Below are 1,153,433 nucleotides of genomic sequence, written 5' to 3' on the forward strand. Positions count from 1 at the left end.
ATCCCACACCGCGCAGCAATATTCTAACAGAGGACGAACGAGTGTAGTGTAAGCTGTCTCTTTAGTGGACTTGTTGCATCTGCTAAGTGTCCTGCCAATGAAACGCAACCTTTGGCTCGCCTTCCCGACAATATTATCTATGTGGTCCTTCCAACTGAAGTTGTTCGTAATTTTAACACCCAGGTACTTAGTTGAATTGACAGCCTTGAGAATTGTACTATTTATCGAGTAATCGAATTCCAACGGATTTCTTTTGGAACTCATGTGGATCATCTCACACTTTTCGTTATTTAGCGTCAACTGCCACCTGACACACCATACAGCAATCTTTTCTAAATCGCTTTGCAGCTGATACTGGTCTTCGGATGACCTTACTAGACGGTAAATTACAGCATCATCTGCGAACAGTCTAAGAGAACTGCTCAGATTGTCACCCAGGTCATTTATATAGATCAGGAACAGTAGAGGTCCCAGGACGCTTCCCTGATATCACTTCAGTTTTACTCGATGATTTGCCGTCTATTACTACGAACTGCGACCTTCCTGACAGGAAATCACGAATCCAGTCTCACAACTGAGACGATACTACTAGTACTTGTACTCCATTTTCAGAGGTATCAGAACGAATTTCGCTTATAACTTTCGACTCGGTCGTTTCCGGGACAGGTCTCAAGTATCAAATGGTTCAAATGCCTCTAAGTACTATGGGAATTACCATCTCAGGTCATCAGTCCCCTACACGTAGAACTAATTAAACCTAACTAACCTCAGAAATCACACACGTCCATGTCGGAGGCAGGATTAGAACCTGCATTCGTGGGAGCAGCGTGGTTCTGGTCTGAAGCGCCTAGAACCGCTCGCCACAGGGGCCGGCTCTCATACATCAATTCGACAGATTTTCTCTTCTACGCCACTATGGAATAACCCGTACACCTCCGGGCTAGATGAGCCGGTGATCGGCACAACTGGGCGCTGCATCAATGCCATGTGTCCATCTGCACTGTGTGGCGGCAAGCCAATGCAGGGTTGTGAACTAAGGACCACAGCTTGGCAGCCTAGTCACAAGTTGCCGTCACTCAGGCACCGAGTCTGTCAAGAGCCTGCCGGTGGACAAGCTGCCACCTGATGGACTGACGCCACCAGACGCAGCACCGCAGCCACTGGTCCAGGGGGCATCATCTTGGGCGACACACCGCCATCTCCCACACGAAGCTGGAACGCCGTCACGGAATCCTGACACGGCAACTGCCGACAGCGCGAAAGTGCCGGTATCAAGACCGCCTGCTACGGGGCCGCATCTCCGAGAAATGCTTACAGAGGCGTGTGTGCTTCAAATGGCTCTGATCACTATGCGACTTAACATCTGAGGTCATCAGTCACCTAGAACTTAGAACTACTTAGACCTAACCAACCTAAGGACATCACACACATCCCCCCGAGGCTGGATTCGAACCTGCGACCGTAGCAGCAGCGTGGATCCGGACTGCAGCGCCTAGAACCGCACCGCCACTCCGGCCGGCAATGGCGTGTCTCGTCCAGTGCTGAACGCCCCTGCTTATTGCAGGCACATTGCACCGCGCTTATTTACGATTAATCAAAACGTCGGCCTGCCTCCACCCTACCCCCAGCAAAGAACCACTCGACAACCACATCAATACAAACACTTTTTTACGATTGGTTTTCCTTCACTCACTATTCTGTTATTATTAGGTCAGTGACATAGTTTAAGTGCTACGGCGCTTCATCGATTAAAACTTTGGCCACCAGAAACAGAGAAACTAAAAATCGAAATGTTATCCACGTGTCCTGGTTATTATCCTGACAGTCATAGATTATTATTCGATAAGAAACAAGCGGCATCCTTGCAGGCCTTTCTTTAAGATTTTCTTATTAGGTATAATGTTTCTTTAGGCTTGTGTTCGTTCTTACATTTTTTGAGCATTCAGGATATCGCAGCTTCTTTGGCAGCACTTTTGTACTCAAATGATACTTTTTTCATCTTGTTGTCCTTCTGATCAGTATTAACATTGATTATGTGCATTTCCTCCTTTTTAACATAGAGCAATCCATTGCTTTCACGCTGGAGAATTCAACTTTAAGAAGCAGGTAAAAGATCTGACGACCACATTCTCCATCGTTTCGTTTGACTTTCTCTTCGTGTGGGAATGCTGCGAATATTCTCCTAGCTGCGGTTAGCAACCTTCGGCCGGACACCGCTATTGATTCTGCTTAACGCCAGTGGCCCTTTGAAACTTTCCGTCCTCGGATTTAATGTGAGCCAAGCAATATTGTAAGCAAACATTATTATAGATAAGACGTCTATTAATTTAAAAGTTTGTGAGAGGTAGGGAGCGAGCAGCTAGCAGTGGGAGTTGCCAGGCCAAGAAAGTAATTATGTCCCAAAAGATAATTATTTTACTTCCTCAGGTCAGGACTGCATCAACAAAATAAAATTATATGTATGTGTTGTCTGTTCTTTCGGACTTGTCAGAAAGAACAGACATCATTTTGACCCTGGAACCACTATACATCACGACACAGGAATTAAAGACATTTGCTGCCGCTGAGCATTGATTTATATCAATGTGGCAAGTTGAAAACTAGTGCCAGACCAGGATTCGAATGTGGGCGACCTGCTTACAGGGCAGATGTGCTTACCATTACTCCATCTTCACACATTCGTCATCACAACAACACAACTCGTCAGACAAAAATACTCAGCTCATACCACACACTACTGATGTAGTGTCCCTCTTCATTAGCCTCGTTACTCACGGCATCTCAACGATTCCTAAAAGAACTCGTGCTTGTTCTGAATCTGCAGTGAAGGGATCATTGGCCGTCATCACCTTAATTATTCTGAGTTACTATTACTGAGCTATTTGAAATAAAATCGTCATAACTTCTGAACGGGATTGCTTTAGGACATTGAAACTGCGGGTACTGATGGCAACTAGTAGCGCATACATTGTTTGGTTTAGCGATGAAGCCCACTTTCATTTGCATGGGTTAGTCAGTAAGCTAGACTGGTTCATTTTGGGGGCCTGGCAATCCGTATTTCGCAATCCTGAAGTCTCTTCACCTTAACGGGTGATTGTGGTGAGGAATGTACAGTCACGGAATAAACGGTGCGGTATTCCTTGATAGCACGGTGACTAGCGAACGCTACGTGAAAGTTTTGGAAGATGATTCGATCCCCATTATTCACAAAGACCCTGATATCGAAAAGATGTGATTCATGCAAGACGGATCTCAACCCCATCGAAGCAGGAGAGTGTTTGTTACCCTGTAGGAGCACTTTGGCACCGCATTCTGGCTCTGGGGTACCCAGAGACCAGTGGCATAGGCCTCGACCGGCCGCCATATTCTTCGGATTTAATGAGACTCCTTTTCGTGGTGCTATACTTAGACAAGGTGTACAGCAATAGCCCCAAAACCATTGCTGAGCTGAAAACAGCCTTTCAAGAGGTCATCGACAGCATCGAAGTCCCGACACTTCAGCGGGTCATGCAGAATTTCGTTATTCAATTGTGCCACATCATCGCCAATGATGGCAAGGATATCGAACATATTATAATCCAAATCCGAATATCTGCAGTGACGTTTATGTGTAGAATAAATTGTATGCACACGGTAGTTTGTAACTGATTTACGTGCTCTTTTTTCATATAGTACAATAATTATCACCATGCATACATGTGGTATCTGTTCTTTCTGAGACGTCCGGTGTGGCCGTTAGATTCTAGGCGTTTCAGTCTGGAACCGCGTGACCTCTACGGTCGCAGGTTCGAATTCTGCCTCGGGCATGGATGTGTGTGATGTCATTAGGTTAGTTAGGTTTAAGTAGTTCTAAGTTCTAAGGGACTGATGACCTCCGATGTTGAGTCCCATAGCGCTCAGAGCGATTTGAACCATTTTGTCCTTAATGACATGTCTAAAGTAACAGACGCTAAGTTGATCATGCAGCCACTATTAATCAAAACACAATGGAATTAAAGTCAATAGCTGCCAGTGGGCAACTCCCATCAGATCCAAATTCTCAACTTACATCACATGTCCGAAAGGAGAAACTCCACACACACGCACACACACACACACACACACACACACACACACACACACACATATATATACATATATATATATATATATATATATATATAATGATGGTCAATGATCCCTTCAATGAGTAAGCGTAACAAGATCGAACTCTATGGGAATTGCCGAGATACCCCGAGTAATGAGGCTAATGAGCTACATCAGTAGTGTGATTTAGTAAGTTGAGAATTTCGGTCTCATGGGAGGTGTGGAAAACTAGTCCATGCAGTTGTGCTGAGCACTGTACCCCGATGACGTAGTGGTCAGCGCATCTGCTTAGTAAGCAGCAGACCTGGGTTCAGTTCCCGGTGCAACTCAAATTTTCAACTTGTACGGTCGATATAAATCAATGTCCACTGGCAGCTAATGTCTTTCATTCCTTTGTATCTACAATGAAATGAATTAATTAGTTGCCAAAAGGGGTATAATGAAATAATAAGGAGGCAAATTTCGCGCCAGCCCCCATATGTTTTTACAATAGGCTGAACTTAGGCCATGCAACCAGGAGCCAGCTGCCATCTCCAGCACTGTGTATGCACAGAGCTTTACCCTTCGATAAGTTCACTTGGTAATTGGCTATACTACAACATTTAAAAACCAATTTCTCAAAAACGATCAATCATAGACTTGCTCAATGGGACAGATAGGTCCAATATTTACTTGATATTCAAACTTCAGAAATATAAGCACTCTGCTGCATTAACAAGACCACAATCCTTCAGTATACAACACAGAATTAATAACATTAATAAGACGATCAGTGGTTAAAATGCAAAAAACACAGAGCAGAAGTTAACGAATTTATTACTTTCATCTTGACTTTTCTAAAGTTAGTAGTTGTAATTTCATTAAGTTCCAAAAAGAACAAGCCTCAATCAACCCCAAGTCCAAAAGGCGTCTATTATGAAGAGAAATCAATAGAAGGGCCTAGCCACGTACTTTACCCCATCGTTAGAGAAACCAATGAACTTTGGCAGCCAAGCAACACGAGCCAAGATCAGTCTCATCAAAACACCGGCACAGTTTGCAGAGCACAAAAACGCTGTAATCGAATGTTCAGAAAAGTTACCACCAACTTTAATTATTTGGTGATTTCAGTCGGCGAGTTGGCAGCAGCAAGTTCCTTAGTCCGTCCAGCTTTCCTCGCCCACTAGCGTTTCCTCTCCGGTTGCCAAATGTCCTCGTCTTGCATTTGTATTCTGAAGTCCGAACTCATAAAAGGAACGAATGTCAGCCTGCACATCGAGCCCTGCAAAACACCACAGGCGGACAAGCCACGCAATCTGGTGGGACACGACCGCACCAACTGCTTGGGAACTGCTACAGATAACAGAGGACGTGTACCGTTATGAAACATAGCGGCTCGGTATATACAAGGCATTTGACTGTGTGGTAAAAAAACATGAAACACTGATGTTCTTCAGATGTTAGTTCAAGAAATCCAGAACCAAATGCACAAAAGATATTTTATTTTTGTACTAGAGTCAGTCCGGCCGCGGTGGCCGAGCGGTTCTAGACACTTCAGTACGGAACCGCGTGACTGCTACGGTCGCAGGGTTGAATCATGCCTCTGGCATGGATGTGTGTGATGTCCTTCGGTTAGTTGCGTTTAACTAGTTCTAAGGTCTAGGGGACTGATGACTTCAGATGTTAAGTCCCATAGTGCTCAGAGACATTTGAACCATTTTTTGTACTAGAGTCAGACACCTTGTGCCCTTCTTCAGAAGATTTCAGGTCTTATGAAGATGGGCACTACCTGACTGAAAGCAGAAATGAAATAAGATGTCTTTTCCGCAACTGGTTGCTGCTTCTTTCAACTCAGGACTAAAGAAATACTTTCTTCAGATCTAGTGGATTACATTCACAGTTCGATGTTTACGTTTTCAAATAAATCATATACTAAGCGCTCGCTGACAGTGACATCGTTAAACGTTGTATCTCTACTTCGCTGAGTAGTTCAAATGGTTCAAATGGCTCTGAGCACCATGGGACTCAACATTGGAGGTCATCCCTTGGAACTTAGAACTACTTAAACCTAACTAACCTAAGGACATCACACACATCCATTCCCGAGGCAGGATTCGAACCTGCGACTGTAGTGGTCGCGCGGTTCCAGACTGAAACGCCTAGAACCGTTCGGCCACTCCGGCCGGCCGCTGAGTGGTTCTTTAGATAGTTGCGCATATCTTTTTGTTACAATACAAAATGTGCATATTTTAAGCCTCTTAAATCCGCATTAGCCCTCGTTTTAACAAATACGTCCAGTTTTTGCGATCAGCACCTAACAAGAACACCAAAATGGTGTTATAGCATCACCAATTGTTACTATATAGCAAAAGTAATCTCTCAAGGTAGTGACCAGGTTTCAAGTTTCTGTAGCTTCGGAATTTTCACTGAGCCATGAAGTTCCACTATTTTTTTTAACAAAATTTGTTTAATCAAACTTTATCTTGGCAAACATGACCACTACACTGTAGGCTTAAAAATGTGTACATCATCATTCCTTCTGACACTGAGCAGTAAGTAAATGTTTTCATGTGCAACACCAGTTGATATTTGACTCCAGTATAAGGAAGGAATATTAAAAGCTAATGGCAAACAAAACCTTTAATGTATCATGAAGGTGTTCCCAGGTAGATCAGTTGGCAGCACACTACTCGAGAACTAAAATACACTGCCTGACAAAAACAGTGTGGCATTTATAAGGGGAAGAGGAAACGCAATGAAAGTTTCCTGGGTAATAGGGTATGTAACGATATTTAAGTGATTAAAAACTCGGTGGAGAAGCGTGTCATATAGTCGTTGTATCCTAACTCGAGGTAATACGGATCAAAACTGCTGTAACTGGTCCTTAAAATCCAGGAAACTGGCACTAAGCCGGTGTTGATGTCCGCGCTTGGCCCATAAGCGTTCTATCGAGGACAGACCTAGGGGCTGTGCTGACCACAGGGGCACCTCAGTATCAAAAATGGTTCAAATGGCTCTCAGCACTATGGGACTTAACATCTGACGTCATCAGCCCCCCAGAACATAGAACTTCTTAAACCTAACTAACGTAAGGACATCACACACACCCATGCCCGAGGCAGGATTCGAATCTGCGACCGTAGCAGCAGAGCGGTTCCGGACAGAAGCACCTAGAACCGCTAGGCCATAGTGGCCGACACCTCAGTATCAAGCAGATCGTTCATAGTGACTCGTTTCATCTGTGGATGAATAGGTTCCTGTTGAAATATGGCACCAGTATGATGCTGAATGAGAGTTAACACATGGGGATGCTGGATGTAGGTGAGAAATTGTCAAAGTACCGTCTACTAGCAGTGACCCAAAGTTACGGCTCCTCACACTATGAGTAATATCTCTGCACCTCTCCTAGATATTGTAAGAATGGGACCTCTCCAGGTCGTCACTAGTCTCGCCGACATGGGCATCTGGAGTAGTGCAAAAGCGCGGTTCATCGCATAACACAGTCCTATGCCACTCACCGCCAGTCCGTGTTTCCTGGTCACGGCAGCAATCCAGACGTAGCCGTTTGTGTTTTACTGTTAACAGCAGCCTAAGCACGGATTGGTAATTCCCTAGACCGGCAGCTGCTAATATCCATGGAAGGGATGACAAAAAAATTTGCAGGAACTCCTTTAGTACTGTAGTTTTAGATATGATATGCTTATTGCAAAAATATGACGATCTTCAATTGTTGAGATAAATCGTGGTGAAATGGAACGTTGGTGATGTGGTATGCCTTCCGCTTTTAGAATGTCTGGTGCTGATAACGCTGTCTCACACGAGTAAGCGGTATCTCAGTATCCTTCACAGTGAAAACACAACATCTCACTCTGTTCTTGCCTTGATATACTGTACCAGGTCTGGTATCACCAGTAAACAAGAACAACACTAATACACTGCAGCGGCTGTTCCACTTGTGCAATCGACACTAATAATTTACATACCTACCGATTGAGTGTGCGTCCACAAAATTATATTGACATCTAACCATGTTCTGTCGGTGCTTCATTTTGTTTTTTAATCAGTCAATGTATGAGGTTATGAAATGTGTTTGTGAAAACAGTTCATAGCTCTTGCAGTTCATAAAGGAAATAGACAACTGTGTTGGCCATACATATATCTAGACTTACGTCTGATAACTCTAAGAACAATAACATATACGAGAAAAGAGAAGTTATTCTTTAATTATAACGGATTAAACAATAGATTTTCAGTTTTACCACCATCTGTGAATTTTTTGATTGATATTAAAATTTTTGTGGTTAAGAAATTGGAAAAATGTTCATTTTACCATCCAGTATTTTAGATTTATCATATACAACAAACGTAAATTAACTCGTTCCTCATTTGCATACTCTTTGTGAAATATTCATACGAAGCAAATTCTATAAGGCCCAGTTTTTATTTAGACTGTGCTGCATAACTGTTACAAACATAATTATTTATTATGAGACCAGTATTGTTAACCACAGAAATATCCTATCGTGCTCAGATGCAACATGAAGAGAACCTGACTGTGAAAATACAGTGACTGGGGGACCCGTGTATATTCCATACCGACGTCAATCGGAAGAAATTGAACCTTGTCTGTGTCCTCAGAGGCAGCGTGGTATCGCAGTTTTCGTGGCGCGGGCTAAGTTCAGCTCTTGCAGGCTGGGAATGTGAGTTCGTCAGGTGGCGACCTTTAGAGAGAAACGATGATGGTAGATAGGAGCTACAGAAAGGCTGCGAGACAAAGTTTGCCACGGCATTGCGACCCCACTCGGCCGGTCGCTGACATTTGAGAAATCCGGGCGCATCGGTGGCATTTAGTGTAATCAGCATATTCAACGGGAAACGAGAATTTTTAACAAGTCTGTTTTAGCTTCTGAAAAAATTTACTTGAAAATAAGGGATCCTAGGCGAACACAGTGGTGTATAGGGTTAATTGACATACATTTCAAGAAACTGTAACATTCTCCCAAGCACGTATTCCAACTTCCTTGATAGAGATAGTTGTCAGCTACTCATGAAACTAAGGTATCGTGCCTTAAAAAAAAAAAAAAAAAAAAAAAAAAAAAAAAAAAAAAAAAAAAAAAAGGTCCTGGCACACATCTGCGTTTAAACGACATACGACTAACCTAAATTTTGATTGTCACTCAAATATGTCAATCTGACGGAATACACCGTCACTTGCAAGAGTGAAGGAGATGAAACAAAGGGTTACTTTAATGTTAGTACAGGGTTAAGGACAGAAGATTGTCGATGTTTAAAAAAACTGATTTCGGCAGGTGACCTCGTCCCAAATAAGACCACTGAATAATTTGTTTTATGTTATTGTGTCACGTATAACCTCTCTTTGTGTTATTCATTCATTCGGCTATTTTGTGAGTGTTCTAAATAGCTGCCTCTAGTGTTATGCATATGTGTTCACTAATTAAAGTCCACAGACAAGCCAAAGCATTATGACCAACAGCAAATCTTATAATGTCCAACACCAGTCTCCATTGTCGCAAGATTTTCATTTCATCAAAAACTCTTATTATTGCGTCTTTTCTTGATTTCATGTGCAATTCTAACTCTTTTAGAATTTTCCTCCGCAGAATTTTAATGTGACGTGTTTGTCAACAGACAGTATAAAACACTGAAAGGCAGGACATATTGTTAAGATTTTAATTTAATTGAATTTATATGTTCCAGTTGCAAAATCTCTTCTATTCTCATTTTTTATTGAGAAGCCTATGTTGAAAAATAACACTTCATTACAGCTTACTTTAAAATGTATTTATTTTTAATTAATACATATACACGAAGTAAATGACTGATAATTATCATACAGCAGCTACTGAATATTTAATGCCATATCTGCCCAGTTAGGTTACTATATGCTCTAAAACAGCTGATTTCCTAAAGACTACATAATGCAAAATTGTTAATTCCTTTTCACAATAAAATAGAAAAAAACAACTCAGATTATTAGCCGACTCAGTTTGTCAGTTCTTAAGTGTGAAAACTTCCGAAACACTTTATGTCTTATTATGCTTATCCATTACGGAAACTTTAGGACTGTGACTGTAAATTGAATGTAAATAAGTTATACAAAACTGCAACCAATCACTTTTTTGAGTAATTACGTTTTATTCCATGAACCGGTTTTCGACCCTTTTCAGGTTCATCTTCAGATGGTCTCAGGAAGTTAAATCGTTATTACTAGCATAATGCTGGGTGTTGACTCTATGACAAAAAGTTGGAAAACGCTTTAATGTATAGCCATGACTATTGCTTATCCGTCGCTAAGGATGTAAATTTAGTTTTTACCTAATGCGACAGTATAGGCGGCTTTATTCGGTTAGTGCCCATCTATCTGCCTACATTTTGATGTCTAGTTGTTATATCACTACACACACTTCCACACAAACGACATTAATTTACACTCTGAGAGCGCGACTTTTCCAGCATCCAGCTTGCGCTTTACAACTGTTGCTTGTAACAAAGATCTTGACAAAAAGATATGGCAGAGGCCTATTTTTCACAGAGAGGTAATATGTTCTTTTTTTCATGTGTTAAAGACGATATAAGGGCAAATATTCTAACCAGACTGACGATAACATGAGAGCAAAAAATCAAATCAAATAAGTAAATAAATAAATTACTACAAGAACAGACTTCAGGTGATCTGATATCTTATTTCTATTTGTATATTAACGTATAATATTTTAATCATGATTGGCATTAACATGAATGACCAGGAATCAATGGCACAGAGTTATTGAATTTGCAAATGAGATACAGCTGTCTGTATCACTAGTACCTTTTTTATTTATATTATATTTTTAAATTAAATACAAACCTTCAGATGAGCGGTTGACGTATTTCTGTTATTACGTTAACATGATCTGGGCTATTGGAGTGGATACTGATCATTTTAGCTAAAGGTATATGCATGAAAGTTGTAGTGTTTGTAATGGACGAAAGCTGTTTCTATGACCGTACACTTTATACTTAATAACCAGGAGCAGAAGCTAAACTGTTGACTTATTTTTGTTCTTACGTTAAAGTGATCTCGAATATTTGTAAAGGCATGGTTCAACAAAATGGTTCAAATGGCTCTGAGCACAAGAACTACTTAAACCTAACTTAGAACTACTTAAACCTAACTAACCTAAGGACAACACACACATCCATGCCCAAGGCAGGATTCGAACCGGCGACCGTAGCGGTCGCGTAGTGACAGACTGTATCGCCTAGAACCGCTCGGCCACCCCAGCTGGCTGTAAAGGTACGTTTTGTTTGTTCCAGCTAGAAGTAATATGCATAAAAGTACTGATTTATTTTAACAATAGAGGGCTCTACGATTTAGAAAAATAGTACAGGTTTTATTCTGTGGCAGGATATTACATTGACACCAGTGTAGCTGGGATGTAAGGAGAGGGATGGGGTGGTCGTTAGGGAAGGGGAGATGGAGAGGCGGTGTAGGGTTGGTTGAGTAGTTACCTGTTTTGAAGTAGTAGATCTTCCAAGTTCTGGAGGAAAAATTTGTTTCTCAGTTCAATTTGGTCCCTGAGTAAGGGATGTCTCTGCTACTTCTCTGCATTAAGTGCTCTTTTCCATGAACCGCTCAGATAGTATCCACTATCACGGTTAAAGTTCTTATCGCTCATTCTTATTTCAACAGCCTCCTTAATAACAGAATCATAATATGTGGAGACATGGGACAGAATTTTTTGTTTCATCGAACAGTATCTTATGTTTGTTCGTGAGGCTGTGTTCCGCAAATGCCGACTTCTCCAGCTCTCTGTTTTTAATATAGGATTGGTGTTCTGCCCACACCGATTGCGGTTCTTCCTTTTTGTGGGGCTATATCCAGCAAAATAGGAAGAGTCCTGGGTAGACGGGGTATAACATCGTTTTTTCGTCCTCCTAAAAAAGTTATGGACAAGATGCGCCCTGCTAAAGATATTCTCGGCCTCAGGTTCTCTGGAATTTAAATATTCCCTGTGAGTGTGCAAGCAATTATGTAGGTCACACCATTCGTGCCGTTTCCGACCGCTGTGCAGAACACCAACGTCATTCTAAAAATTGAGAACTGGAGAAATTGGCTATTGCCGACCACAGTGCCACGAACAAACATAAAATACTGTTCGATGAAACAAAAATATGTCCCATGTCTCCACATATTAGGATTCTGTTATTAAGGAGGCTGTTGAAATAAGAACGAGCGAGAAGAACTTTAACAGCGATAGCTGGTACTATCTGAGCAGTTCATCGAAACGAGCGCTCGATGCAGAGAAGCAGGAGAGACATTCCATCCAAAGTTTACGTTCCAACGGAAGCGATGGCGCCACCAGCGCACATATTGCGACAGCAGTACGTAATCACCGACCAATCACAAGCCCACAAATCAAAAGCCGTCCACAGGCCATAACAGGCCACCACAGCAGCAGCAGTGAAGACAGTCAGTAGCTCCTGACGATGACGATGGAGGCTATTTTCGGACAGTTTTCTGATGTTAAGTGACACTAGACGTCTATGCCTGTAAACGACAGCGTCATCTGCAATCAACTGAAGACGGCTGCTCAGATTGTCTACCAAACCGGTTATATAGATAAGGAACAGCAAAAGGCCTGTAACACTACCTTGGGGAACGCCTGAAATCAGTTCTGTTTTACTCGATGACTTTCCGTCAATTACTACAAACTGTGAACTCTCTGACAGGAAATCACAAACCCAGTCACGTAATTGAAACGATATTGCAAAAGCACGCAATTTCACTACTAGCCGCTTGTGTGGTACAGTGTCAAAAGCCTTCTGGAAATCCAGGAATACGGAATCGCTCTGATATCTGTTGTCAGTAGCACTCAGAACACCATGTGAATAAAGAGCTAGTTGTGTTACACAGGAACGATGATTTCTAAACCCAAGTTCCCATGTTGACTGTGTGTAAATAGACCGTTTCCTTCTAGGTAATTCATAATGTTCGAACACAATATAGGTTATAAAATCGTGCTGCATATCGACGTTAACGATATGGGTCTGTAATTTAGTGGATTACTCCTACTACCCTTCTTGAATATTGGTGTGATCTGTGCAACTTTCCAGTATTTGGGTACGGATCTTTCGTCGAGCGAACGGTTGTATATGATTGTCAAGTGTGAAGCTAATGCATTAGCTTACTCGGAAAGGAACCTAATTGGTATACAGTCTGGACCGAGAAGACTTGCTTTTATTAAGTGATTTGAGTTGCTTCACTACTCCGAGAATATTTACTTCTAAGTAACTCATGTTGGCAGCTGTTCTCGATTCGGATTCTGGAATATTTACTTCGTCTTCGTTTGTGAAGGCATTTCGGAAGGCTGTGTTTAGTAACTCTGCTTTGGCAACACTGTCTTGGATAGTATCTCAATTGTTATCGCGAAAGAAGGCATTGATTGTTTCTTGCCGCTAACATCCTTCACATACGACCAGAATCTCTTTCGATTTTCTGCCAGGTTTCGAGACAAAGTTCCGTTGTGGAAACTGGTATAGGCGTCTCGCATTGAACTCCGCGCTAAATTTCGAGCTTCTGTAAAGGATCGCCAATCTTGGGGATTTTGCGTCTGTTTAAATTTAGTAAGTTTGTTTCGTAGTTTCTGCAACAGTGTTCTAACCCGTTTTGTGTACCTACCAAGGATGATCAGGTCGGTTAGTTTATTCGGTATAAATCTGTCAGTTGCTGCCTAAAATTGGCTATGTATTCTTTTATGAAACTTGTTATTATACTTTCAAGTTAGTAGAATTCCTTCGCGTACCACGCGGTCCCAAATTCGATATTACCTTTATCGTCAATATAGTTACCCTTACTGCTTATTACTTTCACCTTTCTTTGGTTCATGTCATCCTATATTCTGTGCCCATTCAGGTCCAATTTTTCGTCACTTACCCTGAGGAAAGCAATGTAATCACCTAATCTTATCATTGACATCCATTCAAGGTGGATTTTAATCCTCCTGAGTCTTTCCTTTATTTTGGCCTCTACTTCTTCGAAGTGCAGGTTCAACACTAAGCCCTGACCTACACCATTTTTAATCCAAGCACTTCCCTCTTGCTTTTTCATTATTTTTGACATATTGTACAACACGCAACTTTTCCTGTTGTTCATATTCATTCTTCTAACAGTCAGATATACGTGCACCATTTCAAGTTTTTTTTCTTTTTTTTTTAGCATCTTGCCTCCTTTATTAAGCGCTTTTTAGCTGGCAATGGAGCCGAATATAATACCGACTGAGAACCAGAAAATAACGCACAGATATGGTCATTCAAGCACTTACTTACCTATAACAGAGTACACACTAGAGGAAAAGTTCTAACTCCTACGGCGCCGATCCAGTATCTTTCATCTACCGAGTTATTGGGATGCAAATAACCCGCCTCCTAAATGTAAAAACTTCTTGAGGAAGAGCAAACGGATAAACGAGATTGGTTGTAAAGATTAGGTAAACAGCCAGGGAAAATAAGGTTACGGCACGACCCGGCTTTGAGATTGACTTCAGAACGTGTCCCTCCACTTCACAATAGCAGTAGGCTGCTTGTTACCAGAAACGATCTGAAAATGCAGGGCGTTCCTTTGGAATTCTTTATGAGGAAGAACGCTTAAGGATTTTTTTTTCATTTTCTACTATGCACTTGGACATATCTTTTTCATTACTTTTTACTGTTAGCAAAGGATCAAATGATTAATTTTCGGCGACACTTCAGTGATACTTCCACAATGAATAAACGCATTTAATTTTACGTAGAACGTCATCAGCAAAAATTAGAGAAAAGGCGGTCCGGGCCTCGCCACCATTGTGCTGGATTTATGGTACTGCATGAAACCATTTTAGAATGTTTGATTTAGATCCTGTCATTATAAAGTGTACCATGATTTACACATCAAGCTATACAAAACGCTAGCATCTGAGACATTTGTAGCAACGATCTGAATTTTGTGCTATGCTCTTTCCATGAGATGTAGTTTGAGCTTTTGAAAATACTGTCTTCAGGCATTTATCTTCCCGTTTCTTATTTTCAGACGAATGACAACGTGACGTAGCAAGCAGGGAAGGAATGACCTAATTATGTTTTTGTATAGACAGTGGTACGCAAGAACTGTCGTGATTTATCGCTACGTCTTTTCATCTACTGAAATTTAATAATATACTCCGATATCCAGAAAATTTTGTTGTGCTGTGTGATCATGAAATGCCAGTGACGTCAGCAGCTAGGAAGTGTATTACGGCGTATCGAAATTTGTATCAAAACAGGAAATTATAATAACAAAAAAATTCGTTATTCAAATATAATGCAATGTTTACTACAGAAAAAATTCTTCTTTTACCTTCCACAGCTACACACGAAAACCTATTTATAAATGGGCGTTTAACATATCGTAATACTCATCTTCCAACTACGATCTCTAGTTATTTACGTAAGTAATGGCTCTGAGCACAATGGGACTAAACATCAGTGGTCATCAGTCACCTAGAACTTAGAACTACTTGAACCTAACTAACCTAAGAACATCAAACACATCCATGGCCGAGGCAGGATTCGAACGTACGACCGTAGCGATCGCGCGGTTCCAGACTGAAGCGCATAGAAGCGCTCGACCACACCGGCCGGCTTAGGTAACAACGCACATCGTCCAGTTCACTTAAGTTATAATTCCGTACAGTTAAAAACACTCATGGCAGAAGTATATGCAATTTTGTATTATATTCCGTATAACCCGCTGTGGGAGGATAATTTCAGCCCTCTTGTGAACAAGAAACAGCGTCAATGTGCTTCATTTCTTTCTCAAAGTTTCTTCTAAGAGTGCCTCATAAGCAAAAGAACAACTCAACTCAATTCCTGTATGCAGTGAATAGGCCGTCACCTGTCCAAACTGAACTTAAGAGTCTAAGATACAAATGCCCAAGGTTTAAGCCGTATGGAGCTCTCACGAAGTACAATAATTGGAAATCAAATGGTTCAAATGGCTCTGAGCACTATGGGACTTAACTTCTGAAGTCATCACTCCCCTAGAACTTAGAACTACTTAAACCTAACTAACCTAAGGACATCACACACATCCATGCCCGAGGCAGGATTCGAACCTGCGACCGTAGCAGCAGCGTGGTTCCGGACTGCAGCGCCTAGAACCACTGGAAATCAATGGAATAATATTAAAGAGGAACTTGCTGGTTAATATGAGCTCGTGTACATGAATTGAAGACACCGTAAAGGTCGAGGACTGAAGTGGTGAAAGGGGAACCCGAAATGTGCATTTCAAAACTGTGAAATTCATAATGCGCAGCACGTTGAAATCGGGAAGCTGCATGAACTGTGGGTTTTGGAGAGCTTGAGCGATGAGAAGAAAAATGATATTAAAATATATCTCTTTTGCCAAAACACTTTGTATAGTTGTTGCCTGTTGTCTGGACTTATGTAGCTGTTCTTATGTTAATACACAGTTTCGTAAATTTATCTTATGTTCATTAAAAAATAGTAAACTTCGTTTTTTTCATTTTCTTCGCTTGAAATGGATAAATTCCGGTACTGCATTCGTGAAGTTTACAGTTAAATAATTTGAGCGGCCAAGACGAAAATTATGTCTTCCAAAAGCGTTACGTGTTTGTGAACATCACCCAGTAGATGTTTAAATTTAATGAATAATATTATATATTTAAAAGCATCTAAAATACTGTTATTACTAGAATGAGATTTTCACTCTGCAGCGAAGTGTACGCTGATATGGAACTTCCTGGCAGATTAAAACTGTGTGCCGGACCGAGACTCGAACTCGGGACCTTTGCCATTCGCGGGCAACTGCTCTACAAACATTATTTTTTTTTTTTCAAATCTCATTTTGTTCACTTTTGTTCCTTTCATCTGCTCGGGCGGACGTCGTAAGACATCCGTTTTAAGTTCTATGTTGATTCATTAACTCAGTTTTTTTATTACAGAGGGCAGCTGAACCCTATGACCGAACACGCTGAGCTACCGTGCCGACGTCCAACTGAGCTACCCAAGCACGACTCACGCCTCGTCCTCACAGCGTTACTTCTGCCAGTACCTCGTCTCCTACCTTCCAAACTTAACACAAGCTTTCCTGCGAACCTTGCAGAAATAGAACTCCTGAAAGAAAGGATATTGCGGAGACATGGCTTAGCCACAGCCTGGGGGATGTTTCCAGAATGAGCGGAGTGTGCGCTGATACGAAGGTTGGCTGGAGAGCTTCTGTTAAGTTTGGAAGGTAGGAGACGAGGTACTGGCAGAAGTAAAGCTGTGAGGACGGCTCATGAGTCGTGCTTGGGTAGCTCAGTTGGTAGAGCAGTTGCCCGCGAAAGGCAAAGGTCCCGAGTTCGAGTCTCGGTCCGGCACACAGTTTTAATCTGCCAGGAAGATTCATTGTTATTACTGTTAATTGCTTGAAAAACTTAATAAATCTGATCAGAGTTGTACGACTTTGGAAACGCAATTCCAGTTGTAGCAGTGGCCCATTTGCGTAATGTGGGAGATCGCGACCGGGAGCTTTCATCTGATCCTGTGGCAACTGGGTCGCTCGTACGGAGCAGACTGTATCCGCAATGGCTACGTGTTCTGCCGGCGGCGTCGTTCTGTCTCGATAATTCTATTACTTCGTAGATACCAAACGGTTTCTAAGTTATTTCCTCGTGAGGTTAGTGAGATCAGCGATCACGTCAGTCTTCATATCATTGCAAAATTAGGACAAGAGGCAGCGACCAACTACTGCTACGCCGCGACGTACGTTATGAGCGTACTCTCACGTGGAAAGGTCGCACATTCAGCGCTTTAGGCCTGTATTAGTAAGCACCACACTCTGCCTCATTTTGCAAATAAATGCAGACGAGCCGTTTGTATGCATTGTGTGACATTGCGTTTGACCACATGAGCGTGTGTTTTTTATTTCTTTTTACAGTATTCTTTAAAACAGTATTGTTTACACAGATGTCGTCATTAACCTTGATACGTGATACTCCACGACTAAACTAAGAATACTCTGCTCAATGAGTCGCTTAATTTACGCAAGCGAGTCCGTTGCGTTACGAACTTCTTTAGTCATTTCTGTCGATCAGTTGCCCTTTGTGGGACACCATTACGAAATCCTTTAACCTTAATGTTGATAGCAAATTAACACTTCTATGAGATCTATGTACTCATCAATCAGTAGAAAAACAAAGAAAACACGTACGTTCCTTGTAAACGATATTTACGTAGAGCAACGTATCTTCCGCGAAACAGACAGGGACCTCGAAACGACGGAGAGGTTTCGTCCCGTCGTAGCCCTCAGTGGTTCACAACCCCACAATAGGCCACAGCAGTCCACCCACTCAAACGCCGCCCCGCACCGAACTTAGGGTTATTGCAGGTTTCGGCCCCCAGTGGAGGGGACATGTGAAGGTAGCATATTCTACAAAGGAATAAAAGTGTACCATACATTACCAAAAGAGATAAAAAAAATTGCAAAAATATACTTATTTAAAAAGGCAGCTAAGGAGTACCTGTTATGCAATACATAGTTGCCAGATCTTTCTTTATTACAATCACAAAGTTTTATCATATCCCCATCACAAGAATAATATAAAGGCGATTGCCTTATAAAGCCCCATAACTTTAACAAATGACATAAATTTCCTTAATTAGAACAATTCCCATAAAACCTGAAAAATTGAATGTGACTATGTGTACTAACTCAGATAAGTTTCATTACTTAAATGAAACTAATATCCACACGATTCCTATCAGAACTCTAATTACTTCCAACCACAAACAAGATACATTAAGTCCAAAACACACATCTTGCAACATTTCTTTAGCCAACTTTCCTTAAATTACACATTATTCGTAAAAGCTTTATTAGTAAAAACAAGGACCACTTCCACGACTGAGGAGGTGCATTAATTTCCCCCAAATTTTTTTTAATTCTGATTAACCAAGTTGATTAATAAAAAATATTCATAAAACCATTGCTACTAAAACATAACAATGTGACAAATAGCCCGTAAAACGAGACCGCTTCAATTCTGCGCATGAATCAGATGGACGCGAGAGCACACCAAAGGATTTTAACCAATACAAGAGATCCACGTGACAGAAAATGAAATGTGCTCAACTTTGCACTGCAATTTAAACTTCAGACACCATAACTCTTCGCCCGAAGGATGGAATCATAAAACAGTAACAACATAACCTAGTATGCATGCGGGGGGGGGGGGGGGGGGTGGAGGTAGGACCTTAAATATCACTCTGCCACCGTAGGGTACTCGGCTCCCAGTTTGCTCGCGTCGACCACTGCCAATGATCTGCAACATAAAACACATCAGCGACAGAAAGTATTTTACAGGTTATCAATAACTTTCAATGATATATGTCACCTAAATGCAAGCACAATTAACATACGTGAGTTTCTTGGCCAGTCACGGCTCTTAAAATTTAATGGACCAACAGCTTAAAACCACCAATAAAATAATGGCCTGGAAGTTAAAAAGATGCACAGTTGCCTCGGCACACATTTAAACACCAGACCTCATTAATGAACTACAAGGTAAAATGGGAAAAATATCCCGGCATAGCTTGGAACGCCAGGCACCAACTTACGCACAACTTTTTGCAATTCTACCTACGTATTTAGCCATACATCGTGTTTGTTTGTTGGGCGTAGCTACACTTTCTTAACTGCCGTCTAGGTATCAAGTCATGACACCGAATTGAGTGATAAACAACTAGAACAGCCCCAAAGGGTTTTAGTACACTGGAATATTGAGTTAAGATGCACACCACCCACCGAACTCGACGACTCCAATTCATTCGGCCTGTGTAGCTCGTAACAGACTCGAAGGAATTTGTCCTTCCAAACTCTAGTAAAACCCCATCACCACAGGCAATGGATATGCCTTGCACGATTAAACACGTCGAAGCGGCTGGCGGCGCCCCTTCGTGATGCCCACTCGGCCCCTCGGCGTGCTGTACACCGCACACCGCGGATACCCGCTCCCGCCTCTGGCCGAGCGCACGCGCTGCCGTTAAATCCCGCCGCCAAAGATGTGACGAAGACCTAAATCTACATCTACATCTACATTTATACTCCGCAAGCCACCCAACGGTGTGTGGCGAAGGGCACTTCACGTGCCACTGTCATTACCTCCCTTTTCTGTTCCAGTCGCGTATGGTTCGCGGGAAGAACGACTATCTGAAAGCCTCCGTGCACGCTCGAATCTCTCTAATTTTACATTCGTGATCTCCTCGGGAGGTATAAGTCGGGGGAAGCAATATACTCGATACCTCATCCAGAAACGCCCCCTCTCGAAACCTGGCGAGCAAGCTACACCGCGATGCAGAGCGCCTCTCTTGCAGATTCTGCCACTTGAGTTTACTAACATCTCCGTAACGCTATCAATGTTACCAAATAACTCTGTGACCAAACGCGCCGCTCTTCTTTGGATCTTCTCTATCTCCTCAACCCGATCTGGTACGGATCCCACACTGATGAGCAATACTCAAGTATAGGTCGAACGAGTGTTTTGTAAGCCACCTCCTTTGTTGATGGACTACATTTTCTAAGGACTCTCTCAATGAATCTCAACCTGGTACCCGCCTTACGAACTATTAATTTTATATGATCATTCCACTTCAAATCGTTCCGCACGCATACTCCCAGATATTTTACAGAAGTAACTGCTACCAGTGTTTGTTCCGCTATCATATAATCATTCAATAAAGGATCCTTCTTTCTATGTATTCGCAATACATTACATTTGACTATGTTAAGGGTCAGTTGCCACTCCAGCCGGCTGCGGTGGTCTCGCGGTTCTAGGCGTGCAGTCGGGAACCGTGCGACTGCTCCGGTCGCAGGTTCGAATCCTGCCTCGGGCATGGATGTGTGTGATGTCCTTAGGTTAGTTACGTTTAAGTAGTTCTCAGTTCTAGGGGACTGATGACCACAGCAGTTGAGTCCCATAGTGCTCAGAGCCATTTGAACCATTTTGAACCATCAGGTGCCACTCCCTGCACCAAGTGCCTATCCGCTGCAGATCTTCCTCCATAACGCTACAATTTTCTAACGCTGCAACTTCTGTGTATACTACAGCACCATCCGCGAAAAGCCGCATGGAACGTCCGACATTATCTACTAGGTCATTTATATATATTGTGAAAAGCAATGGTCCCATAACACTCCCCTGTGGCACGCCAGAGGTTACTTTAACGTCTGTAGACGTCTCTCCATTGATAACAACATGCTGTGTTCTGTTTGCTAAAAACTCTTCAATCCAGCAACACGGCTTGTCTGATATTCCGTATGAATCAAGGAAAAAATCATCTACCTGGGAGTCTGTATTTAATATTTTCTGGGTCTCATGAACAAATAAAGCGAGTGGCGTCTCACAGGATCGCTGTTTCCGGAATCCATGTTGATTCCTACAGAGTAGATTCTGGGTTTCCAAAAACGACATGATACTCGAGCAACAAACATGTTCTAAAATTCTACAACAGATCGGCGTCAGAGATATAGCTCTATAGTTTTGCGCATCTCCTCGACGATCGTTCTTGAAGACTGGGACTACCTGTGTTCTTTTCCAATCATTTGGAACCTTCCGTTCCACTAGAGACTTGCGGTACACGGCTGTTAGAATGGTGGCAAGTTATTTCGCGTACTCTGTGTAGAATCGAATTGGTATCCCGTCAGGTCCAGTGGACTTTCCTCTGTTGAGTGATTCCAGTTGCTTTTCTATTCCTTGGACACTTATTTCGATGTCAGCCAATTTTTCGTTTGTGCGAGGATTTAGAGAACGAACTGCAGTGCAGTCTTCCTCTGTGAAACAGCTTTGGAAAAAGGTGTTTAGTATTTCAGCTTTACTCGTGTTATCCTCTGTTTCAGTGCCATCATCATCCCGGACTGTCTGCATATGCCGTTTCGAGCCACTTACTATCGTAAGACCAGAGCTTCCTAGGATTTTCTGTCAAGTCGGTACATCGAATTTTACTTTCGAATTCATTGAACGCTTCACGCATAGCCCTCCTTACGCTAACTTTGACATCGTTTAGGTTCTGTTTGTCTGAGAGGTTTTTGCTGCGTTTAAACTTGCAGTGAAGCTGTCTTTGTTTCCGCAGTAGTTTCCTAACATTGTTGTTGAACCACGGTGGGTTTTTCCCGGCCCTCACAGTTTTACTCGACACGTACCTGTCTAAAACGCATTTTACAAATGCCTTACACTTTTTCCAGAACCACTCAACATTGTCACTGTCGGAACAGAAATTTTCGTTTTAATCTGTTAGGTAGTCTGAAATCTGCCTTCTATTACTCTTGCTAAACAGATAAACCTTCCTCCCTTTTTTTATATCCCTATTAACTTCCATATTCATGGATGCTGCAACGACCTTATGATCACTGGTTTCCTGTTCTGCACTTACAGAATCGAAAAGTTCGGGTCTGTTTGTTATCAGTACGTCCAAGATGTTATCTCCACGAGTCGGTTATCTGTTTGACTGCTCGAGGTAATTTTCGGATAGTGCAGTCAGTATAATGTCACTCGATGCTCTGTCCCTACCACCCGTCCGAAACATCTGAGTGTCCCAATCTATATCTGGTAAATTGAAATCTCCACCTAAGACTATAATATGCTGAGAAAATTTATGTGAAACGTATTCCAAATTTTCTCTCAGTTGTTCTGCCACTAATGCTGCGGAGTCGGGAAGTCGGTAAAAGGAGCCAATTATCAACCTATCTCGGTTGTTGAGTGTAACATCCACGCACAATATTTCACAGGAACTATCCACTTCTACTTCACTACAGGATAAACTACTACTAACAGCGACAAACACGCCACCACCCGTTGCAAGCAATCTATCCTTTCTAAACACCGTTTGTGCCTTCGTAAAAATTTCGGCTGAATTTATCTCTGGCTTCAGCCAGCTTTCTGTACCTATAACGATTTCAGCTTCGGTGCCTTCTATCAGCGCTTGAAGTTCCGGTATTTTACCAATGCAGCTTCGACAGTTTAAAATTACAATACCGATTGCTGCTTGGTCCCCGCATGTCCTGACTTTGCCCCGCACCCTTTGAGGCTGTTGCCCTTTCTGTACTTGTCCGAGGCCATCTAACCTAAAAATACCGCCCAGTCCACGCCACACAACCCCTGCTACCCGTGTAGCCGCTTGCTGCGTGTAGAGGACTCCTGACCTATCCAACGGAACCCGAAACCCCACCACCCTATGGCGCAAGTCGAGGAATCTGCAGCCCACATGGTCGCAGAACCGTCTAAGCCTCTGATTCAGACACTCCACTCGGCTCTGTACCAAAGGTCCGCAGTCAGTCCTGTCGACGATGCTGCAGATGGTGAGCTCCGCTTTCATCCCGCTAGAGGGACTGGCAGTCTTCACCAAATCAGATAGCCGCCGGAAGCCAGAGAGGATTTCCTCCGAACCATAGCGACACACATCATTGGTGCCGACATTAGCGACCACCTACAGATGGGTGCACCCTGTACCCTTCATGGCATCCGGAAGGACCCTTTCCTCATCTGGAATGACTCCCCCCGGTATGCACACGGAGTGCACATTGGTTTTCTTCCCCTCTCTTGCTGCCATATCCCTAAGGGGCCCCATTACGCGCCTGACGTTGGAGCTCCCAACTACCAGTAAGCCCACCCTCTGTGACTGCCCGGATCTTGCAGACTGAGGGGCAACCTCTGGAACAGGACAAGCAGCCATCTCCGGCCGAAGATCAGTATCATTCTGAGACAGAGCCTGAAACTGGTTCGTCAGACAAACTGGAGAGGCCTTCCGTTCAGCCCTCCGGAATGTCTTTCTCCCCACCTCGAGACCACCTCCCAGTCTACCACAGGTGAGGGATCAGCCTCAATGTGGGCAGTATCCCGGGCAGCCACAGTCGCAGTCCGATCGGGGGATGCGTGGGACGAGCTGGCCGTCCCCGACAAACCCCCATCCGGACCCCCACAGTGATGCCCATTGGCAACAGCATCAAGCTGTGCGACCGAAGCCAACACTGCCTGAAGCTGGGAACGAAGGGATGCCAACTCAGCCTGCATCTGAACACAGCAGTTGCAGTCCCTAGCCATGCTAAATACTGTTGGGCAAAGAACGTTTGAATTAATCTACAGAGATCACAAACAAATCGACACAAAACTTAAACGGTTATTAAAATACAAGATTGCCTAGTAAATGCAGTGATGCTGCTATCTGCGCACTGTTGACACACTGCTTGGCAGCGGAAGGAGACTACGCGATTTTACACTATTCAGGTACTAAAACGCAATGCTACAACTCTCAAATACTATAATACGCCCGAAATGTATGCATTAAACAAGGCAAGTACCAAAAACACGCAAAGAAATTAAGAATTAAACTATGTAACAAATGAGTGAGCTAAGAGTATACGACTTGTTGCTGCAGCTGCTTATCCAACGGCGGCAGCGAGCACACTGGCTGTACTGCGGCTGTACTGCGGCAGCAGAGGGCGCTCTTATTCCAAAGCCGCCTGAGGCACGGCTCAGTGGGTACGCTCCATAGACTCCACTGTCGGTGTCTGACGGAAACTTACAATTCCGTTGCCAACTTAAGACGCCCTTGGGGTGACAACGAAACGTGATACCACAGAAGTGAACTGTGGAGCAAAAATTGTACAGTGCTACTCGAGAGAATGTTGTCTTGGCCAAATATTCGTAAAGAACAAAGTTACAAGAAAGGCAGCAGCGCCGGTTACTGTCCCACTGGTAGCTTAAAAACATTTGCTTGGCGTGTTTTTTACTTTGCTTCTGTACAAAAATTTATTTGGTGTGATCAAAATAAAAGGGACACACTGAATACTCCCACGCATCCTGGAAAGATGCTTGCCATTTCGTCGTATTTATAACGAATGTACAGAACAACGGTATATGCATCTCATCAAGCTGAAAACAGAAGTGCTTGTTTACGTTCGAGGAATAACTAGCAACGGAACGTAGTTCCACGAAGAACAAATGAAATTAGGGAACGCGCGGTAGTGAAAACACGCTTGCTCCAATGCGTGCAGAAGTCTAAGGGCGAAGATAATTAGCGGACGCTAAGGAACAAAGGTAGCCGTGTCTGAGTGAGCAGCGTGCTTGACTGATGAGGTACACAGCCAGCGTGTAGCGGACTGCAAAGAATGCAGCTGCACTTGTATAGTGACGCGTATTAAACCGCTTCTGCTCCCGTACTTCCTACATCTGCGAGGGCTCCTTCATGCAACGGACATTAAACACAGTCATATGTATGAACTCTTTTGCGGTATTTATCTGCATTGTTACCCACTTCGACAGAATTTAGTCTCCTCGATTGCACGATTTATCTGCGAAAATTTATTCTATATCAAGGTCACCGACACTACACGTAGTAAACTTCTGCTTGGGTACACTGAATACATTTCTGTCTGTACTCAGTGTAATAACAGCAATATATTTGTCCATGTGTGGGTTTTTTAAATGATTATAACTGAGAATAAAACGTTTTCGAAATAAGACAACAACTAAAATAACGTCCTCCTGCATCGTATAAAATTTTTAAAGACTTAAGTACCTGTCTTTTTCTTTGAAATGACTGATTAGATGCAGAAGTTCCTGGAGAGAGGATATTTTTTTGACCGAAAGTCTTGATGTGTGCTATCAGTGCAACAAAATAATTTCTACTACAATAACTGTGTTAATCGAATTTCATAAAGAACATTAGATTGCAGGCTATACTTGCAAATATGAAAATGATACTCGTAAACAATAGCACACACATGGCGCGATATCGTTGCGTCACACATTTATTTCTCAACATAATCACCCTAGCCACGGACACATTTCTCCCAAGATGATAACAGTTTGTTGATACCGTCACTGTAGAATGTTTGACATCGTTGACGAAGCCACAACCTCACCTCTGCGTGAACCGTTTCATCATTACAAGTGGGGTCCTCGAAGGAGTTCTTTAAGTTTTGGAAGCAGATGAAAATCGGATGTGGCCAAGTTGGGACTGTATGGAGTACGATCAATGACAGTGAACCCAGAATATCGGATTGTTACAGATGCCAAATGGTTGAAATGGCTCTGAGCACTATGGGACTTAAGTTCTGAGGTCATGAGTCCCCTACAACTTAGAACTAGTTAAACCTAACTAACGTAAGGACATCACACACATCCATGCCCCATGTAGGATTCGAACCTGCGACCGTAGCGGTCGCGCGGTTCCAGACTGTAGCGCCTAGAACCGCTCGGCCACTTCGGCCGGCTACAGATGGTACACCGCTCGTATGTGGTCTGGCACTGACGTGCTGAAGGAGAGGGTGCTCCATGTGTGGACGAAATCTTGACATTCGGTACTGATTACAGCACGATGTTTCTCTCACACAGTCATAGTTACGATACATACCACCATGCTACATCCTACAGTTCGGAGCCCGCTAACGGCACAAGGCCGCACAATATGTCGTCATGAAGAATAAAGATGCAGAATGTTATTAACGTATTTCACGTAAAAATCTGGGGTATTACTTATCTGCACGCAATCGTAGTACTGCTGCTACCACCTCTAAGTTCCACAGGCCACTTAACTATGGACGATCTCGAAGATTTTATGGCAAGTAGCTCTGCTACTTGAAACATGCTATTGGTTTCACACTAGCCAGCAACACTAAGCGTAGGAACACATGCTTTCACATATTTCACAAACTTTAATTTCCAATAAAGTCTGGACTACATGTCTATGTTATTAATTATCTTTCTAGTTACTCTGTTTGTTGTGAGGCGATGTCTAAATATATGACTTCATATTTCCTCTTTTTCAGGTAAGCAGTAAGAACTATGGTTGCATCAGAAGTTGTTGTTGAACACAGACGCTGTTACGGTAAGTTTTTAGTAATTCCATGTTTCACCTATTATCGACTTCATGTTTTCAAATGTTCCTTAGGCAATATTTGCCACCCTACTCGTATTGCAGGAATAAGCCATAAAAGACTAGAATCACTACTTCGTAGTAGCAGTGCCTTTCCGTATTCCAGGCTTTATAATATGTATTCCAACGCTTTCACTGATTTCATAGTTTCGCATAAAATAAACGGGTTGCCTTATACCCAGATAGTTCCTTTCTACTCTACTCTTAATTTTTCTGATACAACAGTGGATTTGTTCGTTTGAGCGCTCGACGAAAATCTAAATAACAGATTCTGTATATTTATGTATCGACACTAGAGACTTATAATTTAAGATGCTATCTACTCGATACATCATATGCTTATCAAACATTTACGCTGAAAACTCGTTCTTAGATTTTCAAGAAAATAAGTATACAAACTATCGAAGACATTTTTCTGGTCAAGCTAGATTTCTTTAGAACATCGTTTCACAATTTTTCGTAACAGTCAAACAATATTACGGTTGATTTAAACAGTTTCCTACTTTTAACTCTGAAGTAAGAGATCAGAGGAAAACAGAAGGAGAGGAGGTGAACAACCATTTTCAAATTTTCCCACAAACCAGGATTTTGCTACATGTAGTATATGCAAGTGTAGTCTCAGGTCGATGTACACAAGATTCAAAAACAACCAAGAGCAGCGCGCTGGACTGACAGTGTCTAAACCTTTATGGCACTTTTTTGGCCAGTGTATGGCGTCATTGTAAAAAGGCTGTCATTCTGACCGTGTTTTACAAGCACTATCCTCAGACGCATTGAGGTAGTAAAGGTACAGGTCGCATTAGCAGTAGAACTGAATGTCTTAAACCACAGACTGTCATTTCAGGTATTTGGTGACCTTTCCGAGTGACAGGGAAAGTTCATGGGAGGTCAAAAAGCGCTGACGAAGATCAAAATCTAATTAGCAGGACCAGTATCTGGCTTAAATGCTCGACTAAATTCAACAACTTGCCAGACTATTGTCTTCAGAATTAACAGCTTCATCAGGACTCGTAGTTTCCCGTAAACAATTCGACCTAGTTTATTCTGGAGTCAACAAGATCGAGAAGAGACTCAAAATGAACTGAACAGCTCGCTTTTCGTCAGGAAATCCGCTTCAACAGGTTACATACCTTTTTGACGGGAAAGCGGTAGGCTACAGGAAACCGGGCAGGAGTTTGCGATAGCCTTTCCGTCTTCATGTAACGTGAGTCAAATAGATTTACATCTTGGTTAACAGGAGATGAAAAGCAGTTGATTCGCAGAGCTGCAGTAACGAAATGCCAGACGCTGTAGAGGTGCAATTGTTCCAGAGTTTCGCAGCCTAATATCTTGCCACTCCAGCGATATGGAGACAGACTGGAAAGTGGCTGCTATTTTATTCGTGCAGCGAATACTTGCGCCGTCGGTAATGCGACTACAAGAGTTACACGGACGTAGTCGTTAGCTATCTACAGGAAATAAATAGCCAACCGGCAGGCTTCGTTATTTTCCTATTGAAACTTACATACGGTTGCTGAAAGACCACCATGTTCAAAACGGTGCAACAGATACCTTTGTTTTCTGGCCCTTAACTTTGGGGTGGAACTCTTGGTTGACATGTTCTTCGTCAATAATGATTCACCACCTGCCTCTTGGTTGCTAGCTACTCACTAATTTCTTGTACGAAAAGATATCACAAGCTTGAACGGCTCAGTGAAGTCAAGGGATGAAATTGGGAATTACCTGGATCAGGGAAATCATATAGAAGGACTAGACCCCTTTAACTAACATCATCTATATTTGAACAGCAACATTTATTTTAATATATATTTTTTATGAAATAACAGCTTGCTTTTGAAAAATAGTTGAGAAAATTGAAGTTGATTTGATCACAAACACCAAGACGCTCAAAATGAAGAATGAGGCAGCCATTGAATTACAATAACAAGAACCTCAAACCATTTCGAGAAAGAAGACCGTTAGATCTTAAAATTTTTTAAATTAAACAATTTTAAACAAACCAGCCAATTAAAACAGTTCTAGAAAATTTTCTTGAAGACATTGTTTACAATAAACTTAGAAATAGGAAACAAAATGCATTAAGCATAACAGGGAAAGCTTCTTGTGTGAAGACAGTTAAAGACCTCTTGGCTGACAACAAAATTTCATTTACATTCCAAGTCAGACAACATGGAGAACTCAGCATGAACACAGAGAGCCAGAACCCGCCACTGCAAACAAACAGCAAGCCAATGCTCAAGAGCCCTGCACACGGCCGCAAGTAAGTCAGGACCATGCGGCAGGAAGTCGCAAACACGAAACACTCTCCCTGCAACATACTAAGTGCTCTTAACAACAAAAGAGACAAGTGGCGGACTGGATTATAGTACAAGTGAAGTTATGATTTAACCATGATCGCACGTATAGTACGTTTCCAATTGGTTGATACGCTCTAGGAAATAAGCATCACTAACAGAAAATTGTAGAAGGGAAGCTTCTCCCAGGAAAAATTATAATATACAACGAGCTAGGGACTTACCATTAACTGGAGTTCAAAAAATGCTTAAAAGGGCTCGAAAATAGTGATACCAGAGCCCACCATCTTCCAAAACACACAGCAAAACTTAGGAACATCTGGTTTCCTTGCATACATTTTTTTAACTAGATAATACGAAGGCCCCTGACATAGCTGTGCATGGCAACTAGGCACATTACATAATCATGAGAACATTACCGTTGAAAATTTTGAGAGAGAAAACGCTGGCCAGCAGATAAAACAAGTTACTTCTAAATCACACAGAGTAATAGGGCAGTAAACTATTCCTAAAATCACAGAGCCAAATAATAACGCGTGCATGACGAATCAGTGACGATAAATACGAACATCTGTTCAAACAGCTTACAAGGCGGGAAATCGGTGCCCAGAACTGAACAACTAGTTGCGCACAACATAAGCGAACCAGACGTTTGCCTTCTGCCCGGTCATGGCGAAGAAGAGTGAACGAGGACCCCGAAAAGACGTCGTGCCGATCTGCACCGTGTATCCGTTGCTCAAAGAGCTGCTGCTACACCCGGCCCTACACTGTGCCAAAACTACCCTGCTCAGCGCTCTTCGGAGACCTCTCACTTTAGATCCGATTCTAGCACCCGCTTTTGTGCAATAACCGCACAAGAGACCAATCTGCGGCCGCTTCTGAGACGCCAGCTGAAAATTATCGATAGTGTAATGAACCGCTACGGCTGAAGGAATTTTTAACCCCTGGTAACAAATTACAACAATAGCTATACATCATCTTGGTATTGAAGCTCTTTTTTCCGTGTTTCCTTTAACAATACATATGTTTTTGGATAGGGTCCGCCTTTACCAAAACACAGTTTCGTTTTATAACCCAAACGTGTATCACTGCAGTTCCAGCATCCTCAGTGGGCTTTTATTTTCCATCTTTTTACCACATGGTGTGGTTTTTCTGACGTGTTGTGTTTCTACGATTACCGTAGAACTTTGTATTCATAATCATATTTTCTGACTACTGGGTGAATCTTCAAAGTACGCTGTGACACACTTCCTCACGCCCAGCGTGCAAGAGGGCTTGGTCCTACAAATGTAGACTGTCGTGCGGCGAAACTTTAAACGACCACGACGTATAAACAATGGCGCCATGTCGAAGCCTCACTTACACACCAAATACTTGCCGCCTTTGTGCCAGCGTCCATCTTCCCGCCGGTCCCAGTCGGTACCAGCACACCAGCGTTGCAGACAGTTTTGCTAGCACCGATCTCCCACAAATACGCCGGCCGCGGGCGAAGGATTTCTATGTTCTTTTCCAGCGTAGTATCGCTTGCAGCGTCGTAGAACGCAAGTTGCCACTTTTGCGGTGGCGTGTTATTTCGAAGCCCGTTCATCACAGCTTCTTTCCGACGCACCTCAGATCCACTTCAAAATTCTACCAGGCGAGTTCCTCTTTCATTTCTTAGCCCCAATCCACATTCACCTCTCCCTTTTCCTACTGTCGAATTCCAGTCACCCATGACTATTAAATTTTCATCACTCTGTACTTCCTGAATAATTTCTTTTATTTCATCATACATTTCTTCAATTTCTTCGTCATCTGCAGAGCTAGTTGGCATATAAACTTGTACTACTGTAGTAGGTGTGGGTTTCGTATCTATCTTGGCCACAACAATGCGTTCACTATGCTGTTTGTAGTAGCTTACCCGCATTCCTATTTTCCTATTCATTATTAAACCTACTCCTGCATTACCTCTATTTGATTTTGTGTTAGTAACCCTGTAGTCACCTGACCAGAACTCTTGTTCCTCCTGCCACCGAACTTCACTAATTCCCACTATATCTAACTTCAACCTATCCTTTTCCCTTTTTAAATTTTCTATCCTACCTGCTCGACTAAGGGATCTGACATTCCACGCTCCGATCCGTAGAACGCCAGTTTTCATTCTGCTGATAACGACATCCTCTTGAGTAGTCCCCGCCCGGAGATCCGAATGGGGGACTATTTTACCTCCGGGATATTTTACCCAAGAGGACGCCATCATCATTTAATCATACAGTAAAGCTGCGTGCCCTCGGGAAAAACTACGGCCGGAGTTTCCCCTTGCTTTCAGCCGTTCGCATTACCAGCACAGCAAGGCCGTTTTGGTTATTGTTACAAAGCCAGATCAGTCAATCATCCACACTGTTGCCCTTGCAACTACTGAAAAGGCTGCTGCCCCTCTTCAGGAACCACACGTTTGTCTGGCCTCTCAACAGATACCCCTCCGTTGTGGTTGCACCTACGGTACGGCTATATGTATCGCTGAGGCACGCAAGCCTCCCCACCAACGGCAAGGTCCATGGTTCATGGGGGGGGGGCTAATAATAATAAAAATAAAAATATTAAAAATTAAAAATATTAAAAATTAAAAATATTAAAAATTAAAAAGACAGATATTTCACCTGTTTACGTCACTGAGAAATTGCAATTGTTTAAACACAATATTGTAAAACAAAGCAGTGAAGCTCATGCCTGGAAATCGAGAGGTCGTGTAATCCAATACCTTAGGGTACACAGATTCTCAGTCCTCGTTTTAACCTAGCCTTCAAAACTCAACGATGTAAGGAGTCGCCAGAAACGACACTTGGTTCGGATTCCATGTTAAACTGTAAGTTACCTTTCCCAGTGGATAACTGGGACTGGTTAGGAGCAAGCAAATCACCAAATCGGCGTCCAGTTGAAAAACGCACACTTCCTTAACCCACATCAAATTGTTAATTTCAGCCGGATGATAAAAGTCATGGAATTCCTGCTAATATCGTGTCGGAGCTCCTTTTGTCGAGCATAACGCAGCAGCTCCACGAAACATAGATTCCTCAAGTCGTTGGATGTGCCCTGTCGAAACACAGAGCCATGCTACCGCTATAGCCACCCATAATTGCGAAGATGTTGCCGGTACAGGATTTTGTACACAACTGACGTCTCGAGTATGTCCCTCGCCAGGCTATTTGGGTAGCCAAATCATTCGCTCTAATTGTCCAAAATGTTCTTCAAACCTATCGCGAATAATTGTAGCCCGGTTACATGACGCATTTTCGTCCATAAAAATATTGTTGTTTGGGAACGTGAACTCTATGAACAGTGGCAAATGGTCTCCAAGTAGCCGAACGTGACCATTTCCATTAAGTAATCGGTTGGACCCACTATATTCCATGCAAGCAAAGTCTACATGAAACTTCCTGGCAGATTAAAACTGTGTGCCTGAGCTAGACTCGAACTCGGGACCTTTGCCTTTCGCGGGCTAGCTGTGGCTAAGCCATGTCTCCGCAGTATCCTTTCTTTCAGGCATACTAGTTCTGCAAGGTTCGCAGGAGAGTTTCTGTAAAGTTTGGAAGGTAGGACACGAGATACTGGCACAAGTAAAACTGTGAGGACCGGGCGTGAGTCGTGCTTCGGTAGCTCAAAAATGGTTCAAATGGGTCTGAGCACTATGGGACTTAACATCTGTGGTCATCAGTCCCCTAGAACTTAGAGCTACTTAAACCTAACTAACCTAAGGACATCACACAATCCATGCCCGAGGCAGGATTCGAACCTGCGACCGTAGCAGTCACGCGGTTGCAGACTGAAGCGCCTAGAACCGCACGGCCACACCGGCCGGCTCGGTGGCTCAGATGGTAGAGCACTTGCCCGCGAAAGACAAAGGTCCCGAGTTCGAGTCCCTGGTCGGGCACACAATTTTAATCTGCCAGGAAGCTTCATATCAGCGCACACTCCGCTGCAGAGTGAAAATCTCATTCTGAAAGTCTACATCATTATGTAGCCACCACCAGCTGGGACAGTGTCTTGTAGACAACCTGGGTCCATGGCTTCGTGAGGTCTGCGCCGCCCTCTAAGCCTACCATCAGCTTTTACTCACTGATAACGCGACAAATCTGACAAGGTCACGATATGGTCACGAGTCTAGGAGAACTGCTGCAAGATATGATGTGCTTTTAACAAAGGCACTTGCTTAGGTCATGTGCTACCATAGCGCATTAACACTAAATTTCGTCGTATTGTCGTAACGGACACGAGCCACTTTGATTTCCGTGATTATTTCACGCAGCGCAGCTGATCCGTTAGCAAAGATAACTAGATGCGAACATCGCTGCTCTCGGTCGTTAAGTGAAGTCTTCGGCACTGCTTTGTCTGTGGTGCTAGGTGAGTCTGAAATGTTGTTTCTCGGCACACTCTTGACTGTGAATGTCGGAATACTGAATTCCCCAACTACTTCCGAAACGGAATGTCTTACGCGTCTATTTCCAATTCTTTCCACGTTCAGAGTCTGTAAATTCCGGTCGAATGGCCGTAGTCAGACCGGAAACCTTTCAACATGACTCACCTGAGTACAAATCACAGCTCTGCCAATGCACTGCACTTTTATACCTTGTGTTCGCGATGCTGTCGCCATGTGTCTCTTGACACTTCATCTCAGTACATTATTGACTATGAACATTTTTAAGTAAATACGTTTCATTAAGAATCCATTTATACTTTCTTTAACAGTAAACAAAGGATTGTGAAATGGAGAGTCTAGTATCACAATTGGTTTTGTCGTTTGTATTCAACGTTTCTCAAGAATGGGGATGGAAAGATCTCAGGATCAGGTGAGCTGGCGTGGCAAAGTTCCAGTGCAGTCTGACGATAACAGTTACACAGGAAGCAGAAATCCTCTTAGACGTAGCGTTAAAAAGGTGCACAATTATTTGAGTTTTTCCGAAGGTTGGCTGGTTCAAATGGCTCTGAGCACTATGGGACTTAACTTCGGAGGTCATCAGTCCCCTAGAACTCAGAACTACTTAAACCTAACTAACCTAAGGACATCACACACATCCATGCCCGAGGATTCGAACGTGCGACCGTAGCGGTCGCGAAGTTCCAGACTGCAGCGCCTAGAACCACTCGGCCACTTCGGCTGGCTTCAGAAGGTTCTCGAAGCTTATTGGGTAAAGAGGTTAAGTCGACTCAGGCTGTCATCTAACCGAGTATTCTACTATAGCAGAATGTCATACAGCATATACTATTTATGCACAGAAAACCTTAATATTAGAGAAGATTGTTTCAAAGTTTATTTCCCTGATTATTCTGAGTTGTGCAAATATTTCAATGGTACTAAATTGGGAAAATAGTATTCATACAACCTTTATCTTCTCTCTCTGAAAGCAGTAGCACCGTATATTGTCTTTTCTGTCTTACCCCCTTGTTTTATTAGTGATATTAAGTGGGCAATGGATTGACACTATGTAACGTGTATCGTCGGGAATACCCCTATAATTTGTCGTTACTGGCCGTTATTGCTGCCGAGCACCGAAACTGGTATTATCAAAAATCCATAGTCGCTTTGAACGGAACCGGTAAAAGCGTGCTTAATTTTTAAACAAGGTGTTAAAACATACAGTCGCTTGACAGGATATTGCATGACTTGATAATCGCGCTCCGTCTACGGTGAACTCATTTCCTTTTATTACAGACTTGAATAAGCCAACACTGATTTATCATGCTGTTTTCCTTTTCACTGGTATAACAGCATACTATCTCGCATGTGCAATTCTCTGATATTTCGAGCTTCATTTGTAAATTTTGATATATCGCTGGCTGCCGACACATTATCAAACTACTCTAATATATTTTATGTAGTCTAGTGTATTTTATTTTAATTAGGAGAACAGCTTAATTGTTGGGAGAAAGTGATTAACAGGACAAGTTAAACTTTTTGTAGATGATTGTAGCACTGTTTAGCGAGATATTTCAATATTTCTGATATGTATTTCTCACAGTTTTTCGATTGTGTGTTAATGTCTATCTTATTTTGTATCTTAACTGAAGAAAACTGTAGAGAATAGAGTTATCAACAACAGTCACAGACTATGTCATAAACCTGTAATTTCGTGTCGCTGCTTGAACGGTTAAACCATACGATGATTAGTGGAAATGTCTTGCACGTCCTACGCTGACAAAATTTATTTACAGCTTGGATAGAGTTTACAACATACGGCTGTGTACCTGTGTTTTACTGAATGCACGACGGGTGTCCAACAAGTAAGGCCACACCTTTTTCTCGGCCTGTTTTGGTTGAAGACTGCTGTGGGACTTCGTGATATATTCCTGCTTCAGCTCCTATTGCTTCATAGTGTTACGATAGATCGCGGAGCTATACGTAGCCTACCAAATAACATTTGTAACGGAGAAGCGTTTCAAACAGAGAGCTGTCATTTTCTTTTGCTGCATAACAACAGGATCGCAGATATTCATAGGCGCTTTCAGAATATGTACAGAGTTCTGGAAGTGAACAAAAGCACGAGTCTTTGGGCGAAGCGTCTGTCATCACCGCAGCAAGGTCGTGCAAGCCTGCCCAGTCTTCTGCGTGCCGGTCGGCCGCACTCTGCTCGGACTCAGGAACGTCGGAACGTGCGGACACTCTCATTTGAACTGATCACCGGATCGCATTCAAACACATCCCTGCAAAACTCGCCGTCTCTGTTGGTAGTGCTGACACACTCGTCCACCAGCTGGTGTTCAAAGGTGTGTGGGCGCTGGTTGTTCGCCGCCTAACGGAAGGCAGTGTAGAACTGCATGCGCGTTGCGAATCTGTTCGAAAAAGTTTTTTGTCGAGCTACGTCACAGACAACGAAACGTCGGTTCATCACTTTGAACCGGAAACAAGGCTGCAATCCATAAGTGGTGCCACAACACCTCTCCTCCGAAGAATAAGTTCCAAGCCGCACCTTCAGCCGTTAAACTCAAGTCGGCGATCTTCTGAAGAGGACTACTCTATTTGACGTCCTCTCCCATGGCGCAACAATCAACCCTGAAGTGTATCGTGCTACACTCAGGGACTGAATAAATTACTTCGGCGTGTTCATCGGCACAAAAATTCAAACGAACTTCTCCAGAACGCGATGTTGATACAAGTATGAACATCTGACAGGAGCTCACAAAACTTGATTGGACGGTCCTCTGTCGTCCACCCTATAGCCCGGGTCTCTCACTTCAGATATCATTCTGTTTGGTCCCATGAAGGATGCATTCCGCGGAAAGCAGTACGTTATGATGGGAAGCTTTTTAGCGCAGCAAGACGTTGGCTCCAGAGTGGTGCCATGAGGGAATACTGGCCCTCTCAGTAAGGTGGTGGCCGCGCAGGATTAGCCGAGCGGTCTAGGGCGCTGCAGTCATGGACTGTGCTGTTGGTCCCGGGGGAGGTTCCCTCGGGCATGTGTGTGTGTGTGTGTGTGTGTGTGTGTGTGTGTGTGTGTGTGTGTTTGTCTTTAGGATAATTTAGGTTAAGTGGTGTATAAGCTTAGGGACCGATGACCGTAGCAGTTAGGTCCCATATGATTTCACACACACAATAAAGTGGCGTACAGCCGTCGTACTGAACGGAGATCACATTGAAAAATAGGGTTTTGCAAAGAAAAGAATGAGGAATAATATTGTGTATTGGAATTCTGAATAAAACCAATCTGCTTCCAGAAAAAGTGTTGCATTACTTACTGAAGGCGCCTCGTATTTGAGACACAAAATTGCTTAATTTTCAAGTATTAACGCCATATTGGTTATCCTGTTGCATCTGTCTTTTTCAAATTTCACGTGCGAAACAAATTCATAATATCAGTTAGGAGAAAAAAAATTATCTTTTCTGTATGAAGTCTTCAGTTTTTTTAGTCTGAAAGCTTACCATTCCCAGCTCCTCTGTTAACGCATACCAGTATGTTCCTTACTATGGATTTTGCTCATGCAGATCACAGTAACCCTTTACCTGCTGTTCTCACGACAGCCGCCTTGTGTCATAGCTCTTATATTCCCTCAGCAGTAGGTGTTTATGCGTCATCTACTGGTGGATCACACTGCTCCACGCGTTACCTTACCTTCTCGCGACCTATGCTCGCCTGCAGGAGGACCATCGCCACACGGCACCAAGTCGGTATCTAACCAGAGCGTGACTAGCCTCACCGCTCTGCCGAATCACATTAGTTCCGTACAATTCTGAGTTCAGATGTACGAGTCTAAAATATCTTCATCATTACTATGCAAAAACACTGAATGCGAATGAACATGTCTTTATTTTGCTTGTATTGAGGACGTGTTTCGTTTGCTTGAATATACACTCCTGGAACTTGAAATAAGAACACCGTGAATTCATTGTCCCAGGAAGGGGAAACTTTATTGGCACATTCCTGGGGTCAGATACATCACATGATAACACTGACAGAACCACAGGCACATAGACCCAGGCAACAGAGCATGCACAATGTCGGCACTACTACAGTGTATATCCACCTTTTGCAGCAATGCAGGCTGCTATTCTCCCATGGAGACGATCGTAGAGATGCTGGATGTAGTCCTGTGGAACGGCTTGCCATGCCATTTCCACCTGCCGCCTCAGTTGGACCAGCGTTCGTGCTGGACGTGCAGACCGCGTGAGACGACGCTTCATCCAGTCCCAAACATGCTCAATGGGGGACAGATCCGGAGATCTTGCTGGCCAGGGTAGTTGACTTACACCTTCTAGAGCACGTTGGGTGGCACGGGATACATGCGGACGTGCATTGTCCAGTTGGAACAGCAAGTTCCCTTGCCGGTCTAGAAATGGTAGAACGATGGGTTCGATGACGGTTTGGATGTACCATGCACTATTCAGTGTCAGCTCGACGATCACCAGAGGTGTACGGCCAGTAGGGAGATCGCTCCCCATACCATGCTGCCGGGTGTTGGCCCTGTGTGCCTCGGTCGTATGCAGTCCTGATTGTGGCGCTCACCTGCACGGCGCCAAACACGCATACGACCATCATCGGCACCAAGGCAGAAGCGACTCTCATCGCTGAAGACGACACGTCTCCATTCGTCCCTACATTCACGCTTGTCGCGACACCACTGGAGACAGGCTGCACGATGTTGGGCCGTGAGCGGAAGACGGCCTAACGTTGTGCGGGACCGTAGCCCAGCTTCATGGAGACGGTTGCGAATGGTCCTCGCCGATACCCCAGGACGTGCACCTTCTGCCGACCACTGGCGACAACATCGATGTACTGTGGAGACCTCACGCCCCACGTGTCGAGCAATTCGGCGGTACGTCCACCCGGCCTCCCGCATGCCCACTATACGCCCTCGCTCAAAGTCCGTCAACTGTACATACGGTTCACGTCCACGCTGTCGCGGCATGCTACCAGTGTTAAAGACTGCGATGGAGCTCCGTATGCCACGGCAAACTGGCTGACGCTGACGGCGGCGGTGCACAAATGCTGCGCAGCTAGCGCCATTCGACGGCCAACACCGCGATTCCTGGTGTGTCCGCTGTGCCGTGCGTGTGATCATTGCTTGTACAGCCCTCTCGCAGTGTCCGGAGCAAGTATGGTGGGTCTGACACACCGGTGTCAATGTATTCTTTTTTCCATTTCCAGGAGTGTATATTCTTCTGATCTTTCTCCTCCCTCTTACATGTTGTGTCCACGCCAGTAGTTGTAGCTTTCAATATAATTTCTGTGTCTGACAGGAATCTAAACTGGTCACCAAAACTTAACATTGGCTGTGTAGTTGCCAAATAACATAGGTCGATGAAACTTGGATAACACTTAGGAAAAACTACTACGGTATAGTAAAGAAGGTAGCTTGGAGAAATACACCGTGAGATTAACAAGAATGACACTTTTATTCCGACGCAGTAATTACACTGAAGTCATAGCGATTCAGAATGCCTAGACATAACAAAAGGCTGGACGTGATTCTGCATCACCACAAACGGCAGTGCATGCTGTCTGACGTGCTACCGTGCTGTTTATGGGGTAGGGCGTTCCATTCAGTTTAGGTCAAGAGAACGGACAGGCCAGTCCATTCACAGAATAGCCTCTCGTTCTAAAAGCTCCTCCTCCAGCGCTGTTCGACGCGCTCGCTCATTGTCATAAATGTAAAGAATGTCAGGGTACATTTTCAATTTCTCGCGGAGTATTGAATAATCGATTAAATTTCGGGCATGCAGTCGCGCAAATAAAATTTCCTCCATTGATATTTCGACCGCGTATCGTCCGGCCAACCTCGGAGTGAGACACAAGGCTGACGACAAGATGCCAAGCGCGGCATAATATGCTCCACCGCGGCGGTACTGCGCATGCGGGTCACAGATCCTGGTCGACGGCAGAGACATACGCTTACACATCCACCTATTATTTTCGGGAATCTGTCTTCAAGGAATCTGTAGAAGTTAGCCAACAATTCAATAAATAGAGATAATGGTTTTAATTTGGACGAAGCATGGAATCCGGCTCTTGGAGTAATTAAACTGCAGAGAAGTCGTCATCGTGTCACCGCCGCCGATCATACATCGATAAACGAATGGAATGTCTGTACGCCTTCGCCACAGATGGCGCATGTGTAAGCGTATGTCTCTGTCAGCCTCAGAAATGCCCCTTTCATCTTGTTGTGACAATTTGCTTGGTTGTTTTTATTTTCCTTAGAATGATTATCAGCCTTTCTCAGTTTTCTTCATACACCACTATTATAATTCCCTTTCGGGTTTTGTAGATATTATGCAAAACGGTCCTGTTTGTGCACCTTCCTCTGTCTTTTCGGATTTTTCCTGTAATTATGCCACATACACTCATGTTCAGAAAAATAAGAACACCCTGAAGGATGTTAGTCTTCACGGAACATGTGCATTAGTATGCTCTACAGAAATGTCATGTCGGTCCGCGCATTCAAGATCAATATCAATATCGCGGCGCTCTCGTTCTCGCTATAAACGGAAAGTAATGGATCAGTGTGACTTGAGCTCACGTGCACGATGCTTCACAGACGTATACTCGAACATTACATCAAATCATGTGTTAGAAAGAGGGCACATTATTCGCAAGATAGAATGTGATGCATCCATCGGGGAAATTGCTGCTTGTGTGGGGCGAAGTGTTCGGCAGTGCAAAGGGTGTGTGCAGAATGACTCACGGAAGGCCATAGAACGCGACGAGATACGTGACATCGCACCACCCATAACACCCCCGCAAGATCCACACCTCAAACGAATGAAATTGGCGGACGGATCTGAGTCCTTCTCGGCTCTGGCGCAACAGTGGAACAAATCGTATGCTATTGGGGGTGTCAGTCCATCGCCATTTATTACGGCATGGCTTACGTGCGCGTCGCCCACTTCCCCGACTACCTTTGACGAATGAGCAGGAACGTGATAAATGGCAATGGTGTATGGAACGACGTCACTGGGAACAGGAATGGGAACACATAGCGTTGTCGGACGAATGCTGGTTCAGTTTGTTTGAAAGTGGTGGACGTATTTTGGGTCGCCGCAGACAGGGGGAGCGGGCTCACAGTGACAGCACTCGCTCAAGCAGTATGGCGCCTGATATGGCCCTATAGTGTGGGGTGCTATTGGGTACAACGATAAATCACAATTGGTGCTTACCCAGAGCACTGTGACCAGTGTGATCTGCGTGAATGACATCCTATGACCCGTAGCCATACACTTTCTGCACATAAACCCTGATGAACGAACCACATGATGCTGCACGAATACGTGTCTTCTTGGTGTGACAAGATGTCAGCCTTTTCCTCTGGTCCGCCACATCACCAGACTTGCCAACAGTCGAAAACTTGTGGGATATGGTGAAACGACGGGTGCAGTGTTGTGACACATTGCCAACTTCCGCTGATGAACTTTTGAACCAGGTGAATGCAGCATGGATGACTATACCACAGACGCCATTCGCCCCTTATACGCGTCGATGTCATCACGCATGACACATGCTGAACGAAGCTGATTGAAATACTAATCATTTCTGCAGAACATAGTAACGGATTTTTTTTTCTCCAGTCCAGTGTTGAGGATCCTGAGCTAAGGCGTAAGAGGTGACAAGACAGTTTCTACAGCTATATTTCCACGTGCCCCGTGTCCGCCCCGTACTTGAGTGATCGACACGGCTGACTGCCACGCCAGGTGCCAAGGTTCGATTTCCGGTCCGGTTGGTGATGTTGTCCGCTCGGGGAGGGGCCGTTGTGTTGTCCTCATCATCATTCCATCATCATCATCGACACGCAAGTCGCCCAAGTGGCATCAAATACAAAGATGTGAACTAGGCGGCCGAATAAACTGAAATGGGGTCTCCCGGCTAGTAATGCCATAGGATCATTTCATTTCCACACGCTCAAAACTGCATCAGGTGTCACGCATAAGCACTGTTTCCAATGGCCATGAACGCTAACGAATACACACGTCTTGAGACGTTTCTTGTCACCATACAATGGAATATCTCAGACCATGACAAGAAGAAGACGCTTTTTGCGTTACACGCAGCACAGAATATACGTCATTTTAAATTACATCATTCTGAAGTCAAAGTGTCGTATTTGGTAGTTTTTGTATGTTCCCAGACACACCGGTGTACAAAGGACCATCCAGGAAACCGTCATCTATAATAAAGTATTGGTAAATACATAGTGGAATGCTATATGTACTACCATATTTTTACGTACAGAGTGGATGGGGGTAAAGAAAGCAATTTTTGGATTTACTAAATATTTTTTTAAACTTTCATAAATATTGTATAAAACACGCATGTAACACTTAGTTTACCATCTTGGTAATTTTGAGTAAAAGATTCATTGTCATCCAGTTATTATTTTTAGAGAAGTAGTAAAAGTTTTATTAGGATATTATTTCGCGCACTCTTAGCTCATGCTTTGAGGTGAGGGTACATCGGCCTGGAGGAATGAGTACGCATTGCGCACGTGTATCCCCACCTGAAGAAAATAAGAGGGATTACAGGTAAATATATGCAAAAACAAACTGGAAATTAAATACAAGCATTAACAGATTGGAAGTCTTCTCTTTTCTGCGAATGATCTGATAGTGAGGCAGAAAAAACGTTCAGCGAGAGAAATGCAGAACTGCACTGTTACTTTTTACTCCCCGAATATTTTTGTGAATCGGCCAAGGTGTTCACTAACTTTCCTCATTTTAAGTCGTATTGTTAAGACAGCCTCTGTAAGTCCGTTATCTTTGGATGCTTGCCCTATTGTGCTCCCATTTTCAATAAGGACAACAGCTTGGTGAAACACCGTCTCTGTTAATGGATATGGAGTTGTTATCGTCGGTTTCTGGAGAGGAAAAAATTCACTGTAGAAGACGCTACTCTATTCGAAATCTATGTGAGAGGTAGATATGTTCGAAAAAACTTCTACCTAACGGAAGAAAAACTATAGAAAAGAAAAAAAAATAATTCAGGTTATCTAAAGTCAATAATGAAACAGATAAGGTAACAAACTTTAACAAAAAATGTTTGAATATGCTAGAACAGACTACACAAGTCAGTGTACAGGCTATGGGGTCAAAGTTCGATGGGGTAAAAATACATCCTGCGAACTTTTACCCCATTAGAGACCTCAATGCGCTATTTTCTATTGCGGCGATCTTCGGATAACTCACACAACTGAAGTTATAGAGATGTAGGAGGACGTTGGAAGCTTACAGCTACCAGTTCCGGCACCGAGTTTAAATATTTTTAAACAGGTTTAGGTTCACCTGGCACTAAAGCAAACATTTACATATTTTACACCGAAAACCTACAAAAGTTACTTACTTCTTTTTCTAGATCTGTAGGCGTCCAAGTGCCACGAAGTCCAGAGTGGAACTGAAGAAGTGACGTATGCACTGCCTGATCGGATAATTGTGAACTTCTGTTTTAAGGACATGAAAACTTGGTGTGTGCTCTTGACCCACCTACACCATGATTTGAAATACGAAACAGTCCAAATATTTCACGTAATCGGTGGGCGCCAGAGATTCCATTTGAAAACGGAAATCTTTTCAACTATCTAATTTTTTTCTCACACACATGTAAAGAAAGAGAGAGAGAAAATCACTGAATTCACATTGTTAAGCGCCCTTAAATACATTGAGCTATTCACAGGCTTGTTCCTAGACGTCCTCCGTCTACCTTCGACAGTCACTAATGAGGTTTGTAAGATTAATTCTCTGTAGTTTTCACGTGAGATGTAGTCTGAAATGCGTCCTGGCAGATGACACCGTCGGTACTGTCGAATCGGGCGTGACTTGTGATCTGTTAGGTATTTGGTGCTCGAGAGCAAGCCACACTAAGAAAACAAGTTGGTCCGCAGTAGTTTATCCACCTCCACTGTTGAACAGGCCGAAGTACGTGGTTTGTGTTGTGAATAGAAAGGGTGGAAACCCGCATTTCTAAATTGCACAATAACGTACAGCTGGTCTTCAAAAGAAGATCCCAGACCCACACTGTAGGGTTGTCTTGACATGTTCGTATGCAAACGACGATCAATCACGGAACGCGATTTTTTGTATGTTTGCAGGGCAATGACACTGTGTTGATACAGTTCTATGCAGCTGCGGTTTTCAGCCAGTACTGTAGCGTGTTCCGTTCAATAGGTTTGCTTGCATATGTTCCACAGATTATGTTGGTGTGTTTCTTGGTGTGTATCGTGAAAATGACTTCTTGTAGCGCAAGGAAGTCTAGGTCAGAAAAAGAAACTATGCTGATAGTTCAAGCATGCCAATTAAGCACAGATTAAGGGTTTACTTGAAAAAGGACAGTTACGTTTCGTTCTTACCATTCAATTAAGTCTAAAAAGCACAGAAAATCACTACAGTAACAGCTGGGAAAATCAAATAAAGAGCCAGTGTTTTCACTATCACTGTTATTCCCATTCCTGGAGTACGAAGGAGAGGGCCATGCAATTTGGGAGGTACTGGTACCCTTGATGAAAATGTAGTTAAGAAGATTTTTAATACAAAACGGTGGAATACGTTCTCTGGGAGAAAAGTGTTAATGATATGCGCAGGCGCTGAGGTTTGGAGATGTCAAATGGTTTGTCACGTGCTGGCACTACATCTGAAGACTATAATACATACTCATGAAACAAGCACCGACCAGGATATGTCACGTGCACTCACGATACAAGACACAAAACAGTAAGTATGCCGACAGGAAAGGGTGGGCAACAAACATTGTTCACGCCAGCTATATGAAAGTCTCTGTGCGCTGTTGATTTCTCCATTAAAAACGATATATTACCACGAATACTTGGATTTTCATACATTTATAGGAAGGTTCCATGCTTAGCTGCTATGGAACGCAATGTTGTGTAGTTACGTCTAACTGATAATGCGGCGTACCATAATGTATAGCTAAATAAGGCACTAATTGCGTCTGCTACGTACACTGAAATTTTGCTCCGACTGTAGGAAAGCAATACAGACTGTGAAAGTGAAGGGACAAAATCGTCGGAAAACGTAATATGTATCGTATTTAATGTAGTTTCATTGAGGAGATCTCGATTTAGGTGTCATGCAATACGGGAAATGGTGATCAGACTATTGTGACAATTTACTACAGTAACTATAGTATGTCCTTAAAAACCAGTTGAAGCGGTTGAAGCTGATCGCCTTCCAATAATTGTAGTGATCTACACATGTTAAATAGTTTCATACAACGTAACATGTTTTAAAACTTAATTAAAAACAGTTTGACCATAATTAAATATTTATTGGCAACGATAACGCTTGGTCAACCTGCGACCAGATGACGTTCGTTGATCCACGACACTTGCTCTGTTCACTGCCCCCCACTGCCATCATGGTGTATATTGTCTGAAGATGGTCACATTTTGACAGAAACCGATTACCACTGAAAATAAATATTTGTTTGCGGCCAAAGTTGTAGCTTAGTTTTAAGATATTTTATCGCGACCGCTGATATACCTAGGGGCCAAATGTTCTCAAAAACTAACGTAGCACACAATCTATTCATCAGCACCTCAAAGTTAACGTCTTCCACAATACCACTGCTATCTTAATCCCATTGAACATGTCCGATTTTACGGACCGAAATTAAATGTTTATAGAGCGAGACCCGCGGAGATTGGTGAAACGAAGTGTAATACGAACAACAGAGTTTAAAGCAATAATGTATGTATTCGGTAAATTTGGTGGCCAGGGGAAATGCTTAAACTCTGAAGAGTGTTGCTGGAGGAACACTGTAGAAATTGTGGACCTGTGGGGTTCACATTGTCCTACTGGAATTGCCCAAGTCCGTCGGGAAGCACAATTGACATGCATGGATGCAAGAGGTCAGACAGGATGCTTACGTATATATCACCTGTCAGAATCACGTGTCAGTGGTCCTACATCACTCCAGCTGCACACGCCCCACACCATTAAAGAGCCTCCACACCAGTTTGAACAGTCCCCTGCTGACATGCAGCATCCATGGATTTATGAAGTTGTCTCCATACATGTACACGTCCATTCGCTCGATACAATTTGAAACGAGACTCGTCCGACCAGACAACACGTTTCTATCATCAGCAGTCCAATGTCCGTGTTGGCAGCCCCAGGCGAGACGTAAAGCTTTGAGTCGTACGGTTATCAAGGGTGCACGAGTGGGCTTTCGGCTCCGAAAGTCCATATGAATAATGTTTCCTTGAATGGTTCGCACGCTGACACTAGTTGATGGTCCAGCACTGAAATCTGCAGCAGTTTGCGGAAGGGTTGGACTCCTGTTGTGTTGAACGATTCTCGTGGGTCGTCATTTGTCCCGTTCTTGCAGGATCTTTTTCCAGCAGCAGCGATGTCGGATTACTGATTTAATGGTACACTCGTGAAATTGTCGTACGGAAAAGACCCCACTTCATCGCTACCTAGGAGATGCTGTGTCCCATCGCTCGTGAGCCGACTATAAAACCAATTTGAATCTCACTGAAATCTTGATAACCTGCCGTTGTAGCAACAGTAACCGATGTAACAACAACGCTTGACACTTGTTCCTTATATAGACATTAACGACCACAGCGCAGTATTCTGCCTGTTTACATATCTCTGTATTTGAATACGTACGTCTTTACCAGTTTCTTTGGCGCTTCAGAGTATGTAGTTACTTTTGGTCGAGAGAAGTTGCTTCCCCAATATTTTTACACAATTATCTTCCTCCCTTCCAGGTAAGAAATTAATTACTCCATCTGGAACAAAATCTCTGAGGCACCTTGTCACGGTCGGCAGGGTTCCTCCCTCGGGCATGGGTGTGTGTTGTCCTTAGCGTAAGTTTGTTTAAGTTAGATTAACTAGTGCGTAAGCTTAGGGACCGATGACCACAGCATTTTACTTCCATAATATCTTACCACAAATTTCCAATAAAATCTATGTGGCTCCGCAGAGTTCTGGCGATCGTAGATTCTGAAGATACATAAAATAATCAGAGGCGCAAGCGAACTCCGTGGGGAATCAGTGGCCAAGCTGTGTATGAGTTTCGATAAAGTCCAGAATTTAATGTCTTAAAATAGAGCTAAATGACCGTGCTGCAGACTATAGTGATTTCGCAGGATACAAAGATCCCTACGAGTCCCGATGCACCGTCCGAGCCACAAACAAAGGAGAAATTAAAATAACCAAAGAGCTGAAGTACCTTTTCTATTCATGAAAATATATTTTTCCATAAACTATTTTCCTAGCTTCATATCCGTACACATCATTCTCTTGTATGAGATTAAACGTTATCATCATTCATAAAACTACAGTTTGTATTCAAAATGGCAGCTTATAAAAATTCCGCTAATTACTTTTACACCGCGATCCTACTCTCTGCAATTCTCAGTCAGAAGCAAGTGCACGTAATGTTCCACATTATATGGACAAAATTTTTATATGACGAGTCAGTGATAATCTGTGTCTCACACTCGTAAGGAGACTGAGCTTTATGTATCACTTGCTCGGTTATGGTCGTGACGACAGAATATCAAATGGTTCAAATGGCTCTGAGCACTATGGGACTTAACGTCTGACGTCATGAGACCCCTAGAAATTAGAACTACTTAAACTTGAGGCAGAACTCGAACCTGCGACAGTAGCGGTCCCGCGGTTCCACACTGAAGCGCCTAGAACCGCTCGGTCACTGCAGCCGGCGACATAATATCAGTCCGATTACAATGATCTTAAAGGACTTCATTTGTTATTTCCGACGTAACATTTGTGGACTGGTTTGATGCCCTCAAGAGTTACGGTTTGCGTGCATGTATGTATCTGTGTGTGTCTGTAAAAAAACAAACACTACTAACAAATGGAGGGGCTTGTATTATGAGTGTTTGACCATAACCTGTTTCACAAATCGTTACTATTGTTATAATCTGAACAAATATAATAATTTGTTGTGTGAGAGAGGAAGAAAGTCAGCTCAGAAGGTATAATGTGTTTGTACTAAACAACACTCCAGACAAACGATTTGCTCCAGAACTAATACCACCTGTACAGCTTCGTATACAAAGCAGAACTGGGCAGCTTAACGGTAAGAAGTGCTAGCGAATTCCAAGAATGCAATATGCTCAGGCTGCCTCTGCTAGGAGTTCCTGCGGATGCTGCCTCCTCTAGAAACTCGTTACGGGCTACAAAGCAGCAGTTTGGTGGCGCCACTGTGAGAGGTGGGTTGGGACTTCTCTCACTGCATTCCTTTCCTTTTCCTGAGGCAGTTCACGTGCAGGGCAAGCAGACTTGCTGCTCTCTCTTCCACGTCTTGTCAATCAACAAACTGCGATAAGGTTTTTCTATTTTCTTCCGTTCGCAGTGTCACTTGTCCTCACTTTCCGGTCCTTTTTTTATGCGTCATCACTTGTCTGACTGGTTGATGCGACTCGCCACGAATTCCTCTTCTGTGTAAACCAACCTCTACACCTCAGAGTGGCAGTTGCAGCCTACACCCTCTGTTATTTGCTGGATGCATTCCAATCTCCGTCTTCTTCTACAGTTTTTACCATCTACAGCTCCCTCAAGTACAATCTAAGTCTTCCCTGATATCTTAACAGGTGTCTTATCATCCTGTGCCTCCTTCTTGTCAGTGTTTTCCGTAGATTCATTTCTTCGCCGATTCCGCGCAGAACCTCCTCATTCCTTACCTTATCAACCATCTAATTTTCAACATTCATCTGTAATACCGCTTGTCAAACGCTTTGATTATCTTCCGCTCCGATTTTCCCCACAGCCCATGTTTCGCTACCCTACAATGTTGTGCTCCAAACGTACATTCTCAGAAATTTCTTCCTCGAATTAAGACCTGTGTTTTATACTAGTGGACTTCCTTGGTCAGGAATGCCCCCTTTGCCTGTGCTGGTTTTCTTTTCATGTCGACCTTGCTCCACCTAGCATAGGTTTTCTGCTGCCTAAGTAAGAAGATTACTTCGTTTTATCTACTTCGTGATCAGCAGTTTTGACCTTAAGATTCTTGCTGTTCTCATTTCTGATAGTGCGTATTAGTTCCGCCTTAGTTAGATTTGATTTCAATCTATATTATGTGCTCATTAGACTGTTCGTTCCATTCAACATATCCTGTATATTTCTCCACTTTCACTGGGGATAGCAAAGTCATTAGCGAATAGTATTATTTATATCCTTTTATCATGAATTTTTGTCTCTGAACTTTTTTTTAAATTTCCCTCATGGTTTCTTCTATGTATGAACTACACAATAGGGCGAAACACTACTTCCTTCCTTTTGATATGAGCCCTTCGATATTGGTCTTCCACTACTATTGTTCCCTCTTGATTCTTGTACATTCTGTAAATTTATCGTCTTTTCGTATAGCTTACCAGGATTTTTCTCAGGATTTCAAACATCTTGCACCATTTGACATTGTCGGACGCTTTTTCCAGGTCGACAAATCCTTTGAATTTGTCTTAAATTTTCCTCAGTCTTGTTTCCGTAACTAATCGCAACGTCGGAACCGCCTCTCTAGTGGCATTACCTTTCCTAATGCCAATCTGATCGTTATCTAAATTTTCTTTTCCATTGCCATCGAGACGGTACTGAGAGATTAAGTTTAAACAAAAACAATGGTACATGGCTGTTGATGAGTAATTTAACACATTACCATCTTCCTTTAGTCACCTTAATAGTTACGACATTATCACCACTATAAGTCGAACTGATTACCACGGAACCTAACGAAAAGCGCTTGTGTGTGCTGATGATCTCGAGCACAGATGTGTGCGCACTGCTGCCTTATATATGTACACAATCATCTGCCGGCAAGCATGTGACATGAAGCTGACGAATGAGTATGTCGTTTCCCAGTGACGGCATCGCTGAGCGCGTAGACTGCTGTTTGTCAATAGCCGGTAGCACGTGGAGGGGGCGGGCGATTGCGGGCGCTGCCGGCTGCTGTACGGAGCCGCTGTGTAATTAACGGTGGCGCTGGCCTCGCTAAATTAATGACGTTGCCCGGAGCGCATCTATAGTGAGAGCACGTCTCCACGCCAGTAACGCTGGCCTTAAACATCATGGGGCCGACTGCCGTCACCGCAACGTGTCACCCACTGATTCTTGCTGTGACGGGCGAAAATAGGGTATGCTGTTGATTTGTTGTCATAGTTATCCTGAAAGTTATCAGTTTGAATATATTTTAGAAAAAGTAGATCTATTTGTTGATCGTGTTTCTAATATTAAGTTGTCAGATGCTAAACTTCGGACTTCCGCCGCGCAGGGTACCCGAGCTGGCCAGGGCGTCTTGTCACGGTCTGCGCGACTTCCCCCTTCAGAGGTTCGAGTCCTCCATCGGGCATGGGTGTGTGTGTGTCGTCCTTATCGTAAGTTAGTCTAAGTTAGATTAAGTAGTGTGTAAGCTTTGGGACCGGTGACCTCAGTAGTTTCGTCCCGTTAGACTTTACCACAAGTTTCCAATTTCTGACTTCTTGTTAAGAATGGTGCACACACCAGACCTGAAAGCTCATGGCTTGCGTAACACGAACTGCATGCAGGTGACCAAATTCTATTGCGAGAATGTATACAGAAATCTGTATGAAACATTATCATAAAATCTGTCAACTTTCATGAAAAACTGATTACTTTGGAACTAAAATTGCTCCTTGTGAAATGTAATTAAAGAAATAATATATTTTCTGTACTTTTCCTTACCTGAGTAGCACTGGATAACGCTGTGGAAACTGCCTTCCTAGTTACAGCACGTCTCTATAACACAGCTGCAGAATCTAACGGATAAGTTACACAAAAGTGCAATGCGTTATCTAAAAACACTTCTGTAATTGATGATTCATAATTTTTGATAATGGTTTTAAATAAATTGAAAATTAATTGATTTTTTGGATGTGGACAATGCCTCTGTGTTAAATAAACTCAATAGCAATCTTTTATCATTTGACTTAATAACATTTAATGAAACTGCAATAATACTTAAGCTTCCTGTGAAATCAAGTAACTATAATCCAAGAATACAAAAATCAAATTTCACTCGTATAATTTGTTCTTAAATAAAATTCTAAAATTTAATTCTTACATGCATTTCTCTCACAATGATCGATAAATCTTAAGAAATAAAAGAAAAGCAAAATGATTCCTGATCTGGATGTTTGCTGCCGCAAATAAAACAATTTTCATCATTACCTGTAATCGACTCTTCACAAATAGTATAATCACACCAATGTAAAAATAAATCTTCCATTAATCCATAATTTAATTCCCAAAAAATCTATTTTTTCTGCTTAATGCTAAGAAACCAAAATTCGACTGCTCACATCTAGCATGAAAGTTCAACTGTCTGTCTCCTCTCCTATCGATCAACATATAGATCTAGGGTACATCAACGCAGACCAAAGATCACCTCCAACACATCAATATTCAGTATAGCTTCTGTGCCGAGACTGCGCGCTAATATCTATGCAATTGAAACCTTACGAGCGCGATTCCACCCATTCAAAACAAGAAAGATTTCTATGCAAATCTACACACACACACCTGTTAGTTCCTCAGGCATTCTGATCACGCGACCATAAAAACATACATTTTCCATGAATTGTTATTTGAACGTGACACAAACTGGGAGATAAAGTTGTTGTTGCTCTTTTTATAGAAGTAGGTGTTAACCGTGCCTCTCAGAGTAGTAGGAACAGTCGCTGTAGTAGGAACAGTCGCTGTTGATAGCATCAGGATCTACACCAGACGAATCAGTAATATCGCTAGACCATAGTGACAACATGAGCATGACGATCAGGAAATGTCCTCATTTTGCATGTTTTGCATAAACCTTGCACGCTATTTATCTTCTTATAAACGTTCTGGAGAATGTCTTGAACACTTTCGTTAGAGATGCAGTGTTTGACACAACTGAAACACATTATTGCCTCACATTAAATACTTACCGCTGCTTACTTAAAGTTCATAGTTCAAGCTGTCACTGTAGTTACTGCGCTAACGTCACTTATACTCTCGTAAATTCTGTCTCGGATCTAATTGGACAGATGGTTGACATTCATATGAGTGATTCAAAGATTATGTGGCATATCGTCGTATTCACCAGTACTCTCTTTTGAAACACTAACAATGCGCAGAAGAATAATCCTTTTGTCTTTTTAGCGCTTCTCTTAGGCGAAGGGACACTGATTAATTCTTCATTTGGACTCAAATATCTACCACTTACACAGCCAAAAAATATAAGCAATGACTTGGTAAACATCAAAAATGAAAATTAAACACAAGATAATTATTCTAGCATTGTGAGTTACACTGATTGAGAAACTATAATAAATGTTTTTCAGTTAACAGTATCTGAGAAATATAAAAGTACTTGTTTAACAAAGAGTCTTGAGTGCATATTGAAGTGAACGTATTGACTGACAGTATAAGGAGTTATGATTTGGTTAGTGCATTAAGGAAAGACATAGAATTAAATTTTTAAAAGGTATTGGTATTTATATTAAATTAAGTTATCCACAGTACAGACTGGGTGTGCTTAAACTTTCTCTACTTGAGCCAGTGTCGATAGAAAACCATTTACTGTATCGGTCCAAACTTTATACGAATGATTTTCAGGCTGTACGCTCCAGGATTTGAGTGCTTCTTTGTTTTAGAGTCATGAATTGCGGTTAGCCGCCGATGCTGGTACTGTAACGTCAGTTTGAAACACAAACATCAGTGTGCACTGTAGTAGCTAGTCAACGTGGATCTGGATAAGGTGAGAAGGGCTTTACTCGCGAAGAAGTAGAACGTAAGGATGGTACACAATAACAAGTTTGGACTCGCATTGGAAATTAAACTGTGTTTCTTTCAACGGTTTATCCGTTATTTCTCTTCCTCATGCCCTGATAAATCTTTCCACAAAGTTTCATTGTCGTACGACCACTAGTTTTTCTTGGGAGACCTCTCAAATGGCGGCAGTTTAGTTCATGTACACGTGTGACAAATGTTGAGTACAGTATGCTTCAGCTAAAGTGTTTTCCTCTGTACACTGCAAAATAATAATTAAATGGAATATTTGTTCGTGTAGTGCTGTCTGTTCTTCAAGATATCCATATATCTAGAAGCGGGAGACCCGGGTTTGAATCGAGATCCTGCAAAAATTTTCAACTTTTCCCTCTGATTTAAAAGAAAGTCCACTGGCAGCTAATGTCAATAATTCCTTTGTGTTTTGATTCATAGTGGCTGCAGGATCGAAATGGTGTTTGATTTTCCGAGGGGTCGATAGTCTTCGGACTGAAAACCACAACAGGTAAACATATTAAACTTCATTTTCCTGTGGAGTTATGGTGATACTTTTGTTATGGTCCAGAGAGTTACAATTTTTTGAATAGAACATCAATGTTTATAACACACAGTTGATGTATTTTAACGAAATGTGTACAAGTCCATTTACTGTAAATGACAATCAATTTCAGTAAGTAATCTAGAAACGCTCAAGGTTCAGGCGAGAGTGGAACATGCTGTATGTACTTGTATGTTTTCTCATGGATGTTCTGATGGAGAAAAAGTCATCTATGTGAAGCCTTCAGGCAAACGCCCATTTTTGTGAATGTTCGATTCGGTGCTCCTTTCAAACGACCTACTGATGGCATGTAAATTTCATGCAAAGTTGCTCTCCCGTAGGTCGTTTGGAAGGCAACCGCAGGGAACAGTATTTCGAGTGTGACGGGCATATTCCTCTTCAAACTTCAACATTCGGCGTTGTTCAGCCATCCAAGGAAAAAGATCCCAGAAGAGGAAGCAGAAGAAGTTAGAGAAACTATAACATGGCCTAACGACTCGAACAACTGACCACCTATGAAAGTAACCATGAAAACCGGCCGACTTACATAACTTTTATCACCCCATTAAAAAGAGGACGATCTTAATCGCTCTTCACGGGAGGATCACGTCTGCTGTAGATGATGATTTTATCCTATAGGGGGCTGCGATTGGGATGAAATAAAAACGTGTTTATTAACAAAGAGGACGAGGTCCTGCCCAATACGCAGTATGTCGAACTGTTCCCTTTCTATGATTTAAATGATGTCTAGATACTTCGCAAACCATGTGAGACTTCGACTGACGAAGACATCGGAGTTGATTTAGGTTCCTGTGATTTCGTTAATTTCGTTCCTTAAATTGATTCACGCAGGCAAGGTCACCTTGAAATGAACGATTTCCTCTCCTATTCTTGCGCTGCCTTCTGTTGTCCTAGGGGAACTGCTTGTGTCGTCTCAGGGTCAATGTGGTTTAGCCTCATTACAATTAACAAAGGAAAACTTGGAACTGAGGGACCAACAAATATTGTGAACTACGTGGAATACCTAGACGATTTCTCAAAATTGTACTTTAAGTCAAAAGACCTTGGAAAATCTAAAGCGACAAAATATAGTCTGACGAATGTATAGAATAAAAATAAAAGTGAGGCAAGCAACAATTTTATAACGCCGCTATAAATCAGCACGATTTCTCTACCTCTAGAAAGGACAGTATAAATTCAAATTTAACAGCTAAGTAGGGGATCGAAAGGAGCAGAAGAACGTTCTTTTGTTTAATTCAGAGGTGTATAAGCACATTGCATTTATCAGCGAACTGAGATCATCTATTAATTTTGCTGAATTAAATCCCTCTGTAAAATAGAGTCACATACTTTCAGGTTCAAGCATTCAGTAACATCCTATATTGCGAAATATGCCCCGATATGAAACAATGTTTACTCGAGAGAGCAGAAGTTCTTCAAGCGCGTAATAGCAGTTATTCATTCCTCGTAGAATGCTAGCGAAGTCAGAAGATGAGAAAACGCAAACTTTCCTTAGCATGGCTTGTTTTGTGCGTTATTAAGCCGCGGAGAGCCCGAGAATTCTGTTCTGCTTTCGTGGCGTTTCGATGTTAACTTGAAATGTCTCAGCTTAAAGGGAACGACTTCACTGACTGTGTTATGCGCTCTTCCTAGCATCTTCTGTACTGTCCTTCTCCATACATACATATTTACTATGGTATTTTACGAGTCAGAATCTGGAAGTCAAGACTTCCAATATCGATGGCGAGATAGTTCAAGTGTTTCGTCTTAATTGACTGCAGTTTGTGTAAGAGAAATCGGTTGCAAACTTTCCTCATATCAGCACGTTGTAGGTGTCGCCCCAGGTGCCAAACTTGTGTGAATGCTCTGAAAAGCTAATCAGTTGCATATCGCAGCATCTTCTTCCTGTCGGTTAAATTTCGCGTCTGTAACACGTCATCTTCGTGGTGTAGCAATTTTAATGGTCAGTAGTGTATTTCTGCACAACTGTAAACACTGAGGTAACAAAAGTCATTCGATACCTCGTAATATCGTGTCGGACCTCCTTTTGCCCGGCGTATTGCAGTAAATCGACGTGGCATGGACTCAAAATGTCTTTGGAAGTCTCCCGCAGAAATATTGGTCTACGCTGCCTCTATAGCAATCCTAATGGCGCATGTGTTGCCTTTGCAGGATCTTCTGCACGAACTGACCTCTCGATTACTTCCCAGAATTGTTCGATGGGATTCATGTCAGATGATCTGCGTCGCCAAATCATTCGCTCGAGTTGTTCATAATGTTCTTCATATCACTCACAACGATTGTGGCTCGATCACACGGCGCACTGTCATTCATAAAAATTCCATCGTTGTCTGAGAACATGAAGTCCATGAGTGGCTGCAAATGGTCTCCAAGTAGCCGAACATAACCATCACACAGACCATTCCACGTAAACACAGCCCACACAGTTTTGGAGCCATCACCAGCTTGCACTGGGGCTTGACGACATTTTGGGTTCATGGCTTCGCAGGGTCGGCGTTACACTCGAACCTACCATCAGCACTTACTGAAATTAGATCTTGTGAGGACGCTGTTTCTCATTCGTCTGGGATCGCAGGAGAGACGCTGCAGGAATTGTCCTGCTGTTATCAGATGTATTCGCGTCGGTCGTGTGCCGCCATAGATTATTAACGCCATATTTCGGCGCACTGTCCTAACGAATTCGTTGGTCGTATGTCCCACAGCGTTGCTTGTCTGTTAACACTGACAACACTAGGCAAACGCCGCTGCTCTCGGTCGTTGAGTGACAGCTGGCCTCCACTTTGTTGTCCGTGGTGAGAAGTAATACCTGAAACAAGGTATTCTCGGCACTGTAGATCGCGGAATATTGAATTCCCTAACGAGTCCCGAAATGGAATATCCCTTGCGTCTAGGTCCAGCTACCATTCATCGAACGAAGTCTGTTATTTTCCGACGTGCTGCCACAATCACGTCGGAAACATTTTCACATGAATCGCCTTAATAAATGGTTCAAACGGCTCTGAACACTATGGGATTTAACACCTGAGGTCATCAGTACCCTAGAACGTAGAGCTACCTAAACCTAACTAACCTAAGAATATCACACACAGCCATGCCCGAGGCAGGATCCGAAACTGCGACCGTAGCAGTCGCGCGGTTCCGGACTGAGCGCCTAGAACCGCGAGACCACCGCGGCCGGCGATTCGCCTTAATATAAATGATAACTCCGCCAATGCACAGCCCTTACATACGCTGTGTACGCCGTTCTACCGCCATCTGTGTATGTGCATATCGCTATCCCGCGAGTTTAGTCACCACATTGTGTATGATACAAACAGAAAATATGTATGATACTTTTATCAGAGCGTCCTTCCTTGTATTTAATGAGTGCCTTACAAACTTTCATGAGCCCAATAAGTTTTTATAAGTGTTGCAAGTCTATGTGTTTCTACACCTCGCTAACGACATACCACAGACGTTTCTGTCTTTTTGTTTGAACTGTGCGGATATCTCTATCCAATAATCCCCAGACCATCTCAGTAGGATTACAAACATGGCTTTGAGACGACAACAGGTTATCTACGATTACTTTCTCTTTTTCCTTCGATGCAATGTAATTTTTTCGGTTATTATGCTGAGGCAATGGAGCTGTTTCCCTATTAAGATTACAAAGAGAAAGTAAGCAAAAGGAACTACTTGATCGCATTATGAATGAAATGAAAGAACGCCAAGATGACCTGGGAAAACGTACATTATACACAAGTCGGTAGTGGAATTTATGAAAATTATCTTTTAATTTGATCATTTGCCTTTATTAACACTGATTTGTCTGGGTTACATTTTAACAGCTGCATTCTTTAACCAATATAATCTGAAAGTGTGTTGTTTGGATGTTTTATTCGAAGAACAATACACTATCATCTCCTAAAATATTTATCATTCCACCTAAAACAGCCTTTGTGTTATATATTGTAAGTCATTAAGCTCTGTGCAGGCTAGTGAAGAACGTTGATGAACCAACAATTCATTTATATGCTTTTTTTGTAAAATATATGCTGACTTTCGTGTCAGAAAGCAGATAATGCGTTTATTACAACCATGTTGCAACTGTTAATTGAATATCGTTCTCCGCACGAAGCGTGCGCTGTGGTGGAATTTCCAGACAGGCTTAAACAGCATGTCCCCTAGTCTCATAGTTGAACTTCTCCAGTTCCTGATGAATGCTCTTCCCCACTGAGCTATCCATGCACAGCTCGTGACTCGCTTTCGCAGCTGATTTGCAGCTTCTTTGGAAGACGGATACTGTTGTGGTTGGCAGGAGAGCCAACCGTGTTAGTAAAGGAGACCGAAATGCACGCGTTTTAGCTCACGCAGGCTGGCGTGAGGTCTGGAATATGACAAGGGAATTAGAATTGAGAAAAACGGACGTAGGTGTTGGAACACTTAACTTTAATCCATTCATGGAGAACGTCGCTCTTTATGGTACGTGATTCACAATATCAATAGTACGGATACTGGCGCCTTGCTAGGTCGTAGCAAATAACGTAGCTGAAGGCTATGCTACCTATCGTCTCGGCAAATGAGGACGTAGAAGTCAGTGAACCATCGCTAGCAAAGTCGGCTGTACAACTGGGGCGAGTGCTAGGAAGTCTCTCTAGACCTGGCGAGTGGCGGCGCTCGGTCTGCAATCACTGATAGTGGCGACACGCGGGTCCGACGTATACTACCGGACCGCGGCCGATTTAAAGGCTACCACCTAGCAAGTGTGGTGTCTGGCGGTGACACCACAGATACTGTCAGAACTCAAGGTGGGTAAGGGTATGGAGGGGAGGGGGGGGGGGGGGGGGGGAAGGGGCGAAGGCGTAAGCTGGATCTTTGCAACTGTATTTAGATAAAAAGCAGATGAAGACTGCATTACGCACTGGAATACAATACTGTTTTCCTGAGATTGTAAGTATTATAACTTCATAATTGTGAACATCCACGAGTCATTATAATTTTACCAGGCATAATTTGCCATTTCTTCGCTTGTAAATAGTTAATGATCTAGGATTTTCTATCCATGTTGTAGTTTTGAAAATATTGAATTTTTACATGCTAGAATATTGACATTACTAATAGAAGTCGATCATAATTCTAATCTTGACTCAGAGTGAGAAAATAAGCAGTGAAATGTGAGAGCTTCTTTTTCTTCTTTTCCCCCTAAGGGTCCGATCGCTCGCTAAATTGGAACCACCGTGGAAATCAGATGAAATCAGAAGGAGGTTTGCGCAGTTTTTATGATCACGGTCTCTAGTGTGTCACGTCGCACTTGTCAGTTCTGAACGCACAGTGAGCTCGCAGAAACACCCTGATCAACAGTGTGTGCCACCTAGTGTGAGATGCGTTGCTCTCACTCATTTCATCATGCTGAGGGGTGTGTAACGCTGCCGAAACACATCGACGAATGAATAATGTGTAAGGTGAAATTTGCCTATGTCACAGTACAGTGCGTCAGTGTTGCAGGAATTCTGAAGCAGGACTTTCATGATACTGGCGGTCAAGAAAGGAAGCGATTGTCAACCGATGACGTAGTTTAGCGAGGCAATTAGGCGATTCGAGATAATAGTCGGCTTACAATTTCTGTGTTGAGTGGTTCGTTTCCCGAAATTACAAGAGCACGAACTGCAGACCAGTGTAGAGAATTGGCTGAAAGCAGAGCCGGTTTTGTTCTCTGATGAAGACTTTGAGAAGGTAGCACCTCGCTGCGGCATATGTTTAAGGCTGAGCGACGACTGTGTAGAGACGTAGCTGTGGTTTCCTTTCTGAGGCCGATAGGACCTCGAGAAAGAAAAACAGTAGCCCTCGTCACATCGCTTTAAAGATAGTTTATAGACAAAGTGGTGCACCATGAGACAAAAACAGAATCTTTTCCGAATGTTAATTTCAGTTGCTCATTAATGCGGGAGGTCACATTTCGTTCTGAAATAGGCTAAGGGAGGTATGTTGCAGACATTACGCTTCATAACTCCCGAAAGTAGATATTCAACATCTGACACCACATTACGCATTCGTTCGTGTAAAGTGCTTCACAGTTGTCCGCAGCTAGTGGTCGTGCGGTAGCGTTCTCGCTTCCCGCGCCCGGGATCCCGGGTTCGATTCCCGGCGGGGTCAGGGATTGTCTCTGCCTCGTGATGACTGGGTGTTGTGTAATGTCCTTAGATTAGTTTGGTTTAAATAGTTCTAAGTTCTAGGGGACTGATGACCATAGATGTTAAGTCCCATAGTGCTCAGAGCCATTTGAAACATTTTTTGTTTCACAGTAGGCACCTAAAGGTCAATCTACCCAACCTAACAATAAAGCATTGTTTAGCAATACCTAGACATAATTCGACTTTAATAAAGTTTCCACTATAGCCTATGACGACACCAACCTACGTTACTGACCACAATGAAGGAAACATACATAGATCCATGTCGAACCGTTCACAAAGTAAGACTTCATTATGGGAAACTTACAATGACGAGACTGTGGCCAGAAATGTCTTCCGACTCAAGACGACTGAAGTTGTATTCCGAGGCATTCCGACATTCACAGATTAGGTCACCAAAAATTAGTCTACGATTCTGTAAAAATATTTTAGATAAGTGAAGTAGTGTGTACCCCCTTTTCGTACAAATGTTTCTGAAGAAAACGCTGTTTTTCTTAGTTAGTTCCTATTTAGTTCTGTGCCGTGTCTCATTCGATTTCTAGAAACAACCAGGGTAAAAACGTGAATAATTTACAGCTTACAGTCTTAAATCAACGCTTCATGATACCACATTATCATTTCCTTATTTGAAATAATTTTGATGATATGGAAATGTTTGAGTAATCATACAAAACTACAAGATTTAACTCGTCAAAATCGCTATTGTGGTTCTTTTAGTGAACTTTACGATATTCGCTGCTCAGTGTGAAATGTTCAGAATCTGAAATTATTTCTATACATGGTAGGGAAGCTACATCTCCTTCCGTTGACCAGTAAATGCTTCCATGAACTGGCACAACCAAAGCGACGTTATGGGACAAGAGGGAGTTCTTCCTCAGCTCAGATATATGGTGTTGCTGTTGGACGCAGTCCTTTGGCACGCGCTGGAACGCCTGCAAACGTCGTTTCGTGGAACGCCCTGGAACTCTTCCATGCTAATCTTTACGCTGCTGATTCATGAATTCAAGAAAAGCCAAAAGCGAATCGGATTTTTGCGGCCTTAGCTCACTTACTATACCAACACGGCATTCGGTTTTTTATTTGATTGCGCGTTTATTTCACCTGGTAACATTAGGGCCTTCAAGCCTTTTCCTATATCTAATCAGACATATTAGTGAGTTAACATAACATTATACATAGAATATAAGCGGTTTAATCATATCACACTAAGGGCTACTTAAGAAACTCGAAACCCATACACTCACACTCCAATCGGTACGCAGAATATATCTACGTCGATGGGAGTGTTATGTTACAACCAATTAACATAACAAACAAATGTACCACAAGATGATCATTAGAGGCAGTTGGATAATCCGTCTTTATCGTCATGAATGGATCAAATGGCTCTGAGCACTATGCGACTTAACTTCTGAGATCATCAGTATCCTAGAACTTAGAACTAATTAAACCTAAAAACTTAAGGATATCACACACATCCAAGCCAGAGACAGGATTCGAACCTGCAACCGTAGCGGTCGCTTGGCTCCAGACTGTAGCGCCCAGAACCACACGGCCACTCCGGCCGGCTATTTAATGGTATTAATCGTATAATGAACTAGAAACGTCACATATGCGTACAAGACATTAGAAACGCATGAGATGAAAAATGAAATGCCTTTCAAGATTTTATTTACAGTAAGTGTTTACTGAAAGTCTACAGACCGAAAAAAAGGAGTGTAGAGGAATATTTCAGTCTAAACCAACATATGTTGGCTATAAAAATTGATTCCAAAATTACATTTACTGCCCCACTCCGCCTCACGAAAGTCACTTTCGCAGGTGTTGTGTACACCAAGAAACATTAGCAATTCGTATCACAATGATTTACAAGATTTTTAAGAGAAACGAAGTCATCGGCTGCAAGTGAACATTAAAATAAATTCACCGTGACAAGTGGAAATTCGTGCCGCACAGCGACTCGAGCCCGGAAATGACGTTTTAAGCTAGCGGTCGCGCCGCCCGGTGTGGGCGAACAGTTCTAGGCGCTTCAGTCTGGAACCGTGCTATGGTCGCGGATTCAATTACCGCCTCGATCATGGATGTGTGTGATGTCCTTAGGTTAGTTATGTTTAAGTAGTACAAAGTTCTAGGGTAGTGATGACCTCAAATGTTAAGTCCCACAATGCTCAGAGCCATTTGAACCAATCAGCTGTCGCCTTCACCTTCTCGGCCACCTGAATATGCTTCCCATCCGACCCAAAGCCTCAATTTGTCACACCCCAGTAGTTCCACGCCGTAAGTGATCGTCATCTCAGGCGAGCAACCCTAGTAGAAGATACACTATGTAACCAAAAGTATCTGGCATCTGGATGAATATGACTTACAAATTCGTGGCGCCCTTGATCGGTAATGCTGGAATTCATTATGGTGTTGGCCCACCCTTAGCCTTGACGACAGCTTCCACTCTCGCAAGCATAAGTTCAACCAAGTGCTAGAGGTGTCTCGGAGAATGGCAGCACATTCTTCACTGAGTGCTGCACTGAGGAGAGGTATCGATGTCGGTCGTTGAGGCCCGGCACGAAGTCGGGGTTCCAAAACATCTAGGCGCTTCAGTCTGGAACCGCGCGACCACTACGGTCGCAGGTTCGAATCCTGCCTCGGGCTTAGATGTGTGTGACTCCCTTAGGTTAGTTAGGTTTAAGTAGTTCTAAGTTCTAGGGGCTGATGACCTCAGCGGTGAAGTCCCATAGTGCTCAGAGCCATTTAAACCATTTATTTAACCAAAACATCTCAGAGGTGTTGTATAGGATTCAGGTTAGGACTTTGTGCAGGCCAGTCCATTACAGCGATGTTATTGTCGTGTAACCACACCGCCACAGGCGGTGAATTATGAACAGGGGCTCGATCGTGTTGAAAGATGCAATCGCCATCTCCGAATCACTCTTCAACAGCAAGAAGCAAGAAGGTGCTTAAAACATCAATGCAGCCTTGTGCTCTGATAGTGCCACGCAAAACAACAAAGGGTACTAGCCCCCACCATGAAGAACACAGCCACACCGTAACACCACCGTCTCCGAATTTTACTGTTGCCACTAAAATCGCTGATAGGCGACGTTCACCGGGCATTCGCCATACCTACACCCTGCCTTCGGATCACCACATTGTGTATCGTGATTCGTCACTCCACACGACATTTTTCCACTGTTCAATCGTCCCAATGTTTACGCTCCTTACACCAAGCGAGGCGTCGTTTGGTAATTACAAGCGTGATGTGTGGCTTATGAACAACCGCTCGACCGTGAAGTCCAAGTTTTGTCACCTCCCGCTGAACTGTCATGGTACTTGCAGTTGGGCCTGATGCACTTTGCTATTCCTATGTTATGGAATGGATAGATGTCTGCCTATTACACATTACAACGCTCTTCAAGTGTCGCCGCGCGGGATTAGCCGAGCGGTCTAGGGGCGCTGCAGTCATGGACTATGCTGCTGGTCCCGTCGGAGGTTCGAGTCCTCCCTCGGGAATTGGTGTGTGTGTGTTTGTCCTTAGGGTAATTTAGGTTAAGTAGTGTGTATGCTTAGGGACTGATGACCTTAGCTGTTAAGTCCCATAAGATTTCACACACATTTGAACATTCTTCAAGTGTCGGTAGTCTCTGTCAGTCAACAGACGAGGTCGGCCTGTACGCTTTTGTGCTGTACGTCTCCCTTCACGTTTCCACTTCACTATCACATCGGAAACAGTGGACCGAGGGATGTTTAAGAGTATGGAAGCCTCACGTACAGACGAAAGACACAAGTGACACCCAATCATCTGACTATGTCCGAAGTCCGTTAGTTCCGCTTAGCACCCCATTATGCTCTCTCACGACGTCCACTGACTACTGTGGTCTCTGATATGCAGACCTGGCAGTGGGTGGCAGCACGATGCACCTAATATGAAAAACGTATGTTGTTGGGGGTGTCCGGATACTTTTGATCACATAGTGTATCTGAAATTTCTTGTTTTCAACTAGGATTGCTCACCTGAGATGACGATCACTTATGATGTGATCCTGTGATCCTGCGTTATGTGTAGGCCTATTGCTTATTACTTGCGTAGTCGATTGAATAAGGTCAACTATATGAGGATGACTCTACATTTATCCTTCTTAATTGTTGACAATTTATTTATGTGCTTATGGTTCAAACTCGTACTTCGGTACGGACATCACCTGTAACACACGTTCTTTCTCATTAATAATACTTATAATTTGCAATCTTTTTTTGACTGTTGTACAGTGAATATGCTACTAGTTCGTTATTCTTATTTTCACAACTTTGGCTCTTTTACCCTGGACGTGACAGGGACTCGACAATTCATTGAAAGTCCCTGCATAAATACTTAGCCGTGCTGCCTCTGCAGCCGTCCATAATTGCGAATGAGTTACCTGTGCAGAATGTTGTGCACGGAACGACATCTCGAGTATGTCCCATAAATGTTTTATGGGATTTGTGTCTGGCAATCTGGGTGGCCAAATAATTCACTCAAATTATCCAGCATGTTGTCAAACCAATCATAAACAACTCTGACCAGGTGACATGGATCATTGTCATTCGTAAAATTTCGTTTGTTGTTTGGGAACATGAAGGGCTGCTAATTGTCTTCAGGTAGCCGAATAGAACCATTTCCACGCAATTCAGTTGGACCGAAGGATCCCAACCCATTTCATGTAAACACAACCCACACCATTATGCAGCCACCAGTAGATTGTACAGTGTCCTGTTGACAACTTGGGTCCATGGCTTCCTGGGGTATGCGCCACATTCGAACAGTATCGTGAGCTCTTACCAACTGAAATCGGGTCTCATCTGAAATTAGGAATCGTCTGACCAGGACACGAGTTTCCCGTCGTCTATGGTCCAACCCTTATGGTAACGAGTACGAGAGAGGCCCTACAGGCGATGTCATGCTGTTAGCAACAGTCTTCTCGCACAGTCCAAATTTCGCAGCACTGTCCTAACGGATATGCTCGTCGTACGTCTCACAGTGATTTCTGTGGCTATTTAAGGCGTTATTGCTTGTCTGTCAGCACTGACAATTCTACACCAACACCGCTGGCCTGGGTCGTGAGAGGCCTGAAATTTTATATCCTCGCCTCACTCTTGACACAGTGGATCTCGGAGTACTGTATTCCCTAACATTTTTGAAACAATATGTTCCAGGCATCTATGTCCAACTACCATTCGGCGTTCAAAGTGTTTTAATTCCCGTCGTGCGACCGTAATCTCGTTGGAAAGTTTCTCATGTGAATCATCTGAGCACACATGACAGCTCGCGAATGCACTGCCATTTTACACTTCTGAACGCGATACTACCGCCACCTTTACAAGGGTTAGGCGAAGTAACGTGAACACCTGTATTTACTTGGGAACGGTTTATTAGTGAGGGGTTGATCCTGCATTTGTCCGTAATACAAAGGCGATTCTTCTAGGAACACTGACATAATGATTGTATAGTCTTCAGTGTAATGTTACGTCACTATTCGATCAGAAACTCTTGTAATTCCTACAGTGACAAGGGAGGCGAAAATCGGCTCCGGACTCGGCGCTTCAATACCGCCCATAAGCGTTCGACAATGTTCAATTCCGTGGACTGTGTTGGCCATGGAAGACGCAGCAGTTCAGTTGCATGCTCGTCATACCATGTTTGTACTTTTCCTGCAGTGTAAATGGGTGCGTAATCGTCTTATTTTGTCTTGGAACAGCATTTGAATCATGGGACGCACCTGATCACCTAAAATGTTCACATAGTCGTTGGCTGTAACACGTCCTTTGAAAGAAATGATGGGACCAACTGAATACCATGATATACATCCATCTCCATACTTAACCGTTTGAATCAAGCAATCAGGATTGTAGGCTTCTTTTGGCGTTCTCCAGACGTAAACTCGGCCCCATGTTGGAAATGACGATGTTGACTCGTCGGACCATATGACGTGTTTTCACCGATCAGCCGTCCACGATTTATGCTCCTGACACCATGTTTTCGCGCTTTTTTGCGTTGGTCGTCACTTATGGTTTCAATATAGCAGCTCGTCCTTTAATATTCCGTTGATGGAGTTCTCGGCGGGCAGTGTCGATAGATACGGGGTGTCGAAGATGACCATTGAGTTCTGCAGTCACTTTAGCCGCCGAAGTTTTGTGCTGTTTTGACACAATTCATGTTAGCGTAATACGATCTCTGTCGTTTAGTTTTGATTTGCGCCCACTTTTACGTTTACACGATGATGTCCTTCCATGCTATGTGTAGGCTGTCATTACTGGTGAAACAGTTGCTCTTGAAACAATCAATAAATTGTGATTAAAATTCTTCTGGGTAATATGCCGCGTCATTTCTAAAAAACTAACAACAATAATAAATTAAAACCGACGTTTCGGCCGAATTGCAGGGCCCTGAGGAAGGCCGTTGCAATTCGGCCGAAACGTCGGTTTTAATTTATTATTGTTGTTAGTTTTTTAGAAATGACGCGGCATATTACCCAGAAGAATTTTAATCACTATGACACCGGCCGCGGAAGCCTACGTTCTTAAATCAATAAATTGGCTGTCTTGGTCACTGATGCTCCAGCTAATCGGGCCCCAACAACTGTCCTCTTCGGAACTCTGTTATGCCTTTCATTACACGTCTGCCTCTCTCTGAACGCCAATAGAAGTGTGCACTACTCGCAAACTACTGGATCTGTGGCCTAGACAGTACTGAACATGCACAGTACAGAGCGACACGTATCTTCCTGCGTCGTTGACCGTCAGACACAACCAATCCTTTGCTACCTTTGTTCACACTATTTTGCCTATCCCCTGCGTATGTGGATATTGCTGTTTCTACACTGTTACCTCACTTTCACTTTTGTTTACATTTTATGTGGAAACATTTTTTCCTCCGGTTACTTAAGGGCTGCTGAATGTCACCTGACCGAAATATTGAAACTTTTGTTGGGTACTAGACTGTATAACTCTTAGCTCTTTAATTTTCTTATCTTTTTGCACATCATTAAGTTAACTATCATTACGAAAAGCACATCTCCCGATTATGAGGTTTTCAGAGTTCTGTTAGAACAAATAAATTCTGTGTATTTAAGTGATCTGTTTTTTCCTTGAACAGTATTTACGATAAGATTATGCTTATGTACGATTTATAAATTTTTTGTTCTTTATTTGTTAGTGTTGGTATTTTTTCCAGTTTGTAATGTCGCCAGATTTCCTGTGGAGAGGGTCCACGACCGAAACCTATAGATAACAAAGTCCAAATAGTAACTGCTGGTGGTTAAAAAATGTTTTTCTTCATTTACTTACAGGATGCTGAATGTCACCTGACCGAAATATTAGAACTCTTACTGCCGAAGAAGCAAGACATACTGTTTCACACATCTAAATACCCATCGCACAATGATATGATTTTGCAGGTTCATTCAGTGGTATACGCAGTTTGCAAAATGTGTTGCGAATAGAGCTGGTAGGAAAGAAGCAATAAATTGAAACGTCGTGGCTGACGGAGTTTTACAGAATGAACATATAAAATTTAGTAAGCCGTAAACTTACTTTTGTGGGCAGAGGTGTGTCAGCGAAACAAAAAGCCTCGATTATGCGTAAAGTTTGTAGAAAGTCGGTACGTGCTCTCATACTGAAATACTGGGTAACTATAGTCTGGGGGATTTGTATGCCACTGTGCGGCTGGTCCCGCCGGAGGTTCGAGTCCTCCCTCGGGCATGTGTGTGTGTGTTTTTGCTTAGGGTAATTTAGGTTAAGTAGTTTGTAAGCTTAGGAACTGATGACCTTAGCAGTTAAGTCCCATAAGATTTCACACACATTTGAACAATTGTATGCCACGAGTTACACTGTCTCAAGGCATATACACCGTTACTAAATTCAATACTTATTATGGTGCCCTAACAGAACAGTCGATAATTTACTTAAAATTAAAGTGCGAAACTATTTCCACACGAACACCAAAGCAGGTGCAATAGACTCATTACCCACAGAAAAAAGACATCATTCACACAATAATGGATTTCTGAAGTCAAATACGGTGAAAGTGAAAATATCGATGTGGGGCAGACAGGTAGATATTTTTACTCCAGGTTGTTAGAGCAAACAAACATACACGAGCACTGCAAACTTTCTACGCAACTACAATCATAACACGAGCAGCATCAAGGAATCTTTAGAGGTACTTCACTAATGTATGGAAAGGCAGATTACTGGACGCTCTAGAAGAAATCAAAATTTAGAGCACCTTTGAAGAACATTCACAATACATTCTCAACGAACAAACAGGCCTCTGAAATAAACATTTTCCCCATTGTCTTAGACATTTACTCTAATTTATTAAAAGAACACACTTTTAGAAGCGTCAGCCTGTCATCAAATATACAAACCACTCAAAATTGAGTCAGTCGGTAATTTCGGAAGCTCCATGAAACTTTTTGCACACGATGCTGTTGTCTAAACGGATGAGGTAACGCCAGGGAACTGTAGTGAAATGCCGGGAGGCCTACAGATGATCGATGATTGGTACAAGGCCTGGTAGCCGTAAACAGGCGAAGTGATTCATTATTTTTCTATAACTTAAAATCCTAAAAAGCGTAAGATACTTCGTAGTAACCAACTGGAGCGACCTAAAGTGAAATGGCGGCATAAAACTGGTGGTAGGAAAAGCAGATGTAAGTCTGAGATTCGTTGAAAGATTCTTAAGATAGCGTAATTCATCCACGAAAGAAGTGGTTTACAAATCCTTCGTTCGATTCTTCAATACTGTTCATCACTGTGGGACGCTTACCAAGTATGATTAACACCGGAGACAGAGATCCTACGAAGAGCGGTGCGTTTAGTAACTGCAAGAGCGTCACGGAGATTCTGGACAAACTCCAGTAGTCATGCGTTACAGGAAATGCGCTGCTTATCGCAGTAAAGGTTACTGTTAAAATTCCGAGAGCGAATGTTCGAAGTAAAGTATATAACTTTGTAAGGTGTGGTTTTGCTTTTGTGTGTGTGTGTGTGTGTGTGTGTGTGTGTGTGTGTGTGTGTGTCGGGGAGGGGGAGGGGAGGACTGTGTTATTAAGCTATGCTGTAATATATGAGCCTGTATGCCCCAGAAAACAAATTGGAAACGCTATCTGACCACGAATATCTAACAGAATAGTTAACGTAGGTGCATCGGAAATGAATGTTGTGGAGCTAACTGTTCAAACGTTAATGAATAACAAATTTTCCACCAAGAAACTGTACAGAAATTATAGTGTGTGTTCGCGTTTGGCAAATAGCCCGAAGAAATGCAAGTGAGGAAGTTCCCTCTTGTGTATACTCACTGAATCTAGACTTAGAAAAATAATTATACCTAAAGTTTCTTGACCAACTAAAATTATGCAACTTCAAAACAATCTCTCCCTAACAATGCAACTGGGAAGCTCCTCGCTATCACGTATTCGACAGTATATCTCACTAATGCAGCAGATAACTACACATTACATTCAGATGCCAGCAGTCTTCCGGAATAGCAGGCAAAGCCGTACCTTTACCTATCTGAAGCCGAACTCCGTGCAGAAAAACAGAGCATTTATTGCTACTGGTTCGCAGGTGTAGAATGTAGTTAATTCAGTTAACATTTTATACGACGCTACAACATTTATGTGACGAAGCCGAAGGCAAAAACTGTGCACAGTATGGTCAAGGCGCAGCATATAAGTCCATTAAGTGGGGTAATAAATCATATGACTTGGTTGGGGCGAAAAAAATTCAGAGAAAAATGTTGAAAATAGGTACGTCTATTGTTCTCAAAAGAATTCAACTGATTTACAAAGCTCCCTTGGGCCCTCAGTGTAGGAAATATAAATACGATACTCTCAAAAAGTTAATGCAATAATACGTTCTAAGAATGCATGATAGTGCGATAGTGAAACATGGGGAAACCGGAAAAGAAGAGAATTGAAGCATATGAGAATATTCGAAAGTAGGTGGACTCATAAGGTTAGGAATGAGGAGATTGTCCGGAGAATCGGCGAAGGAAGAAATATATGGAAGACACTGCAAGAAGAAGGGCAGGGTGATGGGACATCTGTTAACACATCACAGAGGGAGCTGTGAAGGTAAAAACTGTAGAGGAAAACAGAGATTGGAACACATCCAGCAAATTACTGAGGATGTTGGATGGACGCGCTACTTTGAGATGAAGAGTTCAGCAAAGCAGAGGAATTCGTGGTGGACAGCTTCAAACCTGTCAGAAAAGTGAATGTTGTCAACACACAACTTCTAACAAGACAGAAACTCTTTTCATAGGGCAGGAGAGGATGATGATTTTGAGTCTGCAGCATTATGGATTGAAAAAATAATAAACGATTCTACAATCAGCTTCAATTTAACGAACAGTGAACAACTTGTGAGCTTCCCTATCACCACGGGAATGCTTCTGTCTCATCAAGTATGAATGCAGAATGAATGGAAGTATGTAGCGAAATATTAGCGAAGGCGTGCTGTTCAGTGATGAACCCGAATTTCTTATGTGAAAACTCTTATATCTTTTTTTTAATAAAAACGGACCGTATTAACATGCTACATTTTTATTTTTCAAGTCAACATATTTGCAGCCCTCTGCTGCTGTAGGGCTCCGACTTGTAGCGTTTAACATGGTTGTGTGTAACACATTTAGTCGGCGAGTGAGTAACAGCGTGCTGTAATCGAGTTTCGAGTTAGAAGAGGTTGGCCACACATGAAGGAACCACTCCTGCAGTGTGACAGTGCCAGACCACACATCTTTGTAACAATCTGCTGCCTTGGGTCCACTGCCATGGATCATCTTCCATACAGCCCCGACCTGGACCCATTCAATTTTCATCTGTTTCAGAAGGTTAAATATCACCCTCGAGGACTTCTGTTTGATGCTGATGAAGCAGTGCAAGCAGAGGTGAGGTTGTGGCTGCGTCAACAGAATCAAACATTCTGTAGTGACAGTATCAAAAATCTGCCAGGGTAACTACGCTGAAAAATAAATTTGTAGAGGCGAAGAACAAATATTCAGACTGTTAGCATCGTTTTATGCATTTGGAAATCTGTGTGTGTTTTAACAGAAGTGTATCGGAGGCGTTACTTTTCAACACGCTCTCGTAGAATGCACTTTTGAACGACCTATACACTCGCCTAACAGTCACCATAGCAAGTAATTGAAAAGATTTGATGCATTTTCATCACTGCAGAAACTGTGAACCAGCTCAGATAGAGACCAGACATAGCCCAATTACCTCTCAGGTCGAACCCGATAGTACTGTGCAAAAATTAGCACTAGAATGGCGAATAAGCATACGAACTATAGCACATCCTGGTTCCGAAACCGCGAACAGTTGTCAGTGACTGACGTCCTAAACAGACCGACAAAGTCCTCCAAATGCGTCTGAAGAGACACAAAGGAATTGTTCAAAGGGTTTATTTCGAAAAGTCGAAGTTATCTATGCCAAAACATACAAATCGTTGCAAGAATGACGTGAAATTGAATAAAAGCAAAAATATTATGAGCAAAAAGTTAAAACGCAAATGACCAAGCTACTTTCAACAAACGAAAAAAAAACCATCAGAGGAATTACAATTGATACACACCATTCGCGGATGGAACAGAAAATGTACGAAACTGGCAGTGGTATCAGACGTACCCTCTGCCACACAACGTAGATTGTATTGCATGTTATAGAAGTAAATACGGGTGTGATGTTGTATCCATACGAATGAAGCCCACACAGAGCCGGGTCTAATTTCGTGCACGTGTCAAGATTTCTTCTCTGGCTATTGTCCAGCAGCTTCCTTGGAGGAGAATGGGCGTTTAGCGCCGGAGCGTGGAGGGCGGCCTGACATTTTTTGGGCGACCTTTCCGCTCCCCAGTTCCGTCCTGGCAGGAGGCAGCGACTAGCCGCCGCCGCTGCAGCCTCAGCAACGGGCTGCCCGCTTTCTCCACGGGCCGCGTAGAGGCGGTTCCCCCCGGGCCACTAGAATTAAGTAATCCGGACCAGGTCGCCCCTAAATTGGGTTGCGCTAATGTAACGGCACCATTCGTTACGCGGCTCCTATTTTTAGAGTTCAACGGCTGGGGGCGCGCAACGCATTTATTACGCTCACAATAGGGCATAAAAAGAGAGCCCTGCGCCGCTTTCACACTCGACTGTCCGTCTGACAACAGCAGGTACACGAGAATGCTACAGTGTCCATCTGACAACAACAGGCAGCTCACTCGAAAACGCTACGGCGCAGACGTCTCCTTTTCCTCAACTATTGTGGGTTTTGGCACCTTCTTCAATGGAAACAGACTTCGCTGGCTGATTTTACTGGTTTTAAAGGTCTGCTGCTCCTTCCAAGAGGCAAGGTTCCCGTATGCAGTGTTCCTCGGCAGCCTTACATCTGAAGGGACTCTTTTCGTGATGAAATAAGGAGCCAAGCAACAACGGACGTTTTATTCCATCATCTTTAGAGTATGCGTTCGTAACACCTACAGTTTCCTCTTTTTTCTCGCTTTATCTCGATGTATGGAGACCACTTTTTTTCATGATTTGGGCGTTTTATTTCATTTTCCTAGCGAAATGCCATTCCTGTCAGCATGATTGCCGATAAACTGAGCAGAATTTTCTTCCTTCCGACGTACTCCTACATTACACTAATTTTCACAGTGCACTCACTAACCAAGCAAAAACTGAATGTATAGTGTTAGTGGACCAGCTCCGTAATATTAGAGGCACTTGGTCTCTGGCGGTCCAATAATAGATTCCACGCCACCCATGATATCTCATCTCGGCTCTCACTAGAACAAAAATTATTATTATTATTAACAGACTAAAACCATGTCACATGAATACTATTGGAACGAGAGATTTGTTATGAGTTCTATCTGTTGCCTCACTGAGAGTACATCTGCTATGTTAGGTATAAATGTACTATTATTAGTAATATACGAAAATTGACGCCGGACGGGTCCAAAACAGGATTTATGGTTTATCGCGAGCCCTCTCCTTAATAGCTTTGGTTATCTGCGCACGCCTCCCGGATAAACTGAAACTTCCATATGTCACACTGTGTACATCCTTGTACCATAGTCCCTTACATTCATGACTTGAAGCTCACAGCCTTTCTGTCGATTCCCATAATAGGGAGAATGAGACTATGACGAGTCGTGACCAATGATGTTATCGTCTTTTGCTCGTCTTGAAATGCAACATTTACTTGCATGTCTGGAAGAAGAGACATTCCAGTTGTCTGTATTGCAGACATGCAGGTAAAGAATATTTTTCTGTCAAAGTAGGACTTATTTCCATGAACTGGTACGCTGCCAAATGTGTTTGGCGTTTCATCCGTCCTTGTGAAAGGGAACTTTATACACTGAAATGAAATGACAATATGGCATCGATGAACAGGAGGCGTCTGAAGTTGTATGGCCGCCTGGTGCAAGATATTCAATTTGAGGCGACTCCTGTAACTGCAGCGTCGATAAAACTGAGATGAAATGATTAGTACAACACTAACACCAAGCCCTCGAGTAAAAAAAATTCAGACCAGACCAGGAATCGAATCTTGGACCCCAGACCGGGAATCGAATCTTGGACCCTGCAGTCTAGCGACAACAAGAGCTGTGCACTAGTTTGTAGACAAACTATCTCACAATCTTTTACAGTTTACAATGGCTCACTGTGAGACTGCAGTCGAAGCAGCGAATACACTTAACAACAAAACTCGCGGTACATGAAGAAGATGGCTGGGTCATCATCAAAATGTTGTGCAAGAAAAGGAAAAATAACTTGGCGGAAATCCTGGAAGAACACTATTAATCTTTCACGTCTAGAAAACCTTAGAAATCACTTCCTTCATACACTCCTGGAAATGGAAAAAAGAACACATTGACACCGGTGTGTCAGACCCACCATACTTGCTCCAGACACTGCGAGAGGGCTGTACAAGCAATGATCACACGCACGGCACAGCGGACACACCAGGAACCGCGGTGTTGGTCGTCGAATGGCGCTAGCTGCGCAACATTTGTGCACCGCCGCCGTCAGTGTCAGCCAGTTTGCCGTGGCATACGGAGCTCCATCGCAGTCTTTAACACTGGTAGCATGCCGCGACAGCGTGGACGTGAACCGTATGTGCAGTTGACGGACTTTGAGCGAGGGCGTATAGTGGGCATGCGGGAGGCCGGGTGGACGTACCGCCGAATTGCTCAACACGTGGGGCGTGAGGTCTCCACAGTACATCGATGTTATCGCCAGTGGTCGGCGGAAGGTGCACGTGCCCGTCGACCTGGGACCGGACCGCAGCGACGCACGGATGCACGCCAAGACCGTAGGATCCTACGCAGTGCCGTAGGGGACCGCACCGCCACTTCCCAGCAAATAAGGGACACTGTTGCTCCTGGGGTATCGGCGAGGACCATTCGCAACCGTCTCCATGAAGCTGGGCTACGGTCCCGCACACCGTTAGGCCGTCTTCCGCTCACGCCCCAACATCGTGCAGCCCGCCTCCAGTGGTGTCGCGACAGGCGTGAATGGAGGGACGATGGAGACGTGTCGTCTTCAGCGATGAGAGTCGCTTCTGCCTTGGTGCCAATGATGGTCGTATGCGTGTTTGGCGCCGTGCAGGTGAGCGCCACAATCAGGACTGCATACGACCGAGGCACACAGGACCAACACCCGGCATCATGGTGTGGGGAGCGATCTCCTACACTGGCCGTACACCTCTGGTGATCGTCGAGGGGACACTGAATAGTGCACGGTACATCCAAACCGTCATCGAACCCATCGTTCTACCATTCCTAGACCGGCAACGGAACTTTCTGTTCCAACAGGACAATGCACGTCCGCATGTATCCCGTGCCACCCAACGTGCTCTAGAAGGTGTAAGTCAACTACCCTGGCCAGCAATATCTCCGGATCTGTCCCCCATTGAGCATGTTTGGGACTGGATGAAGCGTCGTCTCACGCGGTCTGCACGTCCAGCACGAACGCTGGTCCAACTGAGGCGCCAGGTGGAAATGACATGGAAAGCCGTTCCACAGGACTACATCCAGCATGTCTACGATCGTCTCCATGGGAGAATAGCAGCGTGCATTGCTGCGAAAGGTGGATATACACTGTACTAGTGCCGACATTGTGCATGCTCTGTTGCCTGTGTCTATGTGCCTGTGGTTCTGTCAGTGTGATCATGTGATGTATCTGACCCCAGGAATGTGTCAATAAAGTTTCCCCTTCCTGGGACAATGAATTCACGGTGTTCGTATTTCAATTTCCAGGAGTGTATTTTGTGACTGTCAAATGACCTATTTGTATCGTTGCGTGACATAAATGTGTCTGGCGAAATTGGTTTTGCTTAAACGCAACATAAGCAAAACGAAGTTGAAACTCTGTATAGGGAAAATATGGCCCCCATTTTGTGTCGTTGTACTGTATACAAACGGACTGATACAGTACATGAAGTCATTTCTACTAAAGAATTAAGTTTAACCTCTAGCGCATTACTATGTTAGAGCATTAGCTCGAAATTTTTCTTCTCGAATCCTCGGCAACAAAAATTTAAGCAAAATATGCCGCAAATTATCTTTTGTGACGAGAATGAGGGGCAGTTATGGTGCTCCTGTCATTTATTGACAACAGGAAATTTCACAGTTCCTGTGAAGGCCACGAGTTCAGATAGGTGAAGTTGTCACCTGTAGCTATAAATGGACCATCTAGAATCATTGACAACAAAATACGGCAACCAGTGTGACGGTAGAGGACTTTTTTTTCTCCTGGGAAGAATCCAATCTGTAGTAAAAATCTACCACTCTGCAGCAAATTTCGTTAACGAGATTTTAAAGCAGTTAACTAAAACAAACCGATTATCAGAAACTGCCAACATGATTAATGTAAGATATCAGAATATCTGTCGCCCATTGTTTGTTATTCAAACACTTGTGCAAGCTTTAGTGAATTACTAAGAACCGCAGTAACTTATACTACGAGAGCGTGCCGCAAAATGAAGACTCTTAAGGACTTCGGAATAAAACAAGAGTTATTGACAGCCTACGTCTTAATTTTTATGTCTACATATTTGCGGCCGTCTGCCGTTACAGGGTTCCGAATTGTAGAGTGTAACATGGTTGGGTGTAACGTAACTATGTCGATGCGTGAGAAAGAGTGTGGTGTAATCGAGTTTCGAATTTGAAGTATTCATCCACGACTGGATCACGCTTTCCTATAGCATGACGATGCCGGAGCAGACACGAGCGTTGCGACATCTATAATAATACGGCGCCTTGTGTTCCCTGTCATCGATCATCCTCCATACAGACCCGGTCTCTGTAAACAACACTTGGAACATTCTACCAATCATTCAATTCCTCGACAGTAGAAATCCGCTCGTTGGTCGCGCACCCATTCGAGAACCACTGTGTCAAAGTCATCGTCGCAGAAGAGTCTCTTTGCTCATAGACTCTTTTTTTCAGCTTCCCGGAAATAGGGAAGTAGCATGGTGCAAGATCTACATTCTGTGAGAGATGCTTGCAAACCTCACATCGAAAACAATGAAGCAAGGTTTATTTTCAGCGCTGCCGTGCAGGAAAATAATGACGTTCCTTAATTTTCCACGCCTCTTGTTATTTATGGCGTAGCTAAGCGGTGTCTCTCTTCTGAACAGTAAAAGCCTGCGTTAATGTCTGTGCCACAAACTCTGTACAGAACTCCTTCACAATCGAAGGAAACAGTGGCCGTGACCTTCCCCGTTGATGCAGTTCTGCATTCCTTCCGCGAAAGCGACGTGTGTCTGCGTTCCGTAGAAGCTCTGTTCGTTACAAGTGTGAAGTCATGCATCTCACATCACTCGCAGCGATGAGGCTTAGAAAATCATCACATCCCACGGAGTACTGCCCAAGTAAATCATAGTGAACCATAAACTTGGCGCCTTGGTTGCAGGCGACAGTGACCGCGGCGTGAACACATTTTCCAAAATGATCCTGGAAAAGGGAATGAGCCCGTCTGTCGAGAAGCACATCTGCTGAGGAACGTCCACAGTGGCCACTTTGCCACTGCTTCGAATTGATTCATCGATTGCCTGGACTTTGTCGTCGGTGCGACTTTGGTAAAATTGTTGACACCGTTTCACTGCGGCTGGACGACTGCATTTTTTCCATATAGTGCCTCAATTACACAGAGAATCTGCGTCCAACTGATACGTGTTGACCGCAGTAATACTACATATTTGAAAAACAGAAATAGTTTCCGATAGCGACGCCCTGTCACTCGCACACTATGATGTACCTATTATCCGTACCGTAGCGGAACTCTGCGCAGGGAAATCGGGATATGTGCTCTCTTCCTGCGCAATGGGCTCTGCGTCGAACCTTGTATGCGACTTACTTTCTAAACTACATAAGTACTTATGAAACGTACGGATCACTGCCTTAGGTTACTATTTGTGTGGTTCAAAAATGGTTCAAATGGCTCTGAGCACTATGGGACTTAACATCTATGGTCATCAGTCCCCTAGAACTTAGAACTACTTAAACCTAACTAACCTAAGGACATCACACAATACTATTTGTGTACAAAAATATACAGCGAACATTGTTTGACGCACATCTACGATTGTATAGTCCAGTACATAGAGGGCACCAAATGCCGAGATTTAAATAAAAATCCACTATACTGTTCCGCTTATATTCGCTTGTCTTTTGTGCCTATGATTATGTGGTGTTATAATGATTTACTTAACGCAAGTGAACTAGTACGTAAAGCATGCACCAGTTCAAATGGTTCAAATGGCTCTGAGCACTATGGGACTTAACTACTGAGGTCATCAGTCTCCTAGAACTTAGAAGTACTTAAACCTAACTTACCTAAGGACATCACACACATCCATGACAGAGGCAGGATTCGAACCTGAGACCGTAGCGGTCACGCGGTTCCAGACTATAGCGCATAGAACCGCTCGGCCACTCCGGCCGGCCATGCACCAGTCTTCAAAGACTTTAGCATTAACTACTACTCGAAATCAAGCGATAACGATAACTTTGTCCAATTATATGTCATCTTTACTTGATGATAACTTGGCCCAATTATATGTCAACTTTACTTGAGTGATTCAACAAGTCATCTTTACTGTAGTGTTTCAACAACTACATAAAATAAACAGCGTCTGTGCGTAAGGAGCTGAAACTACGTCATTACGCAGTAGCTTTGTTCACCGATTTGTTTAAGTTTAAACGAATATTTCATCATTATATGGTATACTCGTCAGCGAATCTTAAGTTTTGCTATGATTTACACTATTTCATAAAAATTATACTTCGTGCTTGCCTCCCTTCAGCAAGAAACGTTAAAAACTCTACTCCCTTCACTCATGGAAAATTGGAACAATGCCATTGTTTCACTCAGAACTTCAGGAGAAACATACTAGGTCCCATGCTACTGCTTACACCAGTAAGGAGAATTACATGAAACCATCTTCGAGCTGATGAATACAACTATAGAAATGTGTGATTTTCGTTGTACTGTTATATTGATAGGTAGGAGGCAGGAAAGTGAAGTGGTAATGTGCAAGGGATAATTTTAACTACGGTTTTAGCAGAAAGTTTTATTAGTTTAGTCCTCTACCTAAATAGGACACGGAATCTTGAAAATCATGTCTCAACATTTAGTCAATAAAAGACATTTAGCCTATTCAATAGTTCAACAATATCTGTGTTGTTGTTGTTGTTGTCTTCAGTCCTGATTAATAAATTATAAAAGACTTTCACTAACTGAATAGGTTAAACTATTTTTACTGGTGGGACAATTAATGAGGTGTACTTCTGGTTCACTGATTTTGACATAACCAGTCCACTGGAGCATTTGGAGTAATAATAATTAGAATAACAATAATGGAGATCTATAACAGAGAGAAAGAAACAAAAATTAAAAGGAGCATGTATATTGTTAAAGCAACAATTCTAACAAGTAATAAGACCTGTGTATCAAAACATAGGAGACTCCAATTATACGGGGTGATCAGCTGCCGCTGCTTATGGGTTTTATGCAACCTGCAACGACTTCATAAACCACGACCGAGATTTTCATTTGCTCTCGCTTACTACATGCAAACTATTAGTCCTATAGAAAAATTAATAGAACCTTTTTGTGGCAAATTTACTGTAGTCATATTTTCTACTGGGATACGTTTTCGCTAGAGGCCACGGTTTTTATAGTTATTTAACGGAAAACGAATTTGAAGGTCACTTTCGTACTTATTTTTTGAATAATCCAAAAAAGACACTCTCTAGCGAAAATGTATCCTAGTTCAAAATTTAACTACATTAAATTTCCTGCAAAATGTCCTGTTAATTTTTTTTTTCTTTAGGACTAATAGATTCTGCGTAGCGAGCGAGAGAATATGAAAATCTTGCGTAAGGTATTTGAAGGCACTGCGAGTTGTGCAAAAGCAATAGATTGTGGCCGCTGAATCACCCAGTATTCTTTGCAATATTTAGAGATTACAGCAAAATATAAAGCAGTTGTAGCCAAGTATGTTATGCTTTGGCACTCCCGAAATAATCCTGTAACTAAAGAAAAAACAAAATGATTATAAAAAGTCCCCAACTGAAGTCATAAATTAAAACATTAAATGCAATATTCAGCCATTGTCATACGACCCAGAGGGACAGAAGTTAAATATAATCACTAAAATAAATGCTACAGATAAACACAAGAAATATAAACCGTGGAAAGCAAGAACAAGCAAAATTCGATTCCAGTTTTCCGGTCATAGCCTACAGACAACTTCAGCACGATGTTCTCGCCAAATGATTTTCCTCTGTAATCGTCCTGGAGTAATGGCTTCATAGCCCTCGAAGTCATGTGCCAAACTTCATCCACTTAAGCTTATTTCCTTCTTAAGACGTGTCTCGAAATTAACAGCCAGGCGTCGACTGCAAGAACCGCACCGGACACTGCAGGCGCCAAGTAGAAATTTCTCAGTTACAAGGGAACGGCCTGTTACACGACCGACCGATTCGGCTCATGTCGCTTGTGCACAGCCTAAAATAATGACTCCACGATATTTCGGCCCAACAACCCGTTGTTTATCAGAAATATTCCCCTAAAGTTCAGGACGCGCAATCGACTCAGAACTGTTGGGATCGATAGGTAATTAAAATTGAGCATCTTTCATCAAGATACAGAGGGTCCACAAACGCACATTCTCCTTGAAATCGAGGAAATAAACTTTTCAGACCTTTTTGTAGGTAGGTATTTACGGTTGTCAAGTATCTGAAGAAATGAATTTTGAGCGGCCAGCTGTATATATACACGTTTAGTCTCATCCAGTTTCAGTTTTTGCAGTCTTCCGTAACGATAGTTGCTAAAACTGACACAGTTTGAGAATGAAGTTGCAGATGTACAGCTGGTCGCTAGAAAATTCTTCAAACTTTTTCGACTGCCACTTATGTATCCATAATGTACACGCTGTTAAGCGAAAGTGCGGTTGTCTTAGCGACCACGGCATTTTTCTTGGAAGCTGGAAACTGGTATTCGATTCCCAGTTCCATTCTGCGGTTTTCCTTTGTTCATTTGTATTCCTTTCCGCATCGAAACTGGTACGAACAGACAGCTCTTCTCTGTCGTTGCCGACTGGAGTGCTGGCGTTTGACTTCACGCCGTAACAAAAACAGTTTACACATCGAAACCTCTTTTCACCGAAACTGGCTATCTTCATATCGTAATGAGAAGTATGGTTGCATATAAGGTTGGTGTGTACAGTTACTTCTTGTCATGATCTGAAGATGGCCGATGTCGTCTGAAACCAGTTTTTGGTGTGAAATATTCTAGAATTCCGTCAGTAAATAAAACTTTAAATTTCTTTATCTCTTCCATATTTTCTTTATTGTGACTTCCTGCACACTTTAATAGTAGATTATTCACTAACAAGGTGAAGTGGACTTGAATACGATGGAGCCGACCGTTGTGGCCGAGCGGTTCTAGGGGCTACAGTCTGGAACCGCGCGACCGCTATTGTCGCAGGTTCGAATCCTGCCTCGGGCATGGATGAGTGTGATGTCCTTAGGTTAGTTAGGTTTAAGTAGTTCTAAGTTCTAGGGGACTGATGACTTCAGAAGTTAAGTCCCATAGTGCTCAGAGCCATTTGAACCAATACGATGGATGTTAAAGAAACCTTGTTGATAAACTGGATACCTACTCATGAAACTCAAATGAATTCCTCTGGTTTTATTTTAGAAATTGGCCACAGATATTATTTAGAACGTTTTACTGACTTCGTGTGACACTGACTGAATCTGATATCTATTGAATATGATATGTTTAACCTATGCGCTTTCACGTTTATTGTGGCAGACTCTTTAGGTAAAGCAGAGCACTGCAAGGGAGGAAAAAGTCAGCTGAAACTACGCACGATAGAACCGTGCAACGATGTCAGAATGCACTGTTAGCAGCGAGGGAAATACGACGTAATCCAGGAAGCCATACGCCGCCATTCGCTAAACCAATACAGCGTGCACGGAGAGACCACTCTACCAAAATGAACGGTGACTCTTCCGTCGCTCCTGCATGTAGAATACATAACTCTCTACATTGAAACCATACGTATTTATAGCATTTACATGCTAGCACAGACAATACTATGAACGTTTATTGTGTCGGAGGCTATAAAAAGTTAGAGGCAATAATGTTTGTTCTCAAGGCGATAGGTATTACGAAGGAGAAGCAATTTCGTCTTTTTGGTGTGGACACTTAATTGTAAGTTTTAGCCGCTCACCCGAGCATTAAAGTACAATGGGCTTCCACAAAGACATAAATTCATCTCTTTCGGATGGCGGAGTAGTCAGACAAGATACCAGCACCTGGTACGGGACAATAGATCCGGAGCTCTGTTCATCGGAGAATTTCCTAATATGCTCGTCGGTGTCCAGGGAGACCATATTCAACAGAAGGAAATGTGAATCCCTAGAAAATAAACTGAATGAGACTTCCCGCAAGTAACTGAAGAAACAACAAGTGTTTGCCAAAGAAGATGCTACCTTAACTCCCGGTAGAGAGACATCAAAAGGTAAGAGATGTCCAAAACCTATGTAGGTAGCCTTAATATATTTTAACCTGCCATCTAATGCAGTAGTAGAAGTAGAAAACCAAATTTAAAACAGCTGTATTAAACAGAAACATCACTTACTAAGAGGTTTTTGTAAGTAAGATTCACTTACCGAGCCATCTGCAACAAATTATAAAACAAGGATAGCAAAATGATAACTGGCTATCATATTTTAACTAAATATACAGCTGCACAACTCAAAATTACACGTAAGTCCTCAGAGTCGTCCTGGATGAAATGGAGTAACCTCTGAGTGTAACGGTTATACGGTCTCTTAAAGGAATGGTGTTGCCGTTTATATATTTATTTATTTAACCTGGCAAGATTGGGGCCATCAGGCCCTCTCTTATATCTAACCAGGCATTCTACTTATTTCACATTCGTATGTTTTAGTAGACATGTTAAACTACATCTAGTACAAAAAGTGAAATAAACAATTAGAAGCCGGCCGCGGTGGTCTCGCGGTTCTAGGCGCACATTCCGGAACCGTGCGACTGATACGGTCGCAGGTTCGAATCCTGCCTCGGGCATGGATGTGTGTGATGTCCTTAGGTTGGTTAGGTTTAAGTAGTTCTAAGTTCTAGGGGACTGATGACCACAGCAGTTGAGTCCCATAGTGCTCAGAGCCATTTGAACCATTTGAACCAATTAGAAAGGTACACCTGAAAAAATACATTATTGACGAGAAAGATTTTAGATGGGAGTGCTGACAGCAGGGAGCATGAAGGAGACTCATGGTGAAGGGAGGAGAAGAATAGAGGGACATGATGAAACATAATTAAGGAAATATAAAGGAAAAGAAGATTGCGTGGCTAATAGAAATAGATGAAGAGGAAGGCATCTCAGGAGCAAGATAGGAGACGCTAGCTTTGCTATTTGACAGATGAGAGGATTGGCCTTGTACATTAATTTTGTGGAGAACTTTACGAGGATGATAGTAGGAAATTCTTCAACTTCTTCTTAAAAGCAGCAGGAGATTGAATTTTCCTCAAGGTAAGGGGCAGTTTGTTCCAGAGGCGGACAGCGGCAACTGAGAAGGAGTTTGTAAAAGTTTTTGTTTTGTGAGTGGGCACAGTTAGGATACCAAATAACAACGCTAACAAAGGTAAAAAAGTCTCTTACTGACAGGCGCTGAAAACTGTGGGAAGAACTACAAGAGAAAGTCAACGTTTTGCCACAATTGCCATCCACATTGCAGTGTTTTGTACTGGCATGCCTCTGAAATATTCATAAACAAACTGAGGCAAATTGGATATCTCACCGGCTTTTTCTAAACTATAGCATGAATCCACATACAAATATCTGGAACTGGGCTATTTCTGTTACTTGTTAATAATCGAAATTTAAAATAAATACTCTCAAAAAATTTATTATATTCTCTCACAAACTTAGCGTTACAACTCCGGAAACTGGTTGTTCCTACAGCTGTCTCCAAACGATGAGTGAGTACTAGGGAACAGCGAATGAAGTGCGGTACTAGCAATAACTGCTGCAAGGATTTCATCAGTAAAGTGACACAGCAGGTGCAATGTTTGCCGCGGGCAAGGTGCTGATCAGCGTTGGTGACTGTAATCAAAGTATGGCTCCCCAGGCTACCAGCGAGGACTAGAGACTAATTTTTAACAGAAATTGGGAAATATTAAATGGCTTGAAAATAAATAATGCACCGTTTGGATACTGTTGGTGATACAGCCATGTCAGCTTACGAATATCCGCAGCAAATGGTAAAATATTTACAGTGCACGGCAGTTACTGTTTGGCTGGTTACTATTACTAATTAATAGGCGTACACTGTATGTGCAGCGATCCATTTAGTAATGTGGAAACCTGACAGGATTGCAAAATTTCAAAATCTGAAACAACGTACTTAAACTGAACAGAATAAATGGTCTGTTTAATTATGCAGCTGTAGATAGGAATTAATTTTATCACAATTAGAAAACTCAAATGCAGTATTAGCGTTTACAGTTTATTTCGGAAAAGGAAAAAATTCATTATTTTCAAATGTAAAGGCAGAAAATTTATTAAAGCAATTGGAACTGAATCAAATAGTTACTCGATGATAAATCTGTGACAGGTTACGTTGACACATTAGGCATTCGAGGACGTATTGTAAGCAATACATCCCACCATGAGCCTAAACGGCTCGGCACCAGCACCTAGTGTAATGATTGGCCAATCTCGTTGCTGTGTTGCAGCAAGACATGACAGCTACCAGCGACCTTGCTAGTTTACTTTGAAGAGGAAGGATTGTACGTTTACTGAAGCATTCGTCATGGTTAGTCCGCGGGGCATCAATTATCTCGCAGTCTACAGAGACTAAGGTATTATGTGACATGAAAAGATCGTCTTTCTCTGCTAACTTTGAACATAATTATTGACTCACTGAGTTGTGATGATGAGCTAGAATATAACCTTCGACAGTATTGAAGCTTGCAGGCTTTTCTTCAAATATGTTCTGAAAAATCAGAGGTTAACAAACGCTTAATTTTCAGATGGGTTTGTCTATTTGTCATTTCTAAGTTTCAACAATTAATAACAAAGTGTGAAGAATAATATTGTAAATACAAGCGTAACAAGAAAAGACCTATCCCATAACCAAAGGACAGGTAATCACAGGTACGTTTGTTTGCAATGTTGACAGAATATAAATGGAAAATTTTAATGAAAGTATTAAGTAAAATTAATATTTAGGAAATAAGCTTATGCATTTAGAAATAGCATATCCACTGAGATGGCCTACGGAAAGCCAATAAATAAGTTAGTGAAATTTATCACATTAAAATCCTGAGCAGAGTAAACGCGTCGTTTTCAAATAACTGTAAGAAAAGTTTCCTACTCACCCACTTCAGGTGATGTGTGTGATTTATGGGGAACGCGAACTTTTACAGATTCTGGACAGCTCTCCTCTCACGACAGCTCTCCTCTCACTATAGAACGCATCGGATGGAGCAATAGAATTGGCTCCTCCTAGGCGAAGCTGTTACTAGGCTAGTAACACCAGAGAATTTTGTCAACAGAAATCATCAAGACATTCTGCATTTTCCTAAAAGACACCACTATTCGATAGTGAATGGAGTCATGGAAAAAAGTAAGCCAATAAAGAAATAAGTTTTCTTAGTGTTGTATATGTGTGTATCAGCACTTCTTGAACTTGGAGCGTAATGATTGAATACGGACCATGTAACAAGATAATCAGCATCCTCATTCACGTATACACAATACATCTGTGTTACCGTTTACGGTGTTAAATGATATGCTCTCTATATTTTTACTAACACTAACTATTATTGCATCATCAGAACTGTGGTAACATTGTGAAATCATGTACAGTGAAATCAAATAATAATCCACACAGCGAAGTGCGTATGTGAGGCCAGGCAGTGTTAGGTATGAGTCACCGTTCAAAAATATGTCGCGAATTATTATCGAAAACTGTTCGAATTTTAGGATGGTCAAGTCATAATGTTGGATTTTCCTGAGACTGTTCAGTCTATATGAGAGCTGTTCGTAGGGGAAAATAAGGGTTCTCCTTGCTGACTCCAAGGACATTGCTAGGTGTTTTGCCGTCCTAGGAGAGAAAAGAAAAATGACGCCCCCCTTTTTTACTACCATCAGTCTCCCGGATATTGCTTCCCCCCCTCCACATCCACAACCACCAGCATCCAACATAACAATAATGCACATCTCCGGTTATATTTTTAGTCATTAAACTAAGACCAGGCGGCCTCATTTTCTGGGGCAATCCTTTATTTTCATGCTTTGACCTCGTTTCTAATTTTTTGTCCTCGGTTTTTGAAATTTCCGAAATCAGTTTAAAACAGGCAGGCAACTCCATTCGCCTGATATCTTCTGTTTCAAGGTACTCCTCCACCATGGCAGCTCGGTGGGGCCGTGCGTTATCATCCATCAGGAGGAAGGTGGGAAACACTGCACCCCTGAAAAGCAGACATACTGGTGCCAAATTACGTCCCGATACATCTGACCTGTTACAGTTTCTGTGTCAAAGACATGCACCAATCATAATCCCACCCTACACCTTCAAACCACGACCTCCATACAGGTCCCTTTCAAGGACATTAAGAGGTTGGTATCTGGTTCTTGGTTCACGCCAGATGAAAACCCAGTGAGAATCACTGTTGAGACTTTATCTGGACTCGTCCGTGAACATAACCTGCGACCACTGTTCCAATGACTATGTACTGTGTTCTTGACACCAGGCTTTACGGGCTCTCCTGTGAGCAGAGGTCAGTGGAATGCACCTTCCAGGTCTCCAGGCGAATAAACTATGTCTGTTCAGCCGTCCGTAGACTGTGTGTCTGGAGACAACTGTTCCAGTGGCTGCGGTAACGTCCCAAGCAAGGCTACCTTCAGCAATCCGTGAACGTTTGCGGGCACTGATGGCGAGATATCGGACTTCTTTTTGTTTTGTACAATGTGGCAGTCCCATACTGTAGCGCCTGGACACGTTTCCTGTCTGTGGGAATCGTTGCCACAATCTTGAGATCACTCTTTGTGGCACACTGAGGGCCCATGCTACGACCTGCTGTGTTTGTCAAGCCTCCAGTCGCCCTAGTAGTCTACCCCTCATAGCGTGATCTACACTCCTGGAAATGGAAAAAAGAACACATTGACACCGGTGTGTCAGACCCACCATACTTGCTTCGGACACTGCGAGAGGGCTGTACAAGCAATGATCACACGCACGGCACAGCGGACACACCAGGAACCGGGGTGTTGGCCGTCGAATGGCGCTAGCTGCGCAGCATTTGTGCACCGCCTCCGTCAGTATCAGCCAGTTTGCCGTGGCATACGGAGCTCCATCGCAGTCTTTAACACTGGTAGCATGCCGCGACAGCGTGGACGTGAACCGTATGTGCAGTTGACGGACTTTGAGCGACGGCGTATAGTGGGCATGCGGGAGGCCGGGTGGACGTACCGCCGAATTGCTCAACACGTGGGGCGTGAGGTCTCCACAGTACATCGATGTTGTCGCCAGTGGTCGGCGGAAGGTGCACGTGCCCGTCGACCTGGGACCGGACCGCAGCGACGCACGGATGCACGCCAAGACCGTAGGATCATACGCAGTGCCGTAGGGGACCGCACCGCCACTTCCAAGCAAATTAGGGACACTGTTGCTCCTGGGGTATCGGCGAAGACCATTCGCAACCGTCTCCATGAAGCTGGGCTACGGTCCCGCACACCGTTAGGCCGTCTTCCGTTCACGCCCCAACATCGTGCAGCCCACCTCCAGTGGTGTCGCGACAGGAGTGAATGGAGGGACGAATGGAGACGTGTCGTCTTCAGCGATGAGAGTCGCTTCTGCCTTGGTGCCAATGATGGTCGTATGCGTGTTTGGCGCCGTGCAGGTGAGCGCAACAATCAGGATTGCATACGACCGAGGCACACAGGCCCAACACCCGGCATCATGGTGTGGGGAGCGATCTCCTACACTGGCCGTACACCTCTGGTGATCGTCGAGGGGACACTGAATAGTGCACGGTACATCCAAACCGTCATCGAACCCATCGTTCTGCCATTCCTAGACCGGCAAGGGAACTTGCTGTTCCAACAGGACAATGCACGTCCGCATGTATCCCGTGCCACCCAACGTGCTCTAGAAGGTGTAAGTCAACTACCCTGGCCAGCAAGATCTCCGGATCTGTCCCCCATTGAGAATGTTTGGGACTGGATGAAGCGTCGTCTCGCGCGGTCTGCACGTCCAGCACGAACGCTGGTCCAACTGAGGCGCCAGGTGGAAATGGCATGGCAAGCCGTTCCACAGGACTACATCCAGCATCTGTACGATCGTCTCCATGGGAGAATAGCTGCCTGCATTGCTGCGAAAGGTGGATATACACTGTACTAGTGCCGACATTGTGCACGCTCTGTTGCCTGTGTCTATGTGCCTGTGGTTCTGTCAGTGTGATCATGTGATGTATCTGACCCCAGGAATGTGTCAATAAAGTTTCCCCTTCCTGGGACAATGAATTCACGGTGTTCTTATTTCAATTTCCAGGAGTGTATATTTCTTTGAGCTATTTTCAACCCACAGTCACCAGTAGCACGCCGGAAAACGTCTGCACACTTACTCGCTGCACCGTACTCTGACATGCACCAACTCACCTCTGCGTGTGTGGACTGCTGACAGCACCACCGTGCGACCGCCGCACGTCAAATGCACCGCATGGTCAAACCACCAGGTATTTCAACCCGCAAACCGGACACCAGAGCGTTGTTTCACCATGTATCAGCGTTATTCTTAATTTATGGGCATGAGTGTATTTCATTTCTCTTGCATGGTACAATCATAATCTCATTATATTTGGTAGATAATATCTGCACGTAATCTATCATCCCAAAGCCTCTAAACTGAGGATTACGGAAGGATAAAGAAGATATTGCATGAGTTATTGGTTTGCGAAAAGCCCGGTAGAGACAGGGGCGTGAAAAAGGACGGCGACAAGTCTTTTCGGTAAGCTAAGATGTACAGAGGTATGTTCTTCAGCTAGTGAGTAAATAACAAGAATCCACTCCTGGTGTAATCATCAATCACGGCCACCTGTGAAGCTTAATAACAGCGTTTTAGCGACTCGGGCTGTCGGCAGTACGCATTATTCCCTCCAACTCTGCGTGTGGTTGCTGACGGTAAAGGAAGGCTTCATTTGTAACAGCCTGCTGCCGTGACACCATAATTTCAGGCCCTACTGAGTAGAAAACAGGATACCATATATCTTTCTGACGAATGGGCGTTAAGTCAGTGACTGAAACATATAGTGTTTAACCATCCAGTTTCTTGCTGCCAAGGCGCTACCGTATTGTTCGAAGGATCGCAACTATTACTTGGGGATTGCTTATTACTAGATAGCGCTACATTTCCCTTGTGTAAGCTTAAGAGAGAGAAATGTGTTGTCTCTTTATCACTTGTGATGGACGTCTGAAGTGCGTGCTCAGTAATTTCCAGCCACGACGGCTCATCTGCCCTGGGGCACTCCACTGTTCAACAAGTGACATATCTCGAAAGTCTGCCTCACAAGCAGAGATGTTACAATTCTTTTACCGGCAAGCAGTGGATCTGATTCTGTTTCCGGCATCCGTTTCTTTCTTTTCGTGAGAGATGGACCAAGATAGTGCCTCTCCTGACACTGCGTGATTACTTAATCAGAGGAAACAAAACTGCACCTGGGTGGAAGAGTCTACATTGACTGTCCCATATACACTGTCTGCCTTCGATAACGGAAATAATGGCGTTTAGTAACATTCAGCCTTGTGTGAGCAGATACTAATTCGACAAGAAATAGTGACCTCTGAATGGTGAAACAAAGAACAGGGAGCGAGAGGACTGTGTGCTCACCACATATCCCTCCTTTCGGACGATCAATGCTTTCAGAGTATTCCCGCGGAAAATTAAGGAGCAATTACTTTTAATTACTAAGATGTTTGAAACATCTAGATACTACAGAGAGTAACGAAAATTAATCTTCTGCTTAAAAATGTGTTTTCCGGTTGATTTAAGAAAAAGAGCTGGAGAAGACACAGCAGTTCAACTGCATTTCATAGAAGCAAAATAGATTATAAAGCAACAATGAAATCAGTGAAAGAGACTGAGTAACAACCAAGAAAAACACAACTTGGAAAGCAGAGAAAATGAGAAAAGGTCTCATGCAAGGTATCTTGGATCTCACTTCTAAGGGACTTTGGCATATAAACAAATGGATCCTGTACTTACTGTGCCACATCTCACAGGAGACAGGTACCACCAACAGGTGAAGCAAGTTTGTTTCTGGCCGAGGCACACAAGGCTTCCCGTCGAAAATTACGCTACTGTGCAGATATTTTCAGTGCAAGACAGTTACAAAGATAAATCGAGGTAAGATAAGAAATGCAATGTTTATCAAAGAAAAATCACCAAACAGCTGTATCTTTTGAAAAGTTGTTAGTTTATTTAAACGACCAATTTCGCATCTCATTAATACCATTTTCAGGCCCCAATGCACTCCATGTATAGCGAATCACATACATGCATAACTGGTACCATCAATACCTGGATTCCGTGAAGTTTGTTAAGTTGTTGTCAAGACTTCCTAGCGCACACTTCACAAAAATTTACAGAATCCAGGTATTGATGGCTCCGGTTATGCATGCATCGATATATCTGATTCTCTGTAAGTGGACTGCATAGAGGCCTGAGGATGGCATTAATGAAATGCCGAAATTGGTCGTTTAAATAAAATAACAACTTCTGAAAACATGTGCCTTCTTTGATAAATACCTAACCTGGCGTTGTCCCGTATCCTCGATGGATCAACAGGGACTGAAATGCAGTCGATCTGTAACAACCCATAGAGACTACAAGCATTTAATAGCGACATACTCAAAAAATATGTTTGAACCATCTATGAAATTTCGTCGGGGTCGTTCTTGTCAGAAGACAATACTTGTTCTGGGCTTCCTGCAGACGCAGTGCTGTTATGGTGCGGATAACAGATGCATCACAGTACGGAAGTGAAACAGTGTGGTTGTTGGAAATGTACATCAAAGTTGAAGCATGCGGAACAGCACAGTTGTTGCGGGCAAAATGTCTGAACTGCACACAGATACACGATGATATTCTTATGGTATTTGGACCAAATGCAATGTCACTTCCGGACTGAATGAATTGTTTACTACAATTTGAGGAAGGATGCATAGACATGGTAATACTAATCGGGAGGAATGGCCACCGGCGTCTGCCACGGACGACCATGTCCGAGCAGTCGCAGAATTTCCGACGATGAGAATGTACACACAGTGGATCTCGAATGGCTTCCACAACAAGCAGTGAATTTCTGTCCTCGAGAAATTGAACGACTGATACAACTTTCCGTCTTTGTTTGCCGAGAATTGATTACTACGCTGGGAGGTAATGTATGTTTGAAGTGTAGTGCAGCGGTCGATACAAATTCTTGGCTTGTCGTTGTATTGTGTAACTTATTATTTGTAATCCGCTATTACCTCACAAAGTTTTGCCAGATTCAGATGCTGAAGTTGAGTAGTGTTTAAGGAGACCAGCGAAGGTCATCTGTCTCTAATTTACCCCCAGGACAGAAGCCGTGGAGCCGGTCGCCTTACGTATGGATCAAATTCTGTGAGCAATTGTGGCAAAGTATTCTAAATGTTTGCGTATCATGTAAATGGGAAGGGACATGGGCACCAGCTCGGTATTCACCTAATGGGATGTGTGGGAAACAACCTAAAAACCACATTCAGGTTGGCCGGCACACTCGCCCATCGCCGTTAATCCTCCTGACGGATTCGGTCCGGAGCTGGCATACCTCCCCTTCCCGGAAACGGTCGCCTTAACACGAGCGGGTACCGCTCATGGACGTGCGAGACCTGTTGCTAAATTATCGCCAGGCTCTCTCGTAGTAACACACAAGATATCCGATTACTTTGGGCTGATTACCTTTCGGCATTAGCGAAGTTTGAAGTCCATTATGTGCTTACCCTGGCGTCGGACAAACTTGAGCCACAGCACAAGTCACTTAGTGCTAGCCGCCGTCACCGCCGCTGCCGCCGCCGCCGTCGCCGCCGCCGCCGCCGCTTGCTGATGGGATGATGGCCTCCTTGCCGGGATAAGTGGGGAATTTCGTCAGCCGCTCCGCCCACGGGCGGTGGTGCTCCGGCCTGGGAAACTCCCACCTGTGAGCTCTGACGAGGCTTAAATAGCTTCGTGAGCTCTCTGAAAAACACTGGCCCAGCCTGAAGAATACGAGTAATTTTCCCTTTTCCCCTAAAAGTTCTCGGCTGTATGTTTTTATTTCATGTGGTGAAGGACGCAGAGCACAAGAAATGTGTTTTAAGATAAAGTGATGACTAGGTGCAGATTAATGTCGAAATGAGAGGACGTATTACTTTGTCCTTGTTGCTTATTACACCCCAACGACCCCTTTAAAGTCAATTAAGACAGAATATCACAATATGAAGTAGGGAAGAGTTATCTTGGCAAATACGACATCTTTGCCGATAAGCTAACACCAGGAAGTTTTGATAACAACAACATTATACATCACTTAGTGTTTTTGTAATGAAAAGAGGAGGTACAAACCTCAGATTTAATTAATGGACAATTATCCAAGTGATAATTACAATTAATATCTTGAAAGCTAAGTCCAAGATGATGTTAGTCAGAGATAACTTTTATGTAGAAGAGAGTTGTAAGCGCAACGAATAAATTCAATGCGCCTACAATACTCTTTCACAGAAGAAGTCGCTTGCTGGCTCTCGTCCTGTAAAGACGTGCGAGAACAATTCTTGAGTTAGTTATTGAGAGTACGGAACGCGAAGAGATTGTGTTGCGTTTAGAAGTGTTTCTTGCGTGACGTGATTCACGTACTTCGGAAACTGATTTTCTAAGCAGAGACAGGAACTGATAGACGCGTGTAACCGTGCATAACGGGTTAATTGAACTTTATTGACGAAACTAGTGAATATTGGACTTGACTTTCAAATAGTTGGAACTAAAACAAGAGTAGATAGTATATCAAAGGACTATACTCAATTAGTTTCAGGTGGAACACAATTACACGACCTCACGAAGATAATACAATTACGCTGAAGAGTCAGGTTGTCGTAATTGTCAAGAAACTTAATTTTTATAGAACTGACTTTACCAACCAACTGCTTGTGCGTGTGGTGCGAAAGTTACAAAGTATTTAGTGGCCTAGGAACAATAAACTGTTCGTTCCAAGTGAAATATCAAGCGTGGACTTCATTATTAAGTGATTTAATCAATGATAGTTAACCAACGACTGTTCAGCAGGCATAATTTAATCTGAATATCAAAATACCTACTTCGTTAATTGAAATGCGGTGTTTTGAACATTTTTTTTAACATTACAGCGTAGGTTCACTCAGACGTGATCAAAGAGTATCTGTGGATCTCGCTTCATACAGGTTCAACAACTCCATAGCAACGAGCCAACAACGTACGAGAAGACCGATAATTACAGTGTTTCAGTGTTTCCTCGCAATTGGTGGTGTGTACGATGCGGATGAGATAAGATTTAACAACTACTGCATAACCCGGCACTGAATCGTTCAATCTTAAATCAGAAGAATCATCCATCGTACGAGTTCGCATTTCTGTCTCCCGTTCACCAACGGGGACTTTCGTCATTGCGCATCGTGTCTCAACTCCACTGCGAGAGCTGTGGCACTAACAGCTATACGGCGTTGACAGTATCAGCACGAGGTTGGACTGCGGGGATGCTGCAATGAACATTTGAAACAGATTTAAATTGTGCGTTCAGAATGCCTGTCTTCACGTGTAGGGCCCTACCAGTTTCTCATTACGACACATGCTTCACTGCAATTGTCAGTTCCTCAGCTCACTGGTCTCTTTCAGAACCTATCAAACTTTCTGTCCATGAGATGTGTTCGTGTATTTCAGGTGGTAGCGTACTGACAGCGAAAAGCAAGATGTTTGCCGTCGGGACACAGTCTAGCGTACAGTTTGTAATCACCTGAACATTCAATACACAGATTGCTTTCTCTGTAGCTAGTAATGCAATAAGTGACAAAATATACTGCTTAGAAGAATTAGGGGAACATAACTTTGGGCGTCTGCAATATCCCATTGAGGAATAACTAAGGACTGGGTATGTTACCATACTATATCTTTGTCTTTCACAAATTATGTACACAATTAAACATCATTAAATCCTCATATAAACAACTGACAGCTGTCGAAAACAAATTGGAAACAGTCACTCATTCTATCATCCCGGGGGATTTGCAGTGGGCTTTGAGAGCTTCAATAACGTGCATGACTTTCGCGAGCGAATATCGTTACCTAACACCTATGTGTCAAGCTCTGTCTACGTCTACAAAGGACACCCTGTGGTACATGTTCCCATTTTTCAGTGAGAGGCCTTGAGCATTCTTGGAGCGTCTGTGCTGTGTTTGAATCGTGTTCACTCATATCGACATTTCCTATATGATTAACTTTAATGAATAACTTCAATTTGTCGAAACCTTCTAACCGTTCTAGAAATAAAAGGGTTGTTTCGTGTTACGTGACTCACCCTGTATGTTACATACATGTAACCTCTTTATTTGTAATCAGAGAAACACTTACAATGCGTATTGATTAGATACTTTCAGACAGCTAGAAAAATCAGTCTCTGCATTCGAAAACAAAAAGGGCTGCAGAAACATTCTGCGCTCTATAATCTCCCGCGGAATGATTCGATTCAAGCTTGTCCCATACATTGTCTAGGCTCATCGCTGGCCATTCCATTAGTTTAATGTCCAGTATTCGCCAGACATCCCAGCTGACGCCCGCCACATGGGTCCCTGACATTATCGTAAGTGAGATTGAATTCAGTGCCACCACCGTAAGCAGCAGCCACCACATGGTCCAACAGCATCTGTACGCTGTAGTGCCTCGAGATAAAGCGACCATGGAGAACGGCAAGATCCGTAAGGCTATTTGTACTGATGCCTCTCCACACTATCACGAAACGTTGGACGATTTTGTGGATTTCCTGGACAACATTTGGCAGATACCACTCACCATGCTGTCTCCAAACACAAACACGACCGTCACCTGGAAATCTTTACTCGTCTGTTAATAACGCGTTTCGCCAGTGACAAATTTTGGCTGTTGACATGAGATCGGCAGAGTTGAAGGCGATCTGCAGGATACTTCAACAGGACATCTTGATCGTAAGGTTTTTTCTCGTAGCCTGTACCTTACAGTCTGATCGTACACAGTGTTCCAGTGGCCGTTCTAACGTCGTCTTGCAGTGCTCTGACGGTAGCTATACGACGCCGCAGCGGAGATGTGGCCAGATGTCGACTGCTTTTTCTCTTAGTCATCAGTCTTCTGAGTAGTTCTCCCCTGTGGCAACCTCTTCACCTGAGAGTAGCACTTACAACATACGTCCTTAATTACTTGATGGAGGTATTCTACTACACTCCTGGAAATTGAAATAAGAACACCGTGAATTAATTGTCCCAGGAAGGGGAAACTTTATTGACACATTCCTGGGGTCAGATACATCACATGATCACACTGACTGAACCACAGGCACATAGACACAGCTAACATAGCACGCACAATGTCGGCACTAGTACAGTGTATATCCACCTTTCGCAGCAATGCAGGCTGCTATTCTCCCATGGAGACGATCGTACAGATGCTGGATGTAGTCCTGTGGAACGGCTTGCCATGAAATTTCCACCTGGCGCCTCAGTTGGACCAGCGTTCGTGCTGGACGTGCAAACCGCGTGAGACGACGCTTCATCCAGTCCCAAACATGCTCAATGCGGGACAGGTCCGGAGATCTTGCTGGCCAGGGTAGTTGACTTACACCTTCTAGAGCACGTTGGGTGGCACGGGATACATGCGGACGTGCATTGTCCTGTTGGAACAGCAAGTTCCCTTGCCGGTCTAGGAATGGTAGAACGATGGGTTCGATGACGGTTTGGTTGCACCGTGCACTATTCAGTGTCCCCTCGACGATCACCAGAGGTGTACGGCCAGTGTAGGAAATCGCTCCCCACACCATGATGCCGGGTATTGGCCCTGTGTGCCTCGGTCGTATGCAGTCCTCATTGTGGCGCTCACCTGCACGGCGCCAAACACGCATACGACCATCATTGGCACCAAGGCAGAAGCGACTCTCATCGCTGAAGACGACACGTCTCCATTCGTCCCTCCATTCACGCCTGACGCGACACCACTGGAGGCGGGCTGCACGATGTTGGGGCGTGAGCGGTAGACGGCCTAACGGTGTGCGGGACCGTAGCCCAGCTTCATGGAGACGGTTGCGAATGGTCCTCGCCGATACCCCAGGAGCAACAGTGTCCCTAATTTGCTGGGAAGTGGCGGTGCGGTCGCCTACGGCACTGCGTAGGATCCTACGGTCTTGGAGTGCATCCGTGCGTCGCTGCGGTCCGGTCCCAGGTCGACGGGCACGTGCACCTTCCGCCGACCACTGACGACAACATCGATGTACTGTGGAGACCTCACGCCCCACGTGTTGAGCAATTCGGCGGTACGTCCACCCGGCCTCCCGCATGCCCACTATACGCCCTCGCTCAAAGTCCGTCAACTGCACATACGGTTCTCGTCCACGCTGTCGCGGCATGCTACCAGTGTTAAAGACTGCGATGGAGCTCCGTATGCCACGGCAAACTGGCTGACACTGACGGCGGCGGTGTACAAATGCTGCGCAGCTAGCGCCATTCGACGGCCAACACCGCGGTTCCTGGTGTGTCCGCTGTGCCGTGCGCGTGATCATTGCTTGTACAGCCCTCTCGCAGTGTCCGGAGCAAGTATGGTGGGTCTAACACACCGGTATCAATGTGTTCTTTTTTCCATTTCCAGGAGTGTATATGTGTTTCTCTAGAGTTTTTACCCTTGGGTACTGACATGATTCGCTGTAGCCTGTCCATATCTTAACGATGTGGAGACACATTGGCATCTGTAGCAAAACGAAGGAAAGTCCGACCTTTTTGAATTAAACAGATTGCTCTGGGAAACTGCATACATGATGATGAAGCATTGCAAGTGCATTGCTTCATTCGTCATATGTATAAGCAAAAGAATTATATTTATATTGTGTTGATTATAGGTTGTTGTAATTCGCTTTAAGTACACATTTCAAACTTGTACCATTAATTACACTACTGGCCATTAAAATTGCTACACCACGAAAATGACGTGCTACAGACGCGAAATTTAACCGACAAGAAGACGAAGCTGTAATATGCAAATGATTAACTTTTCAGAGCATTCACACAAGCTAGGCGCCGGTGACAACACCTACAGCGTGCTGACATGAGGAAAGTTTCCAACCAATTTCTCATACACAAACAGCAGTTGACCGGCGTTACCTGGTGAGACGTTGTTATGATGCCTCGTGTAAGGAGGAGAAATGCGTACCACCAGTTTTTGGACTTTGATAAAGGTTGGATTGTAGCCTATCGCGATTGCAGTTTATCGTATCGCGACATTGCTCTTCGCGTTGGTCGAGATCCAATGACTGTCAGCAGAATATAGGATCGGTGGATTCATACGGAAGGCCGTGCTGAATCCCAACGGCCTCGTGTAACTAGCAGTCGAGATGACAGGCATCTTATCTGCATGATTGTAACGGATCGTGCAGCCACGTCTCGATCCCTGAGTCAACAGATGGGCCGTTTGCAAGACAACAACCATCTGCACGAACAGTTCGACGACGCTTGCAGCAGCATGGACTATCAGCTCGGAGAACATGGCTGCGGTTACCCTTGACGATGCATCACAGACAGGAGGGCCTGCGATGGCGTACTCAACGACGAACCTGGGTGCACGAATGGCAAAACGTCATTTTTTCAGTTACATCCAGGTTCTGTTTACAGCATCAGGATGTTCGCATCCGTGTTTGGCGACATCGAGGTGAACGCACATTGGAAGCTTGTATTCGTCATCTCCATACTGGCGTATCACCCGACGTGATGGTATGGGGTGCCATTGGTTACGCATCTTTGTCACCTCTTGCTCGCATTGACGATACTTTGAACAGTGGACGTTACATTTCAGATGTGTTACGACCCATGGGTCTACCCTTCATTCGATCCCTGCGAAACCCTTCATTTCAGCAGGATAATGCACTACCGCATGTTGCTGGTCCTGTACAGGCCTTTCTGGATACAGAAAATGTTCGACTGCTGTCCTGGCCAGCACATTCTCCAGATCTCTAACCAATTCAAAACGTCTGGTCAATGGTGGCCGAGCAACTGGGTCGTCACAATACGCCAGTCACTACTCTTGATGAACTGTGGTATCGTGTTGAAGCTGCATGGGCAGCTGTATTTTTACACGCCATCCAAGCTCAGTTTGACTCAGTTCCCAGGCCTATCAAGGCCGTTATTTTGCCAGAGTTGGTTGTTCTGGGTACTGATTTCTCAGGATGCATGCACCCAAATTGCGTGAAAATGTAATCACCTGTTAGTTCTAGTATAATATATTTTCCCATTGAATATCATCTGCATTTCTTCTTAGGTTTGCAATTTTAATGGCCAGTAGTGTATTTAAGATTATTCCAGCTGTTAGTAAACAACAATGCGTCACACAAAAGCGAATGTGATCGACATATGTTTCACTAACACCTAAAACCTACTCCTTCTCCGTTTTGCAATCCAAGAATCTAAAAATTTTCTCTATGACTGCTGATGACCTACCGCTGTTCTGCTTGCTACTCTAATATTTGGAGATCCCTCTCTGTAATTGAAGGCCGATGTAGATATATTTATGATGTAGATATATTTATTGTTTGAATCGTGTTCACCTATATCACATTTCCTGGATGATTAATGTATTATTAGTCATCTAAACCTTTGAGCGTAGAGTTTTGTGAATGGTGGTTAATCGTAGGAAACTCTCACACTTATAGAATGTTCCATCCAATCCATGAACTTTCTCACGTAACATTACTATTCCATTTTATTACTGTAATTTAATACATTTCTATATTTCTTAGTAAATCTAACCCTACTTTGGGAGGTTATATAGCGCAGAATCTTTCTGCAACCCCCTTCTCTCTAATGGGGAGACTGATTTTTTCAAACTATCGGCACGTGTCTAATAAATATACATTCTGATTGATTCCCTGATAATACATAAAGAGGTTATATAGACGTAACATACAGGATGAGTCACGTAAGACGAAACAGACCTTTTATTTCGTGAACGGTTAGAGATTTTCGGCAAATGAGCACTAAGGGGCACGTACTAATTGTTGTGTGACGAAGAGTCTTAACTGGTGGGTCGATCGAGATATTGAAGTACGCAGGTTTTTTTAAATAGAACGCTACACTTTTTAATGACATCCGAAAGCGCTTGAAAAGCCTAGTACGGTGATAGAATGCTTGTTAATTTCGGGTTTCAAACTTCTCGCGTAAGAATCCGAGAAATAATCTAAAATTGAAAGGCATATCGGGCGTACCCCACTACTGCTTATATGTTCATGTTAGGAGTCTACACTGAATAACTGACAGAAGTTGCGCTGCCTACCGGCGGGTCATCCCTGCAAGCGTATTCCTTGCACGCAGACATATACACCAATGAGGAGTAGTTAAGCGTGCTAGTTTTATATGGCAAATATCAAAGAAATACTGTTGAAACGGTGCGGCGGAATAGGGGTGTCTATACTCATCGTTGCTGTCCGCCGCGCCAGATACTTACACGAACTGTTATATCAGCTGGCAGCTGTAGCGTCACACAAACGACGAGGACGGAGACGCATTGCCAAGGCATGTGGAATCACCCGGGCAAGAGCCATTCGCGTCTTACATCAACGTAATTTCCACTCGTATCATCTGTCACTACATAAGGCATTCGGAGGACGCGATTTCTAACGGTGGATAGAATTTTATCGGTTCGCTATGCAGGATACTACGTTTTCCCAACGTTTGCTCTTTGCTGACGAAGCAGCGTTTACGAACCACGATAATATAAAATTACGTAACTTGCGCTCATGGGCTGCAGAAAATCTACGCCGGCTTCGTCAGATACTGCGTCAACAACTGTGGAGTCCAAACGTATGGTGCGGCAGCGTGGGAAATGCCTTTGTCGACGTACTTCATACCGGGTGTGTTAAATGGATATACGAATGCACGATTTCTAACGAAAATTCTATCTGTACCAATGTCTAAGCGACAGCGTATGTGGTTCCAACTAGACAGCTGTCCAGTTAATTCTAGCAGTGTTGCAACGCAAATGCTGTGACAAGCTTACTGACCGTTGGATAGGAGGGAATGCTGCAGTGCAATGGCCGGGCCACGTCGCCTGATTTGACATCTGTTGATTTCTTTCTATGCGGAGCTCTGAAAGATCCTCTCCATCATGGAGCCCCAACTACGCCAGACGATACACGCCCTCGGATCGTCACAGCATGCGATGGCGTATCATCCAATGTACTTTCATCTGTCCGTCTATCCCTCGAACGGCGACTGCAAATGTGCTGCGCAGTCGAAGGTAAACTATTTAAGCACGTGCTTAAGTAAAGTATAAAACTACGTATCGTTAAGAGAAATATTTATTTCGTGGTTGACATATCGTCAACCATTCTGAGTAAGATGTATAGTTGATTCAAAATGGATTCCATCTAATTAAAATCTCCAGTAGTACCCATAGGCACATTCGCGCGACAGCAGGTGTTTTATCATGACACACAGTCGTCACAAGGAAAAGACTGGTGAAGTATCATTTTTCTTTCAAATCTAAGACGGTTAATACAATATTTATTTCTTTCCATGAATAGACCTGTTCATCATTATGAACTGTCAACGACCGACGTTTGAGTTTCTGCTTTCATAAGTATGCAGCAACGTGAAGGATTAAAATGTAAAACAGACTAACGACACTTGTGTTTCCACAAAAACCCATATACGTACACTGATATGCATTATCTTTCTGAAGACCCATCTTATGCGCCTCATGCTAGCATATGTCGTAGTTCCATATGAAAAATCATAGCTAACCCTGGACCTATGCCTTATAGTTAATTAATTTTTTATTTTTGTAGCGTAAGCCTGTTTGCTGCAGATGATGATGGAGCGTGGCAGGAGATTCTGCTCTGCGTTGTTAACACTACAATGGCTGAATCGGACCCTATTGCTTTAAGATTTTATTACATATCTAGGACCGTTTTGCGAAAGGTTTCAACGTCAAAGTTAACAAGAGGTGTATCACAGTGCAGTTATCAAAAAATATTTGTTTCAATATATTGGTTGATACCAGAATGCACAGAATTATCACTAAGTGCCCCTCTTCGTATTGTCGATTGCGGAAAACATCGTTTCGATATGTGGAACAGTTCACGAAATGAAAGTGGTAATAAATCTTAAGTGACAGCCTTCACATTCGTAAGGTGTCACAACCTTAAAATGATATATGTGACAGTTGTTTATTGGTTATCGTTTACAGGTACTTGTGTTAAGTATCAGTCATCGTAAAACTATACTAATTTTATAAACAATATAAAAGTTTAAAAAACTGTGAACATTTTCTGTACCTGTAGATTAGCATCAATGGTTCCAAACAAACTGATACCAAACGAATGTAAATAACAATAGATTATGATTTTATTGTTAAACTAAACAGAAATAATGGTTTGCATATCTGTCGCGGAATGGAAATGAAGTGAGATTGAAATGTTTGGTTAGTGAAGTAACGTAAACAGACACGAAAACTGTCAATAGTATAAGTTGAGCTTCCAATATCCATTAAACTGACCTCTGTTTACATCTGAAAAAAAAACCTCTCACGATGAATATTTGGTGGAGCGTAACCACATACCTTCGACGTCCTCAAATGGTTCAAATGGCTCTAACCCTTATGGGACTTAACATCTGAAGTCATCAGTCCATTAGACTTAGAACTAACCTAAGGACATCACACACACCCATGCCCGAGGTAGGATTCGAACCTGCGACCGTAGAAGCAAGGCGGTTCCGGCCGGCCGGCTCGACGTACTGGCTTAGGTTTATTTGTGAATATCAGGGCCGATATAAAGCAAAAACTTTTCTCTGTTTCCAGCTGCAAAGAATCGAGTAGAAACATTTTCATATTTTATTTAATATAGATAACTTAGAATATAAGCTTTCTTATGCATGTCAGTATAAACATTTGGCATCTGGCAAGAACGTGTTACAGAGTTTGAAGGGGTGGCTGTTAGTTAAACGTGGTAGAAATCTACAATAAAGTTTGGAGAGATAACCCTCTTTATTTGCCTGTGAGGCCTCGCGTGTAACACTCCAGAAAGGCTGCTCCTTGGCGTTAGGCAAATACCTTTTAACGGCCCGACACAACCCTTCCGAAGTCCGGGCGAGCTGCGAGGGTCAGGAGTTGCCTTATCCACCGTCTGGCTATGCAGGGTGCGGCGCAAATATTTGTTCAGTGTATGTGCGCTCACCGGCGCCGTGTTCTGCTGGTTTACGCGAGGCAGCATTGTCAACAACCAGGAACCGCTGCGGGGAGATTTATTCATAGAGGGTCCCGTACAACGAGCAGGGACATAGTTTATGCAGTACTAGACGTAAGTTCATAATGGCCACGTAATTTACTTTGCAGTGTTTCCATTCACTACATTATTCCGCTGCTGCGGAAGCGAAAATTATTGTTACAACTGTTCCTGTTGTGCATTGTTTGACAGCACAGGATGAAGCTAGTTAGTGAAACCTACATCTTTAAAAAGTTTTCACTCGGTAGTGTACCTCGCCAAGAAGCACCGCCTAGCACTAATGCTGGCAGCAGCAACGTCGGAGAACTGCGAATCCGAGGTATTTAACGTAACTCCTAAAATACCATGAAGCTGACTTTTTTCAAGTAGGAGTAGGAGATCAGTGCTTAACCTTCCATCGATCATGAGGTCATTAGAGACGGAGCCTAAGCACGAATTAGGGAAACACGGAGAAGGAAATCGGCCTTGCCGTTTCAAAGGAACCATCCTTGGATTTGCCCGAAGTGTTTTAGGAAAGTCACGCGGAGTATAAATCTGTATGGACGGACGCGACTTAGAAGCGTCGTCCTCCCAAATGAAAGTCCAGTGTGCTAATTACTACGCCAACTCGATCGACTTGTGCAGGTACACAAGTTATCGTTTTGCTTGAACGTCCAGAAATGTGCCACAACAGTTGTAGCATCCTCAGTGGGTTCACCTTTTATCTACCCTAACCCACCAAAGATAAATTCAACAAAGCAGATATATACCAGCTAACCTGCAGACATATAGAAACTTCAGGGTAAGATACTCACAACATTTCAGAGCGCTGAAAAGTGACAGCACGCATTACACATTTACAGACTACCTCATAGAAACAGACATACAAATCCTAAGACACTGTGAAAGCCTTCTACTTACGTTTCAAAATATAGACTTTAATAACAAAGTGGGGAAGGCACTGTTAATCAGAACTCAGGGAGAAGTTGTGATCTAAGTGACAATAGATTTATTAATCCTTACCATCACAAGACAAAAAAAATGACTAAAGAAACGTCACAGAAACATATTTATTTGACAAACGCATTCACTGACATGGTGGCTACGGTGGACAAACTGATCAGCTTTGGATCGACACAAGACAATAACCGAAACTCTAATCACTTTATCTGCCTTCATATACGTGAATCCAGGTTATGGCACAAAACCTACGCCACCATCAAGCATCTATATTCTACCATTCCAAAAAGAAAAATGTGGTTCTAAACAACATGGTTCTGAGAAACATATATTGGAGCCCCACGCTGTAGCAGCGAATACCTTACCCTCCTGCTGGTAAAGGCGGCATCCCACGATGCATTCGGTGAGTGAGTCAGGGACGGCCGCAAACTATTATTAATGACGCGCGCGAGAAAAATGAAAGTACGTGGTCTCGCGTTCGGTTAATTCGGAATGCAGGTACTGTCCTATGAGCCTCTGAAACCCGGTTGATTCCAGTGTGCAGGTGGACCTGTTTGCTGAACTGCCAAACCAATTTGACTCCATGCGTGAAAGAATATGTCAAATGTTTAGACGGCCGACTCAAGAGAAATAAGTACATCCACGCATCACTCATTGTGTGCATAATGCTAGGCGCAGTACCTGTGATGGTTCAGAGGGTGACTGGCATAGGCTCTAAGTGGCACAGTAGCTAAAGACGCAAGTCTCAACATTTAGGTAGAGACGAGCAGTTCTTTATTAGAGAAGCGCCAGTACAAGAGTGATCTTGTCGTTCCGTCAACTTTCCTCCTCAGCTTGGTAGGAAAAGCCCATTTACATCTTAGTCTTCCAGCACATTAGCACAAGCCCAACACTAGCTGGAGCATGGCATTCGAAGCTCGAAAAGCGCCCCTTGCTCTGCATACTCCGGTTTGACCAATGAGAGACTATAAAGTGAATTGGGATAAAAAGAAAGAAGATTCAGCTTCGCGGTCTCCTTCCCGAGCGTTTACGTCTTGTCTTTTGCTAACAACATGGTCAGATTGGAACCACACCCCTCTCTCCTGTTGCATCCATTTCAAAGTTTCCAAAAAACGGCTATAAACTCGTTAGAAGCCTCTTGCTTTCACAAATATGTTTTGTAAAAGAGTCTGGACGTCTGGGCGCCATTGACCTGTCCCATGGAAATTCGAACACCCACAGCTGTTTTGTCGTCTTCCTGCCTAACAAGGGCCCATCCTCTTCTTTATTGCCGGTCTAGAATGCACTGGCCATTGCAGCAGTCACTTGTCGGTGCTAGTCAGTCTACCTGGACGTGGCTGCCTCCCGACCGGCCCCAAACAACGTGCCCGCACATTGAGATCGTGGAACTCGTCCATCCAGAAATGTTTCCACCCACGTTCCGCAGAAAAAATGCGCTTCCCTCGGCCCACTGCCGCCGTGTTCTTTTACTGCAGTCATTTAAATCGGCACCCTGCTCCTTTGAACGCAGGTAAAGCTTACTATTACTCCTTCTATAGAGCATGCAAGCAAGAGCATTACTACTTCCCACCATTTCATCATGATGTATGAAGTCAAATCTCAATAAAGATCATATTCCCTAAGAACGTGAAGTGGCATAACTACAAATTAGAAGTGAGAGTGCCCTGCAGTCTGTAAATGGAAATCATCTCTACAATTTTTTAGCAATAGAACAAAATTAACACATCCAAAAAGATATCAACCCGGGTAAGAACAGTTACCAATGAGCAAACAGTAGTCTGCAACAAAACAATATTGAACTTTCTAAACCACCAGACAACACAAAATGAAACACCCACGCGAACATGCATTCATGCGCATGTTTGCATACACACTCTCTCTCTTTCTCTCTCTCTCTCTCTCTCTCTCTCTCTCTCTCTCACACACACACACACACACACACACACACACACACACACAGCAGCAGCAGCACGCGTGTGCACACACAGACACACACTAGGAATGAAAACAAAGGAAACAGATTCCCATTTTGCAGACGTCAAACCGAAACAAAACAGTAAACAAACGGCAGCCGTACGTGCATCAGAAACGTAAATTTGTGCAGTGAAACTTGTCCCTAAGCCACAGAAACATAACAAGACAAAGTATTCACAAATGAGCAGGAGAAAATAATGAGTAAACACTGCCAAATACGATACATATTTCATGAATAACAAACTACACTAAATAGTTCTCCATGCCTAAGCGTCACAAATGTTTACCGATGATCGCAGTAAGTCCAACTACACAAGAACAACAAGAACACGTTTGGCATAGAAACAACAGTCACAGCTCAGGACTAGCCAAATACAGCAACGGTAATGCCAAAAATTCCGAGTGAATGCTACGTTTTTTTCAATAAAATGTATTTTAAAATTTCGATTGTAAGCACTTATCCAATGCAGACGATATCCCAAAATCCTTCATGTTTGCAGATGACGTGGTATACTAATTTAGACCTGTGGCAGATTTCGTTTCACAGCCACAAAACACACATAGTGTCAAATAAAACATAAATTTAAATGACAACAAAATGGGACGTAACGCGTTTCCCACCCTAAACACAATCTGTATCTGACTTTAAAAACAGAAAGAAAAACCCACTGAGGATGCCTCAACTGAAACATGTCTGTATACTACAGCAAAACAATAAATTGTGTACTTGCAAAAATGCGGGTCCATCTGTAAGTCATTATTATTATCTGTGAGCACCGAAACTGAGCTAAAAATTCCAATATGATAATTAAAATATCATTATTAGTCAGTCGTACGTTCCATGCTGGAGCCAACAAAATTTCTAGCAGCAACACCAACTTCAGCAACAGCAAAGCGAAGTTTCACCTTTAATCTGATTTATGGTTATCAATGAGCGAACTGTTCTGGGTTTATAACATTGGTTTCCTACTAAGTGTTAAAATTTAAATAATTTTTACTATTCAGTACTTTCGTATCCTGCCAATGTAACAAGTGCATTCGGTTCCGTCAGCTTGTAACGTCTTCGTTCCTTAGCAGAGTTCCATCAATGCCAATCCATGCGCCAGCCGTCACTCATTAATAGCTCTGCGTGATACAGGTGTTACTAACAGATAGAGAGCATTCAGTCCTTAGGCAACAGTTAATAGGAGTGGCAAACCTAGTGCTGAGTATTGTCACTGTTGCAACGCGGAAACTGTGACAAATTTACACTTCCAAGTGTGCCGAGCATGAAACACAGAAAACTGAAGTATAGAAATGTTACGTATAGTTCCGTATGTATTTCCATATAATTGTGAGCAACACATAAAATATTCGAAGTATTTTTCTTCAAGCGACAAAAGTAACAAAATCGCACAGCGCTATTTTTAAGGCCATATATCATTTTTCAAAAGCAGTGTGAGTAACCTGCGAAAACATGTAGAGTGAAGGCATCTGACATTTATGCTCAGTTCTTACTGAGGAAAACGATGTGCGCCACAGCACGCGATGTACCTCACGATACAATGGAGAAGCTTCCTGCATCGATAAAATGCGCGGAAACAGTGGAAACAATACAGACGATACAATATCGCCCAGCACAACACGCAATGATGGTTGCTCCCAGCAACTTGTGTCATACGTTACACAGGGAGGGAAATTTCAAGTCATTCGATATGTGAAAAAAAAAACTTTTAATGGAAATCAAGCAAAGCTACAGCCATCTCTGTGGCTACGTTCAGCTAAAGCCTTAACTTTTTGCACAAAACTTCTACTTTTCACATTTCCATTGTGTTCGCATTTGCATCTGCTATCCGCTATACACTGTTTCTTATTTGATTTTGAGGAAACTATTGCATAAAAACAAGAGATTTTCTCGCATATTATGGCCTGACATTACAGTTTGTAATTTCATTAGAACTACTGACAGCCTCGGGAGAGCCAGTCCTGACAAAACTCTACCATCTGGTGAGCAAAATGTATGAGACACACGAAATACCCTCAGATTTCAAGAAGAATATAATAATTCCAATCCCAAAGAAAGGCGTTGGCAGATAAGAAAATTACCGAACTATCAGCTTAATAAGTCACGGCAGCAAAATACTAACGCGAGGTCTTTACACGTGAATGGAAAAACTGGTAGAAGGCGACCTTGAGGAAGATCAGTTTGGATTCCGTAGAAATATGGGGACACGTGAGGCAATACTGACCCTACGACTTATTTTAGAAACTAGATTAAGAAAAGGCAAACCTACGTTCCTAGCATTTGTAGACTTAGAGAAAGTTTTTGATAATGTTGAATGGAATACTCTCTTCCAAATTCTGAATGTAGCAGGAGTAAAATACAGGGAGCGAAAGGCTATTTACAATTTGTACATAAACCAGATGGCAGTTATAAGAGTTGAGGGGCATGAAAGGGAAGCAGTGGTTGGGAAGGGAGTGACAGAGGGTTGTAGCCTCTCCCCAATGTTATTCAATGTGTATATTGACCAAGCAATAAAGGAAAAAAAAAAGAAAAATTCGGAGTAGGTATTAAAATCCATCGAAAAGAAATAAAAACCTTAAGGTTCGCCGATGACATTGTAATTCTGTCAAAGACAGCAAAGGACTTGAAAGGGCAGTTGAACGGAATGGACAGTGTCTTAAAAGGAGGATATAAGATGAACATCAACAAAAGCAAAACGAGGATAATGGAATGTAGTCGACTTAAGTTGGGTGATGCTGAGGGAATTACATTAGGAAATGTGACACTTAAAGCAGTAAAGGAGTTCTGCTATTTGGGGAGCAAAATAACTGATGATGGTCGAAGTAGAGAGGATATAAAATGTAGACTGACAATGGCAAGGAAAGCGTTTTTGAAGACGAGAAATTTGTTATCAGCGAATATAGATTTAAGTGGCAGGAAGTCGTTTCTGAAAGTATCTGTATGGTGTGTAGCCATATATGGAAGTGAAACATGGACGATAACTACACTCCTGGAAATTGAAATAAGAACACCGTGAATTCATTGTCCCAGGAAGGGGAAACTTTATTGACACATTCCTGGGGTCAGATACATCACATGATCACACTGACAGAACCACAGGCACATAGACACAGGCAACAGAGCGTGCACAATGTCGGCACTAGTACAGTGTATATCCACCTCTCGCAGGAATGCAGGAAGCTATTCTCCCATGGAGACGATCGTAGAGATGCTGGATGTAGTCCTGTGGAACGGCTTGCCATGCCATTTCCACCTGGCGCCTCAGTTGGACCAGCGTTCGTGCTGGACGTGCAGACCGCGCGAGACGACGCTTCATCCAGTCCCAAACATTCTCAATGGGGGACAGATCCGGAGATATTGCTGGCCAGGGTAGTTGACTTACACCTTCTAGAGCACGTTGGGTGGCACGGGATACATGCGGACGTGCATTGTCCTGTTGGAACAGCAAGTTCCCTTGCCGGTCTAGGAATGGTAGAACGATGGGTTCGATGACGGTTTGGATGTACCGTGCAATATTCAGTGTCCCCTCGACGATCACCAGAGGTGTACGGACAGTGTAGGAGATCGCTCCCCACACCATGATGCCGTGTGTTGGCCCTGTGTGCCTCGGTCGTATGCAGTCATGATTGTGGCGCTCACCTGCACGGCGCCAAACACGCATACGACCATCATTGGCTGTGTACAAATGACAGCTCCGACTACGAACTGCCCTTTCATAGCTTGTGTACGCGATACTATCGCCGTTGGCAAATGTGCATACAGCTCTCCCTTGACTTCTGTCACCTCATTGCATGTTAGCTATATTTTGTACACAACAGTGTAGGCCACAGAACTCGCCAATTGTAGACTGGCCCATGACTTCATTTTCCGCTGCACACTTTCCAAAATATGTGCAGTGTTTCACTTACTTTGAAGTTTCACGATAAATACGGACGACAACGAAAAGAAAACCAGTTCATTATCAAACTCTAATGTTGTTGTTGTTGTGGTCTTCAGTCCTGAGGCTGGTTTGATGCAGCTCTCCACGCTACTCTATCCAGTGCAAGCTTCTTCATCTCACAGTACCTACTGCAACTTACACCCTTCTGAATAATCTCGATGTATTCATCTCTTGGTCTCCCTCTACTATTTTTACGTTCCACGCTGCCCTCCAGTAATAAATTTGTGATCCCTTGATGCCTCAGATCATGTCCTACCAACCGATCCCTTCTTCTAGTCAAGTTGTGCCACAAACTCATTTTCTCCCCAATTCTGTTCAGTACCTCCCTATTAGTTATGTGAACTACCCATCTAATCTTCAGCATTCTTCTGTAGAACCACATTCCGAAAGCTTCTATTCACTTCTTGTCCAAACTACACTCCTGGAAATGGAAAAAAGAACACATTGACACCGGTGTGTCAGACCCACCATACTTACTCCGGACACTGCGAGAGGGCTGTACAAGCAATGATCACACGCACGGCACAGCGGACACACCAGGAACCGCGGTGTTGGCCGTCAAATGGCGCTAGCTGCGCAGCATTTGTGCACCGTCGCCGTCAGTGTCAGCCAGTTTGCCGTGGCATACGGAGCTCCATCGCAGTCTTTAACACTGGTAGCATGCCGCGACAGCGTGGACGTGAACCGTATGTGCAGTTGACGGACTTGGAGCGAGAGCGTATAGTGGGCATGCGGGAGGCCGGGTGGACGTACCGCCGAATTGATCAACACGTGGGGCGTGAGGTCTCCACAGTACATCGATGTTGTCGCCAGTGGTCGACGGAAGATGCACGTGCTCGTCGACCTGGGACCCGACCGCAGCGACGCACAGATGCACGCCAAGACCGTAGGATACTACGCAGTGCCGTAGGGGACCGCACCGCCACTTCCCAGCAAATTAGGGACACTGTTGCTCCTGGGGTATCGGCGAGGACCATTCGCAACCGTCTCCATGAAGCTGGGCTACGGTCCCGCACACCGTTAGGCCGTCTTCCGCTCACGCCCCAACATCGTGCAGCCCGCCTCCAGTGGTGTCGCCGACAGGCGTGAATGGAGGGACGAATGGAGACGTGTCGTCTTCAGCGATGAGAGTCGCTTCTGCCTTGGTGCCAACGATGGTCGTATGCGTGTTTGGCGCCGTGAAGATGAGCGCCACAATCAGGACTGCATATGACCGAGGCACACAGGGCCAATACCCGGCATCATGGTGTGGGGAGCGATCTCCTACACTGTCCGTACACCTCTGGTGATCATCGAGGGGACACTGAATAGTGCACGGTACATCCAAACCGTCATCGAACCCATCGTTCAACCATTCCTAGACTGCCAAGGGAACTTGCTGTTCCAACAGGACAATGCACGTCCACATGTATCCCGTGCCACCCAACGTGCTCTAAAAGGTGTAAGTCAACTACCCTGGCCAGCAAGATCTCCGGATCTGTCCCCCATTGAGCATGTTTGGGACTGGATGAAGCGTCGTCTCACGCGGTCTGCACGTCCAGCACGAACGCGGGTCCAACTGAGGCGCCAGGTGGAAATGGCATGGCAAGCCGTTCCACAGGACTACATCCAGCATCTCTACGATCGTCTCCATGGGGGAATAGCTGCCTGCATTGCTGCGAAAGGTGGATATACACTGTACTAGTGCCGACATTGTGCATGCTCTGTTGCCTGTGTCTACGTGCCTGTGGTTCTGTCAGTGTGATGTATCTGACCCCAGGAATGTGTCAATAAAGTTTCCCCTTCCTGGGACAATGAATTCACGGTGTTCTTATTTCAATTTCCAGGAGTGTACATGCATGTTGTCTACTCCCGGGGCCTTGTTTCGACTCAGGTCTTTCAGTGCTCTGTCAAACTCTTCTCGCAGCATCGTATCTCCTATTTCATCTTCATCTACATCCTCTTCCATTTCCATAATATTGTCCTCAACTACATCGCCCTTGTATAGACCCTCTATATACTCCTTCAACCTTTCTATTTTCCCTTCTTTGCTTAGAACTGGGTTTCCATCTGTGCTCTTGATATTCATACAAGTGGCTCTCTTTTCTCCAAAGGTATATTTAACTTTCCTGTAGGCAGTATCTACCTTAACCCTAGTGAGATAAGCCTCTACATCCTTACATTTGTCCTCTAGCCATCCTTGCTTAGCCATTTTGCACTTCCTGTCGATCTCATTTTTGAGACGACTGTATTCCTTTTTGCCTGCTTCATTTACTGCATTTTTGTATTTTCTCCTTTCGTCAACTAAGTTCAATATATCTTCTGTTACCCAAGGAGTTCTACTAGCCCTCGTCTTTTTATCTACTTGATCCTCTGCTGCGTTCACTACTTCATCCGTCAGAGCTACCCATTCTTCTTCTACTGTACTTCTTTCCCTAATTCCTGTCAATTGTTCCCTTATGCTCTCCCTGAAACTCTGTACAACCTCGGGTTCCTTCAGTTTATCTGGGTCCCATCTTCTTAAATTCCCACCTTTTTGCTGTTTCTTCAGTTTTAATCTACAGTTCATAACCAATAGATTGTGGTCAGAGTTCACATCTGCCCCTGGAAGTGTCTTACAATTTAAAACCTGGTTCCTAAATCTCTGGCTTACCATTATATGATCTATCTTATACCTTCTAGTAGCTCAAGGATTCTTCCATGGATACAACCTTCTTTCATGATTCTTGAACCAAGTGTTAGCTATGATTAAGTTATGCTCTGTGCAAAAGTCTACCACGCGGTTTCCTCTTTCATTTCTTAGCCCCAATCCATACTCACCTACTATGTTTCCTTCTCCCCATTTTCCTACTCTCGTTTTCCAGTCACCCTTGGCTATTAAATTTTCGTCTCCCTTCACTACCTGAATAATTTCTTTTATCTCATCATACTTTTCTTCAATTTCTTCATCATCTGCAGAGCTAGTTAGCATATAAACTTGTACTACTGTAGTGGGCGTGGGCTTCGTGTCTATCTTGGCCACAATAATGCGTTCACTACGCTGTTTGTAGTAGCTTACCCGCACTCCTATTTTTTATTCATTATTAAACCTACTCCTGCATAACCCCAATTTGATTTTGTGTTCATAACCCTGTATTCACCTGACCAAAAGTCTTGTTCCTCCTGCCACTGAACTTCACTAATTCACACTGTATCTAAATTTAACCTATCCATTTCCCTTTTTAAATTTTCTTATCTGCCTGCCCAGTTAAGGGATCTGACATTTCACGCTCCGATCCGTAGAACGCCAGTTGTCTTTTTTCATGATAACGACGTCCTCTTGAATAGTCCCCGCCCGGAGATCCGAATGGGGGACTATTTTACCTCCGGAATATTTTACCCGAGAGGACGCCATCATCATTTATCCATACAGTAAAGCTGCATGCCCTCGGGAAAAATTACGGCCGTAGTTTCCCGTTGCTTTCAACCGTTCGCAGTACCACACAGCAAGGCCGTTTTGGTTAATGTTACAAGGCCAGGTCAGTCAATCATCCGGACTGTTGCCCCTGCAACTACTGAAAAGACTGCTGCCCCTCTTCAGGAACCACTCGTTTGTCTGGCCTCTCAACAGATACCTCTCCGTTGTGGTGCACCTACGGTACGGCCATCTGTATCGCTGAGGCACGCAAGCCTTCCCACCAACGGCAAGGTCCATGGTCCATGGGGAAGGAGACTGCACATACTAAATAAAAAAAGAATAAGAAAAAAAAACGCGAGCGGGGGACTTCAGTTTGCATACGTTGAGACAGAAGATCTAATAAAACACATTCATTTACTTACTAAAACATGACCATAACCTAACATTTTATGTTTACAAGCAATAATGTACGTCTGTTACGCTTTTGACGGATGATGAATGCGATCCATGTGGAAATGGCAAATATATGTGATATAATTACAGTTTAACAAGTGTCAGAGTTTTTACTGCACTTCCACTGTGAAACCTTCCTTTTCGTCGAATTTCGTCATATTAGGTCATCGGAAGTGCCCTATATATTTTCATGAGTTAGTTTACGAGTATGAAAACGTAAAACGTAGATAATCTAAGATTATTATTGCATTGACCTACAGGCTTAATGTTTTATATCGCCAAGGGACGATAAGCTTTAGTACATGATATAAATTTGAACATGATGTGCCAACTGTTCCAGAGAAAAAGTGAGCTTAAAAGACGGACGGACAGACACAGACACACAAACAGACGGATGAAAGTGGCCAATATTTATTCACGTGGTATAAGTAAGAATTTTTAATTTCCGGATTTTTCCTTGACTTATACTGTGAAACCCTGCTTCCTGCCAAATGCCCTGACTGTACGTCAACGGGAAGGACCCTATAGATTTTGATAAGTGAGTTTTCGAATTCCAAAATATTTGATTGCACTAACTTAGAACCTTAAAATGGCTCTCCAAGGGACTTAGGCAGATGTGACATGATTCTGAACTTAACACATTTAACCGACCCAGAGAAAAAGAGTTTTTGACAGTTGGACAGACAGGCAGACAGACGGACCGATGGACAACAAAGCTGGATTATAAAGTTCCGTTTTTACAAGCTGAGGCGCAGCACCCTAAAAATGACGCAGAGCATCTTGCCCATAGATTTCAGAAATAATCAGCTCTTGTGTCATGGCAACAGAACGAGTGGTGACGAAATAGACTCGGGAAAACATTGTGACAAGATGAGTAGGCATAGGTCCTTGCAGAAGCAAGGCACCATACGTCCTTCACACTGCAAGAATATTACACGACAGTTCACCTGGCTCATACAGGTAAATGTTAAACACAAAATGTTGCCACCAACCTTAGGAAGCTGGATCGAGAGTACTAGTTCCGCTGACACCATACCATAGTACACAGCGATTTGCCTGCTGTAGTCTTAGCAACAACCTAGACACTGCGTGGCATACTCCGGTGTTTAGTGATGAGCCTCGCTTCTTTTTGTGGCGCTCTATTTCGACACGAGGAATGCCACAGACGAGAACTATGGGCTCTTGAGATCCATACCTTGTCAGCTCTGGGAATCATGACGAGGATTGATGTTCGTCATGGCAGCATGACTGATTTGCTAATTACTTTTCCAGGGAGGCTGAATGCTCCCATAATGTATAAATAATGGTAAAATCTGTGAAACTTTCATCCAGGAGTGCTAGTCCCACAAGTTCTGCAGGAGAACGTATGCGAAGTTTGAAACTGAAAGGTAGAAGATGAGATACTGGTGGAAGTAAAGGTGTGACGTCAGGTTGTGAGTCATGATGCGGTAGCTGTTGGTATGCACTTGTCCAGGGAAAGGAAATATCCTGGGTTCGAGGCACAGTCTGGGACACAGTTTACTCTTCCAGAAAGTTTGTGCGAAACTGGTGCCGAAAAATTCTTCTTTTATTCAAATAGAAGCTAATGAAAATGTTTCTACTGACGGTTTGAATACACATGAAAATGATCCTAATATCTTGGAGAGAGTGATAACATGTGACGAATTTTGGTTTTTCACTTATAATCCGGAAACCAATTGCCACTCCATGCAGTGGAAGGGCGCAAGTTCACCTACAGCGACAGAAGTTCGAATGAGAAAATAAAGATTCAAAGCGATGATGGTTGGTTCATTAGACATTCATGGAACTGAATATCTCCACTGGCTTCGTCAATGTCAGACTATTAATCGACATTAATACCTTGAGATTTTTGCTCGACTTTGTGACTAAATAAGAAGAAAAGGCTCGAACTGTGGAAGAACGTTTCTAGCGAAATACACCGTCCCAGAGTTAGACCGCCCACCTTATTCGCCTAATCTGGCACCATGTGACTTATCTATTCCTTAGAGCCAAATCTGTAGTAAAAGGAACAAGACTTAAATCTGTTGCGGCAGCGAAAGAGAAAGCGCCACGCATCATGAAGGAGCTCGCAGAGGAAGGCTTCCAGCACTGTTTCCATCAATGGAAGAGGGGGAGTATATTCAGTCAGGGTGACAATAACTAAATACGTATGTTTTTGAAATAAAATGTTTTACAGCAATAGTCCCGTTGTTTAATAGCCACAACTCGTACGTGCTATAAAAGCGGAAGCAAATTCTCAGCGGATGCTGCGCGACCTCAAACAGTTAGATAACTCTAATTTTGCCTCGGCGTACAAAACTGGTATAATTGTTAATGTACATGGCGAAATGTTTGCTTCTCTATGGCGCCAGGAATAAAACATATAAAATAAATTTATTCTTGCTGTGATAAATATAGAGTTGCTCTCATGGGAGTGTGCCAGGGCGAGTCACTAACCAGCTTCAAGTTAAAGTTTTGTCTTAGTGAGGCATAATAGATTTAATGTAGCAGAAGAGCTCTGTCTCTAAAGGTATATGATAGGGTTCGCATGAGATGAGGGTTAGCAAGGGGATGATTAAAGACGGAGAACGAGCTCAGCACTAGCTGGTGAATGGGTAAGAATATCGGCAGTGTCATTTTCAAAACGAACATCCCGACATTTGCCGTAAGCAACTTAGGATAATCATGTGTAAATGCGATCTGCATTTCAGCAAGGGTATTGAATCCTGGTTCGACATGCCATTTTATTGTGTCATAGAAGATACTCAAAGGAATTTTCAGCAGACAAATACTACATTGCATTGGAACTCTGGCAAAAAATGCGCTGATGTATAATACGGTAGTACCATATGAATATCAGATAAAAAAAATATTTATACAGAGATCTTACGGGAAGATTTACATTTTGTATAGACCTAATAATCGTACCTAATCTATTTTAGCTACCCCGACTATCAATGACAGTGTGCTCTGTAGTGAAAGTAACAACAGTTTTCGCCAAATAATGTGATCCTCAGTTCGTGAAAAAAAAGAAACGAGACTGATAGAAACACGTAAGTAAACTATTTATCATTCCAAAACTAATCGACCACTGTGAGACATGGGCACGCCCATATACTGCCAAGATTCTTTTAATCACGCTACAGAAGTTTCGCTCGGAAGGCCTTAAACATGCTTCTGACAGTTCCCATATCTCCGCATGCGACTTCCAGATTTGGAGCTCTGAAGAAAGACATTCGTGGCTGGACGAAGGGATCCACTCCTCTGTACAATCAGGTTCCGTAGGCAACCGCATTAATTTTTCCATGAAGGCACTGACCGTCTTGTCTCATAGTAAGATAGATTTATTAATAGTTGTGGCATTTACTTTTGAAATAATATATAGTTTACTTACTATTTTTCACTCATTTTCAATTTGTTGCCCCTTACATAAGCCTAGAAAAACACGAAGAAGAAGTCTTCGTACCTACTTTTACAGGTAAGAGGAGCCTGTAAAGCAACAAGGGTAGTCAACGTTATATTACCTAAAACTAAACTAAACTCCGTCCGAAGAGGCCACGACGGCCCAACGGTATCGACCGGCCACCGTGTCATCCTCAGACCACAGGCGTCACTGGATGCGAATACGGAGGGTCACGAGGTCAGCACACCGCTCTCCTGGCCCTATGTCTGTCTGCGAGACCGGAGCCGCCACTTCTCAGTCAAGTAGCTCATCAGTTTGCCTCATATGGGCTGAGTGCACCCCGCTTGCCAAAAGCGTTCGGCAGAGCGGATGGTCAACCGTCCAAGTGCTAGCCTAGACCAACAGCGCTTGCCTTCGGTGATCTGACAGGCACCGGTGTTACCAGCGCGGCAGGACCGTTGGCCAAAGTTATATTATCGCCTTGTAAAGATGAAGATGCGACTAGGAAATTTGGACTTGTTTCTTTGGTGCTTCAATGTGACACATTTTTCCCAATGATGGATGACTTTGTTTGCAAAATATCAATATCCAACTTCGAAAATCCGCCATTGTCTTTTTTGGAAATGCCTACTAGGCAATGGTATTCACATCAAAGGATGATAGCAGAATATGAGTGTGAGGCAAATTTTGGTAGCCGAAAGACACAGCTCGTTTGACTGTGTCCTGTGCAGAATGAGAAGGGGCGTTGTCAAGAACATCCTCTTTGACACCTTTCCGCGACACTTCGACGGCCGTCATCAGTAGGTTTCAGTTTCAGACTTCTGTAAGGTTTTGCCTCTTATGAGCACATTGTGATAGCACCATACCATAGCACTCCCTCCCCCCCCCCCTCCTCAAAAAAAAAAAAAAAGAAAATTCATCGTCAGCTTCGCCTTTTTCAGGTATGGATAATCATGTCTCCACTGCTTCCTTTATTCCTTTTCTCTCAGTATCATATTGTTACTACATCGCTAAGGAAATCTCAGTTGACTTGACACAGATGCAACATTCCTCTGTTGCCTTGGTTCAATGGCCTTTTTCAATGGGTGTGAGCAGTCATGGAACCCATTGGGCAGCGACTGTTATCGTGTTTAAAATGTCATGTAATAAATTGAAAACAAATCTATGACTGTCGTTTGGATTCTGATACCTCGAAGCTCCAGCTCTAACACCTCTAGTTCCCTTATAGTTCCATGGTCTTTGCAGAGAGACGGTCTGCCATTTCCTTCTTTTTCGTCATTCAAACTCATTTGACCACACTGGAAATGTCTGCGACACCTATCCATTATATTACAAAATGGCATATTACTGTTGTACACTTTTACAAGCTCCGTTCAATTACAGAAGTACAGAAGAAAAATTAACCTGGAACACTACGTTGTGCACTAAATGCGTGAAATATTATTATGGAACTGAGACCTGACAAGGTGGATAAATATTTCTGCACACGCTCAACTTGATATTTCAAAGAATTAAAAAATTGAAGCATAATAGCTAAGAAAAGTACTTAACTGGAAAACACGTTAACTAATAGTATTTTATTTATGCATTTGCATTTATTTTACCTGGCAAGATTAGGGCCTTCAGGCCCTCTCTTACACCTAACCAGGCATACTGAGGTTACATTAAGAGTGGTAAAAATCGGAGTATGTCTATAGTGAAAATACCTGAGTTTTATTTCGAGGAGCCTATCAGATTTTACTCAGGTGTGGCTGGAGCGCGAAGAGGCTGGACAGCGCGTTAGGGGGCAGGGCGACCGGTGTTTCCCAAATATTGTGGGCCAGCTTAGTACACGAAACAAGCGTCTTCTATTAAGTGGAAGAGTAGGTGAAGAGATACTGAAAAATTACCCGGATCCCGGATTTAAAGTTAAGACGTAGTTCTTGGGGCGTACACCCTTCTACACTACTGGCCTTTAAATTGCTACACCACGAAGATGACGTGCTACAGACGAGAAATCTAACGGACAGGAAGAAGATGCTGTGATATGCAAATGATTAGCTTTTCAGAGCATTCACACAAGGTTGGCGCAGGTGGCGACACCTACAACGTGCTGACATGAGGAAAGTTTCCAACCGATTACTCATACACAAACAGCAGTTGACGGGCGTTGCCTGGAGAAACGTTGTTGTGATGCCTCGTGTAAGGAGGAGAAATGCGTACCATCACGTTTCCGACTTTCATAAAGGTCGATTTGTAGCTTATAGCGTTTGCGGTTTATCGTATCGCAACATTGCTCTTCGCGTTGGTCGAGATCCAATGACTGTTAGCAGAATATGGAATCGGTGGGTTCAGGGGAGTAATACGGAACGCCGTGGTGGATCCCAACGGCCTCGTATCACTAGCAGTCGAGTTGACAGGCATCTTATGCGCATGGTTGTAACGGATTGTGCAGCCACGTCTCAATCCCTGAGTCAGCAGATGGGGACGTTTGCAAGACAACAACCATCTGCACGAACAGTTCGACGACATTTGCAGCAGCATGCATTATCAGTTCGGAGACCATGGCTGCGGTTACCCTTGACGCTGCATCACAGACAGGAGCGCCTGGGATGGTGTACTCAACGACGAACCTGGGTGCACTAATGGCAAAACGTCATTTTTTCGGTTGAATCCAGGTTCTGTTTACAGCGCAATGATGGTCGCTCCCGTGTTTGGCGACATTGCGGTGAACGCACATTGGAAGCGTGTATTCGTCATCGCCATACTGGCCTGTCACCTAGTATGATGATATGAGGTGTCATTGGTTACACGTATCGGTCACCTCTTGTTCGCATTGACGGCATTTTGAACAGTGGACATTTCAGATGTGATACGACCCCTACATTTCAGCAGGATAATGCACAGCCGCATGTTGCAGCTCCTGTACGGGCCTTTCTGGATACAGAAAATGTTCGACTGATGCCCTGGCCCGCTCATTCTCCAGATATCTCACCAAATGAAAACGCCTGGTCAACGGTGGCCGAGCAACTGGCTCGTCATAATACTCCAGTCACTACTATTGATGAACTGTGGTATCGTGTTGAAGCTGCATGGGCAGCTGTACCTGTACACGCCATCCAAGCTCTGACTCAATGTCTAGGCCCTATCAAGGCCGTTATTACGGCCAGAAGTGGTTCTCCTGGGTACTGATTTCTCAGGATCTATGCACCAAAATTGCGTGAAAATGTAATCACATGTCAGTTCTAGTATAATATATTTGTCCAATGAATACCCGTTCATCATCTGCATTTCTTCTTGGTGTAGCAATTTTAATGACCAGCAGTGTACTTTGGTTCTTGTGGGCGAGCCTATCAACGGACCATTCTCGAGGGAAACACCTTACATTTTATTGCGGTGAACACTAGAAAATTTGCAGTATTTATTAAATTAACCTTTAGAGTTCTTTTCCTAGGAAGTAAATCGAGGGAATGATATAATTACAGGCAGAGTTAATATTTTGTAAACTGTGGTGTCTGAGGTCGCTGCCACGAAGAATTTGGAGCAGCGGGTGACACGCCATGGTTAACAGCGATGCGGCTCGGAGGATGCCTTACACGGATGTGTGCCTAGTCGTTAAGTCGCGATTGCACCACAAGCGTTGCTAACGCTCAGACTGTTCGGCTGACATTGTTTGTTTAAAACTGTGCAGGCAGTGAACTTTCTGAATATGCTTTAAATACATTTGTGCTGCTGACACACTGCTAAGGCTTACACGCAAGTAGTAAATGAGCGGAGTTTATTTATTGTGTGGCGTATCACCCCTGAGTATGATGGTAGGTTGGCCGCGGAGTACTGACAGGCTGTTAACTACTCATGCTGTGTTATTATGGTTGCTGACGACCGACTGGTCGTGACTCGTAGTTTAGTGGAATTTGTCGGTTTGTAGAGTATGTAATTAATTATTTCCCTCTTTCCAAACTATTCTGGCGGGTTGTGATTAGTCCCTTGAGCCAAAGGGCATTAATTCAACTACTCCACATAGATTAACTGTGTTGTGTCATTTCTAAAACTTATTCTTTCGTGAATAAGTTTATGAGAACTTTGTGCCACTGGCATCCTACTAGGGTTGATCAAGCAAGGCAGATATTTTCTTCACACATATTTATTACTCCATTTCAGTATTTAAATGATCTTTTTCAAAGCATTCCCCTCCTGCTAGAGGCACTTTTTATCGCGTGTCTGCCAGACCTCGAACACATGGTGTGGGTCTTTGTCAGGTCCTTGAGAATCGCGTCACTTTCCTTCCGTATTGCTTCAGAGTTCTCAGATCGAATGCCCCGAACCTTGGCCTTTACTGGTGGGAGTAAAAAATGTCCGAGGTTGGTCATTTCCTTGCAGTGTGCTTCCTCATTTTAGCCAATATTGACGTGTAGTATGCTGTAATCGGAACCGGATGCTGGTAAATCATTCCATGACAGTAAAACAATGTGATGACCATCACTTTCCCCGCAGATGGAAGAACTTTCACATTTTTTGGTGCTGGAGAACCTGTCGATTTCCAGACTGTACTGACTGGTTTTCCTTCAGTATTATAATAATGCAGCCATGTCTCATCACTGGTGGTAATCGATTCCAGAAACGCATCCACTCCATCAACGGAGAGTCGCAGTACCTCGATTTGTTTCCTTTTCGCACAGCCTTTTGATCGTGACCCAACTGACACAAACACGTGTCATATGGAGACGCTCATGCATAATAGTAAAGACTCTCTCATATGCAATTCTCAGCACTTCGCTGAGGTTACGTAACATTATCCGCCGCTCGGCGGACAAGAACAGCAGCTGTGTTCATGTTGACTTCAATCACGTAAGAAGCCGAAACACCAGGCCAGCTCTCCTGAAATTGGCTTTCTTTGAAGTCCTTGAACCACTGTTCACCATACACTTGCTGCAGATTTTCATAAGTTTCAGTAGCAGTATTTTTTAAACGGACACAGAATTTTATTGCGCTTCACTGCTCCTCTCGCGTCAACTCCATTGTTTGGTATGGGAAATACAAAGAGCGTCTACAAAACAGATCATTACTACCAACTTACCGACACGAAATTGCTGGCGTCTATGGGCATTATACATAACAACACACTCTTTTAATAGGAATCTTCCACAGAAGCTACAGGAAAAAAATCGGTCTTAGAATTTGTTGATTAGCTCTCGTATCTGAGTTAACTCTGTGAATTCTGACTAGCGCCCTCTTTGATTTACCTTCGATGTAATGACGAACGTAAAATCACTAACTTTAAAGACACTGCGCTTCCAGAACGTAGACAAACTCTACCACAGTTAGTTTCTCTGTAAGTGTGCAAGGTGGCTATGATTTCGCACCTTACAAACACTCATATATCTACTTTGCAGTGATCTACAACCACAATTAGTTATCATCGTACATATGAATACTGAAAGAGATTGATATCGTCACATACGCCTTGGCCGGCCGGAGTGGCCGAGCGGTTCTAGTCGCTACAGTCTGGAACAGCGCGACCGCTACGGTACAGGTTGGAATCCTGCCTCGGGCATGTATGTGTGTGGTGTCCTTAAGTTAGTTAGGTTTAAATAGTTCTAAGTTCTACGGGACTGATGACCTCAGAAGTTAAGTCCCATAGTTCTCAGAGCCATTTGAACCATTCGCCTTGTAAATAAGTGTTAACGCTTTTGCAAGAAAGGTGACGGTGTGTCTTTATTATTAAAACGGCGTAATGAATGATTGCCTATACTAGTGATCTTGGAATGCCAGTGGACATGAAAAGGCAGGCGAAACTCAAGCCCTGGGTGGAAGGGCCGCACAGGGGTGTTGGTCCTGCTTAAACACAGAAAGTAGCAAGACGGACGTTGGGGCACCTGAGCGCGACCGGCCTGTATTGTAGCCGGGCCTGAAATATAACTGGGAATTCTGCAAATCTTTGACGCAGCTGAGAGAAACGAGGAAGTGTCACCTCTAAAATCACGCAGGCTGGATTATTTTCAAGGATTTTTACTCAGAAGCGTACCATTGTACGAGTATAGGCATTCCCTCGCAAACTCTCCACACTGGACGACAAAGGACTAAAATATGGTTGGCATTCGGAAGAATCTGTAGAGAGGGAGAATATTCTAGGATTTCCAGAACACGATTCGCCTTCTGCAGCTACGAGGGAGGGCAGCAGAGTCTTGCTGGAAAGCCAGCGGTGGAGAGGAATGGTCTTTCTTTGAACGCCTGTGTGTGACGGTCACTCAGTATCAGCTATGTTGGTAAAGGTGGACTTGATGTCTTTGCCCTCAGGAGAGTTTATAGTTAGAAGTGTACTGTTTCGAGTTTATACGATTCTGGACTTCGCCTCCGGGTTGGAAGTCGTCGTTGAGTACACAGCGTTCAGTGATTGAGAACACTACTTCTGCCTATACTTGCGTTGAGACGTTTTTTGAACTCCGTCTTTGTGGCTGTTAGTTCGTGTTACTCGACTGCAGAACACATAGAGGAGAAGACAGTATTAGAATATATTATTCAGAGGATCGCCACATGCCGTCCTAGTGTTTTGTAGAGTTTATTTTGTGGCTGGAGTTATTCCATCGTCGCAGACGTGTTGGAAACCATCATTCCGACGAACTGGACGCAGTACATACGGCGATTTCGCTAATTGCTTCGGCTTATTAGGGCTATAAAGCTAAACAGCCGTGATCACACTAATTTATTTCCTCTGAGGTTCCACACCACAGCCGGCCTCTGTGGCCGAGGCGGTTCTAGGCGCTTCAGTCTGGAACGCACAACCACTACGTTCGCAGGTTCGAATCCTGCCTTGGGAATGGATTTGTGTGATGTCCTTAGTTTACTTATGTTTAAGTGGTTCTAAGTTCTAGGGGACTGATGACAACAGATGTTAAGTCCCATAGTGCTGAGAACCATTTGAACCAGATCCTGAGATCTGCTTCAGGGTGTAGTCATACAGGGCCAAGTCATCATTTCAGCGTTCAATATTCTTCCCTTGCGGACATGCATTTTACACTCGCCTGGAGTAGAATCGTAGAACTGTAGATGCAGCGAGATTTCCACAAGTGTGCTTGTGTTGAAATCTTAATTAGGCAGAATTTGCGTCGGAGCGCAGTTTACTGATAAGTGCACTGGAGTTAAGGTCAGGTGAGTGATGAAGACGGTAGACAAAACAAGTACGGCTGGCCTTCAAGGACGCAGTACTGATAAGTAGGTTAGTATCAATACAGGAGCATGCACCCCTATAGACTAATGCTTACTGAAAAAGTACGTCGTTAATTGGAGGTTGACGTAGTAAGTCCTCTCAGAGTCGGCCGATGTATTTTGTGTTTGTTAGCTACACAGTTCAGTTTAAGAACTAATCTACACGAGGAAATTGGAAACGTTTCACGACTGAACTTGTAATGTGTACCGAGACTGAGTCGTAATATTCTAGCACGACAACGGGGGAGAAGTTGGCAGCACAGAATACACGTGAGAATGGCGGATAGTATCTCGGGCATTCATTATGACAACCAAGCCATTGGGGCTCACGGCGCTGCTGTTATCGTAAGCATAGCATTTCGGCGGAGTAAGGCGGGATTCTCACTGAGGCGGTACGATATGCGTTACGGTAGTGATGCAACTCTCACCGATTCCCTTGTCATATCACTCAGCGCAACATGGATTGCCGGTTAATCATACACTGCGAGAGAAGCTTCATCCGATGTGCCTGAAAAAAATTGTTTAATGTAGGTGACAATGGTACATTGTGGCTGAACTTTCCTGTGAAAAATGATAAAGCAATGTTTTGGGATTGGTTTGAGTTCTCTGTCATGCGGTGTTTTTCATTCGATTTCGAGGAAATTATTCGGTAAGAAAATTGATTTTTTTCAACTTATAATCAGATATCATTGTTTCACTACGAACTGGTTTTCTTTTCGCTAATGCCCATAGTTATTAAGATACTTCTAAATTAAATGGATCGAAGCGCATAGTTCGAAAAGTTTGCAGTAAAAAAATGTTTGCTGTGTGCCAAATGTAGTGAACAATGGACACTGCTTTCGACATAGGAAGGAGAGCCGTACCTATTTCCAGTCTTGGGTAAACATGTGACACATATGGAAGCTGTCTGCGACGAGGCTGTTAGCGAGGTGTCAGGCACAAGTCTATTGCAGCCTGCTGCGTCATGTTGCTTGTCTCACTGCTCCTATGGGAACACGACTGTCGCATGGCAAATCACCGTACCGTGGGACAATTATTGTAACGTGTCGCATCGCATATCGTATCCCCCTAAGTGAGATCAGCGCAGCGCCACGTGGCTGCCAGGTCTGTGGACCAACTGTCACGTGTGCAATAGTCGGGCGGTCGGACAAAGCAACTACCACTCTATCTGTGAATGACATCCACTTGTCAGTATTAGTATGGCTCCTCACCTTACTGAATAGCTAACAAACACAACATTCCTCCTGCAGACATTTCTCCTGCAACCGCTACATCACTGTACAGGGTGTTACGAGCGTAAGTGCAAATATTTTATTGCTGACTGAGGACAATGTACTCAACAACATTACCTTAGTAATTACCTCGTTTGAAGACTAATAATTATAGCTAATAAGAGTAGTATGCTTTTGGGCTGGTTAGTACCTTCCAAGTGGACGTGGCAAGAGCAAGAGCAAGGCGTATTTTTCTATAGCGAGCAGAGCAGATGTTAGTGTGGATATGTAGAAGCAAAACGATTACTCTATACTGATAGGCTTAGTCCACTTAGTGGCGCAGTTAATACCGTGCGGAAAACATGTGATAGTAAATGAGGTCACGTATTTGAGGGAAAATTGTTAGACACAGAGGAAAAGCAATTAAAGCACTGATGTGGGCACATATTAAGGTACCAGTAAGCGCAATATCTAAACTTATAGCCCTAGCACACTGTATATTTGCGAGATGAGAGGCAGGATATTTATAACTCTCAATTAGGGCATGTATTTTTGCTGCACAATAACCTTTAATTCCAACGGGACTGTATTTTATTTAAACTTAGGAACATGTGCTGGTGTCAGCAACAGAAGGCACCCCTAAATAATGCTCCATAAACCAATGTTTGATGTATGGCAGGTTGAAGGATTTCACTGCTATCACTTTATCGCCGGTACGTCTTTGATGGGTAGTGCCCAATGGGGACGGCTGTCGGAACAAAAGTACCCCTTTAGAAGATTCACGGTGTGTTCCTTTAACATTGCCCGTTAGAGACCATTCAACTCTTCCGTGACACTGAATAAATCCGTGACTAATCACAAAATTGTTCTTTAATCTTCTTAATCTGCTCCGTCAGTCGCACTTGTTACTTTTCTAAAACTGACAAACAGCTCTCAAGCACTTTTGAAGTCAATTCTAGAGTACTTGAACATTTTGGTCTCACTGAATATCTAATGCAATCCGAGAGGGCGTTTTCTCAGGCTGTATATCTTGAGTTCACTAACATGAAAAGTTATTCTGGTAGGTCATTACACGCCGTTACTTGAAAGACGCTCTTTCATGGAATTCTGTCGGTAACATAACGTTCCGAGTCAGTCTTCTGTGAGGGATTCCATCCACTCTCTATCAAACGTCTCGTAAAAGCCAAGTAATTGCTGCGCTTTGAAGCAGAAGGAGAACATATCGGCAGTAATTGCTAACATGGCGGTCTTTCAAGTATAAGTCAGCAAGAGTGCCGCATTAATTTCCTAGAGCTCTGGTGACTCTCTCTCTCCCTCCCCCATCATCCCCCTCCCCCTGTCTCTCTCTCTCTCTCTCTCTCTCTCTCTCTCTCTCTCTCTCTCTCTCTTTCATCAGAGCCGCCTCCAGCATTGAGAGGTTTCATGTGGTACTGCCTTTGGCTGTTAATTCTGTCTCTTGCCGTCAAATGAAGGGTGCTCTTCCGAGGTTTGTCTCTGTGGTCTCCACCTCTTGACTCTGTGAGATACATGTAAGAAGCTAATGAAATTAATTTTTTTCCTACTTATGCACTGAGCTATGAATGACGTCGGACATCACAACTATCATACATGCCCAATCTCAATGTTCACTTTAATTTGTATAGATAAAAAGAGTTTCACATCTGCAGACATTTCTCTGAGTTGATTTTCCGTTTCATAGTGCTATAGATGTAAAGTAGCTGAAATAATTAAATATGACAGATCTATGTGGAAAGTAAAATGAAGGCAAATACTTCTTCAGTCTCTAAAATGGATGATCTAATTCGGATAGCTCGGAACGGCACACACTCCGTTGCAGAGTGAAAAATTCATTTTGAATACAATCCCCGATGCTCAGGTTATGCCTTTCCTTCGTGACTTCCACTCGTCTACGTGTGTCACACTCGAAAGTTATGAAGGAGAATGTCTTCAAAGTTAGGATACTGGGGCAGACGTATTGGCAGAACTGAAGCCTTAAGCACAGGGAAGGCTCTGATAGCTTAGTCGGTAAGACCTAAGAACATTGCCTGTCACTGGAAAGTTTTCCTGTTGGAGTCTCAGTTTTAATCAGCCAGGAAACTTCAGAACAACACACAGTCCGCCGGAGGCCATAGCTGGAGATTGTCTCTCCTAATAAAGTTTTGGTACCGAATTTCCGATAGTTGTGTTACTACTCCAATCAACAACGGAATTTATTACTGATTCTCTAAACACCGTCCGCCCTCCTATTATAACGCTGTTAGTATAATGGTTAATCCTCTGACAGAGAATCTTCTAATACTGTAGTCAAATTTATCTAAATCGTAATGGTAGTTAGGTTCGAACCCGGTACCTATGTATTGGTAGTCCAATAGGTTAACCCTTGACTGTACAATATAAGACACTCATACATAAACGAAAAGATTAAATAGCAGTACGTAGCTTGAGTTCCAGTCACCTTCAAGCAAATTTTGGAAGCCTATGTGAATTGGCGTAGCTTGTTATATGTAGCCACACTCCGTTTGGTATTATCCAAGGATATTTTGTTGAACTTGCATCCCTGACACCTTTCATTTTTGATGAGTGTTACTTCGTGTGAGCTATCTCGTCACCCACATTCACCATCAGACATCCCCTCTCTGTTTATCTCTCCCTCCTGTCTCCTGCTTTCTTCTCTCACATTTAATTCATTTTACTTGACGCATGGGAGCTATAAAGCGGCCGCGCACTTTGTTTCTTTGATCTAGCCAGCTGAACATGACGCTCAAGCACAGACGCCCGGTTCCTGAGCGAAGAAAGGAGCCGAGAGTTATTTTTAGATATTTTTTGAATGGGGTCTGATTTTCGCTGCAACCATAAATGTCGGCACTTTGCTGTGAAACTTTTATCCTCTAATTATTAGACGCCTCAAGAGAACTCCAGTAAGAAACGTTGCCAACTTTTAATTAAATTTTCTGACTTTAGCTCCTGATTTATTAAGACGTGCACCTTGAGCGGACGGTAATGAAAAACTGCCTCACCGCTAGTACAGCTTTCTTGCCGTGGATACAAAAAGGAGCATGCGTGGAAGGTTAGATGCTTTGAGCCAAAAGCCTTACTTCTCACAAAATGCTCTTGTGAAAGGTCACCCGTGTTCTAGGCTCATTATTACCGTTATTGGAAAGATTCTTTACTATATGCAAATAGAAACAGTAAGTACAGTAAACAAAACAAATGTACGCTGACATTATGATGGTTTCGTAGTTTCCACAACGCTTGTGATTATGGCTGTAAGAGAGGTAAGGGTGGAATAGTGAAATATTTCTTTTACAAATAGTAAAAGTTGTAAGTAGGCTGTTTAGGTTTTTTTATTGGTAACACCACGTAGCGCTCTATATGAAGATCACTGACTGTGCTATGTGCAGTCTGTGGCTGATTGGCATTGTTGTAATACTCGCCATTGTAGCGTGGGGCAGATGGATGTGAACAGCACGTAGCGTTGCGCAGTTGGAGGTGAGCCGCCAGCAGTGCTGGATGTGGGGAGAGAGATGGCGGAGTTTTGAAATTTGTAAGACTGGATGTCATGAACTGCTATATATATTATGACTATTAAGGTAAATACATTGTTTGTTCTCTATTAAAATCTAGCATTCGCTAACTATGCCTATCAGTAGTTAGTGCCTTCTGTAGTTTGAATCTTTTATTTAGCTGGCAGTAGTGGCGCTCGCTGTATTGCAGTAGTTCGAGTGACGAGCATTTTTGGTGAGGTAAGTGATTTGTGAAAGGTATAGGTTAATATTAGTCAGGACCATTCTTTTGTAGGGATTTTTGAAAGTCAGATTGCGTTGCGCTAAAAATATTGTGTGTCAGTTTGAGCACAGTTGTGTATAATTTTTCTAAGGGGACGTTTCAAAGTCACTCAAGAATAACACACAAATAAATACTGAGACTGTCTTGAAAATAGATATTAAAAGGTAATCAGCGATAATAATTTAGTTACGGCTGGTATAGTGTTGAACCAACCACTCTCACACAGATTAATGATAAAGACGGAACGTACCTGGTCATTACAAGAAATATTAGAAGATTTTGTACACTCATCTCACTGAAGGTAAAATCTTCTAGGTAGTCAGGCCGCATCATAGTCCTCTTTAGCTTCTTATTAGACTGTCGACGTTTAGATCTCTCTGCTGGGATGTAAACGCCGATTGCAGAAGGAAACTCAAGAGGAACACGACGGTACCTAACATCCTAGAACTTTTACTTTTAACCTCAACGGCCACGGAAGGACGCAGACTTACATATTCACTTCAGTCTCACCAAAGTAGCTATTCTTTATCACAATATGTTGCTGCTCTAGTACTGGGAAAGAACATGTAGTGAATTACAGGCCCGAATCTGGTGAACCATAAACACTACTACTGTATCTCTGGTGGAGGTGACCGCTAGTTGATACGTAATGCCCTATTCTTGTTAACATGCCTTCCTATCACTGAGAAGACTCAGACAGAGCTGAACCCCATCTATCAAAGCAGTAGACGGTTTATTTTGTTGTTCTGGTATTGCGTCAGACCGGCAGCAGTAGCAAAATAAGCGGACTATTGCCGCTCAGTCAGCGGTTTTAATCCATAGATCGATCCATTGTAGAGCTCAGTTTCTTTTGTCTAAATCCAAGAGAAGTGGACGTAGACAGAGGGATAATCGGTTGGGAATATTTGGAAGGCAGTTTCGGCATTTGCCTCGTAACCAATGGAAACCTCGTGAAAAGGTTTGTCTCAGCCTGCGGATTGGAGCTTTGTAAGGATAAGAGAGTACAATCGATGGCATGTTTCTCATTGGTCATTATACCATTCCCTGAACTAAATCAAGAGATGTCTATTTTAAGACAGTAGGACTTTTCACCCGAATCCCAATGAGCAGCAATGGAATTTTGTGCCAAGCGTTTCCATACCAAAGAGGTATCTTATTATCAAGAATGCTCAGTAAATTCCCAAAGATCTCCGAGGGCCTAAGCGTAGTCACAGACCGGAATCCAGAAATTTTATATTTTAGCTAAGCAGATCTACCCAACGCGAGATGGAAGTGTGTAACTGAACGTCGTAATGGTTAGGCAAACTTGAACATTTAGTAAAAGCTAGTGATATGTGCAGTCCTCATTTGCAAGTGGTACGTGTTTCGATATCAGCTGCCGTGATAGTATGGTTTGGTACTCGTTGAGCTGAATTAAAATAATTCTGTGTCTCAGCCAATATGATTTTTTTCCTACAGCAATATAAGAAAATAAAACTAACTGACGTAGATAATTATTTTATGTTATATCGCGGTTTGAAAATCACAGTAGACGTGGACGACGCAAGAAGGAACTGTTGAACTGTTTCCAAAATACTGTTACGTAGAAATTCACTGACTAAAGTTGTGGTATCAAAAAGCATTTCCACCGTCTCGTCCGCCGTCGGCATGGTTTCCAAATTGATTCTATTGTTTTGACGGACTAACGCGTCTGTAGTTTTGCAGACTTGGTGCCCAGGTAATGAACCCAAAGAGACAAGGCAATCTAAAGCATGCCGTAATTACTAAATATTCTCCGTCACTATTACGTGGCAAGAATGACCCGCTTTCTACAGAAGTAGCAACCTAACATTGAATTATCTTATACCTCTAAATACAGTATCGGTTAAACAATCTTGTCATATAAACTACCCCATCAAAAGTATCCGGACACATATTAGTGCACATTACTATCGGGAGTCTTCAGGCTTCACCTTTATAACAGCTTGAACATTTTCAGCAGTCACTTGAAGTGAGGTGTCGCAATGTCTGTGGAGGAATGGCAGCACACTCTGAAGAGCCGAAACAAAAGAAAGGGAGTACTGTGCGACGCCGTTATTTGGGGCGAATTCTACAACCGAACTCACATCAGATGTGTTTAGTAGGGTGAAGGTTGGGATTCTGGGCAGGCACGTCCATTTCAGGAACGTTGTTGTAAAGCTGTTGCCTCACAAATGGTACTTCATGACACAGCGCTTTGTCTTGCTGATACAAACATTCACAGGATGAGAACTGTCCCTCTACTGCAAGTTGTTCATGGTGTTGTAAAATGTATTCTTATCCCACCGCATCTGGCGTTTTGTTAATCGGAATAAGGGGGACGCACACTAACCGCAAAAGCTGCCTAATAAAGTTCAGAACTCTTACGTGCTTAGTGAGCGGCCTACACGAGGCCGGTATGATTTCTCTGGGGTTTACAAACTAAAATGTGATGTATACCATAAATTTTGCTTGGCCAAACTATGCGGATGTTTAGAAAGTGATTTAGCGAGGATATGCTAACTAAAAAAGACAATTGACGCAGCACTCTGCATTTGGTGAACACGTGAAGACGAGAGGGCACCAGCCATCCACGCTCGATGATCTCTGCAACTTCCATTGTGCTCATAAAGGATACTCAATGATCAGGTCAGTAATAGGAACCAAAGGTGTTATGATCAATGTAGTCAGTTTTTAAAATATGTACTTCGTCTGTATTTGGAATAATTTAAATTTTCCCTTTATGTACGACAATATTTTGATTACTTATCCAGGTATCGATCAATAGATTATGATTTTACCATTGCAGTGATTCACCCATTGTTAGATGTTTTATATAAGCATTAAACATGCTGACTGTCATATTCTTCCTTGAGTGCTAGTAATGTGTACCCCTTGTAGTCACTGTATGCAAGCCTCATTCAGTTCCTCGCCAATGTCTCAGCTTGACGCTCGTGCTGTGAAGTTGCAGCGGCATTTCTGTGTATTCTATTTAACATTCTATCCCACCTTTACATGACACTATGTCTCTGCGTGTTTATCTGATATCACGCTTCCTTGACTCTAGCACAGAGCCGTTTTATGGTTTTTAAAATGTCGTGAAAGGAAAATTTTAAGGTTAGTAACAATTCTTTATTATCTGCAATGCCCCACGAAAGCGACACGCATTGTTATGAGTAATAAAAGATTAAATTAGAAAAAAGACTGTTTAAATGCAAATATCACGTCGTAGTTCTTCCGTCCTATTAGTCCAGAGACATCTGACAACGCATTTCTTTACAGCATTGCAAAACTAATTGATCACACACAACGAAACCGTTTTACAAAGTCCACTCATTCCCCACCTTCTGACTTCTTTTACTTGAAGAAGCAGTAACGCGGTCATTAGTTCGTTATCTGAAAGAACTCAGATTAATATCCTTCACTGAGTGTACAAATTTACTTCCAAATGTTAGGAACGTCCATATGCATCTGTGTCGTATTATTGTATTTACATGTTCTACTTTGGATGTCCTTCAATTAACACACCATTCGCATGTTTCCTTCATGTTGCTCAAATTTTCTGCTACAAAGTATTTGCCCCATTTAAATGAGCAAAACCCACTGCTATGGAATCATATCACTACGTTAGTCTGCAGATACGCAAAAGTAAGAGATCGTATAGGAATAGTAGCACGCGTTGTTTACTTCGTTGCCGCAGCAGTGACATGCGAGTTAGAGGTCGGAATGTGTTTCTCACTTCACATGCTGCATAGTCACTTAAGACTTTGACACACCAATGCATTCGTAATGTATTTCGCTACCAGCTCTCAAGTTGCGTTCTATCGATCCAATAGTCGAGACCATGTTCTTCCACTCAGCCATCGATTTCCCACAACCAACGAAAGGGAAGACTCAGCAACTGTCCATCCCCAAAGAAGGTAGTTTGGTAAAACTCTTATCTATTGAAGGTTATCTGGATACCATTAGATACCAGGTAATTATCGATAACCTAATGTAGTTGTTAGAAGCTTATGTGAGACAGGCATGACCATAAAACTCTCAAAGAGAATTTACGGACTAGGTGATTAGTTAAAGCTGTCTGTCAGCTTCTGATTTGATTGAATTATTGCTTACGTATCAGATAGGTCACATTTCTATAGCGCTCTAACTATAGAGATGACTATTGGAAGTGTATATAAGCCCACCGGCCAAAAAATTAGTCATCTTCTAACACTACAATACAGTACCTCACAATCATCACGTTATTTATTTTTGCAGTCTCAATATTATTTTTAGACTATAAATATTTTGTCTGATTATTACATTTATTTTATCTTATTTATTTACTTATTGAATGAAAGTAAGTATATCATTTGAAATCAAGATTGTAAAGGAATGTGATTATGTTTGTTTTGTGGGGCGCTCAACTGCGCTGTTGCCAGAGCCAGTACAAATTCCCAACCTTTGCTCAGTCCAATCTTGCCACTTTCATGAATGACGATGTAATGATGAGGACAACACAAACGATCAGTCATCTCGAGGCAGGTGAAAATCCCTAACCCTGCCGGGAATCGAACCCGGGACCTCGTGCTCGGGAAGCGAGAAAGCGACCGTGACAGTGAGACCACGAGCTGCGGACGTAGAGGTATGTGGTAGACACAGTGACCTAGCATTATGTCGAAGCCAAAGATATTGTTAAGAGCATGGTACTGACATCGTAGAGATGCGATCTCGCCTCAACAGACTAATAGTTGTAAGCTAAGTTGCAGTGTAACAAGAACTGAGGATAGACGTAATTTGGCCTTGCTAGCATGAACGATTAAGCATATCATGGATATGGTATCCAAAGTGTGAGGTAAGGCATCGTGGATTTAAGAACGGGTATTACAATGTGTCACAGTATAATTGTTAACTAAGAAAAGGTGACAAATGAACTGTGGGAAGAAGAGTACAGTGTTGCCAAAGTTAATTTGACGTTTTTTTTTTTATATAAGCCTAGTAGGTCCGATCGGTCGCGAAATTAAATCCAAACTGAAAAAGCGATTAAGCTTTCTACGTATGTGTTTCGCAGTGTCTCTAGTAAGCCGCCAATAGCGTCACATGGCGTCACTTCGTACGTTACACGTCGGAGCCCACAGAAGCACGTTAATATGCCTAAACCAATACAGTCGCTATTCAAGTGTGAAGTACGTGTTTTCATTCGATTACTTCATGCTAGGAAATTTCTTCTGATTTCATGAAGACCACATTACGTAACAATCATGCTTAACAGCAGTATGCAGCAATGATGCAGGAACCTTGAAGTACTGAGGCTCATGATGCAAGCGACCAAGAAAGCGAGTGCCAAACGATGATCTAATTAAGTGAATTAAGCGAATGGATAAGATCGTCTACGAAGGACAATTCAGAACAAGTGGAGAAGAATGTTCTCACCAGATATTGTCCTTCTTCATGACATTGGTCGGCAGCTGACTGGAGACGCAATCAAGACGTTCATACAGCATTTTCGGAGAGAAATATTTGGTACTTACTGGAAAAGCCCAATTTGGCTTTGTCTGATTTTTATCTCCTTGCTCACATGCTGGCTTTGACAGCGTTTCCGCAGAAACAACGAGTAGAGAATTGGCGGAAAGCACAAGTGGCTGCCTTCTATCAAGAGCGTATTGGGAAGTTCGTGCAACGCTACGACAGACGACCTAAGTCGGAGCGGCGACTATACAGGAAAGTAGCTGGAAGGCGTAGCTAAATGTACCAAATAAAACAGTTTTGATTTTCACTGCGGTTGCCATTCCGAGACCTATGGAAAGGCATTTGGTATTAAAGATTTTCCCAGGTCATCAGCTAACAGTAGGATCATTTTCCTATCAGCACCACTAGTCAGTGAAACTTCATTAAACGACGTTGGCAACGAAAGTTTACGAAAGTGGTATTTACGATATACATTTATAAATTATTACAATTTCAGAAAAAATTGTTTGAGTTATTCAAGAAAAAGGGCTTTGCAAATTGAGCAATCAAATAACACGTTTGTCTATCTCTGGTCCTTATCCTAGCAGTTATTAAGCTTGGACCGATTCACAAGGTTGGTGGATGTCCACCTGAGGAATTTCATTCCAATTATGTCTATTTGACGAAATAGATCGCCAAAATCCCGATTGAAGGGCTCTACTCATAATACCCCAAACTTTCTCAATTTGGGAGATATCCGACGACATTTCTGGCCAAGGTAGGGTTCTGTGAGCACAAGGATAGTCAGTAGAAACACCCAAAGTGAATGGGCAGGCATAGTGTTGCTAAAATGTAAGCTGAAGATGGCTTGCCTTGAAGGGCAACAGAAGTAGGCATATGATATCGTCGACGTACTGCTGTGCTGTAAGGCTGCCGCGGATGTCAACCAAAGGGGTCCCGCTCTGAGAGAAGTGGCACCCCAGACCACAACTTCAGAGTGTCTGGCCATATGGGTGGGCGAAAGTCAGGTTGCTGTCCCACCACTGTCCGGGGCGTCTCCAAACACAACTTCGGTCTGGAAATCTCTGGAAACTCATTGAAATACTGAACTTAATTGTTACAGAATGTAATATGGACTATTGCTTCACAAAATGCTGACGACAGTCTAACACTATTGTGAATAACAGTGCTCAATCTATACAGCGTTTCGTATTGATAATAGCTAAACGGTATTGGTCTTCACTGGCTCAAAAACGTCGTTTCAGTGATTTCATTCACATCATTATAGTGGGATTTTCTTTTAAGCTTCCAGGTGTGCAAAACCGTTGCCGACTGAACACACATCACTACTGTAACGTTACTTAATTTTCAAACAAATGTACAATAATTCATAGCATCTGCTCAAACACGAGGTGACGGCCGTATGCTATCATCGAATAACTAATATTTCATTCCGTTTCTGTTATATAATTAATTACAAAATTGACTAACTACACATAGGTAACTAACTTCATTACACAATTTGTCGTCGATTTTGTGCAGTATAATTAATCGTGCTTAAATGGTTGGTGTAAATTTGCCAGCAGCCTTCTAGCCAAATTATTCTTCGAAACAGATGCCTTTTCTAGAAGTTACACAACATTAGTTCATGTGTGTTCATGTGGTGGTCGAGGTAAGACCACCCGAAGACAGCGCACTTATAACCCGTGACACGGTTGTGCCCTTCATAATGGCCAGAATTCGGTGTGGAATGCAGACCAAAATATTCTCCACGTGCGTCATATCCAGATGAAGCACCTCATTGATAATCAGATCCCGTACAGCTGTCAAATTGCGTGAATGTTCATTGACACGATTCATCTGATGCTGCAACAAATTCAGGGCATATACTAGGGTTTCAAGGTCCGGGGCCCTGAGTGGGCCAGTAGGAGTGAGTGTCCTTCAAACTAGGAGCGTATATGTGCGGCACTCTGAACACAGTTGTTTTCAGCTCGGAAGACTTGAGTGACTACAGCATACTCGCCTTAAGGTGTAGAAGAAGAGGTAACATTTGGTTACTGAGAGCATTGAAATAAAGTATGTATCTCATGTTCAAAGTAACCTCACGAAGTGGATCCAGGTCATTGTACAACAACACCCCAAACACATCCTTCACATATTGGACTGATTGCGCCGTTACTGCACGACGCACTGCGTCGCCTGAAAAATCAAAATTGAGACTCGACGGGCCACTCTACGCGCCTTAGACGACTATGTCCATCTTCTGCATTGCTAAGTTCGTTACAGACCTGCAAGTTTATGTGCCACCGTACACTGGGTCAGATTCCAGAAAAAGTGGTCATAAATAAAGAAAAAGTTTGGAGTTAAGAATTTTCGTTTAATAGGTTGGCTAGAGTAATGTTGGGACTACAAACCCCCGTTTTAGAAACGGCTGTCTCTTCCAAGGGTTCAGTTTCAGGTCGAATGCGACATTCATTTCTGAGCCGCGCTAAAAAAGTAGAGCATGATTCGGATGAAATATTTTTGTTCGACGAATTCAGATTTACCCTTCTTTTTAATGAAGACAGTTCGAGATGTTATGCTCTTAATTGCGAACACTTATTTCGTTACTTACTTACTGATCAACAATTCGTTTTTGTTAATTAACTTCTCTCCAGAGTGGAAGCAAGAAAATAGCAAAAAGCGGGGGAAAATAAGAGATGAGTTTTAGATTCTATCACATCCCACTTTCTCTTTTATTCCGTCCTTAAGTACGTACTATTATCTCCGCGAATCAGCCTTAAAATCCAGTTACTAGCCATAACTCGGGCTTTGAGACATTGTTTGAGCGACAATTGCAAAATGCGATTATTTATACTGAGAAAATACAAACTGACGCGAAAAATTTTGATGTTGCGCCAAGGAAACAGCCAAGCGATACGTCGAAGAGTAATCAATCCACAATATGACAACAGGAGTCAACAGAATGTTGATTCATCGATCGTACATAACTACCTCTACAATTCTACGAATCGGTCAGCCAAAATCAACAAACAAGTTAATGAGTCAATATCGCTCGAGGTTTGTGCGAAAGTCTTCTCACGTGAAAAACATGGAGGGTGTGTTCCGAATACTTCTGACAACAACCAAACTCTATATTTCTTTATTGGGGAAACTCTCTCCGAGGAAAGTGAAGGTTTTGTCGTCAGATGCTGTTGCCGTCTTGGTAGCTGCTGCAGAGGATAACGAGGAATCAAATGCTGAGGATAAAGAATATACAAATGGGAGCGAGGAGGAAGATGAAGAGGGAAATCAATCTGAAGAACAAGAAGCACACGACGAAGAAAGAGAACGTATCTCGTGGTCATGCAGTAGCGTTCTAGCTTCCCGCGCCCGGGTTCCCGGGTTCGAATCCCGGCGGGCTCAGGGATTTTCTCTGCCTCGTGATGGCTGGGTGTTGTGTGTTGTCCTTAGGTTAGTTAGGTTTAAGTAGTTCTAAGTTCTACGGGACTGATGACCATAGATGTTAAGTCTCATAGTGCTCAGAGCCATTTGAACCATTTTTTGACGAAGAAGATTAAGAAGGCTTGTCAGTCTGTCAATTTTTGCTACTAATACAGTTTCTGTAATAAAAACTGTAATAGAGGTATTTTTGTAATAAAGTATACCATTAAAATTATAAATGTTCCTCCAAAATGTTTTATCGATCGCTCCATTAAATTTTCCAGATTTCTTTGGGCATACTGGAACGGCCATTTTGAATTTTTCAATTTTGATATACAATTCGTTATGAGAAATGTCGGAAATTCCAATATAGTTTCGTACCATATTGGAGCAAATTTCGGAATTTTCGCCAGGTTTTCAGGATTCTGGCACATTGCGGGGCAGAAGCCTTTTTCAACTTTCCCTCGGAAGCTGGTTTATTTTGACCTGCATTCATTGACAGGACCAGTTACTGTCGCTTTTGGAACTTCTTGTTGTAGGCAAAAGGAAACGCTTGTCTCCCGTCGATGCCGGTTAGGATCTTTTCGCAGCCGCTGTTGTTACGCCGTGTTACTTGTCTGCTAGTGGAGCACATTTACTTGTAGATATATTGCGCATTCAGTGTTGATATATCGGGCAATTAACTTTGCAGTTAAGCCATTGGCACGTCCAACCACCATAGCTACTTTCTGTTGTTATGTTACGCCTATACTTATAACTTTCTCACTACAGTGATTCCATATTATCGACTAGTACATACTCACCACTTCTCAACCATGAGTCACGCCAGCCTGGTACCACTTCCATGTCATGCACAGACCACGTTAAAGGGTGGATGGGGGAGGGGGGGGGGAGGGTTAAATTATGTTCGGTAGATTTGTATCACCGAGAACTGGCCGTACACATTTAATCTGATACAGATCAGGTAGTAATTTACAATCACTGCAAATACAAATAGGTCAATTGGCTCTAAGCACTATGGGACTAAACATCTGAGGTCATCAGTACCCTAGACTTACAACTACTTAAACCTAAGAACATCACACACAGTCATCCCCCAGGCCCCAGGCAGGAACCTACGACCGTAGCAGCAGCGCGGTTCGCGACTGAAGCGCCTAGAACCGCTCGGCCACAGGGTTCGGCAATGCAATTAAAGGATCATATATTCCAATCATCGTAATTATCTCCCATTACGGCACAGAAGTATGCAATTAAGCTGAAAAGTGTTTACCATCATCGACTGGAATCGTGAAAACGCGCAGTGCAACATCACTCTCGGCTTCGGCAACACTTCAAACGTGAAATTGTCGACATATGAGAAAATAGGGTAGGACTTAGCAGCTCACATGAGGTGTAAGCTGCGTTAATGATACAGTAGCGCCAAATTTCACCACAATTCTATGCAAATCCTCCTGGACGTGTCACACTCGATGAGAAGATGGTCACAGCCCCTCTTACCCACATTTCACCCTTCTTTTGACGCCTCTCCAATAGAGGCCAGAAACGCGACTCCCAGCATTAAAATCACGTGGTTTTCCTGTGGATGGCCGAGGAAAATATTTCAGGCCCACTGTAGCTCAGGATCGACACGAAAAGGCCTTTGGGGCTGGTTAAAAGAGCGTCAATGAAACCACCCCTTTCCGTAAGGATTCATCCCCACGCATTTCGCAGTCGAAAATGACATTTCACTGTGCGGCAGCAACAGGGAGATTTTCATGACAACCCCTGATTCAGCTGGCAGCACCGGTCGATTCAACCGTACTGTGAGGCCATCGAGAGCCAGCTACCACACTGAACGTCATTGCACCCATTTGAGGTACAGTAAGAACAAATGTTTGCTGTTTTGCACAGAGTGGAATTACTAGGAACCACTAAAAATCATTAGACGAAATTTGAACGTGGTCTGAAGCAGCGAAGGGTGCCTTCCAGTTTAACGCCCTCCTGAGGAGTTTTTTAATGAAGGGAGGCCACATTGACACATGCGTGAAGAAAACAGAAAAGGGTCCCTTTAAGATTACCCAGTTTGGTAACATCGTTGGTGCCACCCGCCCATATTTGTTGAGCCTGTTAAAAATCAACATGTACAGACAGAACCTGTTGCCAGAGTCCTAGGAGGCTGCAGGCAGGCTACGTTGCTGCTCCTGCGCCTTCTACTAGGCCATCCGATATCGCAGGAGTATCTACAAATTTGCCGATCTGCAAGGGCCTATGACTTCGTCTTAGGTTGTCACTTTATAGGTACATTTTAAAGTGCTCATCAAAGAATGTTGTTTGGCACCAATGGTGTTGCCGAAATGAAAGGTTTTATTGAGACCTTTTGCCGTTTTATTTACGCATTATTGTCAATGTCGCGCCCCTCCGTGATCCCGTTACAGGAGGATGCAAAACAGAAGAGCCGAAAAAGCATAAGTACACTTCGCTTCAAGTTGAAATTTCTACGAATGGCTATTAATGGTACCTAGTGTTTCCACTCTATACAAAATAGTAAAAATTAAGGTCCCTCTGCACTCCACAGACGTCAGATCCTGTTCAGTGGTGTTCATGGTCCACATGTTCTCAGAAAAAAGTTGAATCGCCTGGGAGTGGGAGCATTGTCAAAAGTTCTGAAGAACGTCGTCCTGTTTTCCATCTTACTGTGAACTATCGTTTTCGAACGCAAAATGTGTGAGAATCAACAACACAAGGCAAGGGATGGTTTCACTGACGCCATTTAAGCCACCCCCTGAAGTCTTTGTGTGTCGATAGTGACCGTTGTTGAGTGACAATTTTCCTTGGTATCCATACGAAAATAGCGTGATGTCGACCCTTAGGGTCGGAAAAGGGAGTGAAATGTTGGTAAGAAGGGGTGTGCCGACTTTCTCATCGGGTGATACATCCACGGTGGCGTACGGTAGAACTGTGGTGAAATGTGGCATCAGCCTTACAGTTCATGTGAGCTCTGGCCTTTATTCACGTGTGTCGACACATCCTGTTTCAAGTGTCACCGAGCCCGAGGGTATTGTCACAGTGCGCCACGCTTTTGCTCGATTACAGCGGAAGGATGTAGCCACCTTCTAGCCAAATTTCAAACCTATGGATCCCAGGAGGAGACAGTTACGCAGTGGCTTTTTAATTGTGGTTCGCTGTGTATCATATTTCAAAACAGACTAACTGCTGGGCTTTCGTATCGATACCCATCGTTTGGGACGCTTCATAACGTTAGGTTCGCTGTAACGTTACGTTACTCCGCTGCCTTGTCGGCGCTTCGGTGTGCCTCTATAGGGTCGTCTACCGACGCAATCTCCCGCTGGCTGTAAATTCCAGTAACGCAGAGCACCGCCAAGGGAAGTCCGTGCGGCGATGGCTGCCCGTTACGGCGGCGTAATTTCCCCGTGTGCCAATGTCTGTCAAGGGTCTCCAGCAAAGAGGTTTTCTGCGTGACTCAGCCACCTGGCCGCCTGCTGCAACTGGAAAACAGCCTACTGTCGCCATGGGCCAACCTCTAGTGAACTCCGTCTTGTTGCCTCATGTTGCAGAGACACCTAATATGCTCATCATATTCAAATGATCAGTAAAATTGGTAAGCGGGTCGAAGACTTCCACCCGGTCGCACGTTCACTTGCCCGGTGTAGCAATAGGTGACAGAAAAAGGACAGTCTAAGTTTTGAACCCCGCATTTAAAAAGACTCGTACAAACATATCATTTGGACCGTCGCACAGACACCCGTATGGGGGACTGGTTACAGGCATCCTGACGTATAGAGGCAACTGAAAAGGATAAAAGCAAATAAATCGCCAGGTCTGGATTCGGTTTTACAAATACTACTCTACACCTTTAGCCCCTTACTTAGTTTGAATTTTTCGCGAACCTCTCGCCCAGTGCAAAGTCCCTAACGGCTGTAAGAAAGCGCAGGTCACTCCTGTGTAGATGTGGTGTAAAAGAAACGACCCATAAAATTGCAGTCCATTATCCTTAACATCGGTTTGCTGCGGAATTGTTGAACGTAATTTCAGATTATATATAATAAATTTCCGTAAGGGTGAAGAGCTTTATTCCACAAATCAGTACAGATGTAAAAAGTATTGCTTGTCCTTTTCTCACGTAGTATCCTGCGAGCCGTGAATGAAGGACAAAAGGTAAATTCCATAATCTTAGATTTCCGGAAAGTGTGACACTGTACCCACTGGAGAGCGTTAACGAAAGTACGAGCATACATAATATATTCCCAGATATGTGAGTGGCTTGAAGACCTCTTACCTAGTGGAACCCAGTACTTTGTCCACGACGGCGAATGTTCATCAGTGCCAAGAATTTTGAGAGGAGCGCTCCACAGAAAACTGACAGGACCGCTCTTACTCTCTACACAAAACAAGTGATATGACGAGCGGAATAACAACAGTCTTCCACGGTTGGCTGGTCACACTGAGGTGTAAGGTAAAGTGTCGTCCTTGAGTGATTGTAGGAAGATACAAGATGACTTGAACAAAATTTATGTTTCGTCTAGTGAAAGACAGGTAACTCTAAATGTAGAAGAAGGTAATTGAAGCAGATGATCAGGAAGAACAAGCAGTTATATTCGAATGTACCGTTAATAGGGACTACTTGACACATCACATCGTTTAAATATCTGTACGTAACGTTGCGAAGCCATATGAAATGAAACAAACGAGTACGAACTGTGGTAGGGAAGACGAATCGTTGATTTAATGGGAAAATTTTGGGAAAGTGCAGTTCATTAGTAAAGAAGGCAGAGCATGAGTACTAGTGACACCTATTCTTGACCACTGCTCGAGTATTTGCGATACCAATCAGGACAGATTAAAGTAAGACATCGAAACAATTCAGAGGTTGGCTGCTATATTTGTTACCGGTAGCTTCAATAAACACGCGGGTATTACGGAGATGCTTCGGGAACTCAAATGTGAATCGCAGGACGGAAGGCGACGTTGTTTTACAGATACACTATTGTGAAAATTTAGAGCATCTGAAGGTAACTGCACAATGATTTTGCTGCCGGTAACGTACATTTCGTGTAAGGACCACGAAGATAAGAGAAATTAGGGCTCCTACGGAGAAATTCAGACATTTTTCCCTAGTTCAGTTTGTGAGTGAAACAGGAGAGGAAATGACTAGTAGTACAAGGTACCCTCTGCCAAGCATCATACAGTGGTTCCAATGGCTCCGAGGACTATGGGACTTAACAGCTGTGGTCATCAGTCCCCTAGAACTTAGAACTACTTAAACCTAAATAACCTAAGGACATCACACACATCCATGCCCGAGGCAGGATTCGAACCTGCGACCGTAGCAGTCGCGCGGTTCCAGACTGCGCGCCTAGAACCGCGAGACCACAGCGGCCGGCTTACCTGTTCAGGCTTTTAGTCTTTCAGTATGTTTTCACTTACGCGTAACGAAGTGTCTGCACGTCTTAACATGAAATGAAGTATTTTAAGGTTCGATCCGAGCTCGTTATCGGCTTCTTAACGAAGATCAGTTAAATGTTAGATAACAAATTTTTTCACCAGTAGTGACATGACAGATTGATATAACAAGAAGAAAATTTTTGTCTTTTCTGGATTAGAACACAGAACCTATCGCGGTCGTTTTCTAGCCACGAGTGGGCGTTAAATATCGATTTATTTCAGCCAAACTGAGATGTGTGAATGTCTGAAGCGGAAATGTGACGAAAAGTTGCGTTGTGACTGGAAATCCCACACGTATCATCGTTGCTGTTTTCACATGAAGAGATGTTCACTGTTGAATTCATTTTCACAAGTAACTAAGAGTGGCATGTTTCGACTTGAAATGTTCTTATGAGAAGTCCTTTGTCTTCGTGGGGTTCGAAACGGACTGAAACGCACAGAGAGACGTTGAAAATCATAATTATTTTTCGCCTGTAGTTTGATGTGAGTTCTTCTGCTTGAAATGATGTGTTGAATGGTTTTGTGAAGGAGAGAGATGCGAACCCAGGTATAGAATTAGAGTATTTTGGGATCTTGGACAAACTATATAAATTTTTTTTTAGTCCAATTATTTGTTGAATGTATTCAAATCTCTTCCTCGGCAGTTTTTACGTTCTTCTGCGGAACTGTTTCGTCAAATAAAGATCAAATCCCAGGGAAGGGGAGATCTGAGTTCGAATCACAGTCCAACATTTTCAACATCGCAAGTTCCAATACCTGGCAACCATTTTCAACAAGCAGGAACAGACTCTCTTTATCTATGGTAAAGCCAATTGACCAGTGTAGATTTTCACAGTGGTTCCAACATGACTGAAGGCGAGTCGGTGCAGGGTGGGTCATGATAAAGCTCGCGCAAGTTAAAGCTCCTATCAGCAGTAAGCTTTTTGAACGACAAATTCTGTTTTAATGACGAACATGTCATGACATAAGGTCACGGCGCAGTTGTAAGGTGCTGGTATTTCACATATGCAACAGCTTCTTCCTCGGATATCTATGCCCTATATCAATATAAACACAATCTGCTGCTTATGACCTGTGGATTAAAACTAAAGAAATTGCAAAAACGTGTGGGAATTTAAGGAGATGGGACCTGGATAAACTAAAAGAACCAGAGGTTGTACAGAGTTTCAGGGAGAGCATAAGGGAGCAATTGACAGGAATGGGGGAAAGAAATACGGTGGGAGAAGAGTGGTTAGCTTTAAGGGATGAAGTAGTGAAGGCAGCAGAGGATCAAGTAGGTAAAAAGATGAGGGCTAGTAGAAATCCTTGGCTAACAGAAGAAATATTGAATTTAATTGATGAAGGGAGAAAATATAAAAATGCAGTAAATAAAGCAGGCAAAAAGGAATACTCAAAAATGAGATCGATAGGAAGTGCAAAATGGCTAAGCAGGGATGGCTAGAGGACAAATGTAAGGATGTAGAGGCTTATCTCACTAGGGGTAAGGTAGATACTGCCTACAGGAAAATTAAAGAGACCTTTGGAGATAAGAGAATCACTTCTATGAACATTAAGAGCTCAGACGGAAACCCAGTTCTAAGCAAAGAAGGGAAAGCAGATAGGTGGAAGGAGTATATAGAGGGTCTATACAACGGCGATGTACTTGAGGACAATATTATGGAAATGGAAGAGGATGTAGATGAAGATGAAATGGGAGATATGATTCTGCGTGAAGAGTTTGACAGAGCACTTTAAGACCTGAGTCGAAACAAGGCCCCCGGAGTAGACAACATTCCATTGGAACTACTGACGGCCTTGGGAGAGCCACTCCTAACAAAACTCTACCATCTGGTAAGCTATGTGTATGAGACAGGTGAAATACCCTCAGACTTCAAGAAGAATATAATAATTCCAATCCCAAAGAAAGCAGGTGTTGACAGATGTGAAAATTACCGAACTATCAGTTTAAGTAGTCACAGCTGTAAAATACTAACGTGAATTCTTTACAGACGAATGGAAAAACTAGTAGAAGCCGACCTCGGAGAAGATCAGTTTGGATTACGTAGAAATGTTGGAACACGTGAGGCAATACTGTCCCTACGACTTACCTTAGAAGCTAGATTAAGGAAAGGCAAACCTAGCATTTGTAGACTTAGAGAAAGCTTTTGACAATATTGACTGGAATACTCTCTTTCAAATTGTGAAGGTAGCAGGGGTAAAATACACGGAGCGAAAGGCTATTTACAATTCGTACAGAAACCAGATGGCAGTTACAAGAGTCGAGGGACATGAAAGGGAAGCAGTGGTTGGGAAGGGAGTGAGACAGGGTTGTAGTCTCTCCCCGATGTTATTCAATCTGTATATTGAGCAAGCAGTGAAGGAAACAAAAGAAAAATTCGGAGTAGGTATTAAAATCCAACACATCTGTCCAACACTTCATCGGATTTTCAGTGTCGTTTCCACTTCGCGACCGATGGTTCCTTACTTTCTGAATAACCCTCGTAGATTGAACAAAAAGGGCGAACCCATCCGTGTCTAAACCCTTTTTAATCTCAGCACTTCTTCCTGGGTTCTCCACCTTATTATTGCCTCTTGGTTCTTGTACCTGTCGTACTTTACCCATCTTTCCATACAGCCTACGTCAGTTTTTTTCTCAGAACATCGAACACCTTGCAACATTTTTCATTGACAAATTCTGTGAACGTGTCTTGGTTTTTCTTTAGCTTCAGCTATCGAGGGCAGCGTCAAGGCTGTCTCTGTTGACTTTACTTTTCCTAAAGCCAAACCGTTATCTAACTGATCCTCAGTTTCCATTCCCATCCGCCTGCATATTGAATCTTATTCACATATTATTCCTGCTTACCCTTGTCTTTTTACAGTTCTTCCTTCATAAACGTTTCCCTAAACGGTCCGCAGCTCGTGGTCGTGCGGTAGCGTTCTCGCTTCTCGCGGTCGGGTTCCCGGGTTCGATTCCCGGCCGGGTCAGGGATTTTCTCTGCCTTGTGATGACTGGGTGTTGTGTGATGTCCTTAGGTTAGTTAGGTTTAATTAGTTCTAAGTTTTAGGGGACTGATGACAATAGATGTTAAGTACTAGATGTTAAGTCCTATAGTGCTCAGAGCCATTTTAACCATTTTCCCTAAACGTATTTCACCTCGACTCCAATGGTACATTTATGCTTGTCATAAAATAACAATGAAACTATGGTGTGAAAAATTTGCAAACAAGGATTTACTCGTTTCGCATTCCATACGCGGCCCAACGACTGCAGCATTGTGGAATAAAGTATTTAATTCGGTTTTGGAAGGATCAACGAACGCAGCACCCAGATAATCCACCACAGTAATCTTGGCCGAAGTGTTTTTTTTCGGGTCGTCTGGCAGTGGCGGCGCCAGCGCCAGCGCGGCAATGTCGGTCGGAAGACGCCACGTGCCTGGGAGAGGTGAGGTGAGGTGAGGTGAGGGATACGCGTTAAGCCCTTAATGCCCGGGGATCCGCGGCCTGTCGTGTTCTAGCGACGGTGCTGCCGCAGCGTCGTGACGTCATCTGTCTGTCTGTTGAAGGGGATTCCCCGCCAGGAAGTCACGCGCCTCTGCCAGTGAACCAGTCCTCCTCTCAGAGCGCTACACTCAACTCTACTCTCTCTAATGGATGGCAATTAAACATGGTGGTGCGTGCAATCTGTTTCACTACACACACGGAGTCGGTGCTCCATTGTTAACTATTAGCAATTAAAAATTTCTCAGAGCCCGCGGAATAGTGATAGCAAAAATATGAGGGCATGGTATTAACAATAGTGAATCTTGGTTTATGGTGTCCGTCTTCCTCTCAAGCTGATTAGTGGAAGGGTTTGTTAAAAGTGGCCACGACAAAGGATGTACATATTAAGCATCTGATTCTTGAGAAGATCTTAGAAGACTGACTGCAGAAAGTTACATCTATGTTTATAGTGTTTTTATGCACACAAGGCTGCACTCCAAAGAAGTACCTTCAGAAAATATTTTCTATATGTATTGGTTGAAAGTACCGCTTCAGTTATAAATTTCGTTATTTTCACACGACCGGTTTCGGACTGTTACAAGCCCATCTTCAGGTGTCGTACTGGAAATAGGAAAAGACGGGAGATAATTTTCACACGCCGCAACACACATAAAAAGCAAACAAAAAATTTCTAAAATGTTTTAAAAACATTTCGAAACTGCCGGTCAGGCTAGGCGCTTTAAATATATTCCCTACCCAGGGAGGCGTCCGCAGTACTGTCTGGTGCCACTTGCGCATTGACATAGGTTTGACAGCACCTAGCCCGATCGGCGGTTTAGAAAAGATTTTTAAAAGTTTTTAAAACATTTTAGAGAAAAATTGTTTTTTGTTTTTATGTGTGTTGCGGCGTGTGAAAATTATCTCCTGTCTTTTGCTACTTCCAGTACGACACCTCAGGATGGACTTGTAACAGTCGTGTGAAAAATAAAGCAATTCACAACTGAAGCGGTGTTTTCAACCTCTGCTATAATGCTCAGTTGCGGATATTCTTCCAACAGGATTGATTGTCCTGTATTTACATTTTTTTTCAGAAACGCGTGTCTTGCTATTGCCATTATGTATTATATCTCCTCTGTTACGGCATTTGTCGGATATAGTAATAGTAAAACAACTTAAAGATGATTGATATCCGTATATCAAGTACTGACGAAAATGTGACTAGTATCGCTTTTAATGGACGAGAAATGAGATGTCTGAATTACCTGCTAACACTCAGTTTTCTTGTGATCTTCAGTTATTTTAATGCTGAAAAATATATTTTTTTGCCACTCTTTGAATGCAGCAGATATTTTATGCAACTTAAATGGACAAAGAAAACGGGAGGACATGGCTTTTTGCCAATGTTTCCGAAGCAAAGAAATGTATGAAATGTGTCTCGCTGTGATATATTTCATAGGTAGACAATGAATAATTGCCTGTAAGAACACAGTTTAATTGACAGGATGTAGATGCAAGAGGAGCAGTGAGTTAATGTCAGCATAAAATAACCAAAGGTTTCACGTGCAGCAAAATATATCAGTTAATGTGATTACTCTTCCAGCTTGATCCTAACTTCGACACTGTGCAGCTGATCGATTTCTCTAGTCTGTATACCTATTGTTTAGTGGATTTCGTTTCCTTGATGTTGCTAACTATATAATTACCAACACAAAAATGACCGTTTGGTGCTTCTAGGTACTGCTCCCATTACTTTACCGTAAATGGATGACGTAAATCACACGATGAGTTACGCAGATTGTACTCCCCAGTAATTACTAACATTTATAAAATTTCATAGTCACCGAGAAAACTCAGTAATCAGTAGTTTATCTGATAACCAAGTCGTCAACACTCGTTAATTCGGTGGTGGTTTACGGAATAGTAATCTGCTCGAATGCTTATGGTGGAGGATTCCTTTTACATTCAGTGGCTGACTTTCGGGAGGAGAAGATGTGATGGTGTACTTTTTCTGAACTACATTCAGTACGTCAAATTTCTGGTTTGAATCTGAAATCTCTCGGCAGTGAACGGAGTAACGGAATATATTAATACTTACGTGAACTACATTTATGTGTCGTGTGAACTGCTAAACTGATTTCTTAAGGTGGTAATCAGTAATGTTAAAAACAACTGGTATGTTGCTTCTAGCATCTGAGATCAACCTGGAAGCAGAGACAGACAGGTGAAATCAGAGATGAGAACGGAGAGAAGAAGCAGCAGTCACATGTTCTCTTAGTGTTTCCAGTGAAGCTTGTAATGGTCAAGTAGTAGGAACAGAACGACGTTAATTGTTTAATCAAGACACGAATGGGGCAGCTATGAGCCAGTGTGTTCTTTGTAGTTTAAATCCGTTCTGTGTTAAAAATACAAATGTCGTACAAAACGTAATTACGTTCGGCAGTGACACAGAAGCAGCGTGAGTACGAATTATTGTATGATTGTTGTGAGGGCTTGGTTTCATAATTAATATCGTTTTATCGGAGCAAAGTAAATTCTACAATTTCTGTGTTTGTGCATGTACTATCACATATTTCTTACATTTAGGAACAGCAAAATTGTATGGGGAAAAATAGGTGCTCAGTAGATAAATTGAAATACAAATGGGCATTGCTTTCTCTTAGGGAATTACTCGCGCTGAATAACACTGATAACCGCTGTATCGACTGTCAAATACCATTATAAGTAGGCAGCAGCGCAGCAAAGAAGGTTTTCACTTGAGAATATAAGCTTGTTAATCTTGCCGTGGTCTAAACGAAACTGACACACAAACCGTGTATAAGAAACAACAAACACAGACCCAGAAGTGCAGAAACAAATTGTCATCAGTGACTCAGAATCTTGTTGAAGGTACAAAACAAAACAAAAAATTTGAACTCAGGGACATATTCTGTAACGGTCGAACTATATTGTAACATTAATTCTCGTAGTTTTTTATACTATGTGCGATTTATTTGCTAACAACAATAGATATTTGGTGTGTGACCTGTTCCATATATCTTCGTCTTATTCATGTCAAGGTGTTTGATGTTCAGTGTCTGAATACAGATGAACAATTTGAAGTCGTTTCTCAGCAATATTTTAACCAATTCAGTAGAACCATTACATAGTTTGACATACTAGGTATGTCGTCACGCCTGCCACAGAAGTAGGTGCCTTAAACGAAACTGGGAATCGCTGTGCTTCTGAGATATTGGCTGAAAAGAAACCTCTGATGACAGATTGTATAAGGTCGGTGTACCTTAACTCACTTAGCTAGACAGAAATGAGGTTCTGTCAGATTTGATTTAAACACGAATGCACGTATAACTGAGACGAAAGGAATCAAGTGACAAGTTTAGTTACCAAACAGAAAGAAACTGGACTGTATAATACTTCCAGCGACTTTGTGCCGGAATATTTAAAAGGTTGCGCAAAGTAAGTAATAATAATGTTCGAGTCGACTGATTATGAAGTAAGCCTGAACATATTAATAAAAGGACACTAGCGCGAAACTTAATTTGTAATTAAGAATACGTGTCTGGCGCGATAAATGGAACCTGAAAGTACTGATAGTGGCCCGTCCATCAGATGCGATAATTTGGTGGATTATCTCTTTGCTGGTATTCGAGAGAGTTAAAACTATAAATATTAATGTAGCCTAGCAAGCACAACAATGAAACACAAGCCAGTATGTGCTCTTCGGAATAGTAATCATTAACACTGCTCAATTTATTATGTATATTCAAGGTTACTAAGGGTTATTGGGTAGTAAATATTCACACCAATGAATCAGGAGCCCAAATTCATACATGGTAGTTTCACTGGCAAGTTTGTAAACAACTGCGGAATTTTATCAGTGTCAGCATCTGTTAGTACACATATGTAGTCACGAGAAAGATATATCCCCAGGGAAAGGGGTTCATAATCAGTTTTAGGCCCCCCATTTGAATCTACATTGGGAGCCACTTCAGTAAGAGAGTCAGTTGCACGCCTTCCATACAATGCTTCTTGACGCACAGCCAAGCAGTTCTCATACGCTCCCTGCAGTGCCTGTACTAGGCGTTTCACCCACACATCCAACTGACACTGTGTTATCCACACTACCATTAGTTACAGTAGTAGCGTCAATCTCCTGCAGATTCTGAATCTTCTCCGTGCTCTTTTGCAACCTTTTCCCAACAGTTCATTACACGATTAGCCAGAACTTCATCCGTCATGGACCTATGGTACACCAACATAACGTCATTCTTATAGATCTAAAAGAAACATTCAAGAATGTTAGTATGATCCCTGTAAGAAAAAACAGCCAAAAATCAATAGATAGTATCTCTTACATATCTTCGGTAATCATCCTACATGTGTACTATCAGCGGAAATAGTTTGTTATCCCAGGACCTAATATTTTCGAGAGAATTTGTGAAACAGTATTATCTACAATGTGTATTCTTCATTGTAAGTAGCATTATATAGCATATAATAAGTACAAGTGAATGTCACTAGGAATTAAATTCACGACAATCTATTTGTTTTTATGTACGGCGCGGAAGAAAACTACCTGTACATATGCTCACACACGACTCCCGCATTGATTTTATACTTAACACTGTAGGAAATCCTGCTGCAAATTATACGTACCGTTTTTTATATTATAAGAGTAGCTGAATACCCGGAGTTACCTGGTTATGTATTTGTTCCAATTACATTACTCCAAGACATGTTCATAGGATCCGTCGAGCTGGAAAAAGCGTTCGACGTTGTCAAATGGTGCAAGATGGTCGAAATCTGAGAAAAATGGGGGTAAGCTATAGGCAGAGACGGGTAATACACAACTTGTACAAGAGCCAAGAAGGAGTAATAAGTGTAGAAGAACAAAGTGTTCGGTTTAAAAAGGATTTAGTCTTTCACCCTTATTTTTCAATCTATACATGCAAGAAGCGAAGATGGAAATAAAAGAAACATTCAGAAGTGGAAATTAAAGGTGAAAGGATATCTATAATATGATTCGCTGATGATATTGCTATCCTCAGTGAAAGCGAAGAAGAATTGCGTCACCTGATGAATAGATGGAACAGTCTAATGAGTACAGAATAGGGATTGAGAATAAATCGAAGAAAGACGAAAGTAATGAGAAGTAGCAGAAAGGAAAACAGTACCAAACTTAGCATTAGCACTGGTGATCAGGAAGTAGATTAATTTTAGGAATTTTGTTGCATAGTTAGCAAAATACCTAACGACGGATGGAGCAAAGTGGACAACAAAAAAGCAGATTAGCAGTGACAAAAAGGGCATTCCTGGGTAAAAGAAGTATACTAGTATCAAACATAGGCCTTAATTTGAGGAAAAAGTTTTGAGAATGTAAGATTAGCAATACAAAATTGTTTGGTAGTGAAACATGGGCTGCGAGAAAACCGGAACAGAAGAGAATCGAAGCATTTGAGATACAGTGCTACAGGAGAATGTTGAAAATTGTGACTGATAATGTAATGAATGAAAAGATTCTGCGCAGGGTCGGAGAGGACAGCAATATCTGGAAAATACTGACAAGAAGAGGCAGGATGTTAGGACGAATGTTAAGACGTCAGAAAAGAACTTCCACAATAGTGATTTATAGAGGTTGGTTGGCACAAGAGAGGAATTCGTGGCGGGCCGCATCAAACCACTCAGAAGACTACCGAAAAAAAAATTTTCTCCTCCTCCTGTGCATGTGCTACTCGTCTTTCTCTCTGTCCATCTGCTCTGCCCTGCCCTCTCTGTCCTTCTGTTCCTCCCCCTCTAAAAACATCTCCTCCTGCCCCTTCCACCTCCTCTTCCTCCCCCTGTTTCCTGTAACCCCTCTCTGTCCATCTCCTACTCCCTTTCAGTCAGTCTGCTCTCCCCCCTCTGTCGATCTCCTCTTCACCGTCTCTCCAGCAATCTGCTCCTCTTCCCTTTCTCTGTCCATTTCCTCCTCTCCATCACAGTGATCGTATCCTCTTCTTTTCTCCATTTCTCCCTCTACCCTCATATATGTGCCTTTCTCCCCCTCTCTGCCTTTGTATCTCTTCCTCCCCTGTCCTCTCTCCACATTATGGTTGAAATGGCTCTGAGCACTATGGGACGTAAAATCTATGGTCATCAGTCCCCTTAGAACTTAGAACTACTTAAACCTAACTAACCTAAGGACAGCACACAACACCCAGTCATCACGAGGCAGAGAATCTCCACATTATCATTCGCAAATTAATAGGTAGTTGCTAGTTCTCATTACGCCCACAGTGTTTCTTTCCACATAATAAATAATGTGTACCAAGTTGAATCTGATCCACATGTTTAGGAGGAGTTTATCTGCTGCCTTGTCCGCATAAAAAAATGTCACATATATTACACACGTATTTAACATATTTTAACATGTTTATACACATACACTCCTGGAAATTGAAATAAGCACAGCGTGAATTCATTGTCCCAGGAAGTGGAAACTTTATTGACACATTCCTGGGGTCAGATACATCTCATGATCACATTGACAGAACCACAGGCACATAGACACAGGCAACAGAGCATGCACAATGTCGGCACTAGTACAGTGTATATCCACCTTTCGCAGCAATGCAGGCTGCTATTCTCCCACGGAGACGATCGTAGAGATGCTGGATGTAGTCCTGTGGAACGGCTTGCCATGCCATTTCCACCTGGCGCGTCAGTTGGACCAGCGTTCGTGCTGGACGTGCAGACCGCGTGAGACGACGCTTCATCCAGTCCCAAACATGCTCAATGGGGGACAGATCCGGAGATATTGCTAGTCAGGGTAGTTGACTTACACCTTCTAGAGCACGTTAGGTGGCACGGGATACATGCGGACGTGCATTGTCCTGTTGGAACAGCAAGTTTCCTTGCTGGTCTAGGAATGGTAGAACGATGGGTTCGATGACGGTTTGGATGTACCGTGCAATATTCAGTGTCTCCTCGACGATCACCAGAGGTGTACGGCCAGTGTAGGAGATCGCTCCCCACACCATGATGCCGGGTGTTGGCCCTGTGTGGCTCGGTCGTATGCAGTCCTGATTGTTGCGCTCACCTGCACGGCGCCAAACACGCATACGACCATCATTGGAACCAAGGCAGAAGCGACTCTCATCGCTGAAGACGACACGTCTCCATTCGTCCCTCCGTTCACGCCTGTCGCGACACCACTGGAGGCGGGCTGCACGATGTAGGGGCGTGAGCGGGAGACGGCCTAACGGTGTGCGGGACCGTAGCCCAGCTTCATGGAGACGGTTGCGAATGGTCCTCGCCGATACCCCAGGAGCAACAGTGTCCCTAATTTGCTGGGATGTGGCGGTGCGGTCCCCTACGGCACTGCGTAGGATCCTACGGTCTTGGCGTGCATCCATGCGTCGCTGCGGTCCGGTCCCAGGTCGACGGGCACGTGCACCTTCCGCCGACCACTGGCGACAACATCGATGTACTGTGGAGACCTCACGCCCCACGTGTTGAGCAATTCGGCGGTACGTCCACCCGGCCTCCCGCATGCCCACTATACGCCCTTGCTTAAAGTCCGTCAACTGCACATACGGTTCACGTCCACGCTGTCGCGGCATGCTACCAGTGTTAAAGACTGCGATGGAGCTCCGTATGCCACGGCAAACTGGCTGACACTGACGGCGACGGTGCACAAATGCTGCGCAGCTAGCGCCATTCGACGGCCAACATCGCGGTTCCTGGTGTGTCCGCTGTGCCGTGCGTGTGATCATTGCTTGTACAGCCCTCTCGCAGTGTCCGGAGCAAGTATGGTGGGTCTGACACACCGGTGTCAATGTGTTCTTTTTTTCCATTTCCAGAAGTGTATATCGCGTGTATCTGTAGCGAGTTTAACCTGAACTTTCGTTTCCAGACAGCACAGTGCGCTGGGGGCCGAGCGGTTCTCGGCGCTTCAGTCTGGAACCGCGCGATCGCTAGGGTCGCAGGTTCGAATCCTGCCTCTGGCATGGATGTGTGTGATGTCTTTAGGTTAGTTGGGATTAAGTAGTTCTAAGTTCTAGGAGACTGATGACCTGAGTTGTTAAGTCCCATAGTGCTCATAGGCATTTGAACCATTTGAACAGCACAGTATTTGTGACGTCATATCTCCTGAATTAATACCTTTTTGAAGGTACTTTCAGTGCCATATGTGGATACTGTATGCGAAATACAAGGCGTTTCAAAAAGAATGTACGCATTTCGAATGCATATATTTATTAAACATTAACGCAGACGAATATGAAACTTTACACAAATATTTATGAACCTCTCAAGTTCAGATTACAGATGTTCAATATGTCCTCCATCAGCAACACGAGCAATGTCACATCGATACTCAAATGCCGGCCGCTGTGGCCGAGCGGTTCTAGGTGCTTCAGTGTGGAACCGCGCGACCGCTACGGTAGCAGGTTCGAATTCTGCCTCGGGCATGAATGTGTGTGATGTCTTTAGGTTAGTTAGGTTTAAGTAGTTCTATGTCTAGGGGACTGATGACCTCAGATGTTAAGTCCCATAGTGCCTAGAGCCATTTGAACCTATTTTGATACTCAAATTCCTCCCATGCTCGGGCAAGCATGTCCTTCGCCACTGATGTTATGGCAGTACGGTTCCGGTTCTTCAACTCTTCCAGGTTCTGTAGGAGTGGTGGTACATACACGTTGTCTTTAACGAAGTCAGAGTGTGGAAAATCCGGTGACCGTGGAGCCCAACTGAGACATACTTTCTTCAGGAACGCGTAAGTGGACGGGTCTCTTTCCTTTACATACACATCCTGTATCGAGAAACTATCGATACCATATGAGAAGGTTCCACCCATTCGGACGACTACTGGCTATCTCAACCTTAGACGTCTTTGCGCTATAATCACGGAATTGCACTTCGCAAACTCTAGAACACAAAATTATTTCTGCTGCGCAGTAGCCATTTTAAAGATGTGGCTGGTACCTAGCGAAACAGGAGACAACTGAAATATAGCGGCTATTCATATAAACTATACTATGTATTCGTTTCTCCAGTAGCCGAGCCGAGACGCAGGGATCGATAGTTTGTACAAAATAATACATTGTAATACGTATAATCTTTTTGGAACATCCTGTATATTGCAAATAGAGTTAGTAGCAAAGAAGTATAGTAAATTTAACCGTAGTACATGACGCGGGCGTTTTCACGCATCACAATGCTTATGATATCATATATCCTGAACTAAATACTGTACAATGATGTAATTTTGCTGGAACATTCAGCGGTAAATGTGAATACTATCTGCAAGGTTTGTGCCGAATACGGTTAGTAATAAAGGAGTAATAAATTTCAACATCAAGCCTTAACCGGTAGTTCCCATGCACGAGCAGCTAAAATGTAGTGAGCGATAACCTTTTTCTCGTTTCATCATTATGTGAGAGTTGTCAGTGAGCAAATGCGTAATAAAGGTTTTGAAGTTATTATGTGTAAAATTTGTTGCAAGTCACTAAGTGCTCTCACTCTCAAATAATGGATAAATAAGGTCTAAGTATTCACACGTCGTTGACTACATTTGTTTCTCACCCCCATCACTTTGATAGACACGTGGTTCGTAACTCACAGGGATTCTTTCCTGACAGTAAACGGAATGGATTAGAATCGGTCCTGTGGCTTAGGTGCAGATGTGGGACATACATACGAGTAAATACACATGTACATTCACTTCTATAATATGCATGGATGTCAGAAGAGTAAATACACAGGCGGCACTTGCTAGTTGAACACAAAATCAGTTCTAAAGGTAGGTGCCTCAAAGACCATCTGTAAATACTCATACCATTGTAGGTGGGGCAACCACATCCATGAGTATTTATCTTGGGTATTAATAATCGCTTCAGCTGTATTTTGGTCCTTTATTACTGTACCACTACCGGTTTCGTGGCGTTAAAGCCACATCTTATAGTGACATATGGTTAAAACATCAAGGCGGGAAAGCCCGGAATCTTTTTTCCCAACATTCGTTGTCTGTCAAATACGAAACACCGCTAGAATACGGTATACCATGGATTAAAAACTTCCAAATTCCAATACAGTGGATGGATGCAAAATAAATCTTATCATAGTGATCTCTAGTCCAATTTACATGGAACGGCCCCACAGAGGACGCGGCAGTGTGTTCTGTCATATGAATATGACAGAGCCGCGTCCCCTAAATACGGTTTTATATAGATTGGAGAAGTGATCACTATGATACGATTTATTTTGGACCCATCCACTGTATTGGAATTTGGCAGTTTTTAATCCGAGACATAGCGTATGACATACCGTATTTGACAGACAACGAATGTTGGGAAAAAAGATTCCGAGCTTTTCCACTCTGATGTTTTAATCATATGTCAGGTGAAGATGTGGCATTAAGGCAACGAAACCGGTAGTGGTACAGTAATAAAGGACCAAAATACAGATGAAGCGATTATTAATATTCAAGACTCATACGATTACTCACTTATTCGACGATATATCAAGCCACACCACAGAGATTCATATAAATGGTGTTTGTACTTACCAGAGAAACCATTGTGGCTATATAAATACCAATAAAATCGACTGTCTGATAGTAAATAAGATAATAAACAGCATTTAAGATCAGTGACATTTAATGGATTACGAAGACCCAATGTCAGCTTTTATTTCGACCTTTCCGTTCATTTCTGTACTCATCCCAAGAACGAAAAATCACCTTCATATTGCCCTAGCAACCATCACAACACCCGCTCGACACACAACAAAACACAATAAGCTCCATATTTCAACACCGTATATTAATATTTTTAATTACGTTTGTAGATATTAGTACCAAATTAACTAAAAGGTTTTTTTCTGGAAGAAATACTTCTTGATTTTGTGATGCCCGAAAATGGCTGATCTCTCACCATACATTAGCTAGACTGGAAATATAAGCAGACACTCCTTACTTCTGATTGTGTTTTAAGTACGCAAACGATCTTGGTTTTAGTACGTGCTTCCCATCTTTTGCAAAATATTGTAACCGGGAGGAACGCTATAAAATTAACCCCACAACCGGTGTTTGTGCTTAGCCTGTGAATGTGCCCGTCGCTCTACGGAACTACACGCTAGTTTCTTCCAGTCCAATAGTCTCCGCGTGCTGGAAGCGTGGCGAAACGGGATTGGCCGCTAAGCCCTTAATGCCGCGGATGGGATCACGGGCCTGCAGCGCGAACCATGCTGTCTGACGCAAATCGATGTCCGCACGCAGAGGGACTGCAAAGGACGACGTCTCGCCGGGCAGCCCTCGCTGCCATCAGATCAGGCGGCTCCGGCTGTCACTGGGCGATGGAACAGCCCTCCACCCACAGCACAGAATACCAGGCGAACTACTAACATGGAATACGTGCAACACGGCTGCAAACCATAAACGAAGCTCAGAGACACTCTTCTGCACCATTTTATTCTAAATTTCTTTCCCGCTTTGTTCGAATTCGCAATATTAATTATTCCGTCTCTCGTCTGATAAATGTCGGTGGTGACAGTTGGAAGAAAAAGTGGCGAGTGGGAGTGAGAGGAAGGGTGGTGGGAGTATCTAGGTGAGCAAGCAGACTTGAGCAACATAATGCGGCACACTTTCATAATTAATTGCGTACTTGCGTCGTTGGGCATCGTTATCAGCACCGAAAACTTATATGATACACAACGTCTGATAACGTCTAATATTCCTAAAACGCTGTATTGAATTTCATGAGATAAGAACGAAATATCGTGGAAGAATTTCGGTATTATGCTCTTGTACTCTAATTTGATGTATTGCCCTTTTGCACTGTTAAGAACTTACGTTTATCTTCAGGTATTTAGAGGAAATTTTAGAGTTTTCCTATGAATTTCAAAAGACAAAACACAACTCTGTTTCACAGATAAAAGTTCCATTCTTATAGTCGAGATGTCACCAGTTGATCCCTGATAGCTGCAGTGGGATGGGTGCGGCTGCTTCGAACACCTAACTCAACCCATCACTCGTCGCGATTTTGTAAACAGCCCTATGATAAACCATCAGTGTCGCGTTAGGTCTGTAGATGGCTATTCTTTTCTCCTGTAGTCATTAACGCTTTACAGTTTAAAGCTGGCAATAGGTGAACTAGCTACCAGGGATCACCTTAGATGTCTCGACCACGGATGCTTGAATACATGGTAGGGATCATATGCAGGTGGGTTGTGACGTCACCGGTAGCACTCTCGCTATGCCGTACTGCTTTGAAACACACAGGCACAGAGCGCACACATGTTTAACTCATACGCACGTGTGAATGTAATCAAATTTTAGTCATGTTTTAATGTTCATATTAATTAGACTATGTATTAGTTAGACTATATTTTTCTGTGATCTGTGAAATGCTAACGTAAAGTTTCTGAAGGACGTCAACCTCTTCCACCATCTTTGAGAGCACTGCTTTTTTTGCTGGAGAAGTGGCTCACACAGGTGTAGACCACACGACCTGTAGTAAGGAGAAACCCCTTATGAAGTAATTCTAAACTCTTAAATTCATTAACAGTTTTTTTCTGATATAGAAAGTGATGTTTTTGTGTTTTGTTCACTCTCGGAGTTCGCTTATTACATTTGTAGTTTTTTCTTGTTGATAGCTTTCATTTCAATAAAGTGTGTATCCATACAAAACACATTACAGTAAAGTCCTCCGTTCCTGGATACTTCTCGTTGGCAGTGTCCTTTAAGCTTACAAAAATTTTTGGGTTCTAGTTAATGAACTGCTGTGGGATTACTGAAATTCCCTTTACATTTTAAAAGCAAAATCAGTAAAACATTCCGTTCTCTTCATTAAAGATCCACTTGAAATTGTTTGAACCCAGTTCTATCCTGAAACATTTACGTGATCAGTTAGTTTATCATACAAATGTGCTAATTTGGGGTGCTTGCGTTGAACGGTATAAGCAACATACCATGCCACCATTTTCGTTTTCGTATAAGGTGCAATTCTCAAAACTTTCCCCCCACATCTGAGACAATCTCTTCAACTTCTTCATTGTCGCGTTCACTCTCCTGTAGACAATAATTTCTAACTTAGAAACTTTCTCTAAAGTGTCTCACAATAAACCGATAATGACTGCGCATCTCTCCGTTCAGTCACTAGTCACTCAGAAAAATTCATACTGTCGTTAACAACATCGTTTTCGCTGGTAAACGCAGTTACAACACAATATGCTACGGCACCTGCGGGCAACCGAGCGTTGATTGAGTTCACTCTGACGTCAGCGGCGCGACTTGCTACTGCGCTCACACCTCGTGATCCCTGCCGTGTATTCTAGTATCCGCAGTCTCGAATAGAGGTTGCTCAGTTGCATGTTACTGAATATTAGGTTCAGCTTGATTTTATACACAATCGGTAAAGTGCACGAAGAGTACCGCCAGTAAGTACAGGGCGTACGAAAATCTAGTCTTTGCGTCTGTACCTATAAGACATTTTGCGTGGGTTGTTTGACAACCACATTCTGACTTCAGTGCGTTTTACTCGCCTCCTCAACACAGCAACTATATACATTGAGTCTTATTTTCATTCATTAACATGAGCTAGTTGTCACAGTGACTAAGACTTCAGGCTCATATTTAGGAAGAGATGGTACAAATAACTGCGTGGCTGCTCAAATGGAACTGTTCCGTTTTCGTTATTTTTAATAAAGCGTGTGCTTTTCTACCTCACCATTCTGAAGGCCTTTTCATCAGAATCAAATACACCGATGAGCCAAAACGTTATAAGGGTGTTGTTCCACTTTTCAAACATCGCGAATGCAAATACCAACGAACAAGGCCAGAAGAGTCGCCGGCCGCGGTGGTCTCGCGGTTAAGGCGCTCAGTCCGGAACCTCGTGACAGCTACGGTCGCAGGTTAGAATCCTGCCTCGGGCATGCATGTGCGTGATGTCCTTAGGTTAGTTAGGTTTAAGTAGTTCTAAGTTCTAGGGGACTGATGACCACAGATGTTAAGTCCCATAGTGCTCAGAGCCATTTGAACCAGAGGAGTCGTAAACAGCAACATACAATCACACAGTGCTCCGAGGGTATTCGAAGTTCCGTAGAAGTAAGATGACAGCTGTATTTGATAACATGCAGAGGTTTAACTAACATATTCAGCCGCAGGGCTACGTATTTACCTCTAGATGCTGACCAACGGGCATCTCCACGGACGCATTTGTCGCGACCTTTGGAGACATTCATGCCAAAAGCGGAACCATGTGCCACATACACACTCAGCTACACTCAGAGCCTTGTTCCACATCCCTAGACTGGTAACGTATTTAGGTTTGAACGATATTTATGACACATATCTTTCTTTTAATAACCAGATCTATTGCTGCAGAACATTAATAAGTACACAATATTTGAAAACATTGTAAAAAATATGAACTGACGGCGGTTTAGTACTAGATATTCTTAAAGTCGCTTTGCCTGCACACGATTTTTGTTTCACTAAGACAGACTGTTTTGGTTTGATGACTATACTACCTTATTAGCTGTCAGTCGCTGGCAAGCAGCTATTGTGATAGGAACTGAGATTCTAATACTCCTGAATACAGGAAAGCGTCAAACCATTTCCGCTAATGACATTTCATTTATTTTGCTATGTTGATTTCACTTTCTTTTCTTTACTGTACTACTATTAAACTAGTGCATGCTGTTATAATTATTTATTTGGGTGAATTTTCAATCTGTAGCTAGTCGCAATTCGTGGGACAAGACTATAAGACTGGAACGGAGTCCTTGCAGATACGGGACGAAGAGTTCTGAGAATTGGCAGCTGGCCAACACAGGTAGGATGGGTGGAAACATTCACATTGAAACTTCCTGGCAGATTAAAACTGTGTGCCCGACCGAGACTCGAACTCGGGACCTTTGCCTTTCGCGGGCAAGTGCTCTACCAACTGAGCTACCGAAGCACGACTCACGCCCGGTACCCACAGCTTTACTTCTGCCAGTACCTCGTCTCCTACCTTCCAAACTTTACAGAAGCTCTCCTGCGAACCATGCAGAACTAGCACTCCTGAAAGAAAGGATCTGCCAGGAAGTTTCATATCAGCGCACACTCCGCTGCAGAGTGAAAATCTCATTCTGGAAACATCCCCCAGGCTGTGGCTAAGCCATGTCTCCGCAATATCCTTTCTTTCAGGAGTGCTAGTTCTGCATGGTTCGCAGGAGAGCTTCTGTAAAGTTTGGAAGGTAGGAGACGAGGTACTGGCAGAAGTAAAGCTGTGGGTACCGGGCGTGAGTCGTGCTTCGGTAGCTCAGTTGGTAGAGCACTTGCCCGCGAAAGGCAAAGGTCCCGAGTTCGAGTCTCGGTCGGGCACACAGTTTTAATCTGCCAGGAAGTTTCATATCAGCGCACACTCCGCTGCAGATTGAAAATCTCATTCTGGAAACATCCCCCAGGCTGTGGCTAAGCCATGTCTCCGCAATATCCTTTCTTTCAGGAGTGCTAGTTCTGCATGGTTCGCAGGTGAGCTTCTGTAAAGTTTGGAAGGTAGGAGACGAGGTACTGGCAGAAGTAAAGCTGTGGGTACCGGGCGTGAGTCGTGCTTCGGTAGCTCAGTTGGTAGAGCACTTGCCCGCGAAAGGCAAAGGTCCCGAGTTCGAGTCTCGGTCTGGCACACAGTTTTAATCTGCCAGGAAGTTTCATATCAGCGCACACTCCGCTGCAGAGTGAAAATCTCATTCTGGAAACATTCACATTGTTCCCATGAAAGCAAGGGACTGGACTCTAGCTCATCAGCACCCACGTGGCAGACACATTAAACGGGCGAGACGCTGCTGGGCGAATGTTCTTTTATGGCCTGTGCCCTATTACAGAATGGTGAGTGAAACGGAACTCTTGCAGGTATGGGGCGAGATGTTGTGAGAACTGGCTGCTTGCCAACACAGGTAGGATGACTGGGAACATCCGTACCGTCCCGTGAAAGCAAGGGACTGGACGCAAGCTCACTAGCACTCGAGGGGCAGACACACTTCAAAAGGCGAGATATAGCTGGGGCATTTTTTTAAAGGCCTGTGTCCTCTAAGAAAAATGTGTGCTGAATGCTTCATTTCCACAACGAGGAATACTGCAATGCAGAGGGTGGAAGTCGGGTGTGTGTCAAAGAAACATTCTGCTACACAGATATCTCTTAACCATCTTAAAATACGTGGTGATGTGAGTCAAAAACATTGTAGTTTTGTAGATGGCTGGCAGACTATTACCAGGAAGTAAAATAACTCCCTTTCTCTTATGTATCTTCCCACACCTAGAGGAAACTGCACTGGAAGCTAAAACGGACCACTGATTGGTGGCTGTAGTGGGATATGACTGTGATGTAGCGTTTAACTTTTTCGAGAATAGGGAGTGGAAAGGGAACTTGTTGTATTTGACATCTTTGCCAGCTTCTAGTGGAGTTCGCAGGAGAAAATGTTACGTTTTAAGGATTGCTGGACGGAATTTCTCAGGTGCAAAACGTGTAGAGAACTCATTCCAACATCGAACAGGAAGTCTTGGGCTTCAGACGTGGTATGAGATGGTAGAAACTTAGAAAGCACCAATTCTGTGATACGCAGACTAACAGAGTCTGTTGTTAGAGTTCACAGCGGAGCACTTCTAGATGTGCATCTGATGGCAGCCAACCACACCATCAGAAGTCTGGTCTTGTTACATCAACGACTATACTGAGAGCAACATGCAGCACCCGCAAATCACGTTAAAATGAAGGGAACTTAAGGATTTAACATCAATTTCGGTTTAGTCTCCTCATGTTTGACACTACAGTCACAGTTACATGGAAAAGTTCAATTTCTCTTGCAAGCCACACAATTACTATTATTGATGAGTAGGTAGATGTAATAAGTTAGTTACGAAAGGGAGATGACATTTAGCAAATTCCGATTCCGTACCAACTATTTACCAATCGTAATTTGAATTACAGTTAATTACCTCAGTTTCATCATAATCAATATTCCACTGCGCCTCCAGTAATTTCATCTTATGACTTCTTTCATGTCTGGCATTTGAATTTTTTAAATAAATTCAGAGATCATGCATATCATTATTTTCATTAACATAGTTAGCAAATAATATATCATGATCAGTGCTTTCTTTAATTAAGAATTGTGAATACCTCAACTTCAGTTTCATTGCTAGGGCCACAATCTCCTAAAGCATCAATTTAATCAGTTGTGCGCATTAAATCCAGCACTGATTCTTGAGAATGGATCTGTCTTGCATTTAATTACGACACATCTAATTTTATACAACACTGGGGTTTCACAATGCCATTGTTTTAACTAAAATGCCAGCTATCTCGATTTCGTTAATTGATGCTCTGCGAGTATCAGAATTGTTTCGAGTCAACAAAAAACACTGGTCTAGTTACGGTGCCCTTCTTCCTCCAAATTTTTGGAGAAAACATGCAGCTACCAATTCTGAACATCCACTAAAGCAATATATTTTTAAAGCTAAAAGAGCATTGATATGATGGTGGCCCCTGAAAAACTGCACTTGATGAAACTTTCAAGCCTGTAGACATCGTTAAACTGATGCGAAGAATACTAATTCTACGAGATCGTATTACAGATTAATAAAATGGATAATGGTCTGGAGAGGCAAAAACTTCGGACCTAGGGGAATAAGAAGAAATTCACACAGCTACGTGTGTTTTATCTTGATGTGATGACGTTTGTGATTATGATACGATGATGGTTAGTGGGTTTAAGAATATTTTTTCAGGTATTTTATGTCGTTATTTCTTTTTTTTTTTTTTGTTCGTACTATCAAAATGGCTCTGAGCACTGTAGGACTTAACATCTAACTAACCTAAGTACATCACACACATCCATGCCCGAGACAGGATTCGAACCTGCGACCGGAGCGGTCGCGCGGTTCCAAACTGAAGCGTCTAGAACCGCTCGGCCACCCTAGCCGGCCTCGTATTATCAATTTGAAAAAGAAATAAAAAAATGCATGTCAATCGCAAGGTCTTAATAGTGCATCTACTGTGTGTTTCGGCAGGTACTTCAGCACTATCACCATCAGGTGCAAGACATCTATTACATCGCCGATATTTGTGACAAGCATCGACGATTGCTTGCAGAAACATTATGTGGTCGAGACGTTACGTTTGCGACTTGCAAGCGCAAGAAGAACAGTATGTCTTTGTTAAGGAAAAGGACGTTGCAGAGCTACGCTTTTTTATTTATTTCCTTTTCTTCCGTTCTTGGTGCTAGCTTCGGGGCTGTAGCCCCGTTTCTTAGCACTGATTCTTGCCATAATCCAAGTGTCAGACTGGTATTTGGCGCCCGCATTGTATTTGAAATTGTTTATTTTTATCAATACCCATACTTGGAGCCAACATAAATGTAATCTGCCAGAATAGCTAATGAATGCGTGCAGTAGTGTTCACACAAGAGCTACGTTAATAGTTCCTAGCGCTCTGCGGAAAAGCAATACTGGTCATGAGTAGTGGTGAAGTCTAATCCCGTGCTGACGCCTTGACTGATGGCAGCAGTGATTTCTTGAGATACAGCCTGCTGTTGTCTAAACTAATGACAAAGAACAAAAGATAAATAAATAAAGTAAAAAATGTAACAGTAGTACATCTGTTAGCAAAACAAATACCGGTTGTTTGCTGGGTCACTTGCCATTTTCTATTTAAACAGTTGACTATGGACTATTACCAACATGAACATGCATTAATACATTCCTTAATACACATTTAGTGAATATCAGACACACTTGCTATCAAAACTGGTGTTATTTGTTGCAAAGCTGCCAATACATGGTCGTTCAGTTGTTAAAGATTATTTTTACTTGATACACATTCACCTTCATCAATCCCCAGAAGAAAAAGTCAACTTGTGCGAGAGGTTAGCCTAACATTTTGGGAATGCATAGCCATTCCATTAACTAGGAAAAGTGGCTCTCAGGTAGTCCCAGACAGTTACGGAAAAATTTTGATGGGCTGCATCTCAATCGTAGACAGTATTATCCAAAATATCATTCTGAGTCAACTGTGACTCCACTAACTGTTCCAGCTGGCCAGGACAGGTGCTACCCAGTTACTCAGCAAATATGAACGGACTATATATTTTTGATCTTGTAAGTCCCATTCACCTTTGGCATCTTCCCATTCCGTAATGCATCTGGCTGTTCACCAGCTGAAATCCTACAGTTATGTCAGTGCATATGTCCTCAGATGAGAAATGTGGTCTCGTTGCTGAAGGGAATCTGCTTCTTGTTAAAAAGATGCACCAGAATAGCTGCTTGTAAATAACTAATCTTTATTAACGACCTACTGTTTTGGCACTTATTGCCATTTTCAGTACATCTAGAATGATTTGATGTCCATATTACGTGGTTAGTAAACTGACTTATAATAGTCGATATTTTGATTATGTTGTAACGTCGTAAGAGTAGAACGGTGTAACTACTGTCAAACCATAATTAGCGTATTATTTTCAATATATTTACGTCATTTACCATATAATTAAAACATTGTCAATTGTAAGACTAACGGCGTTATATGGACGTCACATCATTCTGGAAGTACTAGACAATAGTGATAAATGCCGAAACTATATGTCGTTAACAAAGATTAATTATTATAAACAGTTACTCTGGAGTATCTTCCTAATAATTATATCATTATATGACTATATTATGCTGCTGGCCCTAAAGAATAAATTAGCATTTCTAAGCACATCCAGGTTGTGCAGCTGCATTGCCCACGTCTTCAGGGTGGAACGTGGTTGTCACGTTTGGTCGGTCTGAAATGCAGTATTTTCCACAAAGTGTTACGTGCGATACTAAGTTCCCTGCTAGGTCTTCTGGCTGAGGCCGAGGGGATGCAATTAACCTTTATACAGTTTCATGTACTTTATTTCATCTGCTTTACCCAGCCTTCTCGATCGCCTTTCGTCACTATACACAAATTTTTTGATCATCCCCTTATTGGCATTGATACACTGCAGTATGTTGCCAGACTTGTGTGTCTCATATGCTAACAATAATTTAGCTGAGAATATATGAGCCTAGGTGAAAAGTAATGTGAGGAATATATGAGTGACAGGTGAAAAGTAATGTGACTGAGGACACGTGCATTCATGAAGGATTATGGCAAGTTTTCAGTAATACGAAACTTCTCTTGTAACATGTCTAAACACAGCGGAGTTTACAAAGATTCATCTCACTACCATTCTAACGCAGTTGAAACTGTGACAGAATCCTAAAACAGTGTATTATTAAACTAACAACTGAGAGCAAGACAGGACAATAGGTATGGGAAAGCCCATTCTCAGTATTAAAATAAACTTCTAATTTCTTCACTTGTAATGTTACAAAACTCACAGCAAATCTCGTTTCACCAGCTATTGATGGCCCTTAAAGATTACATTATTTCATCCATAAAACTGTAGTTCTTGAATATTGCGTTAGATATGGAAGTTTCGCATATCACTCATATGGCGAAATACTCTCCTCTTTGAGTGTTATCATTTGCCAAAAACTTGTTTCAGTATCTCAGACCGTTTATAAGATATGAGGGATTTATTAATATTTTATTCTGGCTTTTTCACTAGCATGTATGACAGAACCCTATACATACATTTCATTTTCTCGACATTGGAGAGAGATAGCAATATCCTTCCAAGTTCAAAGAATAATTCAAAATGTTATCTAAATTTCATACACAGCTACATACGATCTAACAGGCACCAAACGGAAATTCAGGGCTACCCATATTTTTCAGTACAGACTAAGAATTTCGCACAGTAGTTCATCTGATATCAAAGTATCACATTAACTATGACAAGTAACGAAGTGATAGGCAGTTCATCATGAAGCTGACCAAAAAAGTTGTAAGATGTGTGAGAACCAGAGTAAATGTGACCGATGACCATAGCAGTCTGGTCCCTTTAATTGCGTGATCGCTACGGTCACAGGTTCGAATCCTGCCTCAGGCATGGATGTGTGTGATGTCCTTAGGTTAGTTAGGTTTAATTAGTTCTAAGTTGTAGGGGACTGATAACCTCAGATGTTGAGCCAATAGTGCTCAGAGCCATTTGAACCCTTTAATCCCACAAACCAACCCAACCAGAGTAAATTCCCAAATAGTTTCTTTAAAATCGTTTGAGAAAGACTGCAATTAGACAGGTTTGCACGGCTTGCTAGAAGCCAGTCAAGTAAGTTTGACAAGTTCCGCGGTCAGCACTCGTTGGCAAGTACGCTACCTACCATTCGCTGCGTACTGAACTGTCAAAAGTCGTAATTACTTTTAAACGGGCTGTATGTAGATTTAGTATAACACATTTTATTTTAAGTGACAATTTTCTGTACGAGTAAAAGCCGGATATGTGCTAAACATTCTGGAAACGCATTGCAATACGTTAAATTAACAACAAAACCAATAAAAGTTACTGGTAACAGAAAGTACACAAGTAATTGTTGTATTCCGATCAGTGTCCGTACTTGGAGAAATTACAAATGTTAGGAGGAGAACAGCTACCCATGGACTACATCAGTAGTTCCTTGTGCTCTCGCTGGAGAGCAATGGTAGTTTCACCCGTTTCCGGTTGGCTGACGCGGTGATCGCTCGTGTCTCATCCCGCGGCTGAAGAAGGGCGCTGATGCGGCTATCCCGCGCGCAGCGCCGCGCCACGGCAAGCGAGGCCAGGCCAGGCCAGGGAACGCCTCATTAAAAACACACAATAATAACGGCGCTCCTTCGTTAGGCCAGCCATTGTGGGCGCCTGAGACCAGCAGAAAGTAAATTAGGGAAGGTCATTATCAGCGGCCCGTCGATAGCGGTGTCTGAGGGCGCTGGCTCCACGGGCCGCGCCACCGGCAGCGGCTGAGACTGTTCCGAAGAGCGAGTAGTAAAGTAGCGGTACCTGTTCCTGAGACATTTTACGGTACGCTGTGGCACGTAGCAGTCGCTCTGCTGGCAGCAGAGGCCACTGTTGTACCCCACTCAACGAATCATTACCCCTTCTACAGATACGTAATATACACTACTGGCCATTAAAATTTGCTACACTACGAAGATGACGTGCTACAGACGAGAAATTAAACCGACAGGAAGAAGATGCTGTGATATGCAAATGAGTAGCTTTTCAGAGCATTCACACAAGGTTGGCGCTGGTGGCGACACCTACAATGTGCTGACATGAGGAGAGTTCGCAACCGATTTCTCATACACAAACAGCAGTAGACCGGCGTTGCCTGGTGGAACGTTGTTGTGATGCCTCGTGTAAGGTGGAGAAATGCATACCGTCACGTTTCCCACTTCAATAAAGGTCGGATTGTAGCCTATCGCGATTGCGGTTTATCGTATCGCGACATTGCTGCTCGCGTTGGTCGAGGTCCAATGACTGTCAGCAGAATATGGAATCGGTGACTTCAGGAGAGTAGTACGGAACGCCGTGCTGGATCCCAACGGCCTTGAACCATTGTCAGTCGAGATGACTGGCATCTTATCCGCATGGCTGTAACGGATCGTGCAGCCACGTCTCGATCCCTGAGTCAACAGATGGGGACGTTTGTAACACAACAACCATCTGCACGAACAGTTAGACTACGTCTGCAGCAGCATCGACTATCAGCTCGAAGACCATGGCTGCGGTTACCCTTGACGCTGCATCACAGACGGGAGCGCCTGCGATGGTGTACACAACAACAGATGGGGACGTTTGTAAGACAACAACCATCTGCACGAACAGTTAGACTACGTCTGCAGCAGCATCGACTATCAGCTCGAAGACCATGGCTGCGGTTATGCGATGGTGTACTCAACAACGAACCAGGGTGCACGAATGGCAAAATGTCATTTTTTCGGATGAATCCAGGTTCTGTTTACTACATAATTATGGTCGCATCCGTGTTTGGTGACATCGCGTTGAACACACATTGGAAGCGTGTATTTGTCATCGCCATACTGGCGTACCACCCGGCGTGAGGGTATGGGGTGCCATTGGTTACAGGTCTCGGTTACCTCTTGTTCTCACTGACGGCACTTTGAATAGTGGACGTTACATTTCAGATGTGTTACGACCCGTGGATGGTTCGAATGGCTCTGAGCACTATGGGACTTAACATCTATGGTCATCAGTCCACTAGAACTTAGAACTACTTAAACATAACTAACATAAGGACAACACACTACACCCAGCCATCACGAGGCAGAGAAAATCCCTGACCCCGCCGGGAATCGCTGGACCCGTGGATCTACCCTTTATTCGAATCCTGCGAAACCCTACATTTCAGCAGGATAATGTACGACCGCAGGTCCTGTACGGGCCTATCTGGATACAGAAAATGTTCGACTGCTGCCCTGGCCAGCACATTCTCCAGATCTCTCTCCAAGTGAAAACGTCTGGTCAATGGTGATGCAGCAGCTAGCTCATCACAATACGCCAGTCACTACTCTTGATGTAATGTGGTATCGTGTTCAAGCTGAATGGGCAGCTGTTCGTGTACACGCCATCCAAGCTCTGTTTTATTAAATGCCCAGGCGTATCAAGGCCGTTATTACGGCCAGAGGTGGTTGTTCTATGTACTGATTTTTCAGGATCTATGGACCTAAATTGCGTGAAAATGAAATCACATGTCAGTTCTAGTATAATATATTTGTCCAATGAATACCTGTTTATCATCTGCATTTCTTCTTGGTGTAGCAATTCTAATGGCCAGTAGTGTATCACACGTCCCTTTACGCAACGCACGACTATCACTGTTTAGTTTCGTGTCTGTATGTTGCGATTGCTTTATTTATTTATTTTTTATGTTTCTTTACTTGCCAATTAGGCACTGACTTGAGCAATCACATCTACACTAGCGACTCATTTTCATTTGTCACAGACGGAAGGAGTAAAACAAAAATTATGTTTTAGTCCTCTTGCTAAGTAGCAGCTGTAGGGAGTCGACATAAAGACATGACGTATCCGTTGCTCAATTTCCTAAGTAACCATTTACTAGACGAAGGACTTCATCTGCCAGAGGTCGCGGCCGTGACAAAGAAGCCAGTACCAGAAACAGGGAATCATCATAAGAATGATGTTTCAGTTGCGTTTTTTTATTTTACAAACCTTTGGAAATATAATTGTAAGTGTACACTGAAATGTTAGAGTAACTGCTCACTTTTATGTCGCACTGGGCAAGTAGTGAAATGTGTGCTGAAGTCACAAAATTTTTCATTGAGCTACTAAATGACTCGCGTTGAAGTTAAGATATTCCAAAAATGAGAAGAGTCACGTCGGAAGAGCAGGCAATCGCAATTTGAAAGCCAAGAAAATATTTTAAAAATTGTTATTTCGGGAAGCGATAGTGAAACATAACATCCCTAGTTTTATAGGCAATGTTGCTGCAGTGAGCAACGGCACAATTACTGGCGAGGCATTTGTCTTCATAGACGACAATTCGCTCCCCTATCGTGCACACCTTGTGAATGAATTCCTTCAGGATACCGACATCGCTCGACTGGAGTGGCCAAATGTTCTTTACGCATGAACTCTATCGAGCATGCCTGGGATAGACTGAAAAGGCCTGTTTGTGGATGTAGTGACCCACCAACCACTCTGAGGGACCTACGCCAATCACCGTTGAGGAGTGGGACAAAGTGGACCAACAGTGTCTCGCTGAACTTGAAAGTATGCCACGACGAATACAGGCTTGCATCAATGCTAAAGCACGTGCTACTGGATATTAGAGATACCGGTGTGTACAGAAATGTGCACCACCACCACCTCTGAATGTCTCGCTATATGGTGGTACAACGTGCAATATGTGGTTTTCACGAGCAATAAAAAGGGCGGAAATGATGTTTATGCTGATCTGTATTCGAATTTTCTGTACAAGTTCCGGACCTCCCGGAATCGAGATGATGCAAATCTTTTCTTGATGTGTGTAGTGGAAGTCCTCTATAACAAGCTGAATCGTTCGCCATGTTTTCTCCATCTCTGAGGATTCAGCAATGTTTACCATGTGGGTGATTAACCCATTCACGCAACTTTTTACAGTATTTCTTATGAAATATTTGATATTGTATGTATGAAGTGTACCAAATGGTAGTTAATGTTTATAGAGATATTTCGAATGCCCTTTTCATATAACAGAAAAATTGAACTGCAATATATTACATGGCTACAGAAATGTAAGCTTGGAACTTGCGTGATGGTTTGTAAATATTACATGTAAGAACTCGGTAGCAATGTCTTCAAATATGGGTGCTATATAGTAACAGTCTGCGGCTATTTATTAGTTTGCTTGTATATAGTCATTTGTAAAGGTACTTATTTTTCACTCAAATGGACGTAGTTCAAGAAGTGCCACATTTTCATGGTATAGAGGTGGGGGAAATATATTTTCATCTTACAGTGAAACGAATTATTATTAATAGTTTCAACTATCATTTAACCAATATTCATTTTATGTACTTCACGATAGTTTGTTCCTCACTGAGTTGTAGTAAAAACTTTGTTATTTGAAGGTTATGATATTTGTGCAGGTTTCGTCACAATGAGCAATCCGCTATAAAATTATCTGAATTATCACTCGTTCTACCGTGTCTATATAAGAAATGGGTTACACTATTATTCAGCTTGTGTAGTTGTCTTTATAATAAGACTTATAAATACATGGAAAATATTAAGCTACACTTTTCCAAGTGCGAAAATATCTCAGGAACCGAAAAATTTTGAGACGGTTTGAATCAGTACAGTTTTCGAGTGGAAAGAGACGCAATTGCATGCAACTGCTTCCATGTCTATAACTACATTTATTAACGTGTATTTATATTACAGAGAGAGTCAAAAGTCCTTGGACACCTTCATAAGTTAGAAAATTAAAGGGGAAATTGAAGTTTTATGATTTTTACATAGGTATGACGTGGGGCTGCAACTTCTTGAGTGAATGTCATTCATGGACGCCACCTTGAAATCCGCCATTTCGGATTCAAGTCATTTTTTAATTGGAAGGTGGGTGTATGACACATCAAATAACACTTGGTTGAGGTCTGGTATTGAGTGGTGTAATTTGTTTTTGTCTATCTTGTACAGTTTAGAAGTTATTAAAGTTCAAAGTTACCTTGATACCGTCTGTGACCAAATTGTAGGGGACGCTCTCCTCTGTGTGGAGTTAGAGTGGTTGCTGCGACTACAGTTGTGCGTTGCACGTGATGGACAACACGTAGAACTTGTTTTGTAGCAGTCAGTATGAATGTAATTTCCCAACTATTAACATTAATAACCTCTAAACTGTACAAGATAGAAAAAAAACAACTTACACCATTCATTTTCAGAGCTCAAGCGAGTGTCATATGATGTGTCATACACCCCCCTTCCCATTTAAAAAAAATGAATCCAAAATGGCTGATTTAAAGATGGCGGCCCGAATGACATTCACTCCAATAGTTGCGGCTTCACATCAAAGCTATGTTCCCATCATCACATTTCAATTTTCCCTTTGATCCTGCAACTTATGAAGGTGTACAAGGACTTTTGGCTCGCCCTACACACAACTGAGCGCCGCGCGTTTCTCAACTGACTCGCCGGCAGTCTATGGCTCATCTTTTTCTTTATTCAGGGTCGCAAGGGAACATAAACATGCTAAAACCATTTTTGCAACAGCTACTGCTATCCACAGCTTAGCAGCCACCCATGCTAACGACAAATTCTTCGATACCTATAATTAGGGACCTCCACTCGAATCGTGACTCGCATGTAAACAAATATGAATATTCTGTACTTAGGAGAAAACATGGCGGACAATTGAGCTCAGGTTATATGAGCATCAGTATATAGTGCTGTCTGAGTTTCACAGTATCACGCGGTAAACCGTATGAACATCCCCCAGCACTCCTTCTCGGCTTCGCACACGTGCTCGATGTGATTTAAGTTGTGGGGGGAGTGGGCATGCCATTCCAATCACCGAATATTCTGTCGAACCAAGAGCTCCCCCACCTGTGCATTTCCAAGTAGTTTCGCTCTGTCATCCATATAAATGAACATAATTAAGATTTCGGCTACAATCGCGCATTGAAACGAATTCTCGCAACAAGTGATAATTTGTGCCGGCCAGGGAAATCGAACCTGAATTTCCTGCTTTACGCGAGCGGTCCCTTAAGCGCTTACTTTATCCGAACAAATTTCCCAACCACTCAAATTCCCAACTTGTAGCAAAACTGGTTACATGGCGCCCCCTGTCCGTCACTGCTCGCAGATTCATGCTGATTCCCGCAAGATTGCATCCGCACGGAAATGATAATTATGGCTATTATGGGGTACATATTTATACATGTGTGGTATCTGTTGTTTCGGATACTTCCAAAAGATTTTGGTGCGGATGCGCTGAACCTCCCTAACTCTTGTGGGAATCAGGGTGAAGCTGCGAGCAAGCAATATGCGGACAAGTTGCGTATTCGGGTTGGACGGGAAACGTGCTCGGAGAGCAGAAGCACTTAAGGCGGGGGCTCGCGTAAGGCGGTAAATCAGGGTTCGCTTCCCGGTCCAGCACGAATTGGAGCCAACTAATTAATTTGAGTGCCCGTATGCGCTCGATGTCAGAATTTCTATTCCATCGCGTATATGTACGGCTGCGGTATCAAGAACAGTGTCTGTCCTTTCGTCCTCCCTACTCTGACCGAATCTGCTATAAGTTAGTCTGAGAAAAGCACGCGACACTCCTCGCTGGTCCTGTCCCCATGATCTTGGCACCATCGCAAACGTTGCTCCCGATGTGCGGGTGTCAACGGAACACAACATATTGGCATACTGGTCCTCGAGCACTCACCACGCAATCGTCTTGCCACTGTGGAGGGTATGATAACGTGCCTCGCACCACTTACTGGTTACCTGCTTCTGTAGTCGACCATGGTCGACCACTTCCTCCCCCTCGGGCAGCAGTGTCTGAGATATGGAACGCTCTCCATGCACCTGAAGTAAAACTGTGAGCAATGTCTAGCTCCTGGGGTACACTCGTCTCGCATCGTCCTTATCCCCGTTTCCCGATGATTCTTTCCCGCGTGAGGTCATTAAAACGTTGTCTTCGAGCCACATTGTATTGGAGAATACCACCACAGTGCACCATAGCTGCTTGCAGATAAACCCACACTTTCTTCTCACCTTCCTTCAACCGTCTAGTGTTGCGGGGATAGTCCCCTTTTGCGCCTTAGTGACTGTGATCTCACATCATGAGACGTCAAACTTTCTGCGTGCGACTGGGAGAGCTATGGAAACGTGCTCCCACAGTTTGATTCGTTTCATCTAACTAACTCTCGCTGTTCCTTAACTTTCACAGAGCCATGTATGCAGTTATATATAGATGTATACTACTGTAAATCTGTATATTGTTTTTTCTTTTATAGTACATTAACCCAATACATTTTCATCAACCAATGTTTTCAACTCCATGTTGCTGTTCGGTGAGCCCGTGAGTGAGAAAAGAAGAAATCTACAAGCAATCAAAATCACTAACTACATTTTCTTAAGACGCATTTTGTTCTACTCTCATACCCTTTCCAGAAACTGGAAGCAGGGCAACGATTGTTCCATTCTACTTTGCTCATGGGCGGTTCAGTGCGGTGCTTCACCATACAGAATTTTTAATTTCAAAGACGAACTAGTAACTCACTCTTGAAGGCATCGGGCATACAATTTTTTTCCATCTGTATCTTCAGCTACTTCAGAAATTGTTGAAGAGCCCCTGAGATGTAACTAACATTGTTACTAAGTTGCTATTGCACTTATCATGCAAATAAATTACCTTTTGGAAGAAACAGTTGCCAGATTATACCAACCTAATGTAACAGACACATTAATTAATTGTTTCATTCAAAATCATTATAAAGTTGAAACGTGGCAAGGTGCTGAGAACAAATGACCACGCTTAAAATAAGCAATAGCTTTAAGAACTTCATTCGACAGCTAAGAATATGAGGTGGCTTTAGAAAGAAACCCCGGACAAGGGGCAATGAAGCTCAACTTCTACCCTTTTTAATTAAGTGAGCGCCCATTAGAAGGCAGCGGTATGGCAGGCAGACGGACGGCCAGAGCGGAGGTAGCGTGCCGAAGGGTCCGATAAGAGCCGAGTCGGGCGCAGTAGGCCAGCAAGGTGACTTGCAAGACCGTGAAGGCGAAAGGGCACAGAAAAGCCAGGCGTAGCTTAGAAATACGACGCAGCATCCACAGGCGGACTACCCTTGGGGATGGAGAAGGTGGACTGATCCGACCAGAGGCTGCAGAATGGTAAAAAAGTAGTTCGTTTGAAATAACTTTAAATTAGAGCACGGGGCCAGAATGAAATTTGCAGAAGAGTGTACATCAAAAGTGTACATGCCGAGAAACCAACAGGGAAAGTATACGGCAAAATGTATCTCTTAAGGGAAGAGATGGTGGCTGATGTCACAAGCGGTTTAGCCGCGCGGTCTCGGACGCCTTGTCACGGTCCGTAGAGTTCCCCCCGTCGGAGGTTCGAGTCCTCCCTCGGGCATGGCTGTCTGTGTTGTCCATAGCGTAAGATAGCTTAAGTTAGACAATGTAGTGAGTAGGCTTAGGAATTGATGACCACAGCAGTTTGGTCCCATAACACCTTACCACAAATTTCCAAAAAAATTCCTCTGGTGTTTTAGTGGGAAAGAAGGGCGCACAGCTAGCCATTGTTGACGACTAGCGGTTCGACTGAGGACCAGTACGGATAGACAAACTAAGCTTTGCTTTTTGGCTAAATCTGAATAAGACAGTGACAAAGTAATGTTCGCGTACGTGTAGAAGTTATTTTGACTGTGCATGAATGTTTATCTTAATACATGACAATTATTGAGGCACAGAAGCAAACAGTTAACTGAGCAAAGCTTATTGCATGCAACAACACGACAGTCATTGAACACGGTAAGTCAGCTGCTGTGGTCGCTCCTGCAGTCGCAATTCTCTTTTAGCTTTCTGCCAGTGATCATTATGACCAATTGGTTATTATCATGCTTACTTTTATATGGGGCATCAAGTGTGAGTAAAGACTGAGTTCCGTGGCATCCAGTAACACAATATCCTGGTCTGGTGCATTAAAAGACCTGCGTGGCAGCTGAGTGAATTACATTAATACGATCACAATTGGAAGTAGCCTGTGTGACACCAACCAAAAGCGAACCCACTTAGAGGGACATATCCGTCTGACCGCTGTCTGGCTGGATTCTGGCGTGCAAACTACAATTTTGCAATTTGTTTGTAATAAATCGTGTCACAGAATTTTGAGGCCAATGTGTCTCTAGAATGTAATTGCTTTTATCAGATCCGCGTTGCATTATTTAGTAGCACGGGATTCCTCTCCAAAACCTTAGTTCTACGTATTTTCTAAGTCCAGAATCCACAGGGTGCCGAATAACGTACGAGCGGCTGAACTGCAGGTAAGGGCAGGTAATATTACAGGTCGAGGAAGTGCGGAGGCTGACTACGCTGCCACCTCGCAGTAAGTCACAAAAAGGACGTGCGATGTACTCCTGTAAACCTACCGCTTACCGTACCAGACAGTCCAAGGGTTCCAGTACGTTACAAGTTAGGGTTTGTCATTCCGCAGAGGGGACATTACAAGGTGGTACATCGACCTAAAGAATGTTACAAGGTAGCAGGTGAGGAAGTATGTAGCGCTCGTAAGTTTTGTTTTTGATATAATGAAACTTATGTGAGATAATTTTTAGGAGCCACTTCATGGGGTGTATAGTGTATATTGAACCGGGGATCTACAAAAGAGAGAGAGGCTTCGTCCCGCGGTATCTCTCAGTGGTTCTCATCACCACCACAGGCCACAGCAGTCCACCCACGCCACCTCCGCCCCACGCTGAATCCAGGGTTATTGTGCGGTTCGGCCCCAGTGGACCCCGCCCCCCGCCCTCCCCCAAGTGAACGTCTCACCTCATACCAGAACAGTGTAGCCCAAATGCTTGCATAGTACAGTAATTATGGTGTGTTTGCAGAACAATCGCTGCCATAGTGTGAAATGGAATGAGGGGAACCAGCTCGCATTCGTCGAGGTAGAAGGAAAAACACCTTAAAGGGGGGCAGGACGTCAAACGGGCCGACTTGGAGCAGGAGGGGCACCACAGGACATTACAACTTCCAGTGTCTATACTTTTACAAATAAATTCATAAAACTTTGTCAGCATGACCAGGAAGGATTGAGAATTCACACTCATATATGTTTGAAGTTCTAAAACATAACGAAGTAATTTTTTCACATGTGAAATTTAACCATTTTTTTCATTTATTAATGGCAGCATTTGTTGTTATAGGTACACTTTTCTTCACAAGTAAGAGAGATTCTTCGATGAATTTTGCACAGCATACAAACCATACTTAGAGGTGTATGAAACTCTAGAATTTTCGAAATCTTTAAAAACTGTGGTAAGAATTGTGTTTTTTCTAAACATGAAGTCTAAAATATAACAGTTCATTCGTTTTTCATAAATTAAATAAATTCTAGAGTTTCATACACCTGTGAGTATGGTATGTATGCTGTGCAAAATTCATCGAAGAATCTCCCTAAATTATGAAGAAAAGTGTACCTACAGCAACAAAAGCAGCCATTAGTAAGTGAAAAAATCCTCAAATTTGCAAGTAAAAAAATTATTTTGTTGTTTTCGAACTTCCACTGCAATACTGAATTCTTCCTGGTGATGCTGACAAAGTTTTATGAATTTATTTGTAAAAGTATAGACACTGGAAATTAAAATGTCCTGAGATGCCTCTCCTGCGTCTTACCGCCCCCCCCCCCCCTTAAAAACCATCCACAGGCTCGCCAGCACACCGGACCTTGACACTAATCAGCCGGGCGGCTAGCCAGGCGGGCACTTTAGAGGGTACTGAAATCATGACAACCCTTATACTAATGCCTCGCTGTGGGACTGTTAGGGCGGAAACCCTTTCAATTTCCTTAAATTCGAAACATTAATAAGTGCTACTGTTATTATGATTGTCACGTAGGTGGTCGACGTTTTCATCTGTACATGCTGGCAGTTTTACAGCACTGGGCACTCAACCGTGGTATCGCCATCCAAGCCGCTGCATATACATCTGCTCTAAATTTTGAGGCCAAATACCGCTGATCGTAAAGATAACTTGAAATTTTTACGACTTCTTCGGTTTCGATCACACGGCTGGAGAACTTTTGATACGAAAACGACCATTTGTTCTACATGTGTTTCGTCTGTTGCGCATGCATCAGGCGGAAAACGTATTTCTGCGCCGGAAATACTGGTAAACGACACGAACACCATAAAGTATTTATGGACGGCGCTGTACCGTCGTTAATGGAGAAGCTGAGCTCTCAGCATCCGCTTGCCAAATTCATTGGAGTGCACAGGAGCGGAACGTAAATAATTGTTTTACGGAAAGGTATAGCATAGATGTTTACAGATGTTCTGCTCCCGAAAACAACAGCAGGCTGAGTTCAACAAGCAAACTACGAACTGTATATCCACCCTGGTGAATGTTTCAATAGCGGAAGAAACCATTTAACGTAGCGACTTGTTGCCAACTCGGATTAATATTGCGCGAGATTCGTTTCCAGGTATTTTCAACTTTAGTGCATTTCTGTTAACAGAGTGCTGCTACCAGAGCGAGATACTACCTTTTGCTGTGTGGGTAGATGCTTACAGAGATACGATGCCGTTGAGTATAAATCAGGAGTTACTTGGCTTCCGTGCTCTAATGAACATTTTATCAGGAAGACTATAAATTACTATGCTAACTTTCCCTTAGGAAGCGGTAAGTGCTGAGGAATAGACACAAAACTGCCAAGTATTAATGTACCTACATAGCTCAAGTCATCTCTGAGCGATAGGATATAGGTAGTTGATGTACGTATTCTTGTCGAGGTCACTAAAGGCAAAACGCTAGCTCAGCTGTAAGAAGAACAGTCTTGTTTTACGTAACTGTCACACCCAGCGTTAACATGGAGTGAAACATTAACGTTAAGTGATATAGGAAGTCGTAACGGTTGTATAGGTATTTCATTTCTAAAAAAGGTGCTCCTACTTTTGAGTTGACGCTTCTCCCTTACAAATATATTTCAGTTAGCGCAATACATTCATTGAAAGGATATTGCAGCTGCTGGTACACACTGCGGTTCTTCAGTGATACCAAATGATAAGAATCTCTAACCTAACCATTACTTCTTAGTCACTGTGCGGTTTTGTAAGTAATCCTCAGCCATATGAGTGTGTCTCGTAAGTTCCTTCTATGACCCGTGTACTGAGTCTACCACTGTGTGCGCATTAAGTTAAATGAACATAATACGAAGCCGTACCATATGTAGAAATCCATACGGTTATTATCTGTGAAGGATGCTGTTTTTCGTAATTTGAAATTTGGCGTTTCTGTAGTTCAGTTAACCTGCAATTGTAATCATTTTCTTCTCGACACTAAATTAACAGGCGCTCACTCGTTAAAATCACCTTGATATATAACTTCGAGTATGTGGAGTCATCGGAAGCAACAATACAACGCTGTTAATGAGCAGTGGGGAAACTATAGAATTAAGATGGAACAGCTTTCGGGAAGGTCAGCATACATAGTGGTGTTGAAGGTAAACGAGTCGATTAGATTGAACGATGGAAAGCAAGGTGGAGTGTGTATAGTTACGGTAGTGGTAAAATATGGAGGATTTGGATATCTATATTTCACTATGAGGATGAGTAGCTTTCTAGTCCTATGAAAGGTTTAATCGCAGTGCGCATCTCTATTAGTACTCTACAAAACTACTGACAGTGACACTGTTGCAAAAATCAAAAACTGAATAGCGCTCTTAGCGGACACGTTAAAAATGGCTATAGTTGGTAGATTCATTTTGGGAATAGGAAATGTTTGGTCATATGTTTCGACTTGCAGAGCGCAGTACAAATTGCAGAGATAGCGTGTCAGAGATAAATGCATCTTCCCATATGCGTAACGCGTTAAATGTAGGTTGTTGAAGGAAGCATTGACTTCATTGTATTCATAAGAACCGTGTATCTTCTCCCGGTACTGCAGTCGTTATTGAACAAATCATTTTCCTTATCTGAAGCGTCCGAAAGCACACCAATCCACACTACAGAAAATTTCTGTCCATATATTTAAATAGTCCGAATTATAAGTCCACCAGGTATTGCATGCTCAGAAAACGTAACCTGGTGGAGAGCTGACGTAGTGATCCGAGCAGAACACGTTACATTGTACTTTACATTTCATTGTTGCGTTATTGGGAACTTGTAAAAGTCAGTCACCTACGCCTTCTAATCTTTGTATTTCGCAAAATTTATTTTAGCTCACCACAAACGCCATGATTAAACACTTCCTCAATAAAAGCCCTGACTGAGAAGGGGAAGCATACAGATTCGACTACCGGTCTAACAAACAGTTTCAGTCTATCAGAAAGTTTCTTAACAGTGGACACTCCACTAAAGGATGAATAATTCATTAGTTTTCTGTTGCATCTGACGCGAGCTGAGCCACGTGGGAAGACAATAAATATTTTTGTGTGTCTTTGAGCACCCTTAGTTTTCATGAATGTGCATTTAACTCAGCGGCGCCCAAGGGTTTTGACTGAGACCTTGCGCCAAACTTAAAAAATGGGCCGCTTGAGAAGAGTATTTAGAATTTCCCGACCTGACTGAGTAAGAAATTGGAAAATAAGGAAAAGACCCATTGTAGTTTTACGGATGCAATAGAAGAAAGACAGCTTGGAAGATAAGCGCCTTTCAGAACAACGGAAGATGACAGAGTGCCAGAGAGAATACTTTAATGGTAACCTCCTGGAAGGAGAAGACCATGGAGCGGTTGCTTAATGAGTACCCAAAAACCGATGGAGAGAAGAGGAATAGAATGAGGAAGAATGCGACGTTGATGCAACTGAGATGCGGGATGCGGCGACAGCTATGGGAGCGTCGCGACAAGAAGAAGAAGAAGAAGAAGAAGAAGGGACAGGCGTTGCACACTATGCGAGACCTATGTATAAAATGGTTCAAATGCCTCTGAGCACTATGGGACTTAACATCTTTGGTCATCAGTCCCCAAGAACTTAGAACTACTTAAACCTAACTAATCTAAGGACATCACACAACACCCAGCCATCACGAGGCAGAGAAAATCCCTGACCCAGCCGGGAATCGAACCCGGGAAACCGTGCGTGGGAAGCGAGAACGCTACCGCACGACCACGAGATGCGGGCACCTATGTGTAGATTGCGTTATTAGGTTCCGTTTATTTTGGAGCAGAACGTTTTGAGGTCTCTACGAATTACCGTTCTGAAGTAGCTACGACACAGTCGCAAGGGCAGGAAGTTCAGAAATTCTGTGTCTGTGAAATCAGATAGCGCACTTGTCTCGCTCAGTAGGAAACTTCTTTAATAAAACAGACCCCACCGTGAAGTAAATCAGCTCCACGATACACACACACACACACACACACACACACACACACACAGGCAGACAGACTGATTTCCCACCGTTATACCGTTACCAAACTGATTTTTGTTGTATCTTAGGGTGGCGTTTTTTTTCTTTTACTAACTACTTACAGCCCACTTCGTACAAGGCTACTCCTCACAAATACCTTTAGAAAGGTCTCCTTAACATTTTGAGTCTAGTTCCTGCACAAATTGTAAATAACCTATCACTCCGTTAAATTCATCTCTCCTGCATTCACAGTTTCAAAGAGTGTATTCCAGTCATCGTTGCTAAATGTTTTCTCAAAACCAGTCAATGCCACAAAGATACGACTGAGTGTATGTTCATTAACACATCTTGTAAGATACGATTATTATTGCCTCACTTGTTCCTATACTTCTCCGAAATCCAAATTAGTCTTCGGGAAGGTCGACTTCTACGGTTTTTAAGATTCCTTAGCCAGTTGGTAAGAACGTAGCCCTTAAAGGATCACTTTGTTGTCCTTGTGTCTGTCTATCCAACTGCTACAAACCTTTCTTCTCAGGAACGGTTGGACGTATAAAGTTGCAATTTATTTCACATACGAAGATCTACTGTTCTGTGGAGGTGTAAACAATTAAAGCTTTGACGACAATACAGTCAAAAGATACGGCTGTTTAACTCACATATTTTGATACTCGCAAATTCATTCGCCAAAACTGTAGGCTGCTTCACGTTGATCTAGAATCTTGAAACTTGGCAAGCAGCTACCCTACACAGAACTAAAGGAAAAAGATCCGGGGAGTGTTAATTTGTAACTATAGCACAGAAATTTTTTTTTCGTCATCTGTTGTCCTATTTGTCAGTCCGACTGTTAAGACCCCATTTTCTTAGGAACGGGTATAAGTCTAAAGTTGAAATTTATGTCACGCACTGATGTCTAGGCTCCCTTGGTGGTGTAAGGAAATTCAAGCTTCCAAGACAATGGAGACAAAAGATACGGCCATTCAAATGTTATGTCTGATACTAGAAAAGTGACTCATCGAAACCTACAGGGTACGTTTCGTTAACGTAGAATCATGAAATTTGGCAGTGATTAAGGTTTCACAGTACAAGTAAAGAACAAAAAATGTTGATGTGTAATTATATCATAGGAAAAAATTCTCTTATTCGAAAGTCTTGGAATTTCTGGGACCTATACGTTGCCAGTATCGATATCGATAACACGCAAGGTTTGTACGGAATCGCTGGTGCAGACTACCACTCAAATTTATCCGGATTTCTTTTTCCATTGTTTCCTAAATAATTCGCGACACTATTTTGCAAGAATGATTTATTAACCTGGTAGTTCGGTAATATTTACGTTTTTCTGTACGTGCTTCCTTAGACATGGAATTACTACATTCAGATTGAGATCCGCCGCGCGGTCTCGGGCGGCTTGCCACGGTCCGGGCGGCTGCTCCCGTCGGAGGTTCGAGTCCTTACTTAGCGTAAGTTAGTTTAAGTTAAGTAGAGCCGGCCGTGGTGGTCTCGCGGTTATAGGCGCGCAGTCCGGAACCGTGCGACTGCTACGGTCGCAGGTTCGAATCCTGCCTCGGGCATAGATGTGTGTGATGTCCTTAGGTTAGTTAGGTTTAAGTAGTTCTAAGTTCTAGGGGACTGATGACCACAGCAGTTGAGTCCCATAGTGCTCAGAGCCATTTGAACCATTTTAGGTTAAGTAGTGTGTAGGCTTAGGGACCGATGAACTCAGCAGTTTGGTCCCTTAAGACTTCACACACTTTCGGATTTTTAGCTTGAGGTCCGACGGTATTTCGCTTGTCTCATCAATCTTGCACACCAGAGGCAATAGTTTTGGCTTTATTGGCTCTCTCGAAGATGTCAATAAGTCTGGGGGTGTGACGTGGACTCCGGTGCCCTTAGTTTTACTTAGATCTTTCTGTACTCATATTCTCCTTGTGGTATGGTTTCTCCCATCTCATTAAGAGAGCGAGCTGAACAGACCGGCTGGTGCCTGTCCCCCCCCCCCCCCCCGACCTTACCCCCCACCTTGAACCCCTTCACCCCACCGCCCCACTCTCCCTCCTGTTTGCCGCCATAGATACCATAAAGTGAAAAGAGAGGAAAGGAAAGGAAACAATTGTAGACTGCAGGTTGAAAGGACAGATATTGAGTGTGGTGTCATTTACTTTCCTGCACGCCCTCGTACAACGAAGTCTTTCGAACTATATTACGAGAGGGAGACTCTTTGGAATGGTTTCAACAGCAGCAGCAGCAGCAGCAGCAGCGCAGCTCCGGCTGCCAAAACGGAGCGCCGTGGGCAGCCAGCACGCGGCGGATGGCGGCCATTAGTGTGGAGAGCAGAAGCGAACGAGTATTTGCGTCCTGTGCCCACGCGTCCCGCCCCGCGGTACTCGCCATTAGCGTCAACCGGCGCACGCACATCGTTCTCCCTCCCAGCGGGGCGCATGCCAACAGCCGCCGCGGCTTGCGTAGGCAGCCAGTGCGAGCTGTGACCAGGCTCGACCGCTGCAAAGTACTACTCTTATTTTGGCTTAAATTTATCCATGTTACTTAAATGTTGATTTAGAGCTGCATTGATTTCTCTGAAACAATGTATACTGCAACAATCACTTGTTTCTAACATTTTATTAACAAGACGTATTTCGGTAGCATGCTGCGAGCATCTGGTGCATTTACAGCTCCTTTTACATCGTCATTAAACAGATGTGAGGTTAGTTTCCTTTGCTGTGTGCACCTGTGAAGTTATGCTGCACCACATATATCTTCCTGAGCAGGTGTCTTTTTAGACTTTATCGATTAATATGTTGTGAAAGAAGGAGATGCACTGAATAACAATGTCTTCGTGTTCTAAAGGAGTTTCTTTTCTTTGGGTGAAAATGCAACTTGCTCGTCAAAAATCCGAAAATGCGTTCCACTAGCACCCTAGCTGCCGATAATTTCTTGGTAAGTAATCTTTCTTCGTCACTTAGTAACAATCAAGAAAATGGACTCATTAAATTATACAAGTGAGCAAGGGCTTCAGGCATCCCTAATGGTACTTTCCCTGAAGTGCCCGGTAGTTTTTCGGTGATGGTCAGTTTTGTGGATCATTGTAAAAATTATTTTATAAATCACTTGCACTAAATGTCTCGCCATCTACTGCTTGTCCTAACCTGCACGCCAACTGCTATTAATCTACAGTTAGCGTCAGCTGTAACTAAAAAATTAATAGTTTAGGAGAAGAAAAGCATGTTACATTTAAATATGGTAGGAGAAACGATGTTGTTCGTTAGAAACTTCACATAGATATAATCCCTTACTGCCTACAAGTGAATACGCTGTTCCTTGGCGACGTAACATGCCTGCGAATAGCAGAGCGGATCGCTTATCGCTAAATTTATTATTCCTATAAACTCACCTACCGACAGTGACTTGTGCCGAAGACGAAAAAATTACTCCCGGATCTGCGCGAACGAGTTCGAATATCTTCTGCCCTTCGCTGGGTACCCCCATGCTAACTGGCACAAACAACAAAGGAAACTAACCTTCTTCGTTTTAATTACAAAGTGAAAGTAACTGTAAATGCACCTAAGATGGCAGTGTGCTGCCAAAACGAGTCGTGCTAGTAAATTATTAGTAACAAGTGTCTGGTGCAGTATATATCATTTCATAAAGGATTTTTTATTGTCCAATTTGATTCCCTTAATTTTTTAAGCTGACCTGTTTCGGTTCAACATGAACCACCCCTCAGGTCTGACTGTACTGGTTGCAGTAGTAATCCGTCCAAGTTATCACCATGTTTTTCACACCACATCACAGTTATCGTGTGACGTGGCACATACATTTTGCTTATAATTTGCAAGGGTTCTTCTTCTAATCGATACAGTCACATCTGAGGATCGTCGACCCTGATCCGCAGTGTCCTTTCTGATGTTCTGTCGTGTTGTTTTCAATTTACCACCAGTATGTCTGTGGCCAAGCCAGTCGTCTTCTTCAAGTGCGGCGAGCAGTCCGAGCACGGGGCCCACAACCCGAACATCGCGCCACTGTTAAGCAGTAAGAAAGGACTGGGTCCCTTACATCGATTGCACATAATTCATAAAGGTCAATCCAACACATTTATTTCATATACATAAATGAAGTTACATTTGAATCAGTCTGACATTAAACAGGAATAAAAAGAAAAAACAATTTCAATATCAGCTGATTAAGTGCATGAAGCGCGAGCTAAGCCAATAACCAGGTAAACTAAATTTAAATCTGTCTGACACTAAACAGGAATTGAAAAAAAAAAAACAATTTCAATATAAGCTGATTTAGTGTGTCAAGCGCGAGTTAAGCCAATAACCAGGTAAACTAAATTTGAATCTGTCTGGCATTAAAAAAGGAATTTAAAAAAAAAAACATTTTTTACATGTTTAAATTACAGCATTAAGGAATTCCAAATCTTTCCCTTTTCTAGGCGGAGGCTGAGCCAGATACACATAATGCCACAAAAACACAGTTTTTGTGTGAAATCTTACAGGACACCCGGAAGCAGTAACAGACAAGGGATCGGCACCCACAAATAACACAGGCTAAGTGTCAGGCCGGGAGCACATCCTACGATAACTTGTTCACACTATGCTCACCACAAACTGTACACATTGCGGCCGAACATCCGCTTGCGGTGGCTGCTAGAAGGACGAAGCAACCAAGAGGCCCACGCCGTGCTTCACACACAGCACCTCAATTTGTACCAACATCTAGGCCAACACCAACTCCGGACTCCCCTCTCACTGCGAAGCTTGGCACAGTCTATATGAAATGCCTTCCAGGTAACCAGTAACCGCCGCAGGAGTTGTACGATTCGCAAACAGCCCCGGCGTAACAGACGTCACACATGTGCTTACGCACGAGCCACAACTCCGCCAGTCTCACCGGCCGCCCCAAACGGACTGCCTATCGCCGTCCCGCGCGCTCCAGCCGAAAACGCAAAGTTGCTCATACCCGGGGACGCGCCAAAGATAAGCCGATCGCTGATGATCGACTAGCGATCTGGGTCAGCGAGTTTTGCTGTTTATTCCCTACCTGGACTCCAACCAAATCGCTGGAACGGTCGTCTAAACTTTATGCATCAAATGGGATCAAGAACTCGGCAGAATACCCGAAACTTTAATATTATCCGCCCAGGTCGAGAAAACTTGAGAGATCACATGGCTCATTTTGAACCAAAACCGGTCATTCAAAAATATTCATGCAGTCAAGACGGACAACAAGATACTCGGTTTCGCTACCAATGATTGCGGATTTCCTCCAAGGACATCATGTCAGGTTTTACAAATATTGAAAAGGTCATTCAACCGATTATCGCTGTTACTGCTACGGTGAGGCAAATATGAGCCAGCTGAGGGCGTAATGTCGACTGTTCCAGCGACTGAACTTTACTGTCGAAGTCGACGAGCTCCGCAGTTTCAGTTCGACCTGATTACTCGAAACGTTCCACAATTTCTCAGTGAATTTCAAAGTGGGTCAGTCAATTTTTTGCGTTAACTACTTCCCAAATTTTTTCGGTATGCATGTATTTCATAATATGGGGCGAATGTGATGGCGGTGATGACGCATATAACCAGTAAGAGAAAGGCAGTGGAGACCCTCCAGAGACAACAGTGGATACTCTTGCGTCCGGCTGGCACATTTAGAATTTCTCAACATGAGAAAATTCAGTCAATTTAGAGAAACACAAACTACCACAAGATCTACTGAAAAACACAAAAATTCTCGTTCTGGCTTAAAAATGGTGAAAATGATACGAAAACAAATCAGGGACAGGACAGAAACACGGATGAGAAACTATGAGTTCCTACATTCCAGAAAAGAAAGATCAAAACTGCCCTGCGTTTCTCCGACCAAGCGAGGAAAACACTACTTGCCTTCATTAGGTCAATATACGACATGCTTAATAAAAATACATTGCACCACATACACCAGTGAAAGTGGGGTAGTCGACACCCTCAACCACATTGTCTGGAAGTGTGTCATAAGATAATATCAGCTATATACACAATGAGATGCGCCACGACCACATATCCAAACACTATGTTCTTGCGGAATAGTGAGGAAATTAACCCATGGAAGAACCTTAAAGGATTTCATAAGAACATGACAAATCTCTACACCATTGATGGTATCGCAGCACAGTCGCTCGGCGTGCCAAAGCCTAAGGTTCCAGACGAATGAGAAAATAAGTTTTACTTCTGATGTCATCTACAAAAGTATAGTGAAGTGTACTGTTGCGTAGTACAGTGAAGTAGTATTATCCTCCTCTATTGCAGCTGAGGTCAGGCAGTACACAGATGTTTGTCTTTTGTATTTCTCTGTTTCCTTCTCTCTCAGTTCCTTATCAAATTGTTCAAATTTCTCTGAGCACTATGCGACTTAACTTCTGAGGTCATCACTCTACTAGAATTTAGAACTAAATATACCTAACTAACCTAAGAACATCACACACATCCATATCCGACGCAGGATTCGAACCTGCGACCGTAGCGGCCGCTCGGTTCCATACTGTAGCGCCTAGAACCGCACGGCCACTCCTGCCGGCTAATTCCTCATCTTTCCTACTTATTTTATTTTCCTCTGCAAAAATAGCACTATCCGGAGATACACTAATATATTTCGCTTTTATTTTACTATTTTATATAGTATACGCTTGTGCAACATTTCATCTGTTTTATAATCTAGACACTGTTTAACAAAAGTGAGAATAAATAGTAACCAAGTGGCGCTTACAGTGTTTACTAGTCGCTGAGTTATGTAGAAAATTTATCTTTGGTCGCTGTATGCAATAACTTCTTTGAGGTATGAGTCACCTAGTAACGTTCGGCCATTGGTTTCTGTTTGTGGCTACATGGGTTAGTTTCGTACTTCGACATTCGTATTCTGGGGCCTCGCTCAGCTTCATTCAATGTGCAAGGTTACAGTGTGTAAAGGAGTTACATGCATCACACACAAAGCTGACTTAAATCATTCATTCTCCTATTTCCCATTGGTCATAACAGCCACTAAAGCGTATGCACGCATATTAAATCAAACAGTAAATTAAATCGAACATTACTGGGACTACCCTTACAGTAAGATTGAAAGTCACCTCATGGCACTGAAGCACCTGCCGCGGTGAGGAAAGTACACTCTGCTGTGCAAAACATACGGACGCATGATCCACTAAAGAGCCAAAGAAATGGGTACACCTGCCTAATTTCGTGTAGGACCTCCGCGAGCACGCAGAACTGCCACTACACGACTTGGCATGGACTCAATTATTTCTGAAGTGGTGCTGGAGCGAATTGACACCATGAATCCAGCAGGGCTGTCCAGAAATCTGTAAGAGTACGAGGTGGTAGAGTTGTGATGAGCATGTTGCAAGGCATCCCAGATATGCTCAATAATGCTCATGTCTGGAGAGTTTGGTGGCCAGCGGACATGTTTAAATTCAGAAGAGGCTCCTGAAGCCACACTGTAGCAAACCTGGACGTCTGGGTGTCGTATTGTCTTACTGGAATTGCCGAAGTCCGTCGGAATGCAAAATGGACATGAACGGATGCAGGTGATCAGACATGTGGGTTACGTACGTGTCACCTGTCAGAGTCGTATCTAGACGTATTGGGCGTCCCATGTCACTCCAACTGCCCAAGTCCCACACAATTATGGGGCCCTCAGCAGCTTGAAAAATACCCTGTTGAAATGCAGGGTCCATGGATTCATTGAGATTCAAATGGTTCAAATGGCTCTGAGCACTATGGGACTTAACATCTGTGGTCATCAGTCCCTTAGTACTTAGAACTAATTAAACCTAACTATCCTAAGGACATCACACACATCCATGCCCGAGGCAGGGTTCGAACCTTCGACCGTAGCAGTCGCGTGGTTCCGGACTGAGCGCCTAGAACCTCTACTCCACCGCGGCCGGCGATTCATTGAGGTTGTCTCCATAACCGTACACGGCCATCCGCTACATTCAAATTCTAGCGAGACTCGTCCAATCATCAATTAAGTTTCCAGTCATCAAAAGTCCAATGTCTCTGTTGACGGGCCCAGGAGAGACATAAAGCTTTGTGTCACGCAGTCACCAAGGGTACAAGAGTGGGCTTTCGACTCCGAAAGCACTTATCGATGGTATTTCGTTGAATGGTTCGCACATTGAAATTTGCTGAAACCCCAGCATTGAAATCTGCATCAATTTGCAGAAGGGTTACAAATGGTTCAAATGGTTCTGAGCACTATGGAACTTAACATCTGAGGTCATCAGTCCCCTAGAACGTAGAACCACTTGAACCTAACTAACCTAAGGACATCACACACATCCATGCCCGAGGCAGGATTCGAACCTGCGATCGTAGCGGTCGCGCGGTTCCAGACTGAAGCGCCTAGAACCGCTCGGCCACTCCGGCCAGCGAAGGGTTACACTTCTGTCACGCTGAATGATTCTCTTCAGTTGTCTTTGGTCCCGTTCTTGCACAATCTTTTTCCGACCGTAGTGATGTTGGAGTTTTGATGTTTTACCGGTTCTGATATTCACGGTACACTCGTGAAATGGTCGTACAGGAAAATCCCCACTTCATCCCTACCTCGGAGACGCTGCGTCCCATAGCTCGCGCGCCGACTATAACGGTACATTCAAACTCACTTAAAAACTGATAACCAGCCGCTGTAGTAGCACTAATCATCTAACAACTGCGCCAGAGGCTTGTTGTCTTATATAAGCGTTGCTGCCCTCAGCGCCGTATCCTGCCTGTGTACATATCTCTGTATTTTAACACGTGTACTTATACTAGTTTCTCTGGTGCTTCAGTGTATGTCAGTGCCTAGAAACATAGCATACACAGAAAGTACTCCTACATTCAGGTGTGCTGTTGCGAGGATGCATAAATTCTCATGATCGTAAGGACCTTCAGATCTTTTGAACACGGTACACTCACTGGTCAACGTTATCGTGGCACCCTATTCCTTACCTTTTTCCTTTTTTTAGGTGTGCATTCGCCCACATCTTCATTTTTATGAATGGCAATGAGTGACGACATTGAACTGAGCTGATGGAGGAACTCATGCAACGAGAGGATTTTCGGAAGCAGCCGGCCCACTCGGTACCCCTACTTAAATCACATCGAGCATGTGTGGGTTTCGTTCGGAAGACATATTGCAGCACGTCTGCATGCGGCAACTACCATCCAACAGTTGTAAAAGACGCTGATGGCGGACTGGAACGCTCTGTCACAAGAAGTGCTTATCAAACTTGTGGCCAGCAGAGCATGCGTTGCCGTCCCTGGTAATCACATACGTTTTTAAGAAGCGTGTACCCCATTTTATAATGTCCAGCGGACCCTAACAAAGCGGAGTTTCTTAAGTGTAATTACTGATTTCGAATAAAAGTATCATATCTGACCTTCCATTGCGTATTACATTCAGATCTATATCAGCATCTACATGATTACAGTGCAATTCACAATTTAGTGTCTGGCAGATGGTCCATCGATCAAACTTTCTGATTTCTCTTATTATGTTGATCATTTCTTGCTAAGTAGGTGGGCGCCAGAAAATATTTTCTCATTCGGAGGAGAAATTGGTGATTGATAGATCATGAGAAGGTACTGCCGCAACGAAAAAAGGTTTTGCTTTAATTATTGCCACCCCAATTTTCCCTTCATATCCACGGCACTCTCTTACCTATTCCGCTATCGTACAAACGTGCCGTTGTTCTTTGAACTTTTTCGATATCTTTCGTTAGTCCTGTTTGATACGAGTCCCAAATTGCACAGGAATATTCCAGAAAAGGGCGGAGAAGCGTACTGTAGACAGTCTCTTTAGTTGCCTTTTCTTGGTACTATGCCAATAAATCGCAGTTTGGTTCACTTTTCACATCCTAAGTGATAGTTCCAACGTAAGTTATTCTCAATAGTAATCTTCTATACTATAATGTAGCAGTTCTTGCTATGCAACGTTCAAGTCTCATCCAGCACAGAAATCAGGCAGTGACACATCATGCGAAAGTTTTTTTCTTCCTTATGGTTTGCTCATCAGAGTATGTAAAAGGAGCAGAGACGTTTGAGGAATCAGCGTAGCAACAATACGGGCCGCAAATGGGGAAATATACTGACGTAAACGTATTTGACAGTGTACTGTGGCCTGACACCTGAGAACGAGCATCACAGAAACGATAACATTAGTCGACTATTCACGTATACTGTCGTCTGCCTGTATGGAAGATATCTAAAGCGTAGTCTAATCGTAAGAAGGTGATAAGGAATTGAACGCCAACATCTCACAACAGAACGTAGAAATCTGAGGTTTTACAGTGTTAGTGCAGGCGCAAGTGGCTCAGAGCACACTGTTGAGTGCACGTTATTGGACATGGGGTTCCTCAGTATACGATACCTGTGTGTTTCGATGTTAACCAATCACATCGTCACTTACTATTGCTGTCCGCAAGGGAACTTTGAGATTGCACCGTAGGTCAATAGAAACGAATCGTGTGGTTTAAGAAACTGCGTTTCTTGCTACCGTGTCCGAATACGCAGTCATCTAAGCGAATGGCTCCTCGAAACATGCACCATGTGACAGACGCAGGCCACTGGGGACAGTGTTATGCTATGGGGGACATTCGCCTGAAACTTGTTGGCGTCTGTGTGTGTAAACATAACTGCGGATCACATGCATCCTACCATGCTTTATGTCTTTCCCGACGGCGAATAATCTTGCAGCAGGATAACTTGCTGTGTCACAAGACCACAATCGTGTTAGTGGTTTGAGGAGTTTGGCAGTAAACTCACGTTGATGTCTTACCATCAAATTCGCCTGATCTGAATCCGATGGAAGATATCTGGGACCTTATCGGGCACATGCTCCGCGCCCACAGACCCCCGACCCATAGCGTACTGGAATTGCGAACATGTGCGTAGAAATCTGACGCCACACACTTCCGGAAACCTACCAAGGACTCCATGATACACGCAATCGCTTCTGTATTATAACCCAGAGTAGAAACAACGCGCTGAAATCAGGTAGTCTTAATGTTATACTGCATCAGGTTATGTTAACCTGTGAATGGTTTGTGCGGTACAGACGTGTAGAAGGAGAAATTATAGAGTATTGACACTCGTAGCGCTCGAAGTCAGTATCAATTTCAATTCTCAGGTTCATGTCCAAGCAACACAGGCACTTCTCGCCCCATTGGTGAAATTGTGTTTTTGTTGCCACATACTTGTTCTCTCCCCTCCCCAGTTCATTTTATAAGGAAGTTTAATCTCAGATTAGACGAGCCTACTCTGAGAAAGAAACAAGTTACTTTGTTCCATAAATGTAATATAACCATATAACCGCGCAATATTAACGCATGTTCTTTCTATTCGTTAACGAACTTAGTCTTTCTCTGCTTACTGTTAAATTTCGTTCTAGTTATTTCTCCAGTTCATAGGGCAAGGTTTCCAAAACTCCAGTAATTGCCGCTAATTGCACTAGACAATTAATTATGTTGACAAATCTGAAAATATGTGTTCTAAAATAAACAACGTTTGCTCACTCCAAGAGAAGTAAGAAATGTAGTATAAATACGAGTCTGTGTGCTGAAAAGCCTATATCTAACTCATTTCCTTTGGTTCTCTGTAATTAACTTTTCTGCCGGCCGCCGTGGTCTCGCGGTTCTAGGCGCGCAGTCCGGAACCGTGCGACTGCTACGGTCACAGGTTCGAATCATGGATGTGTGTACTGTCCTTAGGTTAGTTATGTTTAAGTAGTTCTAAGTTCTAGGGGACTGATGACCACAGCAGTTGAGTCCCATAGTGCTCAGAGCCAACCAGCCAATTAACTTTTCTGTACACGGTTAATCTGGAAATGGATGGGACTGTGCGGCTGGTCCCGTCGGAGGTCCGAGTCCTCCCTCACGCATGGGTGTGTGTGTTTGTCCTTAGGATAATTTAGGTTAAGTAGTGTGTAAGCCTAGGGACTGATAGCCTTAGCAGTTAAGTCCCATTTCACACTCATTTGAACATTTGAAAATTGATATTTATCTTTTTAGTGTGTTTATTACAGCTGAAAAAATGATAACCTTAAAGATATATACTACAATGATTTACTCATACTTATCTGTTTTATTCATTTTCTTCAAGGGAAAGAGAAGAAACATGTGAAAATATTGGAAAAATATGTTACATAACCAGAGTCGTACAACAAACCACATTCATCAGACTTACACCCAGAGTATGTTTTTTCAGATGTTATCTCTGGCTATCACATTGATTCTCTAAATCATTATATGGACGTAAACCCTTTGTCAAATACACAGGTGTTCATTGTTCAAATCCCAAAACCAGTCTACGTTGTTGGTTTGTGGTACAGCGCTGGGAATTCTGTTTTTAGATTTCAGGCAGTTTTCCATGCTTCTACTAGAAGGATATGCTAGAATCATTCCATAAACATTTTGACATGTAAATGTCAGTAAGTGATACTGCTATACAAAATGCTGTCGGAGCCCGTTTCTTGTGCCCCAGAACTGTTTCGTAGTGAATGATTTCAGTGCCGAAGTCTTGAACGGGCAGTAGACTCCAGCTGAAACCAATGGAAGTTATTCACTCACAGCTATTATCAATCTACCGATAGTCGTTGAGTCGTAAAACCGCACGCAGAGAGGCACTTACCCTTGGCATTTTCGTCCAAGTGCAGCTTCTATAAACACAATTGCTCTTGGCGGGCCTCCAGCACGTGCCTGCTATTTGCAATCGTGTCACGGAGTGCTTTGCCGAACGGTTCAGCAACTTATCACTGTTCGTCAACTCTGCGGGTAAATTACCGCCAGCTTTTAATGCAATTTCGCGTCGAGTGAAACAGTTTTTTTCCCTTACATCCGGACAAGTAACAAGTATCAGGGCTGTATATTGTTCTTGTTGGATAATACCTCTGAAAATCCGTGTAGCGACATCACATTAACTTAAAATGTCTGACATTAAGGAAGTAAAAAGTTCGTGTAGCAAGCATAAAAGCTCTTAATTCATTCTGTATACACTCCTGATGTAAGAGAATCGGTAGGGCTTTTCATTCATAAGTCACTTCTTCCTGAAGGCACTGCAGCAGGTAGGTGTTGCTCCAACAATTGCGAAAACATTAGAAGATTAGGGAATGAATGTTGCTCATATGATGAGAAGTATTTGAATATAATTTTAGAATGCAATGAGTCGGAAGAAACAATATGGGAAGAGCGTTTCGCAATAGGTTTGGGAGGCTAGAGGGGGGGGGGGGGGGGGAGTAGGATAAGCAGGGTAAGCAGGATTATTCGTAAGTTCTTCCAGGGTTTCAGAAGAGGACTGCGCAACAACCACATGACACACTGGAAACAGACCCACATTATTGGGCAGAGTATCCAGCCGCGTGGTCTTGGGGGCCTTGCCACGGTTCGCGTGGCTTCCCCCGTCGGAGTTTTGAGACCTCCCTTGGGCGTGTGTGTGTTTGTGTGTGTGTGTGTGTGTGTGTGTGTGTGTGTGTGTGTGTGTGTTGTCCTTAGAGTAAGTTAGCTTAAGTTCGATTAAGCAGTGTGTAAGCCTAGGTACCGATGACCTTAGCAGTTTGGTATCATAGGAACTTACCACCATCAACACGATTGCAACTCACACTGCAGGTGCTGAACAGCGACTAATTCGATGTGAAAGTACTGGTGACGAGGATTACCAATAACGCTTGAAGAAAGCAGAAACTGCAAATGCAGTCTGCAATTATAAGAATGGGACATTTATGCATGAGCAATAACATAAAGGGTGATACAAAAAGGTACGGCCAAACTTTCAGGAAACATTCCTCACGCACAAATAAAGAAAAGATGTTATGTGGACATGTGTCCGGAAACGCTTCATTTCCATGTTACAGCTTATTTTAGTTTCGTCAGTATGTACTGTACTTCCTCGATTCACCGCCATGATTTCATACGGGATACTCTGCCTGTGCTGCTAGAACATGTGCCTTTACAAGTACGACACAACACGTGGTTCATGCACGATGGAGCTCCTGCACATTTCAGTCGAAGTGTTCGGATGCTTCTCAACAACAGATTCGGTGACCGATGGATTGGTAGAGGCGGACCAATTCCACGGCCTCCACGCTCTCCTGACCTCAACCCTCTTGACTTTTATTTGTGGTGGCATTTGAAAGCTCTTGTCTACGCAACCCCTGTAACAAATGTAGAGACTCTTCGTACTCGTATTATGAACGGCTGTGATACAATACGCCATTCTCCAGGGCTGCATCAGCGCATCAGGGATTCCACGCGACGGAGGGCGGATGCATCTATCCTCGCTAACGGAGAGCATTTTGAACATTTCCTGTAACAAAGTGTTTTAAGTCACGCTGGTGCGTTCTGTTGCTGTATGTTTCCATTCCATGATTAATGTGATTTGAAGAGAAGTAATAAAATGAGCTGTAACATGGAAAGTAAGCGTTTCCGGACACATGTCCACATAACATATTTTCTTTCTTTGTGTGTGAGGAATGTTTCCTGAAAGTTTGGCCGTACCTTTTTGTAACACTCTGTATAACAAATTCCAATTTCATGATAACCCATTGTGGGACACATATCACCCGTTGGTAGTCAGAGAAAAAAGAGGAAACATTTGGATCGAGTAACAACGTTTCCCTTTCTGTAGAGTACCTAATTAGTTCGAGTGATATTCCTTCCAGCATCAGCCGCATGCTCCCAAGTGTATGTGAGGCAACCCACACACGGGCCGCCTGCGCGCTAACGTTCCTCTGTCCCTGCCCCCGCTGCGTTCTCATTAGGCAGAATTGGTCGCGTCACAGGGAAACTGTTGCAATTGCAGCACCAAAACCCTCCGTTTGCTGCGCTTTACATATTCATGGCGGCCATTAAGCACAGAGCGTAAATGAATGTCGCTTCAATCATAGCGCACGGCCTGCCCATTGTCCTTGATGACTGTTTGCAGCGTCAGGGCCCCGCAAACAGTAACTCTGTAGGGCGGGGTAATTTCTCACACAGTGTACGCATGGAACCGTCTTGCTGTTGTATACGCCAGATTGTAGACACAACATTAATTTAGTATTTTGTTCCCAACAAATTTAACCTTCTGTATACCTACACTGTATAATAGGAATAAATAGATTAAGAGAATTGTAATTGAACGGTAACAAATAATCGTGCTTCTGATGGTTTTCAGATTCGGTGAGCTGCGTTTGGTGTTGGCGCTCTGGATACGCTGTTTCCTAAGGTAAATGCAGATGGAGATAGAAATTTACAAAATTTAGTGACCTGAATTTACCTGTAGTAGCTGGAAAACTAAAAGAGTGCCTCTAGAAGCAAAACATGTTGTTTCCATGTTTTATTTATGAAATATAATTAACAGCTATGTGAAAATTAGGAAGGATACAGAAATAAAAATGCATTAATTCCTTCAAGCGTCGCTGGCCGCGGTGGTCTCGCGGTTCTAGGTGCGCAGTCCGGAACCGTGCGACTGCTACGGTCGCAGGTTCGAATCCTGCCTCGGGCATGGATGTGTGTGATGTCCTTAGGTTAGTTAGGTTTAAGTAGTTCTAAGTTCTAGGGGACTGATAACCACAGCAGTTGAGTCCCATAGTGCTCAGAGCCATTTGAACCAACCTTTTAGCGTCGTTAAGTTCTTAAAAAAGAAAATGAATTTCCTAAATGATGGATGTACTCCACATCCAGCGTATTGATACCTATCACTAAGCTGTTGAGATACACTGAAGAGCCAAAGAAACTAATACACCTGCCTAATACCGTATAGGGCCCCAGAGAGCACGCAGAAGTGCCGCAACACGATGTGGCGTTGACTCGACTAATGTCTCAAGGGAATTGAGACCATGAATCCTGCAGGGCTGTCCACAAATATGTAAGAGTACGAGGGGGTGGAGAGCTTTTCTGAACAGCACGTTGCAAGGCATCACAGTTATGCTCAGTAATGTTCATATCTGGGGGTTTCGTGACCAGAGGAAATGCTTAAATGCAGAAGATCTGTCCTGGAGCCACTCTGTTGCAATTCTAGACGTCTGGGGTGTCGCATTTTTCTGCTGGATTGCCCAAATCCGTCGAAATGCACAATGGACATGAATGGATGCAGGTGATCAGACAGGATGCTTACGTACGTGTCACCTGTCTGGCTCGTATCTAGACGTACCGGGGGACCCATATCACTCCAACTGCACAAGCCCCACGCCATTAAGGGGCCTTCACCAGCTTCAACAGTTCCTTTCTGACATGCAGGGTCCATGGATTCAGGAGGTTGTCTCCATGACCGCACATTTCCATCCGCTCGATACGATTTGAAATGAGACACGTTCGATCAAGCAACATGATTCCAGTCATCAACAGTCCAATGTCTGTGTTGACTGGCGGAGGCGAGGCGTGAAGCTTTGTGTCGTGCAGTCACGAAGGGTACATGAGTGGGCTATCATCCCGAAAGAACATATCAACGATGCTTCGTTGAATCGTTCGCATGCTGACACTTGTTGATGGCCCAGAATTGAAATCCGCACCAATCTGCGGTAGGGTTGCACTTCTGTCACGTTCAATGATTCCCTTCAGTCGTCATTAGTCCCGTTCTTGCAATATCTTCTTTTGGTCACAGCAATGTCGGACTTTTGGTGTTTTACCAGGTTCCTCGTGAAATGATCGTACGGTTAAATCACCAATTCTACCCTACGTCGGAGATGCTATGTCCCATAGGTCATGCCCCGACTATAACACGTTCAAACACAGTTCAATCTTAATAACCTGTCATTGTTGCAGCGGTAACCGATCTAACAACTGCGCTAGACACTTGTTGTCTTATATAGGCGTTGCGGACCGCAGCGGTGTATTCTCCTTGTTTACATATCTGTGAAATTGAATACACATGATTATACCACTTTCTTTGGAGCTACAGTGCATTTATTATTCCACAACCCGTTTCGTTAGTATGACCTCAACAACGTCATCTGGAGATATTTCAGTTTTAGAAATTTATTTAGCACGTATAGACTATTTAAAAATATTTTACGTATCTACTTAGTGGTACATCACTAAAAAGATAAGTAAGATAAATTATGGTCTTAGTATCTTCCAGATGATCATATACTGTTGAAGACAAGAAAGGTGTCCACCACGTAATGCAAAAATATTTTCGGTCCAATTTCAGTTCTAGAAATGCGAGATTGGTTTCGGGAGATCGTGGAATATTCCCGCTTCAGCCTGTCACCCTGTATGTAGCCTTCAAAGTAGCATCTGTGACGGAGGTGCGTTCCAAGGAGAGAGCTATCATTGAATTTCTTTTGGCGTAAAACCAGAGCGTCACAGATATTTTAGACGATTTGTAGAATATCTAAGGAGACCTGGCAGTGAACAAATGTTGGTGAGTCATCTTCATCGCAAAAGATCCGTCCGAACTCCCGAGTGCCAGCAGGCCTCCCACACAACTGTGACCCCTGCAATGTTGAAACCACTCTAATTCGAGGTGATTGACGGATGACACATCGCTTCTCAATTGGACGTCTCTGATGGTAGTGCTAACACACTCGTCCACCAATTGTGGTACACAAAGGTGTGTGTCGGCTGGGTTCCTCGCTTTGCGTCTCCCAACTGTTTGGCGCAATGACGGACACACTCCGCTGGTAGCAGTACGTGGTTGATGGGGATGTTGTTGAAGCAGCAAGACGTTGGCCTCGCCATCGACAAGTAGTATAGTATCATGCGGGTGTACAGATCCTCACAGTAAGGTGGTGTAAGGTCATCGCGCTGAATGGAGATTATGTTGAAAAATACTGACCTGTAGCAAAAACACTGAGGAATAATCTGGTGGGGTGGAATTCTGAAAAACAGCAACCTTCCTTAAATAAATGTTATTTACTGCACGTACTTTCAGAGAAACAAAAATATCAGCAGCAAAGTGAGGCTGCTTGAACATTGCCATACCTACGCCTCTCCCATTACCGACAGCAGTCTTTCTGCTTAGTTTTCCAGGACATTATGTTGTTTCCTGGTGATACGTTTTGGGTAGTATGCTATCTTGGAGCAATTCTGTCGCAGCTGGCGTTTCCTTCTTTTGTGTGATGGGATGCAGACAGTTATTTTTCGTTTTCTGGATGCCATACAACAAGGACGCACTGTATGTATTTCGAGTTGTTACTATGCCGTATTCTGAAATGTATCTTCACCTCTAAATAAATGGGCAAGTTTTTCATACAAATATCAATTACTTAATCAAATGACTGGTAAGTCACTAGCATCTGCTTGATTTGTCACCATTTACCTGGAACCAAGCGAATACAATCTGGTAACGCCATTCGAAAGTACAAAGAAATACTACAGTTTGAAAGATAGGAAACTCAGATGTAATAAGTGCAAAACATAAATACGTAAATCGTAACTTGTGGAGGAAACCTGTTGCTTTAGTATTTGATTTGTCGTTATCATAGTCATATATCACTTTATTAAAATTGGTTACTGCTGTAGGTTTTACAGCCATCATCAGATCTAATAATTGAGCAGTGACACATTAGAAAATAGTCAATACTGCAACAGAGCGTTTTTCATATGTCTGAGGTGTCAGAAGACGACTACAAGGAACCTATACGACATTTGGAAATTAGACAGACTGGTACATCAGAGGATGGAGCATCTCTCGAAGTTTTTAACTCATTTTAGCGGCGCACATTACGACCACCGTTTGTGTCGCTGCAAATATCACTGCCTGTGTGCAGTTCATTCAAATAGCAGCTGCTGCTCAGAACGTTCAGTAACACTAGCTCACTCTGTAAATCTGTCTGTTGGGTTTCCTATGGGCAAGCGTGAACTATTTCAGTGCGACAATACGGAGCGTATGATTTATCTATATGTTCTGACAGATGTGGCTGGTAGTGGTTTGCTCTACATCTTTATCAGCAAAGCCGAAACCAGCAACTAATTTTAATACAGTTGCATCTGAGCAAGTCATAGACTCGTGTAGTCTAATTTTAGCAGTTTTGCCGGCCGTGGTGACCGAACGGTTCTAGGCGTTTCAGTCCGGAACCGCGTGACTGCTACGGTCGCAGGATCGAATCGTGCCTCGGGCATGGATGTGTGTGATGTCCTTGGGTTAGCTAGGTTTAACTAGTTCTAAGTTCTAGGGGACTGATGACCTCAGATGTTAAGTCCCATAGTGCTCAGAGCCATTTGAACCATTAGCCATTTAGCAGTTTTGTAAAGGGCATAGGCGATTTTCTTTCTCACGGTAGCTCACTAAGATTTTGTAATTACCTAACCGTCGACGGAACGTTAAACTTTAATTTTTCTTCTTCCTTCCATTTGAGGTGACACTGCCTGTGTATATGTAAAATTGTATAATGCCTTTTTTTCTACTGCACTCTAATCGCTATTCGAAATGTGACACCTCTAGTGAGTTATGAGGCCTATTATTTTTTTCTGCTTCTAATCGGCCACGAAATAAAACACCAGACAAAATCAGGAGAACTCTGTGCTTATGTGTTCCGAAGTGTCTTGAGTGAACAGTGAGGACGTAGAGATGCCTAGAAAGTAAAGTCTGAAGTGATGCTGGAGGGTTTCGCCTTATTTCATGCAGCCCACCTAACGTAGCCGTCATATGTTTCCTTGGTCATAACAGTTATCAGCTGCATACCCCAAGTGCACTTCTGCTGCGTTTTCAATAGGAAATATTTGCTCACCGACCATACTGCCCAGACTTGGTTCCCTCTGATTTTCATCTCTTCACTCACATAAACCGCTGGCTATCACACTATTATGGCACAGGCTACGAGCACCAAACATGCGTAGTGAATTGGAGGAAATGTCAGGCAGCTGCCTTCTTCTGTGACGATATTGAAAGTTAGTGCCAGGCTACGACGAAGTTCTAAGTCAGACCGACGACAATGTAAAGAAGTAGCTAAAGCACTCCGTCTTCAGGCCACAAGATGCTCATCGGGACCATCCGACCGCCGTGTCATCCTCACTGAGGATGCGGATAGGAGGGGCGTGTGGTCAGCACACCGCTCTCCCGGTCGTTATTATGGTTTTCTTTGACCGAAGCCACAACTATTCGGTCGAATAGCTCCTCAATTGTCATCACGAGGCTGAGTGCACCTCGAAAAATGGCAACAGCGCATGACGGCTCGGATGGTCACCCAACCAAGCACCAGCCACGCCCGACAGCGCATAACTTCGGTGATCTTATGGGAACCGGTGTCTCCACTGCGGCAAGGCAGTTGCCCAAGAAGTAGGTAAAAGGTGTAGCTACATCTTGCAAATAAGACATTTTTAATTTTCACTGGGGTTTTCATTGTGCGACCGACTGAATGTTGGGAAAAAAACCCTCGCACTATTACTCATTGTAAGTACACTAACGTTATAAATGGTTACACCATTGTCATCGTATATTTAATTATATAGCGTGCATAGTGGGTGGTCTATTTGGTTCAAATGGCTCTGAGCGCTATGGGACTTAACATCTGAGGTCATCAGTCCCCTAGAACTTAGAACTATTGAAACATAGCTAACCTAAGTACATCACACACATCCATGCCCGAGGCAGGATTCGAACCTGCGAGCGTAGCAGTCGCGCGGTTACGGACTGAAGCGCCTAGAACCGGTCGGCCACCCCGGCCGGCATGTTGTATTTGGCTAACGTCACAGAATACCCAGTACTTTCGTTGCACAAATTCAGTGCCACTTGCATTTTGAATCTAGGCTGCAGTATTTAGGGTCTGAATTTATTACTTAAGAAGTGGGCCATAAAACAGTTAAATTCATGCAACAAAGTTAAGAACAGTAGAAAATTCATTACTTCAATAATTCATGTGGGCTGTACGCAACAATATAATTTTACCACGTTTAACGTACTTTGTCAAATGAATTTCGGAACACACGATTTAATAAAGTATAACCATAAAAGAACATAGGCATCTGTTGTTTGTGTAAATGAGCACTCAGATCAGCTGCCCAAAAAATAGGTACGACATCTTAGTATGAACGGACCAGAGTATCAATGCAACAAACCGACTACACCTAAAAGATTTAGACAAACATTTCACTAGTGTTAAAAGCAGTTAGAAGTCATTAATTCATTAGAATACTTGACCCGTATGACGGAGTAGTTGATTTCGGATCCCTATCCAGCCATTCAGATCTAGGATATCCGAAAGTAGCTTAAAGTGAACACCGACTCGGTTTCTTTGAAAAAGCTACCGCCCATTTCCTTGCATTGTCCAGTCCCAGCTTGTTTCGACTTCGTCTCTGTCGCTCTTCTGATCGACGAGACGTTAAACCGAATCTTCCCTTCCCCATTTCTGCTAAATTTTAAGGTCGTCAGTTGCTTGACACAATGATTCAGATTTTCAAATGATTTTAAAATCAATCATGGCTTCCACTGTCAGTAAAACAATATTTACATATTCATACACTAACCGTTCTCTTCGAAAGCCACTGTTATCTACAGTTTTCTCAGCTCAAGGTACATGCACTTCATAACAGTCGTTCCACTGATACATAGTCGTTTTTACCCTGCTGTTCGATTAACGCGATGCATTCCTTATAAGTTAGCGTTGAACCGTTTTTACTCCACGTATCACTTTTGTTCCCAGCACTGCTCGAGTAACTTAGCCTACCCCTCACCACGACTCCACCGAGTCTGTTTTTAACCAATGTGTTAAGCACTGGTTTGCTTAATGGATTTGAAGAATTTCTATAAAATATATAGAGTCGTTTGACAGCGTCGTATTCTCCTTCAGACTTTACGGCTCTACCTATAGATACCTCTGCTGAGATAGGGACATCGAGCATTGAACAAGTTTGAAGAGTAGTATGACGTGACCTAGCGACTCGGAAGATTTTATCTTCAACCTTTCAGAATACTTATAAATGTACACGAAGTGAAAATATCCAAACGGCGACCAGTTTCGTTATGCAAATACTGTTTGTACCTTAGTGTCTAGCATGCTATAGAAAACATGTGATGCCATATCTGTTGGAAGAACGAGTACACATACACACAGGAACAGCTGCGATATAATTGGAAGAATTCAAATAGGACGTGACGTATGTGCACCAGACGAATTGGCTGAGACTGGGTGTACATTTCTGGAAAAGAACTTAGTGCACCTGGAAAGACGACGTCGATTTTGATCCGATTATGGCACATGCCAGCTAGTGGATAATAAATATATTAATTATGGCTTCAACGTCGTCCGCCTACAAATAGCGTAATGACATTGCTACAAATGCGCCTTCTGTGCCTACCGTTTAATTGGAAATGCTCGAAGTCAGAAGGCTCAGTGTGTTACAAAAGTGTGAAGCAAGAAGGCACCCGTGCCACAGAGGTGCACTCATGCTTCCTACAGCCAACTGAGCGAATTTGAAAAGGGTCAAAATGTGGCCTTCAGTGTGGTGGTACGGTCCTTTCGGAGAACTGACACACATGTTGGGCGTGCTGCACGACTTGTGCAACGATACTTGTATCAGTGGTCACGTTGACGAGGTTCTGGACATCCACACAACGCAGAAGAATGCCAGCATCGTCGTATTGTAAGAGCAGCAGTGGCAGATTGTACAGATACCACAACACAGAAAAATGTGAGCCCTGGCGCGTAAATACGAACTTTTGTGAACCGGTTAGACTACGGGCAGGCACACGTTCCCCAAGCTATATGGTATGGAGTGCGATGAGCAATAACTTTCGTTCACCTTGGATTTTTCTAGAGGGGACGCTACCAGCGCTCGGTATGCACAGAATTTTATAAGACCCAGCCTTCTGTCGTTCTTGCAATGTGTTGTTCCAAAAGAATAATGCTCGGCTACACACTTTCCGTGAGACCCAACGGGCTCTACAAGACATACAATAACAACCCCGGCCAAGACGAACTCCTGACTTGTTCTCCGACCTTGTCTGCAGGCTGGGATCTGATTGGACGAGAAGTGACTCATGCGACTCGTCAGCCGACAACTCTTACAGAACTACGTGAACCGTTCCAAGAGGCGTGTCACAATTAACCCAGGACAGTATTTACCATCTGTACGATCGACTGGATGTCAGAGTCAGTTACTGTATTGCCGCCTGTGATGGCTACACCACGTGCTAACATGGGTGTTTCACCATGGGTCGATACCTCGTCCTTCTGAACCGCTAGTGCTATTGAACTGTAAATATAATCATTTTAGGTATTTCATATGCACTGTTTCTACGATAAATCTTGAGTGATCTGGAAACTCTCTCTGCTGCTTTACACCATTCTGTACTAACACTGAAGGTCACTGGTGGCGAGTATGGCAGAGACCAGGGGAGAACCTTCCTTCTACTCATTTTCTTCTGGGAGGGCCCGACAGCCTCAATAAATCTGAAGAAAGACATTACTCCATCATGCTGTGTTTTAAATATTTTATTGGCACTGCATATTCTCAGGTGCATCTAACAACATACCACATATATGTCAATGTAGAAAACTTTCACCAGTGACAGACTCAAAACCGGCGACCTCATCAGTATAGGTTAGACAGTGATCAGTATTGATGTCTCTTCGTGGCAAACTGTTGGCTAATATACTGCCTCATAAGCAAAGTCAAGAACCCAACAGAAGTCGGAATCAATGTAATTTCGTGCACGCACACACTAGCGGCGAGTATGTAAACAATTAGAGGTACAGTTCACTGCTACTGGTAGAATGGCCACCACAGTGCATTTGTATCGTCAGTGATTAGTTTAACTGGCCTGGTGTGGGATATATGTTGACCGATCACAGTGAAGTCACGGAGATGCCACGTACTCCCATGAGAAAGCATTATCAGCATGTGATAGAGTTTGTGAGTTGTCTTCTAGCTAGCTGGTGAAATACGTCTGCGTTTGCTATCTCACAACATGTACTGAGCTCCCCGAAACATTCCGTGTCATCCCACACCACTGATTGAAGATAAGCAGCAATGTGACTATGAAATTACTGTCTCATGCATAGGGTGCCATCATGACCACAACACAAACGGTTTGGTTTGGAGTGCTGCTGTAGCGAGGAGGTATGGTCTGTGAGTTCAGCGATAAGTGTCGGTTCTGTTCTGACACGGAAGTCCATCGCGTGTGAGTATGACAGCAAACTGGGGAGAACCTTCCTATATCATTTTCTTCTAGGTGGGCCTCACAACCTCATTAAATTTGAAGAAAGGCTATGTTTAAAATATTTTATTTTTACTACCAGATCTCGGTCACTGCCCATTCTCTAGTGCATCTAAAAGCATGAAAACATACCTTAAAAAAGAGAAGAGAGTCAAAATATGAAATTCGTGCATCAGATTCAGCATTAAACAATCATAGTACTTCCTGTAAAACAAGTGTGGCTCCATCGTCGTCGTTTCGTCAAAATATCACATACCCTGCATGTTTGTCCACAGCACGTTACTCAGCGGTCATCATCTGCAGTCTCTGTGTGCGGCTATACTATAGTTGTGAACGCTTTGTTGTACGATAAAAACATATGCAATAATTTCAAACATTCTTCAGCTTCATGTATTTATTACGGTATTAATTTCGAGGTTCGACAATATGGTTCAAATGGCTCTGAGCACTATGGGACTCAACTGCTGTGGTCATTAGTCCCCTAGAACTTAGAACTACTTAAACCTAACTAACCTAAGGACATCACACACATCCATGCCCGAGGCAACCGTAGCAGTCGCACGGCTCCGGACTGCGCGCCTAGAACCGCGAGACCACCGCGGTTGGCGTCGACACTATGTATGTGTTTCACCAATACTGGACCTAAGTATGGTATAAATATTTATGTTCTGTCCATTAAATGTATTTTCACAATTGTGCTGAAAGTTCTGCACCGGTGCTTATGAGTGACATCGATTTGTGTATATGAATACCATGTACAAGATGACAATTATTAAAATATATGAAAAGGCCGTAAATTAGTTACAAACTATGGCGTGCACATACTTTTTTCAACATGTTAACGTCACTACAGATATTCGGATTTTGGTTGTGAAATGCTCGATGAGGTTGCCATCGTTGACGACGATGTGGCGCAAGCAACGAAGTTTTGCATGAACCGCTGAAGTGTCGGAATATCGATGCTGTCGATGACCTCCTGAATGGCTGTTTCCAGCCCAGCAATGGCTTTGAGGTTATTGCTGTATTTTCTTTAACATAACCCCACAAAAATGAGTCAGATTTGTTACGGAGAATACGGCGATCAGTCGAGGCCTAAGCCAGTGGCCTCTGGGTACCCCAGAGCCAAAATCCAAAGTGCTTCTCCAGTATATTAAACTACATCTTGTCTAAGTCAGGGTCACTTTGGATGACGGGGATGATATACTCTGCCAAAACCTTCACGTACGGTTCGGTAGTCACCGTGGCATCAAGAAATATCGCACCGATTATTCCGTGACTGGACATTGCACACCACACAGTCAGCCGTTGAGGATGAAGAGAATTATCGATCGCGTAATGCAGGTTCTCAGTCCCCCACATGTGTCAATTTTTGAAGAACCCATCCAAATGAAACTGCACTTCGTTGCTAAAAGAAAGAACAACGCGCATAGAATTCCTGATGACGGCCCGCGGCCAACCGTGCAGTTTGAAAGCCCTAACGCAAACCGCTCGGAAGTTATGACGATTTTATATTATTTAGTCCAATAATAGTCGAACACAGTCACGTAGACGAGACTGTTAAAAGAGCAAGTGGATATATTGCGAATAGTGGTAAACATTACGAGGTCTCTTTCCTTACCGCTTCTGATGACATGTCACATTTTAATAACATACAAATGCTATTGTTCACAGAAGCACTTTCTTTTCATACACCTCACATCTTAGATGATGACTGCTGACGACCGTGCTGTGTGCAGAATGCAAGGCAAGCTATTTGTTACCGCAGCGACGACGATGTATCCGCATCTGTAACTATAGGTAATTACTATGTTCGTTTAACGCTACGCCCAATGTAGTTACATAACTTTAATGTCTGAACTCTCTCTCCTCTTTTTTATGTTTCGTTATGGTCTTTAGCCGGCCGCGGTGGCCGGTGGCCATTCTAGGCGCTTCAGTCAGGAACCGCGCGACTGCTACGGTCGCAGGTTTGAATCCTGCCACGGGCATGGATGTGTGTGATGTCCTTATGTTAGGTGTAAGTAGTTCTACGTTCTAGGGGACTGATGACCTCTATAGTTAATGCCATTCTTATGATTTTTAGATGCACTGGTGAATAACCAGTACCCAAAACCAGTAGTGTAAATTAAATATTTTAAGCACATCCTGGTGGAATAGTATTCTTTTTCACATTCTTCTACTGTTTTGGACTAGCACAGCCTTTTTACTATTGGCGTTATAGTGTGGAAAGCCGTGGGGTGTGACGTCAAGCTACGGCTGGTAACGACTGAGGGAATAACGGTACGTCACTGACTACCTGAGTCCTCATGTGTTACCTTGTATGGTGGTGGAATTCTTCATAAGGCCAATGCTAGCCCACGCATGGTAATAGTCTCTATGAATTGCCTGTTTCATGTTGAGGTATTCCTGTGGCTAGCATGATCTCCAGGTCTCTCTCCGAGAGAACTTGTGTTGCACCAGATCGAATATTAATGTGTGACCCAAGTGCCAGTATGCAGGATATCGAGCACCAGTTGCAACGTTGTGGGCCAGCCTGTCTCAGGAGACGACACAATGGCTTCGTGAAACAGTACCCATCCGAAAAAGTGCAAGGACTTGGACCACAGGGGGTGCAGTCCAATTGATAAGTAGACACATGCTGCCACGTCGTTTGTAAATATTTTAAACACTGAAATAATATCAGACACCGTCTCAACCTATGAAGTTTCATTTCGTTCCCTCCTCCCTTCTGCGTGCTTGACTTATTTTGGCAGGGAAAGGGATGCGCAGTGCGCATGCGCGCTGGATAACAACGCGGTAGGACGGAAGCTCGCACTGCCGGAACGGAGACGGCGAGGTGGCCCGCAAAAGGCGCGGGCGCGAGCGTGCCCAGCCTGCGACGACCGACAGCTGACCACACCGGATGCAATTCGTCTTCGTCCCGTACTGCCCGCCACGGCCCCCCGCTATCCTTGGCAATTCCAGCAGCATCTGTTCCCAAGCGAGTGCGAATCGTGTGGTCTCACTTAGCGCCTAGACAACACGCGCTGGTGCTCGACTGGAAGTCGTCCACGTTTTCGCGATCTATTTTGACTCAGTGGAAAAAAATGAAGGGTTGATGTGGAGGCAGTCACTGAAGATGCAGTGAAATGAAATGACGTCACCAAAAATCCGCCAGAAACGCCTAACATGCAGTGTATTTTTGGCTGTCAGTCTTAACCACTCCGCTATCTAAGAATACTTCCAGAGCTGACTGAAATTATCATTGTCGCTGATGTTTCCACCGTTGATTTCCTTACACTAGTGGCAAAGGCCTCTCAAGGGGTCTGTATAAATAACATCACCGAAGGCACAGATTTGATGGAGGACTGTGGCTTAAAAGGGCTATACAGGACGTTAGTAAAAAGTACTTCGTGTTTTGAAAGGTGATAGTACGGATCAAAACAAGACAAAAATTCAGCAGACATAGGGCTCTAAAATGCATACCTTAAGAGTACTGGTACTTCGCTAAACTGAAACACATCTCTTCTACAGGGTTAGTGCACAAGTACGTAGCATTTTTCAAAAACAAGTATGAAAAATCACAGCTGACAACCGTCATACGACAAAATGGCGCAAAATTCAAATTCGTCCTTACTTCCTGGACACCCGTTATATTCTCATTTACTGTTGGCAACAATCTGCCAATGCTGGAGTAACTTTTCGATTGTGCGACTGTATAAATCAGTGTTTTTGATGTGAAGAACTCGACCATCCGTGTTCGGAGCGCGTTTTCATCCGGAAAGGAAGTTCCTTACACGTTGTTCGACAGAGAGCGAAAGGGGTGAAAATCTGAGGACGCCAGGACAGGTGAATAAGGTGGGCGCGGAAGGACTTCCCAACCCAACTCCTCTACAGTATTTTTTGTCAGTCTTGCACAATGTGGTTGGGCATTATCCTGGAGTTGCCTCACTTCACGCTGCCTTCCTGGTCTTTGTTCTAGGATTGCGTCTGCAAGAGGTCTCAGTTGTTGACAATAAATGTTAGCAGTGATGGTTACACCTCGGGGAAGCAATTCGTAGAACACCACACCGTCGCTTTTCCACCAGATGCATAACATTATATTTTGTAGACGCTCTCAAGTCTTTGGGTGGGGAGTCGCTGCTGTGTTTGGCCTCAGCCTTGTGTTAGCTTAAAGACTATTTCTCATCACCAGTAACCATACAGGATAGGAACGATTTACCAATAAGTTGTACACATCAAAGCTATCATTGGTAATCACTGCACAAAGAGCTCTGTCCATGACCATGCAACAAGAGATAGACTCAACTTATATTTACCAACAAAAGATAAACATAAAACTCAAATAGCATTTTGTACTTAGGAATAAAACTGTACAATAAATTTCCAAAAGAGATTAAAGAAATTGCAAAAATACACTTATTTAAACACGCAGCTAAAAAGTACCTCTCATGCAATACATTTTATACATTGAAGGACTTCTTAGATAAGACAGAATAGGGGTTTGATGAAAAAGTCTTCTAGAAATAAATAATAATGATTATAAAACATCCAACATTCCATGTAACATCTTCACTTTATGTTTTTTTCCTTCTTTTCTCCTTTCTGGAAATACTTATCCCCAAGCAATGCACAGCTCAAGACAAGCACCTCTTCCTCTTTCTGAGCTCGTGTGTGTGTTTGTTTGTATGTGTATGTGTGTGTGTGTGTGTGTGTGTGTGTGTGTGTGTGTGTGTGTGTGTTTGTGTGTGTAGTGAGTGAAGCGTTACGAAACAATGTGTGTGTAGTGTGTGCAGTGACTGACAGTGAGGTATGAGTGAACAGTGTGTAATTACATTATTTAGTAAGTTATTTGTAAAAGACAGTATTGTATACAAAGAGTAAATCTAATGATTGTATCTAATCAGGAGTCTGTAAATATATGTGTATACGAATTAGCTTATTTTAAATTGATCTAAACGTGTAAATACTATGATATTTCCCATATCCTTGTAAAAAGAGATCTACGGATAAATAAAGCTACTACTACTACTAACGCTTGCACCAGTGTTGCTTGCGTATGTGTGAAACACCATATACCCGTGGTTAGGTGTCGGACTAGTACTTCTACGAAGTATCTACCATGAAAGAACGTAATGTGGAAGGACTGAACAAATCTGTAAGGAAGTAAGTCATTTTGTGGTGCAGAATATACACAGTAATGATAGCCTATTCGTATCAATATGCATACTGTAGCATAAAATTACGCTGCAGATGATAAAGTTAAGGCAGTTTGCAAGTAAAGAGAGGAAAGCGTCTATGTGATAACTCCAACAGATATTAACAAAAATTTCACAGTAAACAGTGTACCTACTGAAGATGCCACTGCAGTAGGGAAACATCATCTGAAGAAGAAGTTTTTGCCTAAGGCCGGTGTAATGCCACAGACTATTTTAAAACGTATGAGAAAAGGTTAGCAAGCTGACGTTGAGGTTCAAAACGGTTCAAATGGCTCTGAGCACTATGGGACTCAACATCTTAGGTCATAAGTCGCCTAGAACTTAGAACTACTTAAACCTAATTAACCTAAGGACATCACACACACCCATGCTAGAGGCAGGATTCGAACCTGCGACCGTAACAGTCACGCGGTTCCGAACTGCAGCGCCAGAACCGCACGGCCACCGCGGCCGGCAAGCTGACATTTAGTTAAGATCTGTTTCCCTTATATTCCGTGGACAATATTCATTAGAGCTCACTATGATGTAGAACATGACCAAATACGTTTATCTTTGAAAACGTAGCTACATGGTGGTCGTGTCCTGTACATAACCGAAACACTTCATGGAATGATTTATGCGCACATCCACACATGTCTTACATACGAGATCATACATCTGCCTGAGCGATCCAATATGGTTTCAGCCCTTATTTAGCTTTCGGTCAGCCACTAGGAAACTCGCAAAAGTACAAAAGTTACTACTAAAACTAGAAATATACATACAACATATTGTCTAACGCGATGATACTTCTGACATGTTAATATATGTTATTTCGTTTCGATCCACAGGAAAATCTTACACACGGTCTCTTTTCGCCATTTGAGGGCTTTACAGTGAATAAAATCTGTAACGGAAACTCATCGCTAGCACATGTTACGTACCAGTCTGGACTAAAAATTCAAGTTTTGAAATGCTTTTCTTGTTTGTACGGAACAATTTGCATTACATTATTACTAATCGAACAAATTTGGCGTTACTCTTAATTTAACTATTTAAAATTATCAAAATGGCATGTCCACAGGTGAAAAAGGTGATTCTTTGTGCCAAACAGCAGCTCAATGTACCGTTTTGCAACTTATTTTTACTTATATTTGGCTTTCAACGATTGGAATCAACACTCCCGCTAATTATTCAGACTGTAATAATAAATGTCATATTCCGTTAGGCCTACAGTGGACCACGTAGTTCTTAATTCCTCTTAGTCCAGCACTCTCTCATCCTGGTGCTGTGTGTCTCTCTCCGTGTCCATGTACGTGTGGTTGTAAAACTAGTGACTGGAGAGAATTCAATGGCTTGATCAGCATTCTGTACGGATCTTTGTCGTGAATGTTGCTGCGGTGAATTTCTCGTTTGTCAAGGTCTTTCCCAATTCTTCCAGTTGGAGTGAACGGCTTTGCCTCTAGAAACGGTACTTAGTATCGTTGATTTGACAATCCAATTATAAATATTTAATAGAAATTCTGGTGCTGTATATCGATAGCGCTGGTCAAGTGCTTTCTTTGTATGCGCCGTGTTTTGAGCGCTTAGGGTGTTCCACATTTACTAATTTTCGAAGAATGATAGTAGTTACGTCTTTTATTGTGTCCTACTTTTTCTTGTTTTCAATTGTGCTGTTGCCTGCTATTTAATTTTATTATTACTAGTTTTATTCTTCCGGCGGAATGAAATAATTGGCGCCCCCCTACGTTTCCGCCACGTAGATCTCTCATGCCACAAATCTTTTTAGACTGTCTCTCTCCGGAAAATTCCACACACAGCAGCTTCGCGGTTTACCTCATGACAGCCGAGGTATACTTCGTACATAGAACATCCTCCAGTAGCAGTGATTCAGTTGCCTGCTCAAATTTGACAGCTTCACACACGTCGCCTCCTCGCCAACAGTCTGCTTCCGAACACACGCACTGTCCCTCATAATTCCACGCGCTAGTCTCTCCTGTCACGTTACAAAATTAACCTACAGCTCTAAACGAGTTAAACACGAACTGTGTCAGATAGGATACAGTAAGATACATGGAAAACAAGCTACACGAACACTTACATGTTATCCGTCACTCTTGCGCCAAACTCAGTAATAGTCGTGGCAGCATTTCGTGATTTTTGGCGAAATATTGGAACCCTTTATTTGTGATGATTACTTTGAATAACCACATCGACATTATGATCTACAATTATTTTTGCACAGAATTTGTTTTTAGATGAAACTATCCATCGATAATCTCGATAAAACCCACGTAATACACTCACAACTCATTACGTAAACCAGTAACCAAAGTAATTGAATCCTCTGTTTGAACGTTCTGCTTCACAGGCTGATTATAGTTTCTAATGATAATATTGGTTGTGATAATACAGCGTTCAAAATATTTTTCTCGCATTCTTTAAAATGCTTCAATAATTTTTAGCAACACGAAGATTTACACAAAGGAGATTGCCTCAATCTTACGCAAAGTTACTAATATCTCACGAGGTATGAAAGAAGGGCCCACCAGATTGTACGTTGTGTGTAATTACTACCGTGTCCATATTATGGGTATTGTTTTTCGGGCTCAGTGTCAATTTTTGGAGTCACTTCGATGTGCAACATGGTTTGTGGCACTTCAATTCAGCTTTGTTTTTCCATTCTACTTCAGGTGTCTTAAATTTACTATCCTTAAAGGAACATGAATGTTTTTGGGAATAAAAATGGTTCAAATGGCTCTGAGCAATATGGGAGTTAACATCTAAGGTCATCAGTCCCCTAGAACATAGAATTATTTAAACCTAACTAACCTAACCACATCTCACACGTCCATGCCAAAGGTAGGATTTTAACCTGCGACTGTAGCGGTCGCGCGGTTCCAGACTGAAGCGCCTAGAACCGCTCGGCCACCCCAGCCGTCTTTTGGGAATAGATTTGCGTTCTATACAGCACTATCTTAAATTGGAGCTATCGCTTTTATCTGTGGGGATATTGTAGTAATTATAGCATTACGTAAATATATGGTTAGTTATTTTCCTTTAGCGCGATGTACACTACTGGTCATTAAAATTGCTACACCAAGAATAACTGCAGGTGATAAACGGGTATTCATTGGACAAATATATTATACTACAACTTACATGTGATTACATTTTCATGCATTTGGGTGCATAGATCCTGAGAAAACAGTACCCAGAACAACCACCGCTGGCCATAATAACGGTCTTGGTGCGCTTCGGCATTGTGTCAAACAGAGCTTAGATGGCGTGTACAAGTACAGCTGCCCATGCAGCTTCAGCACGATACTACAATTCATCAAGAGTAGTGACTGGCGTATTGTGACGAGCCAGTTGCTCGGCCAGCATTGACCAGACGTTTCCAGTTGGTGAGAGATCTGGAGAATGTGCTGGCCAGTGCAGTAGCCGAACATTTTCTGTTTCCAGAAAGGCCCGTACAGGACCTGCAACGTGCGGCAGTGTATTATCCTGCTGAAATGTAGGGTTTCGCAGGGATCGAATGAAGGATGGAGTCACGGGTCGTAATACATCTGAAATGTAACGTCCACTTTTCAAAGTGCCATCAATGCGAACGTGACCAAGACGTGTAACCAATGGCACCCCATACCATCATGCCAGTATGGCAATGACGAATACACGCTTCCAATGTGCGTTCACCGCGATGTCGCCAAACACTGATGCGACCATCACGATGCTGCAAACAGAACGTGGATTCATCTAAAAAATTGGCGTTTTGCCATTCGTGCAAGCAGGTTCGTCGTTGAGTACACCATCGCAGGTGCTCCTGTGTGTGATGTAGCGTCAAGGGTAACCGCAGACATGGTCTACGAGGTTATAGCCCATGCTGCTGCAAACGTCGCCGAACGGTTCGGCAGATGGTTGTTGTCTTGGAACCCTCCCCATCTGTTGACTCAGGGATCGAGACGTGGATGCACGATTCGTTACAGCCATGCTTATAAGATACCTGTCATCTCGACTGCTAGTGATACGCCCCCGTTGGGATCCAGCACAGCGTTCCGTATTACCCTCCCGAACCCACCGATTCCATATTCTGCTAACAGTCCAACGTGAGCAGCAATGTCGCGATACGATAAACCGCAGCACGTTGTAGGTGTCGCCACCGGCGCCAACCTTGTGCGAATGCTCTGAAAAGCTCATCATTTGCATATCACAGCATCATCGTCCTATCGGTTAAATTTCGCGTCTCTAGCACGTCATCTTCGTGGTGTAGCAATTTTAATGGCCAGTAGTGTATTTTCTAGACTCATAATGCTGATTGCAGCATTATCTTCAATTTGAGTTATTGCTTTTACCTGTGGAGAACCTGAAGTAAATATAGCAGTTTGTAAATTTATGGTTACTCATTTATCTTTAGTGCGATGTATTTTCTAGACTCATAATCCTAATGGGGTCCAGCGACGAATTACTTGTTTCATCTCAGAGATCTCTAAATTGTTATTTCTTGCTCTAAAAGATCATGTAATTGGCTTTATGACTACTTTTTCAAACAGCAATCTGATTGCAAGCCGTGCTCAGCTACGCGGAAGTGAGTTCGATCGCGTGTTTCTGTCCTTCGACAGGCATGCCAGCTAACCATGCCTTCAGACACGAGACGGTTTCCGTCGTCTACAATATACGCAGACAGCCACACTCTACATTCCTGGCACTGTCACACACGCGCCAACTTGTAACAACCTGGCGAAAATTCTCGTATGTGAGATTTCGCTTGGTGGGCAGAGGGCTGTAGTGTCACAGTGTCGTCTTGGATATTTCTCAGGAAGTAATCACGCTACCTGTGCGTGTTTCTCTCGTCATGCTTTAACAACATCTCTTTCGGAAATCTTCTGGAAAAAATGCAGTCCCTCAAGGACAAGGTTATTGACAAGTGTTGTAACAGGTAATTCGTCACCGTAGCCGTATGTTATAACAAATCCAACCAAAATGAAATGATCATGTCATAGTAAAGTGGGATAACAGGAAGTGCAATGTAGTTGACTCTGTTTACCTTACCCTGCAGAAAAAAGGAAAGCTGGCCGGGGTGGCCGAGCGGTTCTAGGCGCTTCAGTCTGGAACCGCGCGACCGCTACGGTCGCAGGTTCGAATCCTGCCTCGGACAGGGATGTGTGTGATGTTCTTCGGTTAGTTAGGTGTAAGTAGCTCTAAGTTCTAGGGAACTGATGACCTCAGATGTTAAGTTCCATAGTGCTCTGAGCCAAAAAGCCAATGTGACCGCAGATTGTAACTGATGGCCCTCCACACCAGGAAGCCCGGAATCGAACCTGCGTGTCGCGAGTGAATGCTCTCCGAAATAGGCAGCTTAATAGGTCCACGCCATACACATGTACGTCCATCACTCGCGTACTGATTTCCTTCGTTGATGATGTTAGTCGGCCACTGCTCCTCGAACAGTGAATCGATCTTGACGGGCGTATGTACTACGCTGACAACCATAATCTGGTATATATCAAGCATCTCATTCTCGTACAGTAATAAATAAAAATGAAACAATCCAGATTAAAGTTGGCTCAATAATATCTGACAAAATCCTTGTAAATCGTGGGTGCAGAGGAGTGTAGTTCGTCGACTGTCCTTTTGGGCTGGCCGTTGTGGCCGAGCGCTCCGTGGCGCTTCAGTCTGGAACCGAGTTGCCGCTACGGCCGCAGGTTCGAATAATGGCTCGGGCATGGATGTGTGTGTGTGTTGTCCTTAGGTTAGTTAGGTTTATGTAGTTCTTCTATTCTATAAAACTATGGAAGTTCCTGTACTTCTGTACGGCATTGACACCTGGACATTTGACGAACGACAGAGAAATAAGCTTCTACCAACTAAAATGAGATCGGAAGAGCTGTAAAGGGATGTTCAAAATTGGATAAAATAAAAAACAGGAAAGACCTGGGAGTGGACCTTGCTTCCAAACTAACACAGGACTGTCACACCTGACGAGTGATGCCCTACAAGGTCCAAATCAGGTACTACAGTCCCGTTATAAAATCAGAAAGACTCTGTGCTTCGAAATGTATTATTTTAAATAAAAAGGGACAACTGTATGAATCTTAATAGAAGGAAAAGGAATTCTGCGAGCGCAGAAAACAAAGAATGTACGAAAACGGGTTGACCAAAATGATCTATTACATAGCGTTATTTAAATCCACCTCTAAGTGGGGTAAAGAAGTCAAAGGATTTGCACAATAAACTGGTATTGCCCTAGAGATACTTCAGAACAGAAGAATCCAAAAGCAAAGTCAATAGTATAAAATCAGTTGAAGAAAAAGCAGAAAAAAGGGAGTCCATGCACTCCATTTCAGAGAAGGAAAAGATGTGCAAGAATGAAGTAGTTCTGGGAAGAGAGGGAAAGAAATGTCAAAAACCCTTAAATTGTACATGGCCCATGTTGTTGCTGTGGTCTTCAGTCCTGAGACTGGTTTGATGCAGCTCTCCATGCTACCGTATCCTGTGCAAGCTACTTCATCTCCCAGTACATACTGCAACTGCATCCTTCTGAATCTGCTTAGTGTATTCATCTCTCGGTCTCCCTCTACGATTTTTACCCTCCATGCTGCCCTCCAATGCTAAATTTGTGATCCCTTGATGCCTCAGAACATGTCCTAGCAACCGGTCCCTTCATCTTGTTAAGTTGTGCTAGAAACTCCTCTTCTCCCCAATCCTATTCAATACCTCTACCCATCTAATCTTCAGCATTCTTCTGTAGCACCACATTTCGAAAGCTTCTATTCTTTTCTTGTCAAAACTATTTATCGTCCATGTCTCACTTCCATACATGGCTACACTCCCTACAAATACTTTCAGAAACGACTTCCTGACGCTTAAGTCTATACTCGATGTTAACAAATTTCTCTAATTCAGAAACGCTTTCTTGCTATTGCCAGTCTACATTTTATATCCACTCTACTTCGACCATCATCGGTTATTTTGCTCCCCAAATGGGAAAACTCCTTTACTACTTTAAGTGTCTCATTTGCTAATCTAATTCCCTCAGCATCACCCGACTTAATTCGACTACATTCCCTTATCCCCGTTTTGCTTTTGTTCATGTTATCTTATATAGTCCTTTCAAGACACTGTCCATTCCGTTCAACTGATCTTCCAAGTCCTTTGCTGTCTGTGATAGAATTACAATGTCATCAGCGAACTTCAAAGTTTTTATTTTTTCTCCATGGATTTTAATACCTACTCCGAATTTTCCTTTTGTTTCCTTTCCTGCTTGCTCAATATACAGATTGAATAACATCGGGGAGAGGCTACAACCCTGTCTCACTCCCTTCCCAACCACTGCTTCCCTTTCATGCCCTTCGACTCTTATAACTGCCATCTGATTTCTGTAAAAATTGTAAATAGCCATTCGCTCCCTGTATTTTACCCCTGCCATCTTTAGAATTTGAAAGAGAGTATTCCAGTCAATATTGTCAAAATCTTTCTCTAAGTCTACAAATGCTAGAAACGTAGGTTTGCCTTTTCTTAATCTTTCTTCTAAGATAAGTCGTAAGGTCAGTATTGCCTCACGTGTTCCAACTTTTCGACGGAATCCAAGCTGATCCTCCCCGAGGTCTGCATCTACCAGTTTTTCCATTCGTCTGTAAAGAATTCGCGTTAGTATTTTGCAGCCGTGGCTTATTAAACTGATAGTTCGGTAATTTTCACATCTGTCAAAATCCTTCTTTCTTTGGGATTGGAATTATTATATTCTTCTTGAAGTCTGAGGGTATTTCGCCCGTCTCATAAATTTGGCTCACCACATGGTAGAGTTTTGTCAGGACTGGCTCTCCCAAGGCCATCAGGAGTTCTAATGGAATGTTGTGTTCTCCCGGGGCCTTGTTTCGACTCAGATCTTTCAGTGGTCTGCCAAACTCTTCAAGCAGTATTGTATCTCCCATTTCATCTTCATCTACATCCTCTTCCATTTCCATTATATTGTCCTCAAGTACATCGCCCTTGTATAGACCCTCTATATACTCCTTCCTCCTCTCTGCTTTCCCTTCTTTGCTTACAACTGGGTTTCCATCTGAGCTCTTGATATTCATACAAGTGGTTCTCTTTTCTCCAAAGGTCTCGTTAATTTTCTTGTAGGCTGTATATATCTTAACCCTAGTGAGATAAGCCTCTACATCCTTACATTTATCCGCTAGCCATCCCTGCTTAGTCATTTTGCACTTCCTGACGATCTCATTTTTGAGACGTCTGTATTCCATTTTGCCTGTTTCATTTACTGCATTTTTATATTTTCTCCTTTCATCAATTAAGTTCAATATTTCTTCTTTTACCCAAGGAGATCTACTAGCCCTAGTCTTTTTACCTACTTGATCCTCTGCTGCCTTCACTACTTCATTCCTCAGAGCTACCCATTCTTCTTCCACTGTACTTCTTTCCCCCATTCCTGTCAATTGTTCCCTTATGCTCTCCCTGAAACTCTCTACAACCTCTGATTCTTTCACTTTATCAAGGTCCCATCTCCTTAAATTCCCACCTTTTTGCTGTTTCTTCAGTTTCAATCTACAGTTCATAACCAATAGATTGTTGTCCGAGTCCACATCTGCCCGTGGAAATGTCTTACAATTTAAAACCTGGTTCCTAAATCTCTGTCTTACACATTATATAATCTATCTGACACCTTCTAGTATCTCCAGGATTCTTCCATGTATACATCATTTTTTCATGATTCTTGAACCAAGTGTTAGCTATGATTAAGTTATGCTCTGTGCCAAACTCTACCAGGCGGCTTCCTCTTTCATTTCTTAGCCCCAATCCATATTCACCTACTATGTTTCCTTCTCTCCCTTTTCCTCCTCTGGAATTCCAGTCACCCATGACTATTAAATTTTCGTCTCCCTTCACTACCTGAATAATTTCTTTTATCTCATCATACATTTCTTCAATTTCTTCATCATCTGCAGAGCTAGTTGGCATATAAACTTGTACTACTGTAGTAGGTGTGGGCTTCGTGTCTATCTTGGCCGCAATAATGCGTTCACTATGCTGTTTGTAGTAGCTAACCCACACTCCTATATTTTATTCATTATTAAACCTACTCCTGCATTACCTCTATTTGATTTTGTGTTTATAACACTGTATTCACCTGACCAAAAGTCTTGTTCCTCCTGCCACCGATATTCACTAATTCCCACTATATCTAACTTTAACCTATCCATTTCACTTTTCAGATTCTGTAATCTACCTGCACGGTTAAGGGGGATCTGACACTCCCCACTCCGATCCGTAGAACGCCAGTTCCTTTTTCCTGATAAGGAAGTCCTCTTCAGTAGTCCCCGCCCGGAGATCCGAATGGGGGACTATTTTACCTCCGGAATATTTTACCCAAGAGGACACCATCATCATTCATCCATGCAGTAAAGCTGCATGCCCTTGGGAAAAATTACGGCCGTAGTTTCCCCTTGCTTTCAGCCGTTCGCAGTACCAGCACAGCAAGGCCGTTTTGGTTAATGTTGTAAGGCCAGGTGAATCAATCATCCAGACTGTTGCCCCTGCAATTACTGAAATTGTTCCTGCCCGTCTTCAGGAACCACACGTTTGTTTGGCCTCTCAACAGATACCCCTCCGTTGTGGTTGCACCTACGGTACGGCAATCTGTATCGCTGAGGCACGCAAGCCTCCCCACCAAAGGCAAGGCCCATAACCGAAGAATAATAGGTTTAAGTAAGAAAATGTGCTTTCTAGGGTATTTAGAATAAACTGTAAGCAAATTTGTGAACATAAATATGCACTAACTCCACATTAACACTGGTTTATTGACTTTAGGGAAGCAAGTGATCACGTGGCATGACCTAAAAATAAGAAATAAACATTTAATTTTAAAAACAGATTTTAACTGAAATGCTAATCGGGCTAAGTCTACTAAACACGTTTTGTAATATTTCGGTCTCTAGTAATCATTTTAGTGTTTAGCCTTGAAACAATTCGCTATAAGACTGTTTGTGCACCTAAGGTACTTATTCTACCATATTGTAGAGGCCTCTTTTACTCTCTGTAGACAATCCCTTTTGCACCAGCGACCTCACTGAATGCGGTCGTTTTGTAATTTGTACTTCCCCACCCCTCTTGCAACTTTCTTCTCGGTCACCAGCCCTATGTTTCACCATATGTTTTGTTATTTAAGTTACCCCAAGCGTGGTGATTTTAGTCCAACTTTGTTAACTTTAGTTGTGTTAACGATCATATCGCCTATTTTCTGAAAGTCCTTAAAATAGGCGCCTCTCATCTGAACAACTATATGTGGTTGCTTTTTGCAAGTTGTTGCTGTGATGTTCATTACATCATCAGGAACAAAGTGCTTCTTCACCTTTGCTCTCTTATCGGTTAGTGACCTCCTTTAGAGTTAGCGGTTTTGCTGTTACTTTCCTTCGCAAAATCATTCACATGGTGTGCGCTATCAATTGTACCCTCAATGAAGACACGCAGGAGAAAAGCTACAAAACGGCAGGGGCAAGTTAAGTGTATAATCTCTGTGTCCAGTACAGCCATCTCGTGTAACACATTCTGCACTTATCCCATGCAGCATGAATGAGATGTAGGAGTTATCTCTTATGTTATCTAATGGCCTTCGTAGCACATATATCAGCCATCATTGGAGATGGCTCTTTAAGTATCTAAATAGCCTGTTCACTTACCAACTAGCGAAGCACCAAACACAATTTAAGCAAACCTGGCGCTTAGCTCATGTAGCCTGATAACGTATCATTTGGCCGAATAAGAAGAAAAAAAGAACTAAACGTTGAACCATTTCAAGTTGTAATAGAAAGGTATAGAGTTCAGTAGAAGAATCATTTGGAAAGAATGTCAGAGCTGTGATGACCTCACAAGTGACAAATATTAACCTCATGGGAAAGGCAATCATGCTCTTCCCATGAAGAGATGACATGAATAAGTCCGACGAATATGGGACAGGTCGCATGCCTAATCCCTGGAAGTAAAGATGACAATGATGATCAGCACGGCGCCTTACTCCAGTAATATTACTGTCTGTTCAGTAAGGTACTTTCATTATTATTCGAGGTGCTAAAATGCGTATTCACATGTATGTGAGTTCCTTCCCACTTTTGTACTACATACTGACTTCCCCCTCCCAACGAAGTACAGAGTTCACATTACGACCTACAAGGTCAAGTGCGAAGAATGGAGTAGACGGGTATTCTCGGCCTGAGAAAGTGCGGCGGGGCGTGAGCGGACAGGAGGATGTGGAGGGAGACCTTGGCCGCACCAGGTGCTGCGCGCCTGCGCGTGATGGGGCTGACTTAATCGCGCCCGCGCAAACAATGCCTTCCGCGCGCCGGTATTTCCCCTTCCTCGGCTGAATCCCGCACAAATGACGTCACCTGAGACGCTGCACTTTCGCGTTGTCTCAGCCTTCTTTGATCACCTCGCCGGCTATTCCTCGTCCCCGGCACAATGCGGAGGCGTGAAGTAGGGCCACACCGAAAGCTCAGCAATCTCCAGGCCTCATCGCTCCCGGCCTGCGACTTAGAAGACCCCTCCCTCCCAGCTCGCTCTTCGCCACTCACTCAGCCCCTGGCCTCTCCCACTAGCGGCCACCTGCGACGCACGAGATCCCAAATGAGAATTCGCTGTCCGATACGCTTTTCATTTCCTTCACGAGGAAAGTTTACGGCGGCGTTCTTTTGATACCTCTTGGCAGATATGAGGAATTGCATAATCTCGGCCTTTGGCGCACGGTAAAACTTTTCTCATCTCATGCACCTGGACTGGTCCAAATCCAGAGGGAGGATTGATGACAACGTTTGTTTCAGTCGGCGAAGTTTTGGCTCGAGTCGACCTTCAAATTACTCTGATCTTAACGCTGACCTTTGTACTTCAGGTGCAATTGTACGATTCAAGAGGCACTGTTGAATTACTGCTATCACACAAGACTACATTTGGAACAAATCTTCAGGTACCAAACATCCTGGCAGATTAATACTGTGGGCCGGACCGAGATTCGAACATGGGACCTTTGCCTTTCACGGGCAAGTGCTATACCGTTTGAGCTACCCAAGCACGACTCACGCCCCGTCCTCACAGCTTTACTTCTGCCAGTGCCTTGTCTCCTGCCTTCCAAACTTCACAGAGTCTGGAAATCTTCAGGTACTTATATGACCTATGAAACAGTGTTACCACGTAACTGTTTCATTTTAATCTGTTCAACTACAATAAGAAATTAAATTCATCTGTGGTAGAGCCATCAAGGTAGTTAAAGATAAATATTTCTGGAACCATTAAACAAATTTAAGCAACGTCCTTGTAGGACAGGGTATGTTACTGCTTCTTTTCATCCTCGTTTATTTGTATCATTATTATATTGTCGCCATTCAGTAAACAAAAGGAGGCTAACAAAAATCTTCTTGTGTTCCCATATCGACACGGTATGGAAATTTTTCTGATTTGGCATTGATAATGTTATTGGATCGTGGGAGCCTCGCCTGCCACCACCAATGTATCCCCGAGACGGAATTTGTGTACACCAGCGATCTGCATCTATTGCTATCCCATGTGAAAATTTGCGATCGTTTTGTAAATGAATGCGTAAGTGATGCGGAATATGGATAACAGCCCGGTATCCACGCATTCGAATGTGTTAAAGCGCCTGAAACCCACATCCAGGCTGGCTGGCACGCCGGCCCTCATCGTTAATACGTCAGGTGGATCCGATCCGGTGTTGGAGCAACTTCCCCAATGCCACAAGCGGGATGCAAACACGCGTCGCTATCTGGGTGGATAAGATTAAGGTAGTTAGTAATTAGCTAATACTGATCTGTAGTAAGAATAAATCTGTGAAAACGTCGGGTCTGACTATTCGTCATTGAACACGCTAATCCCCAACACTGCTACATGCATTTCCATGGGTTTTTCACTGGTAACTTCAGCCTACCTATGGTCTTCATATAGACTGTATTACATCCAAATCGGATCACGGAAAAAAGACGTTCATAAATATCATAAAAAGTGTATGAATATATATTCCACATCTCTTCCGAAATGCGCTTCCGTCCAAAACCGCGCTGCTGCTACGGTCGCAGGCTCGAATCCTGCCTCGGGCTTGGATCTGTGTCATGTCCTTAGGTTAGTTAGGTTTAAGCAGTTCCAAGTCTAGGGACCTGATGACCTCAGATGTTAAGTCCCATAGCATAGTGCTTAGAGCAATTTGAACCATCCTCAAAAATCACTGCACCAGTCTCAATCAAACTTCGTACACGTATCACTTACGTCTGAAAATAATTAATGTGGGAGAGTGGAGGACGAAACATTGAGGGGTGGACGTGAAAAAGAAGGTAGACTACAAAAAGTTTATCGCTTACTACATTTTCGCTGTTCATTTTCGCATCAGGTATAACGTTTTAATTTTTTGCCTCTTCAGTACTAATTGTATTTGCGACACTTCTGCAGATATTGTTCACTTAAACCATTGACAGTACCTGCAAATTTTATCTACGTACGAGTCATAGTTCAGGATATGTAACGTTACGAACTCCGAGTTGAGCAAAAAACTGCCGCATTAAATATGACGATTAAATTTATTATTATTAATCGGCTGAATCTATTTCTATGAAATTTGGTAAAGAGATAGCTTGAACCCAGAGAAAGAACATAGACTACTTCAGATTCAGGAAGTATTTAGTGCAAGAGACGTATTGATTTCGAGAAATTTACGCTTATTCGGGAAAATATTTACGCTTCGGTAAAGTTAGTCTTTGAATTTTGAACTTTATCATATTTATGAAAAAGGATTTTTGGATGACATATGACATGTGATACGATTAAAAGTAACGAATGCAACGCTTATACTGTCTTCAAAGTATTTATTCCACACCTCCAAAGCATTTGTTGCATAAAGTACACGGTGCATAATGTACAGCTACTACCTGCGTTATCCAGTTCTTGAGAACGAGAGGACTTAGTGACTTGCAGCAATTTTACACACCATTTCAAACCTTTAAGAAAATTCTTTTCGCTGATAGGCCCCACAATATGATGAAAGGAAGGAAGTTTATCACTAACTACATCTTCACTGTTCATACAGTTAAACAGCTGCATCTGCATGACGTTACATTTATTGCTTCTTTGTTATTAACTCAGTTCGTAACACATTTTGCAGAGAGCATCCACATACACTGCTGAATGTACCTACAAAATTACATCATGACTTGACCCATAGTTCAGGAGATATATGGGAAAAATATAATGGAAATAGAAGAGGAAGGTGAGACGGGAGCGAGCCATGACAAGGCTCTTCTATCGGGTGAGCAAGATGTATGAGACAGGTGAAATACCCGCAGATTTCAAGAAGAATATAATAATCCAAATTCCAAAGAAAGCAAGTGCTGACAGGTGTGAAATTTACAGAAATATCAGCTTACTAAATCACGGGTGCAAAATAGTAATAGGAATTCATCAGAGAAGAACAGAAAACCTCGAAGAAGCGATCTCAGGAAAGATCTGTTTGGATTCTGGAGAAATGTAGGAACACGCGAGGCAATATAGATCCTACGAATTTTCATGGAAGTTAGGTTAAGGAAATTTGGGAATTTGGTATAAGTTCCAAACTGCTGAGGTCTTCGGTCCCTAGGCTTACACACTACTTAATCAAACTATCTTACGCTAAGGACAACACACACACAGGGAGTACTCGAACCTCCGACGGGAGAAGCCGCGCGGCTACCCCCCCCCCCCCCCCCCACTCAGTTAAGGAGACGAAAACCCACGAAACCCACGTTTATAGCATTTCTAGACTTAGAGAAAGCTTTTGACAATGATGTCTGAAATACTCTAAAATTCTAAAGGTGGCCGACGTAAAAACAGGGGGCGAAAGGCTATTTACAATTTGTACAGAAACCTGCTGGCAGTTAGAAGAGTCGAGGGCACAAGAGGGAAGCACTGATTCAGAAGGGAGTAAGACAAAGTTGTAGTCTATCCGCATTGTTATTCAATTTGTATATTGAGCAAGCAGAGATGGAAACGAAAGAAAAGTTTGTACTAGCAATTAAAGTCCACGTAGAAGAAATAAAACTCAGAGGTTTGCTGATGACATCGTAATTTTGTCAGAGACAGCAAAGGACCTGGAAGAGCAGTTGAACGGAATGGACAGTATATTGAAAGATATAAGATGAACATCAACAAAAGTAAAACAAGGATAACGGTGTGTAGGTGAATTAAATTGGGTGATGCTGATGGCATTAGATTAAGAAATGGGACACTTAAGGTAGTAGACGAATTTTCCTGTTTGGAAAGCAAAATAACTGATGATGATGATGGAAGTCGGGTGGATATAAAATGTAGACTGGCAATGGCAAGGAAAGCGTTTTTGAAGAAGAGAGATCTGTTAACACCGAGTATAGACTTAAGTGTCAGGAAGTCCTTTCTAAAAGTATTTGTTTGGAGTGTAGCCATGTAAGGAAGTGCAACATGGACGATAGACGGTTCAGACAAGATGAGAATAGAAGCTTTTGAAATGTGGTGCTACAGAAGACTGCCGAAGATTAGATGGTTACATCACGTACCTAATGAGAAGGTACATAACAGAACTGGGGAGAAGAGAAATTTGTGACACCACTTGGCTTGAAGAAAGATCGGTTTGCAGAACACGTTCTGAGGCATCAAGGGATCACCAATTTAGTTCTGGAGGGAAGCGTAGTGGGTACAAATCGTAGAGGGAGACTAAGAAATGAATACAGTAAGCAGATTCAGAAGGATGTAGGTTGCAGTAATTAATCGGGAATGGAGAGTCTTGCACAGGATAGAATAGCATGGAGACCTACATCAAATCAGTCTTTGGACTAAAGACCACAACAACAACAATGACAACAACATGGGAAGGAGAGGATGAACTGAGAGAGAGAGAGAGAGAGAGAGAGAGAGAGAGAGAGAGAGAGAGGGAGGGAGGAGGAGATGGTTAAGTGGTGTGCTCAAAGAGGAGATGGACAAGAAACGAAAGTGAAGATGATGGTCAGCGAGAGGGAGAGGAGGAGATGGACAGAGAGAGTGGCACAGGAGATGGGCAGGGATTGGGAGAATCACGTTGAGCTGGTCTATCAGGATGGGGCAGGATAAGGTTACGATTGTGGATGGGATCGTAATCAGTTACTCTCGGTTGCACAACAAATACGTAAACTTTATTTAAAGAAATTAAATTTTTTAAACGATCTCTTAATAACACAATTGACTATATGACGTCTGAAGGCCTTATCACAGAAAAAAAGCCACAATTTTATGGCCGAAGGCCACCAATAATAACCTGAAACAACAAACGGCTGAAGGCCTGAATTAGAAGTAGGAAGAAGAATTCCAAATAGCTCATATTAAGATAAATACTTCGTTTTAAAACAAACTGTAACCTGGGTGAAGGCCTTAATGTAAAAGAAGTGAAATAATCACTCGGCTGAAGGCCACAAAGAATTTCAAATAACAAACGCCTGAAGTTCTGAATTAGAAGTCAGGGAAAAAATTCCAAAGAGAACATATCTCAACAAATAGCTTGCTTTTAAAACAAGTTTTCTTTTACTTTAACATGGCTGAAGGCCTTATCACCAAAGAAAGGAAATTTTTGGTCAGTTGAAGGCCACATCAACAATAACTAGAAAATTACAAATATCCTTAAAACAAGCATCACAATCTAAGGAATCAGGACAAGCGGTTCTCAGCAAGTGTTCCAAGGGTCGGCCTGGGAAGGTAACTCAGACATAAGGTAAGATGAGCCAGCCAGCCAAGAGCTGTACTCACGTAACAGGATGGCAACTCAAACTAGGGCAGCTTAAGCTCCGACCGACTGTGTAACCAATCCGTCTAACGTCCGATCACCGGTGACAGCACTACGTCTCCAGAAAACACCCAAGACTGGAAGAAACACTAAAACTAAGGGTGACCGCCAAACAAATATGCACAGTACAATACAAGAGGCTGTCGAACTACACGCTATGTCGGACAGCATCTACACGACGAGGAAAGGTACACTGCCAGAAAAGTATGCAGGTAACTGGGGCGTTAGCGGACACAAAGTAGAAAATACCACTCGTTGCACTTCAGTAATAAGAATAGAGCTAAATTCAACGATGAGTAACAAATAGAGAGCCGGCCGCGGTGGTCTAGCGGTTCTAGGCGCTCAGTCCGGAACCGCGCGACTGCTACGGTCCCAGGTTCGAATCCTGCCTCGGGCATGGATGTGTGTGATGTCCTTAGGTTAGTTAGGTTTAAGTAGTTCTAAGTTCCAGGGGACTGATGACCACAGATGTTAAGTACCATAGTGCTCAGAGCCATTTGAACCATTTTAACAAATAGAGAAAGACGGCTGCAATATTTCACCGCCTCGAAACACTTCACTCGTTGCTGCCAGGCTCAGAGGCCCTGGGAGCAACAACCCGCCGACCAAATGCGAGATCTCAGAATAGTCGAGGTTGCATTGGCAGTCAACTCTTCATTCTACTTAAACGTCCAGAGTTCAGTGTGCAAGGAAGTCGTCCCTCTTGCAGCTACCCCTCCTCGGTCCGGCAGTGCAGCACGCCGCCAGCGCTCCCAGCTTGCCTCGCGTTGCACGGATCTCCTCGCTGCTGCGCCCCAACCGAACTGATGTCCGTTCGCAACTCCTCACCAAATCCAGTACGCAGACAGCATTAAAATAACTGCTCATTCAGAACCACAAGATACACACGGATCCGGGAAAACAATTCCACCAAAAACTCACATTAATAAAACCAGTCACTGTGAAACAACACAGACGAATTATAAATCGGCACAAACAAACAGAAGCAAGAAGCGGTCGGAAGACCAAATGCACGCTGCGACGACCGACCGAACGACCAACCAGCAGTCGTCCCCAATCAAATCAGGCATGGGAAAGATCGCAGTACAAATCGTCGACTGACAACTTATTGCCATGAGGTCACTTCGACGAGCGGACACACACACAATTGAAAGCAGCACTACTGGAGTATCACGGTTCATTCAATTAAAACTCGCTCATTCAGGTCCTTGATGTGGTCGTGCACTCTCGCGACCACGTCCTTCCGTCTGACAGTGCATGTGTGTCTCCAGCGGTCGGGCGAGTACTGGCTGTGCGAGCCTCACTGCCACTCCGTCCAAACTCCCTTCCTGGACACACGACGACCCGGAAATACAAAAGGCCGCTCCAAAGATGGTACTACAGTACTCGCTATTGACAGACGCTGCTGCTGCCACTCACGGACAGACAAGGCGAGCAAACGTAGTGGCGCCAGTGAAGACACTAAGAAAACGAGACTCCACTGTCGCTATTTCAAGATGTCAAGCTATAAACGCCATCAACCAAGTCGCACACGGCTCAGAGGTGATGGACTAAGAGGAACTGAAATAAATACATACCAGGGCAGCGTTGGGTACTCAGTAAATTAATAGCTAACCGTGAAAAATTTACAGTAGGCTTGAATGCACATTCCTCTACGATGTTTCACATCCTGCTCAACACCAACTCGACAAACGTCACTTATTGTACCACTTAAATCAGAAACACACCTTCAGTGACCAGTGAAGTTGCGACTGAACCTCGACCACTGAGGCCGGAAAAGTGATATGAACTTGGCCGTCCCCAAGTTGCCACATCAGAGTATTATCTGGATGTACTCGAGGTCGAATATCACATCGGTCACAAAGTTACAAAGGTAGATCCGTTGTTGGATCGAGTTCGATAGCACATAAACAAAATAAACAAAAAAATAGCATAGTAGAATAAGCTGAATGAGAATAATATCTTCTCTCAACAACAATAAATGACATCCTTTCTCTTGTTACACTGGATCACATTTCACGTCGTATATTGGTTTCGACCTTCCCTCCATTAACTGATGGGAGTGGAGAAGTAGATTCTGACGTATAGACCGTTCTAAGGCGGTTTTTGAAGTATCGTTGATTTACTTTTAATATTACGCCATACTCTTGTGGATCATGTTTACATGCCTGCATCTCTCAATATCTATGTTCCTCTGAATGTCACACACAAACAGGGAGAGGTGAGTTCCAGAAGATTTTTGTATGTGGAAACCATACAAATTTATATAGAGGAGACTGTCGTCCTTTGACAGGTCAGAACAACCGAGCACAAAACTGCTTCTAAATCCTGAAAAGTCTTAACGTCAGCGATACAGGAATTTCAGAATGTAGACACCGACGAACCTTCTTGAAATCATAAATGTGTATGCATTTAACTGGGGACCTAGAAACGGTGGAGAGGCTTCGACCTGCTGCATCCCTCAGTGGTCCACGATCCCACAACAGGCCACAGCTGTCCACCCAGCCCACCGCCGCCCACATCGAACCCATGGTTAACGTGCGGTTCGGCAACGCCCCCCTCCTCCACCCTCTTCCGCAGGAACGACAGGCTGGCCGACACACCGGACGTCGACACTAATCCGCAGGGTGGATTCGTGCCGGGGACCGGCACGCCTTCCCGCTCAGGAAGCAAAGCGTTACCGCGCGGCTAACCGGGCGCTCTGTATTTACTATAGTTTGGTCTCCTTCATTGCTGGAGTTACATACGCTAAACTATTACGAGAAGGGGAGCAAGTTCTTTTGCATGATATGATTTGTATAGACGCATACATTTATTTTATTTCCTCTGCTGAAATTGATTTCTGTCCAGCAATCACTTACCTCAGTGTCTGTTGTTTCGCAGTAAGTGCAATGATCGAAAGAGGGAACCATGCGTAGAACTTCTGTAGTGAAAAGGTTTAGTGATGCCTAATTTAATACATCGGCCTTGTCTTTACCATCTGTGTTTCGATGCCAGTATTTTCATTAAGTGACTGAATACACGTTTCCGATCCATTCCGTAACACCAAACCTTCTTACGATTTGTCGTCAAATCAGTCGGTAAAACTACAGAGGGTCCAAAAAAAATGTATGGACTATTTAAAGGTCCATAACTTACAAACTAATTGACGGAATTGTCTCATTTTTGGTGAAAGTGTAGCTTAAAGTCCAACTTAAAAATATCACAGCAGGTGTTCGAAACAGTCACCATTAACGTCCACACACAAACGATGACGCCGAACTGCAGCACGAACTATTGACTGCAACGTGTTCAGCTGGATATTTGCACATGGATGTATGATGGATTCTCGAAGTTCATCCAATGTGCGTAGCTTTTGTCGATAAACGACGTCCTTTAATGTTCCCCACAGGTAAAAGTCCAGAGGAGTTAGGTCTGGGGAATGTGATGGGTACTCCACAGCACCTCTACGGCCTATCCATCTTCCTGGTAGATTTTCGTCGAGATACGTCCTAACACGATTTTGGTAATGGGCTAGGGCACCATCTTGTTGAAGGTAAACTCTTCCGTCTCCGTACAGGTCTCGGATGGCAGGTAAAATGGATGTCTGAAGCTTCTGAAGCTCATCGAATGTAAGCCTTGCGCCAGCCATGTTTAATCGAGTAACTAGGTGCAACTAAGAACAAAACACTGACTATCTGGTGACTGTCATCTGACAAAACAAAACAACGCAATAGAACGCGTGTGTGGCGATTGCCAGAACTACAAACTATTACACTACCAAAGATGAGACAACTCCGTCAATTAGTTTGCCAATTATGGACTTTTAAACAGTGGATACATTTTTTTGGACCCTTCTGTATACTAACGAAGTAATTGAAAGATTCTCGCCTTAACCTCATTGCACTTGTTTTTGGCTTTTTTCACTATTTGATGTCCATAATAATTTGTAATACGGATACTGAACACCGGAGGGTCTTTCATCACTCGCAACTTACATCACACGTTGGTGTCCATAACTACTTCCAAACAAATATTACATTAATAATGGAACAAGAATTCAGTATATTTGTATGTAATATGTGTTTTTATTGCACTACCGATTTCGGAAGCTTAATGCTCCATCGTCAGGTGCCACCAAATAATTAAAAAAATCACGAATATGTGGCGGACGGGCCAGTCAGTCACGACGGGTGAAGTCTACTCCAAGCATAGGCATAGGCATAAACCGTCTGTCAAGCTAGGCGCCACACGCGTTGTTTGCCGTGGGTTTGATTCCTCACAAGGAACTGCCCTACCGCTGGAATTTCGTGTTTTTTTAAATTACTTGGTGCACCTGATGATGGAGCTTTCAGCTTGCGGAACCGGCAACTGTAAAAAGATTGATTACTTACAGCTGAAGAGGATTTTTATACCATTACATCTACATCTACGTACATACTCCGCAATCCACCATACAGTGAGTGGCGGAGGGTACCTCGTACCACAACTAGCCCCTTCTGTCCCTGTTCCACTCCCAAACAGAACAAGGGAAAAGTGACTGCCTATATGCCTCTGTACGACCCCTAATCTCTCTTATGTTTTCTTAGTGGTCTTTCCGCGAAATATAAGTTGGCGGCAGTAAAATTGTACTGCAGTCAGCCTCAAACGCTGGTTCTCTAAATTTCCTCAGTAGCGATTCACGAAAAGAACACCTCCTTTCCTCCTTTCCTGAAGCTTTCCGTAACACTCGGGTGATGATCAAACCTACCAGTAGCAAATCTAGCAGTCCGCCTCTTCATTGCTTCTATGTCCTCCCTCAATCCGACCTGATGGGATCACAAACGGTCGAGCAGTACTCAAAAATAGGTCGTATCAGTGTTTTATAAACCGTCTCCTTTACAGATGAACCACATCTTCCCAAAATTCTACCAATGAACCGAAGACGACTATCCGCCTTCCCCACAACTGCCATTACATGCTTGCCCCACTCCATATCGCTCTGCCGTGTTACCCCCAAATATTTAATCGACGCGACTGTGTCAAGCGCTACAGTACTAATGGAGTATTCAAACATGACGGGATTCTTTTACCTATTCATCTGCATTAATTTACATTTATCTATATTTAGAGTTAGCAGCCATTCTTTACACGAATCACAAATCGTATCCAAGTCATCTTGTATCTTCCTACAGTCGAAAATGGCTCTGAGCGCTATGGGACTTAACTCCTGAGATCATCAGTCCCCTAGAACTACTTAAACCTAACTAACCTAAGGACTTCACATTCATCCATGCCCGAGGCAGGATTCGAACATGCGGCCGTAGCGGTAGCACTGTTGCAGATTGTAGGGCCTAGAACCTCTGCCACGCTCCTCCTACAAACTTTTACACCTTCCCATGCACCACAGAATCATCAGCAAACAGCCGCACATTGCTATTCACCCTATCCAAAAGATCATTTATGTAGATAGAAAACAAAAGCGGACCTACCAGACTTCGCTGGGGCACTCCAGATGATATCCTCACCTCCGATGAAGGCTCACCATCGAGGACAACGTACTGGGTTCTATTACTTAATACTAATTGATTAATATGATCCTCAGCTGCGAACGTTCGCCTCATAAGTATTACATTATCAGTGATTGAATGTGGTGCTCATCCTAGGGTTGCCACATACCAGGGGAGGCAACTGTGAGGCGTGGGACAGAGAGAGTACAGTATCGACGGTGCAAAGTATTCTCGATCCTCTCTGAGCAGAAGGCTCCACGCAGCCGTTTTCTTATCTGCGGACCAGAACAGGATAACGCCCCTTACGTGCTCTGCAACACAGTGATAAATAATAGCGCAGCGCACAAAAAACTAGTAAGGCTGTGGACTACTGGTAGTCCAGTCCTAGCGTGCGCGACACAGGCTGTGTCTGGGGTCCGCCCCGCTCACCGGTGCAGCCGGCGTCAGCCGTGCTGAAAAGCGGCCGCAGTGGAAAATAGACGCGCAGGGGCGGCGTGGCGGGGGGCCGGGCGAGATAAGGCGTGGCGCGCCCGGCCGGCCGGCCGAGTTGCGTGGAGTTAGTGTCGTCGGGAGCAAACAGCGCGGCGCGCCGCGGCCGCACGCCCAGTGCTATCTGTCCCGTAAACATGATGTACGGTCCCGCGGCACGGCCGCCAAACCGCACAAATGCCCACACGAGCGCCAAGGTTGCGCCCTGTTGTCGCTACATCAAGTCCCTCGTGTGCAGACGTACAGTCACATTTCATGCAGGGGCTTCCGAATGTAGCCATTATCAAACAGATGCTTCTTTCTCGTGGACCTGGTGGAAACCGATAACCGTGTCCGTAAAGGGGACAGGTTGGTAATAATTGTTTTGAGTGAACACTGTTTCAATCAAATTTATATTGTTTCGTCTACGATTCAATTGTGACACCATACAGGTAGTCATTCATTTTCTACGTAGTTATTTTACTGCTACCGTTCTCAAATATTACGATACTGAAAGAAACTCAGTCTGTTAAAGGGGTTTATTCGTCATTCACAACCAGTTTCCAACACCTGACTAATCCTCTACAAGTAGAATAATTTTGTACCTGAACATCTTCTTCTTTCTGATTATCTATGGCTGGCGCCGCTTTTTCGCCCCAGTCGCAATCTTCTTCTGTCTTCACTTTCCTCAACGTACATACACTACTAGCCATTAAAATTGCTACACCAAGAAGGAATGCAGATGATAAACGGGTATTCATTGGACAAATATATTATACTAGAACTGACATGTGATTTCATTTTCATGCAATTTGGGTCCATAGATCCTGAGAAATCATTTCCCAGAACAACCATCTCTGGCCGTAATAACGGCCTTGATACGCCTGGGCATTCAGTCAAACAGAGCTTGGATGGCGTGTACAGGTACAGCTGCCCATGCAGCTTCAACACGATACCACAGTTCATCAAGAGTAGTGACGAGCCAGTTGCTCGGCCACCATTGACCACACGTTGTCAGTTGGTGAGAGATCTGGAGAATGCGCTGGCCAGGGCAGCAGTCGAACATTTTATGTATCCAGAAAGGCCCGCACAGGACCTGCAACATGCGCTCTTGCATTATCCTGCTGAAACGTAGGGTTTCACAGGGATCGAATGAAGAGTAGAGCCACGGGTCGTAACATCTGAAATGTAACGTCCACTGCTCAAAGTGAAGGCAATGCGAACAAAAGGTCACTGAAACGTGTAACCAATGACACCCCATATCATCACGCCGGCTGATAGGCCAGTATGGCGATGACAATTACACGCTTCCAATGTGCGTTCACCGCGATGTCCCCAAACACGGATTCGACCATCATGATGCTGTAAACAGAACCTGGATTCATCCGAAAAAATGACGTTTTGCAATTCGTGCACCCTGGTTCGTCGTTCAGCACACCATCGCAGGCGCTCCTGTCTGTGATGCAGCGTCAAGGAAAACCGCTGCCATGGTCTCCCAGCTGATAGTGCATGCTGCTGCAAACGTCGTCGAACTGTTCGTGCAGATGGTTGATGTCTTGCAAACGTGCACATCTGTTGACTCAGGGATCGAGACGTGGCTGCACGATCCGTTACAGCCAAGCGGATCAGATCCCTGTCGTCTCGACTGCTGGTGATACGAGGCAGTTCGGATCCAGCACTGCGTTCCGTATTACCCTCCTGAACCCACCGATTCTACATTTCGCTAACGGTCATTGGATCTCGACCAATGCGAGCAGCAATGACGCGATACGATAAACCGCAATCGCGATTGGCTACAATCTAACCTTTATCAAAGTTGGAAACGTGATGGTACGCATTTCTCTTCCTTACACGAGGCATCACAATAATGTTTCACCAGGCAGCGCCGGTCAACTGCTGTTTGCGTATGAGAAATCGGTCGGAAACTTTCCTCATGTCAGCACGTTGTATGAGTCGTCACCGGCGCCAACCTTGTGTGAACGCTCTGAAAAGCTAATCATTTGCATATCACAGTGTCTTCTTCCTGTTGGTTAAATTTCGCTTCTGTATCACTTCATCTTCGTGGTGTACCAATTATAACGGCCAGTAGTGTATTTCTTGCTTCCATTAGGGGCCCCACAGAATTTTGCGAATTGCGTCGATGATGACTCTTTTCTTCCTTGGGATGGTATCCATCGTAGCATCCTGTATGGTATCCTTTCTTCACTCATCCTATACACAAGACCAGACCACATCAGATGTTTTTCTTGCTTTCAGTCATAAATATCCCTATCCATTTCCATATTTTGTCGTACTGTTATTTCTTATCCGTCTTACTATAGCTTGAACTTCGTCTTAACTGAACCATCTCATTGGCAAGCAGTATACTCTTATTTGTTTTGCTAATGTCCCTGGACTCTGCTCCGTTTTCTTTTCTTCGTTATTCCTCTTACGTGTTTGTTTCAGAGAACAGAGTCCATTGACCTTGTCACAGCTAGCCCATTATTTATTCTGCTTGTAATTTCATCATTTCTTGCACTCTGTTTATTAAATACCCAGAAATATTTGGTCTGTTTCACACCTACGATAGCGATTCCAGCTACCTCCAAATTATTTCCTTTCTTCCACTTCAACAGGCAAGTATGCAGACTCCTCCATGTTCATCTTCAGTCTAGCTTTATTGTATTCCTCTTTAAGCTTTCTTATCATGTAGCTCAGATCAACATCGTTTTCTGCTGGTACGATGTGGTCATCTGCAAAATACAGGCTAAATATCTTGTTGTATTCTACTTTCACTGCCATAACCTGGCATTTTCTATGCGGTGTCGCTCCTGGATACAGCTTAAAGAGGTTCTTCTGCCCACCAGTTCCCTAGCCTTACTGTGACTGTGTTTATTTCATACAATTTTAAAATAGCTTCAGCAATCTTTGATCCAACTCCGGCTCTTTGTACTGTTCCCATAGTTCATTCGTGGGTACCTTATAATACGATTTCTCTAGATCAATCAAAGCAACATGCGTCTCCAGCCCAACTTTTGAGCGTTTTTCACTGATTAGTTTCATTGTGAAGATGTTATTCATTACCGATCTTCCTGCTCGGAATCCTCGTCCCTTCTTGATCTTACAGCCCCTCACATTCAGCTGAAGAACTTTTATATCTAAACACTATAACACTTCCTGGTCCATACTCACCTCACATCTATGTGAAAACAGAGGCTACAATAATAACGGCGTGTGACGAGGGCCTACCGTCGGGTAGACCGCTCGCCTGGTGCAACTCTTTCGATTTAACGCCACTTCGGCGACTTGCGCATCGATGAGGATGAAATGATGATGATTAGGACAAGACAACACCCAGTCCCTGAGCGGAGAAAACCTCAGACCCAGCCGAGAAGCGAACCCGGGCCCTTAGGATTAACAGTCTGTCGTGCTGACCACTCAGCTACCAGGGGCGGACTAAAACAGAGGCTGATATTCCTGGAAAAAATTGTTAAAATACGTTGCCAATTGATCATGACTAATATTTTGATGTAACTTTTCACTAGTTGACAATGGTGTTGACTTAATAGTCCTCCATGTCCGTACCGCAGTACCCACCGATCATCCTTTCTTCATATTCACTTCTTTCTTCCCATACATTGTTTTTTTCTCTTCTTTTTATTCCTCTTTTTACTCCTCTATTATTAATTTCTGTAAATCATTCTGGTATTAAAAACCGCTTCATGAATTACGACTGGTGTTTCCAAATATATTCATTAGCTTTTTCTTCAGATAATACCGGTTTTCCGAAACAAAGATGTGCTTCGTGTACAGCAATGCGCCGGCTTACTGTTGATGGTGTGACATCATTTTCAGCTGGGACGTGATACGGCTTGCATTTTGATAACATTTAATATATACTGACTAACTTAAATAATACAGGGTGATTTTACTAAATGGGGACAAACTGCAGAACTTATCTCTGAGAGAACATAAGCAAAAAAAAATTCATTTGTACATATAGCAGGAAATTCGTCAAGGCTGGTACATGCACCTGAAAGTAGAGATTAAAGATCCTTGAGAGTGCCCCCAGATTAGCATCAGGCAGTCGGCCTGCCAGCATGGAGTAAAGCCAGACGACATTCTGAACCATTCTTCACGACAATTGCCTGGGACAATAAAACGTGAAGACTAACCAGTACTCCAAGAGGGACTCACTGGCCGCTCGGGCCCCCGTTCACTGCTATCGTCGTGCTGCGGCGCTGCTCGGTCACTGCAGGAGTACTGGGTGTTGTTCGTGTCTTACTGTCACTGTCCATAAACGTATATAGAACAATGAACTTTGCACTAGACTAAAATGGGACCGCCCGATCGAACTGGCATGAAACATTTCGCTTTAAAAATTATTTTGTTTGTAAACGGGAAGCACACCGGTACCGTCGCTTTCTATCGACATTGGACGTCGCGCGAAAGACCTGATGAGACGTATTTGTTTGGGCTACACATCGCAAAACCGAAATTGCAAATATCTAACGAAACCTTAGAGAAAATGCGCCTGACGACTCTTAGGAATGACACCGGATATACAGCGGCAGAACAATGAACTGTACTTTCCATAACCAATGTGCTGATATACGACAGTACAGCGCATGTGTGTTATTAATTCAGTAATCGGAACCGGTTGTGGGTGACTAAAAGTGAACCTCAGACGATTGACACTGACTCTTCAGTAGAATGGTTCTTAAGTTCGCACTCGGAAGTGACAGAGGGCTCGATGCAATACGGAAGTGTAACCTCCTATTTCTATTACTTTGAGAGTGTAATAAACAGATGGAAGCAGTTTTGGAATGTGAAGTATGACTATACCGAAGAACATTCAAAATCAAGTACGCAGATAAGTCTAAAAGGAAGAGGTGTTGGTGTGATAGGTGAGAAATGTAACACTAAAGTAAGCAATAATTTAATGGGACGTATGCTAAGAATAGTAAACGCGTCACAGACAGCGTTACTGGAGAAAACAATTTTCAGGTATAACTGTGGTTCTGAAGTATAATTTGGCTGTGGTAAGACTGTAGAAATGGAAGGACTGTGGCAAGTGAAAGATTATGGCTCAAGCAAAGCAAGGGATAACCTTGAGGATAGAGAATAATGTTTAATTCTACTACAACGAAACCAAATTCACGCCAGTATCGTATCGTCTAACATGTCTGAGAAAAACTGAAGCAAAATATGGTGACTGACGGCCCTCCTAAGTCCCTAAACCTATCAGACACGAACTGAACTGAAGACACAGATACAGCGATCTCCCTGCTATTGACAGGATTTGCCTTTACCGTAGAAATGAATGCGTGGCTGACATCGAGGTGATCCGAGCAACGGTTTGGATTGGATATCGGTGGCAGAGGATATGGTTTTGTTTCTTATAACTACTCAGCTTGCACAATGCAGAGGTCACATGGGAAACCTAATGAGGCTGACAGAGCAAGATTTTAACCATCTCACTACCCCGTTACAACCTGTTAGCAGCAACATTCCATCACGTTGGGTCCATGAAAAGAGGAACGTCTCCCTAGTCAGGCCTGCCATTGGGCAAACCCCACACAACTACCACGATGAAGAGACAAACGAAACAAGTACGAAAAAAATAAAAACTCATGCATATTACGCGCACTACTAAAAATAATGGGAGCTATTACACTACAGTTGAACCAGAACGTTTGGAGCACTAGTTCTGTACTCAGACATGAACAGAAAATTTCCAAAGCAAAATAAATAAATAAATAAATAAAAAATAAAAAATAAAACTAAAGTTAATAGTCATCTCACACTCAGTAGTAGGAATACATAGTACATTAAAATTTGAAATATCTTTCTGGAGAAACTCTCTGATGAGCCTCAACATTATACCACTTGCTTAATATATGTTACTTCCACTATGGAACGCAATATAGCAGTGATTCTGCGTGGCATGGATTCGATATGTCCTCGGCAGGTTTTGCGGAAGTGTAAGATGCCTAAGAAAAGGTCATGTAATTCCTGATAATTAAGGGCAACTTGCTTGTGGGCGTGGTGAAGGTGCTAGATAGCGTCCGTGTTCCATACGGCTCACATCATGCGGATTTAGTGTCCACGACATGAAAGTGCGTTCACTGTCATTCCCCTTAAACCATTGTAGTACGATCCTGGCTTTGTAACACGGAAAGTTGTAGAAGACATAAGCATGATGTGGTGTCTATGGTTCGTAGTAACATTGACTTTAAATAGTCTTCAGTTATTATCACAAGTCCCATGGAAGCCTACATGAATGTCCCCAGCAGCTTGCGTCGCTGTTACAATGGATGTTTTGAACTGTCTTTCGCATGGATGGCGGTATTTCCAGGTGAGACCATGTAGCCACAAATGTGATTCGTCCGACCTGGTGACACACATTCATTGAACCATGGACCAATGTCAGTCACCCCATGCCCACCGCAATCGTAATTGACAATGACATTAGCTCATCAAGAGAACAATTAGGGGAGCCCCATATTCAACAATGTTCGCTCAACGATGTGCTTTGAAATACTTGCGTCTGCACCAACATTATACTCTGTTGGCCGATCAGTCGTAAACTGCCAGCAATGGATCAAAGCGGAAGCTGGGACAGTGTCACATGGCTTGCGTTCGAGATGGGCAGCTGTGCGACAGTGGCAAGCCTATTTCTTCCTAATTATCTCTATATGTAGTATAATAACTACATATTTTATTCTTTAGATGACAGAATTTGGAGGACTAATACTGCCTAACTCTACCAAGCTTGAGATCCCTTCTCTAACCAGTTTAATAGCTATGGTACCCCTGGGACCCACCTACCAACACCTTTGTAGAAGATGTTGGATATACAGTGTGGCTACGACATAAGTACACCATTTTTGTGGCAATCTTGTCCCCCACAGCTGCCTTCGTAACAGGTGGCACCAGCTTCGGTGCTAGAGATGTGACAGGCGCTGCAGTTTGTCCCTGCCATTGTGGCCACCAATTCATCTTCCAGAGATTATGTTTCCGCCAATTACCACAGTTATATTCTCCCAGCAAGCTCTATAATGTATGCTACCCAGCTGGCCAGAGCCAGCTGGCTCTATGTGTGGCCCTTGGCACAGCGCTGGCCTTCCATAATTGCTCAATTGGAGCTCCTTTTGCCCCACTCAGTCCTTTACTTGGAGTCACATCTGTCTCTTCACCCTGCATCTCGTTATAGTTCTCCACAACGGCTGCAGACATCTCAGATTCAAGCTACATCCGACTTATCTTTGCATTGGCTCATCTGAGTTTCCCACACTGGCTGCCAACCCCTACTATCTGAGCTGCGTGCTGAGTTTACACATTTTGTCCATAGAGTGCCTTTGACCATATCAGTGAAGTCACTGCTGCTACACTACATGCAACAGAACAACGAACTTGTACGGAAGCTAACATGTATGCTACTCAAAATGAAGGGCAATGCCATCACTCTCAGTTCCTACCAAGCCTGTCTGTAATCTTCTGATGTCCCACTACCACATTAACCGTTGGCAGATTCTGTTGGCTCCCCACTGAAATACCACTGATCCATCACACTGATCCATCACCTCCAGCCGACCATGTCTGTACCTTTTTGAGGTTCCATCAACACATCAGCATTCTGACAAGCCCTTCATTTCACTCTCAACATCCCTATGGTCCATTGTTCATCCATCTGACTCCCTAATTTCCCTGCGACCACCCTACTGGCCCAACACCTTCCATCCAAGACTGTCAGCATCTGCCAATTCTAACCAGCTTGTAGTTGACATCACTGACTCCTTTGCAGCCGCCTTTGTTGCTGTGCTGGTCTCAGGTAGGGCCATGTGCTGAAGCTTTCTCCTCCACAGCCCCTGATACCGTTCATGAAGTCAAACAAGATTCTGGCCGCTGCTGCCATGATACCAAGCTGCTGCAGTGTCTTTCACACACACCCCTGTCATTGAACTGAAGCACTGGTCTTGGCCAACATCGTGAGTGGTTTCTCCTGTCCATTCTTGGCACCATTGGAAAGATTCAATATGTCACCAGCCTCCATTGCCAATGCTGAACTCACCACTGCAGCATCCATAGCCACCACTCCTCTTGTTTCCACCATTGGAGTTTCTACATTGTTTCCTCTTAACAGACCACTATTGGTCGAGCTGTCACTCCTCAGTCCTGTTCCTACCAAAGTTATTTTCCTCCCGCCCTCTTGATGCAACCATCGGGTTTTCTAGATTGTTTCCTCCTAACCTACCACCATCAGTCAAGCAGTCACTCCTCAATCCTGTTCATTCCAGTGTTATTTTCCTCCAGTATTTGGTGGGGTACCGAGAGAAGTTGTGATGTAAATAAACATTGACACCACCTGGTCTCATCTGCATGGCCATCTCCCAGTAGCTAGTATGCCTTCCTGAAAGATGGCCCCTGACTGTCTATAGTTTTCAGCCCTGCACTAATGGTGGCTTTCTCTATATACCACATTAGAGCCACATTGGATATGGCACTGTCCATCAGCATCAGCATCTCCTGGACCGCTGCTGTTGATCAGGTGCCTGTGGCAGCTTATTAGTCCTGGGGCACCTCCTCCTGGCATGTCTGTGGCCGATCTGATGGAGCCCATCTCTGTGCAAGGTCCACAGAAGCCATGATACTTCTGACCAACTCCATGGGACCTCCCTTCTGAACCATTCTCAGGCCCTACTGCTCTTCACCAGTATGTCCACATTGATGTTGCCCTTGTCAGAATTTCAGTGCACTGTCAGTGCAGCAAAGAGATGAGCAGACCCAGCTCATTCCAGGAGCTGCTGGGGGCCAAGCACCGACTGCCCACAGTCCATCATCTGGCAGTCCCTTGACATTGGTGCAGTACTTCACTTTGAGTCACATCTGAGTCTTTGGCCCATATCTCACACCAAACTGAGCTCGACATTTGCCACACCCACAGCATACTGCATACAAGCCACCACCGCTCTCAGAGCATGTTGGTTGCGTCAGTGGCCCATCAGATGGAGCCCGTCTCTCTCCAAGATAAGCAGCAATTGGACCACCCTCAAGCCCTACTGCTCTCCACCAATACAGCCACTCCGATGTTGATCTTGCCAGTACTATCCCAGTTCTCTGTCAGTCCATGTTGGTGGACTGGAACTAAGTAGTGTTTATACGAGTCCCAAAGACGATTTTGTTGTACTCCATTATTGAGAGTAAATAATGTTCATTTGTTTTTGCTACATGGGGCACTTCAATTACATTGGCACAAAAATGGTAGACCTGTTAGTTATACGTGACTATATAGAGTAAAATGTGGTGACTATATATAGTACTATGTGGAGAGATTGATGAGTTATATGTAAACTACAGTCGACCAAAAATAATGCATATATTACACAGCTAGATTTTCTATGTAAGCTCTGACTGCTCTTTAAATACCTCTGGTCTGTACAGCCATCTGACACGAGGATACTAACTGAATATCTGGATGTGAGACTGCTAATCCTACGTAGAAAGCTTGCGGCAGTCTGCCTGTGGCTGCAGCTGGGAAATTAAATAGGCGTTACAATAAAATGCATCAAAATGGTTCAAATGACTCTGAGTACTATGGGACTTAACTTCTGAGGTTATCAGTACTCCTAGAACTTAGAACTACCTAAGGACATCATAAACATTCATGTCCGAGGCAGCATTCGAACCTGCGACCGTAGCGGTCGCGAGGTTCCAGACTGTAGCGCTTAGAACCGCTCGGCCACCCCGGCCGGCTAAAATGCATCAGTCATTGTTTTAACATGCAAGCTATTCAACACTTTATACAAAGCATAATGCTGCTGATGTCTGATGTGTATTTTTATTTCCCTCCGTTTTTATCTGTGTTACATACTCTATAACGTCCTAGGGACGACCTGGGGTGGACTTACACGACAATACCGAATGCCAGCCACTTTACTGAATATTTGACCTTTGGTCACCTTGAATTTGCCATGTTTGACTACAACACCGAGCGAGGTGGCGCAGTGGTTAGCACACTGGACTCGCATTCCGGAGGACGACAGTTCAATCCCGTCTCCGGCCCTCCTGATTTAGGTTTTCCGTGATTTCCCTAAATCGTTTCAGGCAAATGCCGGGATGGTTCCTTTGAAAGGGCACGGCCGATTTCCTTCCCCATCCTTCCCTAACCCGAGCTTGCGCTCCGTCTCTAATGACCTCGTTGTCGACGGGACGTTAAACACCACTAACCTAACCTAACCTAACTACAACACTCTAATGTCGTCTATACTGGATAAATCTGGCAACCAAGCAAGCTGTTACAGTGCCCCCAGTCAATAAGAGAATGCCCCATCTCCCATTTATGAATGTCTAATCATTTATACCTCAACCAATTAGCCAAAAAGGAAGGGGAGGGATGGCAATGGAGAGGTGGGGCTACCTTTTGATCATAAATATTGCAGCATTATATCTACCAGATAGCTCCTGTGGTACAGCTTGCGCCTGAGGTTGTCAAACCGCGCAACACTGTCCCACCTTCCGCTGTAGTTCTATGATTTTATTCTGATTTACAGAGCGCGGTAGCCTCCAGCGTTCACCTTCTGTGATGAGCCACGAACGTGTGATATCTGTCGCCTAAGGCTGGTTACAGCTTCCTTTAACTACTTTCCATAGGTGCTCAAGACCGGAGCATGCAGACAACCGACCATCAAGGCCGTTTCCGAGACCTTCCTTTCCCAGTCATTGGGCATAGAGTACGTCCTTTGCTAAATTCACTCATATCGGCGTATTTCGCCATTTGCGACCGGTATCTCCACTAGAGTGATTTCCCATTAGTCTCTCCTCTACTCTTGTACTTCCCATTTAAAGTCGCGTGCCTGCAACGCTAACAGGCAGCATTCATTCTCGCAGAGCAGGAAGGTGCAACAATTTCCTCACCACTGTACGTTGCAATTCATGTAAGTTGCTCAAATCTTGCAGATACATTCCATCATGCGGTTAATCCAAACTTTTAAATCACTCAGCTGTGTACTCATTGGGCCACCTACGTAACTTTTGTGAAGAACATTATGGCGTTGTGTGATGAACAGTATCACGTGCAGTATTGCAGGGCGTCACGTTGCAGTATTGCAGGATATTTGGTATCATTCGAGTGTCAGTATCAGTGCCGGACAACATGTCATTCCGCTACGGTCGCAAGTTTGAATCCTGCCTCGGGCATGGATGTGTGTGATGTCCTTAGGTTAGTTAGGTTTAATTGCTTCTAAGTTCTAGGGGGCTGATGACCTCTGATGTTCAGTCCCATAGTGCTCAGAGCCAACCAAAATGGTATCCTCTTCAGCGATTTAAACATATTTTTCTCCAAATACTTGGTGTTACTGATGGGGTACGTCCGATTTCGCGAAGGGAATGGTGACTACTGTATGGACCATTATGGTGTACTGGGTCCTCAGCTCTGCCTTAACGTATCGGAGCTAAGACAGTTTCTTATACTCATCACCGAGCAGCATATGGGCTCCTACTTACTTTGACATTCAGCCTCCCACAAATAAGAAGAGCACATAGACAAAAGTCGTGTTCTTAGGAAGAAGATAAGTGTATGTCACTTGACAAACTGGAAAAACCTTACAAGAAGCTGAATTAGCTAGACATAATTTTCACCTAGGCATTCGATGGAAAATTAACTAAATTTAATCACATCAATGTGTATTTTGACTGTAACATTTAAGAAGAAATTTTGAGAATTTGATGAGGTACCTTTTGTAGTTCGCAACTGTGTTGGTATAGAGGGTAGGGTGCTAGACTCTGGCTCTCGAGGGTCTCTGTTCAGTCCCAAACAGGGGAGGGCATTCTCCCTCGTCCAGGCGATGGGCATGCCACCCTCCCCCTCCTAGGGCCATGGCGACGAAAGTCTGCACCAGTCATGTGCTTGTGCCACAGACTTCATCCTTTTACTGTTTGTACTTCGTCACAATGTGCATTTTACGATAGGCTTATATCCCTTACTTCTGATGCAAATTGGTGTATGTTGATACGTAGCAGCGTCAGACTGCATTATCTATCCCGTACAACATCCTACCCAAACAGAAACGTAATTACAAAGCAAGGTTAAACTTACATGTGAGTATATTTCTTCTTTCAGGTATTTAAATGGTTACATATCCTATTTTCGTTCGTAATATGAATATAAACAAATCTGTAATTACAATGCGCATAGGCTATACAAAAATGAAAAATTTGACATCTTGTGCATACTTTCATTCCATAATGTCTTATGGAATTATTTTTTGGGGTAATTCATCAAACTAACCTAAAGTTTTCCGTCTCCAAAAACGTGTAATAGGAGTCATTTGTGGTGAAAACTCAAGAACATCAAGCAGAGGCCTTTTTAGGGAACTAGAGATACTTCACAAGGTATTTATTCGCCATATTATTTCTACTTTGCTCCAGGAAAGTGACGACATCGTCCAATAAATACAAGGTATCCGTCTGTGAATTTTTCTGTACCAATAAAAAGTTTTGAGTAGCACAACAACGAAAGCGGAAAGTCATGTTTGTATTAACTACTCACAAAAACCTATTCGTTCAGAAGTACGCCCTGAAATACAACACTGAGTTCTTCTTGTGTGGCGTCCAATAGCTCATCCCCAGCAAGCAAAACAAGATAACGGCAGCAGCGATATAACTGTTGGCGAGCGAGATGGCGCAATGGTTAGCACACTGGACTCTCATTAGGGTGGACGACGGTTCAAATCGGCGTCCGGGCATCCTGAATCAGATTTCCGTGATTTCCCTAAATCGCTCCAGAAAAATGCCTGGATGATTCCTGTAAAAGGGCACTGCCGATTTCCTTCCCTACCATTAACCATTGCGAGCTTGAAATCCCTCTCTAATGAACTCGATGCCAACAATACGTTAAATACTGGCCTTTCTTCCTTACATCGACAACTCTTTTATCGAAATAGCATCCTACCCAAAATATATCACCATGAAAGAACATATCCCACGAAACGAATCGATAAGACTATTGTTTCTGATGGTGAGGTACTGATGTTTTACAATGATATAGGCCAACTAAGCACACAGAGAATAACATCAACCCTCCACGTGCGAAATCCTGATTTGTATACAAAACACAGGTGAATATGACTTCAAAAGATTATCAGAATTTGAGACATATAATAATCAGAGTTCACTTTGAGCATTTATTTTGGCATGCCAAATAGTGGGACCATGAGTGAAAGACCAGCAAGAATTCACTGGACGGAAATATGTAACTGTGCAGGAATTAAAACACATTTTGCCAAATAAAGATTTCGGTTCTGCTTTTAGGGACGAGGTGCACATTTACGTCAGCCAGAACTATTTTTATAGTCCCACGAAATCATGTTATAATATATTGTCTATGTTTTCTTTGAAGAACGTACTTCTAATTTTTTCCTATTTTTCTCCAAATTAACTACTGGATTCGAAAAATTACCGTTGCTTCGTTATCGACTGACAAATATCTTACAAAGCCGTATGTGCAGTAAATTCAGAATGAATTTATTATTCTGGAGTGTACACTGGCTCAAAACTTCTGAAACATTATACGTATTTACCGGTCTTCAGCTCGAACTCAATGTTGTGTTTTACAGACAGTGCTTTTAGCGACTGAGCTATACAGACATGAGTCACAGCCCTCACACAGCTTCAGTTCTATTTTCTTAACCTCCAAACTTCACAGAAGCTCAAATGCACATTTTGCGGATAGGGACACGCACCCAGAACCTTGCTTTTTCCGGCCTGTGTTCACTAGTAAGAACTGCAGGTACAGAAGGCAGAATATGTAGTGGTGATATCTTTGTTGATTGGGTTTTCTTCAATGAATGTTAATGCAGTATGCTATTGTTTCTTCACAGAGAGTACTCCAACATGTAAGTTTACTGCTGAACTGAGACCTCAAAATGGTTCATGCGAAGCGTTTATATAAATTTGTGCTTAAAAACGACAGTAAATCCTTATAATTGAGCAGTCATAGCTAGTCTCCAAGACGATAATTTGTTCAGTATATCTGTCTTTGTTATTACTTGGGACTCCTAACTGAAATGAATTGCGTAACATAATCATGGCATGGGTACTTTATCAAATTTGACGTGTACAGGGCGTCCATCAGTGGAACAGGAAACTCTTGTTACAACACGTGTTTAATTTAATTACGACCAAGTGACTGATAACCGCAGAAGAAGAAGAGCGATCAATTATCATTGCTGCTAAGGCTATGGGAAACGCCATATTTCGGTCACCTGCAGGGAATTAAGAACAATAAAAACAGTGAAATGATTCAATTTTAGCATAGGTGTTACCAAAATGGTATATATTCTTTAAAAATTGATGGCTAATAACATTAGTAAAAAAAGTAGCACGTTATTACGGTAGGTAGTATCAGATATAGCAATCAATGTATTTCAGAATACATTTTCGTTGGCAGTGCACTTACTTATTTAGTTAATTATTTGATAACGTAGATATTCCATTATCAAAAGCTATTAAGAATTTCCTGGAGATCGTGGTTTATTAACTCAGCTGTATACGAAGAAAAATTTTATTAAGGGCTCTGGCATGGTCCACCATTTAGTTAGGAAATATTAACATAATTCGCTGAACTTCATAGATTAATATATTTTATGACCACTACGTATGTACCAGAGGATCTGCCTGTAGTCCTAATTAAATACCGACCGAGCCCAGAAAATTATGTCTGTGTTTTCGAACCTGATAGTAGTCCATCCGAAGGCTGAAAGTAATTGTTAATAAAGCGTAACTTTACAAAAAGCTGACTACTTAAACCATAACCTTGAAGAAATTTATTTATTCAGATGTATGGCACTATGGCAATGTCACATTGGAGTCTGCAAAGCAATCCCTACGACCTTTGCTGAGAAACTACACAACACATCAAATGTGATGCTGAGATTTTCTGCAGTATGATTTTTGGTTTTTGACTAGTCCGCAGGAAGATATACACTGTATTAACGGAATTTATGAGTTGAGGGGAATTACCTTACTAGGGAACTCCAATTTATATTGCTCAATTTGTAATTTGTAGCCACCTGCATCATAGTGGTGAACTTTGATAATGACATTGCTTCGGGCACACCTATTAGAATGACTGTACAGCATGGCTGAGTGAATGCAAGAAAACAGCTACTTACAAATCACGCACTTTGAAACGTCCCCTTAAAACAATTATACACGACTGTGCTTAAACTGACACACAATATTTTTAGCGCAACGCAATCTGACTTTCAAAAATCCCTACAAAAGAATGGCCCTGACTAACATTAACCTATACGTTTCACATATCACTTACATCACAAAAATCTTGGTTACTCGAACTACTGCAATACTGCGAGCACCACTACTGCCAGCTAAATAAAAGATTCAAACTATGGAAGTCACTAACAACTGATAGGCACAGTTAGCAAATGAAAGATTTTAATAGAGAACAAACAATGTATTTACCTTAATAGTCATTATATATATATATATATATATATATATATATATATATATATATATATATATATCAGTTCATGTCACCCATTCTTAAAAATTTCAAAACTCCGCCATCTCTCTCCCCACGTCCACCACTGCTGGAGGCTCACCTCCAACTGCGCAACGCTACGCGCTGTTAGCATCCAGCTGCCCAACACTACAATGGCGAGTATTACAACAATGCCAACCAGCCACTGACTGCACACAGCACAGCCAGTGTTTTTTATACAGAGCGCTACGTGGCGGCGGTGTTACCAATAAAAAAAACCTAAACAGCCTACTTACATAGCCCCCATGCTCCCCACAAAAAAAATTACAAATTGTTTTGGGCAGTGGCCAATAATTTGAAATTTTTTTTCATAATTACAATAACAAAGAAATGAAATGCACACACTTATCGATACAGTGTCGGTCAAAAGCTAAAATTTTCTCACAGTCCACAAAGACAGTCCTGATCATTCAACAAAGTACAATTGCAGTGTTTTTCTCAAAGTCTGAGTAGTAAAAGAAAATGCACATGGAAGTAGTGGATTTCCATGCAGTCTTGAAGAAGTAGTGTTGTCCTTCCAATGGAAAGACAGTGCTGACACTTGACATGCAGACAGGTAATAGCCCACAACAGAGCAAACCCACCACAGAGTAGGTAGGTCAACACAGAGTAGACCCATTGTAGTCCTGGTAGAGATTACGGTATTGGTGGGCCACCAGAGGTGTAGACCCACTTCAGTCCTTGTAGAGATAGCCAGCAGCCATCTGTTACGACTGTGCAGGTGCACAATCACCATCGAAGAGTCTTGCAGAGAATACAGCAAGTCCATAAACCACCACTTGTGCACTCACAATTTTTTTTTAAATGTCCTTAGAATGAGCAATGCTGTTATCCAGTCCCTTGGTGAATTATTAACACACGTGCAAACACTATCAGTCCCTACTTCTCACATATTGTCCATATATTATGACCAACAGAAATGTGTGCCGTGAAATGTAACTTGCAAATTACTTAATTTGATCAACTGGTGTCAATTACAATTTTATAACATAAGAATAGAATAACAAAGGTACAAAATATATCATTAAAGAACATAATAGTACAGATACCATTTGCAGTAATACAGGCTTTACAAAAGAATCGAAATAACAAATACATCAGTGTTACAGGAATTATGACAAAAGTAAATACATAAAAGATCAGAATAACTTTTGAAACATCAATTTCACATATGAGCATTAGAACAAAACAGAATAAAGAATGTGTAAACATCTTTACGAAGTAAATAACATGTTTAATGCAAATTATATTTGAGGATAACAGTATTCCTCATCATAGTGAATGTAGCTTAGTATTGGAAGAGAAAAAATTCTATGAAACAGTTCACAGAGACAGGAAGAAAACAAATACACAAGGGTACACAAACACATAGTGGTATAACACAAGAGGAAAGAGCAGGGTTTGTTTTCAGTGTAACATTTGGTAGCGCAGTCCAACCCAAAACTTCATTCCTTAGATCGTCCCTCGTATTTCAACATTTACTCCAGCCAAAAAAAAATCCTATCCAAGCATGCTTTCTGTATTCTGTTCACATCCTCTTTCAAAAATTGTTTTTCTGCACTGTACACGCCTTTCTCGGCCAAGCCATTTTCTTATAGCTTCTCAATGCATTTCTTCCAATTCATCACAACTCGTTCACTTTTATAGCCTACCCCATCTTAAGCTAACTTAAAGCTACTGAGCTCAGGTGCTAAACTAATGGACGACGCAATGCAGCAGAACAAAACAATTAACACAAACAACAAGGACAAAAAATGGAAATTGGCAAAGCAGTTGCAATATTATAATTAATATAAGGCATTGTGCAGCAAATAAGAAATATAAATCCGTAGTAAAACTGGCTTAACAGTGTAATACAAAGTGAAATTTATTAGCACTATGCCTGGCAAACAGCAGCAGCAAATACAATAACTTATATCTAAACATGACAAATCTCAAGCAGAAAAAAATTACACTAAAGACAACAATGCAGATAAGGGAAATGTATATTCACATCTTAATGTCTATATAATGAAAGTGGTGCACCACAAAAACTTATTGTAAAAAAAATTTTACCATGTACCTGAAAAGAAAATTCTGTATGCAATTCCTGTGAAGGGAAATGTCTTTTTTAGCTCCTTCATTTTTTTTAAAGTACATCATAAAGTTATTATTTATTGGATCTGTAGGCATAAAGTATTTATATTAGTACATCCATTAAATTTTATAGTAGCCAATGTTGCAGTGCAGCTAGAAACTAGGTATTAAAACAAAATAGGCAAAGCAAGGCGTGAAACGTCATTCACTACCCATATGGCGTTTCATAGTGCAGTAAACAATCTTTCAACTAGCAAGACAATAGCCATGAAATGTTTCTCATCGTTTCATTAGGCATTTTAGTAAATATCATAAATTAAGAGCTCCACAGTATAATCATATGTTTTCAAGTTTGAGCGTGTCGTATTTACGATGCTTTCTGCAAAGGAATGTCAATAGCTAGGTTAATGGCCTCCTTTTTTCTCCACCTGTGCCTCTGAAAGGCACACACTAATGACTTTTTCTCAAGGCGGCTGGCACACCTGGCTGCTCACAACGCATTACCTCACGGTCATTTACCTTTGTTACCGAAATATTTACGACAGCAGTTTCCGCTACAGTGACAGTCTCATATAAAATATTTCACAGGTCAAGAATTTGCGTTACACATCTGTAGAAACAAAATCCTATAAATATAACAGTGTCCAAAAAATTTTCGTCGGCATTGTAATACATTCACGCATTTACATACATTTCATAACTCTTAAAGTACGATTCTTTGTTTCCAACATCCTTTTTCGCAAACCAGAGCCCCTAACCAGTACTCATTATTCCTTACCTTATTCGTCGACACTTCTTCAATATTTCATCATAACAGATACGTAGCATAATCAAATAACTCATATAGCGTCAGCTTATTGACCATAAACATACTGCAACAGCGTAATACACATCGTCATCATAACATCATAAAACCTCAGCTAAATCTCAAAATCATCGTAGCTTCCTCCAATAATTTAAAAACCTAAAAAAAATTCTCTGCTATGTCAAAAGTGTTATCTACCTCAAATATACTTTAAAAATCATGATCTCATACCAAATACATCATTCAAAGCTCTCATATTATCATAATGGTTCCGAAAAAATATGAACATTTCACAAAGTACAGACTAAATACAATTTCATAAGTGTGAAGTTATCCAACCGTGTAATTTACGTAAACATCTATCACTGATGTAGTAAAATAAAAATTTGTCTATCTCTGTTAAATGATCAGATAGCTGTGTAATTCTGTGTTAGATAAATATGGTACCGATGTCATTGGGCGACACCCAATGCGAAATCCTGGCAGGATCACTATATGAAACATCCCCTTAAAACAATTATACACGACTGTGCTTAAACTGACACACAATATTTTTAGCGCAACTCAATCTGACTTTCAAAAATACCTAGAAAAGAACGGCCCTGACTAACATTAACCTATACATTTCACATATCACTTACCTCACAAAAATCTTGGTTACTCGAACTACTGCAATACTGTGAGCACCACTACTGCCAGCTAAATAAAAGTTTCAAACTATGAAAGTCACAGTTAGCAAATGAAAGATTTTAATAGAGAACAAACAATGTATTTACCTTAATAGTCATTATATATATATATATATATATATATATATATATATATATATATATATATCTCAGTTCATGTCATCCATTCTTAAAAATTTCAAAACTCCGCCATCTCTCTCCCCACGTCCACCACTGCTGGAGGCTCACCTCCAACTGCGCAACGCTACGCGCTGTTAGCATCCAGCTGCCCAACACTACAATCGCGAGTATTACAACAATGCCAACCAGCCACTGACTGCACACAGCACAGCCAGTGTTTCTTTATACAGAGCGCTACGTGGCGGCGGCGTTACCAATAATGAAACCTAAACAGCCTACTTACAACTTCAAGATAGACTGCACGAAGTCACTTTCTCACGTCTGACGCCAATGCGTTATATCCAAAAGAGAGCTACTACATTACCAGGGATTCACTAAACGTCCCTTAAATACTGCAAGATGACTGTGGCTTTCTGACATCCAGAAATCGAGCAAGGTGGCACAGTGGTTGGTACAATGGATTCTATTCGGGAGGACGACGGTTCAAATCCGTATCTGACCTTTTACAGTTAGATTGTCCATAATTTCCCAAAATCGCTTAAGGAAAATGTCGGGATGATTACTTTGAAAGGATGCGGAAGATTTCGTTCCTCGTCCTTACCTAATACGAAATTTTGCCTTGTCTCTAATGACATTGTTGACGATATGCGCTCTGTCTTCAGGCCACAAGTGGCCCATCGGGACCATCCGATCGCCGCGTCATCCTTGGCTGAGGATGCGGTTAGGAGGAGCGTGTGGTCCAGGTAGTTATGATGGAATTTCTTTGACCGGGGTCGCTGCTATTCGGTCCAGTAGCTCCTCAGTTGGCATCACGAAGATGAGTGCGCCACGAAAAATGGAAACAGCACATGACAGCCCGGATAGTCACCAAGTGCCGGACACGCCCGAAAGCGCTTAACATCTGTGATCTAACGGGAAGCTGTGTATCCACTGCGGCAAGGCCGTTGCCACATTGTTGACGATGGGACGTTAAAACTGTAACCTTCCTTCTTTCTTTGGCATTGATAAAAGCCTAGGTGAAAAATAATACAATCCTGAAAAATGTGTATAGCTGTACACCAGGTGATTGAAATAGCGAAGAGAGGACGCGCACAAAATAACTGGGGCTAGACCCATTAACTAAAGACCGTCAAGTAAATAGAAACTGATATCAGTTGCAGTATGACTTTTCGAAGCCACCCTGACAATTTTGGAACGGAGCATAGTGCTCTGTTTTCGGGATCGGGGTTAGTTATACGTTCAGGGCGTAGTGCTGCTACAGCGGGTGATAGACATTGCCAATGGACGCTGGACCATCGATGTTTTCACGGTACGTGAATGTAGCTATTTAATGCGCTTGGCTGTAACGAATCCTACTGCTTACCCTGCAACGTTGTCTCGAGGCTGGAGCAACGTAATGACCCTTTGCGTGTCGAAAGTTGTAGATTGTCTGTTGCTGGTTGGCCGCGGTCTGGACTAGCAGCAGGTACGCCCTTGCGTCAGCTTACACCGTGCAGAAACCGCAAAAGCCTCAAATTGCGGTCTGCGCGTGAAAGACTCCGCCGACTTGCTGCGTAGCGACGTAGTCGACCCGTAGTGTAGCGCCGTGACGGCCACATGCGCGTTGTCGATAGTGCCATACGGCTGAAAAGCAAACAGTACAAACTCAAAGTGCGATAGTTTCCAATCAACATGTTACCGCGGCTCCTACGAATTGACGAAAATCTGAACTTCAAACTCCACTGAAAGCGAGACCTTAGCGCATACGGTACTGCCTCTCGTTTAGCAAACTTCACTTGCCAAATATCGATAATGTCCTGCTACATATAACGAGTGATAGAACGTGCCCATGGAGCAAGTAATGATTAGCCTGCAACTTTCGGAGTCCCTCAGCAATTGCTGTTTAGTCCTGGTAGCTTCCACGAGGACGATTCACCAAAAACATATCGCGACCTCCTTGGTTCTTTATCACGCCTTAGAGGGCGTTGTAGTTATTACATAATGCTTGAATTAAAATCTCTCGAAGAGAGCTACGAACTGCTTAGAATAATTTTTAAGTGATGTCCAGCACTGTTACCGTATCGCTAGCTACCACTAATAGCAAGGAGTTATGGATAACAAATAAATTATTTTATCTTTGTGGTTGGAGAGCACCGCAGCTGTTTTTGTAAATTACACTGTAGGAAATACTGCAACCAGCCACATGTTATTTTTTTAATAATGTTATTATGCCATTACTAAATTCGGCTCTGAGCCCATCTTGATATTGTAACGTTGACTTCTTTGCAAGTTTTGCATTTGTGACTTCCTGAGAAGCCCTCCTTTACATATTATAAGACAGAGGTTTGATATTCTCTTACATTTGTGTTTTCCTGAGAAGCCAATTTTTACGTATTATAAGACAGAGGTTTGATTTCCTTTTACAATCCATTCTTATCAATGAACTGAATTAACTACTCGTATTTAGTTCACTTCATTTATAAGTGTGGATTGTAAAAGGAAGTCAAACTTTTGTCTTAGAATATGTACAAGAAGGCTTCTCAGGAACACACAAATGTAAAAGTTCCAAAGAAGTCAACGCTCCCATGTCACGATGGGCTTAGACCCGAAAATAGTAATGGTATAATAAAATCATTTCAAAAAGTTCTTGTGGCTGGCTGCAGTATTTCCTACAGTGTAATACCTAAATGACGATTCCAAACGGTAGTATTGCACTATAGGTCTGCCCATAACTTACGTTTGCCGTCAATTGTACACGAATAACAAAAAGCGTACCTCAAACGACCAGACTAATTCTTTCCAAAGTGCTTTCTCAAAGTAATTCCATGGGAACTACCGTTTGAACGACGAGTCAAGGTGTTAGTGGAGATAACAGCGAGTCGATTTAAGAATCGATTACTTAAACATACACGGTCATTTATGTAACCTTGAGAGGGGTCTGCCCTATTTTCCATGATTGTCAGGAAGTTTTGACCATAAATGTGAATGAAGCTGCGAATTTGATAAATGTACTCAGTCTCTATTGTAGCAATATAACATATTCTTTGTGAGACTGTATCTGAGACCAGAGATGTTGGTCAGAGTAAGTAAGAGAGTAGTAGTGAGTATGTGTTGAACAGTCCGGCAATGTACTTTCTTTGAAAATGATGGAAGCTGGCCTGTCGTATAGTAGAGGCAGCATTATTTAAAAAAGATTTATTAATAATATGTTTTGAGGAAATATATTGAGAAAATGAAATTATATTAATGGAAGAATGACAAAAGCCAACTTTCAATTTAATCCAGTTTTTTTACATTTGTAAGTGTGTAGCTTCTTATTGTTAGAACACTGCGTATGATTGAAGTTTGCTGTAGAAATTTCATAACGCAACATATGAGTTTGTCTTGCAATATCGGATTTTGTCTCATAGTTGAAACACGTGTTAAGGACGGCAATTGTACACTGCAAAGTTATTAAGAAATATTTTGCTAACTTGTCTAGACATGCGAACTGTTGTCATGACCTAATGAAGCACAGTTAAACTTGAAGTCATTGTTGTCTTGTATCGGTCGTTACGATTAGTTCCCCATTTGTATTTTTACTTTCATAGCTCTGTTTGCACACTCGCATTGCAGATCGCGAGATGTGTACTGAGAAGAATTTTTATGAGAATTGGCAAGACACCGCCTTGCCGTTCACATCGCTAGTACGGTAAACGAATTTTGGTTTGTGACAGTCGCGGCATTATTCCTGATAGCAAAAAGTTGCAGAGTAGACGAGCGTTCCATGCGCACAAGTAGGCCAACAAATTTAATTGCCATCAAAGTTCATGTCCACTGTAAGGAGCAGTGATTGTTAGAGTGTATTTGTGAAAATAATATCATATCAGTTTAGTGGATTAATGAGAGTAGAAGATTCCGTTTTAATTTTCAAGCCGTTTTATCAAAAAGTAAGATGTGTTAATTTTTATGTCCTTTGCTGTGTAATAACTATAACAATTCTCGAACTGTGATTGTTTATAAGTCTAAAGTTAAAGGCCAACATTTTAACCTGAGTCGTGTTCTTTTGCAGTCAGATGGCATATGTAACTTTAATTGAAAACTGATTACTCTCCGCATACGGATTGTTTCATGTACCGGCTTGCCTGGTTCTCACATCGTGTAACGTGAGTTCCACAAATTTTCCGTTCAGAATTAAATTTTCATAGTTCTATTGCCCTGCACCAAGATTTACATATTTCGATACTAACATGACACAAACACTGAAGCATTTGAAAGCTAACACACCTAAATACAATTCACTCACAACTGCAAGTCTCTTCTTCTATGTCACCCTCAGCATCACGTTCGTTCTTGGCAAAGAATGGTTGCCTTTTTAGCCCATAAAAGTTTCCGCGATCGCTGTACAGAGACTTTTCATATTATCGTATAACTGTTCACAAATTAATTACTCATTTACACGGACGATTTACCCCACTGTGTTCTCAGTAACCAAAATCCCGAAAATGTGTCCACATGCATTAGGTTACAACTCCGACAACTTTCGAAAGAAACTTGATTCTTACTCACTAAATTACATTTCATCGTCCTCTTGAGACACAAACATTAATAATAGTTTCAATAATTAATCTCTCCAGTACGGAATCGCCTGTCTGTAAACAGAGGAACCACATGGTTTCTGGGATTCAATAGCAGTCTGCAACTGTAATCCGTTATTCACTTTCATAATGTTCCCTTTAACCCTGTAAATCTGATGCCTTTTCATTCACATGTTATGAGACATTCTAACGCTCTTCGTCTATTTGTCCCATTTTATTTTCCCACATATCATTATGTAAGTCGTATTATTTATTTCGAATTACAGTAATGGTACAGATCATGACAAACTCCTCACTGTAGTCGTTAATTCTTCGCCAAAAAATTCAGAGACGGGGTTCAGTTTCGGAATAGGTAAGGACGGATAACGAAATCGGCCGTGCCCTTTCAGAGGAACTACCCAGATATGCCACCTCGCTCGTTTTCTGGATGTTAAAGCCACAATCATACTACGGTGATTAAAGGAGCGTTTAGCGAATTCCTAGTAATGTAGCAGCTCTCGTTTAGGCGTCAGTCACTGGCGTCAGAGGAGAGGAACTAGCTTCTTTCAGTCTACCGTCAAGTGCGCGACTTATGAGTAATTGTGTTCTTGCATCCATTAGCCATGTTTCACAAACATTCTTATAACAGTGCCTGATCCAGTGTCACAATCTGTAAGTTCATCACTATCATGACGATGGCTACAGAGTACAAAATAAGAAGGCTAGATTGAAGTATTTTATTTACGTATTTCTTTTCGCTAATTGCGTTAATACAATGTATATCTTTCTGCGGACTCGTCAAAAACCAAAAATCATTCTGATTGATGCAAAAAAAACTCAATACCATATTTTGTGTGTTATGCAGTTTCTCTTCAAATGGTTCAAATGGCTCTGAGCACGATGGGACTCAACTGCTGTGGTCATAAGTCCCCTAGAACTTAGAACTACTTAAACCTAACTAACCTAAGGACATCACACACATCCATGCCCGAGGCAGGATTCGAACCTGCGACCGCAGCAGTCGCACGGTTCCTCACTGCGCGCCTAGAACCGCGAGACCACCGCGGCCGGCGCAGTTTCTCAGCGAAGGTCGTTGGTATGACACTGATTAATAGAGGAGGGCGTAAGCATTTGCAGGAGAAAGTAACGTATCTTCATATGGCTTTGCGAAGGCCTAACAGTAGAGTTCCGTTTACTTGGGTTGGGTTGTTTGGGGGAAGAGACCAAACAGCGAGGTCATCGGTCTCATCGGATTAGGGAACGATGGGGATGTAAGTCGGCCGTGCCCTTTCGAAGAAACCATCTCAACATATGCCTGAAGCGATGTAGAGAAATCATTGAAGACTAAATCAGGGTGGCGGGATTGAACCGTCGTCCTCCCGAATGCGAGTCCAGTGTGCTACCACTGCGCCAACTCGCTTGGTGTTCCCTTTACTGTAAAGGTGTATCGACTACGTCATCGTAATGTTAAGAGATATTTAACAAACTAACATATGACACTGGACTGACAGTAGAGTACCCTTTACTGTAAAGATGTATCGACCACGTCATAGTAATGTTAACAGATATCGAACAAACTAACATATGAAACTAGACTGACTTGCTTTGAGCTTAACGGATTTATATGTTCCAGTATGGTTTTTAGGACGGCTGAGATTGACCAATGAAATTCCCATTTGGTATTTCATTTGACAGCTGCGGACACCTCCCTTCCCACACCACCTCCACCCCACCATTGTTGACATGAATTACTAAATTTAGAAAGATCATAATATCACTGCACTCACGCAAAAAAATGTTGAAAGGCTAACGTAATCTGGATCACTTCACTTGTACAAATATTTCTCCAGAACCTTGCTATATTCGGTGTGTCAGACCACACTATATGGAAGTTTTTCCCTCTCGAGCTACGACTCATACAGGAGCAGCGGTACTCAATAAAATGTATTACCAGCGTTTGGGCAGTAAAAAGTGTTTTGGAATACACCATCAATAAAAAAAACGCATAGTTACATCTTGTGAGAAAATTTTCGAAGAGAATGGTGGTATTTCTTTGTGTAAAATTCACGCAGTGTTCAAACGACGTCTCATTTCAGGAGAAATTCGATATTTCAAAGATTTACACCACCATCGCTGTGACTACTGACAGCTTGTTTCCATTTGTTGCTTCTGCAGAGTGGCGTTCTGGCCTAGTGTAGATGGAGTAATTTAATGCTATTTTATAGTCACACCTGTGTGGAAATTTTAGATGTTTAGGACTGAAGGTTAAATCCAGAATGAGATTTTCACTCTGCAGCGGAGTGTGCGCTTATATGAAACTTCCTGACAGATTAAATCTGTGTGCCGGACCAAGACTCGAACCAGGGACGTTTGCCTTGCAAAGTCTCGATCCGGCACACTGTTTTAATCTGAAGGTTAAATGTTTACGAAGTAAGCGCGCATCGTTTAATGTAAACTGAACGTAGAGGGAGAAGAAAGGAAAGGAAAGGGAAAGAAACCATGATGTCAGCTCCATCGGGATTTTATGCGGAGTTAGCGGCACCGAGTGAAAATGTGTGATTCGAATCTGAGATCTCCTGCTTACTGGGCAGTTGCGTTAACTACTGCGCCACCCGCACACACTGTTTAGCGCACTTGTTCTGTGTAGCTCGGTGCGCCCCACGGCCGACCCACATTCTCAACTAGTACCACCCACCCATAGTCACAGTCCATGTCCTCCATGCTCGTTACTCTGACATTCCTGCTGGAAGTCTAACGTGACTGTGCATTCACACTGAAGGCTGTGGATTCATAGCCCATCTAGGTGACTCATTTGTATGTGTATATGGTGTCTGTTCTTTCAGATTTAAATAGAAAGCCGCATCACACTGATGACAGCAAGAGAATATTACACTCACCAAAATCTATCAGAATTATCTAAAATCACATTCTTCTACGTCGTCTAATATTGTTACAGGGTTACACACTTGTCATATTCATTTAAGTGACTTGTCATACTCAGAAGTCATTGCTGGAGAGGGGATACATTTAGTGACAGGAAATAGTATTAATGTTCAGGTTCAGCGCAACAAAATGACGTACATGATAAGAACAGCGATATTTAGACGCTCGACTTGTACAGGTGAAACTCATAATGACAGCACGCTGATGGCGCACGACTGTTGCATCACCAAAGGAAACACTTCAAATGAACTTGAAAGGCTGTAACACAATACGGTTTATGCAAGATTAGTAAAAAGGTTCAAGAACATGGCTAAAGAATGAAAATCTCGCTAAACGTATGTCAGTTATTAGTCAGACAAAAGTACCTAATGTGAAAGATACATGACCTTACATGTTGGTGCTCAGAAGAAAACAGACAATTAAGAGAAAGGTGATTCGTACTTCATTCTTCTTCACAAGAAACAGAATACGATCGCAAATCGGAAAAAAATAATAATTAATTGCGCAGAAATAAATTCGGTCTCAAGCATATGGTTCTACCTCTGACATGATTCTTTAGAGCAACTGCTTTCATGAAATCAAGTTCCGGTATCCGGTTTTTAATTTTTACTCCTCATGAGCGTTCTGTCTCAAGCTTTCGTCCTGTGGCTCCAATAAGATTATAGATACATTCCATTACATATATCGGTGAACATTTCCACTGCTTCAGTTCCTGAAATTTTTAGACAGCATAAAACCGACGCAGCCTGAACAGGTAAGCCGGCCGCGGTGGTCTCGCGGTTCTAGGCGTGCAGTCCGGAACCGTGCGACTGCTACGGTCGCAGGTTCGAATCCTGCCTCGGGCATGGATGTGTGTGATGTCCTTAGGTTAGTTAGGTTCAAGTGGTTCTACGTTCTAAGGGACTGATGACCACAGCAGTTGAGTACCATAGTGCTCAGAGCCATTTGAACTATTTTGAACCTGAACAGGTAAGAGAATTTTGGAGAAGTATAGCACTCGACAGGAAGTGCAAAATGGCTAAGCAGGCATGGCTAGAGGACAAATGTAAGGTTGTAGAATCTCACTAGGGGTAAGATAGATACTGCCTACAGGAAAATTAAAGAGACCTTTGGAGAAAAGAGAACCACTTGTATGAATATCAAGGGCGCAGATGGAAACCCAGTTCCTAGCAAAGAAGGGAAAGGAGAGAGGTGAAAGGAGTATATAGAGGGTCTACACAAGGGCGATGTACTTGAGGACAATATTATGGAAATGGAAGAGGATGTAGATTAAGATGAAATGGGAGATACAATACTGCGTGAAGAGTTTAACAGAGCACTGAAAGGCCTGAGTCGAAACAAGGCCCCGGGAGTAGACAACATTCCATTAGAACTACTGATGGCCTTAGGAGAGCCAGTCCTGACAAAACTCTACCATGTGATGAGCATGATGTATGAGATAGGCGAAATACCCTCAGAGTTCAAGAAGAATATAATAATTCCAGTCCCAAAGAAATCAGGCGTTGATAGATGTGAAAATTACCGAACTGTCAGTTTCATAAGTCACGGCTGCAAAATACTAACGCGAATTCTGTACAGACGAACGGAAAAACTGGTAGAAGCCGACCTCGGGGAAGATCAGTTTGGATTCCGTAGAAATATGGGAACACGTGAGGCAGTACTATCCCTACGACTTATCTTAGAAGCTAGATTGAGAAAAGGCAAACCTACGTTTCTAACATTTGTAGACCTGGAGAAAGCTTTTGACAATGTTGACTGGAATAATCTCTTCCAAATTCTGAAGGTGGCAGGGGTTAAATACAGTGATGGAAAGGCTATTTACAATTTGTACAGAAACCAGATGGCAGTTATAAGAGTCAATCTGTATACTGAGTAAGCAGGAAAGGAAACAAAAGAAAAATTCGGAGTAGGTATTAAAATCCATGGTGAAGACATAAAAACGTTGAGGTTCGCCGATGACACTGTAATTCTGTCAGAGACAGCAAAAGACTTGAAAGAGCTGTTGAACGGAATGTCTTGAAAGGAGGATATAAGATGAATATCAATAAAAGCGAAACGAATGTGATCGAATTAAGTAAGGCGATGCTGAGGGAATTAGATTAGGAAATGAGACACTTAAAGAAGTAAAGGAGTTTGCTATTTGGGGAGCAAAATAACTGATGATGGTCGAAGTAGAGAGGATATAAAATGTAGACTGGCAATGGCAAGGAAAGCGTTTCTGAACAAGAGAAATTTATTAATATCGTGTATAGATTTAAATGTCAGGAAATTGTTTCTGAAAGTATTTGTATGGAGTGTGGCCATGTATGGAAGTGAAACATGAACGATAAAAACTTTGGACAAGAAGAGAATAGAAGCCTTGGAAATGTGGTGCTACAGAAGAATGCTGAAGATTAGATGGGTAGATCACATATATACTGGTGGTGGTGGTGGTTAGTGTTTAACGTCCCGTCGACAACGAGGTCATTAGAGACGGAGCGCACGCTCGTGTTAGGGAAGGATTGGGAAGGAAATCGGCCGTGCTCTTTCAAAGGAACCATCCCGGCATTTGCCTGAAAAGATTTAGAGAAATCACGGAAAACCTAAATCAGGATGGCTGGAGACGGGATTGAACCGTCCTCCTCCCGAATGCGAGTCCAGTGTGCTAACCACTGCGCCACCTCTCTCGGTGAGGAGGTATTGAATAGAATTGGGGAAAAGCGGAGTTTGTGGCACAACTTGACAAAAAGAAGGGACCGGTTGGTAGGACATGTTTTGAGGCATCAAGGGATCACAAATTTAGCATTTGAGGGCAGCGTGGAGGGTAAAAATCGTATAGGGAGACCAAGAGATGAATACACTAAGCAGATTCGGAAGGATGTAGGTTGCAGTAAGTACTAGGAGATGAAGAAGCTTGCACAGGATAGAGTAGCATGGAGAGCTGCATCAAACCAGTCTCAGGACTGAAGACCACAACAACAACAAGAACAACATAGCACTGAAAAACATCGGAGCAATATTGATAGAACGACGATAGCTATTTATTATGTGCTTAATGTGGTTTGTTTTCAAATAGAGAACTGTTCAGCAGCTATTTGATCTAATGAAAAAATATTTGTCGCCTTAGGAAAAGTTTGTCCCTGATGCTGACATCATTTTCGCGTCTTCATGGTTGCTGTTTTGAATAACTGGCAGCGAGCTAACAAACATTAGGCCGGAGGCCACAGGCAGCGGTAGAAACGTCTACGACGATTCATGTTTCTTTCCATTTGCCAATTTCTCGCAATGTCAACATTTTTTTATTTTTTGCGTTTTTTTATCATTAACAGTTAGCTTAAGAAAAAAAATTGATGTATCAGTGCTAAATGTTGCCAATAGATGACAGGTTTGAAGTCGTTTCCTTAATGACTCAATACCTTACTCGGATTAGAGACGCTGACGAGAGTCAGGAAAAAGTGTCGCCGGGCTGGTATTAGCGGTCGCGAACTTGACCCTGGCCGGCGCTACTGTGGCGCCAGTGTTTAATGTGGGAATCTGCGGTCGGACTGCAGGAAAACACTTCCGAGAATGTTGCCACGCTTATGCAGACCGCAGAAAACAATATCGCAATCTTTCCGCGAGAAAGCATAAAATCCAGGGAAATTACATTGTAACCAGAGACACCAGTTAAGTGGGCGGCAAGGAAGTCGTACTCTGCCGCCTGGAGGTCGATGTGTATTCGATCCCAGAGTTCTATTGGACTGTTAACGTGGCATTCATTTCTATCAGTGTAAACTGCCTGACAAAACAAGGGAAGTACTCAGAAAAACATAGTCAGATGTCAACGTAACCCCGTGACAGGGAGAACGATGTAACGTTACGTTATGTAGGCGAGCGATTTGGCCGTCTGGAGGTGGTACGAGGAGAGGTGAGGCTGCGTGCTAGCCGGCCCGCTGCAGAAGATCCGGCTCGTGGCCGGTACGGAGTCCAGGTACAAAGACGAGCAGCGTCCGCGGAATTGGGTAAATCCCAAAGCTGGGAATTTGGAGAGCTGTTGTTCGCATGGCCATAGTGCTGGAGATGAACCAAAAGGGGCTGAGTGTCAGACAAGCCGAAAGATGGATTCTGACAGTTCTTCAAGAATCTCCGGTGAAGAGTCAAAGAAATTGCACAGCTTTCTAATATCGTATAGGGCCCCCGTGAGCATGCAGAAGATCAGCAACACTAAGTGGCATGGACTCGACTAGTGTCTGAAGTGGTGCTGGAGGGAATTGACACCTGAAGCCTGCATGCCATGTCCATCGGTAAGAACAATGGGCATGAATCGATGCAGGTGATCCGACAGGTTGCTTATGTACGTGTCACCTGTCAGAGTCGTATCTTGACGTATAAGTGGTCCCATATCACTCCAACTACACATCATTACAGAGTGTCGGCTGACAGCAGGGTCTGTGGAATCATGAGGTTATCTCCCTACCCGTACACGTGCATCTACTCGATACAGTTTGAAACGAGACTCGTCCAATCAGGCAACATGTTTCTAGTCATCGGCAGTACAATGTCAGTGTTGACTGGCCCAGGCGCGGCGTAAAGCTTTGTGTCGCGCAGTCATCAAGGGTACGAGAGTGGGTCTTCGACTCCGAAAGCCCATATCGATGATGTTTCGTAGAATGGTTCACACGCTAAACATGTTGATGGCCCAGTATTGAAATGTGCAGCAATTTAGGAAGACTTACACTTCTGTCACGTTGAATGATTCTCTTCAGTCATCGTTGGTCCGGTTGTTGCAGGATCTTTTTCCGTCCGCAGGGATGTCGGAGATTTGATATTTTATAGGAGTGCTGATATTTACGGTACACTCGCGAAATTGTCGTTCGGGAAAATCCCCACTTCATCGCTACCTCGGAGATGCTGTGTGCCATCGCTCGTGTATCGACTGTAACACCATGTTGAAACTCACTTAAATCTTTTAACCTGCTATTGTAGCAGCAGTAATCGATCTAACAACTGCGCCAGACACTTATCATGTTATAAAGGCGTTGCCGACCGCGGCGCCGTATTCTGCCTGTTAGCATATCTCCGCATTAGAATACGCATGTGTGTACAAGTTTCTTTGGCGCTTCAGTGTATATTAATTCACAGTCAAGTATTAAATGAAATCTGAATATGTCTCCGATCTCAAAGAAATTAGGCGCATCCGACAAAACAACAATATTTCAGTATCTTTAAGACCACAATCCAATGATTTTAGAATATTGCTGAGAGGTGTGGGATCCTTAACAGTTAGAACTGACGGAGTACATCGACAAAGTTCAAAAAAGTCAGCACGTTTTGTATTACCGCGAAATATGAGAGAGAGTGTCACAGAAATGATACAGGACTTGGGCTGGAAATCATTAAAAGAAAGGAGTATTTCGTTGCGACAGAATCTTCTCACGAAATTCCAATCACCAACTTTCTCCTCCGAATGCGAAAATAGTTTGTTGACACCGACCTACATAGGAAGGAACGATCACCACGATAAAATAAGGGAAATCTGAGCTCGTACTGAGAGGTATAGGTGTTCATTCTTTCCGCGCGAGATTGGAAAAATAGAGAATTGTGAAGGTGGTTCGATGAACCCTCTGCCAGGCACTTAAATGTGATTTGCTGAGTATCCATGTAGATGTATATGAATGAAACAACAATATTTAAATATCTTTAAAAGTACAGAAGGTAGTATTACACAGTGACGAAACATTCTGACAATGAATTTGTGAATTAACAATTTTTAAACGACTTGAGCAAACGATATCTCAGATGATAGCATTGCACAATAGCCTTCGCCCCAGAAAGCCACTCGTATGTATTCACTTTATTTACTGCTCATGATGTCATTAATACCCTTTTCATTATGCAAGTGTTTATGAAAACGTCGTATATCACAATTCCACAGTGTGTGAATGCAGCGTGGACACCTCATATCTTGACATACTCGTGTATTTATTTAATGAGCAGTTGAGCATTTTCCCAGTAATGTTATTTAAATTTTGATTGGAATAGCTGTTAAAAACTGTGGTAATTTAAAAGTGGTCTCTCGCATCTGTTAGTGGACAGGAGCATAGAAAACAGAACCAAAAGACGATTCTGTCAAGAAGGGGTAAATAATAATGAAAATTTAATGACAAGTCTTTGTCATTTAAAACGTGCGCTCTTGTACAAGAGTGCTAGCTGATTTATTTGTGAACAAACCTTTATTTGTAATTATTGTGAATGGTCTGAGAGTGAACGATATTTATATTTTCGTTTAGTTTGTGAAGTGGTCAAGCTGAGCCAAATCACGTCTGTGAAACTGGGGAAACATGCATTTTTGATGCGGACAACCTTCTTCAAAATTGTTAAAATGGCTCTAAGCACTATGGGACTTAACATCTGAAGTCATCAGTCCCCAACACATAGAACTACGTAAACCTAATTAACATGAGGACATCACACACATCCATGCTAGAGGCAGGATTCAAACCTGCGACCGTAGTAACGGCGAGGTTGCGGACTGAAGCGCCTACAACCGCTCGGCCAGAGCGGCCGCCCAACCTTCTTCCAATGGAAAAGCAGACGTTAGTGGAACACTATGGGAGTCAAATGGGAATTGGAACTTTTAGAGCAGAGGGCTCAGATGAACGATTCTGGACACTTTTGCATTTGTGCTTGAAGGAGGTGGACCTGCCTGCAGTAACGAGTAGTATTCTCTTATGTGTATGACTAATTCTGGTGGATGAACAGCCACCATCATACTTTAACTTCTGAAAAAAAAATGGCTCTGAGCACTATGGTACTTAACATCTATGGTCATCAGTCCCCTAGAACTTAGAACTACTTAAACCTAGCTAACCTAAGGACAACACACAACACCCAGCCATCACGAGGGAGAGAAAATCCCTGACCACGCCAGGAATCGAACCCGGGAACTCGGACGCGAGAAGCGAAAACGCTACCGCACGACAACGAGATGCGGGCTTAACTTCTGAACTATGTATTTAGAGTCGTCTGAATATGCTCCATTGTAGGGCTCTAACGTTTCCCCTTGAATTACGGAACTGAGTTTCTATTTGTCACTCGCATTTATTAATTTGTAAATAATGATGTTTCACTCTGAACTGTTTTGACCTAGTGAATATTTCGTGTACTGTGATTGCGAAATAGATGTAATGTATCTTTGATTACAGTTTAGTTTTGGGATTTTGCTACCATTCTCATAATGCTCTTAATGTAACTTTCTTGCATTTGATAATAGCGTTTTCTATCTGTATTTTAACTGAAAGTTGTAATACCACTTCCCGTTTAAGTGCTATGTAATTTCGTAAATAAACGTTATTCATTATAATTCTCTGTCGTCTACATCAGTTGCACACGTTAGAATACATCTTTTGTTATCAGATTATTCATTTAACTTTTTTATTTTTGTGATTTTTTAAAATCGCAATTCTAGCCAATCCACTAGACAATTTGACTGAAGGATCACAGGTCATTACTTACAGCGGGGGGCATGAAAGCAAACGTCCGCAGCTCGACCCTATGACTACATCTAGCTATTCTTTTTATACGGATTCGTGCATAGTGCAAAAACGCAAGTGTGAGTAACCACAGGTAAAGGCGCATCTGGTTTGCTCGAACTGGATGCTGTTTGGAAGAGCAAGTACTCAACAGAAAACCGTTAGGTACCACTGAAGCGGCCACCAGACTTCACTAGTTCTGTTCATGTCCAGTGTTCTCACCGGACCTGGTGGGTTATAGAGAGGGCGGTAACACCGTCAGATTTTGAGTGCTCGCTGTGAAGGACACGGTGTTGCCGCGTACTCGCGCGAGACAGCTCTTTCTCCACCTGACGGAATTGGAAATGCGGCTCGTCATGGCTCTCCACTTGGCCCTATGGGTAAATCGTGCAATATTTTTATTTGTGAATGAAACTTTTCGATGTGACATTGGGCCGATTTTGTACTGGATTGGAGTGTGTGGGCAGGTGCAACTCACGGCCAAAGTTCGGTTAAACCTCGTCTGATCCCTCGAAGGGAGGATCACCGTATTGCATGAATCACATCATAACCGGTTGAAATCTATGTTTATCATCAGATAACAAGCAATCGATTTCCTGCAACACCGCGCACCATTTGTCGGCTACTATCAACGACAGAACTGCGGAGTTACTATCTCACGTGTAGGCCACCGTTAACATCACACCTCACAGTGGCGCCGTGATAGGAAAGCAAAGAATGGTCATCGGTGCCTTCGCATTGTGATCGGCAGAGAATCTTTGTCCTTCGTTGTCCCGATTGACCATCGTCGGCGAGTATGGTGGTTAACCGGGAGAGAGGTTCCATTCTTCCAGTGTTTCGGAGAGGGGAGCGGTGTTACCACTGGCGTGGTGGTATGGATAGCCACCAGATCACGGCTGAAAGTGACTGAGGGATTTCTGGCGGCACAGCTGAAACACACAGACTTCCTGCGTCCTCATGTATTATCTCTCAATCGTCGTATCGTGGTGCCATCTTTTCAACAGGCTAAAGCTCGTCCACACATTACATATATCTCTATGAACTGGCGGCATGGTGTTGAGGTACTACCGTGGCCAACATGATCACCAGGTCTGTCCCTGATACAAAACGTGCAGGGCTAACGTGGACGCCGACTCCGCCCCAGTGCCAATATCACGGACCAGTTACAAGAGTTATGGTCCAGCTGAAACGTCCCCTTAGAAAAATTGTACAAGACTGGTCTATGTGAAACGTCCTCTTTGAACAATTATACACGACTGTGCTTAAACTGACACACAATAGTTTTTAGCACAACGCAATCTGACTTTCAATAATCCCTACAAAAGAATGGCCCTGCCTAACATTAACATATACCTTTCACAAATCACTTACCTCACAAAAAATCTTCGTTACTCGAACTACTGCAATACAGCGAGCGCCACTACTGCCAGCTAAATAAAAGATTCAAACTACGGAAGGTACTAACTACTGATAGGCATAGTTAGCAAATGAAAGATTTTAATAGAGAACAAACAGTGTATTTACCTTAATAGTCAAAATATATATGATAGTTCATGACATCCAGTATTAAAAATTACAAAACTCCGCCATCTCTCTCCCCACGTCCACCACTGCTGGCGGCTCACCTCCAACTGCGCAACGCTGCGCGCTGTTAGCATCCAGCTGCCGCTGCTCAACACTACAATGGCAGACAACAATGCAAACTAAACACAGACTGCGCACAGCACAGCCAGTGATTTTCATACTGAGCGCTACGTGGCGGCGGCGTTACCAATAAAAAATCCTAAACAGCCTACTTACACAGCTTGCCTCACGCAAGGCAGATACAGTGGCTTTATGGCAGCCTTTCTAATCGGTGCATCCAGGCCAGAGACGGTGCAGCGGCATACTGGTAAGTGTACTCCTGCTATCAAGTTCTTTCTAAATTTGTCTCGATTTTAATCACCGATATAACATCACGTATACGTTCAGTCCCTCACGTTTAGTTTCCTCCTCTCATTCTGAATACTTCACTATTTTGTCAGACAGTGCATGTGCAAATAAATAAGTGCGGATTCAACGTTAACTGTAGTCCCCAATGTAATTCGCCGGCCGCGGTGGTCTCCCGGTTCTAGGCGCACAGTCCGGAACCGTGCGACTGCTACGGTCGCAGGTTCGAATCCTGCCTCGGGCATGGATGTGTGTGATGTCCTTAGGTTAGTTAGGTTTAAGTAGTTCTAACTTCTAGGGGACTAATGACCACAGCAGTTGAGTCCCATAGTGCTCAGGGCCATTTGAACCATTTTTTTGTAATTCGGGAGATAAATCTGGTCCTAGGTTGAAGGAAGGCAAGTCCGTGCACCATTCAGGAAGACTATGCCTAGTAAACTAGTGCAGTTTTCAAATACATAATCTGCTTGTAGATTATCGACATATGGTCTTTTCATCAATTTGAGTCAAGTGTCCGTGAGACAACGAAGCACTTACTTTGGAATATCTTACGAACACTTATGATATTTCGACACTTCCTTCTGAAGACCATTTTATAAGAAAAGCAAATTTAGGTATTCCTGTTGAGACGTGCAAGGTAGTCACTTACTACATTTGCAAATGTTTGATCTTATCTCTGACATTTAAAATAAGGCGGATTATTGACTAAGTCACTGTGCGCGTATTCAGGAAGACAATAAATAATTTTTTCCCATCGCCCCCATTTCAGTTTTACATGGATTCACTCCATTGAAATTCTGCGACAGCTTTCTAACAGATTTCTTATCGAACACTTTGAATTCGAGACAATGCTGTAATGACGCGCTTATCCTTCTTCTTTCCGCGCGTTATAAAATCATACTGTAATATGTCACATCCAGTCACGTACACTAAGGCTCATTAATTTCAGTAAACCTGATAATTGATATCTAATTCCCTGTAGATACCATATAATACTGTGGTTACGGTCCCGTAAGCAAAGGAATAGGATAACATTTCTAAACATATCACGTTTATGTTTTGGTTTTCATATACATGTATGTTATCCAGAGTAGTGTTATCTGAACCGGTATATTTGTTTCCTGCGTGGTGAATGAATTCTTATTCCTTACTGCCCTGTAGCTCCTTGTACTGTTGTAATGTCCGCAGAGTACTTCGATCAGTGGTACCATGAAAAATGCACTTCAGTTTCTTAGTGACAGCTGACAGCGGCCGGCCGAAGTGGCCGTGCGGTTCTAGGAGCTACAATCTGGAGCCGAGCGACCGCTACGGTCGTAAGTTCGAATCCTGCCTCGGGTATGGATGTGTCTGATGTCCTTAGGTTAGTTAGGTTTAAGTAGTCCCAAGTTCTAGGCGACTGATGACCTCAGAAGTTAAGTCGCATAGTGCTCAGAGCCATTTGAGCCAAGCCAGTTGACAGTGTCCACGCCACTATTATGGCTCCAAGACTGGAGATAACCATAGACAAACGTGCTGCAATTGTCGCATCAGGACACTAGGTTTACCTATGCCCCAAATTGTGAAGCAACGTGACTCGTGTATAGTGGAAACATAAAACACTCTCCATCGCCCAGGAGGCAACAGGTAGCAATAAGGACCTACCACGACCATGAAGACCTCGTAAAGACTAAAACTGATGACAAATTCATGAGAATTACTAGTGAGAGAATAGCTTCAAAGCAGCAGCACAAATTCGTGCAGAACTGTTGGAAATGGCCAAGAAATTCATATCGGTTTGCAACAGTAAAAAGAAGACAGGCCCGGCTTGAAAGAACGAGTGGCAGCGAAGAAACCCCTTCTGAAGACCGTGAATGAAGGAACATACTCGAATGGGCTAGGAAGCATAGTAAGTGTATAAATGAAGATTAGAAGAAAGTGTCATTCACTGGTGTTCCGAAATTCAGATTTAAGACATTTCTTCGTCGATCTGATAGAGAAAGAGTGGCCCAGCAGTGCGTTCCAATAACAGTTAAACACAGTCGGGGCTGTATAATAGTTTTGGGTGTTTGCAGGAGATACAGTTGGCGATATCGTGTAAAACAGATGGGTTTATGGACCAGAAGCACTCCAGCCGCGTACGTCAGTATCTTACGGCTTTATGTGGATTGCGTTTAATAGGGTAGGGTACACATTACAATAAGATAATGATCCAAAAAATCGGTCGGTGTAATTTAAAAAATACATTGCATAAAAGGGAAAACAGATAGAACTGAAGGATACAGCGTGACCGTCCCAAAGACCTGATTGTAATCCTATTAAAATGGTCTGGGAGGAAGTATATAGGCTAATCCGGAGAGTTCATATACAAACAAGGAACGTCTCTGGAATGTCGTTAAGGAATCATATAGACTCACAATATCTACAAAAACTTACTGACGGCATGTCTCGAGTCTGTGGGGAGGCATACTTTAATGAAAGTAAAGTAGCATATGTATTGAAACTTTCTGGCAGATTAAACTGTGTGCGGGACCGAGACTCCAACACTGGACCTTTGCCTTTCGCGGGCAAGTGCTCTACCAACTGAGCTACCCAAGCACGACTCACGCTCCGTCCTCACAGCTTTACTTCTGCCAGCACCCCGTCTCCTACCTTCCAAACCTTACATAAGCTCTCCTGCGAACCTTGCAGAACTGTTGTTGTTGTGGTCTTCAGTCCTGAAACTGGTTTGATGCAGCTCTCCACCCTACTCTATCCTGTGCAAGCTTCTTCATCTCCTAGTACTTACTGCAACCTACATCCTTCTGAATCTGCTTAGTGTATTCATCTCTTGGTCTCCCTCTACGATTTTTACCCTCCACGCTGCCCTCCAATGCTAAATTTGTGATCCCTTGATACCTCAAAACATGTCATACCAACAAGTCCCTTCTTTATGTCAAGTTGTGCCACAAACTCCTCTTCTCCCCAATTCTGTTCAATACCTCCTCATTAACTATGTGATCTACCCATCTAATCTTCAGCATTCTTCTGTAGCACCACATTTCGAAAGCTCCTATTCTCTTCTTGTCCAAACTATTTATCATCCATGTTTCCCTTCCATACATGGCTACACTCCATACAAATACTTTCAGAAACGACTTCCTAAAGCTTAAATCTATAATCGATGATAACAAATTTCTCGTCGTCAGAAACGCTTTCCTTGCCATTGTCAGTCTACATTTTATATCCTCTCTACTTCGAGCATCATCAGTTATTTTACTCCCTAAATAGCAAAACTCCTTTACTACTTTAAGTGTCTCATTTCCTAATCTAATTCCCTGAGCATCACCCGATTTAATTTGACTACATTCCATTATCCTCGTTTTGCTTTTGTTGATGTTCATCTTATACCCTCCTTTCAAGACACTGTCCATTCCGTTCAACTGCTCTTCGAAGTCCTTTGCTGTCTCTGACTGAATTACAATGTCATCGGCGAACCTCAACATTTTTATATCTTCTCCATGAATTTTAATACCTATTCCGAATTTTCCTTTTGTTTCCTTTACTGCTTGCTCAATATACAGATTGAATAACTAGCACTCCTGAAAGAAAGGATATTGATGAGACATGGCTTAGCCACAACCTGGGCGATGTTTCCAGAAGTAAAGCTGTGAGGACGGCGCGTGAATTGTGCTTGGGTAGCTCCGTTAGTAGAGCACTTGCCCGCCAAAGGCTGATTCCCCGAGTCCGAGTCTCGGTCCAGCACAGAGTTTTAATCTGCCATAAAGTTTCAAATCAGCGCACACTCCGCTGCAGAGTGCAAATGTCATTCTGGAAGTATATGTATTATATATGTTAAAAACTATATAATTATATTTTTGGATAAATGTAGTTTCGTGTTCGTATTTGAAATATCAAATAACAATAACGGTTTACTGAAATTAATAAGCGGTACTGTAACGCTGTATTCTACCGCTGGGTTGCTGCTCTCATATCATCCGTTACTGTTTCATACTCCCACACTATTGAGCAGTAACTTTCTGATTTAAGCTGCGCGTCGAACCGAGACACCAAAATGGACCGACGCCTATCCAGGACAATGTTCCTACTAGCTATTGAGACGTTACTATGTTAACAGCTTGTGAATGGTTTAGCTCATAAAATAGTATAACCTGAATTTTTTGCGTCTTTTCTGGAAGTTCCCTTATTTACGCTATCTGTCAGAACTTCCTTGAGATTCCCATCATACACGCGATGTTTGCCTTACGGCAGTTCAATTACACCGCCCGCATGCCTTTGGTAACACTCTGGGCACGTGCTCAGAGCTTAAACGTTTACGACCCTATGCTTCCTGATTGTGTTACTCGTAATTCCGACCGAGCGAGGTGGCGTAGCAGCAGTTAGCACACTGGACTCGCGTTCGGGAGGACGATGATTCAAACCCGCGTCGGGCCATCCTCACTTAGGTTTTCCGTGATTACGCTTAATGGCTTCCGGAAAATGCCGGGATGGTTCCTTTGTAAGGGCACGGCCGACTTCACTCCCCACCTTCCCTAATCCGGTAGGACCGATGTCCTCGCTGTTTGGGCCCCTCCCCCAAATCAACCAACCAATGTATACTACGACGTCTTCATTGATCTTGAGCTTCATATTACTTTGCTTTCAGAGGCGTTTCCCAGTTCTCGTCGCTCAATACTTAATACTACACTTTCAGACACATTTAAATAACTTATTGAGCCACTGGTTTTCTTTATTTGCTTTTATATTTGCCTTACGCAGGAAGTGTTTATCGAAAGACTGATAGGTTCTATCATCCTTAAATCGCGGATTACTATCAAAATGCTAATAAATGTTACGAATGTTTATGACTGTCTTCTTAGAATCTAAGATCCACTGAGGATGTCAGATAAACAAACGTCCTTTTATGTTGTTACTAAGACGAGCTTCAGATATGAAGAAGACAGTCACTAAGGATCGTCTAAACATAAGCAAAAAACTAAAGATGGTAAAAACAGAGCTTCACTGCTACATCTGTTTCACAGTTATGGAAAAAGCGATGAATGCGATATTCACTAGGTCTCACCTTTGGTCTGCCAGTACTCTTCTTACTTGACTAAAGGGTAGCAATTTCCTTTTAGTGTGGAGAATACTAACTGCTGTTGGTAGCTTTATCAACTTTAACATGATTTTCCGTTCCTGCTTTTGAGGGGACGTAATACAATCACCGGTACAGAGTGTGCAAACACCAACCACCTGTGATATTCGGTGTTGTTTCCGGCCCTTATCTTTCTCGTGAAAGAAATAAAAGGAATTCCAAGGACTTCAGAAAGTTTTAACATCTTTACCAAACACACGAACTTCAGTTAATGTGCTGTAAGTGAAAACTGATTCTTTAATGACAGAATTCGTCATCCTAACTGTAAAAGCTGCGTTGCCTATTTTGAATTCACTTTGAAATCAATCTTCTTCTTCCAGTAACTGATCTAGCTATGAAGAATAATAGAATGTCTTCCACTAATTAATATTTGTGAGGAGCAGCTTCTCAGGCCGGCCGGTGTGGCCCTGCTGTTTTAGGCGCTTCAGTCTGGAACCGCGTGACCGCTAAGGTCCCAGGTTCGAATCCTGCCTCGAGCATAGATGTGTGTGATGTTCTTAGGTTTGTTAGGTTTAAGTAGCTCTAAGTTCTAGGGAACTGATGACCTCAGAAGTTAAGTCCCATTGTGCTCAGAGCCATTTGAACGAATCCAGCTTCTCACATATTATAGTTTAATAGTGCAGCTTCCTGGTGAATGTATTTCTTCTTACCCTTAGTAACAGACTTTGCTTAAGTATATAGTTCCATATTTCACGAAGACTATTGACACTATGTCATGAAATAAACTTCTATCGATGCAACTTCCTTTAACATTGATTCACATCTGTATTTGCTGAATAAAGGACGGATTGTATTAAAGGAGATGTTCATCATCCTGAACACCACATAAATTTCCTTATAACATACGAAAGTTTGCTGGAATCATGGCACGGAGCAGAATCTAAGCGCGAAAAGCTGTTCATGATGAAACCCAGATTCAACGGAGCTAAACCGTTTCGAAGCAGACGTCCTCATTTCCTGTGCAGTAATGACCAATCAGTCGGTCATTTACCGTTAACGGACTTATGTTCACATTATTTGGTAATTTTTATTTGTGTTACATGTTTTTCCTTGTGAACGTGGAGGCATAGTTCATAAACATAATATTCAGACGTGATAATGTTCTTTAATTTTGCATGACAGTGTTCAGGTACCAGTACAGGAAGTTAACAGTTAACTGCAGTTAATAGAGTGCACTAGCAAATGACATTGATTTATCCTCCACTAGTCAATTTAATCGTTGCTGACATGAGTGAATCCCCTCACCAGATGCTATCAGACACAGTTAGTTAAACGAAGAACAGAGAATGAGACGTTACTGTGTTCTTTATTCGGCATAGCAACTCAATTTACAACTCACGATAAAGGAGAGATGATTCTGTCGTATTGGTCTAACATGACGGGATACCTAACCGCTAATAAGACCTAATGTCATACCTTTCGTTGCTACCTCCAAAGCATTTACTTTTTGCAAAAATGGCCTAGTCAAAAAGTTAATTTCTAGTAGAGATTACTGGCTGATATGATTATATTGAACAGAGGATATTATAAATCGTGTTTGTATGTACAGAATTAGACGAATACAGTCCGGTAGAATCGAGAGGGTAACCCACTGCTGAAAGATCGTCGTGTGTATGAAAGAGAAGTGATGAATTTACGCATAAGAAAAGCCTATTGGTTTAGCGAACGCTTTCGGAGCTACTAACTTTCGCTCCAGTAACTGAACATTCTTTTCCCTCCGCCGATGTAACTTTAATTAAAACTGACTCGGGGGCACTTTCACATCACCAGATCAAACACGTCAAGTAGTACCAAAAGTCGTTTCGAAAGTATTTTGCCGGAATTCCTCCGGCGGTAGAATGTTTTTGCTTCTGACGAGTGTCGTTGCACTGTGGTATTCAGTCCAAAGATTGGTTTGATGCAACTCTCCACGCTACTCTTTACTGAGAAAACCTCTTCATCTCCAAATAACTGCTGAAACCTAGATCCATTTGACTCTGTTTGCTTTATTCATCCCATTGTCTCCTTCTTTCCCATTTCAGCCCCTCCTCTCAACTACCTTAGGGTACGAAATTGATGATTCCTTGATGTATTAGAATGTCCCATTAAAGCATCTCTTTGGTTAAGTTGTGCCTCAAATCTCTTCCCAACTACAACGCCTCCACATTACTTACACAGACTACTCCTGAGCATTCTTCTGTAACACCACATTTCAGAAGCTTTTATTATCTTTCATCTGACTTGCTTATGGTCCACGTTTCATTTACGTACGATACTACAAATAACTACTTTAGTAATACTTAGACTTATATTCGGCGTTAATAATTTTTTTGTTCTTAAGAGACACTTTGCTCTCTGTTGCAGTATAACTTTTGTATCCTCCTTCGGCGATCATCAGTTATTTTGCTGCTCAAATACCGAATCATCTACTAGTTTCATTGTCTTCTTCCCGAATGTAATTCCCTCAACATCGCCTAATTTAATTCTACTACATTCCATTACCTTTATTTATATTTAATTGATATTCACCTTGCACTCTCCTTTTAAGACACTGCCATTCCGTCCAACTGCTATGCTGTCTCTGACAGTATTACAAAGTCATCGGCAATTTCAAAGATTTTAATTCTTATTACTCAGCTGTACCTCCTTCTCCAAATTTTTCTTTATTGCCTACTGCATGTGCAGGTCACATAATATCGGGGATAGTCTGTAAACGCTGTCTCACTCCATTCTCAACGAGTGATATCTTTACCTGGCGCCCGACTCTTGAAACACGCGTAAATAACCTTTCGTTACTATATTTTGCCCCCGCTACCTTGAGAATTTGAAAGTGTAGCTTTCCTTGGAATTGCAATTAATTCATTCTTCTTGAACTGTGGGGGTATTTTGACTCTCTCATACAGCTTCCATGCCAGATGAACGAGTTTTGTCATAGCCAGTTCTCCCAAGGCTATCAGAAGTTCTGAGAGAATTTCGTTTACTCAAGAGACCTTGTTTCGACTTAGGTCTTTCACTGCTCTATCAAATTCTTCTCGCAGTATCGTATCTTCAATCTCATTTACTCGTACATCTATATCCGCTTCCAGTTCTACTATTGCCTTCAAGTTCATTTCCCTTCTATAGAACCCCTATTATACTCCTTCCGCGTTTCCCGTCTTTGCTTCGTATCGGTTTTCCAGTTGAGCTTGTCTTTTCTCTAAAACCTTCTTTAATTTTCCTGTATGCACTGTCTATTTTTCCCCTAGTTATACATGATTCTATAGCCCTGCATTTTTCTGTAGCCATTCCTGCTCAGTCATTTTACACTTTACGTCATTGTCACTTTTAGACGTCAGTATTCCATTTTGCTTGCTTAATATTTTTCCTTTCATCAATTAGATTCACTACTATCAAGAGATTTCTACTAGAGCTTTTATTTTTGCTTATTTTATCCTGTGCTGCCTTCATTACTCCCCCTCTCAGTGTTACGTACTCCTCTTCCACTGTAATCATTTCCACTATTTTTTTCAACTGTTGCCCAATGCTTTCTACGAAATTCTGAACAGCCCTTGATTCTTTCAACTTATCCGGGTCCTACCTATTTGCAATTTTTTCACTTTTGATTTACAGTTCACAACAAATAAATTTCTGTGCTGTTAGAGTAAACATCTGTCCCTGGAAATGTGTTACAGTTGAAAATCTGGTTCGTAAATCTCTGTCTTATCGTAATATAATCTGTCTGAAACCTTCCAGTGTCTCCAGGTCTCTTCCACGTATATAACATGACGTCATTACTCTTAAACCAACTATTAGGGTTGATTAAATTTAGCTCTATGTAAAATTCTACCATGCAGCTCCTTCTTTCATTCCTTTCCCCCAGTCCACGTATTCCTACTATTTCCCTTCTCCTCCATCTCCTGTTTGGAACTGCAGTCACCACCACAATCAAATTTTCTGTCACTTAACTATCTGAATAATTTCTTTTATCTAAACCTAGATTATTCCTGTCTTTTCATCATGTGCGGTGCCAGTTGGCGTGTAAACATACTGGTCGAGGACTGTGATGGTTGTTATCTTTGTGTACCTTCGCTACGATGATGTGTTCACTATGCTGTTCATGGTAGATTACTAGCATTCCCATTTTGTTACTCATTATTAGACCTCGTCCTGCGTTACCCCTATCCGATCCTTTATTTAAAGTAAGGTACTTACCTAATCAGAAGTCCTGTTCCTCCTGCACCAAACTTCACTAACTCCTACTGCGTCTAACTTCAACCTATCCACTAACCTTTTTAAATTTTTGAACCTACCTGCTGCGACCCACAGAAAGCCACTTGTTTTCCTTGATGATGACTTCTTCCAGAGCGGTCCCCGCCCGGTGCTCCGAAGGGAAGCTATATTACCTTCGGAGTATATCACCCAAGAAGATGCCTCATCATTTTACCATACAATAGAGCTGGTGATGAGTACTTGAATATATTGTGTTTCTACCGGTATCATAAGACAAACGACGTCTGTTGTTGAGGTTTCTATAGGTACCAAAATACCATTGACCGGTCGCAGAATAGAAAAAGGAGATATTTGGGAGACTGTCAGTCGTTTACAAAGCTTGCTGGTAAGGGGTAGCCCAATGCGAATCGGTTGACAGTTGCAATAAACCGACACCAGTTTATCACGATACAAAGCGGTGTTCAGTGTAATATTTATGTAAAATGGAACTATATAGTTTCAGAGAACTTTTCAAGTCTAAGACATCCATGCTGTATACAGGCAGACTGAAGCGACATACAAAAATTTGTACTAAGTTCTGCATTCGAACCGGTGTCTCCTGCTCACTAGCAGATGCGCTAACCACAACGCCATCCTGGCAAAGTGGATTTGGACAACTGTACGGACTATCCTAGGACGCCTTCCTCCTATTTCCTCCTATTTCTGGACAGAGTCACCAAGTCTCTATTAACGACGGTCGAAATGTTCTACCAGTTTTCAATTCCTGTCCGAAAGATAGAGACTCCTTGTCAAGGAACCATTCGAAAAGTGCTTTGTCGGGGTCACCATCATCGGAAAATCGGGGGCTACTGTGAATCAGTTCCCCTACTGCCTGGAAATTGCCGTTAGTAATTGGTCCCGACGGTCTGCCTTCCCGATCAGCGCCAACCACGTCTGCGTGACCTTGGTCACTACGGTAAGAAGCCATTTGGTCGTCCATATACCGCCAGAACTGCAGGGATAAAAGTGTGTGCAATTTTGTTGCGCTAGGGAATCGTGCAGTCCGCGTATTTCACGTTTGGAGTAGTTTCCATCTGCACTGCAACCCATAATGTATATATTACCCGTACTACAGCAGAACATGTATTCTCCTCTGACAATGCACCATTCTTGTTACGCACTTATCTCAGCGTAGGATGACTTGTGTAACTAACCTTCTCAAGTTCCCCCGTTTCAAGCACTGACGTATAAGTGTACAAATGTAGTGTAGTGTTATATGGAAATCAAATATGCTTCCGTGAATCAACGCGACCTCCAGAAATTATAAAGGAAAAAAACTAAATGAAGCTGGACTAGAAAGATTAAGCGGGAAGATAGTGGCGGAAAACAGAAGAAGAAGAACATTAATGGAATGTCTGTTATAGAACGCACAGTAGTCTGGAAGAATTGTTTAGTATAAAGTTTTGGGAAATGCGTGTTTAAATTACTTAACTGAGGATTTTATAGCATTAAGTAATCTAAGATTGGATGGCAGATATAAAACACAGAAAATTAGTGTACAGTATTCACATTAATCTATACTGTTTCTGATTTGTGTTACTGACACGGTTTCCACCACAACACGACCATTGACAACATTCTTGATCAAGAACCACTAGAACCGTTTAGTAAAACCTAATTTGACAGTTATTGATAATGACACGATGTTGTAGACATACGTATTACAGATCAATAGCAAACTGAAGCCGCCAACGAACAGTCAACGATATCTGTAGATTTCCCCTGATATAATAACTCCAGCTGAGACGTGTAACATTGCAGTTAGCCTTACCTTAGTCTCACAGCGCACGGCCACGTCACTTCTGTGATGCAAATAAATGTATACTTCGCACGCTGTGATGACTCACTGGTGAGACAACCTGAAAAAGTAACGTAATAAAACTATCCGATGGGTGCTCTGATAGCCGGATATGCGTTTAGAAATCAGGAACCCTAAAGTGTAAGTAATACGTTTTTTCCAAACGAATGATATAACATTTGTATGTTCTAACAATAAAGAGTTCACACGTCTCGCATAATGTAGACGGCAACGTTGGACTTAATAACGGCTGTAAAACGTGTGCGCAGTCTTTAACAGCGCCTTGGGGATTTACGTCCTGCCTCCGCGAAATTCTCCACCGGTTAAAATGGCACGTTTTTCTGTTTGCTGTGGAAAGGCTTATTCCATAGTACTGCCGAGCTTTTGCTCGTGTAAGGTGCGAATTGCCCTAGGACTGGTGCTGAGAAGACAGCTGCTCCGTTGCTGGTAAGTTCTTACATTTATGGCTACCGTCATAATTCCAGCACTGATAAATGCTCTAGTTATGATTAGGCAACCTAAGCTTTTTACAGGCCTGTTATCATCCTTCTGTGATAGGTGGATATTATACATCTGAACTGTATAGGATGATCCCGTGTGCGTTCCTCATTTCGAAAGAAACGTAAGATGACAAGTTTGTTTGCGTGGCCACCTTCTGCGGCAACTACATGAATATTTGTTTTGTAAATAAACTGCCTTTTCGTGTTGCACTGCACGACACGTAAGATAAATAAATTCTTTTTTAAAGTAGACGTCAAACGGTTAGGTCCACATCGGGCTACATAAAACAGTTCGGCATATTCGACTGCTAACTTAGTTCAGTTTAAAGAGAGCTATCGAAGAAGCAATGTCTTCAGAACCTCAATAAACACACTGACAGAAAACAATCGCAACACCAAGAGTGGGTTGTGCAACATAAAGGAAAGTAGATAGGCGTGTTTCTAGATCTGAAAGACGATGTCTATTCAAATTTCACGGCAGTTGCATAAGAGTGGTGATAGTTGCCCCACTATGAGGTTACAAATCAGGTTTTCATCACATAAACGCTGTAACGGACATGATTGTTAGTTACTCGTATCTCTGAGATTGGATTTGGTGAGCTGATGGTAGTCAAGAAAGCGACAAAGGTACAATTATCAGCGCCTAACTGGTTTTAACGTGGTCGTTTAGTAGGGCCACAAAAAACTGTAGGTATCTTCTGCGACGTGGCAGAAATACTTGGCAGGAGTGTAGTACATGATTTCTGGCAGCGGTGGTCACGAGAATGTACGATCACAAGAAGGCCGGGCTCCGGAGCGGCACGTAGCACCACCGAGAGGAGGGAAAACCATCGTTTCGGGATATGGCTCTGGCGCATCGTACTGCATCTGCAGTAGAAATTTGAGCAGCAGCTGGCACGAAAGCCACATACCGAACTGTTAGAAATTGTTTACTTCAAGGACAGCTCCGAGCCAGATGCCCTGCATCGAGTTTTCCACTGACCCAAAACCATCACCATTTTCGATTTCAGTGGTGTCAAGGGAGCACTCATTGTAGAGCATGGTGAAGTCCTGTTGTGTTTTCTCATGAAAGTTGGTTCTGCCTCGATGCCAGTGATAGCCTTGTGTTGCCAGTCACAGTGGACCTACAGTTGGAGTTACAGTCTGGGGTGTGGTTTCGTATGACAGCAGGAACACCCTCGTGGTTATCCCACACGCGCTGACTGCAAATTTGTACGTCAATATGCTGACTCGACCTTCTCTGCTGCTATTCATGAACAGCGTTCCAACAGGATAACGCACGACCACGTACCGCTGTTGTAGCCCAGCACGCTCTACAGAATGTCGACATGTTGCCTTGGTCTGCTCGACCACCAGACGTGTGTGTGTGTCAAATCGACCACATATGGATCTTCGTCGGGAAACTCCACAGCCACCCGCAAACAGCATTAACAGTCCCTGTATTGACCCACGAAGTGAAACAGGCCGGGAACTCCATCCCACAAACAACCGGCACCTGTACAACACAATACATGAGCGTTTGCATGCTTGCGTTCTACATTCTGGTGGTTACAGCAGTTATTAATGTACCAGCCTATCACATTTTCACTTGCTTATCTCGCGCCTGCATTAACCTGTGCTCTTGTAATGTTAATCACTTACATTACCTAATCAAATGTATTCCCTAAATTTCATTCTCTACCTTAATTATTGTTCGGTGTTACGATTGTTTTCCGTTAGTAAAGTTGAAGATTGAAAATTACTTTGTACGTAACTACACATGCCTCAAAGATCTCTACAGTCAAACCCGATTATTTTTGGGCTCAGCTATTGAAGGTACCACTTACCTACTGCATATATGGATAACAGTAGCAGAAGCAGAGGTCAGTCCTACATGTTAATGTGCTGCAACCTCGTATATACGTACAAACTGTATTGGCAACGGTTTGTGCGGTTTGGCAGCCATGTTTATGGGAAGATGAATGTAATGAGTAAACATCTTGGATCATGTTTGTTTTACCCTGAAGTGACTAAACTCATATAATACCTCCTAATATCGTATCGGGTCTCCTTTTCCCCGGCGTAGTGTAGTAACTGTGCGTGGCATGGATCAACAAGTCATTGAAAGACACCAGCAGAAATACTGAGTCATGCTTTCTCGGTAGCCGTCCGCAAATGAGAAAGGTGTGCTGGTGCTGGATTTTAGGCAACAAAGCTCGACGGGTAGCCGAATCATTCATTCGAATTGTCCAGAATGTTCTTGAAACCAACCGCGAACAATTGTTGCCCGCTAACATGATGCATTGTCATTCATAAAAAAATCGATCGTTGTTTGGGCACATGAAGCCCACGAATGGCTGCAAATGGTTAGCATGTCGCAAGGACAGACTCAGCACACAAGAAAGTCAAAACAACCTTTGGTGACATTAAAAGCAACGGTGGTAACATTAAGAGTGCAACGGGAATTCCATTGTTAAATGCAGAGGAGAGAGCAGATCTGTGGAAAGAATACATTGAAAGCCTCTATGAGGGTGAAGATTTGTCTGATGTGATAGAAGAAGAAACAGGAGTCGATTTAGAAGAGAAAGGGGATCCAGTATTAGAATCGGAATTTAAAGGAGCTTTGGAGGATTTACGGTCAAATAAGGCAGAAGGGATAGATAACATTCCATCAGAATTTCTAAAATCATTAGGGGAAGTGGAAACAAAACGACTATTCACGTTGGTGTGTAGAATATATGAGTCTGGCGATATACCATCTGACTTTCGGAAAAGTATCATCCACACAATTCCGACGACGGCAAGAGCTGACAAGTGCGAGAATTATCGCACAATCAGCTTAACAGCTCATGCATCGAAGCTGCGTGCAAGAATAATATACAGAAAAATGGAAAAGAAAATTGAGAATGCTCTAGGTGACGATCAGTTTGGCTTTAGGAAAGTAAAGGCACGAGAGAGGCAATTCTGACGTTACGGGTAATAATGGAAGCAAGGCTAAAGGAAAATCAAGACACGTTCATAGGATTTGTCGATCTGGAAAAAGCGTTCGACAATATAAAATGGTGCAAGCTGTTCGAGATTCTGAAGAAAGTAGGGGTAAGCTATAGGGAGAGACGGGTCATATACAATATGTACAACAACCAAGAGGGAATAATAAGAGTGGACGGTCAAGAACGAAGTGCTCGTATTAAGAAAGGTGTAAGACAAGGCTGTAGCCTTTCGCCCCTACTCTTCAACCTGTACATCGAGGAAGCAATGATGGAAATAAAAGAAAGGTTCAGGAGTGGAATTAAAATACAAGGTGAAAGTATATCAATGATACGATTCGCTGATGACATTGCTATCCTGAGTGAAAGTGAAGAAGAATTAAATGATCTGCTGAACGGAATGAACAGTCTAGTGAGTACACAGTATGGTTTGAGAGTAAATCGGAGAAAGACGAAGGTAATGAGAAGGAGTAGAAATGAGAACAGCGAGAAGCTTAACATCAGGATTGATGGTCTCTAAGTCAATGAAGTTAATAAATTCTGCTACCTAGGCAGTAAAATAACCAATGACGGACGGAGCAAGGAGGACATCAAAAGCAGACTCGCATTTCTGGCCAAGAGAAGTCTACTAATATCAAATACCGCCCTTAATTTGAGGAAGAAATTTCTAAGGATGTACGTCTGGAGTGCAGCATTGTATGGTAGTGAAACATGGACTGTGGGAAAACCGGAACAGAAGAGAATCGAAGCATTTGAGATGTGGTGCTATAGACGAATGTTGAAAATTAGGTGGACTGATAAGGTAAGGGATGAGGAGGTTCTACACAGAATCGGAGAGGAAAGAAATATGTGGAAAACACTGATAAGGAGAAGGGACATAATGATAGGACATCTGCTAAGATATGAGGGAATGACTTCCATGGTACTAGAGGGAGCTGTAGAGGGCAAAAACTGTAGAGGAAGACAGAGATTGGAATACGTCAAGCAAATAATTGAGGATGTAGGTTGCAAGTGCTACTCTGAGATGAACAGGTTAGCACAGGGGAGGAATTCGTGGCGGGCCGCATCAAACCAGTCAGTAGACTGATGACCCAAAAAAAAAAAAAAAAAAATTCCAGTCGATGATCGGTTCAGTTGGCCGAGAGGGCCCAGTTCACTCCACGTAAACACCGCCGACACTAATGGAGGCACCACTAGCTTCCACAGTGCCTTCTCGACATCTTGGATCCATGGTTTCATGGGGTCTGCGCTACACTTCAACTCTTCCATCAGCTGTTACCAAATGAAACCGGTATACGTCTGACCAGTCTGCGGTTTTGCAGTCGTCTAGGGTTGAACCGACTTGGTCACTAATCTAGGAGAGGCGCTGCAGGCCATGTCGTGCTGTTAGCAAAGGTACACGCGTCGGTAATCTGCTGCCACAGTTCATTAACGCAGAATTTTGCCTCACTTTCCTAAAGTATAAGTTCGTCATATGTGCCACATTGGTTTCTGCGGCTATTTCACGCAGTGTTACTTGTCTGTTAGCACTCACAACTCTATTCAGAGACCACAGCTCTCGGCCGTTAAATGAAGGCCATCGGCCACTGCGTTTTCCGTGGTGAGAGGTGATACCTGTAATTTTGTATTCTCGGCACACTCTTGAATTGTGGATTTCGGAATACCGAATTCCTTAACGGTTTCCGAAATGGAATGTCCTATGCGTCTAGGTCGAACTAGCATTCCGCCTTCAAAGTAGTTAATTGCCGTCGTGCGGCCAATAAGATTGACGGAAACGTTTTCATACGAATCACCTGAGCACAAATGACAGCTCCACCAAAGCACTGCCCTTTCGTACTTCGTGTGCGCGATAATACCGCCTCCTGTATAAGTGCAGGTCGCTAACCCATGACTTTTGTCACCTCAGCGTCTGTAGCTAAACTGAAAATGCAGATCTAGCAGATGAGTATGACACATCCGAAACTAGTAACGAATCGTGAAATAAATTTCCTCAGCAGTAATCGTAACAGTCACGCTTTTGCTTTTGCCATTAAGGAAAACAACGTAGCATTTGGAATAAAGACAGTCAACGGCTCGCGGTAAAAGTTATAGTCCAAATACAACAGCGGGAAAGCCGTTATAGCAGGAACAGAATAACGAATAACTCCCTCTGTGACAGTGATGGTTCCGACAGGAGCAAGGTCTGTAGAGACAGTGAAGTGCTGACTTGTGTCGATGCCAGCTGGTTGCATGACGCGTTTACTATTAGCAGCTTTATGACGGTCTTTACATCCATTCATAAAAAAGGTGCAGCCAGTACTGAACATCACTGAGACTCCAAAATGAAAGTTTCATTCTGCACCGGGGTCCTCACTGGTATGAAACTTCCTGCCAGATTAAAACTGTGTGCCACACCGAGACTCCATCTCTGGACCTTCTAATATTTTAAAATTTTAATATTTAGCTCTAACAGTTCCATCAACCAGTAAAACGTTAGTGTTTCACGCTCATTCGACTATGAGGTCATTAGCAACTAATCATAAGCTCTAAACTTGTGCATTACGAGGAAACAAAACTATGTTCTTTTAAAATTAACCATCCACTCATTTACCTTACACGATTCAGTAAAACAACGAAAACCTATATCTAAATAGCCGTATGTTGATTTTTTATCGCCCACCTTCAATACCATGACGTCACCAAACGCGACCAATGAGGTATAGAGTTTGATATCTTCTAAGTTGTCATGAGAGTGTCTACACTGCGCTTGTCCGTCCTCTTTTAGAATACTGATGCACGATGTGGAATCCTTACCAGATAGGACTGACGGAGTACATCAAAAAAGTTCAAAGAAAGGCAGCATGTTTTGTGTTATTGGGAAATGCGGGAGAGGGTGTCACTGAAATGATACAGGGTTTACGCTGGACATCATTAAAAGAAAGTTGTTTCTCGTTGCAACGGAATCTTCTCAGGAAATTCCAATCACAAACTTTCTCCTCTGAATGCGCAAATATTTTGTTGAGACCGACTTACACAAGTAGAAAAGATCACGACCATAAAATAAGGGAAATCAAGGCTCGCACGGGAAGATATAGGTGTTGGTTCTTTCCGCGTGCTATACGAGATCGAAATAATAGAGAATTGTGAAGGTGGTACGATCAATCCTCTGCCAGGCCCTTAAGTGTGATTTTCAGAGTATCGATATAAATGTAGATAGCAGTTTTACTCTTTTGTTTAGCGAATAAAACATAAGCTTACGGAGTATGGGACCAGAACTGCTATTGGATTCAGGAGTTCCGTGTAGACACACCTCATCAGTTCACTCTTAATGGAACAAAATCGATATACAGCTAATTTCAACAGCACCGCAACAAGTCTGATAGAGCTATTGCCGTATACAATGTACACTGACGGATAAAGATAGCGATACCAAATATTAATTAATGTAGAGTAATGGAAGTTCGGGAATACATTTGTCAAGGTAACAATGTAAACGATTAACATTGTAAGAGCACAGGTTAATGTCAGCGCGAATACGACATGGCAACATGGAATGCTCATACATTAATAACGGATGTAGCCGCCAACTGTTGAATGTAAGCGTGCAAACGTGCACGCATTTTGTTGTACAGGTGCCGGATCTCAGTTTGTGGGAAGGAGATCCATGCCTGATGCACATTGACTAGTTAATGCTGGTTCTGGATGACGCTGGAGTTGGTGTCCGATGACGTGCCATATGTGCTAGGTTGTAGACATATCTGGTGATCAAGAAGGCCACGGTAACATGTGTACATCCTTTAGACTATTCAGGGTTAAAATAGGTATGTGTTCGAGCGTTGGAAAATACCCATTGGAATGCTCTGCATCTACTGCAGCACAACAGGTCGAATCACCAAATTGACATACAAATTTGCAATCAGGGTGTGGGAGTGCTCCGGCTGTTATATGGAACCACACCCCAGACCATAACTCCAGATGTAGGTCCAGTGTCTGTAGTACGCAAACAGGTTGGTAGCTGATCCTCAACCGGCCTCTTCCTAACCAAAACACGAGCATCAGTTGGCACGGAGGCAGATACAGCTTTCATCAGAAACACAACAGACCTTCACCCTGCCTTCCAAAGTACTTCCGATTGACACCACTTAAGTCGCAAATGGTGATGGCTTGGAATCAGTGGAATGCACGCAACAGGGCGTCTGGCTTGGAGTTTTACTTAAGGTAACGATTCGCTGTGTAGCCGTTGCTCATATTGCAGAGCCGTACGCCGAACACAATGGTCCTTCCTCTCGTTAGTGCCACGTGGCCGTCCATGGACCGGTCTTCTTGCGACCGTAAATTCTCCTGATCGCCGCTACCAGCAATCATGTACAGTGGTTACTTTCTTCCCTTTTCTTCGCAGAAGGAACATGCAGACTCCGGTAGTCCCATTTAGCGACCTCGTCCAAACTCAGTGAGGTGTTGATAATGGCGTCTTGTCGCCCTAAAGGCATTTTTGAGTAAAATAAATTTATCGCGTCCAATCTCAAAGATAACTAGCACTCACGACCGTTACAGCAAGTATAGAAAGCAAACCTGATTTACGTAATCGTAGTGGCGCTGCTAGTGCCACTCTTATGCGCATGGTGTGAAATTGGAATGGACATCATCTTCCACATAAAGGAAAACGTCTACCAAATTTCGTATACATCGCACAACTCCTTCTTGGTGTTGCGACGCCAGAAGAACGTAGAGAATTGCAGAAAGAGCACAGAGGATCGATCAATGGCGCAGGTGCTAGCAGTTGACTCTGAACGTAAGTGAAAGTGATGTATTGCCCACAAATATACAAGGAATGCGACAAATAACTGGAAACAGGAATTACCGTAAAACACATTCGAATAACCATCCGGAGCGACATAAGCGAAATAAAAAAAATGGTTCAAATGGCTCTAAGCACTTTGGGACTTAACATCTGAGGTAATCAGTCCCCTACATTTAGAACTACTTAAACCTAACTAACGTAAGAACATCACACACAACCATGACCGAGGCAGGATTCGAACCTGCGACCGCAGGTTCCGGAAAGAAGCGCCTATAACCGCTCGTCCACCGCGGCCGGCAAGCGAAATCATGACGTAAATCAAATTATTGGAAAATCATGTGCCAGACAGGGAGTTAGTCGAAGAATCTTTACGAAACGTCCTCAAAATAGTGCCTTATGGAAGACTTGAACTACCGATTTCTGAGTGCTGTTTATCATGTTGAACGCTTAGCAATTTGAGTTAATAAGAAAGGAATAGAAAATCAAGCGAAGAAGAAATTCCGAGACAGTATATTTAGTCAAGAGTTCGGTAGGACATTACTACGTCGCACATACATCTTGCGAAATTATAATCACTAGAAAATCAGAGAAACTGAAGGATACTGGGTTTGAACGTCCCGTCGACAACGATATCATGAGTGACGAAGGACCAGCTCGGATAATGCAAGCACAGAGAAGGAAAGCGGCAGTGCACTTTCGAAGAAACGAACCCGCATTTGCCTTAAGAGATTTAGGGAAATCACAGAGCATCTAAACCAAAATGGCCAGATATTGTTCTGAACCGTCGTCCTCCCGAATTTAAGTCCAACGTGCTAAGCAGTGCGTTAGCTCTCTCGATATCAGAGAAGTTAGAGCACTTACGAAGTTTTACCAAGAATCATCCTTTCTATTCGCCGTTAGAAAATGGAGCAGGGAAAACTAGAAAGGATAGTGGTTCTAGAAGTACCCGCCACCTCTCACTGTAAGGCGGTTTGGATGTATTTGCGAAATTTATAGCCTTTTGATATTGGATCAATAAACTTCTGGTTGCGAATAATGTGTTGATGAACGCAGCCCGCTTGGAAAATGCAATGAACATTTCTGCCGTGCTCTTTGCGATTCTACTTCAGTGTGACAGGAACCAGCGAAAGGCGCGGGCGTGCCGTCGTCGGTCGTGACTTCCTTGAACCGTGGTCGGCTTTGGCATTCCCGTTGCAGTACGCCAGCATCGGCAGTAACTGGTCGTCTTGTTGTAAGACGAGAAGCATTTGTGAGAAAACGACAGCACGACGCAAGTAGAGGAAGAGGTCTTGGAACTTCCTTATTAGCGGTTCCTACGCGCAGATGTCGTGGGAACGTGTCTGGTTACATCCTGACATCTTTAAAGAGGCTAATGACCTTTAATGTCGGTTGCTGCCAATGCGAACGCGAATTGTCATACCTTGTTTTTCGGAAAACATTTCTGGTCAAGGTAAAGCAGGACATGAAGGGTGACATTATAAGTGTCTACGGCGTGTACAGTGGTGCCTGGATGCAGTGTCACACCTACTTGTACTGTGACTCATAGGATCTGTCTGTGGTGCGTTGTCTGTCTACTGTGAGGCGGCAGACTGTTAACCTACAATTTGTCACAAAAGCAGTTGCTTCTGGGCTTCTTTCGACATCAAAATGCCGAAATTTTATCAGATACACTACTGACCATTACAACCGCTACACCAAGAAGAAATGCAGATGATAAATGAGTATTCATTCGACAAACATATTATACTACAACTGACATGTGATTACATTTTCACGTAATTTTGGTACATAGATCCTGAGACATCAGTACCCAGAACAACCACCTCTGGCCTTAATAGCGGCCTTGATACGCCTGGGAATTCAGTCAAACAGAGCCTGGATGGCGTGTACAGGTACAGTTGCCCATGCAGCTTCAACACGATACCATATTTCATCAAGAGTAGTGACTGGCGTATTGTGACGAGCCAGTTGATCTGCCACCACGGACCAGACGTTTTCAATTGGTGAGAGATCTGGAGAATGTGCTGGCCAGGGCAGCAGTGGAACATTCTGAGGGGGAACGTCCACTGTTCAAAGTGCCGTCAATGCGAACAAGAGGTGACCGAGACGTGTAACCAATGGCACCCCATATCATCACGCCGTGTGATACGCCAGTATGGCAATGACGAACACACGCTTAAAATGTGCGTTCCTCTTGGAAATGTAGCCAAACACGAATGCGACCATCATGGTGCTGTAAAGAGAACCTGCATTCATCCGAAAAAATGACATTTAGCTATCCGTGTACCCAGGTTCGTCGTTGAGTACACCATCGCAGACGCTTCTGTCTGTGACGCAGCGTCAAGGGTAAACGCTGCCATGGTCTCCGAGTCGTCGAACTGTTCGTGCATATGGTTGTTGTATTGTAAACGTCCCCATCTTTTGACTCAGGAATCGAGACGTGGCTGCACGATCCGTTACAGCCATGCGGATAAGATGCCTGTCATCTCGACTGCTAGTGATACGAGGCCGTATGGATCCAGCACGGCGTTCCGTATTACCCTCCTGAACCCACCGATTCGATATTCTGCTGACAGCCATTGGATCTCGATCAACGTGAGCAGCCATGTAGCGATACGGTAAACCACAATCGCGATTGGCTACAAACCGACCTTTATCAAAGTCGGAAACGTGATGGTATGCATTTCTCTTCCTTACACGAGGCATCACAACAAAGTTTCACCAGGCAACGCCGGTCAACTACCGTTTGTGTATGAGAAATCGGTTGGACAGTTTCCTCATGTCAGTACGTTGTAGGTGTCGCCACCGGTGCCAACCTTGTGTGAATGCTTTGAAAAGCTAATCATTTGCATATCACAGAATCTTCTTCCTGTCGGTTAAATTTCGGGTCTGTAGCACGTCATATTCGTGGTGTAGCAATTTTAATGGCCAGTAGTGTAGTATAGACGAGAAAAAGATTAGATGCGAGGTGATAAGCTGTGTACAGTATTATGAGTTATGGGATGGTTATTATGCGATATAAACATAGTATGGATCATGGATTTTGTTAAAGAGGTGATAAACAACTTTCCTATACTTTTTTTTCTGTGAAGGTAGGCAAATGCTATGATAGAAGTTGTGCAACTGCTTTCAAACGGGCTTGTTGTTGGGCGGGCAGTGCTTCACATTGGAGTCAGTCAGTAAATCGGCTATGGGTTAGACCAGTATCAGTGCGACAGATGGAAAAGATCGGTATATATGCGTGACGAAGTCTATGGATTAGACCAGTGTCACTACGATAGACGGAGAAGATAGAATATATGGGTGACGAAATGTAAGAGGTGGTATGTGAAGGCACTGGACTAGTTACGTCAAGGTTCTGAAGGAAAGGGTGAAAACTAGGCTGTTTTTGATTGTGGTCATACAGGAATGTTCTGATGACCAACACAAACTCCAACTAGAACAAGACGAAGTATAGCATATATAGAGGCATGGGGTTGTTGAGGTAATATTACAGAACGACAATTTCATTAAAGAATTAGGAGGTGGTGTGCAGAAATAGTGGTTTACTTGCAGGGAAGTAACGGTTATTCTGAACAAAATGTGCTATTACTTTCGTGCCATGTTTAAGGATAGAAAATGTGGTTTCTGGATGTCTGATGGTTGGAAGAATTTCAGCGTTAATCACCTGATGCTCATATTGCACAATTTTCTTAAAAATGCAACTAATAGGGGAGTTTATATTGCTTGATTGGTGGTTATATCATTCCTGTTACTATAGAGTGACCACGCATTACTTACATGAAATTTTCATGACAATCATTTTCATCTTATTTCTGGAGATGCTTGGATTTATTAAATACGTTTTACATACATTCTCGATTCAGACGTAAATATCAGATTTTTTTAAACACAAGATGACAGAGTTACGATTTGGGATCGGTTACTTTATGCAAATGTTTTCACGGTGCTTCGTGATCTACCATTATATGCGATCATACACATTACATGAGAAGCTATGTCAACGCAAAAAATACCACGAGTTACGTTACCCATTCACTGTCTTGAAAATGTATTCCCGCTCACAGTACTAACCTATGAAACGAAATATGAGTTTATAAAGCCTATTTGACTTCACTTACCTTCGAATGGGTTCATGACTCACAAAATAAGAGAAAAATATTAATAAAAATAGTTGGGTTGTTAGTAGGTTATCTGCTGTTGTTTCACAGTCACTTTTTGTCTAGGAATCTGTCAGGAAATTCAAAAACAGCCTCAGGGAACTTTGATATCTTTCCCTTATACGTAATTTTTGACGCGACCGCTACAGGCGCAGGTTCGAATCCTGCCTCGGGCATGGCTGTGTGTGATGTCCTTAGGTTAGTTAGGTTTAAGTAGTTCTACGTTCTAGGGGACTGCTGACCTCTGATGCTAAGTCCCATAGTGTTCAGAGCTATTTGAACATTTCTTTAGTAATTTTTGATAAATACATACTTAAGAGTCTATAGAGACAATCCTGCGTAATTTGAAAGTATTTTAATATCCTGTTACGAATTAAAGGCACATGTATATTACTGCCCGTATAAGAGGCGGTTTTCACAACAACTTAATGTTATTGTTTTTTTTTTTGTATTACATAAAGCTCAATTTGGTTTTCCATCACAGCTTATGTCGACAGCGCCCTTATTAACCCAGAAAGGAATGATATGTCTTGCTGGTTTATCTCTGAATGTACCTGACAGCATAGTTTACGATACCTGTAACACTGCCAACTTACATTTTATGTCTGACATTGGCGCTGTGCAGTGCCAGATTCACTTAACATGTGGCCGTCGGCTACTAATTGCTAGTTACACATTGTAAATTGAATCTACGCATTTATTCCATTTTATTATTGGCGTAAAACACTGTAATTTCCCACATTTCTGAAGGTTCTCACGTCTGACAAGTGTAACATGTCACTAAAGAAAAGTTAAATATGACTTGTGTCTGCTCCATAATTTTAATTTGATTACTATTTAAGTCATACCGAAATGCTAACTAGATATATAAAGAAATATTATGTAACCTATGCTGAAATAACAACCAAAAGACTTATAAGCAGTAACGTATGCCCTGTGTTTCACGACGTGTGTAACGGTGTGACAAGACGTGTGTTTGGGTCACTCGGTCACTACCCAGCGACGAGAGAGCATGCGAAACACAGTAGCGAACCATTAAATTTCCATTCATTTCTTTTCTTCCTTGTCTTACGATAATCAGTCGAGATGAATAAAAAGGTGCGTCATATGCCTTTAAAGCAACTGCACAGTGCATAGCGGAGGGTGCTTCTTACTAGCATTAGCGAGTTACGGTCTCGTTGGGACACATAGCGTGAAAATTGCCTTTATATCCTGATACGCACACTCACTCTATTCTCTCTTAGCTAATTCTCATTTTATTTACGTGATATGTATTATGATGATAGAAGTCTTTCAAGAACAGTGGCTCTCGTAATTCGAACAACAGTGTTTCGTGAGAACAAATGGCCCTTTCGTTCAAACATTACCATTTAATTTCCCTTTGCATATCCGTCATAGTTTTATATGAGTTCTAGTGGCAAAACGCAACACAGACAACGCTTCTGAACGTGTTCGACGGCTATTGACATACTTACTTGGTGAAGGCCAGTAACGCTAGGGTAGTGGCCTACGCTTGAATCACTAGCAATGGCGTCTGGCAAAGTAGTTCCACAACAGTTGCGCTGCACTTTCACAGAATCCTCCCAATAGCTGTGACCTTTTTTCTCGTCTACTGATTTCACACTTTCGTCCCATTTCATATTGCATCATAGCTTTTGATTACTAAACACTGTGTGCGGAATCATCAACCAAAGAATTCTGAAAGAGTTGCTGCTATACTCTGAACGATCTGCCACTGTCTTACAGCACTTGTCCACGGCACACCCCTAATAGTTTTTCCGTTTTGTTGGACATCAACCGTCCAGTGCAGCGTCCTGTCAGTAGGGATCTAAATGTGCTTTCTTTTAACCTAAATGTCAAAGTAATACAAGAAATTGGAAAGGAGATAAAAATCGTCGAAGCTCACCTCTTCTGCCACTTCTGAATCAAACATTGATTCAGTAAACAATAATTCAGTAAACCGGCACCTCAAAGGAATATCTTATGGTTGCTAGTATTTACGTAAGTGACCAGGATGTAACTGGTATCCTAGCCGAATATATACGACAGTTGAGGTCAGCGGCATTTAAATCAGTACTGAAGCTTTCAACGACGACACGACAATTATTCTTCACAAGATGAAATACTCAAAAATGGTTCAAATGGCTCTGAGCACTATGGGACTCAACATCTTAGGTCATAAGTCCCCTAGAACTTAGAACTACGTAAACCTAACTAACCTAAGGACATCACACACACCCATGCCCGAGGCAGGATTCGAACCTGCGACCGTAGCAGCCCCGCGGTTCCGGACTGCAGATGAAATACTGCTCTCCCTGTTATATGAAATGTAAAACGAAAGTATTTGGTATTCTTTTTAATTGTTCACGTGAGCTACCTTTGACCAAAGCACATGCACAGGTTTACCGTGTATATGCCTTACTTGTTAATAACTTCCAAAGATGACACTCGAAAAACGCAAGTAATCACCTCTTACCCAAAGTTTCTTACAGAAAGTAATTTGTTTTGAAGTATTTTTATTTCTAAATTAATTCCTTAGCATCCTGTATACACGTTGAAAATGAAGGCTGTCTTATCGTTTTCGATCAGCTTGTTGACGTAATGATGAGACATGGTTTAATTACTCCATCTCCTGTATATTCAGGATCGAGGCAGCTGCTGTTTCCCTCAAAGATAACAAAAGGAGTGATGTGGTTGTTTGTGGTTATGACAATGCCGGAGGTATTTTCGTTCAAACCAAAATTAGAACCATTATTTTGAAATTTATCATTTTCTTGGATCTGTCTGGATTAATTCCACGCTCTCTAGTTCCTATGTGGTCATCAACGCAACACCCACTCAATACAGCATGGGCTATTAGACTCACACTAATTGGAAACGGCTCGCGTGATATAGCACTGCGTGATGTATCATCAGTCTAATGTCGCCGCTGAAGCGTAATAGAGGTAATTAGAACGAATTTATGTTAACTGCAAATCCCGGAAAAAGAGGAAGAGGTTAGAGAGAGAGAGAGAGATTTGCTAATTAGTCGTAGCTGAAGCGGGGGTGTCAGTTTTCAGTCACGAGAGGTTCAAGTTCGGTAAAAGGTCAAACATCCAACGGTCCGGTAGAGATACTCTTGATACAGTTACCGACTGTCAAGTTAGTAATTATGTGTTTGTCCGAAGCGGAATATATTACTGACACGCGACTGTGTGTAACTTACAGCTGTTGGTTTCGCACAGCGTATCAGAGGTACTGCGTATCATAAATGCACTGTAATTAATACCTGCTGCAGGAAATATTCTAAATTTCCAATTTACTACAAGAAAACGCTTGGAAAAAAGTACACCAGCATCTCTCACGCGAAAATATAAAGCCACGTTGTAGAGTGCTTGTTCCCTCGTTCTGCACAAAGACAGCTATAATCCTCCATATACAGGTAATGGGCGGAAAAGTATAATTACTCCGCAAAGTCTGATATAGGAAGAAAGCTATAATTACTCCGCAAAGCTTGATTCTTAACTGAGATAGAGGTAAGGAAATATTTTCGTTTTCCGGAAGCACGAGAATAGTGGCTAACTTCCAAGAACGTCACTCTCAGAATTTTAAGTCACCTACACAAAAAAATGGTTCAAATGGCTCTGAGCACAATGGGACTTAACATCTGAGGTCATCAGTCCCCTAGAACTTAGAACTACTTAAACCTAACTAACCTAAGGACACCACACACATCCATGCCCGAGGCGGGATTCGGACCTGCGGCCGTAGCGGTCGCGCGGTTTCAGACTGAAGCGCCTAGAACCGCTGAGCCACTCCGGCCGGCAGTCACCTACACACCAAGCCCCTGTTGTAGCATCAGGCACTGGAGTTGGCTGAGCATCTCTGTGGCGCTTTTTTGCTTCCAAACGAACTTCTGACGAAACGAGTTGCACATATTTGAGGCATCCCTATTTTATTTAGCATTGCTAATTAGTAGGGATACCCGACTGACAAGCAGTACTCAACTATCGGTCGAACGAGGAATTTGAAAAGTACCTCATTTGCAGGTTGACTGCACATCCTAAGGACTGGATCCTTCTGAAGGGACACGACTTTAATTCGCCGAGTAAAGTCGTTGCTATAAGCTCTCTGCTTAGAGGGAATTAAACAATTTTCAGTTAGTTATTAGCTAGTTTTCCTCATTACCACGGCACTGTCTAGAATTCTAGTCTCAGATGTGTGTTTAGCTTTTGTGCAGAGAATGGGTTGTGTCTCTGACATTTTTGATGTGATAGTTTCATGCAGCACTACTATAATTACAGCAGACTTTATTTTTCTGTCAGCTTCATTGAGTTTATATCTGTTTTAGTCTTTTTCCGTAACATATGAAATTGATTTATTGAACATATACATACAGAAATTTTTTATTTATCTGTGGCTTTCGACAACAAGTTTTAATGGTTTTGAAGACAGAGGTCTACGATACGTACGATTGCATGCGTAGTCTCTGTATCCGGAGATCCGTTAGTTGGAGGAATGGATGGGAAAGCTGTATCGTAAAATTGTGCCTAATGATACATCAAAGACATTTAGAAGTCGTAGTAAAGTTAGTTCCTCACCACTAAGACAAGATGCTTTGCAGAATTTAATTGGGCGCAGCTTGTGATTTCGTTAATTGAAGTGCATTACAGAAATGTTTTATTTCCCTCAGGTAAAATGTTAATAAAATGTAAATCTCTGATGACTGCTGCCTTCACGTATTCTTTGCAGCCCATTGGAACATGAATTTGCCAGACATTAACATGTATATCGTGTTCAACTATCACGAAAGGGGAAAACTGTGGACTAAACTGACCGTGAAACTACATTTCCTTGGCAGTTCTAATAGGAGCTTAATTCAAGCTTAATACCATCATTTTGGTTCATGACTATTTAAAGCTGTGATAAGTGATGACACGATGCATAATCAAATAAGCTATTCAGTACAGTTTCCTGGAAAAGATCAATATTCCTTCTTCGCAGTGACACAATGACTACTTATTTCGTGTTAGGTACTCTCTTGTAATCGGCTAACTTGACCTTATACCCGATAATGACACGAAGAATGTAATTCTTCATACATGACATGTATGTAACGAATGTCTTCGTAATGAACAGAGCTTGAAATAAATGATGATGTAAAAAAAGCAGCTGATGTAGTAATAACTTTGTGTATTTTTTATTTCGATACTTACAATACGTTTGTCGTTCTCTTTTAATTGAGACTACGGAGTTCAAATCACGGAGTGGATCAACAGTTTCACCACATACTCAATGGGGCTGTAATAACTACATTCTGTGATACCTATCTTGCCGGCCGCGGTAGCCGTGCGGTTCTAGGCACTTCAGTCCGGAACCGCGTGACTGCTACGGTCGCAGGTTCGAATCCTGTCCCGGGCATGGATGTGTGTGATGTTCTTAGGTTAGTTAGGTTTAAGTAGTTCTAAGTTCTAGGGTACTGATGACCTCAGATGTTGAGTCCCATAGTGCTCAGAACCATACCTATCTTAGTAGGCCCAGGGCGAATTATTTCTTTGAATAGTGGGCGAAGAATCTCTGCACAGCATTGTGATGTCACCATAATTATACACTTACAGTATGTGTGGTACATGTGCTTGGCGATGCTATACAACTAATAGTCTACCAGGCATGACATACATACGCCCACACAAGCGGCTTTGTTGTTGCCGTCTTCAGTTCAATGATTGGTTTGATACGGCTCTCCACGCTAGTCTACCCTGCTCATTCCACTTCATTTCTGCGTAATTGCAGAACTCAAATCTGTTTGAATCTTTTGACTGTATTGAAGTCTTGGTCGCCCTGTACAATTTCGCTGGGTGCCGTGATAGAGCAGTTATTCCCTAGATGTAGCATTCACAAAACATGTCACGAGATCGGTATATAACTCACAAGCTGTCTGTAAACATTACGTTTTTTTCTGTGTAGGGCACACGCGGAAATTAATCAGAACTGCTATTAGAAAAGACTGTAAGATTTCGGCCCAGAGGTCCTTAAAGCGAGAAGATAGCATGAAATTTCCTGACTTCGCGAGTGAGAATGCTCTGTGCGAAGACTCAACGCATCGCTGTGAAAAAGCGTCGTGAAATCTGTAGATTAGCTAAGCAATAATGTCAGTGATCATCGACTTCGACCGCAAGTTAGTAAAACTGACATCTTACAGTAAAACATTTCATGGTTCAAATACACTAAGTAATCGCACTCTATACGATATCAACAGTTCTCCTAATGGTGCTGTTTATTTTGTCTCCATTAAGTCTTCAGCTTATTTCTCAGTACTGAAATTGAAATGCATCTCTTTTACGATTGGTTACATTTGAGAGATGGAAAGTAGTGGATCTGGCGGATAGCCTGTAGTGTGTCTGCTTAGAAAGCGTTTGAACAGTGACGTGAAACCGAACTTTAATCTTAGTGAAATGCTGAATACGAAATAATGAAAATTAATCTAGTTAAATCCAAAAATACTAACTGTGCACTCAGTGAAAATTATTTAACTGAACTCAGTACTGAACTACTTCATGGAAATTACGTAACATGAAGTGCAATGTCTGACTATAAATATCCAGAAAATAAAATACTGCTCAGTGTGGTAGAAAATAACTGTTTAAGATATCCTACACTGTTCATTGTAAATGAATCTGCTTACTTTCTCAGCAAACTGTTTTGTGGTCATCAGTCCCCTAGAACTTACAACTACTTAAACCTAACTAACCTAAGGACATCACACACATCCATGCCCGAGGCTGGATTCGAACCTGCGACCGTAGCGGTCACGCGGTTCCAAACTGAAGTGCCTAGAACCGCACGGCCACACTGGCCGGCAAAGAGATCAAATTAACAGAATTCATGAATATCATTAGTTATCTAAGGAACCAAGATTTCCTTCGATTAATAATTCTGACAACCAATCATCTCATTCTTACGCGTGCAAGGGTTATCTCGAAATATTCCTTCAGAAATAAAATAGCTTAACAAACGAGTTGTCGTCGCCATAATATTCCCGATAATTTCTCCCACATTCACAAATATCAAATCATCTGCTCTTGAAGCTCAACTGTTCGCGACTGTGCTTCTAATAGCAGCGCTACAAGTGACTAGCAAGCAAGCGTACCCCATATTACGTTAATTCACGGTGTCCGAGATCTTTATCCACTGCTCGTGTAGCGTGCTCATGCATCTTTGTCCAAATAATAAAAAAGTGAATTATTACAATGGCAGAAAACATACGAAAACCTTACAGCAGTAGTATCATGATCATCACATATTGCTAATGTAATGTAACGTAATTTATCACAAAAGCTGTCTCACTAAGTATGTCTGGTCAGCTATAAGAGACGGTGCCAAGTCAAACAAATGCTTAAATCACAAATAAAACTTATAGAAAGTTAAAAGTTAAAAGGACATCCTTAAATATTCAAACTTTCTTTCCTGTGGATTTAAACATTCGAACTTCCTTTCCTGGAGCTTTTCTATAGGCGTCAGACCAAGAAAGATTTTTTGTTAATATCATGGAAACGGCAAGAAGCAGAAAACAACTCTGTTTTCAAAGTTATTTTCAACGGTACTATTGTATTCTTATAACACGTATTTTGGAAGTTCGCTAACTCACGCCTGTGCAGTGGTGCTCGACCCGGAGGTAGTCCGGTTCGAATCCTTATTGAATGAAATTTTCACCGCCAGTATTAGGCCGGCAAAGGAGGAGCTATAGCGACGTAAATTTTCTGATCACCAGTCTATGCCCCAATGACCTGGATTAAATTCCAAACCTCTCCATAGTCTCATGAAGTGAGGGCAGTTGACGTTGTTGATGGTGATCCGTCCTTTGAATGGGGACCTTAAGCTCGGGGGATCACTTCGTGCTGTCCGGGAGAAATAAGTTCTCCCTTCTCTCATCGTCATCACCATCATCATCATCGTCGTCACACAACACAGACATGACTCTACTGTGTTCACACATACATTACACTCAACTACATTCTACGTGTGCGCTCATTACAGAACTCTCATGTATTCGCAAGAAAAGAGGTCGATTTGCGCCGAGCAAGAATACCGGACAGGACATATTGTCATACGAAATTTACGTGTACGTTTGTTCTCATGCTCCCATTTGAAATTGTTAATTTAATTGTTCCATTTTGCAGTAGGTTCTAGGTAATGTATAATGCTTTTCTGAAAAATAGAAGTGTAATAGCAAGTTAAAAATCAGAGAAGTCTCTTCTGACAGCATTTGGAACGTTGCCTTGTACAGAATTGATGCGTGGACGGCAAGTACTAAAACATATTAGTTTGAAATGGTGAAAGTTAGATAGGTGTATCGAATAATTAGTTAAATACTGAATCACATGAGGGAGAAAAGGGCTTTACGCACAACTTGACTAAATGAAGATCTCTCATGAGGAACCAGGTAGCTACTAACGGAGGCAAGTGTGAGTGTGTCCGTTCTGGGTAGGAGAAAAGCTATAATCAAGCAGGAAGGAAGACTTGCGTTCAACGTCGTGTTGACTGCTAGGTCAATACAGACTGAGTAAAACCTCGTATGACAGAAGAATGGTGAAAGGAAGTCAGCTGCCTCGCTTTCAAAGAGATCGTCTAGGCATTTTCTCCAAATGATTTAGAAAATATACCTGAAGGGATTTAAAAATCATTTTCCTGAACGGAGTCTTGCTACTGCACCACCATGCTCTGGGAAAAAACTGTAAGCCGATTCAAATTCTTGTTGGGTGCAATAGTTCTGGAGAGACTTAACGTACAATGTTTCAAGCAAGTTTTCAGACTGAAGGTTTCAACAATAAAGCATTAGAGGTGTACATGACAGACGCACACCAACGGCCAGTTTCATGTAATCTGTAATGTGCATATGTATTAGGAATGTTATCATGAAGTCAATATTTGTTGGATATTTGCACAGAAAGCTACTTATTGCCTGCATATGGTCTGAGGTACTTACTCATTGTAGACGAAAATGTACACAGATGTTGATAAGACGATATTCAAATATTAATAGCAAGAATTCGCTTAAAAAGTAGAATAGCAAATAAATTGAACGACAGTCGTCGGAAGAATAATATGTTACGTAAATAATGTCGGTAAGATTCAAGACGAAAGCGTTTTCCCGACACGTAATTGTATTCTGTAAAGCACTGAGGAAAATGGTAAATTGGGAAAATAGTTTTCGTGGAGAAAAACTTCAGGTCTGAAAAATTTTAATTTTAACTGACTGAAATTTATGCAGATCAAAAAAGCTATTCACGTAAAGAAGTTTCAATCATCCTGATTTTATTTTTCCAAGTTCTCCCCAATTATTCCATTCGAATACCGGATGGCTCTTCCTGGTAAGCCATGGCACCCCCTACGTCCTTCGTCAACCATTATTTAACTTCGCAGAACGAATTGTTATGATATATTTTCATTACTATTATTATCATCATAGTTACTTTCATTTAGGAATTTTCAATAATAAAACAGTAAACCATGGCATAATTTTAGAAAGCAGTTGTATAGTTCCCGTTACAGTTCATTAGTTGGTAAAAGTGTTGGACATTATTTGCTAGAAAAAAATTAGATAACTGCACGAAAAGTTCGGAATGGGATGTAAAAGTTGTGAAATGGTCATTTTTAATCCGAACGAATAAGGTGTCCTCAGTAACAGCTAGAGCTGTAGCTCACGGCAAGTCAATATTTCATTTAATCAAAATATACGAGATTTATATGTGTAATGTTTGGAGTCCCAATATTTACTCCAGTCTCGAGGGAAGCTAAACACCTGATTCGGGAAAGCATCAGCTAATTAAACTCAGATCATTATAACTTCGTGTAAATTTGAGAAGTCACCTACTGCAAGCGAGAAATGAGTAATAAAAACTTCAGAGGTCTGGTAATTACCTCCACCCGCGATGGCAGTCACAAACGAGTAAATTATTTCGTTTTTACCTTGGTTGGCTTTCCCTGTTAACTGTTACGGGATTTCGTTTCACGAAAGTCCAATATAACATCTGCTCAATAAACCTGTCGACGTTGCGGCTATTTCTGAAAACTGCATTGTTTCGAATTAAACATAAGAATGAAGCTCTTGAAAAGAAGTTCGGAGGAAATCTGAAAAAAATACATGCTACGAAGGCCAGCACTACACATGAAAACGCCCAAGGTTAAATTCAAATGGTTCAAATGGCTCTGAGAACTATGGTACTTAACATCGGAGGTCATCAGTCCCCTAGAACTGAGAACTACTTAAACCTAACTAACCTAAGGACATCACACAACACCCAGTCATCACGAGGCAGCACTTGTTTCGTCCACACACATCCATGCCCACGGCAGGATTCGATCCTGCGACCGTAGAAGTCAAGCGGTTCTGGACTGAAGCGCCTACAACCGCTCGGCTACCGCGGCCGGCGCCCAAGGTTAAAAATCACATGGATTCAGATCATGTGATCTTGCAGTCAACGTATCTAGGAAACCTCAGGGTATAACTAGTACGTGGAATGTTGCATTAAGAACATCTTTCACTGGATGAGAGAAATGATGTCCCATCTCGAAACAAAAAAAAAAAAAAACAGTGGGTTCCACAGAACCGCGCTCTTCTGAAGCAGTTATCACTTGCTGTACAAGGACGTGCAGATGCCACGATGCATTTAACAGGCCCTGTCTTCAAAGAAGAACGAACCGAGATCAAAGGTTCTTGTAAAACCACACCACACGGTCACATACGATGAGTATAATGGCCCTTCGTGCCCAACATTTGCTTCAAAAGTAGCCCAAATTCGACAGTTCTGTAAATTCACTGCACCGTATAGTGTATTATATCCTCCATTGAGTATTGCGAGGCCACATGACATCAACTTCGATTCTCCGCTGATGAGTGAAAATTTCATTCTGGGAACCTCGATTCTTGTCAGATGCCGAAGAGAAAATTCAGAACATTGTTAAGGATCAAGAAGTTCCAGCTGCTGAACCACAAGGGTCTTGTACCAGTACCAGTGTAATATAGACCGCAAAACTTTCCATACTGTTGACCTTGGGATGGACAATTCTCGTGACACTTACACTACCTAGGGCATCTAATGCATGGTCAATTACAGTAACAGTATCTTCGTAAATAGAGTACCCGTCCTTTTCCAGATGCCACACCAGGCATTATCAAAAAAAAAAAAAATGGTTCAAATGACTCTGAGCACTATGGGACTTAACAGCTATGGTCATCAGTCCCCTAGAACTTAGAACTACTTAAACCGAACTAACCTAAGGACATCACACAACACCCAGCCATCACGAGGCAGAGAAAATCCCTGACCCCGCCGTGATTCGAACCCGGGAACATGGGCGTGGGAAGCGAGAACGCGACCACACGACCACGAGATGCGGGCCCGTGGCATTGTCCCCATCCTTAAAACATTTAATCACTTCGGGCCCCCCGTCAGACATTTCGGTCGGTGATGCTCCCTCGATATAGTACTGCAATCACTGAAGTTCACATGAAACAGTTTCACTAAAAATTCACAGTCTCTCTTCTCGATAGCCATACTGCTCCCTCACCTTATTGTTTGCCACACGACAGAGTTGATGTCGAACAGTCATACAAACAGTGTACAGGTCTTGATTTGCAGCTGGTGACCAAAATTGGAACTGATTGGAACTGACTTTCTTTTCTTAAAAGTGAGCTGGTTCCGCATAAACTCATTAGCATATCTACCAGTTTTCGCCATACGAAAATGTTGTGTGAGTAGCTGTACTTTACAATAATAAAAAACGTGATGACAAGGCTGAAATAAAATCCATTCATGTAAATGATGGCGTTGCTGATTGTATGTGAATACGTTATAATTATGGATTAAAAGTAGATTGGGAAGTTTATTTTACGAGAGGAGGTGGACTGTGGGTATCAGGAATTCAGTGTCAGTTTTAGGAGAGGGTGGTAAAGAAATAAATAAAATAAAATAAAAAGAGTGTGCTGTTGGTGTTACAGAGTGAGAATTGTTGGACTATATGAAAGAAAACATAAATTAGTTACAAACTATGGCGGGCACACACTTTGTTCAACAAGCAAACTTTATTCAGGTATTGGGATTTTGGTTGTGACATGTTCCATACGCCTACCATCATTGGCGATGATGTGACGCAGGCAAATGTCAAAGTCGATGATCTGAATGCTGCACACCTTATCTTTAACATAGCCTTACAGAAAGTAGTCGCATGTGTCCAGATGTTACTGGCCTTTGGGTATCCCAGAGACGGAATGCGGTCCCTAAAATGCTCCTCCAGGACGTTGTACACTCTCCTGCTTCGATGCGGTCAAGCTCTGTCTTGCGTGAAACATATGTTGTCGAAATAAGGGTCACTTTGGATAATGGGGATGAAATAGTCTTCCAAAACCTTCAGGTACAGTTCGGTAGTCTATGTGGCATCAAGGAATATCGCACCGATTATTGGTTCAAATGGCTCTGAGCACTATGGGACTTAACATCTGAGGTCATCAGTCCCCTAGAACTCAGAACTATTTAAACGTAACTAACCTAAGGACATCACACACATCCATGCCCGAGGCAGGATTCGAACCTGCGACCGTAGCGATCGCGCGGTTCCAGACTGTAGCCATTCAGGCCGGCGCACCGATTATTCTCTATCCCCGAAATGCGCCACGTTTGCTTATAGTCGAACCTATCCAAATCAAAGTGGGCTTCGTCGCTAAATCAAACAAGAATGCGCATCCTATTTCCTATCATGTCCCGCTGTCAACCGTGCAGTTTGACCGTCCTAAAGCAAACCGTTCTGAAGTTATAACGATTCTGTTTCATATATATCAGTAATTGTTACCCTGTATGAGTGCAGAATTTTGCAAACTCGAGTTGAGGATACTCAGTCGAGTCAGTGGCCTTCTCAGTTTACGTACTTGCATGATACGGACATAAGAACATAAGAAAAGAATTCGATATCATCATCGTATTGCCCTTTTGGTGAAATGGTTTCCTTTTAGACGTCTTGAAAGTACATAAAAAATAATTTAGCAGTCTATCGTGCTGTCCCGTCTCGACCACAATTTCTTCTAGTATTTAATCATTTTGACTATATGTCGTTAAGAACATGAGTTGGTGTAGTTCGCCTCCTTTGAGGAAGAATATGCTAAGAAAGGAACTCTTTTGTATATCTCCACCAGTAATTTTCGTGATATGAAACTGTTGATTTCCTTCGTTGCCCGTACGAATATCGGCGATATTTAATCCAGCGCCTAAGTAAAGTCGGTGAGCTAGCAGTTTTACTTGACGCTAGAAGTTTTCCACGTCAATGTATCCTATGGATATTAGCGATATATCATTCATTCACATTCTGCTTATAGCCGTTTCCCATGCTTGAATTACCGTAATACCATTTTGGAGATATATCTCGACGCAGTATTGTGCAACCAGAAATAACGTGTCTGTTTTCGCGCCTTACCACAATTTCAAGACCTTATCACATCTACATAAGCAGCATATTACACACTGAGGCGAGAAAAGTCATAGGATACTTCCTTGTATAGTGGAGCAATTCGACGTGACATGTACTCAACAAGTCGTTGAAAGTCGCCTGCAAAACTACAGGGCCAACCGTAATTGAGAAGGTGTTGCCGGTGCAAGATTCTGTGCACGGACTGACCTTCCCGATTACCTCCCTTCGTGTCAGGGCATCAGAATGCCGGCCGTTGTGGCCGATCGGCTCTAGGCGCTTCAGTCCGAAACCGCGTTGCTGCTACGGTCGCAGCTTCGAATCCTGCCTCGAGCTAGGATGTGTGTGATTTCGTTAGGTTAGTTAGATTTAAGTAGTTGTAAGTTCTAGGGGACTGATGACCTGAGATGTTAAGTCCCATAGTGCTCAGAGCCATTTTGTACATGTGCATATCGCTGTGCCATTACTTTTGTCGCCTTAGCGATTCTCATACTACTCATAGTTAACATACAACTGAAATAATAGAAACATCAGGTAGTGTGCATAATTCAGTGATTACTAGTTATTTTCACGAACACTTCAACTGGTTTTATTTCCACCAGAGACACACGTGTACAATTGTATGCCACGTAATAAAAATCTCAGTTCTTTTCTGCGAAAGTGAACCTGTTTCTGCTATTGCCAACACTAGACTGAATACAGTTTTGAACACTCTCACTATATGCATTATTCCTACAGTTGTCTCATTATAAGTCATACTCGCCTTCGGTGATGTGGCATAGTTTGGGGCTTCTTATTTGGTGTAGCATCGACCTTGTGGCTACTTAATCCGACTACGTGACAGACTTGGGTCACACGAACTGTGTGCTCCAGTGCTCGCTAGGTTCCACGACATACGTCAAAAAAAACCACTTCATTGTTTCCATTAAACACAAAAATATAGTGTAATCATTTTAGTAATTGTATATGGTATCATACATTGTGGAATCGGCAAAGTTGTCGTTGGCCTATGCGAATTCTGTCCCGCTGTCTTTTTCTGATCGTATAGTGTGTCACAAGCAGATTGTGTGTAATTGTCGTCGGAGATGAACCGGTTGTGACCTCCTTCTGGCGAGGACATCACCGATCTTAATTTCAGCTGCAGATGGCGGAATACGATTACAACACTCATTCGCTTGCTGTCATCTGAGCATCTATGGAATGTCCTCCGCAGGCTGGTGGACGCTTCGTAATTGAGGTCAACTGCGGCAGCAGCGATATTAGATGCCAGAATTGCGCACTCGGATGCGTCTGCGAGTCCGCGAGCGGCCTCGCCGCCGACTTGCAGCAAGAAGTGATTCCGGAGAGTCGCACGCAGTGGCGCCCTCTCTGCCCGTTGGCACCGTCGCTGACCGCCAATTAGCTTCCTGCGCGCCAGTGGGCCGCGCGGCGATTGTCGGAATGCAGCGAGGCGGCGGAATGTGACGCCCCGCTGAGTGCCGGACTGATTTCGCGCGACCGCGGGCGTATGGCGAATCACGGCCTGTGTATTCGGCGCTAACTGGCGAGGGGCGGGCACTCACCACTTGCTCTAAATTGATGCCACGTTGTGTCACGGCTAACTCTGACCAGGTTAATTTGTCATCCAGTTATCCAGCTCATTAACGTTGTGACACATTTAGATGCGTGAACATGGCGCCACGATCGTCGTCTAGCGCACTGCTGTATTAGCCGTGATCTTGTGTAACTGCCCCTTTGCATTCAGGCAGTCACGATACTTCGGAAACATTCAGTCGCCTGTCGCTAGACCATTCTTGTGCGCTAGGCAAGGTACAAGCAGCTGGGCGTCTCATGTACTGTAGACAAAAAAAACAACGTGCCTGAGTGTAACAAGGGCTTTTATCTTGTACAGAGTGCAACAGATATAAATGCTGGTATTTCTATTGCTGACAAGGTCAGTCTACTGAACAACATGACATCAGTATTTTCTTCATTGGCAGGCAAATAATTATACCCATTAGGAATTTTATGTTTTTAGGTTGGTTAGTACCTCCATGAACATGTGAAAGAGCAAGTCATTAATGATACAGGAAGGCGTCGTATTTACATGTAACTGCTTCGCCTAAATGGACCATGATTCCACAAACGACAATGCAGTTGCTCATTTACGTTCGACCGAAATTGGCGGACATGGACGGGAACTTTAGACAGATGGTGCAAGGTGCCATCAACATTGCCCGAGATTCAAACTGGAAGCTACAACTAAATCGGACTGAGTGTAAAAACGACAGAATACACCATTGAAAACCATCTGATGGGGGATACTGATGGAACCATCAAATCGACAGTAGCTCGCTTGCCGTATTATTATTGTTTGAAAAGTGAGTGTTGAGTCTTTTATCCAGCCCTACATTTGAGTCATATAACGTAGCTTATATGGGTATCCATTTGTTATACCCGTCGTTTTGGGTTGCGTTAACATGAGGTTTTTTTTAGTAAATATTCCTCTTTTTCAGATGACCACCTGAAAATGCCCTTTTAAGCTACAAAGCCCGTCGTGGTCCCAAATGAGGATCTTACAAACAGCCGTTTGCGGTTTTCATTCCGCGAGATGTATTTTCACAGCTGCGGTTGCCCTGAACACAAATTTGTTCGTAAACTATATGAGAGCTAGTACGAACGCTCTATCTGATTTTTCGTTCATGCAAAAACACTACACGTATAAAATATTAGAGTGTTTGGACGAAACTGAGAGTAACATTTTTTTATAACAAAAATGTCCGTTACGTCTCATTTGCCTCCTATATCCGCGACTACATGATTGCTCACCAATTCGCTATTAAGTGCCTGGCACAGGGTTCATAGAACCACTTTCAAGCTATTTCCCTGTCGTTCCACTTTCGAACAGCGCTGTGGAAAAAAAAACACTTAAATCTTTCCGTGAGAGCTCCGATTTCTCTTTTCATTGTGATAATCATTCCTCCTTTCCGTGTGAGCTCAGATTTCTCTTTTTGCTGTGATAATTATTCTTCCCCGTGGAGGAGGGCAGCAACAAAATATTTTCATACGCTGAGGAGAAAGTTTAAAATTTCATGAGAAGCTACCGGCGCAACGAAAAAAGCCTTTGTTTTAAAGATTGCCTCCCCAATTTGCATATCATATCCGTGGCACACTCTCCCCTATTTCTAGGAAATATCCTAGGGATTCATGTAGATTTTGACGCTAGTGATTTTCAGAGACGGCGTTTGCCGTGGTTTTTTGCGAAGGGTGGTGGAGGGGGGGGGGGGAGGGAGGGGAGATGAAGCACTTGTTTTACGAGACACATATATACAGGCCAGGAGAGCTGGTTACCTGTTTGCGTGAAATTGCAGCCATTATTCGTGAAACACCTGGCTGTTTTCAGTATGTTAAACTGGAAGATGCCAGTTGAGCATGAATGAAAACGGACGACATTCTCAGCAATGGCTCTAGAACAAAGTTGGTCACACGCAGTTTGAACAGTATCTCTGAACATCGCTAGCGTCAAAATTTGCATGGAGGCCTACCGGGGTCCATAAAACAGTCTCATGAAACAGTGTTTCTTTTTATCTCCTCTAAACAATGTAAAACTTTTGTACGTAGTATTTTTACGCTTGGTTTTCGTAAATGCTTTCTCCATATTCTATTTGTGTTCCTTACCCGGGGATGAGAATAATTGGAAATATACAAGGTTGAAGTTAGTAACACGTTTCTCTTTTACAAAACGTCTTCATCTCTTTTCCGCCATTTCACAGCACTGTACAGCGATGTCCTCACTAGTGGAATTTGGCCAGTAATGTGTTTTACGGCGCAACTGTAATATGTTAAAAATAGAAAAAATAACTTCCTTAAAACTGTGAGTAAACGTTTCACTTGATAGTTTTAGTTTTCTTATTTTTATGTAAACAGTTTACCAGCTGCTTTGATGTCATTTATATGGTTTCTTTATGTAATCACTCATTACATTAACAGGTAAACAGAAGTATGTTGTTCGATTATGTTTGTGTAGTAAAATGCGAAGGGACATTAAAATATATACATTATTACGTCAGGCCATGTAACTTTCATTGAATCTTGTACTGCACTTCAAAGTCACACAAATACGTGATATTGCATTTCAACTCAGTCATCCAGTCTATGTAAACAATGATCGTAACGTTCTGGAATTAATATTCCTCCACGACAGAAACCTCATCCTTGGTGTGGAGTTACTCGTGCCCGCATCTCGTGGTCGTGCGGTAGCGTTCTCGCTTCCCACGCCCGGGTTCGTGGGTTCGATTCCTGGCGGGGTCGGGGATTTTCTCTGCCTCGTGATGGCTGGGTGTTGTGTGATGTCCTTAGGTTATTTAGGTTTAAGTAGTTCTAAGTTCTAGGGGATTGATGACCATAGATGTTAAGTCCCATAGTGCTCAGAGCCATTTGAACCATTTTTTTTTTTTGGAGTTACTCGTAAACAAGTGTACGAAAGTTTTCGTTGTTCCAAAAAGATTGTCAGGAGATTGTTGTCTGCGATCAATGTCGATTGATTTTGTTTCCCGATCAGCGTTAACCATATCTATGCTGCCTTCATCAGATTTTCGGCATTATTTCACAACGGGGTCTCGTCAATGCATTTTACGCATTTACTGCCCTAATTTCACGATGAATCTGTGTGCAGTGCAGACGTTTTCTCCACAAGAATCGTACCTTTCTGCGTATTTCAGCTATGCAGTACGATTCCAGTTGCCACGCCATTTCACTTACACCCTGTGACGCATTTACTGTCTGTACCGCAGCAGAACTGTCATAAGGAAACTTTGAGCATTATCTCTCTTAGCTGACAATGCGCCATTCCTGTTGTGCAATAAACATGGAATAAAATATGTAACTTACCTCCCGAAATCCCCACGTACCGTTTTAAATAAACGATTGTGCCAAAAAGTAAATAAAGGGAAATTTTACAATCAAAAGTGTCACTATTTCACTTCCACTATGGTTAGCAATTCTTTCTAAGAGTACTCTCCAAGCCATTTGAATTTAAACGGAAATTTTATTGAAACATGTTTACAAACAAATAAAACGAGGTATCAATATAATTACACTTTCTTCAATCACAGTGGTTTCATTTGATTCAAAAATGGTTCTATACAGCTCCACTTTGTAAAACACTGACGATTAATAATAATAAAAAGCCTCCTTTGTTTGTGCCATCTTTTATGTATGCACTTCCATTATGCCAAGTTTATAATGTTTATCGCTGGCAAGTAATGTGTACCACCGACTACCAAAACCTCTGAAACGAGACCAATGTTAATGAAACGAACGTTCAAATGTCGCGGTAGTGCTCTCAATATCTTCCTGTCACTAGGGACCCAACTCCTTCTCCAGTTCTCTGTACAGAGCTAAATGTAAATACCGATTTTACAAACTGCTCCGTGCTGTCCTGAAAATGCACCATAACTCCTCATCACAAAACATTCTTCTCTTCCATCTGAGAATACTAAGAAACGGCGTTGCATTGCCTCCCACTCCACCATGCTCCCTATTACAGAAAACGGCTCTGTCAAGGAAGAAAGACACAGATACGTAATGGTGCCGAAAACCCCTTGATGTTCTGGGTTATTGACCTTAGGTCCCTTGTCAGTGTCTAAAAGCTTGAGTACAATTCTAAACTTTTTGAGAAGTAGAAATATTATTGTCACACCTTACAAACACTACGGATCATCCAGGGGACGAACGCCGCACAATTCGCAAAAAATCATTTCTCGTTGGTTCGTTAGTAGTAAGGCTGGAACAGGATGCATCCAGGCTCGTGATGCCAATCGAAGAGCTATTTAAAAGCAGCAGCTTCAAGGAGTGGTAAGCTGAAACTAGCTTTGAGAGCCGTGTGCTGATAAGCGCCTGAAACCAATCACAATGATTCTTAATACACAAACACAGAAAATGGTGACATTAGACTGAGTTTCCAAGGGCGTAAGATTTACAACAAAATCTTACCATTCTGATTTGCATTTCCCACAACGTATTTAATTACTATCCCTGGATATCGAGGTGGTTTCTTTAAGAATGCAATAGCCGATTTTTCGTTAATATTCCCACCTGACCTTGATCTCGAGCGCTAAAGTCCACAAACGCTTTATTCATTTTCCCTGTTCACTCGAGCGTAGAGCTACTGATGGTGGATGATTTAAGTAACTGACAGTAATATTCTTCTTTTCTAGGTTTCCTAGATAAGTTCTCTTGACAACGCTGATGAGGAGGTAGTAGGTCCCGTTTAGATGTTAAGTCGTTCCAAGTGAATTTCAAACCACTACCATCATACCGACATGTGCGGCCAGTATCCTCACTTCAATTTCTACACACTGAGTGATTTCTGAAAAATAATCGCTTTACGTAATATATGATAATAAATTTGGAGGGTCCAAAGTAATGCCCAAATATTATGAAGATAATAAATTTGAAGGGGCCATAGTAATGCCCAAATGTTATTATGATACCAGCTTATGCGAAGCACACAAATATATCTAATCAAAATTATTGATCATTAGATGTTACTCTGGACGTAGACCAGTCATTTGATTTTACCTAAGTAAGAAATCTATAAGGACATTTTAAGAGGGGCAGGACGTCAAACGGGACGACTTGGAGCAGGAGAGGCACCACAGGACATTATAATTTGCATCGTCTATACTTTTATAAATAAATTCATAACACTTTGTGAGCTTGACCAGGAAGGATTCAGGATTCATACTGATAGCAGTGGAAGTTCGAAAACATAACGAAGTAATTTGTTTTACTTGTGAAATTTCATCATTTTTGCACTTACTAATGGCAGCATTTGTTGCTATAGGTACACTTTCCTTCATAAGTAAGAGAGATTGTTAGATGAATCTTGCACAGCATACAAACTATACTTAAAGGAGTATGAAACTCTAGAATTTTCCAAATCTATTAAGAACTGTGGTAAAAATTGAGGTAATTAACTATAAAATTTGTGTTTTTCCTAAATATGAAGTTTAAAATATAACAGTTCATTCGTTTTTTCATAAATTAAATAAATTCTAGATTTTCATACACCTCTAAGTATGGTATGTATGCTGTGTGAATCCTGAATCATTCCTGGTGATGCTGGCAAAGTTTTATGATTTTATTTGTAAAAGTGTAGACACTGGAAATTAAAATGTCCAGTGATGCCTCTCCTGCTCCAAGTCGGCCCGTTTGACGTCCAACTACCGTTAAACTTTGTAAAGCTGTCCATGATTATTGTGAGAGTCTAACATTCTGCGTGGTGTCTGTTTGTTCTATACCGTGTCTCCCTACCACTTTCGCGCAACGACACTCTGTGCGTGTTTTTTAGGGAATTGACTAGTTTGAACCTGGGATCTGTTGCTGGTAAGGAGACGCCAGACCACATGTAGACCACAAGCAGAATTCAGAAGAGTTAAGTGAGACTATCGAGGATATAACCAAATACTTAACGATTTCAGCATCAGCTCCACTGCACTCCCTGTAAAAGAATCTTAATACTAACTAAATTTAGTGGAAGGGGTTCAAGGCTTTCCTATTTTTAGTTAGCTGGTAAAATAACGTCGAAAAAGCAGTTAAGTTTACCATTGGACATTTTATTCTACTCACAAAACATTGTTTATAAATTGCACTGTTGATAAAAGGAAATGTTTTAATACAGGATGCTATAAACCAACTGCGTTCAACAAAAATGTGAACAAATATTCCCTGAATGGGTTTCCAAGTTCTACAATGGATCTAAGGAGGACCTATGCCATATCACATCTATAATCTAGGTTTAAATTCAGTTTCACAAAAGAGAAAACTATCAAAATGGTCTACAATGACCATCAATTGTCTTTAATTACTTACCTAACTTGTCGTAAATCACAGTGGCTGATGTGGCTTCTCAATAACTATGTAACAGAAAAATCATCAAGTTTAAGATTTTTACTTCAAGTGGCAAATGTGAACACCATGAGCTTTAATTGACGATCGACACTAGTATTACGCAAAATGGGGGTGTAACAGATGAGACTTCTGCAGTTCTGAGTGAAGCTTTATGCGCTGTTATGCGGCATCGCGTGCGTTCAATTACCTTGTCGGTGTTCGTCAGGGGGCGGCGGGCAGCACAGCTCCGCTCACCTCGCCGTCTCGGAAGCAACTCTCTCCTAACTTCTCCTTACTACAATTTACCGACGGTCTCAATGTTAAACTTACGCTCCGCCTACAAAAATTCTGTCCATCCAATGAGAAACGTTATAATTTTCGTGGCGGGGCAATGTTTTTAAGTCTGCAACGTAACAGAGACGCGAGAAGGTCTCACACTAAAACTTGCAGCTGGTGTGGTCCTTTTCGTGTTATCGTAAGATCTATACTGTTCTTCTGGAGGGCACTATCTTTTAACATGGGCTGGGGGGTGGTCCTAACGTAACAGAGACGCGAAAAAGTCTCACGCTAAAACTTGCGGGTGGGGTGGTCCTAGCGGTTAGCTGGGGACGTGGGTGTCCGTCCCTTATCGTAGGGCCTTCTAACTTAACACGGTTCTCCTCTCGGCTCTCTTCTCGTTTCTCCCCTCAGAACTGCGTCTGTCTCACAGTGGGAAGGTATGAAATGCATTTAGGCATTCTTATGTTAGTCCGTGGTATTCCATTTGCTCTCTCGTTACTCGTATTACTTTGGTTAATTTAATGTCACGATTTATTCAGAGCTATGTGAGATGCTACTGGAATTGCTTATCATGTCAGGGTTTTCATGGAAGGTGTTGGATTTGTCTGGGCCAAGACCAGCCAGACGTCATGTACTGGCGGAGAGGGACTGCCGAGTATTGCACAGCGTAGATGTAAAAGATCGCATGAAATTAGCCGAACAAACCAGTTGTGCTACCCGCAATCCATCAAGCTCAGTGACTGTGCGTAGGGAGTTCAAAATAAAGTGGTAAGCCATAAGCCACACATTTCTGCGATTAATGCTAAGCGACATGTGATGAAAAGAGAGACGTCACTGGCGGCTGGGTAACAGAAAATGAATCATTTGGCGTGATGAATCATGTGGCAATCCTGTGTACCGATTGGACTTGGCGGATACCTGGAGAATGCGCCCTACCATAGTGTCAATGGTGAAGAACGTAAGAGGTGGTGTTGCGGTATGTAGGTGTGTTGCGTGGTATGGAAGTGGACACCTCACTGCGCTTAAGAAAACGCCTAGTGCGGAAGATCATGAATATGTTTTACAGCATTGTGCACGGTATACAATGGATGAACGGTATAGAGACGACCACTGTTTGCACTAGTATGTCCAGGCATCCTGTCGTATAGTAGCTTCTATGAGGCAACGGTTTTTGGACAGTAACATTCAGACACAACTTCTTTCACTTTGAGCCCAAAAAAATTTGGTGTTAATGCCACGACTTCATATGGGCCTTCATATGGAGGTTCTAACGACTTTTTAACTCTGTCGACCCTTACAAATACGTGTGTTGTCGTGCTGAGGTCCTTGTATACAAATGGTGTCTGTTTTAGTTTGTGAGCTATTTGCACAGGTTTCAGCCAGTTCGTGTATTGTTTTAGTTGTGAAACACATTGGGGTAAGTCTGAATCCCTTTTTATGCCGCCTTCTTGAAAAAAAGTCAACAGATATCCCGATGAGTGAACCATAAACCATTTCTGCTACCTTAGAATTCGTGTTTTCTCTGATTGAGCAACGAAGACCATGAAGGATTACAGGTATTGTTTGTGTCCATTTCGTAGCTGAATGTGTACGGATTGCTGCTTTAAGTGTGAGATGAAATCTCCATTGGATTGAGGATGACATACAGTAGTTTGAGTTTTATTACAACCACATATTTTTGATAGTGCTTGGAATAGCTCAGAATTAAATTGTCTTCCGCAATCGGTTACCATTTGATAAGGTGTGCCAAATCTAGTAATCCAACAATTGAAGGAAGCTTGACCTACACCTTCTGCCTGTATATCCCGAAGTGGTAGTGCCTCTGCCCAATTCGTAACTCTATCGATGCATGTTAAGAAATACGTATATTCTTCAAAGCGAGCCGTAGTCCCTATCAAATCCAGATGAATTACTTTAAAACGTTCATCAGTGTCGGGAAAGTGTCCTATTGGTGAATCACATGCAGTGATGCCTTGTTTTTTTACTTTTTTTACAAGCATTACATGCTCGTGACCAGTTTGCAATGTCCTTTTTCATATTCATGCAGACAGATCTTGATGTAATCATTTTTACAGTTGTCTTGATACCTGGATGAGCCAAATTGTGATAATCTAGGAAAATAGCATACGGAATTTTTCAGGAATATACGGTCTAATACTTTGTGTAGAGACATCACACCACAACTGCTTTCCTGTCTGAGTCATATAGTACTTTAATTCAAGCGAAGTATTATTGCCAGATTGCGGCTGATGAAGCTCTTCGTCCTTCTCTTGTGCTTGAGCTGTCTCTTCATAGTTAACTGGAACCAATTCCTCAAGCCTTGAATAGCTATCAGCCACAACATTTGCTTTACCAGAAATATGTCGCAAATCTGTTTTAAACTGTGAAATATATTGGAGATAACGTAATTGGATAGAAGTTAATTTCTCATTCTTCTGCCTGAATGCATATGTTACAGGGGCATGATCAGTATAAATAACAAAGTCTCTACCTTTTAACAGATATTTGAAATACTTGACAGCCATATAGATACTAAGTAGTTGTCTGTCATATATGGAATAATTCTCCTGTGTCTTTGTGAAATTTTGAAAAGAATCCAATAGGTCTCCAATGTTCATCTTGCCACTGTTGCAAGACACCACCAGCTGCAAAATCTGATGCATCCACAAATAATGCGAGTTGGCTGTGCAAACCCGGAAATGTTAAAAGCGTTGCATTTGCGAGATCCTCTTTACATTTTTGGAACTGAGCAATTGCTTCTTCTGTCCAGTCAGTATGTCTTCGGTCATTTTTAGTTGTTCCTTTTAGGAAATCATTAAACAAGGCTTGGTTTTCTGCAGCATGTTCTAAACGCCTGCGATAAAAATGGATGATTCCTAAAAATTTTCGAAGTTCGCCAACAGTTTCATGTCGCTTGTAGTTAATCAGCACAGACACATTTTCTGTATCCAGCTTCATTCCTGCAGGTGTGATTAATTGTCCTAAAAATGTCAGTTCTTGCACTCCCAATACGGATTTTTCAACATTTATTACCAGACCATACTGATTCAGTTGTTTAAAGAGTAAATTTAGATGCTCAATATGTTGTTCTGAAGATTCTGATGCTATTAAAATATCATCCAGGTATGGAAATCAGAAATCCAGCTCTCTCACAACTTTGTGTATAAACCTCTGAAATGTGCTAGGCGCATTTCGGAGTCCGAAGGGCATATAATTAAATTCACGTCACATAACGTATATCTCTGAAGCCAACCTTATCGATGTCAAAACACTCAAAACACACACTAAAACACCATATGGCAGAGCAACCTGCTCCCACAAACTTCAATAGTGGAGCAACCTACTGTTCGTTGTCTGGTAATTCGGCTGAGAACTCTGTGAACATTGTCGACCATACAAAGTATTTGCACACACCTAAAATTTTCGAACTCAATATTACACAAAAATTGCTGAGAGTTGCGTCTTCTTGTTTAAATACGTTAAAGTCCTGTTCGTGCCCTACACAACCTGTTATCGTGAATCAAATAGGTGGGAATAGCTCTTACGATCCCCTGTTAATGAGAACCTATTGACTCTACGTCACGACGTCTTAAAACAGTAATTTTTTTTTTAAAAACCTAGTTTATCTTAGGAAAAAGACGAACGAATTTTGCAGTTAACTTTCTGACGAAATACTGGATACTGTAATTATAAAAGAGACATAGGAAAAAGACGAACGAATTTTGCAGTTAATTTTTGAAGAAATACTGGATACTGTAATTCTAAAAGTGACAGTGTATGCAACACCACAGTCAAATAATCAGCCTAAATTTTATGTACTGCATGTCACTGGTTCATGTGAATGTGAGCTTAGGGTCTTATCATGTTCTGTACGAGTAAACATTATTGACTTGGAATATCTGCACAAGGCTTTTTTTTCTTTTTGATACGGATACTAACGTGCTAATTCTGTAAGTAGAATTTAAGGGTAAGTAGGAGTTATCACTCGCTCTCCTTCCTATCTACTTATGAAGCTAGAGTTTTCAGAATACGGAGAAGAAGACAGAGTCTCTAGCTGGTCCTCGTCGCTGAAGACTCGGAGAAGCAGCTCAGGGCAGCTCAAGCGCAGCAGACCATCACAGATGTAATGTAGCGCGTGATGACATTCGCTTTGCGGCGGCTGCTCCACCAAGGACGACGTGCCTCGCCGCTGACGACTTTAAGAACCAAGTCTGCACATTTCCATTCCTTCGTTGCTGGCCCGCCTTCTTATCTCTCTAAGTTTGAAAAAAAAAAAACAATACTATATTCAGTTCCAGCAATTAGGGACACGCAGACAATTGACGTAGCACATGAGCAGGAGTCTGTAAATGGTCTCGAAAGTTCCAAAATTTTTTGGTGTAGATACTGATAAGACTTGGAGAAGCATATCACTGAGCCTCTCAAATGACGTTCAGCTGCTTTTGCTCTTCGTATAATTGCTAATCTTGAAAACAAGCGTATCAACCTACTGATACATTTTGCCTGTTTCTATTCAATGACGCATTATGGAATAAGTCTCTGGGGGAACTCATCACGTAAAAAGAAAGTGATGATTGCAAAAGAGAGAGCAACAATCTGATGTTCACCCACGGACGTCATGCAGCTAAGTCATCAGATGGTAAACATTTCAACTACACGGCGACAACAGTTATAGGCGCTAGTGAAATTCGTCATAAAAATTACGTCACAGTTTGAGAAGAACAGTGATGCCCATACTTGCAGCGCGAGAGGGAAGTGACCTTTATTACCTATTACTAAAGCTCTCAGTGGCGCAGAAAAGAGTTTAATATGCAGTAACAAAAATGTTTGAGCATCTGGACAATGACATAAAAGTCTGACAGGTAGCAAACAACCTTTAATTCTAACTATAAATTATTTCACTCAGCAATTACTTCTATTTAAAAACTGGTAGAAAAAATTTGTTAAACGTAGCTGTATGAGTAGGAAAAAAATAAATAAGGAGTTCTTTAATGTTAGAATGAATCATATGTACATGTCTCGAGAGGAAAAAGTTACCTTTATTACCTATTACTAAAGCTCTCAGTGGCGCAGAAAAGAGTTTAATATGCAGTAACAAAAATGTTTGAGCATCTGGACGATGACATAAAAGTCTGGCAGGTAGCAAACAACCTTTAATTCTAACTATAAATTATTTCACTCAGCAATGTCTTCTATTTAAAAACTGGTAGAAAAAATTTGTTAAACGTAGCTGCATGAGTAGGAATAATATAAACAAGGAGTTCTTTAATATTAATATTAATCATATATACATGTATCGAGAGGGAAAAGTGACCTTTATTACCTATTACTAAAGCTCTCAGTGGCGCAGAAAAAGTTTAATATGCAGTAAGAAAAATGTTTGAGCATCTGGACAATGACATAAAAGTCTGACAGGTAGCAAACAACCATTAATTCTAACTCTAAATTATTTCACTCGGCAATGCCTTCTATTTAAAAACTGGTAGAAGAAGAATGTTAAACGTAGCTGCATGAGTAGGAATAAAATAAATAAGGAGTTCTTTAATGTTAATGTTAATCATATATACATGTCTCGAGAGGGAAAAGTGACCTTTATTACCTATTACTAAAGCTCTCAGTGGCGCAGAAAAAGTTTAATATGCAGTAAGAAAAATGTTTGAGCATCTGGACAATGACATAAAAGTCTGACAGGTAGCAAACAACCATTAATTCTAACTCTAAATTATTTCACTCGGCAATGCCTTCTATTTAAAAACTGGTAGAAGAAGAATGTTAAACGTAGCTGCATGAGTAGGAATAAAATAAATAAGGAGTTCTTTAATGTTAATGTTAATCATATATACATGTCTCGAGAGGGAAAAGTGACCTTTATTACCTATTATTAGATCTGTCAGTGGCGCAGAAAAGAGTTTAATATGCAGTAACAAAAATCTTTGAGCATCTGGACAATGACATAAAAGTCTGACAGGTAGCAAACAACCTTTAATTCTAACTATAAATTATTGCACTCGGCAATGCATTCTATTTAAGAACTGGTAGAAAAAGAATGTTAAACGTAGCTGCATGAGTAGGAATAAAATAAATAAGGAGTTCTTTAATGTTAAAATTAATCATATATACATGTCCTATAAATTGACTTGTTCCACATCACTCCGAGGAATGAATCTTTGAAATAATGTATCATGGAACATATAACTAACTAACTACCCTAATGTGCTACTTTATCGTGTAGATGAGTATTGTCCTACTCCAGGAATGTGAGAAGAATTTTGGTCATACCTCTCAATTAGAACACTTTCCACCTTCTTGTACTCTTTTGATTTGACAAAAATATCACAAACGCTATAGTGCCAAGAGAGTTTCATTAATTAAGACGCAATTTGACCGGTACTAACGAAACAACTTACGTATTCATGAATATAGTTTAAAAACAGTCTATGATGTGAGCGAGGAACATAGTACAGCAACAATTATGCCACACGTTAGGCCATACAGTGCTCTTCGTTGCGAGTCGGGACGATTTTACGAAACGGCCACTACTTGAGATCGATCAGGCTCGGTGTACAAGACGAAGGTAATGTCAGTCTTGTACAAAATCGATCTTGCCAGACAGAGAGATTCTTCTGTTGTCACTGGGAATGGAGCGTGCTTACATGACCAACGGTGTTGTCAACACAGGAGAACAAGTTGTAGGAGATTCCGTGAAGGCAACGACAGAAGAACGGCCAATGATTTTCGTGGTCTTACACTGGCGTGCAAAACTTTAAGGACGAAAGTAACTTTCGCATGATGTGTCACTGCCAGGTAACGTAGCTGGATGAAACTTGGATCGTGCTGCAACAAGTCTCCCGAACGCATGCTACGTGTACTCGGTGGGCTTTAACTAAGGGAACAGGTAGGGTAGTCCATTTGGTGAATATCCTCTCGTTCCAAGAGCTACTCCCCTTGCACTGTTCAAGGCGGTCGCGTATTTTCGTCCACAAAAATGAAGCCATGGCCGAATGAACCCCTGAAAAGACGTACAAGGTGAAGGAGTAGAGTGTGGCAATGACGTTGACCTGTGGTTTGGTGATCAGTACGCCCATGCAAGATTGTGCCTCCCCACATCATAACAGCCGGACCACCGATACGATCATGCTCGACAACGTTCCTCTCGCCATATAAGGGTACGTCCCGAGTCTTTGATCAGACAATTTACTCTCAACCGAGAGATCTATAATTTAGTGGATTATTCCTATTGCTACTCTTGAATATGTTTGTGACCTGTGCGACTTTCCGGTATTTGGGTAGTGATACTTCGTCGAGCGAACGATTTTATTAACTATGGAGCTATCGCATCAACATAATCTGAAAGGAACCTGGTTGGTATACACTCTTTGCATTCAAGCCACGTTGGATTTTCTCTCAGAAACGCGTCAAGTGCCGGCCGCTGTGGCCAAGCATTTGTAGGCGTTTCAGTCCGGAATCGCGCTGCTGCTATGGTCGCAGGTTCGAATCTGGCCTCGGGCATGGATGTGCCTGATGTCCTTAGGTTAGTTAGGTTTACGTAGGTCTAAGTCTACGGGACTGATGACCGCAGATGTTAAGTTCCATAGTGCTTAGAGCCATTCGAACCATTCGCGTTAAGCGAATTTTGATACGCTTTTTTGAAGAGATAAACTTTCGTTTACTTTTGGTGCATTTGGGAGTTACGGTATACAGTCTAGGTACAACAACCCTGTATTCACTGATCCCTGTATCCGTTTTGATACTCGTTATTATCTCAGAATTATTTATTTCTAAGGAACGAAGTGTGTTTTTACAGCCGTTTCCAATTCTAGAGTGCTCATGAACAAATTGCTCGAAATAATCATCAGAGAATGAGCTTAGCACAATTTCAGATGATGTTTTATGCGTACCTCTGTATTTAAACACGTATTCATGCCAGCATATCGAGGGTAAATTTACGCCAGCATCAACTGTAGTCACCACCAACTATGATTGTATGAGCCTGGTGTGTGTTTGAAATTAAAGGAAGATTTCTTTGAAACTTGGAGCAGTTTTATCATCTGACTTGTGAGGTCGATAAAAGTATCCAATCATTATTTTATTCCGGTTGTCAAGAACGACATTTACCCATACTAATTCGCAAGAGCTACCTCCTTCGATTTCGCGAGAAGATCAACTACTTCTAACAGCAACAAACATGTTATCGCCAGCTGTTTTAGCTCATCCTTTCTGAATATCGTTAGGACCTTCGCAAAAATTTCGGCTGACGTTATCTACGGATTTATCCCGCTTTCAGTGTCTATAACGATTTGAACATCATGGTTTTCTATTAGCGCTTGGGGCTCTGGCACTTTCCCAACACAGCTACGACCATTTACAACAGTTATGTCGATGGTTCCTTGATTTTGTTCTTCCTGTGTTAGACCTTCATCTTTTACACTGAAGCCCTTTCTGTAATTCCTCGAGGCCCTCCAACCTAAAAAACTGCCCAGACCACACCACTCAGCCCCCGCTACCCTTATAGCCGCCTCCTGCGTTTCATGGACCGCTGACCTATTTAGCGGAATCCTAGGGTGCAAGTCGAGGCATAAGAGACGTCTGAACCTCTGATTCAGACCTTCCATTTGACTCTGTACCACAGGCCATAATCGGTCCGGCCAACTATACTGCAAATCGTGAGCTCTGCATTCATCTCCCAAGCATGACTGGTAGCGTTTACCAATTCTGATAGCCGATCCAAAGTGACACACACTATTAATACCAACATGAGCCAACACCTGCAGTTGGCTGCACTCTGTGGTCTTCATAGAATCTACAAGGATCCGTTACACATCTGAAAGGACTTCACCCGGTATGCACGCGGAGTGCACAACGGCTTTCTTTCCCTCCTTAGCAACCAAATTCCTAATAGGCCCCATAACTCGCCTAACTGTGCTCCCGCTACCAGTGATTCCACCCTGTGTGACTGTCAGGATCTTGCAGGTTAAGAGGTTTGCCTTGAAACAGGACAAGCGACTGCCTTTGGATGAGGGACGTCGTCAACCACAGATAGCACCTGGAAACTGTTTGTCGAGTTAACCAGGGAGTCTTACGTTCGTTCCCTGGGCAGTCTTTCGCAGCCTGCCACGCCCTCAGACGACCTTGTATTCGATTACAGGTGAGGGGTCAACCTCAATGGGAGCAGTAACTTTACTGGCCACCATTGCTGACCAATCGACCGACTCGTGGCTCTTGCTGGACGTCCGTTGGATCACCACGGCCAGTCTACAACAGTAATGCCGATCCATAGCAGACTCAAGCTGTGTAACCAAAGCCAAGACAGCCTGGAGCTGAGATCGAAGTGTCACCAACTCAGCTCGCATCCGCACACAACAATCACAGTCCCTATCCATACTAAGGAAGATGGACAACTACGCTACACTGACAAACAAGGCAATCGACATGCGCTACGGAATTCTACTGTGGACACAGAGGAAAACGCAAAAATTAACACGCTGAAACTGAAGAAACCAAATCACAGAAGCACACAGAAAGCTATACAGGCGCTATTCTTACGCTAACCACACTACATGACGTTCAGCTTTCTGTGCACTTCTGGGAGACCTCTGGTAAAAATAGATGTATCCTTTCTAGTCGTAGTCAACAGTATTCTACACTCCGACCGCTTCAACGAATCCACAAAGTGCTTTCATTGTCTATACGATTTTGCTAAGGAATGAGATTAGGAAATATAGGAATGCTCTCTCCAATGCTTGTAGTAGTGAATATAAATATTATGTACGACAGCAGATTTTCTTTTTGTGCAACTTTTCAGTATGGAGGACAATTGCTTAAAAGAGAAATTTAATTTAATCAAGTAGCTTAAACATAGGAAACATTATTCTGAATTCTACTATGAATAACAGCTGAAACCATTTGTATAAATAATCTGAAGTCGTCGTTCCCGAGATCTATTAAAATTAAGTTCGTAAATGGAATGAAAGTGACTGTGCTACGGTGTTATGTATCTGTTCGATATTTCAGTGAAACAAACAAATTTGCTGAACGCAAGGCTTTACGGCGTAGAAAATCAAACGTCGTCTGTTTTATTTTTTCTTTAAAGAAAATATTCATTTGCAATTTCTGTCCTGTTATTCCTTTGCTCTGCTGTACATACTAGCTCTAGAATCCCAGTCTTCTCATCTTCTTTCACATTTGCATGTAAATTTGTTGCAGAAACTCCATTTACATTTAAATTTCTTTCTGTCGTATGTGCAAGACTACGCTCCGACAGTAGTCATACAAATGCTGCGGCGGTTTCTCATAGCTGCATTTTTACTTCTTTTTTCAACGTAGCTGCCTTGTTTGTACTATGTTACGAATAACATACAATTCTACATGGGTAAAGTGGGGTACTGTAGGAAACACATAGCAAAAATCTCGCCTTTTTTACCTAATGCATTACTTAGTTTTCTTGCAAAAGGACTGGTAGTGATAGGTACATACAAACGCTCCTCTGCTTTCCATTAGTAGTAGATATGAAGACCGAGTTAGATGATTCTAGACCCGTATTTGAGAAGGCGGCGGTTAAAAATCCCCTCAGGCTATTCAGAGTTACGTTTCCTCTAACTTCTCCCAAACCATCAAATTTCGAAATGCTTCTATTGAAAGGATACGGCCGGTTCTTTGCCTCATTCCGAGTTGGTTGTCCGTCACAAATTACTTTGGCGGCGATGTCTTAACAAGACGACGATTACCTGAATTAAAGTTTAATTTAGTTTTAACTTATTACCACCAGTAGTAAATGACTCAGAAGATCAGTTACATTGTTTTTAACCTTCCAACATAAGTTATCGTTTAAGTTATAAAGTGTGACTCAGTGTATAAGACTGGGTTCGATCTCCAGTCATTCCCAGGTTTTTCATCAATCACATCGTTCATCTCTTGAGATGATCATTAAAGTGAAAAACACCGAGCAGCATAGTGTTTCGGATTTCATGATAACTTTTACGTCTTCCTTTATCTGGCTGAATAAGTCAGGTTGTGGGAAACCTTAGGATTGATGAAACTTTTATTAAACCTATTAAAGTTACAACACTGTTCCGGAAAACAAATCACATTAGTTGTACACTAATATTCTATACATATAGTGCTTACTCATATCAACCATTTCAATTTAACTTTCTAGCTTACTGTGTCGGTGTGAACGAAGAGTTATACTTAGGGTTGAAACATTCATTCTACTCAGGATTGCAGCAAGCTCGAAATCAAGTGTAACATCAAAAGTTTTTGTAAATGGTCCTAGTTAAAACATATAGAAACATATATACACTACAATTTAGACTCATACAAATGAGTTGGTTGCAGGAAGAAGGAGCTGACGTCTTCCGGAAAAGTCTGTGGAACCGGAACTGTTCTGTCGAAGGTTTCACTGTGTGGAAGGAGTACACCGTTACTGATAAGGAATTTTCTTTCAGCAATACTGGGCAGTAATAATACATTTATAACTCGGTGAAAGTCACAATGATTCCATCAGTCAGAGGAATAAGGGTTGAGACATGTGACGTCTCATATCATGTATGGTGGAAATGGTTTTCCTTGACCATTCTCGAACTTATTATGACGCAAAGCTTTTGAAACAGTTAAACGTAAGCAGTCTCTGTACAGTGTTTTGTTTATGATGCTTTGAATGTAGGGAAATTAAGAGCTCGGTCGCAGCACATAGGTCATTTCTGAATTGTATTGAGGACCTTTTCAGGTTAACATCGGCACCGGAAGGATGGATCATTATCAACATTGCCTCATCTCCTCGTTCTACGAGACTCTGTAAGGACGTTTGGGATTTTCAAGGCAAAGGCTCAAGGTCTAGCTATCACAAACGTAAAGCCCGTTCTTATCCTCTACTGATGTGAATTCTTTGGCTACCAGGATTCCAAACGGCTAACTCCGATCTATGACAACGTCCAAGTAGGGAGCACTGGCCTCGGTTGTGGAGGCTTCTGCAGAGACACTTAAAAAAATGGTTCAAATGGCTCTGAGCACTATGGGATTTAACATCTATGGTCATCAGTCCCCAAGAACTTAGAACTACTTAAACCTAACTAACCTAAGGGCATCACACAACACCCAGCCATCACGAGGCAGAGAAAATCCCTGACCCCGCCGGGTATCTAACCCGGTAACAAGGGCGTGGGAAGCGAGAACGCTACCGCACGACCACCAGATGCGGGCCAAAGACACTTAAAACTACAGTTGAAAGGAGGAGGAATTTTCTTTCATTCACATCTTGCACCGCCCGCAGCCGAGTCTTACCCTTATAAAAGAGAGTATTTCTGTATAATGAAGGAAAGAAAAGTGAATGTTGCTCACCTGAAATTAATCACATGCAGCGGTCTGGTTAAGTAGTCATATTTCGTATGCTAAATAGGATATAGTTATAGCTATACTTGTGGACATCCTAAGCTCTGCTCGTAATTATATTTTCCGGTGATAATACCATCTTCGTCCAGAAACGTTACAGAGTGTCTGCTGACAATGGAAAATACACTGAAGAGCCAAAGAAACTGTGACACTCACCTAATATCGTGTAGGGCCACCACGACCGCGCAGAAGTGCCGCAACACGAAGTGGCATGGACACGACTAATGTCTGAAGTAGTGCTGGAGGGAACTGACATCATGAACCATACAGGTCTGGCCATAAATCCTTAAGAGTACGAGGGGCTGGAGATCTCTTCTGAACAGCACGTTGCAAGGGATCCCAGATATGATCAATAATGTTCGTGTCTGGGTAGCTTGGTGGCCAGAGGAAGTGTTTAAACTCACAGTGTTCCTGGAGTCGCTCCGTAGCAATTGTGGACGTTTGAGGTGTCGCATTAGTGTGCTGGAATTGCCCTAGTCCGTCGGAAAGCACAATGTACAATGGATGATCAGAAAGAACCTTTGCGTACGTGTCACCTTTCAGAGACGCATCTAGACGTATCAAAGGGTACCATATCACTCCAACGTCACACGCTCCACACCATTACAGAGCCTCCACCAGCTTGAAAGTCCCCTGCTAACATGCAGGATTCATGAGGTTGTCTCCATACCGGTACATGTTCACATCTAATTTCTCAACTGCTGCCATGGAATCTCCCCAAATGACCTAACGATACAAATTCCTTTCTTTCGATCCCACCCTTCCTCTTCAATGACCTTCAACTTCTCAGATTCCACCAGTTAGTGGTTCCCACAACCCTGGCACTGCAAACCCTCATTTACATGGCAGAAACATTTCCAAACCACCCCTGGTCCCTCTGCAACACACTACAGATCACATCTCTGAGTCCCTTGCCCTCCAGCACCTGGGGTAGCATTCCAGACACCATCTCCACAAGTCATCCAACCTGCTAACATTCTATTGCCACCTCTAGGCACAACTAGTCAATCCCTAGCCTACCCACAGCGTTCCGCCTTGTCCAACCCTCATAGCACCCAAATCCTGCCTAGCTTACTTTTTAAACTTGCCACATCCCCCAAAACTCTCTACCAACATTGTGCGAAATCCATAACCGAAACATTCCTATAACACTGTTAGTAACTTTTCCACCAAAACCCTCAGCTCCACAGAAGGGTCAGTCCTATCTAAAGGCCTCACATATAGCCTTACACCCAAATGTAACCATGCTGGACTTCTCAAAAACCTGTTCTGCATCTCTTGATCTCGGCAACAGAAGCACTACTTTGCTGCCAATCCCTCCAACGAAAACCAACCTAATACCAGCACTGAACCCTGACCAGTTCACCGTCGAACCATGATCCTCCCATTTCCCATCGAAGTACACACTACATATCTTCCAGGGATTTCTTATCTCTAATTTAGCCTCACTATCCTTCCCCAGGTCGCTTCCTCAGAATACCAACCTTTCAGCAATAGAAACAATAGCGTCACACAAACTCAAAGAAATCCATACCTAACCATCCAACCTGCAGACAAACATTCCACCGCTGTTGTTATGAATTGCAGTGATTACCTGACAGAAGGGCTTCCACAAATATTTGATTCCTCTACCTATAAACTCTGACAATTCCTGCTTAAGACTTTATGACCTACTCAGAACCACTACACTGAATCCAATTCTCTCCTCACTCCCTCCCTACCCACCCCCCACCCCTCATGACACTTCATACACCAGTCTTCTACATTCTTCCCAAAATCCATATACCCAACGATTATTGATGCTTCTGTGTGTCTGATTTCTGTATCCCCACGAAAAGAATTTCTAGTCTCATTGACAACCACTTCCAACCAATTACATATAAACTAGCCTCCTAGATACCTATTCACTAACTTTATCATAACTCAAAACCACTTATGTTTAGAAGGAATTGTATACAAACAAATCTGTGTCACCTGCTAGGCTCCCTCCTATGTTAATCGGCCACCTAGAGGTGACCTGCCTAGCCTTCAAAAACGCCAAACCCTTAGCGTGGGTCAGGTTCATTGATGATATCTCCATGATCTGGACTCAGCGCCAAGGCACCCTACCTTCATTCCTGCACGAGTTCAACATCTTTTCTCCCATCTGTTTCACCTGGTCCTCCCAGCCCTGAGTGCCACGTTCCTAGACGTTGACCTGCTTCTCTCTGATGGCTCCATCTGCACCTTTGTCCACAATGAAGTCACCAACTGCCAACAGTACTTGCAATTCGACAGCTGTCATCCCTTCCACACCAAAAGGTCCTTCCCATATAGTCTGGCCACCTCGGGACAGCTCACCTGCAGTGGCCAAAACTCCCTAGCTCAGTGTGCTAAGTGTCTCACCAAGCCCTTTACAGACAGGCACTATCCCCCAGACCTAGTCCGCAAACAGATCTCCTATGAGGTTTGGCCTCATACCCTCATCCTTTCACCATCCCGAGAAGTGGCAACAAAGGATTGCACCATTTCATCACCCAGTACTACCCTGGACTGAAACAACTGCATCTTTTGCCAGAGCTTTGATCATCTTTCACCATGCCATCCTACCAGAAATCCTTCCCAGCCTCCTAAAGGAGTGTTCGTCAACCATGAGGTGGATTATTCATGTACTTTGGCCAGGGGCCTGAAGATTGCGTAGTAGAACGCTGAAACTGGTTGCCCAATCAAATAAGGTTGAAAATTGATGGCTGAAAGGCGTTTAATTTGACCTCCTCCATGACATAGTAGTCTGTTTCTATGCATTCCCCAGTCCTAATCTCTTGCCACAGGCATCACATCCTCATGGAAGACCCAGGTGCAAGACCTGCCCAATCCACAGACTCTGAACTTCCTGTTCAGTCCTGTCACTGGTTTGTCCTCCACCATCAGCGCCAGTAGCACATATCAAAGCAGTCGTGTCATTTACCGACTCTGCTGCAACCAATGCACAGTTTTTTATATTGGCATGACTACCAACCAACTGCCCACCAGGAAAAACAGTCACAACCAAATTGTGGCCAATGGCAATGTATACCACCCTGTGGTATTACTTGCAGCTCAGCACAACATGTCTGATTTCAGTGGCTGGTTTACTATCCAAGCCATCTGAATCCTGCTTTCCTCCCATCAGCTTTTCTGAATTTCACAGACAGTAGTTATTCTTAAACACATTCTCTGTTCCTGTAATTGTCCTGCCCTCAACATACAGTAACTTTCAATCTCACTCACTCCACCCAACAGTTTCCACCCCATTCATCCAGTCATGTCCTCCCCCTTCTCGTCTCCCAGACTCGTTTGCAGCCCTCTGCCTATTCACCTGCCCATATTTCCCCTACTCTCAATTTCACTGCTTTCTTCCCCACCTCCCTGCCCCACAAATCCTCAAGCAGTGCCTGTTGGCATTCTAGTTCCTGCACACTCCGCCAGACAACATTTCCCTGTCCCTCCACCCATACGCCACTATCCCTTCCCCTTCCCTACCCCCTTCTAGATTGCTGCTGCCATCCCACATGGTAGCTGCATTCTGGCATCAGCTGCTGTAGATGGCGATCATGTGTGTGAGAAGTGTGCTTGCATGTGTGTGTGAATGGTGTGTATTCGTTTCTCTTTTGCTGACGATGGCTTTGGCCACAAGCTTTGTGTGTCTCTTAATTACGCTTGTCAGAAACTTAACGTGTATTCTTTGCAGTAAGTAGCGATTTGTCTATTCCTACATTGATATTTCAGTTAATCAAATATCACTCACACCAGTGAGATCCAGTGCTGAATTTAATGTACATAAAGGATTAACTAGCGTTATTATTTATTTAGGCCCTAGAAGTTACTCTAAAGGTGAGGAAATTCATATAATATCTGTCATAGAAAGAGACAGAATGTGATAATAAACTCAATATTGAAGTACGTTCTATGGTTTATTACAAAAAACAACTAGGGTTATAAACCATTAAAAAGCTATGCGAATTTGAGCTTTGCACAGATGTACTTTCTGATGAGAATAACAGCAGATGAAGACTCTGAGTTAGCGAAGTTACTAAATGAGATGGAGTTTCTTAATAACATTGTGTCATTACTCAATGAACTTATTTGCAAACTGACAATTAGGATCACAGTGGCTCTCTGCAACAACCTAAGAATTCCACAGAGCTGAGGAAGCACAGGCGATATGAGACAGTGAAAACCTTCTTGAATTTAAACTACAATATTCTCTCTTGTCCTGATACACGGATGCTGTAGTTGACGCTAATCATAATTTTCAGCGTAATGAGAGCAGACACTACAGCTCCCTCGTCTGTAATTCAGCGCTACGATCTACAGCTAAGAGCTCAAACATTGGACTCCAGATGACTCCACTCCGTGAGAGCTCAGCCGCAACTCTTGACACCATCTCCTGTCACCCAACTCGTCCACGTCTCGTGTTTTCTAAGTCTCCAAAAATCAGTTTGCTCGTTCCTTCCTGCCAACAAAGCGTGTCCACGGAACCTTTCAAAAGGTACTACACTCCAACAATGACGTAATGGTTTCTTCGACAAAATACAGCGTCATGGAACGGCAGAAAGTCAAAAGAACAATGAAATTAACTTTTTCCCTTTTTTTTTTTTCTTTTTTTTTTTTTTTTTTTTTTTTTTTTTTTTTTTTTTTTTTTTTTTACAAAGGCCTCAGTTCTAACATACCAATCGGTGCTAATTGAGCCACGGTATATGTCCTGTGGAAATATTAAAAACTATCGATATGACAGCTCGCCAACTTTTCTGCAACTTTGTCATTTTTAGGTAAGCGCGGAATTGTTTATCTGCTCATGTATTTCTTGTAACAAGTTCCTAGTGCCTACTACCGGCTGACAGAGTTCCTTCTTCAGGAACGAAGGCTTCTTATCTCGCCTCTCCCGCAGACCACGGTATGATCAAGATGACTTTCGCCCGCTTATGTGGTGAGGAAGATTTACGGCACTCTTCACTTCCCATGCTCGCACTTCAATCATATTAATATGCCCAGTGCATACTTGTTAAGAATATAGACTCACGACATTAACAGGTAGAACTAAAACTATTATTTTAAAGCAAAATGACAACATAGAAAAATCTCATTGCCAGAAAAAGTTAAACGTTGTAGTTATTTAGGTTGTAATATTACATAGAAATGTTAAAAGGATACCGGAAATAAACCATATAATTTAGCAAGCTCTTCTTCCTCAGCAGTTGTTCAGCAGTGTAGTGCGGTCCACCCTTTCGACCATCTGTCTACAAAAAAATGGCTCTGACCACTATGGGACTTAACTTCTGAGGTCGTCAGTCCCCTAGAACTACTTAAACCTAACTAACCTAAGGACATCACAAACATCCATGCCCGAGGCAGGATTCGAATTTGCGACCGTAGCGGTCGCGCGGTTCCAGACTGTAGCGCCTACAACCACTCGGCCACCGTCTGTGTACATTTGACTCAATATTGTGCTTGATCAGGTTGGAGAACCGCTATTCTGAGGCGTAAAGAGAGCATCTAACCAACATTGCCTCGGTCTCCCAACACGTCGATCTAAGGAGGGTATCTAGCCAACATTACCTCGGTCTCCCAAAACGTCGTTTACTATTTTTAACGAAAACCCGCGAACTAAATGTCCACAAAACAGTAGACAGCTTTTCCTCATTATCTTAACAAGTGTCATTCCGTAACATTTGCGAATTTCATCCTTAGTCATATGATCATGAAATGTCTGGCCTGATGTCCACAGAAGCATTTTGGTTTTCATTGCAGCAATTCGTTGCTCTGCTTATTTCACTGCAGGCCGATATTCTGCGCCGTACAAACAAACTGGAAGGATTGCAGAACAGTATGTTTTCGACCTCAGCAGGTATCGGATTTTTCTGACAAACCGTGTCATTCATTATCTGTCATTTGAGCCATGCACTGTTAACGCGGTTTGTGATATCGGGAAAGAGTCAGAAGGCGATACTTGAAGATATTGGTATTTGACAAATCCATATCCCCAATCTCGATCGTGTCCATATTATCTGTATCGATAGACAAAGTATAGGGATGGCGTCTTTGATTAGTAACCAAAACGTGCTCGGTTCCAAGTTACAACCACGCTAGGTTAAATTTTGAATATAAATCATCAACAACAGCAACCGAAGACTTCCGGCATTTGCCCGCATCTCGTGGTCGTGCGGTAGCGTTCTCGCTTCCCACGCCCGGGTTCCCGGGTTAGATACCCGGCGGGGTCAGGGATTTTCTCTGCCTCGTGATGGCTGGGTGTTGTGTGCTGTCCTTAGGTTAGTCAGGTTTAACTAGTTCTAAGTTCTAGGGGACTGATGACCATAGATGGTAAGTCCCATAGGACTCAGAGCCATTTGAACTTCCGGCATCAGAAGTCTCCCTCATTCTGCCACCGGCCCCGTCAAATAGGGTGGAGGATCTGACAGTGGTTCAGGGCACTTGCTTGCCCTTGGGGTGGGAAACTGACCATACAGTCAAAAGAATCAGCGATGGTCAACGGCATGAGGACGCAGAAGGTAATGGAAACCACTACATTAAGGATCCATAATGTGTATCCACAGGACGTATTGCCTGTAATTGTGTCACGACGATTCTGGAACAGTCCCCCATTCGGATCTCCGGAAAGAGACTGTCAAGGGGGAGGTGACCATGAGAAAAAGACTGATTAGCAAACGGAAGGATAATGTTCGAAGAGTCGGGGCGTGGAATGTCAGAAGTTTCAACGTGGTAGGGAAGCTAGAAAATCTGAAATGGGAAATGCTAAGGCTCAGTCTACACATAGTGGTGGTCACTGAAGTAAATGGAAAGAAGACAAGGATTTCTGGTCAGATAAGTGTAGGGTAATATCATCAGTAACAGAAGGTCGTGTAATGGGAGCAGGATTCGTTATGAATATGAAGGTAGGACAGAGAGTGAGTTATATTGAACAGTTCAGTGATAGGGTTGTTTTCATCAAATTCGATAGCAAACCAACACCGACAACAGTAGTTCAGGTATTCATGCTGACGTCGCAAGACGAAGATGAAGAGAAACAGAATGTATATGAAGATATTGAACTGGTAATTCAGTACGTAAATCAAGATAAAAATCTAACACTCATCGGGGAATGCAGAGCGGAATAAAGGAGCAGAAGAAAGAGTTACGGGAGAATAATCGCTTAGTACAACGAATGAATGGGGATATAGATTAATTGAGTTCTGTAATAGATTTCAACTAATAATACGGAATACTTTATTCAAGAATCACAAGAGGAGGAAGTGTACTTAGGGAATGCTGAGAGATACGATATGATTCCAGTTGGATTACACCATGGTCAGACAGAGATTCCAAAATCAGATACTGGATTGTAAGCCTTAACCGGGAGCAGATATGGATTCAGATCACAATGCAGTAGCGATGATGAGTAGGCTGATGGTTAAGAGACTAATCAGGAAACATCAATGCCCAAAGAAATGAGATACAGAAGTACTAAGGAATGAACACTTGAAGTTCTTTGAGACTATAGATACTGCGATAAAGAATAGATCAGTAGGCAGTTCGGCTGAAGAGAGCTTGAAGAGGAACGGACATCTCTAAAAAGGGCAGCCACAAATGTTGGGAAGAAAAATATACTTACAAAGAAGATGACTGCGAAGAAACCATAAGTAACAGAAGAAACACTTCAGTTGATCGATGAAATAAGGAAGTACAAAAAGTCCAGGAAAATTCAGAGATACGGAAATACAGGTCACTGAGGAATGAAATAAATATGTAGTGCACGGGAGCTAAGACGAAATTTCTACATGAAAAATGTGAAGACATGAAAAAAGAAATGATTGTCAGGAAAACTGAATCTACATATTTAAAAGTCAAAACAACCTTTGTTGAAATTACAAGCAAAAATGATTCCACAGTTAAATGTAGAGGAGAGAGCGGATAGGTGGAAGGAGTACCTTGAAGACCTCCGAGAAAGCGAAGATTTGCCTGATGGCGTGATAGAAGAGAAAACAGGGGTCGATATAGAAGAGATAGAGGATCCAGTATTAGGATCAGAGCTTTGGAGGACATAAGATCGAATAACGCAGCAAGAACAGGTAACATTCCACCGGAATTTCTAAATTCATTGGGAAAGGTGGCAAAAAAATGACTATTCGCGTTGATGTGCAGAATTTATATGTGTGGGGATATACTATCAGACTTTCGGCGAAACATCATCCACACAATTTCAAAGTTTCCAAGAGCCGACAAGTGTGGGAATTATCGCACAATCAGCTTTACAGCTCATACATGCATGTTGCTGACCGAATAATGGATACAAGACTACAGAAAAATCAAGAATTGTTCATAGGTTTGGTCGATCTGGAAAAAGCGTTCTACAGAGTAAAATATGCAAGACGTTCGAAATTCTGAGAAAAAAAGGGTTGTGCTATAGGGATAAATAGTTAATATACAATATTTACAACAGCAACGAAGGAATAATAAGAGTGGACGACTAAGAACGAAGTGCTCGGATTAAGAAGTGTGTAAGACATGGGTGTAATCTTTCGCCATTACTGTTCAATATTAACATCAAAGAAGACATACGAGAGTAGTATTCAGGTAATACAAGTGAATTTCTCAGATTAATGATGAGAGACATTCGTCGAAACGTCATGGTATGTCAACACTGCCACCTGACTAGAAACAACGAGAGATTTTCATTTCAAGCGTTATAGAAGTTTGCAGTTAGAAATGACGACGCGGAGAATGAAATGGTCATAAAAAGAACTAGGAAATAAAATCCGCGAAAGCAAAACAAAATTGAATTGTGTAACAAGTCAATGAGACACGTTGCGTATGGTTAAGAGAGTACTGGTGAGAAGCATCTTTTGAATGGATGTCTGTGTTGTCTGTGGCGATGTGATTGAGCTTGTGTCCTTATGGACTTCTGCGTGAGCCGAAATGTCCGAGTGGATGCGTGAAAGATATCTATGTATGGACTAGAGTGACTTTTTAACTCATTGATGCTACTTCAGTCCGGCCGTACCACAAATAGTCTTTGCCACTGTAAGTGATTTAACGATGACCTCCATTTAGCTGCTTGCACAAGTTATAATCACACTGTTTGTAAAAGTAAATTGTGAACATTACTATACAGTTGTTAACTTTGAAATTCCATTTCGTAAATTGCTCTATTATTAAGAGAGATAAAATAGTTTAAAATGTTTTCGGTTTATGTAACTTGTTAGGGTGGAGGTCGTAAGTTCCTAAGGGACGTAACTGGTGCAGTCTTCGGTCACTAGGTTTACACACTACTTAACCTAACTTGCACTAAGGACAACACACACACCCATGCCCGAGGGAGGACTCGAACCTACGACGAGGGAACCGCACGCCGTGGCAGCGCGTCCAAGACCACGCGGCTACCCCGCGCACCTAACTTGTTAGCAAAAACATACAAAGCACATTTAACTGGTATCAATGAGTGTCAACAAGTGGCATAATGGGAATCAGAAACTATTTTGGTAAGAAATAAATGATTATGATTTGTACAAGAATACGATCAAGCGAACAATTAATGTAAGAGGACCCATGGAACGACTGATAAAAAATAACCAACGGTATTTTATCCATCATCAGCAACTGTATTTCTATTTGCTGAAATAATCAGCACAAAAGAAATTTTATTCCTTTTCCAGTTTCAGGCACCTAGTGCTCTTCTTCAGCACATTATAACTATCGCTTATTAGCGAGCGTCAGAAACCTTTTGTGATTTCTCCCTAGAATTTGTTGAAAGAAAAAATAATAATTACTTGTACTGCGTCGCTATGTAGTCTGACGTAAAAAAATAGATCAGTTTCCAGCTGACCTACTTCTATAAAAGTGCTCTACATAAAGTGTAATTGAAGGAATAGCAAAAGCTGCAATCAAAGGACAAAATGGGAGAGAGAGAGAGAGAGAGAGAGAGGACGGATTGTCGCCGCTGCAAGTACATGTACTGTTTCATTTACTATTACATGAACATTTGTACTGCGCAAACCATCTTACGGTGTAGGGCGGATGATATTTAATGTACCAGTCTAACTTCCCCATTTTCCTGGTCGAGTCCAAATGGTTCACAGGAAGAAAGATTTTTGGTAAGTTTCTTTGTAACGTCGAATCTTTCTAATTATTCGTTTATGGTCTCTTTGTCAAATATACGCTATGTGATCAAAAGTATCCGGACACCTCCAAGAACATAGTTTTTCATATTAGGTGTATTGCGCTGCCATCTACTGCCAGGTACTCTATATCAGCGACCTCAGTACTCATTATAAACCGCGAGAGAGCAGAATGGGGCGCTCCGCGGAACTCACGGAGCCCGCATCTCGTGGTCGTGCGGTAGCGTTCTCGATTCCCACGCCCGGGTTCCCGGGTTCGATTCCCGGCCGGGTCAGGAATCTTCTCTGCCTCGTAATGGCTGGGTGTTGTGTGATGTCCTTAGGTTAGTTAGGTTTAAATAGTCCTAAGTTCTAGGGGACTGATGACCATAGATGTTAAGTCCCATAGTGCTCAGAGCCGTTTGAGCCATTTTTTTTTTTTTTTTTAACTCACAGATTACGAAAGTGATCAGATGATCGTGTGTCACTTGTATGATACGCCTGTACGCGAAATTTCCACATTCCTAAACATCCCTAGGTTCACTGTTTCCGATGTGATAGTAACATGGAAACGTCAAGGGACACGTACAGCACAAAGGCGTACAGGCCGACCTCGTTAGTTGACTGACAGACATCAACGACAGTTGAAGAGGGTCGTCATGTGTAAGAGGCAGACATCTGTCCAGACCATCACACAGCAGTTCCAAACTGCATCAGGATTCACTGCAAGTACTACGACAGTTAGGCGGGAGGTGAGAAAACTTGGATTTCATGGTCGAGCGGCTGCTCATAAGCCACGCATCATGCCGCAAATGCCAAACCACGGCTCGCTTAGTGTAAGGAGCGTGAACATTGGACAACTGAGAAGGGGTACAACATCGTGAGTAGTGACGAATCAGGGTACACAATATGGCGATCCGATGGCAGGATGTGGGTATGGCGAATACAAGGTGAATGTCCGATGGCAGGATGTGGGTATGGCGAATACAAGGTGAACGTCATTTGCCAGCGTGTGTAATTCCAACAGTAAATTGATGTTTTAAACACTGTTGCTTCCCACTGTTTGAGAGCAATTCGCGGATGGCAATTTCATTTTTCAACACGAGCGAGCACCTGTTCACAATGCACGGCCTGTGGGGGAGCGGCTACTAGATAGTAAGTAATGGACTGGCCTGCATAGAGTCCTGACCTGAATCCTATAGAACACCTTTGGGACGTTCTGGAATGATGACTTCGAGCCAGGCCTCACCGACCGACATCGATACCTCTCCTCAGTGCAGAACTCTGTGAACACTGGGCTGCCATTCCCCAAGAAACCTTCCAGCACCTGATTGAACGAATACCTGCGAGGGTGGAAGCCGTCACTAAGGGTTGGCCAACATCAGATGGTATTTCAGCATTACCGATGGAGGGCGCCACGAACTTTTAAGTGATTTTCAGCCAGGTGTCCGGATAGTTTTGATCACATAGTGTACCTAGGACGGACGGATATATTGGTAGACTATTCTTGGAACGTACTGTCTCAGAACTTAAACATTAAATGAGACCGTGATGCAGGACCTCTTTCTTTCAGCGTCTGTTACCGGAATTGGCAGAGCATATCCGTGACACATTCGTGCCTACTAAATGAACCTGCAACCAAACTCTCTACTTCCTGTCTCCTAGACTGACAAGCATTATTCAACTAATGGTCGAAGAGTGTTTCGTAAGCTGCTACCTTACTAAATGACCTTTATTACCTGCGGATTCTACCGTTGAATCGCAGTGTAGCATATGTAGTTTATTTAGATATACGTGGTCTTTACCCTTTAAATTACTATATACTCACATTACTAGATATTTTATAGATGTGACTGCTTCCAGTGACTGCTCTGCGTTAGTGTAATCACGCAGTAGTGGGTATTTCTGCCTACTTAAGCCAAATACGTTTCATTTGTTTGTGTTGAAGGTCAACTGCAAATCCCTGCATCAAGCTTCAATTTTGTACAGATTCTAATGGTTCTTTATTTGCGAAACCATTACCACCCGCCAACCCTATTTTTCTATACCGTAGATTAATGAATATTTTTCTGAGTAATGTCTCATATTTTTTACTCTGTTCAAATTTGGTTTCATTTTTATATGTATGTACGTCGATATTTTGAGATGTTGAAAGAGATATAATCTATAGTGTAAATATCTTTGTACTTATTGTTATCCTTGTTTGTCACTTTTGGAGCGGAAACGTACAGAGTAATGAAGTTTCTGTGTTGAATATGAACAGTTTTGACTTTGTGTTGAAAATGAAAAGATTAGTCTGAGTTGTGGACAGTGAAAAATGTTGTGAGTTTTATTAACAGCAGTAATGGCTGCGAAATTACATGATGAAGTAATGTCTTGAACATGCGAAAGTATAAAAAGTTTAACATATGTGAATTTTTGTAAAAAGTGAGTGTCAAGAATAATTTTGTAGTGATCATTGTTTAAAAAAAGTATGAAGCACATTGCAATGAAAAGCATAAACCATGAAATTAATCCTGAAAGATTCTCTTTGTAAGTTCTTGAAGTCGGCGTAATTAACAGCAATAGTCATGCTACCTACACAACATTTTTAATTACGGGCCAAGGCCAGAGGGAGATCGTCGTTGGATTGCAAATGCAAGATAAGTGATATTGTTGTTAATTTTTGTTCAGTGACTATAATCAATTGACGTAGTAATACCTGCCACATTAAAAACCTTTTAGTTGCGCAATAATAGGATCATACTTTGAGTGCGCTACGTGATAATTTTTGAACTAATTAACTGTTAGTGGAGGTATTGTTATAAGGTGCGCTCTCATCTCTCTAGAATTTTGCAACTCTATGATATATCTGAATACAACGTATACAACAGCATCATGCACGAAAAGCGCATGGAACTTCCGACATTATCCAGCAGCATGTAATGATCCAATAACACTATGGCATACGCCCTAAATTACTTATGCGTCTGAAACTTTCTCCCTTTTAAACACTATGTGATGTGTGTGTGTGTGTGTGTGTGTGTGTGTGTGTGTGTGTATGTGTGTGTGTGTGTGTGTGTGTGTGTGTTTGTTGGAGAGGGGGGCCGGGGGGGGGGGGGAATGGAGGGGGGGGTGAATGTCTGTGACAGACGCGAGGAGGTTTAAAACCACGATTGTATCTGTGGCTGTCCCACACAACTAAATATTACAGAACTTATTCTTATATAAGTCACATGCGCATAGCGTTGGGTTTATTGCAGATTTCAATATAGTGCTACTAAATAAAAACTACAAATTTATCACTCGCTTTACATAATGAAAGACTGATGCTTGTCCTTTTCAAGGAGGAGATTCAGTGAAATCAGTTGTAGTAGATTAAAAATATTTATTTACTATTTTATGTTGCGATCAACAGCAAAACACACTACTGTCATACACTCACGTAGTTAAGCGTTGTTTGCTTGTGTCAATGAAACAAACTGTGATCATTAAGTCAAGGAGTAATCTGGATTGACTTAGAGTATTATGGCTAAAGAGAAGCGTTAGTAGATAATACATACTGTGGACTGTTTCGTTGAGAAGAGTATCTGTACATTTTGTCGTTGTGTTACGGAATGTGGAAGTGTCATGGTTAAGGCTACACATTAAAATTAACTACTTGTATTAATCATTATTACTATATTAACTTATTTTGCTACTGATGTAGGGCGTAGCAAAATAATACTTACGATGACCCCACAGGTCATTGTCATTTTATTGTTTACGTTATTAATACCAGAATTACATTATTTCCAAATTACTGTCTTCATTTATCATAATTTTTAGACAAACAGTATCGGAAAAGTAGATTTAGAGCTAATTACAGCTATATACAGTTGAAGATCTAAGAAGCCGAAAGCCGGTCCGTAAACAAATAAATAACAGCCCAAATGGAGAAGTCAAGCAAAGGATGGATGTCATACAAACAATAAATTACATTCATAGGGCACAAGAAGAAAAGATATTCAGAAGTCTATATTTATCTTCTATACCCACCTGACCTGACACTGGATACTGGCTGGACGGTACCGTAATGATTTTTTCCCACGGTTTCACAGCTTCAGTAAGCAATGTTCCAGCTTCATTTCAGCGCCTGCCTAAATTATCATCTCCTTCCTTGTTCCCTTCGAGTGTCTTCTCCTTCGCAGCTATTCCTGGTCCGGAAATTCGAACGGCGACAGCTCGACGGAGAGGGTGCGAGGCAGTATCGGAAGGGAGCAAGGAGAAGCTTAACTCGATTCCGTAACACTCCAAAAGCAACACTGCGCCCGCCGGAGAAAACGTCACAGTAATTAGATTGCGAGTTTGCTGGGGAGTTAAACGAAGCGCGCGTCGGAAAAGAAGGGCTCGGAGGCTGGTGCTGCTGCCTGCCACTACCCGGTGTCGCCGGAATAGCGCCTGCCGCCTCGTAACCACCGGGCGCCGTGGTATTGACAGGCCTGCCAACCTGCCGACGGCAGATAATGAACAGCGCTACGCGTCCCATTCTGCTCCCGTGGCAGACTACATGGCTCGGCGCTGTTGGTACAGCTGCCTACCTATTTGGCACCACAGTGGCGTAGCAGAGGTGCCGGATGGCCTGTCGCTCTCGTAGTTGACAGCTGACACACGCGGTGGAAACACGATGTAAACAGTGCTCTGCAGATGTTGCATGTGACCTTTTATCTCACTGTTATGACATGGTCTCATTTTTTGCAGTGTGTTCATATGACACCGTCCTATTATCTACATCTGTACCTGCATACAGTTTCTGCGAACCATTTGCGAAATGCATGGCGGAGGATACTTCACATGTGGACTGCAGGAAGAATGGCTGTTTGAATGCTTGCGTGCGAGTTATAATTAGTTTAATCTTTTCATCAATCCTAATGTAACGACAAAAGAAGGTTAAAAACAATCTGCAGATACATCAATGACGGTTTCTGAAATTCAGGCTTTTACGGGATAATTTGAGTCTTTCTCCAAGAGTCTGCAAGTTCAGGTTATTTCAACATTTTCGTGGCGCTGAATCAAACCAGCTTGTGACCATTCGAGCCCCCTTCTCCGCGTAAGTTTAAGATCTCTTGTTAGTACTATTTGTTATGGGTCCCATACAATTGACTAATATCTAAGATGGGACGCACCAATGATTTCTAATACGTCTCGTATGCGGCCTAAATTTGTTCAATATTCTGCCAATGAATCGATGTCTGCCACCTGCCTTACGAATCACTGAGCCCTTGTGATTATTCCATTTCATATCCCTACAAAGTGTAATTAGTAAGAGCTTACTGACTAATTATGAATTATTGATATTCTAGTCATAGGGTATTACACGGATGGACAAAAATGTGGAAACACTGCAAAGATTACACAGTACCATGCTAATAAAGAGTAGCAAAACAGCCTCCAGTCGTCTCGGGATTGTATACCATTGGTCCAACAAGATAGTAGCAGGTTATGATAACGATGATGGAGATGAATAGCGGTCAAGCCCCCTTCTCTCCAAAGAAGACCAGTGGCCAGAGAAGATGTGAAAATTCATCCTCCTTCTCAAAGAGCCAGTCCTGGACGATGCGAAGTGTGAACAAGTGTCGTGTCGTCTTGGAACAGCATCACCTTTGAGGAACAAACCTGTGCCGTGGAATGGGCCTGTTCAGCTAAAACAGTCACATAATCTTTGGTAGCAATGCGTCTTTACATAGTAACAATGTGTCCCATGGAGTATCACGATATGGCTGCCTAAATTATTAGTGAAACCCCTCAGCATGTTTCGCTCTTGGGACGTAAATTTGTCCAGAAGTTGGAAACAGTGCACAATAAGACTCATCCGAAAAAAGACTTTCTTATGTTGTTTCGTAGTAGAGGTTTTATGGTTTCGGAACCGTGTTTTTTGTTGTTGTGGGCATTTGAAACATCGACAAGTGCTTTTGGAATTCCAGCTCGTCCTCAGATTCCGTGCCTGTAGAGCTCCCTTCCTGTTGTTTTCGTATTCAGAGGATTTATGAGTGCGAAACTCAGTTTTGCAGAAACTTTTGCACTTGTCCTCTTATTCTTGGTCAAAATCCACTTCAGTGACTGTCACCATGGCTTGACCCACATTTTCGTCAGCATTATGATTTAGCGGATCATGTATTTCGGCTTTCTCTGAACACGATATAAATCCTCGATATGCTGCCTGTTGAAACACTGAACATTTTGCCACGTTGGTTACAGAAGCCTACGTTCAAATTCAATTAGCTCCGATATAATGCACTCACAACTACACAGAAGACCATACTGAACATTGCAACGTACTGAGAACATCAGGCACAGTTGCCTCATGCGGTCAAATACAACAGCGCAGCCTGCAGGCTTGGCTTGCATCTGCATTTATGTTCAAACATGTATTTCTCGAGGTGTCCCATTAGTTTTGTCCAGCCTCTGTTCAGGTTTTCGTTTTTCGTAGAGCATTATTTTACTTTTTTTACACTTAAAACCAATTGCTTAATCTCTGTACCACTTTAAAATCTCTTGAGGTACTGAATGGATGTTTATGTAGCGTTATTCAGACTTTACTTCATTGTGGGTATCTTCTGCAGATATTGTCTGCCCAAGTCATTCAAAACAACATGAGAACCAAGGATCTCAACACACTATCCTATGGCACATCTGAGATTACTTCTGCATCTGTCGATTACTCTACAAGAGGAGATCCTTTCTACTAAGAAATCATCAGTTCTGACAAATTTTGTTTGATGCCCAATCTCATCGAAAATTTGTCAATAGACTTCGGTGTATTACCGAGACAAATGCATTTCAGAAGGTAAAAAATTACCACATCCACTGGATCGCCTTCGCCAATAGCTTTCAGGATGCTGTGTGAGAAAAATTCAACTCAGTTTCACATCACCGATGTCTTGGTAATCCATGCTGGAACATGTAGCTAAAGTAATTCCTTCCCGTAAAGACAGAAACAGGAAAGTAATATGAAACAAACATCTGAAAGTGTGAAGCGTAAGTGTAGGAATTTCGGAATTTCTTCATCGTCAACACATGTTATTGTTTGGCAAAATTTTAATTAATATTGATATCATTATCTTCCTCAGGTATGTTGAAGTAGTATTGATGGGTTATTTTTTCTAACCCACAACCTGAATTTGATACCTAGCTACTACCAACGGTTATGTGTTTGGTGAAGGGAGGGATGGGATAACTAATCATATCGTATGTTTATAAGGTCTTATATTCTGATTCAGTCTTTCGGTGTGTTGGATTTACTATGACAGTTCTTATAGGAGCCGGGTAGAAAACGTAGCATACTGATTTTAACACAGGGTGTTGATCAAAATTATGAAATGATCTCGAACACTGATATGATAACATATGGGTAACTGTACTTCGGTAAACAATATAGTATTTCTTGGTGCAGGCTGCCTTGTTGTTGACTTTCATTCTCATTTCTTATTGGTTATATTTGCCTTTCCACTCATGATCTTAGTGTTGATGTCATCTTTAACATATGAGTCTGCACGCCAAATAAGACATCCCATTTGTACCATAACGCTTTTCTGGTGTCAGAATATAATTACGGAGGTTGTAGGTCGTGGAGAATGAACATATTGAAATGTTGTCATGGTATTACAAACACACATCCATGATCGAGGCAGGATTCGAACCTGCGACCGTGAAGTGCCGTAACTCCCAGGTGCAATAATATTGTGATCGACTAAGACCAGTCGATAAACACGCCCATGTGATTCACGCCTAACAATCTCCACATTCTTCAGTTAAAACTTCCGGGCTGAGAGGCCGTGGTCGGTGTATAAAATTTCCACCTGACGTTTCGTCTCCAGCTGCGGGAGACGAAACGTCAGGTGGAAATTTTATACACCGACCACGGCCTCTCAGCCCGGAAGTTTTAACTGAAGACTATCCCGGCCGTGAAAGCCTGCACTCTATGATTAATCTCCACATTGTCGCATTCCATTTGAACACAGACCGCTTCAATACACACTGTAAGTTCAAAGAATGCTACTACACCTAATAAAGTACCCCTTATTTGCAAATACGAGCACATTTTATTTTATTTCTAGTTTTGCTCTTTCACATACGTGAAGTGAACGTATCAACGGTGCAGTATATACCGAGTAAGGAGCGGGCGGTAGGTTCCCAAGCTGGCTAGCAGAGGCGGTTGGCCATCTGGCACTTTCAGAGCCAGTGGGATGAACTACCGAAGCGGAAATCGCTCTTGACGTCAGCAAAGGTATACGTAAGGAAGGTACGTTTAGTCTGCCAAGAATCAAGTAATCGTTATTAATAAACAACTCTTAACAGCAGTCGCCTTTTGCCACTCACACATTAGGAGGAGTCTCCGGGTCATGAATACTATCTTTCAGTATTTTTACACTGCAAATGAATAACTTTGGGATAACCACATACATTCGATCTTATACGAACTATACAGGTTGCAAGATCAAGTTAAAGACTGTGCACCATAGTAGGCAGTCTTCGATAGGATGCCTTTTGTTCTAGTCATGCGGTAGACCATGCTGTCGTACCGTTAAGAGTTAGCCTATAGTCAGTGCGAACAAGTTCATTTCATTGTGTTTCTTAAATAAACACACCATTATGGCATCTCGGATAAAAATTGCTTGCACAAGAAACTACTTCGCGCTTCATTAAGTAAAACACAGACAGCAGTATTGCACTTCAAGAATCCGACGGAGCTGCTTTGGCTTTGAAATGGGACATAAAACTACGAGAGCATAACAGGAAGAATTCTTTCGCGGCGGCTGACTAAGTCAGTTCAAAGGCGGACTAAATTATCACAAAACTCGGGTGGGAAAGCGTAGCGAGTTAAGCTGTACGTCCTTTATACCACCATATGCGGCCTCACCGCTAAATAGACATTTCTGGCGGTTTAGTATGAGTGGGGGGGTCTCGCAACCTCAAAGATGAACAGCGAACGTTGCGACGAATGGAATATAAGTTCTGGCACAACTATAGAAAACATTGCAGATTTTGAAAATAGCATTTACCTCTGGACATAGCTAGATACCGCACTGTGTTCCATATCGTATATACATTTTACCTCACTTAAAAAAAAACATAATTCAGCCTCCGAGAACTACTAATAAATACTTCTTTATTACAACCGGTTTTGACCTTCCTGTCATTGTCAGTTATCCTGCACACTAACGGAGAGAACACTTGAAATACTGCATTACATATTTGACTGTCATTTCAATAGTATCTGTTGTACAAGGTCGCCGAAACTCTCATAATATGATAGCACACTGTGAGCTCCCTTCTCTCTTTGAACTAACAAAGTTAGTGTTACAAAGTGGAATCGAAATTGCAGACGATATCAAAAATTTGGGCACGAGCACATGTCTTAGTGGTGACTTTACATGGCTACATTTATGATATTTTGGCCAACTTGCTGTAGAATCGTCACTTTTTTCTGCGTTTCCAACTAATTGATGTTAATTCCAAAATAACAGCAACATTGGCAGACAAAATTAGAGAAAATGCAGGGTAGTTAAATAACCGAAGGCGAAAAGTTTGACGAGAACAATTACTCATCAAGATTCATATACCCGCGCAGCAGAGCTACCAGTACATCAAACCGTACACTGCAGACTCCCATACTAAGCATGTATCACACGTGGGCGCTCGATAGCTCGATAGCGCCATAACATCATGAAAAATCAGAAATTAAGGGTCAATAGTTTTGTGGTCGCTGAAAAACGGTAAAAGAACCAGTCCTTCATTATTTGTTTGGTCTCTCGTTAGGGCTACTAGTTCGCGAGAAATTAATTCAAACAAGCTTCAGTTCACTGCAGCTCTTTGCGACACTAAAATTAGTGTTTCTGCTCGTTTAGCGTCTAACACCTATCGGAAGTTAAAATTCTCCCAGTCTGCGACCAGTTGTCATCGGTAAATGATTAAGTCCGAGTTAAACACATAGCGCAAAATGTAAGCTTTGACAGTCTGCGCCGCACGAAACTACTCATAGCTAACAGTGCGACCGCGACTCAGACGCAAAAGACGCCTCCGCGCTGGTCTCGCTAATAAACCGTCGCTGACGTCAGACAGCCCTGTGCGTCAGAACGGAAATTACTTTTACGACCACCATTCCAATATTTGAAATAAAACAGTAAGCTATACTGTATCCTGAAATCCCTCTTTCCTACAAACTCCGACCGCTGTGGCCGAGTGGTTTTAGTCTCTTGATTCCGGAACCATGCGGTTGCTACGGTCGCAGGTTCGAATCCTGCCTCGGCTGTGGATGTGTGTGATGTCCTTAGTTTAGTTAGGTTTCAGTAGTTCTAAGTCTAGGGGCTGATGACCTCAGATTTTAAGTCCTATAGTGCCTAGAGCCATTTTGAGCCTACAAACTGCATTATAAGTTTAATGGTTTCCTTATTATTGACAAAATAGATACTGAAACCATTTTGCAACATTGGTTTACACAAAACAGGCCTGTCTATAAATTAACATAAAATTTAAATGGCCAGTTAGCCGAATCGTAATTCGACTTTCTCCCAGTGTTCGCAGAACATACAACATATGCAAAAGCCTTTATTAATGGCTGATTTAGATAAATTTAATATTATTATTCGAAACACCTACATTACAAAATCGCCAAGACAGTAAAAAAGTGCTGACCGTGCTGACTACATGATACGTCTTACTGTGCAGAACTGCGTAATGTGCCTTAATCTGTTTAATTGCAAAATTGCATCCTGCCTGTGGCATTGATGCTAATTAGTGCATTAAAACATGGCGCTCACAAGTATATTTCATTTGCCACTTCGTTTTCCTTCGCATCCCCTCAGGTTCTCACACAGTTAATCTACATCTACATCTACATGACTACTCTGCAATTCACATTTAAGTGCTTGGCAGAGGGTTCATCGAACCACAATCATACTATCTCTCTACTATTCCACTCCCGAACAGCGAGCGGGAAAAACGAACACCTAAACCTTTCTGTTCGAGCTCTGATTTCTCTTATTTTATTTTCATGATCATTCCTACCTATGTAGGTTGGGCTCAACAAAATATTTTCGCATTCGGAAGAGAAAGTTGGTGACTGAAATTTCGTAAAAAGGTCTCGCCGCGACGAAAAACGTCTATGCTGTAATGACTTCCATCCCAACTCGTGTATCATATCTGCCACACTCTCTCCCCTATAACGCGATAATACAAAACGAGCTGCCCTTCTTTGCACCCTCTCGATGTCCTCCGTCAATCCCACCTGGTAAGGATCCCACACCGCGCAGCAATATTCTAACAGAGGACGAACGAGTGTAGTGTAAGCTGTCTCTTTAGTGGACTTGTTGCATCTTCTAAGTGTCCTGCCAATGAAACGCAACCTTTGGCTCGCCTTCCCGACAATATTATCTATGTGGTCCTTCCAACTGAAGTTGTTTGTAATTTTAACACCCAGGTACTTAGTTGAATTGACAGCCTTGAGAATTGTACTATTTATCGAGTAATCGAATTCCAACGGATTTCTTTTGGAACTCATGTGGATCGGATACTAAAAGAACGATAAATGATAGTTAAGCATATTAATCCAACTTCCGTAGTTTAATGCGTTTAAAACATTCTAAGCGGTGATGGACTCGGTTAGTCGACGCACCCAGTTTGGTAGCTTTTGAATTCATACAGCTTAAAGATTTTCAGACAGACATATCTTATTTCAGTGAGTATTCTCGCCATGACACCTCTTTTGTTCCGTGCGTGTGAATGTGACGTCTTTTGCCGGCAGGGAAGTAAACTGTGTGTTCAGTGCCTCCCATGTCTTGCCGTTTACCTGATAACCTGGAGCTGAACCTGATGGTCGCTCCTTGGGCTTCTCTGTCACCACAGCCGCTTGCAACAACCCACATTAAAAAGAACGCTCCTGTGCTCTTTCTTAGCATCCGTTCTGTTGGCAGACCCCCACATAAGGTGGTTCTAATCTGGTTGGTAACCATCTTATGAAGCACCGGATTATGCCTCACATGTCACAGTCTGATGTCTTTAATTGTAGATCACGGAGCAAAAAGTTATGCGTGAATATTTTGTGGTGTCATGAAGCAACAAGAGTAGTAGTAACGAAACAAAGAAAGTGCTTGCAACTTTACAAAGGAATTAGTGGACTAAAGATGTTGTTGTTGTCTTCAGTCCAGCGACTGATTTGATACAGCTCTCCATGCTACTCTATCCTATGCAAGCTTCTTCATCTCCCTGTACTTACTGCAACCTACATCCTTCTGAGTCTGCTTAGTGTATTCATCTCTTGGTCTCCCTCTACGATTTTTACCCTCCACGCTGCCCTCCAATGCTAAATTTGTGATCGCTTGATGCCCAGAACATGTCCTATCAATCGCTCCCTTCTTCTTGTCAAGTTGTGCCACAAACTCCTCTTCTCCCCAATTCTATTCAATACCTCCTCATTAGTTATGTGATCTACCCATCTAATCTTCAGCATTCTTCTGTAGCACCACATTTCGAAAGCTTCTCTTCTCTTCTTGTCTAAACTACTTATCCTTCATGTTTCACTTCCATACATGGCTACACTCCATACAAATACTTTCAGAAACGACTTCCTGACACTTAACTCAACACTCGATGTTAACAAATTTCTCTTCTTCAGAAACGTTGTCCTTGCCATTGCCAGTCTACATTTTATACCCTCTCTACTTCGACCATCATCAGTTATTTTGCTCCCCTAATAGCAAAACTCCTTTACTATTTTAAGTGTCTCATTTCCTAATATAATTTCCTCAGCATCACCCGACATTGTTCGACTACATTCCATTATCCTCGTTTTGCTTTTGTTGATGTTCATCTTATATCCTCCTTTCAAGACACTGTCCATTCCGTTCAACTGCTCTTCCAAGTCCTTTGCTGCCTCTGACAGAATTACAATGTCATCTGCGACCTCAACGTTTGTATTTCTTTTCCATGGACTTTAAATCCTACACCGATTTTTTGTTTTGTTTCCTTTACTGCTTGCTGAATAAACAGATTAAATAACAGCGGGGACAGGCTACAACCCTGTCTCACTCTCTTCCCAACCACTGCTTCCCTTTCATGCCCCTCCACTCTTATAACTGCCATCTGGTTTCTGTACAAATTGTAAACAGTCTTTCGCTAACGGAATTTAACCCCTGACACCTTTAGAATTTCAAAGACAGTATTCTAGTAAACATTGCCAAAAGCTTTCTCTAAGTCTACAAATGCTAGAAATGTAGGTTTGCCTTTCCTTAATCTATTTTCTAAGATACGTCGTAGGGTCAGTATTGCCTCACATGTTCCAACATTTCTGCGAAATTCACACTGATTTTCGCCGAGGTCGGCTTCTACCAGTTTTTCCATTCGCCTGTAAAGAATTCACGTTAGTATTTTGCAGCCGTGACTTATTAAACTGATAGTTCGGTAATTTTCACATATGTCAACACCTGCTTTCTTTGGGATTGGAATTATTATATTCTCCTTGAAGGATGAGGGTATTTCGCCTGTGTCATACATCTTATTCAACATCTGTTATAGTCAATCAACAGATAATAATTGTCTTAAACTTAAACTCATGAGTCAGTTTTCGATAGCAAAAGAAGTATAACTCTCCCAAGGCCGTCAGTAGTTCCAATGGAATGTTGTCTACTCCCGGGGCCTTATTTCGATTCAGGTCTTTCAGTGTTCTGTCAAACTTTTCACGCAGTATCGTATCTCCCATTTCATCTTCATCTACATCCTCTTCCATTTCCATAATATTGTCCTCAAGTACATCGCCCTTGTATAGACTCCCTATATACTCCTTCCATGTTTCTGCTTTCCCTTCTTTGCTTAGAACTTGATTTCCATCTGAGCTCTTGATATTTATCAAAGTGGCTCTCTTTTCTCCATAGGTCTCTTTAATTTTCCTGTAGGCAGTATCTATCTTGCCCCTAGTCAGATAAGCCTCTACATCCTTACATTTGTCCTCTAGCCATCCCTGCTTAGCTATTTTGCTCTTCCTGTCTATCTCATTTTTGAGACGTTTGTTTTCCTTTTTGCCTGCTTCAGTTACTGCGTTTTTATATTTTCTCATTTCATCAATTAAATTCTGTTACCCAAGGATTTCTACTAGCCCTCGTCTTTTTACCTACTTGATTCTCTGCTGCCTTCACTACTTCATCCCTCAGATCTACCCATTCTACTTCTACTGTATTTATTTCCCCCATTCCTGTCAATTGTTTCCTCATGCTCTCCCTGAAACTCTGTACAACCCCTGATTTAGTCAGTTTATCCAGGTCCCATATCCTTATATTCCCACCTTTTTGCAGTTTCTTCAGTTTTAATCTACAGTTCATAACCAATAGATTGTGGTCAGAGTTCACTTCTGCCTCTGGAATTGTCTTACAGTTTAAAACTTGGTTCTCTGTCTTACCACTATATAATCTATCTGATACCTTCTAGTATCTCCAGGATTCTTCCATGTATATAACCGTCATAACAAACATAATTTCTACATCCACACAGATTCTCTGCAAACCACCGTACGCTGCGTGGCGGAGGGTACCCTGTACCACTACTTGCCATTCCCCTACCTATACCACCCGCAAACAGAGCGAGGAAAAAAACGACTATCTATATGCCTCCGTATGAGCCGTAATTCCTGGTATCTTCGTGATCCTTACCCGCAATATATGTTGGCTGCAGTAGAATCGTTCGGCAGTCAGATTCAAATGCCGGTTCTCTAAATTTTCACAAAAGTGTTTCTCGGAAAGAACCTCGCCTCCCATACAGGAATTCCCATTTGAGTTCCCGTAGCATCTCCATATCACTTGCGTGTCGTTCGAACCTACCGCAAACAAACCTAGCAACCTGCCTCTGAATTGCTTCGATGTCTTCCTTCAATCTGAGCTGATACTGAGCCCAAACACTCGAGCAGTACTCAAGAGTAGGTCGCACCAGCGTCCTACATGCAATCTCCTTTGCAGATGAACCACTCATTCCTAAAATTCTCCCAATAAACTGAAGTCGACGATTCGCCTTCCCTACCACAGTTCTCACATGCTCCTTCCACCTCAGGTAGCTTTGCAATGTTATGCCCAGATATATAAACGACTTGACTGTGTAAAGTAGGGCACTAGTGATACTGTATCCGAATACCACAGGTTTGTTCTTCCTACTCTTCCTCATTACATTACATTTTTCCACATTTACGATTAGGTGCTGTTCATCATACCAACTGGAATAAAGCAATAAACGGCCAGTTAATCATAAAAGAAGTAACTGAATGATAGAACTGGAGATTGCTAAAAAAAAATATTAAGTTACATCCAAAAGACTGCAAGAGTTCATAATTTGATGAACTTCAGATTATTTTATTCTTAAGCAATTATAAATTAAGACATTTCGTATTTATCCAGCGCTGTGACCATAGAGCAATCGAAGCAGTATCGTCAGTTTCTCATAACGTACTCGTACAATACACTTTTACAGGCTCATTGCAGACATGTGCTTACGGAGATGTGTGCAAAGATGCTTGACAAAATATGACAATATTTTACTAGCTGCTCCAGAGGCCAATAAGGAGCACCTTGGGTGTTGCTCCATTATTTCCCCAGTGGAAACTTAAACCGGTATTATCGCGGTGTATCACAAAACGCCCAAAGGACTAAGAGGAAGGACTGGACCTTAGGGCGGAGGGAGCATTCACCTTTTATTGTTCACAATATTTATTATAGTCAGTCAACAGATATGAAATGTCATAAACTTAAACCCATCAGTCAGCATTCGATAGCAAAGAAAGAATAACAGATTTTCAGATGGGAAATATAATACCTTTTGATATTTAAAAAAAATAGAATACACTCAACGCCTAAAGGTCTACAATAAGTTCAATTACAGACAATCTTAAAACCTTGCCCAAATGTATTCATTTAAAAGAAACAGTAACCTTGCATACGGACTCCCAACCAGACAGGCAATAATCTACGTCAGACACTTATCTTATGGATAGTCCCCAGGTCATAACACTTGCCAAGTGCGCACATGAAAGTCTTGCGGAGCGGCCAACACGAGCCACACCTGGTTGTGCCGTTCGGGCCCGATTTATCGCCGCGGCCGAGGGCGCGGAGTATTGTAGGTGCGTCCGACTTCACTTCCCAGGTGCTTCTCTCCCTCCCCCCCCCCCCCCTCTCCCCTCAAACGATTAATCCAGAAGGCTGTTATTGGGTGCACCTGGGTCTTAACGGAACGTTCAGTTCCGTCAGATTCACGAACAAGCCAGAACCCAAAGGTGTAACCTAGACCTACCACCTAGGCACAGATGTAGAACAAACTGTCAACAACACGCTACAGCCAAATGTCTCAAACAGTGCTCTGTTAATAAAACCAAAGTCAATCACTTAAAAACACTTCAAGTAAAACGACATAGCATCAGTATTGGACGACTTAAAACACCCCCCCGCCAAAAAAAAAAAGAAAAACCAAATGAAATTTTATCCTTACGATAATCGAGCCCTTCGTGGATGCCGACATTCAGACTTCCGCAGAAGTGTCACACGGAGTTAGGGTACTTTGGTATATCACACAGTTCAAGATCCACCCGACTGTCTGAAACAAACACTCAGTTTTAAAACATTACACACAATAAGTGCCACGGCTTGGATGGTACGGCAGAATGCCGTCGCTACTAGACACCAAGATAAAAGAGTCCCATCACAATGGTGCATCAAACTGCGTGGGGTCCGACCACAACATGGATTACTAACAGACTTTCATAACTCAGTGCTCGCTAATAGTTTCTCTCAGGTGAGGTACACTTGCAATACGGAAGGCAGAAAGTGCATCGCCGGTGAAAGACGTAACTACACTCCTGGAAATTGAAATAAGAACACCGTAAATTCATTGTCCCAGGAAGAGGAAACTTTATTGACACATTCCTGGGGTCAGATACATCACATGATCACACTGACAGAACCACAGGCACATAGACACAGGCAACAGAGCATGCACAATGTCGGCACTAGTACAGTGTATATCCACCTTTCGCAGCAATGCAGGCTGCTATTCTCCGATGGAGACGATCGTAGAGATGCTGGATGTAGTCCTTTGGAACGGCTTGCCATGCCATTTCCACCTGGCGCCTCAGTTGGACCAGCGTTCGTGCTGGACGTGCAGACCGCGTGAGACGACGCTTCATCCAGTCCCAAACATGCTTAATGGGGGACAGATCCGGAGATCTTGCTGGCCAGGGTAGTTGACTTACACCTTCTAGAGCACGTTGGGTGGCACGGGATACATGCGGACGTGCATTGTCCTGTTGGAACAGCAAGTTCCCTTGCCGGTCTAGGAATGGTAGAACGATGGGTTCGATGACGGTTTGGATGTACCGTGCACTATTCAGTGTCCCCTCGACGATCACCAGAGGTGTACGGCCAGTGTAGGAGATCGCTCCCCACACCATGATGCCGGGTGTTGGCCCTGTGTGCCTCGGTCGTATGCAGTCCTGATTGTGGCGCTCACCTGCACGGCGCCAAACACGCATACGACCATCATTGGCACCAAGGCAGAAGCGACTCTCGTCGCTGAAGACGACACGTCTCCATTCGTCCCTCCATTCACGCCTGTCGCGACACCACTGGAGGCGGGCTGCACGATGTTGGGGCGTGAGCGGAAGACGGCCTAACGGTGTGCGGGACCGTAGCCCAGCTTCATGGAGACGGTTGCGAATGGTCCTCGCCGATACCCCAGGAGCAACAGTGGCCCTAATTTGCTGGGAAGTGGCGGTGCGTTCCCCTACGGCACTGCGTAGAATCCTACGGTCTTGGCGTGCATCCGTGCGTCGTTGCGGTCCGGTCCCAGGTCGACAGGCACGTGCACCTTCCGCCGACCACTGGCGACAACATCGATGTACTGTGGAGACCTCACGCCCCACGTGTTGTGCAGTTTGGCAGTACGTCCACCCGGCCTCCCGCATGCCCACTATACGCCCTCGCTGAAAGTCCGTCAACTGCACATACGGTTCACGTCCACGCTGTCGCGGCATGCTACCAGTGTTAAAGACTGCGATGGAGCTCCGTATGCCACGGCAAACTGGCTGACACTGAGGGTGGCGGTGCACAAATGCTGCGCAGCTAGCGCCATTCGACGGCCAACACCGCGTTTCCTGGTGTGTCCGCTGTGCCGTGCGTGTGATCATTGCTTGTACAGCCCTCTCGCAGTGTCCGGAGCAAGTATGGTGGGTCTGACACACCGGTGTCAATGTGTTCTTTTTTCCATTTCCAGGAGTGTATAATCATATCGCTTTGTCGGATAGGTGATATAATCGTCCAACAGCATTAGAGAAGGTCGCCACTACAATATCCGAAAAAGGTGTAATCGGTTAACTGTCACCAACTGCTTGGCTGGGCAAACCATCTCAAGAGACAGCCGTTACGACTGTTCCTGTACAATGCCGTTTCAAAACACCTCTTCGTCGACCGGACCTCCTCTCCTTGAGCAATCGCACCATCTTCTCTCCAACTCCCTACTAAACTCACTCGCGCTCGCCTCTCGATTCGCTCCCTGTAGCGCCACGTCGCGACCGATTCACAATCGCCGAAAGGTTAGCATCTCAGAACAATTATCGATAGCCGCAAAGCCGGCATGGCTCAGAAACGTAACATGACCAGGACAGAAAAGAAACAAGAATAATAATGAGTGGAGGTTTATCATGTCCATAAATAACTCCCTAAAGGTTATAGACACCTCTTCAACATTTGTTGAAAATTATTCTGAATGAATTTCTCAACTGTAACAATTAAGTACCCTTTTATAATAGCATTCGAGTGGCAATTAATTCAGAAACATCTCTATAACTTGTAAATTCAGATTACTACCAGCAGAACTTTTAATTAGTTTGTATTTGTATAGCATACAGCTGTGAGGACGCAGACTGTTTAATAAAGCGTTATACAAATAACAAGCACAAATGCCGATTCACACAACTCGCCTGTAACACGCCTTCTAGCAGTTGCTTCCTTTCTTTTTCTTCTGTTATATTTAACGGACATACAAATCGTGCTGCTCCATGACTATTATGTGAGACATCCACTCCCACAGACTCCCCCCCCTCCTCTCCCCCCCCCCCCCAAAAAAAAATAAGGAAAAAAAATACAAAGACCCTAATTAATTGTTTCCCATGCAATTGTCTCAAAAAATTAAAACACAACAAAACTTGCTTACATTACTAATAATACTTCGTAATCTTATTTGAAAATGACTTGCTAATAGCATCTGCTTACCAAGCAGAAAAACAACCAGGAACTGAACAAATGACAAATAAACAACATGACATATCACAAAACGAAACTATCAAACTAATTCCGCACAACATAATAGAAAATGCTCCCTAGAAGTACCAACCATTACGCACCAAGCTTGTCTACTCCCCTAAAAAAATTGATCTATCATGTTCGTGAACAGCTTTAACTTAAGAGCAACAAAGAAAACAGGTTAACCCGGTAGAATAAAACTATGTACCAAACCCATCAATTTTTATTAAAGCAGATATATGTATGTATGTTCCACATCTCGTCCTAAACCACTGGATAAATTTGAACAAAGATTTGGTACATATGTCAAATACTGTCCTGGAAGAACCAGTGTGGGGGTAAGAACCACCTACCTCTCAAATTAGTGGGGGTGAAAAAGAAGCGTAGCTCACGACGCACGAATAGCAGGAACATATTTGTACACCATTTGAGCTCAGTTAGTGACTTACAACTAAGTTCACCCATAATTTCAGACTTTTGTGAGACTTTTGTAGCTCATACCGCACACAATGATGAAAGGGAATAAGTTTATTGTTGATTTCATTTTTTGCCGTTCCTGCAGTAAAACTGCCGCTTCGCAAATGTCGTTTTAATTTATTACTCATTTGCTGTTAATTCCGTTCGCAACACGTTATGCAAACCGTATATGCATATATCACTGGATTTATTTGGAAAATTATATCATCGTACGACTCATAGTTCAGGAAATGCGATGTCATAAACATTGAGCTGCTTGAAAACGAAACCAAGTGGCGAAATTCGCTAGAGATACAGGTGAATTGTGTGTACAAATATGTGTAAATGTTTTATATGCAAAATATATTGCAACGTGTGCATACCTGAGCAATGCCACAGGGAAAAAGCTCCACCGATCGATTTAACCCAAATCTGGTACACATATTACTATCTGGAAAGAAATACAGCAACCTCCTATTGGGGTGTGGCTGATAACGTGGATATGCATTTCACAACATGCCAAATGACTTTTGGTATTCTATACGGTTCCTTTCATACCATGTCTAATGATTTTTGGTGTTCTGTACAGATTGTACGAGGAGGAATGGTTAATATTCAGGTACACTGCAAGAACTATTATAATAAACAGTTTACTTACTTTTCTCTGTCTATCTGGTTTCACTTCACTGCCCCATATCCACAGTCACTGAGAATCCTGTGCACTTTCTTGCTCGATAATGACTATAACTCTAATGGCTACAATTTATTAGAGCCTCACATGGTGATCTGGAAGCAAAATTTCCAGTGCTTTGTTTGCTCATTTTGCCTTCTAGAGAGAATCTCTTTATGAATTTTGTAAAATCTGAGCAACTCCTCGTACCATTATTCCTGGTACCATTACTGTAGAATTTTGTCTTAACTCATTCTGCAATGGACGCATATCTTTACACATCACGGGGACATCCTTTATATGGAGCAGAGGTTAACTCTCCAGCAGCAGATTCCATTCCACTATCGTCTCCTTCCTCAACCGGCAGTCTTGACAATGGATCAGTGACTGTTTCCTTGCTGCCCTTAATACACCGGATTGTGGAATATGCTTCAGAAACATCACCCATCACATGAGCTCAACACTCAACAGCTTACATTCCTTTAAGTAGCTGTGAATTTTGTGATCAGAGAGCACCAGTACCTTTCATCCCTGTTTGAAACGTTTGAAAACCAAACACGATTGCCAGCAGCTTCTGCTCGAAGATACTGTATCCAGGCTGGTATTCAGAAAGCGCGCGGCCAGCAAATGCCGCTCTTCGATGTTTTGTTCGTTCGTCCACAAACTTTTGCTGGAACAGATCGTCTGCACGTCCATAATCTGAACCGTGCGTGTCAAAAATAGAATGTCAGAGACATGTCAGAGCAACACGACAGCGGACTGTTGGACAAATTGTTCTTTACTCTCCCGAAAACTCCTTCACATTCGTCGGTTCATTACCACGCTACGTTTTAGTTCAAGAGCTTGTAGAGACTAGCAGAGTTCCAGCTTCCGTCAGGCATGAATTTGCGGCAGAACCTGCATAAATCCTTGAACAATTGCATTCGTGTAGTTTATTTTCTGCATTCTCCTGTTGCTCATATTATTCGGCAGATTCCTTCTGCTTTTCGTTTGGCGGCCGTTGTGGCCTAGTGGTTCTAGGCGCTTCAGTCTGGAACAGTGCGACTGCCACGGTCGCAGGTTCGAATCCTGCCTCGGGCATGGATGTGTGTGGTGTCCTTAGGTTAGCTGGGTTCAATTAGTTCTAAGTTCTAGGGGACTGATGACCTCAGATGTTAAGTCCCATAGTGCTCAGAGCCATTTGAGCGTTGAATTTGTGCCCTATGATCTGAATCTCGGTTCTGATGAATTCATACTTTTGTGGTGTCACAGACACTACCTCCTGCAATTAAAAGTGCTCTCCTAATGGAGCTGTAGCTGTGAAAAAGCTTTCGCATCAGATTAGCTCCTAAAAAATGTTCAGCTTCCTAACGAATACTACCACTAAAATTGACAGTCCAAACAGGACAACCTTTAAACGGTAAATTCGGCCATCGCACATGACTGAAATGTATCGCCTGCTTTCTTCCACCAATGGTACCTGCCAAAAAGTAGACGTGAGGTCTGCACTGGACATGGACTATACAGTTTTAAAGTTCTGTATGAAATCTTCCCTATTTTCCCAATAACCATTTTCCCTTTATTGCAGCTAAGGTGCACCTATCACAATTGTCACTGGCTCATCCCTTTTTCTTATGACACTATGAGGTTTGAATAATCGCTACTACAAAGCTCCACGAAATGCCATTCCAGATTTTGATTAAAACTGGCATGCACAGCCTCTTTACCTGCAGTTGCGACAGGATTTGGCTTCACCTCGATCGGATCGTGTGGCACAGTGTTCAACTTATATTCGGAATCCACCATTTTGCCGGGTCGTTTTTGGGAAAACTTCGTCATACCTACTACGTAACCCACACAGTTCTTTCTTTTGAGCCCTCGTTAAATTATCGACAGACTCCAGATTTCTCTCATATTGTTCCCGCATATTCTGTGCCCCAGGCTTCTCATCAGTCACCCTCACGTGTGTGATGCACTTTACACCCGAAAAGAGTCTTCATGTTTTACACAGAACTTATTCCTTTCCTTCTCTAACTCGAGGCACCTCACCCTACAGTTGAGAGAAGTTCTAAATTAGTCAAGAAATTTGGGCTTGGAATTACTTCCCAAATTAGATCACTCGTTAGAAAGCAACTTACACTACATTCAACTTTATTACATACAAATACCAACAATGTTAAGAGGCTTACTTAGACCACATGTAGCCGTTTTATTTTTATACCTGTAGCTGTAAGGATGAATCAATTGTTACATCTTCATTTGGTCAAAAAAGCTGCGGTATCGGTGACAGCTTGCTCTCCAAAGCTAAAATCTCTTTTGCTCGAACACCACGGACAAAAACGTCATTGGCAGACTGAACACCCTCAATAGCCCTTCTCGCCAGACACAGATCCCGCAGTAAATTGTTTCCTACGTCACGACTTCGTTTATATGCCTTCATTACAAGTGTCTCTTAAAAAATTACACTCTCTTTCTCAACATCGCCTTTAAAGAACTCACTGAACTCCGTTTGAAAGTCACTTTCACCACTATACTTCTCAAACTTTCTACAGTTTTCGTGCTTGGATTTTCCTACCAGTTGTGAAGCAAAGCTCTATTCGTTCAGATTTCCAGTCTGCCTCATTAAAATCTTGTTCGTCTTTCGACATTCACGCCGTGTTGACAAGCCTGTCAATAGCTGATGGCTCGCATCCATCTGCCTAAACAAATTTGCTGATTCCATTCTCGGTAGTATAAACAGTAACATTAACTTCTTCATTTGTACAGGGTGTTTAAAAAATGACCGGTGTATTTGAAACGGCAATAAAAACTAAACGAGGAGCGATAGAAATACACCGTTTGTTGCAATATGTTTGGGACAACAGTACTTTTTCAGGCGGACAAACTTTCGAAATTACAGTAGTTTCAATTTTCAACAACAGATGGCGCTGCAAGTGATGTGAAAGATGTAGAAGACAACGCAGTCTGTGGGTGCGCCATTCTGTACGTCGTCTTTCTGCTGTAAGCGTGTGCTGTTCACAACGTGCAAGTGTGCTGTGGACAACATGGTTTATTCCTTAGAACAGAGGATTTTTCTGATGTTGGAATTCCACCGCCTAGAACACAGTGTTGTTGTAACAAGACGAGGTTTTCAACGTAGGTTTAATGTAACCAAAGGACCGAAAAGCGATACAATAAGGGATCTGTGTGAAAAATTTCAACGGACTGGGAACGTGACGGATGAACGTGCTGGAAAGGTAGGGCGACCGCGTACGGCAACCACAAAGGGCAACGCGCAGCTAGTGCAGCAGGTGATCCAACAGCGGCCTCGGGTTTCCGTTCGCCGTGTTGCAGCTGCGATTCAAATGACGCCAACGTCCACGTATCGTCTCATGCGCCAGAGTTTACACCTCTATCCATTCAAAATTCAAACGCGGCAACCCCTCAGCGCCGCTACAATTGCTGCACGAGAGACATTCGCTAACGATAGAGTGCACAGGATTGATGACGGCGATATGCATGTGGGCAGCATTTGGTTTACTGACGAAGCTTATTTTTACCTGGGCGGCTTCGTCAATAAACAGAACTGGCGCATATGGGGAACCGAAAAGCCCCATGTTGCAGTCCCATCGTCCCTGTATCCTCAAAAAGTACTGGTCTGGGCCACCATTTCTTCCACAGGAATCATTGGCCCATTTTTCAGATCCGAAACGATTACTGCATCACGCTATCTGGACATTCTTCGTGAATTTGTGGCGGTACAAACTGCCTTAGACGACACTGCGAACACCTCGTGGTTTATGCAAGTTGGTGCCCAGCCACATCGCACGGCCGACGTCTTTAATTTCCTGATTGAATATTTCGATGATCGTGTGATTGCTTTGGGCTATCCGAAACATACAGGAGGCGGCGTGGATTGGCCTCCCTATTCGCCAGACATGAACCCCTGTGACTTCTTTCTGTGGGGACACTTGAAAGACCAGGTGTACCGCCAGAATCCAGAAACAATTGAACAGCTGAAGCAGTACATCTCATCTGCATGTGAAGCCATTCCGCCAGACACGTTGTCAAAGGTTTCGGGTAATTTCATTCAGAGACTACGCCATGTTATTGCTACGCATGGTGGATATGTGGAAAATATCGTACTATAGAGTTTCCCAGACCGCAGCGCCATCTGTTGTTGACCATTGTAACTACTGTAATTTCGAAAGTTTGTCTGCCTGAAAATGTACTGTTGTCCCAAGCATATTGCAACAAACGGTGTATTTCTATCGCTGCTCGTTTTGTTTGTATTGCCGTTTCAAATATACCGGTCATTTTTGAAACACCCTGTATATTCACCAGTTACTTCAAAAGCGCGTCCTCCCCTTACAGCAAATCCTCGTCATACCTAATAGTCGTGTCATGAACCAACTCAAATGACGCGCGACTTCCGTTGTCGCCTGCTGCTGATTACCTACAGCCACGTCGCCATGAAAAGCTAAAATTTCTTTTATTCCATGTCGTACACTATTACCGATACTACTGCGTGTCTGCTCCTTAGACAACTCAGCACAGCCACTTCGCGAACTGTCCGATTTCGCGATTGTGTGAATTCTAGCTTTCCGAAATGCTGTTGTGTTTTGAGGTATGTTGCTAACAAGTCTCAGATTTGTTGTTCTGACCTCTATGATTCCTTTTCTGTGAACAGTGGTGCCTTGGAACCTTTTTTATACATTTCTGTTGTTTTTAATGATTGTAGCCATGGATGAGCCTGAGAATTACGTGGCCTGTTCTGGTACAAGTTTTACTGCTTCGAGCGCTATTAGCATCGTGCTACTGCTCTGAACCACAGTTTATGGAGCAGAACGATTTCGGTATGAATCACATTCCTGTGCTGAATTGTGTGATCTTGTTTCCCAGTGGAATCGAGAACTCGTCGTTAGAGTTCGTTGGGCTACGTGCCACATCTCATTGTAAATATTCAGGTAACATATGTTAAGGAGGAAATTTCAGTTAGTGCAGCCAGCAGCCTGCTGATAAGTGTTAATCGTTCCGCTACTCTTAGATAAAATTTTGTGGCACACTGAGGACCACTTCTACACACTAGCCCAATCAGAAACTCATCCTGAAGCCTTGGCCTATAGAGAACTTGTTCAGAAAACATTTCTAAAAATAGTAAAACTGGTAAATAACTCACTCATTTGATTACAACGAATGATCTAACATCCATAGCAAAACATTTTATACTATAATGCTCACACGTAGGTGCACCCAAAGCACATGCTGCCAGTCCTGAAACAATATTACTGTTTACGAATTTATGCAATGTCTTTTCAACGTTCTGCGCCTTCTTCCTGAAGATTTGGTGCCTTTTATTTCTTCCTGTCACTATAACGGCTATAGTAGAAGTACCGAATTTAGCTCCTGTGTGTGTGATTCGCACTTCTTAATCCTGCCACTGAGATCCTGATCAACATTACTGATCTTTTCAGCCAAAAAAGTGTTGAAAGCCGACCGCGTGTGTAGAATGATGGTTATGTATATGGTACATTCCATGACTGACAGCCGGCCGCGGTGGTCTCGCGGTTCTAGGCGCGCAGTCCGGAACCGTGCGACTGCTACGGTCGCAGGTTCGAATCCTGCCTCGGGCATGGATGTGTTTGATGTCCTTAGGTTAGTTAGGTTTAAGTAGTTCTACGTTCTAGGGGACTGATGACCAAAGATGTTAAGTCCCATAGTGCTCAGAGCCATTTGAACCATGACTGACACTGCAATGCGATTTACTAATTGACAACATGTAATACTTAACAAATGCTTCACTTCGTTACGTGTAAGATCAGAGACAGTCCATTTTATGTGCTGTACTATTTCATTTTAGCTATGCTGGACTGACCTTATGCTATTGCCGATATTGCCATGTAGCATTTTATAAATGACTAGGTGACTACGTGAAACGGTAATATCAGAATTTTCTTGTGCGTTAGATAGCGTTGTATTAACATTTAAACATGAAATGTATTTCTTGTGTTTGCTCCCTTTGTATAGGGCAGAGTCATGCACTACAGGCCAGCTTAAGGTTTTTTGTCTCTACTGTGTAACTGAGGCGGTTAATATGAATATTAATATACTATTCTCTCACCTGAAGATATGTTATATGAATTGCAAAATGTAATGATTATTATTTTTTATTTATAGTACTTAATTACAGAGAAAGTAAGAGCAACAAATGCAAGGCTTCTAGAAAGTATCTTGCAGTATCAGTCATGGTCTTTTGTTTCATAGTATCGGTTGTTAATGATACACTGGGCTGATATTTAATGACTAATAACAGTACACATAAGCATGGGAACTTATTGTCACTATTTCATTTCAGTTCACCAACGTTTAGTTCACTTGCGGTCAATAGCTCTTTGGTGACTTTTAGATTATGGCGTCGTAAGATCAGTATATCGCATCATGAAATGATAGTAAAACTGCTTTTCAGTAACCTTATGCAGGTTATTGAACTCTTGAGGGACCTTCATCTGTTCAGCCAAACCAAATGCAAGTTACAAGAATTTCTTTTTATTGGGAGGAATGAACTTATTATCTGTATTTTTAATATGGTTCATTTTGTTCCATTTCTTTATCTAAACTGTTCATGTATCTTCTCGTCCCAGGTATGGCGGAATATACAATACGTTCTCGACTTGTTTTTAAGCGTTCGCCTTTGGAGTTTCTTTTCGTGAGACTCCGCGCGGTGTACAACGCCTTTCCTGTATCGTCTTCCATCGTGGTTTGTTGAACATTTCCGTGACACAAACTGGTGACGACACACAAACAAAACTTCTTTGATATCTTCCTTTAATCCAGCTTGGTAAGGGCCCGTGTTCATGAAAATTCTGCTGGAATTGGTCGAACAAGGATTTCATAAGCAAAGTTTGTAGGAGTATTTTAGGAACAGACTTTATAAACAACTAGATGATGATAATCTTTGTACTTACCAGCTAACGAACACCTTCACCATGAACTGTCATGGAATTCTAAAATAGAAAAACAAGTTTTTACCCCGAGTGACATACAGTTCGAAATACAATTTGTAAAATTAATTTAATGTTTCCGGACCTCCAAGTACTATAAACATGGTCGGTCAGGTTACGATTTATGTTACGACAGCGTTGCGTGATTTTCTATCAGCGATCTGTTCAATTATAATTTAGACATTTATACTGATAGTACGTAAAAATCTCCATAATTTCATCACTGTAGGCACTGAAACAAAAATAAATAATGGGTGATGGGAATTCGTAATAATGAAAGCATTATCCTATATGCAATGGAAACGAAAATATTCGAAATTACTGACAGAATACTGGCATTATAGAACTAAAATTTGGCAAAGAATAAAGAAGGCTTGTTGACTAGCTAGATTATTTGCTCCATTATATTGGCTTCATTGCAATTAATTCTGGCATCTCAAAATACTTCTCCATAATTTAGGTCGACGTGAAGAGAACGAGGTCAGTGTAATGGCAGAACGCAATTACCGTCCATCGATATTAGAGGAGAGTTTGATTGGTCTCGCAAATATCCCACGAAAGGAAAATTTTTCCACTCATTTGTTCCATTCATTTAAAATAATTGGGCAACGCAGTTGTTCGTCGGCCAGCAATCAAAAGGCATATACGTCATTAGCGAAAGACACTGCTTCCTCTCTCATGGGTTCGTTCGCCTCTTTCCCCGGAATCAATACCATGCACGCATTGTCTTCTAATTAGTGGCTGAAACTTAATAACGTAATCAATTAGTGAATGGATCGACAGTGAGCCGTAATAACGTAAGATTAGATTACAACTGAAAGAACAATAGCGCACCCAGTAAGACATCATTCGATGATTCATTTCAATAGCAACCATCCCTTCTCTCTCTCTCTCTCTCTCTCTCTCTCTCTCTCTCTCTCTCTCTCTCTCTCTCACTCACTCATTTGTTCCTACATCTTTTTTTTTTCTTTTTTTGAAAATCAAGGAGTCAATTGAATAATTACTGATGTACTAACGCCTTACATGCTTTATGTAGACAGTAATTTCTGATAATTGTCACAGGCGAAAATACTTTTCAGGAAATATGTATTTTTACTCTCTAAATATTTCAGGGGTATTTTCATTGTTACAAGGTTTTCAATTTCAAGAACATCGTGAGGCAACTGGTAGCCGTCGTCAAAGGCAGCATTCTTCTGTTAAACAAGATGAAAATAATGTTTAACAATAGGAGAACATTTCTCGGAAAGCTACAGTGTATAGTTGTAGCTAGGCTGCGCTACGATACGAAAAATTCAGGGCAAAGACGAATTCACAACGCCATACTAAATATTACACAGTGACAGATGATACGTGACACATTGTAAGTTGAAGATAGTACTACAACACAGTTCACGCTATACATATTCGACAATGCTTATAGAATAGGACAAAATAATAAAGAAGAAACGCAAAACTGAAAATGTTAGAAAGGAACCATTTCACCGGCGTTATTCAAATATGAAGAATTCGTAGAGCATCAGAAAATTATTGCGGTTTTCTTATTATTATCTTAATCTGCCATACAAGAAACGAAGGAAAACTCAGCTCGTGTTACAAAATTAAAACCATATTCCTTCAATAAAGGTACTGATTTATTTTCAGTAAATAAACCATAATTGATGAAATAGTCCATCGTTGTAGCAAATTACTACTTAAATGGCATTTAAGTCACAGGTGTAGTACGATGCTGAAGGCTAAGATCTTGTGGACGACATCAACTGTTGATGAATGGAGCGATCAAGTACGCACAGAAGCACGGTTATAGTGATTTAATGTTATGTGAGTGTGCAAGTACATAGTTACTCTCGACTGGATGCTTTGTCTGATCAAAGAAGCTCAGTGTGCTTTACAAACAGTTGGAACACAGTGCCTCCAATAGCGTCTCCTTCAGGATTTCCCGGCGAAATTAATGGTTTACAAGTTTTTGGGTTTTGGATTTGCAGCAGAGTTGTTGACAATTTGGCTGAAAACCCAAATACCGTACCTTCATGTTAACTGCAAAAGACAGTCCTTATATAGTTTCACGAGCTATAGTATTTGTGACTTTTCATTATTTATGGAAGGAAATAAACACATTACCATATAGTAGATTATACATTTATTAGTTTTCAAAGTATTATTCAATATTATACAGAATGTTTGTGTTTGGTGAAGCATCTCTATAGTTGTAATAGATCTGTTTGTCTTTCAGACAAATTGTGTGATTTGTAGGTAGACCAATCTATTACACAGTTCCACTGAATCAATTTCGGCCGAACAGAGTTGTCGTGCGCGACTATTAGGAACGACATGTTTCTGTTTCACTTTTATTTCACACAATTAACAGTCAAATGCTGCAGTATTCATTAAATTAAGGACGTCGTTGCTGAGGTAAACCTGTGACACCGCGGAAACCTTAACACATGTGGTTCTCCACTACACTACCTTACCTCTTTTATTTACAAATTTATAATCTTTTGTCATAAGTTTTGTGATTCGTTTCTTGTATTGGCCAGTTAGTAACCTCAGTTTTTTCTCCTCACAAAAGCTAATTGAAGGCAAATAATTGTAAAAGCGGTTTTCCAGATTTGCTGACGAGCCGTACATGACAGATCACGATAGAGCAATACTATTTTTTCTGGAATAGATTTTTAGAAAACTAATAATTATTGCTACTCGCACCAGGAACAATGGGAGAAGCCGCATCGGCATCAAACAGAAGTTATTTCAAAATTCAGGGACCGTACATGTGCGGTGTTTTTAAAGTGAAAGTGTGTTCAGCCTTAACAACTGAACACAGAATCAGAATACAATAAAGCTATTACTCACTGTGCCTTAAGTTTCCGCTACAAACAGTAAATTTACAGGTACACTCTTGAAGCAGCAACTGTCAGACTACACAGTGCAGACGCAGATCTCTATCCAAAAAGAATCAAAGCATTGACGTCCACAGACCAGACGCAATACTGGTAACGTCATGCACGAATTCGTCAGAGCATGACGTACGCTGCTGTGCACACGTCATCAGCTACAGCCAGCACCTACTTATTAGGGTGTACAATTTCGGCCCCGCCTATCTTGTTTCTCTGCGGATGTGTACGTACGCAACCTTTAAACTTTGCACGCTGCAGTAGACCCACAGTTCACCGACTAACTTTGCATCTATTTTACAGCAATTTCTTTATAAAAAAGCGTCTTAACCGACGTCACAAGTTTATTAGGTGCCTTTAGCCTTGCCGTACGCAATAAAAGCCAACACACGCCCACGGATTTGATCATACCAGTCGTCAGCAATATGTGTCCTTCATTAAGTGCCAATCCTCTCTGAGTAGCGTTCATAATTGGTAAATATTTCGTCAGGAGACTTGTGAAGGTGAGTACTGCGGAGACAGATGTACAGGTTGCAGCAAAGAACAGAGTTAACGTTTACTAACTTAAAAAACGAAAGCATATTTTTAAGGACAATGAATGAAATATCTATTGACAAATGAGTGCAATTTACTTTGCAGACACTGAGTGAGAACCGTGGAAGAGATATTTTTGCAATGAAAACGACGTTTAAAAGTTTTGTAAATCTTTCTCCTCATACAGATGAAACATTGCTATGTTGCTTCCAGCCCTACATTAGCGCACAGGTAAATATTATTGAATAAGACATGATGTCTGATGATGGGTTGTAAGCTGCAAACCGGCTCACTAAATAAATTTATTGTGTAGAATATCCATATTTCATGCTTTTCCTGCATAAATATAATTTAATAAAGAAAAATATAAAGCTACTTAAAATGTCCTGAAAGCTATAATTATGCGACTGGGTACAGCACTTATAAGGACCAGCATCTGACAATGTTCCAAAACACTCAAGAAGACAACTAAAATACACTGCGGTAACAGAAGTCATGGGACAGTGATATGCACACACACACACACACACACACACACACACACACACACACACACACACACACACTGAGAGAGAGAGAGAGAGAGAGAGAGAGAGAGAGAGAGACAGAGAGAGAGAGAGAGAGAGAGAGAGATTGCAATAGTATAGCGTACATAAGGTAGAAAAGGGCAGTGTATTGGAGGAGCTGTCATTTTTGCTCAGGTGATTCATGTGAAAAGTTTTCCAAAATGATTACGGCCCCACTAAGGAAATTAATAGACTTTGAACGCTGAATGGTAATTCGAGCTATATGCATGGGCCAATCCATTTCGGAAATCATTAGCGAATTCAGCATTCCGAAATCGACAGTATCAAGAGCATGTCGAGAATACCAAATTCCAGGCATTACCTCTCACCATTGGCAACACAGTGGCCAAAGGTCTGTACTTAACGGCTGAGAGCAACGACGTTTTCTTAGAGTTGTCAACACTGCATGAAATGACCACAGAAATAAATGTGGGACATGCGACGAACGGAACGTAGGGCAAATGTAACCGTTAGAGCAGCGAGGCGAAATTTTGATTGAATGGGTATGGCTGCACACGACTGACGCAAGTGCCTTCACTGAGAGGACGACATCGCCTGCAGCACATCTCCTGGGCTCGTGACCATATCGTTTGGACGATTGGAAAACCGTGGCTTTGTCACATGAGTCCCGATTTCAGTTGGTAAGAGCTCATGGTAGGGTTCAAGCGTGGCGCAGAGCTCACGAAACCATGGACCCAAATTGTCAGAAAGACATTTTGCAAGCTAATGGTGGTTCCATAATGGTGTGAGATGTGTTCACATGGAATGGACTGAATCCCATGATGCAAATGAACCTTCATTAAGGGGGTGTGGCTTTGCTCTTATATAGCCTGCTGTGCCTGTTAAGAACATTAAACTCGTACTACAATAACGCACTCTGGTGTCTGTCTGCGAGCTGGGTAATAGCTTACTTCTTCCACTTGTTTCATTCCTATGCAACGCTGTCAGCGCAGCGGATTCTTACACAAAGAAGCCAAGGTTCGGTTCCCGGCCTCTTCGGAGATTTTCACCGCTGGGGGTCTTAGTTTTATGTTGGTCTTACGTTTCTATCTTCGGAAATGACATTTCACTGTTGATATGATTGTATAGGCACGTCCCAAAAGCCAAAAGATTTTTAAAAAGTTTCGAAATTCCCAGTGAGACAGCGTAGTGTTGATACTGAATGCGCATTCATTTCAATCGCGCCTGTTCAAATCTGTGTCCCTCAAGTTTTCCGGTGGTTTCCCCAAACTGCTCACTTCAAATGCGCAATAGTCTTTCGAAAAGAACACGACCGAATTCCTTCTCCCGCCTTTTGCAGTCCTTGCTAATGTTTCAATACGAATGACCTCGTCGTCGATGGTAAGAAATGGTATAATGGCAGAAAAACAACCTGATAGTAAGGCCAGAACAGGGCAGGCGGCGTCGAATCAAAGAAACTTTTCCAGCTAACCTTAGGTCGCAAACAGCTTGTAATACCCCATCTAGTCCTACCAGCACAAACAAATTTCAAAAGATCAATATTTGTATATGAAAAAAGCAGATTGGTATAGTATCATTTGTAACTTATGCAGAGCAAAATGTGAGCAATTGTATGTCAGAGATATTTACAGGGGAAATGATATTAAGAATAAAAATAATGGTGACCTGCGTAAACCTTGTGGTATAACGCATCGGTATTGTGACTTGTATGAGTGTTAGCTTGAAAAAACAGCGAAAAATACTAACCAAACTTAAACGGTGAACAGTAATATTTGGCCCTAAAAAGTCTTACAAGTCAGTGTCCAAACCAAAACTATAATTATCTACTTTTGTTGTTAAAAAATCGGTACTATCGATTTTTTATCACTATTAAACTTCAAAGTTACATTAAAGGATATTACTTCCAGTTTTCTAAGTTATAGGTCCTTCCACATCATGGGCGTATAACACTACAGTCAACAAACATAGCAACTTGGCTAATTAGTGGAAACATCCAGCGATTTACTTAAAGAAAAAAAACCGTAAAATTCAATAACTTATCTTTTAATCACGTCTAAGTTTACTGTGCGACTTTCACAACAAAAATTATCAATCCGACGGCGTGCTGAAGTATAATGCCTCCGATATTTTTATTCTGTTCTCAATATCGGTTGAGGTACTACACATCACTCGGTCGACTACTCCTCTTCGCAGACGCAAGTACCAACCCTCTCTCGCTAGAGGGTCCCGAGTTGTAGCGTGTCATACGGGTGGTACATAACGTAACTATGTCGGTGTAAGACGAACAGCGTGCTATTAACAGAGTTTCCAACCGCAGAAGGGTTCGTCCACGATCGGAGAGCCCTCTCCCTCAGCATGACAGTGCCACACTGCACACGAACGCTGCGACATATACAGCAATCCAAAGCCTTGTGTTAACTGTCATCGATCATCTTCCATACAGTTCCAACTTGGCCCCATGTGATGACTTTTTTTTTTCTTCCGGTACTTCGAGTAACACTTGGGTAATGATAAAGCAGTGCAAGCAGCGGTGAGGTTGTGGCTCTGTCAACGAAGTCAGTAATTCTACAGTGACGATATCAATAAGCTGGTCTGTCGTTGGCAGATTTGTTTTCGCCGCCAAGGTGAGTAAGTTGAGAAATCAATACTCTGTAGAATAAAAAAAAATAAAACAACGCTCCACGAAGAAATTATCCAAATGGGATGTAAATCGGTAGATTACAGTTCCAGAAAAACTGGATGATTTATTCAAAAAAAAGACCTACACAAATCGAGCAAGTCAATAACACGTTGTTCCTCCTCTGGCTCTTATGCAAGCAATTATTCGGCTTGGCATTGCTTGACAAACTTTCTAGACGTCCTGAAGGTTATCGTGCCAAATCCTGTCCAATTGGCGCGCCACATCATCAAAATCTCGAGATGGTTGGACGGCCCAGCCCATAGTGCTCCATACGTTCCCAATTGAAGAAAGATCCGGCAACCTTGCTGGCCAAGGCAGGATTTGACACGCGCGAAGAAAAGTAAAAATTGTCGCCGTCTGCGGGCGGTCTTTATTTTGCTGAAATGTAATCCTAGGATGTCATGCCACGAAGGGCAACAAAACAGTGCGTAGAATATCGTCGACGTACCGCTATGTTGTAAGGTTGTGATAACCAAAGGGATCCTACAGTTAGGAATAGCGTCCCAGACTACTAATTTTTAGTGTATTTGGACATGAAGAATAAAAAATGGTGATGTTAATGAAGATTGTTTTTAATTAAAAAGGTTGATGAGTTTACACAAAAACGATCGGAAGAATCACATTTCAGCACGCGCTCTAAGAGTTGCAGGTATAACAGTACGCAGTAACGGCATGTTCTGTATTCAGTAACCCTAGTAACCCTGTCGCCATGGTACTAAAAATTGAGTTCATAAGTTCGCTACTTACTAATGCCATAGATTTTCCTGGCTTCAACTTCCATGTGCTAAGCACAATTGTTCACTCTGTACCCTACGCTATTTAAAGCACAGTGCACAGCACACCACCTACTGCTGAACTGGCTGACATTTCAACCTCTCTCTTTGTTAGACTTGGCAACCTCATTCCGTGAGACCTAACAACGACACTTGAATGTACTTAGGTAACCTGCAAAGAGTATTAATTACTGCTAACTTTTTATTTTTTTGCTGCCCTGACACTTAAGAGGTAGTACACAAATAAGATTGTATAAAGGTATGAACTGAAACATGCCCTTTCTGAGAAATCAACGCATTGATGTAAACTTCGTCCACTCGTAATATATGACGCGGCACAGGTCGTAATCTTTCTCAGGCCAACAGGCGACTTCGTTACTAGTTAAATCCAGGCTACAGTGGCTTTTCAACAAAGTACTTCATTGGGTTCTTGTTGCAGAACGCCTGTACATTTATTCCCGACCAAAATACCTTCTCCACGCTATCATTTTTCCAACCACTAGCCACAGGTATCCACTGGTACTAATTATTCTTAATGCAAAATTACGGGTTAGTGCCCGTTACGCCAAAATCTCCAAAGTCTTTATCACTTCGGTAGTATTGGTTCTCTCGTCTGTGTGTGTAATCTGTTTGCAGGAAACTACAATACACCCAACAATCACACGGGCTTACAACAGTGTATCACAGTTTATACAACACTACAATGACATTACAGTGAACATTTAAATGATTAAGAATATGTAAATTGTTATTTATATTCAGGCAGTTTTGATCTTTAAAGTTTACTAATTAGTACCTTTCACACAGAAAATGGAAATTTATTGGAATTTGTCAGTACAGATGGAACTGACACTGTTACTCATACGGTAAAAAAATAAATGAAACAGTAAAGGATGCAGATGGTAGCATTATTCATACACGAAGTTGCTCCGATTACTATGTACAGACAGGTCATAAGCATCATTTCTGAAATTCTTATCTCAAGTACCTTTCACACAGAAAATGGAAATTTATTGGAATTTGTCAGTACAGATGGCACTGACACTGTTACTCATACGGTAAAAAAAAAAAATGAAACCTGAGTCCCAGACACGTCACAAGCTATAGCTTTTAAATTCACTTACCCGAGCTAATACCTGTTACGTTAAAGAGCGAAGTTACTAATCAGATTACCTGAAGTTACCGGTACGAACTGAACAGTCATGGCAGATTACTTTAAACGCGAATTTGTGTGATGTTTATGGGTAAAGATTGACAATTTAATCAACCACCCCAAAAGGATAATAATGCCATTAAAGTGTTAAGATAATAAGTATAACAGAGCAGCACAGCTTGATACACACATACAAATTCACTTGGCGGACACGCTTCCGAGCGCTCTTCGCAGATTGGCTGTCATCTTACGTTCGTAGCTCCACTGTGGCGTATTCCCGACCTCTGGTTATCGGGAAAATTTTTCTCCATTCCATGTGCCCTACAACTCTGCCCTTATTTTCACGTTATTTTTCTGCGCGCTGTACATCACACAATTCTATATGTTTCAAGTCACTCGATCCCGATACAACGCAGAGACGCAGAGCAATCCATCGATATTAGTCGCTGTCCAAGTGAAGCAGCTAAACAACGAAGCTAGAGATGGGAAATTAAAAGTGATGCTTCGGCGGCAATTTTGATGGCTCAGTATACCGGTAATACATGCAACGTTTAACACTCTACATCTACGTATACTCCGTAACACAACGTGTGGTGTCTAGCAGAGGTTACTTCATATACTGTTTTTTTTTTTTTCACTTCTTCCATTTAATGACCAGTCCGCGTGAAGAATGACTGTTGATAGGAATCCGTGTCAGCTCGCTTCTCTCAGTATGCCTACGAAGAAACAATTTGTTGGTTAACTCCTCCGCCAATGAGAACACTCGTAATAGTAAAATGCATCTTAACGCATCACGCCTCTCCTGAAACGTCTGCCACTGGCGTTGGATGAATATCCATTTGGCCTTTCTGCTGTGACGAAACATGCTGCTCTTCTTTGCGTCGCCTCTGTTTTCTTAACGTAACCCAGTACTTAATAAATAAATCCTATACGGAGCCCAACGATACCTATGACAACCGCATTAAAATTCGGCTAGTGGTTTCGGAGATTATCAGACAGACGACAGACAGACTCGGCATTTTTATAGTTTTATTATTAGTACAGATTAATGCGATGCTGTCGTAACAAAAGTAGCACTTGCTGTCATAATTACGGTAGTGTGATGAATACGAAATTGTACGTTATGAACTAAAACACGTTTTTCGGCAAGGCATCAACCTGGAAGCCAGTGTCTACTGCTTTGTCTACTGCTTTCGGGGTCTCGGGGACGAGCAGGGCGAAGTCATTTTCCCACAATCGTTATTTGCTGAATCCTTGTTGATTTGTACACAGGAGATTTTCGGTCTCCGTTACGGTCAACGCGGGAGCACAAGACATATTCTAAAACTCCACAACTGAGTGATGTGAACGACTTAGTCCTTTTCTTTTGAGCGTCAATTCGACGACCCGTAAGGAAGGTAGCCCAGTCGTCGCTACCCGCAGCCCCCCCCCCCCCCCCCTTCCACAGGTTGTAGGACGAAAGACATCATGTTCCAGTGTTAAGTCGTTCTCACATTGTACGAGGCAGCTATCGCTGACATGGACGAGGATGGGAAATCTATTCACACGAGTCACAGCGCCCGCATCACATGGGTCCTGCCGGGTAACTTGATTTGTGGCTGTAGCGCTCCCCAGCGGCAGCCATCGGCTGTATCTGGATCGCAGACCACAGTCTCTTAACGAAAATGAACGCTCGTAAAATTCCTACGTTACCTCTATTCAAAGCGTATTTTCTTCCTTGTCCAAATCCTAATCATGTTGTTCTACAAATCTTTAGTTTGTGTGAACTTGTAAGACAAAAAGGAAAGTTTAATATCCAGTTACTAAGGACATCCGACAAATTCTCCCCTGAGAGAGAGCGCTTTACAGTTAATAAAATCAGTTATTAGGGAAATGATTTTTATTAACAAAGTTAACAAAACAACCTTTTAGGTAACGCGCAGGTGAGATGTCCATTTGGATACAGCTAGATGTGAACCAGCTACACACTGTTTCGTAACTCAGGGACTCTACTAAGTACGCTACACTGTCCTTCAGTAGAGAACGACCTAGTATTTTATGTTACGATCCTCTGAAGGCTTTAATCGCAGATATGTTATTAAATGGCATTTAAATATAACGAATTCCTACAAAGAACGACTCGGTTTTCGTAAGTCTTCAACGTGCCGTTGGACGAATATGCTCATAACGCGCCAATAATTACACGAAAACAACTTATTACGAAAATGATCTAAGTCTCAAAACATCATTTCCCGTCATTTTCTTACAAAAAATGGTCACTAAAGACATGTTGGCGAAAGATCCCCAAGGTTCTGCGCTTAGAAAACAGGGTATATTCATACAGTCTAACGTATGACATAATAATAGTAATGTCGTGGGGTTGGGTCTCCCGTCAGTTAGACCATTCGCCTGGTGCAAGTCTTTTGATTTGACGCCGCTTCGGCGACTTGCGTGTCCATGAGGATGAGATGATGATGGGTAGGACAACACAACACCCTGTTCCTGAGCGAAGAAAATCTCCGACCCAGCTGGGAATGGAAACCGGGTCCCTTGACTTAACACTCCGTCACCTACCGGGACGGACAATGTATAATGTGAAATCCACCGAATATAGGCTACTACTGAACACGGCAAATACAATGTAAAGGATGAGCCAAACAGTACGAGATTTTACTTCGTTTTTCCATTGCGGCCAAGCCACGGCCGGCAGTGTTAGCTGCCTTTAAATCCTTTCCTCCCACGGTCTAGTAACAGGAAGTCAGCACCGAGGAAGGGCACCTTGACCACGCGCCTCTCTCATGTGCTTACGAGGTAACGCCGTCCCAGGCGTCGCTCAGCAGGCAACGCTCTGGAAAGTTCCATGCCGCCCACACGGTTTGCTCGGTCCTGACCAATCAGGGGGGAGGAAGCCGCGTGGTGCGTCGAATATACCCGGCCGCCAGTCGCCGGGCTCGCTCTCTTGTATTCTTGTTCACGCGCGAGTTGGATGCGCGCCCTGTAGCATTGAACATCCCCCGCTTCTCCAGGCGCTGCGGACTGTGGACTTAGTTTTGGCAGACAACAACTTTCGGTAGCTTCCCGAACAATGTTAGCCAAATTATAAGCTCTGGCTCACCCTCACCTCCCTAGACCTATGTAGCCCCTTTCAACATGCTTTAGCCAATAAATGACCTTTCTCTAAAAATTACCCTATTATTTCATAACGCCCACCGCTTGCCCATACGCCCATCCTCTACAACAATATGGCGTAACTTGTGACGTACGGAGCGTTCTCGCTCCTTATTTATTCTACTTTATGGGGCACGTTGCCAAAATAACACAGAACTAATTTTGTGTTCCCCGTGACCAAAGGGCTTCTGGCATGCAACAGCTGGAAGTGACGTCACAAAACTTGTCGAGCGCAACTGAGCTAACTCGCCCCGTGTGATGACGGCCTCAACGTAGTAGGAAATAACGCTACAAAACTCTTACAGCTCCACGTCAGCGTCAGTTAATACGTCCCTTGTGAGGACGGCTTTACTCGAGGCACAGAGAAGAGGGCGTCTCGGTTCCTTCAGCGCGGGATACGAGTCCGCGCTGCCGACGCCTCCGCGTGGGCAGCCTGGCTCTGGCCGGGCAGCCGTTCCGGCCCCAGCTGGCTTGGCCCGCCGGCCTGAGCGGCGCACTTGTTCCCAATTGGTGTCGTTAGGCGGAGGCGCGCACTTTCCCACGGGGACCGCGCGTCGCCTGACGTCATCCCACGCCGGCCGCTCTCGCCGCTGTTCGGCACCACCACACACGGCTTCCAGTAGCCTAAGGTCACGTACAGCTTGGGGCGCCGACGGCCAACCGTGTCCAGAAGGTACAGGGACAATAATAAACGCCATGATGTGCTTTTACAGCAGTTTTGTGTTCGTGGTTGTGTCCGAAGACTGCTTTGATTGCGTTTGTGACTCTTGCACCAAGTGAAACTTGTACAGAGAGGGGACGCGTTGACATTTGGACGGAGCCCGGGACACTGTGTGTAATGGACGCGGTGTTCCTGAAGCAGGACCCCGGCCCGTTTGCGACCATTACGGGAAGGCCGAACCCCAATTACTGCACAAAATCCCTGTCCTCGCGTCAGTCTGGAATTTCTTGAATAAATGCTACTCAGAGTCTTATTGAGGAGCTACAGTGGTAGGGATATCTGACTGTAAGCTATCGTCTATTTCTTTCGAGTTTGCTGAGTATTGAACAGGACTTCATGTATTCCCAAAATTTATATGTACACAGTCCACAGACAAAGTAACTGACTTCAAACGACTGGCTGCCGATTGCTTGGTTTCAGTTTTCCTGGAAATCTTGCAACTTGTTTTTCCCAGTTTAAATTGATACCAAGGTCGGAGTAAAGATGGTTCTGTCTGATGGTGATAGAAATCAAAAATTTTCTTTGACATCTTTACGCAGTCCGTTTTCATACATTTCTTGGACGTAATTCGAATACAGCCAGACTGTTTTGAGATCTAAGAGTAAACTCTCCAAAGATGTGAAACAGTGTTTTTTTTCGTTCTGGAATATAGTTATAGGGTGAATTCTCCTTGAAATAGGGAGTAGCTGTTTTTAAAGGGGTGAAAAGTAGCATGATGGTTGGGTTACGAGCTTCAAAGCGGTCAGACACATCAGCATCAACGTATCAGTGCAGGATGCCAAGTCTGTACGTTTGTTGTTTGCGATGGTGTCTTGATACGCTTAGTGATCTATTTATATACTTCAGTACTTTGAAACAACGAAAAAATCCAGTTTATAAGAAGATTTCAACAGATTCCGTGCAAAAATTATGGACAGTCGGAAGGCAAACAGCGAGAAGCCAATGCATAAATACTTTTTTCTGAAGGAAGAAAAAGGCCCGCTTTTCACAAAGTATTCATCAGATGTGAGCAGAGAAATAAACGTCCCATTATAATTTTCCCTACATTTTCGCTATGAAAATATATTTTTGTTTTCGGGTAAACACTCACTCAGTGAATATGCAGTTACATCAAGTTATTATGCTTCTTTCCAGCTTGTAAAGAGTTGCGCAGTTTCTGTGTCGGGTTATGTTGACAGTGTGGGAACTTGGCTAAAGTCAGAACTTACACATCTGTAGTGTGACGTTTGCGTGATTAATTTCATAGTAAAATTAGTCTCATACATTTCTGTTTCCTATATGTAAATTTTCACGACGTTTCAAGTCCGCAGATGCGGTTACGTCGATATTCATACTTACATGTATACGCTGCTTTTTTACGCAATGAAGAGAATGAAATCTACCCACAGAAGCTCATCAGCTTAGAGTTAAGAGCCTCTCTTCGAATTAGTGTCACTCGAAAACTGATGCCAGAGATTCATCCTTTAGTGATACGCAAATGTAGTGATATTCATTGACACTGTGATTTTATTTTTGCCTCGCGGAGTGTCCGCGTGGTTTGAGGTGCTATGTCACGCATTACGCGGCCGATCCCACCGGAGGTTCGAGTCCTCCCTAAGCATGTGTGTGTGTGTTGTTATTAGCATAAGTTAGTTTAAGTAGTGTGTATATTCTAGAGACGGATGACCTCAGCAGATTAGTCCCTTAGGAATTCACCAACATTTGATTTTATGTTCTTGGCTTAAATAAAACGGCAACGAAATATAAATTTGTCAATTTAAATTTGGTTCTGAAACGGAAACAGTCGTAAGAAATATCATGTTTCTCAATTAACCGATGAACCGGTTTTCGAGTCCTTTCAGGTTCACCTTCAGATGGTGGACAGAATGCCGGGTGCTGGTTCTGTGACAGGAAGCTGGAACATGCTTTAATGCATCGATATGAGTATTGTTTATCTGCCAATTTGGCTTCAAAAAATTTAGTTTTTTACTTACTTGTCACAGAGGTAGCACTCCGCATTAAGCTTAAAAATCTATGTAACGTCCTGTACACAATCTGAAGATGGTCCTGAAAAGGTTCGAAAATCGGCTCATGGAATCAGTAAATAATTATTTCATAAAATTGACTGGTTGGATTGCAGTTTTATGTACAATTAGCCAGTGGTTTAATGGTCCTTATGCTTTTATAATGCTTTACTTTGCTAATGTACCAAACCCAAAGGGCTGAAGAAGCTTTTGCACAATGGGTAGGTCTAGTATGCAGTATTAAAGTATTTTACACGTTTCTGGTAATATAAATGTTTCTATTATGGAAATGACTGGCTCAACCCTTCCTCGGAATTCTTTGAGGAGGATCCGTCTGCTTTGCATGTGACATAATTTTGAAATCAGGAACCACAGTAGGTAAAGACAGCCTCAGATTGCTCTTGCTGTGAAGTTTGTTCCTATATTTATTTTTTATATCCGTGTAAGAAGGAAAAGCCTTTTTGTAGAGATATTTGGAAAGTTGCTACCACTTTTTGTGATAGCACTGGAAACTCTGTCTTTAAACTTAAACAGGCACTTATCCGTGACGAAGATTTATTTTCTGTATTTTAGTCACTGGAAGTTACGAGCAGCTGCTCGTTTCCATTAACAAAAATCAAATGGCTCTGTGCACTATGGGACTACGCTTCTGAGGTCATCCGTCCCCTAGAACTTAGAACTACTTAAACCTAACTAACCTAAGGACATCACACACATCCATGTCCGAGGCAGGATTCGAACCTGCGACCGTAGCGGTCGCGCCGTTCCACACTGTAGCGCTTAGAACCGCTCGGCCACTCAAGCTGGCTTTCCATCAACACTTCATGTGGATTCCAAAATTAATGTCTTTTCCGTGTGATTGCGAATCCAGTTGATGTCGCTAAATAGACAGGGAAATCGTGTCTGACATTTTTCCAGAGCCCTTAAAATGTTCCTTAATTTTATTCTTGATAGTTTTGACCAAAGTAAGATGAATTTATATTAGGAAACCCTGAACGGCATCGAAGCAGTCAGTTTGTCAGGAATTTAGACAGATTTCGCAAACTGCAAGGCTTTTAATGAACGATTCGAACGGTCTTGCACATAGCACAGGTTTGTGCTAGGTCGATGAAATAATAAATTTCAACTGTCGATTTTTTAACAAAGTTTATGACAGATAAGACACTGTCGGAAGCCAGACTTAACCTAGGGAAAGGCGTACCTGCTGAGAAACAGATAAACGACGTACAATATGACATTAGTTCTGGTATGATACAACCATCTCTCATCTGTGTATCAGTCAGTAAAAACGTTTTAGGTTAATATTGCAAAAATTCGATGATTAGTAGGATGACCATTAATAAAATAGACTATTTTCACTGCATCGTAAGGTACAGATGCTTTTCTCATGTACCTAAATAATAAGCTGATTTAATACCACTATGTGAACCAAAGTATTCGGACAGCCCTAAAAACATACGTTTTTCATATTAGGTACGTTCTGCCGCCACCTAATGTCAGGCACTCCATATCAGCGACCTCATAAGACATCATGAGAGAGCAGCATGGGGCGCTCCGTGGAACTCACGAACCTCAAACTTGCTCAGGTGATTGAGTGTCACTTGCGCCATACGTCTGTAAGCGAGATTTCCGCACTCAAAAACATCCTTAAGTCCACTGTTCCCGATGTGACGGTGAAATGGTAACGTGAAGGGACACGTACAGTATAAAAGGGTACGGGCCGACCTCATGGGTTGATTGACAGAGATGGTTAAAATGGCTCTGAGCACTATGGGACTTAACATCTGAGATCATCAGTCCCATAGAACTAACCTAATGACATCACACACATCAATGCCCGAGGCAGGATTCGAAACTGCAACCGTAGCGGTCGCGCGGTTCCAAACTGAAGCGCCTAGAACCGTTTGGCCACACCGGCCGGCACTGACAGAGACTGCCGACACTTGAAGAGTGTCGTAATGTGTAACAGGCGGACATCTATCCAGTCCATCACATAGGAATTTGCAAAGTGCATCAGGATCCACTGCATGTACTATGACAGTTAGGTGGGAGGCGAGAAAATTGGGATTTCATGGTCGAGCGGCTGCTCATCAGCCACACATCACGCCGGTAAATGCCAAACTTCGCTTCGCTTGGTGTAACGAGCGTAAACATTGTACGATTGAACAGTGGAAAACGTTGTGTGGAGTGACTAATCACTGTCGGCAATGTGGCGATCCGATGGCAGGGTATAGGTAAGGCGAATATCCGGTGAACGTCATCTGCCAGCCTGTGTAGTATCAACATCAGAATTCGGAGGCGGTGGTGCTATGGTGTGGTCGTGTTTTTGATGGAGGGGGCTTGCAGCCCTTGTTGTTTTGCGTGGGTCTATCACAGCACAAGCCTACATTGATGTTTTAAGCACCTTCTTGCTTCCCACTGTTTAAGAGCAATTCGGGGATGCCAATTGCGCCTTTCAACACGATCGAGTACCTGTTCATAATGCACGGCCTGGGGCGGAATGGTTACACGACAATAACAACCCTGTAATGGACTGGCCTGCACAGAGTTCTGACCTGATGTTCTGGAACACCGACTTCGTGGCAGAGCTCATCGACCGACATTGATACCTCTCCTCAGTGCAGCACTCCCTTAAGAAAGGTCTGCCATTCGCCAAGAAACCTTCCAGCACCTGGTTAAACGTATGCTTGCGAGAGTGGAAGCTTTCTAGGCTAAGGATGGGCCAACACTATATTGGATTCCAGCACTACCGCTGGAGGGCGCCACGAACTTGTAAATCATTTTCAGCCTGGTGTACGGATACTTTTGATCACATATTGTGAAGATTTAAGTAACCATCATATTGACCGGATGTTGTGGCCGAGCTGTTCTAGGCGCTTCAGTCTGGAACCGCGCGACCGCTACGGTCGCAGGTTCGAATCCTGCCTCGGACATGGATGTGTGTGATGTCCTTAGGTTAGTTAGGTTTAAGTAGTTCTAAGTTCTAGGGGACGGATGACCTCAGATGTTAAGTCCCATAGTGCTCAGAGCCCTTTGAACCGTCAGTTATTTTAATACAACACCGGAGGTGAAATACTGTGTCGGTAGATACTGTACGAAGTAAAAAACTGCTTCCAAACGGGCCACAAAGATTTCGTTTGGCGCCCGTTACAGTGTGATGCCTGGCGGGCGTGCCTTGACGAGCAACCAAGCCGCACGGGCGGCCGGGCGGAGTCGGTATCTTGCGGGGCACCGCACTGCCTCGCGGGCCTCGGTGCAGCTCGACCGGCTGACCTGCCAGCGGCGAGTCGAGGCTCGCCCGGCTGTCAAGGTTACGGTCCCGGGAGTGCCGCGGAGGCTCGGTGCACGCCTCTGGTTCCATTCTCCTTTGAAGCATGTCTCCACACTCGTCTGTCATGTGCAAGCCTGGATAACTGTTGGGTACCTGAATTGCGAGGGGCGTTCAGTAAGTAATCAAACACTTTTTTTTGGCCAATGTCAGTTGAAAAAAAGGCGGAACCCGTTGTGCGAAGAGAAACTAAAACGTATATTGTGGAACCCTCGGTAAATTAAAGAAACGACTTCCCCCTTTTCGTCACCACGAAAATGCACACTAACGTCTTCTCCATGGCAGCGCAAGGAGTTACACTAGTCGGCAAATTGGAGAGGAGCTCAGAAAGCTTGATTGGACAGTTCCTCCTTATCCACCCTACTGCCCGGATCTCGCACCTTCCGACTTCCATCTGTTCGGCTCGTTGGAAGATGCTCTCTGCCGGAATCAGTACATGGATGATGGAGAGGTTACTGTTGTACTAAGACATTGGCTCCGAAGTCGACAAGTAGAGTGGTAACATGCGGGTACAAAGGCCCTTCTACACTACTGGCCATTAAAATTGCTAAACCAAGAAGAAATGCAAATGATAAACGTGTATTGATTGGACAAATATATTATACTAGAACTGACATGTGATTACATTTTGATGCAGTTTGGGTACATAGATACTGAGATATCAGTACCCAGAACAACTAACTCTGCCCTTAATAACGGCCTTGATACGCCTGGCCATTCAGTCAAACAGAGCTTGGATGGCGCGTACAAGTACAGCTGCCCATGCAGCTTCAACATAATACCACAGTTTGACACCACAGTTCATCATGAGTAGTGACTGGCGTATTGTGACGAGCCAGTTGCTCGGCCACCATTGTCCAGACGTTTTCAGTTCGTGAGAGATCTGGAGAATGAGCAGGCCAGCCCAGCAGTCGAACATTTTCAGCATTCAGAAAGCCCGTACATGACCTACAACTGCGGTCGTGCATTATCCTGCTGAAATGTAGAGTTTCGCAGGGATTGAATGAAGGGTAGAGCCAGGGGTCGTAACACATCTGAAATGTAACGTCCACTGTTCAAAGTGTCGTCAATGCGAACAAGAGGTGACCGAGACGTGTAACCCATACCATCATGTCGGGTGATACGCCAGTATGCCGATGACGAATACACGCTTCCAATGTGCGTTCACCACGATGTCGCCAAGCACGGATGCGACCATCACGATGCTGTAAACAGACCCTGGATTCATCCGAAAAAATGACGTTGTGCCATTCGTGCACCCAGGTTCCTCGTTGAGTGCACCATCGCAGGCGCTCCTGTCTGTGATGCAGCGTCAAGGGTAACCGCAGCCATGGTCTCCGAGCTGATAGACCATGCTGCTACAAACGTCGTCGAGCTTTTCGTGCAGATGGTTGTTGTCTTCTTAATGTCCCCATCTTTTGAATGAGGGATTGAGACGTGGCTGCACGATCCGTTACAGCCTTGCGGATAAAATACCTGTCATCTCGACTGCTAGTGATACGAGGCCGTTGGGATCCAGCACGGCGTTCCGTATTACACTCCTGAACCCATCGATTCCATATTCTCCTAACAGCCATTGGATCTCGACCAATGCGAGCAGCAATGTCACAATACGATAAACTGCAGTCGCGATAGGCTACAATCCGACCTTTATCAAAGTCGGAAACGTGATGGTACGCATGTCTCCTACTTACACGAGGCATCACAACAACGTTTCACAAGGCAACGCCGGTAGACTGCTGTTTGTGTATGAGAAATCGGTTGGAAACTCTTAAAATGTCAGCACGTACGTGTCGCCACCATCCTTGTGTGAATGCTCTCAAAAGCTAATCGTTTGCATATCACAGCATCTTCTTCATGACGGATAAGTTTCGCATCTGTAGCACGTCATCTTCGTAGTGTAGCAATTTTTATGGCCAGTAGTGTAGTAAGGTGGCCTAAGACCGTCGCTCTGAACGTGGCTTATACCAAAAAATGCGGTTTCGCAGTGAAAAGAATGGAGAATAATGTCATGTACTGGAATACTGAATAAAACAAACCTGCTTTCAGGAAGAAAAACAGGTTGAATTACTTTTTGAAGATGCCTCGTAATTCTCTGTATTTATTGAACAGAAGACACACCTTCATTTTAATAGAACGGTAATATACTGGAAGTAGTGAAATTCGCCAACAACTTCTTGTTACATCTCTTAACAAATTGATTCCGAGATCAAAACATCCAGGTCCCTTTCGAGTGATCCACTCATGAAGCCAGACTTCGTAAAAACACGCGGAATTTGGTTGAGAAAGGCTGTGCTGATGTACAGAAACAAATGTCAATCGAAAGGAGCGATATCTGCGATATGGTGGGTGAGGTAAGACATCGCACCGAACTGCCTTCAGGGTATCCTCCACTCGGTTTGCAACACGTGGTTTAGCACTTTCATGAAGCAGTGTAACTTTGTCATGTCTCTGAGCATACCATACCGACCAGGACGCATTTTGTCTTTGAATCGTCGATACCAGTCCCTGCACGTTGTTACCGAAAGAGCATGTTTCCATTCACTTCCACCTAGCAATTGATGACTTTCCGCTGCACATTTCTTGAGATGAGATGAAAGCAGAAGAGTGAAACCTCCCGCAAATGTTGTTCTGCAGGCACAAAACCAGACGTTTACAAGATACTAAATAGAGTTGTTTCCACTCCACTCGTAAGTCACACACATAGATGTCCAACTAGACAGAAAACATGTATAGCGATATACACAACTAGTACCAACGAAAATGCATTTCAAAAATACGCAAATTCCTTTACGACTACGTTGCTGACGACGAAAAGACGTAAAAACAAGCCATTCCCACTAAAAATTTTATTTGAACAATGGAAAAAGATTTTCAAATTGCACATTTTGTAGGTATTAAGCCTAAAACAGAGAAACAACATTAAACAACAATAAACTATATAAATCGAAACTCACAGAGAATGACACACAAATGTCTCGTAAACAGATAAAGAAATACATTGTGTTTTGCATAAGGCAGAGATAAGAAAACCTATTATTCCTCTTGTGAAATAGATCTTGTTTCGCTGTCCAGTACACTGCTATAGTACAGCTATTGCCCTCTCTTCACCAATGGCGGGAATTAATTCAAGCTCCCAATACAGCAACGTCTAACATGCTTACTTTAATCTGGCCTTGTTCTCCATCTACTATCAGTGTTCTATCTGTTTCCAAATTACCGATTTCTTGATGCCTCAGGATGTGTTTCTTTTTTCCGTGATTCGATCCATTATATCCTCATTAATTATCTGATCTACCCATGTAATCTACAGCATTCTTCTACAGAAATTAATTTTGAAAACCTCCAATTCTCGTCTTGTATGTAGTGTCTATCGCCTTGCAGTTGTTGTGTGTTTTGATTCTGCTAAATGACCACGTAATTGAGGGAAAGTTTCTCCTACGATCAGTTGCTAAGTGGGCATCGGAGACTGGTAAAAAGTATCTACAAATCGTAATTTTCTGTGTTTTTCGTCGTTCCGTGGTTGCTTCTATGTTCTTGGAGATGTGGTCCGTTTATGAAACTAAATAAATGTCTGTTAGTTTTGGTGGTCCGTAAGATTATGAGCACTTTGCGTAATGAATTTGATTAGGTGCTTAATCATTGTAAAATCTGTCATCGTAATTTATAAGAAAAAAAAAACCATAATTTTCTTTTGGCTTCCTCGTACCTCACTTTTTTTTCTTTTTAGTCCTCTACTGATTTTGTTTTTCTTCTTTACATACACCCTGCTTATGCAGTAGCTTTGCAAGAATGTCAACAATTTTATTATGCCCAACATCACTCGTGAAACTCTTCTATTCCAAACAGACACCTGGCGCCACGGTCACTTTCTCCCTAAGTTAATTGCAACAGCAAAAATTATTTCCCTATTCAGGCGTTGGTTACTATCCTATTTAAAATCAAATTGTCACTGCTGAAGAAAAGAATCGCCTCATAAAGTTGACCGAGCGAGGTGTCGCAGTGGCTAGCACACTGGACTCGCATTCGGGAGGACGGCGGTTCAATCCCGCGTCCGGCCATCTTGATTTAGGTTTTCCGTGATTTCCCTAAATCGCTCCAGGCAAATGCCGAGATGGTTACTCTGAAAGGGCACGGCCAGTTCCTTCCCCGTCCTTCCCTAATCCGATGAGACCGATGGCCTCGCTGTTTGGTCTCTTCCCCCAAAACAATCCAACCCAACCTCATAAAGTTGAATAAAGGTCCACAAAACGCTCTTCTGCTTCGATTAATAGTCAATAATCATAAATTCTCTCAAGCATGCATTCCGTCACAATAGCTAGGAATTCACCTGTACCACCAAATCAAAATTCTGCAAAATATGGGAAGGGTACTGCGCAGAATATCACAAATGTTATTCGGACCTCCGTTCTGTACCACCAAATCAAAATTCTGCAAAATATGGGAAGGGTACTGGGCAGAATATCACAAATGTTATTCGGACCTCCGTTCGTGCTCAGTGCAGCTGTTCACTTCATCAGTCATCCAAATAATAAACAAAAACTCCCTCAGGTGCCATTCCGAGGGGACTCTCCCCTTCTAAACAAACGGAACTACCGTATGTATCGGTCTCTGCTCCGGTATTATAAAATTTAACTCCAAATTCAGTATTGCCTCCCCCAATGGCAATCACCCGCGTTCCACATTAAAACGTGAGATTCTGAATAAAATTGTTATCTATGCCCAGGTCCCCAAAACATCCACGCGTCTTTAACCGCAACGAAAGAGACCATCAACCATTAACAAAAATGTCTCGAACGTCAGTTACGTTTTGATCGGGTTTTTGACTCGCCGTCTGTTGCCATCTATTCCGACTTCAGTGTTGCATCGATCTTGTTCTTACCAAGTAACTACTGGATGCTACCAACGGCCAATAATCCAAATACAGCATGGAAAACTAAGAAGAAGCATAGTATTAAATCAATAGAGATTTCATTAGTGGATCAATAAAAGAATAAAAGAACAGTGCATTTTTTATCCAAGCCATCGGATGTTGCTATGCTGCCAGCAGCTTTTCATTCGCTGCTCTTTGGAGCCTCCCTGGCTACTTGACAAGGTGAGGGCAGCTTCACCATGCGACGGCGGGGCAGGTTACTCATTAAACATCTGCTACAATGATTTGCACAAAAACATTAGTACAACATAATCACACAATGCAATAAACACAGAGTATAAATAAATAACGTAAATTACAGTACGTAATAAAGGAAGGCGAGCAGAAAAACCGCGATGTGTCGATAAAAAATATTTCGGCCCACTACATATTCCACATCCTGCCCCATGGATGGTTGCAGATAACAGTGCCACATGACTTTACTTTTTGGATTTGGTTCAAATGGTTCAAATGGTTCTGAGCACTATGGGACTTAACAGCTGAGGTCATCAGTCTCCTAGAACTTAGAACTACTTAAACCTAACTAACTTAAGGACACCACACACATGCATTCCCAAGGCAGGATTCAAACCTGCGACCGCAGCAGCAGCGCGATTCCGGACTGAATCTCCTAGAACCGCTCTGCCACACCGGCCGGCTTTATGGATTTGTTTCGATTACAATACGTGGAAGAGAACTGATGAACTCATATGTTAATAGATAGAGAAGTTCCGTAAACAAGTCGACAGGGTGCTTGAACATGACCTATTTTGAAATGACAACATGGAATATGAACACATGTCTTCTACTTTCTAGAAAATGGAGGTAATAAAGTATTTCAGTGAACTTCATGCCTTGTCGCCTTTATCTCTCCACCAACTGTAGATATATCTACACCGGTCGATTACACATCGACCTATTTAATCAGAATGCTCTCGCATGTAGTTTGCCTGCTTGAACTAGTACCGCCATGATAACTCACTTATCAAGACGTAAAGGAACTAATGGCATTAGCTACAAGTGGACATTGGTTTAAATTAATGGGAAAAGCTGAAAATTTCTGCTGGACTGGGAATCGAACCTGAGTATCCTGCTTACTAGGCAGATGCACTCACCACTGCGTCATCCGGACAGTGGCTATCGCAGCTGCACGGGTTACTCTAGCACGTCTCTGGCCAGCCCCAGCTATTTCGTCCGTTTAGAAAATTTATAAAAGTAAGAATTAATAAAACACAAAGAAACTACAGGTAAAAATTTTCAAATAGCGGAATGGATTCTGTAGAGAAAAGATGTGTGCCTCAAGAGTATAAATACTTTGGGTTTATCAATCAGCTTTTCATTTCTGCTGGAGGTCTACTGAAAATGAAACCCACTGAACAGTGCGCACGTGTCTTTATAATTGTCCCTGGCATGACGTTAAGCTGCGTCTACACAATGAGTGACCCTCGTATAAGTGCCAAAAGCCTCTTTGGAGGGTGGACCAGCGGTATGACGTCCAGGGCACCCTCGTGCCCTTGCAATGAGAAATCACTTCCAAAGACGGAAGAATCTGTTGAAGATCAAAGGCACAGAATGTGGAAAACAAGGAAGAAACCACCGCATTAAACGCCCGTGCGATGTCTCTGGTACCATTGGACAAAACACTTCATGGAATGGCTGTTCGTGAAAAGAAATACCCCGATGTAATATGCCCACAATCGTATTTCCGGGTGGGCACTACCCCAGGAAAACAGTGTGCTAAGGTTTCAATCAAAACATGGAAATTTCTGGACCGAGGATTGGAACCTGGAGTGTGAGAACAATGAACGAGAAAGGTAAACAGTAGGCGCGGACAAGGAAATAAAGAGATATAACGTCAGCGGTTTAGGAATTTGTAAAGTGCGATGGGAAGGAGAAGGAGAGTTGGTCTCTGATTTACAAGGGTAGAGATCAAAATGGACGAGAAATAGGCTTATGGTACAAGAAGAATCTGTATAAGAAAATAATCAACACAATGCCTGTCAGAGAAAGGCAGATAGCAGAGAAGATACTGAGTTATCCTGTAGATACTTTATTTTTTCAAATGTACAAGCTCACATCCAAAGCAGATGATGAAGAGGTGGACAAGAAATATGATCAGATAGATGAACTATTTGAAGAGAATGGAAAAGGTTAAATAATAACAATGATGAGGCTGTTTGGAACTATAAGGAAGGGAGATGTAGCATTGAAATGTTGGGCATTATGGACTAGGACTACGGAATGAAAGAGGAGGTAAACTGGTACGGCTTTGTGAGAGTCTTGGCTTCTGGATTGATAACACCCAGCTCAGGAATCAAAATTGATGACTACACGGCAAAGTCCTGGTTATAAAGCCAAGTAACAGGTATACTACATTTTAACCAATCAGAGATTTAACAACAGCATCAGGGTGCCGCATGTCTAAAACTTTCCCTGGAGAAGGTGCCAATACAGGCCACAACTTGCTTGTGGTAGATATAAGAACTAGGCTGAAACCTATTATAAGAATCAGTCAGAAATCTGGAAAAACTGAAAAATGAAGATGCGAAGCCCTTTACAAACAGTATGGCAGCAAACGTGGGAAGGGTGTGACCGAGTTTGAGAACATGAGAAGAATGGGTATCAGAGACGCAATGCTGGAAACGTCAGAGAAAGTGGTTGGAAAAATGGAATAAAGGAGGAATCAAAAACAATGGATAAAACAGAATGTATCAGATAAAGTGGATGAGCGAAAAAAATGGAAAAAGTTACTCTTCAGTAGGAGGAAAATGACGAATTGAGAACTTTCTACAAAGCAAGAAAAGAGTGGATGAAAATGCAAACTGCGGAAATAGAACAACAAGGTAGACAAGGAAAAGTAGATGAATGAGTAGTGCTGCAAAGACTATAACAAAGAAAGAACTGCAAAATATCAGCAAGCAAAGAGCGCTAAACAATCAGCGAAATGTGACAATGAATGCTGAAGAAAACAAAGATGTATGGTAGGCATACGTATATCTATATAATTATGTGGCTGGTCATGAAGGATTCGTGTGAGAGGATGAACAAGAATGTGATGAAAACTACTGGGGACTAATAACAGAAAAATGGGAGGTGGAGAAAGCAGTCCAGAATTGTAAGGAAAGGAAGGAAAGCCATAGTCTGTGATCAAATACCGTCTGCGGCCCTGAAGGTCTTAGGGAATGATGCTAAAATTAGTATTACAGATCTGATCAGCAGAATATATGTTAAGTGACACGAAGATCCCTGAAGAGAATAATGATTCCCTTATCAAAGAGATGCAATGTCAGTCAATGTAAGGATTATAAGAATAATAGTTTTATGTGCCATGTTACCATGGCTATGACCAGAATAGTGCTGGGGGGGAATAAAAGGGAAAGTTGAGGAGAATATAATGGAAGATAATTTCAGGTTTAGATAAGGAAGAAGACTATAGGTCCAATTGGATGTCTGACGATTATGGCGGAAAGATTTTAATTTCAAGTGAATAGATAAATGAATCTTTGTTTTGCTGACTGGGAAAAAGCATTTGACAGAACCGACTGGTGTAAGCTGTTGAAGATTCTGAGCGTTATTTGTATATACTTTAAGGATAGAAGCTTTATAAAGTAGGTCTATATGGGACACAGATTGGAAGTTCGAGTACGACAAGCGTGAAACAGGCTTTCTGTATGTCATCAGCACTTGGCAACAAATGTGCTGAAAAGCTAATGGGACTCATTGATTGTAGTGGAAGGAGAAAGAACGAAAATCATCAGATACACTGGTGATTTGACCTCGCTTGCAGAAACGGCGAAAGAGCTTCATGAGTTAAATTACTACAAGTAACTGGTAATCGCTCTCGCTTTACCATTGTTTGGTAAATGTAAATAACACGTGTGAAAGTTTAAAACTGAATGCCGAAGGTAAATTCAAATTCGGATCCCTAACTCGCGTTGCTGTGCGCTACCAGTCACACCCACTGAGCACGCCGCACGAACCGATTGCAAATTGCCTATTCACGTGCTGCTCCCCGTTTCATCCAAGTCTTCAGAGGCTAACCCACCATCTTGTGAGATTAGCAATTCTTAGAGAGAGAGAGAGAGAGAGAGAGAGAGAGAGAGAGGGAAGCGAATGCAGTTTCAACTTGCCGATTAAACTGCAGTAGCACAAAAGTTCAGTCGACCGTTGGGACCAAAAAAGTTTGTTTCGAAGGAAAAAAAGGAAGGAACGTTAAGGTTTAACGGCTCCCGTCAGCTACTAGTTCATTACAGACCAACTAGCTGGGCACCGTTCGGCCCCAAGGTACTGCAACTCGATGGTTTCAGCCACTAGTTATAGTGACAGAGCTGAAAAGTCGATAACAACAACTAACTAGTACGTGTTACACTTTAACTTAGTTATTGGAGACCAGTGGTTAAAACTTATGCCCTTCTTCTGTCGCTGCCTGAGCGCTGGTCCCAAATGGTTCCGTTCTAACTGAAATGAGTGTTTTACGGAAGCAGATAATCTATGTACTAATCCAATAGAACACAGATTACCCGTCTCGTGTATAGCATTCTCTAAGTGAAACGGATACCTGCAAAGGAGTGTCGAGGCACTGAATGAATTACCAGATGCCATCTTGAGACTTAGTTTCCATTCCATCGCTACTTTCATCATAACTACTAAGGATAAGATGCTAGTAGTGTAAGCAGTTCCAGTAATCATTTAATCATTTAGTGCGACTGCTCCATATGACACAGGCCTGGCCAGGGGTTTAGATGACTGTCTGCCAGAACACGTTGGGTAAAGTGAAGACTATGTGCAGGGAACCTGTCCTGCTGGAACAGAACAATCCCTGATTTTCTCCCGAAGACGACAGAATGAGGTGAGCGATTTTATGGGTATTTCCTGCAATACAAATGTTTTTCTCTATACTCGCATATAGTCACGCAGCTTAACACACGATTCCTTCGATCCGGGGAGATGTAACGTTCTGGATCGAATTAACGACGTCAGGTGTGCCTACCAATCTGTATGTGGTTTTTAGGCGTTTTTCCACGTCCGAATGGGTGAATACCGGGCTAGTACCCACGCCCTGCCTCAATTAAACGATTCGCAAACATTTTGTTCTCACACTTCCGCGGGGAGCGGGAGGCGGAAGGAATGGCGAGGGGAAGCGCATCCGGCCAGCCACTTCCACTAAAATTACCACATTCAGGATAACGTTCCGACGCTCTGAAGATGAAAGGTTTCATCTGGTAAACACGAGACGTTTATGACGATTGCTGCCCACAGTTATTCACGCTACTGTAAAGCACGAATAGGGCCTGTGTTTAAATGATATACTATGGTTCGGCGGCACACTAGCGAACGGACATCATAGGCCTGAGCTTAGAAGTTTCTCATGGTTAAGCACACATCCACCTGCGTCTTTGGTTGCACTAACGGAGGCGGACATGCACTATCAATCGCAATTTGTGCTGTTGTCGGCGTGAAACGTGTAGGCGTTAATATGGATACCACTGCCTCCCTGAAACATAATATTTAGCCTTGCTTCGATGGCTGCCACCAATACTTAGATACAACCAAAATACTTATCCAAAGTATTGTGTGATTCGTTGGGGGAACTCTTCAGTCACTTCTAACCATAGCGAAGCCTCATTAAAATACTGTTAATCGTATGAACTTTCTTGTATACCCGGCGTACAACCTCAGTACTACGACCGAAATGTAGATACTGAAAGTACCGATACTATTCATCTAATTTGACTCACGATATCGTCAATATGATGAACATAAAAACCCCGTCTACGCGTAACACACTCACTATACCAGTAACTATACAGGATGAAAAATATTTAAACTGGCAAACTCTGGGAGGTTGTAGGAAACATCAAAACAAATATTTTTCCCTAATGTCATTTTTTCTCGTGAGGATTATTTAAACCGGTGGAGGCCGTATTACGTTCTTCAGTTGTCAGAGGCCGTATTACGATCTTCAGTTGTTTGAGGGTGTATTACGCTCTTCAGTTGTAGGCAAGTGCTGTCCACCAGCATAGTAGTGCATTGTCTCTGTTTAGTAATGGAGCGATACACCTGGAGTCAGTACACACACCATAACGGACGAGCTGCGCAGCGAGTTTATCGACAACAATATCCTAATCGCCGTATCCCGCATCATACGACCTTTGCTGTTGTGTACCAATGTCTGCTTCAGACCGGGTCATTTAGCAGATTACCTGGACAGCGCACGGTAAGAACGCTGCAATTTGAGGATGCTGCCTTGCAGCATGTGGAGCGGGATCCTACAATCAGCACTCGTGCAACTGCATGTAAGATGTGGACGAATCAGACGAATGTAAGAACAGTCCTTCGGGATCAATTGTTACGTCCATTTCACTTACAGCATGTCCACAACCTGAAACCAGTTGATTATCCACCCAGAGCATTTCCAGAATTGTTGGAAGACGTCCCGCTACTTACAAGACAACGCATGTGGTTCCAACATGACGGGGCGTCGGCACATTTCAGTCGTCATGTGCGTCGATTCCTGGACCGATGGTTCCCAGAAACGTGGATTGGCAGAGGTGGTCCTGTACCATGGCCTGCTCGATCCTCATATACGTCCCCTCTGGACTTTTTTGTGTGGAGGGAGACGCGCAACCTTATTTACGCAACTCCTGTTGGATCAGAAGAGGATCTGGTTGCCCGGATAGTAGCAGCAGGAACAATTCAGGATACTCCTGGGGTTTTTGCCCGTGTCAGACAGGACATGATCCGACCGTGTAACCTTTGTTTACGTGTCAATGCAGGCATTTTTGGAACTCTGCTGTAATTTAAATCGGCTTGTGTTAATGTTTGTCTCTTGGTCATAAAGAATGGAAAAGAGTTTGTTGGTTCAATTAATTTGCCGCCAGAGAAATCTTCCTCTACGGGTTTAAATACTCCTCATAGGAAAAAATGACATTAGGGAAAAATATCTGTTACAACCTCCCAGATTTTGTCGGTTTAAATACTTTTCACCCTGTAGTTAACCTCATTACATTATATTAGTTGGGCTCACCATCTCTCAACCTTCCAACAAAACGCGCAACTCGCAGAAATTTTTTAATTATAGTCCCACAGATCAAGTTTCACTAGACTGTTTAAAGTTTTTTAATTAGTCAATAATATTTTTAATGCCAGTACTATTAAGTAGAAGACAAATTTTCTGAAACCGCTTAACATCTTGGCTCTATTGTAATACTGGATGAGTTGGCACTACGAATTTGTTAGCGGTATTCTAAGTCACAAATATCAAATGTGCTAAACCCATTTTCAGTACGCTAAATAAGGCTATACTATGTACAGAAGAGAAATAAGTAAACTTTAATCAGCTTGTTCGTAGGTAATGTTTTCAATAACCCGTAAGGCTGCCTTCGACATGTTCCTCATCCGTTTACCTTCGCGGGATGGAGTGCACTGAGCGTGTATGAATGAATGCTAAAGCTATGAAAGATACAGGGTGTTTCAAAAATGACCGGTATATTTTAAACGGCAATACAAACTAAACGAGCAACGATAGAAATACACCGTTTGTTGCAATATGCTTGGGACAACAGTACATTTTCAGGCAGACAAACTTTCGAAATTACAGTAGTTGCACGCATTTACTGCATGCAATTCAGAAATACATGAATGCCACACTGATCCCTTGCCGAAACGTGTGTGCTTCTATACCCGCATCACATTCGCGCTACGTTGCATATACACTACAGTAACATCCTTACACGGAAACTTTTTGATCGGGGACAACACTGGAGGAGAACATAGTCAAAAAGATGTTGCAAAAATTTCTTAGGTTTATACACTGACGGATCAAATCAGTATGCATTAAAACAAGCGCTCAGTGCATAGTGCTGTGGAATGTGGAAAAAACCGCAAATTGGCGTTCATAAGAAGAAGAACAACACAAAAAATTCAATAGGAGCGTAATATGTAAGAAGTTGTCCACGAAACCTGCCACTGATGATGCCTTGCAGAAAATGAAGGCGAAACGCGTATGGCACTAAAATTGTGTTTTATTCAGTTGCTGCCAGACGGTCCATAAGTAAAAATTATCAATATACCGTAATATTACACGCAACGGAGGAAGATATATAAACATTTTAAATGTAATAATAGTAGCTTAATTGTCTGACAACATGCAAGTCCACAATAGTGAGTTCTCTGGTGATCTGACAAAAGAAGAAAATTACACATTCATCTATTTGTTTAGCAGAATGGTTTAGAAAAATTTCTGTTATCACCAAAAAACCATTTAAATACCTCTAGTACTACAAATTTTCATGTCCTCTACTTCCACAAGGGATTTTCACTCTGACGCCGAGTGTGCGCTGGTTTGAAACTTCCTGGCAGATTAAGATTGTATCCCGGACCGGGACTCGAACATGGAACCTCAGCCCTTCGCGGGCTTGTCCTAGGTTCGAGCCCCTGCCTGGCACAGTTTCAATCTTCCAGGAAGTTTCTGATCAGAGCACACTCTGCTGCAGAGTAGAAAATCTTTATGGAAATATTTCGCCATGCTCTCGCTTAAGTCATGTCCCCAGGAGTGCTAATCCCCCATAGTATGCAGGAAAATTTCTGTGAAGTTTGTAAGGTAAAAGGTTTGATACTGGTGGAAGTGCTTTATCTGAAAACTACCTTGAGCAGTTAAACAGAGAATCGACTCGTGGCGATAACATATTAGACCTTCTGGTGACAAACAGACCCGAACTATTTGAAACAGTTAACGCAGAACAGGGAATCAGCGACAATAAAGCGGTTACTGCATCAATGATTTCAGCCGTGAATAGAAATATTAAAAAGGGTAGGAAGATTTTTCTGTTTAGCGAAAGTGACAAAAAGCAGATTTCAGAGTAACTGATGGCTGAACACAAAAGTTTTGTCTAAGGTACAGATAGTGTTGAGGATCAGTGGACAAAGTTCAAAACCATCGTACAATATGTGTTAGATGAGCATGTGCCAAGCAAGATCGTAAGAAATGGAAAAGAGCCACCGTGGTACAACAACCTAGTTAGAAAACTGCTGCGGAAGCAAAGGGAACTTCACAGCAGACATAAACATAGCCAAAGCCTCGCAGACAAACAAAAATTACGCGAAGCGAAATGTATTGTGAGGAGGGCTATTCGAGAGGCGTTCATTGAATTAGAAAGTAAAGTTCTATGTACTGACCTGGCAGAAAATCCTAAGAAATCTTGGTTTTATATTAATACAAAATGTCCAGACACTCTGTGACCAAAGTGATACTCAAACAGAGGATGATAGACTAAGGGCCGAAATACTAAATGTCTTTTTCCAAAGCTGTTTCACAGAGGAAGACTGCACTGTAGTTCCTTCTCTAGATTGTAGCACAGATGACAAAATGGTAGATATCAAAAGAGACGACAGAGGGATAGAGAAACAATTAAAATTGCTCAAAAGAGGTAAGGCCGCTGGACCGGATGGGATACCAGTTCAATTTTACAGAGTACGTGAAGGAACTTCCCCCCTTCTTGCAGCGGTCTACCGTAGGTCTCTAGAAGAGCGTATCGTTCCAAATGATTGGAAAAAAGCACAGGTCATCCCCGTTTTCAAGAAGGGACGTCTAACGTTGATCAGCTGCAGACTTGTATTATGTTCGAGTATCATGACTTTTCTGGAGACTAGAAATATACTCCGTAGGAATCAGCATGGCTCTCGAAAAAAGACGATCGTGTAAAACCCAGCTCGCGCTATTCGTCCACGAGGTTCAGAGGGCCATAGACACGGGTTCCCAGGTAGATGCCGTTTTTCTTGACTTCCGCAAAGCGTTCGATACAGTTCCCCAGAGTCGTTTAATGAACAAAGTAAGAGCTTATGGACTTTCAGACCAATCGTGTGATTGGATTGAAGAGTTCCTAGATAACAGAACTCAGCACGTCATTCTCAATGGAGAGAAGTCTTCCGAAGTAAGAGTGATTTCAGGTGTGCCGCAGGGGAGTGTCGTAGGACCGTTGCTATTCACAATATACATAAATGACCTTATGGAAGACATAAGAAGTTCACTGAGGCTTTTTGCGGATGATGCTGTGGTGTGTCGAGAGGTTTTAACAAAGGAAAATTGTACTGAAATACAGGATGATCTGCAGCGAATTGACGCATGGTGCAGGGAATGGAAACTGAATCTCAGTGTAGACAAGTGTAATATGCTGTGATTTCATAGGAAGAAAGATCGCTTATCATTTAGCTACAATATAGCAGGTCAGCAACTGGAAGCAATTAATTCCATAAATTATCTGGGAGTACGCATTAGGAGTGATTTAAAGTGGAATGATTATATAAAGTTGATCGTCGGTAAAGCAAATGCCAGACTGAGATTCATTGGAAGAATCCTAAGAAAATGCAATCCGAAAACAAAGGAAGTAGGTTACAGTACGCTTGTTCGCCCACTGCTTGAATACTGATCAGCAGTATGGGATCCGTACCAGATAGGGTTGATAGAAGAGATAGAGAAGATCCAACGGAGAGCAGCGCGCTTTGTTATAGGATCATTTAGTAATCCCGTAAGCGTTATGGAGATGATAGATAAACTCCGGTGGAAGACTCTGCAGGAGAGACGCTCAGTAGCTAGGTACGGGCTTTTGTTGTAGTTTCGAGAACATACCTTCACCGAAGAGCCAACCAGTATATTGCTTCCTCCTACGTATATCTGGCGTAGAGACCATGAGGATTAAATCAGAGAGATTAGAGCCCACACAGAGGCATACCGACAATCCTTCTTTCCACGAACAATACGAGACTGGAATAGAAGGGAGAACCGGTAGAGGTACTCAAGGTACCCTCCGCCACACACCGTCAGGTGAATTTGGGGAGTATGGATGTAGATGAAGTAGAAGTAAAGCTGGTAGGGAGGGTCGTAAGTCGTGCTTGAATAGCGTAGTTAGTAGAACACTAGCTCGCGAAAGGCAAAGGTACAAGTTTCGAGTCCCGAACCAGTTCACACTTTTAATCTACTTCCACTTGCTATCATTTATCCGTCTCTGAGGTTCTCTGTTTATGATCTAACATAAGCAGGTCATAAGGAGCCTTGCGGCACACCCTGCGTTTTGTAGCTTAATAGTTTAGCTGAGTCTGCAGTAGTAGCTTAGGGATAGAGGATAAGCAGTGTTGCGTTTGGTTCACCCTACGTGGCGCTCGTGGTAACCCAATTCGGCAGCCGAGTTTGAAATCGGTGGGTGCGCAGCGCTGACGACGGCCATGTTTAATGCAGCACATTACTGCAGCGCACACGACAGCTGCAGTGCGCAGGCGCAGGATGACTCGTTCCTCTGGCACGCCGCACGCCGCACTTGTCACAAAAAGGAAAAAGCTGTCCGCGACTTCCACAGCTAGCGCCACGAGTCTTTATGAATATGGATGCCCGCGTGTAATGCTTCCCTCAGGCGTGCCAGATGGGTATGCGGATATATTGTACCGTCGTATTCCTGACCTTAACTTTGTTTCACAGACAATCCTCTTAATACATATATCTTCAGGGGGCTAAGAAAGATTTAGAAATGATTACTCGTGGCTTCTGCAAACGCCCATCTGAAATTGTAAGTCTGCCGAAGCTATAAGTCCGGTGGAAAAAACAATAATTACCATATTACAATCTTGTTGTATATATCGGAGAGATGACTATAAAGCTGTCAGTGCGACATTGGAGTACCTGTCCTGTTCAGAAGGACAATGCAAAGTCACAGGCGCTGCGGTGACTACAGCGGAATGAAATATATTTGCACTTGCAAATATGGACAACCGACAGCTGTACAACGGAATGATGAGAATGACAATTTGTGCAGGACCGGAACTCGAACCCAGATTTCGTGCTTATCGCGAGCGGTAGGATTAACATTAGGCTGTCGGAGCAGGGCTCACAGTCAGAAAACCTGCACCTTACGTTCATTTTGCATATTCCCGTACAGGGAAGACATTTCATGCATCGAATTTTTGAACAACAGAGGCACTGCAATATCGTATTTGTCCGCCGGCTCCGGGCATGCAACTTTCAATAAAAATGTCTCCCCAGTATGAGTGCAGGCTCTGGACACATGGCTGACGACATTTGGAAGTTTCGGTATGGCTGTGGAGTGCGCTCGGATAGCCTGATTGTAAGGAGACCACCCGCGATAGAAGGGAAATCCAGGATCGAGCCCCAGCCCAAAACAAATTTTCATTTTCTTCGTTCCATTACACACCTGATGGTTGTCCATATTTGCAAATGTGAGTACGTTTCATTTATTTCACAGATCTCTCGAGTTTACAGCCGATTGAGTTCCGCCGATATCGCAAGAAGTTTCGGCGAGTATCGCTTCCATCATATTCTGGTGAAATTCGCGCCACTTAAAATGTTGGAAACCCGACACATGTTTCACAAAACTAAAAGAAATTAAAACTTCAGCATCGTTGACAAATTTAAATCTGCACCAGTGAAGAAATTACCTAGCTGCGCCACTGCATCTAAACCAGAGTAATAAATTGATTGTGTAGGTAACCAAACAGGGAATTCGTCGTACTGTTCTGTACCACTTCGAAACTCATCACAGCAAATATCACCAAGACATTCAATAGCATTTAAATAACTCATGTGTTAACTTTACATCACTAAAGTGTGCGTAATGTGTTTTCCAAACTTTAGCAAGTGAATCCCAAGTTCACTCACAGAAATAAAGTTTACTCTCCCGTTTATGTTTAATTTTAGCTCAGTACATCTCCACTCATCGTCATAACAACCTAGTGAAGACAAATTTTGCGTTTCGTATTTTACGTCACGTCGACTGTTATTATCTTTAGATGGTTCAAATGGCTCTGAGCACTATGGGACTGAACTGTCGTGGTCATCAGTCCCCTAGAACTTAGAACTACTTAAACCTAACTAACCTAAGGACAACACACAAATCCATGCCCGAGGCAGGATTCGAACCTGTGAACGCAGCAGTCGCACGGTTCCGGACTGCGCGCCTAGAACCGCGAGGCCACCGCGGCCGGCTATTATCTTTAGAGATTTAGCTTTCGTACACATGCGAATTTGTTGTTTCACTTCTTCATTTTCTTTGTATTTTTGAGTCAGTCCTAGAGAGAATTTTCCATATGAAAATAAAATCCATGCACTTCGGCTGTCGGTAGTACAACTTCAATTGCAGAAATCGCCGCTGACTCGAAATCTGTGATCATTCCATTCTGGAAAATGTTCCACCAAATTTCGAAAGAGACAGATGTATTTCTCTGCTTTTATTGGGCAACACTACAAATGCAATTGGACGTATGTTTGTCTCGGAACTTTTACTCCAAAGGTCCACTTTACTGGTGTACACTTGCGCAAACTGTTTGCTACAGCACTTGAATGTACCATCCATAAAGAAGTCTGTTAACTTCTTAGAGCCTCTCTCCCCGCTTTTCCGATAGAAACTGCTATCCTTACTCTTAAAATATCGTCGCTTCACAGAAAACTGTTACCATCATTCATAGCTAGTAACTCTGCCTTGAGGTCAATTTCTTCTCTTGTCAGCGGATGTCTCTCACTTTCCTGTGATTTTGACCGCTGGTGGTATATAGCTGGCTTAGTTTCTTGCTGCTTTGGCATTTCACTGGCAAAATCATACCCTGCATTATGCAGGCAACCCTGCTCATATTAATGTATTTTGGAAACAGAATTCTGTTCCTCTGGTGCCGTTTTCTTTGCCTGTTTCAGGTCTTCCTTACTGTCAACCGAGCGTCATCCGGAGCTCGAGCGAAAAAAGGACCGTCGAATCCTAAGTTCCTAGCATTCCACGGCAACGGTTTGCCTTCTCTCTTGAACAGCGCCTTGCCACAGTCCCTTCAGCTTTCATTCTGTTTCTATGTAAGAATAACCTTCACAGTGGCAACATAGCTAACCGCGAATGGTCATTGAAAATTCCATATCGGAACTATTGCGGCAGAAATAAACAAGTCGCAGTCGGCTACTGTGCTAGAGGAGGTCTATCAGGGAGTAGTTCGGCCGTGTCCAGAGAGCAGGTATTTTAGAGTAATTACGACTATTCGGATGCAGGGGTTAGAGGAGACACAAAGGGAGCAAATATTGGGCGCAAATTTCACTGGGCGCAGTTTTCATGGATTACTCCAAAGTAGGCCGCTCCTTAGGTACATGTGTACGTCCATCCCTCACGTAAAGACAGACTCTACGCTCATCAGTGAAAGCAGCACAGCGCTATTCGATCTCCAGCCGACTCTTTCACCACACCGGAGTAGCTGTGTTTGTAGCTTGCGGGAGGAGAGTACTTGATAATGTATGCAATGTTAATTGGATACATAGAAATGACCCCGTACATCTGAGGTAATTGAAACCGTTAGCCTCCAAAAATAATGATCAAACAATTAGTTATCAACCAAATTAGACGTGGATCCCAATTAACTAAATTTATTAAATAAGATGCAACAAACATATGACCAGTCACACAAGAATTTCTCCTAGCGGCGGGAAGCTACACTCATCCCGCGGATGAACGAAATTACTCTACATCATAGTGATTACTTGGTTTTTTTCAGAACTAATGCAACGGCACAAGACCATGTTTATTGACCTGCATCAGACGAGAACTTAGAACACCTTGCAAATGAATTCCAGCAATATTCAGGGCAGCCCGCACCTCCACATACTTTCCCGAATGCCGTAAAATACTGAACCCTAGACCGTACACTTTGTAGACACAATCCTCGACGTAATATATTGTGGTTCACTGAGAGTGGACTGAGAGCGAGAGAAGCATTTCAAAGCACAAACGTTCATAATGTGATGTTGTTTGTAGTAAACAGTAGTGAACGTTCGGTACCTCACGTGCCGCAGAAACGGATGAAGATTAAGAATTGGAACGCGTTTATGTTCACTGATTACAGTTTATTATGCTAGCAGAGTAGTCATCTCTGATAATGAAAGGCAGAACTCAAAAACCGGGAGTGTAAACTTTGATATGTGATGATATAAAGTCACAGTAAGACATTACACCGAGTGACGTTGAAGTACTGGGAAATAAAGTGTTCGTAATTGTATAATCAAAGGTTTCCATACTTGTTCCCTTCCTACAGAGCCGAAACCTTTTTCTTTCCATTCCACGGCCATCTGTGCACCCTAAGCAGACTTTCTCGCTCTCACTCCCTTCAAGGTAACTTAGCAGACTTCTATTCACATTGTCGTCAAGGCAGACCACACCTTCGTCCAAAATTGATGATAAGACCTGTCCTGGAACGGGACAGCCTTTCTTCTGCGTTGATCGTAATTGTTTGGACACCTGAACAAGTTTCTGGATGAAACGATTGCATTAATCAACATTTCTAAAGAACACGCTTGCAGTTATGTAAGGTCCTGCTCTGAGGGAAGAAGTCTACCTAAGAAACCCTAGACTTTAGTCCGATTCCAAAAGAATTGGCTCTTTTAAAGGCAACACTGCAAGCCGGGTGTCTCCGGCGTTTGCCGCACTGAATCTCCGCGCGGTTTGAGGCGCCATACCACGGATTGCGCGGCCCCTCCCGCCGAAGGTTCGAGTCCTACCTCGGGAATGGGTGTGTGTATGTGTGTTATTCTTAGCATAAATTAGTTTAAATAATGTGAAGTTTAGGAACCGATGACCTCAGCAGTTTGGTCCCTTCGGAATTTACAAACGTTTGTACGCCTCCACATGCTGTGGCATATTTTCACCTGTGACTTCCATATAGCTTCGTTATAACCGAATGCGTCTGATTAATTGTTCTAGAGATCTCTGAAAAGTTACCTGAACGGTAGCTATACCGGAAGGTGGAGGTGTATGATTTCATAGACATAAATGAGTGTTAAAATTGATTATGTAAGCTTCATCTATCACTTATTTGGCACAATTCGCTACCAGTTTCGGTCAATGGCCATTATCAAGCTTAGCTGGCATAAACGGCAGGAACGTTATGCCATAGTTTGAAAAGAATGGTATAAGTTCCTGCCATTTATGCCAACCAAGCTTAATAATGGTCATTAATTGAAAGTAGTAGCTAATTGTGCAAAATAAGCGATAGATGAATGTTTCACCATGAATTTTAACAACTGCTTGGCGGCTGCATATCCCGATCTGCAGACATACATAAACATAAAAGTGTGTTCAACTGCAGAGAGGGTAATGGAAGATACGCATCCAATAGCAATATCTGTAGGAAGCATTTAACAAAACATTTACCCACCTTTAATACGAGAAAACAAATCTTGTAATTGTGGTATCGCGGACGATTTTACAAGAATCACACTCATTCCCGAGGGAGGACTCGAACCTTCGGCGGCAGGGGCCGCGCAATCCGTGATATGGCGCCTCAAACGCACTATTACTAAGTGCTTCTGAGTCCCACTGTATGGATTAATTGATTAATGGAAGACGTGTAGAATCGGGGTGAGAGGTGTCAAACACAGCACTGGTGACAGGAGCCACAATTCTACGCCCAGAGATACCTCGTGTGCAATCTGATGTTGATGAGACCAAATCAGAAAATGTGTCATTTACTTCTTTTGTACAGTTTGATAGTGGATCTATGACGATAGTGTATTCACTGACTCTTCTTTGGGAAAAGGTAAAACATGACTGGAACTGTTTTAGTACAAAATTAAGTTACAAATTTGCTTGCTTAACGTTCAGGAATGTTACTTCACTTACAACTGTTCTGTATGAAGTTTGAGGTCTGAGCTCATTTGCAGCTGGGATTTCACGACGACCACATTCCCATATTTGGTACAATAAGAGCGTACACTGTTCAGTCATACTGATGGCACCACTTGTGAAAAGCGCGGACCGCTGCGAGACGTGTGGGAGGAAGATCAATGAGATTCTGAAAGATACCTACAAGGGTGAAGCAATATCGGCCCCAGTGTCACGGCCAGCTGCGCTTGGTGTCTTTGTTGAGGACACATTGAGCGAAATGCACGATCAAGCTGTTTCCACAGTTACTCGACTGGGTTTTAATCCGAGAGTCTGGTGGCTGCGAAAGCACTGTAAGCTCATCCTGAAGCTCTTCGAACGATGCACATAAACCGCGAACTGCGTGACTGTTTGGAAACGTTGTGCTGGTAGATGCCATCCTGTCGAGGAAAAACAAACGACATGTAGGGGTGAATATGGTGCCCAAGGATAGAAGCACACTTGTGTTAATCCCCAGCGCCTTCCAGAATGATTAGATCCCCGCACCATAACGGTCCCTCCTCCGGCCTGGACCCTTCCGACGGTTGTTGCAAGGTGTTTGCTCTCAGACATTTCATGCTGTGCACGTTAACGGCCATCTGTTCGATGGAGCACACAACGTGATTCACCTGAAATTACCCCCTTTCGCCACTCAGTGGGCGTCCAGTCACGATAATGGCGAGAAAATTCCAGCATTCGTTGCGAATGAACAGTAACCAGCAAGGGTGTACAAATCAGTCGCCTGATTTGGTGACTCAGACGCAGCAATGTTCGCTGAACGGTCTGGAGTAGACAGTGTTGCTATCCCCTTGGTTCTTTTGCGATCAGTTGCTCAGCAGTTGCTGCAGCGCTGGATTTGGCTAGTATCATTTTGCCAGGCACGATATATTTTATCCAAGCTGTTTCGGAAATGCTTCCACTCTTCGCCCGAAAGCCAATGACCATGCTCTTTTGGACGGCAGCTCCGTTTCTTCATTACCACAGTAGCACAGCAGCTACATTGTTTTTTGCATCGTCCCCGCCCCCCCCCCCCCCCCCCCCAAAACACACACCAACGGACACGCATTATGTTCGCTCCTCTGCTAGTGCTACCACCTGTTGCCTGTAAGTGGTTATTGAACGTTAACGTCAAACATAGGTGGTGATCACACTAATGTGAGTGGACTGTGTAAAATAGCATTTTGCAACCTTCTCTGCCAAAGTGACTTCCAGACCTCCCCAAGTTGCTGTAAATGTTGAATTGACTTGAGGATGTACTGCTGTGTGTATGTGTGTGTGTGTGTGTGTGTGTGTGTGTGTGAGAGAGAGAGAGAGAGAGAGAGAGAGAGCGAGAGGGCTCTCTCTCTCTCTCTCTCTCTCTCTCTCTCTCTCTCTCTCTCTCTCACACACACACACACACACACACACACATACACATAACTTGTCTCCCTGCAGTCGGTTATAACTTTTCCTTTAAGTTTACGTCACTGTAACCACGATACATATTTTCTTAAAGTGAATCAATGTCATTTCCTTTTTTATTTTCCATTATTTAAATAGCCACTAATTCTAGCCAAAAACGCATGTAATTCGGAAGAACCCATGGAATAAACGCAATTGTTAGATCTTGTATCCAAAATGGCAACTTCAATTTACTACTGCCATTACATAAACGTCATCTACTCTAGATTATGAACAGCAGGTTATAGGCGCCAAAAGTTGGCACCTCCAAATGTTGTAACCGAAAAGTTTTCAAAAATGGTTCAAATAGCTCTGAGCACTATGGGACTTAACATCTGATGTCATCCGTCCTCTAGCCTTAGAACTACTTAAAACTAACTAACTTAAGGACATCACACACCTCCATGCTCGAGGCAGGATTCGAACCTGCGACCGTAGCAGCAGCGTGGTTCCGTACTGAAGCGCCTAGAACCGCTCGGTCGCAACAGCCGGCCTGTAAAGAGTTATATGAGAATAAAATACTGAAAAACTCATAACGCTCACGCAGGTAATGAGTACTGACATAAAAAGATTCTTCTTAAGGAGGGTATATTAGAAAGCCGGCCACTGTTCCGAGTATTTCTTAAGTAACTACAGAGGTACAAATGTTAAATTAGCTGCGCGTAGAAAAATTGGGCTCAACTTCTCCAGCGCCCCCTGATAATTTTAGTCCTTGCAGCTCAGCTGTTCCTACCGCAGTCCCCTTCTGCGCTCCGCTTCGATTTTAATCTTCTTATAGGTCGTAAATTTTGTTTATTAGACAGAAGGTTTGACGCCCTCACTTCGCGGCACGAACCTCTATGTCTTGGGTAAATGTAGAACGTGTAGCCGAAATTTAGGACGCCTTTTACGGCCAGTGGTTCAGAGACATAGATCAACAATATTGTGAACTTCAGCTGGGCTAGAAGCCGTAAAATCTGTACGTCAGCAGCGCAAGTTGTATCTTATTTAAGAGCATCGACGTATGGCATCAAATATTGAACTCTAAAATGTTAGGAACGAGTGTGTTGATGTGGAACTTCAGTACCGTGGAAAGTAATATAAATTCCAGTTACACATCTGCGTTCAGGAATGAATATTTATTGCATTGAAAGTCTTGAAAACACGCACATACATAATCTGTTAATGAAGCAAATGTGTCTTCCTTTCTTCTGACAACTTGTATCCAGTCTTCATTTTGAGCTGCTCCGTGAGTCAGTGTTCCAAAAGCTAGACGGTTTGTTATTTTCCTTCTGTGGTGCTCCTGTCTTGTAATTCATCCCTACTTTCTTCTAACCATTTTCTTTCGATCTTTTGTCAGATAACGACGTTGAGTAGCCTTTTTCTCTTTTGTTGTAGATTCTATACATATATAGCTATGCATTTCCAACTGTCGCTTGCGCACGGCGCTAGTGATCTTATCTCTGTTTAGAGTCCAGATTTTCAAGTCTTAATCCATATCCCATTTTTAGTGTTGGATCAAATATTTTAAGATTTTTCCACTCCTGTTCCTTGATTTCTGCAAATGTAAAGTGCTTTGCAACTGTTTTGTTCTCTGTTATATGTGTGGTGTCGGTTCTTTTGGACATATCCGAAAGAATAGACACTACACATATAATGGTAATATCCATAAATCTTGGCGGCGCTTCGTGATATATCTTCAACGGGAATCATGCTAAATGCTGCGAGCAATAGGGATGGAGGACAGTATGCGACAACGAGAGAATTTCACTGTGGATATGGGACAGCGGCTCATCAAATATTTAACTATGGAATTCACCAAACAGCAGTGCAATTGAGAAGTTATTTTATTTTATTTTAGATACCAGTTTCGGGAAATCATTATGCCAACTTCAGGCCCCATATCCACCTTCCAACAATACTCGATACTGGCATGCCTGTATTGGGGCCATATGTTTCGGAATGTCGTGAATTCGTGGCTCAAATGCTTCCTTCGAAAACTTGATTGCAACCAGTTAAAACGAGACGTCTCGTAAGTGAAGTCTCCTCCCGAAGCATCCTGGCTTAAGTCGAAACCCGACATCACTTTATTAAAATCTAAAACCAATATATCAAGTGAAATCAGAATCTGAGGTGTCGAAAGAACACAGAGTGTGTCTGTTTTTCGAAAAATTTTCGTGCCTGAAGTAGCAATTGCCAATCAAAAAATTACACAGCATCCCATCAATGAAAAATTAAGGTGACGTAGCTGTATTCCCATTAAAAGCAGGGAAAATTTGGTGATCCCAATCGATTGCAATGATCGCCCAAGTTTTATGTAAGAAAATTACACAAATATTGTTCTGAGGTGGGAACACCAAAAGAAGCTAAAATGCTGATCTAGGCGCCGAAGTGGTGGCTGAGCCACGTGACCATTATTTCACAGACTGCACGTCTCTTTTAGAAAGTTTCCAAGTTCTGTATCTCTCTTAGAAAAGTCCTCTTACGAATGGCTCAAAAAGCCACTCATGATGAAGCGTTTTGCGGATGACGGGAAATAAAACTTTTGGCTGAGGCGCGTGAAAGCGTCGGCCTTACAGAAAGCCAGTGTCATTTGTATTGTATTCCGCCGACTCACTAGTGCGGCCCATCTCCTTCTCCTCGCACAATGGGCTCGGGGCACAGCGGCAGTCTCCCATAACCTGTAACTGCGTCCCGGTGCTTTCCCAATCTCCTAACTTCTAAGTTCAACGATGGAGGGGGGGGGGGGCGGAGAGGGGCGGGTAGGATGGTCCTTGTTTAGGAATCTCCTGTCTCCTTTGGGGCGGACACTGCTCGCCGAAGTTGTCCTAAGCCGTATCTAGTACACAAGCAAAGACTAACTACAAATGAAGAAATCGCCTAAACACTGTCATTATACTGGGAAACAGAAATAAACGTGCTTTTACCCAGTCTCCATGATTTCGACTGGTTTTAATTGAGATGTTATTAACTTGCGTATCAAATTGTCTCTAATTTTCGTATCAAAAAAGGTAGCTGATTTGCATATGAAAGTATCGCAAAATGAAAAGAGACGAATGACACAGCTTCGATACTGTTCAGTACATATTGCCATCGCAAAATTTTGTAACTTGTCTGTTACAAATGTATTAAAAGTCGAAGAAAAGTTAGACATTACGGTAGCCTGGTGCAAAAATTTGGAGTTTGCTATTAATATTGACAAATGTAAAACTGCGTGTTTCGCGAAACTTAAAGAGTATAGTTAATTGTAACTACACGATCAGCTAGTAGGCTTGGGAGTCACGAGCTTCAAGCAAATACTTGAGAGTGATGGTGTGTGGAACCATCGGATAACAACTGACCAGGTCTCACTCTATTGGTAAAACGATGGAAACTGACACTTGCTTAAGGAAGTGAGTGCTCGCTGACCACTTATACGGCCTACACTGTTACATTGCTCAGGTGAATGTAATCCAAATCAAATTGGACTACCGCAGGACATCTTGGGTATAGGATGCCGATCAGGAAGAGCGTAAAGGAAATTCCACATAAGTGGATGATGTCCACTCTGGCGGAAAAAAACGGAATGTTCTGTGAAGATCTTATCCACAAATCTCAGGAACAGTTTTTCCTGCGGAACTATTCGGATACCAATCAGCTTCTTATATTCTGATTCTGTAGAGACAGTGAAGACAAAACTCTCCATCCGCGCAAATAACTCCAAGAAACTTACAAGTATACCAAAAAAATAGATACGTTTTGGCACACACACTTTATAGTTACTTGGTGAGTATAGATACCGAAGCTGTCATTAATATGAGGTCAAGAACTAATCTATTTGTAATAATTTCGGATCTCAGTTAAATTATCATACATCTACGTACACAAAAATTCTCCGGATCGATGATAGCTTTTAAACAACTAAGCGCCATTTAATTACTGTAAAATGGTAGTAAGCGTACTTTAGAAAATAATTAATTTATGATGGTATTAAAGGAAATGTTCTATAATATTGAGTCACGTAAGAGCAAGATTTGACTTCTCTTGAATGAAAGCGCGTTGTTTGTGGTATAATACCGCCCGTTTCTCGCTGTCCAATCACTCGTTACAATCGCCATCTTGGCGCGTGACCTAGTAGGTCGCATTGGGACGTAAGGGAACTAAAATGACGTTCAGATATTGACGACTAGTCATCTAACACCGTGCGAAGGACCACAATCAAGAGACTTTTGTAGTTTGCTGAACGTAGCGGGGGATATTGTCGAGGATCTTATAAGACGATTTGAGGAGGAGGAACCTACAGAACCTAATCCTCAAAAAAGGAAACCTATCAAAGCAAACGGAAGAGAAAACTGATTAATCTTAGGAAAGGGAAAGAATGTTCTTGATTGATTGCCCTACAATCGCTACAAGAACTTGGGAAGTAAGTAAAAGAATCAACTGCTGGAATGGTTTTCAGAAAGGAAGGGTATAACGGAAGACAGGCAAGTGAAAAGTCGTACGAAAATTAAGTGAGCTGAGCCAAAAGCGAGCTTTAAAGAAAGGCCAATTCTTGAGGAGAGCAAATTCAATGTCTTTTTGAAAGACGGTAGAATGACATGTCGCTGAAATCCAAATGACGGGCGTAAAGCTGAACATTAGCAACCAACTGAAAAAAAAGGTATGCGACGCCATTTCGTCCTCTGCTACGGGTGATGCTACTTTCATTCATAGCACATTAAACAATGAGGGCTATCTTCACATCCCGAAACAACATTTGCTCAGGAGTGCAGAAAATTAGGAAATTAGATATACATTCAGATTTTTCAAATTTAATAACTCGAAACACACCTCATGCCTTGTGAAAGTATGGATTTTTAATACCTGTCCTAAGGTTATTGAGACACCTCCTTAGTCGATGGGACGTAACCCAGCGACAGAAGTGGTGCATCGGTTAACACACCGGCCTCGTATTGGGGAAGATGACGGTTTAAATTCGCGTTTGGTCAACCAGATTTAGGTTTCCTATGAATTCCCTAAATCGCTCACGCAGTCGCCGGAATTTCAGATAGCACGTCTGATTTCTTTCTCCATCCTTGAGAACAATCCAGTACCGTGCGCCGTCTCTAATGAGCTCGACGTCGACGGGAATTTGAGACATAATCTTCCTTCCTTCTTCGGACTTAACGCCACAGAGAATTTATCGGACGAACTAGATAGGAGGATTAGGAAAAGTATAAGAGACAATGAGAACTGATTGGCTCTGAGTACTCGATAAAAATAAACTCTCCAGCCACATTAACGTGTCCCTCTTCCAAAAGCCTGAATAACTATCTTGTGCAGCCTGGACCACTAAAAGACGTGCAGGAACATATTCAGTGAGGTTCTGGAATGTTCAGATAGGGATGTGGTGCTGTGCCGACTCGGGTGCAGTGGTCAACTGCACTAGGTACCTCTGTTGAGGACCCACCAACAAGACGATCGAGATGCTACCGCAGATCCTCGACTGGGTTTTAATCTGGGTAGTTTGATGATGATGGGAGTACGGTAAAGTCATCCAGGTGCTCTTCGAAACACTCACGTACACTGCGAGCTGAGTGTCATGTTGCACTGTCCTCCTACTGGATTCCAGCGCGTCGAGGAGAAACAAAATGCATGCAGGCGTGGAAATCATTCCAAGGATAGATGCATACTTTTGTTGATTCATTGTGCCATCCAGAATGACGAGATCACCTTAGGAATTCCACGAAAACTTTTGTTGAAGTTTCGAGAATATACCTTCACCGAGGAGTCAACCAGTATATTGCTCCCTCCTATCTCGCGAAGAGACCACGAGGATAAAATCAGAGAGATTAGAGCCCACACAGAGGCATGCCGACAATCTTTCTTTCCACGAATAATACGAGACTGGAATAGGAGGGAGAACCGATACAGGTACTCAAAGTACCCTCCGCCACACATCGTCAGGTGGCTCGCGGAGTATGGATGTAGATGAAGATGTAGAAAACATTTCTCAGACCATAGCTCTCCCTCCTTCGGCCTGGATCCTTCCGACGCATGTTGCGGGTGTTTGCTTTCAGACGTTTCACGCCGATGGAGCATGAAAAGTGATTCATCTGAAAAGGTCACCTGTCGCCACTCAGGGGGCTGCAACTTACGGTACGGGCGTGCAAAGTTCCAGCCTTCGTAGTTATATGACTATGAGTATTTGAAGATGGTATCTGTTCTTTCGGACATGTATTCATATACATAAGGCTTACCGGCCAATGATCTTCAGTGCGGACGCTCTCACATTGCCCGAACTCTTACGGGAATCGGTAGATTGACTGCCGCGAGTAATGAGTATAGTGGGCAGGGGCACTACAAATGTAGTGTGTGGACAGGAAGTTAGGCATGTGGGTTTCACCGGGAGTAAGGTAAGTCCCTGCAGACGCACTATGCTCTGTCTCCTAGGTGGCTCAGACGTATACCGCGCCTGTCATGTAAACAGGAAGTCCCGCGTTGGAGTCCCGGTCGGGGCACTCACTTTCTGCTGTCCCCGTTGGCATTTATTAACGCCTGTAAGCAGCTGAAGGTCTGGATTTCATTGTAATTGCAATCAGTATTGGTGTATGAACTAGGAGCTTGCTGCGGAGGCCCATAGGCAGCAACGTTCGCTGAACGGCCTTTGAGGAGACACTGTTTGTAGCCCCTTAGTTCATCTGGGCCGTCAGGCGCTCAACATCTATTCGGCCGTACACATCTCTGCAGCTCTCGTTCACCCCATCATCTACGGCCTGTGGTGCACGACAGTTGTCTTGTGTACGGTTTAGGGTGGTGCCATTTTGACATACACGGCATACTTTAATCACTGCGGCACGTGGAAAGTTTACAAACTTAGCCGTTTCAGAAATGCTTCAAACTTTAGCCGGAAAGCCAATGATCGTGCACTTTTGAGCGTCAGATAAATTGCTTGGTTTCTGCATTACGCCGACGACTGATCTTCGGCCGCGTCCTCCCGACACGTTTTATATACCCTCCACTGCTACCACTTGCCGCCCGTGGTGATTAGCACGTGCACGTTGAATACATGTGGTGGTCGCGTCAACGTCACTGAACCGTGTAGCTGGTAATATGCAACAGCTAGTGCTAACGTTACTCACGTATTCAAAAACAACCATTTTATGGCAGAATATAAAAACCCTGTAGCGTACGAGTAAGAAATATTGTTTTAGAAAACATTTCTTACTGAGCTGTTGATTAAGTGCCACAGTTTACATTTACTAAACTAATGCATTTTTGATTCACTGAAATTTCGCATGTTGGTTAAATTTACAAGTAGAAATAAAATTCATATTATAAGCGGCGGTCAAATATTTCCGTTTGGAGGCCGTACAATCCAGAACCTGTATCACAATGAAGCAAAATCGCTATGAATACTGAGACAATCATATCACCATCGCGCCAATCGGAAGATATCCGTTTGGTAAAAGATTGTGGCCTGTTGCGTGAAAAAGTTCGTAACTGCCTGCTGTACGTCCTCGTCCAACAGGAACCATCGAGCATTGAAGGCCTTTTTAAGAGACCAAGAGGTCATAAGCGCAAGGGGAGGGATAGGGGCTACATGCTGGGTGCTCGAGAGCCACCACTTGAGTTGGCGTAACTTCTGCGTTACGATATTTGCAATATGGAGGCGTGCGTTTTCATGAAGCAACAGCGCCCTTAACGCACTATTTCACAACGGTGTTTTTCGACAGACATAAAGTCACGTACACCCATACAGATTTTCGTTCTCCGATAGATGTCTACCGGTGTGTCTTCCGGCAGCCAAGAAAAGTATAACAGCACATTTGTCCTGTTAGGACACATTTGGTAACACCGTCGCCGTAGTTCACGTTTCTGCATGTATCATATGGACGTCGGAAAGACCGAATGCCTTGCCTTCATATCGGTGCTTACATAACCGCATCAGAGTCGCGCTACGTTGCAAATACGCTGCAGCAACGCCCTCAAACGGAAACTTGTTGGTCAACACCATGTCCCATGGATGGGACATATAGTGAGCATGTCTGCGCGTCGGCTCTGTTTCCTGCTGTTTTAAGACAGCATCTAGCGTCCCAGAATAGCTCAAGAAGGACTGCACGAGCACGATCCGCTGTTTGCACAACCGTGCCCAGCCGACGAGTGTTGTACTCCTGTCGAACAAATGCAGGACGGGATCGCATTGCGAGGCTGTCGTAACCTGCATGGATGTATCGACGAATTGCTGCACACGTTGTCACAATGACTCGGTGGTGTGTCACGAGTTACAGTATAGGTCTGTGGAAATTATCACAACCATGGACCAAGTTCAGTACTTCCACAGAGTACAGGCGCATTGAGCAGCTGTGGCCGACCGAACATTATCCAGGGCAGAAATCTGGGCACGTGTTGCACCTGCTATGCCTGCTTGTACGTAGACTACGGTCGCGTGAGCTTCAGGCCAGGCTAACACTGACGTCATGACGCCCCAAGGATCGCTAATCTGGTGCTGTGAAAAACTGGAGAGTAAAATAGTGCTCTATTGTCTTCAGTGATGAGAGTAGGTTCTGCCTGTATGCGACTGATGGACGGGGGTTTGGTGCAGCTTGGTGAGCTGCCTATTCCATAGCACATTGGCCCACGACACACAGGTCCCAGCTTATGCTTCATCACGTGGGAGACCATCAGTTACAACTCGCAGTCATGTTTGGTCTTTCAGCAGGGTAAGGTAAGCAGTGCTCGCTACATTTCACAGGATGCTGTCATTTCGGTAGAATGGTGCTTCCTCAGCAGGACAATTCTCGTCCACATACGGCTGTTGTGACGCGACGAGATCAAGATCACCAGACCTCTTGCCAATTGAACACATATGGAACATGATGAAGCGGGAACTGGCCAATTCTCTGTGGCATTTGTACTAACTAGAACAATATTTTGTGCTGAAGTAGGTGGTAGTTCCTTACTACACGTTCCCTGTTTACACAGACGCCTCGCTTGCGGATCCGTGTTTATTTTGTTTCTTCTGTTGTTATCGCATACTTTCACTATCAGTTATTGTATAGCTTGTATAGCTTGTGTAGAAGTCTTTTTAACGTGAACATGGATGTTTTCGTTTCAGTAGGTCAATTTGTCGGCCTAGATAAACGTTTCGAGAGTGTAATATGGTGAAAAATGTTCGAAATGCTGACAAAATAAGCTGTAGGGACAATGGGTAACGTACATTACGTACTGGAACCAAGAAGAAACTATAAGAATGGAAGAGCAAGAATGAAGTTCTGTAGTTAGAGAGAGAGAGAGTGAGACAGGCCTGCAGACATTCTCTAATACCGTTCAATCTCTACGTAGAAGATGCAATGATGGAGATAGGTTTAGGGTGAAGTAATATCAATATTAAGATTCGCTGATGACATTGCTACCCTCAGTGAAAGTGAGGAAGCATTGAAGCAGATACTGAACGAATGTCTACTGAGCACATAAAGTGCTTTGTTAGTAAACCGAAAAAAGACAAAATTAATGAGGAGTAGCAGAAATGAGATTAGTGATAAACATAAAATCAAAATTGGGGACCAAGAAGCTGAAAGAGTTCTGCTACTTTGGGAGTTAAATAATGGATGCACGAAACAGAGTAGCACAGGCAAAGCAGGCATTCCTAGCCGAAAGAGGTCTGCTAGTATCAAATGTTGTTCTTAATTTGGGGAAGAAATTTCTGAGACAATACATTGGACTCCAGCAACGTACAAAGGTGAATAAAGGAGAAGAACGACAGAAACGAAGAGTTTGCAATATGGTGCTATAGAAGTATAATGAAAATTAGGTGGACTGACGAGATAAGAATCCAAAAGGACAGAAAAATACATGGAAAACACTGCCAAAAAGAAGGCACAGAATGATAGAACATACGTTAATATATCAGAATTAACTTCCATGCTGTAGAGCTATCTGTAGTGGGCAATGACAGGAGTGAGGGACAGAGATTTGAATACTCCACCAAATAACTGAGAATGAGATAAAGAAATTTTCAGAACCCCAGTTACGTCATCATCGTCTATTGAATAGAAAGTGGGTTTCAGACAAGAAGTTCCTGTCCACAACATATCCTAAACCTCAAAAACCTAATGGTCTATCAGAAATCAAGAGCAAAATCACTTTCATTGACTTTCAGAAATCAAACGAGTCAATAGACTCGGAATCCCCCATCACTATACTTAAAGAATTACACTTAGATAACAAAACCACAGACCTAATCAGAGAAACCATTACGAACACATACTCCAAATTCAAATTCATGGGAGAAGTGTCCGACACTTTTGAGATAAAAACTGGTGTACAGCAAGGAGATGGACTCTCCCCACTGCTGTTTGGCTGCACCCTAGAAAAATTGATCAGCGTGTAGAACAGAAAGATCCATAGCGGTATCTGACTAGCAACAGAAAACAGAGGGATGAAAATCCAATGTCTAGCCTTCGCAGACCTACTAACCGAGACTTGAGAAGAAGCCAAAGAATAGGTCCTCGAACTACAAAAATTAGCTGAAAAATAGGTCTCAAGAACTCCTTTGAGAAGACCAAGAAAAACGAAACGGAATTTAGAAGAAGTATAGTTGAACTGTCCTTTTAATTCACCGAAAGCGTATATAGCGGAAAGGTATCTCATGGAATGCAAAAATAAGTCATTACAATATAGTAATCAAGCCCTGCCTGTACATACGAAACATTGTCCATCGCCAGCCATTGAACAGTTGAAAGGCTGGACATTAATGAAAGGAAGATATTAAGAAAAATTCTTGGCCCCAGATCCGACAACAATAAACAACTTCACATGGAAAACGAAACCCTTTACCAAAGTACCGAAAAACTATCAGACACTTATTATTACGCAGAGCTTGTGAACGAGTATCTTAAAAAGGACAAAGCTGCTCGAATGTCCAGGTTCTACTGTCGTGAGCATGTACGAATAGAGACCGGACACTGGCAACGCGTTGGCTCTTCGCGTGAAGCACATTTTTGCTACGTTACGTCGATTCTCGTATCCTTAAACACGGTCATTGAGGTGAACAACAGCTGGAAACGTGTAGCGTGCCACGGACGCAGGCTGTGAAAGCAGTATCAAGCTATATGACTTATTCTCTTGCGCTTGCATAGGACCTGTGGTAGTAATAGAAAACACTATGACAGCTACAGACCACCTACATCCCTTCATGCTTGATGTCGTCCGTGACGGCGATGTCGTGGTTCAGCAGTATAATTGGCCGTTTCTCGGAGTCAAAACAGTGCTACTATGGGTCGAGGAGGATTGTAGTGATTTCACGTTGACGTCTAAGCGACGAAACTCGTCTAATGTAGATCCTATGGAACTCATCTGGGTCGCTATAGGGCGCCATCACTGCGTACGTAAATACGCGTCCCATTATTTACGCGAATTACATGACCTGTGCGTAGACTCCTAATGCCACTTACTTGCACAAACCTACCAACAAACTGTCGGATCCCTGATACGCAGAATCAGTGACGTATTTCGGGTCCGAAGACGGAAAAACAAGCTATTAAGCAGGTGGTCACGATGTATTGGCTCATCAGTATATGCTCATAGATAAAAAGGCAAAAAAATGACCAAAGACACCTGAAGGTGAAGTCAAAATGAAAACCAATCGAAGATGTTAAATCTCTGAAGAAGAACGGAAAGCAAGATTAGAAGGAACGAATCAATACTGGGCTAACAGGAAAGAACAGAATATTAAAGACTAATAGATTTAACGTATCCTAAAGTAGAGTGAAGCAAAGGAAGAAGATGGACAGGGATCTATGGCGGACCATATCAGTCCAGCCAGACTAATGACAGAAAGGAAGAATACAAAATAAAAAAAAGAGCTGGTGGAAATAATGCAGTGACAGTTATTAAATTCGTCATAGGGTGTTAAGTTGAATCAGTCTGTGGTGATTGGCTGATTCGATTCCGGATTCAGTGCCCCAAGTTGCTTTTCGTACCAGGAACCAAAAGTGGTTGTGCGACGCGCGTGTCGTTACGGTCGGGATGCCGTGACTAGGCTGTAGGGGGGGGGGGGGGGGGGGGGGGGGTGCAGTGGAGCTGAGAAGCGGCCGTCGGCTATCGCGGTCCGGCTGAGGGTGGGCCATTGTGCTGGGCGGCCGTCTAAAGAGGCCGGCGACAGCACAGACGAGAAATAAATCCCCCCCCCCCCCCCCCCCCCCCCCAGATAACGCGCAGCGGCGCGGCGGGGAGCTCTTCATCTCCAGTGACCGCTCACTCACTCCCAGGCGGCAGCGGGCACTCACACCCTCCAGGAGCACTCCTCCTCCTCTCCAAAACACGCACGCACACACACACACACACACACACACACACAACCACTCCACTCATGTTTCTCTGCACTTGTGGAGCCGAAGCTCCAACCATTATGTCACTTTGTCGTATCTCGGGAGGGAGTGTGAAGGACACGTGGCTACCTTCAGTTTTTTCAATTCATGACACAGTTAGGCATATATGTCTCGGTTTTACTGTCACAGATGCGTGGGAGAAGGTACATAGTATGTGTGTGGTGGATAGACTATGTGAGGAAGAGTAGGCTCGTATATTCGTTTCACAAGCTGTACCTTCCACAACATTGTGGCACGTGTTAATGCTAGTATTTGTAGAAAAATGTAATTAATTGTTAATTGAATGATTAATTAATTTATTTACATAGTTTACCCTCACAATGGAAGACTAAAATCAAACATTATACAGCAATGAATAAGCTTACATCTTAGCGGTCAACAGTTCCTCCCTTTCCCAAAACTTCTTCATTAGAAATGATTTGGCGGCTTGGTCTTCTTCAGATATATATGACTTACTTCTTCCGTTGTCATATTTTGAATGTCAGTGTTGCCTATTTCTTCTTCAGAAGCAAGTTGTCTTCTCTTTGTTCAATTTGACGTTTCGTTACGTTCAGTTATTCTTATCCATTAGTACTTCTTTAAGAAAGTCGTTTCTTATCTTACTGTTCCAAAAGAATCAAAAAGTTGTTTCAGGAGTCTAGAATTGGGCAAGCGAGAAACATGGCCAAACATAATTACCCTCCTTTTACGCAAGGTATCAGCAATGGATTCACCTTCTTGGTAAACCACCGAACTGGACAAGAATCTCAATTGACCATTAACTTCGCGTCTTTTTTTAAAAATTGATAATCGTTCGGAGTATTCTTCCAGCAACTTTCTGCAGTTTATCAGGTGTTGCTTTAGTGTTTAATTTAAATAGTGTTTCCGTTGCATATTTTGCCTCCGGTTTAACGACGGAGGAATAATTTCGAAGGGCTTTTATTGATAGAGTCGTTTATGGTAAGTTGACCTCGTACAACTCTGTGGTGATTGTAGTGTTAATGTTCTACCGTCTCTTGATGCTCATTCCAACATATTTGAATCCTTTTTTACTATCTTAACTTTTTCAGTCTTTCTCAGAAGAAATTTGGAACACAACCTCTGCGCTGAGCGTCGTTGTTCTTCTATCTGAAACTCAGCGTCATCGTTACTGTTTGCTGACAAAGCCAAATCATCTGCAAATGCAAGAAAGTTGAGTCGAATCTTTCTTCCAATCCTAACACATAGTCGACACACCTTGTTACATTCACGCATGATTTTCTCCAGCACACGATGAAACAATAATTGATACATTCTGTCACCTTGTCGAAGGATAGTTCGAATCTTAAAAAATTCAGAGAATTCGTTTCTGAACCATACTCTAGATTTAATATTTATAACGAGGTTGACAAGTTTCTGATATGAACCAAATTCTGTAAGGATAGACAGTAGAGATTCACGTTGGATACTAATAGGCTTTTTTAAAATCGATAGGTGATAACTATCTACTTGTTCCACACCTTTGGTGTGTCATTATCCATTAAAGACCAATAATTTCATCAGGACAGATTCGTGCAAGACGAAAACCTACTTGATATTTACCTAATTTGACATACGTCATGGGTGCCATTTGTGATGTGATTTCCCAAATACCAGGGGTATTTTTCTCAAAAATATTGTCCCATAACCTCACGAAGCTTGTAAACAGGAGCGACATCAGCTTTTCAAACCTGTGGAAAATACACTGCATTTGGAACAGCTGGCACAATATATTTATCGATGACTCGCAAAAAACCATGTTTCTCTGGGGGAGTTCCGTTCTTCATTGAAATAGTTCCTCACGTCCGATTCCTCTTGTTACTCACAGAAACATTCGAGCTAACAGGTGAGTTATTTGCTATGTTACAGGCCACTCCAAATGCAACGTATGGGCTTCATGACTGATTTGTTGTCCCTTGAGAGAACCCCTCTGCTTGTAACTGTTCCCCAAATTTCAGATGTTGTGATCAAAGTATAAGTCAGAGATAATATGTTGAACAGTCCTTCGCTGTAGTCTGGTGATGTAATCCCGGGAGAAAGCGTGTATTCACTTTGCCACCCTTTTGACCTGAGACGATCCGGTCACTATCGTCCTTCAGCCATTACACTACGGCCAGCTGTCTACGGCCTACGCGATGCGTCAGAAGGATGCTCCCATGATACAGATGCGAATACTTCGACATTTCTAAAAGATATCGTAGCGACATGTGTAAGTAGGCTGTTTAGGTTTTTTATTGGTAACGCCACATAGCGCTCTGTATGAAAAATCACTGGCTGTACTGTGTGCAGTTTAGAAATTTCTAAGACTGGATGTCATGAACTGCTATATATATTATGACTATTAAGGTAAATACATTGTTTGTTCTCTATCAAAATCTTTCATTTGCTATGCCTATCAGTAGTTAGTGCCTTCAGTACTTTGAATCTTTTATTTAGTTGGCAGTAGTGGCGCTCGCTGTATTGCAGTAGTTCGAGTAACCAAGATTTTTGTGAGATAAGTGATTGGTGAAACGTATAGGTTAATGTTAGTCAGGGCCATTTTTATAGGTATTTTTGAAAGTCAGATTGCGTTCCGCTAAAAAAATATTGTGTGTCAGTTTAAGCACAGTCTTGGACAATTTTTCCAAGGGGAAGTTTCACATGTTGCATGTGCACGTCATCGGGGATACTGTGCTGTGAACCACACGAAAATTCAAAATTTTAGACTGACCCACCAACCATCATGTAATCACACTGTACCTCTGTAGGAATAGTGTTTCCGTTGTACTATGCTCCGTGTGACGTAGTATCCCACTTATCCTGGAAGTTTTGCAGAGCAGCCCAGTGTTACAGGGATGAGATAACTGAAACCAAACGACAGTGAACACGAAACCAGAACGTATTCTGTGCAGTCTTTTGTGTACCTCTCATACAGGGGTCCCCGGAAGAAGACACGAATACCTGCAACGCATACTAGATCGCGCAGGTAATCAGATATCGCTGCGCCTCTGCCTGACTGACACAGAGAAACATTCCAATGCATATCAAGTGACCTTTGCTATGCTTGTCACGTACACGATTGTTGCAAAAACTTCATACTTCTACAGACCCCATCGAAGACGTGATTTTCTTTAGTCCAGCTTTAAGCTGTTACTTAACATTTTAATGCTTTTTATGAATAACAGCATCATTATTTGCATAGTGTTACCGAGTGGCTACTTGTCCAATAAATCTACGTGTCCAAAAAATTTGCTTATCAGTTCTCATAGAGAATGAAAGTATGAAAAATTTCCACCTGGAGATATTCTATTGCAAATAAATGTAGTCTTTATTTATCCCATCAGCTAGGGGTATTTTAAAGTTGACGTGTGCTGATGTAAGAAGAAGACATTGAACTGTATTATGCATTCACTGTTACTTTTGTGATGACTGCGTAAAATTGTCTTCCGAGACAGTGAGAGGGCCAGTAAGCACTACCTACCGTAATGAAGAACCCGTACCCCATTACGAAGTTACATAGGTTTGCAGTGGCATGTGATGGCAAGCAGGCGATTTTCGTGTCAATTATGACTGTACGAAGATAAGGGCAATTCAACACCCAACCCCGGAGCTGAATAAGGTGCATGACAAAAACAATATACCTAATATACGGTGATTATTGCCAAATGCACTTTCCAAGTGCGAATGTTGCAGCGATCAGTCCTGTGATCTTGTGCGTGTGTTATGATCTTGGGCAATTTCTCGACTGCAGTGTTTTGTCGAGAATTGATGACGAGTGTGCCAATACCACATTCGATATCATTTAATCCCTTTATTATTAAGCGGAGATTTGAAACCATGATAAATGCAAAATTAATTTTTAATGGGTAGTTTCCAGTTCCGTGTAGATCAAAGGCCTCTTTCAAACCTGCCAGTTGGACGTCACTTCTGCGACTTGATATCTCTCTGTCCTACCCAGTGATGCCTCCACACAAAGAAAGCTTATAGTTTAACGTGGAACCCAAACCACGTGTCGTTCCTCGAGTACCTTCACATCACTGAGAAGTGAAGACTGTGTTAAATGCAAACCGAAACGTTCAGTAGTCTGACCAGGAATCGAAACTGCGGCCTTTCGGTTTCTGCACACGAGCTTTACCATTAGATAATCAATCCGTACCACGTGCATATGAGAGTTGTCCAGAAAGTAAGTTTCGATCGGTCACGAAATGGAAACCACAGTAAAACGTTTTATTTGCAACAGTTAGGTACACCTTCCACCTACTTCTCTACATAGTCGCAGCCCCAACTTCGAGTGTTGTCGCAGTATTGTATCAACTTTCCAATATCCTTGTCATAGAAAGCAGCCGCCAGTACTTTTGGCCAGTTGTCTGCACTGGTCAGCAGCTCTCTGTCTATGGAAAAATTTTGTCTTCGTAGCCAGCGGTTCCTGTGAGCCGAGATGAGACTCATGGGGAGCCAGTTACGGACTGTGTTGTGGGTGCTCAGAGACTTCTCATCGGAACGCTGCAGGAGCGTCTTCATGGCCCCTGCAGTGTGCGGCCGAGAATTGCCATGAAGAAAGAACTGCTCGACAGTAGTGTTATGTGGGCTGCATGCCACAGGCGAAGTCTCTAACCAGACCGTCACGCTTGACGGGAGACGCTATTCCTTATGCATCTTTATGTGCGCACTGTTCACTCAGAGCTGAAAAGAGCAACGCGATACGATGGACGGGCATACCAGGGGCACTCCCCAACATATCTGTGCATAGCTTCACCGTATTTTCCCGGTGGTTTCCATTTCGCGATCGACCGGAACTTACTTTCTGGACAACCCACGTATATGAGAAATTTTCTCTGGACCGGCAGAATATGATATACAACCCCACAACATGGACTTACTTGTAGGGGAACTAACAATTTTACTAGTACAGACGGCTGCGTGGCTGAAGTTTACAGTGCTGTTAGCAGCTAAGCTGTACATTTCCTTCATCATAAGAATAAAGCTGATGTAAACAAACACAAACGCGATGACTGGTCAACTGGCATAGAACGCGTACACTGGTGTTTTTTCGCTCTTAGGAGTAGGTATCTTATTACTGTCTCATAGTAAAAGAACTACAATATATTCTGACGGTTTGACAGCAATCAACGGTTTTCTTAATCAGACCTTGGCTGTGTTGTTTTTATTTAAAAAATCGCGTACAGTCGCATCGCCGTGAGCGCTAGATGTGTTCCGATTGTAGCGCTGTTAGTGTGTGCTGTGAAAATAAATAGGCTGACACTGCTTCCTGTTTCGTAGTGAAACATGCTCTCGTAACATAATTAAAAATGGACAGAAAGAAGTTGTTCTTCACGTTTTCACAAAATTACAATGAAAATCGGCTTTGAAGTTCTTCGAGAAACTATATTTATTTCGAAAACCTAGGTCATTTAAATAGGAAAGTCGTCAAATATATACTAAGTAACACACACTAAATCTTCATTTTCAATTTAAAATGCACATCTTCTGGTTTCTAACTACACATTAAATGCAAAATACCGGTTTCCATCGCAAATATAAATTATTACTTACCGATATTTAATAAAGGATTGTAAATGAAGATAGTTTAAGTTAATAAAATATTACGCAATTACATGTTTGGAAGAAAAGTGAAAAGTCAAATACTCTTTATTTGGACATAATTCGTTGATGTCATAGATGTGGTCACACATGAACCCAAACGATAAGCTTAGCAGAAACATGGAAAACTATTATTTTCAGAATGAGATTTTCACTCTGCAGCGGAGTGTGCGCTGATATGAAACTTCCTGGCAGATTAAAACTGTGTGCCCGACCGAGACTCGAACTCGGGACCTTTGCACTACCTTTGCTTCGGTAGCTCAGATGGTAGAGCACTTGCCCGCGGAAGGCAAAGGTCCCGAGTTCGAGTCTCGGTCGGGCACACAGTTTTAATCTGCCAGGAAGTTTCAACTATTATTTTACACGAAATCGAGCACACTGTACAATTCCTACATTTTTATCGTCGCCATCATACCACTGCACTCTCAAGGCAACAGAACATATCAGGAGCCAAGTTAAGGGATTTGATGCGAGAATTAACAAGACATTAAAACCCCCAAACTTACTGGAATCAATGCACAAAGCTTTGGCACACGTCACTGCTGAACGCTGGCGAGCGAGAGAAGAGAAATAAATACGATTTTTGGGTGACTTTGTGGATTCTGTTGTTGATTGTCTCGTTATCAACATAGCACATGACAGTTCCAGTAGTGACATGTATTCCTTGGTCTCTGATAAATGTATAAGAACATTACCATACATCGCGCAATTAGTAGTACCATCACTGGTTTGAATATTTAACTATTTGGTGAAATACGTGCCACCTGCTTTTACGTCACACGTAGCTCAATCATAAAGATTATCCTGTGTTTAAATTAGGATTTTCATCGCTCTTGATTTTTAATATTACGTTAGCTAAGAGCGTGAACATGTTAGTTTTCCGCTTGGTCACCTAATAAGCGTATCTCCAGAATTTTGCCACGTATTACTTCACTCTGTTTAAAAATTAAATTACTTTCTAAGCTATATTTGTTTCTCTGTTCGTCTATGTTTTTTAAGTCTCAACAGCAGTTATTCACATCACTGCAGGTTCGCTGGACCTGCTGGCTAGGCTATGCTGTCTAAGTTAAATTCGCCGGTCAGACTTTTGTCCCTTACCATCGCTTGAGTCGATGCACGATTAAAGCACAGCATGAAACGTGGAGTTTCCTTATTATAAGAGCTGACTGTACTCGAGACAGCTTGGCTTCCGCTCCACGTGAAACTAAATCCAAAGAGGTTCCAGCAAACGCGGCAGAAAACGTATTGTAATGTTTACAGCAGATTTATTCTTACGATGAACGCAATGTAGTACTCTGTTCCCGAATATTTATTCCTTCCGTGCTCGTTCTCGGGAACATTCTTGCCGCTGCCCCTCACGAGTGTGGTCTCTCTCTCTCTGCCCTTCTTTTCTGTGGCTCCCTCTCTCTCCTTGTTGTTTGTGTGTGCGTGTGTGTGTGCAGCACTGTATTCACGCCTACAGCAACATCACGGACGCCATCGCACGGCGTGTTGTTTCCTCTCTCTGGGTTCCCTTGTGTTGCCGAGCCGTGACGTGACCCTGGCGGTGCGCCACAGCCCGCTGGCGTGATTATTGCGCCCGCCATTGTCGCTTAAATAAAGCACCACGCGGCGGCAATGACACCATACCATGCCACGGGACGCCAGCCTCGTAATGGATGCTGAACACGTGCGGCAAAAAAGGACGGCCACAAAAAACACCATTTGGCTGGTGCGGAGCTTCCTCCCCCGGCGTGAGGTCGACGAATCGTGTTTCCATTTATTTTGTCGTTTACGTTGCGATAAACCGGCTATTGCCACCCGTGACGCACCGTCGGCCGAAATGCATGCAGGGACAGCGGAATAAAAATTATCTTTTTAAAAGTCGCCAAAGTTAGAAAGAAGCCCATGAAATCGATATAAAATCTGATCAGCAGATTCGTAGGCCGCTATATTTTCAGGTAAATAAAGGGTGATTCAAAAAGAAAAGATTTCAGTTGCTTATTACAGACATACCATGAAAGATAGAAACACATTGTCCGATGTAACTAGGTAGAGGAATGTCCAAAGATTTATGGACGCTTAGACACTATGCCATACACTCAAAATGAACATCGTGCGTTGCTCCGAAATCATCGGAACTGCGGTCCATTTCATTCCACACGCAACACAACGGCTACCTATTTACTGAATTGACATTTCAACAATTCGATTTCTCAGCTCTTTAAGAGTAGGCGCCATAGATGAGACAAAGACTATAGCTTTTGTGTAGCTGCACAGAAAAACAAAATCGCAACGTCTGGAGGTCTGGTGACCTGGGAGGCCAGAAACAATGAACAAGATCGTGTAATTCACCTCTTGCAATCAAACGTTTTGCGATGGTGAATGTGAGCCGCGGCGCTGTCATGCGTAAAAATTAAATTGTTGAAATCTTCGTGAAGTTGAGGAAACAACCAATCTTGTCGCTTGTTCTTGTATCATATTCCTGTCATAATGCTTCACAAAAAGGAATGGTTCATAAACTTTGTGGACAGAAAAGCGCAAAACATATTCAGTTTCGGTGACGCAAGGATTTTGTGACCCCTTAAATTCTTAATTTATGGCTGTTTACCTTAGCCGACAGATCAAACATTGATTTGTCCGAAAAGAAGAGTCGCTCGGAAAATGTGTCTGCCACATTCTGGAGAACTGAAATGCAAAACTCATTCCTGGTATGGTCGACTGAACGCAATTGCTCCAGTAAATACAGCTTGTAAGGCTTCTTACGCAGGCCTTGTTTCAGGACACGCCACACCGTTGTTTGAGGGAGCAGAAGTTCCTGACCTGTCCGTCTTGTGGACTTCCGAGGAATCCCTGTGAACGCATCTCGGATGAGCTCAACATATATAACCAGCATATACAACCAGCCTCTAAGAATTTTGTATGCCGGTCATAAATCTGCCTGTGCACAGGCCGCTTCTTGCTGAATCGACGGTGGAATGCACGGTGCACTCAAACAATGGAATGACGTACTCAAGATCCAACACACAAAATTATTTCTCTTGCGGTGTAGTCGCAATGTTGCTACAAACAAATAACAACGAAGCTGTAGTAAGACTTTGACCCTCCCTCTATCCAGTGACATGCGCGATGTGTTTCTGTCTTTTATAGCTTGTCTGTTATAAACAATTAAAGCTGTTTTTTCTTTCTGTATCATCCAGTAAGTGCATGAAGTTATAAGTGCAATAAATTTGGGGTTTCTATAGTTGTTTGTGAAACGGTAATTGCCAATGGAGGGTAAAGTAACGCAAATTGCTAATGATACGTTCTCACAGTCGATGTGCTGTACATACACTGTCAGTTCATATCGAATATCGGCATACCGTTAAAGATATATCAACAGGAAGAAGAATTGTCCGCATTCGCGATTGCAGCCAGCTACAACAGAAACATAGTTTTGATCATGACTCTACAAAAAAAAAAAAAAAAAAAAAAAAAAAAAAAAAAAAAAAAACTGTGTGCGTGGTTTACAGTAACCGAAAACTACTAGATTTGAATCGATTGTCAGTTGAATTCCTGGTTGTTGGAGATGCGCCTCCTCATTGTGGTTCTTCCAACCATCGTGAAGGTCCCAGTCGAGCAGAGTGTTGACTTTTTGCAGAATCAGTTTTAACTAAGAGCGGCACGTTTCGTCACATGATCGTTTAGTAAGCACGAGACTCTTATAGAGACGTTCTTCAAACTTCAGTGACAAACGTCGTAAGAGAGGTTTTGTGTATCACAGAGAGATCTGTTATTGAGATTCCTGGAAGAGGCGGACACTATATCACTTTCTCCCACATAAGTCACGCCAAATGAGCACAACCACGGTATCAGATAAATTAGAACACATACAGAGATTTACCGCCAGCCATTCTTCCCACTCACTATTGCCAAACGGAACAGGGAAAAGGGGAGCTGCTGGTACGGAAATTACCCTGCGCCATACATCGTAAGGTGCCTTGTTGAGTATGACGTTTTAAATCCAACTACTTAATATTACATAGGAAAAGTAAAAGTTCTTACGTGTATAGTGTGATCGCTCATGAGACATAATGTTAAACGATTTAAATGAGCTGAATAATCTCAGTTTTGCCCCTCTCCACTTCGCGCACCCGGCCCAAGGTGTTGCTTGAGAGGGAAATAATTGACAGCGTTAGATGTCTTCATGACGCATCAGACTCTTAATTCAATGGGCACTTTATCTGTTGTTACTTCAATATCTTGGAAGGCCGTGAGCAAATGCTTTAGAGGTGGGTCAGGACACCAGGTTAACATGTGGCCTTGCCCTACTTGTTGAAAGATACCTTAAAGTCCTTTAGAAGTCCACGTTGAGGTTACAACTTCTTACAAAATGCAAAAAAATAGGTAGTTTATGGCAACACAGAGGACATACCTAAAAAGTTCAGATACTTTACCACATAAGTCAAGCCTTAAGTACCGTATGCGAATGGGACATTAACACTCCACGCGAAAACGACATTGAAAGGAACAACGCAAAGTTATAAGAAAACTCTCGGATCATACGACGGAAGAGTGATACAGATTACACTATAGCAAAACCGGCAACGTAATACCTAGCAGTAGATATCAGAAAACGAAGGTTAATGTTCTACGGTCACATTAGCAGGCTACCACCAGCAAGACTCACCGACAGAATCCTGACATAAATAAATGTGGTCCAGTCAACAACACCATGACCTAGAAAAAGAACAAATCGATCCAACAGAAATTAATACACAAACATGTACACTGAGGTGGCAGAAGTCATGGGACAGCGATATGCACATACAGATGGCGGTAGCATCGCCTACATAAGCTATAAAAAGGGTAGTGCATCGGCAGATCTATCATTTGTACCCTGGTGCCCTGGTGAATCATGTGAAAGGTTTCCGACGAGATTACGGCCTCGTCACAGGAATTAACAAACTTTGAACGCAGCATGGTAGTTGGACCTGTACCCATGGGACATTCCATTTCGGAAACCGTTTAGGAATTTAGAATTCCGAAATCCACATGTTTATTAAGAGAGTGGCGACAATGCCGAATTTCAGGCATCGTCTCTGATCACGGACTACGCAGTGGCCGATGACCCTCACTTAGCGACCGAGAGCAGTGCCGTTGGCGTAGGGTTGTCAGTGGTAACAGACAAGCAACACTACGTGAACTAAGCGCAGAAATCAATGTGGAACGTATATGATAGAACGTGAGGTGAAATTCGCGTTAATGGGCTTTGACAAGAGAGAACCGATACGAATGCCTTTTGGTCGCAGCACAACATCGTCTGCGGCCCCTCTCCTGGGCTAGTGACCATTCCTGTTGGACCCCGCCCCGAGTTCTTTTTCTTTGCCAACCTAAGTCCTCAATTATTTGCTGTATGCATTCCTATCTCTCTCTTCCTCTACAGTTTTTGCCCTCTACAGTTCCCCCTAGTACCATGGAAGTCATTCCCTGACGTCAAAAAGATGTCCTGTCATCCTGTCCCGTCTCCTTGTCAGTGTTTTCCACATATTCCTTCCGTCTCCGATTCTACTCAGAATCTCCTCTCCTTATCACTACAACTAATTTTCAACATTCGTCTGTAGCACCACGTCTCAAATTCTTCGATTCTCTTCTGTTCTGATTTTCCCACAGTCCATGTTTCACTATCATACAATGTCTTGCTTTAAACGTACATTCTCAGTAATTTCTTCCTCAAATTAAGGCCTATGTTTGATACCAGTAGACTTCTCTCGGCCAGGAATGACCTTTTTATCAGTTGTAGTCTGCTTTTAATGTCCTCCTTGCTCCGTCCGTCATTGGTTATTTTGCTGCCTAAGTAGCACAGTCACTTAACTTCATCTACTTCGTGATGACCAATCCTCATTACTGTCGCCTTTCTTCGATTTACTCTCAATCCATATGCTGTACCAATGAGTACATTCATTAGATTCAGCAGTTCATGTTATTCTTCTTCGCTTTCACTCACAATAGCGATGTCATCTGCAAAACGCATCATTGATATCCTTGCACCTTGAATTTTAATCCCACTATTAAACCTTTCTTTTATTCACATGGTTGCTTCCTCGATGTACAGATTGATCTGTAGGGGTGAAAGGCTACATCCTTGTCTTACACCCTTCTTAATGCGAGCACTTCGTTCTTGGTGATCCACTTTTATTACTCCCTCTTTGCTGTTGTACATATTGTATATTACCCGTCTCTCCCTATAGGTTACCCCTACTTTTCTCAGAATTTCGAACATCATGCACTATTTTATATTGTCGAACGCTTTTTTCGGGTCGGCTAATCCTATAAGCGTGTTTTGATTTTTCTTTAGTCTTGCTTCCTATTAGGGCTGGGAACTCTGTTTCTTTCCCTACACAGCTACGACAATTTACAATTACAATACCGATCGTTTCTGCAACAACCTGACGGTGTTTTACCTGCTCCCTTTTAGACGGACGCCCTTTTTGTGATTTCCTGAAACCCTCTAACTTAAAAAATCGCCCAATCGTTTTCACAGATCCCCCGCTACACGTGTAGCCGCTTCCTGTGTGTAGTGGACTCCTGATCTCTTAAACCTAACCTGGAGACCAACCAATCGATGGCGCAAGTCAAGGAATCTGCAGCTTACACGGTAACAGGATCGCCTGAGCCTCTGACTCCCCCACTCGGCTCTGCACCAAAGGACCACATTCGGTTCTGTCCGACGATGCAGCAGATGGTTTGCTCTTTTGCAGTCTTTACTATTTCCGCTAGCCGCCCACAACCAGACAGATTTTCTTCCAGTCCAAAGCGACACACGCCATTGTTACCGATATGGCCCGCCTTGTACTTTTCATGGCATCCGGAAGCATCCTTTTCACATCCGGAACGGCACTGAGCACTATGGGACTTAACATCTGAGGTCATCAGTCCCCCAGAACTTAGAACTACTTAAACCTGATTAACCTAAGAACATCATACATATTCATGCCCGAGACAGGATTCGAACCTGCAACCGTAGTGATCGCGCGGTTAAGGACTAGAGCGCCTAGAACAGCTCTGCCACACCGGCCGGTCCATCCGGAATGACTCCCCCCGGTATGCACACGGAGCGCACATTGGCTTCCTTCCCCTCCTTGGCAGCCATGTTCCTAAGGGACCCCATCACGCGCGAAATGTTGGATTGGACAAATGTAATCAACTTCGATCCGTGCCAGAAACTGAAGAGCAAATTCAGAACGTTGCTTTGGATCATGAGGTTTCACTGTCTACACCGTCTGTATTTTGTATGGGTACCAGTGTAAAACAGACGACAAACCTTTTGGTACTGTTGACCATGAGATGGACAATTCTCGTGACACTTTACGAGCAACAGCACCACCCAGGGCACATGCTGCATGGTCGTTTACATCGTTTACAGCAAGAGCAGCTTTGTCAATAACTTCCACAGGGATAGGATGCCATCTTTTCCGAGGTGCCACACCGAGCTCGCCCGTGTTTTCCAATTACGTTGTAATATTCTTCAATCGAATAATGACATCGCCCTTCTCCTCAGACCTTTCGGTCGGCAGTACTCTCTCAGTACAGTCTTGTAATTGCCGCCGTTCACATAAAACAGTTTCACTAGCAACACATGGTGTCTTCTCGATAGTCATACTCTTCACTCACGTTAAGGCTTGCCAATTACCTGCATGGAAGTTGTACCGTCATACAAAAAGTGTACAACGCCAGATTTGCATCTGGTGGCCAAAATTGGCATATCTACCAAGTGTCACTGCTGTACGATGATCAGAGCCTACACAGGGCCTCCGCGAGTAGCTGCACTTCAATTACACTGAAGCGCGAGGGAGACTGGTATAGGCATGCATATTCAAACACAGAGACATGTAAAGAGAGAGAATACATCGCTGTACTCGGCAACGTCTATATAAGACAACACGGATCTGGCGCAGGTGTTAGATTGGTTACTGCTGTTACAATGTCAGGTTATCAAGATTTAATTGAGTCTGAACGTGGTGTTACAGTCGACGCACGGGCGATGTGAGACAGCGTCTCCGAGGTATCGATGAAGTGGTGATTATCCCATACGGCCATTTCACGAGTGTACCGTGAATATAAGGGATCGGTAAAACAATGAATTTCCACTTCGCTCCGGCCACAAAAAGTTCCTGCCTGAACGAGGCCAACGACAACTGAAGAGAATCGTTCAGCATGACAAAAGTGCAACCGTTCAGCAAATTACTGCAGATTTTGATACTGGACCATCAACAAGTGGCATCGTGCGAACCATTCAATGAAACATCATCGATATGGGCTTCCGGTGCCGAAGGCCCACTAGTGTACCCTTGATGACTTCACGATACAAAGCTTTACTCCCCGCCTTGGAACGTCAACGCCGAAATTGGACTGTTGATAACTGGAAAAGTGTTGCCTGGTCGGATGAGTCTTATTTCAGATTATATCGAGCGGATGGACAACCTCATGAATCCATGGACCCTCCATGTCAGCAGGGGACTGCTAGTGGAGCACTCATAAAGGTGTGAGGCATGTGCAGTTGGAGTGATACGTCTAGATACGCCTCTGACAGGTGACACGTAAATAAGCAGCCTGTCTAATCATCTGATCAGTTGCATCCCTTGACGGCCGTAGTGGCCGAGCGGTTCTAGGGGCTACAGTCTGGAACCGCGCGACCGCTACGGTCGCAGGTTCGAATCCTGCCTCGGACATGGATGTGTGTGATGTTTTTCGGTTTAAGTAGTTCTAAGTCCTAGCGGATTGATGACCTGAGAAGTTAAGTCCCATAGTGCTCACAGCCATTTTTGAACTTACATCCCTTCATGTCCATTCTACATTCTGAATGAGATGGTCAATTCCAGCATTACAATGTGACATCCCACTCCTCCAGAATTGCTACAGAATGGCTCCAGGAACACTCTTCTGAGTTTATCACGTCCGCTGGTCACCAAATCCCCCATATATGAACATTTTTGAACTCTGCTATGCAACGCGCTGTTCAGAAGCGATCTCCACCTCCTTGTACTCTTACGGATTAATGGGCAGCCCTGCAGCAGTCCTGGCGTCAGATCCTTCCAGCACTATTTCAGATATTAGTCGAGTCCATGCCATGTCGGTATGACGCTCTTTTGCGTGCTCGCGGGGGGAGGGGGGGGGGGAATCTACACGATATTAGCAAGTGTACCAGTTTCTTTAGCTCTTCAGTGTATAACCACCGCGGTATGTGTGGTTCCGCTGGAAAGCTCACTATCCACACCAATCTGGAATTTGTTTCATGCCACCTCAAGGTGTTACAGTTTTTGTGTCCACCGGCGTATTTTGATCTTCAGTTTCGTGTGCGACGATGTGAATCTACGGTGTAACTGCCGAAATCACTGGGGGTGACGTCCGGCAACTGCGCCGGCCGGCGCGCTGCCGCCTCGCCAGACAACTTGGCAGGTGTCCGGGCGCCGCGACGCGCCGCCCGACCGCTATCTGCGACGTCCCCAGCACTGGCCGCAGGCCACGCGCCGCCCCGCCGCTATCTCTGGCGCGCACAATGGACAAAGTTTGGCCGCTGCCGGTTCCTGCAGCACTGAGAGGACAGCCCTAGTTCCTTCCGTACAGAACGTCCTTCCCAGTGTCAAAACGGTTCCCGTACACTGGTGTGAAGACAAACAATAAAGGTGCAGAAGAAGGACAGCTGTTCACGTTTTCGTATGATATAATGTGCAAGTGTTCTCAGTTCAATTACTCCTCTGTATTAATGACCTCTCATTGGACTCGAATCAGCAGATTGAGTAAGTAGTTTTTAGAGATTTCGTAACTCACTGGGTAAAAACGGAACTCTTACATGTTAGCTTTATTGTCCGTCTGTCTGTACGACTGTCAAAACTACTTACCTTCAGGAACGGGCAGAGATATCAATGTGAAACGTACCCGAAATGCTAAGGTCTGCGGTCCCTTGGCGGTGTAAGACATTTAATCTGAGTCAATTAAATCAAATGATACGCAGTACATGTCTTAAGTATACAGGTAATTGCTGACACATACATAACCTCGTACCGTACACGGCTTGGTAGTCTAGCGATAGCGGCTCGGTATCTCAGAGTGCTGGGTCAGAGGACTAACTGCGTTCTGAATTAATATATTTAAAAAAAATAATAAAATAGACTGATAGAAGTATTCAACGATGTACTAGACGGAGTGTCATGTAACGTCCAACCAGACTAAATGAAGCGAAAAATACCGAAATAAGTGGAAAGAGAGGGAGGGTGAGAGAGAGAGAGAGAGAGAGAGAGAGAGAGAGAGAGAGAGAGAACCGCTAAAGGGCGTGCTAGGGAACCGAGAGGTCGTAGGATCGAATCCCGGTTGGGCCATGGATTTTTCTCCTTCATCTCGTAAAAATGTGAGGAGCCACCTGAAACAACGAGTTGTTCGGATTCCACGTTAAACTACAGGCTCCTTTTCCCCCAGTTGAATAGCTGGGATAAGTTAGTTTACAATTTCTTATTCTTCTGCTGCATATCAACTAAGGGATGTTTACGATCACATTTGCCCAGACTTCTCTATCTCTTCCTGTATGTGTCAGGTCCCCCGCTTTCTTCTTCCTGTCCAGTGTCTTACGTTTCAGCGTCATAATCCCCTCCTACTAATTACTCTCTTGTCTTCAATCTTCCCCTCAATTATCAGTTGAAAGGGACACGTAAGTGTCCGAGGTGGCATCCTGTGCAAGACAACTTCGGAGTATTCTTTTCACTTGGGCATATTTCAGCACTTTTTTGTGCTATATTCAGTGGGTTTATTTGTTCATTTTTCTTCAGCAAAGTTGTTGTTCCATGTAAACCTTTAAAAATTTGGTAGAAGTATTTACATTTGTAAAATGAGCGAGTATTGTCAAATATTTTACGTTGATTTGCATACATTGCAGAGTTGAGACTTGTGTCGACAAAGGCGCTAGAAATGAGTGTGTTACCTCAACACGAACGAAAGTAAAAACACCTCAAAATTAAAAACTGCAAGTGACACACTAATTAACACGATACATAGTAATCCTCGGTCGGAAATGCCTAACAAACAGAAAAATGAAACAATGTTTTGCTGTATCCAGATGACAAGCTGTAAATTGCGTAGTAGACATAGAGTAATTAGCATAAACGTCCAGTAGTTTCATGTGAGATGTGTAAATAAATCAAAATATACTAAAAAACAAGAACCTTTAGACATATAGTAAATAAACAACATCGAATGCTTCATCTCAGTGAGTCAAGTATAACTATGCTTCATTAATCTATAACAACAATACACCTTTTCATAAAGTTGCAACACCTAGACAAATTAGTAAAATATTTCTTAATAACACTCTTGGGTATAATTGCCTTCCTTACCTTAACAGATGGTTTTATCATTCTTCCACTAATATAGTCCCATCAATAAATTTCCTTTAAACGTATTCTTAAAAAATCCCTTTTTAAATATTGCTGCCTCCAGAACCGGCAGGTCAGTTTCCATCCTTTTCAAACCACGAGCATTGCCAGACTCAATAAGACAAACTGATTCTCACTTCAAAGGAGTAACCTCTCTGGCCAACTTCTGTTGTTTCAAAATGAAACGTAAAAAGAATAACATTATATCGATGCTACAGAGGTCGAATACATTTATCAAATTCACAGTTTCCTTCACTTTTTGGGCCAAAACCACCTGAAAATCGTGATGGCAAAAGTAGAAAATATAGGACATTTTACTAAAGAAAGGAATTAGAAATAGGTTTCGAATTCATTCCCATCCATTCTTATGCCACTGCTTAAGCAGCTGCATTAACTACACAGTGACAGCAATTGTTTCAGAAATCTAATTGGATCCCAGCAATCCAGTTGATATTGGAACTGATAGTTGCATTCGAAAAAGAAACTACAAGAAAAAATTGTCTGAATTACCACTCTTGTGGCTGTTAACTCTGTCATAAGCCACGCTAGGTAACTGGTCGGTCTTGGGCGCCTTGCCATGGTTCGCCCCCCACCCCCCCCTCCCCCCATCGGAGATCCAAGTCCTCCTTCGGGCATGGGTGTGTGTGTTGTCCTTAGTGTAAGTTAGTTCAAGTTAGATTAAGTAGTGTGTAAGACTAGGATAGACCGATGACCTCTGAAATCTGGTCCCATAGGAACTTACCATAAATTTCCCAATTCCAACTCTGTCAGAACATCGATTGAATTTCACAACTACAGAACTCTCTGACACATTGCCAAAGTAAATAAAACGTTTCACAGATAGTAGTAGCATGCAGTTATGGGTTCCGTAGCCATTATCATCTTCAGTAACATTTCCGCAAGTACTGGACCACGTCGTCACGTTGAATGTCTATCTGCTAGTCATAAGCTTGCAATACCATACAGGTGGCACCATTGTATTACATGCTTGTGTCAGAAAATCGTTAACATTCAATAACAACTGCAGAATGTAGGTAGAAGCAACAACGTCTGCTGGTTGCTGTATTTTTTTTTTTTTTTTTTGAGAGATTAAAAATCGCATTTAGGAGACGTTGATTTTTAAGAATCTATATTTATTCATCGTGTAAAACGGATAAACAGAACATCAGCAGCAAGAGCGTCGATTCGATAATGGGAGGACTTTGGCAATTTTGCTGCTCGCGTTGATCGGTATGTCATTACTGTCATGAGAATACGGAACCGATGCTTTCACGAGAGCCGTATTCAACACCGTACGGGATCTCAACGACCCCACGTTGCTAGCGCCTGAAATGATGGTAATACTGTTCGACCATCGTGCAGGACCGTACTACACCGTCACGTACTCGGAGTCCGGAAATGGGCTTATCACAGCAAGACATGCACAGTGGCAGAGCGACGATATTTGTATCATCATGGAATGTAGTACGGCGACCGTTGCGGCAGCTGTCCATGAAGGAGCAGCATAGAAACGTGCAGACAGTGGCGCCCCCCGGTAGTACAATAGCAACACTAAGTAATCCTTGCAATGTTAAGGGTCCGTAGTGCTCCACACAGTGCAATCACAACTACTTCTATTTATCAGTTGGTAAAATGTTTCAAGAATATTTTGACGCCTTGAATTAGTTAAATGCTTCTATTATAAACGGAACCATGTACATGAGTTTTAATTATGTATCTTGAAAGAAGAGCCCGAAGGTCCTGAATTTCATACTGAAGTACTGTATAGATTAACACTAAAATTCCTCAAATACTGGTCAAAAACCATTCTTCATATACTTCTTAGGACACTGTCTGAATTATGCAGTTGGTATAGCAAAGGGGAATATAATCACTCTACTTGCACGGTTTCTAGTAAATTTTCTGTCAAAATGTTTATTTGATAGCATAAACAATGCAAATTTCTATCTACAGTTGAAAATATTTCAGTCTTGAATTCAAATAACATAATATTTGAGTGCATCTATGGCGACGCTAAGTAATTTTCGATACTGACAAATCGTAACGGACGGTCAAAGGGAAAGAGTAACAAAGGGCGCTGAATCTGCGTAAATCGACAATATTACGCAAATTTTGGCTTCAGAATTAGATGTAATGATCATTAGAAGTTATTCAGTTTGTCGAAGAAAAAATTTTAGATGCCTTTTGGCTATTTAGGGCAGAATCATTGTTCAAACCGTATGACCCCAACGTAAAGGACAGAGTCACACCAAGGTTTGAGAAGAAAATTTTGCACTGAAAGAGAAAGACAGAAACCAGAAGCAGTAATGGCAGCAATGAAATAGCAGCCGAAATGCCGACTCCCAGGAGACGATGCCTCAGGTTGACCCTAGAAACGGGGTTATGGAGATTTTTACCTGGAAAGAAATAATAAAGTGCAGCGAGCTCCTGCAATTCAATTAGTAGTGACGGAATCCGTGGGGCGTTGGTAGGCGCTCAAGGGGGCCAATGCAAACAGAAAATCAAGAGACGGCAGGAAAGTTGAAAGTTCACGGGAACCAATTAAATATGTTTGGTGCCAGGGGAGTTGACAGCTTTAATAAAAGCTGAAATGCAGAAATACCTATAGGAACCGACATAGCGGTCGTGGTTGACAATAGCAAGATGCGGCATCACTATCATTCTCTCTGACAATGACGCTACGAACTGTATGATGATGAGATAGATATTTCATATGTTTCATTTGCTCAAGCTCTATGTACTTATAAATTACCTATCAGTCAGAAACCGATTGCTTTAAAAAGGCCTTCAACATACTTCCTGAAAATATAGCAGCATGCGTGACACACTCGAATCTTGGTCTCTACCTTGCAGACGCACACATACGGTCAACTATGAACAGCTGTACCATTGTGATGTCTACTCGAGTCTCCTCTTGATTCTTGTACATATCGCATACTGCTGTAGGTTAAACCTATTTTCCTCTGAATTTGGGACATCTTGCATCAGTTTTCACTGGTGAACGCTTTTCCCAGTTCGAGAAATTCTGTAAGTGTGTCTCAGTTTTTTTTTTTGTTCAGTCTTCCTTCCACAATCAACTGCAACTTCAGCCATACCTCTATGTTGCCTTTACCTTGCCTAAACCCAAACTGATCAGGGCTAAAACATCCTCAGTTTCATTTCCATTCTTCTGTACATTATTCTAGTCAGGAACTTAGAAGCATGTGCTGATTATTGTGATAGTTCTCGCCCTTATATATATATTTTTTACTTACAGCGCAGGAAATTATTGTGAGAAATAATATGTGCAACATCTACTCTTCTATTACGGAATATTTTCAAACTGTATATTAACGTATTTTATCATTTTAAAGATATTCTGTCGTACAGCCTCGGCCTCGTGATGACTGGGTGTTGTGTGATGTCCTTAGGTTAGTTAGGTTTAGGTAGTTCTAAGTTCTAGGGGACCGATGACCATAGATGTTAAGTCCCATAGTGCTCAGAGCCACTTGAACCATTTTTTTGTCATACAGCAAGCAATCTGTAATATTGAGGCAGGAGAGGACGTACCGGCAGAAGTAAAGCTGTGAGGACGGGTTGTGAGTTGTGCTTGGGTAGCTCAGTTGGTAGAGCACTTGCCCGCGAAAGGCAAAGGTCCCGAGTTCGAGTCTCGGTCCTGCACACAGTTTTAATCTGCCAGGAAGTTTCAAACTGTAATATTCATTATTTACTTTTCCTGCTCTTCTCAAGGTCTCCTACATAGGATAGTATGATTCATAACATACAATGATATCATGCATTATCTTTGCTACTGGTCGGGGCAGCCGGTTAGTGGCCTCGACTGCGTATTTTCTCTAGAAGGAAGTGGACACTCTGGTGACAGACACATATAAGCTATGGATGTGTTGCTAAATACCTTCACAGCCGATGAGAAGGCCTTTTGAAGCATAATGTTTTGTGCTCATGGCGTAGAACAGTTAAGTAATTGAAATACAAGAATAAAACCACTAAGTTATCTGATATAATAGTTCTTTGTTTACTACTCGCTGCTATCTTCTAATCATCTTCAGGCAAATTTACAACAGCCTACATGGCGGCATTCTTTCTTTGGTGTTTAATAAAATTAAGAAGCCATCATTTCTCATCAACAATCTGCAAACTGTCTGATTTCTAAATTCCGGGTACAGGTTCAGATCTGGAATCGGCGTAGCTACCATACTTTTGAACAAGAATTTATTTATGATAATTCCCTTTTAGGAATGTGGTTTTAATTAATCTGAAATGTGTTACTTAAAAACCGTCTTGATTGCAATTTTTTTTATTCTCTGGTACATTTGATGTTGATTAGATAGGATGAAAAAGATTTGCTTCCGTGAAATAGTAAATTAGTATCATTATTTTTATAGATCTGAAGATGGTTCTGAATGAACCGAAACCGGTCATATGAATAAAAAAAATTGCAATCAAGACGGTTTTTAAGTAACATTATAAAAGCACTGGTTGCTGTTACTCCATAAGACATTATGTCTGTTTTTGCATAATCTGAAATGCATCTGACTGACAGTAAATCGGATTGTATGAAAGAACAACTCACAGGAATACTCAGAATGACTATTACGTAATTTGCACGTGCCTTATTACAAAACACGCATCTCTTAAGTTAACATGAAATTTCACTGATTGAAAACTGTTCCTAATATTCCGTCAAGAATGCTCATTTAGATCTACAACAAGTTCTCACTAGGAAGCTAACTACTTGACTCTTCTGCAGCTGCCCTGCAAATGATGACCTGAAATAAATGACTGAGCGACACTTTGCTTTCTTATTCTTTTTTGTTTAAGTTGGTGTTCAGTTATTGTCCACACAAAACTCCAAGGAGTGGCAATGCAAATTTTATCGAACAAATTTCTTTGAACAGTGGGGATACGCTTTGTGAAATATCTTTTAAACGACAAAAGGAAGTTTTTTGAAATTCTTTTAATGGCACTAAAGTGAACTCCAGCTAATACGAACAATCAGCAATCTCTCTCTCCACGTCCAAAGTATGCTTCTACAAAATATTTCTATTTCAAAAATTTGTTTTCATGAATTCCTAATGCAATATTGTTTAACTAATTTAAATGGGGAATTGCTACTTACAGTACTGAACACAAGATTTATACAGGGCGTTACAAAAATATACGGCCAAACCTTCAGGAAACATTCCTCACACACAAATAAAGAAAAGATGTTATGTGGACATGTGTCCGGAAACGCTTAATGTCCATGTTAGAGCTCATTTTAGTTTCGTCCACCTACGCTCAATGGAGCACGCTATCATTATTTCATACGGGATAATCTACTTGTGCTGCTAGAACATTTGCCTTTACAAGTACGACACAACATGTGGTTCATGCACGATGGAGCTCCTGCACATTTCAGTCAAAGTGTTCGAACGCTTCTCAACAACAGATCCGGTGACCGATGGATTGGTAGAGGCGGAGCAATTCCATGGCCTCCACGCTCTCCTGACCTCAACCCTCTTGGCTTTCATTTATGGCGGCATTTGAAAGCTCTTGTTTACGCAACCCTGGTACCAAATGTAGACTCTTAGTGCTCGTATTGTGGACAGCTGTGATACAATACGCCATTCTCCAGGGCTGCATCAGGGATTCCATGTGACGGAGGGTGGATGCATGTATCCTCGCTAACGGAGAACATTTTGAACATTTCCTGTAACAAAGTGTTTGAAGTCACGCTGGTACGTTCTGTTGTTGTGTGTTTCCATTCCATGATTAATGTAATTTGAAGAGAAGTAATAAAATGAGTTCTAACAGGGAAAGTAAGCGTTTCCGGGCACATGTCCATATAACATATTTTCTTTCTTTGTGTGTGAACAATGTATCCTGAAAGTTTGGCCGTACCTTTTTGTAACACCCTGTATTTACCCCACACACAATGAAATCCTTGCTCCGCAACAATTACTGAACTCGCGCTTGCCGCTAACAAATTCAGAATAAGTTACCTTTCTCTGAAGTGTGGTTTCTTTATACAATCATCTTAAAAATCATCCTTTACCCTCACGTTGCACATTGTGGAACATCTCACTCAGAAATATCTGTGCGGCACCTTCGCCATCCCGGCTGCTCCTTCCTCCAAAAACCAACACTATCTCCACGACTTCGCCCCTACTACTGCGCAACGCTACGGCTCGACTCTACTCTTACTTACCAGCTTCTCCACCTTTTTCTTAATAATACAATCTGCGGAAGCCAGAGACTGTGCAGCACTCACGTGTACGGCATGTAAAGATATTTTAAGTGACAATATTCCGAATAATTAGGTAATTTTCAATATATTTGCATTCAAAGAGGCACCAAGTCGTAAAATACCAAACTAAATGTGACTACTATTTCATTTAATGTATAAACCTTTCACACTGTTTTTTTTATCTGACGCCACCGTAAAAACGATGCCATGTAGGCTGTTTTGTATATTTTATGACAGCTGTATATGAGCAGAACTTCGCAGCTCTCGGTAGTCTGAAGTATGAGACTTTTATCCCTTGAGATAAAGCATCAGAAAATAAAATTCGTCCCTTTTTAAATCCCTATAAATATTCGTTTTATTTACAGGTATGACAGTTTAGCAGTAATCATCAGAACGAGTATCTCCCTGTGAAGGTAACACATCAAGTGATCATCTGACACAGAGTGCAACACGTCAGGCATTCTCTAGTGCTCATCGTGCTCCAATCTGGCAGTGAAAAATTTCATATCATTGCTGATAATACGTATAATTCGCACCATTCTAGTTGAGAGCGGCTGTCACCGACAACTCTGTTCACGAGAACCGACGACAGTCAACAGCAACAGACAACCAAGTCAGTGTGTATTGATGTGCGAACAGAAGGAAAATTACGTAGAAAGAGAAGAGTGGGTGGCAGGGAGGAGGAAGAAGGAGAGACAGAAAAGATTGGTTCTGTGCTGCAACGTCACGTTAATGGTCTCTCCGGCCAGTTAGGTAGATCGGAACTCTGGCCGCCTTTGATCTGTCGTCCCAGCAGAAGACCATTTCGCGAATAAAGGCGAGTCCCAGGGCAAGGAAGACGGCCTGCGGGGGCGCGACAGAGCAGGGAGGCCGCCCAGGGCACAGACCGGCAAACGGCGGCGCGCCTGCATATCCAGAGCAGACCGCAGGCTGCGTCCCTGTGCACGCGAGTGATGGCCCGTGTGCCACAGACCGGTAATTAGGTCGATCGATGGGGGGCTAATTTGCATACGCAGCCGTCTGCTGCCGCATCCACCACCCTTGATGTAGTAGCCGCCTGCCGCACGCCGCGTGTGGCAACAGCACTCTACTGAAAAGCGATGCAGCCGCGCTAGTGACGAGCAAACGAGGGGACAGCAAGTGCCTTGCACGCAGCTGGCGTTCCCGCATTTACGAGACCTCCCTCTCGCCTATATGTTTGAAAATGAATTTGGCAGCATCGTGTAGTGCCTCTCTCACTGACGTGAAATTTGTAAAATGGTGAGACGGTGGAAGAAAGGTTAGAGTTCATGGAGATGGAAAATGATGGGTCAGGGAGACAAGAGGAAATAGTCTTGGTCCGATACAGGAACCATATTCTCCTAAAACTATGTAGGTAGATGCTGAAAGCACAGTTGCCAGTTGGTGACTGAAAGCTTCCTCCACCCATATGTGAGCTGTGTGTCTAAGCCACTGTGATACCTCAAGTGGTCGGATTCTATCCCTACGAGTGTGTATTCACTATAATAATTATAAAGAATCCGCCTCGACTGCAAATAGAAAACGGATGTTGACCTCGGTTTCGGCGCGGATAACCACAGCTTCTTCGGAACACACTAAAACTACAGGCTGCCTAAAGAGGCATGGTCCAACATTAATACAGAACGCCCAAAAGGGCAAAAGACTAGCCTAAAACGTAAAATAAACAGTACGTGTGTACCATGTCAATAGCTGTAATTAGCTCAAACGTCAGAAGCGTGCTTCCTCACCCCAGCCAATGTTCGGTGGGCCGCGAGCTTCTGACGTTTGAGCGAAGTATAGCAATTGACATGTTCACAGGCACCGTTTAATTTTCATTTTACGTGATTCTTTTGCCCTTGTAGGCGTTCTGTATTAATGTTGGACCATGCCTCTTTAGGCAGTTTGTAGTTTTAGTGTGTTCCGCAGAAGACGTGATTATCCGTGCCGGAACCTACGTCAACATCCGCTTACTATTTGCAATCGAGGCGGATTCTTTATAATTATTAAATTAAACATGATTTCTGACACGCTGCAATGTTGAAAGTTCTCTGTATTTACTATATTTAAAATTTACTCATTAGTGGTAGTCACTACCATTTTGCAGAGATCCTTGTTGACAACTTGGGTCCATGGCTCCGTGGCGCCTGCATCACAATAGAACCCTCCTATCAGCGCTTTCCAGTTAAAATCAGGAATCGTCTGACAAGGCAACTGTTTTCTAGCCGTCGAAGGTCGAACCACCACGTTCACGAGCCCGGGAAAGGCGCTGCAGGCGATGTCGTGATGTTATGAAAGGCAAATTTGGCAATACTTTCCAAACTTACATGTTCCTCATACGTCCCACATTTATTTCTGCCTTTATTTCAGGCAGTGTTGCTTTTTTGTTAGCGTTGACAAAGCTGCGGAAAAGCCGATGCTCTCGGTCGTTAAGTGACGATCGCCGGCCACTGGATTGCCGGTGGCGAGAAGGAACGTCTGAAATTTGGTATTCTCGGCACACTATTGACATTGTGCATTTCGGGAATAGTAAATTCCCAAACCATTTCTGGAATGGAATATCCCAATCGTGTATGTCAAGTCTGCGCTCGAAGTCTGTTAATTTCCGTCGTGCGGCAATAATCGAGTCGGAAATCTTTTCAAATGACAGCTCCACCAACGCACTGCCCTTTCGTACTTTCTGTACGCGATATTATCTGTATACGTGAATATCGCTATCCCATGACTTTTGTCACCTCAGTGTATTTAACAGTCTGTGTCTAGCATTACTCTTCTGCGCACCAAAAATCAGTGAACGAAATGAAATTAGGAAGAAGTGTTAACAAAAATTATTTGCAAATTAATAATAGTTTGAAACAGAAAGCTACTCGCAGGTAATATAAATTTACACTTTTAAATCTGGGAAAACTGTTAAGACATTATGTAAGCTCAGTACAATTGCGAATGCCACTAACTCCATGATAAAGAAACATTCTATTGAAAAGTGTAAGACGGTGCACGAAAGCCGAAGAATCGACTAACCGTCCACACGTTATTTCATTGATTTGAAAAGTGTACATAATTTTACTCACCAAAAAACTCTTTAACAAAGAACTTTAATACAGTATGCAGCAATATGCAGAACTCACAATATTTAGTATCTCTGCACAAAATACATCCTTTGTCTTACAACAAGGAAAACAGCATAAAAAACCGGGAACTGCTTTTGACGGTCCTTAGTGTCCGTTCCTTCACTTGATCCTAAAGTCTCACTGGATTGAATCACCGACCAGGAAACATCATGTGTTCCTACGTACACTATCCTCCAGGTACAACAGATTGCTCTGTTTGCTTTGGTTTTTATTCCATAGGACCAATCCAACATACTCAGACGATTGTGAGAATAGTCTTTATAGCAAGTGAATATTTATCAAGCGCAATATGAATAAAGTAAGAGACTGAACAATAATATTAACGGAAGCGCAGAGTGAGACGGATATCGGTATACGCGATGATAAGAAACAAGTGATTACAGTTTCAGAAAAATTAGACGATTTGTTCAAGAGAAAGTGGTTCACAAACTGAGCAAGTCAGTAATGTGTTGGTCTACCTCTGGCACTTATTCAAGCAATTATCATTGATTGACAGAGTCGTTGGATGTCCTCATGACAAATATCGTGCAGATTCTGCCCAGTGTGGCGCACTAGATCGTCAACTTCCCGAGCTGATGGGGGAGCCCTGCCTCCTACGAGAGCTATCCACAAAGTACATTACGTTTTGGAATTAAAAATAAATAAAGTATTCGAATTTTTTTATTATATACAGATGAAAGCCACATTTAAACACTACTTTTCTACATAGTTGAAATTTAAATTAAGGCTCTTATCGTAGCGATGGACGAGCTTGGAAATTCCTTTGTCGTAAAACTCGGCCGCCTGCGCCTTCAACCACGTGGTTACCTCTTCTTGAAGCTGTGCGTAGTCATCAAAACGCTGCATAGCCAACCACTTCTTCATTGCTGGGAATGAGTGGAAGTCGCTCGGTGCCAGGTCGGGACTGTACGGCGGATGAGGAAACAACTCCCACTTAAAAGATTCGAGAACTTCACGAGTGGCATTTGCCGTGTGGGCCCGGGCGTATCCGTCAATCAGCAAGGTCTTTGAGCCCAACTTTCTCCTGCGCTTGTTTTGTATTGCTCTTCTGAGGTTGTGCAGAGTTTGGCAATACCTTTGAGAGTTTATTGTAGTGCCTCTTTCGAGGGAATCTACATAAATCACACCTTTTCTGTCCCAAAAGACAGTCATTACGTGATTGAAGGCGCAGGAGGCCGAATTTTACAACGAAGGAATTTCCAAGCTCTTCCATCGCTACGATAAGTGCCTTAATTTAAATGGCAACTATGTAGAAAAGTAGTATTTAAGTGTGACTTTCATTTGTATATAATAAAAAAATTCCAATACTCTATTTATTTTTAATTTCAAAACGTAATGTACTTTGTAGATAGCCCTCGTATATTCCAAACGTTGTCAGTTGTGGAGAGATCCGTATACCTTGCTGGCCAAGGTATGGTTTGGCAGGTTATTTGCGGGAGGGGATTATCTTGCCAAAATGTAAGCTGAGGATGGCTTCCACGAATGGCAACAATCCGGGGCGTAGAATATCGTCGACGAAACGCTGTGCTTTGAGGGGGCCGCGCGTAACAATCAAAAGGGTCTTGCTTAGAAATGAAATGGCTGTCCAGACGATCAGTGCTCGTTGTCGGATCTTCTGTCGGTCGACAATCGGGTTGGTATCCCACACCTGTCCAGGGCGTCTCCCGACACTTCTTTGCTGGTCATCAGGGCTCACTTCGAAGCGGAACTCATCTGTGAACACAATTCTACGCCAGATAATGACGTTCCAGGAAGAAGACGGGGATGAGAAAGGGGGAGGGGGGTGATGGCGGCAGGGAAAAAGTAGAAAGTTTTAAATTAATTATTCATAATTTCAATTAAACAAACAGATGGTTAATATTTGTAGAATCTTTACTTTTTTCTAGCCGCTGAGAAATGGTACAAAATTTAACGTTTGTCTGCATAGCAGCTATATGATATGAGCCTGAACTGATTATGAGGAAATACGAGACGCGTTTTTTAAGTAAGTTCCGTCTTGAAATTAAAAAAAGACGTGCCAAGATATCTTAATAATTTTATTTTTACATGAAAGCCTGTACCTTAATCAACTTTTCAACATAATTTTCGTTAATATTGAGGCACTTTTCATAACGTTGTCCAGTTTTTGAATACCCTCCTCACAGAAGTCTGCCGCCTGACTTGTTAACTAACCACTGCATCACCAATGTTTTGACTTCGTCATCGTCTTGAAGACGCTGACCACCCAAGTGTTTCTTCAAGTGCAGGAACAGATGGTAGTCACTGGGCGCAAGATCGGGGCTGTACGGAGAATGGTCTAGAGTTTCCCATGGAAAAGATGTAATGAGATCATTGGTCTGATTCGCCACTTGCGGACGGACATTGTCTTGCAGCAAAACGATGCCCTTGCTCTACTTCCATGGACTGTTGCTTTGATTCTGGTGTGACGTAGGCCACCCTTGTTTCATCTCCCGGAACAATTTGGCTTCAAAAAACATCACGGTCGTTGTGGTACGTCAAGGAATGTCAATGCACTGTCTAAACGTTTGGTTCTGTGCATATCCGTCAACATTTTCGGCAGCCAACGTGCGCACAATTTTCGGTAATTCAAGTGCTCGGTCACAATGCCATACAAAACACAACGAGAAACATGAGGAAAGTCATCCCGAAAGGAGGAAATGGTAAAGCATCTGTTTTCTCTCACCTTATGTTCCACTTCTTGCACCAAACTTTCATTAACGACTGAAGGACGCCGACTCCGTTGTTCATCATGCACATTTGCGCGGCCATCTTTAAATGCTCTCACTCACTTTCTTACCATTCCATCACTCATAATGTTTTCTCCGTAAACTGCATAGATCTCACGGCGAATATCGGTCTCTTTTAGGCCTTAAGCACTAACAAATCGTATAACAGCCCGTACTTCACAGTCGGCGGGACTTACGATTATCGGAGGCATCTTAAACACTCAGTACACAACGTAAACAAGGAAGAATCAGACTGTAATGGAGTCAGTGCGTAGATTAAGGTACAGGCTTTCATGCCCAGGCATAAATATGGGATGAGGTCAGCTCGTCAACCAGTCTCAAGGAACACCTGATGAAGACGCCGAGTTACGACGTCGAAATATCGTGTTGGGAAGACGCGGACCACCGTCAGTACACCCGATTTTACGAGATGTCAACAAATCGCCGGGAAAGTCTTAGAAATTACAAAAATTAAATTATTGAGATATCTTAGCACATATTTTTTTTTAAATTTCAAAACGGTACTTACTTAAAAAAAACACGCCTCGTATAATGTAAAAACAAATACGGTATAAAATGATTGTTCGCACTTTTACTCGCAAATCATCATTTATTTTAACCAAGAACGTAGTGTGCAGAATAGGTAAAATAGGTTAGCGAGACATTATGTTGAATGGTGATATGACAGGTGTAAGAGGAGATACAAAAGCTTTAAATACTATGGCCGTAGCCCTGCATAACTGGCATTACAAGCCGCACGTCGTAGCGCTTAAAGAGCTCGCTCAATAAGTAATGCCCTACATTTTTTTAAAAACCCTTTAATATATATAGACGCACGTACTTGTTGGTACTTCTCATTTGATGCTTGTTCTGTGATGTTTCGAACCGTTCTGGCAATTGGCAGAGCCGCAGTACAGCATGAGAATGACGTCTACATACGACTCACCTTATGAGCAGCGTGCTGTTACTGAATTCTTGTGTGCAGAGAAAGAAACCGTGGTGAATATCCAAAAACGATTGTGTGAGTATAGAAATGCTTTAGTTGAGAGCAGTGCAGTTGGGCTATGGGTAAAAAAATTTACAGTCTCAGGAAATGCAGAAACAGAGCTCCAGGATCAGCTACGCTCGGGACGTCCAGTCACAACCCTTGTCCCAGACATGCTGAATCTTGCGGATGCCATTATTCGTGTCGACTGGCTCTTCACAACTCAACAATTGGCTCTACAGTTGTCGGTCAGCATTGAAAGTGCGTCTGCAATGATAGAGATTCTCCGATGTTCAAAGAGGTGCTCACGATAGGTTCCACGAATGCTCACCGGCGACTACAAGATTCAAGGAAAGGCCATTTCGTCTAAATTGTTGGAGCTTAATGATTTTCTACCGTGAACACACTTTGAAGACGACGGGAGTGTCAGTTATGCAGTGAAAACATTGCTACGCCTACAGGACAAGACCTTTTACCAGCACGGAATACACGCTCTTTCACAAGTGTGGCGTACGGTCACAGAGCGTGATGGAAACTATGTAGAAAAATAGGTCATGGACAAGACCTGTAGACGTATATTGTCACACAATTCCGACACTTAACAATGAATATGATCAGAAAAAAAAATATGAGGCATTACTTATTGAAGGACCCTAGTAAATTGAGCCAGATGGTACGGCGTCAGGCGGTAAGCGTGAATAATCAGAACGACAGATAAACAAAGCAAAACTGGCAGGTACACCTCTCTTTGACACAAGTATTCGACTGACCAGCCAAGGCTATGATATAACTATGTCAGGCACTTTGCAGTACTTACTACACGTGGAGAAGGCCACTGACTTGTACGACTTAATGTTACAGCACTGGTACTGCATTTAAATCAAGCACTTAAGTCAGAACTGAAGAATCTCAGATATGTGCTGACTTTCGTGCTTTTCGGAAAGGGCAAAATATTTTGGGAGCGGAGCGGCGGTCGTGTATCAGATTCGGGCGCGATCCGTTCCGCCCCGTTACAGGAAGGCGGCGCTGGGTATGGAGATCCGTGACTGAGCTTTCAAGGACGGCTCGGCACAGCACGGGCTCTGTCTGCTGGTGTCTGGCTCACTTTTTCTGTCCCTCAGCTCGTCGACAGTCGGCTTTTTGCACTCGCCTTTTGATAACTCTGCTTGTTGGCGCTCGATTCTGTCTTTGTCTTCCAGCTGACACGCATGCAGCAGGGTAGGTCTGTGTGTATTCTCCTCCTCTTTCTCTCTCTCTCTCTCTCTCTCTCTCTCTCTCTCTCTTTCTGTTGGTGTGTGTGCGTGTGTGTGGGTGTGTGTGTGTGTGTGTGTGTGTGTGTGTGTGTGTGTGTGCGCGCTAGCGAGCGGTGTCTCTTCACTATCCATTTACATGGTATCCTCTTTTGTCTTTGTTGCAGTCGACTGCGGAAATCCATCCCTCGCGTCACGCCTGAAGACTGAGGCACAAAGGGTGCGTATCTGCAATCTGCGTACTCCTTTTTATACGGCTAATGACCAACCTTCTCAGTTGTAAAAAAATGTCATCTTGAAGTTGCAAATTTCTGCATGCAACGCGCGTACAACAGTCGCAATTAATTGCAGTCTCACAACAAAAATGCTAATTCATATCGCTACTCACCAGACAGAACGAAATGGAATTTCCAGCGAATATGCGGCTGCCATCTTTCTCATTTCAGGACTCAGACGACACCTAAATCGACGATTATTCTACAGGTTTCGCCCCTGGGAGACGTCCAAGCAGTCAGCATTGGTCCACATCATTTGAACTCACTACTAATGTTGTTAAGGTCTACACAGATTCTGCATGGTCAACATAGATTCTTTTTCTTTAGTCAAATTTGTTTGTTACGTTCATTGCTCATTTGTAAATCTACACACCATAAAAGAATTAGTGACCCTTCACATGGGTGCCATTATTAGAACAAAAAAAATTCCAACGTGTTTAATTTGATTCCGCATAGCGAGTTAAAAAAAAGGAAGAGGCAGGTGGTTCTACAGCTATTAGCCCCCGTTAATTCCGGTACTGAATTCACTCATCTTGAACAGACATTCCTGTACGTGAAATCGTATTTGAACGTGGTATCTGCTACGAGTAATGATTAGTTCGCGTAATAACTACAACAAACATAGTGTTATTAACATACATTACGATATATTATTGACTGTGTTCTGGAAGCTATCGTAAATGTCTTGTTATGTCATTTTATTCTCATTCTGACCGACGTCCTGCTTTGAATTTTACGTTTTGGAATATGAATTAGGAATGGAGTGTAGTACCACATTGAACAAATACATCTATAGAAACACCCGAAACCTTCGACCGAGCGAGGTGGCGCAGTGGTTAGCACACTGGACTCGCATTCGGGAGGACGACGGTTCAATCCCGTCTCCGGCCATCCTGATTTAGGTTTTCCGTGATTTCCCTAAATCGCTTCAGGCAAATGCCGGGATGGTTCCTTTGAAAGGGCACGGCCGATTTCCTTCCCTCACCCGAGATTGCGCTCCGTCTCTAATGACCTCGTTGTCGACGGGACGTTAAACACTAAGATCCTCCTCCTCCTCCACCCGAAAACTACATCAGTTTTTCTTTTTTCCGTCGTTCTTTAGGTGCTTCAAAAGTCATGGAGGTACGTTTCGTCCATGCAACTAATTGAAGGCAGTTTTTTAATTGCCATACACGTTTCGCTTCCTTTATTCGTGATGTTGCTTCACAGATAAAATAAGCGAAATGCGTGTGGGAATGAACTGCCTTCAATTAGTAGCATAATAGGAACACATCGCCACGAACCCGAAAAGTTGTTTATGAGAGGGCCAAAGAATAAGAAGATGCATAGAATGTGATCGTAGCTCGCTTATAGAGATCTAAATAATGAAGTAGCCTATTTCCCAATATAGTACATCAACGATTTGGTGTATAAAAATAAAATTTAAAAATTCGGCTTTTCGAGGGCGTTTGGAGAGTGCAGCTATAGAAGTTCGTTGTAGTTTATAATATGCATCTGTTGAATCAAAATGTTTCATACTCGTATATGGTGGTATAGTCCGAAAATATTGTGGCGTATCTCTGTCTACTGTTTACGATTCGATCGTAGATAAGTACTTGTGACAAACTAGAGTATAAAGACTATTGCTGCTAGTTTCATTCGCAGTAATTTACGTTGTGCGCTTAGATTCCTGTCTGACCAAACTCTCCGAAATCGCTACGCTCTCCGAAAAAAATGGTGAATTATTTGTGACAAGAAGTAGTATAAACGTCACTGTCAGTTGTTTGATGCACAGTAATTTCATCTTTCATTTCTTAAACATATGGAAGTCACGGAGCCGGAGATAGTCTTTACTGAATAAGCGAGCTCTTACGGGTAAATTTAAACGAATATTACAGAAAAATGGTTAACTTTGACGATTAACGAAATCTCAGCTTGTGTTGCAAACACGTAGAGGTAAAAGTATTTTCGCATCCACCGATATCCGAACCTTTGCCACAGCAGTTCCTCGCCTCACCAACTTCTCTGCAACAGCTCGCAGCTCCTAGTGCATTGTTTTATGTAAGTCTTGTGAGGGAGACACAGGTTGACAACGTTGCCGAATGATGTGGACGGAAGCCATAAATGCATGAAATTTTGGAAGGTTTCCTCTATCAGACTTTACAAAATTACTTCACATTGTTACTTTAAAGTCTTAAACACGTTCCGATAATTAATAAGTAAACCATTTGCGGGGAAGAGTACGCGAAGTCACTAGTAATTCCAGCAGAGCCCATGTCCAGATATTTAATGATCTCTAAATTCTTAATCCGTTAAAATAACACGTATTTTTAGAGAATATAGACCAAAAACTTATTTTTTGGATGCTGCAATCATTCACGGTAACAATATAACCTAACCGTATTTCTAACAAAGGAAGATTGTATATTATGAACCCACTTTCCAACTGGACGCATCCTGTGGTGATTCTTTAGTAACACAATCACTAAATCCAAAACTAAAATCGCTCAATATGTTTAAAATACCAAATTATTGGTGTAAATAAACTACAGATAACCGAACGATAGGGCCATACCGAAATGCAAAACCTCTCGGTACAGTTGTCGAAAAATCGGCAGGAGGACTATCCAGTAACAGTTGTCAGAAGTTTACTGAACAGGAAATTCGAATAAAGACCCAAAAATGAAGTCAATACGGAGACTAACCTACTACACTGATCGGTATGAACGACATAGAATAGAGCCCCAGGCGACACGTATCCGTTGATCCTCGGTTCAGTATCGATGAGCCTGTTGCCACTGCAGTCATAACTGGCCATTTCGTTGGGTCAACATGGGAAGAAATACAGAGTGGTCTGCTGCAGAATTCCATCTTCAACTCGGTGCACTGAACAGTGTACTCCGATACTTTTGCTTACACCAGCATTGTACTCTGGCAGATCTGCCACCAGATCGCTGCATATTCTGCTATAAAATTTTATTTTTTGTGAAGGTCCACAACCTGTAAATACTTTAAAAGAAAATATGGTCCTCTGGCGCCTTTTATGTAAATGTTCTTTATTTAAATCGCTCTATTAGCTAATTCCGACCATAGCGTAATTATCAGATTCTTTTACATCATACAAAACCAGATGTCATATCCTAGAGTTACATCAGTAATGAATCCAAATCGAACGCGTAATAACATCACGCGGGATGTAACATTTTCGAAGTAGATTCAGTCCCACAGAATTTATGAAATATGGCGTCACGGTTTGTATGTGTGACGTTAAAGAATCCGAAAGTTGCGTAATGTAATACCCAGCGTCACACATGTCTTGGCAACAGCTAACGGTCAAAATCAGCTACTAGTACAATTCAACCAAGGAAAGTTTACACTATAGCTTACAACAGATCATGTTTTCTCTTACAAAGTACTATCTGAGTACCTGGCGTTGCCCGGGTATGAATTTATTCCAATCTTCTATTAGTCCATCTCCTCTGTCACCCCCTTTCTATCTCCTCCATCCATCTCTCTCCGTCCATCTGCTCTTCCTTCTGTCTGTCCATATGCTCCTTTCCCCTCTGTCCATCACTTGCCCCTCTCTTTGCCCACCTCCTCTCCAGCCCCTCTCTCTGTCCATCTCTTCCACCCCCGTCACCGTGTTCATCTTCTCCTCCTTTTCTTTCTCTTTCTATCTTCTCCTCTTCCATCTTTCTGCCATTTCCTCCTCTTCCCTTTCTCTGTCCATTTGATCCCACCTGTGTCTGTTCATTTCCTCCTCCCCCTCTCTCTCCTATCTCTTCCATCCTCCATCTTGTCCATTTCTTCCTTTCTCCTTTCTCTGTCCATTTCCTCCTTTCTCCTTCCTCTGTCCATCTCCTCTCTCTCTCTCTCTGTCCATTTCTCCTAACCTCGGTTATCTAACTCCTCCTCTCCCCACTCTGCGCCCATCTCACCCCCTCGCTGTATGTCCATCTCCTCCACCCCCTTTTTGCACCACATTATAACCATCTTACTATTTCATTCCAGACTATAGCTAAAGGGTGTACCGAATCTGACTAAAATCGACCAAGGGTTAGCAAGAACTTTTTACCTGCAGCTTTGCATGTGTACCTACATGTCAAATATATTTCGCGTATATGTCGCATATTTCTAACATTTCGTTTGACATGCATCTCTAGCGAATTTTACCCCGTTTCATTTTCAATCAGCTGAATGTTTATGAAGTCGTACCTCCTGAACTATGTGCTATAAAATGATATAATATCGCAGAAGCTTCCATGGTTGTTTGTGGCTACTGTCTACGAAATGTGTTGTGTATAGAATTAGAAGTAAAGAAGTGCTCTTATTCTAAAGTAATGGGTGACTAAATTATGGCTACCCGAGCGTCGTGGACTGCATTGCTTTTCACCTCCCACTCACCCATCTGGAAATGTTTCCACAGCTATGATTTTCAGACTGTTAGTCCGCAGCTCGTGGCCTTGCGGCAGCGTTCTCGCTTCCTGCGCAAGGGGTCCCAGGTTCGATACCCGTCGGGGTCAGGGATTTTTCCTGCCTTGAGATGACTGGGTGTTGTCTTCATCATCATCATCATTCATCGTCATTACGGTCGGGGGAAGGCAATGGCAAACCACCTCCACTAGGACCTTGCCTAGTACAGCGGTGCGGGTCTCCCGCATCGAACCCTACGCTCCTCGGAGTATGGGACCTCATCGTCATCTCATCAAGTAATATGTATACCAAATCTGTTGAACTCGGTCGCACAACTTACATAAATACATAAATTTTTATAACGTGTGGGGAATTTGCTTTACAGAGCGAGAAAGCCTTCGAACTTCACGTTCTGTGATGAGACCTGGGCGTCCAACACCTTGACACCTACTCGCGGTTTGGCTGTCGTTCAACCACTTTCCATACTTGCTCACGGTCTGAGCATGTAGACAGCCTTTAACCTTCGTCGTGTCGCTGATGTTTGTCTCTAGGCGCCGAGCCATCATATTGTGTTCTCGAAGTTCGCTTATGAAAGTGGATTTTGCATTTGCAGGCGTATTATCGTTAAGTGATTCCCCATTCGTCTCTGCTCCGTTTATACACTTTCCCTAACGGCGTCACGCATCTACAAGTACATTAGGCGGCATTCATTCTCGCAATGGGCTGTGGTCAGAATATTTTTGGCTAGTTCAAAATGGTTCAAATGGCTCTGAGCACTATGGGACTTAACATCTGCGGACATCAGTTCCCTAGAACTTAGAACTTTTTTTTTTTTTTATCATCAGTCTACTGACTGGATTGATGCGGCCCGCCACGAATTCCTTTCCTGCGCTAACCTCTTCATCTCAGTGTAGCACTTGCAACCTACGTCCTCAATTATTTGCTTGACGTATTCCAATCTTTGTCTTCCTCTACAGTTTTTGCCCTCTACAGTTCCCTCTAGTACCATGGAAGTCATTCCCTCATGTCTTAGCAGATGTCCTATCATCCTGTCCCTTCTCCTTATCAGTGTTTTCCACATATTCCTTTCCTCTCCGATTCTGTGTAGAACCTCCTCATTCCTTACCTTATCAGTCCACCTAATTTTCAACATTCGTCTATAGCACCACATCTCAAATGCTTCGATTCTCTTCTGTTCCGGTTTTCCCACAGTCCATGTTTCACTACCATACAATGCTGTACTCCAGACGTACATCCTCAGAAATTTCTTCCTCAAATTAAGGCCGGTATTTGATATTAGTAGACTTCTCTTGGCCATAAATGCCTTTTTTGCCATAGCGAGTCTGCTTTTGATGTCTTCCTTGCTCTGTCCGTCATTGGTTATTTTACTGCCTGGGTAGCAGAATTCCTTAACTTCACTGACTTCGTGACCATCAATCCTGATGTTAAGTTTCTCGCTGTTCTCATTTCTACTACTTCTCATTACCTTCGTCTTTCTCCAATTTACTCTCAAACCATACTCTGCACTCATTAAACTGTTCATTCCGTTCAGCAGATCATTTAATTCTTCTTCACTTTCACTCAGGATAGCAATGTCATCAGCGAATCGTATCATTGATACCGTTTCACCTTGTATTTTAATTCCACTCCTGAACCTTTCTTTTATTTCCATCATTGCTTCCTCGATGTACAGATTGAAGAGTAGGGGCAAAAGGCTACAGCCTTGTCTTACACCCTTCTTAATACGAGCACTTCGTTCTTGATCGTCCACTCTTATTATTCCCTCTTGGTTGCCTCCATCGTGCTTTTACTTTTCCTAAAGCCAAACTGATCGTCACCTAGCGCATTTTCAATTTTCTTTTCCATTCTTCTGTATATTATTCTTGTAAGCAGCTTCGATGCGTGAGCTGTTAAGCTGATTGTGCGGTAATTCTCGCACATGTCAGCTCTTGCCGTCTTCGGAATTGTGTGGATGATGCTTTTCCGAAAGTCAGATGATATGTCGCCAGACTCATATATTCTACACACCAACGTGAATAGTCGTTTTGTTGCCACTTCCCCTAACGATTTTAGAAATTCTGATGGAATGTTATCTATCCCTTCTGCCTTATTTGACCGTAAGTCCTCCAAAGCTCTTTTAAATTCCTATTCTAATACTGGGTCCCCTATCTCTTCAAAATCTACTTCTGTTTCTTCGTCTATCACATCAGACAAATCTTCACTCTCATAGAGGCTTTCAATGTATTCTTTCCACCTATCTGCTCTCTCCTCTGCATTTAACAGTGGAATTCCCGTTTCACTCTTAAAGTTACCACCGTTGCTTTTAATGTCACCAAAGATAGAGTTTTGACTTTCCTGTATGGTGAGTCTGTCCTTCCAACAATCATATCTTTTTCGATGTCTTCACATGTTTCCTGCAGCCATTTCGCGCGTAGCTTCCCTGCACTTCCTATTTATTTCATTCCTCAGCGACTTGTATTTCTGTATTCCTGATTTTCCCGGAACTTGTTTGTACTTCCTCCTTTCATCAATCAACTGAAGTATTTCTTCTGTTACCCATGGTTTCTTCGCAGCTACCTTCTTTGTACCTATGTTTTTCTTCCCAATTTCTGTGATGGCCCTTTTTAGAGTTGTCCATTCCTCTTCAACTGTGTTGCCTACTGCTCTATTCCTTATTGCTGTATCTATAGCGTTAGAGAACTTCAAACGTGTCTCGTCATTCCTTAGAACTTCCGTATCCCACTTCCTTGCATATTGATTCTTCCTGACTACTGTCTTGAACTTCAGCCTACTCTTCATCACTACTACATTGTGATAAGAGTCTATATCTGCTCCTGGGTACGCCTTACAATCCACTATCTGATTTCGGAATCTCTGTCTGACCATGATGTAATCTAATTGAAATCTTCCCGTATCTCCCGGCCTTTTCCAAGTATACCTCCTGCTCTTGTGATTCTTGAACAGGGTAATCGCTATTACTAGCTGAAACTTGTTACAGAACTCAATTAGTCTTTCTCGTCTTTTATTCCTTGTTCCAAGCCCATATTCTCCTGTAACCTTTTCTTCTACTCCTTCTCCTACAACTGCATTCCAGTCGCCCATGACTATTAGATTTTCGTCCACCTTTACATACTGCATTACCCTTTCAATATCCTCATACACTTTCTCTATCTGTTCATCTTCAGCTTGCGACGTCGGCACGTATACCTGAACTATCATTGTCGGTGTTGGTCTGCTGTCGATTCTGATTAGAACAACCCGGTCACTGAACTGTTCACAGTAACACACCCTCTGCCCTACCTTCCTATTCATAACGAATCCTACACCTGTTATACCATTTTCTGTTGCTGTTGATATTACCCGATACTCATCTGACCAGAAATCCTTGTCTTCCTTCCACTTCACTTCACTGACCCCTACTATATCTAGATTGAGCCTTTGCATTTCCCTTTTCAGATTTTCTAGTTTCCCTACAACGTTCAAGCTTCTGACATTCCACGCCCCGACTCGTAGAACATTATCCTTTCGTTGATTATTCAATCTTTTTCTCATGGCAACCTCCCCCTTGGCAGTCCCCTCCCGGAGATCCGAATGGGGGACTATTCCGGAATGTTTTGCCAATGCAGAGATCATCATGACACTTCTTCAACCTATAGGCCACATGTCCTGTGGATACACGTTACGTGTCTTTAATGCAGTGGTTTCCATTGCCTTCTGCATCCTCATGCCGTTGATCATTGCTGATTCTTCCGCCTTTAGGGGTAGTTTCCCACCCCTAGGACAAGAGAGTGCCCTGAACTTCTATCCGCTCCTCCGCCCTCTTTGACAAGGCCGTTGGCAGAATGAGGCTGACTTCTTATGCCGGAAGTCTTCGGCCACCAATGCTGATTATTTATCTAAATTTAGGCAGTGGCGGGGATGGAACTCGGGACCGAAGACGTTTTGGTTATGAATCAAAGACGCTATCCCTTTTTTGTGTTTTTTCTTTGTTTTTTTGTTTTTTTTTGTTTAATTTCCCTTAAAAAGCCCCTTAGGAAAATGGAACTAAAAAACCCTAAGTGCCACCGCCACTTTTCATCCTATAACAAAAAATCTGATCCACTTCAGGCGTTGGCTCCTGGGTAAACCCACTCCAGAGAATTATATATCAGGGGAAATATGAGAAATCAAGGTTAGGGCTATCCTTTGCCACTTTTTTTTGTTACATATTTACATTTAGGGAACGTGTACAAATGAGAATTCTAGTAACTAAGTGTTACAAGTAAGTGTTACAACAACAAAGGTGGCATAAAAGAGTAAACCAAAAATAAAAACATAAATCACTGATGGAATTCCAATAATGTAACTGGTTCCACTTGGAGCCTCGTCATCGTTATCTGAAATCTCCAATTGCTCCTTTGAAGGGCATCTACAACGGAGGCATTCAGCTTCGCTAGTGCCTCAAGGAAAACAGCATCCTTGCAGCAGCTTGTCTCTTCCTTCGCTCATGGCTGACAAGGCAGAACGTTCAGCCGTTTGTGTGATACGGCACAGAACATTAACCGCAGCTCGGCGCTCCCCAGCTGAGTGGGGGGTTAACGAATGCGCTGCGTAAATAATTTGCGAAGAGCGTACGGTATTTCGGTGTGCGTTCGAGGGCATTGTGAGCATTTTGTAGGAACCACCAGTAATCAAGCTGCTCTTTCTCTCCGTCGCTAAAGATGTAGGCGACGGTAAGTCCTTTGAACTATGTGAGCGCATGATATTTTGCAGCCGGAAAGTAAGATCCATCGGGAAAGAGTAGGGTCTGAGGGTCAATCATATCAGGTGTGACCCGGAGGTAACAAGCCAATATCTTCTGTGTTAGTCGCCAAACTCCGGACGATGATGCGCAAGTAAAATGATGTTCATCGGTATCCAAAAGGTGACAATCTGGGCAATAAGGGGAGTCTGCTAGTCCAATAGTGTGAAGTCGCTTTAGTGTGGCATATTTTTTGTTGGCGATCTGATACCACATCGAATGCACCGTGGAAGACAGAAAGTTGTGGTGTATCGTTTTCCACACTCTTGGCCAGTGAACAGTAGGGTACTTCTTTTCCACCACATTATGGGGAACAGCACGCAGAAGGTTGGTATAAAAAACTTTCGCCTTTGGTGGACGCGTGGCGGAGAGGTTCGAGCTGACATAGCTGTAATCAAGAATGAAGGTCGACACATGGGAGAGCTGTGGTGCGACGTGCGCAACCGACACCGGCGGGACTTTAGAGACTGGCATCAGGACGTGTAGTAAACGACCCGTGAGAGAGGTATATTGACTTTTCCATCGTTTCCTCATGTTGCTCGTGTAAAGGGCAGCTGCTCTCGCCCTGACGTTGACCAATCCCAGCCCTCCTTTGTGCACTGGGAGGGTAAGAGTGTCGTATCGTACTTTAAAGATATGACCTGCGGAAACGTAGTAACTGAAGGCCGCCTGAAGCCAGCGACCTATCTGCAGCGGTAGTGGGAGGACTTGTGCCACGTGGTTGAGTTTTGATGCCACGTAGAGGTTCAGGTATTCAACACGTTGTAGCTGCTTCAAGTCCTGTAGCAGGTTCTGTCGTACCATTGCGCGTATGATCTGTAATAACCGTCGATAGTTTGCTGCAGCTGTTGTACATACATCTTTCTTGAACGTGATTCCCAAATGTCGCAGATCAGAAACTGGTGGGATGGGAGCGAGGGCTTCCGGTCCGAGACCACGCCAAATATCCCACACCGCCGACTTGTTGATGTTCGGAAGACTGCCTGCGGCCTGTCCGTATCGTTCAATCCAGGTTAGTACGCTTTGAACTTCGTCACTGGAACGAACCAGCAGTAGCAGGTCGTCAGCGTATGTCCTATAGCGAAAGGTGACGTCCCGCAGCATTATGCCAGATAGGCGGTGGTTAAGGCCCTCTAGGGATGGCTCGAGTACGATGGCATAAAGGTAGGTAGAAAGGGGACAGCCCTAACGTAGAGACCTCTTAATGGGTACTGGTCCTACCGCCCTTCCATTGACCTGGACGTGTGAGCTGGCTTCGGTCCAAAGACGCCGTAGGGTGTCGATGAGGCCCGGGGGAAATCCCATACAGTCCATCACTCGTAGGAGGAAGTTGTGGTGCACTCTATCAAAGGCGCGGTTGAAATCTACGGAGACGATCGCCGCTCTCAGACGGCACGCAGAAGCGATCGCTATTAAGTCCCTGCAGTCACCAGTGGCCATGTGTAAGTTGGCTTCTCCCCCCTGCGACGTCTGTTCTGGAGCGAGGATCATCGGCAAAGTCTTCTTAATACGGCTCGCCATAATTCTGGTGAAAATCTTGTAATCGGCGTTCAGCATTGTAAGCGGCCGATAGTCGTTAATCGATAGCACTCCACCTGGCTTGTGTACCGGTATGAGAAGACCTTCTACAAACATTGGCGGCACAACACAGTCTGGAGACATAAGTTCGCGGAACATTATAACCCAGCGAGGCATCATGATGTCACGGAAAGTCCGGTAGAATTGATGGGCAATCCATCAGGCCTAGGAGACTTATTAGCCGCACCCTTGTCCACGGCGTCTTCGACTTCTTCGAGTGAGATTTCCTCTGTTAGTGCATTCACGGTAGCCTCGTCGATAGTACGTGTTACCTGCTGTAACACTTCAGTAGTGGCCTCGTCATCGACGATTCTTTCCTTGTAAAGATATCGAAAATGATCCTCCACCGCCTTTACTATGGTTGCTTGGGTCATACATAAGCGGCCGTCGTGTGTCCTGAGTTGTGTGATTAAATGTTGGCGTTGTCGGCGCTTTTCCGCCACAACGTGGTGCATAGTGGGTTCCTCTGCAAACGTTCGGTCGTGCCGTCGCGAGCGGACTACTGCACCTTCTAGTCGGCGCTTCGTCAATGATAGTATGTGAGCCTTGATTCTGCTTTGGTCATGTTGTCTCTCCGGGGAAGGGGGTAAGGCGTCGAGGTCCCTGAGTGCCGCGTAGTAAAAATCGAGGGTCTCTCGATGCCACGCAGTCACGTCCTTGCCATATTGCATAAGTGTCCTACGGATTGCTGGTTTGGCACAGAGGAGCCACCACTCCAGGGTCGAGGTGTATCGAGGGTGGCGGCGTTCACAGTCAGTCCACGTTGCTGCAACTTGCCGACGGCAATCCAGGTCCTGGAGATGAGTGATGTTGAGCTTCCAAAAGCCATTGCTGCGCCAGACGTGTTGGGGGCGTAGGTGTATAGTGCAGATATAGGCACTGTGATCGGAATAGGCTTGAGGCCATAGTTCGGCGTCCACCACACCTTGTGTGAGATCTTATGACACATATATGCGGTCGATTCGGCTGGCCGAATGACTGGTAAGATGAGTGTTGCCAGAGAGGTTACTGTGGACTTTTTCCCACGTGTCGCACAAGTGAAGTTCTTGGGTCATCGCACCCAGTTCCGGACAAGGCATGTAATGTGGGATTTGGTCCTTGGGGTGAAGAACGCAATTAAAATCGCTGGCGAAGACACTGTGGTCGTATTGTCCAAGGAAAAGGGGAGCGACATCTGTGGAGTAGAATCTGGCGCGGTCGTGACGTCTTGTGGTACCCGACGGAGCGTAAACATTAATGAATCGGGTGTTGAGTGCCGTAAATACTATTCCTCGCGCGGAGGGAAGAAACGTGACGTCGGTAACTTCAATACCTTCACGCACTAATATTGCCACTCCGGTATCTGCAGGGCTACTGGGCGTCAAATGTGTGGTGTAACCGTAAAAGTGCGGGAGTGCAGTCGTTTTCACTTCTTGTAGGAAAGCAAAGTCAACCCCCATGGCTCGTATGGTTTCTTTCAAAAGTTGGATCTAGACAGGAGAACTGATCATGTTGTTATTCATTGTCGCCAGGCGGTAAGCCTGGCAACGTGTTGTTTGGGCGAGGTTATCCATGGTGAAGTTGGAGAGAAGCGAACATCGGAAGTGATGTCACCCCCCCGCCGAACGCGGTCCTTCTTGTGCTGCTTATGCTGCATGATCCGGCGGCACCTCAGCTGGCCGCGGGTCGACGTCCTCGGCCCACGAAGCGGACGCGGATGTCTCTTCATGGCCCATAGCCTCGGAATGTTTGATAGTAAGGGACCGGACGACTTCGCTGCCTGCACTGGTACCTTCCCGCTGCTCACTGTTTTTGTCAATGGGCTGATGGTCGAAAGCTGCATGTTTTTTCTGTCTGTTCTGCAAGGTTGGAGTCAGTGGAAACAGCGTCTGCTTCGCGGCTGACTTCTTGAGTGGTCAGTTGTTCTTCCCCGGCAGAATGCGAACCGCTGTGTTCCGACACGGTCCGACGACGGCGCTTTAGGCGTTTCGGTGATCGCTGTTTCCGTACGCGGCCTTCATTGTCAGAAGACGGCACTGACCCACGCTCCGCCGGAACAAACGCTTCGGTCGGTACAATAAGGGAATCAATTGCCATCTTACTGGCGTCAATGTCTGTCGCGTTCGGTAGCTCCAGAGTCGTAGTACTATTTTCCACCACTAGCCAGGTCGGCGGATCATCCAGGTTTTTGTCCGTGGAAAGTGATTCTTGTACCGCTGAAGCGGTCGGCCGTGTCTGTTGTGTGGAGAACATCGTGAGCGCCGCCGCGTAAGTAACGGGTAGAATAGTCTTCGCCGCTGGTGGTGCAACGTCCTTCGGTGGGAGTTGTGTGATCCGACGCTGGAGGCACTCGGAACGAAGGTGACCTTCCTTGCCGCATCCGGAACACGTCTTCGGCTGGCCGTCATAAATAACTATGGCCCGGCATCCTCCTATCTGTAGATAGGATGGCACGTGTCCTTGGAGATCTATGCGCACTTGGCGTACTCCATTGAGTACTGGATGCGTCCTGAACTGGGTCTATTTTTCAGCCACCTGTTCGTGTACCGTACCGTAGGGGCGGAGCGCCGCTACAATTTCTGCCGCCGCGAGTTCAAATGGAAGTTCGAAGATGCGTATAGTCCGCAGTCCCATTGCGGCATGGCCGACCTCGACGTTGCCAACATTGCCATCTGCGTGGCAGAAGCGGAGTTCTTGTTTCATCTCTCGAAGCACCTGTCGCAAGTAGTTTCGTTTATGAGCTTTACATAGACCGTGCTACTGACGATCGAAAAGTGAATGCCGACAATGTCGGCAGCCGGGATCTTGGCTTCCTCTTTTAAAAAGCGTTCGACTTCGAGCGCTTTTGGTCGGGTAAAGTCGTTCCGAAATGTGAAATTCAAGGTTGATTTTCTGTATTGGTTTGCCATGGTCTTGTAGCGCTACGGCGTCACGTTAGCGTCGGCCGAAGAAAGTAAACAAGGTGCGCGGGCCCTCTTTGTCAGCGGAGAGCACGCACCGCACGTCAACATCGATCGGCTGCGAGAGGCGCACTGTGGACTATTCCGGAATCTTTTGCCAATGGAGAGATCATCATGACACTTCTTCAACTACGGGCCACATGTCCTGTGGATACACGTTACGTGCCTTTAATGCAGTGGTTTCCATTGCCTTCTGCATCCTCATGTCGTTGATCATTGCTGATTCTTCCGCCTTTAGGGGCAATTTCCCACCCTTAGGACAAGAGAGTGCCCTGATCCTCTATCCGCTCCTCCGCCCTCTTTGACAAGGCCGTTGGCAGAATGAGGCTGACTTCTCATGCCGGAAGTCTTCGGCCGGCAATGCTGATTATTTATCAAAATGTAGGCAGTGGCGGGGATCGAACCCGGGACCGAAGACGTTTTGGTTATGAATCAAAGACGCTACCCCCTGTTTTTACCTATCTAGCCTAAAAACAAAAACAATGCTAGTGCCACCGCCACTTTCATCCTACAGTTAACTAGGACGGCCGTTCGCCACCACTTCAGGTTTCGCCAACCAAACTAAAATTAAATATGCATCTGAACTTTTAATATAAAAAATAATAAAAGGAGAAAGGAAGGGGTATAATACGTTATTATTTTTGATTTGTTGTTCATTTTGTTCTTAGTTTGTTCTTGTGTATTTATTTGAATTCGAAAAGCAGGTCTCCTGCCCACTTTTTTATTATCTTTTTTTTATGTATATAGGTATCAATGTGCGAACAGACATAGTTAATCAAGCCTGGAAAACTAAAACAGAGTGAAGACACCATCGAAGATATTAAACGTAAATAACATGAAAAGAAAGCTACCACGTCGTAGTTAGGCTTCCCAACGACTGCGCCAACTGATAAAGATTGTTCAATATATGCTCGTGTGCAGTTCGTTCTGACCTCATCTGGCACTGCCTGGAACATTCCAGCTGCACGGGGGGCTGTGAAAGGCACTCCATAAGTAGTTTGCGAAGCATTGTCGATATCTGGTATGCCCGGAAATAGCATGATGTCTTTCTTGCAAATAGAGCCAGAAGTCAAGGAAATTCTTGTGTCCGTCACGACAGAGGTAATGGACCGCATGTCCACGTATACAGGTGACGGAGCTGGTTCGAGTCTTGGGGTAAAATGTCTCATCCGGAAACGATAACGTGCGTGCAGATATATGCTCCGGCCCAACTCGCAAGAGATAAGCCAGCATCTGCCGCACTAGGTGCCAAACCGGTTCCGCCTCTCCGCAGCTGAGGCGGTGCTCGTCAGAATCTACCGTGTTACAACCCACACAATTAGGAGATTCTGCCATGTGGATATTGTAGAGACGTTCTTGCGTCACCAGCTTCCCATTAACGACTACGTACCATTGGGAAACAACATCGGAATCAAGCATGGCATCGTGTACAGTCTTCCACACCACGCGCCACCGCACGTCAGGATATTTTAGTTCGACCACATTTAGGGGGCGGCGTTGCATCATGTCGTGATATATACGTCGAGTCGTGGCCATTTGTGATGTCGTGAGCGCTACACTGCAGTAACTTTGTTCTAAATAGAAACGTCCTATATAAAAGAGGGGCGCTGGGATGTCCTGTAGTGGCACCGGCGCTCTTAGTGAAGCAGGTCATAGCGCTGTCAGAAGCAGACTCGTGAGGCTCGTAGGACAACGGCGCAGCAGACATAAATGTGAGCTAACATAGAGGGCAATGGCCCTATCATGGACGTTGACTAGGCCAAGACCACATTTTTCCTTGGGGAGAGTAAGAGATACGTATCTGATCTTCAGTAACATACCAGCGGTGACAAAGTATCCCAGCGCTGCCATAATGCTACGAGCCAAGGGTTTCGGAATTGGTAGCGTTTGGGCGACATGCGGTATGCGGGACGCAAGGTATACATTGGCATAATACGCCCGCTGAACGATGTCGAGGGATCGCAAGCGCTGATTTGCAATTCCGGCCTTAATTTGGTGAAGAAGGCGTCGATAATTGAGCGTTGTCGCGCGTCGCATGTCGTTCATGTAATCTTAGCCCAAGCAGCGGACAGTATCACTGAAGCGTAAGGGGGCAATGTGTTCCTGCGGTAGCCCAATCCCGATGCTCAAGGCGACAGATTTGTCAACGTTGATTTGGCTACCAGAAGCTGTACCGTAGGTTGCAATCCAGTCCAACGTCGCGGCCATATCGTCAGCTCCTCGTATGACGATCATCAAATCATCCGCATATGCGGTGCAGCGATAGATGGAGCCGCCGAACTGTATCCCAGTGAGCCTATCTGGGAGACCACATAACAAAGACTCTAAGGCCAATGCAAATAACAATGTTGATAATGGACATCCCTGTCGTACTGATCGGCGGATCGGCATGGGTGCCGTCAGTCTTCCATTAACAAGAACTCGAGAAGTAGCCCCATGCAGGAGGCGTGTCAACACTGTGATAAAGGGGTCGGGATATTCCATGCGCCGTAGAACGGCAGTGAGGAAAGTGTGGCCCACACGGTCAAAAGCCTGGCTAAAGTCGATAGACGCCAGGGCTGCCGGCAAACGTCTCACCCGTGCAAGGGAGATGAGATATCTGTAACGACATAACGCAGTTCCGATGTTGTTGGGTCCCCCCAAGGACATCTGATCGCTGGACAGGACGTGCAATAGTGTGCTCCGAAGACGTTCTGATAGCAGCCTCGAAAAGATCTTGAAGTCGCTGTTCAAAAACGTTGAGGGGCGATAATCGTGGACATGATTCCGTCCCTTCGTCTTATGGATGGGGACAATCAGTCCTTCCAAGAACGGTGCAGGCAACGGTGTACCCGGGGACATCAATTCCTGACAAATTTCAACCCAACACGGTACCAACAGTTGTTTAAATGCTCGATAGAACTCTAATGGTAATCCATCGATTCCTGGTGATTTATGGGGAGCACCTTTACCAATGGCGTCGAGCACTTCCTCTTCCGTCACTTCTCCCAGTAAAGTCGGTACCATGTCTGGTGGAACTGTACCGTGGACATGTGCTGAAACGGTGTCTACCGTCGCCATATCAGGGAGCACTGCTGAATAAAGTTGAGCGTAATGCCGATTGAAGGCATGCTCCTCCTCCATGCCGCCGCTTCCCGGCCGTAAGCCATGAAGGTGCGCCTAAGAGCAGGCTTCGCACATTCAATCCACCAACTGAGGGTCGATCGGTAACGACCACGACGCTGTAAGGACGCGTTCCACGACTCTTCGATAGCACCTTTACATGCCGGCTCGTCCAGATGGGCGACCTTCAGTTTCCAGGGGGGCCTACTGCGCCACACACGTGCAGCTTGGAGGGCAATGGTGCAAATATAGGCTGTATGGTCGGTGAATGCAGTGGGCCAGAACTCTGCTCCTCTCGTCGCCGTCGAAAGGGTGCTTGTGACGTAAATCCTGTCTAACCGACTTGATGACTGACTTGTATAGTGGGTGTATCCAGGAGCTGGGCCATGGATATGGCGCCACGTGTCAATCAGGTGGAGGTCACGCACTAGCATTTCCAATTCCGCACAAGGGACGTGATGTGGCTGCTGATCAGACGGAGATAATGTACAGTTAAAACCTCCTCCGATCACCATATCGTCTATGCTGCCCATGAATAGACGCGTGATATCTTCCGAAATAAAGCGGGCCCGATCTCTCCGTCTCCCTGATCCTGAAGGGGCATAGACATTGATGAGTCGTACACCTTTAACAGTTACTGCCATGGCTCTAGCACTCGGTAAGTATAGTACGTCCGTAGCCGCCAAACCGTCCCGTAGCAGAACAGCCAAACCACAATCGGTAGAAGAGGCGTGGGAGATGTGGGCGGTATATCCGTAGAAGTCAGGGAAACTAGCGACACATACTTCCTGTAAGAGGGCCACGTCGACGTCCGCCGCATCAAGCATGCGTTGTAGCATTTGTCAGTTTGTGTGGTGCTCTTATCGCGTCGATATTGATTGTGGCAAGGCGAAAGGTGTGCTGCCTAGCCTCTTCACATAGGGTAGACCCCATGGCAATCAAAGCTAACCGCAAGAGTTGCCGGACCCACCAAACCCGTTACAAATTATGCGTCTTTTACGATAGGAGTGGTATCTCCAATGACACCCCCTCCCCTGTCACCCGTGCCCTCTTTAGGAAGCTCCTCAACATCGTCCGACCACAGTGGTTGCAACACGATGCTGTGTAGCTGATCGGCACCTAAATATCCCGCACATACGTCGTCTTTGGTAGAGGTAGACGGAGCGCCATCCATCGACGCGATCTGCTGAATACGTGGTGCAAGAAGTAACTTGGCACTAGTGGTATGGGCAAGTGAACCGTCTACACCACTTAGATCCTCAGCAGGCGCAGCATCCATGCCGTCTGAGAAGATGTCACCTTCTTGACCGGCCGTGTGTAGGAGGCAATCGTCAGAAGGGGTCCGCCGATGTCGCTTCCGTCGTCGAGGCGAACGTTGCTTTCGAACGTGGACATCCGTATCCGAATGTGGGAGGCAATCCAGCGTCGTATCACCTTCCGCTAGGAAAGCCGCGGTCGGGACAATGTTCGCGTCCACGTCCATCGCGTTCTGAATGTTACGTTGCGTCTGGAGTGCGTGGGACTGTTGCTGCTGTTGTTGCTGTGGAGGGGGCGACATATGGGTTGGCATCGGACGTCCTTCCTCTTGCTCCCTCGGTACTTCTGGCGTCGATGGGTGTGTCTGATCGCCCGTTTCGTCCTCAACTATGGTGCGCATCGTTGTCTGAGCGTACGTGAGGGGCAGGAATGTCGTTCCCGTCGGGGAAATGGAGTCTCCCACTGGTATCTGCGTAATTCGACGTTGTAAGCAGCTCGATCGAACATGGCCTTCCTGCCCACATCCGGAACAGGTACGCGGCTGACCGTCGTACATGATGATTGCACGACAGCCACCGATGTTCAAATAGAATGGCATATGTTTCTTGAGCTCAATTTTAATTTGGCGCACACCATTGTAGACCTTATACGTCGAGAAAGTTTGCCACTTTTCTGCAACGTGGTTGATAACATTGCCGTATGGTCGGAAGGCGTCCTTGACAACTTCCTCTGGGACCTCGAAGGGGAGCTCAAAAACCCTTACAGTCCTTAGGCCCATGCCTGCATGATCCACTGTCACTGCACTGATATGCCCGTCAGAATGTTTGAATCTGAGAGAGTTCGAGTATTTAGACACCACTGTCGCGCAAACCTCTGCACTGGTCATTTTAACATAAACCACGCTCGCCGTTATAGAAAAATGTCGCCGGATCTAAACGTAGATCGTCGCGTATGAACTGTTCTATTTCATAGGCTCGAGGACGCCCGCTGCGGTCGCAGGTTCGAATCCTGCATCGGGTTTGGATGTATGTGATGTCCTTAGGTTAGTTAGATTTAAGTAGTTCTCAGTTCTAGGGGACTGATGACCTCAGAAGTTAAGTCCCATAATGCTCAGAGCCATATGAACCAATTTTGAACTTTTGGTACCACTTACCTATTCCCCCTTCCCTGTTCCACTCGCTTCAGTTTGTCGGCAAGCCTCTGTATTAGCTCTAATTTATCGACTTTTGTTGTCCCAGTTATTTCACGGGATGTGTGTGGGAGAAAGTAATGTGTTATTCGACTCTTCCCGAAAAGTGTACTCCCGGAATTTCAATACTAATGCTCGCTGTGATGCCCAAGGCCACTTTTGAAGCTTCTGCCACTGGGATTTCTTGAGCATCTCCTAAGGGAATGACTTTCTGACGGGACAGCTATCAATAATACAAAGTGATATACTATTTCACGTTGTTCTCTTTTGGTCTTTAATTTTACGATGTTAGATTCATTATGCGCAAAATCCAAAGCAAACATTCAGTGAACTATCTAGAGTAGTAGTCTGAGTTAGCGGTTACTATGTTAATGTGAAACATTCCCTTAGAAAATATAATGAGACGCCATATGAAACATCCCCTTAGAAAAATAAGTGAATTACTGTGCTGATAAACCCCTTACGCTATTTGATTTTCAAACAGCTGAGCAAAACTGAATATATTCAGACATTTCTCTCTTTACTTATTCTGGTCATCACTAAACAGACACAATATTTTTATTGCAACGCACTCTGACTTTCAATAATCCCTACAAAAGAATGGCCCTGACCAATAATAACCTATACCTTTCATGAGTCACTTACCTCACAAAAATCTTCATTACTCGAACTACTACAATACAGCGAGCGCCAATACTGCCAGCTAAATAAAAGATTCTGACTATTGAAATCACTAACTACTGATAGGCATAGTTAGCAAATGAAAAATTTTGCTAGAGAACAAACAATGTATTTACCTTAAGAGTGTTTAGAAAGTCATTATAAATTTACTGTCTCTGATGGACACACGTCCATATCATTCGCTCTCAAAATTCCGCCATCTCTCTTCCCATATTTACCACTGCTGGCGGCTCACCTCCAACTGCGCAACGCTAAGAGCTGTTCACATCCAACTGCCCAACACTACAATAGCGACTATTCCAACCATGCCAATCAGCCACAGACTTCACACAGCACAGTCAGTGATTTTCATATAGAGCGATACGTGGCGTTACCAACATAAAACCTAAACAGCCTACTTACAATTGGAGCGATCGTTTTCGTAACTTTCTTTACTTGTCATATACTTGTCTTAGACTCGCCATGAAATGTGTACAGCGTCTTGTAGTAGCAAACTGTACCAAACCCTGACCTACTCGATTCATGCCAAGTGAATTCTCAGGCTATTACGTTAAGTAGGGGACACGCCACACAAATTAATCCTGTCGGCCCTGCTGGCGTGCTTTCAAACTCTCGAGCAGTGAAAATATCCTCGCGTAGGTCGGTTCCGGGTTCTCACTTCGCAGGGTATTATTAAGAAACCACCGTAAAAAAAAAACGATGTTTGCTTCTCAGCGGGCATCACAACACGAATTTTTCTCCTCTCATGAGTTATGCTTTAAAGTTTCTGTTTCAAAGGAGGCAGCCGATACAGAATACTTCTAGTTACCAATTACACGCCTTTTTAGTGTGAACACTTTATCTAAAAATCGTACTGAAAGCCAGCCAACACTAAAAATAACGTGAGTTTTTTTCAGACACGGCGCCCGTAGGTTGAAAACATCTTACTTCAGGCCCCCTAAGACAATTTAGCTGAGAGAAGTGACGCATTGGTACCCCTAGATAGGCAGAGTTCAGAATGATTCCTCTGTGAAAGCCTCATCTGAGTCCAGTCCAATTCAACTACTGTAATGTCTCTTCGTTTACGAGACATTAAAACCTGATCATGGGCTACAGCTAATAGCGTTCTGCAAAAAAGATGAGGTTACCGCTATGTTTTTGCTATACTGTGATACACTGGTTTATGTATAATACCGTATTTCCGTCCATGCTACATGCCTTCTTCATAACATATAAGTTCCACTTCTAGCAAGTTTTCGCCGAAGAAACTATTTTCATGTGACACATGCATACTCATATACGTGTGAAATAAATAGAAAACGGCTCACAGACCGTATTTAATTTTAAGACTCATGGTCATGGACTGACGATTACATCCACCAAGAAGCTGTCGGATGCACATTGCATGTCATTAAAAAAAACACAACGTTTCTAAACGAGAGTAGGATCTACACAAACATTACTTTTAAGATTCTAGTTCTAAACAAAGTTATGAGCCGTGAATAAATACAATGTGCAGCATGTTCGTTCCTCTTTTAATGTACGCCAGAATAATAAAATAAAAGTCAACCAGAACACATTAATGTTCTAACAAATGAACTAGTAGTTACCTTACCCAATAAAAATAAGGTCTCACGTTTACTGTAACCTGCCTGTACGTAAAAAATTATATTCAGTTACCTTTTACTGGTTCCGGGTGTATATAGATTCATGTATAGAAGATGCATATTTAGTTTATTCTGTAAATAGAATATGCAGTATTTGTTATCAACACTAACATATCGTTTCTACCTCTTCAAGTGCTTTGCTATCAAAATATTATCACGGTGCTTTGAAACACAATATTTATGTCTTTTACACTTAATGTCTGAAGCATTCATTGTGCTATATGATATCTACACATTGAGTTTACATTTCGTGAACATACTCTCATTTCGAATATAGTAAATTTGCTTGAAACGGAAAATCTGCCGTCAAGTCATCGCGCTTTTAGAAAACATCACTCTTGCGAAACTCAGCTTGGGCTTTTCTCACATATATCCTAAGGACCTTTGATGAAGGGGACCAGTTAGATTCCATATTCCCAAATTTCCGAAAAGATTTTGGCACAGTGCCCTAGTGTAGACAGCTAGCGAAGGGAGGAGCATACGGAATAGGCAGTACGTTGCCCTCGACGACAAGCGTTCATCAGACAGGGTCATCATCAGATAGTGTTCCAGGGAAGTGCGATAGGACCGCCCTTCACATAGGTGATCTGACGGACAGGATGAGGAGCAACCTGTGGCTGTTTACTGTTGATGCTGTGGTATAGGGTGACAATTATTTAACTATATGAAAATAACATAAATTAGTTACAAACTGCTGCGTGCATACAGCATGAACGTCGCTAAGATATTCGGATTTAGGTTGTGCCATTTTAGATATGCCTTCCATCCTTGGCGATATGGCCCAGACAAATAGCGAAATTCTGCATGACCCGCTGAAGTGTCGGAACATCGATGCTGTCGATGATCTACTGAATGGCTGTTTTCAGCTCAGAAATGGTTTCGGGGTTATTGCTGCACACCCAGACTTTAATGTAGCCCCACAAAAAGGAATCGCGTGTGTTCAGATCCGGAGAATATAGCGGCCTATCGAGGCCCATGCCAGTGGCCTCTCGGTACCCCAGAGTCAGAATGCGGTCTCCAGAGTGCTCCTCCAGGACACCAAACACTCTGCTGCTTCGATGGGGCACAGCTCCGTCTTGTATGAGCCACATAGCGTTGACATAAGGGTCACTCTGAATATTGGGGATGAAATCATCTTGCAAAACCTTCAATTACCGTTCGGTAGTCACCGTGCCATCGAGGAATATCGCATCGATTACTCCGTGACTGGATATTGTACAGCACACAGTCATCCGTTGAGGGTGAAGAGACCTCTCGATCGCCAAATGCGGATTCTCAGTCCTCCAAATGCGCCAGTTTTGCTTATTCAAATGGTTCGAATGGCTCTGAGCACTATGGGACCTAACATCTGAGGTCATCAGTCCCCTAGAGCTTAGAACTAATTAAACCTAACCAACCTAAGGACATCACACACATCCTTGCCCGAGGCAGGATTCAAACCTGCGACCGTAGCAGTCGCGCGGTTCCGGACTGAAGAGCCTAGGACCGCTCGACCACCGAGGCCGGCACTTGTGCTTATTGACGAACCCATCAAAATGAAAGCGGTCTTGGGCGCTAAACCACACCATACAGTACACACTAATTCCCATCACGCCCCGAGGACAATCGTGCAGATTCAACGTCCTAACTCAAGCATTTCAGAAGTTTCGACGAGTTTATTTCATATAGTTCAATAATTGTCACCCTGTATGTGGGGATACGCAATGACTCTGTCAAAATTTCTAGATGGAATGATAATTGTAGCTAGCTTTAAATGTAGAGAAATGTGAGTTTAGGAAAAAATCATCTCGTAATGTTCGAATACATTAGGGTGTTGCCTGACAGTCACATACATGAAATACCTAAGCGCAAAGCTGGAAAGCGATATGAAATGGAACGAGTGTGTGAGGTTGTAGTAAGGAAGGCGAATATTAGGCTGATAGACTTTTAGAAAAACGGGGTTCATATGAAAGGAGACAACGTATGGAACACTAGTGCCACCCTTCCTTGACTAATTCTCGGGTGTTTGGGGTGTCCACCAAGTCGGATTAAAGCATGACATCGAAGCATTTGAGAGATATGCTGCTAGGTTGTTACTGGTAGGTTCGATCAGTCCGCATGTGTTACGAAGATGGGTCGGGATTCGAATGGGAATCTCCAGAGGGAAGGCGAAGTTCTTTTCGAGGAACGCTACGGGGAAAATCAGAGAACTGTCGTTGGAAATTGACTGTAGAAGATTCCACTGCCGCCAACGTACATGTAGCCTAAGAACTACGAAGATATGAGTAAAATTAGGGCTCGTACAGAGACATACAGACAGCTGTCTTTTTCTTCGCTCCATTTGAGAATGGAACATGGAAGGAAACGACAAATAGAGTGCAAAATACCTTCCGCCACTCACGATTCGGTGGCTTGCAGAATATGTGTGTAGATGAATTGTCTATTTCGCCAACCACGCTTATAGATAGGACGAAGGATTAGCGAGTGTCGTGAAAAAAATATTAGATTCCCTGCTTGTTTTATGTAACAAACAGTAATGTCCACCTTCCACAGAGGAGTGTGAATAATCCAGAAACTGGTGAAGGTTAGGTAAAGAGACTTGATAATCTGGTTTCGATAAATCGTTCTTCTGGCGCTTATCACTAAGCTATGGTATTACTTAAGTTGCAGTGGTGTTTCGAAACAGAATTGTCGTCAGCTGTGCCGGTACCTCCAGAATCAGCTCCACCACCAGCAAAACCCACATCACTACTGTCACGACAACCACCACCATACCTACCACGACTCACAGGGCAGGGACACCTGAGGCCGTAACAGATTTTAGCTTTTCGCCTGCAGTCCATTTTTAGGAACCTATTTTCTCATTCTAAAGGTACAGTTATTCAAAATTTTGGTGATTTTTTCAAGCTAGCATTAAATTACGATGAAGGATAATTGGCATATTAGTGGTAACAGTTAAGGATACCCTATACGCTGTAGTAGAAAATCCATTTACTCGTATGCATATAGCTTAATACAAGCGAAGAAAATGTCATTTGCATCTGATTTTGCTACTCCATCACATTCACACTAAGCGTATTTCATATGTGTGTGCTAGGTTCAAATGGCTGCAGTATGATCACGCGGTGTGTGGCATTCAGAATCCTTTCATTCGCTTTAACTGTGAAAATCCAAGGCTTTGATGGAATGTTTGTCTGTACTCGTCCTTAACTGTGAAAAACCAAGGCTTTGATGGAATTTACAAATATTTAACATAATGCAGCGCGTCAGCAACCGTGAAATGTACAGAAAATAAACATTTTTTTCAGCCTTCATTTGCAAGGTAATTTTTACTCGTTTACCTAGGTTTCGATTCCAGTAATGGAATCAGTAATGGAAATAAGCTTATTTCTGGCCGGCGTAGCTCCGCCTACGTTCGCTTTAATAGTTTTAATTTTGACAGACATTATCTTATGATTATGCGTCTTTATTGTTTTGATTTTTAATCTCTGACATGGCCAGTGTTTGGCTCTCAAAATAATTTAATTTTTATTTTTTGTTCTGAAGAAGATTCCATTACTGGAATCGAAACCTAGGTAAACGAGTAAAAATTACCTTGCAACTGAAGGCTGAAAAAATTGTTTATTTTCTTTGATGGAATGTTTGCCTCTACTCGTCCTTTTTTTGCATTTCGATGAGCGGTACTGATCTTACCATCGAAATTTTGCTCTCCTTTATAAAGCACTCTTCAGATCTAATGACGGGAAATTTATATTTTTCGCTTTGTCATGGTCTATTTCACCACATGAATTGTAATCAACGTCAAGCCTTCACTGTGGACGAAGCTGATCTCTCGTTAACGGTTACGCGGACATGATGGTTGTTATCACACGCTGTGGTCCAGAACTCATTCGTTGCTGTTTAGAACATTTTTCTATTCACTGCTTCCACACATGCATCATTGTAGCAGCTGCGGGCCCTGCACTATTGTATGACAAAACCGTTTCCCAGCATTCAGTCATTCTGCCCCGTTCGAAGTCACTCACGTCTGCTGAATGTATTGGTATCTGCTTGCATATTTCCACTGTGCACAACGGCCCTGCACCGACTGAGAGCGCCGTAACTCCGACGTGATCAGTCACACAGACACGAGGGGACTGCTGGGCTCAAATGCACGCTAACTCTTTACAATACCCTTCGATTCTGAAGTTGCTAACACCATTTCTTCTGGAAACTATTTTTACAAGCAGTAACGTATGTACTCTATGTGATTAAAAGTATTCGGACAACTGGCTGAAAATTACTTACAAGTTTGTGGCGCCCTCCATCGGTAATGCAGGTATTCAGTATGGTGTTGGTCCACCCTTAGCCTTGATGACAGCTTCCACTCTCGCAGATATACGTTCTATCACGTTCTGGAAGGTATCTTGGGGAATGGCAGCCCATTCTTCACGTAGTGCTTCACCTAGGAGAGGTATCGATGTCGCTCGGTGAGGCCTGGCACGAAGTTGGCGTTCCAAAACATCCCAAAGGTTAAAATGATTCAAATGTCTCTGAGCACTATGTTACTTAACATCGGAGGTCATCAGTCCCCTAGAACTTAGAACTACTTAAACCTAACTAACCTAAAGACAGCACACACATCCATGCCCGAGGCAGGATTCGAACCTGCGACCGTAGCGGTCGCGCGGTTCCAGACTGAACATTCCAAAGGTGTTGTATAGGATTGAGGTTCTTGACATTGTGTAGGCCAGTCCATTACAGAGGCGTTATTGGCGTGTAGTTTTGTGCTGTGATAGTGCAACGCAAAACAACAGGAAGTGAAAGCCTCCTCCATGAAAAACACGACCACACCATTACACCACCGCCTTCGAATCCTGCTGTTGGCACACGCGCTGGCAGATGACATTCACCGGGCGTTCGCCACACCCACACTCTGCAATCGTTCGCCACATTGCGCACATTGTCCACAATGGACATGAATGGACGCAGATGAGCAGACAGGATGCTTACGTACATGTCACCAGTCAGAGTCGTATCTAGACGTATAAGGAGTCCCTTATCACCCCAACTTCACGTGCCCCACACCATTACCGAGCCTCCGCCTTGGTGACATGCAGGGTCCAAGGATTTATGCGGTTGTCTCCATACCCGTCCACGTCCATCTACTCGATTCAATCTGAAACGAGCCTCGTCCGACCACGTGACATGTTTCCAGTCGTCATTAGTCCAATGACGGTGTTGACGGACCCAGGCGAGGTCTAAAGCTTTGTGTCGTGCAGTCATTAAGGGTATACGTGTGGTCCTTTGGCTCCGATAGGCAATATCGGTGACATTTCGTTGAATGGTTCGCACGCTGGAACTTGTTGATGGCCTAGCACTGAAATCTGCTGCAATTTACGGAAAAGTTTCATTCCTGTCAATTTGGTCCTATTCTTGCGTGATCTTTTTTCCGGCCGTAGCGATGTCGGAGATTTGTTGTTTTACCAGACTTCTGGTATTTGCGGTACAATCGTGAAGATAGTCGCCTGGGAAAATCCCCACTTCAGCATTACCTCGGAGACCGACTGTAACAGTATGTCAAACTCACTTAAATCTCGATAATCTGCCATTGTAGCAGCAATAACTGATCTAACAACTGCACCAAACACTTGTTGTCTGACATAGGGGTTGCCGACAGCAGCACCATCTTCCGCCTGTTTACACATCTCTGTATTTGAATACGCTTGCTTTTACCAGTTGCTTTGGCGCTTCAGTGAATACATGCCTTGACGGCAATGAATAACATTTCCGTGCAGATATACTCCCTCTCCGGAACTCTCGTAGGAATCAGCACGATGCTGTTGACAGTGTCATGAACGGAGGGTGCTATGTAAGTAGTGTAAGACAAGCTGGGAATTTGTGGTGGATGGGAAGCATGCTCGGACAGCCGAAGTCGTTAAAGCACCCGCTCGCTTAAGGCTAGAACTCCAGATTGGAATCACAATCCAGCACAAATTTTCACTTGTTACTGATGAATTTAATTCAATTCTCGATTGTGGAAGATGTCAGAATTTATATTTTCATTTCTTCAGGTAAATGTACGTCTTTGAGATCGGCAATGATGTCTGTTCCTTTAGACATGTCCAAAAGAATATATAAATCAAAATTTGTTGTTTATAACGTGCATATTGTGCAGCAGCTCTGTTTGGTTTCCCTTTTGTTGATGGATCTGAATGTTTTCATTATGGTAATCGACAGGGTAACGACACATTTTTGTTATCATTGATTGGTATTAAAGTGCTCCTTGGACGACTGTCTTTATTCGCGATTATGTCGCAGCTTGTAAACTTGTTATACTTCACGGTGGTTCTGACTTAATGCCCAATAACATATTTTTTAACAGGTGTTTTAGTATGTAAAGCACGAAATTAATTTAATGGTGACAAGTAAAAAATTATGCCTGACGAGGGCTCGAACCCGGATTTCCCGCTTCACGCGAGCGACCTCCTAAATCGCTTTGGCTATCCGAGTACCCTTCCCGTGAAGCCGAAATTCCAAATGCATGAATGTGCTCATTATGAAATCAATAGTGTGACGACAGTTTTTTGTGATCATCAGCTAGAATTAAAGAAACAAATTCTGTGCTCCCAGCACTACTTTCTTTATTCGTTATTAGCAGCAGCTTGTAAAATTTCGTTACCTGTAATCCTTCCCGGTGTTGTTGATTTCACTGGCAATAAGGTATTTTTTAACCGAAGGTTCTGTATTTATTGCGTAGCTGCAATTATAACTGTGTGTTCGTCCTCAGGTTGATCTAGAAGTGACTCCCGTATCTTTTATTCTAGTACCGATCTCGCTCTGGAACGGCGGCAGTGCTAGGGCAGCTCTCCCTCCATTGGCCAAGGTGTTAGTAAATATGAGAGTGCCAGCCGAGTGGGAGAGCTTAATATCAGCTGGCGCGGCGCCACCAGGAGGTTCTAAATGCGTCGGCGGCAGGTGCGGCTTGGCGAGCAGAGGCAGCGTCGCGACGCCGACACGCCGCCGCGTCCCGTCCCGTCTGACGCCCGGCGTCGCAACCGCAGAGGGCCCGGCCTCGGTCAATACGGCACGCCGTAGCATTGAGGAAGCGCATGCCGCTTACGTAGCGCGTAGCGCAGCTCGCTCGCGCTCGAGGGTCTGGCGCCGGGAAATGGAGATGCGGAGAGTAAACGGCGCTGCTGTCCCATCTCGGCAGTTCCGGTAGTCACCTTCGTGTATGGCTACCGTGTTTTTTGAGCATCTACCCCTTTGTCCCGCTAGCCACCATATAGTGAGTTGCGAACTGTACATTGTGTACCACAATCGCTAACGGCCTTCCCTTCTAGAGTCGCGAATGGCGTGGTGAAGAAACAATTGTAGATAAGCCTCCGAGTAAGCCCGAATCTTTCTGATTTTACCTTCGTATTATTTTCGCTGGAGGAAGCAGTACATGGTGTCTCATTTTAACAATTCCGGTAGTCGTCTTCATATCTGACTACAATACTTTTGCAGCATTTGCACCTTTATTCCGCAGGCCACCTTATAGCGTGTTGCGGACTGTGCGTTGTTGCCGCATTGCTTACGGCCTACCCTGCTGCAGTCGCGAATGTTGTGATGGAAAAACAATTGTAGATAAACCTCCAAACGAGCATTCTGATTTTACCTTCACGATACTTTCGCATGAATAGGCAGTGTGGGGTGTCTCATTTGTTTTTGCCGCCCCAAATAACTTTTTTTCATAAGAAAAGTAAAAAATGTATCAATAAAATGTTGTTTACTTACCATGACCACAACAAACGACACGATTCTCTTTCTTGTAATTTCGTTCGTAACAAGATATGGATAGCGTTAAATCCTTTTTAAATAGAAACCTATATTTTTTGTTCGGTGAGCCATCTCCTCTCCTCAACACCTGTTCAAAAAGGTATCATGAGACATCAGTGATGTAAACGTAACTTCATTGCAAAAGTAATACAAATTTCACGTTGACCCTCGTGTACTAACACAATGTGCACGTATCCGGCGTAACGTAACTCGTCCAGTTGCTGGAGTTGGCAGTAAACAGATGAAAACACAAGGAAAATGCACGCTGAAGATCTGTGTCAGCCAGAAGTACTTCCACTCCGTGCTGATGCATAGTTGTCAAAATTAGTTTTGTATACGTTTTCAATAACGGCATGTTTACAGGATGGTACACAGTGATAAGTGCTTGAACAACTCGTGAGGAGTGGATGTGGGTTACCGAATAAACACTATAGCGTGCTATTAGAAAAATGCTACTGTTCATGAAGTATCTCCGTTAGCAGAATTGAAATGCGGAAAACACACTCTGGAAACAGTTTATTGAAAGAAAAATGCAGTCTCCAAAAGAACAACAGACTCGATCGAAACTGCGGATCGTCACCACTATACAATAACAAATCATAATAGAATAGACCCGACTCTTCACGAGGAGAGATCACTATCAAACAAGTCTACAATATCACTCTGTTCGTCGACTATATCAAATCCATCTGCAAGGGATCGGCCAGCAACAAGAGGCGTCTGGCTGTGGCTGCCGATGTAGCATCTCCGTATACTTCCAAACGGTGCGTCGAATTGCACTTTGCCGGCAGTGCGCCGCCCTATGAATCCCGTTTGAAGGGCGTATCTGCCGTATTTGCGATCACGAGCCTGGCATAGCAGAGTAGATCCTGCGCTATCTGCGACCTCTGGTGAAGCTGTTCTGCAGGCTCCGCGAACAGGTAGCGGTCCCTGGCGGCCGTTGGTGAAGATCTGGTGTGGTGTTGTGTCCACCGGTAAATATTTGTGTTGACAACACAGACGACGTAGGTTCTCCTGGTGAATATACGCCTGTGATGCAGGCATCCCGTGACGTTTGGCCATGAAGTGGGATGCCGATGCGGTAGTTCTTACGATGTCTGCAGTGGGCGGGCACAGCAGTTCATATCACCGTTAGGGACAAAGTTATAATTAAAGCGATCGTGTTAATTGATACAACCTCGAAAGTTAAACAATATTTGATTGATAAATTTTTAATTTGCTTCTAAACAAAATGTTCTCTGGGGTGGTAAAGTTAAACAGAATACCCTTGACTCTTCTACAAAATACATGAATGCTGGTGTCTACATGTCCGAAAGAAAAGACACCATGCGGAACCCGCATGTGTGATGCATTATGTGTACATTGAGGTGGAGGGGGGGAAGAGAAGAGAAAGGAAAGCGAATTGATTACTTGTGTTCGCTGAATCGGGACATGACGCGGAATCAGCGGCGACGAGCGAAAATGTAGACCGGTTTGGAATCGAACCCTTGATTTCCCGCTTTCTGGCAGGTGCGTTGACCAAAGAGCCATTCGGTACACAGTGTTGTCGCAACTGCGCGGACTATCTCGGCACATTTCACGGCCGACCCACATTCCCACCTCAGCCACCTGTCTGCGGTCCCTGTTCATTTCCGCCACGCTCGCTACTCTTGAGATTGCCACAGCAGGTCGGACGTACCAGTGAATCCGCACAGATGAAAGTGGATCCATCGGTCATCTAGGCGAATCAGTTGTATGAATATAGGTAATCACAGCCATTTCCGTTCTCGCCCCTCTCCCCTTCGACCTTCAGTTTACATATAATATTCTAGAAAAGTGCGCACTCGCAGCAGTAAACCACATGCTGACCACAATGAGTCTATTAAGTTCTATTCCTGTTTGGATATTTTCTATTTCCTGTATCAGTTTTGTCGGATGAGGGGTTCCACACATATCATAACGTTCATGTAGCTGTCGCACAAGACTTTTGTACGCTACAATTTGTAACACAAATAAAGGACGCAATTGAAGGATCAGTATTGAGTAACAACGTAATTCCCTCCATTGCCTCGCAGAGATTTGTGACTTGGCTTCAAGGTGGCTACAAGGGTCCTCTGGCACCCCGCGACGATACACGCGGGCTCGGCAACGTTTCAAATAGAAAGGTGTTGACACATGAGAAGAAAAGACCACAGCTCTGAATTTGATATGAGGTCTAAGGTAGATTAATTATGTCACATTGGTATCAGATTTCACCATATTTCTGCCCAACGCCTGCGGCACTCAATGGGAAGCTTGTCACAGTGTTTCTTACGTGTATTCTTCTTTCGGTTCCTCTCCGACGGAGATCAAATTCGCGAAAGCCCAGCGTTAAAACGGATGGTCGACGAAAACATTTTTACACACGTCGTCGGTCAGTATTGACAGGAAAATGTCTCTAGGGGTAGCATGAAGGGCGCCAATAAAACCACCCTTTCCCTTGGGGCACTGATTCCCACACATTTTGCTGTCGGAAACGACAGATCGCAGTGCAATGAGCAGCAACAAGACGTTCTTGACAATCTTTAGCATTGCTGAACCCTTCCCGCCCCGGATGATTCAATCCTTCTGTAAGGCCATCGTGGGCCTGCACCATCAGTGAACATAATGGCACCCTTCTGTGTTGTAGCGTGACCGCAATTTTTGATCTGTTGCACAGGATGGAAACCACTAGGGCCCATTCAAAACCATTCAATGAAATCTGAGGGTGATCTGAAGCAACAATGGGTGTTCCTGCTTTTTCAGCCCTCGTGCCTTGCGCCTTCTTCGTTGTGATCACGGAGGGAAGTAGGGGTTGAGGTGGGGAGTACGGACATGCGTGAATACAATGGCGAAGTGACCCTCTGAGTCGCTCCAGTTAGGCCACCCTCTGTGTCACCCGCTCAACTTTATCGTGCCCTTTAAAACTGTGCCTGCACAGAGAACGCCAGTTACTGATTACTAGGCGTCCGCGTGACAGGGATCCCTTTCAACGCCCCTTAGATTTAATATGTGGCCCAGAGGCGCTGGTTCAGAGACATGGTGCATTCAGTCCAGGGCGCTCGAAATGGTGAAATATCAGTAGGAACATTTTCAAAACGCTCAACAAAGGTGCACGATTGGCTTCGGGGGTGTTGCCACAAAAAGGTGTCTCTGACAGACCCTTTCCAATTTATTCATGTATGTGTCAATGTAGAACAGCCTCCCCCCCCCCCCCCCCCCTCCACGCATTCCTCCCCGGGAGATCTTGCCACAGCAGCGAAAAACGAGAGCTGAAAGAGCGTAATCACACTTTGTTGCTTCAGATCACGTTCAAATTTCGCCGAATGAACGCTCCCTGTAGCTTCACTCTGTACAGCAGAAGAACAATTGCGGTCGCGCTGCACGCCAAAGGGATGCGCTCATGTTCAGTGCGGTTGCAGGCCCACGACGTTCCTAAACAATGGTTGAATTGTCCTGAAGGTGTCACCAGCGTCGACGAATGCCGTCCTGTTGCACTTTTCGCAGCGAACTGTTGTTTTCGACTGGGAAATGTTTTGGAATCAACGCCCTGTATGACATCCACCGAGGTCTTTTCCTGTCGATACTGAGCGGCGGTGTACCTGAAAAATTTTTCTCGACCACACATCAGAAAACCGCATCTTCGTCATGGAGACGTGAAACGAAGAGATGACGTGTTGGTGAGACGGGGTGTCACGACCTTCCCAACGTGTGACATGTCCACTGCGCCGTTGCGCAGAATTGTGGTGAAATTTGGTGACATCATTAACCCACCTTTCACCTAACATGAATTTTCCGGCACTGGCCCTTTTTTTGCATGTGTCGACACCTTGCTGTGGTCGAGACGGAGGCTGACGTCTCAGGGTAGGTTGTAGGCACTTTCGAACCAAATTTCAAGTCCCTGGCACTAATAAGGGAACATCCCTAAGTTTCTACAAACGATCTTGACGACATTTGACGGGTGTGTAGAGGCAGTAAAATAATGCAATACGCATCTTTGTTTGTGCCCAGTTTCACTTTTAAGTGGTAAAACATACCCTGAAAGGTAATTTGGCATATTAGGTTTGGAGAGAATACCTTCCAAACGAAGATATATAAAAAAATTTCTCAAATGTTTGTATGTAATTAACGTTGTTGGAAACTATAAAATTATGTTCTTGAATAATTTGAAATTTTACAAGACACACTGCTAACCAGAATTACTTTTGAAAAATCAAAACTTTTTTTGGAACAAACGCACATCAAAAAAAGTTTTGTCTCACCTCGGTTCCGAGAGTTCCGGAACTTGTGCAGAAAATTGGAACTGAAAACAATATAAACATCATCTCCACCTTTTTTATTGTTCATGAAAACCACACATTGCATGTTGTACCACCATACAGCGAGACCTTCAGAGGTGGTAATCCAGATTTCTGTACCTCTAATACGCAGTAGCACGTCCTTTTGCTTTGATGCATGCCTGTATTCGTCGTGGCATACTATCCACAAGTTCATCAAGGCACTATTGGTCCAGATCGTTCCACTCCTCAACGACGATTCTTCGTAGATCCTTCAGAGTGGTTTGTGGGTCACGTCGTGCATAAACTGCCCTTCTCAGTCTACCCAGGCATGTTCGATAGGGTTTGTGTGGAGAACATGCTGGCCACTCTAGTCGAGCGATGTCGTTTTTTTTTTTTTTAAGAGAGTCATTCACGAAGTGTGCGCGATGGGGGCGCGAATTGTTGTCCATGAAGACGAATGCCTCGCTAATATGTTGCCGATACGGTTGCACTATCGGTCAGAGGCTGGCATTCACGCATCGTACAGCCGTTATGGTGCACCTATGACCAACATCGGCATACATCGGCACCACATAATACCACCCCAAAAAGCAGGGAACCTCGACATTGCTGCACTCGCTGGACAGTGTGTCTAAGGTGTTCAGCCTGACCGAGTTGTCTCCAAACACGTCTCCGACGATTGTCTGGTTGAAAGCATATGCGGCACTCATCGGTGAAGAAAGGTGCTGAGCGGTCCGTTCGGTATGTTGTTGGGCCCATCTGTACTGCACTACATGATGTCGTGGTTGCAAAGATCGACCTCGTCCTGGACGTGGGGAGTGAAACTGCGCATCATGCAGCCTATTGCGCACAGTCTGAGTCGTAAAAAAACGTCCTGTAGCTTCACGAAAAGCGTTATTCAATGTGGTGTAGTTGCTGTTAGGATCTCTCCGAGCGCTAGCCGGTGTGGCCGAGCGGTTCTAGGCGCTTTAGTTTGGAACCGCGCGACCGCTACAGTCGCAGGTGCTCAGTCCATTTGAATTTTTTTCTCCGAGCCATAATCTGTAGGTAGCGGTCATCCACTGCAGTTGTAGCTCTTGGGCGGCCTGAGCAAGGCATATCATCGACAGTTCCTGTCTCTCTGTATCTCCTCCATGTCCGAACAATATCGCTTTGGTTCAATTCAAGACGCCTGGACACTTCCCTTGTTGACAACCCTTACTGGAAAAAAGTAGCAACGCGGATGCAATCGAACCGCGGTATTGACAGTCTAGGCATGGTTGAATTACTAACAACAAGAGCCGTGTACCTCCTTCCTGGTGGAGTGACTGGAACTGATCGGCTGACGGACCCCCTCCGTCTAATAGGCGCTGCTCATGCATGGTTGTTTACATCTCTGGATGGGTTTGCTGACATCTCTGAAGAGTCAAAGAGGCTATGTCTGTGTTACAATATCCACAGTGAATGTTTATCTTCAGGATATGTGGGTGATGCAAAACGTTTTTTGATGCATGTACATTAAAGAAGCTTTCATGCCACATCCACCCTTTTGTGATCAAGCTGGTGTCTGAAATACTAATTCTGAGAAATAAGCTGTATTCAGTGTTATGTCAGAGTATTTTCAATATACCTAGTTAAAATATCTAAGCATTCATTATTAGTTTAGTTATTTGTTTTACTTACATTTCTTATATTATTTAAATTCATATTTTGCGCTTTACATTAATTGTTTATTTGATTTTTATTTTACCCTATCACGTGAGTGTCTCTTGTTAATTGAGAAAACAAGCAACTCATTATTGTGACACAAGATCACTACAGTAATGATAATCTGTAAGTAAAAGCTTAAAACATAACTTTTATGTACACAATGCACATGAAATGAACGAAATTTATTCACATAAAATATAGGACGGTGAGCACAATATAAAACAAAGTCTGCACGACTTGAAACTATCGTGGGTGACCCTCTAAATATCCTGCTTTGTATGAGGCATTTTTCAGTATATTCGGAGGCCTTGGCAAAAATGAACTGATTTTGTACTAGTCACCACAGCGTAAATATATTGTTTCTCAAGCGCAGAGTGACATAAAACTCATTCAACTGAACTAGATGTTCTCACAAAGTTCTTCCAACATTGAAAGCCGTTTACATCTCAGGACTATGTCTGTGCTGTGAAGCCCTTTCGGATCACCAGATGAACAAGTTCCTTGTAGTCAGGTACGTTGCTCTGTACGGTTCTTTCAGATTGACGGCTATAATACTAAATCTTTAGACATCCTTTGACACTGTCAGACGTTTGTTTGCCAGTTTTAGAAACCTTCACAGGGAAATTTGGGGCTTCAAAAAGAGATTCTCGAATTTTGGTCCGCACACACCATTAGTTTCTTTCAAACCTATGAAAAAGCGGGTGGTGTGCGCGAAAAACCATTTTTACCTTCCTACCAAAGGACAAGAAACTTTTTCATCTGGTGATCCCAGAAGACTCGACGGCACAGGTAGAGACGTGATATGTAAACAGTTTTCGATGTTGGAAAAACCCCGTGAGAAGTATTTCAGATCTCGTTCTGTTGAACGATTTTGATGTCTGTCTGTACTTGAGAAACAAGTCACTATTGCGTAATCAATTCTTTTTGCTACGGCTTACCAATGCACTGAAATATGTCTGATAATAATCATGATGTTTAGAGGATCACCCACAACAACTTGAAATCTTTGCTGAATTTTGTTTTATATTGTGTTCCCTATCAAGTATGTTTTGTGAAGAAATTTCGTTTATTTTATGTGCATGTCAACGTTACGTTAAGAGTTTATTTACAGATTATCATTATGGTGATGATTTTCTACCGTAATGATGAGTTAGTTGTTATTTACAATTAACAAAATACAATTATGTGAAACGGTAAACTAAAAAACATACAGATTAATGTAAAACATAAAATAACAATCTGAACGACGAAACAAATATAAGTAAATAAATAACTAGCCTACTAATTAATATTTGGATATTTTAATAAGCTGTTTTCAAAATTCTCTGTCAGTACGATGCATACATCTTATTTTCCAATACTTCAGAAATCAACTTTATTATATATGGATGTACCTGGCATGAGAAATTCTGTAATTTATATTGTAAGAAAAGTTTTCATTTTCCAGAATTAGTAAATGGTGTTGAGGTATTTTGCAAAATTTTAAGTTATTACAAAATTCCGCTATACAGCTTTCAAGAAAATTAATTACACATTAACTTTAACATGAGAAAATTTTTTTTATACACTATCGTTTAGAAGATATTCCCTCCAAACCTAATATGCCAAATTACCTTTCGAGGTGTGGTTTACCCTTTAAATGTGAAATGAAGCACAACCAAAAAAAAACATGGTTCACATTATCCTCTTTCACTACTCTACACATCCGCCAAGTTTTATCATAATCGTTTACTGGCACTTGGGAATGCTCATTTGTAATTAGAGGGGTGAGCAGCTGGATTATTGTTTCTGAGAGGAAATCCCACCGCCAGCGTTTAACCGGCAGGGCACCTTTTGACAGTGACAAAGTGTTTTTACGCCGGTGGTATGGTCACACCATCCTTGTCACATGTGTCCAACATCTCAATCTCCCAGCAATGAACAACTATTCGCCTAAGTTCTATGTTTCTTTACTGTGCTGATTCGGGTAGGATTTTATGTTTTGATAATCATTTCTAGACAAGAATGAGGAAGAATGATGCTAGTAGCTTTGTGTGAATCCCAAAAAGATCATTATGATCCTGATTTTCTGTTTTTATTGATCTAAACACAAATTTCAGAAAATATCCCCTATCAAATAAATGGCTTATTTTCGCTCCTGACGTCTTTTAGGTGATCTCTCATTCATTCTATAGCTATGGTATCACATACGATATTATATTTTTGTTATTTCTTCACATTTTTGTTAATATTCGTCTTATTAGCTTCATTCCATTCTGTCTCTACTATCATCCCTATTTTTATTGGTTTGATGTATTTATTTCTCTACTTTTACCTCATACTGATGTTTTCTATTTATTATATACATCAGACACTCTCCATAATGTGATTCTCATATTCCCTTTTCAGAGTCATGTCAACGACAATTGGGTGTCGTTACTGTTTCGCACCGAACTACTCCATTCATTGGTAAGGGATTTAACACTTCTATCCTCGACTGTTCTTTCTAGTATTCATTTCATGCTTTAGTTGTCGACATTAATATGTCAGACCCAGGCCGTAATTACTAATACATATAAACTGTATTTTCTTTCTAAATGTATCACTGAATTTATTTGAACACTAAGTGTATGCAGGAACTGAGCTGCTGAAGCTAGTAATTAGATTGTGACATACAACTGGTAGATTTCAAGTCCAGGTAGACTTGCGAAACTAATACAATTTTTGTTACTTGATCAGTTTTTACAATGTTCTTCAATAGCAGTACTTTTCGCAGTCTCATGTTTTTCTAGCCCCACCGATCCCCTAGAGCACCGCATAAAGGTCAGCATTTTTCTGGTAATGCTTATGAAATTAAAGTTCTTCAATGTAGAATACTGTAATACTACATACCTTGTGAATATAACTGTCAATTACTTAGTAGAGTTGTCCCTTCATCCACAGGTGCGAATCCTGATACACCGTGGGAAACAACAGCGTGATATTGAGATCCAAGCGGGGTACAGGACGTCGATTCGAACAAAGTTTTCCAAATAAAGACAGCTGGGGAAGGCACTGTTCTGGAGCTACGACCATAAAAAGACAGTCAGTCATCGGCGAGCGTGCAGACGTGTTCGCATTTAAACCAGTTTGCAGCATCTAATACCTATAACAACGAAGAATGCTGTTAATAATCTAATTAACTGAAGATAATGGCTTTTGCTGAGCAGTGTTTGCTAGGTAAAATTTGAATTCCTATTACAATAAACGTAATTTCACTGTGATGTTTACTGAGTGCCAGTTGACTATTAAAACAAATAGGTGAAAAGTACCGAAAGCCCTGTAGTGAATCGAGAAATTCTCGTTTGTGATATCACATAGTAAGCAAATTCTAATGAGATCGCCCCACGCTGGGAGCCAATAACTAAGTGACATCAGTACGTAAATGAAATCAAACACAAAAGGTTATGAGATTAAAGGCTTGATGTATGAGTGGAACATATTGTTTAAATGATTGAAACATGAAAGAAATGTATTAGTTTATGTACCGTTTATGCGAAACAAAACAAAATTACAAATCTCAGGGGTGAACTGACTGGCCGTAGACGCGACTCAATTATTATGCGGAAGCAGGGGGCTGGACGAATCATCTTACCATTATTGGTGATCATTCGTCGTGTAGTGCAGCCGGGTGCACGTGCAGCGTCGATACGGCGCCGCCTCGGAACTGTGGGGCGCGAGTCGACAGCCACCATCAGCGATCGCAGCTTTGCTGAGAGGTTCCGGTACGATCTCCACGTTGAGTGTCCTATGCGGGTTGCGTGGCCAAGGCTGCGATATTACGGTGTCGGAGGGCGGATGTTTATTTATTTATTTATTTAACCTGATCAGATTAGGGCCATCAGGCCCTCTCTTACATCGGACAAGTGTTCCACACATGTAGCATTTCACACATCAGAGTTACATCGTGACCATAGTTTAAAGGAGAAAATTAGCTTACTCTAGTGACAATATGAATAAAGAGTAGTGACTAAGACCTAATAAAGTAAATGCGGCAGTATTTTTACAACAGGTCATATACATACAGATTATGATAAAAGCAATAATAATAACAGTAAAAAAATAAAATATAATGATAAACATGACTAAGACCTAATAAAGTAAATGCTGGCAGTATTTTTACAACAGGTGCTATACATACAGATTCTGATAAATCAATAAAAATAACAGTAAAAAAATCAAATAATAATGACAAACATGAGAAGGATTGCCAATAGTAATGAAGGTTTGTGCAGATGTACATAATATCTTGGTGTGCAAAGTAGATGTTTACTAGTATAGCGTGTTTTGGGGAATGGAGATTTAAGAAAGGGGAAAGAGGGAAGTAATGAGGTGAAGTGCATTCATGTACAGAGTAAGGCATTACTGTTGCTTAAGTAGATACGTCATTAACTGTTTTTTGAAGTTCTCTAACATAACGTGGGAGGTTATTCTGGAGTTGGGTTCCCGCTACTGTAAAGGACTTGGAGAAGGTGACTGAGCGATGCAGTGGAACGAAGAGGATTTTATTATAATGGGAACGTGTGTTTCTGTCATGTTGTTTCGACATGAGCGTTAGGGACGGGGAGAGATATGAGGGACAGTGTACATTTATAAGGCAGTAGATGAGTCAGAGTGTATGGAAATCTCTGCCTTTGTCTGCACGCAGCCAGGTCTATTTTGCATATGCTGGTGAAATGTGATCAAAAAGTCGAACGTCACAGATATATCGGAGGCAGGCATTCATGACCAGTTCTAGACGTCGGGAATTTTCCTGAGAGAGGCCTTGTAGGATAATATCGCTGTAGTCAATGATTGGGAGTATAAGTGTTTGTACTAATTTCTTTTTCAGATCGAAAGGGAAGAGTTTTTTATATTTTTGTGGGACATGAAGGGATACTGATACTTTTTTGCACACTGCTGTTAGTGATGGATGTCTAGCTTCAGTGCTGTCTCACCAATTGCCTTCCCTCTCTCCTCATCCACCTCTCAGCTCAACGGTTTCTCGAAATTTTCTCCGCTAGGCGCTGTCATTGGTGGACTCAGTTTCTAATGCCGCTCAAAGATTGATTACTGTTTCATGACCATGCCTCTCCTTGCAGGGGCTGGTGTGTGACTCTAAAATTGGCGTTTTTCTCACGATTTCACCTGCGGTAGTGATATATAATTCCGATATTTTTCTGCATTCCGAAGTTGTTGTGAAAGCACCTACATAGCACTTCCTTGTAAGCGTTATCTCTGAGTGAGGCCTCGATAGACTCATCTATGTGCTTCGCCTCAGAGTCTGCTGGCACCCATTATCTGTAAGAAACGTCATGACTGACTAGAAAGCATCTTTTTAAGAAGGCTGACTTCTTTCACACGCTTCCCTGGGCCACTTCTTGACGATTTGTGTACGCTCCTCCGAGGGCCTGAGAGGTTGTGGAATTGTCGTCCGCTCTTGCGTTTTAAACCATGTAAATCGACTGCTGAAATTCATCTGCTAACGCGTGTACGTTCTTGATGTCCCAACATAATGGCTGGAGGGACCCATCAATTTTTGGCACGCTTCTGTCCACCAGGCTCTTTTCAACGATTCCATTCTTAAGCGAAGCGAGGGCGTCCTCCCTCCTACCCCTTGTTACAGAATGGCTCCTGTGTCCGCATCTCGGTCGCTCTCCCCATGGAGCATGGAGTCCGGCTGGCTTTCTCCTGGGCCGCTACTGGTATAAGTCGGCGAAGATGGCCCCCGGTAGATGTATCACAGCCCATTACTTTGTTAACATAGTAGCGTGTACTGCAGAAGCATCATTGTTGTAAGGTTCAATATTTTTAATAACGAAATCTGAAGGACGCAATGCCGCGCGGTATTAGCCGAGCGGTCTTAGGCGATCCAGTCACGTACTGTGCGGCTGGTCTTGGCAGAGGTTCGAGTCCTCCCTCGGGCATGGATGTGTGTGTTTGTCCTTAGGATAATTTACGTTAAGTAGTGTATAAGCTTAGGGACTGATGGCGTCAGCAGTCATGTCCCATAAGATTTCACACACATTTGAGCATTTTTTTTAAGGCCGCATGTTTTGGCTCAGATGGCTCTAAGCACTATAGGTCATTAGTCCCCTGGTCTTAGAACTACCTAAACCCAACTAACCTAAGGACATCACACACAGACATGCCCCAGGCAGGATTCGAACCTGCGACCGTAGCAGCAGCGCGGTTCCGCACTGAAGCGAGTAGAACTGCTTGGCCACAGCGGCCGGCCATCATGTTGTAATGAACACTTATTCAAGAGCAGTGTAGTGTATGAACCACAGCATAACAGAGCAGCAGAGCCGAAATACACACCCATAAATATGCATTTACAGCACATACTTGCTTGCCCATCGCTGATTGGTCTTCGTTTAAAGGCCATAGGTCCCAGATGGTGTTTTCGCAATCTATTATGATAATTTTGTACGTTTTGACAGCCCCTCAGATCCTCTGTCCATACTATCAACTCGCTTCTCTCCATCATGTGTATTGGGAGTGTAACACTGCAGATCAAGAGTAGTGTGGTCACGCCAGTACTAAGACTGATATAACATGTCACATCTTCATCTTCTGACGGCACAGTCCTGTAGATGCTGACTGCCACCCTGATAAATCGAAGATGACGTCCATGACTGGAAATAGAGAAATCGAAGATGGTAGAAACAGCCACGATGTGCTAAGTTAAAATAGCGGGAAATCCAAAAATTCAGCAAGACAACGGCCATGTTGAAGCGTAGTACACTAAGTTTTTGGCTACTAAAACTCGCTATGTACATTCAGTGTATAGTCGAGAGGACAGCTTCACTTCACGAGCCAAATACATGAAAGAGCAGGCATTAGGGGAAAAGCAAAACAAAATGGATAACATATGAACTAGGCCTGGCAGACGCAGGCATGAACAGTGATAGGCCACGAAATCGCTGGAATGAACAGAGGCACACACTAGCACGGCACCAAGTAGAGTGAAGTAACGTAGGACAGTCAATGCTTTTTTGCCATTTTAAGACATCCACGGGTACAAGGATGGCTTCGTGCTGATTTTGCTCTCATGTCAACTTTTTCTTGCGTTATCACGAGTGTAATTACCTTTTCGGGCTGTCTTGGCGCTGGTATCTGTGGAACAGTTGAGGCACCATCAGGATGGATACACCCCTGGAATCAGATCTGACCCAACATAACTGTAATGGTGGCCGCGCGTTGATTAGGCAACCGTCCGAAACAGTGGCTGACAAGAATCCAGAGCATTTGAGTGCTAGTCGATGTCGGTAATCACTTGATGGCAGTTGCTTGACTGCAAACAGCAATTCAAATATTTGGGTGACGGTTCTGCGGAACCTGTCTAGTGAATGGGATCATCGTGTAGTGATCTTGCGGATAAACTCCGCAAGTAATAAGTCTTTCATATTTATATTCTGTTGTCCTTTGCAGCCCTCTCCAATAGACACAAAGAAATCTCTGAAACGAGTACAGGAGTACAGTTATGAAGAATTCGTGCGCCCTGTCTGTGGGATTGTACCCAGGTATCATCAGCATCAAAACTGATCAATACCACACGTCACAAAGTACTAAAGGATTCAACTGCATTGGATTTAAGAATGTTTACTGAAAGCGTTTTCGTGTTCCTAGCAATTTTTTGTCACGTTTTCCCAAGATGAGCTTCTTATTCGAGTCACCGTGTGTTGACTGTAAAGGAAGGGGACTTTGGGATAATAATGGTTCAAATGGCTCTGAGCATCATGGGACTTAACTTCTGAGGTCATCAGTCCCCTAGAGCTTAAAACTACTTAAACCTAACCAACTTAAGGACATCACACACAGCCATGCCCGAGGCAGGATTCGAACCTGCGACCATAGGGGTCGTTCGCATTCAGACTGTAGCACCTAAAACCGCTCAGCCACTCCGGCCGGCGGATGATAATGGAAACGACATGTAACGCTATAACGTTAAACGATTTACGGACTGCGAAAAAAATTGGACAGATATGGACCGGCTTCTTTTTTCCATGTAAATTAACAGAGAGCGAGAAAGTAAAACGAAGATTTGTGACAAAATTATGGCCATTTAGTAAACATCCCCACCAACTAGATAGTAGACATTTTGATTAAAAATGGAAATAATTATGATAGAATGTATATGAGACCTTAACTTTTCCCGGCGAATCCAATGTTCAAATAACTTACGGGTTTTCTGCCGGGTGACGTCGTTGAACACCGCCGATATTTCGACAGGAGCACGCCCTGCCATTCTCAGGGCACAAATGCAAGGAAGGAAAAAATGTAAAAGCAAATTTAATACCTCGGTTCACAGAGGAGAAACAAGGAAGACACCACACACAGAACAAGTGTCAACACAACCAAAGATAACCAACATCAGAAATATCGATAGTTACTATTAATCAACAGGTGAGGTAGCACTAATTCTGTCCCTCTGTTTTTTGATGAGGGACAGAGCCGGATTCCAAGCAGCATTTAAAGAAAATCCACCATCTCTGTTAATAAGGTTGCTTCATAGTCTGATTTCAACAGCTGCCTTAATAATACTATCCCAATAGCTGGACATGCAAGCCAGAATCTCCGTATTGTTGTATTCCATAGGATGACCGGTGTCAAGGCAATGTCCATTGGGGGCTGAACCGCACAATAATCGTGGGTTCGGTGTGGTGCGGCGGTTGAGGTGGGTGGACTGCTGTGGCCTGTTGTGGGGTTGTGAACCACTGAGGGCTACGGGACCAATCCTCTCCGCTGATTCTAGGTGCCCAGTTTAATACAATACAACATAATACAATGGAAACTTTTCAAATGAAGCGAGATGATCCTAGTTATAAACGGATTAAAAGTTACTGGTATACAAAACTGAAGACAAACCAGTGTAACATGAAACTGCTTACCGGTAGCGAATGAAATCAACAACGAATGCAATGGTTAATTAAATCGAAAATTAAACAATGGAATGAAGACATATTGCTGCTTACAGTAACGTGAAAAGCGCTTTAAGGAAGAGTTAGGGTGTGAACGTTAGAAATTGGCATACTATTGCTTTGGAACGTGGAAGAAAGTCATTCAACAGTAAGACATTACAGGACACGTACACATATCATTTATCGTCATGTCTCTCTTCCGCGGTAAGTAATGCGTATCTGAGGACTCTCAAAGATAAAATTGTATGTTAAAAAATGTCGGAGCTATTTGATGATGAAACTACAACTGTTTTCCTCACGAAGTAAATTCCAAGCCAAATGTAATATCAGATCCCACATTCGAAATCACACAGTTATTTGAAACACTTAGTCTTTTTAATTTCCGTGTTTCCGTAATAAGGGGCAATTTTGTTGTTTTATGACCTGTTTATGCCTCCGCCATACGTGACGATTTATAAGAAGAGTATTATTTTCGCAGATATTTCCATTAGTTAGTTACTTATCGTTACTTCGCCAGAACGAAACAGAAGAAACAAATAAATTAAAAACGTTTAATTTACAGCAGTGAGAGAGCTGTATTTCTGATAAAAAGGAAACGAAATTTTATGGCTGCATAGTTGTGCAGTTTTGTCGTAAATATAAAGTTTGCGCCGAACTGTTATACTAGCGACGTATAAATGTCCTAATCTACGTTTGTGAGAGAGGCTTTCTGGTTGGTTGTAACTAATGCGAAAAAAGCTGCAAATTCTAAAGTTAATTTTATATGTACCGAGAATTTATCTTTCGTACAACCGCACATTATTACGTAGCCGAGAAGCAAATCGCGATTGCAAAAGGACGCGTTGTGGGGAACAGGTTTACTGCAGTGGAAAAACAAATAGTGTTAACCGCAGAAAATTAATTAACTTCTAACCGGCTACAGTCTAGACATTTATTACGGAGGTGATATACTGTATACACACACTGAGCGGGTAGGTCGCCATCTAGGTAAAAAGTATGTGAGAGGAAATCCGTCCGGGCACGGTCAGCAGCGTAGTTCAATGAAGACTGTACAAAAGCCACGTGTTTTGCAGAGCACTGGAAACCATGTTAAGCTGAGAGAAAAGTTCTGAGGAAAAGACAAACAAAATTACAAAATATAGTTAAAATTAATACAGTTGGTAACACATTACTTATTATGTGTTTTTTATACATTTAGTTTCCATAATGATAGTCATGCAAGAGGAACTGCAGCGTTTTCAAGAGCCTTGGATGCGTAGGGAGGGCCAACCAGCTGAAAAAAGAGGCTATTCTTTCATGACATCTGGTTATACAGATCAGCTTATAAGCTACTCTCGTAAAAGTACCATTGGACATACAGTTTTCACCTATCGGGAGCGGTCGCGTGGAAAGTTTTCTGTTGATTTAATTTGACATGCTGCTCTTGGTTCATTTCCGTTTCTGCATGTGATATCCTGCATCCTAGACACAAGGAGCGTCATTACTAATATTGTCAAGTTAAAAAGTACTTACAGCCTGAACACACGTACTTGTAAGTATATTTCTGGGAAATTTTTACCTGTCTCTTACTGTCTCTTTAACACTTCTGTAGTTGAGGCTTTCTTCATTCTTAATTGTTTTGAGTTCATTTATTGCATCTCTGCACGGTATCCGTTTTGTACCTTTCTGGTTTTTCGACTTCCACTTTTCTCTGTGTTTCAGCAGTCAATGTCTCATGTCAGTAGGTTTGCTATCTACCAACATCCTATCTCGTTGTGGCCATGTAATTTCCTAGAATCGACAATTGTATCACTTTGCATATCCTTAGACCTACATTACGTTTCCCTTTGCTTTCTTTCTTCTGTATTTTTTAATATACGTCACAACTGATTCCCTGAAGCATGTTAGAGATGTATTCGTTTTGTAAACAAAATCCGCCTTTTCTTGCTCCAATGCATTTTTTTTTCTTTCAGGGGCGTTTCGCCTTTTTTTAAGGCATCTTCAGTATCATCTAGAATGACAGTTTTGTTTGTATTTGTAGATTATAAAACAGTTCGTGTATCGCTTTTTACTGTATCAGTCTAGATCCCATTGAATATGCCTTAAGATCTTGAGATAAAAAGCGAAATGCGTCTGGAAGAAAAAGTATACTGCAGCAAAAGAAGACTGTTTTTATTTACAAAAGGAATATGTCTGTGCTTGTTGCGGATGACGACTAGGCAAACAAACTTGAGATCAAAGATGTTTCACATTCCACACATCTGAAAACTTCATCTTGGTCACCATCTATTACAAAAGAACTTTACAGTAGTTATTCGTGAAAGTAGAATAAATTCGACGTTACTTACGAAGAACTTAAATTTTACACAACAACCGACTCTTTTCTAATTCTTCTTCAGTTCTTATTTCTACTGTTCTGTGTGTTAGGAAAACAGTTCATCTTTGTAAACCACGCTGATGAGCCAAAACAATATTAGCATGTCCTTAATAGCGTAAACGTGAACTCTGTTCACAAGCCCCAGCGGGTTCATCGGACCGACGGACCATGTCATCCTCTTACATAGGTGTCATTGGACGAGGTATGGAGGGACGTGGGGCCAGCACATTGCTCTCCCGGCCGTTATCAGTTTTCGTGACATGGAACCGCTATTGGTCGGTCAAATAGCTGCTCAGTTAGCCTCTTGAGGCTGAGTGCACCACCATTCCGCCCCCCCCCCCCCCGCCCCATCAATAAAAAGTCGCTGGTGGAAGCAGGAATCGAACTTGGCTCTGGGCATGGGAATCAGCTGCCCTGACCAGTCAGCTACGGGGCTGCTCTAATGGGTGTGGCATCACAACTTAGAAATGTTTCCGGAGATACATGGCACCATATCTTCATGCACAGGTCATGAAATTCCCGTAAATTATTGTTAGTAGTTTGTGGTTTCAGAGTTTGCGCCAGTAGCGGCCCATATGTGTTCATTCGGATTCAGGCCAGGTGATATGGTGGGTAAGACATTAACAGTATTTCATGGTCATGCTTCGCAAACCACTGTAGTACTATTCTGGCATTCTGACACGGATAGTTATCGTGGTGGAAGATGCCATCGCATAACACAATTCATTCGATCAAAAGAAACTTTTCCATTCAAGTCTGATACCGAGGAAGAAACGAAGGAACATTAGGTTTAACGTCCCGTCGACATCGATGTCGTTAGAGACGTAGCACAGGTTCGGATTTTGTCAACGATGGGGAAGGAAATCAGCCGTGTGCTTTCAAAGGAACCATTCCGTCATTTACTTGGAGCCATTTAGGGAAACCATGGAAAACCTAAATCTGGATGACCGGACTCAGATTTCAACCGCCATCCACCCGAATGTGGTCAAGTGTGCTAACCATTGCGTAACCTTGCTCGGTCTGCTACGAAGCCCACGTTCATCGATAATTTGCTAAACGTTGTGCCTGCACCAGCTTCATGATCTATAGTCAGATCTGCCACATATCGAAAAAACAGAGAAGCCTCCGATCTCCACCACATGGTTGCCACCAGAAGTTGCTTCCCCCCCCCCCCCCCCCTTTTTTTTCAGTCAACTGTTTCACGCGGTCAGCTACGAATTCCTCTCTTGCGCCAAAGCAACGGTTAGCTCCCTCTAATACCATATACCGTAACACATGTTCTGTCCACCTGCACTGTCTTCTTGTCGCAGTATTCTTTACCGATTCTGCAGAAGACCTTCTCATTCTTTACGTTATTAGTCCAGCTAATTTTCAGAATTGTTCCATAGCAACCAATCACAAACGCTTCGTTTCTTTTCTTTTCTGGTTACCCCACGGGCAAGATCCACTACCGTACAATGCTATGCTACGTCTCAGAAATATCTTCTTTAGGTTAGGACCGACGTTTAATGCCAGCAGGCTCCTCATAGGAAGTCACTTTTTGCATATCCTAGTCTGCTCCTTATGTGTTCCTTGCTTCGTTCGTTACGTGTTATTTACTTCCAGGGAAATAGTATTTCTTTACTTCATATACTTCGCAGTCACAAATTTTAATGTAGGTGTGCAGCATCTCATTTCTTCTACTCCTCATCACTTTCGTTTTCCTTCGGTTTACTCTTAATCCATCAGACTGTCCATTCCACTTAATACGTCCTGCAGTTCTTCGCATTAACTGAGGATAACAATGTCATCAGCGAATTTTATCACTGATATCATTTAATCTTGAATTTTAATCACACCCTTGAACCCTTCTTTCATTTCCATCCCCGGGTTCCGGGGTTCGATTCCCGGCGGGGTCAGGGATTTTCTCTGCCTCGTGATGGATGAATGTTGTGTGATGTCCATAGGTTAGTTATGTTTAAGTTGTTCTAAGTTCTAGGGGACTGATGACCATAGATGTTAAGTCCCATAGTGCTCAGAGCCATTTGAACCATTTAATTTCCATCATTGCGTCTCCGATGTATAGGTTAAGCAATAGGGGCGAATAGTGAAATCCCTGTCTTAGACCCTTTTTAATTCTAATACTTCTTTTTTACTCTGCCATTCTTACTGTTCCCTCTTCGTTCTTCTACAGATTATACATCACCCATCTTTCCTTATAGCCTACTCGTATTTTTCTCAAAATTTCGTACATTTTGAATTATTTTACATTGTCTAACGATTTTTTAACGTCGGCAGATGCTAAGAATGTGTCTCGAATTTTCTGAAGTCTTGCTTCAGTACCAACGTTAGAACTGCCCGTCTGGTGACTTACCTTTGCGGTAGCCAAACTAATCACCATCTAAAAGCACTTGGATTTACTTTTTCCTTATTCGATATACTACTCTCCTCAGCAACTTTCATGCATGATCTGTTAGGTTTACTGTGCAATATTTCTGGCGCTTATCAACTCTTGTTGTCTTCGTAAATATGTGGGTGATATCTTTCTGAAAGTCTGATAATATGTTTCCAGTGTCATAAATTCTACATATCGGTTTGTACAGCTGTTCTTTTGCCATTCCTCTCAGTTTTTAGTCTATCATTTCCGATGTCTTTGATATTAAGTCTTCAAAGTTCTATTAAACTGATTCCAATACTTGATCCCCTATGGCTTCACTTTCACTTGTATAACGACGTCATGAAATTTGTCTCACTTGTACAGGCCTTCAGTGTTCTCTTTCCACCTACCCGCATGCTCCTCTACGTTTAAAAGCGGAATTCCCATTTCTCTCTTTACGTTTACTCTCCTCGTTTTAATTTCACAGAAGGTTGAGTTTTCTAATCAGTCTCTCCGACGACCATTTCTTTATCGAGTTGTTCATCATATTTCCTGCAGAAATTTCGTTTTGGCTTCACTGCGCTTCCTGTTTATTACATTTATAACTGAGTTACTTTGCCGTGCTCCCGTATTTTTGTAAGCGTTTACATTCTTCATTATTTCGTAGATCGGTTGAAGTTTTACTTATGTTACCTAAAGCTTTGTCGCTGTTACCTTACTTCATTAACGTTTTTCTGTCCATTTTCCGTGATTGCAGTTTCCTGAGATAGCCATTTCTCTTCTGTGGTATTCGCTATCGCATTGTCTATAGCCTCAGAGAATTTCAGACACATATCATCATTTCCCATTACTTCGGCATGGCCACGCGCCTATTTAGTGATGGTCTCTTAAAGTTCAACATATTTTCCATCACTGCAAAATTGGGATCCGAATCTGTATTTCAATCTCACTACACCTTATAAATCTATGTCGATTTACGAATCTCTGTCGATGATGTAATGCATCTCGAATCTTTCCATGTCTTCGAACTTTTCCCAAATACGCGTCCCCCTTTTGTGACTTTTGAACAATGTTTTCGCCTTTATTAACTGAAATTTATTGCATAATTCAGTTACTCTTTCTGCTACCAAGTCCATTTAATTTCATAATCGTTTCTTCTATTCCTTCCCCAAATACAGCGTTCCATTACCCAAATTAATATTAATCGTGTACATAATGAATTGCCCGGTAAATAATATCATATCTTGTCTCTGTCCTTTATATTCTGCTTGTGACGTTGATACGTATACCTAAACTATCGTCAATGTCGTTGATTTGCTGTCAATTCTGGTTAGAACAACGCTATCTCAGTGCTTTTCGTAGTAACTGAGTCACTGCCCTACCTTCCAATTCATAATGAATCCGTTGCGGCATATTCAGCTGTTGTTGATGTCCCTTTATAAGCATATGACCAGAAATACTTGTCTGTTTTGAATTTCACGCCACTGCCCTGCATCTAGACTGAATCTTTATGTTTCCGTTTCTGATTTTCTAGCTTCTCTACCACATCCAGACATTCCAACTAACTGGTAGTACGTTACACTTTGGTTCGTTTTCCCATCTTTTCTCGTGCGTACTCCTCTCTTGGCAATCCCTCTCAGAGATCCGAACAAGAGACTAGTTCCGAAATCTTTTGCCAAAGGAGAATGATCTGAACACTTTTTTTTTCAGTTGCAGTCCACATGTCCTGTGGATACAGATTATGTGTCGTTAATACTTTGGTATCCATTGCCCTCTTCATCATCATGCCGTATGTCGTTGCTGATTCTTCTGCCTTTCAGAGGCAGTTTCTCACCTCAAGGGCAATAGTTTGCCATTGAATCCTGCCCGCTCCTTCATCCTCTGTGATGAGACCGTTGGCCGATCGAGGGTGACCTCTTACACCGCAATTTATTCCAAATATACGTAGAGGCTTGGTTCGAAGCAGGGCGCAAGACGTTTTGACTACTATTCAGACACTCTACCTCTTGACCACATCACAATATAAGATCAAAATGGTTCAAATGGCTCTGAGCACTATGGGACTTAACTTCTTAGGTCATCAGTCCCCTAGAACTTAGAACTAGTCAAACCTAACTAACCTAAGGACATCACACACATCCACGCCCGAGGCAGGATTCGAACCTGCGACCGTAGCAGTCGCGCGGTTCCGGACTGCGCGCCTAGAATCGCGAGACCTCCGCGGCCGGCTATAATATAAGAAACTCATAAAAACAAACTTTACGGTGGTGGAGCAAACACCATGTATTGACCATGTAAACGGAAATAGTAACAGGAAAGAAAGAGTCCGTCTGACTATAACTGATTGCAGAATTTGTTTTTGTCATGTCCCATATTTCAGTAATCATTCTACATGTACGCTGTCAGTGGTTGGTTGGTTGATTGATTTGGGGGGTGGGACTAAACAGCGAGTTCATCGGTTCCATCGGATTAGGGAAGGAAATCGGCGGTGCCCTTTCAAAGGAACCATTCCGGGATTTGCCAGCAGCGATTTAGGGAAATCAAGGACAACATAAATCTGGATGGCCGGACACGCGTTTCAGTAGTCGTCCTCCCGCATGCCAGTCCACACTGCACCACCTCACTCGCTACTGTCAGTGGAAGTTAGTATCTCAGCCGCCACTTTTTCGTGATAATTTGTGAAACAATATTATACGCAATGTTCATTCTTCGTTAGGAGAAAAATACTTATTGGATGTAATTACAAAATGGGTGGACGTGTATCAGTTTTCTTACACGTACGGCGCTAGGGAAAATTTGCTGAAAATAAGCTCAAAAATGATTCTGGTATTGATTTTGTACTTTAAAACGTAGGAAATGTTACTGTGAATTGAACTTACCGTCGCTTGCATCAAAAGAGCAAATCCAAAGCTGACGAAAGCGCCTCTGAAGGCGAGTGTCTTCGTGGTCGTCATTCATACCATTACACTTGTTCCTTGACATCTCAAGCCTACCGACTGAGGGACATAAAAATTGTATAAATACTTATCAGAGCAGCTACTATGATTGTGTGAATACCAATAAATCCAACGGTTTGTAGTAAATAAATTAATAAGCGGCACTTAAGACCAGTGGGATTAGTCGACCACAATATTATTTATTGTACCTAGGAGTGAGGAAATTTCGATCGGTTTCTTACGAGTGAATGCGTGGAAGGGGTTGATAGTATACACACAACTGACCAGAAAGCATTGACAATGCGATGCCTTTTTCTTTTTCTACGCTCTACATGTTTACTATAACGTCTCCCCGTGTTTCCGATAACAGCATCTTGGTTTAGTAGTATATATATTTACCAGTACCATTTAAAGGGTTAGCATTTCGACGATATTTTCTATAACCTATGTGAACTACTTAGCTTTAACCGAATTCAATCGCTAAGCAGTTTATTCTTAAGTTTTAATTATTTCAGTTTTCATCGAAATTTTTTGTTTATCTATAACCGTGACAATGCGTTATAGTAACATGTAATGATATCAGCGTGCCAGTTGCTCTCTCCTGGAACGCTATTTAAATTGGCTTTGGCTGGAGTTGTCTGACACTCTACTTTAGTTTCTTATATCTTGTGAAGCCAAGTTACCTGAATTCAAACGTCTTGTAGTACAATACAGCATACAATATCAGCGTTGCCATTGATCTAAGACTGTTTAGTATTTACGTGGGGACAAAATCAGCATCAACGTGTCCACTGCAACAGTAATTATACGACGGGTCATTCGCCACTTAACTGTCAAAATATGATATGCACTTTCGATTAACGTGTATGTGCTCATGGGCTCTTCCTCCTGTTGTGGTACATTGGAGATTGAGTGTATAGTGCGAGAACTTTCACTGTCCTGCCCTTATTTCCACTCAGAATAATTGGACGGAACAAATTATACGTTATAAGTGTTAATTCTAATAAACTTTACAACGTGCACAGGCAGTACGCCAATTGCGGCTCCTGGCTTAGTTGAGAGACATACACACCCGTCCACTACGGGGTCTCGAAGCTACCTGCCCGGCCGTTACAACGACGTTAATCTTACCTGCGTGCACAAAGGACCTGGAATATCTACCTTGCGCGAGGTTGCAAGGTCTACCGACACGGAGCAGGCTATCCAGGACAGTCTCACGTACCCAGTTTGGAAGCTGCCACTAGATGGCACTTGGAATGAGTTGCAGAGACCAAACAATGTATGCGGAAGACCTCGATTCATATGAAATTAGTGTAATCTTTGGTCGACCTCCGTATGGCTGCATGTTATTTGAAGTTACCAGGAAAAGCGCCCCCACCCCCGCAGAAAAATAGTTAAAAGCTTAAATAACTTTTACAATGGAACGTGCCGCCCACCATACTCTTCAATGCTTCCATGGATTTAAATGTAGACGCAGACATATACAATTTCCTTGAACGGCAGTGACCAAAATTTAGAAGATTGTAAGTTGGGACACAAACCGCGTCCACAACGCGTGAAAATGTCAGACTGACTGATCGCGTCTGCTTCCTCATGTGTCGCACAATGCCCCGTGTGTGTGTGTATTCACGTAGGACAGATCCACCACTGGTGACTGATATTTTCGTGCGGTAACAGCGCCACGACGCGTTCGAAACTGTTCGCTCACGTAGGACGACATCTGAAAGAGATTTCCAGTTCTGACATTTACCATTCCATCAATGAAGCCTCCAAAAAACCTTGGATGAAGGGATAGGTACTAATTACATAGTTACAATTGAATTCCAGGAAATACATTCCAGAAAGGCCTGTTCTGCGTGACGAGATATCTGTAGCGCATCCAGTGTAACGCGCGATGGACAATCGTGTACGGTAAACAAAAAACATTACTAGAGTAAACGATACTAATATCATCTTAAATTACACAGAGAAAACCTTTATTTATTGATGATCAGTTTCCGAATGGTCCACAGCTGTGGTCTAGTGGCTAGCGTTGCTGCCTCTGGTTCACGCGGTCCTGGGTTCGATTCCCGGCCTTGTTGGTTGTCCTCATCATCATCATCATCATTATTTGTGATAGTGGCTAGATTGGATTGCAAAAAAAGTTCGAATGTGAAAAACTTGCGACTTTTTACGGGCGCTGATCGCGGCAATGCCCCTCAAACCAAACATCATCGTCATCACTTTCGGAATGCTTGTCCATTATCGGATCAGCCATAAATGTACACCATGCGACACACTATGTAACACGCCCGGGAGTACTAATGGGGTTGGGGTTACTTAAACTGGTTGTCGTTTCGTGACCTTGCGCCCCGTCCACACCACGTACCTGGTAACCCCGCGGCGGTCGTATTGTTCTCCTCCACACTGCTGCTGGCTTGCCTGGAATTAGCTATCGAAATATGCAAGCGAGTAACGGGAGCCACTCAACGTTAAGCACAACACTGTTCTACGTCTGGTATGAACATCTATATTCTGAGACGATATGGAAATCACAGGTTGTACCGTTTACACTCTAAGTCTTAAATGTTTATCCCTACTGACAGTCTTGATTATTCGTCTACAAATATCATTTGGACGAGCGTACGCGTACCGAACACGGCGCGGATGATTGTTGATGATGCGGAAGCCGAATGGTCGCCAGAAAGTTCTTACGCTCGTGACGCATACGCAGATATTTGGTACCAGTCATTCCTGACACTAGTAATAAATTGTATCACAGTTGACAAGGTTAAATTTACAGTTCACATTTCTCAGTCGTACGAGCGTGCGCGTAAACCTCGCGACGCGGCTGATTGTTGATAAATGCGGAACGCGATGGCCGAACGCACGTTCTCACACTCGCAACAAGTCACTGACACTTGACTGCACTCTTTTATGATATCTAATTTTTATTCATTCACTTCAGTTCATTCCGGGAGACCGAACACGGCGCGGATGATCGATGCTGTGCGACACGCAACGAGAGGATACATAAATACGTCATTGACGGCACTGCACATTTTGAATTACTTCTTGACGCACTTTCGTCTGAACCATTTCCATATATCATCACTTTACTATAATAGCGCTTGTAGCAACACTTCAGCTTCCATACTAACAGTGCCTCTCACATGCAGAGCTACACACTACACAACATATCAGTTCAGTGTCCCACGCTCGACTCTCTACAGACGCGGCTGCCCGCAAAGATGCTCCACAACTACGTCAGCGCTATGACAATACGCTTACAACCAATGAAGTGGACAAGGAAGTTAGTGTTTAAAGTCCCATCGACAACGAGATCATTAGAGATGAAGCACAAGCTTGGTTTAGGTAAGAATGGAGAAGGAAAGCAGCCTTGCCCTTTCAAAAGAACCATCCCAGCATACGATTAAGGAAAATCATGGAAAAACTAAACGCAGGTTTGAACCGTCGTCCTCTCGAATGCACCTCCAGTGTGCTAACCACTGCACTACCCTGCTCAGTCGTAACGAAAGTCGAAAACTGGGCATGAAATCAGTAAGTACGATAATAGGTAATGTGGCCTGCGTAGTGTCACGTTTCTATACCACCCTGCAGCTGTCATGAAGCTGCCAGCAGAACTGCAACTTTTCTGTCAGATGCGGAGAGCAGTTGCGCGTGATCCGGCAGACCCAATGGTGCACACCTGCTGAGCCACACCTCCAGCGGGTCCGTACCTTCAGCGCTCTCTGCCGCCGCAACATAGAGCCACACCGGCCAATCTCACCTGGAGCCATTTCGCTACTCACGCTACCTAGCGGCCGCGTTGTCGCGACTCCATCATAGTTTGTGATTTAGTTTCAAATGGTTCAAATGGCTCTGAGCACTATGGGACTCAACTGCTGTGGTCATTAGTCCCCTAGGATTTAGAACTACTTAAACCTAACTAACCTAAGGACATCACACACATCCATGCCCGAGGCAGGATTCGAACCTGCGACCGTAGCAGTCGCACGGTTCCGGACTGCGCGCCTAGAGACCACCGCGGCCGACACTTTAGTTCAGAGAGCCTAATCCTTGTTGCTACTGTGTGGGATGGACTCTGTTTCTTGTTGCATTAATTGTTATAAGTTGTCGAATGCTTCGAGAAATACATATCAAGTACGTGTTCTGTCAGTTTTTCATCAGTCATTTCTTCTCCAGACCTGCTTTCCTATGACGCAAAATCCCCAAGATTGGCAAATTTTTACAGAAGTTCGAAAAATGGCGCATACTTCAATGCGAGATACTTTTAATAATTTCCACAACGAAATTCTGTCTCGAAATCTGGCACAAAACCAAAAGAGATTCTGGTCATACATAAAGCACACCAGCGGCAAGACGCAATCAATACATTCACTGCCACTAAAGCAGAGTTATTAAACACGGTTTTCCGAAACTCCTTCACTAAAGAAGACGAAGTAAATATTCCTGAATTTCAATCAAGAACAACTGCCAAGATGAGAAATATAGAAGTAGATATCCTCAGAGTAACGAAGCAGCTTAAATCAATAAACGCAACGTCTACGGTCCAGACTGTATACCAGTCAGGATCCTCTCAGATTATGCTGATAAATTGCTCCATATTTAGCAATTATATACAACCACGAGCTCACAGGAAGATCCGTACCTAAAGACTGGAAAATTGCTCAAGTCACACCAATACCCAAAAGGGAAGTAGGAGTAATCCGCCGAATTACAGGGCTATATCACTAACGTCGATTTGCAGTAGGATTTTGGAACGTATACTGTATTCTAACATTATGAAGTACCTTAAAGAAAACGATTTACTGACATCAGCACGGTTTCAGAAAATATCGTTCTTGTGAAACACAACTAGCTCTTTATGCTCATGAAGTAATAAGTGCTATCGACAGGGAATGTCAAATTGATTCCATAGTTTTAGATTTCCAGAAGGCTTTCCACACAGTTCCTCACAAGCGTCTTCTAACCAAACTGCTCCCCTACGGAGTATCGCCTCAGTTGTGCGACTGGATTCGCGATTCCCTGTCAGAAAGGTCACAGTTGGTAGTAACAGACGGAAAGGCATCGAGTAAAACACAAGTAATATCCGGTGTTCACCAAGGAAGTGTTATAGGCCCTCTATTGTTCCAGATCTATATTAACGACATAGGAGACAATTTGAGTAGCCCGTAATAGATTGTTTGCAGATGACGCTTCATTTACCGTCTTGTCATCAGATGATCAAATCGACTTGAAAAATGATTTAGATAAGATATCTGTATGGTGCGATAAGTGGCAATTGACACTGAATAAGGAAAAGTGTGAAGTTATTCAAATGAGAAATAAAAGAAATCAGCTAAATTTCGGTTACGCGATAAGTCACACAAATCTGAAGGCTCTAAAATCAACTGAATACTTAAGGATTACAATTACAAGTAAACTAAATAGGAACGATCACATAGATAATATTGTGGGGAGAGCAAACCATTGACTGCCATTCATTGGCAGAACGCTTAGGAGGTGCAAGAGACTGCTTACACCACACTTGTCCACCCTATTCTGGAGTATTACTGTGCGGTGTGGGATCCGCATCAGGTGGGACTGACGGATGTCACAGAAAATGTACAAAGGGTCGTTCCAAGGCGTGGCAGGCAGCGAAAGGCGTCCCCGGAAGCTGACCAGAAAGCCTCCCCGGTGCGTCTGACAAACCGGTTTCAGGCACTGTCTCTGGCTGAGCCAGATGCAGCTGCCTGCCCTGTTTCAGAGGATCATTCTCAGCCTTCAAGGTCCGGGCAATCGCAGAGGTTGGGCTTACTGGTAGTTGGGAGCTCCAATGTTAGGCGCGTAATGGGGCCCCTTAGGGATATGGCGGCTAAGGAGGGGAAGAAATCCAGTGTGCACTCCGTGTGCATTCCGGGAGGAGTCATTCCTGATGTCGAAAGGGTCCTTCCGGATGCCATGAAGAGCACAGGGTGCAGCCAGCTGCAGGTGGTGGCACATGTCGGCACTAATGACGTGTGTCGCTTTGGATCTGAGGAAATTCTCTCTGGATTCCAGCGGCTATCTGATTTGGTGAAGGCTGCCGGTCTTGCTTACGAGATGAAGGCAGAGCTCACCATCTGCAGCATCGTTGACAGAACCGACTGCGGACCTTTGGTGCAGAGCCGGGTGGAGGGTCTGAATCAGAGGCTCAGACGGTTTTGCGACCGTATTGGCTGCAGATTCCTTGACTTGCGCCATAGGGTGGTGGGGTTTCGGGTTCCGCTGAATAGGTCAGGAGTTCACTACACTCAGCTGGCGGCTACACGGGTAGCGGAGGCTGTGTGGCGTGGACTGGGCGGTCTTTTAGGTTAGAAGGCCTCGGGAAAGTGCGGGATGGGCTGCAATGTCAAAGGGTGCTTGGCAATTACAGGACGTGCTTGGATCAAGGAACAGTCGGAATTATAGTTGTAAATTGTTGTAGTTGCGCTGGAAAAGTCCCTGAGCTTCAAGCGCTAATAGAAAGCACAGAAGCTGATATCGTTATAGGTACAGAAAGCTGGCTAAAGCCTGAAATAAGTTCTGCAGAAATTTTTACGAAGTCTCAGACGGTGTTCAGGAAAGATAGATTAGGCAGAATTGGTGGTGGAGTGTTGGTGTCTGTCAGTAGTGGTTTATCTTGTAGTGAAGTCGAAGCAGATACTCTGTGCGAATTGGTGTGGGTGGAGGTTATACTTAACAGCCGAATTAAGTTAATAATTGGCTCCTTCTACCGACCCCCAGACTCCGATGATACAGTTGCGGAACAGTTCAGAGAAAGTTTGAGTCTCGTAACAAATAAATACCCCACTCATACGGTTATAGTTGGTGGGGACTTCAACCTACCCTCGGTATGTTGGCAAAAATACTTGTTCAAAACCGGTGGTAGGCACAAAACGTCTTCCGAGATTGTCCTAAATGCATTCTCCGAAAATTATTTAGAGCAGTTAGTCCACGAACCCACGCGAATTGTAAATGGTTGCGAAAACACACTTGACCTCTTGGCCACAAACAATCCAGAGCTGATAGAGAGCATCATGACTGATACAGGGATTAGTGATCACAAGGTCATTGTAGCTAGGCTCAATACCACTTCTTCCAAATCCATCAGAAACAAACGCAAAATAATTTTATTTAAAAAAGCGGATAAAGTACCACTAGAAGCCTTCCTAAAAGACAATTTCCATTCCTTCCGAACTGACTATGCGAATGTAGACGAGATGTGGCTCAAATTCAAAGATATAGTAGCAACAGCAATTGAGATATTCATACCTCATAAATTGGTAAGAGATGGAACGGATCCCCCGTGGTACACAAAAAAGGTCCGAACGCTGTTGCAGAGGCAACGGAAAAAGCATGCGAAGTTCAGAAGAACGCGAAATCCTGAAGATGGGCTAAAATTTACAGACGCGCGAAATTTGGCACGTACTTCGATGCGAGATGCCTTTAATAGGTTCCACAACGAAACATTGTCTCGAAATTTGGTAGAAAATCCGAAGAAATTCTGGTCGTATGTAAAGTACACAAGCGGCAAGACGCAGTCAATACCTTCGCTGCGCAGTGCCGATGGTACTGTTATCGACGACTGCGCCGCTAAAGCGGAGTTATTGAACGCAGTTTTCCGAAATTCCTTCACCAGGGAAGACGAATGGAATATTCCAGAATTTGAAACACGAACATCTGCTAGCATGAGTTTCTTAGAAGTAGATACCTTAGGGGTTGCGAAGCAACTCAAATCGCTTGATACGGGCAAGTCTTCAGGTCCAGATTGTATACCGATTAGGTTCCTTTCAGATTACGCTGATACTATAGCTCCCTACTTAGCACTCATATACAACCGCTCGCTCACCGATAGATCTGTACCTACAGATTGGAAAATTGCGCAGGTCGCACCAGTGTTCAAGAAGGGTAGTAGGAGTAATCCATTTAACTACAGACCTATATCATTGACGTCGGTTTGCAGTAGGGTTTTGGAGCATATACTGTATTCAAACATTATGAATCACCTCGAAGGGAACGATCTATTGACACGTAATCAGCATGGCTTCAGAAAACATCGCTCTTGTGCAACGCAGCTAGCTCTTTATTCGCACGAAGTAATGGCCGCTATCGACAGGGGATCTCAAGTTGATTCCGTATTTCTAGATTTCCGGAAAGCTTTTGACACCGTTCCTCACAAGCGACTTCTAATCAAGCTGCGGAGCTATGGGGTATCGTCTCAGTTGTGCGACTGGATTCGTGATTTCCTGTCAGGAAGGTCGCAGTTCGTAGTAATAGACGGCAAATCATCGAGTAAAACTGAAGTGATATCAGGTGTTCCCCAGGGAAGCGTCCTGGGACCTCTACTGTTCCTGATCTATATAAATGACCTGGGTGACAATCTGAGCAGTTCTCTTAGGTTGTTCGCAGATGATGCTGTAATTTACCGTCTAGTAAGGTCATCCGAAGACCAGTATCAGCTGCAAAGCGATTTAGAAAAGATTGCTGTATGGTGTGTCAGGTGGCAGTTGACGCTAAATAACGAAAAGTGTGAGATGATCCACATGAGTTCCAAAAGAAATCCGTTGGAATTCGATTACTCGATAAATAGTACAATTCTCAAGGCTGTCAATTCAACTAAGTACCTGGGTGTTAAAATTACAAACAACTTCAGTTGGAAGGACCACATAGATAATATTGTCGGGAAGGCGAGCCAAAGGTTGCGTTTCATTGGCAGGACACTTAGAAGATGCAACAAGTCCACTAAAGAGACAGCTTACACTACACTCGTTCGTCCTCTGTTAGAATATTGCTGCGCGGTGTGGGATCCTTACCAGGTGGGATTGACGGAGGACATCGAGAGGGTGCAAAGAAGGGCAGCTCGTTTTGTATTTTCGCGTTATAGGGGAGAGAGTGTGGCAGATATGATACACGAGTTGGGATGGAAGTCATTACAGCATAGACGTTTTTCGTCGCGGCGAGACCTTTTTACGAAATTTCAGTCACCAACTTTCTCTTCCGAATGCGAAAATATTTTGTTGAGCCCAACCTACATAGGTAGGAATGATCATCAAAATAAAATAAGAGAAATCAGAGCTCGAACAGAAAGGTTTAGGTGTTCGTTTTTCCCGCTCGCTGTTCGGGAGTGGAATAGAAGAGAGATAGTAAGATTGTGGTTCGATGAACCCTCTGCCAAGCACTTAAATGTGAATTGCAGAGTAGTCATGTAGATGTAGATGTAGATCTCGTTTTGTATTATCGTGAAAAAAGGTAGATAGTATCACAGACATGATACCTGGATTGGAGTGGCAATCATTAAAACAAAGGCGTTTTTCGTTGCGACGGGATCTTCTCATGAAATTTCAATCACCTTTTTTCCCCTCCGGTTCCGAAAACATTCTTTTGGCACCCACCTACACAGGAAGAAATGATTATTAACATAAAATAAGAGAAATCAGGGCTCACACAGAAAATTGATGCGCTCGTTTTTGCCGCATGCCGTTCGAGAGTTGAACGGTAGAGATACAGCTTGAAGGTGGTTCAGTGAACCCTCTTCCAGGCACTTGATTGTGAATAGCAGAGTAATCACGTAGATTTCGACGACAGTTGCCACATCACTCTGTAACCCACCTCTCCGTACTGTAGGGTACGAAGTCGTACACAACGGCCTCCACGTGTGCTCAACGCTGTCAGAGCGAGGACAGAATTCTCATGCTGGACAGGAAGTCCAAAACCAGTCATCAGCGAGTAAACGTTATTCTTGTGCATCTTTAGACTGTTTTCACAACGGTTGTTGAAATCACAAAAAAGTAGTGGTTACGTTAGAACCCCAGAAAGCTGGAGAAACAAAAACTATATATAATATAGCACCCAAAGCACCCAAAGTGGTATGAGTACACATGTAAATGAAGTATCCTCTGTAGAGCAGATTTTATTGGAAACTAAAACTTTGTAGTCGTACGTGTTAAGCTAAATCCATCCCAGTTTTCTATCTTTATCTTGATGAAGTTGTAGTCTTGTAAAATCAGACTAATGTTTTCATAACACGCATGTTTTGTATTAGAAGTAAGGTGATGAAAACTAATTGACTATTCTAACGGCAGGGGAAGCTTTAAGCATCGCCGGCTACAAGACACCAGAGTAGTTGGCCGCCGTTAAGAAGCGCTAACCGCCGTGCTACGGCTGGCAGCCGCTGACGCGAGTGGCGACCCGGTCTCGCTGGCGGCTATTGGCCGTGGTTATTGCGGCCGGCGCCAGGCGCCGCCACCGCCGCCGGCGCCGTTTTATTAATTAGCTTGGCAAGCGGACCCCGGGGGGGCCGTCGGCGCCGTGGGGCAGGGCGAACCAAAATACTCCCTGTGGGACAGCCACTTCTCAGAAAGCGATATAAAATTCGCCGAGATGAGCTGGAGACGTATTTTAGACGTGCCGGTGGCAACATCTGATACACACGCGGCGGCCTGTGCGCACGCTCCGACCAGAATAAGCCGTGCTTGGCCATTGTCCACGGCTGACATGCCAATACTGCCCCACTGCTGGACATTCTGAAAGTATGTCCCCTGACACCTAACAGAACTATTTTCTAAACATAAATTCGAGTTAATAATGTTACACTAAGTTCTAAAACTCGTTTCCATTTATCTGCGACAAATAGACGAAGCAGCCGGAGACTTTTTAAATGAGGCGGAAAATAACAAAGCTAGTGGTCTTTTCACATAAACATTTTTTCTAAAGAACGACTTTGTTTTTCCACCAAGCTATTATTTCAAATTAGATCTTTACTAAGCAGGTAGTTTATAGTATGTGCTTATTCTCAAGTCTACACGATAGAAACTAGCTAGCAGCGCTTAATAAAGATGTAATTTAAAACAATATACGGTGTAAAAATTGTCGTTCTTCACGTTTATAGAGGTTGTTAAATTTTAATACCTTTGGAAAACAATCAGCTTCTGCCGCAAAACTCCCTTTCTCTTCAGCCGTCAGCTGTTTTTTTTTTTTTATATCCAACCAGTATAAGTCTTCTGCATATAATAGAAGTCTCTCACCACTCATATTTCGGTTTTGGTTATAAGTGACAGTTTATTTTATGTTATCAAAGCGTTGTCTGGTTTTTATGAGGCCCGCCATAACTTTCTCTGTTCTGTCAATCCCCTCATCTCAGAACAGTTTATAGTAACGTTAATTGTGTGTGGACGTTTGAATTAAATCTTATTCTGAAGCAACGGTCCCACAAGTTTGCTCATCAAATGGGACTTAATTTCTGTCTTACGACACAGAAATTTATACAGTAAAGTGACCGCACTCGAGGGCACTCGAAGAAGGGAGAGAGATGGAGGAAGAGAGAATTTCACACACAATTAAACTCGAACCTTAAGGCAGTGCTATGGAAAGGAAAGATAAATTACGAAAAAGACATAAACGATATGATACTGCGATTCTTTTTTTGAAAAAAGGTTGAAAAAAAAGATTCAAGAAATAATTTGCCTACAAGTCAGAAATAAAACCGAGATAGACTGGATGGACCTTCGAATAATGGTAGGAATCATGTGAAGCAAATATGACTGCTCGGTCTACGTAATGAAACAGACAAATATACTTTGGTATTTTTTTAAAATTCTAGGTTAAACACTGAACTTCAAATTACCAATCAGCACTTCATTTGGTGTACATGGGTTAAAGCATCAGGTCAAGGGTCTGTCAAATGTTTCTCTGATTCATTTCACAAATTATTTGAACGTCCTTTTCGTTGTTTCTTTTTCCAAAACTATTAGTTCTATATTCTTTATTGACAGTTAACTCACACACTAACGTCACTTTCCACGAGCAAAATACACTCTTTGAAATTGAAATAACAACACCGTGAATTCATTGTCCCAGGAAGGGGAAACTTTATTGACACATTACTGGGGTCAGATACATCACATGATCACATTGACAGAACCACAGGCACATAGACACAGGCAACAGAGCATGCACAATGTCGGCACTAGTACAGTGTATATCCACCTTTCGCAGCAATGCAGGCTGCTATTCTCCCATGGAGACGATCGTAGAGATGCTGGATGTAGTCCTGTGGAACGGACTGCCATGCCATTTCCACCTGGCGCCTCAGTGCTGGCCAGGGTAGTTGACTTACAACTTCTAGAGCACGTTGGGTGGCACGGGATACATGCGGACGTGCATTGTCCTGTTGGAACAGCAAGTTCCCTTGCCGGTCTAGGAATGGTAGAACGATGGATTCGATGACGGTTTGGATGTACCGTGCACTATTCAGTGTCCCCTCGACGATCACCAGAGGTGTACGGCCAGTGTAGGAGATCGCTCCCCACACCATGCTGCCGGGTGTTGGCCCTGTGTGCCTCGGTCGTATGCAGTCCTGATTGTGGCGCTCACCTGCACGGCGCCAAACACGCATACGACCATCATTGGCACCAAGGCAGAAGCGACTCTCATCGCTGAAGACGACACGTCTCCATTCGTCCCTCCATTCACGCCTGTCGCTACACCACTGGAGGTGGGCTGCACGATGTTGGGGCGTGAGCGGAAGACGGCCTAACGGTGTGCGGGACCGTAGCCCAGCTTCATGGAGACGGTTGCGAATGGTCCTCGCCGATACCCCAGGAGCAACAGTGTTACTAATTTGCTGGGAAGTAGCGGTGCGGTCCCATACGGCACTGCGTAGGATCCTACGGTCTTGGCGTGCATCCGTGCGTCGCTGCGGTCCGGTCCCAGGTCGACGGGCACGTGCACCTTCCGCCGACCACTGGCGACAACATTGATGTACTGTGGAGACCTCACGCCCCACGTGTTGAGCAATTCGGCGGTACGTCCACCCGGCCTCCCGCATGCCCACTATACGCCCTCGCTCAAAGTCCGTCAACTGCACATACGGTTCACGTCCACGCTGTCGCGGCATGCTACCAGTGTTAAAGACTGCGATGGAGCTCCGTATGCTACGGCAAACTGGCTGACACTGACGGCGGCGGTGCACAAATGCTGCGCAGCCACCATTCGAGGCCAACACCGCGTTTCCTGGTACGTCCGCTGTGCCGTGCGTGTGATCATTGCTTGTACAGCCCTCTCGCAGTGTCCGGAGCAAGTATGGTGGGTCTGACACACCGGTGTCAATGTGTTCTTTTTTCCATTTCCAGGAGTGTAACTAGGCTAAAGAAATGAACTTTCTGACACGTCATTTTCATAGCTGGGAGCAACTGCTGGTGAAATATTTCAATTTTTCCTAAAACAACTAATTAAGTTTTTCTACATTACCTTGATCAAATATTTTTTGTAACACGAGACCTCACATTGGTCAATTTTATACCCCATTTTACAGTTTCGAACACTTTGTGCTCCTGTAAAATTCGGAGAAAAATCCATTGCATGTCTTCTTTTCGCTCTGCTCATACTTTTGACAAATACGCTTGTGACAAAGCGCTGAAAGACGTTTCAGATCTTAGGGAGAACATATCAGTACGAACACATTCCAGCTGTTAATGGAGGTACATGAGGCAGGGGACATACCCTCATACTCCATGAAGAATGTTGCAATTCGTGTTCCGTGAAGATAAGTCCGAGTATTACAGAAGCATCAGTTTAATAAGGCAGGGTTACAAAATACTGGCATGAATTATATACAGAATTAAAGGAAGACTGATAGGAGTCGATTTCGAGGAAGGCATATCTTAAAGGATAGGTTGAAGAAAGGCAGATATACGTTTATAGCATTTGTAGACTTAAAGAACACTGAAAGTATTTGCCGAATGTACACTCATTGAAATTCTGAAAGTAGCAATGATAAAATACGTGGGGCGGTCTACATATTCTACGTAAACCAGACTGCAGTTATAGGACTCGAACGTGAAACAAAGACGGTAGTTGAGAAAGGAGGGAAAGTTGTAGCCTATCCCCGAAGTTTTTCAACCTGTACACTGAGCGAGCAAGAAATGTTACGAAGGGTTTCAAATGTGTGTGAATTCCTAAGGGACCAAACTGCTGAGGTCATCTGTCCCTAGACTTACACACTACTTACACTAACGTAAACTAACTCATGCTAATAACAACACACACCCATGCCCGTGGGAGGACTCGAAACTCCGGCGGGAGGGGCCGCGAAATCAGTGATCTGGCGCGTCAAACCGCTTGGCCACTTCGCGCGACAACTGTTACGAAGGATAATTTTAGAGAGGGAATTAATTTTATCGTACTGAAAAGAGAAGAACATGTTCACAGAAGAATTCTATCTCTGCTGATTTCTGCACTCTTCTTTCAAAACAAATGTATAAATTACTGACGTTGCAACCAAAACAAAGTAGACCTATGTTACATGTCTCAGCATTTGTTTACTTTGGACGTAACGGCTACTTTCTTCACTCTGCGCCTTTGACATTTAGACAGACGGTCGTGACAACAGTCCTAAGCTTCAATCATCTGTGGCTCTCGTAATACGTTGATTATGATAAAGCAAACACCTAGCTTTGCACAGGATATAGCACTTGTAACGAGGTTTTCATAGAGTTCTGTAATAAGTATCAGTTTCGAAAACTGTACACAAAACAACTTGGCAGCTCAGAGACAAACATTCGAAAATTCGTGTATTTGTAACCCCAACGGCGAAAGGTTCTGTTTCGTCTGAAATATTCTGTTGTTAATTTTATCAGTAATTGACTATATTCAGTGGAAGGAATGTGCACGAGTTTATATGTCGGCACTTATATTCACGTTTTATTCACTTACACAGTACATTTAAGTCTTGTGGTTCCTTCAGCCTTAGCTTGGTTTTTCTTGTGGTTCCTTCAGCCTTAGCTTGGTTTTTCGCACTCATTTTTTGTTTTGTTTTGAGAGTTTTAATGGCTCTGGTAAGTACATAGACATTCCAAAGAATGTTCGCCCTTTCCTTTCTGCATAGTAAATTCGGCACAACCATGGTTTTCCTTGCAAATGTTGTTTAGGATTATCCGTAATTTTCGTAAATAACTATTTGAATATTCTTGGCTGTGTAATTCGGGACAGTCATAGATAATTCTACCTCCTGTTGATCAGTTCATGAGCATTGTACAGCTGACGAGCTCCATAATCTCAAATGACACAAAACTTTAACCACTGACATATTTTAAGGATGCGAGGAGACACCAAGATGATTATATTGCAGTAGCGAAAGCTAAATATGTTTTTCAATTCGAACATCGTGCGATTTCACATCTGAAGACCAGACATTATGTGCAGAGTTTCGGTAAGAGTCTTCTACCTGTTGCGTCTTAATAACCCACTCACACTGTCAAATCAAATGTATTCGGACACCCCTACATAATTTGGAGTACATCACTAGATGTTACTAGAGGGGGAACCACCAGCGAACGAGTGTTGCCCAGAAAGTAACGCACCGCATTTTCTTTCCTCAGCCGAAAACAGTGCTGTGAATGAGAAACGTTACGTATGTATTATTTGAAATGAGCGCGCCAAGTTTCCGTCACTTCCAATAGATAGTGTAGCTGCAAGACCGTTTCAAAATAGCGTCTATAGGTGATGTAGGATTTTTCACTGCAGGGAAAGAAACCGTGGCGAATATTCACAAATGCTTGTGCAAAGTCTATGGAGCATCAGCTGTCGACAGAAGTAAAATTAGTCGCTGGACACGGAGGGTGAGGTCATCAAGAAGGCGGTTCGGCGGAACTCCACGATTTTCGGCGGTCGGTGACAACAACTACGGCTGTCACACCTGACACACATGTCCTGGACCTCTCGGACTTCCACGTGTTTGGGCCATTAAACGACGCCATTCGTGGTAGAAATTTTGAGGACGACGACGAGGAGGTATTTGGCACAGTGAAGCACTGGCTCCGCCACCAGGAGAAGGATTGGTACCGACAGGGCATACACGCTCTTGTTTCGCACTGGAGGAAGGCCGTAGAACTGGATGGAAATTACGTGGAAAAATAAGGTGTGTAGATAAAACACCAATCTTTCTTGTATGTAATTTTCTTTATGTTCAATAAAGAATTGTTCACGAAAACAATGTAGTGCATTACTTACTGGGCAACCCTAGTAAAGGGAGTCCAGGACTATTGTCAGTGGAAGAGCAGTAACGGCAGATTGGGTCAGTCATGAGAGCTAAGTGGCTCAGAACGTGAATTAGTTATTGGATGTCACCTACACAACAACTCCATCATAAGTCCAAGTAGACCATTGTGATTGAGAAGTTGATGCGCGAAAGAAAATGCGCGATGGATGATCCACGTCCAAACGATCACCATCCAGACCTCAAGTACTGGAGGACAGGGAAGATCGAGCATTGCGAAGGGTAGATGTAAAAAATTTCATGAAATCTGATGAAGGACTCACTCGTGAGTTGCAAACTGCTTCCAGTAGTCCAGCTAGCAAAACACTGTGCGCAGTGTTTTAAAAAAGAATGGGGTATAGCGGCCGAGGAGTTCCTCGTAAGCTACACATTTCTGTCTTCAATGACAAGCGGCGCTTGTGGCAGCGTAAAGAGGAACGGCAATGGCTACTGAATAACTGGAAACAAGAGATTTGGAATGATGAACGACGCTTAACCTGTGGTAGCCCGACGAAAGGGTTTGGGTTTGGCGAAAACCTGAAGAAAATTACCTGCTATCGCGTCAGTGAAGTACGGATGAGACAATGTTTCGGTATGGGGGGTGTTTCGTGGTTAGGATGTGGTCCCATATCGCGTTTAAAGACGCCGAATGCAGAAGGTAGAAATGCATTTCGCAGCATTGTGCGCTGCATACATTTAAGGAACGTTTCGGAGACGATAACATTGTATCGGCATGATGAAGCGTCTTGTCATAAATCAGTTCTGTGAGGCGACGGTTTGTGGACAACATCTCTGTAATGGACTGACCAACCCAGAGTCTCAAGCTGACCTCAGTGGAACAGCCTTCGCTCCAGACACCAGTGCCTAGCATCACTACTGCCTCCTGTTTCGACTCTTGAAGAATAATGGGTTGCCATTCCTCCACACACATTTATGTACCTCACTGAAAGTGTCCCCAAGAGCGTTCAAGCCTTCATAAAGGGGAAGTGTCGATGCATCTCACATTAATGCCCAGAAGTAGGTGTTCCTATACTTCTATCCAGATGCTGTCCCGTACTGAGTCCTTCAGAAGACATTAAAAAAAAAATACCACCATCTTAGACCTGGAAGGTCCAGCCGTACCGACTGGCTGCCGTGTCATACTCAGCCTTTAGGCGCCACAGGATGCGGATATGGAGAGGCATGTGGTCAGCACACCGCTCTCCCAGCCGTTGTCACTTTACGTGAACGGCGCTGCTATTTCTCAATCAATTAGCTCCTCAATTTGCCTCTCAAGGGCTTAGTGCACCTCGTTTGCAAACAGCACTCGGTACATCCAGACAGTGACCCATCCAAGTGCTAGCCAAGCTCGAAAACGCTTAAAGTCGGTGATATGACGGGAACCTATGTTACCCATGCGGCGATGCCATTGACTAAGACGCAGAATAGCTCCTGCTAACCAAATGCGTCGATCGCAATAATGAACGGTTTAAAACCACTCACAAAACCAATTCTGCATTAACAGCTCATTTTATTAGCAGTTTCAATACATTATTTATGGAGATAGACGCTTTTCTTTTAGTTCCATCTATTTCTATGTCTTCGGTGTAAGGATACCGTACTTTGGGCACCAGTAGAGTCTATTCAGTGGTCGAATGTCCCTTTAAACATCTAGTGGTTTGATTTACACAATATTGTATGTATTGCTAGGGGTCACGTTATTTTCATGTGGAGAGTTGTCGAGGGCAGTATTGTCATTCGAATGCCGTTGAAGTGTGCATTGTAAACTCAGGTTCCATTCTGTGGATGTGTTGCATTTTGCACTAGAATTAAGTATTGGTACCGTATATGAGCTAATCGTGTTATATGAGACCTTAAAAGCAACGGTATGAAATATTGTAAATGTTCAGTAAGATTAAGAAAAATTGTTGTGTAGTTACAGAGAACCGCGTTAACGAAAGATAATCATTGTGTTCTCCATGTATATTAGTCACAAACGAATTAATTAGTAGTGACCATGAATTGAATTCGTGCCAGAATTTTTAGGAGTACCGGTCGTAAAGAAATAGCGAATTTATGAAATAAATCTACGAATTAAACATTACGAATTGTGTGACTGTTATACGAACTGTTATAGAAGTCCATTATTGAGAGTGAGAACAGTAAATAGATCAAAATCGGTTATACATTATATTCCTGTACACTACTTCAAGATTTAATTAATCAAACTTAGATCAGAAACAGACAAATTCTGGTCGTTAGGCAAACACTTTGAGAGATTTAATACTAGCAGTGGTTTGTATCTGATTGAAAAACCATAATGTCCTGTTGGATAAAAAGAAAAGGAACATACATTGGTTATAGATACACACGGAGGTGATATATATAGTCTAACTGTCGTTTAATTCAGTTTCCGATTTGATCTATCCTCTAGTGTACGAAGAACTCTCATTTCACTAGCACACAACACAGCTACATCTTTCATCGTACTCATAATTTTAAATTACGTGTCTTTCCTTTCGCATCTCCACAGTATCCTAGCTATCAGACGTGTACTGTAAGAAAACAACTACCTGTTTTTCAGTCATGTTTGCAAGTTCTATAACAGCACAGATAATTAAAGGGTGTAATTTGCAGGGGCATTCTCATTTAAACACAGATTTGAGCCTGAATTGAGCGTTGGAGTATAATATCCCTAATCAGCATCTTTTTGGGCAGCATTGTACTATCATTCTTTAAAAAATTAGTGTTAGCTATTATGAAGTTTTTGTGGAGGTCTTCCGCTGAAGCTGTCAGTATTGCATGGTTAAGTGTGAATTTTAAGATGCCTCTATATTTTTATATTTTGTATTAGCAGTTGTTGTTGCTGTTGTTGTTGTTGTTGTTGTTGTCTTTAATCCACACAATCGTTTCGCGTAGCTCTCCGCACTGTTCTGTCAGTATCATCCACAAGCCTCTTTGTCTTCGAAAAACAAAAGCAACCTACATATTCTTTCAAAACATTACCCATGTTGTTCATCTGTTCTTTAAAGTCATTTCCTAACTCTGGCAGAATTATACTGTCATAAACAAGCCTCAAAAGTTCTGTATTTCTCCTCCCTCTAATTCCTTTACTAATTTCTCCTTACAGCTTGAGCCGTGTACAGAGTGATTAACATAGGGAGTGGGTTTAATATCCTGTCCCACAACCTTCTCAAATGCTGCTTCCCATTGATGTCCTTCGACTCTTGCAACAGCAGGTTGGCTTCTGTACAAGTAGCGGAAAACATTTTTCCCCTTGTATTTTATTCTTTCTACCCTCAGAATTACAAATAGTGCATTCCCGTGAACATTATCAAAAGCTTTCTGTAAATACGTAGGGTAAAAAGTAGCGTTTCTCGAAATTCTTGAAATGAATAATTGAACCTATGACACACATACACGCCGTATTCAGGGTTGAGAAAAAGTTCCTATCATCGCCATAGGGAGGGCCAATGTGAGCTCGCGCCAATAAAGCGGAGAACAACAACGCTTTGTGAATGTCTCTTTTCGCTGACACAGAAACGTAACGGATATTGGCGCTTGAACAAAATGTTACGCGCTGCAGAACAGCACGGGCGAATCTTTTGTCACCGAACGGCACAGACCGCACTACAGCTGCTGTGTGGCAGAGCCGCAGCCGGCACAGTAGACGACACATCCCTGTGAATGCGACACACAGTGGGGCTGCAGCCTACCCCGGGCTTCTGCACAATGGGGTCACCTGAGGGTATCTCTGCAGACGCCACCTGCTAGGCCCCCGTCGGCACTGCCTCACCTAACCGCACCCCTTGCAGACGTTTCCAGCTTTGAAAAAACAGCCAGCACTTTTCTATAAATGTTGGTCTTTGTCTGCGAGCGGTAACAGTACCAGCTGCGCTTTTGTTGCGGCCCAGAGACAGAAACGTGTTATTATTTCTCTCTCTTTTTTTCCCCCTTGCTGCCTTTGGCCGGCCGTAATTATTTCGCAGCTCCTTTTATCAGAGGGGCTGCCACGAGCTGAGCTCTTACCGCCGAGGCCCGCATTGTGCCTGCTGATTACGAGGCGGGAGCGCGCCGCTACAATGGGACGGTGCCTACTTGTGCCGTAATGCACGTCTCCGCGCGCGCAGACAATGTCGGCCCGCCGGCGCAGCGCCGCGCTCCCTGCCAGCTGGCGCGAGCCCGGCGCATGCGCAGCCGACGCAACTGCTGCCGCGCTAATGCCCTAATCTGCAGTTAACTGCAGTCGCTGTTGCGAGTTTACAAATTGCACTCCTCTGGTGCACTGCACAAGCTGATGGCGTCATATCGCTCCGGCCTCGCTGTCCTAGCGAGAGTTTGCGTTCTCTCATGTGAAACGGTTGTGAGTGAATCCATCTTGGTATATAATACACGAGACATCGCAATTAGCGGCGAAAACTGACACGGGTGAATTTATACGATAATAGAAGCCGGAACGTTCCAGTAAGCATGAGTCAGACAAGCTGTTAGCGAGTTAATGTCTAGTTATTAGCCGCCATTGACTTTGGTATGAAATATTGTCCTAGTAAGGCCCGTGCCAATGGAATTGCGAAGTGGATCCCCCGCCAAGGGCACAAACACAGAGGAGACACAAAAGCTGATAGGAAAGAAAGAGAGAGAGACAAAAAAAAGATACATAATGAACTGCGAGAGGTCGTGTTCCTGCGTTCTGACTACGAGAGGAAGCCTTGTTGCTACTTCGCTACGGTATTGTAGGATCTCAAATGTCGATGAACGGGTGCTGTAGCAAATACATCGTTTGAGCGAAGACTTCCTATTGTTGACGATTTCTGTCCACTAAGGACTGGAGTGATGCACGACAGTGGAGAAAACTAACAAAAAGGGATGAGGGGATACATAACTTAATTGCCTCACCAGATAGTACTTCTGCTGCCCCCAAAGTTTTGTTTGGTTGGATTTGCGCGTAAATAAAAAAATCAATAATAATCCATCTGTGACTAATAATGTTATAGGAGTTCTTTACTCTCTTGACTTAACAGATTTTGTCCACATTCATGGTATTTACGGTATTTGTCCACATTTATGGTATATGCAGGGCTTGGCTAGAAATCAAATTGACAGAAGTGGGAACTGCAGATGACCATGCATAGAAAAATAGCATTTTTGGCGCAGGCTGAGTGTGACATGAGCCATTTTCGAGATAGTTGGCGCAGCGGAAAGAGTACAGAACGGTAAAGCGAATGTCAGTAGTTAGAGTCACTATGGGGAAATTTCTTTCTTCCTTTTCAATTTTACTTCACATACAGCGCAGACAACTCGTAATAATGTTCAATATTTTGCATTTATTAACGTTTTTAAGGAGACATCAAAGTGAATGGCAATGCAAAATTTTGGATTACATGCAAATTTCGAGGAAGTGATTGTAAGGTACACATGAGAACTTCGAATACAACGTTAGATACTTATTCTTTTACTTTTGTTCTTTTACACACGGTGGTATAACATTCATAGTAAAAACAGGGGAAGCAGTAATTTTCTCGGCATTTTCTGTACTGAAGCAAACTTAGTTCACAGTGTGGAAGGTACTTTCTCACAGCACATATTGGGATGAAACCAGGGGTAATGCGTCATTCCGCCAAATGCTGACGAGGGTATTTGGCGATGCACAGTGGAATGTAATTTGATGCAGCCTTCTCCGGATGTGATTTCTTTTTCTCTCTCGACTAGAGCTGTTTTGAAGCTCTTAGACGATAAAAACAGGCATTGCAGGGTTGCGCTAGTGGTGTGCGTTTGAGGCGAATCACTTTGACACTGCAGTATGACAGCCTGTCTTCATCTTGGAAAATCTCATCGTACGATTGTGGGTTTGTTTACCTGTCCTCTCTACGGATCAGTTAACAGAAGAAATTTGTTCTCTTCATCGTAGGTTTCGTCACATCAAATAAAATATATTGAACATTATCACAGTCTATTTGCAGAATAATTAATGTAAAACAGAAAATTTAAAAAAAAGTTTTCGCTTAGGGCCTCGATTCCACGGCCATTGGATCACAGTTGTGTACTTTTTCGGCTGCCCCAATTGCTGATTTGCAACTACGCTTCCATAAGTGGCTCGTTCCTCGACCAACCCGCACCACAATGTATTCTTTTTAAACGCTTGGCCGTCCGGAGCTTACAGTTCTGCCACTTTCGTTACTAGCCAGGCTCTGCATATACTCAAGTATGGACGAAATCGGTGATGACAAGTAGGCGCGGTCCCCTTGTAAGTTGACCCCAGATCAATAAACAAATGCTCTGTTATTGGTAAAAATAGACATAGGCTGCATTCCTCAGGCATCTAGTGTCGCAAGACCACTAAAACTAGGTAATACTTAGGTATTAGTTATTTCGTTGTTATTCTAGCGCAAATGAAACTGTAACATACGCTAAAACATCGAAAGTTTTAAGTTTATTGTTAATCATCGTGGTATATGCATTACCTATGTAGTTCTTGTATGAAATCCCACTGCGAAGTCGTTTCCACTGTGCTTGAGTTTTATTAAAAAAACTTTAGAATCCGCTAAGAAAATATAACAGGATGATATTTGTGGTTCTAGTCTTAAGTAAGTGGGGGAGGGGGGCCAGGGTGGATACAGCTATGCCATTTATTTCAGGGCCAAAGAGTCAAATGGTTAGCGCTGTTTCGCTCTAGCCCTGAATGGTATAGATATGTTGAAGATTTGCGACTAAGTCTCAAATAATTCGGATTAAATTTCGCCAACGGACCAAGATTGGGGAGTGCAGTAGATGCATAATTTAGCACTGGAACATTCTGCAGCTGACGTAAATCAACATCTGAATTCCCAAAACTGTCCAAGATATGTAGATAAAGCAGAGACTGAACCACGGCCTCCCCAGTGCCTCAAACCTCTGGATTTTCCTCTCTCTGGTCTTCCCTAAAGCGAAGTGTTGAGTGCTCCCACTGATAGGGTTGGACACCTGGGCAGCGAATTGTACAACGTTGCCAAGCTTTGCGAGCTGATCAGAGGGTGTTGGAAACAACTCGTAACTCAAAATGGCTCTTAGTACTATGGGACTTAAATTATGAGGTCATCAGTCCCCTAGAACTTAGAACTACTTAAACCTAAGGACATCACACACACCCATGCCCGAGGCAGGAATCGAACCTGCGACCGTAGCGGTCGCGCGGTTCCATTCGTAGCTCACTTCCAAGACAAGTGCAATATTTCAACCACATGCGAGGTCGAGACGGGGAGCACCTTTAACAGTTGCACGTGTGCGCTAAAATGTAACACGTAATGTAATGAACAATTATTGTATTACTTGTTAATGGTAGGCCTAGGGTGAAATTCGAGCACAATTAGATGAAGACTTAATCGAAGAGTTTACAACTGAAAGGTATTTATAGCAAGTAGGACAATATTTCATACATGAATTACTGGCAGCTCGAAACCCCACATCTGCAGTTATCTTGCTAACGGCTCATTTGCAGCTCCATTATTCCTGGCACGGTTTGGCTCATAGTGTCGTCTACTCTACTTTAGTCTGTTGATTATACACCGTCCAGTCACATTAATATGACAACCGCTTGTGTTAAATGTTCGACGTGAACGTGCAATAACCATCCACAGACAGCAGGTGGCTTCACTAGGGGTGGAGGGTATATAAAGCGTGTCGGCGAGGGACATGGAGAAGCAGTGCAGTAACGCGCAAACACAGCGATTTCTTTGACATCCGGAAGGTCATGATCAATGACTTTCAGGCTGAGAGTGGAAGCATTTTTGTAACGGGTTAAGTTTTAAACTGTTCCAACGCCTCCGTGGTTTAATGAACCGTGCTTGATGAAATGGGGCTGTCCAAAACCGGTGCCAAGGCAACTTGTGCAATAAGGGTCATTGCAAATTTTGGTGATAAACATCTTAGTAAATTAGCTTACTACGCCTATTTTCACTCATTGCTTGCATATGGCATGATATTTTAGGGTAATTCATCACTGAGGAATAAAGTACTTATTGCACAAAAGCGTGTAATCAGAATAATAGCTGGGAGTCCACCCAAGATCATCCTGCAGACATTTATTTAAGGATCTAGGGATATTCACAGTAGCGTCTCAGTATATATACGTTCTTAGGAAATATGATATTAACATCAAAACCCAATTCAAAAGTAATAGCAGTGTGCATAACTACAATACTAGGAGAAAGGATGATCTTCACTATTCAAGATTAAATCTAACTTTGGCACAGAAAGGGGTGAATTATACTGCCACTAAAGTCTTTGGTCACTTACCAAATAGTATCAAACGTCTGACAGATAACCAACAAGTATTTAAGAAGAAATTAAAAGAATTTCTGAATGACAACTCTTTCTACTCCATAGAGGAATTTTTAGATATAAATTAAGAAAAAAAAGAAATTATTAAAAAAAGTTGTTATGTTAACTTAATTATGTTGTTAAATTAACTTAATTATATCATGTATTGGAAAATTTGACTCGTCCCAAATCTTTACGAAATATGGTATTCATGACCCATAGAACTAGTATTAATCTAATCTAATATAATCTAATCTGTGGTGCGTTACGGGCCACAGATGACAGCAGTGAAAAATGGCTGCGGAGGTGTGTACTGGCGAACCGACGTGCAACTGTTGAACAATTGATCGCCCAGATGAACCAAGGGGCTACCGAAAATGCCGCCCAACTATCGTTCAACGAGCTTTGCCGCATATAGGCCTCCGCAGCAGGCCTCTGGTTCATACTCCATGCCGACTGCTGTTTATCGGTGACGAAAGCTGGAATCGGAACGCCAGTCACGCAACTGGTCGTCCACCGAGTGGCGACAGGTGGCCTTTTCAGATGAACCGCGTTTCATGCTTAGTTGAGTGAAATGTCTGAAAGCAACCTCCTGTGACAATCGTGGGAAGCTTCCAAACCGGTAAAGGGAGCTTTATGGTCTTCAGAACATTTGTGTGGCCTTCCCTGGAAGGCACAGTGTATCCTTGGGCACCATGTCCGCCCCTACATTGTTTGTTTTTCCTCGGCACGATAACATCTACCGGCAGGACAATGCTAAGAACCATACACCTCATAGTGTGTTTACCATTCTGGCCAGGCCACCAAGTGCCCCACAGTCAGGCGCAATCGATACTGTACGCGGCGTGTGTCCTCAACCGAGGAAACCTAGCGCAGCCATGACTCCGTATCCCTGTCGGTACCTTCCAGAACCTCACTGACTGTCTCCCTGCACGTCTTACAAAGGTCGGCGCCGCAGTAGGTGGGTATTAAGGCTTTTCACATACGGTCACATTAATGTGACTGGTTAGTGTGCACTGTACTTTTATGGATTGCGTAAATAAGATATGAAAAGAAGAAATCAAGTACACATTGATGCAGATAAACACTGCTGGTATAAAGGATATTAAAACACACGTCACGTTTCGAGTATGTAACATCCCTCACTCTCTTACAAAATATTTTAGTCTTCGCGTGTAGGTATTTACGAGAGATTCCTATACATCATATATTAAATACATGGTAATGTCGGTTAGATTGTGAAGTATCTGACCGTTACACACTGAGAACTCCGTACAAACCACCCACATCAGAGATGGTATAATATGTTTCGCAATAACTGCACTCTAACATATCAACCCCTTTCAGCATCCCCTTACGTTTAATCACGCCACAATAGCTGGTTCATTTGTATTTCATCAACATGCCAACGCCACATACTCCTACAACTAGTCACATTTTACTTACTCCTACTAAAACACTTGCTACATCTCCACTTCCACTTGACCAAATCCCCCTAACAAGAACAACTAGATCCTGTCCTATTGCGCCAACCCACACACGTAACTACAATTTCTCCAATGCTATACATCACTTTATCACATCTATCCGAAGTTCCGTTATTACTTCTTTTGGTTTCATTTCATTCGTTCTTTCGTGCCGGCCGGGATGGCCGAGAGGTTCTAGGCGCTACTGTCTAGAACCGCGCGACCGCTACGGTCGCAGGTTCAAATCCTGCCTCAGGCATGTATGTGTCTCATGTCCTTAGGTTAGTTAGGTTTAAGTAGTTCTAAGTTCTAGGGAACTCATGGCCACAGCAGTTAAGTCCCATAGTGCTCAGAGCCATTTGAACCATTTTTTCGTTCTTTCAACTACACAGAGCTGGTCACAAATCTGCGATCACCATCCTCGAGCTGACCATCCCCCCCGAAAAAAGCTGAGAAAAATTACCCATATAAAGAGGTCAGAGCCTCAGAAGATGAACACATTATACCTCCGGTAGGACCATCACTAATGAAACATCACGTGTTAAATACGTGCTAATGTACGTTAGCTTGTAAAGTACCTGCTGGTTACACACTAAGAAATCCGTACATACCACCCTCACCAGAGATATTTTGCAATAACTGTCCTCTGAAATACCAACCCCTTTCAGCATCCCGTAGTGTTTAATCAAGACACACTAGCTGATCAGTGGCCACGTGACATCAACTAGTAGGGGTATTTGTAAAGTTTCAGTTGTCATCTGGAAGAAAGTCCAGCTGCAGCCATGAAAACTGCCTTCACTCTAGAAAGTGACAGTGAGAGATGACTTGGCGGAGACATTGTTTGGAGATCGCTGCATTCCAGGAAATGTTCCACCTCGAAAATGAAGTAATCGTCACTCCGGAAATGCCTGCCACGTAATTGTTTCAGGGAAGATGAAGTAGTTTTTGGGTGATTACCACATCAGGAGAATAATGGGGTGGGGAGGGTTATGAGGTAACAACATTTTGTTGTATTCACCAAAACCTCTCAGCATCAAGTATAAAATATGTGGCAGGATGAGAATCTTCTCACATAGATAGAAGTTGGCTTACACACAGTACGTATACAGCATCTTCACAGGGCGTAATAGGGGAGCTAACACTACCGAGAAAGTTATGGTAACACACATTAGCATCTTATTGTAAAAAGATTCATTACAAGTACTTGACTGCAGTACGACGATGGTGGCCTGTGTTTCTGTTGTGCGGAGCTGGAATTTCAATGTGTACCAGGACTGGACTGCAGACGTGTGCCTGAAAGCAAACGAAACATTCTCTATCTAACCTCATACGTTTATAAGCACTCTTCGTTGAGGGCTTGGCACGTCCGATGTGGAACCTAGGTGGGAGCTGCCCGGACTCACCCGCTGTTGTTCCAGGTTGCCTCACGTCCTTAGTCTTTGCGGGTTTTAAGACGGATATGTACCGGTCACATAGTCATACTAAATCCAGGTGATCCCTCGGTACATCGGTACGAGCCATATACGCTAGCTTCGCACCGATATGTATAGGAGCACGTCAACATCAGTAACATCAGTTCATCGCTATCTCCGCTGAGCTGTACGGTATGCCACGTGATTTTTACGAGTCCTCCGCCAGACAGTAGTTACACCGCTCAGACGAGGCAATGGCCGCTTCATCTCCACCTCTGCTATCTCGAGGCGGTTCTCTATAGATTGCCCTACTAGTGTCAGATCTGTAAGCAGAGGTACAACGAACATTGTCGCATTGTTGCATGACACTGTACACCTGAGGATGTGCATTTATGTAAAAGACAGTCAAATGAAAACGAGACATAAAAAGAAAATGGTCAAGTGCGAATAGGACTCACGTACTGAGGGTACAGAATAAACTTTATAATATTTATAGGCAGTTCATCTATTCCGGCAATTGAGATGCTCGAAAAATTTTGCCTGTTATCGATGTCGATGCTCACAAGATTTTCAAGAATGTTTTATTTCTAAGTTTTAAGGTTAAGATTTTTGTGTAATTTGGCATTGGATATTGTAATTTCTGAGAAAAATGAATCTTGTAAGACGGACGAACAGACAGAAAAAAATGACAAAAAATATCTTTTTCGTGTGATGTGATAAACACTGGTCCTAATTTGAGGAAAAATATTCTGAAAATGTACGTCTGGAGTACAGCATTGTATGGTAGTGAAATATGGGTTGTGGGAAAACCGGAATGCCGGTCGGGGTGGCCGAGCGGTTCTAGGCGCTACAGTCTGGGACCGCGAGACCGCTACAGTCGCAGGTTTGAATCCTGGCCTGGGCATGGATGAGTGTGATGTGCTTCGGTTAGTTAGGTTTAAATAGTTCTAAGTTCTTGGGGACTGATGACCTCAGACAAGTCCCATAGTGCTCAAAGCCATTTGAACCATTTTTGAAAACCAGAACAAAAGAGAATTGTGGCAATGAAGATGTGGTGCTACAGACGAATGGTGAAAATTAGGTGGACTGATAAGGCAAAGAATTAGGACGTTCTGCGCAGAATCGGATAGGAAATGAATATGTGGAAAACACTGACAAGGAGAATTGAGAGGATGCTAAGACATTTGTTAAGACATGAGGGAATTACTTCCTCGGTACTAGAGGAAGCTGTAGAAGGCAAAAATTGTATAGGGAGACAGAGATGGTAATACATCCAGAAAATAATTGAGGAAAGGGGTTGCAAGTGCTACTCTAAGATGAAGAGGTTGACACAGGAGAGGAATTCGTGGCGGTCCGCATCAGACCAGTCAGAAGACTGAAGGAGCAAAACAGTGGTAACAGATTAAAAATTATCGAATTTTTTTCCCTTATTTTGTGCCGTGAAACCTAGCTGCTTGCCAAGTTTCGTGGTTCTAGTTCAGCGACAAGTACCCAGCGATAAGAATCCTGTAGGTTTTGATGAGTAGCGAGAACCAAAATATATGACAGTAATGACGGTATCTTTTAACTGAATTTAGTTAGAAGTCTAAATGTTTTACACCACCGACGGAACGTAGGCCTTAATATGGGTCCTAAATTTCAACTACACTCCTGGAAATGGAAAAAAGAACACATTGACACCGGTGTGTCAGACCCACCATACTTGCTCCGGACACTGCGAGAGGGCTGTACAAGCAATGATCACACGCACAGCACAGAGGACACACCAGGAACCGCGGTGTTGGCCGTCGAATGGCGCTAGCTGCGCAGCATTTGTGCACCGCCGCCGTCAGTGTCAGCCAGTTTGCCGTGGCATACGGAGCTCCATCGCAGTCCTTAACACTGGTAGCATGCCGCGACAGCGTGGACGTGAACCGTATGTGCAGATGACGGACTTTGAGCGAGATCGTATAGTGGGCATGCGGGAGGCCGGGTGGATGTACCGCCGAATTGCTCAACACGTGGGGCGTGAGGTCTCCACAGTACATCGATGTTGTCGCCAGTGGTCGGCGGAAGGTGCACGTCCCCGTCGACCTGGGACCTGACCGCAGCGACGGACGGATGCACGCCAAGACCGTAGGATCCTACGCAGTGCCGTAGGGGACCACACCGCCACTTCCCAGCAAATTAGGGACACTGTTGCTCCTGGGGCATCGGCGAGGACCATTCGCAACCGTCTCCATGAAGCTGGGCTATGGTCCCGCACACCGTTAGGCCGTCTTCCGCTCACGCCCCAATATCGTGCAGCCCGCCTCCAGTGGTGTCGCGACAGGCGTGAATGGAGAGACGAATGGAGACGTGTCGTCTTCAGCGATGAGAGTCGCTTCTGCCTTGGTGCCAATGATGGTCGTATGCGTGTTTGGCGCCGTGCAGGTGAGCGCCACAATCAGGACTGCATACGACCGAGGCACACAGGGCCAACACCCGGCATCATGTTGTGGGGAGCGATCTCCTACACTGGCCGTACACCTCTGGTGATCGTCGAGGGGACACTGAATAGTGCACGGTACATCCAAACCGTCTTCGACCCCATCGTTCTACCATTCCTAGACCGACAAGGGAACTTGCTGTTCCAACAGGAATGCACGTCCGCATGTATCCCGTGCCACCCAACGTGCTCTACAAGGTGTAAGTCAACTACCCTGGCCAGCAAGATCTCCGGATCTGTCCCCCATTTAGCATGTTTGGGACTGGATGAAGTGTCGTCTCACGCGGTCTGCACGTCCAGCACGAACGCTGGTCCAACTGAGGCGCCAGGTGGAAATGGCATGGCAAGCCGTTCCACAGGACTACATCCAGCATCTCTACGATCGTCTCCATGGGAGAATAGCAGCCTGCATTGCTGCGAAAGGTGGATATACACTGTACTAGTGCCGACATTGTGCATGCTCTGTTGCCTGTGTGTATGTGCCTGTGGTTCTGTCAGTGTGATCATGTGATGTATCTGACCCCAGGAATGTGTCAATAAAGTTTCCCCTTCCTGGGACAATGAATTCACGGTGTTCTTATTTCAATTTCCAGGAGTGTAAATAAGCCTGCCCGTTCCTGACAAAAAGGGTTTTTAATAGTCGGACAGACAGGCACACGGGTGGTTTTAAGAATTCCGTTTGTTCCGCTTGAGGTGAGGAACGCTAAAAAATATATAAAATTTTATTGTTGTTGTTGTTGTGGTCTTCAGTCCTGAGACTGGTTCGATGCAGCTCTCCATGCTACTCTATCCTGTGCAAGCTTCTTCATCTCCCAGTACCTACTGCAACCTACATCCTTCTGAATCTGCTTAGTGTACTCATCTCTCGGTCTCCCTCTACGATTTTTACCCTCCAAACTGCCCTCCAATGCTAAATTTGTGATCCCTTGATGCCTCAAAACATGTCCTACCAACCGATCCCTTCTTCTAGTCAAGTTGTGCCACAAAATTCTCTTCTCCCCAATCCTATTCAATACCTCCTCATTAGTTACGTGATCTATCCACCTTATGTTCAGTATTCTTCTGTAGCACCACATTTCGAAAGCTTCTATTCTCTTCTTGTCCAAACTAGTTATCGTCCATGTTTCACTTCCATACATGGCTACACTCCAAACAAATATTTTCAGAAATGACTTCCTGACAATTAAATCTATATTCGATGTTAACAAATTTCTCTTCTTCAGAAACGCTTTCCTTGCCATTGCCAGTCTACATTTTATATCCTCTCTACTTCGACCATCATCAGTTATTTTACTTCCTAAATAGCAAAACTCCTTTACTACTTTAAGTGTCTCATTTCCTAATCTAATTCCCTCAGCATCACCCGATTTAATTGGACTACATTCCATTATCCTCGTTTTGCTTTTGTTGATGTTCATCTTATATCCTCCTTTCAAGACACTGTCCATTCCGTTCAACTGCTCTTCCAAGTCCTTTGCCGTCTCTGACAGAATTACAATGTCATCGGCGAACCTCAAAGTTTTTACTTCGTCTCCATGAATTTTAATACCTACTCCAAATTTTTCTTTTGTTTCCTTTACTGCTTGCTCAATATACAGATTGAATAACATCGGGGAGAGGCTACAACCCTGTCTCACTCCTTTCCCAACCACTGCTTCCCTTTCATGCCCCTCGACTCTTATGACTGCCATCTGGTTTCTGTACAAATTGTAAATAGCCTTTCGCTCCCTGTATTTTACCCCTGCCACCTTTAGAATTTGAAAAAGAGTATTCCAGTCAACATTGTCAAAAGCTTTCTCTAAGTCTACAAATGCTAGAAACGTAGGTTTGCCTTTCCTTAATCTTTCTTCTAAGATAAGTCGTAAGGTCAGTATTGCCTCACGTGTTCCAGTATTTCTACGGAATCCAAACTGATCTTCGCCGAGGTCGGCTTCTACTAGTTTTTCCATTCGTCTGTAAAGAATTCGTGTTAGTATTTTGCAGCTGTGGCTTATTAAACTGATTGTTTGGTAATTTTCACATCTGTCAACACCTGCTTTCTTTGGGATTGGAATTATTAATTTCTTCTTGAAGTCTGAGGGTATTTCGCCTGTCTCATACATCTTGCTCACCAGATGCTAGAGTTTTGTCAGGACTGGCTCTCCCAAGGCCGTCAGTAGTTCCAATGGAATGTTGTGTACTCCAGGGGCCTTGTTTCGACTTAGGTCTTTCAGTGCTCTGTCAAACTCTTCACGCAATATCGTATCACCCATTTCGTCTTCATCTACATCCTCTTCCATTTCCATAATATTGTCCTCAAGTACATCACCCTTGTATAAACCTTCTATATACTCCTTCCACCTTTCTGCCTTCCCTTCTTTGCTTAGAACTGGGTTGCCATCTGAGCTCTTGATATTCATACACGTGGTTCTCTTCTCTCCAAAGGTCTCTTTTTCCTGTAGGCAGTATCTATCTTACCCCTAGTGAGATAAGCCTCTCCATCCTTACATTTATCCTCTAGCCATCCCTGTTTAGCCATTTTGCACTTCCTCTCGATCTCATTTTTGAGACGTTTGTATTCCTTTTTGCCTGCTTCATTTACTGCATTTTTATATTTTCTCCTTTCATCAATTAAATTCAATATTTCTTTTGTTACCCAAGGATTTCTAGCAGCCCTCGTCTTTTTACCTACTTTATCCTCTGCTGCCTTCACTACTTCATCCCTCAGACCTACCCATTCTTCTTCTACTGTATTTCTTTCCCCTATTCCTGTCAATTGTTCCCTTATGCTCTCCCTGAAACTCTGTACAACCTCTGGTTCTTTCAGTTTATCCAGGTCCCATCTCCTTAATTTCCCACATTTTTGCAGTTTCTTCAGTTTTAACCTACAGGTCATAACCAATAGATTGTGGTCAGAGTCCACATCTGCCCCTGGAAATGTCTTACAACTTAAAACCTCGTTCCTAAATCTCTGTCTTACCATTATATAATCTATCTGATACCTTTTAGTATCTCCAGGGTTCTTCCACGTATACAACCTTCTTTCATGATTCTTAAACCAAGTGTTACCTATGACTAAGTTGTGCTCTGTACAAAATTCTACTAGGCGGCTTCCTCTTTCATTTCTTAGCCCCAATCCATATTCACCTACTATGTTTCCTTCTCTCCCTTTTCCTACACTCGAATTCCAGTCACCCATTACTATTAAATTTTCGTCTCCCTTCACTATCTGAATAATTTCTTTTATTTCATCGTACCTTTCTTTAATTTCTTCGTCATCTGCAGAGCTAGTTGGCATATAAACTTGTACTACTGTAGTAGGTGTGGGCTTCGTATCTATCTTGGCCACAATAATGCGTTCACTATGCTGTTTGTAGTAGCTTACCCGCATTCGTATTTTCCTATTCATTATTAAACCTACTCCTGCATTACCCCTATTTGATTTTGTGTTTATAACCCTGTAATCACCTGACCAGAAGTCTTGTTCCTCCTGCCACCGAACTTCACTAATTCCCACTATATCTAACTTTAACCTATCCATTTCCCTTTTTAAATTTTCTAACCTACCTGCCCGATTAAGGGATCTGACATTCCACGCTCCGATCCGTAGAACGCCAGTTTTCTTTCTCCTGATAACGACATCCTCCTGAGTTGTCCCCGCCCGGAGATCCGAATGGGGGACTATTTTACCTCCGGAATATTTTACCCAAGAGGATGCCATCATCATTTAATCATACAGTAAAGCTGCATGTCCTCGGGAAAAATTACGGCTGTAGTTTCCCCTTGCTTTCAGCCGTTCGCAGTACCAGCACAGCAACGCCGTTTTGGTTAATGTTGCAAGGCCAGATCAGTCAATCATCCAGACTGTTGCCCCTGCAACTACTGAAAAGGCTGCTGCCCCTATTCAGGAACCACACGTTTGTCTGGCCTCTCAACAGATACCCCTCCGTTGTGGTTGCACCTACGGTACGGCCATCTGTATCGCTGAGGCACGCAAGCCTCCCCACCAACGGCAAGGTCCATGGTTCATGGGGGGAAAAATTTTATTATTTTAGAAATTATCGTCGTAACCGTTAAAAAATTTATCCCACTGTGAGACTAGATGGTCAGACCCTCATGGGAAAATGTTGTCTGTTGCCTCCGCAACTGTGATTGTAACCAAGCGTGCACCACTTCGTCCGAAGCAAATAGTCTTTCAGGGCTCCAAAAATATGCAAATCGCATGGAGAGGGACTGGGATTCCGTGGAGGTTGTGTAATGGCCTCCCACCAAAACTCCCTTGGCGACAGGCGGATTTGCTTCGGACCATGCCAGAGCACGAGGGTGAGTCAAATGAAAACCTTAAATATTTTTTAAATATTATTTATTGCGCAGAAGTGGTACAAAGTTGTATCACTTTTCAACATAATCTCCACCACGCTCAATGCGAGTCCTGCAGCGCTTACAAAGTGCATAAATTCCTTTAGAAAAAAAATTCTTTTGGTAGTCAGCGCAAACACTCATGCACCGCGTGGCGTACCTCTTCATCAGAACGAAACTTCTTTCCTCCCATTGCGTCTTTGAGTGGTTCAAATGTATGGAAATTGCTTGGAGCAGGGTCTGGTGAGTATGGTGGGTGGGAAAGACACTCAAAATACAGGTCTGTGATTATTGCAACTGTTGTACGGCAGTGTGTGGCCTTGCATTGTCGTGTTGCAAAAGGACACCTGCTGACAGCAATCCACGACGCTTTGATTTGATTGCGGGCAGCAGACGATTTTTTAGATCTGTGTATAATGCACTGGTGTCAGTGGTCCCTCTAGGCATGTAATGCTCCAAAATGAAGAGGTTCAGCATAACCTTCCCTGCTGATGGTTCTGTTCGAAACTTATTTGGTTTTGGTGATGAGGAATGGCGCTATTCCTTGCTCGCTCTCTTCGTTTCCGGTAGCTGGAAGTGAACCCAGGTTTCGTCCCCAGTAACATTTCTTGCAAGGAAGCCATCAACATCTCGTTCAAAGCGCCGAAGAAGTTCTTCACAAGCAACAACACGTCGTTCTCTCAATTCAGGAGTCAGCAGCCGTGGCACCCATCTTGCAGACATTTTGTGAAACTGGAGCACATCATGCGCAATGTGGTGTGCTGAACTATGACTAATCTGTAAATATTCTGCAATGTCATTCAGTCTCACTCGGCGGTTTTCCTTCACTGTGGATTCAACTGCTGCAATGTTCTATGGAGTCACAACTCGTTGTGCCTGACCTGGACGAGGAGTATCTTCCACTGAAGTCACACCATTTGCGAACTTCCTTCTCCATTCGTAGACGTGCTGCTGTGACAAACATGCATCACCGTACTGAACCTTCATTCGTCGATGAATTTCAATAGCTTTCACACCTTTTCTACGCAAAAACCGAATAACAGAATGCTTTTCTTCCCTTGTGCAAGTCGCAAGTGGGGCGGCCATCTTCATGCTGATACTGCGACTGTGTGTGCATCTGCGGTATGCTGCCACCTACAGGCCATTGTGCATGCTGTTTGTAGCACGGTTACCAACTTACAGAATAACGGCGCGAAATTTTGATTTGTTATTACAAAATTAAGGTTTTCATTTGACTCATCCTCGTACAATCGTGGCTCCATAGGCAACAGCAAACATTTTTCCATGAGGACTTTGATCGTCTGTCTCACATTGTGATAAATGTATTAACAGTTACGGCGACTGCTTTTGAATTAATAAACCGTTTACATACGTTTTCAGCATGTCTCTTACAGCACCCGACGGATCGCGTACTGTAATAAAAATATCTTTTTGTACCTGAAGGCGTTATTTCTACTGAATTCTGACCGTACACCCATACTTCGTAATACCTGAAAAGTAGATCATGTGGCATTAAAGGTTGCGTCGAAGGAAGAGTTTCTTCGCTATTATGTGGATTTTAAATGTATAAAGTAACCGAATCTTGCAAAATAGACATTTTAACAGTAGCTGCATCCTTTGTTTGTTCCTACACGTATTATAGTATGATATCCAGACCTACATACTGAGGAAAGTGTTGTTTCCAAATGGTCAATTACACTCCTGGAAATGGAAATGTGTCAATGGACACATTGACATCGGTGTGTCAGACCCACCATACTTGCTCCGGACACTGCGAGATTGCTGTACAAGCAATGATCACACGGTGTAGGCCGTCTTCCGCTCACGCCCCAACATCGTGTAGCCCGCCTCCAGTGGTGTCGCGACAGGCGTGAATGGAGGGACGAATGGAGACATGTCGTCTTCAGCGATGAGAGTCGCTTCTGCCTTGGTGCCAATGATGGTCGTATGCGTGTTTGGCGCCGTGCAGGTGAGCGCCACAATCAGGAATGCATACGACCGAGGCACACAGGGCCAACACCCGGCATCATGGTGTGGGGAGCGATCTCCTACACTGGCCGTACACCTCTGGTGATCGTCGAGGGGACACTGAATAGTGCACGGTGTATCCAAACCGTCATCGAACCCATCGTTCTACCATTCCTAGACCGGCAAGGGAACTTGCTGTTCCAACAGGACAATGCACATCCGCATGTATCCCGTGCCACCCAACGTGCTCTAGAAGGTGTAAGTCAACTACCCTGGCCAGCAAGATCTCCGGATCTGTCCCCCATTGAGCATGTTTGGGACTGGCTGAAGCGTCGTCTCACGCGGTCTGCACGTCCAGCACGAACGCTGGTCCAACTAAGACGCCAGGTGGAAATGGCATGGCAAGCCGTTCCACAGGACTACATCCAGCATCTCTACGATCGTCTCCATGGGAGAATAGCAGCCTGCATTGCTGCGAAAGGTGGATATACACTGTACTAGTGCCGACATTGTGCATGCTCTGTTGCCTGTGTCTATGTGCCTGTGGTTCTGTCAGTGTGATCATGTGATGTATCTGACCCCAGGAATGTGTCAATAAAGTTTCCCCTTCCTGGGACAATGAATTCACGGTGTTCTTATTTCAATTTCCAGGAGTGTATTTATACAGCCAAGTTAATAGACTTCTTTGAAATACAAGACCTTTGTTTTGATATTTTCAAATCGTATTTTTTAAGCCGTAAATTGGATAAATGTCGGTCGATGTTAGGTGCCGCAAGCGTAATAAATCAGCTAGGAGAACTGTCACAGTTTGCGCCAACTCGGTTACAGGTACATATTGCTTCATCACCTGTTTCGTGTTGCGCTGCTGCTCACAGATGGACGGTCATCACCGACAGACGTAATTCATTTGACGTCGCCGAGCAGCAGCAGCAACTGATATACGTGTGCGTCTGTTCCGACCACCCAACGCGTACTCATAAGTCGCGACTGGCGCCATTCCGAACGGATATGCTGGCGAACCGCCTCGAGCTGCGCTAACCCGGTTACACAAGCTAGCCTCGACATCCAAAGACTCGCTGCCAAAAGTTATGCTTAGTTGTGCACTATACTTTAAGAGCTCTTTATCGCTGTACGTTGAAACCATTTTGTAGTGGATCTGAAACTGATATTTTAAATGAATTTTAAAATGAATATTTACATACTTTACATAACAGGAGCGGAAAGGTTCGACATGAAAACTTTTAGTTTAGTATGTACAATACAAGAACAGTGAAACTAAAAGCACAGAGAAAAATAGAATCTACATTGCGATGTTAGGGAGCAGTGTCAAATGATTACAGAAGTTCAAGTTGGATGGATTTAAAAGCTATATATCCAGTAGCGCCGTACGAAAAATTGTCGTGTCATGATAACGAAGCCTGTACTCCATGATTATTAAAAACATGTGCATACTTTAGTATTAAAAGGAAATATATTTTGACATGTTAAAGTTTTAAACCACTGAAAGGCCTAAGGAAGTTGTTTAGACTGAAACAGTAGCAAAGAACGGTCCATCTACTAGGTCATGGCTAAAGTAACATTCTCTAATGTCAGCGGACCAAAGTTAGAACACAGCCAACTGTAAAGGCTCCTAGTGTGTCACAGACGCGACGCGGACTGCTTGCAATATACTCATATGCTTACAAGTATCTGAACGCCACTACGAAGTCACAGAGTGCCTTTAAAGGAGGCTATAGTAATGACACGGCGTACGAAAGCAGGAAACTGGCTTTTCTGCTTCTGTTTTGCTCGTTGATCATCTTATCCAAGGGTTTCTTCAGCTGAGCTTAAATTTATGTTTCTTCTACACGTCGATAAGGTATTTACTCTTCCTTGTTCTAAGAAATAAAAGGCTGTTTTCAGTTCTGCGCACCGTGTGAATATGTCGTGTGATTTTAGCTGCGAAGGTGGATTTACTTCCTATGGTTTACCTTTTCAATTATGTGCATTCACAATATCGTACTTTAAAACGCCTTCCCTTTCTTAGAACACGTCAGAGCGTAGTTCCTTTTGATGCTAAATCTTCTCAGTACTTTTAATCCATCATGTTGTAAGGTTTTTATGATCATGACACCCCTTTTGCTCCTACAATATTAGTAGGCGCATCACTTTTAAGTATGTTCAAATTAATCTTTCTTAACTATTTGCCGTAGCTTCACCATAACATAAACTGAGTTTCATTTTTATTTTTACCTTTTCTGTACTTGTACTGTACATAAGAAAACCAAAAGCTTCTCATAACGAAACTCTACATTCCTGTAATGTAAAGAGGGGACCATGCCCGAAAGTAATGAGCAACAGGTTTTAAAATTCTTATCTTTATTTTTTAGACTATTTAAGTACATAATCTTAATCTACATACTTTCCGTCACTTTTTTACATAAAAATATTTGTAAAAAAATTTCCCATCGCCTAGCAAGTTGGAAAATACCCTTAGGACTCCATTCAAGCTCTCTGAGAGAAATGTCGCACTAGTCGTCGAAAATCCACCACTCATACATAGCTGTGTTGCTTAAGGGAACCAAAGTGATGATATTCGGGGAGGTACCAGATCGGCACTGTAGAGATGATATGGAAGAGTTTCTCACAAAATGGTACCGATCTGTCACACAGTGACAAGACCGTCGTAAGGACGCGAGTTATTCTGTTGCAGAATTATCTTCCCATGGTGTTTGTGGAGCAATGCACGGCGGAGTATCAAATACGTCTGACGATCGTGGGCAGCGTATATATTTTGTCCAGCTTCAAGGAAATGAGTGAGAAGGCAACCCAGTGAATCCTAGTCCAATGGCGACCACTACGCGTCCCTTCTTGGATACTCGTGTGACCATGTTTGAAATGTTTAACCCACCTCCTCACACTGCTAGCTCACATCCAGACATATCCATAGGCATCTCGAAGACTGAGGTGAATCTCAGCACCAATTTTTTCCTCTTTAACAAGGAACTCAGTAATCTGTCCGAACGAAACATTGATATAGGCAGTTTTGGTCACGTGACAAACAATAACCATGTCAAAAGGCTAATATACCGTACAGGGTCTGTAGATTATCATCGTGCAGTCGTTTTTGCAAAGTAAGTCACAAAAAAAGTTTTCGCATAGGGCCTCGATACCACAATCATCAGATTACCGTTCGTTGCTTTTCCCGCTGCCACAGTCGCTGACTGGAAATTACGTTATCGTAAGTGGCTCATGCCTTAACCGACCCGACCCAAAAATACTATTCTTTTTAAACGCTTGGCCGTCTGGAGCTCCCAGTTCTCCACTTTCGTTACTGGCCTAGTCCTGCAGATGCCACGAAGAAATCGGAGCTTTAATTTAATGAAAAGTCATGATAAATCTAAGAAAAAATGGAAACCGGTCACTACTGTAAGGTGACGGTAACGACTTTATCAACTCGTAAATGTAGTTATACACAGCACACGTACTCAAAAATAGTCGCCAAAACGTTTCGACACTATATGTTCGATTCCATCCTTGAAGAAGCTAGTAGGCTGCTGTAGGATCCAGGCCTGGACCCAGTCGCGTACTTCGTCGTCCTTTGCCAATCGCTGTCCGTGAATAGCTTGTTTTAGAGGTCAAACACGTGAAAGCCACACGGAAAGGTCGGGACCGTACGGTGGATGGATATTCCAGCGTTTTCCACCGAAATCGCTGCAATGTCGTCTTCACCGCATTGGCCGTGTGTGGGCGGGAATTATCATGTAGGACGATAACGTCACTGGACAACGTGCCTCGGCGTTTCGACTTGATGGCTCGTCTAAGGTTCTGTAAAGTGGCTTGACAACGCTGGGGATTGATGATGAACAGGTGTGCATGGCATTCGATTCCTATGGAAGTGATGTTTCCACTGCTTGCTCCGATTCTTGCTTTCCGGTTCAAAATGGTGACACCATGTTTCGTCAACTGTGACAATACGCCACAGGAAGCCGTATTCCTCCTCATGATGACGTTGCAGATGACTCAAAAACAGCGCTATTCGAGTATTGCACTGCTCTGCGGTCAGTTTGTGGGGAACCCACTGCGCACAGATTTTTCGAAAGCTCAAGTGTTGATGCAATATGCTGTGGTTGATGCCCACGCTGATACCCAGTAACCGATCGATCTCGTCCACGGTGATTCTGCGGTTGGCCAAGACTAAAGTATTCACTTCCGCCACGATTTCCGGTGTGATGACACGATGAACCTGTCCAGGACGAGCATCGTCTTCCAGTGACTCGCGCCGCTCAAGGAATCGTTTGCGCCATTCCACAACACTTGAACAAAAATGGTTCAAATGGATCTGATCATTATGAGACTTAACATCTGAGGTCATCAGTCCCCGAGAATTTAGAACTACTTAAACCTAACTAACCTAAGGACATTACACACATCCATGCCCAAGGCAGAATTCGAAACTGCGATCGCGGTCGCGCGGTTCCACACTGAAGTGCCTAGAGCCGCTCTGCCACACCGTCCGGCCAACACTTGGACGACCCAGACTGTACTCACTGTACACAGCCTTCATCCGTTGATACATTTCACGGCCTCTAACTCCCTCCTCCGCCAAAAATCGTATCGCTTCTCCTGCTTACCTGCCTGCATGTTCGGCAGCGTACGACAACTTGTGTGACCACGTTCTCTTCAGCGTGAAACCACACTGGCGCTATGCAACATCAAGCGGTGCGCACGCCTTAATCTCTCTACCAATAGATGGCACCACCATTACCGCAGTTACGTGGTGCTACCTTACTTGTAAGGTAAAGGTATACGCACTGAACAGGTTTCATTTGAATGAACCTCATTGTTATGATTCTACTCTAACGGAAGTGGTGGAAGGGGGGGAGCAGGGGGGGGGGGGTTGGATACAGTTTTACCGAATACATCTAATTCTGATCAAATTTCACCATCAGACCAAGTTTGGGGAATGTATAATGTAGCACTAGAACATTCTGCAGCTGACTTAAGACAACGTCTGAATTCCTAGTAGTGTTCAAGATATGTAGGTCAAGTACAGACTGAACCACGGCGTCACGAGTATCTCTATCGTCAGGATTTTTCTCCCTCGGCTCTTCTGAAATGCCAAGTGTTGAGGAATCCCAACTGATACCTTCGAACACGTGGGCAGCGAACTGTACAACATTGCCAAGATTTGCGAGCTGGTCAGAGGGTGTTGTTCGTAACTCACTGCAGAGACAAGTTACAGTTACAGGTGTACACTAATATCAATAATTATTGTATTTATGTAGGCTTTTTGGTCACCTGATAGACACTAACGACGTTACAATATGATAAAATGGGGTATAAGGTCTATAGATTACGGTCCCACAGTCACTTTTGTAACATTGCTGGAATTTTAACAATAGGTTGTTCACGTATTATATATTTAAAAACTCAGCTCCACATTCCGCTAGAAAAATTATTTCCATTAGAAAATTTATTCAATATATAAGCCGAAGCCACTCGTGGAGTAAAATAAAGAAGGTTTAGTAACCGGAACGGATATTTATTACTTTAGTACACATTTGCGGAGTAGTATAGCTGTTCAAAAATGAATAGTCTAATGATCTGACATGAATCGCTAGCTGTGATCGCTTGCAAACGGGCCTCAGTCTCTCAGGTTCCGCTACAAAAAGATTTCAAAGACATACTAAGAAGGGATTAAGAATCAGAAAAAGTAATAAGAGAGAAGAACTAAACACATGCAATACACAAAGAAGGACAAAATATAATCGAAAAAGAGCTAAACGATTACAATAGAAAAGATAGAGAGATAGCTGTATAGAACATAGTATAGAAGTGATTTAGAAAATGAGTTTCAAAGATAATAAGCAGTTGCCTATAAATCAATCAAACATTTAAACATCCAAGAAAAAGAAACATGAAAAATGAGTACTATCAACGAACAATAATGGGAAGAACATTACAAAAAGTTGTGGTATGACCAAAAGTTAATGGAACAAGCAGAAATGTGTGGAAGTGAGAAAGAGGCCCATGTACTAACATTATCAGAATTAGATGAAGCTTTAAAAAATGAAAAATAGAAAGACAGCTGGTAATGAAGGCATAAACAGCAAGTTTTAAAATATTGTGAAATTAACCTTAAACTATTGTATATTGATTTTTAATTAAATGAGACCAAAAAGGCTGTTTTAAGTGTTTTAACATAAAAAGTATATACAAAAAGTTTGGTCTGAATTTACGGCCGATAGCCAAAACATTCTTAGCTAAAGAGCAGAGTTGATTTAGATTAGGGAGAACAAAAGTGGATGATATATTCACTTTAAATATATTGATAAATGGAAAATGAGAATTTAATAATGAAATACACACAGTTTATATCTACTATATCAAGACATTTCTCAAGTTAAACACAACAAAAATCTGGTCAATAATACAAGAAATATAATCCAGTGACACTTGATGTGGGGTGTAATAGGCATGCACAATGAGAATGTATTTGTAATGAAAACAGGATTCAAAATATGTAAGAAGAGCATTATAACCAACCAAAGAGTTAAGCAAGGTCGCAGTGTTTCCCCGATTTGATTCCATTTATATGCGAAAGACACGATTAAAAAGTGCAATAAGGAGACCAAGAAACGAAAAAGGAATAAAACTAATAAAATACCATTATATAACAACATTAATCTATGTGGCCGACCAAACTATAATAATCATATGAGAAGAAGATTTGTATAGAAACATTTTTAAATTAAACCAAATTGGTCAAAATTATAATTTCAAAATATCTAAAGAAAAGACACTTGTAATGGCAGTCCGAGGAAAACAAAATGTCAGATCAAAAATAGGAGAAAACATAAGAACTGTGCAAGTAAGTCATTTTAGCCACCTGGAGTGTGAAACTTCCTTTGACCACGATAAAGATATAAACAACAGAAGAAATAAACTACAGCGAGTATGTGGAACAAAAAGAACATTAAACAAAAAGACAACTAATGAAACAAAACTGAAATTCTATAAAGGACTATTTATTTTGTTGCTGCTTTTCGGATTTGAGACTTGGACAGCAAATAAGGATGACACAAACCGAATAGCGAGGTAAGAAATGAAATTCCTTAGATTAGTTAAGGGATGTAAATCATAGGATAGATTAATAAATAAAGATATTAGGTATGAGCTGAAAGTAATAGAAATAACAGAAAAATTGACACACATAAGCAGAAATGAGAGGAAAATACAAACAAAATGTATCAAGGTAGATATCCTAAAACAGATATGCAACATATATCCACAGTGAAGGGAATGTGTGCTGGCCTTGGAAAAAAAAAGAGCTAAGAAGCGGAAGCCTAGAACAGGTTCTTCAAACCTAACCCATGACTATAGATGATCTGATATTTTTCTACACAGCAAACTGAGTCGGTGCATTGTTATTTGGAATCCACCTACACGTTCCTAAGCATAATTCAACGCTCAGCATAAAGCAAGATGTCCGTACATCAGCACTGATTTAGTGCAATGACTGTCTCTCCATACACATTCATTACTTGACGATATCTCCAAAATTCATGTTATTTAATGTCGGAGATAGGCATTTTGTATGTCTTGCAGCTAGTAAGATAACTCTTCATGTAGTGTTTATGAGCCCGTAAAGGTTTCACTGAACGTTCTCTAAAGCCCACAGATTATCAGTTCATTGAGGCATAAACGCATCGTTCGCTCTCATTCAGTGTTCTTGGTAGGTTTGCGTTACATGTTTATCCGTTACCAAGAGGAGTTCTGCAGTTTCCCTCTCCGGCCATGCCCGAAGAATATGGCAGCTTCATCATAAAAGAGAGGATTGTAACAGGAATTTAAGCGCCCTTAAAGGTCTGTAAGCCACCATTAAAAAGTCGTAAGGGAGCACCCGGGCCGTCGTTGGCTACGCAGCGGTTTACCTCCGTTAACAGGATGAGTGCACGGGCTCACAATGCGGATGGAAATGTAGTCTGGAGACGTGAGTTCAGGCCACCATACACCCAGAGAGGCGAAACCACTTACGAATCGGTGCGTTGTTCAGCTAACATTACCTAAAGATTACCTAGAGCTACAAAAATATTCTGCAAACTACCGTATGGTGCACTGCGGAGGGTACCTTGTACCACTGCTAGGCGTTCCATTTCCTGTTCCGCTCGCAAATACAGCGAAGGGAAAATGACTGCTTATGTGTGCCTATTTCGTCTTCGCGGTCCTTACGCAAGATGTCCTTTATAGAGCGTGTGTTAAATATATATTGCACCAAAGATAAAGTGTAAATTGAAACTGCTATTTCATGTGTGGTCTTCATACAATGGATTGGTAGTCAGGGGCCCGTACTGTTAGCCGTCAACAGATTTTTGATAATATCTAGAAAGTGTATTTTATGTGGTGGCATACACTTTTTTTAAATGGAACAATGCCCACTGACGTTAAGAAACTAAAATCAAAGTAAATTAGAATATCAGTGGTGGTTGTTGGAGGATTCCAGTGTTAGTCGTTTACGAGATACCGTACTTTGAAAAAATTCCACACTGACGCTTGCTTGTGCCGTTCAATCTGCGACGTTGTTATGTTTGCTTACGGTGTGTTCCTTGAGAGCACTGTAACTTGCTAGTCAGCTAGTGTGTGACAGTCCAAGCAGTAGATCGTGAGTGGACGATGGGATTTACCAATTCAGAAAAAATCGACGTGCCTGTGCTGCATGAAGAGTGTAGGAAGGCTGCTCTTCGCTTTGTATGGTATATACGGCAAGATATTCCTATCGACACCAACTATCTCGTCACTTATTTATTACCCTTATGATCCACTTATGTGAAAGTGGTAGTGTAACATCGAGACAACGGAACAGAAGGAAACAAGTCGACAAAAGATGGGGAAACTTATGTTCTTGTTGCTGTTGCCGTCAATCCACATGTAACCTCCTGCACAATCGCACGAGAAAGTGTCATGAGCCAAGCAGCTGTGTTACGCGTTCTGCATCGACATAGATTCCATGCTCCATCTGTCTCCAGCAAGAGTTTCATGGAAACGGTTATGAAACTCGTGTTAACTTCTGTGCATGACCATTAATACAATACACTCCAGATGTATCATGTATCTTGTTTAGGTACGAAGTCACGTTAACGACTCATTGCCAGGTAAACCACCGAAACATGCACTATTTGTCTGTTATCAATCAGGTGTAACTGCAATGGCCGGCCAGTGTGGCCGAGCGGTTCTAGGCGCTTCAGTCTGGAACCGCGCGACTGCTACGGTCGCAGGTTCAAATCCTGCCTCGGGCATGGATGTGTGTGATGTTCTTAGGTTAGTTATGTTTAAGTAGTTCTTAGTTCTAGGGGACTGATGACCGCAGATGTTAAGTCCCATAGTGCTCAGAGCCATTTGAACCATTTTTGAAAGTCATTGTCCACGGAATGTAAAGATTTGGTTTGTGATAGAGCCCATCAGCTTCCAGCTCCATCTCTCATAGAAGGAACACAGAATGCGCACAAGTATCGCAGCCTCCGATAAGACCATCTTCGTCTGCAGGCTACGAGTAACCGGTGGTACCAACATGATGGCTGCCCAGCCCATAGCGCACCAAGTACTACAACAAGTCTTCAAGAAGTGTTTCCATATCGCTGGCCTCGATGCAGGGGGCCTGTACCGTGGTCGGTCCATTCTCCGGATTTGACGCCAGTAGGCTTTCTGCTGTGGGAAGAGCTGAAAGATGCTATCTGCAAGAACTTACCAAACAAACTCGATGATACACAACAACGTATTGTTGCAGCCTGTTCGGACATTTCCGCTGAAATGGTAGCACGTGTGCAGCAGTCATTTCATACCAGACTGGAAAGCGTGCATTGCCGCTGTCTGTGGTCATTTTGAACACTACCTGAGGTAGTCGAGTATCTCATTATTTGTACGAATACCTAGTGTACGCACTTGTGTTGTTGTTTAGTGTGTGCTACCACAGGTATTGGCGATGTGGGAACTTTTAAAAATAAGGTATCTCGTAAATGACTCGCACTACAATCCTGCAAGAAACACCAATGACATTCTAATTCGCCTACTTTCAGTTTGTTAATGTCAATAGGTACTAGTCAGTTTCAAAAAGTATATTTGTGCACAAGGAATACTCTTCCTAAGTATTATTACAATCTCTTGAGTTTTTAACAATACGATCCCCTGACTACCAAACCATTCTGTGAAAGCCACACATCAATAGCACTTTCCACTTCAATATTTGCGGTGCAAGTTTTATGTGATCATCCTGTATATACATACAGCGTGTAACAGCGTTACGTGCAGATATTTCTATTGGTGACTGACGACGGTGTACTGAAAAGTATTACATAAGTATGCAGGTCATTAGCAGACTAATAATCATAGATATTACAAGTTGTATGTTTTTAGGTTTGGTAGTACCTCGAAGTACATGTCGCAACAGCGAGCCATTAGAGATATTCTCCCCTGGGCAGAAGATCAGGTGCTGAAGTGTGGAAGCGTAGACAGAAGACTGCTTACCTTTACTAATAGGCATATCCACTTACTGGTGCAATTACGACCATGCACAAAACATCAAGCAGTAATTTACGTGACACGATAGTGGGAAGGCTGTTCGGTTCAGAGAAAAAACAACCAACCCACTCATTTGTGTACATAGTAAGGTAGCACACACCACAATGGAAAATTTTGTTCATTCAGTATCTCCTAGATTAACAAGACAGTTTTGTTTTCATTGGAAAAGTTGTTATATTTCGCTGGAACGATCGCGCAGCGCCATAACACCTCAAAAGAAGAGAAGAAAATGTCGAGTAGCCACCGTCTACTGTTACCGTACACAAACTTCCTAAAATCCTCCAAAACTGTTGTTTTGAAAGTGAATGAAATTGCTTCAAGGAGACAGTAGCTGTATAGAGGTTCCTCCACTAGGCAACACAAGGGGTTTCATTTATTATAGATTCATCTTCAAGTGATAATTTTCCACTTCATAAAGCTAGAGAGAAATTACACTCTCCCACAGTTCAAGTTGCCTCGAAGTGAATTACCTTATCTGAACCGAAAATAATTTACTAATCCAAAAAAATGTGTTTCTTGAAAGCACTAAATACAAGTAAAAATAAGTGTTTGATTGAAAAATCTGACGGACTTGGTACGAGAATATTTTGTTTCATTACAGCCATGTAGGAACTGGGTTACGTGTCTCACTTGCTCTCTTATACTACATGATAAAACTGATCCTGCAGTTACTTAAATTTACGAAAGGTATGAATTTGAAGAAAAGAGCTTTTAATTAACTTTATGATTGTTATTGTACTTCTAAATTTTCAAAAGCCTTACATAGCTCAACTGATGTATGTATAAATACAGTATAATCATACAAAGACCAGTGCTTTAAACCGTGCTTGAAATGGTATGATAAGAACAATATCGATCTGGTGAATAAAGTACGGACTTACATACCCAATCACGAGTTAAATCTAGTTCATAAACAGAGCAAGATCAGCCACACATTGATCGTAGCCGTTAGTGTCTGAATGCTACGCATTCGACAAGAAAACCTAAGAAACCACACTGCTCCAATGTAACACTCCAGATCGTAAAGAAAGTAGAGATTACTTTGTGTTGCTGAGCAGACAAATGTAGAGGAACGGTATGTGCTTCTTGTTCTCACGTCTTCGATATGAACTTATTACTACACTATTGCATAACTCTCATTAGCGCGCCCTTTTGTAACGATGCTCGTTACTTGATAACAATGTCACAGACACACTTCCTGGCTAACACTGTCTGTCTGCCCGCAATCACAACAACAAACACTCGTCAACTGAATACTACATTCCAACTGCCACCTCCTCGTTTCGAAAACTAACCTGCCCGAGTGGATCGACCACGCCTCGCTATTCATTGGCTGATACAAATCCACTGGAAAGATCACAGGCAAAGACCTTATTGTAGCCGATGTAGCAGAGAAAATGAGGAAATCGATCACTGTGTTAGCGATACAGAGTAAAAGTGTGTGGCAGTAATCCACACGTAAATATACGGAACATATGAAAGATGACAAATTAAAGCAGACACCTTTCATTGTTGGCGGCAGCAGAATCGTACTACAGTCTGCCGCAATTTCCGATCCTCTTTCTCAATACTGTTTCGCGGGAACAAAGTCTTCTCTCCAGCGATTTCACTTTGAGTTCACATAGCATTTCGTAAAACTTGCGTGCTGTTCGAAACCGCTAGCGACAAATCTAGCAACAGACGAGTATCTCTGAATTACGTGGGGATCACAAAACACTCGAGTAGTACTCAAGCACGGTCGCACAAGTGTCTCTTTCATAGGTGAGCTATACTTGCCTACAATTTCCCAATGGACCGAAATCGATGAGTCTCCTCCCTGCAGCCGACCTTACATGATCTCTCCATTTCATGTCGCATTGCAACGTTACGTCTAGGTATTTCATCGACGTAACTATGTGAACAGCACACCACTAATACTGTATTCCAGCACTACAGCATTGTTTTCTCCACTTATCTGCATTAATTTACATTTCTCACATTTGGAACAAGATGTCATTCATCACATCTCCGACATTCATTCAGCAACGACAAATGCGCTTCAATACAACGTCGTCGCAAACAGCCGCAGACTGCTGCCCAGCCTATCCTTCAGACCATTCATGTATACACAAAGTGGCGAAATAAAATTGGTCCGGATAGTAATAACTCGGAACTGATCCTTGCTAATGCACAGCAGTACCGTCCATAACAGAAAATGCTGGAAACCGTGATTTCGATGCACCAGTCAACTGCTGTCCAGATCTGCGCATACCCATCTCCCGCACGCTCTGAACACAAAATGTTGCTCGCGATAAAAAGCACGTGTTTTTATTGACAAGTGTTACGCGAAGCACAATTCGTGAGAAAAGTCTTCGCAGCTGTTTACCCAAGTGTCTAAAACTGGAAATGTTTTGGAGAAACCTCCAACGAAGTCTGCAACGCGAATGGCAGTGAATAAGAACCGTTCTGTTCATTAACGAGGGTCATTCCTGGATCGGTGTTCTTGTAAATATCTTCCGGGACAGATTTATTTGGTCCACCCTGTGAGTACTGCACTATGTCGTTAGCTGCTACAGAAACTAAGGTACCAACGCATTGGTGGTACCGAAAAATCCAATACACACACATTTACTGATTTTCGCAATTTATTATCTCTTACAACTATTTACTTACCTGCAGCTACTTTATACAGATGAATATGACGTGTTTAGCGAGAATACTCATTTATTGTCAGACATTTGTAGCAAAATTAATCTTGATAAGTTTACAATAAACTTATTATTTACTTTATTTATTTACTTTTCCCTGCAAGAATAAAGTCATACGGATTCCCTTACACCTAATAGGCATTCTACATAACTTACGTTACATGCATTGCGACACGCAGTTTAAAAAAATGTTATATATGCTCTGTAATACAGTACATAGAAATGATTATGACATTAGAAGTAGTAGCAACAACACAAGAATAAGTTTTTATTCGTTCGAGAAAAGGAGAAGAAAAAGTCAAAATAGAGGCCAGTAGATTCAAACAAGGAGCTGTAGCAGCAACGGATGTGAGGATAAGGATGTAAGACGAACGTGGTATAACACAAGCAATGAAGATAAGGGAACATAATGTTGTGTGACTGATTGAGAAATGAAAATGAAGCTAACTGGAAAAATATGGGAATATTTATTTTGCTTTCGACAGAGGGAAACTGTCCATACACGATAAGCATTTAGAGTTAGGGAAGAGTTATGAGGCTGAGAGAAGGAAGTTCTTCAGCGTTTACTGAAATGAACATGTGTGGGGAGATGGTCGCATTGTTCAGTACAATTGTATGCTTAATGGCTGTGTTGTCTTATCTAAATTAATTAGACACCTTCCAAAGCAATGAATTAGAATCCATTTACTACAAAACGATATAAGAATCCCAACTAATTTGGTTTTTTGCGTTCAAGTAACTCTTAAATCATCTAATATGTAACAGTGCTCCTAAAGTAAAACCTTGGAACACCTGACTAAAGGGTGTAGGATAAAATTATAATAATCGTGTACAAAAATGAAACAATTGCACTCGCGAAGTGGTATCACCATTGTCGTGATGTTAGTATAAAACACAGTATTAGAGAAGGGAATTTGTTCCACCTGTGGTCAAAGATCAAAGCAAATTGGTCATGTGAATCTGGAAGCAAGACTGCAGAGTGAATCTTGAGATTGCTGATAATCTATTAAAATGACTTTACTGTCTGTATGAATTATCTCGCTGTTGTGGCTCCATCTAATTACATCAGTCTGTAGATAGTAGAGGCTGAAGCGGCTGCAGAATCAGTAATTAACAGCGCACAGACCCACAACTGCAGCTAAGTTCAAATCAGCCCGAAATCTTTCTAAGTCCCTCAGCTCATCTACTCGGAGATGGGCCATGGTGGGACCGAGGCTGGCAGAAGAGATGGCTCCTAGTAGCGAATCGAAGAAGGTGGGACTAGAAGTGATTTTGTACTGACTGATTTTTAAAATGAAAACTCTTATTTCTGCATTTTGCTTTTTCTCGGATTGGCTATGCTACAGATATTCCGAGCACCGACCACTAAAAAGTTTCCTTCCAAGATGCTGGTCGCCTTCCCTGAGATTTCCTTTAGGGGTCAACCAGTAACACGCTACCTACCATTTAATGCTGAAAAAACTATGTCTCTGTCTCTATATGTATTTCTGTGGCTAATGAAGTGGGACTTGGCAGCACAATCGAGTTTCTCTAACTTTATTTACATTAGTCAATCCTGGCATTTCTTATTTTGCGTAAACATCTAGTTGTCGTTGACGCAACTCTTGGTGGTGTCACATGCTTACAAAGAGGTCCCAAATGGCGGCCTCTCACTCCATTTTCTAGATTTTATCCATGAAACCCGTGCGTTCCAGGAGTACACAGACTTCTACATTTTGTTCACAACAATTCAATACCTGGACCTTACTGAAAATAGCATTTCTCATTTTTCCACCTTCAAATGGTAAAAACAGTTGCAGCCAGGGTCCTTACACTTTCGTACATCGTATCTATGCCGCGTGTGGGATGCCAAACGTCCAGCTGTGGCAGCTCAAAGGAAAGTGTGGTCAACCATGTGGCAATGGCCTACTGCCCATCCGGCATACCCTTCTGAGAAATCCGCTGCGGGTGCTCCCCGTATCCAGGTACGGAGCCTCGCTGCTTGCCCGAGCGCTGGCAGCTTCCAAATGGCTTCATACTTACATACACTGTGCAAATCCTATTAAAGTGTAAAATAAGATAAATAACTACTGATACTCGCTGGAACTAATATGAATTTCGTTTCGCAGTGTTGATTTATTATTCCGAGCTAATGGGTTGTCAAATTCTGGGTTTATATTAGATATCGGACAGTTTCGGAAGAAATGGTCGCCTAACATAGGACATTGTATTTGGCTAAGAGCGTAACGTATTCTATCAACAGAGAAAGAGAGAGCGAATGTTTTTGTTTTATAGATGAGCACAGATAGGATGCTAGGTAAGTGAGTCCCTCTGTTGCAACTGTGATGAGTTGACAGGTACTTCACTCTGATGATAAATTGTAAGTACTGGGAAGCTTGTGTAACATTTACACTGAGAAGCGACAGCTTTGTGAGTTTGACTACATTCCCAAGAAAAAACATTAGCTGACATGTGATTAGACTGCGTCTTCTTCTATTTGCATCTACACATGTACATCGGGATCTGCTTATATATCTTACCCATTAAGGCCACCGACTTTTCAAAGTCTTTTTTGTTATGGGTCGAGCCTGGGAGATTTGACCCATTGATATTAATCATTGTCATGGAGCAAGTGATGTAATTAATTTCTGATTTGCAGTGAATTAAAATTTGAGAATTTTATTTTCACTTACTGGTGGATCGCAGTAATTTCTGCTGTACACTGATAGAAACTCTTGGTCTAGAAAATAGTTGCAGATCTGAGAGAGGCACAGGAATCTTTTCAAAGCCTGAGATTCAAAATTGTTCTGCAGCACTTTGCATTAAGTATTAAGAAATGAATTGCATTATTATCTTTATACAGAAGCACAGTCCGAACTGAAACTAACCTCATTCGTGAGCGATATGTCGCTGTGGTCTGATGCAGGTTTCAAAGCCAGTCTTTCTGTGCAAGCGCCTTCACCTCTACCCAACTACCGCGACCTACATTCTGTTGAACCTGCTTACTGTATCAAGATTTGTTCTGCCTCTGTAATTCTGGCCTTAGAGTCCGCCCTTCCCTCCCCCCTCCCCCACTGCGTTCCGGCACACAGTCTCTCCAGTTTCAAATTGACTATCTTTTTTTTAAGAGCGCTTACGAAACTCGAACTCACCGTGGATTATAGGGGTGTACCAGCTGAAATAGTTCACTTTAGGTTGGTACGCTTGACTGTCAGTGTAGGCTTCACAAGCGTTGTAAAGTGAAACAAAAATGTTCTAGCATGACTTTCCGTGAACTTATCTATGTGGTAAAGTGGTATGGCGGGATACCTCAATGGACATACATGTGATTTCTTCCAAAAATGCATCTTGTGACGGACTCAGCATTCCGAAATAGTTAACGTATGTTGCATAAATAATAAATATACACAAAGTGCAGTCTTTCACATAATACACTGCGCCAGCTCGCCTCCGCGAGGCCGTAGTTAACCAAAATGGAGAAATTAAAAAGTGTATTATGTTCAGCACTGACGGTTTAATCAATTGGCATATCTTTACTGTATATTCAAAAACATTTGACCACCGCGCTTGCACTTGATGTCTATGACACAAGACTAATTAGTGTTCCATTAGTAACCTTATATCAGTGCGTTTCCCAAGCAATTTGACAGTTGCAACTTGACCGTTCTTCTCTCAGGGTATGCAACGCCATCACTACTAATTCTGTTGTTCGAGTAACGTATTTTACAATAATTAGATATCCTTCGTAAGGACAAACGTGACATAAATGAAGAATTTTATTTGCTTTTGACATGCAGGGACCTTTTAGTCTCTAAATTAATTAGTCTGTAACAAAGATAAAAGTGAGAAAAGTGTCATACTCCTCCATGGAGACATCGCAGAAAATGGTTGTGCAAACAAGGGCCAACATCAGTGCGACAGGTAATTGTTTGGTATGGCAACTAAAACAGTTGGCAGTGATATTCCTCACTAGCATCACCTCTTGAAGTCTGAGACACATACCTCTTCGTAATTAATCTCAAACAATGTTAGCGTCCTATGTCATATTTTGAGCCCCAGACTACAAACACGCAGTATATCCTCACACAGAATTCCCGAAACACAGCATAACGACCTCAAGACAAGTGTGTGTAGGACGCTATAATGTTTATAGCTAAATCTGTACGTTTTCCAGACCATTCCGGCTGTTTCAGGGGTAGACGCAATACTGTGAGCAATGTTTTGTACTCAGTCATATGCTTACAGCATAAAGAAACATTTCATATGCTCTTTAAGGTAACGTCGCGTTTCCTATTCTCCCACTGGCGCAGTTAATTCCACAGCAACAGACGTGTCTCGTCATCTTGTAAGGAAACACGACGTGTACCTTGCTTTCTACTGATGAAAGAGTACAGAAGTCCCTGCTAAGCTGAAGAAACAGAGTGCGTGCACACGAAGACGCGAGCGCACGCACGCTCACACACATGCGCGCACACACACATACACACACACACACACACACACACACACACACACACACACACACACACACACATGGCTTGGCGGTTCCAGATTATGGAACTGCTAGATTCGACCGCGCATCTGTGAACATTACAGATTATGTAAATAAGAGTATTCATATTATCTGTAAAAATACTGCGTAATTTTTTACGAACTTGTCAATTAATCGTGTGGAATAAGACGTACAGTTACTGGAAACGGTATTATTCTTTCTACAAAATGCCTCAGCCATTGGTGCGCTCAATAAAATATGCCTCAGTGTCCCAACTCTTTAGTTAAAAGAACAGCAAACTGCCGTGTAACACATTTCTTGGTAGTGATCAACGTCGCGTCAGAGGGACCAACGAAATGGCTACCGTGCTTGTCCTCTGCGATTTCGTCCGAGATTCGAGTTGAGAGCCAATTATGAGCGGCCGTTCGGTCCAGAATAGTTATGTTAATCAGCAAAATCGCAGTGGACATTGAGGCATCCCATCGATGCTCCAGGTTAAAGATCACCGTATGATAAAACATCGTGTTCTGCTGCGGAACAAAGTCCTTTACTCCAAGCTGCACATCCACATACGATAGGAATCATCGACCCTTCAAAACCATTTTTAAGGAATCGAAGGCGTGATAATGTGCATTGAAAGAGATTGGGACTATAGAGAAGGTGCTCGAGCGTCTCTCCTTGAGTTGACATCAACTTCTGCGTTAAGATATTTGCGATTGAGGACGTGCGTCATCATGAAGGAGAAACACTTTTTGTCACACCTATGTACAACGGTGGTATTGGACAATACATGCTGCTCCACACACATTCATTACTCTCAAGTGGATGTCTACCGGTGTTTGTCCTTCGGCAACCAAGAAAGAATAAGAAGACGTTGGTCATGTTTGAACGCATTTGGTAAAAACATTGGCGTAGCTTATATTTTTGCATTTACCGCAGTACGTTGCATATTCGCTGCCAACAATCTCAAACGGAATCTTTCTGATCGACCGTTACAGAAATCTGCCACGTGTGCGTGAAGTGCATTTGTCCACTTTCTGCACACACCGTGAACAGTAGAACTTTTACTACCAGTCGCACTTTCATGTTCTTAGCAGTAATGTCGTATGTAGTGATATTAGAGGAAGCGTCGCAACGAACGTTGCGTGTAAGGTACATATTTTCTGTTGAATCGTGTGCCATGGATACAACGGTGAGGATGTGGCTACGGGTGGTCAGTATCCTCTTTCTAAAACACAACTGAAAAGGTAGATTAACACGTTTTTTCTTTACTTGAACAGGAGACGACTGATCATTAAGGAAGTCCATGTGTTGTGGTACAAGCTCTTCCATAATGGTCCTCGTTAGCCTCAGTGCTGGTGAAGTACAGGTCCCACTTTGTACACTGATCTGGTCGCAATGCACTGGCTGACGGCATCTTGGAGTAAAGTTAATTTGTCAGTGTCTGAGCTAATGACTGAGCGACTGCACTACAGACTTAGACTGAGACTGGAACCTGCGGTCAGCGGCGGCAATCTAAATACTTGCGGGCGAGAGGACGTTGGCGGGGCGTTGCTTGCAAGTATGTCTTTGGTCTCTCTCATGATAATCGCGCTTGATCCAGCAGCTACTACCGATCTTCTTGCTACGTCTTTGCGAATCAGTATGCTGGTGACAGCTTACGCTAGCACATTTTCTGACAGCGGACATAAGCTATCTGGTGAATGATCAGTAACATCAGAGGACCCTTAGAGACAAAAAACTGCCGCATGTGACGCCTTGAATTCTTCACACAGCTGTGAAAAAATGATCGTTTTCCTTATAATAAGTGTCAGATATGTAATATAATAGTGACAAATTCATTATTTAACAAATGTCTATCCTCTGTCTTTACAAAACATATATCGCCATCAATGAAGTTTGCAATGTTATTTAGGTTTATGTAAGTAGTGAGATTCAATTCAGTAGCACAATTTCTTTAAAAAAATTTTCCTGTCTCCTATAAAACTCGTATGAACACAGTATTGATAGAAAAATAACAAACGAAATTTTTGTAGAGTTTACAAGTTTTGTTTCCTCGAATGTTTTTCTCACACTTGCTGTTCAATGGCTGCAATGTGTAGTCTTCTCATGAAAATCAACACCAGTCAGCAGCTGTACATTAGTTTTTTGAAAAGTTCCCTTTACCCATCTCACAGATCAATCTGTCGCTTTCAGAAGTTTGATATGGGCTTAAATCATAAGGAAGCCGATGTCAAGTAAGAGCTGGAAGATAAAGACGTCCTTCATTAATGGAGAATAACATCATACGTCAGTCGGTTGATTAACACTCCGTATTATGTACTTTGTGCAGTATGATACTGGTTATTGTCCTCTATCGTCCGATCTTTACTTGAAATCTGCTTACTTATGATTTAAGCCTTTAGCAAACGTTTGAAGGTGACCGAGTGATGTGATGAAACCGGCGAAGTGAAATTAGAAACATATATTTGTGCAGCTGACAGTTGATTTTTAATTTGGTGAAAGTAATTCCTCGAATACGCATACAAGAGACGCAGTGTGACAGTCTATCCATCAAAGCACTTAAATACTGTAAATGAGCTTTGCAATTTGGTAGAAATGATGCCGATACTTCAAAATCTTTTTACCCCATCTGGGGCCAGTGGTTGGGATGCAGTATTAATAATTTGTCTCGCGTTATGGATGTAGACGAGCCAATTGGAAACAACCGAGTGCCATGTCATCCTCTGCCAATGGCATCATCAGATGCGGTATGGAGGGCATGTGGTCAGCACACCACTCTTGGTATCGTTTTCGGATTTCTCACATTTCCTTGCAAAATGGCCTATGATAGCGGGAGATTTCTGTCTGACAAACAAGTAAAAAGTCGTGTGCATCACCTAATGAGTTGACTAACTTGAGCTAAAATTAATTTAATTCCTTCAAACCCACAACAAAATAAATGATATAACAGATAATGGGTGTCACCGAAAAATTAATAACAAGGACCTACAGTATCACAAAGAGATTTATTAACTAATATCAAGGTCAAGAGGGAACAAATATAAAAACAGGAACTTCAACTGTATAACATTTCTTTAACATGAACTCACGTTGGCCCGCAATAGACCTGGGGAACTTAACTGGAATTTACATGGAGATAAGACTGGCTACTGTGGGTGAGAATGCCAATCTAGGCAAGCTCACTGTGCTGTATCGTTCCACTGATTGGTCTCTCACGTCAAAATATTATTAATCAACCGATAGACACTGGGAGTGACTACTGTGAGTACAAAGCTGCTATTAACATGATAGCCGTGAACACGATTGATAAGCTTCTGAATTAGCCGATGCTGTACAATGTTACTGATGTAGCCGGTGATCGACGAAATGCCGTCGTGTGCATGCGGACGTTGCCGAAGCCGCAAGGTTCAGTGGCGCGTCGTACTGCACGAGGGAACCTCAGATCCGCCGGTGAATGTCTCACATCCGCAAAAATGTTAGAATTTCGCCTGGGTGTCTAGACGAGTTTACAACTAACTGCTCTCTCAATAGAAACGGAAGGGCTCTAGCTTTCGTACTCCACGACGGCCGAGAAGCAAATCCTCGCCTCTAACGTTGATCAACACCTTTCCAAAAACAGCCGTTCATCCAGATGTTCTTCAATAACCCTATCATAGTCCAACAATAGTTACTGTGCCAACAATGTTTTCTACCAAGGAGACCCGATCTTCCTCAACCAATCACTGCAGTGCAGTACACATTGTGTTCTCCGAAAATCAGCACTCGATCCCTGGAGGTCCTTCAGCCAAACACCTGGCACATTTCACAAGGTGAGGGAAGCTTCCGAGTGAAAACAAGCTCCGTCTCGTTCATAAAACGATTTAGTGGGTGCCGTTTTGGCGAGGCATGGCGATATCAAAGAAACGCGACATGCCGAAGAATTGGTCGTCCCGTCTCACAAGGTACGATGTTCTTGTAATAAAGACATTAACCGGGCGCCAGTCCGACTCCCCTTTACCTGGAACCGCACACGTGATAAGGAGACCAGACCCCCGCACCACGTCCAATCACTAATAAAGTGGTTAGGCGGGCTCCAGGATGCCTGGCCACCGCCAGTTTCTAACGGAGTCTCTCTTCGCACTCAGCCACGGCGTTCCCGCCCTCTTGCTTCAGCCACTAGCGGAAAAAGGCTGACCGCCTGAATGGCGACCTTTAAACCACTGCCTTGCAGGGCACGGACCATTTCTATGACTACTAAGGACTGGATTGGATTGTTTGAGGGAAGCTACCAAACAGCGAGGTCATCGGTCTCATTGGATTAGGGAAGGACGGAGAAGGAAGTCGGCCCTGACCTTTCAAAGGAACCATCCCGGCATTTGCCCGGAGCGATTTAGGGAAATCACGGAAAACCTAATTCAGGATGGCCGGAAGCGGGATTTAACCGTCGTCCTACCGAATGCGAGTCCAGTGTGCTAGCCACTGCGCCACCTCACTCGGTGATGACTATTAAGGAAGGCTAGCAATGAAAAGGTTCCAAGATCTTGCCTGCGGCTTGGGGAAATTCTAAAGCTGCCCCTGAGGCAATAGTCACACGCAGCGTCCAAAAATCTCTATAGCCGAGTTTAATACTACAACTGCTACTCAAGTCATGCAAGTACTGTGAGATCAATCAGTGGTTTACCCTAACCCAAATAGCCCGCCAGATTAATATTAGTCAGGGAAAATTAAGCTACGCAAAAGGCGAATCAAATTGTATGATAATCACTGAAACAAAATGAAAGAGGAAGTGCCTTACAGGTTATTACCACGGCAGTGGCCCATCTGGAAGGCACCGCAATCTTTCATTACTACGACCTTTTAGTCGTTTGGCCTTCGGAGAACTGCCACCACCATAGGGCAGCTTGTGTCAAGACCTTTGAACGGCTGCTGATCGGTCGAGTAGCTCCCCAGTTGGCCTCACGAGACTGAGTGCACCACGTACTAGTCCCCCCCACCAAGGAAAAATGCCAGGCAATATCGGGAGTCGAATCTTGGTCCGCTCATGACAGTCAGCCGTGCTAACCACTCAGCTTCGGAGGCGAACGGTTCATGTGAAACAGAAGTATATTAACAATCACGGTTATTAATAGATATAGAAGCCATAATATCCTGTGTCTCTGTAGTATTTCTATCTTCATATAAAATGTAAAGACATCTCTTATAACATATTTTACGGTACAAAAGCTAGTGAGTGCTACATAAACCCATTTGAAGCCATTCGAGCTACAGTGGACCAGTAAACGGGAAAATTGGAAATTTTGGTGTAAATTTCTTAGCGAGTCATACAGTACATCAACCTGAAGGATGCCGGTCGGAGTGGCCGAGCGGATCTAGGCGCTACAGTCTGGAACCGCGCGACCGCTACGGTCGCAGGTTCGAACCCTGCCTCGGGCTTGGATGTGTGTGATCTCTTAGGTTAGTTAGGTTTAAGTAGTTCTAAGTTCTAGGGAACTGATGACCGCAGAAGTTAAGTCCCATAGTGCTCAGAGCCATTTGAACCATTTTGAACCAACCTGAAGGATCAGCTGTTTTTTGAAATTAAAAGAATGCCAAAGGAAAGTAGGTTGATGCTAATTTTGCTTGAACTATAAGAAGGCCTCGAAGGGTCTTCTGTTGACAAGTTACTCTTGTTTTAATTCTGTCTGCGTTGTATAAAGACTTGTCCCGTTGCTGTATTTTGTAACCTGGTCAAATGAAATGCATAGATTGGGAATTTTAAAGCAATTTTATGCTATGTCAGAGGTCTTGTCCCAACTGAAAAGAGCACTTTCGAAACAGTTTCACTATGCCTACAAATTACTCAAAGCAGATACCTGATGATTACGTTTGAAGCATTTGGTGATGTAAAGAAAATATATCAGAATTGCTGATTTTAATCGAATTTGTATATAAGTACAGTTAGAACAATTAAAAAAGCGAAGTTTACGTGTAACATAAGCTGTCTATGCCTCTTTGAAGCACTGGAAGAATAAGTAAATGTGCAGAGGATAATTAAAGTTTAATACCGAAAAGGAGACACCACTAAAACACAAATGCGCACAGCTCTGAATCGTAATGAGTATCCATTTCTTCAGGTTGGAGATATACACACGAAAAATTAAAAGCAGGCGCTCAAACAAACTAACTGTTGGGAGCTAAATAACTTTATTATTAAATCGTATATTAAAACTGTAAGCGGATTCAAATGGTTGTAAGTTTCAGTAGCTACGCAGAGACGAAGAGGCTGGCATAGGATAGACCAGCGTGGAGAGCTGCACCAAAACAAGCTGTAATCATATTACATAAAAAGGTAGAGTGGTACGAGTTGGCTGCATACGCTTACCTTAATTAAACTGTGTTTTTCAGGAAGTTAGGACATATGAAGTACTTCCACGTCAGGTTTTATGTTAGAAACAGCTTTCGAGCAACTACTATAAACCTTCCCGGTTAACAACAAAAAAATCATTTTTATGAATCACCCTCCTGTAGTCCATTGCTACAGTGTAATTTTCCAACATCGTAAGAGGAACGCTCTTCTGTGTTACCTCAGAAAGTGTGGTGCAAATATTAGAGCTCAGAGATGAGCTACGTGGAACCAAATTGTTATGTGTACTGCCAAAAAGTTTTGATCTGGTAAGACTATTAGTTGCAAAAAGCAAAACGGCTACTTCATAGCCTGATTCAGCGCAGTTTCACTACGTCGTGAGTAACCGACACACCGTACGCTAGATGAAACAGTTGAAAAAATGACCGTCTCCAATAGACACTAAATAGATGTGTAGCCAAAGACCTTTTAACAAACAATTTATAGGAGTTCTTACCGTAGGTTATAATATTTATTACAAATTTAAGAGCGTGATTTTCAGCTGTAAATCTAAATCATAGGCAAGGCGCTTTCTGAGTGACACGATATACAGGTGATAGATTTTCCCAAGCTTGTAAGTCAGTGATCATAACAGGTGCAGACTTTTAGTGCTTTGTAGATTCGAGTGAGAAAAGGATGGGAAGAGTGGTGGTGAGGAAGGGCTGGGCGGAGGAGAGGAGGTGGGGGGGGGGGGGTCAGAAATCACGAAAATCGTTTGCTTCCGGGATGAAAATGCGCAACAGAAACGCATAGCTAATAGTGGGCAGTTAGTATGTAAAAGCAGCCCGAAACGAAAACACATCATCGGAAAGGCTGCTCCCATTGTTTATCTTCATAATTTTTCAATATTTAGTGGATTTATTAATTGCTGAGAATAAAACGACTGAATATCCTCGGCGTAGCGAGAGTGAATGAAGCTATCAGTAATTACATGGGCGCAGTATCTCTTAACGTACTTTATTCAGCCTACAGGTATTCATTGTAAGGGTCACATTTTTAACAGACGAAATGAACAGTTTAGTTGTAACAATTATTAAGTTACCTTTGCAGTCTACTGCCTAGGGAACAGTATTTTTAAGTTACAGTATGTTTTATGCACCATACGGCAGTATATCACGATAAGTTTAACTATGGGCATAAAACCTTTGTCTTAACGTTAACTGTAAGAAGTCACAGGTTATCCCAGTATCATGCCGAAAGTGGGACAAAGAACATTTTCTCATTAGCACCCAATTATGGTTTCAGAAAACAGTAAAAGCACTTGTCGTAATCTTGTACGAGCGTCTTAATTGCGAAGAACATACCGCTGCAGCGTACAAGAAATCTGTGTCCTGCCTCCATGCAACCCGAAAGCTTAGAAAACTATTTCCTCCTCAGATTAAATTTAAATTAGTCCAGTTCTTTGCACTGCCGATGTTCAACATGGAAACATGAAAGCTCCAGACGACTTGAGCGAGGGATGAACGCCTGCGTAAAGTATACGTGTAACATTCCGTTGTTTGGTCATATCAGTCCTTCCTATACTCAGGTTTAAGGCATACGAATATGTGGCGTATTATTCACACGCTCTATTAATCCCCTCGGTTTATTAGTCACTGGTGTCATCAACCCACTCCTCACGTATGAAATACCTGTCTACATTCCATAACTGCAATTCCAGTTTGCAAACGTCCAGCTCCTTAGCTGTATCTTTCCATAGCAGTAAATCTTTCTCCATCTCATTCTCGATTTCTGACATACGATCGTGGAACAAATTACTCCATACTTGTGTCTTGTCCAAAACTGCTCTTCATTTAAGGGGGGATGAATGTTTCCTATTTTATCATCGGATTAGCTTCGCTCTCGACTAATACCAGTAAAATCTCTATCATTTTGACTTGACATCCCTTTCTGTTTTGTTTCCTTCTCTTCATCTCATCTGCCAGTATTGCCCTATTATTTCTCGCTATTCCTCTGAACAGTCAGTGTCTTCTCAATACTGATTCATTCTAGACAGAATGTCAAACACGTTTCAGCCGTCTAAGTTTCTAAGTTGTTATTTTATTGGGCTACAAGTTTAAGCAATATATTACGCTATCTTCAGGTCCCCTGACCGAAGCTTAGGAAGACACCGACCTCTATTACGTTCAAAACAGGCGCTAGCATCAAGGACTGGAATCTCAAGATTTCTACAAGCATACGTTTAGTCAGGATAACGTAAATAATCGTTAGTTCATGCCATAAAATATGAGATATTACGTCTAAAACATCAGTGCCAAATCTGGCTTACCTGGAAACTCCCCAAACAGACATTTTCGTTAGTAAGCGAAAATTACACGACAAGCCAACCACTGCCAACGTTTTCAGGGTTTAGTGCCTCAGACGGCAAAAACGGAATCATTGTACGATCACTCTGTTTTCCGTCTTTCTGGCCGTCTGCTAAGACCCTTTTTTCTCGGGAACGGTTAGACATATCAAGTTGAAATTTATGTAAAATGTTAAGGCATACGGCCTCTTGCCGGTGTGAAAAATGTAAGGCAATGCAGTCAATATTTTGATACTGGCAAACTTAATCATCACAACCGATAGGTAACTATCTACACTCCTGGAAATTGAAATAAGAACACCGTGAATTCATTGTCCCAGGAAGGGGAAACTTTATTGACACATTCCTGGGGTCAGATACATCACATGATCACACTGACAGAACCACAGGCACATAGACACAGGCAACAGAGCATGCACAATGTCGGCACTAGTACAGTGTATATCCACCTTTCGCAGCAATGCAGGCTGCTATTCTCCCATGGAGACGATCGTAGAGATGCTGGATGTAGTCCTGTGGAACGGCTTGCCATGCCATTTCCACCAGCGTTCGTGCTGGACGTGCAGACCGCGTGAGACGACGCTTCATCCAGTCCCAAACATGCTCAATGGGGGACAGATCCGGAGATCTTGCTGGCCAGGGTAGTTCACTTACACCTTCTAGAGCATGTTGGGTGGCACGGGAAACATGCGGACGTGCATTCCTGTTGGAACAGCAAGTTCTCTTGCCGGTCTAGGAATTGTAGAACGATGGGTTCGATGACGGTTTGGATGTACCGTGCACTATTCAGTGTCCCCTCGACGATCACCAGAGGTGTACGGCCAGTGTAGGAGATCGCTCCCCACACCATGATGCCGGGTGTTGGCCCTGTGTGCCTCGGTCGTATGCAGTCCTGATTGTGGCACTCACCTGCACGGCGCCAAACACGCATACGACCATCATTGGCACCAAGGCAGAAGCGACTCTCATCGCTGAAGACGACACGTCTCCATTCGTCCCTCCATTCACGCCTGTCGCGACACTACTGGAGGCGGGCTGCACGATGGTGGGGCGTGAGCGGAAGACGGCCTAACGGTGTGCGGGACCGTAGCCCAGCTTCATGGAGACGGTTGCGAATGGTCCTCGCCGATACCCCAGGAGCAACAGTGTCCCTAATTTGCTGGGAAGTGGCGGTGCGGTCCCCTACGGCACTGCGTAGGATCCTACGGTCTTGGCATGCATCCTTGCGTCGCTGCGGTCCGGTCCCAGGTCGACGGGCACGTGCACCTTCCGCCAACCACTGGCGACAACATCGATGTATTGCGGAGGCCTCACGCCCCACGTGTTGAGCAATTCGGCGGTACGTCCACCCGGCCTCCCGCATGCCCACTATACGCCCTCGCTCAAAGTCCGTCAACTGCACATACGGTTCACGTCCACGCTGTCGCGGCATGCTACTAGTGTTAAAGACTGCGATGGAGCTCCGTATGCCACGGCAAACTGGCTGAAACTGACGGCGGGGGTGCACAAATGCTGCGCAGCTAGCGCCATTCGACGGCCAACACCGCGGTTCCTGGTGTGTCCGCTGTGCCGTGCGTGTGATCATTGCTTGTACAGCCCTCTCGCAGTGTCCGGAGCAAGTATGGTGGATCTGACACACCGGTGTCAATGTGTTCTTTTTTCCATTTCCAGGAGTGTATATCCATAGTTCGTGCGGAATCCTCAGAGCGTGAGTCCACTCTTACTTTTTCGGTAGTTAATGAATAAAGCGAAACGCGTACGGTACAATAAATATACACTTTTTCACTGGCTTCAAATAAGTGTGTCTTCTTCAGAAAAGTGTAAAGCTGTAAAATTGTAGCGAATGCACGAGCACATGCAGAGGATCGATGCTTGGTAAATAGATGTAACTTAAACTTGCAGTAAGCTCCATTACTGTTTGATTACACGTTTGCAAAACAATCACTGGAAACAGTCAAATCCATTAAATATCTTGGAGTACGCATACGAAGTGACTTATAGAAGAATACCCACAAAACAAATCGCACGTGAGACAGATGTCAGACTGAGAGTGATAGAAGAATCCCCAAGAAAAGTGGTCCACCCACAAAGCAAACCAAACACAAGCAAATCTCCGCTTTCTGGCCCAGACCAACAAATAAGTAGCGACTAACCACCATGTCATCCTCACTGAATGGAATCATTTGTATACGGTATGCAGGCGAACGGGGTAAGCAAGCAGCTCTCCCGGTTGCTTTCGGCTTCCTAGGCCTTGAAACCACTGCCTCTCATTCAGATAGCTCATCAGTTGGCATCGCAAGACAGAGAGTACCCCTTTCCGGTTGTCCCACCAAGGAAAAATCACTGCCTGCATCGGAAATCGGACTCGGCTCCTCCGCAAAGCAGCTAGAGATCCTGACCACTGAGATAAGGAGGTGGACACACCCACAGCAGGTAGCTGAACGAAACCATCGTTCGACAAATATTTCAATAATACTCGCCAATCCGGATTCCGTAACAAATATGACTGATAGAGGATTCAGAGAAGATCAAAAAAAAAAAGAAACTTGTTTTGTTACAGGTTAATGTTTCACTAACATACAGTGCTGTGCTCCAAACGTACATTCTCAGAAATTTCCTCTCTAATTAAGGACTCTGTTTGAGATTAGCAGACTTCTCTTGGCCAGGAATGTCCATTTTACCAGTGCTAGTTTTCTTATGTCGTCCTTGCTCCGTCCGTCATGGGTTATTTTGCTGCCTAGGCAGCAGAATTCCTTAATTTCATCTGGTTCGTGATCACCAGATACGCCGATTAGTTTCTCACAGTTCTCATTACTTTCGTCTTCCTTCGATCATACCGTTAATATTCCTTCACCTTGAATTTTAATTGCTCTCTTGAACCTTTCTTTTATTTCCGTCATTTCTTCTTTGATGTATAGATTGAACGGTAGGGGCGAAAACTACGTCCCTGTCTTACACCCTTTCTAACCCGAGCACTTGGTACTTCGTCTTCCCTCTTGGTTCTTGGTTCTTTTTTTTGGTCATCAGTCTACTGACTGGTTTGATGCAGCCCCCCACGAATTCCTTTCCTGTGCTAACCTCTTCATCTCAGAGTAGCACTTGCAACCTACGTCCTCAATTATTTGCCTGACGTATTCCAATCTCTGTTTTCCTCTAAAGTTTTTGCCCTCTACAGTTCCCTCTAGTACCATGGAAGTCATTCCCTCATGTCTTAGCAGATGTCCTATCATCCTGTCCCTTATCAGTGTTTTCCACATATTCCTTTCCTCTCCGATTCTGTGTAGTACCTCCTCACTCCTTATCTTATCAGTCCACCTAATTTACAACATTCGTCTATAGCACCACATCTCAAATGCTTCGATTCTCTTCTGTTCCGGTTTTCCCACAGTCCATGTTTCACTACCATAAAAGGCTGTACTCCAGACATACATTCTCAGAAATTTCTTCCTAAAATGAAGGCCGGTATTTGATATTAGTAGACTTCTCTTGGCCAGAAATGCCTTTTTTTGCCATAGCGAGTCTGCTTTTGATGTAATCCTTGCTCCGTCCGTCATTGGTTATTTTACTGCCTAGGTAGCACAATTCCTTAACTTCATTGACTTCGTGACCATCAATCCTGATGTTAAGTTTCTCGCTGTTCTCATTTATACCACTTCTCGTTACTTTCGTCTTTCTCCGATTTACTCTCAAACCATACTGTGTACTCATTAGACTGTTCATTCCGTTCAGCAGATCATTTAATTCTTCTTCACTTTTACTCAGGATAGCAATGTCATCAGCGAATCGTACCATTGATATCCTTTCACCTTGTATTTTAAATTCACTCCTGAACCTATCTTTTATTTTTATCATTGCTTCCTCGATGTACAGATTGAAGAGATCGATGTACTTTTTTCAGAATATCGAATGGCTTGCACCAATTTATATTGTCGAACGCTTTTTCCAGGTCGACAAACCCTATGAACGTGTCTTGAATTTTCTTGAGCCTTGCTTCCATTATTAACCGTAACGTCAGAATTGCCTCTCTCGTCCCTTTACTTTTCCTAAAGCCAAACTGATCGTCACTTAGCGCATTCTCAATTTTCTTTTGTATTCTTCTGTATATTATTCTTGTAAGCAGCTTCGATGCATGAGCTGTTAAGTTGATTGTGCGATAATTTTCGACCTTGTCAGCTCTTGCCGTCTTCGGAATTGTGTGGATGATGCTTTTCCGAAAGTCAGATGGTATGTCGCCAGTCTCATATATTCTACACACCAACGTGAATAGTCGTTTTGTTGCCACTCCCCTCAATGATTTTAGAAATTCTGGTGGAATGGTATCTATCCCTTCTGCCTTATTTGACCTTAAGTCCTCCAAAGCTCTTTTAAATTCCGATTCTAATACTGGATCCCCTATCTCTTCTAAATCGACTCCTGTTTCTTCTTCTATCACATCTGACAAATCTTCACCGTCATAGAGGCTTTCAATGTATTCTTTCCACCTATCTGCTCTCTCCTCTGCATTTAACAGTGGAATCAACGTTGCACTCTTAATGTTGTTTTTAATGTCACCAAAGGTTGTTTTGACTTTCCTGTATGCTGAGTCTGTCCTTACGACAATCATATCTTTTCCGACGTCTTCACATTTTTCCTGCAGCCGTTTCGTCTTAGCTTCCCTGCACTTCCTATTTATTTCATTCCTCAGCGACTTGTATTTCCGTATTCCTGATTTTCCCGGAACATGTTTGTACATCCTCCTTTCATCAATCAACTGAAGTATTTTTTCTGTAACCCATGGTTTCTTAGCAGCTACCTTCTTTGTACCTATGTTTTCCTTCCCAACTTCTGTGATGACTCTCTTTAGAGATGTCCATTCCTCTTCAACTGTACTGCCTACTGCGCTATTCTTTATTGCTGTATCTATAGCGTTAGAGAACTTCAAACGTATCTCGTCATGCCTTAGTACTTCCGTATCCCACTTCTTTGCGTATTGATTCTCCCTGACTAATGTATTGAACTTCAGCCTACTCTTCATCACTACTATATTGTGATCTGAGTCTATATCTGCTCCTGTGTACGCATTACAATCCAATATCTGATTTCGGAATCTCTATCTGACCATGATGTAATCTAATTGAAATCTTCCCGTATCTCCCGGCCTTTTCCAAGTATATCTTCTCCTCTTGTGATTCTTGAACAGGGCATTCGCTATTACTAGCTGAAACTTGTTACAGAACTGAATTAGTCTTTCTCCTCTTTCATTATTTGACCCAAGCCCATATTCTCCTGTAATCTTATCTTCTACTCCCCACCCTACAACTGCATCCAGTCGCCCATGACTATTAGATTTTCGTCCCCCTTTACATACTGCATTACCCTTTCAATATCCTCATACACTTTCTCTATCTGTTCAGCTTGCGACGTCGGCATGTATACCTGAACTATCGTTGTTGGTGTTGGTCTGCTGTCGATTCTGATTAGAACAACCCGGTCACTGAACTGTTCACAGTAACACACCCTCTGCCCTACCTTCCTATTCATAACGAATCCTACACCTGTTATACCATTTTCTGCTGCTGTTGATATTACCCGATACTCATCTGACCAGAAATCCTTGTCTTCCTTCCACTTCACTTCACTGACCCCTACTATATCTAGATTGAGCCTTTGCATTTCCCTTTTCAGATTTTCTAGTTTCCCTACCACTTTCAAACTTCTGACAGTCCACGCCCCGACTCGTAGAACATTATCCTTTCGTTGATTATTCAGTCTTTTTCTCATGGTAACCTCCCCCTTGGCAGTCCCCTCCCGGAGATCCGAATGTGGGACTATTCCGGAATCTTTTGCCAATGGAGAGATCATCATGACACTTCTTCAACTACAGGCCACATGTCCTGTGGATACACGTTACGTGTCTTTAATGCAGTGGTTTCCATTGCCTTCTGCATCCTCATGTCGTTGATCATTGCTGATTCTTCCGCCTTTAGGGGAAATTTCCCACCCCTAGGACAAGAGAGTGCCCTGGATCTTGTACATGTTGTATATTACCCAGTTTCCCTATAGCTTACCCCAATTTTTCTCGGAATTTTGAACGTCTTGCACCATTTTACATTGTCGAACGCTTTTTCCAGCTCGGCAGATCCCATGAACGTGTCGTGATTTTTCTTTAGTCCTGCTCCCATTATCAACCACAACGTCAGAATTGCCTCCCTGGTGCCTCTACCTTTTCTAAACCCAAACTGGTCATCATCTAACACATCCTCGGTTTTCTTTTGCATATTATTGTCAGCAGCTTGGATGAATAAGTTATTAAGCTCATTGTGCGCTAATTTCGGACCTCTTGCGACGTTCGGATTTGTGTGAAAGACGTTTTTCCAAAATTCAGTGATATATTGACAGACTCGTACATTCTACGCACCAACGTGATTAGTCGTTTTGTTATCAGTTGTTCCAATGATTGTAGAAATTCCGGTGGAATGTTATCCATCCCTTCTGCTTTATTTGATCTTAAGTATTCCGGAACTCTTTTAAATTCTGATTGTAATACTTGATCACCTGTCTCTTCTGTATCATCATCAGACAAATCTACCCCTCATAGAGGTCTTCAATTTATTCTTTCCACCTAACCGCTCTCTCCTCTCCATTTAGCAGTGGTATTCTCATTGCACTCTAAATGTTAGAGTCCTTGCTTTTAGTTTCAGCCAAGGTTGTTTTGACTGTCCTGTATTTCCAGTCAGTTGCTCCAAAGTTTGGAAGGTAGGAGACGGATACTGGCAGAAGTAAAGCTGTGAGTACCGGACGTGAGTCGTGCTTCGGTAGCTCAGTTGGTAGAGCACTTGCCCGCGAAAGGCAAAGGTCCCGAGTTCGAGTCTCGGTCGGGCACACAGTTTTAATCTGCCAGGAAGTTTCATATCAGCGAACACTCCGCTGCAGAGTGAAAATCTCATTCTGGAAACATCCCCCAGGCTGTGGCTAAGCCATGTCTCCGCAGTATCCTTTCTTTCAGGAGTGCTAGTTCTGCAAGTTTCGCTGAAGAGCTTCTGTAAAGTTTGGAAGGTAGGAGACGGATACTGGCAGAAGTAAAGCTGTGAGTACCGGACGTGAGTCGTGCTTCGGTAGCTCAGTTGGTAGAGCACTTGCCCGCGAAAGGTAAAGGTCCCGAGTTCGAGTCTCGGTCGGGCACACAGTTTTAATCTGCCAGGAAGTTTCATATCAGCGAACACTCCGCTGCAGAGTGAAAATCTCATTCTGGGGACAATATTTGCTGTTACTGGCTGAAATTTGTTGCAGAACCCAGTTAGTCTTTCTCCTCTTTCATTCGTAGTACAAAGCACATATTCTCCCGTATATCTTTCTTGTACTCCTCCCCCCACAAGCGCATTCATGTCCCCCATGACTACTAGATTTTCAACTCTCTTTAAGTAGTAAAATACCCGTTCGGTACCTTAATATAATTTCTCTGTCTCCTCGTCTTCGGCATGCAACGTTGGCATCTATATCTGAACTATTGTTGTCGGTTATGGTTTTAATGTCAAATCTGCTAAGAACAAACTTATCACTGAACTACTGACAGTAACACACTCTCTGCCCTGTCTTCCTATTCATAACGAATCCTACTCTCGGCACACCATTTTCTGCTGCGGTTGATATTATCCTTTACTCATTTGACCAAAAACCCTCCTCGTCTTTCCATTTCTAGCTTTCCTACCACGTTCAAACTTCTGACATTCCACTCCCCGGCTACTAGAAAGCTATGGTTTCTTTGGTAACTCAGTATTTTTCTCATTGTCACCTCTCCCTTGGCAACCCCCTCCCGGAGATCCTACTGGGGACTGCTCCGGAATCTTTTGCCAACGGAAAGATAATAATGAAACTTTTTTCAATTAAAGGCTACATCATCTGTGGATACATATTATATGTCTTAAACGGAGTGATTTCCATTGCCTTCTGCATCCTCATGGCGTTGACCATTGCTGGTTATTTCGCCTTCAGGGCAGTTTACCACCCGAAAAGGCTCCTCTGCCCTTTTCGACAAGGCCGTGGGCTGAAGGAGGGGTGACTTCCTGTGCCGGAAGTCTTCGGCCGCCACTGCTAATGAATTTTTTCGTAATCTAACTGGTGGCAAAAGCTTCATGGAATTTTTATTCGTAATCTAAGCAGTGGCGAAAGCTTCACTTAGGTACTCAGCCAGCTCTAGTGGCAGACATTGTAAAACAGGAATAGTGCATCATGGTGTGGTCTACTATGAACATTCTGAGAGCTTACGAAGTAAATAAAAACAAAACGAAAAAAAAGCGATGCACCCGAAGCCATTACCCAAATGAGACGGATACGGCACGTTTGGTGTACATATATGAACAACTGATTAAAACTTTAGAAAAAATGCGTTATTTTTACAAAAGAAAGAGCTTCGCAAATCGTGTAACTTAATAACGCCTTGGTTACCCTCTGGCCCTTACGCAAACAGTTATTCAACTTGGCTATGATTGACAGAGTCGTTGGATGTTCTTCTGAAGGATATCATACTGAATTTTCTCCATCTGGCGCTTTATGTCGTCAAAATCCGGAGCTGGTTGAACGGCCCTGCCCATAATGCTCCAAAATTTCTCAACTAGGGAGAGATCTGGAGATCTTTCTGGCCAATGTAGGGTTAGGCAATCAGAAAAATAATCAGTAGAAACATTAGCCATGTTCAGCCCGTCATTACCTTGCTGATACCAAAGCCCAGGATGGCCATCCATGAAGGACAACAAAACGGTGTGTATTATACCGTCGAATTACCGCCGTGCTGTAAGTCTTCCACGGATGATAGGCAAAGGAGTCCTGCTATGAAAAGAAATGGCGGCCTTGACCATCACTCTTGGCTGTCGGGTCGTATGGTGACAGTCAGTGTGGTGTCCCATCGCTATCTGGGACGTCTCCAGATTCATCTTTGGCTTGGAACCTGAGTGATTGGATTTATGTCACCCCTACAGTGAAAAGGTTTATTTTCGACGATGTTGGAGGATTTTATAATCTGACATGTGCTGAAGCAAGATCTTCCACATTATGACATGAATACGAGACATGTTGGAGGATTTGGAAATCTTACACGTGCTGAAGCAAAATCTATTGCAGTACCATTTGAAAATGGAGCAAAGGCCGAAACTGCAGTTGTGAAAGAAATCATTTTTACAGTCAACTACGAGTATGATGTCCTTTAAAATATGTAGTAGAATTATCTTCAGTGATGAGTCCAGCTACGAAATATGCACTGATGGCCAGCGAAGACGTGCGTGGAGAATCCCCGGACAGTGATGGGGTACCAACATGACTGTCAGCTGGCATGCGACCCGGCAACACAGAGTGCTGGTCTGGTATGCCATTTTTTTCATAGTAGGACCTATTTGGTTGTCATCTGCCACACCGTACACCGACGATATTCTAAGTCCCGTTATGTGGTCTCTCATGGCAAGTTATCTTGGGCTTACATTTCTGCAAGATAATGCCCTCACGCAACACGAAGATTGTTTCTACTGTTTGTCTTCGTGCTTTCCAAACCTACTTCGACTAGCAATGTCGCCAGATGTCTCCCCATCTGAGAACCTTTGGAGCATTATGTGCAGGCTGTCCAACCACATCGGGATTTTGACGATCTAATGCACCATTTGGAAAGAATTTGGCACGACGTACCTCAGGAGCGGATAACTGCTTTCATAAAGGCCACATGTTGACCAACATGTTAATGGCTCACTCAATTTGTGAAGATCCTTCTCTTGAATAAAGCATCCAATTTTTCTGAAATTGTAGTCATTTATTTGTACATGTGCATCACATCTGCCGATCTCCGTCTCTTGCACGTAATTCCTTTGAAGTGCGTTCTTTCCCCCTTAGATTGTATTCCTTCGTCCTACGTGTAAATTTCATGTAAATTCGAGCTGACACAGGGGGTTACCAAAAATTGTTCTTCCCGAGGAACACTCGCAGACTGAACAGAAAAGGGCAAGAGAGGTAATACCCTCGGTCACATTACATGAAGTATTTTTTGGAATATAGACGAGTATGTAGAAAATATCATAACTAGTTACACAGGAGATCTAGCACGCAATCGAAATATTTGGAGCCACTCTTGCAATCACACCCTTTTCCAATTACGTCACAGTACAGTCGCTTACGGGTCTACTATAAGTAGGATTTGTTTCAGAAAAAATACCCAGCTCGATGAAAGAAACTAATGACAAGATTGGATTCCACATTTTAAGTAAACAACATAAAAAATTCATACAATATATTAATCGGAAAAAACAGAAAACTAAAACTGAAGACAGGTATTAACAGGTTCATTTTCGATCACAGTCAGGAAAGAAAACTGAAAACCTAGGTCCTAGAACATATTCATGACTTTTCTTAAATCTCGATTGCGTCACCTGCGGACCATAGTGCTTGTGTTTTAGATGTGTTGTTTGCTAGTCATTGGGTACTTGGTCAGGTTGGAGAAGTTGTTTTCTTGTTACTACCTTGAGCTTTTCTGTGTTCCTTTATTTTCCTGCTCAACTCTATCTTGCGTTCCTCATATCATTTCCTGGTCTGATTGTAGTTAACTACTGGAAGGGATGGTACGAAGGGTCTGGGTGCAGCAGCTGTTAATTACCATGTCTTGCTTAACATGAGCCGTACAAGGTGTATCTCTACTTGTTTGATACACTCGGATCAAGTGGTTTTACCCTCGTCCGCTAGGTTGAAGATCTTACAGGATATCCTATTTTTTTCTGTACAATGGCCATATAAAGTATTAGTCTTCTTCTCGTGGCACCTGTGACGTTTCTGTGGTGTTTGTAGAGCTTAAGATGAGGCTTCTGCCATCGTCTCCTATCTTGTAGGACCCTTGGTCCGACAGTATTTAGCAGGAATTTACCTCCTTGTAATTCGACGACTCTTATTGGGCTAACCTTCATTGGGGGTAGGAAGTCTCCTGCGTAAAGGAAGGTCTTGTGTTATGGTGTGTTAGTTTGATATTCAATACTGATCGATAGATGATTTGATCGTACATTTTACTGCAATCATAGTATGCCCAATCTAGTCCGGTTCTACTTTGTTCGACGTATACCGTTTCACTGATATCATCGGAGATCTCTTACCGTAGGCATTTTGCGTTTTTGGCTTTCTTCATATGCTTGGTAATGCTGACTCATCGTTATAGTGGCGTTTTTAGTACTGAACATCCGGTTTTACCGATGTTCATCAATAAACATGTTTTCATTGCTTTGAAATACATTGCTTGGAATTGAACAGAAGCCTCTTGCACGTCGTTTGCCAGCAAGGTCAGGTCATCAGGAGAAGAAGGCATAGGATTCTTGTCTCATTTGCTTTGATCCCCATCCGTAATCCTGTTTTCGCTGGCAGTGATGTTGTCCATCCACAGATGATTTTTTCCAAGACATAGTTATAACATAATTTGTAATATTATATAGTAATGCATAATAAACATGAAATACCGTCTCCTTATCGCACCCATGTCATGGTCGGGAAATTCTATGACTGTCCTTTAAACTTCGGATTTAGCATGCAGGTGGCTTGCAACAACATATCTGTTGAGCGCTAGTTCTCTAAGTATTCCCAAGAGAGTATTTCTGTCCACCACATCGTACGTCTGTTGGAAGATAACGAAAATATACACTGTCTGGAACGTTTCTCGATGTATTACAGCATGGTCTTGTGGTCTTGTATTTGTTCAGTCCTGAATCTTGATGCTCTGAACCCTACTTTATGTGCCATAACTGTCTCTTTACGTGTGTTCGACGATATTACAAAAAAAGTATTCTATGTGACTGCAAGGAGCAATATTCCTCTGTAGTTACAGGTCTATGTTGTACTGCCTTTTTCGTAAACTGGGTGGGTAACGGCTGGAGTTTGTCACTAGCAGATACGTCCAGGATTACTGTATGTAGACGTATATGTGCGTGTGTGTTTTCTCCGACTTGTTTCAGTATTTCTGCCACTATCCCATCTTCCACAGATTCCTTAATGTTTATGGGAAGTTTTACGACCTCTTTTATTTACAGATATGTAGGAGGAGGGATGTGTTCTGTATTGGGGTTAATGGGTCTCTCCCTGAAAGTCGAGAAGGTTCTTTGGCATTTACAAGTTTTTGGAAGCAGTTAACCACAGTTTTAGTGCATTGTCTATCATTGAGGTATAGTAATCCAACTGCTAAGAGGAGATCTAAAGTAGGAGTTCGAATCTGGGTCGTCTGTTGTTTCGGGCCTTTAGAGCTGTTCCCTTGAAAGTTCTCCTGTACCTGCTGGATCAGTATCTTTTACTTTCTTTTTACCCCTCTTATGATGCCGGCTTCCTTTGTGTAATAGAGTAGTTGGTAGCTTTAAATTCTTGTCTTGTTTCCGTTTCGCCCATGTTGATCGGCTAACCTTCTATTGCTACTATGGCATACCTGAGTTGGCTGAGGTGTTCATCCTTCTGGGATTTTGATTCAGTCTCCATTGATAGCTAGTACTATTAGTTTTAAATTTCATGTTATCAAGTTTAGGGATTTTCTTATTCATAACTGGCATGTTATTGGTCCTTTATAGTGGATTTATCTTTAGGTAGTTATAGTCATAGATGTTAGATCCACTAATCACAAACACAATCATAAGGTCGCTGTGTTCTACCTGACTATTGCTACGTGGTTGATCTAGAGCCCACCGAGCATGTAGTTTGGGGTACATCATGGTCTGGCCTTCTTCGGTAGATGTTTAAAGGCTGTTGTCATCAGGAGTAGTTCATACTAGGTGCATAGGCTCATTAAACATTCGCCATATTTTCGGTTCTCTTATGGACAGGATGTTTTCCAGAAATTTCCAACATTTCTGTTCTCCCGATCACGAAGTTCAAACCTCATAGCAGTATGGTCATATGATGGTGAATAGCCTTATTCAGGTTCTCCTTAAGGGTATCCCGGTATTAATTTCTCGTCTCTGGTTTTTTTTCTGTTATCCAGTTGGTAGAAGCATGGAGATTAACCACAGAGTCCTCCCCTCCTCTAGTACCTGATGGATGGTACTGTGGTTCCGTCACTGGCTGAGAAGTGAAATGTGCTTGTAATCCATTTGTGATGTACTGAAAACCCAATCCTCAGGAAGGATACATTCCCCATAACTCTCTTTCATGTATTCTGTGTCCTTGAGATGCCAGGGCATTTTCATCTGGAAATCAGGTCACTTGGAGGGCTCTGTTACACTAAGGCTTTCGTTGTTCAGAACTCCCAATCTATCTATATGTTTGCCATTTTCGATCAAGGAATTTATATTATCTGTAACAAGGTATGTGTTGTTTCTTTTTAAAAAGTAAAAAACTTACTATAGCCAAGATAGATGTTAAATATAGATTTATGCGATCTTGTGGTATCCAAAAATTTCACTTACAAAACGTGTTCGTTATAAGTTAGGACTTCATGCTATGTTCCCATATTAAAATTTAGCACATTATACAAAAGTTGGTCAGAAATAAAACATACCATATACCTCGTCTAAGGTGAATCACCAATGAACAGAATATGTCAAGCAAACATATAAAGACGTGCAAATGTTCATTTTACTGTATAAAGTGATTTTTAAGACTTAACCATCATCTGGCTATATAAGCAGGCTTAGAGATGCGCACAAGGTCTTTTTATTATAAATTTGTTTCTGACAAACTTTTGTATAATGTGCTATATTTTATCCACTCATATGGCAACATAGCATGAGGGTCTAACGCAAAACGAACACGTTTTGTAACAAAAATGTTTGAAGACCGGAAGATGAGAGCAAAGTGCGTTGAAATCGTTTGCCAAAAACAAAAAAGAATTTTTGCAGTTTTGGCCACAGGAAGCTTTTAGCAAGTAATTCTCAACATGAGAACATTCAATCAATTTGTTCCTTTGATGGTTACGCTTAGTCGCTTAGTTCTGTCTGGGTCACAGGAAGCTGTAGGTCCTCCGGAATCCTAAGACCTACATGCCCCCTCGTGAGCAGCGGTACATTGGTTGCTACTTGGGGAGCTGTCAGTATTAGGTTTGTGTTTCATGTTCGACAAAATATGTCACACAAACGTGTCTATTTGGCTGTCTGAGGGTAACAAGTTTTTAACTACCGGAGTTATTAGCATTGAAGCTGTTTAAGATATCAGCCGCTCCTAACATGGAGAAAAGATGCTGTTCGCCATCGTTCGATGCGAGTCAGACGTTAAAAATATTTGTTCCACCTTCTTCGTTGTTGGAACTCGCAGACTCCATCAGCTGTTGAAGCTGTTGCCCATCATAATCATACAATACTTTCTATTAGACAAATTAAGACATCTGTAATGGTATATAACATTCTATAATGTGGGGTTGTCGGGACATGCATATAACTTAGACGTAATTCACATGAAGAATTATGCAGTACGGTAGGCCCTCGTGTTACTTCATGTTTAGTGAATGAAGATTTCTTCTATAGGAATACGCAAACACGATATCTTGGTCAACTCATCTCGCTCTTATTTTTAAATGAACACAACGCCATTTGACTGTAAACAGGTTTACTTTGCCATAAACATAGTTTCACTAAATAATACGTGCTCCCACTATTACTTATTGATCTTTTTACAAGATGGTGGTTTTACATATGTAATTTTGCGGGGAGCCAATATTTTTCTTAATTTATGGCCAATTTTCAGCTTGATGTCGTGCAATATATGCTAATGGGATAAACTCAATCATTTGAAAATGGTATAAATGACCTAAACGTAGGTCGTAATTAAATAAACAACAATGGTGGTGTGTTCGTTTAAAAATTATTGTATGACTGTTGCTCAGCAACATCAAAACTGTCCACCTCGCTTCGTTCGCCACTCATACGCGGAAGACTGGAGGTAACGGCACATAGGGTGATTCCGTGCTCCTTCGTTTCGAGAAGGCATTCTATACATTTTCGTGCCGTCACTTAGACATCAAAATACGAGACTGCGGATTACGCGAACAGCTTTGGTTTCAGGACCTTTTTGTAGATAGAATTCAGCAATAGGGCGGTCATCGAGAACCTAGAGCAAGCATTATAACGCCGGTACTATCCCTGATAGAGTAGCATGGAGAGCTGCATCAAACCAGTCTCAGGACTGAAGACTACAACAACAACAACAACTATCCCTGATATAGGAGGGTAGTTAAATGAAAACGACCCGGATGAAAAAGGAGTAAGCTGTTTATTATTTCAAAATTAATCGTCATAACTGTTAATACATTTATCCCACTTTGAGAAAAGACAGTTATTGGCTTCATGGAAATATGTGTGCATTGTCTACGGATCCATGACTGTACACAGTCGTGCATGTCTTCGTCCGAAGCAAATCGACGCCACGAATGTTTTTCTGCAGAGCCTCAAAAATGTGGGTACGAGAAGGGAAGAAATAGGGACGTATATGGAGGATGGTTAAGCGTTCCCCAGCGAAACTTCTGCAACCTTAGCAACTTGTTGGAGAACATTTTGTGATTTACTTATTTTAAACGAAATATCTTCGACAAAGGAAAGACAAGCTATAAATTTTGAAAGCGTTGTTCAAATGGTTCAAATGGCTCTGAGCACTATGCGACTTAACTTCTGAGGTCATCAGTCGCCTAGAACTTAGAACTAATTAAACCAAACTAACCTAAGGACATCACACACATCCATGCCCGAGGCAGGATTCGAACCTGCGACCGTAGTGGTCACGCGGTTCCAGATTGAAGCGCCTAGAACCGCACGGCCACACCGGTCGGCACTTTGATAGCGTGCTGTCTTCGTTATCCACATCTTGGTTCTTAGTTTAACTGATATTGCCTTGTCGGTATGCCAGGTAGAATATGAATTTTGCCGGCCGGAGTGACCGTGCGGTTCTAGGCGCTACAGTCTGGAACCGAGCGACTGCTACGGTCGCAGGTTCGAATCCTGCCTCGGGCATGGATGTGTATGATGTCCTTAGATTAGCTAGGTTTAAGTAGTTCTACGTTCTAGGGGACTGATGACCTCAGAAGTCAAGTTCCATAGTGCTCAGAGCCATTTGAACCATTTGAATATGAATTTTCCCTAATAACTTTTAGGTAAGCGATACCTTTAGGCAAACTATTTGCGTTGGAGATGGTACGAGCCCTTTGTACAATTGTTTTAAGCACACTCGCAGCAGACAACCATCTTTCTTTAAGCCCATAGTGAGTCACAAAAAAATATGAATGGAGATAAGGTCATGAAAAAAAAATCAATTTATCTTCCCCATGAGGCCACACTAGGAAGATATCGTCCACATAATTCCAAAGAATTATCGTTTCAAGGGCCGCTGATTTAAGCGCTTTCTGCTCGAAGTCCTCCAGAAAATGGTTGCCCACCAGAGGAGTAAAAGGGCTACCCATGGCGACGCTGACAGTTTCTTCAGCATATTCGTGGTTGATCATAAAACAGGTTGAACAAAGAAAGTCCTGAAACAAAGCGGTGCAAGCGTGTATGCAGTACTGTTATCAGTAATGTCGTGATGTAACGATATTGTACCCCTTATGTCTTGCTGGCTTCTGGAATTTTCGGAGCTGAGCGCACCTTTTCTCTGGAAGGAGCACTACTGTCTCGCGTATGATATCAACGCTTGTCGAGTTTGCGCAAGGAGTGTCATTGCTGAGGCGCTTTACAGAGTGTTCGCACGTAGTCGCATCAAGTAGCGTGAAGAAAATGGTGCGAAGTATAATTAAGATTTGAAAGTGATACGTCGCTTCGTAGGAGAAAAGAGTTTGAGTAATTCAGTCATTTCGCGAAAAGGAAAGCAGTATTAGTTGTGAGATTTATGGTTAAAACAGCATCGTTTTTTTGAAAACTTCTGTTAATAACATTTGATAGGACATCGTATATTAAAAGGCTTCCGTGATCAGTAACCACTTGTTTAATTAATGTTGGTAAGCAACGTAGTAATGGCTATTTCATCCCACATGTGAAACAAGCTTAACAATTAACACAAGACAGGATGACTTTGGGCATTGTTAGGGAAGTGAGTTATGTGCTAACACAGAGACAATGAAACAAAGTAATATGTCTTATACTACTATTTCAGTGTGACATTCTCCATTTTTAAACTGAATAACTTCAATATTTGAGAAGTGTGAGAGACACATGTTCGCATTAGGACGTGGTAGTTTTATTTTGTAGCGGAGCGTGTTTTCTATTTTAAGCCCCCATACTTGAGTCCAATAGCCGCAAAAATTAATTTAAAATAACAGAAAGCAAGAGATTTACAGCAGTAATGTCCACTTGAATCTTATTACCTATTAATGCAAATGAATTTGCGAGACAGGTCTTCATCAAAGAGATACTACATCAAAGCTAAGAAAAACAGTACTTAGAGGCCTCAGTCTGTTCATAAAATCAGCTGAGAGCCACAAATGGTTTGGGAACTTGTCCATCAGTGGTCTCAGCCTTGACTAAGCCATATGTAGGGGCACCAATGTTGCTTAATATTAACCATGTATGAGGACCTCCTTCATGAATTTTAGAAAGGCTATGCAGTCTTGGACTTCCCCAGCTAAGAGGTTTTAACCTTTCGAGATAAGGAGGAAGACATTAGGAGTGCAGAAGTCTTCAGTTACAGACATCCTGTATCATAAATTTCAGGTAGGAAATGTTTAAAACCTATCATGAATGCACAAAGCACACATTTTTTATCATTTCACTCATACTCCTTAAAACACAAGGACAGTTTGAAGATAAACATTATACTGTGCCTTGATGTACAGGACGGTCAGAAACAGACCGAGATGCTTGTGATGGTGATGCAGGGTAGGTTGTGGTGAGAAATGATTGTTAAGAAAAACATTCGATAAGCTGCGCCGTTTTCCAGTCGATTATGGTTCCAGTTAGTCAATCAGATCTTTTTGCGAGAGCAAATTCAGGCGGCCCGCGAGAGCCGGTGTTGCTAAACGCGTTCTCTGCTTCTTTGTCTAAAACCGAACAAGAGAGTGATGAAACAAAAATGGACGTGGGACGGTAGTAAGGATCGAAAATGAGACAGAGGCTGTAAAATCGGATGTGCTGTCCTCTACGCTATGACAACAAGTGACACTAATTGTATCTAGCGTTCCGTTTCAATTCGGCGCGAAACAGAGTGATTAGCGAACTCCAATGCTTATTGACTCGGAAACTGGGTAACATATCTATTTTTTTTCTTAACAATTGTTTCACAGCATAACCAGCCGTGCGACACGTTTACACGCCTTCCAGACTGTTCCTGACCACATTTTATGTCACAACCTTCATAATGTAAAGCAGTAAATCAATGTAGTTGTTGCCTGGCGAAACCAAAAGTCATCAGACCAGTTGGAATATAAAACAACGACCGACTTTATTAGTATCTTTTCTGGAAGTATAACTGCTGATTGTGGAGTTTGTCTCATCGTATTCTGTGCCTGTTCTCCGTCGCATGCACATCACTCTTCTGGATACTCAGTCCTCCGTTGTGCGATAATGGGTGACGGCTCAGACAGTCTTTATCAGCCATTAATATGAAACGTGTCTGGTCCCTCAGACTAATAAATGGTATATCCCCGATTGTTCCCCTTTTACTATCACTCATCAACGAATCCGCTTTTTATATACCTTCTTTAGTTTAAATCACACTGACGAAAAAACAAAATCGGAACACCATAATGGAAGTGAGCAACAAACGAAGGTAAGTAGGCGTGTTTCTACATTTGAAAGTTGATGTCTATACACATTACATGAAAGTTGCATAACAGTGGATCTAGTAGCGCCACTATGAGGATGCAAATCAGGCTTGCTTCAAATACACTGCCGTAACGGTCGTAAGCTTTAGTTAGCTATGAGCTGACGTTCGTCAGGAATCATTTTAAGGTGACAAAGACGTCATTATCAAAGAGATCGTGTAGTGGGGTGCCGAAGAACTGGATGTTCCTTCTGTGGTACTACAGAAAGAGTTGGCAGGAATCCAGCCACTGTACGCGAAAGCTGGCAGCAGTGGTCACAAGACTGTACGGTCGTAAGGAGACCAAGCTCTGGACAGCCACGTGGCACAATCGAGAGGGAAGACTACTGTAGGGCTCTGGCGCATACAACAATTAATTCAGGTTTAGCTAAAAGGGAGTTCATTCAAAGGAAACAAAAACAATTAAAGCTTCTTGATATGAAACCATTAGGCTTCGAGCAATGCGGTCCGGACGAATGGTCCCCCAATTACTTAGGGCTGGCCAGGTACGTTGCTCACCACACACCTCCTTATCTATGCAAAAGGTGGAAACACTCCCCAAGGCACACACATACAATGATAGCCTGATGAACAGAGATGTACACTGAAGATCCAAAGAAATTGCTACATCTGCCTAATATCGTGCAGGGCCCCCGTGAGTACGCACAAGTGCCGCAACACGACGTGACATGGACTCGACTAATGTCTGAAGTACTTCTGCAGGGAACTGACGCCATCAATCCTGCAGGGCTGGCCATAAATCCGAACGAGAACAAGGGGTTGGAGATCTCCTCTAAACAGCACCTTGCAAGGCATCCCAAATATGCTTAACAATGTTCGTGTCTGGGGAATCTGGTGGCCAACGGAAGTGTTTAAAGTCATAAGAGTGTTCCTGGAGCCACTCTGTAGCAATTCTGGACGTTTGTGGTGTCGCATTGTCCTGCTGGAATTGCTTAAGTTCGTCGGAAAGCACAATGGACATGAATGGATGCAGGGGATCAGACAGGATGCTTACGTACGTGTCTCCAGTTACAGTCTTATCTAGACTCATCAGGGGATCCATGTCACTCCAATTGCGCACGCCCCACACCACTACAAAGCTTCCACCAGCTTTAAGAGTCCCCTGCTGACATGGATTCATGAGGTTGTCTCTATACCCGTACACGTCCATCCGCTCGATACAATTTGAAACGAGACTCGTCCGACCAGCTAACACGTTTCCATTCATCAACAGTCCATTGTCGTTGTTGACGGGCCCAGGCGAGGCGTAAAGCTTTGTGTCGTGCAGTCATCAAGGGCACACGAATGGGCCTTCGGTTCAGAAAGCCCATATCGATGATGTTTCGTAGAATGGTTTGCCCGCTGACACTTGTTGAGGGCCCAGCATTGAAATCTGCAGCAATCTGCCGAAGAGTTGCATTTCTGTCACGTTGAACGATTCTCTTCTGTCGTCATTGGTCCTGTTCCTGCAGGATTTTTTCTCCGGCCGCAGCGATGTCGGACTTTTGATGTTTTTCGGATTCCTGATACATATGATGGTCTTACGGGAAAATTCCCTCTTCACCCTCTTCATCGCTACCTCGGAGATGCTGTGTCCCATCGCTCGTGCGCGGAGTACAACTCCACGTTCAAACTCACTTAAATTTTGATAACCTGCCATTTTAGCCGTAGTAACCGCTCTAACAACTGCGCCAGACACTTGTTGCCATATATAGGCGTTGCCGACAGCAGCGCCGTATTATGACTGTTTACATATCTCCGTATTTGAAAACCCGTGTCTATACCAGTTTCTCTGGCGCTTCAGTGTAATTTTTAAATAAAACGAGTAAATACTTGAGTGAGCAGATTACACGCTGGCAGCGCAGGAAAACAGTTGAGAAAAATTGCTAAAAGGTGATAAGGTAACTGGCCAAGGCAACAACCTCCACTTACACATGACATTAAAGAAATACAGTCGCAAACTCGAGATTCAGCTTCAAATCAAGCCACGAGGCGGAAACGGTGAATCGTTAACCGTCCTTAGGGATCAAAAGCATAGGCGGAAAGAATGCGCGAACGGTTGGCTGATGACATTAACACGGGCTTGGCTCACAGTAATATTTGCCCCAGTAAGGCGCATAAGCTTCTGGGATCCTTATAACTAAAGAAAGTTACTTGGCAATTCACTAAACAACGTACAAAGCACACAGTCAAACCACAACTCTATCTTTCTTTCTTTCTTTCTTTCTGTCACTGGTGCCATGTCCCGCGCTGACGCAGGGTCGGCATTGTCAGGAACTAATTTCTTAAGGTTAGTGGAAAGGGGTAGCCGGATGCCCTTCCTGCCGCCACCCCGTACCCCCAGGACGGAATTAGTGTACCCCTGCAGTCTGCGTCGTGTGTAATTAATGGAATAGTGCGAGCGTGTTCAGATGTCTACGAGTCGTGTAACTGAGGCAGAACGTGGGGACCAGCCCGGTATTCACCTAGCGGGATGTGGAGAACCGCCTAAAAACCACATCCAGGCTGGCAGGCATACCGACGGACGACGGTAATCCGCCGGGCGGATTCGATCTGGGACCGGTGAGGCTACCCGAGTCCAGGAAGCAGCGCATTAGCGCTCTCGGCTAAACTGGCAGGTCAGTCAAATCACAACTCTATGACAACTACCAAATGTAAGCTACTATGTTTTGATACGAGTGACAAGCTCCTCAAATCACCTGGCGAGTCACAGGAACAGGGAACAATAACGGCAGGAGGCTGAACCGAGTCTGATATAGAGGCAAGAGGGCACAGACACGCGCAAGATGAAAACTGGTCACAGTTATCGCTCTCACATCAGTTTTCGCGAATCTGGACTACCTACCGAAGCAACGAAAGTAGCTCACCCAGTATACAAAGCCGCTATTTGATGACGAACCGTGGAAAAATTGGAGGCGCCAGGAGATGTGTGGGTGACGACCCAACTGCTAGGCCAAAGGATTAATGCGTCCACTCCCGTTTCCAGCGCACGTCCCTCGTGCCCCTAAAACGCTCAGTCAGACCAACTTGGAAGTCAGACGTGCGGTAGAACTAAACGGCTGGCCCATTGCCTCGAAGACCTGCGCTGTTCGTGCTGCTTCACCGACTGCGTCTCCGGAATCACGCCCTCAACGCCACTAGCGGCAAACGTGCCACCCTCACCTCCTCTCTTCACACCAAACATTGTGTTCCCCAATAGACGTGCGAGCTATCGATCGCGCAACGGTTCAGCTGTGCTGACCAGTCAAGTGCAGCAGTGCCAGTATTTCATATTTGCACTAGCTTATTTCGCGCGTACATTAACTTGTGATCTTGCAGTGTTAATAACTTAAATACACTCCTGGAAATGGAAAAAAGAACACATTGACACCGGTGTGTCAGACCCACCACACTTGCTCCGGACACTGCGAGAGGGCTGTACAAGCAATGATCACACGCACGGCACAGCAGCCACACCAGGAACCGCGGTGTTGGCCGTCGAATGGCGCTAGCTGCGCAGCATTTGCGCACCGCCGCCGTCAGTGTCAGCCAGTTTGCCGTGGCATACGGAGCTCCATCGCAGTCTTTAACACTGGTAGCATGCAGCGACAGCGTGGACGTGAACCGTATGTGCAGTTGACGGACTTTGAGCGTGGGCGTATAGTGGGCATGCGGGAGGCCGGGTGGACGTACCGCCGAATTGCTCAACACGTGGGGCGTGAGGTCTCCACAGTACATCGATGTTGTCGCCAGTGGTCGGCGGAAGGTGCACGTGCCCGTCGACCTGGGACCGGACCGCAGCGACGCAAGGATGCATGCCAAGACCGTAGGATCCTACGCAGTGCCGTAGGGGACCGTACCGCCACTTCCCAGCAAATTAGGGACACTGTTGCTCCTGGGGTATCGGCGAGGACCATTCGCAACCGTCTCCATGAAGCTGGGCTACGGTCCCGCACACCGTTAGGCCGTCTTCCGCTCACGCCCCAACATCGTGCAGCCCGCCTCCAGTGGTGTCGCGACAGGCCTGAATGGAGGGACGAATGGAGACGTGTCGTCTTCAGCGATGAGAGTGGCTTCTGCCTTGGTGCCAATGATGGTCGTATGCGTGTTTGGCGCCGTGCAGGTGAGCGCCACAATCAGGACTGCATACGACCGAGGCACACAGGACCAACACCCGGCATCATGGTGTGGGGAGCGATCTCCTACACTGGCCGTACACCTCTGGTGATCGTCGAGGGGACACTGAATAGTGCACGGTACATCCAAACCGTCATCGAACCCATCGGTCTTCCATTTCTAGACGGTAAGGGAACTTGCTGTTCCAACAGGAATGCACGTCCGCATGTATCCCGTGCCACCGAACGTGCTCTAGAAGGTGTAAGTCAATTACCCTGGCCAGCAAGATCTCCGGATCTGTCCCCCATTGAGCATGTTTGGGACTGGATGAAGCGTCGTCTCACGCGGTCTGCACGTCCAGCACGAACGCTGGTCCAACTGAGGCGCCAGGTGGAAATGGCATGGCAAGCCATTCCACAGGACTACTTGCAGCATCTCTACGATCGTCTCCATGGGAGAATAGCAGCCTGCATTGCTGCGAAAGGTGGATATACACTGTACTAGTGCCGACATTGTGCATGCTCTGTTGCCTGTGTCTATGTGCCTGTGGTTCTGTCAGTGTGATCATGTGATGTATCTGACCTCAGGAATGTGTCAATAAAGTTTCCCCTTCCTGGGACAATGAATTCACGGTGTTCTTATTTCAATTTCAGGAGTGTATGTTACATCAACGAATGTATTCCGAAAATTTCATTACTGAACTTTAATTATTCTTTGGCGTTGTGATTTTCTTCCGTCAGTGTATTTCCAGGGACATTAAATGAATCGATACTACTGGAGTGCTACACTGCTTACGGAACCGGAAACGGCGAGCTCTGTTACTTCTGACGGTGGCGCCGGTACAGAGAGAGCAGCGCACCCATCCCAGGGCCGCCACGTGGGGGAGCAGAGCCATGTCACGTGCAGGAGAGCCGGCAGTCGAAGTCCGCCCCCAGCACCAGCGCGCCCCGTGCTGGCACCCGGAAATTAGAGCGCCGGCGTCCATTGTAATTGGAGGCTCTCGACAGCGCATACCCCGCAGGAGGGCAGCTGGGATAAAAGGCTCGACTGCAGCCACGATTATCCGTTGAGCAGAATCCTGCTGCGCCACGGTTAAGCGGAAAAAAACGAGGCACTCGACCTGAGACTCCTGTGGACACATAAAAAAAAAACAAGAAAAACCATAACCTAAGCTGACGGGTCGAAATACTAATCACCCCATAGCAGGCTGCCCTGCTTGGAACGTCTTAGATACAGTGGTGGACAAAATAAGAAAACACAAAAATACAACACATTGTCATGACTGATACGAAGTAGGAAAACGATTTACATTAAAAACAGCTTGCAGTCGTATCAGAATGAATAAATATAGGGCCTCTTTGGTTTTCAAGGCAATCTTACGCCATTCGTCCAGAAGAATAGTGACAAGTTCAGGTAACTGTGATGGAGGACTAAAGCGATCACGTACCATTCTCTCCAAAGTAGATCACAAACGTTCTGTGATATTGGGATCTGCTGACTGTGGTCACCAGGGAAGATGCACACAGTTCGCCCACGTGCTCAAGAAACCTGTCCTGGATGATGCGAGCTGTGCGAAGAGGCCACGTCGTATTGGAACTCAACGTCACTATTACGGAACAAACAACCTTCCAACGGATGGGCCGCCCGCGGTGGAAGAGCGGTTCTAGGCTCTTCAGTCCGGAACCGCACGACTGCTACGGTCGCAGGTTCGAATCCTGGCTCGAGCGTGAATGTGTGTGATGCCCTTAGGTTACTTAGGTTTAAATACTAAGTTCTAGGGGACTGATCGCCTCAGATGATAAGTCCCATAGTGCTCAGAGCCATTTGACCATTTTTTGATCCAACGAATGGACCTGAACAACCAAAATGGTCACTTTACTGTTGGCAGTAACGCGACCCATGGGGCCCTTGGAACACCTCGATATGGCTCTCTAATAACATGAACGCCGACGAGCTTAATTCTTGGAACGTAAACTCGACCGGTACTTGTAAATCGTGTGAAACAAGACCCAACCGACCAGACTTGCATTGGTGCACTGTCCATGTTTAATGGCTTCGGCACCAAGTTTTATGGGCACTTGCATCACTGATGAATGGCTTTGAAATTCCAGCTCGCCCTGGGTTACCCGCTTCTGGAGCTTCCTTCTTGTTATTTTGGCTCAGACAGTATTCGAGAGTGCGACATTCAGTTTCGCAATGACTGTTGCAGCTGTCGCCCTCTTCTTTCTCGTAACAATTCCCTTGAGTGATAGTCTGTCACGATCACTCAACACACACTTTTGACCACGCTCTGACATAGAACACGAATTTATTTTTCCGCTTTCCACGTGCGCCGTACAAATCGTCGATGCGGTGACTCTTGAAGCTCCAAACACTTCGGCTAACTTGATACGGAAGCGCCCAAAAACGAGCTTCAACAACTTGTCCACGTTCGAATTCACTTGCCTCCGACGTAACGCTATAACAGTTACACGGAACACTATTCTGATCTCGACTGACACTTCCGTAACGTTGAGGAAATTACACAGGTGCCGTCCGAGGTCAAATAGGACAGTGCAAGCTGCAGGCGTGGCTAGTATCTGTATTTATGCCCGAGCTTGCATTTCTCGCGGGTCTCCTTATTTTTGTCCGTCTCCGTGGTGTAGAACTGACACATTCGCTCGCGAGACTCTCCACCACTAACAAAAATCATGGTAGCGAAGTGGTGTGTACGTGTCAATCAGTTGTACAGAATCATCGCAGTAACATGGTTCGACGGCCAGCGCAGATAGACTGGCAGAAATGAGATATCGTGTTTGGACGAGCTTATGACTACATTCTGGAAGAAGTTGCGTGAATTGTTGTCAGATTGTGTGATCTGTCCACAGGGAATGGTCTGTTACATGCAGCCATGTAACATGGTGCACGAACAATGATAGTAATACTGGCATAAGTAAAGCTGTGAGTACCGGGCGTGAGTCGTGCTTCGGTAGCTCAGATGGTAGAGCACTTGCCCGCGAAAGGCAAAGATCCCGAGTTCGAGTCTCGGTTGGGCACACAGTTTTAATCTGCCAGGAAGTTTCATATCAGCGCACACTCCGCTGCAGAGTGAAAATCTCATTCTGGAATGATAGTAAAAATTCCTAAACGGCATGAACAGGACGCGGTTATCACACATAGTCAATGGCGATGAGTTTCAAACCTGACAAGTATTGGTGGTGTTGAACGCAGGTCCCTCTGAACCAGTTTCCAAGCGAATATTGCGAAGGGAACTGTAAAAAATTGAGTGGGATTTGTATGTGTTTGCATATTCCGATGGATGTAAATACTTATATATGGATACTGTTCCCATCTACTTAAGTTGTAGCTCTCGTTTTAGATTAGTTAGCTTAGTGTACGTTAAATCGATCAGTTTCTTGTGGGTGTGCCCCACAATCTCAATAACTTTAAAGAACACCGTTATTTCACCAGGCTGTCTTTCAAATTATTTTATTTGTATTACTAGTTTCGGGCACGTCCATTCTCAAGTGCACGTATAGTAACAGATCCGGACACATCGTCTTCGTTTCATCACAAAATTGGTTTACGTCGATTGTCAAGTTGGTTTACATTGATTGTTAAGGTTAATAATATCGAAGACATACCTTTGTCTGTGGGTAAGAGGCAATTACAATTGCCCTAGGGTGGGAATCAAAGAATTTGAAGGTGCAATAAAAGATTGATATGTTAACAGAAGCATGGCAGCAACTACGCTGCACTGATAAGCAAGGGTACGGAAGATGTTTGTAGGAAAAATGTTCTTGTGCGTGAAGTGTTGATGTATATTTTTGAGTTAATAACAGCCGCTAATGCGAAACATTAATCAAGTACTAAGTACGAGGCGGAGTGCGTGCTATTCTGAGACTTGGAGTGAATAGTGAAAGTTGGGAGTTACCCTAGTCAGTACAACAATTACATAATTACGACGGTTAAAATTCTCTTGGGTGTTTTATCGTTTGATTGTATGAAACACTGTCATTATAAACTGTAAAACCAACCTTTCGACGGTATTACAACGGCCATTCTCAGAGTAAGACTCGTCTTAGTTGATGAAGGTTTACTCTATTTATTACAGACGACTGGTGCTAATGCGTTAAATTTTTTATTCATTTTTGGCTCTAGAATATAATATTATAGTCATGAAGAAATGGGGAGGGTAGGAAAGAAGCTAGTCGTAGTTTATCAGGCTTATCAGTGATTGTCGACAGCCTCCAAATCATTGTTTGGCTTCTGGTGGACACGTTTTCTTCCTGGTTGCAGCAACATACTAGATACTGCAGTAGTATAAGAACTACGTTGTAAGAGAGGAGCTCCCCACATAGGGGAGGTAGGTAGTCTGGTTAGCACACGAATAGCAGACCATGTACGCGATAGCGTCAGTGGTTAGTGTAGCTTACTAAAATGGCGATAGCGCAATACCGTCGTGCTGTGGACAGCCTATCTTGTTTCAGGAAGCCTGCATGCTGGCTAATGAGTTGTGGATGCGCCAACGAAAATTCGAGATGCGACTGAAGTTATTAAGCAACCTGAAAACACAAGTACAAAGGACGGCTACAAACAGACCAGGAATAACTTTTTTTGTACCCTACCGCTCCATAATGACTAACCTTTTGTATTATAGGGCCAAAAAAGTTTAAAAAATACCCATGAATACAGTCACCCTTCCTCCACTAAGACCAGTCATGCGCTGAGGAAGGCCGTTGTAACACGGTCTAAACGTTGGTTTTACAGCTTTTTTTAGAATGACGCGATAAAACATCAAGAAGAATTTTAATTATCATGACACCAGAAGCCCACCTAGTTATGCCAATTGCCAGCCGGAGTGGCCGTGCGGTTCTAGGCGCCACAGTCTGTAGCCGAGCGACCGCTACGGTCGCAGGTTCGAATCCGGCCTCGGGCATGGATGTGTGTGATGTCCTTAGGTTAGTTAGGTTTAATTAGTTCTAAGTTCTAGGTGACTGATGACCTCAGAAGTTAAGTGACATATGCTCAGGGCCATTTAGCTAGTTATGCCAATTACATATTTGAGACCGACATGGGTGAGGGATATGTATGTGTGGAATATGACTGTGGGAATCAATCGGCCTCGGGCATGGATGTGTGTGATGTCCTTAGGTTAGTTAGGTTTAATTAGTTCTAAGTTCTAGGCGACTGATGACCTCAGAAGTTAAGTGACATAGTGCTCAGGGCCATTTAGCTAGTTATGCCAATTACATATTTGAGACCGACATGGGTGAGGGATATGTATGTGTGGAATATGACTGTGGGAATCAATCGAGATGTTCGGTCAGCTAGACTCACCTACAGGGTGTTTGGAAGGTCCATGTTAGACTTTGGTTTGTCTTTCGTATTTTTATAATTCATGTGCACAATATAGTTGTGAATTTTTAGGTAGCAACCTATGGCTACAAAGCAGAAATTACTTTCCTTGCATTTATTGACTCAGCGAGTAGGGTAAAAATTTTGAAGCTATATGTTTAACCTTCCGTGTTACACACAATGTAAAACCTAATCGATTTATCCAATCTATATCAGAACACAACGCGATTTGCAATCACGCTATATCACAGAAAACATCGCGTAATGTGTAGCACTGAACGAGAAAGCCATTAAGAGCTTTCGGCGGCCTCGCGTGCAGTGCTCGCCGACATAAAATTAGGCGGGCGGCGTTACGCTGGCCAGGTCGCTGTTACCGCCGTTGCGCGGCCATCGGTTGATTTTATGTGGCGCCGGAGCGCCCGGTGCGGTGCCAGCCAATAAACCCGTAATTTTGGTGGATTAATGCGATTTCCGTGAGTCATGGAAGGCACCACTGCGTTCAAATACCGCCACGGCTGTGTTGCACACATTCACAACGCACCGCGACGACAAATTTAGCAGGCTCAGACAGGACACGGGCGTCGTTATTCTGCTGGATTCTGTCATTGTACGGTCCATTACACTTTTACTCCGCTTACGGCTCAAACGTTGGAGTCATACGAGGTAGCCTACTTACATTTTTCGTAGAAACAGACATCAGTTCAACTGTCGAGGAAAGAATTAAGTTGAACATCTACAACTGCTTCGTTATTTACACTTCTAGCTTTCAAAAAATAAGATATGTTTGCGTTCGTACGGAAAGGACACGAATATCTGTTCAGGACAAGCCATATATTCAGTAAAGTACACTACCAGTAATCAGAATGTCCCACTATAGCAGGGAGGAGTATTAGTTTGTAACGTCTAGTCGATAACGAGACGTACAGCATGGAGGGGGACGGCACATTCAACAACGTGAGGGAGGTAACATGCATCTTTGGCAGCCACATCGTTCCCCCTAATACCCACGTGCCCCGGCACCCAGCAGACAGAAAACCTCCTTCCCCTGCCGTTGCAGGTGGAGTAGGGCGTCATGGATGTTCTGGACGACCGTATCCGCTGGATACAAGTGTTGCATGGTCTGAAGGGCAGTTAGGGAGTTAGAACAGAAGAGAAACTTAAGACTGGGAACACATCGATGAGGTTCTCCTCATCGGACATAGTCCCTTAACGCATGGTTTTTTACTCCGGCGGGAGGACCCCCCACTCGTCAGTGCTTGTGGCGTCCAGATTACTGTCCGCCACATTTTACTTGACTGTCTTATATTCTCTGTCCAGAGGGTGGTGGTTTCCTTGCCACCGGATTTGCCCTCTATTTTGCAAGACAACGGTTTTGTGTCCTGTCCAATTTGTTGCCTCGGATTGTAGGGAGAGGATTTTAATGTGCTGCTGCGTGACTGGCTCACCCAGGTTTGAGGTAAGAGGTCCGCCAGTCACTTCGATTTCTGTTTCCTTTCCTTTCTTTGTGCGTTTCTTCTCCTCTTGTTTTGCCTCTGTATGTGAGGATGTGGAACTGCGTCTATGTCTTTTAGCCGTTCTCCTTGTTCGCCGTCCGTCTTCGTCCCTTCACAGCATGTGTTCCTGTTTCTATCCCTTTGGGCGCTGATGACCACGTTGTTTAAGGCCCGAAAACCTCAAACCACGCACACACACACACAATAACGAGGTCATTAGAGACGGAGCGCAACCATCCTATCATTTGCGTCAAGCGGTTTAGAAAAATCACGGAAAACCTAAATCTTGGTGGTGGTGGTGGTTAGTGTTTAACGTCCCGTCGACAACGAGGTCATTAGAGACGAAGCGCAAGCTCGGGTTAGGGAAGGATTGGAAAGGAAATCGGCCATGCCCTTTCAAAGGAACCATCCCGGCATTTGCCTCAAACGATTTAGGGAAATCACGGAAAACCTAAATCAGGATGGCCGGAGACGCGATTGAACCGTCGTCCACCCGAATGCGAGTCCAGTGTGCTAACCACCCTAAATGTGGGTGGCTGGACGGGAACTGGAGCCGTCGTCCTACAGAAAGCGCTACCTCGCTCACACTCACTACGAAGGCTGGTAATGTACGTTCTGGCTGTGACAACTAGTCCAGGTGCTTAGAGGTTCTAACTCTGCTATTTGCGCTTCACCTCTACGCGCCTGAGTTCACTTCACTTCTCTCCGCCCCCCCCCCCCCCTCTCCCGTCGTCTCCCCACTCCCTTTCACTTGGGTTGTAGGCACTCCTGACATATGCTCACTTCGGCATGGCGTATCTGGGAAGTGGAAGTATTTTTCCCATCCGAAAACTAGAGCCTTAAAAGTATACTGAATCTAATTGTCACTGCCTAGTGTTTTATTTTTCGCCGTTTAAGGGCTTAACTTCTTTTCGTTAGTACATAATAGTTTTCAGTTACATATATCTGAATACTTTTTTGTTTTGTTTATTGTTTTGTCAAGAACAATGCACCGTTCAATAACTGGTGAGCTGTTAGCCACTGGGACTATATGACGTGTCACAAAGCGTCGAAAAAGCGTAATTCACATATGTATGACCCCTTTGTTCTCGCGGCAAAAGGCGTCCAAGATATGAAGTTCATATCTTTCTATCATTACTGGATGTATTAAGAGACATTATACGAGCATCACTCCAAAAGAAACGCTCACTGTTTTTTTTAAAGAAATCTTTTATTGTGCATGTTTGAAAGTTATACAGATTGTACATACATCCTTTAGGAACAATATGTTCATTTATCCACACAATTTCCATCCCTCTCAACTGCCTTACGCCATCTTGCAACCAGCGCCTGTATACCCCCACGGTAATATTCTGGCTCAACCTGTTGGAGCCACTATTTGGCAGCGTGCACAAGGGAGTCATCATATTCAAACCTTGATCCACGAAGAGAGTGTATCACTTTCCCAAAGAGATGATAGTCACGTGGAGCCAGGTCAGGACTGTATGGCGGGTGTTTCAGTCTTGTCCATCAGAGTTTTGTGATCGCTTTCCACGGTTTTTTTTTTTTTTTTTACTGACATGTGGCCGTGCATTGTCATGCAACAGCAAAACATCCTGCATCGAAAAACACTGTAGCCATAAGTTTTCTAGCAGATGGTGTGGTTTTGAATTTTTTTCTTGGGTAAATTTGCATATGCCACTCCATTGATTGCCTCTTCGTCTCTGGTGAAAAATGATAGGGCCATGTTTCATCACCTGTCACAATTCTACGAAGAAATTCATCTCCACCATTCTCGTACTGTTCAAAAAGTTCGCTGCATACCGTTTTTCTTGTTTCTTTGTGATCCACTGTCAACATCCTGGGAAGCCACCTGACACAACGCCAACACTTTCAGTATTCTGCAAACACTTCCTTCCCCTACCCCAAAGTATCGTGATAATTCGTTCACTGTGATCCGTCTCTCAGCAGTCACCAATTCGTTAACTCTTTGCACATTGGCTGGAGTGTGTGCAGTACGAGGCCTGCCGCTGCGAGGACAATCCTCAATATTGCCGTGCCCGCTTTCATCACGTAACCTGCTTGCCCACCGACTAACTGTACGGCGATCGACAGCAGCATTTCCACAGACATTTTTCAACCTCTAGTGGATGTTTCCCACTGTCTCGTTTTCACAGCACAGGAATTCTATGACAGCACGTTGCTTCCGACGAACCTCAAGTGTAGAAGCCATCTGGAAGACATGTTGTGACGGCGCCACACACGGGAACAAGTTGAACAAAGTTTTAAAACAAGCGGGAAGGATGTATCTACACACTGTAAAGCTTTCACACATACAGAATGAAAACTGTATTTTTACAAAAATAGTGTGTATTTCTTTTGGAGTAACCCTCGTACTATGTACTTGTGGACATCACACTTCCACAGCAAGCTAGAAACAGTCGAGAAGCGCTCACGAATAACAATGTTTTAATCGCCTCGAAAAAGCATTTCAGTGGTTGCATACAAACTATCAGCAACAATAAACGAATTATACAACAGGCTACACAAATTAAGTAGTGCTGGGTATTATTCCGAAAGTATGAGTAACCCGAAAGAGTGTGGTAAAATATTTAATTTGTTGAAATGTATTGGTGACAAAGGCAGATCTACTTTCATTACAATGTTTTTCTAACGATGTGAAGTCTTCCTCTCAAAATGGTTCGAATGGCTCTAAGCAGTATGGGCCTTAACATCTAAAGTCATCAGTCCCCTAGACTTAGAACTTCTTAAACCTAACTAACCTAAGGAAATCACACACGTCCATGCCTAAGGCAGGATTCTAACCTGCGATCTTAGCAGCAGCACGTGTCCGGACTGAACCGCCTAGAGCCGCTCGGCCACAGCGGCCGGCAACTCTTCCTGTCACATAGTACATTTGGCTAGCTTCCGAATTCCTGTCGCACGCATTATTCCCAGCTGCTGATACACTGGCCGCTCTGTTGTGAGACGTATTAATTGTTTACTTTTCTCAATAACAGCTGTTTTATTCGCGAATCACACATTTTCAGTATGAGAAGTCGTAGGTGAGTAACAAGCATCTGGGACGAGCGTTTCATTCCGCCTGAAGAGTACGCTCGTCATTGTTTTAATACTGCTCAGATAATGGAAAGGAATAAAATCCCTTGGTAATATTTCATTCTACTCTTTCAGTGTTAAAATACGATGGGTTACGGGGATCCAACCAAAATTTCAACAGAATTGGCGATTTATTTTTGTGTCAATTGTTAACCCTTTTTCAGTCGAAGAAGCATCACCATTTACGAGAAACGGCCAAGTTTCTCTTGTTGACAGATTAATTGCACTTCTTTTGCTAAACCACAGCATAGTTTGCACAAGCTCATTTTTGCAGTATCTATTGTGACAGGAATGTGAAACATAGTGTCCCATGAAACAAGCAATTGACGACCAGAGAGTTCAATAGCTTACGAAAAACCTCGTTTTACCGGTTTGCTGTAACATAAGAGAAGAAATATCATGCTTATTTTCATACCAGGAAACTCGTGTTTCACTAGCTGCCCATAACACATAAAAAGCTGCAGTCGCTGGAGTGAAAAAAAATTGAAAAGAAAGTTTAACTTCTGAAATATCGCCACAGATGAGAAGTTCAGTGTGTTTACGAACTCACCAAAACCTCGTTTTGATTTCTCGAGAGGTTTAGGAGATGACAGAGGTGTTGTGAATCTCTGATTCTGGAGAGCGTGAGATCGGGAGTGAACGCGCTAGATAGGATCCATTTTCTCGAGGAGACAAAAAGAGAACTCGTCAGAAGCCTAAAGAAAAATTCAGTATGTTAGCTACGTTTCATTCGCAGCAACATATCGTGTAACACGCATCAAACGCAAAATCATGCGACCCCTACTTTTCATTGCAAACTTTTCGAATTTTGCAGAGTGTCTTAATAAAATGTGTATATCACATTAAGTATGACCATTGGCAAGATGATGAGCACTTCGCCACTAAGATGACATATAATACTACAAGTAAATCAAAATTTGATACTTTTACTGAGTAGTTAATGTAAAACCGTTTCAGAAAGATCACAGTGTGCGCGCGCTTCCGTTCTGTCAGCGCAGAACATCGCCAATCGGCGCGTGCAAAGTTTGAGGGAGCGTCTCAATATGCGCTGGACCCGCGCCGCAGGTGCGGAACGCGCGCTTCGTGCTGTAGTATCGTGACACGTCACACGTGCTGCAAGGTATCAATTTGCGCTCAGCCTGGCACTCGTATAGGGGTGTAACTGCGGTGTGCAAGGATTGGCCCCCACTTGTCCAATACGGTAACTTTCCGCTGTCGTCACCGGACACCCGTTGTATTGCAGAATGGCTCCAAACTCGAAACGTATTTACGAGGTGATGTAGCAGTCAAGTTAAATGCTTCATCTACTTAAAAAAATTACAGGTTTGGCTGCCATCTCTATGAAATAATAAAAGAGGATGGAAATTATGGTAACAGTCGGTTCTAGGCTCTTCAGTCTGGAACCGCGCGGCCGCTACGGTCGCCGGTTCGAATCCTGCCTCGGGCATGGATGTGTGTGATGTCATTAGGTTAGTTAGGTTTAAGTAGTTCTAAGTACTAGGGGACTGATGACCTCAGATGTTAAGTCCCGTAGTGCTCCGAGCCATTTGAACCATTTTATGGTAACAGTATAAATTGAAAACTAGACAACCATTAATTCATAGTATAAATAAAAACAGAAAGTAGCTGATCTGCAACCTGTGTCTACATAATATACCTTTATCAGCTAGTAGCCATTGAAAACGTACAAAGTAACACGAAACCGTCATTCTTCAGCCTCATTTTCCATCCTTTAGTACTGACTATTCGCTACGCCCAAATAGTGATATAATCTCCGATTAGAACACGATTTTTGAGCATACTTTCAAAAAATTAGTATCAACAGGAAAATACTGATGATTTTTTGTAGTGTTCAGCGTCTTAATTTTTTTTTAAAAAAAAAGGCAGTGGATGGTGGGCTGACTAAGTTATATAACATTTATTTCTGCGTATCTTGAAACTGGGAGAGTAAAAATTTTAAATCTTTGTTTCGATTTACGAGATGAGCCGTGAAGCAGCATGTTCCAGTAAGCACTTGCATGGTTAGCTGAGGCAGCTACATGAGAAGTGTTAGGGTTGAGCTGGGCCATGCTTGCTGTATCGCAACTTAGTAGTTGAGTAGCATTGATATCAGAGTTTGCATTATCGGCCAGTACTGGCTGAAGTGGGTTTGGCTACGATACCGTGGTGGATCTCATCGGCAGAGCTAAGCTTACAGGAGCAAAGTTGGTTCGTTATTGAGTCTTACCAGTACAAGGAACGTTAAACATGCCTGTACGGCTCCTCTGAAACTTAAAGTGCTTTGCTCAGCAAAATTGTATTTGACTGCTGGCTCGCCTGATTTCAGTAACTGCACACTAACCGTCTTGACAAATACTACCGATCGGATGAACAGTTTTAATACGGTGCATACATAGGAGCAGCAGCTGTCATTGGTAGTTATTGGGGCTTGTATTTACGAACGATTTGTCACCATGTGTAGTTGGCATAAATTTACAAGTCGTAAAGTCTAATAAGGCATTAACCTTCGTAATTTTAACTTAATATTTAGTGCAATCAGTGCCGTATTATGTTAAAAGGTGGCTTCCAGTCGTTACTGTTTGAATATTGTGATTTCCTTGTAACGGATGCCGAGTTCTTTTGAATTCCGTTCTGCACTATCTTTATGGGGTACAGTTTTAAATTGTTTGTTCAACGAATCAAAAAAATTTAACCTCTAGTGGTGCACATCGTCTAGTGCGCGATAACAATATTGAAGAATTTATTTAAAATACCTTATTGCAATTTGGAGAGTAGTTTCACGTGTCGCTGGTTAATTATAACTAGTCTTGTGCCACACTTTGGAGGAATGATAACACATGTCCAGAGTGGTGCAATATCGCATGTAATGGTTGTTTCATGAAGGCTAATAACTGTTACTTTTTTTACGATCAAAGTTATTGTCGTACGTATCTGTTATGATTTAAATGAGAAAATAATGCATTCAATCCGGTTTCCGGTGTACTCACTCCGTCCATTTCGCAGCACAATTAGTTTTAGCATGATAGTGTGCGATAGACTATTCTACTTTCGTTGGGTCACTGAACCTAGTTGCTAAAGATTGTTTTACTGACTAACTGTATTTTCTTAAACTGACAAACAGTGGCTGATCCTTAAAATCAGTTTCATTGCATTCTTAAAATCATTATTTCTATTTGTATTGTTTTGCAACTGTACAGATTTTGTGCTGGTATAGGGCCAGATAAAATTAATATTAAAATTATTTTCTTTTATTAAATGTAAGTTTTAATTAATAAATGTTTGAAATTGTCATTCCGCACATTATTCACCCATACCTCGCTCCACATGCCACAATGGTACACAACGAAATTCACAATGTGTTGTTGATACATACTTTGTTTCGTGAAATTATTCTACTGTGTGCTCTACTTTGTACTTGAGTTTGAGTTACACTGAAGAGAAGTGGACATTTCGTAGCACAGGTGCGAGCGTAAGTCATTTTGTATACGTTAGTCGGAAATGGACATTGAAAACGAAAGTAATTATAGAACACTTAATTTCTTTAAGTGTTTCAGCAAACTTAACCTACAACAAAAAATATTAACTGAAAATTAACTTTCCTCAAGGACAAAAATTGACTTCAGAAACCTTTCGAGTTCGGTTAATTTTTCTACAGGCGATATCTGTCTTTCCACTAGCCATGCATGCCCGATCAGTCTTGCATTTGCCGTCTAACCGTTACTGCATACACATTGGTTTTCTTTTCGTAATGAGTAATAAGAAATTTCCATTTGGAATATAGTTCACTATGTTCGATACAAAAGATTAATTATGTCCGATGTCTTTTCCAGAATCTTTATTAATATCTGAAATATGAGATGTGGCTTCGTCATGTATACTTTCAAGACAACTACCGCAGAAACATAGGCAAGCTCTACTGTACTGTGTGACCACGCACGTCCCTCATGGTGTCTCATTGGAGTGCACAGCAGTCTTTAACTCGAGGCTCCTTTTTTGCATAATAATCGTTACGATATCAACACACTACATTGCACATTACATCTGCATATCACAAGACACAGAAGAAAACTGATACGAATCCCTGAGGAAAGACGGGGGATCAGAATCGATAGAAATGGATAAGTGTCGTGTTGAACTTAAACTAGTTACAACAGCTGACCACTGGAGGAGGCAAATGATTTGCACGAAGCATCCGAGAAAGAGACTGAAGACGAGTCAATATAGTGACTCTTCCCGTTTGGTTGTCGAAATATATATAATTGCAAATATAAAATAACTTACGATGTAATGAGGGTAATAAGTGCGAGAAGTCAATGAGAGGTTACTTATAATCATATACAAACTTTCACGAAATGTGAACACTTCGACTAAAATAAAACTAGCCCAGCAGATTTATGTAACAAGAAATCAGCTGAGGTAGTTATTCATTCGGAGAACCTATCTTTACATAATAACTGAAACTAAAACTTACAATTTTAAACATATCTACGCTTCAACAACGGTGCAGGTATAAATTTGATAGTACTGGAAAATAACAACCAACCTGTTGCAGAACTAAAGGTTTATTAACCATTTACCATGGTTTCGATGAATTAAATTTGTCTTCTTCGAAAGGAACACAGACTTGTAAAATCAGATACTGAAATGAACAGATGTTGAATACATAACACTCCTGTTTAGTACAATATGCGTGTCATCCGCATTATTAATATACGTTGGTGACACGCACATCGTTTTAGACAAGTCCCTTATGGCTTCGACATTCATTCGTGTCAATATGTGATTTTACCAGACCATTTTCCTCCTGAAGAAGATGAATTTGTATTTCTCGAAACCATGGCAAAGAGTTGATAAAGCTTTAACTCTGCTGCTGGTTAACTGTTATTTTCCAATCGTATAAGGATCTAGATGTCTCTATTCCGATTTAAAATGATATTTGTGCTGTTATGAACAGAGTGAAGAGAACAAGATATCAAGGAAATACTTTTAGCTTCATTACGAGTTGCGATAATCTTAGAATAGTTACATCATTTTAGTTCTTGTCGCTAAGTACTCATCGTATAAGATAACCTGGTAACCGAAACAAATTACGCGTCATTCACATAAGCGCCCATAGCATTTTGTGACGACGTGTTATGTATACTCATTGAGCTGTTTTTTACGGGCTCCCGAATACCGAACTACAAGAGTCACTTCAGAGGTAATATTTACTTACATGATTTTTATTCTGCTGTTTCTTCTTATATTGCTTCATTATGGTCTCACCACTTCTCAATAAAATAATCGTAATACCTGGGAATTTCATCGAAGATAACATCTATATGTCTATATTAGTACACTGGTAATGGTGTCGAAAACTCTGAACTGGAAATAAAACGACGTCCATGAACACGGTGCATGAATTTCAAGTATTACTCAGATGTGACTCATTTACGTCTGAACGGTACCATATCTGTTATGACATGTGCGATATGCACATGGTGAAGGGTCTTTGGAGATGAGTGTTCCAGCCTCGTTTATCAATTTACTGCACACCTTTAGAAATGTTTGTCTTCTGTACTTCATTCAGTCGAATTCTGTAACTAACACTGATGTAATTCCTATTTCCTCAGAAAGCTCTTCGCTTATTGCAATGTAAACCGTCGTATGCGGTCACGTGACCTCCACCAAAACGATAGACCAGTGAACAGCTGTACTGCTGACGTTACTATCTCGCCACGCCACTGTGGAGTTGCGTAGCGATTTTGACAGGTAATGTACTGTACAAATTTTGTTAAGAAACATTCACACCAGCACAGCCCCACCGAGGCTGCTTTTCAGTGTTGCGTTGCTTGAGAATACGGTACGATTTATGTCACTTGAACCAGGAAAAATTGATGGAATATTAGCGTCGCACTACATCAATGAAACTCCTTTGCAGGCTCTATTTACTTAATAGGGTGCGATATGGGTCACTTGAACCTGGAAAAATTGACGGAATGTTAACGACGCGCCATATCGCTGAATCTGAATACGTTGGATAAACTGCGAGAGTAAACTGAACTATGTGTTTCGCTCTTCGTTGGAAGAGAGGCCTGCTTACGTCCTGGCTTCTAAAGAAGTCTCATTGCCCAAGTGTATTCATTGGGGTTGCTATTATTGTAGATATAATAATACTCAAAAATGGTATTTAAGGAAATTGGGTGCCCTCGTACTGTCTGGTCCATTTGTGTGAAATAAGGAAATGTATCTGGCGATACTGTAAAAATCAATGTTTCTTGAGAGCCAATGAAGTCCATAAGCCAATGTTCCGACTGCAATGAGCACAGTATCGAGTGATCCAACTCTAATACTTTGTATTGTTACCTTTTTTTGAGAGTTATTTTAAGTCACATATGGAGTTTGCGGGCCACTTTTAACATGTATTTCACTTGTAACTTCAAACCTTTAACTTCTGCTTTCGATGGCGAGATAACTTCTTAATTTCACTGAGTAACGAACTAGACTGCTTAAGGATCACCCCAACAGTTTCTTACTTGCTAGCGCTTCTCTGGCATTCTTCACGTTGATTTGATTCACTTGATTATCTCCCGAAAGTTCTTTTTAATAAGAAGTATCGCAAATATGAAACTTCAGGATGAACAAGGACTCCCGTATGGTAAGCTCGATTTCTTAATAAGTTATTTATGATTTATTATCACTAGATGTTGTAATTATTGCCGCTAGTTTTGAACACTAATTTCTATTTCGCAACGTAATAACACTTTCTGACAGTCGATGTCCAGGTGTCTTGATCATCTGTCGTAGTAGGGTCTTTAACCTCTTTTTTCTTCTGACACGCGCATCCACAGCAGTGAATGTGACTCTCTAGTGAAATGCGATGTATCATAAACACCACAGTCTGTAGGAATGCATGCTCTCACCGCGATATCCATTAATGAAATATGCTCGAATTTCAAGCCGCGTCTAGTGGATAACTGCCCACAAGCTTTCGGCAGGGATCTTCTCTACCATTGTCAAGTTGATGTCTGTCGTTGGGATGCCGCTTCCGTGCTAGAAGAGTTCCTGGACCACATCAGCAACATCCACAATTAGATAAACTTCATTACTGAGGTAAAGAATAACTGTTCCTTGCTGTTTCTGTATGTCCTCGTCCGCCGTAAGGTCAATGGGTGTCTAGGTCACAGCGTTTACCGCACACCCAACTACACGGATCTGTATCTGCTCGCCACCAGCTGCCGTAACGGTCTGTTCTGAGAACATCGGTACATCGACTTGAAACTGTCTCAGACGCCGAAAACGTGCCGAAGAAACTAAGCCACTTAAAAGTAAAGTTTTTAAGGGAAACAGTTACAACAACAGAAAAAATTCGAAAGCAGTTTCACGTAAGTCCTGAAAGCAGAAGGCCTCCGAAGAAGACACGAAGAACATTGCGTTTATGCCATTTTGTGGCTCAGTCACAGGGAAGATGTAGGCCTCAAAATACCTGGAATATACAAAGTAGTGTGTGGATGGGAGCAGTTTTATACCGGTCAAACTGTCGTCACTATTGAACAGCGTCGTATGGAAAACAGGTGTTTCCACCTACGCTATCCTGAAAAATCTGTTGTAGTGGAACATGCACCGGAAAAGAGACACCGAATTGACCAGACTTCTGTTGTTAAACAGACCAGTGGCTTCTGGACTATCGTAATAAACGAAGTAATAGAGATCGAAATATCGGATAGCAACCTCAAGAAAGACAGTGCAGTGCAGCTGAGTACGGCTTAGATTCCTGTGAATGGGGAGTTGAAGCAGGCGCGGCTGTCGCGGCACCAAAACATTACCATATGTGGTGCGGGACTGAGCGTCAGTGACGTCACTAGCGACGGTGCAGCTATGAAAGTACGGCAGCGGCATCCAAACGACAGGCAACAACTTGACACTGCCAGAGGGAATCTTTACCGAAAGCTCGTGGGCAGTTAACAATTTGATGAGGCTTGAAACCTGAGAATATTCTATTACCACAGTCTGGTTTCTTATTTCTTTTCCACTATTCGTGTCCACTATTCTTACTGTTTCAAACACAGCAATGAGTGATCTGATATTCTGGAAATATTCTGCATCTCCAGCCAGAGATTCCATAGATATTATAGTATTGTAAAAGAATCCATTTCAGAACTAATTGTATTAGCGCAGCAGCACAAATAAAGAAGAAAAGGCTTCTACCGCAAACACGCGAAGATAACCCGCCTTCAAAGTCCCGAGCAAAAGCTGTCCTAGCACCTCTGCGAAGCAATAATACGTGCGCTCTCGAGGTTCCTGAAACACCAAGTGACACCGATGACGAGCGATGATTGTATAACATAAATGAGAGTCTCTCACTACGTCCCTTTCAGTTCAGTTATGCTCATTAAAGCACATCAGAATCGTATCAACGACCGTCACCTGTTTTCAGTCGTGATTTGTGTATGGTTTGTGTCTTACCCGCAGGTGGCTGTTGTCATTGTCATATTATGCCGCGTAGTAGAAACATATCGCAGTGGACAACTGATGTTTATAGTGACTAGAAAAGTTACAGTATTGTAAACACTCCACGCTAATACTCATATCAAGTGAAGTAATATGTAGTGAATGGTCACTGGATAAGATCATTGTATGAGTAAATATCAGTATATGTTTCCAGGGCCCAACCAAACCGGTACAACTTCACACGTGTAAACAACTTGTTCATCACATATTCGTAGCAAGTCACTGACTCGTCCAGCTGATTTACAGATTTTCTGGAACAAATCATTGCACTAGTTTCTGTTATTTCTCCATGAAGTAATAAACGTTTTCACAACTTGAACGCAGTTTCTGATATCTACTGTCCACTCCGCCACTCTTAAGGAGACTACTCCCTCCATCTATTTCACTGATGACAAATCGTAGTGATGATAGTTTTCCCATGAGCTCATACTTTGCCACGTTCGACACAAACTACAACGTTTTTTTCCTCCCATTACCAGCACTTCGTGCTGCATCAATATTAACCGTCTCCATTGCTTCATCTTCACCTTGCATATAAATTCTGAAAAGTTAAATCTACCGCTAATTCTTCTATCATAGAAATAAAATAATTATGAGGACAAGGAAACATTTATCATTGTCAATATCAAAGAGGAATCAAAAAATTACTTTTTTTCGATACGTTTCTCTTTTAGTTTAAGGTATGGGTGGTAAACAGACATTCCACGTAGCTATTAATTCTGGCCCTATCTTAAAGTAATCAAAAATGCTACTGTGACATTCCGAGAATACATAAATTGATGTAAATGACAAGTTTGGGATTTAACCTAAAATGATAACACAATCTCTCCCTTTCCCGTATTACATTTAATTTACCAAAGCTCTCAAGAATCAAGTTAAAATCAATAAGCAAGTTTAATTACGTCTTCTCTCAATAAATCAATTAATACATTGAACATGTAATTAATCAAACTACATCTCTATATATGAAAATGTTATCAATTGAAACAAATAAATATTTAGCAGTGAAAATTACACCTACATCGTAGCTGCACAATGAACTGAGTTGGGGGAGGATGACTTTAGCTAGTCTATAGTCACGTACTCATTGGAGGGTAGGTTAGTAATTATCTCTTGAACTTCTCTATTCAAAGCATATGCATGTTGGAGTATGAAACTTTCGCAAAATTGGACTCAACATTTAATTCCCCAAAAGTGCTTCGTACATTACCAAACGGCAACTGCGGCGGCGTTGTCTCCGTGCTGGATTTGAAATCGCTAATTCCGTACTCTGGCTATGACTGAAAGTAATCAGTCTCAAACGCTATGCGTTCCGTGGAACGTTCAAATTTCCCTAGTCGAAATTAATGGCAATTGCACATTCGCTCAGAGTTGAAGCGACGTGCGCAGAATTCAGCCAGAAATGATTCGCGCAGGAATATTTAACAATTGCTTTACGTTTGTTGCCACGATACGTGAAGCGTATCGCCCTCACTTCCCAAACGAAGAGTCAGAGCCGCGTCTTTGCCACACACAGGTGTGTGGTCCGGCGCTAGAAGTGAGCGCCCGCTCGACGTGTGCACCCACTCTCTCGCTCTCTGTGTCTGAACTTTCTCAAAGCGCTTTTATATGACATTATCATCCCCACCTTGATTCTACTACGTCACACGTCTGCCTTCAGCCGACCGCTCCCGCCTTAAAGGAAAATTCTTATTTTTTTTCCCGGGTCTCCAATCGTTCATGTACTCTGGCCACTTACTTGCGTTCCGCCGTGTTTATTCTGATAGGTATTATATTGATTTTCCCTTGTTTCTTTCTGCAGTGCACCTGGGCTTCCTTTTTTTTAAAGCTAATTGAGTCGTTCCAATGCCATTATCCACTTGTCCTGTCCGTTTCCAAGTTGCGTTCACTTTGTTACACTACTCATGCCCCTGTCGCCAAAAGGGTATTCCGTACATGAGATGGCTCTAATTGTTTCATGTTGTCAGTAATATCCTTATTTGTTGGGAATTTTATTCGGTATAGTCGTTATGCAGCTTACGTAAGGCCCGAAAAGCCGGCCGGGGTGGCCGAGCGGTTCTAGGCACTACAGTCTGGAACCATGCGACCGCTAGGGTCGCAGGTTCGAATCCTGGCTCAGGCATGGATGTGTGTGATGTCCTTAGGTTAGTTAGGTTTAAGTAGTTCTAAGTTCTAGTGGACTGATAACCTTCGAAGTTAAGCCTCATAGTGCTCAGAGCCATTTGAAACATTTAAGGCCCGAAAATGTGGACACCTTACAAAGTGAGTATCGCTGGAGTACAATGCACCGTTCTTGTTAGTTGCTCTATGTACCTTTTGCCTCACTGACGCTGATGAAATATGTGATAACTCTTGCCTTCCGGCTTTGCATCAGAGAGTGACTCATTCCAGTGCCTTTGGCGGTTGATTTGAAGGAAAACCATTTTAGCGCTGTTACAATGGCATTTGAATCTAACGGCGGCGGTTTTCCCGAGATTGAGGTATACACCCATGATATGTCGGCGAAACGCCCAGAATCTGCGCGAACTTCGACAAGGAATGTATCATGCAGTGGGCTCCTATGACCTAACTGCTATCAATTGCGTAGATATCACATAGCTTACCATTCCTGCGGATCATTATTATGCCAAGATCAGTAAAAGGTAAGACGACATCTGCTACTTGACTCACCTAATTACTCCATTTGGCGTTGCGACGGGAGAAGCCTTACCAACACAGCGTCTGCATTTGATTCAGATGTTTCGGGGTCTTTTGAGTATTTTTCTTACTATGTCTACATTTGTACTCTGTAAACCATAGTGAAGTGTATGTATTATTCCATTCACGTGTGGGGCACGAGAGGAATGACTACTTAAATCCCTGTGTGTACGCTGTAATTAGTCCTGTCTTGGCGATTAGTGAGGATTTTACATAAATGTCTGTTAGAGGAAGGTCTACAACTGTATGTAAATAGTTCATAAGTGACACTTCCCCTACGGTTATACAAAATTATTATTCCAGAAGTCTTACACAACTCGGTTTCCAGGTCTCAGGTGCATCTTCAGGAACGAATGTAAATTACAAAGGAAACCATATATCTGTACAATAAGACCAATGCAAAAGCTACCAGTGGTAGAAATGCAAATAAGGTCAAAAACACGCAGACAACAAAGAACATTTAGTATCACTTTAAGCTGGCAACGGAATATCAAGTTTCCATGACACGCGAACAGCGGTTGTGTGGGATTCGTTGGCCACAATAAAGCACGCTCACTAAGCCACTCAAACATTCTGCGTGGTATCTGTTTGTTCTATATCGTGTCTCCCTACCACTTTCGCGCAACGACGTTCTGAGCGTGTTTGTTTAGGGAATTGACTAGTTTGAACCTGGGACCTGTTGCCGGTAAGGAGACACCAGACCACACATGACATGTAGAATTCAGAAGAGTTCAGTGAGACTACCGATGATATAACCAAATACTTTATGATTTCAGCGTCAGTTCCACTGCACTCCCTGTAAAAGAATCTTTAATACTAACTAAATTTAGTGGAAGGGTTCAACGCTTTCCAATTTTTAGTTAGCTGGTAAAATAACGTCGAAAAAGCAGTTAAGTTTACCATTGGAAATTTTATTCTACTCAAAAAACATTGTTTATAAATTGCACTATTAATAAAAGGTAATGTTTTAATACAGGATGGTAAAAATCAACTGCTTCCAACAAAAATGTGAACGAATATTCCCTGAATGGGTTTCCAAGTTCCACAATGGATTGAAGGATGACCTATGCCATATCAAATCTGTAATCTGAGTTTAAATTAAGTTTCACAAAAGAGAAAACTATCAAAATGGTCTACAGTGACGCTCAGTTATCTTTAATTACTTATCTAACTTGTCGTAAATTACAGTGGCTGATGTGGCTTCCCAATAACTATATACAGAAAAATCATCGCGTTTCAGATTTTTACTTCAAGTGGCAAATGTGAACACCAAAACCTTTCATTGACGATCGACACTAGTATTACGCAAAAAGGGGGTGTAACAGATGAGACTTCTGCAGTTCTGAGTGAAGCTTTATGCGCTGTTACGCGGCATCGCGTGCGTTCATTAACTTGTCGGTGTCTGTCAGGGGGCGGCGGGCATCACATCTCCACTTACCTCGCCGTCTCGGAAGCAACTCTCTCCTAACTTCTCCTTACTACAATTTACCGAAGTTGCTTTAAGAAAACTATCTGGCTGTGATTTCATCTGACCAACCAGGGTCTCAAGGTTAACCTTAAGCTCCACCTACAAAAATTTTGTCTATCCAATAAGAAACGTTATACTTTTCGTGGTGGGGCAATGTTTTTAAAGTTTGCAACGTAACAGAGACGCGAAAAAGTCTCACGCTAAAACTTGCAGCTGGTGTGGTCCTTTTAGCGTTATCGTAAGATCTATACTGTCCTTCTGGAGGGCTCTATCTTTTTTAACATGGGCTGGGGGGGGGGGGGGTGGTCCTGACGTAACAGAGACACGAAAAAGTCTCACGCTTAAACATGCTGCTGGGGTGGCCCTTTTTGTGTTATCGTAAGATCTATACTGTTCTTCTGGAGGGCTCTAGCTTTTAACATGGGCTGGGGGGTGGTCCTTGACATAACAGAGACGCGAAAAAGTGCCACACTAAGGCTCTAGCTTTTAACATGGGCTGGGGGTGGTCCTAACGGTTAGCTGGCTACTTGGGTGTCTGTCCCTTATCGTAGAGCCTTCTAACTTAACACAGTTCTGCTCTCGGCTTCTGTTCTCGTTTCTCCCCTCGGAACTGCGTCTGTCTCACGGTGGGAAGGTATGACATGCATTTAGGCATTCTTGTGTTAGTCTGTGTTATTCCATTTGCTCACTCGTTGCTCGTATTACTTTGATTAATTTAATGTCACGTTTTATTCGGAGCTATGTGACATACTACTGGATTTGCTTATCATGTCAGGGTTTTCATGGAAGGTGTTGGATTTGCCTGACACCTTACACCACGTCTGCAGCGATCCCATACCATGAGCGCCCTCTGCCACCACGATATAGGAAGGCTGATGGCAGCCACAGTCCAGCTACGTGAGGGGCTGTGGGCTCTACGGAAGTCGTCTGCCACCACTGTGGGGCAGCCGGTGGGGATGGACGCCTCTATTCAGTCGGACCCAGTCCCGCCCCCGCTCAAGCGCGGTAAGCCCCGTCACCAACGTTGGATATCGATACGCCTGCTCTTTCTCCCGAATGGGAGGATGGCCTGCAGGCGCAAGTCGTCGAGACGCCCATGGCGGCGCCCCCTCTTCTTGAGGTGGTGTCTGAGCCCACTCTGAATGAATTCTTGCCACTTGCTGAGAGTGCAGCCTCCAACCTGCATTGCAGATGGTTGGTGCATCTTCCCGGATGTATCTTACCATAACACGGATAATCTGTATCCGTTTCCTTTTACCCCTCCCACCCAGACTAAGTTCCATCCCCTCACAAACCTTACGATCCCGTTACGCATCACCAGATCCTATGCTCCTTAGTGACGAGGTGGGATCTCAAGCTCATCAATAGCCACCCTGTCTTCAACCCCTCTGACTGGAATACGTTTTTGTGGTTTCAGCCAGGTGCCAGTTCTTGTCCACAGCAGATCCACTCCACCACAGGCGTCTGAAATGATCTTCGAATTTCTTAGGAATTCTCATACACTCCTAGACGCCTTGCGTCCACCAGGTCCATCCACCTCCTGAGTCCCCTCTTTTTTCTATCCCCTGAGAGCCTGCAGGCACAGCGATCCGTTTCGCTTATCCTGCTCAACGTAGAGCTCTGGTTGCTCGTTTGGTAATGTCGAAGCCAAAGCCACTCAGCGCACTCAAACTTGGAGCTTCTTGACTACGGGATATTACGCTGACGCCACCCAGTTGCGATTCCATCTCCTAGTTCGTGCTATAGTACAGAGAGTATCACCCTTGTTCAGACTGGGATAGTTGGACTCTGTTCAATGCTGCATTATTCATAATGAGTCTTCGCACACTTGGAGAAATACAGCTTCAATAAATCTTCCATTTACTGTGTAACATTGAAACGTCCCCTTTGAAGAATTTAATGAATTACTGTGCTGGTAAACCCCTTACGTTATTTGATTTTCAAACATCTGAGCAAAACTGAACGTACTCAGACATTTCTCTCTTTACTTTTTCTGGTCAACACTACACCGACACACAGTATTTTTAGCGCAACTCAGTCTGACTTTCAAAAATCCGTAAAAAAGATTGGCCCTGACTAACAATAACCTATACCTTTCATGAATCACTTAATCACAAAAATCTTCGTTACTCAAACTACTGCAATACAGCGTGCACCAATACAGCCAGCTGAATAAAAGATTCAAACTACTGAAGGCACTAACTAATGATAGGCATAGTTATCAAATGAAAGATTTTGATAGAGAACAAACAATGCATTTACCTTAACAATGTTCAAAAGTCATATATCATGACATCCAATATTACAAATTTACTCTTTCCCCTAGAACTTAGAACTACTTAAACTAACCTAAGGACATCACACACATCCTTGCCCGAGGCAGGATTCGAACCTGCGATTGTAGCAGTCGCGCGGTGCCGGACGGAACGCCTGAACCGCTAGACCACTTTCTGATGGACACGCGTCCAGATCGTCCGGTCTCAAAATTCTGCCATCTCTCTCCCCACATCCACCACTGCTGGCGGCTCACCTCCATCTGCTCAACGCTACGTGCTGTTCACATCCAACTGCCCAACACTACAATAGCGAGTATTCCAACAATGCCAACCAGCCACAGACTGCACACAGAACAGCCAGTGATTTTCGTATAGAGCGCTACGTGGCGCTACCAACATAAAAACCTAAACAGCCTACTTACAGCTTGTTCGCTAATCATTCCTGCTCCTGTTCAGTTTTCCTACAACAACGGTCACCACACAACTCTCCTTTACTGTTCAGAAATGTGGTTACATTATTATACAGTGGTACCTGTAGATGCGGCCGAGACTTTGATACCGGGTTTGTAACAATTCAGTGATAAAAATTTTGTACCGGGTGATCAAAAAGGCAGTATAAATTTGAAAACTTAATAAACCACGGAATAATGTAGATAGAGAGGTAAAAATTGACAGACATGCTTGGAATGACATGGGGTTGTATGAGAACCACCCCATATTGCTAGACGCGTGAAAGATCTCGTGCGGGCGCCGTTTGGTGATGATCGTGTGCTCAGCCGCCACTTTCGTAATGCTTGGCCTTCCAGATCCCCAGACCTCAGTCCGTGCGATTATTGGTTTTGGGGTTACATGAAGTCGCAAGTGTATCATGATCTACCGACATCTCTAGGGATGCTGAAACACAACATCCGACGCCAATGCCTCACCATAACTCTGGACATGATTTACAGTGCTGTTCACAACATTATTCCTCGACTACACCTATTGTTGAGGAATGATAATGGACACATTGAGCATTTGCTGCAAAGAATATCATCTTTGCTTTGTCTTAATGTGTTATGCTAATTATTGCTATTCTGATCAGATGAGGCGCCATCCGTCTGACATTTTTTGAACTTTTGTATTTTTTGTCGTTCTAGTAAAACACCATGTCATTCTAAGGATGTGTGTCAATTTGTACCTTTGTACCTACATTATTCTGTGATTTATTCAGTTTTCAAATTTATACTGACTTTTGATCACCCGATATAACTGCAGTAGAAGTTTCGATTATAAGTGCAGGGAATTATTGCATACTCAAAGATTTCCGACCTCGCTCTACTTGTCGAAACTTCGTAAGCAGGCTTTCACGAGATGATTATGCATCTTCATGCGTCTTCCAGTTAAGCATTTTCACTCAGTGTTGCTTTCCCGTGGACCAAGACTTAAGACAGCACCTACAAAATAGTCTAATGATTGTAAACGCACTGAAAAGCGTTAAATTGATAGCAAGTAGAAGATAGTGCTATAAAGATTTGACTATAATTTCTTATATAGGGAAAACAAACGCTAAGATTTCGTATCTACTTTATGTTTATATTCTGCAAGAAACAGCAGGATAAGAGGGTTACTGCTGTCTTTTTCATACCGTGACCCATTTCCACCGAGTGACGTGGCGCAGTTGGTAGCACACTGGACTCGCATTCGGGAGAACTACGCATGAAATCCGCGTCCGTCTATCCAGATTTAGGTGTTCCACGATTTCCCTAAATCGCACCAGGCAAATGCCGGGACGCTTTCTTTGAAAAGGGCACGGCTGATGTCCTTTCCTCGTCCTTCCGTAATCCCAGCTTGTGCTCAGTCGCTAATAACCGCGCTGTCGACGGGACTTTAATCCTAATCTTCTTTTTTGACCACTTCCACTGCTGTGGGTGTTTAGTTGCTCGTCTGGTACGCTTACAACTGAACGCTCACGGTTTCGCCGTGTTAGCAGCGAGAGACGTAATTAGTCCTGAAATTTGTCCCCGCGCTCTGACAGCGCCAGTGTGGCCGCAGGGGCGGATCCCCTCCGCAGCTGAATACCTGCCCGCAGTGCACGGAATCTTCCCTGTCTCACACACACATACATACACTGGATGGCGCGGTTGGACGGTGGGGGGGGGGGGGGGGGGGCGGAACGGCGGTGGCTGCGCCGCACTCTGGGAACGTGAGCAACGAGCTGCACGTGCCAACTCTTGGAGGCAGACTCCGGCTGCGAAGACACCTCCGGGTAGCTCTACGTGCCGTTTTAAAATCCCCGCCGGCTATAACTCCGGTGTAAATTCCACAGGTTCTACAATTCGACAGATACACGCGACTGTCTGGGAGTGATTTCACATGAAGTTTATCCACCTGTAAAAGCGTTACAGAAAACTACAAGTGTCACACAAATATTAAATTAAATTTTTTTCTTATTTTTGGGCCACAATCATGTAACAGCATTTGAATGATATGTCCGCCATACAACTGTGCAACTTCTTTATATTATATTACTACCCTGATTTCGGCCTTTAGCCGTCAAGTGCAACAACGTTGGCTATAAATAGACTGTTGGCCATAAGAGTCTGTTGTATGCCCTACGACCAATAACCTGACGAGCCAACTCTGTTTCCTATTACATCTCACACGTTACATATTTATTGCCGTTGGCTCTCATGATAATAGTAATGTCGTGTGACGAGGGCCTCCCGTCGGGTAGGCCGCTCGCCTGGTACAAGTCTTTCGATGTGACGCCACTTCGGTGACTTGCGAGTCGATGGGAATGAAATGATGATGATTACGACAACACAACACCCAGTCTCTGAGCGGAAAAAATCTCCTTCCAAGCCGGGAATCGAACCCGGGCCCTTAGAATTGACAGCCCGTCGCGCTGACCACTTTATTTATTTTTTTAATTTTTTGAGTCTCATTTTGTTCTGTTTCGTTCATTGCATCTGCTCGGGGCGGACTTCACGAGACACCCGTTTCAGTTCGTTGTTGATCCATTAACTCAGTTTTTTTATTACAGAGGGCGACTAACCCTCACACCGAACACGTTGAGATACCGTGCCGGCTTAACATCCGTTCAAGTTCGTTGTTGATCCTTTCACACAGTTTTTTTATTACAGAGGCCAATCAGCTCTCTGACCGAACACGCTGTGCTACCGTGACGGCGTGTATATCTATAGCCTTCTTAATACCTTCAGCATTTTGGTCAATTTCCCTTAAGTGTTTGCTGAATGTGGACGTGTTACATTCTGTTTACCTTCTATGTTCTTTATACCTGTCTAGAAAAGCCCATCCAGTGTTCTCTATGTAGCATCTTTCACAAAAGGCAAAATTTATCCTATACATTCCCACTCTATTCATTAGATCGTCCTGTCATTTGTGAGGCTGGAGATTCAGCCCTAAGCTGTTGTTTGAAAGGAGTGTAATGAGTATATGAGTTTTACCAAGAACTCTGTTTATTTTATCAGAAATGGTGCTGTTTCATGGTATTTAAGAAAATTTATCTTTAATTAATCTTGTTGCATCTTTCGTAAGAGTCATTTCAGATACCTTGTAGTATCTAAAATTATTTATTATCTTCTTATATATTCCTGTAACAAAGTCTAATTACATTCACCATTGTTGTCCTTGATATTGGCTTAAGGCCAAAATCATGATAGTAATTTTAAATGGCGGAAATATCATTCAGATGTTAAATTAACAAATCTCTGTACAAAAATACCCACTATACAAAACATAAGTTGACAAAATAAAGGTATTGTAAGAGTACGAAGTTTGATTTCTCGACTACTGAACGGGTGGTATTATTGAACTGGATGCATTAATTAAACAGATGAATTAGTCCCTGCAAAACCTGAGACATGCAAATTTTCACTTATCAAACCAATGATTAAGGAAAGCATCAGACTATGAAATCAAATAATGAGCACTATACACTCCCTTTATTACAATAGTTGCCCACCCGGTTGGCCGTGCGGTCTAACGCACGGCTTTCCAGGCTGGAAGCACTGCCGGTCCCCGGCACGAATCTGCCCGGCGGATTTGTGTTGAGGTCCGGTGAGACGGCCAGTCTGTGGATGGTTTTTAGATGGTTTTCCATCTGCCTCGGTGAATGCGGGCTGGTTCCCCTTATTCTGCCTCAGTTACACTATGTCGGCGATTGCTGCGCAAACGCCGGCCGCGGTGGTCTAGCGGTTCAGGCGCTCAGTCCGGAACCGCGCGACTGCTACGGTCGCAGGTTCGAACCCTGCCTCGGGCATGGATGTGTGTGATGTCCTTAGGTTAGTTAGGTTTAAGTAGTTCTAAGTTCTAGGGGACTGATGACCACAGATGTTAAGTCCCATAGTGCTCAGAGCCATTTGAACCATATTTTTGCTGCGCAAACAAGTTCTTCACGTACGCGTACACCACCATTACTCTACCACCCTAACACAGGGGTTACACTCGTCTGGTGTGAGACGTTCCCCGGGGGTTCCACCGGGGACCGAACCGCACAATAACCCTGGGTTCGGTGTGGGGCGGCGGAGGGGTGAAGTGGACTGCGGCAGTCGTCGTGGGGTTGTGGACCACTGCGGCTGCGGCGGGGACGGAGCCTCTCCGTCGTTTCTAGGTCCCCGGTTAACATAACATAAGATAACATAACATATTACAATAGTTACCTCTCTGCTTGTATGCCATGACCCCACACAATAAAACATATTTGATGATTGCGAAAATCAATAACTTTCATAGTTATACAGTTGGATGAAGTACCTCGACAGGTAATTCAAAGTTCGTTCATGTCTGAACACAATATTTCCGTATGCAGATGATTGCCATAAAAATACTATACAGGGATTTGCGTGTGCATCTACTGCTTTAGTTGAAAGCAATTTCAACTCCTAACTGCAAATCAGTTTTCGAAATGAAAATTGGAATTACTAAATACGTTTGCCAAAACTTTGGCTTTCCTCGCAGTTCGCTTTGCTGTTACAGCTGTGTCTCACAATATTTATAATCTGGCACTGGCGGCTGCAGTGGCTGCAAGATCAGTCATTGGCTCGATACGAATAGCTGATTTCTACCTAAGTTCAACCACAGCCAGATGAGACCCTCTCGTCAAGACGTGGGGCGTCGAAGTGCAGTCTAGAAGCGAAGTCTAGGAGAGAAGTGCTTTCGAAGCAGAAAATATTCAGATCTGTGTACTTCGCCGTATGGTGATTTTGATTGGAGAAATACTGATTCTTGTGATTACTGATCAGTAAGATGTTGTCAAACAAGACGCTCGCATCCCCTCCTCATTCAGATTTTAAGATGTTAATCAGTTAAAAAACTTGACACCGTTGGGTATTCAAAAATGCGTATGCTTTACTCCGGCCTCCTTTGCTGGCCAATATGGTTAATTCTCTGTGAGCACAGTCACATTTTCTTTTCCCATCCCTAAATTGCTTGTATTAGCTGACCTAAAATCATTGTTTGAGGCCAGAATCAGAACCACTTGTCAGTGTAGTTGTCCATATTGACCGCTATAAAATCTTTACTTTTTTGAAATACACGTTAATGTACTGCAGCCACAGTCATCGTTAGAATCTGTTAGATAAACATACGACATTAATATTTCTACAATAATTAAAATAATACACTGTCTGAAACCGAAATAAAGACATGGCATATTTTTAAGTATCGATACACTGTATCTTGTTAGTTGCATGTATACCTGTTTTTAAATAACGCTGAGTATCCGTTAGTTGGCTTTAAAATAAATACTAGAGAAAGCTGTAATTGATATATTCCAAGTAGTTATAAAGTGGCTCAAATGGTTCAAATGGCTCTGAGCACTATGGGACTTAATATCTGAGATCATTAGTCCCCTACAACTTAGAACTACTTAACCCTAACTAACCTAAGGACATCACACACATCCATGCCCGAGGCAGGATTCGAACCTGCGACCCTAGCGGTCGCGCGGTTCCAGACTGTAGCGCCTAGAACCGCTCGGCCACTCTGGCCGTCTTTATAAAGTGGTTCTCAGGAAATGGACTCATTTAAATTTTGATAAAATATACTACATTCAGCCCTATACTACAAATAGTGAGACCAACACGTAGCACGTGGACAGGAATCGGTAAACAGAGTATGGTACCGCAAATTTTTGGGTGTATGTACTGATGAAAAGCTGAACTGAAAGAAGCATATTACTGAGATTCTCAAACAAGTACATCTACTTTTTCTCCTCGTACAGTTGCTAATTTTGAAACAAACTAATTAACCTCCTGACATGTTTTGCACATTTCCATTAAAGAATGTCTTATGGAATAATTTTATGCCGTAACCCACCACTTAGAAAGAAAGTATTGACTGCACAAAAGCGAACAATAAGAATAATATGTGATGTTCTCCCACGAGGGTCATGTGGGTACTAAGTCTTGAACGAGTTGGTGCCTCTTCAAGCACTTACGCATTTTAACTGCGCCATCACAGTACATTTGTTCGCTGATGAAAATCGTCATAAATAATTAGTTACAATTTGAGAAAACAGTGAGGTAGACACCCACAACACTAGAGGGGAAAAACGAATATTATTAAAGCTGTTAGCGCATAAGAAATGAGCACAACATGCAGCAACAAAAAATCTTTGATAATTTTCCCAATAACACAAAATGTATGACCAATAGCAAAGAGAATTTTAAATCTAACCTAAAACCAGTTCTCTTGGAAACCTCCATCTGTTCCATAGACGAATTTCTGTTGACAAACTCGTAGTCACGATATAAAAAAAGCTTTCTTTCAGGTGTGGTTGAATGAAATAATGTGTTCAAATCATGTATACACGTCCTGTTCGTAAACTGCCTCGTTCACATCATATCTCATATGATCTAAGAAACATGTAACTAACTAACTAACTAACTAACTACTGTTAGCTTGGCGATACAGAACCGTTCAGCCACGTCATGTGCAGTAAGACAAGCAGCCCCTTGAACAGAAGAACGATATCTGGAGCACCACGGCTTTTCAACACAGCAAGTATTGTTTCGGCTTCTCTTGACGTGGCATTAGACAGTGAGGTGCCGACAATGAAGAACGCAACGACAAAATTGAACATAATAGTGGCACCACGTCGTCTTTTCAGGGAACCTGTTCCGTAAAAGGTTGTGTTTTTAGCATTCCCTTCCCCACACAGCGTCACTGACCTCTAAAGCAGAAGTAGCTCAAAAATTGTGCATGCAATAAGGTTTATTAATCAAAGCGTTTCTGGGAAAATCAGATAGCTATTTCTTACATTGTAATGTTGACAACAGTATTTATAAAATACTTTTAAACGGTTGCAGCATTTTCTTTGGAAGCACTGGCTGCACAGCTTAGACAAGCAGTGAGACTACAGACAACATTCAGCGAAGTATGTTATGCCTTAAATTTCTTCCTCTGACGTTTATCTGCGAAAAATCTATAAAATTTGTTTTCTGTGAGAAATTTATTTAAAAATTTTGATTAAATTCATCATCATATTTCAGAGTGCTCTGAAAATAGTAGACAAGGGTGGCAGAGAATGTCCTACTAATTATATGTGCTGATTTTGGTGAATTTCACTTTAGCCATTTAGGAGAAAGGTGTAGGGGAAACATAAAAATTCAGGTTTCCCGTAAATCGCAAATCAAACTTCATGAACTTATTAGCTTACCACTATGCAGTTTTAGAACACAAAAGGTGCATATTCCTGCTGGTCATCTGTTTCGTGATCCGCCATAGCCTTTCTGTACGTTCTTTTAAGTGCACTAGCCTCCTTTGTATCAATTTCTGCAGCTCTCTTCACTTCTATTACTTGCAACCGCTCGACAATTGTCACAATATTTAATTTTTTCTTAACATGAATCCTATAATGTCCACCACATATAAAAATTAGCATTGCATTAGTTACACGTATCTTCACACTGCAATTTTTTTTTATGGCCATCTGTTTTTCGACTGCTCTGAGGCGGTCCGCCACGAATTCGTCTCCTGTTCTAGCTCTTTCATCTCAGAGTGGCAATGGGAACTTGAGTACTTAATTGTTTCCTGGATGTATTCCAACCTCTGTCTTCCTCCACGGTTTTACCCTCCACAGCTCCATCTGGTATCACGGAAGTTATCCACTGATGTGTCAATACATGTCCTAACATTCTGGGCCTTCTTCTTGTCAGTGTTTACCATATATTCCTTTCCTCGCTGATTCTGCAGAGAACCTCCTCATTCCTTACGTTATGAGTCCACCTAATTTTCAACATTCGTCTGAAGTCTCAAATGCTTCTATTCTCTTCTATTCTGGTTTTCTCATAGCCTATGTCCCATACGTCTCACTGCCATACAATGCTGCGCTCCGAACGTATATTCTAAGAAATTTCTTCCTCATATTAAGACCTATTTTTGATACTAGCACACTGCTTTTGGCCAGGAATGTCCTTTTTGCAGTGGTAGTCTGCTTGTTCTGTACCCCTTGCTTCGCCTGTCATTAGTGTTTGTTTACTCTCTTGGTAGTAGAGTTTCTTAACTTTTTCTGCTTCGCTATCCCCAATTCTCATCTTAAGTTTCTCACTGTTCTCACTTCTGATACTTCTCATTACTTTTGTATTTCCTCGACTTACTCTCGATCCATATTCTATATTCATTACACTTTTCATTCCGTTTCACAGATCCTGTAATTCTTCTTCACTTTCACTGAGGATAGCAACGTCATCAGCGAATCTTGACATTGATATTCTTCCACCATGAACGTCAATCCTACTCTTCAACATTTCTTATATTTCTGTCGTTTCTTCTTCGACATATAGATGAATAGCACGAGAGAAAGACTACATCTCTTGTCACACACTCTTTTTCATCCATGCACTTCATACTTGGTTATAAGCTCTTACTTTTCCCTAGTGGTTCTTGTACTGTTTTTCCTTATAGCTTATTCCTATTTTTCTCGGGATTTCGCACGTTTTGCAGCAGTTAACATTATCGATCCCTGTCTCCAGAACGACAAATCCTATGAAAGAGGCATGATTTTTCTTCAGTCGTGCCTTATTTATCGACTGCAAATAAAAGTGTCTCTCTGGCCCTTTACCTTTCCTAGACCCAAACTGATCGTCATATAATAGATAATCAGTTTCCTTTTCCATTCTTCTGCTATTTTTCTTGTCAGAAATTTGGATGCACGAGCTGTTAAGCTGATCGTGCGATAATTCTCGCACATGTCGGCTCTTGTAATCTTGGGAATTATGTTGATGATATTTTTCCGAAAGTATGATGGTATATCGGTAGTGTCATACAGTCTACACATCATCACGAATAATAATTTTGTTGGCGCTTCCACCAATGATTTTAAGAATTCTGATGGAATGTTATGTATCCCTTCTACACTGTTTGATTTCAACTCTTCCAAATCTCCTCTAAATTCTGATTCAGGTACTGGAACCCCTATGTCTTACATGTCGACATCGTCAGATAATTTCTTCCCATCATAGAGGCGCTGAATGTACTGTTTCCACATATCCCCTCTCCCTTCTACTTTCAACAGTGGAATCCCCATTGTACTCTTAATGTTACCAACTTCGCTTTTAATTCCAACGAAGGTTGTTTTGACTTTTTTATATGCTGAGTCAGTCTGTCCGACAATAATTATTTTTTCCTTTGCTTCAAATTTTTCATGCAGCCATTTCGCCTTTGCTTCCCTGCGCTACTTATTTATTTCATTCAAAAGTGACTTGTATGAACGTATTCCTGAATTTCTATGAATATTCTGGACTTCCTTTCTTCATCGATAAATTTAAGTATTTCTTCTGATATACATGGTTTTTCGCAGTTAGCTACTTTGTTTTTCTCTCCAACTTCTGTGACTCCCTTTTTTGAGATGTCTGCTCCTCTTCAACTGAACTGCCTACTAAGCTATTCCTTATCGTAGCTGCCATAGCTTCAGAGAACTCAAGCATACCTCTTCACTCCTTAGTACTTCCGTATATCACGTCTTTTCGCATTGATCTTCCTGACTTGTCTTAAACTTCACCCTACTCTTCATCGATACCAAATTGTGTCCTGAGCATACATCTGCTCCTGGGTACGCCATACAATCCAATAGCTGTTTTCAGAACTTCTGCCTGATCAAGGTGTAATCTAACTGAAACCTTTCTGTATCTCCTGGCCTTCTCGAAGTATACCTCCCCCTCTTCTGATTCTTGAACAGAGTCTTGGCTATTACCATCTCAGATTTGTTGAAGGATTCCATAAGTCTCTCTCCCCTCTCTTTCCTAGCGCCAAGCCCATATTCTCGCGTAATTCCTTCTTCTACTCCTTCTCCTACAGCGACATTCCTATCCCAATGGCTACTAGATATTCATCTCCCTTTATGTAATGAAGTAGCCTCATACACTTTCTCTATGTCTTCATCTTCTGCTTCCAGTGTCTTCATGTATACCTCACCTATTGTTGTCGGTGTCGGTTTGCTGTCGATTCTGATGAGAACAATCATATCACTTAACTGTTCATAGTAATTCACTCTCTGTCCTACTTTCCTGTTCAGAACGAATCCTACTCCAGTTATTCCATTTTCTGCTGCTGTTACCTATATTCATCCGACAAAAAATGCTTTTCTTTCTTCCATTCCACTTCACTGACGCCTACTGTATCCAGACTGACGTAGCATTTCCCTTGTCAGATTTTCTAGCCTACCACTTTCAGACTTCTGACATTCCACGCCTCAACGCGTTTCATTGGTTATTCAATCTTTCTCTCATGGTCACCTCCCGTATGCATATGTTAACAATTTCGTTGCGATTCTGTGAGAAAGCATGGAGGTATCTCCTAAGAAGATTTGTATTTGCCACATGTCATTTTTAGGCTTAATTGCCTCCATAACAGCAAGGTATGGTTGTGGTTGTATTGTCTGGATGCACATCCAGTTTATGCAGGTGTTGTTGAACCGAATTGTATGTATTATAGGTTCCTGATGTTGCTTTGAACTGATTTTCTGTCAAATTTCTTTATTCTCGATATTCCCAACACAGAAAATACGCGCACTGCAATAAGACAACACAGCAGTAACTACGAAGCACACTTGTTTCAAATTCCGAATACAAGCAGTAAGTATATATTTTTTTAAATTCTTCGGTTGCAGCTAGCCACAGCCGGCTAGAATATCTATAATATATGTGAGTTTACGTTCCATACCTAAAAGCTGAAAAAAGCAAGGAAAAAAAGAAAACGAGTACGTCACGTATTCTGATTCACCCCAGACTGACAGCAGGGGATGACACTTGGGCAGCATTAGGTTCAAACTGAATTAACGAATAAACGGAAAATGAAAATGTCTATAAACTATACATTTTTCTAATCGGTGTGAAATACTCTTTCCTATAGACCAGAAATATTTTTTTTTCTAATTCTTTGATGATGTTTCATAAGCTGGTTCCTTTCAAACGATTTTAGTTCACCGTGCATTTCGAAGAATTTCAGGAGTTTGAACGTGAGAGGGATGCAAGAAAGTCTAAAAAGGGAAATCCTGCGGCGTCAGGGAAGTGAAACAGAAAGAAGATAAGGATATCTGGTTACATGAGTGTAGGGTAATATCAAGTGCGGCAGAAAATGGTATAAACGGAGTGGGATTCGTCATGAATAGGAAAGTAGGGCAGAAAGTAAGTTGCTGTAAACAGTTCTGTGATAGGATTGTTCTCTTCAGAACTGACAGGAAACCAACAGCGACAACAATTGTTCATGTGTGCATGTCGACATCTCAAGCTGAAAAGGGATATACAGAGAAAAGGGAAAAGGGTTACGGGGATATTGAACAGATAATGCAGAATGTAAAGGGAGATGAAAATCTAATTATTATGGGAGACTTGAATGCGGTTGTAAGGGAAGGAGTAGAAGAAACGATTACGGAAGAATATGGGCTTGGTAGCAGAAATGAGAGAGGAGGAAGAATCATTGAGTTCTACAGTAAATTTCACTTAGCGGTAGCGAATACTCTGTTCAAGAATCAGCACAGGAGGAGGTATACTTGAAAAGGACCGGAAGATGAGGGAAGATATAAGTTAGATTGCACCATGATCAGGCAGAGATTCCGAAATCAGATACTGGATTCTAAGGCATACCCAGCAGCAGGCATACATTCAGCTCACAATTTAGAAGAAGAGTGGACTGGGCAAGGAAGTGGAATACGGGAGTACTAAGGAAAGAAGGTATACGCTTGAATTCTCTGAAGCTGTGGGTACTACTATAAGGAGTAGATCAGTAGAAAGGTCAGTTGACGAGAAATTGACATATCTATAAAGGGCAGTCACAGAAGTCGGAAAGGAAAACATAGGTACAAAGAATGTAAATGCGAAGAAACCATGGGTATCAGAAGAAATACTTCAGTTGATAGACGAAAGAGGGAAGTACAAAAATGTTCAGGGAAATTCATGAACAGAGAAACACGAGTTACTTAGGAATGAAATAAATAAGAAATGCAGGGAGACTAAGGCAAAATGGCTACAAGAGAAATATGAAGAAATCGAAAAGAAATTATTGTACGAAGGACTGACTCTGCATATAGAAAAGTCAAAACAACCGTCGGTGAAATTAAAAGCAAGATTGGTAACATTAAGAGATCAATGGGAATTCGACTGTTAAATTCAGAGGAGAGAGTCTTTAGGTGAAAAGAGTTCACTGGAGGCCTCTGTGAAGGGGTGACTTGTCTGATGACGTGATGGAAGAAGAAAGAGGAATCGACATAGAAGAAACAGAGGATCCAGTATTACAATCAGAATTTATAGGAGCTTTGAAGACTTAATATCAAGTAAGGCAGAAGGGACTCATCCATCAGTGTTTCTAAAACCATTTGGGCACGTGGCAACAAAACGACAACTCACGACGGTGTGTAGAATGAATGTGTCTGCGATATACCATGTGATTTTCGGAGTATTGCGAGTATTGCAAGAACTGACAAATGCGAGAATTATCACACAGCTCATGCAGCCAAGTTACTGGCAAGAATAATATACCGAAAACTGGAAAAAAATTAGGGTGTCTTAGATGACGATCGGTTTAGCTTCAGGAAAGGTAATACCCCAGAGAGCCAGATCTACGTTGTGGTTTATAATGGAAGCAAAACTGTAGAAAAATCATACGATTTGTCGACCTGGAAAAAGCGTTCGGCAGTGCCAAATGTTGCAAGATGTCCGAAATTGTGAAAAATTGGGGGTAAGCTATAGGGAAAAAAGGGTAATGCACAAGATGTACAAGACCCAAGAGTGAACAGTAAGAGTGGAAGGCCAATATCGAAGTGCTCGGAACAGAAACTGTGTAAGACTGGGATGTAGTCTCTCCCCCTTTCAGTTCAATCTATATATCGAAAAGCATGACGGAAATACCAGTGAAAGAAACGTTCAAGGGTGGACTTAAAATTCAAGGCGGATGGATATCAATGGTAATTCACCGATGACATTGGTATCGTCAATCAAAGTGAAGAAGAATTACAAGATCTGCTGACTGGATTGAACAGTCTAATTATTACAGGGTATAGATTGAGGGTAAATCGAAGATGGACGAAAGATATAACAGATATCAGAAATTAGAACATTGAGAAAACATCAGGATTAATGATCACGAAGCAAATGTAATTAAGTCATTCAGCTGCCTAGGCAGCAAAATAACCCACGACGGACGGAGCGAGGAGGACATCATAAACAGACTAGCACTGTCAAAAAAGATTTACGTAGCCTAGAGATACAGGCCTTAATCAGAGAAAGAAATGTCTGGGAACATGCGTTTGAACCACAGCATTGTATGGTAGTGAAAATTGGACTGTGGGAAAACCAGGACAGAAGAGAATCGAGGCATTTTAGGCATGGTACTACGCAAGAATGTTGAGAAATAGTCGGACTGATAAGGTAAGCAATGAGAAGGTCCATCGCAGAATCGGCGAAGAACAGAGATTGTGGAAAATACTGGCAAAGAAGAAGGGGCAGTGTGGTAGGACATCTGTTGAGACGTCAGGGAATGACTTCCATGGTATTGGAGCTGTAGAGGGCAAAGACTATGTAGGAAGGCACAGATTGGAATACATCCAGCAAATAATTGAGGACGTAGGTTGCAGGTGGACGTAGGTTGTAAGTGCTACTCTGAGATGAAAAGGTTTGCACTCGAGAGAAATTCGCTGCGAGCCGCATCAAAACATTCGGAAGAATGGTGACCCGAAAAATAACAAAAAAACGGAATTCTGTTCATTAAAGTGTTAGAGTAGCTTATCCATATACCTATCTTCTTGTTCACTATTAAATCTGCTCTTGAATTAACGCTTCGATTTTGTGTTGATAATCCTGTAGTCAGCTGATGAAAGTCCTCTTTCCCTGAAAGCGCACATTGATTTAGTCTCACTACATCTAACTTCCAGCTATCCGTTTATAAATCCCGTAAAGTACTAGCTCGATTTATGGGTGTAATTTCACAGGTTGCCCCGCAGAGGGCCGATATTTATTTTTATTTTTTTGAAGTAAATCCTTCTGGCTAGTCCCCCTCTGGAGATCTTTCATCCAAGAGAATGCCATAAAGCCCACATAGATGAGCCGAATGTTCCCGGAAAATATAATATCTATAGTTTTCCCTTGCTTTCAGCCATATGGAATACCCATATTGGTTAATTTTACAGACAGTTATAAGGATTTTCGCTCCTGCTACTCTTTAGGAACCATTATTTAGTCTGTGCAGCAAGTGAACCATCCCACTGCGGCAAGGTCCATGGTTCGCTGGTGAAACGCTTCTCATTAACCTGGAATGGCATTTGTGTGATTTACGGTACAACTGATTAAGCTTCCTGCGAAGCTCAGCTTCTGCTGACACATCACGGAAAGGAAGTTGAAGAAAATCTGTTTTGCCCTCAATATTTAAGCACGTCCTACTCTATTTTCTGAGAGCTTCACTGCGAGTGTTAAAACCTCTTACACGACTTTACTTCAGTTTTTGGGAAGTCTATTACATCCTTGTAAAAAGTTAATTGTTCAATTTTAAGACATCTAATTAGCTTTTCAATCTGCATCTACATCTACATCTACATGGATACTCTGCAAATCACATTTAAGTGCCTGGCAGAGGGTTCACCGGACCACCTTCACAATTCTCTATTATTCCAATCTCGTATAGCGTGCAAACAGAATGAACACCTATGTCTTTCCGTAAGAGCTCTCAGTTTCCTTATTTTATCATGATGTAGGTCGGTGTCAACAAAATATTTTCGCATCCGGAGGAGAAAGTTGGTGACTGGAATTTCGTGAGAAGATTCAGCCGCAACGAAAAACGCCTTTCTTTTAATGATGTCCATCTCAAACCCTGTACCATTTCTGTGACACTCTCTCCCATATTTCACCATAATACAAAACGTGCTGTCTTTCTTTGAACTTTTTCGATGTACTCCGTCAGTCCTATCTGGTAAGGATCCCACACCGCGCAGCAATATTCTAAAAGTGGACGCACAAGCGTAGTATAGGCAGTCTCCTTAGTAGATCTGTTACGTTTTCTAAGTGTCCTGCCGATAAAACGCAGTATTTGGTTAGCATTCCCTACAACATTTTTTATGTGTTCCTTCCAATTTAAGTTGTTCGTAATTGGAATACCTAGGTATCAATGATTCTATTGCTGAAATTGTTAATAGAAGAAGCACGCCTCAGAAACATTATCACTTTCCCTAGTATGACCTATTTTCCGATTACGACATTTTATTGGTTTCCATGTAACTTTTAAGGACAATTATATTTATGTTTAATTACCTAGTCGCCAATTAGCGAAACTGGACCTTACTAAATCTGTATCTCTTTTGTTTGCAGGCAATACATCAGTTTAAGCGGAGGCGTTAAAGCAGCCTACGAGACAATGTACACGTACCTGTAAGTGTAGCATGCTAAAACACTGGGCTACGTTATTCCTACATTCATTATTATTAAATATATGTCGTTTTTTGTTGTCTTTATACTGTTTACACTTTACACATGGTGGCCAAGAATAGTGTCTCAAAATGTGGTTTTAGTATTTTGTACAAATTTAATCGAATCTTTGGCTGCAGTTATAAGTTATGGTTTCATAAGGCTCCCGGTAGGGTCTGCCAGATACAGCTACCTCGCTCACTCCCTGGTTCATCACCCAGTGAGCGTCGACATCTTGACGACCGGAATCCAAAGGCGTTCAGAGTTCATCGTTTAAGCAGATACAATTCTTCTATAACTGTGCGGTGTGATTCTCGCCGAGAGTGCGGCGCCTCACTTCGTACAGCTCAAAGCATTCGACTGTGGTGCCACCGATAGCAAAAATGGTTCAAATGGCTCTGAGAACCATTGGATTTAACATCGGAGGTCACCAGTCGCCTATACTTAGAACTACTTAAACCTCACTAACCTAAGGGCATCACACACATCCATGCCCGAGGCAGGATTCGAACCTGCGACCCAGCAGCAGGGTGGCTCCGGACTGAAGCGCCTAGAACCGCTCGGGCACAGCGGCCAGCTCCATCGACAGCAAGATAGTCGTTTTTTGTGTAAGAGGTGATCAACAGGTTACCGTTCAATCAAGAAATCGCATTCAACAACGTTTTTCTCGTAGTCGACAGAAACTTCTCGTCATGCCTGCCGCGAATTACTGTTTATGTGGCTGTCTATAATGTTCTGGGGTGAGTTTTCAATTTCAGGCGGTACAGGACTCAGTTGTTACAAGCAATTCATGTTGTTGAGATACAACTAACGCTTTCTTTAACGAAATCACTCTGATTATGGAGATGAGGATAACACTACCCTTCCACTTTTAGTATCAGTGAGGATGCTAGGTTCCATAGGTGGAAAAGTGAACCACCATAATTCAAAAACATGGATTCCCAGCAGCCATAAACCCTATTCGAGTGACGTAGAGACGTTTTTATACGCTTCACATATTTTGTGCGGTTAATCGAGAGAACATCCACAGACCATCCTTCGTTTATGGAAGAGGTAGTTAAAAGAGACGGTTACACGTATCAAGTTCTCGGATGTCAGATATTCCTTTTCTGTGATTGCGAGAAAATGACGAAAATTTCAATTTACAGCAGGATGGACTACCACGGCACTGTCTTGTGAATGTTGCACCATTTCTTAACAGTGAGAAGCATGAACACCATCATGGACGATCGGAAGTCGCGTTGCACCACTGGCATCCAAAGTCGCTTGATCCGATCGCAGGTAATGTTTTTTGAATAGAAGGGAATCTAAGCGTGTTAGGTGTGGCGTTTGAGACGTGATGTCAAAATGTAGGTGGAATGATTAGGTAGGGAATGAAAAGGTTTTCCCATAGAATCGGGAAGAAGGAAACATGTGGAAACACTGACAAGAACAACTGACATGACGATAGGACCTGTGTCACGTCATAGGGAATAACTCCTATGGTACTAGAGGGAGCTGTAGAGGGTAAGAATTGTAGAGGAAGACGTAGGTTGCAACTGTTACTCTGAGATGAAAAAATTGACACAGGAGAGGGATTTGTGGTGGGCTGTACTAAACCACCTGAAGACTGATGACTAAAAAAGAAGTTTTGGTGGGAATTTATGAAAGACCTGCAGAAGCATTGGGTGGCTTGTGCAGCCGATAGCAACATCAGTGAGTGTAGTAACTCCAGACATGCTGAGAGGAGTTTGACTATCGTCATCAGATCGGGAGATGTGATTGGGTGGTGCGGTGCGTAGTGGGAAGAGAGGGGGGGGGGGGGATGCAGAACATTGAAGTTTTATGAAAGATAAATTTGAAGGTTGATTCCAAACATAACAGTAAAGATCATCCCAAGTTTATGTGAGCAAGCGTGTTAAATGTAAAACTTCGTAAAACTTGTTTTGAAAGTTCAGTGTTCGTAGTCTTACGTGCAACTTAAAATTTACCCCAAATATCTGCCCTCAATCATGCAGAGGATGTAGCCTTGTCAGACTAGTTAAATCTACTTTAAATAAGACGGCCACTGTGGCCGAGCCGTCCTAGACGCTTCAGCCTGAAACTGCGCTGCTGCTACGGTCGCAGGTACGCGTTTTTGATGTCCTTAGGTTAGTTAGCTTTAATTAGTTCTAAGTCTAGGGGACTGGTGAGCTCAGATGTTAAGTCCCATAGTGCTTAGGGACATTTGAACCATTTGAACCAATCCTTTAAATACCCGGTATTGTGGTAGGTGAACTTCGAGGCAAATATTGGACTTCCTGGTAATAAAAGTCTTTTATACAGGTGTCAGGGAACCTGTCAAGCCCTCAATCCGCAACATAGAGGATGATATGATTTTGGCTCAAGGTTGTCTTCCTCTACACTGGCAGTCTCTTTTACAATCCGAGACAACCGGTCTTTTCTTTCTTTTCTTTTTTTTCTTTTTTTTTTTTTTTTTTTTTGAGAGAGAGAGAGATAGGTGTTAGTCATTCACCCACTATCCTGTTTAAAGATGTGTAATATAAGGTCTAAATCAGTGGAAAAGGAAATTCAGGGAAATTAGTATAGAAATGTGAGAAATATGTCTATATACACTACAATTTGAGGATGATCAGTCCATGATTGTCAACGATATAGACGGTCTAGTATATATGACGCGAAAACAGCGGGAAGGGTATAAGCGATGGAGGTCAGAGATTAACTGACAGAAAACAAAGTGTCTTCCTGTGGGGACTAAACTATCTAGCATCTATGTCGACAGAGAAGAAACCGCAACTTGTACATGTCATACACATCTAGAAGTATAATTTGATACGACAGGTAAGGATGGTCACAAGTGTGAGGCTCGCTTGTTTAAACGGAATCCTTTGGAGTAGCGAAACAGGAAAGAAATGGATAAAGATTATCCATGAAACTATGATCAAAAGTTCCTTGTTGTATGGGGCAGAGCCATGTAGAGAATAAGATGAAGTTGGGGGCCACAGAAATAGATTGTGATCAGACGGTCATGGGAATGTGCGGAAGAGCAAAAATACCTAACGAAGAGGTTCAATTACGAGGGAGTGTAAAAGGGTCATTAACTACTGTCATGGAATAGGAACAAATAATGTCCGTTCACATTTATGAATAGAGCATTCCTGCTCACTTTTGGGGCCCTATCAAGGTGCATCCCTGTCCCCAACTGCATTTTGCACATTTTGTTTCGATTCGGAGATATATGAGGTGACAGAAGTGTATGGAACACCCTACACATGTTATGTTTATGTCTGACAGATGGATGAGTGCAGGTTATCTAAGAAGACCATGCTGTGTATACAACCGAACCGCAAGAAACGCTGAAGGCAGGAGAAACCCCAAGTAGAGGGAAGTGTACAAGCAATGAGATCAAGAGAGTTAAGAGAAGGTGAATGGAAAATTGGCTGTCGAACTACGCTGGAAGGTGTTCCAACACAGATCTACACGGTGTTCCATGTAACTCTGCCACCTCGTATATTTCCCAAACGAAACAAAATGTGAAAAATGCAGTTGACCAGGGGCTCACAAGTGAGGAGGAATGCACCATTCATAAATGAAACGAATATCACTTTCAACACAAACTTACGGTTGTTTAAATGACATGTGTACGTTTTTTCTACCCAAATGAGAGTCAGCGACGGTAGACTTGTTTTCACTTTTCTGGAGCTAATGTCTCCGGAAATACGTCGACTTAAAAGGATGGCAACGACGCCACAGTTTGTGCCGTAATGCATGTAGAAAGGTTTGCCTCTAGTACGTATCAGGACAGTGCAGGCAACGCATTACGGTAGAAACCGGGGCACCGTTTCCATTACTTAAAGTCGAAGTATTCCAAAAGGTATATGGTTTAGATCACTAAAAAATAGACATAAATAATAAAAAGGTAAAAAATAAATAAAAAATCTTAGTTTTGCCTTGAAAGCGATGTTTGTTTAGTTGTAGCGACTGTGTATTCCAGCCTATTGTGTGAGCCCCTGACGTAGGTGCATACATGGACAATCGTACTTTTCACTTTTTGTTTCATTTCGGAAATAAATGAGGTGGCAAAGTTAGGTACGACATTCTGTATACTAATAATAATATCGGGAGGTGAAGGTACTTCACATTTGAAATGTGGAGCCACAAACTCTTCCTGGTTCTCTTTCAAATGTCACCTGTCGACAAATCTTCCTATAAATTGGCTCGTTTACAAAATGTTAAAATATTCCCATTAGTGTATAAAAAAGGATGGAGACAGGTAGATATCACAACTTGAGGACGTCCTTCCTTTGGTCTCCTGTGAAGCGCTGGAAGTTACAACATCGCGACTGCCAGCTGCACCGAGTTATAACGGCGACGCGGCCCTATTCGTTTGCCGTCCCTCGTCGGCGCTCATCCATCGTCTCTGGAGAGCGCCGGGGATTCGCGGCGAGTCCTCTAGTTACAGGCGGCAATGAGGCGCTCTGAAGAAGGGGGCCGTTTTTCTCGGAAACGAACTGCTGCCAGTGGCGATGGCCCGGGCGGCTGCTAACGGGCCGCGTTATTTACCGACGTCGCCGTCGCGGGCCGACCGCCGCGACGGACGAGTCGATCCCACGCCGCCAATCGATTGACCCGCCAACGAGAGAGAGAGAGGGAGGGAGACAGAGAACGGGAGACGGAGAAAGAGACGAGCAGCAGCGTGCGCCGCTCCATCATCTCGCGGCCGGGCCAGCCCCCTCGAGCGTTCGCTCGCCTCTCGCTCCGTTGTTTTCCGTTCCCGCGACTGCAGTGCTGGCAACGACAGAGACATTATTTTCGCAACATCTCGCGCCGTTGTTACGTCCCAACTCTCCCGCCGAGAGTGCGTCCCGCGGCAGATCAGTGACCCACTTCTATTTTGGCTGAGCTTCCCTGACCTAACGCCTGCATTAACCCACTTCTGTTCTGGACTTGTAATGCAGACACACGTAAGCTATTGGTGTAATAGCACGGTCTCCAGATTCGCCATTTCTGCAATGCCTGGCTGCAGGAAAACTGATGTGCGGCGTTTACATTTCTAGCGAAGCTCTAGCTGAGACTGGATAAAGTTTATGGATGACATAATTTGTGAAGTTGTTTAAGTAACAGTGCCACAATACAAAAGGCACCTCAGGACCACGAAGAAAGTCCGAAAAACTTGTGTTCCAACTGTTTATTTCCTCTAAGTCACTCGACGGCTGCAGATAAACCGATAGATACTTTTGTCTTTCTTCGGAGACATAACCGTGACCAAAAGTCCAGTTTACTTTATACGTAGGTACGATGTGCGATGAAAAAGGAAGGGGAACCTTTGTTTTTTCTTCAAGAATCTTTATTTATTCATCAACATAAACTTTGTCCCTTCAAAGTAATCCCCCTATGATATAATACATTTATGTCAGCGCCTTTTTCTATCTTGGAACCACTTCTGGAACTCAATTTCGTTATGGTGTTCAGCTTCTTCTGCGATTCGTTTTATCTCATAAGTGGTGGCAAAACGACGTTCTTTCATAGTTGTCTCAGCCTCGGGAACAGAAAGAAGTCGAAGAGGGCTATATCCAGCGAAGACGGTGGCTGAAGACACATAACGGTTTTGTTTTTTGCCAAAATATCACGAAAAAGTGTTGAGAAGTATGCGGGAGAGTTATCATGATGCAATTTCCACAAGCGGTTTTGCCACAATTCCCATCGTTTTCTTATGATTGCTTCACGCAAACAGCGCATAACTTCCAGGTAATATTCCTTGTGGACCACACTACCATAACCCAGGAAGTCATGATGGACTATCCCATTGTTGTCCCAGACAAAAGTGAGAACAGCCTTTACTTGTGATTCAACTTGTCGAACTTTTTTCGGTCTTAGTTCTACAGGCATTTTCCATTTTTGACGAAGGGGTCTTAGTTTCCCCGTCATTCCTGTATACCCTTGATTCGTCTCCTGTTATAACATTCTTTAGAAGTTCTGGATCTTTATACATTTCATTCAGCAATTCCTGAGCGATGTATATGCGACGTCGTTTTTAGACGAAATGCAACAATTTCGGTACAAACTTTGCTTCTGCACGTTTCACGCCCAAAACATTTGAAAAAAAAGCTTGCCATGAGCCATAGGATATTCTGACATTATCAGCAGTGTCTCCGATTGTGATTCGACGGTTTTCCAGAACCATACTCATTGCTTATTGATGTGTTACGGTGGCTAGGGCGGTTGTCGCATTCAACATCTTCTCGACCATCTTTGAAATGTTTATACCACTCGTAAACTCTTGCCTTACTCATTGTAGATTCGTCAACAGCCACTATCAACATTTCGAATGCGGTGCTGCATTTTATTCCATTTTTCATGCAATATTTAATGTAAATTCTTTCATCGATCTTTTTCAAAAGTAAAAATTCGCCGAGCACTCGAAAACACGTATAACTTTTTCTACTGTCAACAAGAAACTACATGTTCAAAACAGCTGAAAATGAAAAACTACGTAAGGAACATGTTTACCAACAAGATAAAAAGTTTTGAAAACTGGATGCTTAAAGCCGGTAAAATTATAAATCACACGTCGTATGCAGGATCTTCCCGAGACCGCGTCCTTAAAATACAAATAAAAACACACAGTAGCCAGTGACTAAATTACTATATTTTTGTACACGGGTATACAAACTCTACTTACATATAATTCTACAAAAAGAAAAAGCCTTTGTCCTTTTTTCATATACTACAAAACAGTAGCAGGCGTCTTTATTCTGTTTAAAAGTTCTCTTGTTATACACTCCTGGAAATTGAAATAAGAACACCGTGAATTCATTGTCCCAGGAAGGGGGAACTTTATTGACACATTCCTGGGGTCAGATCCATCACATGATCACACTGAGAGAACCACAGGCACATAGACACAGGCAACAGAGCATGCACAATGTCGGCACTAGTACAGTGTATATCCACCTTTCGCAGCAATGCAGGCTGCTATTCTCCCATGGAGACGATCGTAGAGATGCTGGATGAAGTCCTGTGGAACGGCTTGCCATGCCATTTCCACCTGGCGCCTCACTTGGACCAGCGTTCGTGCTGGCGTGCAGACCGCGTGAGACGACGCTTCATCGTCCCAAACATGCTCAATGGGGGACAGATCCGGAGATCTTGCTGGCCAGGGTAGTTGACTTACACATTCTAGAGCACGTTGGGTGGCACGGGATACATGCGGACGTGCATTGTCCTTTTGGAACAGCAAGTTCCCTTGCCGGTCTAGGAATGGTAGAACTATGGGTTCGATGACGGTTTGGATGTACCGTGCACTATTCAGTGTCCCCTCGACGATCACCAGAGGTGTACGGCCAGTGTAGGAGATCGCTCCCCACACCATGATGCCGGGTGTTGGCCCTTTGTGCCTCGGTCGTATGCAGTCCTGATTGTGGCGCTCACCTGAACGGCGCCAAACACGCATACGACCATCATTGGCACCAAGGCAGAAGCGACTTTCATCGCTGAAGACGACACGTCTCCATTCGTCCCTCCATTCACGCCTGTCGCGGCACCACTGGAGGCGGGCTGCACGATGTTGGGGCGTAAGCGGAAGACGGTCTGACGGTGTGCGGGACCGTAGCCCAGCTTCATGGAGACGGTTGCGAATGGTCCTCGCCGATACCCCAGGAGCAACAGTGTCCCTAATTTGCTGGGAAGTGGCGGTGCGGTCCCCTACGGCACTGCGCAGGATCCTACGGTCTTGGCGTGCATCCGTGCGTCGCTGCGGTCCGGTCCCAGGTCGACGGGCACGTGCACCTTCCGCCGACCACTGGCGACAACATCGATGTACTGTGGAGACCTCACGCCCCACGTGTTGAGCAATTCGGCGGTACGTCCACCCGGCCTCCCGCATGCCCACTATACGCCCTCGCTCGAAGTCCGTCAGCTGCACATACGGTTCACGTCCACGCTGTCGCGGCATGCTACCAGTGTTAAAAGACTGCGATGGAGCTCCGTATGCCACGGCAAACTGGCTGACACTGACGGCGGCGGTGACAAATGCTGCGCAGCTAGCGCCATTCGACGGCCAACACCGCGGTTCCTGGTGTGTCCGCTGTGCCGTGCGTGTGATCATTGCTTGTACAGCCCTCTCGCAGTGTCCGGAGCAAGTATGGTGGGTCTGACACACCGGTGTCAATGTGTTCTTTTTTCCATTTCCAGGAGTGTACATATTTGCATTTTATAAGATTGGAAACAGTTTCCTACAAGTTAAATAAATCGTGTAACCCTCCCACGCCAATGAAATTCTTCTTCTTGATACGAGCGTACCTCAACAACTAAGTTAGTGTCACATCAAACTAAGACCATCGCGCAAAAAGAGTGGCGCATTATCAGAAGAGAGTGCATGATCTGTGCTTCCTGCAGACTAAGTTCTCCGCACCAGGCGCAACAAATGCATCACAGTGCCTGAGTCAGATGGCGCGGTAACTGGAAACGTATTCCAGAGTTGAAGAGCACGGGGCAAAACAATTCTTTTGGGTAAAAAAATTTGTGGTAATATCTTATGGTACCAAACTGCTTAGGCCATAGGTCTCTAAGCTTACACACTGCTTACTCGAACTTAACTTATGCTATGGACAATACACACAGCCATGACCGAGGGAGGACTTGAACCTCATACGGCGTGAGCCGCGAGAACCGTAACAAGACGCCTTAGACCGCACGGCTACACCATGCGGCTAATTCTTTTGGGGCCAAAACGTCTGAACTTCTCAAAGATTCATCGTGACATTGTGGCGTTATATGGACTAAAGGAATGTCGCGTCTAGCAGCGGTGCCAACAGTTTGACCATGGTCAGACGGACATTGGTGGTGCTGACCAGGACAGGCGTCGACATCGAGCATAGACTAAAACGTCCAGGCAATCGCGGAACTGATTCGTGACAGTCACAGGCTTCCCGGCAATGAGGACATTCACCCTGCTGTTCCTGAATGGCTCCCTAACCAAGGAGGAGGATGCGATCAATATTTAACGACCCGTCGACAACCAGTTCATTAGAGACAGAGCACAAGCTCGGACAGGGGAAGGACGGGAAAAGTAACGGCCATGCCCTTTCAAAGGAAACATCCCAACATTTGCTGAAGCTATTTAGGGAAACAAATCTAAATAAGGATGGCCGGACACGGTTTTGAGCCGTCGTCCTCCCGAATGCCAATCCAGTGTGCTAAACATTGTCACCTCGATTCGTTTCGCCACCGATGATCGGATTTGTATCGTCTGGAAACTGAACGGTTGGTAGAACTTTCCGACGGCTGTTTACGGAAACTTGGTGACTATCCTGAAGAATAGTGTCAACTATCTGTGACTCTTTGAAGTGTAGCCCAGAACTGAATCAAAGATACTTGGCTAGCCAAAATAGTGAGTACCTGTCTTTTTGATGTTCTGTCGTATATTTCACGAGGAAATCGTTAATTTTGTGCCCTGAGAGACTCCAATTACGCATACACTAAACCATACGGCCTGCGTGTATCTACACCGCCGTGTCCAGCAGCTGAGACTAAGAAGTAAGAGGCTGGGAAGACAGTGATACTTCTTTGTACGTTGCACGTTATTAGTCATATTTGGAAAGGCCATGTCCACAGGATAAAGTTTGTTACAAACACACACCAAAAAGTAAATTTATCATCATGAGTCAGCATTTACTCTCATTTATCAGAGACTTCTTTTTTTCATGTTTTCCACAGATGGAAATTGCCGGAGTCGTAGTTAACATTCTCCGCAGATTTTGAGAAACCGTGAAAACAGATCATTTCATCGTAATATATGTTGGATATAGTTGTTAAGTAGTAACTAAGTAACTGAAATAAATTTTACATTTCCAGAAGTTATATGGATACGGTGTGGTCACAAACGGTCTGAAAAGCTTGTAAGACTGTTGCAGGGAAGATTCTGCTGAGAAATAACTAAAGAAAAAAATTCGAACCGTTGTGCAGTTTTCGATTTATGCAGCATGGAAGTTAGCCAATCAGGTCATTGTCCGTACAAACAGAATCACTTTCGTACGCTGAAATGTGATAATGCAGTGACATCCGTGGGTCCGTGAGTTACCACTTGTTCGCTGCGCGGGATTAGCCGAGAGGGCTTGGGCGCTGCAGTCTCGGCCTGTGCGGCTGGTCCCGGAGGAGGTTCGAGTCCTGCCTCGGGCATGGGTGTTTATGTTTGTCCTTAGGATAATTTAGGTTAAGTAGTGTGTAAGCTTAGGGACTGATGAACTTATCAGTTAAGTCCCATAAGATTTCACACACATTTGAACATTTTACCACCTGTTAAAATGCCCATTAGCATTTGAAATTTGCCTTTTTCTCAAGTGATAAATTTGATCAAGGTCACCAAAAGTTACGCTTTTTTGGTTTGAGGAAACCAAGTGAAGATCACGTTGGCAACGCTGCTTCTGGAAAGATGCATGAATCTGCGTGCGCGACTTCCTGATTGGCTAAGTTCACTTCCAAATAACTCGGAAACGGCGCAACGTATCGAACTATTTTCTGAAAAATTATTTCTCTATACAACCTACCCTACAACACCCTCACAAGTTTTTCAGACTATTTCTGACCACCCCGTATATTTCAGATATGATCAACAATAGCGATAGGCAAGGACAATCATCCGTGAATTAACCCCGAAATTTCTTTTCCACGTGTGTGGGAGTCTGTCGGTGTGCAGATTTCACGTCATCATAAATGCCTGAATGCTTTTTATTTGCACAATAGCGGGACGGAAGGCGCATAAAAACAAAGTTGCACATTCCATTAAACTGCAAATATGAAGTATAATAAGGGAACGAAAAAAATTAATAACTGCACTATCGCGGATTTACTAATGCAGAGTTATCTCAAAAATGCATCAAAGTGGAAACAAAAACTGCAGTTAAGGCTTTTTACAATAGATCAGATTAACGTATACAAACTGGCTTTGATCCGGATAATTATATTTCCGATATTCACTCGCCATATTTTTTTAATCGTATTTCGCACTGGAAAGCTGATAATGGAAGCCTGTAGCTACTAAACGTAGTGCCCAAATATTACTATCAAAAGCGAAAGCACAAGGTATGATCAAAAAGTTTGAGAATGTTGCTGTAGCATTTATGCAACGTAGCATGACTCAGATGCGGGTATAAAAGCCTCGATATGAAGGAAAGAGTCTAGTGAGGCATTCGTGTCTTTCCGGCTTGCGTGCGGAAAATGCATAAATTTCAAATACGGCCATATATTATCAAATGCGTCCGAAGAGGGCCTACATTATATTTTCTTCGCTATCGAAGTACCAACACCGGTAGACATCTATCGGACAATGAAGAGTGTGTGTAGGGCGGCATGTCTGTTGAAAATCACCGTTGTGCAGTGGTGCGCCAAATTCCGCGCTGGTCTCGATTCGACACGATCTGGGAGGCCACCCTCACCCATTCCAGAAACCTGGTGTTCCCGTCATTGGCGAACGCCGCGGCGCAGTGCTGCAGAAATTACTGCTTTCAGTTAAGGCGAAACGTCCGGAAAAGTGTGACAAGGGGTGCAGCTGCTACATGATAACGCATATCCCCATATCACTATTGTCGTAACGCAGAAGTTACGACAAGAAGGAGAGCGTTGAGCACCCGCACCCGCCATATAGTCCAGATCGCTCCCCATGCAATTATCACTCATTCGATCCCTTAAAAAAAGGCCTTGATGGATCGACGATTCATGTCGGATGCGGATGTACCGCAGGCAGTTCAAAAAATGGCTTTGAGTATTATAGGACTTAACTTCTGAGGTCATCAGTCCCCTAGAACTACTTAAACCTAACTAACCTAAGGACATAGCACACATCCATGCCCGAGGCAGGATTCGAACCTGCGACCGTAGTGGTTCCAGACTGTAGCCGCAGTCAGTTTCTAACTTCTTCATGAGCAGGACACAGTGTCTTAACAAACGTGTATCTCCAGCCTCGTGCGTTGGTGGTATGTTTGGCCCTATGCTCACTGCGATTTTGCGTGATTGGCATGCCGATTCTGGACCTGAAGGCCTTCGAACAGAAATTTTGTGGACGGCCCTTATACGTAACGAACACATAATCCATATATCTTTGAGGTATGTGTGAACTGTATAATGTGATGTAACACAAAAGTACCGCCCCTTAGTATGGTTATTTCACTATAAGTATGTGAGAGAAAGTAGTATTTGCCTAACAGTCAGCCGGTGTGGCCGAGCGGTTCTAGGCGCTTCAGTCTGGAACTGTGTGACCGCTACGGTCGCAGATTCGAATCCTGCCTCGGGCATGGATGTGTGTGATATCCTTTGGTTAGTTAGGTTTAAGTAGTTCTAAGTTCTAGGGGACTGATGACCTCAGAAGTTAAGTCCCATAGTGCTCAGAGCCATTTGAACCAATTTTTTGCCTAACTCTTCTCGGAACGTACAGTGTCGGAGTTCTAATAATAACCCTTTGTGAGATGCAGAACGCCTGCTAATAATACAATAGTGGGCAAAACGTAAGGTCGAAAGAAACTTTCGCAAGATGTGACACTCTCAACTATGAGTAGCTCGATGTATCTGGAACCGTACGTAGGAATAATGCCATCATATATTACACGAGGTAACCGAATGAAATAGCAATGACACGTACAGAAATAAAACATTCGGTCAGTGACAGTAACTACACTGTAGGCACCGCGATTCGGGACGGCCTCCCGGACATTGGAAATGCCGGGAAATACTTCTTAATATGGTGTGTGATCACCACGGGCATCAAGCTGGTAAGAAGTTCTGTGGCAGGGCGTTCATTTCCTCCACAGTGCGGTTGACAACTGCTAGTGTATGTGTTTATGCTGCAACACGTATCCCCAACGCGTCCCACAAGTGATCGATGGAATTTAAGTTGTGGAAACTGGGTTAATCCGCTTGCGAATATCCTCTCGGACCAAGAGTTCCTCCACCCACACTGTTCGCTGCGGTCGCTCACTGTCATCCATGAAAATGATATCAGAGCCGAATTCACCCCTGATTAGTTAGTGGGGAAGCAGCTCAGTGTAACCACCGTCTTCAAAGCTTTGGAGGGCAGAACATGTATGCAACATAATGCCAAACCGTAGAACGTGGATCAGGAAAACAATCACGTTCGAAAATGCTCCTGGGTGTGTTACGTGTTCTCACCTCTCACCAGATGAGGAGACGTCAAGTATGATCGTTTCGTTGGTTTACGTGTAGGGAGACGTTGTGTTGCATTGGCATACTGACCTCCAGATCTCTGAAAGCGGTAAACTCACTGGTCAGCCTTACTGTACCACTGTACTCCTTCCCTTTTTTTTCTTTTTTTTCTTTTTGAGTTATCAGTCTTCTGACTGTTTTGATGCGGCACGCCACGAATTTCTCTCCTGTGCTAACATCTTCATCTCAGAGTAGCACTTGCAACCTACGTCATCAATTATCTGCTGAATGTGTTCCAATCTCTGTCTTCTTCTACAGTTTTCTCCCTCTACAGCTCCTTCTAGTACCATGGAACTGAGTCCATAATGTCTTAACAGATATCGCATCATCCGGTCACTACTCCTTGTCACTGTTTTCCACATATTCCTTACCTCTACGATTCTGTGCAGAACGTCCTCATTCCTTACCTAATCAGTCCAGCTAATTTTCAACATTCGCCTCCAGCACTACATCTCAAATGCTGCGATTCTCTTCTGTTCCTTTTTCAGCAGAGTCCATGTTTCACTAACGTACAATGCTAAGCTCCAAACGTATATTCTCAGAAATATTTTCCTCCAATTAAGACGTATGTTTGATGTTAGTAGACTTCTCATGGCCAGGAATGCCTTTTTTGCCAGTGCTAGTCTGCTTCTGATGTCCTCTTTGCCCCGTCCGTCATTGGTTTCTTTGGCGCCTAGGTAGCAGAATTCGTTAACTTCATCTACTTCGTGACCATCAATCCTGATGTTAAGTTTCTCGCTGTACACATTTTTGCTGCTTCTCATTACTTTCATCTTTATTCGATTTACTCTCAGTCCATATTCTGCGCTCATTAGACAGTCCCTCCCATTCATCAGGCGATGTAATTCTTCTTCACTTTCACTCTGGATAGCAATGTTATCACATAACCGTCTCAATGATATCCTTTAAACTTGAATTTTAATTCCGATGCTGAAGCTTTCTTTTATTTCCGTCATTGCTCCTTCGAAGTACAGATTGAGCAGTAGGGGCGAAAGACTTACACACTTTTTAATCCCAGCATTTCGTTCTTGGTCGTCCGCTCTTATTACTACCTTTCGGTACTTGTATATATTGTATATGGCCCGTCTCTCCCTATACCTTACCCGTATTTTTCTCAGAATTTCGAACATCGTGCACCATTTTACACTGTCGAACTCCTTTTCTATGTCGACAAATCCTATGAACGTGTGTTGATTTTTCTTTAGCCTTGCCTCCATTATCAACCCCAACGTCAGAATTGTCTCTCTGGTGCCTTTACCTTTCCTAAAACCAAACTGATCGTCATACAACACATCCTCAATTTTCTTTTCCATTCTTTTGTATATTATTCTTGTCAGCAACTTAAATGCATCACCTTTTAAGCTGATTGTGCGATAATTCTCTCTCTTGACAGCTCTTGCAGTCTTCGGAATTCTGAGGATGATATTTTTCCAAAAGTCAGACGATATATTGCCAGACTCATACATTCTACACACCAACGTGAATAGTAGTTTTGATGCCAGTTCCCTTAATGATGTTAGAAATTCTAATGGAATGCCATCGATCCCTTCTACCTTTGCTACGGTCGCAGGTTCGAATCCTGCCTCGGGCATGGATGTGTGTGATGTCCTTAGGTTAGTTAGGTTTAAGTAGTTCTAAGTTCTAGGGGACTGATGACCACAGCAGTTGAGTCCCATAGTGCTCAGAGCCATTTGAACCATTTTGAACCTTCTACCTTAATAGATCGTAAGTCCTCGAAACCTCCCTTAAATTTTGATTCTAATACTGGATCCCGTATCTCTTCTAAATCGACTCTTGTTTCTTCTTCTATCGCATCAGACAAATCTTCCCCCCTCATAGAGGTCTTCAGTGTACATTTCCCATCTATCTGCTATGTCCTCTGCATTTAACAATGGAATTCCGGTTGCACTATTAATGTTGCAACCTTTGCTTTTAATTTCATCGGAAGTTTTTTGATTTCTTCACATTTTTCATGCATCCATTTCGTCATAGCTTCCCTGCACTTCCCGTTTATTTTATTTTTGTATTCCTGAATTTCCCTGAACATTTTTGTATTTCCTTCTTTCATCGATCAGCTGAAGTATCTGTTACCCATGGTTTCTTTGCAGTTACCTTCTTTGTACCTATGCTTTTCTTTCCAGCTTTTGTGACTGCCGTTTTTTTTTTTTTACCATAATGTAATGTAACTCTTATCTTCATCTATCACCCTGCTATTTCCATTTATACCTCCTCCTCTCGTGATTCTTGAACAGACTATTCGCTGTTACTAACTGAAATTTATCACAGAACTCAATTAGTCTCTCTCCTCTGTCAGTTCCAAGCTCATATTCTCCTTTAACCTTTCCTTCCACTCCTTCCCCTACAACTGCATTCCAGTCCACCATGACTATTAGATTTTCATCTTTCTTTGAGTATTGTGTTACCCTTTCATTATCCTCATATACTTCCTCTACCTCTTCATCTTCAGCTTGCGACGACAACGTGTTTACCTGAACTATCGTTCTCGTTGTTGGTTTGCTGTCGATTCTGAAAAGAATAATCCTGTCACTGAACTATTCACGGCCCTACCTTCTTATTCATAACGAATCCTACTCACCTTGTACCATTTTCTGCTGCTGTCGATATTACACTATACTCATCTGACCAGAAATCATTGTCCTCTTTCCATTTAACTTCACTGACCCCCTACTATATCTAGATTGAGCCTTTGTATTTCCCTTCCCTACCACATTAAAGCTTCTAACATTCCCCGACTCGTAGAATGCTATCCTTCCGTTGATTACTCAATCTTTTTCTCATGGCCACCTACCCCTTAGCAGCCCCTCCCGGATATTCGAATGGGGGACTATTCCGGAATCTTTTGCCAATGTAGAGATCATCAGGACACTTTTTCAATTACAGGCCACATGTCCTGTGGATACACATTATGTGTCTTTAAGGCAGTGATTTCTATTGCTTTCTGTATCCTCAAGTCCTTGATCATTTTTGGTTCTCCCGCCTTTAGGGCAGTTTTCCACCACAAGGACAAGGGAGTGTCTTGAACCTCTCTCCACTCCTCCGCCCTCTTTGATAAGGTCGTGGGCAGAATGAGGGTGTCTTCTAATACCGGAAGTCTTCGGCGGCCAATGCTGATAATTAATCGAAATTTAAGCAGAAGCGGTTTTCGAACCGCTGACGTTTTGATTACTAATCAAATACGCAATTCCCCACCCCCATTTTTTAAACACAGTCACATTGTGTTCGTTATTGATCGTTATATTTGCTCGGGGTGGACGTCGCATGACGCTTGTTCCAGTTCATGGTTGAACCATTTGCTCACTTCTTTATTACAGAGGACAGCTATCCCTCTGACCGAACACTCCGAGCTACCGCTCCAGCTTCCAAAGACCACGGCATATACTTCGCCGTTAAATTGAGCACATCAGTATATTTGTCACTACGTACATTCTAGGCCTTACTAAACAAAGTCGTGTGCAAAGTAGTCAATCGTCATTCGCTCTTCTGCATCACCTCTACTAATTATGCCCGGTAATGATCTCGGACTGCTGCGAAATACTCAACAATCGGTCGAACAAGTGTTTTACGAGACACTTCTTTCGTGGTTGAGTTATATTTCCCTTGGATTCTCGGAGAGTGTCAGCCAGTCGTCTGATATTCCTACATCTAGTTTTATGTGGTCATGCCATCTTAGGTCACATCAAATGGATAATTCCCGATTGTTAAGATTGTTACTGTTCCCATTCGTTTATCGATGAAAGTTCAATCAAGCACTAATGGGTTTCTTCGACCTACGAGTATTGATACGCAGTACCTTACATTTATTTATACTAAGGGTCAATTGTCAGTTCACGCGGGAAGTGTTTCGCCCCTTCAGGCCGCGACAGTTTTCTGACGTTGCAGCGCTGTCATAAGCTACAGCATCATCTGCGAAAAGCCTGACTGGCTTCTAGCGCTGTCCACGACACCATTCCTGCGTATTATGAACCGTAAGGGTTCTATAACACTTCTTTGCGTTATTATCGAACTTAACATTCACATCTGACGATGTAGCCCCATTAAGAGCTACAGGTTAACTCGTATCTACCTGAAAGTCCTGAATTTAGTCACAAGGTTAGACCTGTATACTCCACTACACAACCGTTCAAACTGTATATCTGTGTGGGGAGTCCATATTGTTTTTTGAAGCACATATTTATGTTCTCAAAAAGTTCATAATACCGGAGCTTAAATGTCTCTTCCAAGGATCTACAGACCGACGCAGTGGTATAGTCGCGTAGGTGTTCTTAAAAGGGCGAATGACTTGCACATTTGTACAATCTCATGGAAATATTCACTGCTGAAGTCAACCACAATTAGTTATTTTGCTTATTATGAATTAAACTGTAAAGGTATTTCATCAGGGTCAGATGACTTTCCTATGTTCAGTAACAACTTCACCGTGCTCAGATTATAAGACACGAAAACGAATACAGCTTAGTTATTTTGACATACTCAGATTCATATTTTTACTCAATGTGTTGCAAACAGGCTACTTTCGACTCCCTCGATACATTTTACATTAAAACGATTTGGATTATTTCTTACGTAAGCATGGTATTTAATTGATTTGCTGCCATACTGTCGTTCGGTTTCTGACATTCTATAGACTGGAGAAATGGAACTTCTCTACCTCTTTAATATTTGCTATCCAAATAATTTTACATCCGCAACAGCGCTGTTCCACCATAAATCCGGCATTGCGTATTAGGGGCTCCCGTGACGCAAAGGCTGCCTCGGCTTTCATTAGTATTGAAAAAATTATCTAAATTAAGTTAAAGTTCTGCTCTTTTTCGTCTAGAAGTTTTACACTTGTCAGAATAAGTTCTTAACAACAAGTTTCGTCAAAAACACCTGCAGTAACACAAGAAGTCTGGCGCAGCTTCTGCCATGTTGAAAGGAGAAATTCCCTCAAGGTTAGAAGTTACTTATCTGCGACAAGGCAAGAAGGTAACAGTTATGGAAAGACCACAGTCAAGGTTTACAAGTTAAGTGGCGTAAGGATAAAAGTAGTTTTGTTCCCTACGGTTTGACTGGTGACCCATGAGTTTCCTTTACTGTGTAGATTCGATACATCAAACACATACGGCACCCACAGTCTAAAACACGTTATTACGACAGTCATCCACTACCAAATAGAGTCATAACGTAATCAATGATGGTGATTGGTTGCATGTGATATGAGCATTTGTGCATCGCCGATTTTTCTGTGACTATACAAACAATAAATAAGCTATTTAAAAATCCCATCTCCATGGATTAATGGAGACAGTGTTTTAGAAGCAAAATTGCATGTTGTTGAAGTTCGTTGTAGACAAGTCAGACTACAGGTTGATGTCTTGATAATGCGAGGAAAGCAGAGTAGGGTGGCATCTTTAAGGCGGCCATTGGGAAGACCCTTGTAGGGCATGGCTGAGGAGATACGGCCCACGTGGGGTGATTCAGAGCGAAAGTTGCCACTCTATTACCTCTGCCAGCTGCCAGTTCCCGTCGGGGTAGGAGGGGAGAGGAGGTGACAGCGGGGGTCATCCCAGGAGTTGAGGGAACTGGGCCTCCTCCTCTCGTGATCGATGGCCCAGGTTAGCAGCGCCTTGTCACGCCAATGTAGGCGCCGAGAATGGGCGGAAAGTGTTATTAGAGTCCGCTTCATTCGTCGTATCTTCCTCTCATTGGGCTATTTCTCCAACATCTATCTGCCCGGAAAAGCTAGGCTGGTTAACGAAATGTCGATTAATCGCCGCTCAACACGAAATTCAGCGAATAAATATCTGTCATCTCGCTGCAGAGTGCCAGATTTTGCAAACTGGAAGAAACCACACACAGGTAACTGCTGTTTTGTGTTTCCAGTAACGGAAATGGATTCGAATCTCTCGTAATATATCATTAAAACAAAGAAAGATTTATCGTCCATCTTTAGTAATTATTTTAAGCGTTACTTATCACTGGCACATGAAATTCCCTGACACATACAAAAGTAGTGAAATTCATAGTTACCGATACAACTCTACAGATCCATCCCTTCTTTATTGAGATCTCCGTTGCGTCCCCGGAGGAATGGACAATACTCAGGGATGTGACAGGAACGAACATTCGAATTAGAAAAGTCTAGTAAAGAAGTCGATACTCTGAAACAAATCTCTTCTAATAAAAGCTGTTTACTTTCCCTTATTTTGAGTGATTTCAGTAGGTACCAAATCAGGAAATAAATGTCCAGTACACTTGGGCTCTAAATTGCTTACCTTAAGAGCTATGAGCACTTGTTCGTCTTAGTTACTGTGAAACACATCTCCTCTACTGAAAAACTGTTCGTTGCTCTTTAGGTAAGCATTTTAATGGCCGTGTTTGGTCCGTAATACTTACTCTGGCCTCCCTAAATACTGAAAGCAAAGAGCTTGCAGTAGAAGAGGTATATTTCACAATATCGAGGTGTCCATAGATCTTAAGGCGTGCATTTTAGACTGTTTTGCTTCGAATGATATATCTGTTTATTGGCCATACCTTTCGCGACAATGTACCAAAATTCAGCGCACTGACGTCCTTCGAGCTGGAATTATGTCAAGTACCAAGTCGCATGCATCCCTTTGCTGCGTGAAGTTGTATCAGAAAGCTGCTTCTGGCTTTCTTCCAGCTACAAGTTTGCCGATGGTGTACCATACCGTTGTGTTAATCTGAGGATATGAACGCTGGCAAGGAGCGAGTGAGTGGAGAGGGGAAACTGCAGGGGAATAGTTCAAGGTTGTGATACAGTAGTTTGCAGAACGCTTCAGTCGTTACTGAGTTACGGTTCCCTGTAATCCCGAAGCACCCGAGGGATCGTGTGTCTAGGAGGCTTGACGGCGGAGTGAGTTAACGTGTTTACGACCCACTAAGTATGTGGTGGGGAGCATGCCTCTGTATAAGCGACCTCCCGCGTAAATGTCGGGCGCGAGCAAGTCGGCTCGAGATGTCTTTATGGTGCTGCGAGGCGCCTTATCCAATCGTAAAAGTTTTAGGTGATGGGGATGGGGATGGGGGTTCTTCCAGGAGAGCACTCTCTACCAGTAAATGATTTTCGGCTTGTGCTCGGTGGAGCACTTTGCAACTCCTTGAAAGCTAGTGTTTTATCTGATGTTACACACAGTTACAACTTTGTTGTATGAGATATTGTTAGCGTCGTGTGTATTGACACGTACTGCCGGATAGGCAGATTCGTGAAACTACACTTGGTAAGAAAAGTGAGTAACCGGGCGGAATGGGATGTAATATTTTCTTTTGTAAGTGGTTCGTTCCTTCTTACATAATTTATCGCTACTTAAAAACATATAACATAATTGTCTACCTTATTCGACTGTCAGAATTCTATTTAGCTTCTTTGCACTTCCAGTTAATTTCATTTCCAAACCATATATACTGATTGCTGCCTGTGGTGTCCTTAATATCCTTATATTTACTTCTTCTCACAATACGTTTTATTATTTTCTCATGTTTTTCGCATCTGCTTCAGCTGTTTTAAAATAAAGTGTACTATTCAATGAACTATTCTTGACTATTTTCGTATTCCATTGATAGCTTCGTGAAATAAATGATTCTTGATTAATAGTATTCTATTGTATCACACACTTCGTTCTGTATATTATTTTGCATTTAAATTTGTTGTCTGTCACCACCAAGCATCTGAACCTATACCGGTTCCCGAGTGAGCTTTTCTTCGGTTTTAAATAGTCTAGGGATGAATTAATCTCAACTCACGGCTTTCCCTTATGATTTTGGAACAAGTTCGCTGCACTGTCGTAGTACTTCAAGAGTCACTATCCTCTCTTATTTGCCCGTTCGCTACAGACCTCTTAATTCTCCCTCCATTTTTCACTTCTGCTGCCTCGTTGCCTAAGGCTATCGTTCATCGAATTTACAGGATTCATCATTTCCCCTTTTTCTCTTTTTCTCCTTACCGTCAGCTTATTTTTCTTCTTCTTCCGATTTAATTGTCTTATTGCTTGCAACATTTCCTTTCAGCAATTTTCGACTTCTACTTTTCTCTAAGATTCTTCATACGTCTGTCGTTTGCGTCGGGGAGTGAAAGTGCGCCGCAGAAATGTCACACGTGTCGCTCTAGCAAGGCTTCGTGAAAGCACAACCTATCTGTTAGGCGGCCGACGATGATCTCCTGCCGTTCATGAGGCTTAACCGTCCCTGACGGTTCGTAGCTACTATACCCCGGTTATTCTGCGTAGCCTACAGATAGCTGATGTTGAATTTTATGTCCACTCAGGTTCAATGAACAAGGTGGTGTATGGTGTAACTGCACTGCCCGACAAACAAAATTAAGCACCCAGAAGATAAAAAAGAAACAAAATTTCATTAGGTGACAAGGCATGTGATATTAGTGGAATGATTACAAAATCGAGTCAATTGTACAAAGAAATTAGCACTATAGGTCCGTTTATCAGCATGATGTTGAACTGCCTTTGGCCTATATGCAAGCTCTGATTCGGTCGGGAATTATGCCTTTCCTAGATACTGGCAGTGGGACGGAGTTGATGTCTGAGATGGCTCCATACATACTGTGTTGGGGACAGAAATGGGGATCCTGCCAGCCAGGGGAGTACCAGATGAAGCAGGCATTTCATGGACATGTAAAAGTTGCACTATGATACTGTAAAACGAGAGGTAACCCTTGAGGACGCACTATGTCCGTAACGCACCGTTACGCGTCATTTTCTCAATCGCTGTCAGCCAAGACCTGAAATAATAATCGGTGGCTCCTCACTCCACGACGTAAGGAGTAACACCACTGTGTCTCTCCAAAACATTATAAGAGTAGAACTTCTCCCCGAGTGGCCGTTACAGAAGAATGTTGAAAGTTGGGTGGACTGAAACGTAGAGAATGAGAGAGTTCTCTGCAGAATTGGTGTAGAAAGTAACCAATGGAAAATACTGACAAGAATAAAGGACAGGATGATAAGACGTCAGGGAATAACCATCATGGGGCTAGAGGGACTTCTAGAGGTCACATCTGTAGGAAAAGACAGAAGATTGGAATACTTTCAGCAAATAATTGAGGACGTGTGATGTGAGTGCTATTCTGAGATGAAGAGGATGGCGCAGGAGAGCAGTTCGTGGCGGAGAGCATCAAACCAGTGAGAAGACTGATGACTCAAAGAAATATCCCTCGGAGTCCAACATTGAGCCACTGTAACATCCGAATGAGCCACAAATCTACATACTGCATGATTCGACCACCCATCCAAACAGTAGCTGACAACGAGGCCACGTTCAAACTGTGTCGGGCTTGGATAACGCTGTCTCACATCAGTACGAAGCATTTCTATGTCCTTCGTAGCGCTCACTGAACATATGACATTGTTAACGCCCCTTATATACCCTCCTAGGCTTAGTAACACCACTAATTAAGAACAACGTTAACACACTCTGGTGGCAGTTCCACTTTTCACAGAGAACTGTGACTCTAATCATTTTATTGAGCTTCTCATACAATTAAGTGAACTACTTTTTTTCTCCGTGTAACTGATAATCTTGGAAACAAACGTATCAAGCTCCTGACATGTTTTGCGCATTTCTACTCAATAGTGTCTCACGGAAAAATTTTCTGGGGTAACTCATCACTAGAAAGAAAGTACTGAGTGCACAAAAGCAAGCACTAAACATAATATGTGCTATTCGCCGGCAGACGTGATGTAGGTACGTATTCGAGGAGCTAGGCATTTTAACTGCGCCGTAAAAATACTTATTTTCGATGAAGAAATTCGTCGTCAATAATCCATCACAATTTGAGAAGAACAGTGATGTACCTACCAACAACACTAGAGGGAAAAATTATCTTTATTATCCGTTGTTAAAGCTCTCAGTGGGTCAGAGAGGAGTTAATATGCGGCAATAAAAATTTCTAATCATTTGTGCAATAACATTAAATTTATGAGTGATAGTAAAGCAAGTTTCAAATCTAATTTTAAATCATTTCTCATGGACAGCTCCTTCTACTCCCATTAACAAATTACTACTTAAAACTGGTAGCCAATAAAAGAAAAAAAGTTTGTTTTAAGTGTAGCTGCATGAGTAGTAATAAACCGATAAAGTGTTCATTAATGTCAACACTAATCATGTACACATATCCTGTAAACTGATTCGTTGCACATCATTTCGATAGAAAAATTGTTCAAATTATACAAGAGACATGTAACTAACTAACTTTATATAGCAGCCGAACTCGTATAGTGCGAAATTACAATGACACCCGACCGTGACTTCTGGGTACCGCATTTTCTTTGTCAGGCAGCGCAAAGGGATCTCTGTCATTTCCCAAAATATGTTTGTCAGATCTGATTCGTTTCTTAATCTATCAGAGGTTATCTCGAACAACTTTTCCGAATTATTCTTGTATATACGCGTAACATGAGTACCTCTAATATTTGCAAAATCGACAAAATACTGGAATGATACTATCAACCACTGGGAACGTAAAAGAGCAAGAATGGCAATGCCACGAGGTGTGTTCTGTTATTTATAATTATTATCATGCTACAGGAGCTGGACGTAAAGCCGCGTTTGGGGGTGTCAGTGGGTATCTAAGGCAGCGACGTCGCCTTCGTTTCAGTAAAGTTCCGCAAGAGCCACCGCCTCCACGAGCAGGCTCCCGAGCACAATCCACTACCTCTTCCAGTTTTCATATTACCAATGGATACAAAAGTATCGGTGAGTCAGGAGCATTTCAAGTATGCTACAGTCTTCGCGGCAGATCCTGGATACGGTCCGGCGAATGGGATCCGACCGTGTCGAGAAACATAACATCTAGGATGTCATTACATGGCTTCGAAACACCTTCATTTACTTGGATGGTACGGTTGAATACACATTTGGTGACTATAATGGCGGATGACGCACAGAGCGCTGCACTATAATTCGGAGTTGCAGAATCATTACCCACAAAGACGCTAAAGTAAAGAAGATTTTTTTAAACGTAAGTGACGTACCTTTCAGGAAGATTAGCCTATTAGCATAATGCTGGCCGTGAAATGTGCTAAGCGTGAGACATTCTACCAGTACAGCCGATTTCAGCCCTACATGATAATGTTCACTGCGTACAGGAGGTAAATATGCTCTGAATACTCATCTGAACAAATAGGAATTGTAATAGAAAGAAAACCTGAATGCTACAGGGATCAACAAAAACGTATGGCTAAACTTTCAGCAAACACTCCCGCACGTAGAGGAAGAAAATATGTTAAGTGTAAGTGGCCCCGGAAACGTTTTATTACCATGTTACAGATCAGTTTGTACATATGTTCGATACTTTAATCATTGGAAACACACGGGTAACAACACATCAGGACAGTATGAAACATTTTCTACATGAAATGCTCAAGATGTCCTCCATTAGCAAGGACAGACGCATCAACTCTCCGTCGCATTGAATCCCAGATGCGGGTGCATCCCTGGAGCACTGTATATTGCTTCACAGCCTTCCACGATACGGCCACGAAGTCTGTGAACATCTTGAAGCCAGATTCCGTACACAACATCTTCCACATACACCCACAAATAAAAGTCTGGTGGAGAGCGTGGAGACCAAGGGAGTTGCCCATCTCTACCTACCCATTTGTCATGGAGTCTTCATTTTAGAAACCTACGAACATTAACACTAAAATGAGAAGTTCCGCCTTACATGAAGTGCATGTGGTCTAGCATAACAAGTCGAATATTCCCTAAGAAAATATGGTCAGTTTCTCTGGAACACGAGGCTCTAACAGACAATCACCAACAATGCTGGCCCAAATGTTCACAGATAGTCTGTTGATGACATGACTGCACAATTTCGTGAAGATTACAGACAGTTCATAAGTGTGTTAAAATTTTCTGTCTAATCATGTTGAAACGAAACCTCATCCGTGAACAACACGTTTTCGCTAATGTGAAGGCTGAGACATTGCTGAATGAATTATTCGTAGAAGTGTACCCGTATAGCAAAATCAACTGTACATGGTACGGATATACCACGTTCACGCGTAGCTGTCTCCAGTCGTTCACCTGATTAACATTACTTCTTGCAGCTAATTATCTTACATTGACATTAGGGTTATCGTCATCTGCATGAAGAAATCCCTCCTCCAGCTGAGGTCCCATTGCCTTACTAGCCCTCCTCCTTTCGCGAGTAGTGAGCGGAAACTTTCCATGCTCCCTAAGACAACAGTCAGTTACTTCAGACGTCCTCCTGTTCGGGCGCCATTGTTTTGGAAATCCCTCCCGATACAGTCGTTGACAGCCATGGTCATTATTATCTGCTGATCCGTACAGGAAGTCAGCATCTGCTAACTCCACATTTGAGTACACTTCCATTGCACGGTACCGGAAATCAAGTCCGAGATGAACACTAAACAGTTGATGCTAAGTGCTTGCACAATGACGAAGACTAAGCGTTACAGCGTGATGTTGGTAGAGCAACGAGGTTAGTCGCATATTAACACAAGCAGTGGAGTAATTTGCATGTCAACAGTACCGTCGTTCTAGTGGAACACAAACATGGAGGTGAATCTAAGAATTACAGCTCATTGCCCAGTAAAACCAAGAAAATACCTCATGTCATCCTGGTACGTTTTGTTTATGTGCGTTTCCCATAACTAATGTGATAATGAAGAGAAGAATAAAATGAGCCCTAATATGGAAATAACGTGTTTCCTGACCCATGTCCATAAAGACATTTTATTCCCATCTGTATGAGCAATATTTCCTGAAACATTGGCCGTGCTATTGTGTTACACTCTGTATAGTGAAGACAGTGTAAATATTATGAGAACTACCCGTTTATTGTAGAAACTGTAATGTGAAAGAAAATAGTTTATCACCGTAAGTTTTTAAAAATATGCCCGTTAGAGCTAATTCGCCAAGAAGAGCTCCTCCAGGGAAACGGCCTGGCAAATGAGAGTGGTTCACATTCCATGACAAACGAAACAGAACTATGGCTGAGAGAGCGAGTTTGAATTAATACGCAGAAAACGTGCAAAAGCGCAAGTGGCGCCGAGACGTCACACTAATAGGCTGGAAGTAGTTCTCTGGTTAGTATATCTGTCACGAACTTGTGCCCGTAGAATAAATCAGGAGGGCCCGCGTCTATATATCACGTCTGCGCACTTGGAAGCAACCCAGGCAGCAAATAAATACGGCCCCAAGACTTCCTTTGCGCCACTCCAGGTGCTAAAATTGAGCGTCAGTTCAGTTTCGCTCAAATACGCAAAGAGGAAATGCTTAGTCAGCGCACCTATATTGTGGTGCGATATTAAGATCTACACAGGCATTGTTATCAGGGAACGAACACTGAAAAACGGGGTTAACCCTAATTAGACCGACAAAGTATCACAAGTTGTTCAGCGATATTACACGAATATTTCGGTGTCAGGGCTCATGTTCTCCGACCGCTCTTTGCAGAGTACCAGGTGGGTGTGATTAAAGTGCAGCTACTCACAGAGCTCCAGTATGGATTGTAACTATTTCATGAAAACGGAGATTGCTAGATATTATACTACATCAATGTGAAACCAATTTACGCTAGAAACAAATTAACTCCAATTTTGGCCACCAAGTCCAAATCTGGCTTGTGAATGCAAGAGAGATCTAAAGAAATGTTTCCATCTGTAATGGATTAGCAACAGGACGTGGGCAGGAAAGTTAAAAAAAATGAGAAGGGCAAATTGTTGATTTTGTTATTAACCGACGCTTATGCAGTTTTTTCAGTGAGAGCAGCGGAGACGAGTTGCAGCATCCGTAAAACGACGTTATCAACAGTTGCTAGCAGCAGCTCCGTAGGAATGCGAGCAACATGTTCTTGTATATTGACCTTCAGATCAGGTAGAGACTGGAAGTGTCCTGGAAAAACGCGTTCATTTAGATATACCTAGAGCCAAAAGTCACACAGATTCGGATCAGGTGATCTTGCATGCCATATACCTGGAAACATCTAGCGACAGCACGTTCGTGGAAGGTTGCACCAAATAGATTTTTCACTGGCCGGGCGACAAGAAGTGTTCCCCCATCTTGCATGAAAACAGTGCTTTCCACATGCTTTGCGCTCTTTCAAACGAGGAGTCACCTGCTGTACAAGAAGGTCTCGATAACATTCACACGTCACGGTACACCTGATGGGTCCTCTGTATGTATCTTCTTAAAAGAAGAACGGACAGAGAATAAATGTGCTGGTGTGGATCCACACCTCACAGTCACATACGGCTAGTGTAGTGGCTCTTCGTGCACAGCACACGGTTTAACAGCTCCCCAGTTTCTGAAGTCATGTGTATTCACTGCATCCTGTTGTGTGGAATTTCATCGTTAATCCAAAAAATGTTGCCCAGTTACATGGGGACCGATGACTTCACCATTTGGTTCCCTCCCCGGAATCAAACAACCAGCAAAATGATGAAGCTTCCTGGCAGATTAAAACTGTGTGTCGGACCGCACTCGAACTCAGTACCATTACCTTTCGCGGGCAAGTGCTCTCTGCCCGCCCTCACAGCTTCAATTCTGCCAGTACCTCGTCTCCTACCTTCTAAGGTGAAGCTGTGAGGTCGGGCTGTGAGCCGAGCTTGGGTAGCTCAGCCGGTAGAGCACATACCCGCGAAAGCCAACAGGTCCCGAGTTCGAGTCTCGGTCCGGCATACAGTTTTAATCTGCCAGGAAGTTTCATATCAGCGCACACTCCACTGCAGACTGAGAATTTCGTTCCAGCCAAATGTTATCAACTTCGATCCGTGCCCAAAAACGAAGAACAATGGACCGTTAATTTACTTTCAAAAATTTGTTCTTAACGGATTTACTTTATTTACTGGTGATTCATCAAGAACATTGACACATTTAATCACACTAGTTGCCAGGAAGTAACCGATGGAAAATTACTTTTAACAAATCTGAATTTTATTTCTAAAAGTTTATCAGAACATATTTAAAATTAAAAGCAGAAAAGCACTCTCGAAATATCAAGTTACAGTTTTATTTAGAGGCAAGAACAATATTAACAGTAGGAGCCTTCGGGCTGAGAAGCTACCTTTCAACTCGGCCGTAGTCATGACCGCTCACAACGACCTGTGAAAGAGTACACTGGTGCAAATCTGCAACACACCAGATTGCTTTAAACAAACAAAAAATTAAGAACTCAGACAAACATGTAAACTATGCGCCCCGTAAGAGGAATGGAAATGGTTCAATTGTTTTTTTTCTATTTTTTTAAGGTCTCTTACGGTGGAAGGGTGGCAACTTTTAAAATTGACTATTTAAGGAAAACCCATGAAATTCAGACTTACATAAAACGTACAACATGCACCACATTACACATATACCGCCTCGCAAGGCGATAGGGAAAATAAAAACATATTTCAGGAATTCGGCCTTTACCTTAATTGTATAAATTCGTTAACACCGAACCCTACAAACATGACAAAGACAGCAATTAACGTACGGCAGACCGACAGACAGACACTAACAGCCTTAGAAATGCGGACGAGAGACAGACGAGCAAGTTGGGAACGAGAGACTTACCGAGAACACAAGTAGAATTTAACAAGTAACTGAAACAACATATCACTAATCACTTAACTTCTAATAACTGCGATTTCTGAGACCTGGGGCAGCACCCCCCCCCCCCCCCCTCAAAAATAAATAAAAAAAAAAACGCTCTCCCGAACCGTCCGCTTCAACGGACGCAGGTAGGCGCGCCGCTCTCCCGTCTCACGGCGTCGCAGCTTGCCCCGGCCAGACCGACGTCGTGGATTGACACCTGCTGCTCTCGTGTTGCCCGCGAAGCCATTACGCTTCGCTATAAGGCGCGGCCACTGGACTCACGTGGCGACCTCACATGCGCCGATGCTCCAGGCGGAGAAGTCATCTTGCGTTCCAGTGCGCGACCGACCAACCGATCGATCCGACCCCCAATGCCCATTGCCTGAGCAAACTCGAGCAGACTGACGGCCTGACACATAGCCTACTAGCACTCCGGACGACCGACAGACACTAACCGCCTCGGCAATGCGGATGAGTGACAGACCCAGACTAACTTGGCTGACCAACTGATCAGACTCGCCCAGACTGACAGACTGCCCTGGCTGACCAACTGCCTGCGACTGGGTGACTGACCGACTGGCGAGCTCATAGCGCCCGTTAAATGCACGTGTACAGGCAACTTTTCCCCTTTCCCACCAGGGGGAGAAACCAAAGCTGCGATTGCCACAGCGGCGCCACCGCCAGAAACGGAAGGCGACAGCTTTATTTACACTACGCTCTGCGGCGCGCTCTTCAAAACAGCAAATTTTACCACGGCTCAAGCAAATTCAGAACTTTGCTGAGGATCATGAGGTTCAGTTGCTACACCGTCTGGATCTCGCACAGGTACCAGAGTAAAATGTACGAGCGTAAAACTGACTGCAAAACTTTCCGAACTGTTGACCATGGGATGGCCAATTCTCGTGACGCTCCACGTGGGGCATGTGCTATAGGATCTGTTACAGCAACCACAGTGTCGTCAATAACTGCCAGCCAGATAGGACGCCACACCAAAGTCACCCGTGCTTTCGAATTTCATTATCGCCCTCTTTGAACAATTTAATAACATGCAGCCTCTGCTCAGAACTTTCAGTCACCGATACTTTCTGTGTGCTGCACTGTAATTGCGACCGTTCACCTAAAGCAGTTTCACAAACGGCGCATGGTGTCTCTTCTTGATGGCCATACTGTTCGCTCACGTTATGGGTAGTCGAATGACAGCACGGACGTAATACCGTCATACAAACCGTGTACAGTGCCAGATTTATGCGTGATGGCCACAATTTGAACTAATTTTTTCCCTGCGTAAATCGATTCCACATTAGCGCATTAGTATATCTACCAATTTTTGCCCCATTCGTTAATTACAGCCCACACTTAACCTCCGCGAGTAGCTACACTTTAACTATAACCACCCGGAAAATGCACGTCGTCCTTTCGGCCCCATTTATCTCTGTATTTCTACTGCAGTGAAAATACCTGCACAACAGCGCACATATCGACTAAATGTGCCGTGTTTGTTGTCAGGAAACAAACTTCTTCTGCTGTTGATAGCAGTTATGCCCGCTGTACTCTTCGATCTCCGTCTTACATAGAGTATTACTACGTTCTGAATCGGATTTGTTCTTCTGACAGTGTCTGTTGAACGTTAATAGTGATACACAGCGGTATGGAAGGGCTCACAGATGAAGAGTTGGATGGTATGTACCTAGTGCGTGATTTCTCTAAATGCAGATGAAGAGCGGCACTACGATGCTATTCTCAGGTATTCTCACAATGGAAGGAACCATATATCAGTTCGTGCGCATCGGTACGAAGACACTAAGGGTAAACATCTCCTTTCATGTAATGGTGATTCCATGTTACAGGCTTTTTCATTGTTGCGAACGTATTTTCACAGAAACATGTTGTAATGCCGAAACGAGCCACGGGATTCCAATGGTGCCTCTGGAAATGAGAGTTCGCTGCCTGTGCCACAGTGACTAGACGGAAGTGTGTGGTCGCGATGACTGACTAAAAATGGCTCTGAGCACTATGGGACTTAACATCTGTGGTCATCAGTCCCCTAGAACTTAGAACTAATTAAACCTAACTAACCCAAGGACATCACACACATCCATGCCCGAGGCAGGATTCGAACCTGCAACCGTAGCAGTCCCGCGGTTCCGGACTGAACGCCTGAACTGCTAGACCACCGCGGCCGGCAATTACTGACTGATCGCTGCATGTATCAGGCAGCAAACTTTTACATATTAATGCTCTTCTGTGGACTGCTATGCGTTTTTGCATTGTAGAATGACTACTTCGGACGTTCTGTTTACGAGGCCTCCAGGAATGACGGAAAAACTAAAACTGTTGTTCCGCCTACAGTATTAAAAACAATATTCGTCAAAGGCCATAAGACGCAATCCAAATAGATAAACACGGTAGAAAAGAGCGGGTGTAGTTTCTGTTAGAGCAGAAAACTGTTTTTAGTGCTACAGGCAGAACAACAGCTTCGCCAGCAGTACATCAATGGCGTATACGTATGCAGAACGATAATTACAAACACAGCCACTGATGACACTTCAACAAACTGATGTGAAACGCGTTTGGCAAAACGAGTATTGCCTTTATTCAGTTGCGTAAAAACTGTGCTAACTTAAAAATCAATAGTCTAATACTAATAGCAACTGCTGATTGACAGAACATCATCTTTAAAGAAAATGATGTATTTTAGTTTGATCACTTTTGTAACCGCAGTTTTAAATATATGTCGTTTGTAAATGTTATATGACACTGTGATAAATTTCACACGAACAAACATTAGTTAAATGGGATGACGTTATTACAAATCTGAATTATTGATTACTTGCAGACACGTGAAAGTAACTCTTAAAATCCATGAAATTGTTTTTGCAGTAATAAATTTACTACCCACTTAACTTATAACAGGAATCAAATGCTGGATAACTGTTATTACTATTCAAAGTATTTATTATGCTAGATTGAGGGTGAAGCCCAATATTAATTATTTTAATCAAATTCCAAGTAATGACCTCCTGTGCCCCAATACGAGAACAGAAAGTCAGACCGGTAATCTTCTACACAGCTCGCTTTAAATAACTATTTTACCTACATACGTCCACAGGGAGGAAGAGGTTTTGAATAAGAACAGGAGACATCCACATTTTACCACATATTGTAACAGAAAATACGTACATCAAATACTTGGTGCATCAGAATAGCTAAGAAACTTAATTCTTCGACGGCAAAAAAAGTAGTGTTAGATCTTTGAAGCAAGTCTTTTTGTAACCTTAATGAGATAAGGTGTCCATGGTTACAAAGAATATTTTTACGTTGTATAGTAACTCTTTGATACTAAAATACATATTTTATTAATATTTTTAGCGCAAAAAATGTCATATTAACAAATTGTAGGTTTTATAGTTGTCTGTCGTATTAGCTACTGCCTCTATCGCCAGTAACGCTCAGTGTTGTACTTTCTGTACACTTCGCATTTATACGTCTGGTACAGGTTTAGCTTAATTTTTATAGCGCCTTCCAGAGGCTGTCACTCTGCTTCACCCTATTTATTGTTGTGGAGTTGTAAAGGTAAATCTAGTATCTATCCACAAGCTGGTCTGCACAATACACAGTTCTGCTAGGCGAGGTCCTACTGGAGGTGGTGTTTCCTCCCTTCCCTCTGATCTCTCTACTGACTTACCAATCAGCAATAGGGGAACTTAGATTATAGTCTAACGTGGAATCAGAAGCAGCGTGTAACGTGCTATTTTTCACAGTAACCTCCATATCCAGACGTGGGAGAAATAAGTGGCAGACAAAAATCCTACGAGTGACCGACAGTCATACCCACGACTTTCGTTAAAACTATACAAACATAACTAGAAACGTATCGAACAGTAGATACGAAATGGCAGAGACGGCAGTGAGGTCAGATGGGAGAGGAGTATTTGATCATTTTAATAGCTTAGAATAGCTTCCGCTTAGGAAATGTATCGCACAGAAGTCCATTAACAGTTGTTCAGAATGCTTGTGTTTCGCGAACGGAGCTGTGAAAGTATTCTGTTTGACGTGAGGATGTTTATTTCTCTGTGTATAACGCAGCTACGCGACAACATAAACGCGCTGACGTCGCGTAATCACACTCTACGCCAAACGATAACAGTGGTGGCTTTGCTGGCACATCAGACAAGCGTTAACTACCTACGACAGTGTCACCGCTGATGTGCGGCAGCCAAACTGCTGTGACAGCTTTCCGTTGTAACACTGGATTACCACACGCTGCGCTAAAGCGGAAAAATTACACAGCTTTAGCGGTGGACACATAATGTGTGTAAACGTCAGACGATTGAAAGTCGGGGATGGGAGTTCATCCAATGTAGCGTTGGCTTCGTTCCTGACCACTGACTGTTGTGAACGTGAAATGCAAGATATCCGACAAATTATCATAAAATATCTTGATATGGCATTGAAGGCTTGCAGACATTGCTCGAGGGAAAAGACGTATTCTACGATTTTTGTGCCGTATAAAGGACTCTTTGGGGACCGTTTCTTTTTTATGAACTACGATGATCGTCCACACAGACCTCAGTTGGCAAACGAGCTTTGGAGACCGTTTCTTTTTTATGAACTACGAGGATCGTCCACATAAACCTCAGTTGGCAAACGGGCTCATAGTCGACCACATGTCGGTTAGAAGTGCATTTTAACAAGGGGCCTGCGCCTACCCGTCATCACCGATTTCACCGAAATTCATACTTATACAGTGCTTGACCAGAAGTGAAAAATGACACATATTGAAGTTCCCTATGGCTATGCGTTTACACAAAAAGGCGTTTTCGGGGCGGTCACGCTAGGCTTGAGCGATTTATGTTAGCTTACTTTTCAGACAACGACTGTCGCAATCGAAAGACTTCAAACCAGTAAACTAAAGGTCGTCGAGTCGAGTCACTGGGCGGATCACTTTTTTCTTTTTTCTTCATCGGTTTTTACGTTACTTACATTGTAAGTAAGCCGAAACTATGCGCAACATATTTTTTAATATTTCCATAAAAGCCGTGAAAAGGGAAGGCAACGGATGATTTGGAATTGCAAATAGATTTCCAGGAAGGAATTGTTAGGTACACATGAGAACTTCATATACAATAATTAGATACTTTTGTTATTTTACAGTCGAAGATTTTTGGGGTGACATTCATTTTACACACAAATATCTCGGTATCTTGCGGACTATATAAATACCATAAATATCACAGTTTTACAATTAAATGATAGTTTCAAATCTATAAAAAAGACAGACTTGATTTAGAGTCATAAGAGATTCTCTCTTATCACAGAGTTTGGCAGCAAATCACACAACCCATCGTCTCACCAAATATTGGCGAAGTAGCTGGTATTGTACCATGGGATGTATTTTGAGGCAGCCTTCTTGGGATGCGATTCCTTTTTCTCTCTCGACAAGATAAAAGAAGTTTTGTGGCTTTTGGATCATATTCTTTTTTAGGGAGAATAATTTTAAAATTGCGCGATGGGAATCCTTCTTCATCTTGAAAAATTTGGCCGCGTAATTGTGGATTTTTTTTCTCTCCCCAACGAACCTGTTAACAGAAGAGATTTCTTCTATTGCACATAGGGATTTATTTGCAATCCGAAATCCTACTTTTCCATTCCTTTGCATGCCTTTTACAAAAGTAATAATAAATACAATGTACTGACTATCATTTTGGTTCATTTGCACTATAAGCGACGTAAAAACCGAAAATAAGAAAGTCAAAAAGATTGTTTCCCATAGGGATTCGATCCCACTACTCTTTGGTTACCCGTCTGTACTCTTTCCGCTGTGCGGAAACGGGCTTGGCCCGACCCGCCAAAAAAACCGTTTTTTATTGTTAGCTACATGAAGCTCCCACTTTTGTCTCTTTCATTTCCAGCCAAGCCATACAGATAATAGCCGGCCGGAGGGGCCGCGCGGTTCTAGCCGCTACAGTTTGGAACTGCGCCACTGCCACGGTCGCAGGTTCGAATCCTGCCTCGGACCTGGATGTGTGTTGTTTAAGTATTTCTAAGTTCTAGGGGATTGATGACCACGACAGTTAAGTCCCATAGTGCTCAGAGCCATTTGAACCATACAGATAATATAAATTTGGACAAAATCTGTGATACCGAGTAAGCGCGGTCACCTTATGAGACTTACAGCAATGAATTATTTCATTATATTACAGCATAAAACTTGTATTTATCCTTCAAAAGTTTGACATTTCGACTTATGCAGTCAGCGTTAGTAATCATGCCCCTTGGACTCGTAACCTGTTGAAATTAAATCGTTTGGAATTGCAGCCTGGCTAACATCTCTTACAATTATTCTCTGACTGTAGAGTTTTGTTCTTAAGTGGTATCACTATAGTTACTGTCCGCCCCCGGTAGCTGCGTGGTCAGCGCGACGGACTGTCAACCCTAAGGGCCCGGGTTCGATTCCTGGCTGGGTCGGAGGTTTTATCCGCTCAGGGACTGAGTGTTGTGTTGTCCTGATCATCATCATTTCATCCCCATCGACTCGCAAGTCGCCGAAGTGGCGTTAAATCGAAAGACTTGCACCAGGCGAACGGCCTACCCGACGGGAGGCCCTAGTCACACGACATTTCATTTTCACTATAGTTACTCAGGAGATAATTATTATCATATAACGTTGGTGCGATTCAGCGTTAGGCATTTGTAGTCGTAGGTATAATTCTGGTCATTGCTGTATAGTTTCTGATCGTATTAAGAAAATTGGATGCGAATTTCTCGACCTCCGTTGTCGGGAGCAGAATTGCAGGATTCTCCCTAATAGGTCAGACGTGCACTACACTCAGAAAGTGGCTACTAGGGTAGCGGAGTACGTGTCGCGTGAACGTGGGGCTTTCTTAGGTTAGAGAAACAATCTTTTAGGATCAAAGACAATTTGCCTGATAAATTATCCACAATGACTTCAGAGAACGTTCGTCGTTGCAGATCAGAGAAAGAAAAGGTTAATATGATTTTAGTAAACTGTAGGAGGGTCCAAGGAAAGGTCATAGAATTTGTGTTGCTTACTGAAGGTTATAAACTCAGATATTATTAGGAACAGAAAGTTGGTGGAAGCCGGACGTTAATGACAACGAAATCCTACGTTCAGCCTGGACTAGGCGTGTTTATTGCAGTAAAGAATTCGATAAAATCTAGCGAGGTTGTCACGGATTACATTGTGAATTGATGTTGGTGAAGTTAAATATCAAAAATCGGTCAAAATGGTAATAGTAAGCTTTTATACACCGCCTGGTTCAGGAAATTTAGTGGCAGAACGCTACAGACGGAACATGCAGAATATCGTTAGTAATTTTTATGCTCGTGCCGTTGTAATAGGGGGTGATTTCAACTTCTGAGGAACAGATAGGGAGTGTCATGTTATCAAAACTGGTGCCAGAGACAGGGATTCATGTGAAGTTGTTCTGAATGTCTTGACGGCCGGCCCGGTGGCCGAGCGGCTCTAGGCGCTACAGTCTGGAACCGCGTGACCTCTACAGTCGCAGGTTCGAATCCTGCCTCGGGCATGGATGTGTGTAATATCCTTAGATTAGGTTTAAGTAATTCTAAGTTCTAGGGGACTGATGACCGTAGAAGTTAAATCCCATAGTGGTCAGAGCCATTTGAACCATTTGTCTTGACCGAAAATTACTTTGAGGAGATTGTTAGAGAACCAAGTAATTAGGGTAACGTCATAGACCTCCTGGCAACAAACAAATCATTCTGGTTTAGCAAGAGTAACAGGATGCAAATTTCGGATTATCTGAGAAGCCATGTTCGGTGATGCGGACGAATATGTGGAAAACAAATTGAAAAAAAATCAAAAATATTGCGCAATATCCACAAGGGAAATATGTTTCGAGTAAGGCATGGGAAAGAGCCACCAAGTTTAATAGCAGTGTTGGTAAACCGCTACGTAAGCATAGAGAACTTCACGTCCAGTTCAAGAGAAGTAAAAACCTACCAGACAAACAAAAGGCGAAGAAGCAAAAATTGGCGTAAGGAGAGCAATAAGAGAAGCGTTAAGTGACTTTGAAAGTGAAACATTGTCAACCGATCTGAGTAAAAACTCTAACAGGGTTTGGTCGTGTGTAAAATCAGTAAGCGGTTCAAAATCATCTATCCATTCACTCAGTGACCGGACTGGCGCCGAAACGGAAGATGACAGAAAGACGGCCGAAATGCTGAATTCGGTCTTCCAAAATTGTTCCACAGCGGAAGATCGTAACACGGTCCCTCCTTTCAATCGTCGAACGAACGTCAAAGTGGCAGATATTGAAATAACCGATCGCGGGATAGAAAGACAACTACAATCGCTTAGTAATGGAAAGGCGTCAGCACCAAATTAGATGCCTATAAGGTTTTACAAAGCTAGTGCCAAAGAACTTGGTCACCTTCTAGCAGTAATTTATCGCAGATCGCTTGAGCAACGAAGGGTAATTAACGATTAGAAACAGGCCATTCCCGTTTTTAAGAAGGGCCGTAGTACAGATGCACACAATGATATACCTATATCGCTGGCGTCAGTCTGTTGTATAATTATGGAACATGTTTCATGCTCAAGAATTATGACGATCTTGGAGAAGGAAAATCTCCTCTATAAAAATCAACATGGGTTCCGAAAACAGAGCTCCTACGAAACTCAACTCACTTTGCCCCTCCATGAGATCCACAATGCCGTAGACAACAGCGCTCAGGTTGATGCCGTGTTCCTTGACTTCAGCAAGGCATTTTAAACCGTCTCACACTGCCGTTTAGTGAAAGAAAAAATACTTATCGGGTATCGGAGCAGATTTGCTCAATGATTCAAGACTTCCTTGGAGACAGAACCAACATGTCACGTTTAACGGTACAAAATCGATAGATGTAAAGGTAATTTCCGGAGTACCCCGAGGAAGTGTGATGGAATCGTTACTGTTTACATTACATACAAATATTCAAGTAAAAATCGTCGGATGCGGATCATCACTGAACTGATAAAGAATTTGCGCTGTACATCATTAAAACAAAGGGGTTTTCGTTGCGACGAAATCTTCTCACAAAATGCCAATCACCAATTTGCTCTTCCGAATGCGAAAACATTTTGTTGACAGCGAACTACGTAGGGAGAAATGATCACCACGATAAAATAAAGGAAATCAGAGCTCTTTCGGAAAGGTATAAGTGTTCTTGCTATTCGAGATTGGAATTCGAGATTGAATTTCGAGAGAACACTTTACAGGGAGAGTTGAACAACATATTACTTTCCCCTGCATACGTCTCGCTTAGTGACCATGAGGAGAAAATTCGGGTAATTAGATTCCATACAGAGGCTTACCGACGATCATTCTTCGCACGCGCTACTCGCGAGTGGAACAGTGTTTGAGGGCTCAGTTGACGGTACTAAAAGTACCCTTGGCCACTTACAATTAGCTGGCTTGCGGACTATGATGTAGATGTAGATTATTATAGTCAGTCTGTCCGCTTATCAGCTTGTCTATCAGGTACAATAATTGTCACATCTTAAGTCATGAATGGTATTGTTTCTAGAAATTATGTTGTACTCCATTCACAGGGTACATAAACAGAGTTGGGCTCACAATAAATGTTCAGACAGCCAGGAAATCTATTGCAGGCACACTCGAAATTCTCTGGTACAGTGTTGTACGCCGAGTATCATACAGTAAAAATGTATTTGGAGAAAGTAACAGAGCGGGAAGACGCAATGGTGAAGACACTGTTAGTGCATATGGGAGAATCTCGATAGTTATCAACATCTGGCATGCCAGATCTAAATTTTCCGTCGTTGCCCAAAATCATGTTAGGATGCTTGGTGCTGTTGATAAGATATATCAGTATACAGATATTGTTAAATAATATATAGATACATGTATATCAGCGATGTTTTTTCACCAGTATCTATATAACGATATCAAAATGGAAATATTGAGTGCCATTATTTTTATAGTATATTATTTTTTTTTACATTTTTCGGTAAATATTTGAAATTGTTCTTTTGAAATTGAAGCAGAACGTAAGTTTTCTTCCATTGTGTGCAGGAATTTACAACTTTGTGAGCTTTCATTGCTTCCAATCTTTCCCGCTGACTGTGTGAAGTAAGTATAGGTGACACAAACGAAGTAATCCGACTGCAACGGTGGGTGGCGGTGTGAACAGAATAACAAGATTTAGCACACCAGTGTGCTACTTCTTCAAACCGGAATTGTTGAAAAACAGTTGTTGAAAATGGTGAAATAAAACCTAAATGAAAAGACCTGTCTTTGCACAGGTCGGAGACATGTGCGGGGAAGTTCAAAAATGGCTCTGAGCACTATGGGACCTAACTTCTGAGGTCATGACCCCCTAGAACTTACAACTACTTAAGCCTAACTAACCTAAGGACATCACACACATCCATTCCCGAGGCACGATTCGAACCTGCTTCTGCAGTGGTCGCGCGGTTCCAGACTGTAGCGCCTAGAACCGCTCGTCTTTTGGATTATATTCGAATTAGTAAACTGGTCTGAATAAATACAAGGTTATTATAAACGACAGGAGCGATTACACAGGATTTGCTGTAGTTACATTATTTGACATATTGTCACGGAGCTTTGCACGCACCCAGAGAAAAACTATAAAACTACTAATTCTGCAGATATTAAGTCGATAATCAAGTTCTTCTCATGTTCATGTTCTGTCAGTCTGTTCAAAGCAACTGTTGATGCGAGCTCGCTGTAGTGGTTGGTATGTTGGTAGAGGCGTAAACAGTGAATGTTTCACACAACCCTATACAAAAATATTCACAAGGAGTTAGATCGGGAAAGCATGGAGAACATGACATGCACTGCTTAACATAAACCACACCACGACCGATCAATCGGTTTCTCAGTTTTCTGTTTAAGAATTCACATGGCGCAGGAATTGGGGTGGAGCACCATCCTGCTGGTAGATTAAGTCCACACTGACGGTATCCAGCTGTGCCATGAACCCATTTTCCAGCATGTCCAGATACACGAGGCCCTTAATGGTCTATTCACAGAAGAGAAAGGGATCTTAAAACCACGAGACAGCACAGAACAGTTTAACTTTTGGGGAATATCGAATTTGCTGCACTATAGTTTGGAGATTCTCTGTCCCACAGATTCGGACAGTGTGGCTGTTCCATATGCCATTCACAAAAATTTTGCATTATCACTGAAGACGAAGTCTCACAAAAACCATTTGCTTCAAAAGGCTGTTACAACTGAGAATAAAATTCAAATCATACGACTTTGTCGTCGGTCCTCAGGGCTTGTAGCAGTTGAAAGCGGCAAGGCTTCTGATCCAGTCGTTTCCTTAAGGTCCTCCAGACGATCGGTTGTGATACGTTCAGCTTTCTGTTTCCTCTGTTCGTCGACATCTGGGGGTTAAATGAGAAACTCGTCCTCACGAGGTCACCCGTCTCTTGACTCACTGCTGGCCGAACAATTAATTTCCCCTTGCACGAGCACCCTGAAGCCTTAAATGTGCATTGACAGCGCTGAATGGAGCTGGCAGTTCCTGGATCTTTGTCACTGTTATTTCTCAAGTGTCGTTGTATTCTTACGGCAAACTGGAATGAATGCATTTCAAAACCAACGAACGCTTTCTCGATTTATGTCGCCATCTTGCCTAACTGTTCACTGCTGCGCTCTGTTGCAGAAATCTGAAGTTTAGCTGCAACAATGCCAAACTTTTTGAGTTTTCCTATTTGAGTGTTGAGCTTTGTGACAATATTTCATTGAAGTAGCTACAGTAAATTTATGAAATCGTTCCAGTGATGCGTAATAACTGATGCAATGATTGAAAATTCAAACCGAGGCTGAAATTGGATGGCAGGTGTCCTGCTTACCAGGCAAATTCGTTAACCACTACGCCACACTGGCACAGTGCGTTGAACGACTGTCTGCACTACCATAGCGCATATCCCTTCTCAGTATAAATTCCCATTCACACCTCAGCCCACCTGATATTCCCCCTAAACTCAAACAGCATTATAGGGGGACTCCAGCTGTTTTGAACTAGCAGCTCAGCATCAAATGAAACGGGGGTCCTGCCTGAAACCCAGGCATTGCTGCTAAAATCAAATGAAATTACATGGATCCAGGAGCTTCTTTCAGTCTCAAGCGTCTGTGATGCGTATATGCAGACTGGAGCGAAAAATGAAAATTTCTGCCATGGTCGAGATTTGAATCTGGGTCTCCTACTTACTAGGGAGATTCGTTAACCATTTTTTTTTTTTTTTAGTTGATCTCATTTTGTTCTATCTTGTTCGCAGAATTCGTTCAGACTGAACGTCCGACGACACCCGTTCAGGCTCTTTGTTGATCCGTTCACTCAGTTTTTTTTTTTTTTTTTTTGTTACGGAGGGCGGCTAACCCTCTGACCGGACATGCTCTCTTTTTTTTTCTTTTCTTTTTTTTTTGTTATTGATCGTTGTGTTTGGTCGTTGCGGAGTAGCAAGACATCCTGTTCAAGTTCGGTGGTTGATCGTTCCACTCAGTTTTTTTTATTACAGAGGCCAACCGGCTCTCTGACCGAGCACGCTGAGCTATCGTGCCGGCAGCTGAACTACCGTGGCGGCACCACTGCCTCACGAAGGTGTAGTGCTTTGCACAAATGCATGGACTTCATTCACCGTTCTCGTGTTATTCCAATAGAGTTGGAGAACCTCGGCAGTGGCGTTTGAGTTTAATGGGAATACCAAGTGGACTGAGGCATGAATAGGGATTTTGATTGAGGAGGGAAACGTCCTAGGGTAGACTTGGCAGTTGTGCTAAAGCCACTGTGTGAGGGTGGCGTAGTGAGTAGGAGGCCTTGCCTCGAATCTCAGCCTTGGTACAAGTTTTAATTCGCTGCTTCAGTCTGTACATATACATCACAGATGCCTGAGACTTGAGAATGACTTTGAACCATATATTTTCATCTGATTTATAACAACCTTGTATCTCCCTGGGCCGGCCGGAGCGGCCAAGCGGTTCTAGGTGCTACAGTCTGGAACCGCACGACCGTTACGGTCGCAGGTTCGAATCCTGCCTAGGGCATGAATGTGTGTGATGGCCTTAGGTTAGTTATGTTTACGTAGTTCTAAGTTCTGGGGGACTGATGGCCTGAGCAGTTAAGTCCCATAGTGCTCAAAGCCATATCTCCCTGGTAAAGGGATGGCTAAAACGCTAGAACATATGGTTATTATAATACAGTTATACAAACAGAAGAATTTTTTGATCTCCTCATACCAACCCTTCACTAAAAGAATATAGAAACCTGTGGTTACCAATATACGTATAACTAACGTACTCAATACATTTTAGAAAATTCCCATCCTTTCGAGCCGCTTCATTTGTTAGTTAGCACTGATCGCGAAGGACTGACTCTATCTAATTAGTCAAGAAGGAGAATGACTGCTTACGCAGCTGTACATGTATCTGTGATGAAGTGTGGAAAACGCTACCGTATAAAAATAAATCTCAGATGGATTATGTCTATACAATACACCGTAACATACAATTCTCATTTTGCGAAATTAAATATCTCGTGATTTTGAGAAGTGTAATTATAATGATTTTCTAATAGCAGTCTGTAATTATCCAAGAAAATGCTTTTGCCGAATCCGCATACCTCAGTGTTGAAATAGTCGAATCATAAAGTACAGTAACATGGGAAGAAACAGAATCTCGGTAAGGTACGTGGCGCCGATGCTATGAGGCGCTACACGTGTCTATTTAAACGAACTAGGCTGCATTATCGGTCTCATTTTCCTTCATTTCCAGAGATAACCTCCACGTGGTACCGTAAGACGTCGCAAATGGAAACTGATTGAGTTGATTACCAGTTATGAAAGCCTTCATCCTGCCCCATTTAGCTTAATTTGACCTCAACGTTACCACTGAGTGCTGTAAATCCGTTTTCTCCCCGTTAGCGTAGCTACATCTAAGCAGACACTAACTCGATATATTGCGCCACCGCAAGGAGGTAAGAGAAAAACTGGGATGGTGAAAAGCAGCGTAGAGGGTCGTTCATCTTAATTAAGATGCAGCTCGTTTGCCTCGTGAGCCTAAGATCTGCAGTTTTCTTGAATGTGTAAACAAGTTGTCGCAGGCCCGGCTACTAGCTACTCAAGGCCACAGAGTACAGACTCGGTTAGAAGTTACGGTCAGTCTAGGAGATACGTTTGCGTATCTCTGTCGCGTACTGTATATTGTTAAAGAGTTTAAGAAAAATTACGTAACGATGGTGTCGTCTCAGTTACTGCTTCAATGACTTTTTAATGTCCATATCTAGATAGCAGTTTATTGCAGGTCGTCGGAGCAACGAAGCGTATCAATAAATTGGAAATAAGTACATGCCATTCCCGTTTTCATAGAAGTGGACAGACAGATGTACGTAACTATAGATCTACGTCGATTACGTCTGTTCCAGCATTATGGACTATTACGATGTTGTTGGAGAGCTTAATTCTCCTCAATAGAAATCAAAACAAGTTTTACAAGCAGAGGTATTATGAAACAAATCTTTTCTTGTAATTATAGAATGAAGGCTTTCACGACCGGATGACATAGCTGCTAGTAAATCTTTCGGGATGTGAGGTCTTGGTCCAAGAAACTCTTCTGCTCCTGACGTTTTGTCCAAGACTGGGCTGGACGAAACGTCGCGTACAGAGAAGTTTCTTGGACCACAGCCTCACATACCGAAAAGGTTACCAACACCTCTTTCTTATAAGGTTTATAATTTAAGCAGCAACTTTGCCACAAGTCAGCTTTAAAAAGGTTTATTTAACGCAAACCAATTCCAGATATAGATTTGTTACACATCTATCTTCAGATGTCTCTTAACAGCTTGTGTGTGGTGGTAAATGTTCTGGGCGAGGAATCCGTCCTGTATTTTTGCTACCCATTACAAAGCTGACGCTTTTTAGACGTGCACTAAGTTATTGCCAATTAATTTCCTGTAAAGTGTTCTAAGTTTAATGTTTCCTGGCAGAACACACGCTCAGCATTTACAAAATGTGGTCTAGCTTCACATGAGTGATAAAAAACAATTTTCTGTAATAAATTTGAAACCGGTGATGGTTTGAGTTAAACTTTTTTAAACAATACAGATTGTTAGTTAGTGCTTAAATTATAAACAATGTGACAGAGTGTACAAGTGAACTGCCGTCTTTAGCAAGTGCAATATAAGTCCTATTAAGGGCAGAAGCGTTTCACTTTATTTTAAAATATTTTTGGTGGTAACTGTGACAATATGGTTTTGTCTCTTACAATTTGTTTGTTATCATCACAAATACCTCGCATGCGTTACGTATTGCTGTAAACAGTTTTTATTCTTTTTCTTACCCACGGTTTTTTGTTGTTGTTTTTCGCATTCTTCTTCGTCTCCCACGTGTATGCGTTGAGTTTTAGCCCAAAGCACTTTCATTGGACTTCATACGTTCACAGTTCAGTGTTTCAAGTGTCACTGTCCTCTAGTCATTTCGCGTGCTTTGTTTTTCTAATGTAAGATGCGTTCGACGTTTGTCTGTTTTCATAGTGCTGGAAGTGTCTGCTATAGCTCTGTGAGTATATTGTCAGACTAGCGAGCGGGTGAAAGAGAGAGAGAGAGAGAGAGAGACAGAAAGAGACAGAGAGAGATACGAGTGCCTGCGTGTGTCTGTGGGTGTGTTTGATGTGTTTGTGTGTGTGTGTGTGTGTGTGTGTGTGTGTGTGTGTGTGAGAGAGAGAGAGAGAGAGAGAGAGAGAGAGAGAGATTATACTATTTTTTCAGTTATTGTTTTTTACCTTTTAATTTATTTTTTCAGTGCGGGCAATTGTCTTTGCGTGGTTGTGTGTGTGTGTGTGTGTGTGTGTGTGTGTGTGTGTGTGTGTGTGTGTGTCAGAGAGAGAGAGTGTGTGTGTGCGCATGTGTTTGTGAATGGAGCTAACTTGTCCTAGCTACTGTATGTGTTAAGTTATTGCTTTGCTATGGTAGAGTGGTGTAAGAGAGTGATATAGTCTTTCACCCCTACTGTTCATATGTACGGGGGTGAGTCAAATGTAAAACTTAAAAATTTTTAAAATATTATTTATTGTGCAGAAGTGCTACAAAGCTGTATCACTTTTCAACATAATCTCTCCCACGCTCAATGCAAGTCCTCCAGCGCTTACAAAGTGCACAAATTTCTTTAGAAAAAAATTCTTTTCTTAGTTTGCACAACCACTCATGCGCCGCGTGGCGTATCTCTTAATCAGAACGGAACTTCTTTCCTCCAATTGCATCTTTGAGTGGCCCAGACATATGGAAATCACTTGGGGCAAGGTCTGGTGAGTATGGGGGATGAGGAAGACACACAAAATGCAGGTCTGTCATGCTGCAAAAGGACACCTGTTGACAGCAATCCAGGTCGCTTTGATTTGATTGCAGGCCGCTGATGATTTTTTAGGAGATCTGTGTATGATGCACTGGTGACAGTGGTCTCTCTAGGCATGTAATGCTCCAAAATGACGTTTTTTTCGTCCCAAAAGAGAGTCTGCAAGGCCTTCCCTGCTGATGGTTCTGTTCGAAACGTCTTTGGTCTTGGTGATGAGGAAACACTCCATTCCTTGCTCGTTATCTTCGTATCCGGTTGATGGAAGTGAACCCAGGTTTCGTCCCCAGTAACGATTCTTGCAAAGAAGCCATCACTTTCTAGTTCAAAGCGCCTAAGAAGTTCTTCACAAGCATCAACACGCCGTTCTCTCATTTCAGGAATCAGCTGCCGTGGCACCCATCTTGCAGACACTTTGTGAACCTGGAGCACATCATGCACGATGTGGTGTGCTGACCCATGCATAATCTGTAAACATCCTGCAATGTCATTTAGTGTCACTCGGCGGTTTTCCTTCACTATGGCTTCAACTGCTGCTACGGTGGAGTCACGACTTGTGCCTGACCTGAATGAAGAGCATGTTCCACTGAAGTCACACCATTTGCGAACTTCTTACTCCATTCGTAGACTTAACTGCTGTGACAAACATGCAACACCTTACTGAACCTTCATTCGTAGATGAATTTCACACCTTCACTACGCAAAAATCGAATAACATATCGCTGTTCTTCCCTGGTGCAAGTCGCAATTGGGGCGGTCATTTTTATACTGATACTGCGACGGTATGTGTGCATCTGCACCACCCTGCCACCTACAGGCCATTCTGCACGCTGTTTGTAGCACGGTTACCAACCTACAGGATAACGCCGCGAAATTTCGATTTGTTATTACAAATTTTAAGTTTTCATTTGAATCACCCTCGTACATCGAAGAAGCAGTCATACACAGGATATCATCTACATATCAAAACATTTGATGTTTTCACACAAAGGTTCTGTTTTTAGAAAATTTGTTGAAAGGTATATCTGTCTCACACAGTGATAAATTAGTATCCTTTGATGTCAGCAGTTTGTTTTCTAGCATACCAGTAGTAGAATGCATTGATATTCTGACAGAGCTGATGCACAAGTCTAATGTCAATCCTGTAGAATTGAATGACTTGAGACTGGCCACACAGACATGCCTCGCACATAACTATTTCCAGTTCCAAGGGACTCTTTATAAACAATTAGATGGCTTAGCTATGGTTTCCCCTCTTAGTCCACTGTTGGCTGAAATATTTATGGACCATTTTGAACAAAATTTTCTAAAAACAGGATCTTTGAGGGCCAACATCAAATACTGGTTTAGATATGTAGATGATGTCCTGTGTATGTGGACTGGTGCTACAAGACAACTTAACACATTCTTGAAAATCCTAAACAGTCAACATAAAAATATCCAGTTTACAATGGAGATTGGCAACAAATCCATAAACTTCTTAGATCTCAGTACACACACACATTGTTTCAAGATTTACAGAAAAAACAACAACTACAGACACAGTAATACCTTCTTGCTCACAACACCCCATAGCTCACAAACATGCAGTTTTCCACTCAATGGTACATTGTCTCATATCTATCCCCATGTGCAGAGATGCTTTTAAAGCAGAGTTAGATACAATAAAATTTATTGCCGCAGCCAATGGTTACAATCCACTTCTTATTGACCACATCTTGCACAGGAAACAAAACCGGAAAATTATACCCCTCCTCTATGCCCCGCCTACTCCCCCATCAACTGTCTGCAAGAAATGGTGTACACTACCATTTCTAGGTCAGGTATCACAGATTGTAGCCAAAGCACTGAAATCCTGCAAGTATAGGCTTTCCTACCATGTCAGGAACACGACAGCCCAGTGTGTTTTTAATATCAAAGACAAGATACAGTTATTAGCCAACAGTGGGTTATACAAAATCACCTGTTCTTATTGTGACAAATTTTACATTGGCAGTCGGGCAGAGACATATCAACTAGACTGGCTGAACATGAACGCAGATGGAGGTTGCAGAATTCAGAATATGCATTTTGCCGCGCATGTACAGAGTAACTACCAGCCAGTGTCCCATTTTCTCCAGTTAGCAAACAAAGGGCATAAGCTCAACCTGCTGGAAGCCCTAGAAATTAACAAACATCTTACAGTTCAGATCTCATCCTAAATGACCAAACACAGCTCAACACTTCCCCTCTCATAAGCTTCATATAAGCATCTTTGTTGTTCATTACTTCCCACACTCTCTCTTCCTACATATTCCCATTTCCCTGTATTCATTAAGTTGTTTTATTTGTTGAAGCTGTCTTTGTATTCCACATAGACTGTAGTTTCAATAGTTAAGGCTTTCTTTTAACCGGTACTTGTATTACTGTCCATGTTTAACACCCCTAGTAGTTGTCTCATCAAGTACTGTTCACATTTTACTTTGCTCATTTATTTAATGAAAACTATTACACAGCCACTGCTTTGATTATAATTTTAATGTTAAAATGCAGTACCACCACACTCTCCAACTGTAGGTTCCCTCAAACACCTCCATTTTCCTTCATTTATTTATTTCTGTTTATCCTACTGATATTGATAGGTTCCTTATGTGTTCTCTATTTGCATTGATAGCTGTATCTTCTTTTAATTGATTGTATATCAGTCTCCATGTTTCATACCTCCTTATGCAGCCTTGTCTAGTACTAATTTTATTTTATTTTATTAGTTTTATTTATTAATAGAGACTATTATGTAGGGATGCTATACCTATTGTGTGCTAAAGGTTTTCCTGTCTATCCATTGTTATTTATATACGGTTCAGTTTTTACTTTTTCATTGCAAAGATGTTACTCACTGTATGTTTCTACTTCAGTCTAGATGTGTTACTTCTCTTCCAATGTTGATTGCTAACATTTAACTTCTTTGGTGATAATACTCAGTAAATGTCTGAAGATGGCCTTGTGTGCCGAAAACTGGTTAACAATAAAAGAAATATTGTAGAACAAAAGCAAATTTGTGCTTTTAATTTATTATAATGTTGTTCTACTAAGAACCGACGGAAGATACTGTTAATATGATAAAATGTGCCACAACAGCACAATTATCCGTCTTTTATAGTAGATTACTGTGCCAAAAATCAAGCTCAACACAAAACATTTGGTTTAACAAAACAGTGTTTGCAACGCAAAATTACGCCAAAACACGTCTCCATAAAGTCAAGAGGAACATGCGTCCCTGCAAACAAAGCCGTTGACGTCGCAAGATACACGTGGATAAAGGAAGAAATGAAGAAATGGTACCGCGTTCATGACAACGTGTGTACACATCTAAAAGTGGTACATATGGCAATCACATCTCAGTTACACCCCTGTGAATTTTTCCTTGTAATTTCAGTTTTATCTCGTTCTGAAAATCTCACTGGAGTCTTTGTTGAGTTGTTAGTCCAAAACATATGAAATAGTCATTCCTCAACTCTTGATATTTTTGTGCTTATTTTCCAAAACGGAAGTCCGCGAGTAACGAACAATTGGTCTCCTTTGTAGAATTATAATTTTCCTATATACAATAAGCCAGTAATAATCTTAGAGATCTCAGGTGGAAAGAACATAAAAAGCTTGTACGAAGCCGGCTCCTGTGACCCAGCGGTTGTAGGCACTTCAGTTCGGAACCACTCTGCTCCTACGGTCACAGGTTCAAATCGTGTCTCGGGCATGGATGTTTTATATGTCCTTAGGGTATTTAGGTTTAAGTAGTTCTAAGTCAAGCGAACTGATGACCTCAGATGTTAAGTCCCATAGTGCTTAGAGCCATTTTGAACTTGTGTGAAGGAGTGCTCTGTGATCATAAGGGGACAAGCATAACTCATTATTCAAGAGAATTTTTGCGTGTGGGAGACAAAAATTTCCACCATGGTCGGTACTTATGAACCTCTTGGGCATCATCGTTGACGAAGGCAATAGATTCAGTAGAAACGCAGATCGTCTCTGGTATGTAATCTACCTCGACATTAGAAAAGCCTTCACGACAATCTTTACAAAATAACACAAAAAATATACAGCTGTTTTATCGAAAAAGCAACAGCACCAGCAAGCAATATGATGCCATTTTCAAATACAAAATGCCCCTTCCTTTGGTTATCATTTACTCGATAGTTTTCATATTTGCAATCTACAGTTACCAATGACATATTTTCATCTACAAACGTATAACTGTTGCGTACATACAGACGTAATAGCTATAAAGATTAATTTAAAGGCTGTCCTAGATGTCTAAGTGTTTTCACAAACTTGAGGGGTACAAAGTTCAATAATTCGGCAGAAGTCACTTAAACGAAACACATGTAGCTTAAATGCAGCTTCACAGCACCTTGTATTAAAGGCAACCTACTGAAATTAAGATATAAACTCCTTTATGCTGAACACAGACAAAAGAAAATCATTAAGTACGTTTAAAGAAGACCATTTCAGTGAAACTGCAGACTTGTTAAGCCAAACAACCTAATTAAAGAATAGTAGCACTCTACCAAAATCTACATAAATCTACGCCTGATGAAAATGAGGTGCTGCATGTTAACACTATAGAAACACGAGGTTGCTTGTAAGGTGCCCTCTAAACTATCAGTTTTGTGAAAATATCCAAAAATTAGTCAAAGCTAGCATTGCTAATCCTAGAATAAATTATAAGTTTTTTTTTGCAAGATTGTCCTCAGGAAAAACAGCGATCGATAAAATTATATTAAAATTATTTCAATAAAACAATTCTGATGGCTATAATCCTGTATGTATTCCTTTGGTAAACGGTTTGATTCTTTTATAATACCATCAGCAGATCATTTATTAATCCTTAGTGACAACAGGAGTCGGTGGCGTGGATCAGACGGCTCTGGAGGAACTTGGAACACTGATGTACACTTTTACTACTACTTTCAACGAACTTCTAAAATACTGAATCCCAAGTGAAGTGTTGTGCAATTTAAACCGAAAATATTAAGTCAGTTAGATGAAACTTCAGTGTTCGTATCTACTTCAGTTTAATTTCCGTCGCTACATCCGGAATACGATATTTATAACAAAGGCTGATAGATTCAGCATTAACTTCTGAAAAATGAATTTGGTTATTATATCTGTATCTTTAAGAACAGACAACCTGTTATTTCCGAGAACTATCCACCAAAACAGCACTGACTACTTTTAACAGTTCCTTTACTATGCGTACCTTATATTTAAATACATTTGCTTAAACACTTGTAACCTTTAGTAACAAAATTTCAGTTTTTACTACAAAGAAGATGGTAAAACGTCAAATACTCGTCCCTTACATGACTGCATTCCTTAATAGAAGAAGTATACAACACAGAGATCTTTATCAGTTCATTTCAGCTCGTAATATGAGTAAATTCACACAATTGTTTGAATGTCTAAGGAATTGATTTTTAATAATATAGTTTTCTGAAATTATGGATATGAACGACTATATGAAGATGAGAAATAGCTTTCACAGATCTGGCAAATAAATTTAAAGCATCGTTGAAGTAAGTACGATTACGAATCATATTTTACATTTGAATAAAACACTTAGTACGGCTAGTCTCTTCGTTCATCGCTAATATACTTGCAGTCATATATATACATCATTATTGTGGTTATCTTGTCAATGAGGTTACATTCCAACTTAATTCATGGCTAAAAAAGCCATGAAGCCCAGCTGTAAATCTTACAATACTATGATTTTCTAAGAGACGGATCAATCTGATTAGGAAAATTTAAAACACTGATGATGGAGGAACGTAACTGAACATATCACAGTTCACAAAACATAGTTTTAAGAAAAGTTCGAACTTCAATGAAGTGCTATGCAGTGATGAAGTGAACTGCACAGGTTAGACTTATACGGAGGGAGCCATCAAGCAACTCCTTGGGCTGAAGACCGCACGATCATGAACAGCATTATTTTTACAAAATTTGTCAGCATCATTGTTTGTACTAAATACAGAGATCTTGGTATACAGTTTATTCTGAAAAAAAAAACTTACGAAATTTTGATTCTTTTCATAAAGTGTAACGCATTTCCCCATACAAGACAGAAGAAATATTGAACATATCGAATCCTTTTTCATGCTAACGCAAACTCTTACGCAACCAGGAAAGTATTTTTAATTGAATACGTAGACGATATGCTTGAACATAAGTTTTGTTCTGAGCGACCTATCTTTAATTTATTGAGCAAGTTCTGAAGAGGTGTTTAATGGAGTCAGATAATGGTCCCTACGTGCAGTGGTGGAATTACTCTCATAGCTAACTCAATGGAGAAACATGGTATCTTAGCACGTTACGGTAACTTTCGTTTGCTGCAATGAAATTGATCCAAAGCGTACGGTTGAATTGCGGCTTTAATTAACGCACTGGTGCAGAGTTCCAACCTGTAGCCCAGTAATTTCAGGAATGTTTTATGCATTTCTTGGGCGCACTTTGTCATTTTTATGCGACTCTGGGGACTTTGGTCAACAGGTTAATCCGCGCAGCTACCTCTCGCAGGGCAATTCCCAGCCTGTGTTTTACTGCCTCCTGCTTCATTCTCTGCTCCTTCGGCCGCGCAGTTTCAGATTTCAGCAAAATTAAGGAGGGACGACAAATCACAGTCTGGCGAAAGCTGTTACTATGCTCTTACAGCTAGAATTCTTTATTATTATTACTACTCTCGTTTGAGTGCTACTGGACCACACTGTTTTCAACAAACAGAATTTCAGATTTTCCTTCTAGTCTTTCTTTTTTGGAAAAACTGATTTCATTCTCTCACAATAGGCTCTTTTCCTATCGTCGGTTCCTGTGCCTCCGGACTTTTAGGGTCTTTCTGTTTGGCCATCTGTGAAGCTGTGAGCTACCTGCCTAAAAATTCTTTGTCTTTTATTTCATAGCGCGTTATTCAATCTTCTTTCAGGCTTTTAATTACTGAGATCAATTGTATTGTCTCAATCGTAGCTTTACTGCGAATTTCACGGTATTCTAAATGTTATCTAGTTACTCTGCTTTGTTCTGTTCTTACAGTATGGATACAGAGCTAATATGTAGTGGTGGTTATGTTTCAGAAATCCCTTATTTTGCTCTTTGTATGTTCCTCCACCTAAAAGATTACTGATTACTTGTCATTCTCTATTTTCTACTTAATGATCTATCTTGTTTAAAATGAGTATTTCAGGTCATGAAGAATCGCTGGTTTGATGATCGTTTTGTGGGATGCCAGTTTTACGTATTCTGAAGTTCATTGTTTTGTGCAGACGTGCCGTCTATTTTGTGACATCGAAAATCGTAATTTTTTCTTCTTAGCGACGTTCTAGCTGTAAAGTGTATATCGCGGCAAAGAAATACACTGGTCAACCAGCACATTATGACCACCTACATAATAACCGGTAAGTCGACCTTTATCACGGATAACAGCCATTACTTGTCTTGGTATGGAAACAATGAGACCTTGGTAGGTCTCTGGAGGGAGTTGGTACCACACCTGCACACACAAGTCACCTATTTTCCGTAAAGTCCAGGCTGGAGGGGGGAGGGAGCGGCAGAGGGGGCGGAGGTAGTGGGGGCGTGGGGAGCGAGGAGGAGGGGGGGGGGGAGCGTGATGAGCTCTGACGCCATGTTCAGTCACATCCCAGAGGCGTTCGGCAGGCATCAGATCTGGCGAGTTGGGGTGCCAATATAATTGGAACTCGTGAGTGTGTTCCTCCAACCACTCCTTCAAACTCTTGTCCCTGTGACATGGCGCATTGTCTCGATGAATACTGCCATTGTCGTCGGGAAACATAATCATCATGAAGGGGTTTGCGTGATCTGTGACCACTGTACGATAGTTCTTGGCTGTCATAGTCTTTGCACGATCTGCACTAGACCTATAGACGCCCACGTGAATGTTTCCCAAAGCAAAACGGAGCCGCCGCCAGCTTTTCTCCGTCCCGCAGTACAGGAATCAAGGAGCTGTTCATGTGGAAGACGACGGATTCACTCCCTCCCATCAGCATGATGAAGAAGGTGTCGGAATTCATCACACAATGCTGCGGTCTGCCAATGTGCCAGCGTCCAGTGCCAATGGTCATATTCCTATTTCAGTCGCAGGTGCCGATGTCGTGGTGTTAACATTGGCACATGCAAGGGTCGTCGGGTGTTTGGTGCACTGTGTGTTTAGAAACACTTGCACTCTGCACACCGTTCAAGTCTGGAGTTAGTTTCGCCACAGTTCGTCACCTGCCCTGTTTAAACAGTCTGCCCAGCCTACGGCGCCTGAAATCAGTAATGAGGAGTGGCCGCCCAATCCCAGGACATCCGGACATGGTTTCATCGTGGTTGCGCGATGTGTTGAAGACACTCACCGCAGCGCTCCTCGATCACCAAGTGGTGTATGTTCCGAAATGCTCGTGTCGAACCTGAGGGCCATCACAACCCTCCCGCCGTCGAACTCAGACAGATCGCGAACCTTCCCCATTCTACACACGGACAGCATGCTCACTGACACTACATACACGTGCGTGTGTCTGACTAGCAGTCATCCCTCGCCAGGTGTTGCTGCTATCGCTTACATGGGTTTATACCGATAGTTGCTCACTAGTCATATTGCTATGGCTGATTGGCGTATTACTTTCGTCGAGTGAAATCGAATTTGCCACCCTTCTTAGCGAGTGATGTTGCTTGTTTATCTCGTCATCGGTAATTAAAAAGTGTCAAAGACAAATGAAACATCCCCTTAGAAAAATTATACACGACTGTGCTTAAAATGACAAACAATATTTTTAGCGCAACGCAATCTGACTTTCAAAAATCCCTACAAAAGAATGGCCCTGACTAACAATAACCTATACCTTTCACAAATCACTTACCTCACAAAAATCTTCGTTACTCGAACTACTTCAATACAGTGAGCGCCACTACTGCCAGCTAACTAAAAGTTTCAAACTACGGAAGTCACTAACTAATGATAGGCACAGTTAGCAAATGAAAGATTTTAATAGAGAACAAACAATGTATTTACCTTTATAGTCATAATATATATATCAGTTCATGACACCAATTCTTACAAATTTCAAAACTCCGCCATCTCTCTCCCCACGTCCACCACTGCTGGCGGCGTTAGGTGAAAATGATACATCGTAAATACCCGATAATTTCTGTAATGTATAACAGATGAAATTTGCGACAATAGACAGTACTGAAAATATTGTTTATGTGTGTGTTCACATACCTCCGCTTTATCGGCACTTCATGACTTGAGCAACGTCTTGGTCGTAGTTTAATTTATTGACACGTTTCAGTGCATCATCATCATTAGCCACAGACCATAGCCCGCATCTCGTGGTCGTGCGGTAGCGTTCTCGCTTGCCACGCCCGGGTTCCCGGGTTCGATTCCCGGCGGGATAAGGGATTTTCTCTGCCTCGTGATGGCTGGGTGTTGTGTGATGTCCTTAGGTTAGTTAGGTTTAAGTAGTTCTAAGTTCTAGGGGAGTGATGACCATAGATGTTTAGTCCCATAGTGCTCAGAGCCTTTTGGACAGAACATAGCCTTATCAGACTTCGTAAATACCATTTGGTTTTCGTGAAGGTTGGTATTAAGCCGCTTCAGACTCTTTCATAGCTCGCCTAGCAAATGGGCAATTTGTTATATCACCTGAGTGTCGTATTTATTGGTGTGGCGATTCCAGACCGTTGACACCTTTGGTAACATAGCACTTTCACATTCATATTTCCCTTCCATTGTTGTAATCTTTACTAACTGTTTACTCATACGAAAAGCAACACACTGATTGAGATCTTTATTCAAAATATTCATTTCGTCAACAGAAATAATTGTTAGGTTAATTACCGTATCAACAACCTTCTGGTCGCATTTCTCACAGAAGCTCACTGAGTCACTATGGTTACACAATTTAGAGAGTTTACGCTCTTTCATGTGAAACATTATGCTCTCTCCTTGTTCAGTAACACCAGATAGAAGTCTAATGTCCTTGCAAAGTACTGTTTGGGAGATTACTTGCTCTATTTCGCGTTTTAGCTCGAATTCACCCATAACCATACGGGATTTATTTTTGTATCATTCCGTAAGCTCACTTTTAATCAACGCTACTTCAGAACTGTGTATAATCATCCTTATGTTATTTGAGCAATTCTAGAAGTCGATTCTAGCATAACTCGGTGCTACGCCATGTGATAAACACTTCCTGTTAAGCTAAATTTCATGAGACCACTCATGACCTTCTGCCTCGTCAAATACCACAGCTTCATCTCAGGCACTGCCCGACAAGGCAGAATTTTCTTTACTTGATAGTTGATTGCTTCCATCTATGATTTAGGCAGCCTTTTAGAGTTCTCTCTTAATGCTCTGTATCAGCAAGTTAGAATATTATACAGGTAATAAACCTCCCATACAGACATAGGTGTTACTCTAGGTCGAGACCTTCACTGTCCAGACCATCACTGCCGATAAATTCTCGTTGTTTTGCAAGACGTATAACTTGTCTCACATTACAATACTTGCGAACAAACGTACTTAAGAATCTAAATTTAACGTATTTAATATTCATGGGTACATATTGCTATTGCTATAATAATTCTCCGGCACGTTTGAAACGCGTGTTTATAACACTGACAGAACTTCGAGGTGCTACCTGAGATTCGCAAGTCATTGACACAATCCTGAAAGCACAGTGAGCAATAACTTTCTGGTTACTAAAATAAAGAAAAAAAAGATACCTTTAGCTGGGAAACGTCGCCAGAGCTATCTTTATCTTAAACGGACGTGCTTTCCAGGAAAACACCGGCACTTTGCAAACAACAGTATAGTTATCGACAGTAAACATACAGAGTAGTACCACTAAGGACATGGTAAGAGGGCATGGAATTAGTGTGTGTATTGAAACAATTTTGTTCGTAGAGTACCATGCCTCCATTTCTATGAAAAGCAGAGAACACTGAGAGTAGCTAGATGCTGGACTAACTTCTGAATGTTGTACAGTTGAATATATATTTTCAGATGTCGAGACAGACTGACAGTTTCACCCTCCTGTCGACTGAGTAGATCAGGCTTCGAAATATTCTCAGAGGTATGGTAAGTAGCTGAACGCTCGGAATATCTCTGTGTGTGGAAAATCAATGATAAACATTCCTGACACTAAAATAATGAAAACATACATAATTTGAAAGTTATTATTTAAAAAGGACATTTTACGTGTTTCTATCGATACGAAGTCATGCAATAAACGTTTTCCTACGACCAAGGAAAGGGATAGAAAAAAATGTGGAATAGCAGCAAGGTCGGGAATAGAAGTCCGGTTGATGAACCAACCATACCAATAGAAGACTTTAAGCTTCCGTGAAGAGTATGAAGTATCTAAACCGTCTGAGGACAGGCGTCGGAAGATGTAGGGAGATGATGAAAGGGGATCTCTCGAACGACCCTCAGTGCGCGTGTGGACTTAATAGATAGATCCACCTGATCGAGTGCACTACGCAGGCATTTGATGTGAACTTGAGGACACATACCAATTCACAGACCATGTTATTCACTGGTTTAAAGGGTAAGTCTTACTGTGTAAAATTTTCTATTATGCAGTGTTGAATGTATCTTATTTTATGGTGTAATCCCTTTTTTAATATTCACTTTTTAAATGAAGAAGGAATAAATAAATAACTGAATAATTGTGATGAGTAAGTTCCGTTACATTTGTCATGTCAGTACATTTGTTATTCTTTGATGTCCTCACCAAAGAGACTTTGGTTTAACATGTTTATTTCGTAAATTATCATATTTCATTTTTAGCTACGATCATCTGAACGTCGAAAAGAGGATTCTGATTGGGTGTTCCAAACAACTTTTACAGAGATCGTCTGATTCACGAAAATGCTGTTTCTGTACCTCGTCGCCTTAAACAGGCAGGGTTTTTACTATCCGCGCAGAGGATATAACAATAACAAGGGTTCATCGTACTTCAGATAAGTTCATTCTAAAAGCTGTCCCAGAAGGCGGAGGTACCAGGCCAACAGAGTTGACCTAGGATGTGTTAAGCACATATAGTGCCACGACCTTCCGTCTGTAGGCCACGGGAGAATGTTCACTAATGGTTTGTTATGCCAACAGTTAACTAGTTCTTTTTTTCTGCAGACCGATTTCCAGATTCTGCAACTTTTGCAAGCGGAGGCATCGTAAATGTGTAAGCTTATATTAGTCTCACTACGTAACTTACGCTGTACAACACTATGCATTTGAAATTTCATGTCTGATAGTATCGGCAGCTCTCTGGTAGGTTCATATATTCTCTGAACATCTGTCACATGTGTTTTTGCAGGCACCTGAATGAGAACATTTGTCCGGTTTCCAATACAATGCGCTGAATACAATACCAAGAATTATATGGCTTTGCTTTATCGAGCGTCAGCATGTTTTAGTCAGGCACTAAGCACGATGCGCCACATCAGAAAAGCTGGGCAGGACCTATTCTAACGGCGGCGCGTTTATTTCATCTGAGCATCTAAGAGAAACAGTTCCCTCTAGGAGTATTTTAAACGCTGAGACGCATTATAAAATTGTTATTAAAGAATCCTGAACAACTGAACATGTTTTCAGTGACTCTAAATTTCTGACTTTGACGAATCACTTCAAAGGTGCTCATGGATGAATCATGTATCAGACATATTTTGAAATACGATTGTGAGAATCTGAAATTAACAAAAAGTTCAGTTTAACACTCACTTACTGCTCTGTTTCATTGATCAGTTCCTGATGTCCTATGTTTGAAGAAATGAGAAATTAAGTGGCAAAACATCACTGCCTATCAAAATTGTTGATAATGCTGACATGTAGGGACTGTACAAAATAAGATATACAAGAGTGGTGCATTTTGAAAAGAAAGTACATGAACGAGGTTTCCAACAGAAACAGTTCTGCTGTCGTACGTACGACAGGATCTTCACAGTGTGTCAATAAAATAATTTGGCAGCTAGAAACGTAAGTTGAAGTACGAGATGCAATACGATTCTTGTGTGCATAGCGTCTCAACTGCTCACAGACTCACAGTGAAATTCTGGCGGTATACAGACAAAATGCAATGTCACGTTCAGCCTTAATGAATGGTGCCAATAATGTGACCAAGGCTGACCGAGAAAGGTGGTAACCGACAACGACCATAGACAATGAGGTCCAGTTAGTTGAGAGAGGAAAAGATTTCCCAACGACAAGAATGTTTACACGATGATTCTCGAGTAGCTGCGTGACCAAGTCGTGTATGTTTTTTTTTAATTGCCGAGGAACTGAACGATTATTAAAATGCATCCACCGTTGTTTACAGAGTTCTCGTCTTGTGTATCTGTGTCACTATAAAGTGTAGTGCAGTATTCAGTAAACGTTGTGTGGCCCACCGTAATAATGTGTATTTTTCTTTTTGAAGTCCCCACATATCGAGCCGACAAATTCATGAAAGTGGAAACAGTAGGAGGCCACTTTGGATATTGTCGGATACTTACATATCCAGACGAATGTTCACTCTGCAGAGGAGAGCACACAGATTTGCAATTTTAGGACGGGTTAAAACTATGTTTCGGGACCTGGACTCGGACATGGGACCTCTGTCCTTCGCGGGCAAGAAATCAACCAATTCAGCTGTCAAGCGCTACTCAGCGATCCGTCGTTGACACTGTACTTTCGTTAGTACCTCATTCTGTGGAAGACGCCTGCAGTATCAGAACATGACCTGCTGGCCGCGGGTGTACTGCGGGTAGCCGCGTTGTAGGTAAACTGCCGAATACCATAGCAACCATCCCGGCATTCGTGTCCAGTGATTTAAGGAAATCGCGGAAAACCTAAATTTGGATGGCCGGGCGGTGATTTTTACCGTCGTCCTCCCAAGTGCCGGGGTGGCCGAGCGGTTCTAGGCGCTACAGTCTGGAACCGCGCTACCACTACGGTCGCAGGTTCGAATCCTGCCTCGGTTAGTTAGGTTTAAGTAGTTCATAGTTTTATGGTACTGATGACCTCAGAAGTTAAGCCCCATAGTGCTCCGAGCCATTTTTGTTAATCAGTGCGCCACCTTGCTCAGTTTGGTATCGCAGGACAGACGTTTCTATGATCTCTGGACGATCGAAAAGTAGTTTTCAGCGCAGTTATCTTTTTATTATTGATCAAGTACGACACATGTCGTGTCACAGAGGTCTTCTTTGAAAGTTCTTCCAGTGTCGGAGAAGAAGTATATACACTTCCGGAAAAAGTTAGTACACCCTTTTACAAGTTTCCAATTCAATCGAGATCTATCGTTGCAGCAGTGCGTATGGAGTACTAGAAATGATTACATTTACAATGAATAGCACAAACGTTGCCGAGGTACCAGGTATCGACCCATTTTGGAACATTCATATTAATATTTGGTGTACCAGCAGAGGCGACAACGCAGGTGCTGATTCCGGTATCCATTCGATCGTATAGATAACGCATACTGTTCAGGGATACGTTGTGCGACGCCTCTTAGACTTATTCACGCAGCTCTGTAAGAGGTAACTTCTCGTCACTTCTCGGCCCATCCTGTCCCACACGTGCTCGATTGCAGACAAGTCCGAAGATCGTGCTGTCAGGGAAGCCTTGCAGGGAACGTTGAGTTTCATGGTTAGTGCGTGCGTAAGCATTATCCTGTTAGAGCAGCACATCACCTTCCTGTTGCATAAACAGCAAAAGAACATGTATATCAACACCCTCACTTACCGAGAGCTGGTTAGCGTTCCCCACATGAACACCAAACGTAAACGAGAATTGTAGCTTACCGCATCCCAGACTATAAGGCCTGCGATGGGGCTAGAGTATCTTGGACGAATGCCTCTAGGAGACAACGCTTACCAAGTCTGCATCGTACGCGCAAGTGTCGCCCTAACCGCCGTGAATTAGCAATCTAGTTAAAAGTTGATTAAGTCTCTTCAGTAAATTGATTCCTTAGGATGGATAGGATGTGTGACTGCTGTGTACGAATGCAGGAGGAGCTGGCCACTGTTCGCGAACAGCTGAGCGTGTTGATGGCCGCGGTCAGCCGTCTTCAGGCTGCTGCCTCGGAGTGTAGCGGCAGTGGGGAGTCTGGTGCGTCGCAAGGTACAACCCAGGTGTTACATGCTTCACCCACTGTCCCTGCTGTCCAGACATCTTCGCGGGTACCGGGCGCGGTTGGGCCACCCTCTCACCAAGGGGAGTGGCGGGTTCAGCGGCGTTCGCGGCGCACGAGGCGGAGGGTCAATGTGGAGGCTGGCCGTGTGGCATCGCCCGCTCTGACTGTGAGGGGACATGTAGCTGCTCCTTCAGCAAGGTCCGAGCAGGCACACGGGGGGAGGGGTTTATTAGTTATTGGGAGCTCCAACGTTAGGCGGGTGATGGAGCCCCTTAGGGAAATAGCGGAAAGGTCGGGGAAGAAGGCCAGTGTTCACTCTGTCTGCATGCCGGGGGGGTCTCATCCGAGATGTGGAGGAGGCCCTACCGGCGGCGATAGAGAGTACTGGGTGCACCCGATTACTAATTGTTGCTCATGTCGGCACCAATGACTCCTGCCGTCTGGGTTCAGAGGTCATCCTCAGTTCGTACAGGCGGTTGGCGGAGTTGGTGAAGGCGGAAAGCCTCGCTCGCGGGGTGGAATCAGAGCTAACTATTTGTAGTATCGATCCCAGAACCGATCGCGGTCCTCTGGTTTGGAGCCGAGTGGAAGGCTTAAACCAGAGGCTCAGACGATTCTGCGGAGAGCTGTGGTGCAAATTTCTCGACCTCCGCTATCGGGTGGAGAAATGTAGGGTCCCCCTGAATAGGTCAGGCGTGCACTACACGCCGGAAGCGGCTACGAGGGTAGCGGAGTACGTGTGGAGTGCACATGGGTTTTTTTTAGGTTAGAGAATTCCCTCCCTAGGCCCAACAAGACGCCTCCTGAGACGCGGCAAGGCAGGAGTAGGCAAAATGCAACAGGGAATAACAATATTAATGTGCTAATAGTAAACTGCAGGAGCGTCTATAGAAAGGTCCCAGAACTGCTACCATTAATAAACGGTCACAGCGCCCATATAGTACTAGGGACAGAAAGTTGGCTGAAACTACATGTAAACAGTAATGAAATCCTAAACTCAGATTGGAATGTATACCGCAGAGACAGGCTGGACAGTGAAGGGGGAGGCGTGTTTATAGCGATAAGAAGTGGAATAGTATCGAAGGAAATTGACGGAGATTCGAATTGTGAAATGATTTTGGTGAGGATCACGGTTAAAGCAGGCTCAGACATGGTAATTGGATGTCTCTATAGGCCCCCGGGCTCAGCAGCTGTTGTGGCTCAGCACCTGAAGAATAATTTGGAAAATATTTCGAGTAGATTTCCCCACCATGTTACAGTTCTGGGTGGAGATTTTAATTTGCCGGATAGAGACTGGGAGACTCAAACGTTCATAACGGGTGGCAGGGACAAAGAATCCATTGAAATATTTTTAAGTGCTTTATCTGAAAACTACCTTGAGCAGTTAAACAGAGAGCCAACTCGTGGCGATATCATATTAGACCTTCGGGTGACAAACAGACCCGAACTATTTGAATCAGTTAATGCAGAACAGGGAATCAGCGATCATAAAGCGGTTACTGCATCGATGATTTCAGCCGTAAATAGAAATATTAAAAAATGTAGGAAGATTTTTCTGTTTAGCAAAAGTGACAAAAAGCAGATTACAGAGTACCTGACGGCTCAACACAAAAGTTTTGTCTCAAGTACAGATAGTGTTGAGTATCAGGGGACAAAGTTCAAAACCATCGTACAATACGCGTTAGATGAGTATGTGCCAAGTAAGATCGTAAGAGATGGGAAAGAGCCACCGTGGTACAACAACCGAGTTAGAAAACTGCTGCGGAAGCAAAGGGAACGTCACAGCAAACATAAACATAGCCAAAGCCTTACACACAAACAAAAATTCCGCGAAGCGAAATGTAGTGTGATGAGGGCCTTGCGAGAGGCTTTCAATGAATTCGAAAGTAAAGTTCTATGTACTGACTTGGCAGAAAATCGTAAGAAATTTTGGTCCTATGTCAATGCGGTAGGTGGATCAAAACAAAATGTCCAGACACTCTGTGACCAAAATGGTACTGAAACAGAGGATGACAGACTAAAGGCCGAAATACTAAATGTCTTCTTCCAAAGCTGTTTCACAGAGGAAGACTGCACTGTGCTTCCTTCTCTAGATTGTCGCACAGTTGACAAAATGGTAGATATCGAAATAGACGACAGAGGGATAGAGAAACAATTAAAATCGCCCAAAAGAGGAAAGGCCGCTGGTCCTGATGGGATACCAGTTCGATTTTACACAGAGTACGCGAAGGAACTTGCCCCCCTTCTTGCAGCGGTGTACCGTAGGTCTCTAGAAGAGCGAAGCGTTCCAAAGGATTGGAAAAGGGCACAGGTCATCCCCGTTTTCAAGAAGGGACGTCGAACAGATGTGCAGAACTATGGACGTATATCTCTAACGTCGATCAGTTGTAGAATTTTGGAACACGTATTATGTTCGAGTATAATGTCTTTTCTGGAGACTAGAAATCTACTCTGTAGGAATCAGCATGGGTTTCGAAGAAGACGGTCGTGTGAAACCCAGCTCGCGCTATTCGTCCACGAGACTCAGAGGGCCTTACACACGGGTTCCCATGTAGATGCCATGTTTCTTGACTTCCGCAAGGCGTTTGACACAGTTCCCCACAGTCGTTTAATGAACAAAGTAAGAGCATACGGACTATCAGATCAATTGTGTGATTGGATTGAGGAGTTCCTAGATAACAGAACGCAGCATGTCATTGTCAATGGAGAGAAGTCTTCCGAAGTAAGAGTGATTTCAGGTGTGCCGCAGGGGAGTGTCATAGGACCGTTGCTATTCACAATATACATAAATGACCTGGTGGATGACATCGGAAGTTCACTGAGGCTTTTTGCAGATGATGCTGTGGTGTATCGAGAGGTTGCAACAATGGAAAATTGTAGTGAAATGCAGGAGGATCTGCAGCGAATTGACGCATGGTGCACGGAATGGCAATTGAATCTCAATGTAGACAAGTGTAATGTGATGCGAATACATAGAAAGATAGGTCCCTTATCATTTAGCTACAAAATAGCAGGTCAGCAACTGGATGCAGTTAATTCCATGAATTATCTGGGAGTGCGCGTTAGGAGTGATTTAAAATGGAATGATCATATAAAGTTGATCGTCGGTAAAGCACATGCCAGACTGAGATTCATTGGAAGACTCCTAAGGAAATGCAATCCGACAACAAAGGAAGTAGGTGACAGTACGCTTGTTTGCCCACTGCTTGAATACTGCTCATCAGTGTGGGATCCGCACCAGATAGGGTTGATGGAAGAGATAGAGAAGATCCAACGGAGAGCAGCGCGCTTCGTTACAGGATCATTTAGTAATCGCGAAAGCGTTACGGAGATGATAGATAAACTCTAGTGGAAGACTCTGCAGGAGAGACGCTCAGTAGCTCGGTACGGGCTTTTGTTAAAGTTCCGAGAACATACCTTCACGGAAGAGTCAAGCAGTATATTGCTCCCTCCTACGTATATCTCGCGAAGAGACCATGAGGATAAAATCAGAGAGATTAGAGCCCACACAGAAGCATACCGACAATCCTTCTTTCCACGTACAATACGAGACTGGAATAGAAGGGAGAACCGAAAGAGGTACTTAGGGTACCCTCCGCCACACACCGTCAGGTGGCTTGCGGAGTATGGATGTAGATGTAGAAGTGATCATCACTTGCGTGCAGGCAGAATCCGCTTTCATCGCTGAAGACCATGGAGTGCTATTCTATCTTCCAAACAACCGTCTGATGACACCATTTTAGCCTTGCACTACGATGCTGTGGTGTGAGTGGAAGACGGACTAGAAGTGTGCATGCCCGTAGTCTCGGTGCTAACAACTGGTTCGCAACAGTTCCATTTGACATGTCTGGCCTCACAAGCCCTCTTACCTGTGTTGTGAAAGCTGTGCGATCTGCCACTGCTGGCCCTACAATACGACGATCCTGGCAGACAAATGTGCTGCGTGGATTTCCAGAACGTCGTCTATGGGTGTGAGAATGTTCACGTTAACATTGATACCAGCATCATTGTACAACAGACACAGTACGTCCAACTTGTGTGGCAATTATCCAAAAGGACCGTACATTCACTGGGAATGCCACAGTTTGATCCCGTTTAGAACTCGCTCATTTGGCTGTAGGAAGCACGATTGCGTCTCCGTAGTTGGTTGTCTACTTGCTTCACACGTTTTCACCGCACTGAGCTTCTTGGCTGTCAGCTTACCATATTAAAGGGTAGATACAGATGGCGCTCTGTTAGTTATGCCATTACGCTATATGGTGGCGAACGAGGTTGAAACCATTATCAGTACGCCAACTACGCCCCTCCTTGCGTATGCTGTCTTTGTATAAAAATGTACCATTTATTTACTGATGTACTAATTTTTTTCCGACAGAGCAGTTCCGTTCAAAAAACTGGGTGTCATAATTCGGCAGCAATAAACGTTTCAAATTACTTCCTTGCGTCGGAAAATTTGCTACATTGTTGGCTACAACTAAGCGAAAATCGCACCTATATCTGTTTACACAGTTTTCATATTTTTTGGTGGCATGTCTCAGCTTACACACAAAGGATAACGTTAACCACATGCACTACATTCTACGCACAGTAATAAGCCGAAACATTATGATCACTGCCCACCGCTACGTTGGATCTCACCTGATGGTTTGGCAGGCACCAAAACTACATTAGCTGAGCAGAAACGTACGGGAGATCACCCTAGGGAAGACATAGGCTATAAATAGGGAAATCGTATGATACAAACAACTTTGAGGGGGGGGGGGGGAAGATTATTATTACCCAAAGCCTGTGAACGAGTATCGAGAAAACTCTGAAGGTGGACTAAAGTTCTCGTGCTACTGCCGTGAGCATGTACGGAAAGTGGTAGAAGAACAGTGAAACTACCACTAGGCGCTAAATGTTTGGATGTCCACGACTCTTTTAGAACGTGTGATCCGGAAGCTTGTTTCCTCTGTAAAGGAGGCTAGATTCTGATATGTGGCATCTCTGCCAAAAGATCGTAAAGCTGGTGCACGCACAAGTGTTTCGGAGCACATCGTTCACCATACATTCATGAACATCGAGCTCCACTGCAGACCACCCTTACCTGTTCACATGTTGACCCCAAGACATGGTCAGTTTCTATGGCAGTGGGCACGGGACTATCAGGATCATCGGTCAATGGAAACGTGCGAGCACTTCTGGCGAACCACATTTTTTCCTACAGTAGGTCGCTGGTCGTCTCCAAAAACGTCGTCATCGAGCTGAACGGCGGCTCGAAACGCAGCATGTCACGGGAGCAGGCCGGTGGGAGCAGTATTACGCCATGGGAGACACTCTCCTGCGCTTGCGTGGAAGCTGTGCTAGTAATCGAAGACACGCTGACGGCTGCGAACCACCTACATACCTTCACGCTTGATGTCTTTCCCCAAGGCGATATAACTGTCCGCGTGTAGGAGCCAGAACCGTGGTACAGTGGTTTGAGAACTGCTATAGCGAACTCACGCTCATGTCCCGGCTACCACATTTGCGTGATGTAGGTGCTACTGAACCCACCTTGGTCGCCATCGGGAGCCATCACCGCGTACGCAAATCATCGGTCCATTATTTATCCGAATTACATGACCTGTGAGTAGACGTCTGACGCCACAGACCACTACAAACATAACAACCATCTGTCGGATTCCTGATATGCAGAATCAGTGATGTATTTTGTTCCGAAAAAGGTGGTAATAATGTTTCGGCTCATCAGTGTACATTTGAAGTCCACTTAGTTTCAGACGTAATGCTTCCAAGACAGGTAACAGGATCTCACTGTAAATAATGGTAAAATTTCCTCGTTGATCTCAAATTAAACCCCGCAAAGTAACTGCTAACGGCTCTAGTAAATAACAGTGGCAGCCTGCTGTCGCTGTTTCAGGAAAGGAGAGTTATAATGTTTTCTGACCAGGGCATTATCCGACCAAGAACGGGCTAGTGGAGGGCTGCCACAGCGATCCCTTTCCTCCCTTTTGTTGTTTAAGATTTATACCAGTGACCTCAGATAAATCTTGCAGATATAATTAGTGTACTCCAATACGTTGAGGATCTGTGCGTTTATGCCACTCATTCTTCGTTGGGGGCCGTAAAATTAAGTTGACAGAAACGATATACCGCTTCGGCCCCTGTTACAGGAGAACGGATTTTCCATTTCACCCAATAAGCCGGCAGTCAGTACATACTCAAGACACATATTCAAAACGACTCCTTTTAAGCCACGAAGCCAAGTATGAAAGTGTTCTGATATTTCGTGTCACGACAGGTAATACATGGAGTGTGGATCCTGTAAATGTGTATCGCGCTGATGCTTCCCCACCTTGATTACGTCTACATACTGAATGGCTATGCAGGTGCTGCAGATATTGTGTCTATGTATAGGAGCTCTTTGATCCACCGCGACTAACACACTGTTAGTCAAAACAATGGAAGCACTTTCATCAGTACATAGAGAACAAGACATCCGATAATTTATTCTCTACACCTATAATGCTTGAGGTAAGTGCTGACAAACAAAATTTACGGCCTTACAGTGTGATTCTACAACGAGCGTCACTTGATCCATCAACTCCACGACTTGCAAATATATTTTCAACGTTAAGTAAGTACTAGAATCTTATTCAAAAGAACGTGATTCCTACCCGACTGTCAGCAAGAGTACGAATACATCAACCAGGTACTTCATGTACGCATTAATCTCGACTATTCACAGCTCAGTAATGGATAACAGCAAATAAGAAAGGCATGTTGAAGAACGGCCAGATGCCACTTGTGTATCTACCGATGGGTCTAAATACAGTGTCGGAAAGAAATCCATACATCATGACGCCGATTTTGATCCGCAGACGGCATTTGTACGTGGAGGACAACAGATGTAGTCGTCTGAACAACGTCCGTCAACAGATAGCACAGTGGCTTAGCTACCAGGGCACCATCTGCGTCTGCCCTTTACAGGGAATTCTCACAGCCGGAATGCTCATTGTGGTCCAAATTGTGTGAAGCAAGCGAGCAATCAAGCCATGGAGACGCAATCATGCGTCCTATAGCCAAGTGAGCAAGTTTGAAACGGGAGCCGGCCGCAGTGGCCGAGCGTTTCTAGGCGGTTCAGTCTGGATCCGCACGACCGCTACTGTCGCAGGTTCGAATCCTGCCTCGGGTATCGACATGTGTGATGTCATTAGGTTGGTTAGGTTTAAGTAGTTCTAAGTTCTAGGGGACTGATGACCGCAGAAGTTAAGTTCCATAGCGCTCAGAGCCATTTCAACCTCTTTCTTTCTTTCTTTTTTATTTCTTTTTATAGGGCTAGTGCGGAGAATTTCCACACAAATTGGACGTGCTGCGTCAGTTGCACAAATTGGACGTGCTGCGTCAGTTGTACAACGATGGTATCAGTGGTCATGTACACATTCTCACACGCGTAGACGAGGTTCAGGTAGCATAGACGCTAGCCAGGACCGTCGCATTGTAAGGGCAGCAGTGGCAGATCGTACAGCTACCACAGCACATATAACAGTGCTTATGAACCCAGACGTGTCAACATAATTGTTCCAAAACGATTGTTAGCAGGGGGACTATGGGCACAAACTTCTATCCGTCTTCAACTTCGATGTGCACGGCTCAACTGGCGACATCAAGGGATCACTTGGAAAATGGAATGGCATGCCGTGGACGTCAGCGGTGAATGTTGTACTTGTCTGTATGCAAATGATAGTTGCTTGCCCCTACGACATAGAGCTGGTGAGTGCTGTCCCGTAGAGTGCAGCCGTCCAAGACATTCTGGTCACACACCAGGCCATATGGGAAAGGGTGCGATAATCTGCAACTCGCGTTCACCTTTGGTGTTTCTGGAGGGGACGCTAACCAGCGCTCGGTACATGTAGACTGCTGTTAGACCGGTTCTTTTGGCGTTATTGAAACAGAAAGGTAATGTTCCAACAGGATGATGCTCCCCCACACACTGCTTGTGAAACTCATCGTACTCTGAAAGACGTGCAGCAACTTCCCTGACGAGCAAGAGCACGTGTGGGATATGATGGGACGAGAAGTGACTCGCGTGACTCATCATCCAACAACTCTCACAGACATACGAGAATAAGTCTATCAGGCGCAGCATATCATATCCCAGAACGGTATTCGCCATATGTACGATCGACTGAATGCCAGAGTCAGCAACTGTATTGCCGCCCCTGGAGGCTACAGCCCGTAATAACATTGATGTTCCAGCATGCATCGACACATTAAACCTTAGAACTTCTTGCGCTTTGATATGTAAACAAAACCATTTCATGTACTCCGTATGCACTGTTTCAACAATAAATTTTAAACGTCTAGAAGTGTGATTTTTGGACTTTTCTTGTGGCAGTGTTCAAGTTCTCCACCGGTTGTGCCTATGTCGTAGATATTAAGACTACAAAGAAAAATTAGCTATTTCTCCTACTGAAAGGGGCGTCAATTTAAACAGTGGAACTCTTAGTTATTGAATTGACAATGACCATAACGTACCCATGTCGTAATACATACGGACTTGTTCTCTTGTAGTGGACATATAACATCAGTCAGTAAGGACAAAGGGAGTTGTTATTTACCATACCATTAGCTCCGGCTGTTTGAGAGAAGCTAAACATTACGAGAGATGCTAAACATCGGTACACCGGTATCAATTGACTGGATCAAGGATTATGCCGAGAACTGTGGGGAATGAGAAATCTGAGTAGTTGGCCGAAGACATGACGACGCATAGCAAGCAAGGGCAAGAGATCTCGGTTTATGATCTCTTTTGCTCAACTAAAGAGAGGCGAGAGAGACCAAAGATCGACACAAAGGCACCTGGTACAAACACATCCACCTGCGTATACATGAGGCTGAAAAGTGGGCTCTGAAATGCAATTAATCTGGCACAGGGATTGAAACGCTATCATCACCATATTGCGACTGGGGAGGGGGGATCCAGGACCAATCATTATATACTGCAGAACACAATTAAACGGTCACGTTTTCGAGACCCCGAAATTGTCTCCCATTGCAATGTAGTGGCTTGATATTTGGCTCTAAAGTTCTTACAACCTTTCTCTATAATTGTGCACAAGCGTGGCGCCCTTAAACGTCACACTCAGGCTCACCTATGCTTTAGACATCAAGTTGTCGACACATCCAAAAAATAGGACAAAGCTCACCAAATTCATGTGAGAGTGTGGGTTAATGATGTCACACTAGCGCCATAATTCTGCCCAACGCCACCGTGGAGTGTTAAGTGTGTTATCAAAATTTCACTCCTACTTTTGAAGCCTCTATGGTGGAGGTTAGAACCGCGACGCCCAGCTTTGACATCATGCGGTTTTCTTATGGATGTACTTAGGCTGCCCATGACGTAAAAGGGAATCAGACTGAGTGATTACGGACCTGGTCCGCCTGCATCAAGCACTTCCATCTCATGTGTTAATGATCTTGTTTAGGAAGAATTTAGACAGTCATAATTTGTTTTAAAGTTTTGGAATCATATACGAACTGGTAAGTTCAGGTATTTGTTCCATGTCGTTACTCTCTATCTCTCGCTTTCTGTGTGTGTGTGTGTGGGGGGGGGGGGGGGAGGGGGGGGGAGTGCATTTTTGTGCCCTTATTTGGTAGAAGCACTTTGTTTTCGTTACACATTACAAAAACAAAACTTCAAAATACCAGTCATCGTCATCTCCTCACAATTCTTATTCTTCTACTTTCCCTTATGCCTCTACCCTACAGTTCCGCAGGGTCGGCATGGTTAGGGACAGATCTGGCAAGGTTAATGTTAAGGGGTGGCTGGATGCCCTTCCTGCCGCCACCCCATACCCGCCGGGATGGAATTAGTGTACCCCAGCAGTCTGCGTCTAATGTAATGCATGGAACAGTGCGAACGTATTCAGACTGAGGTAATAAACTGTTTGGAATTTAAGAGCCTCTATTTCGATTTTAACCCCAAGCGTTGTATTTCCCTTCAAGCTGATGTGGAAAGTGAGAAAAATGTCACAGTCGTGAGTTTTTTTGTTAAATCTAAAATAAAGTTTTTTCGTTCAATCTAAAATAGACTTTACGATGTATCTTCAGTAGGTTCCACTATAGCAGCAGCCTATAACTGTTTTATTCAAGGTTGTCTAGATTGCTGTAGGTAATGGCAAACTATGATTTCGTGCTGTACGTTGATGACTCACGCAAGAAGGGTGAATATCCAGATTTTGAACATTCACCTTATACTGTAATATAACTCACGGAGAAGGGTGATTATGTAGATTTTAGTATCTATTCTCTGTTCATAGCTGTTTAGTACATATTGAAAAAATACAGTCGTTGGTAAGAGCCTCCGAAGAACGTCAGTGACTAAATATGTGTTGACCTTCGTCAACAGTAACAAGATAAGAGTCGCAAACCATTTGCCCGGTATCGAAAGTTCAGAAAAACAATGGAGTTCCAAGTACAAGCAATATCTACAAGTGAACACCAGTGACTCACGAAGACATGAAATGCCTTATAACATAGGCCGCTGCTGCGATTAGTCCCCATGAAGTTAAGGAGCAGTGTTGACAGACCAGAATCGCTTTGTGACATGTAGCAGTGGTCGGTGACATTTTGCACACAAGACATGGTGTTTACAATGGTACCCCTGTTCCATGTTTGCTTATGTTTGGTACAGTAGGTCTGATACTCGTGGAAGCTCTTCTCCTGAAGTTGAGACATCAGTTTTGCAGCGCTATTATCTTGTTATTACTTGAAGCTCACACGTATTACGTTGTTAAGGCTCTCTAAATTTATTTAAAGTACGTCCGCCTGTCTTTGCTTGACGATCAGACAGGAAATGTGTAATCGCAGATAACACGGAAGCGCGACAGTTAGTTTGTCGATTAAAGATTATCCTTCTTCTCTCTCTCTTTCCCCTATGTGACAGAGGCAGTATCTTAACTAAATGTGGCAAATTATTACTCAGCTGATAGAAATAACCCGTTACAGAAAAGTAGCAGCTAGTGTTATTTGATAACCGTTCATGTGTTGAAGAATTTAATTTATACTTACCAACAGTGGATGGCACTATCTGTTTACCGAATTGCGTACTATGCTTTCGTATGATTTGATATTGGACCATGTATAAATGAACAGAGCAGAGGGACGGACCATCTGTAAGATACTGTGTAGTTCATGGAAATAACTGTCAGACTAATCGTCATCTGTTTATCGAAGTGCATGATTGCGTTTCGTGCTAACTAACTACATTGAACCGGCCGCGGTGGTCTCGCGGTTCTAGGCGCGCAGTCCGGAACCGTGGGACTGCTACGGTCGCAGGTTCGAATCCTGCCTCGGGCATGGACGTGTGTGATGTCCTTAGGTTAGTTAGGTTTAAGTAGTTCTACGTTCTAGGGGACTAATGACCACAGCAGTTGAGTCCCATAGTGCTCAGAGCCATTTGAACCATTTTTTGTAACTACGTTGAGTGCTATAAAGATTGGTGCGACTATGGAAATTACCGTCGGTAGATGAGTATAAGTTATTTTTCTGCGGAATTTCTGATACACTGCACACAAGCTGTTAATTAACCTGTGTACTTCGGTTTTGTTCTATTTAACTACACAGAGTCACCGTAAGAAATTTGTGCGACTATGGAAATAACAATCATTAGATGAGAAAACCTGGAAGTTATTTTTCGGTCTCAGTTATTTTTCTCTGTTAGTTACGGGCTGAAACTACAGGTACCCTGGAAGTTGAAAACTGTGTCCCGGATTCCAGTAGGTCGTAGCAGATGGCGATATTTCCAGAAAGGAACGTTAAACAAGTATTTTCGTACTTCTATGGAAATAACCGCCGGCCGTCAAGGGTTCCACAAAGTTGATTTCATAGTACTCCTTTCTGGTGAGCCGGATACCCGAAACTTTCAATATAGTTCAGCAGCGGATCACAGTGCAATATTAACTCAATTTCATATCTGGTGTGTGGCGGAAGGTAGTTTGTGAAACACTACTACTTCCACCTCTCCCCGTTCCAGTCACAAAAGTTTCACGGTAAGAACGATTGCTTTTAAGTTTCCATGTGAACTCGAATCTCTCTAATTTTTACCTTCACGGTCTTTCGCGACATATGCGTAGTATCTGAAACAAGACACTGGCTGGCTCAAATGAAATGAAACCGAACTAAACATGCAACCGACCAAATTTTTCTGTTGTAATCTCATGAAAATGTTGGATACCGATTAAAAACTCTTACAATACAAGCAAAAAATGGTCATTCAACTAAAAATCTTTTAATATAAAACGTTTTTAAAACGGATTAAAAATTATAATTTCTCCTAGCCCTATACAGATTCCTAAATCCCCGTAAATAGTCCTGAAAGTTTACGGTACTGAATTTTTAAAAGCTATGACAATACATCTAAAATTTAAAACGAAAAACGTGGGATGCATGCCTTGAGATAATAGTAAGGAACGCAGATAGTAGCTGTGTCTTAGAAAAGGCACACAACCGATCATATCATGTGCAGTACAATCAAATCGTTACTGATGTAAGTGGACTATTCAATCATCAACCATCTATTACATGCACCCCACATATTTCGGTTCATTTTTGCAAATGTTGTCATTGGTACTAAAAATTCTCAAGAACAAATTTTCAAGACTATCTGTATGAAGTTAGAAATTTTTTGTCACTTTTAGAAACGCTATATAAACATTGCTAAACGCAATAGGTACAAAACACTCTGATGGATAGGAGAACTGTAACTAGTCAGTCTCACATTATCGGTAACTGAAGAAATTTTGCAGAAGTCGATTAGGTTATCAAACGTAAAATAAAACTTTATTACCATACTCTCAATTTTCTCAAATGGAATATCTTACACTGGAGTGAACAAATCTACCACCTTACTTTTATTATTGCGCTGTATTTCATGGCTCTACACGTATTACGGTAAGTGAACAGCAGAAGTTAAGCTTCTAATTTTGCCTACAGTGTTAAGCTTATATATTAGTTCATAGTTCCAAAAGCACGTAAGGTTAGTCAAGAATGCTAATGCTATGCTTCTTGCACTTGGGTAGGCGCGCCGGCCCTGGATCGAATCCGCCTGGCGGATTACCGACGAGGGCCGGTGTGACGGCCCGCCTGGATGTGGTTTTTAGGCGGTTTTCCACATTCCACTAGGTGAATACCGGGCTGGTCCGCACATCTCGCTTCAGTTACACGACTCGCAGACGTTTGAAACACGCCCGCACTGTTTCAGGATTTACACTAAATGCAGACAGCTGGGGTACACCGATTCTGTCCCAGGGGTTACGGGGTGGCGGCAGGAAGGGCATACGGCCACCCCCTCAATTTAACCATGCCAAATCCGATTGTAACCATGCCGACCCTGCGAAAAATGCGGGAACAAAGCGAAACCAAAAGAAGAAGAAGAAGGCCTGCAAAAGCACGTCTTTAACATTTCACTTTTACCAGTGCTGTGTCACAACTGCATGTTCAAACATCATCTGAAATGTAACAGACAGTTAACTAGATATGGTTACGTCATGATTCAACAGACATTCGTGCACGTTCACAGTATCCGCAGTTTTAGTTATACTGATACACTAAACTGAAGGCGTCCACCTACTTAATTATTTAATTGCCCTTCTGTGTTGCTAATTCATTTGTAAAAATAACTCACATTTATAAATAGCTCTTTAAAGTAACTGATTTTAAAAAATTACTATACTGCGCTAACTGATCCTTTGAAATAACTCTTTGGCCCACTAACCTCAGCCCTATTATTTCACATACTTATGCAGCAGGATCATGAAGAATAATCAAAGTTATCCTGTCTCGAAATTAAGTATGACGTAGTCGTGTTTGCAAACTCTGAATACATAAGTAATAAGTTTCTGAAAATATCTTAACAGCTGGAAGAATATGTACACATGGTGGGACATACTGCATTCAGAGGGCGTGTATAGACGTCTGGCAAGGTGAACAGCACGAAAAACAACAGAAGTAATATGACAGTTTCATGTGTATTTGCAGGACCTAAGAGTTTGAAGCATCTAGTATCGAAATTAAACTACCTGTGAAACCATAGGGCGGTCCCTACCAGGAATATGTAAGTTATTACTTGAAGAAATGAAGCATAAAGTGACTTTTTTATGCATTTTTATTTATCTCAGTACACATTTCGACCTTTCACCTACTTCAGTTGACGTAATACACGTTTAACTGCTAATAACGTTTTTCTTTCTTTACGTAGCGACTTGCCGCAATTGTAATGTGTGATATAAAATCTTAAATCACTGTTCTAATAAGAAAACATATCCTAAAAAGTCATCGCGTAACAGTTGTAACAGTTTAACAAACGTCAATTAGCGCATCCTTAAAAATATTGATTCTGCTTATTGTACCGATATTCCACATTTATAAGCGTGATTCAAACGCTTGTTGGTGTAAATGAAAACATATAAGAAAGTGGCGATTACTGTAATTCTTCAAGTAATATAATCCACATCCACAGAACTCGGCAACCAGTAAAATGGATAAATGAATATAAGGGAAGTGTTGCAGATTCGAGTTATGGAACTGTGAGGAAACATTCCTCCTTTGCCTCAGATATTCCAGAAGACATCAAAGCTGTTGAGGTTTGCTTTGCCATTAGCAAGGACAACGACGGAGCACATTTTAACAATGGTATTTTTTATAGTCACATAATCACACAAACTATTTGTGGCCATTGTGCTTCCCGCTTACCAGTAATTTTCAGTGGCCGTCTGAGACATAAGCTTGCCACTAGGTGCCTCATATATATGGTGTCTGTTTCGGCACACAACAGAAGTGCAGTGTATATAAAAATAAATATGGATTTCTGACAGACCATCATGCAGAAAGGAATCATATTCCTCTGTATAAGGCATACAGCTTGGACTTGTGCAGAATTTCTAGTTTTCCCAAATGCGTTACACCGACCAAACTATTAAACAGTGAATCTTTTGTATGGCCAACCCAAAGTATTACAGAGGAATGTAATATGCTAGGCTTTTTTTGTTGTTGTCATCAGTCTACTGACTGGTTTGATGCGGCCCGCCATGAATTCCTTTCCTGTGCTAACCTCTTCATCTCAGAGTAGCACTTGCAACCTACGTCCTCAATTATTTGCTTGACATATTCCAATCTCTGTCTTCCTCTACAGTTTTTTCCCAATACAGCTCCCTCTAGTACCATGGAAGTCATTCCCTCATGTCTTAGCTCCCTCTAGTACCATGGAAGTCATTCCCTCATGTCTTAGCAGATGTGCTATCATCCTGTCCCTTCTCCTTATCAGTGTTTTCCACATATTCCTTTCCTCTCCGATTCTGCGTAAAACCTCCTCATTCCTTACGTTATCAGTCCACCTATTTTTCAACATTCTTCTATAGCACCACATCTAAAATGCTTCGATTCTCTTCTGTTCCGGTTTTCCCACAGTCCATGTTACACTACCATACAATACTGTACTCCAGACGTACATCCTCAGAAATTTCTTCCTCAAATTAAGGCCGGTATTTGATATTAGTAGACTTCTCTTGGCCAGAAATGCCTTTTTCGCCATATCTAGTCTGCTTTTGATGTCCTCCTTGCTCCGTCCGTCATTGGTTATTTTACTGCCTAGGTAGCAGAATTCCTTAACTTCATTGACTTCGTGACCATCAATCCTGATGTTAAGTTTCTCGCTGTTCTCATTTCTACTACTTCGCATTATCTCCGTCTTTCTCCGATTTACTCGCAAACCATACTGTGTACTCATTAGACTGTTCATTTCGTTCAGCAGATCATTTAATTCTTCTTCACTTTCACTCAGGATAGCAATGTCATCATCGAATCGTATCACTGATATCCTTTCACCTTGTATTTTAATTCCACTCCTGAACCTTTCTTTTATTTCCATCATTGCTTCCTCGATGTAAAGATTGATGAGTAGGGGCGAAAGGCTACAGCCTTGTCTTACTCGCTTCTTAATACTAGCACTTCGTTCTTGATCGTCCCCTCTTGTTATTCCCTCTTGTTTGTTGTACATTTGGATATGACCCGTCTCTCCCTATAGCTTACCCCTACTTTTTTCAGAATCTTGAACAACTTGCACCATTTTATATTGTCGAACGCTTTTTCCAGGTCGACAAATCCTATGTACGTGTCTTGATTTTTCTTTAGCCTTGCTTCCATTATTAGCCTTAACGTCAGAACTGCCTCTCTCGTGCCTTTACTTTTCCTAAAGCCAAACTGATCGTCACCTAGCGCATTCTCAATTTTCTTTTCCATTCTGTATATTATTCTTGTAAGCAGCTTCGATGCATGAGCTGTTAAGCTGATTGTGCGATAATTCTCGCACTTGTCAGCTCTTGCCGTCTTCGGAATTGTGTGGATGATGCTTTTCGGAAAATCAGATGGTATGTCGCCAGACTCATATATTCTATACACCAACGTGAACACTCGTTTTGTTGTCACTTCCCCTAATGATTTTAGAAATTCTGATGAAATGTTGTCTATCCCTTCTGCCTTATTTGACCGTAAGTCCTCCAAAGCTCTTTTAAATTACGTTTCTAATACTGGATCCCCTATCTCTTCTAAATCGACTCCTGTTTCTTCTTCTATCACATCAAACAAATCTTCACCCTCATAGAGGCTTTCAATGTATTCTTTCCACATATCTGCTCTCTCCTCTGCATTTAACAGTGGAATTCCCGTTGCACTCTTAATGTTACCACCGTTGCTTTTAATGTCACCAAAGGTTTTTTTGACTTTCCTGTATGCTGAGTCTGTCCTTCCGACAATCATATCTTTTTCGATGTCTTCACATTTTTCCTGCAGCCATTTCGTCTTAGCTTCCCTGCACTTCCTGTTTATTTCATTCCTCAGCGACTTGTATTTCCGTATTCCTGATTTTCCCGGAACGTGTTTGTAATTCCTCCTTTCATCAACCAACTGAAGTATTTCTTCTGTTACTCATGGTTTCTTTGCAGCTACCCTCTTTGCACCTATGTTTTCCTTCCCAACTTCTGTGATGGCCCTTTTTAAAGACGTCCATTCCGCTTCAACTGTGTTGCCTACTACGCTGTTTCTTATTGCTGTATCTATAGCGTTAGAGAACTTCAAACGTATCTCGTCATTCCTTAGAACTTCTGTATCCCACTTCCTTGCATATTGATTCTTCCTGACTAATGTCTTGAACTTCAGCCTACTCTTCACCACTACTATATTGTGATCTGAGTCTATATCTGCTCCTGGGTACGCCTTACAATCCTGTATCTGATTTCGGAATCTCTGTCTGACCATGATGTAATCTAATTGAAATCTTCCCGTATCTCGCCGCCTTTTCCAAGTATACCTCCTGCTCTTGTGATTCTTGAACAGGGTAATCTCTATTACTAGGTGAAACTTGTTACAGAACTCAATTAGTCTTTCTCGTCTTTTATTCCTTGTCCCAAGCCCATATTCTCCTGTAACCTTTTCTTCTACTCCTTCCCCTTCAACTGCATTCCAGTCGCCCATGACTATTAGATTTTCGTCCCCCTTTACATACTGCATTACCCTTTCAATATCCTCATACACCTTCTCTATCTGTTCATCTTCAGCTTGCGACGTCGGCATGTATACCTGAACTATCGTTGTCGGTGTTGGTCTGCTGTCGATTCTGATTAGAACAACCCGGTCACTGAACTGTTCACAGTAACACACCCTCTGCCCTACCTTTCTATTCATAACGAATCCTACACCTGTTATACCATTTTCTGCTGCTGTTGATATTACCCGATACTCATCTGACCAGAAATCCTTGTCTTCCTTCCACTTCATTTCACTGACCCCTACTATATCTAGATTGAGCCTTTGCATTTCCCTTTTCAGATTTTCTAGTTTCCCTACCACGTTCAAGCTTCTGACCCCCAAGGCTTATCGAACGATAAGTCTTTAATTTTGCGTGAGCTCCAAGGGTTGACTCTTAAACAAAAAATTGCAAACAACTGTTATTACAATTTTATGACTCAGTAACTTTTTAGTATATGTTACCTTATTCTTTACGGTGCATTCATCGTATTTTAATTGTTACGTTTTTATGAATGTATTCGGTCTAATTAACGACGCGTGACATGGGACTGCGTTCAAAATGTCTGGGAGCAGCTCTCTAAACGCCGTTGGGACTGAAGTATATTTTTCTGCGCGGTTACCCCTTTAACATTGCAAAATATTAATAATATAAGAATCAGCGTTCCGCTCACGAATGGAACACTACGAGGTGTCTTGTGGAATATAGATGCAGATAACATAGTCAGAATGTTCTTGCTGTGTGAGTGATGCCACTATTACCACCGCAACACAGGGAAGTTAATTTGACGAGAATGAAAACGTGGTCCTGGTAGGCTGCATTTTTTTTATTTTCTATGCGACTGGCCAGTTCAACCATTGATCATTTTCAAGCACTTGTGTCAAGCTTCTACCTTCATGCCTGAAAATGACCAATGTATGAAATTGGCCAGTTGGATAGATAATAAAAAAAATGAAGCCTACTGGGAGCATGTTTTCATTCTCAGAACAGGCTGATGCTGTGAACACCCCACAAAAATACTGTTTTAATTTGATTAAGTAATACACTGTCAAGGTTGTCATAGGGTGCGTATTCCTATCAGTGTTTATTTATCGATAGGGTTGTGGAAGAGTTGTGTTAAATATCTCCATTAGATAGAGAGTCTAATTTGTCACAAACATTTCTTGCCTCTATGATATTTTATCGAAGTATGGTCTTGTGGAACTACGCAGTCGTTTATAACTATTGGTAAGGATATAAATAGCCACAAATATTTATCGAGCGAGGTGGCGCAGTGGTTAGCACACTGGACTCACATTCGGGAGGGCGACGGTTCAATCCCGTCTCCAGCCTTCCTGATTTAGGTTTTCCGTGATTTCCCTAAATCGTTTCAGGCAAATGCCGGGATGATTCCTTTGAAAGGGCACGGCCGATTTCCTTTCCCATCCTTCCCTAACCCGAGCTTCCTCTCCGTCTCTAATGACCTCGCTGCCGACGGGACGTTAAACAGTAACCATCAACTCCACCACCACCACAAATATTTGTAAAAAGCTCCTGTAGCTTCTGCAGCTAATTGGCCTCCGTTTAGTAAAATGAAAACTGAAAGAGAACTCAATCATACAAAAACTTCACTAGCCACTTGCTGTACACACTCGATTAATAGCATCAGACGCAGTCAGCTGATGCACTACAGTTACTTTGGTCGTGGTCGACTTGAGGGGACACTGTTTCCCACAGAAGGCATAAGACGGGACACTTGTATGAATGACACATGGCCGTGTACAGTCTCAAGCACTGCCTCATATTTTGTCAGCAGGAGAAATTCTGTGACGTACGAGACTACGCGAAACAGTTTAGATCAGTGTTAATGTTGTTGACGAGATAGATTTCCTTGCTTCTCGCATTCAAAGCTACACGTGCTTAGCAGGGTAAGAATGGCATGTGTGCTTTGTTCCGTAACTACACTGTTTCTTGTAGCACATCTACTATTTTCTCACTTCCATTTAGGCTGCGTGTGGTCTAAAACTAGGAAAAAGAAACATGTGTTCGGGTAAAATGTACGAATAAGCCGCTTGAGGCAGATGTAAACCAAGCTTTGCAGTGAGGGTTCGACAGAAACAAATATCTAAAGTCAAGTTTAATTTGAACTTTGCTTTCACCAGAGCGTCTCTGAGTGTGTATTAAAATAACCTTCGCTTACTTGTTTACATACAGTGTTGACACGGCTTTGAAAGATGGTGGTAGTGAGTTAGAGTTGGCAACACACTCGGTGTCCAGGCAACCGCACAGGCCAAGTGTCCACTGCCAAAACACAAGCAACTGCCGCAGCAAGTGATCTGAACTGAAACGACTGAGTGTCTCTGGCGATTACATATGTCCGCCGTAGACATGCGGTGGCACGAAAGACAGACAACAGAATGACTTTAAAAACGAGCTACCATTGATATAAAATTTACTTGAAATTTAAGTCCGGTATTCGGAAATCAACTACAAAAAGCTTGAATAGGTTATTTATAAGATTTTGATTCAATTGCACAAACTGAATGAAGACAAAAAAAAATTAGCTATACTTGTCTTGACCCCGAAAAAAGTTTTGTTGTGGAACAGACCGAAAAATTTAAAGTGTAAACATTTTTTGCACTTTTAATACAGCACTAACTTCAAACAGTATCAACAAGTTAACAATTACAAAGCGATTATGTTTGTATTATAATAACGAAGTCGTAAAACCGTCGTATCTGTCTGAGTACGCCAATTTCTAAAACTAGTAGACGAATTTTCATAATATTTTCACAGGTAACTTGAGCACAGCTTCGGGAAACTTATGCGCTTTATTCCATCAAAATCTGAACACGAAAGAATAGGTGTCGTAATTAAAAGTTTTATCTCAAATCGTCTGCTGAGCATAGCGGTTACGATGTTTAATCATCATGAAGTAGTGCACTAAAGAATTCCGAGCGGGAAGGAGCGCCTGGTCCCCGGCACGAATCCGTCCGGCGGATTTGTGTCGAGGTCCAGTGAACCGGCCAATCTGTGGATGTTTTTTAGGCGGTTTTTCGTCTGCCTCGGGGAATGCGGGCTGGTTCCCCTTATTCCGCATCAGTTACACTATGTCGGCGATTGCTGCGCAAACAAGTTCTCCACGTACGCATACACCACCAGTACTCTACTACGCAAACATAGGGGTTCCACACGTCTGGTGTGAGACGTTCCCTGGGGGGTCCACCGGGGGCCGAACCGCACGATAACCCTGGGTTCGGTGTGGGGTGGCGTAGGGGTGAAGTGGACTGCGGTAGTCATCGTGGGGTTGTGGACCAATGCGGCTGCGGCGGGGACGGAGCCTCTCCGTCGTTTCTAGGTCCCCGGTTAACATATAATACAACACAATACACTAACGAACCTATCGATGACAGTTAATCTTTTTTATAACTCTGTGAAAGATATATTTTCGGAAGTTTACGTCAGTGACAAAATTAAGCGTCGAAATCTTATCTTTAACAACACAAACTAACAGCGAATTTTCTTGACTACGAGATAACGAATTTACTGATTTTTCTTTGTGTATCAAAAACTTAACGAGATTGCTTTGCTTGTTTGATAGATTTCATTATTTATGTTCTTTGGTACAAAAACTGAATTTATTAAATTTGCTTTGTGATTTGGGTGCCTACTCACTACATTTCGATTTCGTTTTGTTTATAAATAAAAATGCTTAGTAAATAGTCGAATCTTTACAAATGCACCAGGACAGCTAAGAAAACCGAATACTATGCGGTCTCAGAGTAAAATGAGATCGTGAGGCTAGACTTGGTGCTGCTCGAGAATTTAGGCTTTATTTCACTCTTTGGAAACTCCTTTTGAAAGCGGGGTGCAACGTAACTTAGAGCGAGAGGGTCATGCATTATCAAGCTCCTCAGAGCAGTGCCCTCACAGAGGACTGAAGTTACTTCTCTTCAGCGTATCATCGGAGAAGCAGAAATGTTGATGGAGAGGGGCGCATGTGAGTGAGGTTTGCACACCTAATCCTACTTATTCCTAACAATTTGATATCTTACTTTAAACATGTACAATTTCAGGTGGACCTGTGTTATGTCAGAGCACAAAGCCAGAGGCTTGGTGTTGCAGGTGTGGACCTTAGCGTCAATTACTTTTCAGCTCTGTGTGGCTTTCTCCCAAGTTAGTGAAATAAAAAAGCTCTTTGTACATGTCCCCAATCATACCCCTTCTAACTCTGTCTACGAAGAACCTTTATTAGTTAAAAATAAATTCCACAAATACGAAGTCTCGGACACACCTAGAAAGAAATACACAGGGAATACTGGGTTTCTCGGCTAGTACTAATTAACAAGTGTGGGTCTTATAACTTAATTTGTGGTACTATCATAATTTGTACTGTGGGTTATTATCGTGTGTGCGTGCCCTCTTAATGAAGGCACTACTCGTTTAGCAGCCTCTACCAAATTAATGTCTTCTCTAGAGTTGTCCGTACATAATGGTCTTGAACCAACGACATCTATGTTTTTTAATGTCAAGGAAATCGAAAACATCGTTTTAGAATATCGGCAACCCTTTCCCACAAACATTTCTTAAAAAATGTCAGAGAGGCCTCTGACATTTCTTAATAATACTTGGAGGATATCACTGTGGTGGCATAATATTGATATATGACACAGTAACACGCTGTTTTTAGTTAGAATGCTTTCTTACTAGTTAAAACTACATTATACTGAATATCTTCGTTACAGCTATAGTTTAACGCTAGTCGAAAATGAATGTCATTTAAAGACTGGTTTTAACTAGATAAAACGCATATGACAAAATGATTTATAACTGTTTACATCTAGTTCAAGGTTCATTTCGCTTACCCGTGACGGTTAAGGTCGATTTTGATTGGTCGAGCAGTGTCGCCCGTCTAGGGCGGGGCGTGTCGCTAAGACGACGCCCGCCTTCGCATACCTGCTCAGTTAAGCTTCCGCTAAACACTGGTAGATCGACTTGTACACATTTCTCATGGCAGATCTAAATCAAGGAATGCTATGGAAAGAAGAATTTAAATAAAAGATATTATAGTCTAATGAGCACGAAAAAGGGAGAAGCACTGCGCTGTAATGACAACAGAAACTTACCATCAATTAGTGGATGAAACTGCAGAAGCACAATTAGCTGCAAAAAAGACACTACAGAAATTTAAATCATTTCAACGGTATCAATATTTGTGGAAACAAAAGCTTAGTGACACAAAAGAGCCCATGAGGTACTACGTACATGGAGAGGTCATGGAGGTGGAGACAGAGTGAAACTTTAATTATTTTTGATTGAATTATCTCCTCCAGACAAGTATATCTAGCTGAAACTAGTTTCATAAAATATTCAGATTTAAAACTATTTTTATCTAAAATTCAGACACGTATAGCATTGAATTTTTCTTATAGCTAGGCAGCTCTATTTGTAACAAAGACATTCAGTACTAACTAGTTTGAACTAGAAAAAGCATTCATATTTATAGCCTCACTGGAATACTGTTCATTCGCCAACACGCGGCTCTCCCCGTCGGAGGTCCGACTCGTCCCTCAGGCATGGGATTGTGTGCTGTCCTTAGCATAAGTTAGTTTACATTAGATTAAGTATTGCGTAAGCTTAGGGAGCAAAGACCTCAGCAGTTTGGTCCCATAAGACCTTACCACAAATTTCCAGAATTTCCATTTACCGACAGTACTCAGTTTATAAATTTATCATATGAAGCCGTACTATAATGAAGCGTGCAAACAGTCACCCCATTCCAGGAATTCTAAGCTCATCTACCCTAAAACTTCCAAATACCGTGTTTTTTGAACATTAACTTTTTTCTAAATTCTTATCGCTACGATCAACGACCAACATTTAATTATATTTCATACTGCTAATATCAACTGCACTATGCTATGTTACACTAGCCGTTTTACATAGATAAGAATTCTACATTTATTTCCAACGTTTTTTATTCAACAATGCATGAGGAGCACAATCGTCCAAAATCTGAGTTGAGAGTTACACGTAACCGGCACGTGGTCTTACCGCGAGCTGAAAAACAGGTGAAACATTTTACGATAGCTAATTAAGTAGTAAAGCTGTATCATTATAAACCTTAATGCTGGTATGTTTTTCATTTCTACCTTGTTACCTATTCGACTTGCTGGACAAACAAGGTTTTTAAGTCATCTTTAAAATTTCTGCGACTGGATTAATGACTTAGCTGTATTTTCGAGGCGTACCAGTCGTTATTTAAAGAAGCTATCGGCCTTTTACTTTGACAGCATGTTTGTAATGATTTATTACCCACATGAAACGCTTATTTTCCCGGAAATTTACTTAAAAGTAAATTCTCGAATTTCGGCTGATTAGATACGTTGCCATTTTCCTACCCTTTTATGCAACTTGTTGTTTGATGCAGTTTTGTTCATACTCACTGGAGAATCGTTTATTTCTGCATAAATTATGGAGGTGGTTCGCAATTTATTGAAATTTTAATCGGCAGAATTTTGAATAGTGAAAAAATTTAACATCTGTGAAGCACAAAACAGACGAATACTACACTGAGAAAATGGGTGACACAGGCTCCATTAAAAATCTGCACAACTGAGATTGTAAGATCAAAGATTGTAGGCCACTTGCCTACATTTTACTACTGAATAAATTTGTCAGGTGTATTTCAAAGCTGTCGTCTTTCAAAACGAAAGAAACACTTTTCGTAGTGGTGTGAGATTGTCCTTCATCAAAAGATGAGTATCTCTATCTACAATGAAGCGCCAAAGGAACTGGTATAGGCATGCGTATTCAACTACAGAGATATATAAACAAGCAGAATAGGGCACTGCGGTCAGCAACGCCTATATAAGGCATCAACTGTCTGGTGCAGTTTTAGATCGGTTACTGCTCCTACAACGGCAGATTATCGTGATTAACGTGAGATTGAACGTAATTTTATAATCGGCGCACGAGCGATGAGACACAGCATCTCCGAGATAGGTATAAAGTGGGTATTTTTCCGTACGACCATTTCACAAGTGTACCATGAATATCAAGAATCCGGAAAAACATCAAGTCCGACATCGCTTTGGCCGGAAAAAGCTCCTGCCAGAACAAGACCAATGACGACTGAAAAGATTCGTTCAACGTGACACAAGGGCAACCTTTCCGTAAATTGCTGCAGATTTCAATGCTGGGTCATCAAAAAGTGTTAGCGTGCAAACCATTCAACGAAACATCATCGATATGGGCTTTCGGAGCCGAAGGCCCACTCGTGTACCCCTGATAACCGCACGACACAAAGCTTTGCTCCTCGCCTGGGCCGGTCAACACCAATGTTGGGCTATTGATGACTGAAAACATGTTGCCTAGTCGGACGAGCCTCGTTTCAAATTGCATCGAGTGGAAGGACTTGTATGGTTATGGAGACAAGGACCCAGCATGTCAGCAGGAGACTGTTCAAGCTGGTGGAGGCTCTGTAACGGTGTGGGGCGTGTGCACCAAGAGTGATATGGGACTCCTGATACGTCTAGATCCAACTTAGACAGGTGGCACTTACGTAAGCATCCTGTCTGGTCACCAGCATCCATTCATATCCATTGTGTATACCGACTGACTTGGCAATTCCAGCAGGACAATGCAACAACCCACACGTCCAGAATTGCTACAGGGTGGCTCCAGGAACACTCTTCTCAGTTTAAACACTTCCGCTGGCCACCAAACTCCCCACACATGAACATTGTTGAGAATATCTGGGATGCCTTGCAACGTTCTGTTCAGAACAGTTCTCCACCTTCTCGAACTCTTACGGATTTATGGAGAACCCTGCAGGAGTTCCCTCCAGCACTACTTCAGACGTCAATCGAGTTCATGTTAGGTCGTGTTGCGGCTCGTAGCAATCGGACAGCTCCACACACGCTACGACACGGCACAGGGACCGCCAGCGGACCCAGCCGACTGCACCGAGCGGAGATAACTCCCCTGGTCGGCAGCAACCGACTGACTGACTGCTGGTTCGTCCGCGACCGCTGCTCCGTCGCGACTGCACTGCTGGTGCGTTTCCCACTCACTTCCAGATACACGAAGGCGGAAATACTGGCTCGGACCCAACCATGCAGAGGAAACATTCCCATTGGCTAACCGATATCCCTGCACCAGGAAAGGACCGTCCCAAGTTACACAAGATGGTAATTGAAGGGGCCGAGAAGCGCTCAGAGAACCAGTTACAAGTCGCCCAATGAGACGACCGACCTCTCAGAGCCAGTACGTTGACAACATTTAGAGTATGTTGTCAAGGGAAATCACACCAACTACACACAGGTTGACAAACACTTGCACGAAGACTTGAACGATACCCAACAGTAACTAAGCATGCATGAAGACAAATCGGGAGTCGATGCACACACACACACACACACACACAGCCGACTCTTGAACAATCAGCGAGCTAAAACGCGTCGTCCGGTAGTACGACCGACCGACGATCCACCAAGACCGTGGTCCGGCTGAAGTGACGTGTGGCGGCAGTGGTTGGACGAGCCATGTCGACGCAGACCTCACAGCTCCAGCACTAAGGCCGCATTGCAACTCCCCGACTGGGAGGTCCGGACTGCGCCCCAAACGCGTTCCAACTGACTGGCAGCCCTAACCCGAGACCCGAACTTCCTTATGACAGACAACGACCGGGAAGTAACAGCAGTCGAACAAAGATACTACGAGAGGGGATATAGCGATACGTGCTGCTAGCGCCGCTCATGGTCAGACCAAACAGCAACTCAGTGACAGTAGTAATTTAAATTAACATAGTGAGGTGGAAGTACGTAAAAAACAGTGTGTAAAATACATAATGGCGGGAACACGAGCCATGCACAGTTCACGTATTTGATCACAGTGCTGGATATTCTGTCAGGCAGTGTACATCTTTGCGTAGCCATATGCACACAATTCTTGGTTGTATTGCTTCCTACAAAATGCAGTAACGGAATGTGACGGTATTGACAGAACCCTATTCTGTATGGTTTGTGGCATGAAACATTTGGCTACGCACGCTCTGCAATACTCCTGTAGTGCAGGGCCATCAGCAGAGTCTGTTTTAACCACCTGCATGTAGAAAGCGAACATGTACCGTTTTTGGTGAGACCAGGAACAATTCTTTTGTGAATTTAATATAGAAAGTAGAGCATTTTCGAAGTACACTGACTGTCGTAGATACCACTAGACAATGGAGTGAGAATCCAAGAGTTTGAACACCTTTGAGAGTGTGGGATGCTGCCAAGTTCAGCCACTGCGAAAACCAAATGTTATCACATGATACGAAGATCCAGGACTGGCTAACGTGATTTAAAGAGAGAAATTCGTCTATGCAGCTAGGGTCCAACCTCATTGGACGTAGACAGAGCAGAACAGCAGCATCAAGTGTTGGAGAGCATGTTAGTGGTTTTCTGCTTTAAATAAGGGTCAGAATAAGGGACCAGTTTCTTTCTAAACATTTTTCTTCAGCCAATCGAAATGAAGTGAACGAAAAGCTCAAGAACACGAGTGTTCCTTTTAGGAAGCAGTTGATAAAAAATCACTTCTCTGCTAGGGTCCATCCGCGCCAATCTTCTCCACACATCATCAGCCAAGCCTCTAGGAAACCAGGCGGCTCTTCAAGCAGATGAGCCAAACAAAAAAAAAAAAGAAAAAACTGTCTGATTCGAGCTTAGCCACAGACGCAACGACGGCCGGCCGGAGTGGCCAAGCGGTTCTAGGCGCTACAGTCTGGAATCGCGTGACTGCTGCTGTCGCAGGTTCGAATCCTGCCTCGGGCATGAATGTGTGTGATGTCCTTAAGTTAGTTAGGTTTAAGTAGTTCTGATGACCTCAGATGTTAAGTCCCATAGTGCTCAGAGCCATTTGAACCATTTGAACGCAATGACGCAAGTTGTTTGTACGAAACCATGACTAACTGATTTTGCAGCCACTTCAGTTTCCATCTGCCGATTAATATGGTGAGATCTAGCCGTAACAACGAGTCAGCCCTAGAGAAAATCAAATCATTTTTTTCAGTAATTCCAAGCTTCATTCTGAAAATATATTTGCCAATTTGACGATCAGTATCCTTTAAAATTTGGCCACATATGCAAACGTATACCCTTCTCTAGTGCTATGATCAACATGCTTTCAACTTTGGCCACAGACGCAAACGTATGCCCCTCTCTAGCGCTGTCTGCCTTTTATTATTCACATTTCATCAATAACGGCACGACCTCACGAATGCACCTGTTTCATACTGGTATGTATATATGACGGTAGTATCTGTTCCCGAAAGAACAGTTACCGTTGATGACCATGCAGCTTTGCTAGAATGAAATGGTAATTAAATGGGCACCCTAGCTAGCAAAAATTGAAGTATATCAACACCAGTTTGCTGCTAGGGAGTCCATTTAATTATCATTTCATACTGGTATGTGTTTATTACACTCAGACCCCTGATCGCTTAGTCAGACTTAAAAAAAAATGGTTCAAATGGCTCTGAACACTATGGGACTTAACATCTGTGGTCATCAGTCCACTAGAACTTAGAACTACTTAACCTAGCTAACCTAAGGACATCACAAACATCCATTCCCGAGGCAGGATTCGAACCTGCGACCGTAGCGGTCACGCGGTTCCAGACTGAAGCGCCTAGAACCGCTCCAAAGTAATGAACGAAATTAAACGAGAATCACAGTTAGTGGCCGGCTTGGCCAGACTTTCAAAGATATTGGTCTAGCTTAGTCAATATATTTTCATGTGATTCGTCATGCACTTTTAATGTAATAAAATAACTGTGATTCTCGTTTAATTTCGTTCATTATTTTGGAGCGTGACAGTGTATTATGTGAGATCAACAGGGTTACTATGTATACCTCTAGTCAACATCTCGAACCCTACACTTAAATTTATCTGAAACGCAGTAATCCTCTAGGTAATAGGTTACATTTATTCTGACATGTAATTTTACAGTTTCCGATTCAGAATCTATTCAGAAGAAAATATATGACAAGCCCTAGAAAATGTGTGAAATACAACTAATTAAGTGTCAAACTTCCCGTATGTTATCGACGTCCTCTTGCCACCTTGTTTCTAGCCGATTTCGCCGAGCGATTTGGTGTGCAATAGTTTCGCGTTTTGGAGTACTGCAGTGCAAATTCCGCTCTGACTGTCCGTATTTTGGTTTTCATACATCGTTTGAGGCAAATTACGAGTTGATACTTTTGAAAGGGCGCCGTCGATTTCCTTAAGCACACTTAACCCACTTAAGTTTGTTCTCCGTCTCTAATGAACTCGTCGGGGACTTGACTTTAAACTCTTATCTACCATCGTTTTCGGGCTGTTTTCTTAGAGCATCTAAAGAACAATGTCATCCTAGATCAATTTGGCAGTATTTAAAATTAAGACATTAATGGAGCTGAAAAGTGGTCCAAGAGAAGGATCCTGAAAGTAAATTGTGGGTAAAGGTTGTTATGGTATTAAATACAGGGTGTTACAAAAAGGTACGGTCAAATTTTCAGGAAACATTCCTCACACACAAAGAAAGAATATATGTTATGTGGACATGTGTCCGGAAAAGCTTACTTTCCATGTTAGAGCTCATTTTATTACTTCTCTTCAAATCACATTAATCATGGAATGGAAACACACAGCAACACAACGTGCCAGCGTGACTTCAAACACTTTGTTACAGGAAATGTTCAAAATGTCCTCCGTTAGCGAGGATACATGCATCCACCCTCCGTCGCACGGAATCCCTGATGCGCTGATGCAGCCCTGGAGAATGGCGTATTGTATCACAGCCGTCCACAATACGAGCACGAAGAGTCTCTACATTTGGCACCGGGGTTGCGTAGACAAGAGTTTTGAAATGCCCCTATAAATGAAAGTCGAGAGGGTTGACGCCAGGAGAGCGTGGAGGCCATGGAATTGGTCCGCCTCTACCAATCCATCGTTCACCGAATCTGTTGTTGAGAAGCGTTCGAACACTTCGACTGAAATGTGCAGAAGCTCCATCGTGCATGAACCACGTGTTCTGTCGTACTTGTAAAGGCACATGTTCTAGCAGCATAGGTAGAGTATCCCGTATGAAATCATGATAACGTGCTCCATTGTGCGTAGGTGGAAGAACATGGGGCATGACGTGATTGCACAATTGCGTGCGGATTCTCGTCAGCCCACACATGTTGATTGTGGAAATTTACAATTTGATCACGGAATGCAGCCTCATCCGTAAAGAGAGCATTTGCACTGAAATGAGGATTGACACATTGTTGGATGAACCATTCGCAGAAGTGTACCCGTCGAGGCCAATCAGCTACTGATAGTGCCTGCACACGCTATACATGGTACGGAAACAACTGGTTCTCCCGTAGCACTCTCCACACAGTGATGTGGTCAACGTTACCTTGTACAGCAGCAACCTCTCTGACGCTGACATTAGGGTTATCGTCAACTGCACGAAGAACTGCCTCGTCCATTGCAGGTGTCCTCGTCGTTCTAGGTCTTCCCCAGTCGAGAGTCATAGGCTGGAATGTTCCGTGCTCTCTAAGACGCCGATCAATTGCTTCGAACGTCTTACTGACGGGAAACCTTCGTTCTGGAAATCTGTCTCGATACAAACGTACCGCTCCACGGCTATTGCCCCGTGCTAATCCATACATGAAATGGGCATCTGCCAACTCCGTATTTTTAAACATTGCACTGACTGCAAAACCATGTTCGTGATGAACACTAACCTGTTGATGCTACGTACTGATGTGCTTGATGTCAACACAAGCACCGAAGTCAACATTACCTTCCTTCAATTGGGCCAACTGGCGGTGAATCGAGGAAGTACAGTACATACCGACGAAACTAAAATGAGCTCTAACATGGAAAGTATACGTTTCCGGACACATGTCCACATAACATCTTTTCTTTATTTGTGTGTGAGGAATGTTTCCTGACAGTTTGGCCGTACCTTTTTGTAACACCCTGTGTAACGGGAAGAAATGTAGACTGTAGTAAACCCTATCTAGAAGAAGTGAGAAGCTGGCGGCACGTATACTACGGAATCTACGATCGATTATTTGCCTCTGGAAAGAGCAGATAAAATACCGAGGCTGAAAATGTACAATCCATTGGTCTTCCACGTATACTGTATCTAGCAGGAGTGCTGGAAGAAAGCAGTGCTAGTTCTGCAAAATTAGCAGGAGAGCTTCTGTGAAATTTGGAAGGTACGAGACGAGGCACTGGCAGAAGTGCAGCTGTGAGGACGGATCGCGAGTAGTGCTTCGGTAGCTCAGATGGTAGAGCACTTTCTCGCGAAAGGCAAAGGTCACAAGTCCGAGTCTCGGTTCGGTACACAGTTGTAATCTGCCAGGAAGTTTCGTATCAGCACACACTCCGCTGCAGAGTGAAAATCTTATTCTGGAAATATGCAGCTGTGTTCGGCCATTGCGCGTAACGAATGTCCACACCATAATGGCTAGGCCACACCGATGACGTTCATAAACATTCTTTGATGTCTAACGTGTCCCCCCCCCCCCCCCCCCCCCATCTCTCTCTCTCTCTCCCCATCTACTGGTGGTCAGAATCACCTGCCACAGTGAAGTGGAATTTGTCGGAGAACTCAGAACCACTGTTGCTGACCCCAACCAACACGTTCCCCACACCATAGAACTTATTCCTGATGATGGCGTAGTTAAACTGGGATGGATTTAACAGGCTTCCAAGCATGCAAACCAGCATGATTTAGTTGCCGATAGTGATTGCAAGGTCGGCATCGATGTGCTTAGGAGTGAGACGTCTCTTCCTTTACGCCACTAGGGCTACGTAACGATCGATCCTCTCGTAGTGTGATGTCTTGCAGACATGTGGCTGTACCATACAGAAGGTCGCGCTAATCGGTTCCATAAAAACCTTTGTCACACACCGTAGTGTTTGATCTGTGGAAAGCATACAAAGCACTCTTGCATTCACTGCTGTTAACACCTCTCGCCCCCTTCGTTTCTTTTGTCATTGGTTAGGTGTCCCGTAACAGTTTTCGGTTTTTCCTAAGCAAAGACTCAGTTGTTCCTCAGCAATTGTCATGCAGTGTATACAACTGAGCAGTCATAATCACGCCGTAGCAATGAAATTTTCTAATTAGAGCGGGAGGCAATCCTCAACTGTATGATGATAGCAATGATAAAACCATAAAGTCAGTTGCAACAGCGGCTCGTTATACTCGATTGGTTTCGAAACTTGTCATCCTCATCTTGTCAAGGCAACATGTTTGTGATTGCTTTACCTGCGACATTAACCTAACAAATAAACTGCAGCTGTAACAGAAGATCTGTTTCCATAGCAGAAATTATTAGATAATAATATAACAATAAAATATAGTTATATCGTGCAAAGTGAAAACTTACTCAGTTCGCGGTTTTCGGAGAAGATGACGTAATCTCCATTGACGAAATTTCTGCCACTGTTTCGGAAGGAGTGGAAATGCTACACTCTTAATACCTTCCTAAAAGCGGGAGCGCGTCATCCGCAGGAGAAGGAGGTTATGTACGAGCTCTCGCCTGGGCCTTCACCACGCCCATTCTTCATCGTCCATCTTCCGGAAGCGCAGCTGTGATGATAAGCGCTACGCCCAGCCGTAATTCTGCAGATTATGAGAGCTGTCCTGCTTGGAGGAGGGGCAGCTACTCTAGAGGCGGAACAGCCAGCAAACTGTTTCCTTCCGCATTTCGCGCGTGTGGACTGTCGTCAGCACCTCCTGTAAATATCGACATATTACTTGCTGTTCCATGATGTGAAGTATATGTAAGTTTGAAGCTATGTACTATCTATTTCCTCTCAAACAAACATATTCATTACAACAAATAAGTTGACTCCTACTGACTTAAATGATTGGATCTTCTGCTGAATTCCTTGGAATTCGTCCTTCCTGTTCTAAATTTATGTTTAGTGTCTACCAATATATTTGCGTAAGTGTACTTTACTATGTACTTTAACCTTCGTCTTTCTTCATAATTTATTTTTATTTGTTCCTCCATTGCAAAATTAATTAATATGAGCAAAGGTTTTCTCCTTATTATGCTTGCATACATAACCAGAAACTTATTCTTCTGATTCATACATCTGTTTTATTTTATTCGTGCTCGTGTATGAATGACTGGAGCACAACATGTCAAATGTCTTTGCAGAGACACGCATGGGCCGTTGAGGGATTCATCCAGAGGCATAAGCTCACTTATTGCGTCTGTTTTTCGCTTCAGTTAAATAGGCAGTTTTTAAAAGGATTCCTACATGAGCAAACACAATTTTCTTCTTTTTCAACTGATATATATTTCAGTGAAGTACCATCCTTACTTTTCTGTCGAATAACAGGCAGTAAGTTGTATGATAATACATATAGTTTTGGAATTGTTGCCGTTATATTTAAAATATTTTAATGAAATACGTAACATAACAGCACACACTGTTGTTGCTGTAACTGTCTGTCATCTGCGATACAACAGATATTTTGGTACAGTTTGTAATCTAGAACTAATAAGGATTTCTGCATAGTACTTTGCTGATATTCAACGCAAAATTTAGGTCTCAAATGAAACTATTGATACTCTGTTGTACCCACGTTGGGTCTTGTGAGCTCCGTGGCAATTAAGGATTGTCAACGAATAGCGCAACCAGCCACAGATACTTACGTTAGTCATCTGGGGGTGGGCATGGTAGTCCTAAACACGTTATGGTATTAAAATAACGCATTTTAAAAGTATTAGTTGCTGATTTCGTTATTGACCAACAAAACCTATTGGTGTTTAGATTATTTTGGACTTTGTTAATGTTATTTACCTCATTGCTAGTATTCGTAATGCAAAATCTAGTGAACGAAAAATGTTTTTGCTTGCTGATTATAAGACACATTAATCGTGATTGGCTCCGTAAGTTCGTGTGTACTTTTCGTAGTTTCCATTGTAATCTCTGACACACACTGTATTTCCGTTTATAAAACATTCAACCGTTCCACCACCTCACTTTTTGTGTTCTTGTGGGGTATTTAAACAGCAAGCTTTGATGAGTACCATTTCTTCTCCCTCACCTGTCTCTCACTCACTTCCCCCCCCCCTTTTCTCTATTTAGTGTGTGTGTTTTTGTGTGTGTGTGTGTGTGTGTGTGTGTGTGTGTGTGTGTGTGTGTGTGTGTGTGTGTGTGTGTGTGTGTGTAACGTTTTTTAAAGACAGCTTTACAGAATCTGTAAAGTTGTAAATCATTTGTGACTACAGGAAGCTCTGATGTTATGGAAAGCGATTATTATTTTGTTGCGTAGATCCAACAGTGTTAATTATGTTCAAGTGTTTGAAGTGAGAAGCAGAATTTTGTCTTCATTTCGGTCAGTAGATCAAACATCGATCCAGTAGCACACACCATATCAGTGCCACACGGACACTTCAAGTGGATTCCTAAATGTAACCAGTAAACCTTTGGTTCTTAAAAGAATCGAACTCCTGGTTATGAAACGAATCCAAACGTCTGGTTCCTCACAAATCAATTGGTGTGGTAAATATTTGCTTTAAGCGTGTAAGCAAGAAATAGTTTAGAAAACGTGTGAAATTACTTTGGAAGTTCGTTGGAAGTTACTAAGTGCTCTCATTGTCACACATGGATAAGTCACGTCGTAACTCCTAAACCATCAATATGTGTCGTACGATGACATAATTTTGCAGTTATATTGTTGTTGTTGTGGTCATCAGTCCTGAGACTGGTTTGGTGCAGCTCTCCATGCTACTGCAGTTATATTAAGTGATATATATATATATATATATATATATATATATATATATATATATATATATATATATATATATATTTGAATACTGTCGGCAAAGTGTGTAGAAAGGTTTACAGTGAAGAAGTAATAAAATAAAACGTCATGCCTTATCCATTATCTTTACTCCAAGAACAACGAAAACGTAAAAAGCGATCAGAGATTAAATTTGTGGTAAATTTCTCTGGGACCAAACTGCTGATGTCATCGGTCGCTAGGCTTACACACTATTTAATCTAACTTAAAGTAACTTACGCTAAGGACAACACACGCCCATGCCCGAGGGAGGACTCGAAACTGGGACGGAGGGAGCCGCGCCAACAGTGACAAGACACAAGAGACCACACGGCTACCTCGCTCGGCGATCGGAGATTATCCTTTAACCATTTTGGGACGGGTGTAGGTGAGAAAAATTTTCGCAATGGTATGAAATTATGTGTAAAGTTTGTTGGATCCCGCTGAGTGCTTTCATTCTCAAATACTGGATGAATATAGTCGGGGTAGTTTGCGCTACCTCAAGACATGTACATAGTCTGTGACTGCAGTACTCGTCTTACTGTGTTAAACCTTTAACATTACATTATACCTCTTAATGGGTTTATTATGACAGCGTTTTCTATTTTTAAATTCGGTCACTAATTGTGTGAAAAATTGAAAATCCAATTCTCGTTGCCCCTGGACGGCTTTAGACAGACAACGTTCGACTGGTCTGTAAAGCATAAACCCTGAACAGGGTCAGTGTGTTAGCAATACAGATCTAGGTGCACTTAAGAAAGACATAGCAAATGGTGGTGATTTCCATACATATACATGGGAAGACATGGTATCATTTTTCAACCTATACGTGGACATTGTATATTTGTTAATCACTGATAACCGAAATTCCGTTCACGCCGAAGGCATGCGTTGTTTGCATTATATAACAGACCATAAATTGTGCTGAGATTTGTTCCTTCCTCTACAACACCATTAGTCGTAGTCTGAGTGGCAGAAACGACGTCGATTAAGTGGGACAGTAGCGTGCCTGGGACCCAGCGAAGTGAGGATCGGTTGTTGTGGAGGTGAGCTACATAGGTGGGTGAGGAGCATTTCGGAGTTTCGACTCTGCCAGGAGTTGGGCCTGCGGTTTGCCGACACTTCCGGCAGCAGAGAGCTCCGACGAGTTAGCCCTGGAACAAGGGGCCGTCCCACGAGACTGCGATGGGAAACCAACGGACTGAATGCTCTCGGCGCACATTTCCGCCATAGACTGTGATTTGAAAAAAACACGATAGTTCCGATACTGAAGCAATTTAAGCATTTCGTTGCGAACTGGATGCGACTGTGACACGTTGGTTTGTTTCCTTCGTTTTCAATATAAATATCTCGTCTTCTGACCAAAATCTGGTTGGTTAACTTATTGCTTTGTGTAAGGATGTCTTCTTTAATATTACCTTTAAACATTACATCATTTTCGTGATATCACTCATCAAATGCCATCGTGGGTGAAACTTACCAGTTATGCTACACTAATAAATTGTAATTTTTTTAGGAACACCTTTCATCTCCAACAAAACCAAGTTTTTAAACCTCGACAATTTCTAAGAAATGCTAGCAGTGTTACGAAATATTTTTATTAACAACAACAACAAAAAATGGAAATGAGCGTGTGGCATAGTTGGCCGGGAGGATCCAACCGAGGAAGTTCGGCCACAAAGTGCAAGTCTTATTTCAGTCGACGTCACATTGGGCGATTTATGCGCCGCCGATGAGCATGAAATAATGGTAAGGACAGCACTACATCCAATCGCCGAGTCTAGAAAATCTCCAACCCGGCCGGGAATCGATCCCGGGCCCACTTTTATGGGAGGCGAGCACGTTACCACTCAGGTAAGCAGGCGGACATTAACAACAACAACAAAACTTGGCACTGTACACAGAATCCGCAGTAGAGGACCAGCATCTACAGGTACCTGCAACATACGGAAAACATTGAGGTGTTGAACGTCCTAAGGGTAGATAATAAATTTTCTCCGACAACAGCGTCAATTTGTGAAATACCTCACTAGAGAAACTATTGACTCATCTGAATTGCTATCGGCTTGTGATCAATTCCCACGAGAACTTTTTCATCATACAGTCGTCCGACATAAGTATTGACACTTTCACATTAATGCTGTTCATATCTGGCACTCAAAAGCCTATTTTGTAACTGTAGTAACGGTAACAAGCGACTTCTTTCACCAAGGGATTGGCTATCGATTGCTTCTTCATTCCCTCGCTTTTTCCATTCGAATGAAATAAAATCTTTGCGGCCACGTCACTCGCTCTCCGGATTTGAGTGGTTTCATTTGATGTGAGACAACCGGCTGACACAAGCCCCTGACGGTTACATTAGACCTACGAGTGCTTTCATTCGGTTTCTGGGTAGGGATTTTCCACCGACATACTTATTCAATGTTATCGGTTATACATCAGTCATAACTAGAGCAGCAACTTATAAACAGACAGTGAATATTTCAAGGGGAGATAAATAATTAAGAGATAAATATAAGGGGCGGAAGAAGAAATCGTAAATAGCATGGATTACAGAAGTAAGAAAAGATCTAGAAAGAAACAACATCAAAGTATCAGAAACATCAGAAAGAAACCGTTTTAAAAATGAAATACTAAACTTTGAAAGCTTTCGAAGCAGAAGAGATAAAAAAATCTGGTACAACATGGACAGAAGAAAATAAGAGACTTCATGAAGAAAAAATGAGGGAATACTGGAAAAATAGGAAACAACAACAAAGGCAGAAGAGGAACTGAAGTTGTCAACGTGATCGTAGTTGGTCAATATGATCGTAAAAAAAGGGGGCATTCAAAAAGCTTCCGTTCGAAGACCGTACAGTCCAGAATCGGTATATTCCGATTAGGCAAAATAGCCATGGGCACTGAGACAATCGTCCCACCGACGAACCAGGCTGAAGAAACCCGTTTGATACAACAGCGTGTCCTGCTCACTGAAGAAGCCCGTAACTGCGTGCTGCATATCCTTGTCTATCAGGAAACTTCGACGCTTCAATGCCTTTTTTTAAAGGAATGAAGGCGTGATGATCCCTGGGGAGAGATCAGGACTGTACTGTGACTACACGAGTGTTTCCAATTTGACTTGGCGTAACTTACGCGTTACGCAACCAGCACAGAATTGGTTCACGGTTACATTAAGATGGTTTTCGTCAAACGCACTGCCCCACACACATTCTTCATTTACCAATGGATGTCTACCGGTGTTTCTCCTACGGCAGCCAAGGAAAAAAAAGCAGCACGTTGGTCCTGTTTGGACGCTTTTGTAATAATATATGAAGATGGACATGTCCGAAAGAACAGATACCATCTTCATATATAGTTAAGGCTAACCGGCCATTGACGTTCTTCTTCTGTGCTGGATGCACACGCATTGCCCGAACTCTTACGGGACTCGGTAAGGTTGTCTGCCGCGAGTAATGAGTGTAATGGGCAGGGGCACTACGAATGTAGTGCGTGGACATTAAGTTGGGAATGTGGGTCTCACGGGGAGCGTGCAGGGGATACGTCCCTGCAGTAGCACTATCCGCAGTGCCCTCGGTGGCTCAGATGAATAGAGCGTTTGCCATATAAGCAGGAGATCCCGGGTTCGAGTGCCGGGAGGGGCACACATTTTCAACTGTCACAGTTCATGTATATCAACGCCTGTTGACAACTTAGGCTCTTGATTTAATTATGGTTTCATTTGTATTAATGTCGCCCTAGTTCACGTTTCCGTACTTACCGCACGCACATCGGGATGATAGCAATCCCACACAAATCTCTTGCTTGTATGTCGGTGCTTACATACCAACATCGGAGTCGCGCTACGTTATTCATACGCAGCAGGAGCGCCTTCAAACGGAAAATTTTTTATCAACCCTTAAAATTGAGAAGTAGTACAATCTCAAAACGAAAGAAACTCCCAAATAAAGAAATAAGGAAGCGAATAAAAACTCTCACGTACATCACCGAAGAGGTGGGAAAACGGCATTGGTATGTGATGAGATTAGGGTATAAACGATGGCTGAGAAAAGTACTTCGTTGCCAACCGTCACACAAGACACGAAGATGAAATCCATGTGTAGAATGTAAAAATCAAGTAGAGAAGTTTAGGCAACGTAGAAATTTGAAAGAAGGTTTGTACAAGGGTCGAAGGAATTGGATACGATGTTTCGACGAACGGCCTATAGCGCAACAAACAACACGGAAATATAAGTAAATAAACAAAATGACAAACATATTTTTTTAAAATTCTGACTGATTAGCCACAAACGCCATGTTCAAGAATTGGTGGTGCTTCCTTTCCAGTAGTTCATTAATCTACCGTACGTGAATTTTTACCTTTATCTTTGTACCCCCCACGATGCAAGAGTTTAATTAGTTAAGCGTTAATTACATTTCGAAGAGCCCACAACAATTTATTAACCAGTTTTAAACGGTGAAGATAAGAATCAACCGATTCAGTACATAGCTAAATGAACAAGTACAGTTTTTATTCCAAGTCACCTATACTCTCTGAGACGTCTGCACATAGCACGTAACACCCCCCGCCCTCGCGCCCCTGGAATAGGAGGGTACCCTCTGGGTGCATGAATATCCCGGTTGTATACCACTGCTTTAGTTCAACCAATGAAACTGCTACAGACTGCTTCGATTCATAACAACGAACGTATATCTCAATTATCCAAAGTACACAGTTCAACCGACAGAAAGAATAGAAACTGGTTTCATTTGAAAGGAAATACTGAATAGTTCAGTTGATATACAAAAGAACAATGGACAGCGTCTATTATTTTCTTTCGGATGTTCCCACATACAAGTATCAGTTTACAGAAATTAATGAATGATAATGCAACCAGTACGTAAAACCACAAACGAATTAGTCATATGCTTTTATTCGTTTGCTCCCATAGAATGGTTTCAATACCAGAACAATTTAATAACTCAACTGCTACGTGAAACTACTAACGAATGAGTCGGTTTTTTCCCCACAACCAAATGAATCCATTATTTTCATTCGGTTGTTCCCATAAGTACTGAAATGGTCGTTCTAGAACGCGGGTCTCGACCCACACCTCCGCACGACCTACTTTGCTAGTCGTCACATGGTTTCATATGACTCACCTGCTTAGTGACAAGATCTCAGCACATTCATAGTTTCATTCCAGCTTTAATTATTAGTCACAGGTTCTAATCCTGCCTCGGGCATGGATGTATGTGATGTCCTTTGGTTAGTTAGGTTTAAGTAGTTCTAAGTTCTAGGGGACTGATGACCACAGATGTTAAGTCCCATAGTGTTCAGAGCCATTTGAACCATTTTTGTAATTATTATATGTAAACACGACTGGTAAGTGATTAGATCCATACTGGAGTTAGTACTCGCAACAAATATTCAACATCGTTTTTCCAGCGTTCACTGATATCTAAATATAGACTGAGATTACAATGCAGTAGTGATGAAGAGTAAGTATTAGTTTAAGAGAGAAGTCAGGAAGAATCAGTACTCAAAGAAGTGGGATACCGAAGTACTAATGAATGACAAGATATGCTTGAAGTTCTCTAAGGCTATAGATACAGCAAGGAGGAAGAATTCAATAGGCAGTACAGTTGAAGAGTAATGAACATATCTAAAAAGAGCAATCACAGATTTTGGAAAGAAAAACGTAAGTACAAAGAAGATAACTGCGAAGAAACCGTGGGTAACAGAAGAAATATTTCAGTTGAAAAAAGGAAGTATAAAAATGTTCTGGGAAATTCAGGAACACAGAAATACAAGTTGCTGAGAAACGAAATAAATAGGAAGTACAGGGAAGCTCAGGCGAAATGGCTACATGAAAAATTTGAAGAAGTCGAAAAAGAAAACCTTGTCGGAAGGAGTGACTCAGCATATAGGAAAGTCAAAACAACCTTCGGTGAAATTAAAAGCAAGGGTGGTAACATTAAGACTGAAACGGGAGTTCCACTGTTAAATGCAGAGCGGAGAGAGGGTAGGTGGACCTGGTGTGATAGAAGAAGAAACAGGAGTCGATTTAGAAGAGATATGGGATCAAGTAGTAGAATCAGAGTTTAAAAAAGCTTTGAATGACTTAAGTTCAAATAAGGCAGAGGGGATAGACAGCATTTCATCAGAATTTCTAAAATCATTGGTGGCAGTAGCAACAAAACGACTGCTCACGTTGGAGTATAGAAAGTATGAGTCTCGCGACATGCTAACTGTCTTTCGGAAAAATATCATACTCACAATTCCGAGAAATGCAAGAGCTGACAAGTACGAGAATTATCGCACAATGAGCTTAACAGCTGATGCAACCATGTTGCTGACAAGGATAATATACAGAAGAATGGGAAAGAAAATTGAGGATGTGCAAACAAAATTGAGGATGCATTAGATGACGATCAGTTTGGTTTTAGTAACGTTACAGCCACCATAGAGGCAATTCTGACGTTGCGGTTGATAATGGAAGCAAGACTGAAGAGAACTCAAGCCACGTTCATAGGATAAGTCGATCTGGAACAGCGTTCGACATTGTAAAATGGTATAACATGTTTGAAATTCTGAGAAAAATAGGGGTAAGCTACACACAGAGACGGGTAATATACAATATGTACAAGGGCCAAAAGGGAATTATAAGAGTGGACGACAAAAAACGATGTGCTCGGATTAAAAAGAGTATAAGACATGGATGTAACCTACGGCCCGTGGTGTTCAATCTGTACGTCGAAGAAGCAATGATGGAAATGAAAGAAAAGTTCAGGAGTGGAATTAAGATTAAAGGTGAAAGGATATCAATGATATGATTCACTGATGACATTGCTACACTGAGTGAATGCGAAGAACTACATGATCTGCTGTATCGAATGAATAGCATAATGAGTACAGGACATGGATTGAGAGTAAATCGATGAAAGACGAAAATAATGAGACGTAGCAGAAATGAGAACAGCGAGAAAATTAACATGAGGACTGATGGTCACGAAGCAGATAAAGTTAAGGAATTCTGCTACCTAGACAACAAAATGAACAACGACGGGCGGAGCAAGGAGGACATCAAAAGCAGAATAGCAGGGGCAAGAAGGGCATTCCTGGTGAAGAGAAGTCAAGTAGTATCAAACGTAGGCTTCATTTGAGGAAGAAATTTCTGAGAATGTACCTTTGGAGCACAGCATTGGTAGTGAAACGTGAACTGTGGGAAAACCGGAGCTGAAGAGAGTCGAAGCATTTGAGATGTGGTGCTACAGACGAATGTGGAAAATTAGGTAGCCTGATAAGGTAAGGTAAAGTATGAGGAGGTTCGGCGCAGAATACATGAGGTAAGTAATACATGAAACATACTGAAAAAAAAAGTTCAGTTCTGTGGATCTTCCCGAAAGTGAAACCGTTTCACTCTTGTTTCACAAACATATTGTTTCCACCACCAATTTCTTCAAATTATTCAAAGTGATTAGAGCACTGAGGTCGCTGAACTTGAGAAACGCTTGTTTATTTTCTCACGGCTCTAATGACTTGTTTGCAGATTTGATTCTATCGGATATGTGAGCTTTATTTATTTTATAAGTAATATTACGTAAAATTATCTGTATGAATACTGGAGTCTCTGAACTTATATTTCCATTTATTTATCCGAAATCAAGGTCAGAACTGGAATTCCTACCGTTGTTCAAAAAGTTCGAAGCTGTGGCAATGTTTCCTACTGACCATGTGATGATTTCATTCAAGAAAACAGGGCCTCTTTATAGTATCTTACGAAAAAGCTCGTAGTTATGGTTAAATACATTTACAGTTTCGTTCGCTAACTCAACAGACTAGTACAATGGTTTACAAAATTAACCATATTTTGTAAAGAAATTTTAGGAGATTATTTATATAATTTAGTAGATAATGAGAAACCTGACACTTTTATTATGTTGAGCGTTTTATTTACGAAAATATAGCTCATTTAATTTTACCCGGCTCGAATGCAACCACATACAAATATCGATCTCTGCATGATCATCTAAAGGTGCTTCAAGATTTTTCCGAGTCGAAATTACTTACTGCACATAGATGAGAAACGGGTGAAGCACGTACCTATGATATTTTTGACAAGGGGCGCTTTAGAGCTATTAAACGTAACAAAAAATAATCAGCCAAAATGGAAGTAGCGACGAACGCATAGATGAGACGCTTTGTTTCGCTACCATAAACATTAATACCATAGCCATGCAATCATAATTTTAGCATCACTATGAGTGAGTAATCAAGATATGAGCAATGGTCATTTTGTGGTGGATTAGTTATTAGTATCAGTTCCCATAGCTGTGCTCGCATACCGGCAGGTTCCTTACGATGAGTGATGGTGAGTAAGTAAGCTATTGTATGTGCGATAACATCAGCTGCCCTCACATTTCTGCTTGTTCGAGTAAGCATATGTTGTGATGTGTGCACCGTTCTCCCCCCTCCAAAGCAGACAAAGGGCGTCACGCATCGACATGCGCAGTGTCACTGCCGAGCTTTGCATCCAGAGGTGATTGGGTAGGAGCGCACGTCTAAGCATCGTCCTGCTGAAATAGATATAAATTATGAAATGTGGACATTATGCAAGAAATAGTGTGCCAATATCGGTTGAACACACGGAAGATTGTATAAACATTGTATTCATTACTTTGAATCAGATTACGGTGGCAATAAAAGCATTTTCACAAACATCGTGAAGTAAATAGTAATTAACATTGTTAAATTGTAAATATTTTCCACTGATTCACGTAATATTCTTCAGATCTTGTACTACACAGTTTATAAAGTAGCCCACGATCTTCCTCAGGATTCAAGCAGTCTCCATTCCAAATTTCTTCAAAATCGGTCCATCGAATCTTATTCGTGTTCCGATTTTGCTGAAATAAAGCCTGTAAGTGTTCCAGGCTATGCTCAAGTTACCTGTTGAAACCTCATGTAAATTCACCTGGCAGTTTTGGAGATAAGCTTCCTCAGACACACAAACAGATACAAGACAGATTTAGTAAAACTTTATGTTGTGTTGGCGGAAGAGCCAACACCGTGTTACTAGAGAAGGCCGAAATACACGCGTTTTAGCTCACGCAGGCTGGCGTGGGGAGGGAAGCACTCTACTGACGTGAGGTCGGGAACATGACAAGGAATTAGAGTTCAGAAAGAGGACGTAATTAATTGGATACTTAACTTTAATGCATTAATGATTAACGTCGCTCTTGACGGTACATGATTCACAATATTATCTGTTCAGAATAGTAACTGAATATGGCACCTTGCTAGGTCGTAGCAAATGACGTAGCTGAAGGCTATGCTAAGCTGTCGCCTCCGCAAATGAGAGCGTATGTAGTCAGTGAACCATCGCTAGCAAAGTTAGCTGTACAACTGGGGCGAGTGCTGTGGAGTCTCTCTAGACTAGACCTGCCGTGAGGCGGCGCTCGTCTGCAATCACTGATAGTGGTGACACGCAGGTCCGACGTATACTAACGGACCGAGGCCGATTTAAAGGCTACCACCTAGCAAGTGTGTTGTCTGGCGGTGCCACCACACTTTAAATCACGTAACTTTCTTTTTACGTGATCAGATTTTGATCAACTAAAGTCTAAACTATGTCCCACGCTATGCTCAAATTACCCGTGAAACACCAATGAAAGCCGGCCGGTGTGGACGAGCGGTTCTAGGCGCTTACGTTCGGAACAGCGGGACTGCTACGGACGCAGTTTCGAATCCTGCCTCGGGCTTGGATGTGTGTGATGTCAGGTTAGTTGGGTTTAAGTAGTTTTATGTTCTAGGGGACTGATGACCTCATATGTTAACCATTTTGAACACCCATGAAAGAGATTAACGTGTTCAAATAAACAGACACGTATGTCGGTTTTAGATAAAACTTTAAATTACGATAGCTTTTTACGATGATCCGATTTTGATGAAAAAGAGCCTGTACGGTGCCCCGAGCTATACTCCAGTTACCTGCGAATATCCCAGAAATATTCTTATACTAATATTGGAAAAGTGTGTTCAAACACACAGACACGACAATTTTACATAGTTATTATTAGTATACATGTAGGTGTAGAAAGATGATAAAATGATACATTCTTCAAAATCCTTTATACTAGTTTGCGGTCTCTAGTTCAGGTTATACCGTGGAGGTATGTGATTCCTTCCTCCAAGACTCGGTCGCACGTAGGTTGATCGCCGTAAATTGTGGCTATATAGCTATTTTTTCGCCCTCGAACGTTCGGGAACTTCCCTCGGATAGCATGTTCGATTTTTCTGATCAAATTCACGCTCGGTCTGGCAGAACGTGTCTCGGAGGCTAGCGCCGCTGGCAGCGATGTGCGGTTCACTGGCGGGGAAGTCGCGTGCGAGGTGCAGCGCTAACTCGTGCGCAACATTTTGGACTGCCTAGGGTCATCATGCGTAGCGATCTTCTACTTGCTTTCTTCATGTAACGTAAGGATGATGTGATGCTCGTTTTACAAGAATTGTACTCATTCCGGGCGGCTGTGGCAAATCGAGCTCGGACTGAACATCAGATACGGAGACAACTTTTCCGATGATCAGTCGACGTGAGTGTTCACTTCGCAGGACTTGATGGCACTATTCAGTCAGGTGTACAATGGGACGCATGGTATCGCAGCGCGGCGCAGCTCGAATGGTTCAAATGTTTCTCTCTGTCCAACGCACAACTCCGCCTGAAGCTCAGGGCAGCACTGCAGTGTTCCGGGCCTGTTTCCTCCTACACCACGTGTTCTTCCAAAGACAGTTCACTTCGCGTGCGGCTCATAGATTTTCGTGCGAAGTCAAATGTTTGAAATGGTTTAGCAGCTATCCTGCGCACTCATAGTCCTAGAGATAAAGGCCAGGCGCATATTAGGACGCAGCCGATGAAGGGCAGGTCAGTGAAGGGAAGTTTTCTGTGCCTAAAGGTTGTAAATACACTACTGGCCATTAAAACCGGTAGAGCACGAAGATGACGTGCTACAGACACGAAATTTAACCGACAGCAAGAAGATGCTGTGATATGCAAATGATAAGCTTTTCAGAGCATTCACACTAGTTTGGCACCGGTGGCGCCACCTACAACTTGCTGACATGAGGATAGTTTCTAACCGATTTCTCATACACAAACAGCAGATGACCGGCGTTGCCTGGTGAAACGTTGTTGTGATGCCTCGTGTAAAGAGGAGAAATGCCTACCATCACGTTTCCGACTTTCATAAAGGTCGGATTGTAGCCTATGGCGATTGCGGTTTATCGTATCGCGACATTGCTGCTCGCGTTGGTCGAGATCAAATAACTGTTAGCAGAATATGGAATCAGTGGGTTCAGGAGGGTAATACTGAACGGCGTGCTGAATCCGAACGGCCTCGTATCACTAGCAGTTGAGATGACAGGCATCTTATCGGCATGGCCGTAACGGATCGTGGAGCCACGTCTCGGTCCCTGAATCAACAGATGGGGACGTTTGCAAGACAACAACCATCTTCACGAACAGTTCGACGACGTTAGCAGCAGCATAGGCTATCAGCTCGGAGACCATGCCAGCGGTTACCCTTGACGCTGCATCACAGACAGAAGCGACTGCGATGGTGTACTCAACGACGATCCTGGGTGCACGAATGTCAAAACGTCATTTTTTCGAATGAATCCTGTTTCTGTTTACAGCATCATTATGGTCGCATCCGTGTTTGGCGACATCGCGGTGAACGCACATTGGAAGCGTGTATTCGTCGTCGCCATACTAGCGTATCGCTCGGCGTGATGGTATGGGGTGCCATTGGTTACACGTCTCTTGTTCGCATTGACGGCCCTTTGACCAGTGGACGTTACATGTCAGATGTGATGGGACCCGCGAGTGTACCCTTCATTCGATCCCAGCGAAACCCTACATTTCAGCAGGATAATGCACGATCACAATTTGCAGGTCCTGTACGGGCCATTCTGGATACAGAAAATGTTCGACTGCTTCCCTGGCCAGCACTTTCTCCAGGTCTCTCACCAAATGAAAAGTCTGGTCAATGGTGGCCGAGCAACTGGCTCGTCACAATACACCAGTCACTAATCTTGGGGACCTGTGGTATCGTGTTGAAACTGCATGGGTAGCTGCACCTGCACACGCCATCCAAGCTCTGTTTGACGCAATGCCCAGGCGTATTAAGGCCGTTATTACGGCCAGTGGTAGTTGTTCTGGGTACCGATTTCTCAGGATCTATGCACCCAAATTGCGTGAAAATGTAATCAAATGTCAGTTCTAATATAATCTATTTGTCCAATGAATACCCGTTTATCATCTGCATTTCTTCTTGGTGTAGCAATTTTAATGGCCAGTAGTGTACAACAGCGCACACTGCGTCGCAGGACAGGGCAGGGCAGCACACCACCGGCTTCAGCCCGCGCCGCGCAGTGTCCAGGTCGCAAGTGTGCTGTGCGAGCGCCACGAAGCTGACGGGCGACTTAAAGACCACCTGCTGTCGCTGGGTGGGATCAAGAACAAACAGAGATGATAAGTTGATGTTATGTCAAATAATGAGGTCAACAATCCTTCAGCCGCGTTAATAATTTAAGCTTCTAAATCAATGAAGTCAATAGATACGACCGTATACACCGAGCTGACAAAAGTCATGGAATACCTCCTAAAATTGTGTCGGACTTCCTTTATTATAGCTTAGTATAGCAGCTCAAAAATTCGCTGCAAGTCTCCTGCAGAAATATTGAGCCATGCTGCCTCTATAGCCGTCTACAGCCGTCCACAACAGCGAAAGAGTTTCCAGTGCAACACTTCGTGCACGAAGTCACATCCCGATTATGTTGCAGCAATGTTCGATGGGATTCATGTGGGGCGATCTGGACCAGACCATTCGCTCGAACTGATCAGAATGTTCTTCAAACCAATCGCCAACAACTGTGACATTGCGCATTGTCATCCATAATTGAAGTCCATGAATGACTGGAAATGTTCTCCAAGTAGCCAAACATAGCCATTTGCAGTCCGTGATCGCCCACACGATTATCGAGCCACAACTAGCTTGCACAGTGTCTTGTTGACACCAGCTCTTACAAAGTTAAATCGGGACTTATCTGACCAGAGTCTAACAGATGTGGTAAAGAGTCCAGGGGAGGGGATGCAGGCCATGTCATGCTGTTAGCAAAGGCACCCCGTTTGTCGTTTGCTTTCGCAGCCCATTAACGCAAAATTTCGCAGCACTGTCCTGATGGATACGTTTGTCTTGTGTCTCAGATAGATTTCTGTGGTTATTTCACACAGAGTTGCAGGTCTGCTAGCACTGACAACTTTATGCAAACGCCACTGCTCTCGGTCGTTTAGTGAAGGCCGTCGGTCACTGCGTTGTCCGCGGTGAGAGGTAATGCCTGAAATTAGTTATTCTCGGAACACTCTTGACACTGTGGAACTCGGAATCTGAATTCCCTAAAGATTTCCCAAATGCGATGTCCAATGAGTGTATCTCTAAATAGCACTCCGCGTTCAAAGTCTGTTAGTTTCTGTTGTGCGGACACAATCGCGTCGTAAACCTTTTCATGAATGAGTACAAATGACAGCTCCGCCCATGAACTGCCCTGTTATACCTGGTGTACGTGATACTACCGCCATCTGCATATCAGTATCCGATGACTTTTGTGGCCTCATCGTATATCACGTATGGATACTAGAAAACTCATTCATAAAATCTTATAGATTACGTGTCTGGCCTGTTAGTCTAACGGAAAAGCGGGTGCCTGCAAACGAAGAGGTCGCAGGATAGAATCTCTGTCGGGCGACGGATTTTCCACTGTTTGTGTCAAACTAGCCTTCACCTCTCAACGGTGTGTGGAGTCACTAGAAACAACACGTGGTTCGGATTACGAGTTAAACTGCAGGTTCCCATTTCCCAGCCTGGTAAGTGGACTGGGTTAGGGACACAAGTCACTGAAGTTTCGTCAAATCGAAAGCCTTGCACCTGGCACTGAGCCATTCCTATTGCTATTGTCTGTATGCATAGTTAAGTTCGTATGGAACATTCAGAGTGCGAATCTTACTGGCATTTGTCCGGCTTCTTTGTTTATTTTTTCCTAACTACTCAAACATGACAATGAATTTACAGTCAGAATATTTTCCCTCGTAAATTTCAATAAAACGTCTCTCAAGAAAACAGCCAGTTTTTTTTCACTTCCAGTTGTTATTGGTGCCGCAGGCGCGGACACAGTATTGTTGCGAGGGGAAGTAGGAGAGGAGAGAGAGTGGCGTCAAGGGCGAGAGGTCTCAACACTCCACTCCCAACCCAGTATTTCATCAAAAGACTTTATGTTTTAAACAGTCTGCAAATTACACAAGTAACTTTTGGAAAGTTCAGTAGCATGACGATATGAATCTCGGAAATGATAAAGTATTCTAACAACGGCAAGCTGTCTTAACACAGGATACTTATCAACAATTTGTGAAAAGCTCTATCGAATTGCATGGGCTGCAACATTCACGCTTTATACCGTACCTGTTGACAACAACACATCTAATACCGTTCGCCAGTCTACAGACAGAACCGGGAGAGAACCAGGAAAGACCATTAAGGAAAGAAAGAAAGAGAAACATAAACTCCTCCGCAAAAATAGAATAAAAACTCCGAGTTACTGACTTCACAAATTTAAGTGGAAATGAATGAATGAGACAACCTACCTCTCCCACCCTCTCTCCCCCGCCTCCCCCATCCCCGCCCCCCTTTATTCACGCGTTGCACTTTCGCATAGGCAAACCCTGCAGAACGGTGTTCATAACTGTAGTTCTTGGTGAAATACTGATAATGCTCGGTGCGCACTTCGAAGTTATATAGTGTAAATTATGACATAGACAGAGTTATTACAGATAATTCTATATGGTTACTCCATCCTCAGAAATCTATCCTGGATTGTCTCAAGATACTTCAGAAATTAATGGTTCTAGTCCAAATGGAAGTAGTTAGTGGACCATTTATCAGAAAACAATCGTCAAACTTAATCCAAGCTAAGTTTTTCTCTTTCTCGGTTCCGGAGAGATCTATAACAACAACACCATGTCAATCTGCTCATCAGAATACAATTCTAAACCAAGATTCATGAGTACAGCCATTATTTGACGGCGGAATACAGTGTGGTACCACAGAGCGCGCATACTGTGTCGCCTACCTTTTCCTGTGAGGCGCCGATTTGCTTTGTGGCAAGGACTGACCGTGTAATGTTGACGCTGGTTAAGCTTTGTTCGGATTGACCGTCAGCACAAAGTATGACGCTTGTACTCGTTCCGCTACATTAGAAACAGGTTCGAGGATATCAGATTTCGTGAACGAGACGTAACGTGTGCAAGATCGCTGCCCTCGTTTCCGCGCGGTCCCTTCAATACACAGCAACGGCCTTTCCGCAGACGCCGAACACAAATATATTTATGAAACTTCCTGGCTAGTTTAAACGGTGTGCTGGACCAAGACTCGAACTCGGGACCTTTGCCCTTTGCGGGCAAGTGCCCTACCAACTAAACTACCCAAGGACGACTCACAGTTTCAATTCTGCCAGTACCTTGCCCTCTTCCTCCCAAACTTCACAGAAGCTCTTCTGCTAACTTTGCAGAACTAACACCCCTGAAAGAAAGGATATTTCGGAGACATGGTTAGCCATAGACTGGGGGATGTTTCCAGAATGAGATTTTCACACTGCAGCGGAGTGCGCGCTGATATGAAACGCCCTGGCACGTCAAAACTGTGTGCCGCACCGAGGCTCGAACTCGGGACGTTTTCCAAGTGCAAGAGTGAAAATCTCATTATAGAAACATCTCCAAGCCTTTGGCTAAGCCATATCTCTTCAATATACTTTCATTCAGGAGTGCTAATTCTGCAAGGTTCGCAGAAGAGCTTCTGTGAAGTTTGGAAGGTAGGAGTTACTGCCAGAACTGAAGCTGTGAGGAGGGGTCGTGAGTCGTGCTTGGATAGCTCAGTATTTTAACCTGCCAAGAAGTTTCAAATCAGTGCACATTCCGCTGCAGAGTGAGAATCTCATTCCGCAAACATGTTTTTATGTAAAAGTAATCAAAGCGATTCGAGACGAAGAACAAGCCGTGATTGAATAAAAAATATTTCTGCTGTCGGTAATACGTAACGAAAGTAATTAAAGAAAAGTTTCACTGTATAGTTACTGTCGGGTGGCCACATTTCGCGAAAGATGTTGTAACAAATATTACGTTGATTGTTTCAGTGCCAAGCATGCTGCAGCTTGACTTTTTCTGTAGGGACGTTTCCCCTTACTGGAAAAGCATCCCCGGAGGTGATACTATAAACACTGCGAATTCTATTTGATATTTAGCTTACTATGAAGACAGAAACATTTTAGTATGTAATGTTTTAACAATTGAATAAAAAATTTTTTGTTGTTGTTACTACATACTCCAGTAAACGTTTTCATCTGTATAGTAATCGAAAGATAAAAAATTATTACTTCTTCACAGTGTTGGCCATGTCACCACTGAAGGAGCTTTACGCACAAAACGAACGCGTCTGTTTGCACTACTCTCGAAGAGAAAAAAATGTGTGAGTGTGTGTGTGTGAATTCTTAAGAGACAAAACTGCTTTGGTCATCGGTCGCTAGACTAACACGCTACTTAAACTAACCTATGCTAAGAACAACACACAAACCCATGCCCAACGGTGGACTCAAACCTCCGGCGGGAGGTGCCGCGCAATCCGTGGCATGCCGCCTCAAACCGCGCGGCCACTCCGCGAGGCGAAAATAATAAAATGATAATTATCATGCAGGGTCGTTTTATTATTTGACTGTTTTGTCAGTTATTCAAATTATCAAATTTATGAGTTCGCGTCGTTCTTAAGATTTGTTGTTTTCGGAATATAAATAAATAAGCCAAACTTCTTTTGCAACAACGTCGACGCTTTACCTGCGGAAGTTCTTGGGATATTTTTATATATCTCCATGTGATTATTGTATTTTCCCGTGTGGCTACATCTTTCACTTGACTTGATCGTTCATAGCGAATATAGTACCAGATGAGAAAAAGTGACTCACAACATGTAATTGGCGAATAGTAATTTCCGAACGGCTGGTGTAACAAGCACACAGAAGATTCGCCAGTTAAGTTCAGAGCCGAGCACAAATCAAATAACAAACCCTTCGGAAATATACACATTTCGTCATCCACGTGCATCCAAAATTATAGGCATTCGAAATGTAATTTTTTGTAGCCCGAATTTTGTGAATCTTCTTTCGTCATGCTATAGGTTACTTCGCAAACAGGGCGAAACTCGCACATCAAGTACAGGCACTGTGAAAACTCGCACATCAAGTACAGGCACTGTGAAAACTTTATACCCGCCCAAGTGTCAGACCTTACCACGATGTTTAACGAGAAATTTTGAGATGAAAGTAACCTGCTAAAAAAGATAAAAAGCTATTAAAGAAATGAAAATGAAATGTCTTTTGTACAAAACTGTTATCTCTTCTGTTTTGTAGTAATTCTGGGGCGTGTCCTCCATGAAAGGTGTACTCAAGTATAACATAATTTAGAAGATTAAATTTTTAATTAAACAGCTTTTCTTTTGATCCTTTCTTTATTACGTTGTTCTTCTTCCGCGGAGACACAATGAAAGCGCAGTGATGAAATATTTTACCTTTGCGTTCCTTCGCCATTGTAAGTGCACCTCCTGGCGGCGAGATGCGGTAATTATGAGAAAGATGAACATTCCACAGAGCTGTTTGTATGGTCTAAGAGTATGGAGACCATCTAGGCTCAATGGCGGGTTTCTGTCCTTTTCCTCTGCAAGAACACTGTTTTCACTTCCGACATATCAGTTTCTGCACCTGTGCGGTTATTTCACTAATATGTGAACAATTTCCCAAGATGAAACAAATGATGATTGACTGAAGTATGTAATTATTTCTTCTTGGATGAATACATGCATTCTAATCTTAATTTCAGTGAACACATGCATGTTTACTTATCGAAGACTAGAAAACACGTAACTATTAGAAACACATAGTCGTACAATGATCGTTTAGAAAAAATTACTGGTTACTATCGGTATATATTTCTACAACGATAGTTCTCGAAGAATGAAAGTCTTCATGATCAGACCATGCAGATTACAAGAGGCAAACAGATTACCAGCGGACTCATTGGACGTGGTATGGAGGGGAATATTGACAACATATTTTCCCAGCTGTGCTCAGATTTCCAGTCTTTGAGTATTTGCTTCTACTTCAATAAGTTCCTCATAAGGCTTTAAAAGGGTCGTCCCATCTAGAAAGAAAAAGCTGGCAGCACCGTTAATGGAACCCAGGTCTTCCTTACTGCATTCAATCCTTCTCATGCCTCAAGTACGGAGGTGATATTTGTGCCTAATTTGTATTGACTGGCTTGCTTAGGCTGTTCATCCCCACATTGGTAAGGTACTATAACAATCTATTTCTTCATCCAATCGAACTACATATTAACAAGAACAGTTATATAAGGAATGAAGGCTTGTTGAATCATGTATGACGGCTTAAGACACATAATTCACAGATGATAGTTGTATATAGAAGAAGTGATGCACATTCGTAGAGGTTTGAGAAATAATAAATTGTGTAGCAAGTGCAACTGACGTAATATTTGAAAATGTTATCACCGTTGAGTTGAGTGTAATAAAACATCGATTTTTACACAAAATTACGTGAGATGTACTATGAAATATTCCCAAAAGTTAATCATAGATAGTAGAAAAATGGATAAAACATAGCTCGACTAATGCCAGATATAAAACTACATATAAGTATTAAAAATTGAATACCAGCAGACAAAATAAATGGTGGTGGTGGTGGTGGTTAGTGTTTAACGTCCCGTCGACAACCAGGTCATTGGAGACGGAGCGCAAGCTCGGGTTAGGGAAGGATTTTGAAGGAAATCGGCCGTGCCCTTTCAAAGGAACCATCTCGGCATTTGCCTGAAGCGATTTAGGGAAATCACGGAAAACCTAAATCAGGATGGCCCGAGACGGGATTGAACCGTCGTCCTCCCGAATGCGAGTCCAGTGTGCTAACCACTGCGCCACCTCGCTCAGTACAAAATAAATGTGTTAGCACTAGATATGTTGGATGCGTGAAGAAGTCCACGACGTAAATAACGTCCACCTGTGGAATTACTAATGACATCATGGGAGCGTTCACTACACCTCGTCCAAGTGTAAACAACTATCTCAGTTATACAATTAGGCTACTTAAGAATTTCAGTCTGGTTATTTACAGTTATTGTAGAGGTGATTTACAACTTCCGCTGGTACGAACTCAGTTTTTCACCCTTTTACAGTTTATCTAATATCGAAGGGCTTTTAAGTGAAGCTTGATTTTGTTTTGATGCAACTAGTAACTCAAAATGCCCTCGCATATATCAAATCCAATTTATAATTTCGGATAAAAGGCATATAAAGCAATTTACGTCACTTATATGTTACGTTTCGTGTAAGTGTTACATAACAGATGTTAAAAGTAAGCAAATGACACGTAAATCCACTCATTTTGATATTAATGTAGAATATCAGTTTGATTCTTCGAGTAAAAGAGACACATAGACTAACGTGAACACCGCTACCCAAATAAAACTGATCCCCATTACTATTAATTGAAGGGTATTTTATGATTATTATCAAGGACTAATAATCTCTTGTGGCTCCTAACACAGTAGTAATGTTATTACAGTTTATTTAACCTCCAAACGAAACACAACGTAATGTAAAGACACAACATGAATGCAAAAATAGTGCAACATGGTTTGCAGTCGCTTCGGCGACAGTGCAGCATAGCGTCCGTGTTCCCTGTTCCATTGCATTCGGGGAACTCCAGTACGTCGTGTATATCGCCCTTCTCTTCGTCAGTATACAAATCGATGCCGCTATTTGGGTACAGCTAACTTTGTAGCAAAAACAACAGGATAGACTGCAAGTTTGAGGGCGAGGAGTACTATGGGCCCCACTGTATTCAACAGCAATTACCGTCAACAAATGAAATAATTTTATATCAACACAAGACATAAAGTACATAATGTCGACATTTGTGTTGACACCTTTTGCATACTACAGATACAAAGATAAATGGAGAGTATGATATAAGTCTTTTTTTTAATTTGACTCCATCTGGAATGTGGGACTACTCAGCAACCGATGTAATTGGGTGTGTATTGCCTCTGGCACTAAAGATGGACACTCGGTGACCGGGATGTAGATCCCCTACAACAAATACAAGTTGCGACTGATTGCTGTACCTTCCTTTATCAGTTGTGATATAATTTCATATTCTTATTCTTCAGATTCCCCGACGAAATATATTAGCAGTACATAAGATGCGAACGTAAAAAAAAAAGTACTGAGGCGGTCAGTTCATCAGCGCAGCTGAAATATTGCGGCCATTGGACACTGATATCAGGCCATCCAACCGTAAACTATTTAGTCGATTTCATGATCGATTCTGAGGCAGTATCACTTGTGACATCAAGAAACAAATTGTTTGACTTAAAACTTACGAAGCGTGCTGAAAAGTAGTGCCTCTCATTCTTTTTTGTGAAAACTCTTAAAGCTTTTAAATAAAAAAAACTTTATTAACATTCTGCTTCTTTAATCTTGATGTCTGTGTATCTATTTCTCTCTATAGTCGCTCTGGTGGCGCGCACATTCCTCTCAACGAGAGACCAGCATATTGATACACCCACAGCAGAATGTTCAACTTTGATGATGGAGCCACAACCTCACCGCTGCCTTTAGCTCTTCCATCATCATCAAAGAGAAGTCCTCGAGTACGTTTTTAAGTTGTGGAAACGATGAAAATCATATTTACAAAGTGGGGACTGTTTGGAGGATGCTCAATGACAGCTAACCCAAGGCGTCGGATTGGTGCAGATTTCGTAGCTGTCGTGTGTGATCTGGTATTGTCGTCCTGAAGGAGAGGATTTCAGTTTTAGGAACATTTGCTGCTGTTATAAACTAGCTTACAGTACGACGTTTCTCATGCTCCGACGTAGTTACGTACTATACTGCCATGTTACAAGCTACAACATGTTGTTGGACCCATTCGTACCGCTCTGAACGGTGTTGTGGTTGCAAAGATGGACCTCGCCATGGACGTCGTGAGTGATGTTGATCATCATGCAGCCTACTGCGCACAGTTTGAGTCGTAACACGACGTCCTGTGGCTGCATTATTCAACATGGTTGCGTTACTGTCAGGGTTCCTCCGAGCCATAATCCGCAAGTAGCGGTCATCCATCGCAGCTGTAGCCCTTGGGCGGTCTGAGGGAGGCACGTCATCGACAGTTCCTGTCTCTCTGTATCTTCTCCGTGTCCGAACAACGTCGCTTTGGTTCACTCCGAGACGCTCGGACACTTTTCCTTGTTGAGAGCCCTTCCTGGCACAAAGTCACAATGCGGGCGCGATGGAACCGCGGTATTGACCCTCTAGGCATGGTTGAACTACAGACAACACGAGCCGTGCACCTCCTGAAACGTCCCCTTAGAAGAATTATACACGACTGTGCTTAAACTGACACACAATAGTTTTTAGCGCAACGCAATCTGACTTTCAAGAATCCCTACGAAAGAATGGCCCTGACTAACATTAACCTATATGTTTCACAAATTACTTACCTCTCAAAAATCTTCGTTACTCGAACTACTGCAATACAGCGAGCGCCACTACTGCCAGCTAACTAGAAGATTCAAACTACGGAAGTCACTAACTACTGATAGGCACAGTTAGCAAATGAAAGATTTTAATACAGAACAAACAATGTATTTACCTTTATAGTCATAATATATATATCAGTTCATGACACCAATTCTTACAAATTTCAAAACTCCGCCATCTCTCTCCCCACGTCCACCACTGCTGGCGGCTCGCCTCCAACTGCGCAACGCTACGCGCTGTTAGCATCCAGCTGCCGCTGCCCGACACTACAATGGCAGACAACAATGCAAAACTAGCTACAGACTGCGCACAGCACAGCCAGTGATTTTTCATACAGAGCGCTATGTGGCGTTACCAATAAGAAAACCTAAACAGCCTACTTACACTCCTTCCTGGTGGAATGACTGGAACTGATCGGCTGTCGGACCACCTCCGCCTAATAGGCGCTGCTCATACATGGTTGTTTGCATCTTTGAGCGGGTTTAGTGACATTTCTGAACAGTCAAAGGGTCTGTGCCTGTGATACAATGTGTGTATATAAAATGAAGTCCATTTTTCTTTTATATAACAGTGTCCCGGACGGTTGGATACGATTGGACGTGAATATATGCATATAACTACACCCCGTGACACGCACTTGTACGCCCGTCACGTGATCCACACCGGTTCCGAGCGGAGTGCGGGCTGTGCCGGTTGGAGTGGAACAGTGCAAAGGGGTCGATCGTATGCACAGTGGTGCAGCGAGTGTTTGTTGTGGCAAGTTATGTGACAAAAAAATTGAGGAAACAACGTGGTCAGTGGTTTGGTAATGAGTTTAATGGTGTCAAAGTGTCAGCAAAGAGTGTCATGCAACGCTTTGTATTAAACTGGCATCAGGCAGGATCTGTTTTGAACACCTCAAAAAACATTTCGATACGTATCCGCACACCAGAAAATGTGGCTGCAGCTCACCGAAAAATGCTTCAGTATCCTACCTAGTGTCTGTTGTTCATGCATTTAAACCATATGATGCTCCTCGGCGCCTCCAGTTTTGTGAGTGGCTGTTCACTGAGATAACAATGAATGGCTTGGAAATAGATTTGTACTTTTGGTCTTATAAGGCCTTGTTTCACCTGAGCGGTTATGTCAACTCACAGAATCACAGGTTCTTGGCAAAGCAGCATCCGAATAACTTCCACGAAACACCATTGCATGGTCAGAAGGTTGAGGTTTAGTATTTAATGTCTACACGCCGCCTTATTGGTCATATCTTCCTTCACCTGCCACTGATTTCAGCGCGTTACGTTGCCTGTTGTTGAAACCATTTGTGACAACATTAATGAGGAGGAAAATGCCTACAATTACTTCCAACAGAATGGAACAACTGCCCATTCAGACGGCCGACCTTAGCTTCACGGTTACACAATCTTCACGCCTGATAGAGCTGCTAGCAGAGGTCAGTCTTATCACGGACCTATCTGCCCAACCAGGTCACCTGATGTGTCAGTGTGCGGTTGCTTTGTGTGGAGAGCCCTCAAATCTAAGGTGTATATCGCAAAACCCTCACAGTCTTCAAGAACTGCAGCAGAACATTTCGGATGAGTCTGCAGCAATTTCAGGGGTCCAATTACGATTTGCCTTCAGCAACTTGGTGACAAGGGCCAAAAGTGCCAAAAGGTTAATGGTGGTCACTTTCAATATCTCCTGTAGTCAGGATAGTACTGTATTTATTGTCGGCTTACTGATTCCGTAGGTGCCACACAAACCTTCAGAAACTGTATTTTCCGATTTCTACACTAAATCCGTATTTGGAATGTTGGAACCAGTTCAAACCATCACCCCACATTTCACTACCATCAGTTTGGGATCTACAAAGACTTTAATGAAACAATAGGTTCTATGGGCAACGTAATCAAGTGGCTAATTCGGAAGTTGTATAATGTATTGACAAAGAAAGTGTGATGCAGTATTAAAATTCAGTTAAACGATGTTTTGAAGAGTAACGTAAATTCAACTGAGTCTGAAAGACAAAATATCACGTTTCACACCTGCCATTATATAGCGAATGCATCAGCTGTATTATTATTTTTCTCTGCCTCGTGATGACTGGGTGTTGTGTGATGTCCGTAGGTGACTTAGGTTTATGTAGTTCTAAGTTCTAGGGGACTGATGACGATAGATGTTAAATCCCATAGTGCTCACAGACATTAGAGCCATTTTGTTATTATTACTAAAATATAAAACATAATATTAAATTGTCTATAACTTAGAAAATATTACGGACTAGTGAAATCTAATACCAGTTTTAGAATCTTCACGACATTCAAGATGAATCTCTTTAAACATAATTTTAAAGTCATTTTAAATTTCGTAAATATTACGTTTATTTTAGTTAGCTAAGATGCCAGAAATATTTAGTGAACTCAAGTATGTTACCTACCACAGTAACATCCACCAGAAAGCCAGGTATGCATAGCAAAATTCTTTTACGTTAATATTAATATGAAATAAAATAGCACTATCCTTCAGTTTATTCTGTTATTGAACACATTCTTGGGGACCTCAAATCCCTTGCACTTTTGGGAAGAGGAGGTGTATCAATAAATTTTAGAGAAACGTCAAAGGGCAATGAATTAATGTCATAGGTCACCCATAATACTTTCAATTTATATGAATGCCATATAGATTGGTGACATGAATGACGACTGTTGTTGCTGGTAGCAAAAATGAACTGTGTGACTAGAACACTGGAATTGGACTGCAGCCATCGAATTTCGTCACATGTAAGAAGTCTAACCAAATGGAGCTACTCTGTAAACAGCAATGGGGAAAGGATACGTCAAACGAAAATCCTCAGAAAATATCCCAGAACTGCCTCCCAAATTATGTCGCTGGAGTGGATCAACGATGTACGAGGGGCGTTCGATTAGTAACACAACATATCATCTTTTTCTGAAAGCAGGTTGGTTTTATTTAGGAATCCAATACACCATATCATTTCCCATTCTTTTGGCTATAGCATCTTATTTTGCAACATAGTATCCGTCCAACGCGATGGTCTTATGCCACCTTACCAGGAGGGCTTGTATGCTCCGTGGTACCACTCTACTTGTCGCCTCGGAGACAGCGTACTGCATCAGAAAGCTCCCCATCATCCACGTACTACCTCCCGAAGAGTGCAACATTCATTGGACCAAAGAAGTGGAAGTCTGCAAGATCCATGAGAAAGATCAGTCCAGTGAAGTTTCGTGAGATCCTCTCGGGTGCGCAGACTTGATTGAGACCCTGCGTTGTCACTGAGAAGGAGGACTTCGTTTGTAAGGAGGAGTTCGTTAGCAGTTTTGTGGCGACCAACACAATGAGGTCTTTTCTCCGACATTGCTAGAGTTACAGTTATGTGCGACAGGCCGGCACACGGGAGATTGCAAAAGGTGGAGTGACTTTGTTCCAATGTTGATAAATGCCTTGCCCAGGGTCTCAACGTGCTTTTGTTTACTGTCCGGTCTCCCTAGACATTCTGCAATCGCATGTGAATATCTGCGATGCTCCGGTTTCTACCGAAGAAAATCAGCGAGAGTTCTGTGCTGGGAACACACCTCCGTTTAGGACGCCATTGTCCGCCCCTGATAGCTGAGTAGTCAGCGCGACGCCATGTCCTGCCTAACGGCCCGGGTTCGATTCTCGGCTGGGTCAGAGATTTTCTCCGCTCAAGTATTGAGTGTTGTGTTGTCCTTATCATCATTATTTCATCCCATCGACACGCAAGTCGCCGAAGTGGCGTCAACTCGCAAGACTTGCACCAGGCGAACAGTCTACCCGACGGGAGGCCGGAGTCACACGACCTTTTTTTTTTTTTTTTCAACCGAAATGGACCGAGAAAAAAGAGGTGTTGCTTTGCTTATTGATCGCCCCCCGTATATTGCAACACAGAGTAAGAAACGTACCATATAGTGTTTACGTTCCTTCGGTGCTTTAACTAAATGTAACCGCAGACCCGCGCTGTCGATCGTGGAGTGTAGTATCCGCTCGATACAAGCAGCCTGGTCACCGAATGACGCAGCTGTCAGTCCTTGGGATCGCGGAGCGGCGGTTCGCACACGCTCTAAGCCTCGGGCAGAAGAGCCCGCTGAGCTAAGCCTTCCCCAAGCGCATTAGCGCCGCTACTGCTGGCCGGCTGTCTGCCCGTCGCTCCTCACGAATGCGCAGGGCTCGGGGAGCCACTGTACACGGCCCAGGGTCCCGTCTCACGGAAACGTCGGCATCTGCCAGAAGTACCACTATTCCAAACATCATCATCATACCATCATAGGCTTCCGTGCTACGTTTGCCTATCTTTCTTCCCCCGAAAACCCTATCTCCATCCCAAAATGCACGAAAATACACACACACACACACACACACACACACACACACACACACACACACATACACAATACGTATACAGGGTGCTCCATTGATCGTGATCGGACCAAGTATCTCACGAAATAAGCGTCAAAGGAAAAAAATACAAAGAACGAAACTTGTCTAGCTTGAAGGGGGATACCTGATGGCGCTATGGTTGCCCCGCTAGATGGCGGTGCCATAGGTCAAACGGGTATCCACTGCGTTTTCTTAAATAGGAAACGCCATTTTTATTACATATTCGTGTAGTACGTAAAGAAACATGAATGTCTTAGTTGGACCACTTTTTTCACTATGTAATAGATGGCGCTGTAATAGCCACAAACATACGGCTCACAATTTTAGACGAACAGTTAGTAACAGTTAGGTTTTATAAATTAAAATACAAAACATAGCTATGTTTGAACATTTTATTTCGGTTGTTCCAATGTGATAAATGCACTTTTGTGAACTTATCATTTCTGATAATGCATGCTGTTACCGCGTGGTTACCTGTAAATACCACATTAACGCAATAAATGCTCAAAATGATGTCCGTCAACCTCAATGGATTTGGCAATACGGGTAACGACATTCCTCTCAACAGCGAGTAGTTCGCCTTCCGTAATGTTCTCACACGCATGGACACTGCGCTGACGCATGTTTTCAGGCGTTGTCTGTGGATAACGATACCAAATATCCTTCAACTTTCACCACAGAAAGAAATCCGGGGACGTCAGATCCGGTAAACGTGCGGGCCATGGTATGGTGCTTCGACGACCAATCAACCTCTCATTAAACACGCTATTCAATACCGCTTCAACCGCACGCGAGCTATGTGACGGACATCCATCATGTTGGAAGTACATCGCCATTATGTCATGCAGTGAAACATCTTGTAGTAACATCGGTAGACCATTACGTAGGAAATCAGCATACATTGCACCATTTAGATTGTCATCGATAAAATGGGTCCAATTATCCTTCCTCCCATAATGCCGCACCATACATTAACCCGCCAAGTTCGCTGATGTTCCACTTGACGCAGATATCGTGGATTTTCCGTTGCCCAATAGTGCATATTATACCGGTTTACGTTACTGCTGTTGGTGAATGACCGGCCTCGGTGGCCGTGCGGTTCTAGGCGCTGCAGTCCAGAACCGTGGGATTGCTACGGTCGCAGGTTCGAATCCTGCCTCGGCCATGGATGTGTGTGATGTCCTTAGGTTAGTTAGGTTGAAGTAGTACTAAGTTCTAGCGGACTGATGACCTAAGATGTTAAGTCCCATAGTGCTCAGAGCCATTTGAACCATTTTTTGTTGGTGAATGACGCTTCGTCGCTAAATAAACGCCTACAAAAAATCTGTCATCGTCCCGTAATTTCTCTCGTGCCCAGTGGCACAACTGTACACGACGTTCAGAGTCCACGCCAAGCAATTCCTGGTGCAGAGAAGTATGGTACGGCTGCAATCGATGTTGATGAACCATTCTCAACACCGAAGTTTTTGAGATTCCCGATCCAATTTGTCTGCTACTGATGTGCGGATTAGCCGCGGCAGCAGCTAAAACACATATTTGGGCATCATCATTTGTTGCAGGTCGTCGCTGACGTTTCACATGTGGCTGATCACTTCCTGTTTCCTTAAATAACGTAACTACCCAGTAAACGGTCCCGACACTGGGATGATGTCGTCCAGGATACCGAGCAACATACAGCGCACACTCCCGTTGGCCATTTTGATCTCGATAGCCATTCATCAACACGATATCGACTATTTCCGCAGTTGGTAAAAGGTCCTTTTTAACACGGGTAATGTATCACGAAGCAAATACCGTCCGCACTGGTGGAATGTTACGTGATACCACTTACTTATACGTTTGTGAATATTACAGCGCCATCCATCACAAAGCGAAAGAAGAGGTCCAACTAAAACATTCATATTTCTTTACGTACTACACGAATACGTAATAACAAATGTGGGTTCCTATATAGAAAAAAAAACGCAGTTGACATCCGTTTGACCTGTGGCAGCGACATCTAGCGGGCCAACCATAACGCCAATGGTTTCCCCCTTCAAGCTAGACTAGTTTCGTTGTTTATTGTTTTTCCGCTTGGTGCTTATTTCGTGAGATATTTGGCCGGTCACTATCAGTGGGCCACCCTGTATACACTTAGGTGCCAAAAGTCATGGGGTACAATAATGCCCATGTACCAATGGCTGTAGTCCGACAAGGCAAGGCGAAAAAGAGCACTGTACTGACAGAGCTGTCGTTTTTATTCAGGTGATTCATGTGAAAAGGTTTCCGACGTGATTATGGCCGCAAGACGTGAATTAATAGACTCTGACTGCGGAATGGTAGTTGCAGATAGAGGCATGGGACATTTCATTTCGGAAATCGTTATGGAATTCAATGTTGCAAGATCCACAGTCTCAATAGTGTGCCAAGAGCGCCAGATTTCAGGAATTACCTCTCACCATGGACAATGCGGGAGCCGACGGCCTTCACTTAACGACCGTTAGCAGTAGCGTTTGCTTGGAGTTGTTGGTGCTAACAAACAAGAAAAACTACGTGACATAACCTCATAAATCAATGTTGGACGTACGAAAAACGTATCCGTTAAGACAGCAGTTGGCAATTGATAACGGAAGCAAGACTAAGGAAAAATCAAGACATTTTCATAGGACCTGTCGACTTGGAAAATGTCTTCGACAGTGTCAAACGGTGCAAGATGTTCGAAACTCTGAGAAAATACGAGTAAGCTATATTGAAAGACAGGTAATATACAATACCTACATGAACCAAGGGGGAACAATAAGAGTGGAAGACGAAGAACCAAGTGCTAGGATAATAAATGGTGTAAGACAGGGATGTTTATTCGCCCCTACCGTTCAATCTATACATCGGAGAAGCAATGCCGGAACTAAAAGAAAGATTCAAGAATGGAATTAATGTTCAAAGTGGAAGGCTATCAATGACAAGATTCGGTGATAACATTGCTATCCTCATTGAAAGTGCAGAATGATTACAGTATCTACTAAGTAGAATGAACAGTGTAATGGGTATAGAATGTGGATTGAGAGTAAATCGAAGAAAGACTAAAGTAATGAGAAGAAGTAGAAATGAGAACGGCGAGAAAGTTAACGTGAAGATTGATGGTCACGAATTAAATGAAGCTTAAGAAGCCGGCCGGATTGACCGAGTGGTTCTAGGCGCTACAGTCTGGAACCAGGTGACAGCTACGGATGCTGGTTCGAAACCTCTCTCGGGCGCGGATGTGTGTGATGTCCTTAGGTTGGTTAGGATTAAGTATTTTTAAGTTATAGGGGACTGATGACATCAGAAGATAAGTCCCATAATGCTCAGAGCCAGTTTTTTGATGCTTAAGAATTCTAGTACCTAGGCAGTAGACTGACCGATGACTGGCGGATCAAGGAGGACATAAAATGCAGACTGCCACTGGCAAAAAGGGGGCATTCCTGATCTGGAAGAGGCTACTAGTATCTAACGTAGAACTTGATGTCTGAGAATGTATGTTTGGATCACAGCGTCCTGTGGTGGTAGAAGACGGGCTATTCGAAAACAGAAACAGAAGAGAATCGAAGCATTTGAGATGTGGTGCTACAGAAGAATGTTCAAAATTAAATGAACTGATGAAGTAAAGAATGTGGAGGTTCTCCGGAGAATCGCCGAGGAAAGGAATGTATGGAAAACACTGAAAGAAGAAGCAAGAGGAAGGTAGGAGATCTGTTATGGTTCAAATGCCTCTGAACACTATGGGACTTAACATCTGTGGTCATCAGTCCCCTAGAACTAAGAACTACTTAAACCTAATTAACCTAAGGACATCACACACATCTATGCCTGAGGCACTATTCTAACCTGCGACCGTAGCAGTTGGCGCGGTTCCGGACTGAGCGCCTAAAACCGCTAGACCACCGCGGCCGGCCAGATCTGTTAACATGACGGAATAAGTTAGATGTCATTAGAAGAAGCTGTAGAGGGTAAAAACTGTAGAGGAATACAGTGGGTAGAATACATCCTGCAAACACTTTAGGATGTAGGCTGCAAGTGCTGCTCTGACATGAAGAGGTTGACACAGTAGAGGAATTCGTGGTGGGCAGCATCAAACCGTTAGAAGACCGATGACTAAAAAGAAGAGACAGGAAAGAAAGAGCTGATGGTAGGTTTCGCGTGTAGCGCAAACCGTACGAAGCCATGCACCCAGGTCGTTAGCAAGGTACCGTGTCTACTCGTGGTGATTCCATAACGCTGTGGACTGTGTTTACATGGACTGGAAATGGTTATGTTTGCCTACTTTGAGACCATTTGCAGCCATTTATAGACTTCTTGTTACCAAAAAACTATGGAATTTTTATGGACAACAATGTGCTCTGTCACTGGGCCACAATTGTTCGCGAGTGGTCTGAATAACATTCTGGACAATTCGTGCCAACGCTTTGGCCAGCCAGATCAGCCGACGTAAATCCCATCTAACATTTATGGGACATAATCGAGAGGTCAACTCGTGAACAAAATTCTGCAACTGCAACACTTTCATAATTATGGTCGGCTATAGAGACAGCATGGCTCAGTATTTCTGCAAGAGACTTCAAAGAATTTGTTGAGTCCATGTCACGTCGAGATGCTGCAATACGTCGAGCAAAAGTAGGTCGGACATCTTAGGAGGCATCGCATTACTTTCGTCACATCAGTATATGTATGCTGTGTGTCTCATAATTAACGGCGTTAGCGCATATAGTGAAACGTACACGATACTTCTGTAAGGAAGCGCCAGTGAGAACAGGTCCGCAAACGAACCATTTGCGAGATACATTCGACTTTGTGGTTAACATCCATTACTGACGTGATTCTTTGCAAACACCACATGCCCGCCCATGGTTTGATCTTTGTTTGCATTTTCGGAACGTGTAGCTGTAAACAGAATGGATGTGACTATACAATACACAGTACGTCAGTTACTTTTGGAGCATCAGTTGTGTTGTACGATTGTTGGTGGCAACATGGAACATTATAGTAACGAGGAGTATGTGAATATGCGTTTCATGTACGTTAGTGCGAACGGCAGAGTTAGGGAAGCAGCACCCTTGTATCAGGAAGCATACGCCTCCCAAAGGCATCACAAGAGTCAGTATTACTTTGGAACACGAATTTTATTTTTTGATTGTAACGGAAAATAATTATCCTATTAAGTTCATTTGTTTTATTTGACCATAAATGACTTATATGTAGCACTTCACAATCTTTAGATTAGGAAATTTGTCATAACATTTGGTTTTCAGTTAAATAAAAAACTGTTATAATTTTCAATAGCAAAATTAATTTTTCGTAAAAATCAGCCATATGAAACTTTTGGCGATGTAGTATATACCGTAATTTTTACAATAGCTCTATTTCAAAATTATGTATAGTAATATATAATTATTTGTATTTTTTATCGGTTTTGCTAACCTCTAGAGGTTTATTGTAGTTGTTCACTCAAGATGCAAAGAACTACACTGACGGAAAAAAAGTCGCATCACTAAGAGGGAGTTTGCGAGAAAAGTTGGTAGGCGTGTTTCCACCTCTGGAAGATTATGTCTATTCCTATTTCGCGCCCGTCGTATAAGAGTAGCACCACTATGAGAATGCAAATCAGGTTTGCTTTAATTACACACTGCAACGGATATGAGCTTTAGTTAACTTCGAAGTTGGATGTGGTGAGCTGATGTTAGTCAAGAACGCCTTTAAGGCAACCAAGACGCCATCATCAACAGATCACTGCGTTTGAACGAGGTCGTTTAATAGCACTACGAAAAGCTGGATGTTACTCCTGTGATACTGCGGAAAGACTTGGCAGTTGCCATTGTACGTAAGTGCTGCCAGTGGTGACGGGAATGTACGCTCGCAAGAAGACCGGGCTCCGAACGGCCACTTAGTACTACCGAGAGGGAATACCGTCGTGTTTGGCGTATGGCTCTGGCACATCGAACGGCATTTGCAGCAGCAATTTGAGCAGCAGATTTCATCACAACGACATAACGAACTGTTACAGATCGGTCACTTCAACAACAGCCCCGAGATAGACGTCCTGTAGCGTGCATTCCACTGACCGAAAACCACCGCCATTTGCGACTTTAGTGGTCTCAAGCGAGAGCTCATTGGAGAGCAGAGTGAAGGTCTGTGTTTTCAGATGAGGGCCATGTATTGATTAGAAGGAAGCCAGCTGAGGACTTCCAAGCAACCTGTCTGCTTGCTAGACACACTGGACCGACACCTGCTATTTCATATGACTGCAGGAGCACTTTCATAATGTCCCACGCACACTGCTTGCCAATATGTACGTCACTCTGGTGATTCGCCCTGTTTTGCTGTCCTACTGAACAGCAATCCAGGGAGTATTATTCAACACGATTGCTCTCACCTACATATCGCAGTTGTAAGCCAACATGCTCTTCAAGGTGTCGATGTATTGCCTTGGCCTGCTTGATTACAGGATCTGCCTACAAACGAGCACGTACGAGATATCATCGATCGACAACTCCAGCGACATCCACAGACAGTATCCAAATGGCTCTGAGCACTATGGGACTTAACTGCTGTGGTCATCAGTCCCCTAGAACTTAGAACTACTTAAACCTAACTAACCTAAGGACAACACACACATCCATGCCCGAGGCAGGATTCGAACCTGCGACCGTAGCGGTAAGGTTGCTCCAGAATGTAGCGCCTAGAACCGCACAGCCACCCCGGCCGGCACAGACAGTATTAAACGTCCCTGTATTGACCGACCAATTGCAACAAGCATGGAACTCCATCCCACAAACTGACATCTGGCACCTGTACAACACGATCCATGTAAAACTTCCTGGCAGATTAAAACTTCGTGCCGGGCCGAGACTCGAACTCGGGACCTTTGCCTTTCACGGGCAAGTGCTCTACCAACTGAGCTACCCTAGCACGACTCACGCCCCGACCTCACAGCTCTGCTTCCTCCAGTACCTCGTCTGCTACCTTCCGAACTTTACAGAAGCTCTCCTGCGAACCTTTCAATGCTAGCACTCCTGAAAGAAAGGATATTGCGGAGACATGGCTTTGCCACCATACATGTACGTTTGCATGCTTGCATTCAATATTCTGGCGGTTACACTAGCTATTAATGTACTAGCATTTGTCATTGGCAATGGCTTATCTCGCGCTTACATTAACATGTGCTCTTTCATTTTTAAACACTTACACACGTCATCTAGACAAATGAATTATCGAAATTTCGTAACTCGGCATTAATTTCTTCTTTTTTTGTGTGTTTGTCTCCGTTTTCCCTTCATTCTTTCGAGAGCCAGTGGGACAGTCTTTGTCTTGTTACAGAGTTGTATGTAAGTCTTCGTGCTACAAACACAACGTGTCCCATATACGATTTCTATGCTGAATTGTATGATTTGCATTGAAAATGCATTCTAAAATATTTACGATCTCCTTAAATGAAGACAGTGAGTAATACAAAGTATGGGTATGTTCACAAGACGACTCAAGCGATATTCAGAAAGCTAATGTACAGATCTCATTGGTTGGTACTTGTGGGTGGGAAATAAACGAAAATGTGATTTATATGTGAATAAGTATCTTGACAGCGTTAACCTTTACCTCATCCCCTAGAGAAGGCAACACACAAAATGAGTATTAAAATTATTTGTTCACTACAACAACTATGTTAGAACTGTTTTTAATGACGCTGTGTCCCTTACTAAACAGTCTGTATGACTGGCTGAGGACGTAGGTTGCAAGTGCTACTCTGAGATGAAGAGGTTGGCACAGGAGAGGAATTCGTGGCGGGCCGCATCTAACCAGGTAGAAAACTAACGATAAAATAAAACTAGCTGAGCAAAATGAAATTCACTATTAACAGAGTCGGAGGGGTTATCCGCAAGTATCTCCTTGCTTTCAGAAGAAAACTTCAGGAAAACTACAAGGCATACGGAACACAGACACAGAAAATACACCAAGGATATAGAATCTGTCCTAGTTTCGATTCGTAATTCGCTCCGTAACGTAGTAGCACAAGGGGCTAGCATCTCTGGACAAATAGACAAATCATACGCTCGGTACTGTCACATCGAATTGGTTGGAGCCTACAGACAGGCAATCCAGTACAGATATCTCGAAAGCGGGGTACTATCCTTGCGCCTTCCCTGACTTCAGTGAATTGCAGGCTCGAGTCTTCTGTCCGTATTGAGGTTATCCGTTTCACAATCAGTGTTAGTATTGAGCACCCGTAGTGTGAGTGAAAAACTTGGAGAGATGCTCTATCCACTGATAGGTGTCTCTTGTCCGTCTTGCAGTTTTCACACACTCCAGTATATGAAATGTTCTTAGCCTTTGACAAGACGCTGTTATCTAATTCATGTAAGAAAATTAAACACCTACAGCCGTCCTTCTGACTTCATTTATTGTCTGGCTACCAGTTTCGGTGCTTCAGTGCACTATCTTCAGGCCTCCCTGATGCTGAAGGGCTTAACACAATATGTATACACGACGCATCGATGCCCAACATCTGTAAAAGATTTACGCAGACTAATCTGTAACCGCGATATTGTCTCTCCGGCCATCAACTATCAACTAATTGGAGAAACATTCAAAATACAACGTCCAAAAATGTATATCAAAAGGATGGAATACAAAAATTTTCCATTACAGTCCAGAAAGCTGTTAATGTCACCGCGTTCGGTTGCTCAAAAGCGTCGTTTCTTGGTAGCCCAAATGCATTTATTATTCAGTTCAGGGCTTTTGCTCGCTGTATCTCAAAAGAGGAGAGCAGAACTTAGTAAATATTTGGCAGTTTTCAGTTTCACTCTGCCTTATGAAATAAGAGATTCGATAGTCTTCAGAATTATTTGACCCTGGAGCGATCCGTAGTTACTGGGCTAACGATAACAACTGTGAGCTGAACTTGTATTAGAAGTCTTATGTTGTACAATACTATGAAGTGCCTATGGCGTTAAAATAAATGAAAACTGGGATGTAACTAACAATGGGAGACACCTGATTTCGAGTATTAGTCACTCCGTCCGACATTCTTTCATGGACGGTAGTAATTTCCTTTCGTTATGATTGTATCACTTTAACACTATTTTTATTTTCTTCATCCGGTTTGGTACTTCGTATTTCCAGCACTTGCTTTGTATTCACGATCTTTTCCCCATCACGGCGATGCCAGTGCAACGGGAGGGAACCCACTTGTGTAACAAGTTGGAAACAAAAATGCGGTTGGTAACGTATATGGGTTAATGCACACCGAGGCGTTTCTCAGCGTTCTGCAGCCCTTTGTCGTAGAAGCGCTGTGCGAGACAATCTGATTCAACGCACTGTGAGGGTAGTTTATATTTTTATCACGAATTGCAGCACAAATTATGTCGCATTACATTGCAGATCTTGAGCTGTTGGTCTCAATCTCAGCTTCCATTTGATTGTCATATTTTATATTTATCGCGTTATTTGTCTTGAAAGGAGGATATAAGATGAACATCAACAGAAGCAAAACGACGATAATGGAATGTAGTCGAATGAAATCAGGCGATGCTGCGGGTATTAGATTAGGAAATGAGACACTTAAAGCAGTAGAAGAGATTTTCTATTTGAAGAGAAAAATAACTGATGATGGTGAAAGTGGAGGGGATATAAGATGTAGACTGACTATGGTAACGAAAGCGTTTCTTTGTTAACATCGAGCATAAATTTAAGCGTCAGGAAGTTTTTTTGAAAATATTTGTATGGAGTGTAGTCACGTATGAAAGTGAAACATAGACTATAAATAGTTTAGACACGAAGAGAATAGAAGCTGTCGAAAGTTGGTGCTACAGAAAAATGCTGAAGATTAGATGGGTAGGTCACGTAACCAATCAGGCGGTAATCAATAAAATTGGGAAGAAGAGGAACTTGTGGCACAGCTTGACTAGAAGAAGGGATCGGTTAGTAGGACACGTTTTCAGGCATCAAAAGTTCGCCAATTTCGTATCGGATGGTTGCGTGGAGGATAAATATCGCAGAGGGAGACCCAGAGATCCATACACCAACAGGTTCACAAGCATGGAGAGCTGCATTAGACCAGTCTCTGGACTGAAGACCACAAAAACCAGAACAACATTTTTGGTCATGATGAAAATGATCGCTTTAGTTGTATTACAAAATGTTTGTTTATGATCCAACTAGTTTCGCGGCATTAGAGCCACGTCTTCACTGATAGATATTCATTTCGTAATTTAGTATTAGCGACAGCCTGCAGACCATCCAGCATTCTTTGTCCAGGTGTGATAAAAAGAAGTTGAGTCATCTACTGGTTATCGTTTGAACTAAATTATGAAATAAATATGTATCAGTGAAGATGTAGTTCTAATATTCATCACACTTTCGAAGAGGTCTTTTCCAACAGAGCTCTACAGTAGAAGGTGCCCATAGTACAAAACTTAGTTTGACTCCCATTATTAATGCGTATCGTTATTTTGATAGCTGTGTGCAGAATATAATTTGCTGCGAGAAATCATTAAAATTTCGGTTAGAAGAAGCTGCGTGTGATAAGGAAAGCAAAAACGTAATTTAGTTTGAGCACATGAGAAACCCTGCTTGAATAGTGCAACAACGGTTTTCTACAATATTTCCACCGGATTATGTTAAGTTAGAGGTCCTCCCATCAATGACCTTCCTTGTAACACAGAGCTAGGCTTTCACTGAAAGAAAGTAATAAAGTCCGTAGTGGACGGGTTTCTGAAGGCTTTCACAACGCTAGGAAGGCGTATTTAAGCAGAGAGGCAAAGCTAAGGAATTTCAATAATACTGCTAAAATCTTATTCAATTTACGAATACCTTTTAATTTGGATTAGCTGCGTCCAAAGAACTTTTATTAAATTTTACGCGAAGTCAGAGCGTACAGAGGGCTTTTAACAAAAGACAGAATTGCTGTCAGTTTTTGGTGGTTACGCTTCCCCGTCCCATTTCTGAGGATTATTGTTTGTTAAATCTGTGTTTTATCATCGTCTGTGATAAAAACCCTTATAGCCTTTTAGTGTCTCTTCGTTTTAATGAAGACCTGCTATATTAATTTTTGTCCCTTGGTTCACTTTAAAGACTCTCCCTTTCACAAACACATTAAATCCTTATATGTGCTTAATTTTGTCGACTGCTATAAATACTGTCTCCATGTGGTTTTGCGGAAGTACGATAACTAAATTTAAATTATTACAAACGCCGAATTTTATTGTATAACTAAGAGCTTCGAAAAGAGTTTGTGAATACTTCGTTCGATATTTAACTTGTTAAGGGAGATTCTTTATAGCTAGGTCATATACTCGTACAAAAATTTCACACCTGTGTAAAATACAGCCAATAAGAACACCGTCTTGTTGAACAGTTCTGCATGCTTTGCACTTAAGCCTTAGCTTTTGGAGTTATTAAAAAACAAAAAGAAAGAAAGAAAAACAGCAGAGTTAGCTAGCCACTGCCTTCCAGCAACATGTCAGTAAAGTGTGCAACGAGTGAATGGCTGTAAAGTGCAGTTATTCAAAAATGGTTCAAATGGCTCTGAGCACTATGGGACTTAACATCTGAGGTCATCAGTCCCCTAGAACGTAGAACTACTTAAACCTAACTAACCTAAGGACGTCACACACATCCGTGTCCGAGGCTGGATTCGTACCTGCGACCATAGCGGCAGCGCGGTTCCAGACTAAAGCGCCTAGAACCACACGGCCACACCGGCAGGCAAAGTGCAGTTGTATTCGTGTTGTTATTATGGATGGTGGCGAAATGAAAGTAAGGTTGAAATCCAATTTCGGTGTTTCTCGGCACAAACGAACTTATCTTTTCCTCGTAAGGATGAATGTGGAACTATTATCAGCACAGTCACAACCTTCCTATCACAGCACAGTGCATGGAGTCTTATGATATAATCCCGATCTTCGGTACATTTTTTTACAACGGAAAATGTATGCCATCATTTTAGCACTTCTTTCTGCTCAGAAAGGGTTACTAGAAAGTTTTCAACTACCAAAATTCGAACCGAGATCTCCAGTGTCAAGGGCTAGTGGTCCAGTATGCTTTAGCCGCCTTTAACTACAATATAGGTTTCAGCTTAACTTCATTTGCTACCAAGATTTAATGATGGATCAGAGTAATTCCGTTTAAATTTCCTAAAAATGTTGGTCACTTCACCGCCAACCTTTTAAGATTTCACCATGTCCTTTGAATTAATTACGGAAAAATGAATAAACAAAATTTTAGAATGGACCCGAACAGAAAGAAGACAGAGGGAAGAACAACGAACGCCGTGGATGCCAAACACTAAAAATGATTTTATAAATTCCCAGTTACAGAAGAACTGTGACGGAGAGAACACATCGGAGGAAACTTATTGAACGCACTGCGTTGTTATTCTATACATATTAAATAATCGTGCTAGATTATGATCAGACACGACAGAAAGAAACGGGCAGTATCCAATCACAAGATTAGTAGCCTAGTACGTAACTGGAGGTCGTCACATAACTGGCGGGAAACAAGTGGCAACACCATCAAGGTGTGCGACATAAACAGAAGTCGGCAGGTGTGTCTCTGCATCTGGAGAATGATGTCTGTTCAGTTTTCACTCCACTGCTAAGAATAACGCCAGTAGCACCACTGTTTGCTTTAAATGCGTGCTGTAACGGTCGTGAGTGTTAGCTGCCAAATGCTAAGAACATTTCATATACTAGAGTGTGTGAAAACTGCAAGAAAAACTGCAAGACGGACAAGAGACACCTATCAGTGGATAGAGCATCTCTCCAAGTTTTTCACTCACACTACGGGTGCTCAATACTAACACTGATTGTGAAACGGCTAACCTCAATACGGACAGAAGACTCGAGCCTGCAATTCACTGAAGTCAGGGAAGGCGCAAGGATAGTACCCCGCTTTCGAGATATCTGTACTGGATTGCCTGTATGTAGGCTCCAACCAATTCGATGTGACAGTACCGAGCGTATGATTTGTCTATTTGTCCAGAGATGCTAGCCCCTTGTGCTACTACGTTACGGAGCGAATTACGAATCGAAACTAGGACAGATTCTATATCCTTGGTGTATTTTCTGTGTCTATGTTCTGTATGCCTTGTAGTTTTCCTGAAGTTTTCTTCTGAAAGCAAGGAGATACTTGCGGATAACCCCTCTGACTCGGTTAATAGTGAATTTCATTTTGCTCAGCTAGTTTTATTTTATCGTTAGTTTTCTACCTGGTTAGATGCGGCCTGCCACGAATTCCTCTCCTGTGCCAACCTCTTCATCTCAGAGTAGCACTTGCAACCTACGTCGTCAGCCAGTCATACAGACTGTTTAGTAAGGGACACAGCATCATTAAAAACAGTTCTAACATAGATGTTGTAGTGAACAAATAATTTTAATACTCATTTTGTGTGTTGCCTTCTCTAGGGGATGACGAAAGGTTAACGCTGTCAAGGTACTTATAAATCACATTTTCGTTTATTTCCCACCCACAAGTACCAACCAATGAGATCTGTACATCAGCTTTCTGAATATCGCTTGAGTCGTCTTGTGAACATACCCATACTTTGTATTACTCATTTAAGGAGATCGTAAATATTTTAGAATGCATTTTCAATGCAAATCATTCTATTCAGCATAGAAATCGTATATGGGACGCGTTGTGTTTGTCGCACGAAGACTTACATACAACTCTGTAACAAGACAAAGACTGTCCCACTGGCGCTCGAAAGAATGACGGGAAAACGTAGACAAACACACAAAAAAAAGAAGAAATTAATGCTGAGTTACGAAATTTCGATAATTCATTTGTCTAGATGACGTATGTAAGTGTTTAACAGATTGGAATGGTGAGCTGATGTTAGACAAGAATGCCTTTTAAGGCGACAAAGATGCCGTTATCGGCACCTCACTGAGTTCGAACGAGGTCGTGTAATAAAAGTACGAGAATCTGGATATTCCTTACGTGATATTACAGAAAGGGCTGGAAGGAATGTAGCCACCGTACATGACTGCTGGCAGCGGTGGTGACGGTAATCTACGGACGCAAGAACTTGATCTGGACGCCACCTGGCTTTACCGAAAGGGAAGACCGTCGTGTTCGGCGTACGGCTCTGATGCATCGTATTGTGTCTGCAGCTGCAAACTGAGCAGCGGTTGGCATCACAATGACACAACGAACTCGAACTGTTGCAAATATGTTACTTTAAGGGAGGCTACAAGCCACACGTCCTATACCGTGCATTACACTGACCCAAACCACCTCCATTTGTAACTTCAGCTGTGTCAAGCGAGGGCTCATTGGAGGGCAGGGTGGAAGTCTCTTGTGTTGTTTGATGAAAGCTGGTATCGCCTCGGTGCCAGTCATGGCCTTGTGTGCTAGACACACTGCACCTACGCCTTGAGTTCGGGGCATGATTTCGTACGACAGCAGGAGCACTTTCGTGGTTATTCCAAGCACCCTAACTACAAATTTTTACGTCAGTCTCGTGATTCAACCAGTTGTGTGGCAATTAATGAACAGCATTGTAGGAGATATTTTCCAACAGGATAACGCTCACTCACATACTAATTCTTGTAATCCAACATGTTCCGCAAACTGTCGACACAATGCCTTGGCCAGCTTGATCATAAAATCATTCTCCAATCAAGCATATATGTGGGACATCATCGGAAGACAACTACAGCGTTATGTACGACCCTCATTTACCGTCCCTGTACCGACCGATCGGCGGCACATGTACAACACAAAGCATGGATCTTTGTATGCCTACATTCAACATTCTGGCTGTTACACTTGTTATTAATGCACTAGCACGTCATGTTTTCAATGGATTATCTCGTGCTTACATTTAACTGTGATCTTGCAATGTTAGTCACCCAAATAAGTTACCTAAGCAAATGTATTCTTCAAACTGCATCACTCTAAATTAATTATTTTGTGGTGTTGCGATTTTTTTCAGTAAGTGCAGTTTGGATATCTACGGTTAATAACATGACGTAATGTGAAATAATACCAGCATGTGAGATTCGAAATAGGAAAGACAGGTAGAAGAAAGATCTGTCGAGAATATGAGTTGAATCTATAAAGTAAAACAAATGCAAGAAAGGCAAAAACTGGGTTTTATGTCGCCTCGTCGACGCTGTCTATTCTAGACTCATTGCTACTGCATTTGGGGCGCTGATTAAACAGACCTGGGAGTCTAAAACTACAAACTATATGGGAGTGTAACATACATGCTCAGGAAACGTCAGTTTAAAATTATGGGAGATACGAGGAGGAGGATTAGATTATTGTTAACGTCCCATCGACAACGAGGTCATTAGAGACGGAACACGAACTGGAATTAAGAAAGGATGGCGAAGGCAATCTCCTGTGCCCTTTCAAAGGAACCATCCCGGAATTTTCCTGAAGCGATTAAGGGAAATTACAGAAAACCGAAACCAAGATGGCTGGATGCGAGTCTGAACCGTCGTCCTCCCGAGTGCGAGTCCAGTGTGCTAACCACTGCGCCACCTCACTTGGTTACTGGAGGAGAGGCGGGGGTGATCTCACAGAACTCTGCTGGATAAGATCAGAGAACTAGTAACCGTTGTAAAATGTGCAAAAGTTCTGCTGCCTCCATAGTATACTTCGTATAGCTCATGCAATATACAGATGGTGGTAATACCGCATGCACAAGGTACAAAAGGGCAGTGCATTGGCGAATCTGTCATTTTTACTCAGGTGACTCATGTGATAAGGTGTCCGATGTGATTACTGCCGCACGACGAGAATTAACAGACTTTGAATGCGGAATGGTAGTTGGAGCCAAACTCGTGACCCATTCCATTTCGGAAATCGATTGGGAATTCTACAGTCAGCGATCCACAGTGTCAAGAGTGTGCCAAGAATGCCTGTCACAATGGACAACGCAGTGGCCAACAGCCTTCACTTATGAACCGAGAACAGCAGTGTTGTCGAAGAGCTGTCAGTGATAACAGACAAGCAACACTGCGAGAAATAACTGCAGAAATCAATGTGGACGTACGGCGAACGTATCCGCTGGCACAGTGCGGCCAATTTGGCTTAATGCTCTATGCCAGTAGACGACTGAAGCCTGTAGATTTGCTAACCACACGACCCGACTGCAGTGCCTCTCCTGGGTTCGTTCCGTTCTCGGTTGGACGATAGACGACTGGAAAACCGTGGCCTGGTCATATGAGCCTCGATCTTAGTTCGTAAGAGCTGATGTTAGGGTTCGAGTGTGGCCCAAGAAGAAATAGACCCAAGTTGTCAACAAAGCACTGAGCAAACTGATTTCAGCTTCGCAGTGGTGTGGGCTGTGTTTACGTGGAAAGGACTGGGCCCTCTGGTCCAACTGAACCGATGATTGACTGGTAATGATTATGTTCGGCTACTTGGAGACCATCTGCAGCCATTCATGGATTTCACTTTCTCAAACAACGATGGATTTTTTTAATGATGAAAATGCGTCATGAAACTGGGTCACAGTTTTTCTTGACTGATCTGAAGAATATTCTGAACAGTTCGAGCGTATGATTAGATCATCCATATTTCCCGACATAAATGCCATCAAACATTCACGGGACATAATCGAGAGGTCAGTTCAAGCACAAACTCCTGCACTGCTAACACCTTAACAATTATGGATGGCTATAGCGGCAGCTTGGCTCAATATTTCTGCAAGGGCTTCCAAAGTCTTGTTGAGTGCATGTCACGTTGAATTGTTCCACTACGACTTGCAAAAGGAGCTTCGACACGATATTAGGAGGAATCCAACGACATTTGTCACTTTAATGTAGAGCGAGGTATTTGCGCGCACAACCAACGCGCACAGAGTGGGAGACAGTGTAGCTAATATTCATACGAACTGCTCGCCACTGCTTCGTTTAACGAATTACAGAATGGACACTTACTGGTGTATGTAGACTTATTCTGCACAGAATAGGAACTCTCAGATCTATGTGTTGTAATTCGTAAACGTCACTGATGTTTTAGTTCTGTGGATGATACAAACGTATTGGGCAGCAAAATAACTGACGAAAGCAAAGTTAGAGAGGACACAAAAAGCAGATTGTTAATAGCAAGAACAGTTTTTCAGAAAAAGAGAAATATTTTAACATTTCATAACGATTTAAGTGCATTTTCCGAAAGTTTTTGGAGTGTGGCCTTATATAAAAGTGAAACTTGGACGTCAGATGATTTACACAGGAAGGGAATAGAAGCTTTTGAAGTGCAGTACAACAGAAGGATTCTGAGGATGAAATTGATAGATCTAATGACAAATGAAGAGGCATTGAATCGAACTGGTGACAAGGCGCTATGGCACAATTAGACTAAGCTAGGGGATCAAAGGGTCACTTGATAGGAGACATCCTGAGCAATTAAGGCATCGTCATTTTATTTGTGGGAAGTGTGGTGGGAGGTAGAGGGACAGAAAAATTAGGAGAAAACCAAAGATTGTCTATAATGTGTAGGTTCAATTGAGTTTTTCACATATCTTCATACATTTTAGTTCATTACTCCTAAAACAGAAAATACATAACTTAAAGATTTCAATGAGTCAAGGGCCCAACGATGTCCTTTCAGTACTTCATATAAAATTGCTATGCTGTCTTTTTTCATATAAAATTGCCACAGTCGTTCATTTAGTAATATCTTTTGTCAACGAACACCAGGGATGCGACAGAAAGACGTGTAGATGTCATTGTAACTGACTGACAACACCAGGATCGACGTAACGAGAGTCAAATCGAAATAAGCTTTGGTTTGAATACCGTCTTGTTCTCTGCATTGTTGATTTGTCTGTGACGTTGCGTTGCAAAATACCTTTAGAGGTTTCTGAGCAATGACTAAGAAGTGGGTCATAGAAAAAGAAGTACCTCAACACATCAGTTATCACAGTGTGAATGATTATTTAGAAAAAATTTTCATCCTAACAGCAGACTATCTACAATGTGACAATGCCTCGTATTAGCTTATCCTTCTCTTTCTCCATAGGTGACCACAACACATACCGAGACTAACAAAGGAACTTTAATAGCTGTGTGCGCTAGTGTTTATTTTATATACGTCCTCTGTTGTCTGATGAGGTCCAACCTCGAAACAAATAATTTAAGTAGTTGAACATTTGTGATTGGTAGCGGTATTTGCAGATCCTTTCACAGTTTTTACATTGTCACGATCGATTAGTAGTGAATATGGCTTCAAACTGTCGTTTTCCTGTTTGCTCCATACTTGTTCACACTACGGCATTTCCTTCTACCCAACACATCATATATTCCTTATTTCACTTCAGTTCTCTTTAAATCTTCATTGTTCTTTACTTTTTCTTTCCATGAGTCTCTTTTTGATATTCTCCAAAACTTCAAGGCAAATACTTTCGTCTTACTGAATGTCTATTTTTCGATGTCTTTGCTCTACACAAGACTATATCTGTTAAAATCGACTTTAATGTTATTCTTCAAGCCTACTCATCACTGCTCTATAAGACTGAGCTGAACATCCCATTGAGCTTCCAACCATTAATAATTCGTTTAACACTTCAATCTTGTGTCAAATCGAAAGACTTGCACCAGCCGAACGGTCTACCCGACGGGAGGCCGTCGTCACACGACATTTCATTACATCTCATATTCCCTCTTTACCAATATAGGTATAGGTACTAAAATGTATTATTCTCTTTTGATTTCCATTATCGTGTGTAGAGTTCATTAGTACTGGTAAGGTATTCCGTTTTTTGACAATCTTCAGATTCGAATTTTTTATTATATTGCTAACTCATTTCCTACGTAATATCATCCTACGCATCTTGTACTATGACGACATGGTCACCAGAAAATAATAAATGATGTAGGTGTGTTGTAGCTATAATTTCAGTTTCAGTGATGTAGGTATGTTGTAGCTATAAATTCTAATTCCATTCTCTTACATATACGATACATTTTAAGTACTGTTGGTGACATGGTTCAACCTCATAACACGCCGTTGCTTGTTGTAAATTACTGCGAACGTGTAATACCAAATTTAGCTCGGAATATCTTCATATACAGGGTGTTAGGGACGTAGATACAGATATTCTGAGTATTGGTACATAAAAATGTACCCACGTCAGTATGCTAGTTGGTTTTTCTCTGTATCTAACAGTCCTCCTGCAAACTCATCACACAGTTTACCACCTGATATTTTCTGCACGTTTATGGCTGTGGCACAATGTGCACTACGCCTCTCAATACAGACTTTCTGTTGTGTGTAAGCACGTCCAATCTCCAATACCTGATCTGCTGCCCAAGGGAAAATAAAATTAAAGGCTTGCTTATGCCATCCGTACTTGGAGGTTATAACTGACTTAAAAACATACTACTCGTAATAGCTATAATTATTAGTCTCCAGATGAAGTAAATGCTGATGTGATGTTCAGTACAACAAATAACTGTATTTATATCCTTAACATCCCGCATTTTTGTGTTATGTTAATAAAGGAGCCCTTCTCATATATAATGTTTTCAAAGCATATTATATCGAACCGGATTTTTTTAATCGTTTCCTTTGTGTTTTTACAAAAATTGTTGTACTGTGAAAATGTAGTCTACTCATAATGTAACAGCTTTGAAAGTGCATTGCTCTTCTTGGATTCTAAAAATTAAGTATTTGTTAGCACCATAACAAAAGAGAGTTTGTAAGTGAAGGACAAGCCCAATCAAAACTATCTAACTAAATCAGACGCTGCCTGTGTTGTTAGACAGCTCAAGGTGGGGTGGGGAGGGGGGGGGGGGAGGTTCGCAGCCTAACCGTCAGTTTGTGAGGCGGCATTAGTGGTCGAAAGCCCGAAACTCTGTGCATAATTCCCAGCTCGGTAGCGTCTTAACTGGATGCGATAATAATCAGTTTTTGGTGAATGCGGGTGGTCATGACCCGCGGCAGGCCTTGCCGCTGGTGCAGGAAATTAGTTTGGAGAACTTGAGTCATTAATTAAGCTCAGGTGGCACACGGCAGCGGCGCCGCCGACTATATTCGCGGCTCAGCCACAGAAGCGGCGGGCCCAGTCCCGGCAGCGCGGCCCGTGTAATTCGCTGGGAAGCCGCGCGCCACACGTCCCCGTAAACCGCCAAGTGGCGGCTCCGTGCTTCGGGAGGCTGCCTGCAGAGGACGCCAGGTATCTACCGCAGGTATTCCTCCACTGTTCCGACCGAGGCACGAAGCACAACAGCGACCGAAATTAATTGAATATCAGGGCTGATTTGTGGGGCGTTCTGCGACGGAATCTCGTAACAACAACTCGAGTGTAATTCGCTTCAGGAAGTTTCCATTGCTTTGGTGTGGATTTCGAACTACACTATAGAAATACAGACCTTCCGAAAGCTGTTCATACATACAGTAATGCAGCAATAAGTACAATCTCAATGTTGTTGTCTGCAGTCCGACGACTGCTTTGATGCAACTCCCCCCCTTCCTCGCCCCCCCTCCCCCAGCCACCCAGTTCGTTCATTTTACATTTACTTTAATAATGACAAATTCATTTTAATGGCAGTGAAAAAGGTGGCCCCTACATTACTTAAGTAGGCGACAATTGCATTTTTTTGAGAGCATAAACGAATCTACGAGCTGCTTCCTGTATATATAGTGATATACGCTTAACGACAATACTAAAATGACAAGAGTCACTCAATTTTAACATAGTTACTAATCCTTGGGGCAATGAAAGGTTTACAGTTATTGAACTATATGAAAAAAACATATATTAGTTACAAACTACTGCGTGCACACACAAGTAAACGTCACCCTCAGATTTTCGGATTTGGTTATAACACGTGCGATGTGCCTTCCATCATAGCGATGACGTAGCGCAGATGAATATTCAATTTCTGTATGCCCCGCTGAAGTGTCGGAATATCGATGCTGTCGATGACCTTCTGAATGGCTGCTTTCAGCTCAGCAGTCGTTTTGGGGTTATTGATTTACAGCTTGTATTTCATGCAGCCTCCCAAAAAGGAGTCGCATGTGTTCAGATCAGGAGAATTTTGCGGGCAATCGAGGCTCATGCCAGTGGCATCTAGGTAGGCCAGAACCAGAATGTTGTCCCTACACTGCTCCTCCAGGGTCGAGCTCCGAGTTTCATGAACCACATCTTGTCGAAATCACGGTCACTTTGGATAATGGGTATGAAATCATCTTCGAAAACCTCTACGTACCGTTCGGTGGTCACCGTACCATCAAAAAATATAGCAGCGATTATTCCGTGACTGGACATTGCACGCCACAGAGTCACCCGTTGAAGATGACGAGATTTCTCGATAGCGAAATGCGGATACTCAGTCACCTAAATGCGTCAGTTTTAATTATTGACGTAGTTTTGATTATTGACGAACCCATTCAAATCGAAGTGGGCTTCGTCGCTAAACCGTACCATATTCACGTCAAAACCCTGTTCGTCAATTCCGAGGACAATAGCGTTGGCGAAACACAACCGCTGTTCCATGGCCCAGGGGCATAAAGGCTGCTGGGTTTGAATTTTGTTTGAGAAGAGATGCAGGTCTTCAACAACAATTGGTCGCACTGTCGGAGTCGATTTCCACCTGCTTTGTAGCTCGTCTGATCGATTTCGTGGAGCTAGTTTTAAACACAGCGCGTATATTCTCAGTATTTTCGGGTGTTTTCACCCTTTCTGGAGGGCCGACGTTACCAACACTGAGAATGCGCTAGGTGACGATCAGTTCGGCTTTAGGAAAAGTAAAGGCACGAGAGAGGCAATTCTGACGTTACAGCTATTAATGGAAGCAAGGCTAAAGAAAAATCAAGACAAGTTCATAGTATTTGTCGACCTGGAAAAAGCGTTCGACAATATAAAATGGTGCAAGCTGTTCAAGATTCTGAAAAAAGTAGGGGTAAGCTATAGGGAGAGACGGGTCAATATGTACAACAATCAAGAGGGAATAATAAGAGTGGACGATCAAGAACGAAGTGCTCGTATTAAGAAGGGAGTAAGACAAGGCTGTAGCCTTTCGCCCCTACTCTTCAATCTGTACATCGAGGAAGCAATGATGGAAATAAAAGAAAGGTTCAGGAGTGGAATTAAAATACAAGGTGAAAGGATATCAATGATACGATTCGCTGATGATATTGCTATCCTGACTGAAAGTGAAGAAGAATTAAATGATTTGCTGAACGGAATTAACAGTCTAATAAGTACACAGTATGGTTTGAGAGTAAATCGAAGGAAGACGAAGGTAATGAGAAGTAGTAGAAATGAGAACAGCGAGAAACTTAACGTCAGGATTGATGGTCACGAAGTCAATGAAGTTAAGGAATTCTGCTACCTAGGCAGTAAAATAACCAATGACGGACGGAGCAAGGAGGACATCAAAAGTAGACTCGCTATGGCAAAAAAGGCATTTCTGGCCAAGAGAAGTCTACTAATATCAAATACCGGCCTTAATTTGAGGAAGAAATTTCTGAGGATGTACATCTGGAGTACAGCATTGTATGGTAGTGAAACATGGACTTTGGGAGAACCGGAACAGAAGAGAATCGAAGCATTTGAGATGTGGTGCTATAGACGAATGTTGAAAATTAGGTGGACTGATAAGGTAAGGAATGAGGAGGTTCTACGCAGAATCGGAGAGGAAAGGAATATGTGGAAAACACTGATAAGGAGAAGGGACAGGATGATAGGACATCTGCTAAGACATGAGGGAATGACTTCCATCGTACTAGAGGGAGCTGTAGAGGGCAAAAACTGCAGAGGAAGAAGAGATTGGAATATGACAAGCAATTAATTGAGGATGTAGGTTGCAAGTGCTACACTGAGATGAAGAGGTTAGCACAGGAAAGGAATTAGTGGGGGGCCGCATCAAACCAGTCAGTAGACTGAAGATAAAAAAAAAAAAAAAAAAAAAAAAAAAAAAAAAAAAAAAAAAGTTGGCATACACAAGCGCTTTATCCTCAGGCACGGTATGCCGTGACATTTTCACGTGCAATTGGCTGACAAGAACAAGGCGCGTGCACATGCGCATACTAATTCCCATCATGCCCCGCGGCCAAACGTGGTGTTGGAATATCCTGACGCAAACCGTTCAGAAGTTATGACCATTTCATTTCATATAGTTCAATAATTGTTGCCCTTCATGTGGTCCCGACTCATGTTCGCACACTCTCACATCACTCATTCTGTCTACCCACAACGATAGATTCACAAAGTAATTTACATCCAGAAAGATTTAACTCTCTCTCTCTCTATCTCCATGGATAAGTTGTATGATTTCCATTTATGTCGACACTCACTTTTGCAATACTCATTCTGTCGTGTTCCTGCAATGGCTACCACTCACGCGTTACTCCACGATCCTCAGTACTTATAACTTTCAATGCTTCACTTCGAGTGAATCAGGTGAAGGTGCTAAGCGGGTTATGTTGCCTGTTTCACTGTATCAAGAGGGCGTAGCACATGGCGGTCCACTGCATCCTTGAGTCCATGTCTCAAAGGGGAAGTGATAGGTGCAGTTGTAATGGATATTTTTCGTCTCTAGGTGCCAAGAAACAATGGTGTGTATTAAAATTTACGGTGTAAAATAGTCTTTGTTTTATTTAAAACAGCTACACTGACTGCTGTATATTTTTACAAATCCTAACTTCATGTCTGGAACTACGTTTGCGTCCATTTACTTCTAGTTCGCTGCCATAGAGGAATATGTATTTCAGCTTATATCTCACTCCGATAACATATTTTTTCGTGGGTAACACGGCCGCCCGCAATACCTTTTCTTTACATTTATTTATTTTCAGATGATGCCTAGAAATTAAGGAGACACATGCTAATGAACTAACATGTTTACTGGGTCTGGAAACTCAGAAATAAACACTCCTAATGAACTGTTAGCGCGAAAATTACATCTGACGCAAGTGTTACAGCTAAAGCAGGGATCTATATCACATTTGAAATTATTGCGAGAGTACTAATTTTGGGAACACTGGGGAAATGGAGATAGAAAACTCTAGGATTTTTTGGTCAATCAAATCCAAAGCTAACTTTGAAAGCAGCGCCACAGAACAGGACTAACACCTCCTCCCTCCCTCCTCCTCCAACCGCAAAAAAAAAAAAAAATGCTCTAGTCGCCGAACGAGGGAGGAGGGAGGAAAGTAAAATCGACGGCAGGAGATAATAGACAAGGACTGCTTCGTGTATAAAAGAAATGACTATGGAAAGATATTGAGTCAGTGGACTGCATTCAGTCCTTTTACTGTACGATGTGGCTTCATAAAATACGCACAGGTAAATCAGGTATGTGTGAAGACGGTGCTGTAAAACCATAAATATCGACCATAGAACAGTCAGTAATTACAGTACAAATTTGGGGTCGTATTACTTGACAGGAAAATATAGAATGATATTCATGATGTTATAAAATTTATTCTAGCAACTTACCTTGATTTTCAGTGTGTGCTGCCTGGTGCCAACCTGTAAAAATTATTAGAGGAAATGAAAGTTTTGATTTTGTCACATACATAGAATTTCAGTTTGACGAAACCTTGCCCAAGTTGTGAGACATTTTCACTTTGAAAAACTCTAAATTTCCACCACAATTTCATGTAGAAGCGAAAAGTGTGACATCTTCTCTCGGCGTCCTGCATAAATTCATAAAACTTTTTTCACGAATATCTAAACACATCCTCTGTTACCACAATTCTCATATTGTAAGTAGGCTGCTTAGGTTTTCTTATTGGTAACGCCACATAGTGCTCTGTATGAAAAATCACTGGCTGTGCTGTGCGCAGTCTGTGTTTAGTTTGCATTGTTGTCTGCCATTGTAGTGTTGGGCAGCGGCAGCTGGATGCTAACAGCGCGTAGCGTTGCGCAGTTGGAGGTGAGCCGCCAGCAGTGGTGGACGTGGGGAGAGAGATGGCGGAGTTTTGTAATTTGTAAGACTGGATGTCATGAACTACCATATATATTTTGACTATTAAGGTAAATACACTGTTTGTTCTCTATTAAAATCTTTCATTTGCTAACTATACCTATCAGTAGTTAGTGCCTTCCGTAGTTTGAATCTTTTATTTAGCTGGCAGTAGTGGTGCTCGCTGTATTGCAGTAGTTCGAGTAACGAAGATTTTTTGTGAGGTAAGTGATTTGTGAAAGGTATAGATTAATTTTAGTCAGGGCCATTCTTTTGTAGGGATTTTTGTAAGTCAGATTGCGTTGCGCTAAAAATATTGTGTGTCAGTTTAAGCACATTCGTGTATAATTGTTCAAAGAGGACGTTTCACATAGACCAGTCTTGTATAAATTGTTCTAAGGGGACGTTTCAATATTTGTAATCTAACTAATATTTACTAGCATCCTATATTCGCTGTAACTGATTGTTGCACATTTTTGACATGGTTTCCATATTTTCGGAAACACTGTTTTTGACTATGTTACCGTCATTCGAAAATGGGTCTCGTCCCCATACTAGTCATAGCGTAAATAAAAAAAGTAACACTTGTAACTTTGAACTGGTTTATCGTTGTACGAACTAATATTTCCGCAACTATAATAACTAATTCTTATTCTGGTCCACAGTCCGGCCAAAGAGGTCGTCCGCTTGTCAACCCACTGATGATAGTTTCCACAGCTTGAGTCTACCTTCAAGTCTGACAGAAAATCAGACGAGATTCTGGTCATATGTAAAGCACACCGACGACAAGACACACTCAATACTTTCACTGCGAAATAGTGATGGTAATTTTAACGATGACAGTTCCACTGAAGCTTAGTTAATAAATACGTTTTTCCGAAATTCTTTCACCAAAGAAGATTAAGTAAGTATTCCAGAATTTGACGCAAGACCTGCAGAAAACACGAATAACCTAAAAGCAGGTATATTCTGTGCAGCGAAGCAACTCAAATCAATAACGGCAAGACTTCTGCAACAGGCTGCATAACAATTAGGTTCCTTTCTGAGTACTTTGATGGACTAGCTGCATATTTAGCAGTCATATACAACCGCTCGATAGATGAAAGATGCGTACGTAAGGAAGGGCAAGTTGCACAGGTTACGCCAATACTCAAGAAAGCAAACAGGAGCAATTCGCTGAATTACAGAGCCATATCATTGGCGTCGATTTCCAGTAGGATTTTGGGACGTATGACATACATCATATAATAATAATTGCGTACCTACGGCTTTATGTAAAAATTTTATCAAAACCTGATGAAAATGTTCTTTTTACAATCCTTACCATGAAAGCTAGAGCTCCCGGCAGTGGGCTTGGTTGATTACTGCTCCAGTACAGAGATTGCCTACACTACACTTGTCTCTCTGAGAGAGTTGCTGTACTGTGTATTATCCTTACCAGATAGGATTGACACAGAACATCGTTTTGTATTATCGCGAAACAGTAAAGAGAGTCTCAAGGAAAACGATTCACGAGTTGGGGTGGCAATCATTGAAACAAAAGTATTTTTCGTTGCGGCGAAATATTTTTACGAAGTTTATATTTCCCACTTTCTTCTCTGAATGCGAAAATGTTTCATTCACGTTCACCTACATGCGGAGAAACGGCCATCGTAGTGAACGAAATTAGAGCTAGCACGGAATGATTTAAATGTTCATCCTTCCCGAGTGCTGTTCGAGAGTGGAACGATAGAGGAATAGTGTGAAAGTGGTTCACTAAACCCTCTACCTTGCGCTTAAGTGTAAATTGCAGATTGATCATGTAGATGTAGATGTAGATGCCTCACCAATGTCTGCCTAATGCGCACAGTCCAATAGACGACATCCTGATCATTGGTGCAAAACTGTTCGGGATGTGGAACACTTCAGAAGCCCAACGATATGGTAGTCACCGCATGTAGATGGATTTTATTAATCAGGGAACTTTTTACCGATAATTAATAACGAAAGAAAACTTTTTATCGATGAAGCCACCCGTAAAAGCCCTCTAAGATGATCTGCCCCGCATAAGCTTCATCATCTCTCTTAAATTCTTCATTTGTTTGGCCACAGTGAGCGTGGTTGTTGAAAATATTTTAAATCCGCCTGTGCACCCACAAAAAGCCAAATATTTTTGTCACTGAACGCTTTTTCTTTTATTGATGTAAAACATCTTTAGCGATGTTGTTTTTGTCTCCATTTTTTCTTACATCATTAACTGTCGTATGCTAACACATCTTGTGGCATTCCCTCGTTCGTCCAGTCTTTTTTTTTTTTTTTTGCCTAGGCTAACCGTTACTTGTAGCACTACGTATGTCTTGATGTGAAATACTTGCAAATCAGTTGCGTCCTCTTTCACGTCAAGAAATTGTACAAACCTTCACCAACGTTTCATCTATGAATAACTGCTGCAAGCTACATCCGTTTGAAGTTGATTACGGTAGTCAAGCCATGCTCTCCCTCCACAGATTTTAACTTCTGCTCTCCCCTTACCATATTCACCATTCTTTGATAACACAGTACATCTGTATCAAACTATCCCTTGTTTTAGTAAATTAGTTCCAAAAGTTTCTTTTCAGTTCGACTGAGTATCCCCTCATTGGTCATCTGCTGTACCCACTTCACCTTCAAGATTCATTCCGGGATACATTTCAAAAGCTTCAGGTCTCTTCTTGTGTGATTTGCTTATGTTCCACGTTACAATTCTATACGACATTATACTCCAGGTAAATACATTCAGAAAGTACTTTCTAACATTTAAATACACACTGACAGGAAGCCATTATCAACACAAAGAAAGAATTGTGCGATATAAACGAAAGTTGGTAGGCGTGTTTCTACACCTGAAAGGTGGTGTCAATTCAGATTTCGCAATAGTCGCATAAGAGTGGCTCTAGTACCGCCATTATCGAGGTGCAAATCAGGTTTGCTTTAAATACACGCTATAACGGTAGTGAGCGGTACCTTTGAGATTGGACGTGGTGATCTGGTGTTACTAGAGAATGTCTTTAAAACGACAAAGAAGGGACTATCTGTTGAACCAGGCAGTGTTAGGGGGCTACGAGAAACTGGATGACTTTCTCTGATATTGCAGAAATACTTGTCAGGAATGTAGCCACTGTACGTTATTGCTGGCAGTGGTGGACACGGAAATGGTCTCGGGGGGAGGACTCGAACCTCCGCCGGGACCAGCCGCATAGTCCACAACTGCATCGCCCTATACCGCTCGGATAATCCCTCGCGGCTGGCCTCGGGTGGCCACATGGCACCACCGAGAGGGGAGACCATAGTGTTCGGCGTATGGCTCTGGCGCATCGTTCGTTCTTCATCTACAAAAGCAAACTGAGCAGCAGTTGGCACCTCAGTGACATAACGAACTGTTACAAATTAATTACTTTAAGGACAGATCCGAGCCAGACGCCTTGTAGCTTATATTCCACTGTCAACAAACCACCGCCATTTTCAATTTCAGTGGTGTCAAGCGAGAGCTTATTGGAGAGCAGGGTGAAGGGCTGTTGTGTTTTCAGATGAAAGATGAAAGCTGGTTCTGCCTTGATGCCAGTGAGGGCCCTGTGTTGGTTAGAAGAAGGCGAACTCAGGATCTACAACCAACTTGTCTGCGAGCTAGACACACTGGACCTACAACTGGAATTATGATCCGGGGTGCGATTTCGTATGACAGCAGGAGCACTCTCGTGGTTATCTTACGCACCCTCACTGTATATTCGTACATGAGTCTGGTGATTCGACCTGTTGTGCCGCGAGTCATGAACAGCGTTCTAGGGGGTGTTTCCAACAGGATAACGCTCGCCCATATACCGCGGTTGTAACCTAACACGCTTTTCAGAGTGTCGACGTGTAGCCTTGGCTTGCTCAGTCACCAGATCTGTGTCCATCGAGCACATATGGTACACCATCGGACGACAATTCTAATTCCATTCACAACTAGCATTAACCGTCCCTGTACTGGCTGATCAAGAGCAACAGGCATGGAACTCCATCCTCCAGTCTGACATCTGGCACGTGTCCGACACAACGCATGCCTGTTTCCATGCTTGCATTCAACATTCTGGCGGTTACACACCTTATTAATGTATCAGCGTTTCATATTTGCAATGACTTATCTCGCTCTCATTAACCTCTAATCTTCCATTGTTAATCACCTAAATATGTTACCTAGACACATGTACTCCTGAAATTTCGTTACACTTCATTAATTATTTTTTGATGTCACAATTTTTCTCCAGCCTGCCGGGTTGGCCGAGCGGTTCTAGGCGCTTCAGTCTGGAGCCGCGTGACCGCTACGGTCGCAGGTTCGAATCCTGCCTCAGGCATGCATGTGTGTGACGTCTTAGGTTAGTTAGGTTTAAGTAGTTCTAAGCTCTAGGGGACTGATAACCTTATAAGTTAAGCCCCATAGTGCTCAGAACCATTTTAACCATTTTTTTTTATTTTTCTGTATCAGCTTATTTTCGAAGGCAACGAAGCTTTTTTTCTTTTTTAGCCAAAAATGCTTTTCCTGTTATTTTCCTTTACTGTTACACGAATATATCCTCTCTACTCGGCAGTCGTAACTTATATTGTGACCTCTTGGTTTCTCTGGCGATAACGTGCATGAGTCTTAGGCTCTAATTTATAACAACGACGAGAATTCTCTCTGAAGTGCAACTACTTAGCAACTAACATAACTCTTTCGTGACGAAACAACTTTGACGAGACCGAACTAGGTTTTTCCGGAACAGAGAGGTATGGAGCGAGATCGACGCAGTTTTCGAGGTCGAGAGACGAGATACTTGAGTAAACAAGTAGCGGCAATATCGTGATCCATGATACAGCTGTTGACGGCTGTGAAGTGAAAACTGAGACCTCATGCCGGCCTTGAAATTTATTGGAGCACAACTCGAGTTGACGTAGCCTCTGGAGCCATTAGCGCTTCCTCTTCATTTCCTCTTTTGTGATTGCTCACTTGTCATGGTTATACACGTATCAGGTTATACAATCATCCGATTTGTAGCTTGTGAATAATATGCAAGACAAAAGTGAAAAATATATCTTATAATAAAGAAGGGAAGCCGAATGATGTACCTTTAACCTCAATGCACAGTATCTTTTCACTCCCACTCATTTCACTACACACTCTTACTGTAGGCCTTTATACTTTAATACGAAAATATTTCACATAATTTTTTGGGACCGTGGATCGTTCACTGTGTGCAGATAAATTTGCGAGTCATTTAACTCAAGTTATAAGACTGCGTATTTCAAAAAGATTTTTCTAACTTCACAAGGTTATCTGTTTTACATGCACGTGCGCACAACCTTAGGGTGCTTTTTAAAATTACGTTTAGAATCAGAGTTTTCATTTATCTTTAACAAATGTACAATGTGCTTTCCACTAGACGCGCAACAAACATACAGCGGTATTCAAAATTGACGCATACTTCTGATAACGTGTCTCGAAATACTGCAATAGCAGCTGCTGCTATGTGGCGCCACGGGTCACCTGAAGTCGTAGAAAGAGAACGAACTTACACTGACTGCCTTACCAATCCATAAACAACGTCTACGTCAAGCGCTGCATACACAGGCGCAAGGGAGGAGCATGCGTCTATGCACTGTGGTACTGAAGTGGCTGTACATTATACAACGTGTACGTAAAGCAACAAATACTGTGGAAGATTGAACACACTGAAGATTGTATAAGCGTTGTATTCATTGCTTTGGATGGTATCAACCAATAAGAGCTATTTCACAAATACGATAAAGCTCAAAAGTTAGAGAGTAAACAGGTTTCGAGAGAGTAATCCTCAATTTCTAATTAGGTTCATATTTGTCAAATCAATAAATGTCTTGTACTACACACACTAGCCTATGTTCTTCCTCGGTGTTCAAGCTATTTTTGTACCTAATTTTGATCGAAATAGGTTGAACGGGTTACTCCTGAAAATGTAGCAGACAGAGTTACCTTCGCATTTATAATATCAGTATGAGTAAAATTTTCAGTTACGATGTTTCTTCCGTGACCTGATTTTGATGAAATGAAGCCTGTACTGTATCCCCAAGCCCTACTGAAGTTGCCTGTGAAAATTCAATGGAAATTCGTACTGTAGTTTTGGAGATCAGGGTATCCAAACAGAGATAGACAGATACGACAGCATTAGATAAAACTTTAAATTACGATATCCTTTTTCCCGTGATCCGATTGTGATTAAGTAAAGCCTATACGGTGCCACAAATTCTGCTCGAGTTACCTGCGAAACGGCATGAATATTCATGTAGCAGTTTTGGGGAAGTGTGATGAAGGAGACAATCAGAAAGACACGACAGTTTCACGGATTATTACTATGCATATTTTAAAGATTTCTGTAATTAGCTGCTACACAAATGAAAATATATTTAAGACAGTAGTTCTACAATTAAATAATTCAGTAGCTTCAGAAAGGCTTGTAATTCGAATACCAGTACGCCATAAAATAAAGTCAGTTGATTAAAAACTACACAACCAAACATTTTCGCCCCGATAGCACGGAGATGATTACAGCTTCTATGCTGCTATGGCGCACCATAGGCGTTATGTTACGCTGAGAGTGAACTGTTCTTCCTCACATACTTGAAGAGCTAAACGAAGAGCAACTGCTAACGTCTGTAGATGAACACTCCAATGTGCGATAATGATTAGAATTCCGGTTGTGGAAGCAATTATGATCTGTAGGATATGGCCAACAAGGGGATGCTAGGTTGTGGACTATAATTCCCCATCGCGAAGCCTCTCCATAGAAATTAAATTTTCTACACATTGCGGAAGATGCTAGGTGACCGTGATTGTTGGCCACGTGGATGAAGGCTTGAGTATAGCAATGGCAACACGTCTGTAAATAGTATTTTCATAAATTTTTGGCGAATACAAAAAAGCAGGAAATCAATGTAATTGACACAATGAGAAACCACTGCACAACAGAATAAGCATTATCATTCGCAAACTACGATTGAACTGAGAGTTCTTCAGGTATTAACTTTCTACGAATTTCCTTAACAAATTCCTTCTTCATGAGTCATACTGCCAAATCGTTATGCCCACCAACACAGTTTGACACCAGTTCCATACGACTTTTGGCTCAAATATAAATTCTCATTTGCATGAGGTAATGTCGTTGTGACATCAGAGAGCGACCTTTATACCGAGTAGTTATAATTACGTAACAGCTTCTAACAGAGCTCCAGTATGAGCCGCTATTACCACTTGGCAGCGGAACTTGGCCGATATTACATTGCGTTAATGTGGAACTGATTTACGTTGGAAAAAAAATATTTCCAATTTTGGCCACCAAGTTCGAATCAGGCGGTCGAATGCGGGAAAGACGTATAGAAATGTTTCCGTGCCTTATGGATTAGGAACTGGATGTGAACAGAAAAGTCAGACAAGTGAGAAAGCGATAATGTTGAGTTTATTATTAAACGTTGCTCTCACAGATTGTTGAATATGAGCACCAAAGACGTCGACGAACGCTATACAGCGCCAGATTTGTACCTGATGTCTAAAATTGTAACTAATATTTTGTCAGCATACACAGTTCCACATAACACATTAGAGTATCTGCCAAAATCCACTGACATACGAAGATTACAGCCCATATTGGACGTCTATGCGTAGCTGCAATTTAATTGCAACCATACAGGATAATAGTTATTTTAACTGAAGCCAAGACATTTTATATAATTTCTTGTTCTAGACGCGAATGGTACTGTCCTCTCGATTTAGTCATATTACTTTTTCTGTAAAACGATATCTTTAATTTAAAATGGATATATCAAAAAACTTGTTTTCATAGTTTACATCGCGACCGGTTGTGATTAGCTACGTAGTACTGTTAGCTATTAAAGCTACACTGCTGACCATTGAAGCAGCAATATCGTGAAACTGACAAGCAGCAAACGTCGAATTTCCATTAAATTTATTGTGTGCATTTCAGCACAACCACACCACCACAATTAGGAGGAGCGCCATCTATACAGTATATAAGGTAAGATTACGCATTGCATTTCTATTCAAAAATCGCATTTGAATATTGATTGTTTATGAGAAAATAGTGTGTCTCGTGTAAGCATGAGAAACGTCTACCGCCACCTGTCGCAATTCGGTAGTGGCATGATGAAAGCCTATCAAGACTGTGGTACCCACCGTATTTCTGTTCTCTTTCGTCACTGTTCCAGGACTATTATGCGAACTTATAGTCATGGGTGCAGACCAGATGTACACAACGCCATACTGGATATCAACGGCCCCATACCACTAGCGCCCGAGAGAACAGACAGTTTTCTCTTGACCGTGCAAGGTCTTACAGCCACGTCATCTACTTTGAGTCCTGAAACGGACTTCTTTACAGCAGGACAAGCATACAGAATGGACATACTCTACGTCCTGCAGAATGTCAATGGCCCCATACAATTAGCGCCCAAGACAACAGTTTTCTCATAGGCGTGCAGTGCCTAACACCTTGAGCGCTGAAATGAACTTCTCTACGGCGGGGCAAGTATCTGCACAGGAAATTTGACAACGTCTGAAGGACAACAGATTCTCGAGGCTGCGACCATTGTTACAACTTCCTCTATACTGGCAGCAGAGAGAGGCGCATTGACAGTGATGCACCCAACAGCAGAACGCGGCACGGAAGTCTTTTCAGAAGTGTCCGAGTTCTTCATACAGCAGCGCTATAAACGTCTCCGTGTGTAGAGCCACCTAGATGAATGAACGTAACCAGGCAGCACTGTCATTCTCGTACATTTAGTGCGATAACGCGGGGTCCGTTGGGTAAACAACACGATCATCTCTTATTCAAAAAGTTGATAACTGGAAGAGCAGGCGTTAAGTTTCTGACGTGTTAAGGCCGATGGCTGTACCCTGTCTTTGAATTTTCCGTGAGGTCGTCTTCCAACAAGATAATGCAATACTCCTTGTTGCCCTCTCTGTCCTGAGCCACTTAAATAAAGAGGGTGTTCAACTGTCGGCCTGAGCAGCACATTCTCCAGCTGATTCTGTCTCCGAAATTATCTGGTCATGACTTGCAGACAATGGCGGACCACCACATGCCAGCCACTATGATAAAAGTCGAGTGAAGAGGTCAAGCGGCATGGAATACGTAACCAAAAACAGTACAGTAGTTCAAATGGTTCAAATGGCTCTGAGCACTATGGGACTTAACGTCTGTGGTCATCATTCCCCTAGAACTTAGAACTACTGAAGCCTAACTAACCTCAGGACTTCTCACACGTCCATGCCCGAGGCAGGATTCGAACCTGTGACCGTAGCAGTCTCGCGGTTCCGGACTGAGTGCCTAGAACCGCGAGACCACCGCGGCCGGCTTACAGTAGTTCTATTCAGTAGCCAACAGCGTTGTAGCCGTTGTTGATGCCAGAACTGATTGCTTTGTGTGCTAAATATCATCTACAAATTTAATTGCATAGTCTTTCTCTTACGCTGTGTACATACAGTAACTGCTATTTTTCCGTGTGTTGCAGATTTAATGGCTGGAACTATACGTTTCCTAAATCTAACATACTTTAGTGAATCATTTCATTAAAAAAATATGCGTCTGGCGTATTTGTAGAGTTCGGCCGGCTGGTCCATGTCTTTTATTTGACGATGCTTCCACCACCTACACGTCGATGATGATGAAACGATAGCGAAACAGCACATACATCCAATCCCGAGCGGAAGAAGTCCTCGACCCACTCGGGAATCGAACCCGCAGCACCATCATCGAGAGTCAGGTACATTAACCGCAAGTCAACGAGCTGCTGACCATTTCATTATAAACATCTCTTATCGAAAATAAAAATAATCATCTGTACTCGCTTCTTAATGGAATGTGGAAATCGTGGAAGACATTATTCATATATTCATAATCAAATGAATACAATACATCAAGTGGCTTTTACACCGGAAAATACTTTCAAGTTCTTGCCTCGTAAGTTATTCTACGAGCTGAGTCTTCATTGGTACCTTCATAACGGAATTATTTTGTGAAAAGGAAAAATTAAGTCGAGAAGGGAAAAAAAGACGGGCGATTCGAGGGGATGACAAAAGTTTTACTTTATTCCTTGACTCGTTCCACAAGAAATGTCAAAAGTCAGACTAGACACGGCTTGCCTCCGCAGCCTCTTGAACTTCCATCGCTACGAGGTTAGCTACCTGCACTCCAAACTTGGCGGAAATTTCGCCGCCGCGGGAAGACCAAGCGAGAAATAATAAAGATGTTCGAACTGGGAAAAGAGAACGTCGCCGGCAGAGACGGGTGTCCGGGAAACCTCATTTCTGCCGCGCCAGTGCTGTAACTTCAATAGAGCGGACGTGCGCTTCAGAGCCGGCGAAGCAATTGGCGCTTCAACTTGGCAAGCGACGTTACCTAACGGAAGGCAGCCAAGTTCCGGTGCGAGGCGAGGCGACGATGCAGTTATTTCTTATTTTCAAACTTTATGCGACTTCTTCGAAATGTTCACTGCATGATCAGTAGACGACTTGCCGGAACATGAAACTTTGACCACAAGATTTGTGCTCTTGAGTTCTCACATAGTAAAAATAAAAAGTATTGAAGCGCTGGCCATTTACCTATCTATGACCATATTTCTCAGTAACCATTTAACCGTCGGAAAGTTTTACAGTTTCTTTCTGTTTCTGTCTATTGAACAGGCTATGACAGAAAAGCATAATGATTCTACGAAATAGTAGTAACTCACGTGAACTGCAGAAGCAGTGTTTTTTGTCATCCTTCAAGTACTTTATCATGGATAGGTAGCCGACTTTTATTATTCAAAGGAAATTACGAATACTGTAGCAGTACTACAATTATACGCACAGTCACGAATTCCGGAATATTAATCGAGGCTTTATAACATCCATATTACACTGAGGTGACAAAAGTCGTGGGATTCCTCACAATATCTGTAGGACCTTCTTTTTCCCGGCGCGGTGCAGCAGCTCGTCTTGGTATGGACTTAACAAATCGTTGGAATTTTCCTACAAAAATATTGAGCCATGCTACCATTACAGCCGAAAATGTTACCGCTGCAGGATTCTGTGCACGAACTGACCTCTCGATTATTTCCCATAAATGTTCGATGGATTTCATGTCCTTCGATATCGTTGACCAAAATGTTCACTTGAATTGTCCAAAATGTCCACAAGGCAACTGGGAACAATTGTGGCTCGGTGACATATAGCACTGTCATCAATATAAATTCCATCGTTTTTTTTGTAGCCAGATATAACCATTACCATTCCATGTAAAGACAACCCACACCATTATGGAGCCACCACCATCTTGCATAGTACCTTGTTGAGCACTTGTGACCATCGTTATGTGAGGTCTGAGTCACACTCGAACTTATCTTACTAACTTAAATCGGGAATCATCTGAGTAGGTCACGATGTCGTGTTGCCGGCCGAGCGGTTCTAGGCGCTTCTGTCCGGAATCACGCTGCTGCTACGGTCGCAGGTTCCAATCCTGCCTCGGGCATGGATGTGTGTGATGTCCTTAGGTTACTTAGGTTTAAGTAATTCTATGTCTAGGGGACTGATGACCTCAGATGTTAAATCCCATAGTGCTTAGAGCCATTTTAACCATTTTGTGATGTCGTGCTGTTACCAAAGGGACTCGCGTCGATCGTCTACTACCATACACCATTAACACCAAATTCGCCTCACTGTGCTAACGAATAAGTTCGTCGTAGGTCCCACATTGATTTGTTCTGTTATTTCACGCAGTGTTGTTTTTCTGTTAACACTCTCTACGTAAACGCCGCTGCTCTCGGTCGGTAAGCGAAGGCCGTCGGGCACTGCATTGTCCGTGGTGAGAGGTAACGCCAGAAATTGGGGATTCTTGGCACACTATTCATACTGTGGATCGCGTAATATTAATTCTCTAATGAAGTGTAAAGTCCCATGCGTCAAGATGCATCTAGTATTCCGCATCCAAATTCTGGTAATTCCCGCCGTGCGCCCATAATCACGTCGGAAAACTTTTCATCTGAATTACATGAGTACAAAGGACAGCTCCTTCAGTACACTACCCTTTAGCACCTTCTATACGCGATACTACCGCCAACCGCATACGTGCATATCGCCACACCATGATATTTGTCATCTCAGAGTACTATGGGGGTAAATCATTAGCCCAGTTAAAAATACTGAAATGGCTAAGTGTCATGGTAAAATGCTAGTAAATGTTAGACAAAACTGACGCTTTATGTACAACTTTTTGAGGACGGGAGTCGAACTTAAATCACTGCTTTACAAATTAGGTCACACCAGCAAGCCTCCAGAACCGACATTTTCACTGTCTCTGAATACTGCAGCATGATAAGGGAAAAGGATCCAGGTATGCGATGTTTCTAGAAACCGTCCCACAGATGAATCGTTTAACACTTATTTTGAAGTTGCTTAAAAACAGAGACCGGCACTGCTAAAGACTGTTCGCTTCAGCATTATATGACCGCCCGTGAGTCTTAATTAGCGTAGAAAGAGGAGACGCGCCAGTAATGGAGGCGGAAACTATTCCTTAATTAAGTGGAAGACCCTTTTTTCATTTTTTTGGTGCTCTTCCATTTAGCGGCAGTGCGGCCGGCGTCAAATGTTGGCACGACATCCCCCCCCCACGCCTCACCACTTTGCAGACACACAAGCGAGCTGCGGAATTACCTCTTGGAGAATGTCAAGGGCTCTTTATTTTTGTGACCCAAATCACATTCGATGTAATGACCCCGCGTGCAACGCCAATAAACGTAGATACTGATAAAATGACGCGAGTAGTCGCAGAGAAGTTGTTGAATGGAACTATAGCAATGCGGACTGACTGGGAACTAATTTGCACATTCTGCTTGTGAATTAGAATTTGTTGTATCTTCCCGGAAGAACGTTCGTGAACAGCTGCTGAAGGACAGACAATAAGCAACTGACTGTTAGATCTCGCTGTAATTTGCATCCGAACCGCCTGTTTTTAATATACTCCAATACACGTCTTTGCTGGGCATCGGGGCTTGGTTCGAAGCGCGACTCATCACTCTGGACAATTCTACACCAGTCACTGAGTTTCCAGGCCGATTACGTGTCTGGAGGTGCCCCCTTCATCGGTAGGGTACCAACCTTAATGTCGCCCGCCATACACTCCGAGAGTCGTGACTGATTCATTTTCACTCCAGGACCCCTTTGATTGTAATACACAGCACCCTTACAGCACCGCGGTATGTCGAAAATATTCTACGCTCCGTTTTGTTGCCCTTCATGTCAAGCCATCCTGGGCTTACATTTCAGCAAGATAATGCCCGATCTCACACAGCGAGAGTTTATACTGCTTTTCTTTGTCCTGGCAACTTTGCGTTTGCCAGCCAGGTCGCCGTATCTCTTCCCATTTGAGATTGTTTTTAGTATTATGGGAAAGACGGTGCAACCAGCTGGGGATTTTGACGATCTAACACACCAATTGAACAGAATTTGGCACGATATCCAACAACTCTTTCAGTCAAAGCCAAACACCGTAACAGGTTGAATATTGGCTATAGCTGGATCAATGGGTTATTAACTTGCTCAACTTGTGAAGCTCTTTATCGTGAATAACGCATCAAATTTGTCTGAAATTGTAATTATTTGTTTATCCATACATGTACGTCCAATCTACCAATTTCCGTCCCATTTCGATAATTCCTTCGTGGTGCATTCTTTTTTTTGTTTTTTGTCTTAGAGTACACATCAGTGTTTGACAGATTTCAAGCCATACCTCACGTTTTTCTGTGTTGCGCTACTCTTTCCATCTTTACGTAATAAATATGCCCAATGCCCTTTATTGACTGTTTAGCACATTATACTTTTCGTTTGTTCCTGCAGTTTTTCCATCTACTGCTCCTTACCGTACGATGGTAACTATTTACGTCCCTTCTTATGTTAAAGGTTATTCACTGAATTATTTCTTCACCTATGCATTCTAGGACGACTTTTGGTTTTTAATTTTATCTGTGCACAAAATTTTTTCTTCTTCGATAATGTCAAATGCCAGCTGCTTTCAGCTTCTTCTTCTGTAGCTGTCCGTGTCACGATAATATATTCATTTTCGAATGTGCAAATACTGTCACTTCAGAGATATAAGACACCTGGTTATATGTATGAAAGTAAAAAAGGAACTAAATAAGTTTGGACCCAAAAACCTCTATCAATCTATTTCATCGTAACGTCACACCATCCACCTATCCTAACACCTTTTTGGGTCTCACTAGATAGCAGTACTTGTCTTCTAAACTAAAGTATTTAAATCTGGACAAAGTGAAGATCCATAGCTGAACTGGTTTGTACTTAGCTTTTTCATGTTGCTGATGTTTTGCATGATGTCTCCCAGGCTGCTGCTACTGCTTGTGCTTGTTTACAAAAATGGGTTCTGGTAAGAGGTTTGACGTTCGTCTTTAAACAAAAGGATTTGGTCATGATGGCATTTTCTACCAGGTGGTTCACTTCCAAATACTGATATACTTCCATTATTGGTTACAGTATTCTCATGTGTTAGTGTTGACAACAGTTTTTAGAGCGATCCTCAAAACACGTCCACTTCCTACCATCCCTGAAATCAAATGCATCGTCTATATCGAGACGTCAGGGACTTCGTAAAACCTCCATGTTCAGGCTGGAGTTATTATTGTGATACCTACGTTGGTATCTGCTTTGGAAACTGGAGACTACCTGTCATACAAGAAGTAGGACTAATGGTACGATATTGCTCTATAGATAGGAAAATCATAAGTTCCTGCACCAATTTGTCCTTTCTATAAATCGTGAGTTCGTGTACTAATTTGTCCTTTCTGCTTCTCTTCCTCATCTTCGTCTTTATTTATCCTTCAACTATGTTCACTGTAAGTACGGTCTCATTTCCTTTCGAGTGATCTTTTAAGTCTTCTTCATTTATTTCGTTTTTCCTTGGTAGAAAAACTTAACCTTTGTAAATGAAAACAATAAAATTTTGGATTTCCTACAGTATTAATTTATTTAACTATTAGTGCTACAGTCCTTAAAGAAGATACAGTACTACTGAGCAACACAGGAAAATACAGGGTGACAAATATTGAACAAGATGAAAAATAAAACTTATATTAGTTGCAAACTACGGCGTGCACATAGTTTATTCAACATGTAATCGCTACCATAGATATTCGGATTTAGGTTACGACATGTTATATATGCCTGTCAACGTTGGCGAAGATGTGATGCAGACAAATGGAGAAATTCTGCAAGACCAGCCGAAGTGTCGGAATATCGATGCTGTCGATTGCCTCTTGATGGCTATTTTCAGCTTACCAGTGGTTTTGGGGTTATTGATGTACACCATGCCTTTAGTATGGTGCCACAAAAAGGAGTCACATGCATTCAGATCAGGAGAATATGGCGGCCAATAGAGGCCCATACCAGTGGCCTCTGGTTACCTCAGAGTCAGAATGATGTCCCCAAAATGCTCCTCCAGGACGTCAAACACTCTCATTCGATAGGGTCGAGCTCCATCTCGCATGAAATACATCTTGTCGAAACCAGGTTCACTTTGGATAATGAAGATGAAATCTTATTCCAAAATCTTCACTTACCGTTCGGTACTCACCGTGCCATCAAGGAATATCGCACCGATTACTCCGTGACTGTACACTGCACACCGCACAGTCACTCTTTGAGAGTGGAAAGACTTCTCGATGGCGAAATGTAGATTCTCAGCCTCCTAAATGCACCAGTTTTGCTTATTGATGAACCTACCCAAAATGAAAGTGAGCTTCTTCGCTAAACCAAACCAAACCATGTGCGTACAAATTCCCATCATGCTCTGTGGCCAACCGTGGAGTTTGAGCGTCCTGACGTGAACCGTCCTTACGTTATGACTATTTTTACCCTCCACGCTGCCCTCCAATACTAAATTGGTGATCCCTTGATGAATCAGAACATGTCCTACCAACCGATCCCTTCTTCTGGTCAAGTTGTGCCACAAACTTCTCTTCTCCCCAATCCTCTTCATTACTTCCTAATTAGTTATGGGATCTACCCATCTAATCTTCAGCATTCTTCTTTAGCACCACATTTCGAAAGCTTCTATTCTCTTCTTCTCTAAACTATTTATCGTCCATGTTTCACTTCCATACATGGCTACACTTCATAGAAACACTTTCAGAAACGACTTCCTGACACTTAAATCTATACTCGATGTTAACAAATTTCTCTTCTTCAGAAACGACTTTCTTGCCACTGCCAGTCTACATTTTATATCCTCTCTAATTCGACCATCATCAGCTATTTTGCTCCCCAAACAGCAAAAATCCTTTACTACTTTAAGTGTCTCATTTCCTAATCTAATTCCCTCAACATCACCTGACTTAAATCGACTACATTCCATTATCCTCGTTTTGCTTTTGTTGATGTTCAGCTTTTATCCTCCTTTCAAGACACTGTCCATTCCGTTCAAGTGCTCTTCCAAGTTCTTTGCTGTCACTGATAGAATTACAATGTCATCGGCGAACCTCAAAGTTCTTATTTCTACTCCATGGATTTTAATACCTACTCCGAATCTTTCTTTTGTTTCCTTCACTGCTTGCTCAATATACAGATTGAATAACATCGGGCAGAGACTACAACCCTGTCTCACTCTCTCCCCAACCACTGCTTCCCTTTCATGTCCCTCGACTCTTATAACTGCCATTTGGTTTCTGTACAAATTGTAAATAGCCTTTCGCTCCCTGTATTTTAACCCTGCCACCTTTAGAATTTGAAAGAGTGTATTCCAGTCAACTTTGTCAAAAGCTTTCCCTAAGTCAACACATGATATAAACGTAGGTTAGCCCTTCCTTAATCTAGCTTCTAAGATAAGTCGTAGGGTCAGTATTGCCTCACGTGTTCCAACTGATCTTCCCCGAGGTCGCCTTCTACTAGTTTTTCCATTCGTCTGTAAAGAATTCGAGTTAGTATTTTGCGGCTGCGACTTATTAAACTGATAGTTCGATAATTTTCACATCTGTCAACACCTGCTTTCTTTGGGATTGGTATTATTGTATTCTTCTTGAAGTCTGAGGGTAGTTCGCCTGTTTCATACATCTTGCTCACCAGGTGGTAGAGTTTTGCCAGGACTGGCTCTCCCAAGGCAGTCAGTAGTTGCAATGGAATGTTGTCTACTCCAGGGGCCTTGTTTCGACTCAGGTCTTTCAGTGCTCTGTCAAACTCTTCACGCAGTATCGTATCTCCCATTTCATCTTCATCTACATCCTCTTCCATTTCCATAATATTGTCCGCATGTACATCGCCCTTGTCTAGACCCTCTACATACTCCTTCCACCTTTCTGCTTTCCCATCTTTGCTTAGAACTGGGCTTCCATCTGAGCTCTTGATGTTCATACAAGTGGTTCTCTTGTCTCCAAAGGTCTCTTTAATTTTCCTGTAGGCAGTATCTATGTTACCCCTAGTGAGATAAGCCTCTACATCCTTACATTTGTTCTCTAGCCATTCCTGCTTAGCCATTTTGCACTTCCTGTCGATCTCATTTTTGAGACGTTTGTATTCCCTTTTGCCTGCTTCATTATTGAATTTTTGTATTTTCTCCCTTCATCAATTAAATTCAATATTTCTTCTGTTACCCAAGGATTTCTACTAGCCCTCGTTTTTTTACCTACTTGGTCCTCTGCTGACTTCACTACTTCATCGCTCAAAGCTACCCATTCTTCTTCTACTGTGTTTCTTTCCCCCATTCCTGCAAATTGTTCCCTTATGCTCTCCCTGAAACTCTGTATAACCTCTAGTTCTTTCAGTTTATCCAGGTCCCATCTCCTTAAATTCCCACCTTTTTGCCGTTTCTTCAGTTTTAATCTACAGGTCATAAACAATAGATTGTCGTCAGAGTCCACATCTGTCCCTGGAAATGTCTTACAATTTAAAACCTGGTTCCTAAATCTCTGTCTTACCATTATATAATCTATCTGAAACCTGTCAATATCTCCAGGCTTCTTCCATGTATACAGCCTTCTTTTATATACAGGCTACTTTGTTGTCTTATCACAAGTGTATCTTCTTTTCTGTTGGATGTAGTTCCTTGTTCATGTAGTGCTGCTCGTATTTATTTGATCCTAACGCACTCATGCAATCGCACGTACACAAGCACATAGGTTTTCTTTTACATGTTAGTTTTTAAAGTTTTCTCGCATATTCTCTTTGCATTTACTTATTGCTTAGCTTTTAATTTGTTAGTTGCTTTCATATATACTACATCTGCAGTAACAAAATTGATACTGCACTTCACTGTCCAAGTGCAACCTCTTTTTCACTGTTGTTTATCAGTGCTGTATGTTCTTCGATCGATGACTAGTCAGTAGTAGACTGATAATGGCTGCAAACTGAAAACCGTTTAACAAAATAATTTAATTCCACAGGACACCCACCGTTTTGTGCTTCTAAAAAAATGGTTCAAACGGATCTGAGCACCATGGGACTTAACATCTGAGGTCATCATTCCCCTAGAACTTAGATCTACTCAAACCTAACTAACCTAAGGATCACACACATCCATGCCCGGGGCAGGATTCGGACCTGCGGTCGTAGCGGTCGCGCGTTTCCAAACTGAAGCGATTGGAACCGCTCGGCCACAACTGCCGGCTTTTGTGTTTCTCATTTATAATCTTTTACTCGTGGGCAGCACTCCTCTGAAAATCTTAGGGTCAGTGTCTGTTCTCCTCGCAATTTTAATGCACTTCTGCATTCTCTTCATTGGTTCTCTGATGTACATGTTGCAATACAGTAGTGATAAGCTTACAGTCTTCAATAGCACGAATTTCTCTTCCTTGATCTTCCGCTTTTATTGCTCCCACGTGAATTTCATAAATATTCAAGGTCGTTCACCTGTCTCTGTACCTGAGACACAATCACATAAGGAGTCTTAACAGCTTCATCCGTCTTAGACTGACGAAAGCTGTTCTAGACATGTAATTGTAGGAAGATCATTCTGATATTTTTCCATTATGAATTCCATTGCTAAAAGTATTGACAGCATTGATTCGCTTGGAATAAAACGGAAATTTGTCCAGTACGTCTTCAGTTGTTCTTTCTATTCCTACGCAAATTATTCTGGTCACCGGTTTCCAACATTAAAGCAAGAACGGCAACTTTAAGAGCGCAATGAGCATTCCACTGTTAAACACAGAGGAAAAAGCGGATAGGTGGAAAGAGCACATTGTAGACCTGTAGGAGAAGGAATAAGTGTCTCATGGCGTGTTATAAGGAAAACACTTGACACAATATGATCAAGATAGGTACCCAGTATTAGAATTCACAAATGCATCGGAAGATTTATCAAAGGAGACAAAAGGTGCAGATTGTATTCCATCTTAATATCTATAATCACTGGGGAAAAAGGTAAATAAACGACTTTTCAGGTGTGTGTGTAGAATCTATGGGTCTGTCGACATAACCTCAGCCTTTCGCTAAATTTCATCCAGTCAAATGCAAAGGTCGCAATTGTTCATATATGCGAGAACTTTGAGGGTCTATTACATGACGATAAATTTGGATTTATGAAAGGAAAATGTACCAGAGTCCTCACGATGCGGTTGAAAATGGAAAAGAGACTGAAGAAAAATCAAGACATGTTCATAGGATTAGTCGGCCTGGAGAAAGCGTTCTATAGTGTAAAACGGTACAAAATGTTTGAATTGTGAAAAAGTAAGAATGAGCTATAGGGGAAGATGGGTGATATATAATACGTACAAGAACCAAGAGGTAACACTAGAACTGAAAGCGAAGAATAAAAGTGTTTTAGGTACGAACGCAGTCTTTCACCTGTTTCATATATACATCGATGCAGCAAAGACGAAAGAAAAGAAATTTCAAGAGCTGGATTAAAATTTAGGTTGAAGTGATATCAATGATCAGGTTTCCTGATGACATTTTATCCTCACCGAAAGTGAAGAAGCATTCCAGCATCGCTTGAATGGAATATACAGTCTGATAAGTACAGAAAGAGAAGAAACCGAAGAAAGATGAAATCAATGACATGTAGCAGGAACTATAGTAGCGATAAACTTAACATCAAAGTCGACGATCGCAAATTAGAAGCTAAGACATTCGGCTTCCGTGAAAGCAAAATAAGCCATGATGGACGAATCAAGGATTGCATAAAGCAGACTAGCGCAGGTCAAGAGGGGGTTCTTCATGGACTGTGGAAAAACCAGAACTGAAGAAAACCGACGCTTTTTAGATGTGGTGCTACAAACGAATGTTGAAAATTAGGTGGACTGATAAGGTAAGGAATGAGGAGGTTCTCCGCAGAATCGACATATGGGAAACACTGACATAAAAAAGAGACATGACGAGAGGACATGCTTTAAGGCATCAATGAGTGACCTCCGTGGTACCAGAGGGTGCCGCAGAGGCTAAAAAACTATAGAAGAAGGCAGAGAGAGAAATCTGACTAATAACTGAAGTGTGGAAGTGCTGCTAGACATGAAGAAGTTCGCACAGTACAGGAATTCGTGGCGGACTGCATCAAACGAGCCAGAAGGCTGATAACTCTAGTACCATGGAAGTTTTGCTGGATGTATTAATACATATCAAATGGCTCTGAGCACTATCGGACTTAACTGCTATGGTCATCAGTCACCTAGAACTTAGAACTACTTAAAACTAACTAGCGTAAGGACATCACACACATCCATGCCCGAGGCAGTATTCGAATCTGCGACCGTAGCGGTCACGCGGTTCCAGACTGTAGCGCCTAGAACCGCACGCCCACTCCGGCCGGCTAACACATATCCTATCCTCCTGGGCCTTCTTCTTGTCAATGTTTTCCGTATGCTTCTTTCTTGTGCAGTTCTGCGGACGATCTCTTTATTCGTTATCAGTTTATGTTATCTTCAACATCCTTCTATAGCAACACATCTTAAACGCTTCGATTGTCTTCTTTTCCGGTATCTACACAGTCCCTGATTTCCTTCCAGTACAATGGAATGCCGAAAACATCCATTGTCAAATATTTTTTCCTAAAACTAATGTTTGATGCTAGCACACTTATTTTGGCTAGGAATGCCCTCTTAGCCTTTGCTGATGTGTTAATCATCTTCTCCTTCCATTATGCTTCATATTTTATTTCGCTTCCAAGTTAAAAAAAAAAAGTTCCTTTATATCGTGATCATGAATTTAGATTTTTATCGATAATCTCACTTTTGCTACTTCTATTACTTTCGTATTTTCTCGGTTTACTCTCAGTCCACCTTCTATACTCACTGGACGGTTTATTTCATTCAGGATGTCCTGTAGTGCTTCTTCAATTACATTCAGGATTGCTTAGGCGTCTGTGAATCTTATTATCGATATCTTTTTAAGCTGAATTTTAATTTCTATCACTGCCTCTTCGACATACAGATTGAACAGTAACTGCGAAAGATTGTATCTCCAACACTACCTTAAATCTGAGCACTTCGTCTCTGTCTTCCATTCTCTCGATTGATGTGCGTATTGTAACTTATTATTATTTTTCTCAGAATTTCGAACAGCAAATGTGTTATTACAGTTGCTATCGTGGAATTACGGATAAAATATTCTTCAAATTAACCATACTTTTCCTTATTTACGTCCGCCACGTCTCTACACGACAGAATTAAGAAAGTGATGATAATTTAATAGGTACTTTTGCGCGTTTTCCAAGTGCCTCTTGAGTTTAAACGTGTAAATGACGTCAGTTGAATACTTCGCAAACCGAAGAAGCGAATGTGGTGTCTTGAAAATATCCGCTGGCTCAGAGCTCTGTAAGTCGTTTGAATGCGGCGGCGCCGGAGCCAAGTTCGCGCCTTAAAAACTCTCGAACCAGCTGCAAGCAACTCATCACCCCTGCGGCAGCGCACGACGGCCGAGCGGCGCCCTGAGCCGAATACGAAATTCCGGGATCTGCGGACGTCCGGTGGCGCAGTTCAATACCTAGCTGTGACGTACTTGTGTTTCAGCGAACTGTCCACAACTCTTTTGCCATTGAAGTTTTTTTTCTTTTAAGTGATGATTCTTTGTACAATACCCTGTCTGTTTCCAAACGCTTCTTACCCAGTTTTAAATGTTAGCGTGTTTTATGCTGCCTGGCCATCACGCTCTATGTAAATGGATGTTCTAGAGATATAGGAGTTTCAATCAGACAACCATTCGTTCCTATAAGTAGATAGCGACCTTGAGTACGCCTTTCACTCCTTCTTAAATTTTTGATGTTACACTCATTAGTTCCCCAGTGAACAATATTAGACACAAACTTTATCTGTGTGCATATGATACACTAACTGATCAAAGGCATCCAGGAACGTATCAACGGACATTAATGTTGGGGGTATCCACCCTTCGCCTTTATGACGGCTGCAGCTCTGCTGTGATCACATTCGGTGAGATTTTTGTATGTGTGGGAGGAATGACAGCCCATTCTCTCTCAGCAAGTGGAACCAGAGAAGGTTTGGAGCGAATCGCCTCCCAAAGGTGGTCCATTAGGTTCAAGACGCGATTCTCAGCAGGCTAGCCTATTTCAGGAATGTTATTGCCAACTAGCCATTGCCTCCCAGATACTGTTCTGTGGCGCGGTGTATTGTCATCATCTCCGAACTGTTCCTCTACTGTTCGCAGTACAGAGCGCCGTAAAATGTGCTCAAATCCTTCCGCGTTTAATGTTTTCTTAAGCACAATAAGGGTACCACATTCTAACCACAAAAATACACGCATTCCGTAACACCACTTTCTCTGTACTTCACTTATGGAATGTGATGGCAGGCAACGTTCTTCAGGCATTCGTTAACCGCAAGCCCTTTAATCGGTTTGCCACGGAGTATAGCGTGATTATCATCCAGACTCTCATTTCCAGTCATCCGCTGTCCAGTGGCGTCACCCTTCATATCACCTCAAGTGTCGCTTAGCACTGACCACAAAAGTGTGAGGTTATTGAGGAATAACTCGATCATTCTACCGTGCTCTTTTTAACTCCCTGTCCCTAGCTGGACTGCCGGTAGCACTTGGCAACTCACGAGTGATTCCTTCTACTGAATTAATGCGATTTCTTAGTACCACATTCCACCGTGCTCGACACTCCCTGTTTGTCAGTACATGAGCTCTGCCTTGTCTTGAATTAGCTGGATTATTCCTTTGTGTTTACACTTAAGAAACACATGATCTAAAGTCGACTTGTCCAACTTTACAATGAAATGTCGCTGATGGATTCGTTACTCAGGTAGTATCCAAGGACTAGTTCATGTCTGATGTTACTGAGCTCTCGTTACAGACCAGTATAGCTATTATTGCTTCCGTATTAAAAACACAATATGCGTCTGCCTTTCGTGGCATCTAGTGGTCAATTCCACATTACACAGGGGTGATCAAATACAGTCTCTGACAGGAGGCAACACATAAAATCATACGACTGGCGACCAATACGCTCATATTGATATGCAAGGCGAGATAATTCGGGTATCCATAGTTAGCCTTAGAGAAGTAACAGGGAGTATAAAAAATGATCGCAACTAATTGACAAAATACATATTGTCCTCCGTGAAAGGAAACATTGTACTGCCTCTCACCGCTATACCTACTGACATTTTGTCAGTGTGTCTCGCAGCCACTAGTAATGATCATCTACGACATTTTCGAGTCTCAAAATAAGACGAACAATGTTCAGACTCAGTTACAGTACTCACTCACATCAGATACGATGTGTTCAGAATGACACAACTGCTGCAAGTCTCATTCCTCACTCTCATAGGACAAACTACTTAAAAAATAGAAGAAAAAGAAACAGAAGAACGCCTAACGTCAACAGTGATGCCTTAAAATTGCTCTCGATGTCGTCTGGTAGCCTGGAAATTAAAGTTACACTTGCGTAATGTGATAAGCATCCTACATGTGTCTTATACTGGTATGAATTAAATAAATAATGTTATTCTGATACAGAGTTAGTATTTTTGAGATATTAATCTTTCCTGCCTGTACAGAACGTCGTCCATCTTTATCTTTGCCCATCTTATGTGTTTATATTAAGAATTTAAAGCTTTATAAATATATCCATGCGTTTTACGAAAATGTATTGATTACATGATATAATGTTTTAAAGGTCTTATTAAAATGCATCATTTTACGTATGGTTTTTTTTTGTACTAAAGTGTCTTGCTTAACGTGTAAGTTCAATCAACAGCAGTGTCACAGGTATTTTGATAATAGAGATATATTTACATGTGCGAATAGTATAACATAAATAGTAGTGACAATATCCTTACAGATATATCTTCGTATATTTTTAAACATGAATCAATTTCAGATTATTTGGATAATGTTTAATATGGTGCCCTAATGAGCACTAGCGCAAGTGACTTAGTTTTGCCATCGTGCATTTATTAATTTCCTGCGAGCGCCATCTTGGATTGTGGCACCGCTACCCACGCCCTCTATCTAGGCCACCTGCCTTCACCAGTTCCTGAGCAGGAACCTCTTGATCTGAAGCCAGGTTCGAGGGGTCCACCCGAGTCGCATAACCATACTAGTGTTAAAACTAAGCTCATTCCTAATCACATTTTTACAGTATCATGAATTCTGGTATACAATAGAATGGAATTATTTTATCAGGGTACTACAGGTATATAGTGTAGATCCGTCAACACAGAGAGAAATTCAATATTTGATGATAGAAAGCTTGAAATGAAATTCCGAGTCTGTTTTGATAACCCTGCTTTCATAAAGCTGTTGTAATTAAAATAAATATTTTATGATTGGGATATTTTACAGTATTCGTTTATATATTTATTCGCCTGTTGATTATATCCACTATAGTGTACTATGTTATATTGAATGTGACCTAAATCTAATGTTCAAAACGAAAAATTGTCTTGTTCATACATATATGCTTTTAAACAGTCAAATTACTTATACTGAAGTTCATGTATTCACTTACTGAATAGTTGTTCGCTATTTTCAACCATCAGTGGCTTCAGTGGGTTGCTTCGAAGAACGTATGTGACTCTGAAGTGTGTGGGACATCGGCGAGAGAAAAAGAAAATGTGCGCTTCAGACGTAGGGAAAGAAATCTTTAAAAAATTCTCACAATCATACGTGAAAAAAAAAGAAAGTAACGAAATTCTTCGGCATATGGAAGCTTTGTGCCGACAGAAACAAACATCCATGTTCACCAATAAGAGAAATGCAAGCAGAAAGGCACCATAAAGAGTTTTTTCGATGGAGGGAATTACGAAATATGCAGAAGTGAGGAAACGAGAGGCGGATCGCAGGGGCCGCCCGCGGCCACTCTGCTGTTTACACAGTGGCGCGTTTCCGCCCGGCTGGCTACCAGACGTGTGTTGACAAAAGACCCGAATTTCTTTGCTTATCTGCATTGTGCCACTGTTTGACAAAAACAGAAACTTTGAAACACACACCGTCCTTTCCTGTACAACATGCCCGTGAAATCCCTTAGGTATCAGGAATAATGCATTCTGCTCTCCAGCAGAGCAAAAGTAAGGCTTCGGTATCAGCATATACAACAAAATAAATCGTTACCGCGGAATCAAATACGCGACATTTTATTAAAAATTACTCCATTCCATTGTAGCACGATGCTACAGCAACCAGCTTCAAATTAATTCGGAACAAAAACAGTCTTCGTAACGAAATTATTTAATATCAGTGACGCGTTTCATCGGTTTGGTAAATCATCAGATTGTGTACAAAAACAAAGACCCATTCAATTTATGAAACGTCCCCTTAGAAAAATTATTGAATTACTGTGCTGATAAACCTCTTACATTATTTGCTTTTCAAACAGATGAGCAAAACTGAACGAACTCAGACATTACACTCTTTACTTATTCCCATCAGCACTAATCTGACACACAATATTTTCAGCGCAACGCAATCTGACTTTCAATAATCCCTACAAAAGAATGGCCCAGACTAACATTAAACTATACCTTTCACAAATCACTTACCTCACAAAAATCTTCGTTACTCGAACTACTGCAATACAGTGAGCGCCACTACTGCCAGCTAAATAAAAGATTCAAACTACTGAAGGCACTAACTACTGATAGTCATAGTTATCAAATGAAAGATTTTGATAGAGAACAAACAATGCATTTACCTTAATAGTGTTCTAAGGTCATAATATATGCCAGTTCATGACAACCAGTATTACAAATTTACTGTCTCTGATGGACACACGTCCAGATCATCCGCTCTCAAAACTCCGCCAGCTCTCTCCCCACATCCACCACTGCTGACGGTTCACCCCCAACTGCGCAACGCTACCCGCCACTAACAGCCAACTGCCAAACACTACAATGGCGAGTATTACAACAATGCCAACCAGCCACTGACTGCACACAGCACAGCCAGTGATTTTCATATAGAGCGCTACATGGCGTAACCAACATAAAAACCTAAACAGCCTACTTACAAATTATAAACAAATAGAGGACGGGGCATGGTCCTGTCTTGTACGACTGTGCAGATAAAAGAGCTAAAAGTAGCATAAACGTAGGTAAAACCATCTGGATATCTAGCCCATCCGTCATAAAGGCATATAAAGTGGAAAATGGACGCCTCACTAACTGGGTGTGTAATCTATCTGTCACAAAAAACATATGTGAGGTGGACGAATTTTTTTTATGGCTGGTGGGTTACAGCTACTTTCACACAAGTTTCTATTACTTTTAGTTCATTTTACCTGCGTAGTCGTACAACAACAGTCTGTAATCCTTCCTCTATTTATTTCCAATTGATTGGTTTCTTGTTTTTGTAATATAATGATGCCTAAGAGGGTGTAATTCGTAATTGACATTAAATAATTACGCAGCGAAGACGGTTTTTATTCTGAACGTTGTTTTGTTGCCTGCCTAATGTGATAAGTACTGCCAATGAGAATTCTGAACTAACTGGCACATCCTGTTGTGTTATTCATACATCTAGAGGCAGTTACTCTTCGGAAGATAATTAAGTGTTACCAGCAGAACTGAAATAAACATCATCCTCTATCGTTGGTCACACTTGCGTAACCAAGAGGGATATATGTTGCTGAAATGAACCTTAAATATAGATATGTGTATTACAAGATAATGATGATATCCATTAAAGAAAATACATAATTTACAGCTGCGACTTAGGTATTGCTATAAGCCCAAGAGCAGACAAGCACAGTCAGATTAACTTCCAATATGCAGACAAGGATAATATACAGAACACCGGAAAAGAAAGATGACTAGCAGTTAGGTGACGATGTTTGGTTTTAGGAAAATTAAGGGCACCAGAGAGATTGTTGTCACGTTGCGCTCGGTAATGGAAGAAAGGCTGAAGAAAAATCAAGATACGGTTAAAATAGTGCAAAGTGTTTGGAATTCTGAGAAAAACAGGAGTAAGCTGTACGGAAAGTTGGTGATGTACAGTATGTACAGGAACCAAGAGGGAACAGGAATAAAAGGATTATGACGATATACAGTCTTTCGCCATTACTCATCAATGTATATATCGAACAACAAGGACAAGAAGCTATGACGAAAGACGTCACTTTTCGTCGGGCCTAGCCCATCTCTTCTGTTAATCTAACCTCGTACAGATACCGGACTGACAAACAAAATCGAAGAATTCCTCTCGAGTCAACCACACAACCGGCATGGGGCTATAGCTTGGAGGCCTAAATATCTATCAGCAGCGAAAGTGCGCAGCAAACCTTAAAATCGAAGTAAGAGCTTTGTGTACTTAACTACAGGCCGATGCGACAGAATTACATGAAATAATTCATCATAAGACAAAGTTGCCGACTCTGTCACTGAGGAAAACGGCATAGACTGACATAGTAAAAAACCCAGAAACACAAGACCACTTAAGAATGGGGTGTATTAGGACCAAATTAAACAATAAGAAACGGAAGAATGGTTCAGCTATCAAGAGTACGTTTTCCATTAGTTCATCGCTCAGTCGCAATCCTGACGACTCCGTAATAGAATTGCCGTGAGCAGGGCACTCGTTGCCGGATGTTTGGCGCACAGCTGTCTCTGCTCAGAGTAACTGGCTTCTCGAGAAACTGCTTCTCCTGAGGTGTATGTAACGTCTGTAGATAATTATCTGATAGTTATAGTTACATTTTCCCGTGTACTCAGAAACTTTAATGTATTCAACTTCCAATATGTGAAACTTCAAAGTTGATACTTATACGTTTACTGGAAAATCGTGTATTTCAACAGGTTTTCGATGGATGTGAATTTTGTAGAAGAAACTGCGTCCCATAACCAAGAATCTATGAAAGAAAAATATATATGAATATCTGCTCTGCTCCGCACTTGAAATAAAACGTGTTTGTAATACTGTGTTTTGCCATAAATTTGGAGTTACTTTGTGTATTGTGTATAGCTTCGCTACTGTGGGTAGGAAGTGTGGAAGGCGTTTTCAGTTGCCCTAAATCAAACAGGCGTATGCATTATGGTCATGTTTCCTAGTCAAGGAAACAATAACGACCTCTTTCAGGTATCCAAGTGCACTGGGATTTTCGATTATACGCATTCGAAGTGAAACTTAACACGGACGACCACGTGGTGTCGAGAACAAAGTACATAAGACTACGTGCATGCGCAAAGAGTGGTCTTCCGACGGTTTTGTACGTTAACAGCCGTTTGGACCGTAAAAAAGTGAAAGAAAGAGAGAGAGAGAGAGAGAGAGAGAGAGAGAGAGAGAGAGAGAGAGATAATCGCGCGTGTTAGCACGTCGGATCAAATCCGCCAGTGACGAGGGACGTTGCGCCAGTCAGCCGGCATGTGGAATTTTTGGCGATTTACCACAACCGACTAGATCACTGTCGGGCTCTTACCCAATTCCCGCCTCAGCCACACTACGTGCAAAGTTATAGAACACGTTCGCACACTTTCACATACAAGCAGTTAGTGTACACAAATTCCGTCCTAGGCTGTAAATGGTGGCGAAGGGAAGGGCATTCTGCCACCCTGTGCCAAACTCTCCGTTTCAGAGTAGTACCTGCACCCTACATCCTCAATTATTTGTTGAATGCATTCCACTCTGTGTCTTCCCTTACAGTTTTTACCCTCTCTAGCTCCATCTAGTAGCACGGAAGTTATTCCTTAACGTCTCAGCACAACTCCTAGCATGTTGCCCCTTCTTCTTGTCAGTGTTTTCATATGTTCCTTTCTTCACAGTTCTACGGAGAACCTCCACAGTCCTTATCAGTCCAACTAATTTTCAACATTGTTTTGTAGCAACACATTTCAAAAGTTTCAGTTCTGTTCTATTCCGGTTTTCGAGATTGTCCCTGAGTCACTACCATGATATGCAAAGCTCCAAATGCACATTTTCAGAAATTTATTCCTATAATTAAGGCCTATGAGGATATCAATAGACTTCTACTGGCCAGGAAAGACCTCTTTTCCCGTGCTAGCCTGCTTCTTATGTCGTATTTGCTATGCAAGCCATGGGTTAGTTTTCTTTCAAGGAAGCCTACTTTGTGCTCACCACTTTTAAAGTTTTCTCACTACTTTCAACATAGCTGCTAATGTTCAGTGACCGTGTCAGAATTATATTGTAACAAATAAGGCCTCGGTCACAAATATTAAGTCAAAATTTTGACTTAATATTTGTGACCGAGGGTTTATTTGTTAGAATATTTTCTCACTACTCCCATTTCTCCAATTTTACTTAGTTTCATTTGTCTTCGTTTTTTTGCTCAATTCATTCATTGAAATGACGGAAATCATGGGATACCTGCCAATACCGTGTCGAACTCCCTTTTGCCCCGTGTAATGCAGCAGCTCGAAATGGCCTGCACTCAACCAGTCGTTCGAAGTTCCCTGCAGAAATACTGAGCCGTCCATAGTTGCGAAAGTGTTACCGAAGCAACATTTTGTGCATGAATTGATCTCTCCATCATGTCCCGTAAATGTTCGATGGGATTCATGTCGAGAGATACATGTGGCCAAATCATTCAAATAGTGGCTCTGAGCACTATGGGACTTCTTAGGTCATCAGTCCCCTCGAACTTAGAACTACTTAAACCTAACTAACCTAAGGACATCACACACATCCATGCCAGAGGCAGGATTCGAATCTGCGACCGTAGTCGCTCGAAGTGTCCAGTGTTCTTCAAACTAGTCATGAACAATTGTGGCTCGGTGACCATTCCACTACTGTTTGGCTGCAAATGATCTCCGAAAAGCCGAACATAAATATGACGCTGGTCGCTTCAGTATGACCAGATGACCCAGTTTTTCTCATCCAATCATATTCCATACCGTTATGGAGACCACCAGCTTGCACAATGCCTTGTTGACAATTTGGGTCTAAGGCGTCGTGTGGTTCACGCCACGCTCGTACCCTACCATCAGCTCTTAGGAACTGGAATCGCGACCCATCTGACCAGACCACTGTTTCCCAGTCGTCTAGGGTGCAACCGAAATTGTTATGAGACGTGGAGAGGTGCGGCTGGCGATGTCGTGCTGTCGTGGTGTTAGCAAAGGCACTCACGACGGGCGACTGATGGCACAGCCGATTGACGCAAAATTCGCCCAACGGATCACATTGGTTACTGCGGTTATTTCACGCAATGTTAGCACTGACAGCTCTACGCAAAAGCCTCAGTCGTTAAGTGAGGGCCGTCGGGCACTGTGGTGTCCGTGGTGACAGTTAACGCCTGAAATTTGGTATTCTCAGCACACTCTTGACACTCTGGATCTCGGAATATTTAATTCCCTAATGCTTTCCGAAATGTCCTATGCATGTAGATCCCATTACCACTCAGCTTCTAAAGTCTGTTAATTCCCGCCTTGCTGCCATACTAACCTCGGAAATGTTTCTGCATGAATCGTCTGAAAACGTGTGACAGCTCCGCCAATGCACTGGACTTGTATACCTTGTGTCAGAGACGCTACCGCCATCTGTATATATGTACATCGCTATTGCATGACTTCGGCCACCCCGGTGCACTCTGTTATCATATAAATGTTCACCTGACATAAAATTGTGAAATACAGTAATAACCATGCCGACACCGTGTAGGCGTGGGATAAAGGCGATAGAGAATGAAGATGAAGAAAATCCACATTTTGACCACCTTATTACTTTGACGAGCTACACTCCGGAACGATGACTTGGACAAGATTGTACTTTGGCAATGATTCCTTAGCAAGCACGGTACGCTTTTTTTACTGTTTCTATGTTTCAATATTATTGTTAAATCATGTATATTTTTTAAGATTGTTAAGCACTCGCTTTAACTGAAAGGCAGTTTCCTGTGCATTCCGCAGATCTGAGGATGGTTGTTAATTATCTGGAATCAGTAATTAACAATTTATACTTTTATTTTTTGCTGCCATCATTAGATTAAAATTTTTGCGAAGTATACAAATCGCTGTACCTGTTATGTCTGACTGAGTTAGGTCATGCGAATTTAGCCCTGTAGTATAGGCTTTAAACTAAAGAAACATGGCTTCCACGAATCGTTAAACGTAACACGCTCGACACGACACTTCACCCTGGCCCACGCGGCCGCCCACTTCACGGCGTGTGTTGAAAGTCTTGAGAGAGGAATGGGGGGGGGGGGGGGGGGGAGGTTGGGCGGAAGGCGCGCCTGGGTGGCGGTTTACGGCGCGGGCCGCCTGCCAGTGGCGGCTGGGCGGCTGGCCTTACTCAGGAACTTGAAATAAGTCAAAGCGGCAGGCCGCTACCCCCACGTCATAATTTTAGAGCCACCCCGTCGGTCACCACTGCCGTGCAGATCGAATTACCCGCGCGTTCACTTTTCCCACCAGAAGTGAAATAAACCCAGTACACAGGTCATAATTACTTTCCGGCTATTACGAAAATCTTAAGCTGAACCCCTTTTGTAAAAAGAGTTCTTACCCCTAACTCTTCGATCTCAAGTTTAGGTACAGTGTCACGTAAGTACATTTACATGGCGTTTCGAGCACACACTGACGGAGAAAAACAACCCCAACACCGAGAAAAAGTTTTGCGACATTAACGAAGGTTGGTAGACGTCCTTCTACATCTGAAAGATGATGTCTATTCAAATTTCGCTCCAGTCGCATAAGAGTGGCGTCAGTAACATCACCGCAATGATGCAAACTAGGTTTGCTTGATGTACACGCTGCAGCGGTCATGAGTGGTTGTTACTTTTGAGATTGTACGAGACGAGCTGATCTCCATCAAGAATGTCTCTAAGCAAGGAAGACGCCATTATCAACACCTCACGGAGTTTGAACGATGTTGTGTAACAGAGCTACGAGAAGCTGGATGTTCCTTCTGCGGTGTTGCAGAAAGACTTGGCAGGAATGTAGCCACTGTACATGACTGCTGGCACAATAGAGCTACGAGAGGCTGGATGTTCCTGCTGCGATACGGCAGAAAGACTTGGCACGGATGTGGCCACTGTACGTGACTGCTGGCAGTGGTTGTAGCAAGAAGATCGAGCTCTGGACGGCCATGTGGCACCACCGAGAGGGAAGACCGTCGTGTTTGGCGTATGGCTCTGGCGCATCGTACTGCACCTGCAGCAGCAATCTGGTAGCAGTTGGTACCACAGTGACGTATCGAACTGTTTAAAAATCGGTTGCTTCAAGGAAAGCTCCAACCCAGAAGCCCTGTAGATTGCCTTACACTGACGCCAAACCACCGCCGTCTGCGACTTCAATGGTATCAGGCGAGAGCTCATTGGAGGACAGTGTGGAGGAGTCTTGTGTTTCCTGATGAAAGTCAGTTCTGCCTCGATGCCAGCGACGGCTGCGTGTTGGTTAGAAGGCCAGTTGACGACCTGCAACCAGCCTGTCTGCTTGTTAGACACATTGGACCTACACATGGAGTTATGATCTGGGGTGCGATTCATATGACAGCAGGAGCACTTTCGTGGTTATAACACGCAACCTGACTATAAATTTGTTCGTCAAACTGATGATTCGACCTGTTGTGCTGCCATTCATGAACAGAATTCGAATGGGTGTTTTCCAGCAGGATAACTCTCGCTCACGTACGGCTCTTGTAATCCAACATAGTCTACAGAGTGTTACACGTTGCTGATACACGTTGCCTTGGCCTGCTAGATGACCAGACCTGTCCCCAATCCAATTCATATGGGACATCATCGGACGACAACTCCAGCATCATCCACAAACCGCATTTATCGCCCCTGTATTGACAAACAAAGTGCAACACGTATGGAACTCAATCCCAAAACTGACATCTGACACCTGTACAACACAATGCATGCACTTTTGCATACTTGCATTCAACATTCTAGCCGTTACACCGGTTTTTAACGAACAGTATTTCACATTTGTAGTGACTTATATCGCGCTTGCATTAAGATGTGATCTTGCAATGTTAAACACTTAAGTATGTTAACTAAACAAATGTATTCCCGACATTTCGATACTCTACATTAATTAGTTTTTGGAGTTGTGATTTTTTTCTGTCAGTCTATTTTTCAGTGCCCAGTAAAATATGACTTCAGTTTCCAAGTATCCAACAAGGAGAGGAAAGTTTTCACACTCATTTTCCAGCTCTTCATTAGTGTTACACTCTGCTCGTGCTGGATATAGTTGCTCATGCGTTTCACGAACCTTGGACGATGGTATGGAAACTCATGTTTGTCAGCGATGGGTTTGTAAGTTCCATCCCATGATCGGTGTTCTATCAAGATAGATAGTAATATTGTACGACGTCAACAATCTTTATTTCTATTAAGAATTTGTCATCGGCTGCCTGGTATATTGTATATAAGATAAATACTCTATCTTATGTTCCGTGATATTTTACTTCTTTGCGGAAAGTTTTTCTGTCTAACTTCCACTGATATGATAATGTAAAGGCCGCATACGTTATAAAATTTAAACCTAAATTATTATCTTTTAGGACTGATATTATAACTACGCTAATTTGTTTCTCCCATACAAGATATACGAAGACTTTATTACTGAGGACACTTAACATAAAATTTTGAACGAGGTTTAAATGAAACTGAATTCGGCGCTTGACTACCAGAAATTTAAGATTCTACACACTGGGAAATTATGAAAGTTTTATTCCGATAGGAAATCATGCCAAGTAGTATTCGAGTGGCCGAATTGCCTTCCGCCTGATTTGTATGCAAACTACATAACGTAACATCCTTGCAGGTCCTCTAATTTCTTTTCGGTGCAGTCTCTTTCACTACACAAAATGATTACTACACGAGACTATTAGGGAACATTGCTCTGTATGGGTATCAGTAAAGATGCAAATTAATATCACGATAATGGAAATATCAGGATATAGGTCATTAGAGATGCTACACTCTGTAGATCCGAATTTATTACAGTAAATAACACTTCAAAAAGCAACTAAAATCTTTGTAGTTGACCGGGATCCAGGACTCCTATCCAGCAACTACTCACAAACTTTCTTAAATATGGTTTAAATCTCAAACAACGAATTGTGTGCTTGTTTAAACTTGAATGATTTTGTGTGGGATGGAAATTCGAACCCAGTACCTAATCAGACCGTTAACTAAGCACAGTCAGATGTTTGATATCGAACTTTGTCACCAGTCGTGAAATAACTGAAACTGAAACAAAGAGACGAAAAAGCTTTGCTTACGCTGGGATTCGCAACCGGCACCCACTACTGTTTTCATATAACCATGAACAGACTTTAAATATCGGTTCATTTCACCAATAGCGTGATGTGCGGGTGTTTAAACTGGAAACATGACGAAAAGTTCTGTTCTTACTGGCAGTCGCTGTTGACTACAGATGGAGAGATGTTATCTATTGAAATCTTTCTCACTATCAGCTGGGAGTGCCAGGTGCGATGAAAAGTTCTCCGTCTGACTGGGAGTTGAGACAGGCCTCTATCGTTATTGTTGAGAACCCACGAAGAGATCTTAAAAACCATAGTTATTATTCAACTTCGTTTTATGTGAGGGTGTGCACACTAAAAGTTGAAATGACACGATTAAAAGTTTTGTTCTGGGCCAGGATTCGAATCCACACACGAAATGATAAAAGAACGTGATTACGCCCCAGAGCTGCTGATAACATTTGCTTATTGAACAATCATTTTCGGTCTGCACACCAGACATGGAACTGTATCGTCCTGAAGGGAAGATCTAATTTCGAATCCCAGTTCAGCATTAATATTTTCAAAATCTCAAGTTCAAATAAAATAAGGAGTAAGTGCCCTGTCACTGGTTCTTTAATAAAATAAAATTTCTGGTGATAGGACGATTATTGGTTACTGAGTTCTCATTTCCCCTGACTTTCTCCTCTTTCATTGTCTAACCTACCCAGCGGTAATTAATGTTTGAATGAGCAGTGATTAGTCTATACTAAGTTCATTAATAAACAACGAATTTTCAGATTAGGAAGAAGGTAATAATAAATCCTATGTTTACAGTAAACTGTCAAATTACGTGACGATTCCAAGCATGCCACTTAATTCTAAACTTTTTTTTTTTTAATGTCGAACAGTTTTCACGCTATGTTGTGACTACCATATGCCATCCTCTTTGAGTGCAAGATCTATGCTTTAAAATTACGTTTATAGCTTTGTTACATTTCTTATCACTGCAATGTGTTTCTTCTGCATTACATGAAAGTGAGGTGTAATCATTAACCTTTAATTTAATTGTTGCTGCAACATTTAGGACTGAGGTATCGATCGAGTGATTACTGGATCAAATCGACCTAATTAATTCCTATGTGACAATCAGTGCACAAAAGGTCCATAAAAGACCTAGTGGATAATGTAGGAGGCTGTTCGCTGCTGGTGCTGTTGTATGCGGAGAAATCATGACTCTAAAATTGTGACGAAATACAGAAAGACCTGCAGGATATCGATACTTAGCGCCGGGTTTGTCATTTGACCCTCATTATAAAAAAAATGTATTTAATTGCACATAAATAGGAAGGAAGTTCTTTCATTGTATCATTATAATTAGAAAATCCTGAGCTGGTGCACTATGCCAATACAGTGTAAAAACTGTTCAAATATGTGAAAACACAAAATAAATTTCCACGATGCGAAGAAATATGGAACACACGACTTTCATCATTTAGGTTAATTGACAGTTGTGGCGCCAACAGTTGGGTCCTGTCGCAAATTTCACATAAAATCATATTCTGTCGTATCATGAAAATGGTGGACCCGTACGACAGGCTAAATGCAACAGTAGGGACAACAGAAGGTATCGTCAATTTAAAAGAAAGCGCTAAAATAAAGAAGTGCACATGCCAAATTAAAAAAGTTATGGCATTAGATCTCAGCCGTTAAAGAGCGTCGACAAGACACTGCTGAATGATGAATGCTACGAAAAAGCCACTACTGTACATCCAGTTAAATGTTGACCATATTCTGAAGGACTGAAGCGCCAGGTCAGCTTTGATTGAAGTAACTCCGAATTGTATTTATGATTGAACTAAATGATAACTAGGGGCTCAAGAGGGGAATACAGCTACTGATTTACCAACAATATGCGTTACTTGTAATTTATAGTCTGGTGTTTATTGAAACGATATCAGTCTCCAGTCACCGATTATTGATGTCTAGCTTTGAACATTTTATTAAATTCCGGGTGGACAAACGATTACGAATTATTGAAAGTTAATTATTCTTAGAAATTTACTTGATCACTGTGATCAGAACAAACTGTCAGATCGAGTACAGTGCCGTAAATTTATCGGAGTGCGTAGATAGTTTTTTGGCAGTTCTAACACCTTACTGAACATTGCGCTCCTACTGGGAATATACTTTATGGCCCGTTTGAGGACGTCTGCACCTACATTGAACTTTATCGTTGTTGTGCAGCAAGGATAAGGAAGGTGTTATCTGGGTCATCAAGCTCAGAACATCTTATTGCATAAGCCTCCCAACAGCCAGGCCGCTACAAGCGAAGCAAGTAATTCTTTGGAGCGTCTCCTCATTGAGCTAAGGTTAAGATGAAAATAAACTTCAGTATTGCCAATCAGGTCGCAACTAAGACGACTACTACAACATGTCCAACGTGCTAATACATACACAGTACTGACAATATGGAAATGAAAAATAAATTGTTTACCTGGGATGAAATTATTCGAGTGCATGACGTGTAGAACAGGTGAAGACGATCTTTTGTATTCCCGTTCTCGTATGCATAAAATATGTAGAGAATATTGATGTATGTCGTATAGCATATAACACAAAAATATGGCATTTCACTAAAAATTTCCTTTGAGGCAACAAAATTGATTGATGATGATGGTTTCTGGGGAGATGAACAGCGTGGTTATCAGCACCCGTACAAATTTCCAATCTTTTCAGAGTTCAGTCTCGCCACATTCCCGAATGACGATGAAATGATGAGGATAATACAAACACTCAGTCCCCGGATGGAGTCATCATTGAATGAATTCATTGTTTATGTTGCAAAATGTCAAATGTTAAGACTAACAGAGGCGCTACTGGTAGATGAGTCGAAACTGAGCGTAATTTTGTTGCAGTGCAGCGACCACAGAAAAATAAAGCAAGGAAGACAAAAATGTTTGTTTCAAAAAACGCGTTGTTCCGCCCACCTAAATGCATGGGAGCAAAATTTAAGTGTCAGGACATGAGGAGAAAATCAGAACACAAGCACGATATATAAAATACCCGATTAGAGATCTAGACACGAATTCGGGAGGGCAGCGGTTCAAACCCTTGTGCCGCCGTCCACTATTAAGTTTCCCGTTGTTTCCTATCTCCGTTAAAGAAAATGTCTTCAAAAAGAAAGCTTCCGATTTCCCTCCTCAATTGTAGACAGTGCTCCGTCTCTAATGATCTCATTACACCATAATCTTCCTTCCTTCATTCGGAATTAATGACTCTGTTTCTATATCGGGACTCGTGATGCCTTGTCTGAACATCTTTCAGCACTAGGGTACACACCAGAGACGTGGACAGAGCAGCACAGATATCGTACAGGCGATGTTCGTTGAATTAACACTTACCATTTAGGAAAGAGGATGCCACAGATGAGGTCAGATTAAGTAACTGTGCTGTGCATCTAATAGTTTTGCTCAGAATTTTGTGATTGCATTTATTTCACATAAAAGCGGTTTTGTATTAAAAACAATCCTCCTTCGGTCTATCATGGTTATAAAGTGTTTCGTTACTTGAATTAGTCTCCACAAGCCAGAAGATCCGTGGAATGGAGTGCTCTATATGTTTAGGATTCTAAGGGCCTAAGCCGTTAAGCTAAATTAAAAAAAAATTTAAAAAAGAAACCTTCAAATCTCAAGATCGAGGGCACTTAAATATGAAATCTGTCACACGTGCAAAAAAGGTGACCCCAAACTACAAAATGTTGCCGCAGTGAACGCATTTCCCATTTAGACATTAAATGTATAACTTCTCCAATGCACCTTTTTGTAAACAGCTACGATTAATTGTGTTATGTAACACTGTAAAAGATAGTAGCCGCAAACCGCAACACGCGGACAATGTGTTATCCAAATTTGCATAACGCATAAACTGACACAACGCCATACGCTTATGTTGGCGGTAGAACAAAGCATTTCCTAAATTAGATAAATAATTACTGAAATTGGAACGATACGCGGTTTAATGTGTTAAATGCATTTGCATGCGCCGAGGTGCATGCAACCAATTTCTTTTGTCTCTTATTCATTCGACCCAGATGCAATTTTCGTCTGTGTGAAATCTGTAAATGTTGGCATTTTTCTCTTGTAAACAGCGGCTTTATGAGAAAGTGTATCATGTGACATTCCTTGTATAGTAGACTGCAAATGATTATCTCATTTAGAAGCTGTACTAGATGGTAGTGGCCACTATCGAAGGGATTCCGGTAAGTAGTGACGACAAAGTCTACGTTTCTCGAGATGTCTGAAGTACTGAGCGAAATACTACGATACGAAAACGTCTGGACAATAGGTACTGGATTCGAAAAGAAGCAAAAAGGTTCATATATATATCTGTTCAAATATTGTTATTTTCATAGTACTAAACTTTTTTGTTGTTATATAGCTTCTCCGTTTCTATCTTTTTCTTTCAAAATTGTCGTCTCGGTTCTGCAGGTAGTTTTCTTTTCAAATGTTGTTTGTTTTGAGCAGTGTTAACTCAAAGTTATGGTATTTTTTCTTAGCTTCCATGGTACTACTAAGTAGATAAATCCTTTTAGTATTGAGAACACAATGAAAAGTAGAAGCTTATATTACAGTTGTTATTGGACTAGTGTTAAGTATTTACTGAACAATTTCCCCCCATCAGGCATAGATCGGCTATTTCCGAGAGGGGCGCTTCCGAACTAGAGTGCGTTAACGACGTCTTCTAGAGAGCGACGTCTTGTGTTTGACCGCCAGTCACGGCCATGATGCCTGCTAGGCCGCATTCTTATTGGAACAGAGTGTACAGTGCATTTCTGGCCAAAATGTGTTCTACTGAGCTATGGTGGACATACACATGATGCATGGACTTGCAAACTGCAAAGCGTTGGAAGCCAGACGATTGTACGCAGAGAGTTTTGCTAACAAACATTTGCCGAAGGATAAAACATTTCAAGAATTCGTGAATGGCTTGTGGAGACAGCCTGTTTTAAGGAAAGGGAATACCTTCATGGAAGCCAAATAATGTAAGAACACCCTGGTTTAGAAGATGGGTACTTCATCATATTAGGACAATATTGGCAGCAGAACCAGATAAATAACAGAAACTGATAATATATGTCGTATGATAGTGTGGAAGGTGCTAAGAGAGCAACTCCTGTTTTCAGGGAGTGCAAGGTTTTATTGAAACAGGTTTTCTATCCACAAAAGAATTTTGTACTCTATTACTGTGGATGTATTCTCTGGACCAACACTTTGCTAAGCAGAGAAGCAGAAATTACTAAGATTAAAGCATAGAATTTTCACTTGTCCAGAAAGTAAGTTCCGATCCGTGGCGAGATGGACACCACAGTGAAAACCCGATGAATCTTTGCACAGATGTAGTGTCTCTAGTATACTCGACGATCGCATCAAGACGCTCTTTTCAGTTGTGAGCGCACTGTGAGGCATTAAAGGTTCCTAGAACAACGATGTGTCGGCCCGCTGAGAGGCTTCGCTTTAATGAATGCAGCCCACCTAACACAACTGCCACTCACTTCTTTCTTCATGGCAATTCTCAGCCGCACTCTGCAGGGGCACTGAAGACGTTCCTGCAGCCTTTTCGATGGGAGGTGTTCGATCACCCACAACAAAGCCCTAATTGGCTCGTCCTGAATACCATCTCTACGCTGGATACGAAAACAACACTTGGCCGCAGGTTACGCGCTATAGACCATCGTAGACGATGTCTAAGTCGGAGCGGCGACTACGTACAGAAGTATCTAGTAAGTGTAGCTAACTCTTGCAAATAATGTGTTTCTGATTTTCACTGTGGTTTCCATTTAGCGACCGATCGGAACTTACTTCCTGGACATAATTGTAGGCAGATTTACTGGATGTACGAGTTCTCATGGAACAATGATTGGAGTGTCATACCGCAAATTTACAATAGGACATTTTAACGTATTTCTGGAAAACGTTTATTATAATTTCGTCAGAACATGTTTTTCATGCAATGGGACATACCTCATTTTGATCTGAAAGCAAAAACAATTTTAAATCAGCATTCATTGGGCAGGCAAAATAAGAGCCTGTTCGATCTCTTGATCTCATTCCACTGGATCTTTAATTTTTTTGGCGGATTTTGAAGGGGGTAGTGTAGCAGAAAGTGCTATAACGGGATCAGGATTCATTATGAACCCGAACGTAGGACAAAGCGTGAGTTAAGTGAGTTACTGTGAGCAGACAAGTGATAGGGTTGCTCTTATCAAACTCGACAGCAAGCCAACATCGCCAACAATAGTTCATGTATACGTGCCGATTTGCCAGGCACAAGATGAAGAGACGGGGAAAGTATCTGAGGATACTGAACACGCAAACAGTACATAATGAGAAATGATAATCTAATAGTTATTGGGGACAGGAATGCAATTGTAATGAAAGGAGAACCTGGACCTGGTATTAGGAATGAGAGAGGAGGAAGACTGCTTGAGTTCTGAAGTAAGTTTGAGATGCTGATACAGAATGTTGCTGCTGTGGTCATCAGCCCGTACATCGGTTTGATGCACTTCTCCATGCCTCTTCATCTCCGAATACCTACTGTAACCTACATCCTTCTGAATCTGCTTGGTGTATTCATCTCTTTGCCTACCTCTACGATTTTTCCCTCCACGCTTTCCTCCATTAGACAATTGGTGATCCTATGGTGCCTCAGAATGTGTCCTACCATCCGATCCCTTCTTCTAGTCAGATTGTGCACAATTTCCTCTTCTCCCCAATCCTGTTCAGTACCTCCACATTAGTTACATAATGTACCCATCTAATCTTCAGCATACATCTGTAGCATCGCATTTCAAAACTTTTATTCTCTTCCCTTCTAAACTGTTTAACGTAAATGTTTCACTGGCACACATGGCTGCATTCCATACAAATAATTTCAGAAAAGGCTTCCTGACACTTACGTCTATACTCGATGTTAACAAATTTCTGTTCTTCATAAACGGTTTTCTTGCCGTCGTCAATCTACATTTTACATCCTCTCTACTTCGGCCATAATCCGTTATTTTGCCTCCCAAATAGCAATACTCATCTACTACTTGGTCTATTTCCTAATCTAATTCTCTCATCACCACCTGATTTAATTCCAATATCCTCATTTTGCTTTTGTTGATATTCAACTTATATCCCCCTTTCAAGACACTGTCCATTCTGTTCAACTGCTCTTCCAAGTCCTCTGCTGTCTCTGACAGAATTACAGTGTCATCGACAAACCTCAAGGTTTTTATTTCTTCTCCCTGTATTTTAATTCTTAAACCAAATTTTCTTTGTTTCCTTTACTTTGTTCTCAATATAGATTGAATGGCATCGGGGATAGGCTACAACCCGTCTCAACCACTGGTTCCTTTTCATGCCACTCGACTCTTATAACTGCAATCTGGTTTCTGTACAAATTGTAAACAGACTTTCGCTTCCAGTATTTTACCCCTGCTTCGTTCAGAATTTGGAGGAGATAGTATTCCACATTGTCAAAAGCTTTCTCTAAGTCTACAAATGCTGTAAACGTAGGTTTGCCTTTCCTTAACTTATCTTGTAAGATAAGTCGTAGGATCAGTATTCCTACATTTCTACGGAATCCAAACTCATCTTCCCGAGGTCGGATTCTACCAGTTTTTCCATTCGTCTGTATAGAATTCCTGTTAGTAATTTGCAACTGTGACTTATTAAACTGATAGTTCGGTAATTTTCACATCTGTCAGCACCTGCTTTCTTTGGAATTGGAATTATATATCTCATACATCTTCCTCACTACATGAAAGAGTTTTGTAATGGGTGGCTCTTCCAAGGATTTCAGTAGGCCTAATGGGGTGTTGTCTATCCCCAGAGCCTTGTTTCGACTTTCAATGATCTGTCAGATCCTTTTCACAAGACCGTATCTCCCATCTGAACTTCATCTACGTCCTCTTCCACTTCCATAATATTTCCCTCAAGTGCATCACCCTTGTGTAGTTCCTCTATATATTCCTTCCACCTTTCTGCTTACCCTTCTTTGCTTAGAACTGCTTTTTCATCTGAGCTCTTATATTAATAGAGGTGGTTCTCTTTTCTCCAAAGGTCACTTTATTATTCCTGCAGAAGTTATCTATCTTACTCACAGTGATACATGCTTCTACATCATTACGTTTCTCCTCTAGCCGTCACTGATTAGTCGTTCTGCACTACCTGTCGTTTTTGAGACGCTTTATTTCTTTTCGCCTGCTTCATTCAATGCATTTTTATATTTTCTCTTTTCATCAATTAAATACAGTATCGCTTATGTTACCTAATTATTTATACTCTTCTCCGTCCGAACAGGCCTTGGAAGGTTCAATGATACCGACCGGCCGTCGTGTCATCCTCAGTCCACTGGCGTCACTGGATGCGGATATGGAGGGGCATGTGGTCATCACACCGCTCTCGCGGCCGTCTGTCAGTTCAAGAGACCGGAGCCGCTGCTTCTCAATAGAGTAGCTCCTCAGTTTTCCTGAGTGCACCCTGCTTGCCAACAGCGCTCAGCAGAAAGGATGGTCACCCATCCAAGTGCTAGCCCAGCCCGACAGCGCTTAACTTGGTTGATCTGACGGTAATCGGTGTACCGCTGCAAGGCCGTTGACAAGGATTTGTACCAGCCCTCGTCTTTTACCTGTTTGATACTCTGCTGCCTTCACTATTTCATTTCCCAGAGCTAACCATTCTTCTTCTACTGTATTCCTTCTCCCTTTTCTCGCCAATCATTTCCTAATACTTCCTCTGTAACTCTCTACAATCTCTGGTTCTTTCAGTTTATCCATACCTCATCTATGTAAATTTCTACGCTTTTCGCAGTTTCTTCAGTTTTAATCTACAGCTCATCAACAATAAATTGTGGCCAGAGTCCACATCCACCCCAGGGAATGTCTTACAATTAAAACCTGGTCCCTCAATCTCTGTCTTACCATTATATGACCGATCTCAAACCTTCGGGCATCTCCATGTCTCTTCAAGTATGCAGCCTCCTTCCATGAATCTTAAACCAAGTGTTAGCTATGATTAAGTTATGTTCTGCGCAAAATTCTAGCAGGCGGCTTCTCTTTCATTTCCTGCCCCAGTTCATATTAACCTTCCTCTTTTTCCTTATCTCTTTTTACCTATTATCGAATTTCAGTCACACCTGATTATTAAATTTTCGGCTTCCTTAATTCTCTAAATAATTTCTTTTATCGCATCATACATTTCTTCAAACTCTTCGTCATCTGTGAAGCTAGTTGGCATATAAACTTGTACTACTGTAGTAGATGTGGGCTTCGTGTCTATCTTCGCTACAATAATGCGTTCACTATGCTGTTAGTAGACTCTTATCCATGTTCCTGGTTTTTTATTCGTTATTAAACCTTCCCCTGCATTACCCCTATTTGATTTTGTATCTATAACCCTGTATTCACCTGACCAGAAGTCCCGTTCTTCCTGCTACGGAATTTTCTTAATTCCTACTGTATCTAACTTTAATCTATCCATTCCCCTTTTTAAATTTTCTAACCCACCTGCCCGATTAAGGAATCTGACATTCCAGGCTCCGATCCGTAGAACGCTAGTTTTGTTTGTCCTGTTAACGACGTCCTCCTGGGTGGTCCGCTCCCGGAGATCCGAATGGGGAACTATTTCACCTCCGAAATAGTTTACCGAAGAGGACGCCATCATCATTTATCAGTAGTTAGTGCCTTCAGTAGTTTGAATCTTTTATTTAGCTGGCAGTAGTGGCGCTCGCTGTATTGCAGTAGCTTGAGTAACGAAGATTTTTGTGAGGTAAGTGATTTGTGAAACGTATAGGTTAATGCGAGTCAGGGCCATTCTTTCGTAGGGATTTTTGGAAGTCAGATTGCGTTGCGCTAAAGATATTGTGTGTCAGTTTAAGCACAGTCTTGTATAATTTTTCTAAGGGGACGTTTCAGTGGTTGATAATGCAACAAGACTGAAGAAAAATCAAGACGTGCTCATAGGATCTTCCAACCTGGAAACAGTGTTCTACAGAGTAAACTGATGGAATACGTTCGAAATTCTGAGAAAACTAGGTGTAAGTTATTGAAAAAGACAGATAAAATACAATAAGTACAACAACCAGAAGAAATCAATCAGACTGGAAGATTAAAAACGAAGTTCTCGAATTAAAAAGAGTGTAAGGTAAGAGAGTAGTCTTTCTCCCCTACTGTTCAATCTACTTGTCGGAGAAGCAGCGAGGGAAATAAAAGAAAATTTCAAAAGTGGGATTAAAATTCAAGGTGAAAGAATATTAATGTTAAGGTGACATTGTTGTGCCCAGCGAAAGTGAAAAAGAATTATAGGATCTGTTGGATGGAATGATCCAATGAGTATAGATTACTGTTTGAGAGTAAATCGAAGAAAGACGAAAGGAATGAGAAGTGGAAAGAATGAAAACTGCGAGAAACTAACATTATAAAGGTGATCACGAAGTAGATGACGTCAAGGAATCCTGCTAACTAGGCAGTAAAATTACCCGTTGACGGACGGAGCATGGAGGACATAAAAAGTGGACTAACACTGGCGAAAGGGTATTCCTGTCAGAGAGAAGTCTACTACTATCAAATATAGGCCTTAATTTGAACAAGAAAGATGTTCTGAGAATGTACGTTTTGAAAACAGGAACAGAAGAGAATCGAAGACTTTGATATGTAGTGCTACAGAAGAATGTTGAAAGTTACGAGGACGGACAAGGTAAGAAATAAGGAGGTTCTCCGCTTAATCGACGACGAAAGGAATATTTGGAAAACGCTGACAAGAAGAAGGGACAGAATGATAGAACATCTATTAAGACATCAAGGAATAACTTTAATGCAAAAGAGGGAGCCGTAGAGAAAAAAATCTGTAGAAGATAGAGCTTGGGATACATGAAGAAAATAATTGAGAATGTAGGTTGCAAGCGCTACAATGAACTGAAAAGTTTGAGACAGGAGAGGAATTTGTGGCTGACCTCATAAAACCAGTCAGAAGGCTGAGACTCAAAATAAGAAAACAAAACTGTATTGCTGATCTATCGCGAATGTTAACATTCTTCACCAGCGTACTATATCAGCATTCCAGCAGATACAGCAGACATATGGAATGTGGGAGCGAGAAAGATAATCAATGATGTGGCATTTAGAAGCTTGTATCAGAGCTGATGGTAAGAATTTCGATCATTTTCTTCAACCACCAGAAGACAAAATCTGGAAGAAGGAAATTACCTGTAGAACCCTGTTGGAAATTTGAAAACAAAACTAAGCAACACCTTACAACCACAGGTATTTGTAACTAAGAAAATAAAGTGAAGACCATTTGCTTTTATAACCTCTTTTGCTTTTTTTACGTACTTTCACCATTTCACAGAGGCTTAGCACATATTGACAAATAATACAGAGTCACCCATAGTAGAATTCACAAAGAAAGTACTTGATGCTCTTGAGAAAGATGAGTGTGTCACAGTCATGTTTTTGAATCTTTCTAAGGCCTTTGATAGAGTTGACCACAAGATTCTATTAAATAAATTAGAAGCATTAGGAATAAGAGGGGCAGCTAATTACTGGTATTTATCATACCTACCAGTAACGATACAAAGAGTAGAGATAACACATAGTTCAAATAGATCAAAACATTTACAGAAACACTTATAGAGGTTCCACAAGGTAGCATATTAGGACCAATACTATTCCTGATATACATCAATGACTTGCCCAGTATTGTTATTCATGGTGAAAAAATTCTCTTCGCTAATGACAGCAACATTATAGTCACTGAGAAAACAAGGAACTCGTTCAGAGAAAACAAATGAAGCTCTCAAGGAAGTTTACAATTGGTCAATAAGCAATAAAGTGACATAGAAAATAAAGTAAACTAATGCCATGAATTTAAGACTGAACAGGGAAAATTACAATGTTAAGTGTAGATGGTACCTGTACAGACTGTATAACAAGTCCAAAATTTCTAGGAATTAACATTGATTTTCAGCTGAATTGGTGTGAACACACAAAGGTACTTGCAAACAGAATGTTATCAGCATGTTATGCCATTAGAATCTGTAACCAGTATGTAAAATGCAGTGTCTTTTAGTTACATACTGTTCATATGTACACTCAGTTCTTAGCCGTGGCTTTTTAGGAGAACAAATGAACAAACAATTTTCGAACTCCAGAAAAGAGCCATAAGAATCATAACCAAAAATGGTAGTCGAGCTCATTGTAAAGATCTGTTTAAAACACTGGAGATTTTTGCTGCTCCGTGTGAATACTTTTATCGGTCAATTTTACTCATCAAAAATAACTCTGTTAATTATTGCACAAACAGTTCTGTCTATGACCATGGAACAAGAGCTAGACTCAACTTACATTTGCCAAGAAAAAATAAACATAAAACCAAACCAGCATTTCCTACCAAGGAATAAAACTGCTCAATAAATTGCCAAAAGAGATAAAAGAAATTGCAAAAATTCATTTACTTAAAAATGTACCTGTTATGCAATACATTTTATTAAGGCAATATTTTTTCGAAAGGCCACTAACAATGACCACCGGCTGTCACAGTGCTCAGGGGAGCTATGGCAAGGACCTATATGTTTATTCCACACAACTTCCACTGCCGCAGAAGTATGGCAGAAGTTGCATACAGCCTTGTTGCTGACCGTACGAAAAGTGTTAATGAATTTGGTCCTCCTAGGAAACTTAGGACAGCTCTGAATCGATTCGATACATAGCATGGAAAATATGGAGCCTGTCTGTATCGCTGAGGCTTGAAGGTCGCCCCGACGTGCGATGTGCGGGCGCTGTTCAAACTACACAGCACGTGCCTGCAGAGTGTTTACTGCGAAAACTTCCTCGTGGATTCTATAAACTGCAGTTGGTGACACCAAAGACATAGATACAGTATTCAGTTATAAAAATTTTGAGCGTTCTTTTTGTACTGTATTTCTTTTCATACTACGTAGTTTTTACAAGGGGCAATCAAAAAGCTTCCGTTCGAAGGCCGAAATCGTTATGCTAGTTACGTAAAATCACCATCAGCACTGAGACAGTCATCCATTAACGAGCGATTATATATCCTGCTGCTGAAGAAGTCTGTAATTGACTGTTCATCCGACAGGAATTGTCAACCCTTCTGCGCCTCTTTTAAGGGACAGAATGCCTGAGAATAGCATGGGAAGAGATCGGGAATATAGGAAGCGTGGTCGAGTGTCTCCCACGTGTATTGGCGTAACTTCTGCGTTACGACATTTACGATACGGGGACGTGCGTTATCACGGAGGAGAGGCACCACATGGCGCACCGTTCCATAACGGTCGTTTTCGACAGATGATAGGGTCGTTCCGAAGGTAATGTCTCATGGTATCCACGTTGTTGTTGTTGTCTTCAGTCCTGAGACTGGTTTGATGCAGCTCTCCATGCTACTCTATCCTGTGCAAGCTGCTTCATCTCCCAGTACCTACTGCAACCTACATCCTTCTGAATCTGCTTAGTGTACTCATCTCTCGGTCTCCCTCTACGATTTTTATCCTCCACGCTGCCCTCCAATGCTAAATTTGTGATCCCTTGGTGCCTCAAAACATGTCCTACCAACCGATCCCTTCTTCTAGTCAAGTTGTGCCACAAACTTCTCTTCTCCCCAATCCTATTCAATACCTCCTCATTAGTTACGTGATCTATCCACCTTATCTTCAGTATTCTTCTGTAGCACCACATTTCGAAAGCTTCTATTCTCTTCTTGTCCAAACTAGTTATCGTCCATGTTTCACTTCCATACATGGCTACACTCCAAACAAATACTTTCAGAAACGACTTCCTGATACATAAATCTATATTCGATGTTAACAAATTTCTCTTCTTCAGAAACGCTTTCCTTGCCATTGCCAGTCTACATTTTATATCCTCTCTACTTCGACCATCATCAGTTATTTTACTTCCTAAATAGCAAAACTCCTTTACTACTTTAAGTGTCTCATTTCCTAATCTAATTCCCTCAGCATCACCCGATTTAATTTGACTACATTCCATTATCCTCGTTTTGCTTTTGTTAATGTTCATCTTATATCCTCCTTTCAAGACACTGTCCATTCCGTTCAACTGCTCTTCCAAGTCCTTTGCCGTCTCTGACAGAATTACAATGTCATCGGCGAACCTCAAAGTTTTTACTTCGTCTCCATGAATTTTAATACCTACTCCAAATTTTTCTTTTGTTTCCTTTACTGCTTGCTCAATATACAGATTGAATAACATCGGGGAGAGGCTACAACCCTGTCTCACTCCTTTCCCAACCACTGCTTCCCTTTCATGCCCCTCGACTCTTATTACTGCCATCTGGTTTCTGTACAAATTATAAATAGCCTTTCGCTCCCTGTATTTTACCCCTGCCACCTTTAGAATTTGAAAAAGAGTATTCCAGTCAACATTGTCAAAAGCTTTCTCTAAGTCTACAAATGCTAGAAACGTAGGTTTGCCTTTTCTTAATCTTTCTTCTAAGATAAGTCGTAAGGTCAGTATTGCCTCACGTGTTCCAACATTTCGACGGAATCCAAACTGATCCTCCCCGAGGTCTGCATCTACCAGTTTTTCCATTCGTCTGTAAAGAATTCGCGTTAGTATTTTGCAGCCGTGGCTTATTAAACTGATAGTTCGGTAATTTTCACATCTGTCAGCACCTGCTTTCTTTGGGATTGGAATTATTATATTCTTCTTGAAGTCTGAGGGTATTTCGCCTGTCTCATACATCTTGCTCACCAGATGGTAGAGTTTTGTCATGACTGGCTCTCCCAAGGCCGTCAGTAGTTCTAATGGAATGTTGTCTACTCCGGGGGCCTTGTTTCGACTCAGGTCTTTCAGTGCTCTGTCAAACTCTTCACGCAGTATCGTATCTCCCATTTCGTCTTCATCTACATCCTCTTCTATTTCCATAATATTGTCCTCAAGTACATCGCCTTTGTATAAACCTTCTATATACTCCTTCCACCTTTCTGCCTTCCCTTCTTTGCTTAGAACTGGGCTGCCATCTGAGCTCTTGATATTCATACACGTGGTTCTCTTCTCTCCAAAGGTCTCTTTAATTTTCCTGTAGGCAGTATCTATCTTACCCCTAGTGAGATAAGCTTCTACATCCTTACATTTGTCCTCTAGCCATCCCTGTTTAGCCATTTTGCACTTCCTGTCGATCTCATTTTTGAGACGTTTGTATTCCTTTTTGCCTGCTTCATTTACTGCATTTTTATATTTTCTCCTTTCATCAATTAAATTCAATATTTCTTCTGTTACCCAAGGTTTTCTAGCAGCCCTCGTCTTTGTACCTACTTTATCCTCTGCTGCCTTCACTACTACATCCCTCAGAGCTACCCATTCTTCTTCTACTGTATTTCTTTCCCCTATTCCTGTCAATTGTTCCCTTATGCTCTCTCTGAAACTCTGTACAACCTCTGGTTCTTTCAGTTTATCCAGGTCCCATCTCCTTAATTTCCCACATTTTTGCAGTTTCTTCAGTTTTACTCTACAGGTCATAACCAATAGATTGTGGTCAGAGTCCACATCTGCCCCTGGAAATGTCTTACAACTTAAAACCTGGTTCCTAAATCTCTGTCTTACCATTATATAATCTATCTGATACCTTTTAGTATCTCCAGGGTTCTTCCACGTATACAACCTTCTTTCATGATTCTTAAACCAAGTGTTAGCTATGATTAAGTTGTGCTCTGTGCAAAATTCTACTAGGCGGCTTCCTCTTTCATTTCTTAGCCCCAATCCATATTCACCTACTATGTTTCCTTCTCTCCCTTTTCCTACACTCGAATTCCAGTCACCCATTACTATTAAATTTTCGTCTCCCTTCACTATCTGAATGATTTCTTTTATTTCATCGTACATTTCTTCAATTTCTTCATCCTCTGCAGAGCTAGTTGGCATATAAACTTGTACTACTGTAGTAGGTGTGGGCTTCGTATCTATCTTGGCCACAATAATGCGTTCACTATGCTGTTTGTAGTAGCTTACCCGCATTCCTATTTTCCTATTCATTATTAAACCTACTCCTGCATTACCCGTATTTGATTTTGTGTTTATAACCCTGTAGTCACCTGACCAGAAGTCTTGTTCCTCCTGCCACCGAACTTCACTAATTCCCACTATATCTAACTTTAACCTATCCATTTCCCTTTTTAAATTTTCTAACCTACCTGCCCTATTAAGGGATCTGACATTCCACGCTCCGATCCGTAGAACGCCAGTTTTCTTTCTCCTGATAACGACATCCTCCTGAGTAGTCCCCGCCCGGAGATCCGAATGGGGGACTATTTTACCTCCGGAATATTTTACCCAAGAGGATGCCATCATCATTTAATCATACAGTAAAGCTGCATGTCCTCGGGAAAAATTACGGCTGTAGTTTCCCCTTGCTTTCAGCCGTTCGCAGTACCAGCACAGCAAGGCCGTTTTGGTCAATGTTGCAAGGCCAGATCAGTCAATCATCCAGGCTGTTGCCCCTGCAACTACTGAAAAGGCTGCTGCCCCTCTTCAGGAACCACACGTTTGTCTGGCCTCTCAACAGATACCCCTCCGTTGTGGTTGCACCTACGGTACGGCCATCTGTATCGCTGAGGCACGCAAGCCTCCCCACCAACGGCAAGGTCCATGGTTCATGGGGGGAGGATGGTATCCACAGGAGATACATAAATCACCACAACATAGATAAATAAAGCCAATATTTCACACATTTTCCCACATATTCACTACTATTCGTTACGCATTTTTGCCAACGATGAACCAGAGCCTGCATGCCGCGATTGTAAAAACAGGAACAGCTACTTCTTTGAGAACGGTATCTCAAGTCTTGAAAATGTTTTCCACGTAGGCCTTCTTTCAGAGGCCCAAAGATGTGGAAGTCTGAGAACGCTAAATCGGGATGTGGTAAGACAGTCCAGCAGAATTGCGCAATCAGTTGCGTGGTCACCAAACTGATGTGGGGCCTGGCGATATCATGTTGCAGGTGGAAGTTGGTTTTATTCTATGGCCTTACAATGGAAATCGGGCTTTCAGCTTAGTGAGTGTCGACTTGTAGCGTGCTGAATTGACAGTTTCGCCAGGCTCCAGAACACCCAAACGAACTAGGAAATAGAAAATGGCCCAGAGATCACCAGTGTAGTTGTGTGTGTGTGTGTGTGTGTGTGTGTGTGTGTGTGTGTGTAGTGGGTGAAGTGTTATGGAACAATGTGTGCTACAGAGTGTGCAGTGACTGACAGTGAGTTACAAGAGAACAGTGTCGCATTACATTATTTAATAAATTATTAGTAAGAAAAGTATTTTTTACTAGGAGTAAATCCAATTATTGTCTCTAACCAGAAGTCTGTAAATGTATGTGTTTACGAATTAGTTTATTTTAAATTGGTGTAAACTTGTAAATACTTTGACATGTCCTATATCCTTCTAAAAAGAGATCTACTCATGAATAAAGCTACTACTACTACTACTAATACATTGCGTTTGATGAATCCTGAAGTTTACAAATGAAAGGAGAATGCGTGAGATGAGCTACGTGGTCGCATAATAGACGTCCTTCCCTCATTAGCGAACGTGGGGAGACAATCAGACAAGGAACACAACATGTTTACCCAACAATGTAAAGATGCATTGAAACTGATACCTTATACATTGGGAGAGCGGAAAATTTATTGTGAACTGTACAATAGCTGTAATGTGGCGTGCGTGCTAATGCTGACGGCTGAATATGTTAAAAACAGGTATTTTTCAATTATTACTTTGCATAACGCATGTCGTAATGTTTCATGGCTGTTGTGCATGTGCACATGTGCAAATCTAAGAGTATACTGAACAATACAGAAAAGAAATAACACTGTACACTGAGTGCATTCTATCTATGAAACCATTCATAATAGGACAAGTATGCAAGTGAAGCTTTATTTTCTAATGATCGTTCCTGTTATGGTTAAATTGGCTCTGAGCAATGGGACATAACATCTGAGGTCATCAGTCCCCTAGAACTTAAAACTACTTAAACCTAACTATCCTAAGGACATCACACATATCCATGACGAAGGCAGGATTCTAACCTGCCACCGTAGCTGTCGCGCGGTTCCGGAGTGAAGCGCCTAGAAGCGCTCGGTCACCGCGGCCGGCGTTCGTGCCATAATAGTCAATATTGATCATTTTTCCAGGAACATCGTCTATACTTAGTACCACCGGTGCGAATCACGGGCAGTGTCGATATTGTTATACGTATCCATAACACAGTACCTTTTTCTTTTATTTAGCATTTATCTATTCTACGTAAGGAAGGAAATTCCTGTGTGCCATCCGTCTGCGTATTGTGCAAAGTTTGTTCGGCTTGTAATGGTATTGTAACGGTTTGTGTATCGTATATTGTAGGGCGGAAACTGAAGAAAAACACCGTATTATTTGCCTACACGAGCGTGGGTAATCACCTAGGAATCACAGTCAGGCTGTCCGGCAGGGATGGGGAAAACCAACCGGTTAAAACCGATACCCGTATTTCAGTTCTGAATAACCAGTATTTTTCGGTATTTGTTAGGTTTCGGTTATAACAGCTTTCTTATTTTTTTACAGTTTTTTTTATTTTTACTAGTAATCGAGTAAAAAACCGTAGTATCAATTAGCCCTAGCAGCCGTGCTAGAATTTTTCATCTTTAAACACACCTTTTTTTAAAAATCAATAATTTTGTTTGTAAAGTTTGCATTGTTTTAAGATATTGCGTTATTATAGAAAATTGGGAAATCGGTCAGTGATGTTTCAATAACAAAGCCAACGGAAACAAGCTACAGACGCATGGCACAAGAATTATTACAGTATTGCTGAGACAATAATGTACCTTAGGCCGTGTGGCCTGGCTTAACGTACCCTTTAAGTGCACTGTGTAAGATTCGCACCCGGCTATCCGTTGAACTGCAGAATGGCACCAACCCTGCTCTGGAAGCATTTTTATGAAGTGACGAAGCAATGAAGTACTCTGCTTCATTAGCTTTAAAAGACTAAAGATTTGTGTGCCATTTCTATGAAATAATGAAAGAGGGACGAAATTGCGATAAAATAATAAATTAAAAACTTAACAACAGTTCATTCATAGTATACAATAAAAACAGAAAGTAACTAATTTGCTGCGTGCCTCTACATAATATGCCTCTATCTGCCTTTAGCCGTTGGAAACGGACAAATTAACATGAAAAAGAGAGTTCTTCAACCTCAGTTTTCACCCTACAGCAATGACTATACGTAGTGCGCAAATAGTGGTAACATCTACGATTACAACGTGATTTATCAGCAGAGTTTCGAGTAATTAGTATCAATAGGAGAATATTGGTGATTTTTTTGTACAATTCAACTATTTTTATTACTTTTCGAGGAAAGCAGTGAACTGTGGACAGACTAGGTTTTACTTTTATTTGCTTATTTAATTTAATATTTTGGTTCCATGCATCTTGAAACTGAGAGGTTCAAAACTACTCGATCTTTGTTCGACTTCTACATTTATCACAGAAAATAATAAGAATAAAAAACCGAAACGCGGTTATTTCATATACCGGTTATTCTGAACGGTTTTAACAGTCAGGTTAAACCAGCATAGAAAAAACCGATATAACTGAAGGAAGGCTGTTTCAGCGACAGTCGGAGTCACTATTGGTTGGTGCACCAGCCACGATCGTTAATCCACAGCGCGTGTTCGATGTAGATATGCTGTATCGGAAGATAGTACGCAGTCCGTTACGCTATACGAGGAGATATTAAAGTAACGTGATGGATCTAAAAGATGTGGAAAGTAACAGTATGAAGCCGAGATGAGCCGACAGGAGCCTTTTGCGACACAGCGCCTCGGAAATCTGGGCCAGTCGCGAAACGTTCCTGTCGCGCGGCGAGAGAGTAATTAATTAAGCAAACATATGAGGAGCGGGGTTGAAGGCTTCGGCGGGCATTCCCATCAGCGGGCGAGCCATGCAAAGTGGGGCGAGGCGTCGCGACGCTAAGTGGACGGCCCGTCGGCGCGGCGTGGCGAGGCGATCCCGCGGGCCGCATATTAAGCGCAGGTCGCGACGGCGCCGGGCCGGCCAACCCCGGCGCAAATGAAAATTCCTGCGCCGTGCGGTCGAGCCCCGAGGAATTCCCTCCCGCCTCCCGCCACCCTCCTTCCTCTGCCACCCTCCTCCCTCTGCCATCCTCCTTCCCCCCTCAGCCGGCCTTCTTCCACCCTCCGCCGTCCGGCGTCGCGCGGAATAATGGGAGTCGGCCGCGGCGCGACGCCACGCTTTAGAACGGCACGTCCGCTCTCACTTGTCAGACTGGCAGCTCGCGCGACATCGGCCCCGCGAATATGCAAAAGGAACTCTTCACCCTCTCTCACTGCACTGAACTCTCTTTTTCCCTCCTTCACCCTCTTTTTCGAGTTCCTTTCTCTCTTTGATAATAGGAACTCGGTGCGGGAGATTCACCCGAGAGTTCTTGCAGTTTGCGTTCCGTCGACGCAATGATTGCAGGTCCATAAGTAGTCCATTGGACATATACTTGTAGTTGAACAGAAAACTTGTTACTGTTTTACATGAAAATGCTACATTCTTACAGTATAAATGCCTAAATACATATTCATTGTACGAAGATAGTATCTGTTTCCGAAATAACAGATACCATTGATGACTGTGCAGCTTCCCTAGAATGAAATGATAATTAAATCGAAACCTTTAGCTGCCGACAGGTGTTGATATACATCAATGGGGCAGTTAAAAATGCGTGCCCCGACTAGGACTCGTACCCGGGATATCCTGCTTAGATGGTATATGGCAGACGCTCTATCCATCTAAGCGATTTTTTTCTTATTTTGTTCCATACAGTTCGTTGCGTTTGATCGGGGCGGACGTCACAAGACATCCGTTCACATCCATCAGGTGCGCAGAAGATAGGGCGACTGCAGGGACTTACCACATGCACGCTTCCCGTGATATCCACAGTCCCAAGTGTCCACAACCTACATTCATAGCGCTCCCATAGATATTTGCCCATGCACTCATTACTCGCGGCAGACTACACTGCCGAGTCCCGTAAGAGTTCGGGCAAAGCGTTTACATTCGCACAGAAGAAGGTCAATGGCCAGGTAGCCTTTAACTATACGAAGATAGCATCTGTTCCCAAAAGACTGCGTGACTGGCATGACGATTTCGGCCTGCGAACGGAAACTTTTTGATTGCCCCCTGTAAAAACTACGCAGTATGAAAACAAACATAGTACAAAAAGAACACTCAAAAATTTTACAACTGAATACTGTATCTAGGTTTTTGGTATCACCAAATGTAGTTCATAGAGTCCACCAGGAAATTTTCGCAGGAACACTCTTCAGCCACGTGCTGTATAGCTTGCACAGCGATCCCACAGAAGCGCGTCGTGGCGACCTTGAAGCCTCAGCGATGCAGACAGGCTCCACATCTTCCATCCTCTGTAACGAATGGAGTCGGAGCTCCTCTAAGTCTCCTGGAAGGACCAAATCCATTAACACGTTTTGTAGGGTCAATAGTAAGGCGGAAATTCGCTGTAGGGAACTTCTGCCACACTTCTGCAGCAATGGAAGTGGTTGGGAGTAAACATATGGGTCCTTCCCCTAGCTCCACTGAGCACCGAGATTGCCGGTGATCATTGTTAGTAGACTTCCGAAAAATATTGCCTTAATAAAATCTATTGCATAACAGGTACATTTTAGCTGCCTCTTTAAATAAGTGTATTTTTGCAATTTCTTTTATCTCTTTTGGTAATTTATTGTACAGTTTTATTCCTTGGTAAAACATGCTGGTTCGAGTTTTATGTTTATTTTTTTTTTTTTTTGGCAAATGTAAGTAGAGTCTAGCTCTTGTTCCATGGTCATGGACAGAACTGTTTGTGCACTAATTACCACAGTTATTTTTGATATGTGCAACTGGCTGGCAAATGTATTCACGCGGAGCAGTTACAATCTCCAATGTTTTAAACAGATCTTTACAATGAGTTTGACTGCCATTTTTGGTTATGATTCTTATGGAGTTTCAAAACTGTGTTCATATTTTCTGAATTTTTCTCCTAAAAACAGTGCCATAGCTAAGAACTGATTCTACATATGAACAGTTTGTAACTAAAAGACAGTGCATGTTATATACTGATGATAGGATTCTAAGGGCATAACATGCTGATGACAATCTATTGTAAGTACTTTTCTGTATTCACACCAATTCACCTGAGAATCAATATTCGTTTCTAAAGCTTTTTCATTTGCTTCACAGCCTACAGAGGCACCACCTACATTTAATTTAACATCATAATGCTGCCTCTACAAACTGAAATACATGGCATTTGTTTCCTTTACGTTCAATGTCACTTTATCTCTTATTGACCTATAGCAAACTTCCTTGAGAACTTCATTTGCTTTCTCTGCAAGGAGTTCTCTTATTTTCTCAGTGTCTATAATATTGCTGTCATCAACGATGAGAATTTTTTCACGTTGAGTAACACTACTGGGAAAGTCATTGATCTATATCAGGAAAAGTATTGGTTTGAATATACTACCTTGTGGAACACCTATATTAATGTATTTTGGTTCTGATACGTGTTTTACTAAATGTTTGGATCTATTTGAAGTATATGTTATCTCTACTCTTTGTACCCTATCTGCTAGGTATGATCAGAACCAGTCATTAGATACCCCTTTTATTCCGTATGCTTCTAATTTATTTAATAGAATCTTGTGGTCAACTGTATCAAATAAAGATCCCAAAATATGCCTGTGATACACTCATGTTTATCAAGAGCATCAAATACAACCTTTGTGAATTCTACTATGACTGACTCTGTATTTTTGCTTATTCAGTAACCAAACTGTGTTTTGCTTAAAGGATTGTATTTATTCATATTAGTCATTAATCTGTCTTTCATAATCGCTTGCGTTATTTTTGAGAATGGTGACAGCAGGGAAATGCGTTGGTAATTTTCCATGCCTTCTGTATTAACTTTCTTAAGCAAATGTACAACTCTTGCCTGTTTTAACTGCTCTGGAAATATCCTTGATGAGAAGGATTCATTTATTATATATGTTAAAGGGCCTTGTATAATCTCTGTGCATTGTTTTAGTACACACAATGGTACTTTGTCTAAGCCTACTGATTTTTTTAATTAGTTTTTTAAACAGTTTTATTGTTATCTTTCTCTGTGGTTGAAAGTAACATCATTGCATTTAGTGCAACATTATTTGCAGGTGTTCCATTATTTGTTTTAGGGAATTTTTGCTGCAACTTCTCTGCAATACTTGAAAAATACTCATTTACATAGTTTTCTAAATGTTGTGGATCATTTATAACCTTATCCCACTACCTCAGTAGCATCTTATTCTTTCCCTGTTTTCTTTCTTGTAACATTATTCCGTGACTAAATGACTTTTTTGCAGCTATCAGCACCTTCCCATAGATCTTTTTGTATCTATGATAGAAATTTAAGAAGTCTGGATCATTGCATTTCTTTTTCGTGGAACTGAGGGAGGACTTCTTAATACCTGCTGTTATACATCGGTTTTTGTCAGATGTGATGCAAACATGCATACTTTTTGAAATGCCTTACAAAGTTCAATTTAAATAATGTGCAAAATTTATAGAATTTCATGTTCACATTGGTTTCCTTACACACTTCATCCCAGCTTTGTTTTGCTAGCTCCTTTGAAAAATCTTTAATTTTGATTTCTGAGGGATGTCGTTTGTAGGCTTGTAGTTTAGGGAATGGTTCAATGCCTGATTTTACTGTTCCTAGTTTACAGAGGTGGTCTGATAGTCCGAGATCTGTCACAGCTACATCACATTTTTTCCTGTCCATATCTGTGGCCACATGGTCAGTTACTGATGCAGTCATTGTAGTAACCCTTGTTGCACTATTCACCAATGGGGACATGCCAAAACTTTGAAGGATATTTATGAGGGTTCTGCTGGATTCATTTATGGTATTAGTGTTGACGTTAGTGTCCTCACACAGAATTATTTTGACCTTTGTACCTGGGGCTGTATCTAGAACTTTTGTTAATTAGTTGAAAAAAGTGTCCGCCCTACCACTGGGTGATCTATACACACATAAAATGATTAATTTCTCGGTGATATCAAACCCTGTTACTTTTCAATAGCTGACATTTCAAAATATTTGTCTTTACTTGCTGTACTGAGGTCATGTCTTGATTTGAACTAGTTCCTTTTCTGATATAAATGCATGATCCTACACCCCTTGAAGTAGCTATGCAGTAGGAGTCTGACCTTTCATGCGATGATAACACTACATGTTGGATTTCTGTCACTGTACACCAGTGCTAAGTAACACTGACTACTGTGCAGTTCAAAGGCTGGAGCAAATTTCTAAAAGTATTTTATTTTTTAGTGATAGCATGTTTTCATGGGGAATTGTTAAGTCTGTGAAAAGCCCCACTTTACTCTTTCTAATTGTTTGTTTTTCTTTGTCACATCTGGTATGCGTGATATTTGGAGTGTTAAAGTCTGTCTTGTGAGCGATTTTTTCAGCATTTTTAAAGTGCTGGAGATATTCTTTAGGCGGTGGAACCTGTTGTCTGGGTTTATCTTCAAAAAGACTTACTTTTCCTTCCCATGACATCAGGTATTTGATCACGTGTGGCCCAAAATCCACCCCCTATACTTTCATGAATCACGAACAAAAATGTAGTAGTCGACGACCAAACCAGCGAGTAGGGTAAGTGAGTCTGATAAATTGTGGAGGGATTTCACATGCAGGAGACACAATGCAGTCCACGTGGCCAAAGGGACGTCCTCAGAGTTTTCAGCAAACAAATTTCCCAAAAATTTAATTTATTCTGTCACGTCATTCGGTAATCTAAAATGTCAAAAACAGGCATATCTCTCTCCCACATAATAAATATATAATAATTGTGTTCTATCTCTGAAATCATTCTGACAAGGACATATGCTTCAAATGAGTGTTCTTGTCATATTCCTGAATACTCTACTCCTCCTGGGCTCCCTGTATACGACCCAAAGACATATCTCGCGTAATGGTAATATATTACATATACATACGTTTTCATGAATCAGTCTGTCAGTTAGTGGCAACCTTGTCAAATCTTTCTGTAGTTGCTTAGATTGTTGTTCAGATGTAGGCAGAAAAGCGCGGCTGGGGACTTTAATTTATGATATTTACAGACGAACGTTATGATAAAAATAAAACAAGGGTAATGGACAAAAGTCTAGTTAACTCAGGCGACGCTGAGTAAATTAAATTAGAATGAGACACTGAAAGTAGTACATGAGTTTTGATAAATGGGCAGCAGAACAGCTGACGATGACCTGAGTACGGAGGATGTAAAATTTAATTTGACAATAACAAGCAACGTATTTCTGTGAACCAAAAACAGAAATTTGTTTATAAAATATTAATATAAAAGTGAGGACGTCTTTGCAGTCGGTATTTGTCTGTCTGAATTGAGAATGTGAGTAAATAATACTCGCTATGAATTAACAAATGTCATACTCGCAATACATCTGCTATTATTGATGCTGCTACTGTCATTAATAATCATAATAGTAATAATGATAATAATAATTATAATGATAATAACATCAGTAATGATATTGGCAGATATAAAGAGAATTTGCAGCTAAGAAAATAGATGTTTTCTGGTGTGATGATCTAGTTGAAAGGAAGTGTGTGTAGGTGTCACGAGTGCGTGCAGGGACAGTGTTAATAACTGTATTTCCTTTAGTAGGTATGTCACTAATTGTCTTATGATGCTGGAGATGCTATTCAGTTCTCTAATGTGATGCGGGAGGTTATTCCATACTCGGGTTCCTGCTATTGACAGAGACTTCAAGAAAGTTGCTGAATGATGGTGTGGGCAGAAAGGATTTTGCTCTGACGGGAGCGGGTGTTTCTGCCACGTTGTTCAGACAAGAGCGTTCAGGTCGATGAGAGATATGAGGGTCAGCGTAAGTTGATAAGACAGTAGAGTGGACAGAGGGTATGAAAATCTGCAGTTTTCTGCACGCAGATAGGACAGCTGTGCATATGCATGTGATACATGAGCAAAGAATCAACATCACAGAAATTACAAACACAAGCAAAAGATGATAACGGGAGCAAAAACGATTTAGTCTACAGGGGTAGACATACGAGTCGCTTAGGAGGTGTATCTCAATGTGTGTTTACGAACAGCCGCTGGTTTTTTCGTCAGATGTATTTACCTAGTTAGTACAAATGTACCTGAAATGAGTTTTCGATTAAATTCCCATCTAATACAGCTCGAATACAACTTAAACCAACATGCTCCTTACCAGTTCTAACTTCAGCAACGTTTTTCATTGACTCTGTGGTTAGGAGTACTGGGTGATTTTCACATATACCCTTCAAAGAAAACTTGATGGGAAGGGGAACCTTTGGTGGCCGTGGCTAAATTCTCTAAGAATGCTTGAGAATGTTCCCCTTGTGCAACATTGGCGAATGTGGTACACCCATGACGGAGCACCAGCACAAATTGCTGATGCTGTAAGATGACACGTAACACGTCAATATGATCGAAGATTTGAAGACCATGTGACCTCAATGCTCCGAATTTTTTGTCTCGGGTAATCTCAAAAGTGAAGTGTACAGCACTTCTATGAATGTATTAGAAGAATTTGAGCGGCATACGCCACAGTCTTGTAAATCTACAGCAAATAATCCTGCAGTGTTTCAAACACTTCTTAATAAACTGCATAAGGAAGTGCAGTACTGCATCAAAACGCAGGGACGAAGTGTGCAACAGTTGAGAGTGTACAGCAAATTGCTACGTGTGTCGTGCAGGGAAAGTACTGTTTTCCTTATTAATTTAGATCATGAACAAAATTTGAGCCCAATTAGAGGTGGAATTATTTGAAGTTTCTACGTTTCCGATACAACTAGGGCAATCCGTTATAGTGACGTTCTAAATTATCTTCTAAAGGTTTGGGTGGCTCACGCGTAACTTGTAAAACGTTTCAGTTTCCATTATCGTATACAAACATATAAAATGAACTGCAATCACTATTTAGATGTTTCAATCAAATTTCAATAGTTAATTTTCCAACACGTGTATTTGTAGACAGTGCTGAGACTCAAACAGTTATTGTATAGTCAGTTGTTAATGGACGATCTGGTGATGATGCACAATTCATGTATACAAAGAGTACAGCGTCCTACAGCCCTGAGGCAGGTTCGTACATTAAGGCCAATCAATGAGAATAGGATATGTTGTTTTAAGAGTACGTTAAAAGAGGTGTTGTGGGGGGTTAGGTATATGTGGAAAGAGAAAAATGTCATACTCAATTTGTTCCATACTAAATTTGTGTATGTGAAAGCAAATTCCAAAAAAATTTATCCATAAAACTCACAAAAAAATAAATCATGGACATCCAAGGGAATTAAAATCTCATGTAAGATGAAGAGGGGAATTTATATAAAGACCAGAGTAAGTCAAGATCTGATGTAAATTGTTTTCTTTGTTTCTTGAGGTCTTATTCCCGCGTCAATGCGGGGTCAGCCTTATTACTATTGATTTGGCGGTGTTAGTTGCAGAGGATGGCCGGATGCTCTTCCTGCCACCACTCCGAATCCTCCGGGACTGAATTAGTGTACCCCGGCTGCCTGCGTCTAGTGTAAGCCATGGAATAGTGCGAACATGTCTGCGAGTCGTGTAGCTGAGGCGGTACGTGGGGACCAGCCCGGCATTCACCGAGTGGGATGTAGAAAACCACCTAAAAACCTCATACAGGCTGGCTGGCATACTGGTCCTCGTCGTTAATCCGCCAGGCGGATTCTATCCAGAGCCAGCGCGCCTAACCGTCTCCAGGAAGCAGGGCATTAGCGCTCTTGGCTACCCTGGCGGGTCTGATGTTACTTGTATTCTACGCTATTATAAGGAAAGTCATAAAAAGGCCGAGAAGTATGCGCTTCCTAACAGAAATAAATAATCCAGATAATAAGATTAAAATCATATGAGATATTGTCAAAAAGGGACAGGACAGCCAGACAGTGTACAAGATACCAAAACAAACTAAATGACAAGTATTTCCTAAGCTGCGATTACTTTTGACACTCTCATTCTAAACGTAGCCGCAAAAATATCGTCAAAATTTCAGCTGCAGAAGCAAGGGAATCTATTAATGGATTCCACTAAGCTTTAAGCATGTGGAAATAGCACCAACATCCTTCACTGAAATTATATAAAAATTTTAAAAAGAGAAGCTCATGTGGTACTGACGGAATGTGAAGCATGATTCTAAAATAAACAGAGGTACAACACTTGTCAGTTAGTATACATTGGACAAACGTGCAGGAACTTTAAAACAAGATACTCAGAACACCTCAGAGCCCTTAAAGTATCAGCACCCGTAGCACATTTGCTGGCTACCTAATAGCCCTTAACCACCACCCAACTCCAATAGCAACAGATCTGAAAATACTGAAATCCAGCCACAGCGTAGACAACAAACTGACAATAGAAGACAACTTCCACATACAGAAGGCGGTAGCAGAAGGCAAAAAGTTTTAAATGAAAACACCCACGTCATTTAACACATGAAAGGAACTTTGCTCAAAAGGCAACACAAACAGCTAAACGACCTCACACACACACACACACACACACACACACACACACAGAAAGACAAACACGCACACACACAGAAAGACAAAAACAATGAATGAAGTTCAAATTCGGCGCCAAACTCTCTTGGGAGCAAGTGAATACCGATGGGGTTAGGAAACACAACATAGTGCTCATAGCGTTTTGGAAGTAAAAAGGCGTTTGTAAATAAATTACACAAAGTACATTAACAGGTGTGTGCAGTGTCATCGGAATCCAAAAGAAGAAGGATCAGTCACAACAAAATGTGAGTAGTAACAATTATACACTCAAAACTTTTCTTCAGGTCAAAATCAGGCTTTTTTTTTAAAAAAAATCAAGGTATGTTTTAACTCGCCTAAGAAATTTAAATGTACATTTTTTGGCTTGCAGAAGGGAACCTATCAGTGCAGGAAACCCTACAGTTCGGCCTTCAATACCACGTAATGTAAAATCTGAAAACGAACAAAAACTTTCTTTAGGCCTCAATTTGTTACATCGATTATAATCTAAATTGTTTTCACTTTTTAAAGTTTTCAATAAGTAATACATCACTGGTGATGGCACAGAGGTGGGAAACATGTCTGGATAAAAAAAAAAGCCGGAAACCATATCCTATAATTTAACTGCAAATGCAGAAAGAAAGGACAAGAAATTCAAATCCAGTAGATGGGTAGGATTCTAAAAAGTTGTTCTAACTTAATGATTAATGTTGTTAAGGATACAAGGAAATGTATCACTATCATAGGGAACTTCTCGAGAAACATTAAAAGATGCGAAAGTTAAACCTCTTTATAAGAAAGTTGACAAGAAAGAATTAAACGTTTATCGTACTGTTTCCTTACTGCCATTTTCTTCTACAGTATGCGAAAAATTAATGTAATCAGGAGTGTCTTACGTATGAGTAGAAACAATTTACGTACCGCATCACAGTTAATATTCCAGAAGTGTAGCTTGTTCGAGAATACTACTTATACATTCACTCACCAAATATGACGAGCTTTAAATAATAATATACCGCCAGTTGTTATTTTTTGAACTTAAGAAACAGAAAGTAGAAATTGTGCTGAAATGTTGGAAACGAAAAAAAAAAATTTAGGGACTGACTTCAATTTTAGGGCTGCTTCAATTTTACATCCACTCCTAATCCTTATAGATGTGAATGATCTTCCACTTAACATTCAACAAACATAACTGGTACCTTTCCCAGATGATACTTGTATTACAATAAATCACATTAGAGAGAAAGCAACCAATTAGATTGTTTGTGATATTTTTCAAAGATTTGTTAAGTGGTTCTCTGAAAATGTTATCTCCCCCGATTTTGAGAAAACACAATTTATTCAATTCCGTACAACAAATAATTATACCAACAATTGATGTAGCACATGAACAGGAGTCGGTGTGTAAGGTAGAATGCTCGAAAGTTGTGGGTATTCATACCGATGAAATCCTGAACTGGGAAGAGCATATTACTGAGCTCCTCACACAGTTAGGTTGAGCTACTTTTGTTCTTCGTATAACTGCTAGTCTCGGAAACAAACGAAATAACCTCTGGATACATCTTGCATATTTACTCTCAGTAATATCTTAAGGAATTATTTTCTGGAGTAGCACACCAATTCCACGGAAGTATTTATTGCACAAAAGCGAGCAGTAAGAGTTAATTAGCGATGTGCACCCACAATCATCATGTAGATACCTTGTCAAGGAGTAAAACATTTTAACTCCACCATTACAATACACACGTTCGCTAATGAAATTGGGCATAAATAATCAATCACAATCTTAGAAGAAAGGTGATGCTGACACCTAGAACACTAGAGCAAAAAATTACTTTTAATACCCATTATTAAAACTGTCAGTGGCTCAGAAAGAAGTTCAATACGCAGCAAAATACAATGTTTACCGTTTGCGCAATAACATACAGAGACTTCTCCTGGAGAAGTCCCCCTGTTTCATGGACGAGATTCTATTTAAAAACTGGCAGCCTGTAATAAAAACTTGTTTTTGATATCTCTTTGAAAGCTGAAGAATGAAAACGGTCGTACTTCCATTGGTGTGTTCATAGTACTTTTTAGTGCAAATGTTTTGCGGAAGACCCTCAGTAATCGATGACGCCAGATAACGTACCACGCAGACTAAATATACCACATAAAACCAAATGCGTCTCGACCTAGAATCGAGCCCTCGACTCCTGAATGCTAATCCAAAGCATTAGCCCCTACACCTACTGAACAGCACTACTCCTGTGTGCTGGAGGAGTTAGTTAACGTACATATGATTACAGTGTTGCGAGATTGCCAATCTTTAATGCCCATTTACTGCGGGAAATACGCGCAGGACGTAATTTTGTGCCAGACGTTTTTGTATTGCTACTGCACTATGTGAGGAATCACGTTGCGATGTTCGAGGGCCCAATTTTTCTTCACCTTCTGTATAGCTAAATTTCATGGCTTCTTCTTTTCAGTTAAACTTGTAGCCATGTTTATATATTTTGATGGCTTTTTTATTTGTTTATTGATAAAATAGCTTATCACTGTAGATAAATTTTTGGTTTTGGAAAAGTTCACTTCGTGGTTTCCTGCCTAGTCAACAAAGACCTTTGTGTTCCTTCAAAACAGAACTGATACATCGATGTTAATTGTATTTCACAGATGAGAGTTCGTTAGTTATTTTTTATGTCTGACAGGAATTATCTCTGTTGATTATGTGCAAACTTCCACTTCGTTTCTTTGAATGAGTCTTTATTTTTCTCTCTACAGTTCGACCCATCATTCGATAAGACTTGGTAGGACCAGGAGCAACTTTGGAAATGTACAAAGATCTGGAAGAAAAGTTAGGGACCACTATCATACAAACCAGAATGCTCACCAGCACCAAAGATAACGCACATCGTATGATTTACCTCTCTGTCATGTAAATTCCCTCGACCAAATCTACCCCTCTAAATTGTTTCATGTGCTGCTGAACATTACACCATCTGAAATCAATTGACAAACGAGGTAGATGTTGTTTGTAATTTTTGATGTCATTGATGGAAAACAGAGATCGTAAATTATAGTTATAACAACCAAAAGTAGTCGAGATCGTAACAAATTATTTATTTTTAATTCGGGTAACTGGTTTCGAGCCGTGCGGCCATCTTGAGGCCAGAGACATAGATGACGCGAAAAGCTAGTACACGGAAAAGTTGTGAGTACCAGCTGTACATTTAACCAACTATTAAACCAACTGCGGTGGTGACAGGTAACAGTTGGCATTCACAGCGTCTTAATGTACCGGGAGGCCGTATTACATCTCTTCAGTTGTTAGAGGGCGTATTACGCTATTCACTCGTAGGCAACTGCTGTCCACCAATGTAGTAGTGTATTGTCTCTGTTTGCTAATGGAGCGATACACCTGGAGTGAGAACACTGATGTGGTTGGTGCGTACTACGTAGCACACCACAACGGAAGAGCTGCACAGCGGGTTTATCGAGATCAATATCCTAATCGCCGTACCCCCCATCATACGACTTTTGCTGCTGTGTACCAACGTATGCGTGAGACCGCGTCATTTAGCAGATTACCTGGACGGGGGCGCCGTCGCGCGGTAAGAACGCTCCAATTTGAGGAAGCTTTCTTGCTGCATGTGGAGCGGGATCCTTCAATCAGCAATGGTGCAATTGTACGTAACATGAGAACGAATCAGACGAATGTAAGAACAGTCCTTCGAGAGCAATTTTTATGTCCATTTCACTTACAGCGTGTCCACATCCTGGCCCCAGTTCATTATCCACCCAGAGCACAGTTTCCGCAGTGGTACCTGGAAGTGTGAAATGCATCCTACATTTCCGTCCTCTGTGTTGTTTACCGATGAAGCAACGTTCGGGCGTGATGAAGTCTTCAACATGCACAATTCGCATGTCTGAGTGAGGATAACCCACATGCTACAGTTACTAGAGCTCATCAAGTGTGGTTCTTCGTTAATGTGTGGGTCGGTGTTGTTGGGGACAGTTTAATTGGGCCTTATCTGCTACCTAGGCCATTAAATGGCAGGCAGTATTACAATTTTCTCGATAGAGCATTGCCAGAATTGCTGGAAGACGTCAAGCTCCCTACAAGACAACGCATGTGGTTCCAACATGACGGGGCGCCGGCACATATCAGTCGTCGTGTGCGTCCATTCTTGGACCGACGGTTCCCAGAAACGTGGATTGGCAGAGGTGGTCCTCTACCATGGCCTGCTCGATCCCCAGACATGTCCTCTTTGGACTTTTTTTGTGTGGGGAGATATGAACAACCTTCTTCACGCAACTCCTGTTGCATCAGAAGAGGATACACCTGGGGTTTTTGCCCGTGACAGACAGAACATGATCCGACGGTGTGACCTTTGTTTACGTGTCAATAGAGGCATTTTTGAAGATCTACTGTAACTGAAATTGGGTTGTGTTAATGTGTTGTCTCTTGGTCGTAAAAAATGGAAAAGTGTTTGTTGGTCTAGTTAATTTGCCGCCAGAGAAATCTTCCACTACCGGTTTAAATACTTTTCATAGGAAAAAATGACACTAGGGAAAAATATTTGTTTTGATGTCCCCTACAACCTCCAACAGTTTGTCGAATTAAATACTTTTCACCCTGTAGATGGAAGCATGTTACTGGAATTTAAAATAAATAATGTATTGCGATCTCGACTGTTTGGCTGAGTGGAGCCATACTTTTATTGCCTCGTTGCCACGGACAGGGCGGTAGCACAGCAGTGTCCCCTCATAGAGAGCTGCGGTCCCATTTGGAAAGCCGCCCGGAGCGGCTTCCCCAGCCGAGCAGCGTAGACCTGCGCTGGCAGGGTCGCGAACCAATTGCGGTCCCAGCACTAATGAAAGTTGGCCCGCGGTTATCGGCTGCTCAATAGCCACTTGGCGTGACTCCTGCCCAGATAAAAGGGCATCATTCATAGCGCCGCGACGAGCTGCCAAGCCGGGCCGGGGAAACGTTATCTTAAAGCCGCACTCGTCCCGTTCCTGGAGCGAATAAATCTCCCCTCCCCCTTCTCTCTCCCTCCCTCTCTCTCTCTCTCTCTCTCTCTCTCTCTCTCTCTCTCTCTCTCTCCCGCCGCAAGGGCGAAACCAGCAGGAAAGGGCAGTTGTTCCGCCACCTTTTCAGTATCATTTTTTCGCAAACCTCACATACAGCCTCTCCAAACCGACAGACGTATCAATCCAGTATTTTAACGGAAAACTAACACTTAACGTCCCTTCGATGTCGAGGTCATTAGAGACAATGGGCAATTTCGTAATACTTCAAGGATGGTAAGGAAATCAGCCGCAGCCTTTCAAAGAAACCCTCGTCCTCCCGCATAAGAGGCCAGTGTGCTAATTATTGCGCTACATCGCTCAGTAAATCAGTATTTGAAGTAAGTCAAGAACATGTAGTGTATATCGATAAGTAGCAAGTGCACCCAGAGCCACTTTTTGTGAAATTTAAAAAATACTTCTCCATTCAGAATGAAATTAGAAAGAGGTGCTTCCCCCCACCGAATGCCATTCTCCTCCCCTCCCTCTCTCAGACCCTGGGCTATGCTCTTGTCTCGCGACTCCACCTACCGTAAAGGTGTTTTAAGTAGGACAGTACAGACTAATTGTTTGCACTCCTTTTTTCTTTAAAAGTCTGACACATAGACTGGGAAGACGAGAGAGAGATAACAGAGAAGACTGTTCAGGTGGTTTCAGAAGGTTGTAAGTTGCTTCTTCTTGCCATTAAACTAATTCGTGAATTTTGTCCGTCTGAATTTTAATAGGCAAACGGACTTGACGGTTTTGACAGCATCTAAGCCGAACTTACTCGGGGTACACGCTCCAATTCGAGAAAGGTCCTAACTGTGTGCTTGCTGACACGTCCTTTATCTACAATTCCCATAATAATCAAGACTCCCATCAAAATATTACTGCTATTACGGCTAGGTTAAATGGATTTCACTTGATTTGACGTCATTCGATATATTGTATTTTAATCACAAGCAAGGTAATCCTTCTACAACCGCATTCACGCACTTACCAATTCGAGTCGAATTTTCCATTGTTGGTGAGTTCCATACGATCTTTCATAATTTAAATACCATCTCGTGACTATCTAAGTAATTTTCTTCTCAACTGTGTGCCGCGTGCATACTCCGATCGTCTGTATGAGGAGGCTCAGGCAGGATTAACACACTTACGAGTCAAAGATAACGGCGAGCGCCAAGCAGCATCCTTCTAGTACAACGGGGTTTCCCCATAAGTACCACTAATTAGCTGGATCAGAGATACCTAAGGGTAGATTCGATTTATCAGGAACAAGATCTATATCTGTACCGTTACAGGCTGTAGTAAATATCTTAGGAGGTGGTTGTAAAAACTGATTCGAATAAAAAATTCCATACAAAATGTGTCCAGTTTTCATTGGCTACAGAAATACAGCAGTTAGATTGTAACCCAAACAGATGTTTACAGAAGCATCAAGCAAAGGCAAACGATTGACTTCTAAGTTGATTTTCATCAATTCAGCCTCCGACTGAATCTAACTTTCCCCGGAAAATGGGTTGGTAGAAATGGTCACGTTTCTTGGTCACCAAAAAATTTTCTGGTTCTTATTCGTTTAGATTTTTGTTTATAGCGATGGTTGAAAGGCGTAGTCAACAAAGAAAAACTAAATACAAGAGACGAATTGTTGGTAACTCTGTCGCCAATAAAAACTGGACGCATCTGGAAAGTTTTATTCGAATTTGTTTACAGTCAATTATTACAGTTAGTTAGTATTATTGTATTTTTTTCAATTTATCATTGTTTTCGTATGTCTGCGACCATCTGCAGATCATTTGTACGTAACTTTTTTCGAAGTTTATATATAAACTGAGATACAATTACAATAGTAAGTTATTTACGTGATTTAAATATCCTTTCAACTGTCAATGACGATGAAAGATATTTTTCCTTATTATGAGGGTACCTTTAATGTTTTAATTTACTTCTAGCTGAGGTACGTATTACGTGTGTCCGACTCATACATATTTCTTCACAAGAAGTCGATTTTCGATTCCAAATTCAGTTATATAATCATTATCTATAGCTCCAATTCTCATGGGCTGTTTCTCGACGAAATGGTAGCTAAAATACCAACATGACAATTAAATATTATATATAGGCAAACGAAAATTGCTTGTAATTACTGTAGCCCCGTTCTCTTAGTTTCTGGTTTCAGTGGAGGTTATTTGGTTTCGTTATCAAAATCTTTCAGGCGGTAGATACACAAAACAATACCACCCTGCAGCTATCAAGACTTCAATGAATTAAGAAATGTAGTTCTCAGTAAGTTATTCTCATATGTAAAAATTGTGCGTTTTCTAATGGAAAGTTGGATATTCTTCGTTTGCTTCATTTTAAAGGTAACATATACCATGACTTTACACCGCGCCTAGAAATAAAACTTGTTTTGCTCGTTAACAAACTTATGTGATGGGATTGAGGTAGTGTATGTTTCTTCACTGGGTTTATGTATTATGGCACGCCCAGTAAGTCGTTACGCTGCGCAGCTGTTGCAACGAATCCTCTTTGTAGTCAAAAACCATTTCTACAAATCTTCTCCCTCTTTTAATACTCTAGTCCAAGTGCCATTGTTCTATATTAAAGAAAAATTTTGCTTTAGATATTTCGGTACTTGCGCTTCGTATACAGTTGCGGCTTTCAGGACTTTAGAATTAAGATGGGTGAAAAACCATGGTAGAATACGTGAACCTCGGTCAACTACATGGTATTTGAATCTACCGTGACTACTCCTCAGGTTGCTGACGGTCATCTCTCTGAATTATGAATGAAATTGGAAGGTTATGGGGATTTTGAACAGTATGAGTGACAGGGAATAAAAATTGCTAATTAAACAAATGCTGGAGCAAACTGTGGGGTTTAAGCTAGAAAATACTTGAGTAGTCTGAATTTTCAGTTTTCGGAGAGACTGAATGTCTGCAATAATTGTTGTATCCAAAACAACGAAAGAGTACAAATACTGGTAACATTTCATTTCAAAGAAATACTTTTGGGATTAAGGCTGCGTCATTTTGAAACTGAAGCCATTATTAAGAGGTTTTAATACTGGTTTTACTTTCAAAATAACGCGGTCTTGTGCGCAGAATATTTTCATTCAAATTTAGAACCGCCGAAAGATTTCGCGCGTTTTGACATATTCATTTAAGATTCTCATCGTATTCGAAGCTCTTAGATGGATTTTCATGTAACTATAGTGAGCTCATTAGGTACAAGCATAATTGTTTCAGTCTTCGCCGCACTTGATTATTTCTGTGCTTGAGTACGCATTTTGGCTGTAATAATCGGATCACTCATGAGATGAAAGGTGGAAATTTGGGATGTACGGTTCTTTGTTCATAGTCCTTTACAAAAAGATTTACAAAATGAATGGTGCTACGCAATTACTAGGGTACAAACAGAGTGTACGGACGCAGGAGGAGCTGGCCACTCTTCGCGAACAGCTGAGCGTGTTGATGGCCGCGGTCAGCCGTCTTCAGGCTGCTGCCTCGGAGTGTAGCGGCAGTGGGGAGTCTGGTTCGTCGCATGGTGCACCCCAGGTGTTATATGCTTCACCCACTGTCCCTGCTGTCGAGACATCTTCGCGGGTACCGGGTGCGGTTGGGCCACCCTCTCCCCAAGGGGAGTGGCGGGTTCAGCGGCGTTCGCGGCGCACGAGGCGGAGGGTCAATGTGGAGGCTGGCCGTGTGGCATCGCCCGCTCTGCCTGTAAGTGGACATGTGGCTGCTCCTTCAGCAAGGTCCGAGCAGGCACACGGGGGGAGGGGTTTATTAGTTATTGGGAGCTCCAACGTTAGGCGGGTGATGGAGCCCCTTAGGGAAATAGCGCAAAGGTCGGGGAAGAAGGCCAGTGTTCACTCTGTCTGCTTGCCGGGGGGTCTCATCCGAGATGTGGAGGAGGCCCTACCGGCGGCGATAGAGAGCACTGGGTGCACCCGACTGCAAATTATTGCTCATGTCGGCACCAATGACTTTTGCCGTCTGGGTTCAGAGGTCATCCTCAGTTCGTACAGGCGGTTGGCGGAGTTGGTGAAGGCGGAAAGCCTCGCTCGCGGGGTGGAATCAGAGCTAACTATTTGTAGTATCGTTCCCAGAACCGATCGCGGTCCTCTGGTTTGGAGCCGAGTGGAAGGCTTAAACCAGAGGCTCAGACGATTCTGCGGAGAGCTGGGGTGCAAATTTATCGACCTCCACTATCGGGTGGAGAAATGTATGGTCCCCCTGAATAGGTCAGGCGTGCACTACACGCCGGAAGCGGCTACGAGGGTAGCGGAGTACGTGTGGAGTGCACATGGGGTTTTTTTAGGTTAGAGAATTCCCTCCCTAGGCCCGACAAGACGCCTCCTGAGACGCGGCAAGGCAGGAGTAGGCAAAATGCAACAGGGAATAACAATATTAATGTGCTAATAGTAAACTGCAGGAGCGTCTATAGAAAGGTCCCAGAACTGCTCTCATTAATAAACGGTCACAACGCCCATGTAGTACTAGGAACAGAAAATTGGCTGAAACCAGACGTAAACAGTAATGAAATCCTAAACTCCGATTGGAATGTATACCGCAGAGATAGGCTGGACAGTGAAGGGGGAGGCGTGTTTATAGCGATAAGAAGTGCAATAGTATCGAAGGAAATTGACGGAGATTCGAATTGTGAAATGATTTGGGTGAAGGTCACGGTTAAAGCAGGCTCAGACATGGTAATTGGATGTCTCTATAGGCCCCCGGGCTCAGCAGCTGTTGTGGCTCAGCACCTGAAGAATAATTTGGAAAATATTTCGAGTAGATTTCCTCACCATGTTATAGTTCTGGGTGGAGATTTTAATTTGCCGGATATAGACTGGGAGACTCAAACGTTCATAACGGGTGGCAGGGACAAAGAATCCAGTGAAATATTTTTAAGTGCTTTATCTGAAAACTACCTTGAGCAGTTAAACAGAGAACCGACTCGTGGCGATAATATATTAGACCTTCTGGTGACAAACAGACCCGAACTATTTGAATCAGTTAATGCAGAACAGGGAATCGGCGATCATAAAGCGGTTACTGCATCGATGATTTCAGCCGTAAATAGAAATATTAAAAACGGTAGGAACATTTTTCTGTTTAGTAAAAGTGACAAAAAGCAGATTACAGAGTACCTGACGGCTCAACACAAAAGTTTTGTCTCAAGTGCAGATAGTGTTGAGGATCAGTGGACAAAGTTCAAAACCATGGTACAATATGCGTTAGATGAGTATGTGCCAAGCAAGATCGTAAGAGATGGGAAAGAGCCACCGTGGTACAACAACCGAGTTAGAAAACTGCTGGGGAAGCAAAGGGAACTTCACAGCAAACATAAACATAGCCAAAGCCTTGCAGACAAACAAAAATTACGCGAAGCGAAATGTAGCGTGAGGAGGGCTATGCGAGAGGCTTTCAATCAATTCGAAAGTAAAGTTCTATGTACTGACTTGGCAGAAAATCCTAAGAAATTTTGGTCCTATGTCAAAGTGGTAGGTGGATCAAAACAAAATGTCCAGACACTCTGTGACCAAAATGGTACTGAAACAGAGGATGACAGACTAAAGGCCGAAATACTAAATGTCTTCTTCCAAAGCTGTTTCACAGAGGAAGACTGCACTGTGCTTCCTTCTCTAGATTGTCGCACAGTTGACAAAATGGTAGATATCGAAGTAGACGACAGAGGGTTAAAGAAACAATTAAAATCGCTCAAAAGAGGAAAGGCCGTTGGTCCTGATGGGATACCAGTTCGATTTTACACAGAGTACGCGAAGGAACTTGCCCCCCCTTCTTGCAGCGGTGTACCGTAGGTCTCTAGAAGAGCGAAGCGTTCCAAAGGATTGGAAAAGGGCACAGGTCATCCCCGTTTTCAAGAAGGGACGTCGAACAGATGTGCAGAACTATAGAGCTATATCTCTAACGTCGATCAGTTGTAGAATTTTGGAACACGTATTATGTTCGAGTATAATGTCTTTTCTGGAGACTAGAAATCTACTCTGTAGGAATCAGCATGGGTTTCGAAAAAGACGATCGTGTGAAACCCAGCTCGCGCTATTCGCCCACGAGACTCAGAGGGCCTTAGACGCGGGTTCACAGGTAGATGCCGTGTTTCTTGACTTCCGCAAGGCGTTTGACACAGTTCCCCACAGTCGTTTAATGAACAAAGTAAGAGCATACGGACTATCAGATCAATTGTGTGATTGGATTGAGGAGTTCTTAGATAACAGAACGCAGCATGTCATTCTCAATGGAGAGAAGTCTTCCGAAGTAAGAGTGATTTCAGGTGTGCCGCAGGGGAGTGTCATAGGACCGTTGCTATTCACAATATACATAAATGACCTGGTGGATGACATCGGAAGTTCACTGAGGCTTTTTGCAGATGATGCTGTGGTGTATCGAGAGGTTGGAACAATGGAAAATTGTACTGAAATGCAGGAGGATCTGCAGCGAATTGACGCATGGTGCACGGAATGGCAATTGAATCTCAATGTAGCGAAGTGTAATGTGATGCGAATACATAGAAAGATAGGTCCCTTATCATTTAGCTACAAAATAGCAGGTCAGCAACTGGAAGCAGTTAATTCCATAAATTATCTGGGAGTACGCATTAGGAGTGATTTAAAATGGAATGATCATATAAAGTTGATCGTCGGTAAAGCAGATGCCAGACTGAGATTCATTGGAAGAATCCTAAGGAAATGCAATCCGACAACAAAGGAAGTAGGTTACAGTACGCTTATTCGCCCAATGCTTGAATACTGTTCAGCAGTGTGGGATCCGCACCAGGTAGGGTTGATAGAAGAGATAGAGAAGATCCAACGGAGAGCAGCGCGCTTCGTTACAGGATCATTTAGTAAGTGCGAAAGCGTTACGGAGATGATAGATAAACTCCAGTGGAAGACTCTGCAGGAGAGACGCTCAGTAGCTCGGTACGGGCTTTTGTTAAAGTTTCGAGAACATACCTTCACCGAAGAGTCAAGCAGTATATTGCTCCCTCCTACGTATATCTCGCGAAGAGACCATGAGGATAAAATCAGAGAGATTAGAGCCCACACAGAAGCATACCGACAATCCTTCTTTCCACGTACAATACGAGACTGGAATAGAAGGGAGAACCGATAGAGGTACTCATGGTACCCTCCGCCACACACCGTCAGGTGGATTGCGGAGTACGGATGTAGATGTAGATGTAGATGTAAAATACACAACAAAGAATTTAAAACATCAAAACAATGTATATCTTCAAACAATCAGATTTACTGGTAAGAGGTAAATTATTCAACAGCCATCAAGCACAGTAACAGCTCACTCTATTTGATAGATGACACATAAGCACAGACATAAATAAAATATAATTTAGATTAAAAACATGCTTTCTTTTTACATTGATGCGTTAATTGAATAATATAATAAAAAATCAATATGCATTAATGCAGACGCATCTGTATTGTTCTCGTGAGAGTTTAATAAACTTGTAATATTCGACTAGCACACCATAAGACATTTTGCAGCAAAATGTTGCAGCACCAAATGTAAGATTGCAGACGAGAAGAAGAGATATAGCGGACTAAAAAAATGGCAATCAACAATAAAAATATAATAAAACGTAATGACAAAATTGTGGCTAAAATTTCGCAATCAGTGCGTAATCCATATGGAGCCAATGAAAAAGAATGTGGGCTTGGAGGATTGGTTTGTTAAATCACTAAAACTTCACAACAGTTCATACAAAACGCAAATAAAATGTCTGCTTCTTTTTTACTCGTTGTGACTGCCTTTTCCTTTGAGATTATGTCTCAGGTTCTTCCACATTGTTGAGTACATGGACTTTGAGTGCGTTGTACAATATTTTAAGGCTTCCTGTAACAGGGACATGATTATTTTTGTAGAAACTGTTGTTGGACTCGGAGGTGTGGTCCCTATATCTTGTTGGAATCCAATGAAGAGTGTACGGCGGAATAATAATGACAGGGAGTAGTTATTGTGGTAGACATTAACTGTTTCGGTAACTGATTAACCTTAGCAGCCTGACGGACGAAAACGAGTGTCAAAATTCTTCCCAAATAACGTCCTAGCATCCCTCGTATCCCGTCCTCTGTGATGCCACACGTTACACACGCCCGTCTAATTTTACACTTGGAATGTAAGATGCAAAGCGAGCGAGGGACCATGGTTGTAACGTACTGCGTCACCGTAGGACACACAAAAGTTTTGAATGTCCACCGACCTGGTGTCTTGGTGATCATGTCCAAGAGCAAAAGTCAGCACGTAGATCAGAGCGTCAGGCTCTTTTGGTGTGGGAAGTTGCTAGCGAGTGGGCTAAGGCTAGCTGTAAGCTGCATACATCCAATATAATAAATACTCGCCTCCAGAGTCACGCGTAATATTGTTCACCCAGTTAACAGTCCGCTTGTAGTTCTCAAATCTTTCTACATTAAGAAGTTACTCCTACATGGTCATGCTGCTCTGTATTGTGGCTGCTCTGCATTGTGTGCAGAGTCGCGTTACATTATTGTTTACATACTTGGTTGTCAGATAAGATCTTATCCGTGCGGCATTGGCTACCCCGAAAAGTGCAGCCTTTGCTAAGCGCGCGCTCATGCATTCGCTTCAGACACACTACTCATGTCGCAGTCCGAAGGACTTCATTCGGTTCTCAGTAATGGCGCACCGCAGGCGCCAGAAATGCTTCGTCTACATAGCATCATGTTAACGACATCAAAATAATGTAATGTGAGAAAGCTGCGTATTGTCTTTGATCTCTAACTATTGAGGACGTCTGCTATAAATATCGGTTGAATCGGAATATATGTATAAAGGAATATTAATAAATGAAAACTGTTCGTACCTCACTTCATCACTTACGTCATATCAACTAAAATTAACCTAACTACTAGGTAAGGTGTGGGAGTAAATGCTATGGTTCCCCTGGCCATTAGCATCACAAATGAACTCAGTTAACCTACGATACCTTACATGTTAAAGATATTTTATGTGTGTTGTAAATGAATCTGTTACATTTTTCATGCTTAACATTTGGCTTTCTTTCCTTTCTCGGACGAACACAAAAGCGTCCTGCTATAGCACCACTCATTTTTGGGGTGGTTTGTAGCGTGTGACTTGAGGTTTGTTTCCCAAAAAGTCACTTCATCGTTCACTATCACATCCTCATTACTACTGTCATCATTTCTGCACTCTCTCCATTTCGTTGCGTTCATAATCATCTTCTCTTTCAGCGTCACTTTCATCTTCACATTAAAATATCTTGAGAATCGCCTCGTCAGATAATTATTCCCCACCATTTTTAGTCAATCCAATACATAAAATCAAATGAATCTATGATGATTAGAGTGGGATATTTAGACTACTTTTCTTCTTCAACGTAAAATACGTGACTTTTTCAACTTTTTCTGATTTCTGGTGGCATGTTCGTGTAGAGTGTCATAATAAAGTTGTACAATATATTATTGAGGCACTGACAACATAGAGAGAAATGTCCTAATGAAGATTTTCATGAATGGTATCTGAGAGGGAAGGACCACCGTACTGGGAGAGACGGACCATATAACAATCAATGTACATGAAAGAAAGAATTAATTAAAATTTCAGATTTTTGTTTATAACATGTTCTAATGAATAATGAATTGTACTGTTAAATATTTTAGTACTGAAATCTGCAGTTTATTGTAAACCTTAACTGAAAAGTCCCTTTTCTAATGAGTTGTTGATTTTGTTCAAGCATTAGCCTGTCTTTGCTTCACCAAAGACATTAGAGATATTCATTCTCAGTCATCAAAACTATTTACGTAATATTCTGCATGTCTGCACCTGATAAGTTGGGTTGTTTTGGGGAAGGAGACCAGACAGCGAGGTTATCGGTCTCATCGGATTAGGGAAGAACGGATAAGGAAGACGGCCGTGCCCTTTCAAAGGAACTATCCCGGCATTTGCCTGGAGCGATTTAGGGAAATCACGGGAGACCTAAATCAGGATGGCCGGAGGCGGGACTGAAACGCCATCCTCCCGAATGCGAGTCCATTGTGGCAACCACGGCACCACCTCTCTCGGCCACCTCATGAACACAGTAAATTATTAGCAGTATATTTCTTATTGAGATTCTCCGATCTGTTTTCCTCTGCACTAGTAATTCCCTTTGGAGATCTTCTTGTGCCTTTTTCTGTTTCCTGTCTTATCTCTCTTTTTTCTTTACAGTTGCAGTAAAGTCTAGCCCTTTAGACAGAGTTGTTGTCCTCCTCTTAAAATTCATGCTTTTATCAAAAGAAAGAGCAGGTGATATTTCTTCCCAATGTTTGTCTGTATTGTGTTAGGAGAAGTCATTTTTGAGGTGGTAATCTTGAAAGTCTTAGGTTTGGTAGAAGCAGAGTCTGAAGTTGTGTTAGTGAAGGAGTTTGACTTCAGATAACTCTTTTCTTTTGATGTACTAGGGGTCAGTAAGTCTTTACATGAACTTTGAAGTGTTTGGTTAGTCTGGGTGTGATATTCTGCTCTTGCATTTCTTGGCAGAGACATATCATCCAAGAAATTAGTCTGAGACTGCGGCCATCTTCAGTGGAGCTAAATTTAATTGTGCTCCCTCTCTCCCTCATTAAAACAAATGGTTCACCTCTCCCAAACAGCACTGGTCCATCTCTCCCGATTGTCCTGGAGAAATGGACCATCACGACTTTTATCAGCAGGCAGTAAACTCGGAGGCCATTTTAGGTTAGTTAAATGCCTACACATTGTCCTAGTTCGCGGTAATAAAAGTGCCTCAATACTTAATTCTAAAATTATATAACTACGCGCTAAAACTTTTTGGATTACCAGAACCTAGAATGTGGTTTTTCTCCAGAACTGTCACGAAAATGACAGCAACACTTCTGACCACGTTTGTTTACATAAGAGCTTCGTTGCTCCGGATTTGTGAAATACGCCACTAGTCCGTTTCATCCACTGGTCTAATTCTCCCAAATTATCCTACTCACCTTTTGGATCTGTGTGATTCATAATTGTTAGGGCTGTTATTATTATTATTAGTATTATTATTATTACAATAAGACATTATCATTTTTGAGATCGCTATAAAGAGTCATAAAACCAAAATGCGGAAAGAAATACTCTCATCATAGTTACACTGTGCTGGGATGTGTGGTGTTCTAACAATGCTGCTAATGAAAAGTACAACCATCTTCAACAAGCTTGCACCTGTTAATGGGTAGGTGTCTTCTTACCAAAGATTAGCTGAAATCGCAAATAAGCAAGTGCTGCCATGTCTTAGAAATATTTGAAAGAAAAATATGTGGAGAATACAGTACCCCATCATAATAGTATTCCAGAGGTTCACAAGCTGCGACTTAAAAATAAAATCAATCACCCAGGAAGCGTTAAACTGCTCCTTTTGTAAGACTGTGGGTGTTGGCTGGTGTATGTTGGTGGCCAAGTTAAGTCACAAGCAGGTCGATGACAGTGAAACTTGCATTTACTTCTCAAAAGTTTATATAAGTAGACTTGCACTCACATCTGGTGAGGGCTGTGTGGTGGCCGTCGGACACACGGACGTTCGTCCATGACGTGTAGAGAAAGCACAGCAAACATTCGCTATGTGTGGCTCAGCAGTATGGCAAAGTAATCTTGCTACGTGTGCGTTCCCGGATGTCCAGTGGTGCTGGCTCAGCAGCTGGGGGGGGGGGGGGGGGCAGTTCCCCCTGGCTTGGCAGTTGGTAAGGCTGGCTGGGGCACAGCCCCGTCAGCTGACGATTGAGTGACCTGGACCTGTTACTAGCTGGCAATGCCTGGCACCAGCCGGATAGCAAAAGGCCCAGCTCTCCCATTTGCCCATCAGGACTGTGGTTGGATCTCCAGGCAGGCAATCCTATCAGAATAATGGCGTAGTTACACCCCGATGGACTCGGACTTGTCAATTCGATGCCCAGCCAGGTTGGGCGGTCAGTCTGGATATATGTACCAGAGCGGGTTTATTGTTGAGTGGCGGCTTCGGATGTCACATATACCGCTTGCTGAAACATATTATTTATGGTAACACTTCTGATCCCCGACGGGGGCATGTGTGCAGCGAATCCTAGATGAGCAGTGTGGCATACTGCTGTGCCAAAGTGTTGCAGCAAGTAGTACACCTTCGACTCATTCCGTTTCATATTTATTCTTTTTTAAACCACATTTTCAGTATGTGATAATTATTGGTTAGTAGATGTAGACCGCCCCACCCTGAGGGGTAAAAAGTAATTTTCTGAGGAGTAAAAATAAATGGGTTCAGCTGTATTTTCGTTATGGAACTAAATTATTTTTAATACTTCGTTACTATTTCATAAAACGGTAAGCCCGATTGTATTTTTAAAATACTGGTGTTAATGTGTGACAGAATGTGGTGGAGCTTTACTTTGTGTAACAAATTTATGAACGTCTTCCTCACATAGTACACCCCCTATTCATGTACTTTGTGCTTTGTACCAACATATATAACAGTAAAATTGAGACATATACATTGCTTATTCGTCCTACCCAGTGTTATTATTATGAGTATTATTAGCATCACTGGTGAGACACAAAGCATTGGCTGCGAAAAGCTTTTCAATTTCTCCTAGTTCAGAAGTAAGGAGTCCAGCGATCAGGTGATTCACACACAGTGTGCCTAATTATTGCTCACACATTTTAATTAGTTTAGTGGGGTACAAGATGTGGATGAAGCCAAGTGTTCATAGGGAGAGAACTGATGTTTTGTTACAAGTAGCTACCCTCAGTGTGGATCGCTTTCTTGTCTGAGAAGTAGTTGTATGTAACACTTGTGATGCACCGAGAACTGCGTCATGATACTGTAGAAAAAAAATGTCGTTAGAAGTAAACAGTATCAACTGCCGCATTGTCTGGAACCGCGCGACCGCTACGGTCGCAGGTTCGAATCCTGCCTCGGGCATGGATGTGTGTGATGTCCTTAGGTTAGTTAGGTTTAAGTAGTTCTAAGTTCTAGGGGACTGATGACCTCAGAAGTCAAGTCCCATAGCACTCAGAGCCATTTGAACCATTTGAACTGTCGCATTGACTTCGTCACCGACAATAATAAAATCCGTTATGCTGTAAAAATTATTTCTTTCTAAAAAGTACGAGCACTACCCGGTTTCAGGTAACATATCTTGTCTTTCGGTGCAACGCAGCCTCTAATAGAAGACGTATTACGTATACTCTCCTGGTTATATCATTCTTATTTTTCTATAATTCCCTAATCTCTTTACGTATGCACAACTGCTTAATATTATTCATACACACGTGCAGATGATCACTGCCCTGGCTAAATATCGCGGGATTATATCTCGGTACTTCTTTATGCGCTACGCACCTTTTCTTACAGTTAACATCAGCGGAAACACTCACTAATTTGCGATTCAAAATATGCACAATAAGTCCCAACGTCATTGTTAGGTGTCATTTGATACACGTTTCTGTTCAAAGGACATCCACAACTATTATTCATTGTCAACGATAAAATCCGTTACTGTTGTAATGATTATTTATTTTTAAAGCACTACCCGGTTTCAGGACATATGTCCCATCCTCAAATGCATATTAAAAAATGAGTCCAAAAAGGATGCTCAGCTAAAGTTAAAACAGGTTAAAATATGTTTATATGGTGCATCCCTAGCACTATTTTAACATACTTTAACCTTAGTTATGCGTCCTTTGCATATTCACATTTTAGTAAGCACCTGAAGATGGGACCCATGTCCTGAAAGCGGGTAGTGAAGGAAACGTGTACCATTTGTTCGTTGTTTAGTAAGACAGCTACAAAAACTGAATATGATTAATCTTACGTCAATTTAGAGATGAAGGTGATAAAAAAATTGTTCATTCTAAAGATTAATTATGATGGTTGTGGTGAATGTCCAGTGGAGGGGGGGTGGGGGGGGTGGGGGGAGGAGAGTGGTACTAGGTAACGCCTGAATACGCTCAAGAGTAGTGATCTCAGAAAGGTTGGGCATCATTGATGTAGACAGACTGTAGACTGGAGTGAAAGAACCAAATTCTACCCCAGTGTTAATACTGCTAGTGCTAATACTTAATGTTGAATGTTCCATGTGTCAACAAACTTGTGAGTTATTTTTGCCAGTGTCCCAGCCGGACAACTTAATGCCATTGGTCTAAATGCAGCCTGAACTGGACAAGTACTAGCCAGTCGAAACATCCTGTTTGGCGCAGCACGCAGCCGCGGCACAGCGTTCAGCCAAATGGAGCCTAACTAGCAGCCTGTCGCGTAACGTGATTACGCCGGTCGCTAACTCCGCCGCTGGTAGCGCGCGCACACGTGTCGGCCACTTCCCCGACGCTGTCGCTGCTGTGAGTAGCCGCAGGGAAGCTCATTACAAAGACGGCGGGGCTGCAGTCGCCGCCTACACAAAGGGAACGGCCGCCCTCTGACGCCAGCCGCCTTTCTCTCTCTCTCTCTCTCTCTGTCTGTTTCAACCCGCTGCCGAAAGCGCAGGAAAAGGGAGGAAAGAAATTACAGGCTCCAGAACCCACTGAACGGAAGACGATAATGTTTTCCGACATCGGCTGTGTCTGTGATTGCTTCCACAAAATTTTCTCTCCCTGACTGCGGAACCGTTTCCTTCTTCTTTCTTTGTCGTTATCTCGGCAGGAAATTTCGGTAAATTCTCTTCTCTCAGAGACTTCTTGTGCCACAAGGCTCCAATTACGGGGTTCGTATATCACAAAGGGAGACGCAATTGATACGGTTGTCATCTTCCGGCATGTTCTACATGAATACGGGTCTCATCATTCCAAAGGAACTAAATAATTAGGGAAAGGCGATGAAGAGAATAAGCTGTTTTCTTTATGAGCAGAGTGTATTAACGCTTCCATGCTGCCGTTTCCGCTTGTACGTTCCATACCTGTAAGCAAAAACACCCATGATAACTTACTACGTTAATGATTAATTGTTATTTAGTAAATGACTCTGCACAATAAAATGTTGGTACCACAAAATACTAACTGGAGGACTAACACCTCCTTCCTCTAATTTTTTTAATATTGCTTGTGATTGCTATATGATGTTTTTCATAACAATGGGTTACACATTTATAAACACTAAGCTACCACCAGGAAAACCAATATCGGAAAACCAATATCTAAACTAGAAGCGTCCAGTAAAACGTGTCTATAGTGCCCTACTAAATGACTCTCAGGGGGGGGAGGGCTGTAAAGAATGCTGTCTACATATAGAAGAATTTTTTCCTTTTTTTTAATTTTACGTGGCCATAAATAGTCCTACACATTATTTATCATAAAATAATTTTTTTCCATGAAATAAATACTTACAACACGAATGAAGTTTGAGAAAATATAAAGTACTTACAAATTCTTGGCAACGATTCGTCTCTGAGTTCCAGCGATATCTCTACGACCGTATGAGGTACATCGCCCCAAAAGAGGAACCAAGCTGAGGACCTTCATGAGCGAAGTTAACATCGTCCGTTGTAACTATACGAGAAACGCAATTGCTGAAAAAAACTTTGCATAAATCAGGTAGACGTTTAGGCGCAACTATACTTGAACTCTATCAGCATCGATAAACAGAAACAAGATATCCAGAGCTTGGTTTCAAAAATTCGATGTGACAGAATGGATTAGATCGGCAAACATTTCTCTCCGTGTATGCTTCATCTGTTTATGCTCTGCAATCACTGCACGTTGAGAGGCAGAGGATAATTCTTTTTGTAGCACGCCTTATGCTATATTTTTTCTCTAATAACAGAAGAAGTCGTAACATCTCTGTTGTCCTGTGCTCTCCCGTCTGGTAGACTTGCTTATGGCCACTCCGACTCTTTTCAGGTAATCCCTCGCTCTTCCCGCTGCATTTTCTACAGTTGCACTTCCCTAGCAACGCCTGTCTCCAACGTGTAGTGATTTTAATGTACAAAAGCATTGTTTCAGTTCTGGAGTTCAAGAATTTAATGGCAAGCCTCTTTTGTAGACAGACTACAGCTTCGTAGTACTCGACGACGAAGCAACGGTCAGCAGTGAATATATAATAAGGTAGGAGGCATTAAATAAGCGATACGCGTTCGGCGTGGGCTCGTAAAACTGTTTAAATTTCATAGCAGGTAACTGTCTGCCACCTCGCCGTAATGGCGTCACTCTGAAAAATCAGTACACAATGGTTTCTGATAAGCGTGTGGTGTACTCTACTATAGTTACTGGCTGGATATTGATACAAAAACACCGAGACACAGTCTATCAGGGTATAGTGCCCGGATAGCTCAACGTTTGCACAAAGAGAAGTTTCACAACAAGCTTCGTCCAAAGGGATTAACTTAAGCGCCGTGTGTCGCAGCTTAACGAGAAACAGGGTCGTTGAAGTTAGAGCGTGCCGGAAAACGTTTCTCACGCAAAAAAATGGGATGAAAGGGTGCTGCCCACAATTTTAACCATAAAAGATTGGGACTGTAATTATGCAACTATTCAATAACATGTTGCAACATATCCTCCTGAAGTTTCCTTAGAAAACGTGATGTTCGGACTGGTTGTTGGAGCTCCAAGTTCACATGCCACTTGCTGATGAAGATACCATACACGTTTCACAATTCGAGAGCGTCCTGCAAAGTAATGCCTCCGAATATTTTGTCTGAAAATACTTAAAGCTTTTTTTAAAAAAAATAAACGTTATTAGCAGTCTACATCTTTATTCTTCATAACTACATACGTATTTCTAAACATACTCGCATCGGCGAGGAACACATTTCTTTCAGCGATAGACCAGTTTGTTGATACCGCCGCTGTAGAATGTTTGATCTTTGCTTGCACCCTTTCATCATCATAAAAGTGGAGGTGTCATTCAAATTCTGGAAACAGATGAAATTCAGATGGATCAAAGTCGGGACTCTATGGAGGATGATCGCTCCAATGTTGCAGCGCTCATGTGTGGTGTGGCATTGCCATGCTGATGTGAGTAGAGCGTGCTCCGCCTATGAATGATTTCTTCGAATTCGAAACTTAATTACTGCTCGCTGTTTCTCAAGCACCGACATAGTTACGTTACCCATCGCTAAGTCACATTCTACAACTCGAGCTCTCTAGCGGCAGAGGGTTGTAAGCATGTTAACAAATAAAGATAAAGACGTAGACTATTAATAGAATGTGTCTTAAGACAAATTTAAAGAGTTGTTTTTTTAATCGGAAGCATCACTTTTCAGAACACTTTCGTAATTCCGTCCAGTCAATCCACCTTACGTCGTGTAGGACACTTTAAGACAAAAAAAGAGGCATCAGGAAGGAAATAACCCAATGAGAGGAAAATTGGTAGATGTGATGCGCATGTACAGAAAAATAATTGATTACAATCCCAGATTTATCAAAGAGAACGAGCTTCAAAAATTGAGCAACTCAGTAACGCGCTGGTCGACTTTTGGCCATTGTGAAAGCAGTTTTTGACTTGTCATTTATTGATAGAGTTGTTGGATGTTTTCCTGAGGGACATAGTCCCAAATTCTGTCCATTTGGCGAGTTAGGCTCCAAAGGTTCTCAGGTGGAGAGAGATCCAGTGACCTTCTGGCCAAGGTAGGGTTTGGAAAGCACGAACACAAGCATCAGAAACTCTCGCTTTTGCGGGTGGGCATTACCTTGCTGAAATGTAAGCCACTGATGGGGTGCTATGAAGGGCAACAGATCGTGGCGTAGAATGTCTTATACGTACCTCTCTGTTATAAGAGTGTAGCGGGTGACAACCAAAGCCGTCCTTCCATGAAAATAAATGGCACCCCAGGCACTCCTTGTCGGGCTATATGGCGGGTGACAGACAGATTGGTGTGTGGAGTGTGTGCTTATATGAAACTTTCTGGCAGTTTAAAACTGTGTGGCGGACCGAGACTCGAACTCGGGACCATTGCCTTTCACGGGCAAGTGCTCTACCAAATGAGTTACCCAAGCACGACTCACGACCCGTCCTCACAGCTTCAATTCTGCCAGTACCGCGTCTCCTACTTTCCAAACTTCACAGAAGCTCTTCCTGGAGCTGGTTAGCTCAGATGGTACAGCACTTGCCCGCGAGAGTCAAACGTCCCGAGTTCGAGTCTCGGTCCGGCACACAGTTTTAATCTGCCAGAAAGTTTCACACAGACTGGTCGGGGCGGGACGTCTCCAGACACGTTTTTTGCTTGGCTTCTCATTGATTGGAGTGTAATTGTCTTCAGTGCCGAACTGAGCCCCAATGACCAGCGAAGATGAATCTGGATCGCCCCGGACAGCTGTGGAATACCAACCTAACTGTCACCCACCATACGGGCCGACAGTTGGGAACGTTTGCAGCTTTGTGGGCTGGGAACTCCAGCCAGCTTTGGATTTAAATGATCAACTCGTCAGTCGGACAGAATTTGTGCGCGATATCCCTCAGGAGAACATCCAACAACTCTGTCAATAAATTTCAAGCCAGTAACTGCTTGCATGAGGGGCAGAGGTGTACAGTCGCGATAGTGACATGCTTAGTTTGGTTAAACCATCGACTTTTCCTTAAATTGTACGCCTGGTTAGCTGGGTGGTAACGTGATTGCCTCCAGCCCAGCGCGGTGTCGATTCCGGACTAGTGTTGTCCTCATCATCATTTCATCCCCATCATTGGCGCGCAAGTCGTCCAATGTTTGCGTCGGCTGAAATAAGACTTGCACTTGGCGGCCGAACGTCCTCGGACGGTGCCTCTCGGCCAACGATGCCATAAGCTCATTTCCATTGTTTTCTTAAATTGTAATCATTTGTCCCTGTATTTACATTACTGTACCTATTTCCGTCCTATACGAAAAATTCCTTCATGGTACATCGGCATTCTTTTTTTTTTCCTTTTTATTTCTTTTTTCTTAAGTGCACTTGTGTCCCAATCTTAAAATATCTTGCATGGTCGTCGTTCAGTACATCCAACGTGATTGTGATGATGATTTTCTAAATTTGCTGGATCATTTAGTAATTTTTATGGGTAACATAATAATCTATTACCATGGTGCAATGTGAGCTGCAACATTTCATCTTAATCACAAACCAGAAAGCAGACATGAACTAAAAACGCGCTGCCACACTACGTACATGTCAACCAAACAGAACTTCTAAAAACGAACTTCTAATCTCAAATGCGAAGGCTGAACTGAAATACTCAACTCCCAAATTGAAGTCACTCTACGAACCTGGTGTTCAGCTAAACTACTGTCTGTGTTCCCCACTTATTGCCTATCAGAGACGAGTAACCAGCGCTTCCTTTTAAGGACGTGCTGTGAACAGCCAGTGGGAGACATCGAAAGGAATTTCTCTTTCCTTTCACTTGATTACTCACTTAGCCTCTCCGTCGTTTAACGTGTTAACCAAACATCCAGTACACGATGACGACACGTCACGAGACAATGCGTGTTGCCCAGTTGAGTTTAATCCACATTGAACCACTTTACGCTTTCTACAAAGACCATCCATAAATACTGTATTTTCTATTAAGTGTTTGTATATAAGATATGGCTGAGTCCGAGACAGTTGCCAGTCATCTAAGGTTAGACAGCGTATTTGTGCAACGTTTTCTTTTGTCGGATCACTTGATTGTATTACTTGGGAGAAAGGGTTGCACCAAAAATCACAAAGATACTTTTATGTAAGGAAACTCTAGTGGTCCTATCACTTTTCCTTTTCCTTGCTGCAACAGCGGAAGTGTATGTTGTGGTTGACTTTCTCTGCAGCGCAACATACTTCGATCTGGTTAGTACAAAAACTCAGTGTCAGTTGGATTTCCCATATGATAATTTTAATTAGATTGTGTCGATGTAAAACAATGATTTTAGGATGTTTATCACCCCTGAAAAAAAGGAATTGAGTTTAATATGATTGGTAAGTCAGATATCTACTCAGAATGTTTTGGGGGCATTTCTTAAAATATGAATGTTTGTATCTTTAGCTGTGAATGAAGTTGAGCACCATAGGAATTATTTAGTTCTGTCTGTTTCACGCAGTCTCAAATCTGAAGCACTCCGTTGTGATGTCATTGTACAACTGCACGACGAAAAGAAAGAAGGTTAGTGTTTTAAGGTCTGACGATGATAAGATAGAGACGAGGCATGGTTAAGAAAGACAACAACGCCTTTTTCGAAGAACCATCCTGTCATTTACCTCAAATGATTTAGGGGAAACCCAAAAAATCTAAATCTAGATGGCCGAAATGCGAGTCCATTTTGTTAAGCGCTTTACCGTCTCCGTAAGTGAGCTAAAATTCGGTATGTGACATCAAATCACAAAGAAACTTCGATATAACTGATGGCACCTCCACATGACGAGGTAATGAATACAACAAAGTTTTATTAAGTATTGTCATGCAGTGTCGGCTACAGCTGCTGCGTAGCGCCTATCGTAATTCGTAGGTGTGCGTGAAAGACCTGACTACGCGGGAGAATTCCTTACAGAACATCCCTTTAAACTATGAACCATCAAACATGACGACACAATTTTATAAATAGTCACTGTATACCTCACTCCTTTACGAAGACTGCATACACTTTTAACAATACAGCATTCTGGAGAGTGCTGTTTTGCTGCAGAGACGTACGCACGTACGTACGTTTTAGGGTATATATGGGTATCGTATGCGTTGCATAGATAATGGGGTTCATTTACTTAGAAAATAAGTTGAACGGGTCAGAGATTTATTTCTATTAAATATTCATCTAGTTCCAATAAATTTTCAGAACTTACGCAAGTAAGCTGCAAAAAGAATATCCAGGTAAAAATTAAAGACACTTATGATGTAAGTTACGTGGAGACGGGACATATTACGATCGATCTTAGGTTTAAATTTCGTTAGTAACAATGTGAGAAGCAGCAGATTAGAGATGGAGAGGGGGTGGGGAGTTGCAAAATTTAACACAGGTTTTCCTGAAGTAATTTCAGTAGAAGAAAACATATCAGTTAAAACCCCAGCACTGTACAGAAGAAACAAGGACTGACTAAATTTTCTTATGAGCTCTCTTGTGATATACACAGCGCGCCCCGTATCACTTGCAGTGTTGGTCGTGTGCCAGTTAGATGGTATAACTGCGACAACCGACTATTTTGTCAGTAAGATGTTAACTAAGACTGTGATTTAGTTAACGTGTAATTACCAGCTCTATAAAAATAATTCAGTTTACTCAGATTACGATGGACCTACAAAAATTCCTAACTGCCTCAACTGAGTTACCAAATTACGTCCTAACATCGCATCGCGGTAGAGTACAATGCTTGACAGTAAATGTTTATTTCTTAAGAATTCGTGCAGTACAGCACTGATTAAACGAGTGTTTTGGAGACTGCAAATTCCCGCAGTAAACAAAACAGACTTGCTGGTCTGTGAAGTCGTGCATATATTTTGCGAAGTTGATACAGATGGATCACGAAAAATGTTTCTCTTTACCTTTTCTTACTAATGAATATTTAAGGGAATGTGCAGAATGAGTGTCTCACACTGAAAAATAAACTGTAATAAGAAGATTATGTTCTAAAGCCCCGTCGCTCAAGAGTACATTACTCACAGAGTGGACGGTAAGGCAGGAAAGCAGCGGTAGATTTTTAAAATGAACCATCCCAGCATTCATCTCAAGTGGTTTAGGAAAACCACTTAGAACACAAATTGGCAAGGTGGGCATTGGAGCCTCATCCCTCCCGAATATGAGGCTAATCTTTAAACCATTCTGCCACCTCGGCCAGCGCTTTCAGCCTTAGCTATATGGAATGTAGAAGTACAGTTGCGCAGGCTTTTTGGTGAAAAATCGAAATTATGCCGTCAATTTGAGTACGTCGTCTCTATAAAAGTTATTGAATCTCCAGATTTGAGCCACAGGTCTACGAATGTAGCGTCACCGCATTTTGTCAGGTGTTTGTGCATATATTTGCAATTTCGTTTCTGTCCACAACATCTTTACCCAAAATATGTAAAACAAAGAGCTTGCAGTAGAAGAAGCTTGTGTCATTCTATCGATGACGAGGTAGTGCTCATCTATTGTAACATACACATTTTAGAGCTCGTGTTTAGACCCTTTTTTGGTTCGAATGGTTGTTCCTGTCATATGCCTGAATACTGACAATTCCCCCTGAGAGATTCTATGTATATCTATAACTATAAAAATTAATAAATTATTGCGCCTGTTAGTAGACATTTGTCTGTTTAACTCGCCATGTAATCGGCCTCAAATTTCAACCATACCCTACCATAACAAGAAACAAAATTTTACATTAGGACGTTACATACTATTGTGAACTTTTTCTGTTAGCTTTGTCTGTTAGTAGAAGTGTTTCATGTATAGTCGTGGCATGTATGTTGAATACTGTACTCGTCTCTTTAGTGAGTTCTGAGTTAGTTCATTACTCGAGTTCTTTGACTGTATCAACCAGACTTCACTTTTGAGACGACCCAAGGCAGAAAGTGGTCAAGTGATCCTGGAGGCTAAGGAACTTTAGCCTGTTGGCGCATTGCAAGTTATCTTACATCAGCGGCAGAATGTGGCGATTCCCTATCACGCACGTAGTACACTTTCCAACCAAGGGAAACGGAAAAAATTCAAGCCAAATTTTTCTGAAATAGTAGCAAAGGTCCCATTTCAAAATACATACACTAATTAACGTAATATTTCATACTGTAGTAAGTGACTAGTAGTAACCACACATTCAAAATTGTCTTGCGAACATTTCGTTTACGAACCTCAGTTTCATGAAATTTTTTAGTTTCTGTTAATAATGATTCATGTTGTATACAAATAAGCACACATACGTCTCTTAGCCATCACTTGCTTCAGTGTGAGACCATTTTAGTGCATAGGTAACTGCATGTGTGCAAGTGTATGACCAATCCATAATCTGATGAAAAGTATCCACGCAGCCCTATGTCACGCGGAATTGACCACTGGATACCACGGAAGGCAGACCTGCCAGAGTAAAAGGAGGCGAAGAGTACACTGTGTTGTCGGCAGAGAAGCAGTAATATCAGAACCGTTCGGTCACGAGAGCTCACTGACTTCGAAGGCGGATTAGACATTCGTTGACACCTAACAAATTCATCAGGAATGTATCAAACCATAATAAGGTGGCCAACTCGAGTGCTGATGATGTGATTGAAGGAGAAAAGCGAAGGAACAACCACAGCTACAACGAAACCGAACAGACCTCATGTAATGACGAACAGGGATCGCCGAGCCTCACGACGGTGGCTGCCAGCAGCCACAAGAAATGTGCGAAAGGAACCAGTCGTGATTTTCAACATGCTACCAACAGTTCAGCTAGCACAATGACTGTGCCAAGGGAGTTAAAAAGAAAGAAGCACCGTGGTCGAATACCTCTTCATCAGCCAAATTTCTGTACTTAGTGTTCAGTGACTATGAAGTGACACAAAGAGCGACGCTACTGGGCAGTGGATGACTGGAAAGGAAAAACGTATACAAAATTAGAATTAGAAGACGATAAATAAACTTGTCATGCTAGATACTGAGGCAGTCCGCTGGAAGGGTCTGGATTTTGAAAATGCCTGGAGAAAGTTAGTTGCCATCTTATGAAGTGACAACAGTGAGTTGTAGAGGAGTTAGTATTACTATATGGGAGTGCTTTTCGAGATGCGGTGTGGTACATTTATTGCGCTTAATAAGACGCTAAATTCGGAAGGATATGAACAGATTTTACAGCTATGTGCACCTTATACAGTAGAGGAACAGTTCGGGAATGATACAAGTATATTCTGTCGTAAGGCAGCATGTATGAGGAAATATTAGTGGGCAATAATATTCCACCAAGCGAGGTGGCGCAGTGGTAGCACACTGGACTAGCGTTCGGGAGGACGACGGTTCAATCCCGCGTCCGGCCATCTTGATTTAAGTTTTCCGTGATTTCCCTAAATCGCTCCAGGCAAATGCTGGGAAGGTCCCTTTGAAAGGGCACGGCCGACTTCCTTCCCTAATGCGATGAGACCGATGAACTCGCTGTTTGGTCTCTTCCCCCAAACTATCCAATCCAATATTATTCCTGAATTAGAGTGGACTACCCAGATCCCTTGCCTGAAACCAATTGAAAATTTTTGGGTTGAATCAGAATGGTGACGTGGCTCCAGACCCCAGCGCCCAGCTTCATTACCTTCTTTGGTTCCCGCCTTCGAGGGAAAATGGACTTCCAATCGTCCACAGATATCTAAGCCGTTTATAAAGGCGAAGGATGGAGACACAGCATGTTCGTGTCCGCTAACAGGTGTCTGGATACGTCGAATTAGGTAGCGTATAGAGAACAACAGTAGTGCATTAGAAACAATATTTCGAATGTTGCTGGCCATCTTCCGCGAGGCCAACCCACAGGAGAAGCAGCTGCACTCGCGCATCGGCAACTCTGTGCTCATGAACCACCATTGTATGCAGACGTTTATTACAATTTTGTGAAATGCAGAAACCGCACAACTTTTATTATTGTTTGTCATATTTTTCGTGCTCCATACACTTGCATGTAAAACACTGACAGTTTTCATGTGCTTTATGATTGCAGGAATAAAGTGTCGATGCAGACGAGTGAAGGCAGCCGTCGCTAACAGGCGGCGCCGTCCCACACCCCCATCCGAGCAGACGGCGGCTGTCTCGCCGACGTCTTCGGCGATGGACTACAGCAGCGTGGCGGCGGCGGCGTCGGCCGTGGCGTCTCTGACGGTCACCCTGCCGACGCCCGTCGAGAACCTGACGGCGCCCGCGCCGCTCAGCCCCAACGTGACGGGCGGCGCCGCCGCAGCCGTCTCCGACGGCAACGCCACGGGCGTCTTGGCCGCCTACGAAGCACCAGAGCAGCACTGGTCGTCAGTACTCATCCTGGCGCTCAAGGGCACCGCCATGGCGTGCATCATAGTCGCCGCCATCCTCGGAAACCTCCTGGTCATCGTGAGCGTCATGAGGCACCGCAAACTGCGCATCATCACCAACTACTTCGTCGTGTCGCTCGCGTTCGCCGACCTGCTCGTCGCCATGGTCGTCATGCCGTTCAACATGAGCGTGCAGATCAACGAGCGCTGGCTGTTCGGCTTCTTCATGTGTGACGTGTGGAACTCGCTGGACGTCTACTTCTCCACGGCGTCCATCCTTCACCTGTGCTGTATCAGCGTCGATCGCTACTGGGCCATCGTGAAGCCGCTCAAGTACCCCATCAACATGACGAAGCGCGTCGTCGCTTTCATGCTGGTCGGCACTTGGTTGTCCCCGGCTATCATATCCTTTCTTCCCATTTTCATGGGCTGGTACACGACGTTCGAAAACCAGAGGTTCCGCGAGGAGAACCCCGACCTCTGCGAGTTCAAAGTGAACAAGTGGTACGTGGTCGTCTCGTCGCTGATCTCCTTCTGGATCCCGTGCACCATCATGATCTTCACGTACCTGGCCATCTTCCGTGAGGCCAACCGCCAGGAGAAGCAGCTGCACTCGCGCATCGGCAACGCGATGCTCATGAACCATCACCGCAACAGCCGCGAGTACGCCAACAGCAACGGCGACGTCATGAGCAGCAGCGGCGGCTCCTCCAAGACGCTCACCTTGCACGAGGTCCACCACGGGGACGTAAGTGGCGTGCGCACACATTCACGCTTCGTGACAGCCTACTCTACCAATCAATTACACATCCCTTTACGATATTCAAATACGAGTTTTTGTGTACTCCAAACGTGGAAGATATTTTCAGGGCCGGCTCCAGAAATTTTGCTGCCTCGGGCATGGATGTGTGTGATGTCCTTAGGGTAGTTAGGTTTAAGTAGTTCTAAGTTCTAGGGGACTGATGACCATAGATGTTAAGTCCCATAGTGCTCAGAACCATTTGAACCTTTCTTTTTTTTGGCCGCCAGGCGCTGTTGCCATATTTCTGGGTGCACTAAGCCTCGTAATGCCAATTGAGGAGCTACTCGACCGAATAGTAGTGGCTTCGGTCAAGAATACCATCATAACGACCGGGAGAGCGGTGTGCTGACCACACGCCCCTCCTGTCCGCATCCTCCTCTGAGAATGACACTGCCGTCGGATGGTCCCGATGGGCCACTTGTGGCCTGTAGACGGAATCTTTTCTTTTTTTTTCCTCTCGCTTCTGTAGGGGCTTCCTAGCTGACACACGTACATTTAAAGTGTTGCATAGGCGCATAATGGAAATTGAATTGACAAGACTACCACGAGCAAGGTTTGCTATTTTGAAAGTTGCACCCAAAGAGGCCATTCCAGTGCTTCATTTTTCATCTACGTTTTGTAGATAATTTTCAGTAAGACACAACAATTTATGAATGATTTGCTTTGCCAAATTAATCTGACATTTCTTCGTCTACGTAAAACTTTCATTGTCTTGTTTAGCTCATCTATTTGGAACCATATTAAAATTTAAGATTTGTCACCACCAAAACCCTGCCGCTCTCGGCGTTGGCACGATTCGCCCACCGCCCCCACCGTGGATACTATGCAGAAACGTCTGACATTTATGGGATTTCTAAGAAAAATTATTTGTGAGTGTGAAGCAGTCTCTGTTTTGCCGAGGTAACTACTCGAGCTCTCGGCTATAACCACCGTTGTCTTTGTCAGGAAAGCAACAGACTGTTGAAGAAGGGATTACACAAGTGTAACTCATGCGGTAGTGCATAGAGATTAAATTGACACCAGAGATGAAATGTCACCCGTAGCGTCATTGTTTCCATCACAACACAGAAAGCGAGGCTAGCAATAAAAAGTATTCCTCCCATGTACAGGAAGAAAATAAGTTATGTGGACATTGGTCCAGAAACGATTTATTTCCATGTCAGGACTCATTTTCTGCTTCTGCTCATAATCACAGTAATAAGGGGAAATACACGAGAAAAGAAGGTACCAGTACAATACGAAATACTATCCTAAATGTAATGTACAAAATCATGTACGGGCATTAAGACTCTGTATATTTAGGTTCTTATAACGGATTTCCGTAGGGAAGAGCTTTGAAAAGCCCTCGCAGATTAAAAGTATTGGGCCTTTAGGTCCGGAGAGGCCAGAGAGTGAGGAGACCAAGGAATTTTTCGATGTCTACCGCTGTATCTCTCACAGAATCTGTTATTTAGAAACCTACGAATATTCTAATTGAAATGAGGAGGAGCTCCATCGTGCACGAAGAGCATGTTTCGTCGCATGTCAACACAAGCATTGAAGTGAGTCACATGTCAGTATTACCTTCATTCACCTGGAACAAAGAACACTGGCTCTGAGCCTACGAATTATAACTTAACTACCAGGTATACATTCTAAGTTAACGCAACCTGGAGTATTTTTTGAACATTTCATGTAAGAAAGCTTTCGATGTAATGCTGCTACATTTTTTTTCTGTGTATTTCCCGTTTATTCATGTGATTATGAAAAGAAGTGGAAAACGAGCTCTAACATCTGTTCGCGGGGTTTCCCTTCTTTTATCCCATTAAAACCGTGGTTGTTACTTTCAAAAATCAGTAAGTTTCCATACTCCATTACTCGAAAAAGCCACCCCACCTCTTGTGGTTGGGTACGAAAAGCATTAAAAAGAAATTATGCAGCATTAAGCTTTGAAAATAATTTCTGGGACAAATCGTCCCAGAATGAAACTAAAAGTAGTTTCCATCACCCGGTTCGGACCTGTGCTCTCGAAGATCTTCATTGGTTGTAAGACAAAATGGCTTAACTGGAAATTTTCGTTCAAATACTCCATACTGGGAATCCATAGCATTGAGTACCTGATCACCTGGTAGTTGGCTAAAAATCATGGTTCGTCACTCGATCAGTTTGCTACAACTAGACAATGAGAAGTAGTAAAATAATAAAAATAAAGAGTCTGTCCCTTCTCACGGTGTCGAGGGCAGGGGAGTGTTAGATATTACTTCTCATGGTAGCAGCAAAGCTGTTGTGACTGACATTGCATCGCCGGCGTCAATTTGACCTTTGGTCACAGCGGTCAACAACACATTTACGTGATTCCTTTACTTCTTCTGATAGGTGATATTCCGACGAAGACAGTGCTGGTCATGGTCGAATGCTCCGCTTTTCATAGAAAAATAACACGAAATACTTCCTGCTTGGATTCTGCCTTGGTTGCTGAACGAACTCAGCAGTTACATATAGTTGATTATTCCTTTACGTAAGCTCATGTCCTACACTGGTTTTTTGCTGAAGAAGCATACCCTGAAAATCACAATTTCACTTCATACTCTTTGCATACATACGGAGCAGGGCACCACGTATGAACTTGCGTGACTTTCACTGCTAATAAAATGTCGACGTCTATTATAAACTAGAGTTTATTTGAATTTTATAATTTGTTATTTGGGGCTTATATCTGTCTGATGTCCATACTCAGCTGTACCAGCTAAAAGTTACGTTTCGGTAAACACATAGCCTAATGAAACATACTTTGTCCGTAAAACACGCTAGCCGAGGTGCAATAAAATGTTCCATTACATACTGCAAGCATCAAAACGCAACTTCAAATCGATGGAGATGACGGCGGACAAAAGTCTCGACACAGGTCTGGCACAGAAAATTTTAAAGTTACAGTAAACCTTACTGGAAGATGTAATTCCGCTTAGGCTGAACCAAAACTCTGAAAACTCTGTATTCTTTATGTATCATTATTGCGGTTCGGACATTTTGTCATCGTCAGTTCAGAAGAATGGACCGATTCATACAACTGTATGTTGCTAAGTACCATGAAGCCATACAAGATAACTTCATATTGTTACTGCTACACGTAAGCAATTGTACATTCTAATTTTTTTGCTCTAATTTGTAAACTTCATATAAATCTTTTGCAGAACGATTCCTTCCGGACCACCTGATGATGAGAAAAGTCGAAATTGGTCGGTATGTGCTGATGAGCCAAAACATTACGACCACTGCCCAACGCGAGGTTGAATGCCTCATGGCGGTTTTGCGGGCTCGTGACGCAGTAAGAAAAGAATATAAGTGGAAGATAGATTATAGCAAAGATACGAGCCAAAAATGCGGAAAAACACTGAAATATGCAGTTTTGACGAAAGGCACAGTGTTGTGGTGCTGCGGCTGGAAATTAGAGTCTCCGAAACTCGTTGAAGGATGGTGAAATGACGAGTAGGCCTTATGGCATTGGACGACCACATCTCATCATAAAACGCACAGATCCCCCCACTGTGTAATCCACAATAGGCAGCGATCAGTGGCAGATCTGACAATAGAGTATAATGTGGTGCAGGCACGAGTGTTTCGGAGCACGCCGTTCAGAGGCTATTGGTATACATTCACATCACAAGTACATTTACGTCACATGACCACTGTGTATTCCTGTTTTGACGCTACAACATCGTCAGTTATGATAGTACCTGGTGTTCAAAAGTCAGAATAAATTTGAAAACTTAATAAACCACGGAATAATGTAGATAGGGAGGTAAAAATTGAGACACATGCTTGGAATAACATGGGGTGTTATTAGAACCAAAGAAAACAAAGTTCACAAAACGTCCGACAGATGGCGCTGGACAGCAAAACATCAGTGACTGTGCATGACAATCGTGTATAAAAAGAGCTGTAATGAGAGAGAGAAACCTGCCCGTATGGGACAGGGGAATGAAATCACAATAAAAAAAAGAGAGAGAGAGAGAGATGTGCCAGCAGTCGCAGCATGTTGACGTTACCTGAAGAGGCGCTTTGCGTCAAGCTGTGTTACCAGAATGGGGAATGTTCTAGGTCAGCGTTACGATCCTATCGCCATAGGAAGGGGATTCGAACGGGTAAAGGTCCGTTGACAAATGCAGCTGTGGCGAGAATGATTTCGAAGTTCGAAGCCACGGGTTGTTTAGACGATAGACCCCGTAGTGGCCGACCAAGCAAAAGACGTAACGCTGCTGAGACAGTTCAGGAAGATATGGAGACTGTAGCGGGTTCGTTCATGCACGGGAAAGTCAGCGCTCGTGCAGTCGCACGTCGCACCGACATTCCATACGCTACTGTTTGGTTGGCACTGAGGCGTACCCCCCGATACTATCCGTACAAAATCCATCGGCATCATGAACTGTTACCTGGCGATTTAGTGAAGCGGACGGCATTTGCGTTGTGGGCGTTTCAAAAGATGGCGGAAGATGACTACTGGTTGAGTAACGTGTTGTGGGCCGACGAAGCTCATTTCACGCTCAGAGGGTCTGTCAACGCCCACAACTGCAGAATTTGGGCTACCGAAAATCCTAGAACTCTCGTGGAAACTCCATTGCAAGACGAGAAAGCCACGGTATGGGTTGGATTTACCACCTCTACCGTTATCGGGCGTTTTTCCTTCGAGGAAATGCGTGATTATGGTTTTGTAACTGCTACCGTGACCGGTGAGAGGTACGCCGACATGTTACAGAATCGCATCATCCCTAGCCTGGCTCATAAACACTTGCTGGAACGTACGATGTTCATGCAGGATGGCGCTCCACCCCATATTGCTAGGCGCGTGAAAGATCTTTTGCGCGCGTCGTCTGGTGATGATCGTGTGCTCAGCGGCCACTTTCGTCATGCTTGGCCTCCCAGGTCCCCAGACCTCAGTACCGGCGATTATTGGCTTTGGGGTTACCTGTTACAGCGTGATTACCTGTAAAATACCACATTAATGCAATAGATGCTCAAAATGATGACCTTCAACCTCAATGCATTTGGCAATACGTGTATCGAAATTCGTCTCAACAGCGAGTAGTTCGCCTTCCGTAATGTTCGCACATGCATTGAAAATGCATTGACAATGTGCTGACGCATGTTGTCAAGCGCTGTCAGTGGATCACGATAGCAAATATCCTTCAACTTTCCCCACAGAAAGAAATCCGGGGAGGTCAGATCCGGTGAACGTGCGGATCATGGTATCCAAACCACCTGTCATGAAATATGCTATTCAATACCGCTTCAACCGCACGTGAGCTATGTGGAGCACATCCGTCATGTTGGAAGTACGTCGCCATTCTGTCGTGCGGTGAAACATCTTGTAGTAACACCGGTAGAACATTACGTAGGAAATCAGCATACATTGCACCATTTAGATTGTCATCGATAAAATGGAGACCAATTACCCTTCCTCCCATAATGCCGCACCATACATTAACCCGCCGAGGTCGCTGATGTTGCACTTGTAGTAGCCATCGTGGATTTTCAGTTGCCCAATAGTGCATACTATGCCGATTTACGTTACCGCTGTTGGTGAATGACGCTTCGTCGCTAAATACAACGTGTGCAAAAAATCTGTCATTTTCCCGTAATTTCTCTTGTGCCCAGTGGCACAACTGTACACGACGTTCAAAGTCGTCGCGATCCAGTTCCTGGTGCATAGAAATATGGTAGGGGTGCAATCGATGTTGATGTAGCATTCTCAACACCGACGTTTATGAGATTCCCGATTCTTTCGCAATTTGTCTGCTACTGATGTACGGTTTAGCCGCGACAGCAGCTAAAACACCTACTGGGACATCATCATTTGTTGCAGATCATGGTTGACGTTTCACATGTGACTGAACACTGCCTGTTTCCTTAAATAACGTAAGTATCCGGCGAACGGTCCGGCAACTTGGATGATCTCGTCCAGGATACCGAGCAGCATACATAGCACACGCCCGTTGGGGGTTTAGATCACAATAGCCATACATCAACATGATATTGACCTAAACCGCAATTGGTAAACGGTCCTTTTTAACACGGGTAATGTAACACGAAGCAAATACCGTCCGCACTTGCGGTATGTTATGTGATACCACGTACTTATACGTTTGTGACTATTACAGCGCCATCTATCACAAAGCGAAAAAAGGGGTCCAACTAAAACATTCGTATTTCTTTAAGTACTACACGAATATGTCATAAAAAATGGGGGTTCCTATTTAAAGAAACGCAGTTGATATGCGTTTGACCTATGGCAGCGCCATCTAGCGGGCCAACAATAGCGCCATATGTTTTCCCCCTTCAAGCTAGACGAGTTTCGTTCTTTGTAGTTTTTTCGTTTGATGCTTATTTCGCGAGATATTTGGCCCGGTCACTATCAATGGACCACCCTGTATAATGATCATGATGATGTCAACAATTATAGTAATTCTTATTTTAGGACAGAAAAACAGGTAGTCCATATTTTCGGAATGTGAGGTCGTTAGAATAATGGGTACTTGCGGATTGTAACATATCGGTTGAAGCGAGTGATGAGCCAAAGAGTTGTTATAATCTTTTCTATACTGTGTAATAAGCGTGCAGCTGCTTCCTCAGAAATCTTAATGTACGCAACTCCCCGTGATATTCATTATTAGACAGCAACCGGTCTTCCCGTAGCATCCGACAGTTGGCGGCAGCACTATTTTCCGCTAAGCACGGCCCACCGACGCTCAGTATTGCAAACGGCACAATCTCGCCATGTAACCAGGCTTATCCATATGCATCGTATGTTAATGCAGCGTACACAGCAGCAAATGTTTTGTCCTTCAAAATCAACCGTGTAAGAAAGACGCCACTGGAAAATGGAAACAGCACCAAATATGTCTTCCTATTTCTGTTTGTCGGTGATGCAGGGAAAGATAATGCTTTTAATGAATATGTACAAATGTTGCGTAGACATTTCACATGTGGTCTCTTGTACCGGAAACGCCGTGTGTTCATGATAATGCTGTTGACTTTCTAGGTTGCTGAGTTTGTTTCGTTCTGATTTACATTTGGCACCACTGCAGCCAGAGAGATTTCCCGTAATGCCCAAAATGTCTTCATAGCTTAGATTATAACTTACTCTCGTTCTGGCACCACTGCAGCCAGAGAGATTTCCCGTAATGCCCAAAATGTCTTCATAGCTTAGATTATAACTTACTCTCGTTCTGTGTTTAAATTTTGTAACGCAGCTATTTAATTCGAAAGCCCTGGCCTCCATGCACGATACTTACACACTCGCTACATATTTCAAGTGCGAACAGCGTGTCATTCAAATATGCATTAGTAGCTCAATACAGAGAGTGACCTAACTTGATAATCTCTAGGAGTAACAAATAACATTAGTTCAAGAACTAAGAAATTTTGAATTGATGTATTTAGATTTTAATTTCGTATGGCTGTCGAATAATGTAGAGAAATAGGTTATACATGGTTACAAATTACGGAAAAATATTATGGAAGAATATAATAATTTCGAATACTCACGTATTAACAGTTTGATTAATATGAAACATGGAGATATATTAAAAGGAGTTGTGATGACGTCACAAAATTGAAACCGATGTCTGCCACGTTACCTGCCCAAAACACTAGCTTCTGGTGGAGGACTTTCTCCGAAAATGCCAGCTTACATCAGTCACTGCATGTTAATAGTTCTGACTACAAACTGCACAGGAATCACATTTCATTCTTAAGAAGGCTGAAAAGTTCGCTTTGAAAAATTATACATGACCGTGTTCAAACTGACACACAATATTTTTAGCGCAACGCAATCTTACTTTCAGTAATCTCTACAAGGAAAGGCCCTGACCACCATTAACCTATACGTTTCACAAATCACTTAGAAAAATCTTGATTACTTCAACTACTGCAATACAGCGAGCGCCACTACTGCCCGCTAAATAAAAGATGTAAACTACGGAAGGCACTAACTACTGATAGGCACAGTTAGCAAATGAAAGATTTTAAAAGAGAACAAACAATGTATTTACCTTAATAGTGTTCAAAAGTCATAATATATATAGCAGTTCATGACATCCAGTCTTACAAATTTCGAAACTCCACCATTTCTCTCCCCACATCCACCACTGCTGGCGGCTCGCCTCCAACTGCGCAACGCTACGCGCTGTTGGCATCCAGCTGCCGCTGCCCGACACTACAATGGCAGACAACAATGCAAAACTAGCCACAGACTGCGCACAGCACAGCCAGTGATTTTTCATACAGAGCGCTACGTGGCGTTACCAATAAAAAAACCTAAACAGCCTACTTACAAGGCTCCTTCAAGATACATTTTCTTTTATATATATATGAATTTTAGTTGCACTGTGTACTTTTACTGTAGCGGTTTTATTTCTGTCATTAGACTTTAGATTTCCTATCAGTCCAAATCGAAACCTCTCTGGGGGAATGATATGAGAAGGAAAGAATGGAAACCGACCAAACATAGCAAAATATGTTCTCAGCATTTTCGGGAAGAGAACATATACCGGAGGCCAATTTCGTTAGTCCAGATTAAGGAAAACAATGGATTAGGGAAGTAGCCTTTTCTCATCACATACTTCTCGTCTTGGTTATTCAAAACGTTTACCAAAAAAAAGTTAAATTAACGAGGTGAAATTCTTCGTTTTATTGGATTTAATATGCATTTTAGCCCAGAAAAAGTCTGAAAATGTCTTTCTGATGCCAAATCTAATATGCATATGACAAATGCCTTGTTGTCCGAAAGCTTAATTTCTGACAATCCTTCCGTTGTGCCTATCTGCAACTCCGCTATATGGTGAGTAGCAACTATCCTTTTCATAATATAGTTTCTGATGCTATGTTATTCACGGACCCGTTCTAGTATTCTATTTAAAACAAATATTGCGTGCACACGAGAAAAACTGAGAACAAGAAGCAGTCGTAAATATCAGTCTGGTAATCTTTAGTGGCGTCTGACATGGCGGCGCCGGCTCTAAACAACGTGCAGCGTAAGTCTGCAGCGCCGTTTTCCTGTTATTATACCTCCATGATAGGAAATGTATTGCTTATTGAAAATAGGCTCTGCGCTTGATTTATGTTCTGTTCAGTACAGCCTCTTTGCTACAAGGACCTAGTAACACTGCTCGTTGATCGAGGTTCGAACTGATTTTAGTTGAGGTACCATTGTAGGTATCCAACAGAAAAATGGGACGTCATTTTAAGTAATTTTTTTTTTGTAACTCTCATTCTCTCATTGTTGTCTGCTTACTATAAACAAGATTTAATTAAAGAAATTGTAGCACTCGAGCTCATGTAGTATCTTGAGGATAAAACTGATGAAAGAAACGACGATTATCAATACACCGGTCTGTTGATTTATTGGGTTTGAGTGTATTATAAGACCTACGGTATTTCTGTCAATCTTTTTGAATTTGTTATCCACGTACCAAACAATTCCTGGATGTCGAATTTTCCGTCAGCTTTGAAAGCTTTGGCGCATTCTTCAGAGTTTAATTCCACTGGCTGTAAAAGTTCTTCGTTTTACAACAGTAAATAACTTGTGTTACTTCTTATCTTATTAGTTCTAACATATAAATTACGGACCTGTCATTTAGTTAGAGTTCTTCCCTTTTCTTCTTTGTCAGAAACAACTCTTACGCACTAAAGCGTAATCATTTCATCAGTAGAAGCCTGTACTAGTTATGAGATTCCGGAAAATGGTTAAATAACGCTCCCTTAATGTATTAAGAATGTTCTATAAAGAAGCTGCCTAGAAATTAACCTCGTCAGAATTGGCAAGATGAAGTTTTAGACGGAAAGCAGCTATAAATTATTGTAATTTCTGTGGTGCATATTCATGTCTGAGACCCAGCACGGAGGACAATTCAGAAACTTAATTTACGGACATATGATAACTGTAGGTGGTGTAATATTTGCTAATCGGTAAGTCCATAAAACAGAAAAGTGGAACTTCGCAGTGCTTGGCTGTTGGGAGCCGTCTAGTTACATACCACTCCAATAGCTCTCGACAATCTGATTTTCACCTAACACCGTTAAAATGCTTTTAGCGCGATTTCAGCGCTTTAAAAACATCACACTTTGTGCTCCACTAATGTATGTTCAAGCTGTTATGCACTGGGAGCGAAAGAAGTTGTTTGGACACCGTCAACGTTTTTAAAGCTGCATACATAACGTAACCTCGCTTTCTTGTTGCCTCTGATATTATTAATCAATGGCGTTTAACGTGTCTACCAAATCTGTAAGCATCGTCATAGCATAATTATCCGTCAATAGTTCAGCCAGTAATGAGAAAATAATACTATGACGATCTTTGGCGATTCCTGTTTAATGGGCATTATTTCGTCCACGGCATAATTCTGTGCCTAAGGTTTATTCTCCTAACGCTGGAGACGCAATCAGAGGCTATAAAAGCTCAACAGTTTCGAAATAACAAGCTTATCAAGTGACATTGTATATAAGGATGCATGCAACGGTCGAGTAGTGACGTCATAAGACTGCTATCTAAGATGGAGCAATCGCGCCATCGTGTGTGATGATGATTGTGCCGTAGTTGGGAGATGTGGGCAGTGTTTGCTTTATTTAGCACTAACGCCCGCAACTTGTGTGGATACGTATAAACAGTTTGGCTTTCTGTCCTCTTTGGGATTCCTTACCTCAGTCAGTAAAAACGGGATCCTTATAGGATCACTTTTTATCGATTGTTCTATCCCTCTGTTAAGACCAGTTTTTCTCAGGAACGGGCTTAGGTATCAAATTAAAATCTATATCAAATACTTCGCGGTGCAAAAAATTTAAGCGTCTACGTCAATTCAGTCAAAAGATTCGGCCATTCATGTCACATATTTTGACACTCGAAAATTCACTCAAAAGCACCTATCGATGCCCTAGCTGTATACATAATTATGTTAGTGCGGTAACCTCAGAGAAAATCCGATTTTTTAGGCTTTAAACTGCTGTCTGAGTGTTTGTAGCCTATGATGACGTCACCAGCATTAGGACACACAAACATGCCTAGTACCACGGCCTAATCTCCGTAAATTCAAAACTCACCAAAGACGCAAGTACCTTGCGTCAAAGTAAATGATCTGTATATCTGTATTACTTCTGGGAAACATTGTGTGTTTTTATAATTGAGGTGCTTGGTCTAGAAACCAGTTAAGACCCAAACCACATTTCCTCAAGAACTGAATAATGCTTTGACATATGTGGGTTTTGCCACAAAAAACTAAATCTTGAGCTATCACATCATTCTGTTCTGAGATATAACTTCTTCATGGCTCACAAACCGAAAGTGAGTAAACAGGAAGAATCATAATCTTAATATTACGATCAGCAAACAACGTATAGAAAGTCATTTAACTCAAGTTTGCAGCATGAAGTTCACTGTGTTGATTGTATATAGTATATTTCTTCCATGCTGCATCATCTCATAGAAGGACAGCCAATAATTTGGAATGCTAGCTGTGCTCCTGGACGTGTGCACAACTCTCTCCCGTAGCTGCAGTCTTCTACCACTGCCGTGCCTTGCAGTCTGAGAGTCTGAGAGTGAGAAGGGGGGAGGCAGAAACGGAGAAGGCACCTCGTTTAGATGGCAGTGGAGTTGCACTACATACGATTTGGTTTCGTATTTCATATTTCTCAGCAAGACAAATTACAAATAAAAGAAATTTTCAGTAGTTTCAGTTACTTTTGGCACGTTGAGGATATAATATAATCTTTTTCTGATACACACTGTCGGAATAGGAACAAATCAGACAGTTTCACAAGCTTTTGGACTCCTGTTGGCATGTGAACGTGACTTATTTAGTTTCATTATCGAAAAAAGCCTTTCACAATCATCTTGATCGAAATATCATATCATGTTTGCAACCTCATTGTGGAGATATCAAAACTATTGCTGTGGAAAATAACGTAGCCCTCCTGGACAGTTTGCACGTAAATGAATTTGTCTTTTAAATGGGAATTACATAGTAGATCAATCAGTTCCATCTGCACCTGCACGGGGCATTACCAACTTAAACCCCAAACAGTCTCGAAAGCAGCTCGAAAATAGGGGTAAAATTAGCATTGTCCTCAAAGGTTTAGAAAAATATCCTTGTAATTCTGTTAAGGCCATACTAATTTCCCAAAAATTCACGTTTTCTCTAACGTCAGTGTACTTAGCGAAATGGGTGGTGCTTTTTGTTAGCATTTTTGCCTTTCAACGAGCGATTCTCTTTTTAAGCACTTCCCTATGAAATCAGAAATAAGGTTTTTCGCATTTTGCAGTGTTTTAATGCAGGCAGTGGGCAGTCAAGCCCACTTAGTTCTAATTTTCATTCCCACTTTGCTTTTTCCTTCATAAATTCAACAATAACTGATTTTAAATCGAAAAACTGTTGCTGGCCTGCAACTTGATTTAACAAACATATTTTGCAGTGATATACGAATATAAAGTCTCCATACTCTTAATTCAGATCCACCAAAAACTGTGGCAGCTGATGTGTAATACCGCATGTGACTTAGAAAGTTTGCTCCGTGCCTGAAAAATTTATCACGAAATGCTTCTTAGTGTGCAGAACAATAAATCCCATCTGTTGATCATTATAATTTTCTGCTCTTTCGTTGTCAACTAAATGTTTAAGTTTTTTCTATTTGGTACTGTAAGATCGTTTCATAGCAAAGTCGCATTACCCATCCCTTATGTGACTCTATAATAGATACTGAGAATTGTTATCCTTCTCTTCTGTCATTTCCATTCATTTTAAAAGCTTGTCACGATAGCTCGCAAGACTGACGCTTTTTGTACGAACAACCACTGGACTTGCGAACTTGTACCATGAAAAAATAGTGAAGGGTAAATTCCGAGCTGAAGAATGTCGTGCCGGCTAAAAAATGCCACACCGTAATGATAAATGAAAGGTTGTGCTGTACTGAGTACTTCTGAAAAGAATTGAGCAACACTGAGTGAAACCGGCTGATCATCGGCCTGCACGAGTGCAACACACCCTCCTTGCGTGTAGTTTTGCACTCCATGCCTGATCCTGATCTACTGCATTCGTGTTGCATCCAGTGATCTCACCCTCAATAAAACGGTGGCTTGCAGTAGCGGGCAGGAGGCATATATTACAGTGGATGGAGTCCTAAAAAGATTAATTGTGCGTAAAAATATATATCATACTTTTCTAGCAACCAAACTGCCCTAAATTTTCTTTGTGTGAGCTGGGAGCTTAGCCATCATTACACATCAGACACCAGTGTTAGGTAAATGTAGGCACCAGACTGTTTTTACTGTATTTTGACAGTTAAGGTAAAGTAAACATTGTTTCTGATGGAAATGTCATCACTTTCTTCGAAGATATTGTTCAGTACTCTTTCTTGGATCACGAATAGTCAAAAGTGAGTTATTTGTAATATTTTTGTGGTGATTTCATCAGCTGTTTCCAGTTTTTAAACAGAAATACGGGGTATGTAAAATGCAAGTGGTATACAAAATATTTACAGTAAGACTGACGTGGGGTTGACCTTTCTCAGCGAACATCGTTAAGATGATGGAAGCGGCCGATGTCGTTCTGTGCTCGATTTGAATATCTGTGAGACACAGATGACAGCAGTACCTCAGAGATTGCGGTAACTCGATTTCCAATTTTCTTTTGTAACTCTAACAGTATGTGAAGATTTTTTGAATACACATGGCCCTTTAATTTTTGACACAAGTTAAAATCACAAAGAGAACTCACAGGACCGAGGTGGTCAGAATATTGTGCTGACTCTCTTGATTGCCCCCTCTTCACCAAACTACTCTTTCACTCGTCTCAAGTTTGTTGCGGCAGTTTGTGCTGTTGCTATTTTGCTGAAAATATACATGGAGTCGTGCATCACCTGTGAGTTGTTCAACAGTTTACCATCCTTCTCAACATACTAAATGTTCAGGAGGCGTGATCTGTGTGTCGACACTACACTGATGTGTATTGAGTAGCATAATTAATTTTGATGTACAAATTCCGAAAAAGGGTTGGGGCCACTCTACCCAAACTGGAACCACCCTTAGCGCCGAAACTATACATTTACGGACAGGATTCCCTCTTGAAAACTACCAGTTTGTCCTTATGCACAAATGCGAAGACATGTCACTGATCTTTCTCGTATGTACGCCCATTGCACTACGTCATTTTCAGGTTTTCATATGGAAACTAGCGTTATTGATCTGGAACGTCATAAAACTGTGCCGGCCGGAGTGGCCGTGCGGTTCTAGGCGCTACAGTCTGGAGCCAAGTGACCGCTACGCTCGCAGGTTCGAATCCTGCCTCAAGCATGGATGTGTGTGATGTCCTTAGGTTAGTTAGGTTTAATTAGTTCTAAATTCCAGGCGACTGATGACCTCAGAAGTTAAGTCGCATAGTGCTCAGAGCCATTTGACCCTTTTTTTCATAAAATTGTGCTAAGTCAAGATTCATATGATGGAGCCACTGACTAAATGGGGACCTTGTGCTTGTGTTACTCCAGCAAATGACTGACATGTTGCAAGGAACACAGGTGCCGCACAGGAAGCCTCTTGGCACCTGGGTCTTGTGGTGGTGCTGCCCTATTTATATTCTGAGACCGTTTAACAATCTCGATATCCTCTTTAATTTTCCTTTCTGCATTTCAGACTATCGAGCAGGCACGTAGTCCTCTCGAAACTGATGTGCGGACTACAGCCCAGGTAGTGTTCAGCTGTTGCTGATTTGCTATGTTGTTTTAGTACCACCCACTATTCATGTTCCGATATGCGCGCGAAAACCAGTTTACTGATTGTATCATCACAAACTTCGCTTCAAGTACAGAAACCCAATGGCCTTTCCACAGTGAAGACACCGGATCTTGTCAGATCACTGAGTTAAGTACAGTCGTTGGTGGGTAGCGCTTCAGCGCTGTTAGCAAGTGCTGAGCAGTCAGACCATGTGGTGCCAATTGAGGAGCTGGTAGGCTGAAAAGTAGCTGTCCCAGGTGACGCAAACTGGCAACGGCTCCTGCATACCCGCATCTAATCGCGCATTTGGGTTGAGGATGACATGGCGGTCGGTCGGTCCCGTTTGTCCTTCTGGGGCTTGTTCGAACGGAGATTGCACACATCGAACTAACAAGACCCCAGAGAGAAAAGCTTTTATGGTATCTTTTCTGGATCAAAGGGTAATTTCAGAATGTATCAGTAGTGTTGGTCAAACACTCACTCGATCGAAAAGTCCCAGACTAAGGATTTAAACGACTCAAGTTTGGTTCCCGGTCAGCCCTGGGAATTTTGTTGTCGCTTCTTGCTCTTTGCCGAGTTGCACAGTTGTTCGGAGTCCACATTGAAGAGCAGATAACCTAAGAATTATTCAGAAACTCAGCTCGATGCTAGGAGAAAGACAGCGGCATTCCATTTCCAAAAGGAATAGTGCTACATACTGTGCTGTTCAAAATGGTTCAAATGGCTCTGAGCACTATGGGACTTAACATTGGAGGTCATCAGTCCCCTACAACCTGGAACTCCTGAAACATAACTAACCTAAGGACATCACACACACCCATGCCCGAGCAGGATTCGAACCTGCGACCGTAGCTATCACGCGGTTCCAGACTGTAGCGCCTAGAACCGCTCGGCAACTCCGGCCGGCTACTGAGCTGTTCAAACCAGCTTTACCTCATCTGTAAAAAGTCTCCCCCAGCGTATACTGCTGCTGATGAGGTCCTCAGTTTCCTAGCGGATGACAGTCTTTAGATATCGCGACATTTCAACAAGTGTCACATAATACAATGAAGGCTGTCAGGACCGGCTGTGTTAGTTGCTGGTAAATGTTCAGATTTGTGTGGTCGTGATTCTTCGAGTTTATTTGCTCGTTAAGTTTCATCCTGCCTGCTTTGGACATCAGAGGTGCTCCTGGTTCGCTCCAGTCTTGCTGACTTAGCGGTACCAGAAGTATCCCGGGAGATGTCCAACACATTTCTTCCCCCTGGCTGGGTCTTTTGCGGTTGGCGGGTGGGTCAGCCACTGGCCCACAGGCCCCACTCATGAGCTCCACACACGTTCTCCCGCATCCTACCCTGCCCACTGTTCGTACAACGAGCCACGTGGAGGAGTTGGTGTTCCCTCTATTACAAATAAAGGGACATCCGGAATATTTCGAGACTTCGCGAGGGTTGATGAGTATGACATTCACCAAGATATCTCAGCATGTATGTCTACATCGTACTGCACAAGTCACCTGACGGTGTGAGGCGGATGGTACTTCTGGTGTCATTAACAGATGAACAATACTCAAGAAATAGACGAAAAAGCGCCTAGTAAACCACTCTCTTCGTGGATGAGTTATATTTCCTTCAGATTGTTCCTCTTCATCTCAGTCTGACATCTGCTTTTCCTATTTGTTTTATGTGGTCATTTTATTTGAGGTCGCTCTGAAGAGTTTGTTGTTGTTGTGGTCTTCAGTCCTGAGACTGGTTTGATGCAGCTCTCCATGCTACTCTATCCTGTGCAAGTTTCATCTCCCAGTGCTTACTGCAACCTACATTATTCTGAATCTGCTTAGTGTATTCATCTCTTGGTCTCCCCCTACGACTTTTACCCTCCAAGCTGCCCTCCAATGCTAAATTTGTGATCCCTTGATGCCTCTGAACACATCCTACCAACCGATCCCTTCTCCTAATCAAGTTGTGCCACAAACGTCTCCCCAATCCTATTCAATACCTTCTCATTAGTTATGTGATCCACCCATCTAATCTTCTCTGAAGAGTACTCCTAGATATTTTACGGTAGATACTGTTGCCAGCAATTTGTGATAAATTGTGTAGTTGTACAGTATCTGCCTTCTTTTCCTATGTATGTGCTATGTGTTACATTTTTTTTACGTTCAAGGTCAACATTCACCAGTTTTCCGTTGGTCATTTTGTAAATAGATACAGTCTTCTCTTGGTATTATTTTTTTATAGTCAACCGTGTCATCTTCGAACAGTTTTAAAGAGCTTTCGATGCTTTCTGCTATAAATCATAGTGTACTTTGTAAACAATTACAGTCCTATTACCCTTCCTTGGGTTACTCCGGAAATTACGTACGTTGATTTAGTTCCATTAAGAGTGACTTGTTGAGTTCTGTCTGCAAGGAAATCTTGATTCCAATCACAACTCTGGCCCGCAATTTTTCACTAAACTATATTGTGGAACGGTGTCAAATGCCATCCTGAAGTCAAAGAGCACGGAATTTACCAGATCACCGTTGTCTGCAGTGCTTTGGATCTCAAGAAGGAACAGGACAACGTGAGTTTCCGAGACCTATCTTTGCGGAATCCATGTTGACTTTTATAGAGGATATTTTCGTTCTCGAAAAACATCATAATTCTTGAGCATAAAAGACGTCCCTCAATTCTGCAAAAGTCTGAGGTCACCGAAATAGTCCTACATGACTGAGACCACCGAAATTGCCCTACAAAAACAGTACCACTAGCATAAAATGTGTAGTTGTACAGTAGCTACCTTCTTTTCCTATGTAGCATTTCCTATTCTGTAGCATTTTATTAAAGTGAGTGGCCGCAGGGCTCTAGACTCCTAAGACGTTATAGTGGTGGGCACATAAGGCGGCTTGTGGGGCGATGCTCAATGACAAGGAGCCGAATACCATTTGGCGCTCCAGCCAGTAACGTCATTCCGACGCACCTGCCTGCAGCTCGCGCATTTTGGTGCGAGTAACAACATTAATCTTTTTTTTTTCATGTTAGTTTACCTTTGATAAGGCTCCTGAGCCACTGTACAGTACTGTGCATTATGGGTGGCGTAAAGAAAACACAAGTATTACGTTAAGAAGCAACAGCGATAATTTTCCGAGCATATAAATTGTGACAGGCAGAGTCCGAAGCAACTACAGTGACTGGGTTGCCTGTTACCAGGGTAGGTAAGGAGTGGAGTGTGAGACGTGGGAAGAAGTTTTTTTTTTCTCTCTCTGAACACACCGTTTCGTGCTGACGCCTTCGTAAGTGGACCCCAGTGCGGTGTTAAATAGCATAATACACGGAGGTGACAAAAGTCTTGTCGGACCTCCTTTTTCCCTGCGTAGTGCAGTGATTCGACATTACATGGACTCAACAAGTTGGAAGCACACTGCAGAAATATTGAGCCGTCCATAATAGCGGAAGTGTTGCCGGTGAAAGATTTTGTGCACTAACTGTGCTATTGATTATGTCCCATAAGCGTTCGATGGGATCCATGTTGGGCGATCTGAATGGCCAAATCATTTACCGTAATGTCAGCACGTTCTTCAAACCAATCACGAACGGCCTTTGTCCGGAGACATGGCGCACTATCTTACATAAAAATTCCATTGTTGTTTGGGAACATGAAGTCCATGAATGGCTCCATATTGTCTCCAAGTAGTTGAACATAATCATTTCCAGTCAATTATCGGTTCTGTTGGACCAGACGACTTTCATGTGAACACAGCCCACACCGTTATCGAGCCACTACCAGCTTTCGTAGCACCTTGTTGACGACTTGGGTCCATGGCCTCGTGGAGTCCGAGCCGTACTCGAACCATTCAGGCACCTTTTACCAAATGTATTCGGGACTCATCTGACGACACCACGGTTTCCAGGAGTGCAGGGTCCAACGGATATGGTCACAAGCCCAGGAAAATGCTGCAGACGACGCAGTGCTGTTAGCAAACGCACTCACGTCGGTCGTGTGCTAAAATTCTAACCAAATTAGGACTAATAATTAAAAATCCCATTGAAAAAGTAAGCACTACAACAATAATAATAAAACGACTTATATTCTTCTCATATCTTCTAAGAGATACGTTCTTAATATGTCCCACATTGACTTCTGCAGTTATTTCATGCAGTGTTGCTTGTCTCGTAGCACTGAGAAAGCTACGCAAACGCCGCTGTTCTCGGTCGTTAAGTGAAGACCATCGGCCACTGCGTTGTCCTTGGTGAGAAGTAATGCCTGAAATGAAGTGTTCTCGGAACATTCATGACACTGTTGACATCGGAAAGTCAGCTTCAGAATTAGAAGCGTCTAGCTCCAGTTACTATTCCGCTTCCAAAGTCTGTTAATTCACGGCGTGCAGGCATAGTCAAGTCGAACATCTTTTCTCTTGGAACAACTGAGTAAAAATAACAGCCCGCCAATACTCTACACCAGTGGTTCCCAACAGATTGTCCACGGACCCCCGTATGATAATAGATTTTTTGTTTTAGCTGCATCCTGCGTGAGCAGAGCTTTAGCGAACGCTAACTTCTGCGTCTAGCGTCTTCCTAGCGTGTAAAGAGATCTGCAGTGATCATGAGCAACTTCTTAATCATACGGAAGTAAGATGGCTATGTCGAGGTAGGATCTTATCAAGATTTTTTGAACTTAGAGACGAGGTACGCGGATTTTCTCACTAACCTCTCTTGGATTTGTTCAGTTGCGTACATAACTAATGTGTTAAACTTCAGTATACAAGAAAAATGTACCTAATATTAGTGCTATGGTCAAAAAATGTCAGATCTGGGCGTCAAGGATAGAAAACGAGTTACTAACTCACTTTTCTACTTTAAAACAATTCGTGGAGTCACCAGAGGAGAGTCTGGCTCACCAGATCAAGATCAATGTAGCCGAGCATCTAGGCAGCCTAGCCACCACTTTTAGAGAGTATTTCCCTGAACCTGACCCCAGACGACAGATGGATTCGAAATCCCTTCAGCTGTGAAGAAGTAGATAAAATCCAAGTCCTTACTGAAGAACAGCAATATCAACTTGGGGATCTATTCAGTTGTGGAACAATGATAAACATTTTCATCGGTGATAAAATTACAGATTACTGGGAATCAGCACGCAAGGACTACAGGAAACTTGGAGATAAGGCGATGAAAAAGATCCTTCCATTTGCAACCACATATCGGTGTGAGCAAGCATTTTCTTTCATGTTTTTCATAAAAAACAAATATAGGAATCAGCTCGACATTCTGTCGGATTTCAGAGTGAAAGTTTCAAGTTTGGAACCTAATATTTCAGAAATGATAGACTCAAAGGTCAGATTGAACTCATCTCATTAAGAATTCAAAATTAAAACTAACTGTCTACTGATGGGGTACTCTGTTGTAACTGTATTTTTTCAGATAAATAATGCCTTGTATGAAATAAGTGTTTTCTTATTTTTCACACATATCTACTCAAAAAAATGTGTCTGAGCACTATTGGACTTAACATCTATGGTCATCAGTCCCCTAGAACTTAGAACTACTTAAACCTAACTAACCTAAGGACATCACACACATCCATGCCCGAGGCAGGATTCGAACCTGCGACCGTAGCAATCACGCGGTTCTGGACTGAGCGCCTTAACCGCGAGACCACCGCGGCCGGCCATATCTACTCAATGCAATGTCAAGTGTAGTACACTTGAAAGGCCAAAGCACTCAGTTTTAATTTTTCCCTGCCATTTTCAGTTCGCACTCAATTTTTAATTTTTTGAAGGAGTTTGTTGTACTAAACACTCAGATTTGAAGACAAAGATTTTGAGCAATAGTCAAAAATTTAACAATGATGGCTGAATTCAAAAAAGTTTTAAGCTCAATATTTTTTTCAATGATGAATATGTCAATGTTTTTACTAAGTGCCAAAAATGTTGTATTTGTTGATGTTGTCGTTGTTGTCTTCACTTCTGAGACTGGTTTGATGCAGCTCTCCATGCTACACTACCATGTGCAAGCTTCTTCATCTCCCAGTAGTTGCTGCAGCCTACATCCTTCTGAATCTACTTAGTGTATTCATCTCTTAGTCTCCCTCTAGGATTTCTATCCTCCACGCTGCCCTCCAATACTAAATTGGTGATCCCTTGATGCCTCAGAACATGTCCTACCAACCGATCCCTTCTTCTAGTCAAGTTGTGCCACAAACTCCTCCCCAATTCTATTCAATACCTCCTCATTAGTTATGTGATCTACCCATCGAATCTTCAGCATTCTTCTGTAGCACCACATTTCGAAGGCTTCTATTCTCTTCTTGTCTAAACTATTTATCGTCCATGTTTCACTTCCATACATGGCTACACTCCATACAAATACTTTCAGAAACGACTTCCTGACACTTAAATTAATAGTCGATGAAAACAAATTTCTCTTCTTCAGAAACGGTTGCCTTGCCATTGCCAGTGTACATTTTATATCCTCTCTACTTCGACCATCATCAGTTATTTTGCTCCCCAAATAGCAAAACTCCTTTACTACTTTAAGTGTTTCATTTCCTAATCCAATTCCCTCAGCATCACCCTACTTAATTCGACTACATTCTATTATCAAATAGAAAACTTATAAAAAGACTCTTATTTGCCTTTCTTAGGTACTTGATATTCTGATATGACAAGGTACCAATCATGCTCGATGAGGGAGTCCTGGAGAAAATTTTGTTGCGAACCCCTGCTCTAAACTTTTATACCTCCTGTATGCGAGAGTACCGCGATCTGTATATCTACACATTGCTATCGCTCAGCTTTAATCACCTTAGTGTATTGTCCAGACGCATTGCAGCCGGCTGCCTTGAATTATATAGGGTGAGTCACCTAACGTTACCGCTGGATATATTTCATAAACCACATCGAATACTGACGAACCGATTCCACAGACCGAACGTGAGGAGAGGGGCTAGTGTAATTGTTTAATACAAACCATACAAAAATGCACGGAAGTATGTTTTTTAACACAAACCTACGTTTTTTTAAAACGGAACCACGTTAGTTTTGTTAGCACATCCAAACATATAAACAAATACGTAATCAGTGCCGTTTGTTGCATTGTAAAATGTTAATTACATCCGGAGATATTGTAACATAAAGTTAACGCTTCAGTATCACTCCTCCGCTGTTCGATCGTGTGTATAGGAGAGCACCGAATAACGTAGAGATCCAAGGGGAACAGTGATGGACCTTAGGTACAGAAGAGACTGGAACAGCACATTACGTCCATATGCTAACACCTTTTTATTGGTCTTTTTCACTGACGTACATGTACATTACCATGAGGGTTGAGGTACATGTACACACGTGGTTTCCGTTTTGAATTACGGAGTGGAATAGAGTGTGTCCCGACATGTCAGGCCAATAGATGTTCAATGTGGTGGCCATCATTTGCTGCACACAATTGCAATCTCAGGCGTAATGAATGTCGTACACGCCGCAGTACATCTGGTGTAATGTAGCCGCAGACTGCCACAATACGTTGTTTCATATCCTCTGGTGATGTAGGCACATCACGGTACACATGCGCCTTTAACGTACCCCACAGAAAGAAGTCCAGAGGTGTAAGATCAGGAGAACGGGCTGGCCAATTTATGCGTCCTCCACGTCCTATGAAACGCCCGTGGAACATCGTATCAAGGGTCACCCTAGTGTTAATTGCGGAATGTGCAGGTGCACCATCATGCTGATACCACATACGTCGACGCCTTTCCAGTGGGACATTTTCGAGCAACGTTGGCAGATCATTCTGTAGAAACACGATGTATGTTGCAGTGCTCTCCGATACACACGATCGAACAGCGGAGGAGTGGTACTCAAGCGTCAACTTTAGGTTACAATATCTCCGGATGTAATTTACATTTTACAATGCTACAAACGGCACTGATTACGTATTTGTTTATATGTTCAGATGTGCTAACAAAACTAATGTGGTTCCATTTTTAAAAAACGTAGGTTTGTGTTAAAAAGCATACTTCCGTGCATTTTTGTATGGTTTGTATTAAACAATTACACTAGCCCCTCTCCTCACGCTCGGTCTGTGGAATCGTATCGTCAGTATTTGATGTGGTTTACGAGATATATCCCGCGGTAACGTTAGGTGAGTCACCGTGTATATTGCTTACGGGACGGCTGGGAGCTACAGGCTGCTCACTGCCGGTCGCCTTCTGTCCGCAGGTGCACTCGACGCCCACCAAGGACCGCAACATCATCAAGATGAAGCGCGAGCACAAGGCGGCGCGGACGCTGGGCATCATCATGGGCACGTTCATCCTGTGCTGGCTGCCCTTCTTCCTGTGGTACGTGTCAACGTCGCTGTGCGACACCTGCCCCTGCCCGGAGCTGGTCGTCGACCTGGTCTTCTGGATCGGCTACTTCAACTCGACGCTGAACCCCATCATCTACGCGTACTTCAACCGCGACTTCCGCGAGGCGTTCAAGAACACGCTGCAGTGCGCCTTCTGCAGCCTGTGCCGGCGGCCGCCGTCCGACCTGGACGCGCTGGACGTGCGCCGGCACTCGCTGCGCTACGACGAGCGCACGCGGAGCATCTACTCGGAGACGTACCTCAGGCACATCGACCGCCGGCGCTCCAGCGAGTTCGGCTCCAGCCTGTGATCCGAGGCCACCGCGCTCTAGCTGCCGGGCTCGCTGCCTCGGCACTGCCGCATCGCAGTCGATGCCTTCTAGAGTGCGGTGCTACGTACCCTCTCCACAAAGCAATAACGGACTGCAGGGCGATACCCACGGCTGCAACAAGTGGTCCTCCCCAGCTCTCTAGCCCCGTCTCGCCAAGTGTTTTCTGTGCCCGAGATACAGTTTTGCTAACACGGCTGTCGTGCCCCTACGAGTTGACGCTTACAGCGAATTGTGATACGTAGGTGTTGCGTAAATGCTACAAATACAAATAAATATTTGGATGTGAACGCTATACTCGGCGGAAATTGTGTAAAGAAGACGTGTAAAGCCACTGTGTCACCTTTTTTTATTATGGTCGCATTCCAGTGAACACCCAATGTTATGTTCCTAGAGCTCAAAAATTGACAAATCTGCCAGTGTAGGTTGATCCCATGATGATGTTACAAACTTTCACCAATGACGGAAAACGATAAATTTATCAATTTGAAATAAGGCACCCAGGTCCGGAAACGATCGGGTCGCAAATTATAGAAAAAATGGTTCTGATACCTCTGATAGTCGAATACAGTTGTTACCGCTAAGACTGTAGGAGAGGCAACTTTCAGAGATGCAATATGGACCTAAACAAGAAAAAAAGGCCTAGTAAACATTAGCTCTTTATTGCGTACCATGAGACCTACCACAGCTTCGAGCACATTCTGTAGGAGAGATGTGTTTCACAATAGCAAACAGAGCGAAGTGGCGCAGTGGTTAGCACACTGGACTCGCATTCGCGAGGACGGCAGTTCCATCCCGCATCCTGCCATCCTGATTTAGATTTCCCGTGATTTCCCTAAATCGCTTCAGGAAAATACCAGGATGTTTCTCTTCAAACGGCACGGCTGACTTCCTTCCCCATCCTTCCCTATTACGATGACACCGATAACCTCGTTGTTTGGTTCTTTCCACCAACTCAACCATCCAACCAACGACTGTAGCAAATAGAAAAACTGATCTGAGCTCTTAACGTATGCTTTTTAGAGCCAATATTTACTAGTTATTTCTTTCTTGTTTGGATCCACACTACCACCTCTGAAAGATACTTGTCTTATAATCTTAGCAATAACAATTGTAGTCGACTATGTGCGGTCTCGCAACGATTTTCGCTTCCAGCTTTCGACTCAGTCGTTTCCAGACAATGGTGCTTTTCCCCAAATTGATGCGTTTACTGATCCCTGTAATCCCTAAAACTTCGTAACATCATCACGGAATCATCCTGAGTAACACTATACCTGTAGCTAGCAGGCGAACTAATTCCATAAGCTCATCTCAGACCCTCAATCTAAAAATTACTCCTCACTAGTCTGAAACGTAAACACCGCATCCCACACTTCTCTTTTCTGAAATAAGAGCTCATTCACTGGAGCAGGATAAATTTTGAAATAAATGCTCATTCGGTGAAACAGGATAAATTCTAATTTACCTGACACGATCATATGCTGCTCTGCGGCATTTTCATTTTGTACACGCACAGCCATCTACTGTTATTTCTGATGCAGCCAACAAAACATTAAAGAACAGAAATCTAAATATACGCGCATGTAATAAACAAATTTGTCGAATAACGCTGCACCATAACATCAGACACGACAGATGATGTGCTAACAGTCATTGCTAAATACCATTTTCCTGATTGTAAGCTAATAAGTACACTGTAGCAGTTTCATATTCTTTTATATATTTTATTTTTACTTTCTTGGTGTTCCATTCAAAAAATGTGAGCATTTGGGTACGACTAAGTGAAGCTGAAATATTGGTCCATTTCATCCGCAGCAATTTAGAAACGTGGCAAAAAGGAATCGCAATAGGTAACATCAGAGAAGGAGTATCCAGTCATCAAATTTGTCTCACAAAACAAGAAATCTACCGAAAATCTTTCGCATAGCAATGAGCCCTGAGTTTTTTTATTATTATTATTGTCATGTTATTCTTTTGACAGACTAGTCCAGGCAGAAGTGATTAAAACTGCTGCGTGTAAACTTTATCAATGTTTCTATTTCGTGTATTACCATGGTGCATGAGTTCGTAGACAAGGATTCAATGAAACTGCTGAGAAGTATGATGAAGTTTAAGGTTTTGAATTATCTGTGAACGACAGATCCATAATATTTTTGCTGTAAAGGGTTTAGCTTTGAAAGCAATATTTATAAATGTATTAAAATTTCTGGAGGACTATCTAATGTATTTGGCACATAACAGGAAAGTTAAGATTTCTTATCCCGATGAGAAACGCAGTGGCATAAGCGAGTAAGCACTGGATGAGCTGCACAGACTGATACGAGTGTGCACAAACAGAAACGCGTCCAAAATAAAAACAAGGAGACACAGACTTTACTGGTTTCACGTTTTCACTCATGCTCAGAGATGTGGCTGTCACGTCAGCGCACTTTATGCGGAGTGGTCGTATTAAAGGGAAACAGCATCTGTTACGCTTACTTGTATCTATTCAGTATGGTAATGGACAACAGTGGCTTCAAAATAGGTGCTCTACTTACTGAAAGCGGGTAATATTCTGTAGAATTTTCTGTAGTTCTTCGACTTGGTGTGAGCACGTCAGCCATGTACTGTGAAGTGAAGCGATTACTGTTAGGATTACGTGAAACAAATGCCGCTGTGAAGCTAGTCAGTGTTACAGACACCAAATGAACACTCCTCAATAGGTTTTAAGCGTCAATTGATAAACTTCCTTGCAGCTGTGGCAACGGCATCAAGTCAGGAGACATTCTGAACGTTACTGTTCTTCTAAAACGACAATCTTTCTTATAGGAAGTTCTGTTTTTTATGAGTGAGTCATAATTTTGTTTTGATTTCTAATAACCTATTTGTACAATTTATTTTATTTTTCATCAACAGACATAGTCCTCCCTGATAAAGGTTCTAAATAACAGTGTTCCCGTTTGTGAAATTTCCTTGTTGTGAACATCATTGTCCTCATTATAATGATAATTGTACGCGATACCGGGCAGTAGAATTTTCATTAGAATGCGCTGACGTTTGGAGTGCCACTGCAGCTTGCGTTGTCGTTCGTAAAATAAGTAACTGTCTGTTCCTGTGACGAAAGAAACAAAATATTAACGTAAATAATTGACTCTAAGAACGGAATCGTGCAATAATCAAGGGGCATTTACATCAAGCAGTAACCTCGCGATACTCTTACCTGCAAAACAAAGCTGCGGCTCTTGAAGCAATGTCTGTGATCAGCAGATTCATCGGATAAAACAAGTTTCCAAATACTCTGAACAACAAGAAGATTCGCTGTGTTCCTGTTAACGACGACTGTCTCCAGCTGCGTGATACTCCAACACTAATTTCTTTGATGACTTTAAGCCTAATTTTGAAAACAGCGCAGAAATAGCTAGTACCAAATAGTAGAAATAAGAAGTCTTACGAATATGATAAATGTTTCTACTAGTTTACATTTAGCACATTGTGTGCTGAATGATATCAGCTTGCAATACAATCTCCGTTGTAGCGTAAACGTGGAATTAAGAAATATTTTTGTATCTGTGAAATACCAGATATTTGGAGAGAATTTAGAGAATCAGTGTGAAGTAAATGGACGTATATGAGTAGTACGTGTTAAATACTAAACGTATAACGGGTAATTTGCTCGAACTGACAATCTATAGGTTATATTCACGCATTCATTTTAACAAGAGGTGCTATATCTTATTTGAAAACTTGTTAGAAAAAACATTTTGATGAACAAGCAAGTGCCGCTTTTGTGCTGTGAATTTGTATCAACCGATCTTCGAAATAGATATTGTTTCTTCGATGAGAGAGGCACTCCGTCAATTTTCACAGTATTTATTCACAAGCTTAGTCGTCACCTTAACAGATACATAAAATTACTACATATAATAGGAGAATGTAAACACGCATCTGCAAACATCATTAAATAGGTACATGAAGTAGCTAACTGTAGCACAACCTAAAATTCCTTAAATGAGTGGGATAATAAGCTACAAAAAGCACTTAACAATTACCACTTGATTTTTGGTTCTGCTACACAGTGTCTTCGAGACTTCAGTAAAACTGTAAAATTCAGTAAGTAATGAAACGGTTTCCACACAGATACTTGAGCAATAAAGGTACTATTGCACCAGATAACTTCCAAACGCATGTGCAACGGTTTGTTCATACATCGGTATGAGTACCTGAAACATTTACCTTTGAAGAGTTTATTATGGTTCCATCTTTTATTTGAGTTCCTCCATAGTAAATTGTTCGCTATTAGCCACACGAAAGAAATTTTCCGACTTCTTAGTATTTACATGAGTTCTGATGAAGCACATCGCTAGCTTTTATTATCGTTACTTGTTATTGCAGTTCCATCGTAATAGATTGTTTATCACCAGAGACCATGGAAGATATTATCAAAATTTTCTGTGTTTACATGAGTCTTGATGAAATATATCATTAGCCCCCACCAAGTTTCTTACTCTAACGTAAGTAACACGTTAAGTCTACCATAGTTTGATTCGTATTTAGTGCTTCATAAGAAGCTTAAAATAAACTACCTTCGGGTGGCGTACTCGATATTATGCCTACTCGAAGCACGTGAATGATCAATCTAACTAAATTAAAACCTGTAGGCGAATTTCAAAACATGAATCAATCAAAACAGACAAAAAAACTTTGTATTAAATGCAAGTATATTTCACGTATGCGAACGACTGAATGTATGAATGTGTCATAATGATCTGACTAACACCAACTACACTAGAGACTTCAGTATTAGTGCTGAAATATGGAATTTTCGCTTTTACTGCTTACTAATTCAAACTGAAACATTAGTAAAGCTATGGTAACAAAACAGTTCCGTCTCTGTAGAACTTCTGTGTGCCGTGAGTACACGTATGATCCTAGTGGAATGAATCTCATTAAAATGATAGAAAGTTGGTAGCCTACGAACAAAATGGCTATTTTGTGACTGACACTGAAAAGTGGAGGTACCCGAAAATTGAAAGAATAGCAAACCACTACAATACTTAGCATTCAGGAATTCAATGTTACGTGTTTATCGACTCATATATTTCCACAAAGCTGCCCGCTTACGTAATATCCCATGTAGAGCACACAAACGTTCCATAGAAGGCTTAGCTGAACATCACCTTTTTAAAAAAAGGAGTTAGTATTAGATCTGTCCTACTAGGGATTCTTAGAAACATTTGGTCTTTCAAAATGTGTTTCTGAAAATATTATTGGACGCATATCGTTCAAAACAAACGCACAGCTAAAATATACGTATTCAGAAAATTACACAGCTGCCAACGAAGCAGCATTACCTGAAGTAAATCGCTACAGCTATAATTTCACAAGTTTAATTTTCATTTTGCTGAAGATACCTACAAGTGAATGTGTAAATGTACCTAATTTACAAAATCAGTAATGTAAATGTTTATTAAATCAACACTGTATGTAAATTAATGTAAATACTTGTGACCAAATGTCAAATATTCTCCATACGTAATTGTAAGTTTGAAGTTAAGAAAACCTAATAGGGAAATCTAAATTCTTCCTTCTTTACCTGTGATTCATAAGGTAAGATACATATAGCTAATATAAAGTGTTGAAAATGTAACGAGAGATTGTTTAAACCAAAGGACAAACTGAACTATAAAATGTATGTAGCGACTGATGCAACTTTCTTTTCAATAAAAGTTTATGTTAAATACAAAAACAACTATAGTGGTCGACATTTATGTATGATAGCAAATAGTTTCCGACTAACTATTTTGAAGCTGTAAAGAGAAATGGAAATCGATGCTCATCCTTTGATTTTTCGGTTGTGTGGAATCCCTAATTGTCCTAATATACACATACTGGGAAGGCTGGGAGTTTCAAGAGTTCATAAAGTACACTATTATACTAAGTACAAAAAATATGACAGAATATTCATTGTGATCCATAAACTCAGTTATAAATCACTGTCTATCCCCTATGGAAAAGGAAAGTACCAGTTGAATGGCACTTAGCAACAATCTTTACACTCTGTTTCCTGTGCACAGCAATGTATTCCCCTTCTCATGCTGTACGGTCAGTTCCACATACATTGAGGAATAAATTACCTTGGCATTAACACTAGAAAGCAGTTAAAGTGAAGAGAATATATAGAACTCGTTATCATGCAAACATAGACATATTACAGCCATGTCACGGCAGTGAATATGTTACATGACAGCATACACCGAAAATAAAGAAACGCTTTGGAAATGGCAGTCTGCCTATAAGAGGTAAAATCTGTATGTTATCAAATTAGAGCCTAATTCAAATATCATTTAACTATCGACACTTTCATTTTCGTTATGAGTTTTTAAGAAATAGAACGGCAGGTTTCGTGTGTGTGTCACATATTACGTGGGAATTAGATTGCCCAGGTAATACACTGAGGCACTTCTGGGATAGGTAAAAAGAATTAAAAGTGAACATGGAATACACAGAGTTCCATGTGATAAAATAAACCATTGAAGGTCAGGTGATTGGGAGACATGTTTCATTTATTATAGATATATGATTCTTTGTATGTGATACTAAAGTAAATTCTATTGCATTACCGACACGGAAGTCACATTTAAGTTTTTAAATTGACACCAAGCACAGAGATCATTCATTATTCTCCAACAAGATAAGCTCCTGTCTCCGTTAAAAAATTTGTTTCGGTGGAGGAACGCTATACAGTGAAGAACATCTTAACTTTCCCTGAAATCCAGAAAAATTCACCAACAGAAAATTATTTCATTCCTTAATTGAATGATCATGCACTACCTTGAAAGTTAATTTTTATTTATAAAGTTACTGTACAGTTTAAGGTACGTCGATAATCGGTGAGTCTACATTTAGTTCGCAGTGTATAGCGTTCCTAGAATTCGACAGCAGTACAAAATTAATTGAAGACTGATCCTCGGCAGACATTTTGCCAGGGTAAATGTTAAAACGTGCACGATTGATAACCATACGTTTAGCATTATCGTTATAGATCGCTACCACGTACGAAGTTATAAATATTGATAATAAATTCTCTGTCAAGGGAAAGGGTAAGTTTTCACTTTTCTGTTTAAATGTAGCGTTACTTCATGTTCGTCAGACACAGTTGTCTTGACTATTTTACTTGTTTTTATGTTAGTTCTTTGACACTGTAATGGTTCATCAGGATAGACTTACAAACCAAACTATAGAAATCTTTCCTACACTCTCTAGCAGAAACTCGTCGACGCTGCTAGAAAAATCAGTTGTTTGCCTCATATAACGCCAGTTGCATTACTACGATACACACTATTCGCGCTTTGAATTCCCGGCATTCTCTCAAATACTTTTGATGAATACCGGTCGCTTGAATGTCCCTCTGGGAATTTGCATCATGTGTTCCATTCCTAACACGAATTTTTCAAGCTACACATATTTACGATTGCCGTAAGGTCTCTGGCGATGGAGAAACACACCTTTCCTCAACTTATGTACTTCTGATACTGAGACTGGCCGAAATTTGAAGGCATTTTTTCATCCTAACCACTATGTCGTCTTCTGCAATAGCCTTGTCAGTGTACTGAGAATAATCTTTGTCAGGTATCTTAACCTCTTCCCAACTAATTTGTTTCTGGTATTTCAAAATTTCTTTGTCAGTATTGGAAGCTAGTGCACGAAACTTACATTTATTCGCGGTGAGTCCGTGATGATGTTACAAACTTTCAGGGATAATGGTGAAGGGAAAATATATCAATTTGAGGTAAGTAACCCCGGATTTGAAACGATCGAGGCGAAAGTTATAGGCGAAAAACTTCGATACCTCTACCAGTAGACCATGCGAGCTTTTTGCTTTCCATGTTTTGGGAACAAGTAGTGTGGACAAGAAAAGAATGTTCAGTAAACTGCATACGTTAAGACCTATGAGCACTATTCCAATGTACAAGTTCTCGAAGCTCTCAGCATATGCTTTTTGCCCATGTTTACTGTTTTTTTTTCCATACTACCTCCTCTCGAAATATGGACAGCAAAGAACTTGCTGTAGAAGAGGCCCACCGCCAGAGGTATCAGAACGGTTTTCGCTTAGAACTTACGATTCGGTTATTTCTGGACCAGGGTCCCATAACTCAAATCGATACATTTACCTTTCTTAATCATCTCTGTAAGTTTTTAATATTATCGCAGAATCTCCTACATATGTTATGACATCTCATGGCTAATGTCGGTGTTATGCCAATGAATGACTTTAGTCACATCTTCCGTCAAAATGAGGTAGAGGCGTGCTACAAAGAATTAACAGTTTCTGGAAATTCCAAACTGAGCGCACTGCCACCGTGGCTGATGAGTGTTTCTCCAAGAACCCCCACTCTACCATAAATATATAATAGCATAACACAGTTATTTGAAACTTCAGTTGTAAGCTGTGTTTTGATGTTTTATTGCCTGCTCGATTAAAGTGACAGAATCACAAAAATATAATAAGATTTCGTGAGTAACAAAAATACTGAAAGAAAACAATCAGTTATTTTCTCCCAACAGCAAATAAATTTTCAAGCAAAAACACTCACACAGTCATTAAGAGCCCAACTTCCTGTGCAGATATGAGAAAATAAGAGTGATCAGACACGCAGTTCGATCAAGTAATGGAAACGAAGAAAGTACTTGGCTCACAGTCGTAAACAGAGAAGTGTATAGGCTTCCACGGGAGTTCGTTACTGAAAAAAATCGGTATGAGGCCTCGGGTTTTTCAAATTGAATACCAACTATAAAGAAAAGCAGACAGTTCCATCGCTTTCCTGCGCTCCTCTTTTTAGGAACGCAGCAGCTATACAGAATGATACTGCTTAATAGCCTGTGGCAAGGTGTGGGAGGGGGGAAGAGGGGAGGGGGGGGGGGGGGGGGGGAAGAAGAGTTGCATAGCACAGAATCCACCTTCAGACAAATGGTACTACGACAGAGAATAGGGCACATATCCCAAGCAATGCAAAGGGCAACGTGCGACACTCTTACCTTATTGGCTGTATCTACACGTTATGGGGAACAAATTAAAACAATAGACATGGAAGCGATTTACGGAATGTACGAGTAGTACAGGTATTTATTTCAGCACATCAAATCTCATAATTATAAACTGGCTTCTCATTTTTAATTTTGATGAGAGTTTTCCCCTTCCTGGTTACTTACTGCAACTGAAATAAATAGCTGAGCAGCAATTAAAGAGAGAAGAAGAGTGCCAGGAATCCGTCGAGGAACCTACACTAGAGAAGTTAAAGCTAGGAGCAAGACTCTTAAAAACAATAAAACCCCAGGAGAAGAGAATGTTACAGCAGAAATGGTAAGTTATGACAGAGGAAAATTACTAAGGGTTTTACACGAGACTATAGCGGAAATATGGTGGAAAGAGAATATGGTGGAACAGTGAAATTTAGCGGAGTGAAGCCAGTTTCCCCAGGGGAGTAAACCTGATACAAATCCTGGTCTTCCAGGTTCGGTGCTGGGCTCGAGGCTAACATCCTCTTCCGGTTAAAAAAGTTAAGTTACGAAAACCCAAGGACATTAACCGCACGGATTAATAGACAACGACATGGTACGGATCTTGGACAACGAATGGTTAACAAGTTGAAAACTGATCTTCGAACTGGTACCGGGAATGTTCGCTCTTTGCACAGTCCAGGCTCTCTTAAGAAGTTATTAGGCCAGCAGGGGAAGCTCAGGGAGAGGATTATTGCCATCCAAGAAATCTGATGGACAGGAGTGCGGTACTGGAAAAGAAAGAGGGCACTATGTTCTATAGCTGTGATGACAATAGACGTGAGTTTGCTACAGGTTTCCTTGTTCATTAAGATCTGAAACATTTGGTGATGAATTTTACACCTATTAATCAAAGGTTACCAGTAATTAGAATTAAAGGAACATTCTTTAATGACAGTACAATTAATGGACATGAACCAACAGAAGAATCTACTGAAGACCAAAAAGATGATTTCTATGATGCCCTTGAAAAAGCTTCTGATAAGTGTACAGAGAATGACATCAAGATCGTACTGAGTGATTTTGATGCACAACTTGGAAGGGAACACATGTTCTGGCCCGTTATTGGAGCCCATAGTTCACATGGATACACTAATGATAATGGAATAAAATTTATCCTCATCGTGGCTTCCCGGAATATGACAGTATGACTGATTTCCCCATAAGGAAATCAACAAGGGCACATGGAAGTCACCTGATTGTGGAACCATTAATCAAATTGAGCAAGTACTGATACATCAGAGGCACAAATCTGACTTGTTGCATGTTCAAACGTTTCGTGACCCTAATGTGGATTCATATCAGTTTCTTGCAATGGCCAAGATAAGGAGCAAGAATATCAAATGCTCAGAAAGAAAGACATACTAGGAAAGAACGATTCTATATTGCAGTACTGCAATTAACAGAAACTTGGGAATCATACTGTCAGAAAATTTCTCAGGCCCTAGAAGGAACAATGCGAGACAGTAAAAATATAGAACAAAAATGTCTGACTTTAAAGAAGAGCTATAGACATTTGACCTAAGGAAACACTGGGGATGAAGAGAAAATCAGTAAGACCCACGTGGTTTGATGAAGAGTGTAAGAGAGTGACTGAAGAAAAGAACCCTGCTTACCAAAAGACATTACAGGCGAACTGCACAAGAAGCTTATTGGAGGATTATCTAGAAAAAAGGAAGATTGAAAAGCTAAAACAGCTTCGAAAGAAAAGGGAATGGACTAAGCCTGAAATAGAATGAATGGACTTGTCCAAGAAGAAGAATGAAACAAGGAGGATCTTTAAAAAAGTAAACAATGCTAAAGGACAATTTGCTTCAATAATCAACTTGATTAGAGATGAAGGACGCATAATAAGTGAGAGAAAGAGACTCTGGAAAGATGACGAATATACTTTAATGACCTGCTGAATCTCTAATGGTTGTGACCAAGGATTGGATGATGAATAGCCACTGGGTGGCCTAGAGTAGGAGGGCATTAAAAAAGCTTTAAGGAAACTGAAGAATAACAAGGCCACCGGCACTGATAGCAATTAATGTAGTACTTATGAAGGTCATTAGGGAAGCAGGCCAACAGACTAGGGGCACCCTCTTCTACAAGTCGGTGCAGAGTTTAGCATATGCAGATGACGTTGACATCATAGCACGGAGAGTTCCAGCACTAAAAGAAACTTTCATAGCCTTAAGTCAGGCACGCAATAAGATGGACCTTATGATATAATGATAATACATGGCCTGTGAGAAAGAATATCAACCCAATATTCCGTCAACATTCGGTGTGAATGGATACACATTTGAAAGAGTTGATAGCTTCAAGTATCTAGGTTCCACAGTCACTTCCTTTAATGACATTTCAACTAAAAATAGGATTAGGCTGATATCAGAAAATGAGGCATATTTCGCCTTGAGTAATTTATTCCGGTCAAGACTCATCAGCCGCGCAACAAAATTCACTATTAATAAAATCCTTGTTAAACGAGTTATCACTTATGTGTCGGAAACATGGCGCTTGACGGAAACCGATGCAAGGCTGCTCGACGTATTTGAGAGGAAAGTTTTGAGGAGAATAATTGGCCCTATGTATGACATAACAGTGGAGGAAAAGGTACCATGCATAATTATGCACTATATATGCCGATGCTCCTGTAACAAAAATCGTACGATCGGGAAGGATGAGATGGGCAGGTTATGTGGCAAGAATGGAGGAGTTTTTGGTATAATGAAGAATCTCTTTGGTAATACAGGAGGACAAAGAGGGCGAGGTCAATCTCGAGATAGATGGCTGGATGGAGTGGAAAAAGACGTAAGGAAGCTCGGATGCAGAAACTGGAGGAGGGTAGCATGTGACCATGATGGATGGCGAAAGCTCGTCGGGAAGGCCAAGGTTCATGCTGGAGTAAACCGCCACAGAAGAAGAAGGTTACTTCCTTAAACTGAAATAAGTAGCTGAGCAGGAAGTAAACAGAGAAGAGTACCAGGAATCCGTCGAGGAACCTACACCACAAAAAGGTAAAGTTAGTATCAAGACTCTTAAAAACAATAAAGCTCAGGGAGAAGACAATGTTACAGCTTAAATGATAAGATATGGTGGAGGAAAACTACTAAGGGTTTTGCACGTGATTATAGTGGAAATATGGTGGAAAGATAATACGGCCGAAGAGTGGAATATAGCAACACTTTGCCCTGTACTTGAGAAACATGACAAAGCCGACTGTGTGAATTATAGAGGAATGGCACTGGTCTGCATAGTACATAAAGTATTAAGAAAAATCATGGCTGGGTGACTCAGAACATCTGTAGAAGAGTATGTATGAGACAACCAATGCGGCTTCAGAAGTAATAGATGCACTACAGATTTTTGCTATCAGACAGATCGCTGAAAAATTTTATGATTATAGCACCGAAATCCGTCAGCGGTTCATTGATGTCAAACAAGTTTAGTGTCAAAAGAGTTATACTATGATTGGCAATGCAAGAGGTAGGCGTACCCAAAAAACTCATAAGACTAGTCAAATGACTCGGAGAAGAACAGTATGCAAAGTAAAGGTTGAAGACGCTTTATCAAAGGTGTTTGAAATTAACCAAGAATTGCGACAGAGTGATGTGCTCTTCACTATTCAACTTAACGTCGCCCTGGAGAGGGTAATGCGGAAGACACGAAACGGCAACACTGGGGAAACACTATTTGACGCAGGACCTGCACATGCAGAGAATACTGATTTGTTATTCAGGAGGAAACAAGACATGGAAGAAAAGCTTGAAAAATTAGAAGGATCTGGAGCATAGACAGGGCTCACAATTGATCAAAGACCATGTACATGTTAACATCTAAGAAAAGATATAACGAAGGAGAAAGGAGCATGACTCTGAACGGGAAAGAATATGAATGCTGTGAGAGGTTTAGATATCTTGAGTCACTGGTAAACGAGAATAACGATAGGAGAGAAGGAATACGTGCAAGGATGGCAGCTGGTAAAAGGACTTACTTTGCACTGATTAAAGTATTTAAAGCATGAAGCCTTAATAGGAACCTGAAGCTGTGTATCGTATAGTAGTAAGACTTGATGAATGGTTTAAAGACTCTGACAACGACGCAAAATAATGAGGATTTGTTGCAGAGATGGGAAAGGAAGATACGTAGGAAAATCTTTGGGGCAGTGAATGATGAGTTTTTTGGGTAAGCAGAAATAATAACGATATCAGAGAGTTGTATGACAAACCAGATATCGTGACAGAAATAAAGAGCAATAGACCACGTTGGATGAGACATGTAAAAAGAATGGTGGAGAGTAGCATAGTCAACAATGTTTTCAAAAGAAAACCAGGTGGACGCCGTAGTAGGGGCAGACCAAGGACCAGGTGGATAGACAATGTGAAGAAGGAACTGAGAAGAATGGGAGAACACAGAGAGCAAGGCAGCCAGCATAGACGAGTACCTTCAAGAAAACGATTTATTGACACGTATTCAGAAAATATCGTTACGAAACATAATTAGCTCTTCGAACTCATGAAGTAATGAGTGCTATAGACAGGGGATGCCAAATTGATTCCATATTTTTAGATTTCCAGAAGGCTTTCAACACCGTTCCTCACAAGCGTCTTATAACCTCACTGCGTGCCTATGGAATATCGTCTCAGTTGTGCGACTGGATTCCTGATTTCCTGTCAGAAAGGCCACAGTTCGTAGCAATAGAGGAAAAGTCATCGAGTAAAACAGAAACAATATCCGGCGTTCCCCAAGGAAGTGTTATAGGCCCTCAATTGTTCCTAATCTATATTAACGACATAAAAGACAATCTCAGTACACGTCTCAGGTTGTTTACAGATGATGCTGTCACTGAGTGTCTTGTAAAGTCATCAGATGACCGAAACGAATTGCAAAATGATTTAGATAAGATATTTGTATGGTGCGAAAAGTCGCATTTGACCCGGACTAAAGAAAAATGTGAAGTTATTCACATGATTACTAAATAGATCCGCTAAATTTCAATTACGTGATAAGTCACACAAATCTGAAGGTTGTAAATTCAGCTACATAGACAATGTAATGGGCAGAGCCAACCAAAGACTGCGATCCATTTGCAGAACACTTAGAAGGTGCAACAGGTCTACTCAGGAGACTGCTTACACCACGCTTGCACGCCCTATACTGGAGTATTGCTGTTAGGTGTGGGATCCACATCGGGTGGGACTGACGGATGACATCAACAAAGTACAAAGAAGGGCAGCTCGTTTTGTATTATCGCGAAATAGGGGAGATAGTGTCACAGACATGATACGTGAATTGGAGTAGCAAACATTAAAACAAAGGCAGTTTTCTCCTCCGATTGCGAAAACATTCTGTTGGCACGCCCCAACACAGGGAAAAATAATGATCACGATAAAATAAGAGAAATCAGTGCAAGCACAAAAAAATTTAAATGCTCGTTTTTCCCGGGTGCCGTTCGAGAGTGGAACGGTAGAGAGACAGCTTGAAGGTGACTCATTGAACCCTCTACCAGGTACTTTATTATTAATAGCAGAGTAATAAAGTAGATGTATATGTAGATTGGCCAGGAGACCAAGGAACTACACGGGCTCCAGCGCCGAGGAGTAAGTAAGTACATAAGTATTTCAACTGAAATGATCTACATCTACATCTACATTTATACTCCGCAAGCCACCCAACGGTGTGTGGCGGAGTCCACTTTACGTGCCACTGTCATTACCACCCTTTCCTATTCCAGTCGCGTATGGTTCGCGGAAAGAACGACTGTCTAAAAGCCTCCGTGCGCGCTCTGATCTCTCTAATTTTACATTCGTGATCTCCACGGGAGGTATAAGTAGGGGAAAGCAATATATTCGATACCTCATCCAGAAACGTACCCTCTCGAAACCTAGCGAGCAAGCTACACCGCGATGCAGACCGCCTCTCTTGCAGAGTCTGTCGCTTGAGGTTGCTAAACATCTCCGTAACGCTATCACAGTTACCAAATAACCCTGTGACGAAACGCGCCGCTCTTCTTTGGATCTACTCTATCTCCTCCGTCAACCCGATCTGGTACGGATCCCACACTGATGAGCAACACTCAAGTATAGGTCGAACGAGTGTTTTGTAAGCCACCTCCTTTGTTGATAGACTACATTTTCTAAGGACTCTCCCAATGAATCTCAACCTGGTACCCGCCTTACCAACAATTAATTTTATATGATCATTGCACTACTCCCAGATATTTTACAGAAGTAACTGCTACCAGTGTTTGATCCGCTATCATATAATCATAGAATAAAGGATCCTTCTTTCTATGGATTCGCAATACATTACATTTGTCTATGTTAAGGGTCAGTTGCCACTCCCTACAACAAGTGCCTATCCGCTGCAGATCTTCCTGCATTTCGCTGCAATTTTCTAATGCTATAACTTCTCTGTATACTACAGCATCGTCCGCGAAAAGCCGCATGAAACTTCCGACACTATCTACTAGATCATTTATGTTGTTGTTCTGGTCTTCAGTCCTGAGGCTGGTTTGATACAGCTCTCCATGCTACTCTATCCTGTGAAAGCTTCTTCATCTCCCGGTACCTACTGCAACCTACATCCTTCTGAATCTGCTTAGTGTATTCATCTCTTGGTCTTCCTCTACGATTTTTACCCTCCACGCTGCCCTCCAATACTAAATTGGTGATCCCTCGATGTCTCAGAACATGTCCTACCAACCGATCCCTTCTTCTAGTCAAGTTGTGCCACAAACTCCTCTTCTCCTCAATTCTATTCAATACCCGTGGTCCAGGGGTAGCGTCCTCGACTCATAATCAAAACGTCTTCGGTCCCGGGTTCGATCACCGCCACTGCCTAAATTTTGATAAATAATCAGCATTGGCGGCCGAAGACTTCCAGCATAAGAAGTCAGCCTCATTCTGCCAACGGCAAAGAGGGAGGAGGAGCGGATAGAGGGTCAGGGCACTCTCTTGTCATAGGGGTGGGTAATTGCCCCTAAAGGCGGAAGAATCAGCAATGATCAACGACATGAGGATACAGAAGGCAATGGAAACCACTGCATTGAAGACACTTAACGTGTATCCACAGGACATGTGGCCTGTAGTTGAAGAAGTGTCATGATGATCTCTCCATTGGCAAAACATTCCGGAATAGTCCCCCATTCGGATCTCCGGGAGGGGACTGCCAAGGGGGAAGTTACCACGAGAAAGAGATTGAATAATCAACGAAAGGATAACGTTCTACGAGTCGGGACGTGGTATGTCAGCAGCTTGAACGTGGTAGGAATCGGTCAGTCCGCTGTTAGCAGCGGTGGGGCAAGGTCGCCGCGCCTGCGTCCCCCTGTCAGCGCACCGCGCGCGCCAGTGTTTACTGTTTACCTTCCGCTGCGGCGAGTGTCACGCGTCCCTGTCTCGGTAGTGCCATGGCGCACTCCTATCGCAAGTCCACAATTAAGATCACATTTCAAGCGGACTACGCAAGACCTCGCGCACTTGACGTTGAACGTTTCATCCGAGAAGAAATTCATATTGCACCTCAAGACATCATTGGGATCCACTTTTCTATAACACAAAGTGTCGTCTACATAAAAATGATCAATGAAAAGGCGTGCACTGATGTTGTGTGGCGACACGCTCATGGACTTAAATTTAAGCATTCTGATGGTCACATAGGAACTGTCACGATCGACCACGCTGGATTAGGCCTGCGCACTTTGAGGGTCTTCGAGCTGCCATTCGAAGTCCCGCCAGATGTTGTGATGACACCTTTCAAACTGTACGGCAACGTGCTAAGCCACTTGGCTGAAAAATGGCAAACGTTTGAGACGTACCCCGTCTTAAATGGAGTGAGACAAATTAAGATTGAACTGACAAAGGATGTGCCATCCTATCTTGTAATTGGCTGTGGGGACAAGAGCTGCCGAAGTTTGGCCCACAGCTTTTTCTGACCACGACGCCTACATCTGCGCTATTACCCTCGGCCGCCAGAAGATATGGCACAGCCGTGGTCCTTGGAAGTTGAACGTCGCTCACCTAGCTTCTCAGGAATGCCGCCGCCTTATAGAGAACACGTGGGACTCTTGTAGCCGCCGGCGTGGCACCTACCGGTCTACACTGTCGTGGTGGTTACTCTGCGCCAAACCAGCCCTCCGGAAGACCTTTATAGGCTACGGCCGAGATGTTGCAGCATGGAAGAGACATACCATGGACTTTTACAACAGCATCTTAAGGGAATGTGCAACACTGCCGTACTCACCTGCACGGCAGGTGACGGTGAACCGTGCCAAGGCACAGATCATCAGATTAACACGTTGCCACCTTGAGGCTGCGATCGTCAGAGCACGCACTCAAGACAGAATGGCACAGGAGGAACCGTCTATGTACCACGTCATTGCAGAACGACGGCGCCGACGCAGGACACTGATCCAAGCTATCACGACGGAAGACGGACGACGCCTTCATACCCAGCGCGACATAGGAAACGCCCTTCACGCTTACTACACTATGCTGTACTCGGAACATCGACATCCCCCAGAGGTGATCGCCGAAGTCTCTCAACTCACTTATGGCTCAATCTCTCCGACAGCGGCGGCGGATTTGACTGCTGATGTAACGGAAGAGGAAATCATTGAAGCAATACAGGCTTGGGCTGCTCATAAGTCCCCGGGACCTGATGGCCCTCCTCTGGAATTTTACCGTACGTATCAACAATTGCTGGCACCAGCGTGGACTGATATTTGCCGCGATGATATGTCTCCCACGACGCAGATACCTGGGGGTTTCCTAGAAGGACTGATAGTGCCCATACACAAACCACGAGGCGGATCCAGGATCAGTAACTATCGGCCCTTGACCTTACTCAACAGTGACTTGAAGATTTTCACCGGCTTCTGGCGACACGCCTAAAGCGATCAGTACGATGTGTTATGTCGCAGGACCAGGCATCTTTAGGTGGTGACCATAATATTCGCAGTGCATTGTGCCGATATAGAGATATGATCGCGCTAGCCAAAGCTGGCCAACTGCCAGGAGTTTTGGCCTCACTCGACTTTAGCCAGGCCTTTGACAGAGTCGACCACACATTTTTGATGGAGGTACTGCGACACATGGGGTATCCGGACGTCATAGTTAATGTACTGATGCGTCTCCTACGCGGCGTGACGTCCAAGGTGTTATATAATGGCCGTATTACGCCGCCGATACAGATCCAGCGATCGGTGCGACAAGGCTGCCCTCTTTCGGCGATATTGTACGCCCTCGTCTTGGAACCACTCCTCTGCGGCCTCCGACAACGCCTGACCGGGATGTCATTGGTGGACACACTTTCTGCTGTACTGCATATGCAGATTATCTGGTACTCCTTCTTCGCAATAATGACGATGTTCTTGCAGCACTGGCGTGGGTGGCGACCTACGGCGCAGCATCGGGGAGCCATCTCAATTTCCAAAAATCACACGTTCTGTCTATAGGCAGAGGCCTACCCGGCGAGAGCGTCGCACCGCTACGAATCAGTGACACAATCCGCTGTCTTGGCATTGATTTCACATCTGACATGAAACGTTCAACAGCCCTTAACTACAGCCGTTTATTGAATCAGATGAGAGCAGGAATAAGTGACCACCGTTTGAGACATCTAGACCTCCTGCAACGGACACGATATGTAAACGTCTATTTGGCGTCACGTATCCCCCATTTTGCACAGATACTCCCCATACCACCTACCCTGGCTCACCGCATGTTGGCGGTTTTGGGATCCTTTGTTAATACGAGCATGTTATTTAAGATTCGTTACGAGTCCCTAACCCTCCCGAGGAGCAGAGGGGGTTTAGGCCTTTGTCATGTCCAGAACAGAGCAAAGGCCCTGTTCGTCAGCTGTCACCTGCAACTGTGGCGACGAAGTCCGACGTGCCTCACAAGTCTCTTACTGGAGGCCTTACGACCAATCTCAGTCGTACCCCCTGTGATGATATCGGACATCCCAGCACCTTTCTTCTACATTAGACAGTTCTTCCTTGAATTAAGCTACATCCGCACTGCACTACTACCCACACGCTTGATGATGACAAGGGCGATATATGCTGCCATGCAAATGAACATGACGCCGAATGTGATTGAAAGCAAACACCCCAATACAAAGTGGCGCGTTGTGTGGCAGGCAGTGAATGCCACCACCCTTGATACTGAGGTGCAATCTGCATGGTACGTAACTGTTAATGGGAAACAGTTGCGCCAGTCCCGCCTACATCGCATCCACCTCGCTGATTCCCCCTTGTGTGCCACATGCCACGTGATTGACACAGATGAACATCGTTTCGAATGCGGGTCGGCAAAGGACGTATGGTATTTGGTGCTTTTCTCACACGCACGACTCCTGACAGGATAACTACCCGATCACTTCTTTTCCCCGATAAGATTTATTTCCCAAGAGCAAAAACGAACTCTGTGACGTGGATCAGCGGCCACGCTGTTCACTACCTCTTCGGTAATGGCGAAAAGACAGTACCCGATTTTTGGTATTACCTCAACGAACGACATTGTGCGATCGTCAAGAACCCTAAATATAGGCAATATTTTTCTAATTTCCTTTGGAGCGCATTCCATAATCCGCCTCGCAGCTGGATTATCGATGACATGAGATGATAACCATAGCACCTCTTCCCAGTTTCTTTTTTTTATGAGATTTGAACAAACAACGGAAACAACACAGCAACGAGAAGACAGTCATCGAAAAATTCGCAGCGGGCTATAGTATGGAGGATCCTTTATCGTAACGGGACGACTTCCTATTATTCTGTTTATGTAGCTGAAGAGGAACGGCCTTCCCTTTATACATTTGTATAAAAGTATAAAAGTAAAAAAAGCAGAAAAACAAACCTTCCAAAATCCTTTTTTTCTCATTTTTGTTAAAAAAGTGGCTAGGATAGCTGGCTATTAAAAAAATGCCTATTTGTGTTACGTACGCATTTTGTAATACATATAAAAAAAGAAAAAAAAGAAAACAAAAGAAAAAAAGAAAAAAAGAAAAAAATAAAAGAAAAGAAAAAAGGGGTAGCGTCTTCGAATCATAATCAAAACGTCTTCGGTCCCGGGTTCGATCACCGCCACTGCCTAAATTTTGATAAATAATCAGCATTGGCGGCCGAAGACTTCCGGCATAAGAAGTCAGCCTCATTCTGCCAACGGCCCTGTCAGAGAGGGCGGAGGAGGGGATAGAGGTTCAGAGCATTCTCTTGTCCTAGGGTTGGGAAATTGCCCCTAAAGGCGGAAGAATCAGCAATGATCAACGACATGAGGATGCAGAAGGCAATGGAAACCACTGCATTAAAGACACGTAACGTGTATCCACAGGACATGTGGCCTGTAGTTGAAGAAGTGTCATGATGATATTTCCATTGGCAAAAGATTTCGGAATAGTCCCCCATTCGGCTCTCCGGGAGGGGACTGCCAGGGAGGAGGTTACCATGAGAAAAAGATTCAATAATCAACGAAAGGATAATGTTCTACGAGTCGGGGCGTGGAATGTCAGAAGCTTGAACGTGGTAGGGAAACTAGAAAATCTGAAAAGGGAAATTCAAAGGCTCAATCTACATATAGTAGGGGTCAGTGAAGTGAAGTGGAAGGAAGACAAGGATTTCTGGTCAGATGAGTATCGGGTAATATCAACAGCAGCAGAAAATGGTATAACAGGTGTGGGATTCGTTATGAACAGGGAGGTAGGGCAGAGGTGTGTTACTGTGAACAGTTCAGTGACCGGGTTATTCTAATCAGAATCGACAGCAGACCAACACCGATAACGATAGTTCAGGTACACATCCCGACGTCGCAAGCTGAAGATGAGCAGATAGAGAAAGTGTATGAGGATATTGAAAGGGTAATGCAGCATGTAAAGCTGGAGGAAAATGTAATAGCCATGGGCGACTAGAATGCAGTTGTAGGCGAAAGAGTAGAAGAAAAGGTTACAGGAGAATATGGGCTTGGGACAAGGAATGAAAGAGGAGAAAGACTAATTGAGTTCTGTAACAAGTTTCAGCTAGTAATAGCGAATACCCTGTTCAAGAATCACAAGAGGAGGAGATATACTTGGAAAAGGCCGGGAGATACGGGAAGATTTCAATTAGATTACATCATGGTCAGAAAGAGATTCCGAAATCAGATACTGGATTGTAAGGCGTACCCAGAAGCAGATATAGACTCAGATCACAATATAGTAGTGATGAAGAGTAGGCTGAAGTTCAAGACATTAGTCAGGAAGAATCAATACGCTAAGAAGTGGGATACGGAAGTTCTAACAAATGACGAGATAAGTTTGAAGTTCTCTAACGCTATAGATACAGCAATAAGGAATAGCGCAGTATGCAACACAGTTGAAGAGGAATGGACGTCTCTAAAAAGGGCCATCACAGAAGCTGGGAAGGAAAACATAGGTACAAAGAAGGTAGCTGCGAAGAAACCATGGGTAACAGAAGAAATACTTCAGTTGATTGATGAAAGGAGGAAGTACAAACATGTTCCGGGAAAATCAGGAATACAGAAATATAAGTCGCTGAGGAATGAAATAAATAGGAGGTGCAGGGAAGCTAAGACGAAATGGCTGCAGGAAAAATGTGAAGAAATCGAAAAAGATATGATTGTCGGAAGGATAGACTCAGCATACAGAAAAGTCAAAACAACCTTTGGTGACATTAAAACAAGCAACGGTGCTAACATTAAGAGTGCAACGGGAATTCCACTGTTAAATGCAGAGGAGAGGGCAGATAGGTGAAAAGAATACATTGAAAGCCTCTATGAGGTGATAGAAGAAGAAACAGTAGTCGATTTAGAAGAGATAGGGGATCCAGTATTAGAATCTGAATTTAAAAGAGCTTTGAAGGACCTACGGTCAAATAAGGCAGAAGGGATAGATAACATTCCATCAGAATTTCTAAAATCATTAGGGGAAGTGACAACAAAACGACTATTCACGTTGGTGTGCAGAATATATGAGTCTGGCGACATACCATCTCACTTTCGGCAAAGCATCATCCACACCGAAGATGGCAAGACCTGACAAGTGCGAGAATTATCGCACAATCAGCTCATGCATTGAAGCTGCTTACAAGAATAATGTACAGAAGAATGGAAAAGAAAATTGAGAATGCGCTAGGTGACGATCAGTTTGGCTTCAGGAAAAGTAAAGGCACGAGAGAGGCAATTCTGACGTTACGGCTAATAATGGAAGCAAGGCTAAAGAAAAATCAAGACACCTTCTTAGGATTTGTCGACCAGGAAAAAGCGTTCGACAATATAAAATGGTGCAAGATTCTGAAAAAATTGGGGGTAAGCTATAGAGACGGGTCTTGTACAATATGTACAACAGCCAAGAGGGAACAATAAGAGTGGACGATCAAGAACTAAGTGCTCGTATTAAGAAGGGATTAAGACAAGGCTGTAGCCTTTCGCCCCTACGCTTCAATCTGAACATCGAGGAAGCAAAGATGGAAATAAAAGAAAGGTTCAGGAGTGGAATTAAAATACAAGGTGAAAGGATATCAATGATACGATTCGCTGATGACATTGCTATCCTGAGTGAAAGTGAAGAAGAATTAAATGATCTGCTGAACTGAATGAACAGTCTAATGAGTACACAGTATGGTTTGAGAGTAAATCGGAGAAAGACGAAGGTAATGAGAATTAGTAGAAATGAGAACAGCCAGAAACTTAACATCAGGATTGATGGTCACGAAGTCGATGAAGTTAAGGAATTCTGCTACCTAGACAGTAAAATAACCAATGACGGACGGAGCAAGGAGGACATCAAAAGCAGACTCGCTATGGCAAAAAAAGTCATTTCTGGCCAAGAGAAGTCTACCAATATCAAATACCGGCCTTAATTTGAGGAAGAAATTTCTGAGGATGTACGTCTGGAGTACAGCATTGTATGGTAGTGAATAACGGAACAGAAGAGAATCGAAGCATTTGAGATGTGGTGCTATAGACGAATGTTAAAAATTAGGTGGATTGATAAGGTAAGGAACGAGGAGGTTCTACGCAGAATCGGAGAGGAAAGGAATATGTGGAAAACACTGATAAGGAGAAGTGACAGGATGATAGGACATCTGCTAAGACATGAGGGAATTACTTCCAGGGTACTAGAGGGAGCTGTAGAGGGCAAAAACTGTAGAGGAAGACAGAGATTGGAATACGTCAAGCAAATAATTGAGGACGTAGGTTGCAAGTGCTACTCTGAGATGAAGAGGTTAGCACAGGAAAGGAATTCGTGGCGGGCCGCATCAAACCAGTCAGTAGACTGATAAAAAAAAAGACTTCTGTCCATTGATAACAACATGCTATGTTCTGTTTGCTAAAGACTCTTCAACCCAGCCACACAGCTGGTCTGATATTCCGTAGGCTCTTACTTTGTCTATCAGGCGACAGTGCGGAACTGTATCGAACGCCTTCCGGAAGTCAAGAAAAAGGCATCTACCTGGGAGCCTGTATCTAATATTTTCTGGGTCTCATGAACAAATAAAGCGAGTTGGGTCTCACACGATTGCTGTTTCCGGAAGCCATGTTGGTTCCTACAGAGTAGATTCTGTGTTTCCAAAAACGACATGGTGCTCGAACAAAAAACTTGTTCTGAAATTCTACAACAGATCGACGTCAGCGATATAGGTCTACAGCTTTGCGCATCTGCTCGACGACCCTTCTTGAAGACTGGGACTGCCTGTGCTCTTTTCCAATCATTTGGAACCTTCCGTTCCTCTAGAGACTTGCTGTACACGGCTGTTAGTAGGGGGGGGGGGGGGGGAGTTCTTTCGCGTACTCTGTGTAGAATCGAATTGGTATCCCGTCAGGTCCAGTGGACTTTCCTCTGTTGAGTGATTCCAGTTGCTCTTCTATTCCTTGGACACTCATTTCGATGTCAGCCATTTTTCCGTTTGTGCGAGGATTTGGAGAAGGAACTGCAGTGCGTTCCTCCTCCGTGAAACAGTTGTAGGAAAAGGTCTTTAGTATTTCTGCTTTACGCTTGTCATCCTCTGTTTCAATGTTATCATCATCCCGGAGTGTCTGGATATGCTGTTTCGAGCCACTTACTGATTTAACGTAAGACCAGAACTTCCTAGGATTTTCTGTCAAGTCGGTACATAGAATTTTACTTTCGAATTCACTGAACTCTTCACGCATATCCCTCCTTACGTTAACTTTCACATCGTTTAGCTTCTGTTTATCTGAGAGTTTTTGGCTGCGTTTAAACTAGGAGTGAAGCTCTCTTTGCTTTCGCAGTAGTTTCCTAACTTTGTTGTTGTAGCACGGTAGGTTTTTCCGGTCCCTCACAGTTTTACTCGGCACGTACCTGTCGTAAACGCATTTTAGGATTGCCTTGAACTCTTTCCATAAACACTCAACATTGTCAGTGTCGGAACAGAAATTTTCGTTTTGGTCTGTTAGGTAGTCTGAAATCTGCCTTCTATTAACCTTGCTAAACAGATAAGCCAACCTACCTTTTTTTTATCTTCCTATTAATTTCCATATTCAGGATGCTTCAACGGCCTTATGATCACTGATTCCCTGTTCTGCACATACAGAGTTATATCCGTTTGCATATATTATTAAATCACACATTAAATTTAATCATTGGGCGTCATTCAAGTTATATGCAACGTATACAAAAATGTTATACCGTTTGCATACATTAATTAATCACCCTTTCCAGATAAGCCATGATTCAAATTGTATACAAAGGACATCCAGAGGCTATAGCCACACCATTTCACTGCATCGTCCTTTCCCACTTTTACTATTGGAAGCCAAACCGACATTAACCGCTCTCTGTGAAAAAGGTTTCCTGCTGCACTGGCGCAAGTAATCCGGTTACTGGCGCCATTCGGCGGATCAGCACGGCATGCTAACAGCACCGAAACAGCCGTCGCTTTATCACGTTCTGTGTTCTCTTTTCCCGATGTTCTCTGCGAATGTTCGACGTACCAGTCAGCGGCCAAATCATTAACTGCGCTGTACGAAGGCAAGTAGTTAGCTAACGTGAGGGGAATTATGTGAATAAATCTCCCAGGGAAAATCCATTGTTATTATTTTTTAAAATTTATTCAGCTTTATGGAAAATAGAGGTTTTTTCTTTACTGGTGCAAAACTGTTCCGTCACAGCTGCTCCAATTTTTTGCTGCATTTTTCTGAAAGAAATACTTCAGTTACGTGTAACTGTTGAATCGTTCCTGGTTGAGGACGTTATTACAAAAGCAAACGTTTTTAATACTAAACACTTCATGAACGAGCAGAAAACTTCTAAATCGCGGACTATCGTCTTTTCTGCCGCTGTTTTTGTGTCCCTGCCAAGGGATTTATATGATACTACCCATTACGCGCGGCTGCTGTGACACATCAGTAAAGTGCAATGGAATGTGAGAGTGGCTTCATTGGGCTGGAGACCCCGGTCGGTAAGCCCGGTCGCCTGGTGAAAGCCTTTTTATCTGACGCTACTTCGGCGCCTTTCGTGCAAAGAATGGTAAAAAGTATTATGAGGGCAAAACACACACAAGGAGCGAGCGGTAAACATTCGACCCAGGTGGGAATCGGACCCGGAACCCCACCGAAGAATGTCAGATATGCTAATCAGCAGATAACCAACATCTGCCTAATGTGAGCTCTCATTTTAGAAGCTATAATGACGCTCAGCGGCTAAAATGCAACCAGTTTGTGACCGATATTAGTATGGATGAACGGATTAAACACGTAGAGGATTGTATAAGCATTGCAGTCATTACGCTGAATAGTGTTATACAGAGCATTTTCACAAATCAATGAAGTTCAAAAGTGAGACTATTGTTACTTATTTCACGTTATATTCTCCAAATTAATAAATGTATTGTACTATATAGTTTCTAAAGTAGCATATGTTCTTCCTCAGCTTTCAAGCTATTTCCATACTGAAGTTCAGCAAATTCTGTTCATTTTTTAGTCGTGAAAGCGTAACTTCCGCATTTATAATATTACTATGGGTTACAGTATGTCATCTTGCAACCTGTCAAGATCGACAGACCGCGTTTATTAAAACCCAACATGAGAACATTAACGACTATCACTGTGACTAATTACAATTCATTAACATCAAACTGTGTTAATAAAACGAGGCAACATTTTATTAGAAATTCAATGAACTCAAATAATAAGATTATCATGGTTCCTGTGCTATCGTAGTCGGATTCAGTAACATTGACATTGTGTCAGACCATTTCTTCCCACCAGTATGTAGCTGATGAATGCCGCAGATTTACATTCCTAGCATCTTGAGGTAATGGTCACCTTCACAGAAGGTCTGAAATACTGATAATTTCCTTCATGCTCAGTATTAATGACTCATCTACTTTCCAGACGTGGAAATGTCGTGGATGTTGCTGAGAAGAACTAGTATCTCCGTCCTAGTCATTCATTAGTTTAATGACAACTGTTTCTTTTACTTTACTGTGATGGTTAGGTTGAATAGAATTATCTTTCATGGACAAGAGGTAAAAACGTTGTTGGAAAAAAAGACATACTGGTTCATAAGCGGACACCATTACCAAAAAATATTGAAGTATAAAAGCAGAACATATGTGGGTACAACGACAACCATAAGTGCACGTACCTATCTGAAAGAAAATCATGTACAATGCGGTAGACAAATATATGGCTACATTTCACATATCATTTCACGAAAATAGTGCAAATGCGCAAAACAAATATTTTTGGATCTTGCACTGCAGCAACGAACTGTAAGTCTTTGATATACTTTGCAGACATCTTTGAACATTACAAGAAACATCACATTAACTGTATGCAACAGTCTCTCGGTAGAGCAATGTTTCCCCATTCCACGTAACCTAGATCACAGTTGCTTTACGACCTTCTTAGGTCCTGCAAATTTCTAGAAATCTTTTCGTCCGCTACAAGGTGTTCACACATTTCTCAGTAACACAGAACTCACAATCATTGCTTTTATTCACGAATTCCTTACAAATATGATAGCATAATCTTTGTTAGTTCCACATTAGGATATAATTTATGTCAGAATTAAATTTTGTGAGGGTGTTATGTGCAGTGACAATGAGGTATTCAGTGGAAATAGTAAGTAACTCATTAAGTATTAGTCAGTAAGGTGCTGGGGTGTCTGCTGTCATGATTAATGACTAGACCCAGAATTTTTTTCCTACCGTACTTAATTCTTTTTCCTTTTTGAATGGTTGTAAATGACTTATCATCATAAGAAGGCATCAAACAGTCCTTAACTGTGATTTTGTTGAATCTTTTTGAGGCTCGGTGGCTACTGTAGAATTTTTTAGTATTTCAGAGAATTAAAATTTTCATGAAATATTTCGTTTACTCTATTTTTGCGATCCATTGATGTAAATTTGTTATTTTGTCAAAACGAGTTTCCCTACTTATTCAAAATTTAGATTTCTTCTTGATTATATACTCTAACTAGTTGACACCATGCTTAAATGTACGCTCAATAATGGTTTGTGTATCTGAAGTTGGGCCTCCCTTACAGTTTGTTCGTCTGTAATACTCATTCACCTTCAGCACCAGTGAACGCCATGTTTGGAACTTGCTAGCCCGAAAGTTCATTTTCTGTCTCTTCATTGTCCTCCACATCTTCCCTCTCATGTTGACTTCCAGAAAGAGATGAAACGTATTCGGGATTATTCTTATCTAACTATCGATTTATTTCGTTGGAAAACGTATTGATTATTCATCTACTATTTATCCATCGGAGGCAGAAACGTTTTGACACTTTATGCATAGCGTAGAAAGAAACATAATTTACTAATAGGAGATACTACTATCACATCACCATGAATCACCATGAACAATACACTAAACTTTCGTTTTCAAAAAATGGGGGAGTAAGTTATGGAAGAGAAAACTGAAGACACGATAATAATAACTGTGAGTGAATAAACTGCAAAGAAATACAGAGGAAAAATATAATACCAATCTCCATTATTTATCCAGAAATAACTTTCGAAAATGGTTTGCAAGACTGCCTGCCTACTTCAGTACGTCAGTTCTAACAATGTTTCCTGCCATGGCAACTTCTCCGCGACTGCTCCACGAGGTGAAGCGGATTGAGATTCAACGTTAACATAGCAGCGAGTTAGCTTGTGCAACTTTTGGTACTCTTCTGATTTTTTATTTATTCTATTTAGTCTGCATCTAACATATTGAAATTCAAAATTAACGCTGGCAGAATATATGAATTGTTAAAAACTTCAGTAACTGCAGTATTCACAATTACGGAACTGTTAGAAGACCAGGATTTGTAATGTCTCAATACAAATCACGAAATCCTTCAACGAAATCATGTTCAGCAGCACGTGCAAAGCGAATGTCGTGCCAAGAGTAAGGAAATGAAGCGTAGCAACAAAATAATGAGACATTAGTTTACTGCTGAGGAATTGGCATCATCAGGTTTACAAAATAAAAATGATTTTTTGTTACACAACGACAGCATTGCTAGCGTGTAACATTCCCCTTCCCGTGTTCAACAATCCCATACAACATCGCAATTATAGAATTGTGCTTTAGTGTCTGTTCCTGATGAAAGTACTTCAAGAACGTTAAAGCTTCTTCTTCTACAGAGTGGAAAATGTTTCGCAGAAGAGGTGCGTTGTAGCTGAACGAGAAGTGCATTTAATTTCGCTGAAACCCCTGACAAGCGGTACCGAAATTTGTTGGTTATTTTAGTAGGACCCCATAACAAAAAAAAACATTTCCTTTTGTTAACTTGCTTACTGTACGAAATAGACAATGGCACACTGAAGCAAAGTTAGGTTTTGGCATGATGTGGTAAAAAATTATTCAGTACTGCTAGTGCTTACAGATCATTCTTCTTATGTTTTACTTTCATTTCAAAAGTTTCCGTATTCTGTACGTTAAAACATTTCATTTACATCGTGTACAGTTTGCATCGAGTTTACGAGGCGTAAAATAAGAATAATCATATGTGAACGAATTTTTATCTACCCTTAAGAAAATCTTTTAAAAAATTTCTCCTGCCAGAAGACAATCGTGTGTACGAAATAGAGGACTTCATGTACCGTAGTCTCTCATCATTAATAAACAGGACACTTAATTGGAAACAACAATGTTTATCTGTAATAATTTGTACAGATTTTAGGTGCTTTACCAGAAGAGCTTTCATTTGTGTCAAAGGCAACAAAACTATCAGGTACACAGTAACTGCAAGATGACCTTTATGAAGTACGGGGACACAACAGCCAAGAAGAAGTTATGGAGCACTGTTTTAAGATAGGAACTGAAGGGGCCATTTGGCAGACGTGAATAATGTTCTAGAAGCTATTGGCTTAAAATATCGTTGCGACAACGAACGAGAATATTGATGATTGTTTAAAATTAAATATGCACCTCGTATGTGAATATTTATGTAGAACATTCCATTTATATTTACAAATATATGCAGAGTGACTGCAGATGCAGTTACATTTCATAGCATGCAAATGCAAGCCTTTCTGGTTTATCTCGTCTTGCACTGCCATGTAAGGACCACATCCCTGCATGTATATTTCACCACTAACAGTAGTGTTTCGATACGTCGTCTTTTTTCTGTGAAGAATGTTGGAATCATTGTTACCTTGATCGATTGTGTGCAACATTAATGAAAGCAAACATTGATACAAGACTGCAAAATACCTTTTGTCAGACATCATTAACTCTCTGCACAGATCCACTACTGTAGAATACATATACCGTAATACATTACTCAGAAATCTACTTTGCGTATTGATAATATAATAAAAAATTAATACACAAATGCAGAAAAGGAATGATGACAAATTCCTGAAAATAACAAATATCCACTAAGAAGCAGTTCTTATTTGTCTAAAAATTCGGAAAGTGTTTGTTGGGGAAACGAGAAGTTATCCTTTGATAATGATTCTACACAGTTTCGTAGTAGTAACTTCCCATTTGTTCTCTTTCAGCTCGTAGTGATGTAGTTCTGTCAGGTAGTATCGCATCATTTCGTCCAGAAGCGTATGTGCTTTATATAATTTCTATTTTTGTACACAGTATCTTGCCCGGCTATTCTTGACGCCTTCAGATGATTGGCGTGATGTGACTTTGGAATCCAGCTGAAAGCGTCACTGATCCGTGTACTGTAGCGACAGTTTACAAATAGTTTTCAAAAACGTACATCTACGTTATCGCTATAGTCTGCGTTTTAAACAACTGAAACATACCGAACACAAAGAAAATTTTGTGAGTAAAATTTCTGTGCTCACCTTCTCTACACCCACTTTCTGTAACTATACAGAAACTTCTTTTTATTGAGACATAGCTCACAATATCGATGTAAAGAACAACAAAGACGAAAGCAGAAAATATGAGCTATCGTCACTTTCGTACGCAGAATCTAACAGAAACTATTGAAGATTATCCTTGAACATCGTAATACGCTTTGGCTCGTAATTTGTCACTGCAGTGGTAACACGTTTCAAATAATGTTACGTCTTATTATTGCATACAAAGTGTACCCAAAAGGAAAGCTAAATATTAATACGTTACATGTTATTTCCATTAGAAAACGTATGATTTAAATAACCAATGTACTCGATTTTTATGTCACAATTAATAAATTATGACACTATTAAACACATATTCGGCATTTGGAGAGATTAAGAAAAAAGATTTATTTGCTAACTTATGAATGTTTCTACCTTAGTAAGCTTAAAGGAGACGCAGTATTGTCGTCAGGAACCTGTTAGTACTGGTTTTTATTTATGGGATGCTCAACAGGTCTATCAGCAGTGAATAAATACGTAAGCCTTGTCGTCCCTGAATGCAACGCACGCGACTCGCTCTTGCAAAGCTCCAACCCGTTAGATGTGATGAGACACTGATATGTAGATTGAGCTACAATGGCCAATTATAACACCAGTGATGCCGTTTGAGCTCCTTGAAAGCTACACTGTTAGAGCCCGTTCCACAAGAGCAAAGGCATATCCAAAATAATAACTGCATGATTACTTATTAGATATATGACTTAATGCCAACGGCCTTTCCGCAGAGGTAAAACCGGTTCCCGTCAGATCACCTACGTTAAACGCCGTCGGGCTGGGCTAGCACTTGGATGGGTGACCATCTGTTATACGTAGCGCTGTTGGCAAGCGGGGTGCACTTAGCCCTTGTGAGCAAACTGAAGAGCTACTTGACTGATAAGTAGTGGCTCCGATCTCGGAAACTGACATACGGCTGGGAGAGCGGTGTGCTGGCCATGTCCCTCCACATCCGCATCTAGTGACGCCTGTGGTCTGAGGATGGCCGGTCGGTACCATTGGGCCTTCATGGCCTGTTCTGGAGGAGTTTAGCTTAGTTTAATATGACTTAATTGAATGTAAACATTACAATCATTTCAAAGACCTGATCATAGCCAACATATGCCAAGGGCCTTGAGTTAAACTCCATTTTCAGTGACTCTCCCATTTGCTTCTTATCTTTACATTTCATTTTAATACGCTGCTGTAGCACAGTATTTCTGATACTTCCATTCTCTTCTTCACTGGTTTACAATTTTTAACCTCTGTACACCGCTCCAAACATATTATATCAGAAATTTCTTACATTGTCCAGCCTTTTCTTGTAGAGAGGGACTGATGACCTCAGATGTTAATTCCCATAGTGCTCAGAGCCATCTTGTAGAGTGTTCCTTTGGTTTGCACTACTTTGCTTTTTATGAGTTTCTTACTTCATCCACGTGCGTAATCTTACTTTCAAAACTGGAGAACCGTATCGCTTATTCTGTTGTGTAGTATCTTACAAATTTGGTGTTTTCTTCATCGTCACTTTCTGGGTACTACGGACGCTGCCCTCTCCATTCAACGGTTGGCCAGAAAGATTAAGTCGTTTTCAAAAATGAGTTTCGCTTACATACACCTACATTCATGCTCTGAAAACCACTGGCATCACGCATTACCAGTGCACAGCGCGTTAGAATTTCTTACCATTACATCTGCATATTAAGTGTGGAAAAGTTCACTGCTCAAAAGACTTTGTGTGCAATGTAATTAGCCTAATGGCGTCTTCACGCTCACTACGCCAGCAACAGGCATAGGACACAAGATATTTATAGAATTTTGACCTGAAAATGTGTAAGAAAGCGTTCGCAAGATAGTTGAATATATCTTCGAGCGTCCGCTAGTTCAGGTTCATAACCATTTCCATGATGCTCTCTAGCGATTAAAAAACAAGCCATTCTAGCTACACTTCTCTTTAGACATTCAATATCCCCTTTCTCAGCGCTGTTTGGTACGGGTCCCACACACTTTAGAAATGCTCTCGGATGAATCACACGAGGGTCTTGTAAGTAATCTCCTGTGTAGACTGATAGCAGCTTCCCATTATCTCGGTAATGAACCGAAGTCTCTCATATGCTTTACTCACAGTTCAACCTACATGATAACATCATTTTATATTGTGGTATATTGTTTCACCCCAGTTTGTTTATGAGTTGACCAATTGAAATTGCATATAAAGTGAAGGGGATCCCTGCTGCAAACAACTGCAATCTCAGGCGTAATGAATGTCGTACACGCCGCAGTACATCTGGTGTAATGTCGCCGCAGACTGCCACAATACGTTGTTTCATATCCTCTGGGGTTGTAGGCACATCACGGTACACATTCTCCTTTAACGTACCCCACACAAAGAAGTCCAGAGGTGTAAGATCAGGAGAACGGGCTGGCGGAGACGAATGCAGAATAACAATAGCAGCAAGTGCTACATGCGGACACTGCGACAGCTAGACCAAACCAGAACAAGGCACTACAGCTACACTCGTAAACACGCTCGTCATCGTAAACATGTCCCTGCAGATGCTGCTCGCCGACCGACGCCCGTGTTTGTTACAACACGCAACTGAACGTCGGAGGTGTCAATAGGCAACTCTAGGTTACAATATCTCCGGATGTAATTAACATTTTACAATGCAACAAACGGCACTGATTACATATTTGTTTATATGTTCAGATGTGGTAACAAACCTAACGTGATTCCATTTAAAAAACGTAGGTTTGTGTCAAAAAACATACTTCCGTGCATTTTTGTATGGTTTGTATTAAACAATTACACTTGTCCCTCTCCTCACGTTCGGTCTGTGGAATCGGTTAGGCAGTATTTGATGTGGTTTACGAAATATTTCCTGCGGTAACTCACCCTGTATATAACTCTTCATGCCTTCTCTGTAGTAGTGGTTTTTGAAACACTTGGAATATGCTGTGGTCATGCTACAGACAAAGTAAAGGATAACGTAGTGTGATCGTTTGTTGGTCTGCAGTCCACATAATTTTTTTTTAAGTGATCGCTGTTTTTGTTCCTATTAACCGGCTGTCTTGTTGTGGTGTGCTGATGTAAAGCGGATCCTGCTGACCACTGTTTAAACTTGCAAAGGACATTTAAAACATATCACCACATACAGCTCTATTGTGCAGTGGAAAAAAGGCATGTAGAGAAATGTTCTGTTGTGCCAGAGAAAAATATGCTGGGTGAATGTACGAACTTTTGAAGGTGTCAACAGGCAGCCCCAACTAAAGGCAAGACAGGATCGAGCAGTGTCGTACACAGAAATTTTAAAAAAGGGAGGAGAGCCGATACTGTAAATATCTTGGCACGCAGCAGAGGTCATTGCAACATATCACACAAGAATGATGACTGAATCACCAGTTCAACAATACGACGTCACTGTGAAGGGAATATAACGTGATACATACATTAAACAAGAACTCCTTTCAACCCGCTGACACTGCAGAAAGCGCCAAGCTGAAAATCTGAGACCCACAGTTGAGACGACACTGAGGTGCAGTTAAGATTGCTGATGAACCCAGAAAACGAGACCACTTGCGATGAAGCCCGCTAAGACATAATGTTATTACCTCCACCAGACAGCTATAAACACTCAGGCTACGGAGTCCTTCTATATTCTATTTATAGTAAGCCAGCTTTGAGGTGGCCTGTGATGTGCTGACCATCATTCGCCAGATGGCTAGTACTTTCGAGACTGCAGCTAAGCTAGGAAGCTGGACAGCCATTACTAGCTGCCAGCCTCTCTTCTGGTGGTGTGAAGACTGCAATCTTATACCACTGGCTTATTGGGGATATTTGCTGAATCGACTCCGTGCTGGCGAGGCATTTTTGGTTGACCACAAGTATTGTATTGAGTTGATGTTTTTCTTTTTTTTCCTCCAAGTGTATAGCTGTGCTGAAGAAAGGTTGACTGCAGGTGATGATCAAAGACTGTATGAACCAATTTCTACCGTTTTCAGTGGGCACTGTATTTGGTTGTGAGCCTTGCTTCCTCATCGTCCTTAAGTATGGGTCATTATATTCATGAGTAGGCATTCTGGTGAAACATGATGCTGTAGTAAGTGTATGATAATCACGTATTTAAGTGATCTGCAGCGTTAGTTTTGGTATATCTCCTTTGTTGAGTTTTGTTTAATTGTGGATCAACCACGTACTTCTCGATTCCATAGAGGACTATCCCGAGGAAACATTGAGAATTTTTTGCATTGGCTCATTTCCAGGAGAGCAGTGCAGAGAAACTCGCAAGCAGTAGAGATAACATTAACCTCCTGGGAACCCTGATACAGTATGCTGTAGTTCAAGTTCAAAACATTCTCCGACAGATGACAGCATGAAATAATCTTTCTTTCCTTGCTCAACAGTTGGTGCTGACGTCCAGGAAGCATTTTGTGTACTAGAACCTGATCGTCTGCTCACAGTGTGTCTCCAAACCATCATTTTAGAGAATGGCGCAACCAGTTTGCGCCCTGAAAGAAACATTCTTCAAAGTAAGTGTGAATTACAGTTTATCGCTTTAGTTTTAGCATATGTAACAAAGCAATACTTACTTATAAATTTCTGAGGATTATTTTAAGAAGGAAAAGATAAGTTTAAGTTCAGTTTTACTTGAGGTAATGACTTTCACAATCGAGAGATTCAGTATCCTGTAGTTTGGGACTGAGCTTAACTGATCTCATTTGTAAACTTTTATATTACTGTTTCATATCTAAAGACTGTTTGTTTAATTTATGAAACAGTATATTCACTAATAATATATTACTAATACTGTTAATAATCAAAATAGTGACCATTACATTAAAACATTTATTGCTTTTATTTCAGATGATGAAATTTTACCATATCTTTAGGAATTGTTAGACCGCTGTGATGAGTCTTAAGCAGATATTTCTGACGGTGATGATGTTTCAGAAAATGGTAACGCCAGCTCAATAGTGACTCAGTCACTTCTATAGAACATAAATGAAAAAGAATCTGAGAGTGAAGAATCAGAAAAGTAATCTAAGCCAACATATTTGTGGAAAAGCGATTAAACAATAATTTTACTGTAACAAAATTTTGCAAAAATTTGGAAAGATATAACACTTTCTATTATAATTGCTAATGTATGATCAGATAACAAAGAATCAACATGTATTCAAATAAATTAAACTAATTATTTTAAATTGTAATTTCTTCTTCCATTGCACCGACGTGCCACTGGTAAAGAAGATCTTTCAACCAAACCAACACTGCCTCCAACAGACACTAGCAACTACAACTACGTTTATTCTGTTAGACGATGACATACTGCACCTAATAGTCGAAAAAACCTGGCAAACTTGCACTAAAGTGTATTGGCATATGCCTGGTCAAGAGCTGCTTAGAATATCCTTTTATCCGTATATATTGGGATAACAGATGGAGAATACCTGTGACAAGTGATAACATGACTAGAAACAGATTATTTATAATTAGGACCAGTTTCAAAGTTGTGTTTGATGATGATGTCAAAGAAGATGAAAAGAACAAGGGCAGGCTATGGAAATTACACCTACTGATCACAAAAATTAGAGAAGTGTTTTGAAGCAAGAAAAAGAGGCAGATGTGGCATGGCAGTAGATGAGATGATGGTCCCATTTTCCGGTACAAGTAGTCTGAAGCAGTACTGCCCAAACAAGCCATATTCTGTTGTTCTGAAAGTGTTTGTTCTTGCAAAATGCAATCGACTTGTGATAGGCTTTACATTTTATCAGGGGAAGACCACATACCCGGATTGTACTAACTAAGGATTTGGCTTAGGTGAATCTGCTGTAACCCAGTTGACCGAAAGTCTTGCCTGGACTTTCAATATCCAAGGATGCAAAACTGAAAACTGACAAGGAGCTTACTAAGGAAGGCAGATATGACTGTCCATTATGATGTAAATATATGTTTAATTAAATGGATGGATAGAGAGAGCGTAATGGTGATGTCTTCTGCCCATAGCGTGGACCCAACAGACACAAAGCAAGAGTCATATTGAATTCAATGGCCATCCAAGCCTACAGTGCTAAAATGAGGGGAGTGGTCCTCTTCCACTGAATGCCCTCATATTGTCCCATTGAGCCAGAACCAAGACATTGTCTGTTTTAACTATATTTCATTTCACTGATGTGTCAGTAGTTAATTCTTGGATACAATTCAGAATGGACCAAATTCGAAAGACGGTACCTTCAACAAATTTTCAACTTAGGAAGTACAAAATTATGCTCAGAGAAGTACTTCTGTACAATGATATCAAGTAAATAACAAACAATGCAGTGAACAAGATGAAGAAGAACAGCCAACTACAAAATGAGGAAAATTCGTCACGAAAATGTTAGAAAATCAAAATCTGCAAATATGGCAGCAATTTCTGATGCTAAAGAGTGGCAAAAATTTAGAATACCAGGCTGCAGAGAAAGAACAAGAACATAATGCACAACTTGCAACATTTTCCTGTGCCTTAAAGTGAAAAGAAACTGTTTTAAAAAGTTCCATGAAAAACAAACTCCCATGACTGTGTTATACGTTTTATTTACTGTGTATGTTACTTATTCAAATTACATTAAAAATTGTTTTTCAATATACATTGTAACCCATGTTATTACTTTCAATAAATATGATTGAATAATATTATATTTGTTTACTTTGGATGTCATTAGCGAAATTTTACAGAGTCCCGAAGTACAGCATACTGTAGCTACCATTTCATGATAATTGTCAGTAAAAGATTTTTTAAACGTTTTCCCAAGTAGTTTTATACCTAAAGGAACAAAAAGAAATAACAATTTCGAGTATAATTTGTACAGAACTGCGTCTAGATCTTAGGAGTTGATCAAAAGACGGGCTATAGCAGTTGACAAAGCTGTTTTAGAGAGGGGAAAAAGGTTCAGGGGGAAGGAAATAGCTTATCACAAGATTCCGTAGTATTTAGATGTTGTGCAGAGAAGTATTGTCGACAGGAGGATTGGAAAAGTGACATAGACCATCAGGAATAGGGAGATTATAGAAAGAAGGGAAAGAGAGGAACCAGGGAGGAGGAAGCAGAAGGAATAATGGTTGGTAGGTATTTGTTTGGGAGTAAACAGTGTTAATGGGTGTCAGGAATCGAGGGTTGTGAAAGTTCCTGTAGGTTTACTTGGTACATAGTGCTCTGGTGTTGTGGAAGTAATGGAGAGTAATGTAAAATTATCAGTTGCAATATTTTGTGAATGTGGGGTGTATCAAATATTTTGTGAATTTGAGTAGTGAAGTATCTGCAGTGCCAAACGAAGAAAATACATGCTTCATTGAATTGAGGGGGTGTACAAGTAACAAAATGTATAGTATTGACTTAGATGCAGTACTATCTGCGGTGTCAACGAACTAGGCCAGGACAGTGGCAACAATATAGTAGTACAAGGCCCCCCCCCCCAGTTTAGATCATACCTATAAAAAAACAGAATCACAGACAACCACAGGAAATAAACGGAATGCAAAACTGGCAACAACAAAAACACACTATATGGGTAGCTGTAGTCATGTATGATAACTACTCAAGTATTTCAGCACAGTCAAACTAGAAGCTATTACATTCTGCTACCTGGTATTGTTCGCAGAACAGAATGGGTGCCACAGCCACAACCGAACACATACATTTACACAGAACAAGAACAAGAACACCAATAACAGTATAGATATGTTCAGCTACACTGATGGAAATGATATAAAAGAAGATTTGTAGATTGAAGTTACAAAGCGAAACAACAGAATATTAGTACAAGTTGCAGTCCGACCTAGGATATTTGGTATACCATTTACAGTTATAGTCTATGAGGAAACTACTATGAATATAATGTATGATATGTTTTATAAAAGGGTAAGTAGTGGGAATGATATACCTACCTTTCCAGTACACAATTGTATCGTTACTAGTTCTATTGGTGCCAGGTTGCAATGTGTTAAGGAGCAGATACAGGTGACAGTTACAATGGGAAATTGAACTTATATGTGCACGTTCCTCATAGTTTAACATTTATCTGTAATATGCATCCTGGGTCTAGCATTCCTCAGGGAGAAAGGGGTAGGACTCGACTTTGTTAAAAGTAAATTTTTTATTAGGAATGGAAGTGTAGAAGTAGTTCTGAATTTGATTAAATGCAGGCAACTGATAGTACAGTACGTCGTGCACCGAAGGTCGCGTACATAAAGCCTAAACTATTAAATGCAAGTAGTTAGTGTCTAGAGAATAGAATGAGGAGCAACCAAACAGTGAATGCGAATGTTGATAGTAGTCTTGTAGATATAGGTGACATGGTTAACCAAGCTGAATGTTTGAAGGAACACAGAAATGCACAATTATTTAACTTTATGGCGAGATATTTGTATTTTACGAGAAACCAGGTATTTTTAAGGGAAATATGTGCAAATGGGAAGTGGACCGCACAAAGGCTTTTGCTGTACAACGTACTCTCTTCTGTAGGCTAAGAGGGAGGCGGTTAATGAAGAGATCAGAAGGATGTCACAGTGCTGCATAATTGAACCATCTTATTCACTCTGTAGCAGCCCACTTTTAGCAGTGGATAAGCCAGATGGAAGTGTGTTGGATGCCAAACTGATCAATCAGATAATTGTGCCAGTACATACACGTAACAGAGGAATAGATAGATTTTATGTTGTGAAGTACTTAACCAGTTACATTTGGCCTTGTCAAACTGACAAATATTAGTTTTTTAGAATTCATGTAAGTTCTTGGCAATCATATTTGCTGGCTAGAGCTATCAGTTCCATGTATTAGTATTTGGTTCGAATGTCAGCACTGTTTTAGAGATGGGAGTAGGCCAAGGATTGGGAAACAAAGTGATTTTATATGTAGGTGATTGACTAATTGCAATCTTTAGTTAGGAGGATCATTTTGAGCTAGTAAACAGAGTTCTGTTTTTGCAGAAGTACAGGTGACTGAATTTACAAAAACCTAAATTCAGTAGGACGACGTAAAGTTTTTAGGACATAGAATTTCACCCACTGGTATAGTACCAGGACCTAAGAAACTTGATACTATCAGCTATCCTATTGCTCAGAGGAAGCTGAAAACGTTTCTAGGTTTGGTCTCATTACTATGCCTGAACAGTTACTGAATAGTATTTCATTATCACATTTATTACGTAAAAATACATCTTGGATCTGGAATAAGTAATGTGAAAGAGACTGTGATGCAATTAAGCACGTTTTGGTTAACTCCAAAATGTTGCTTCATCCAAATATGGAAAAAAACTTTAGCTTAGCTTCCGATTGCAAATACTCTTCTCGGGTTTGCCGCCGGATTGTATTGTGTAACTTGCACAATATTTCGTCGATGCAACTGCTCGACATCATCAGATGGTGGTAGCTGCTGTTATCACTGCTACAAGGTGCTACTGATGATAATCGCACGGCGGCGACGGAATTTATCATGCCGGGAGCAGGCAATACGCGTGGGAGGCAAGACGCTCGTAGTTGGAGGAAAGCGGCGCTCCTGGTGCCCCCTGCTGGGAGCCCCAGAAAGGCCATCCGCGCGTGCGCTGTGGGCAATGACTGTGCTGCCGGACGCTCCTGTGGTTAAAGTCCGAACTAAACCTCAGTTGCGCGTTTCGTCACTTGACGGATCGGAAGTTCTTGTTTCCCTTTTTTTCGATTTAATGGCAGCCAGTGCTGGATTCCAGGCGGCGCTTAGTTGATTTCATAGGACGCCTGAAGACACTTAAGCTACAAGCGTCGGATATTTTAGTTAGTTTTGACGTTATATCTTCGTTTACGAAAGTACCTCTGCAGGATTCGTTAGAGCTTATCAGCAACCAGTTTGAGAGAGACATGGTGGCATTATTTAAACATGTGCTTACCTCAACTTATTTCTTATTCAATGACCAGTATTTTGATCAAGTGGACGGTGTTACCATGGGAAGTCCTCTGTCTCCCATGGTGGCCAACTATTTTATGGAAGACTTTGAGGAAAAAGCATTGCAGTCGGCAAGTCTCAAACCTTCTTGTCTCTGGCGGTATGTAGACGATACCTTTGTGGTGTGGCCCCACGGAATAGAGACATTACCTGTGTTTCTCCGGCATCTGAACTCGCTCCATCCGAACATTCAGTTCACCATGGAAGTGGAAAAGGATGGCTCTTACCATTCCTCGATGTCTTAGTGAGGAGAAAAGCGGATGGTACACTGGGACACATGGTCTACCGCAAATCAACTCATACGGAGCTATATTTGCAGGCGACAAGTTGCCATCACCCTGCGCAACGCGTTAGTGTCGTACGCTCTTTGGTGCATAGAGCACATGTAGTCTCAGATGCCGACAGTCTACCTGGTGAGCTACAACAACTGAGAACGGTTTTCCAACAGAATGGCTATTCCCATAGGCAGCTACGCAATGCATTCCGTTCCAAGCAAATTCGAAGCAGGGATGTAAATGAAGATGAGGAGGCACCCACTGCAACAGCGTTCTTGCCATATTTTGGCTGCATGTCTTCGAGAATAGAAAGAATCCTCAAAAAGCACGATATCAAGTGTGTATTTCGGCCACCAGCAAAATTGAGGAATTTATTGTGCTCGGTCAAAGACGATCTTGGCTTTAGGAAACGTGGCGTGTATAAAATCCAATGCCATTGTGGAAAATCTTACATTGGACCGACATGCCGAACCGTGCAAGAACGTTGCGTCGAACACAATCGTCACACACGCCTGGGGCAACCTGATAAATCAGCGGTAGCGGAGCATTGCCTGGACACGGGACATCGTATGCTGTACGAACAGACGGAAATTTTATCCCCAGCGTCATCTTTCTGGGACTGTGTTGTTAAGGAGGCCATACATATCCGTACAGCTGACAATCTTATCAACAGGGATGCAGGGTTCCAGCTAAGCGCCGCCTGTAATCCAGCACTGGCTGCCATTAAATCGGAAAAAAAGGGAAACAAGAACTTCCGATCCGTCAAATGACGAAACGCGCAACTGAGGTTTAGTTCGGACTTTAACCACAGGAGCGTCCGGCAGCACAGTCATTGCCCACATCGCACGCGCGGATGGCCTTTCTGCGGCGCCCAGCAGGGGGCACCAGGAGCGCCGCTTTCCTCCAACTACCAGCGTCTTCCCGCGCACGCGTATTGCCTGCTCCCGGCATGATAAATTCCGTCGCCGCCGTGCGATTATCATCAGTAGCACCTTGCAGCAGTGATAACAGCAGCTACCACCATCTGATGATGTCGAGCAGTTGCATCGACGAAATATTGTGCGAGTTACACAATACAATCCGGCGGCAAATTCGAGAAGAGTATTTGCAGCAGATCCGTCGGGAAAGCATGAAAAGTCACATAGCTTCCGATTCTTCACAATGTGGTCTCGATGCATACTATTCCAACTGGAGAAATGAATGGTAACACTGAAGTTAGAGTTTTTGATTGTTCAAGTCATATGTTATCACATTGAGAGCGATTATATACCACATTAGAATAAATTAGAGGCCTTAGCCATTGTCTGAGCACTAAATTCAATTATTAAGTTAACACAAGACATATCCATGTGAACTGTGACCATCAAGCCGTATGTTTTCTTATGATCTGTAAATTACTGCATAACCTCTAGTACATTGGGTACTTACACTCCAAGACTACGATTGTGAAGTGATAACCATTAACAGAAAAGACAACATCACTGCTGACACCTTATCTAGGTTACCACAAGGTTTACCACAATACAACGATTTAAGTAAACAAGAATCCGATTTTAAAGTACTACTGATTAAATACGAAGTGAATAGGCAACATGCTCTAGCTTTGTGTAAAAATGTAGTAAAATTGCACGAAGTTGATCTAAGATGGAAAAAGGTAAGATAGATAGTAACAGAAAATTAGGACCGAAAAACTTGTGTAACACTACAAAATTCACGGTAATATGTTGTTTTATAAAGGTAATGTACATTCAGACAATTGGCGAGTGTACATTCCGACAGGCTGTGTAGAGTAATTCGTACCGTTACACTTCAACACATGGGAGAATTTTAGTTCTACTAAGTGTGCCAGAAAATTATGGTCATCATGTCACTAGCGAAATCTGCATACAAAAGTACTACAGATATTAAGAACATGTTTAATATGTAAGAAGCGCTTCGAAGTATACTGTAAAACTGAATCACACCCACATCAGCCACTAAGCCTTTCATCTGCATGGGGAGGAGGTAAGTATTTGGTGGCAGTCTATGATGTGTTTCCGAAGTACTTGAGATTATAAACAACAAAATCCACGGCAGTAGAACCAACCATGTTCGCCAATTGATCAGATTCCACGAATTCAATAGATTTGTTAGAACTTATGTGCACATAAACAGAAAAATGAGTGGAATGCATAGTATTATTTCAACAGATTGTTAATCATTTGCCACACTTCTCAGCAACGTACACACCTGCAGAATTGATGTTAAAGCAGAAAGATTCAAATGAGTGAATAGATCCACATCCAAAAACACGCAGATATGAAAATCACTGGGAAGAGAAAATACGAAAAGCATTATACTCTGACCAAAATGACTTGATAGTTGACGCTTCACGCATTTGAGCTGGTTTCCCCCAATCAGAGCGTTCAACATCAGGCCCAAACCGTTCGCCATTGCCAAGTTACCACAACAACTGATCAATTTACTTTCAATTCCTTGTCCAGCACTCTTTCTTGATATGTTTGGGTTCCAAACCATGGATCTGGTGCTTTTATTCCGTAATTCATCAATATCATAAACATACAAAAAACAACTCATACACGCAGTCAACATTGCTAATTAAATAGACACATTTCTCACACACCACTAACTTAACACTGCTGGATACATCCACAGAAATGCGATTCAGCATCTCATATACGCGTACGATAACCACGGAACTCGATTTACATCGGATAAACTTCACATAACATTGTCGAATATCTTAATTCTGCAATTCAGCTTTAATAACCGTGAATAAGGCGACCTTGATTTTAGTTCTGCCACAGATTTTAACCACTGTTTCCTGGGATATATTGCACATCACGAAGCTGTGTTTAGCTTACGACATAGTTTAAATTCAGGGCTAGAAAACGTTCCGTCTGCCAGAGTTGCGTCACTGGTCACTTAAAAACATCTGTTGACAGAGCATCTCACATTTCCGACATACTTTGCGGCGACCACCAATAGCATTGCTCTGTGTTACACATTAGCAGCTTTTGTGAAGTGAACCGCCGTGTTTGGGTGTTACCTATAGCAGTGCGGTAGCTGGTAGCTAGTGTGGGGACATTTAGTGACAAGTGACAGACGTCAACTATCAAGTAATTCTAATCAGGCTATAGTATCACTTAGTGAGAGGGCTAAAGCAAGGAAAGCACTATATGACAGAAAGCTACATAACATTTAAACATATATGACTTGGAAAAAGGCACTACTAAAGCCTACCCGAAACCACTACTCAGGAAGAAGAACAAGAAATTGGAACAATTGTATACATTACCGTATGCAGTCACCAATATACTACACAAGGGAAGTTATTTTCTTGTATATTCAGAAACCTTGAAGTAAAAAGGGCTGTACTGTCACATTGATTTGAAAAAATATATCATCTAGTAATAAGATTTTCTTCATTGTCTTGAATTACTTTTTGAACTGACTACGTCAGAGAAGTTTTTTTACAATAGATGTTGAGATTTTTCTGAAGTTAATAATAGGTCAGTGACCTACAATTGGAAAGAAAAAAATAATGTGTAAATTTAGGAACGTAAATGTACCGAAACTTCTTCCAGGACATTTCTCTAAAAGATTTTAACTAACACAACTCATGTGCAAAACAGATTTCATATTAAAAAAATAAGTCATTTATCCTCCACAAGCTGCAATCAGATTATAATAGAATACTACAAAGTGTAATACATTCTAGAGGCGAAACTTACGATTTTTCTCTCATGTTTAACTGATTAATAATATCGACGTCTATTTTTGAGGAAAACATACATGATTCACAATGATAATGACTTGTGATTAATAGTATACGGTTGCATAGGCAAATAGTAAACTTCAACATGAGCCATAGATCGTCTGGATCTCAGTTTATTTCTGAAGTGCGATTATTGGGCATTTTTGTTTCCAGGTGCTGGTTTCTGGCGTACTACAGAGTTTTCAATGAGTGTGGTTCCACCGGTTTCCGCGAGATTTTTCTCACGATCATAGGCGCGAGTACTGATGTCTTGAGTATTTTATAAAACTAAATCATGATACCGAACAGACACTGTTTGTGTGAAGGTCTGAAGTTCAAACCAATGTTCACCTGTACATTTGGCCGCGTGGTCCAATGTCGAAGCAATCTTAGGTGAATACAAAACTTTGTACCTAGATCGTAACAAAGACACGTACTTATCGTAATCACTAGCCGTGTATGTTAACAGAAGCAGAGCGTTTGCAGATACTGCCATTAACTTCGGAAGTATGTTTTTCAGTGTTTAATGTTTATAGTGATGTTCGATGGACACTCTTATGAGTGCAGACAATTTCCATAGAAATGGGTGATGTGATCTTCTCTGGAAGTGCGATTATTGGGCATTTTTGTTTCCAGCTGCTATTTTCTGACGTACTACAAAGTATTAAGGTGCTCGCAAAACAATAGTAACGACGGTAGAGTAACAGGTGTTCAGAAATGTAGCACTCATTGAGATACAGTATTATAATAAAAGTGATAGTGTTCACAGATGCAGTGATTGTACAAGGCCTGTGTGCCAGTCTAAAATATCTATGAGCTTGCAGACCGAATCATGAACTACATACGACAGTTACTGTCTGTTGTATGTAGTTCATGCTTTCTTATTGCAGAACTCAATTATATATTCTACCTGTAGGCCCTGTATGACGAATACTAATGGATCCTCAATTGTACACCGGTTATAAACTAAACCATGAACATATTTAAAAGTTTTGTTCCGCATTTTATGACTTGATGTAGTAGGAGAAAACCCTCCCAATGTAACGTAGATGTTTTTGGACGAAAGAGGTGTGGTACTACTGTAGAGTTTCCGTTTTCACGTGCTGCGGCGAGCTGTGTGGCAACCCTGATGCTGCTAACACGCAACTGCTGTGGAATCCTCATCGCCTGCAGCTGACAGGCAGAGACAACATGAGGCCCCCACCACATTAGAGGCTCCGACGGCGCACCTTCGTGACGCAGGCTCTAGTCGGCAGCACAACGGTCATCAGCGGAAAAGTAAAGAAAATGATAACCCTCCATGTAACAATGCCAAAGCATTATCTATGTACAACTGCTGTACATGTCAGAAATGTAATATGACCTTCTAACTGTTATGAAAAGAAATTATATATTATGCAATTTAATGAAAATGCGATCAAAAGGAAATGCAAAGTAATTTTTTTTGGTTCAACATGCACTTCTAAACAGAAATAATTAACATGACTGATCATTTATGCTTTGAAGGGTTGTGAAGTAAATGTGAAGGGCAGAGACTTGCATCTCCATCCTGGTGTTTACCTCGGGTTTTTCAAAGAACCTTGTCCAAATGTGGGAAGCTTGTTTTCGATTTTCCTGAGCAGTATAATGATTATTTTGGCTCTACCTTTCATGCCATGTAGCGTAATGGAGAAACATTACTCTATATAAAAAAAATAGTATGTATGAATCTGCTTGTGATATATATTGAAGCCAGGTCTACTGCTTACTAGGTAGATATGCTACCACTGCACCTTCAAAGCAGCAAGCATAACATATCTGCATGGACTACCCTAGTCCAGTGCAGTCTGTATCAGAAACTTCAGTCCACACTTTCTGCCCATTTTCCCCTTCTTAAATCACTAGTACCCACATCGGTATTGTGTTGAGGAGGGCATTGGGCTACAGTATTCTGCGTAGCTGTGTTAGCGATACTGCTGCGGTACTGCAACAGTTAGCACATCTGCCTAGTAAGCAGAAGACCTTCATTCAAGTTCCGGCGCTGGCACAAATTTCAGTTCATTTCTTCACCTTTTATTATTATCGAAGATAAAGTTGAGAACTCATACACCTCGAAGAAACTGTGATTCCATCAAGTCAAAGTATAATGTGTGTGGAAAGACGATAATGATGAAACTTAAAAAAACTTAAGTTACGCAATTTTAAATAATTAAATATCATTGTTCCTCAAAATACAGAACAGAATTAATTTGGGGTTGACTGTTGAAAGCAAGGTATTTCACATTCGAGCTTTCGTCGTTCAAGTGGGCTGTGTGGAGTCAATTTTCTAGATTTAGTTATATTTCGAGTTTTTATTCGTGCTTCGTTCCTGATGACTGCTAGATTGTGATTAATAATGAGGCATGGTGTGTAAGATAATATAGTAACAGAATAAAGTACTATAATTTAACCAGAGATATGATGAAGAATACTTCATAAAGTGCTTAAACCACTTCTTTTGTAAAAGTATAAGTTTGATGAAACCATGTAAAACGACTCATTTCTTTTCCTCCGGTGATTCCTATTGCGATTGCTTTTCTCGTTCTCCGTTGGAGGAGGAGGAGATTAGTGTTTAACGTCCCGTCGACAACGAGGTCATTAGAGACGGAGCGCAAGCTCGGGTGAGGGAAGGATGGGGAAGGAAATCGGCCGTGCCCTTTCAAAGGAACCATCCCAGCATTTGCCTGAAGCGATTTAGCGAAATCACGGAAAACCTAAATCAGGATGGCCGGAGACGGGACTGAACCGTCGTCCTCCCGAATGCGAGTCCAGTGTGCTAACCACTGCTCTCCGTTGTTGATTTATGTAAGTGTATTCAAGTTGAATTAATTAGTACAATTGGCCTTCGATATTGTAATAATTGAAGCTATCGTTGGAGAATTTGTTTGTCGGCTTCAACGTCAGTTTAACTCAAATTTACCTAAAAACCAGAATCAGCATGTTTTTTAAATTCCATTAAAGAAGCCCGATAGTTTTTCTACAGGCGACACGGTGATTACTCTTTACATAATTTCAAAAGAATAAAGAATCCCACTAGCCAGTATTACTTGAACTTTGGCTTCCAGTGGACATTTTAGACACAAAGTAACTTTCGTAATGCAGAGTAAGAAAGCACAATGTGAAATGATATTCAGACAGTATCCAGAGATCATCGTCACGTGATAAACAGTTTTGCGCTCCCCACAGCGAATTTATATAGCTAAATAAAATATCTACCCTTTCCCACCACTCAAAATACTTAAGAAGTAATAACAGTAACATACTTTTTCATTTTAATTTATTTACATCATACGTTGCCCAGTTCACTCTTTATGCTCCAAAGCCTTTGCATTAACAGCTTTCACTCATTGCCAAATTTCTTTTAAGTTGTCCGCAAGTTTTTAGTTGTATGCACTCGCCACATAGTCTAAGGAGACATCCTAATCTCAAGGTAGGCTGTACACATTCTGAATTAACAGCTTCGATATGGTACAGTAGATTTGTTCCTCACAACCATCAGTTTCTAAGTGGAATGGACCAGAACGCAATTTCTCCACGTTCAATAAGTCACATCTGTTTGATCAGGTCAGACAAAATTAGTCCCTGGAGCTCTGGCTACGGTTTTTGGTATACCAAACGTAAGAAGCCAATTGTTAACCACAGCTTGAGCTACAATGCGCACTGTTTGATCTGGTAGTGCTGTGATTGCAAGATAACTTGAAAATCGTCGGTCATTGTCAGTAATTAGTAACTACTCACTAAACTTCTATTAAACGGTCCCAATACCTCAGTTCCTATCACTTGAGAAGCTTTTTCTGATTCTGGTAATCTCAGAAGTTGTATCTTTTGGGGATTCTAATGTGTTCATTGAGAACAAGGAATGCAATTTTTTACATATTGCTCCACATCACAACATCAAGTTCCCCAGCAAACTCAGTCTGCGAGTCATGTGTCCGTAGCTCTCCTCCCTCCATGCCTTGATGATGCACAGTCACATGCTTGGTGTAACACTTCCGTTCATAGTGTTGCAGGAATGACGATGCATAGTCTACATGTAGCTTACTTATACATGTTCTGGCATAAGAAACTATGCCTGTTTAGAGGGCACTTGCAATTCTGTTTGCCCTCTGTACACCTGGAATTCTATATCCACTACTTGTACTTTTTCCAAATCTTCTGAATTCAATCCTGATACTTGAAAACCGTTCTTCTCCTACTAAACATATCCGCATTCGTCTGATTGACACAAGTTTTCTGAACTATAGCTTAGTGAGACACTCAATTTCAGTTCCCATCTCATAAGTGACTTGAAGGGTCTTTTAGTCATAATGAACGTAGTGAAACGGATAGACGAAAAGAATTTCTGGTTGGTAATTATAGGGTACTATCAACAACAGCAAAAAAATCTGTAATGGAAGTAGGATTCGCTTTACGAATGGGAAGGTAGGACACAGAATGAGGTGCTGTGGACATCTCGGTGACAGGGTTGTTCCCTTCAGAATTGACAGATCAATAGCAAACCAACACTAACAACAATAGCTGACGTATACGTGATGATGTCTGAAGCAGAAGACGAAGAGATAGAAGAGGTATGTAAGGATAGTGAAAGGATAATTCAGTGCATAAATGGAGACGAAAATCTAACTTTTATGGAGGACTGGAATGCAGTTGTCTGGGAGGGAGTGGAAGAAAGGGTTACTCGAGAATGTGGACTTGATAGTACGAAGGAATGGAGAAAGATTAAATTTTTAAATAAAAGTCGGTTAGTAATCGTGAATACTCTGTTCAAAATCACAAGAGCAGGACGTATACTTGGAAGAGGCTGGGAGACGCGGAAAAATTCCATTTAGATTACACTATGGTGAGGCAGAGATTCTGAAATCAGATATTAGATTCTAAGGCATACCCAGCGGCAGACACGGATTCAGATCACACTTTAGTAATGATAAAGAATAGGCTGAAATTTAATACACTAGTCAGGCATAATCAGTGCTCGAGGAAGTGGGATATGGAAGCACTGAAGAATGAAGAGATACACTTGAAGTTCTCTAAGCTATAGATGCTGTGATAATGAATAGCTTGGTAGGTACTTCAGTTGAAAGGAATGGACATTCTTAAAAAGGGCAATGAAGGAAGGTGGATCCAAATTGTGGCTACAAGGAAAGTAACTGTAAAGAAACCATGGTTAATGGAAGAAATACTTCGGCGGATTCAAGGAAGATGGAAGAGCAGAAACCGGTAGGGTAATTCAGGAATGCAAAAATGCAAGTCACACACGAACAAAATAAACAGGAAGTGCGGGAAGATGAAGCGAATCGGCTGCATGAAAAATGTGAAGAAATAAGAAAAAGAAATGATTGTCAAATGGATTTATACAGCGTATAGAAAAGTCAAAATAACCATCGGTGAAATTAAATACAAGGGTTTTAACGTTTAGAGTGTATTGAGAATTCCAGTGTTAAATGCAACGGAGAGAATGGATAGGTGGAAAGAGTAGACTGAAGGCGTCTATGAGGGGTAAGACTTGTCTCATGAAGTGATAGAAAACGAAAGAGGTGTCTACAGGGAAGATATAAGAAGTATAGTGTTGGAACTTGAAAGGGTCTTACATGACTAGATCAAATGAGGCAGAATGGATGGATAACTTTCCATAGGAATTCCTAAAATCATTGGGAGAAGTGGGAAAAAGACGATTATTCACGTTGGTCTTTGGAATGGGGGAAACGCGATTTATTGTCACACTTTCAGTAAAGCATCATCCACACAATTGAGAAGTTAGAAAAAGCCAAGTACGAGAAGTATCATAGAATTAGCTTGACAGCTCTTGTGTTGCTTGTTAGTATAAGATAGAGCAGAATGAAAAGAAAATGGAAAATGCGTTAAATAACGATAAAAAAATAGTTCAAATGGCTCTGAGCACTATGGGACTTAACATCTATGGTCATCAGTCGCCTAGAACTTAGAACTACTTAAACCTAACTAACGTAAGGACAGCACAAAACACCCAGCCATCACGAGGCAGAGAAAATCCCTTACCCCGCCGGGAATCGAACCCGGGAACCCGGGCGTGAAAATGACGATCAGTGTGACTTTAGGAAAGATAAAAGTTGCAGTTGATAATGGAAGAAAGACTGAAGAAAAATCAATACACATTCAGAGGATTTGTCGAAGTGAAAAAAGCGCTGGACAATGTAAAATGGCTCAAGATGTTCGAAATTCTATGAACCACAAGTGTAAGAAAAGTAATATACAATACATACAAGAAACAAGAGGGAAAAATAAGAGTGGAAGACCACGAACGAATTTCTCAGTTTAGGAAAGGTGTGAGACAGGGACGTAATCTTTCCCCCTACTGTTCAATCTTTACAACGATGAAGCAGTTGCGGAAATAAGCGAAACGTTCAAGAGTGGGACTATAATTCGGATTGAATAAACGAAACGTTCAAGAGTGGGACTATAATTCGGATTGAAAGAATATCAGTGATAAGATTTGCTGATGAAATTGCTGACCTCAATGAAAGTGAAGAAGAATTATAGGATCCGCTGAATGGAATGAACTGTCTAATGGGTACAGAAAATGGCTTCAGAGTAAATCGAAGGACGACGAAACTAATAAGTAATAGCAGGGTCAGGAAGTAGGTTAAGTTAAGGAATTCTTCTGCCTAGGCACCAAAATAACCAATGACGGACGGAGCAAGGAGGACATCAAAAGCAGAGCAGAACTGACAAAAAGGACATTCTTGTCCAAAAGGTACCTACCAGTATCAAACGTAGCCTTAATTCGAGGCAGAAATTTCTGAGAATGTTCGTTTTGGGCACAGGATTGTATAACTGTGAAACTTGGACCGTGAGAAAACTGGAACAAAAGGGAATCGAACCATTTGAGAATTTTGATGAAGCGATAAAATAAGGCACGATGAGATTCTCCACAGAATCGATGAGTAGAGGAATATTTGGGTAACACTGGCAAGAAAAAGGGAGCTGATATTAGGTCATCTGCTAAGACATCAGGGAGTAGCTTATACAGAACTAGAGAGAGCTGTAAAGGATTAAAAACTGTAGTAGAGGAAGATCGAGACTGGAATTCATCCAACAAATAATTAAGGATGTAGGCTGCAAATATTACTCATAGATGGAAATGTTATCACAATAGAGGAATTCATTAGGTGCTGCATCAAACCAGTCAGAAAGATGATACAAAAAAAGAAAAGACACTTTGTGGAACCATAATTCGTAACGGCTTCAAATTGAGGATCATGTAGGTAGCAATGGAAATATGAAATGCAATATATGAAATATATCAATGCCAACATTTACTTTCCTATAGCAGAATAATGGTGCTCAGGTTTTTTCAGCTAGTGAAATACATGAGCTACTGGATTTTCTTATCCCTCTATAGTCTGCTAGTATCACATGATAATAGAAATTTTTTGTAAAATCATGAAAGATTAATAAAGGATGTGAACACAGAGTCTCTTTCAAACTTTGAAATGCTACTTGACATTCTGATGTCCATTGAAATGTAACTCCTCTTTTCAGTAACCTAGTCAATGGTCACCTTTGACGAATTTTTTGTAATATAATTTGACAATCCAAGAAATAATTTTTAAGTGTTTGTGGAACTGTTAAATTGATGTACAACTAACGTGAGACGGTATCCATTATCTCATGCCACCTTGACAAATAATTTGTTACAGATAAGTACCTTCATGTGGGCAAAATGACACTTGTCAATGCTTAACGTGATTTTCAGTTTATCAGACACTTCAGTTACATGCTCTGCGCGTTCATCTAGATCTTTTTGAAAACACTGACTTTTACAAGTATACCAAGCATTTTTTCGGTTTTAACCTTAGAAGTATTACATTCATCAAACACTGAAATTTTGAGGGTGCGTCTTTTAACCCGAAAGGCAATTTGCTACAATGGTAGTGATCGGATTATACAGTAATAGCTATTTTCGGTCTCTCTTCTGGATACATTTCCATCTGTTGAGACCCACTCCTTAAATCTATCAGATAAAAGAATTTAGTCTCTCCTAGGTTATCCAAAGTTACAGTTATATTTTAAACTGAACATGCATTGGTTACAGTACATTTCTTTAAAACCCTATAATCATAACAGAATCTGTATTTTCTTGTTCCATCAGGTGACTTTTTCTGCACAATTACTGTACTTCCAGGCCAAAGACTATAAGCGTGCTCTGTGATGTCTTCTTCAAATTGTCCATTTAGGAACTAATTTATTAATGGCTGGAGAACTTATGGCCACCTACACCTTTTATGGTGCAGTGGTGTATGACTAGGGATTGGAATATGACTCAGTGCTATGTGTGTGCGGCAGGTAAAGAACCTTTGAATCACACAAATCGTTATGTAACGCAGACATGTTGACGATTGCTTGAAACTGTGCTCTGTATCTGACCCATCGATGTCTTCGGCGTTGAGTACCTGCAATATAGCTACTACCAGCCCCTTTGGAAGACTTGCTTCGTACGTTCCAAAATTATCCAGGCTTACTGGCACCATGATCTGGTCATTTACTGCTCTATCTTGCCCTATACTTATTCTACAAAACAGTGCTGTGTATCCATCATGTCATTACGTGACAGAGGTCCTATTAAACAAAGCTTGTTGTGGAAAATCGACCTTTATCACAACCTATGTTAACTTTCCTGTACCTACTGTTACTTTGTCACGCAAAACAACTTTTAACATACTTGTACACAGATTTCTTGGTACTACTTTAACAATGGGTGTACGTTGTGGCACAAAATATTTGCAAGTGTTGGACCTATAAAAAACAAATCCACACTGAGTTCAACTGTTTGGTGCCAATGTCGATTATAGTATCACGCCTAATCTATAAGTCTGATCCGACTACTGCAGAAACTTCCTGGACCCTCAGTCGGCAACGCTTCCATTTGATCTCGAAATCGTGCGTTTCCCACTCTAAATTTGAGCTTTATTGCCCCATTGAATATATTTTGTTATCACCTATTGCATTCAGTCTATATCTTGACGTTTTCAATCTGATCTTTTTCGTGAGGTCCAGGCTTACAAGCGATATAGACTATGTGATAAAAAGTATCCGGAAACCTGGCTGAAAAGACTAACAAATTCGTGGCCTTGATGACAGGTTCCATCTCGCAGGCATACGTTCAATCAGGTGCTGGAAGGTTTCTTGGGGAATGACAGCCCATTCTTCAGGGTGTGCTGCACCGAGGAGAGGTATCTATGTCGGTCGGTGAGGCCTGACACGAAGTTGGCGTTCCAAAACATCCGAAAAGTGTTCTATAGGATTCAGGTTAGGGCTTTGCAGGCCAATCCATTACAGGGATGTTACTGTCGTGTAACCACACGGCCATAGGCCGTGAATTATGAACGGATGCTTAATCTCTTGAAAGATGGTATCGCCATCCCCAAATTGCTCTTCAACAGTTGCAAGCAAGAAGGTGCTTAAATCATAATTGTAAGCCTGTGCTGTGATAGTGCTACGCAATACAACAAGGGGTGCAAGCTCCCTCCATGAAAAACACTATCACACCATAACACCACCGCCTCCGAATTTTACTGTTGGCGCTACTCACGCTGTCAGATGATGTTCACAGGATATTCGCGATACCCGGCCATCGGATCGCCACATTTTGTATCGTGATTCTTCACCCCACAAAACGTTTTTCCACTGTTCACTCGTCCAGTGTTTACGCTCCTTACACCAAGCGAGGCGTCGTTTGCCACTTACCGGCGTGATGTGTGGCTTATGAGCAGACGCTCGACCATGAAATCCAAGTTTTCTCACCTCCCGCCTAACTCTCATAGTACTTGTAGTGGATCCTGATGCAGTTTGGAATTCCTGTGTGATGGCCTGGAGAGATGGCTGCTTATTACACATTACGATCATCTTCAACTGTCGGCGGTCTCAGTCAGTCAACAGACAAGGTGGTCCCGTAGGCTTGTGTGCTGTACGTGTCCCTTCACGATTCCACTTCACTATCCCATCGGAAGCAGTGGGCCAAAATATGTTTAAGAGTGTGGAAATCTCGCGTACAGACGTATGACACAAGTGACCCAATCACCTGACCACGTCCGCAGTTCGTGAGTTCCGCAGAGCGCCCCATTCTTCTCTCTCACGATGTCTAATGACTACTGAGGTCACTGATATTGAGTACCTGGCAGTACGTGGCAGCACAGTGCACCTAATATAAAAAAGAAAACGTATGTTTTTGGGGGTTCCGGATACTTTTGATCACATAGTGTACACGCCCAAGTATCTATCAAAAACGTATGATCCCTTCCATTTACCCAAGCGATATCTGTCTCTGAGTAAATTTTTGCAGTACTGTGATGCACTGGGAATGCTTCTGGATGGAAGGAACACTCAGATTGGCTTTTAAGTGTTATTTTCTCGCGTTGTTCTTGCCCTGTTTTCTAAATTCACAATCCCGACCATTATGCCAGAACTGTTGGCAATCATAGCTTTTATGGGTAGCGACACTGTGCCTTTAAGCGGCCCTGCTGACCACAGTGGTAACATTGTTTAGCAGATCTAAATGTCTTCCATTCAGCATACACCCTAGCAGCACTATCTACTTCTTATAAATGTGTTGCAACACGAAATGCTGAGGCAAAATCCTCAGGGTTTTTCATTTGCATCCGTCGGGAAAAATCTGAGTGGATCCCACTGATAAACACGTCCAGTTCTCTATTTTCCACTTTTTGAGCAAGACCCTATCTGCGTGTGGCTTGTGCGTTAGGCCATTAGTCTGTGCATTGAGTTTGCGTATTCTCTCAGAAAATGGCTCCACTGTTTCACTCGTCTTCTGTGTTAAATTACTGAATTTCTTCCTAAAAAGAACCTTGTGCAGTTCTGTTTTCTATACCTCTGACGCAAACCCTCCCCTAACTCACTGAATGTGGTTGCCTTATTAAGCAGTTTATGATGCCAGATACAGGTTCCTGCCTCATTTGTAATAGGTAACTTGACCATCCGAAAGCACGGTTCATCTGGCCAGCTATTTAACACGACACTGGCTGCTACATCGTCTCTAAACATAGTAATGTAGTCTACCACAACGAAGGGAGTAATGATTTCGCAGCTGAAAGATCAACACATGATGGGGAAGCATTTACTACGGCTTTAATTTAATTCAAACCTAATTGTGGTTGTTATTCTGTCAACAAAACTTGAAACTGCTAACTTAGCTTTTCATTAAGTCCTTTTTGTTGTTCATTACAGTGTAGCAATTAGGAAACTTTCTTCGTAGGAGCTATCACCTCCTTAGTACCAGATCACCGTGTCTCTGCCATTTTAGGCAGTTAAGTTTTCTCTCCTTTATACGAATCAAACTAGTATTGCTCCTGAAAAAAAACTAAGTAACCGCAGTCGCGAAAATGAAATAATTGTATATAATTCCTACCCCTAACCATTAACCAACAACACTCTGAACGATTATCTTCCACTTCCTGCACATAGTACATGTTGCTGAGACAAATTTGTTACATAGTGCACCATGTCCTGTTAAATTACAAATTTTACAAAATGTCGAAACAAGAGACTATTGCCGACTGTTATCCTTCAACTGATACAAATCTGATATTTGTCTCAATCTATTGAAGGTAACTGCAGTGTCTTTGAGTCCTAACTTGAACGGGGCAAAGAATATAGTTTCCCTTTGACTTAATCTGTGTGTCTTGCTAATGTTGGTGTGACGGATCGTTGTCCTACAACTCTTGCAGGCTCTAGGCTGGAGCACTTCTGACCACTAATTTATAGGGGTGGCCCACTGCTGGGCTGGAAACTCTTCCTGCATCGTCAGAACGCAGACTGAGGACCTGTGTAGCGTCGATAGACGCAATAAAATATTGTTCAAGATTGTTCCACCTATTACTCAGAAGTCAAGTCACTCCTGTGTCTTCTGCGACGGCTGTTGTCTGTGTAATCCACTGACTTCAACAGCGCATTCACGGCTGCCGAGGACGCAGCATCACCTGGGAGCGGATACCGATGACACACTGATCAGGCAGTGGTGACAGCGACATGTGAATTCACATGCCGTTTCTAGGAGTGCTCAGTCCCTCCCAGATCATGGACCTTGTTGTCTCCTCAGATGCAGTGTGATTTCGGATGGAGCGATGTCGTGAAGAATGCTGAACCTAATCCGCTGGATGGCAGGCCGTCAAACTCATGACGCTCTAGTTTTAGAGCAGCTTCTGCCCTGGACCAAAGCCGCGCTGCTAAAAACCTGGACTGCCCATCAGTGCTGTCTGCTGTGCTGACTTCAATACTAAATGCTGGACTTCATTATCCGCCGCTATTGGTCACTGATCTTCTCGTGAGGCAGCTAGGATACGACCAACTCTAGAGAAACCTTACACAAAAGATGTTTTATACCATAAACAGATAATGGAGTGCGAGCGACATGGGCGTCATCTTTCCGACTGGTCGAGTTCCCTAAGCTTGTCGAGTGGAGTACTGTACAAAGCATGTTGTAGAGGAGAGGCTCTGCTCTACGTCATTCGTAATGACCGAATCGGTTCTATTGTACTCGAGTTGTCAGCAGTCTTCAGTTTCACTACATTTGCTTAACGAATTTGTTACAGGTCTTATCCTGCTGGATAATTTTGTGTCTGACTAGCGTCTCCGACATAATGTTACGAGAGTAACAAAGGCAGTTCGGTGTGTGGCCTTCTAACTATTTTTTGCTGAGTTTGGTCCCATCGCATGCAAAAGTGTCGAGATTGCTATCTTTCTGACTGAGTAGCGATGTTTAAATGTTAGTGCTTCCCGGATGGAGGCTGTTGATATTTCCTTGTGACTCAGTAATGTCGGCTGTTCGAAAATAGAAAATTTTACTCTTCTATTCCTTATAATTCGTCATGTAACACTTATTATTTTACTCTATGTACAGGCCACCACTTTAACGGGAGAATGCCCGTGGCACTCTCTCTTCCACATTTCCGCATAGTAAGAAATGAGGAGGCACAGTATCGAACAAAGGTATTTATTCCACTTGACTAAAAACCTTCATTCTAATAACATTCCTGTTACCGTCTAACAGCTGCTTTTGGCTATGGCATGGACTGGAGAAGGGGCTGGACATATGAGACATTTACGTCCAAATATTCCTTCCATCATCCCGCACTGGTCATTCAGCTTGTATGGTTACTGAAAATAACTTTATCGCGCCGCTACAGTTAGATTACATTACATTAAAACTCGTTCCATAGATCATTAATACGACATTTCGTAAAGATGTGGAAAGTGTTAGTTCAACATAAGTCTTCTTCACACTACATAATTTATATATATTTATTTTAATTGCAATTGCAACTTCACATCTAAAAAGTTACCTAGTGAGCAGCAGGAGTTATCATTCAGAAATTATTTTAATTGGTTTTTAAACGCCGATTTGCTGTCTATCAGACTTTTAATGCTGTTTGGAAAATGACCAAAGATTTTTGTGGCAGCATAATTTACCCCTTTCTGTCCCAGAGTAATATTTAAACCAGAAGAGTGAAGATCATCCTTTCTTCTAGTGCCATAGCTATTATTTTTGAACTGGGATGGGTTATTAATAACAAAGTTGATAAGTGAATAAATGTATTGTGAAGGTACTGTTCATATTCCGACTTTCCACGCTTTTCATCAGGTAGCTTTTGGGTGAGGGCCCACATTTGTCATTGTTCCTAAATATTATTCGCGCTGGACGATATGAAGGAGGGTTATTCGGAAAGTAAGGAACGATCGGTCAGGAAACTGAAACCACAGCGAAAATCGGAAGACGTTTTGCACAGGTGTGTTGGGCAGTGTCTCTAGTATGCTCATCGATCGCGTCACTTCGTTCATTTAAGTTCAGAGCACACAGGGAGCACATAAAGATACCTGGAACAATAGTGTCTCCGCCAAGTACGAGAGCCTGGTGAGACATTTCGCCTGAAACTATGCAGCAAACATTACATAACTGGCGTGCGTTTTCTTCTTCAAGACATTCCCAGCCGCGTTCTGTATGGGCAATGAAGAAGCTCGTGCATCGTTTTCAATTGGAAATGTTTGGTTACTTACAATACAGTCCGTAATTGTCTCCCCCTGAGTTTCATCTCTGCTCACATGAACCGCTGGCTATGAAGACAACATTTTGCCACAGAAAACGAGCTGTAGGCCAGCGTAGGGAATTGGCGGAAAGCACTGGCGGCTGCCTCCTATAACGAGGGTATTGTAAAGTTGGTACAACGCTACGACAAACGTCTAAGTTGGATTGGCGACTATGGAGGTAAGCAGCTGGAAGTTGTGGCTAACTGTTGCAAACAAAGCAGCTTTTATTTTCAGTGTGGTTTCCATTTCGCGACCTGTCGTTCCTTACTTGTCGAATAGTCCTCGTATTTACTCAAGTGGATGTGAAATTTTTCCGGTTATTTTTGGGGAAAGATCCACATGCATGTGCCACAGTTCGTAAATATTATTTGCGCTGGGTGATGCGTATTTACTCAAGTGGATGAAAAATCATTTATTTCGTAAAATGAAACTGAAAATGCTACTGCGATCGACATGATAAACTGCTCAGCAGCTCAGTCTAGCTACCAGGTTCAAGCAAAGTACCCATTAACATACAGCCACAACATGTAATGAATATCAGCAGATCTCTCCAATTCACCCCATCCACAGTCATATAGCCACTAGACTCCATGAGATCATGAAATACTCAGTGAATGAGTGGTCAAATGTTTCTTGTATGATACTCCATTTCAGGTGCCTTTACTTTATTATTCCACCATGGATGTTCCTCCAGAAATAAATCAAGATGGATCAATTTGTAGCTCTTCCTGTGTCGTATTAAAATAATTTCTAGCCAAACTGGTGCTTAGGCCTTTATGATTGTCTTTCGCGGTAGTTTTGACTCTCATTCTTTGTAGACGGAATGTATAGGCCTATCACTACCAATTACTTAGCTTCAAGCAAAGTAGCCATTAACACGTAACTAAAACGTGCACTGAATATCACTAGACCTTTCCCGATTCATCCCATTCGCAAAGTCCTCCAGGAAGTTTGATGGTGTCACAACTACAATTTATCTTACACGGCTTGGCTGAGATCACAATACGTTTCATGTTTCGTATTAAAACAATTTCTTGTTATGCCGGCCCTTCGGATCACCATGATCGTCTTTCGGTGATAGTTTTGATTCACATCCTTGGCAAACGGCGTGTATAGGCCTATCGAAGACAATAAACAGGAAGGAAATTGCGTGGAGATAGAACATATTCTTCAATACATATTTGAATATTCTCATTTGGAGGAGCGATCTGTTTGCTTGCTAAAAATATTCACCAGCCAGTCTCGCATAAATAAAGACAATCGGTTTCGGACAGACTTTGCTCTCATCTTCAGGTCTTCAAAAACTCTTGTTGTTATGAAACGTGTTCATTTTACCCTGGACCTGACGCCCGATTGTCATGTGCATAAAAATCTGCACTTTATAAATGGGTTACCATTACTAATGTATTTGCAAACATATAAGACCTTGTGCAAATGCCTATGTCCAGGTATCTATTGCTCATATGTCTTCGACTTGGGTATTAATAATACTGTCATTTTTTTTTCATGACGCGTAATCACCAGTTCTTATAGCAATTAGAGTTCTGGTTCTTCTTTCCTGTGTGCGGGATTACTGAGTCACATTCCGTTCACTTTAAGGCTCTCAAATGGCTCTGAGCACTATGCGACTTAACTTCTGTGGTCATCAATCGCCTAGAACTTAGAACTAATTAAAACAAACTAACCTAAGGACATCACACACAACCATGCCCGAGGCAGGATTCGGACCTGCGACCGTAGCGCTCGCTCGGCTCCAGACTGTAGCGCCTACAACCGCACTGCTCACTTTAAGGGGTTGGCCTGTTTCATACACATTGTTCTCAACAACTGTTTTCTCCTATTACTTAATTTGAAAGCATTTTTATGTGCCTTGTATCTAACTGAAAATGTCCTTCCTATGTGTCCATTGGATGTCGCGCAGTGTATTTTACAAACACCCGGTCTTTCAGATTCGTTTATCGTCTTACCGAATTCACGCCAAACGTCACCCGGTGGTTCATGCCAACCGCAAGCTTATAAAGGGGCTGCTTTTCGTAGCTTTTCACACAGCGCACTCAATGTGCCGATTAGTAAGAAAGATTAGGCGAAAAAATTGAAAGTCATTAAGAAGGTAGCAATTAAAAACGGATGCAAAGCAGATACTGTTAATTGCTGCCCAAAATGAATAAGGCTGAAAAGAATAAACCAAACAATAAAGCAAAAAATGAAAGTCGGCAGTATCCGATTTATATGATATCACTAAAGATCGTGAACATGTTTAAAGCTGTCAAAATAGCGTTCCAAACAAATAGTCTTGTGATTATACAACTCGGAGCTGGACGTAGGTAAGAAGATAACCAAGCTAGAAAGATCAGTAGCTTACAAAATACATTGTGCACCCTGTTATGTAAAGTGTATTGGAGAGTCGGAAAGAACTTTACCGATCGGATAGAAGGAACATGAAAATGCTTTCAGACTAAGTAACTACAAAATCTCAGCTATCTGTGACACAAACTACCGTTTTAAGGGTTGGAATCCTGCACATAAAAAAGAAGGAACAAAAACTCGAATTGCTAGAAGAATTGAGATTGCCACTGATGAAAAGAAATAAGACAATATCATTTTTTAACACGCAAGTAGAAGAGAATGGGACGAGCTTTATCTATGGAATTTTCAGAATTATTTTAGAGCAGATGTATATTTATAGACCTGCACTATTTTTTTGATCTATTATCTGGAGTCTTGCGATCTTAGATGGCAACATATCTTTAAGTCAAGGAAAATTAAGCAACAGCTTTTACACATTAATATTTCGGATATCTCAGCTCACAACAACTGTCGGAGACTTGGACAAGTGTCAACTAGACATTCTTTGAATCCACATCCGATCAAGATGACATAGCCTTGTGCACAGTACTCGTGTGAGACGGGACGATATTGACAGAAATCTACCATTTTGATGTAATACGAGAATCCAATGTCCAATATGTTTATATTCTATTTCATTTTATGAATGCTGCAAATGTGTTGCTAGACGTTTTAGGGTTTTAACCTCATGAGCTAAGTTTGACAACTGAATGACGAAAGTATATTCTCTCGAAACACGCTGATGCGTATAGGACATAAAAGGTTTAATGCTACAGTAACTGCAATTTATTCTTAGCAACAAGAGTGCACTCTGGCCAATCCTTGGACAGTGGCTGGTGGAGCCATGGAGAGCAGCGTGAAGGGAGATGGCGCACACATGCACACCCAGGCACGCACGCACACACGCATGCAGACACATACACACACACACACACACACACGCACACACACACGCACACACACACGCACACACACACGCACACGTTTTGCTCTCTCAGTCACAGTCCAGTAATTTCCCACCATAAAAGTAGATCACTTACACCTGCTCCACCACATTTTTTTTTCTCGTAGTTTGTTCTATGTACCCCAAAACTGCCATATTTGTTCTCATATTTCGATATCTGACTCACTGTTCCGAAATTTTTCTTTGCTAGTTTGACTTCTGTCTCTAAAAATGTTACAGTGGTACTTCGTTTCCACTTACCGAAAACATCGTTCTTGTGCAACGCATCCAGCTCTTTATTAGCACGAAGTAATGGCTGCTATTGACAGGGGATCTCAAGTTGATTCCGTATTTCTAGATTTCCGGAAAGCTTTTGACACCGTTCCTCACAAGCGACTTCTAATCACGCTGCCGGCCTATGGAGTATCGTCCCAGCCGTGCGACTGTATTCGTGATTTTCTGTCAGGAAGGTCGCACTTCGTAGTAATAGACGGCAAATCATGGAGTAAAACTGAAGTGATATCAGGTGTTCCCGAGGGAAGCGTCCTGGAACCTCTAGCGTTCCTGATCTATATAAATGACCTGGGTGACAGTCTGAGCAGTTCTCTTAGGTTGTTCGAAGATGATGCTGTAATTTACTGTCTAGTAAGGTCATCCGAAGGCCAGTATCAGTTGCAAAGCAATTTAGAAAACATTGCTGTTGGTGTGGCAGGTGGCAGTTGACGCTAAATAACGAAAAGTGTGAGGTGATCCACATGAGTTCCAAAAGAAATCCGTTGGAATTCGATTACTCGATTATTAGTACAATTCAAAAGGCTGTCAATTCAACTAAGTACCTGGGTGTTAAAATTACGAACAACTTCAGTTGGAAAGACCACATAGATAATATTGTGGGAAAGGCGAGCCAAAGGCTGCGTTTCATTGGCAGGACACTTAGAAGATGCAACAAGTGCACGAAAGAGAGAGCTTACACTACACTCGTTCGTCCTCTGTTAGAATATTGCTGCGTGGTGTGGGATTCTTACCAGGTGTGATTGACGGAGGACATCTAAAGGGTGCAAAACGAGGGCAGTTCGTTTTGTATTATCACGTAATAGGGGGAGGGAGTGTGGCAGATATGATACGCGAGTTGGGATGGAAGTCATTAAAGCAAAGACGTTTCTCGACGCGGCGAGATCTATTTACGAAATTTCAGTCACCAACCTTCTCTTCCGAATGCGAAAATATTTTGTTGAGCCCAACCTACATAGGTAGCCTACATAGGTAGCAATGATCATCAAAACAAGAGAAATCAGAGCCCGTTTTTCCCGCGGGCTGTTCGGGAGTGGAATGGTAGAGAGATAGTATGAGTGTGGTTCGATGAACCCTCTGCCAAGCACTTAAATGTGAATTGCAGAGTAATCATGTAGATGTAGATGTAGATTATAATTATAGTGCAATTTCTCAAGGTGGTCAAGTGTGGCCTGTAATTATCGCATGACAGTGAAACTTGTAGATATGCTAATGCGTTGATGCAGAGCCCATTTACGCTGGAAAAAAGTTTCAATTGTGGCTAGCAGTTGTAAATGTGGCACTGTGCAGTACCTCGTCTGTGTCTCCGGTGCTCGTATTGAATAATTGTGTGAGTGCTGATTAATAATAAAATCAACAGTATGACCCTCTAAGTTGTTTGATCTGTTCAGCCCAAGTTCCGTTTCTAATCCATTAAATACAGGATATTTCTATACGTCGTTCTTGTATTCACAGCGCCTAAATTTGCACCTGGTGGCCAAAATTGGAATACTTTTTACCAGCATAAATAGGTTCACATTAATGCTTTAGAATATCAGCCGACTTTCACTGCCATAAGGCTATTAAAACGCACCATGGACCTGTGTGAGTAGCTGCACTTTAATTAGGACTACCTGGTACCCCCAGCACACACTTTTGTTCCCATATTTTGATCTCTGATCCTGCTCAACTTTTATGGTTCTGCCAGCTCGATCTCTGACCCCCAAACACGTTACAATGGTAGTCCGACCACCTACCCCTACTCCACCATATTTATTCTCACAGTGTGTTTTATATACTCAATGGACTAACAGTGTCCAAATTGATCAGTGCGTGTCATCTAACTTTTGAATCTCACACAGGCTCTCAGTGCCTCATATAGGAGCGAAATAAAGCCAGCTGCACCTTCAACCGCTGATATTCGGCTACTTTTCAACGTCACCGTCACAAGAACACACGAAAATACTGGAATGTTACTGGATTTTCTGCAGATTTCCGTTTTCCGTACAGTTATCGAGAGCTGTGAGTCAATAGGACGGTACATTTTTTTCCTATTATTTTTTTTGTTTTGTATTTTACGATTTATGAGAAAAAGATTTGATTTACTGGTGTTTTCGTAGAAAAACCAATAACACAATTTTTTTAGCTATAATTGAAAGCATTTGTGAGCAAAATGTTAACGTTTTGTTTACGTAATACACTTCTGGAAATGGAAAAAAGAACACATTGACACCGGTGCGTCAGACCCACCATACTTGCTCCGGACACTGCGAGAGGGCTGTACAAGCAATGATCACACGCACGGCACAGCGAACACACCAGGAACCCCGGTGTTGGCCGTCGAATGGCGCTAGCTTCGCAGCATTTGTGCACCGCCGCCGTCAGTGTCAGCCAGTTTGCCGTGGCATACGGAGCTCCATCGCAGTCTTTAACACTGGTAGCATGCCGCGACAGCGTGGACGTGAACCGTATGTGCAGTTGACCGACTTTGAGAGAGGGCGTATAGTGGGCATGCGGGAGCCGGGTGGACGTACCGCCGAATTGCTCAACACGTGGGGCGTGAGGTCTCCACAGTACATCGATGTTGTCGCCAGTGGTCGGCGGAAGGTACACGTGCCCGTCGACCTGGGACCGGACCGCAGCGACGCACGGATGCATGCCAAGACCGTAGGATCCTACGCAGTGCCGTAGGGGACCGCACCGCCACTTCCCAGCAAATTAGGGACACTGTTGCTCCTGTGGTATCGGCGAGGACCATTCGCAACCGTCTCCATGAAGCTGGGCTACGGTCCCGCACACCGTTAGGCCGTCTTCCACTCACGCCCCAACATCGTGCAGCCCGCCTCCAGTGGTGTCGCGACAGGCGTGAATGGAGGGACGAATGGAGACGTGTCGTCTTCAGCGATGAGAGTCGCTTCTGCCTTGGGGCCAATGATGGTCGTATGCGTGTTTGGCGCCGTGCAGGTTAGCGCCACAATCGGGACTGCATACGACCGAGGCACACAGGGCCAACACCCGGCATCATGGTGTGGGGAGCGATCTCCTACACTGGCCGTACACCTCTGGTGATCGTCGAGGGGACACTGAATAGTGCACGGTACATCCAAACCGTCATCGAACCCATCGTTCTACCATTCCTAGACCGGCAAGGGAACTTGCTGTTCCAACAGGACAATGCACGTCCGCATGTATCCCGTGCCACCCAACGTGCTCTAGAAGGTGTAAGTCAACTACCCTGGCCAGAAAGATCTCCGGATCTCTCCCCCACTGAGCATGTTTGGGACTGGATGAAGCGTCGTCTCACGCGGTCTGCACGTCCAGCAAGAACGCTGGTCCAACTGAGGCGCCAAGTGGAAATGGCATGGCAAGCCGTTCCACAGGACTACATCCAGCATCTCTACGATCGTCTCCATGGGAGAATAGCAGCCTGCATTGCTGCGAAAGGTGGATATACACTGTACTAGTGCCGACATAGTGCATGCTCTGTTGCCTGTGTCTATGTGCCTGTGGTTCTGTCAGTGTGATCATGTGATGTATCTGACCCCAGGAATGTGTTAATAAAGTTTTCCCTTCCTGGGACAATGAATTCACGGTGTTCTTATTTCAATTTCCAGGAGTGTATATACTACAGTTTTGTGACATTCAAAGGAAAATACGCAGTATTTCCATGCTAGTTCTATCTACAGTGTGGGGACAGTATCTATTATTGCAAATAAAGTTCAAGCAATGGTTAGTACAACAAAAACTTTCCATTACTAAATATTTTGTAGTTTTCAGTAATGTTTCACCTCACCTATCACCACTTTAGCGAGGAAGAAGATAATGCCTCACATTCTACAGTAGAAAGTTGGTACGGACGTTATTGAATGGCTAATATACCTTTTCATTACTCTTAATTTTAGCTAACTGGGGGACTCTCCACTGCCTAGTGATACAATTAACGAACTTTGTTACACTAATGTTTCCAGAAGTAGTTAAGTAATTCTTCTCCACATCAGCACCATTGAGGGGGAAGAGGATAATGCATTACGTTCTGTATTAGAAAAAATATGTGTGACGTTACTGACTGGTAACTATGGTTTTCCATTTCTTGTGATTTTAGGCCTACTTTGGAGTTATGTTCCACTGGGATACACAAAATTTTCTCTTATCTACGTAAAAATAGCAGACGTAGCAACTGAGGAACAACAGCTTGTAACCTCCCCCTCACTTATCGACCTTAATGACAGTGAAAAATTAAACCGCTTGTACCTAATGGAAATTTGGGAAAAGTAATCGTCAGCGAAATTAAACTGTCGGTAAAGAGGGAGGAAAGGGTTACATCTAAATAAAAGGTAAAATTAAATGAAATTGGTGGAAATTAATTTTGAGATAAGGGTAAAATTAATAATGAATGTAAATGTTCGGTCGCCACGTTAACAATTAATTGTTGTTAATTAGATATTTAAGATTTGGGGAAAATTACGGTCGCCAGTCCTATGGACAACTACTACAATAACTGAAAAAGAAAGGTTATTGCACATATAATTAGCACTAAAAGCAGGCAACTGAAGGTTGACACGTGTTGTGTGAAAACTGAAAGTTTGTCAGAAGTAATAAATTTCGCTACAGTCTGACTTAATTTAGCAAAAGAATTAATCACTCCGGAAAATTGAAAGTTAATTTAGTGACTGAAATTAATAGTGAGATTTGTTTCTGAAACACTACGAAATTCAGTAAAATAAGGTTAGTCTTGGGCTACCTCAACAATCATTTCAAAAGCCACTTGAATCTAAGCAATTTAGAAATAAGAGATTTAACTTTGAACTTGAATTAAATGATTCTGGACAATTAACAATAGTAACATTTAGTACGTATCAAGCTGAGCAGCAGTCACATGTAAGATAAAATATGCTAACAAGACTCGCACTCTTAATTTGTGCTTGTGTAATCTAAATATTGTAGACAGCTATGAATACCTTAACTGAACTTTGAAATTAAAACAGTGAAATGGAATGATATTACTTTAATGCTGGCGTCTGAATTTCAACGACACTCGGGTTCATTTCGGAAAAGGAAGGGACCCTGCTTGGTAAGGCAATTGGGACAATGAGCAACAACGGTTCCTGCTAAGTTGCTGTAATTTTATGATACAACAATTTTAAAAGCTGAGGTCTGCCATACAGTTCTAAAACTTTACGTGCTTCCAGTCATCCTTGTTGGTTGATTGAAGGTTTGAAGCCGTCGATCGAGGAGGTGGCGACAGTCACTCATTGTAGGCCGTCGCTGTTGCAGAAGCTGGATGTTGGCGCGCCTCCGTCTCGACACGGTCACCAGGCGAAACGGGCTCTTGATGTGCGCCAGCTAATGCTTCCCGTCCGCGACACCGTGTCAGAAACCATCATAGCAAGTCGAGCGCAATTACATGCTGCCAAACCCCGAAAGCGCGGCAACTCGCGGGAGCGTCACACAACACACCTGCTCCACCGCCCTACCCTAGCCAGACTCTCTCTGCTCTTCCCGCGCTCTACGCGGCTTGGTTTAACACTACCAAAGATCCTAAACACTTTGGTTCTCCACACGACCTATCGATGTATTCGTTCGATAGCATAGTTTTCCCTAGACAGGACCCAGCGGAAAAATACAAATAGTATTTACAAAACAAACAATTTATACATCGACATAAATGCATATATATAATAAAACAATTACAATATATAAAGACACAGAAATGTCATATCTTCAGGTAACAAAATAAGGAAAAATCTGTAGTACAATAGATGGAAATAGAAGGATATGCATTTCCGGTGTTACACGCGCCCCACATTGTCTGAGGATGTTCGTGTAACGTAAACAGACTCAGAAAATGTCCCCAAAAGGAAAAAAACAGCGGAAATGCATATGCTTAAAACATCAAGAAAATTTAACTTTAGGCTAATTAACCATAAACCAATTTTTAGACCATAATAATTGAGTGGAGACACTCGTAATCTTATCCCACTCTGTCATCTTACACAAAAGAAAACAGGTTGGCAACATATTAAAATTCATAGAAAAAATAGAAAATGGTTTAGCTATTCTAAAATCGTCAAAATTCCTAACAGTATCAAGAAATGGAATGCTATTTACAGAATTAATCAGAGTGCATGGTCATAAAAACAGGTAGATCAAAATGAGGAAAGTAAAAATTAATTACATAAAATACACATTTTCATATAACCTTTACATAATTAATATTCTCGCCATGAGAGTCCACTTGACGCTAAACAATAAAATAATATACAGCAGATCGAAAAAAAGCATACATATTGACAACAGAATTCTTTCACATCAGCTGTCCGCACCTGCAAGTACAAAGAATGCCGACCGGCACAAGAGCCGACAGCGGTTGTGCCTCGCCAGTACTGTTGCGCCCACCTGTCCGGCACGCTTTATCTCACTCGCCTGTGTAACGGCATTTCCAGAACGTCCGTTTCACTGAATTCTTTCGGAAAAACTCACTCCCGACTAATCTCAAGGAGTCTATTAACACTATCACAGTGATTAACTCAACACTGTCCATCATCACGCATGTACTAGCCTGAAGCTTAAAACAGCGTCTAAGTACATCGGCAATGACTACGAAACACATATTCATGAAATCTTACAGCTAGTTACAAAATCATATTTACATTCCTTAATCTACTATGACTCAGCTGAAAACTTAAACTAGCAGCTTGGATTTTTCAATTGATTAATAATCAGTTACTCTTAAATCATTTAATCAAGATTAATTACTTATTAATTACAACTTCTTTAATGATCTCTTGGTCCGGCAAAAGCATGGCAACATGGCTAATCCTTAAATCTTACACTCTATATTCACATACTGTACAAATTACCCATTCTGTGGTATTAATCAATCCTTGGTTGGTACAATTCCAAGTCTACAATGTTCCATATACCAAATAGTTTTCCAGAGCTTGGATACTCTAAGCAATAAGCATTTGTGTGAGGTATACCAATGACTTTATATGGTCCATTATAAATAAACTTAAAATTAGAGATTTCATTGTCTATCTCGCTCGATTTCTCATGAGCTTTTACAAGCACTAAGTCTCCGATTGCAAACTTAGCAAAATGCGATTTAGCGTCATGACGACGTATGCGAGCATCGGTTTTTAGCTTCATTGTTTCTCGCAAACGATCTTTTTTCACACCAATACTAATGTCAATCCGTGGAGGGAATTTGATTATTTCTTCCACAAGTCCAAGTTTGTCTGAAAACACACTCTTTTTCCTCATTATTACTTCATAGCGGCCTCGTCTTTGTTCGTGTGTTACGTTCGTCACACTGTCTACAATACTTTCCAATTCACTTTCTACTCTATTGTCAGTGCCGAGATTCCTCACATTACAGTGGATCAAATTCATACCTACGTCAATGGCATGCGGCCAGTTAACAATGTGTATAGGCTGGTATTGCCTGTGCACACCATCTCCTGCCTCGTCAAAACTAACTACTATTGTTTTATCTTGTGACGTACATGTCAAAGTTTTGCTTTCGCAATTAATCACTGCACGGTATTTTAATAGCCAATCTAACCCGTTAATTACTTCCGTAGTTAAGTCGGGCACGATGAAAAACTTTTGTTCAAATTGTGCCCCACATATCTCGAAAATGACAAAAATCTGTTTTGTGACCGGTTTACTGGCCTTCACAGTAGCGCTGATAATTTTCACTCCTGTTACCGGCATAACTACTATGCCATGTCTGTCTTTCAGTAACTCAAATATTTTCCAGATACAGCACTCAATTCTGCACCGGTGTCAATCAACACGTTTAGTTGTAGGTCGTGCATATTAACAGACACTACTATCTGTCTACACTTGTCTTGGACTGTTTCTTTATTTTCCCACAGTAAATCCTCGTCTATATCCAGGTTATTCCAGAAAAATCCATCCGGCTTTGATCCTAAATCCGGCTTATCTGGCGGCTTTTTCAGCCTCTGTTCACATACAATGTTAATTTCAACACGTTTGTCCTGAGGCTTAGTCTGTAGCTTTACCTCCAATACCGAAACCTTTTCCTGTAACTCGTCAACTAGTGAGTGTTGCTTTGCTATTAGTTCGTTAATTGTCACCTTTGTTGATTACTCTTTGGCCACATTGATCTCATCTGGCAATCTACCTGGAGCAATGTGCCCAGTAGTATCTGCAATTACTTCCTCTGGATCTGCGCAACCCACACCGCTACCGTATAACGTCCGACCGTATAAACGTCAGCTCTAACCTCATACACGCTGTAATCTACGTGCTTTTCTACCAATCGTGTCCGGCTATCACTAAAATTCTAGTAATATCTCCTTAATACTCTCGCAATGTTTAAACTGGAGTTTTGCGTCGGATGGGTCGGCTACTTATTTCACTATAACTTTCGCTAAGGTCTGCCGGCTAGGGCCAGAACTTTCTATCACTTCACAAACACTATCTTCCTGCGGGACGAGACGCGGCAATCTTGCCCGCGCTCCCCATAAGCACTTCTCCTGTACAGGCCCCTATAATCTCTTAGTTGTTCGTATAAGCGACCGAACTGCCTTAACCAGACCTCATCCCTCTTTGCATCCCCTCGCTCGATGACGGACGTGTTTTCCGACATCTGATCTTCTCTCAACAATTGCGAATGATTCTTAAACTCAATCTCCAGTTCCTCAGTGGGTGTTACAGCTGCCATTTCCGGAACACTACTTAAATTGTTGTCACTGACAGTGAATGTATTTTCTACTGCCATGTCTCTAGCTGATCTACTACTTGTGGACGCACTCCTTTCTCTTAACACTGGCACACTCTCCCGCCGTTGATTATTCCATACGGAATTTTCATAACGACGACACCTCGGTTTTCTACTGTTATTGGGCCGCCAAAATTTCTCCACGCCCGGTCGGCCCCTCACCGGCGCGGCTAATGGTTTCCCTGTCTCGTCCCAGCAGATACGCTCCCCGGATGCTGCTGAGGCGGCTGATCACACCCTCTGGCGTTATTACTATTCTGCGAAGCCCGTATCACGATAGTCTGATACTGGTTTCCGTCATTCCTGTTATTATTTGCGTTGTACCTATTGTCGTTACGGCCCGAACCACTATTGTTATTGCTGCCAAGACTACGGTATGCATTATTCCCATAGTTATCGTTGTTGTGGTTGCTGTGGTACCCGTTGTTGTTACCACGGCCTCTACCACTGTCGCGATTATTGCGCCAATTGTCCTCGCCCTCAACTCTTTCCAGGAAATCATTGATAGTCCAGTAATTGCTTCCTACGTAGCGTTTTGTATCATCTGGAAGCTTCTTGTAGAGTTCCCAGACTATTTCGGATTCCGTGCGGAGATCACGCAAATATTCCAACTTGCGGATCCAGGCTTCAAATAGCAAGTAATTATCAGAACTGTGGGTTGCTATGCTTTTGTTATCCACTTTCAGCTACATTCAATTTAAAACATACATGTAGATCATCGTAAACAGACCTTTTAGGATTTCTGATTTGAGTAGTAAAGAAGAAAACAAACATTGTTGTAAAAATGTTTACTGGATAAAAGTATATACGTTTACACACGGAAAACATTTTTTCTTTATTTTGGTTCATCTAGTTTTAAGAGTATAGAGCTCAGTTTTAACTGATAACTTAAATCTACATTCTGAATCATCTAATTCGTTCTCCATTAGTAACTGAATAAAAACAAAGAAGGTATGTTCTCAATTTTTATTATACATCTAATTTTTTCCAGAAAACTGCCATATGGCCTGACCGTGAAATGTTGCAATTTCATTCAGGTATATTATTTTTTCCTGTTGTTTCCTGCAACGTTATTGTTAAAGCATTCAGTTTCTTATTGGGTGTATATTGTGGAATGCGCAATTTATCTCACCCTAATTAGCACTGGGCGAGTTAAAGTGACGACAGGTGTACGGATTAAAATTCGTAAAACACAAAATATTACTGGACAGTAATCACTGGCTTAAATTCGCACTTTCATGACTGTGAAAGTTCATAATATTTCAAGTGTGCTAGTTTGATTCACACTGGGCTATCGGACTTCTTTAATAAAATGATATGGAGATACTAGCAATTACTTCAATTCGCAGTTATGTTTATGAAATTGCCGCAGTGGAGGCTAAAGAAACATTACCCAAGCTAGTTGTTCGCGCTCGGCTGAGGTCGTGGCATTTCATCCGGTGGACCAGCTACGTATGACTACAGGCGCAATAGCATTATGTCCCAGGACCTGTCATCGAAGCCATTCAGGGAGCTTACTCTGACTTAGTGGACAGGATACCTCCACGTCGTTCAGGACAGTGTTCGAAGGACGCCGTCCACATTTGGTGGATTACAGCGAAGAATAGGTGCAGTGATATCATGATGCTGGCGCACACAGAATACCCAAGTGCGCGATAAGAAAAATTTATGTTAGGGTGCAATTAATTTATTTTCTCTTCGTCCGGTAATAATCGTTGTTACTTGCACCAGGATTTATTCGTAAGCAATTCTCGAGGGTATAAATTTAGGCCGTTATACTGTAGTATGACCACGACAGTACTGACCATTGCACAATATATTCACAAAATACTGTTAATGATCTTTATTAATTACGGACGACTCTAGGGACAATTAAACACAGAGGCCGCGTACAGTGTCATTTCGCATCGTTTGCATCGTTTGGTTTTTAAAAACTCGTCTTACCGACGCACAGAACGTTAAGAACTGTAGCGTCAGAGGTAATATATTCACAAAAATTGCGTTTAGGTTTCATTTAAAAATAATTTAATTTACTAATCATCTAAGCATTCATCTGACACCTTTAAGTTAGATTATAGAGTTTTACTAAATTACAACTTTATTCCTCTGTGCGAGGAGAAGATTTGATCAACTTAAAATGACAATATTTTGTATCTTATTTATGCCGAAAGGGGAACACAACTTAATACATGTGGAGTCCTCATCAACCACACTTAGCAAGACAGTGTCACTCATTCATTTATTGAAAGGTATGTATGGATAAACTGTCAGGGATATTGCAAAAAATCTGTGTAGACGGCTATTATCTTATGGACCTGGATATAACGAAACATTTCACTGAGATTTTTGACAAAATTGAGACGTGAGGTTAATTAACCTGGAACCATACTTCCTGTGTGCAAGAAGACTAACAAAGGAGCAGAAATCTCATTGAAAATTTGATAAGATATAATAGATAGGTTAAATGTTGAATTTCAATTGTAGAATAAAGATATACAAAAAATTATATATCAGATCAGAAACCTGGGAGTGAACACAAATGTTTGGAGTCACTTTATGACTACTATAAAGTATGCTTTACATGCATCTAAGAGAATCTTTAACGTCTTCCTTAGCAAAAAAAAAAAAAAAAAAAAAAAAAAAAAAGAAGAAAAGAAAAAAAAACAATGTACTACCAGACCGGAAGCAACGATTGATAATTAATAAGTTGATGAAGTTTCTGACATCATGGAAGACTAAGTGTCTTAAACGCCAAAACACAGTATTTAAAATGTTCTTCGCAGTTCTGTTTGCCAATTAATTCCTTGTAGTGTAAACTATTCAGTAGTTCGTGGAAAAGTTTCTGTACTGTATGAACAGTTTTCTGCAACTTGTGTTCTGTCAGTCTTTGATATAGTATTTCCAGTAAACTATACTAAACTGTTAACACAGATTCCAACAACGACGTCATAAATAATATACAAACATGTTCTATTAAAACCAGAGAAATCTATTTCTCTCCATTCAAGAGTTTGTTCTGTACTGTTCCATCAAATTTAGATATTGCCAAATTAGGACTGTTTACAACGAATAATATCCCACAGATCCGAAGAAAAAGTAACAATGTATCATACAGCATTTTTTTTTTGTTGAGTCATCAGTCTTCTGGCTGGTTTTATGAGTTCCTCCACGAACTCCTCTCCTGTGTTAAGCTCTTCACCTCAGAGTAGCACAAGCAACCTCCGTCCTCAATTATTTGCTGAATGTATTCTAATCTCTGCCTTCCTCTACAGCTTTTGCTCTCTACAGTTCCCTCTAGTGCCATGGAAGTCTTTCCCTGATGTCTTCAGAGATGTACGATCATTCTGTCCCTTCTCCTTGTCTGTGTCTTCCATATATTCCTCTCCTCTCCGATTCTGCACAGAAAATCCTCATTCCTTTCCTTATCAGACCTCCTAAATTTCAACATCCTTCCGCAGCACTACATCTCAAATGCTTCGACTCTCTTCGGTTCCGTTTTTCCTACACTCCACTTTTCAACCATACAATTTTTTGATCCAATGATAAATTCTCAGAAATTTATTCATCAAATTAAGACCTATATTTGATACGAGTAGACCTCTCCTGGCCAGAATGTCATTCCTGCCAGTGCTAGTGTGCTGTTGATGTCCTCGCTACTCCGTCAGTCATTCATTATTTTGCTGTGGGTAGTAGAATTCTTTAGCTTCACCTACTTTGACACCAACAGTCCTGGTGTTAACTTTCTCGCTGTTCTCATTTCTGATGCTTTTCATTACTGTCATCTTTCCTCGATTTACTCGCAAGCCATATTCTGTACTCTTTGAGCACATAATGTAATTCTTCTTCACTTTCACTCAGAATAGCAGTGTCATCAGCGAATCGTATCACTGATATACTTTCACCTAGAATTTTAATTCCACTCATGAGCCTTTCATTTATTTCCATAATTGATCCTCAGATGTACAGATTGAACAGTAGGGGCGAAAGACTACGTCTCTTTTTTAATCCGAGCACTTAGGACTTTGTCGTCCACTCTTTTTGGTCCCTCTAGGCTCTTGTGCATGTTGTACATTACCTGTCTCTCCCTATAACTAACCCCATTTTTCTCAGAATTTAGAACATCTTGCCCTACTTTACATTGTCGAATGCTTTTTATAGATCGACAAATCCTATGAGCCTGCCTTGTTTTTTCTTTAGTCTTGCTTCTATTGTCAACCGCAACATCAGAAATGGCTCTGGTTCCTTTATCTTTCCTAAGGTCAAACTGATTGTCGTCTGACACATGCTCAATTTTCTTTTCCGTTCTTCTGTAAGTTATTATTGTCAGCAACTTGGATGCATGAGCAGTTAAGCTGATAGTGAGGTATTTATCGCACTTGTCCGCCCTTGCCGTCTTCAGAACTGTGTGGATGATATTTTCCATAAAATCAGAAGGAATGTTTCCAGTCTCATACTTTCTACACATATCGTGAGTACTATTCTTGTTGCCTGCTCTCCAATGATTTTAGGCATTCTGATGAATGTTACATATCCATTCTGCCGTATTTAATCTTAGGTCTCAGATGTTGTATTTTCACACCGCCACATCTCATCACATGAAACACTGATTTAAGTAACGAAAGAGGCCAAGAGCCATTTATTTGTCAATGTATAATATTTAACTACGCATTGTAATGATGTATTTTGACGATTTACAAGGAGAAATGAATCCAGCGCCCCGGACACGCCTAAGAAACTGTAGACTAATTCAAGGCGCATGTAAAAACATCGATATTAAAGACAGGCCCTGAAGACACTTGAATATTACAAAGAAACAAGCGCGTGACCCATCGTCCACTGCCGGATGATATCGCTCTCTTTTTATCTCCTGAATAATGCGGGCGCGCCATTACATAGGCGTCATTATAAGATTTGTAATTTGTTTAAATCTACAGAGATATACTGCTATTTTGTTGCATATGAGACTAGTATGTGTGAAAAACACAGAGTGGTTAATGAATGGCCATTTCTACGTGGTTTGTAGACTTTTATGGACACAACAAACTACTCAGGCTCTGTCATTGTTATTGACGTAAGTGTTAACATGTTAAATGTGTTTCAGATCCAAGCTCGTAATTATAGTGTCAGTTACTCTTAATTTGTGTTTGCTTTAGTTGTTGGACAGCTTTAATCATTTACTTTCTATATATCAAGGTTTTTTTACAGAACCAACAGTGTCCGACGTGTCATTGTGTGGACAGAACAGTAGAGGCTGACGTTAACATACTACTTTTATTTACCCCCTCGTAATATTCTTCGAACTCTGTTGTAAACTGGCCCTTAGGTACATTTTCAGTGCTAGTGACGTCCAGGAATTTCTTGGCAAACTTCACTTCCCAAATAGTACATCGCTCGCACAAAGCCTCGCTGTTTCACAATGGTACACGGCACTTTCTAAACGCGAAATGGAGAACTCAAGTATCTGTTGCTTCCCCTTCTCAATATTATGCTTAATAATAATAATATTTCCTTACATCAGAATTCCTCCAAAGCTCTCTAAAATTCTGATTCTAATATTGGAGTCCCTGTCTCTTCTAAATCGACTTCTGTTTCTTGTTCTATCATATCAGACAAATCTTCCTCCTCACAGATACCTTCAATGTGCTGTTTCCACCTATCCGCATTCTCCTTTGCATTTAACAGTGGAATTCCCGTTCCACGCTTAATGTTACCACCCTTCCTTTTAATTTCACCGAAGGTTATTTTGACTTTCCTATATGCTGAGTCAGTCCTTCGGACAATAATTTCTTTTTCGATTTCTTCACTTTTTCATGCAGCCATTTCGTCTTAGCTTCCTGCACTTCCTCAGCGACTTGTACCTCTGTATTCCCGAATCTCCCTCAACATTTATGTACTTCCTTCTTTCATCGATCAACTGAAGAATTCCTTCTCTTACCCACTCTACTTTGTTTCTATGTTCTTTTTTCCAACTTCTGTGATTGCCCTTTTTACAGGTATGCATTCTTCTGCAACTGTACTGCCTGAGCAATTCCTTGTTGCTGTACTTGTAGCCTTAGATAACTTCAAGTGTATCTCCTCATTCCTTAGTGATTCCGTATCCCATCTCTTCGCTTATTGTTTCTTCCTGACTGATCTCTTAAACTTTAGCTTACTCTTCATCACTACTACATTGGGATCTGAGTTTACATATGCTCCTGGATACGTCTTACAATTCAGAATCTGATTTCGGAATCTCTGTCTGACCATAATTGAATCTAACTGAAATCTTCCTGTATCGCCCGGTATTTTCTAATTATACCTCCTCCTCTTGTGATTCTTGAACAGAGTATTCCAGTTACTAGCTGAAATTTATTACACGAAAATAGATTATTGATTTCGGTGTGTACATGTCGGCCAATTGAAATACACACATCAAAAAAGGTTTTGCCTCACCCAGTTCCCAGTACTCCTGAAGATAGACGTTGACTGTGGACAGTGTATCACAGACACACTCCCTCTGACTGTTCAGAGATGTACCCGCCCAAAGCTGTAAACAACCATGCATGAGTAGCGCCTCATAGACATAGGGGGTGCTCCCTGCCGCCGTTGGATAAGCAGCTGCTGCAGCAAGTCGTATAACCCTAGCTTACTTATTTGTTAGATAGTTTAATTAATTTCTTTGCGTGTTTTTGGGTACTTGCATTGTTTAATTCATATATTTCGGGCGTATTATAGTATTTGAGGGTTGTAGCATCGCGCCTTAGTACCTGAATAGTGCAAATTCGCGTAGTCGTCTGTCTTCTGTTTTTGTTTTGAACGGCCAGTGTCGGTTGGCCAGTCAATGTGCTCCCTGCCGCCGTTGGATAAGCAGCTGCTGCAGCAAGTCGTATAACCCTAGCTTACTTATTTGTTAGATAGTTTAATTAATTTCTTTGTGTGTTTTTGGGTACTTGCATTGTTTAATTCATATATTTCGGGCGTATTATAGTATTTGAGGGTTGTAGCATCGCGCCTTAGTACCTGAATAGTGCAAATTCGCGTAGTCGTCTGTCTTCTGTTTTTGTTTTGAACGGCCAGTGTCGGTTGGCCAGTCAGTGTGCTCCCTGCCGCCGTTGGATAAGCAGCTGCTGCAGCAAGTCGTATAACCCTAGCTTACTTATTTGTTAGATAGTTTAATTAATTTCTTTGCGTGTTTTTGGGTACTTGCTTTGTTTAATTCATATATTTCGGGCGTATTATAGTATTTGACAGTTGTAGCATCGCGCTTTAGTGTTTACATCGTAGATTCTTATTTAAATTGCGTGTGAGTTTCGTATAGAAGGTGCAATTTCGAGTTTTAGTTACTGTAATCGTAAATTCAGCAGATTGTAGCGCAGTCGTTAGGCATTTGTACAGGTTAGTTGATACATTCTTTGTGTGTTCCGCTTGCGTTATCTAGGCACGGACTCTTGTTTCAGTAACTGTTGTTAAACATCAATTAGAATGGACAGGGACTGCGATTGCTGTGTTCGGATGAGGGCTGACTTGGCATCCCTTCGCTCACAGCTGCAATCGGCGCTGACTTCGGTCGTGCAGCTTGAGGCTGTTGCCAATGGGCACCACTGTGGGGAGCCGGACTCGGGTATCACGGGGACGTCAACCTCATCCCGTCTGTCCCCAGATCGGTCTGCCGCTGTGGTTGCCCCGGTTGCTGCCCGCAGTGGGGCTGAGCCCTCGCCTGTGGTTGATTGGGAGGTCGTTCCAAGGCGTGGCAGGCAGCGAAAGGCCTCCCCGGAGGCTGATCAGAAAGCCTCCCCGGTGCGTCTGACAAACCGGTTTCAGGCACTGTCTCTGGCTGAGCCAGATGCAGCCGCCTGCCCTGTTTCAGAGGATCATTCTCAGCCTTCAAGGTCCGGGCAATCGCAGAGGGTGGGCTTACTGGTAGTTGGGAGCTCCAATGTTAGGCGCGTAATGGGGCCCCTTAGGGATATGGCGGCTAAGGAGGGGAAGAAATCCAGTGTGCACTCCGTGTGCATTCCGGGAGGAGTCATTCCTGATGTGGAAAGGGTCCTTCCGGATGCCATGAAGAGCACAGGGTGCAGCCAGCTGCAGGTGGTGGCACATGTCGGCACTAATGACGTGTGTCGCTTTGGATCTGAGGAAATTCTCTCTGGATTCCAGCGGCTATCTGATTTGGTGAAGGCTGCCGGTCTTGCTTACGAGATGAAGGCAGAGCTCACCATCTGCAGCATCGTTGACAGAACCGACTGCGGACCTTTGGTGCAGAGCCGGGTGGAGGGTCTGAATCAGAGGCTCAGACGGTTTTGCGACCGTATTGGCTGCAGATTCCTTGACTTGCGCCATAGGGTGGTGGGGTTTCGGGTTCCGTTGAATAGGTCAGGAGTTCACTACACTCAGCTGGCGGCTACACGGGTAGCGGAGGCTGTGTGGCATGGACTGGGCGGTTTTTTAGGTTAGAAGGTCTCGGGAAAGTGCGGGATGGGCTGCAATGTCAAAGGGTGCTTGGCAATTACAGGACGTGCTTGGATCAAGGAACAGTCGGAATTATAGTTGTAAACTGTTGTAGTTGCGCTGGAAAAGTCCCTGAGCTTCAAGCGCTAATAGAAAGCACAGAAGCTGATATCGTTATAGGTACAGAAAGCTGGCTAAAGCCTGAAATAAGTTCTGCAGAAATTTTTACGAAGTCTCAGACGGTGTTCAGGAAAGATAGATTAGGCAGAATTGGTGGTGGAGTGTTGGTGTCTGTCAGTAGTGGTTTATCTTGTAGTGAAGTCGAAGTAGATACTCCGTACGAATTGGTGTGGGTGGAGGTTATACTTAACAGCCGAATTAAGTTAATAATTGGCTCCTTCTACCGACCCCCAGACTCCGATGATACAGTTGCGGAACAGTTCAGAGAAAGTTTGAGTCCCGTAACAAATAAATACCCCACTCATACGGTTTTAGTTGGTGGGGACTTCAACCTACCCTCGGTATGTTGGCAAAAATACTTGTTCAAAACCGGTGGTAGGCAGAAAACGTCTTCCGAGATTGTCCTAAATGCATTCTCCGAAAATTATTTAGAGCAGTTAGTCCACGAACCCACGCGAATTGTAAATGGTTGCGAAAACACACTTGACCTCTTGGCCACAAACAATCCAGAGCTGATAGAGAGCATCATGACTGATACAGGGATTAGTGATCACAAGGTCATTGTAGCTAGGCTCAATACCATTTCTTCCAAATCCATCAGAAACAAACGCAAAATAATTTTATTTAAAAAAGCGGATAAAGTGCCACTAGAAGCCTTCCTAAAAGACAATTTCCATTCCTTCCGAACTGACTATGCGAATGTAGACGAGATGTGGCTCAAATTCAGAGATATAGTAGTAACAGCAATTGAGATATTCATACCTCATAAATTGGTAAGAGATGGAACGGATCCCCCGTGGTACACAAAAAAGGTCCGAACGCTGTTGCAGAGGCAACGGAAAAAGCATGCGAAGTTCAGAAGAACGCGAAATCCTGAAGATGGGCTAAAATTTACAGACGCGCGAAATTTGGCACGTACTTCGATGCGAGATGCCTTTAATAGGTTCCACAACGAAACATTGTCTCGAAATTTGGTAGAAAATCCGAAGAAATTCTGGTCGTATGTAAAGTACACAAGCGGCAAGACGCAGTCAATACCTTCGCTGCGCAGTGCCGATGGTACTGTTATCGACGACTGTGCCGCTAAAGCGGAGTTATTGAACGCAGTTTTCCGAAATTCCTTCACCAGGGAAGACGAATGGAATATTCCAGAATTTGAGTTTCTTAGAAGTAGATACCTTAGGGGTTGCGAAGCAACTCAAATCGCTTGATACGGGCAAGTCTTCAGGTCCAGATTGTATACCGATTAGGTTCCTTTCAGATTACGCTGATACTATAGCTCCCTACTTAGCACTCATATACAACCGCTCGCTCACCGATAGATCTGTACCTACAGATTGGAAAATTGCGCAGGTCGCACCAGTGTTCAAGAAGGGTAGTAGGAGTAATCCATTTAACTACAGACCCATATCATTGACGTCGGTTTGCAGTAGGGTTTTGGAGCATATACTGTATTCAAACATTATGAATCACCTCGAAGGGAACGATCTATTGACACGTAATCAGCATGGCTTCAGAAAACATCGCTCTTGTGCAACGCAGCTAGCTCTTTATTCGCACGAAGTAATGGCCGCTATCGACAGGGGATCTTAAGTTGATTCCGTATTTCTAGATTTCCGGAAAGCTTTTGACACCGTTCCTCACAAGCGACTTCTAATCAAGCTGCGGAGCTATGGGGTATCGTCTCAGTTGTGCGACTGGATTCGTGATTTCCTGTCAGGAAGGTCGCAGTTCGTAGTAATAGACGGCAAATCATCGAGTAAAACTGAAGTGATATCAGGTGTTCCCCAGGGAAGCGTCCTGGGACCTCTACTGTTCCTGATCTATATAAATGACCTGGGTGACAATCTGAGCAGTTCTCTTAGGTTGTTCGCAGATGATGCTGTAATTTACCGTCTAGTAAGGTCATCCGAAGACCAGTATCAGCTGCAAAGCGATTTAGAAAAGATTGCTGTATGGTGTGTCAGGTGGCAGTTGACGCTAAATAACGAAAAGTGTGAGATGATCCACATGAGTTCCAAAAGAAATCCGTTGGAATTCGATTACTCGATAAATAGTACAATTCTCAAGGCTGTCAATTCAACTAAGTACCTGGGTGTTAAAATTACGAACAACTTCAGTTGGAAGGACCACATAGATAATATTGTCGGGAAGGCGAGCCAAAGGTTGCGTTTCATTGGCAGGACACTTAGAAGATGAAACAAGTGCACTAAAGAGACAGCTTACACTACACTCGTTCGTCCTCTGTTAGAATATTGCTGCGCGGTGTGGGATCCTTACCAGGTGGGATTGACGGAGGACATCGAGAGGGTGCAAAGAAGGGCAGCTCGTTTTGTATTATCGCGTTATAGGGGAGAGAGTGTGGCAGATATGATACACGAGTTGGGATGGAAGTCATTACAGCATAGACGTTTTTCGTCGCGGCGAGAGCTTTTTACGAAATTTCAGTCACCAACTTTCTCTTCCGAATGCGAAAATATTTTGTTGAGCCCAACCTACATAGGTAGGAATGATCATCAAAATAAAATAAGAGAAATCAGAGCTCGAACAAAAAGGTTTAGGTGTTCGTTTTTCCCGCTCGCTGTTCGGGAGTGGAATAGTAGAGAGATAGTATGATTGTGGTTCGATGAACCCTCTGCCAAGCACTTAAATGTGAATTGCAGAGTAGTCATGTAGATGTAGATGTAGATGTAGGGGTCCGACAGCCCATCAGTTCCAGTCATTCCGCCAGGATGGAGGTACACCACTCTTGTTGTCTGTAGTTCAACCTTACCTAGACGGTCATTACCACGGTTCGATCGCGTCCTCAATGTTACATTGTGACAGGAAGGGCTCTCAACAGGGAAAGTGTCCTGGCGTCTCGGATGAACCAAAGCGATGTTGTCCGGAAGTGGAGGAGATAGATAGAGACAGGCATTGTCAATGACATGCCTCGCTCAGGCCGCCCAAAAGGGATGCAGTATATGACGCATACCAAAGGGTTATGGCTCGGAGAAAACCTGAGAGCAACGCCACCATATTGAGTAATGCTTTTCGTGCAGCCACAGGACGTCGTGCGCAATAGGCTGCATGATGCGCAACTTCACTCCCGACGTCCGTGGCGAGGTCCATCTTTGCAACTGTGACACCACGCAGCGGGGTACAGTTGGGCCCAACAACATGGCGAATGGACCGCTCAGGATTGGCATCACGTTCTCTTCACCGACGAGTGTCGCATATGCCTTCAACCAGACAATAGTCGGAGACGTGTTTGGAGGCAACACGGTCAGCTGAATGCCTTAGACACATTGTCTAGCGAGTACAGCAAGGTGGAGGTTCCCTGCTGTGTTGAGGTGGCATTGGTTGGGGCAGACGTACGCCACTGGTGGTCATGGAAGACGCCGTAACGGCTGTACAATACGTGAATGCCATCCTCCGACCGATAGTGCAACCATATCGGAAGCATATTAGCAAGGGAGTCGTCTTCATGGACGACAATTTGCGCCCCCATCGCACACATCTAGTGCCATCCTTCCTTCAGTATAACGACATCGCTCGACTAGAGTGGCCAGCAGGTTCTCGAGAGATGAACCCTATCGATTATGCCTGCGATAGATTGAAAAGGGCGGTTTATGGCCGACGTGACCCACCAATCACTCCGAGGAATCGATCCCGAATCGCCGTTGAAGAGTGAGAAAATCTGGACCAACAGTGCCTTGATGAACTTGTGGATAGTGTGCCATGACGAATACAGGTATGCATCAATGCAAGATGACATGCTGCTCGGTATTAGAGGTACCGGTTTGTTCAGGAATCTGGACCACAAACTCTGAAGGTCTCGCTCTATGGGGGTAGAACATGCAATGTGTGGTTTTCATGAGCAATAAAAAGAGATGAAATGATGCTTATCTTGACCTCTATTCTAATTTTCTGTGCAGGTTGCGGAACTCTCGCAACCAAGATGATGCAAAACTTTTTTCTGATGTGAGTATTTTTCCTTGCAGAATTTTAAATTAAGCTACCATCTTATTGTGGAACATGCAAGGTCAAGACACTTATGTTTAGGCACATACTGCTCAGAATGAGTATCCAGAAAATTGAACATCAGCAAAAGAAGCCTACGATATCCTTTCAAACTGCTCATAGCATAATGTTTCAACTCTCGCAGCGACTGCACGAATAGTCCGATCTCGACTGCAAACTGTATTTCAATAAATATTTCTTATCGAAATGGATGAGTATTTTCGTATGCTTTTGGGTTGATGGCTTTTTAGTGTACACGAGAGTGGGTAGTTGAAGGCACGGCGGGTCCTTTTCGTGCTGGGAGCCGAAATGACAGCCGCTAACCAATTTGTTCATTTTTAATTGATTGAGTACGTAGAGCCATGGCGTTAAATGTAAGGGGAGATGGCGCTACAGACTTACGCTGTACGTTGTGTTGAAGCCGGCACCACCATGTAAACTGTCCCAAAATATCTGACTATTGTTTACATATAGACAGTTTACGTTTGCCTTTTGTTTGTAATTTCTGTTGCGTACTCGTGACAGTTGTGTTAAACTTTAAGTGTTATGGTGCTTATACTGATAATAGTATCAGGAAGATACTTCTAAACTTCTGGTCTTAAATCCGTATTTGATCCATTAATACGACACATTTGCTCTCGTGTTTCAAATAAAGAAGAAGAGTAGTATGTGATATGAAATGGATGCACGTAAATCCTCTTTGCTGTATTTGATTCGATAGCTGATGAAACTAGAATTCCGAAAACAATGCTCGTTTGCTTACTGTTAGTGATTTTTCTTCGTTATATTTTCTATTTTCGAATCATACGCACAACTATGGTTCGGAAGTTTTAGCACAGTACATAAATGAGGTAGTAAAGGGTAGGATTACCGGTCCTATTGGTAGCACTGTTAGGGAAAGATAAATAACTGAATGTGTTAGAGAGAAACTAGGAGCCAAGACTTTTCTTTGTTTTATTGTTTGTTTGGCTAATGGTTCAAATAGATCTGAGCACTATGACACTTTACTTCTGAGGTCATCAGTCCCCTAGAACTTAGAACTACTTAAACCTAACTAACCTATGGGCATCACACACATCCATGCCCGCGGCAGGATTCGAACCTGCGACCGTAGCGGTCGCGCGGTTCCACGCTGTAGCGCCTAGAACCGCTGGCCGCCCCGGCCAGCTATTGTTTGTTTGCTTTACCCACAATAAAACGCAGTGTTGGTTCTATAACTCTGATAATGAGGCTCCTGAAGCGTAAACAAATCTACTGACGACTTCGTCTACGGTTGTCAGAAGTTATTGTAGGAGTGCGCGATGAAACTGACGATTTCGCGTTCGAGAGACTTGAGTGCTCATCAAGTGAGGTCGCAGACATAGTAGACATCTACGTACCATTTATTTTTTCAGAAGCGGTTCCTTGAAAGTTCTCCTCATCTGTGTAAAGGTTCTTGAGCCTCACATTTGATATACACTCCTGGAAATGGAAAAAAGAACACATTGACACCGGTGTGTCAGACCCACCATACTTGCTCCGGACACTGCGAGAGGGCTGTACAAGCAATGATCACACGCACGGCACAGCGGACACACCAGGAACCGCGGTGTTGGCCGTCGAATGGCGCTAGCTGCGCAGCATTTGTGCACCGCCGCCGTCAGTGTCAGCCAGTTTGCCGTGGCATACGGAGCCCCATCGCAGTCTTTAACACTGGTAGTATGCCGCGACAGCTTGGACGTGAACCGTATGTGCAGTTGACGGACTTTGAGCGAGGGCGTATAGTGGGCATGCGGGAGGCCGGGTGGACGTACCGCCGAATTGCTCAACACGTGGGGCGTAAGGTCTCCACAGTACATCGATGTTGTCGCCAGTGGTCGGCGGAAGGTGCACGTGCCCGTCGACCTGGGACCGGACCGCAGCGACGCACGGATGCACGTCAAGACCGTAGGATCCTACGCAGTGCCGTGGGGGACCGCACCGCCACTTCCCAGCAAATTAGGGACACTGTTGCTCCTGGGGTATCGGCGAGGACCATTCGCAACCGCCTCCATGAAGCTGGGCTATGGTCCTGCACACTGTTAGGCCGTCTTCCGCTCACGCCCCAACATCGTGCAGCCCGCCTCCAGTGGTGTCGCGACAGGAGTGAATGGAGGGACGAATTGAGACGTGTCGTCTTCAGCGATGAGAGTCGCTTCTGCCTTGGTGCCAATGATGGTCGTATGCGTGTTTGGCGCCGTGCAGGTGAGCGCCACAATCAGGACTGCATACGACCGAGGCACAGAGGGCCAATACCCGGCATCATGGTGTGGGGAGCGATCTCCTACACTGGCCATACACCTCTGGTGATCGTCGAGGGGACACTGAATAGTGCACGGTACATCCAAACCGTCATCGAACCCATCGTTCTACCATTCCTAGACCGGCAAGGGAACTTGCTGTTCCAACAGGACAATGCACGTCCGCATGTATCCCGTGCCACCCAACGTGCTCTAGAAGGTGTAAGTCAACTATCCTGGCCAGCAAGATCTCCGGATCTGTCCCCCATTGAGCATGTTTGGGACTGGATGAAGCGTCGTCTCACGCGGTCTGCATGTCCAGCACGAACGCTGGTCCAACTGACGCGCCAGGTGGAAATGGCATGGCAAGCCGTTCCACAGGACTACATCCAGCATCTCTACGATCTTCTCCATTGGAGAATAGCAGCGTGCATTGCTGCGAAAGGTGGATATACACTGTACTAGTGCCGACATTGTGCATGCTCTGTTGCCTGTGTCTATGTGCCTGTGGTTCTGTCAGTGTGATCATGTGATGTATCTGACCTCAGGAATGTGTCAATAAAGTTTCCCCTTCCTGGGACAATGAATTCACGGTGTTCTTATTTCAATTTCCAGGAGTGTATTATGGATAGAGTCTACACTTCCGTAGGTTATCTTGTAGAACAGGACCAATGCATTATGATATACGTATGGTTCTACAGTAATAAAACGAGGTCTCTCTCTTGTTCTGGATTGCCCTTGTATTGTACAATTCTCACACTTCCAAATGATGACGCATGCTGAAGAATCGCTTACTAAAGTTCTACAGGTTAGGGCGCCCTTTATATACGAGTATCTTCACTCAGTTCTAGACGGTTCAGTGGTTCCGCATACCTAAAAAACGCGATTGAATGAAGTAACGACCGTAAGGTAAGCATCACACGCAACGTACAGGTAACGCATGTGGGATATTAAATGACCAAGTGCACTACCGTAGTGTACGCTTACTTATGATAGTCTACGGTAGCTTACGGTGGTTTTACAATTCTTTGAAAAACATATTTTGTAAAAGATCCTTACCTACAGGTTTTTTAGCCCATAGATGTAAGCAATGAGGAAAGAAATAAGCAAGGACGCTACCATGACTTGCGGACGTGTAAAAATTAAAGATTCTTCAAATGTCATAGGAACAGAACTGCATAAACGTATACCTCCACTTGGAACTGAGTTCTTGTTTTATTAGACTGACGGGGAGGCATACCAGATCGGCGTGAGGCAGCAAGGCGTGCCCATAGTTGCTGAGCACGCTGCGAAAGAATCTGGTGAAATCACGAGATGTCTGTCGACAGATGAAGAAGAAGAAGAAAACGACTCCGGCGAAAGAGCCGATTCACTGGCAGGAAGACACGAGCCTCGGTTCAGCTTCCGACACTGAAGAAAATCTGGAAGAAGAAACGGAGGGAGACAAGTATATACCGGCACGAACTCCTGCCCTCATAGACCGACCGCTATCTTCAGAAACCACGTCGCAGACGCGACCTCGGGACTGCTAAGACGAAATAGCTTCCCTCATCTGGTGGGAGTGGGCGTAGTGGGGAAGCCAGGCACGGAGAGTCGCCGCGCCGACCACAGAGAAGGCAGTGTGGTCCGCCGGCGCGCCTGTGGTAGAGTCGGCCCGTCCGCCACGCTACCACGGAAGAAAAATTGCGCCACACTGTGCAAAAATGACGAGAGGGCTGGTGAGCGCAATGCGAAACGCGCAGAGTCGTTGGCAGTTGCAAAACGCGCTGAAGACGACGACAAACGGGCTGCCATCACGAAACAGCCACAAGGACGGAGAAGGCAGCCACCGCCGGAACAGACACGGAGGCCCGGCAACTGCCACTCAAACCGATCTGGCGGCCGCAGAAGCCGCCACGCGGACGACACGATCTGCTGAGAAGACTGAGGCAGCCACAAAGACGACGCGAGCTCCCTAGAAGACGAAGTACTTTCCATCGAAATAACTGAGAAGGAGCAGGACGGAGTCGAGAAGAGATGCATTCGGTCCCTCTCGATAACGGAGTGGTGAAGAGAAGCAAAAGTTATTCTAGAGAAGATGGAAACCGTCATTCTACTACGGTGCGAGATGCAGATGCTGAAATAGGCAGCCAACTTACAACACGCCTTGCATCCATCATCTCATGATATTGTTCTTTTCCATAAAAATGATACTTATCCAAAGAGGCAGATATGAAGCTAGCCGGGCACAGCCCACTCACGTTTCAGAAAGAAAACAACACAGTTATAAATAGACAGTGTCATTGTTGTTTACTCATCCTCCTCCACTGAAATCTTACCTATGAAGTATTATTCAGTTTGTGGCTAATAATAGCAAAAAACATAAATCCATTTTTGGAAGAAAGTTCCAACAATTTGCAATTCAATAAATGTCACCAGTACGCAGTAGTGATGGTATTAATGAGGGTCTAAACTAATATAACTTATAATATTTACTGAAGTGCCAATAAAGGAATGATCTTACTAGCCTAGACCCTGTAAACTCAATATTTTACTTCAATATGTATTTTAAGTCAATTTTTAGCAATGATAGCCTAACCTCTGTAACAAGTACCTGTCTCTTGTACAGGTCTTTCTCAGGTATATCAACAAATGGGTCAAATATGATATGAAGCTCGAAATTTGTAACAAGTGCTTTAAGATAGTTATTAGCTAACAGCATTAACAATTAGTATATCACAGCCTGTTTGCACCATGTGGTGTTTTTTAAACACATAATTAGGCTGTGGACCAAAAAAAGAACAAAATATTGTAATAAATACTTAATTAATAACATGTAGAGTCTCACTTGATTTTCTCACTAATTCATTGTATCTTTTTAACAGTAGGCTTTCTGCTTCATTCCCCAAAATATTTCTTGCTGGCTCCTTGTTTTGAAGAATGTCCCGCTTGATTTTACTTTCCAGTCTCATTTTGAGGTCTTCAGAATACATAAGCCTACACTAGCCTATGTAATAAGCCAATAATAATATATGGATGACATGCAGGTTTTATTTATCCATCTTATAGAGGATCAAATTTGCTTGTCAGGTACAACCATGAACACAAGTGAGCATAATAGGATGTATATACATCAAAAGAGGTTTTGCATCACCTCTGTTCCGAGATATCAGGAACCTGCACAGAAAATTGGAATAGAGATCTACATAAACATCATATCCACCCATTTTATTGCTCCTGAAAACCGCACACTGAATTTTGTACCATCATACAGCGAGACCTTCAGAGGTGGAGCTCCAGATTCCTGTACACGCCGGTACCTCTAATAATAAGTTGCAAGTCATCTTGCATTGATACATTCCTGTACTATCCACGATTTCATCATGGCACTGTTGGCCCAAATTGTCCCACTCTTCAACAGCGATTCGGCGTAGATCCCGCAGAGTGGTTGGTGGGTCACGTCGTCCATAAACAGGCATTTTAAATCTATCCCAGGCATGTTCGATAGGGATCATGCCTGGAGAACATGCTGGCTACTCGAGTCGAGCAATGTCGTTATCCTGAAGGAAGTCTTTCACAAGATGTGCACGATGGGGACGCGAATTGTCGTCCATGAAGACGAATGCCTCACCAATATGCTGCTGATAAGGTTGCACTATCGCTCGGGAAGATGGCATTCATGTATCGTATAGCAGTTACAGGGCCTTCCATGACCAGCAGTGGCGTACGTCGGCTCCACATAATCTCATTCCCAAACAGCAGGGAACCTCCTGACCGTGTTGCCTCCAAAACGTCTCCGACGATTGTCTGGTTGAAGGCATATGCGACACTCGTCGGTGAAGAGAACGTGATGCCAATCCTTAGCGGTCCATTCGCCATGTTGTTGGGCCCAACTGTACCCCGCTGCTTGGTGTCATAGTTGCAAAGATGGACCTCGCCACGGACGTCGGGAGCGCGCATCATGCAGCCTATTGCGCACGGCGTCCTGTGGCTGCACGAAAAGCATTACTCAATATGGTGGCGTTGCTCTCACGTTTCCTCCGAGCCATAACCCTTAGGTATCGATCATCCACTGCATTCCTTGAGCGGCCTGAGCGAGGCATGTCATTGACAGTGCCTGCCCCTCTGTGTCTCCTCCACTTCCGAACAACATCGCTTTGGTTCATCCGAGACGCAAGGACACTTCCCCTGTTGAGAACGCTTCCTGGAACAATGTAACAATGCGGACGCGATCGAACCGTGGTAATGACCGTCTAGGTATGGTTGAACTACAAACAACACGAGCCTTCCTGGTGGAATGACTGGAACTGGTGGGCTGTCGGACCCCCTCCGGCTAATACGCGCTGCTCATGTATGATTGTTTACGTCTTTCGGCGGGTTTAACGACATATCTAAATAGTCAAATTTTGCAGAAACAGACATAATGTCTTATGGGATAACAGCAATCAGTGATTTTATAATGTTACTTAAAAACCGTCTTGATTGCAAATTTTTTTTTATTCATATGACCGGTTTCGGTTCATTCTGAACCATCTTCAGATCCGGTATTTCAGTTACAGGAATAACCCGTCCAAATCCAGCAATTTTCACATGCTATGTCACTTAGCATGTGAAAATTGCTGGATTTGGACGGGTTACTCCTGTAACTGAAGTATCAGATCTGAAGATGGATCTGAATGAACCGAAACCGGTCATTTGAATATAAAAAAAATTGCAATCATGACGGTTTTTAAGTAACATTATAAACAGTCAAAGAGATTGTGTCTGTGAGACAATATCCACAGTCAACGTCTATTTTCAGGAATTCTGGGGACTGGGGTGAATTACAACAGACATATATATATATATATATATATATATATATATATATATATATATATATATATAAAAGTTTTGCATCACCCCAATTAGCAGAACTCCTGAAAATATGTGCTGACTCTGGATATTATATCACAGACAAAATCCCTTTATATATATATATATATATATATATATATATATATATTCTGGGACAATGGTTAACTTGAATGTTACATGTTTATTAATTTTTTCTTCCTCCCATCTTCATTTTCTTTTTTCAAGAACCTCTACAATCTTTGGAGTGTTCCTGTGTCCATTGCTCTGTCCATATCTACCTGTTTTGGTCCCTTCTTCTACTTCAGATTTCATATCATATTTGTTTCTCAATTTATCTTTTTCATTTATCATTTCAGTACTAGTCCGTGCTTGTTTTACGGTTTCTTCTATTTTTTGAAACCAAATGGCTTTCTGACTGAACTGTTTTCTACATCAACAACCCTCTTTGTGGCTGTAGTTGTTCACTCCATGTATGTGTCTGTAGAACGTTAGCTGGCGTTTTATGTCTGTGAGCCTGTCTGTGTGTTTGTATTCTTCCGGTTGTCTCTTCATCGATATACCATCTCTGTCTGTAAGCCTGTCTGTGTGTTTATGTAATTCTTCCGTTCGTCTCTTCATTCATATACCATCTCTGTGTACTGCTCCAAAAAATTTTCATGGGTTTATACGTTCTTCTTTTTCTGTTTCTGTGATGTCTGCTGCTCTGATTGTGGTCGTTTCTGATCCGTAGAGTGCTTCTGGTAGTATAACTGTACTGTAGTGCCTGAGTTCAGCCTGTCTTGAAATATTTTTTTATTGTACTGCGTCCATGACTTTTCTTATGGTTTCTGAAGTTTTCCGTTCTTTGTAGGTTGTTTGATCCTCTTATTTGTATATATTCCCCAAGATATTTCACTTTTTCCACTATGTTAACCCTTTGTTATTTTCTGTACATGGCTTGGTCGTTGTTGTTCTTTCTTTCCATGTACTGCGCCTTCTGATTCGATACCTGTAGATCTGTTTTCGCGAAGATTCCATGGAAGATCTGTTCCGTTCATAATCTGTTTTCTTCCCTTCTTTTACTTCAGATTTCATATTTATATTTTCTTCTCAATTTAACATCTGCAAATGTCCGACATTTCATGAATGATCGTCTTGTTTACACAAGTTATCCCTGGAAACCTACAATTGTAGATAAAGGAGTGTAAGGCGAAAGGTTGGGCCCCATGTACCACCTTGTATCATTTTCCTGTTATTACCTTGTTGACATAATACCTCTGAAACAGGTAGACCTTTGGCAGTTTCGATTAAGTAAAATTAACAAATAGACAACAGGCAGTTCTTCAATGATAAGAGCTTCAATTAAGCATAGTTACCTAAATCAAAACAGGCAGGCCTTCAATAATAACAGCCTGACTTAAGTAAAAGTACCACGTAGAAAAATGCCGGACACTCCATAATAACAGCTTCAGTTGAGTAAAAACCAAATAGGCAACGGGCAGACTTTCAATAGTGACAGCTAAGACCTCAAATTCCAAAGCTCAACTGAAGTTCTCGAATCGAATCTGAAGTTTGCCAGTTGAAAAGGGGGCTCATAATTTAGCTCAGCGAAGCTGGCTTCAACTCTCTCATCGGTGTGCCACGTCCCAGAGCTGGCTGCCCAGGTTATGCACGAAGAACACACTCGAAGTCAGCCACGGATTCAAATCGGCCAACAAATACACCCACCAATAACTCGCTGGAATCCGTGCCTAAGACGCTAGCGCGATTGCTCGCCTTAGTCGCCGGGCGAACACGGTCCTCTTCGCTCTGTTACCACTGCCCAGCTCTCGACGCCACAACACGCCCCATCCCCATCAACAGCCTCGAGCAAAGACCTTAGTGGCCTCAAGGCAGAGGGACATCACACGATAGATCCGAGCTAGTGGCTCAAGGAATTCGAAAGGCGACGCCAGAAACCGCACCACCGATATCCGCCCTCCCCCCTTTACACAAGCCTACAAATGAAGAAGGAGGGAAAGTATAATTAACAGGCTTAAGGTGATTAAAATTCATCCAGCTGCCTGACAAGCAAGTTAACTGGACCCAGAATATTGATGACTGAGCGTGATTCTACGAAGCGAGAAGTGAAACCCCGAGCATGTCACTACCTGTCACCTCACAAGCACAGTTCTTCACGAGAATCTCATCTCTTACCTGGCTCCGCGTAGCTGGCGGCGGTGGTCTAACCTAATGGTATTCCTGGCATGATTCCAACGTTCCCCAAGATCTTCAGGAATAACGGACGAAGGCAGGTGGTCGTTCATATCCCACAAGTTGGATAGAGGGGAATTAATGGGAAACGCTAACAAGAGAGCGGCAGGAACTGCTCCGAATGCTTCGTAGTGCGCAGTATTAAATGAAATTGAGCCAAGGCAACGTGGTATCCCACTTATTCTCCGACTTATGATGGTAAATGATTAAACCTAAGGTTGCGATTTACTCCCTCGGATAAAGATGCCATGGGATAAAATGGCAAAGTGGCGTGGTGGATAGGTGTTTAACAGCTTTCCGAAATCAAAACTGCTTAAACTGTTCAGAAACAACACTGGTGCGTTATCGCTAACGTGATCTTTAGGGGTCCCAAAACGGCTAAAGATGTTGGTCAGGTATGCAATGGTAAAGACCGCCGTGACTCCGAACGACTAGGGATTAACCATGTAAATCTGAAAAACGCATCAACAACCACCAGATTGTAGCGGTTTCCCTTCTTGCTACGTACGAGGAGGAGGCGCTACGTAATTGATAAAGTGTTTGTCCATAGGTTTCTCCTCGCGCTCTTATTGTAACAACACTTACAGAGGGTTTTAGCCTTCTTAAAGGCTTCACACTCACTCACTAACCGCCTGGTATCTTTATACACCTTATGCGAAGTGAGGTGTGTATTAACCTTTTCCAAGGTTTTGTGGAGGCCCAGATGTGCTCCCACCAGAGAATTATGAAAATAAGGGAAAATGGGAGGCACCAGCTCCTAAGGCAAACAAATTTTAAAGTCCCGGCTGTGCTAACGTGTGTACACAGCATGCCATTCATGATGGGGTAGTCGCCAACCTCTCCACCAGATAACAGTTGCTTTCTTCATGGACCCTACAATGGATATTGATTCTGTTTGGTTTTAAGGTCGACAAACAACTGTGGAACCTCAGCTAAAACGGTACACACAGCCGTGTGAAGCTCAGTAACGCCCTCATTCTCGAGAGCCGTCTCCTCCTGAAACATGAAACTGAGGATGTCGGGGACGAAATCCGAGAGGGCTAACACCGGTGGATTGGTGATAGCAGTCTTGATAAATCCAAAAACCGCTTATTATTTCTCACCCCAGACGTATTTCTCCCCCTTCCTACGTAGATTATTCAGGGGAATGGCCATGAGCGCAAAATGAGGGACAAAATTGCGAAAATAATTCGCTAGCCCAATAAATCTGGCTTTCTGCTTCCTGTTTCGTCCCTGATCAACCCTAACGCAGTCTCCGTAAATTATATCGTCCAGAAAGGAACCTTGTTCCCTAGCAAATGTAATCTTGGACGGCTTAATGTTAACCCTACAACCTGAAACTTGGAAATGACCTCCCAAAAATGGGAAATATGGTCCTAAAACGTCTGACTATAAATAACAATATCATTAAGTTAATTAAAGGCACAAAAACTTCAAGTCGTCCAGAATATGGCCTAATAAACGAACAAAACCGCCGCCCCAGTAGACAAGCCGAACGGTACTCGGTTGAACTCAGAAAGATTCCAATCAGTGCCGAACGCCGGGATTTTTTTAAACTCCTCGGTACGTGGAATCTGGTAAGCTAGCTTGATGTCAATCACCGTGAACCACTTAACCCCCGAAAACCAGGTAAAGCGGTTGTGAGGAACCGCCAAGAGGACAGATTCTAAGATAACGCTTTCATTAATGAGTCTATAATCAACCGCCTGTCTGCATTCCTGGCGCTGAGCTTTCGGAACGAGAAAACCCGGTGACGAGTAGGGAGATTTAGACGGTCAATGAACCTCCCCTTCAATTGACTTACCCAGTTCTGTCTCAAGATTTTCATTTTAGGTGTCGAGAGGCAATAAGGAGACTGTCGCACCGGAGTGTCATCAGCCAAGCGTGTACGGTACCGTACGACGTTAGTGACCCACTACTTATTGGAGAAAACCTCGAGAAACTGCCCTAATAAATTCAATAACTGCCCTGCCTGACCCACCTCAAGATGGACCACATAAAATTAATCGAAGTTACAATTCAACGAATCCCTCCTACTCCCCACTTGCACAACAGCAAGAGCAAAAGGCTATCCTGTCAGTAAGTGAAAACCTAAAAGAGAAGGTGCGGCTCACAAAGCCAAGAATTTGTCCAGTTTTCTGAATAAAATCACACCCAAGCACCAAGTTGGCCGCTAGCTCTTTAACTAACAAGAGCGTAACAGGCCATGAGAAACTGCAAATGGACAAAGTACAGCGCACCTCGCCGACCAGAGGCAACTCTTGCTCATTGCCCACACGACGTCTCTGACGGCAGAAGTGCACCGAAGATAATTTACACAAATGCCAAAATTCCAAATACCAATTAGAATTCAATAAGGATACGGAGCTACCAGAGTCCAACAATTTGCACAAAGTTTCTTCTCCTAGACGGGCTCAAACAGAATGCAGGGCAGGTCTGGAGGAAGCTTGAATACGCGCGCACCATGCCTCACACCTCCGATGAAAACAGTCCCCCTTCTTCACCTGGCGCCGTTTACTGGGTCTAGGAGCTCGGGCTAGGGGACACTCGCGCACCAAGTGATCGCGGGCGCCGCACCGAAAACATTTCCCAGAAAATGTGTTGCATGCTTGAGCAGCCCTATTAATTCCCGAGGTGGGCGGAAGACTTTCCAAGTTTTCTTCACGCCTCCGCTCCTCATTGGCAAATGACAAAGATTCAATGGAATCAACCAATGTTTTCAATTCCTGTAAACTAGTGGGGTGGGAAGAAAAAGCCAAGCGCGACCTATCCTTAGGACGCATCTCCTTCAAAATATTTGATACAGTACTGAGTTCCGAAACCGACGTATCAAGAGCTAGGCGCACTCGCTCGACATTCTGGCTCAGCGGTTGAAATGATGCCTGCTCCCGCCAGTAATATTTGCGTTCAATGTTAATATCACATGGTGAGGCGTCCCCAAGATGTCGGCATGAAATTCAAATCGCACCAACAGCCATAAAAACTGCTGGACACAGCCGAAGGTATTGAGTGAAAGCTCTGAAATACCAATAAGTAGGCACAGTACTGGGTTGGGTAATCTAGCTAAGTTATTAGCCAGAGGGCTGCCTAAGCCTTGGGCTCCGGATGCCTCACCAAAGAACTGATTCGTGGTGTTAGCTGCTGGAATTGCACCCTCTTCTTGACTTTCCAGGATTAAAGACACTGCTTGCACCTTCAAATCCCTCGCTCGATCACTCAACTACACCACCGTTGCAACCTCGGGCTGGCTAAGTTGCAAGGAGGTAACGTCCCTCGCACGATTCCCCGAATGTGCTAGGTGGGCCTAAATTCTGCCAATTTGCCTAACAGCAGATTGACTATCCCTTAGAAAGGAGAGTTGGCGCTGCACCTCATTCAACGCCGCGAAAAGTATTGTCGAGATAAACATCTACCTCCCCAATGGTACTCACAAAATGTTCAAATTGTTCAAATGTGTGTGAAATCTTATGGGACGTAACTACTAAGGTCATCAGTCCTTAAACTTACACATTACTTAACCTAAATTATTCTAAGGATGAACACACACACCCATGCCCGAGGAGGACTCGAACTTCCACCGGGATCAGCGGCACAGTCCGTGACTGCAGCGTCTTAGACCGCTCGGCTAATCACGCGCGGTCTGGTACTCACCAAAACACAAAGTAAAATGATCAACGCTGCGCGCAATTTGGCCACCAGCGCTGGAACATTATCCTCGGAGCTAAGCTCCCGAATTGTAAGTTAATACTGCAAGTGAATGTTCTTTGGATGCCACCGATTCCAGGGCATCCCCTTGGATCCACAGCAAACTAGCTCCCTGCGTACAACGTAATACGTTAAGACAATGCTCGCCAAACAGTAACGAATCCTTATCCACTACGGAAATGATCACAGGAAATGACAAGTGACCAGATAAAGGGATACACGGTTCTAAAATCTTCCCCTGCCCTCAGAACACGACCACGCTAGGTGAGAACCAGTTGAAATTACAATTATAGACAAACGAGTGTAAGGCGAAAAGTGAGGCCCCATGTGCCATTTGCTGTTACTACCTAGTTGACATAGTACCTCTGAAACAGATAGGCCTTTGGCAACCACAGTTTCGGTCAATTACGACACAGATTGAGTCAGACATCTAATCCCAGTAATAGGCCAATAAAAACGGGTAGGCCTTGATTAATAAGAGTGTCAGCTAACCCAAATTGTGAAACAGCCCTTAATTCTTAAAAGACATCATAGTCGCCGTGGACTGTATAAAATATTTATTGTTACTATTGCAATTTCGGCCTTATGGCCATTTTCAATTAACACTGCAAAAGTTACATTCTGTCAGAATATAAAACTGTCTGACGTGAGAACATGTCGTGGTCAAAATGCAGCTTTTTGACTGTGAGAGTCTCACAAGATCCGATGAGTACGACACTTATTACATCGTAATATGTTGTTAAAAATCTATGCTCGAGGAAGGATTCGAACCTGCGACCGCAGCGGTCGCGCGGTTCCAGACTGTAACGACTAGAACCGCTTTTTTTTTCTATTATCAGATTGACTTGGTATATTTCACGAGAATTCAGACAACCATAGTCAAATCATCATTTAATATTAGCTGCAAAAAGAAAATCAACAAATTAGTTGAAACACAAATAAAACATTTCTTCTGAAGGGGAAGACCAACCCGTTATCCCACCCGTATGAATTTGGGGTGTATATATATACATGCAAAAGAGAGAAAAAAAATTACGAAAAAATACAACAAGGGAGGGGACTCAAGCTCAGGGAAGAAACAGGAATCACAGGGGAACTTAACCAACACCTTGACGGTTAAACACAAGAAAAAGCATATTCGCAAAAAGCGTTCGGTATTGTGGTAACCGCTGCCATTTCCAATGCGCAGTTGACAAATAATGGTGAAAAACGCGGGGATCTGGGTCATTACCGCCTTCAATGACGTAGTGGACATAGTAACCCAAGAGCCAGACAATCGTGTTCGTTTTCGTCTGAGGAAAATAAGAGATGTCCGGATGTAAGAAGATGTCGTCTGGGAATGCGGTTTCAGGCCCTCTAGTAAGAAAAGCTAATTGACGGCGGACCCAGAGCCAATGATCCCGTCCGCAAGCAACTAGCCTGTGAAGTAAGGTGTCAGTTTGATGACATTCCTCACACTGATCAGTCGGACGAAGGCCAAAACGAAAAAGACGATCACCAGTAGGTATCAGACGGTAAATGACCTTATACCACGTTGAAACAATCTCCATCGGCAAAATGGGAAGACTAAGATGAGACCAGACCGTTTTCCATGACGTTGACGGGGAAGCAAGTTCAACAGAAGGGAAACATGCTGTACCCCAACGGATTTGTAGCATGTTGGTAGTAATATGCGTCATAGAAAGTATATCAGCACCCAGAATACCGACAAGTACAAAGTATTCACGAATGTGCCGCAATTTAGGATTAATCCGTCCAACATCAACTGGAGGGGTCAGACTGGCCGGCCGGAGGCGGGAAAGTAAACGAGAGGTGACTGAATGCGGAGCCCGCGTACACGTTAAAACATTGCGGCGGGCAAGTAAGATGGACGTCTTCATTTTGATATCTGAAAGACCCAATCCTCCAAGCTTCCGAGGCCTGGCCACAACTTCATATCGGACACGGAAGACATGGCGACGCCACAGAAATCGACTAGACAGCTGTTTCAGCCTGCGGGCCATCATCGCGGGAAGCGGGAAGACCTGCGCGACGTAGTATATTTTACTGAAGACATAGGTCTCTAAAACCCGTGCCTTGTGAAGGAGGCTAAGGGAACGGCGGTCATGTTCAAGGATCGCCCCGTGAACACGACTCGTAACCTCACGCCAATTTAGTGCCGCCATTTTGATCGGATTACGATCCACTATGATCCCCAAGGTCTTATGGCGATCGACAACCGTCGCCCAAGGAATGACGACATGATCAAAGCCTCTCAACGGCAGGAACGTGCATTTGCGATCATTAATGCGAGCACCAGCAAGACCACAAAATGAATCCAAGGTATCCTTAAGCCGCGGTATGTCCTCGGCATGTCGTACTAAAACCATGACGTCATCGGCGTATGCACGGACTGCAAAAATTTCCCCCAATATATTCCAGCCACGTAATTGCATGGTGAGATGGCGAAGTAAGGTCTCTAAGGATAGAACAAAAAGTGACATGGATAAGGGGCTTCCCTGGGGTAACCCCCGTCTGATCGATATCCGGGGGGTAGGGTGACCGTTCACAATCACCGAGACACTGATACCGGTAAAAAGATTAGTTAAGACTTGTCGAGCATCATTATTAAAGCCGACAGCGGTGAGCACTCTCGATAAAAAATCATGGCTGACGCGATCGAACGCTTTTTGGAAATCAAGAAAAAGCAAAGCCCCTGGGATATTAGCGGCAGCCGCCACCGAGATTACATCGCGACATTCGAGAACGGAAGTCAGTATCGTGCTTCCAGGCACACAGCTTTGGTGGGCGGCAATAATGGTATCGAGCAGCTTAGAGAGACGGATATTAATTGCTCGAGCGACAAGTTTATAATCAAAGTTAAGGAGAGTAATAGGACGGAGGGAATCAATTGCAGGACGACCTGTGGATTTCGGGAGGAGGACCATTCTGCCTTCCTGAAAAGGAGCAGGAAGTGAGACTCCCCGCATCACTTCATTTACCATTGACGTTAAGGTGTCACCAATGAGCGGCCAAAATTGAACATAGAACTCCTTAGGAATACCATCTAATCCAGGCGACTTGCGGGACTGCGATCCTGCAACAACATCATATATGTCATCCTTCTGAAAGGGACGCAGAAAGGCGTCGTTTGATTGAGGAGTGACGACGCGAGGCAGCAAGGAGGTAAAGTCGTCAAGAGAGGTTTCCGCCGGGACATGAGTATCGTACAGATCAGTAAAATAGGTGTAAACGAAGTCAGAAATGTCACGGTGAGAGGTGAACACGCGGCCGTCAGCGGTAGTGAGGGAGGCAAGGCACCCACGTTTCCGTCGCGACCGTAAACGGACTAGATGGTAGAGTGACGTCAGTTCCTCTTGTAGAAGGGAACGTGGTTGAGACCTCGTCCGCAGGCCCTCCATTTGAATGCGTTTGAGCTGCAGCAATTTGGCTTTGATGCGCTGTATATCAGTAACCCGTAGGGGAGCATGCGTAGCACTATCGTACAGTTGACGTAAGACAGAATAGTAAAAGTCTTGCGTTCGTCGATCTTCTGCCACCTTCGCAGCCCCAAAACGCATGAGAGCCCTACGGATGTGTGGTTTTGCATACAGTGTCCACCATGCCACGATAGACGGGTACCGGTCCATAGTACGAGAACAACGAGTCCAAATGTCCTCCAGGACGATACCAAGGGAGGTATCTTGCAAATACGCGATATTGAGCATCCAAGGAGGACGAAACAATTTTACCGGTTGTCGCTCGTAATTAAACGTAACGGCTACAGCGCAATGATCAGTAAAACAGGCTGGTATCACATCAACAGCCAGAAGTTGCCCACACAAGGAATCGGAAAGGTAAAAGCGATCGAGGCGACTGCTAGACGTGGGAGTAAAGTAGGTATGTCGCCAAGTGTAGGATAGCGAGAAACCCACACGTCACGCAGGTGCAAGGAGCGCACAAGGTCGTCGAGTTCTTTACTGAAATTAAAATTAGGAGACTGATCTACCGGCCGTAGAACACAATTGAAGTCCCCACCTAAAATTATCTTTGTCGGGGATTTACGAAGCAGGTAAATGACTTCTTCTTTATAGAAACTCGAACGTGCGGTAGTACAACCCGAACCAGAAGGGGCATAAAGAAGGAGTAAACTGAGATCATAAAACGTGCACCCGATCCCCCTTCCACTGTCGAGTACTTCGAAATTCGTCAACGGAATGCCTTCTCTATAAAACAAGGCAGTGCCCGTAGAAAGTTCGGAAGTGACATTAAAAAACGTCGAGAACCCAGGAATGGAAAACTGGTCGAATAGGACTTCCTGTAAAAAAACATCTGCCCCAGACTGATAGATAAACTGTCGCAAAGCGGCGAGCCGAAGCTCAGAACATATTCTGTTAATATTCAGAGTAAGAAATGTATATGCTTGCATGGAACTTCAACCCAGAAAGAAGAACAAAGATCGGTAGAGAGCCGTCAGCTGACGGAGCAACATACAAGTAATCATACCAGAAACAAGCGCTGAACCACAGAGAGAAAAACTACGAAACAGAACCCTCATCTTCCCACTGCTTTTTCTTCGGCCGTGACGCCGCTCTCTGTGGCTGTTTACGGATTCGACTGCGGCTCCGCGATGCCGACGCTGCAGCGTTCGGCTGCGTGGGAGCATCATGTAGACATTCCGTGTCAGATTGCGGGAGAGAGGCCTTTACATCCCACTCGTCCGCAGACACGGTGGGACAGTTGGTGAATAACAACGGGATCCACAGGCTCTGGAGAATCAATCAGTTGTTTGATGGGAGGGGGCTGTGACCCAGAGGGGGCGACAGAAATTCCAGAAGGGGGATGCGAAACAGAGTCAATAGGAGAAGTGTCAGAGAGAACCGGAGAAGACACGTGGCAACCAGAAGCAGGTTCCGTCACGGGCGTCTCCGAAGAGGCTGCCGCGGCAGCAGGAACAACGTCAGATAAGGTGTCAGGGAGCTTCTGCAAAGGCGTGATAGCACCTGTGGCGTCCTCATCCACGATTTCCGACTGAGAAAGAGAGTCCTTTACCGGAGGCCCATCGGAAGGGCGAGCCAATAAGGAAGATTCATCAGCCGCATCATCCTGTGTTCGCCGACGCTTGTTGTGAGAAATCAGCGCGGGCACATCGGAATTAAGGGCAGCAACATCCCTACTCAAGGACAACGGGGGAAAATCACGGCCGTTGTCGGGCAACGGATCACTGCGTCCCTCAGTAACAGTGTGCGATTCAGTCCGAGATCCTTGTGGGAGAAGATCAGCTAAAGTCAATTTTTTACGCTGTTCGTATGTAGGTTTTAATACCACCACACGCCGCGGACAATTAGTACGGAAATGACCAGTTTCATTACAATAATAACATGTTCCTTCCTGGCCACTGTACGTGATATGGACCCTATAACCACATACCTGTAGGTGAGAAGGAATAGGTTTTTTGACCACCATTTCCACCGACCGAATACCACTATATACCTGTAAGCGGTGCTGAGCAGACCAGCGTTCCTTTCGAATATGGCGTACGTCCCCATAAGGAAGCAAAACGGACTCAGAAAACAGTCGTCAACCTCGGGCGGATGGTTAAATATCCGAACATTCGTATATATCACTTCTGCATTTGCCAAGAGAACCATACTAGTGGAACCATCACGGTGCGTAAAGGGTACCTGAGAACCATGACGAGAAAGTAGCCTATCAACCTGGAGCGGGTCAAGAAACTTAACAAAAAACACATATAATTCGCTGTCGAAATATGCGGTATGCACCTGATCAGTAGTGACCTTAACTGTATCGACTAACCAGTCATGTATCTCCAGAGAACCGGGTTGGACGTGACGCGTGGATTTGTCAAAGGTAAAACTGACTGTACCTGTACGCGGAACTTTCGTGGGAACCATGGTGGACATCACGGCGAGAGACGACGCCGCGACAGGAAGGGCCGCACGAACACCAAACACCAGCCGACAACCAGCGATGCGACGCGCACGGAGACCAACACGGCACTAAACTGACAGGAGGAAAACACGCTGCGCTACGGTAGAGGCGGAACTAAGAGCACAACCTAGTCGCCCGACGCGCGAAGCGAGAATAGTAGGCCACTTAGGGTCTTGATGAACAATAGATAACGCACAGCACACAACAGACAGGGCAGAATTTTATCCAAGGAATGGAGGAAGAAAGAATAGGAATTAACGTCCCATCGACTACCTGACGTTTAGAGACGAAGCACACTCTCGGACTCCAGTCTCCCGTTTTCCTTCTTTCTAATCGCAACATTAGTAAGGATGCAGACGAAAATCGGCCACATCATTTGGAAAAAGACCATGTCAAGTTAGCCACTTAGGGAAAAAACTGAGGACCGAAATTTGGATTGCCGTATGGGGATCTAATATGCCTTCCTCTCGAGTGCGCCCTCAGTATACCAATCTTCATGCTGCGTTAGACTGTATATCATGCCCAGCGGCCATAAACCATTTCTACAACAGGGCACGCACAGTTTTACAGGAGAGCAGATGCTGTGAACCGATATTAGTATTTTAAATAATACTCTTGACTGCTTTTCGATTAAACGGATTTGGCAAAATCCCTGTTTTTCTCTTGAAAAAATAATGTCTTTTTTTCAGAGGTAACGTAAGTTGGTAACAGGTATTCAATAAAAAAATTTCTGGATTTGTGACCGCATTATCAATACGTATAAAACTACCGATTTTCCGGTCCTCGCTGCAAACAAACTTCTTCAGGTTGTCTTTGCTTACTGGTGAATGAGTTTTCTTTTTTTTTCTGTTTTTCCTTTATTGTAATTTTCATTCCCCATCAGAGGTGGGCTGGCAGCAGCATAAGCGCTGCCCTTCACCCGAGAGACATAAATAGACAAGAAGACATTTAAAACAATATAAAGAAGAAAACATGGCGGAATATAGAGACAAAAAAGAACGCATACAAAGCGGTGACTATAAAATGAAGATAAAAATCAAAAGTGTTTTACACAAAAAACACACTAAATTAAAAGGCACCTGGTAAGGTACGGCTAGAGCATAAAAAGGCGCAGAACGAGTAAAACAGCCATGTGACGGACGGCGTGGCATGGAACAGTTATGGACGATAAACAGTTCGAGCACACAATTAAAACAACATCACTAGATGACACTGTATGATGGCATCGAAACACAACACTAACTCAGCACACCCATAACGAAAAAAAACCTGGGAGGACCTGCAGGGGGGGGGGGGAAGGGAAAAGAGAAAAGGAAGTGAGAAGGAGGGGAGAGAAATGCGATGAGGTAGGGGGCGCGCCGAAGGAGAGCTGGGGAAGGAAGGGACAGGAGAGAAAATCAGCCCAGGAGAGGGTGCAGGGACTCAGGGGGAAAGAGGGGAAGCCACTCTGGGAGGAAGAGGGGCAAGGCAAAGGGGGGGGGGGCTAGGGAGGGGGGCAACAAGGCCAGGTTACAGTTGGAAGGAAGGGAAGAGGTCCTGGCAAAGTTCAACGTCTGGGAGGGAGAGATAGAGGGTGCAGAAGTGGAGAGAGGGAGGGATACAGTGATAGAGGAGCAGCAATGGTTGAGGGGTGCAGAGGAAGGAGGAAACCAGGGGGTAGGGAGGATCAAGCCTGTGGACAGTGTTAAGGATGCATAGATGTTGAAGGAAAAGGATGAGGTGGGGGAAGGGGATGAGGTCATGCAGGAGTCATGTGGAGTAAGGAAGGCGGATACAGAAGGCAAGGCAGAGCATGTGGTGTTTGAGGAATTGGAGGGCCTTGTCAAAGTGGGGAGGCTATGCAGAGATCCAGGCATTGCTGCCATAACAGAGTATAGGACAGATGAGGGATTTGTAGGTGTGAAGGTTGGTGGAAGGATGCAATCCCCATGTCTGGTCTACACGAGTTGCAAGAGGTGCAGGTGGAAATGGGCTTTCTGCTAGATGTTCAGGAGCTGAGGGGTCCAGGTGAGATGATGATCGGTGGGTGAGGCCAAGGTATCTCAAAGTGCGGGTGAACTGAATGGATGATCATAAATAGTGAGGTAGAAATCGTGGAAACAGAAGGAGCAGGTGGTGAAGCTTATGATGGGTGCCTAGGCATTGGTTGCCTATGTTTTGGAGGGGTTGATAACGAAGGAACCACTGGCTACACCACGTGGTGTAACCACGCAAGCTTCACCAAAATCAATCTGTTTACCGCACTCATCCTGGTGTCCTGCCACCACTGACTTGGTGTGCTGTCTGAGTCGGATATATGTTTTGTGTTCAGATATCCTTGTGCTGATCAGTCGCTCCATCTCGCATACATACATTAATCCACATTCGTACCTGATTTCTTAATCTCCAGCAGCATGTAGTTTAGTTTGTCAACTGTATCTTTCGTTGTACGAGAAACAGCTTTTATTCTGTTTCTGCTTCGGAAAATCGATTTGATTCCTGCTCAGCGAAGAATTTTGCCCACCCATTCAATGAGACCATGGACATATGGTACCAGAGCTATATTTTGTGCTTCCTTTTGCTCTTCTTTATTGATTTTACTCTGTGTCGCCATTGTTTTGTCTATAACTTTTATTCCATAACCATTGGCACAAAAAATGGACTTGCGGTTTTGTAGTTTCCCCTTTAGATGTTCCTCATCGCTGATCCTGTGAGCCCTCTAAAAGTGCGCAGGGCGGATCCCTTCTGCGTAGGGTGATGATAATGGTAGGAGGCACGCAGGTTCCTGTCAATACTGGTTGGTTTCCTATGTAATCTATGGCCCAGTTTACCATCAGGCTTTCTGTAAACTTACACGTCGAGGAAAGGCAGAACCCCATCCTTCTCCATCTCCATAGTGAACTGGATTCTGCTATGCTGCTGGTCGAGGTGTCGGTGGAAATTTCGTAGCTCTTCCTCTCAATGTGGCCAGATAACGAGAGTATCGTCAACGTATCTGAGCCAACACTCTGGGCGTAATGGTGCGGATTGGAGAGCTGTTTCTTCAAAAGCTTCCATGAAGAAGTCTGCTGCAATAAGTGAGAGTGGGGAGCCCATAGCTACACCATCTACGTCACAGCTGCCACATGGTCTTCGATTCACCGATTTCCATCAATCACAAGCAGTAATGCAAACACCAATCAAATCGTCTGGTTTCCAACAAAGAAAACAAATAATAAAAACACCAAAGACTTCTAACATCCCTCTTCTTCATCCTAAACAGTCTATCAGAATTTGGTAACAGCCCTGTGTGCAGTTATATACGAAATTCATTCAGCAGTAAGCAAAGCACCCTGAAGAAGGTCGCTTGCAATAGAGACCGAAACATCGGTAGTTTTATATATATTGACAACGCTGCCACAAACCCAGAAAAATATTATTGAATGTGACAATGGCCACGGAAGGATACGTTTATATTTGGTAACAGGTAGTTTTATATGTGTAATACATAAACAAAGCCGTTCATCTAAAGTAAAGGAATGCCTCATGTGAATTTTTATATAACACCAAGATAGTCACTCTTATCCGTGATGACAGACGCTTTGATTCGTATTTCTGTTGAGAAAGGCCTCAGATCTGGCGTGTCTACTATCAGTTTAAGACAGGCCATGACTTTGATCGTGAGCATAAGCGAGTCAGTGCGGCTAAATGTCCGTTACAGTTACGGCAGCCCGCATGTAGTCAATACCATGTAGAACCTCTTGTTCAGTTTCATGTCAATAACCAATAATAATAGAATTCTTCTATCAAAGAATGTGTCCTAATTCTGATCCAATCTACTTCTGATATCTTCCTCGTTATTTCTATTTCCGTCTTTTCTAATACGAGTATTCTTTCCGCTCTCATGTTACTGAGTCTTGTTCAGTTTTTATACTAACGAATCGCCGGTCGGGGTGGCCGAGCGGTTCTAGGCGCTACAGTCTGGAACAGCGCGACCGCGACGGTCGCAGGTTCGAATCCTGCCTCATGCGTATTTGAACAATTTTTTTTAACTAACGAATCAGCTTTTGCTCTTTAAACTGCCCTTCAGCACTTTCGGCGCTGATATATTTACCTTTCACTCTAATTTCACCCCCAGAGACAACCCATTGTGTTTATTGGGTCTTTCTTGCGTCAGTATGTGAAACAAATCGTAATCACAACCACCCAAGCGTGAGAAACCGTGTGGGTGTAGCATTAGTCTACAACTGCACAGCTGTGTTGCACAGTACATGCCATGTGATACTCTGCGTCCTCGTGGATGAAATCAGAGAGCTTACATATGTGTAGCGACAATCTGCAGGGACGGATTCCTGAAGGGAAATGGAGGTAAAAAAAATGAATGTGTGTCCAGAAATGCATCGTTGCCACTAGATGCAGTCCTTTATAATTCTCATACACATATCATGCTGCTGTTGTAAAAGGTGGCAGTTTCCATCCGCGGCCAATTTAGACACGTCTTACGTTGTCAAACTATGTTGTACGAAGGAACTGGATGGCCGACGCAGACATGCTCTACATTTTCTACTTCTTTCTTTATAATTTTTTGTTAAGTCATCAGTCGTCTGACTCGCTTGATGCGGACTTCCACAAATTCCTCTCCTTTACGAACCTCTCCATCTCAGACTAGCACTTGCTACTTACGTCCTCAATTACCTGCTGGATGCATTCCGACCTCTACCTTCTCCTACAGTTTTTACTCACTGCATCTCCCTCTTGTAACATGGAATATATTCCCTGATCTCTTAACAGATCGCCTATCATCCTATCCTTTCTTATACGTGTTAGTGTATTCCATACATTCCTTTCCTCTCCGATTCTGCGTAGAGTCTCCTCTTCTCTACCATATATTACAGAGTTCCAAATGCCCTACCTCACAAGTTTCTTCTTCAAAACCCATAACTTCCCAGCGTGTCCATATGGACACAATTGTTGACTACTTTTGTTTTTACTTCATTGTCGGCTTAAAATTATTTTTAGCGTTCGTGGTCACATATTGTTTTCAGGGACGGTTTGAATTTTACGTACATTGTGTTAACACTTCATTGTTACCACTACACTGTGATTGTGACAGCCTGTATTTCAGGGAGTGGTTTGACGTCCGCAGTGGAACATGTTGATTATAAAGTAAGTAATGTTTCCTGAAGAATTTCTTCATTCTGGCATGTGACACTGTTTGCAGTGTATCTAAATATGTTTATAGAGATTTTCATTTGAGAAAAGGTGTTGAGCATCGATTCGCTTTCTGTTTATGAAGTGATTATCGCAGCCGTGTCCATATGGACAGGCTGGGCAGTTGCAGGGTCAAAAATGATTTCGTTTCTTTTTTTCTTTTCATATCATAACAGAGGTCTGGCAGAATCTTTAGAGCCTAGTTTGACTGTGCAGGATGTTTTAGACATCCTGTTTGAGGATTAAAACGCTCCTCAGGCTGATGGAATTTACATCACGCCCCCTGATCCAGCAGTCCTTACGGATTAGGATTCGGGTGATGAGGATGAAGGATGAACAGCAGATAATCTCAATCCTAGACAACTCCGGGCTGAAGCTGAAATGAGATTAACAAACACACACACAGAAACAGATTTCAGAAACATATATTACAGGAACAGAAATATGCAAAAAACCTGGGTTCATGGTTCACTAATTTCAAATTTGAAGTCTGTTCCTGATCCATGCTTTGACACGTATGTTGATAAGATTGTAGTGGAAATTTTCGAATTATTCTTTGATGACGATCTGATAAAATTCCTAGTTGATAAGTCAAACAATTAAGCACTTTTCAAGAACTTTCCAAATCCTAATATAACTTGTGAAGAAATGAGGTGTTTTCTGAGGATCTTCATTCTAAGTAGTTATAACTCTCTCCCTAATAAGAGGTTATACTGGGATTCCAATTTAGACACACGAAACGATTTTGTATGCAATGCCACGAGGAGAAATCGTTTTGAACAAATTCTTAGATTTCTGCACTGTAACGACAATATCAAATTTGATGAAAAGGACAAGATGTGGAAAATCAGACCCTTTATTGAAATAGTTAGAGACAAATGTAATAAGCTGCTTGTTTCTCAACAAGATCTTTCTTACGATGAATAAGTGATAATATATTTTGGGAGACACTCTTACAAGGAACTTATCTGGGAGAAACCGATACGATTTGGATATAAAGCATGGTGTTTATGCACTACTTCTGGATGTATGGTAAATTTTTTCTTTTATCAAGGAAAGTCACCCAATCCAAATACAGTATATGAAGCACAGTTTGGTAAGGCTACTGCCCCACTCGTTCAGATGGCACTAGATGTAAAGCTACTGCCATTCCATTTTTTCTTTGACAACCTATTTACAGGTTTTTCTGTTCTGTCATACCTGAGAGGAAAGGGCTATGGAGCAATAGGCACTATCAAAGAAAATAGAGTTCCAAAATCTCAACCTCAATCCAGAGGAGAAATTGTACAAGTTGACCTAAAAAGATATATGAATCCCGTAAAAGGAGCACGCAGGCCGTCTATCAGCCCTATTTGTGGATACAAATCGCGTGTTCCAAGTGATATCAGATATGGTGGTATAAAGCACTATATAAAGAAAACTGAGAAGAACAGAAGATGTGTAGGTTTGTACTGCAAACAGAAATCATCAGCTGTTCGCTCAAAATGTTGGAAATGTGATGTAGGACAGTGTCTAGAATGCTTTGAAGTGTACTATGAAAGTCAGTAAAACAAATTATTGTGAATTATTTTGAGTATGGTGCTATAAATTGGTTTGTAAGAATAATTTTGTTCAAATTTTGCCTTAATTGTATTTTTAAAAATCTGATTAACATAACATATCTTCAAATGTATTTAAATGTCACAGAAAATATTTCAAATATGCATCTGAGTGCCCAGCATGTCCATATGGACACGTTATGTTACAGACAAACTAAGACAGAGAAGGGTCAAATAATAGCTCATATGCACTACTTAGATGCACAAGAAGTCAACAAATTGAAAATAAATTTAAATATCCAATTTAGAAAAATTCGGGCAGTTAATGATTAAGGCATATGTTTGATACCAGTAGACGTCCCTTGGCCAAGAATGCCCTTTTTGCTAGTGCTAGTCTGCTTTTGATGTTCTCCTTTTTCCATCCGTCATTGATTATTTTGCTGCCTAGGTATTAGAATTCCTTAACTTCATGTGCTTCGTGATCATCAATTCTGATGCTAGGTTCCTCGCTGTTCTCCTTTCTGCTAATTCTCATTAAATTCGTCTTCATACGATTTACTCTCATTCGACATTCTTTGCTCATTAGACTGTTCATTCCATTCAGCAGATCCTGTAATTATTCTTCACTTTCACTGAGGATAACAATGTCATCAGCGAATTTTATCAATGATGGCATTTTATTACGAATTTTAATTCTACTCTTGAAGCTTTCTTTTATTTCTAGCATTGCTTCTTCTATGTAGAGAAATAACAGTAGTGGCAAAAGGCTACATCCCTGTCTTACGTCGTTTTAATCCGACCACTTCGTTCTTGTTCCAGCCTTATGATTCCCTCACGGCTCCTTTACATTTCGAATATTACCCGTTTTTTCCGATAGCTTACCGCTATTTCCCCCGGAATCTCAAGCATCTTGGACCATTTCACTCTGTCGAAGGCTTTTTCCAGGTCGAGGATACCTACGAAAGTGTCGTGATTTTTCTTTAGTCTTGCTTCCATTATCAACCGCAACGTCAGATCTGCCTCACTGGTGCCTTTACCTTTCCTAAAGCAGAACTGTGCGTCAGCTCACGCACCTTCAGTTCTCTTTTCCATTCTTCTGTATATTGTTCTTGTCAGCAAAGTGGATGTACGAGCTGCTAAGCTGACTATGCAATAAATCCCGCAGTTCTCGTCTCTTGCAGGCTTCAGAATTGTGTGGTTTTTATTCCCCAAGTCAGATGTTATATCGCCAGACTCATACATTCTACACACCAACCTCAATAATCGTTATGTTGCTACTTTCCCTATCGATTTTAGAAAATCTGATGTGCTATTATCTATTCCTTCTGCCTTATATGATCTTCAGTCTTCCAAAGCTCTTTTAAATTATAATACCAAATCTCCTGTCTCTTCCATATTGACTCTATTTCTGTTACATTATAAGACAAGTCTTCCCCTTCAAAGAGGCGTTCAAAGTACTCCCCCAACCTGTCCGCTCTCTCTTCTGCGTTTAACAGATGAATTCCCATTGCACTCTTAATGTTACCAACCTTGCTTTTAATGTAACCTAAGATTGTTTTCACTATTCTGTATGTTGTCAATAGTTTCTTTTTCCATTTCTTCACATTTCTTATGCAGGCCATATCGTCTTAGTTTCCCTGAACTTCCTATTTACTTCGTTCCCGGGTGACTTGTATTTCCGTATTCCTGAATTTCCCTGAACACTTTCTACTTCTTTTTTTCATCGCTTAATTGAAGCATTTTTTCGGTTATCTGTGGTTTCCTCGCAGTTAGCTCTTTTCACCTATGTTTTTCTATCCAGCTTCTGTGATTGTCCTTTATAGAGATGTCCATTCCTCTTCAACTGAACCAACTACTCAGCTCTTTCCTTATGGCAGTATCTGTTGCCTTGGAGATCATGAAGCGCATCTCTTCATCCCTTAGTTCTCCTGCGTCTCACTTCTTTGCATATTGATTCATCATGACTCATCTCTTAAACTCTAATCTCCCCTGTGACACTAAACTGTGATGTGAGTCTGTATTTATCCTCGGATGCGCCTTACACTCCAGTATCTGATTTAGGAATCTCTGTCCGGCCATGACGTAATCTGACTGAAATCTTTCCATCGCCCAGCCTTAAAGAATATTCGCTATTACTAGCTGAAATTTATTCCAGAATTCAATTAGTATTTCTCCTCTCTCGTACTACCAAGCCCATATTCTCCTGTGACTCTTGTTTCTGTTCCTTCCTCTACTACCGCATTCCAGTCCTCCAGTCCTCGATGATTTTCATCTCGCTTTATGTACTGTACTAGCCGTTCAGTATCCTCACACACCCATACACTTTATCCCTTCATCTATAGCTCACTACATCTGCACGTATGCCTGAACTACCGTTGTCGGTGTTGGTTTTACTATCGATTCCAATAAGGACTCTCTATCACTGAATTGTTCACAGTAACTTACTCTATTAATTGCCTTCGTATTCGTAACGAATCCTACTCCCGTTATACCATTCCCTGCTGCTATATATTACCCTACAACCATCTTACCAGAAATGTTTTTCTTTTTTCCATTTCATTTCACTGATCCCCACTATGTCTAGATCGAGCGATTCCATTTTCAGATTTTCTAGATTCCCTACCACGTTCGAACATTCCACGCCCCAATTCGTAGAGAGTTACCCTTTTATTGGTTATTCAGTCTTTTTCTCACTGTCACCTCTCCTTTGGCACATCCCTCCCGCAGATCCGAATGGGAGAGTAATTCAGAATCTTTTGCCAGTGTAGAGATCATCGTGACACGTTCTCAGTTATAGGTGATCTGTTCTGTGGATACGCATTAGGTGTCTTTAATACAGTGGTTTCCATTATCTTCTGCATCCTAAGTCCTTCATCATTGCTGAGTCTTCCGTTTTAGAGGCAGTTTCTCACTCCAAGGACAAGTGAGTGCCCTCAACCTCTGTCAGTTCCACCACCGTCTTAGGCAATACTGATGATTTTCATTCACAATTTTAAGCGATTCAAACTCTGAACCGATACGTTTTGATAGCTAATCAGAGACGGCACCTCTACTCCACGGCTGACTGTTAAATATTTTACTCTATGTTACATAAAATATTTAGACGGCGGAGAGGAATATTTACTCGAAAAATTCTGTTTCTTATATCTAGATACGTATGTGAACATCATATGAGAATATGAAAAAAACTTCATATAAACCTTATATTTTCGAACACACAGTCAATTAAAAACTCGAGTGTTAGTTGGTTTCGCAGCACGCGAACCTCAGTACTTTTCGTTTTTGTACTGTTAGTTTGTAGTGTTCACAGCTCAGATTATTCAAAACGTACAAATGTAATAAAAACGAGAATTTTCGCTGGAATTTGATTATTCGAAGAGTTTCAGGAATTCACCGCTGCGTATGTGGTGATGCAGTGGAAGAGGAAAATTAAACTTGGCATATTCAGATAGGTTGCTGTCTGCTTTAGCAGCTGTGGGAGAAATATATTCCATTTCACAGTCTGCAAAGAGAGAAAACGACACGCATCGTTTCATATATTCGTATACCAGAGGAATTTTTAGGTGTCAAATATCTTTACTGTGTTGCGCAGCAGGCAGTTTGATGAATGTAAAACTTCTAGATTTAAATGACACGGCATAGCTACAGCTGTTGTAATACAAACTTTATCATCTTCCTATTGTTTCTGTTTAAAAATCTACGAAAAGTACATCTGTACTGCATGTAAAAGACGTCTTATAGGATCAACATGTCTACAAAGAATAAATTTCTCAGATAGACTATTCATGGGATGTTAGTCGTGTTAACAAAACTTGTGGTCTTAAGAGAACCATACTAAAAGCAAAAAACCTACCGAAAGAAGTTACATATTATGCGCGAAGCATATGATGTGTCTCACATGGTAACTCGTCTGCATCGTATTGCGTGCGAGTCTACGTACATATCTTTTTTTTTTTTGGAAGGAGGGGGGGGGGGGGGAGGTCATCGGTATCGGTGCCATCTCTTCATCTGAGAACATCACTTGCTACCTACGCCCTCAATTATTTGCTGGAAACATTCCAGTTTCTATCTTCCTCTATAATTTTTGCCCTCGGTAGCTCCTTTTAGTACCAAGGAAGTCGTTCTCTGATATCTTAAGACATGCCCTATCATCGTGTCCCGTCTCCTTGTCAGTGTTTTCCACATGTTCCTTTCCTCTCCAATTCTGCGCAAAACCTCTTCATTCCTTAGCTTAACAGTCCATTTAATTATCAAAATTCGCCTGTACACCACATCTCAAACCCTTTCATTCTCTTCTGTTCCGGTTTTCCCACAGTACATTTTTCACTACCATAGAATGTTGTGCTCCAGACGTACTTTCTCAGAAATTTCTTCCTCAAATTAAGGCTTGTGTTTGACTCTAGTAGACATCTTTTGGCGAGGAATGCCCTTTTTTGCCAGGACCATTCTGCTTTTGATGTTCTGCTTGATCCGTCCGTCATTTGTTACTTTGCTGCCTAGATAGCAGAATTCCTTAACTTCATCTGCTTCATGACCATCAGTCCTGATGTTAAGTTTCTCGCTGTTTTCATTCCTGCTACTTCTTATTACTTTCTTCTTTCTTCGATTTGATCTCAATCCATATTCTGTACTATTAGATCGTTCACAGCACGTAATGCTTCTTCACTTTCACTCAGAATAGTAATGTTATCAGCGAGTCGTGTCACTGATGTCCTTTCACCTTGAATTTTAATTCCACACCTCAACCTTTCTTTCTATATTTGTTTTACATTCGGAAATATATGAACTAAAATCTACCAGCTTCATATGTTGATAAAACAAATGCCAAACGGACTAACCTAATAAAGCAAATCTGAAATCAGTCCTGAAAATAAATTGTCAGGCTAAAATAAGTAACGTATCAGTAGGAAAAGTTGTCCAAATTAGTAATGAACTTACAATAAGGAACAATTTTTGCAAAGAAAGAGAAATAAAAAGATGTGCAGAAATCTTCAGGGGTTGTTCTGGAAACTAAGCAGAATACCGAGAACCAAATTTTTAGTGTACCTGAGACAGGAAGTACAGAATGGTTCGAATGGCTCTGAGCACTATGGGACTTAACATCTGAGGTCATCAGTCCCCTAGAACTTAGATCTACTTAATCTAACTAACCTAAGGACATCATACACATCCATGCCAGAGGCAGGATTCGAACCTGTGACCGTAGCGGTGACGCGGTTCCGGACTGTAGCGCCTAGAACTACTCGGCCACTCCGGCTGGCGGAAGTATTATCAGCGTGTATTATCAGTTATGACCTATGGTCGTCAGGCATGAGACTTTAATGTGTATATCAGTTAAATGGCGAGTTTCATGTTGGTAATTACTGAAAGAGACAGGAAAACAAATAATTGTATCACAAGCTAATTGGAGTGGAGTACGAAATATGACTGTAATGAAAGTGAAACAGTAACTATAAACGACACTAGCCAAATGATTCGATGGACCAATGAAGTGTAATCCAGTGGTGAACTAATCTCCTTATGTTACACGAAGGAATTTAAGTTTGTTGGTCGAGAGTGATTAATTTCGAGTATGGGATTCTAAGGCGATAAAAATAGAGTTAAATTTATATGACAATTCGTTCTCGTAATCACAAAACTAGTCCTGGGCGATGCGAGGTGTGTTTGACAAGATCCCTGTCGTCTCGGAACGGAGCATCACCACTGTGGAAAAAACGTTGTACCATGGGATAGACCTGATCAACCAAAATGGTCACGTAATCCTTGGCAGTAAGGCCGTCTTCCTGAGTGACTATGGGGCCCATGGAATATCACTACATGGCTGCACAAGTCGTCACCGAACCCCCGCCATGTTTCATTTTTGGGATGTGAACTCCTACAGTAGCTGTAAACAGCGTGAAGCCAGCAAATAACATTCCTCCATTGCTCTGTACTCCAGGATTTAATGCTTAGGCACCACATTTTTCTGTTACAGACACTTGCAGTACTGATGAGTAGTTTTGGAATTAAAGCTCGCCCTGCAAGCCCCTGCTTAGGACCTCCCTTTGTTCTCTTTTGGCGATAACAGCGATCGTGGGTGAGGCGTTCAGTTCTGTAGTGACTTCTGCAGCTGACGTCCTCTGATTTTGGGTCCCAATGCTTTTCAATGAACGTGTGTCACGATCACTCAACACTCAGTTTCGCATTGTGACTTAACGGATGATGTTTTTATTTTCCTGTATGCAGTATAAGTTTTAGATATGGTACCTCGTGAAACACCAAACACTTTAACACCCTCGGTTATGGAAGCACCTACCATACGAGCACCTACAATTTTCCCACTTTCGCATTCACTTAGCTCCGAAACAATGCCCTCACTAATACACAGAACACATTCTCAGCACGACCGACACTTGCAACGTACTGAGAACATTGCACGGGGACCGATTATGATCAACTACAACAATGCAAGCTGCAGACTTGGCTAGCATCTGAATGTATGTTCACACATGCATTTCTCGCGGTATTTCCATGTTTTGTTCAATCACCATACATTTTTCTCTAGTATATTACCTCTCTGCATGAAATTAATGATCAACTGTAATACTTGAAAACGCTTTAAGATCGAATGACTGTACAATCATTTTTCATATACTCCAAGGTCTAACGGCTGATACGGAGTACACATAAGGCGACATAATGCTGTTCACATGAGTTTAAGCAGCTAAAAATAACACCCATGACAATAGCAAATCTGAAGAGTTTGCAGATTGTAGGAAGTCCCCAAGTCGACTCCACAGAGAACCATCGACAACAGCAGGAACCTATAAAGGAGGGAGCAACATTTCAAATTTTCCTTTCGTTTGTAACTGAATCTGGGAGCTCAAGAACTTGTTCCCTAAGAACCTAACTGGGCAACAAGTAAAGAAAATGTATTATAATTCAGATCTTTGATGGTTACCTACTCAATACGTTTTTTCACATACTTTCTTGCCTAAAAGGTAAGCATATTTTGTTAGTATTTTCGAAGTAAAGTTTTTTAATATTATTAAAACCAACTATTTACGAAAATCAGCTCAAAATAATTACAAAATATTTGACAAAACACCGCATTTTTATTCATACTTCAAAAAATTGGATTGATTCTGAAAATTAGAATTCTTGAACAGAAAAAAAAATCATGTCCATTGAAGAGATCCTACACGATATCAGCAAAAATAACCAGTAAAATATACCTCGATTTGATACTTCTCTAAGCAGAAAAACATTATATAAACTTGGTTATTCAACTTTGATACCATCTTTTTCGCTCACAAAATCTGATCATGTTACTGGATTTATTTCGTTAATTTCATGACTTCTATTTTTTAGTGTTGATATCATATCAAAAGTTCAACAGAATGGGCTTGCAAATTTAAATTATTTAGGAATGATGCGTAAAATGTAAGGCAAAGCCAGCGTTCTACGAGAGGAATGTGAGAACTATTCTAAAACAACGCTCAAGTTAATCCGGCAGAACCGATTTGTAAACCCCCATGGCGTGTGTAGCACATAGCGTATGTACGTGTGGCTGCCTACTGTTGTCTCTGCAGTGGAATTCACACGCATACAATAGATTAAAATGGCCTCGCAACTTACAACCTACGTCTAGAGGTTTCCATAGAGCGAGATGCTACTAGAATGAATCACTATTTGGATGCCGTAAATGATTTATTCTCAAAAAACATACACAGTGATTGACAGATCATAAGTTTGTCTTTCTTTAAACTGCCCCCCCCCCCCCCTCTTTATTAGACAGGCACAATGCTGGCTGGCACTGGTTGACAGTAAAAACAGAAAGACACACTTCCTGACTGGGACGTTCAGAAAAAGACCAGTGGACAAGCCAATGGAACTCAACACATGTGCTGTGACTCTTTCTGTCTACACAAAACCGAGGTGCGCGTATCACCTGTTGAGGTACTGACAGCCGTTGTTTTGCACCGATTGTCTGTTCGTTGGGGCATTGGCCTCTATGCAGATGACGTATGTGGCGCACCTGCAATTCTCTGCATGCACACTCAATACAAGACAGAAAACGAGTCAATATTTATGTTTGCTCGCAAGTAACAGAGATTTGACTCGGTATTCTCTGATAAAGAAGCATTTCAACATGTGTCAGACTCGACAGAGAGCTAAAGAATCATTACTTGAGTTAACAGAATAACAACTCTGTCACAGAGAGACCACTTGGCGCGCTCCTTGTCTTGAAAGCAGTTCTTCTCAAAATTTAACCTCCAGCTTCTCCACTGTCTCTCTCAACGAAGCGCCTTCGACTGATCCACGGAAGTGCTTTCTCGCGCCATATACCTCTCCCTGCTGGACATGTGGCGTCTATTTTTGCGCTTTGGTGGCAAATTCTAGTGGACGCTACAAAAATATTACCTTCCACTACAAGGACCATGAATCAGCCAGGCAATCATCTGAGGCTCATTTTCCTTCCAGAAGATTTTCTGGAAGGTTTAGCTTCCCTTCTTTCATCCTTAGCACTCCACCAAACAAAAAGGTGTCTCTGCTTTCCGGCGGGGAGCAAGCCCATGCGTTTTCCATGGGAAGTGTCTTCGGAGGTCAGCTCGCGATTATCGTTCGTGGCCCTGTACACACCTTTGCACTTAAGGCATCTCCTTTCCCCTTCTTCCGCACCAACTCACTTTGTCCAAGTACACCACTATGACATTTCCTTTTTTTTCTTTTTTTTCTCGTCTCACCAGGGTAACTTCCCACCTGCTCTATCCCTCCTAAGAGGATTCTGTGGTAACTAGTACCGTGGCTACAGGGCAGTAAATGTTTGCCCTCACAGAAAATGATGCCTCCCAGCCCCTCGTTAGCAGATAGCGGTTTCTGAGGAACTCCAGACATGTAGTGCCACAGAAACAGTTAGTTCGTGGTGTTAGCCAATAACAACCATGAAATGATAAATAATCTGATTGTGAATCGTAAGTATCATCTAATATAAATATAAATCTATAAGCACAGTAAACTTCTAGTTGAAAAATCTTGCCGCCTTACAGACTCTTAATATTGTAGGACAGGACCAATACAGTCCTCGTCTCCTCAGTTTGATACGATGTTGTGTTGTAATGCCAAATGGGCTGCACAATGGATAACACGATGCCTGCATGTTGCACAGCATTCAAGAGATTGGACTCCATATTTCAATGATATTGTCAATATGTCCAAATGCGCCATGACTGGAAAAGAGTGCCGAAACTTCTGCACCGCCAAGCAAACGCCATGACTTTTCTGGAACATTCTGAGAAACAAACAAAAGTTAGTTATGTCGCACTTTCTAAAGCTGTAGTATTTCCTTTTACACTCGACAGTGTGAAATCTGGCGTCTACTAACATCACCAACAATCATTCCTAGAAAAAGGTAACAATCCTATAGTGAATAATGGTGCGTAACCCTCTTACCAGAACAGTTGTGCTCTGCTGCACCCCCTTGTGAGCACCTATACGGAGAACGAAAGTTTTATGGGTGATAATGTTGCTTGCAGAAGTAAAATGTGCATTTGTAGTATCCTGAATAACACTTTAGTAAATTTGCTCAAGTCTGTCTCAATTTTAACTCATTACCTACACAGAAACAAAGAGAAACGCGAATCATGATTAGTTGGATGACCTACATAAACAACACAAACATTCGAAACTGGCGATGAAGTATTATTACTACATTATTCTTTATTCTTTGTTGTTTTTCTTACATAACTCTGGAATGCCATTGAATCACAGAATTAGAATTAGAAATCCACTTCGATAGAATGCTTTGTTTACTTAACAACAAAATCGGCGTGTACCGTGAGCACAATGTACAAAGGGCCTAAATTTTAGGCGGATGAAGCCTGCTGCAAAGTACTCGAGAAATTCCGGCAAATTAAACGCCAGAATAAAAGATACAATATACCCTTTTCATGAAATTTTTTGCTTCGATAATACGGCGCTTTCGCAGTCCTGCTCCATTTCCTTGGCCACTACTCCGTCGCAGTGTGCATCTCACTATTGATGACCCATTCTCCAAGTAAACTGGTATTCATCTTGTTTACTTGGGCAGATTTCACTGTCACGACCAAGACTGTACACTTCCGCGGCCTCTTCATAGATTTAAGCTGTCCTGCACGCCTCTCTATAGCTTTGTTAGTACAGAAAGGTGAAAACTTCAGTATACTAACAGAGTTGTCAAGCTGATCTCTCACGCAATGTCTCTTTGGTTCAAATGGCTCTGAGCACTATGGGACTTAACGTCTGAGGTCATAAGTCCCCTAGAACTCAGAACTACTTAAACCTAGCTAACCCAAGGACATCACACACATCCATGCCCGAAGCAGGATTCGAACCTGCGGCCATAGCGGTCGCGCGGGTCCAGGCTGTTGCGCGTAGAACCGCTCGGCCACCCCGGCCGGCTGTCTCTTTGGAATTTGGATGTTAATTACTGTCCAAAGGTCACCCGAACCGCTGAGACTGTTTATGAATTAGTAGAGTATTTATCAACATCCCGCGAGGTCCCAGACTTAGTCATGCTTCTCTGGGCTAGTGTTACACAAACGAGGTGTGGCAGGTTCGCCAGAGTTTGTCTACTAACGACTACTTCGCCCTGACAGACATCGATCTCATAGATGTGCAACACACCATGAGTTTCATGTTGCTTTTTTATTATATATTAACTGTGGCTTGCATGCACTGCATTATCTCTTTTTGTCTAAGAACGCACATAGACAAGGTGTGAGAACAATATGGATAGACCAAAAACGCCCGGGTTCCCGGGTTCGATTCCCGGCGGGGTCAGGGATTTTCTCTGCCTCGTGATGGCTGGGTGTTGTGTGATGTCCTTACGTTAGTTAGGTTTAAGTAGTTCTAAGTGCTAGGGGACTGATGACCTAAGATGTTAAGTCCCATAGTGCTCAGAGCCATTTGAACCATTTGATAGACCAAAAACACAGCTCTATAGTGTCTAATACTGTGTAAGAAAACAGCATTCAAAACAGCTTCCAGTCGTCTCGGAATGGATAAATACAGGTCCTGTATATGAGCCCTTAATTTCTCCAAGCGTACACATTGTTCAGATAAGTTACGAAAATACAGTAAGCTAACGTCGTGGACAACTGCCGATACTGCGATGGGAGCACACCTTTCCATCTTCGAGGAGAAACTGCATCACGTCAGCGCTGTGTAACTCAGTTTAAAACCTCGGTTTTCAGAGTAACTCCATAAAGATAACACACACATACATGCACCCGCACACATGCGTACTCTCACTCACACGCACTTGCTCAACAGCTGGAACTCCATGTCAGTCTCCACGTTGTTATATTCCATAAGATGACCTGTACCAAGACAATGTTCTGCAATGGTAGATACGCTGGCTGTCGTAAGCGCATGTGCCGCTTATGCTGAGTAAGTCGTTTCTCCATCATCCTGATAGTCTGATCAATATAAGATATGCCACTACAGCAAGGAACCGGTAGACGTCCGCCATAGCAAACCAAGGACCCTGATCTTAGTTAGTGGTCGAAAAACACACTCCACAACATATTTCCGCAAAATACGACCAATCCTATTGAAAATGGTCCCTGAATAAGACAAAAGGCCCTTAGGATTTGGTGCTACCTCGGTATTATCATTACTCACCCACAGCATAGTTGATAACGCAACACACGTCTATTCCGTCTTTCAGTATAACCATTCTGAGGAAAAATAAGAGATGAGCTAATTCAGCTGAGATACTCTCAAGTTTCAAGATGACATGGGTCCTGTGAATCAAGGCACGAAGTACCCCTTCACACTGAGTCGGTGGTTGGCAACTATCAGCCTGCAAATATAAGTTAGTGGATTAGGTTTCCTTTGTACGGCATTTCCCAAAATATCGTCCACATTCCTCCTAACCAACGTATCAAGGAAGGGAAGACATCGCGAAACGAATATTCGATGGATTGAATTCAGGTGGTCAAAAAGGTCGTTCAAATTCTCACTGGCATACAATCCACCTATAAGTATGATTTGGACCCTAAGGGTTTGAGTCGAACTGGGAATTCATGGCTAAAGCAATTTGAAATCTAAAAGTAAGAACAAGAGTCTAATTTAGTACCTATATAACTAACTAACTAGAGAAAAATTATGAAAAGGCAAGACACCCTTAGCACCCTAAAGTGAAACAATGAAACTGGAAGATCTGGACCAGATTAGATCAAATAAATGAGATACTTCAAGCACTTATTGAGTTGGCAAAGTTTTCGTTAAAGGAATCTAAGTACAAAAATAATTATGATCCTAACAAATTAATCACGTGAAACGTAGTTATGGGTGAATACACAGTGATGCAGGCTGGTACCGCCTGGAGACGAGAAAATAACATGCAACAACTCCTGTGCCCCTGTTCATGGACGAACGCGTATGAATATAATTAAGTATAGCAAAATGTCTAACTTCGTTCCGCCTATCCAGCCGGTGCTATCGGATAATCTCACTATATTCGTTGTGAAGGAATGCAGCTCGTACAGTGGACGTGGCTGTCGCTGCTAGCCGTCAGAGAAGAAGAAATTGCCAAGCTGCTCTTTGTCCTCCACCCAAGAGAATCGGAGTAAAAAGTTCTCCAGTCAACAGGCTTCCTACCAACGACGTCTCTAGAACATTCTAAGTCACTTTGATAAGTCTCGTTGATAGAAATGTGTTCGTAGCTATGGTGACTATGTTGAGAAATGAATATGTAAAAGTGAGAAATAAAGTTTTAGAATGTTAATACCGTTTGTTTCATTTAACAAGGCTTTACAAATTTTCAGGTAAAATCCTTTACTCAAAAAGGTTTAGAGAAAGCCATCATAATTTATTTCCATATATAAGCAATTAGTATACACCAAGCCAAGAGTAATTTTGTTGCAAGATACCTTCTATGTGCGGCAGTTTTAATAGGCAGAAATGTAGTTCCACATTTTGGTAGTGCATAACGTCAAATACCTTATGTTTTTGTTTTAGGTTGTTAAGTACCTTGTGTTTTAGCTTTATATTGTACTGCAACAACTGGAACTGCTTGGTTTGCAAGTATTTTGCCATTATGTGATTACCTATTCGATGAGATTTCGGGATTGCAGCCGGATCACGTTGACTTCTTGCCACGATATTTCGGCTGGCAATCGTCCAGCCATCTTCAGGTGAGTGTGCGTCACTGGAGACTGCAAGTTCCGGGAGTCAGCTTTATAGCAAAAAATTGGCGCGAAAACGCATGCGCATTGGCCACCGTCACAGGAGCGTCCTCTGTCGAAGTCCGCGCCCTCTGGAGCTACTGTTCTATCTTTGGAGCGCAGGCACATGCGTAAAGGTGAAAACTACATGTCCGCCCTCTGTCGGAATGCGCGCCCGCGTCGCTAAAAACAGACGTCAGATGTCGCTAGACGTGTCATTTAGAATAAACCGTCTTCTCTCAGAGGAAATTAGAGAGATCACCGGGTCCCAAGCCTTGTCCAGTTGAAAACCGCCGTCACGATTTATAAGATTTTGCGCTAGGCGTATCTCCACAGATTCTTTAATAACGGAATCCCAAAAAGTTTTCGCTGGGGCCAAGATTTTCGTGGCCGAAAATTCCATAGCGTGTCCTGTGGTAATACAATGCTCAGCTACGGCCGACTTACTGGGCTGCAAAAGGCGAGTGTGGCGTTCGTGTTCAACGCACCTTTCATGTACTGTGCGCGTCGTCTGACCGATGTAAGCTTTGCCACACTGGCAAGGAATTTTATAGATTCCGGCCTTCCGCAGACCCAGATCGTCCTTTACCGAACCGAGAAGGGCACTAATCTTCGCCGGTGGCCGGAAGATTACTTTTACTTGATGTTTCCTTAGGATCCTGCCTATTTTAGATGAAAGGTTGCCGGCGTATGGAAGGAACGCCCTGGACCTGAAAAGCTCCTTATCTTCTTGATGTGAGTGGTCACGTTTCTTCCTTTTTAGCGCTGCTCTAATCTGATGTGGAGAGTAACCATTACCTCTGAACACCGACTCTAAATGTTCCAGCTCCTTTGTAAGGCTGTCTCCATCAGAAACAACATGAGCCCGGTGCACCAACGTTCTAAGGACACCAGTAGTTTGTGAAGGATGATGACAACTCGACGCTTGCAGGTAGAGGTCCGTATGTGTGGGCTTACGGTAGACAGAATGCCCTAATGACCCGTCCACTCTCTTGGTAACCAAGACGTCCAAAAACGGCAAGCAACCATCCTTCTCTATTTCCATCGTGAACTGGATGTTATTGTGGATTGCATTCAGATGCTGCAAGAACCGTGACAGTTCTTCTTCACCATGGGGCCACACTACAAAAGTGTCATCTACGTACCGCCAGAATACACTCGGTTTAAGTTCTGCCGAATCTAGTGCCCTTTCCTCAAAGTCTTCCATAAAAAAGTTTGCTACCAAAGGCGAGAGAGGACTTCCCATGGCAACACCGTCAGTCTGCTCAAAATACTCGTTATTAAATAAAAAGTAGGTTGAGGAAAGGACGTGATGGAAAAGTGCTGTTATGTCGGCCGTGAACTTATTGCTGATGAGAGACAAAGAGTCCATAAGAGGAACCTTAGTGAAAAGTGAGATGACGTCGAAGCTGACTAGTAAGTCAGTTTCACTGAGTCGAAGTGACTTTAGTCTACTAATAAAGTCAGCCGAATTGCGAACATGATGCGCACACTTCCCCACAAAAGGTCTCAGTAGAGAGGCGAGATGTGTCGCCAAATCATACGTGGGGGCGTCGATATTACTGACGATCGGCCGTAAAGGAACCTCTTTCTTATGGATCTTCGGAAGACCGTATAACCTGGGTGGCACAGAACTGTGAGGTCTTAGTCTTTTCGCCACTTCTTGCGGAATAGAAGAAGAATTCAGCAGTGCTGATGTTTTCCTTTCCACTTTCGCTGTGGGGTCTTTGCCAATCTTCCGATACATTGGTTCATTCAGCAAGTTGTAAATCTTCTGATTATAGACCTCACGTGGCAAAAGCACTGTAGCGTTCCCCTTATCCGCTGGTAAGATCACTGTATGAGGATCTTCTCGTAGCTTTCGTAATGCGGCCCTTTCCATGGCAGAAATGTTGCTCTTCTGACGTGGAGCTTTCGTGAGTGCACGGCAGGTTTCACGTCTAATTTCTTCTGCAGCATCACTAGGAAGAGGTCTTACAGCTTCCTCAACAGCACTAATAAAATCAGTTAAAGGCAGGGTCCTCGGCGTAGGAGCGAAGTTCAGGCCTTTCCCAAGCACAGACAGTGTGAAAAGTGGCGAAAAGACTAAGACCTCACAGTTCTGTGCCACCCAGGTTATACGGTCTTCCGAAGATCCATAAGAAAGAGGTTCCTTTACGGCCGATCGTCAGTAATATCGACGCCCCCACGTATGATTTGGCGACACATCTCGCCTCTCTACTGAGACCTTTTGTGGGGAAGTGTGCGCATCATGTTCGCAATTCGGCTGACTTTATTAGTAGACTAAAGTCACTTCGGCTCAGTGAAACTGACTTACTAGTCAGCTTCGACGTCATCTCACTTTTCACTAAGGTTCCTCTTATGGACTCTTTGTCTCTCATCAGCAATAAGTTCACGGCCGACATAACAGCACTTTTCCATCACGTCCTTTCCTCAACCTACTTTTTATTTAATAACGAGTATTTTGAGCAGACTGACGGTGTTGCCATGGGAAGTCCTCTCTCGCCATAGGTAGCAAACTTTTTTATGGAAGACTTTGAGGAAAGGGCACTAGATTCGGCAGAACTTAAACCGAGTGTATTCTGGCGGTACGTAGATGACACTTTTGTAGTGTGGCCCCATGGTGAAGAAGAACTGTCACGGTTCTTGCAGCATCTGAATGCAATCCACAATAACATCCAGTTCACGATGGAAATAGAGAAGGATGGTTGCTTGCCGTTTTTGGACGTCTTGGTTACCAAGAGAGTGGACGGGTCATTAGGGCATTCTGTCTACCGTAAGCCCACACATACGGACCTCTACCTGCAAGCGTCGAGTTGTCATCATCCTTCACAAACTACTGGTGTCCTTAGAACGTTGGTGCACCGGGCTCATGTTGTTTCTGATGGAGACAGCCTTACAAAGGAGCTGGAACATTTAGAGTCGGTGTTCAGAGGTAATGGTTACTCTCCACATCAGATTAGAGCAGCGCTAAAAAGGAAGAAACGTGACCACTCACATCAAGAAGATAAGGAGCTTTTCAGGTCCAGGGCGTTCCTTCCATACGCCGGCAACCTTTCATCTAAAATAGGCAGGATCCTAAGGAAACATCAAGTAAAAGTAATCTTCCGGCCACCGGCGAAGATTAGTGCCCTTCTCGGTTCGGTAAAGGACGATCTGGGTCTGCGGAAGGCCGGAATCTATAAAATTCCTTGCCAGTGTGGCAAAGCTTACATCGGTCAGACGACGCGCACAGTACATGAAAGGTGCGTTGAACACGAACGCCACACTCGCCTTTTGCAGCCCAGTAAGTCGGCCGTAGCTGAGCATTGTATTACCACAGGACACGCTATGGAATTTTCGGCCACGAAAATCTTGGCCCCAGCGAAAACTTTTTGGGATTCCGTTATTAAAGAATCTGTGGAGATACGCCTAGCGCAAAATCTTATAAATCGTGACGGCGGTTTTCAACTGGACAAGGCTTGGGACCCGGTGATCTCTCTAATTTCCTCTGAGAGAAGACGGTTTATTCTAAATGACACGTCTAGCGACATCTGACGTCTGTTTTTAGCGACGCGGGCGCGCATTCCGACAGAGGGCGGACATGTAGTTTTCACCTTTACGCATGTGCCTGCGCTCCAAAGATAGAACAGTAGCTCCAGAGGGCGCGGACTTCGACAGAGGACGCTCCTGTGACGGTGGCCAATGCGCATGCGTTTTCGCGCCAATTTTTTGCTATAAAGCTGACTCCCGGAACTTGCAGTCTCCAGTGACGCACACTCACCTGAAGATGGCTGGACGATTGCCAGCCGAAATATCGTGGCAAGAAGTCAACGTGATCCGGCTGCAATCCCGAAATCTCATCGAATACTCAGTACGCCGGGAAAACTTCAAGAATCACATGTGATTACCTATTTATCTTGGTTTCTTAGAACCTAACGTTAACGTAAAACTATACGTGAACTTTCTACCCAGTTTCACTCAGTTATATTCGATCTTCACTGTCACCAGGACTGTCTGCATCTACCCCAGCGACCTCTGTAGTTATGGATACGACTCATCACTTTTACATGTCACTTGTCTCTCATTCCCACTCCCGCTCATAGGGGTGTGGCCCATTTTAGTAATATGTGTACCAAACGTAGTTTAAATACGCCCAGGTATCCAGAGTTATGCTTATGTTAGTCAACCCTTTCGCATGCCCATCCTGATTTCTAGGGATGACAGAAGTGTGTCAGACTTACAGTAATTCTTTGCAGGTTACATTCGGTTGAAATTGCTCCACATGCTGAGGGGCATCAGTCAATTCCGAGCCTAGCATATCTCATTTTCATTCCGCCAAATCCATTAATCTCAATTAAAGTCACGCATATAAGGACTGATTTATGATTTTTTCTAATTATGTTTATGATATCAAAGACATCAACGTGAGTTCTCTATCATGGTCCTCAAACTTTTGCAGCACGATTATGGCCTTGTGGTTCCGACAGTTATCCTGCTGGAAGTTCCCATTGCTGTTGAGGAAGACATCAAGATACGGGTTTACAGTTGGTCTCTAATAATGATCACTTAGTCCGCAGACATCTTGGTTCCCTGGAAGCCCCGGTGAACGTCCCCCATAACATAATACTGCTCCCACCTGCCTGCGTCCATGGCGTGCTGCGTGCTTCGAACAGCCATTCGCGTCCACGACGGTGTATCTGGATACGACCATCAACCTACTTTAAAAATGAACGGGATTCACCCAGCCAGGCAACAGGATTCCATTGATCCACGGTCCAGTCTCGATGATCCCGGGTCCATTGTAATCATAACGGTCGAGGTTGTTGGGTCAACATGGAAATACGTAACAGTCCTCTGCTGCGGAATACCAACACTGTGCATTGAGCGGTGTGCCCCAAAACACTTCTACCTGCGTCAGCGCTCTTCTCTTTCGTAATATCTGCTACAGATCGCCGCCTATCTTGCTTTAGAGTATGGGCAAGCCTCCGATGCCTATGTTCTGTAGTGAGGCAAGGACGTCCAAATTCTTGTCGCCTACTCGTGGTTTCAACATTCTTCTAATGCTTTCCATAGATGCTCACGACAGTAGCACGCGAACAGCTGACCAGTTTCGAAGTTTTCGAGATGTTCGCTCCCAGGCACTGGGCCACAGCAATCTCCCTTTTGTCAAAATCGCTTATGTCGGCGGATTTCCACACTTGCGCCACTTATCGTAGCTTGAATGATTCCCCATTAGTCTCTGCTCCTCTCATATACTTCTCTTAAAGCGTAAAGAGTCCTCAGAGGCACCAGGCAGTGTACACACTTGTGGTGGGCAGTGGCCATAATGTTTTCGTTCTTCAGACTATATTAGCTTTCTCTACCCTGACTGCGAATGTCTGCATGCTGACTGGGAATTCATGGCTATAGCAATTTGAAATCTAAAAGTAAGAACAAGAGTCTAATTTAGTACCTATATAACTAACTAACTAGAGAAAAATTATGAAAAGGCAAGACACCCTTAGCACCCTAAAGTGAAACAATGAAACTGGAAGATCTGGACCAGATTAGATCAAATAAATGAGATACTTCAAGCACTTATCGAGTTGGCAAAGTTTTCGTTAAAGGAATCTAAGTACAAAAATAATTATGATCCTAACAAATTAATCACGTGAAACGTAGTTATGGGTGAATACACAGTGATGCAGGCTGGTACCGCCTGGAGACGAGAAAATAACATGCAACAACTCCTGTGCCCCTGTTCATGGACGAACGCGTATGAATATAATTAAGTATAGCAAAATGTCTAACTTCGTTCCGCCTATCCAGCCGGTGCTATCGGATAATCTCACTATATTCGTTGTGAAGGAATGCAGCTCGTACAGTGGACGTGGCTGTCGCTGCTAGCCGTCAGAGAAGAAGAAATTGCCAAGCTGCTCTTTGTCCTCCACCCAAGAGAATCGGAGTAAAAAGTTCTCCAGTCAACAGGCTTCCTACCAACGACGTCTCTAGAACATTCTAAGTCACTTTGATAAGTCTCGTTGATAGAAATGTGTTCGTAGCTATGGTGACTATGTTGAGAAATGAATATGTAAAAGTGAGAAATAAAGTTTTAGAATGTTAATACCGTTTGTTTCATTTAACAAGGCTTTACAAATTTTCAGGTAAAATCCTTTACTCAAAAAGGTTTAGAGAAAGCCATCATAATTTATTTCCATATATAAGCAATTAGTATACACCAAGCCAAGAGTAATTTTGTTGCAAGATACCTTCTATGTGCGGCAGTTTTAATAGGCAGAAATGTAGTTCCACATTTTGGTAGTGCATAACGTCAAATACCTTATGTTTTTGTTTTAGGTTGTTAAGTACCTTGTGTTTTAGCTTTATATTGTACTGCAACAACTGGAACTGCTTGGTTTGCAAGTATTTTGCCATTATGTGATTACCTATTCGATGAGATTTCGGGATTGCAGCCGGATCACGTTGACTTCTTGCCACGATATTTCGGCTGGCAATCGTCCAGCCATCTTCAGGTGAGTGTGCGTCACTGGAGACTGCAAGTTCCGGGAGTCAGCTTTATAGCAAAAAATTGGCGCGAAAACGCATGCGCATTGGCCACCGTCACAGGAGCGTCCTCTGTCGAAGTCCGCGCCCTCTGGAGCTACTGTTCTATCTTTGGAGCGCAGGCACATGCGTAAAGGTGAAAACTACATGTCCGCCCTCTGTCGGAATGCGCGCCCGCGTCGCTAAAAACAGACGTCAGATGTCGCTAGACGTGTCATTTAGAATAAACCGTCTTCTCTCAGAGGAAATTAGAGAGATCACCGGGTCCCAAGCCTTGTCCAGTTGAAAACCGCCGTCACGATTTATAAGATTTTGCGCTAGGCGTATCTCCACAGATTCTTTAATAACGGAATCCCAAAAAGTTTTCGCTGGGGCCAAGATTTTCGTGGCCGAAAATTCCATAGCGTGTCCTGTGGTAATACAATGCTCAGCTACGGCCGACTTACTGGGCTGCAAAAGGCGAGTGTGGCGTTCGTGTTCAACGCACCTTTCATGTACTGTGCGCGTCGTCTGACCGATGTAAGCTTTGCCACACTGGCAAGGAATTTTATAGATTCCGGCCTTCCGCAGACCCAGATCGTCCTTTACCGAACCGAGAAGGGCACTAATCTTCGCCGGTGGCCGGAAGATTACTTTTACTTGATGTTTCCTTAGGATCCTGCCTATTTTAGATGAAAGGTTGCCGGCGTATGGAAGGAACGCCCTGGACCTGAAAAGCTCCTTATCTTCTTGATGTGAGTGGTCACGTTTCTTCCTTTTTAGCGCTGCTCTAATCTGATGTGGAGAGTAACCATTACCTCTGAACACCGACTCTAAATGTTCCAGCTCCTTTGTAAGGCTGTCTCCATCAGAAACAACATGAGCCCGGTGCACCAACGTTCTAAGGACACCAGTAGTTTGTGAAGGATGATGACAACTCGACGCTTGCAGGTAGAGGTCCGTATGTGTGGGCTTACGGTAGACAGAATGCCCTAATGACCCGTCCACTCTCTTGGTAACCAAGACGTCCAAAAACGGCAAGCAACCATCCTTCTCTATTTCCATCGTGAACTGGATGTTATTGTGGATTGCATTCAGATGCTGCAAGAACCGTGACAGTTCTTCTTCACCATGGGGCCACACTACAAAAGTGTCATCTACGTACCGCCAGAATACACTCGGTTTAAGTTCTGCCGAATCTAGTGCCCTTTCCTCAAAGTCTTCCATAAAAAAGTTTGCTACCTATGGCGAGAGAGGACTTCCCATGGCAACACCGTCAGTCTGCTCAAAATACTCGTTATTAAATAAAAAGTAGGTTGAGGAAAGGACGTGATGGAAAAGTGCTGTTATGTCGGCCGTGAACTTATTGCTGATGAGAGACAAAGAGTCCATAAGAGGAACCTTAGTGAAAAGTGAGATGACGTCGAAGCTGACTAGTAAGTCAGTTTCACTGAGCCGAAGTGACTTTAGTCTACTAATAAAGTCAGCCGAATTGCGAACATGATGCGCACACTTCCCCACAAAAGGTCTCAGTAGAGAGGCGAGATGTGTCGCCAAATCATACGTGGGGGCGTCGATATTACTGACGATCGGCCGTAAAGGAACCTCTTTCTTATGGATCTTCGGAAGACCGTATAACCTGGGTGGCACAGAACTGTGAGGTCTTAGTCTTTTCGCCACTTTTCACACTGTCTGTGCTTGGGAAAGGCCTGAACTTCGCTCCTACGCCAAGGACCCTGCCTTTAACTGATTTTATTAGTGCTGTTGAGGAAGCTGTAAGACCTCTTCCTAGTGATGCTGCAGAAGAAATTAGACGTGAAACCTGCCGTGCACTCACGAAAGCTCCACGTCAGAAGAGCAACATTTCTGCCATGGAAAGGGCCGCATTACGAAAGCTACGAGAAGATCCTCATACAGTGATCTTACCAGCGGATAAGGGGAACGCTACAGTGCTTTTGCCACGTGAGGTCTATAATCAGAAGATTTACAACTTGCTGAATGAACCAATGTATCGGAAGATTGGCAAAGACCCCAGAGCGAAAGTGGAAAGGAAAACATCAGCACTGCTGAATTCTTCTTCTATTCCGCAAGAAGTGGCGAAAAGACTAAGACCTCACAGTTCTGTGCCACCCAGGTTATACGGTCTTCCGAAGATCCATAAGAAAGAGGTTCCTTTACGGCCGATCGTCAGTAATATCGACGCCCCCACGTATGATTTGGCGACACATCTCGCCTCTCTACTGAGACCTTTTGTGGGGAAGTGTGCGCATCATGTTCGCAATTCGGCTGACTTTATTAGTAGACTAAAGTCACTTCGGCTCAGTGAAACTGACTTACTAGTCAGCTTCGACGTCATCTCACTTTTCACTAAGGTTCCTCTTATGGACTCTTTGTCTCTCATCAGCAATAAGTTCACGGCCGACATAACAGCACTTTTCCATCACGTCCTTTCCTCAACCTACTTTTTATTTAATAACGAGTATTTTGAGCAGACTGACGGTGTTGCCATGGGAAGTCCTCTCTCGCCTTTGGTAGCAAACTTTTTTATGGAAGACTTTGAGGAAAGGGCACTAGATTCGGCAGAACTTAAACCGAGTGTATTCTGGCGGTACGTAGATGACACTTTTGTAGTGTGGCCCCATGGTGAAGAAGAACTGTCACGGTTCTTGCAGCATCTGAATGCAATCCACAATAACATCCAGTTCACGATGGAAATAGAGAAGGATGGTTGCTTGCCGTTTTTGGACGTCTTGGTTACCAAGAGAGTGGACGGGTCATTAGGGCATTCTGTCTACCGTAAGCCCACACATACGGACCTCTACCTGCAAGCGTCGAGTTGTCATCATCCTTCACAAACTACTGGTGTCCTTAGAACGTTGGTGCACCGGGCTCATGTTGTTTCTGATGGAGACAGCCTTACAAAGGAGCTGGAACATTTAGAGTCGGTGTTCAGAGGTAATGGTTACTCTCCACATCAGATTAGAGCAGCGCTAAAAAGGAAGAAACGTGACCACTCACATCAAGAAGATAAGGAGCTTTTCAGGTCCAGGGCGTTCCTTCCATACGCCGGCAACCTTTCATCTAAAATAGGCAGGATCCTAAGGAAACATCAAGTAAAAGTAATCTTCCGGCCACCGGCGAAGATTAGTGCCCTTCTCGGTTCGGTAAAGGACGATCTGGGTCTGCGGAAGGCCGGAATCTATAAAATTCCTTGCCAGTGTGGCAAAGCTTACATCGGTCAGACGACGCGCACAGTACATGAAAGGTGCGTTGAACACGAACGCCACACTCGCCTTTTGCAGCCCAGTAAGTCGGCCGTAGCTGAGCATTGTATTACCACAGGACACGCTATGGAATTTTCGGCCACGAAAATCTTGGCCCCAGCGAAAACTTTTTGGGATTCCGTTATTAAAGAATCTGTGGAGATACGCCTAGCGCAAAATCTTATAAATCGTGACGGCGGTTTTCAACTGGACAAGGCTTGGGACCCGGTGATCTCTCTAATTTCCTCTGAGAGAAGACGGTTTATTCTAAATGACACGTCTAGCGACATCTGACGTCTGTTTTTAGCGACGCGGGCGCGCATTCCGACAGAGGGCGGACATGTAGTTTTCACCTTTACGCATGTGCCTGCGCTCCAAAGATAGAACAGTAGCTCCAGAGGGCGCGGACTTCGACAGAGGACGCTCCTGTGACGGTGGCCAATGCGCATGCGTTTTCGCGCCAATTTTTTGCTATAAAGCTGACTCCCGGAACTTGCAGTCTCCAGTGACGCACACTCACCTGAAGATGGCTGGACGATTGCCAGCCGAAATATCGTGGCAAGAAGTCAACGTGATCCGGCTGCAATCCCGAAATCTCATCGAATACTCAGTACGCCGGGAAAACTTCAAGAATCACATGTGATTACCTATTTATCTTGGTTTCTTAGAACCTAACGTTAACGTAAAACTATACGTGAACTTTCTACCCAGTTTCACTCAGTTATATTCGATCTTCACTGTCACCAGGACTGTCTGCAACTACCCCAGCGACCTCTGTAGTTATGGATACGACTCATCACTTTTACATGTCACTTGTCTCTCATTCCCACTCCCGCTCATAGGGGTGTGGCCCATTTTAGTAATATGTGTACCAAACGTAGTTTAAATACCCCCAGGTATCCAGAGTTATGCTTATGTTAGTCAACCCTTTCGCATGCCCATCCTGATTTCTAGGGATGACAGAAGTGTGTCAGACTTACAGTAATTCTTTGCAGGTTACATTCGGTTGAAATTGCTCCACATGCTGAGGGGCATCAGTCAATTCCGAGCCTAGCATATCTCATTTTCATTCCGCCAAATCCATTAATCTCAATTAAAGTCACGCATATAAGGACTGATTTATGATTTTTTCTAATTATGTTTATGATATCAAAGACATCAACGTGAGTTCTCTGTCATGGTCCTCAAACTTTTGCAGCACGGTTATGGCCTTGTGGTTCCGACAGTTATCCTGCTGGAAGTTCCCATTGCTGTTGAGGAAGACATCAAGATACGGGTTTACAGTTGGTCTCTAATAATGATCACTTAGTCCGCAGACATCTTGGTTCCCTGGAAGCCCCGGTGAACGTCCCCCATAACATAATACTGCTCCCACCTGCCTGCGTCCGTGGCGTGCTGCGTGCTTCGAACAGCCATTCGCGTCCACGACGGTGTATCTGGATACGACCATCAACCTACTTTAAAAATGAACGGGATTCACCCAGCCAGGCAACAGGATTCCATTGATCCACGGTCCAGTCTCGATGATCCCGGGTCCATTGTAATCATAACGGTCGAGGTTGTTGGGTCAACATGGAAATACATAACAGTCCTCTGCTGCGGAATACCAACACTGTGCATTGAGCGGTGTGCCCCAAAACACTTCTACCTGCGTCAGCGCTCTTCTCTTTCGTAATATCTGCTACAGATCGCCGTCTATCTTGCTTTAGAGTATGGGCAAGCCTCCGATGCCTATGTTCTGTAGTGAGGCAAGGACGTCCAAATTCTTGTCGCCTACTCGTGGTTTCAACATTCTTCTAATGCTTTCCATAGATGCTCACGACAGTAGCACGAGAACAGCTGACCAGTTTCGAAGTTTTCGAGATGTTCGCTCCCAGGCACTGGGCCACAGCAATCTCCCTTTTGTCAAAATCGCTTATGTCGGCGGATTTCCACACTTGCGCCACTTATCGTAGCTTGAATGATTCCCCATTAGTCTCTGCTCCTCTCATATACTTCTCTTAAAGCGTAAAGAGTCCTCAGAGGCACCAGGCAGTGTACACACTTGTGGTGGGCAGTGGCCATAATGTTTTCGTTCTTCAGACTATATTAGCTTTCTCTACCCTGACTGCGAATGTCTGCATGCTGAATAGTCAACTTAACTTCTAAGCCTTGATCCAGGGAATTGGCAGATGCCACAGCAAGGGGTGCTCTGAGATCCCTGCAATTTCTAAACGACAGCGGTTGACTTCTGAGAACCAGCCGACAGCAATAGTGTTGTGAGGGGCAACATTCCAGTTGCGCTTCATGTATTTTCCCGTGGGCTATAGGTGCCCAATGCAAACAGCACAGTTCTGGTTGCAACGCCAAAATAGCCCATTCGATGGCTGAGCAGTTCGCCAAACCCGACTGCGAGCGGGTCTGCCCTGAAATTTTCGCCTTTGTGTGGACGATTTTATAGCGATTGTTTACGCGAACACTGTTATTTGCCAGCACCGAACGCTATCTGCCACAGTCACTGTAGAATGTTCGACTTAGTTGGCGGAACCACAACCTCACCTCTGCCTGCACTGCTTCATCATTAATGTGAGGCCGGTGAAGGTGTTCCTTAAGTTTTGGAGCAAATAAAAATCGAATGGGACCAAGCTGAGACAAAAAACAAAGGAGTAACGTCATCTACGTTCTGCGTTTATTGAGAAATTATGCAGTGAGCTTCTAGTACAGAAATCGCTTTTGAATACTGATTGATTGTGAGAAAAAAGTGTTACGTCTTATGTGAGGAGGAGTTACACCTACCAGCACGCGTCTGAATTAAACAGCTACAGAATCGCAGCCTATCGAGACTGTGGTTTATCGTTACACGACAGTACTGTACGCGTCGGTCAGGATCCCAATACTGTGATGGGAATACGGATTCGATGGACACAAAACGAGCCAAACTCAGCGTCAAGCTGGCTTTCAACAACCTTGGGCGTCTAGCGCGCAGTAGCACACATATACACGCTGCCTGCCAAAAAATTTATGCCATGTAGAAGCCGTGGTCGGAAGGCAATCTAACACATACACTCATTTACCTATATGTAAATGATTAGAGTTCCAGTGACAAGGAGAGCGCTCACCAGAGTGCATTGGGAATTTTTGTGTTCAGTGTTCTTACTGGGTTTAGCATCAGGGGAATGGCATTGGGCCGATGTTGGCCTGTGTGGGAATGGAAATCAGACTTACTCATAGTCAAGTTTACGGCCGTCCATGTCTGACGATCAGAAGGGATGTTCGATGTATGGAGCGTCGAGCACCTCGAAACGCCTCCGCATCTGTACCTGCCATCCGGGAACAAGTACTGGACTCCCTCCGGCAACACGCTCGATGCTTCACCATTGATCGGAGCCTGCCGTCAACCTTACTAGGTAATTAAAATCCAACGTGCAGGTTGCTGTTAACACCACGACACAAACGGCTGCGTCTGAAGAAGTGCCGTCACCGGGAAGCATGGACTGCTGATGAGTGGTAATGCACTGTTTTGAGCAAAAATTTGTTTTTCTGTACGACCCTTGATGAGCATCGTCGACGAGTATAGCGGCGACCTTAGGTGAGGTCACAAGCTTCCAGTGTTTTGGAGAGGCGCAGTCGTGTTATTCCTGGCCTCGTGTTCTCGGGCATGACTTCAAGTCACATGGCTTCAGGCCACGACTGGTAGTGACTGGCGGAACTATGACGACATAAGTGAATTATGCCATAGATATTCTTCCAGGACGGCACTAGGAAGCTTGAAACTTCCTGGCAGATTAAAAGTGTGTGCGCGACCGAGTCTCGAACTCGGGACCTTTGACTTTCGCGGGCAAGTGCTCTACCATCTGAGATACCGAAGCACGACTCACGGCCGGTACTCACAGCTTTACTTCTGCCAGTATCCGTCTCCTACCTTACAAACTTTACAGAAGCTCTCCTGCGAACCTTGCAGAACTAGCACTCCTGAAAGAAAGGATATTGCGGAGACATGGCTTAGCCACAGCCTGCGGGATGTTTCCACAATGAGATTTTCACTCTGCAGCGGAGTGTGCGCTGATATGAAACTTGGTAGGAGATGGAGACGGATACTGGCAGAAGTAAAGCTGTGAGTACGGGCGTGAGTCGTGCTTCGGTAGCTCGGATGGTAGAGCACTTGCCCGCGAAAGGCAAAGGTCCCGAGTTCGAGTCTCGGTCGGGCACACAGTTTTAATCTGCCAGGAAGTTTCATATCAGCGCACACTCCGCTGCAGAGTGAAAATCTCATTCTGGACTAGGAAGCTTGTCAACACATGGACCAAAAGCATAGAGGTTAAAAATGAATATGTGGAATTTAATAAGGTAACTTGACACTTTGTTTTCCCAATAAAAGATTTTTTTTAAAATTACTTTGGCTTTCTTACTTACTTTCACAGTAATATCACAACAAATATGAATGCACTGTCAAAGACGTTATGCGTCAAATGCCTTCTTTTTCAGCACTTAAATAACTCGTATTCCAGAGGAAGATATCACAATTCCTTGCTCGAGGTTGGCTATGATTGCCTTTGGCAGTGATCACTTGCTTTTGCACTCTCACATTTCCATCATTTTCACGCTAGAACTTGATAGCGTTTTGATAGTGTCAACATCGAAGTTAATAGAGAGCAAGTAAAACCTCAACCAATCGCAGTGGGAGAAGGGCATATTCGCTGTCCTTACTAAAAGAATCCAACCGCCAGTTGCCCTTCTATGAGAAAAGTTTGCTCCACTCCAGTATTACTCCACTGCCGTGACACTCCGCTGACTTCCATTCTGGATTTGTCTAATTACATATACAAAGGTAATTTTAAGATATCCCGATTTGGAGGATCATACCGACCCTACTAATCACAGTTCCAGTGTCAGCAATGTTTGCCGACGACTACACGATACCTAGGGTATGTGGGGAAATTATGCAAATCCTTTTACACCAAGCAACATAATAGGAAAGTGAAAATTAAAGGCTAAGTGTTAGAGCATTACTTTCTCTGAATACACAGAGAGCCACAAAAATCGATCAAGTAAAAAATTTAACATCTATTAAAATACAAAACTATTGGCCTTTTCTTGCAGTTTCATGCCCGCCTACTCAAAACTGGACTTGAGCGGCTACTTTTTATGAGTATTTAATACTGATGATACGAACTAAGTTTCATACGAAATATTTAGCCTCTAAATAAAACATCTACAATGAACTGGTCGAAGATATGTACTTATACATTGTGGTTTCGTAATTCAATTAGACTGATATTATTTCACTAACCGTGACTTGTCATTACCGACGGTAGACCTCCTTCAATAATGATTCATTTTCTGTTCCTGGTGTAACAAATAATATCGTCTTTTTTTTTTTAAATGAAGTGTTATTTCCCACCATTATGGAATCAAGTCGATTTTCGTATTTCTCCTCGTACAGCATTCGCTGCCGATCCTACTACAGTAAGCACTAAATAAATCGTCGTTTCACTAAACGTTATCGTACATTTTAGCCAAACCATTTTACATAAACGAATCTTTTGAGCTGAAATGATTTAACATGTTTAATAAAGGCAACAAATTCCTTAAATGAGTTTGCGATCGCTGTAATTTACTAAAAATAGTAACATTTACATTTCTTAGCGCTCGAGTGTTATATATTTCGGTTATTGTCATCATAAGATCCAGAAAGTCGAACCCGTAAAACAAATTTTAGCACAGCAAAATTTAGCACAGGGTGCAGCCAGCTGCAGGTGGTGGCACATGTCGGCACTAATGACGTGTGTCGCTTTGGATCTGAGGAAATTCTCTCTGGATTCCAGCGGCTATCTGATTTGGTGAAGGCTGCCGGTCTTGCTTACGAGATGAAGGCAGAGCTCACCATCTGCAGCATCGTTGACAGAACCGACTGCGGACCTTTGGTGCAGAGCCGGGTGGAGGGTCTGAATCAGAGGCTCAGACGGTTTTGCGACCGTATTGGCTGCAGATTCCTTGACTTGCGCCATAGGGTGGTGGGGTTTCGGGTTCCGCTGAATAGGTCAGGAGTTCACTACACTCAGCTGGCGGCTACACGGGTAGCGGAGGCTGTGTGGCGTGGACTGGGCGGTTTTTTAGGTTAGAAGGCCTCGGGAAAGTGCGGGATGGGCTGCAATGTCAAAGGGTGCTTGGCAATTACAGGACGTGCTTGGATCAAGGAACAGTCGGAATTATAGTTGTAAACTGTTGTAGTTGCGCTGGAAAAGTCCATGAGCTTCAAGCGCTAATAGAAAGCACAGAAGCGGATATCGTTATAGGTACAGAAAGCTGGCTAAAGCCTGAAATAAGTTCTGCAGAAATTTTTACGAAGTCTCAGACGGTGTTCAGGAAAGATAGATTAGGCAGAATTGGTGGTGGAGTGTTGGTGTCTGTCAGTAGTGGTTTATCTTGTAGTGAAGTCGAAGTAGATACTCTGTGCGAATTGGTGTGGGTGGAGGTTATACTTAACAGCCGAATTAAGTTAATAATTGGCTCCTTCTACCGACCCCCAGACTCCGATGATACAGTTGCGGAACAGTTCAGAGAAAGTTTGAGTCTCGTAACAAATAAATACCCCACTCATACGGTTATAGTTGGTGGGGACTTCAACCTACCCTCGGTATGTTGGCAAAAATACTTGTTCAAAACCGGTGGTAGGCACAAAACGTCTTCCGAGATTGTCCTAAATGCATTCTCCGAAAATTATTTCGAGCAGTTAGTCCACGAACCCACGCGAATTGTAAATGGTTGCGAAAACACACTTGACCTCTTGGCCACAAACAATCCAGAGCTGATAGAGAGCATCATGACTGATACAGGGATTAGTGATCACAAGGTCATTGTAGCTAGGCTCAATACCATTTCTTCCAAATCCATCAGAAACAAACGCAAAATAATTTTATTTAAAAAAGCGGATAAAGTACCACTAGAAGCCTTCCTAAAAGACAATTTCCATTCCTTCCGAACTGACTATGCGAATGTAGACGAAATGTGGCTCAAATTCAAAGATATAGTAGCAACAGCAATTGAGATATTCATACCTCATAAATTGGTAAGAGATGGAACGGATCCCCCGTGGTACACAAAAAAGGTCCGAACGCTGTTGCAGAGGCAACGGAAAAAGCATGCGATGTTCAGAAGAACGCGAAATCCTGAAGATGGGCTAAAATTTACAGACGCGCGAAATTTGGCACGTACTTCGATGCGAGATGCCTTTAATAGGTTCCACAACGAAACATTGTCTCGAAATTTGGTAGAAAATCCGAAGAAATTCTGGTCGTATGTAAAGTACACAAGCGGCAAGACGCAGTCAATACCTTCGCTGCGCAGTGCCGATGGTACTGTTATCGACGACTGCGCCGCTAAAGCGGAGTTATTGAACGCAGTTTTCCGAAATTCCTTCACCAGGGAAGACGAATGGAATATTCCAGAATTTGAAACACGAACATCTGCTAGCATGAGTTTCTTAGAAGTAGATACCTTAGGGGTTGCGAAGCAACTCAAATTGCTTGATACGGGCAAGTCTTCAGGTCCAGATTGTATACCGATTAGGTTCCTTTCAGATTACGCTGATACTATAGCTCCCTACTTAGCACTCATATACAACCGCTCGCTCACCGATAGATCTGTACCTACAGATTGGAAAATTGCGCAGGTCGCACCAGTGTTCAAGAAGGGTAGTAGGAGTAATCCATTTAACTACAGACCTATATCATTGACGTCGGTTTGCAGTAGGGTTTTGGAGCATATACTGTATTCAAACATTATGAATCACCTCGAAAGGAACGATCTATTGACACGTAATCAGCATGGCTTCAGAAAACATCGCTCTTGTGCAACGGAGCTAGCTCTTTATTCGCACGAAGTAATGGCCGCTATCGACAGGGGATCTCAAGTTGATTCCGTATTTCTAGATTTCCGGAAAGCTTTTGACACCGTTCCTCACAAGCGACTTCTAATCAAGCTGCGGAGCTATGGGGTATCGTCTCAGTTGTGCGACTGGATTCGTGATTTCCTGCCAGGAAGGTCGCAGTTCGTAGTAATAGACGGCAAATCATCGAGTAAAACTGAAGTGATATCAGGTGTTCCCCAGGGAAGCGTCCTGGGACCTCTACTGTTCCTGATCTATATAAATGACCTGGGTGACAATCTGAGCAGTTCTCTTAGGTTGTTCGCAGATGATGCTGTAATTTACCGTCTAGTAAGGTCATCCGAAGACCAGTATCAGCTGCAAAGCGATTTAGAAAAGATTGCTGTATGGTGTGTCAGGTGGCAGTTGACGCTAAATAACGAAAAGTGTGAGATGATCCACATGAGTTCCAAAAGAAATCCGTTGGAATTCGATTACTCGATAAATAGTACAATTCTCAAGGCTGTCAATTCAACTAAGTACCTGGGTGTTAAAATTACAAACAACTTCAGTTGGAAGGACCACATAGATAATATTGTCGGGAAGGCGAGCCAAAGGTTGCGTTTCATTGGCAGGACACTTAGAAGATGCAACAAGTCCACTAAAGAGACAGCTTACACTACACTCGTTCGTCCTCTGTTAGAATATTGCTGCGCGGTGTGGGATCCTTACCAGGTGGGATTGACGGAGGACATCGAGAGGGTGCAAAGAAGGGCAGCTCGTTTTGTATTATCGCGTTATAGGGGAGAGAGTGTGGCAGATATGATACACGAGTTGGGATGGAAGTCATTACAGCATAGACGTTTTTCGTCGCGGCGAGACCTTTTTACGAAATTTCACTCACCAACTTTCTCTTCCGAATGCGAAAATATTTTGTTGAGCCCAACCTACATAGGTAGGAATGATCATCAAAATAAAATAAGAGAAATCAGAGCTCGAACAGAAAGGTTTAGGTGTTCGTTTTTCCCGCTCGCTGTTCGGGAGTGGAATAGTAGAGAGATAGTATGATTGTGGTTCGATGAACCCTCTGCCAAGCACTTAAATGTGAATTGCAGAGTAGTCATGTAGATGTAGTCATGTAGATGAGTTGCAGTAAAACCTAGAACGAAGCAGAATGTAGATTTCATTGCCACTGACACTGACTTTCGCTTACCAGTTCCATGTTTTTAAACTAATGACGGTATGTCGTAATAAACGAAAATACATTAAATACTTCAATATTCGATAACAGTATCCATCCCACTTATTTTACATACATATGCCTATTTGAAATTACTATGACACTTAATTCTCACCGCAACATTGACCCCTGACATATCCGCTCTTTCCGCAACCGCCACCACCTGTTCGGCTGTCGTTAAGTCGCTGTCTTTTGCCTGTGCTGTACGCAATTTTAGCATTTCTCGAGTACACGCCTTAACATGTAAACCACGACTTTAAATCATAAAGTTTAAATATGCTTTACAAACAGATTTCTATAACATTTCATTTGGGGTATTAGTAAATTGAAATACGTAATTTCTGTTTTCAGGTTTCAGTTACTTTTTTATTTCTGTATAAGGAAATTAATCGCAATTTATAACGCTAGAAGGCTTCGTTGCTCGCAAAAATCAACCACATTGCTGAAAAACGTCTGTATTACCCATGTGAGTCACGTAGTACCTGTTGTCTTGATAACGAAAACTCTTTCGCAATAGTATTTTGAACACTGGAAGTGATTAGCCACGTAATTATTTATTTTATAAGAATATAATACTGGGGATACGAGCTAGGTTGCATATGAAATACGCAACCTTTAGATAAAACATTACTGCAGTGAACTGATCGAAGACCATTTTTGGGCAGTTCACACGTCTCAATAGCCAAGCATACTGATGTAGAGAGCGAAAGTTTCCTTTCGTACCATCTGCACGTGCAAAGTCCCCTAATCTATTCTTTATATTTCCTCTCCTTTATGAACAAGACGTCACAACCACTCGTTCCCATCAGAACAAAATCCTTTCTGTTCCATTCCATCTTTTTGTCGTCTCTCTACATTCTGTCCAACAGCAGGAACCAAACACTGTAATAACCTCATCCTCTATTTTAGACAACTGTACACCACATCCACTTTCAAAACACAGCTGATGACGTAACAACTAAACCAATGTAATATTTGTCTTTGTCTTGTACGTAAGTCTTGCCCCTTACTATTAGGTACACCTCTTTCCCATCAGATTTTCTTCGTTTCCCGTAGTCATTGGGTCGAGCAGTCTGCCTAAATTTCTGTCCCTTAGAACTGCAAATGTCAGAAAACGTCATGTTTGTCCACGAATAAATATATTTTTATCTAGTGCTATCACTATTACTGTTATTACCATCATTATTAGTAGTAATAGTAGTAGCAGAATCAATTAAACCAGTAGCAGTAGTAGCAGCAGTACAACTGCTAAAGCAGATAAAAGGCTGTGAAGGAAATCATGGAAAAAATCAGATAGAGGGAACTGAAGCTTCGAGGTTTACCGAAGATTTTGAAATTATTCTGTCAGTGCAGATGAAGTACTTGCGAGAACAGCTAAATAGAATGGATAGTGTCTGAACAAGAGCCTATAAGATTAACAACACAATTAAAGTGAAGATAATGGAGTGTCGGGGAGTTAAATCAGACGACGCAGAGTAATAGGATTAGAAAATGAGGCACTAAAAATAGTGAGGAAGTAAGGGACGCAAAGGCCCCGTCGACAACGATGTCATTAGAGCCAAAGCTCAGATGTTTTTTCTTAAGGATGCGGAAGGAAATTGCCCGCGACTGTGAAAGAAATCATCCCCAAATTTGCCAGGAACGATTTAGAAGAACCACGGAAAACTTGAATCAGGATGTTCAGACGAAGATTTGAACTGTCGCCCTCCAAAATGTGAGTCAATTGTACTAATCGCTGCGTTATATCGCTTGGTCTAAGAGCAGAACGTAATTTTTTCTGATACTAGGTTAGCAAAACAAGTGATAATAGGTGAAAGATAAGGGATACAAAATGCACAATGGAATAGCAACAAAAGTATTTCCGAAAACAAAAAAAAGAAGTGATGATAAATGATTTAGAAGAGACTGGCAACAGTAAGAAAAGCATTCATGCAATTGTTAACATCTGTTGTTAAAAAGTTTTTTGAAAGTATTTGCCAGGAGTGCAGCCTTGTCCGGAAATGAAAAGTGAACCATAAGCAGTCTAGACAGAAGGATAAAAGAAGCAGCGTTTGAAATGTGACGCTACTGGGGAATTCTGAAGATTAAATGTGTAAATCGGATAAATAAAGAAGAGATGCCCAACCGAACTGAAAAAAGTTGTGGTGTATTTGTGACTAAAACAATGTATCGCGTGATATATCACATCATTAAGCAACAAAGTACCGTGATTTTGGCAATGTGAGGCCAGTGTGGCGTAAACATTTTATAGACTTGAATACAACATGCAGTTTAAAATAGTTGTAGGTTGCAGTAGTTACTCAGCGATGAAGAAGCTTTCACAGGACAGACCAGTGCGGACAACTGCAGAAAACATGTCTTGAGAGTAAATACCACAATAACATCATTTCATAGACAGCAGTTTTATTCACATTGTGATTTTGTACATTGGAATCTTGTTTCAAATCATTTTTCATTCTGTTGTTAGCATTTCATTAATATTTATCATATTTAAAGTATTATTATTTAAAAAAAGTGTTCTATGTACTTCAAGATTCCAGACAGGGCTTGAAGGCTCCATTTCCGTTATGATTTATGTCTTTATTGTTTTTGTTGTTCTTCATTCAAGGATAGGTGATTCGCCCGTTCTCGTCACAGAGGCAGTGGTTGTCAACATCCAGGTCTTCCAATGTCTTTCTTACAATTAGGTCTCCACGACAAAAGTTCCTTTGCTATTCTTCTACTTTACATTATAATCTGGCGCGGCAACCATCTTTATTTTCGTTTACACCATCTTCTGTTTTATAAATATTTAGTTTCCGGTCCTCACCGTAAATCGTTATTTTTAAATCTACCCAATCTCATGCAGCTGTGAGAGCCATCTTTCTTTACTTTCATTGACTCCGTCTTCTATTTTATAAATACTTAAGTTTTCGGTACTCTTCTCATATTGTTATGTTTAAATGTATCCAGTTTCGTGCAGCCTCTCGTGGGACACAGTAATCTCGTTTCAGATGCCTATATCTTGTTAGAACTTGTGTCACTCGTAAATCTTCTCTGTGAGCCGTACAATGAAAATGGCACAATCGCGGTTGCATAAAACTTCATTCTGTTTTAGTTTCTAAGTTTTGTACACAATAACCTTTGGACGTATCTACATATGACTAGTAATCATTCATATTCTGATCGATATCGAGATGATTGTCATAATCACAACCTTAGTGCTGCAAGTCTGTTATTTAGAGACGATTTTGTTAGAGTGGACATTTGCCTCTTGAGAGCTGTAGTCTTGGCCTTTTGCACAGGGAATTTCGTGTTATTCCCAGACTACATCTAAAAATATTCCAGAGCCAAGACTGCAAAAAAAAATTCTTTATTTAAAACAACCACTTTCGACAGACTTTAGTGTTATCTTCAGGCCTCAAAAAGTCTTTTGTTATGAAAAATGTTCATTTCACGTTGGACCTCACGCCACGTTGTCTTGTGGATAAAAATCAACATATTATAAAAGGTTTGTCATGACTAAAATATTTAAAAACATAAAGCTCCTTGTGAAAATAGCCACGTCCATATACAGGGTGAGTCACTAACTATTGCCACCCAGAATAACTCCGAAAGTATCATAGTAGTTGAGAAGTAGAAGCTTATTGTTGAGTGTTCTTACGTGGTTCGTCCAAGCCTCACGCCTCAGTAGTTTTTTTTACATTTTTCGGGCTGCCGTTGCAGCGGTAGTGGTTATAAATCTAAGTACTGACGACGTTATTTGTGCACTGTTATCCATTTATCATATTTAATAGTTTTCAGTGGTGTTTCCTGCTGTTTGTGGCGAAGTAACGATTTACTAAACTTTTGGATACGTTCACAAGCTGTGTGTTTTAGAGTTTTCTTTGAATTGAATTAGTTTAGTAAATTTCATGCTTTAGTTTTCAGCTGACGTTTCTTATTGTTTCTAGTGAAATATTTCAGTAAAATTTTCATACAGAGTTTCAACATCGTCGAGTGTTCCAGTGGCCGCTTGAATTGTTGATTTTAACTAAGTATTTTTAAGGTTTTGTTGGTACTGGTATTAGCTGTGGTGTAGTAGTATTAATAGAAGTAGTTGCTTTCTTAGTAGACAGAATTTCTGGACCGCTATTGTTAGTTCTATAAATAGTTCTACTGGTGTAACTGAACTTAGGTAACTTAGACGTATAGTTTCTTGCAGTAACTATAAAATTTTACCATGAGTGAGAACTGTGGGCTCTGTCGTAGGTTTGTGAGTAGTGGGTTGCGATATGGTATTTCTTCAAAGTATTTTTATTTGAGGGAATGCAGTGGGGAAGCCAGTGAGCATCCTAGAGAGATCCTCTCCTGTGAATGCAGAATCTGTAGTAGAAATAAGTTGATAGAGAAGCAGGAGTGTAGGATATGTGCTCTTCAGGTGCAGTTACAACACGCAAAGGAGGAAATATATAGGTTGAGGAGGGTGAAGCGTGGCGGGGAATCGGAACTGGCAGTCGGAAAGAAGGCAGATAGGAGGATGTATTCAGAGTGTTTGCGATTATGCAATAGATTTTATCATCTGTCAGAGTTTAGTGGAGAGGAGCCTCTTGTAGCTGTAGATGTAGGGAACATGCAGTCGTCAGCAGTTAGGAGGCCTAGGACAGTTACAAAATCTAACAGAAAGAAGAAGGTTCTGCTGTTATGTAATTTGCACGGTAGAGGTGTGGTCCAGCAGTTGCAGGAAGTGTTGAGGAGTGAGTACCAGGTCACCAACATTGTGAATCCTAGTGCAGGGTTGGCTCAGGTGACTGACAGAGTACGGGAGTTATGTAGGAATTTTACTAAGGAGGATCAGATAGTGATAGTGAGTGGAGCAGGGAACATTCTTGATTGGGACAGGGAATATGATTTAGGTGGTGACGCGGTTAAGATAGCTACTGAAACTGCATTTCGTACAGCTGTTTCAGCATCATGATCTGCCTCATCTTAATATGGTTTTTATGTGCGTCAACACAGGACTGGAGGGGCCGCTGACAGCAAAGGGCAAGGGTCACATTTCCATGGTGTCAGTTGGGTCTGTCAGTAGATCGGGTTTCACTAGGCATGACCTGCACCTCAGTAGGAATGGGAAGGTGAGGATGGGCAAAGCTTATAGGTAACAGTGTAACGAGTGGTGGTGGAATCACTCATAGAAAAATTCCTGTAGTAGTTGGTGTTACAGCTGCACCTTTTATAGATTGAAGTTAGCTCATAAGTATACCTGCTTAAAATAAGTCCCTCTAACTAAGGGCTCACCTTCAGAGGACGTCGTGTTTCCAAGTAGAGAAGGAATTAGCATATTTCATCAAAATATAAGATGTATTAGAGATACGGTTAGTGAACTGCTTATAGATGTTGTCTCTGACTTTATTGGCATGTCGGAGCACCAGTTAAATAATTTGACAAGTCGGAGGCTTCCTTTACCAGCATACAGATTAGCTGGCTGTGTTCAAGGAGTTTCTTGAGGGGTAGGGGAGTCGCGATGTACGTAAAATAACAGTATTCCATTTGAGGCCACGGAAATATCACGGCACTGTACTGACTGAACAGATATTTGAATGCTGTGCAGAGACCGCTGAATTTAGTGAAACTAAGCTTCTTACTGTTGTTGTTTACAGGTCCCCTCCCTCTGACTTCAAAGCATTTCTGCTCAATCTAGAGAAGGTTCTTAATTCACTTTGTAGGAAGAACCAAAAATTAGTTATATGCGGTGACTTAAATATAAATTTTGTATATGATTGTGCAAGATAAAGGGTGTTGGTAGATCCCCTAAATTCACATGGGGATGCAGCAGTAATAAAGAGTTTTTTAAACCTTTCCAAGGAACAACAATGGCAAGATTTTTAGAGTGTTAGCACTTTTCTCATGCTTACTTTTCATTAGAACGTTCTAAACGGGATACTTGCAGTAACAGGCAGCCCGGGTGGCTGACTAGTGGGATAAAGTTGTCATGTAGAACAAAGCGGGAATTATATCAAAATGTTAAAAGTAGTCACAATCAAGCTACATTAGCCATTTGCAAACAGTATTGTAATGTGCTTAGAACTGTTACTAGGAAGGCAAAGAGTACGTGGTATGCAAATAGAATAGATAATTCACAGGGTAAGTGTCTGGTCAGCAGCACAAGGTCGACGATATATAGTTCGTAGTAAACGTACTTCTGTTACTGATAAATCAGATATATGTTCAGTATTTAAAAATCATTTTCTGAGAATTGCTGGTGAATTAAATAAAAATTTAGTTTGTACAGGGAAACTCATAATGTTCTCGGCAAATGTCTTTCACAGATTGATGTCTGAAATACTCCTATGTGATACAGATATGGGGGAGATCGAGTAAATAATTAAATTACTGAGGACTAACGCCTCTCATGGTTATGATGGGGTGCCTAGCAGAATATTAAAGTACTGTACTGAGCGTGTTAGCCCTGTATTTAGCCATATTTGTAATTTTTCCTTTAGGAATGGTCAGTTTCCTGAACGATTAAAGCACTCAACAGTAAAACCGCTTTATAACAAGGGAGAAAAGAATAATAAAGACAACTTTAGACCTATTTCTATGACATCAGTGTTTGCTAAAGTTATTGAAAAGGCTGTGTATGTAAGGATAATTGATCATTTTATATCACACGATTTGCTGTCAAAGGTACAGTTATACTTTACAAGTCGTTTAACAACTGAAAATGCTATATTCTCCTTTCTCTGTCGATAGTGCGTGTGTTGAACAGAAGGATTTGAACGCTAGGCACATTTTGTGATTTAACTAAGGCGTTTGATTATGTTGATCACAAAATACTGCTCCAGAAATTTGACCACGGGGAGTAGCTCACAACTGGTTCCCGGCTTAACATTAGCAACAGACAGCAGAAGGTCATTATTCACAATAATGAGAATGACTGTGATCTGGGGCCTGAATTGGGTACGGTCAAGTGGAGGCGCCCAAGGGACCAGTGTTGGGGCCACTCCCTTTCTTATATGAATGATAGCCCTCTGGTATTAAGGGTAACTCTAAAATATTTCTGTTTGCTGGTGACACAAGCTTGGTAGTAAAGAGTGTTGTGTGCAGCATTGGCTCGGTTTCAAATAGTGAAGTTCGTGATATAAGTTCATGGCGTGTAGAAAATAAACTAACGCTAAATCACAGAAAGGCTCGGTTTTTACTGTTTATAACACAAATTCAACAAAACCTGTCTTTTAATTTCACAGAATCGGCATATGATTAGTGAAACTGAACACTTCAAATTTCTGGATGTTCGGATATATAGTAAACTGCCGTGGGTAGCCCACGTTCAGAATCTTCTTCAAAGACTTAATGCTGCCGTCTTTTCTATTCGAACGGTATCTGAAGTGAGTGGTAGTTCGACATGAAAATGTTTACTTTGCTTATTTTTATTGGCTTATGTCGTATGGCATTATCTTTTGGGGTAACTTTTCTCATTCAAAAAAGGATATTTTTGGCTCAGAAACGGGAGGTTCGTGCAATAAGTGGTGTAAATTGTAGCGCTGTTGTCTCTCGGCTCGATGGTGATGGGAGTCCCAGTCGAGATGACGTAAAACGGCGTCCATCGATCAATACAATGCCTACCTGTAACTATTAAAAAAAGAAAAGTCCTCGAGTGGTTCGGCTACTTCCAGATACTGTATCTCGAAAATGCTCTCAATGTCTCGATGGAGCAGCACGACAGAGTGTGTACGCCATCCTTGCTTGTAGTCAAAGCAGTTGTGTTCGTTGTCTGTCGATCTTATTCACTTATAAATGGAGTGACTACACCACTCCGTAACGCCATGTCTCCACTGACCGGAAAGAACCAAAAGTCCCTTGCGTGTTCGCGACAGACCATTCAGTTTACGCGAACAGGCTGTCTATAGTTCTTATGCCCGGTTTGAGAATGGTTAACAAATAATGTCTTGAATCATCATTCCATCACCCAAGCCATGGCCACACTATCAATTTTACGGGGATATTAAGTTGTTAATTATTATTCCGTCGTCAAGGCGTCGCTAGGTTGCGTATTCAACAACTGCACGACATAACTCCAGAGGTAACATACCCTTGAGCAATGTTCAGAACGCCTCTTAATTTTGGTGTAAAGTTATTTCTGTTCACATTTAAAGTATCACTAATTCACTTTTCACTTTTATGTTATCAGAATAATCAGTTAATTTCACGACTACACTTTCAATGTCCATGAAATGATGTAGGCGACACGGAGAATTAAAGTTGAATTAAGGTTTATTGTTCTTCGTAATTATTGTCTGTCACTATGCTGCACACACACACCCATATGTCATTTAGGGAATTATATCCTTTAACATTAGTAATCCTTACCTTGACTATAGCTTCTGACAATACGGCGAAATTGTGAACTCTTCGTGATTGCTTTTTGTTGTGACCTACACAAGTCTAATAATCGAGTTTATGTCGGGGATCAGTCTCTTTTTGTGTCCTTTAATGTTCGCCACTGTTAATACCAAAAAGGCAAAGTCCCCTTACAAATCAGTAATCACATGTTTCAATTTTCTGTCACATACATCAAAATCCTGCTATTTGTCTAACGGTGAAGATGATCCTACTTTAGTCTGACTTCTGACTAATATTTCCAGGCTGTATCGTGAAAGGTTAAACTTCAAGTCAGTTTTAAAACAATCTAGCAGCCCTTAACATGCGTACTACTGTTGCAGAATACAAGAGAGAAGTGAACATCTCCATTGCCGAGTTGCACTGTAGTCACAGCGAACGTACGGCTCGATGCGGCTACAATTCTCTTCTGGGATAAATGTTATCTTTGTTCGATTTATGGTCTGGGCTTTAAACTTCGTAAAAAATTATTTTTGAATTCTTTCTTTAAAGTTTCTGTTTTGTATCATTCAGTCCTTTCTTTATGATAATCATTAGTATTTATATAAACCACTGTTAATCAAACTGACAAGAGTGTAGATTTTGTTGTCAGTAGCTGCCGTCACTGTCAGGATGACTAATTTTGCTATTTGTTTTGCAACAAAATGGTGGTCATTATGGGGTCCATATTTGGGGTATTACAAAGTTCACGAACCTCTTGTCGACCCCTGTTCCGGAGTTGGGTATTTTTATTTTAGCCTATGAGTATATATATATATATATGTATATATATATATATATATATATATATATATATATATATATATATATATATATTCCTTACTGTCATTTCTTGTTAACAATATTAGCTTATTCCCAAGAATAAGCAGCTTTCACTCAGTTAATACTCGTCAGAAATGAAACCTGCATTTGAATCGGACTTCCTTCACTCTTGTGCAGAAAGGTGTACAGTATACCACTGCATCCATTTTCAATAAACTACCACAAGAATTCAAAAATCTTAGCAGTAATCAACGGCTTTCAAATCTAAGCTCAAGAGTTTCCTCATGGGTCCCTCCTTCTATTCTGTCGAGGTGTTCCTTGAAAAATTAAGCTGATTCTTGTTGTATTGTTGATCGCGTTTACTTAAACTTATGGGACGACTTTTTTTCAGGTTCATAAGCATTTTATTTTTATCTGATATTACTTTTATTTTGTAATTTCATGTACTGACACGTTACATGACGGTGATTTGGTGATTTGCTACCCAATTTGGGATTTGGTCCTACGGAACTTTACGTGTGGAAAAAAAAGTGGGAGAAATCTTGCATGGCACAACGGGGGCCATAATAGGACTTTTTTTTCTACGTTGGGTTGCGCTAGAGGTATTAAGGTCAACTTTGTTTTTTTTTATTGGGATGGTATAGTTTGGTACTTATGTTCTGATAGCTGCTGTCGAGGCGAATTCAATTATATGTAACAGGAAGCTCTTTGAAGGTCAACGACGGTCTAAAATGTGGCGTGAACGTCCATTCACGGAAGGTGTTCGAAGAGATGACTATTGGTATTAATGCAGCGCTGCGATCTTCTTATCATGGATTGACTTGTATTCCTTATCACATCGGCACTTATCGATACACATGCTCTGTCAATTCTCACTCGTATATCCTGGAAATAGTAAATTTTCGCCGAATATGGCGTATCCATCTTAAGTGCCAATCACATGTAAACAACATTCGATGGTTTCGAAGTACAGCACTAATAGGAACGGTAAGACTACTATGTGAATGATGTATCCTTCGAAGAACAAGTCGATGTGCTTCTCCTTTAGGGAGAATGCCAGCGAAATTCAGCGCAAACTAGAGACTTACACGCTGAAAGATATCCTCAACGTACTCACCCGTCGCACGTTTAAATATGTGTATGATAAACTGAGAACAACTGGATCTTTAACGCATCGGGAACATATCCGGCAAAGGAGAGTTACTATCGAGGAAACAGAAGTTGGTACCCTTGGCACTGTGGTTCGATATCCTTGTATTAGTTCGAGTCAAATTGCAAAGGAAATTGGTATGAGCCAGAGTAACATTGTTCGTGTTCTGCATCTCCATGAATATCATCCTTACCATATGAGTCCCCACCAAGAATTAACTGGTACGGATTGTATGCGTCGCATTGAATACTACCTATGGGCTCAACTTCAGTTTCAGAGGGATGACACAGTTATTAATTTTATTTTATTTACTGACGAGGCTACATTCACGAACCATGGAAATGTTAATTTGCGTAACAAGCATTATTGGGCAACTGAAAACATGTTAGCTGCGGAAGGTGCATACCAAAAACCGTGGTCGGTGAATGTATGGTGTGGGATTCTGGAGAACAGAATTATAGGCCACTATTTCATCGAAGGAAATCTTAATGGTAGGAAGTACACCACATTCCTGCAAGAAAAGTTAGGTCTGTTATTGGAAGAAATATCTTTAGGAACAAGGAACAGAATATGGTATCAACATGATGGGTGTCAATCATATTTTTCGCTGATAGCTAGAAATGAGGTCCAGAGACAATTCCCATATAGTTAGACTGGACGCGGAGTAGATGTATCGTTGCCAGCTCGTTCGCCAGACTTGACGCCTCTGGATTTTTTCTTGTGGGGAATCGTAAACGAGATAGTTTATAAAGACGTTCCAACTACAGCTGAAGATATGCGAGAGAGAATTGTCAGAGAAAGTTCCTCGATAAGTGGCTATGTGATAAGGAACACCACTTAATCCATGATAAGAAGATTGCAGCACTACATTGATACCAATGGTCATCACTTTGAACACCTTCTATAAATGTATGTTCATGGCACAATTTTGACCTTCGTTGATCTTCAAAGACCTTACACATCATTAGATTCGGCTCGATAGCCGCTATCAGAAAATAAGTACCAAACTATAGCATACCATTAAAAAAAAAAGTTGACCTTCATATCTCTAACGCGATCCCACCTAGCAACAAAAAACCAGCGTCATATTATGGCCTCCATTGTCCCATGCAACATTTGTCCGACACACGTTTCAGCTACTATCATACTTTTGGAGTTATTCTAGGTGGCAATAGTTAGTGAATCACCCTGTATATGTATATATCGCTGATAGATGCCTGTTACGTCACAGAAGCACAGTACACAGTGGCTGGACATATTATAGACACCTAACATCCACCTTAAACGGCATATAAGGTACAACAAGGTGCTTTACGTTTTTAAATATGTCAGTTATGATAAACCTTTTGTAATGTGCTGATTTTTATTCACATGACAGATTGCCGTGTGGTTCAACGTAAATTAAGGTGTTTCACAACAAGATATTCTTTCAGACCAGAAGATGATAGCAACGTCTATCGAAACAGTTTGTTTTAAATAAAGAAATATTAATGCGACCTTGACTGTTGAATGTTTTTAGCAAGTAAAACAGATCTCTCATTGAGGCTCCTCGAAAGGAGAAATTCAATCAGACCATAACTGTTGAAGGTAGACATCTCTGAAAGTGCTGTGACAGAGTGAAATAAATAAATATGTATAACCCAATTGAAAAATAGTATGCTGTTAATATGCCCCCAGTCATTTGCCACGTTCTATTTCACTCTTCTTTAATAGCTTGAGAGAGGTGCAATTGGAACGCTGGAGGAAGCAGACGGCAGTGTCGATATACAGAGAGAGAGAGAGAGAGGGGCTGTGGCCTGTTGATCTGCTCTCGAGCCCTGAAGCAACCGCAGCTGTTGGAGTGTGGGTGGGGGGTGCGCGCCCAGCTGTTATGCTGACCGTAGCACTTAGACTGGGTCGGGCTGAGCTCAGCGCCTGTGTGTATAGGCCAGCCAGCCAGCCAGGCAGCAGGCAGCCGGCGGGCGAGCGGCTCTGGCGCAGCCACGGGCCACGCAGCGCCCGGCAGTTTGTTTGCCTCTCTAATCCCGCGCCCGACTGCCTGGCAAACAGAGGCTCGGGCACGAATCAATGGCGCCGCCGCCATCTCCCAGCGGGGCTCCTCCCTCTCTCGCCGCCGCCACCGCTGCCGCTGCTGCTGCTGCTGCAGTCAAACGAATCAATTAATGTTTTCAAGTGGCCTTCGACCGGCTATGAGCGTCCGGCTCTTGTGTGTTGGGGCGCCTGCCTCCACGATGAATGAATGGCCTCACGCGTTGGATTGGGCCGCGGCTGATGGCTAGGGCCCATCCTGCACCGTGGAAGAACCAACCGTGTGCCGCGCTAGAGCCTTCCGTGTGCACCAGCCCTGTAAACATCTAACACTACAAAAACCTCGCTCATATTTACAGCTGTTCTTCCTCAGTGGCTGCTTGCAGTATTTTTGTGGTATGAACAAGAGGAAATGCGTCTTTTTAATCTAAATTGGATTGAAAATCCTTAAAGAGGAATGCAACCATTATCGCAGTAACGAAAAAACAGAGTTTAAAATTGCTGTGAGGTTACTTAAAAATATTTACTGCTTTCTTGTGAATTTGTTTATTGTTTTCTGTCATGACGCGATTCGGGATTATCCAACGATCTTATGACCTGATAAGTAAATGTAAATAGCTTTCACGTGTGGTAGATGTTCGAAAAGTCTTATAATGGTGATTACAATAAGACAACAGTCAAGAATAATAAAATGTTAAGAGTACTTACGCACAGTACGACTTTGACGCCGGCCGGAGTGGCCGAGAGGTTCTAGGCGCTACTGTCTGGAACCGCGCGACCACTACGGAAGTGGGTTCGAATCCTGCCTTGGGAATGGATGTGTATAATGTCCTTAGGTTAGTTAGGTTTAAGTAGTTATAAGTTCTAGGGGACTGATGACCTTAGCCGTTAACTCCCATAGTACTCCCATTTGAACCATTTGAACGACTTTGACATGCCAGTCGCGTATTGTCAATTGAAGATTATGCTCTGTCAGTGAAAACCTGATGCTAACAAGAAATCCTTAGGCCTGTTAGGTTCTTGTTGGCATTCAGTTTTCAATTGATGAAGCCTAAGCTTCAACTGACGGTACACGACTGATGTGTCAGAGTCGTCTTGGTATATATCGGTGGTTTGTTTTGTAGCTCTTGGGTGTTGTTTTATTGTAACGACCATTATAAAACTCTTGTGATATCTATTGTATGTAAAAGCAAACTTTGTTCATTTATCGGGTAATCGCTTAATGGGATAACCCTGAAACGCGTTCTGACAAGAAACAATAAAAACACTCACAAGAAATCAGAAGAAAGATTTTTCTTATGTTCATAATCGGTGCCATCAGTATTCCACCAAGTAAGGAAAACGATTTAAACAGATGTATTTTGTTACGAGATTTGTACTGTTTCCTAGCACTACATTTACTTTATCTAATTATTTAAAACTACAATGCTGAAATTTTTCTGATGCTTTCATATCTCTGCTCTTTCCATGTGTCCAGTGGTTCTACTGCAGGCACCAAACGCTCATATTAACAGCTCGTACGTTGTAGCACTTACATATTTTACTACATACAATCTTTCCAGTTGCGCAATGTACTGACCTTGCTCGCGTGCTGAAGGTTGACTGTGTGTATGTGTGTGTGTGTGTGTGTGTGTGTGTGTGTGTGTGTGTGTGTGTGCGTGCGTGCAATGGGTGTGCGTGTACGTGTGCATGTGTTGCGTAGAAAAATAATACACTCAATTACAATCTTTTATCTTGTACCACTACCCTTCTGTCGTTCCTACCATTGGAGAATGACAGTGTGAGTGAATGCGTATGTATACTAACTTTTCATAATGTCTGATGGCATGTAAACTTCTTGTCTGCTGCTGTGGCAGTTTGGCCAGCTTTCGTGTAAGCTCGTAAAGTGGCAAAGAGGTTTCGTTCCCTTCTGGTCGAAGCTCTGTTGTGCTGAAGTCTGTGAGGCGCGCCAAGGGTGTCCTCTGACAACTTCCGCTCCCTGTGCGTGGACTCTGATTTGGCCAGTGTGCTGGTCATTCAGTCCTGAGAGTCTGAAGAGAGAGGTTGCTTGTGGCAGCTCATTCGCAGAAGTGAGCATGGTACGATGTGCCAGCGCGACTAGCCGCGCGATCTAACGCGCTGCTTCCCGAGGCGTGCCGGTCCGTGGCAAGGATCCGCCCGGTGGATTAGTGTCGAGGTCCGGTGTGCCGGCCAGCCTGGGGATGTTTTTTCAGGCGGTTTTCCATCTGCGCCGGAGAATGTGCGCTGGTTGCCCTTATTACGTCCCAGTTACAATATTTCGGCGATCGCTGCGCAAACGTTGTCTCCACGTATGCATACACCATAATTACTCTACCATGCAAACATTTGGGGTTACACTCGTCTGGTATGAGACGTTCCCCCAGAAGGGGGGGGGGGGGGGCTACTACTGCGGGCCGAATCGCACAATAACCCTGGATTCAGTGTGGGGTGGGGGGGGGGGGGGGGGGGAGGAGGCTGCTGTGGCCTGTTGTGCGGTTGTGAACTACTGAGGGCTACAACGGGATGAAGCCTCTCCGTCATTTCTAGGTCCCCGGTTCAGTACACAATACACTACGGTACAGTGCAAAATTTACGAATCCTTGGCTTGAGCTTTCTGTGTTTTGCGTTAGGCCAGTGATATGTTGCAGTTCTACTAGTTTCATTTCTGTGTAGCGTTAGTGTAAATCTGACGTTTATGAGACACCGGTTTACAAGCCAATCAGTCAAAGTATCTGTTATTTGTTGTTGTTCTTGTTGTTGTTGTTGTTTGGGGAAGGAGACCAGACAGTGAGGTCATCGGTCTCATCGGATTAGGGAAGGAGGGGGAAGGAAGTCGGCCGTGGCCTTTGAAAGGAACCATCCCGGGATTTGCCTGGAACGATTTAGGGAAATCACGGAAAACCTAAATCAAGATGGCCGGACGTGAGATTGAACCGTCGTCCTCCCGAATACGAGTCCAGTGTCGAACCACTGCGCCACCTCGCTCGGTGTTATTTGTTGCACTCGCATAGTTATTTAAAGTAGACACCAGGAACTGTTTTGTTTTTATATAAACGTGTAGAGCTTTTCTAATTTGGTTACATAAAATAAATGTTCAATCCAGTTTAAATTAAATTTCACTGTTAGTATTCTATCTCATGTATCACCCGTGGTCTAGAGGGAAGTCCGCCTTTAGCCGCGGAGCAGCTCGGACTTGTTTACGTCCCGGCTGCGAACGTTCGCGGAAGAAGCGGTGTTTACACCGTCGTCACTCGCGTGTGTTACTGTTTGAATCGAACGCCATGGCACACAGTTTCCGAAAAACCACGATACAGTTCACGTTCTGTAACGAGTATGCACGACCGAAGGCTTTCGAAATCGAACGTTTCTTGAGGGACGAAGTGCAACTTAATTACACGGAGATTATTGGAATTCATTTATCAATCGTGAACAGCACTCTTTACCTAAAGATGATTGACGACGCAGCATGCGATAGGATCATTGAAGCCGCCAAACGAGGATTCCAGTTCCGACACTCCGATGGTCATATTGGCGAAGTTTTAGTCGCTCATTCGGGCCTGGGCGTGCGTACGATTCGAGTCTTCGAGCTGCCTTTCGAGGTACCAGAATCATTGGTCACTGAATCGCTCCAGCCATATGGCAGAGTTATCAGTCATACGGCCGAACGTTGGGCAAGTTTTAGCACGTATCCAGTGCTCAATGGTGTCCGACAGGTGCGAATTGCCCTTACGAAACATGTGCCATCGTACATCAACATCGGCGGCTGTCGAGCTATTGTCATCTATGATGGACAGCCCCGGACATGCTCCGGGTGTGGTGGTGAAGGACATCTTCGATCTGCGTGTATACAGAGGAGACTCGTGCAACTCCCCAGCGGAGACCTCCAGAATCCGACTACACCAACGTCACTGCCGATGACTTAGGTGGCGGCGCTTCGCGGGGAGGTGACGCCGAGGTCGGAACGCACTATCGAACCGACGCCGCAGTTGATTGAGGCGCCATCGGAGCCCACTGACGAAGAAATGGCTCCGACCAACCTCCAATCCCAGACTTTACAGGTGGTGCAAAAAGAGGATGACAGCATCACAACAGGCATGGAAGCTGAAGTGGAATGGCCCCAGGGCGTTGTGGCGACGGCGAGACTGCAGGAGATACAAGATTCACCGACACCAGAGGCCGAGGTGAGGGCCCGCAAACAACGTTCGCCAAAGCGCCGCAAGAAGCGTCGACTAAACTCTGCGGAGACGTTATCTTCTCGTCTTGGAAGCCCAGAGGAGACTATGGACCTGTCTGACTTGGAACCACAAGCTTCGGATGTCGCTCACCATATGAATTCGGACAGTGAAAAGATGTCATGTCGCTCAGACGACGCATCCGCTCAGGGGCCTGCTACCCCTTCTGCGGTGGAGTCTAAAGCTGCGAAAGAACAACAGCTGTCACTCATCAATGCTGCACAGGAAAATTTGGAGCACCAAAATGATATCAGCTGGTATGAGCAGGACGATGAAATCACCGATGCGGACGATTCTACTGGTGGGGACTCGCATCCGTCTGCATCTCAAGAAACCTAATGCCGCAGGGACACGTCCGTCGGGCGGCCCTCTGCGGATGTGCAAAGGGACTGTCGATACGGTGAAACTTTAACATCATGTGGATATGACAGCTACTCGACCCCAGGCATACAGAATAGGGACAGTGAAAGTAAATACCATTAGATCGCCCGTGAAACAGCAGTTGTTTAGGGACATGATATACGCGTCGGATGTGGATATACTGATGGTGCAGGAAATCTACATTCCTGAGTTCCAGGAAGTCCATGGTTACATCTCCTACACCTCGCCGCAGTCGAACAACGACAGTGGAACGGCGATATTGGTCCGGGACGGGATTCCGGTTCGCGACCTGGCTTATCTACCTTCGGCACGAGGACTGGCGATAACTGTTAATGGAATTCGCATTCTCAATGTTTATGCCCCTTCCGGCACCGACAACAGACGGGCGCGTGCGAGATATTATTCGGAAGAGATTGTACCCTTATTTACCGGCTGATTCGATCATTTCATTATAGGTGGTGACTTCAATTGTGTTTTAGCCCAAAAAGACCAGACTCCACATTACAATACCTCTCGTGAATTGCATGTGTTATACCGGGATCTGGAGTTAAGCGACACCTGGGACATGATTCATAGGAACCGGGAGGGTTATACTTTTTATACCAGTCACTCGGCGAGCAGACTCGATCGAATATATGTTTCGGTTGGCCTACAGGATAAGGTGATCGACGCGGAACGATGGCCTGCGGCATTTACTGATCATCTGGCTTACATTTGTACCATATCACTCCCTAGGCAAAGTGTGTGGAGAAGCCGCGGGACATGGAAGCTCAATTAGTCACTTTTGGCAGACACCGAATGTCGTCAGAGAGTCGAGGAGGTATGGGCCACATGTCAACGCCGTCTACCAACATATACCTCCGTGCTTCAATGGTGCCTCGAGTGTACTAAGCCGGCAATAAGAAGAGCGCTCATACAGTATGGTCGGGATAAGACGAGATGGCAAAGAGACACTCTTGATTATTATTACACCATGCTTCGTGAGCTGTCCTTCCAGGTGCCGTCTCCAGAACATCAAGCGGAAGTTCATCGTGTCAAGGCACAAATCCTATCGATCACGTGACGACGACTGGGTGGCATCCGAATACGGGCACGATGTCTCGACACCATCACTGGGGAACGTACCTCGATGCACCATGTGTCACGGGAACATAAACGTTACCGCCGGGCATTGGTAACAGTGCTCCACGGTTTAGATGGCCGTAAACTTACAACACAACAGGACATTGCAAATGAATTTTTAGAGCATTTCCGCCACCTCTATGCCGGTACACCGACGGACCGTCTCGTGGGGGAAGATATACTGCAACATCTGCAAACGACACTGACAGAGACGGATAAGGCGCGCTTATGGAGCCACTCACAGAAGACGATATAAAGGTGGCACTCAAAAAAGGAGCGGCCCATAAATCACCAGGTCCAGATGGGATTACGCTAGAGTTTTATCGAGAATTCGTGGCCATGATGATGCCACAGTTGGTGTCGATGTACAATGAGGCGATGCGTCCGGACATGCGCCTACCGTCGGATTTTGTGACGGGCTTTCTTCTTCCCATCCCGAAGATGGCGGGGAGTCGCAATGTTAATCAATATCGGCCTCTCACTATGCTAAACACCGATTATAAAATATTTGCAAGACTACTAGCGTCTCGTGTCAAGCTGGCGATATCCAGGACAATATCCCCTGATCAGGCTTGCCTAGGGGTGCGAAACAACATCTCCTCGGCGTTAAGTGAATACCGTGACGTTATCGCCCTTGCCGAAACGTGTAAAATGCGAGCAGCGATGATATCTGTGGACTTCGATCGTGCGTTCGATAGGATAAACCATGACTTCTTGGCGTCAGTCATGAGCCGAATGGCGATTCCACCTGTTTTCATCTCCATCGTTATGAGGCTAATACGAGGGGCTACATCGAAGGTGATTGTAAACGGCCGGGAAGCGGGCTCGATTCCCATTAACAGCTCAGTCCGACAAGGGTGCCCACTCTCCATGATGCTGTTTGCGATAGAGCTTGAGCCGCTGATGTGTGTTATGAGGCGCTCACTTACTGGGATAGCGCTTAATGAGAACTCTTTCGTTTGCCGCGCATATGCGGACGACATGATCCTCCTTGTCAGATCAGGACATGAAGTGCGTCAGGATGTTGAACACCTAGACTCCTACGGGACGGCGGCAGGCAGTGTCGTTAACATGACGAAATCCAAAATTATGCACATTGGACGGGGTCTGGAAGACGTACCGGGACCGTTTCAGACGGTGGAATCGCTGAGATGTCTGGGGATTACATTTACCCGTTCACTACGGCGGTCAGCGGCGGCGAGTTCTCGGCGGCTTCTGCAGAATGTTCGTCTGACGATACGCAACAACTCACTGAGAGCCTTTGACATGATCCAACGTATGGCATACACCAACGTTCACATAGCGTCACGACTGCCCCATTTAGCGCACATCCTACCAATACCGAAGGGTATTGCAGATCGCCTCATGGCTGCCTTTGGTTACTATGTTAGTACTCGGATGTTATTTAAGATCAAGTATGATACGTTAACGCTACAGTTCCGGAACGGTGGCCTCAACCTCACAAACGTGAGAAACAAAGCTCTGGCGCTTTACATGCGAGCGATGATACGAAATTGGCAACAAAGAAGGCATACCATAACGTCAGCTCTGATAGAAGTACTTGTTCCGCCTTCGTACGAACCCCCTATTGCGATGGGCAATATTTCGCCTTCTCTTGCACACATTGCCTCATTTCTTGTTGATTACTGTTATGTTCGTCTGAAAACACCTTCGACGAGAATACCGACGACTCGGGAGATCTATAGATGCTTGATGAATCACTATGACTGCAATATAATGGAATTCAAATACCCGACGAGAACGTGGAACCACATTTGGTGTGCAGTGCATACTCCATTACTGTCAACAGCAGCGAGATCGATGTGGTATATTCTTATAAACCGTAAACTTGTGACCAGGAGTCGATTACATACAATTCATATGGTCGATTCTCCTCTTTGCACCAACTGTGGACTGTTAGCAACGGAAGAACATGGTTTTGCGTGTGGCGCAGCGACGGACGTCTGGATGCTGACGCGTCGAATACTGGCCTTCCTTCAGTGCACTAACTACACAGAAATCACATCGGATGTACTTTTTCTACCTGACAAGACCTTTTTTCCCAAACAAAAGACATATGCGGTCAATTGGATCGCTGGACATGGGACGAAATATTTGTTTTTGTACGATATTAAGTCCGTGATGGATTATTGGATGTATTTACAAGAACACGAGCTCATACGGAGTCATACGAAATACAGGACTTACTTTTCCAATTTTTTAGGAAGTGTTTTTCACAATCCGCCCGATAGCTGGGGTGTCCGCCCGTGACTAGGATTGTCATTTACTTTATTGCTGTTACAAGAAAAAAAAAAGAGGGCGGCCTTTGTGTTGATTTTTTGGTTTCCAAATTGTTTTTGCTGTCTCGATACTTTTCTTATCCCTAGGACAGCACAATTGTACGAATAAAGATTGTTTGTTTACCCTGCCTTCATGTTCAAAAAAAAAATAAACAATAAATAAATAAATAAATAAAAAATAAAGGGGTAGCGTCTTTGATTCAAAATCAAAAACGTCTTCGGTCCCGAGGAGCACTCTCTTGTCCTAGGGGTGGGAAATTGCCCCTAAAGGCGGCAGAATCAGCAATGATCAACGACATGAGGACGCAGAAGGCAATGGAAACCACTGCATTAAAGACACGTAACGTGTATCCACAGGACATGTGGCCTGTATTTGAAGAAGTGTCAAGATGATCTCTCCATTGGCAAAAGATTCCGGAATAGTCCCCCATTCGGATCTCCAGGAGGGGACTGCCAAGGGGGAGGTTACCATGAGAAAAAGATTGAATAATCAACGAAAGGATAATGTTCTACGAGACGGGGCGTGGAATGTCAGAAGCTTGAACGTGCTAGGGAAACTAGAAAATCTGAAAAGGGAAATGCAAAGGCTCAATCTAGATATAGTAGGGGTCAGTGAAGTGAAGTGAAAGGAAGACAAGGATTTCTGGTCAGATGAGTATCGGGTAATATCAACAGCAGCAGATAATGGTATAACAGGTGTAGGAAGGTAGGGCAAGGGTGTGTTACTGCGAACAGTTCAGTGACCGGGTTGTTCTAATCAGAATCGACAGCAGACCATCACCGACAGCGATAGTTCAGGTATACATGCCGACGTCGCAAGCTGAAGATGAACAGATAGAGAAAGTGAATGAGGATATTGAAAGGGTAATGCACTATGTAAAGGGGGACGAAAATCTAATAATCATGGGCGACTGGAATGCAGTTGTAGGGGAAGGAGTAGAAGAAAAGGTTACAGGAGAATATGGGCTTGGGACAAGGAATGAAAGAGGAGAAAGGCTAATTGAGTTCGGTAACAAGTTTCAGCTAGTAATAGCGAATACCCTGTTCAAAAATCACAAGAGGAAGAGGTATACTTGGAAAAGGCCGGGAGATACAGGAAGATTTCAATTAGATTACATCATGGTCAGACACAGATTCCGAAATCAGATACTGGATTGTAAGGCGTCCCCAGGAGCAGATATAGACTCAGATCACAATATAGTAGTGATGAGGAGTAGGCTGAAGTTCAATACATTAGTCAGGAAGAATCAATACGCAAAGAAGTGGGATACGAAAGTTCTAAGGAATGACGAGATATGTTGGAAGTTCTCTAACGCTATAGATACAGCAATAAGGTATAGCGCAGTAGGCAGCACAGTTGAAGAGGAATCGACATCTCTAAAAAGGGCCATCACAGAAGTTGGGAAGGAAAACATAGGTACAAAGAAGGTAGCTGCGAAGAAACCATGGGTAACAGAAGAAATACTTCAGTTGATTGATGAAAGGAGGAAGTACAACATGTTAAGGCAAAATCAGAAATACAGAAATACAAGTCGCTGAGGAATGAAATAAATAGGAAGTGCAGGGAAGCTGAGACGAAATGGCTGCAAGAAAAATGTGAAGACATCGAAAAAGATATGATTGTCGGAAGGACAGACTCAGCATACAGGAAAGTCAAAACAACCTTTGGTGACATTAAAAGCAACGGTGGTAACATTAAGAGTGCAACGGGAATTCCACTGCTAAATGCAGAGGAGAGAGCAGATAGGTGGAAAGAATACATTGAAAGCCTCTATGAGGGTGAAGATTTGTCTGATGTGATAGAAGAAGAAACAGGAGTCGATTTAGAAGAGATAGGGGATCCAGTACTGGAATCGGAATTTAAAAGAACTTTGGAGGGTTTACGGTGAAATAAGGCAGAAGGGATAGATAACATTAAATCAGAATTTCTAAAATCATTAGGGGAAGTGGCAACAAAACGATTATTCACGTTGGTGTGTAGAATATATGAGTCTGGAGACATACGATCTGACTTTCGGAAAAGCATCATCCACACAATTCCGAAGATGCCAAGAGCTGACAAGTGCGAGAATTATCGCAGAATCGGTTTAATAACTCATGCATCGAGGCTACGTACAAGAGTAATATACAGAAGAATGGAAAAGAAAATTGAGAATGCGCTAGTGACGATCAGTTTGGCTTTAGGAAAAGGCACGAGAGAGGCAATTCTGACGTTACGGCTAATAATGGAAGCAAGGCTGAAGAAAAATCAAGACACGTTCATAGGATTTGTCGACCTGGAAAAAGCGTTCGACAGTATAAAATTGTGCAAGCTGTTCGAGATTCTGAAAAAAGTAGGGGTAAGCTATAGGGAGAGACGGGTCACATACAATATGTACAATAACCAAGAGGGAATAATAAGAGTGGACGATCAAGAACGAAGTGCTCGTATTAAGGAGGGTGTAAGACAAGGCTGCAGCCTTTCGCCCCTGCTCTTCAATCTTTACATCGAGGAAGCAATGATGGAAATAAAAGAAAGGTTGAGGATTGGAATTAAAATACAAGGTGAAAGGATAGCAATGAAACGATTCGCTGATGACATTGCTATCCTGAGTAAAAGTGAAGAAGAATTAAATGATCTGCTGAACGGAATGGTCTAATGAGTACACAGTATGGTTTGAGAGTAAATCGGAGAAAGACGAAGGTAGTGAGAAGTAGTAGAAATGAGAACAGCGAGAAACTTAACATCAGGATTGATGGTCACGAAGTCAATGAAGTTAAGGAAATCTGCTACCTAGGCAGTAAAATAACCAATGACGGACGGAGCAAGTAGGACATCAAAAGCAGACTCGCTATGGAAAAAAAAGGCATTTCTGGCCAAGAGTAGTCTACTAATATCAAATACCGGCCTTAATTTGAGGAAGAAATTTCTGAGGATGTACGTCTGGAGTACAGCATTGTATGATAGTGAAACATGGACTGTGGGAATAACGGAACAGAAGAGAATCGAAGCATTTGAGATGTGGTGCTATAGACGAATGTTGAAAATTAGGTGGACTGATAAGGTAAGGAATGAGGAGGCTCTACGCAGAATCGGAAAGGAATATGTGGAAAACACTGACAAGGAGAAGGGACAGGATGATAGGACATCTGCTAAGACATGAGGGAATGACTTCCATGGTAGTAGAGGGAGGTGTAGAGGGCAAAAACTGTAGAGGAAGACAGAGATTGGAATACGTCAAGCAAATAATTGAGGACTTAGGTTGCAAGTGCTACTCTGAGATGAAGAGGTTAGCACAGGGGAGGAATTCGTGGCGGGCCGCATCAAACCAGTCAGTAGACTGATGACCCCAAAAAAATAAATCACAAACTCTTTTTCATACGATACATTTTATAGCCCTTGTACAATTCATGCACACATATTTGTTTAATTGCTTGCCAAGAACATTTGAATTTTATGAAGTACAATGCCTATGAACAGACCGATTGCATGACTGGCAAGAGAAACTCCCCAACGCACCCCTCCCCTCAGATATAGCGGTAAGGTGGCTCAGTGGACAGACTGTCGAAAACTGAACACGGATCAAGAATACAAGCATTAGGAGGGTGTTCTGAAGTACGAAAAAAAGAAGGAAACACGGAACAGTGGACGGTACAAGCGCAAGATGTGCGACACTGAGTGTGAATAGTTGCGGGAGGTCAGTGTTCAGATCTCTCTCGTCCTTTCTTTTTTTTTTTCACTGAGTTATGAACTGTCCGTCGAGCCATTGACATGTCTTTTCGATGTTTGCAAATTTGTGTCTGTGTCGTGGTGTAACGTCCGTTTGCAAAAGCGAGGTGTAAGGAAGGGACACACTATACCTCCTTTTTGTTCTACACAACTACCACATGTTAAGACTATTGTTTTCCGTTTTGTAAGTTTTGAAACTTGAATTGCTTTGTTTTAATAAGGTTCACGTCCATTTACTTGTTGTTTTATTTTCTGTGAGTGGTCTCTGCGGCATCTCGACTGCTCTCACTATCATAACATTTACTTGCGACGATATATTCTATAACCAAAGTACAGTATGACAACCACCAAGACAGAAGCAAAAGAGACACGTCAATGACCGGACGAACTGTTCATAAATTTGTGGAAAAAAAAGAAGTGGGGCACGAGGGAGATTTGAATCCAGATCTCCTGCTTTGTAGTCTTGCGCCGTCACCACAGCCACCACGTCGCAGTCCTTCCAGGGCGCACGACGTTGCACATATTAATCTTGCACCATTCACTGTTTCTCTTTTGCATCCTTCTTCTCGTACCTCATTACACCTTCCCTGTTTTCATTCTTGATCTGTGTTCTGGTTTTAGTGGGCAATCTTATCACTAAATCTGAGGGGGGGGGGGGGGGGGGGGAGGGGTTGTGGCAATGGAGAGTTTCCCTTAGAACAAAATGCACTCTCCCCTTTGAGGAGAGAGACTTATTCTCCGTGTGTAAATTAAAATCGTTTATTGTTCACGAAATATTAATAGGTACCGTTCATAATTTTACAGGCAGCGTTCGTAGTTTCTATAGACACCCTCTCCTTTGATTCCGCTCTTCCTGGGATCGTCTAAAAGTGGTTACAGTTTCACAGTATGTATTAACAAACAACAATTTTTTTAGCACTCAACCAATTGCTAAGTTGTCCATTAAGTATTACTCAGAGTGATAACGGCCTTGTTTTCTGCTGCTTTGTTTGTTTTTGCATATTTATATGCATTTGTTTTTCCTTTTGGTGATTTTATTATTGTACTTTATTGTGTGGGAATTTGTTTTTGTGATTTCGGTGTGACAATTCCTTTTCTTGAATCTTAAGCTGCGTGTAGAGTTTGTCATTCCTCGATGCGTTAGGTTGAGTGAGCAGACCTTTTGTAATTATATTTTGGGGGAAGTAACTTTCTACATGTTTTTTTTTTTCGGTGTAGTTTCTTTTCGCCTTAAACATGGAAACACGCAACTGCCCGAAGAGCAGTTCCACACGCAATATTCTGAGTAGAATGCGGCACGAAGGGCTTCAATGTTGATTTAGAACAAGTAAAGAATGAAGGAAGTGAGGTTTCAATTGCTTCCGTAAACAAGAAAATTCATGACCAGATTAGGGAACCAGAGCGCTGCGTCAATCCTAAAGCTGAGAAACGTGCACCACGCCCTATTAAGAAGTGAGGAGAACCAAGATAATGAAAATTCCCAGAGCATTAGCGAAGGGGGGAGCAGGCGGAATCCGTAACTTGCACAACCACAAATAAGGAATGTAATTTGGTGGGTCTGGACCAGATCTTATCGGTTTTGAATAGTCAAGTTAAAGACCTGTCTGAGGAGAAAAGTTAAGTTCAGAAACGCGGAGTGGCCGCGCGGTTAGAGGCGCCTTGCATGGATTGCGCGGCGCCTCCCACCGGAGGTTCGAGTCCTCACTCGGGCATGTCTGTGATCTTCTTAGCATCAGTTAATTTAAGTTAAAGTAGTTTGTAAGTCTAGGCACCGATGACCTCAGCAGTTGGGTCCCTTAGGAATTCGTACACATTTGAACATTCTCTTTAAGCTCAGGAAAGATTTATCTGCTGACAACGCAACTCTCCCATAATATTTTGAAGTCAAGCTGAATGACCTGACAGGAGACATTCAGACGAAAAGGGCGGCGGACGTCGATGCTACATTTGTAAATGTTGACCGGTGTTCTAGTACAGAAGGGGAGCAGACAAGCATTAGGAAACGTGCGCACCGGCAAGCCTGAGGAATCGTTAACCTTGATGGTGAGCGCAGATTGGATGGAAATTGCACCCCATGAATGGAAATGACGAGAGTGATAACGCGGCCTGTTTAATGCTGGAAGAATATCGTATATATTTAATACTAATCAGCGAAGGGAAGAAATTAAAATCTTGAGACAAAGCTGCAAAGCTCCAACTACGACGGACGTTGGTGAAACGGAAGAGATGAGGTCGGTGTTAAATTTTCAACTGAACCCACAAGAAATAAACAGGAATCAAAGAGGTGCGTGCGCTAGAATAAGTAGGCCCGATAGTCGTGATGCAGACCCAGGACAGAGAGATGACGTCCAGAGTTGAGAAGCTGTGCTCCGAGAGATAGAATACAATAAGGGCGAGAGCGCAAGAAATGGAGCTCAGTGCGCACAAGGCCATCGCTCGCCACGGACGCGCGACGACAGCCGTGGAGGACAGGCGTCCGCACACGGCGGGCTGACCGGAATGGCTCCCGTCCCAGCCACAATAACCGAAAATATCGGAACGGAAAATTTGATGGCCATACCTGGCAAAAGTACAATTACGGAAACTACGACCGTTCCCGTGATCAGCGTTTTCGGAAGAACAAGAATGCTACAATGAGATTTTCACTCTGCAGCGGAGTGTGCGCTGATATGAAACTTCCTGGCAGATTAAAACTGTGTGCCCGACCGAGACTCGAACTCGGGACCTTTGCCTTTCGTGGGCAAGTGCTCTACCAACTGAGCTACCGAAGCACGACTCATGTCCGGTACTCACAGCTTTAATTCTGCCAGTATCCGTCTCCTACCTTCCAAACTTTACAGAAGCTCTTCTGCGAACCTTGCAGAACTAGCACTCCTGAAAGAAAGGAGACGGATACTAGCAGAAGTAAAGCTGTGAGTACCGGACGTGAGTCGTGCTTCGGTAGCTCAGTTGGTAGAGCACTTGCCCGCGAAAGGCAAAGGTCCCGAGTTCGAGTCTCGGTCGGGCACACAGTTTTAATCTGCCAGGAAGTTTCAAACAAGAATGCTGATCCACCATTTGTTGATCACGCTGCGTCGACTGATCCCCGTAATAATTCACCGGATAAGAGACAATGGGTAACTCAATGACAGTTGTCCGATATGGAAGGCGTAGCAGTGGAGAAAACCATGGAAAGTGATTACGGGGTGCCGTTTGGTGCGAGTGAAGAAGGGAGAGATGAGCTATTACGGGAGACTACGAGTTTGAGAGTTCTAGCCGTTAGTCCCATGTGAACGACTTCGGGAGAGAAGGTACCTCTTGCATGCAAATATTACCGTGGCATGGCTGTCCAGGTCGGCAGAGGGCAAACACGAGCCGCCTAGAGGAGACAGGATGGGCGCATTCCGTAAATGAACAACTATCATCCACTGATAACTGCGACAACGAGCCCTCCCTCTTTTTTTCTTCGACAAAGTTATCCCAAGGTGCTTGCTTCAAGACGGTTTTTCGGGCAATAAGCTTTGAGTTAAGGGCAACTTCTGTCTGAAACGTGATTGTTTTAGCAAATCTGAATATTATCAATTTACCGATTCTGTTTTGTTCTATTTTGTTGTCCGTCATTAATAATGAACCCTGTTGACACATGAGTCACTCCGACTTCTTTTTGCTTGGACACAAGTGAGCCAGTGACATTCACAATCTTGGAGTGATGAAAAAAAAAATTGTTTACCCCACTCAAGGTTTAGAATGACGTTAGTAATTATGGGCTTAACTGATGTAATATTATTTTTCTTATTCATGTTCATTTGATATCTTGGTAATTCGTTTTATGATGATGCGCTTTAACGACCTCATCTTTAAAACCAAACACCAAAGTATTTGACCGAAAAGACTATCACAACTGACAATCCAATTCTAAAATTTTTGTGCATAATTGTTTGCTTATTGGACTTGCGATTGGTTATGATTTTGCTTAGTCGCGATCTTGACATGTACAGTACCTTCCTCTGATAATGTTTTCTTAAATATTTGTCTAATACTGACTTAGTACTGTGAGTGTTCTAAAGAAAATACGTCTTTATAACGACACTCCAAGTAATACTCTCATCATCTGTTGGTTCAGTGAACCACTATTGTATTGTTTCACTTATTGATGTTTATGTTCTGTTATGTTGTGCTTTAGTCAATCGTTTATTTACATTGCTTGATGTGGCAATTTTCCTCTTATTGATAATGCTGTATTTTTTGTTTTGTTTTGATGGCCTGTGTCTTTGCTTATTCTTGCATTGAGTCATATGAGGTGAACCCTACGAGGATAACAGCCTCCAGTGCATTTTAACAATCAGCACAATGTCCAATTAAAAATGAATAAATTCATTAGTTAAAAGAGGTGATACAAAATTAACAAGTTTATAATGTAAGTGGTTTTTCTTAAACAGGATTTTGGTTTATAGTGCTGGTGGCATGTGATCTATCATACAAATTTTTAATTTACATTTTTGTGTGCATCACTTCATAGACACCACTACATTAGTGGGTTGCTGTACTCTATTTTACTTTTGCACATTATTTCACTTACAGTATTACATAAGTGACTTGACTGTAGAGAGCCTGCTTGATACTGTCTTAGCATGGCAACGACAGTCCCTGCACAGTCTTTCCCCAGAGTGTGAGGGTGACGAAGGGTCCCTACATGAGCTTCTTGATAATGTTCCTATAAAGTTTAACGTCATATTAAATTTCGTTTAGCACCTTACGCTTTCTCTTAATTCATTACACATGCCAGGAGAAAGAATCAGCAGCTGAATGTGATCCATTCGCATACATTCGGTGAATTAATATTTATTCTATGTCTATTTCATATCCACGTGTTGGTTTATTACGTACCTGTGCTTCCAATTTCACCCCACATTTAATTACGTGTATTTATATTGGAAGGCTTTTCCTCTTTCCCATGCGTATCATTCTAGAATAACATAGTGAGTGAATGCATATGTATACTGAGTTTTCATAATGTCTGGTAGCGAGTGAACTCCTTGTGGCAACGAAATTTCCTTCCACTCTGGCCGAAGCACAACACCAATAGCAAACGGGCGTTCCAGGATTGAATATGAATATTTAAATGTGTTTAGATAACTAAATTTGCTTCTTATTTCTTCAACAACGTCCTACATTTTAATTAAATAATCGTCCGCAGCTCGGGGTCGTGCGGTAGCGTTCTCGCTTCCCGCGCCAGGGTTCCCGGGACCCGTTCCCGGCGGGGTCAGGGATTTTCTCTGCCTCGTGATGACTGGGTGTTGTGTGATGTCCTTAGGTTAGTTAGGTTTAAGTTTTAGGGGACTGATGACCATAGATGTTAAGTCCCATAGTGCTCAGAGCCATTTGAACCATTTTTGAATTAAATAATCTTCCGTTTTCTTCAAAAAACATTTCAATAATCTTCTCCAGACGTTTGAAATAAATGAACGTTTTAGTCACAAAGTGTATATCAGTCAGACTTCATTTTTTTAAATTCTAAACACTCAGTGTTAAATTAGAAAAAAGTATTCCATTCATTTCTAGTCGTATCGTTACAGTTTATAAATGCTGAACAATATCCATAACGAAAGTCACATCTAATAACCATTGTGGGTTATCAGTCCGAGGCAAAGCTTTTCCAACATTTGCAGAGACTGATTTGATCCAGTAACTGGAATTATCTTTCTAGAACATTGGGTGCCGATAGCCATCATGTTTATGTTCCAGGTTACAAACGTTGCTCATTGTGACAACCACCTGCATCCACTACAGCCTGGAAGAGCTTTACAGTTTGCGCTACTGCTCTCGAAAACAATGGTCAACCATAGAATGTTCAGCTACCGTAAACACAGCTCGTGCGCTTCTTAAAGATCACACATTGCATTCAGCTTTCTCAGCCACCCAAGCAGTAATTTCTCCAACAATCTGTGGCGCAGTTAGCTTCCAGGAGCAACTGCCAAATCACCATTTAACTTGTACATTGCCATTATGTTCTACAGATCCCGTGTGAAGGCGGACCTCTCCGTATTCCTTTAATGCGTCGATAATAGCGAAGAACAGCAGCACTATTGCTGTTGTTTTGAAGAAACAACTGTACGAGTAAAGCGTTGCTTACCTTTTCCATGCCCTTGGTGACTGTCTGCAATTGTTCTTAACACTGAGGCCTGTGTTTCAACCCTACATCGTCGTACCGGTACCGGCGCGCAGCCACACACGAATTCTCCTTCCAGCCTGCCCGTTCCTATCCGCGTCGCAACCATAAAGCAGCTCAACTTGCCGTAACGCAGACAGAGGAGTCCAAGTGTACTGACGCACAGTGGTCAAAGCAGGCAAAACTGGGTTTCTGGATACCTAGAAAGCTTCACGATACCCGTTCAGCCGGATGTGCCTGCACACGGTTTGTACTACCAATTCCACGTCACCAGCAAGTTACACCTTTACAAAGGTACTTTAGCTCCGGCTCATATATCATAAGTCAAAATGAAGAAACCAAACTTAGAGGAGATTGAGATGAAATTAAGAATGGGGAATGTAAACCAGTCACGAAACAGAACTCAAGTCCAGAAGGGGAAAAGTTCTTGTGTGTTTATGAAGCAGCTTCAAAAACATCGGTAGCTATCTCGCAATGCAAAATGTGTAAATGTTACTAAACACCCATTCGGGAATCTCGAGCATTCTACGACATGTTTCTAAATTTGACCATCAATTTCCTCACTCCATAAATATATTGAAGGAGGACAAAGACTTAGTGGCAGACGAGTGTATGGAAATGTGTACTAAGGACTTAACGCTATTTAGCAGTTTATAGGATTTCTAAATTAACAGCAAACATGAACAGGTTAAAAGCGAAAGGCACTGCGCGTAACGTTAAGTTATGACGCCGTATTAACAGCCCAAATCCTGCAGCGCACAGTCCGAACTTCGTACCTATGAAACTGAGTACTCATACGTTAACTAGTTTTCCGTCTACACTGGTGCAAGTGGCAAAAGTTTAATTACAACCGTCCTATAGATTGCAACAAAAGCTGAATGCGGTTCGCGAGATGTTTTCTTGCTATATACTATATAGTACATCTGTACACATGGAACGCAATATCACTGCCGTTGGACAAAAATATGGGATTATTTCTTTAATTTTGAAGTCCGGCCAACCTCCTACACTATTATCATCGTGTGATTTGGTGAGTACTTTGACTATAACTCATTTTTTTCATATTGATAGGCTATAGGCATATTATACACTCGTATGAACATTTCTTCTCAGCCAAAACTCCATGGCTGTGTAAACATTGTAGAGGAATATACTGTATAAATTCATCCACTACTAGTCTTTCTGGCTGAGTGTTACGGTTCAGTCAATTGTATAGGTTATGGATCCGCTTGGAACTCAAATATTAAATACGAAATGCTTAACATTAAGTTACACAGAGCTCCCTCCGCGCAAAATAAATTTCAGAATTATCACAATACGAGTTGTGAGTTATACGTCGAGTTAGCGGTACCCTTAACAAAATAATGAAACATGAGCACACAGCGTCTTCTTCCGCCTTTAGCAAGATCATCGCAGTCCACAGCACGCGAAACTATTTCGAAAACTACCGAAACCGCCAGGAAGATTTTTCAAAGTGGTCTAGGGATTTTTGTTCCATGTATTTCGACGTCAAACATGTGGAGGACACGGTACGATACCCGGAACTGCAGCTGGTTTTCCTTGGTGGCAGGACTGGCACGAGATGCAGTCAGCCTCGTGAACCCCGTTGATTAACTGTCTTGAAGACTAGCTGCCCCACTGCCTGGAAAGTCTGCAAAATCGTCGAAAGAGCGTGTGCTCACCACATCCACTCTGTGATGCACCTGTATGACGCCACAAGGCAGAGATTGAACACCGGTCGGTTGACATCTCTTCGGCGTTCATGGCCTGGACGAGAGGCTGTTTTTCGATGTCAGTCATCATTTTTTGTAATCAAAGTAGTTGCCTTCTATACTCTGAGCAGAAATGGTAGCACCTGCTACAAAGAATGGATGACTAGATTACGTCCTGTCGCCGGTCAGGGAGAATACAAGTGAGATCAGGGGAAGGACAAATGCAGGTATCTGCCTTAAGCGACGTACAAAAACTAAGGTAAAATCCAGATCTGGATGGCCGGACAGTTATTTGAAACACAGTATACCTGAATTCAAATAATCTACAATGTTGCTTTGCTAAAATATGGGTATCAGTCACACGTATCTACCAGACCCCCAGCGGTTTTCATTTGTGGCATTTTTTGCTCATCATGCAATTTGTGCAGAATAATTTGAGAACACTGCTTTCTTGAATTGTATGTATTTGCGTGTGCATGTGTGCTTATATTTTTTAATAAATAATAACAATTTTTTGGATACTTTTGAACATGGTGGGGGAAAAAATCAAGTCATGGAGATACTTATGAACATGACTCCAATTTATCCGGAATTCAGGTGAAACTTACCTATTTGTGATGAATAATACAAGACTTTTGGATACTTTTGATCATGATGGCTACAAACTAATTGTCTTTTCCATCAGAATTTTTTGTGTTTTCCAACAACATGACGTTATGTGAAGATGGTGTGGCTTGTAACATCATGCTATTACGTCATAAAAAACTGGTCATAGATAAGGGAGAGGGCACTGAATGGCGCACTTGGCATCACAAATGAAAACCAACAACACCATGATCGCTACATCCGTTCTACGAGGGACTGATGAAAAGTAATGCCTCGGAATGTTTTATGTGAAACTCTTACAGCTGTTTTAATGAAACAAACGTTATTAGTATTCTACATCTTTGTTCCTCATGTCTACATTTTCCCGCCCACTACCGCCAGAGACCTTCGAAATGTAGTGCGTTAATATGCGGCGTGTAACTTAAGAGCGTCGGTGAGTGACAAACAGCGTGTTGTAACCGAGTTTCGGATTCAGAGAGATCTACCACACTGGAGCACCTTCTGCTTCAGCATGACAAAGCCAGACGATATACGAGCGCTGCGGCATCTCCAACAGCCCGACGCCTTTGCTTCAGTGTCATCGAGTATCCTCCATATAATGATGACTTGCTTCCATCCGACTTTCGTCTGTTTCCAGAACTTAAAGAATGCCTTAGAGGACTTCACTTTGATGGTGATGAAGCAGTGCAAGCACAGGTGAGATTAAGGCTCCGTCAAAGAAGTTAAACATTCTCACTGGGAAAATGTATTCTTCGACAGAGTGACAATGTTGAGAAAAAAATATTTAGACATGAAGAATAAAGATGCAGAATGTTAATAACGCGAATTTTATTAAAAAAACCTTAATAGTTTTAACCTAAAAAATTCAGGAGCTTTACTTTTCAGCATGTACTCGTACTCTCACGCTACACTACATATCATATTGTCACCACAACCACGATTTTTGGGGAGGGGGAGGGGAGATGAGGAGGAGTCCAGTATCACGCTCTAGCTTTGTCACTGATAAAGTAGTATGTAAAACAGTTCGTGAACGTGTAGTACTGAGATTTAGTTCTCACACTTTTCAAAAGTCTCTCTCTCTTCCATTTCCGACTTTGCTCAAATTAACCATGGGTACAGATATACTAAAAAATGAACTGATGTAAAATTAGAGCTCATAGTACCCTATGTGTTGGAAAATTTGGTCCTATATTTGAGAAGCTCTTCGACAAGGGTACGGTGAAAGCGAGAAAATCAAAGCGAGAAAATCCCTGTGTTTGAACCTTCTTTAATTCAAGGGAATAGCAACTAGGAACCTCTTGTTTTCAGAACCTGAACAACTTTTGGACCTGAATCAGAAAAACACAGTGTGCCAGTGTGTAAAATAGTTTGTGAGCCAGTATCATCCATCAAAGTATTCCAAAAAACGTGCAGAGAAAATCATTCATTTTTTTAGTCAGATGTCTCCGGAAGAAAAAACACAAAAACCTGCAACGTAACACATACATTAACATATATTAATGGTACCTGTGGCAGAACTATTAGTACATTTTCCTGGAAAATTGCTAATTGTGCATCATACTCAACCATAAAGGTGATGCCAAATATAAAACTGCAGAAAGCGAGCCAACTTCAGGAGTAAATACTGCAAAAGTATCACTTCCAATTTTTGTCTTTCCAGTACAACTGGAAAGCGTACACTTTTCTCCACTAGGAATATCTTGTATCTTGGAGTCGATCCAGCAAACGAATGAAAAGTAACGTGACATTTCAACAAAAAACAGACATAATACGCTCACGTGGCAGGTTGGTGCGTGTTGTTAAATGCACAATGCCAGGTAAAGCAATGTTGGTGATTGGCAAATTGATGCTGATGTACAACTAACCATGAAGACCTACACAATTTCCATTTAAAGACATGCTCTGCGAAGTAACTGGACATTTGTTTAATGTGATATTGTGAAGTTCATATATGATTTCAATATACATTTTCCTAGAAAGAAGGATTTTGTCTCTGTTAGAAGTCGTAATAGATCAGAAACAAAAAGGACTACTGCTTTTAAATTTGAAAGAGTTGCATATTCAGTGTTGAAAACATGGAACAAAAAGCTGAATTTCCTAAATTTTGCGTTGCAACCAAAATGATGCATTAGTGTTCGAGCAGCTGAAAAACATTTACTATGCGCTGCAGAGTGAAAATCTTATTCTGGAAACATCCCCTAGGCTGTGGCTAAGCGATGTCTCCGCAATATCCTTTCTTTCAGGAGTGCTAGTTCTGCATGTTTCGCAGGAGAGCTTCTGTAAAGTTTGGAAGGTAGGAGACGAGGTACTGGCTGACGTAATGCTTTGAGGACGGGCCATGAGTCGTGCTTGGGTAGCTCAGTTGCCCTTCCCAATGGTACTAGAAATAAGAATTTCTGAAATGACCCTTTTTCAATATTTACGTCTGAACTTGCCTCATTTATTGTAATCTTAAATTTGTCGCCATGTTTGTGACTGAATATAATCGAAAATAATTGGCTAAGTTGGAAGACATGCTAACAGATTCATGAACCAGACTTTGTCAACAAATGTACTGAGTTGGAGTTCCTTTGTCCTTTTTCTTCCAGAGATATCTGAAACCATGTGGGTCAAAAAATTTGCGCATTTTTCTCCGCAGGTTTTTTGAGCCAACTTTCATGCATTATGCTGGCTCACAAAATGCTTTAAGTTCTTTGATACTGTATTTTTCTGATTTACTGCCAAAAGTTATCCAAGATCTGAAAGTAATAGTTTCCTACCTGTTTTTTTTTGTAATAAAAGCGCTTCAAACATTGGGTTTTGTTGACTGTCATGCACATTCGTCAAAAAGCCATCCAAATAGATGGCCACTATTTATTGTATACTTGAGCTTATGATTTAAAATTTTGCACAGTTTGATTTCTAGGATAGGTCTACACCCATGTACAGTTTCAAGAAAACTGAAGCTCAAAATGCGGGAGGAGCATGATCACTTGATGTGCAATGATCCTTCTCAGTGCAAACATACATCGTTATATCAAATGTCACTTGACATTTGCCGTATGTTAGCGCAGGCACAGTACGTTACACTTACAGCAGTACGAAAGGAAAAGAGGGGAGGTAGTTAGTGTGAGAAAAGAGAAGATTTTAAGTGAGTTGGGTATTGAATATGACGATTTTAGTCTTTGTGCAAATTAACAATCCTTCCCAACAGGAATTCTTCCTTCGCTTACCATGCACCCTGTTACCATTAATAACGCGTATCTGACTATTTGTACTGGAATTACATGATATACGAGGAACTTAATCGTATCATGCCACGTCAAGGAAAAACGCACAGATTCTGTTACTCATCACTAATCACGTATCTTGTACAGTTGGGTTTGTCCTACCACAGTTGCAGTGAGCCGGTAGCGAGTTCGTTGTTCTTGAAGTGAGGCTGTAAAATAAGGGGTGAGATGTCTAAAACTCTCAAATTTAGCAAATTACACGATAAGTTCCAAATTAGGGATGCCAATAGCTTTTTTTAATTGACGTCACACAATACAGAAAAAGCTATAAGCTGTTGGTAAGACATTTTACGCAGGTTCGATCACAAAGTCATACTTTTCACATTTTGCATCAGAGCCAGTCGCAATTCTGCTACGCTGTCTTGTAGAGAACATGTACACCAAATTAATACTACTAACTGAAGACACGGAAATATCTCGGATACTACACATCGGATCATAAAAAGTTATGATCCCAATTCGTTTGTATCGGTGTATTTCGCAACTTCTAATTGGAAACCCCATTCGCAACGTTGTATTCCTCTGGCATATCGAACAGAGGTCTGCAGGACGCGCCTCCAGAGCCCGTAGCGAATTACGACGCATCATAACAGAGAGTACACTGCGACTGGAGCTCACGTATAGTGCAGACATAGAAAAGATAGTGGCTCTAAACATCATAATACTTGAACAGTGTTTATTGGCTGCAAACCTACCCATCATCTGGAGAACAGACTTGTAAGTCGACAATAAATGTTGCAACCACAAAAGAAAATATTTAAATGACCCTGCTTTAATGAGAATGTAGGAGAAATGTTAAATTGCTGTTGCCTTGTATGCTGCGAAGTAACGGGTGAGTTGTGGCGCCCTAAAAACGTTCTACGTTCGGAGTTGGTGTGGCCGCGCGGGCAGCTCGGCAGGCCGACCGCGTGGTGCCGGACAAGAGGGGTAGCCAAAGCGCGTGGTCAGGGAGCACGTGGCTGGGAATTCCATGGTGACGCTGTGTCCAACAAGGACACATGCCGAGAGTGCCAAAGTTGGCGGACTTCGTGAAACCTTAATGGCAGACATTTCACAGTTCGCATAGAGATTAATAGTACCCAGATGAATCATGATATCTCAAAAGGAAACATGTACATTACCATTATTTGCACGACGATTCTGATGGTATAATCAGATTTTCAATATCTTTATTAGTTTAATGTTTAGTATCTGGTGATAAATTATACAAGTAACACTCAACAATTTCCGAAATCTAAACGGTTCATCAGATTTTGTTGAGTGACGTGTCTTTAGAAAGCAATTAGTGCAAACATAAATTGGCATAAATTACAGGTATGTAACTTACGTGAGTTATTGGAGGTCAAAGTGGCCGATTACTATTAATCGCGTCAGGCCATACGCACTCCACAGTTGCACGATAAACGGTAGCAGCATGCTTATAAATATATTTATTCATCTATGTTTTTGTTTATACCTGATATACACTATTCATTAAAACATTTGTCAATTATTTACTGGGATTTAGAAAGGACAGAGACATTAGGCTACTGGCTTACTGCTGTTCAATTCCTTTGGCATATGTTTATTTAATTTATGTATTTAATAAAGTATGTTAGAGCGTGTTAATGGTTCAGCCATAGTAATATTTATTTAATTTCAAGTTATCTGAATGTAAATCCCGTATTTCAAATGTGTTTGAAAATGTTTGTGAGTGTGCATTTGTTTGGAGACATGACAGGAGCGCTATCGTCAATCACAGCTCTCGATACTAAGGGCACCGACTACCGAAGTGAATGGAGGGGGAGTTCAGAACAGTGCAGCGCCAGGGGCAGATCGGGAGAGGGCAGGAGAGTCCTGGAGTGTACGGCCACCGGTGGCGGGAAAGGCTGGTCGTGGAGCAGCGGCGTAGAGTCACGGGAAAGACTTGGAGAGTGGAACAGTTTGCACGTGGTCGCAGGAGATAGAAATATTTCGTAGTGCCGACTTCTGCACTTGTTAGATTTCCGTGGCTTCTGCAGTGAAGACGTAGTACGTGTTTAGAACTGAATACCTCGGGAGCTATGTTGTTGTTCACAACTAAATATGTGAAATAGGAATCTATTGATTCCCTGTTATTCAGCTTATATTTTATTTAATTGCTGGACCATCGACACTAGTAAGTGTTTTACAGCAATAAAGGGCATACGTAAAGGTACTTCTGCTATCGTACTCATCATTTAAAGTCGTTAAGATAGTACCTGCAGAATTTATTTAATTGCAACCTTTCATTTCTAAATATCTATGTTATGGTCAAAATTCGCAATTGCCGAGTGACAGGAACCTTCGATCATTCGATTTATGTGTATATTCATATTGTATACTGTAGACGTAGCAGTATTTGGCTCGTAATGCGGAACTACCCCTAGACAACAAAACCAGCCAGAACATTTAATATTTCAACTCTCAGTCTGAGGGTGCGTCGTTGAGGGCCTCATTAGATCACTTTTTATTTGAAAGCCCGCAATGCCAAGCATCTTCTAGAGAGAGTTAGTTCTTTTACAGTGGTTGTTAACGCCTGTACGTCTGATGGAAGCGTACAGACCGGCAAAAGGAAACGAAGCTAAATAAGTAGTTGCACCAGCGGCAGTGCACCATAACCCCAGGATAAGCGCCCGGCAATTACACCGCGATTCTGATATGACCGTAGGTTGTATTGCCACAATACTGCATCGTCATAAGTATCACCCATACCACCTGTCACTGCATGAAGAACGTGATGGAGCCGATTTCCATAACCGGATAGTATTTTGTAAGTGGCCACTTCAATACATGCAACCAATCCCAACGTTCTTTGCCGGAGTATCAGTTTCCGATGAGTCTGTATTCACAAACCATAGTAGCGTTAACAGACATAATATGCTTTGCTAGATGTAGACAATCCCTACTGGTTATGGCAAGTTGACCATTACGCATGTTGTGGCGTCATGGGGAACAATCTCATTGGTCCATATTTTATAAGCGGAACGTTCAATGGACGTTTAGTTTTCGGTACAGGAACTACTGGTACTACAGCAGGATGTTGCCCTGGACGTTCGATAACGTACCTTGGTTTCAGCGTGACGGTTTCCCAGCGCATTGCGCAACTGAAGCACGGGTGTGTTAGACCATACTTACAGTGATCGGTGGGTCGTCAGAGGTGGCCCTATTAACTGGCTCGCTAGGTCCATTGCCGGATTTGACGCCGCCGAATTTCTTTCTGTGGGGTACCTGAGTCGAAACAAGGCCCCCGGAGTAGGCAACATTCCATTAGAACTACTGACAACCTTGGGAGAGCCAGTCCCGACAAAACTCTACCATCTGGTGAGCAAGGTGTATGAGACAGGCGAAATACCCTCAGACTTCAAGAAGAATATAATAATTCCAAACCCAAATAAAGCAGGTGTTGACAGACGTAAAAATTACCGAACTATCACTTTAATAAGTCACAGCTGCCAAATACTAACGCGAATTGTTTACAGAGGAATGGAAATACTGATAGAAGCCGACCTCGGGGAAGATCAGTTTGAATTCCCTCAGACTTCAAGAAGAATATAATAATTCCAATCCCAAATAAAGCAGGTGTTGACAGACGTCAAAATTACCGAACTGTCAGATTAATAAGTCACAGCTGCCAAATACTAACGCGAATTGTTTACAGACGAATGGAAATACTGATAGAAGCCGACCTCGGGGAAGATCAGTTTGAATTCCGTAGAAATGTTGGAACACGTTGAGGCAATACTGACCCTACGACTTATCTTAGAAAATAAATAAAGGAAAGGCGAACCTACGTTTATAGCATTTGTAGACTTAGAGAAAGCTTTTGACAATGTTGATTGGAATACTCTCTATCAAATTCTTAAGGTGGCAGGGGTGAAATACAGGGAGCGAAAGGCTATTTACAATTTGTACAGAAACCAGATGGCAGTTATAAGAGTCGAGGAGTATGAAAGGGAAGCAGTGGTTGGGAAGGGAGTAAGACAGGGTTGTAGCCTATCCCCGATGTTATTCAATCTGTGTACTGAGCAAGCAATAAAGGCAACAAAAGAAAAATTCGGAGTAAGTATTACAATCCGTGGAGAAGAAATAATAACTTTGAGGTTCGCCGATGACATTGTAATTCTGTCAGTGACATCAAAGGACTTGGAAGAGCAGTTGAACGGAATGGACAGTGCCTTGAAAGGAGGGTATAAGATGAACATCAACAAAAGCAAAACGAGGATAATGGAATATAGTCGAATTAAGTCGGGTGACGCTGAGGGAATGAGATTAGGGAATGGGACACTTAAAGTAGTAAAGGAGTTTTGCTATTTGGGGAGCAAAATAACTGATGATGGTCGAAGTAGAGAGGATATAAAATGTAGACTGGCAATGGCAAGGAAAGCGTTTCTGAAGAAGAAAAATGTGTTAACATCAAGTATAGATTTAAATGTCAGGAAGTCGTTTCTGAAAGTATTTGTTTGGAGTGTAGCCGTGTATGCAAGTGAAACGTAGACGACAAATAGTTTGGACAAGAAGAGAATAGGAGCTTTTGAAATGTGGTGCTACAGAAGAATGCCGAAGATTAGATGGGTAGATCACATAACTAATGTGGAGGTATTGAAACGAATTGGGGAGAAGAGGAGCTTGTGGCACAACTTGACTAGAAGAAGCGATCGGTTGGTTGGACACGTTCTGAGACATTGAGGGATCACCAATTTAGTATTAGAGGTTAGCGTGGAGGGTAAAAATCATAGAGGGAGACCAAGACTTGAATACACAAAGCAGATTCAGAAGGATGTATGCTGTTGTAGGTACTGGGAGATGAAGAAGCTTCCGCAGGATAGAGTGGCATGGAGAGCTGCATCAAACCAGTCTCTGGACTGAAGACTACAACAACAACACCTAAAAAATAAGCTGTAGCAGCAAGTGCCAACAGGACGTGAAGACATGGTCGACCGCATCAGAAACACCTGTACTGGCATTGTCACAGAAATGCGTCCGTCCTGTGAACGGTCATTTGAAAACCGGATCACTAAGTGTACTGAAACTGCCGATTATTCATCCTAATTGGAAAATTAGAGTGTCGTTCGCCTGAAGCCACGACCACAATTGCACGTTGAGTAGTCCACTGTTCCATTTGCGACGTGGCGACTGAGGTTTCTAATTATAAGTTATGAAACACAAGCCTGTCCTACCCACATAGCTTGCAGGTGGGGTCCCACGTGCCATTAGTTATTCCAGGACCATTGAGTAGCATGTCGTAAATTACGATGGTGTACCCGCTTCTGTTCCCCAAATTTCAGCGACATCTGTGGGGAAACGACGAAAACGCTCCACACAAAACGTATGTAGATTTTCCTGTAGATTAGTGATCTGCGATGAAATGGGGGGTCCCCATTGAAGATTTCAGAGTGCCCCTCCCACCCCCCCCCCCCTCCCACTGCCCTGCTTCCCACGCTCGGAGTGGGATGTTTGGGGTGGCGGGTCGAGTGTGTATCATCGGATGTCTCCCTCCGAAACAAAAGAAATAGGAACTACAACCTTTTTGATCCGATGTGTGGTTTCTGAGATATTTCAATGACTTCGTTTAAGACTGGCAGCCTGTACACAATGTTACTCTGTTCTTCTCTGCTTTGCACGCAGAGTCGTATTATTTTAATGGTTCAAATGGCTCTGAGCACTATGGGACTTAACTTCTAAGGTCATCAGTTCCCATTAACTTAGAACTAATTAAATCTAACTAACCTAAGGACATCACACACATCCATTCCCGAGGGAGGATTCGAACCTGCGACCGTAGTGGTAGCGCGGTTCCAGACTGTAGCGCCTAGAACTGCTCGGCCACCCCGGCCGACTCGCATCATTTAAGTACAATATGTAAGAGGTCCATAATTAGAGAACTTGTTGCTAGCGCACTCGAGCTGATGTAATTTCGATGTATTGCTCACGCGGTGCCTGCGATATGTAACCTAGAAGAGAATCTGAGACCAAAGAGTAGTATTGACTGCAGTAGGAACTGCGTAGCAGTAGCAGTATGTTGTTGCTAGCGAGCAGTCTGGTCTGGTGTATCGTATTGGCTGGGCCGGTCGTGTGCAGCGATGGCGGAGCCTGAGTGTTGTAGGATAAGGTAAAAGCAGCCTCGCGCATATGTAGTATTGTTGCATCAAGTCCCATGTAAATGTTTTTAAAAAAATCTGTTAATAATAATCTTTCTCATAAAAAGTAACTTTTGACATTTATCTCAATTTAAAAGAATTCACTAATTTATCCAATCCTTGGCAATCCCGATTATTGAAAACAAAAGTCAGTTCTTTCCTCTTTTAAAGGACAAATCTATCGGCCAGCATTGCACTTAGCTGCGCCAGGAAAATTTCTTATAGGAGCAGATATATACGCGTTATCCGGCGATCTAATTAAGGTAAGATTTTTCAGTTTATTCAGAATGACGTATCAGGGCCATGACGCAGCATTGCTGACGTCCAAAATTTACCAGGTTAAACTGACTTCAATTATTGAAAGGTTACAGGTTTGTCATATTGTATTATGTTTTCACTGTTGGGTAGTTACACTAAATGAGAGTATTATTCATATTCATATTATTTTATTTTCTGTGGGAAGGTTACACTTGGCGGCAACCGGCCAGGATCGTATTTTTGTGAATTTCTGAGAAGTGGTCAGCTATATATCTGCTCTTATTTACTTAATATTAAAAGTAGTTTGCATCCGGCGCAACGCATTTACTAATTTGTCACTTTTTCTTTCACAGATCATCGGCAATTTATTGCTCTTTGTTGTAACTGTATTTGTTCCATTTTTGCTTTGTCTTTGTTTAATTTTGTACTTAACTTTGAGTTGTGAAAATGCCGCGCAAAACTGCTAACAGTACATGAGTATGAGTGAAAAAAACGACTTTAATAATTTGACTGATGATACTAGCGACACTCAGTGTCTTGATGATAATCCTCTAGTTACAGACAATCAGTGCGTACCGATCACTAGTAATGATATTAAGCTAATGATGAGCATAGAAATTCAATTGTGTCCTCTGTTAATATAACGACAATTGATGACGCGGCACTTTCCGTTACAATGAGCGCTGCCCAGTTTAACACACCTGATTTGCAAAATTTATACAGTGAACAGATAAATTTTTCTCACGGAGATGAACAATGTAGTCTAAATACGTCAGATTTATTGGATTCCGAGGTAGTGACCCACAGTGCACGTCCAATTAGCAAACCTTTTCGTGAATCAGACAATGACCAAATGGTTATACAAAACGTGACACATGCAGATACACCATCACACAGCACAGAGAATACAGCAGCTAATTTTGGCATGGATCGAGTTATGGCATTATTGCTACAACTTAATGAAAATCTCAAACAACAAATTAATGAATCGAACATACAACTGAATGAAAATCTCAAACAACAAATTAATGAATCGAACAAACAACTTAATGAAAAACTAGACAACAATTCCAAACAGTCGAATGAAAAACACGACAGGTCGATCAAAGAAATTACTGAGAACTTTAAACATATTAATGAACAGATTGCAGCCGTTGCCGTACAATGTCATGATACTAAAGAACAATTACGTGAGGAAATTAAGGCTTGTGCTAGGAATAGTAGTGAAGAAATTAGATCCGTTGCACAAGAATTAAGTAATACACATGCAGCCACAACTAAATTACTTAGAGATGAAATTAGTGCAGTCGCTAAACAATGTTCTGAAAACGCAACACAGTTACGCGACGAGTTTAAATTAACGTCAGCAGAACTTTCACGCACACTGGATGCGAAAGTAGACAAGAAATTCGAACAACAGAACAGCCTAATTGACGAACGTTTTAATCACCACTTACGAAACAGTGAAACGCGTTACCGTAAATTCATACAGGAACAGAACAGAGTAAAGAAACAAGTCATGGAAACAATTACTGCACAGAGACAGGAAGATAAGCGTAAATTATTTACGAAAGCAAAAACATACGTAGACAATAACATTGCTACAGTATCAGACGAAATCAATACTAATAAACAGTTGAACACCGAATTGCATGATGAAATCTCCGATCTTAAAACAAAAACAGACACACACACAGTAGACTTTCAGACAGTGACCAACAGACTTGAACAATTAGAATTAGTACAGGATCCCGATGCCATTAAAGCAGATGTTAAGAAATTGAACAAAACTACCCGTAAAATCCAAAAACAAATTAATGCTTGTGACACTAAAAATGATGATCAGGTTAAAGCATTGACTGAAAAATTTGATGAATTGGCCAGTCGTATTGACGTTAGCGAAAGTAACAATGACACCAAATCAGACGATACCTCACCAGTTTCGTTTAATCAAACACCCGAATTCCAAAATTTACAGCAGACGATTAGTGAGATAGGTTCGTCCAATAATACATTACGTAGAAAATTGTCATCTTTACAGCATGAATTGACGGAGATGAAAAATATTTCAGCCTTTAACACATCACAGCTTACGCCACTTTCCGAACATTTCTCACACTCACACAGCCAGTACAATTTAGATAATTTACTGAAAGTACGTGACCTTGATTCCGGGCAGACACAGACGAACGGATTACCATACAATCCTGAACCAGTTCACACATTCAGAGACAATAACGTTGATTATAAGCAATTTTTATCCCTAAAAAAATCTAAGGTATTTAAAAATGACAGAACACAAATACATCTTTTGGACTGGATACGACAATTTGCTTTTGTATTTTCACAAGCTTGGCGTGTAATGCAGAAACTTGAATTGGCCTGTATACAACAATTTGCGCCTGAATTCTCACCGACATTGCCTGTAATGCAGAAACTAAAATTTATTTGCAGCGCGTAATTGACCTCAGGGGATTCATTACACTTCGATGAATATGTGCCGTAGCGTGCACAGGGCCCCGAGCCGTAGTAGTGCTGTTTCCTCTTTAGTTTTCTGCACTGCTGCCTTCTCTTCTACTATCGTTTATATCTATCAAAACAGCTCTTCAACTATCAATCTATCTAGGATTAAGAATGAGTAAAGACAACCTGATACGACGCGTTTTACCTGAAAGTGACAGTCATCATTATACGCTCCAGAAATGACAACCACGAGAACTTTAATACCAGAGAAAAGTTTAATCATCAGTATGTACAAAATTTCCAGCAATCGCAAACACATTTTGGGAACAATAGAGGGTTTTCACCGCAACAGCATCAAATGCAGCCGGTTAGCATACCAAACCAACAATGTAATCTGCAAAGTCAACCAAACTTTAATGTTTCGCCGCCTACACATATAGCGTCGGCTCCACCAAATAGTAACGCACCGCAACAAGAAAGTCAGTACATACAGAAAACACATCATTTCAACTCCTATCGGACCGCGCCGTATAGCAATGATTATCATGACAGACGTAAGAGTAGTGAGCACAGTTTTCAGCGTAACAGTCGGTCTTACCAGCAGCAGAATCATCGGCAACAACAGATTATCATGAATGAACTAGACGGTAGATATCATCCCCAACGTAATACGTCAGGAAGAAATAACAGAACCGTACAAATAATCGAAATGCCACAGCATCCTCCCGCAAATAACAGCACGTCGCAAATAATTTGACTAGATACAGTACAGGTTGCATCTTTCAGCAACGTAAGCAATACTTTTGACACACAGAATCTTGTTAATGAAAATGTCATTACTTTTGACGACATGCGAGACACACTTTTGCATGAAAAGCCAGTTATTCAGAAAAACATTTCCCACCCTGTCACTGAAGTAAAGATTGGACCATACACATTTTCAGCAGTAATCGACTCTGCATCACCTATGTCAGTTATAAATGAGGAAACTTTCAACGAATGTAGAGAAGAGAATACTTATCCTACGTTACCATTAGGTAAAACTGAAGTAAAAGGAGCACTATTTGGTAAAGGAGTAGATGTAAAATTACAGACGCACTTATCATTTTGTATTGTAGGTCATACGTTCCACTCAAATTTTTAGATTGTTCCCTTATTGACAACAGACGTTATTTTAGGTACGAATTTTTTGGTACAACACGACGCAATTATTGACTTTCAAAATTCCTATTTAATGTTAAAGGATGAAAATGTACAACTGGCATTAGATTTTCAGCTTTCTTTATCTGCAGAAGAACAAACAATTAATCGAACAGAGGTCATTTCTGCAGCACGTAACATAGACTGTCATTCCACATTGTTCACAGATACGTATGTTCACAACTACAATACAGCAAACGAAGCCGACTAAGACGTTATACAAATGATTTCGGATAAAGTAAAACAAAGCAGCGCAAATACAGACGACGAACGTACGCAACTACGTAAAATTCTTTTTCAGCAAGCTCCAGTTTTTGACAACATCCCTGGTACTATGCCCGGTTTCATGTATGAATTTCAACTTAAACAGCATGACACGTTTAAAGCCAAACATTATCCCATACCGTATATTCACAGAGAAGAGGTTAAGAAAGAATTGCAAGCTATGCTTGACCAAGGTATTATTGAACCGGCAGTTAGTCCGTACATAAACCCGCCCCATATTGTTAAGAAAACTTATGGCTCACTTCACCTCGTACTTGATTCGCGTCACATCAATGACATTATTATTAATGAAACAGATCGCCCACAAACACTAGAAGAACTTCTATAGAAATTTCATGGTACTGCTATTTATTCCACATTAGATTTGAGATCGGGATTTTGGCAAATTCAGCTCCATCCGAACTGCAGAAAGTACACAGCATTTCTCTGTTATGGTGACTGTTATCAATTTTGCAAATTACCGTTCGGTTTAACAATTTCTTCAGCAGCATTTATTTGCGGTTTGAATGCTATACTTCTGACAGAACTTAAAGACAGAATCACAACGTATGTAGACGACATTCTTATTGCAGAAGCTAACTGGTCTGAACACAATTTGATTGTGGAACAACTGTTGCAAACTTTTCGTGCACAAGGACTCACAGTTAATCTTAACAAATCCCACTTTGGCAGAACTTCCATAAAATTTCTTGGACAAGTAATTTCAGCAGAAGGCATTGCGCCTGACCCGGAAAAACTTCAAGCTTTACGTGACACTACTGTTCCAACGACGAAGAAACAACTACGCAGCTTTCTAGGTTTAATTAACTTTTTCCGTAAATTTATTCATTACTCTGCTTTAGACAGCCCTAGATTGTGCCAAATGACGGGTAAAAACGCTATTTGGTCCTGGGATAGCCAAGCACATTCTGAATTTGTTAATTTGAAACATGCCTTGTTGAACGCACCACTTCTATCACACCCAGATCTCACTAGAAATTTTTCCATTGCCACCGACAGTTCTAACACAGCTGTAGGCGTACACATTTTTCAGGAAATTGAAGAAGACGGTAATACAGTAATTAAAAACATCGCTTTTGCAAGTCGCGTTCTGTCACCTGCTGAACGCAATTATTCTGTTACAGAACTTTAAACATTATGTGTTGTATGGGTATTTACGAGTTTTAGGCATTTTCTTTATGAAAGACATACTACCGTTTACACAGACCATAGAGCTATCCAGTTTTTACTTTCCGCTAAATTTACACATGACAGATTAAGTAGATGGAAACTGTATTTACAGGAATTTAATTTTACATTTGTTCACATTCCCGGTACACAAAATATTGTAGCAGACGCACTATCCCGTTCTCTCTGCAACAATCAGCAAGACATCGCAACCAACTTCTGCCAAGCAAATTCTAGCCTCATGTATATTCAATAAGTCGCATTTGAAAACTTCATTTCATCGTCATTACGAGACATAGCACAAGAGCAAAGTAAAGACAACATATGGAAAGAAATTAAACACCTTTGGCAAGATAAGAATAATGTTACCATTAGAAACCATTACACGGTACGCAATAACATTCTGTTTCGCCGCTCTCACCCTGACGGCAACAACTGGTTATTATGCATTCCTGACGAACTTGTTAACAAATTAATTTGGTATACTCATTTAAGTTACGCGCATTATGAAGCCAGAAAATGTTTTCTTATACTGAGACAGAACTGTTATTTTGCGAACATGGAGAAACGTATTCGACGAGTTTTAGCGTCATGTAAAATCTGCCAGAAAGCTAAATCAGACACGACTTCACATATTCCTCCGTTACATCCCATTGTACCTGTTAAATTGAGACACATGGCTGCTGTACTACCATAAGACTAGCATAAGACTTAATGTGTCCTTCACCTTCTGACCTAATTACTGCAATATCCGTTTATCCTGTCCATTCTCATGATCATGGAGCACTATATTGGTTTTTGCACTAATTCTACGTTGCTGTAAGAGTATGGATTCTACAAGAATATGGTGTTGACATTTCAAGCTGTCCACCACCTTGAACGATGGAGATGTTATTATGGTCCTACTGTTTGGTGTACCTAATGTACTACCAAAATGATAACATTGAATATTAATACAACATTTCAGTGTCTTGGCTACACTGATAAATACTTCAGGGAAGAGAACTTCAGATTGTCTCACTTGGTGTTGTGCTTCTGTAGAAAGATATGGACTTTCAGTGCAGCTACGTGCAACCTACTGTGCTACAACCATGATGCAATCCTTCCCATTCCTTTCCTAGTTCCTGTAAAATATTAAAGGCTGTACAGTGCATTTTAATTCTTGTAAAATGATATGTTTTGTACTCAGTGCGTGTGCACTCTATTTTGTTAATATATTTTGTACTCATTGTGTATATACTTTGTCATTTCTGAATATGTTTTGTACTTAGTGCGTGTGAACTCTATTTTGTTAATATATTTTGTACTCATTGTATAAATACTTCGTCATTTCTGAATATATTTTGGTACTCTGTGCATGTGCACTCTAATTTCTTAATATGTTCTGTACTTATCAATGATGTATATACTCTGTGATTGTAGCCTTAGTAAACTAAATAGATTATAGAAAAATTTGTTGCTCATGGCAAGTCCAATTGACTCACCATCGCTGCCAAATTTTTGCCTCCCAGTGGAGGGTTATGTAAGAGGTCCATGATTAGAGAACTTGTTGCTAGCGCACTCTAGCTGATGTAATTTCGATGTATTGCTCACGCGGTGCCTGCGATATGTAACCTAGAAGAGAATCTGAGACCAAAGAGTAGTATTGACTGCAGTAGGAACTGCGTAGCAGTAGCAGTATGTTGTTGCTAGCGAGCAGTCTGGTCTGGTGTATCGTATTGGCTGGGCCGGTCGTGTGCAGCGATGGCGGAGCCTGAGTGTTGTAGGATAAGGTAAAAGCAGCCTCGCGCATATGTAGTATTGTTGCATCAAGTCCCATGTAAATGTTTTTAAAAAAATCTGTTAATAATAATCTTTCTCATAAAAAGTAACTTTTGACATTTATCTCAATTTAAAAGAATTCACTAATTTATCCAATCCTTGGCAATCCCGATTATTGAAAACAAAAGTCAGTTCTTTCCTCTTTTAAAGGACAAATCTATCGGCCAGCATTGCACTTAGCTGCGCCAGGAAAATTTCTTATAGGAGCAGATATATACGCGTTATCCGGCGATCTAATTAAGGTAAGATTTTTCAGTTTATTCAGAATGATGTATCAGGGCCATGACGCAGCATTGCTGACGTCCAAAATTTACCAGGTTAAATTGACTGTCATTTATTGAAAGGTTATAGGTTTGTCACATTGTATTATATTTTCACTGTTGGGTAGCTACGCTAAATGAGAGTATTATTCATATTATTTTATTTTTGTGGGAAGGTTCCAAATATTATGTGGAGCCCATCCGAAATCTTAATTGTGCGGCCAGTTACGCGAAACATTCCCACAATGACCAGACAGTCCGAATCACTGCGTTTTGTAACGCACCTTTGGCGGGAGTCGAAGGTGCCCGAAGTGTTTCTTCTGAATATAATTAAGCTATTATTAATGAAAACTGGTATACAATATGCGAGCTGAAATAAGTGAGTATATCCCTGCTATTTGGAGTACATATGTTCAACATGACAGACATTAAAATCAAAATTATATCCTATCAAATATTAATAAATGAATCGAACGAATTTCATGCGCTGGTTCCTGCGTCGAAGGCCAATGAGATTATCCTCCTGCTAAACTGGCACAGTTTTTCACGGCTTTGGTACTCACTGTAGCATCTGCTGCCTCCCTCTCACCCGACGTCTTATGTCAAGCCTCATCTTCTGTTATCTCAGCCAAAATATGGAGTGAATCTCGCGAAGGAATTTTACGGCACAAAACACAGAATTATCATATACTCACTTCATAGATATTCCTGCTCTGTGGTAGTCTGCAAGTTTCTCTCTCCCCTACGTTCATTAAGAGAATATGAATCTCAGATATCGAAAAAGGCATGATCATCTGTAATATGTCCGCCCCCGGTAGCTGTTTGGTCAGCGCGCCAGGCTGCCAATCCTAAGGGCCATGGTTCGATTCCCTGCTGGATCGGAGATTTTCTCCTCTCAGGGACTGGGTGTTGTGTTGTCATAATTATCATCATATCATCCCCATCGACGCGCAAGTCGCCGAAGTGGCGTCAGATCGAAAGACTTGGACCAGGCGAGCGGTCTACCCGGCGGGAGACCCTCGTCACGCGACATTACTATTATTATTATTATTATCTGTAACATATTGATTATTCCTTGCTACTGTAGTGTTATCTCGAAGCTGTGAGAAAGGAGAACAGGCGTTCCAAGGCGAGGAAGCAGAGACGATGCTGAGGGCAGACGAAACTAGGAGAGATATTGTTACATGAGGTAAACCGTAAGGGGAGAGCCTTGCAAAAATGCAGACGTCCCCAGAAGCAGTCCGAGGGTGTTAGTTAATCTTTAAGGAATGAACATTAACTTCATATGTCGTCTAGGGGCCACCGTAGAACTTTGTAACCAACACGCACGTACTAGCATATAAAGCCAGCTTGATACCAGCCCTGAGAACAGCAATGTCAGTAGGCTCACAATGGTTAGAAAGAGAGCGAAAACGCCAAAAACCGTTGACCTAGCAGTCCCTACTCCGGGGAGCCCGAGGGGCGAGGCTAAATGACGTCTGACAATAATGTTTCAAGCCTTATTTGGCAGAGCAGTTATTTTTAGCTTTCAGCTGAACAACGTTGACACCATGTACGTACTTAGTGCAACTGCATTAACATCCCCACCTTAGAAGCAGTAGAGGGGACCTAACTAAACCGTGATTGGCAGGCACCTACAAGAGAACTACGGGACTGGCTGGGTGGCTTGAAGTGAGAAAAACAGTTCCCCCCAGGCTACCCTTAAAAACCCTAGATTCCATATTTTGGCAGTGTTCTCAGTCAGACAATCTGGGCCCCGAACCCACGTCCGTCGACTCCAGCCTCGGTCGAGACCCGCGTAAGTGTGCTCTCTCACTTGGAGTACCTCAGTGAACTGTGTCACTTACAGTATGTTCTGTTTTGCAACTAAGTTGTTGCATTAAGGTGCTGTTAGTGTTTGCTATGTGGTTAACATCCACTCATGGGACTTCTGCACTGGCTTCTGTTGTAACAGTGCTATTCATGCTTTTTCGAACCCTACAACTAGCCTCCAGTGTATTCGTTACAAAAGTCTGGAATAAACAACTATTTCAGAACCCTGTTTGCCCAAGTCTCCACAAAGAGTTGCCTACCCAGTCTCACCACCTGAATTTCTAGTAAATGCCCATAGGCTCAGATAGAAGAAAACAATCAAATGCCTTCACTGTGAATTGTCCTTCTCCTCCTGCTCTGTACCGCTCGGGAGCGCAGACTAACCAGTAACCCCTTTTCTCCCTCTCCCACCTATGTCAGGACGCGACACATCATGGTCTCTGGCGAGCGCTCTATGAATATTTCAGATACCAACGTACGATATATTGTGTGGTGCAGCTTGTACAGGTACATATAAATTTGTCTCACAGAATAGCTTCTGTGTGGCTGCGGTTCGTTAAACATAAACTTCAGCGATATAACAAAGCGCATTGCTTCAGACGCAGCGCTTGACCTCAAAGCAGCACAATTTACACAATGGGTACGAGGTGCTTTCGCAGTTAATGTTGTTATGTTAAGCGAGGCGCCCCTAATTTTGGAGTAACGAGGAGCAGTCAGATGGAAGGAGCACGCTTCGTTGCCGAAATAATGGGTACACAAACGCGGTGATGCCGCGCAGTCGAGATTTTAGGGGCAGAGAATATTACCCGCAACGATAGCCTGTGATTTTCTCTGTATCTACGTATCAATTTGTAATCTTATGGCTTCGCTGCGATTGTGACGAGGTTATGTTAAGAAAATTGCTTTCAAAAGGTCAGTTTTAATTATAGAATCAAACTTTCTTTTACGAATCGGACTTTATTGCCATATTTTAGAAAATGTTATTATACATAGTTTTCATCCCGTTTGCTGCCGTCACCCACCTCCTCCTTTATTGTTGCAATCATCGTTTTGTAGACTACTTTGATTCAGTTTTACATGACTGTGTATATTTGAACAATATAGCGAAGTAGCTGCATAACTGCGAAATGCCAATCGAGCTGACCCTTTCTTCTGAAACGGTGCAGTGATCTACATCAGGTGTCGTCAAACTACGCCACGCAGGCCTGATCCGGCCCTTGCCGTCAATTCATCCGGTCAGCCGACGCTACTTGAATTTGCTTGATAAAACGTAGGGAACACGAGACGTTACAATACAATCTAAATTTAAGTATTATGTTTAGAACACTAGAAGATCTTCAAAGTGCGGAGACCTCCTGGCTGCTATGTGCATTAAATTTACTATGTTCAATGATTTGGACTCGTTTGGAAGATCTGCAAATTCCGGGCTATCTGAACACACACTACATCATACATCACCAAACACCCTGTGGGGAAAACGGTTTATATACCTTTTGTATACTGAAACCATTCTTTATCTGCTCTAATCTTCGCTCGGGGACATGCTCTCAATCACCGTCAGTTCCGCGCTTTGCTAGAAGAAACTAAAAATCGTTCTAATGTCTCTGAGCATTATGGGACTTAGGCTGAACCAAAACTCTGTATTCTTTATGTATCATTATTGCAGTTCGGACATTTTGTCATCGTCAGTTCAGAAGAATGGACCGATTCATACAACCGTATGTTGCTAAGTACCATGAAGCCATACAAGATAACTTCATATTGTTAAGTGGGCACTACTGCTACACGTAAGCAATTGTACATTCTAATTTCTTTTGCTCTAATTTGTAAACTTCATATACACTCCTGGAAATTGAAATAAGAACACCGTGAATTCATTGTCCCAGGAAAGGGAAACTTTATTGACACATTCCTGGGGTCAGATACATCACATGATCACACTGACAGAACCACAGGCACATCGACACAGGCAACAGAGCATGCACAATGTCGGCACTAGTACAGTGTACATCCACCTTTCGGAGCAATGCAGGCTGCTATTCTCCCATGGAGACGATCGTAGAGATGCTGGATGTAGTCCTGTGGAACGGCTTGCCATGCCATTTCCACCTGGCGCCTCAGTTGGACCAGCGTTCGTGCTGGACGTGCAGACCACGTGAGACGACGCTTCATCCAGTCCCAAACATACTATATGGGGGACAGATCCGGAGATCTTGCTGGACAGGGTAGTTGACTTACACCTTCTAGAGCACGTTGGGTGGCACGGGATACATGCGGACGTGCATTGTCCTGTTGGAACAGCAAGTTCCCTTGCCGGTCTAGGAATGGTAGAACGATGGGTTCGATGACGGTTTGGATGTACCGTGCACTATTCAGTGTCCACTCGACGATCACCAGAGGTGTACGGCCAGTGTAGGAGATCGCTCCCCACACCATGATGCCGGGTGTTGGCCCTGTGTGCCTCGGTCGTATGCAGTCCTGATTGTGGCGCTCACCTGCACGGCGCCAAACACGCATACGACCATCGTTGGCACCAAGGCAGAAGCGACTCTCATCGCTGAAGACGACACGTCTCCATTCGTCCCTCCATTCACGCCTGTCGCGACACCACTGGAGGCGGGCTGCACGATGTTGGGGCGTGAGCGGAAGACGGCCTAACGGTGTGGGGGACCGTAGCCCAGCTTCATGGAGACGGTTACGAATGGTCCTCTTCGATACTCCAGGAGCAACAGTGTCCCTAATTTGCTGGGAAATGGCGGTGCGGTCCCCTACGGCACTGCGTAGGATCCTACGGTCGTGGCGTGCGTCCGGTCCCAGGTCGACGGGCACGTGCACCTTCCGCCGACCACTGGCGACAACATCGATGTACTGTGGAGACCTGACGCCCAACGTGTTGAGCAATTCAGCGGTACGTCCACCCGGCCTCCAGCATGCCCACTATACGCCCTCGCTCAAAGTCCGTCAACTGCACATACGGTTCACGTCCACGCTGTCGCGGCATGCTACCAGTGTTAAAGACTGCGATGAAGCTCCGTATGCCACGGCAAACTGGCTGACACTGACGGCGGCGGTGCACAAATGCTGTGCAGCTAGCACCATTCGACGGCCAACACCGCGGTTCCTGGTGTGTCCGCTGTGCCGTGCGTGTGATCATTGCTTGTAGTCGTACATCCCTCTCGCAGTGTCCGGAGCAAGTGTGGTGGGTCTGACACACCGGTGGCAATGTGTTCTTTTTTTCCATTTCCAGGAGTGTATTTATCTTGGCTACGATGATGCGTTCACTATGCTGTTCATAGTAGCTTACCATCATTCTTATTTCCTAATACATTGTTTAACCTACTCCTGCATTACCCCTGCTTGATTTCGTATTGACATTCCTGTGTTCATCTGACCAGAAGTCTAGTTCTTCCTACCACCGAACTTTACTAATTCCCACTATGTCTAACTTCAACCTATCTAGTTTCCTTTTTAAAGTTTATAACCTACCCGTGTGATTAAGGGATGTAACATTTCACTCTCAGATCGGCAGAGCGCCAGTTTCGTTTCTTCTGATGACGACATACTCCTGAGAAGTCCCTTCGCTAGGAAAACCTAATAGGGGACTATTTTACCTCCGGAATATTTTACCTAAGAGGATGGTACCATCATTTAACCATATAGTAGAGCTACATGTCCTCGGTAAAAATGTTTTGCAACAGATTTTAGATAACACTTGTAGTGAGTCTTGGGTATTGACATTTTCGTAATTCATTATTAACAAATTATGTGAAAGAAAATCACTAACTGTACAAACGAAGACTTGGCCCTTGGAAACCAAATTTCACTGTAAAGAAAATATTCAGTTTACATGAATTAATAAAGGACTCTGCACAGAATTTGGTAAACACATGTCAAAGAAATCCAACTGAAACATGAAAATAAGTTATGCTAGCTTTAGCCAAGTTATCTGTCAAGGAATAAGATCGACAGTAAACAATTTCCTATCATACCAATTTGACACACATAGCCGCTAGCGGACTGCAGTGACTGTGCGATCGTACCGGAAACAGAAATGAAATTAAACATGCAACTATGCCTGTCCGTCTGATCATGGGTACGCCAGCGAGAATTTAGTGAAGTACTCGAAACCCGCTCGCTCACCCCTTCCATTCCAACCAGCCGATACTGCAAGATATTCTCACCATAATTGTTGTGTGTTGACAAACAGACTGCGAATGGTGCAGATGGATGCCACTGGAACTCGTCTGCCAATGAAGGCTCCCTCATATGCAGCGAGAAGTCTAAGTGCAATTATCATGTGACGCCAAGGCAAGAGTGTTTGTGCTCGCACCTCGCATCCGACATGCCTCCAGGAAAAGTGAAAAGTGTTCAAATCACAAAATTTGACTGTTCGAGTATGTTAGCCGCTCTGTCTGTGTCGGCTCTGCATTGAGTTCACCTCCAAAACATACGCCATCAATTATGAAAAAGTTCGTCCTCCTCAAGCCAATGGCATGATTCTTACGTTACAAATTTTCTCACACCAAAAATTGTCTAAAAGACGCCCTCTAATTGTCCATTGCAGCGTTCCGTGTATTCTGGAATTGAGAGTGCATTATCATCTTGTTCCTTTATCCCACCAATCCATGGTTCGTTCGTGTACGAAGTTTCACCGAAGGTTTTTTGAGAACACACAACGCATTTCTTTATTATTCGTGGTTGACGAAAAAAGTCTCCCAACCCACCGGGTGTTGGCGTCGGTTTCTAGTGACGCTTTCACCGAGCGGTGAAAAAGCACTGAGATTACTTTGTTAAGAAGCTTGTGGGAGTGGCAGGCAGACAGCGAGGTATTCTAATGGGTCCTCCTTTCACCTGACTTCCCAGAATTCACTGGGGAAAGTACAACGACCTCCCGAAAATGTTTCGAAGGAAGGGCCATAATGTTCTGACAGAAGGGGCTAGGTTTAAAAACACCTATTTACGAGTATTTACTGTGGTTAGTCACCACGGGTCACCATTTCTAGCGTACTGCTGGACACTCTTACTGTGTCCTCTTTCTTAGAGTCACTTGCGGTTGGGAGACACCTCCTGAGCTGGACCAATACTGGCCAACTGCGTAGCTAACGCGTCCTGCTGATTCAGTGCCACATGCTGACAGGTAGCGATATCTTCTCGAGTTACTCTGGCTCGCTAGAGACTGACACAGCTGGACCTCTCGGTCCGAGGCCCCTGCTCTAGCTGCTGGCTTCCCAAGACCCCTAGTGACACAGGTAAATACTCTGCCACTGCATTCGCAGGGACCCAGGTAGAATATAGAGAAGAAGCTTAAATAGTGGCTTGGTACTTACGATCAATGGTAACTCGAATTAAAACTATCAGTTTAAACATGACTTTGCTCAATGAATAATTTAATCTCCTTATTAAAAGAAAGAGAAGTTCAGGCCGGAAATGGCTTGACGCTTTTCGAAATTACTGTATCAATTCCTCTCATTCACACACACCATTACCAAACTGACTGTTCCCTGAGATCTGAGAATGTATCCTATCAATAAATCATTACTTTTTTGGTTAGGTAGCGCTATAGATATTTTGTCAGGTTGGGTTCAGCACTTCTTCATTAGTTATATGATTAAAAATCAAATTTTAACCATTCTTCTGTAACGCCATATTCCTTGGCGCCCATGACGTAGCCGCCACCACTCGACACATCGCTGTGCTAGAGATACTGCAAGATGAGCGTGAGCTAGGATTCCGAGATTGAGAAGCCGCTACTCCCCCGGCCCGGCTGAGGCACAGTTCTTTGGAAGACAATCCTGTATTACTGCCTAATAAATGTGTTATTGTGAATGATGTTTTCTTGGTGCTCACCGTCGCATCCCACACGGCTCTCCCTGGCGACTGTAGGAGTTTGGGACCGGATCCCTGTAGCAGCAACGGTCGCTCAACAACCGTTGAGAAGACGCTATTGGTAGACTATTGGTTTATATGGGCAGTCACTTGCTCAACAGTTAGAAGTTTATTTGCCCGTACACATGTCCACAGCCATATTTTACCCTGCCAGTGCCTTGGCATTACTTTTGGATAGCGCCATGTTGCCATGCATGGTACTTTATGGCATTTGTGACCATGTTGGCATGCGGGCAGTTTACAAACATAGCCATTTCGAAAATGCTTCCACGCACGACCCAAAAGCCACTGGTCATGCCCCTTTGGATGTCAGGTGAATCATTCTGGTTCCGCATTACTACAGTGACAGCACTGTTGTCTACATTCCCAACTTGCTTTACATACTCTATCGCCATGGCTAGTGTTGCCAGACGCCAGTCTGTGATTGGTTATTGCACGTAGACGCACAACAAAGGCAGTGATTACGTTAATGTGACCGCACCGTGTAGTTTCCAGTAAGACGTTATAACACAAAAATTTATTTCTAGTCGATCTCAACATGTTTCTATTTCTCAGGAGTGCTTTTTTTTTGTTATTGCCAGCCTACGTTTTACAACGTCTTTTCTCCTGCCATTGTTAGTTACTTTACATTCAGTATACTTACCTACTTCTGTCAGTATCACATGAGTTAATTCAACTATATTCCATTACAAAATTTTTAAGAACATTTTGTTGTTGTTGTTGTGGTCTTCAGTCCTGAGACTGGTTTGATGCAGCTCTCCATGCTACTCTATCTTGTGCAAGCATCTTCATCTCCCAGTACCTACTGCAATCCACATCCTTCTGAATCTGCTTAGCGTAGTCATCTCTTGGTCTCCCTCTACGATTTTTACCCTGCACGCTGCCCTCCAATACTAAATTGGTGATCCCTTGATGCCTCAGAACATGTCCTACCAACCGATCCCTTCTTCTGGTCAAGTTGTGCCACAAACTTCTCTTCTCCCCAATCCTATTCAATACTTCCTCATTAGTTATGTGATCTACCCATCTAATCTTCAGAATTCTTCTGTAGCACCACATTTCGAAAGCTTCTATTCTCTTCTTCTCTCAACAATTTATCGTCCATGTTTCACTACCATACAAATACTTCCAGAAATGACTTCCTGACAATTAAATCTATACTCGATGTTAACAGATTTCTCTTCTTCAGTAACGCTTTCCTTGCCATCGCCAGTCTACATTTTATATGGTTTCTAGATTGTATGGTAGTGAAACATGGGCGGTGGGAAAACACGAACAGAAGAGAATCGAAGCACTTGAGTTGTGGTGCTATAGACGAATGTTGAAAATTAGGTGGACTAATAACGTAAGGAATGAGGAGATTCTACGCAGAATCGGAGAGGAAAGGAATATGTGGAAAACACTGATATGGAGAAGGGACAGGATGATAGGACATCTGCTAAGACATGAGGGAATGACTTCCATGGTACTAGAGGGAGCTGTAGAGGGCAAAAACTGTAGAGGAAGACAGAGATTGGAATACGTCAAGCAAATAATTGAGGACGTAGGTTGCAAGATCTACTCTGAGATGGAGAGGTTAGCACAGAAAAGGAATTCGTGGCGGGCCGCATCAAACCAGTCAGTAGACGACCAAAAAAAAAAAAATTTCGACCATCATCAGTTATTTTGATCCCCAAATAGTAAAACCCCTTTACTACTTTAAGTGTCTCATTTCCCAATCTAATTCCCTCAGCATCACCCGACTACATTCCATTATCCTCGTTTTGCTTTTGTTGATGTTCATCTTATATCCTCCTTTCAAGACACTATACATTCCGTTCAACTGCTCTTCGAAGTCCTTTGCTGTCTCTGACAGAATTACGATGTCATCGGCGAACCTCAAAGTTTTTATTTCTTCTCCATGGATTTTAACACCTACTCCGAATTTGCCCAATATACAGATTGAATAACATCGGGGAGAGACTACAACCCTGTCTCACTCCCTTCCCAACCACTGCTTCCCTTTCATGTCCCTCGACTCTTATAACTGCCATCTGGTTTCTGTACAAATTGTAAATAGCCTTTCGCTCCCTGTATTTTACCCCTGCCACCTTCAGAATTTGAAAGAGAGTATTCCAATCAACATTGTCGAAAGCTTTCTCTAAGTCTACAAATGCTAGAAACGTAGGTTTGCCCTTTCTTAATCTAGCTTCTAAGGTAAGTCGTAGGGACAGTATTGCCTCACGTGTTCCAACATTCCTACGGAATCCAAGCTGATCTTCCCCGAAATCGGCTTCTAACTAGTTTTTCCATTCGTCTGTAAAGAATTCGCGTAAGTATTTTGCAGCTGTGACTTATTAAACTGATAGTTCGGTATTTTTCACATCTGTCAACACCTGCTTTCTTTGGTATTGGAATTATTATATATTAATGGACTGAGATCCGCCTCGATTGCGAAAAAACACCTAGTGTTTACCTAGGTTTCGGTGTAGATAACTACACCTTCTTCAGAACAATAAACTCAAAAGTGCCTATAAAGACCTTTGTCAATAATTAAAAGCTCAGCATTGCTATATATTTATAAAAGAAAAAGATGACACATAAAAATACATGTGAACCAAGTCAAAATAATAACTTAACTTAATGGTGTACACTCCACCTCACATCAGCATGTGTTCGATGGGCCGTGTCCCGTCGCAAACTGCGGCAACCAAACGGTCGCTCGCTTACCAGCTAGACACGCTATCTATGCACATGCGCAAAAAATAGGAAGTTACTTAATGCACATGCGCATAAAAATACGAGAAAGCCCGTATATTCCCAACGTGGATCAACGTATACCAAAATTAAAATGGACATAACCCGAGACGAGCTAAATACAAGATAAAACCTAAAGATCAGCACACAGGGTTACTGTATCTCGGAAGAGCAACATACATGATTGCTGATTATGACTTTTTTTTTAAAGCTGTATGAAAAGTCAGTAGTTAGTCAAATGAGGGGGGGGGGGGGGGGGGGGGGGGGGGGTTGATGGGACCGTAGTCTAAAGACGTCGTGGAGATAAGGATATAGGGATAAAACGTGAGATGTTCACCGGGCTAAAACCACCTACATCGTAAAAGAATAAAAAGATAAAAAGAAGAACACTAGATCGCGTGTTCCAACCGCGCTCGCCATATCATCAAAACTACGAGTGAAAAGAACGAAGTAACGGCGAAATATATATATATATATATATATATATATATATATATATATATAATTTTTTTTTTACTTTTTTTATTTTTGTCATAATCAGCAATCATGTATGTTGCTCTTCCGAGATACAGTAACCCTGTGTGCTGATCTTTAGGTTTTATCTTGTATTTAGCTCGTCTCGGGTTATGTCCATTTTAATTTTGGTATACGTTGATCCACGTTGGGAATATACGGGCTTTCTCGTATTTTTATGCGCATGTGCATTAAGTAACTTCCTATTTTTTGCGCATGTGCATAGATAGCGTGTCTAGCTGGTAAGCGAGCGACCGTTTGGTTGCCGCAGTTTGCGACGGGACACGGCCCATCGAACACATGCTGATGTGAGGTGGAGTGTACACCATTAAGTTAAGTTATTATTTTGACTTGGTTCACATGTATTTTTATGTGTCATCTTTTCTTTTATAAATATATAGCAATGCTGAGCTTTTAATTATTGACAAAGGTCTTTATAGGCACTTTTGAGTTTATTGTTCTGAAGAAGGTGTAGTTATCTACACCGAAACCTAGGTAAACACTAGGTGTTTTTTCGCAATCGAGGCGGATCTCAGTCCATTAATATATTAACAAACGATTGCTGACGCGCTGCAATGTTGAAGGTTCTTGAATTATTATATTCTTGTTGAAGTCTGAGGGTATTTCGCCTGTCACATACATCTTGCTCACCAGATGGTAGAGTTTTGTCGGGACTGGCTCTCCCAAGGCCGTCAGTAGTTCCAATGGGATGTAGTCTACTCTGGGGCCTTGTTTAGAATCAGATCTTTCAGTGCTCTGTCAAACTCTTCACGTAGTATCGTATCTCCCATTTCATCTTCATCTACATCCTCTTCCATTTCCCTAATATTGTCCTCAAGTACATCGCCCTTGTATAGACCCTCTATATACTCCTTCCACCTTTCTGCTTTCCCTTCTTTGCTTAGAACTGGGTTTCCATCTGAACTCTTGATGTTCATACAATTGGTACTCTTATTTCCAAAGGTCTCTTTAATTTTCATGTAGGCTGTATCTACCTTACCCCTGGTGAGACAAGCCTCTACATCCTTACATTTGTCCTCTAGCCATCCCTGCTTGGCCATTTTGCACTTCCTGTCGATCTCATTTTTGAGACTTTTGTATTCCTTTTTGCCTGCTTCATTTACTGCATTTTTATATTTTCTCCTTTCATCAATTAAATTCTATATTTCTTCTGTTACCCAAGGATTCACACTAGCCCTCGTCTTTTTACCTACTTGATCCTCTGCTGCCTTCACTACTTCACCCCTCAAAGCTACCCATTCTTCTTCTACTGTATTTCTTTCCCCCATTCCTGTCAATTGCTCCCTTATGCTCTCCCTGAAACTCTGTACAACCTCTGGTTCTTTTATACAAAAATAATTATTTAAATTATCTGAGCCGCAAAAAATATACGACTTAAATTTGATAATTAGTTTCGGTTGTTTGAGAAGCAGCCTAATCTCAGAACAGACAATGTTAATATATACGACAGTGCTAGAGCCCATCGTCTGCATGTCTTGATGTATTCTCGTATAAGAGACAGCTCCAATAAAGTGTTGCATCTACCTACGACATAAAATGAAAATATTCGTCCGTGGCCAAAATTGGAAAAACAGACCCTACACGAAATTACAGAGCGCAAGTACTCACATTTTTGTAACAGAAAACACATAAAATTCAGTATATTTATAAATCTGTGTCGCAGCAAATCTTTACACTTTTGAAAAATAATTTTTACACTATCATTTTAAGAAGAAAATGTCACAGTCCGTCTTACTGTAATCCATTTAATCGTCCAACAGCAAACATTCATCATCAAGATCGGCAGAAGACACTTCAAGTAACTCTCAACACCAGCATCGACACATAGACAGTTACATCGAAACAAGCTTTGTTTTTACTCCCATCTTGTCTTTGCTGTACAGTAAAATTGATTGTGATGTCGTGCTTCAAACATCCATTTCAAGTTTATATACAGTTGTCTACAAGTTCCAAAGAGCCATAGCAATGGAGGTACCTGAACACGCTACAAGAAGACAACCATTTTTATGAACAAAGCAAAGGGTCATTTAAAATTATTATTTTAGCTTGACGATGAGTAAATACCTCGAATTATGTTGCTTCAATAAATAATGAAAGTAGTCAACATTTTTTTTGGCTGATAGAGGTCACTGAATAACATTGTCATGTTTTTGAAACAATTGCGGCCGCTTAACAATCCATATGACTTTAAATTGTGGAATACGTTAGTCACGTTTGGCTCTGCCATGGATATCAATAATTCTGAAGGGATGACCTCTGCACCATGGTGTCCGTTTAGACTTAGATCTTTCAGTACTCTTTCAAATTTTCCTCGCGATATTGCACCAACTGACTCATGTCGACTCACTTTTTTATTTCTCTTCCATAATACTGTTAAAAAGTCATGTTTTTGTATTGCCGTTCTATATATTCCTCTCGGTCTTCTGCTCTGTGCTATTTACTTGCCATATAATTCTTCTTGTTTATACAGCGGTTGTCTTTTCCCCCAGTGGTTTCTTTAATTTTCCTAAAGGTTAAATCTGCCTTTCGTACACTCAAGCATGCTTCAGCATTGCATTTCTCTTTTACCTGTTTTTATTTAGCCATTTTCTGTTTACTGTTATTCACATTTTTTTGAAGTTTCTATATTCCATTTTTTGTTCTTTCAGTTTGCTGCATTCCTCGGTTTTCTCGCTTCATCAACTAAATTAAATATATCTTGCTATTACGATATTATTTGTGCTGGGCATTGTTTTTACCTGGGTTATGCTGTGCTGTCTTCAATGTTTCATCTCCAAAAGCCAATCTTCTTTTTCTGTTGTGGTTCATTTCCATTCTACATCGTTATCATCGTTATCTGATAATAGCATTGAAATCCTTGACAGTCCCTAGTTATTTCAAGTTTCTAACTCTCAGCTCGTTGATTCCCTACATTTTTTGCAAGTTCTTCACTTTTACTCTGCATATCATAACTGATAAATTATCGTCATAGACCATGTCTTCGCCAAGTACTGTTTTGCAGTTTAGACTATGATTTACAAACCTTTGTCTTTGTAATATGTAATTTATTTGAAACCGTAGAATGTCTTTAAGTCTCTACCGCACAGTCAGTCTTCTTTCATTATTCTTAAACCAATTGTTTTCAATAAATAATTTGTAGCCATTACAAAATTTTATCAGGTAGCTTTCCCTTCTATTCGCTTCCCCAACCTTCCTTTTCGCTCTATGATTTCCTGTTCTCCATCACGATTACACTTTCATTTCTCTGATCGTCTTGAGTAATTTTTTTAACTCCTCATACACATTTTTAACCACTACTGTGATGGATCTTGGTTTTGCGCCATTTTCGACAACGATAATATGTTTGCTATGTTGTTCGTAGTATTTCACCGGGTTTCGTAACTTTTTATTGTTACCTCTATTTTATTTGTCAATGATAATCCTGTACGCACCTAATGAGAAACTCTACCCTTCTCTTATTCCAGATTTAACATCAGTCCTTCCTCCCACTTCTACTCGTTTCAAGTTCACCAACCCTATTAATGGACCTAATCCATTGAACGCCAATGTCTTTCTGACTACATCATCATCTGGGCATTCTAATCTATTTTACCTCCACAAAAAGTTACCAATATGATACCATCGTCATTATACGTCACAACAAAGCTGCATATACACAGTAAATTTAGTAGCTGTACATTCCCCATCCTCTCAGCCGTACTGTATTACCAATAGTGAAACGGCCATGTTAGTTAATGTTCCAATGCAATATTATTCATCCCAGTTCTTCGTCCCTTCTGAACCTATACATTAGACTGGCCCCTACGCTGACATCTATCGTGTGTGGTTGCGAAATCAGTAGAGGTCAAGTCTGTGGTCCGTGCAATGGTTAATTTATGTTCCTACTCCACGCCGATACAAGGACTCTTTTGATATCAGAATACTTGACTAATTAATTTAATTGATCGATTATTTACCTCTGGGAAATCCCCGCAGCCTCCCCTCCTCTTATCCTCTCCCCATCTGGAAATTGGTGGGAAACAGTCTCAGTCTGAGCCAGATAGGAAGGATCTCACGACACAGAATAAAAATGAATCTCAATAATAATAATACAGGGTGATTCAAAAAGAATACCACAACTTTAAAAATGTGTATTTTATGAAAGAAACATAATATAACCTTCTGTTATACATCATTACAAAGAGTATTTAAAAAGTTTTTTTTCACTCAAAAACAAGTTCAGAGATGTTCAATATGGTCCCCTCCAGACACTCGAGCAATATCAACCCGATACTCCAACTCGTTCCACACTCTCTGTAGCATATCAGGTGTAACAGTTTGGATACCTGCTGTTATTTCTCGTTTCAAATCATCAATGGTGGCTGGGAGAGATGGCCGAAATACCATATCCTTAACATACCCCCATAAGAAAAAATCGCAGGGGGTAAGATCAGGGCTTCTTGGAGGCCAGTGATGAAGTGCTCTGTCACGGGCTGCCTGGCGGCCGACCCATCGCCTCGGGTAGTTGACGTTCAGGTAGTTATGGACAGATAAGTGCCAATGTGGTGGCGCTCCATCCTGCTGAAATATGAATTGTTGTGCTTCTTGTTCGAGCTGAGGAACAGCCAATTCTCTAACATCTCCAGATACTGTAGTCCAGTTACAGTAGCACCTTCGAAGAAAAAGGGACCAAAAACTTTATTGGCTGAAATGGCACAGAAAACGTTCACCTTAGGCGAGTCACGTTCATACTGAGTTGTTTCCCGCGGATTGATTCTGGAATTTGCAGCTCTCTGCTAGCTCTGCGAGTCGATTTTCCTGGGCTGCGAACAAATGCTTGCTGGATGCGTGCTACATTTTCATCACTCGTTCTCGGCCGTCCAGAACTTTTCCCTTTGCACAAACACCCATTCTCTGTAAACTGTTTATACCAACGTTTAATACTCCACCTATCAGGAGGTTTAACACCATACTTCGTTCGAAATGCACGCTGAACCACTGTCGTCGATTCACTTCTGCCGTACTCAATAACACAAAAAGCTTTCTGTTGAGCGGTCGCCATCTTAGCATCAACTGACGCTGACGTCTAGTCAACAGCCCCTCAATCGAACAAATGTACAACTAAATGAAACTTTATAGCTCCCTTAATTCGCCGACAGATAGTGCTTAGCTCTGCCTTTTGTCGTTGCAGAGTTTTAAATTCCTAAAGTGGTGGTATTCTTTTTGAATCACCCTGTATATTGTTGCACATTAGTGTTTAATCAGTTTGCAGGAGACAGGACACCTCCTCTCCCCTCAACCATTTTCTGTTATGTGATAGCTACTAAATACTACCGAGCGCGGGCTGGAAGATAGCATCTTTTGATAATCGATAACCAGGAAACCACCTCCCCTCTATCTCAAGTGACTATTTTCTGTTTGTTGTGAACCAAAGTGCCAAATATGCAGATGGATAGTTTCCTTACCATCCAGAAAATTCGTATTCTGTTGGTAATGCTGGTGACAAAAGGGAGAAGTGATGTAATTGTGATATCAAAAATGACAGAAAATAGTACATTTGCACTACTCTGTCAAATCAGTTGATTAACAATTTACAAGAGACAAATTGACCATTTAAAACATTCACTACCACCTCACGATGCTGCATATTCGTAATGAAAACAACATTCTGATCGGTGATCAGCGAGCGCCTCACTCTCGCGAATGGGTGTGATCAGAATGTTGTTTTCGTCATATATGTTTAGTGGAAACATTGTGGTGGAGGAGGGTCCTTATGTTGTCAAACGTCGGAGCACACAAAACCTCTGATGTATTTAGAACTATGATCTATATGTGGTGGAAATTTAATTACTTGACTTAGAAAATGTTTTGATATGAAACGTAAACGGCACTACTACAGAGACTTGTCCACGTGGCTGTGTGCAAGAACCTGTAAGCAACTGGCCATCACAGACTGCAGATCGACCGAAGCCTTGAGCCCATTCGCGCCGCTGGCCGTGGAACATTGTGAGACAAGCAGGTGCGACTGGGGCATATAGTTCTAACTGCAATTCCAAACATAATCCAATCCGAGACAGGGATATTGTTGTCCGTACACCTCGACTTTCTCACGCTGAATGTTGATTCCTGCCTTTTATACGAGTTATTTTCGAAGGCAGAAGCAATAGGAGGATACATGTGGTTTCACATCGATGGGGTATCGTTACTTGTTGTGAAAATTCTGTGCAGTGGTACTTCAAAGGGTATATTTTCTCTAAGTATTCTTTCATCAGGTAAAATATATCTTTTTTTATCATTTTAATATCTGCTAAATCCTGCCTCACAGGACTGGAACATTAAACTCATTTTTGTCTTATGACATAGTGGTAAGAGCATGCTATATCTCTGTCACAGGTTACCGCCACACTTTCTAGCTCTTTTTAAGTCACCAAATCCTTAGGTTCCTTACAACGTCTCTTACGGTACCAGTACTGAGGAGTTGTAAATATCAAGTTCTGCTATGTATCACTTTATGCATTCAGTAATATACCGATGTACTGATTTTACTACGTTGGTCGTATCTCCCTGTTTAGGTGGGAGATCGAAATTTCGTTAAACGATCATACTGTAACAAAAAAAAACTGGTTACTGCTCCAACTCGCGAATCATATCTGTGGTTCTCTAGCCCTCTCTTCCACCCATTCAGTAGCACTTCATTGATATCAGATTGATTGACTAGTTAATTAAACGTCATGAGAGTCACTTTGCACAGGAGTAATTTCTTTCTTGCAGGCAGATTATATTCGTCAGATAGCTCAAACGGGAATCCTTGACGGTAAGACTGCGTTCTCTTAGAGGAACACTACTGATAAAAGTTAGAGGACAGACATCTGAAGATCTCTGCAGAAGGTTTATACTACGACCAGCATACATTTTCCCTCAGGTCCATGAAGATAAGATACGAGAAACTAGAGCTCTTAAGGAGACTTACAGATAGTCCTTTTTCCCTCACTCTGATTGCGAGTGAGATAGAAAATGAAATGATTAGTAATTATACAGGGGATCTCATAACACACACCGTAAGATGGCTTGAGAAGTAAATGTAAATGTAATGTACCTATTAAGATGTCACTCCATCCACTTATAGGCATACAAAAGTCATGGAAGAGAGCTGCCTATCATTTATCGAGAATCTGCTGCTGATTGCCTCTTGGTAAAAATCTTCGTATTACCCTCTAATATGAAGACACGTATGTTAGAGGTTGTAATAGGTTTGCGGTATAGAGTCCACCTCTCAACTTCCCCCAAGTCTGAGTTTCGCTTAACTGCCGTATTCTCCCGAATCTTCCACTCGTCGACATATAGCATTTCAGTTCATTTCGACGAGTTAGAGATGTCTTCAGCCAAGTCACAGACCTCCTCTAATTCGTGCGAAGTTCCATCACGTAAGAACCGCACTGTTCCATTAGCCACGAAGCTGTCTAGTCCTCCACCCTGCACTGACTAGGTAGAAAGTTATCACAACGGGAAATACAGCACTCTAACGTATAGGAGGAAATTCACAACCATGCAGAGCACAGGCGGGCTACACAGGGAAATTTAGAAGCATACCACCTACAATTCAACGATATCAAATGACTGACAATAAACATCCCCCTGTACATTTTCTAATCTTCTTTATCGTAACCACGACATATTCCATCCTGAGTAGCAGGGCTAGGCATCTGTTATTCCAAAGCTTCTTAAAAACTTAGGACAGTGAGGTGAAATGGAATGAAATAACGCCTATATCACTAAAATATCCCATTAATATATCGCACTATTATTTTTACAATTTAGCGGTGAAACCTGTTCTTTCAAAAGTATAATATTTTCTTATTTATCTGGAAACATTTCAGATAAAGTATTCAAAGTAGTAAATACAAAATCAATACTCTCAGCAGAACTCTGGTCTCCTCTATTGCTAAATTTAAATTTCATGATATTAAACTTACTAGGTAACTGTGTCGCATTACTTATAGCTACTGGAAACTTGAAGTTCGCTATTTGAACAATCTGCAAATCGTTTATATGAACAGTGATGCTTAAGTTTGCACTAATTGTGACATGATGCAAAACTTCCAGAAATGTCACTTCACTAATTAAAAGGCATACACTAGAATTCTTTTTAGCGCAGATCCACTCACTCAAAACACCAGAATTAATTTTGTCGTCCACGAAAGAGAACGATATTCACTTCATACATTAGTGATCAAAAGTATTTGGACAACCCCGAAAACATACGTTTTTCATGTTACGTTCATTTTGCTGCTACCTACTTGTAAGGTGTCAGGCAAATCCAACACCTTCCATGAAAACCCTGACGTGGTAAGCAAATCCAGTAGTATGTCACACAGCTCCGAATAAATCGTGACATTAAATTAACCAAAATAATAAGAGTAACGAGTGAGCAAATGGAATACCACAGACTAACACAAGATGCCTAAATGCATGTCATGCCTTCCCACCGTGAGACAGACGCCGTTCCAGGGGGAGAAACGAGAACAGAAGCCAAGAGCAGAACCATGTTAAACTAGAAGGCCCTACGATAAGGGACGGACTGGACACCCACGTCGATAGCCTACCGCTAACACCACACCACCCGCACATTTTAGCGTGAGACTTTTTTGCGTCTCTGTTACGTCAAGGACCACCCCCCAGCCCATGTTAAAAGCTAGAGCCCTCCAGAGAAACAGTATAGATCTTACGATAACACAAAAAGGGCCACACCACCCGCAAGTTTTAGCGTGAGACTTTTTCACGTCTCTGTTACGTTGCAATCTTTAAAAACATTGCCCCACCACGAAAAGTATAACGTTTCTCATTGGATAGATAGAATTTTTGTAGGTGGAGCTTAAGGTTAACATCGTGACCCTGGTCACATGAAAACACAGCCAGATAGTTTTTTTTTTTAACCAACTTCGGTAAATTGTATTAAGGAGAAGTTAGAGGAGAGTTGCTTCCGAGACAGCGAGGTGGGCGGAGCTGCGCCGGCAGCGGCCCCCTTACGAACACCTACAAGGTAATGAACGCACGCGATGCCGCATAACAGCGCATAAAGCTTCACTCAGAACTGCAGAAGTCTCATCCGTTACACCTCCTTTTTGCGTAATACTAGTGTCGATCGTCAATTAAAGGTTATGGTGTTCACATTTGCCACTTGAAGTAAAAATCTGAAACGCGATGATTTTTCTGGTATATAGTTATTCAGAAGCCACATCAGCCACTGTACTTTACGACAAGTTAGATAAGTAATTAAAGATAATTGAGGGTCACTGTAGACCATTTTGATAGTTTTTCTATTGTAAAACTTAATTTAAACCTAGATTATAGATGTGATATGGCATAGGTCATCCTTCGATCCATTGTAGAACTTGGCAACCCATTCAGGGAATATTCGTTCACATTTTTGTTGAAAGCAGTTGGTTTTTACCATCCTGTATTAAAACACTTCCTTTTATCAATAGTGCAATTCATAAACAATGCTTTTTGAGTAGAATAAAATTTCCAATGGTAAACTTAACTGCTTTTTCGACGTTATTTTACCAGCTAACTAAAAATAGGAAAGCCTTGAACCCCTTCCACTAAATTTAGTTAGTATTAAGATACTTTTACAGGGAGTGCAGTGGAGCTGACGCTGAGATCATTAAGTATTTGGTTATATCATCGCTAGTCTCACTGAACTCTTCCGAATTCTACATGTAATGTGTGGTCTGGCGTCTCCTTACCAGCAACAGGTCCCAGGTTCAACCTAGTCAATTCCCTAAAGAACACGCTCAGAGTGTCGTGGCGCGGAAGTGGTAGAACAAACAGACACCACCATGAATGTTAGATACTGCCAGGTACTCCATATCAGCGACCTCAGAACTAATTAGACATCGTGAGAGAACAGAGTGTAGAGCGCTCTACGGAACTCACGGACTTCGAACATGATCAGGTGATTGGGTGTCACTTGTGTCATACGTCTGTACGCGAGATTTCCATACTCCTAAACATCCCTAGGTTCACTGTTTGCTATGTGATAGTAAAGTTAAAAGGTCTCTGTTGGATTCCATTCAAGTTAATTTCTTAAATCTGTTCTCATTTACGGCATACATTCCACTTCTAAATTTACTGTGGTGTTTCTGACTATCAGGGAGCAGAGAGGTTTCTATTCTTGGTATGGTCCTGTCCGTCCCTTGTCATATAGGTATAGGAAGCTTCCTGTCTGGTCACTTCCGATTGTATCTGTGAGGCATCCTCAGTAGGGGCCCAGGCCAGTCTGTCCACGGCGAGCATCTGAAGTGGTAAGATCTCCGGCTAAGTGCATCTCTGCTAAGTCCGTAGGACAATGGATTTCTTAAGTTCAGCCTAATTGAAAATTTAATCACCTTTGTTTTAGGTTTGGATCTAAAATATGTTAGGTTATTTTGAATTACAACGCAGTGTAATTCAGGTGTGAAGTTCAGAATATCTTCCAGTAGTTGCTTTGTCGCTACTTTTTGAGCAAAGTGGAACCATGTGTTGATGATCCGTAACTCTAACTAAGATCATCAATCTTAAATGTGAATGTGCATGAGATTATAACGTCTCGTCTTGACAATATTTTTCAATGTAGCAACTTTTCTTTATCGTCAACCTTCGTGGGGTGTACTTTGTGAGACCAGTACCACGTGCTTATATAATTGTTTGTCCCATCAGGTTAATAGTAAGACGATAGTAACCAGTTCGAGGTTTTTCTTTTGTAAATTGCGTTTCGATGTAACTTCTTTTAATTATCAAAATTACTGTGTAGTTACACTCTTTGTGTAAACCAATTTGACCACGTGAAACATGTGATGTACTCATCAAACTAGCCCTCAGCTATTCTTTCGAGAAGATTTCACAGACAATTAGTATGAATTTAGTACACAAGTGTGTGGTAATTTCATGACGGACAGAATTGCGCTACAAACGTAACTTCTTTGGCTGAAAATTGAATCTGTTGGTTGTGGTTAATTTCCTCTTGCATATGTTTCAACGGTCTTCCTGTGTTATTTTATGAATGCAGTGTTGTATGCAGTCTCCCAATCTTGGCTCCATATTTGATGAGTTCCGTAAGATTACAAACTCAAATTTTCACAATTCTAAATAAAGCACCAGTTTAGTTATTAATCAAGTTTAATATGCTGAAACTTTAATGAAACAATATTCAATGTTAAAATAAATGCCCAAATATAAACTGATTTATTTCTTTTTATTTAAATTATCTTTTTATACATATATCACTAGTTGTCGTAAGATGACTATTAAAAGATTATAATTAATTTTAGTCTGGTTGGCAATTTGGTAAACTAGACTGGATACCTGGTGAAACAGTTGCTCAGTAATGCAAAGATAACTTCCCCTGACAGCTCACAGCTTTTAACCCGTTTTTATTATCTTGGACATCAGCACCGCTTTCAGAACAACATAATGCATCTACTTTACAAAGTGGAAACGTGAAGGGACACGTACAGCGCAAAAACGTACAGGCCTACGTCGTCTGTTGATTGACAAAGACCGCCGACAGTTGAAGAGGGTTGTAATGTGCAATAGGCAGACATCTATTAAGAGCATTATACAGGAATTCCACACTGCTTTAAGATCCACTGCAAGTACTATGACAGTTACGCAAGAAGTGAGACAATTTGGATTTCATGGTCGAGCGACTGCTCGTAAGTCACACATCAGACAGGTAAATGCCAAACGACGCCTCGCTTGGTGTAAGGAGTTTAAACATTGGACGATTGAACAGTGAAAAAACTTTGTGTGGTGTGACGAATCACGGTACACAATGTGGCGAACCGGTGGCAGCGTGTGGGTATGGCGAATGCCCGGTGAACGTCATCTGCCAGTGTGTTTAGTGCCAACAGTAAAATTCGGAGGCGGTGGTGTTGTAGTATGGTCGTGTGTTTCATGGAGGAGGCATGCACCCCTTCTTATTTTGCGTGGCACCATCACAGCAAAGGCCTACATTGATGTTTTAAGTACCTTCTTGCTTCCCACTGTTGAAAAGAAATTCGGGGATGGCGATTGGATATTTCAATACGATCGAACACCTGTTCATTATGCACGGCCTGTGGCGGAGTGGTTACACGACAATAACATCCCTGTAATGAACTGGCCTGCACAAAGTCCTGATCTGAATCGTATAGGAAAACTTTGGGATGTTTTGGAAAGCCGACTTCGTGCCAGGCCTCACCGGCCGACATCGATACCTCTCCTTAGTACAGCACTCCGTGAATGATGGGTTGTCATTCCCCAAGAAACCTCCCAGCACCTATTTCAACGTATGCCTGCGAGAGTGGAAGCTGTCATCAAGGCTAAGGGTGGGCCAACACCCTACTGAATTCCAGCATTACCGATGGAGGGCGCCACGAACGTTTAAGTCATTTTCAGCCAGGTGTCCAGATATTTTTGATCACAGTTTGTATGTTCTTCATAACCAGTCAAAAATTCCTTTAGAGCAGAACTGATATGGTTCTCACCTATAACAAATATATTATTTGCAATTATCTTACATTATAAGACAAAAGGGCAACAGATTACTTCACTAAATATTTTAACACAGAGCCAATAAATATCAACTAATCTTTTCTTAGCCGTGGACGGTCAAAAGGTGCTGTAATCAATTTTCTAATCTTAGCATCGTAGACTGATGTACTTCTTTCCGTGTCATGTGCATGAAAGCGGTTCTCACAAACATCTTAAAAATAACAGATTAGGTTACATTAGGGTGAAAAGAGAGTTTCTGTATGTAGTTTAAGTTTAAGTTTATAACTTACAGTTAACACCAAAATTAAATAAACATACTTAATGGATTTATTTACTAAAGCTGTTGCTTCCCACCGAGTCAACTGTAGGCGTGGTTGGTTGGTTGGTTGCTTGGGGAAGGACACCAGACAGCGTGGTCATCGGTCTCATCGGGTTAGGGAAGGAAGTCGGCCGTGCCCTTTCAGAGGAACCATCCCGGCATTTGCCTGGAGCGATTTAGGGAAATCATGGAAAACCTAAATCGGGATGGCCGGTCGGGGGATTGAACCGTCGTCCTCCCGAATGCGAGTCCAGTGTCTAACCACTGCGCCACCTCGCTCGGTTCTGTAGGCGTGAAATTGTCTCGAAAGCACGCAGAAGTGCCGCAACGTGACGTAACTGGAGTAACTGTCTGCAGTAGTGCTGGAGGGAATTGTGACCATGAAATTTGCAGGGCTCTCCATAAATCCGTAAGAGTATGAGGGAGTGGAGATCTATTCTGAACAGCACGTTGCAAGGCATCCCACATGTGTTCAATAATGTTCGTGTCTGGAGAGTTTGGTGGCCAGCGGAAGTGTTTAAACTCAGAAGAGTGTGCCTGGAGCCACTCAGTAGCAGTTCTGAGCGTGGGGTGTCGCATTGTCCTGCTGCAGTTTCCCAAGTCCTGTGGAATGCGCAGTGGACATAAATGGATGCAGATATCAGACAGAATGCTTACGTTCGTGTCACCAGTCAGATTCATATCACGTACACATATCAGGTGTCTCATATCACTCCCACTGCAAACTCCCCACTCAATTACAGAGGCTCCACCAGCTTCAATGCTTTCCTGCCGACATCCAGGGCCCCCATACCCGTACACGTCTGCCCGCTCGATAAAATTTGGAACGAGACTCGTCCGACCAGACAACATGTTTACGACATCAACAGTCCAATATCGGTTCTGACGGGTCCAGGAGAGGCATAAAGCTTTTTGTCGTGCAGTCATCAAGGGTACACGAGTGGGCTTCGGCTCTGAAAGCTCATGGCCATGAATGGATGCAGATATCAGACAGGATGCTTACATATGTGTCCCCTATCAGATTCGTATCTACAAGCATCAGGGGTCCCATTTCACTCCCATTGTACACGCACGATTCTATTACAGAGCCTCCACCTGCTTCAACACGGTCGATGATGTATCGTCGAATGATTTGCACGTTGACTCTTGTTGATGACCCAGCACTGAAATCTGCAGCAATTTGCGGAAGCGTTGCACTTCTGTCACGTTGAACGATTCTGTTCAGATATCGTTAGTCCCGTTCTTGCAGGACCTCTTTCCGGCCGATGCCATGTCGGAGATTTTAAGTTTTACCAAATTCCTGATATTCACAGTACACTAGTGAAATGGTCGTATGGGAAAATCCCCACTTCATCGTTATCTCCGAGATGTTGTGTCCCATCGCTCGTGCGCCGACTATAACACTATGTGCAAATTCACTTAACTCTTGATTGTAGCAGCAATAACCGATCTAGACACTTGTCTTACTCAGGCGTTGCCGACCGTGGCGCCTTATTCCGCCTGTTTACATAACTCTGTATTTGAAAACGCATGTCTATACCAGTTCCTTCAGCGCTTCAGTGTACGGGCGAGAGAGGTGGTGCAATGAGAAAACACTTGATAACTATGATCGCCCATGAAATTCACAGCGCGGAAAATGCTCCAAAATTTACGCCGCATTCCTTAACTTCCGCAAGGCATTCTATGAGCTTCCAAATTGACGTTTTAGTGAACAGAATAACCAACTGCAGAGTATCGGACCAGATTTGTGTATGAATTTAGGACTTTTTGTCAGATACAACGGAACGCGTCCTTCATGACGTGTCAAAATCGAAAAGTGTAAAGGTAGTTTAAGCTGTACCACGAAGGAATATTGCGGGCCATTACAGTATGTGTAAATGACCTAATGGTAACGTCAGAAGTTTTATTAGCCAGTTGGCAGACAATGGCACGTTGCAAAGTCAGAATACTGACAGTTGACTCTAAATGTCCATAAAGGTATCGTGTGGCGCTTAAAAACAACGCATATAAATAACGGCGAGAAAATCTGAGAAATTAGAGCTCATAGGTAGATTTATCATCAATAGACCTCCTCAAGCACCATTGGTAATTGCAACAGGGAAGGGGAAAATGGTAATGGTACCAGACGTACCTTCTGCAACACACAATACAGTCGCTTTCGGAGTAATAGATGTAGAAGTAGATTCTCATTCCGGAGAAGTGAAGTCAGAATCCCTGTCCAGCCAACCAGATGCAAGTTTTCCGTGATGTATCTATATTGATTAAAACGAGTGCTATGATAGTTTGTACGACATGGGCGTTGGCATGTTTCTGTTCCCATAATTCTCCGCTACGAGGGTTCGCTTTGTCTCCAAAAATAGTCGCCGCCTCCATGTTAAATCGTAAACTTCCATCTTTAGATCGGTTCTTCAAGATAATAATGAAGAGCCCCTTCCCTGGCTGTTAGGTCTTAGAAAAGTTAGGGAAACGGTGTGACGGAACACTTAATAACGACAGTCTGATCAATACCACAGAGGTCTTCCAAGTGTGAAATCTAAATAAGCTGAATATAAGATGAGAACTAGCATGTTTTTCCAAGGCACACTGATCAGATATACATTTTCACATCGTGCATAAGTCTGATCCAAGTACGTTGTTTCTATTGTTTAGATTTGTGATAGGATGATCGGCTAAGGATTATTGGCAGTTGACCTGTGACGTCTCCTTATCGATTCTTCCCTGTCTTCCGTAGTCGTGTGTGCATATGGCGCCACATTTCCCTCTGTGAATCGATTCTCCTCGTAAAGCAGCAACTCTGGCTGTGCATGGAGGAGGAGGAGGTGGAGGAGGCGGCGGCAGCGGCGGCGGTGGCGGAACACGAAGTGAGCCAGTACGGAGAGGGCAGGCGAGCAGCTGGGTATGGTGATCCGATGACCAGCGGCCCCGCTGCCAGCTGCACCTATGTTTCTCGGGTGCTTGTTCTGGTCACGGTCTTGGGGTTTCTCGCCTGCTGCAATCTTTGGCGGACGGCATATGAATTCCATTCGTCTTGACGTCCGTTGCTTTATGATTCAGACGATTCAGTGCTGTGTGCGACTGGATATTTAATGCTGCATGCCCTGACAATATTCAGCTTGCCTTCGCCTTTTGTACCTTTCATGCACAGTGGTCATACTACGAGAGATTCTGGCTTTGCCTGGTCCTGGTGGGTCCGTGAAGGGCTTGATTTAATGTGGTTAATGATTGACTCCCCTTTCCTATTTATTGGTATTTTTCATTAACTGTGTATTTGTGCCTTTCAGCTCCTATATAAGGGTAGTTTTCTGCGTTATTATTGCATATGTAATTTGGCCGCTAAAGCCCGATTGAAGATACGCGCGGATAAACGGTCTAACACTCAATTGTAAAAGCTTAAAGATACGTGTTTCCATGTGTTGGTGAGTACGGGAATTATCAAAATTAATATTGATCTCGCCCCTAAATATCACATTATTATATTTAGGGATGATACTAATTCAATTTTGATAGTTCCTGCGCCCAACAACAGCTTTCTACACTTATCTCTTAAGTTTTATATTTAAGGGTTAGCCCGCTTTTCCGCGCATGACTTCAATTACAGTGTCCAAAGGCAGTTATTTAACTAATGTTATTCATCGATTTATTTTATTGGTGATTACTTTGCAGATTGCCCAAATTTTATTTAAATGTTGGTGGCCACCTTTTTTAAGAATAACAGTGTTGGTAATTGAAGTTTAGTCCTTTAGTATTCTTTAAATAATTTTGTTGTGTAACTGGGGCCAGAGTTTTCTTATGGGTGGCTGCGTGATATTCTGACTGAACTGAAATGTTTAATTAGCCATCTGAAAATTGAGTGTAAAGTCATTTAAATTTATTAGTTGTATCTTGTGCTGCTGGTTGTTTTAGCAGTTACCTTTTTTATTTTTTTATTTGTGAGGGAATGAATTTAAACCATTTATGTTTAATATGTGTGCAAACTGTGTTATTAACTTACTTGCTTAAAGTGTTGCATAAGCGGTTAATGGGCCTGAGAATCTGTTTAATTCCTCTTCTGCAGACGTAAGCTCATTCCTTCTTGCCTTATTGCAGTATACGCCAACTAACGGCGTGGTGGCCTGACACTTTTCGGCTGTATTTGTAGCTGAGCCTCTGACTATAGTTGTTACTAGACAGTTGATTAAAGCTTGAGGCTGCCTTCAATTCTCTTGTCTCTTTTCTTGAACAGAGGTCTTTGTTACTAGAGTTTAGTATAAGTTGGTATTATTTGGTATGTTCTTGTAAGGGTTTCATATATAACGGTTAAACCGCTTCTTTGGCGCTCAGTAATTTAGTGTCTTTTGTTAACAGCACTAACTTATTCAGGTTGCGGCCGACTTGTCTACACATCATGAGCGCGGGGACCTGTTGATGTTATGCACTGCCTTGTTATTTGTTAACTTATCTCGTGGCGCGGGGGTTTGGCCTTAGCACAGTAATTCAGGCCGTCTGTTGGAACGAGCAACTTAAGTTCTCTCGTGTACTTTGCATGCTGTATTCTTATTCAGAACTGTACCCATTCCCTCACAATATCTTGCTTATAAGAGTTTTAGATTTACGTAACTGTACTGTACCAGCTTTCTCTCAACCATTAGGAATTCATAATTGGTGTTCCTTTTAATTGGCTTTAGCATGAGCTGCCAATGTATTGCTTTCACCTTGTATCCTCTAGAGGAATTTTAGTATTGTTAAAATTCTATTGCTGAAAAGAGGGAGGGAGGAATATTCTGCTTTAAAAGTATATTTTCTTCTTTCCTTGGACTAAGGAACTGTTGATGATGTTATGAAATAACTTGTTACATTTTGTGAAATTACTGAGTGGACTATTAACTGTAGCAGTTTCTGCAATTAGCAACACAGCTTGGTCGAGTGCAGACTGAATATGGAAACAGGCCCCAAAGCCTCATTTTCTTAATGTTAAATGTACTGTTCTTTTTTGTGTGTGTATCTCTTTACATATTTTGATGTATTTGCCCTCTGGTTGCTGTTTGGTAAGAGGGATTACTTTGTTTAATATTATTTTTTGTTATTTGAATAAGTTTAATCAATAGACAAATGACACTACTGTGGTTTGCCCCCTCCCGCTTCCTTATCCTTTCATCCTGTGTAAAGGGGCTATCTGCAATGATATCTAGAAACTGTCATCATTATTATACAATTATTTCAATTGATTCGTAACTCGATTTTACACTATAGTGATACAGTTTAAAAAGTTTTCAATATGTTTATTCCGACTATTAGTCATCAAACAGTGCCATAAGTTATCCGAAAAACTATCTTTTGCAGTTACCAACATAGTAAAGGATATAATCCTCCATCCTTTGGAATCATCATAAATCGCTTTGTTATGACGCCGCTGTGTGATGTAAGCACTAGCGCGATATGCCCAGACGTTTGTTTTCACATGACCTTTATTCACAGCAGATCCATGTTTCAGAACTGGAATTTCACAGAGCTCTGAAATATTTAAGATCCAACGTAACAGAAAATACTGACAACATTTCGACAGATCTCAGTCACACGTTGACTGCCTCCCTGTCACACCATCCTGTTGTATCCATATGTAGTGAACTCTTTGACAATTATGAAACTCAGTACAATAAAAATGTTGCGGCAACTGAAATTTCTGATCCGTAGTTACTGTTATTGTAATTTCCACTTAATTTACAAAGTTTCTGATATCTACCTATCGTAAAAATACACACAGCATCACTGTATGACAAAAACATATACTGTATGTAAACTGAAGGGGAAGAAAGGAGAGGAAAGGGAGTGTATCACTGCTGTCAGCTGCATTTGCGATGAGTTAAAATGTGTACCGGACCAGGATTCGAACCGGTATCTCCCGCTTACTACGCAGCTGTGTTAAAGACTGCGCCATCCAGAACACAGCATTATCGCAACTGCGAGGACTGTCTCGGCACGCCTGGCGGCTGATCCACACTCCCATTGAGCGTCACCTGTCTGCAGTCCCTGTCCATTTCCTCTATGGCCACTACTCGGAGGTTCCTACAGGAGGATAGACGTATTTGTGCATCCGCACAGGAGAAGGTAGATACATTACCCAGCCAGACGAATTAACTATGTGTGAATGTGCCTGTTCTTTTGGACATATTCAAAAGAACACACACACAAACAAACAAAAAAGGGGGGGGGACATACTTGGTGAAACCTGTCCTGTTGAATTTCATTTCTTTTTTTTTCCAGAAAACGTAAAAATTCACAGGCAGAGAAGGTAATCCTGAACGAATAAGTGAACGCAAATTCGACCTTTAAATATTTCACAGTGTCCTGTTTATTCAACACGTTGATACAAAGAGTCACTAACGTGGTGGAAAGAAACTCGCTTCACAATTTGGTATCTTTTACATTCCTGTAAAATTCGAAATTCATTATGTAGATAAGTTCACACGAAAACAACTTTTTTACTAATCAGTGTTCACGCGAAACGCAGACGACATTTAAATGTTCGATATCTGTAACACACATTCAGTGTTAAGTAAGTTCTGCAGACAACCTTGTAGGTAGGGCAACCAACACTATGAGTAATTATCTTGGGTATTAATAAACAGCTTCGGCTGTATTTAGTCTTTCATTATTGGATCCCTACAGGTTTAGTAGCACTAAAAGTTATATGTTCACATCAATGCGTGGCTTTTAGTGTCACGAAACGGTAGTGATCAAATAATAAAGGACTAAAGACAGCTGAAGCAGTTTATTAATACCCAAGATGAGATTCTCAGTTCGCTGTTGGAATAATACAATTCAGACCTCTGTTGTTTTCAGAGGTACTTCGACTCCATGAAGCTACATGAAAAAAATCAGAGTCCTGCACTACTCCTGGGTACCCGTGAAGTATTGAGAGAAGACACACTCAAACCGACTCTTGTCAAGAAGCCTCTCATGCTCACTCGTGGATTTCTCGCTGACCTTAAATCACCAACTCTATCAGCCGGCCGCGGTGGCCGCGCGGTTCTAGGCGCTTTAGTCCGGAACTGCGTGACTGCTACAGTCGCATGTTCGAATCCTGCCTCGGGCATGGATGTGTGTGCTGTCCTTAGGTTAGTTAGGTTTAAGTAGTTCTAAGTTCTAGGGGACTGGTGAACTCAGATGTTTTGTCCCATAGTGCTCAGAGCCATTTTTGGAACCACCTCTATGAAACGTCAGTTAATGTCATTGTAGTTATAAACAATAACTCTACACATGTAATAAAGATATACATCATAAACTAAGCTTTTTCGATATGGTAAAACTGATAGGATTCAGTGCATTATCACCTTGATAATTTACAAATTCATTAACTAAATGTTGATTCCCAAACATGTGAAACCATAAGTGTTATGTACTCGTATTTATATTTCCTCCGACCGTCTTCTTTGATGCACGTAAAATTTTACTACAACGCACTATTTAGCACATAATTATCAACCAATGTAATATTTAATAAAAAGGCAACTGACCGCTACTGATTTTATAGTAACTTGAAAGTATCAGTCTGATAGATTATGCAGAACTTTAATATCTATCTCTTATTTCAGTGATCTTTAGTGCTCATTCCTCAGTCCACTGCCTATAACTTTTTGTCTGCAATTCGAACTGAACTGATTCCGGAAGAACGCAAAGTGAGACGAAAGTCTAATACTTATAGGGGACTGGAATGCAGTAGCAGGGAAGGAGTAGAAGAAAAGATTACGAGAGAATGTGGGCTTGGGACAAGGAATGAGAGAGAGTAGGTGGTATAGCACTTCGCAGCCCCATCAGCCAAACAAATTGGTAACAGCTTGCACTGTACGTTCTTGGGAACTGTCCTACAAAATGACGGTCATGTCCTGCAGAAAGTGTCATCACTTCTGTTTCTAAGCTGGTCGTAGGTTGTGTTCCAAAAATGAACAGCATACAGACAGAAGTGATGACATTTTCTGCAGGACCTAGCCATCATTATGCAAGACAATGCCCAAGCACATAGAGTGCAAGCTATTACCGATTTGTTTGACTGATGGCCCTGCTAAATGCTATACCACTTACTGCATTCCCCCTGAGCACTAGTGAGTTGATTTCTCAGCTGAAGGAAACACTTCACGGCATTCGCTTCAGAACTGCTACAAATTCGTGGGGCAATAGACCGCGCCATTCGAACTGTCGACACAACTGGCACTGCTAAGAAATATGGTTCAAATGGCTCTAGGCCATCTGATGTCATCAGTCCCCTAGACTTAGAACTACTTAAACCTAACTAACCTAACGACATCACACACATCCATGCCCGAGGCAGGATTCAAACCTGCGACCGTTACAGCAGCACAGTTCCGGACTGAATCGCCGCTCGTTCTCAACAGATGGCCACTGCTAAGAGTATCCTACGATTTTCACATCGCTCGCAATGGGTTGTACACAATACTGGTGACTACTTTGAAGGTCAATAAAACTTTCACACACAAATGTATTTTGTAAGAGCTGTAAATAAATAGTTGCCACTATTAAAGTTCCAACACTCATAGATTTCCAAGGAAGTGTCAAGACTCTTTGGATCCATAGTGAGAAAAGACTCACAAGACGGCGCGTTAAAACTTAACTGAGGAATGTCTAAGTCTTAAATAAAGAAATCAATAAGCTATATAGATTGCAACAATCAAGTAAAGATACGAATCATAATATCAAAAAGTTTGATATTTCGAAACGACATGTTCCTTTATTAGATTAGGAAATTTGAAAAACTGGAAATTCTTCCGGTAAATTCGGTTTATTGCCGTTGTTGGCTAAGTTTTTTGTTTTCTACATCTCGGGGCAGATAACCGAAGGTTTAAGTTGCTGGGAGAGGGGGGTTAACTTTTTCACTAGGAAATTTGAAAGTTGGAAGCTCTTCTAGTAAATTAGGTTTATTGCCGTTGTTGGCTAGGTTTTTTGTTTTCTACATCTGGGGGTTGATAACAGAAGATTAAAGGTACTGGGAGAAGGGGGGGGGGACTTTTTCACCTGTCCTCTTTTTGTCAGTAGATGCCATCTGAACCTAACAGCGAAAGATCTTCCTGTTTGACGGATATACTCGGTGGAACATTCTGTACATATAATTTTGTAGACACTTGACTTACAGAATAAATATCTGATGGGATGCTCGTTATAGGGGAGCATGTATTTGCATTGGAGAGCCCTTCGAAAAAATTGGAACAGTAGTATGCCGAAATAGTTTAGGCAAGTTGTATGAAACGACCCAAGAAATGCGACATCCACACTTGTGCTTTCGCACACAGCGGATATAAGCGAAGAATTAATAGTGTAGACTACAGAATTTTCTCGTTTTTCATATAAACGGTTCGCTGTCAAAGAGCTGTAACTATTTTTATGTAGTACAAAGCACGGATTGTCTCATTCTTTACTGATATCGTCGTCAGAGAGACGGAGTTGACACGTTATTGTTACAGCAGCTCCAAAATAGCTGAGTTCATCCTCAGATGATTGGAGGAGAAGTGCAGTGTTGAAACACAAGTTCAACGCTTTCTCGAAAATGGAAGGTAATTTTACTGTCATTCAGCCATAGACAGAGATCAAGATAATTTAAGATTCCATCTTGGTCCATTATTTCATGAGTTAAGATTAACTTAGGGTGCAAGAAATTAAACTCCTCAATAACTGACTCAATCTCTTCGTGATTGACTTTGAAAATGATCAAAATATCATCTACATATCTCTTTTACAGGATGATTTTTTCGCTATTGGGAATTTTAGTTTAAAATATTCAGATTAAACGTGATTGACAAATGCATCCGACAATAAATCGGTTTCTTCGCTGTTGATTGTTGTAACGCCTTTATGTGTGCATTAAGTAGTCCGGTCACCAAGGTGCCTTTGGGAGCGATATGTAGGGGGTTGTAGTATATTCCTAGAGTCGTCATTCAAAGGCGAATCCTGAAAATTTGCAAACAGGTTTTCAGGGGAGAGTCTGCCCTTATCTTCAAGAGATCAGCAATACAGTTCTTTGAGTACAAACCTTTGACCAGTCGTGCTGCCCCTCACGGTATACATTCTATACCCCCCTGTCAGTCAGATCTGGTACGATTGCAACACACTTTAGCAGTAGTCTACGATGGTCCATACGAGTTATTTGTAAGTAATCTCCTCTGTAGACGGGTTACATTTCCCTAATGTTCTATTAATAAATTGAAGTCTGCCACCTGCTTCACCCACGACTGAGCCTTTCTGATAATTCCATTTCATGCCCCTACGAAGTCATAAACGCTGGTATTAGTACGAGTTTACCCATTTCATCTGTGACCTACTTATGTTATAATCATACAATAGTAGGTTTTTCGTTTTGTGAAATGCACAATTCTACATTTATAAACGTTTAAAGCAAGCTGCCAATCTGTGCATCACTTTGAAATCTTCTCAGGATCTGACAATATTTGTGCAGTTTCTTTCAGACACTACGTTACAGGTAACCGCATTATTTGCGAAAACACTGAGATGATTGCTAACACAATCTGTAGCCTCATTCATACTCCGGGTGGTAATAATTAAGCTGACGGTGTTCCGAGTCTTGCAGCGTGAACAGTATGTACTGCAGCATGCTGAAACGTCGTAGGCACGTTCATTAACCGGCGCGCTCACGAAGTAGGCTGCAAAAAAATAATGGTTCCACTTTCCACCGCCAGATGAAAGTATGAAGCTATAAGCAGTCAGAATCTGAACTGTTTCCTGTTTTGACGTCAACATGCTGTTTGCCTAATGGTGACGTGTGTTGATTTCTTTTTGTTTTTAAATGGCTGTTGGTGTAAAGGTGTGGATGTCTAAAAGATGTGTCTATCAGGGACGTATCCAGACTCTTCTTGATCTGAAGGATAACGTACGATGACTTGTCGCTCTGATTATGCGAGATATGTCACGAGCAACTGTCGCCCATGTCCGTGTTACGGATGCAGCACGTTGTTAAGTTGGGAGACCATACTCCACACATTCTGTAACTTGTGACTATGTCCTAATAAACGTGCTATAACCAACGTTGACATGCGTTTGATCGTTCCGCCCCTTTCTCTGCACTCACATCAAATTCTGACTGCTTACAGCGCTATATTTTCACCTGATGAAGGAAGATAGAACTATTATTTCTTCGGTATACTCCGCGGCAGGCCGATTAATATACATGCCTACGAAGTTTCAATATCCTGCGATGTACACAGTCCGCACTGCAGCACTCGGAACACTGTCAGATAGATTACAACCACCTGTTACACAGTGAATTGCATGGGACCAAGCACATTTCCCTACGCAATACTAGAAGCTTCATCTACGTCTGTCGACGACTCCCCATACAAGATAACTTGCTAGTGCTCCCTGCCAAGAAATCCTTCATCGAGTCACAAATTTCATTTCACGCCCTATACGATGATACTTTCGATAGTCAGTCTAAGAGGGGTACTGAGTCAAATCCAGTTCGGAAATCGAGGAATACTGCGTCTACTTAATGGCCTTGACCCATGGCTTTCGGTATGTCATGTGGGAAAATACGTGTTGGGTTTTACATGATCGATGTTTTCGAAATCCATGCTGGATGGCACGAAAGAGTTTATTTTGTGTGAAGTATCTCATTATATTTGACGTCAGAATATATTTCTGCAACAAATGTATGTCAAAGGGATGATAGTTCTCTGGATCACTTCTGCTACCCTTATTGTACAGAGGTGTGACCTGTGCTTCCTTCTGGCTACTTGGTATGCTCCGTCGTTCGAGGGATGCACGTAGATTACAATGGACAGAGGTTTTAACTCAGCTGCAAATTGAGTATAGAATCTGGCAGGAATTCTATAGGACTTAGTGACTTTGTGCAATTTTAACGATTTCGGCTGTTTCTCAACGCTACTGATAGTAGTATCTATTTCATCCATCTTTTCAGTGACACGAGAATTAAATAGGAACAATAGTTCTGGGTTTTCCTTTGTAAATGAAAATTCGAAAACAGTGTTAATCATTTGTGCTTTTGTTTTGATATCCACAATTTTAATTTCTGCCTCGTCCATAGGAGTCTGGACAGTAACTTAGGTGTCACTAACAGCCTTTACATACGATAAGAATTTCTTTGAGTTTTGTAAAAGATAACTCCTGAGTATTCTGCTACATTAGTCACTGAAGGCTTCACGCATTTCTGTCTTGACTGCCAAATGCGTTTCATTGAGCATCTTTCTATCTACGTCTTTCTTTCTTTAGCAGTTTCTTTACAGAGATTGTATACCATGGAGCTTACATCCGATCATGAACTGTCCTACTGGGTGTACATCTATCCAGTGCATGGTCAGATATTCTTTTAAATAGGAACCAAAGTTCCTGTACTGTTCCTGTCTCGAGATAATGTTTCAAGATTGATACTACTGCTTCTCTGTTTACTTTACAGAACATATACAACTTTCTACTTGCTTCAGTTGCCTTTTGTGCTTTGGCATTCATTGTTGTACGATATGGACATACCCGAAGAGGCGAGGTCTGTTTATTGATTTTAGTTTCATGTCTACTGCTACAAAAAGTGAGCCACTCTTTCCCATCAGTTTGCACTTTCGGTACAGGCTTAGATATTCCTCAAGACTTTCAGTACTGTCAACTTCCGGTTTTAACTAGTTTTCTCTCCCTTTTACTGCGAATGCTTCGGCAGTTAACCACTAATAATTTAATAGTGTCACATGTGAGACGCGTTTCTTTGGGTCTTATACTGATACTTGTGTTCTCTACACCTGTCGTTACCGGGCTGGGATGGAGAGTCGCGCAATCTAAAAATTCTTGTGTACATCAGGAACGGTCAGCTACCTGGGTAGCAGCCTCTGATGTGTAGCTCACACCTGGTCCATTTAGGGGAGACACAAAGTTCTAAACCCTATGACGCAAGTCTAAGAATTCATAGCCCAGCTTTTCAGGAGCCCTTGATGTTTCTGGTTAACGCCTTCCATTAGACTCAAAACCAGGTGCCCATGATTTGTTCTGGGCACAATACTACACATTCTGAACTTTGTTGAAACTCCGTGAGCAAGGCTAGTACTCTCAACCTTCTCTGCCAGTCACTACAATGTTCTAATAATGACATCACAGCCTACAAGACAGACATCATTCCAGTATGTGCAGTTGGTTGCACCCTGTTCCCTCTACGGCTGCCGCCCGGGGTAGCTCGCGCAGTCTCAGGCGCCTTACCACGGTTCTTGAGGCTCCCCTAGTTGGAAGTTCTAGTCCTCTCTCGGGCACGGGTGTGTGTGTGTGTTTTCCTTAGCGAAAGTTAGTTTAAATTAGATTAAGAACTGCGAAAGCCTAGAGACCGTTGACCTCAGCAGTTTGTCCCACATGAACTTACGACAAATTTCCAATTTTTTCTCTCTATGGCTCTCACAACAGCCTCTTGGAAACATTGAATGAGGCTTCCAGGCATGATTACTTAGTTCACCTGGTGTTCTCCGTTGGCCTTTTCTTAAGGGAGAACCACTAGCCAGTGAACGTTTAAAATGCTAACGACTGATAGGCTAATGTCCATTGTAGTTTTTCCTCCTTCAACATGGGACACAGCACATTTCCCAACACGTAAAGTCAGTCTCAATGGCTCAGTTTCGGTTTCAATTGAAGACAGCAATTCGAACATCACGTACCCGCACTTGCCTAGTAAGCAGCAGATCTCGGGTTTGCATCCCGGTCCGGTACATATTTTCGCTCTACGCCGCTGATACCGCTTAATGATCCGCTGCAGCTGACACCAGTGATTCCCCTTCCATTTACACATTGTATTCACAGCTGCCAGAACTGCGTAGTGCCTTTTCTTTCGAAGGAACAGATACCAGGCATTCATATAATTGATAAACGTGGTTGGGCAATGGATCCATTGCCTTCATTGCGAATGCACGAAGGTCGTCCGAATTCCTTTGGGAATCTGTGAGTAGCGAACGGGAGTATAATTGACAGGGGCTGCGGATAGGTGGCGCTCCGTGGGAGTGTGGATCGGCCGTGAGGCATACTTAGATAGTCGGTGCAGTCCTGGATGGCGCAGTGGTTACCGCAGCCGCCTAGTAAGCAGGAGATTTCGGGTTCGAATCCCGGTGAGGTACACATTTTCACTCGACGCCCCTGATCCTGCTTAATGTCCCACTGCAGGTGGCATCAGTGACCCCTCTTCCATTTACATGTAGTATTCACAGCTGCGATATGTGCGTGGTGTCTGTCCTTTCGAAGGAACAAGCACCATACATTCGCGACAGACTTGGAGGCGTCGTAGAGATTATCTTCAGCAAAAAATTTAGTGTCGGAACCCGCATCCGGAAACGTCACCCAACGACAGTAAAGAGCATCGAAGTCATAGGAGCTGACGCCTGCCACTGCGCCACTCCTTCGGCAACGGACGTGACTATGTACGCCGGTGAGCCGTAGGCGGAACCTCTCGCAGTGTTGTTTGTTATTCAGTAATCGTGACTGATTGTCACGATCGCTGGTGGAGAAGATGGAAGTAGCTCCTGCGTAGACAGGTCTTTTATCCTTGGAGTGCCATCTCTGTGACCTTGGCATATGACGGTTTCAAACACTGGTTTCCATATGCAGTTTTTTTTTCTCCTGGAACACACTAAATATCCCAATGCTTTTCGGTATACATGAGAAAAATAAACTGCGTCTGTTTAGAACGTCACATTTGCTGCTGAAGGGTTGGCCTAGTGACAGGAACTGGAGCTTATAGCCTCGACACTCTGTAATGTCGTTGGATGACGTTTTCGGAAATAGGTTCCTGTCCTCAGTTTGTTCATCAAGGCACCCTCTAACCCCTCCCCACCCGTCGAAGTTGGCTGTCGCATTTCTGGGTACTCTCTATGCTAGTGGAAGAAGCTGTTTTCGTAATCTCAGAGCTTACTGACAGAGTTGCGCTCTACCAAAAACTACACTTCGATAGTTTTGGTATACCACGTAAATAACGTAGTAAATTGTTCCGAAACCATTGGTACAGACAGAAACGTAAATGAATGTGTAACAGAGAAACTGGGAGCAGACGACTTCTGTTTAGTTTTTTGTTTGTTCGGTTATTTATTTTGCATATAATTAGAAGCGCACGTTATTCTATATTAGTTCATTGTCTATTTTATATTCCAACAGAATATAAATTATATTTATAAGTAATAAAAATTAATTGAGTGCGTAACTTCTGCGCTTTTATGTAACCAAAGCAATCACTTTTGATAAAATGCAAAACAGTAAAGAATAAACGTAATTATTGTTATTTTGTACTCAACAGAATGTTCTTCATCTTGATCAAGGGCCAGAGTTTCCTGATATTATTAATAAAGGAGAAAGTTATTAATGAATAACAGAAACATATTTTATATAAGTTCGACTAAGTATTGAATCGATGTCTGATACATTTTTGTTTTGCAGGTTTTCTCTTTTTTAACTGAGGAAGTTGCTTTTTCTAGCGCTTAAGTATGTTTGTTTTCTTTATATTTACTGTGCGATCCTGCCCTCTCGTCTCTCATACGGTGGCTAGGAAGCTGTTTTCTCGGATAGCTAGGCAACATACAAGCAAATAATATTGCCGGGGTTTATTACAGTAACTGAATTGACAATACTTAACTTGCGTACGTACAAGGTGGTGTAGCAAGCAATTGGCGACATGCAAATAATCAGTGTCCTTCGAAATATACAATTTCCATGCAAGTAATTGTCACGGATCACACGTCACGGCTTTTCTAGTGCGCCTCTTCTAGTGCTCGTCTTCCAGTGCGTGAGTCTAGTCGGCGGTCGCTTTTATTCTCTTCGTGTAGAGGCCGCTCATGTCGCAGTGACGTTCCAGTCAGCGTGCTATTGGCTGACGTCGTCCCACACCCTCTCTTCCGTATCGTTCTTGATCTTCGTGCCAGCTCTTGTCGTTATGCTGGAACACTTACGACAAAACCCCCTCTTTCACGTTACAAATCAAAAAATTTTTAATACAACCGGAGCTAAATATTGAGAATTTCAATGCTGATGTAAACATTGTTTATTCTTTAGTAACAGAGAGGAGGATATCTATGAAGAACAAAAATGTTCTGTAGATTACGTGGTCCTTCATACATCCTCACTCACTTTCTAGACAGTTCATCATTTCGGGCTTTTCGGGGAATCTTGCGAGACACTTATCGTGTACCTAAAGAGAGCTATAACTAGAAGCTAACGCCCGGTAGGTATGTAATACTTCTAACGCACAGGTAACTCTGGTACGTCTTAACTAACCATAAGCAGTGGGAAAACTACGACTGTCTACGCTTACTTACAGTAGTCTACAGTAGCTTATGGTAGTTTTAAAACTCTAGATACTGACGATGACTATGGATGGTGTTAGAGGTCCTTCACTGCCGTTTGGCCGGCCGTTGTGGCCGAGCGGTTCTAGGCGCTTCAGTCTGGAACCGCGCGACTGCTACGGTCGCAGGTTCGAATCCTGCCTCGGGCATGGATGTGTGTGATGTCCTTAGGTTAGTTAGGTTTAAGTAGTTCTTAGTTCTAGGGGACTGATGACCACAGATGTTAAGTCCCATAGTGCTCAGAGCCATTTTTTTTGAGTTCTAAGTTCTAGGGGACTGATGACCTCAGATGTTAAGTCCTATAGTGCTCAGAGCTACCTGCCGTTTGCTTTATATCTCACCATTAGTGGAAACAGGCGAATGAGAAACACATGGCAGTATTGGCGTAGCGCTGTTTCTTGCTGCCTAGTGTCAGTTGAGGGGTGCCAGTACTCTATATGCCGGTGCGGTCTTCCTCACACCTGTGCGTTTTGCTCTGCAAAATCTGTCATCCTATAGCGCTATTATTGCTCGAAGTCAGGCGCTGGCAGTCTGTATCCGACTTCCCTGTTCACGTCGGCGCGTCGTTTGGCTGTTTCTGTCGCATCTCTAATCTTTCTCCTCGAGGTAAATAACTGTTTCGCCTGTTGGTCGGCTTCTCGAAATGTTATTTCTCGTGTTGGTGTTCCGCCACCTCTGACTTGCTGTGCTGTGTTAGACAAATGTTTAGGTACCTGTGTGCTAATCAGTCGACCCGTCTCCCCTACATACAATAGGCCACTCTCACTGAAGATTTCGTGCACTCCAGCAGTTGTATTTTGTCGACTGTATCTTTCATTGAGCCTAGAACATCTTTTACTTTGACGCTGCTTCAGAAAAGTGGCTTGATACCTGCTAGGCGGAGAATTTTGCCCACATATTCAGTCATGCCTTGCACGCATAGTAATAGGACGGTGTTTTGTGCTTCTTTCTGCTCTTCCCTACAGCCACAAACAACAGTGGCCGAAACATCGAAGGTATTTTACGTGTTGACAATGCGGTCACGTAACCTGAAGAATTTTATGGACAGTGACAATGGCCGGGGAAGACTACGTTTACTCTTTAACAAATATCAGAACTTCAACACAAACAATTAAACAGATAACAAAATTTTGTGATGTGAAATTGTATAATTTAACGTCAGTTAATTCTAAGCTCTGCAATGACCCCTTTTCCACCTGTATCGAGCAAGCACACGACCTAAAACAGAGACGCAAACATCTTCATCAGCAAAATTACCCAACTGTAAAGGTAGCACAAATGGACGTATGCTCCCAGACCGCGCCTGTGCCCCTTTGCGGACCGCCGAGCAGAATATTGTATGGTGACCGGCAGAGAGATCGAAAGCGCACGCGTCTCGGTTACCTTACTGCTCCCTTTTTCCTAACGCTATCTCAGCTTTAGACGTGATAAACAATGAACGTTTCACATCATCTGCTCTGCAAAAAGTGGCAGCAGAGAGTGTTGTACCTCGAAACAATTTTCAGACCTAACCTCTAGCTAACCTGTGAATGAAATTTAATACGTTTCGTTGTTACATTTTTAAGCGGGATTATTCACTTTTTTCGTACTGCATTCTTTTTCTAAAATCCGAAAAGTTATTCCCGAAAAATCAGGTTTCTTTCCAAATGTGAAAATATGTTCTAAGGTTCAATATGGTGGTGTATCTAGGAACAGATATTCTATTGAAATTTTAAACATGATACAATTGAAAGAAATCTTATCAGTACTGTATTTAATAGGCCATCAGTTACATTAATTCTTTACTACTCACCAATAATCAGTAAGCGAAAAGAAGGCAATTACAAGCATTGTTAAAAGCCAGTTACAACTTAGATGTATTTGGAATCAATAACTTATTGAAAAACATAAATTTCTGTGCTGAAGTCCGATCACAATGTTAAGACGTTAAAAAAACTCTGTTAATTTCCTAATATCGCATATTCCATGTCAGACCGTCTTCTTTCTTAAGGTATAAGATTGTGCATATACGACGAAGTGTGGCTTAACTATTCACACGTTATATGACTAGTTTTAAAAATATATACAATTTTATTTCTCTAGCAGGAGAAATAACAATATCAACCAATTAGCTTTGAGCAACAGTTAAATGTGTAGAGCTTGAAAAATTTACAAGTGTTGCAGAAACCGCGACGTCACAACAACAAAACAGTAGCAAATACCGGAAACTGCGTATGGAGGTCTCTAGTGCGCATTCTTTCACCCGATTTTAAAATCGCTCACTAGATTGAAACACCGTCCAGGAAATACCATGTGTTCCTCGGTGCGCAGTGCCTTCAATATCTGCAACAATCGGACACGTGTCGATTGCAGAGGATCTGTGCTGGCATTTGAGATTCTTTGTTAACTGTTGAGGCTGAGGTATCATTCTGCTGAATATCCATACTTTATTAGTGTTATATAAATTCTTGGTTTCAAATTCTTTTTCTTGAACCACAATATTCTCTTCCAGAGATCCTATCCATCATGTTTCTGTCTATATTTTAGCATTCTTTGAGAGCGAGACACAGAAGACAGGATTCTTTTTTCTATAGCACCACTCGTGTAGGGGGTAACCGAGGTGGGAACGCATCACCTTACGGAAGTCACTCTTGTGATCTTCTCTGTGATAGCTTAACAGATTGCCCGGATCTGACAGAAACGGTGTAAGGCTCACGTTTTTGTCTGGCATCCTACGAATTATGCCTACGCAAAACCGGGATGCGAGTTTGAATCCTGAATACTGTAAAACTCTGTTTATTTCAGCTAAGCTACTTAGTACCGGGAGTCGCAGAAGCTTACCCCGATTGCAAACAATCATAAGGCATAAAGTAAGATACACAGACAAATAATTTTTACCCTGAATTACATGCGATATATTCAGGTTTTTGGGTTCATACGCACTTACTGCTACTTTTTGGGTTGTAGGGCCTAGTGAAGTAACAACAGAGGAGTCGGACACGAACTGCAAACAGCATGTATTCAAACCAGGAGAAACCCAATGCGTCCTCTGGTATCTCAACACACACAAAAAGTGGTCTACCTAGAAAATGCAGGCCTGCATAAAGGGTGCAGAGAATTCAATGAGATACGCCCCAAGAAGTCAGTCCGCATAGTCTCACGAGAGCTGCTGATTCTGGAGACACCACTGCTCCACATCCTGCATAAACAACTTATTTTCGTGCGCACAAAGCCCGATTGTGCAGTCCCTCTAACCAACGGTATACAGTGCTCGTTATGACTCTACCGTTGCCACGCTGGCTGAGACTGAGGAAGAGAATTATGATCTAAAACGTGATCCTGACTATGTCTCGTCGTACCAAGCACATTATTCTTTGTTCTGGTTTCAGAACGTTTGCAAATGGGGTCCGAGTCCGCTGTTACTACGTCTCCAGGCTCTGTGACAAGTAACAGTAAGTGTGTACATACAAAAAAACTAGAAGAACTTACATGCATTTCAGGATAGAAGATTATTAAGATCCGATCGCTAGAAAAATGGAAACCACTGCCAAAATTAAAAATGTTTATTCAGTCATAGCTAGGTAACCTTCCAGCTACTTCTCTGCATATTCGCGGCTCCGACTTACAAATTTGTCGTAGCGTTGTACCGGCTTTCCCATATACTTGTAGTAGACGACAACCGTGTGTGCTTTCCCCCAACTCTATGTGCCGATCTCTAGCTCGTTGTCTGAGACAAAATGTACTCTGCCAACGGTTCCAAAGATGAATCTCAGAGGGGGAGCCAAGTCTGGGCTACATAATAAGTGACAAAACGCTTTCCATCGAAAATGCTGCACGAGCGTCTTTATTGCTCCTGCGGTTTGCTAGTGCATCGACAGTAACAGCCTGTTCGTATAGCGTAACGACCAGCGCGTTAGGCTGAGAAACAGTGAGATGAGACAGACTCGTTTCTAGTCCACGTGGTGATTCAACGACTGTTGGTCTGTTACAACGATCGGCGTCTGTGTGGTTACCATGTAGCTTTCCATGCTCGTTGAACCCTATTCTGGCTGACCCCTACTCTCAGACTCAGAAATGGCGATACTCAATGAGTAAAAATACGGGAACACACAAAAATAAGCTTACCCGACTTAGACATAGCGTACACTACTTCGCTCCCTAACGCTGGCTTTCTCTGTGCAGGAATTTTACGCTGTGCGAACAGTACAGGGCGTTTAGCGTCGCAGGGATGCAAAACTTAAATACGTCGCAGACTTCCTTTAATGAAACCACAAGTTCATTAACTTTTCAGTCCACGCGTGCTGTCTGGGAAGACAGTTCAAATAAAATGTCGTTACTTTACCCTAAGTGCTAATTCGCTGTACAGTATTGGTGGATGGCGTGTGAGAAAAGAGCTGTAAACTCTCGGGTTTGGTGATAACTAAACATATAACGTTCGATGAAGAAGAAGATTATTTGCACAGATTTGAGGGTGCACTGAAAAATGGAAAGCAATATTTTTATAAGGCTTTTTCAACTAACTGTATATCGATACTGAAACGCACTTTTAGCTTTTAGTACACTTTGTTTACATTTTGTACATAAAATGTACCTGACTTGCAGCGACTGTTTCACTAGAATTCATTAGTCATCAGTTGATGTGTCACACCTGACGTAATGCGCCGAAGCATTACTATCTGCTGGAAAACTAATTTCACTGTTTTGTCGCCGTGGAGGAGGCGACGGGCTAAACCGGGCTCATGATGTACTACGCTGCGGAAAATTCTTGCTCTTAGGATAATCCGGCTTTAGCTTAAGTGACAAATGTAGTAGCAGGAAGGACAGTCCTTCAGAAACGTAAAAGTAAGCGCTACGTACAGATTAGGCTTATTAAGCCTGTTCCAAGTGGCCGACTGCTGCGTACAAGGCAGTACGAGTGACCTATGATAATGGAACTTGTGATCAGTATGTAGCCAAACCCTACAACCGTTATTGCCAGCCATTGAATCCTGATGACGCTGTAGATTCTTTATAAAAGAAGCTCCCCACTTGGATTCAGGGAGCTGAGTGGACCCCGTTCCAGGCTTCCCTGCGTCAAAAGAATCCGAGGAGGTACCGGGCATTGAACCCGGGTCCTCCCAGATTGAACAAGCAGCGACTCCAACCAATCACTTACAAAGGATGCCACACTTCCCCCGCAAAATGAAAATCAAATAAATTTGCCAAATGATGAAACCAATCGGATCCTGTACGATGGAACAAAGCAAGGATTGGCATATCCACCAGAAAATTGGTGGTCTGCAAGACAATGTACGAAAAGTGAAGGGCTGTGTTACATCTCGAAGCAATCACTGACGCACTTCATTTCTTCAATCGTTGAGGCATTTCTCAAATAACATCCCTTCCGTTCTCCGCCGGTGTATTTTCTGTCCCCCTGAAATTTGTTATGGGAACTAGTTGGCTGAAATGAATAGAATAGTACATAAAATTGGTCATACAATAGCACTTTACATCTGCTTGTTTATTTTTTTAAGTTTTTGTGCTTTAGAAGCAGTAATTTCAAGTTGTATTCAGACATTCTGATTCGGTTTACCTTAGTCATCTCAACAAGAATTCCGCGATATTTCCCACTAACAGGTCATGGCCAAAAATTTCAGCTTCCCTTGGCGTTATTAAGAAATAAATGATTACGCAAATTTTATATGTTATCTTTATTATTATTTGATACTTATCTTTATTATCATTTCAAACAAAAGATACCTTACGCAGTCATGAATCTCATGACTCTTTCAGTCGTCACCAATATCACAGCATGTTGCAAGAACTTCCAGACATCTGCTGTCATACAAAGTTCCTTTAGATTCCTGTTTAATGTGGGAGGTGTGAATCCTGTGCTCGAAGGTGGGTTAGTATCAAGCCAACATGTTCTATCTGTTCAGCTACTTAGTAATTTACTCCACTAGTTTTTATATGTGTAAGTTGTTGTTTTAAACTGAAATGTCAAAACTCATGCATTTATACTTTATTTATCACGTAGTGGTATCATCATTATTATATTAAAATTGATTCCAGATTAATTATACGCCTAGAAGTACGCTATCAGTGTTTTGTTAATCTCGTTTCATGTTCTATTACAGTGAATATATGACAATGTACACAAGTGTATGACATACTAATCTAACAGGAAAAAGGTGAAGAAACAGTTAAAGAAACAAATGAAAAAGTTAATAAATATAAACAAACAAACTGAGAAGACAACGTTCTTGACTTCAAAAGAGATAGATGATGGAGGAATTATTTGGGCTTAGTCCCTCGTCGACATCCAGGACATTAGAGTTGACGAAGACATAGAAAATGTGCAAAACTCACCCGATGATGTCAGATCTTTAAAAAAGCTGCAAGTCCTATAACAGCAACCCCATAGCCGTCAAAGGTGAGAAATACGTGTTATTCAGCACCGAGTACTGAATGTGACTGTTATGTTTCTGCTACCACACAGTTATTAAGATAGATAATCGACATAAAAAGATTTTCATACACAGTAACTCTGGATCAAGTATGACATTTCGGTTTTCAAACTTACGTTAACTTTGAAAATCGAAATCTCGCACTTGATCAAGAGCGTGGCAGTTCCTGCCAGTCGTTAAAAAATAAACAAACAGACTTCATAAGAAAGAGGGGACTGGGTTAGCACAGGTAAGTTACAGTTACCGCTTTAAGGAATACCACATACAGCAGCAGCAAAATTTTTCAGGAATGCTGCAATTCAGAAGATACAGGCCTAACGTTAATGACATTTCTTCATTTAACAATAACAGGGGACAATATTTACGACCTGCTAATAATGCTGCCTTACGTGGTTACAAGGAGTTCCGAACTCGATAAACTCTTCAGGTGTTTCCTCACACGCATCTACGGCGACCAGCGTGTAGTTCGTCCTAGACACTTCACTTGCGGTTGTCCTTTCTGCTGCTGTTGTGTGTTACTAAGCTTATCAGCAACAATGTTGCTGTGGCCAAATACGTACATAATTACTGACTCTTTAGTAACCATAGTAGGGATCGTACTGTTTTTAAGTCTTAAAAATTCTTTTAAACACTGTTACACGTTAAGATTAATCAAAAGACAATTTTTCAGTTTATTTCCATGTACTTCAGGATGGCTGCTAGTCATGGCAAACTGATAATCATCAAGTAATAATTATGTTTTATTGTGATTAAGTCTTTCAAAGCGTATAATAAATAATACTGATCAATGCGCCTCCTTCGCTCGATGATGTTAGGTCTCACAAAATACTGCAAGTTCTATAACAGTACATCCGGAGCCGTAAAAGGTGAGAAATACGTGTTATTCAGCAAAGGGTACTGAAAGTGACCGCTATGTTTCTGGTACCACACTATTATTAAGATAGATAATCGACCTAAAAAAGATTTTCACACACAGTAATTACTGGTAAACAAGGGAGTCTAATAAAGGAGCACACTACAATAGTTCAGAGAGTATTGGATGTAACATCAGAAACTAAATTCTACTGTAAAGCAAACTATTTTGGGCTACGATTTAAAATATTTTGGGTTCTCCTTTTCTTCTATTATTTGCTGCTTTCATTATTTAGAAGAAAGGAAAACTCCAACAGCACACTCTATTAATTAAAAATTCTGTTGTTGTTATTGAGGTCTTCAATCCAGAGACTAGTTTGATGCAGCTCTCCAAGCTACTCTCTCCTGTGCAAGCTTCTTCATCTCCCAGTACCTACTGCAATCTATATCCTTCTGAATCTGCTTAGTGTATTCATCTCTTGGTCTCCCTCTACGATTTTTACCCTCCAAGCTGCCCTCGAATACTAAATTGGTGATCCCTTGGTGCCCCAATACATGTTCTACCAAGCGATCCATTCTTCTAGTCAAGTTGTGCCACAAGTTTCTCTTCTCCCCAATTCCATACAATACTTCCTCATTAGTTATGTGATATACCCATCTAATCTTCAGCATTCTTCTGTAGCACCACATTTCGTAAACTTCTATTCTCTTCTTGTCTAAACTATTTATCGTCCATGTTTCACTTCCATACATGGCTACACTCCACAGAAATACTTTCAGAAACGACTTCCTGGCACTTAAATCTATACTCTATGTTAACAAATTTCTCTTCTTCACAAACGCTTTCCTTGATATTGCTAGTCTACATTTTATATCCTCTCTACTTCGGCCATCTTCAGTTATTTTGTTCCCCAAATACCAAAACACATTTACTACTTTACGCGTCTCATTTCCTAATCTCATTCCCTCAGCATCACCCGATTTAAGTCGACTACATTCCATTATCCTCGTTTGGCTTTTGTTGATGTTCATCTTATACTCTCCATTCAAGACAATGTCCATTCCAGAATGAGATTTTCACCCTGCAGCGGAGTGTGCGCTGATATGAAACTTCCTGGCTGATTAAAACTGTGTGCCCGACCGAGACTCGAACTCGGGACGTTTGCCTTTCGCGGGCAAGTGCACTACCATCTGAGCTACCGAAGCACGACTCACGCTCGGTAGTCACAGCTTTACTTCCGCCAGTACCTCGTCTCCTACCTTCCGAACTTTACATTCTGGAAACATCCCCCAGGATGTCGCTAAGCCATGTCTCCGCAATATCCTTTCATTCAGGAGGGCTAGTTCTGCAAGGTTCGCAGGAGAGCTTCTGTAAAGTTTGGAAGGTAGGAGACGAGGTACTGGCAGAAGTCAAGCTGTGATTACCGGGCGTGAGTCGTACTTCGGTAGCTCAGATGGTAGAGCACCGGCCCGCCTAAGGCAAAGGTCCCGAGTTCGAGTCTCTGTCGGGCACACAGTTTTAATCTGCCAGGAAGTTTCAAAGTCCATTCCGTTCATATGCTCTTCTACATCCTTTGCTGTCTCTGACAGGATTAAAGTTTCATCGGTGAACCTCAATTTTAATTCCTATTCCGAATTTTTATTTTGTTTCCTTTACTGCTTGCTCAATATACAGATTGAATAACATGGGGGAGAGGCTACAACCCTGTCTCACTCCCTTCCCAACTAGTGCTTCCCTTTCATGGCCCTCGACTCTTACAACTGCCATCTGGTTTCTGTACACATTGTAAATAGCCTTTCGCTCCCTGTATTTTACCCCTGCCACCTTCAAAGTTTGAAAGAGAGTATTCCAGTCAACATTGTCAAAAGCTTTCTCTAAGTCTACAAATGCTAGAAACGTAGGTTTGCCTTTCCTTAATCTATTTTCTAAGATAAGTCATAGGGTCAGTATTGTCTCACGTGTTCCAATACTTCTACGGAAACCAAACTGATCTTCCCCGAGGTCGGCTTCTACAGTTTTTCAATTCGTCTGTAAAGAATTCGTGTTAGTATTTTGCAGACGGCGTTCTTTCATTATTTAGAAGGAAGGAAACTTCCACCAACACACTCTGTTAACTAACAATTCTACTCTTTACAAATCACAAAGTTTACAGGATGATCCTAATATCACGAACAGACCTTAAAATGTGTAAGGGTCGTTACGCAGATATTGGTTTAAAGGGAATTCATGAACAGAGACATATCATTTCTGCGCTAAATAGCGATGCATGAAGCACAGTGGGTTTCTGTCCCCAGTGTCTGGTATGTAAATGATAGCTAGTTGCTTACTACAGCTCTGCAACCTCATAACTAAGACGGTAATAAATCCTAATGGTAAATACTTTTTTAGTGATGGAGCGTGGCATGAATACTAGATTCAAATAAGTACTGGCTAACAATGCAACTATAGGTGTGCAAGGTATAGGCGATAACTCCTATAATTGTATTAGTTGTTAGAGCTCGTTCACTCTGAAGTGCAATTAATTCTCGTTCATTCACATACAGAATGCTGTCTATTAAAACAGAATAAAAATCGCAGGATGTGCACGGATTTTCGATAAATTCTATACTACTGGCAGAAACGGAGCAGCAAAAGTTTATTTAGTTATTTATTTACTTACGTATTTACGTGCCCTGCAGCTGTAAAAATAAATAAATTTGAAAAAAACTTTCTCTCTGGTTTATGTCCCGACAATTCAGTTTATCGAAAAATCCAGCCTCGGTCTCGTCATTTGTATTCTTTTTCAGTTCGCAGGAAACTCCGCATACTGCATTCCGTATGTGGATAACAGAGCATTTTAACTATACTTCAGAATTCTGCAATCTTTATTCGTGCCAATATGCGTTTAGTTTTTCGACGTAAGAAAATATCTCTTTATGCGTTACGCGTTTACCGTCTGTATAGATCTTCAGAAGTGCTGACATACAAAAATCCTTCGATAAACAGAGAGAGACGTAGTGCCGGACGTAATGGTTTTAACAGGTGCCAGATATACAAAAAAACCATTCGGTATGGACAGAGTGGTCGAAAACAATTCACTTCAAATATTATGTCCACGGACAGACTGAAGTTCCTCAGCAGACAGCAACGAGTTAGTATAAATTCTGGGTACAGTCGGCGGTTCACGTGCTATAGACACGGCCATTTAAGAGAGAAAGGCCAAATTACAGCAAAATCAGCATCAGAATACAGTCATTTATAATCATTTATTTCCTGTTTTTTTCGTCACATTTATTTTTACTCGTAAAGAATAACTGTAGTTCGAATAGATGCAGGTTAATTTCAATTTTAACGTCGTAGGGCATACAACAGCAAAGTTCATATCATTGAGTGATGCAGTTCGTTAATTGTAGGCTGTTAACCAGAACGAATGTGTCATTGAAAATAGAAATAACTATATCTGTCGTAGGCCTTAGGCCTCACATAAGAGGATTAAATACATAAATGAATAATCGGTGGTCGTGAAAGGGGTATTGTAACGTCTCCTGACAAAACACATATTAAATGTGGTAAAAAAAGAGAAAAGCATAATTGAACTAGATGATTGTTATTTGATTGGAAAATGATTGTGTGAACTTTATGTAATAAAGAGAAACCATTATGTTCCATGTTTTATACTTGTATAGAATTATGTACCGACTTTTTTTTCTTTTTTCTTTTTATTTTTTTTATATCTGTGTCGGCGAGTACTGAAAGCGCCACAGACGATACTTATTAAATATCAAACAAAGATGATAATACGTCACAACGGGTATTAATTGTAGTGACCAAGTATTAATTTGTCTGTCGTCTTCTTGGAGTTACGTGAGTAGGAAGAGCCTGTGACGCTATATTGTACGCCTGTGTAGCATTCTTTTGTCAAGATTGAGAAAAGGACGCCATTAGGTAGTGATTTGTAAAGGTGTGTAAGAATTTAATCTGTCTAACTGTTTTGAATAGAATTACTTAGTGAAAACTTGCATTATGATTTGTAATAAGCTTGCAAGGTATTTTATCCCATTCTTTTAAGACATTTTCAGGTATTTAAATGTTATTCGTGGTGCAGAGCTGTGCTACGAACGAACGATCCGCTGCCAAAGCGCATTCAGACTGCATTAAATGAAACCAATCATACTGCAAAGAAGCGGATAAATAGTGAACTAAAATTATTTCTTTCAGCTTTCGGGATTGCAGGGCAGAGCAGCAGATTTTATGATGTGCTTTACAGGTGGACGCGGGCTGTGGATGATATATTATTAATAGTGCAAAAAGATAATTTACCTCCATGATATAAAATCAATCTTGCTGTGCATAGTTGTTGTCTGGCAAACATTATAGTAAAAACATCTTTTTCTCTGATAAAAGTCTCATGTTCTCGTGTTAGTCGTGGTACTTGTTTTTGTTTTACTGTTAACAAAAATCCACTGCAAAATTTTCATGTTGAACAAACATTAATTACTGTAACCCCAGTATCGATAACGAAATAATTTTCAGTAACCTTCTCAATAATTGTAAAGCAAGGAAGATAAGTTGAACTTTATAACGAGTTACAGTAACGAAACAATGTTCCTTGTGTAGAAATCCAGAATAATAGGAACATAATATATTTTGTTTTGTTGAAAATTAATGATCCGAAGAAAGTCGCAGCACAGCATCCCTAAAAATTATTTCAGGTCTCTTTTCGTAGCAACACATTTATCTTATATATTAGTTGTTACGCGATCAATAACAAAGCAAATAGAGACAGCGAAAGTATGAAAACGAAGTGTCGTCCTTTGCATAAGGCGCATAAACCACCACAGTGTATCTGGGGCTGAAACGAATCATGTAGACGATCAATCGTAATTACGTGGAACTAGTAAATCCCAACCATACGTTTCAGATATTAAATAGTTATACATTCCTCTAATGGATAGGAACTGATATTTTGCTGTTAGAGATTTTATATCATTATTTCTTAGCAAGCTGCAGTGTTTGTTGAAACCTGGGTATATCGTAGGGACATTTTTAAGGTGAGAAATATTCAGATTGTTTTCAACTTGAACTTTTCTAGCTGTCAGACATTTCATATCATTCGTCACGTGGACAAAAATTTTACTGTCAATATGTATATCACTTTTTTGTGATAAAGATAACACTAATGTGGAATACTGAATGTAATTTTTCCTTACGCAGTTGTAATTATGTACATCGTTTCTCATTTTGTACTGTAGTGGGTTACTTTATGAGGCAATGAGCGTACTTTGAAGTAGCCAGAATGTCTAATTCGTGAAGCAAACTCTACGAGATGATCATGTGTGGGCATCACATACTATTCTAACAGCATGTGTTGAACAGTGAAAACGTTCTTCCTTAAAGATGGGGTGCGAGTTTTAACCTATACAACATTACAGAATTAAAACTTGCAGAATATTTGGACTTACATATTTGTGTCTGAAAAGGTTTGGAATAATTTGACGTACAAATGTGGCTGAACTGCGTTGTTTTCGTATTTGACGAATATCTTTAATTAGTTTTAATTTTTTACAAAAGGGAAGATTTTGAAGCTACCACGCTAGTTATTATTTTCTCAACATGTCTTATATTTACCATTGATGCAGTTCTCTAGATGTAAAGAACTACATGAGCTGCGTATTTTTAGGATTCCAAACATCATTTGCTAAAATCGGTTACCTTACAGGGTCACTGCCTGTCTGTCTGTCTCTCTGTCTGACTATTAAGACGCCTTTTCTCTGGAACAAGTATATGTATAAAAATGAAATTTATGTCACATACTAACGTCTATCGTTCCTAAGTGGTTTAAAGATTTACACTTAGAAGTCGAAAGATATGGCCATTTATATCTCATATTTTGATACTCGAAGCTCACTGATCAAAACCTATATGATACTCTCCGTTGACCTATAATCATGAAATTTGGCAATTTGCAAGGAGTTAGTAAAAGTAAGCTAAGAAAATCTGAGAATTGTTAATCTATAATTATATCACACAAAACACATACATGTTCTTGTCATTTTTATCCGACTGTATGTCCGTCTGCTAAGATCTGTTTACTGTCATGAACGGGTGGACATATCAAGTTAAAATATATGTCACATACTAGCGTCAGTAGTCCCTTGGTGGTGTAAAAAGTATGAACTTCTAAGTCAATGCAGTCAAAAGATACGGGCACTTACGTCACCTGCTGTGATGCAAACTTATTCATCAAAACCTGTAGGATAGCTCACGTTGACCTAGAATCATAAAAGTTTGCTAGGAGTAAGATTTCACAGGACTACTGAAGGAAGATATCCGAAAGTTGCTGATCTGTAATTATATGATACTTAAAAAAATATTTTATTTTCTTGTCCGTCTATCAGTCTGTTTGACCGTCTATTAAGACTCCTTTCTCTAGGGAGCGGACAGACTTCTGAACTTTACATTTATGTCACATAATGAGATCTACAGTCACTTTGCCACACATTATCACAGATACCATCGCCATTTCTTGCCATACCGCACTGTTTGTTGAAACTTGGGGATGTCATAGGAACACTTAAATGTGTTATTCACTTTCTGTAACACTCAACATGTACCAAATGCACTGGTGCTGAAGCAGAGTTACCATCTAGTAGGTTTTCAAGACTGATCCATAGTGAACGATAACACGGTCTTTGCAGCATACATTATTGCATTATTAATAACAATTGTCTAACACATCTCGTTTCTCCTTATAATTTTTTCTTTATCGATTCTCCAACTGATAAGATCCTCCTCATCCCATGAACTACTTTTGTTCCTTTTTTGTAAGTATATGTCCCTCACGAACCATATGCACCGAAGGAGGTGCTTGCATGGCCTGACGGTACAGATAGCGACACTGTGGGTGCAACCATGCCGGACTCTATCGGTGGATTAGTAGTTTGATTCTGATGTTGTTCAGCGGACCGTACAAACCACTGGTTTTGTTGGTGTTAGAATCAGTGGGCTCACATACCCTAGATGTTGCTTGCTATTGACTGTTTCGTTACAATAGCCTTGCACGTCATCGACGCTAAGTATAATTAGAGGTTTTTCTTAAATATATGTTTTCAGAACCGTCACTATCAGCACGATTAAGGCAAGATCACCATTCCCTCTGGTATACAGAGTACCAACAACGCGCAGTAAGTTGGCCTTGAATCACGCCCAGACGCCGCATAAAGCGCGGGAATCCTACGTTCACCAGACCTTGTATCCAGTCCAGACTGGCCCAGTTCCCAGAGATGTCTCCTCAAGATTTTGTTCGTAGAAATAACGGAACTCCTTGTACAGTGCCGTATGTCTTTAGTGTGGATGTCTAAGTGATTAAATATTTCCAGTAACTCTGGAGTCGTCGGTAGAACGAGGTCCCAAAGCCAGGCTGGTACCTGGCAACGGAACCACAAGTAATCATAGTAGCCGTCAGACGCAGCGACGAATGACCGAAGTCGGCAATGGTGTCACTACAGCCAGCAATGCGAGAGTCGTATTACACAGAACCTTGTACCACAGTGAAACTTCCTGGCAGATTAAAGCTGTGTGCCAGCCCGAGTCTCGGGCCGTAGCAGAGTTTTAATCAGCCAGGAAGTTTCATATCAGCGCACACTCCGCTGCAGAGTGAAAATCTCATTCTGGAAACATCCACCACGCTGTGGCCAAGTCAGGTCCCTGCAATATCTTTTCTTCCAGGAGGTCCGCAGGAGAGCACCTGTGAGGTCTGGAAGGTAGGAGATGAGGTACTGGTGGAAGTAAAGCTGTGAGGACGGGGAGTGAGTCATTCTTGGGTAGCTCATATGGTAGAGAACTTGCTCGCGAGAGAAAAAGGTCCGGAGTTCGAGTCTCGCTCCGGCACACAGTTTTAACCTGCCAAGAATTTTCATATCAGCGCACACTCCGCTGCAGAGTGAAAATCTCATTCATGTACCACAGTTTATAGTCAGTAGTACATACAGATCTTGTACTGTATCAAGTGGAAGTTACACTACTGGCCATTAAAACTGCAACACCAGGAAGAAATGCAGATGATAAACGGGTATTCATTGGACAAATATATTATACTAGAACTGACATGTGATTACATTTTCACGCAATTTGGATGCATAATTCCTGAGAAATAAATACCCAGAACAACCACCTCTTGTCATAATAACGGCCTTGATATGCCTGGGCACTGAGTCAATCTGAGTTTGGATGGCGTGTACAGGTACAGCTGTCCATGCAGCTTCAATGTGATACGACAGTTCATCAAGAATAGTGACTGGTGTGTTGTGACGAGCCAGTTGCTCGGCCACCATTGACCAGACGTCTTCAGTTGCTGAGAGATCTGGAGAATGTGCTGGCCAGGGCAGCAGTCGAACATTTTCTGTATCCAGAAAGGCCTGTACAAGCCCTGCAACATGCGGTCGTGCATTATCCTGCTGAAATGTAGGGTTTCGCAGGGATCAAATGAAGGGTAGAGCCACGGGTCGTAACACATCTCTAATGTAACATCCACTGTTCAAAGTGTCGTCATGCGAAGAAGAGGTGACCGAGACATGTAACCAGTGGCACCCCATAACATCATGCCGGGTGGTACGCCAGTATGGGGATGACGAATACACGCTTTCAATCTGTGTTCACCACGATGTCGCCAAACACGGATGCGACCATCATGATGCTGTAAACAGAACCTCGATTCATCCGATAAAATGACGTCTTGCCATTCGTGCACCCAGGTTCGTCTTTGAGTACACCATTGCAGGCGCTCCTGTCTTTGATGCAGCGTCAAGGGTAACCGCAGCCATGGTCTACGAGCTGATAGTCCATGCTGCTGCAAATGTCGTCGAACTGTTCGTGTAGATGGTTGTTGTCTTGCAAACGTCCCCATCTGTTGACTCAGGGATCGAGACGTGACTGCACGATCAGTTACAGCTATGCGGACAGGATGCCTGTCATCTCGACTGCTAGTGATACGAGGCCATTGGGATCCAGCACGGCGTTCCGTATTACCCTCCTGAACCCACTGATTCCGTATTCTGTAATATTCCTTTCACGAGGCATCACAACAACGTTTCAGCAGGCAACGCCGGTCAACTGCTGTTTTTGTATGAGAAATCGGTTGGAAACTTTCCTCACGTCATCACGTTGTAGGTGTCGACAACGGCACCAACCTTTTGTGCTCTGAAAAGCTAATCATTTGCATGTCACAGTATCTTCTCCCTGTCGGTTAAATTTCACGTCTGTAGCACGTCATCTTCGTGGTGTAGCAATTTTAATGGCCAGCAGTGTAGTGTTCCATGACAGTAACAGTATACATGACATTCCAGTAGACATGGCTTGTTACGAAGTTAAGTATTTCACCTTGTTCAATTTACAATACAGTTATCTAATATATTTTATGTGTTGTAGTATTCAATCGGACACTTATAGAAGTAACTAAGAACCCATCACAGTATCGATGAGTTCCGAAGGCAATTCAAAATGTTCGAACAGAATATGTGTTCCATCCTGCTTCATATTGACGTTAATGATATGGATTCGTAATCTAGTAGATTACTCCTATTGCCTGTCTTCAATATTCTTGTGACTTGTGCAAATTTCCAGTCTTTGGTTACGGATTTTTCGTAGAGCGAGCGGTTGTGTACGTTCGTTAAGTGTGGAACTATTGCAATAGCATACTCCAAAACGAACACAACTGGTACACAGTCTGGACTGAAAGCTACTTTTATCAAGTATTTTAATTCGCTTCACTGCTCCGAGGATATCCACTAATAAGTAACTTATGTTTGCAGCTGCTCTTGATTCGAATTCTGGAATATTTATTTCGTCTTCTTTGGGGAAGGAAGTTTTGAAGGCTATGGTTACCAGCACTGTCAGTGATAGCACACTGAAGAGCCAAGGAAAACTGGTATACCAGCCTAATATCGTGCAGGGCCCCATCGAGTACGCATAAGTAACTCAATATGACGTGGCATGGACTCGATTCATGTGGGAAGTAGTGCTGGAGAGAACTGACACCATGAATCCTGCAAGGCTGCCCAAACCCCGTAAGAGTACGAGGGGTTGGAGATGTCTTCTGAATAGCACGTTGCATGGCCTCCAATATAAGCCCAGTAATGTTCATGTCTGGAGAGTCTGGTGGCCAGAGGAAGAATTTAAAGTCAGAAGAATGTTCCTGGAGCCCCTCTGTAGTAATTCTGGACTTGTGGGGTGTCGCACTGTCCTGTCGAAATTGTCCAAGTCCGTCGGAATGGACAATGGACATGAATGGATGCAGTGATCAGAAAGGATGCTTACGTACGTGTCGCCTGTTAGTCGGACCTACATCTAGCAGTGGTCCCACATCATTCCAACTGCATACGACCTACACCATTACAGAGCCTCCATCAGCTTTAACAGTTCCTGCTGACATGCAAAATTCCATGGATTCATGAGGCTATCTCCATACCGGCACACGTCCATCCGCTCGATACAACTTGAAATGAGGCTCGTCCGACCAGGCAACATGCTTCCAGTCATCAACAGTTAGGTGCCGGTGTTGAGGGGCCCAGGCGAGGCGTAAACGAGTGGGCCTCCAGCTCCGAAAGCCCACTCGTCGTTGGTCCCGTTCTTGCAGGGTCTTTTTCCGGCCTTAGCGATGTCGGGGATTTGATGTTTTACCAGATTCCTGATAGTCACGGTACACTCGTAAAATGGTCATATTGGAAAATCCCCATTTCATAGTTACCTCGGAGATAATGTGTTCCATTGCTCGTGTGCCGACTACAACACCACGTTCAGACTCAAGTCTCGATAACCTGCCATTGTAGCAACAGTAACCCATCTAAAAACTGTGTCAGACACATGTTGTCTTATATAAGCGTTGCTGACGGCAGTGCCGTATTCTGTCTTCGTACATATCTCCGTACTTGAAAACACATGCCTATACCAGTTTCTTTCGCGCTTCAGTGTATTTCCATTACTATCGGGCAGATAAGACATTTATTATGTCCTGCCACTACCGTACTTTACATACGACCAGAACCTCTTTGGATTTTCTGGTAGGTTTCGAGACAAACTCTCGATGTGGAAACTACTATAAGCATTTCGCATTGAAGTCCGCACTAACTTTCGATCTTGGAGATTTTGCTTTCGTTTATATTTGGCATGTTTTTTTCGTTGTTTCTACAGCAATGATTTTACTTGTTTTGTATTGAACAGAGGATCAGCTCCGTTGTTTGATAATTTGTATGGTATAAATCTCTATGTTGCTGTCGATACTATTACTTTGAATTCAAGCCACACCTGGTCAGCATTTACTTTATTAATTTAGAAGGAGTGGAGATTGTCTCTCAGAAAGGTGTCAAGCGAAATTTTGTCTGTTTTCTTGAATAGACATATTTTGGTTTATTTTTGGAGGATTTGGGAGTAACGGTATTCAGTCTCGCTACTATAATCCTCTATTCACTAATCCCTGTATCCGGCTTGATGCTCGTTTGTAGCTAAGGATTTTTTATTGTTTAGAGGTCAAGTGTGTTTTCACAACCGTTTACTATTCTATCGAATTCATCAACTAACTGCTCGAAAACATTTTCAGAGATTACATTCAGCAAAATTTCGGAGGATGTTTTATGTGTACCTCTAGATTTGAAAAGATATTTTCGCCACAATATTGAGGGTAAATTGAAGACACCAAGAACTATAATTCTGTGAGTCCGATGCGTGTTTGAATAACTGAGCCATTGTGTATCTATAGCAGTTCATAATTGCCAAAGTATTGTCGGTGTAGGATTTTGGGCACGAATTGACCCCTGCAATATGTCTCAAACGTTGGATGGGATTCATGTCGAACAATCTGGGTAACTAAACCATTCGCTAGAATTTTCCAGAATGTTCTTCAGACCAATCCCGAATAATTGTGACCCGGGATCGTGGAGCATTGTCATCTACAAACTTCCATCGTTGTTTGGGAAAATGAAGTCCATTAATGACCGCAAGTCGTCTCCATACAGCCCAGTGTAACCATTTCAAGTCAATGATCGGTGCAGCTGGACCAGAGGACCCAGTCCATTACATGCAAACACAGCCCACACCATTATGGAGCCACCACCAGCTTGGATAGTGCCTTGTTGACAATTTGAGTGCATGGCTTCATGGTGTGTGCGCCACACTCGGATCCTACCATCAGCTCCTACCAACAGAAATCGAGATTCATCTTAATAGGTCATGGTTTTTTAGTCGTGTAGGGTCCAATCTATATGGTTACCAACCCAGGGCTGGCTCTACTGTTAACAAAGACCCTTGCGTCGATCGTCTGTTGTCACATCCCATAAACCTCCAATTTCCCCACACTGTCCTTACAGATACGTTCGTCGTACGTCACACATTCATTTATGCAGTTATTTCAGACAGTGTTGCTTGTCTGTCAGCACTGAAAACTTTATTCAAACACCGCTGTCCTCGGTCGTTAAGTGAAGGCTGTCGGCCACTGCATTGTCCGTGGTAAGAGATAATGTCTCCAATTTGCTATTCTCGGCACACTCTTGACACTGTAGGCCTCAGAATATTGAATTTCCTAACGTTTTCCGAAATTTAATGTCCCATGGGTCTAGCCCCAGCTACTATTCCTCGCTGAAAGTCTGTTAATTCCCGTTGTGCATCCATAATCAGGCTGGAAACCTTTTCATATGAATCGCCTGAGTACAAATGACAGCTCCACCAATGCACTGCCGTTTTATGCCATGCGTACTCGATACTACCGCAATCTGTATCTGTGCACTTGCTGTCCCATGACTTTTGTTACCTCAACGTACTTATACTCGTGTGCAACAAATCTATCTCACAGATTATCCCCTCACAAAACCCCCAGCAAAAGCAGACGGGTCTCTGTCCACGACAGTGCTACGATTTTTAGCAACCACAATTTTCACTACGAACGAATATAGATGACAGTCTTTATGAAAACTAAAATTGGATCTATCCGTGAAAAACACTCGCCATTCATTTTTTATACAAAATTTTTAAATCACACATTGCGTGGCATACTTTATGCACCTATAATGTCCATTTTTAAACTGCTCCTAAAGTTCTGTGATTTGTACCCTGCAAACAGGATCAAAGTGGCTTTATTGTATCTGAGTAAACGACAGATTAGAATCTATTCATAAAGACAGAGCAAATTCAGGTGAGGCATTAAAGATGTAACACATTGGGTATCGCTATAATTAACGACGTACAGAGCAGTAGCATGTTGTAGGTCTGTTTTCATGCAGGTAGCACTACCGTACTTTCTGTAAACGTTTGATGTCCAATTAGTTTAATTGTCCAATTTTTTTGTTTCCTTTTTTCCTCTCTTTCTTTGCAGCCTATATTCTTAGACATTCGTGTAACAAATTCACATTCTTTTACATTACTGTGATTCTGCTCCAAAACGTAGGCTATTCTCAAATTCAATGACGACTATAATCACATATTGTCGTAGATTAATGCACTCACTGAAGTTTCGAGCGAGCCTCAGGCACTTTAGTATAAAGCCTATTCAGAAAAGAAAGTACCTGTTAGTTAGGCAAATTTTCCGATTACTAACTATTAAGGGCGAATCGTTTACGCTTTGCCATCAGCTGGCGAAAGTTTTGAGGTGGTGTGTCTTACAGTACGGCTGATTGGTTTTCATTATCAGCAGCGAATGTGATACTGCATAAAATCGCATCTGTAAAGTGAAACCAATCGGTGACTGGTGGTCCACAGCAGGGGCCAATGGCAACACGGCAGAGAGCGGGTAGCAGGTGCGCCGCGGCGGCTAACGCTGTTGCGGATGGCAACTCCATTAGCCAAGCAGCTGCGCGCGACGCGTCCTCCAACTGGGAGGGTGCGATGCTAACATCCTCTCATGCTCGCGAATAATTTCATAACATCTAAAGGGCGTAGTCACGCTCCTCATCAGCCGCGGTAATAGACTCTTGAAATTCTTCCGTTAATTTCACACGTTTTGGCTTGCTCATTAAATTACTGCAAATTGTGTAAAAAATATTACTTACCAATGAGCATCATTTCACTCATTACCTGGTTTATTACCCTCTGTATTTGACAGGTTTAGCATACAGAAAAGTCAAAACAGCTTTGAGTGAAATTAAAAGCAAAGACGTCAATATTAAGACTAACGCCCCAGGTTAGCCGAGAGCGCTAATGCGCTGCATCCTGGACTCGGGTAGGCGTGCCGGCCCCGCATCGAATCCAGATTAACGACGAGGACCGTTGTGCCGGCCAGCCTGTAGTTGGCTTAGGCACTAAGTGAATACCGGGCTGGTCCCCACGTCCCGCCTCAGTTACACGACTCGCAGACATCTGAACACGTTCCCACTGTTTCATGGATTACACTAGACGCTCACAGCTGGAGTCCACTAATTCCGTCCCGGGGGTTACGGGGTGGCGGCAGGAAGGGAATCAGGCCACCCCTTAACAATAACCTTGCCAAATTCGAACGTAACCATGCCGACTGCGGGATAAGGCAGAAGCGAAAGAAGAAAAAAGAAAGAGTGCAGGAGCGATTCCTCTGCTAAAAGCAGAGAAGAGATAGAGATTAGCTCTAGAGGAGGCAGGAACTGTCTGATGATATGACAGAAGTTGAAATGGACGTGGATATGGAAGATATGGGGATTGCAGTATCATTCGGAGCTTACGGTTTGAAAGGCTTGCTGTCAAATAAGGCGGCAGGCATTTCTAATATTATTTCTTATTATTATCAAAGTGCTTTGGCGGAGGTGGCATTCAAACTACTATGAGGTTTCGTTTGCAACATCAGTGAATCTGAAAACATGCCATCAGACTTTAGCAGAAATATCGTCCAGGTAATATGAAAGACAGTAGGGACAGATAAGTTTAATTGGTTCAAATGCCTCTAAGCACTATGGGACGTAACATCTAAGATCATCAGTCCACTAGACTTAGAAACTACTTAAACCTAACTAACCTAGGGACATCACACACATCCATGCCCGAGGCAGGATTCGAACCTGCGACCGTAGTAGCAGAGCGGTTCTGGACTGAAGCTCCTAGAACCGCTCGGTCACAGCGGCCGGCGACAGATAAGTGGTAGAAGTGTCGCACTGTTAGCTGATGCACTCACGCATCTACGATACTGCTCAGAACAATATTAAGACGGCCACTGCCTATGTTGGACGCCAAAATGAGACAACTACTCATAAACGGCAGGTGGCAGCACAAGCAGTGGAGTGTATATTAAGCGTGCCGGAGGGGACGCACAAGACAGTATTATCGTCGTCGTAATGTGGAACTGGCGCGATTTATCTGACGATTAGGAGAACATGATCATTGGCTTTCGGAACAAATGTGAAAACATTTTAGAAACGACAAAGTTTTTAAACTCTTAGTGTGCCACCATGGTTGAATTATAATATCCATGGCAATGTGATACTACCCAGAGCTGGCGCCGAGGCACCTCTCGTGCACCACGCGCGATAGATGACGGGATCGAACTACGGCTGTGGACATATGTACTGTCGAAAAAACGTGCCACTGTAGAGCACATGACCGCCCAGACGAACAAAGGGACTGCTAACACTGTCTCCTCAACGACGAATGTTTGCTACGCGTGAGCAGCAGGTGGCTTATTCATGCACTCATGCTGGCTGCTCTACATCGGCGACGAAGGTTGGTATTTGCACGCCAGTACAGCAACTAGAGGACACTGAGTGGCACTAGATAGCCTTTTCAGTTAAATCACGTTTTATGCTCCATTGTCACCAGGAAGTTCACAAATAGGAGTGTTCCTTGGTGGAATAACTAATTGGAAACGCAAAGGAAACAGGTACGGAGACTGTTTAATACTGCGAGACGCAAAGGACAATGGACTAAATATCGTGAGACCCTTGTCACTTACAACCTTTCAATAAGACAGGCAAAGGAGGCATCCTGGAAGGCATTCTGTGAGGAAGTGGAAGGCACTTCACAAGAGTACCAACTAATCCAGGAGGTACGTTGAAGAGGGAGGATGGGGAATATAGAAAGACAGCACATGAGACGCTGGAATTGCTCCACAAAACTCACTTTCCTCAGTATGCTCTGCCGGATAACACAGGCCAGTATGTGACCTCAAAAAGACGACGGTTCTCGCACACTCGAAGAGAGGACTGGGAATGGACCAAGGAGTGTGTGAACTTCAACAAAATCCAGTGAGCGGTGGCAACATTCCATTCCTGGTCCAGATGGAAATTTTCCAGCTCTCCTGCAACTGGCAGGAGGAAAGCTTATAAGAATCCTATGCAGGCTATTTAGGGTTAGCTCAGCAGTAGGAATCATTCCCAATGTTTGGAAGTCAGTGAAGGTTGTCTTCATTCCAAAGCCAGGGAGAATTGATCATACCAAGGCTAAGGATATGGGACCAAACAGTCTGTCCTCCTTCATTCTCAAAACACTGTAAAAACTGGTTAATGTATACGTCGGGGAGAGAAGGCTATGTAGGGTCCATCTACACCTGAATCAACTCTCGTACCAACCAGGTAAATCATGTGAAACAGCTCTCCACCAACTTGTCGGGAAGGTGAAAAAAGCACTTCACTTCCAAGAAATAGCCCTTTGCATCTTCTTGGATATCGAGGGGGCCTTTAGTAACACGACCTTCGATTCATGGTAAGGGTAACAGAGGTGCATGATCTTGGGACCACTATATGTAGGTGGACCAGAGCCATCCTTAGTAGAAGGAAGGTAGAGGCTACCATGATGAATGAAAAGATGGTAATTAAGACCACCAGAGGCTGCCCACAAGGGGGAGTTTTGTCTACTCTATTATGGAATCTAGTGGCGAACGAACTCATTGAGGAACTAAATTCCAGACAATGCTTCTGCCAAGGATAAGCAAATGACCTTGACATTGTAATACTTGGCAAATTCACTGACACAGTCAGGAATATGGCACAAGGAGCGTTGGACATTGTGCAAAAATGATGCATTAAACACGATCAGAGAGTTAATCCTAAGAAGATTGTTGTGGTGGCATTTACGAAGAGACATATTCAGCATGCAAGTTGGAAACTAAAGCTCTTCGATGCAACTCTACCTGTGAAGGGGACAGTGAAATATCTAGGGGTAAACTTGGATGAGAAGCTAGCTTGTAGTATCTGCTCCAAGGCAAAAAGCACTTTAGTGAGTACTAGGGTGGCTTGTGGCAAAAACTGGGGCTTAAGCCCCAGGGGTCTGCACTGTGGTTAGGCCAAGGATTTACTATGGTGGAAGAAGGTAGAACAGCGGGCTGCTGCTAAAGAGCTTGCTAAGGTGCAGAGATTGGCCTGCTTAGCCCTAACGGGCAGAATTAGCAGCACACCAACCGCTGGAATGGAAGCCATGCTGGACATGCCTATACCTTTGAGTTAAGATGGAGGCAGCAGCTGGGGCATATAGACTTAAAACTGGCCAAAACTCGGTCTCATTTGGATATCCAGAATTACACACGAACATATTGAGTGAGGTAAATATAGGTATGGCTGGGGAAATGCAGCTGACTATATAATAACTCCTAACTGCTTCGACAAGCCTTACAACATAATAATTGGAAGTAGGGAGCAGTGGGAGAAAACAGTTCGACACCATACGGGGGACATCGTTTTGTTCACCGATGGGTCGAAAACAGATCAAGGCGTTGGGGCAGGATTGTACGGGGTTCAGCCAAGACTGGACAGTAGCATCTCTCTAGGGAAACTGGTCTCTGTATTCCAAGTCGAAATTACTGCAATCAGGGCATGTGGAGAATATGTGTAGGTGCTACAATGATCGTAACATCTATTCAGACAGCCAGACAGCCCTGAAATCTTTGGCAGCTCCTGCAACAAGATCTGAGATTGTTGCAGATTGCCACAGGGCTCTGGTGAAGCTAGGGGGAAGCTATAGGGTGTACTTAGTGTGGGTCCCTGGCCACTCAGGGATCTGTGGCAATGAACAAGCCGATAGACTGGGTAGGATGGGGGCAAAAATTCCATTTATTGGACCGGAACCTGTCCAAATCACCAAGGCTATGATCAAATTAGAACTACGGAACTGGCTTACGAAACAGCACGTAGAATATTGGACCGAGGTCCATAAACAAAAACATGGTAAGTTAATGATGCCCAAGCCATGTTTTAAAAGAAGCTCCGTAATCGTATGATTGAACAGGAAAGAGATCAAAGTCATGACTGGACTGATGACCGGCCATGGGAACTTCAAAAACACCTACACACAATGGGTATAACGGAAGAGGACCCTAAATGTAGGATCTGTGATGAACGTGAAGAAACTGCATCATCCCTAATCTTTGAATGCATTGCATTGAAGAGTAAAAGATACAGAATCTTCGGGACAACTAGACCTGAAGAAATGGTGTCTAACAAAAAACTAGTAGAGGGGCTCCTTGCACTATTCAAGGGCACTGGTTGGCTTTACTAGATATACAGGGAGCGATACCACACAATAAACCTAGTTTCGGTGCGGGCAGTGGCGGGTTAGACCATAGCTGTTTTAGCTCTCCTGTTAAAATCAAATCATATCAAATCAATGCTCCATTGTACAGACGGCCATTGTGTTTACATAGTGAATCATCCAAAAGTGAACAATGAGAGAACGATATGAACTGGAGAATCTTTTAGTTGCAGTCCCTGGGTGACTTCATTATTGTGGAAGGAATGATGGTTCAATAGGATAACGCAACGTGTCACGCAGCTCGCAATGTACGTGCGTTGTTCGAAGAGCACCAGTTTGAGTTGACCGTACTCTTCTGACCACCAAACTCACCGGATTTAAACCCAATCGAGTATCTGTGGGACCAGCTCGATCGAGCTCTTGCCATCTTGGAACCGCAGCTGAGAAACCTAGCTCAGCTGTCCACGGCACTGGAGTCGACGTGTCTCCAGATCTCTATCGGTACCTTCCAGAACCTCAGTGACTCTCTTCCTACGCGTCTCGTTCTGCAAAAGATAGTCATTCAGGCTTTTGACAGGTGATCACATTAATCTGATTGGACACTGTACAAAAATGAGAATAGAAGAATAAGTACTTAGCATTCGGATTAGAAAAAAATATGAGACAGTGATGTAGTTCTACCTACATATGTAACAAACTATAACGGATATAAAACGTCAACACTGAGGTTAAAATTCCGAATGAAAGAATATCGATGATAAGAATCGAAGATAACATTGCCATTCTCGATGAAAGGAAAGGAAATTAGCAGAATGAGCATAATGAAATGAACAGTGTAATGAGCACTGAATAAGACTGAGAGTAAATCAAAGATAGACGAAAGCAGTGAGGGGTAACAGATACCGGATTAGTGATAAACCGAACATAAAGTAAAGCTGTGAGGACGCGGCATGAATCGTGCTTGGTTAGCTCAGTTGGTAGAGCACTTGCCCGTAAAAAGCAAAAGTCCCGAGTTCGAGTCTCGGTCCAGCACACAGTTTTAATCTGCCAGGAAGTTTCATATCAGCGCACACTCCGCTGCAGAGTGAAAATCTCATTCTGGAAACCGAACATAAATTGGGAACCATGAAGCAGGTGAAGAGCAGGGGTTCTGCTACCTTTCACGGAAAATAAAACAGGATGTACAAAGCAAGGAACACAGGTAAACAAGGCATTCCCTGGCGAAAGAAGTCCAATAGTTCCATATTCCGACGTAATTGTAAGGAATGTGACCGAGGTATAACTTATGTTTCTTGACAGTACAATAGTGCAGCAATAGCGACAGTACATTAATTTTTTTCTTTAAAAAATGGATAATATCTCGTCATTTTCAGATGTAAAACACCATTTGTGTACTGTGACTATCGGCTCACTGTTGTAGTATCAATAAACATTTAAGTCCACAAGTGTCTAACACCGACCTTAATTTGATAAAAAGAACTGAGAATGTGCCTTTGGAGCACAGAATTATACGAAAGTTGATCACGCACATAGGAAAATCGTAAGAGATGAGAATCAAGCGACAGTACATTAATTTTTTTCTTTAAAAAATGGATAATATCTCGTCATTTTCAGATGTAAAACACCATTTGTGTACTGTGACTATCGGCTCACTGTTGTAGTATCAATAAACATTTAAGTCCACAAGTGTCTAACACCGACCTTAATTTGATAAAAAGAACTGAGAATGTGCCTTTGGAGCACAGAATTATACGAAAGTTGATCACGCACATAGGAAAATCGTAAGAGATGAGAATCAATGACTTAGAAATATGATATCAGAGATGATGATGAAGTCCCACACTCCATGACAGACCGTAGGGGAACGATGCGAGAGACCCGCCGTACTAGGCGAGATCCTAGTGCAGGTGGTTTGCCATTGCCTTCCTCCGACTGTAACGGGGATAAATGATGATGATAATGAAGACGACACAACAACACCCAGTCATCACAAGGCCGATGAAAATCCCTGACTCCGCCGGGAATCAAACCCGGGGCCCCGCGCTCGGAAAGCGAGAACGCTACCGCGATACCAGGTGCTGCGGACTATATTACAGCAGAGCGTTGGAAATTAATTGAACTTGATAAGAAAAAATGAGGTAGTTCTCCTTAGAATCAATGAGGAGAGAAACACATGGAAAACTTTCACAGTAGCAAGAGACAACGTTTAAAGACAGCAAGGAATAACTTCTATTGTAGCTGAGTGACCTGTAGACGGCAAAAATTGCTTTGGTAGACAGAGGCTAGAATATACCTAACAGATAAATGAGGACAATGGGTGCATGTGCTTCACTAACATGAAGAAGCTGGCACAGTAGAGGAATTTTTGATGGGCCACTGCAAGTCAGTCAGAAGACTGAAGCAAAGAAATAAATTTATTTGCTTTTTATGATTGAAGTATTCGACACCTAATCTCATTATGAGTTGCGTACTTTGTTTTTGGAAAGGGATTAATTTGGAAAACTGCAGCTTCTCACGTTAGGTCTAGGTTGTCTATATATTTTTCGTAAATTAGAATGTGATTCTGGAAGAACAGTTGCAACTCATTAACCATACATCTTGTATTCAGTTTCTTCCTGCTCCAGGAGTCAGCAAGGTGACATCATGACAGTGCGACACCAACGTAAGAGTTTGTCAACTTGGGGGAGAGTTACATTATTCAAGAGGGGGAAGGGCAAGAAGGGTGGAGTGTGTAAGCTGCAAATATTTTCCGATGTTGTCAACTTTTGGGTGAATGCGCTATATCAAATATGTTTGCACTGCGTGCATTACATCTCTGAAATCAGACTCTGAAGTCTTTTGCAAATAGTCACCCGCCACTGCCGCACCATCTTCAGTGAGATCAGTTTTTAAAGCCACAAAATCGCTTTACTTTTGAAAATATGGAGCTGTCAAAGAGTGGGCTCTTGCATGTGTGCATCACAATCTAAGAGATGTTGTGACAGACGGATCATGTAAAGTATTGCATAAATAACCCGGGCGCTACAAACAGCCATTGTGAGTGTGTACATTTTGAAACGTTCAAGACCCGGTTGCTTGCTATTTATAGGCCGCCACAGTGTCTCTCCGATGCTACTATTCGTTAACAACCGCAAAGATTATATTTCTCGTCTGATTACTCTAGGAGATTAAAACACAGATTTTAAAGCCAAATCGTAAAATGCAATTTTGCTATATTTCTCCTCCGAATGAATCTTACCGTTAACCAAACCAAGGCAACACAAGTACAAGCGTTGACATGATTATGGAAAATGTTTTTCCCAACTTTGATATACACAACGGTATTATTCATTCTTTCTTCATTCATCACTTAGAAAAATGGTTCAAATTTAATACTTGAGCAATCATTGTTATTTAATTCTTGTTTTCCAAACGAACTACGGAACCCGGGTTCGACTGCAATCTACGTGATTATGAGTGAAGATAACGCCGACGACACATCGGTTTGGCAAATATAATGTTATATTTATACGTTTCGGGGACTATTTCTGTCTGGGAAATATTAAAGTGTAAAATATCTACCTCTAGTATCAATGGGAATTTAATTAACTGAAATAAATTCCATGTGGTTTGCAGTGAAGTACCGGACTTCAGAATCTATTGGCCAATTTCTGTCGTAATTACAGTACCTCATTTACTAAAATTTAAACACTTAAATGAGCATAGAATCACAAAAAATTACACTCTCTTTGGTTCAGCTACATCAAACATAATTTAACAATGAATTTTTAAAAGGTTTAAATAATTGGTGCTGATAATTATCATAGCATGTTAATATAATTGCAGAATTGAAGAAGTGAATGAAAAATTACAATAGCAAATACAAACTAACACAAAAAATTGAAACTTAGAAGTTAAAATTGAAATATTCCCAAAAGTCTTGGAATTCCTGGGACTGATATCGATAATGATAACAGGCAAAAATCGTCGAGATTCTCGATTCGATGAATGGATGACCTTTCTATATACGTAATTAGGTTTGTATGGAACCCTGCGAGTGCGAGTCGTACTCGCACTTTAGTAATATTTTTGTCCTGCTGTTCTAGAAGAGTTGAGTATATTTATGTATTTTTGCTTTAATCTTTATAATAGAAGGAATAGTCTATTTTGGGAAACTCAAAATATTTTCGGCTCATGAAATCAGCGTCTTGTTATCTGGTGCAGGGTCATCTAGTTCCAGCCATTTCTTTAATTGTTGTTTCATAAATACTTTGTAGTGCTGGACTTACGTCTCATGTGTGGTAACTAAATGGCCGTATCAGTTTTTCGAGGAAGCTCTTTTCCGCGCCCTCCTTTTTTGCTGTATTCAACAAATGTGGCTCCCCTCTTACAACAAGTTTACTATCAGATAATTCATCATGTAACATTAACTGATACGCTTCTAGTGTAACAAATTTCATGCAACTACAATGACCGTTAGCTTAACACTGTACAGATACATTTCTAGATATTTCCTCTGCGATTGCTGACTTGTCGCGTGCTTCATGTGGATCATCTTCAAGAGATTACGTTCACATGTGAATATATCTACAGATTTAGTGACAGCTAGAAATGAAGGAGAAGTCACCAAACTAATTAATGGCAACTTGCGATAAATTTCCTTTAACGATGAACTAGCCCAAAAGAGAAAATTTTGGAACTTTCTTTCAGATTATAGCTGTCTGACGAACCGGGACTCGAACTTGGGACTTTTGCCTTTCTTGCAGGCAAGTGCTGCACCGATTGAACTGCACAAGCCCAGCTTACCATCCGCCCTCACATCTGCAGTTCCATCAGTATCTAAATCCCATGTCTCTGCAATGTCGATTTTTCCAGTTGTAATAGTCCTGCAAAGTATGCAGGAGTATTTCTGTGGAGTTTAGGAGGTGGAAAATAAGATACTGGTGGAAGTTAAGAAGTGACGCCGGGTCTTGAGTCGTAATTGGATAGTTCTGACGGTGTCGGCAAGGTGGCTCAGCGTGTTCGGTCAGAGGATTACCCACCCCTATAAAAAAAAAATGAAATCCACACAGAATCGCTGAAGAGAAATTGAAAGAAAGGAGACAAGTAAAATTAAATAGCGGTTTAGAATTCATATTGTGCTGTCGACACTTCGATTCTCGCTAGCACCAAATAACTAAAAAACATTTTGGTAGAGCACGTGCCCTAATGACAATGGTCCGAGTTTCGAGTCCACAGCTTTACTCTACAAGGAAGTTTCATATAAGTTCACACTCCCATGCAGAGTGAAAGTGCAAACTGGAAAGAAAATTGTGACGCCTTGATATTGAAGTTTATTTCTTCAAACGAAATACATACAGCTTTTTAAAGTTTTAAAATGAAAATATCCTGCAGATAAACTTTCAAGCAAACAAGTATTTTCACTTGTATACTGTACTAAAATACGTTCCCCTGAAGCGTGGATACTATAACGCCCCAAGCTTTCGTGTGAGCTTCCGTTCATTAGCGGACGTGAACCCACCAGTCTAGTCAGGGATAGTCCACGCGGGCTGCTGACTAACTTACAGAAAGAAATGTTATAGTGAGTTCAGTATTTGCTGCTGTTTTTGCCTGTCGAAAGTCATGGGTTCGGCAGAAACAGGAGGAAAGGCGATGGAAGTTTGAATAAGTTGCGCGAAATGGGATTCTAGCCACTATGAGAATCTAAGGAAGCATTCTTTCCCTATTAATTAACTCAATGTAGCCAACCATCGAAGCCTGTGGCTGAGGTCGAGTGGTTCTAGGCGCTTCAGTCCGGAACTGCGCTGCTGCTACGGTCGCAGGTTCGAATCAAGCCTCGGGCATGAATGTGTGTGATATCCTTATGATAGATTTACGTAGTTCTAAGGCTAGGGGACTGATGGCCTCAGATGTTAAGTCCCATAGTGCTTGGAGCCATTTTTAACCAACCATCGAATTTCCACACGATTTCACAAGACCAACAAGTTCCGATTGAAGTATCATTAAAATTTGTGATGTAATGTTTCCACAGTCACGAGGTGAACAGTTAATAATCTCTAATGAATGTAATTTTAATTGTAATAACATATTTATATAAAATCAGCCATAATGAATCACGTACAAAAACAGATTTTCATTACTAACACTTTTTTATAAACAGAGAAATAGTTGGCACGATTTATTCGTATTTCCCAAAATAGTCACACCTGTAATTTAGATGAGCACAAACGTAATATCACGTATTTTTACCCGATATGGTCACAAAAGAAGAAGATAATCGCGTACTTTATAGAAACAGGCTTGCTCTAGTTGCGAGATGTCTGGTGCTTGGTATGATGAAACGACAGAGGGCCTGCGAGTGACGTTATCTTGTGCTGAAAAATGGCTCTGAGAGCTATGGGACTTAACATCTGAAGTCAGCAGTCCACTAGACATAGAACTACTTAAACATAACTAACCTAGATACATAACACAGATCCATGCCCGAGGCAGGATTCGAACCAGCGACCGTGGCAGCAGTGCGGTTCCAGACTGAAGCGCCTAGGACCGCTCGTTTACAGCAGCCGGCTGTTGTGCTGACATGCGGCTCACAGGGCTTATTTCGTTTCGGAAACAAAATTTCTGTAGATGAGCACATGATACTCACGATGAATCTCACACATCAGCAAGTGCTATGGGACCTTCGTACGCTAGGGGCTAAATAACAGACTTTAGAAAAATCGCCGCTACAGATCAGAAGGATAAATACGTATCACAGATAAAAAATTACTTCTTCTTCAGATTCTGCGATGCCTTCTTGATAAAGCCTGTCTGTTCCTGGACACATGCTTTTAGTTAGCCATCGTTCAGTGCTCCAACTTCCGTCGTAAGGCTACATGTACTCAAATAGTATAAATCATCCAATTTTCTTGTAAAGGCGTTATAAATCGCAATACTCTGTCCCGTTTCCATGCTGTTGAAAGACTAATATGGGTCCAAAGTGTACATATACATCGACTCCAGAAAACTTTTGGCTCACACTCTGCTGCTCACTGTTCCTACTGCGTAGTCAACGGTCTCGATACTAGATCAAGATCCAAACCCACCATTAAAAGGCTTGAAAGCTCCTTTGGCAGGCATTCATACACGTAATTCGCCAATAACTGGGCATTCGGTGTCACGGAACTGTTTCGAAATACGGTTTGGCGCAATTAGTCTCGCAGCCTTTAAGTGAAACAACCCTAATGCCTTCACTGAAACAGCTATGTCGGGGGAACATGTTGTTGCAAGATCAACGAACATTTTGCAGTGACTTTGATGGTACTTCAAAAATAAAGTTGTACCTTGTTACGGCAGCTTAAGTAACATTCATTGAATCTTGCCCCACAGGAATCCTCCCACACACTATACGGAGCGAACTTATGTGGACTGGCCGTATAAAACAGATAGTGGGGAAAGCAGACACCAGACTCAGATTCATTGGAAGAATCTTGAGGAAATGTAACTCGTCCACGAAAGAAGTGGCTTATAAGGCGCTTGTTTGCCGATACTTGAGTATTGTTCATCTATTTGAGACCTCTATCAGGTAGGACTGACAGAGGAGATAGAGAAGATCCAACGAAGAGCGGCGCGTTTCGTCACGAGATCGTTTAGCTGGCGAGAGAATGTTACGGACATGCTAAACAAACTCCCCTAGCAGACGTAACTAGGAAGGCGTTGTGCATCATGGAGAGATTTACTACTGAAATTTCGAGACAGCACTTTTCAGGAGGATTCGGACAACATATTACTTCCCCCCGCATACATCTCGTGTATTAACCACGAGAAAAATACGAGAAATTGGAGCCAATACACAGGCTTACCTACAATCATTCTTCCCACGCACTATTCGCGAGTGGAACATGATTGGAGGGATCAGATAGTGGTATCGAAAGTACCCTCCGCCACACACTATTAGGTGGCTTGCGGAGTATGACGTAGATGTAGACTCAGAAGCATAATGCTATTTTTCAACAAAGTCACAAAGTCTGTGCAAATATAATCTGAACGTTCTCCATATCGTTCAGTTCCTCGACTACCGAACGCCGTTCCCTGGTCACGGAGC

General features: G+C 42.5%; 1 protein-coding gene and 2 non-coding genes across 4 annotated transcripts; 2 read left to right on the plus strand and 1 right to left on the minus strand.

Annotated features, from left to right (window-relative positions):
• Positions 1-17,388: 17,388 nt before the first annotated feature.
• Trnas-cga (transfer RNA serine (anticodon CGA)) lies at positions 17,389-17,463 on the plus strand. The gene has a single exon. It is a non-coding gene; the product is annotated as a tRNA-Ser (tRNA).
• A 178,488-nt stretch (positions 17,464-195,951) lies between these two features.
• LOC126354447 (octopamine receptor beta-2R) lies at positions 195,952-894,908 on the plus strand. 2 transcript variants are annotated; one of them, XM_050004135.1, is made up of 5 exons: positions 195,952-196,005; positions 448,481-448,533; positions 626,251-626,310; positions 864,757-865,808; positions 888,767-894,908. In XM_050004135.1, the coding sequence occupies exons 4-5, from the start codon at positions 864,864-864,866 to the stop codon at positions 889,205-889,207; spliced, it is 1,386 nt and encodes a 461-aa protein (XP_049860092.1). In that variant the 5' UTR covers positions 195,952-196,005; positions 448,481-448,533; positions 626,251-626,310; positions 864,757-864,863; the 3' UTR covers positions 889,208-894,908. The 2 variants fall into 2 exon arrangements, with proteins under 2 accessions (XP_049860092.1, XP_049860093.1); XM_050004136.1 differs by lacking the exons at positions 195,952-196,005; positions 448,481-448,533 and adding an exon at positions 486,290-486,348.
• On the minus strand, positions 753,910-753,984 carry Trnas-uga (transfer RNA serine (anticodon UGA)). Its single transcript has one exon. It is a non-coding gene; the product is annotated as a tRNA-Ser (tRNA).
• Positions 894,909-1,153,433: the final 258,525 nt, after the last annotated feature.

This window comes from Schistocerca gregaria, chromosome 3, assembly GCF_023897955.1.
Source record: "Schistocerca gregaria isolate iqSchGreg1 chromosome 3, iqSchGreg1.2, whole genome shotgun sequence".
NCBI classification, from domain to species: Eukaryota; Metazoa; Arthropoda; class Insecta; order Orthoptera; family Acrididae; genus Schistocerca; species Schistocerca gregaria.

Bases quoted from the DNA above. Each gene is read 5' to 3' on its own strand.
- LOC126354447 (XM_050004135.1), top strand. From the start codon at position 864,864: ATGGACTACAGCAGCGTGGCGGCGGCGGCGTCGGCCGTGGCGTCTCTG. The intron at 865,809-888,766 runs GTAAGTGGCGTG...TTCTGTCCGCAG, and splicing joins ACGAGGTCCACCACGGGGAC to GTGCACTCGACGCCCACCAA.